The sequence below is a fragment of the Homo sapiens genome, chromosome 5 (genome assembly GCF_000001405.40).
Source record: "Homo sapiens chromosome 5, GRCh38.p14 Primary Assembly".
Taxonomy (NCBI): domain Eukaryota; kingdom Metazoa; phylum Chordata; class Mammalia; order Primates; family Hominidae; genus Homo; species Homo sapiens.
The window spans coordinates 7,171,345-8,315,176 of NC_000005.10; the positions used below are offsets into that span (position 1 = coordinate 7,171,345).

The 1,143,832-nt window shown below is 40.3% G+C and overlaps 4 protein-coding genes, 11 long non-coding RNA genes and 4 pseudogenes across 60 annotated transcripts, besides 42 other annotated features; 10 read left to right on the top strand and 9 right to left on the bottom strand.

The window, feature by feature from the left end:
* Nucleotides 22,146–22,709: an enhancer, noted in NCBI's record as "H3K27ac-H3K4me1 hESC enhancer chr5:7193603-7194166 (GRCh37/hg19 assembly coordinates)". NCBI's record gives its function as "activates a minimal SCP1, AML or CMV promoter by ChIP-STARR-seq in primed H9 embryonic stem cells {active_cell/tissue: H9 hESC(primed)}" and the evidence as "EXISTENCE:reporter gene assay evidence [ECO:0000049][PMID:30033119]".
* Nucleotides 22,710–23,271: an enhancer, noted in NCBI's record as "H3K27ac-H3K4me1 hESC enhancer chr5:7194167-7194728 (GRCh37/hg19 assembly coordinates)". NCBI's record gives its function as "activates a minimal SCP1, AML or CMV promoter by ChIP-STARR-seq in primed H9 embryonic stem cells {active_cell/tissue: H9 hESC(primed)}" and the evidence as "EXISTENCE:reporter gene assay evidence [ECO:0000049][PMID:30033119]".
* On the bottom strand, nt 54,815–59,304 carry LOC124900935 (uncharacterized). Its single transcript, XR_007058682.1, has 2 exons — nt 57,745–59,304; nt 54,815–56,203 (listed from the first exon to the last, which is right to left on the bottom strand). It is a non-coding gene; the product is annotated as an uncharacterized LOC124900935 (long non-coding RNA).
* Nucleotides 90,729–91,277: an enhancer, noted in NCBI's record as "OCT4-NANOG-H3K27ac hESC enhancer chr5:7262186-7262734 (GRCh37/hg19 assembly coordinates)". NCBI's record gives its function as "activates a minimal SCP1, AML or CMV promoter by ChIP-STARR-seq in naive and primed H9 embryonic stem cells {active_cell/tissue: H9 hESC(naive and primed)}" and the evidence as "EXISTENCE:reporter gene assay evidence [ECO:0000049][PMID:30033119]".
* Nucleotides 91,278–91,826: an enhancer, noted in NCBI's record as "OCT4-NANOG-H3K27ac hESC enhancer chr5:7262735-7263283 (GRCh37/hg19 assembly coordinates)". NCBI's record gives its function as "activates a minimal SCP1, AML or CMV promoter by ChIP-STARR-seq in primed H9 embryonic stem cells {active_cell/tissue: H9 hESC(primed)}" and the evidence as "EXISTENCE:reporter gene assay evidence [ECO:0000049][PMID:30033119]".
* Nucleotides 92,000–92,767: an enhancer, noted in NCBI's record as "OCT4-NANOG-H3K27ac-H3K4me1 hESC enhancer chr5:7263457-7264224 (GRCh37/hg19 assembly coordinates)". NCBI's record gives its function as "activates a minimal SCP1, AML or CMV promoter by ChIP-STARR-seq in naive and primed H9 embryonic stem cells {active_cell/tissue: H9 hESC(naive and primed)}" and the evidence as "EXISTENCE:reporter gene assay evidence [ECO:0000049][PMID:30033119]".
* Nucleotides 96,115–96,965: an enhancer, noted in NCBI's record as "NANOG-H3K27ac hESC enhancer chr5:7267572-7268422 (GRCh37/hg19 assembly coordinates)". NCBI's record gives its function as "activates a minimal SCP1, AML or CMV promoter by ChIP-STARR-seq in naive H9 embryonic stem cells {active_cell/tissue: H9 hESC(naive)}" and the evidence as "EXISTENCE:reporter gene assay evidence [ECO:0000049][PMID:30033119]".
* Nucleotides 96,966–97,817: an enhancer, noted in NCBI's record as "OCT4-NANOG-H3K27ac hESC enhancer chr5:7268423-7269274 (GRCh37/hg19 assembly coordinates)". NCBI's record gives its function as "activates a minimal SCP1, AML or CMV promoter by ChIP-STARR-seq in naive H9 embryonic stem cells {active_cell/tissue: H9 hESC(naive)}" and the evidence as "EXISTENCE:reporter gene assay evidence [ECO:0000049][PMID:30033119]".
* Nucleotides 101,451–106,399, top strand: LOC105374643 (uncharacterized). 4 transcript variants are annotated; one of them, XR_925749.3, is made up of 4 exons: nt 101,451–101,576; nt 104,496–104,635; nt 105,309–105,452; nt 106,227–106,399. It is a non-coding gene; the product is annotated as an uncharacterized LOC105374643 (long non-coding RNA). The 4 variants fall into 4 exon arrangements; XR_925750.3 differs by having other exon boundaries at nt 106,286–106,399; XR_925751.3 differs by lacking the exon at nt 105,309–105,452 and having other exon boundaries at nt 106,230–106,399.
* On the bottom strand, nt 116,917–117,133 carry LOC100130063 (C-X9-C motif containing 2 pseudogene; annotated as a pseudogene).
* Nucleotides 129,986–135,370, bottom strand: LOC442132 (golgin A6 family-like 1 pseudogene; annotated as a pseudogene). Its single transcript, NR_033906.2, has 8 exons — nt 135,165–135,370; nt 133,730–133,859; nt 132,888–132,917; nt 132,568–132,618; nt 132,386–132,479; nt 132,197–132,303; nt 130,409–130,938; nt 129,986–130,115 (listed from the first exon to the last, which is right to left on the bottom strand). The product of NR_033906.2 is annotated as a golgin A6 family-like 1 pseudogene (transcript).
* Nucleotides 154,992–155,286: an enhancer, noted in NCBI's record as "tiled region #5011; K562 Activating DNase matched - State 8:EnhW". NCBI's record gives its function as "activates a minimal TATA promoter and a strong SV40 promoter by Sharpr-MPRA in K562 cells {active_cell/tissue: K562}" and the evidence as "EXISTENCE:reporter gene assay evidence [ECO:0000049][PMID:27701403]".
* LOC105379638 (uncharacterized) lies at nt 158,127–160,637 on the top strand. The gene is made up of 2 exons (XR_001742595.2): nt 158,127–158,263; nt 160,532–160,637. It is a non-coding gene; the product is annotated as an uncharacterized LOC105379638 (long non-coding RNA).
* Nucleotides 160,638–175,641: 15,004 nt separating this feature from the next.
* On the bottom strand, nt 175,642–176,633 carry LINC02123 (long intergenic non-protein coding RNA 2123). The gene is made up of 2 exons (NR_134277.1): nt 176,532–176,633; nt 175,642–176,424 (listed from the first exon to the last, which is right to left on the bottom strand). It is a non-coding gene; the product is annotated as a long intergenic non-protein coding RNA 2123 (long non-coding RNA).
* Nucleotides 176,634–191,597: 14,964 nt separating this feature from the next.
* LOC105374645 (uncharacterized) lies at nt 191,598–201,750 on the bottom strand. 7 transcript variants are annotated; one of them, NR_188256.1, is made up of 7 exons: nt 201,529–201,750; nt 199,768–199,814; nt 198,089–198,161; nt 196,524–196,652; nt 193,000–193,183; nt 192,159–192,240; nt 191,598–191,771 (listed from the first exon to the last, which is right to left on the bottom strand). It is a non-coding gene; the product is annotated as an uncharacterized LOC105374645 (long non-coding RNA). The 7 variants fall into 7 exon arrangements; NR_188260.1 differs by having other exon boundaries at nt 198,089–198,175; NR_188258.1 differs by having other exon boundaries at nt 196,524–196,601; nt 198,089–198,175; nt 201,523–201,750.
* Nucleotides 201,751–201,821: 71 nt separating this feature from the next.
* LINC02142 (long intergenic non-protein coding RNA 2142) lies at nt 201,822–220,560 on the top strand. Its single transcript, NR_183263.1, has 4 exons — nt 201,822–202,171; nt 208,269–208,369; nt 215,580–215,706; nt 219,947–220,560. It is a non-coding gene; the product is annotated as a long intergenic non-protein coding RNA 2142 (long non-coding RNA).
* LOC107986403 (uncharacterized) lies at nt 219,304–224,605 on the bottom strand. Its single transcript, XR_001742597.2, has 2 exons — nt 222,732–224,605; nt 219,304–222,630 (listed from the first exon to the last, which is right to left on the bottom strand). It is a non-coding gene; the product is annotated as an uncharacterized LOC107986403 (long non-coding RNA).
* Nucleotides 223,344–224,109: an enhancer, noted in NCBI's record as "H3K27ac-H3K4me1 hESC enhancer chr5:7394801-7395566 (GRCh37/hg19 assembly coordinates)". NCBI's record gives its function as "activates a minimal SCP1, AML or CMV promoter by ChIP-STARR-seq in naive H9 embryonic stem cells {active_cell/tissue: H9 hESC(naive)}" and the evidence as "EXISTENCE:reporter gene assay evidence [ECO:0000049][PMID:30033119]".
* Nucleotides 224,110–224,875: an enhancer, noted in NCBI's record as "H3K27ac-H3K4me1 hESC enhancer chr5:7395567-7396332 (GRCh37/hg19 assembly coordinates)". NCBI's record gives its function as "activates a minimal SCP1, AML or CMV promoter by ChIP-STARR-seq in naive H9 embryonic stem cells {active_cell/tissue: H9 hESC(naive)}" and the evidence as "EXISTENCE:reporter gene assay evidence [ECO:0000049][PMID:30033119]".
* On the top strand, nt 224,794–658,737 carry ADCY2 (adenylate cyclase 2). 5 transcript variants are annotated; one of them, NM_020546.3, is made up of 25 exons: nt 224,794–225,162; nt 243,229–243,426; nt 349,394–349,555; nt 454,823–454,972; nt 519,347–519,495; nt 524,408–524,519; nt 526,903–527,030; nt 535,400–535,558; nt 536,362–536,494; nt 537,867–538,043; nt 541,512–541,555; nt 545,813–545,893; nt 553,201–553,270; nt 555,820–555,917; nt 572,324–572,408; nt 586,105–586,242; nt 595,343–595,462; nt 601,588–601,757; nt 613,021–613,105; nt 618,298–618,456; nt 630,874–631,020; nt 633,241–633,348; nt 645,522–645,636; nt 649,221–649,345; nt 655,375–658,737. In NM_020546.3, the coding sequence occupies exons 1-25, from the start codon at nt 224,953–224,955 to the stop codon at nt 655,525–655,527; spliced, it is 3,276 nt and encodes a 1,091-aa protein (NP_065433.2). In that variant the 5' UTR covers nt 224,794–224,952; the 3' UTR covers nt 655,528–658,737. The 5 variants fall into 5 exon arrangements, with proteins under 5 accessions (NP_065433.2, XP_011512244.1, XP_047272601.1 ...); XM_011513942.3 differs by lacking the exon at nt 586,105–586,242; XM_047416645.1 differs by lacking the exons at nt 645,522–645,636; nt 649,221–649,345; nt 655,375–658,737 and adding an exon at nt 643,885–644,579.
* LOC105374646 (uncharacterized) lies at nt 243,694–257,942 on the top strand. Its single transcript, XR_925763.3, has 2 exons — nt 243,694–246,606; nt 247,886–257,942. It is a non-coding gene; the product is annotated as an uncharacterized LOC105374646 (long non-coding RNA).
* Nucleotides 248,563–249,286: an enhancer, noted in NCBI's record as "OCT4-NANOG-H3K27ac-H3K4me1 hESC enhancer chr5:7420020-7420743 (GRCh37/hg19 assembly coordinates)". NCBI's record gives its function as "activates a minimal SCP1, AML or CMV promoter by ChIP-STARR-seq in primed H9 embryonic stem cells {active_cell/tissue: H9 hESC(primed)}" and the evidence as "EXISTENCE:reporter gene assay evidence [ECO:0000049][PMID:30033119]".
* Nucleotides 249,287–250,011: an enhancer, noted in NCBI's record as "OCT4-NANOG-H3K27ac-H3K4me1 hESC enhancer chr5:7420744-7421468 (GRCh37/hg19 assembly coordinates)". NCBI's record gives its function as "activates a minimal SCP1, AML or CMV promoter by ChIP-STARR-seq in naive H9 embryonic stem cells {active_cell/tissue: H9 hESC(naive)}" and the evidence as "EXISTENCE:reporter gene assay evidence [ECO:0000049][PMID:30033119]".
* Nucleotides 250,850–251,719: an enhancer, noted in NCBI's record as "OCT4-NANOG-H3K27ac hESC enhancer chr5:7422307-7423176 (GRCh37/hg19 assembly coordinates)". NCBI's record gives its function as "activates a minimal SCP1, AML or CMV promoter by ChIP-STARR-seq in naive H9 embryonic stem cells {active_cell/tissue: H9 hESC(naive)}" and the evidence as "EXISTENCE:reporter gene assay evidence [ECO:0000049][PMID:30033119]".
* Nucleotides 253,208–253,737: an enhancer, noted in NCBI's record as "H3K27ac-H3K4me1 hESC enhancer chr5:7424665-7425194 (GRCh37/hg19 assembly coordinates)". NCBI's record gives its function as "activates a minimal SCP1, AML or CMV promoter by ChIP-STARR-seq in naive and primed H9 embryonic stem cells {active_cell/tissue: H9 hESC(naive and primed)}" and the evidence as "EXISTENCE:reporter gene assay evidence [ECO:0000049][PMID:30033119]".
* Nucleotides 253,738–254,265: an enhancer, noted in NCBI's record as "NANOG-H3K27ac-H3K4me1 hESC enhancer chr5:7425195-7425722 (GRCh37/hg19 assembly coordinates)". NCBI's record gives its function as "activates a minimal SCP1, AML or CMV promoter by ChIP-STARR-seq in naive H9 embryonic stem cells {active_cell/tissue: H9 hESC(naive)}" and the evidence as "EXISTENCE:reporter gene assay evidence [ECO:0000049][PMID:30033119]".
* Nucleotides 255,727–256,418: an enhancer, noted in NCBI's record as "NANOG-H3K27ac hESC enhancer chr5:7427184-7427875 (GRCh37/hg19 assembly coordinates)". NCBI's record gives its function as "activates a minimal SCP1, AML or CMV promoter by ChIP-STARR-seq in primed H9 embryonic stem cells {active_cell/tissue: H9 hESC(primed)}" and the evidence as "EXISTENCE:reporter gene assay evidence [ECO:0000049][PMID:30033119]".
* Nucleotides 309,525–310,025: an enhancer, noted in NCBI's record as "H3K4me1 hESC enhancer chr5:7480982-7481482 (GRCh37/hg19 assembly coordinates)". NCBI's record gives its function as "activates a minimal SCP1, AML or CMV promoter by ChIP-STARR-seq in primed H9 embryonic stem cells {active_cell/tissue: H9 hESC(primed)}" and the evidence as "EXISTENCE:reporter gene assay evidence [ECO:0000049][PMID:30033119]".
* Nucleotides 310,026–310,526: an enhancer, noted in NCBI's record as "H3K4me1 hESC enhancer chr5:7481483-7481983 (GRCh37/hg19 assembly coordinates)". NCBI's record gives its function as "activates a minimal SCP1, AML or CMV promoter by ChIP-STARR-seq in primed H9 embryonic stem cells {active_cell/tissue: H9 hESC(primed)}" and the evidence as "EXISTENCE:reporter gene assay evidence [ECO:0000049][PMID:30033119]".
* Nucleotides 343,892–344,392: an enhancer, noted in NCBI's record as "H3K4me1 hESC enhancer chr5:7515349-7515849 (GRCh37/hg19 assembly coordinates)". NCBI's record gives its function as "activates a minimal SCP1, AML or CMV promoter by ChIP-STARR-seq in primed H9 embryonic stem cells {active_cell/tissue: H9 hESC(primed)}" and the evidence as "EXISTENCE:reporter gene assay evidence [ECO:0000049][PMID:30033119]".
* Nucleotides 354,748–355,247: an enhancer, noted in NCBI's record as "H3K4me1 hESC enhancer chr5:7526205-7526704 (GRCh37/hg19 assembly coordinates)". NCBI's record gives its function as "activates a minimal SCP1, AML or CMV promoter by ChIP-STARR-seq in primed H9 embryonic stem cells {active_cell/tissue: H9 hESC(primed)}" and the evidence as "EXISTENCE:reporter gene assay evidence [ECO:0000049][PMID:30033119]".
* Nucleotides 425,477–425,991: an enhancer, noted in NCBI's record as "H3K27ac-H3K4me1 hESC enhancer chr5:7596934-7597448 (GRCh37/hg19 assembly coordinates)". NCBI's record gives its function as "activates a minimal SCP1, AML or CMV promoter by ChIP-STARR-seq in primed H9 embryonic stem cells {active_cell/tissue: H9 hESC(primed)}" and the evidence as "EXISTENCE:reporter gene assay evidence [ECO:0000049][PMID:30033119]".
* Nucleotides 425,992–426,506: an enhancer, noted in NCBI's record as "H3K27ac-H3K4me1 hESC enhancer chr5:7597449-7597963 (GRCh37/hg19 assembly coordinates)". NCBI's record gives its function as "activates a minimal SCP1, AML or CMV promoter by ChIP-STARR-seq in primed H9 embryonic stem cells {active_cell/tissue: H9 hESC(primed)}" and the evidence as "EXISTENCE:reporter gene assay evidence [ECO:0000049][PMID:30033119]".
* Nucleotides 491,806–492,379: an enhancer, noted in NCBI's record as "H3K4me1 hESC enhancer chr5:7663263-7663836 (GRCh37/hg19 assembly coordinates)". NCBI's record gives its function as "activates a minimal SCP1, AML or CMV promoter by ChIP-STARR-seq in naive H9 embryonic stem cells {active_cell/tissue: H9 hESC(naive)}" and the evidence as "EXISTENCE:reporter gene assay evidence [ECO:0000049][PMID:30033119]".
* Nucleotides 492,380–492,952: an enhancer, noted in NCBI's record as "OCT4-NANOG-H3K4me1 hESC enhancer chr5:7663837-7664409 (GRCh37/hg19 assembly coordinates)". NCBI's record gives its function as "activates a minimal SCP1, AML or CMV promoter by ChIP-STARR-seq in naive H9 embryonic stem cells {active_cell/tissue: H9 hESC(naive)}" and the evidence as "EXISTENCE:reporter gene assay evidence [ECO:0000049][PMID:30033119]".
* Nucleotides 495,668–496,867: an enhancer, noted in NCBI's record as "MED14-independent group 3 enhancer chr5:7667125-7668324 (GRCh37/hg19 assembly coordinates)". NCBI's record gives its function as "activates an origin of replication core promoter dependent on BRD2, BRD4, P300/CBP and CDK7 cofactors, and independent of MED14, by STARR-seq in HCT116 cells {active_cell/tissue: HCT116}" and the evidence as "EXISTENCE:reporter gene assay evidence [ECO:0000049][PMID:35650434]".
* Nucleotides 512,156–512,342: a silencer, noted in NCBI's record as "fragment chr5:7683613-7683799 (GRCh37/hg19 assembly coordinates)". NCBI's record gives its function as "represses an EF-1alpha promoter that drives an FKBP-Casp9 reporter gene in an ReSE screen in K562 erythroleukemia cells {active_cell/tissue: K562}" and the evidence as "EXISTENCE:reporter gene assay evidence [ECO:0000049][PMID:32094911]".
* Nucleotides 607,792–607,841: an enhancer, noted in NCBI's record as "active region_22344". NCBI's record gives its function as "activates an Ori minimal core promoter by ATAC-STARR-seq in GM12878 lymphoblastoid cells {active_cell/tissue: GM12878}" and the evidence as "EXISTENCE:reporter gene assay evidence [ECO:0000049][PMID:35858748]".
* Nucleotides 622,935–623,094: an enhancer, noted in NCBI's record as "active region_22345". NCBI's record gives its function as "activates an Ori minimal core promoter by ATAC-STARR-seq in GM12878 lymphoblastoid cells {active_cell/tissue: GM12878}" and the evidence as "EXISTENCE:reporter gene assay evidence [ECO:0000049][PMID:35858748]".
* Nucleotides 623,345–623,444: an enhancer, noted in NCBI's record as "active region_22346". NCBI's record gives its function as "activates an Ori minimal core promoter by ATAC-STARR-seq in GM12878 lymphoblastoid cells {active_cell/tissue: GM12878}" and the evidence as "EXISTENCE:reporter gene assay evidence [ECO:0000049][PMID:35858748]".
* Nucleotides 643,492–643,786: a silencer, noted in NCBI's record as "tiled region #1766; K562 Repressive non-DNase unmatched - State 21:Repr". NCBI's record gives its function as "represses a minimal TATA promoter and a strong SV40 promoter by Sharpr-MPRA in K562 cells {active_cell/tissue: K562}" and the evidence as "EXISTENCE:reporter gene assay evidence [ECO:0000049][PMID:27701403]".
* Nucleotides 643,856–644,393: an enhancer, noted in NCBI's record as "H3K27ac-H3K4me1 hESC enhancer chr5:7815313-7815850 (GRCh37/hg19 assembly coordinates)". NCBI's record gives its function as "activates a minimal SCP1, AML or CMV promoter by ChIP-STARR-seq in primed H9 embryonic stem cells {active_cell/tissue: H9 hESC(primed)}" and the evidence as "EXISTENCE:reporter gene assay evidence [ECO:0000049][PMID:30033119]".
* Nucleotides 644,630–645,358: an enhancer, noted in NCBI's record as "H3K27ac-H3K4me1 hESC enhancer chr5:7816087-7816815 (GRCh37/hg19 assembly coordinates)". NCBI's record gives its function as "activates a minimal SCP1, AML or CMV promoter by ChIP-STARR-seq in primed H9 embryonic stem cells {active_cell/tissue: H9 hESC(primed)}" and the evidence as "EXISTENCE:reporter gene assay evidence [ECO:0000049][PMID:30033119]".
* Nucleotides 645,359–646,086: an enhancer, noted in NCBI's record as "H3K27ac-H3K4me1 hESC enhancer chr5:7816816-7817543 (GRCh37/hg19 assembly coordinates)". NCBI's record gives its function as "activates a minimal SCP1, AML or CMV promoter by ChIP-STARR-seq in primed H9 embryonic stem cells {active_cell/tissue: H9 hESC(primed)}" and the evidence as "EXISTENCE:reporter gene assay evidence [ECO:0000049][PMID:30033119]".
* CFAP90 (cilia and flagella associated protein 90) lies at nt 659,034–679,789 on the bottom strand. Of its 2 annotated transcripts, none has more exons than NM_001089584.3 (3): nt 679,531–679,789; nt 664,038–664,154; nt 659,034–660,685 (listed from the first exon to the last, which is right to left on the bottom strand). In NM_001089584.3, exons 1-3 carry the CDS (start codon nt 679,675–679,677, stop codon nt 660,506–660,508), a joined length of 444 nt encoding a protein of 147 aa, NP_001083053.1. In that variant the 5' UTR covers nt 679,678–679,789; the 3' UTR covers nt 659,034–660,505. The 2 variants fall into 2 exon arrangements, with proteins under 2 accessions (NP_001083053.1, XP_011512265.1); XM_011513963.3 differs by lacking the exon at nt 679,531–679,789 and adding an exon at nt 664,344–664,510.
* On the top strand, nt 679,515–729,769 carry MTRR (5-methyltetrahydrofolate-homocysteine methyltransferase reductase). 26 transcript variants are annotated; one of them, XM_047417233.1, is made up of 18 exons: nt 679,515–680,241; nt 685,443–685,548; nt 690,141–690,459; nt 690,607–690,713; nt 699,426–699,579; nt 702,029–702,182; nt 703,914–704,031; nt 706,600–706,978; nt 711,811–711,933; nt 714,357–714,510; nt 715,271–715,359; nt 717,751–717,931; nt 720,028–720,070; nt 721,383–721,569; nt 724,390–724,508; nt 725,520–725,612; nt 725,721–725,903; nt 728,570–729,769. In XM_047417233.1, exons 5-18 carry the CDS (start codon nt 699,451–699,453, stop codon nt 728,712–728,714), a joined length of 2,097 nt encoding a protein of 698 aa, XP_047273189.1. In that variant the 5' UTR covers nt 679,515–680,241; nt 685,443–685,548; nt 690,141–690,459; nt 690,607–690,713; nt 699,426–699,450; the 3' UTR covers nt 728,715–729,769. The 26 variants fall into 26 exon arrangements, 12 of the variants coding, with proteins under 12 accessions (XP_047273189.1, XP_024301832.1, XP_047273190.1 ...); XM_024446064.2 differs by lacking the exon at nt 690,141–690,459; NR_157176.2 differs by lacking the exons at nt 679,515–680,241; nt 685,443–685,548; nt 690,141–690,459; nt 690,607–690,713 and adding exons at nt 697,804–697,871; nt 712,380–712,519; nt 718,917–719,068 and having other exon boundaries at nt 715,271–715,382.
* On the bottom strand, nt 687,815–697,687 carry FASTKD3 (FAST kinase domains 3). Of its 6 annotated transcripts, none has more exons than XM_006714498.2 (7): nt 697,635–697,687; nt 695,302–696,763; nt 694,554–694,639; nt 691,479–691,653; nt 690,239–690,308; nt 689,805–689,919; nt 687,815–688,195 (listed from the first exon to the last, which is right to left on the bottom strand). In XM_006714498.2, the coding sequence occupies exons 2-7, from the start codon at nt 696,737–696,739 to the stop codon at nt 688,091–688,093; spliced, it is 1,989 nt and encodes a 662-aa protein (XP_006714561.1). In that variant the 5' UTR covers nt 696,740–696,763; nt 697,635–697,687; the 3' UTR covers nt 687,815–688,090. The 6 variants fall into 6 exon arrangements, 4 of the variants coding, with proteins under 4 accessions (XP_006714561.1, NP_076996.2, XP_047273655.1 ...); NM_024091.4 differs by having other exon boundaries at nt 695,302–696,852; NR_036553.2 differs by lacking the exon at nt 695,302–696,763.
* Nucleotides 697,697–698,136: a silencer, noted in NCBI's record as "silent region_15904". NCBI's record gives its function as "represses an Ori minimal core promoter by ATAC-STARR-seq in GM12878 lymphoblastoid cells {active_cell/tissue: GM12878}" and the evidence as "EXISTENCE:reporter gene assay evidence [ECO:0000049][PMID:35858748]".
* Nucleotides 698,147–698,196: a silencer, noted in NCBI's record as "silent region_15905". NCBI's record gives its function as "represses an Ori minimal core promoter by ATAC-STARR-seq in GM12878 lymphoblastoid cells {active_cell/tissue: GM12878}" and the evidence as "EXISTENCE:reporter gene assay evidence [ECO:0000049][PMID:35858748]".
* Nucleotides 698,257–698,306: a silencer, noted in NCBI's record as "silent region_15906". NCBI's record gives its function as "represses an Ori minimal core promoter by ATAC-STARR-seq in GM12878 lymphoblastoid cells {active_cell/tissue: GM12878}" and the evidence as "EXISTENCE:reporter gene assay evidence [ECO:0000049][PMID:35858748]".
* LOC124900936 (uncharacterized) lies at nt 732,406–739,355 on the top strand. Its single transcript, XR_007058683.1, has 2 exons — nt 732,406–733,509; nt 734,403–739,355. It is a non-coding gene; the product is annotated as an uncharacterized LOC124900936 (long non-coding RNA).
* On the top strand, nt 755,672–756,259 carry LOC100422730 (semaphorin 5A pseudogene; annotated as a pseudogene).
* Nucleotides 756,996–758,195: an enhancer, noted in NCBI's record as "BRD4-independent group 4 enhancer chr5:7928453-7929652 (GRCh37/hg19 assembly coordinates)". NCBI's record gives its function as "activates an origin of replication core promoter dependent on BRD2, P300/CBP, MED14 and CDK7 cofactors, and independent of BRD4, by STARR-seq in HCT116 cells {active_cell/tissue: HCT116}" and the evidence as "EXISTENCE:reporter gene assay evidence [ECO:0000049][PMID:35650434]".
* On the top strand, nt 808,802–808,960 carry RNU1-76P (RNA, U1 small nuclear 76, pseudogene; annotated as a pseudogene).
* Nucleotides 824,201–825,400: an enhancer, noted in NCBI's record as "CDK7 strongly-dependent group 2 enhancer chr5:7995658-7996857 (GRCh37/hg19 assembly coordinates)". NCBI's record gives its function as "activates an origin of replication core promoter dependent on BRD2, BRD4, P300/CBP, MED14 and CDK7 cofactors, with strong dependence on CDK7, by STARR-seq in HCT116 cells {active_cell/tissue: HCT116}" and the evidence as "EXISTENCE:reporter gene assay evidence [ECO:0000049][PMID:35650434]".
* On the bottom strand, nt 884,018–886,140 carry LOC124900937 (uncharacterized). The gene is made up of 2 exons (XR_007058684.1): nt 886,053–886,140; nt 884,018–885,961 (listed from the first exon to the last, which is right to left on the bottom strand). It is a non-coding gene; the product is annotated as an uncharacterized LOC124900937 (long non-coding RNA).
* Nucleotides 889,516–890,134: an enhancer, noted in NCBI's record as "H3K27ac-H3K4me1 hESC enhancer chr5:8060973-8061591 (GRCh37/hg19 assembly coordinates)". NCBI's record gives its function as "activates a minimal SCP1, AML or CMV promoter by ChIP-STARR-seq in naive H9 embryonic stem cells {active_cell/tissue: H9 hESC(naive)}" and the evidence as "EXISTENCE:reporter gene assay evidence [ECO:0000049][PMID:30033119]".
* On the top strand, nt 889,728–903,282 carry LOC102723339 (uncharacterized). The gene is made up of 3 exons (XR_001742599.2): nt 889,728–889,814; nt 898,651–898,702; nt 903,196–903,282. It is a non-coding gene; the product is annotated as an uncharacterized LOC102723339 (long non-coding RNA).
* Nucleotides 918,820–920,019: an enhancer, noted in NCBI's record as "BRD4-independent group 4 enhancer chr5:8090277-8091476 (GRCh37/hg19 assembly coordinates)". NCBI's record gives its function as "activates an origin of replication core promoter dependent on BRD2, P300/CBP, MED14 and CDK7 cofactors, and independent of BRD4, by STARR-seq in HCT116 cells {active_cell/tissue: HCT116}" and the evidence as "EXISTENCE:reporter gene assay evidence [ECO:0000049][PMID:35650434]".
* Nucleotides 994,394–994,895: an enhancer, noted in NCBI's record as "H3K4me1 hESC enhancer chr5:8165851-8166352 (GRCh37/hg19 assembly coordinates)". NCBI's record gives its function as "activates a minimal SCP1, AML or CMV promoter by ChIP-STARR-seq in primed H9 embryonic stem cells {active_cell/tissue: H9 hESC(primed)}" and the evidence as "EXISTENCE:reporter gene assay evidence [ECO:0000049][PMID:30033119]".
* Nucleotides 994,896–995,395: an enhancer, noted in NCBI's record as "H3K4me1 hESC enhancer chr5:8166353-8166852 (GRCh37/hg19 assembly coordinates)". NCBI's record gives its function as "activates a minimal SCP1, AML or CMV promoter by ChIP-STARR-seq in primed H9 embryonic stem cells {active_cell/tissue: H9 hESC(primed)}" and the evidence as "EXISTENCE:reporter gene assay evidence [ECO:0000049][PMID:30033119]".

Sequence of the window (1,143,832 nt, forward strand, 5' to 3'; positions counted from 1 at the left end):
AAACTTCCAGAGGAACGATCAGACAGCAGCATTCTCGGTTCAGGAAAATCTGCTGGTCTGCAGCCGCAGCTGCTGGTACCCAGGCAAACAGGGTCTGGAATGGACCTCTAGCAAACTCCAACAGACCTGCAGCTGAGGGTCCTGTCTGTTAGAAGGAAAACTAACAAACAGGAAGGACATCCACACCAAAAACCCATCTGTACATCACCGTCATCAAAGACCAAAAGTAGATAAAACCACAAAGATGGGGAAAAGACAGAGCAGAAAAACTGGAAACTCTAAAAAGCAGAGCGCCTCTCCTCCTCCAAAGGAACGCAGCTCCTCACCAGCAATGGAACAAAGCTGGACGGAGAATGACTTTGACGAATTGAGAGAAGAAGGCTTCAGATGATCAGACTACTCCGAGCTACAGGAGGAAATTCAAACCAAAGGCAAAGAAGTTGAAAACTTTGAAAAAAATTTAGAAGAATGTATAACTAGAATAGCCAATACAGAGAAGTGCTTAAAGGAGCTGATGGGGCTGAAAGCAAGACTCGAGAACAACATGAAGAATGCAGAAGCCTCAGGAGCTGATGAGATCAACTGGAAGAAAGGGTATCAGCAATGGAAGATGAAATGAATGAAATGAAGCGAGAAGGGAAGTTTAGAGAAAAAAGAATAAAAAGAAACAAACAAAGCCTCCAAGAAATATGGGACTATGTGAAAAGACCAAATCTACGTCTGATTGGCGTACCTGAAAGTGACGGGGAGAATGGAACCAAGTTGGAAAACACTCTGCAGGATATTATCCAGGAGAACTTCCCCAATCTAGCAAGGCAGGCCAACATTCAGATTCAGGAAATACAGAGAATGCCACAAAGATACTCCTCGAGAAGAGGAACTCCAAGACACATAATTGTCAGACTCACCAAAGTTGAAATGAAGGAAAAAATGTTAAGGGCAGCCAGAGAGAAAGGTCAGGTTAGCCACAAAGGGAAGCCCATCAGACTAACAGCAGATCTCTCGGCAGAAACTCTACAAGCCAGAAGAGAGTGGGGGCCAATATTCAACATTCTTAAAGAAAAGAATTTTCAACCCAGAATTTCATATCCAGCCAAACTAAGCTTCATAAGTGAAAGAGAAATAAAATACTTTACAGACAAGCAAATGCTGAGAGATTTTGTCACCACCAGGCCTGCCCTAAAAGAGCTCCTGAAGGAAGCACTAAACATGGAAAGGAACAACTGGTACCAGCCACTGCAAAATCATGCCAAATTGTAAAGGCCATCGAGACTAGGAAGAAACTGCATCAACTAACGAGCAAAATAACCAGCTAACATCATAATGACACGATCAAATTCACACATAACAATATTAACTTTAAATGTAAATGGACTAAATGCTCCAATTAAAAGACACAGACTGGCAAATTGGATAAAGAGTCAAGACCCATCGGTGTGCTGTATTCAGGAAACCCATCTCACGTGCAGAGACACACATAGGCTCAAAATAAAAGGATGGAGGAAGATCTACCAAGCAAATGGAAAACAAAAAAAGGCAGGGGTTGCAATCCTAGTCTCTGATAAAACAGACTTGAAACCAACAAAGATCAAAAGAGACAAAGAAGGCCATTACGTAATGGTAAAGGGATCAATTCAACAAGAAGAGCTAACTATCCTAAATATATATGCACCCAATACAGGAGCACTCAGATTCATAAAGCAAGTCCTGAGTGATCTACAAAGAGACTTAGACTCCCACACAATAATAATGGGAGACTTTAACACCCCACTGTCAACATTAGACAGATCAACAAGACAGAAAGTCAACAAGGATACCCAGGAATTGAACTCAGCTCTGCATCAAGTGGACCTAATAGACATCTACAGAACTCTCCACCCCAAATCAACAGAATATCCATTTTTTTCAGCACCACACCACACCTATTCCAAAATTGACCACATAGTTGGAAGTAAAGCTCTCCTCAGCAAATGTAAAAGATCAGAAATTATAACAAATTGTCTCTCAGACCACAGTGCAATCAAACTAGAACTCAGGATTAAGAAACTTACTCAAAACCACTCAACTACATGGAAGCTGAACAACCTGCTCCTGAATCACTACTGGGTACATAACGAAATGAAGGCAGAAATAAAGATGTTCTTTGAAACCAATGAGAACAAAGACACAACATACCAGAATCTCTGGTACACATTCAAAACAGTGTGTAGAGGGAAATTTATAGCACTAAATGCCCACAAGAGAAAGCAGGAAAGATCCAAAATTGACACCCTAACATCACAATTAAAAGAAGTAGAAAAGCAAGAGCAAACACATTCAAAAGCTGGCAGAAGGCAAGAAATAACTAAAATCAGAGCAGAACTGAAGGAAATAGAGACACAAAAAACCCTTCAAAAAATTAATGACTCCAGGAGCTGGTTTTTTGAAAAGATCAACAAAATTGATAGACTGCTAGCAAGACTGATAAAGAAGAAAAGAGAGAAGAATCAAATAGATGCAATAAAAAATGACAAAGGGGATATCACCACCGATCCCACAGAAATACAATCTATCATCAGAGAATACTACAAACACCTCTATTCAAATAAACTACAAAATCTAGAAGAAATGGATAAATTCCTCGACACATACACTCTCCCAAGACTAAACCAGGAAGAAGTTGAATCTCTGAATAGACCAATAACAGGCTCTGAAATTGTGGCAATAATCAATAGTTTACCAACCAAAAAAGAGTCCAGGACCAGATGGATTCACAGCCAAATTCTACCAGAGGTACAAGGAGGAACTGGTACCATTCCTTCTGAAACTATTCCAATCAATAGAAAAAGAGGGAATACTCCCTAACTCATTTTATGAGGCCAGCATCATCCTGATACCAAAGCCGGGCAGAGACACAACCAAAAAAGAGAATTTTAGACCAATATCCTTGGTGAATATTGATGCAAAAATCCTCAATAAAATACTGGCAAACCGAATCCAGCAGCACATCAAAAAGCTTATCCACCATGATCAAGTGGGCTTCATCCCTGGGATGCAAGGCTGGTACAATATATGCAAATCAATAAATGTAATCCAGCATATAAACAGAACCAAAGACAAAAACCACATGATTATCTCAACAGATGCAGAAAAGGCCTTTGACAAAATTCAACAGCCCTTCATGCTGAAAACTCTCAATAAATTAGGTATTGATGGGACATATCTCAAAATAATAAGAGCTATCTATGACAAACCCACAGCCAATATCATACTGAATGGGCAAAAACTGGAAGCATTCCCTTTGAAAACTGGCACAAGACAGGGATGCCCTCTCTCACCACTCCTATTCAACATATTGTTGGAAATTCTGGCCAGGGCAATTAGGCAGGAAAAGGAAATAAAGGGTATTCAATTAGGAAAAGAGGAAGTCAAATTGTCCCTGTTTGCAGATGACATGACTGTATATCTAGAAAACCCCATTGTCTCAGCCCAAAATCTCCTTAAGCTGATAAGCAACTTCAGCAAAGTCTCAGGATACAAAATCAACGTACAAAAATCACAAGCATTCTTATACACCAACAACAGACAAACAGAGAGCCAAATCATGAGTGAACTCCCATTCACAATTGCTTCAAAGAGAATAAAATACCTAGGAATCCAACTTACAAGGGATGTGAAGGACCTCTTCAAGGAGAACTACAAACCACTGCTCAATGAAATAAAAGAGGATACAAACAAATGGAAGAACATTCCATGCTCATGGGTAGGAAGAATCAATATCGTGAAAATGGCCATACTGCCCAAGGTAATTTATAGATTCAATGCCATCCCCATCAAGCTACCAATGACTTTCTTCATAGAATTGGGAAAAACTACTTTAAAGTTCATATGGAACCAAAAAAGAGCCCGCATTGCCAAGTCAATCCTAATCCAAAAGAACAAAGCTGGAGTCATCACGCTACCTGACTTCAAACTATACTACAAGGCTACAGTAACCAAAACAGCATGGTACTGGTACCAAAACAGAGATATAGATCAATGGAAGAGAACAGAGCCCTCAGAAATAATGCTGCATATCTACAACTATCTGATCTTTGACAAACCTGAGAAAAACAAGCAATGGGGAAAGGATTCCCTATTTAATAAATGGTGCTGGGAAAACTGGCTAGCCATATGTAGAAAGCTGAAACTGGATCCCTTCCTCACACCTTATACAAAAATTAATTCAAGATGGATTAAAGACTTAAACGTTAGACCTAAAACCATAAAAACCCTAGAAGAAAACCTAGGCATTACCATTCAGGACATAGGCATGAGCAAGGACTTCATGTTTAAAACACCAAAAGCAATGGCAACAAAAGCCAAAATTGACAAATGGGATCTCATTAAACTAAAGAGCTTCTGCACAGCAAAAGAAACTACCATCAGAGTGAACAGGCAATCTACACATGGAAGAAAATTTTCGCAACCTACTCATCTGACAAAGGGCTAATATCCAGAATCTACAATGAACTCAAACAAATTTACAAGAAAAAAACAACCCCATTAAAAAGTGGGCGAAGGACATGAACAGACACTTCTCAAAAGAAGACATTTATGCAGCCAAAAAACACATGAAAAAATGCTCACCATCACTGGCCGTCAGAGAAATGCAAATCAAAACCACAATGAGATACCATCTCACACCAGTTAGAATGGCAATCATTAAAAAGTCAGGAAACAACAGGTGCTGGAGAGGATGTGGAGAAATAGGAACACTTTTACACTGTTGGTGGGACTGTAAACTAGTTCAGCCATTGTGGAAGTCAGTGTGGCGATTCCTCAGGGATCTAGAACTAGAAATACCATTTGACCCAGCCATCCCATTACTGGGTATATACCCAAATGACTATAAATCATGCTGCTATAAAGACACATGCACACGTATGTTTATTGCGGCACTATTCACAATAGCAAAGACTTGGATCCAACCCAAATGTCCAACAATGATAGACTGGATTAAGAAAATATGGCACATATACACCATGGAATACTATGCAGCCATAAAAAATGATGAGTCCATGTCCTTTTTAGGGACATGGATGAAATTGGAAATCATCATTCTCAGTAAACTATCACAAGAACAAAAAACCAAACACCGCATATTCTCACTCATAGGTGGGAATTGAACAATGAGAACACATGGACACAGGAAGGGGAACATCACACTCTGGGGACTGTTGTGGGGTGGGGGGAGGGGGGAGGGATAGTTTTAGGAGATATACCTAATGCTAAATGACGAGTTAATGGGTGCAGCACACCAGCATGGCACATGTATACATATGTAACTAACCTGCACATTGTGCACATGTACCCTAAAACTTAAAGTATTATAATAATAAAATAAAATTAAAAAAAAGAAAAAAAAAGAAAAGGCTACATATTATATGATTACATATAAACGAAATGTTCAGAAAAGGCAAATCTATAGAGACATAAAGTACACTGGGGGCTGCTTGGGGTTGAAGACAGGAATGAATTCACTATATAAAGAGGCAAGAGAGATCTTATCAGAGTTATAAAAATGTTCTAAAATTAGTTAATACTACTAGTTGCACACCTTTGTAAATTTACTAAAAGTTATCAATTGTGTAAACAGGCAAATTTTACAGTATGTGTAATTTATATCTCAATGAACCTTTTTAAAACAAATCATAGCAATCAACCAAAATGATTAAGTCATATGAGTAAGTTTAATGCAAATATTCACTAAAATATTGATATTTGAAAATAGTTTTCAAATAAACCAGTAATAGCCAATTAGAATATTTAGTGGAAAAAGGGTCCCAATTGTGGGAGCAACAAATACTAAAAAATATTGCTTTACTGGAGATATAGCAGAACCTGAGAAGCCTACATTCTGTACTAGTATGCTTGGGTTTACAGCCCAGCTACCATTGTGGGAAGGTAAAATTAGCCTCTTCCTGTGTCAGTTTACTCACCTAGGAATGATAACAGTATCTGCACCATAAGGATGTTGTAAGGAATAAATAAGATAATATTTGCAAAATGCAAAGAGCAATGCCTGGCATATAGGAAATGCTATATAGTGTTATACAATGTTCATGCTCATGCATAAAATACAGAAACAAGAATATTCATTACAGCATTCTTTGTACAAGTGAAAAATTAGAAATGTCTGTTAATTTAAGAAATGACTATATAAATAATGCCAATATTTTGAAGACTATGTAGTATTTTTAAAGAATGACATAGAACCATATGTTTTAGTCTGGAAAAAATCTCAAGGATACACTGTTAATGAAAAATAGAAAGATACAGAACAATAAAAATAGAATGATTCTATTTAAGTTAAAAGCATGTTGCCTGTGCACATAAGTGTATGTGTGAGTTATTAAAAGAATAGGTTCTGAAACGATATATACCTATCTGGAGTGTGGATGGTAAGTGTGTGAGAGAAAAGACTTTAACTTTTTATTTTGCATTTCTTCCTTGTTTAAATATTTAAACATAAGAATATATTCAAGAACTCACATAAGGATTAAAGTGGAAAGTTAAACAAATAGGCCTGCTACGCATCTCACAGAGTGGGCGCTGCCATCCAATGAGCCTTTCTATGTAAAGAGTGCTGCACATCAGCGCATAAGAGCAAAACAGCTGTGCACCAATGTGTTCAGTAAGTGATGGCTTTTTAAATCCTGAAAGAGATTACCCGTACACTCTCAGAAGCTGACTGAAAGTCTTTATGGAAAAGAGGAAATCTTGCCTCACAGGTCAACTTCAAAGCCATGATGGACATATGTAAAAGATATAAGAAAAGGCCCAGGTCTTAAGCCAAAGTATATTGTAAATCCTTTTATTTTCCTAGATTCAGTGAAACCATTCCTTTTATTATACTTTAAGTTTTAGGGTACATGTGTACAACATGCAGGTTTGTTACATATGTATACATGTGCCATGTTGGTGTGCTGCACCCATTAACTATGAGATTTATTTCTTTAAAGCACACATACACACACACACACCTAAAGTGCAATGTTAAGATGTGATAAAATTGTGTTATGGGTCCATGGATTTTTATTATATTATTCTCTATACTTGTCTGCATGTTTGAAATATTTCATTATAAAATATATATTTTTAAATAAAAAAAACATTCCTTTTGAATTGTGTTGCAAAGATGGCTTTCATTCAGAAATTGGAAAGTGCAGTTAGTATTAGAAGAATATTGCCATCAACAACCTGCTTACTGTACAGTGTTGTCCAGATTAACATAGAATATTCTCACTCATATATTGGATGGTCTGGATGAGGAAAGCCCAAGAGATATTTAATGTAAACAAAGCTCAGCTTCCATTTTTTCTGGCTTAGAATCTAATTTGAAATGTCCTGAGTGGTAGAACTCCTTTCTATCCATTCTCCAGAGAGCATTTCTATTAATCAAATATTTCCTATTAACAAGAAACATTTCCTGACATCCAGTCTAAGTTTTTATCTTTCTTATGGCATTACATAATTTGGTTAATAAAATTATCCTATTAGCAGATCACAAATGACATTCATGTTGTTACCCATTTTCTTGTTGTTGCACCGTGATTATGTGGATCTAAAGCAACCAGGAAATGAAGTGAACGTCATTTTCTTTTATTTCCTTCATCTCTCCCATAGATATGAAGAGTCAGGTCACTAGAAAACAGAATATCATGTGATTGTGTTTGACTGCACAACTGGTCTCTATCAATATCTATGCCTGAAGAGGAAGAATGTTTGCCTAGTAAGGTAAAATATTTGGTTATCTACCTCTGTTTGCCTGACTTATCCCTGCTGGTATTAGTAACCACTATAGAGGAAGAACAAATAGACAATTACAAGAATGTGTGTCAAGATCTTGGACACAAAATTATTTCATATTGTTTACATGTAATACTAATCTAAAGCTTGCTAAGACTCAAGTAAAATGTTAGGGTCAGAAAAGACAACATAACTAGAAGCCCTCTTGTTATGTTGAATAGGAAAGAAAAAAAGTCCACTGGGTATGAATCACATAAGTTGCCTCTGTGGCAGGTGCCTGCAGCAATTACTTTCCAATGGGTGCTTAATAAAAACAGAAGATGGAAAACTCAATACGTAAGGTCAATACTGATAACAGTTCATTAGCACAAGTTGAGGACAAGCGAAGGATGAATGTGCCTTGTCCTCCAAGCAGCTGAAGTGCACTTCCCCAGGCTTCTGTCTTCTCTTCTGAGTCACTGAGTCTCTGTGCTCTTTGACACCCTATAACTGGAGGATTATGATTACTTAGTAGGCTTCTGTGCTTAACTTGATAAAACAATAAAAAGTCACACAGAGAAATCTTAAAAACTCGAGGTAGCTTGTAAAGCCACAACTCCACTGTTATTTCATACCACCTTCCTCTCTATCTCACTTCTCCACATTGAAATATGCCCCTTTCCTTGAGATATGAATCACTAAAGTACAAAAACTAGTTTTAAAGTATGCACAGTTGACCAGGCACAGTGGCTTACACTTATAATGCCAGCACTTTGGAAGGCTGAGGCAGGAGCATCACTTGAGGCCAGGAGTTTGAGAGCAGCCTGGGCAATAGAGCCAGACCCTCTTTCTACCAAAAATAATAATAATAAAAAACAGCTGGGCATGGCGGTGCAAGTCTGTAATCTCAGCTACTCAGGGGGCTGAGGCAGAAGGATGAGTTGGGCCCAGAAGTTTGAGGCTGCAGTGAGCAATGATTGTACCACTGTACTTCAGCCTGGGTGACAGAGCAAGAGCCTGTCTGTTAATAAATGAAAAATATAAAATAAAATAAAATATTGATAGTAGTATTTAGTGGGAAAACATTAATTTGAGTCTACTCATAATTTTGAATTTTGAGATCTGGATTCATTTAATAAAAATCATGTTGAGTACATTTTCCAAACTATTTGAATACATGTTCTCCTTATCTTATGAACTAATTTAACTTTACCATAGCTTCAGAGAAAATGGCTTGCCTCGTGGTGTGTGATAACCTTTGGGTGGGCACAACTCCATCAGCAGCTATTCCTGAGACAGGAGATGGTGGCTCTGTGATCACAGTTTCATTGGAATATTTGGTGTAAAATGTAAAAGAAAATATGGCAACACATGGGAGGATGACAACAGAGGGGCTACGGTGACATATTGCAGGGGTCATGAGAGTCATAGGAGACACTTGGCATCCTAAGGACCAAATCTTAAAAGGAAAGCCCAGGACAATTGTGTATTTCCCTTTGTAAATGGTATTAAACGCATTTAAAAAGTATTACATCTAGAGAGCTAAGTTAATGTTCAAGTCCCTCTAATCTATCTGCCCACTTCCCACCGCTGCCTTCTAGCACATTTCATAGAGAGGATAATTCCTTTTTAATTGATTTCTCTCTGGGCAGCATTTCCTTTCTTTGTAATAACGCATCCTGCACAACGAGCTCTTTAGACTTCAGAACATTATAATCTAAAGAAAAGGCAGAATCATCTCCACCAAATGTGGAAATCTGATTGTGTAGTGGGGAAGACTTAGCTCCCTCAAGTTGTGCTCTAGGGCCAAACCCTTTTCCATTTCTACTGAGGATGTCTCTGGAGTGCTGAGAGGTGGAACTCCAATTAGGGGAAGACTGAGGGGCTGTTCCTATAGACGCTCCATGGGAGGGCCACTTAATAACAGGAAGCTCATTGGTCCTGAAGCCCTCAGGGTCCTCCAGAGGGCTAGGGTGCCAACAGGGACATCCTTGGAGGGGTCCTCACCCTGGGCTTGGAGAGTCCATCTCACCATCACTCTCAGATGATTGCCTGGCAGCTGCAGGATGTCCCAGGGCCCGACTTCTCCCTTTCACAGCCTCACTCATCTCCCTGAGGTATGTCTTTCCTGAGGTTCTGGAATCAAGAATGTTTAGTAAATCATATAGGCCTGTCTGGGACCTTTTCATGGCAGATGTTTCTGAATTCTTTCTCTCTTGACAGATAACTCTCCCATCTTCCAGGAATTATTAATGAGTTTTCTAGTTCTCTGATCTCTTGGTGATACTTTAACCAGCAAGACATTTTGTTGTCTTGTCATTTTGCCTAACCCAATTTTTATTTTTTCTTGAAAAAAAATCAGTATAATATGCTAAGATCAACAGAACTTTGGGCTGGTCTTCTAAGGAAATGGTGTCACCCTTTTAAAAGAAAACATCAAAGCAAGCAACCAACAATTGCAATAGAAGGCCAACACTGTTCCTTCTAAAAACAGGTCAGAATCATCGTCTCTCTGGCTTTGAAGAACTTTGCATTGCTAGGTCTCTGTTATTTTCTCCCAGCCATTCTTTTCGGGATTTTCTGTCTGCTGCCATCCGCTAACCTTTGCATCCCCTTTCTCCAGCCTACCCCTCATGTTGGGGTAACAGCCTGTTGTATCTGTAAAAATACAACACATGTCTCAACAAGATTTCTAGCTTAGTCACGGCAGCCACCAGAACACTCTACAAATGTAAAAGATGACCCCAACCTGAAGGCTTTGGAATATCTAACTCAAAAATAAACTTTGTTCTGGAGAAATAGGAAATGTATCCAGCAAAAACAACTTCAGCTCTTTCACAGGTGAAAATAAAAGGACTGGTGGCAAATCAAAGCACTACTTGGTACAGAGATTGCTGTTTGCTTGGTCAAAGGTTGCACTGTCACCCTTTTCAAAGTTTAATTGCCTTCACAGCAATCTACCCGGTATTGGCTTTCCTGTTTGTCTTATTAGGGCAGCAAAGTACACCCTGTGTTCTCCTCACAGGGAATATCTTGTTTCATCACTAATTGTCAAGATTTGGGAAAAGGTCAACTAAGCTTATCTAAACGCCTACTAAAAATAAAAACCCTTTGAATGATTATCTTTTCTAAAAAGATAAATTATGGTGAACATTACTTGTAAAATCTTAGTCTAATAATCTTTCTCAAGACATTTGCATTTCATTAATAATGTTAACATATTCCTGACATGTTATTAATGTTTTACAGATTAGAAAGTGTGTGTATATATGTGACTTTATTCATTTTCAAAACAGCATTTTGAGGTAAGAAATATTATTTTTTCTTTTTAAAATTATAGATGATAAAATTACATTTCAAATAATGTATATAACTGGCTCACGAAAATATAGCAAACCAAAGTTTCCATTATTCCACATTGCTTCTCATCATTTCTTAGACTGAAGAATGGAAAGTTCATGGACCTGTAATTAGTGACAGACACAAGAGGGACAGATGAACTCCTGATATTATATCTAAAGCTTGACCCCTCCCTCTTCTTTCCAGAGTAGTTCAAAATTACACCCTATTCTACCCATTGTGGGCCAAGAAGCAGCACCTGATGACCCCATGTTACATGGCGAGCCCCAAAGGGACCATTCTCACCTTAAATAATTTCATGGCACGCAAGACCAAAGAACTCCATAGTGGCACACACCAACTAGTTGCATGACAGAGGACACAAGGGAGATTCTGAACCCTGCTACCTCTCTGTTTTGTGGCTAAAAGTTCAACAGATACAGGATTTGAAGGCATCCCATGCTGGGATTGGAGAGGCTCACCTTTACATTGTTTTGGGAAAGTATTATTCTTCTCCAATGAAGTTGTGTGTTAGATGCAAGTTATTCTGACTGACCTTGGGATTGTCAACCTTATCTTCTTCTTAGTTCAAGCACAAAAAGACAAGGTTTGTGCACCCCTTGTCTCAGTTGTGAATAAATGTTGGCCTAATCCTGAGGATAAAAATAGAGCAATCTCTCATTAAAATTCAAGTTATATGAGGAGAAAGTTGTTTTCTTTTCTGTTTTGTTCACTGCTGCTTCCTTATTGTCTACAAACATGCCTGGTACATCATAGAGGCTGAATATGTAGTATTTGGATGGAATATAATATACGGATGTGTGTGTATCTGTCTGTATGTCTGCCTGTCTGTCTGTCTGTCTATATCTCAACACTTTGTCAAATCTGACCCTCCCGACCTTAAGGAGCATGGTGTGGTAGACAATGATCACGCTCCTAATACACATTCTCCCCATTCCTTCCTGGTGATAAAACTCTCAATTTTTAGCTGGGTGCATGGCCATTTAGAGGAAAGACTGCATTTCCCAATCTTCCTTGCAGCTAGACCTTGCCATGTGGTTAGGATCTGAGCAGTAGGTGGAGGGGAACGTCTCCTGTCCAAGTTCAGTAGGTATCTTGCCTCTTTCCCTCTGCCTAAATGTGCGTGAGATGGCTGGAACACCAGAGGCCAGGAGGTAGAAGCCACATGTTCAAGATGATGGAGCAATTCCATGGCTGGAGCCTGAGGTCCTGACAATCATGATGCACAGCCCCATAAGCCACTGTTAAGCCACTGTTATTTTGGGTTTTCTGTCACATGCTTTTTTCCATAATACCTTTATAAAGTTTTCTAATAGTTGAATGAATACAACATTCTATTTTATTGCTATATTCTTGCTTTTGTTTTCATTGAACACGAATTTTGTGGAGTGTTGCTTCTGCTTGTAATCAATGTTGACTCATCCTAGAAATCTAATCTCAACTCTCCTGCGTGGTAGAGGCTCAGATGGAAACTCCTGCACATCTTGTTTCTTGCTGCCCATCGTCAGTGGACAAGGCCTGGCAGCTTGCAGGGAGAGGATCACTGAGGATGAACAGGATAAATCTTGACATCTCGGAACATTTCCTTTTTTTTTTTTTTTTTTTTCCAGACGGAGTTTTGCTCTTGTCGCCCAGGCTGGAGTGCAGTGGCATGATCTTGGCTCACTGCAATCTCCTCCTCCCCGGTTCAAGTGATACTCCTGCTTCAGCCTCCCGAGTAGCTGGTATTACAGGCATGCGCCATCATGCCCAGCTAATTTTTGTATTTTTAGTAGAGACGGCATTTCACCATGTTGGCCAGGCTGGTCTCGAACACCTGACCTCAGGTGATCCACCCACCTCGGCCTGCCAAAGTGCTGAGATTACAGGTGTGAGCCACCGTGCCTGGCCAGAACATTTTCAATCTGCTTTCTGCATCGTAGTTTTACTGTTCGGTTTGAAGCAAATTCTCTAAAACCAGTCCTATGCATTTTTCAAATACATGGCAAACAGGCCAGAGATACAGACTAATTATTTTCCCATGAAACTACTGTACTTCCTGTGAACAAACAGATTCCCACCTGCACTTTAAGGACCACCTCTCCACTAGTGGTCCCAGATTCCTCTTTCTCAACTGTTTCTTAAATAATGCTTTCTTGGTCTACATTCTTACAGCCAATATTTTATTGAAATTCATTTCACTTCCTCTTATTTAAGAAAGAAATCACCATAAATAAGTTTTTCACTATCAGCACCTTCCCTGATATTTTCCCAATTCAAATGGCGTTTATTGCCATCACTATCACCTTCTTGAGAGTTACTGCTTTCTTTTTGCCTGTATGTTCAATTGTATCTCAGACATCTCACAGGTTTTTCAAGCTCAGCATTTTCATATTTGAAGCTCTCATAATCATCCTCCCCTCCACACCTGTTCCATTTCCTATGTTGATAATTTCACTCTGTCTCAGTAGCCTGAGTCAGAAACCTGGGAGATATCCTATCTCAAAATGCTGTTTTGAAAATGAATAAGGCCACATATGTACACGCACTTTCTAATGCATGAAACATTAATAGAATGTCAGAAATATGTTAATATAATTGATGAAATGTGAATTTCTTGAGAAAGATTATTATCTAATATTAATTTTCCATATTATTCAATATGAATTCATTCTTTCAATATGGATGAATTGGTTCCATATTCAGTTGGTCACCAAGTCATCAATGCCAACACAGGCTTGGGTTTTCCTCTTTTGGCTATTATGTTATTTAATTTATCATCACTTATTACCTGAGATTTATCAAGAGTCTTCACACTCTGCTTCCAATCAGCCCACTTCAGTTCATCCCCCACCCCTCAGTCACAGAGTTCTGTCTACACTGGAATCGTGGGCATAAGACTCTTCTCTTAACTCCCAAACTGAGCGATTCTGAACTGAAGCCCTGGCCACTGCCTGCTCTTGGGCTTCATCTGCCAGCCATCCCTTTACATTCTGTACTTCTGCCAGCAGCAGTCTGCAGTTGGGGGAATTGGGGGAATGGGCTTTGGGGTTAAACCTGCATCCTCCTCATATGCCCAGTTTCCTTCAAGACAGCCTTTAAAACCCAGCAGAACTGCGAACTGTCAAGCACTTCCCTGACCCCCAACCTTGACCAAGGATCAAGTCTTACCATGTAGAATCTACTAGATCACCTTGTGAGCAGCTCCATAGCTGAGATCACCTTTGCCTCTATCTTTGGCATCAAGCAAGGAACTTCACATCTAGTGGGTTGTTGGAAGTTAGTTGCTTAATGAGCTAACATAGGAACAGAAAACCTAACTGCATGTTCTCAATTATCAGTGGGAGCTAAACATTGAGTACACGTGGATGCAAAGAAAGGAACAACAGACACCAACGCCTACTTGAGGGTAGAGGGTGGGAGGAAGGTAAGGATCGAAAAACCACCTATCGAGTACTGTGCTTATTACCTGGGTGACAAAATAACCTGTACACCAAACCCCCATGACACGCAATGCACCCATATAACAAGCCTGCACATGTACCTCTAAGCCTAAAATAAAAGTTAAAAGAAAAGTTAGTTGCTTAAATGAGTAAGTAAAATTCCATTTGAATCATCCACGTCCCTCAAGGGAGAGCTATAGATTATCGGAATAGGTATGTTTATCTCCATTCTCTACCTATCTTTCCTAATTCAGAAAAATTGTAAACGCAGGTAGATTAATTTATTTCTACACAGCACTGTCTTTTTTGGAACATATAGTTACTTCAAGTTCTACCTCAATATTTTCTCTCCAAAACAAGAAGCAAAAGCAACATCTCAACCAGATTATTTTAAGCCTTTTAACATTTTAGTTTTAGAGTTTCTAGCTTTGTTTTCAGACAGTACACAGATGATTAAAAATCAATAAGGATTCAACATTTGAGCATTATCTCCTATGGGACAATCAATGCATAGAACGGCCAAAACAATTTGTAATTTTTGATCAAGTCCTTATGATAGAAATAAAAACCAGAGCACAACTAATCCCATATTGGAAAAAAGGTTAAGGGAATGAGAAGATAATTCATATTAACTGAGTACCTACTGTGTGTCAGACACTATGCATGGAGGTTCACAGTGGTGAATTGAATCTTCACATATAATCTAGGAAGTAGTTATAATTAGTTATAATTACTATGGTTTGACTACTGAGTGCAGTGAGATGCAGAGAGGCACGCATCTACGGAAATTAGCTCACAGCCTTTCCAGTAGTCCAGACCACAAGTGCTGTTACTATAACCTGTGGGAATCCCTGACATTAAAGCCACAGTATAAGCTTTAGTTCAAAAATGTTCATGAACATATTTTTTTCTTTAATTTCAGTAGCTAATTCACTTGTTTGCATTTAATTTCATAGATTTTTTTTTCTTCAACTTTTATTTTAAGTTCAGGGGTACATGTCCAGGATGTTCAGGTTTGTTGCATAGGTGAACGTGTGCCATGGTGATTTGCTGCACAAATCAACCCGTCACCTAGGTGTAAATCCATCATCCATTAGCTATTCTTCCTGATGCTCTCCCTCCCTTCACCCGCCCCTGACAGGCCCCAGTGTGTGTTGTTCCCTACCATGTGTCCATGTGTTCTCATCTTTCAGCTCTCACTTGCAAGTGAGAACATGCAGTGTTTGGTCTTCTGTTCCTGTGTTAGTTTGCTGAGGATAACAAAGGACATGGATGCTTAGCAAACTAAGGATAACAGTTCTATCCATTTGCAAGGATTCATATGCATATCCATTTGCAAAGTTCATATCCTTTGCAAGGATATGGTGTCATTCTTTTCTATGTCTGCATAGTATTCCATGGTGCGTATGTTACCACCTTTTCTTTATCCAGTCTATCACTGATGGGCATTTGGGTTGATTCCATGTCTTTGCTATTGTGAATAGTGCTGCAATGAACACACGCATGCTTGTGTCTTTATAATAAAATGATTTATATTCCTTTGGGTATATACCTAGTACTGGGATTGCTGGGTCAAATGGTATTTCTGCTTCTAGATCTTTGAGGAATCGCCACACTGTCTTCCACAATGATTGAACTAATTTACATCCCCACCAACATTGTAAAAGCGTTCCTTTTTTCTCCACAACCTCGCCAGCATCTGTTGTTTCTTAACTTTGCAATAGTCATTCTGTCTGGAGTGAGATGGTATCTCATTATGGTTTTGCTTTGCATTTCTCTAATGATCAGTGATGTTGAGGTTTTTTTCATATGTTTGTTGGCTGCAAGAGTGTCTTCTTTTGAGAAGTGTCTGCTCATGTCCTTTGCCTACTTTTTAATGGGGTTGTTTGTTTTTTCTTGTAAATTTGTCTAAGTTCTTTGTAGACTCTGGATATTAGACCATTGTCAGAAAGATAGATTGCAAAAATTTTCTTCCATTCTGTAGGTTGTCTGTTCACTCTGATGATAGTTTCTTTTTCTGTGCAGAAGCTCTTTAGTTTAATTAGATCCCATTTGTCAATTTTGACTTTTGTTGCCATTGCTTTTGGTATTTCCATCATGAACATTTTATATATTTTTTAAAAATAAACATTTTATTTCTGAATAGCTTTAGGTTTATAGGAAAATAACGAAGGTGATATAGAGTTTCTATTATTATTATCATTATTATTTGAGACAGAGTCTTGCTCTGTTGCCCAGGCTGGAGTGCAGTGGCGTGATCTCGGCTCACTGCAACCTCTGCCTCCTGGGTTCAAGCAATTCTCCTGCCTCAGCCTCCTGAGTAGCTGGGACTACAGACGTGTGCCACCATGCCTGGCTAATTTTTTTTTTTTTTTTTTTTGGCAGTGGGGGATGGAGTCTCACTTTGTTGCCCAGGCTGGAGTACAGTGGTGACATCTCGGCTCACTGCAAGCTCCGCCTCCCGGGTTCAGGCCATTCTCATGCCTCAGCCTCCCGAGTAGCTGGGACTACAGGCGCTGGCCACCGAGCCCGGCTAATTTTTTGTATTTTTAGTAGAGGCGGGGTTTCATCATGTTAGCCAGGATGGTCTTGATCTCCTGACCTCATGATCCACCCACCTCGGCCTCCCAAAATACTGGGATTACAGGCATAAGCCACCGCACCTGGCCTTTTTTTTTTTTTTTTTTTCATATTTTTAGTAGAGACAGGGTTTCACTATGTTGGCCAGACTAGTCTCAAACTCCTGACCTCGTGGATCCACCCGCCTCGGCCTCCCAAAGTGCTGGGATTACAGGCATGAGCCACCGCACCTGGCCAAGTTTCTCTTATTATTAATAGCTTATTTTAGTGTGGTATCTGTTTGCCACAATTAATGGAACAATATTGATACATCATTATTAACTTGAGTCTACACTTTATGCATATTCCTTAGTTTTTTATCTGACTTTCTTTTCCTGTTCTTGGATCCCTTCAGGGTACCACATTATACTTAGTCATCATGGCTACTCAGGATTTTCTTGGTTGTGACAAGTTTTCAGACTTTCCTTGTTTTGGTGACCTTGATAATAGTGGTCAGGTATTTTGCAGAATGTGCCTCAATTTGTATTTGTCTCATGCTTTTCTCTTGACACATAGCTTTCTCATCAGTGAAACATACAGTTTGAACTGAGTGATGGATTGAGTAGCTCCGATTTTTCCCAATGCTCATACTGTGCTTTACTGAAGAAGTTACATTAAGTCTTTCAGGAATCCACAGAAAACATAAAACAGAGGCAAATTGGCTCCATAGAGACACATTTCCAATAGAGCTTCAGCAAGTGGATACAGCAGATATGGCCCTTCTCTTTTCAAATGCGTTAGGATAATAATAGATGCATAGAAATAAACATCAATTAATACTTCACAGCTATTATCAATCCAAAGATAACACCTAGGCTTTTAATGCCTTTTTCCCCTTTTATTATAAAATGCCTTTAATTCTATTGTGCTTTAGTGGGAAATTACTAAGTGAAAGACCTAGTCCCACGTTCAGTGGCCCCTGGTTGTAAGCTCTTCATAACTTTTAGGCACTGATAATGCATTTGGGGTTTCAAATCTCCAGGGATGAATGTTGGTAAGGATAACGCTGAAATGAACGTTAAGATAATGTGCTAATAAATGTTATATCCTGCCTGTTCTGAAGGTTTGCAGGACTCTGCGGATTAATTGTGAGACTCAGAGAAGAAACCAACTAGACAGGTATCACATGTGCTAAAGAAATAAAAGCTAGCCTGCTGTATGATAGAAAGCTGCCTTTCAGTAAATGGTTGCCGAATTGAGAAAAGACAACTGCAGTGATGATAAATAAAAAGATAAGGCAACGACTTGCTGAAAAAATGTGCTACGTATCAGGCTCTGCCAAGTGCTTTCTAAGCATGGTTTTACTTAATCCCCATACAAATCCTATGTGGCAGCCACTGTTTTCATTCTTTCTTTCTTTCTTTCTTTTTTGTGAGGGAGTCTCACTCTGTTGCCCAGGCTGGAGTGCAATGGCATGATCTTGGCTCACCACAACCTCCGCCTCCCAGGTTCAAGTGATTCTCCTGCCTCAGCCTCCCGAGTAGCTGGGATTATAGGCATCTGCCACCACGCCTGGCTAATTTTTGTATTTGTAGTAGAGATGGAGTTTCACCATGTTGGCCAGGCTGGTCTGGAACTCCTGACCTAAGGTGATCCACCCACCTTGGCCTCCCAAAGTGCTAGGATTACAGGTGTGAGCCTCTGCGCCCAGCCTTCCATTCTCATTTTAGGATAAGGAAATGAGGCCAGGAGAAGTGACTTGCCCAAGGTCACATGGTCAGTAAGTAGTGACACCACCTGAGAGTTTCTGTCTGACCTTCTCAGAGCCACATTCCTTGATAAGAGGACACCCAATGAAAGGGAACAAGCTGAGGGCAGGAGAGTGCTTCTTGGGAAATCTCACAGCACAGAGATAAATACTTCCTCCCAGCCCCGAGTCTAAGAAGCCAGACAGTGAGACAAAAGCAGCTCCAGAGTCTACTCAGATTCTGACATCATAGTTGAAAACCTAATTGACGTGCCTTACATAGAACACGTGTGTCCCTCACCATCCCCGGGGTGACTCTCTGTGCAGAGTTTCTGCATTTAGTTATTTTCTGTATTTGTGAAGGATAAACAAGGCTTCTTTTAGTGTTTTATCATTCATGAATTAGCTCTTCCCTGAGCCACTGTAAAGTCCGATGTAAGATGATCAGATGCCAGTAGGTCAACTCAAGGCTTTGAAAAATAAAAATTCTCCATGTGTGAACTACAAATCCAACCCACATTTGCTTGTTATGCAGAAAATTGTATTTGCCATGTCCTGCTTGCTTAGGGTAAAATGTTGGCTGTTGTTTTTTTTTTTCAGGCCATTAATATTGGCAAATCTTGCATAGACACAAGTGGTTGTAATTCTTACTACCATTAAGACAGTAGATGGATGGCTTTGAATTTGGGCCAAGTGAGCAAAGGCAGCCCCTCCCTCTCTACGTTCCAGCCGTTTTGCTCACTGTGAGGACTCAGCTGTGACACGGCAAGTATCTTTTACGCACATTTCTGTGATTTGCCCAGCACACATAGAACCATCATGAGCCTTTTAATAGCCAGTAATAGTTTGTCATAAACTTGTAAGATAAGATGCTTTTTGTTTAATACTCAAGTGCATTAGAAACCTGGCATCAACACAACAAGAAAATTTGTTCTCTTGAGATTCAGTAGAGAGATTCAAGGTCACATAATCATTCCAGAAATTTTAAAACGGCTTCCTTTTATTCGGTGCCAAGAAATGCTGAGCTCCAGAAACTTCCTATAAAGCTCATCTTGATAGTTTTTAAAATACTTTAGATATCACACTCACCCATGTTTTTTGAATGGCAGCTGGAGTTAAGAATTCTGTTTCCTTTGAGGTACTATCCCATAACTCCTGATTTTTTTTTCAACTCTCTTTATGTTTGGATTTTTGCCAAATATTGCTATTGATCAAAGGAAGAAAATGTTGTGCTTAGTTTTATAATGCTGGGTCCATCAAGATTGAACATGGTCTTCCTTTCTCAAAACATAGACTTACTGTGTTGGTATTCTTCAACCTGCTCTGCCTCACCTCCATGACAGTCCATCGTCACAGCTGCTGCCATTATAGATGTGGGATGATGTGTGGAATGTGTTCATTACTCTTTTTGTAAACACACACACAGGCACACACACACACACACATCATAACTCGTGTTCAATGATCTAAAATCCAAAACTCATTTTGGATTTAATTACATATATTGCTTTTTTTTTTCTTTTTTTTTGAGACAGAGCCTTACTCTGTCGCCAGGCTGGAGTGCAGTGGTGCGATCCCAGCTCACTGCAACCTCCGCCTCCCGGGTTCAAGCAATTCTCCTGCCTCAGCCTCCCAAGTAGCTGGGATTACAGGCACCTGCCACCACTCCTGGCTAATTTTTGTATTTTTAGTAGAGACGAGGTTTCACCATGTTTGTCAGGATGGTATATTGCTCTTTTTATGTGCTTCTAAGTATAATCATATGGCAGAAAAGAGAGGCCAAAAAAACTAGTTAAACTGGGTTTACACTCTCATTTCATTGCCTGGACATTTCACGATCCTCTCCACAGCATCTGCAAAGCTAGAAGATCTAGATTCTCAAAATTCCACCTCCTCCCATCTTTTGTCCACTCTCTCTGTTTTACCCCATATCAGTTTAGATATAACCACAGTCCCTTCACCAGTTTTCATAAGAAATCCACGTATGCCATTGATTTCTAGTTTAGTGAGCTTGGGAAATGTCTTGGACTTTGGGAGAGGGTCACAGTGCAGTGGGGCAGCTTTCCTCAGCCCAGCTGGCTTCTTTCTCATCCACCTCTCCCAGCTCTTCAGTTCTCCTTTCAGGATGGCTCTATGAAGATTACTTTCTTTCATTCTTTCACTTATTCAGAACAAGGATCTCATCCCAAATTTGTACAGGATGGCTTATCGAAGCATTCTGAAGAATAAAGAGACTTCCATTTGGCATGCGTGGAGTAGCTATTTTCTCCCTGTGTCTTCACATGGTCTTCCGTCTGTGAGTCTACCCTAATCTCTTCCTATAAGGACACCAGTCATATTGGATTAGGGTCCACCCTAATGACCTTATTTTAATTTAATTACCTCTTTAAAGATGCTACTGTGTTTCCAAATACAGCCACATGCTGAGGTATTGGAGGAGAGGGCTTCAACATATGAATTGAGGGCTGATACAATTCAGCCCATGAGACTCCCCTTAAATGAGCAGCTCATATAATTGAAGATGCATGAGAACAGAGACCTTGTCTGCCTAATTCTCTCCTGTATCCTTCATGCTTATGAGAGTGCCTAGAACATGCTAAAGAATGAATAGGGACTTTACTGTTGTTGAATAAGTTAAAGGTTGGAGGAGGTGCCCAGCACAGAGCAAGCAAGTGCTACTATATCTCTGCTGGATTTCCCAAACAGTCCTTACTTGATGTTTCCCAACTATGTTTTAGGAGAAAGTGAGGAGGGGCAGGCATATCATGAACACATATATGATGCTGGAAAATTTACTGCTGTCGTTTTATTTCCAAAAGGTAGAGGCAGGGTGTAGATATCATTCGCCTCACCTTCTCCCAGCCATGTGTCTACAGCACTAATACTGAACAACAAGGTTTCCTGGCATCCAATGTCAGAAGACCAATGTCACAAATGTGACTGAATTTATATTTAAATAAAAAGAAAATTTTAAAGTATATTTTTTCTTGAAAATTTTAGCACTTTTAGAAATACAGAACCACCATTTATATTCTTCAATAAAAGTTCTTTCTTTTTAAAAGTTCTGAGTTGCACACAGATGGGTCCTTAGCCAACATTAGTACAATATTAGTAGCCAATGCCACTTAGTAGTAGCATTGCTAGCTACTTAGGCCACACAGGTTTGAGAAGTTGACGGTATTTCTATTATCCATCTGAGAATCTCTTTTTGGTTTGTCTGTCTGTATTAGAACTTCTTGGAAAATTTTGTTGATGTTATAATATTTGACTCATAGACTAAGAAGATAGAATAACTATTTCACAATGGTGTATTTTGAAAAAAAAGCATATAACTTACAGGGAAATAAAATAACTCTTCTCTCATTACAATGTTTTATGATTCTTTCTGAATTCCAGCCATTGTCCATCACTATAACTGTGGGCATTCTTTTGAATCATCACTAATCAAAGATGTTTGTCTCCAGAGCTCTTGGCATCATATAATGTCTAGCAACCTCATGTGAACTATAAAGAACCTTGGCACCAAGGGTGCAGCATAGCTCCATAACAAAAATGAATAAATTTTAGGCATCAACAGTGCATTCAAGGGGGGGAGGAGCCAAGATGGCTGAATAGGAACAGCTCCGGTCTACAGCTCCCAGCGTGAGCGACGCAGAAGACAGGTGATTTCTGCATTTCCATCTGAGGTACCGGGTTCATCTCACTAGGGAGTGCCAGACAGTGGGCGCAGGACAGTGGGTGTGCTCACCGTGCGCAAGCCGAAGCAGGGCAAGGCATTGCCTCACCTGGGAAGCGCAAGGGGTCAGGGAGTTCCCTTTCCGAGTCAAAGAAAGGGGTGACAGACGCACCTGGAAAATCGGGTCACTCCCACCCGAATATTGCGCTTTTCAGACCGGCTTAAAAAACGGCGCACCACGAGACTATATCCCACACCTGGCTTGGAGGGTCCTACGCCCACGGAATCTCGCTGATTGCTAGCACAGCAGTCTGAGATCAAACTGCAAGGTGGCAGCGAGGCTGGGGGAGGGGCGCCCGCCATTGCCCAGGCTTGCTTAGGTAAACAAAGCAGCCAGGAAGCTCGAACTGGGTGGAGCCCACCACAGCTCAAGGAGGCCTGCCTGTCTCTCTAGGCACCACCTCTGGGGGCAGGGCACAAACAAACAAAAAGACAGCAGTAACCTCTGCAGACTTAAATGTCCCTGTCTCACAGCTTTGAAGAGAGCAGTGGTTCTCCCAGCACGCAGCTGGAGATCTGAGAACGGGCAGACTGCCTCCTCAAGTGGGTCCCTGACCCCTGACCCCCGAGCAGCCTAACTGGGAGGCACCCCCCAGCAGGGGCACACTGACACCTCACACTGCAGGGTATTCCAACAGACCTGCAGCTGAGGGTCCTGTCTGTTAGAAGGAAAACTAACAAACAGAAAGGACATCCACACCAAAAACCCATCTGTACATCACCATCATCAAAGACCAAAAGTAGATAAAACCACAAAGATGGGGAAAAAACAGAACAGAAAAACTGGAAACTCTAAAACGCAGAGTGCCTCTCCTCCTCCAAAGGACCGCAGTTCCTCACCAGCAACGGAACAAAGCTGGATGGAGAATGATTTTGACGAGCTGAGAGAAGAGGCTTCAGACGATCAAATTACTCTGAGCTACGGGAGGACATTCAAACCAAAGGCAAAGAAGTTGAAAACTTTGAAAAAAATTTAGAAGAATGTATAACTAGAATAACCAATACAGAGAAGTGCTTAAAGGAGCTGATGGAGCTGAAAACCAAGGCTCGAGAACTACGTGAAGAATGCAGAAGCCTCAGGAGCCGATGCGATCAACTGGAAGAAAGGGTATCAGCAATGGAAGATGAAATGAATGAAATGAAGCGAGAAGGGAAGTTTAGAGAAAAAAGAATAAAAAGAAATGAGCAAAGCCTCCAAGAAATATGGGACTATGTGAAAAGACCAAATCTACGTCTGATTGGTGTACCTGAAAGTGATGCGGAGAATGGAACCAAGTTGGAAAACACTCTGCAGGATATTATCCAGGAGAACTTCCCCAATCTAGCAAGGCAGGCCAACATTCAGATTCAGGAAATACAGAGAACGCCACAAAGATACTCCTCGAGAAGAGCAACTCCAAGACACATTATTGTCAGATTCACCAAAGTTGAAATGAAGGAAAAAATGTTAATGGCAGCCAGAGAGAAAGGTCGGGTTACCCTCAAAGGGAAGCCCATCAGACTAACAGCAGATCTCTCGGCAGAAACCCTACAAGCCAGAAGAGAGTGGGGGCCAATATTCAACATTCTTAAAGACAAGAATTTTCAACCCAGAATTTCATATCCAGCCAAACTAAGCTTCATAAGTGAAGGAGAAATAAAATACTTTACAGACAAGCAAATGCTGAGAGATTTTGTCACCACCAGGCCTGCCCTAAAAGAGCTCCTGAAGGAAGCGCTAAACATGGAAAGGAACAACCCGTACCAGCCGCTGCAAAATCATGCCAAAATGTAAAGACCATCGAGACTAGGAAGAAACTGCATCAACTAACGAGCAAAATCACCAGCTAACATCATAATGACAGGATCAAATTCACAATAACAATATTAACTTTAAATGTAAATGGACTAAATTCTCCAATTAAAAGACACAGACTGGCAAGTTGGATAAAGAGTCAAGACCCATCAGTGTGCTGTATTCAGGAAACCCATCTCACGTGCAGAGACACACACAGGCTCAAAATAAAAGGATGGAGGAAGATCTACCAAGCAAATGGAAAACAAAAAAAGGCAGGGGTTGCAATCCTAGTCTCTGATAAAACAGACTTGAAACCAACAAAGATCAAAAGAGACAAAGAAGGCCATTACATAATGGTAAAGGGATCAATTCAACAAGAGGAGCTAACTATCCTAAATATATATGCACCCAATACAGGAGCACCCAGATTCATAAAGCAAGTCCTGAGAGACCTACAAAGAGACTTAGACTCCCACACATTAATAATGGGAGACTTTAACACCCCACTGTCAACATTAGACAGATCAACGAGACAGAAAGTCAACAAGGATACCCAGGAATTGAACTCAGCTCTGCATCAAGTGGACCTAATAGTCATCTACAGAACTCTCCACCCCAAATCAACAGAATATCCATTTTTTTCAGCACCACACCACACCTATTCCAAAATTGACCATATAGTTGGATGTAAAACTCTCCTCAGCAAATGTAAAAGAACAGAAATTATAACAAACTATCTCTCAGACCACAGTGCAATCAAACTAGAACTCAGGTTTAATAATCTCACTCAAAACTGCTCAACTACATGGAAACTCAACAACCTGCTCCTGAATGACTACTGGGTACATAACGAAATGAAGGCAGAAATAAAGATGTTCTTTGAAACCAATGAGAACAAAGACACAACATACCAGAATCTCTGGGACGCATTCAAAGCAGTGTGTAGAGGGAAATTTATAGCACTAAATGCCCACAAGAGAAAGCAGGAAAGATCCAAAATTGACACCCTAACATCACAATTAAAAGAACTAGAAAAGCAAGAGCAAACACATTCAAAAGCTAGCAGAAGGCAAGAAATAACTAAAATCAGAGCAGAACTGAAGGAAATAGAGACACAAAAAACCCTTCAAAAAATCAATGAATCCAGGAGCTGGTTTTTTGAAAGGATCAACAAAATTGATAGACCACTAGCAAGCCTAATAAAGAAAAAAAGAGAGAAGAATCAAATAGACACGATAAAAAATGATAAAGGGGATATCACCACCGATCCCACAGAAATACAAACTACCATCAGAGAATACTACAAACACCTCTACACAAATAAACTAGAAAATCTAGAAGAAATGGATACATTCCTCGACACATACACTCTCCCAAGACTAAACCAGGAAGAAGTTGAATCTCTGAATAGACCAATAACAGGATCTGAAATTGTGGCAATAATCAATAGTTTACCAACCAAAAAGAGTCCAGGACCAGGTGGATTCACAGCCGAATTCTACCAGAGGTACAAGGAGGAACTGGTACCATTCCTTCTGAAACTATTCCAATCAATAGAAAAAGAGGGAATCCTCCCTAACTCGTTTTATGAGGCCAGCATCATTCTGATACCAAAGCCGGGCAGAGACACAACCAAAAAAGAGAATTTTAGACCAACATCCTTGATGAACATTGATGCAAAAATCCTCAATAAAATACTGGCAAACCGAATCCAGCAGCACATCAAAAAGCTTATCCACCATGAGCAAGTGGGCTTCATCCCTGGGATGCAAGGCTGGTTCAATATACGCAAATCAATAAATGTAATCCAGCATATAAACAGAGCCAAAGACAAAAACCACATGATTATCTCAATAGATGCAGAAAAAGCCTTTGACAAAATTCAACAACCCTTCATGCTAAAAACTCTCAATAAATTAGGTATTGATGGGACGTATTTCAAAATAATAAGAGCTATCTATGACAAACCCACAGCCAATATCATACTGAATGGGCAAAAACTGGAAGCATTCCCTTTGAAAACTGGCACAAGACAGGGATGCCCTCTCTCACCACTCCTATTCAGCATAGTGTTGGAAGTTCTGGCCAGGGCAATCAGGCAGGAGAAGGAAATAAAGGGTATTCAATTAGGAAAAGAGGAAGTCAAATTGTCCCTGTTTGCAGACGACATGATTGTTTATCTAGAAAACCCCATTGTCTCAGCCCAAAATCTCCTTAAGCTGATAAGCAACTTCAGCAAAGTCTCAGGATACAAAATCAACGTACAAAAATCACAAGCATTCTTATACACCAACAACAGACAAACAGAGAGCCAAATCATGAGTGAACTCCCTTTCACAATTGCTTCAAAGAGAATAAAATACCTAGGAATCCAACTTACAAGGGATGTGAAGGACCTCTTCAAGGAGAACTACAAACCACTGCTCAATGAAATAAAAGAGGATACAAACAAATGGAAGAACATTCCATGTTCATGGGTAGGAAGAATCAATATCGTGAAAATGGCCATACTGCCCCAGGTAATTTACAGATTCAATGCCATCCCCATCAAGCTACCAATGACTTTCTTCACAGAATTGGAAAAAACTACTTTAAAGTTCATATGGAACCAAAAAAGAGCCCGCATCGCCAAGTCAATCCTAAGGCAAAAGAACAAAGCTGGAGGCATCACACTACCTGACTTCAAACTATACTACAAGGCTACAGTAACCAAAGCAGCATGGTACTGGTACCAAAACAGAGATATAGATCAATGGAACAGAACAGAGCCCTCAGAAATAACACCGCATACCTACAACTATCTGATCTTTGACACACCTGAGAAAAACAAGCAATGGGGAAAGGATTCCCTATTTAATAAATGGTGCTGGGAAAACTGGCTAGCCATATGTAGAAAGCTGAAACTGGATCCCTTCCTTACACCTTATACAAAAATCAATTCAAGATGGATTAAAGATTTAAACGTTAGACCTAAAACCATAATAACCCTAGAAGAAAACCTAGGCATTACCATTCAGGACATAGGCGTGGGCAAGGACTTCATGTCCAAAACACCAAAAGCAATGGCAACAAAAGCCAAAATTGACAAATGGGATCTAATTAAACTAAGGAGCTTCTGCACAGCAAAAGAAACTACCATCAGAGTGAACAGGCAACCTACAACATGGGAGAAAATTTTCACAACCTACTCATCTGACAAAGGGCTAATATCCAGAATCTACAATGAACTCAAACAAATTTACAAGAAAAAACAAACAACCCCATCAAAAAGTGGGCGAAGGACATGAACAGACACTTCTCAAAAGAGGACATTTATGCAGCCAAAAAACACATGAAAAAATGCTCATCATCACTGGCCATCAGAGAAATGCAAATCAAAACCACTATGAGATATCATCTCACACCAGTTAGAATGGCAATCATTAAAAAGTCAGGAAACAACAGGTGCTGGAGAGGATGTGGAGAAACAGGAACACTTTTACACTGTTGGTGGGACTGTAAACTAGTTCAACCATTGTGGAAGTCAGTGTGGCGATTCCTCAAGGATCTAGAACTAGAAATACCATTTGACCCAGCCATCCCATTACTGGGTATATACCCAAATGACTATAAATCATGCTGCTATAAAGACACATGCACACGTATGTTTATTGCGGCATTATTCACAATAGCAAAGACTTGGAACCAACCCAAATGTCCAACAATGATAGACTGGATTAAGAAAATGTGGCACATATACACCATGGAATACTATGCAGCAATAAATAATGATGAGTTCATGTCCTTTGTAGGGACATGGATGAAACTGGAAACCATCATTCTCAGTAAACTATCGCAAGAACAAAAAACCAAACACCGCATATTCTCACTCATAGGTGGGAATTGAACAATGAGATCACATGGACACAGGAAGGGGAATATCACACTCTGGGGACTGTGGTGGGGTGGGGGGAGGGGGGAGGGATAGCATTGGGAGATATACCTAATGCTAGATGACGAGTTAGTGGGTGCAGTGCACCAGCATGGCACATGTATACATATGTAACTAACCTGCACAATGTGCACATGTACCCTAAAACTTAAAGTATAATAAAAAAAAAAGTAAAAAAAAAATAAAAAATAAATAAATAAATAAACAGTGCATTCAAGAAGAGGTGGGGGTGCATATTATCACTGAGCATTTTGGGGAGTGGCAAATAAGTGTAAAATGGCTCTATTATTAGTTCAGTCTAGAGAGAAGAAGTACTAACTACAACCCCAGAGGAGAAGAAATACTAACCAGCAACCCTGGAAGGAAGAACTACTAACCAGCAACTCTAGAGGAAAGGGTGGCAGGCAGAGCAGCTTAGACTCAGACACTCCTACTCAGCAGAACCCACTCTCCTCTGTCTTGTGCATTGTGCCTCTGATGTTAGTATTTGGCTGAGAACCATCCAAATGGTTCCAACCAACCCTCTCGTGCCATGATGGACTCATCTCATGCCATGATGGAGCCATCTGATTCCATGGTGGAGTCATATCATTCCATGATGGAGCCATCTTATGCTATAATGGAGTCATCTCATGTCATGATAGAGCCATCTCATGCCATGAAGGAGTCATCTCATGCCATGAAGGAGTCATCTCATGCCATGATGGAGCCATCTCATGGCATGATGGAGTCATGTCATGCCATGACGGAGTCACCTCATGCCATGAAGGAGTCATCTCATGCCATGTTGGAGTCCTGTCATGCCATGATGGAGCCGTCTCACTCCATGATGAAGCCATCTCACGCCATGTTGGAGTCACCTCACACCATGATGGAGTCATCCATCATGGATGGAAACCCACATGGAAAACACGAAGGCACTTCCCTCATTACTTCTGCCTCAGGTGACCAGAAGTAGAGAGCCATTTGCCATTTGAAAATAGGACTACTCCATCTTTAACTTCCCCAACTGTCATGCCAGAATTTCCACCTCCAGGTGCCCTGATTCAGAAAATGTTCTTTAACCTGACATTTGCTGGATGCTTGTCAATACGCTTCTTTCTTGGGAGATTAAGGGGTGGGAGCCCTCAGAGTGCTGAGAAGGAGACACCCAGCTGCGGGTGAAGCCACATCTGTAGATGAAGCACTGGGGAGACTAGCAACTCATTGTAACTTATCAGAGAAAAAGTGAAAAGCTGAAAAAAAAAAAAAAGAGAGCAACAACATTTGGGAGAACGAAAGATCTGAAATATACAGAAAACTTACTTGATTTTCTGTTCAAGTAAGTACTCTCAGGGGAGCTTAGAGTATAAGGTTCACCAAATTTCTCCTTAAAGGTCTAGATAGTAGACTGGACACGGTGGCTCAGGCCTGTAATCCCAGCACTTTGGGAGGCCGTGGCGGGCGGATCACGAGGTCAGGAGTTTGAGACCAGCCTGACCAACATTGTGAAACTCCGTCTCTACTAAAAATACAAAAAAATTAGCCAGGCGTGGTGGCACACGCCTGTAATCCCAGCTACTCAGGAGGCTGAGGCAGAAGAATCGCTTGAACCCAGCTGGTGGAGTTGCAGTTAGCCGAGATTGCACCACTGCACTCCAGCCTGGGCAACAGAGTGAGACTCTGTCTAAACAAAACCAAAAACAAAAACAAAAACACTGGTCTAGATAGTAAGTATTTTAGGCTTCATGGACCGAAAGGTACAATCAAGGATATTATATAGCTACTCACATAGACACTTAATATGAAACCATTTTAAAAATGTAAAAGCCATTCTTGGCCTGTGGGCTATGCAAAAACTGGCAGCAGGCCATAGATTGCTGATCCCCAAATGACAGGTTTGGTGTGCTATTGGACATCTATCTTCTCTTAAAAGAAAAAAGAAAAGAAGAACAACAGCAACATCAAAAAAAGAAAACTTAGCTATGGGGAAATTTAAGTTTACAATAATATAGCCTTAAAATCAATATAGTACCTTGGATCTGACTTCCATTTTTAACAGCTTAACTTAAGTACTTTTAAGGGCAGGGATATGAATTGGAGTTTGTTGACCTCAAAGGTCTCAGGACAAAATTTAGTTTTCCCTGACTTTATGGTTTCAGAGTTGATATTTTTAAAGTGGACTGAGAAGTATTGAGAATGTCAGCTTCCCAAGTTACACCTTTCCTTCATATGCTCCTCCATGTTACAGTTTATGAGACTGTGTTCTCAGAAAACACTTGGAAATGAAAATAATTGCCTTGTTCTAGAAGATAATATTTCAGAAGTGAAGACACAGTATTTTTAGTCAGTGGATAAAAGGGAAAATATAGTATTCTTTCTTCTTAGGGTGGTGTTACTGATAGCTCATTTGGGAATATCACATATAATTATTCAAGCTCACCTAAAATTAATAGATACAATACAAAAGGAATGACTTGAAGGTGGGCCTGCTGGATATTTACCAATATCATTCTGAACATTTTTAAGGATACTTTAAGGCATTTTAGCTTCTGTATGTCAAAGATGTCTTTGAAAATAGTTTTTTATGGTGGACCCATACCTTATCATAGTAGAGGCAGAAATCCCTGTTAGGGATTAGTACAGTCATTTCAAAAAGGGAGGATAAAGGATTGGATAAGGGTTGTAGTATCTTAGAAGGTTGTCTCAGAATTGAGATATATTTTGAGAGTCCAATTTTCTAGTGAACCGTATGAGGAAGGTGAGGGAAAGAGTGAAGACAAAGATGAATCCTGCATTTCTAGTCTAGGAGATTGGGTAAATTATGGTACTAATTCCTGAGAGGAGGGGATTGTATGGGGGAGAATTTAAAAATCCTGTTTTGTACATGACATGTTTGAGACTCCTGAGATCTCCAGGTAGAAATATTAGGGAAACATTTGGATGCTCAGGGGAGATGTTAGAGATGGATGCACAAACACAGGAATTATCAGCTTTTGGAGGATTTGAAGTCATGCATCTGGATGCAATCACACAGACAGAAGGAGAGACTGTGGATAGAGAAGGGATATCTCCACACTGGAACCTCCATTGTGTAGACTCTGGAAAGATGGAGAGGATCCACAAAGGAGGCAAAATCAGTGAGGTAGGAGGGGTCCTAGAAGACAAGAGGAGAAAGCCTCTCAAGAGAGTCAAATTCTACAGTCAAGAAGAATTGAGCACTGACATTAAAATGGGCCAGAGCAGTTTGTAGCAACCCAAGGGGGCAATGGAGAGAGGTAAAGCCTGGTTGGAGGGGCTCAAAAAGAGAATAGGAAGTATCTACAGACCTTTGCTCCTCAAGGCGTGGTCCTTGGTGGAGAACCATTGGCATCACCTGAGAGCTCATTAAACTTGTTAAGTATTCAGAATCTCTCTCTCTCTCTCTATTTATTTATTTATTTATTTATTTATTTATTTATTTTAGAGATGGGGTTTCACTGTGTTGCCCAGGCTGGAGTGCAGTGGCTATTCAAGGGCACAATCATAGCACACTACAACCCCAAGCTCCTGGGCTCCAGAGATCCTCCTGCCTCAGCCTCTCAAGTAGCTGAGAGTATGGGAATGCTGGAGACTTACTGAATCAGAGCCTGAATTTCAGAAAAGTGTCTAGATTATTTGTATGCACTTTCAAGAAGTGTTGGTCAGCAACTCTATTGAGGAGTTTTGCTGCATACATGAGTAGAGAGAAACAAGGCCATCCTCCATGATAGCAAAGGGAGATGTTGGGTAAAGGATTATTTTTTAAAGTAGGACCTAATACAATGCATATTCATGCTGATTGGGATGATCTCTTAAAGAAGGAAACATTTTTTATGGCTACATAGTATTCCATGGTATACCATGGTGGGTACCTAGGTTGATTCTAGATCTTAGCTATTGTGAATAGCACAGTGGTGAACAAATGAGAACATGTGTCTTTTTGGCATAAGGATCTGTTTTCCTTTGGAATAAAATAATGTCCTTTGTAGCAACATGGATAGAGCCAAAGGCCTTAATTCTAAGCAAATTAATACAGAAACATAAAACCAAACATTGCATGTTCTCACTTATAAGTGGGAGCTGAACATTAAGCAGACATGGACATAAATATGGGAACAATCGACACTGCAATCTACTACAGTGGGGACGGAGGAAGGGGGTATGGGTTGACAAACTGCCTATTGGGTACTATGCTTACTACCCAGATGCAATATACCTATGTAACACACCTGCACATGTATCCCCTGTATCTGAAATAAAAATTGAAATTAAAAAAAGATGGAAATATTTAATGACAATAGAAAAAATTAGGTAATAGCAAAAGCAGTGACCTAAAGGGGGCAAACAGACAAGGAATCCTGGATACAAGTGGAGGGATGGGCCCAAATAGAAATAGGAGGGAAGACAGAACACATGGCCTCATTGCAGGGAGAGTTGGTTCATTTGTGATGGAAGATAGAGTCACTCTCATTTTTCCCCTGTTTTCTCAGTGAAATAGAAAACAGATTCATTAAATGAGAATAAGCAAGGAAGTTGGTATTTAGAGGTTATAGAAAAATCAGGATATTTGAACCAGCTTCTCTAGGAACATAAACACAATTTGCAAAAGAAATGTAGTAGAATTATTGGACAGTGTTAAGGATCTACTTAAGATTCATGGTCATAGATTAAAAATAAAGATCACTGAGCATAATTACATATTTTTATGAATCCATATGAAGCTATCCAGGTGCAGTCACAAAGTGGGAAGAGAATTGGATTTAACCAACATTGGGGCTTTGCCACGCAAATATGGAAGTAGTGAGTAAGGAGGGACTGTGGAATCTAAGTAATGGGAGGAAGAGATTTAAAAAAAGTTGGCCCCAGAAAAAGGTCAGGACAAAGGCTTGAAGCACCTAGTGCAGCCAGAGACTGTTGGGATTAAGGTGCAGGGTAGGATTCCTAGATTTAACCAATAATACAGGAATCCCGGTTACGTTTTAATTTTAGAATAAAAATGAATGTTTTGGTATAAGCATGCCTCAAGTGTTTTATGGACATGCTTAATCTTAAAAAAATTATCTGAAATTGTTTATCTGAACTTCAAATTTAACTGGGCATCTTGTGTTTTATCTGGCCACCCATCCCAGGAGAAAGTGAGCTGTGAAGTTTAGAGGCCACTGTCTGAGAATTGAGGACTTTAGGGTGACATATAGGCAGTGTTCCAATTGCTGGTGTATTAGTTAGGGTTCTCTAGAGGGACAGAAGTAATGGGATAGATGTGTATATTAAGGGAAGTTTATTAAGGAGTATTGACTCACATGATCACAAGGTGAAGTCCCACAATAGGTCATATGCAAGCTGAGGAGCAAGAAAGACAGTCAAAATCCCAAAACCTCAAAAGTATGGAAGCCAACAGAGCAGCCTTCAGTCTGTGGCTGAAGGCCCCAAGAGCCCCTGGCAGATCACTGTTGTAAGTTCAAGAGTCCAAAAGCTGAAGAACTTGGAGTCTGATGTTAGAGGGCAAGAAGCATCCAGCACGGGAAAGCTGAAGACCGGAAGACTCAGCAAGTCTGGTCTTCCATCTTCTCCTGACTGCTTTATTCTAGCTGCACTGGCAGCTGATTAGATTGTGCCCACTCAGATGGAGGATGAGTCTGCCTCTCGCAGTCCACTGACTCAAATGTTAATCTCCTTTGGCAAAACCCTTCCACACACACTCAGAAACAATACTTTGCATCTTTCAATTCAATCAAGTTGACACTCAATATTAACCATCACTGCTGGCAATGGGAGGTCTAGGAATGACCATGAGCATGAGGGGAATGGCTTCAGAGGGCTGGAAGGAGTGACCAAGGAGGTAAAAATTCAAGGCTGTGAAGGGATCATCTTCTTCTTGACAGATACTAAATTTGTGAAGAAAGAGAACGAGAATAGTGATGAAGAGGGTGAGCCAGTGAGTCATGTGCCGAAATCCCCAGCAAATGGTGGGAAAAGACTGGATGTATTGTATACAGCTGCCACATGGAAAGGCAGCCTCCAAGGAGAGGTGGCCAATGACACTCTGATGGCACCCATGTTAATGGAACCTGGGTTTTTAAGAGAGAAGGACAAAGAAGACATAGCTACCTGGATGCAATGAGGAACAAGGAGGATACCTTCCTCCCATCCAGATGTATGTGGGATTGGGAAAGAGAAAATGAGGGCTCCGTTTGAGAGGCTGGCAGGAGAAGCAGGGTCCTGAAGTAAAGATAGGTTTCAGTTAATCGTGGCGTTGAACTTGAGAGAAGCCTTTAAAAGTACAGATGAGCTGGGCTCAGTGCCTCAGGCCTGTAATCTCAGCACTTTGGGAAGCCAAGGTAGGTGGATCACTTGAGACCAAGAGTTCGAGATCATTCTGGCCAACATGGTGAAACCCCGTCTCTACTAAAACTACAAAAATTAGCTGGGCGTGGTGGTGCAAGCCTGTAATTGCAGGTACTTGGGAGGCTGAGGCAGGAGAATTGCTTGAACCCAGGAGACGAAGACTGCAGTGAGCTGAGATCATACCATTGCACTCCAGCCTGGGTCACAGAGTGAGACTCTGTCTCAAAAAAAATAAAAATTAAAAAAAATAAATGAATAAATAAAAGTACAGATGCCTCTGTAGTTGACATGCCATGAAGGCACATGGTGAAGCTAGGGTGGGGTAGAGAATAGGGAAGGGTGGGAAATCTGGGGATGTCGAAGTCAAGTGTGGATGGCAGCAGGGGTGGTGCTGATGGGTGGCTGGCATCTCAGCTGAAGTAAATGGGGATGATGCAAGGCTGGGGGCTGCTGCCAGTGGTCCGTTAGTCACACATAGGTAATCTGTTTTTTTATGGGTTGATCTCTCAGGTGGTTTGTGGTGTGAGTTCTGGGAGGAATGACATCCTGTTGGAAGAGGGGGACAGGGGCATAAAGGCAGTGAGCAGAGAAGTTTACCAAGAACATGTGGTGCTCTGGACACCCCCACTACTGTGGGCAAAGCCCAGGGGAAGGTGCAGGTTGAATTCTGGGAATCCTAGATGCCATGCTTAAAGCCCTCATTGCATTGCCTATTAAATTCCAACCTAGACCAGGTGCAGTGGCTCACACACCTGTAATCCCAACACTTTGGGAGGCCAAGGCGGGAGGATTTGTTGAGCCTAGGAATTTGAGGCTGCAGTGAGCTATAATTGCACCACTGTACTTCAGACTGAGTGACAGAACAAGATCCTATGTCAAAAATAAATAAATAAATAAATCCAACCTAGATTTCAATGGAAAGGATGATTATGAGTTATAAATGAAAAAAGAGTTACTTATTATTTATTCTTTAGAGGTGGAAGTTACAAATAATCGAATTTTTATAATATACTTTTTGCCATAGACTTTTGTTTCTCTTTTTCCTTCCCTTCCTTCCTTCCTTCCTCCCTTCCTTTTCTTCCTTCCTTCCTTTCTTCCTTCCTTTCTTCCTTTCTTCCTTCCTTCCTTTCTTCCTTCCTTCCTTTCTTCCTTCCTTCCTTCTTCCTGTCCTTCCTTCCTTCCTTACCTTATATTGTGTCTTGTCAGTAGACAATGGTCAGGGCTTGTGTTCTAAGCAAGTCCAACTGCATTTTTCCCAATGTCATTAGACAGTGGTGCTCAGGAGCAGCTCAGGTCCAAATAATCACTTCTGGCTCCTCGGTTGTAATTAAACCAAAGCATTTAGGATTCAACAACTATAACACATACATAACTACCTAGAGACCGAAATCCTCCATGTTCTTACCCTGATGTAGCACCAAGCTCAAGTTTTGGATATTGGTACATGACAAGAACAAGATATCTGTAACCCTCGGCGAGTGGTGTGCTATATGTATCTAATTTTGGTAATGACAGTTTTTCTCCTGGTCCACTGAGTCCCTTGCACAGAGATAACTGGAAATGTCATGTGATCTAAGGGGCTGCAGGGTGGCTCGCAGCCTTCAGTGCCTTTCTCTAACAACCAACTATAGGACCAGAGGTTCTCACCATTGAAATTCATGCTATGGATAAAATGAATAATATTTTGGAATAGATGTGCCCCAAGGGTTGTATGGACACAGTCTTTAAAAAGTATCTGAAATTATTTATATAAAATTCAAATTTAACTGGGCATCTTGTGTTTAATTTGACCATCCACCCCAAGAGAATGTGAGCTGTGAAGTTTGGAAACCACTGTCTGAGAATTGAGGGGTTTAGGATGAGGTATGGGCTGTGTTCCAATCACTGGCAATGGTAGTTCTAGGACTGACCATGGGTATGAGGGGAGTGGCTTCAGAGGGCCACTGCAATGGGCCATAGGAGCCATTTCCTTTCATTCTATAGATGAGGAAATGGAAGTGACAGGTGGTTCAGGTACCGCAAGTCACACAGCTACTGAGTGGCAGGTAATTCAACCCAGGTCTCTCTGGTCCAAACCAAACATAAAAATGTGTTGAAATGCCTGCGGCTCCTCACTAGCCTCTCCAGCCAAGGTCTCCAGGCTGTGTGCAGACCCAGCCCATCCAGCTCACCTCCATGTGTGCAGACCCAGCTCACCCCTCTGTCCAGACCCAGCTCACCCCTGTGGGCCCAGACCCAGCTCACCCTTGTGGACCCAGACCCAGTTCACACTTGTGGGTTCAGAACCAGCTCACCCTCATAGGCCCAGACCTAGCTCACCCCTGTGGGTTCAGACCTAGCTCACCCCTGTGGGCCCAGACACAGCTCACCCCTGTGGGCCCAGACACAGCTCACACCTGTGGTTTCAGAACCAGCTCACCCTCGTAGGCCCAGACCCAGCTCACCCCTGTGGATTCAAACCCATTTCACCCCTGTGGGTTCAGATCCAGCTCACCCCTGTGGATTCAGACCCAGTTCACCCCCGTGGGTTCAGACCCAATTCACCCCCGTGGGTTCAGACCCAGTTCACCCCCGTGGGTTCAGACCCAGCTCACCCCCGTGGGTTCAAACCCAGCTCACCCTTGTGGGCCCAGACTCAGCTCACCGCTGTGTGTGCAGATCCAGCTCACCCCCATGGGCCCAGGAGGTACTGATTCCTTCATATTCAGTCTCAGAGTTGACTCCCATCCCATTGATTGAGAGAGAGGGACCAGCCCACCACAAGCAGTCAGACTTTGATCCTCTATAGCCCTCTGAAGTGGGGGTCTTCCTGTGGGTACCCCCAATCCAGGGCTCCTGAGCAGCCTTCCCACAGACCCACAGGCCCTTCAGTCTGAGAGGTGGAGGTCCCATAAGACACCCGCAAAAACCCTCCCACCTAGTCATTCTGACCAGAGGGCAGAGGAAGCATGCTTTTTAGAGGAAAACAGAGAGATTTATAGAAGTGAAGGCCTGAATGGCAGTAGACAGGAAAGGAGAATGGAAAACAAAACATCCAGAGCCCGGTTCCTCTCCCAGCCTGATTTCAGATTGATTGCCTTATTAAAGGGCCCATGTCCAGGTAAGCAGCCTCGGTCTAGCCCCTGCTGGCACCTGTCCCCGCTCCACTGAGCACGCCCATGTCTGCCAGTGGCTGACAAATCCCAGAGGAGCCCCCTCAGCTTCCTGTTCCAGATGAGATTTCTGGAACTCGGTGTCCTTTCCTTTCTCTGACAAACATGAAGTTATTTGATCTTCACTCACTGCATGAGACTGCTATTTCTTAGACAAAATAAATCACTTTAAATTGGCTTTGACCAGTAAGCTGGAACCAAGCAGTGTTTTCTTCTCCTTTGCCCCCACTTTTGGAGCCTAAATGTACTATAATTAAGGCCATTATCAGCCACTTGAGTTGGGGATGGGGGAATACATTTAACAGGCGGTGGAGACTGAAGTGGCTGAAATTTCAGTTACTCCGCCAGCAGACAAAGCTTTGGACATTATCACCATTTTCAAAACATTTTCACTAACAGTTTCCTCTTGAATATAGAAGGCAGGTTTTTTTTTTTTCAGGGTCATATACCTGGTTTTTGTTGATTTTAGAAGTTATGAATACAGACAGTTTCTAAAATTGGCCCTTATGTGATTGTACTCAATTTTACAGGGAGACTGTCTAGAATAGTAGGCAGTTTGTATTTTTATAATAGAATTTATGGTTAAGACTGAGTAGGTGGACTTGACCTTTGATCACCAGGTATATGCTCATCATCTTTGCCATTATCCAGCTTTGGATAATGTTTAAATAAGGCTGGGTGAGGCAGGGTTAATTAATACTGCTCAGTGCTCTCTGTGTGCCAGGAATTATGGAGATTCAGAGACCTGATCCATGGTGTTCAGGAATCACAAGACAGAAAACACAGACAGAAAGGACTGGAGCACAGAGGCAACCACAGGGCCTGCCAGATCTTGTAGGAGTCTGGGGAACAACTTCCCTTAGCAGTACTGATGTCACATGTTCAGTATAATCAAGACCAGAAAATGTTTCTTTCCTCTTCAAGAATAGATCCAAGGTTTTATATTTTGAAATGTAATCTTTTTCAATCTTAGTACTCCAGCATTCTGATTTCATCAGATAATCAAACGGGAAAATTGTTTAATCCATAGATAATACACTTCCCTGGCAGATTTTTTGAGTGGCTATTTCATAAAGTGAGCCATGCATTAAAAAGGGCAACTCAGGGGCCATCCACATTTGATTTTTGACACAGGGACATAGATTTCCAGTAAATCTAGAAAACACACCATTGTCACAGAGCTGGGCCTTGAATATTCATACCAGGAGGGTGCATCGACACGCACACCATCATTCTGCACGGCGGTGAGGGTGATAATGAATGAGTTGCCTGTGTCTATGTGTGACTTATCCTCCATTACACTACAGAACTGGATTAAAAATTGTACCCATCTTTGTGATACCTGCAGTGCCAGTTATAATGAGGGCATAATGCAATCGGAATAGGCAAGTTTGACACACAGAATCTTCCACTTCTGCTTTTATGTGACCATACAGTTCCATTTTCTATGTATGCCTCCTTCACACAGATTGATCATTCCAGCAGACAGTGCCTGGGAAAACCCTTGTGGAGAATGGGGGCTCAGGCTGCCTTCAGGTTGTCCCTCTGCAACTTCCACTGTCCAGGGAAACTAGCTTCATATTGGCCACCTGCTGCCTTGAAAACACACATGTGTCCGTGACCCCTGCCTCAAATGAGCACGTGTCCACACCTGCTGCCTCCAATGAACATGGTGGTTCACACCTGCTGCCTCCAATGAACATGGGTGTCCACACTTCCTGCCTCCAATGAACATGGGTGTCCACACTTCCTGCCTCCAATGAAGACTCATGTTCAGCATCTTTTGCCTCTAAGGACCACCCATCTTCCTGTTTTTCCTCTTGAATAACCAAAGCTGGGTTGCTTTCCTCCACTTGCCATATATTGAGATATTTGACCAAGCCCTCTGCTCCTCTTAATGACAATAGTAGGAAAAGCACAACTTTGATACTTGGATCTGGTTTTCATCCTTATCCACCAGTTACCTGCTATATTATCATGAACATATATTTATTCATTTTGTAAAACGGGGGTAATAATACTTACAACGTTATTATAAGAATTAAAGTGGATAAAGTGTGAAAAGTGCACAGTTACACCCAGGCTTCCGCATATGTAGTCTCCTTCCCCCATTTTCTATCACTTTATCCAATTAACACTTGTGTGAGTCCCTAGAGCTACTGTAACAAATTACCACAAACTTGGTGGCATAAAGCAAGAGAAATTTGTTCTCTCATATTCTAGAGGCTAAAAGTCCAAAGTGAAATGTCAGCAGGGCCATGCTCTCTCTGACAGGTATGGGGGAGAATGCTTCCCTGCCTCTTCCTAGCTCCTGGTGTTGCAGCAATCCTGTTTTCCCTGACTTGTGGCTGCAACTCTCCAGCCTCTACCTCTGTCTTCACATCACCTCTTCCTTATGTATGTCTGTGTGTGTTTTTTCCCTTCTTAGAAGGACACCATTCATGGGATTTAAGACCCAGTCTGAGCAGTGTGACCTCATCGTAACGTAACTGATTACATCTACAAAGACCCAATTTCCAAATAAGGTCACATTCTGAGATTCCAGGCTGATATGAATTTTGGTGGGACACTATTTAATCCACTCTAACACCCTAAGTTGCTATAACATTTTTGGAAGGACATGGGGTTATTCCTGCTTAAAATCCCCAGATAGTCTCAATGCATTTAAAGCCTACAAACACCTACTAAAATATTTGTTTTTTCTTCTTAAGAAATATAAAACTTAGCATTTTCATCATTATTAAAGTGTTAATGACCTACTGCTGTGACTTTAATAGTACAAAATATTCTTTCACACCTCTCTGCAGGCCACCTGGCTTGCTGGACAGGTTTCTACTTAGTGCGAATGTCATTATCAGGTTCAGATCCTTGGGGAGGTTTCGAGACAACTCAAATCCTGGGATCTGTGATACGCTACCATCACTTTCAAAAGATACCTTGTTTTCAAACTGTTTTTGGAACAAATCTTAAGAATCAAATTTTTTTTTTTTTTTTTTTTTGAGACAGTCTCGCTCTGTCACCCAGGCTGGAGTGCAGTGGTGCGATCTCTGCTCACAGTAAGCTCCGCCTTCTGGGTTCACACCATTCTCCTGCCTCAGCCTCCTGAGTAGCTGGGACTACAGGTGCCCACCACTATGCCCGGCTAATTTTTTTTTGTATTTTTAGAGAGACCGGGTTTCACCGTGTTAGCCAGGTTGGTCTCGATCTCCTGACCTCATGACCTGCCCGCCTCAGCCTCCCAAAGTGCTAGGATTACAGGCGTGAGCCACGGCGCCTGGCCAGAATCAAATGTTTCTTATTTGTTCTTTTACTATAAGTTGATTCTCTTTAAAAATAAGAGTTTGAAAAAAAATGAGCAGCTAAACCAATATTTCATTAACTAAGCAAGATTTCATGTTTATTACTATCTTTATAAAATATAAAAATTCCCAATACAATACCTTTAATATCAGAGTTATAGGATCTTGAAAATAAAATAATTTTAAAGATACTGACTTTAGTCTCCTTGGTTTACAGTTGAGAAAACTGTTGCCCTGGAGGGTTAAGTGGTGATTGTACAAGGTTACAGGGCTTGCCAATTGCAGAAACCACATTAATATTCAACCTCCTGTCCTCCGTTCCTCTCTTCATACTGATATCTGACCTGTACATTAGATTTTTACAGAATCTTTCAAATTACTGCCGTTGTCTCAAGAGGCTCAAAAAGCTTTTATTTTTTATTTTTTTGCTAAACTTCTCAATCTTTCCCTAGCACTAACTTATTCAATATGATTGGAGAAAATTATTTCTTAAATCATACCTACATTATAACTTTCTTCTTAAATAATATTATTCAATCAAATTTTGTGTTATCCACAATATTCATTCAGAGACGTTGGCATGAAATCTACCTGTAAACTAAATTCAATCCATTTAAAAATGTTTCCTGTTTACTCCCATCTTCCTGTCAGTTTGAACAACTGGTAAACAGTAGTGATATAGACTTACAGAATCATAGTTTTCTTTTAGACCTGTAAGGAACCAAACCATAAAATCATATATCTCTCTCAGAAAATGTACCATTTCCCTGGGCACATGACTGAGTGCCTTGCTTCCTAAGTGCCATTTTTTAACAGATATGCCAGGATATGAAAGATTTCCAGAAACCATTTGGAATAATTAGTGTTCATTCCTGTGTAGCCACAACACAAGTTAATACAGTACCATAGAGAGAGAGAGACTTGGTACCATATTTAAGTATTTCTTGAGTACCTACTATAGAATGAGTGTTCTGATATTTGTGGGAAAAAAAGATGAAAAAGATTTTAAATAATTTCTTCAAGAAGCATGGTCACGGGGTTATGGGCTGAATGTTTGTTTCCTGAAAAATTCATATGTTGAAGCCCTAACCCACCATGTGATAATATTTGGAGGTAGGACTTTGGGACATAATTAGGTTTAGATGAGGTCCTGAGAAAAATTTAAGCAATGAAACTAAAATGAAGGACAGGAGTTAAAGAAACTATTTTCCAATTCACTAATGTATTAGTTTCCTATTGCTGTTGAATAGATTACAACTAACTTGGCAGCTTATATAGAAATTTATTTATTTATTTATTTATTTATTTATTTATTTATTTATTTTTTGAGATGCAGTCTCTCTCTGTCATCATGCTGGAGTGCAGTGGCGCAATCTTGGCTCACTTCAACCTCCGCCTCCAGGATTCAAGCGATTCCCCTGCCTCAGCCTCCCTAGTAGCTGGGACTATAGATGTGCGACACCACGCCAAGCTAATGTTTTTTTTGTTTGTTTGTTTGTTTGTTTGTTTAGTAGAGATGGGGTTTTACCATATTGGCCAGGATGGTCTTGATTTCTTGACCTCATGATCTGCCCGCCTCGGCTTCCCAAAGTCTGGGGATTACAGGTGTGAGCCACCGCGCCCGGCCAGAAAGGTATTACTTTTTAAATTTGGTAGCGTTTGGTACGGACAACTGAAAAATTACCTGAAGTCCTGTTCTAAAGGGCAGATGACCTCCCAACTTGTGTTGACATCAATAAAATTCTATTATCTGCAGCAGTGATATTAAATATAAGAAAGACTTCTATCATGATACTGCAAGCTCATTATGTTATTTAAACGGTATAAACCTCTCATTTCTGGGTGGTTTTGAATGTAAGCATTTTTTCTGAGAGATTTACAGCTTCAACTTGAATGGGAAAAAACTATTGGAGATGCTAATTGGAATCTACTAAAGATGTTTTTTAGGCATCTCAGCCACTTCAGTGATTTCTGATGAAACATAGACATTGGCTTTTATATGAAACAGGGGTGGTAAAAAGTTAAATTTATAAACCCTGGCACCAGAGCTCAAATCCTGCCACCATAAGCCGGCTGTGAGACTTGAAGTTCCCATGCTCATAGGGGTGACCACATAATAAACATTAGCTATTACTATTATTTCTTTGATAGCTGGAGAGATGGCAAAGACAAATGTAGTTACCTTTCTGAAGGCAAAAGTTACTTTCAACTGTAGTGTTTGAGGCATTCTCAGCTTCAAAAACATATTATATCTGGGAGCCTCAGATTATCAGGCCTGTGTTCTTTAGTGCTTTGAGGGAAAGAGATTACTTTTCCCTTTGCATTTGATCATAGCTTCAAAGTCTTGAATGGCTCTGGAGGGCTGTTTACAGACATGCTCAGAGCATGTTCGTGAGTTATTATTGAAGAATACTGAGACCAGAAAAGGCAACAATTCTCCATAAAGTAGCTCTTATAAAATCCAAATGTAGAGTTTACCTTACTTTTCTCGTCTGTATTATGTTGAGAAAAATACTACTTACCTCATTGAGTGGTTGTGAAGTTCAATAAATGTGGATTATGTATTAGTTCAGAGCACCTGCTACCTAAATATTAGCTGCTTCTCTTATCAACATCATAACCATCACCATCACTATCATCATCATCACCATCAACATCATCGTCATCATCGTCACCATCATCATCTCCTTCATCATCACCATCAACATCATTATCATCCTATTCATAATAAACATCATCACCATCGTGATCATATAATCATCATCATCACCATATTTATCAACATCATCGTCACCATCATCATCTCCTTTGTCATCACCATCAACATCATTATCATATCATCATAAGCATCATCATCATCATCATGATCATATCATGACCAACACCACCATCAACACCACCATAATCACCATCACATCACCTTCATTGTCACCATCATCATCGTCGTCATTATGACCATTATTATTGTTATTATCATGTAGTTTTTTCTCTTTCTGGGCCTTAATTCAGGATATTACTACTATCATATCACCATCTAGTCTTTTTCAGGATTTTTTTTCTGACTCAAAAAGATGTTCCTCTTTTTTTCAACAATGCCACACGATGCCTACCTTTCTGCTTACCCATCCTCAACGCCTCCAAAGCACCTCTGGCATCACTTCAAGCAGTGGTCATTCAACAAATGCATTTTGACCTTATATTCTCTTCTTCCTTTCCACCCTTCCCCTCAACAATTTCCTCAATCTTAGATTTTTATGAACTAGTTAGTTAGGAGTACATATTTCTAATCTTTTCCACTTGTCAATAGGACATTCAACTTGGATAGCCTGCATGTACAAAGCGTATTTCAGATTGATTTCAATATTATCTCTCTAAAATAAAATTTTCAACCCGGTTCCATTGATTTATTTTCATTAAGAAATGTAAGACATAATATAAGTAGTCCTAGTGGAAGGGAAACAGACAGTTCCTGAAGTCCTATTAGGAGGTTTGAGAGCCATCTCTGCCATGCACAACCATCATCTCAGCCCATTTGAGGAGGTGATGCAATGGCGACCAGACAATAAAAACAATTGAGTCAGGACTTAACGCATGGGGCTAGTGGAGATGGCTAGGGCTTATGTTCCTTTCCACAAGGAAAGGCTTCTTCAAACTTGCTGAAGACAGTGTTAAGAGACTTACTTTGTAAAAATTGGAGGTATATTCAGAAAGGGGAGGCTGACATCTCATTTCTCCTTGGTCTGCAGTTTGACTTGTCAATTCACCCCTCTGCTTATTTAAGCAAGAGTGGGCATGGGGTGGAGGGGGATGTCAGGGAAAGGGCCAGTGGTAGTAAATCAGGCTGCACTCCCACCACTTCATGGCACAGGGGTGATTGGGTTTCATTTGGGTCTAGTGGCCCCAGCGGCCAATAAACTGACTTAGATTGTTTTTACACCTAAGAAGACAATTTGCAGAAAGCCAGGGGAACCAGAGCCGAGGGTCACTGGAAGAAGCAAGTCAGGTACCATCTCCCAGGTTAGGAAAATGTGCAGTGGGGCTTCCTGCATGGTCTCCAGAAGCAAAACACACTGTGCCACATGGGAGCAAGCATGCAGATGCTGGCCATAAAGATGGCATCCAATGCCAATCTGGGTCAACCAGAAAAACAGAAAATGAAACACAGAGAGTTCCTCTTTCCTTCTTAGTCTCCAGCCTACAAGAGGAGAAGAGGGAGGTATCTTGTGTTTCACCCTTCCACTCCAAGTTGCTGATGTTTGGAATATAGACTTAAGACCAAGCACTGATTTGTGAATTGTCTTTCTAGTAATCTTGATAACAGCAAGTAACACTGAGGTATGAGGAAGGGGACTTGCCCCAGTCCACAGACCCGTGTTACAGCATGAAGTTCCAAGCTCCACATTTTCCCCTTCCCCCAGAATATTCTGAATTTCCTTCTGTTTGTTTTATCAGTACAAGGATGGAACCATGCATCTTTATAGTATACTTCCATCAGGAATGAGTTCTGGAGGGGTCGGTGGCCATAGGAAATGATGGGGGGTGAAATTGATGCAGGGGATGTCGCTGGCAGTGGTCACCATGATTTGAATAAGTATTTACTATCTCCTAAGCCTCCAAGATGATGTGTCCCCATTTCTGGATGTATTCTCTCTTCTTGATTAGATAATCTCAGGTGTTGTGATACTGTTTTTTCAACTACCCAGCTCTTGAACATACCTATAAAGTCTACTGGTGTACTGTTTTAAATTTTACCATTTTTTTTCAGAAACAAGAGTTTATCAAAAACTCCTGTGGAAGAAAGGATCATCCTGCATTTAGGTACTTAAATATTATGTCTTCGAAACAAATTCCTACAAGATAATGATAGCACAATGGTAAACTTTTCAAGCTCTAATGCCTAGAAGAAAATACCAAAGCAACGTTCATACACATGAATGCCCTGAGTCTGCCGAAGGGCTTAGGTAACTGCCAGAGATGAATAGCAGAAAATCCAGGAGTGCAAGAATCAGTGAACCATGTTCACTGCTATGTCACATATATTTTGTACAATAGGTCTCAGGTGGATGCATGTGACATTGTGAAATAATAAGACTGACAAACCAAAAACATGGGAGACAGGTTACTGCAAAAGATATATCTCTCCTCCAGCAACTTAGAATCCATCACTCTCCAGCGGGTTGGCCCCTAAGTTCTTTTGACTGTGGATCCTCACCCAACTTCTTCCCTGGCCTCTAATCTAACATTCCAGTTATAAACTGCTCTGAGCACAAGGCTCTTCTTTATCACCTCTGTACCTTGGCTGCTTCCTTGGTCTGAACTCTGTTTCTCCCCCTTCCTCACCATTTTTGTTGCTTTTTCCACAGCCTCAGAGACCAAGCCAGGCTGCAGCTCCTCTGGGTGCCTCCCCCATGCCTGCCCACTGAGGCAGAGACCCTCCTTCCTCATGCTCCCACAGCCCTTCTTCTCTGAGACCTGGCTCCTGAAATCCTCTTGCTGAGTTGTCTGTGACCTCAATTGAGTGAATAACTCCTCATGGCCAGGGGCTGTGTTTCCCCATGGAGCCCCAGCACCTGCCAAAACCTCTGACACACAAGGAGCACTCGGTGAGCTGTGGACAGATGCATGAACAGAAAGACAGCCTTTGAATTCAATGATTTTGCCCGTTCCTCGTTATGATGATTGTATGGAGGAGTGGGGAGTAAAGCACAGTTCAGCTTTAGTTGGACGAGTATCACTATCATCATTCATCCTATAATACATTTATCCCTTTCAAGGGAGTCACTCTGCTCATTCCCCTCAGTAGGAGAGAAATAAGCTGAAAGTGGGTGCTCCTAGGATGCAAGTACAGCAAAGTTCCCCTTGACCAGTCATGTGGGCAATGACTGTGGCTGGGACAGTGATGCATGAGGACTGAAAGGGGTTCAGAGGTCATGAGAACAAAAACAACCCAGAAGGTGCTTTGCTTCTGTGAACACATCCCGGGTTCTTCTATTTTACAGCCACACAAACCACTAAGACCAAGTGTCATTGCTCCCACTAATGATAGAATTTTGATATAAATAACACTCAGCTGGCAGTCCAATTTGAGTTGTTATGCTGGAATTTTTAACCTGAATGTAGGAGTCTTGTACAAAGCTAAGTTTAAAATTATTTGAGTGGAAATGCAAAAATCAAAGGGATAAATTCACGTTGAAATATTGACAAGCAGTTTTCCGGTCCACATCTAATTTTCTTAGAAAAAGGACGAAGGTTGTTCCAGGCTATCATTCTGTCATCTTACTTGTAGGTGTTCCAGTGTGGGGACACTATACTGTCTCATTGTGAAAGATGACAGCTGGCCAGCTGCCTTCTAATGTCTACTCCATCGTAACTGACCATCCAAGGACGCACAGGTCTGGAGCTGCAAAAGGAGCAGCACTAGGAAAGAAAACCCAGTCTTCTTGAGGTTGACTTCCCTTATGGGGTATGAACTGGCCACATCCTTCATATAGAAAATTGAATAATTTAATAAGGAATGGTCTAACTCAGATTCTAGTTCTATCTGTTTATTTGCCTGGTAATTACAGCATAACAACTCAAATTGGACTGCCAGCTGAGTGTTTGCCTGGGGCCAGAGATTTCCTTGTGCACATACTGGTGTTCCCTTACACCAAGTAGAGACTGATAAAAAGAAAAAATAATAATTTTGAAAATCTGAATTGGTATACTCTCAAAAATTAATATAGCATGCCAAATGGAAGCCTTGAAGCCACCCCTCAAACTGGTTAAGTAGTTTTCTAAATGACCATACCCCATCCACCTTAACTTCTCTTCAATGTACTCACCAAGCTGCTGCAAATTGATCTTTGTATTTTTCTTTCTAAATTGTGAAATATTTCAAGTATAGAACATAATAATCACCGACAAACTCAGATGCTCAGATTTAATAAGTCTTAAAATTTAGAAAATTAATGTTAGATTCCTGAGTTTTCTTAAAAGAAGTAAAGAGTTAAAAAGCCAATTAAAATCTAACCCCCTTCCTTCCCATAGGTAGTTAATTGTTCTTCTGAGGTTAAGAGACACCATTTCCATGCATGTTTGCATGAGTTATATATATAGATACTCCTTGACTTACGATTAGTTTCCATGCTGAAAAACCCATTTTAAGTTGAAAATACTACAGATTGAAAATGCCCCTACAAACATGTATACATATGTAACTAACCTGCACATTGTGCACATGTACCCTAAAACTTAAAGTATAATAATAATTAAAAATATATATATATAAACATATTGTTGCTTCAATATAAGGAAAAAAAAGAAAAAAAAAGAAAATGCATTTAATATGCCTAATCTATCAAACATCATAGCTTAGCCTAGCATACCTTAAATTGTGCTCAAAACACTTACATTACCCCACAGTTAGGCAAAATTCTCTTAACACAAAGCATATTTTATAATAAGGGTTGAAAAGTTGGGCTATTGTAAGTCAGGGATTGTCTGTATTTGATTTTATCTATGACATGTACATGTGACTATATATACATATATAGTGCATAGAATACATACTTCTGATGTTCAGTTTTTACATGGCAATTTTTGAGATTTATATGTATGCATTTATTTATATGTATGTATGTGTGTACATGTAGTTTTTTTCTTGTGCAACAAGGTTTGATGGATATGATGGGTGGATGTTATGGATATTTTCACTAGGTATTGTGGTTAATTTTAAGTGTCAATTTGGAGGGTGTTTTTGGATGAGATTAACATTTAAATTGGTCAACTTTGGTAAAGGAGATTGCCCTTAATAATGTAGTTGGGCCTCGTCCAATCAGTTAAAGGCCTGAATAAAACCAAAAGACCAGCTTCCTCTAGCAAAAGGAAATTTTCCAGCAGATGAACTCCAGACTGGAACTGTGCTGTTGCCTCTCCCGGATCTCCAGCCTGCCAGCCCACACGTCAGATTTGGACGTGCCAGCCTCAATAATTGCATGAGCCAATTCCTTGTAAAATATCTGCTTCTCCATATACACATCCTTTTGACTCTCTTTCTCTGGGAAATCCTGACTAATACATCAGGTACAGACAAGCTTCTCCCCAGAGTGGTTGGCCTAATTCACACTCACCTAGGCAAGGTATAGATTTCCTGTCTCTCACATCCGTTTGGGGTGTGCAAGTCAAGTTGATTTTTGTCAATCTGATGGGTATGAAACAGAACTATCATTTTAAATAGCAGTCCCTTGATTCATAATAAGCATCTTTCCTCCTTTTTGGTCATTCAGTACCTTTTTCTGTAACTAATTTGTTCACAATTATTTTTGGTCCCCAAATACACTATTTGCCTTTTTGTATACATCTAAGCAGGAGTGATTGAACAGGCTAGATAATCTTTTTCTTTAAAGTTAAATGTGTAAATGGTGTTTTCTCTTGGTCTGTGGAATGTCCCTTCACCTGCATGTCCAGTGTTATTTGTAATATCTAGTTTTAATTATAATATGGTCAAATGTATCAATCTTTTTCATGATAGTGATTTTTGTGTCTTGTTGAAATAATTTTCCCATTAAGATATACCATATTGACATTTTGGGCTGGATGAAAAATAAAAGATACACCATGATTTTAAATACTTTTCTTTTTCTATGTGACTACACCTGATAATTTATGAAATCTGCAAATAATAGAATCAAAGTAGTAAAGAAAATGAATAAACTACAGCTACACTTATCAACAGAAATGACATGATAGACTTTGAATTTACAGACTTTGGATTTCACCAGATTTTAAAACTTATGTCCCTTTTCTGTTCCAGAATCTGATGCAGGATCCCACATTGCATCTGGTTGTCATATCTGCTTCTGCGTTTTACGGGTTCTCAGTATTTCTTTGCCTTTCATGAAGTTGACACCCTTGAAGAGCGTTGGTTAGTTTTATTTTTGGAGAATTTCCCTCAATTTGGGTTTCTTTGTTCAGAATTGCTAATCTATAGCTTGTGAGAAACCAAAGTACTAATCAGAGTAAAGTATTTAATTTTCTCTTCCTAGATTCTTAAGGTGGAAGCTTAGATTACAGATTTGAGCCCTTTCTTCTTTTCTAAAATGAGCATTTTTTTAGAAATATCCCTCCAAGCACCTCTTTAGTTGGCTGCCACAAATTTTGATGTGTGGTATCTCCATAATTTTCATTCAGTTCAAAACATTTTTAAATTGCCTGTATACTTCCTCTTTGGCCTATGGGTTATTATATTGTATACTGTTTAACTTCCAAAGATTTGTAGATTTTTCCACATCTTTCTGTTATTAATTTCTAGTTTTAATTCTAGACTCGAGCAAATATGTTTTATATTTTTTATTCTTTTAACTTTGTTAACTTTTATTTATGGCCCAGAGTATGGTTAATCTTGATACATATTCCATATGCAGTTTTTTTTTTTTTTTTTTTTTTGAGACGGAGTCTCGCTCTGTCGCCCAGGCCGGACTGCGGACTGCAGTGGCGCAATCTCGGCTCACTGCAAGCTCCGCTTCCCGGGTTCACGCCATTCTCCTGCCTCAGCCTCCCGAGTAGCTGGGACTACAGGCGCCCGCCACCGCGCCCGGCTAATTTTTTGTATTTTTAGTAGAGACGGGGTTTCACCTTGTTAGCCAGGATGGTCTCGATCTCCTGACCTCATGATCCACCCGCCTCGGCCTCCCAAAGTGCTGGGATTACAGGCGTGAGCCACCGTGCCCAGCCCCATATGCAGTTTTAAAAATGTATATACTTCTGTTTTCAAATGAAGTGCCAGTTTATCAAGTTGTTCTTCAGTGATTCTAAGTCCTAACTTATTCTATTAATTATAGGGAGACAAGTATTGAAGACTCCAATTCTAATTGTTGATTTGTTTTCCTTTCAGTGTTATCAGTTTTTGTTTCACCTACTTTGAAGTGCTTGTGTTACGGGCGTACACATATATTATCATTCTGCCTTCTTAGAAGATTAAATCCTTTATTATTGTGTAATGTCTCTTTTTATCCCTGACCATACTTTTGTTCTGAAGAGAACTTTGTATGAAATCAATATAGCTGCTCCAAGTTTCTTTTGATTGGTGTTTATCTGGTATATTTTTTCCTATATTTAAATTTTCACTTACCCATGTGTTTATACTTAGAGTGAGTTTCTTGTATAGCACATAATTGAGTCTTGTTTTTATTTTATCTGACAGTATTTTTACTTAGCTTGTTAAGACAACGTACATTTAATGTAATTACTGATATTTTCATTAAAACACACCATATTGTTAGCTGTTTTCTATTTGTTCCATCTCCTACTTCCTTTATCTTTTCCTGCCCTCTCTTGGGTTTTTTGAGCAATTTTTATGGTTCCATTTTTATTTCTATTGTTGAGTTATTATTTATAACTGTTCATGTTTTTGATAGTTAGCTTAGGGTTTAAAATGTAGATCCTTACATAATAAGAGTCTATATTCAATTAATATTACATGTCTTTATGTGTAGTATAAAAACAATAAAAGTGTATATTCCAAATCCTTCCTTCTTACCATTTGTGATGTTGTTGCCTTACAGTTCACTTTTACATATACTATGAACACATCACACAGTGCTACAATTTTTGCTTTACACAGTTATTATTCAGAGCAATTCAGAGGAAAAAGAAAATAAAAAAACATGAATTTCATAACACATTGATTACATTTTCCACATTCTTTTACTTTGTAGATTCAAGTTTTCACCCAGTATTGTATTTCTTCTGCCTTGCAGAGCTGACGTTACCACTTCTTGTAAAGTGGGTCTGCTGGCAATGAATTCTCTTGAGTTTTTGTCTAAGAAAGTATTTATCTTACATTTTTGAGGGATATTTTCACAGAGCATTAAATTCTGTATTGACAAACCTTATTTTCTTTCAGCACTTTGAAGTCATCAATGCTTTTTTTTTTTTTTACTTTCATGGTTTCTGACAAGAATTCTGCTGAAATTCTTATCTTTATTCCTTTATATGTCATTTTTCATGCCTTTCTCTTTATCTTTTGTTTACAACAATTTGAAAATGTGTCTAGACGTTTCGTGTTTGTTTTATATTTTAGCATATATTCTGCAGAAGGTTTCTGAGTTTCATGGGTCTGTGGTTTGATGTCTGAAAATCACTTAGGAAAATTGTCAGACATTGTTTCCTAAAATATTTCTTACACACTATTTTCTCTTTTCCTTCTGAGTTTCCAGTGATGCACATAACCAATGATATTTTTTATAGCTTTTGGATGCCCCTTTCTTTTTACTTTTCAGTCTTTTTCTCTGTGTTTCAGTTGAGTAATTTTATTGACATATTGTCAGGTACACTGATCCACCTCTTAGCTGTGTTATGGGCCCATTGAAAGCATTCTGCATCTCTGTTACAGTGTTTTCCATTTGTCACATTTCTATTTGAGTTTTTCTTACAGTTTCCACCTCTTTGCTAATATTATTCATCGATCTTTCATGGTATATACTTTTTCTGTTGGAAAATTCAACATATTAATAATAGTTATTTAAAATTTTTGGTCAGTTACTATCTATGTCTTATCTGAGTCTGGTTTTGTTTACTGTTTAGTATCTTGGGGAATTTATTGCTTTTTTTTTTTTTTTTGCCTGAAAGACATCTAGAATACTTCAACACTGGGTAAACAGTTCTATGTACACCTTTCCTTTTGCTCATTCATTCCTGTGGTGGGTTTTGTTAATCTAGTCAAAAGATCGGGATAATTTTTTTTTTTTTTTGTAAAGAGGCAACTAGTAAATATTTTAGGGTTGTGGGCCATTGGATCACCACAGCTCTGCCACTGTCTCATGAAAGTGGCCTCAGACAATACATAAAATGTGGGTATGGCCATGCCCCAGTGAAACTTTATTTATCAAGTAGGCAGGGTAGGCATTTGCCTTGTGAGCCATGTTTTGCTGATCCTTGATCCAGTCAGCAGTTGTGCTGGGCTTGAGGTTTCTTGTTGCTGTGTTTACCTTCAGAGTATTGCAGGCTTCAAACTCTCCTAGCAATACCTTGGGTTTGGTATGGAGTCTGAGTTTCTAGAGGTTTCTTCTCAAAGTCTGCCCCATCTTCAGCTTTACGTATCCCTTTTCCCTGATCCTCAGGGAGAGCCTGTCTCATGCATGCTTCCTAGTAATGTTTCAATATTACTTTTAACTGATGCTTATTTGCTGCCCTGGGATGGACGGAGTTCTGATGTCCTGATTATCCCTTGGTCTTACAGCTTGTATCCCTGGGTCTCATGGCCTCCACAAGAACCATGCCTCTTCTCCAGCTGGAGGTTTGGATCTGATATGTATTCTCACCCCTCCTCCAGGGCTGACAGTCTTTATTCTCTTCCCTTCCCTCAGCTGCAAGACAGTTCTGTTGCCCATCTTACCCCCCAGCAGATGACAACTTTATTGTGATGGGAAAATGGGGCAGAGGGATCCAGGTTGATTTTTGCATCACCTTTCTATGCCCCCCGGCATCTTTGTCAGGACTCCACAGTCTTCCCTGGAGCATCTGGTGGAGTTTGTGGTGAAAGATCTTCATGAAGATGCAACTCCCCACCCCCACCCCAATTATTTGCATCCCCCAGGTGCAGCACAGGCTCTCACCAGCCTGCATTTGGCCTTCACCAGGATTCATTGACTATTTCTACAGAACTCTACTAACTGGGTCCAGATGCATCTGAGCCAGGGCAGCAGGTGCTGGAGTCTCATCTCTTTCTATGGACACTGGTTCCTCCCTAGAATTTGAGTTCTTTAGTTGCTCTGTGACCTCAGCTCTCTGATGGGTGCAACTCAATCATCAGGAACTTGCAATTTGCCTAATTTTGTTCTTGCTGTAACAGTGTGAGCAGTATTTCTTCCAACTCTTCACATCCCTGAGTAGAAAACAGAACTCTCAAATTTTTAACATTTCATGTTTACAATTAGATGTTTAATTATCCAGAATTTTGTTGATATTGTGTGAATTAGATATCTGATGTTATTGTTTTTCCTTATGGCTAACTTTCTTTTCTTATCACACATTTTTTTCTTTTTTTGCTGTGTTTTTTAAAATAGCTTATATAACTTACATTTGTATTTTACATAATTTAAAGCCTATATATGCTAAAGGTTTTGAACTCAGTATTTTACAATTTTAAGTTTCTCTGGTATTAGTACTCCTAGTTGTACTTTCTGTAAGATTTTCATATAGGATTTTTCCATATGTGTTTTATAATTTTCAAGTCATGCTTGTTTTGTGTGTCTCAATCCCACAAAGCCTCAATGGATAAAATATTCCTGCATTTAATTTTGGGTTTTGGTTTAATTATTTGAGACGACTCAGTATCGTCAGTGGCCTAGGACCACTTTTTATATTAATCCTTCTAATTAGATTTTCCCATGCTACCTGTGTAGCATAAATGTGAACTTTCTACTCAGGTGAGATTGTGGTCTGGAATTTTAATTTCTCCTTGAAGATATTTTCTCAGAGGCAAGGCAGGCCCGAGTTGTTCCCTGTCCTAGGAGGAGGCAGAACGTGTCTGTCTCTCTTTCTCTGGCTTTGCAGCCCTCTAAGAGTTGCAGTATTATACACGGGCTTTGAACTGCAAGCTCATCCACTGTGCAGGCAACACACCGTTAGAGTGGCTGCTGCCTCTCAGGACGGTGCCTCTGGCTCTCAGCTCCACTTTGCTTCTGGGCCTGGCTGTCTATAAATCTTTCTTGGAAATTTAACCTCACTTAAAGACAGAAAAGCACACACTCATTATTTCAGTAAATTTTTTTAATGGAAATCTTGAAAATATTTGTCACAGATGGGGTGAAGCTAGGGGCACTCCATGAGTGACACTGTCCAGCAAGCTTTGTCCTGGCTCTGCCCTGGGCTCCTTCCTCCACCCTCGTCTGTCCTGCCTGTCTTCCACCGTGGGCACTGCTGGTGCCCGAGAACTTGCTGGACCTGTGCACCATGTGCCACAGCTTCAGAAACTCCACTCCCCTCCAGCTTCAGCCTGGGTGGGTGTAAAAGTTTATCACCTTCTTCTGAAGTGTTATGTTCAGGTGACATTAAAGTGCGTCTTTTTAACCCTAGAACTAGTCGCATCATGCTGTCTCAAAATTCCATCAGATGGTCAAAGCCCAGCAGGGACGATTCTGAAATGTTGAGTTCCTACATTCCTTCAACTGAGTAGCACTTGCCCATTTGGCCCCTAGACATCTACTTTTATGATGTTTTAAATAAAAATGTTACATTTCAATCTCTTGAATAACCATCCATCTCCTGGCCTCTTAAAGATGAAATCTTAAACAATTGCACACCTGATGGAGATGTTTCGCTGCCATTCTCTTTGAGGTTCTCTATTCAGCTTCTTAGGATCTAAAAATCTTCCCTAAGAAATATCTGACCTAGCCAGATTTTGGATGTGACGTTCCCTCATTCTCCCTGCCTCGTTCATATCCCACCCCTACTGATGCTCCATCAGCCAAGGCCCTGCTTAGGTGTCTCATTCTCCAGACACTGGATGCCTGCCCTTCTGGGTGCATGCCACCCTGACTGTCTCCTGATGCTCAGAGACCTGGCGATAACTTTGTATCCTGCCTAGGGAAGCTTCCCCAGGCATCCCAGAGATGGCCGCTCGCCCACTAGGAAATCCACTTCTGCTCAGTCTCATGCTCGCTGGCCCTGGCCTTTTGTAGCACCAGGGACCTGGATGACAGTGATCATGTTGGCCCAAGTCTGTATGTCCCTGCTGAGACCTACTCAAGGTCCTGCCTGCTCAGCCAACACTATCCAGGGATGATGTTCGGATTCTTTCTCCAGGTGCAGGAATGGCTCATAACCAGTACAATGATGTAGCTTTGTGCATGAGGTATTTTGGCTTAGGTTTGAAATATTTTTAAGTTGCCAGTACCTCTGTAGATTTCATATTCTTCCTGTGCGAAGAGCAGCACTGTCAGGAAGAGGTTGTGATGTTGTAGCCTGCAGCTTTGGCTCTGCAGCTTGGCTTGTCCAGCATGTTCCCACATGATGCAGAGATGTGATGGCTATTGTCCTGGTGACTTTTGGAGAATGTTGCCTCTCAATTTGGCCCCATATGAATGCAAAGAAATCTCTACTATGTGGTAATCAGTGCAGTGCTGTGGCTTTCATCCACCTAATCTATAAATAAGGAAGCCAGACAGAAAAATCAGACAGATACATCTGTCTGTGAAAGGATTAAAACAATTTCCTTATGTAAGCCATGGTTTAAGGAATACAGGCTGAAAATGGCAATGACTTAGAAATAAGCTGACGCTTGAAAAAAGGTAAGGAAAAGAGGTTTGAGTTTGAAAGTTGATGAATAAGAATACTTATGAGTTAATACCTCTTAGTCTCTTTTTAACTGTATTTTTAATGCGCTTCATAAGAGTATCTCATGTTCCCTTTTGACCAGAAAACAGAAGCCAAGAGAGGTTTAGGACTGCATGAGGTCTTAGTGTGAAGTTACTGAGAAAGTGGATGAGAGCCCAGATCTCCTGTCTAGTCTGAGTTTCTATATATTTTTGCAATAATGCCTACCCTCCACTCTCCAGGTCCTGCAAACCTCATATAGGGTCGGGTGTAGCTAAGCCAGGATATAGGGAGGAGAATAAAGAGGCTCCCAGAAAGCTCTGCCCTGGGCAGGGGGCTGCCTTGGAACTTCCATAAGTCTCACTTTGATGGGGGGAAGAGATTACAGAGCAGGACTTGCGTGGAGTGTGTGTGCAGGGTGTATTAAAGATCACACTTTAGATTACTGCTATAACATTTTATACTTGTCCAGGCAGCAGCAAAGTTCCTGACGTGGTGGCATAGAGCATGCAGGTCAGCCAGGTCTCCTGTGTTGGCAGTGATATTGGAATAATGCCAACTCATACGGGATGCTCTACTTCTTAAATAAAGGATTTTTTTTTGGTACATATTGTTTAAAGCATTTTTAAGAATACCTGCATCTATCTTATAAATTTTATTTTTAATAGTGATTCTGAAAACACAATAACCATGCCACTTTCACATCATTCTAAGCCTAAGTCTGGGTAAAATCACATAAGAGTTCATGGGCCAAACCCCAGAGAATTTAGGGCCACAGAGGTCTACTGGAAAGTAAGAAAAACAAAAGAAAGCAAAACCTCTTGGATAGTCTATAAGCATATTGCTTTATTTTTATGTCAAAACTCTATGTTACCAGAAGAGATATTTTTGAGAAAATCCCACGTAGCAAAATGGTAACATTGAGCTGAAATATTTTCATGAGAAATATGTACTTCAGAATGTAGTGTCAGTTTTGTTTTTAAAGTGTCTGAGTAACAAAGGAAACTTATTTTCCCTTCATAAAAATTTAAAACATAAATTTTTCAAAAAATAGCCTAAGCAATATCTGGGAAAATATGATTAACAAATTAACATGCTAAATATTTACAGATTATAATTAAAAACTCATTCAGGACCCATTTTAAGGGGCACAGGAAAGCAAAGAATATAAAAAGACAACACAAAAATTAAAATGTAGTTATAAAAAGAGGTGAAAAATTTTATCCACACTACTGAATAGAGATACGCAGTTCAAAATAATAATAAGGTAAAATTAGACAGCATTTAACATACTTCAGGACTAATGGTGCTTTATACTGGCAGAGCTATAGTGAGATGGACACACTTTGGCAGCAGAAATTGGTACTTACTTTTTGGAAAATTACTTGGAAATATGTAGCTAGAACCTCTAGAATTATTATTGTTTGAACAGTAATTTCAATTCCTGAAGACATAATATGTAAGACAGTTGAGGAAATACTTCAATGTCTTGACAAAGGTGGTCCCAACAGTGTTATATATGAAGTTAAATATTGTAAATAGCCTATTGAGGCTCAATGATGGAAGAGAGCATAGGATAAAACATGAGACTTCAAGTAACGTTCACAAATGATGAAGAATTTTAGCAGCGGTGCTGCTATAGTGCAAAAAGGTAAAAATGAACATACAAAATTTTATATGCACCCACTTTTTAAAAAGTTCTCTGAAAATATTGGTTAGAAAAACACCAAAATGTTAGTAGCAATTGCTTCTGGGTGATGAGATTATAAGTACTTTTCATTGTAGGCTTGTGTTTTGTGTATATTCAAAAGGTTTTGACGTAAGCATGCTTCGCTGTTGTATCATAAAAAAAGAAAACTAAAAATCAGATGCCTGTGTGGTTTCTACTAGTGGCTTTTATGTTAATGAAGGTTTCCCGACTCCCCTGCATTCTCAGCACTCACTGTGGCATGTGCTTTACTCAGAGGCTGGCAACCACACACAGTAACATCTTCACTCCCCGTAATCAATTTTGATTGGTGTTGGACACAGAGACCTTGGTTTGCAGCTTCCAGTGGAAGAATGACTGGAGAAATCATCACCTTGTCACATTCTTACAGGGCTATATTTTCAACATCAAAATCATTTCCCCAGGAGAAACATGAAAATGGAAGTTTCCTTTTAAAACCTGCTCGTGAGTGTAGAAAATCACACAGGAGTTGGGGTACGGAAACGGTGGCGTCTGTAAGTGTTGCTCTATGGGAAGGTGGGATAATGAGATTTCACCAAGGCCTGGATAGCAGGAGGCCTTGAAATTGTGCAATTGTGCTGATGAAGTAGCAGCTGGAGCACACGTCTAGCATTCTCTTCCTTCAGAGGCCGTTTCAGGATTTCCTTTCATGGCAACTCACACATACTTCTTTGCTGGTTTGTATTTGATTTAAATATCACGTATTGTGACATGATTTCTTCAATTTTCCTGATACTTTCATGCTAAAATGAGGGTGGGGCAAGAGCAAAGGCAGTAGCCGGGTATGAATTTGCCATTACCTGCCACGTAGGTAAGCAGGGAAGTACAATGGACACCGCGTATCTGGAAGAAGCTGACCAGGTGTACCACACGGTTTCTGGGGAAGGGATCAGAGGAGACTCCAGTGTGGTTCATTTAGAATCTTAGAATTCCAAAATAATTCAGAATTCTTTCACATCCATCTTAATATAGGTATTTGGTTATACAAGTGGTGATGGAAGAAGTGAAAAGGCAGACAGGATGGGGCGGTAACCCAGAGTGTAATAACAATGGGAAACTGTCGCCACCTCTAGTTTAGGAAAAGCAAAGTTGAAAATAGATACATGTTAATGTATTAGAAATCTCAGTACTATAAAGAAGTCAGGGGAGGGCGGCCAAGATGGCCAAATAGGAACAGCTCTGGTCTACAGCTCCCAGCATGAGCGACGCAGAAGATGGGTGATTTCTGCATTTCCATCTGAGGTACCGGGTTCATCTCACCAGGGAGTGCCAGACAGTGGGCACAGGACAATGGGTGCAGCGCACTGTGCATGAGCCGAAGCAGGGCGAGGCATTACCTCACTCAGGAAGCACAAGGGGTCAGGGAGTTCCCTTTCCTAGTCAGAGAAGGGGGTGACAGACAGCACCTGGAGAATCGGGTCACTCCCACCCTAATACTGCGCTTTTCTGACGGGCTTAAAAAACAGCACACCAGGAGATTATATCCTGCACCTGGCTTGGAGGGTCCTATGCCCACAGAGTCTCACTGATTGCTAGCACAGCAGTCTGAGATCGAACGGCAAGGCGGCAGCGAGGCTGGGGGAGGGGCGCCCACCATTGCCCAGGCTTGCTTAGGTAAACAAAGCAGCCAGGAAGCTCGAACTAGGTGGAGCCCACCACAGCTCAAGGAGGCCTGCCTGCCTCTGTAGGCTCCACCTCTGGGGGCAGGGCACAAACAAACAAAAAGACAGCAGTAACCTCTGCAGACTTAAATGTCCCTGTCTGACAGCTTTGAAGAGAACAGCTGTTCTCCCAGCATGCAGCTGGAGATCTGAGAACGGGCAGACTGCCTCCTCAAGTGGGTCCCTGACCCCTGACCCCCGAGCAGCCTAACTGGGAGGCACCCCCCAGTAGGGGCAGACTGACTCCTCACACGGCTGGGTACTCCTCTGAGACAAAACTTCCAGAGGAACGATCAGACAGCGGCATTCGCGGTTCACGAAAATCTGCTGGTCTGCAGCCACCGCTGCTGATACCCAGGGAAACAGGGTCTGGAATGGACTTCTAGCAAACTCCAACAGACCTGCAGCTGAGGGTCCTGTCTGTTAGAAGGAAAACTAACAAACAGAAAGGACATCCACACCAAAAACCCATCTGTACATCACCATCATCAAAAACCAAAAGTAGATAAAACCACAAAGATGGGAAAAAAACAGAGCAGAAAAACTGGAAACTCTAAAAAGCAGAGCGCCTCTCCTCCTCCAAAGGAACACAGTTCCTCACCAGCAATGGAACAAAGCTGGACGGAGAATGACTTTGACAAGTTGAGAGAAGAAGGCTTCAGACGATCAAACTACTCCAAGCTACAGGAGGAAATTCAAACCAAAGGCAAAGAAGTTAAAAACTTTGAAAAATTTAGACGAATGTATAACTAGAAAAACCAATACAGAGAAGTGCTTAAAGGAGCTGATGGAGCTGAAAGCCAAGGCTCAAGAACTACGTGAAGAATGTAGAAGCCTCAGGAGCCGATGTGATCAACTGGAAGAAAGGGTATCAGTGATGGAAAATGAAATGAATGAAATGAAGCGAGAAGGGAAGTTTAGAGAAAAAAGAATAAAAAGAAATGAACAAAGCCTCCAAGAAATATGGGACTATGTGAAAAGACCAAATCTACGTCTGATTGATGTACCTGAAAGTGATGAGGATAATGGAACCAAGTTGGAAAACACTCTGCAGGATACTATCCAGGAGAACTTCCCCAATCTAGCAAGGCAGGCCAACATTCAGATTCAGGAAATACAGAGAATGCAACAAAGATACTCCTCGAGAAGAGCAACTCCAAGACACATAATTATCAGGTTCACCAAAGTTGAAATGAAGGAAAAAATATTAAGGGCAGCCAGAGAGAAAGGTCGGGTTACCCTCAAAGGGAAGCCCATCAGACTAACAGTGGATCTCTCAGCAGAAACCCTACAAGCCAGAAGAGAGTGGGGGCCAACATTCAACATTCTTAAAGACAAGAATTTTCAACCCAGAATTTCATATCCAGCCAAACTAAGCTTCATAAGTGAAGGAGAAATAAAATACTTTACAGACAAGCAAATGCTGAGAGATTTTGTCACCACCAGGCCTGCCCTAAAAGAGCTCCTGAAGGAAGCACTAAACATGGAAAGGAACAAGCGGTACCAGCTGCTGCAAAATCATGCCAAAATGTAAAGACCATCAAGACTAGGAAGAAACTGCAACTAAGGAGCAAAATAACCAGCTAACATCATAATGACAGGATCAGATTCACACATAACAATATTAACTTTAAATGTAAATGGACTAAATGCTGGAATTAAAAGACACAGACTGGCAAATTGGATAAAGAGTCAAGACCCATCAGTGTGCTGTATTCAGGAAATCCATCTCACGTGCAGACACACACATAGGCTCAAAATAAAAGGATGGAGGAAGATCTACCAAGCAAATGGAAAACAAAAAAAGGCAGGGGTTGCAATCCTAGTCTCTGATAAAACAGACTTGAAACCAACAAAGATCAAAAGAGACAAAGAAGGCCATTACATAATGGTAAAGGGATCAATTCAACAAGAAGAGCTAACTATCCTAAATATATATGCACCCAATACAGGAGCACCCAGATTCATAAAGCAAGTCCTGAGTGACCTACAAAGAGACTTAGACTCCCACACATTAATAATGGGAGACTTTAACACCCCACTGTCAACATTAGACAGATCAACAAGACAGAAAGTCAACAAGGATACCAAGGAATTGAACTCAGCTCTGCACCAAGTGGACCTAATAGACATCTACAGAACTCTCCACCCCAAATCAACAGAATATACATTTTTTTCAGCACCACACCACACCTATTCCAAAATTGACCACATACTTGGAAGTAAAGCTCTCCTCAGCAAATGTAAAAGAACAGAGATTATAACAAACTGTCTCTCAGACCACAGTGCAATCAAACTAGAACTCAGGATTAAGAATCTCACTCAAAACCACTCAACTACATGGAAACTGAACAACCTGCTCCTGAATGACTACTGGGTACATAACGAAATGAAGGCAGAAATAAAGATGTTCTTTGAAACCAACGAGAACAAAGACACAACATACCAGACTCTCTGGGACACATTCAAAGCAGTGTGTACAGGGAAATTTATAGCACTAAATGCCCACAAGAGAAAGCAGGAAAGATCCAAAATTGACACCCTAACATCACAATTAAAAGAACTAGAAAAGCAAGAGCAAACAAATTCAAAAGCTAGCAGAAGGCAAGAAATAACTAAAATCAGAGCAGAACTGAAGGAAATAGAGACACAAAAAACCCTTCAAAAAATTAATGAATCCAGGAGCTGGTTTTTTGAAAGGATCAACAAAATTGACAGACCACTAGCAAGACTAATAAAGAAAAAAAGAGAGAAGAATCAAACAGACGCAATGAAAAATGATAAAGGGGATATCACCACCGATCCCACAGAAATACAAACTACCATCAGAGAATACTACAAACAACTCTACACAAATCAACTAGAAAATCTAGAAGAAATGAAGAAATTCCTCGACACATACACTCTCCCAAGACTAAACCAGGAAGAAGTTGAATCTCTGAATAGACCAATAACAGGCTCTGAAATTGTGGCAATAATCAATAGCTTACCAACCAAAAAGAGTCCAGGACCAGGTGGATTCACAGCCGAATTCTACCAGAGGTACAAGGAGGAACTGGTACCATTCCTTCTGAAACTATTCCAATCAATAGAAAAAGAGGGAATCCTCCCTAACTCATTTTATGAGGCCAGCATCATCCTGATACCAAAGCCGGGCAGAGACACAACCAAAAAAGAGAATTTTAGACCAATATCCTTGATGAACATTGATGCAAAAATCCTCAATAAAATACTGGCAAACCGAATCCAGCAGCACATCAAAAAGCTTATCCACCATGATCAAGTGGGCTTCATCCCTGGGATGCAAGGCTGGTTCAATATACGCAAATCAATAAATGTAATCCAGCATATAAACAGAACCAAAGACAAAAACCACATGATTATCTCAATAGATGAAGAAAAGGCCTTTGACAAAATTCAACAACCCTTCATGCTAAAAACTCTCAATAAATTAGGTATTGATGGGACATATCTCAAAATAATAAGAGCTATCTATGACAAACCCACAGCCAATATCATACTGAATGGGCAAAAACTGGAAGCATTCCCTTTGAAAACTGGCACAAGACAGGGATGCCCTCTCTCACCACTCCTATTCAACATAGTGTTGGAAGTTCTGGCCAGGGCAATTAGGCAGGAGAAGGAAATAAAGGGTATTCAATTAGGAAAAGAGGAAGTCAAATTGTCCCTGTTTGCAGACGACATGATTGTATATCTAGAAAACCCCATTGTCTCAGCCCAAAATCTCCTTAAGCTGATAAGCAACTTCAGCAAAGTCTCAGGATACAAAATCAATGTACAAAAATCACAAGCATTCTTATACACCAATAACAGACAAACAGCCAAATCATGAGTGAACTCCCATTCACAATTGCTTCAAAGAGAATAAAATACCTAGGAATCCAACTTACAGGGGACGTGAAGGACCTCTTCAAGGAGAACTACAAACCACTGCTCAAGGAAATAAAAGAGGATACAAACAAATGGAAGAACATTCCATGTTCATGGGTGCGAAGAATCAATATCGTGAAAATGGCCATACTGCCCAAGGTAATTTATAGATTCAGTGCCATCCCCATCAAGTTACCAATGACTTTCTTCACGGAATTGGGAAAAACTACTTTAAAGTTCATATGGAACGAAAAAAGAGCCTGCATCGCCAAGTCAATCCTAAGCCAAAAGAACAAAGCTGGAGGCATCACACTACCTGACTTCAAACTATACTACAAGGCTACAGTAACCAAAACAGCATGGTACTGGTACCAAAACAGAGATATAGATCAATGGAAGAGAACAGAGCCCTCAGAAATAACGCCGCATATCTACAACTATCTGATCTTTGACAAACCTGAGAAAAACAAGCAATGGGGAAAGGATTCCCTATTTAATAAATGGTGCTGGGAAAACTGGCTAGCCATATGTAGAAAGCTGAAACTTGATCCCTTCCTTACACCTAATACAAAAATTAACTCAAGATGGATTAAAGACTTAAACATTAGACCTAAAACCATGAAAACCCTAGAAAACCTAGGCAATACCATTCAGGACATAGGCATGGCAAGGACTTCATGTCTAAAACACCAAAAGCAATGGCAATCAAAGCCAAAATTGACAAATGGGATCTAATTAAACTACAGAGCTTCTGCACAGCAAAAGAAACTACCCATCAGAGTGAACAGGCAACCTACAAAATGGGAGAAAATTTTCACAACCTACTCATCTGACAAAGGGCTAATATCCAGAATCCACAATGAACTCAAACAAATTTACAAGAAAAAAAGAAACAACCCTATCAAAAAGTGGGCAAAGGATATGAACAGACACTTCTCAAAAGAAGATATTTATGCAGCCAAAAGACACATGAAAAAATGCTCATCATCACTGGCCATCAGAGAAATGCAAATCAAAACCACAATGAGATATCATCTCACACCAGTTAGAATGGCAATCATTAAAAAGTCAGGAAACAACAGGTGCTGGAGAGGATGTGGAGAAATAGGAACACTTTTACACTGTTGGTGGGACTGTAAACTAGTTCAACCATTGTGGAAGTCAGTGTGGCGATTCCTCAGGGATCTAGAACCAGAAATACCATTTGACCCAGCCATCCCATTACTGGGTATATACCCAAAGGACTATAAATCTTGCTGGTATAAAGACACATGCACACATATGTTTATTGCGGCACTATTCACAATAGCAAAGACTTGGATCCAACCCAAATGTCCAACAATGATAGACTGGATTAAGAAAATGTGGCACATATACACCATGGAATACTATGCAGCCATAAAAAATGATGGGTTCATGTCCTTTGTAGGCACATGGATGAAACTGGAAATCATCATTCTCAGTAAACTATTGCAAAGACAAAAAACCAAACACCACATATTCTCACTCATAGGTGGGAAGTGAACAATGAGAACACATGGACACAGGAAGGGTAACATCACGCTCTGGGGACTGTTGTGGGGTGGGGGGAGGGGGGAGGGCTAGCATTAGGAGATATACCTAATGCTAAATGACGAGTTAATGGGTGCAGCACACCATGGCACATGTAAACATATGTAACTTACCTGCACATTGTGCACATGTACCCTAAAACTTAAAGTATAATAAGAATAAGATAAAAAATAAAAAATAAATAATTAAATAAAACTTCTTATAGTTCCCTAAAAAAAAAAAAAGAAGTCAGTTCTCCCCAAATTGAGCATACATTCAAGGCGATCTTAATCATAACTGCCAGAACATTTTCTTTGGAAATTAGCAAGTTGACTCTAAAGTTATATGGAAATGTAAAGGATCTAGAATAACCAAAATAATTTTGAGAAAGAACAAAGTTGAAAGATTTAAAATTGTTGACTTCAAGAGTTACTAAAAACCTATAGTAATCAAGAGAGTATGGTGTTGGTATAAGACAAGAAAGATCAACAAAAGAAATAAAAAGTCCAGAAATAGACGTTCACTTATAAGATCAACTGATTTCTCATAAAGGTGTCATAGCAACTTAATGGGGGAATTAATGATTTTGAATAAATGATGCTGGAATACCTGGATATCTGTGGATAAAAGAGGCATTTATGTAATTCCACTTGCTCATTGAATTCAAATGCAATCAGAATTTGTAAGGAAAGCCAATGGACTTGACATGAAAAGGTGACGTTGCTGAAACCCTTTCAGTGGAGTTTACGGACAGAAGGTAGAATGTTGAGGTTTGAGGGGGTGGAAGTGGCAATGAGGATGCTGAGAAGAGACGATCGTCAGGAAGTGAGGCAGTGAAGCAATCACTAAGGAAGCAAAGTAGATTGGAACTCAGACAACAGAGCTGTGATGGGACCTTTTTATTCACGATGAGAGCTCAACAATTTCAAGATGAAGGGAGGGCTGAGAGGCAGAAGGAAGATCGCTGATGGCTCTCATGAGCCCAGCAGAGAGGAGGATATGCTGTCTGTACTAAAGCCAGAAGGCTTGGGAATGGAGAGAACTACTCCTGCCTCAGAGTAGCAGAGAACGAGGTGCAAACAGGAGCAAAGCTGTGCACAGATGTGTAGGAGGGAGACAGAGAGTGTTCACCTGCCAGCCTCAACCCCCTGGGTGCAGTGGGTAGGGTAGTTTGGAATCCCAGACAGTGGAACAGGGAAGCAGCCACTGTGCCCTGTCCCAACCAATGGTCAGAGCCCTGCTGCACCTGGAACCGTAGACTTGTCTTTGGCTTCTTGAGCCCTGGTTCTCCAGGAGCTGCACCTCAGAAGTGGAAAGGCATCTTTTCATAAGGAATCATTTACATGTAAATTGCTTATTAACTGTTCATAGTAATTCACCTCAAGATGCATATGGAAATCCACCAGGGTGCCCTATTCATTTATTGGATGGTCAGCAATTATGTATTACCACACCACGTATCAGGCACTTTTCTAGGTACTGTAAATATATTTGTAAAAAAGGTAGATGGCCTTTCTCACGGGGGCTAAATTCATTGAGAGCACAGAGATGGGAAACAAATTATACATAAGAAAAGATGAATGGGCAAAATGGGGAAACGCACAGCAGACACACAGAGCAGTGTGACAGAGAAGGGACCAGGGGGCCTGCCTTTAAATGAATAGCCAAGGAAGGACTCTCCGAGAAGCTAGCATCTGATCCAAGACTTAATAATAGGAAGGAGACAACCATGGAAACCTGCAGATGGAGCAGTCAGGCAGAGAACAGAGACTCTCAGCTGAAGCTGAGACAGCTGCTGGTCTAGCCATCCAAGATAGCATCTGAGAGATGGGTGAGCGGCTGGCCTTGATAGGGCAGGTGGATATTACTCAAAGCATAATAAAACATCACAGTGGGTTTTAAGGAGACACTGAAATAATTTACTGTATGGTGTTTGTTTGTTTATTTGTTTGTTTGTTTTTTTGACAGTGAGTCTCGCTGTGTAGCCCAGGCTGGAGTGCAGTGGCACGATCTCAGCTCACTGCAACCTCTGCCTCCCGGGTTCAAGCAATTCTCCTGCCTCAGCCTCCCGAGTAGCTGAGACTACAGGCACATGCCACCACGCCCGGCTAATTTTTGTATTTTTAGTAGAGACAGGGTTTCACCATGTTGGCCAGGATGGTCTCAATCTCCTGACCTCGTGATCCACCCGCCTTGGCTTCCCAAAGTGCTAGGATTACAGGCGTGAGCCACTGGGCCCGGCCTGCTGTATATTTTAAGGGAACACTGGGCTGATCTGTGGGGAATGGAGGATGGGAGTGCAGAAGGCCCAAGGTGTCTGTTTAGGAATTGGAAGGAGGTAAGAAATGCTGGGGGCTTTTCTTACTTAAATATCTTGCCTATCTCTTGTCTTTTGTCTTCCTGGTCTCCTTCCTTGTGCCTTTGTTGGCTAAAACTCTAAAAATTGAAGAAACAGCATTGCTTGGGCCACGTGTGGAATGCATAGCAATCATAAGATTAACAAGTTCCACCCTATTCTACATTTTTTTCCTAAATATGTAATATGCATGCGTGATGTTCTTGTTTTTCGGAAAAATGAGAATTATATAATAAGTCCTAAATATAGAATTTGTGGCAGAAACTTCAGAAATATTAATTAATTGTTCACAATTCAATGCAGGGTCTTGCTGCATAAATTCTTATTAAGCCAGAATGTGAATAGTACAAAACCAATGAATGAATATTTTATGCGTGATTCAGCAAGAGATTAGGAATGCCAAACCATTATGATAGGGAATTAAAAAGGAACTTAGAAAATCACAGCAACTAAAATGTTCACAATCAAGATGATTTGAGGTTTTTTTTTTTTCTTAAACAAGAGGCTTTTCAAGCTACCTAAACTGTATCTTTTCGTTAATTTAGTTTTATTGAGCTGGCCATGATAAAGAACTTCAGCATATTTTATATCATTTTATACTTGTTTTACTGGAGTGATTCACTTTAATTTTGCCTTCTGTGTATGATTTTTCTCTCAGAGATAGCTGACCCCAATACAATATATGAAGGAGTTAGCTTATAAAAACTGGACCTAACTACCATTTATTTTTTAGTTAAACATTTTGAGGTAATTACAGATCCACATGCAATTGTAGAAAATAACACAGAGATCCCACGTATCCTTTACCCAGCTTCTCCCAATGGGAACATCTTGAAAAAGTACACTACACTTTCATGTTCAAGATGTTGACATTGCTGGGCGTGGTGTCTCACGCCTGTAATCCCAGCACTTTGGGAGGCCGAGGCGGGTGGATCACTTGAGGTCAGGAGTTCGAGACCAGCCTGACCAACATGGTGAAACTCCGTCTCTACTAAAAATACAAAAATTAGCTGGACATGGTGGCAGGCGCCTATAATCCCAGCTATTCGGGTGGATCACTTGAGGTCAGGAGTTCGAGACCAGCCTGACCAACATGGTGAAACTCCGTCTCTACTGAAAGTATAAAAATTAGCTGGGCGTGGTGGCAGGCGCCTATAATCCCAGCTACTCGGGAAGCTGAGGCAGAATTGCTTGAACCTGGGAGGTGGAGGTTGCCATGAACCAAGTTCACGCCATTGCACTCCAGCCTGGACAAGAGTGAAACTCCATCTCAAAAATAATAATAATAAAAAAGATGTTGACATTGACATGATCCACCCGTCTTAGGTCTCCCAGTTTTCTCTGCATGTGTGCGTGCGCACACGTGCGTGTGTGTAGTTGTATATAATGTTATTAGATGTGCAGGTTCACATATCCACCACCAGTCAAGATTCAGAACCGTTTCATCTGAACACCAAAAAAAAAAAAAAGCTATTTTTTAATTGAGGTAAAACATGCACATGTCTTTTACCATCTTTACCATTTTTAAATGTACAGTTCAGTTGTAGGTAATAAATAGATTTATATTCGTTTTATCCCTTTCATCCTCCTCCCCTTCCCAGCCTCTGGTAACCACCAATCTACTCTCTATCTTCATGAGATCCATGTTTTAGCTCCCATGTATGAGTGAGAACATGCAATATTTGTTTTTCTGTGCTTGGTTTATTTCACTTAACATAATGGCCCTCAGTTCCATCCATGTTGCAAATGACAGGATATCATTCTTTGAATGGCTAAATAATATTTTACCTAGTTATCGGGTAAAATATTCACTTCAGTTTGCTTTTTCAAAATAGTTGTAGCTGTTCTAGGACCTTGCCTTCCTGTGTGACAATCAATTGATTTATCTGTTGGTCTATCTATCGCTCGTGAGCCCTATCTGTCTATTTTTAACTAAAGCATTTTAATCAGTGGCTCAGGATACATGAGGGTGTAATTCACACTACATGTCTTTGTCTTCTGTAACTATTATCTTGCTTCCTTGTTTTATGCCTCATGTGCACATTCTTCAAAAACATTCACTTAATTGGAAACTAAAGGGCATTCGCCTCTAAGCTTTGACAGCAGTGACCTTAGCTAAGTCAATGCTTAGGGTCTTTGAATTCATAGGAAGACTCCTATGAGTCAAGATTTTGAACATGATAGAAATGACATTTTTAATTCAAATATTTAGTTGTTCACAGCACCTTTATTTAGTAAGTGACACACTCAGATAAGACTATATTTTAAGCAACATAAGCTTACTTAGAAATAATATAAATGGACTTTTTCATGTTATATATTCTATTCCTGATGACCATAATCTCTTGCACCCTGGCAGAGATTTTATGAAACAGAAACCAAGTTTGACCCTAAAGATTAATAACACATGCAGCAATTGAAAGTTAGCTGCAAAGAAATAGAGAAAAGTATAATAAATATATATCTGTATTCCTTAAAACCCAGTGGAACTGAGAGGAAGAGAGAACATAATAGAGTAGCCTGAAAATACATTTTTGCTGAGTAAATTTTCCATCATCCAGGATAAAAAATATATATTCTCATTCATATTCTTCCAAGGCCATACATTTTATAATTTGCAGTGATGCAATATTCCAGAAAATGCTCCCATAACTATTGTTGTAAGCAATACAAGTAGGATATGATTTTTAAGGTTTAAAATAAGTGAACTGTTAATTTTCTGTTACTAAGTCACCTCTCCTAAACTTCTTGATTCTTTAGGAAATGGACTGAGTTTTGAAAAAATGTAATCGGCCACAATTAACTCTGTGTGTGTGTGTGTGTGTGTGTGTGTGTGTGTGTGTGTGTTTCCAGATTTAAAGTTAGAATATATTAAAAAGCTAGACAATATTAAAGCTAGATTATGTTAAGCTGAGAAACAGACAGAACATTGTTTTCCTAGAGAACTCATATATTTAGATGGCTGAAAACAGATTATTTTATAACAGATTATTAACTAGTTACTATTATTCAGATATGACAGACTCAATCTTCTATATATCTTAAGAAAAAACTTGTGACCACATATCAAGTAAGCATTTTAAATATAGGATGAATCTTTTTAGGTAAACAGTGAAAACTTAGCCTGGAGCTGTATCCACACCACAGCACATGTTTTGGAATGAAGTCAGCGGGGATAGCTGGGCAGGATGAGCTGTTTCTTTGCATTAGCATCGTGAGTCCCTCACGGCCAGCATGTTGCCATCACTTTTGCTTTTCTCGCCCCCAGAGTAGAACTACAAATAATAGAAGATATTAAATGCCTATGGTTTGCACAGAGCCATCCTGGATTGGTGGGAACAAGTAGCCATTGGGGTCAGACAAACATGCATAATGTCTGTATCAAACAAGGCAGAAGTTGCCAAGTTCCAAAGGACAAGCACGACGTGGCAGGGCACTCATGGGAAGCAGAGGCTACCAGTGATTGAGGAGGGGCAGGAAGAGTCTAATGGAAGAAGAGCCATGTTCACCCAATTCTGAATGTGTTTTGGCAGATAAAGAAGTAGGTCCTGGCCGCTTAAAGAAAAAAAAAAAAGGAAGAAGGAATCTTCAATAATAGCTCCAGCAGAGAGAAAGCCATTAGCGGGCTGAGAGCCAGGAGAACTGTGCTGTGAAAACGAACAATAAGAAAAGGCACTGGATTCAGCCACTTTGAGGAATAGCTCCAAAGAGAAGTGAGGGCCCACATTAATTCAATAAGTAGAAGTTTTCAATTTTTACTCCAACATATGTTTCTTGAGCGCCCATTGCATGTTAATCGTTGGGATAGAGTAGAGACAGCGAGCCCTTCTGCTCTGCCTTCCGGAACCTTGTAGTTTGGTGGTTGAGGCAGATGACAGGATCTGCGAGGGGTAATTAAGGAGAAGAGCCAGAGGCCACAGAAGGTGATAGTGAGGGGTCTCATTTGAGCCACATGGGCCACTGAGTGCTTTGATGCTAGGGCTGGTGTGATCCAGGTCACTCCAGTGGACTGGGGTGCGCAAGAATGGAAGGGGGGCACCCAGGATGCTCACAGCAATCCAGGCAAGATGAGAGAATGCCAGAGAGAGAGGCAACTTCGTATATTGAAGGTAGACTTTGGAGATGATTGGTAAATCTTAGCAATGCACGTGAGAGGGTGGGAGAGATTTCTGGGTACGGAGCCTGAGCAGCTAGGGGTGCCATTCTCTGCAAAAGAGATGGCTAAAAAAGGAGCAGTTTGGGGCAGGAAAGAAAATAACAGTAATACTGGAAATAATAAGCAAATCAGGTAAGACCTACCTGGAAGCATTTTTTTTTTTTTTCTGAGCAGTTGGTATCTGTTGTCTCCCTACAACCCCACAGCATCTCCATTTTGCAAAAGAGAAAACTGAAGACAAAGAGGATAGGCAAATGACCTAAGGTCACACACGAGCAGGACAGCCAGATGGCCACCCAGGACATCTGAATTTGTTTTAGGAAACAATGTCTTTGAGATGCATGTGGGAAATGCACATGGAAAGACATAAACATGAGACCCTTCCACATGAGCCAGGAGCTCAGAAGGTGATCTTCACTGCAGACAGACTATTGGCAATCTCTGGTATAAGGAGAAGGCATTTATTGAAGAGTGAGTGAAAGCTGAGTACAAGAGGCAGATATTACAGTGTCTTCTTTCAAGCAGAAAAGGAAAGAAGAGATGAGACGCATCCACAGGGAGTAAGGGAAGGTGGTTCAAGGACAGGGCAGATTAGACAAGATCCCCCTCCACTTCCACAAAGACAGTGGAAGATGCAAGGGTATCATCGAGCTGGAGCCTGAGGACTGCAGAGCATGGAGGGGTGAGGCCGTTGGCTGGGGGCACAGTGAGTGAGGCAGCAGGAGGAAGCTTTAGTCCCAGGCTAGTGTCACCCAGTGCAGGTGGAAGCCGCAGAAGAATCATGGCACAGATGCTCTGAAGAACATCTCAGACTAAGTGAGCACTCTACAAACACAAACTCAGACAAGACCTGCAGCAAACAACAATAAGGAACATCTTCCCCTACTTCATAAGTGAGAGGCATGAGAGCAGGCATCATACATTTGCACTCAAAGCTGTTTCATATTTTCTGAGGATGGTTCCAAGCAGATCTCTCTCTTTACTTCCACAGAAGAAGAAAAATAAATAAATTTCTGATAAGCTGAATTCTAGCAGAGTGTGGGAGAAAGGATGTTTTTTGAAATATTGGGAATAAAAAATATCTATTGCAACCCACGGTCATTAGTTTGTGTGTTTACTTTGGGGACTCTACATAGATATCCTTATGGCTTGAAGTAAGAATGGGATTGAGCCGTTTATTAAGTGCCTGGCTATTTGAGTTTCCAGGAGGAATAACGGCCTATCTAATGTAATGTGCTGGAAGTGGATCCCACATCAGCTGAGGTCAGGAGACCAGAGCACAGTCAATGGGCCCATGGGGAACACTGGGCACTGCACTGTGGACTCCTCCTGTGGTCTTGCGCTGCAGCAAGACCTGATCTCTGGACTCTGATCTTGTGCTACAAAACCTGATGACATCCCATTTCCAACCCCACTTCCTTCTCCTGGGCAGACAAATAAGGCAATTCTCAGTTTCCCCTGCAGCTCTGCTGGGGCTGTGTGATTGAATTCTGGACAACAGAATCTGAATAGATGTAATAGAAGCCAATTTTTAGGTGTGACCATAAGCCCCATTTCCCAGATATCCTCTTTGTCTCTCCCCATTTGCATAGCTGGAAGTCAAGAAGTCCAATATTTCAAAGGAGCACACGAAGCGGGATGGCTGAGTTACAGTTATTTTTTACAACAGGTAAAATCATGCATTTTTCATTAACTGTTCTGCCAATGCTGAAAGTTAAAGTTAAGGACAGCAAGCCCAGAAGCAAGGAGCAGGGGGAGGCTGGGGGATCCAGGGACGGAGGCTGGAGAGCATGGGCAGGTTGGAAAGTCTCAGAGGAGGGAAAATCAGCTGGGATTGCAGCTTGAAGGGTGTGGGAAAGGTTAAGTGCCTCTCAGGGATTTTTTGTATGAAACATTAATTGCTTTCTGATTGTAAAAGGAATACCAGTTCATCACACAGGATTTGGAAGACAATAAAGATATAAAGAAGAAAAATGAAAGCATTGATAAGATCATTACTGAATAGCCACTACCAAGATTTGGTAGTATTTGCTTCAAACATACATGAGCACTGGGAGCTCTCCTGGGGTGGTTTGCAATAACCTGCTTTGCAACCCTAACTGTCTGTGAGTAATGGCATGAGTGTACAGGAGCGTTAATTACCTCCACAGTTGGTGGGTAACATCCTGAGTGCTTGCAGGAATACCTGCTGTTGGTATGACCAGAGGTCAATTGTCTCTTGTAATAAATCAGGTAGATAGACATTCTAGAAAGCATTTTACTTTACTGAGACACAAAATTCAAATTCCTTGCTGTGTAACTCTGCCAGCCTGAGAATTATTGCTGGCTGTTAATTATTCTTTGTATTGTATTTGAGACACAAGAAATTGTTGAAGTGACTTACTGTTTATAATTAGAAGCTATGATTAAAACTGCTTTAACATTACCCTGGGGCCCTCTCTCCAACATGAAATGATTTCTATAAAAGTGTCAGTGGGTGGTTTGGAAGGGAAATGTTGGCCTCCTCCCTGGTAACTACTTTTCCACCTACAGAGCTGCTCCGATGTCATGGGAAGTCTCCTCAAAGCCCCAGCTCTGGTAATTAAATGAAACACAACCATCCTACACCACAATGGCTGGGCACTCTCCCACGGAATATCCAAAGAAGACAGGAATGAGAAGAATCAGCCATCAATTGCGTTTTAAAATTTAAAATTAAAAGAAGTATTTATATTTCATATTTCCCTTAATGCAAATTTTTGACATTTTCTAAATTTCTACTTATTTTGTATAAAAATGAGCTTATGATATAATAAATGATGACTCCCATATGTTACAAAAACTTGGGTTTTTATTTCAAAAATGAGCACAGACCCATGCTATAACTTTCTAAGGGCTTTAATTGTTTCCCCAAACCAATAAAATTAAAATGACATCTCACAATGGAGTGCTCTATTGCTGTATCTCTTGGATGAGAAAGAAGGAATGGTTCAAATGGAAGAATGAAAGGAAATGAAGAGAAACTATCTGCTAAGAGGGTCATGTGGCTGTTCAGACTAGCACTGTGTTTGTCCTGATTCTTTAGTCCTGTGACATTTGACATTTTTATTTGTAAAGATGACAGGTTGATGGCTGCAGCAAACCACCGTGGCACATGTATACCTGTGTAACAAACCTGCACATTCTGCACATGTATCCCAGAACATGTGCAGAACTTAAAGTAAAATTAAAATAAATAAATAAATAATAAAAATTAAAATGAAAATACAAAAATTCAATGGTTGAAAGGGGGAAAGTGTGAGGCCCTTTTTATTGTGCAAATCACTGGTTGCTCAAGAACCTTAAACAAGACTCACCCACACCTTAGGGTCACCAACTACTATGAGCTACTATGAATCAGTCATGCATGGCAAAGTGGTTGGTGATGCAGAAAAATTCTTTGGCGTTAGAGAAAGTGTGACCTACATCATTGAATTCTGTCAATGGAAGGGTCAGCTCAAGTATCTGATCCTTCAGATAATGTCTATTGATTTCTTTGGCATTGGGAAAAATGTTGAGAACACAAAGAAACAAGACATGATCCCTGACCCCCATGGAAGGGGGAGCAGGTAGGTCATGTGAACAAACAATTTGATAACATTTTACCAGTTCCTTAATGGAGATCAGAAGGGTAGGAGGAGGAAGGCCACAAGCCGTTTCATAATGGAGAGACACTCCATAAAGAAGCTGAGACCTCAGCTAGATAGAACTGAGTAGGGGGCCACCAGCCAAGGCAGAGAGAGCCACAGATGCAAAGCAATAAAATCCCTGTGTTATTTGGAGAAGTGTCAGATACTGCCTTGTTCTCCAACTAAAGAAAGGCAAAGAGAAAAACAGGAAAGAAATTAAAAAGTGTTTATTTCAAACAATTGAGAGAAGGAATTGGAATCCTTCCCTAGAGTCAACCTAACATTGACTATAGCTCAAAATGGTAGAGAAGACGTAAAATTAAAATTCTGATAATAAAATTAATTTTTAGTAGAAATGAGGTCTGCATGGGCTGGTATCCAACTCCCAGCCTCAAGCAGTCCTCCTTCCCAGGTCTCTCAGTGTGCTGGAATTACAGGCATGAGCCGCCATGCCAGGCAGGATGCTCTTTCTGTCCATCAACATCTGTTTCACTTGAGGCCACCATATAAACAGAGGCTGGGATCCAGGAAACCCCTCCTGATTTCTCAAATAAATAAGTCTTTCTCTTTATTTCTCATACCACTTCCTTCCTGGGTTATGGCACTTAGAACAGCGTGTGCTTGCATCTTGATAGTGTGCTTCTCATGTATTCATTCAACCTATTCTCCTGGAGCCCCTACTCCTTGTGAGGCACTGTCCGTGCCCTGGACGGGGAGCAAACAGATATTCCATTGCAGAAGATAGACAAGAAATGATGTAAATAAGTTAAATATGTACTATACTAGATAGTGCTAAGTGCTAAGGGTAAAATGGAAGGTATGGAGGGGGTAGAAGCATTCAGGGAGGAATTGGAATTTGAAATAAGATGATCCAGGAAGCCCTCATGATAAGGTAGCTTTTGAGTAAATATCTGAGGAATGTGGAGGGAGCAGCCACCTAGATATCTAGAAAGAAGGGAAAGCAGCTGACACCAAGAAGGGAGAATGAGGACGCTGTGGTGGGTGGAGAGGGTGAACAGGAGAAGTAGAGCTGATGACAACTTGAGGAAGACAATGAGCCTGGGGAGGGGCCACAGTGGGGGTCTCTGACTTTCATGCCCAGTGACACTGGGAGACACAGGAGAACTGTGAGCAGACCAGTGACCAACACCAACTTCCATAAAAAAAAAGGTCACTGTGGATCCTGGGCTGCTGATAGGCAGACAGGCCTAGGAGCAGGGACACCAGTTAGAAAGCAATTGTAACGGCCAATGCTGAGAGCAGTGATGAGGAGCTGTCGGTTTTGGGTACATTTTGAAGGTAGAGTGAATGGAGATTTGAGCAGACCTAATACTTGAAGGGAGAAATGACAAATGTGGTTCAAGTTGTGGGTTTCCATTAACTGTGATGGGGGAGAATGTGGGAGGAGTTTGTCAGCAAGAGTACATGAGGAGTTTGCGTTAGATGTCTATCACATGTCCAAATGGAGGGGCCAAGTAGACAATTGGGCGTAGGGGTTTTGAGTAAAGGAGGGTTCTAGGCTGGAAGCTTTATTGTGAATAATCAGCATGTGGACAGATCTGAAGTCATACAAATAGATAAGATGACCTAGACAGTAAGCATATGCAGAAAAATAGAAGAAGGCCAAGACCTGAGCCCCAGATACTCGACCATTTGGAGATTTGGTGGTTGAGGCAGGAGCATTAAGAAGAGACTGAGAAGCAGGGTTCAGAGAAGTAAGAGGAAAAAGGAATGGCATCCTAGAAAATGAGTGAAAAGTGTTTCAAGAAGAAAACATGTGGATAAATATGTCAGATGTGGCCTAAGATGGAGAACCGGCCACTGGATGTAGAAACATGGAGTTTGTTGGTCGACAGACAAGACCCAGTTTGGTGGGAAGTGCGGTGGAGCAGGGAAGCCTGACTGTAGTGAGTCTGAGAAAGGATAGAGGAGATGCATCAGAGACAACTGGAAATAACCAGCATGGATGGTTCTCTAAGGAGTTTTGGCCTAAGGAGAAGGAAATAAATAGGATACTAACTGGAGAGAAAAGACAAAAGAGAATTTTTAAAAAATCAACCTTTAGAGATGGGGGTACATGTGCAGATTTGTTACATGGGAATATTGCATGATCCAGAGGTTTGCAGTATGGATCCCATCACCCTTGTACTGAGCATAGTGCCCAAGAGGTGAGTTTTTTAACCCAGCCCCCCTCACCTTCCAGTAGTTCACAGTGTCTATTATTCCCATATTTATGTCCATGTCTGCTCAATGCCTAGTTAACATGGGAGAAAAATAGCCTATTTGTGTGCTGGTGGGAATGATTGAGGAGACAGGTAAATCAATGAGCAAAAGGCAGAGGAGAAGGCGGCTGGAGAACTGTGTTTTGGGAGTGAGTGGTGGTGGAGGCCAGTGCACAGGTTGGGAGCTGGGCTCAGCCAGGAGCAAGGACAGTTCACCACTAGCAGCAAGGTGAAGGTGGTATATGGGCAAAGATGCAAGAAGCTGGCCTGTGCGGTGAAGGGGAATGTGTAGGGGTTATTTTCTTGGTGTAACAGGAAAGCAGGTGATCATATGAGAGGGAAGACTCTCATGGATGTGGGGAGAAACTGCTAGAGTTTGGAGAAGATTGGGGTTGGGAGGAGTAAAACCATCTTCTAAGATCGTGGGAAAGATAACTAGAGAAAGTCAGGAAATATAGGAGTGTAGGAGACACAAGCTGAAAAATGTCAGAAGATAACCAGGCTGGAGGTTGATCTGCTGTCTTGAGATTAGTGATCATGAATTGAAATGAGAAGAACCTGCCTGTTGTGTGTTTTTTCCCAGCCACGTACTGCTGAGTAAGTACACGCAAATAGAGGGAGAACTGAATTTTAGCTATGTTGCATTTTAGCTTAGCACATAAAAAAAAGCAAGAAAATGGAATTGTAATTAAGAGCGAATGACTGACTGTGGGATTAAGCTGAGTTTTAAAGTGATAAGGGGAAAAAAATCCACAACAATGGTGATAGACAATGGAATGGAATGAGACTCCTGGCAGGTAGAAGCATTGCTGTTGCTGGGGTACTGAAAGTAGTGAGCTGAAAGATTAGATAGTTGTCGGAAGAGATAATTTGACATTGAGATTGTGATGGTTTTGGTCCTACAGACGTCAGCGTTCTATTTAGCTTATTAGTTATTGAAAAACCACCTCTTCCCATCACTGGGAAATGTATTCTTCAGTTTAAAGAAGAAAAAAGTACTTGTGTCTCATCAAATTTTCAAATTCATGAAAAATTATTTGCACCAAAGAAAACAAGAATAAAAGTTCAGCAAGATTAGTGTTAAAGTGATGAATACATCACCAAAAGAAAATACTTGTATGGATGTTTATATTTTCTTAGCTCCGTTTCTACAATGGTACAGACCCTGCAGGTATTTCGTCACTGCAGTTTCATCCATGGCTTAGAGACTTGCACAGAGACAGCAATGTGCTGATGGAGACCAAGGAGTAGCTCCTCTGGGCTGAGTGCTGCTGGTCATGCCACACACCCACAGTTTTTTCTATCTGCCAATTGGCTCCAGCCAACTGAGTGCAGATGCCAAGTGGACACAATGAAATTTCTGTGTACATGATTTTAAGCTGAGAAACCTACCAGAGTCCTTGATACAGTTAGTTTGAAGAATAAGGCAGAAGAGAACATGGTGATCTAAGACTCTTCTTTCTAATATACCAAAAAAAAAAAAAAATGGACCCTTTATCCTCTTTTGAGGGTTAAAGACACCAATTTAATATTGTTACCTATGGTGACCAATTTGAATAAGAGGCTTAAGAGATTAAATACAGTCATTCCACAAGAAATACATTAAATCTCTGAAATCCAAATATCCAAAATGGACTTTTACAATCTTACAAAATTATTATAGGCAGAAAAGAATTTTTGTGGTTATTAAATACAAAAAAGGATTACCTTCTTATAATATTTCCCGATGACATCTTTTAAAATAAAGTCTCCTTAAATGGTTTTGCCGCTTAGAATTTTCTCTCATTCTGGATTTGCATCAACAGATCTGCCCTTGACTGCCCAGAATTTATCTTGCAAAACAGGAAGGATTTATTTTTAAGGGACTGAGGAAGAACTTCTAGCATAGGCTAAAGCTAAACCACAGAGCATATGACCTAATAGACATAATATTTTAAACAACAACACCGATAATAATAAAAGTTAAAGACAGGACTCTGGAGCTGATGATATTCTGCCTCTACATGTCAGCTGTTTGATTTTAAAAAGTATTCATTGTTGAATCTGCCATGTTATTGAGCACAGAGTTGTTGCTGGTTAATTTCTGTTTCTCTGATTCTGTGGAGTAAACATTACTTTACTAGGAGATCTCTGTTCAGCTTCAGTTTTCATGGAATAAATAGAAAAGATTAAAGAAGCTACAAAGATGCAAGAACAAGGATAAAAGATTATAGCTTATCTTCCATGAAGGTTAATTCTCAACATGATAAAAGGCTTGGTGAAACATATTAAGATAATAAGCCTAGTTTCTCTCTGTATTTGCGGTAAAATAAGAGGAAATGGAGATGACAGCATAGTTAGTGCAAGATTATGTAATTTCAACAGATGGCAAGAAAGGAGGTAGAATTATTTAACAACAAGTTCTACTTTTCCCTCAAAGAGCATAACAGACAGAAACACAAGAGGCGAAGACGTCCTAGTGAGAGAGAAAACGGGAAGAAGGTACCTCACTTCTTTGTGAGTGCAAGTTTTGCAGATATGAAGTCAGAAACTCAACAATCTCTGAGAAATCACAGGGAATGTGAAAAATCCTAGAGTGCTAGAAATGAGTAAACAGGACCCCCACCCCTTTTTGTAATGAAAGAAAAAAATATAGAATACATATATTATATATACCTACTATATTAAATATATATACTAAATATATATACTACATATATATTTAATATAGTAGGTATATACTATATTTTTAAATACATTAGGTGTATATATATTTAAAAGTCTTTCGTTGTATACACAAAAACTGAGAAATATACGCAGGTTCAAAACGTATGTAAGATGAGCTGAAACTGCTGAGAAAAGACTGTTGATTAACACGTGCAAATTAAAAGATGTGCATTTGGGTTCTGTGCCTCCCGCCACCACTCTCCTCCCATGCTACCTCCTCCCACCCACTCGGAAAAATTAACAAAACTAGAATGGAGACTTCCCTTTGCCTCCTGTCTGAGATTCTACTGCTCTACGCAGTTGTCGCTAGCTGCATAAGGCAATTGAGCACTTGAAACACTGCTGGTCCAAACTGAGATGTGCTGCAGGTAAAAAATACACCCCATATTTCACAGACTGAGTCCAAGGGAATATAAAATGTAGTTAAAATTTTTGATTACATGTTGAAATGGTAATATTTTAAGATATTAGGTTAAATAAAAGTATCTTTTTACAATTAATTTCACCTATTTCTTTTTAATTTCTTAATGTGATTACTGGAATTTTAAAACGACCTGTATAATTCATGTTATATTTCTAAAGGACAGCGCTGATTAAAGAGCCTCAATAGACATCTAGGGAAGAGAGATCAACCTCTAGCCATACTGCAGTCACCTCTTCACCATGTTAAAAATGTCAGATTATCTACAGTTGTAAACTGTAGTTTAATCTGAACACCTGCTTTTCTCAATGAATTGTTTGTTGTTCCGATGCAATTCTAGATTAAAATAAACTTCAACAATGTTTCATTGTACTCATTAAAAGCTTCAATACAATGTTGAAGCAGCTTGATGGTAATGAATATCCTTGTCTTTTCCACAGTTTAATGAAAAATTATTGAATATTTCAGAGGTCTTTTAAACATTTTATTGAGATATATAAAGTAACTGCAATAATTTTAAGTGTGAAGCCCTTAGTATTAAAAAGATATATTTTCAGAACTCGTTAAGATCTCCTTGGGTACCTTTCAGTTCTATGCCCCCCAAAATAACTACAGATTCTGACTTCTGTGAGCATCTATTCATTCTAGCTTTGTTTGTTTTTGTGTTGAATTTGTTTGTTTTGAGTTTATAGAAATGAAATCACAGAATATGTGATTTTGTACATCAGGCTTTTTTCACTCAACTAATATATCCAAGAGCTTTTCCGATTGTTGCATTGACCAATAGTTTATTTTCATTGATGTGTACTATTCCACTGGGTATTATTTTTTATCCACTCACCTGTTGTATCTGAGTTTTTTCCACTTTTTGACAGTTATGGATAGAGTTTCTATAAACATTCCAGAAAATGTTTCTTTAGAATATATTTACATTCATTTATATATTTAAGGGTAAGATTGTGGGGTCAATTAATTTTAATATTGTTTTTAGTGGAAACAGTCAAACAGGGTCTTCCAAAGTGCTTATGTATTTCTCACTTCCAGGGCACTGGCAAGAACTTGTGTGCACCACAACCTTGCTGACACTTGTGTTTGTAATCATGACCTTCCAGAGGGTGTGTGTGGTATCCCATCATGCCTTTCATCTGCATTTTCTTAATGAGTATGGAAGCTGAGCACCTTTTCTTTTTATTTATTCACTCATTTATTTAGGTCTCCTTTAATTTCTCTAGATAATATTTTGTAGTTTTCAGAGATCTGGCACATCCTTGTTAAATTAATTTCTAAGTTTTTGATGTTATTGAAAATACTTGAAATTTAACACTTTTATTAGTTTTTCAACTGTTTACTGCAATAAACTCAAAATATATCTTATTTTTGCATATTGACTTTGAATCCTATGAGTTTGCTAAATTCACTTGTTAATTCCACTTGGTTTTAGATTGTTTTTGGATTTCTGAGAGCACAGTCATGTCATCTGAAAATAAAAGAGCATTACTTTTTAAATATTTATATGTTTTATTAATTTTTTCACGTTTAATTATACTCGTTAAAACCTTGATGATAGTGAATATCCTTGTCTTTTCCACAATTTCAAGATAAATTATTGAATATTTCCTCATTAACTATGATGTTAGTTCTAGATTTCTTGGACATGCCCTTTATCAGATTGACAAATTGTCTATTACTACATTTTGAGAGCTTTTATTATGGTTGCGTACTGAATTTTATCAACTTCTTTTTCTATATCTGTTGAGATGATGAATATATGAGTATTCTGCCTTATCTATCCATGGGGTGAATTACATTGACTGGATTTCAAATGTGAAATCAACCTCCTGTTCATGAAATAAACTCTACTGGGTGACAGAATATCATCCTTTTAATATAGCCTAGGCTTTGATTTGCTAATATTTTATTAAGAATTTTTGCATCTGTTAATAAGACATTGGTCTAGAATCTTCTTGACTTGTAATATTCTTGTCAGATTTTGGTAAGAAAATTAATCTTGCATTTAGAAAGAAAATGGGAAATGGTTTATATTTTTCTGTTTTCTGAAAATTTTTATTTAAAATTGGTATGATTTATTCCTTAAGTGTCTGTTAGAATGCGCAGGGAAGCCATCTGTGCCTATAGCTTTCTTTCTAAGCATTTTTTTAAAATTATAGAAGCAATGTAAATATAGGAATATGTAGATTTTTTATGTATTCTTAGGATAGTTTTGAACACCACTATGAACCAAGTAGACTTAATTTATATTTACAGAACAATAACAATAGAACGTACATTCTTCTCAGTTAAACATGAACATTTGCCAGGATAGACCATATTCTTGACCAGAAAACAAGACTTAATAGATTTTTAAAAATCCAAGTCATACAAAATACATTCTTTGGTGACAACAAAAATAAATTAGTAGTTAATAATAAGGACTATAAAAAATTACAAGGGGACATGAGGAGACATTTTCTCTTATAGAGACACATATGGACATTTTCCAACGCTCTTCATTCCTTTCTGAGATTCTGTGTTTCTTTCAGGTTGTAGGATTTTCTTTATTATTATTTAGAGTGTTGGCCTGCCAGTGACAATGTCTCTCAGCTTTTATTAATCTGATAATGTCTTTATTTTACTTTCATATCTAAGGACATTTTCTCAAGGTAGAGAAGTGTAGATGCCTTTCATAAGTTTTAATGATGCTTCCCAACTTCCAGTTTCTGTTGAAAATTCATCTATCACTCTGATTGTTGTTTCCTTGAGAGTGATGTTGTTTTTTTCTCCTTTTAAGGTTTTCTCTCAATTTTTTTATGTTTGTCTATAATGCACCTCAGTGAGGGTATTTTTTTGGTATTCATTTTTAATATATAAAGTCCTTTTAATAGTTTTTCATAATTTATTTCCTTCTGTCTTCAAATACTGCTTCCACTCCATTCTCTCTAGTCTCTTTTCTGGGATTCCAATTACATAAATGTCTTTAAGATATATTTATATGCTATTAATATATATGTTTTTCGTTTAATCATGATGGAAGACATAACCAGCCACACTATTCTAATCCCTGAGTAAACATGGAAATTGTTTTAATATAAAACTAAAATACACTCCTGTCTTACATTTGCATTTATTTTCCTAATACCCGAGTTGAACAGATTAATTAGATGATCCCTTCTAACTATCAACTGTCATAGTCTGTTTTGTGCTGCTATCAGAGGATAGGGTGATTTATAATGAGCAGACATGTATTGGTTCACAGTTCTAGAGGCTGGGAAGTTCAGCATCAAGTGCTGGCATCTGGTGAGGGCTTTCTTGCTGTGTCATCACATAGTGAAAAGCACAAGAGTGAGAGAGCAAGAGGAAGCCAAATTTGTTATTTAATAATGGTATTAATTCCACCTGTAAGGGCAGATCCCTTATGACTTAACTTCTTAAAGGTCTCACCTCCTTTTAAAATTTTCTTTTATTTTTAGTTGACACACAATAGTTGTGTATATTTATGGGATACAGAGTGATATTTCACTACATGTATACAAATGTGTAATGGTCAAATCAGAATAATTAGACCTCAGACATTTATCATTTCTTTACATTGAGAATATTCAAAACACTCTCTTCTACTTTTTTTAAAAAATACTATAAATTATTATTAACTATATTCATCCTACAGTGCTGTAGGACACTGGAACATATTTCTCATATTTAGCTGTAATTTTGTGTTCATTAACAAACCTTTCCTTATTCTCCCTTCCTCCCATGCACTTCTCAGCCTCTACTAACAACCATTCTACTCTTTACTTTTTCTAGCTCCTACAGTTGACTAAGAACATGTGATATTTATCTTTCTGTGCCCGAGTTATTTCTCTCAATATAATGTCCTCCAGACTAATCCATGTTGCCTCAAATAACAGGATTCTATTATTTTTGATGATAGAATAGTAAGTGTTGGATTTGTTGGATAGGTGAATTTTGAAATTTTTAATTGAAATGAAGTAGAATGCTAGGTTCCACTGTGTGTATATGCCACATTTTCTTTATTCATCTGTTGATGAAAATGTAGGTTGATTCTATATGTTGACTATTGTGAGTAGTGCTTCAATAAACATGGGAGTACAGATATCCCTTTGACATACTGATTTCCTTTCCTCTGGATAAATACCTAGTTAGTGGGATTGCTGGATTGTATGGTAGTTCTATTTTTAGTTTTTTGAGAAATTTCCATACTCTTTTCCACAATTGTTGCACTAATTTACATTCCCACCAATCCTGCCTCTCAGTACTGTTACAAAGGCAATTAAACTTTAATATGAATTTTGGAGGAAACAGACATTTAAATCATAGTACCAACCTTTAGTGTTTTTCTTTATGGTACTTTGAGAAAATGTCTAAGGACAGCAGAATTATACTAAGTCTCTATTGGATATTCTTTGGAATACATTGAAAGAGAACAAATATACTTCTTTGGACATGTTTTTAAGGTTAGCACTATTCAAATAATTCTAAAATGAACTTCAGAATTCTAAGAAGGTTTTAATTATTAACGATAAATTTTATGGTCACTAGAGTTAGCATATTAGTCATATATTGTAATAGCATAGAGCTATTAAACAATAATTCATCTTTTGATGCAACTTGGATGGTGTAAAATGATAACAGCCTGCAAATAGTTCAAATACTCTCTAGTTATATTGTTTTGGAGATATCATTGTATCTCTATTTTCTTAGTAGCAAATAGTCCATTATGTCATTGTTATTGAACTTCCTTTGTAAATGTTCAAGCAACATTATCAAAGCAGAAAAATAATATATATTGCAAAGTTCCATTTTCAGGAAATAGTACTGTTAAAACTTGTCCATTTTCTCTCTGTATTTTAATGTGATTTTCTTCGTAATTATCTGTTGCCTTTATAGTCAGGGAGGGAACCATAGCAGGGTTTTTTTTTTCCTAGTCAATTTAATAACTGTGTTTTTTTTTCTCTTAATCACATGGAAATTTGTTAGTCTCATAATACAAAAGCTAAGAATTAGTTACTTTAAATTAGTAGTTCTGAGTTATTGGGTGATTAGGTTGACGCATGTCTTTCTCAAAATGAAAATCCTTTGAGGTGTGTGCAGGTTTGTTGTGATTTGTAGGAATATAATGCTGATTTCAGTCATACTATTTCAGAAGTAAGTAGATATTAAATACAAAATACACAAAGTTCTGCACATGTGATCATTTTATGGAACAGCATTTGTGGTTTACTTTTTTTGCCACTGCCAATGTAATACGCTTCTAAAGCATAAAGATAAAGAACGCAGAGATGCTCAAAGGAAATAAAAATGACAAAAATTATATAAAATGCCATCTCAATAGTGCGCTATGTATCTTTGCAGTGTATACAAATATAGATACATATATAGTTTAATATCACACTCTACATGTTGCTTTCAAGCTTTTTTTCACTCACTTTGCAATGTATCAGGAGTATTTTTCTATGTAAATTGGTCTTTTTCTTATATATTTGTAATAGATATTTTGAAATTTTTCCTAAGTACATAGCACATTTGTTTAACCAATTTCTTATTTTGGAAAGTTTCATTTTTGCTATGATGGAAACAAATATTCCTCCATTCAAGTTCCAAAACTGAAATTGTTGATTGGAGGAAGTTAATCGTATATTTAAAATAATTAAACACAAAACTAATAGTCTCCATTATAAAAATTTTCAATAACAATCATAATAATCAAAACAAAACAGTAAAACCCTAACTCTGAAATCTAAATGAGAGGGACAGTTTTGATCTAAGGGGGGGCATTTGGCTGTGACTGAAGACAGTTTTGGTTGCCACAACTAGAAGGGTGCTGCTGAACCTAGAGGCTGGGATTCTGGATGCTGCTAACCATCGGGCAATGCACAGGAAAGCCCCCATGACCAAGAATTATCTGGCTCAAAATGTCATTAGGAATTACACTTTGTCTGTTTCTAGAGAGGGTTTTTCACTTCTCTGCAATGACATGAAACTTAACAACACGTGCTGTTCTTGAGTGCTCACAACTACTAGGAATTCTTCACCTGTTCAATCTATCCTGATTCCTACCAGTGGTAGTGGAGGGCAGTTAATAATATGATGCCAAAGGGTAGATTTCTAAAAAGGAAGATAGGCAGCCTATCAAGCTGTGGCTGAGAGAAAATTGCTTCTTGAAGGACTCTTGCCAAGCAGATGTTGGGGGACCACGCCCCCATCCAGCACAACACTCAAAATGAAAATGAAGTAGAAAACCAAAGTTAAAATTCCTTCAACTGTAACATTGATTCAGGTTTAACAATGTTTTATTTCTGTGGCCTTTGATCTTAATGTGTAAATATTGACAATCTCCAATATATACCACCGTAATTCCTTAAAACAGCCTTGTTTCCTAAAACGGAGGTATTCTGACCAAGACCTTCAAAGTTTCTAAATTTTATGTATGACTACAATATCCAAAATGGTTTTTTTCCATCTGCATGGATTTTATATCCTGTAATCACAGAATATACTACTCTCACTTTGTCTTTCAGAGCAGTTAATAACCTATGATTATTGCTTCTCTTCCAATTTAAATCTCCCCACCAAAACCAGAAGAATTATTTTCCTATGAAAATGGGATGTTATCTCTCTGCTTAAATCACACAAATATTTCACTCACGGCTGTTGTGTGGTATCAGCCAAGGATTTCAGCATGGCCTACAAGTACTGGATGATCTACTCTCTGCACACATCTGCAGCCTCAGATCTTATTACTTTCCCTCTGGGTACCTTCCACATAGGTCTTCATTCAGCTCATCAAAAAATGTGTCACTTCTTCAATGTCACCAGGCATTCACACGCATTATTGCTCCTGATGTGTTTGGCTTGGTGCTCACTTAATTCCTGTATTTTGTCCTTTGGATAAGTCATTGCTGATATGCTGTCCTACCAGGTTATGATTCTTTGTTATCTGCACTCACATAACAGAGTTCATTTCTGCAGAGCAGATATCTGCATTTGTAATGTACGCTTACCAGACTGATGAGAACTGTTCATGTAATTTATAAAGTTAATGCCTCTGATTAGGAACAAATAATCATGAAGTTTCCAGACAAAATAATTTCTTCATGCTATAAAATCTTGAGGTATCTACAAAGAATTTATCTGTATTCCAAGTATACTACAGTGGTAAATTTTGAATTGGCACTTTGCAGATTCTTAAAAGTACTTTTAACAAAAGTATAAGTAACCTATTAGGGAGTGGTTATCTAGGAGAAATGTGAGATATCAATATCTTTAGAATTTTAGGCTCTAGTCCTATATTTATTTAATCTGAAAATACTATGCCTAGAATTCATTAAATAATACCTTACTAAAAATACTTAATGAGTTATACTTTAGTATTATCCCTGTGGACTTAAGATATATTTAAGTGGTGATCACCAAAAACACTTATGAAGTTTAATTTTTAGTAATGGCACACCAGAAAGAGTTTTGGACTAATTCTCCCACTGGAAAAGAAAAAGGGAAAATTGAACAAAACAAAACAAAAATCTGTCTGAAGGCACTGAAGAGCTACCAAGTACAGAGAAATTTCAGGCCCAAGACCCATGAAAAGACACAACACAAGAGGGGTAAGACTACCAAGAAGTCCCAGAAAACACACTAGCTTTGGCTTAGGGTCTTGAGGTTCGCCGTGTGGGATCAAGGATTAAATGGGAAAAGGTCAGCTCTTGTGTGGACTGAAGCTCACATTTTTTTCATACCAGTATTTAGTTGGGGTTAAGTGTTCTGAGACTGATAATGATACTCACCTAGTTGCCTGCCAGTTGCAAAATGCTTTGGAGAAATATAAGATAATCTAAAGCTTAAAATTGTCTATACAACTAATAAAAAAAATTATGTGACACTCAATCGCAGAAAATCAGATATCCAAAAAACAAAATTAATGAAAACCAAGGGACAAAGAGAGAAAATAGAAAAAAAAAGAAATCCAGTTAATTTAGCTACATGCAGATGTTAAAATCACAGTGTTAACAAATGAATTTTTAAAAACAAAACAGAATTAATTTGGAAATACAAAAAAATGAAAATTCTAAAGTTAAAAAATAGAATGACTAAAAAGAACTCAACAGATAATGTTAAAGCAAGAGTAGATTTAGTTGAGGAGAGAATTAGTGAACTTGAAGACAAATTATAAATTATCTAGGCTGAAGATGGAGAGACAGTGGATGCAAAGCCCAGGGAGGAAAAAGCAGAAAAGGAATACATGAACCTCACAGAGGACAAATGCAATGAACACCGCACTTAGGTGCAAAGGGTTTATCAGGTAAAAAAAAACAACAAGACTAACTTTAAAATTAGACAAAGATGAGAGAATGACTTCTGGAATGGCAGTGTAAAGAGACCTGTAGAAACAACCAACCACCACTGGTTAAAATTTTGATATGTATAGTTTTATATATAATATGTGTGTGTGTGTGTGTGTGTGTGTGTGTATATATATATATGTATATATATATATGTGTATATATATATATGTATATATATATGTGTATATATACATATATATATACATATATATATATACATATATATATATACACATATATATATATCTTTGGAATGCCCTTGGGAATTGTCCTAAGGGCATGTAACAAATGAAGGAACACTTATTCAAGAAAATCTATTAATTCTCACCAAGGACAGTGAGATTCTACGGCATTTGAGCTTCAGACTGAAAGTAAGTAACCTTAGCAATTCAAATCCCTCCCCTCAACATAAAAACACAGATCATCAGCAAAGGCCATCATGTACTTATAAAAGGTGGCATGATTGCATATTTTTTCTCCTTTCTTCTCTTAACTAACATAAAAAAGCAATACTATAAACTAACATTTATGTAATTGTATTAGTGGGCTTATAACCTATAGAAATATATTTGATCAAGGATGTGTTTGGGACCAAAGCTATATTGGGGTGAAGAAATGATACCAAATGGTAACTTGAAATCGAAAGAAAACAATGGAGAAAGCCACAAAGGTAAATACGAAGTCTAACACGAAAACTCTTGCAGAGAGTTTGAGGGATTTGGGGCCTAGCAAGGAAAAATATATGAACACGAGGTGGCAGTAAAGCACAACAAGCTTTATTTCAGTGCTGCTTTGAGAGGATTGCCTGGGAGAGGAAAATTCCTCAGAGCCTGAGACCTTCTAAAGACAATGCCAGGGAGCCACAGCCCAGGAGGGGAGGGGTACACAGGGATTCCTGCAGGAGTGGGGGAACCGGGGAGAGTGCTCACTTATCTAGAGGCTATTGCTCAGCAGGATGATGAGAGGGAGGGTCTCCGGGTCAGAGAAATCCAAGGCAGCAGTGGTTTGGGGTTTTTATTGCCCAAGGCTTACTTTACCTATTACAAGTAGGTGTTGGGCATAGTTTTGTGGGTTATTCAGAAAAGGAAGGCTCTAAATGCCCACATTTTTGCTTCCTTGGGCTATAATTAAAACCTGTGTAAAAGAAATTTTCCACTAAACGTCTCAGGCTGCCATGATGAAGTAAACACAACAGGGCCAACATACAAGAGCTGTCTTTGACTCATTTATTTAACAACTCTTTAAGTACAGCTTTTCTCTTTTTTTCTTCCCTAACCTTCTTTAAAAGACATAAAATTATGCAGCAGGAGCTGTAATAGTGTTCTGTCACAATTGTAACACCTATAGATATAATAGACATAATAGTAATAACACAGAAAAAGAAAAGAAATAGGCATATAAATAGCATTTATGTATTTTCTTACAATTAATTTAGTATAAATCTGAAGTTAATTTTGACAAGTTAATATGCATATTATCATCCCTAGAACAACCAGGAAGAAATTAACTCAAAAAATATAGTGAAAAGATTGTCAAAAGAATTACATTATTGCCTTAAAATAGTCACTTAATTCAAAAGACGGTAGTAAGGGTAAACTAGAGAAAAAAAAAGACGATGTATAGAAAACAAAATGTAAAATGGCAGACATAAATCCAACAATATTAATAATAACATTAAATGTGAATGGATAAAATAAGCAAATCAAAAGGCAGGGATTATGTCAGATTGGATAAAAAAAGTAAGATCCTATTAATGCTGTCTAGGGTAGCCATATTTTAATTCAAGTATACAAATAGGATGAAAGCAAAATCATGGAAAATATATATTATGCAAATAGTAATAATAGTAATCAACTGATGAATGGATAAATAAAATGAAATATTTGACAGTAAAAAAGAATGAAGTTGTGGTACATGTTACTGTCAGGCCTCTGAGCCCAAGCTAAGCCATCATATCCCCTGTGACCTGCACGTACACATCCAGATGGCCGGTTCCTGCCTTAACTGATGACATTCCACCACAAAAGAAGTGAAAATGGCCTGTTCCTGCCTTAACTGATGACATTGTCTTGTGAAATTCCTTCTCCTGGCTCATCCTGGCTCAAAAGCTCCCCTACTGAGCACCTTGTGACCCCCACTCTGCCTGCCAGAGAACAACCCCCTTTGACTATAATTTTCCTTTATCTACTCACATCCTATAAAATGGCCCCACCCCTATCTCCCTTCGCTGACTCTTTTCGGACTCAGCCTGCCTGCACCCAGGTGATTAAAAGCTTTATTGCTCACACAAAACCTGTTTGATGGTCTCTTCACACGGACGCGCATGAAAGTTACAACTTGAAAATATGATACACACATTAGAAAAAAAGCATGCCAATTAAATGCAATTTATAGAAACACAACAAAAGAAACTCAGAAAAATGATGAAAAAAGATACGGTTCACATACAGCAAGATGGTGTAGCTCCACTCGTGAAACACAATGGACTTTAAAACAACAAGCCTTACTAGAAATAAAGGGAGATATTTCACAATAATAAAAGTTCAAAAATTAAGAATACATAAGAATTGTATAGGCTTATATCTCGAAAACATAAGCAAAATTTACCAGAACTAAAAAGATAAGCAAAATGCCTGATAGAATAAGAAGAAAAATGCTTTTAACACACCCAAATAAGCAGAAAAAATTAACATAATATTAAAATTTTGAACAAGATTAACAAATTTGATCTGAAGACAATGTATATAGACTTTTACTCAACAACTTTAGAATATAACCTTTTCATGTGCATGCAAACAATTTGCCAAAACTGTGCATACGCTGAGCCATAAAGGAAGCATTAGTAAATTTTTAAGGATTGAATTCATGTTTTCAGACTTAAGTGAAATAATCTAGAACCATGTTATTTAATGCCATTGAAGTTAAATTAAATATAACAAAAAAGATAACTAGGGTATCTTCACAGTTGGAAATTAAGCACTATACTTCTAAATATCTAATGTCCCCACCAAAATTACAATAGAAGGTTAAAGAAGCATTTTAAACTGAATGACAGTAAGCCAGTACATACCAAAATGTGGCTTGAAATTAAAGGCATGGTTAGAGGGAAATTTAAAGACTTAAATATTGCAAGATTATGAAACAAGAAAGGCTGTAAATCAATGTGTCAGGCCTCTGAGCCCAAGCCAAGCCATCGCATCCCCTGTGACTTGCATGTATACTCCCAGATGGCCGGAAGTAACTGAAGAATCACAAAAGAAGTGAACATGCCCTGCCCCACCTTAACTGATGACATTCCACCACAAAAGAAGTGTAAATGGCCAGTCCTTGCCTTAACTGATGACATTACCTTGTGAAAGTCCTTTTCCTGGCTCATCCTGGCTCAAAAATCATCCCCACTGAGCACCTTGCGACCCCCACTCCTGCCTGCCAGAGAACAAACCCCCTTTGACTGTAATTTTTCTTTACCTACCCAAATCCTATAAAATGGCCCCACCCTTATCTCCCTTCGCTGACTCTCTTTTTGGACTCAGCCCACCTGCACCCAGGTGATTAAAAGCTTTATTGCTCACACAAAGCCTGTTTGGTGGTCTCTTCACATGGATATGTGTGAAATTTGGTGCCGTGACTCAGATCGGGGGACCTCCCTTGGGAGATCAATCCCCTGTACTCCTGTTCTTTGCTCCGTGAGAAAGATCCACCTATGACCTCAGGTCCTCAGACCAACCAGCCCAAGGAACATCTCACCAATTTTAAATCAGATAAGCGGCCTCTTCTTACTCTCTTCTCCAACCTCTCTCACTGTCCCTCAACCACTTTCTCCTTTCCACTCTTCAATCTCTCCCTTCTCTTAATTTCAATTCCTTTAATTTTCTGGGAGAGACAAAGGAGACACGTTTTATCCGTGGGCCCAAAACTCCGGCGCCGGTCACGGACTGGGAAGGCAGCCTCCCCTTGGTGTTTAATCATTGCAGGGACGCCTCTCTGATTATACACCCATGTTTCAAGGGTGTCAGACCACGCAGGGATGCCTGCCTTGGTCCTTCACCCTTAGCGGCAAGTCCCGCTTTTCTGGGGAAGGGGCAAGTACCACAACCCCTTCTCTCCTTGTCTCTACCCCTTCTTTGCTTTTCTGGGAGAGGGGCAAGTACCCCTCAACCCCTTCTCCTTCACCCTTAGCGGCAAGTCCCGCTTTTCTACCAGGCAATAACCCCCAATCCCTTATTTCCACGCACCAACCTCTTATCTCTGTGCCCCAATCCCTTATTTCCACACCCCAACCTCTTATCTCTGTGCCCCAATCCCTTATTTCCATGCCCTGACCTCTTATCTCTGCACCCCAACCCCTTTTCCCACTTTTCTGGAAGGTAAGAACCCCCGAACCCCTCCCCTCTGTTTCTCTACTCTCTCTTTTCTCTAGGCTTGCTTCCTTCACTATAGGCAACCTTCCACCCTCCATTCCTCCTTCTACTCCCTTGGCCTGTGTTCACAAAAACTTAAAACCTCTTCAACTCACACGTGACCTAAAACCTACAGGCCTTATTTTCTTCTGCAATGCCACTTGACCCCAATACAAACTCAACAGTAGTTCCAAATAGCCAGAAAATGGCACTTTGAATTTTTCCATCCTGCAAGATCTAAATAATTCTTGTTGTAAAATAGGCAAATGGTCTGAGGTGCCTGACATCCAGGCATTCTTTTACACATCAGTCCCTTCCTAGTCTCTGTGCCCAGTGCAACTCTTCCCAAATCTTCCTTCTTTCCCTCCCGCCTGTCCCCTCAGTCCCAACCCCAAGCGTCGCTGAGTCTTTCTAATCTTCCTTTTCTACAGACCCATCTGACCTCTTCCCTCCTCGCCAGGCCGAGCTAGGTCCCAATTCTTCCTCAGCCTCCGCTCCTCCACCCTATAATCTTTTTATCACCTCCCCTCCTCACACCTGGTCGGGCTTACAGTTTCTTTCCATGACTAGCCCTCCCCCACCTGCCCAGCATTTACTCTTAAAAAGGTGGCTGGAGCCAAAGGCATAGTCAAATTTAATGCTCCTTTTTCTTCATCCCAAATCAGATAGTGTTTAGGCTCTTTTTCATCAAATATAAAAATCCAGCCCAGTTCATGACTTGTTTGGCAGCAACCATGAGACACTTTACAGCCCTAGACCCTAAAAAGTCAAAAGGCCGTCTTATTCTCAAAACACATTTTATTACCCAATCTGCTCCCGACATTAAATAAAACTCCAAAAATTAAATTCCGGCCCTCAAACCCCACAACAGGATCTAATTAACCTCACCTTCAAGGTGTACAATTATAGAAAAAAGTTGCAATTCCTTGCCTCCACTGTGAGACAAACCCCAGCCACATCTCCAGCACACAAGAACTTCCAAACGCCTGAACCGCAGCGGCCAGGCGTTCCTCCAGAACCTCCTCCCACAGGAGCTTGCTACATGTGCTGGAAATCTGGCCACTGGGCCAAGGAATGCCCGCAGCCCAGGATTCCTCCTAAGCCGCGTCCCATCTGTGTGGGACCCCACTGAAAATCAGACTGTTCAACTCACCTGGAAGCCACTCCCAGAGCCCCTGGAACTCTGGCCCAAGGCTCTCTGACTGACTCCTTCACAGATCTTCTCGGCTTAGCGGCTGAAGACTGACACTGCCCGATGGCCTCGGAAGCCCCGTAGACCATCACGGACGCCGAGCTTCAGGTAACTCTCACAGTGGAAGGTGAGCCCGTCCCCTCTTAATCAATACGGAGGCTACCCACTCCACATTACCTTCTTTTCAAGGGCCTGTTTCCCTTGCCTCCATAACTGTTGTGGGTATTGACGGCCAGGCTTCTAAACCTCTTAAAACTCCCCAACTCTGTGCCAACTTAGACAATACTCTTTTAAGCACTCCTTTTTAGTTATCCCCACCTGCCCAGTTCCCTTATTAGGCCGAGACACTTTAACTAAATTATCTGCTTCCCTGACTATTCCTGGACTACAGCTGCATCTCATTGCCGCCCTTCTTCCCAATCCAAAGCCTCCTTTGCGTCCTCCTCTTGTATCCCCCCACCTTAACCCACAAGTATAAGACACCTCTACTCCCTCCTTGGCAACCGATCATGCACCCCTTACCATCTCATTAAAACCTAATCACCCTTACCCCACTCAACGCCAATATCCCATCCCACAGCACGCTTTAAAAAGATTAAAGCCTGTTATCACTTGCCTGCTACAGCATGGTCTTTTAAAGCCTACAAACTCTCCTTACAATTCCCCCATTTTACCTGTCTTAAAACCAGACAAGCCTTACAAGTTAAGTTCAGGATCTGCGCCTTATCAACCAAATTGTTTTGCCTATCCACCCCGTGGTGCCAAACCCATATACTCTCCTATCCTTAATACCTGCCTCTACAACCCATTATTCTGTTCTAGATCTCAAACATGCTTTCTTTACTATTCCTTTGCACCCTTCATCCCAGCCTCTCTTTGCTTTCACTTGGACTGACCCTGACACCCATCAAGCTCAGCAAATTACCTAGGCTGTACTGCCGCCAAGCTTCACAGACAGCCCCCATTACTTCAATCAAGCCCAAATTTCTTCTTCATCTGTTACCTATCTCGGCATAATTCTCGTAAAAACACACGTGCTCTCCCTGCCAATCGTGTACGACTGATCTCTCAAACCCAAACACCTTCTACAAAACAACTTCTTTCCTTCCTAGGCATGGTTAGTGCGGTCAGAATTCTTACACAAGAGTCAGGACCGCGCCCTGTAGCCTTTCTGTCCAAACAACTTGACCTTACTGTTTTAGCCTAGCCCTCATGTCTGCATGCAGCAGCTGCCGCTGCTTTAATATTTTAGAGGCCCTCAAAATCACAAACTATGCTCAACTCACTCTCTACAGTTCTCATAACTTCCAAAATCTATTTTCTTCCTCATACCTGATGCATATACTTTCTGCTCCCCGGCTCCTTCAGCTGTACTCACTCTTTGTTGAGTCTCCCACAATTACCGTTGTTCCTGGCCCAGACTTCAATCTGGCCTCCCACATTATTCCTGATACCACACCTGACCCCCATGACTGTATCTCTCTGATCCACCTGATATTCACCCCATTTCCCCAAATTTCCTTCCTTCCTGTTCCTCACCCTGATCACGCTTGATTTATTGATGGCGGTTCCACCAGGCCTAATCGCCACACACCAGCAAAGGCAGGTTATACTATAGTACAAGCCACTAGCTCGCCTCTTAGAACCTCTCATTTCCTTTCCATCATGGAAATCTATCCTCAAGGAAATAACTTCTCTGTGTTCCATCTGCTATTCCACTACTCCTCAGGGATTATTCAGGCCCCCTGCCTTCCCTACACATCAAGCTTGTAGATTTGCCCCCACCCAGGACTGGCAAATTAGCTTTACTCAACATGCCCTGAGTCAGATAGCTAAAATACCTCTTAGTCTAGGTAGACACTTCCACTGGATAGGTACAGGCCTTTCCTACAGGGTCTGAGAAGGTCACCACAGTCATTTCTTCCCTTCTGTCAGACATAATTCCTCAGTTTAGCCTTCCCACCTCTATACAGTCTGATAACAGACCAGCCTTCATTAGTCAAATCAGCCAAGCAGTTTTTCAGGCTCTTAGTATTCAGTGAAACCTTTATATCCCTTACGGTCCTCCGCCTTCAGGAAAAGTAGAACGGACTAAAGGTCTTTTAAAAACACACCTCCCCAAGCTCAGCCACCAACTTAAAAAGGACTGGACAATACTTTTACCACTTTCCCTTCTCAGAAGTCAGGCCTGTCCTCAGAATGCTACAGGGTACAGCCCATTTAAGCTCCTGTATAGATGCTCCTTTTTATTAGGCCCCAGTCTCATTCCAGACACCAGACCAACTTAGACTGTGCCCCAAAAAACTTGTCATCCCTCCTATCTTCTGTCTAGTCATACTCCTAATCACCATTCTCAACTACTCATACATGCCCTGCTCTTGTTTACACTGCCGGTTTACACTGTTTTTCCAAGCCATCACAGCTGATATCTCCTGGTGCTATCCCCAAACTGCCACTCTTAACTCTTGAAGTAAATAAATAATCTTTGCTAAAAGGACTATGCTGAATCTCCTTAGGCACTCTCTAATCAGATATCCTGAGTTGTCCCAATTCTTAGACCTTTTATACCTGTTTTTCTCCTTCTGTTATTCCATGTAGTTTCTCAATTCATCCAAAACCGTATCTAGGCCATCACCAATCATTCTATATGACAAATGTTTCTTCTAACAGTCCCACAATATCACCCCTTACCACAAGACCTCCCTTCAGCTTAATCTCTCCCACTCTAGGTTCCCACGCCGCCCCTAATCCCGCTCGAAGCAGCCCTGAGAAACATCGCCCATTCTCTCTCCATACCACCCCCCAAAAATTTTCGCCACCCTAACACTTCAACACTATTTTGTTTTATTTTTCTTATTAATATAAGAAGGCAGGAATGTCAGGCCTCTGAGCCCAAGCCAAGCCATCACATCCCCTGTGACTTGCACGTATACTCCCAGATGGCCGGAAGTAACTGAAGAATCACAAAAGAAGTGAATATGCCCTGCCCCACCTTAACTGATGACATTCCACCACAAAAGAAGTGTAAATGGCCGGTCCTTGCCTTAACTGATGACATTACCTTGTGAAAGTCCTTTTCCTGGCTCATCCTGGCTCAAAAACACCCCCACTGAGCACCTTGCGACCCCCACTCCTGCCTGCCAGAGAACAAACCCCCTTTGACTGTAATTTTCCTTTACCTACCCAAATCCTATAAAATGGCCCCACCCTTATCTCCCTTTGCTGACTCTCTTTTCGGACTCAGCCCACCTGCACCCAGGTGATTAAAAGCTTTATTGCTCACACAAAGCCTGTTTGGTGGTCTCTTCACACGGACACGCATGAAATTTGGTGCCGTGACTCGGATCGGGGGACCTCCCTTCAACATTCCCACTGAAGAAATAAGAAAAAGCACAGCAAATTAAATCCAAAGATGATAGAAGGAAAGAAATGATGTAAACAGAATGAGTAACATACAAAGAACAGGAGTAGAAAACAGAAATATTTAAAACCAAAATCTAGTGTTTTGAAAATACTGTAAAATGGACACACACTAACAAAGGTAATCAAGAAAAAGACAAAAACTGTGAGAGGATAATTATTGTTGTTGCTGCTGTTATGGCAGCACAGTTACGGGAGTCCATTTTTGAACACAGGCTCCCACCTTCAACTTATCACTTCCTTATCTTTGCTTGGGTGCCCGATGACTTTAAAGAGACTGTTTCTTTGTAGAAGGTGGAATGAGCTTAAAGGTGAGAGTCATGTTTTGGCATTCAGACCAGGTATTAGGCTTTCTCCTACATTAACAAATGAATAATGTTAGGAATGCATGGAAGGTCACAGCTGCACCTGGAGGGGAGAGTATGAAAACCATAACTTAATAACATGATGCCAATACATCTGAAAGCATAGAAAATAGAATCGTACAATATAGATAACTACAGACTAAATGGATAATTTTCTAGAAAGCTAAAAAATAGCTAAATAGATTCCAGAAGATGCGATTACCTAGATAACCTAACCATCGTTAAAAAACATTTGGAATAGAGAGCAAAACATTTTATCTTAACCTTATCTTTCACCCCAAAATGATACCAGGGCCAGAAGGCTTCTGGCTGTGTGGGAGTAAATCATTCATTGCATGAGTCCTCCCTTATGCTAACTGTTCCACAAAGTAGAGTAAAATTTCTTTTTATGAGGCTAATACAACCTTGATAACATTTCTGAATAAGAACTGAGTAAGAAAATTACATACCATATGTACCATGAAGTAGATACAAAAAGTCTAAATTTAAATGGGGAAATTGGATTCAGCAGTATAATTATGAAAAATGTCTTCAAGACACACTAGGATTTGTCTCCTAAAAACAAAGAGTGGCATAACAGTGGGAAGTCTATCAATTATAATTCACCACAACAATGAGCGAAAGAACAACCAAATGAACATATCGATTGTAAATATTGGAATAAAATTCAAAACTCACTTTCAATTTTTAACAAATGTAGAACTTTAGTAAAGTAGAAGATGAGAAGTATTTAATCAAAACACATGCAAAAACCATTTGTAAATGGGAGAATTCCCATTAAGTAAAGAATATTATATTTTCTATCTTCACTAGTATTAAATATTTGAGTAATATGTGATATAATATATAATATGACTGAAAAAGAGTATGTAAGGAGTGAAACAGAAGGACCCAATGTGTCATAATTGTAGACTGTTGAAAATAGTCTACAACTGAGAGAGTTAACAGATAAATTAAAGAGCAAGATGAATTTATAAGATGAACATATAAACATCAATAACAGCATAAATTATTTGTTAAAATTATACTAGGAACAAATATTCACAATAGCAACGATAATATATTTAAGAATGAACCCAACAAACAAAATATGTACAAGCACTTAATGGATGATACTGCAAAATTTTGCCAAAGGATAAAAGAACCGAACATAGGACAAGTAACATTAATAAATGGGAAATCTCAATGATATGCAGTCATTAACTCCAAAAGTAAAATTATAAAATTCTTACAGAAGAATAAACATCCCAGAATAACAATGCGCATTTTGAAAAATGTAAACAATGAGATGAAATTGACAACAAGTGTTAAGACATACTATAAAATTATATTAATTCAATAAAGTATAATATGGGTAAAGTCATAGAGAAATAATTATAAAAGTGTATTTATTTCTACCTGTTTGTCTAACTATTCATACATCCCCTATCTAGCATTTGTATATATGCACAAAAACATGAAGTAGTGTTTACTTCATATTAATGATTGGTTTTCCCGGATGATGGGGTTTAGACTCATATTGTCTTTCGCCATTTTGGTACTTTTCTTCACTGCTTAAATGCTTTATAATGTACTTTTTTTCTTTCTGCCAAAACAATTTAGTGAGGGTGTTTTTTTAAACAAAGATGTTTTCCTCATATTATTAAAGAGGATTTTTCTCAGAGAAATATTAAAAAGTAAATTAGTTGATATTTAAATGACTACCTTAGTTGATGTGCTTTCCACCAAAAGCCTGAACCATAAGATGTGTGTACGGTGTAGCAGGCATAACAACTGCATCCCGTCTCCCAGCACTAGGATAGCAAGTCCCCGTCGCCCCACCAAGCAATTCAATGGGTGAGTCCAAGGCATTTTGCATATTTCCAGTTTCAGTTGTTGGGGGCTGGGTGTCAGGGCAGTAAAAATAATATGTCTGCTCTCTTTTCAGCCACATGGCTTGAAGAAACAATTCTCAGATCCGAAGGTGCTCTTCCCTGAAAAATTAGGCATGAAGAGAAGGGAAATTTAATGACATCCATTAAAATAACTCAATGCCCCACAGATAAAATGTCAATCTGGCAATAATTCCTCTTCTGGTTGCGGCTCAGCTTCCTTATGGTGCTCTCACACCCATAAAACACCAAGCCCAGATGAAGGCTGCACTGGCTGCTGTTTGACTTGGCAGATTTAGAGGCAGAGACCACAGTTGCTGGGGTAGCAGCAGACAGAATTGGCTGGTCATAGCTGAGTCAAAAGCTAAAGATCTTGTCTGTATCCTAGTGATACAATTAGACAAGAATAATGAAGGAAGGAAGAAAAGTCCCAGGAGAAAAGAGGCTGTAGTTTTGTACATTCTCCTCATAAAATCACATTTATTGATCATGCAAAGTAGCAAGGGAGATTCTTAGGCCATTTCATGGCAAACTAGGAGACAGAAGAAAGACTGCAGATCTTATCAGACTTACAGAGGCAGGTTTCTCCTGAGACAGCTTTACTTTCCATTGTGGAAATATATCGGCTAAAGGAGTCACTCATTGGTACCTTAGCAAGATGAAAGGTCTCAGGTCCATCACCTACAGTTCTGCTTGGCAAAGCAGAGTTCCCTTTGCTGCCCTCTGTTACGGATTGAATTATGTCCCCTCAAAAAGATGTGTCAAAGACCTAAGCCCCAGTGCCTGTGAATGTGACTTCTTTGCAGTTGTCATAAAGTTAAGAATAGAACCATTAAAATGGGCCTTAATGTAACATGACCAATGTCCTTCTAAGAAGAACATGTGGACACACACATATACACACGCAGGAGAATACCGTGTGAAGACACAGGTACACAGGGAAGATAGCATGTGGGGTCCAGGTGGAGATTGAAGTGAACAATCTGTGGCTACTGGAAGATGAAAAGGCAAGAAAAGATCCTCTCCTGGAGGCTTCAGAGGAAGCATGGCCCTGACAACACCTCAACTTTGGACTTCTGGCCTCCAGAACTTTGAGTTGATAATTATTGTTGTTGCTGTTGTCATGGCAGCACAGTTATGGGAGCACATTTTTGAACACAGGCTCCCACCTTCAACTTATCACTTCCTTACCTTTGCTGGGGTACCTGATGACTTTAAAGAGACTGTTTCTTTGGAGAAGGTGGAATACGCTTAAAGGTGAGAGTCAAGTTTTGGCATTCACACCAGGTAGTAGGCTTTCTCCTAGTTCCAATCATGTAGGCTTATACTTACTAGGGTTTTTGTTGTTGTTGTTGACGTGGCACTATTGTCTAACAAACCTCAGCTTATCCTTGAGGACAACCTTATTGGACTTTTTCCTTTTATTCAAAGCAAGTTGTGCCGGTGACTGCCAGTGTTCACAGAATCCTTGTCCTCATTTTCTTCTAGAGCACACATTTAGACAACATCTCCCAGCCTCCCTTGCAGTTAAGTCTGGCTTTGTGATGAGGTTCTAGATAGCACAGTTGGAACAGAAGTGATGTGTGCCACTTCCATGTCTCAGCCCTGGTCTCCAAAACTTCCCACAGGTGCTAGTCATACTCTTTACCCTTCTCGCAGATTGGAATGGATACAACCAAACCACCATAAAAGCCTTATGTGGAACATGGCAGACCTCTCTCAATCAAAATCCCGATACGACCACAGGGAATGACCGCCCTCATGGGCCAGCTTTGGACTGTCATGTGAATGACAAGTAAAGTCTTACTGTGATTAAGCATTGTACAGTTTGGAGTCTGCTGGATAGAGTATCCAGCAACACCCTAGCCAATGCAGTATTTGATGCCTTAAACTTCACATGCCTTTATATCGTTACACATTTTACTTCCTATCTTTTATAACTGATTCAGTGTGTTGTACATGTGTGGATGGATATTCAATTAATATGTGACACATTGATTATCAGCTCAAATGTGGCAGATGGAGATGGATCCTTCTTGACCTCTCATTGATTCTTTTTAGTCAATTGAAATTGCATTATCCCTGAATATTCTTCTTTTCATAAATTTGCTATGTATTTGAAATGTCAAATCTTAAATCTTCTTTGGCTCACCTTAATGCTTTCTTTTCATGTGAACAACAGCTATGTTCCAAGAGTCAAGAAATCTCAATATGAATAAAGCCAGGGCATGGACTCCCCATGTTTGTCTTGTCCCCTGTCTATTTTACTTGTTCAGGTTCCTTTTATCTAGCAGAGGTAGGGATATCCATACCACAGTGAAGCTTCTCATACTCCAAGTTTCTAGAAATGATTGAAAGTTTTTTTTAAAATCCAAAACAAGATGGAAAACAAGAAAGCATCCACTGGCTCTAAAAACTATGAGAAATCCTTGAAAGGTATTAAGGCAGACATCAATTGTGTTGAAATAGAAAACTAAAAATTTATGAAATTGTGGGAAAAGCACAAAATCACACCTTAATTAGAGGCGGTGGCAGGAGGGGCCCTGAAAACCTGGGAAGGGACACCAGAAGGGGCTTCCAGCTGCTCCTGCCCATGCTCCACAGCCTGCCAGCTGCATACCTTGTTGGGCCAGGTTGTTGTAAGGGGGCTATCTGGATGGTGTGAGAGCTTGGGTCTGAAAGCAGGGAAGTGCCTCAGATGGTTAGAGGGCCCCAGGCTGGAAGGGATTACGGCACATCGCCAAGATGGCACGGCTCACAGCAGATCGAGGCTTCTCCTGCTCTTGTGGAAACAACCAAGGACCCAGAAGCCCTCCTTCCCTTTCCCAGGAAGCCTACAAATGAAGGCAACAGGGCTTCTCATACAGATGAGAGCCAAATTCTAACGTGGTGGGCAGACTGAGAACTAACAACCCTGAGAACTGAGGGGAGGACGCCCACCCAGTGAAACACAGATAACTGAACAACCAGATGGCAGCCATGAGAAGTCCACATGCTGGACCTTCAGAGACGCTGAAGGCGGATCTCGTGTGAATAAGAAGTGTGAGAATTAAAAACTTGCTCACGCAAATTAAAAGTGCAACAGATCAGCTAAATAACATAATGGACACAATTGAAGAAAAAATTAGCCGACCAGAAGATTCGGGTGAGGAATTCTTCCAGAAGGTGACCTGAGAGGATAAAGACAAAGTAAGAAAGAAATATTAAGAAGCATCATGAACAGATTCACAGATTCTAACATTCATCTCCTGTGCCGCTCAGAAGAGGGAATAGAGGGTACAGAGAATAAGCGGGATGAAGAGAAGTAATAGGGAAGGCTCTAGAGGGGAGGAGAAGGCAGAAATTTCGAAGGGCTCTCAGAATTTATCAGAAAGTACTTTTTAAAAAATGATCAAGTAGGCATATGTAATTGAATTTCAGAAAACCAAGTATAAAATATAAATCTTTTCAACTTCTAGAAAAAAAGACAAAGCACAATAATGTAAATGCACCAAATGAACATTAGAATTCAGAAACGTAGCAACATATATAAGAAGACAATAAAAACATTTTGAAATCTCTGAGAGAAATAAGTTGGATTAGAATTCCATACTCAAAATGTAATTTCAGTATTAGGGTTGAATATTAAAGTTTTCTGATCTCCAAGGGCTCAAAGTTCCCAATCATTGATATCATACAGGCCATGTTTACAGAGCATAATAAATTTCAGAGAAATAATATTGCACCAAAGTGCAATAACACCAGAAATTAAAAGCAAACAATATGTATGTGTGTGTGTGTATGTGTGTGTGCATATATATATGAATGACAATAGCTTTTTGAAACTGTGAGATGAACCTGGAGTTTAAAGGAAAAATTTATAGTTGTGAATGCATTCATAAAGAAATTAATGAGTATGCAAAGTATGAAATAGATTTTCAAGCTAAGGAATTGAAAAAGAGCAATAAAACAATCACTAAGAATGTGAACAGTAGGAATTAATGAAAACAGAAACAGATATTAACAAAATGAATAAACGTAAAAGGGTACCTTTTTTCATCAATACAGAAAAGCTGTTTTTGAGACTAATAAAACAGACAAAACTTAGTTACACAAGGTGAAGGGGAAAGAGAGAGAAGTAGGAAGGTCCCATAGCTTTAAATTGAATATGATATTGACTGTTTTGTTTTATATTAGATTGGTCTTGCCTTTAAAACACCATTTTAAAAGAGACCATTTGTTAGTGCCTGAAATCTGTAACTGGCTTAAAAGCTCTGTCAGCTGGAAAGGAACCTGTCAGTGTGATAATGGAAAAGAAGAAGATACATCAGAGAGAGGTAAAAATGCTGGTAAAATAAAATGTTTTTTATTTATACTGTACTGGTTATGTTTCTATCAATGAACTGGTTTTTGTAGGTTACAGAACATTACTCAACAGTGAAAATATGACCAAAGTTGCCAATGGTGGAAATTTTGCTGTATCCATCAGGTCTCAACTCCTTTTTCTTTTTCTTTTTTTTTTTTTTTTTGAGATGGAGTCTCACCCTGTTACCCAGGCTGGAATGCAACAGGATGATCTCAGCTCACTGCAACCTCCACCCCCCAGGTTCAAACAATTCTCCTGCCTCAGCCTCCCGAGTAGCTAGGATTACAGGCACCTGCCAACATACTGAGCTAATTTTTGTATTTTTAGTACAGACGATGAATGTTGGCCAGGCTGGCCTCAAACTCCTGACCTCGTGATCCACCCACCTTGGCCTCCCAAAGTGCTGGGATTACAGGTGTGAGCCACTGTGCCCGGCCGGCCCTTATCCCCTTTTCAGTAGCAAACTAGACTTGTAGATGGGACAGAGTGTCCAGCATTCCTCAACTTGTCTTGCAGTGAAATGTGGCTGTGGCTCTGAGTTCATTTAAATGGAATAAGAACAAGAGGCATGTATGTCCCTCCTAGTCCAGGGCAGTGAGATTGAGTTTTGTCTTCTACATTCTCCTTTTCCACTTTCTAACCAGACAGAGGGTGAAAATACCAAGGATAGAGCAAGTCTGACAAACTCACGTTGAATAACAAGATCTTCATGGCCTGGATCCCTGAAAGACTGTGTGGAACAGAGCCCCTTGACAACCTGAAACCCCTACCTTCATTCAGATTGTTGTGTGAGGTTCCAATAATGTGATTCCTTTTTAAGACACTAAGGGGGAGTATTTGTTACAGCAGGTTAACATATATTAATTAACAGCCATATAATAAAATATGTGTGTATTTAAGAACAGCAAAAAAAAACCTTGAGATTGGGATCATTTCCACCAAATATATTAGAAGGTTTTTTAAAATGATGTATATATAGGTGATTATTTCTTTTCTATAATTCTTTTTGTCTTTTTTATAATATCTATAATTAACATGAGCTATTCTTAATGAGAATAAAAGTTATTTTTTGAATTATAAGTATGCATCATATATAACACTGAGTTTTTTTGTATTTTTTAAATTTTTTAATTTTAATTTTAATTTTTATTTAATTTTTTTTTTTTGAGATGGAGTCTTGCTCTGTTGCCCAGACTGGAGTGCAATGGCGTGATCTTGGATCACTACAACCTCCGCCTCCTGGATTCAAGCCACTCTTCTGCCTCAGGCCTCCCAAGTAGCTGGGACTAAAGGTGTGTGCCACCACGCCCAGCTAATTTTTGTATTTTTGGTAGAGACAGGCTTTTGCCATGTTGGCCAGGCTAAACACCTGACCTCAAGTGATCCATCTGCCTTGGCCTCCCGAAGAGCTGGGATTACAGGCGTAAGCCACTATGCCCGGCCAAAATCTGTATTTTTAATAAACTCCACCCTCCCCACACCCCAACTTCCAGGGCATGAGAAATCCCAGCCTTTGCCAGAATCTTTCACAGGGCCATGCTTATCACATGTGCTATCTTCAGCAGGATTTGCAAGTTAGAAAGCATCATTTTCGACTGGCCCTTCTCTGTTCTCCCACCAGCTCTTCTGAGGATTAAAGGAGGTAACTTAAGAAGAAGAGTTAATGAGAAAATGTCCAGTCTGAAGGAAAAAAGTGTAAGAAATGATTCCCAAATGTGAACACATAGAAACCATATGATAGTTCTTCTTAAATAGTAGAAAGTACTTTTCTAAAATGTTATTAATAAGACTAATAAAAAAGGAAATGATTTTGTTTATAATTTTTTAAAGGATATATTTTATACAAAGGATATGTATACCTTTTGAATATGCATGTATATATATACATATATATATATAATATCATGTGTTCTATATTATATAATACATTGGATATAATTATAATTCAGCCAGGCACGGTGGGTTACACCTGTAATCCCAGCACATTGGGAGGCAGAGGCAGGCAGATCACCCGAGGTCAGGAGTTTGAGGCCAGCCTGGCCAACACTGTGAAACCCCGTGTCTACTAAAAATACAAAAATTAGCCAGGCATGGTGATGCCTGCCTGTAGTCCCAGCTACTCGGGAGGCCAAGGCAGGAGAATTGCTTGAACCTGGGAGGTAGAGGTTGCAGTGAGCTGAGATCACACCACTGCCACTGCAATCCAGCTTGGGTGACAGAGTGAGACTCCATCTCAAAAAGTAAAAAATAAAAATAAATAAAAATAAAAAAATATAACTCATATGTCCTTGTAATATATATGATAAAACTCATTCTACTGGATATTTTTTCATCTAGTAATTGAACCATTCAATCTGGTTCTTGCCCAATAAATTCTAAATTATTAAAATTCAATTGAAGTGTCTTGAATTCTTAAGTGAAGTAAGTTATAAACTTTGGAGATAATACTAGAACTTACCATTTAAAGAAATTATAGATCATAAGCCTTAATTTTCTATATTGCTGGGAGATGCCCACTTGAAGTGCAACACTGTGGGATCTGGAGGAAAGTCCCCAGAGCTAGCAGTCTGGAAGACCTGGGCCAAAATCTGACTCTGGCATGACCTGGCTGGGTGACCTTGAGCAAGGCATTCAATCAAGCTAAACCTCAGGTGGCTCACCTGTGAAGTGGGAATAATAACACCTCCTTTCAGAACTGCAGAGAGAATTAACCATAAAGAATGAATCTAAACTATCCTATTTGCCATGGGGGAGAATAGTTACTGAAAAATAATAGATCTTAAATTATGTTAATAACAGTTTCTCCAAACAAAACCTCTCTCTTTCCGACTCTCCACCCTATGCTTTTCCAAGATCCCAGTATCTCTTTCTTCCTCATTTTGAATAAAAATAGGACAGTTTGACCCTGAGCTAATGATAAATATTGGAGAATTTTGCTACTCCTTTGTGTATATCATCTCACCAAGACTGTGAAAAAATGCAGCCCTCAAATTTTCCCACCTAAGATTGGTTAGAGGTTTTAAATGCATCCTTTATTTATGTCAACTTCCTTTATCTAAGAAAACAAGTTATTCCCTGCATGCCCGCATGTTATTCATCCAGCCGCTGGGCTTTTACCAATAGGATGCATGTGGCAGTGTACTGCTATCTCTGTTGCGCAGGGGTGCAATCAGTCACATTTTATTTTGGCTTTCACTGTCCACCGCTTGGAGACCCAGATGAAGAACAAACGAGATTTCTGTACTTCAACAGACTCTAATGAAAATTCCCACAAACTCTAGAGAAAAGTGGCTTTTGTTGACTCCTATGTTTTTCAAAACAATATACATAGTTTAGAATGTCTAAGGATAAAAATCAAAACTCCAAACTTTAATTAACAGAAAACTTACTTCAACGCTTTCTTTGATATCTACGATCTTGGAATAAATCTTAGTCTATAGACAGTTTATTTTTAATTGAACAAGAGGTTTTAATTGTCATCAATTTTGAGAATAACTTAAAAAAATTTGCTGTCTGAGGTAAAACAGAAAAGGGGAAACTATATAAAATAGAATCTTGATGAAACCAATATAAATGATTCAAAAATTCTTAGAAAAAATGAATTATTTATATGATAATCCTTATATCTCTATAATCATACCTATGCTATAACAATGATTAATTGTTACCTTATTTTAGGGACTCTTAACCCTTGTAATATGTGTTTTTCTTTTTCTTTTTTTTTTTTTTTGAGATGGCGTCTCGCTCTGTCGCCCAGGCTGGAGTGCAGTGGCACGATCTTGGCTCACTGCAAGCTCCGCCTCCCCGGTTCAGGCCATTCTCCTGCCTCAGCCTCCCGAGTAGCTGGGACTACAGGTGCCTGCCACCATGCCCAGCTAATTTTTTGTATTTTTAGTAGAGACAGGGTTTCACAGTTTTAGCTAGGATGGTCTCGATCTCCTGACCTCGTGATCCACCCGCCTCGGCCTCCCAAAGTGCTGGGATTACAGGCGTGAGCCACCGCGCCCGGCCAGTGTGTGTTTTTCTTATACCTCAAATGTTGATCTGTGTTCTAGTTTCTTGACAAGCTCTCTTGTTAACCTTCTGATTGCTCTTGAAGCTTGAAATCTACACATTATTATGTAATTTCACATCCTGTAGAACTGTTCTTTACACCAATGATGAATGGTTCAGCACTTACATTTTAAAAGTAGGAAGTTTGCTAAACAAGCCTAGTAAAATCAGGGATTTTTCTGGGGGAGACAGGAAGGTAAGTTTATCTACAAAGGATAAACTGTTACCTGGCAATAGCTTGGTGGGGGAATCAGGCTACAGTAACAAATTGCAATGACTACATGTCCTGGCTGATACGGTAAAATGGCAAAGCAGATATCAATGCCGTCAGCACTTTCCATAAAACATAAAGTAATCACAGATTAGTCATCAATGTGCCATATGCTTTGTAGGATCTGTGGTAATTAATCGGCATGGCAGATTTAGGTAGCAGTAAAGAGTATAAGTTTTGGAGGTGGAAAGCTACGTGTTCCCATACATAATCTCTTTCATTCTCTGTGCCTTAATTTTTTCATGTGTCAAGTTCAGATGGGAACACTTCCTTGCACTAGCCCAGGAAATAGACCTGTAGACGCTTCATAAAGTCGGAATTGACTCCACTAATATAAGTTTCATTTTCCGTTTTTCCTCTGACCTGGAGAAGTGATTTCTGTGTGCTTCCATATTGGGGAAAACAGAGGGGCTGAAGTTCCACTGTCACGTGCTAATATTCCCAGGGCCAAATGACAGGCAGGCATTTCAGGATGGTCACTAGCAGCTGATAGCAAAAAAAAAAAAAAAAAAAAAAAAAAAAGCTGTTTTTCACATGCAATTAATTGAGGTGTTTTTCACTGGTCAAAAGACCTCTCTTCTTGATATTGATTTTTTTTTTTTTATTTCCAAAAAGGAACCAAGAGGAAAATTGGGTTTGCAGTTCCATTTCTCAATACTTTGAGCCAAACTATTCAGGGAGGAAAGCTTGCTTTTGTTTATGGACAATTTTATTGACTTGTTCTAATAAAAGGAATGTATAACCAGAGAATTATAGGTTGAGAGAGGTGGAGAGCATGTAAAGGGCCACCCCTGCCCTTCTATTGCTCCAGGACATATCCATGTCAACATCAGATAAATGGGAATTTGTCCTATTTTTCAACACAAATGGAAAGAAGAGATTCCACTATTTTCCGGTTTAATGTAACATGTAGTCAGTCTCAAAATAAAGGTGGGGGTTTTTACCCCCATCTTTATATTTATATATAAATTATTCATATTGTGTGTGTGTATATATATATATATATATATAGTGTGTATATATGTCATAAAAATTTGTGCATATAAAATGTATATATAGCATATAAAACTGAGATGGAGATATATAAGGTACTTATTGTACATTACTCTCTCTTCAGTCCTTTTTCTTAAGGCTAAACCATTATTTCCTCCTCTGGGAATCTGTTTTGTTTTGTTTTCCAAATCCACGAATAATTTTTGGATCTTTCCATCAAAACTTTTCAAGTTCTTCTTGCCACCTATAAGCCGAGGAATCCTGATTTTCTTCCATCTCTCAAAATCTAACTATAGAGATATGATCATGTTACCTGATGCTAGCGAGGCAAGCCTAACACCGTTGCTGGGATGAGCTTCGTGTTATCAGGAGGAGAGCCTGCCATCACACCATGGCATCTCAATTTTCATTTACAAATGCTCTATTTGTAGCTAGCCTGATTCTTAGCTCTCTTACCTGCTATTCCACATCATTTTATTTTCATTTCTTTTGTAGTATCTAATGTATTCTACTAAAAAAAAAAAGTAGAGTAGTTGGAAAACTCTTGTGAAAAAAACATATGTATTACATATATACCATTCTTCATGATTCTCAACATTTTCATCATTATTAATGTTTTGTATATATATATATTGTGTGTGTGTATGCGTGTTAGATATATAATTTAAAAGAAAACAATAAGTTGGTGGCTTATGGCAAATTGTTCCTTAAGTCCTGCATTTGAAACATAGACACTGAGTGAATCAGCACATTTGATCATCTTTTAACTACAATAGATAATTATACATTAAAAATACATTAACCATCCAAATACATCTTTTTTCTTATTTATTTATTTATGTATTTATTTATTTATTTTTATTTATTTTTTTGAGATGGAGTCTTGCTCTGTCGCCCAGGCTGGAGTGCAGTGGCGCGATCTCAGCCCACTGCAAGCTCCGCCTCCCAGGTTCCCGCCATTCTCCTGCCTCAGCCTCCCGAATAGCTGGGACTACAAGCGCCCGCCACCACGCCTAGCTAATTTTTTTGTACTTTTAGTAGAGACGGGTTTTCACCATGTTAGCCAGGATGGTCTCGATCTCCTGACCTCGTGATCCGCCTGCCTTGGCCTTCCAAAGTGCTGGGATTACAGGCCTGAGCCTCGGCGCCTGGCCCAAATGCATCTTTAGGAAAATTATATTTAAGCTCTTCATGGAGACATTAAAAAACCAAGCTGCATTAATGATAAATAATTATATCATTCATTAGTAAGGAGTAAATAGCTGTTTTCTATTTGAGAAGTATTAATTGGATTGTCCATCTGTATGCAGGAACATCTGTTTTCTGACATGCTTTAATCACCATTTGTTTTGTACTTGTACCATAATTACACTTGTTTGTAATATTGAACTCGAGACAATGATTAAATCAACTTATGAATACGATTCTTTTATGCTTTTATATTTCATTAGAAAATGTGTAATTCTGGTATGACATTTATAAGTATATATAAAAGAAAGTATTTGATTCACAAAATGCCCCAACAGATTATGTCAGTAAAATGAGTGTTATATTATGCAGTCTATGTTATTATTTTAGCATTTTTAAGGAAAGTTTATTGCTTCACGGAAGCTTTTTTTTAACTGACCATCTATGAATTTTCTGTATTCTTTATTTCAGTGTGATCACATGGTCATAGAAGAGACATTTTTAGATCATCAGAAGTTGACAGTTTTCACTGTAGTGTATGTGCTTAGTATAAGATGGAATTAAGTTTGTTGTATGGGTGATTGATGAATTTTTACTGAATCATGGATAACTGCTGTTCTATTAATGACATTTCATCAATCAACTGTTTGGATATGGTTTATCACAAAATGTTGCTGACTTCATGTTTGTGGATTAACTGAGGTGAAAGTGATACCTGGTAGAAGTTTCATTAATACAAATTTTCCTCTCTTAGGAGTAGGATGGATTATATTATTTGTTGAAATGCCTTTGCATGTAAGTTCTTAACTGTCAGTTTTCTTGTCCTGTGAATCATATCTTTTCTGTATTTGCTGAAATAGAGACTTAACATTGTTAAATGATTTGTCCATGTCATGGAAAATGTATGCCTCTAAATCTGCGTTCCTTCCTACAAATTACAAGTTCAAAATGACTTTTTTTAAGAAACCAAAAAAAGATGGATTTCTGGTATTTTGTGGCAGGATAAGCTCCCTGTAGCCTATCTTACATGTTGATTACAACTAAAACTATGAAAAGTACAATAAGCAACTAACTGAGGAATCTGAAAAGTAAATAAAAGTAGAATTATGAGTGATAGGCAAAATCTGGAGAAGCACCCTGCAGTAGTGTGAGCTTCCATTGTTGTATTTCTTTCAATCAAAACCAAAACAAACAAACAAAACAAACAAAAACCAGAAAAGAACACCACCAACAAGAAAACACTCAAGGAAAATAGATATTGTGATAGAAACAGCAGAAATGTTGAGAAACAAAACCAGAAGGTTAGAATTATTAGAGAAAATAATATAAAAAGAGTAATTTTAAAGTATCTAAACAAAATTTTAAAAAGGAATTTAAAAAAATAAGCAAGGAGAAGACAATAAAAATAGGTTGATAATTCATTTGTTAGCATTTGTCTGTTTGGTATTTGTTGACCATTTTATTTAAAAAAAATTTGGCTCTATTTGATTTTGGTGTATTTCTTGTATATGTATTGTAAAATTTAGTATTTATTATTATTAAATATTTTATATTGTTAAATGATGATTTATTTTTATTGATAAGAAAGATGTAGTTTTCTGGTTGTTATTTTTGTAATTTTACCTGCATTTATATTTTTCTCCATTTATTTAGATAATACCTAATGGTTCCCCACAATGAGTGGCAATTAAATTAGACTCTATGCTATTTTCACTTTCTCAACTTCTCCTGAACTATTTGATTTTTGTGGCAGGATATTTCTTAATATTTGCCTTTTTGCCACTTAATGTTTTCATACTATTATGGGCAAATTTTGAGATTTAAAATGAACCCACTACTCTCAGCTATTATAGATGAGGCAATCAGGGAGCTAATTCCTACTTTCCCCTTTCTTTTACTCTTTCCTCCTAGTTGTTACAGTTGAATCATTTGTACATTATCAGAATCATCAGTAAAATATCTTTTTACATTTTCTACACCATGTATCCCTTAAATCTATATATGACGCATTGAATGCTTACCTCTTGCCTTACTGGTAGTATTTTACCTACTCAAAACACAGAACTTTGTTCTGTGGTAAATCTCTTAATAAGTGTTAATAAGGGAATATGTAAACAGTGTTCCCTGCAATTATGGGTGCTTATAACTGTACACTTTATAGCTGATAGATATCTTGCAAGGATAAGGATAACCATTTGCTTCTCCCTTCTCTTCTTTCTCAATATTTCCCCCCATTTTCTGGTGTTAACTTTTGCTGTGGAAAACTCTGATGCCAAAATGATTTTCTTTTTCTCTAAGTTCACTATTTTTGCTTAAGCCCCCAAATAATGCTTTCTTAATCTTTAAAGTCCTAGTCCCATACACAGATATATCTTGGCATTGAACATTCTAATAACATATATAAGCATATACTACACAGTAATGTAAATAAATGGGCTTATGATGATCTATCTTGGCTTAATATAGGCAATAACTTTTTTCTAATTCTATGTTTTACAGTTTTTGGATTTTTGGACGGGGAGAGGACTTACTACATATTCTTCTCTCACTTACACCCTTTACAACCCTTACATTATTTGGGGTTCAGTCTCCCTTGTTCTCTTTACAATTTAGTTTTTTTTTCTCTACAATGATTTTGTTTTTAAATCCTATTTCTTTCATGGATTCTGCCAGTTTCTATTGCACTTTCTGGCTATCTCTTCCCCATGCTCTTGCATTTCACTTCATGGTCTCTTTATGTTTTATTACACCCTTAAAATTTATGTTGGAATGTTAAGTGTTCATTCCTTTTTTCATCTGTTTTGTAGCAACATGTTTCTAGTGATTACAAGAGTTGATATATTCCTTTTTTATCTTTATTCTTAGAGTATTTTTATGTGAATGCTGAGAAAATTCCTTTAGTATTTCTCATATGTGAAAGTTGAATTTCCTACAGGACAAAGGAAAGGGGTTGTAGAATGTGCCCCAGCCTGCTAGCTCAAGGGCCCTCTCATCATTTGCTACAGTGACAGACTGTTGCCTCATTTTGGGGACATTATGGAGTCACTGCTCGCTCTCCATAAGAGCATAAATGATTACCAGGTAGTTGTTACTGTCTTCTCTCCTTGATACTCATACATAACTCATAGCACATATGGAAGCAACCTTCTAAATACCCATGTTTTATCTTTAAAATGTTCTTTGTGTGTAGCTGCCCATTTGTTTTGTGCTGACTGCCCCTATTACCTTCAGTTGTAACAACCCATTTAAGGTAGAAACGAGGGACACTCATCTCCATGTGTTTTCAGAACTTAAATGAAAAAATAAAAAGAGGCTGATGTCACTTCCCAGTTTAACATAGGGGTTTTATTTATTTATGTACACTCAATCAAACTATGACTATTACAAATGGTTTTACCGCTACAATAGTTAATTCATAGCTCAATAAAAATGAAGAGTGAAAGATTAAAAAAGGAAAGCAACAATTCTAAACTATAAAATCTACTTCAAAAAGCTACATACAGCAAAGCTCAATAAATAAATTGTGAAAAAAAGAAAATAATATGGGATAAGTTTTATGGTTTAGGAGATACCTTCCTATAAGCCAAAAACCTAAAAAAAAAAAATGCTAAAGGTATAGCTTGCTATAGTACATGGTAGGAGAAATTAACATGTATAAAATCAATAACACTCACATTATGTGATAGTCTACAGCCAAAGAATAATAGAAAGCAAGTGAAATGCTTAGCATAGCTATTTAGTCTACTAAATTAGGTTTGTGAAAATGAGAATGCCAAATGCCTTAAGGCTTACGGCAGGTGCAAAAGCAAAACATCAGAGGTCAACCTAAGTATATTTTTAATATAAAATTAATGTACCTGCATTGTAAGCATTATTTTTTTTGTATGGTAGAAAGGAAAAAATTCTTATATTATTCTACTATAAATGTGTATTCTTTGCTCTACTAAATTTGCATGTCATTGTCAGCCTTTCACTTTGTCTTCAGCTAACAAGAACCTCTTGGGTTCATCCTTTGGAGAACCTGATATCATGGAAAATGGACTGAACTAGGAGAAGAGCCTTTGTTTAGACCACATGCTGAGGTCTAGTGGCTTCAATTAAAAAAATATAAATGTGGCCGGGCACAGTGGCTCACGCCTGTAACTCCAGCACTTTGGGATTCTGAGGCAGGCAGATCACGAGGTCAGGAGTTCAAGACCAGCCTGACCAACAAGATGAAATCCCATCTCTACTAAAAATACAAAAATCAGCTAGGCATGGTGGCACGTGCCTGTAATCCCAGCTACTCAGGAGGCTGACGCAGGAGAATCGCTTGAATCCCGGAGGCGGAAGCTGTAGTGAGCCAAGATCATGCCATTGCACTCTAGCCTGGGACGACAGAGCGAGACTCCGTCTCAAAAAAAAAAAATTATGTATATATATATATATATATATATGCTTAATCTCTAAGCTTTGGAAGGAACAGCCTATCTACAGAAAAATTTAAAACTTGGTCATGGCAGGTACAGAGTTGGGCCCCACTGATTTTGTTGACGTTGGGGTCAGCAGATTCTGTAAATTTTCACTATACCTCTCATATGATCTGCCGCCACACCATTCATACTCTTAACTTTATTTCTCCTCATACCAGTAAATTACTAAAACTGCCAAGTTTTTTTTTTTTTTCACAAATTAATATCTTTAGCATTCTCTTCCTTCAGCCTGCAATGAAATTCTCTACTCCCCTCCCTCCTCCTTCCTCCTTGACTTCCGCTAATGCACATTTGTGTTTTGGTTTCCATACCAAATGAGCTACCTTCAATAAGCATCCCACAACTCCACAGGGAACTTTTGTTTCTCTACCTTCTGTGCTGTTGAAGCACTTGGCTCAGAATGAGAGATCTGTCTGCATTTCAGATCTACAAATTACTCATTGTGTGACCTTGGACATATCCCTAATATTTTTGAGCCTCAGTTTCTCAAAAATTAGAATAAAGATACCAAACTCCTGGGGTTTTGTGAGAGTAAAATGAGACGATGTGTGTAAGAGACTCAGTGCAGTGTCAGTATCTACCATGTGCTATGCACTCTGCGTTTTGCGTTTTCTGTTTTTCTTTTTTTTTTTTCTTTTGAGACAGAGTCTCGCTCTGTCACCCAGGCTGGAGTGCAGTGCGTGATCTCGGCTCATTGCAACCTCTGCCTCCTGGGTTCAAGAGATTCTCCTGCCTCAGCCTGCGAGTAGCTGGGACTACAGGCCCATGCCACCACGTCTGCCACCATATTGGTCAGGCTGGTCTTGAACTCCTGACCTCGGTGATCCACTCACCTTGGCATCCGAAAGTGCTGGGATTACAGGTGTGAGCCACCATGCCCGGGCCAACCCATAGCCTTTTGGTCTTCTCTCAGCCAAGGCATCCAGTGAAAATGCAATTTATTTTTCAGATTCCTCTGGAGAATTAAAAAGTCTCTTTTGCGGCTGGACACAGCAACTCACACCTGTAATTCCAGCACTTTGGGAGGCTGAGGCAGGCAGATCACAAGGTCAAGAGATCGAGACCATCCTGGCCATGGCCAACATGGTGAAACTCTGTCTCTACTAAAAATACAAAAATTACCTGGGTGTGGTGGCACAGGCCTGTTGTCCCAGCTACGTGGGAGGCTGAGGCAGGAGAATTGCTTGAACCCAGGAGACGGAGGTTGCAGTGGGCCAAGATTGAGCCACTGCACTTGCTCTGGTGAAAGAGCAAGACTCCGTCTCAAAAAAAAAAAAAAAGTCTCTTTTGCATCAAATTGCCATACTCTCTGCTCTTGGTCCTCTTTTCCATGTACTCATTCTTCAAGCATTTATTTTCTCATTGCCTGATCAAGATCATTGCAATGACCAAAAAATTTTCGAATGCTATGATTTTTGTGATATTCTTTTAGCAAGTTAATCACGATGTTGCATTCTTGAGTGTGCAAGTGTGGAGGTAAGTCAGGATGCATCTTCAAAACAAAAAGATGGGTCACGGCAGTGCCACACCACTCACGGCCACACCAGGAGAGCTGAAGGGGCAGTCACCAACGAAGATGCCTGACCCAGAAGCTGGCTGCCAGGGAGCCAAGAGCCAGGTCACTCCACAGGTGGCCAATGCCCGGGGGTGGCCCTCCACCACCCAAGCAGCTTCTTCTTTTCTTCTTCTTCTCCTTCTCCTTCTTCTTCCTTCTTCTTCTTCTTTCTTCTTCTTCTTCTTCTTCCTCTTCCTCCTCCTCCTCCTCTTATTCTTCCTCTTCTTCTTCTCCTCCTCCTCCTCTTCCTCTTCCTCTTCTTCTTCTTCTTCTTCTTCTTCTTTCTCCCTCTCCCTCTCCCTCTGCCTCTGCCTCTCCGTCTCCCTCTCCCTCTCCGTCTCCCTCTCCCTCTCCCTCTCCTCCTTATTCTTATTTTGAGACGGAGTCTGGCTCTGCCTCCCAGACTGGATAGCACGATCTCGGCACACTGCAACCTCCGCCTCTGGGGTTCAAGCGATTCTCCTGCCTCAGCCTCCCGAGTAGCTGGGACCACAGGCACGTGCCACCTCACCTGGCTAATTTTATTTTTTGAATAGACAGGGTCTTGTTATGTTGCCCAGGCTGGTCTTGAACTCCCGGGCTCAAGCGAACCTCCCACTTTAGCCTCCCAAAGTGCCAAGACTACAGGTGTGAGCCAACACACCTGGCCAAGTTCTACTTTTCTAATATTTAAAATATGAAATAGGCCGGGCACGGTGGCTCACAGCTGTAATCCCAGAACTTTAGGAGGCTGAGGCGGGCAGATCACCAGAGGTCAGGAGTTCGTGACCAGCCTGGCCAACACGATGAAACCCCGTCACTACTGAAAATACAAAAATTAGCCGGGTGTGGTGACAGATGCCTGTAATCCCAGCTACTCGGAAGGCTGAGGCACCTAAACCCGGGAGGTGGAGGTTGTAGTGAGCCGATACCATGCCACTGCACTCCAGTCTCGGCGACGCAATGAGACTCTGTCTCAAAAAAAAAAATAGATGGTGTCAGTGATTTCTATTACATGAGGTCTGAAAGCACTCTGTACCTGATTGCTCCACGTTTAGTGGTGCTAAGTTCAAATAATTCACGTGGTGAGAAACTGACTTCCGTAGGAGTGCGGCTGTGCGTGCGTGCCGCGGAAATCCCGCCTTCCGGCGCCTGCGGTTGCCCCCTGGCCTCAGCCGGTGGGCTCCAAGTAGGAAGATAAACCGCATTGCAGGAAGCGGGAGAGTCCGGAGGAGCGGCGAAGCGCTCCTCTTCCCCATTGGCTGCGCCCAGGGAGCCGCCTTGAGATTGGCCATAAGCGCCGGTGGCGGGGGTCGCGAGAGGCGTCAGGATCCCTGGCGCCGCCTGAGCCAGCGGCTGCTAGGAGGCTGTGTCCGCAAGCCAGCGGGGCGAGGCACCTGGGGCCTGCGCGTCAGGTCCCGGCCTGGGGCACCGGGGCTGCCAGCGTCGGAGGAGGTGCGGGCGCGGGGTTGGCGGGCGGCCTAACGGGGGCCTGCGCGGACCGCCCGTGGCGCAGCCTCGGGTCTCTCTCCATCTCTAAGTGGTGGTGGCTGTGGGTTTTTCTGCAGGTGATCCTTTTGAGTAATTTGTTTCACGCAGGCGCCCTGCTGTAGGGTAAAGCGGCAGATTCATGCTGCTGTCATTTGTCGTTAAAACTGTGGGCTTCTTGGCCAGGCGCGGTGGCTCAAGCCTGTAATCCCAGCACTTTGGGAGGCCGAGGTGGGCGGATCACGAGGTCAGGATATCGAGATCATCCTGGCTAACACGGCGAAACGCTGTCTCTACTAAAAATACAAAAAAATTAGCTGGGCGTGGTGGCGGGCGCCTGCAGTCCCAGCTACTCGGGAGGCTGAGGCAGGACAATGGTGTGAACTCGGGAGGTGGAGCTTGCAGTGAGCTGAGATTCCGCCACTGCACTCAAGCCTGGGTGACAGAGGGAGACTCCATCTCAAAACAAAACAAAAAACGATGGGCTTTCTGTCATGTGTGTGTGTACCTTTTGGATTTGAGGGCAGGGGGATGACATTGTGATTTGGCCTCCGGAGAAACCAGCACACCCTGCCTACCTTGGAAGGAGGCTTTCCCTTCCCCACCTCCCTCTCCCTCCATCTGTTTCCTCTTTCCCTCTCTCCACTTCACTCCCGTCCCCCCAGCTCTTCTCTCCCATCTTTTTGTTCTCTGTCTCCCTTTTTTTTCTGCATTAAACCTTTCGGGAGTGTCTTTGTAAAATATTAAAAAGCGTTAGGTCTTCAACATGTATGTTTACTTGCAGGCCTGAGACCTGGGAGGAAGCTGGAGAAAAGATGCCCTCTGAATCTTTGTGTTTGGCTGCCCAGGCTCGCCTTGACACCGAATGGTTGAAAACAGATATACAGGTGGGGTTTGACATGTCTTTTTCTTGGTGTATTTCTGCTTCCATGTTTAAATTTCTCGTGTAAGGCTTTTTTTTAGGGTGTGTAAGGGGAAGTCAGTTGTATCTTGCTATATTAGAGGAGCAGGTTTGTTTCCTGTAACTTAAAATGTAACAGTCTTTATGGCTGTTTTTGTAGATCGTGCAGGGCTGCCTTTTAATTAGTTTCTTGCAAGTGCAGGAAACAAGATTTATTAATAGGCAAAATTTTTTTCTTAATTATTATTACTGGTTGAGAAATCTGCTGCACTCCTAACCATATCATGGTGACTGTTGTTTGTTACTGATAGTTTTTGAGCTGTTGAGTTAACTGTGGAGGGGAAAATTGGAGAAGTAAGTTGCAGTAATTATGGCCGCTAGAAACTCACTCCTTTTATGAGGTCTTGTGTTTGTGTTTCTGGAGAGAAAAGAGTTCAGTTGAGCTGTTTGTTTTGTATTTGTAACCAATACAAGGACTAAGGACAATTGTGTTGAAACTGAGGTCATAATGTTGGGATCTTAAGGGCTGAAGGTTCCAAATAAATGGTATGTATAGAATTCTCTCTGACTTGAAATTTTCCCTTTCTGGACCTCCGGATGCTGAGGCTAGGAGTGTCCATATGACAGTGCCTTCCATGACAGGAGTCAGCAACTTTTTTTATTTTTTTTTTTACACGTATCAGTAATTCATTCTGTATATTTTGAAAAGTTTTAACCTCTTCTTCCTAGCCCTCCAGTATTTGTTAATAAATTAAAACGTTTCCCAAAGTGTTTTTTGTGAAACAATAATTCTAAAAGATGCTCTAAGAAAAGCTAAGTACATGGAAAAATCCAAAGTGTATATTTTATTTATTACATTTCATGAATTTTTGTTTTTGTTTTTTCCTCTTGAGAGGGACTCTTGCTCTGTCTCTCAGGCTGGAGTGCAGTGGCATGATCTTGGCTCACTGCAACCTCCGCCTCCTGGGTTCAAGCAGTTCTCTGCCTTAGCCTCCAGAGTAGCTAGGTTTACAGGTGCCCTCCACCATGGCCAGCTAATTTTTGTATTTTTAGTAGACACAGAGTTTCACCATATTGGCCAGGCTAGTCTTGAACTCCTGACCTCATGATCCACCCTCCTTGGCCTCCCAAAGTGCTGGGATTACAGGTGTGAACCACTGTGCCTGGACCACATTTGATGACTTTTTTTGTCCTTTGTTCTTTTAAAAATCATGGTTAGAAAGCAGAGCCTAATTGTTCTTTATGTAGAACCCAACTGATTGGGGTTTTTAGGAAGACGTTTTGACATTCAGTAAATGTTTTTGTTTTCCATTATTAAGACTATGAATTTTTTATTTTACTTTCTGAGACAGGGTCTTGCTCTGTTGCCCAGGCTGGAGTGCAGTGGCGTGATCTTGGCTCACTGCAACCTCTGCCTCCCGGGTTCAAGCAGTTCTCCTGCCTCAGCCTCCCAAGTAGCTGGCATTACAGGTGCCCGCCACCACTACCCTCCGCCTTTCAGGTTCAAGCGATCCTCTGCCTCAGCCTCCTGAGTAGCTGGTATTACAGGTGCACGCCAGCATGCCCGGCTAATTTTTGAATTTTTAGTAGAGACGAGGTTTCACCATGTTGGTCAGGCTGGTCTCGAATTCCTGACCTTGTGATCCACCCGCCTCAGTCTCCCAAAGTGCTGGGATTACAGGTGTCAGCCACATTTTTAGTAGAGATGGGGTATCACTATGTTGGCCAGGCTGCTCTGGAACTCCTGACCTCAAGTGATCCCCTCACCTCGGCTTCCCAAAGTGCTAGGATTACAGATGTGAGCTACCATGCCTAGCCGTATTTTGTATTTTTAGTAGAGATGGGGTTTTGCTGTGTTGGCCAGGCTGGTCTTGATCTCCTGGGTGCAAGTGATCCTCCCACATTGGCCTCTCAAAGTGCTGGGATTACAGGCGTGAGCCACCACACCTGGCCAATGGGAGGTCTCGCTTCCCTTCTCTCCAGCATTCCATAAGCAATGTGTTTGGGTAGTATGTGTTCGATCTTCTCTATGTATACTTTGAACCCTACAGTAGTGAAAGGAAGAGTAGACAACTTTGAAGTTGATGTGGTGTGGTCTTTGAGCTGGTGGTGCTAATTACTCTTGGTTGTTTTCGTGGCCTCCAGTGACTTCATCCTGCTTTTGCTATTGTAAAGTGTTGTAATTTATGCTCCTGAGAATAACTCTTGAGGTGTACTTAGGGTTCTTGTCTGCTTCCTGGTGACTGTCGAAGCTTTTCATCTTGAAGAAGGGAGATGAGCAGTGTTCCAGTGTACTGAGTTTAAAATTAAGAATGTTGCATTTTTTTAATGTGTAAAATTTATAGCCAGCTGTAGGGTAGGGGTGGCCTACTTTCTCTAAAGGGCCAGATAGTAAATATTTTAAGGTCTCAATGGACCCTATGGTCTCTGTCATAGCCATGAGACCTTGCAGATTTAGTGCCAAAGTAGCCACAGACAATACCACGTCAGCGGGCAGGGGACGTTCATTCTGTAAAGTGTATTTATGGACACCAAAAGATGAAGTCCACAGAATGTTTGCAAGTCACAAAATACTGTTTTTCTTTTTATTGTTTTTCAGTTATTAAAAAATATAAAATACAGTGGCCGGGCGTGGTGGCTCACACCTGTAATCCCAGCACTTTTAGAAGCTGAGGCAGGCGGATCACCTGAGGTCAGGAGTTCGAGACCAGCCTGGCCAACATGGTGAAACCCCATCTCTACTAAAAACAAAAAATTAGCCGGGCATGGTGATGCCCGCCTGTAATCCCAGCTCCTCGGAGGCTGAGGCAGGAGAATCACTTGAACCTGGGAGAATCGCTTGAGCCTGGGAGGCAGAGGTTGTGATGAGCCAAGACTCTGTCTCAAAACAACAACAAAAATAAAATACTTTCTCTGCGTTCAGACCATACACAAAGAGGCTGTGGGCTGGGTTTGGCTCCTGGGCTGTGGTTAGTGACCCCAAACACACACACACATACACACACATAGGGCAGAGTCTGGCCTTTAGAGCCAGCACCTGTGTTCTCACCTGAGCTGTGTTCCTGGCTGGGTTCTGCTGTGTATTCTGTGACCCAAGATGTCTATCTACCTTGGTAAACTGGAGACAACAAAGCCTGCCTCCTTCAAGGTTGTTTGTAAAGATTTAAAAGGGTAATATATTGTTGTTAGGCCAGATGCTTTGCATAGTACATGTTAGGTTATTTTCATTTTTTTTTTTTTTTTTTTTTTTTTTTGAGACAGAGTCCTACTCTGTTGTACAGGCTGGAGTCCAGTGGCGAGATTCCAGCTCACTGCAACCTCTGCCTCCCAGGTTCAAGCAATTCTCCTGCCTCAGCCTCTCGAGCTGCTGGGATTACAGGTGGCTGCCACCATGCCGGGCCAATTTTGATCTTTTTAGTAGAGATCGGGTTTCACCATGTTGGCCAGGCCGGTCTCAAACTCCTGACCTCAAGTGATCCGCCCACCTCGGCCTCCCAACGTGGTGGGATTACAGGCGTGAGCCACCGCATCTGGCCCATTTTCACTTTCCATTAGCTGCTTTTTTCCCCCATTCATTTCCTACCTTTCTGTGTATGATTTCTGAATTAAATGTATTTCATGTCTTAACCTTCTGAATTGTTTGTCCTCTCATTTTCCATGTTGTTAAGGAAAATAAGAGGCTAAGTGAGACGTATTAAATTTGCATGTAGTTTCTCAGATCAGGATAAATGCTCACCTGTTGCAGAACGGGACTCTGCTCTTGCTTCACCCAGGATGCCTTTCCTAGTTCCTTCCTAGAGTGGGGCCGCACCCTACTCCAGCCCTCCAGACCCAGCTCCCTGCTCTGACATGATTCCACCAGACTGTATTCCAGCTGTCCTCCCTGGACCTAGATATTTTCCTTCTTTTTTTTTTTTTTTTTTTTTTCCTGAGATGAAGTCTCACTCGGTGGTCCAGGCTGGAGTGCAATGGTGTGATCGTGTGATCTCGGCTCACTGCAACCTCCGCCTTCCAGGTTCAAGCCATTCTCCTGCCTCAGCCTCCCAAGTAGCTGGGATTATAGGCACGTGCCACCAAGCCTGGGTAATTTTTGTATTTTTAGTAGAGACAGGGTTTCACCATGTTGGCCAGGCTGGTGTCGAACTCCTGACCTTGTGATCCACCTGCCTCTGCCTCCCAAAGTGCTGGGATTACAGGTGTGAGCCACCGCACCCACCCAGCCAACATATTTTTATTAAAAAACTTATATGAAATTTATTTTATTGTGGTATGTAGTTCAGTAAATTTTGACCTCTATAGATTCATGTAACCCCCATCATCATCAGGATGGAGAATTTTCTTCACCCCAAAAGCTCCCTTGTGCTGCTCCTTTTTATCACGTGTTCCCTGGTCTCATACCCTGGCAACCACGGATCTGTTCTCCATCAGTATAGGGTATTCTTTTTGAGAATGTCATGTAAGTGGAACCATATTTTAAGTAACGTTTTGAAACCATCTTCATTTACTCCCAGTTATATGTTTGAGATTTATCTGCTGTTCTGTGTATTAATAGTTGTTTTTATTGCTGATTAGTATTTCATCATTTGGATGTACCACATGGTGTTTATCCATTCTGCCATTGTAGGACCCTGTGGTTGTTTCCATTTTTCTTTCCCAATTGTAATCCTGCTGTGAGCATTTCTATACAGATTTTATGTGAATATCGTTTCCATTTCCCTAGGATAAAGACCTAGTAGTGTGAAAGTTGGGTCATGTGCTGAACTGTTTTCCGAAGTGGCTGTTTTAGTTTGCATTCCCACTGGCAATCTGTCACGTTTCTGTTGCTCTGTGCCTTTGTTAGCACTTGGTGTTATCAGTGTTTTTTAGTTGAGCCATTCTAACAAGTCTAGTGGGATCTCATTGTGGTTTTAATTTGCACTTCCGTAATGGCTAAGAATGCTGAATATCATGTTCTTCTTTGCCACTCTTGTATCCTCTGTGAAGTTTCTGTTCTGATCTTTTGCACAGAAAAAGCTGTATCATGGAACCAGTAAAATAACCAAGGAGAGGTTGATTAAAGTTCTGTTTATAACCCTAGAAGATTCCTGCCCTAGGAATATGGGATGGCTGAACGTAGGACACCGACACTGGGCAGATGAAATAGCAGTTTATTAGTCACACATGCTCACAGCCCTGGGGTGGGGGACACGGCATGCCATTCAGTTAATGATGTGTGTTGTAACTTTTCGGGGAGGGACATTTGCAGAGACTAATGGTGTGACATTCTGAAAAGTGGTGACAGATTAAAAAATTTTTTAATTCTGCAGATGATAGTGTCGAACCAAGTGAAACAAAGAAAGAAGATCTGAATGACAAAGAGAAAAAAGATGAAGACGAAACTCCTGCACCTGTATATAGGGCCAAGTCAATTCTGGAGACCTGGGCGTGGGGCAAGCAACCAGGTAATCTTCTGAGTTTTGGCACTTTGGAAAGCTTGATCTGACGCTCCTTTTCTAAATAACTTGGATGGATTATTTGTATTTTTTGGTAACAATTTTAAAAAATGTAATTAAAAAAATTTAAATATTGTGGTAAAATATACATACCGTAAAACTTGCCATTTTAATCATTTTTATGTGTACAGTTCATTGGCATTAAGTATATTCACATTATTGCCCAGCCGTCACCACCATCCATCTCTACAACTTTTGCCCTTTCTCCAACTGAAACTCCGTATCCATGAAACACTAACTCCTTCTGTCCCCAAGCAACCACCATTCTACTTTTGTCTCAGAATTTGACTACTCAAGGTGTCTCCTATAAGGGGAATCATACAGTATTTGTCCTTTTGTGACTGGGTTATTGAACTTGTTAGGTGTTTGGGGTTCATCCGCATGTGTCAAAATTTTCTTTTAAAGGCTCAATGCTATTCCATTATATATGTAAGCCACATGTTATCCCTTCATCAGTGGGCAATCAGGTTGCTTTCATCTCTTGACTGTTGTGAGTAATGCTGCTATCAACATTGGTTTACCAGTGTCTTGAGTGTCTGCTTTTAATTCTTTGTGTCTATACCTAGGAGTGGAATTGGTCAATAATGTGGAATGCTTACATATTTATTTTTTTTGAGATGGCATCTCGCTCTGTCGCCCAGGCTGGAGTGCAGTGGCGCCATCTCAGCTCACAGCAAGCTCCGCCTCTCGGGTTCACGCAATTCTCCTGCCTCAGCTTCCTGAGTAGCTGGGACTACAGGCGCCCGCCACCATGCCTGGCTAATTTTTTTGTATTTTTAGTAGAGTCTGGGTTTCACTGTGTTAGCCATGATGGTCTCCATCTCCTGACCTCGTGATCCACCCACCTCAGCCTCCCAAATTGCTGGGATTACAGGTGTGAGCCACCGCACCTGGCCAATAAGGTGGTAGTTAGATTTATGTTTAACTTATTATTGTTGTTTTTGAGATTGGGTCTCACTCTGTCACTCAGGCTGGAATGCGTTGATGTAATCATAGCTCACTGCAGCCTTGAACTCCTGGGCTCAAGTGACCTTCTTGCCTCAGCCTCTCAAGTAGCTAGGACTAGAGGCGCAGGGAATTTCTCATCTTCTCTCTACTGCCTCTGATTTGGAGATGTCAGAGGGAGCCATGGCCCACTGTAAAGTAACACAATGTCCCCACCCACAGGGTTAGAACCCCTCTTCTGGTGGCAGCTCTGAGGGGAGCAGTCACATGTGGAGAGTGCAGGGCTCTGTGTCCAGCTGGGGGAAGGAGGTTACCAAGGGGGTTGACCCCCCTCTGGCCAGGTGGCTGCCTTCTGACACACCAGTCTCTCTCTCTAGCACGGTGGCCCCTACACACCCAGCCTGTCAAACCTACAGCCCTCGGGAAGGCTTTGGCCAAATCCATGAGCGGCTCCCTCTGTTAAGAAGGAAGCACAGCTGAAGCATGAGGAAGGCAGTAGAGTGTGTATGCTCCGCCGCGTCTCCCCACAGTCTGACCAGAAGGAAGGGGCCTTTCAGCCAGGCTCGCCCAGGCTGGGGTTGGAGTGTCAGTATCAAGCCAATGTCTTCTTGCTTAATGAGTGAGCCCAGGTGCTCCCGTGCAGCTGCCACCGTAGTGAGGGTGAACCAGCAGGAGGCTCCACGGCACTTTCAGGCTCAGGCTGCCTGGTGAGATCTACTCTGTGGGCTCTGTAGGCTGGTAGAGGCTTCCAGGAGGAGGAGGGGATGCAGCCACCAGTCCCCACTCCTGGGAGTCGTATTTCTGAAAGCTTGGGTATACAGTAAATATTAGGCTGTGGGCTGGTTTATCTATGGATTTGATGTGGGAGGGTTATAGGTACAAGCAGTTTAAAGATGGAAATTTTGAGAGAACAGGCAGGGATTTAGTGCTGGGTAAGGCAAGCAGGCTTGTCAAAGCAGCTCTTTTGGGGAGGCCAGAATCCTGTACCAATGTCCTCAGCACGTTCATCAGCTGCTGGGGGAGTGCCGGACAGGATGAAAGCACAGGAGAACTTTCTGGATGATAAAATGTTCCATATCTTCAAAGGAGGTGGGTTACATGGGTAATGCATTTGTTAAAAGTCATCAAAATGTAAACCAGATCTGTGCATTTCATGGGATATAAATTATACCTCAAATTAGAAACATTTTTAAAAAGACAGATGGGCTGGATGCAGTGGCACACGCCTGTAATCCCAGCACTTGGGGAGGCCGAGGCGGGTAGATCACCTGAGTCAGGAGCTCGAGACCAGCCTGGACAACATGGTGAAATCCCGTCTCTACTAAAAATATAAAAATTAGCAAGGGGTGGTGGCATACGCGTGTAATCCCAGCTACTTGGGAGGCTGAGGCAGGAGAATTGCTTGAACCCAGGAGGTGGAGGTTACAGTGAGCAGAGATTGCACCACTGCACTAGAGCCTGGGCAACAGAGTGAGACTCCATCTCAAAAAAAAAAAAAAAAAAAGGGTTTTCAACATTCATTAAAGGCAGAGTAGCTTGTTATAGATTAGCCTCCCCACAGGAACAGTTAGAAAAACTGGACAAAAATGTGTCCCCCCTTCCCCCCACCATCAAAAACAATTGTTGGAAGGTAATTGGAGACCTCAGCCAGGACTTGAGTGACCAGGCCTAGGAGGTGATCCTGACAGTCCTTAGTGCTTTTCCCACATTTGGTGATCGGTCAACAGTAGAGGGCTAAGAGGCTAAGAAACTGAGTATGAAGTGATAGTTGAGAGGCTGGAGAGCCTAGCTGAACGTTTGGCACTCTCACAGGGCTGAAATGACATAATGAGAATTTGGGTCCCAGTAAGGAGATGAGACCTTGGTGGGGATCCTGGAAGGGCCACCCCTAAGAGTCCAAAAGGATAAAAAATAGACCAGCTGTCACAAAAACTAAAACCTGCTTTGAGCCAGCTTAGTCCCAAACTAGATGAAGGTGATCTGCTTGAACGCCAATTCTGTGCCATAAAGTCAAAGTCAGTACTCTCTGGAGGCAGATAAAACTTTACTAGGCATGCCATAAGACAAGACAAGACGAAAGGAGAAAACAAACAAAAAAAACAATAGAAACATACATAGATATTAGAGTCCTCAGGTAGAAATTTTTTTTTTTTTTTTTTTGAAATGGGAGTTTCACTCTGTCACCCAGACTGGAGTGCAGTGGTGTGATCTCAGCTCACTGCAACCTCAGCCTCCCACGTACCTAGGATTGGTGATCCACCCGCCTAGGCCTCCCAAAGTGGTGTGATTACAGGTGCAGGCCGCCATGCCCGGCCAGTATTTTGCCACAATTTAAAATAAATTTTCTTTTTTTCAAGTTTGTTCTCAGACTGTATTCACAAGGTCACGTGGCGGCTTACACTTCTGTAGGCCTTGTTGACCGTTCTTTTTAGATATTGATGATCTTGATCTTTTTCTTGTCTCCTCGGTAGAAGAATAGGATGCAGGAGGTGCTGCCTAAGCCTGGGTGCTCCTGGGTGTTCTTCATTCCAGGGGGCAGCTGCGTGATCTGCTGTGCAGTGCGGTTGTCATGGGAATAGCCCTTCCCAGCCTCTCGTGCAGGCTTCAGGCTGCCAGCATGGCTCATATCACAAGGATATTTGGAGGGAGGGAGGCAGGGCTCTGAGCACCGCTCCTCCTGCATCTTCTCCTCCTGCTCTCCCATCCTCTCCTTCTTCTCCCGCATCTTCTCCACCTGCCCCCGGACCTTCTCCTCCTCCTCCTGCATCTTCTCATACTCAACCCACAGCCTCTCCTCCTTGAATCACAGCCTCTCGACCTGCTTCCGCATCTGCTCCTCCTGCTCCCCCATCTGCTCCTCCCGCTTCCGCACCTGCTCCTCCCGCTTCCGCACCTGCTCCTCCCGCTTCCGCATCTGCTCTTTCTGTTTCCGCATCTGCTCCTCCTGCTCCCCCATCTGCTTCTCCTGCTTCCGCATCTGCTCCTCCTGCTTCCGCATGTGCTCCTCCTGCTTCCGCATCTGCTCCTCCTGCTTCCGCATCTGCTCTTCCTGCTTCCGCACCTGCTCCTCCTGCTTTCGCACCTGCTCCTCCTGCTTCTGCATCTGTTCCTCCTGCTCCGCCATTTGCTCCTCCTGCTTCCGCATCTGCTCCTCCTGCTTCCGCATCTGCTCCTCCTGCTTCCGCATCTGCTCCTCCTGCTTCCGCATCTGCTCCTCCTGCTCCCCCATCTGCTCCTCCTGCTTCCCCATCTGCTTCTTCTGCTTCAGCATCTGCTTCTCCTGCTTCCGCATCTGCTCCTCCTGCTCCCCCGTCTGCTCCTCCTGCTTCCGCACCTGCTCCTCCTGCTTCCGCACCTGCTCCTCCTGCTTCCGCACCTGCTCCTCCTGCTTCCGCACCTGCTCCTCCTGCTTCCGCACCTGCTCCTCCTGCTTCCGCACCTGCTCCTCCTGCTTCCGCACCTGCTCCTCCTGCTTCCGCACCTGCTCCTCCTGCTTCCGCACCTGCTCCTCCTGCTTCCGCACCTGCTCCTCCTGCTTCCGCACCTGCTCCTCCTGCTTCCGCACCTGCTCCTCCTGCTTCCGCACCTGCTCCTCCTGCTTCCGCACCTGCTCCTCCTGCTTCCGCACCTGCTCCTCCTGCTTCCGCACCTGCTCCTCCTGCTCCCGCATCTGCTCCTCCTGCTTCCCCATCTGCTCCTCCTGCTTCCGCATCTGCTCCTCCCGCTCCCCCATCTGCTCCTCCCGCTCCCCCATCTGCTCCTCCCGCTTCCGCATCTGCTCCTCCCGCTTCCGCATCTGCTCCTCCCGCTTCCGCATCTGCTCCTCCCGCTCCCCCATCTGCTCCTCCCGCTCCCGCATCTGCTCCTCCCGCTCCCGCATCTGCTCCTCCCGCTCCCGCATCTGCTGCTCCCGCTCCCGCATCTGCTGCTCCCGCTTTCGCATCTGCTGCTCCCGCTTTCGCATCCGCTACTCCTGCTCCCGCAGCTCCTTCTCCTGGTCCCGCAGCCTCTGCTCCTGTCTCCACATCTTCTCCTCGTGCTTCCGTAGCTTCTCCTGATCCCGTAGCTCCTCCTGCTGCCTCCACATCTTCTCCTGCAAAGTGTTGGTTTGAACCTTAAAAGGAAATAGAGTCATAAGCTAGGTATATAAATGTAATCTATAAAATAACGGTTTTCGTCTATGATTCTTTAAAAAGAAATTTTAAGCCCTAACCCTGAGGTTCTGATTTCCCAGGCATGGTCCCAATTTGTAGATTTTTAGCACACTCTATAGGATTCTATGGTGGGACCAGAACAAGGACCCAAATTTTCCAGCTCCTGGCTGGAGCCTCCCCATACCCTGCATGATCCCTAGACCATGTCCCAGCCGGATGCGGCTCCCACACCCCCGGGGCTGCAGCCGCTCACCTGTGGCAGCGGGATTTTGTCCGTCTCCAGTTTCCTTTTTAGCTCCTTGATGTGGAGCTGGATCTCAGACTTTTCAGTTTCTACCAGTCGAAGTTTTTCTTGTAGTTCGGCATTTTTCTCCTTCAGCTCCTCATTGGTTATGCTATGGCCAGAGGCAGTAGAGAAAGGAATGAGCAAAGAACAGAAAGGACCGCTTTGGTGATCGACCCTCTACCCTCGCCCCACAACCACAGAACCGTGGCATTGGAAGAGACCCCAGGAATTAAAAGTCCCAGGTGGCAGGCCAGAGAGAAGACGTGAGTTGCCTGAGGCTACCCCATGAGTCAGTGGCACAGCCATCACTGGAGCTTCCCTGCGCACACATGTAAACCTGTATGACCCCCTAGCATGCTCACCTGTACCCACCACCTCCCAGCACACCACCCATGCTAAGGGCTCTCAGACCTCCCATCCCCCGCTCCCCCATCCTACATGTTCCTGTGCAGCTCCAGACTCAGGGCTTCCCTCTCCTTTGTTAACTCCTCGATGTACTGCAAATAGAGAAAGGTCAAGTCAGGATACAGCAGGCAGAGGAGCAGCTGGACGACCAGTAACGACAGCTACACTGATGCTCCACAGTAACACTTGCTCCTCTCCATCACACCCGACATGTTCTCAAGGCATTTCCAAACCCATGGTGTCATTTGTTTTTCTTTTCTTTTTTTTTTTTTTTTTTGAGATGGAGTTTTGCTCTTGTTGCCCAGGCTGGAGTGCAATGGCGCGATCTCACCCCACCGCAACCTCCGCCTCCCGGCTTCAAGCGATTCTTCTGCTTCAGCCTCCTAAGTAGCTGGGATTACAGGCATGTGCCACTGCACCTGGCTCTCACTTGTTTTTCAGAGAACTCAGTAAGGGTGGAAGGGACAGGGAAAGAGACTGAATTGATAGCTGGCTAACAGGGGCCCAGAGCGATCAGATAATTTTGCTATTGCTATTACTGTTATTATTACCACTGTTGGAACCTTTCTTGAGTGCTTCACCAGGCACTAAGCTAACAATCCCATTTAATCCTCACAACCACCATAGGAGATAGTTATCATTATCACCTCTATTGTGTAGATGAAAAACATGGGGTATTAAAGGTTAAGTGCTTGCCTAAGATAACTTAGAGCTGGGATTTCAACACCCAGGTATATCTGATTCTCTAAACCCATTCTTTTGGTTGGGGGTAGGGGCACAGATAAGGAGGAGGAAATTAATCCTTTGTTGATTTTTGAAAGAATGATACATTGGCATAGTCCAAACCTCAGAAGGTACAGAAGGGAAATATCTTCCCCCAACACTGTTCCTCTCTCCTGAGTTTTTTATGAATCCTTACAAACATGTTTTATGTATATTACCATAATACGTATGTACACACACACACACACACACACACACACACACGTACATGTGTTCCCTCTCTCTACACAAATGGTAACATACTAAAGATACTCTTCTGTACCTTCATGGTACAAGTACCCTAAACTCTGCCTAGGATTTGACCAAGGCCACAGCCAAGTATGGGTGGGGTGGGCACTTGGCCTCCGAGCTCTGTGTCCAGTGCTCGCTCCCCACAGCGCCCTGCAACTCACCCACAGCAGCTGACTCAGCCCCAACCTGCCTCTAACAACCACGCACAAAAGCAGCAAGAAATGGCCCATGCTGTCTTCTGGGCAGGACACTGCATCCTGCAGAAGGGACCTTTAGGCTCATTCCTCCATCTGCGAAGCTGGGCTCCCAGGGGACCGGGTAGGTGGTTGGACTCACCCTGTCCACCCTCTTGTGCTCTGCGGACATAGCAGAGAGAGCCCGCTGTAACTCTCCTGCAAAGTACCAGGAATGATGCAGGCGGCCTGCCAGATCCTTGGAATCTTCTGGAATGAGAGAGGTTGAGCTGCAGCCCAAAGGCCTGTGAAAGTGCCAGGTTGAAGGATGACGGGGTGCCCAGATTCCCACCTTCAAATTTCCTGGCAGCATCCTGGCTGTCATGGAGCACTGTTTCCAGTTCAGTTTTCTGACACTTAAGGATTCGTATGGTATGATCCTGGGCCTTTGGGAGACAAGAAAAGCAAGTGCTGAAAGAGAAGCAAAGAAACCTTCTCCAGAGGACAGGAGGGAACTTCACACCCTCCACTCACCTCTAGCTGCCTCCTTAGGGCTTGCTGATGTTGGTGGCTTGCCTTCTTTTCCTATAGAAAAGAAGAGGAAGACAGAGCTCTTACTAGAGGGAGGCAGAGATGGCACAGCAAGAGACATGCCCCCAGAATGGCACCACTGTCCCAGGACAGGCCCACCCATGGGACCAGGTTATCAGGGACCCTGTGGGGATGGGGTGGAATCTGGGAGGTGAGCCTTCCTCCCCAGGCTGGGAGTAGGTGAGACGAGACTGGGGCCTCTACATCTGAGTGCCCCCCAAACCCAGCGGTCATGTCGTGAGCAAAGAAAGAAATCATGTTACCTCTTTCAGCTGAGCTCGGTTCTGTTGTTTCTGTGGGGAGAGTCAAAGGAAGGTGACTGAGGGTGGCCCCTCGACTCTATTCCCCAGGCCAGGAAGCAGTAGGCAGGGGTCAGGAATGGATTTTAAGGGCAAAGTTCTTAGACCCAATGGGAACACGAACTGGTCAACTTTCCTTAATGCCCAAAGAAAAAGGATCTGGGTCTTTGTTGGTTTTTGCCCACAGCCACAGAACTGAAAGTCTGAAAGTAGATTCTCTGGAAAAGACAGTAACATAAACCTTCCGACATAAGAGTGTGAGAAAAGCCCACCCTTCTGCTAGCTTGTGATGTAGAAAGATGTGTTCATTCAACAAGCATTGAGCAAGCACATAGGGGCTGGGGACGGTTCTTCACTGCTGGGATATAGGACGGAAAAGGCAGACAGGAGCCCTTGGCCCCAAGGTTTCCATTCTAGTGAATCTTTAAATCTCAGACTCTCAGAGCAAACAGAAACCTCTGATACTCTAACTCTACCTCCTCAGGAAACGGAAGCCCAAAGAGGAGGGGAGTTTACAGCAGGCTCTGGACTAGGGATTAACACAAAAACAACAACAACAAATCTGATTTAAGCTTCACACATGTAAGTAAAACATTACCACCCCTATTTTACAGATGTGAAAAGAGAGGTCCAAAGAACTCGAGCAATTTTCCCTAAACCGTGTCCCTCGCAGATGGAGAGAGAGGTAGGATTCAGACCCAGAATTCTTAACCAGTACCCGGCAGTTCTTCCTTCCACAATCTTAAGTTACCCTCGACCTCCCCTTGTGCCCCTTGTCCTCAGGAGACTGGCCCCCCAAGACTCACATCCTCAGGTGAATGGCAACCCCCCAGAAGTGGTTGTCTGAGGGTTAGTGCCATTATTTATTTTCTTCTTTTTGGTGTCGGTTGCTCCAGTACCAACACCAGCACTGTTCCACTGATGATAGTCTGTGAACTGTGGAAAAGAGGAGCAGTGATACTCATGAGAACTACAAGCTCCTACAGTCACTTTACAGTTTATACAAAATACTCTCATAGACGATCTGATTTAATGCCACCAACGACTGTATGAGGTGTTGTCGCAATCACTTAGTGACTGAGAGGGATTGATACCATGGCTAAAAGAAAGGCAATAATGGAACTGAAACTCAGTCTTCTGACTCTGAGCTCTGGGGTGTTGCCACAAATCAGCAGCTGCCAGAGACCAAAACCAGAGGCAGAGGTAGAAAAGTAAGAAGTAGGCAGGAAGGTGTACACTGTGTGGTTTACAGTCGTACATCCTCTTAGAGTCATGTATCCTCAGGGCAGAAGGCAGCCTTTCTGTTAAATGTGGGAATTAAACAGAAAGAGGACAACCCAAGCTGCATTTCAGAGAGAAGTCTTGTATACTCTTAGAAATCTATGTGACTATCATCCCTAAGAACATTAATGTTTTGTCTCTCCCACGAGAATCAAGGAAAACTGATGCTTCAGAAAGATGCCCCATATGTATCCTGTGGCACTCAAAGTACCCCAGGTTGAGATGAGATGAGGAAGATTCAAGTTGTCAAGTCCAGTTTCCCAAGATCTCTTGCACAGAAGATGAGCAAATCTCACTTCAAAGATCACTGAGTGATGGGCACTCTGGTCCCAGAACCATGGAGAATTCAAATATGAGGTGAAGAACTTAGAAAAAACTGTTAAAGTCTCTCTGGAGAGTAGAAGCCTGGGAGAAAACCAAACCAAACCCATTATCCCATCAGTGCTGTGCCCAAGTTGCCTCTTTGAGATTGGCGTGGGGTCACAGGGTTGGGCCCCAGGTACTTGGAGACGTGAGCCCAAAGAGCCCAGGGAAGTCAGGCTTGGGGCAGCAGTAGGTGAGGGCCGAGTATGGAGTGGGGAGCCCCAGGAGTCACCTGCCCAAAGTCACCCTGGGGTGACTGGTGAGGGCAGGTGCTGGGGCATCCAGTTCCTTGGGAACGTGAGCCCGAAGGGCCCAGGGAGATCCGTTTTTGGACAATAGGAGGTGAGGGCAGAGTACAAAGCAGGGAGCCCCACGAGTCACCGGCTGAAAGTCACCCTGGGGTGACCGGTGAGGGCAGGGGCAGGACTGCTGAGGGATTGGGGCTGACAAAAGATTTTGGTTGGGGGAGCCCAGAGGCACTGGGGGGGCCCAGCCCCGTGTGCCTCTGGAGTGACATGGATTCTGGCAGCTGTTCTGCCATCAGAGGGGACCTGGGGCTGGGTTGGGGTTGGGGTGCTGCAATCCGATGCATTTTACCTTTCTCTTGGTCCCAGCCAATTTTCTTTGTTGGGTTTTTTCGGACATCATGGGGTGGGGAGGGAGGTGGGGTTGGGGTCACATTGGCGTGATCCAGGCGAGGACAGTGATATGCCTCCAGTCATGTACCACACAGCTATGTGACTGAGCCACAGGAGGCGTCACCAGGGCTGCACTAGAATGCGGAAAAGGGGCGTGGCCTTAATGCTCCAAGCCCATTGGTCAATGAGAAAGATGAAAGGGAAAGGAGGCGGGGCCAGGCAGCTGTGTGTCATGAAGGTCCTGTGATGTCACAAGGAAAGCCGCCCATGCAACTGCTGTCCCCGCCCACTCTGGGAGAGGGGCGGGGCTGGCTTTCACTTTCTAAACTTTAAAACTTTATCACCTTAATTGAGGTACAAATCCTGTTGTAATGGAAAATTTACAGTGTGCGTAATGATTAGTAAAGCAGATTATATTATCCAACATTCCAATAAGATAAAATAATCACAGTGATTTCTCTTTTTTGGAAAAAGTTTCTCTTATTCTCCTACATGATTGTTAAGTTTTTTTTTTTTTAAACTAGAGACATGTCTAATATATTTAAAAACACAAAGCTTTTGAGGTGGGTGTGGTGGCTCATGCCTGTAATCCCAGCACATTGGTAGGCTGAGATGGGCATATCACCTGAGATCAGGAGTCAAGACCAAAATTTTAGTATTTTAGTGTGTAATTTAGTATTTATTTTAGTATTTAATACATCATTTAGGGCTACATGTAGCCACAGAAAGAATAAATCTGATTCAGTGACTTAAAGAAATATAGATTTCATTTTTGTCACTTAAAATGTGCAGAGGAAGGCAGTCCAGGGTTCTTTTCAGTTTCCTGATACTTCCTTAGCCTGGTTTCTATTCTTGTGGTTACAATGTGGCTGCTGTTTTTCCAGGCCTTGGATTGCCTTCCAAGGAGGGAAAGAAGAAAGGTCAAAAGGCTGAGTTTGTCTCTTTTTAGCTGAAAAACATAGATTTCTCAAAAGTTGTAAGATTATACTGCAATTCAATTTTCATCCTTTTTTTTTTTTTTTTTTTTTTTGAAACGCAGTCTTGCTCTGTTGCCAGGCTGGAGTGCAGTGGCACAATCTCGGCTCACTGTCACAATGTCCGCCTCCATGGTTCAAGCGATTCTCCTGCCTCAGCCTCCCTAATAGCTAGGAATACAGGCGCATGACACCACGCCTGACTCATTTCTTTTTGTATTTTTAGTAGAGACGAGATTTCACCATGTTGGCCAGGCTGGTTTTGAACTCCAGACCTTGTGATCCGCCCGCCTCTGCCTCCCAAAGTGCTGGGATTAGAGGCATGAGCCACCGCGCCTGGCCTGCAATTTTCATCTTTTGGCTGCAAATAAGTTATGTCACTATTCTCAGCTGGGGGAGTGTTTAACTCACATGTTGCTTCCTCTCTGTTAGACAGGTTTTAAGATTTATGAATAGGTACTGAATTGTATCAATTGCTTTTTTCTTTCTTGATTGAGCAGTGTTTTTTCTTATCTTTTTATGTTGATAAGGTAACTTAACAGTGATTGGCTTTTGAATGTTGAACATTGCATTTCTGGAATTAAATCACCTTTGTTGTGATAAATGATTAATACCATATTATATATGGTTGAGATGGGCTTGCTCCTAGTTCATTTGGTAGTTTTGTACTTACGTTCACAAGAGAAAGTGGAGTCTAAGTTTTTCTGTTTTTTTTTTTTTTTTTCCGCGGAGTCTCGCCCTGTTGTCTAGGCTGGAATGCAGTGGCATGATCTCGGCTCATTGCAAGCTCCGCCTTCCGGGTTCACGCCATTCTCCTGCTTCAGCCTCCCGAGTAGCTGGGACTACAGGCGCCCACCACCACCCCTGGCTAATTTATTGTATTTTTTTAGTAGAGACGGGGTTTCACCATGTTAGCCAGGATGGTCTCGATCTCCTGACCTCGTGATCCACCCGCTTCGGCCTCCCAAAGTGCTGGGATTACAGGCGTGAGCCACTGCGCCCAGACTTGTGAGGTTTTAATATGAAGTATTAAAGCTATGCTGGTTAGACAATTTGAGAAATGTTTCTTCTATTTCTGACAGAATTTATGTAAGATGTGTGCTATTTCTTCCTTAAGCATTTGGAAAGAATTCACTTATTAAGCCATGTGAGACTGTAGTTTTCTTAATAAGGTGTTTAATTACAGGTTCAATTACATATATATGAATATTCATTTTGGTAACCTGTGTTTGCTGAATCAATTTGTTCATTTTATCTAAAATTTCAAAGTTGTTCTATTATTCATTTATCTTTTTAATACTTATAAGGTCTGCGGTTAGAGTTTGTGCCTTTTGTCTGTTTTGTTAATCAATCTTGCTGGGGGCCATCAATTTTATCAGTGTTTCAAAAAAGCAAACTTTGATTTTATTCATCCCTTTACCATACTGAAAATGTTTTGCTTAATTTCCAAACTTATACTTCCACTGTGATTAAATATTTGTATAACTAAAACTCTTTGGAATTTGTGTCTTCTCAATGATCAAAAATATGATTAATTTTTATAAATATTGCTTCTGCACTTGAAAAGGATGTGTATTCTGCATGTTGAGCGTAGTGTATCACGTATCTCAATTAGATGGAGCGTGTTAAATGCATCCTTTAAAGATTCCATTTCCTTACTGATGTTTGTCTGTTTATTTTTCAGTGGCTGAGACACAGATATTAAAGTTTCCCACAATGATCGTCAACTTATTTCTTTTTTTCGTTTGTTAAGCTTTGTTCTGTGTGTTTTAAGGTTAAGTTACCAGGCATAAACACATTTAGAATTCCTTTTTCTCCCTGCTGGTTGCACCCTTTTATCATTAGGAGATACCCTCTTTATCTCTCACATAGCTCTTTCATTAGAGTTTTTTTAATATGTAAAAGAAAATAAAGTCTTGGAACCGCCAAACCTGTTATGCTAAAGGAGACATAAGTTTGGGAGCTTAGTCATGCAAAACTGCCATTCTTTCTCCCCAAAGAGATAGCTGCCATTTCACAACCCTGTGTTATGGCATTAGACATAAGCCAGGTCCCCACTACCACAAAAGGCCACGTACCTCTCCATGTGGCCCCTCTTACAAACTGTTCACAGGGACATTCCCTGCTAGCCCCTAAATCTTTCAGGATCCATGTCCCCCTATAAAATAAGCATATGCCAGTTGTAACCCTGGCTCTGCAACCTCAGTTTAAGACGTAACACTGAGTTCTATTGAATCTGACACTGACAATGTTGATTACAGGTTTATCTTCCCAGGTACAGAACAAGAACATGAGATCAAGCACTCTTCAGGCTATCCTGAGATGGCTGCATAATTGACTCTTTCCTCCCTCTTTTCAAACGTTTACCTCGTCTTATGTAAAATGAAGATTTACTGAGCACTAATTAGAGCTTCCTAAGAACGTAACCACCCCTTCACTGCCTGCTCCCCCTCCCTTTCTTCTCTCCTGCCTGCCTTCTCCCCTTACATACTGAGTTCCCAAAACCCTCTTTGGAAAGCAGGGGTCACAGTCATTTCTGTGGCTTGTGTTTTTTCCGGGGGTGTCGTCAAATTGTGGCTCCACAAAGCTCTATTGATGTGGGCACTTGCCTCAGTCGGTGGCTCATTTTTTGTTTTTTTGTTTTTTGTTTGTTTAACAGCTATAAATACAGATACCCCTGTTTTTATTTACTTAGTCTTTGCTTTGTCAGTCTTTGACTGTCAATTTTTCTCTTTTAAAAATAAATTTTCTTGTGTATAGTTAAGGCTTACAACATGATGTTAAAGGTTATATATAGATTGTAAAAAGATTCCTATACTGAAAGAAATTAACACACCAATCGTTTCACATAGTTCCCCATTTCCTTGTTGCTTTTGTGGCAAGAGAGGTTGAAATCTACTCATTGAGCATGAATTTCACATACAGAACAATTTTGTTCCCTGCAGTCCTCATGTCATCCATTACATCTCTAGACTTGTTCATCCTTCATACCTGCTACTTTGTATCCTTTGGCCTCCATGGCCCCAATTCCTCCCCTCTCCTACCTCCCCTGGTAAACAATGTTTTGCTCTCTATCTCTGTAGATTTATTTATTTACATTTTTACATCCCACATATAAATGAGTTTATGCAATATATGTTTTTCTGTGTATGCTTTTTTTCACTTAGCATGACGTCCTCCAGCCTCATCCATCTTGCGGCAGATGGCAAGACCTTGTTTGTTTTAGGGCTGAATAATATTCCATTGCGTGTGTGTGCCACAGTCTCTTTATCCATTTATCCATTGATGGACACTTAGGTTGTTTCCATATCTTGGCTATTGTGATTAAGGCTGCAATGAACATGAGAATACAGGTATCTTTACAAAGTAATGATTTCATTTCCTTTGGGTGCATGCCCAGAAGAGGGATTGCTGAGTCATATGGTAGTTCTATTTTTAATTTCTCTAGAAATCTTCATACTCTTTTCCAGAATGGCTGTATCAATCTACATTCTCATCCATAGTATGCAAAAGTTCCCATTTCTCCGCACTCTTGCCAACATTTATCTTTTGACTTTTTGATAATGGTCATAAGGGGTGTGAGGTGGTATCTCAGTGGGTTTGATTTGCATTTCCCTAATGACCTACAATGCGGAACACCTTTCAGATACCCACTTGCTATTTTTATGTCTTCTTTAAAGAAAGGTCTATTCAAGTTCTTTTTTTAAAACATTTTAAAAATTGGGTTATTTGTTTTGAGTTGTATCAATTATTTATATATTTTGGATTTTTTTTTTTTTGAGACAGGGTCTTGCTCTGTTATGCAGACTGGAGTACAGTGGCACAATCACAGCTTACTTGACCTTCTGGGTTCAAACACTCTCCCATCTCAGCCTCCCAAGTAGCTGTGACTAGAGGCGCACACCACTATGCCTGGCTAATTTTTAAATGTTTTGTTGAGACAGGGTCTCACTACGTTGGCAGGCCTGGACTCAAGCTCCTGGGCTCAAGTGATCCTCCCACCTCAGCTTCTGAAAGTGCTGGGATTAAGCAGTGAGCCACTGCACCTGGCTAAATGTTGGCTATTTACTCCTAATTGGCTGGGTGCGGTGGCTCACACTTGTAATCCCAGCACTTTGGGAGGCTGAGGCGCTTGGATCACTTGTGGTCAGGCATTCGAGACCAGCCTGGCCAATATGGTGAAACCCCATAATGAAGTTTTGGCTTCTTTAACTGGGAAGTGAGGATCGTGACCATCCCTGCCAAACAGGAGAGGAGATGGGCTGATTCCTAGACATTTTTCTGCCTTCTTTGTGCAAAATTATTTCTTTCTGTACTTAAATGAGTCTGTGCCTATAAAGGACACCTGAGTGTGGCAGGCTCCTGATGAGTGGATGTGAATTCTAACTCAACACTTACGCTGTGCTTGGATATAGCAATCCTTCCCAACTTTCATATGTGGTTTCCATCCTTCTTTTGCCCTTTAATGACTTACTTCTTGATCATCAATCCCTTTTATTCCTCCCATAGCACGATAAAATGAACAAAATAGATGACTTGATTGTATTATTTATATTCTATCTTCACAATGGATCCAAGTTAAAACCCTCTTGAATGCCAATTAAATTCTTTGCACAACTCATCAACCAACTATATACATTTACTTGATTTTTTTAATTTCACTGAATTCTAGCACATTCTGATTTGTGGGAATAGATACATTGGTCCCAAACTACAAATGATTAATTTTAGATGCTAAAACATGTATTATTCATAAAAGAATATTTTTCTTCAAATTATACACACCCAAAGCAGCTAAAATTAATAATGAATAATTGACTTGATTTTCAAATAAATACTGTACATTTGTGAAATTTTATTTGACAATTTTTTAATTTTTGGAAGAAGTTTCAGAGCTATTAATGTAAGAGGCTTCACTGTGAATGTTACTCTTGGTTACTCTATCACCTTTGCTTTGTAATAATATATTCAATATTATTTATGCAATAATGAGCACTTTTTTTTTGAGAAAAGGTCTCACTCTGTCACCCAGGCTAGAGTGCAGTGGCGTGATCTCAGCTCACTACAGCCCCTACCTCCCAGGCTCAAGCGATCCTCCTACCTCATCCTCCCAAGTAGCTGGGACTGGGATGGCATAGGTCATCACCCCTAGATAATTTTTGTATTTTTTATAAATATGAGGTTTCACCATGTTGTCCAGGCTGGTCTCAAACTCCTGAGCTCAAGCTATCTGCCTGCCTCAGCCTCCTGAAGTGCTGCAGTTACAGGTGTGAGCCACCACACATGGCCATGAGCACTTTTTAACATAGCTTTCTTTATCCACCAGTTAGTCATTGAATGTATTGATTACAATATTTCTTTTTGGGAGTAAAATATCCTTTTATAAATATTCAATTTATAATATACATAGAGTACTAGATATAATTCCCTAAAGATTTTAACCAATTGTTATCAATTATTTTAAGACTCATTAACGCAATTTTTGTTGCATTCAAATACACCTGTCACTTCAAGTTATGTGTGGCTCATGTACTAACAAGTGTAGTTATATTGGTGAGAGAAGTGTCTACCAACATTAATATCAGTTGGTAACATAATAGATGATGAGAATATCATTGTGTCAAGTTGATGAGAATAAAGGTATTTAACTAGCCACAGTAAGAAAACATGGAAACTCTGCCCTTCACCTTAACTGCAGAGAGTAGCTTTGCCATGATCCTCTAAGCACAGTGTCTGTGCATGTAGCCTGGGGAGAATCTGATGGTGCAGCTTGGGGTGTCTTGTATGTGGCTTCAGAATGACCAGGGGTATTATTGTTAAAGATACTCAACCTTAGAATATTGTTTTCTATTAGGTCAAGATTGGCAGAGTTGGCTAGGTGCAGTGGCTCACACCTGTAATCCCAATGCTTTGGGAGACTGAGGTGGGAGGGTTGCTTGAAGCCAGGAGTTCAAGATCAGCCTGGGCAACATAACAAGACCCCTGTCCAAAAAAAAAAAATTCCAGGCCTGGTAGTGCACATCTGTAGTCCCAGTTACTCAAGAGGCTGGGGGTCACTTGAGCCCAGGAGGTCAAGGCTGCAGTGAGCTATGATCACACCACTGCACTCCAGTCTGAGTGACAGAGTGAGACCCATCTATAAAAACAACAACAAAAAAGTTTGGCAGAGCTAATTAGGAAGTGACAATTAGAAACAGAACTAGCTTGCACTAAATAACTGCTTATTTTAAGTGTGAAAAGAGCATCATTAGGGTGGGTAGCTAAGAGCCCACTAATTACTCTATCAGCCCCACCACAAGGGGATTGCCATCCTGCACTTGTTGGTGAGAGGCTCAGACAGAGACATGGCAGAGCCGAGGTGCTGGAATCGGGAGCACCAAGGCCCTTGGGGAAGTCCACACGGGAAGAGCACCGTGGCAAAGGCCCAGGGACCTAGAAAATATAAAATCAGGGGTTCGTCAGGGTCGTCAGCCAAACAAAGTAGCCTTGAGGGTCACTCATAGTCCAAGGTCTGGACAGGGCCCTCAGGGATGTTATCTGTGGATCACTGATGGTGACCAAATAGGAAGGGGCCAGCAGCCACAAATAGGACCAGGGCCAGCTTTGTGGACACTGAAACAGTAGCAGGAACTCTATGCTGACAACTTGGGAAGCCTCCAGGAGCAATTTTTCACCAACTGAAAGGCTGCCTAACAGCCCCACAATGTCCACAATGGTTGCCTTCTGGAAAGTACAGCGGGAAGGTCTCTGTGGCCCCCAGTGGTAACCACATATCAGTAAGAGTCCACATTTATAAGTACTCACCTTATGCCACTCACCAATCCCAGAGGTCCTACACTCATTCATACATTTCATCCTCACACATGTTTATGAATGAAAAACTAGTATCACCCATAGTTCTTCAGATGAGGAAACTGAGGCACGGGGACCACAAATAATTTGTGAATTTACACACATGGCCAGGTGACAGAGCCCTCAAGGGGACAGAGCCCATGCTCATAACCAGAAGGAGCCCTGGCATTCCCTGGACGTGAAGCACTATTTGTCCATTCAGCAAGAATTACTCAACCCCTATCTGCCAACCCAGAGGCCCAGTGATGAACAGGACCAATCCAGTTCTTGCCCCCATGAGGCCTTCATTTTGATGGAACAATCAGGTAAATACATGAAGCACACTGTTGTTATAGCTGGATATTTATATTAGTGCTTAAGGATTTAGTCATTCAATTATCATTAGTTCATGTGTGTTGTATCTTCACTTGCTCAAAGGCAATTCCTTATGGTGTTGTTATACAGGCTCAAGAACCTCTTAAGGAGTTGCTAAGAGGTTCCTGAATGAGTGGGCCCAATTAACTGCAGTCAAGTCTGCTGTGCTGAGGCCTGGCAAATCAGGTAAGTAGTAGTCCCTAACTAGATAATGTACACTGCATATAAAATCGATTCTCACTGCATGTGTATATGGTACCAAAGCGTGTTCAAGGTTCAAGCAGGCAACTCTTTACTCCTGCTGCCACCCAAATCTCTAGGCTAGCAAAGGAGGTTGCAAGTGGTGATACTGAAATCTATGCATGCCCAGGTGGTCAGATGGGAAAGGGTGTTGAATGTAAGTTGTGCAAAATTTGGACACAATAGACATGATGAAGTGAGAATGGGCTTTGTCAGCACTACACATCATGTGAGAAAGCAAGAGTGAGTGATTGATGTGCTGCTAGTGAGAGACCAGCTAAGGAAATAGAAAGATAATCAGCATCTGAAAGAAGGGGTTTCTGAGGATGTCGACATTCAGCTCCAAAAGAAGCAGGCTGTCTCCCAGAAAATAAGGCAGCCCTGCACAGACTCTGAACTTCACTGTGTTTCTTTACAGCTCAGCCTTGGACACCCTCAGTATGCCCATCAGATGTAAAAAGAAGGTGAATTGATTAATGAGTCAACTCAGTAGACAAATATTTGATGTCTACATGTGCTTGTCTCTGATGTAGCACCGTGCAAATCAGGAAAGATCCCTTTGTTTTAGAGGGTGGAGACTGACAGTAAATTAAGAACATCAAAAGCAAATTAATGTCATGTTGGAGCGATCAGTGCTCCAGGATGGGGTAGAGAGAAAGGACAACCTAGAGCAGAACTGGGAGAACACAGGATAGGCTGGCTGCCATTTTCAACAGGGTGATTATGGGGAGGGGAAGGGTTTGAGAAGGTGACATTTGAGCCAAGACTTGAAGGGGGTGAGGGTAGGAGCTAGATAGGCAACAGGAGAAGGGAATTCCAAGATGAGGGAAGAGCCTAGGTCCAGATCTTAGAGAGAACGTGTCTTAGTGATACGATGAGGCTGGTGCAGACAGCAATGAGAGGTAGAAGGAGACAAAGTCAGAGCGGTGACAGGTCCCATAAGGCAGGGCTCTGGCAGCCACTCCAAAAACTTCAGCTGTGGCTACCAATGCCGTGGGAAGCCATTGGTGGGATTTGAGGAAGGAAGTGTGTCTGACCTGTCTTTTCCAAGGATCACAGGATGGTGTGTTGAAAATAGAACAGAGGGAAGGGGTTGTAGGAAGACTAGTAAGTTCAACTCAAAATGTTCAAGCCATTGTAAGATGGACCATCATAATTAAATATTCGAATAAAATTAGGTGTTTTAAATTTATGTATTCAAATACTAAACAAAACCCAATATTGCACTAATTAGAATTACCTGGTTATGTGAGAACTGCATCAATGCTACCAGAGTCCAGGCTCTGTGTAGACAGAGCCTTCCTGACCTTCCAGGCATCGGTGGGCCCTGCTTCCTTTGACATCTTCCTAAAGCAGCATTCACTCTTCTCTGTCATGTATTCTCAAATGCTGGATCTCAGTCCCACTAAGCAGGCTCTCAGCTCCTTGAGGGCTGAGACTCGGCCTCCTCCCTTTCTGAAGAGAGGCTCTGCTGGGACTTTTTCTTCAGAGGCAGACCCGACAGCTCCTGTCACCTGGGCAGCTCCCATTGTCTCACTCCCCTCTCAGGGACTGCACAGCAGGCATTTCAACTCCTTCCAGCTTCTCCCCCTCTAAACTCCTCGGTTTGATAAAATTTTCTTTACCCAGTTTTTGATCCCCGTCTCCTGCTAATCTATTGCCTGTGATTCTACCGATAGTGCCTTTTAAGAATTTGGTGAGAAACTTTTGGTAAAAAGAATGAAGATGTCCCTCTGGCATGTAGACTGTTAGAACTTTTGAACCCAGAAGCTTGGAAAGGGATCGGTTTGGGCTGCAGTGCCATTTCCTGTGAACTACAGCAGCAAATGAGTTGGAGCTAGAGGAGATCAGTAAAACCTATTCATCTCCACCTACTCATTTTTGTAAAACATAAATTTTGAACGTGACTTTGGGACTTTGAAAATGCAGTCAGTCTCCACAAACTAAAGGCTTGAAAGTTGGTTCTTAATGACAGATTTAATAAGTTATTTAAAAACCCACTAGTCATGTTCAATCAGCATCCATCTTTCTCTTTCTTCAGAGGAATTTACACTTGTTTTTCCTTTGCTTTATTGAATGTACACTAAAATGATCATCGCCTCAAATTTCTTGCAACCTGAATAAGCTGTGATTTCATTCTTATGAATGATTATTTATACATTGTACTTACTCTTGTGAAATTATATTCATGGTATTTGTGTGCAATTCACCTTTTCGTCATCAAGAAACATTTCAAATGAGGTCAACCAAATCTTCTGGCCAGAGATTTGGAAGGTCAAAGTGATGAATAATTAAATCACTATAAAGTCTTCCCTGGAAGTGAAATATATGTTGTTTGATATGAAGCATTCTCTGTGGATGTGATACTTCTGGGAAAAAGAACAAGAAACTGAATTCAAGAGGTGGTCTGCTACCCTGAGTGGTCCTCCACTGGGGATGGTCATCCTCCCAATGGGACATTTGGGAAGGTGCCAGGGAAGCGCCAGCAAGTGGTAGGAATGGGTCTAATGCTGGCTTTGGGTGCCCTGAAACAAAAGATGCTCTACTTCCTACTCAAGAGCCTGCTCACCCAAAATACACTGAGAGGACCTGCAGTGTGCTAGATACTAGACGCCGCTATAGGATTCAGTCTCCTTTATGGCAGCATATTGGATTTTACTATGATTACTAAAAACAAAGCAAAACAAAACAAAAACCTAGTCATTTCCTATCCAATTATGGGAATTTGTTTTATGATTTCCTCATTATTACTGCTTAAGAGCAATAATTTATGAAAAACATTCCCAAAGCCCAAAGAAAATGCCTGTTATTCTATTTCAGTTTTATGTTGCTTCATACCTTTATTACCACAACATCTGTTGCCATTCTTGCATTTTCAATCCACCTGGCATATTTTCTAATGTTTTTTGAATTCCATAATGTTTATAGTACTCTCTAGCTCAGAAAACTCGATGGCTCCCCATTTGAGAGCCAAATTTCTCTGCCTGGATTGCAAATCATTCAGGAAAGTCAGTCCTGTCAGCCAGCCACATAGTCATCCTCTCCCAAAATGAGTCAGCCGCTCCTCCAGGACAAGCTCTTCACAGCTCCAGATACCCCCTTTACTCCTGATGCCTTATCTTGATAATGGTTCTTCTCTTATTAGATAAAATATCTTTTCCTTCTCTCTACTTTTCAAATTTTACCAAATCTTTCAGAAACGAATTCTGTTCTTCCTCTTCTCTAAGACAGTGCATAACATGCTGAAAGTCAGGCACTTTGAAAGCAGAGGAACCTGAGTTAAAATGTAAGTCCTACCTCTTGCTGAAGATTACATTACCTGTTTAAAGCTCAGTTTCTCATCTACAAAATAAGGGTGGTAATATCTATCACAGAGTAACATTAATATTATTAAATAAAATATTATATATATGAACTATTTAGTCTGGTATATGGTAAGTTCCCAAACAAGGAACTGAAATTGATGAGAATTAACCCAAGGTAACTAACATTTCACTGCCCTCTCTGACCTTCTCATTCATTTTTCTCTTTTAGAATTTAGTTTCTATCTAATAAATTAGCACATTAATATATATCACTGTTACTATGGTGTAATCTACCAGTAGGTTGTCCCAATTAGACAAAAAAATTTTGATGGGAAAGAAAATCTCTTCTGAATCTCCATAATATTAGGCACTAGGATGAGCTCATTGAAGACATTAAATAAATAGAATTTTATTCATTCATCATTCAGCCAGCCAAATGTATCAGCTACTTTTCTAGTACTGTGAATAAAATTGATGAGTAAATGCATTCACTACCCTCAAAGAGCTCACGGATGAGTAGAGGAGACAGACACATACATGCATAGGTATAAAAGAATGAGACAGTTTAGTGATAGACATAGTTGGTTCTTTAGTATTTCTTTAATTAATTTTAAGTGTTCTATCCATATATTACTTATATTAGAATCAAATGAACAACTCCGTATATAAGTGGTGTGCTGATAATGATTAACAACTGGCCCTCAGTGTGTAGCATTCCCCAGTTCCCATAGTATAAATATTACTACCATGTCCGGTTCCAACCAACATGGCCTCATTAGACATGGAGTTGCAAAGACATGCATTACCCTACCCACCATGCTTTAGCACTGCCACCATCACATATTCAGTAGAATAACCCTGAGAGCACAGATAGTGGGAAAGTCCAGTAAAGCAATTCAGAAGTGAAGAGTTTTGATTACTGTACTTACTATCTTTAAACATATGGAATTTATTTCACTGTAACTATAGAACTTAATTTTAATAATAACTGTTCAACAACTGAAAAATTTAATCATGGATTCTCCCGAGTTTCTATGAGCTGGTTCCAATGTACCACTCTTTGTATCCTACTTCCAACTCTTAGGAGGAAAGTTAGTGTTTATTATTGGCTATAAAGTTGAATTGTTATAAAGAAAGTCCATTTTAGACTACATTTAGATACACCAACAAGTTCAATTTTCAGTTGGCTTTCTACATACAGAATGGACTTTGGAGATAATGTGTTCTATTTAATTTTCTTCAATTGCTGGTGTCTACTTATATTTTAACTATTTGCTGTGAGAAATTCCAAACATATAGATAGACAGATCTATGAAATAAACCTCTCTGTGTCCATCACCTACCTTTAACCATTTCAACTCCTGGCCATTTCAGTCTCACCTCTGCCCCCAAATTTTACTCCCTCACCTCCACCATTTCTGCATCCATGCGCTCACTACTTTACCTCCCATCCCACATTATTTTGAAGAAAGTCTATCAGTTCATCTACAAGTGTGTCAGACTGTATCTCAAACATAATAACTTCTTTTCCTTAGCATAACTATAATATCACTATGATATCTTTAAAATTATAATTTCTTAATACCATCAATATTAAGATACTGAATATCTAGTCAGTATTCAAAGCTCTAATTGTCTCAAAAATGTCACAAATGTCATTCTTTACATTTTCTGCAGTTTGTTTAAGCCTGGACACACAAAGGATTTTTTTGTGTCCACATATTATGATTAATTGATCCATCTCTTATATCTCTTTTAATTGTTTTTTCTCTTCATATAATGTTTTCCTTATATTTGCAAAATAAATAAAGATTGATTTGTCCTCCAGAGTTTTTTGCAGACTGAATTTTGCTGTTTGCTTCTACATGCTGTTATTTACATCTTTCCTCTCCCTGTGTATTTTCCTTATACAGGGAAATGGATCTGGATGAGTTTCATCTGATTCAGGCTCAACTTTTATGCCAAAAGGACTTTAATGGTGGAATCATGAGCCCCTATGAGGAGGTGCACAGGGTCGGGCCATCTCTCATTCCATGATGTTAGCAGCTGTTGGTAGTCTATGCCTAGGTCCATTAATTCATTGGGATCACAAAATGATCCTCTTCTAACTCTGTTCTTCCTTCTTCATTTATTAGCTGGAATACTATAAACAAAAACCTTGTCATCCACTATTTGGTTAGCCATGGGTACCATCAATCTGAGAAAAACACAGTACAGTTTTGATTCTGCCCCTTACCTTACTTGTTTTCAAAATAAGTCAGTCACTAGCATCCTCCAACAGTTACCAGTTCCTATTAAAGAAAGACTTTCCACTACTTTCCATTGTGATTTGCAAGCAGCAGCAAAATCATCTGGCTCAATAAACCTGGTTTGACTTAGAGACTATCAGTTCTTCCTAAATGACACAGAAAAGTTACGGGGATATTTTAGAAAATCTTTTCTGCTTTGCTGGGTGATTTCCTCCATGACATGATTGTTTAGAAAAAGATGAATAGCATAGAATTTTATCAGATGTGGCCTTGGAAATTGCTTCATCCATATGCCTCTTTCATTGTAAACTTGGAAAAAATGAGGCCAATTGAAATCAAGCCACCTGCCCAGAATGACCCCCACAATTGGTAGCAGGCCTGGTTCCAGAATTCTGGTTTTGTATTCCAGGAATATTTCCTGCATTCTGACTAAAATAATGTTTCTGTCAGGAGTTCTAGTTAAAATCATTAGTAAGTACAGGAAGCAAATTGAACTCTCACAGGCTGTCCCCAAATTAACATAAGCTATTATTCAAAAGCTCATTCCAAGCCAGACACTTTGGAACTCAGAGCATTTTCCCCAAAGTGACTCGGAATTCACTGCTGGTTAAAGCCCAGGCTAGCCTGATAACTCAAACAGCACTTGTTTGTCATTTCACACAAAGGCTGAGCCCTGTATATGAAACATCACTAACAACTATTCCCTTATAAAAATCAATGACAACAAGAAAACATTCATTTCATATTTTCTACCATGTCCTGGGACGTTTCTATGCATTTCTTCATTTCATTCCCTCCATAATCCATAATCCTAAGAGGTAGGTGCTATTAGTCCCAAGCTACCAAAAAAAAAAAAAAAAAAGCTGTGGGCCAGAAAAGTCAGATACGGGGCTTGAAGAGACATGGTAAGAGATGGAGCTTGGATTGGAAACTGGGCTGCACCTAAGGCAGCCGGAGCCATCTCCTTGTCTACTGCCCCAGCCCCCCAGAAAAGGAGAATCTCCCCTATTGCTGGGCCCCTGATGGTGATTCCTGCAGGTCACTGGATGTTCTGATGGGAGGAGTTCTGATGGGCACTGATGGGTGTGCAATAGGGGACTGCACTCCAATGTGGCTCAGGAGACTCCCTGGCTGGGTTGAGCACAACTCATGGCTCTAGGAAGCAGTGCTGGCTCAGCTGAGCCCTGGTTGTTGAGAAGAGATCCCAGCATAGCAAAGGAGAGTTCTGACCCTCATTTCTCAAGGAAGTGAATTTTTTATATAAAGGAGCCCGTCTCAGGCAGCCTCTCTGGCAGCCCACACACTAATCATGCACTTGTGTGATCCACCCACAAGTATGTGCTGGTCACAGTGATTCACTTCTAAGAGATGGGCTACCACAGGAATGATGGGATATCAGTCCCCAGAGCAGATGATGAAAAGCATGTGGCTTCCATCTGGGATGTGCATTCTCTCTCTCTGTCTCTCTCAAATGGCTCATGCTGGAAAAAGCCGGTCACCCTGCTGCAGAGGCAGCCCTGTAGAGAAGCCAGCATGATCTGGTGAGGTTCTGAGGCCTCCCTGCAGCAGCCCAGGAGGGGCTGACATTTTCCAGGGCCCACAGGCATGTGCTTAGAGGAGACTCTATCAGCCTCAGGTGAACCTTGAGACAACTGGGTCCCTTACTAGTATCTGGACCAGAACCACGCACCAGTCATGCCACTCCTGATTTCCTGACCTACAGAGGCTGAGATCATACATATTTGTTAGATTGCTATGTTTGGAGATAATTCGGTAAACAGCAACACCAATTAACACAGTGCGATCACTAAATCAAGGATTTTTTCCTATTATTGTATTTTTTGTAGATGTGTATAGTGATTTTATTTAGGGATGCTAGCCTTTTAACTTAAAATAGCAGATTTTTTTTTCTCATTACAATTTTATATCCCTGAAAAATATTAAAGTCAAAAAAAAAAAAAGATGTGCGTGTGCGTGTCTGTGTGTGTGTGTGTGTGTGTGTGTGTGTGTGTGTGTGTGTGCTTGTCAATTGGGAGAGATTTTGTCCCCCACCCAGGTACAATGGGCAATGTCTGGGGACATTCTTGTCTCAATTGGGGCTTGGTGGGATGCTGCTGAACACCCTGCAATACACAGGCAGCCCCCACAACAGAGAATTAACCAGCCCCAAATATCAGGAGATGCTGAGGAATCCTAACACCTAACCAATGAAATGTATCTATTCAGAAAATAATTATATTTACATAATTGAAGCTTTAAGGTATTATATGGAAACCACAAAACACAAATATGTATTATCTATGCTTTTTTCATTTATCCTTTTTCTATTAACTTTTTGTGTCACACGGAAAGGAAAATCTTTTAATTAAATAAAAGCAATGTTTTTCCATTTCCACAAATCTCATTGCATAAGGCAATGGCTAACATCATGGCATATTTAAGTTCTTGATTGTTATTGTTATCAGGAACATGCAGATTGATACTTTGGAAAATTAATTGTTTCACATCAAATTTGGGACATCAGCCGGGCATGGTGGCTCGCGCCTGTAATCCCAGTACCTTGGGAGGCTAAGGTGGGTGGATCACCCGGGGTCAGAAGTTCAAGACCAGCCTGGCCTACATGGTGAAACCACATCTCTACTAAAAATACAAAGATTAGCCAAGTGTGATGGTGCATTCTTGTAGCCCCAGCTCCTCAGGAGGCTGAGGCAGGAGAATCACTTGAGCCTGGGAGGCGGAAGTTGCAGTTAGCTGAGATCACGCCACTGCACTCCAGTCCAAGTGACAGAGTGAGACTCCATCTCCAAATAAAAAAAGAAAAATAGAAAAGAAGAGAGAAAAAAAAAGGGACATTGTGGATCACAAACTCAACAGTGATGAAAGTAACAGTCAGTATCCAAATGTGTGGGTGACTTTCAAAAAGTAAACTGAGAAAAGATATTTAGAGAAAACCTACAGATGAGGCACATTTATTAGAGTAAGTGGCCCCCTCCACCCTCTCCTACTTGATGGATTGCCCTGCAGCCCTGAGGATGCAGTTGGTGGTAATGGAGACGGAGAAATGGAGATGGAGACAGCACACATTTCCTCATCACTCTTACAACTGTGAGACAGACCAGTTACGAAAGCCAAGGGGCCGAGGTTGACAGGGATGAGAACCATGTAAAATCTGTGGTGTGGGGTTCACTCCAGCAGAAAGAGGCTTTCAGAGAGCTACACAACTAGTATATGGAGAATAGAGTTTCTTAGCAAAATCAGTGCATCAAGTAGAATCATCAAATTAAACAGAATCTTTGCAATCTATGGAAGAAACTGAAAGAAAAACAATTTAAAACAATATTGATATTTGAGGTGTGCTTATCAAGCAATACTACTGAATTTCCCTTTGGCTGAAGCAATGGTGACATCATAGTGTCTGTAACATCCCAAATAAGGACTCTGGAGAGAACTGTGGGATTAACTGCAAAGAAAGTGGCAGCGTAGTGCCGTCGTTAAAGCCTTGAATTGACAAATCAAAGATCTGGGTTCAAATCCTGGCCCTGATATCTCTAGTTGGTAAAACTGAGCACAGTACTTAACTCTTGAAAGCCTAATTGGTTAAAAACAGGAATTAAATGAGATAGAGCAAACATGGTTAATTAGCACTCAAATGTTGAAAGAGATTGATATCTTCTGTGCTAAAATTATTTTTATAAATTAAAAATCTGATATATGATGGCATTGTTCTTACATACAATATCCTCCTCCACTGAAACAAACACTACTCTACACACAGCCCTCTGCAGTTGGTGGGTCCTCGGTTCCGTTGCTGTGCATGGACTGACATCAACTGTAAGGTGGGTGCAGGCTTTGGCCCACTCATGGAAGGTCACTGAAAGACACAGGGCTTGTTTGCTGAACCTAAAACTGGTAACATCATGGATAGCCCTAGAAGCCCACATAAAAATACACTTCACTTTCATAATGTAACTTTTACAAGATGACATTTTCTGAATTCATAAACTTGTACAGCCAATTCCTTAGCTACTGGATTTCTGAGGGATGAGATTTAACATTCTAGTCCAGATCATTTACTTCAGTTTTGCTGGGCCCACCCCACTTTTATTTTTTACTTCAGTAGTTTTATGCTTCCTGCTTATAGATTCAGTGGTAACATCAGTGGGCTTGGATTATTTTGCTAAACCATGGTAGCACATTTTCTTCAATACAAAGTGTCTTGAAAAGCTAAAATAAAACCTCAACCACCTTCATATCAGTGCTGTGGATTTTTCTCCAGAAATAGAGTGGATTTAGCAAAGAAAGAAGAGTTCACAGACTTAAATACTGCCCTGAGAGATTTTACCTGGGCTATTGGCTTTCTTTTCTTTAGAGGCATATTTCTTTCACTTAAAAAACTTGCAGATAAACCAATATTCTTGTACATAATTATTTTGCATATCATAAAGCAAATCCGTGTTTCAGATATGCTGATCAATGAACGAAATATTAAGGTTGTTAGGCTTACCATTATTTTCCTCCTTAAAGCCCTATCAAAATACTAGAAAAAATAATAATAGAGCCTACAGAAATAGTGTGATCTGTTCGTCATAGATTACATCATCAACAATGTTTAGTGGGAAATAACCTCTCACCACAGACAACAAATACTTCTCGATATAAAAAGAAGATTTAAAATAATTGGGCTAGGTTGAAATTTTTTACTTAAAAATGTATTAGAAAAAAATTATCATTCATTCATTAATTAGGTATAAAATATTGTGAGCATTTAGTCAACATCTAATAAGCATTTATTGAGTAAATTAGTTACTCTCCCGTGTCAATATTGGTTGTAATGAAAATCCCAGGCATTGAATTTTCAGGGACAGATTTAATTTCTTTTTTTTTCTTTTTTCTTTCATTATTATTTTATGGGGGCAATGGAGCCTCACTCTGTCTCCTAGGCTGGAGTGTAATGGCACAATCTCGGCTTACTGCAACCTCCGCCTCCTGGACTCAAGTGATTCTCCTGCCTCAACCTCCCAAGTAGCTTAGGTTACAGGTGCCAGCCACCATGCCCAGCTAAATTTTGTCTTTTTAGTAAACAGGAGGTTTCACCATGTTGGCCAGGCTGGTCTTGAACTCCTGGCCTCAAGCGATTTGCCCACTTTGGCCTCCCAAAGTGCTGGGATTACAGGCTTGAGCCACTGCACCCAGCCAGATTTAATTTCAATACTCTTTTTATCACACTTATTACAAATAATCCAACTACTAAAATATAATAAGAGTTAACACATATTGGCACAAGAATAGATTATTTATCTTCACATAAAAGAACCTGATTTTATTTGGCTCTGGGATGGGAGGAACTGAACTGCATGTGGAGTGCAAATATGAGGTGATTGGGTACCCAAGCACGAGTCATCAGATCGTCCCCACTATTGAGCAGGAGTTGGCTGAGAGATTGGCCCAGAACATGCCTCCAAAGTTTTCTAAACTTTTTAATTTTTTAGCCTCTGTGGAATCCTTGCCAACTCTATGATTCACTTTAAAATTTTTTTTGTAGAATTTCTGGATCAATTTGGAAACTAAGACTAGAAAAGATCTGTGTTTCGTCATCTGGAACCCAGGGAGAGGGTGAGGCACGTGGAGTTCCTTGACCCCTCATCTTGCTGAAGCAGCAAGCATGGGTGAGTGCAGAGAAGCCTCACGCACTCTTGGGCTACCAAGAGCTGTGCCAACACTGTTGTGTAAGTTGGCCAGAGAGGAACCCTGTATACTGGACACTAAGTTTTTTACTTCTTCAGAATAAGAAAATTAACGCAAAACCTTCCAGCACCAAATTCAAAATTTTACACATTCTATCACTTACATATAGCTCACATAAGCATTTTATTTTTTTAGCTATTTAGAGCCTGTCTGCTTTGCACATCCCATGAGAGTGCAGTCAACATCTGCTAGCCATAGATAAGACAAACTCTGTGGTTATAAAAGACCCAAACTTCTGCTGTTCTAAGAGCTCCATGACCCGGAGACGCCCCACCTCACTGCTGAGCAACATCTTCCCTGCCCAAGTGCCACTCAATAAAGCTTGTTGTACAATACTGTCATCTCCTAGTCCTGTCTTTTCTTCAATCAGCTCCAAAATTCTTGAAACTTCCGGTGACCAATAAATATGAGGGAATTGGTACAGGACCTGGATATTTAAAATTTGCAAACTTTGCAATTTATCTGCAGGCAAAAAGAATTAAATGAAATAATAATTTCCATAATACTGCTTCAGCTGGTTTGAATCACCACCATTAATGAGTCTCACATGTGAAAAAGTAGCCCGTACCATAAGTACTCTGACAGTATAAAAGTTAGAAAGTACAGTTTATCAAGACAGCATTCATGATCTTGACTTTGGGCAGCCCCTTGTAGCAGGAAGAACCAAACTGGTGATGGGTTTATTTGTGAAGAACACCCTACCAACAGCTCCGTATACAAATGCTGGCCAAAGTATCCCAGCATCTTTAAACCAGCCTCTTGTGATCCTCAAAGATTCCAAGGTCGCATCATTGACAGGAGCATTTCTTCAGAGCAGGGCCTCCTGGATCTGCAGAGGACCTTCTGAAGAAAGGTTGGAGTGCTCTTCCCCAACGGTGTGCTTCCTGTGCACATGGATCCTGGACTTTTGTGGCTGCTGGCTCTCAGGATCTGCTCACCTCCAGCAAGTGTTTTCCCCAGGCCTCGAGTACCCACACTATTCCAAGAAATCAAGCCATTCACAGAGAAGCTTGGAGACTTCTGCCCTTGTTCAATTCTGATAGTAACCACTTATAATAACCATTGAGGTTTGACTCAGAGATGTACAGAAAATGTGCCCTGGGACCGTCTCGCAAGGTCTTTTTTTCATTTTTTGCCTTCTTTGCACAAAGAAACGTGTGTACATTCAGACTCGCATAGCTTTGGTGATTTGGAATTCATTTTTGGCCAACGCTTCACTTTTACATTGATTAGGGTGTGATTGCAGATGCTTTAGTAGGTTTAAGTAAAAAGATACTTAATACAAAGAAGTATACATATACAAAATCATCAAAGGCTGGAGAAACAGGCTCTAGGGGTGCTCTCAGAAGCACCCCTAGTGCTTCTGAGACCCCTAGTGCTTCTCAGTCACCAGACTCTTCTCTTCTGGAGTAAACCAAGGAATTGTTAAGATTGCTTCTAATAGCAGAACTGCGTTTGCCAAAATCAAGGAAATTCTCCCTACTGCTTCTGAAGCGTCTGGAGGCATCCAGAAGCTACCTTGTGAAGTCAGAAGCCACAGAATTTCAGGCTACAGATCCTTGACACTTCTATCACCAGCTATACCAACAAATGGGAACCAATCTTTCGCCATACAACTCAGCTCCAATTCAAAGTCTCCTGTGAGAGCATCCTGTTGGTGGGACTGAGTCTTATTGGAAATGTAGTGACAAAAAAGTCAAGGAAATAAAAAATAAATTCATTTTTACAAACCTCTCTACCTCATTGATTCTTCAGCTACATCTTCATAGCTTAAAGCACCATAGTTTGCTACATGTGAATTTTACTTGCACATTGCTGATAAAAGCGAAAGCTATAGCTGCAACTTATTTCTCTTTTAATTTTCTAGAATGGAAAATGTATTCTGTTCCTTCTCTCCTTAAATGTTTTCTTCAATTGCCTTTCAAAAAATGTTTTTAAATAAATATTTTTATGAGGCTAATTATTGTGACTCTCGGTCTTCTACAAGTGGAGCATCTCTAATCCAAAAATTCAAAATAAAAAATGTTCCAAAATTCAAAATTTTTTGAGGGCCACCATGGTGCCACAAGTGGACAATTCCACACGTGACATCATGCAATGGGTTGCAGTCAAAACACAGGTGTACAACAGTTTATTCAGTATCCCTACGGGAAAAAAGACTTTCCCAGCCCCCTTCAGCTGTGATATATCTTTTCCACACACATCCAGATTTCCCTACTTAAAAATGCCCACAAATGATACTAAAATGGCACGTGTGCAGGCCAGAGACATCAACAGCAGGCTCCCCACCATGCACCATGTAGATTCAAGACCTATGTGCATTATTTACTATAATTTTTGTTGCTTATTCTCTGCTCTATGGTGTAAATGTATTGTTGAAAATGTCAAAAAGGCCTGAAGATACTCCTGTGGGTAACAGTGGAAAAAGAGGAAACATTTATGTTTATTTGAAGCACAGAAAATCAAGCTGTTGGTAAAACTAGACAGCAGCATTAGCGGAAAGGTCTTACAGATGAGTGTGATGTTGGAATGACCACCATATGTATCCTTCTGAGGAAACAGAAAAATCACCATATGTATCCTTCTGAGGAAACAGAAAAATAAACTGTTGAAGTTCTTTGCTGAAAGCAATGAAGAAAAGTTAATGTAAAGAAGAAAAACACTGCTAATCAAGCTACAGATGAAAAACTCCATCTTGTATTAAAAGAATGGATGCCTCAGGATTTCACCCAACACATGCCCCTAATGGAATGCTGATCATGAAAAGTAAATATTCATCATGATGAACTGGAAATTGAAGGGAACTGTGAATATTCAACAGGCTGGTTGCAGAAATTTAAGAAAAGACACAGCATAAAATAATTGAAGACTTGTGCTAATAAAACATCTGCTGATCACAAAGAGGTGGAGAAATTCGTTGAGGAGTTTGCCAAGGTCGAAATCTGATGCCAGAACAAATCTATAATGCCGAGGAAACATCATTGCTTTGGTGTTACTGTCCCCAGAAGGATACTGACTATAGTTGATGAGGGAGCTCCTGCAGGGATTAAAAATGCCAAGGACAGAATAACTACGCTAGGATGTGCCAACACAGCAGGCATGCATAAGTGTAAACTTGCTGTGATAGGCAAAAGCTTGTGGCCTCATTGTTTTCAATAAGTGACTATCTTACCAGTTCATTATGATGTAATAAAAAGGCATGGATCACCAGGGACATCTTTTCTGATTGGTTTTACAAATATTTTGTACCAGTGGCTCATGCTCACTGCAGAGAAGCTGGACTGGATAATGACTGCAAGATTTTCTTATTCCTTGACAACTGTTCTGCTAATCTTTCAGGTGAAATTTTCATCAAAAATAATATCTATGCCATGTACTTTCCCCATATTGACTTAATCAATTTAGCCATGTGACCAGGGTATCCTTAGATCAAAGAAGAGTAAATATAAAAACGCTTTCTTGAGTAGCACGCTAGCAGCAGTGAATAGAGGCACAGGTGTGGAAGATTTTTAAAAGGAGTTTAGCATGAAGGCTGCTGATATGCTGTCACCAACACCTGGAACACAGTGACTAAAGACACAGTTGTGCATGCCTGACACAACCTCTGTCCTGTAACTATGTTCAGTGATGATGATAAACAAGGTGGTGACTTTGAATGACTCATATGTCAAGTAGAAAAAAAATGACGTCTTACCTTACATATGCAAAACATACACCTTCAGAGTCTGTCAGTAAACTGAAAGAAGTGGATAGTATAGAAGTTTTTAACATTGATAATGAAGCCCTGTTGTTTATTTATTGACCAGTGGTGAAATGGCAGAAATTGTTCTGAATTAAGGTGATTGTGATAACAGTGACGATGAAGATGACGTTGTTAACACTGCAGGAAAAGTACCTAAAGATGGCATGGTGAACATGTTTGATGGGCTTATTGAAGAACTAGAGAAGAGTGCATTCTTAAAATACCAAGCAATCATGTCAGCGTACAAAATCAGAGACTTTTGAGACAAAAACAGTTGTTAATGAGGCTGAGATGACTCTGGAGGAAACATTTAAAAAGCCACCCAGCAGAATGCCTCCTCATCCCTAGAGGACTCACTTCCTGGCCCCTCAAATGCTTTGAATGTTTTTTCCCACCGAAAAAAATAAATTCAGTGTGCAGGAACCTTTTAATCAAAACACAGCAATGTAGGTGGAGACTGGAAGCTTGCATTGTTTGTCGTTGAGGTTGTTTAACAGCTGATACACGTGTTCTGGGCATGCTACTGTGCTGCTTAGTTACCATGAACACATTTTTTCACTGTGTTAAAGGTATGCCATATTTTTTACTGCTAAGTACTTATGTGTGAGTAAGTGTAAGAAAATGATTGCTTATCAGTAGTAGCATATAAATTCAGAGTCAGGAATGATGGAGGTGCCAAACAACAAGATTGTCCCCACGGGTGGCTGAGATAGTGACACCTTTGCTTTCTGATGCTTCAATGTACACAAACTTTGTTTCATGCACAAGATGACTTTAAAATATTGTATAAAATTACCTTCAAGCTATGTGAATAAGGTGCATATGAAGCAAATGAATTTTGTGTTGAGACTTGGCTTACCTCCCAAAAATCTCTCATTTTGCATATGCATGTATACCAAAATCTGAAAAAATCCAAAATCTGAAACACTATCTATGGTCCTAACCATTTTGGAGATGTAATACTCAGTATGTAATACAAGAGTTCTTGTTGTTTTAATGTAGAAAATATTTTCTCAGACATCTATGTTCCTAAAATGTTTTGTGTTTACCTTGAATTTGAGAATTGGGGATGTTTAATTTTGACCCCTAAAAGGTCAGTGTACAGTCTTGGTGTTGCCTTTTCTTTAATGGGAGAAACAAGAAATAATCGGTTCAATACTTGAAGCCATTTTTCTTCATTTTTGCAGGGAACACGCAGCATAGTGCATGCTCTCTCTCTTTGCTGGGCTGAAGTGTTTCAAGAGCCTTTGTGGTGTCCCCTAGGGGCCCTCCCTTGAACTCAGGCGGCCCTGGAATGAATTACTGCTGACGGAGCAAAGAGCGCCCTCAGACAATGGCTCTGCGGAGTCTCACTGACCTCATTATGAAGCACAGTGTAGACTTATCATCAAAGTTATTATGCTTTGTTTCATGGGGGCTCTATTGCAATGCCTCCTCCAAAGATGGCGAGAGAGTAGAGCTATGAAGCATGCACTGCCAATCTCTGTTTCAGATGTTCTCTGCCTTAGGTGGCTAACTGGTGTCATTGTGTCAGGAAAAAGAGTGACTTAATCAAAGCAGCCCAGTGGGAAAACAGGTCTGAGAAACTAGAACTTGGGATTGCATGGATCTTGCTACCACTGATTTTGTAGGACTCAGCATGAACTGCCCTGAGCAGAGGGGGAAAGCTCTGATGTATGTTCATATTAAGGCTAAATCTATAACATAGAAATCCATAATATATAAAATATAATATCCATATAAACCAACTCACATTTTATTAACTATACACAATCTCAAATGTCTCCTTTCTCTCCCTCTCTCTTTTTTCCTTCCTCCTTTTTCTTGTGACCTGTCTTACTTTGCCACGAATGTTTTACTTGTAGCCCCAGAGCACTGAGTTCCTGTCCCGGCAACACTGGAAGAAGCACTGCGGCCGGAGCATGGTCAGGTGGCCGTAGCCCAGCAGATAAAGTGCACTCAGCTCCACCAGACCTTCTGTCTGATCCATTTGTCCTCTAAGGCCCTCTCAGCAGTGCTGAGTTTCTTTCCATGCTCAGCTTGCTTCTTTTGACAAGTTGTCGGACTGGTCTTTCCTAACTACCCTGGAAATATCTTCAAGGAAGTGGCCAGGCTTTCCTTTTTAATAAGGCCTTTAGCAGTGCCCACTATGTAGTAGACACCAGGCATTTAATTTATGCTAGTAGGATGACACTCGCAGTACTGGGAAACAAAAAGTTTTAAATGGTAAACCCTGGTGTACAAAATTGGCAGCAGCAGGATGGGGAAAGCAGGTGGGTTCTGGGGCTGTCATTGTCACAGAGGAAGAGACTGGGGGGGCCTTCTCTGTCAGGTCTGTGGGGCTTCCCAGGCCGGGGTGTTAAGGGCTTTAGAGAAAAACTGCAGGATGCTGAGCTCCACCAGCCACAGTCCCAGATTCTGGTTACTAATTTAACAATCCCAGCAGAAAAGGGACTTCTTGTGCATAATATCCATAAAGCTACCTGTATAATTCTGGGTTCTCTAGACAAAGAGAACAAATAAAAGATAGATAGACAGAGAGTAGACAGACAGACAGATAGTAGACAGATAGGTAGATAGAAGATAGATACATAGATAGAAAAAACAGATAGGTTGATAGAAAAAATACATAGTAGAAGATAGAAAATAGATGATATAGATGATTGATAGATTAGATAGATAACAGATAGATAAAGATAGATAATAGAAAAAATAGGTAGGTAGATGAAAAAATAGTAGATAGAATATAGAAGATAGATAATAGGTAGCTAGCTAGATAGAAAGGTAGATAGATGATAGATCAGTAGATAGATGATAGATGAATAGATATGTGGAAGGATGGATAGATGGATAGAGAGAGAGAGAGAGAGAGAGAGAGAGAGAGATTTATTATAAGGGGTTGGCTGACATGATTATGGAGGCTGAGAATTCCTAAGACTTGCCATCAGCAAGCTGGAAACCCAGGAGGGCTGATGGTCTTGTTCCCATGAGAGGCAGGAGGCCCACGACTCAGGAGAGCTGATGATGTCAATTCCAGTCTGAGTCTGAAGGCAGGAGAAGAGCTGTGCCCCAGCTCAAAGACAGGCTAGCAGAGCAAAATCTCTCTCCTTCAGCCTTTTTTGTTCTATTCAGGCCTTCAACAAATTGAATGAGGCCCACCCACTTTAGGGAGGACAATCTCTTGATTCAGTCTGCAAATTCACATGTTAATCCCATCCAGAAATACTCCCACAGACACTCCAGGGTAATGTTTAACCAAATATGTGCACACCCTGTGTCCCAGGAAAATTCGCCATCACACCGCCTTTGGAGGAATTCTCATTGGCCCTGCTTGGCCCCTTTGCCCACTTGGACAGTTTCCTCCTGTCAAGGCAGATGGGTCACAAAGATGGGCCAGCTTGAGTTTCAGGCCTCCCTGTAGCCTCAGGGATCTGTGGCACACCATCCCTTGGACTGGGCTCCTGAAGTCCCCCCTTCAGATCACAGAGCGTCTCGAATTCCAGAATGAGCCCTGCAAAGTGAACAGTCTTTTCCAAGCAAAACGGTCTCTTGTGGGTGTTCCTTCCTTACCACCCATCCATGCTCACTTTGGCCCCTGTGCTTTGGCTCACTTTCCCCCTTGCCCAAGGGTGACACCCCAGTATACAAATAACACCTGGGATCCAAGGCCCATGCCAGCACTCATCTCTTCCTGGACTCCTTTAGAAGACTCAACTCTGTTTTCAATGATGGAAGCTATCGAATGACCTTTTATCTGACAACTTGCTTCATCACAGTGGAACATTGCTCTTCAAAACAAACAGAGGTACAATAGTCAATACTCAGGTACAGGGAAAAAGTAAACAAATCCTAGTACCACAGGTTCCTGGTGCCTAGACTGTACCCATCAACTGAATGGTTGAGTGTTTGCTTTGAGTCTATTTCTTGAGCCCAAAAACAATATTCATAATCACTTTTGTTTTTAGAAGAATTCAAATCATTTTGTTGAATTAATTTTGCTTTGTCTTTTGGAAATAAGTTTTGTGATGATTCATTCTGTTCTTCATTTACTTTTTAAAATCCTTAGAAACTATCCACTGTGCAAGATAAGAACACTGAGAGTCTGACTAAACATCAGAGAAGACAACGCTGCTGCTTTAATCCTTAAAGTTTTCCATTAAGAAAGGATTGCCTTAAATGGCTTACATATTTAAAAAATTATTTTTTCAAGGTCTACTTTGTATTGAAAGTAAAGTAAGAAGCTAGGGTCCTGGTCTATAAATTTTAGTTTTACATTTTGATAGCTTCCATCATTGAAAGCAGAGTTGAGTCTTCTATAGGAGGCTGGGAAGAGATGAGTGTTGGTGTGGGCCTTGGATCCCAGGTGTGATTTGTATACTGGGATGTCACACCAGGGTTGAAATAAGGAGTAATGTAAGAAAAAAAATGCCTGCAAGTTCACATTGGATCAGTGGTTCAACCACATGTAAACTAACCCCTTGACTACCTAAAGTGAGGGTTGTCACTGACCATGGATTCAGGGCAATGCCCAGATTGACTGCCAATCAATCTGGCAACTCTCCTATACTGAGCAACTCTCCTATACTTTCAAAGAACAAAAGCACCTCTTACCTTAGCTTCTCACACACAGGAGCCTGTCAGCTTGAGCCAGTCAATTCCACATGGTAACTTCATGCTTTAACATAAAGACAACAAGATTGGATTCAAAGTAGCAATGATTTCTGAACATCTTATGTGTGTCACATTTGCTTTTCCTGTAAGCAAAACTCAAATATGCTTCCCTGTTCTTCTGAAGCTCACAATCCAATATGGGCAGATTACAATGTGACTTAAAAGATGAAGGGCTTATGGGTTTGTGGGAGGCTGAAAGATGGCCTCCAAAGATGTTCAGTTCCTAAATCCTAGGACCTGTGAATGTGACCTTAAGTGGTAAAATGGACTTTGCAGATGTGGTTAAGCATCACAAGACAGGAAGAATATCCTGAACTATCCAGGGAGGCCCAACATGCACTCATGAGTGTCTTTGTAGAAGGAAGGCAGAGGTAGAGTTGACTATAAAAGAGAAGGCCATGTGACGCAGGGCCAAGAGCCAAGGAATGAGGACAGGCTTCAGACAATGGAGAGGCAAGAGACAGATTCTCCTTGGGAGTCTCCAGAAGGAACCAGCCCAACTGACATCTTGACTTTAGCCCTGTAAGACTCATTATGGACTCAATTTATATGCTTCCAGAACTGTAAAAGAATACTGTATGTTGTCTTAAGCCTCTAAGTTCGTGGTAATTTGTAATAGTAGCCATAGGAAACTAATACAGGGATTTCACATAAAGTACATCTGAAAAGGGAAAGGGTCAGAAAATATTACTGAGAAATGAACTTTAGTACGTGTGTGTCTTAGTTCATTTTCTATTGCTATAACTGAATACCACAGACTGGGTAATAGAGGTCTATTTAACTAAAGGCTTTGGAGGCTGGGAAGTCCAAGTGCATGGCACCAGCATCTGGTGAGGGCCTTCCTGCTGTGTTACGACGTGGCAGGAGGCATCACATGGTGAGACAGAGCAAGTGTGCTAGCTCCAGCCTCTCTTCCTCTCCTTATAAAGCCATTAATCCCATAATAGGGGTCCCAGCCTGATGACCTAATGTAATCCTAATTACCTCCCAAAGGCCCCACCTCCAATCAACATATGAATCTGAGGATTAAGTTCCCAACACCTGAAATCTGGGAGGCACATTCAAACCATAGCAACTTGGCAAGGTTTTGGTAGTTTGAGAAGTAATTTGTGTTTAAAAATCTGTAATTTATGTTTAAAAATCTGTCCCATAATGGGAGAGTTTGTAGGATCTACACCAGAATGAAGCATTCTTTAAATAATGATGTTTGTTCTTTTATTTTCCAGGGTCAATATTGGGGTGAAAAATTCTATATGTATACTTATTGAGCTGAACATTTCACCATTGTTCTGTTACTTAGGATTCCTTTCTACCAGCTTACAGAGAGACATTATAATCATCTGGTTATCGATAAAGAAACTAAAGCTGTGAGGGTGGACACAGAACTTCCCCAAGGTCACCTGGTTTAGTAGATGCTGCCAAGTGTCATCCAGATTTCTCTTTGGTATTGACTTCCCCCAGCCCCTGGGCATACTGCCATAGAGACAGCCCACCATTTTCAGTCCTCTTTGGGAATTGCCTCCTTCCAAGGACAGCCATATCCCACGACTGCTCAATGTCGAGGGGTAAATGTATGACCCTCTTCCCCCAACTTGGGACAACTTGAAGGACCATCTCATCTTTAGAGTACCCTATAGGGTTTGCCAAGAACATTTTTGGGACTGCGTCACCACTCAGCTTCTCCCTCTGCCCAGTCTGGCCTCCTCCCTCTCCCTCCTATTGGTGTCAATTCCAAGACATCCTTATAAATGTCCTACATACACATCTCCATCTCAGACTCTACTTCCAGGAGAACTGAACCTGCAACACGGACAATACATGCTTGTTGCATGAATAATGAAGTTGGGATTCTGTTTCAGCATCTATACCCTTTCTGCTTTAAATTATGCTTCCTGATGGAGTGCAATACCTACATTTAGACGATAACATTTATTTTTCCCATGGGAGGTGGTTGTTGGTGATTGAGAGCCTGTACTAGAAAAGAAATCTGCAAAACAAAGTTCCCCTAGAATATGGATAACATGCCTTCCAGGTTCACTTCTCTGCTTATGAGTTCTTTTTACCGGGAGCCTGGCTATACAGCTTAGATTAAAATTATGCAGAGTAAACAGCACATGCTGTCAGAAGAGAAGCACTCACAATTCCAATAACTTCTCTATTTGCCTGCTGGTGAAGAGATAAGAGAGGCTTTAGTTCAGTTACTGATGGCAGCAAATGACCTCAAGAATTATTCATCAGGAGAGAGTGACTTTTTGGAGCTAACAGTACACTTTTCAAGAGCTGGAAAATGGCTCTAAAGCTATTCACATGTAAAAAAGTGTCACTTTTAATTCTGGGCTTGTTCATTGGCGCGACCTCAGTGCACTGAAGGATTGGTTTCCTGGGTGTGAAACCTTCAGCTAGTACTCACCAATCATGATCAGTGATTAGCAATTCATTTTAACATTATTTTCCAAAAAGCTGCAGCCTGTCTTTCTTTTGCTCTACCGAAGATGATTATTTTTGAAAAGACCAGAACTTCATTACACAACTTCCTTCACTTGTAAGACTATCCCATTATATAGAGGACAGACACATGATCAAAACATCTCCCTTGGCTTAGCCATAGCATAGAAATATGTGACAATATTTTTAAAGCATGAGAGAGCCTTTATCTTGTTTTACTAAAATACAAAGATATGCTTTACATTTTGAAATGGAGTTTATGGAACTTTCTACTTATAATACATTCCAATCTAGCAACCCTCAATACCACCTCTCCAGACTTTTCCCCCAATACCTTTAAAGACACCAGGACACTAATAACAAGATGAAAAGAAAATCTCACACTGAAAATGAAGACAGATGGCCTAATGGGCAAGTCCTGGCAGACATCACATTGACTTCAAGGCCTCATGTCACTGCAGCCCCTGGCCACACTCTGTGAAACAAAAACTGCCTGGAAAGTCATCGAGAGCCATTAACAGCCTCTGCCACCTGCACACACCAAGAGGTCTCGCAGGTCTCACTCTCTGCAGGAGACCAGAGTGGACATTGTGACAGGAAGTAAGGGAGAAGAGCCCAGAGTGAAGGACAGTAGGTAGGAGCAAGGACAAAAACAGGACATTGTTGAGATGTCAGAAACAGTCTCAGGGAGGTGCCTCCTCTGTGCACAGAGCTATAGGAGACCAGCACATACTGGGCAGGTCATGGCCACGCTTCAGCAGCTTTGACCTGCAAATTGTAATATCTCTCATGGAGACAGAAAGCAGAACCAAGTGCATCCCATTTGGTAATAAATACTAAATGCTACCTGCAGAGTTAGGGGGAGGCCCATGAAAAAGTGCCCCATGAAAGAGCCTCCCTCTAAAAATGGCCCACTGCAACATCTGGAGGAATATCTGAAATAACAGTTAACATCCTAAGTTAGAAAGTCAACATACAGCCAGCTGGTTCTGGAGAGCACAGCAGAACAAATTAAATACAACCAATAATTTTAAAAATATACCAGAGGTGAAAGATAACTAACTCAACATTTTAAATGGGCAATGTATTAGTTCGTTCTCACACTGCTATGAAGAAATACCCAAGACTGGATAATTTGTAAAGGAAGGAGGTTTAACTGACTCACAGTTCTGCATTGCTGAGGAGGCCTCAGGAAACTTACAATCATGTCAGAAGGTAAAGGAGAAGCAGGCACCTTCTTCAGAGTGGCAGGACAGAGTGAGTACAAGCAGGGAAAATGCCAGATGCTTATGAAACCATCAGATCTCCTGAGAATTCACTCACTATCACAGGAACAGCTTAGGGGAAACCACCCCCATGATCCAATTATCTCCACCTGGTTCCACCATTGACACATGGGGATTATGAGGATTACAATTCAAGATGAAATTTCAGGTGCAGACACAGCCAAACCATACCAGGCAATGAGCTTGAGTAGACATTTCTCCAAAGAAGACATACAAATGGACAATAAGCATATGAAGAGTTTCTTAACACTTTCAGTCACTGGAGAAATTTAAATCAAAACCGCAATGTGATACCATTGCACATTCATTGGATGGCTTATTAAAAAATACAGATAATCACAAGGCCTGACTAGTTTGTGAATTTGGAGCCCTGTGCATTGCTTGTAGGAATATAAAATGGTGTGGCTGCTATGGAAAACACTCTGACAGCTCCTCAAACTATTAAATATGGAGTTACCATATGACCCAGCAACTTGCTCTTAGGTGTATACCCAAAAGAAATGAAAATTTGTACAGAAATGCTCATCACAGTATTATTTATAATAGCCCAAAAAGCAGAAATCATACAAATGTTTCCCCAACTGATGAATGGATAAATATCACATGGTATATTCAAAGAACAAAATATTACTTGGCAATATAGATGAATGAAGAACTGACGTGTGCTATAACATGGAAAAACCTTGGAAACATTAGGGCAAATAAAAGGAACAGTCACAAAAGGTCACAAATTATATTATTCCATTCATATGAAATGTCTAGAATAGGCAAATCTTTGGAAACAGAAAGTAGTGACTGTCTAAGGGAGAGGTAGGGAGAGGTTTTTGATGGGAGGAATAAGGAATGATACTAATGGGTATGGGATTTATTTATTTCTGGGGTTGTAACAATGCACTGGAATTAGATTGCTGCGATGGTTGGATAACTCTGTTAACGTGCTTAGAACCAGTAAATGTTATACTTTCAATGGATGAATTGAATTGTATGGTAGTGGATTATATCTCAACATCCTGGAGACAGAGAGAGTGAGAGAGAAAGAGAGAGAGAGAAAGGCAGAGAGTGAGATGGAGAGAGAGAAGATATTCCTGAATTGAAGACAGATCTATGTGTGCATCGTTAGAGGAGAGCACAGCATTCTAAGGGAAAAGTGAAGAAAGAAAGTATTCATGGCTAGATAGATCCTGTGTTCTTTTTCTGAATTACAAAGATGAAGAAAACATTGTACAAAAATGTTTCAAGGGGACAAACCAGAATGGCCCTTGGGTCTTTGCCTTGCCTCTAAAGACTCTAACATGTAATGAAAGTGTAATGCATATAACATGACTGGAGAAGTGGGATTATACAGCAAACATTTTGCATTCTCTTCTTTGAACTAAAATTATGCTGTTGAATATTTTTAAGTCTAAATATATTTATCTATAAAAGTATAAGGCTTTTTAAAATAAAGGCAACTCCTTTCTTATGACAGCAATTTGGGTACATCAGCAGGGAGTAGAGAGCACAGATAAGCAATAGGAGAGATGCCATCTCTCAAAGACGGAACCCTGTGGCATTCTAAGGATCCTCCCAGTGCAGGGTGCCCAATACCACCTGGAATATGCTGCACAGTGTGTGAGGCCCAGCATCCAAAATGAAAATGCAGGCCCCCTAGTTCAAAAGTAATAAAGATGGCCATAGCAGGGCATTAAATCAAGCTTGGTGCCCTTCTAAGTTCAGTGCCCTGTGGACTGCACAGTTCTCATGCCTGGGAACTCATGCCCTGCACCTAATGAACAGTTAATAAGTGTTTGCTTAAATGGATTAATAATGGATACATTCTAAGAAAACTTAATTCACTTGTCTTGTATTCCTAGTCAAGTCAAAAGTTAACAATCCCTAAAATAAAAGGATGTTCCACCTTACTACTTTCTTCCTCTTTTAAAATGAAGCAAAACACATCTTTAAGTAGAGTGAGTGGCAGTTTAAATTTATCCTCATCCAATGCCTTTCCTGAATATGCTTGTATCAGGACTTTGACACACACAGGACCTGCAGACCTAACACTTGCTGATGATCGGCCCACATTGCCACAGTGAGTGCCTGGTCACGTGCATGGCATCCTTTAGGCAGACACCAACTCCTCATTGTCCCAAATAGCAGAGTTTCCTTCCTTTTCATGGCTGCATAATATTCCCTTGCATGTGTGTGTGTATATGTGTGTGTATAATATATTTACCGTATTTTCAGTATCCATTATCTGTGGATGGACACCATTTCTTTATCTCATTTACTGTGAATACCACTTTACTGTTTACTTGAAATTTGGTAAGAGAGCAGATTTTATGTGTCCTCATCATCACACACATAGGAAGAGTGCATACAAATCATCGCATTGTACACCCTGAATATATACAATTTTCATCAATTAGATATCTTACAATAAAAAGTTTAATAATTAAATAAAAAACATTTCCTGCATTGTAATGTCTCTGGGACCAGCACAGAGCATGGCTTAGGGAGAAGCTCATGTAAAACACTTATGGATTGAAACAGAATTCATCAGGTGCAACATAAAACTGGTGAAGAGATAAACAAGTAATGCTTTCCATTTTCCGCTCTCACTTGGAAAACACTAGTGAGAGGGCCAGACAATGACATGAAATATAGGAACTGCCCTGGTGGAAAAGGGGCCTCAAATAATCATTCATTTATCATCCATTCCATTTACCATTTTATCCATTCCATTGCCATTTCATAATAGGAAATTCTGTAGAAACAGAAAGTAATTACTGGGTGCTTAGGGCTGGGGGAGAAAAATGTTGAGGGAGAATGAGGTTTCCACTCATGAGGAAACCCAGGTTTCAGACCTTTCAGCTGTGTGGTGGGTTCAACTTCCCTATTATAAATTTCATGTTTTGGATCATCTCTAATGCATCTGTGCTTTCTGGGAGACAGTATCCGTCCCTGCTGGCAGCAATGAGCTCTGTGGCCTCACCCTTCCTTTGGTCTGACAATGGAGGAGACAGATGCCTGCTCAAAACAGAATGGCCATGAAGATACAGCTCTGCTGGGAGGTTGGGCTGACCATTTCTCAGTAGGCAGAACTTGGCTCAATTCCTTCCCTCTCAGATATCACTAACAATGCTCCACAATATCTTCAACAGAGAAGTGTAGGGGAAGAAAGACTCTCATCATTGAATTTTTTTAAAGTAATTACTGTGGACTAATTATACAGTTGTTTAGTGCCTTAGTTTTTCCCTCCTCAGCATGTGTGGATTTATATTGGTGCTAATTGCATCCAGGTGTTCTAAACACCACAGTTAAGCACAGGCAAAGAGAAACTAGAAACACTTCAAAATCTGAAGGTATATTGGGGCAGAATTCATTGAACATTTTCTATTGTTGTTGGCTTAAATGGCTCTGTCTTCAGACTTGAGTGTTTTTTAATGTTAATAACTGAAAAATGTTTTCTTTTTCCAATGTAATCTTGAAATTTCTAAAAATTGGGTTATTATCTTGCAGTTCTTGATAAAGAATAGAGTCAGAAAAACATAAACTAAGTGATATGGTTTGGCTCTGTGTCCCCACCCAAATATCATCTTGAACTGTACTCTCATAATTCCTACATGTTGTAGGAGGGGCCTGATGGGAGATAATTTGAATCATGGGAGGTTTCCCCCATACTGTCCTCATGGCAGTGAATAAGTCTCATGAGATCTGATGGGTTTATCAGGGATTTCTGCTTTTGCATCTTCCTCATTTTCTTTCGTCGCCACCATGTAAGAAGTGCCTTTCACCTCCCACCATGATTCTGAGGCGTCCCCAGTCATGTGGAACTGTAAGTCCAATTAAACCTCTTTTTCTTTCCAATCGCTGGTATGTCTTTATAGGCAGTGTGAAAATGGACTAATACAGTAAGTTGGTACCAGGAGTGAGGCGTTGCTAAAAAGATACCCGAAAATGTGGAAGCAACTTTGGAACTGGTTAACAGGCAGAGGTTGGAACAGTTTGGAGGGCTCAGAAAAAGGAAAATGTGGGAAAGTTTGGAACTTCCTAGAGACTTGTTGAATGGCTTTGACAAAAGTGCTAATAATAATATGGACAACGAAGTCCAGGCTGAGGTGGTCTCAGATGGAGCTGAGGAACTTGTTGGGAACTGGAGCAAAGGTGACTCTAGTTATGTTTTAGAAAAGAGGCTGGTGACATTTTGCCCCTGCCCTAGAGATGTGTGGAACTTTCAACTTGAGAGAGATCAATCAGTGTATGTGGCAGAAGAAATTTTTAAGCAGCAAAGCATTCAAGAGGTGACTTGGGTGCTGTTAAAGGTGTTTACTTTTGAAAGGGAAACAGAGCATAAAAGTTCAAAAAATTTGCAGCCTGACAATGCGATAGAAAACAAAATCCCATTTTCTGAGGAGAAATTCAAGCCAGCTGCAGATATTTGCATGAGTAATGAGAAGCTGAAAGTTAATCCCCAAGACAAGGTGGAAAATGTCTCCAGGGCACGTCAGAGACCTTTGCAGCAGCCTCTCCTGTCACAGACCCGGAGGTCTAGAAGGAAAACATGGTTTCATGGGCAAGGCCTAGGGTCCCTGTGCTGTGTGCAGTGTAGAGGCTTGGTGCTCTGCATCTCAGCTGCTCCAGGCGTGGCTGAAAGGGATAAACATAGAACTCAGGCTGTGGCTTCAGAGGGTGGAAGCCCCAAGGTTTGGCAGCTTCCACATGGTATGGAGGCTGTGGGTGCACAGAAGTCAAGAATTGGGGTTTGGGAACCTCTGCCTAGATTTCAGAAGACGTATGGAAACGCCTGAATGCCCAGGCAGCCGTTTGCTGTGGTGGGGGGGCTCTCATGGGAAACCTCTGCTCGGGCAGTGCAGAAGGGACATGCACAGCTGGAGCCCCCACACAGAGTCCCTACTGGGGCACCGACTAGTGGAGCTGTGAGAAGAGGGCCACAGTCCTCCATATCCCAGAATGCTAGATCCACCTACAGCTTATACTGTGCACCTGGAAAAGCCACAGTCACTCAACACCAGCCCGTGAAAGCAGCCAGGAGGGAGTCTGTATCCTGCAAAGCCAGAGTGGCGGAGCTGCCCAAGACCATGGGAACCCACTTCTTGGATCAGCGTGACCTGGATGTGAGACCTGGAGTCAAAGGAGATCACTTTGGACCTTTAAAATTTGACTGCCCTACTGGATTTCAGACTTACATGGGCCCTGTAACCCTTTGTTTTGGTCCATTTCTCCCACTAGGAATGGCTGTATGTACCCAATACCTATACCCCCATTGTATCTAGGAAGTAACTAGCTGGCTTTTGATCTTACAGGGACTTGCCTTGTCTCAGATGAGACTTTGGACTGTAGACTTTTGGGTTAATGCTGAAATGAGTTAAGACTTCGGGGGACTGTTGGGAAGGCATGACTGGTTTTGAAATGTGAGGACATGAGATTTGGCGGGCCCAGGGGCGGAATTATATGGTTTGGCTCTGTATCCCCACCCAAATCTCATCTTGAATTGTACTCCCATAATTCCTATGTGTTGTGGGAGGGACCTGGTGGGAGATAATTTGAATCATGGGGACGGTTTTCCCCATACTGTTCTCATGATAGTGAATAAGTGTCACAAGATCTGAGGGTTTTGTCAGGAGTTTCTGCTTTTGCATCTTTCTCATTTTCTCTTGCCTCTGCCATGTAAGAAGTGCCTTTCACCTCCTGCCATGATTCTGAGACCTCCTGCCATGATTCTGAGGCCTCCCCAGCCATGTGGAACTGTAAGTCTAATTAACCTCTTTTTCTTCCTAGTCTCTGGTATGTATGTCTTTATCAGCAGCATGAAAACAGACTAATATACTAAGCAAAAACTGGCACACCCAGAGCTAACAGGAGAGCTTAGTTTCTAGAACCATATCCCCTGCCTCCTCAGGGACAGGTCTCTTAACCAATCTGCAGGGCACCTGTTAAGGATTGAAGTGTGTCCCTTACAAAGGTATGCCGAAGTCCTAACCCCTGGTACTTGTGAAGGTGGCCTTTTTGGAAATAGGGTCTTTGCAGATATAATCAGGTTAAAATAAGGTCATTGGAGTATCCCTAATCCAATATGACTGGTGTCCTTACCAGAGAAAGGAAAGAGACACAGACACGTGGGGAGAACACCACCTGATGGCAAAGGCAGAGATGGGAGTGATGCATCCACAAGCCAAGGAATGCCCAGGTCAGCCAACGGCATTGGAGGCTGAGAGAAAGGCCTGGAGCAGACTCTCCCCTAGAGCCTCGGTGGAGAGCATGCCTTGCTGATGCCTTGATTTCTGACTTTTCACCTCCAGACTGGGAGGGAATGAATTTCTGTTGTGATGAGCCACCCAGACTGTGACCCGTTGTCACAGCAGTCCCAGGGGATTAACACCAAGAGCCCCTTCCTGGCACCATTATCAGAAGCTGCTCAGAGGAAAAATTGGGTTTTAGGTAAACTTTAAATAACAATCTTAGCTTGATCATTTTTTTTTTTTTTTTTTGAGACGGAGACTTGCTCTGTTGCCCAGGCTGGAGTGCAGTGGGGCAGTCTTGGCTCACTGCAAGCTCTGCCTCCTGGGTTCATGCCCCTCTCTTGCCTCAGCCTCCCAAGTAGCTGGGACGAGAGGTGCTCATCACCAGGCCCGGCTAATTTTTTGTATTTTTAGTAGAGACGGGGTTTCACCGTGTTAGCCAGAATGGTCTCCATCTCCTGACCTCGTGATCCGCCCGCCTCGGCCTCCCAAAGTGCTGGGATTACAGGCATGAGCCACCGCGCCCGGACTCAGCTTGATCATTTTTTAGGGTATTCCAGATAGCAATAATAATGCCTTCCATTTATTGACCATCTTGTGGCAGAAATCCTTTGAGCACTTCCCTACTTCCCTAGAGTTCTTTCATGAAACACATCAGCAGCTCTGGGTATTGCCATTTGCAGAATTGAGGAGGGTATGGGAAGCTGAAGTTCAGGGACATTACTTTGCTGTGAATTTGCCACCAGAAATGGTGGTGTCCAGGACTGTATCAAAGCCATATGGCCATGAGGATTTTGCTTTGAGTAAAGTTGGGATAACTTTTAGAGTTCTGTAAGATGGGAGGATGAATTGGACCTTCCTCCTAGGGTGAGGCTTAGATGAGTTCCCACATCTCAGGACACGCAACAGGCTGGGCACAGCCACTGCTGGGTAAAGGCTGCCACTGATATTATTTGTATTATTTTGTTTTTATTATAGTTGTCATCTTGTTGCTTGTCTGTGCTTCTGAAATTACAGTTAAGTGAGCATCCAAAGGCTCTTCTCAATCCCAAAGCCCACCCCTCCGCTTCTGCCCTTCAAGTGGTATCAGTGGAGCACTGCGTGGTTAGGACTTTCGGCGTAAGAGACAATTAATCAAAGTTAATGGACACTTCTTTGTTACACAACACGACTAATGTCAATGGCAAACAAATCACTGAAAAACAATGACCAATAAACCCAACTGAAAGGTTTTTCCATTGAAAATAAAATCAACCATGCCTAATCTACTTGGATTTCAAATGAAGTCATAATTGCTTTTTGCTGAAACTACTCCAGTTACCCAATACCCTGCACCAGTAATGATTAAACAAATCTATGAACTTAAACTTGGGAATTAGTGAAGGGCTTTTCTTCGGGCAAAAAATTGTACAAACAATCCCTAGGATGTTAATCAATGAAACAAATTAACAGTCAGGAGCCCAGGCTCAGAACCTGGTGTACCATGGATTCAAATACTTGCTGTGCCACTTGGCTTCAGATCTTGAACAATTCACTGAATGTCCCATGTGCCTTACTTTGCTAATCCCTATAATGGGGATGATGATAGTACCTGTTTCATTGGATTGTTGGGCTGATTGTGTGAGTGAATACATATAAAATGCTTAGAACAGTGTCTGGCATGTAACGAGCAGTCAAAACAGGGTTGACATTATTATTATTATTTAGATGTTTCGCAAATTACTAGTTTTGTTTTTTCAAATATCTATTCTTCTAAACACTTTTTTTTTTTTCTGGTCAGGCACAGTGGCTCACGCCTGTAATCCCAGTACTTTGGGAGGCCAAGGCAGGCAGATCACTTGAGGTCAGGAGTTTAAGACCAGCCTGGCCAACATAATGAAACCCCGTCTCTACTAAAAATACAAAAAAATTAGCCAGGTGTTGTTGCGGGCGCCTGTAATCCTAGCTACTCTGGAGGCTGAGGCAGGAGAATTGCTTGAACCCAAGAGGTGGAGGTTGCAGTGAGCTGATGTCGTGCCACTGCTCTTCAGCCTGGGTGACAGAGCAAGACTCTGTCTCAAAAAATAAATAAATAAAAATAAAATAAATAAATAAACACATTTTTCTGCATATTCCTTAGAGATAATTGAGTTATGAACTGGGTAAGACTCCAAACGGAGCCCAGTTGCACCTTCGCGTCATCTATATTCCCGTTTTCACATGTCCCTCACACCCGTGCTAGGATGATTGAGTATGACAGAGACATGCCTCCCCCATGCCTGTGCTTTAGGGAACTAGCTCATCCACTTCTCCCACGGCCCCACTGAACTCTGGGCTGAGTAACTAGGCCTCTGGGGTTGGAGGACTAAAGCTCAGAAGTGGGCACCTAAAGAGGAGATTTTCTGGTGCATTCTCTTCCACCAATGTTCTAATGCAAAGTCTATCAGGAAATCTAGGTTTATATATCTCTGAAGAGTGTTTATTCAATTTACCAAAAAGAATATAAAATGTACAGTAAGTTCTTTCTAAAATATAAGTGTTTCCATTATCTTTGATGTATGAGTGAATAAAACATTGATTTAGACAATGTGGCATGTGCCCCAGAAATGGAAATACAGCATTGGTCTGGGGAAGGGATTAATATTTATTGATCACTACTATGTGCCAGACATTTTATATACAACTTATTTCAATTTCAATTTCACATCAACCCAGTACAGTAGGTTTGACACCAATTTTTTAAAAAAGACCATTTATTCTCAGAGTTGTTGAACAATCTGGACTGTATTGGACGGCGGAGTAGTGAGTTAGAGTGTCCATCACTCCATCCGGGGCCCTCTTGCCCTACCAAAACCCAGCCCCCAACAGCCCGTCCCACTGAGCAGCTGGAGTCCATCCTGTAAGGCAGCAGGCTTTTCACATGATTGCCCCGCATATCATTTGCTTTGCATCTCTTTAAATTGTACCAGTTAGTCTCCCCAGGGCCTCCCCAGATTCCAAGTAGATCCCTCTGGCAGCTCTGCTGTGCTTGGCATTACCAGCACTCTCTGAGCTGAGACTCAGCCTCTTCCTCTTAACTTGTGCAGCCAAAGTTCTCTGCACACCTCATCGGCAGGTTCATCTTCTCAGTGAAGCCTGTAGAGATGGGAAACAAGTAGATACAAAATTACATATGAATTTAGATTTTTTTTTTCTAAAGCAATAGGAAAATTTACTCATCTATTTTTCCCGTTTACCCCTACTTTAATTCTGTTTTCCCTTTCTAAGTTTACACAATAAGCAGCTAATCCCACTTGCTCTCTCTTTTGGGCCTGGAGTTCCTTAGGGCAGCTCTCTCACCCCACAAAGGAGCCAGGAGTTCTCTGGCTGCCTCCTTCCTAAGCTTGGAGGGTGCATTGCCCTGCTTTTCTTTCTATGTGGATGCTGAAATCTTCTCAGTTGTATCATGGTTGAAAGCTTCATTATTCCTTTTGCCTGTAAGAAGAGCCTTAGATTGAAACAGAATATCTAATTACATTGGAAGGAAAAATATCGACATTCATTTATAAAATATCTTCCTGGTATCTTCCTAGACAGACGTTCCGTTTAATGAACTAGAGAGCTACTAGCTTCCCTCCCATCACTGCAGAAATCATACAGATAAGATGCCAGGGCTAGCAGAGTTAAGAGGCAGTGGTTATGCAGCTCTAGTTTCCTAACATACTCGGGCTATGTTAGAATAAAAAAGTCTTTGAGGGCTGGTGCTGGCTGGGGCAGGGGCCAGCTCCGATGAAAGCACACTGCAAGCTTCAGTAGAGAAACAACAGGGGCCCGAGCACAACTTCAAAAAGCAGTTGCAAGGACTACAGATATTTCCTTTTTTTTTTTTTTTTCCAAGTTTGAGGATTGAAGCTGGAGCATCGGAACTTCAGGAAAAGAAGGAGCAGCGCAAGGAAGACTGAGATGATTTCTGATGATCATCAGAGCAAAGGAAGTGCTGAGCAGTGAATGAGGCTGTCTTAATTCTCCCACTTGAGCTTGAGAGCAGCAGTCAGGAGCTGTCTGCATCTCCTTTCATTCTCCTTTCATTCAACGTTATGTAACAGTCCCTCTAAAAGGAAACTCTCTACCTAGCTACTGAATTAATTGATGTCCTTAAGCCCTGGGGGAACCTCTGTGGGCAGCCATGTTGCTGCCTCAAAATGGGAAGAAAGAGAAATCACTCAGGGGAATATAATTTTGTATTGTTCTTCATGAGACAGGAGAGAAGAAGGGAGTGTTGGGAGTTCTGGACTGGAAGAAATGTGTGTAACTAAATATAGTAATTGCATTATTCACAGCAGGCTTATGCTGCAGTTGTATTTATTGCTGCATGAAATTTTTTTTCTATAAGATTCAGAGCCTATATTTATAGGATCAAAGTCAATAATTTTTAAAATTATTATTATCACAAAAGTATTGGGAATGCCCTTGAACTTGTTATAGTTTTAAAAGTGTAAAATTGCATTCTGATTCTGACTGAAATTAATGGGCTCAGGCACTCACTGGGGGCTCTGGAAAATACACAAAATACACACAAACTTCCATATAACTTTTAAAACAAACTCAGTATTGATAATGAGACTGCTTCACCAGATAATACAAGCAAAAGTATGGGTGTGGTAAAATATTCAGAGATTTAGGCCAGTCTTCGGGCAAGACAGCAGAGTAGGTTCTTCCTGGTATCTATTTTAAGAATCTAGCAGCAAAAGAAAATGGTAGAACCATTTGGGAATTCTTCATGGACGGTTGGCTGTGAGAAAATAACGCTGTCAAGGCTGTGCTTTGCTAAACAGGCAGGCTACCGTCCATGTGTGCTCCACACCCTGATGAAAATGATCAGAGCTCTGCCTTGACAAACGGCAACCATTCCGTTTCTATTCCATTGAAAGGCAGCCCCAAAATGGCATCTAGTGAAGAAATCAATGAAAGAATGGTGTTTTTTTAGTTGAACTATTTATTGAGATAATTGAACATTCACATGCATTTGTAAGTAATAATATACAGAGATCCTCTCTACCCTTTACTCATTTTCCCTCAATGGTAACACCTTGGAAAATTATAGTGCAATTATCACAACCAGGGTATAGACATTAATACAATCCTCCAACCTGACCCCGATTTCCTGGTTTGCTTGTATTCATTTGTATGGCGTGTGTGTGTGTGTTTCGTTCTGCATAATTTTATTATGCATGTAGGTCCTGCTTCCTGCATGCACCGCTACAATCTAGATATCTACATACAGAACAATTCTGTATGGCTTTTCCTTCTTTTAAAACCACACCCACCTTCCGTTGGCCCCACTCCTCACCTCCCAGGGCCTAAGTCCTGGCAACTACTAATCTATTCCTCTGCGTTTCTAACATTTTGTTATTTCAAAAACATTATGCAAGTGGAATCATACAGTATGTAAACTTTTGGGGATTCGCTTTTTTCACTCAATGTGTTTCCTTAGAGATTCATTCAAGTTGTCAGGTGTATCAATAGTTTGTTCCTTTTACTGCTTCATGGTCTGTGATCTGGATATATCATGGTTTGTTTAACATTTACCTTTGAAGAACATCTGTGCTGCTTCCAGTTTGGGGCTATTATAAATAAAGCTGTGATGAACATTTGTGTATAGTTTTTGGTGTGAACATAAGTCTTCATTTCTCTGGGACAAATGCCTATGGGTGCCATTACTGGGTTATTTTGTATTTTCATGCTGGGTTTTATAAGAAACTGTCAAATTGCTTTCCAGATTGTACCATTTCACATCCCCACCAACAATGTGTGAGTGATCTGGTTTCTCTGCATCCTTGCCAGCATTTAGTGTTGTCGCTATTTTTTATTTTAACCATCCTAGTAGGTGTGTAGTGATAACGGATGATGGTTTTAATTTGCATTTCCCTGATGGCTAATGATGATGAGCATCTTTTCATGTGGTTATTTGCCATCTGTATTTATTCTTGGCAGAAGGTCTGTAGGTATCTTGCCCATTTTCCATTTGGATTGTTCAGTTTTTTACTGTTGAGTTGGAAAGTTCTTTTTATATGCTAAATATTAGTCTTTTGTTGGACGTGTGGTTTGCAAAGATTTTCTCCCAGTCTGCCACCTGTCTTTTCATCCTCTTCACATGGTCCCTTTCAGACAAAAAGTTTTGACATTTCACGAGGCCTCATTTACCATTTTTTTCATGGATTATACTTTGGCAACAAGTCTAAGTACTCCTTGCCTAGATCGCAAAGTCTCCTATGTTTTGTTTGTTTGTTTGTTTGTTTTGGTTTTTTTCCCTAAAAGTTTTATCATTTTAAGGTCTACATATAAATTCATGACTTATCTTGACTCAATTCTTGTATGAGATATGAGGTTTCATTGCAGTTCCTGTTGTTGCCTATGGATGCCCAGTTTCTCAAGCACCGTTTTCTGAAAAGGCTCTCCCTCCTCCCTCCTTCTCTCAATTGTTTTCACACCTTTGTCAAAAGCCAGTTGAGCATGTCTGTATGTGTCTATTTCTGGGGTCTGTATTCTGTTTCTTCAGTCTATGAAAGCAGAGCTTTAAGAATTGTTCTGAGACATGAAAAGCCCATTCAGTTTTTTTGTTTGTGTCCCTTGAATAAGCATGCTCTGCACTTTTATTTTCTCATATGTATGCTAACTTCTACGTGTGTTTGGAAATGAAGATGATACAGGAGCTAAGAAGAAAGTACTTAGGCAGATAATGAGGGTACAGAGTCCTCAGTAAGGTTTTCCTTTCAATAAAAAGCAGCCCCCAAGTCATTTTCTTTTCTAACAAAGAGCAGCCTGTAAAATTGAGCTGCAGACATAGACAAGCAAGCTGGAAGCTTGCACAGAAGAATGTTGGCAGTTGTGCCAATAGGAATATACTACCTGCGGCTAGGCATGTTCAAAATGGTGGCTCCATTTTCTCTTTTTGCCAGCCACATGTACAGCAAGGAGCAGGGAAGATGGCACTGGCCAAGCAGAAAGCCCATTTGCATAATAAGATTAGGCTGGGGCGACAAGCCTTCCCTGAGCACCATGTCAATGTCACACCTGGTGGAACCAATATGGGGGCCCTACGTAAATCAGACACCGCCCCCTCAAGCCTGCCTATAAATTCTGCTGTGGTCCACCACTTTTTCCTTTTCAGACGCCCCTCCTAACAAGATAGACAGAGAGCTGCTCTCCTCTCTTCTTTCTTCTGCCTATTAAACCTTCTGCTCCTTAACTCACTCCATGTGTGTGTCTGTGTCACTAATCTCGGCACAAGACGCTGAACCCCAGGTATTTACCTCAGACAAGAATGCCACTTCAAAGACACACACACCTAACCCTTTACATATATACATACATATAAATACACACATATATATTCAGGTGTGTATGATATACACACACACATACGCACATACATCACACACACATATATATGTATATCTATATAACTAAAAATATAAAACTCTCGTGTAAGTTAATTAGAGTAAAACCTCATCACATCATGAGTTGCCAATTAAAGGTTTATGATTTTCTTATTTAGAAATAAATTTTCCAGGCCAGGTGCAGTAGCTCACTCCTGCAATCCCATAACTTTGGGAGGCTGAGGCAGGCAGATTGCTTAAGCCCAGGAGTTCAAGATCAGCCTGGACAACATAGTCAGATGCCATCTCTAAAAATAAAAATAAAAAATTAGCTGGGTGTGGTGGTGTGCTCCAGTAGTCGCAGTTACTTGAGAGGCTGAGGCAGAAGGACAGCTTGTGCCTGGGAGGTCAAGGCTGCAGTGGTCTGTGATCATGCCACTGCACTCCAGCCTGGGAAACAAAGTGAGATGCTGTCTTGGAAAAAAAAAAAATTTCCTACATTATACTTACAGTAACAAAATTTAAGTTGTAATTCACTCTACTTGTACCTAACATTAATTTTATAATTGCTCTGTCACTATTTCCTTATTTTTTACTGTCATAATAATAATAGCTAGTAGTTGGGGAATAAGAGTTTTCTTAATTCAAGTTGTACATTTTTAAACTTAAGTGAAACTTAAGCTGAGCACTTATTAATCATATTTTATGTCCAAGGAATGGAATTTCCCTTTCTTTTTTCAAAATCAAATTGAAATTTAAAACCTGATAACAAATTGATTATGAGCAGTGGTAAATCAGATTCATATTTTGTGCTGAAAATTATATGAATATGTGTGATTATAAGATATAAGGGCATAGACACACACACACACATTTACTTAAGAAAAAAGTCATTGGTTCATGATGCCAATACTTGTTAAGACTACAAAAAAAATTGTCCCTTGAGAGCTGAATTAGCGAAATCCATGTAGAGGTTAGTTCTCAGCACAGTTCTCCTAAATGAGGGAATATTTTTCAAGTCAAAGTAGAATTCTTAGTACATTTTGGACTAAATATGAAAGACAAATATAACCAACAAAATGTCATTAATAAATGCTAAAATTGAATTATTTGTGTGGGATTCCAAAAAGTGAGGATTTGAAGCTTATCATATCCCTGGTATTTCCAATGGAGCAAGCAACCTGATGAACAAAAATTATGTATATACATATACCTTATATTATGAGGAGAGAGAGAAAGAGACAGAGAGACAGAGAGAGAAAGGGAAATATTAATGCATTAATGCATTAAATTTTTAGGTTGATCACACTGGTCATTCGAATAACATTTTATTTCCTAATTTTCTCATATTATGCACATGAAATAATTTTACCATTTCTATTGATTTTCCTTTAGCACCTACGTCATGGAGAAAATGTGTCTACCCGCAACTCCCGCTAACAAACATGGTCATTTATTGGCCAGTTTAGTTCCCATTTTCAGTTAATAACTTGGCTTTATTGTCTACACGTCAGACCCTTGTGAATGTTGTGTAGTTGTTGCTGTGAATGGATGCCCTTCAACACTAACTACATGCACAGAAATCAATTTCTGCACCTACAGAGCTGAGGATAAGACCCTGGGCTCTGGCCTCCCTCCAAGGCTGGGTACCTTGGGAGACCTGCCCTGAAATCAGCTGACCATGTCGTAATTGTCATCTCATCTCATGCCTCTTGGTCACTGCCACACAGAGTATACTCTGTAGTGGAGGAGAAAATAAAAGGCTGTAGAGAATCAGAGCCTAAACTATCTGGTAACCATTACAGGATATTTAGAATTAATCCACTTGTACACCTGATTTCTACCTCTTGTTGACTCATCAGCTTCATCTTGTTTATTTATCTGTTCTCCTGCAAAACAGCTTCTCATAAGAAAGGTTGGCAGTCTGCTGTAGACTTCTTGGTCCATTTCCTTTTGCATTGGTAAACTTTGTTCAGACTGAATGGAACCTGCTGCCTAGAACATTTTGCCTTGATTAACGCCGAATAACTATGTCTCTTACAGAGTTACAACTATCCCAACTTTATCTGCAAATACATCTTTACTAAAACGTTATTTTTTTTTTACTGGATGTAATTCTTAATAGACCTTGTTTCTTAGCACATCTTTCGGTTTCCTGCAAAACTGATCAAAAGGTACAGAGATTTCCCATGTACCCACTCTGCCCCCACACCTGCACAGCCTGCCTCATCATAAAAATCCCCCACCAGGGTGTATGCTTGTTAAAACTGGTGAACCTATATCAACACATCATTAAAAGATTATAGTTTACATTACAGTTCAATTTTGGTGTTGTACATCCTCCAGATTTGGAAAAATTTATAATGACCTGTATTCACCATTGGAGTGTCATACAGTGTAATTTCACATTGCTGTGGTGTTCATGAGCATGGTTTTGTATTTTACAGAAGTATCAGTGTTTGGCCTAAAAATGCTTTGTGCTCTGTCTAGTCATCCCCCACTTCCCCCAACCCCTGGCAACCACTAACCTTTTCACGGTCTCCATAGTTGCATTTTTCAGAATGTCACATATTTGGAATTGTACAGTAACCAGCCTTTTCACATTGGATTTTTTCACTAAGTAACATGCATTTAAGTTTCCTCCATGTCTTTTATAGCTTAGCTTGATAGCTCATTTCTTTTTTTGTGTTGAATAATATTTCATTGTCTGGATGTACCACAGTTTATTTACCCAGTCACCTACTGCAGGACATTTTGGTTGCTTCCAAGTTTGTCGATTATGAATAAGGCTGTTGTAAACATCTATGTACATGTTTTTGTGTGAGCAGAAGGTTTCAGCTTGTTGGGATGATCAGACACAACACCAGGCCATGGGGGCTACGAAGTCCATTGGAGTCAAAGGAATGAGACAAGACAAGTTAAGAGTGAAAGTGGGTCCAGGGGGCCAATGCTAGTGTGGAGGCTGCAAAGCTCCCAAGCTCTGGGAGACCACACTATTTATTGGTGATCAAACAAAGAAGCAGGCAGTGAGGACATGGGGGTCAAAAGGAAGTGGTGCATCAAGCATTTGATCTATAGTTGTGTCAGTTTAGCATTTTCTTTGAAGCCTATGGAACATGTTTGGCTACTCGAGATAATGGGGAACATGTCCTTCTAACTCAAGATACAATTGATTTATGATCCTGGGAGAGCAAGAAGTAAGGAGCCAGCAAGTCTGAACACATTCCAGAGGCCACGAGGGGTTTTATGCCCTGAGCCCTGGATTCCATCCAAGCCACAAGGGGTTTAATGCTCTGGGCTTAAATTGTAGTGCGGCAGGGCAGCCTTCCACCCTTAAGCACAGAGCTTGGTGTTCCATAGGCCACGAGGGGTTTTAGACCCTGGACCCAGGACATGTTCCAGGACTTTTTATATTATGTCAAGACTAGCAAGTCCTGCCTCAGCTCTTCTACCAACACAGCTCCTTTGGGTAAATACCAAGGAGCATGATTGCTAGATCATATGGTAAGAGTATATTTAGCTGTGTAGGAAACACCCAAACTGTCTTCCGAATGGGCTGTACCATTTTGCATTTCTCCAGCAGTGTCTGAGAGTTTCTGCTGCTCACATCCTTGTCAGCATTTGGTGTTGTCAGTGTTCTGGATTTTGGCCATGCTAATAGGTATGTAGTGGTATCTCACTGTTGTATTAACTTGCATTTCCCTGATGACATGGGATGTGGAACATCTTTTAATAAGCTTATTTGCCACCTGTATATCTTCTTACATTAGGTGTCTGTTAAGATCATTGGCCCTTTTTAAAATCAAACTTTTTGTTTTTTATAGTTAAGTTTTAAGAGTTCTTTATATATTTTGGTTAATAGTCTTTTATCAGATATGTCTTTGCAAATATTTTTTCTCAGTCTCTAGCTTGTCTTGTCATTCTCTTGATAGTGTCATTCACAAAGCAGACTATTTTAATTTTAATAAAGTCCGATTTATCAATTCTGTCTTTAATGGACCATGCCTTTGGTGTTGTGTATAGAAAGTGATTACTGAAGCATTGGTTATCTGGATTTTCCATTATGTTATTTTCCAGGATTTTTATAGTTTCACATTTCACATCTAGATCTGTGATCCATTTTGAGTTAATTTTTGTGAAGACCAGAAAGTCTATGTTTAGATTTATTTTTTGCATGTGAATAACCAGTTGTTCCAGCACCATTGGTTGACAGAGAGTACCTTTTCTCCATTCTATTGCCTTTACTTCTTTGTCACAGATCAGCTGACCAAATTTATGTGGGTCTATTTCTGGGATCTCTGTTCTATTCTATTGATCTATTTGTCTGTTCTTTTGCCAATACCACAATGTCTTGGTTACTGTAGCTTCAAGTCAGGCAGTGTCAGTCTTCCAACTCTGTTCTTTTTTTTTTTTCTCTTTTTTGAGACAGAGTCTCACTCGGTCACCCAGGCCAGGGTAGAGTGGTGTGATCTTGGCTCACTGCAGCCTCTGACTCCCAGGTTCAAGCGATTCTCCTGCCTTAGCCTCCTGAGTAGCTGGGACTACAGGTATGCATCACCATACCTGGCTAAATTTTTGTATTTTTAGTACAGATGGGGTTTCACCATGTTAGTCAGGATGGTCTCGATCTCCTAACCTCATGATCTGCCTGCCTCAGCCTCCCAAAGTGCTGGGATAATAGGCATGAGCCACCGCACCTGGCCTCCCAACTCTGTTCTTATTCTTCAATATAGTGTAGGCTATTCTGGGTCTTTTGCCTCGGCCTATAAACTTTAGAATCTGCTTGTCTGGATAGAATTCCTTCAAAGTTTTTGGTTTCCTTATTTTACAAAAACTTATCTGGTTTTTCTTTCCTTCAGGTAATATTTTTGTTATAGTGAAATCCATGGCTCTGCTATTAAAAATGTGGTCTACAGATTGTTGGCTCCCATGAATCATTTGTTGCTGCTCCATTACATAAGTGCAGAAAGTGACAGCAACCACATGGAAGGTTTTATAGTAATTTAACATTGCTATGGCATCCATAAACATAGTTTTGTATTTTACAAAAGTATCAGTCTGTGATCTATAGGAAATTAAAATTTTGGCCTTTGTGCACAAATAGTGCAAAAAAAGCATGGTTCTATGATACTATTTTTAAATTAGTTACTTGAAGATTTTCTCAAGCAGCTGGGAATTTGCTTGTGCTAACATCTAAAAATATAAATTAAGTGTTATTTTGATGTTTTAAAATTTTATATCCAGTGAAATCTCTTTGACTTAAACTATCCATCAATATGTAGATGTTTGGACAAAAATAATGATTAAGATACCAGAGATTTAAAATGAAAAGTCATTTGTCTCAGTCATAAACATTTCTATTAAATGCATTAATTTCTTTTTTATCAACGCTACTGAGTAAACATATTTGGATAAGGATTTCGCATCACCTTCTGGACTTTGATTCTCTCCACTGAGTATAAGTAGCACAGGGGAGAGGAATATATCTGTATTAATACTAGATGGTTTCCTCAAAACTGCACTTCTTAGAAATCATCTTCATTATTTTGCTCATTTTTAGATTAGCACTAAAAATTCAGTAGAAAAATCTTACATTGGGGGAATCATAATAGTTTAATAAAATGTCATTCACCAGACAATATTTTTTCATTGTACAATAAACGTCAATTCAGTAAGACTGTTATGAACTCTTGGTGTACCAGAGAATCATTCAATGTGCTATAAGAGATTACAAATAAGTCAATGATACTATCCTTTTCTGAAGAGATGACATACACAAACAAAAATGCTAATTACCAATTAAGGGGCCAATATGAAAATGAAGAAAAGCAAAGGTGGTGTAGAGGAGATACTTCCATGCTGCAAGACCTCAGAGCAAGGGAAAGAGGCTTCCAAAACAGAGTTAATTTAATAGTTTACTTCTATGTCCAGAATGTTCATCTTGGACTTAAAAAGACCTGCAGGATTTGATTTGACAGGGGGAGAAGAGTTTAGAGCCATCCAAAATGGATTTTAGAAGTAGGAGATAGGACAAGACTGGAGCTTGGGGATTTGAAAGATGCCTAATAGAATAAAAGCTGTTTATTTAGAACTAAATGTGGAGGGGAGGGGATGAGGAGTAAAAGAGAACATTGGATTGTTGTCAGGTGTGTTTAATGATAACTTGGATGTTAAGATGGGGGCTTTTGGTTTTGAACCAAAAGCAAACAGGAAACTTCTTTAGTAGAAAAGCAGCAGAATAAAGGCAGTAGGTAATACACACTCTATACACTCTCTATATACACTCTGTGTGTGCACTTTCCAGCCAAACCTTCAGATAAAGATGGGGTTACAACAGATTTAAAATTCTAAAGCTCTTGAGCATGAGTCAAGAGTCACTGATAAAGACCCATTTCTCAATTTCAATTGCCCGGGAACAGTGTGAGAAGGATAGTCAGAACTCTGGGGAAGTATATTTGTTCTCCATCAAAAGAAGTCAACTATATAATTATCACTCCACAGTTTCTAATTTGTGATTAAAGGTATGTATAGTTGATCTTACTTCCTGGAAAACTAGAGAAGAAAATAAGGGAGAAATGGAGAAAGAAAAGGAAAAGAGAAGAAAGAAAGATAAAAAAAGGAAGACAGAGAGAGAGAAAGAAGAAAGAAAGAGAAAAAAATAAAGAGAAAGAAAGAAAAAAGGAAAGAGAAAGAAGGAAAGAAAGAAAGAAAGAAGAAATGAAGAAGGAAGGAAGGATGGAAGGAAGGGAGGAGAAATTATTAAGTATTAATACTTTAATACTGTATTAAGTATTACACATAATTTAAGAATTATTTAAAGTATACAGGAGGATGTGTGTAGGTTATGTGAAAATACTATGCCATTTTATATAAGGAACTTGAGCATTTACAGATTTTAATATCCGCAGGGGACCTGGGGCCAATCCCTGTGATACCAGGGGATGACTGTACACTGAAATGTTGTTAGCATAGCATACAGCCTATCCTTGTAAAGTTTACCAAATTTTCCAGCACTATGAGGAAATATCAGCTGTAAATACAAGCACATTACTTTATGTAGGAATTATACTCAAGAGTAAGAAGTTACCCACTTTCATGCCATCTATGCTGAAGCCCAGAGAGAGCTCAGGACCTAAATTCTTTGCCCTAGAGAAGGCAGCTCTTTGACAGGACATACTCGGGTATCTGAGGAAAGAATGGGAAATGGGATAGAATTGTTAGCTGCTGCTGGATGACTCGGGGGGGGCCAAGGTCACACATCAGCCGCCATCAGTACAAGCGGGAATGGACCACAGGTGGAGGTAGGATAGCCACCATATTTGAAGAATTAAAGACCCTGGGTACAACTGTTGTTCTATTACAATATTTCCTTGATTAAACAATACTTCAGACACCCAGTTTAAGTATTGCTTCTGGAACCATTCATCAGAATAAGTATATACCCACATTTTATTACATCCTGCAATGCATCTGCCTATAAAATCAGCATTTTACATCCTTAGTACAAACCTTGGTACCCTGCACCACTAATCTGGGTCTGACCACAAAGTTGTCCACATTAGGATGTTGCTCTATAAATTCAACCTTTCTGCAGCAACTCTCTTCCTGTGCAACTGAAAAGGTTTTAAAAATCTCAAAGCATCTGTTGGGTATTTTCTCTAAAAAAAAAAAAAAAAAAAGAGCAAATTTTCACACTTCCTCTTCAAATCACACAATTTGTCTGTAGAATGCTACATAATTCTTGCTGTTGCCTTCTACCTGCTTTTAACTGAGGCCATTTTTAACACACTGCTTTGTGCGTATAGATCCTACTAGCTCAGCAGTTTTAGAAGAATATATAATAAAAGAAGTAGCAAGGGTTTAATGCATTTACTTCTCTCCAAAGATTTTCCATATTGGTGACAAAAATGCTGTGTGCTTTAGTTAATGAACATAAATTGAATAAAATGAAACCACTGAAACACTCTGACAAGTATAGAGACACCAACATAGGAAGTCTTGCAATTTTCGTATTGTCCTTTCAATAAGCTTTTTACAATAGGAAGATTGGAAGCTCATCTAAAGTATCCATTGATTAAGTTACCTTTGGGACAGTTCTGCTCTTCTGCCTCATGGTAATTGCCATATCATGCAAGATGTAAGCAACGTGCTATTCTGCTTTCCTACGGAAGCAGGGAACGCTGGCTGTAGAGGATGCAGGACATCCTCTAGGCATATTGCAGGTTCTCTGCCTTTCTCTGCAACCTTGGAGTGCATAGAACTTTCAGTACTGGCATTTTCTAAGGCACTTGATGGCCTTTGTAAAACAAAGAGGAAGCACAATGTGTATCTTTTAACTCAATAAGGGTAGGTAGATTTTTAAAAATAATTTAAACATGTCATTTTATCTGTACTATTTGAAAAGACATTGTACTAAGTAATAACTCAAGGCTAAACATTAAATCTATAGAGTTTCCTAAAAGGGATTCCTAGAAAACTTCTAAGAACAAAAAGAAAATAAAAAGCATGCAAGAAGCACCACATGACACATTAATTATTGGCAAACAAAATAAACATTATAAAACTTCATTCTACCATTTTAATGTCATGGGCAAAATCTGTTTCTAAGAAATCCCAAGAATCCACAGACATGTTCTTTTGGGCAACAAAAGAATCCTATTAAAAATGAAGGCATTAACAAATCCACATTCATTGGTAGAGTGGCTCATACATCTTCCATTTCTACTCTTATTTCTTCCTGGGAATTGATAATTAAACTAAATTCTTTCTATAAACTTGAGTTAGTAGCTGGACTTGAGGGAAAAAAATGCATAACATTACTTTATAACACACAATTTTGTTGGTCAGCCTCTATTTTATCAAATTATTATACATCCAAAACTTAAAAGAATACAATCTAAACAAATTTAATAAATTCTCTATTTTCGAGTATATTTGATAGAAAATGCTGGTGATATTAAAGACCTGACTTGGTTTGGAATTGAGAAAGGGAGTAAAGCATGCATGGTCAAAAGTCTAAGAAAGATACAGAAGTTGGAAGATGTTAGGGAGGCAAGATTGTCACAGTAAGAGCGCTGGCTTTGAAGGTGGAGGAGCAGCCTCTGAGCCAAGGAATGCAGGGGGATTCCTGTTCCAGAAGCTGGAAAAGGGAATCGATTCTCCCCTAGAGCCTCCAGGAGGGCAAGCCCGTCTGACACCTTGACGTTAGCGTCAGACTTCCAACCTCCAGAGCTGTGAACTAAGCAAGGTGTGTTGTTTTAAGTTCCTGAGTTTGTGGTAATTTGTTACAGCAGCCATAGGATGCTAATACATCAACCAAAACCAGAACATGCGAGGGTCTGAAAAATGAATTGCTGCCCGACTACCTTCATCAAAGAAACACATACACTTTTCACTGAATCACTGAAGAAAGGAAAATGTTGGGAAATGTCTAGATGGGATTGTCTTTTGATCGTAAGTCCCATGTGACCCAGACCTGAGACAGTGGTGCCCTGACTTGTTTCTGGTCACTGTGTTTGCTATGGGTATGGTGAGGGGCCCAAGCCAGCCAACCATTCCAGTCAGTGAGACTTAATTGCCACACATTTGCTTGTGCCACTGGGGAAGAGGAATTCTCTCTGTAGTTGGATAGCTATTATGCTAAGCTAGATTGTAAGCCTGGAGCTGGGGAGGAGTAGCCATCCGGAGACCTCTAGGGGAGAACCTAAGTCCTTCTGAAAATGAAGCCAACACCAAAGAAAGCAGAGCTGAGAAGAGAAAAAAACGAGACTGAGATGATCCCGAAGATGTCATCTGTGCCCTTGAGTCATGTCTTGGCAGACTTAGATGCTCCAGTTCTACGGGCCAAAACATCTCCTCTTCTCATTTTACTCGCAACTAAGACTCCTCTGTGGGAAAGAAACAGTTCCTATTTTCTCTTTTCTACTTATATACACACCATTGCTGTCAGGGTGGGCATTCATGTATACAAATTGACCATTCAAAAAGATGGTGTAAAATAAAGGCACCTAAAAAACCCCCAAAAAGTCAGCAATGGCCCTCTAACCAAATGTTTATTAGAAGAAGCCTGTGGTATTTAAAAGGATGAATATAACCCAAGAGATGAGTCCAGAAGAAGTCCAGACCCATCAGCACTTCAGAAAGGCTGAGAAACAACAGCAAAAAGCCATGGAAACCACAATTTTTGCTGCACGTAACTCTAAGCTTCAAAAAATGCTTTCTGTTTATTCTCCAATTCAGTAGATGGTCCCCCCCTGGGTTATACATAGGACTATATCATTATCTTCATTTTGCAGATGAGGAAGCTGATGTTTAAAGACATTATTTGTCTAGGTTATTGATCTAAGGCTGTCCTTGTGTTAGGCTTTATACCTGGACTCATTCCTGACCCCAAACTTTCCAAGGCTGAAACTTGTTTTCTACACTGGTGACAGTTCTTTACACCACACAGTGTGCTATCTTAGTTATTTTTTTCCCTGTAACATAGGTGTACACTGAGTTCCCCTGGAAATACTTGGACAGGAAACATACCCTGTATAGGATGTTTCTTCGACAATCGACATTTAGAATAATGTGGTGTAGAATCAAATAGAATATTTATGTTTAGTGTTTCCTTAACCCAATAAGTGCTGAAATGCAAATCAATAGAAGAGGCAGCCTGTTTCAGAATGAAAAGGAAGGGTGTTCATTTGTTTTACCACCTACTTCACTGTGACACAGCTTGTGGGCCAGACTGCAAACAAGACCTGTCAAAAATCATGCATTGTTCTCTATCCTCCTTGGCTCCATGGTGGATTCCACCTGAAAGTCTCCCATCCAATTCCTGGCCAGGATTACTGTGTTAGATAGAGAACTTAAATGCAGCAACTCCTTGGTGTCTCAAATACTGAGAGTGTGGGTTGTATAGGTTTTTCAAAAAGTGAGGGAAGTTCAATTTAGAAATGCTTCAGGAACAGAGGCAAATTTTCACTGTATTTACAACAGACATAAAGCATGACCCAAATTCATTTACTGGTGAATGAGCTTGAATGTCATGAACTTCAATTACTTCTGTAGAACAGGGGCAAGAAGGCTTCTCCCATCTTCCTCCCAGATGTTTGCTTTGAATGCATAATGTTTCAAACACTGAAAAGAATTATATAAAATTAGCACCATCAATAGTGTTGATACTGTTATGAGATGCTATTTGAAAAGGGCAGAGAGAACCAAATGAGTTTGCATAACTTTCAGTACTATAGATGACCCTTTTTGAACAAGAAGGCCATTTGTCTTCTACATTGGGGACATAGTCCTACTGACGGGAGCACAAAACAAGGATTGTTCTAGACAAGAGAGCTTGTTGATTGAGTCCAAATGTAAAGAAAGCTTTTTTAATATGAAGAATAAAATGCACAGAAGTTGATTAAAGTCTGGATTCTTTCCCTGGCAGGGGTTAGAATAATTTATGCATTTTCCCTCTAAAGTTTCCTGTCTGATTACACCGAGGAGAACAAAGTCATTAAAGGCAATTACCATGTTAATAGACAAGAGATTGAGAATGCTGAAGGTTGGGTAAGTCCATCTTCCTGTCACACACAGTAGTTTTCCCTTCTGCCTGTAGGTTTCCAAATGAATATGAATTGGTAATCAGCATGTTTCATATTCATAATGCAATCAAAATGCATATTTGATTGAATGCCTCATTTAATAAACCAAGAAAATATTCATAACAGTTGTGATACTTAGGGTTTTTAAAAAATTTTTATTGAGGTATAATTACATATAGTAAAATGTGCAGATCTTAAGTGCATACTGTGATATTTTTTAAAAATGTATGTACCTGTGGAAACAACATCCAGTAAAGACATATAGCACTGCCTTCAACCTAGAAAGTCTTTCATGTTTATTGGCATATATTCTCTTTCGCATACCTAGAAAGACCACCATGCTGAACTATGTTCCCATAGATTAGCTCTGCATGTTCTGGAGCTTCATAAAAAAGGAAATGTCTAGATATCATATCTAAGTCTGCCTGCTTTCACTCAGCATAGTATTTCTGGTATTCATCCATGTTGTGTGCACCACTAGTTCATTTCTTTCTACTGCTATTATTCCATAGTATGAATATATCACAATTTGTTTATTTATTCTCCTGTTGATGGATTTTTGGATTGTTTAACATTCTTGCTATTATAAATAAAGCTGCAATAAACACTAGTGTACAAGTAGTTTGTGTAGGCATATGGTTTCATTTCTGCTAGAGAAATACCTTAGAGTTAAATTGCTGGATCATAAATAAGGTAGGTGCACATTTAATTTTATAAGAAACTACCAATTAGTTTTCTACAGAAGTTACACCATTTTGCATTCCTACCTGTGAGCATGAGACATCCAGTTGCTCTATGTCCTGTCTGGCATTTGGTGTTGGAAGTCATTCAAATTTAAACCACTCTAGTGTCTGTATGGTGGTTTTCATTTGCATTTCCACGATGACTAATGGGGTTAAACATCTTTTCATGTCTTTTATGGTCATGTTTATATCTCCTTTTTTGGAATATCTGTGAAAGGAAAATAAATTTTGGGACTCCCAAATCACTAAGGGAAAGGGAAAAATCAAGCAGGGAATTGCTTAGGGCAAACCTGCCTCCCATTCTATTCCTAAAAAAAGGTAGCTACTAAGATAAAAAAGTGACATACCTCCCTCACAAGGAATTTCCTCCTGGACAAAGGACAGACAGAACTCAAAGTCATCCCTCTGTTCACTGAGATAAATGCATATGTGATTGCCTCCTTTGGAAAGGCTAATCAGAAACTCAAAAGAATGCAGCCATTTGTCTCTTATCTATCTATGACCTGGAAGTCCCCTCTTCGCTTCCAGTTGTCCCACCTTTCCAGACGGAACCAATGTACATATATGATTGATGCCTCATATCTCCCTAAAGTCTACAAAACCAAGCTGTGCCTCGACCACCTTGGGCACATGTCTTCAGGTGTGTCATCGGCGTGTGTCCTTAACTTTGGCAAAATAACCTTCCTAAATTGACTGAGACCTGTCTCAGATATTTGGGGCTCACATATCTATCCAACTCCTCTGAAAATTTTTACTGGATTGTCTGTCTTACTGTTTTTGACATGTAGCAGTTCTTTATGTAATTCAAATTCAAGTCCTTTGTCATATACAGGTAATGAACATTCCTCCTAGTCTATGATGCACTTTTTTTTTATTTTTTAACACTTTTGAAGAATAGAAATTTTTAATTTTCATGAATCCAGTTTACTTTTCTTTTTTTCTAATAAAGTGTTTTGCAATCTCTCTGAGAAATGTTTGACTACATATATCACAAAAAGGATTTCCCTCAGGTTTTTTATAGAAAGTTTCAAAATTTTAGCTTTTATGTTTCATCTGTAATCCATCCATTTCTGTTCATTTTCATGTTAGGGATAGATAAAATTTCAATTGTTTTTATACGAATAACCAGTTGTTCTAGCATGATTTGCTAAAAAAGACTTTCCTTTCCCTCATTGAATGACATTGGCACAATTGTCAAAATTAATCTTTCTGCATATATGCAGATCTGCTTTTGGACTCTATTCAGTTTCATTCATCTATCCTGAAACCAGATCGCACTATCCTGATGACACGGTAACTGTACAGTAACTCTTAAAATGAGGACTGTGGGCGGTGGCTCACGCCTGTGATCCCAGCACTTTGGGAGGCTGAGGCGGGCGGATCACAAGGTCAGGAGATTGAGACCATCCTGGCTAACACCGTGAAACCCCGTCTCTACTAAAAATACAAAAACAAAATTAGCCAGGCGTAGTGGCCGGCGCCTGTAGTCCCAGCTACTCAGGAGGCCGAGGTGGGAGAATGGCGTGAACCCGGGAGGCGGAGCTTGCAGTGAGGCGAGGTCGTGCCACAGCATTCCAGTCTGGGCAACAGAGGGAGACTCCACTTCAAAAAAAAAAAAAAAAAAAAAAAAAAAAGAGGACTGTGGACTGTGCATCCTCCAAGGTTATTCATTTTCAAGGTTGCCTTGCTTGTTCTGAGTCCTTTACCTTTCAATGTAAATTTTAGTATTGATTTTGGTGTTTGTAATTATCTCCAAAAGAAGTCTTCTGGGATTGTTAAGACATATTTTAAAAATTTATCTCCTTTATACTGACCTTCCAAACTACTACAGCAAATTGGGGTGGGGGTTGGGGGGTTAAAACAACAGTTCTCACTGTGTTATACGAGAAAAACTGGAGACTCCAAATTTTTCTTAATAATCCAAAATCAGTGTTTGGTTTCTCAATCTCATGAGTATACAGAATATAGAAAGATCATTGTTATGGTTTCAGATTTTACATTGCAAATAACCTTTAAAGAATTACTACATTTTGAGATTTGATGTGGTAACCAAAAAGACTATTTACAATTATCTGAGGAGGCCATTAAAATATTTCTCCCTTTTCCATCTGTATATCCATAGTAAGCCAGATTTTCTTCATATATTTCAACCAAAATGACATAACACAACAGATTGAATGTAGAAGCAGATATGAGAATCCGGGCATCTTTTATTAAACCAAACATCAAATAGACTTGCAAAAATGTGAATCAATACCACCCATATCACTATTTTTTTTGGTTTGGGAAAATATACTTTTCATTAAAAAAAGTTGTGTATACAGTGATTGGCTTATTAAGTTTAAATAAATGAATACATGTTTTTAAATCCCTCAGTTTGAATTCCTCATGTAATAAAAACTGATAAATAAAACCTACATCAACCACAGCTCATGTGATTTTAAGCATATTTTGACAATTCTTGAGCAAATTCTAAAATACAATTTTCTCAGAAACTTATTTCTATGCATTTCATTTTGAGAAGTGGTATTATATCAGGTTAGAAAGTAATAACAATGCCTTTCGTTTTAGATACATTCATTCCTTCATTCCTTTAGTTAGCACAAATTTTATGTACACATAATCCATCTTCTAGAATATGTGCTTAATTCAGTAGAAGATGTACATAATTGGACTAATTTAATCCAAAGTAACATTTTTTATAACTCTGAGTAAATAAAACCAGACAGGTCTGAGTATTTCTTTGTGTTAAAATGTTTGTACCCAAAGAATTCTATTTTTCTTCCTTCAATTTCTTCTCTGATAATTCTTTTCAAGAAAAAAACTAGATATTTAATTTAATTCATGAATTCTAAAATAGTTTGGATATTTTAGAAAACATTTGTGTATTCATACCAATGACAATTTCATCTTTCCCATCTCTCCCATCCTCCAAAACTGTAAAAACGTTAGCCATAAGTACTCTTGTTATGGATTCATTTATTCAATGAACACTTATGGAGTGATGTGATGGAATTTGTCTGAAGGCTATCTGCATTCAATAAAGTAACTGTGAAATTCTTTCTAAAATAAACATTTCTTTTTTTAATGCAAAGAAAACTTGGAAAAACGAAACCATCTAGTACGTACGTGGGTTTCTACGAAGTAAATTCCACTCCTATTTAAAATGACAACTCTACCTTTTCATTTTGAATCAACATCCTACACAAAATTATATCCTTTATCCAGATTCATATGTTCAAAGTCATATTCTTCATACAACAGAAAAGCTGTAAAAACACTCTTAACATTTTGTGCAAATCCAACTTCAACTTTAAAAAGAAAAATCTAAGATATAATAATTACTCCTACACAAAAATGACGACAACAGGCTCTGATATATAAATGGTTATAAGCTTGGGTGTCCATGTGCCTTGAGAGGCTGATCTTTGTCAAAGAACACAGCCATTTCCCTCACCAAGGCGAGGGTGCACAGGCACCTTCTCACATTCAGAGTAAAGAAAGCCTAGTGCTTTGGACCTAAGACATAGATATAGGGAATGGCATACCTGATACATCTCATTAAAGACACAGCAAGAGAAGAGGGTGGAACCACCCCGTGGAGGCCAGCCTTAGAACCTACAACCCTGCAAGAGGATGGCAAGTATGGGGATGACGTCAGCAGAATTACTGCAGCACTGAGAATGGTGAGAAAGAGAGAGACCTTAGAATCCCCTTATATAGTTTGGACGTTTGTCCCCTCCAAATCTCATGTTGAAATGTGGTTCCTAATGTAGGAGGTGGGCCTTGTGGGAGGTGTTTGGGTCATGAGGACAGATCCCTCATGGATGGCTTGGTATTGTCCTTGCAGTAATGAGTGAGTTCTTGCTCTGTTAGTTCGCACAAAAGAGCCCGATACCTCCTCCTCTCTCTCTCTTGCCATGTGATGTGCCAGCTCCTTCTTCACCTTCCACCATGATTGAAAGCTTCCTGAGGCCTCACCAGAAGCCCAGCAGATACCAGTGCCATGCTTGTACAACCTTCAGAACCATGAGCCAAATCAACCTCTTTTCTTTATAAAGCTACCCAGTTTCCTGTATTCCTTTATAGCAACACAAAAATGGACTAACACATCCCCGGTGTAAACCCCTGAAACAGACGGAAATGGTCATCTGGTCCTCGGGTGGGCTCGTTCAGTGATAGACATTCACACTGCCGCAGCTCTTTTCTTAGGGTTTGGTTTTCACTGGCCAACTCAATTATCCTTTAGTTAACTTTAAACCTGCCTTCATGTAACGCCCACCAATTCTTCCTTCATGAGATAGGAAAGCAGTCACTGGCATGTTCCAGGGTCTGCTTCCCTAGAAGGTGGCCAGGGAGCAAAGTTGGATGTGATTTACGAGTGACCATTCCAGGATCAGCCACAGTCACAACGGGAAATAAACCATTAACCTATTTCCAGTGAAAAGGGACTCAGAATTTTACTTTTGTCTTTGGAAGAATAGAAATATAATTGGTCCTTCTGAATTAGATCATCTGGTCCTCAACAATGTTAATAGTTCATACCGCCTCCCTTGGGTCTCTCTTAGGTTTGGTGGAGGAAGATTTAAGAATAAAATGAACAATTCAGTTGTGCCTAGATCAGGCACAGTAAACTCCTCGTGCAGCTGCCTATGGTTTGGCCCCAAAGGAGCAACTTCTGAAAAACGATGGAAGGAATGCTTGGGTTTTGCTTGACTTCATTCATAAATGAAGACATTCCCACCCATTGTCTTGGGTTCCCGTTACTTATTTATGTAATGTTTAAAGGTGGCCAGACATATCGATAAATACATACTGGCTCAGGCTGACTTTCCGTAAGAGGAAGTGTGGTGGGGAGGAGGAAGAGGGGCAGACTCACTAGCACGAAATCACCCTGAAACCTCCTCAGCCACTTCCTAAGAAGATGCACTGAATCCACATGTGCTGTGTTCTCACCCATAGGTACATACAACACGGCTCATGCCACATGCTCCTTGCTGTTTGTTCAGTCAGTAACTGTTGAGAGCTAGGGTGTGCCAGGCACTAAGATAGGCAGGGAGGACAGGGTTACAAACAAAACGCATAAATAAATGTAATGCTGTGTAATACTCACACAGTGCTTCCAGGCGCCAGGCATTCTCCCAAGCACCTTACGGATTTCAACTCACTTGATCCTTGCAACGACTCTATAAAAAGGGGACTGTGGCACAGAAAGAGTCAAGTAATATGTCCAAAGCCACATATCTCATCAAAGATGGAGCCTACAATTTAGTAGAGTGGCTTTTAAATGTATTTGATCTCTTACCCAGAGTTAGAATAGCTTTTACATCATGATTCGGTATACAGGCACACACACACACACACACACACACACACACACAAACACATGCACAATTAAATACATATATCTGGAATTAAAGTGTCACCAACAATATGTATTTTACTACGTGCAGTGTACTGTCATATTTTCTATGCTCTTAACAATGTATTCTAATGTTATTAAAAGTATCTGTCCCCATTCACTAAACTGATGTCATGAGTCCCTCCTCAGTAAGTCACAAACAGAGAGTTTAAAAATCACTAATTTTGTGGTAGGATCCTGGAGGGACATTAAAGGGATGGTCACAAAACAACTGTAATTTTTTAAGTGTGATATAGAAGCTCCAAGGACGGGGGTGGGAGTGGGAAAAAGAGAGGTCCCTCTGAGCCTAGGAATAAAAGGCAGGAGTGACTGGTCTGGATAAAGCCTGGAAGAGCTTTCTAGGGTTCTGTGACCAGTAGGAAGGGCCTGTGCACAGGCTTTGGGAGAGGAAGGAACTTGGTCCAGTGAAGAAACAAGAGAAGGCCAGCATGGCTGGAGAGAGTGGGCAGCCGTAGTGGGGCATGGAATGAGGCAGGAGAAGGAGGCAGCCCCAGGTTACAGGAGATTTTGAGGCCATGGTAGAGTCTGGCCCGGAGTGATGAGCTCCAGAAGCAAATCATTAGGGAAGGGTGTATAGACAAATGAGGAGGCGGCATTGAGATGATCCAATGGACCTTGCATTTGCTTTGTGCAGTACCAGTCATGCTTGGGCCTCTGTGCTGTGCTGTGTGTGGTAAGCACTGTGGGGGTCTCTCTGCTAGCAGCTGCACCCAGCCCCAAGCTGCTGAGTTTGGCAGCTGATGGGTCACAGCTGCCCTATTCTCTATTTATGGCCTTCTGCAGGACAGGGACTGTCTTGTCTTGGAGACCACATACCCCTCCTCCCTTAGCAGATAGGGCATCCAGCAGCCAATGGTCAACCACCATGGTGTCTCAAAGACTGGCCACCTAGCCTGATGAAGGGTAACTGTGGTGCAATTTGTGGACCTGCTTCTAGGGAATCTAACTCAAAGCATGCATAATGGGCCAAGGTCAGTGGCTCACACCTGTAATTCCAGCACTTTGGGAGGCTGAGATGGGAGGATCATTTGAGCCCAGGAAGTTTGAGACCAGCCTGGGCAATATAGTGAGACCCCTTCTCTAAAAAAAAGAAAAAATTAGCCAGGTGTGGTGGCACACCTGTGGGAGCAACTACTTAAGAGGCTGAGGTAGAAGGATTGCTTGAGCCCGGGAGATGGAGGCTGTGGTGAGCCATGATCATGCCACTGCACTCCAGCCTGGGTGACAGAGTGAGACTTTGCCTAAAAAAAACAAAACAACAGCAGCAACAACAACAAAAATGCATAAAGACTGATAAGGCTAGACGAGAATTTGGCCTAATGTTATGAACAGATATGATTTGGAATTTGATTAAAATGTGCTTTCTTTACCTGAATTTTACATTTCAACCAGTTCTGACTTTTGCATTGTTACAGACCTAGGAAATTATTATTACTATTTCAGAGATACCAGAAATACCCTCTCTGTTTCCTGATGTTTTCTTAATAAACCCTCCCATCACCACCCTGAATCCAAAATTCTCTCTACCATAGGGCCCTTCGCTACTTCCACCACCACTGTCTCCATCATCACCACCATCACCAACTTCATCACTACCGCTATCACCACCATCATTATCACCACCACCTCCACCATCACCTTCATTACCACCACTGCCTCCACCATCACCACTACCTCCACCAACACCACCACCATCATCACCACCATCACCTCCACCGTCACCACCACCACCTTCACTACCACCACTACCTCCACCGTCACCACTACCTCCACCAACACCACCACCAGCATCATCACCACCACCACCTCCACCGTCACCACCACCACCACCTTTGTTACCACCACTACCTCCACCAATACCACAACCAACGACCTCCACCATCACCACCATCACTACCACCATCACCATTATCACCACCACCTCCATCATCACCACCAGCACCTTCATTACCACCACTACCACCACCATCACCACCACAACCTCCACCGTCACCACCACCATCACCAATACCACCACCACAAGCACCAACTTCATTACCACCACCACCTCCACCACCACCACCACCACCACCTTCATTACCACCACTACCTCCACCGTCACCACTACCTCCACCAACACCACCACCAGCATCATCACCACCACAACCTCCACCGTCACCACCACCATCACCAATACCACCACCACAAGCACCAACTTCATTACCACCACCACCTCCACCACCACCACCACCACCACCTTGATTACCACCACTACCTCCACCGTCACCACTACCTCCACCACCTTAATTACCACCACTACCTCCACCATCACCACTACCTCCACCAACACCATCTTCATCACCACCACCACCATCATCACCACCCTACCACCACCTTCATCACCACCACCTCCACCATCACCATCAGCACCACCATCACCACCACTACCTCCATCATCACCACTACCACCTCCACCATAACCAACACCACCACCACTGTCACCACCACCACCTCCATCATCACCACCACCACTACCACCATCACCACCACCACCACCTTCATTACCAACACTACCTCTACCATCACCACCACTGCCTCCACCATCACCACTACCTCCACCAACACTGCCAACATGATCTTCATCACCACCACCATCATCACCACCACTACCACCACCTTCATCACCACCACCACCTCCACCATCACCATCACTACCTCCACCATCACAATCACCACCACTGCCACCATCACCACCACTACCTCCACCACCACCACCACCACCACCTCCACCATCACCACCACCACCTCCACCATCACCACCACCACCATCACCACCACCACCACCACCACCACCATCACCACCATGACCTCCATCGTCACCACCACTACCTCCACCACCCCTACCACCTCCACCATCACCACCACTACTTCCACCACCACCACCTCCACCATCACCACCACTACTTCCACCACCACCACCACCACCTCCACCACCACCACCTCCACCATCACCACCACCACCATCAGCACCACCACTACCTCCACCATCACCAACACCACTTCATCACCACCACCACCACCATCACCACTACCTCCACTATCACTACCATCATTACCACCACCACCACCACCATCACCACCACCACCTGTACCACAATCACCACCATCTTGCTGATTGGTCTTCATCCAACAGAAGGCATGTTGATTTTTCTCTCAAGGCCTCACATTAAGAGACTCAGAGAATGACCTGTGATATGATATAATTTCAGGGCTGGGTGACTAAGTCTGAGCCAGATGCAGGTGCATCAGTAAAGATCATATGCTCTACAGAAAGGGAGATGACCTCACAGATGCAGAGAGAAGCTAAGACTCACAGCGGCTACGACCTCAGAAAGGAAAAGAATGTTGTGGTTCTTGGTTCCTGATAGGCCCCTCAAGGCTGAACCTCCTCACATGTTGGAGCTTTAAAGATACAGCTGTATCAGGCCAGGCGTGGTGACTCATGCCTGTAATCCCAGCACTTTGGGAGACCGAGGAGGGCGATCGAGACCATCCTGACTAACATGGTGAAACCCCATCTCTTCTAAAAATACAAAAAATTAGCCAGACTTGGTGGTGTACGCCTGTAGTCCCAGCTACTCAGGGGGCTGAGGCAGGAGAATCGCTTGAACCCAGGAGGTGGAGGTTGCAGTGAGCTGAGATCGCGCCACTGCACTCCAGCTTGGGCGACAGAGCGAGACTCCATCTAAAAAATACAGCTGTATCAAATCTGCTTGTGCTTTGGCCATCTGAGAGGTGAGAATCTTCTGTTTTTGTTATTTGCAACCAATTCTTAAATAAGTAACAATGTCAAATCAAAATAATCATAGCATATTATTAAAACATTATGAAAATATGTAGAGATATTAAATTTATTTGAGATATAAGCTTATGTAGCAATATTTACATGGACATCACCCTTGCTTCCTATATCCAAACCAGAAAATTCATAGAGTTGACTTAATCAAAAATACAGAATTTAAATCTTCATCTATTATCTTCGAAGTAAGGGATTAAGGAAGAATAATCCTATGATTCCCTCTCTTTACTAATTTATAGTATATTGCATGATGAACACATTTGACTCTCAAGTCAACAAGGAATGAAAGAGATTAAGCAATTTCATTAGTTATCTAACTCTAAAATGAATGATGTATTTATAATGATTCAGGATGCTGATACAGTGCAAACATGTTCTTACTGCAGCCAAAGCTGAATTGGCTGGGGAGAAATTGGGGATGATCATGAGTAAAATATTTCTTCCTTCATACTTAAAGACGACAGAGAAAGAGACAACACTGTAAAGGCAGCAAGATCATCATCTGGCACTTAACAAAGCTGAAAAGGTTCAGCTGCTGCTTCCAGCAGAACTCAAAATGAAGAAGTTATTTGTATCTTATTTTTCTTTAGCTCTTTTTACCCTATACCATACAGAGGTGTTGGCCACAGGGGAATGTCCAATGAATCATCTTGTTATGTTGCAGAACACAGAGGGCTTCTCTAGATTTTTTTTTAATGGTTTTTGAGAAATAAAAGAGCGATATTCCTGACTCTTTCATTACTTCCTCACTGAGAGAGTTAACACATTTAATTTCTGCTTGACAGCTGGGCATGGATTAAGCGTGTTAAGCAGGTAATCCCTTATCTTTCAAACCTAGAGATTTCCCCAATGGCATCTCAAAGATGTGCTTACAAGGCAATGTATATTTCGTTAGTTACTTACTGAACTGGAACTTGGTTTCCCGAAGGCTGTTACCAGGTGTTTTACCAGGTGACCCATGTCAAAAATGACTTATTTCTCATTAATTCAAAATAAGCACTTGAAGCAATGCCCTGATATGTTTAAATGATGTGTTTATATTGGCATAAATAATGAATATATTCTTGTTATTGTTTCTAGTCCTTGACTTAACATCAGAATGCTTTCTTTATTTTTTTTGAAGATTTTAAAAATATATTATAAATGGAACACAGTCATTTCAGAAAATGTGGAAAGTAAAAAAAAAAAATTGTATGCATAAGTCACCAATTCTTCCACCATCCACAGTTTATCACTTTTTTTTTTTTTTTTTTTTTTGAGACGGAGTCTCGCTGTCACCCAGGCTGGAGTGCAGTGGCGCAATCTGGACTCACTGCAAGCTCCGCCTCCCGGGTTCACACCATTCTCCGGCCTCAGCCTCCCCAGTAGCTGGGACTACAGGTGCCCACCACCACGCCCAGCTAATTTTTTTTGTATTTTTAGTAGAGGTGGGGTTTCACCGTGTTAGCCAGGATGGTCTCGATCTCCTGACCTCGTGATCCGCCCGCCTCGGCCTCCCAAAGTGCTGGGATTACAGGCGTGAGCCACCGCACCCGGCCCACAGTTTATCACTGATAAGGTTTCCTTGTGTGCTTACCTTAAACATTTGAAATAATGAGTGATCAATATTTTAACTATTCATTTAATACTATAGAATAATTTTCCCAACTTTTTTGAAAACATGAACATTAAGGATAGCTTAGCTTAAGTGCTCAATCTCATACTGTCCTTTTAGATACTGAGTAACCCCTAAATGTGTGTACTTTGATCGCACTTGTACAAATTTCAGCAATCGCGCTGATTTCAGTAGATATATTATATGAATCATGTGAATAAAATTCAGTGATATCTTCACCAAGCAGAAAACGATGTCCTCTGGCCTCCTACAGTTCCTAGGATACCTGCCTCAAGCCAGCTCACCCATCCGCAGCACCACTAAATATCTAACGTCCTGAAATACCGATTCCTATGGAAACCTCACCAAATGGACAGTGAAATGGGAGGATGATTAATGAAAGATTTTACTTCTCTGATGCCTGAGATTTTCTAAACACATTTCCTCTGTTGTTTGTTCTAGAGTGAATTCTTTTAGTGTCTGAGACTACATTGATTTATGTGGCTGATGTAAACAGGCACACACATCCAATTCTGAGTCTCTTTCAGGAAATATTACAAAATGTATACTACATTCCTCGTCTCATAGATGTAGCTTGATATTTTTTATTTCTAGTTTTATTATAGTAGCATTTCTCCATTAGCCTTCAGCAGGAAATGACAGTGTACTTTTAAAATAACTTTATGTGTTAAAAGGATTTGGGTCGAGATAATTTAGAATTAAGAAGGAATAAACGTATTTTGTAAATGCAATGTTCCAAAAGCCGTCTTTGGATCCCAGCCTAAAAGACTCTGATTCTTATCACAAGCACTCTTTTTTCTTTCTTTCCTTTCTTTCTTTCTTTTTTTTTTCAATCCTGAGATAATAGCTTTCCATCTTGCTGGTCTTGGGATGCAGGTTCTACCAACTTTCAAGACAGGGTTCCATAATAGAGTTCGTTTGAAATATTCAGGGCAATGACCCTGCAAGGCCAGTAAGAACTGGCCTGTGTCCTCCTTGCCCTGCAGACGATGTGGCTGGATACATCAGAAAGATAGCTTCAAGTGCATGAGCCTGCCTGGCTCATTCTCTATATTTCTCTGATAAGGATGGGGCAGAAGAGGAAGTCAGATCAACAAAACCTACTTTTGTCAGGTCATGAGCTACTGCTAGATGCTTCATGTACCCATGAACTTACTTTATCAAACACTCCCACTTATAATTGAGGTTCAGAGAAGTTAAGATATGGCCCCAGGCCATTACAAAGAGTGGAGCAGCATCAGGGCTGAGTCCATGTGCTTAACTCTAAGCCCAGGACCTTCCATTCTTCCATCCCTCCTCTCCAAGGTCACAGTACCCAACCCCTGCAACCTGCCATGGCCTCCTCCCTTGCCTGTTAATTCTTCTTTCCTTGAGCTCTTCACTTGCAGCTCTCCCACTTGGACCACCCTTCTCCGTGTGAATGCACGTTCTCTCCAACACCTTTACATTTAGTTTTGTGTCAGCTTCTCTTTCAGTCTTGCCCAGCTCTCTCAGAGTGTTTCCACTTTCTATTGCCTTCTCTTTTTATTTCCCTTTCTCCCTTCAGAATACTATTCTTCTGAAAGAGCAAAATTAGTTCCATCAGCAACAAAGTGTAAGAACAGTATTATCAATAATATAATGACGTTAAAAATATCCTCAATCAGGCTGACACTTGAATCCTCCTTTAGGAGTCCCTGGAGGGCTCTTGACCCGGGCACAAAGGCAATGCTTCAGACCTCTGAGGAACTTTTCCACAAGATGGGGTTTGAGATGGGGCAGGTGACAAGAACTTCTTGGGGGAGAGAAATAAGGAAGAGAGAAAAGAGAGGAAATAAATGCACAGCTTTAAGTTTAACTTCCTCTTCGCTTTCTCTCTGCCTCACATTGGCACTCATCCAGGGCTTGTTCTCTTCCTAGAATTGGGGGGGTGACCTTCTCCCATCTCCTAATCACTGTCATCTCCCTGCCTTCTTGCAAAATTTTCTTTTCTCCCCAGTTGTCAGTAGTTCTATGCAAATTCTTCTCAGGAAACAATGGTTACGTATATACACTGCAGACACAAAAATATTGGCCAGACACATGCAGAGTGTAGCCCTATTAAGAAAGGGCACTATTCAAATATCTTGCAGAAAATCTAGCTAGTAAATGTTCACTGATGATCATGTTTCATGAAATAGAATGACTGGTGAGCTGAGTGCTGCATCTGCCTGGATAGCCTCTTGTCTCACTCAGCCATGGGGCATCTTTCTCGCTCCCCATTGGTGGCTTTCAAGAATCATGTTCTTTTCCATCATTTCAGGGCTGATATTAGTCCACAAATAACTCAGTCAGAACTGAGCACTAACACTGCAGGCCCAAGTTTATGAAGACACAAGAGTAAGTTCTGACCCACAATTGGGATGATATCTTATGGGAGGCTCCGTGGTTCAGATCAAAGTGCAAATAAGACAAGTTTCATCTCATTTCATCCCATTTTCATAACATTGTAAATTCATATCTTAATAACTTCAGACAATTTTCTCAAATATGTATTATCTTAGTCATAAAGGGAACAATGAAAACATGTTACTGGATTTGACACAGAAAAACAAATCTAAGTAACTGCACCATTAGTGATAGGTTACATACAAAGAGAGACACTGTTCATTTTCTAATAAAGTGTAGCAATTCGTATTTCCTTAATTGGACACTTTCCAGGTTCTCTGTTTTTCCTAAGTTAGGTTATGCAACTAAACCCACCACTCCACAGAGATGAATTATAATCATTTTAATAGGGGAGTATACGCTGACCTTGGAGTTCTCTAAATTGCTCAAAGTGAACAGGAAGTAATTATAATGGGCTGCAAGTACACTCAGGGAACTTACAAAATGCTGTTGAAAACTCACACTATAGCTATTATATGATAAGATATACTGCTTGGTCCTTCAAACTTCAAACTTCTATCAAATTAACAAATAACATTCTTTAAAGAAGAACATCAGGAAGATAGTTCATGTATGATTTAGGTAAACATTATCAAATGCCTGTACACAAACGCACACAAAAATTGTGGCACAACATATGGGATGAGTAAATAAAACCACAGAGGAAATGCGTGCCTACGTTCACACCTGCCATTCTGTGGGAGGTCTTCAACGAAAATGATCACCAAAGAACTACCTGGAAGAGCCCTGAGAACATTGTTCCTCCTCTCAGGAATGAGTGGGGAAGCTCAGTATTGTGTGTAAGCTCCTCTTCCAAGGAAGAGTCATGAATGGACAGCCGCGGACACTCATTCTGGTTCACCATGTGTCTATGTTCCACTGGAGGATCCGTGGCCTCAGGGGCATCTGGGCAGCATTCAGGATGGGAGGGGGCGGCTCTGTGTCCCAGGAAAGGAAGAGGTAGAGGCCTTTAGAGTTTGCTGTACCTGGGGCTTATGTGAAGCGCGTTCTCCCACTCACAGCCTCTAGCTGACCTAGGTTTCTGAGGCTCCCAAAACAAAACCCCTGGAAAGAATGGGGCCCTATCTTCAGGATTCTGAGATTCTGGAAGGTAACCATACTGAGGTGGAGAAGAGGCATCGGTAGGAAAGAGAATAAATCAGAAAGTGAGAGAAATACTCTATAGGATTGGAGTTTAATGAATTGTGGTATGCACTTGCTAGAGTATTTTGCCTATTTAATTTTGACTAGAGACCTATAACTTTATTATGTGAATAACTTATACTTTAGGCCATTACCTAGCACAGCTAAATTAAATATTTATTTCAAGATGAGATTTGTTGGATGAATATTTAATGATAGGAGCTTTATTACTGAAAATTGTTATTATGTCATTTTTGATCAACACTGATCTTTTAGCTTTGTATCTATTACTTTTTCATTTATTTTGGTATCTATAAGAAAGATGTATTTTATTTTTATTTTCACACATTGCGTATTAAACTGAACATTTTATTTGTTCCTACTGTCTATTTTTTATTTTCGTAGAGATGGAGTCTCCCCATCTTGCCCAGGCTGGTCTCAAACTCCCAGCCTCAATAAATTCTCCCACTTTAGCCTCCCAAAGAGTTGGGATTAGAGATGTGAGTCGCTGTGCAAGGCCCTCAGATCTTCCTATTCTTAACAGTGGTTTTACTATTACTTTCCTACCCGTACTATAACTTGATTTCAGACCAGAGTTTCCAATCAGAAGTTAAATTGTCATATTGAACTATTTTCAATACAAATGTTTGTGAAATATAGGAAAAAAACATGATCTAAGAAATTCTGAAATGAATACATGTCCTAAAATATAATTTTAAAATGTTTGATATTAAATATACCACAGTCAAATTTGGCAATCCTTTAAATGATATATTAATGATTTTGTTGTTTTAGAATAATTTTGTCTGAATTTATTTCTATATAAATATTCCATCCTACAAACTACTTCTTATTTTTTTCACATACAGATCTTAAGTGTGCAATGCAATGAGGATGGAGCAACGTATACACCAATCAAGAGAAAGAACATGTCCATTACCCCAAAAAGTTCTCTTACACCCGCTTCCAGGTGATGCCCCTGGCAACCATGAGTTTGGCTTGTAGCATCAAGACTTTACCTGTTCTTGAATTTCAATATATGGAACCAGGCAGGAGCATAATTCAGCTTCTTTGATTCACAGTTCTTGAGATTCATTCATGCTGTTGTTTGTATCAGTAGTCCGTATATTTTTTAAATTAGTGAATCATATTCCATTATGTAAACGTACCACAACTTCTCACATTATTCTGTTGATGGACACACGACCTTTTCCAGTTTGGGTTGTTATGGGAAAAGCAACTGTAAACATTCTTAAGACTTTTTGTGGGCACTATTGTTTGTTTTTGGTAAATACCTACTAACAGCGGAATTGCTGGATCTTAGGGTTGGTGTAAGTTTACATTTCTCAGAAACTGCTGAACTGCTTTCCAAAGTAACATTTTGCACGTATGAGAGTCTTAATTCCTCCACAACCACTCCAACATTGGGTGGTATTGATCCATTTGATGTTAGCCATTGGAGTAGTATGAAATGCTTTTTGTGAATGTAATTTTGGTTTAGCTCATGAACAATGGTATTGACCATACTTTCATGTGTTTAGTGGCCACTGGTATATTTTCTTTTTGAAACATATGTCTAAGTATTTTGCCTATTTAATTTTGAATTTTTTTCTTTTTACTGAGCTGTAAGAATTACATAAATTCTGGATCTATGATAATCCTCAAGTATACATATTCCAAATATTTTCTTTTACAATGTGGTTTACATTATCATTTGTTTAATCATATATTATGAACAGAATTTTTAAAAAATCACATCCAATTAATCAAATTTTTCCTTTTATGTTGAGTCCATTTTGTGGACTAAATATCATTGCTATACCAAAGTCCTGAGGTTATGCTCTAATATTTTCCTCTAGCAGCTCTCTAATGTTAACTTTTATATTTAAGGCAGTGATCCATCTTAAATTGATGTTTTGGTGATTTGTTATGTATTCTTGACAAAATGAGCCTTTTAATATGTTTTTTAAGTCTTTCATAATCTCTGGTAATATTTCCAATCTTGAATTCAATTTCATCTGATATTAATCTAATTCTACCAGCTTCCTCATTCTTACTTTTGTATGCTATATCTTTCCTCCATCTTTACACAGTTCTTTATCTGAGACTTTATATTATGTAGCTGAACCTGATTTTTTTATCTCATCTTCCAGTCTCTGCTTTTTAACTGGAGTATTCGGTCTATTTATATTTAAGACAATTACTGATATGATTGGTCGTAGTTCTTCCGCCTTGCAATGCATTTTCATTTTGTCTCGTGTGTCTTTTATTCCTTTGTTTCTCACTTCCTATATTATTTTGGGTCAGATTATTGCTATTAGAATTCCAATTCAATACTTTGATTGAATTTTGTTTCAATATTTAGTTAAACTGAAATCTGTACTTGTACTGAATTAAAAGTAGGACAGTAGAAATAGTCCAAACCAAACGAGAAAAATATTTTAAATTGTACTTTTTTAGTTATACATTATATTTCTTCTTAGTGGTTATTTTAGGAATTAAAATATGCATTCTTAATTTATCACTGTCTGTTTAAAACCATAAATATTACTTCACATACATTATAGAAGCTGTCAGTGCATAAATTAACCTATCTACCTGTGTTTTGCTAGTGTCATAATTTTTATAAAGTATTTGCTATAAACTTCACATTACAATTAAATCATTTTTGCATTAAATATCTAGTTTTAGATAAAATAATAGAGGAAAAAATACCATCTTTTACATCTGCCCACATGTTTCTTATTTTATTTTTATATTTTTGAGGAAGTCTTTCTCTGTGGTCCACGCTGGAGTGCAGTGGTGCAATCTCAGCTCATTGCAACCTTCGCCTCCCAGGTTCAAGAGATTCTCGTGCCCCAGCCCCTCGAGTAGCTGGGATTACAAGTGTGTGCCACCACACACGGCTAAATTTTGTATTTTTAGTAGAGATGGGGTTTTGTGATGTTGGCCAGCCTGGTCTCAAACTCCTGGCCTCAAGTGATCCTCCCCCAGTGACCTCCCAAAGTTCTGGGATTACAGGCTTGAGCCACCCTGCCAGTTGCATCTACCTACGTATTTCTGTTCTTTCCTGTAGATGTACATTTCCATCTGATATCATTTTCCTTCATGCTGAAAATGTTTTATGGCACAGGTCTACTGGTAATTAATCTTTTTCAGATTTTATTTATCTTAAAAGTCTTCATTTCAAATTCATGTTCTGCTTGATATAGACTTCTCAGTTAATGAGTCTGAGTCTGTGTGCATGTGTGTATATGAGTGTGGAATGCTGATTTCCAGAGTTGTGCATTATTTTCTGATCAGGGTTGTTCTGATATATCCATTCTGCTTTCATAGAAATCATAACTCTTAGAGCACTATTTAAAAATATTAATAATTCAAGATAGCATAAATCAACCTTTATTATTATTTTTCAAATTCATATACTAGGCAGGAAGTAAAAAGAGAATTAAATGTACATTTGAAACAAAAGTATATTTGTAAAAAATCTTACATTTACTAAATTATAATGCCAATATAGATGGCCATTAAATTAATCCTTACACTGGAATTGGTATCCAGTTAACAATAATTCTCATTATTATTTATATTGGCCTAAATTCATTTTATCTTTGCAAAATAAAATTATGGAATTCTAAAACCAATCATTAGTTGACAGGGAAGGTTGTCAACAGAAAACTACAATTCATAAATACAAACATATTTTATTATTAAGTATCATAATATATCATTTATTTGGTTTTAGTTGAATAAAACAAGTTACCCCAGGTTTCTTTGCATGTATGAAAGAAAATAAAAAATGTTATGACAATACAAAATATGGATGGTCACTACTATTTATTCATTTTCTCTAGTGCCATTGTTGTCTTGATTCTATAATCCAAACTCTCAAATTAAAATGGATGCTTCACATTTTCTAAAAGTATTCTTTTGGGGAGTTGAAGAGTGTTTACTCAGGAAACAGCCTCACAATGTTACACATATTATATCTGTATGATGGATAGATCCCATGAAAATATGTCAAGCTTCGCTGGCAGGCGAAAACATATGGTAAGGGTTAGACATTTACCATGTGTGAATTTTCTAAGAATAAGTGGTAATAAAACTAGCTCTGCTGTCAGTCAGCTATTCAGTATTCCAAAGGATAAGTGCACATTAAATTCATGGTATTATATTCAGAATTTTAACATAAATAGCACTCCCATAGAGTAGCATGATAATGTTTATTGTTTGCCTATTTGTGGTGGTCAAACTTATTAGATTTGGTCCAAGTGTCTTAAAACATTGAAATCGGAAAATCAGAAGTCATCTTGTCCAGTCTATATCTATCACAGATCTCATTCTTCACATTTACCAACTCCCTAGAGAATCTGTTTCATCTTAAACAACTAGCAGAAGGAGAAAAGTTCTTCTATTGTACCAAGATATATTTCTCCTAGTTTTCAAATTATCGTTTTAAATTTTATATCATTGAATCTTCTCAGATAAGCTTCTTTCAGACGTTAGCTCAGAGCTCAATACCAGTTCCTACTGTATATCCACTATTTAGATAAATGATGAGATCACCAGCCTGAAAATATTTCAAAATAGCTCTTTAATTTTACTAAAATTAAATCAGAAGTTTTTTTTTAAATTTTTCCTTGAAACCATGTGCCACTGTAACCCCAGAAGAGGTAAGGATATACATTGCTAAAAACAAAGAGAACACTGATTACTTTTTAATCTTAAAATTGACTTTCTTGACTTCTTTAGCAAAGCAATGATTATCAAAGGCTTCTTCAGGAGAGAAATGACTATTATACATTTTTTTATCTCCTCTGGGATGGACACAGCAGCTTGCCAGTTTAACCAGAACTTTTCTCTTTTTCCTTGCTAACTCAACCAATATTGATTTTGTTTAGGCATCTGCTCAGCACAGGCTCTGGAGAGGTAGGCTCCAGGGAGTGAATCCTCATGGATGTTGGCATTATGGTGATGTCACTTATCTTCCTGTGAATGGTTGGAAGATATGTACACAGCCTTGCTCTGGCCAATGGCTACAGGGAGAATTCTTCTGTCTAAAATGTCCTGGGGGCAAAAACCCTTTTGTTCCCATGCCCTTTCTATTCAGAATTCTGTTATGGGAGTACAGGACACTTCTTGCTGCAGTGGTTACCTTGTACCCAACAGGTGACTAGGGAAGAGTAGTCATTGTGCCAAGGATGGTACAGCAAAGTGATAAATGGCCCTGGGAATATAGGACCTCATGGAGCCACCTCCAGACATCTTGTTGGATGCGATTATTAATTACCTAGATAATTGAATCTTGGGTTGTCAGGAATCCTCTTCCTTGATGCTGAAAGCCATCCTAACCACTACTGCACTTTTAGCACATCAAAAGGCAGGTCTGCAGACACAGATCTAAGAATTTCATTGAATTCCAAGGACAGAGAAAAGGAACATATGAAGAATAGGAAGTGGAAAGTCCCAGACTGGGTAGTAAGAAGAAAGAAAGGAGGGAGAGCTAGGGAGGATTTGGAAGCGGGGAATGTGTTCTCATAGAACCTCCATAGGAGGAGGCAGATGTTAGAAAAATTTAGGACATGTGTGATAGTCAAAACATTCAACAACCAGTATGGCACGGGCACAGCCCTCAGGGTGGACTCCTGTCTTGCACTCACAAAGGGTGCTGTACCAGAGCAGCACCAATAGCGCCTGGCAGGCTAGCAGGGGGAGAATCGGTTTGCTGCTGAGAACCTGTCCCTGACCCCCACAAAACACACCCAATTTTGTGGCATGGACATGCCTCAAAAATCCCTGCATGCCTCTGAATGTCAGGAGGCCCTGAAGACAGCTGGGGTGAGAGCTAGCCATCTTGCCTCGGTCTATCAGGGTGCCAGGCAAAGTTACCTCAGTCAAGGGTGATGGAAAAGAGTCCGTGAGAGCTGATGGAAGTCTGGCAAGACTGGAGTGCCACCAGACCCTGACTGGGGTAGCCACAAGTTACACCATCCATCAGCCAGTGCTAATGGAATGACCAGGGCAGACACACCTCAGAAGCCACTGGCACAGTGAGCCTTTCTGACAAGTGAGGATCACAGAAGCCCCTGGATCTGAAGCTAAGATTCCTCTTGCATAACGAATCTCCCCTTCCCCTCACTCCTAGGGGACACTTTGGTTAAGTTTGGAAAGGGTGAGCAGATCTTGAAAGTGGAGCCGCTGCTGTCAAATCAGAGATTGGGTTACATAAAGGGGTTATATAAATATAACCCCATTATATAAATATAAATATAAATATAAATATAACCTTTTTATATAACCTAATCTCATAAAAATACAATCTGTATAATTCAAGGTAGTGTAAATAAACCTTTATTCATATTTTTCAATAATAATATAACCCAATCAATCAATAATAATAATATATAATATAATAATCGGTAATAATAATATAACCCAATCTTATATAAAATCTGTATTCATACAGATATATAAATATATAAGTATATATTATATATAATATATAAAAATATAACCCTTTTATATAACTCAATCTTATATGATACAATCTATAACACCATATATATGGGGTTATATAATTTATCTGTATATAAATTTGTATAGATATATTTATATATAAATACAAATTTATATACATCTGTATATAAAGGGTTACATAAATATAAATATATAATATTTATATTATATATAAAGGGCATTATACATAGATATATATATATAATAAGAGGTTATTTATATATAATTATAACCCCATTATATAATACAATCTTATATGATACACTCTGTAACCCCAGTGACAGATTATATTAGTCTGTTCTCACGCAGCTATGAAAAAATACCCGAGACTGGGTAATTGATGAAGGAAAGAGGTTTGCTTGACTCACAGTTCCACATGGGGAGACCTCAGGAAACTTACAATCATGGTGGAAGGCAACAGGGAAGCAAGGAACCTCCTTCACAAGGTGGCAGGAGAGACACTGCGTGCCGAGTAAAGGCAAAAGCCCCTTATAAAACCATCAAATCTCATGAAAACTCACTTACTATCATGAGAACAGCATGGGGGAAACCGCCACTGTGATTCAAGTACCTCCCCCTGGTCCCACCCTTGACACATGGGGATTATTAAAATTCAAGATGACATTTGGGTGGGGACACAGAGCCAAACCCTGTCACAGATCCCGATGGATGGTACTGCACTCCAACAACTTCCTCTCCTCCCTACCCCAGAGACGGGGCTCTGTGAAAAGCTGAAATCACTTATAGAAAAATAAAGCTCAGGTGAGCTCTACTTGAGACATGTGTTGCTGGGAAGCATTTTTTTTTTTTTCCGAGTTACACTCTCGAAAGAAAGCTCCATTAGGCATACTGTGCAACACAGAGATTCTGAGCCCAGGTTCTGCTTGGTTACTCTTATTGCCATGGTCTTATTTTCTCACCATCATTTCTTAGAGTTCATTTCTGAAATTAAATACACATTCTAAAATAATCAAGTCTAGATTTTGTATGTGCTCATTAATCATTTTAAAATTTGCTATGTTTTAATTATCTTTAGTTGCTTACTCCCACTATTATTTAATTGAAATTTATATTCCACCTATTTTTAAACCAGTTGGAATTATCTTTTTAATTAAGCACTATTTGAAATAGAACAATCAGAGGACTGCCATTAATCCACTAATCCTTCTTGGGAATTGGGTGGGGTATCAATCAATCATCAGTCAATTAAAAAACAGAAAAGCTTCCAGATGGCTAAAAGAAGCTACAAAACTCAAAGGATTATAGGATTACATATGTATTACAGTAAAAATAAGTAAATTAATTAAACGAGATCATGAATGTGGAGTATCCAGTTGTCCGAGCAGCTTAAACAGTGTGGTCCTTTCCCTAAAGGTCTTATACTATAAGACCTTGTGTAAGTATATCATAAATTATTCTGGGGCAATGATCAAAAAGAAGGTAAATAAGCACAAGTAATCATCTTTTAAATGCTTTAAAACATTTTAGACATTTCAATGGTTTATTCATCTAACAATCACTGGATTGAAAGCGTTGAGTGGAACCAGTATCCCTTCTGCTTCTTGTTATGGAAACCTATTTAATAAGAAACGTACCTGGACAATAGCAGTTCAGCATTTCTTAATACAAATCTCCATGGTTATTTGTCTTGCTTTGTCGCCTAGGCTAGAGTGCAGTGGTAGGATCTCGGCTCACTGCAGCATTGACCTCCTGGGCTCAAGCTATCCTCCCACCTCAGCCTTCTGAGTAGCTGGGACCGCAGAGGTGCATCACCATACTCGGCTAAGTTTTGTAGGTATTTTTATAGAGATGGGGTTTTACCATGTTTCCCAGGCTGGTTTTGATCTCCTGGGCTCAAGCTGTCTGCCCACCTCACCCACCAAAAGTGTTGGGATTACAGGTGTGAGTCACCTTGCCCGGCCTAAGAGCCCTTTCTTAAACTTTGGGCTCTAAAAGAAGTCTAAGTACCAGGCTAAGTACAAAAATCATTTTATAAACTCCATTTTGCCCTTTTGTTTAGATGTAATTCACTGAAACACGACTGATAGACCCCGAAGAAGAAAAGGGCCGAATATTATTTGGGTCAAGAATACTTTACTCTCAGGAAGCAAAAACATTCTGAAAGGTTCCAAATGAAAGAAGACATCTGATGGGCAATGTGTAAATCACTGGACTAATCTGATTTTGTTATGCACTTACACCTGTGATTCCGGATGTCAAATTTCGCAAGTCCTTTATCCCTTGAATTTTCCTATAAAATACCATTGAAAGAGGGAAAGAAGATGGCTAGTGGACACTTTTCTACACCATCAATGTAGAAGGTTGGCAACAAGGACTTACAACTTATTTGTAAAATTTTGTCCAAAACAGACATAATTATATTATTTGCAAATTTAAAGACTAAATATAATTACATACTTTTCACTTCACATAAAAAAGTAAATGCATCCCTGTAACAACACATAATTACAAACTGTACATCTTAAGAGTAGATACTTTGCACTTTAATGAAACAATATAAAGTAATTTGAATCAACACTGAGCAACCTCCAAGCCTGATATATATTTTCTATATTTTAATCTAGATATTTTAACATTAATATCTTTAAAATTTCTAAGTGTATATTTTTTAAATGTTTAAGATAAGTCTTCCATTTGTTGGCTCCTTGGAAGAATATATTTAGAAGAACAGCTCCCTGCAGCAGGGAGACAGATTTTTTTTCCTGTGTATTAGTTATTAGACTGTAATGCAATAATGAGGGTCTAGGTTGAAGATTGCTTTTTTATTCCTTTAGCCTGCTGAGCATGAAAATGTCTTCAACGTTTCTCAGTAACAATGTAAATACAGCTTGTCTTGATAGAGTTGGCACATTAACCATATCTGGTCATTTGGAGGCAACTGGCCACATGAGCCCAGCAACCTTCCCTAAACATTGTCCCAGGCATCACGTTGTACTGAAATAGGAGCTGAGAGAAGTACATTTCAGGTGGCTTATGTGCAGGAAAAAGCAGATTCTGTCTGTTTCAGGAAGGTTCAATTGATTATTCATTTGAAATATCAATTATTACTCTGACAGTATTTTCTTAACTAGTTTTTATATAAAAATTTAGTCACTGTTATCTGTGTATTCATTTTATTAAAAAAACCCCAGTGCTTACAATTCCTTGTTCATAGTGATATAAATGATCATGCTTTTTAAATAATAAAGGACAAAATGAGCCTGCATGCTAGTCATCATCATAATGCATTACTAAAAAGATGTACTCTCAAAATGTCTTTTACTTAACCCTCCCAATACCCAAAATATTGCTTAACAATAGTGGCTTGCTATTTTAAGAGAGTAATCAGGATTGAAATAGTGTTATAATCAGCTAATGGTGCTGAGAGTGGGTGAAGGAGGGAGGCCAAGCAGAGCCCCAGATGTAGATGATGAGAATCAGCTCTCTGCACAAGGGAAGTGGAGGGTTGTGGGTAGGTGAGAGTTGGTGTGGGTGGGTGTGGGTGGCGGGTACTGTTGCAGACAAAGGAAGAAACAGGGATATAGGTCCAGAAATGGGGGTGGGAGTAGGGTGGTCGCAGAAACTTGAGGGGCTCCCTGCAATTATTTCTGGAGCCTAAAGCAAGAGGTATAATGGCATTAGACGGTTAAGCAGGGCAGCTGCAAGCAGGAAGGAGATGATGAGGGAAGAAACTGGGGGAGACTTGAGAAAATACTGGGTAACATTGGCAGCAACAATAGTTGTTTGGATGTGGGCCAGTGACAGAGTAAGAGCAGTACAGTCCAAGCCTCCTGGAGCCAGGAGAAGGTTTGTTAGGTTCGGACATTGAGTTCAGTTTCAGACTTGTCACTTATGAGAGCTGAGGGTGTGGCTGGGGTACTATTTGGAAGAGAAGTGCACAGTTACTTAGGCATGAAGATATTCATATGTATCGCGTGCTGCAGCACTCAAATGTGCTACTTAAAATATTTATTATGGTTTCTTTTTGAAGTCTTCCATTTAATAGCAAAAAATCCTGGATTTATTATAGGCAATCTGTAACTCAGTCCATGAACATGAGGCCTTACAGCATTTGAAATTAAATTTAGAAATATATCACATTTTACAAAAATGCTAGGTGTAATGAACAAACAAAATCCAGCAAACAGCAAGCCTATTCTGATCGTTCTTCTTACTACCCCCTACGCTGGTCTTCACACTTGGCAATCAGTGTGGCCATGCAGGGAGCTCACACATTATACTGCATCCTACCTCTGCCTTCTTGATGTCAATATCTCAATACAGTTAAGCTGCAAAGAGGATGAAATTCTTTTTTTTTTTTTAAATGGAGTCTCACTCTGTCACCTGGGCTGGAGTGCAATGGCGTGATCTCGGCTCACTGCAACCTCCGCCTCCTGGGTTCAAGCGATTCTCCTTCCTCAGCCTCCTGAGTAGCTGGGATTACAGGCCCCTGCCACCACGCCTGGCTAACTTTTTGTATTTTTTTTAGTAGAAACAGGTTTCACCATGTTGGCCAGGCTGATCTCGAACTCCTGACCTCGTAATCCACCCACCTCGGCCTCCCAAAGTGCTGAGATTACAGGTGTGAGCCACTGTGCCTGGCCAAGGACGAAGGTTTAAATTAACGCTTTATAAATCCTGGGAGACTTCATTGATATTGCCCAAGATGTGTTACTGGGAACACACGTTTTGCCCAAGATTTGTTGCTGGGAACTCACAGTACTAGATGCCATTTTCTCTTGATAAAAAATCAACCTCAATGATATTTTCTCCAGATAATCTCTTTTCCTGGACACATTTATTTTGTCATTATTTCTTTAGTATCTCACCTTATATGTACTGTTACCCTTTGCTCTATTGGTCAAGTGGAATTGGTAGCAATAGATGTTCAATCTTTCATGAAAACCTTGCCACTTTAAAATTTGAAAACATCATGAGGTTTTTAAAGATATAGTGGAGGGTACTGTTTAATATAGTATAATAGCAAACATATAAAGACAACCTCTTCAGGACCTGGAAATATTTTTGTCAAATGAAGTTTTGCTTAATCCATTGCCATTACTCATCAATTGAACTCAGTTTTTAAAAGAATGAAGTTGTCTGTGTCTTTCTTGATTTATTCATTCATTCATCTAGCACATACTTATTAAGCACTTATTATGTGTTTTGCAAATTTCAGGTAATAGGACTATAAGGAACAAAAGAAACAAAATCTTTTGCCTTGACAGAACTTACCTCTTAGTGAGGGAACACAGGCCACGTTAATACAAAAGTAGGATTTGTGGGTGTTTACTAATTGTTATGATACACCACTAATACACTTTTTTCTTGCTTTATACCAAAGGAAATAGTACTTATTATTAAATAATTAGACAAAATTCAACAACCTTCTTGGTGCAGTTCAATTTTATTATATTTATATATTTTTAATTGGATGCAAACAATTTTTTTCCTTTCAGTCTAAAAATATTGATTAAAATCCATTCCTTTACCCAGCGGTGGTACAAACATGTTTGAAAGAGTCTTAGAAAAATTGGTCCATTCTTTATTTTCTTACTTTAAAAATAAATCAGCTGAAGCTTGGAGATCTTATGTGACTTCTCCAACGATGTATAGTTGATATCAGAGATGGAACAAAATCCAGTACATTAAGGAAGCAATTCTGAGAATATTCACAATTACTACACTATAGTGTGGAATAAGACTAGAAGTGAATTTGATTTATTTTCAAATTAAAAAAATTATGAATCAAAACATGTGAAGTGGCTTAAAATCATATGTTGGTTGAATTGAATGAGAAAGGTGAAATTGGACAAAAACATGCATGAACTATATCTCGGCATGGTTCCATAGAGGCCATGTCTTGTCCCTCAATAAACATTTTTTTTTTAAATTTTAGAGCATAATTAAGTTACTCCTTAATGACTATTTTAAGAGACACTAACAAGGGTATAAAAATAAAAGCCAAGGTATGTGAACTTTCCATTTACGTAAGCTTGCTAAATAAGCCCCTCTTCCTGCACCTCTCTAGGCAACTGATCCTGAGCACACGTCTCCATGGCGGCAGGAGTCATTGCTTTTTAGATCACGTTCTCCGAGCAAGAGCCGAGAAATCGATATCTCTCACAAGGCTGTAGACGTGCTGGAACTGATTAGTCATTAACCTATTGTCACTCCTCCCAGCGCTCATGGAAGGAGTTGCAGCATGTCAATGGATTTTAAAAGAGTACCAGGATTAAACTTCTCCATGGCAGTGGGCATTTGTGAAAGGTCTGTTCTGAAATACCAGTACCATCTTCTCACATGTTAAGGGCCAAAAATCTCAGTAAGTCACTCCAAATCAGGTTTTACAGATGATTTTTTGAAATATTGATTCTGGTATTGTCCCTGAAAATTTAATTTATCAAATAAGCCAATTAAGAAGCGTCTTTTAAAGGCACGTAGGGACCATTCAGCACTGGATGGACAAGAAAATGAACATATTAATCTTACAGTCAGCAACGTTTTGTTGATGCTTTGGAAACTGAACTGCAAAGGAGTACTTAAATGAACTGAAAGAGTTAATTTGACTTCTAAGAGCCATAAACTGGCTTGGGTTGGGTGGATTCTGTATTCCCAGACTCTGGTTCAATAAAAATGTAAATGTTATCTGGGTACACAAAGCATATTTCATGGCGATAATGAATCTGTTGACATACTGTTCATACTTTATTATATAAATTTTAGTAATGTATTTGCCAGAGAGAAAAATGAATACACAGGGAAAGACTCTGTGCTCAGCTCTACAATCTGCCCCAGGTTGGCTGGCACACGTTCGCTTCTGACCTTGGCGCAGTTTGCTGGGCTGCCTTGATTTAATCAATCAGAGCCCTGTGGATGTTGAGAGGAACACGACGGCGTCATTGACTGAGCTAATCTAACTGGATTTGAAATAGGAGCTAGAAGATGGGTTATTTTTAAACCAAAACCCACTGATGCATAAACCTATCCTGCAGCGTGATTGCTTAGATTTATAATCGATTAGGTGTGTCTTAGTGTGTATGTAATCCCTGAGAGGTGACCACATTAGGAGGGGATGGGCTTGAGTTCGCAGGCAGAGGAGGCCTTCTCCTTTGGCTGGCCTGCCGTAGGCTCTGCCTGCAGGCCCAGAATGGAGTGCTGTTTAGTGTGACCTGTTACCAGCATGGGCTTTCTAATTTGCAAGGCCGCGGGCAAAACGGACATGCAGAACCTTTTGATCAAAAATTTTGAAGAATTTCAGGGTGGTGACAGCAGAACCTTAAACCAGCTGCACAAGTCACAGATCCAAAAAGTCAGCCTTGCTTGCTGGGTTATGAGGATAGAGGGCTGCCCTCTAGCGTTACAGGAAAGAGGAATTCTGCTTCCTGATGTTTGCTTTTTATTTTTTCTCCCACAGGCCCAGTTAGAGATTCCCCAGCAGGTTTCTTTTTGCAACAAATAAATTGCTACAGAGTAAATATATGGGAGAACCTCTTGCTCTCCAGGCCTTACCCTTGGAGTGGCAGCCCTGCTACCCAGAGACACAGAAATGAACCAGAGGTCTCCTTTGGGGTCCCTTTAGTTTCAAGAGTCCATATTTCACGCTCCTGGCTTTGTACTAAAGGACGTTTTTCATTTTACTTCATATGGCTTGTAAGTTATTATTTTGTTTCTTTTTTTCTTTTTTTCCTTTTTGAAATACAAACTTGTGGAGAACTTTTTAAAAGGCATACTTAGTGCAATCGATTCTAAAACATGAATACAGAAACTGTAATGATTGTACTGTTTCACTTTTTTTGGTATTAAACATAAAGCAATGACAGAAGCCCGCATAAAAATAAGCATCAAAACAAAACAAAGATCAAACAAAGCCTCAGAGAAGCACTGACATATTCTTCATTTTTATATTATTTTCCTTCTAAGTCCTGTGTCTATGATGATGAAATTTAAATTGTAGTGTTCAGGAGGAAAGGAGGAGTAGGAATGTTGATTTTTGTTCCTGTTTCACTTCTTGTAGCCTTACTTTTCAAAGTAAATTGGAAACTATTACAAGGGTCCCAGGATCCCTGTCTTTCCCACGCCTTCACCCTGCCCCCTTCATCCAGCACATGGTAGGCACATAATGTTAGTTTAATAAACTAATGGAAGGATGAGTGAATTAAAAAAAATTCAAAAAGATCAAGGGCAAAATAATCTCCATGTCATTACATTGTAACAAAATTTCTTAAAAGTCTTAAGACTGCCTTTACCATACAGAGAACATATATATGGTATACATACTGGATATTTAAAAGATTCCACTTCCCCACTAGGAAGAAGGAGACAGTAATTAAGCATTTCCTTTTCCTCATAAGTTTTTCAGCTCTTTTCGCATAAACCTAAATGACGGATTATTTATTTTTTCTCCCTTCTTGAGTGGGTGAAGACAAACATGTATCAATACAAGGGGTAAAGAAGCAGCAAAGATTGAAGAGAAGATGAATAATTAGTCTGTTGCTAGCACAGGAAAGGACTGGAAATGTGCAACTCTGCCCGCCCCAGAAAGACCAAGCACACAGCCGGAGGAAGACAGAACCAACACAATAGAAACCGTGTCCAGCTTCCCACTCAACCGTGTTTCCTTGGAAGGGATTGGGTTCTGGATATTTATACCGCGGATTCATCAGTGTTGTCTGTCATGGAAGCTTGCTCTCAGAACCTTCAAAAACCTAAAATCTGGGAGTATAGTAATCACATCCTGAGGTTCATAGCAAAGCACCGAGCCCAAAGCATCCAGCCCAGTGAGGTTTGGTGGGAGGGTCTGAGGTTGAAATTACCTGGGTTACAGTCACAGGAGGGTGTTGGAGTGGAGGGCAGGCAGGACAGGGTGGGGGCAGCAGTCCATAAACACTGCAGGGAAGAGAATTTCTTTCTGCTGCTAGGGCAGGATGACCCACGGTGGGAGGTGAGCCTTGGGACCTACAGGAGGCTTCAGGGGGACACCCCCCCACCCATTGCCTCCTCCTCCACTCCTTGTTTCCAGGTCCTCAGAAGGAGGGAAGTCCAGGGACCAGGGAGCCTGGTGGGGCCGGACCTGAGGTACTGCACGCAGCCCTGGGCCCAGTCTCCTCGGCCACCTCCCTGCCTCTGGTGTCTATGAGATCTGCGGGTGAGCTGTGCAGCTCCTGAGCCCTCATCCTTAGGCCCTGTGGGCACTGACGGATGCTAAAATGAAAACCTCTGGAAGGATCCGTGCCCGGCCTGGCCCTGTGCTCAGGGTAACGCAGCTACCTAGCTTACATGCCCTCTGCCAGCGAGGAGGACAGGACAGCCAGGGAGGCGGGGCATGGGGCCATTCGAGAAGGTTCTGAGGTCTTAGGTGGTGACAAGGCTGAGTCCTGAGAGCTGGTCATCTCCTGGAAGAGATGAAAAGTGCATGGAACAGCCCTCTGGGGCTGCCCTCTGGGATGCTCGCTGGTGGCAGGAGAAGGGAGGGCTCTTGTGCCTTGGATTCCTTGGGGTAAGGCTTTGGGGGAGGAGGTGGGATTTGGGGGCTCTTTGGGCCGGACCACACTCGAATAGGAGGAAACTTCCAGAAGGGTGGGTTCCTTTGGTGATAAGCAATGAAGCCCCTTCGGCCCCCAGGGCGAAGGCCAGCGGCCTCCGCTCCCACGCGTGTCGGGAGGGGACACTGTCCCTGGTGACATCCGCCCCCACAACGCTCCTGCCGGGTCTCTAGCGCCTCCTGCGTCCAGGCCCCCAAGGTGACAGGGAGGGAGCTACTCCCAGGGCCGACCCGCCCGCTCCCGCGCCCAGCCGCTCTCCCCGGCGCCCCTTTGCCGCCATCCCCGCTCAGCAGAGGGGCTCGGCGAGGACCACGACCAGCCACGGGGCAGCTCTGTAAACCTGTGATATGACAGGCTTATACGGCACCTCCAAAGTGTGACTGAAGCTGAGCGTGCAGGGCGCAACGGACGCTGCCCCCGCGAGGCCGTGGCGGGGGCTCCCAGTGCAGTCACTGCCGCTTCACTTCCACATGGTGCCGGTCTCCAGTTAGGTCCCCTGGCGTTTCCGCGCCCTGCCGCCCTCGCAGGGAGCCCCGGCCCTCTCAAGAGGGTGGAGAGGATGGGGGAGCCCTCAACCCTGCTACGCTGAGGGGAAGAAGGGCTGGACGGCAAACCGGTGCCCACCGCGGGGAGGCGGGAAGGGTGGGAAATCCTCTCCAGCTCCCCAAAAGAGTGAAAAGGAGGGAGACCCCGCTGTCCTCTGACCCGCGTACTAAAGGAGGGACCCCCCGGGTCCTCTGACCCCGGCTGCGCTCTGTGACTGTGGGGGAGGGTGGGAGCAGGCCCCGCAGCCCACTAAGGGGTGGAGGAAACAGGAGGGTGGCAGCGTCCCTGCCCGCTGACCTTGAGGTAGTGGAGAGGAGCTGAGGAGCCCCGCAGTGCTCCGAGCCAGGTGGGGCGGGGGGAGTGGTGGGGGTAGGACTCCCTCCCTCCACCCCTTAGGCTGTGTTCTCACTTCGTAGCGGGGAGGGCCGTCCCTCCCACCCCACCCACGCTGCACTCGGGATAGGGCAGAGGAGGTGGACGACCTGGTGGCTGAGTGTGGGAGGCCGGCGGGCGAGGACGACCCCGGGCCGGGGCGCAGCGGGAGCCCCTCAGTTCGCCACTCCCCCCACCGTACAGCCCCCGCCGTCCCCAGCCTGCAGCCGGGCCGTCGGGTGGGGGCCGACACCGCCCCTGCACGGAGGCCGGCTGCGCGCGGGGCGGGGAGCGGCGGGCGGAGGGCCCCGTGGAACCCGCCCCCTCCCGCGCGGTGGCGGTGGCGGCGGCGGCGCCGGGAGCTGCCCCCGAGGCCGCCGCCCGGCCCCCGCCCGCGCGTCAGCGCGCCCAGCCCGGGGCGCCGAGCTCCGCCCGCGCCGGAGGCCCCTGCGCGCAGCTCCGGGTGCCGGCAGCCGGGCCGGCCGAGGCGGCGCGGGGGTGGGACGCGGGCGGCCGCGGCGAGCGGCGCTGCCCGGGCCGGGCGCGCACGGCGGGCGCCCTGTGAGCGGCCCCGATGTGGCAGGAGGCGATGCGGCGCCGCCGCTACCTGCGGGACCGCTCCGAGGAGGCGGCGGGCGGCGGAGACGGGCTGCCGCGGTCCCGGGACTGGCTCTACGAGTCCTACTACTGCATGAGCCAGCAGCACCCGCTCATCGTCTTCCTGCTGCTCATCGTCATGGGCTCCTGCCTCGCCCTGCTCGCCGTCTTCTTCGCGCTCGGGCTGGTGAGTGGCCTCCCCGCGGGTCCAGCGCCGCGCCTTCCCCGGCCCTGAGAGGAGCCCGGCCAGCCGAGCCGCGTCCCGCTCCGGGCTGCCCCTCGGCCCGCGGCAGCCCCTCGGCCCGCGGCAGCCCCTCGGCCCGCGGCTCCCTGCTTCTCCTGCTGGCCCGCGGCCCGGTGGACTCTGGCAAGGGCTGCGGGCGGGAGAAAAGTTTCCTGGGAAGGCTCTTCCCAAAATAAAGTTCCCGAGGTGTTCACCAGGTGGACGGGCAGGGCGTGTGCTTTTTGCATCTTTGCGCACCCGCTGGCAAACTCTGCGCTTTCCGCCGGGCACCGCTGCCCGCAGCGCTGGAATAGGTCTTCCCCGACTCAGCCCTGGGCTTCCTGGGCGAGTCGCTGTCTCCTGCCCGGTTCCACTGGCATGGCCCCACAGTTGGCATTTTAGTTGGGATTGGGCGTTATTCAACTCTGCAGAAAGCCTGCCTTGGGAAAGTGGTTAATGACAAGGAAAATGAAGAAGAAAAATTAAGTATACATCTTTGCCTTTAAATCTGTATGCATTTAGCTCTTTAGCCCGATAGACGGAAAGTGATGTGGTGTTGACTTGTGAATCAATCTTTCATCTCAGAGACTACAGTTAAGAAGCGTTTGGGACGGACGATTGCTTTCCCGTTTCTAAAGAAGTAACGTGTTTAGGGTTTTGGACAGGTTATTAAAGTGGATTTCATCACGAGGAGTATAATGCAGCTCAACAGCTGATGTCAGTTTTGCCAGTTTATATTTTTCAAGCAGAAATCCTTGGCTCGCTCCCTTGAAAAGTGAGGGGAAGTCTGTAGATGGCGATAACTTCCTGTTACTGATCTCTGAGTGTGTGGTTCAAACTTTTGCACTGCCTGTGACATGCATGTGCAGATTTTGTGCGAGGCATTGATTATCCACCAGTGAGTTTTTTTTTTTTTTTTTTTTTTTTTTTTAGTCAGTGGTTGATCTGTGAATGTGTCCACTGGGTGATGTATTTTGAGCTTAGAATATAAATATGTGCCTATATTTATATGTGTCCACCACCAAAGAAGTGGATTTTGCTTATATTTCACCATGCATAAAATAGCTGTCCTTGGTATTTGGCAATTTGTTTAGGATGTCCGGAGCCAGATGGTGTTCAAATGTTATGCATGGGAAGAATTGTTACCATCATGTTTTTAAAAAATAAAAAAATTCCCCCACACCACTCAATGGTAGCTGTCTACTGATTGAGTTCAATGAGGTAAGAATAGAAATAGAATGTAGGAGGCCATGAAGTCACAGATCACACACTGGCTCTTGTACTATCAAACCTAGAGCAGAGAGTAACTTTTGATCCCTGTAGTCTAGATAGGAGTCCGGAGAAACCCTCACTCTCTCCACATGTAACCAGCCTTCTATGCTCTCTGGAATGGCATTTTTATCTCTCTTTACTACTTTTAGGAACAAAAAGGACTTGGGGAGAGACTTCTGCTCAGTCTCATGGGCAAGCAGGATCTCTAAAGTCATCTACTTATTATTTTTTACTTGCCAGGAAGAAAAGAAACATCAGAGTTTTCCTTTGGAAATCTGTTCTGCTGGGGCATTTCAGCTTGTGATTCTCTTGAACCTGTAATTCAAACCTGCTCTGGCTTGTTCTCTTCTAAATGGAAAGGAGCAGGTGATGACCTATTTATAGCAGCATTAATATATTTAAAGACAAGTGTGAAATTCATGCTTCCTCTGCACACACCACTTTGTTTTCTGTGATGGAGAATTCTAATTTCTTAAACCTCATTGATAGAGATTCTTGAATGGGTCACTCAGAGATTTAGCATTATTGGGCTTAAAGCACCCTTCTTTGAATTGTCTTTGTTCTTTGTATTTGTGTGTCTATATTCAATTCCTTTATGTTCCATTTTGCTTGGTGCATATGTGTTAGTGGTACCCTTTTCAAAGCGTTTTCCACGCATCTTTACTTTTCCTTGATAAATCAATCATTTTAATGCTCCTCTTGCCTTCAGCTAAATCATTTTAAGCACAAAGTGGGCATTTCCCACAGCATGGCTGTCACCTATGGTGAGGTCCAGAGACAGTGAAATGAATCCTGTCCTTGGCCATACCTAATTCATGGTCTCATGTCTACTATGTGCACCCTTCAAAGAGATAAGCTGTGCAGAAATGTTCCAGAATCAGGGAGGGTTACTCAGTCTGATAGAAAAGCCACCTTCAGGCAGAGACCAGCTGCAGGACCAAGTCGGAAGGAGCTATGCCTAGGAGAAATGTGCCCTGTGTTCTGAAACCGGACCTGAGTCGGGACTGGGATGATGTTGGGCTCCCAACAGCCTGTTTCTATTTTGATTTTAGAAACACCATAACCAGCATCTCTGCTTTCCAAAACACGTTCTCCATCCAGATAGTCAGCGATGGCTGGGGTAGGAACATTTGAAGGTAGAATAGGGCTAAGGTAAAGCTGTGTTCATGTAATTAGAGATGAGTTCATTTCTTGGGCTGGCAGGGCTTCGCTTCAGAGAGGTCTACCTTGGGAGGTGGGAATGGCTGCTTTGGGACCCTGCCAAGGTTTCCATGCTGGAGCACTTTACTTGAATAGCTGGGCTGTCATGCAATTCAGGAGCTAAGCAGATCTATTTTTGCTGCCTAAAATCTTGGACAGATTCCTTTTTTTCCCCCTGAATCTGCCTGATTTTGATTTCCATTAGACTTTCATCAGTTCTTATAGAAGTTTGGCAATCTGCTTAAAGCACATCCCTAGCCTCCTAGAGCATTTGGACTACAAAATGCTCTTAGCATAATGCAAGTACATAGAGATTTTTTTGCTGTATGTAATTGCCTTTGTAGAAGTGATTTGGAATACATACTAAAAAGAAAAAAGCAAGCTTCATTTTGATTTAATATTTCCCTAATTGATATTGTTCACAAAGTGATTTCATTTAATTTCAACCTTTGATCAATCCTTGATTCTGCATTGTTGGCCCTAAAGTTAAAGTAATCCTCAAAGTTTTATATGCTGTAAAAGTAAATTCTGAATTGAAACTTCACAGTCTTGGTTAATTTATTATTTTCTACATGAAAACTATTAAGTAGTTTTAATCCCATATTTGTGAAGAATTATTTGAAGACAGGAAACTCAGTAAATATAAAATTTGATGGCATGTCTTGAATTTAAATATTCTGTTTAATAATATGAGTAATAGTTTCTGCTGTTTATCATGGAGAGTATTCATGAAAAATCTGATTTATAATTTTTTCACCATCAGCTTGTTGAGTGCCTACCAAGTGCCAGGAATGGCAATAATGCTGGGCATGGGGAACAAAATAAAATTGACCCCTGGCATCAGAAAACTTAGAGCTAATGAAATGAAATTTTAAGTCATAAATCTTATCATGTCACTTGGTTTTTAATTTTTTTCTTTTTCTTTTTCTCATTTTTTTCTCTTTCTACTTTGTTTTTTGGAACTGGTTTTTATTACTGAATGCATGAAAACCCTTTTTCAGAATTTAATACTCTCATTTATTATATCCAAAATCAGCCAGCTGTTTTCAAAATTTGCCTGTCAGTGTTAAGAAAGGTTGACATAATTTTTTTTTATTTTGTCAGGATACCAGCTGGCTCCAGCCAGATTTGTTTTGGCTAAAACTTATGATTAGGAATAGTCAATATTTCAATATAAATGAAAAAATTTTATTCCATAATTTTAAGTAGTCAGAGAAATAAAGTAGATTTTTTTTAGTATGATACTGAAATAAGAGTATGCACTTTTATTAACTATAAATAGGTAATATATGTGACTGAGAATATGGCCCACCTTGTTTCTTTTATGGTGATGTAATGAGCTAGATATTTAAAACAATAACCAGAGGTATTTTTATGATGAATCAATGTTCCAGCATCAGATATTTTTTCGAAGGGCAGATTTATCAGAGAGGTTCTTTTGTGTGTACATAGAGAAAGAATCTTATTCTTCCAAAACAAATTAACATAGCTAATTATTTGTAGAGGCCAACCAACTTTATTATTCCAGACAATCTTTCAGCACCCCCAATAGGTGGAAGAATCACCTCCTTCCTTGGGGGTTGAAGGATGGGAGGGCAGACAAATGTGCCCAACATCCCCTCTAAGAAGCAGGAAATTCTGTGCATGCTTTCTCTAGTTTCCCTTGTGGAAGGGAATAGAGCATGTTCTCAGGTATTGCAGTAAAGGTAACTAAAGATTCATCTTTTTATGCATTTCTATACACGCAGGAAATCTTACTCTGCAGGTGCTTGTAATTTGCAACCAGTAATTCTCTAAGTCGTTTTAGTTATAATTTACTTGTGGTATAACAAAGGCCAAGGGAAAACTGTAATTTTCTGCAGGAAAGATGGTTGCAATTTAGAGGCCTAGCTAGAAAGGATTTGGAAGCATCCTTTGGATATTGAAATGTATGATTAAATATATACATGGCACCTTCCTTTCCCATTTTGAAAGGACAGTGGAGTGAAATGGTTGAGAGCATCTGCCTGTGTGGGAGTTGTGGCTTTGTCCATTTCCACTTCTGTGACCTTGGGAAAATTGTTTAACCTATGTCTCAGTTTCCTTGTTTGTAAAATGGCATGGTACCTGCCTTGTAAGCTGATGTCCTCAATTAGTACATGCAAAGCCCTTAGAACAATGCCTGGCATAAAGTAAGCCTCCAGGACTGTTAGCTGTTCCTAGGTCTTTGTAGCTGCATTTTCACTGTTACTGTGAGGGAATACTGTAGTCACATTGCATTAGAGCCAGAAAGGTGCTCATTCTACAGATGATGAAACTGAGACCCGGAGAAGTGAACTCATCTCTTCAAGGTCATGCAACTGCTACGCTGTCACAGGGTCACAGGGCATTTGACTTTCCCTGGGTGACTTTGCTAGAGAAGATTGAAGGTCTAGAATTCCCAGCGCTGGTCTTGGAAAATAGCAAGTTTTCTTGTTGAAATTTCTTACTGATATGAACAGCCTCAATCTTCATTCTGTGTAATGGAGTTACCTTTTAATGTTTTTCTCTTCCAGAGTTAAAGGAATTCAGTAGAGATGCTTCCTCATAATTAATTCACTGACGTGCTGGCATTATTTATTTTCATTATGCTAAATGTCCCCAGTGTCTTCCCCATCAAGTGGAGCCTCAAATGTGGCTGTGCTTTTGTTGTCTGAGAAGTCCTGGCATATGCACCATGGGTGTGAGAATCATTCCTATTAAGCCGTGATTCTTACTGATAATTTAAAACCGAATATTCTACTAAAAATGGAACAACACTGTTAGAGCTGCGATATTCCTGTGTTGAAGGTGTTTTGTGTGTGATATATTTCATGAGAAATTGTCAGTGACAGGAGAGTCTGAGCTGGATGTTGGGCATACTCCACTGGTATATGGGTTCTTCCTGCCACTTGATATTGACATCGAGACAATTCATTGAACCTGACTCATTTCTTCCTTCATTGAGTATTTAGAGCACCTGGGTTGGGGGTGCAAGCACTGTGATTGACATCACCCTGGATGGCAGTCCACCCTGAACTGGCTCACCCCTTGCATGTTGACATGATCCCTTAAATACTGGTGACTGCTCTAGGGCAAGCTATCATCATTATCATATCTAAGGACCACAAGAGCTGAGGGCATTCAACTCTGACCCTCTCCACTTTCTGGATCTTCCTGAGTGGCTCCCCTAATCTTAAAGTCTCTTCCACATCTCCGTGCCTTATATCCAAACGTTTGGGAGGACAGAAAAGGATTAAGTTAGCTCATGGGTTTGGTCCATTTGACAAAATTAAGCCAGTGCTAATTCTTCAGTCCTTTTTTGGTATAAGGATGCAATAAAAAATCACAAGGGAGAGGATGAAGAGAGGGTTAGGAGAAGACTTTGTTTGTTCAACTGTTTTTGGCAATGTTAGACATAGTTCCTTTGGTTCCCGCTTTTTGCTTCTGCTTATACTTCTGTCTCCAGGAGCCAGATGCAAGTGAGAGTCGGGTAGACACAGTAAGAAAAACCTCAACCGAAAAAACCATTGTGGGCTGCTTTACCAGCTAGTTTTCTGACTCTGCCTAGAGTTCTAGAACAATTGTGCCAAGACAAAGAGAATGAAAACACAGACCTGACCATGGCTCATAGAGATGTGTAAGGCAGATTGTATCTCAGAGTTGAACCAAGTCACTTCTGAAAAGCTTGGTGCTGGAAATGGGAAAGTTCAATTATAGGGCAATTAAAATATGTTGAGTAAATAATTTATTGCATTTGAAACATATAGACAGAAAGTATAATACAATCGTTTCATTTTAAAAGATTGTAATTCTGAAGATTTCTCAAGGTGGTCATTATTTTCTGGGAGAGTCCCGTGAATAAATCAGGTCTCTAGGGTCATCACCCCATAGAAAGTTCCTGGTAGAAAAGATGGCAGATCAGCACTATTGTAATGGGAGCCCTGCCTGCAAGATCTTGGAATTATGATTTCTACCCATTTATATCAATGTCCTTTGCTGTCTCTCAGACATGATGCTGGGGTATTGCAGCTAGGACAAGCCAGAGCTCAAAGGTGCTGGTTTTTATTCCTGTGTGCTTACTCCCAACACTGAATTATTTTTTGTGTGTGTATATGTGCGTGTGTGTGTTTTTAGTGTCCTGTATTTTTTTTTTAGGTATATAGAGAAAAAAAGAGCAAATAATTAAGATATCAAGTTACTAATGATCTGTGGTCATTATGAAAGAAATAAAATTGTAGACTAGTCCATTACTAGAACTAATTAAAATTATTAATGTTAAAAATTAAATACGGAGATCAGGTTAATGTGAATAAAACAGATAATGAGGAAATGTTAGCATAGTTCAGACATATGGTCAACCTAATGTCTGACTCTTTCCCATCATTGACTTGCAGTGCATTCAAATACACAACCTCCATGCTCTTTGGAATTGAATTTTAGGTGCATAAAATAGAATTACTCATTTGATTAATTCAATTAATATTTGATTCTCAGGCATAATCCTTATTAATCTCTATGTGGCTCATTTATAGTAAAATAAATTTTCATGAATTCATTTTGAACTAGAATATCTCTAGTTAGGAAATTTCTTTCTATATGCTCAACTAATTCCATTCTACTCTCTATCCTCAAATGTAAACTTCATATTGAAATTGGATTTTATCATTCTTTTACTTGTCTTTTTGTTCATTTTATCATATATAGACACATACACATAAATTATATATATGTGTGGTGTGTTATAGAAATTGAGATTCATTTACCTATTTTTTCCTTGTGGAGAATCAATTGCCACTGATCCATTTCAATTACTTTCTTCATATCTGTCATATATCAAAATTCTACATATGGTTGGCTGGTTATGGGCTGTTCTGCCCCATTGACTAAGTTTTTGTTTTGTTTTGTTTTTATCCTTTCAATGCTACACACACACACACACACACACACACACACACACACACAAAATTACTAAAGCGCTGTAATAAGTATTGTTGGTTGTGGGGACAGTGAAACTTCTGCTTCAGTGTCTTTGATAGTAGTAAGATTGTCTAGTATTTCTAATTTTATTTCTTGGGTCAGTTTCAATAAGTTGTTTTTCTAGGAATTTTTGCATTTCATCCAAATTCTCAAATTTAACTGCATGCTCATTTTGATAATATTGTTCTCCTTTTGATGTTTTCCATATGCTTTATTTTTGATTTTTATTTATAATATTGTTTTTATATGCCTTCATGTATAATCTCACCAGATGTCTTTTTAGCTTTTTCAAGAACCATCCCTCTTTGTTTATCTTATCCATTACTTCTTTTGTGTGTGTTTTTATCTTTATTATCTCCTGTTACGTCAGTCAGAACATATTAGATTATGTCATGGAAACAACTCCAAAGTCTTCCTGGATTAACACAACACAACAAATGTTTATATTTTGCTCAAGATACACGGTAAAGATGATTCAGTAGAGGGACTCTGCTGACAGTCCTGTCACTCAGGGTTTCAGGATGAAGGAGGGCACATCCCACAACACACTTCTTTCCTAATTGTTGCACCAAGGAGGAAAAGCTTGCTTCCATGTCTAACTACTGGCGATGAACACTTTCCACATGGAAGTGACACATCACTTTCATTCATTTTTTTATTGGCCAGAGTAAATGTTCTTAGTTGTCTTTGGTTGCCTTAAAAACCACCATAAAACTTAATGACTGGAAACACCACCATCATTTATTTTCCTCCTGAACCTGCAGTTTGGGCACATTTGCCAGTGGTGGCTCGTCCTTGCCCCATGCATCGGCTGGGGTGGTTTGAAGGCTGGGGCTTGCCTCCGTTGAAGGTTTGCTCACTTCCCTGTCTGGTGGTCATGCTGGCTTGCAACTGAGATTCAGCTGGCACTGCTGGCCAGAACACCTTCATGTGGCCTCTCTTCATGATTACTTGACTTTCTCTTGATATGGGATCTGGTTTCAAGAATGATCATCCTAAAAGAAAAAGATGGAATTGCATGACATTTTTATGACCCTGTCTCTCAAGTCAGGGAATTCTGCCATACTGTATTGATTGAGGCACCGTGAAGACCCTCTCAGGTGGGTGGTCAGTCTAAGGGGATAGAACCTAACTTGATGAAAGGAATGTCAAGCATACATGGGATGAAATGTAGATTGTCCCCACGTGTGGAAAATACCATCTGCTATGTTACCTTACATAGCCATGCCAAACTTTCATATGCCTGGAAGAAGGATGTATCAATTAACTTGTGCTGTGTAACAACCAAAAACTTAACAGATTTGAACTACTCTTTTTTTTTTTTTTTTTAGCTCATAATTATGTGGGTCAGGTCTTGGTTCTTCTGACCTAGGTTTCCCAGTTGATCTCTGCTGGTCTGTCTCATGTTTGTGTGCTCTACTGGCAGGTTAGTTAATCGCTGGATTACTCAAAATAGCTACATTTATGTGTGTGGACAGCTGGCAGGCTATCCACCATGGCTGTTGAGTGGGGTGCCAGGTCACTTGGCTGTCTCCTCTCATTTAGCAGGCTAGCCTGAGCTTCTTTGCATGGAGTTCAGGAGCTTGCAAAGAGCAAGAGGAAAGGGACAAGCCCTACTGCCCAAGTCTTTGTTCAAGTTATTGCTTGTGCCATGCACCTGCCATTAGATTGGCCAAATGGAGCCATGTGGCTAGAGCCAGACTCAGTGTAGGAGAGAATTACACATGGGCATGATACAGGGAAGGGGATTATTGGAGCCAATTTGGATTTTTAAAAAAGCTGTAACAGAAAAGCAAACTAGAATGCTGAGCAACCCTAATTACTACAGCAGTCCACCTACCTGGTCACCCAATATATAGTTTATTCCCATTTATTTATTTATTTAGAGACAGGGTCTTGCTCTGTCATCCAGGCTGGAGTGCTGTGGCACGATCTCAGTTCACTGCAACTTTGACCTCCCTGGGCTCAAGTTATCCTCCCATCTCAGCCTCCTGAGTAGCTGGGACGCAGGTGTGTGCCACCGTGCCCTACTAATTTTTTTTTTTTCTTGTAGAGATGGAGTTTTGCCATATTGCCCAGGCTGGTCTCAAACTCCTGGGCCCAAATGATCTACCCACCTCAGTCTCCCAAAGTGCTGGGATTACAGGCATCAGCCTCTGTGCCAGGCCAATTTATTCCCTTTTGAAGAAAATATACATACTCCCTTTTCAGGAGAGATGACCCTAAAGTCTTGTCTGTGAAGGGCAGTAAGCTCAGAATCTAGGATCTCTAAGGGAAGGGCACTCTTTTGTTCAAAGGGACCAATGAATGGTCTTTTCTCCATCAAGCCTGGGTGTGGCTTCTGTGATCTGGAGACCAGTGGTCTAAAAAGACTTGTTATCAGCCATCTACCCAGCCACCTCATATACCTAGGATAACCACAGTAAACCCTTCTGCTCTCCCAAAAGAAGGATGAAACTCATTGGCCCTTGGCTCACAGCAATTCCAAGTCCACCTGGGCAGGCAGGGTGAGGGTCCCTGGCCCAGAGACTAGAGATTGCTTCTTCATTACAACCAGACTCTTGTTTTAGGAGATAGTCCCCTTTTCTTCTGTTTTATGTGGCCTTTGAATCTTCCCCGGGAGGTCCTTCTTCTTTATTTACCATCCTCTTAGCTACATTTGAACTGAATATTTGGATATTCCCTTCTTGGGGGCTGAGTGACTTTCTCACCTCTTGTCTGCCATAAATAAGAAGGCACAGTTTCTCTTAAGTCTAGAACATCCATAGTTCAGGTTAGTTTTTTTTGAGGAACACAAATCTCTCAAAACTTATTCAACCTCGTAATGTCAATAGTCACAGCCAGAGTTCTTTTCAAGACATGCTTCTTGAAAGGTTTGCTATTTTTCTCTGCCTTCTCATGCTATGTCTGTCTCTCTCTCTTTCAGCTTCTATGTACTTTAAGCCTGTATGGGAAACACACTCTGAGTTTACTTTTCCCTGTGCCATTTTGTTCAGTTGAAATAATTTCCTGGCACCACACTCTTATTTAGAAGTTAACTTCAAGGCACCTTTATCCATTTGGTTTTCAACAATGGGTTATCTGAGGGTCGGATGAACTCCAACAGTGGTGGACGTCGCAGATTGCATGGTGACTGTGTGGCCCATTGTCAACGTTCAGACCATTCTAAGGTCTGGTAACAAGACAGCAATTTTTCCTTTCTCAAAAAGAAGAATAATTATCTCCACAGTTACTCAGAAGTCTTTGTAAGGCACTGGTTTGGGTGGAAAAGTCAGAACATTCAGGGAAATCTGAAGACAAACATGTTGTATTAGTCGTTTTCACACTGCTATAAAGAACGACCTGAGACTGGGTAATTTATCAAGGAAAGAGATTTAACTGACTCACAGTTCTGCATTGCTGGGGAAGCCTCAGGAAACTTACAATTGTGGCTGAAGGGGAAGGGGAAGGGGAAGCAAGGCATGTCTTCTTATGATGGCAGGAGAGAGAGAGAGAGAGCGAGCAATGGGGAACTGCCAAACACTTTTAAACCATCAGATTTGGGTGGGGACACACAGCCAAACCGTATCACATGTCTAGTCAGCCAAAGGGTGGCGAAAGGTGGTGCAGCTTGGTGAAAAGGTCGATGGGCATCTGTTGCTTCTGTGTAGCTGCTGACACTGTGCTTCAGCAGCCAGTGTCTGCTGGGCCCCCATTCATCAATGGCCACAAGTTGGGAAGAAGAGCAGGACATAGAGCCAGGGAGAGTGAGGATGTGCAGAAGCCGGCCTGGGACCCCGTGAGTGTCCATCGTCATGTCTGACCATGAAGACTTGCCTCACTGTTGCCTCAAAATTCTGGCACAGATTCTGGCACAAATTCCTTTCTCTTCAGTTCTTTTTTTTTTTTTTTTTTTGAGACAGAGTCTCGCTCTGTCGATCCAGCTGGAGTACAGTGGCACAATTTCGGCTCACTGAAACCTCCGCCTCCTGGGTTCAAGTGATTCTTGTGCCTCAGCCTCCCGAGTAGCTGGGTTTACAGGCATGTGCCACCATACTCAACTAATTTTTTGTATTTTTTTAGTAGAGACGGGGTTTCACCATGTTGGCCAGGATGGTCTTGATCTCCTGACCTCGTGATCTGCTCGCCTCAACCTCCTAAATGGGTGGGATTATAGGCATGAGCCACCGTGCCTGGCCCCTTCTGTTCAGTTCTAACCAAGAACTCTAGAGGGAAGGGGATTCTGGGAAAGGTAACAAGCAGCAAAACTGACACCTAAGCAACTCAGTTCAGTATTTGAACTTGTAATTTTCCCACCAGACACCACTGTTACCACGCACCACAAATGTTGATGTGCACTGTTTTCATTATTCTTTGAAAATTTACATTAGGTGGCTATTATTATTATTGTTATTTTGAGACAGTCTTGCTGTGTCACCCAGGCTGGCATACAGTGGCACAATCTCGGCTCACTGCAACCTCCGCCTCCCGAGTTCAAGCGATTCTGTTGCCTCAGCCTCCTGAGTAGCTGGGATTACAGGCATGTGCCACCATGCCTGGCTAATTTTTGCATTTTTAGTAGAGACGGGGTTTCATCATGTTGGCCAGCCTGGGCTCGAACTCCTGATCTTGGGTGATCTACCCACCGCAGCCTCTCAAAGTGCTGGGATTACAGGCGTGAGCCACCGTGCCTAGCCAGGTGGCTATTATTAAAAAGTAAAAAAGCAAAAAAACAAAAAACCAAAAACAAAAACAAAAAACAGATGCTGGTGAGGTTGTGGAGAGAAAGGAACACTTTTACACTCTTGGTGGAGTGTAAATTAGTTCAGGCATTGTGGGAGACAGCGTTACGATTCCTCAAAGACCTAAACACAGAAATACCATTGGACCCAGCAATCCCATTACTGGGTATATACCCAAAGGAATATAAATCATTCTATTATAAAGACACATTTATGTGAATATTCATTGCAGCAGCATTCACAACAGCAAAGACATGGAATCAACCTAAATGCCCATCAATGGTAGACTGGATAAAGAAAATGTGGTACATATACACCATGGAATACTATGCAGCCATGAAAAACAACAAGATCATGTCCATTGCAGGGACATAGATGGAGCTGGAGCCCATTATACTTAGCAAACTAATGTAGGAACAGGAAACCAAATACCGCATACTCTCACTTGTAAGTGGGAGCTAAATTATGAGAACACGTGGACACATAGAGGGGAACAACACACACTGAGGCCTATCTGAGGAGGGTGGAGGGTGGGAGGAGTGAGAGGATCAGGACAAATAACTAATGGGTACTAGGCTTAATACCTGGGTGATGAAATAATCTGTACAACAAACCCCCAGGATTCAAGTTTCTTCTGTATCAAATCTGCACAATTACCCCTGAACTTAAATGTTAAAAATAAAATAAAATAAAATTCACATTATGTTTTACTTTTCATTCTAAAGGTTATTCAGAATTGTGCTTTTTATCTTATATGTGGTAACTTTTAATTTACATTTTTGTGATGAACTTTTAAGATAAATTATGCTGTAATCAAAGAACATGGCTCTGTGTGATAACTCTTCTTTGAAATCTTTGGAGGTTGCCTGACACATGATTTTTATAAATATTCCACATGCACTTCAGAAGAATATTGTTCCACCTAATGGTTGCATGTGGAATTCTGTATTTTTCAATTAGGCCAAGATTACTAATTATGATGTTCAAATCCTTTAACATCTTTTCTTGTTTGCATTTTTATTTTATTTGCTTGGCCTATCAATAGCAAGATGGGGAGCTGAAATTGTCTGCTCTTAGTAGATTAGTTTACTTTTTTTCTCTGATTTTCTAAATTTTTGCTTTATACAGTTTGAGGCTATTTTATTAGTTTTATAGATGTTTAAAATTATTATAATTGCCTATTTATTCCTTTCACACCTCATGGTAAAATGGAGTATGACTATGTATGTAGATAAGAATAAAAATTGTCTATCTATTTATCTATATACATATGAAAAACTGTATCTCCACACATCCATTTGTAGTCAAATGTTTATCAAAGCTAAAGGCTGATTTCATTTTTCCTAGTAATTACTGTCATTTGTGGTACACCTGTGACATACCAAACACCCAGAAGCCACACCAAATCTGGATGACTGCATGTGAAGAAGCCGGCTGAGGGACATTCGACTTCTCCCACTGAAAAATCACAGCAGGAAGTGATGGAAATTGGTTTCTACCTTTGGTCTTGCTGACTTCAAAGTATTTCACTAAAATATAATTTTTTTAATTAAATAGAAAGGCAGTATTTTACATTAGACTGTCTTTTACCACCCTCATACAAAATAGTACTGTTCAAAAAAAAAAGAAAAAAGAAAAAGTACATTGAAAAGAAAGAAAATACAGACAAGCTGTTACTGCGTGGAAAAACATCTAAGAAACAAAGGAATTGTCACATAAGGAATAAAAGTGATGGGTATTTAATAGGCCTGGCAATTAGAAGCCATCTGAAATTACCGGAAAATGCATGGAAAATGAAGGGATAAAATGCTTAGAGTGGAAGGAACCCATAATCATCTCAGTGGATGATACCATAGTCAAAATCTCCTGCTTTAAAGGCATTTTCGTACATTTCATTTAGTATGCATTATATGGTAAATTTTATTTTACCTTGTTAAAGCCATTTTTAAAAAGACATTTTAGTATATTTTAGGTAATATTAAAAGGATTTTAGTACATTTTATTTAATTTGCATTATATGATATTTTTTTCCACAAAGGGAGGAGGGGTGAGGATACATAGGAATATTTAATTGAGATTGATGATGGTTTTAATGTTTTAGTTTGCTTATTTTAAGCTAGTCTGTCTGTTTTATATTCTAATGTTTGAAAACAACTCAATCAGAAGAACATGGCCTCGGGGTGTACCTTGCTGGCTTCCTTCCTTTCTCCATCTGCTGGGAGCTGGACAGGAGAGAGGAGAAGCTGTCATCCTAGGTCTGAGAGTGTCTCTTTATTCCATTGACTTAGCCTTAAGAAAAATGCATGATGCAGGCAGCGAGGCCAGGGAAGACTGTGGCCTGTAAGCTCGTACATCCTCTAGTGAATACTCTTCTGTTCTTCCCATGACACCCTCATGCAAGGTTCTCAAAACTCCTTCAGAGTTAGCATTCAAAGGCAGATACAGAACAAATTGGTGGCTGTTCTCTTCCTTGAAGAGTCTCTGTTTTTCAGTGGGCCCAGCTTTTGCAAAGGTTAGGGTCACAGGCCTCACAAGCAGCAGCTGACTGTCTCAAGCCGTTGGCCGTCAGAGCCTCTGGCTCACCCTCTGAGGTGGGGGTGTGTGGTCTGAGGATGACTCTCCTCCTCTGCTATGCAGAACCCACCTGCTAACGTCACCCATCTGGGGAGGGCAGGCACACCACCAGCCACTGAGGATCATGACCTAGATTAGGACTTCAGAGGTCAAAGTCCTCTTTATAGTTTGCAACTGCATTGTCATAAAGATGTATGTAATCTTTGACCCTAAGAGTTTGTGCTTTTTTGGCTGTTCTCATTTTGAAAGAAATTTAAACATTTTTGCAGGACTCTAAGAGGGCTGTAGGACCCAGACACTGTGCTCACTGTGATTAATGATGGAGAAGTCACCTGCAGCCCTGACAAATCACATCTCGGGGATCTGATTTTTAAAAAAGAGAGAGAAAAAATAGAGAGTTTACAATTTAGAACCAAAATCAAAATCAAGTCTTACATACTTTACCCAGAAAAATAAGACACTGGGTCTCTGTCTTGTTGACAGAGAGATCCTTTAAAAGAGAAGCACGGCCGGGCGCGGTGGCTCACGCCTGTAATCCCAGCACTTTGGGAGGCCGAGGCGGGCGGATCACGAGGTCAGGAGATCGAGACCATCCCGGCTAAAACGGTGAAACCCCGTCTCTACTAAAAATACAAAAAATTGGCCGGGCGTAGTGGCGGGCGCCTGTAGTCCCAGCTACTTGGGAGGCTGAGGCAGGAGAATGGCGTGAACCCAGGAGGCGGAGCTTGCAGTGAGCCGAGATCCCGCCACAGCACTCCAGCCTGGGCGACAGAGCGAGACTCCGTCTCAAAAAAAAAAAAGAGAAGCACGGGAAAGCTCTTACAGGTCATTCCGTTTCTTCTCTGCTTCCTGGAAGGACTATATCAGCATCTTCTTGTTCCCTGGTTCCCTGCTCTACTAATTGTCACTTTACAGTCATGCATATTTTTGCATGGTTTTTCAGTCTTTCTGGAGATCTAAGAGCCAGTAAAGTCAATGATTGTTTCACCCCTGCTGGGATAATGAAATGACTGGAAAAAAAAGTCATACTAGGAAATAGGTTTCCTGATTATTTACTGGTTAGTTTTCTGTCCACAGCTCAGTGAGGCTCATTTGGGGAGGTTTAAGTTAAATCAGTTTTCATGGCACCATGTGTGCAGTGGTCATAATCTCAGATTTGATGTCCTCAGATAACACGCTGTCATGTCCCACGTGTCCGTTTGTTCGTGGTGTCTGAGTGCCGGGGAGTGCTCGCAGCCTGGCAGACACCTAATACCCTTTTGCAGCAATTGTAAACTGTGTCTGAGGGTAAGAGTAATAACTTAGGCACTTAATCGTGGCTAAAAATAGCAGTGGAGGGAGAGAAAAAGAACATCTCATTTGATCTACTTGTTTTCTGCCAGTTCTGGAAACACACATTCTTTCGGCCACGGCAACAACTAGCCCCATTCGGTTGAGTTCACTGTCTGCTGCAGGACCACAGACCCACAGGCTATGCCTGGCTGGAGGCCTGTCTCACCCACCAGCTGGACAATCCATGGCAGCCCTTCTCTGTGCCTCAGTTTCGTCAGCTGTAGAATGGAACTAACACTAGTGCCCCCCATCCTGCCTGCCCCTACCAGGATGGTGGTTGTAAAGATTAAAGAGGTTAATATATGTAAGCCTGCTTAGCACAAGTAGCACTTACTAGCATTTACCATTCTTGTTGTTCCTCTTGCCTCTTTCCCAGGCATCATTTAACACACATAATTGTGGGAGAGAAAGGGAAACGATGTCAGTTAAGAGGGCTTGGATTCTGGCTTTTTCCCTCCTTGGGAACCAAGACTCCGTGTGGATTTTTGGCTGGTCTGCTCTGTTTCCCCATCTCCCTGTGCTTCGTTGCTTGGTATTTGCATGGAGCCATTTCCAGTGTGAAGTTAGAGCTGCCAGTGGGTGGAATGAACCTTGTGCCCACCTGTAAAGAATAGAGATCACCAGACAGACAGTCCCTTTGTAAGTCCCATATATGGTCCCAGCCTTGGGGTTTTTTTTTTCTTTTTTCTTTTTTGAGACGGAGTCTCGCTCTGGCGCCCAGGCTGGAGTGCAGTGGCGCGCTCACGGCTCACTGCAAGCTCCGCCTCCCAGGTTCACGCCATTCTCTGTCTCAGCCTCCGGAGTAGCTGGGACCACAGGCGCCTGCCACCACGCGCGGCTAATTTTTTTTTTTGTATTTTTAGTAGAGACTGGGTTTCACCGTGTTAGCCAGGATGGTCTCGATCTCCTGACCTTGTGATCTGCCCGCCTCGGCCTCCCAAAGTACTGGGATTACAGGCGTGAGCCACCGCACCCGGCCGGTTTTTTTTTTTAATAGAAGTGTCTGTGGATATTTCTGTTAACTACACATGTTTGGGTGAGGATTAAAGACCTTACACTGTATTCTGTTCCATAGTAAACGCTGTCCATAGCAAGCTTCCAGCATAATGTTTTGCAGAAGCTAAAGCCTAAGCCCAGGCTTGTGTAATCAAATGAAACATAATGTCTGTATGTGGAGTTGAACTTGTGTAGAATGGAAATAGTGGGTCTTTGTCATGTGGTAAGGAAGAGATAAATAAAAAAAAATTGTGTGTCAAAATAAATGTAAAGAAATACATTAGTAAGAAGTGAATAATAAATGCCCATTTTCTTTTTGCTTGTTTCTTTTTGCCATGTTTGTTATTTTATTTTCTCCATCTCTCTTGAGAGAGAAATAACAAACATGGCGCCCTCCTGTATGCATTTCCCGCTCCCTCACGTTCCATATTCAGCACTTTCTGACCCTTTTCTATTAACCTATGATCCCATCAAAACATTAATTGCCATGCATTAAAATAAAAGCTCATCACCATAAAAACAGATAATTTTGAAAGAAGTTTTTTAAATAAAACATTTAAAATCCATTTGCAAGATAGTTTTCTAAGGCCGGGGTTTTTCTGCTCCTCTGATTTAGGGAGAGAAGTTGGTTGTCTTATTTTCTCCTGGCATTAATGTGTTCTTACATTCACTTCTGAATAAAATCCATTTCTGCATTTATCAGGGAAGATGTAACTTTGATGAGATATTGTTTGTCCTATTTTAAATATCCAACATTGGATTATCTATTTAGAAAAACATGCTTATTTATTATGAAACTTGAATTTTAAATGTTCAAACTGTTCTACTTTCAAAACAATTTCTTAAACCCAATATATTCTGACATTGACAAGCGTTGATGACATTTTAACAACATAAATCATTGGTATCACAGTGTCTCTAAATGGTAACTTTTCCATGTATTTTTTTATCTCCTCAGGAAGTTGAAGACCATGTGGCGTTTCTAATAACAGTTCCAACTGCCCTGGCGATTTTCTTTGCGATATTTATCCTGGTCTGCATCGAGTCTGTGTTTAAGAAGCTGCTGCGCCTCTTCTCGTTGGTGATATGGATATGCCTTGTTGCCATGGGATACCTGTTCATGTGTTTTGGAGGCACCGTCTCTCCCTGGGACCAGGTAAGGTGTGAAAATATTTTTTGTACTTCTTTTATGTCTTGATTTGTGACATACTTAGTTCTGTAAACAACTTGGCCTTAAACTTTGAAGAGGAGTCCTATAACTGAGAGCAGAGTCTATTTTTTTCGATTTATATTGCTAAAATTTATTTTTAATCAACAAATTATAATTGTATGTATTATGGGGTACAAGGTATATGTATTTATATCTGTATGTATGTGTATTTATATCTGTATGTATGTGTATTTGTATAGATGTGTATGTGTATGTATATGTGTGTGTGTATAATTGGATACATATGTGTTTAATATAAAATTAAATCTAATTATATGCAACATGTCACTTCCATAGTTTTTTGGTGAGAAGCTTTAAAATCTACTCTTTAAGCAATTTTGAAATATACAATACATTATTATTAACTATGGTCAGCATGTTATGCAATAGATCACTGAATCTTATTCCTCCTGTCTAACTGGAAGTGAAATAAGCCAGGCACAGAGAACAAAGGCTTTTGAAATAGCTGTCTTTGACTCATGGTCAAAGTCACTCTGTCCTCATTTTAGCAAACCCATCGTACCACAGCCAAGGAGCTGGCCGGGGCCTCATACTGTCACTTGTTTCGGATAGCTGAGCTTCAATTCTGTCCGTAGCCTTGTTTTACATCTCGAACCACAGTTTCGACAACTCAGTCCTTCTGTTTCCGGAGTGCCTTGTCTAGGCTTCCTATTTCTCCAGGTGCTTGCAACCCTCCAGGACTGGTTGTTGTCCTTAAATTCCTTCTCAATTACTAGAATTTTCCTACTTAAAGACCCTTCCTACTTCTGTGACACTGATTTTCCCTCCACATGGTCACAAGCTATTGAAGGGGTGGCTTCGGATACCTGCTGAAAAACCCACATTCATTCATTTTGCACCTTTTGAGGCTCTGGGCCTCAGGTCATATCCTGAGGAGAGTGTTGTCTAACTATTGGCTTTTTTCTGTAGTGCTGCTGCTATGTGGGTGGCTGCTCCCAGCATATTCATCTGACAGCGTGATAAATGGTGTGTTGTCTAGGGGACAGGCCTAGGCTGAGATGTGAGCTACTAGTTTAGAGCTTGTCAACCGAGACATGGAGTTTTGAAGCCATCCAGGGAGAGGGTGACTGAGTAGCTGAGAGGGCTGTCGCAGGGTTGATGGGGACATTGAGAGCCAGGGGTGTGCCAGGAACAGGATCTGGAAAGGAATAGAGGAGCCATGATGGGGAGAAGAGAGCCAGTGAGGGTACACTGCTGTAGGGAGGGTTTCCAGGGTTTCCAGAGGGTGTGGACAGAATGGCTCAAAAGCCATGTCAAGGGACAGAATACTGTTGGTGTGCCTCAGTTGGAAAGAGCCCAGAGATGAGCTGGCCAGTGGGTTCTGTTGGTAAGTAGTCATGTGACCTCTGCCAAGCCATTATTCTCTTTGTGCCTCCATTTCTTGGGCAAAGGGAGGAGGCTGGACTAAGTGAACTCAAGTTAGTCTTTATGGCTCTAAGAGGACACTGTCATAGTGGACACAAGACCCGGCGGGCGCCATCACCTCTCCTTTATCACTCTCCCACTAGAGCCCCTTGGAGGGCTGGGCGCGGCCCCCATGCTCTGTCTGGCTTCTTCCTCTCCCTCACACTCCCCGCTCTCTCCTTCACTCTCTGTGCTCCTGATGCCACTTACACTCTGTCCTTCCCCACTCAATTAGAAATCCTGGCTAATACAATTAGACAAAATACTACATAACAATAAGGTAAACATGAGAGGGAGAAAGAAAATTCTAATTATCTGCAGATGACCATACTATCTATACAAATAAACTGGGAGTCTCAGATCAACTAACAGAACTCATAAGAGAGCCCACCACGACTGCAGGATCAATATAAAAACAATAGTATTCTTATGCATCAACATTGACCAATTAGAAAAGGTAATTTTAAAAATTACTGTTTAAAAATTTTCTCCCCCAGCAGCCTAGACATCCTGTTGCGTGCATACTGGTGCCCAGGTAATGTAAACAGGAGAACAGTTAAGATCCTGCTGGTCGGTTGCCTGGATCTGGTGGTCTCTTCTTGCACCAAAGCCATCTTGTTTTAAAGTTACAGGTTTCTAGGAAGACTTAGTGTCTGGGAGGCCAAGTACCTCTTCTTGTTCAGAATGTTTTTAGCTCACTTTTTATTACGGATCAGTTTGTCATGTTCAATGAAAAGTCCATTTGGGTTCTGGATTTAAATTATATTGAATTTCTAAATTTTTGTTATGAAAGATATTTAAAGCCTAAGAATTAATGAAAGGGTCGTGTATAAAACATCCAGAAATATGCTCTTTTTGTGTTTCGTCTTTTCATCAAATGGCATGGCATGTCTATCAAAGAATTCTGATTACTTTTTGTTCCTTCGGAGACTCTTTTTTTTCTTCATAAAATCAATAATAATTTTCGTTAGACTCAATCTTAGGTACCTAAAGTCTTTTTGTTGTTTTATAAACAGAATTTTAAAAATTACCTTTGCTAATTGGTCGGTGTTTATATATAAGAATACTATTGTTTTTATGTTGACCTTACAGTGTCCGTGGGCTCTTCTGGGTTCTGTTAGTTGATCTGAGACTCTCAATTTATTTGTATAGAATTTTCTTTCTCCCTTTCATATCCTTAATTTACCTTATTCTGATGTAGTATTTTGTCTAATTATTTTAGCCAGGATTTCTAATTGAGTGGGGCAGGACAGAGTGTAAGTGGCATCAGATGTTTAACTTGATGGGAACATGGAAGATTCCAGTAATACAATGTTTGCTTTATCATTGTTACTATTTATAATAGAACCAATTAATCAGGATAAGGTCCTTTTGTCTGTCTGGAATGTTCTTGTCCCCAGGTTGCATGTCCTTAGAACGATCTTTCCTGACCCCTATCTGTCACTTCATAAGGCAACATCACTCACCTTGCTTGAGTGTTTCCATGGCACTTAGGGCAACTTATAGAACCTTAAATTACAGGACACACCCCTCTCTTTGTTTATTGATTGTCTGCTGCTGGAACATAAACTTCTGGGCAGGGACATGACTGTCTCTCCAGTATCCTATCCTTACCCTTAGCAGAATGCTGTCCAGCCATTGGCAGCCAGTAGCTTCTCATTTCATATGTTCATTGACAGATGACTGTATTTTCATCTTCAGGTTTGTTGTTGTTATTGTTTGTATTTTAACCTTTTTTGCTGTTGTTGTTTTATAACATGTATTTTGTTTTTTTGACACCATCTGCCTGCTTTTAAAAATCTCCCTAAGGATCATAAACATGCTTGTATCATAGTCATTTTCTCAAGACTGACTACCCTCAGGTGTTGAATTTGTTGGCCAAATTTCTTGGTTTTAGCTCTCCCTGTGTACCTTGACATTTTTGCTTTTACGTACATCTTGAATTCGAATATATTCACCTCTGCCCCTAATATAACCCCAACCATTCTGTGGTTGTCTTTCCCACGCCACTGGGGCCCTGGATCGTGAGTGTATATGAGGCTCAGCCCAGGTATTCCATGTTAATTTTGCAGGTTGGGAGGCCAGCTCAACCTGCCGCCTGGGGATGTTTCTGGGAGGAGCACAGCTATGTCTGCTAGGCCCTCTCACCCAAGGCATGATGCTTAGAAAAGGCCATAGCCAGGCTCAGTGGCTGTAGCTATTTTTGCCCACTATTCCTAAGCCAGGAGCATTGGCAGGGTGTGTGCCTCATGCAGTGGACCGGCTCATACCCCTTGGAGAGACATCGAGTCCTGCCCCTCCTAGAGTCTGAAGTCCTGCCCAACACTTCTAGCTGCCCCTGTCCATTCTATGGGAATGGGGGTTTAAAATGAAATTAAAAACAAAAGTCTACCTTCTGTTTTTTTTTTTTTTTTTTTTTTTTTTGAGACTGAATCTCACTCTGTCACCCAGGCTGGAGTGCAGTCGTGCGATCTCGGCTCACTACAACCTCCGCCTCCTGGGTTCAAGCAGTTCTCCTGCCTCAGCCTCCTGAGTAGCTGGGATTATAGGCACGTGCCACCACACCTGGCTAATTTTTGTATTTTTAATAGAGACGGGTTTCACCATATTGGTCAGGCTGGCCTTGAACTTCTGACCTCATGATCTGCCTGCCTTGGCCTCCCAAACTGCTGGGATTACAGGCGTGAGCCACTGCACCCAGCCCTGGTGTCTTTTACTACAGACTTCATATATGTATACCCCTTAATTAGCCATTAGGAAGTGTTGCGGCACGTTCACTTTGCTCAAGAAAGCACTGTGCTTAGGAAAGCAGGCTGCTTTCAGTATCCTTTAGAATAGAATGGTTCCCACTGGAAGATGGTTAAATTAACAACATAGTTGTAAAGTGATGCAGGAATGAGCCTGCTATGCAGTCAGAGGGAACAGTCTATGCAGGACCACTCTCATTGCTGATACTAATTGCAAGCTGGGGGGTTTCCAGGACTACCCAGAGATTGGACAATTTTCTAGAAGAACCCACGGAACTTGTGACAGCCGTTATCGCTGTGATTAGGGATTGCTACATGGGGAGAATACAGATGCACTTTGGCAAAGAGAAGAGCCCAGGAAAACCGCCAGACATGGAGCCCCTGTTGTCCTCTCTCTGTGGAGTCATGGCTGGTGCTGCTCTCCTACAACCACATGTCACAATGGCCAAAGAGAATTATCTATTGCCGAAGCTCAACTGAGCCTTTGATGTTCAGAGTTCTCCACTGGGGCTCAATCACGTCCTGCCTGCACAGCTGACCTTTAGTCTCCAGCCTTCCGAAGGTGAGGCTGACACTTTTATTCTCCAGTCCCTCTGGAGGTAGCACTGACATCACAGGGCTCTAAGTTCCCATCATAAACCACATTCAGACTGTCCTGGGGTCTAAGCCCCCAGATAAATAAACACACTCTTCTCGGGCAGGACATTCCAAGGGCCTAGGTCACCTTCCAGCAGTTGAGGGCAAGGCCAGACCTCATATAAGGTTAACTCTAAACTGTACAGTGGCTTGAGTGTAGCTCATAGTCAGCAACATGCACCAAGCACAGACAGCTAGCACGTGCATGGTCTGGACCCAGTGCCAGACCCTGTTCTGAGTGCTTCCCTTACATGACTTCACTCATTCGTTTATGAGCGGGGCACCATCCTACCCCAGCTTTCCAAGTGCAGAGACGAAGGCACAGGAGGGAGGCTGAAGTACAAAGGAATTTGAGCCCAAGGGGTCTGCCTCCTGAGGCTGGCTCTCAGCCAGGAGACCTGTGCTTCTCAAACGGGAGCGATTGCACCCCCCGGGGACATGTGATTGTGTCAGGAAACATCTTCCATTTGTCACAGCTTGGTCGGGTATGGGGGAATGCTACTGTCATCTCGCGGGCAGAAGCTGGGGATGCTGCTAATCACCATACAACGCACAGGGCAAAGAATTATGCAGCCCAGTTCCGAGCCTGAGAAGCCGCATATCACCCAACATGGCCTCTCTGTAATGCCTTTTAAATAACCAGCTCTTAAGCCCTCAGTGAGCAGAACTGTATGAAGTTGCCACGGCACGACTGAAGAGTGATGTTGGCAGTTTTGATCAGGAAAGAGGAGTAATTTTTCAGTGTGTGCCCCTGAGAAAGTATAGGCAACAACAAGGGTGGGGACCCTGGGTGTGGGTCAACAACCTGGTTTGGGAGGAGTCACTGGGAAAATAAGGAAAATGGAGCGAAAAAGACCCCAAACCTTCAAGAGATTTGCCCTCACAGGTTTTGACTGTAAGGGGTGGGGTTTTCCAAACGTCATTATTTTAGTTCGGCACAAACCACCCCCATCCCGAAGGTTCCCTCTGCTCTGTGCTACTGGCACTCAACCCAGCTGATGCCATTCCACGTAGCTGCCTCCCAGATGAAAACTCTTTTAAAACAATATAACCTCTGAGTGAAGTCTGCGCAGTAACCTGCAGAGTTTCTGGCTCCCGGAGTTCGGGGCAGCATTTGCATTTGACAGGGAAGTCTTTTTGGTCTGCCTCTTGCCTGACTGCCTTGTGAAATGCCTTTCATTTGTGCTTCCAATTCCCCATTGATAGAGCTGTTAGGATGGCTGTGAGGGTGATGCTGCGATTGTGTTTCATTTTTCTGAATGGTTTAAAAATACATGAGCATGTTGAACTCAAAATTAGCAGAGGAGTATGTTTTCTCTGTCCTGGTGCATCTAGTAAGTGGGATCATTTTTATTTTTAAGAAATCAGTGGCAGAGTGTATCTCTCCCTCTCTGTCCAGCTCAATTACACAACACAGCAAGGATTTCTACCCATAATTGCTGTGGCGCCCACCAGTCCCACCGGAAGGAACAGGGAAGCTTGGAATTCCAGAATGTGTTTATTGGAGTCCTGTCACTGATTTCAAAAAGAGCAGTCATTTGTCCCATGGGTAGACATTGGATCTGTTTCTAGTGCTGCTGTAACTAAGCCTCTTTCAAGTTGTGTTCCATGGCTTAGAACAAATAGAAGATATTTATTGTCTCAGCTCTGGAGGTCAGAAGTCTGCAGAAGTCTGAAATCACAGTGTCAGCAGGGCTGTATTCTTTTGGAAGACTCTAGAGGAGAATCCTCCCCTGCCTCTTCCATCTTCTGGTGTCACTGGTATTCCTTGGCTTGCAGACACATCACTCCATCTCTGCCTCCGTCTTCACGTGGTAGCTCCTCTGTGGCTCTTCTCCTCTTCTTATAGTGACACCAATCATATTGGATTACAACCACCCTAATGACCTCATCTTAATTGGATGACATCTGCAAAGACCCTGTTTCCAAATAAGGTTACAGTCACAAGTACTGGGGTTTAGGACTTGAAGCTATCTTTTCAGGGGACACAGTTCAACTCCTAACTGACAACGGTTCCCTAAGTGGGTGCTCTCTGGTAGTAGGACAGGCATTTCCATCTTGTGGAGTGCTGCTCTGAGGTTCACTCCTCCTTCTTAGATTTGGAAATTGCTCTTGATGTTGACTTTCCCTTAACCTTCAAATCCACCTTGAAATTAAATGTGGGCTATGAAAGTTTTGAGGCTTTTATCAGGTTGGTGCAAAAGTAATTGGGGTTTTTGCCATTATACAAACCTGTTTCTCTAAGGAATTAGAGACGTTCTTGTGTGTGAATATCATGTTGAAACAAATAAACACTCATGAATGTAAAGAGAAAATAACTGGTCCAATCACATTGCTGTGTAAATAAACAGAGTGCTGTCAAGGCATGTTAGCATGCTAGATGTTGTTGATTTATCTCTGCCCTTCCTGTCATGGAAGTGTTTCTTGTTGGTTCTTACATTCATGGCATTGATTAAATCCTTCTTGCCTGTTACATTAAAACAAACAAACAAACAAACAAAAAAACAAAACTTTGACTCACTTTGTAAACCCTAAGCTTTTAAGTGATGTTTTATTTGATGATTTTGTTTTTCTTTCTTTTTTTTTTAATTGAGATGGGGGTCTTGCTATATTGCCCAGGTTGGTTTTGAACTCTTGGCCGCAAGCAATCTTCCTGCCTCAGCCTCCCAAAGTGTTGGGATTGCAAATGTGAGCCACCGTGCCCAGCCTGTTTAATGATTTTCTGACAAGCACGGATCCACTTCATCTCAGCTGATAATTACTGACTTAGGACCCTCCTCTGAGATGGTTTTTTTTCAGGCAGGTTGGATTGCCTGGAATGTCTTCTGCTCATTCATGGGCTTAAAGAGCCATCAGTGTGGTCAGGAAGGATAGGAAAGCTGACCCACATTTGCATCTGACTCCAGCTTTCTGCATTTCTCTTGTACTAAAGCTCATTGAATAGAGTTCAACAGAAACTTTTATTCCTGACAACCCCATTTCAGCCTTGGCAGGGAGACCATACTGAAGTTATTTTACAGATTTGTTAAATTACCACCAACTCGAAAGGCTAACATTTTTCTCTAGGAAGGAGAGCCTTTCTTTGTCCTGTTACCTAAAAGGATGTCAGACATTCAGCATGTGCATATGTGTCCTTTCTTACAAAAATAGGACATCAGTGTGCAAACATCTTTTTTTATTGAAAATGAGCGAAAATGAAAGAAAATAAAGGCCTCTCTTAGCCTTTGAACTGGTGCAGAATCCTTTTGCTTTTCCTCTAGTGCAGTCACTTGGAATGCGACCAAAGAATGTATTTACCACTGGAAGAACCGAGTAGCATATGAATGAAAGTAGAAAAATGCAACCTAGAAAGCCTGTCTCTGTGCACCCAAGAAACTCTTCTCTGTGTGCTGCTGTGTGCCAGGATGATTTTTCAGTGTGGGCATTTGGACTTACTATGAAGAAGCACACACCTAAGAAAAATTAAACAGTAATTAAAATTATTTCCATTAACAATAAAGAGGAGGATATGTTTTTGTTGTTTAATAACCACACCTATCCTGATGACACCTGTGCATTTGAGGGAAGTGCAGCTGAGCTGGGCTCAGCCTGCAGTGTGTTTATTGGGAGACCTCCATGTTTCTGGCTCTTTGGAGCAGAGGAGGCATTTCTGAGTTATCCCTACTGTGAGTTCCCAGCCAGAGCGTTGAGAAACCAAACTGGCTGATGTGGTTTGGCTCTTTCCCTACCCAAATCTCATTTTGAATTGTAGCTCCCATAGTCCCCATGTGTCTTGGGAGGGACCTGGTGGGAGGTAATTGAATCATGGTGGATCTTTGCCATGTTGTTCTGGTGATAGTGAGTAAGTCTTATGAGATCTGATGGTTTTATAAAGGAAGGGGAGATCCCCTGCACACACTCTCTTGCCTGCCACCATGTAAGACGTGACTTTGCTCCTCATTTGCCTTCTGCCATGATTGTGAGGCCTTTCCAGCCATGTGGAACTGTGAGTCCATTAAACCTCTTTTCTTTATAAATTACCCAGTCTCGGGTATGTCTTTATTAGCAGCGTGAGAACAGACTAATACACTGGCTTGGCTGTCCCTCGAGCTGAGGATTTACCCTAACCCTCACTTAGGCCTTCCCAGATCTGATCTTGCTTGAATGGACAATTCTGTTGGTCTTTCTGGAACATTCTCTCTGCTCCTCCTTTTCTCTGTACTGCTTTTCTTAAGAGGAGCATGGGCTCCGGTACTGAAAATTGGCATCATGACTAAACTGTCCTCTGGCCTGCACACAGACTTTGTGATTCTCCTCCCACCCCCATCTCTACAGCCAATGTGTGTTAAGGAGTCCGATGTAAATTATTTGGATAATGGATACCCTAAAACCCTGATTCACCATTATGCAATTTATGTGTGCAACAAGATTACACTTGTACCCCATAACTTTGTACAAATAAAAATAAATACTCTGTGGTCTTTGAGACATTTTTGCTTGCTGCTCTGTTCCCAGTGCACAACACAGCACCACACACGTAGTGATCACATCGCAAAAATTGTGGGAACAAATGAGTGTACAAATACTGCATCTGTGCACTTGCCCCTTCTACCGTAGAATGATCAGAGTCACTTCCAAGGTCCTCCAGTAGCAGGCACCATGTGGTTACTTTGCATACACAACTTATTTGATCTGTATAACCCTGTGAGGTAAATACTATTATCACTTGCATCTTGCTGATGAAAAAATTGAAGCCCAGAAAAGTTAACCAACTTCCTCAAAGTCACACAGTGAGGAAGAGGACCAGAATTTGGACTTGGCATTCTGCCACCATCACATGGAATGTCCAGATGCCCACTGTCATTGGTGACTAGGGTGTCCCCCTCCTGTTGTGCCCTGGCACATGACAGATTATTGTGTGATGTGAAAGGGACATATTTGTGAATCTGGATTGTTCTATTTGAACCACTTTTGGGTTGATGTTATTTGGAAAAACTTCGTGGGGAGGGAGCAGTTTCTGCAGAGATGCCAAAAATATGGTACTGTCACTGTTTCGAATTGCCAGATGATATTTCCATTTGGAGGTATTTTTCACTCCTCACATGAATCAATAAGAGAAATAGGACTAACTTAGCCCAAGGAATAATAATAGCCCATGTATGTATTAGGCAGCATTACTGTTGGGGAATCAACTAAAACTGAAATTCTACTTTCTCCTAAAGAGATTTATTATACATAGAGTCCTTATAATTGTACCTCTTTGTGCTGGTTTTCTCATCTGGGTCTGCCCTAGCTCCTATATGCCTGTCCTTGGCCTCATTCCTCCCTGTAGGAAAACCTCATCAGGTGCAAAGGGCACTGGAAGGGCATTCACTAGGATGCCACACAGGGTTCAATCCAGCCACTCGCCAGCTTCTCCCTGTGCGGTGCCAGCCATGGGTCCTGTGACCTCCCTTGAAGCCTGCCCAGTGCTGCTCACTGTCTCGAGAGCCCCAGACCTATGTGTGCAGCTCTCAGGGCATCTGGAAGAGCCTCCTAGGGAAGGCAACACAAGGGCGCAACAAGGAGGTGTGAGTGGGGTCTGGGATTTGCAGTGTTTTCCTGAAAGAGCTGGACTTTTACAAGGGAGGAAAAATGTTCTCTGAGTTTCCCAAACATCTGTTTTTGACTTAGTTTCAATGGAGGTGTTTTTGATGGCGGCTATCTTAGGGCTTCTGCATCATCTCCCTTGTGTTTGTCATGGAATTCCAACTACTCGAGCATTAAGTCTTGGATGCTGTTGTTCTATCCCAAGAAACATTCTTAAGAGAATTTGTGACGAATACAACTTCGTCTCCATCAGAACAGAGCTGTGTATATGTACCCATGCAGGCATGCAGAGAACCTGCTGGAATGTAAGAGAGTGAATTATAGACTTCAGGCTAGAGCAGCAAATTCTCAGGAAAAAATAAATTCAGAGTTTAAATTATTTCCTGTGAAAAGTTGCTAAGCAACACTTCACTAAACTCTGGTATTCTGTATTTCAAATATATTTTTTCTTAGCAGCAACTAATATTATTTTCACTCAAGTCGTAAAGGGAGGAGTGAAGTACACACCTGCAAATCCAATAAAGGCATTTGCCTGCCGGAGGCTTCACAGTAAACTTTTAGATTCATGCTGAATAAGTATGGGGGAAAGCAGTTGAATATTTTATACTATCATGGTATTTTTTTCTTGCTCTCTACATTTGCAGTGCTTTGTTAATGTGTGTTTCCCATTGGAACTGTAATTTTCCTATTTGTAGAATGAGTTTGGGTATTAACAGGTACTGTAGATTTTAATTAACTCATTGCTGTACCATCAGCTTCCCATCAGGCCCAGCCTTTGTGTCATCTTGCTCACAACTGGTATTCCCAACCCCCAGGCGAGAAACAAGCATGTGACTCAGAGGCGAGGTAGTAAAGTCCCTGGAAGAGTTGCCAGAGATGAGGTGGAGAGGCCCCATCCTGCATAAGGAAAGTCCATTTCATTATTTTAAACACTGCTCTGGCCAGACAGCTTACCTTCTATTTTTGTCCAAAGATTAGTGCCCTCTAATAGGAGTTTTAGCCAGAATAAAACATTTCTCTGAGTTAAAAGTGAATATTGAGTTCTCATCGTTTACTTTTTAGAACTATTTGGCCTTTGTCTTAGTCCATTTTGCTGCTATAACAAAATACCACAGACTGGGTAATTTATAAATAATAGAGATTTATTTCTCTCAATTCTGGAGGTTAGGAAGTCCAAGATCAAGGCACCGGCAGATTTGGTGTCTGGCGAGAATGGCTCTCTGCTCCCAAGACAGTCTTGTTGCTGTGTCCTCACATGTCAGAAGAGATGGAAAGACCAGGCAGCTATCTAAGCACTCCAAGGGTATTAATTTCATTTATGAGGGCGGAGTTGTCAGGTCCTAATCACCTCCTAAAGGCCCCACCTCTTAACACTGTTGCACTGGGGATTAAGTTTCAACTTGAATTTTGGAGAGGGCATAAACATGTAAACCATGGCAGCCTTGGATTGGAGTTTGTGAGTTTGTAATCATTTCCGGATCTTAGCTTCAGCACCATAAGCATGCAGATGTTGGTATTTCTCTCTGCTTGTGGACCATCCCTGGGTCTCCCCCAGGAGATCTAGAGCTGCCAGCACTGGCTTCCACCCTCTGTAACGGCTTTGAGGTCATGGCTCCTTTTGCCATCTCTAAAGAGTGTGACCCAAATGAGGAATGGCCATGGGAGGCTCACCAGGCGCAGAATTTAGGAGAGAAAAGCTTTGCCAAGAGTGGTGAACAGAGCTAGGATGCTGTGTTAACATGCCACTTTGCAATATTTGTGGTTGTCTGCTGCATTCATGTCCCAGGGCTGCCAGAACAAAGTACCACAAAGTGGCTGGCTTAGAACAACAGAAATGTCTCAGTTCTTGAGGCCAGAAATCTGAAATTAAGGTGCAGTTCCATGCTCCCTCCGAAATCCTGGGAGAATGCTTCTTGCATCTTCTCAATATTCTGTGATTTGCTGACAGTCACTGGAGTCCCTTGGCTTGCAGCTGTGATACTCCAATGTCACGTGTTTTCCTCTATGTCTCTGTCCTCACATGCCAGTTTCTTACAAGGACACCGGTTATATTGAATTAGGAGCCCACCTGTATTAGTTCATTCTCATGCTGCTGTAAAGGACTGCTCAGGACTGGGTAATTTATAAAGGAAACAGGTTTAATTGACTTACAGTTCTGCATGGCTGAGAAGGCCTTAGGAAACTTACAATCATGGCAGAAGGTGAAGAAGAAGCAAGGCACCTTCTTCACAAGACAGCAGCAGGGAGAAGTGCAAGAGGCTTATGAAACCATCAGATCTCGTGAGAACTCACTCACTATCAGAGAACAGCATGGGGGAAACTGCTCCCATGATCCACTCACTTCCCATCAGGTCCCTCCCACAACACGTAGGGATTATGGGAACTACAATTGAAGATGAGACTTGGGTGGGGACACAGCCAAACCATATCACCACCCCACAACAGTATGATGTCATCTTAGCTAATTACATCTACAATGATCTTATTTCCAAATAAGGTCACATTCTGAGGTTCTAGGGGGTTAAGCCTTTGGCATATCTTTGTTTTGGTGGGGAAGGGGACCAAAATTCAACCAGTAACAAGTACCAAGGAAGGAACTCAGATATGGGAATCATGAGAATCTTATTTCTACTTTTCCATTTGCTTTGGAGTGTTTGAAGCCCAGCGGACCTAAAATTCACATCTAGACCTAGTCTGTATGCAGAATCCACTCCATATGGCATGGCTCCTTGTGCTAAATGCAATTGTGGAGCCCCTTGTTAAAAAATTATTAAGCATTTCAGAACAACAACTACAGAGCATTTAACCAAAGGCAGGCCCCCTCTAAGACTGAGCCCTGTGAGGCTGCACAGGCCACACCCCAGGGAGCTGGGCCTGTCTGCTATCATGCAGAGGGCAGGGGTCGGGGAGCTGAAAGGTGATTTCAGCTTTTCAGGTTTTAGGTTTGAACTGCTGGTAGCAGGTTGATGGAGATCTGAGGACCACTTACATTTTCTATATCATGACTTTGCTTCAGGCAAAAAATTCATACTAGCAGGAGGGAATCTCCAGCCATCTGAAACACAGGGAATGCTGCCTACCTCAGAGAGAATCAATGAGAAAAGTAGAGGAAACAAGGCATAATTTTTAAGTGGCTGCTTATCTTTGTTAGGGGGAAAAACACCAAAAACTATCTTAAGCCAAAGATAGAGTTTTTTCTGCTAAATAAATGGCTTTTCACTCCATGATATATGATTTATAACCATTTTCATTTGCTTAAGTTCAGCTTCCATTTTAAAGAAAAGCTTTAGTTCCCAAGTTTCCATTAATACATACCACACTGTGTACTGGTATAAATTATGTGAAATTGAATTATTTTTCAATAAGCTGGGTTTCATAATTTTATTGTCCAATAAATTCAAAGCTGAGATTAATAAGTATTCTGTTAAAACCAGTGAGGGGATAATTTCATTCCCAAGTAGATAGTGTTTTGTATGTCCATGTTCAAACATGATGCAGAAATTGAGTCCTGATTTACCTCCCCACCTTGAACAGCTAAAAAACAGGACAAAATACTTGAAACAATGGCTTTAAGACATGGGTCAAAGGATACTATGGGAAATTGACCCTGATAAGAAGGGGAACAAAAAAAGTGAACTCTAGGATTGCTCCAGTTTCCTTTCTGGAGAGAGTCCGTGGGCTGTGACACAGGGAGGGGACCCAAACAGAGCCCAGCTAATTGCACTGAGTTGAGGAAACAGAATTCTGAGTTTGGGAAGACAAAGGTGCTGAAATTCTCAGGATGGAATACCAAGAGGTATGAGAAGAGTTGCACAGAGAGAGAGAGAGAGAGAGAGAGCTCTAGTGATTTGTAGAGGGTCCCACCAATTCATCAGCAGAGTACTGACAGGCACATGCCTAAGAGCAATCTACTGAGGCCAAAGAAAAAAGCTCCAGGAAAGAGCAGGTGAAATAATTTCTGGTACTCGCACAGGCCCTGAAAGAGCAGGTACAGTGAGAAGGGGACATTGCCTACTGATAAAGGAATTAGTACCTCAGGAGGAGCTAACAGTTTCAAATACCTGTGCCCCTAGTAAGAGAAATTCAGAATACATGATGTAAAAATCCATGTTTACTCAGAGATTTTAGTACCCATTTCTCAATAACTGCTGAGACAAGAAGAAAGAAAATGAATAAGGATATAGGAGATTTGAAAAGTCCCATTAAACAAGTTGACCTAATTCATCTTTATAGAACACGTCCCAACAATGAAGAGTGTGTTTTCTTTGAAATGCATGTGGAACATTTATTTACTAAGATAGACCATATTCTGGGCAACAAAGTGTTGCTGAGTTTAAAAGGGTTGTTATGATACAAAGTATGTGCTTTGGGCATAATGGACTTAAATTACAAATCAATAACATTAAAAAGTCTGAAAAATTAATAAATAATTGGAAGTTAACCAACACAGTTCTAAATAACCCATGAGTCCAAGAAGAAATTAAGGGGAAATTAGAAAGTATCTTGAATTCAATGAAATGAAAACATGCTGTATCACGATCTGTGGAATGCACCTAAGGCAGTGCTTAGCAGGAAAGTGATAACATTAAATGTTTATGCTGAAAAGAAGAAAGGACTGAAATCAGTAACTTGAACTTTCACTTTAAGAAAATGGAAGACAAATTAAAAGGAACAGAAAACAACAAAATTGGAAGCAGGAAAACAATAATCAGTGAAATCCCAACTGGTTCTTTGGGAAGGTTAGTAAAATTGGTGAAACTCTAGCAAGACTGATTGGGAATAAAGATAGAAGATAAAATGATTGATATTAGGAATATGAAAGGGGTTATTGTTATAGGTTCTACAGACCTTAAAAGTTTAATAAGGAAATATTATGAGCAACTCTTTCCATTAAATTTCACAATATAGATAAAATGGGCAAATTTATTGAAAAGCGAACCAGTAAAACTCATTCAAGAAGAAATAGATAAATGAAATAGCTCTATATGTAGAAATAATTTGAATAGGTAGCTAAATATCTTCCTATAAAGAATGCTCCAGGTCCAAATGGCTTCCCTGGTGAATTATACCAAAGTTTAAAGAATAAGTAATCTCAATTCTACAGAAATTCATCCACAAAATAGAACAGGAAGCATTTCCCAACTCATGTCATGGGGCCACCATTACTCTGATAAAAGCAAAGACATTCCAAAGAAAGAAAACTACAGACCAGTATCTTTCAGGAACATGGACACAAACATTCTAACCAAAATTCAAATCAAAATTTATCAAGTGATTACCACATTTAATCTAGTAACACATATATATGTTCATGTGTGTATGTATATATATATACTATATATATATAGTATATTGATATACTATATATATAGTGTATATATATAAAGGATAACATGAACAAATGTAGTTTATCTCAAGAATGCAGAGTTGGTTTAATATTTTAAAATCAATTTTCGTGATTCACCACCTTAAGGATAATTTCAACAGGTGCACTGTGTGTCACCATTTCAGCAGATGCCAAAAAGGCTTTTGTAGTCTTACATATTGGAATCATCTGTTAGAAATGGAAAAAAACCATTTAATATAAACTCAAAAATAGGAAATACTTAGAAGTAAATTTGAATAGATATGTGCAATTTCACTACACAGAAAACTGTAAAGCGTGGTTGAGAGAAGTTAAAGAGCTAGATAACTGGAGAGAGATTCTGTTCATGGATCCAATGACAATGTTAAATGTTAATTCTCCCCAAATTTAACCAACACAGTTTCTCCCCAAATTTGATCAACACATCTTGAGATTCAGTACAATCCTAATTGAAGTCCCAGCAAGCTTTTTCATAGAGAGTAGGAAGCTGGTTCTAAAATGTATATGGAAATGCAAAATACCCCTTAAAATTTGAAAAAGCAGGACATGGAGATCTTACCCTACCAGATTTCATGATTTATTATAAAACTACAGTAATCAAGATAGCGTGATATTGGTGTAAAAATAGACATTTAGGCCAATGGGATACACTAGACTATCCGGAAATAAGTCCCATGCCTATGTGGTCAGTTTATTTTTGACAATGTTCTAAGCCAATTCAGTGGGAAAAGTATAAGCTTATCAGTAATAGTTGCTGAAAGAAAAGACAGATGGTTTTGTGCAAAAACTAAACTTCTACTCTTACCTCACACAATGTATAAAAGTTAACATGAGATGGACCATAGATGTAAATTTTAGATTGAAAATTATTAAACATCTGGAAGAAAACATGAAGAAAGCTGTTAGTACCCTTGTGTTAGAAAATGATTTCTTGAATATAACACACAAAAAGGTGGGAACTATTAAAAAAAAAAACCCTGATAGATAAAATTTTATGAAAGTTGCTTTGATTTGACCAAAATTAAACACTGTTACCATTCAAGGGCATTGTTATGAAAATGAAAATGAAAATGCAAACCACAGGCAGGAAAAAATAGTTGCAAATCATTATAAAATCTGACCAAGGACTTTTACTTAGGATATATAGAGCAGACTGACAACTTAATCATAAGACAAATAACAACAAAAAACTAGCAAAACCTTCAAAAAATACTTTATCATGGAAGACAGATGGTTGGCAAATACATGAAAACATATTCAGTATTACTGATAGGGACAGGAGGCAGGGAAATTCTGGGCAGAAGAGGGTGGATCCCTGGTGAGGGCCCCACCCTCAAGCATGAAACTGTGGCCCAAAGTGAGAACATACATCCCTGTTTTCTCGCTGGAGTGTTGCCTTTTCCAAAACCACCCATGACCACCCCACCCCTATCCTGTGCCCCTAAAAACCTCAAGCTCTACTGGCAGAGAGAAGAGAAGCAGCTGGATGTCAGAGACTACCATTGAACGTTGGAAAGAAGTGTCTTGACTTCAGAGGGATAGCTGTCTGACAGTGTAGCTTTGGAGAGGAGTCCGGCTGGGGATGGCTGGACTCTGGGGGAAGATTACTCTTCCGCTCTGTCCCCTTTCAGCTCCCCTTCCCACCGAGAGCCACTTTCATTGGCAATAAAATCTCCTTCATTGACCATCTCCGATTTGTTTGTGGGACTTCTTTCCTCCTGGGCACTGGACAAGAATGTGTGTGTGGGTGCAAAAGGCTGTAATACTGACCTTCCACTGAGCTGTTAATACTTAAGCTGTCCGCAGATGACAAAGCTAAAAGAGCACTGGATGTAACACTCCTTCTGGGGCTTCAGGGGTCATGGGTTACCCACTAGATGCTGCTGCAGGGCTGGTACAGAGTTTTTTCCTGCCAGCGCCCAAAAGCATTCACCCTGGCTCCTGGACCCGCTCACCTTCGTGCTCCATCCCACGAGGGGTTGAGTGCACAGGTTCGAGTGACTGGAGTTCACCCCAGCTGGCACGGAAGTAGCTGGCAGTTCCAACGCCCACACTTCAGTTCCTGCCCATGAAGGGGTGAGGGAAAAATCCTGCTTCATTTTTAACTATTAGGCAAATGCAAATTCAGAGCCCAGTGAAGTACTGCTATGTACAATTTAGATTTGCTAAAAGTCAAAAGCTGATTGTACACAATGTTGGCCAAGACATAGAGGGATGGGTACAATGGGCACAAGGACACTTTTGGGGTGATGGCTGTGTTCTTTATCTCAATTGTGGTGATAGTTTCACAGGTGTTTATGTATGTCAAAACTCATCAAATTGTACAATTTCAACATGTACTGCTTATTGTACTGCATGATGTACTGCTTATTGTACATCAGTTATACCTCAGTAAGGGTGTAAGATGGTGTATAGGATTTTGTAGCATACAAAGAATGTTCACATTTTTCATTTCAAACTATTAACACTTGTCTTCAGCAGGTGTTGTTCACATGGTAAACATGAAACAAAACAAGGCTGAGATACAAAAGAGATTTGGTGACTCGCCAAAAAACGTGTCCAGGCTGGAAACCACTGCTTCTTCCTTCTTTCCATTCAGATATGCTCACTCCATCACTCTTGGCCTTCCCTCTTTTTTGCCTTTATTGTGAAGTAGAATAAAGTTACTGAGATGGTCTAAGAAAATGACAGTATTTCTATTTTTATCAAGTTTACTTAAGGAGGAGACGATTCCTTGGGCAAACACATATTTTATTAATTTTTTTAAAAGATTGTAAAATCAGTTGCTGAGTTTTAAAAAAATTCAGTCTCTCTTCAATGTCTTTAACTTAAAAAAACCATACATGGTTTGTGTGTGTGTGTGTGCACACACACATACAATGCCTAGGTCACCAAGCTGTATTTCTTTAATATTCCTGAAATGCGAAAATTACTTTTATCACAGTTTTTACTTCCTGAGGAGGGACGTAGCCAAAGAATGAAATATTCTAAGAAGCATAAAAACCATAAAACACATTACTCCAAAAATTGTGGAACAGTTAGATAACTTTTGTTTTTGTAAGCAGATAAGCCAAATTCCTTGAAGAAAGAAAAAAAAATGGAAGATTTATTTTAATAAATCAAATAATAGAATTGAATTGTATTGTATTGGCCTAGATACAAATAAAGAGACCTTGGGAACAGAATGGAGAGCTCAGAAAGAGACTTGTTTATGTGGCAGGGGTGAAATTAAAACAGCGAGAACAGGAGGGAGTACTTGATACATTTAAAAAATGATTGAAATAAATTAACAAAAGAAAAAAATTGGCTATCTTTTGGAGAAAATCAGATTCCTACTTCTGTCATGTCATGTCTTCATGTCATACAAATTAAAAATTCATTAAAATACAAATTAGTTAATAATACAAATTCTAGGTGGATTAAAATCTAAGAAAAGCAAACTAGTAAAGTTTTCAAAAAAGTGCAGAGGGAAATCTCCTCATGACGTCAATACAGGGAAGAATTTCCTAAATATGCATGAAAAGCAAACATTTTAAGTAAAGAAAGAATGATGACAAATAAATGCAAAAGAAAAGACCCATCCTAATTCATTCTGCATATTTGCAGCTACCCACTAGTCTTACACGCATGCATGGGACTCCTGGAGACGTTTGTTCGTGTCAGCATTGTCTATTATAGGAAAGGAAAAAAAGGAATAACCTAAATGGTAATCAGTTGGGAACTAGATAAATCAATTTGGCATTTTCATCCAATGAAATACTAAGTTAGAGTGAAAGGAATAAAGTACATCTGCATATATCAGAAGTTGTCCCATATTCTTTTAACATATGGGGCATAGTTTAACTGCAGATGTAGTAGGCTGTGTGTGCTGCATTCACTGACTTGCATTCCAAGCCACCTTCACCTTAGAGACAGCTTTGAAGAAGATGGGATTCAGAAGCTGGATATGACATGGATACTTCTTTCCTTATTGAAAATTGGAAGCCACCCAGGTCAAGTGTAGGACATATAAACTCCACATGCTCTTAGGATGTGCACACAAACTCTAAGTGCCATCATAGGCTATTTAATAAATGCAGAAGCATGCTTTTATAATTGGGAGCATATCTACCTGCTAGTTTCTGGTGTAGCCTCTGCAGGCTTTCCTCTGACTATTTGTGAGTTTCACAGAGAGGAAAAGGGACCTAGCCCATGCAAGATGGAAGTGGGATTCTACAAAGCGTGTCTCCCACATTGTGGTTATAAAGAGCCAATGGTCTCAGCCAAGACTCTTTCAGCGTCTGTGCTGTGGGAGGCCTGCATGGGTCCAAAATCTCTTTCCTAGCTTTATAGGGAAGATTTGAGAGTGGTGAATTAATTTACTTTCATCCAAATGCCAATTTATTATTCAATTGCTATTAAGAGAATGCTCCTATCGCTAACCAAAATATCTTCTTTCTGGTGTTAGGTTACCTGGGAAACCCATTCAGTTGGGTGTGTTTTGAGGATCAGATCAGAACAGAGGGGATTATGTGTTCTCCTTGCGTGTTTTCTTCAGGCTACAACAGAATCCGAGGAGTATCACTGTCACACTATGTGGTCGCTATGTTGTGCCACGGTCTTGGGCTATGTTACGTGAAGATTCTGTGAGATCAGTGTCAGTGCTTCTCCAACATTCTCAAGTGAACTGATGTAAGCTCACTTACATTAAATGTGGCCCAGGGAAGAGAATGAATATTTTTGGAATACTAGCATTGTGCTTAGCCATTTGTGGAAAACCTGGGCTTAGTTTTGGCTACGGCTTTTCTTCTCGCTGCCTGATGCCTCTTCACTCATGACTTAACACATCTGCCAGTGGGAGAACCTATCCTTTTCATCATACGACATAATCAGAATTTCCAGCAGAAATGCCCAGCAAGTTCTAGATTCTGTGACCAGCAGGGACAGTTCAGGGCATACAACAGCTCATTTCTAAGTGCAGGAAACACTCTCATTGCATTTAAGCTGTTAATTACATGAACATACTTTTCCTTAAGAATTCAAAACGATTTCTTATAGTTCCAATTGGAAAATCATGGCCCTGAGAGTAGTTGGAGAATGTGTTGACTATTAAAATACCAGCTTAGGTTTCTTTCTCATTTTGAGCCAAACTCTATTTTGAGTATAGGACATTGTCCACGTGTGTCAATAGTAGGACCAAACAGGGCTCAGCTTTACTCACGATGCTGGGATGTTTACATTCAACAGAATTTAACATCAGACTTGGGCATTTATAGCTGTTAGACATGAACAAAGTTCTCAGATAACTGAGCAGTTTTTTCCCACCCAACAGTGACTTTATAATGGTGGACTTCTGTAGAATGAAGGCACTGTAAAATTTTAGAAGCCTTCAGAAACCTCAACATTTTAGCCTTGGTTTTTGAGTAGAGTCAGAATGGAGTGAAAATATAGTCAGTTTCCATTATTTGCAGGTTCCATATTTGTGAATTTACCTACTCTCTGGAATTTCTTTGTAACTCCAAAATTAATTATTGGTGTCATTCACAGAGTTCAATGATAATTAATTAACACTGTATTAAATACAGTATCTTTAAACAGACGCACACATAAAACAAGGTTCTGCATTGATTTGTTGACGAAAATATTGTGACCAGGGGTGCATAGGAACATAACCCTGTATTTAATGATCAGTTTTCTCTAATTCAGTGTCCATGGCAACTTTATAGACATAACTACCTCGAGTAAAAAGAATTGACCATACCTTAGCTTGGGAGAAGTGAACAATGGCAATATCAATAAAATAACCTATGGAAATGACATTGCAGTTGCTGACTTCACATTCTATCTCTATCGTTGCCTTCTCCACCTTCATATCTGATGTAGTGAAACAATATATGCCTTGGCTTCGATGTCTCTGTGAGTTGTGTTTTTGTCCCACTCAACAATTTAAGCCTATTGTTGACATATAGTAAAACCGTGATTGTATTAGAAAACCTGTAGAACAGGTCCATGCCAAGGATTAAGGAATTTCAGGATTAAAATTCTGAGACAAAGATCCCTAAGTCCGCATGTCTTTGATAAATCATCCCTGGATGTTGACAGTGACATTTGCTCATCAGCCACCAGTGCCTTTGGCAAGGAATTGCCTGCAGGTGGCGGATCAGGTGACGCATCATCGCGGCACTCTTGTGGGCTCCTGAGACAGCCATGTAAAGAGAGCCTAAGGATAACATGCCAGGCGTGTGCAGCCTGTTTGGGACACTTTTGTGATGGGAGTGGGTCTGATCCAGATAAAACCACTGCCTCTTCCTCAGGGCGTGTGCTAGGGAATCTTTTGATGTCAGGCCAGCTGAACTTGTTGGAGCCGAGCCACCTTCCCCATGCTGAGTGGTGTGAAATCAGCTCCACCTTCACAAGGGGCTGTTTCTGTCCCTCCAGTGGTATTTAAGGAGAGAAGGGACCCTCTAAAGGGGCCACCAGGATCAGGCCCAGCTCTGCTTTGTAGGCACCAGCTGTGGGGCCCGTGCTTCCCTCCATCATGCAGAAGGTTGCAGGAACTCAGGCCAGGAGGTGTCATTAGGACACATTACAATGTGCTGGACAGGACTTTTACAAAGTGCTGGTGTTCAACAGCAGCCCATGCATGTAAGGGATTGGCTTATGGGTGCTCAGCCTCCCCTGTGATCTTTTTCAGCCCCCTCAAGCTACTACAGAGCTATGTAAAATGATGGTATTGGCTTTGCAAACCCAACTTTAAGACATGTTCCAGCCTCCCCTCCCGAGACAGGCTACCCAAGGCCCCTGCAGGAGGAAAAATTGGGGAGCCACAGACCACACGTGTTAACCCACACTGCTGTGAGGAGTTCGGAGTGGAAGTTAAGAGCACAGGTCTGCAATCCACTGAACTAGGCCACTTTCAGTGTCACCGTGCACACGTTACGAAGACCCTGGTCAGGGAAACCACTTGTCCTCAGTTTCCTCATCTATAAAATCATAATCATAACAGCAGCAGCTCAGAGGGATGTGGGAGATTTGCAAAGATAGTTCTTAGCACAGTGCCGGGCACGGCGTGATAGGTACTCGGGAAATTTTAGTGATTGCAATGAGTCTTCCAGTGTCCCAGAGTATCTTTTCCTGAACTCTGAATGTGGTGCAGCTCCTTCGTTCAACAGGTGAGTAATAAAGATACTGATACCAATGGGATCTAGGCTGCATTTGAGTTACTTTTTAATTAGCACTTTGAACAGTATTTCTTGTGCAAAATTTATGTGCTGAAATCAGAAAGCACAAGAAGAGTATAAACTTTTGCAGTAATGACAGCAGTGTGCAAATTTTGAATGAAGCACAAGTCTCAGAATATCCCTTTCCTTTGTTCTTCTGACCCTGTTGGCAAGATTTTTGTGCTCCTGTGGTCTGGCCACCATTTCTTAGACTAAACCCTGTGCAATGATCATCTTGATAAGAAAAGAAAAGAAATGTGTGGCATTTTCATATAACTCAACTCACTGATTACAATCTATTTATTTCCCTTTTGTGTGGTAGCCTGGCTGGCTAGAGGCATTTCTTACATTGTTGTAAATGTCAACTCCATTTCAGCCAAGAAGGTCCACCGGAAGATTCCAGATGGAAAGGTGGTGGACAAGATATTTTTGAAAGCCTCAAAACTGACTCCCCTTCTCCTTGTTAGGGCATTGTGCTTACCCACCGTTATTTATTTCAGTTCAACAAGTAATTATGGAGAGGCTAGGCCCTGGAATTAGAGCAGGAAACAGAAGGAATGAAACCTCTTGCCCTCATGGAGCTTACACTCTACCAGGAGAAGGAGCAAACATAACATGCAACGCATCAGTAAGTTTTATACTTGTTAGAAGATGGAGAGTATTGTGGGGGAAATAAGTGAATAATATGAGGGAGACTGCAGTGCTGGGCTAGCAGAGAGAGGGTAGCAATGATGACTTGGATGATGTAGGAGACCAACATCTACTATAAAGAGAGGGACTCAGGGGTGTGGCTGTGGTTTAGGGGGACAGCAGGGAGGTGTGAGTGCTGGAGCAGCAATAGCCAGAAACACTGAACTCTGAGTTTGGTTTTACTGCTTGCCCGCTGTATGTGACTTAATTTCTTTGAGCCTCAGTTTCTTCATGTGTAAAATGGGTATAATGAAACATCACAGGTCAGTTTCCAGATTTGATGGTTAATAAATCCTTTAGTATTTACTGCATGTGTCACAGAGAAAATGCTGAGTGAACAGTCGGAGGTTCTGTTAGGAGCAGCAGGGTGGCATTTGAAGGGCCTGATTCTGCCCTGGGCTGTGAGGCTGGCCAGCTGATGTGAGAACCCTCAGGGTCCCTTGGTTTGAGAGAGGACAGCAGGACACAGCACGTTGAGCAGTGCTCTCAGGCCAGCTCACCTGGGAGCAACACAAGGGTCATGTCCTCATTTCCTGTCTTTTCTCTCCCACCAATGCTGCAAAATGTACCAGTACCTGGACACTGTGAGTGCATTTCTCTGTTGTTGGTGTGACCACAGAGGGAAAGCAGAATTAGGAAGACATCATTGCCATGAGGTAGACTTTCTTACGTATGATCTTTTATTTTTAGAAAATCATTTTATAAAGAAGTAGAGTGTATTAGTCTGTTCTCACACTGCTAATAAAGACATACCCACTACTGGGTAATTTATGAAGGAAAGAGGTTTAATTGACTCACAGTTTTACCTGGCTGGGCAGGCCTCACAATCATGGCTCAAGGTGAATGAGGAGCAAAGACACGTCTTACATGGCGGCAGGCAAGAGAGCTTGTACAGGGGAACTTCCATTTATAAAACCGTCAGCTCTCATGAGACTTATTCACTACCATGAGAACAGTATGTGGGGAGACCACCCCCTGATTAAATTATCTCTACCTGGCCCCACCCTTGACACATGGGGATTATTACAACTCAAGGTGAGATTTGGGTGGAGACATAGCCAAATTGGGTTAAGATACACACACACACACACACACACACACACACACAAAAGTATGTGTGTACATATACATTATGCATATAGTAACCTCATTAATATTAACTATTCTCTATTAGAACACTTGTAATTTATTAAGTTCATATCAAACAAAATGGAATAATGGTAACTACTATCAATGAGAAAGTGTCACGGAGAAAGTTCCAGAGTCCATATTTTATACACAATCCATCTGATTGTAGAAGACATTGTGGAAGAGTCCAGGGCACTTCATGTCATGGATGAGGATGGAGAAGAGCAGGAGGAGCTAAGCTGGCTGCAAGTTTTGAATGTGGCAGAGAGGAGAAATGGGAGACACAGGTGGGAGGGAGTGAAGGAGTTTACCACTCTACAGGTGAAGAATTCCGGGGGTGAGAGGAGAGTTCAGAGCTCAAGAGAAAGGTTGTTTTAAAAGTAAACCTGCGATTGTTCCAAAGCTGTGGAATAAGATGGGTGAGAAGTACAGAGAAGAGGGGTGGACAGCATCCACATCACAGGAGAAGTTCCAGCTATGTGTAGTGACTGTGATGTCAAAGATGAGAGAATTTAAAAATGATAAGAATAATGAAAGATGTCAAGAAGTCCTAGGTCTGAGGAGAGGGTGCTCAGGTTTGGCTTAAATTCAAGTTGTTATAATAGAGTGGACATCTATCCAGTCAAGATGAGGATTTCGTCATGCATTACTTTTATATTTATTAAAAATGAGCCCTCACTTAGAGATCGCATTAAATTATATAGCAAAGGATGTTCTTGATTTTCTTTCACAGGGAGCTAGATGATTCACTGAAGAAATACACTGCGCGCACTCAGCTTTTATGATTATGCTCTAAAATGTTTAATTGCAGAAGCCTTTCAAGTATTTTTTCCCTAAGCTACTTTAAAAAAAATCTTTTCATTTTGCGTTTCAGAGTTGAAACATGCATTTTTGCAGATGAATGATTAACAGGACCTATTTTATCCTGAACATTTTGAGTCTAGGCCTTTTGCACGCACAAGCTACATGGAAACAGCATTCTCTGTCCCTTATTCAGCCTAATTCAGCCCTTCCAGAGTCCCCCAAACACCACCATGTTGCTTTATAGGAGGAAACACAGTGACAGATCCGCTAATGAGGATTAAAGATGCCAGTGATCCTTCATGGTGAGAAATTTCTTAGAGATAGGAAAAACCCTAGGAAGCAGCAGATGATTTTCAAAATGTCAAAAACAGAATTTATGATACAAAAGAAATCAATAAATGCTGACATATAACCATGTCGGATAAGCCAGAAAAAGAGCAGTGTGGCCCAAGAGTTGAGCAGAAGAGGCAGTCACATGGAGGGTTATGAGGGGCTGAGCCAAAGAACCCACTGGAGCTAGAACAGCCCTTTGAGGTAGAAGATGCTGCTGTCTCCACGTTACAGGTGAGAAAACCAAGTCATAGGAAGTTAGCGCAGGCAGGGAACGGAGCTGCAGAAATTGAACGTGGTTTTGTACCTTTGGAGGATGGGAGCTCAGCCAGAGGCTACAGTCAGGGTGTAGAGGGCAGGACGGTTTTGGAGATACGTTCTTAGGAAGAAAGGAATTTTGAATGCCTGAAAAAAAAATCAAGTGACTGAGGGACACAAACTTCTTGACTTCTGGGGATTTCCAAGGTTTGGAGTTGAGGCGTCCAGCAATGTCTGGTCAGCTGTCCACTGAGAGTAGTTTGGCAAGACTGATACATGGGAGACGGAATGGAATTGCAGCAGCAGCCATTGTCACAACCTACTTCCTGATGGCTGAAATCCCTAAACTGGGGTATAACAAGTATCAATTAATGCCTTCGAGTGAAGATGCTTCGCTGAGTGATACTGCATGTCATATTGATGAAATTTAATTATTTTTAGTGTTTTTTTTTTAAATAATCAGTCAATATAAAAGTTAATGGACATGTACACACATTTTCTTGACTTGATGACTAGGATGATAGCGTGCTGGTAAACCACCTGACAGAGGAAAAAAAATAAAGAAAAAAAGCCCTGATTTATAGTGGTTGCTGTTTTCCAAGGCATAACTATGCCCCCATGGTTCATTTCAAGCTGCCACTGGCTCCCAAAATGCTTATATAACCACCATGATATTTGTGATGGTTAGTTTTATGTATTAACTTGGCTAACCATAGTACCTCATAATTCAATTAAACACACGTCTAGGTGTTGCTCTGAAGGAATTTTGTAGATATGGTGGCACATCTCTAATCAATTGACTTCAAAGAGGTGGTTCTTGAAATTCTGGGTGGACCTCACCCCATCAGCTGGAAGGCCTTAAGAGCAAAATTGGAGGCTTCCCAGAGCAGAAGACATTCTGCCTCAGGTCTGCAGCCTCAGCTCCTGCCTCAGTGTGTCCGGTCCACCAGCCCGCCCTCGTCATGTTAGACTTGGCAACCGCCACAATTACATAAGTGAATCCCTTAAACTCTCTCTGTTTTTCTGGTATAGGTCCTATTGATTCTATTTCTGTGATAGGACCCTGACTGATACACCATTATCACACTTAACAAAACTAACCATGTCTGCTTGCTGTGACACAATCCAGTCTATACTCTGATTGCCCCAGTTGTCTCAAAAACGTCTGTTGTTTGCATTTGGTTTGATGTAGTCAAAATCCCCATTAGGGACATTAATTGCATTTGCATGTTGTGCCTCCTGTGTGTCTTCTCATCCAGACTAGTCTCTCCTCTTTTGTTCCTATCCAACTTGAATCCTCTAAATTGCTCATCTTACAAGCTCTGTCTTGGGCTGTGCAATGCCTCACATTCTAGATTTGTCCATTTGCTATCTCCTTGGGCTTTTAGCTTGTGTCTGGGTCTTTGTACTGAATATGTTCTGTAAACTGAGCGGTACCTCTAATGGCTTCATTAGATTTGGTTTAACTTTTAATTTTTGGAGGCGAGGACAAAAATGCTACCCTGGTGGTGTGTGTTCCCCTGGTTGTGATCAGGAGAGATAGCGTGTCTTTCTGTCCCAGTCTTCCTGGGACTGAGATAGATCAGTGGACTCAGAGGGTGACAAACTGATGCCTCCACTGCTCTTTCTCTCACTGCCCTTTCATTTCTTGGTTTCATCTCTCACTCACCCTGGTTTGGACTCATTATTTCATTTGTTTCTCTACTTTTCTTGAAATTATCCTGTAAGGAACTTTCACTTATGAGTAGGGCTAATTAGTTTATCTGAAATGAAACTTGAATAGGAAAATAGGAATAAATTGTTAACTTTCTCAACAACTGCTAATTTTCAGAGTAAGGAATCTGTGCCCTATTACTCGGTGATTAATTTTTCTGGGGGGAGTTGCTTTCTTTTTGGAGGGCATCACATAAACTCTTGGATTGATACTCCTGAATATTATCCTAAATGTTCTTATGTAGTTGATGTGTTTCTATCAGTTACAGCCATTATTTTTGATGCTCAAATTATCCCTTCTTTGGCTAGTCAGAGCCCCATGACGTTCACTTCTGCATCCTTGGACACAGCCTGTTAGTCTTTCTTAGCTTTTGGATTTCTGCACAACAAAATACCCCTGACACACCCTCCATCTTTCCTTTTCCACAGCAGGGATGGGAATGGTGTTTAAGGAGGGCTCATTGCTCCATGTCATTGTTTTCATGTATTTTTAGGAGACAGAACTAGAAACGAAGTGTTTTTGAAGAGAAAGAGACCATGAGTTTATGCTAACATTTCTTATTTAAATTTAAAATTATGAGATCGGAACTTCAGTTTTATGCCTGAATATACTCTTACATTTAAAATCTACGTACTCAACACCTTTAAATAATTATTTATTCTTGTTTTATTGTGGAATACAAGGCCGGGCGTGATGGCTCACACCTGTAATCCCAGCACTTTGGGAGGCCGAGGCGGGTGGATCACGAGGTCAGGAGATCAAGACCATGGTGAAACCCCGTCTCTACTAAAAATACAAAAAATTAGCTGGGCGTGGTGGCGGGTGCCTGTAGTCCCAGCTACTCGGGAGGCTGAGGCAGGAGAATGGCGTGAACCCAGGAGGCAGAGCTTGCAGTGAGCCGAGATCACGCCACTGCACTCCAGCCTGGGCGACAGAGTAAGACTCTGTCTCAAAAAAAAAAAAAAAAAAAAAAAAAAAAAAGGATACGTATGTGAGCACGTACACATATTTATATATAATATACATTTTTGAAACACCAGTATTAACACTAATACTATGACCACTGATTGAGTGCTAAGATTTTTTTGTTGCTGTCTCCATTCTAAGGATGCATTTCACGAAATACATAGGGTCGGAATATTGTGTTTTAACATCCCTTGGAATATTTTCTTGCTGTTTTTGTGATTCTCCCTGATATATAGTTGTGTTGACTTTGTTTTAAATTTTCAGCAGTTTTCATCTGTAAAACTTAGATTGACTTTTTGGATATATAAAATGCATAATTCCAAACTTGTAACTATATGGCTATCTATATATAATCTCAGAGAGATTTCAGGTAAATCTTCCTCATACCTGCTATTTTTGTCCTGTTCTCTTCAAGCCCCTTTTGGTGAACAGTTCTGCTGGTTTTGGTTTTTATCTCTTTTTTTTTTTTTTTTTTTTGAGACGGAGTCTCGCTCTGTCTCCCCGGCTGGAGTGCAGTGGCGGGATCTCGGCTCACTGCAAGCTCCGCCTCCCGGGTTCACGCCATTCTCCAGCCTCAGCCTCCCGAGTAGCTGGGACTACAGGCGCCCGCCACCACGCCTGGTTAATTTTTTTTGTATTTTTAGTAGAGATGGGGTTTCACCGTGTTAGCCAGGATGGTCTCAATCTCCTGACCTGGTGATCCTCCCGCCTCGGCCTCCCAAAGTGCTGTGATTACAGGTGTGAGCCACCGCGCCGGGGCTGTTTTTATCTTTTTAGTTACTCCTTTTTTTTCCTCCTAAAGGATATTCTATAGCTAACACTCTGTATCAATATACAGAGCTCATTTTTTGGCTGCATGTTTCATTTCACTGTTTATCTTAATTCATTAATCATTCCAATATTGATTGACATTGGAGTTATTTTCAATCTTTTACTCTTAGCAATGCTACAATGAATAATTTTTTCCATTTTTGCCGGTGTATCTTTGGGATAGTCTCTAAGGAACAGGATTTTTAGGGCAAAGGATGAGCATGATATTGCTGGCTATTGTTCATTTTACTCCCCCGGGCTTGGACTGCTTTTCTTCCCCAGTAGTGCCTAACAGTGCCTGGGTTGCAGCTTGCCAATCAGGTGAGTGCATTATCACACAGTTAGAGAAACGACATCCCAAGGCAGATTTGATTTGCATTTTGTTTGTTATAAGTGAGCTTGAGCAGCTTTTCATGTGTCCAAAGGACATTTGAATTTTTTCTCCTCTCCACTGTTTGTTTGTGGTCTTGCCCGTTATTGGATTAGGTTGTTCTCCAGTTTTAAGAGTTCTTTATTCATAGGGATATTTGTCATTTACCTTTGATTTAAGTTGCAAAGATTTTCCCCAGTTTTTACCTTGTCTTTTGCATTTTGGTGTGATGTTTTGCATACAGAAGTTCTATTTTAAGTTTTTATGTAGTTAAGTAGATCAATCTTATAGTGTGTTTGGAGACATATTTAGGAAGTCTGTTTCCCCTCACTCCCACTGCTGGGTTATAAAGCAGTGCACTTTCATGAGCTCAGTTTTACACTTAGATTACTGATTCATGGGGCATTTGTCCCCGTGGGAAGTGTGACATGCATATCCAGTGTCATCTTTATCTATGTGGCTACCCAGCTGGCCCAGTGCAGTTTACTGGAAGGTCACCCTGCTTTCCTGTGCTTCATCTCCACTTGCACTCAGGTCATTTCATCGATTTCATTTTCTTCTGTTAGCCTCTGTGGGTGCCAGGACCACTCTGTTTTATTTTTGGAAATTATATGTTTAATATCTGCTAGATCTTTTATAATATTACACATTTTATAATGGACTTCCTACCCTCAGAAAAAAATTAAAACATGTAGATGTTTTTATGGGGATTGCATTAAAATTATAACTAAACCTAAAGAGAAGTGGTGACTTTGTGATCTCATCCAAAAACATTACATTTTCCATTTATGCATGTCTACATGAATCATTCTTTCAGGAGTGTTCTAAGTTCCTCATACAGGTTTAACACGTATCTCATTTATGTGCCTCAGCATTGCATTTTTTATCATTCATTCATTCAATTATTTTATTATGTAAAAGATATTTTCTAGCACTGTGTCTTCTTTTTTTCATATTTTTGTTTTAAATTGGGTTTATTGATTTTTCTCTCTTAAATTCATGTTCTGCTATTTGAAAGAATCCTCATATTGTTTTCAACAGTCTTTTAATGCACTTTTGAATCTTCACACAGTTTTATCTGCATATAAAGATTGTTTTATGTCTTTTCTCCTTCAATTCTGGTGCTTCTAATTGCTTTCTCTTGTCTCATTGCATCGTCTAATACATCCATTACCATGTTTAATAATAGTGGCGACAGTTGGCATCTGTGCAGTTTTTCTCACTCTAGTAGGAATCTCTCCAGTGTTTCCATATTAAGTAAGAGCTGGCATTTGGACTAAAATTTTTATATTTACATAATTACATTCAATGTTAAGTAAGCATCCATCAACTCCTCTTTTACTGGATGTTTTTATAAAGAATTGTTGTTGTATTTTGTTAAATGCCTTTTGATGTTTTTGGAAATGAATTTCATAGATCATTTAATATCTTCAACTATATTTAAGAAACTTGATTGTTCGTTGTAGTCTCTGGCATTATAAAGCACCTGTATTTGTTTTATTTTAAATAATTTTTATTCTAAATTTCATGATGTGTGATATCAAATTCTAACTTCAGATTATATTTTATTGCTTTTGCCTGGTAATTTCTTTTACATTTCTTTGTTTTTAAGCTTTCTGGGATATTTCAATTGTCTTTGTTGCTTGAGGCCAAGAATTCAAGACCAGCCTGGGCCACAGAGCAAGACCTTGTCTCTGAAATAAATACATACATACATACATACATACATACATACATACATACATACATAAATGTGAGTCTTTGGTATACAGAATAGAGTTATTGTTTTGTAACCCGAAAGTCTTGTTTTTATAGGTGAGAGAGGGCCATTTGCATTTATCGATGCAGTCAGCATTCTTGGTCTCAGTTCTGCTGTGAGTGAACACACAGTTGGATCCATACCCACGTGTGTGCACAGTATAGATACATAGTCTTGCCATGCGGTCTATTTGTTTTATTTGCTTATTTTAAAAGGGGAGATGGTTTCTTTTGGCACTTAGAAAGAACTATATTTTTCTTTTGCATTTGCCTTCTGTGAATACTCTTCTACAATGTTCTTCTACAATACCTCTTTGATAGGACTATTGGCTTCCTGCTCTTATAAGCACTACCAAAATTAATGAGTATCCACAGACCCTGCCCTCTCATGTTAAGTTCATCCTTGAATTCTGAAGGATGCTGCTTGTTTTGTTAGCTGCAGGTGACGCATGTGTTTCTTCACTTTCGGAGTGCGTCACAGTTACGCTGTCTGTCATCACTCTTTCCCTTAGTCGGTCATCTGGTACAAGGGCTGAAGTTAAATAGGCTCAGTGCCCACCACCCGACCTTACTCAGAAGCTTGTTCTGGGGATCCCTCCAGAACAAAATCCCCCAAGCTCTTCTGCAACTCTCGGGTCTCTCCTGTGGTCTCACCTCTAATTTAGGTTCTTGATGTCTCTGGCCTGGACGGCCCTGCACACTGAGGTCTAACTGCCTGTGACCCTGCCTGGCCACGGCTATTCCTGCCCCTCAGAGGAAAGGGCTTGCAGCATCATCCTGGCAGTGGGCATCATCCTGGCAGTGGGAAAGCAAGTCTCTTATAGGGATCCCTTCACTTCAGAATCTGGTTCAGGGAATTGAGATCCTGGACCTCAGGGCCTGTCCAGCTCTGTGCTGGTACAGGGTGGCTTCCAGGTCTGGTCAGGTAATCTCCACACCTCCCCCTACCTCATGTGATTTCTGTTTTTCAGCTTTGTTTGTCTGCCTTTCTTCTAGCAGAAATGTTCACTCCCACAGCCTGCAGCTGGGCAGTGAGTGGGAAGCCAGGGGGTCCTGCACAGTGAAGAGGTCGAGAGGCAGGAGGAGGCTATTCTGAGAGCAGGAAGAGATCAGCACAGTGGGGAGCTGGATCTTGCAGATGAGGGGCTTCCAGGGCCAAAGGTGGAAGATGCTGTTGTACCAGATCTCAGCAGAATTTCTTGCACTCACAGTTGGTTTAACGGGGAGGCTGGAGGGAAAATCCAGAAGAAAAGTGTCCAAAAGGCCGGAGCAGAGCCTGGGGAGGGGCTTACAAGGAGCAGGACCTAATGGGGCTGCAGAAGCTTTTCCTGAGGACCTGGGGCTTCCTACCGAAGGGAGGGGGCAGCTGCAGAGCTTGGCCAAGACTTCCACAGACACGGTGACCAGAGGGTGTCCCTTGAAGAGGCCTCCCAAATATCTTGGCACAAGCACCCCTCTGAAGTTGCTCTGCTTACAACAGGCCCTCTTGTGTGCAAACCCTGTGTGCTGTCTGGGGACACCTGGAACTCTGGCTTCTTCTAATCCCACAAGACCCTGAGGTAGGGATGGGGTCTTTCTGGTTATTGCTTCCCTCAGCTGCAGCTCTGGAGCTCCTTCAATATGAAGAGCTAAGTACCCTGTCCTACTTGTCTCAAAGGAGTTATCAGGAGAATACATTAAAGATGCAGAAGGGTCTCTGAAGAATGTCGTGTGCCAGACCCAGGTCAGGTGCTGTCTGTCCTTTTCCCTCGTGCTCAGAGTTTCTGGTGCAAAAAGATTCTCCCCTGAGTCTCTCTCTGTGTAGCAGATGGCTCTGACTTATTTTATGTAAGGCCTGTAACAGCTGTAGGTGTGTTGGTGTTGATCAGATTCATTCATTATTTTTTTTTTTCATCAACTTTTAAGTTCTGGGGTACATGTGCAGGATGTGCAGGTTTGTTACACAGGTGAGCGTGTGCCATGGCAGTTTGCTGCACAGATCTTCCCATCACCTAGGTTTTAAGCCCAGCATCCATTAGCTGTTCTTCCTGTTGCTCTCCCTCCCCTACCCTCCAACAGGTCCTCGTGTGTGTTGTTCCCCCACATGTGTCCATGTGTTCTCATCATTCAGCTCCCACTTATAAGTGAGAACATGTGGTATTTGGTTTTCTGTTCCCGAGTTTGCTGAGAATAAAGGCTTCTAGCTCCGTCTATGTCCCTGCAAAAGACATGATCTTGTTCCTTTCTGTGGCTGCATAGTATTCCATGGTGTATATGTACCACATTTTCTTTATCCAGTCTATCATTGATGGGCATTTTGATTGATTTCATGTCTTTGTTATTGTGAATACTGCTGTAATGGACATATGTGTGTATGTATCTTTATAATAGAATGATTTATATTCCTTTGGGGTATATACCCAGCAATGGAATTACTGGGTCAAATGGTATTTCTGCTTCTAGACCTCTGAGGAATCACCACACTGTCTTCCACAATGGTTGAACTAATTGACATTTCCACAACAGTGTAAAAGCGTTTTTTTCCCTCTGCAACCTTGCCAGCATCTGTTGTTTTTTGACTTTCTGATAATCGCCATTCTGACTGGTGTGAGATGGTATCTCACTGTGGTTTTGATTTGCATTTCTCTAATGACTGCTATCTTCTCAAGTTCAGAATCTCATGAAGCAAATCCATCAATTCATTCAATCCAGAAAAACCAATTTTTCTTTTAAGAAATGTTGTCCCCCAAAATAGACTGAGAAACAAAAACATGATTCTTCTTAAAATGAGTACTTCAAATGTGTTTTCAGTGTATTCTGTACTATTTTTGATACTGGGGTGAACAAAAGAGCACCTCTGCCTTACCTTTTCCTATGCAGAACTCTATCAGCCTGGTACTTTTTAGTTTAAAACAGAACAAGAACAACCAAGAGGTGCCAGCTTCACTTTCAGGCTGTGCTACTAAATATGAATAGCCAAAAAATACATAAAAATAAAATGGAATATCTGTATTCCCCTATTGTAATACATAATGACTCACTATAGGAGCTGGAAAGAAAAGGAGTTGATTTTCCACACTGGCAACAACCAACTCCATATACAGTATAGGCACACCTCATGTGATTGTGCTTTGTTCTATTGCACTTCTCAGATACTGAATTTTTTACAAATTGAATGTTTTTGGCAACCCTGTGTCAACAAAGTCTGTTGGTGCCATTTTTCCAACAACCTGTGCTCACTTATGTCACTGTGTCCCATTTTAGTCATTGTCACAGTATTTGAAAAGTTTCATTATTATGGTATCTGCTATAGTGACCTGTGACCCATGATCTTTGATATTATTTTAAGTGTTTTGGGGCACCACGAACCGCAGCCACATTTGACGGTGAACTTAATACATGCTGTGTGTCTTTTGACTGCTCCACTGACCAGCTGTTCTCCATCTCCCTCCCTCTTCTCAGGCCTCCTTATTCCCAGAGACATGACAATATTTAAATTAGGCCAATTAATAACCCTACAGTAGCCTCTAAGTGTTCAATGCAAGGAAGAGTTGCATGTCTCTCACTTTAAATCAAAAGCTAGAAATGATTAAGCTTAGTGAGGAAGGTATGTCTTAAGTCATGATAGGCCAAAAGCTAGACCTCCTGCAGTAAACAGTTAGCCCAGTTGTGAATCCAAAGGAAACGTTCTTGAAGGTAATTAAAAATGCTACTCTAGTGAACACGCAAATGGCAAGAAAGCAAGTCTTATTGCTGATATAGAGAAAGTTTGAGTGGTCTGGCTGGAAGATCAAATCAGTCACAACATTCCCTTAAGCCAAAGCCTAATCCAGAGAAAGGCCCTAACTCTCTTCAATTCTATGAAGGCTGAGAAAGGTGAGGAAGCTACCAAAGAAAAGTGGGAATCTAGCAGAGGTGGCTTCATGAGATTTGAGGAAAGACATCATTTCCTTAACATAAACGTGGAAGGTGAAGCAGCAAATGCTGATGCATGTTATCTGAATGATCTAGCTAAGATCATTGATGAAGGTGGCCACACTAAATGACAGATTTTCAAAGTAGACAAAATAACCTTCTGTTATAAGAAGATGTCCTCTAGGACTTTCATAGCTAGAGAGAAGTCAATGCTTGGCTTCAAAGGTTCAAAGGCTAAATCTCTTATTAGGGACTAATGCAGCTGGTAACTTTAAGTTGAAGCCAATTCTCATTTACTATTCTGAAAAATCCAAGAGCCCTTAAAAATTGTTAATTTTATTGTGCCTGTACTCTATAAATGGAACAACAAAGCCTAGAGGACAGTGTATCTGTTTACGGCATGCTATTGGAATATTCATGAGCTGCATGAACTTAAAATATTTCTGAATATTTTAAGCCTACTGTTGAGGCCTACTGCTTAGAAAAATAAAAAGATGCCTTTCAAAATATTACTTCTCACTGACAATAAGCCTGATCACCCAAGAGCTCTGATGCAGATGTACAAGGAAATTAATACCATTTTCATGCCAGCAAACACAACATCTGTTCTGCAGCCTATGAATCAAGGTGTAATTTCAACTTTCAAGTCTTATTACTTCAGAAATACATTTTATAAGGCTATAGATGCCATAGACAAGGATTCTTCTGTTGGATATGGGCAAAATAAATTGAAAATCTTCTGGAAACAAGTCACCATTCCAGATGCCATTAAGAATATTCATGTTCATGGGAGGAAGTCAGAATGTCAACATTAACAGGATTTTGGAAGAAGTTGAGTTCAACCCTCATGGGTGACTTCGTCTTTGTTCAATGCATGGAGGAAGTAACTGTGGATATGGTGACAGCAGCAAGAGAAATGGAATCAGAAGTGGAGCCTGAAGATGTGAACAAATTATTGCAATCTTATGATAAAACTTGAATGGATGAGTTGTTTCTTATGGATGAGCAAAGTAGTTTCTTAGGATAGACTCCACTCTTGATGAAGATGCCATAAACATTGTTGAAATGACAACAAAGGATTTATAATATTACAGAAATTTAGTTGATAAGGCAGTGACAGGATTTGAGAGGATTAACTGCAAGTTTGAAGGAAGTTCTAGTGTGGGTAAAATGCTACAAATTAGTATCATATGCTACAAAGAAATGTTTTTTTGAAAGAAAGAGTACATGGATGTGGCAAACTTAATTTTGTTCTTATTTTATTATGTCTTTATCCTTTTAAATTTTTTTTTATTTCAATAGCTTTAGGGGTACCAGTGGTTTTTGGTTAGATAGATGAGTTGTATAGTGGTGAAGTCAGAGATTTTAATGCACCCATCACAGAAGTAATGTACATTATACCCAATATGTAGGCTTTTTTGTTTTCTTTTTGTTTGTTTTATTGAGATAGAGTCTTGCTCTATTGCCCAGTCTGGAGTGCAATGGCACATCTCGGCTCACTGCAACGTCCGCCTCCCAGGTTCAAGCGATTCTCCAGCCTCAGCCTCTCGAGTAGCTGGGACTACAGGTGAGCACCACCACATTTGGCTAATTTTTTTGTATTTTTAGTAGAGACAGAGTTTCACCATGTTGGCCAGGCTGGTCTCGAACTCCTGACCTCAGGTGATCTGCCTGCCTCAGCCTCTCAAAGTGCTGGGATTACAGGCATGAGCAACCGTGCCCGGCCCCCAATGTGTAGTTTTTTAATCCCTCATCCTCCTCCTGCCCTCCCCATTTCTGAGTTTCCAATGTGCATTATATCTCTCTGCATGCCTTTGCACACTCATAGCTTAGCTTCCACTGTATGTTATAAGTGAGAACATACAGCATTTGGTTTTCCATTCTTAAGTTACTTCCCTTGGAATAATGGCCTCCAGTTTTATACAAGTTGCTTCAAAGGCATTATTGCATTCTTTTTTATGGCTGAATTGTATTCCTTGGTGTATGTATATCACATTTTCTTTAACCACTCATCAGTTGATGAACACTTAGGTTGGTTTCATATCTTTATAATTGTGAAATGTGCTGTGATACACATATGCATGCAGGTGTCTTTTTGATATAACTTCTTTCCTTTTCCATAGATACCCAGTAGTGAGATTGCTGGATCAAATGGTAGATCCACTTTGAATTCTTTGAGAAATCTCCATATTGCTTTCTATTGAGGTTGTACTGATTTATATTCCCATCAGCAGTGAATAAGTGTTCCCTTTTCACCACATCCATGCTAACATCAATTGTTTTTTGACTTTTTAATAATGACTATTCTGGTTAGGGTAATGTGGTATCTCATTGTGGCTTTAATTTGCAGTTCCCTGATGATTAATGATGTTGAACATTTTTTTCATATGTTTGTTAGCCATCTGTGTATCTTCTTTTGAGAAATGTCTATTCATGCCATTTGCCTACTTTTTAATGGGATTATTTGTTTTTGTCCTTGTTGATTTGAGTTCCTTGTAGATTCTGGATACTAGTCCTTTGTTGGATGCAGAGTTTGCAAATATATTCTCCCATTCTGTGGGTTGCCTGTTTACTCTGATGATTATTTCTTTTGCTGTGCAGAGGCTTTTTAGTTTAGTTAGCTCCCATTTATTTATTTTTGTTTTTGTTGCATTTGCTTTTGGGGTCTTTGTCATGAATTCTTTGCCTGAGCCAATGTCCAGATGAGTTTTTTCTGGGTTATCTTCCAGAATTTTTATGGTTTCATATTTTAGATTTAAGTCTTTGATCCTTCTTAAGTTTCTTTTTGTATAAGGTGAGAGGTGCAGGTTTAGTTTTATTCTTCCACATGTGGCTATCCAGTTTACCCAGCATCATTTACTAAACGTTGTGTTCTCCCCCTGATTTATGTTGTTGTATGCTTTGTCAAAGATCAGTGTTATTGTAAGAAATTGCCACAGCCACCCCCACCTTCAGCAACAACAGTTCTTGTTACTGGCGGTGAATCCCTGTGTGTCTGCAGCAGCCTCAATTCTTGCCTCCTCAGAAGAAAGAATTCGACTTAGGAGGCAGAAGGCAGAAGGAGAGACCAAGGTAAATTTTAGAGCAGGAGTGAAATTGATTAAAAAGCTTTAGAGTAGGAAGGAAAGACGGGAAGTATACTTGGAAGAGGGCCAAGTGGGCGACTTGAAAGACGAGTGCACGGTTTGACTTTTCGACTTGGGGAAGTATACGTTGGCATACTTCCGGGGTCTTGTGTCCCTTCTCCCCTGATTCTTCCCTTGGTGGGCAGTTTGCATGCACAGTGGCCTGCCAGCTCTTGGGAGGGGAGCATGCAGAGTGTGTTTACCGGAGTTGTACTCATGCTCACTTGGGGCCATCTTCCCTTATCAGCTGAATGTTCCTAGGAGGTCATATACCAGTTAAACTCCGCCATTTTGCCTCTTAAATGCACCTGTGTGAGCCCACTCACCCGACTCCTGAGATCTTATTAAGAAGATGCTGATCACCAGTTTCAGGTTTTTTCTATCTACAGGGAGACTGCTTTTCCCTGGTGCTGGCTGCAACCAATTATTATTTTAGCGAGACAGTTAACAACTGCCTGAACATCACCTGAGGGTCACCTGACATTTCTAGTTGGGTGGGGGGTGCCCTCTCCTGCCCTGTTCATGTCTGACCAGCTGTCTTCTGTAGCACCTTGAGTCAGCGGCTGTCAACACTGAGGCAAGACCTTTCATCAGCAAAAAGTTTATGACTTGCTCAAGGCTCAGTTAACAGCATTTTTAGCAATAATGTGCTTTTAAATTAAGGTATGTGCATTCTTTAAGTAGTGCTATTTAGGCTATAGTATAGTTTCAACATAATTTTTATATGCACTGGGAAACTAAAAAATTGGTGCGACTCACTTTATTTCGGCATTCTCTTTATTGCAATGGTGTGGAGCCCAACCTACAATATTAGTGATGTATGCGTCTATTTACTTTTCAATTCCCAATGGAGAAAACTGTTTTCAGATGTTTTAGAATTTAAAGATAAATTTATCCTTGATTCCTATCTTGCTGCCTCTTCCAAATATTGGTGAACACTTCTTTTTTCATATAATCTGGCAAAAGATTTTTATAGAAGTATTTATTCATGCAATGTTATAAAATAATGTTTTGTGGCAAAAATTATAATGTAAGTACCTTAACATGCAATGAAGGAAACAAAACTCACAGAGAATTCCAACTCTCAGAGTTGACACTATGCTTGTTTTGGAAGTTCCTATGGGGTGTTTTCTTTTCATTTATGATGTATTTGAGCTCATATTGTATCTTCAATTTAGTAGCTTGCCTTTTTCACATGTGTTTAAAATTCTTAGTAAATGTTAATTTTTTGTACAATATACCTAACTCTCCTTTGGTTTTTAGATATTTAGGTTATTCCAGATATTCTCATTATTATAATCATGTTGTGATAAATCCCCCTCATGCATAGAGCATTTTTTATGTGCTTTTTGATAGTTATTTTTCAGTATTGAATGTAAAAGTGAAGTTGCTAGTCCGAAAGAGTGTTTATACGGCTATAGAGTAGACATCTAACAGCTTTGCCAGAACTTTCCACATTCTATACCCCACCTGTGAAATTGGGTTTTCTTCTTTTCTCGCTGCACAAACTTAGCATACTGCCATCTTTCCTAGGTTCTCTTTGTGTGTTGTATATTGTAATGAATGTCAGCTTGAAGGATACAACAGAAGAATAAAATTAGCTAAGGCACCACAGTTAGACTTACATTGCTGTCACTGTTGATATTTTGTTAGTAAAGAGAGGCTAGACTTATGCTGCTGTGTGAAAACACAAGTTAGATTTAGGTTTAAAAGTCTGTCTGAGATGCTGGTCAGTGATCACACACTCTTCCACTAAAATTTGCAACACAGCTGATGAAAGTCTCCTTAAACTATGGACATTTGAGGGAAAAGTTCTCACTAAATGTGATATCACACATTATTATAGGGGATCAAGGTTATGTGATTACCTATTCAATCAAAAACATAATCACAAACTTACATAATTTGTTTTAAAATATCACTTATTATATATTATAAAACATGTAGGAATATAATGAATATAATAACATAAAAATGTACATATTATAATTATGTATTTGTTATATTACATATGGTATATGTATATATACTGTATATATTATATAACAAATATATAATTATAATACATACATTTTGTTATATCAATTATTAACATAATTATATTATGTTATTATAATATATGATATACAGTATGTGTTATATAAAAATATATACATATATACTATATATTATATAACACATATATTCTTATTATTATAATATATTTAATTATAATGGCATACTACATATTTATAATAATGTATTATGTACATTGTTATAAAATTGCATAACATATTATAACAATGCATTTATATAATATATAAGCTATATAAGTTATTAGGAAAGCATAGTAGGAATAACATTTTAAATAAAAATTTAAATTTTAAATTTTAAAATTGTAAATAAAAATTTTATCTGCCACTTTCATCTTTAAGAAATGAGGCCTTGAGATAAACTATTTTATAGTGTCTGTAGGAAGGAAAGTAGTCCTATTATATAAAAATAGTGGTTGCTTTAAAATTATTCATTAGCTATATTTATAGTTTATAAAATAATGAAATTTAAAATTGCCTTAAATTGGACTAATAATCATGAGTTTGAAATAAAAACAGAATAAATAATGTTCATTTTAAAAGTAAAAGTCAGTTTTCTAGATTATGAATTTGGTATTGATTTAAATGAAATGAATTTACATTGAAGAATTGTATGTCTTTAGGGATTCAGTGTTCAGTGATGATCTGTTGGATGCACAGATTGAAGGAGACTGGATAGAAATAGCTTCCTGTGCCTCAAAAAAAGTCAGGAATTACTGCCAGGAAAACTCAGAGCTTCAGAGACTGCAAATATATTTAAGTTACTGAAGTAAGACGCTTGAAATGAAAATGTGTACACTCCATAAACCATGGATGGCATCAATAACATGAATACTATCTGAAATATTATTGCGATCAGGCTCAAGAAATACATGCTCCACTTGCTGTGATTTTTAAAATTTAAATATTGATAGTATATGGAAATACTGCTTATTCTTGCTATAATATTTAATGTGATTCCTATTCTTTACACTGTTTTAAAAAAGCTTTAGGATCATAAACTGTTGTATTGGGGGTAATTCATGAAGTCTTGATGACTGTAGGAGGAATAATCTATTGTTTTCCAGTTTAATGTTCATGTTGCCCAGCATGTCTGCTTAATGAATATAATTCCTTTTTTATATTAAAATCTGATAGGACTTCGTACTCTAATAGGGGTTTTAAAAGAGATGTGTTTATTCTTCTAGTTTTATAAGAATAGGATTTTGTAAGGGAGGGAATATTTTATTCTCATTCCGCTTGTTTGTAGAAAACAGTGATTGTCAATGTGTGGGGCCAACACCAATAACTTGATTAGCAAAAGCTGGGAACTTGTTGGAAATGCAAATTCTCAGGCTCCACCCCAGAACAACTGACTCAGAAACTTAAGAGGAGGTCCCAGCAATCTTCATTTAACAAACTCTACAGATGGTCCTAATGCACAGGACAGTTTGAGAACCAAGAATGTTGAAATTTTTTACAGAATGTCCCTACTTGAAATTTACTATACTCATCTGCATTGAGGCTTCAGGTTTTAGGAGATAGATTGAGGTTTTGGATGAAAACCTGCCATATCAGTTAGCTTTAGTACTATAACAAACCACCCCAGAAATTAGTGGTTAAACAAGCATGCGGGCTTCCCAGGTGATTCCTCTGGCCTGGCTGGGCTTCCTGTGCATGTGGTCAGCTGCTATTTAGTTGGGTGCTGGAGAGCTCAGGGTGCCCTCAGCTGCAGAGCCTGGTCTGTCCCATCTGTGGCCTTTCTTCCTGCAGCAGGTGGCTCCAGGCTCTTCCAGGATTCCTAGAGAATGGAAGGCGCATTCAAGGCCTCAGAAGCCACCTGTGCTCCTTCTGTCCTTTTCTGTTGACTACCCCAAGATTCAAAGCCAGCCCAGCATCAAGCGGTGGTGGGAAGGACTCCACCTCTTCAGGGGAGGAGATACAAAGTCACACCCTAAATGGGACAAGGTGCAGGGAGGGGATAACGTTTTTGCACACAGTTGCCCACACCTGCAGATCAGGATCAAGGCTAATGCTCTATTGGCTAAGGAATTCTGGCCCTCTGTTCTGTAGTCCATTCAGATCAAGAGTGGGGACCAAAACGCTTCCTCATTTTTCTCTGAAGCTGAGAAGTAAGAGGCAATCGGTAAAACAGAACACAGTGTGTTCGTAGTTACCACGTCGTCCTGTTATCAGTGAGGATGGCAGTCACCATGTTTGCAAAAGTAAAATAAATCTCAAAATTTGACTAATAATAGCAGACACAAAAAAAGTAGAATCCAGTACAAATATGCCTTTTATTTCAAGCATAGTTTCCTCACTTTTGGCCCTGGATTTCCTGTATGATTTCTCAAATGTATTATTCTAAATGATGACCTGCACACTTTGTGTAGAGGTTTCTTGGTTTTACATGTCCTCAGGGATACTGGGGGAATGGTGGTATATAATAGTCATGAATAGACTTGAGTAATGTATAGTACTCTGATAGGATTCTGCTGCTGCTTACATTATGACAGCATGGTAAGTAAAAGAACAGAAAAAGAGTGGGAAAAATATATTCTTAATTAATGAACTTTGGACCAAAAAATAATAGAGTCCTTTATCTTATTTACAAATACAACAGTTTTGAATAGTTCATGTTATACTTTAAATTATTAATGAGAGTAATGAACAGTTTTGTAGAGTAATGTATAATGAGGAAGCAATATTAACTTGCATTAACTTGCAGTTATTTAGTTATTTATATAAAGCAGTTATTTGCAAATCATGATCAGATATATTTAACTAAGATATAATTTATATTTTTAGAGATGCTCTTTTATTTTTCCCTCCAATATGCGTTTAGGAAAAATAAAACATGTATTCTGTGATATTGTCAGTCTGCTCTGAACTTCAGCTTTCTCGTTCCCAAGTTCTAATCATTTCCAGCTGGCGTATGTTAATGGCGTTTCTGTCTAACATTGTGGCTCTCTCAAAGAAGTACAAGAAAAAGTCTCTTCCCACAGGGAGTTTGATACCATACAACACAGATATCACCATTATCACACAATTGTAAAGCAATTACAGAAGTCAAGATAATATGGCAAAGACTGTTTACCTAAGACTCGATAGTACACAAAACAAAGAACACATGGGCTACTAGGCAAACAGTTATGTGGGGTTGACTTTAGCCTGAAAAAAAGTGTTCTGATTGAAGTAATGGCACGTCACACAAGAAGGGCTGATAGAGGGCCGCTCATTAGGATGGCTGCTCACGGGACTGGCCAGAATGACTTTGGGTGGCGTATCAAGTGTCCATTGCCACAATTATGCTGTACAACCACTTGCCCCAAGACCAATGGCTTAAATCATGAAGATGCGTTTTTCACTCAGGTCTGTGCGTTGGCTGGGATTTGGTGATTGTCAGCTGCCCCTCACTCTAGGCTGTAGGTGGGTGCGGATCTTCTGACATACTTCTGTTTTCCCCATGGACCGGGAGTTCCTTGGGGGATGACCACAGGAAAAGGACCAAGCCAATTCTGCAAGCAAATTTAAGCCACTGTTTCATCAAGTCCACTAGCAATGCATTGGCCACAGCAAGTCACATGGCCCAGGCAGACCTCAGGGTGCTGGAGTGTTCTCTGCCCATTGAGGGAGCTGGAGCAGAGTGAACACTTGCCTAACCCCAGTCCAAAGGATTGTAAGTAGGATGAGAACAGTCAGGGGTGTCTTGCGGTTGCTGTTTCTTTTCACGGATGTGCACAGGTGAATGTAAGGTTTATTGTCTTCTCACATTCTGATGGTTAACATCAAACCCACAGCTCACGTTTCGAAGACAGTTTTGAGATTTGCTTTTCCTAGTAATTCGCCTCCAAGCAGTGGGTCTTGTTTAGTAGGGACAATCTTGAAATGGCTAAATTTCTTCTAAGAACAGTATTGGCAACTTGAAGAGTCGTTGGGATCAGTGTTATGTTCTTGCCTTAACTCCAAAATTAAACGGGTTATAGTTATTGTTGTGTATATTTGGTAATGTACATTAAAAATAAAAACCTCTAGACATGACACATAACATTAGCAACATATAACCTTAATAAGTCAAATAAATGAACTATCTAGCAGTTTAAGAGGTAATTTTTTTTTTTTTTTTTTTTTTTTTTTTTTTTTGACGGGAGTCTGGCTCTCTCGCCCAGGCTGGAGTGCAGTGGCGCGATCGCGGCTCACTGCAAGCTCTGCCTCCCGGGTTCACGCTATTCTTCTGCCTCAGCCTCCGGAGTAGCTGGGACTACAGGCAACTGCCACCACACCCGGCTAATTTTTTGTATTTTTAGTAGGGATGAGGTTTCACGGTGTTAGCCAGGATGGTCTGAATCTCCTGACCTCGCGATCCACCTGTCTCAGCCTCCCAAAGTGCTGGGATTACAGGTGTGAGCCACGGTGCCCAGCTGTTTAAGAGGTAATTTTTGAAATTTTTGTTTGCAAAGTGAATATTTAATCCTATTATATCTGCTGGACTGTGTGCCTTCTAAAATTCTACTTAGTAGAATTGATAAGCAGGGATCATTTAAAAATTAAACAACATTTTTCATTTAATTAATTTATTTATTTGAGACAGGATCTTGCCCTGTTGCCCAGGCTGAAGAGCAGTGAGGCAATCACAACTCACTGTAACCTTGACTTCCTGGGCTCAAGTGATCCTTCCACCTCAGCCTCCCAAGTAGCTGGGACTATAGGTCCATGCCACCATGGATAAACAGGTATCTTTTATACAGTGATAAAATGCTGCCAACATACACTAGGCTCTTTTACTATAGTTGTTTTTAAAATTTTTTTCACCTGAAATATAAATGTAAATGTTCAGTATTATCAAAATTAAAACTCTTGAGTTATGATCTTTGGAAGTTTATACTTAATGTCCTAGGAGCATGGTATTAATTCAGTAGCCGTGGTTGGTGTGTTTCTTACAAGCAATCTTCAAAATGAAGGTGTCAAGGAGAACCTGAATGTTGGTTCACTTGGGGTTGGTGTTTTCTTTTTGTACACTAAGTGTCTTAATTTTTTTTTTGTGGACATGGAATTGTGTCCACGAGTATGTATTTCTTATGGGATTATGTAGAAACTATTGTAACATTCTGAGCCTTTCTTCCTTTAGACGAAGGGCAGGGAGGAGACACAACCTTGCAAGTAGTTGGACGTGGTGATGGGAGTGGCCTGGAATAGGGATGGACATTATAAGTTCTTTCTTTAAGCTTTGCTTCTATCATTCGAGAGTAGGTTCCTCTGCATTTACAAGAAAAGCAATCTCAGCCACAGTTGTTTATATAGGAGGGAAGTTTGTCCCTATCTCACATCACTCAAGTCCAGAGTTTGGAATCCTGAGTTGGTAGAGATCCTTCATGGCCCAGCAGAGGCCTGGCTCCTTGCTGTCCACTGCCCCCATTCCCATCATGTTCTCAGGGGCAGCTGGTCCAAGGCCACCACAAGGCATGATGCCTGGGATGAGGGTTCTCTCTGTTCTTTTCAAAGAGACTTCCAGGAAGAAACCTTACAACCTTAGAGACCTGTCTGTCTCTCGTTGGCTGAATTTAGTCATATGATTACATCTATCAGGAAGGGACTAGGGAGTGTTGTTCTTTGGCTGAGTTAGCAAAGAAATGAGCTTCTTTTTCTTTACTAGAAGGGAAGGATTAATACTGGAGGCAACTGGCAAGCTCCGCCTCAATGCACATGGCTCAGTTTGTCTTTAGAGAACATTCTGAATGTGTAGTTATAGATGCCCATTGTGATATGCATCAAATCCCAATATTTTAGGTACATTCAGAGTGTATAATAATTGAGTATAATATTCTGCCTTCTCATAGCTTTTATTTATTTTATAAGCTGCCTTGAAGCTATAATTCTGTTTCCACATATGTGCCTTTGGCACATCTTAGAATCTGACGTAGTTTCCCAGCCAATCCAACCATGTTTTTAAAAAGAGCTGAGAATTTCATTGAGCCACTCTTTTGTATGGGGCTCTTTATGGAAAAATTACATTTGGATTTAAAGAAGGAAATTCCTTACAGTTTTGGAATAGAAATTTATTAGATAAATCTTCAAGTTAATCTTCCTTGTGAATTTGGGTGATGAATGCTGGTTACACTGTCCAAGCAACTTTAAAAATGTTTTGGTTTTATTTCTGAACTCACATTTGAAATATTACTTGATTGCTAGTGACAAAAATGATTTCTGTTTAGATCTCATATTTAAGCATCTATGATAATGAAAACACATTAAAGGGAAAGTCCTATCATTCCTGAGAGTTTGCAACATTGTCAGAATCTCCCTGAGAAGGAATGCCATGGAGGGCAAGGCTGCTTTCTTGTCTATGATTTGATCTGTTGGTGAGAAGTGAGGATGAACGCTTTTCCTGTCTGTCGGTTTATGGTGTCTGCACATTTTGATAGCAGATCATTGCTGTTCACTCCTTCTCCTTTAAATAGAGCAAGTGGAATTGTCTACAGAATGCGGCCTAAGTATTCTATTAGGCCTAATGTGTTTTAATTAGCAACAGCAGACGAACCCAAACACTGTCTCTTAGTGCGTCTAACCTTATTATTTTCAAGTAGCAGTTGAATAACACTTGGAAGAGAGTCATCAATCTCTCAGACTAATTAATGAAAATGTTTAAAAAATACTGGCAGATGAAAGTAATAAACATGTCAGTCCCCAAATTGTGTTTTTCCGCCACTGATTGATAATAACTAGGTCAGTCGCCAAGTTTTAATTTCTTGATTAAATGGCATTCCCAATACTGCTATCTTCTTGACATTGACTAAACTTAATAAGCAATGTAGTTGACACTTCATATCTCTTACAGGAAATACTTCCTCTCATTATTAAAAAATACAGAGTGTTAAACATAGCTAGCAAAAATTAAATCATTTGACATTTTATTAGAGAAAACTTTTAAGACAATAATAGTAACTGATGGCAGTTATTACCAAAAATACCTAAAGATTTGGAACTACCTTTTGAATTGTTAGGGTGGTGACATTATATTCAGTGTATTTTTAGTATATGCTTTGCTTTATTTTAGTTCTTTTTCAGTGTCAGGTGCTCATTCGTGGTGTAAATAACAATTCTGTGTTAGGCAGGTTTTCCTATTTGATCACGTGTGTGGGTTGGATTAGAAAATAGACATTAAATAAATTGATTGCTGTCTGTGGCCCTTGTCCTTGGCAGGGTGGATTCCTTCTGAAAGGATATTGCAGTGTCCAGGGAATGAAGGGGTTGAGCAGATGAGACCTCCCTAGCTGATGCAGCAAGCCTGAAAGGAGAGGGAATGAATTCCAGAGATGTGTCAGAAAGGGGAGTGGCATGGAGGGCTTTGTGATACCTGAACAGGTTTGGGCTGTCCATGAACTTGAGATTTAAACCCAACTTTTCCCTTTGAATTGGCTGATGTTTTCCTTGGAGTCAGTAGCAATAGTGTTTTCTTAAAAAAATTGTTTGAATAAACATACCTATAAAATTGGCTTTTGAAACCAAATACAGTACCTATGCCTATTACATGCCATTTTTTTTGGTTTCCCCACATCAAAGGACTGCTAACGTCTTTTAAAATCTTCATGCTATCATTGTGTCTCTGCTAACACTGCCCCTCAATTCTGTGAAGATTTATTCAGTGTCCATTACACAGTCATGAAGAGGACAAAAAGAACAATCGTTCCATGGTGCATATGGTGTAGTGGTGCTCACCATAGGCCTGGGATGTGTTTCTTTTTTGCGCTTGTGAAATAATTATTATAAGTCCCTTCCTTTGCACTTGAGGGAACTGTTACCCAAAGAGGTGGTGTAATCAAATTCTTTGCTGTTGGGGCTCAGATGTAGAACCAGATCAGTTCAATTCCAAAGCTCAGATTTTTCTACTTGAAGCTGTACTGTTGTTTCTCATTCATCACATGGATGGGCTTATGCTGAGAGCACAAGGTGATAGATAAAAAAAAAAAAAAAAAAAAGAATGAGATCGTCCTGAAAAGGAATGTGCTAAGCATGTAAATGTCTCTATAATAACATAGTAGAGAAAGTATAAAATTATTTACTCTTCCCCTCCAGAAAAATTCATGGTGGTTGAAACGAGAAAGAGAATGAATTTGATTGAAAGATTAAAAATGTTTCTTGGAGACAGTGGTTTCAAAGGTGGGATAGGATCACAGGAAGAAAGGACAAATGCTGGAGGAAGTAACAGCAACAGCCAAGCTACAAAGAAAGCAATGGGGGATGACTTAGGGGACAGGTCCTATGTTCTCCATTTTGGCTGCTGTGTTTTGGTGCATCTTATGTAACACCCAAGTAAGTTTGTATTTTATTTGGTGTCCAGGGAAGCCACTGGAGATTTTGAATAGAGAAATGGCATAAATCAATAGTTTTTTAGGAAGTTCATGCTACAAACCGTACTCTCATTTTATTTTTCTGTTGGTACTAGTTACTTCCCAAATATATCCTGTATATTTTGTGTGTGTGTTGTCTACCCTTTCCTCTTCATTGTAAGCTGTTTGAGGGCTGAAGCTGGGTCAGATCAGGCACACACCTTTCCTGTTGTCCTCCAGCACTCTCTCTCTCGGAGCTCTGCGCTGCTGTGTAAGTTGTCTGACTACACTGAGAGTGCCACACTGAAGGGCCCTGTGCAGAAGCTGTGACTCAGAGTCCCAGCTGAGTACCTCTTTCCACCCATTCTATAAGGTGCCAAACATGTAAGTGAAGCTGTCCTGGACCATCCAGACCAGCCAAACCATAGGTCAGAGTGCCATCTACTGACCTACGGCAATGTCACATGGAACATGGGTTCTCCCAGCTTGGTCCTGCCCAATTCCTAACCCACAAAATTGTGAGATAACCATTGCAGTTTGAAGCCACCTAGATTGGGGGTAGCTTGTTATGCAGCAGTAGATAAGGGGAACCAATAAGGTCAGTTCACCTCAGCTTAGGGCATGGACCAGAGCTGGGGTGGGGTGCAGGGCTCTCTGTTATACTCGATATGCAGTCAAAAAAGTAGCTGATTGAACATTGGATGTGAAGGAGTCAAAATGACCAAATCTAAATGATAAGAGTAGGTGGTGGTAAGAGGAGATTTTAGGTGTGAGAAGTTGATGGGATATTGTGTTGACAATATTAAATTGATTAAAATCTTGATATCCCTTGGAATGTCTAACTAATATCACAAAATTAAATTTATGATCTTTACTAGTCCATTTTCACATTGCTGATAAAGACATACCCGAGACTGGGTAATTTTTAATGGACCCACAGTTCTATGTGGCTATGGAGGCCTCACCATCATGGTGGAAGGCAAAAGGCATGTCTTACATGGCAGCAGGCAAGAGAGAATGAGCGCCAAGTGAAAGGGGTTTCCCCTTATAAAACCATTAGATCTCATGAGACTTACTCACTACTATGAGAACAGTATGGGGGAACCACCCCCATGATTCAGTTATCTCCCACTGGGTCCTTCCCACAACACGTGGGAATTATGGGAGCTACAATTCAAGATGAGATTTGGGTGGCGACACAGCCAAACCATATCATTATCTTTCCTTCTAAAGGGAATTTCTTTCATATGGTCTCCTTCATCTCACATAATGTCAGCTGGAGGTCTGTAGTTACCTGGGTCAGACACCTGGGAGTGCTCCCTCCTGAGTCTTTTTTCTCATGTCCCATATGGATGCGTCCTAAGTCCAGTAAGCTTCACATTAAAGCAGAGTCAGTATCCACCTTCCTTGTTGTTCAAAGTAAGCCACTTTCTCCAGGCTGTTAGTTTCATTTTCTCCTGTCCCTAAAGCCCTCCACAAGCCTCCGTCTAATTCTGTGCTTCTTTGATTCACGGCGTGTGCACAGGTGTTGCAAGCTATTGGTAGAGGCTCTGCAGAGCAGGTACAAGGTGTATTTGGGATGAAGTCCCTGAGAATGCAGACACCTATGGTTTTTCAGAAAGAAGCTACACAGATCCTTTTTAATTACCATGTTTTTATTTTTACTGAGGTGTTACTTATATGCTGCAAAGTATGTGAATGTTAGGATGACAGTTTTACAGCTCAATGAAATTTTACATATGTGTGTGTATAGATAGATCTATAAATATATAGCAGTTCCAAATTATTTCAGAAGAAATCCTCCTTTCTCTTAGCTTAGAATATATGTAATGGGGCTGGCTATCTTGGGAGTTTCATTGAAGAGGGGGTGTTACATTTGCATGTTTTTTAACCTATGCTTACTGAAAGGTCAATGAAATTTGGGGAAAGAAGATCCTAGACATCTAGACATTCTTCATTGATATGTCATTGGAGAAAATCTTGGAAAATAAAAAGTCTATTTTCTACCTTCCAGATGACCCCAACTATATGAGTCCTACCTCTTTAAAATAGCTTTTCCTCCTTTTAGCACTAAGAATCTTTATTATGTGCCAGTAATGATTAAAACATTTTAAGATGAAATTCTTTATTACTGCTGCTATGATAAATTATTAGCAATATAAGACAAATGTTTATCTATGACTGCTTTGAATATTAACTTCAGCCATATCTTATATATTTTTTTCTTAGTAAAATCCTCAAGATATGCCTCCAAGTTTTCTTTTTGTTATAACCTCATGTGGTGGCCTGTGGAATATTATTTTTATTTTTATTCATATAGTCCCAGACTTGTTTGTACATAGCAACTAATATCTATAGAGCATTTTCTATGTGCCCAACCCACCCTAGATCCCTTACACATTAACTTATTTATTCATTTCAGCAGCTCTAGTGAGAAAGGTGATATCAGCACCCCTTTTTACAGGTGAAACCGAGGCACAAGGTGTTAAGTGCTTTGCCAAGGCTACACTGCCAGTGCATGGCAGAGCCTGCTTTTAAGCCCTGCCAGGCCAGCTCCAGAGCCTCTGTCTCTAATCACTGTGCTATCCTACCTCGCAATGAGCATTTGGAAGAGAAGTGAAAACACCACAGTCCCCCTAGGAAGCCACAGACTGGCTGCTAGAGCCCATCATTTAAGGAGGCTGGTGAATTTAATGAGTTTCTCTTGACTGTATTTTCAAGGTAAAAATGTAAATAATAGAGTCCACATCATTTCAAATTGAATCAGGGCCAACTGTAATTTCAGGAATGAAAAAAAATAATAGCAAGTAACAAGCACACCATGCTTTTGTGTGCCCGACAGCATTCTCATGGAGGACTTTCACTTGCTCAATCCTCACACCCACCCCATGAGGCACAGACAGTTCCTGAATTAGGATTTTTCAGCTTCATGATGGTGTTAAAGTGGTATGCATTTAGTAGAAACCATCCTTCCTTCATGATGCTGGGCAGTGCCAGCATCCTCGTCAGCCTGGTCAGCCACGCATTTTTGAATTAGGATATTTTCAATTTACCCTGGGCTTATCGGGATGTAACCCCATTGTAAGTGGACAAGCACCTGCCCTTGTTTGGAGATAAGAGAGAGCTTAAGTGAATTGCCAAAATGCCAGCCAGTTCATGGCAAATCCAGGCTGCTAACCCAGATAGTGGCTTCGAACCTGTGCTCTTAACCGCTCAGCTATCTTGCCTCTTAAAACAACAATGACAACAAACAGGTTCATAACTTACAGAGAAGCAGAACTCTTGGATGCTGATAGCCCTTGAGGCATCAGCCAACTATGTTTTTATCCAAGCTCCCTCTTCTCCTACACTTCCAGGCAATTGCCCTTTCTCTGCAGGGTGCATGAGGCCTGACAAGTGCTTAGTGTCCAGGAAGCTTTGGTGATTACTGTCAGCATTGACCGCCGTGGAGAAGGGTCCCCACGTGACCATGGACCGGCGGGCCATTTTGTGCATACATGCAACTTGTGCTAACTGGCCTTCAGAGTTCTTATGACTTTTTTATCCAGCTTTGAATCCTCAGATTTCTGCCTCTGGAAAAAATTCTGTGCTTTGCCAGTGTTTCCTGATAAATGGCTTTTGTGGAGAAGGAAATAATTTATAGGATCTTTCTAACAAAAATAAGTGGAATTTTCAAAGAAACACTTATTTTTATATTCATTTGTATTTAAAACTCCTTGAGAAGACTGTCATATTCCTCTCTCTCTACAGTCTCTTAGAGGATAGGGCATATGATAAAATAAATCATTGCTGCATGGATATTTCCTTAATGATGTTTTCTAATGCATATTGGGAAATAGTTTTTCTAGAACTTCATCTTGACATTTCAGTTGGTTAAATGATAGTGCAAATTGCTTGAGAGAAGTCCAGGTAAGAATGAATGTAGATTAACAAAAATATCGCCACTTTATGCAAATACAATGAAAAGAAAAACTGCTGGTTTATAAACCATAATTCCATAAGAAGAACAGTCAAATGAACTTCCCGTTTTCTTTAAATATTATAAAAATATCCATGCGTGATCTGTGTGTGGTATTGATTATAGAGACTGTTATAGTTGTCCTTCAGGGGAAGAATTTTAAAAAATCAATCCCTTCCTTATAAGTTTGTATGATCTCAGTTTAATCAGAAATAGGGCTAAATGCCAACAAATAAATCAATAGCCTTTTGAAGAACATACTTGGGGAGGATCAAATTTGATGAGATGGGATGATATTGGAATTAAAATCGGAGACAGGGCATGAGAGACTTACAGAAAATGAGGTGTAAATATATGAATGAAGGACTCTTTGTGAAGTGTTCTTTGAGGAAAGAACAGTGATGGACTTGGCTAGGCCAGGACATTCCTAAAGAAAAGCTGCCCAGTAGGAGAGAAGAAAAAGCATTCTTAAATAATTTGGGCACATTTCTTATCAGTTTGAGAGCTAAATGATAGATCAAATATATTCATTTGTATTGCCATTGAAGGTATGATTCTGTGATTGTTTTTTCAGTTTTATGGAGTATAATTATTAATTTTTTTGCGATTATAAAACTTGGTTAATACTATGTCACCAATCACAAAAGTTTGTTAGCTGAAAAAGGAAGAGGCTAATGGTGGGTGGGTGGGAAATTATTGCTCTGAATTTGTATCTTGCTGCTTAGCTAAAACCCTCCTATTTATCTGCCAGGTCTAGAAGTTAGCATAAAAGGCAAGGGCATAGAGGCCGTGAATTCACTCTATTGCAAAAATTCTATTACTTTGTGACTTCAGGCCAGACATTTAAACTCCTCATGTTTTCAAGTCATTGGAAACCAAATGCTAAAATGACTGTTTAAATAAATAACACCTTCAAAAAATGTTTGAGTAGTTCATGTCCGGGAAAAGTTATGATGTAATTTTTCAACAGCCTTGTAAATTCATGCCAAAGCTATATCACTCCACAGTATTTGATTAACCCATATTGTCCTTACAAGGTCAAGGCAGAAGAGTGGTCAAATCTGCCTTCTTCTTTATTTTATTATAGTAATGTAGCCGTAAGTGAGTGGTTACTTTTATGACAATTTCCATTTTCTGGGAATTTTAATAAGTAGCATTCATTTATTTCTTGATTATAAATGTAACCTAGGCTTTTTTGCAGAAAATTTATAACCCAGGCAAAAGACCAACATTAAAAAAATAAAATGACCAATTATCTAACCAGCCATTCTTAAGTACTATTAATTTTTTAGTGTTAAGATGCAGTAGTTTCTGCTTTATACAATATGTGTGACTATATGAGTACATTCATTTTTATACATTTAAAACTGTGATCACAAAATTTATTTATACTATATGGTTAATATTCTACTCATTATAGATGATAATCTTAATAATATTCTTCTGACATGAATGGCTCTATCCTATTTGTCATAACGTAACAGTCCTTTATTGTGCATCACCTGACTAACTTCCAGTCTTTCTCTAAACCTGCCTATATATATAGAGGGAGAGAGAGTATATATATGTTTCATATATATATCTCCCAGATCATTTCATAGAATAAAATTCTGTAAGTGCTATTTCTAGGAGAAAGAGCTTGCACATTTTTTTTAAGCTTTGGCTTTAGTTTTATTTCATTTATCCTATTCTGATGTTTGACATTTCAAATCCTTTCTTATTATTCTATGGTTTTTTTGCCTGTTCATTCTAGTTTATTTTTCATGGGTCACATGAGAAACATTTTTCTCTAAATTCATTTATAAGTTTTATTGTCATTGCAAAGCAGCTAAAAGTTAATTTGGGAATAATAACAAATTCACAATAATAACTCTTCCTATATAAGAACACAGTGAAACTTTTTATTTATTTTTTTATTTATTCATTCTTTTTTTCTGATTTGGTAAGGCTTTGTTGTTTTCTATATGTACTTTCTATAGGTTTTCATTCTGTTTCTCTCCAGACCCATCTTATTCTCAAAATTTACATGAGGAAATTTTACCCAAATTTTCTGTCATCAATTATATTATTAATTTTGTGCATATTTTAAATAATTGGCCAAGTTAACTTTATTTATTTGAAAACTTGTTCACTTATTTTGATTAGTATTCTGAAAAGATAAGTCTTCATTGACTTTCCAATAGTTTTATCTCATGATTTTTTTTATCATCTTATTGGTTTGCCTAGATCTTAGAGAACAATAAATAGCACAACTGCTAGTGGTGTTACTGTGTTGTGGTAATTTTTATGGACATGCCTCTAGAATTTCATCAAATGTGACCAGGATAGTGGTTGTTGATTGTAATTCAATATACAGATTCTTTAGTGTTTTTGTCTCTCAGGGCTCACTTGTTATTTCTGCATACATCTCAGCTTCTTTCTTTTTACATTTTGTTTAGCTCTTTTAGAATTATTTTTATTCCTTTTTTCATAGATGGCTTTTTCATGGATTGTAGTGAAAGCACAAAGTATGTATTATCTAATATATGTATTAGACTATAATATTAGACTATAGTTTTAATTATAATTATATGAAACTATATACATATATTACAATTAATATATGTATATATTATATATTATATACATTTGACTATATAATTGTATATTAGGCTATTTATATATAGTTTTAAAAACTACTGTATATATGTGTGTGTGTGTGTGTGTGTGTTTACAAATATATACATTTTAATGGCCCAGAACATGTTTTATTTTGATGAATATTCCTTCTATTGGTAATTAAAGAAAGAAAGTATAGTCTACCATTGTTGGATGAATTGTTCTGTAAAGGAATTAGGGTAAGTTGGTTGATGGTGTTTTTTCAGGTTTCTCCTCATTACTGATTTTCTGTCTACTTAATATATTAATTATTCAGACAGAGGTGTTGATTTTTCCAACTACGATTTGAGTTTATTTGAAGATGATCGATAGCTTTTGCTTTATGAATTTTGAAGCTGTGTTGCTAAGTGCATGCATGTTTGTTTCTTATGCCTTCTTCATGAATTTGCTCTTTTATCAGTAAGTAATGTCCTTTTTTATTATTAATAATATTCCTCATTCCAAAATATACTTTGTCTGACAAAATATAGCCACTCTAGTTTTCTTTCAATTAGGGTTTATCTTTTTTAAAATTTTTTAACTTTTACCCTATCAATGCCTTTATATTTAAACTGAGTTTCTTATAGACAGCATACATCATGTTGGGTATTACTTTCTTATCCAATCTGTCTGGCTTTTAATTGGTGTGTCTAACTATTTTAGAGTGACATAATTATTGGAAAGGTTAAAGACTACAATTTTGGTAGCTGTTTTCTATTTGTTCTTTATGTTCGTTTGGCATTTAAAAGTCCTGTCTGCCTGTTTCTTGATTATTTTTAATGATTTAAAAAAATCTCCCATTTTGGCTTATTATTTATACCTCTTAAAATTTTTGGTGGATACCCTTAATTATAGTCCACCCTTAAATAATTTTATGTCCCTTCATATGCATTTAAGGCACTTATAACAATAGACTCCCAATTTGTCCCTCCCATTTTTGTGCTATTTTTATATATCTTATTTTTACCTATGCTACAAATCTATAATATGTGGCTATCTTTCTATGATAAAATAAATTATATTTTAGAGTTATTTTAAAAGGTAAAAATATGTTTATGATTATATATTTTACATTTACTTTATTTCTGGAGATCTTCATTTGTTTGTGTAGATCCAAGTTTCTGTACTGTAGCTCTGCTGGTGATAAGTTCTATATGTTTTGCTTGTCTGAAAAAAAGTGTCATTTTTTCCATCAATTTGAGAGACATTTTCTTCTGTGTATATTCTGATTTGACAGCTTTTTCTCTTCAATATTTTAAAGATGCTACTCCATTGTTTATGTTCTTGCATAGTGTCTAACAAGGAGTCAGGTGTAATTCTTCTCTTTGTTCCTCCCTCTGTAATGTATTTTCACCTTCCCTGGAGGCCTCTTTTTGTTTTTGTTGTCTTTTTTGGTTTTGAATTTCAGTGGCTTGAAATTGATGTGTTTGGATTTTATTTCATTTTATTTTCACTTATCCAACTTGGTTTTCTCTGAGCTTCTTGGTTGTATTTACGGCTTGACATATTTCATTATCTGTAGAAGAATTCTCAGCTATTATGTCTTTTCCTTATGGGATTCTGATCACATAGGTTAGGCTGCTTGGTATTGTTGCACAACTCTGGAATGCAATGTTCTATTTGTTTTTCTCTGGCTTTCTTTTCCTTGTGCTCACATAAGATTAATTTGATTAGCCTATTTTGATTTCACTGATTCGTATCTAAACTTTCTTGAATTCACTTGTGAATCTATCAAAGGCGTCTTAAACTCTATTTTCATATTTTTATCTCTAGCATTGTAATTTTTCTGTTTCTTATGGCTCCTGAAATTATCCATATGTTTATAGATTTTGCCTACCTTTTCCAGTAGTCTTTAATATATTAATCATAGACATTTTAAATTCCCTTTCTGATATACATATATAATATATGATGCAAGGGAAATATGCATATATATATGCAAGTAGATATATATATGGTTTATCTTTTATCAATTCATTTTCCCTTGCATTTTCATGTGTCTCATAATTTTTGTTTGAATGTTAGGCTTTATGAATAGGACAGCAGAGACCGAGACAGATCAAATTTATGCCTAGAAATTAGCATACCTCTCCTTTAGCTAGGCTGGTAGTTTTGGAGGACTGATCAATCTTGCTAAGAATTCTGCTTGGTTTGGGTTTTGTCTTGCAATTTCAGTACACCACATTCTCTAACTTTACCTTGTCCTTAGGGTGTGTTCTGATTTGTTGGTTGGTGAGTTTTTTAAGTGTTATACTGGTTCCTGCTCCACTCTCAGCTTTAGGCTTCTCCTGTGTACCCTTTCCCCCAGAGAGGGTCTCTGTGTTTACTCCTGCCCTTCCTGAGTTGGTTTATACACTGCTCCTACTTGTTACTCAGACTTGCAAGCCCAATAGTGGGTCTCAGAGGAGGGGGATTCTTTGTTGTACTGGCCCTGCCTCAGTAATAGGCAGTCTCTGTGTTCCTGGAACCCTGGGATGGGTTTCTCAGTGGTCCTGCACCTCCCCCAGCATAAGGCACATTCTTATAATCTGGATAGAGGATGCTTTCCTGTCCCTTCCCCAGGCATAAAGGGTGTCTAAGTCCATTTATGTTGTTCTAAAGGAATACCTGAGGCTGAGTATTTTGTAAAAAACATAAGTTTATTTGGCTTACGATTCTGCTGGATGCACAAGAAGCATGGCACCCACATCTTCTGGTGGGGGCCTCCAGCTGCTTCCAACATGGCGGAAGGAATAGGAAAGCCAGCATGTGCAGACATCACATGGTGAGAGAGAAGCAAGAGAGAGTGGGGGGAGGTGCCAGGCTCTTTTGAACAAGTAGCTGTGGTGGGAACTAATAGGACAAGAATTCACTCATTATCTCAAGGACTGCACCAGGTTATTTTTGAGGAACCCACCCCCATGACCCAAACACCTCCCACTAGGCCCTGCCTCCAACATTGGGAATAAAATGTCAACATGAAATTTGGAGGGGACAAATATCCAAATCATATCAGAGGGCTCTTTTAAAATACCTTTACCTTTCTCCCAGGTGTAGTAGATCTTCACCTGTACCCTGGGAATGACAGGGTATCATGCCTTTTCTTAGCAATTTAAGGCCTTAACATGATAAAGGTCAGTCCTCTGTTTCCTTTCTGCAGTGGTAGGCATTCTCTTCTCCCTGACTTGAACTATCAAGAGAGACTTCAACCTCTTTCTCTTCTAGCTCCCAACCTTTCTTATGAATGCTTGGTGGAGGCCTGTGGAGAAAAGCCTGTAAACAGGAATGTGCTCTTCTTACATCTCAATTCCCAGGGTTCTCTCCTTTCAGGCTAGCCCTGGGTCTTAGCAGTTCATTAAAGTTGCAGCTGACATCTTACCTGCCTGCATGGTGGCCCTGTCTTCCGTTTGTTCAGCCACAAATGAGTCAGTATTCATGCCATTCTCCCCTGGGAAGCAGCTGTCTTTCTTAAGATTTTAGGCCAGTTCATTGCTCTGTGACCTCAGCTCTCTGAAGAGTTCAAGGAATGGTATGAATTTGTAAGTTATCATGCTTTTTCTTTGTGATAGGCTTGGAGCAATGCTCTTTACAGGTAATTGCATTCTAACCAGAAGCCAGAGCTCTTACTTACTTAACTTTACATTCTCAATCTATTCATTAACTCATTTGTTGAACAAAGCAAGATTGAACATGTAGGAAGCTAGGTACAGAGCTTTCTCATGAAGATACTGCATACAAGGACAGACTTGGCCCTGCTTTATGGTGCTCACAAACATATAAGAAAATAAAGCAATAATGCAATGAAGGGAAAAAATGGGAGTGCTCTGAAGGAGATTAACAAGATGCTGTAATAGGGAGTCAAAAGGATCTGATGTGGGAGAGGGAGTGTACTGGACAATGCTCTTAAGGAGATGAAATGGTGCAGAAATCTGAAGGCTGAAAAGAAGCAAGCCTTAAGAGTTGTGGTTGTGGCAGTTTTTGGAAGGGATTTTGGAGACAATTTTCCAGACAGAAGATATCAAAGAAACCCAGCGAGGAGACTGCTAAAGGAATGAATAAAAGGCCACTGAGCCGGGCAGAGAGAGCCTCTGAGGAGAAGTGCAAGACAGGGGCGGCAGAGCCAGGTTTTGTAGCTTGTGGAGGTGGTGGAAAGAAAGAAGCTTGGGTTTTACTGTAAGCACACTGGGAAGTGGCTGGTGGATTGTACAAGAATTCACATATCAACTGGGATCCTAATGGAAATAGATAACACCTCTCTGGTGGGGTGGTTGGAAAGTGTTAATGAAGCCAGTGTTAACAAGGCCTAGGCCAGTTTAAGAGAAAATAACTCGGATGATGCAGCCCCCAGGCCAGCCACAATGGGCAGCTGTTACCAGCCTAGCCTGAGTGGGGAAGGGTATCCCTGGACCTGGGCCACAAGCGTCCAGAGCGCTCCCGGGAGGCGTGGCTTTGGCAGGAGGGTCGCTGGCCTGGGTGACCCAGCAGGGGGAGTCCTCCCACCTCCTGCCTGGGCCTCTGGTGGGAAACTCCATGGGAAGCCAACATGGAAAGGAACCCATTGGCCAGTTCTGACAGCTGCTTCTCCAGCACATAGGTGAAGTGCGGAGAGTGGATATGAAGAGAAAACCGGAAGTGCAAAGACCGGAAGTGCGAAGAAGATCAGAGGTAAAGAGAAAATCCCAAGTGGGCAGCCCTGAAGTGAACAAGGCCTGAATCTCCTCTGAGGGGTCACTGTATCCGTGGTCTGGAGAATGGAGAGGGCGGATGTGAAGTCAGGAGCAGGGAGAGGTCCTGTGCTGGAGGACAGGGAGAAACTTGAGATTTTTTTTTTTTTTTAGATAGAGTTTCACTCTTGTTGCCCAGGCTGGAGTGCAATGGCACCATCTCGGCTCACTGCAACCTCCGTCCCCCGGGTTTGAGAGATTCTCCTGACTCAGCCTCCCAAGTATCTGGGATTACAGGCACGCGCCAACACGTCTGGCCAATTTTTGTATTTTTAGTAGAGACGGAGTTTCGCCACGTTGGCCAGGCTGTTCTCGAACCCCTGACTTCTGGCGATCCACCCGCCTCGGCCTCCCAAAGTGTTAGGATTACAGGCATGAGCCACTGCACCCGGCAAGATGTATTTTTAAAGGAGAACAAGCGTGACTTGTTGAGTGAGATTTGAAGGGTGAGGCAAAGTCAAGAGCAGCTCCCAGGCTTTGGAGGAGGGCAGAAGCCTGCACTCCTTTCCGAAATGAGGAGACTGTGGCGGGACTGAGTTCGAGGGAGAAAGCTTCAGTGATGTTTTGGAGATCTAAAGTCTGAGTGGACTTTGGAACAGCCAAGTGGAGATGTCATACTTCTAATATATACATTCTTCTAATTAAAAAAATCTTCTCATATGTGAGTAATGTACTTAATCAGAACTCATTTTTGAAGTTCACCATAGTTTTTCAACCCGTTGGTATTAATAATATCAGAGAGGAGTAGACAGACGGTGACAGCATGAAAAGAAATACCGCGTCTTCCTGTGCTCTGACACTTCTGGTATCACTGTAAGCCCAGGAACTTTAAAAGTACTTCTTGAAAACCCATTTTAGCACTGAAAATACATTTTCCACATTCAGTGAATCTGCTAAAGCTTGTTCCATATTTAGTAGGAGACGTCTGGATGGGGGTAAAAAAAAAAAAGTATGAATGTTGGAGCTTGGGGCTGGGTGACTGGGTGAGATCCCCCAGGAAGCTAACATGGGTGGAGAAGACCCAGCCCACAGGCCAGGCCTGGTGGATCCCCCACGCCTGGACATTGTTGTGGGAGGACATGGAGCAGCCAGTGAGACAGGAGGAAAACAGCGTCCTGTGAGGGAAGTGTGGGGAGTTGGCGATGCCAGAGTGGTCAACAGAGCCCGAAACTCCTCAGGGACTCAGGAAGAAAGTCAAAATGTAGCCCTGGAACATGTGTGTGCCCTAAACACTGGGAACTGGCTTCTTCTAGGCCCCTTCCCTTTGGGTGTCATCAGGAACTGTCTCAGTGTAAGGCCACCAGTCTTCTCCCAAGTTTAGTTCCCAGTGACCTGCCGATGGAGACCCCTGAAGAGATCCAGATTTCCCAAAAGCCGCTTCTCAGAGCTGATTCTTATGGTTCTGTCTTGTCTACACAAGGATGGACAAGATCAACAGCAAATGGATGATCTCCAGAAATCTCTTCATTTCCACATTTCAAAAAGTTCCACTGCTCACATTATTCTCTTATTTATAAGTCAATGTCTTGTTTTCTAATATATAAGCAAAAATATTGTGCATCTAATTGAGAACATTTATGAAGTTCACCATCTTTGCTTTTTGCAACTCAGTAATAATATCAGACAGGAGTAGCCAAACTTTGGAGGAGCAGAAAAAGAAATATTGTGTCTTGCTTTTCTTTGACACCTAGAATATTACTTTGTGTCCAAGAAACTTAAGAGTACTTCTTGAAAACCATAAAATTTTAGCTCTGCGAATACGTTCTCCAGCATCTAGTAAAGCTTGTTCCACACGTAACATTACCTCGCTCTTGTTCTTATAGTTATATTTATCTCCAGTTTCTTCTCTGTTTCCTCTAATGATAATGGATTATAAAGGCAGAAGGATCCTTTTGCAGAAAGGACTTGATGTTTTTTTTAAAAGAGACCCCCATTAAAAGAGCCAGGCTAAATCAAGAGACAGAAAATATTGAATTTTTAAATGAAAATAGAAAAGCTATTTAATATCCTTAATTCTAGCCTAGTTTCTCATATGCCCTCACTATGTGCTTTAGAGTATTGTCTGCATATTCTGGAACTGTCAATTTTAAAGGAATACATAGATGAAGTGGTGCATTCATTTATATTCTACTTGCAGAATTGTCAACCTTGAGTTGGAAGGTAAACTAGAAATAGAGGAGCTCTTCTCTAGTTCACCATCTAGTACCTGCTGTCAGTCACATAGCAGGTGCCAGAAAAGACAGCACCTGAGAGGAAATCTCTAAGCTTGCATACTTCTGTTTAGCACCTTAAGTGTGCACCAGAGACAGCTCAGGCCATTCCTAAAGGCCCTGGTGTTTTTCTTTAGATAACTTTTGAAGATTTGCTCTTATCCAGTCTTCAGTTTACATGCATTTCTGTGTTTTTAGATAAAATACCTTTGTGTAAAATATTGTTTGAGGCCTAATCAGAACTAAGTCTAGAGAATTGAAACCATCTCTGGGGGAAATTAACTGATGTGAACGGGAATTGAACCTGTCATCGTCGCCGTATCACTGCTCTACTCTTAACATCTAGTGATTTAAATAAAGCAAGAAAAATATTTAATTACATCAGATATATGCATTTACCCTGGTGGCAGTAATTACTTTTTGTGAATGGACACAGCTGTGAACCTAGGGGCATTTACTTCACTGTATTTAGTCTTTTAACCCACATGGTGTCTGGAAGATTTAAAATAACCGGAAAGATTTTCTTGACTGACTGACTAAATGAATATAAAATATTGGTTGATAAAAGTGACAGTGGTGTGGTATTTCTGTAACTTTGTACATTTACTTTATCAATATCGCAGACTCAGGGCTTATTTATTAATATCTCCTTCTGGGGTTCTGTGGGCAGTTATAACCTACTGCTTCCAGGTGAGCAGGGTTGTCTTTGTGGGTTCTCTCTCTGAACTGTTGGGTACACTCTAGGCCTAGTTGACCGATAACAAAAGGGTTAACAAGGATCTGGGTTCTGCTAAAACAAACATGTAAACTAATGTGGCCATTAACTAGCATATGCAATTGAAGCAGCATATGAGGAAATGTTATTCCATATAAAAATAGTGTCACCTTTTACATTAATTTCTCGTATGTGTACTTACACATTTTTGTGTATACATAAGTGTGTATATATAAACTCTTTATAATTACAGAATATACTTAACATACCAGAAACTCAAATATCTGTTGAATGAATGTTGTATCTTTGCTGTTTAATAAATGTTTATTGAACCATTTGAATGAAAGGGGAAACATATTTGATAAGGTAATATTGTTTTGTCAGCTAATGTTTTATGGTAAGGCTAATCTTTGAAAGCACACAAAGGCACCTCTATTTGTACAGGATTACTAAACTCAACACACACTGATGTTTTTTTAAAGGGAAAGTTCCTGGCCTGAAAAACAACTGATACCGAAAGTGTGTTTATTTTGCACTGATGATGCATTAGAATCATCCAAAGGGATGATAGATTTTACATTATGTATTGGAGTCATAGTAAAACACTAATCCTTCTATATGACCACAGCTGCATACAGGACATTTAGTAACAGTCTGTGATCCAGCATGAATGTGCATGCTTTTAAGTTTAATTTGATAGTTCAGCGTGTCATTTATACAGGTAAAATGCCTGAATTTAGAATTAATAAGCTCTTATAGAATTAAATATTTATCTTTTATTTTATAAAGGCATAACTTTTTTCGCTCATATTATTGTCAGTGTTTGGATGATTAAAACTTGGCAAGAACCATAGATTTGCGATGTATTATTGGTGATATCCTTGGAATCTAAAGTAGATTATTATATACTTGATTCATGAATTATAGTTCATGCATTGGTGCGTTTAGGGGTTAAAATCCAGCATGAGGAGGTCTGGAATAAAAGTATAACTTCTTAAAAAGGGGCACGTTTGAATAAGAGTGATAAGATTATAAATAAACCATGGTGTCGCAGAAACACTGTACTGGCTCATTCTTTATGATTCAGGTGCTGGGATCATAACGTTATTTACTCAAATGTAAGAAGAAAATCCAACAACTGTCTCAAGAGTTATCTGATTTTAGCTACAGTCTCACAGCTTAGTAAATCTGTTCCATCAATAATAAAATGGAGGAATCATTATATTTTATTTTAATTTTTAATTTTTGTGGGTACATAGGTATATATATTTATGGGTTATGTGGTATATTTTGATATAGGCATGCAATGCATAATAACCACATCAGGGTAAATGGGGTATCTATCACCCCAAGGATTTATCTTTTGTGTTACAAACAATCAAATTGTACTCTTATAGTTATTTTAAAATGTACAATTAAAATTTTTTTTTTTTACTATAGTCACCCTGTTGTGCTAGCAAATACTAGGTCTTATTTATTCTTTAAGTAATTTTTGTACCCATTATCCATACCCAGTGTCCCGTAAATCCCCCCAGTTACCCTTCCCAGCCTCTGGTGGTCATCCTTTTACTCTCTAGCTTCATGAGTTCAATTGTTTTAATTTTTAGTTGCCACAAATGGGTGAGAATGTGCAAAGTTAGTGTTTCTGTTCCTGGCTTATTTCATGTAACATAATAATGACCAGTTCCTTAAACAAATTTACTAGAAAAAACAAACCACCCCATTAAAAATTGGGAAAAGGACATGAACAGATACTTTTCAAAAGAAGATATGCTTGCAGCTAATAATCATATGAAAAAAAGCTCAACATCACTGATCATTAGAGAAATACAAATCAAAACCACAATGAGATACCATCTCACATAAGTCAGGATGGCTACTATTAAACAGTCAAAAAATAACAGATGCTGGCAAGTTTACAGAGAAAAAAGAGTGCTTATACACTGTTAGTGGGTGTGTAAATGAGTTCAACCACTGTGGAAGACAGTGTGGTGATTCCTCAGAGACCTAAAGACAGAAATACCAATCTCATTACTGGGTATATACCCAAAGGAATATAAATCGTTCCATTATAAGGACACATGTATTGGAGTATTCATTGCATCACTGTCTGCAATAGCAAAGACACTGAATCAACCTAAATGCCCAATAATGATAGACTGGATAAAGAAAATATGGTACATATGTACCATGGAATACTGTGTAGCAATAAAAAAGAATGAGATCATGTCCTTTGCAGGGATATGGATGGACCTGGAGACCATTATCCTTAGAAGACTAATACATGAACAGAAAACCAAATACCATAGGTTCTCACTTATAAATGGGAGCTGAATTATGAGAACACATGGACACATAGAGGGGAACAACACACACGGGGGCCTATTGGAGGGTGAAGAGTGGGAGAAGGGGGAGGATCCGGAAAAATGACTGATGGGTAATAGGCTTAATACCTGGGTCATGAAATAATCTGTACAACAAACCCCCATGACACAAGTTTACCTATATAACAAACCTGCACATGTACCCCTGAACTTAAAATAAAAGTTGAATTAAAAATAGTAATGAGTTCCTTCCACATTGTTGCAAATGACAGAGATATAATTCTTTTTTGTGGCTGAATAGTACTCCATTATGTATATGTACCACATTTTCTTTATCCATTCATCTGCTGATGGGCACTTGGGTTGCGTCCAAATCTTGGCTATAGTGGATAGTGCTGCAATAAACATGGGAATGCAGATATCTCTTTGGCATGCCAATTTTCTCTTTTTGGGGTATATACTGAGGAGTAGGATTGCTGGATCATATGGTAACTCTATTTTTAGTTTTTGAGGACCCTTTATGCTGTTCTCCATAGTGGTTGGACTAATTTATGTTTTCACCAACATTTTACAAGGGTTTCCCTTTCTCCACATCCTTGCCAGCATCTGTTATTTCCTCTCTTAAGGATAGTAGCCATTTTAACTGGGGTGAGATGATATCTCACTGCAGTTTTGATTTGCATTTCTCCGATAATGAATGATGTTGAGTACCTTTTCTGTTTTTTGTTGTTGCTGTTGTTGTTCTTTTGGGACAGAGTCTCCCTCTGTCACCCAGGCTGGAGTGCAGTGGCACGATCTCGGCTCACTGCAAGCTCCGCCTCCCGGGTTCACGCCATTCTCTCGCCTCAGCTTCCTGAGCAGCTGGGACTACAGGCGCCTGCCACCACGCCTGGCTAATTTTTTGTATTTTTTAGTAGAGACGGGGTTTCACTGTGTTAGTCAGGATGGTCTCGATCTCTTGACCTCATGATCCGCTTGCCTCGGCCTCCCAAAGTGCTGGGATTACAGGCGTGAGCCACCACGCCTGGCCTATGTTGAGTACCTTTTCATATGCCTATTAGCCATTTGTACATCTTCTTTTGAGAAATTATTCAAATCATTTGCCCATTTTTCAATTGGATTATTAGATTCTCTCCAATAGAGTTGTTTGTTATTCTGGTTATTAATTCCTTGTCAGAACAGCAGTCTGTATATATCTTCTGCCATCCAATGAGTTGTCTCTTCACCATGCTGATTTGTGTGTGTGTGTGTGTGTGTGTGCAGAAGCTTTTTAACTTGATGTAATCCTATTTGTCCATTTTTTTGCTTTGATTGCCTGTGCTTGTGAGGTATTACTCAAGAAACCTTTGCACAATGTCCTGGAGTGTTTCCCCCATGTTTTTCTTTAGTAGTTTTATAGTTTGAGGCACTATATTTTATTTCTAAATTTATTTCTAAGATGGTCCAATTACTATAGGAAGTTAGTTTGAGATGAAGTTCTGAAAGTCATGATTTACGGTGAATTATTATAGCTCTAAGTCTGTCACTATGTGTATTTTCCCTCCTGACTCAGAAATGGTATAAGATTTAAATTTTCAAAAAGTATTGATCTGGGGTTAGATGGCATCTCATTGTGGTTTTGATTTGCATTTACCCAACAGTGACACTGAGCATTTTTTCCATAAACCTGTTGTTCACTTGTATGTATCCTTTTGAGAAATGTCTACTCAGATCCTTTACCCAATTCTTATGGGATTATTATTATTTTACTTCATTTTTTGCTGTTGGGTTGTTTGAGTTCTTTTTGTATTCTGGATATTAGTCCCTTGTCAGATGAATAGTTTGCAAATAATTTCTCTCATTCTTCAGGTTGTTTCTCATTCTTGATCATTTCCTTTGCTATACAGAATCTTGTTAGTTTAAAATAGTCCTATTAGTCTATTTCATTATTGTTGCCTGTGCTTGAAGATGTGGAGCAAACTCTTATGTACTGTTGGTGGGAACTTTTATGTACTGTTGATGTAAATTAGCACACTCATTATGCACAACAGTATGGAGGTTTCTCAAAAAACTAAAACTAGAACTACCATACAATCTAACAATCCCACTACTGGGTATTTATCCAAGGAAAAGAAATCCTTATATCAAAGAGATACCTGCACCTTGATGTTTATTGTAGCACTATTCCTAATAGCCATGATATGGAACCCACCTAAGTGTCTATCAGCTGATGAATGGATAAAGAAAATGTGATATATATATATATATATATATATACACACACACATACATATATACATATATGTATAATGAAATGCTATTCAGTCATAAAGATAATTAAATCCTCTCATTTGCAGCAACGTGGATGGAACTGGAGGTTCAATGACATAAGCCGGGCACAGAAAGACGAATACCACATGTTCTCACTCTTATGTGGGAGCTAAAAACATTGATCTCATGGAGTAGAGTGTGGAATGATAGTAAGCAGAGGCTGGGAAGGGTGTGAGGGAAGAGGGATGAAGAGACATTGGTTAATGGGTACAAACATACAGTTAGATACAAGGAATAAGCTCTAGTGCCCAGTAACACAGTAGCGTTACTGTAGTTAACAGTAATTTATTGTATATTTCTAAATAGTTAGAAGAGAAGAATTAGAATATTTCCAACAAAAAATGACAAATGTTTGAGGTAATAGATATCCTAACTATCCTGATTTGATTATTATATATTATATGCATGTATCAGAATGTCACATGTACCCCATTAGTATGTACAATTATTATGTATCGAAAAATTTTGAGAGTAGTCATCTGCTGGGACTGTGATTCAAGAATTTGCAGGTTAGGTAATCCTTCAGAGAACATGCTAGCCTTTCAGTGATGATTGAAAACTGCAGTACATAAAAAAAAAAAAGCATTTCATCTTAGAGAGACCAGTGGCATTTGTTTCATTATTAACCAGAGTACTGAAAACATTTCATTTCATGAATGTCATGTAAAAATGTAAGAGGGTCACCAACAAATTAAAGTAATATATTTTGAAAGCTTCTTCACATTAAGACTTTTTTGTACTGTTCTGACATGACCTCGGGTGTTTGGAGCCCAGGGAGATGACATGGCATGGGAGTGCCGGGTGGAAGGTGCTAGAATGTGCCATTGAGTGACATTTTAGAGGGGCTGCCTTGCTGGCCCTGTCCACAGTCTCAGGCACTCCCACTGGAATACACCATCTGTGCCTCCTCTCCTTCCTCCTATGAATGGCCTCCTATTTCATCTTTTCCTCTCCAAATCTGGTTCAATACACAAAATGCGATTCAGTTGTCTTTTACTCTATCAAGCCTTGCTAATCTGCAGTTCTCGCTCTTAAGTAATATTAATAATTTCCAGTATTATTTGCTTGCATATTACTGGGAAATTTACAAACATTTTTATGAAAATCTTATGTTATTGAGCTCCGATTGATACTATCTCATCATCAGTTAATATTGATAGACTAGATTTTATCTTTCAAGGTGAGGAAACCCAGGTTCCAAGAAGTTAAATGATGCTCTTGTAAGACATCAATATTTACTTTAATCCATCTGTCAATTGATGAAATAGTCTTCCTCTTGACAAAATACAATGTTAAATCAATTATAATGTCCCAAGCTTTTATTCTACTTATATACTACGGAGTTGAAAATATGATTATGGGTGCTTTGAGAGGTCTTCTAAGTGACCAGCTAAATAAACAACAAATATACAGCATTCAGAATTTATTCATAATATAGTAATACCCAATTAGAAAATGGATTAGGGAAAAATAATCCAATTTGCAGGACCTACAAGGTTTTTAAAAAATGCATTTTATAACAAATGTGCATCATCTTCCCAGGGAAAATAATGAAATTGTGTGAGTGTGCCTGTTGATCTAAAGGAAGCCTTGAATGAATGGAGCACTGCTGCAGAGAGACCCAAGCTCCATTAGCCTTCCTGGAACTGCCCAGAAAGTAACTGCCTTCAAAGGACAATTCCACGTCTTCTCTCCTCTCTTTGTCTATTCTCATTCCCAGATGATGACTTTGTTTTTTATCCTATGTCACTGGAAAGTTTTAAGCAATCTGAAGAGCTTCCACCACCACATCCAAATAACTACACTTCTATCCTCTTTCTTTCTATCATAAACTATGACATGCCTGTGGCTCTCCGATCTTGGGCCAGCTTCTCTTGGGTACCAGTTTTCAGGTATTCTCAGCTACCCAGCTGTTTTTGTTTTCCTTTCTCTTCTGCATCCTAAAAATCTCTCTGCTAGATGTTTTCCTTCAGTACACTTACATTTTACTTCTTACATGTTAAAATTCAGCACTTCAGACCCGATTTCCCATAAACTGCCATCCCATTCCTCTCTTCTCATTGATAACAAACTCTTTGAAAGAATTGTCTGTGCTCCTTGGTCCCAGTCTTCCGTAGACCCCATGCCAATCTGGAGTGGATGACATCAGAAAGGAGGTAAGAGGAGCCAGAGGAGAGTACAGGTCACAGAATGAGCCCATTCAGCGAAACTACACTTAAGGTCATCTTGACAAGGTCACCAGTAACTTACATGTCACTAACTAAATTCAGTGGACCAATTATCAGCCCTCTTTATACCTGCTGTACACAGGGAGTTCCTTTCTCCCTCCGAAACTTGAATAGATATGGCTATGCAGACATTTAAAACTTTTATAAGTCTAAGTAGAAAACATAGACATATAAAGAATTTTAATAAACTATCAATTGGAAAAAGTATATGAAAGTTATCTGAGAGGCAAAAGGTTAACATTCTTGACATATAGAGAGCTTTTTATGTTTAATAATAAAATCAAAATAAAATAGACAAAGACATGAATGTAAAATTCGTGGAACAAAAAAAGCATGAAAAAATTAAGTTTAATTTCAGCAATAATAAATAAATTCAAACTAACATGTCAGGGATATGACATGCTTTCAAAACAGAAAGAATTATAATGCAAAGCAGAAGAGATACACACATATTTTGCTGATGGAGTGAAGGTTGCTACAAATTCATGAAAAGGATTTTGGTGATTTTTTTTCTTACATCTTAAAATGTGCATTTCCTTTGACATATTAGTTTCTCATCTGGTGAACTATCCTAAGAACATAATTATATAAATATGCAAAATATATAACTGAGTCTTCATTGGAAGCATTCTGCAGTAGAGAAGCACTACATTTTAAAAAACTATGACACATTAGCATAAACTATGATATAAAGTTTTATTAACATTCTAGTTGTGATACATCATTACAGAACTATATATGTGGTACAATCTTGTTTTTGTTCTTTATATTAGAAAAACAGATAGGAGGAGAAATATCCAGATAATAAAAGGAGTGATCTATGGCTGTGGATGTTAAAGATATTTACAGTGATAGTCCCCCTCATTTGAATCTTTTACATTTATTTTAATAAATATCTATTTTTATGAGGATAAAGTAATAAAATAGAATAAAACACGACATTCTTATAAGGGAAAGTTCTGAGTTTAAATCCAAGGTGACAATATATGTGATATTATTCATTACGAACAAATAAGATGAGAGAAACTGAATGAGTTCCTGGGGAAACTTTGTCTCTAGGTGCAGGTGGGCATTCAAAGTGTGCACTGCCCGACTGTCGCTATCTCTTCATTATAGTGCTGTTGCAAATTTTAAAGAGTTTCATGAAGTATCGTAATAGTCAAAGTTTATACACAGACGTGATACACAGTTGTGAATGGGCACACAAATGTACATATATTTCCATGCTTATACACACAGGAGTTAACATGCACACACATAAATATGTACATACACGTATTTCTAGTTGAGTCTTCTGGCACATCCCTGATACTTGGTTTATAAACTTTCTGTGCGAATTTCTCCAAGTTATTTTTAACATGAATTTTAAGGGCAGTTAAAACAAAGCTTTTGTGTTAGAAACTGAGAGTTTCAGACAGTGTTTAGGGAAGGGCAACACCCGCTCTTTGCAGTAGCTGATAGCTGCATGAGCAACTGTGAATGTCTCTGGCCTATCTAGGCTGATCATCACTGTGGAAACAGACCTTGCTTTATAGGAAATGGGGTAGGGTGCCTGAAGTATCATGCTTAGCTTCACCTTGCTCACATAGCAACTTCCATTTCTTGCCTCCATAAATTCTGACATTTTACAAAGAGAAATTTACAAAAAAAGAAAAAAATACTGACTTTGGAGCACATACTGCCATTGGAGCAAGCTGACTTGCAGGTAAAATGAGATCGATCAGAAGTTTGTTAGATGTGAGCTAAAATTGAGACACAGTGCCTGGCAGTGACTGCACAGGTCCAAGGTAGGCAAGTCAGAATAAAGTGGCATGTGCGTTGGAGGTCAGGGTTCCTTGATAAGGCCAGTTCCTGGAAGGGAATGGCCTCAGTCTCCCATGCGGTGGAAGACAACATGCCTCTGGGGACCAGACACCATGCTAAGGTGGCAGTGTCATGGACACAGGCTTCCTCCCAGTGGTTTCAAAGCATTAGTTCGAGTTCATGCCTGTGAATGAAAGATCTGTCTTTCAAGATGTCTTAAAAAGGCTATGTGTGTGATTGCTTGGCCTGGGCCTTCAGGAAAGTATTATGGTCCTTGATATGAGACAGCTGTCCACCCATGCTGGATCTCTGGAATTCAGATTCACCCCTTCTCCAGACCATCACAGCCAAGGGCCTGCCCATCCTGTCAGTCCCAGTGCCTGCTTGTCATGCTATGGGTCATACCCTCCACATTCTCAGAGGAGCCTTCTCTGAAATGACCCCCACCATCACCACTGCCACACCCAAACATGAAGGTCCACATTCCTCTCCCAATGCCGTTTGTTATCATAGCACACCATTTTCCTTTTATGGGCCTCATCATAAACAGATAACCTATGTCTTTGGTTATCATTTGTTAAAAGAAAGTCTCCTCTTCCTGTCTAGAAGCTTTGTGAAGGCAGAAGCGATCTCTCCTTTGCCACCCAGAGCCTGACAGAGTCTAACACAGAGAAAGCTTTCCACTGTGGGTGAGGCGACTGCTGATGAGCCATGTTGGATCTTCTTCATGTACTCAGCTCCTAGATAACACATTTGGTTTGTTCAGTGGCAAAGCACTTGGTTCCCCATGAAGTCATTATTTTCTTCCCATTTTCCCAATGAGACATTTAAAATATGTTGTCTGAGGTCATGGTGCTGGGAGAAGATGAAGATTATTCCACTTTTGATGAGAATAACCCATCTGACATGAAACCATTTAAAATATGGTACTTTTGAGTCATCATCTAAATTGATTTCTTTGTTTTCTTTCAGGACCAAAATATACATTCTTATGTGACAAGTTCAGACTGTTTATTTAGAGATTCTTTTATTGGAAAGCTCTGAGTGGTGTAGGTGAAAACTTGTGTATTCAAAACACACATCATTAAAAGGGCTTTTTAATGTTTGGATTCCTACTGAAAGGAAAGAAAAAAACATTATGATATTAATCATAAAAGTTAAAAGTAACCAAGTGGTCTTGTGGTATGGTTTGGCTGTGTCCCCACCCAAATCTCACCTTGAATTGTAATAATCCCCATGTGTAAAGGGAGGGGCCAGGTGGAGATGACTGACTCATGGGGGCAGTTTCCCTCATACTGTAATATGGGAGTGAATGAATCTCATGGGATCTGATGGTTTTATAAATAGAGTTCCCCTGCACAAGCTCTCTTGCCGGCCACCATGTAAGACACCCGTTTGCTCTTCCTTCGTCTTCCACCATGATTGTGAGGCCTCCCCAGCCATGTCGAGCTGTGAGTCCATTAAACCTCTTTCCTTGATAAATTACCCAGTCTTGGGTATGTCTAATACATCTTGACTAATACATCTTGCCAGGATTTCCAGGTGGTATGTGGGCTTGGGGGTCACTGACTCCCTCCATCCCTCTGTCTTGTGGGGAATTCCTTGTGCCCCTGTCCCTCAAGCATGTTTCTAAGGGACTTGCACTTCTCCTACTTAGCTCTCCCTCAGAACTTCTGCTTCCATTAAATTTTTAACCCTCCTGTATCAAGGCTGCATTGCATAGTGGCTTTTCTTTTGTCTGCTCATTTTTTAGGGGCAATGGAGAGAGTGTGACAGATGACACTGGGGAGCACGTTGAAGTGGAAGTTAGGTGATCAAAAGGGCCTGACCACCAATGGGAATTTCTCCCAAGGCCCTTCCCACGAGGCCAGTGTCCTGAGCATTCTCGCCCCTAGATCCCTTTGCCCATTTCTTCTAGAATCCCAAAGCCCCTCGTCAGTGCCCAGCCCACAACACCAAGATTCCTGGGAGAGGTTAAGCTGCAGATCTCCTCCTCAGGCTCATTTGCGGTCCAGACCTGCCTGTGCAACCCCGAGGGACCCATGAATGAGCCTCCCCTGAAGAATGAGTCATCTGTCCCTCATCAGTAACTGACACGTAGACATTGCTCTGATGTGAGCTGATTCAAATAGCTGGGTCCTGCCTTCTCCCCAGTTTACCATTTCTGCAAGAAAAATATGCAAAACACAGACTTTCCTGCCCTGCCCAGAGCACTCCTGAGGCCCGGCTCTCCCACTCCCATTTCTACTGTGAAACATGCGTCTTGGGTGTCTTGGATACCCCCCTTTGCTGCAGACTTTCCAAAATTACGCATCTGAGTCTCTGAGACCTGTTAGCAGAGTTCTCACAAGAAACATACAAGGACAAGTAGGACAGCAGGGCCCCTAGCACTCCTAGGTGGCACTCGCCAATCCAGGGACTATTGCACCCTCCACTGTCTTCTTTCTTTTTGACACACTTACATATTGAGTGTTGCAGTTTCCCTGGTTCACCTTGCCACTCAGCCCTTCCTTGGGTTGCTTCTTCAACTGGGACTGTTTTCTTGTTCCTCATCTCTTGGCTCATCCTGGGGCCACTGCTGGGTCATCTTGGCATGATTCTATCACATCCCTGTGCCTGGCTAGGCATATGGTAGTGAGTGAGTCTCACAAGATCTGATAGTTTTATAGAGTTCCCCTGCACGAGCTCTCTTGCCTGCCGCCATGTAAGACATTCCTTTGCTCTACCTTCATCTTCCACCATGATTGTGAGGCCTCCCCAGCCATGTCGAACTGTGAGTAAATTAAACCTCTTTCCTTGATAAATTAGCCAGCCTTGGGTATGCATCTCCAACCCCAACTGGAGGAGGGACATTTGGACTGAGAGTACCCAGGATGTAAAACATAGAATATCCTCAATGCAGTGCCCTCTGCACTTGCCTTTGCTATTTCTGCTTCAGTGTGTGTGTGTGTGTGGCAGGAGGTTCACTCTTGGAGACCCAGGTTAGCAGACCTGAGCTGTCCCGTGATGACTTAAGATGGGGTGACTGATGTGGAGACTTGAGCTGCGTATAGCTTCAGCATTAGAATTCTATCCTGTTATTCCTGATTTTTGTGCTTTTTGGTTGAATTTTGAATACAGACTTAACATTTCATTTAATGCAGAAGTAAAGACTCTAAGGAATGTAGTGGTAAAAATTATCATTCTTGGTGGGCTGGGGTACTATTTCTGAGAAGAGGCAATGTGCTATGTGATTGGAGGTTCATTATTACTATGACAGTAAGAAAGTTTTCATAGATTAAAATATACATAATTGACATTAGTTCTTTTTCTTATTACAACTAGTAGGTGTTGTTTAATAAGAATAGCTTCTATAAGCGTTGTTCTTTTATTCCATTAATACCATGGTTTATATCTTTAAGAAGTTACTTTCCATGATATTAAATTGAACTATTTTCAAAGGAGAGTATTTAACTGTTTGTAATTCATTGCAAGCTGATTACTGTGTGCCTCACCCACTCATGACCCCTGTAGGGTGAATAGGAAACAATGCATGAACAGAGATATGCCTGCCACTGAGAGGTAGAATGGCCTTGATGAGGTGAATTTAGCACTAGACATTAGGAGCAATGAGGCCACAGAGGCTTTAGTACATACACAGACATGGAAATTCTCCTAGTCTGATTTTATTGTCCCAATCTGAAAAATAAATGTAAAGAATAGAAATGTACCTTATAGGTAATCAGCACATGTATTTCAAAGGCTCTAGCCAGTAAACACACACGCACACACACACATGCATGCATGCACACACACACATGCATGCACACACACACAGGCACACCATCATTTTGGGGATGGTATTGCCTGACAGATGGTTAAGTGTCTTAAATCTACTTGGTTTAAGGTATGCCAAGCAACCTTTCCAAAGACCACCTGAACAGACATGTCACTTAACTGGAAATTTAGAGAAGACCCATTAAAAATGTTATAAATCACAGTCACCGTAAGTCAGGTGTCTGTTAAATAATGGTGTCATTTAATATGATACAAGTAAGAAATAGAAACTCTGAAAATGAAATATACGTAATTGAGGACATAAACTTGAGGGAAAGGATGATGCTATTGCATTAAAAAATAACATGCTCCTTACAATTAAAATACTAGTAAGAAAATCACAAAATGCACACAATTAGATTAATTATGTTACATGGCCATCCAAGAGGTACAAAATTAAATAAGGGGAATGCCTTACTATAATTGATAAATGGTAGCTGAGTGTTTTACTTGGTTTATCAACAAATTATAATTTTATCTATTTAATAACTTGAATTCTATGATACTCAGGATGTATTCTCACATATCTGTGCTTGGTTCAAAAATGATCTAATTAAAAATGATTTTTTTTTTTTTGAGACACAGTCTTGCTCTGTTGCCCAGGCTGGAGTGCAATGGCACCATCTCAATTCACTGCAACCTCCGCCTCCTGACTTCAAGCCATTCTCCCTGCCTCAGCCTCCTGAGCAGCTGGGATTACAGGCTCAAAATGATATATATTTTTTATCACATTACCTACTTTCTTCCATTTATCTTTGTGTTTGTAAGAGGACTTAGAAACTAATAAAAATGCTAATTATATAAAATTGATCCCTGGTGAATCTCATAAGGGAACAAGTTAACCCATTATTATTTTTACTTTGAAGAATCATTTTTTGTTCTTTTCTTTTTGTGCATTATATATAGAAAAACAGTTTATATAATTTTGGTAGATAATTTAGAACATAAGCCATTGATATTTTTAGGTCTAAAATAGATGTTAAAATCACTACTTTATGTAACATATAAGTTATAGCCCCTAACTGGGTTGTTGACATCATATTATAATATGAAACTAATTTTTTATATTATTAATGTTTATCTTTCTTTAATGATTACTATTTCCATTTGGGAAAATTTAGAATGTGTTTTTTATAAGCACAAAACAACCAAACAAGTTGTTCTGTTTTATTCATCTATCTATTACTATATTCTGTTTCCATGTTCCACATTGTGGTCATTTATTAAATTTTAAAAAGAACTAACTGAACTTCCTGTGTGTGCCAGGCTGTCTGTTGCACAGCACTGAGTAACACAGGGGCTCTGCCCTGAAAGAGCACAGGTGTCACGGGGTGGAGGGCACATGGGCCAGGGTGCCAGGTGCTGTAGATGTCTGCTTCTCAGCAGCAGGGATCACCCTCCTGCACTGGACTTGGGTTTTCAGTAGGAAATTCTTGACCAGGTTGAAAGGGCACAGGGGAACCTAGAAAGGGACCATCACAAGGATGGAGGTGAGAAGGACACAAATCACTGTGTCATGCTGTGACCACAGGACAGGGCGTATGTTGGTCAGTGACATGTTTGGAAGTGGGACCACAATGATAGGTGGAGGTGCGATTGTAAAGACCTGTAGTGTCACACCACAGGATGGAATGTTTTGCATTAGCATTGATTAATCATCCAATCTTTTGGGGGCATTGGAGGAATGTGATCATATCCATGTTTCAGCAGTTTTGCCATGGGGAAGTTAGATTGCAGGACGTTAAGACCAGCCCCTGGGAGCTCAGTTAGAAAATGACTGTAATAAGCCATCAGAAGATGAACAGATATTAAAGGAAGGACTGTAGGAGTCAAGAAAGGGAGCCAGAGGCAATGGATATTTGGAGAATTGAATCATCGAGCTGCCAGATCTTATAGATCAGTTAGATGTGGGAGCAACTCTGAGATTCCTAAGTTAAACACTGGGGAGGAAGGTGGTGCCTTTAACAGAGATTTGCATCTGAGAGGAGAAAAAGGCCAGAGGAGGGAGGTTAATGGAGTGACTTGCAGAGTCGTTTGGGGAGGTTAACGGAGTGGCTTGCAGAGTCCAGTTTGGGGAGGTGAAGGTGTTATAATAGTAATGAAGGGTAAATAGAAGACACTATAGTTCTGGAAGTCAGAGGAGGGTGAGCTGCAGTTATAGATTGGGGCTCTTCCACCTGCATTCAGTGGTGCAGTAGTGATGCTGTGGCTGTGATGAGACCCCTGCTAAGGAAAAAGGACATAGTGAGGAGCTGTGAGGGCCCGGGCTGCATCCTGAGTTCATGGCCATTGCTCTTGTGCTCAGCCGGGGTTCTGAGCTATGTCCTGGGAAGAGTGTGGCTGTGGGGAGACAGCTTGACTTCCTCAGTGTCTCAGGGCAGTGGCTAATGGCAAAGAGATTGCAAACCATTGATGTAAGAGAAGGTCAAGGAGTTAAAAAATGAAGAAAAAGAAAGCAGAAGTAAAGTAAGAGGTATGGGAGGAAAGCCAGGAGTCAGCACTGATCTGTAAGTTTGGAAGGAAAGACAGTGAAGAGAAAGCCTGGGTCCATCTCTCCATGAGCTGTCAATGAGGGCATGGGCAGCCTTCCAAAAGGTTCTCAGCAGGGCTTTGAGGGTAGCAGCTCTTCTATGAATGGAGTGGCAGGAAGATGAATAAGAGGAAGTGAGTGCCTGTTACTCCTCTAAGAAGAGGACAGGGGAGTGAAGGAGAGAGGAGAGGGGGTATCGGGTGCCTTTATATAGAAAGAAAGAAACATAAGCCTGTTTTTAAACTGTAAGGATCTGAAAATGGACACCAACATGGATGGACAAGGAATAAATAATTGCTGGAACTCTGTTGTTTAAGGCTGGAAACGACGATGTCTACAATGTGGGGTTAGAGGGGGATCCCTTCCTAGAAGATGTGAAGACAGTAGGCATGCAGCTTTGGGATGGCAGGAGTGTGAATTTGAGGAGATTGGCTCTTGCTGTCCTCTGTTTTCTTAGTGGAGAGAGATAGGACCACACATAGAAAGTGATGGAGGGATAGTGGAGCTGGGAGCTTCAGGAGTTCAATCACGGGATACAACAACTGCTCTGAGATACACAAATTGTTGCTGATTCATCCTAAGTAAAAGAGGAAGTCTTCCATCTCTAGCAACCCTGGCCTAGGGGAAGGCAGGTTGAGGCAGAAAGGAAACTGAGTCAAATAAGTGCAAGTCTGTACCCCTGGCTCAGGTCCATAAACCCAGCAGCCAGCCCTATAACGCTCTCTCCCCGGTCCCGGTGGAAACCAGAGGAGGATCCTCTGGAAAAGCCGAGCTGCAGAGAGGAAAGGTCCCCAGGTCCCTCCTGCTCTGTGCAATGTAGGCTTGGTTCTGCCTCAGCAGTCAAATATGTGCAGACAGGGGCCCCCAGTGATGAGAGGCACAAGCTGGTGCTGAGCTCTGGTGCTGACATGCACCCTGCTTTGCTGGCAGCCCTCAGGTGCTTTTTTCCATTCGGTCCACCCATCCAGGGGAATCACCTGCTTCCTGCTGTTGCCCTATCTCCAGCTCAAGCCTCTGCAACCCAGTCTCACCAGGGCGGATAATCTTACTAAAACTCCAGTGTGGTCAAATCCCACTCCCTGCTTGGAACCCTTCTGTAGCTCCTCATACCCCTGATCAATTCTAAACTTCTTGCTGAAGCTCATGAATCTGCAGGTGCTTTGGCTTCCCCTTCTCTCTCTGCTCTCAACTCTACGCTTTCCCTCCCTCTGCACATGCTGCACTCTACTTTGAAGTCTTTGCATGGGACATTGTGCTTCTTGTAGTATTTTCCCTGTTATTCAAAACTGAGCTGGGTACTTCTTACATGTGCTCAAATTTCACCATCCTTAACCCATCCTAGTGAGCAAGGTCTGGATCCTGTTTCCAAGGGCTCCTCCAGGCCTGGCAGATGGTGGGGGCTCAAGGCTAGTGGGAGTGAACTCTTTAATTAGTGTTAGTGGTTACGGAGGCAGAGACTCTCAGCTCCATTTTAATGCCACAGTAAGGACTTGGTAATGCTGTTGTAGGTTTCCAGCAAAGTGTGAATTGCCTGGAGACCTACCAAGGTGTCAAGTAACAGAATTCAACAAGGTGTTAAGAACAAGAAAAAGAAACAGACTTCATTTTGATTAGTTGAACTTGTAGGTTTGACTAAACTTTAGACAGTGGAAAGGGTGTTGTAACTGTTGGCTCCATCCTTCCAAACCAAGCTTCTCTGAGAGAACACCGGACCAGCTGCCATGTTGTGGATGTGCCAGTGGCTGCACCCAAGGCTTGGCCACACCCTGTCTGGGGAATTGTCCAGCTTTTCCTCATCTCTGCTGTCACTTTGCTTTTACCATTTCTTGCTCAAATTTTCCATGTCTCAAAGATAAAACAAAACTCAGGCAAACCCATATTTAATATCCTGGTGACTATCTTTAGTGCAGTCTAGTCTATAAGCCATGTTTAGGTGCCTGCACATGTATGTTAGCCCTAATCACCCCCGTGCCTCACCTCCATGTTCTGCATCTGACTTCACTCCTGAATATGCTCTAAATAAAAGGAGTTAAATTGGCTTCGTGGGAACTTGTGCCCTTGTTCCTTGTGTGCCAGGAAACGCCTGTATCTCTGTGTCAGGAATTTCGAGCTTCATTGCATCATCAAGCTCTTTTGTTTGGAAGACTCTAGTCTGCTACCATGAACTCTTAAGATAGGATAAATTAATTAGCTTTGGAAATTAATGCTATAAGCATAAAACGGGATATTATTGCAGAAGAATAGCAGACCTTAATATCAGAAATTTTGTTTTGTTCCCAGAAAATGAATCTAAATCTATTTGCAAAGGAGGATAGTTATTTTTGCACAAAATGACCTAAAATGAGTGTATTTATGAATTGCTTTTAATCTTGAGGAGACTAAGTTATTTCATCTGTTGGTAATAAAAGTTGCTTCTTAAATAGTGTTTTATTTCCAATGCAGTTGGTCTCATTACAAGTAAACCTGGAACAATCATACTGTACCTTTTTTTCCCTCTGGAACGTTATGCGAGTATGCTAAATCTGAACATTTTGACATCCTTATCTAAAAATAGTCTGTGAAATACTTTTCATTTCTTAAATTTAGAAATAGATTTGGAGGCACTTTCAATGAATTATTTAGCCAGTCAGTGGAAAGTTTTCATTTTAGAAAAAGGAGTAATCACGTAGAAGATGACTGAATTTATAAAAATAATTTTCTTTCACGCCTACCAATACATGTGTGTTCTTTCTCTGCAAAGTAACCCATTGTAAGTGCAGTTCTCCTAGGCAAGCACTGAAGGGTGGTTGTTGCTGCTGCATAGTCCAAGATTAAAGTGTGAATGGCCTGTTTAAAATGTAAGAACCAAAGATTGGAACTATCAGGGGTTGTCTAAGACTTATGATTTTTCATTAAATATTTGATTTTGAAGGCAAACAACACACCATGCAAAAGGGCATGCTGAATAATAGTTCTGATAAATCCACTCTAATTTATAGGGGAGAAACTCTTAGCAAGATAAAAAATCAAAAGGAAATTTCCTATACACTTTATAAAATGTTTATAAAAGCAACAACATTTTAATAAAAATCGCTAACTCCAAATTCTTAGGAATGTAACATTGGAGGAATTATCATTAAGACGAAGACTAAAGAGGGTGTGTGCTCTTAATTCTGTTGGGTAACACTGTACTTAACCAAGCTGGTTGAACAAGGAGAAAAATGAAAGTATACAGAAAGGATAAGAAAAAATGATCACTAATTGTGGCTATTACACATTGACCTTGATATATAATAGCTGAATGAATTCGGCCATGTTATTTAACCTCTCTAAGCTTTAATATTTAATTTTTCAATTGAGAATATTAATACCATATACTTCACAATTTTGTTGTTAAAATAAATTGGATAATGCATATAAGATTATTATTTTACAATAGTTGACAGAGAGTATGCCCTCTGTAAATTTTAGTCATTTTTAGTATTAGCTCCTGATAAACGAGAGACTCAATTGAAAACCACTAGCATTAATGGAGGGATTAATTACGTTAGGAGTGAAGCTTAACTACTTTCCAATATATAAGGAACAAAAAGTTAGCAAATATAATGGGGCAATAACTTTATTTACATGAATAATATATCTAGGAATATTTTATATGAATATATCAGCAATAATATATCTAGGAATAAACATAAGCAATGGTCAGAATTTCCTTGGCATTAATCGTTTTAGGTCAGTTTTCTCAGGTACTTAATTGACCCTTAAATATATAGACTCAGGTCCTTATTAATTTCCCAACTACACTTGAATTGTTCAGAATTTCTTGAAGAAAACTATCAAACTTTAAGGAATGCCATAAGAGAAGCTATCAATGCATCCAAAGATAAAGCACATTCCCACTTATGAAGATGCAATGTTCTTTAAAAAGTATCAAATTTCCCATCTTTAATCTCTCAAATGAAGGCAGTCTCAACCAAAATACACATGCAAGTATGGGAAGATTAATCACATGTCACTAACAGTATGGAAGATACACAAACAAGAATAACCAGGGCAGTTATATAAAGCAGATCTGTAGAGAATTACTTGAATTTTTGTGATATTAAAATGTATATGGTTTATAATTAAAAGAATAAAAATGGATAGCTGGAACAGAAATAGTTTCAAGTATAAATGTGTCATTTCGAATCAGTGGGAAATTAATTTGAGCCTTCAAAAAAAGTGTTAGCTAACCATTTGGGAATAAAAACAGGAAATTACAGTTTCCAGTTTCAGTATTCTAGTGTCAGTAATATCTAGTTGAGGCGGCCTCATAATCTAAATTTTTTCACACATCCCTCCAAAAAAATTGCATCAATAAGGAGAGCAAATGAAAGCATCCAAAAGTCATTCATAATTCATCCATAATGAGGAGAGAGAAATTAGCAAGCACCTATGTAATTTTTATGTTGAGAAATAAACTTTCACGTACAAGCTACCAGCAGAGCCGGATATGGAAACCATGCCCAGGTGGAATTAGGAAGAAATTGCACCGAAAAAAAAAAGTTGCCTGAACTAAACAATGTTCTTAGTGAAATAATGTATTTAATTTGGCACAAGTTTCTTATATTTATTTAACCAGTTACCAGTCGGTAGACAACACTTTCAGTAGCACCAGACTGAAGGACCAGAATTATCTAAGAAGAAATGACTGAAAAACATAGACAAAAGGACTTAGGGTGTCCATTGAATAAGTGAATATACTGAGTTCTGCAGTGTATTCATTGAAACTGGAAGCATGGGTGAACATTTACAGTGTTTTCTAGGACACCTTCATTTTGTAAAACAAAAACAACAATAATAGTAAAAACAATATTATCTCTTTTCAAACTTTATGGATACTCTGTAGATCCGAGAGTAAAATGAAAGTAGAGACAAGTGTGGGAGAACAGTATATGTAAATGTTATAATTTCTGAAAATATAGAGATAATCAAACTTATAAATGGGAGTAGTATTGACAAGGATATAGAGTAAGTAAAACTCTTTTTCTTTTTTCGTTTTTTTTTTTTTTTTTTTTTTTTTTTAAGACAGAGTCTCGCTCTATCGCCCAGGCTGGGGTGCAGTGGCACAATCTTGGCTCACTGCAAACTCCACCTCCCAGGTTCACGCCATTCTCCTGCCTCAGCCTCCCAAGTAGCTGGGACTACAGGCGCCCCCCACCGCACCTGGCTAATTTTTTGTATTTTTAGTAGAGACGGGGTTTCACCGTGTTAACCAGGATGGTCTCGATCTCCTGACCTCGTGATCCGCCTGCTTCAGCCTCCCAAAGTGCTGGGATTACAGGCGTGAGCCACCGTGCCCGGCCAAGTAAAACTCTTATACAATGCTTTTGATAATGTAAATTGGTTCAACTACTTGAAAAACTGTAAATTAGTATCTACTATAGTTCAACATGTGCACAGCCTACTGCACAGCAATTTCATTCCTCAGTTTATATTCAACATAAATGTTAAAATATATTCATCAAAGATATGTACAAGAATGTTCACAGCAGCACTGTGGTAGTAGTTTAAATTAGAAAACTACCTACATGTCCACTAGCAGAAGAACAATGAAATAAAGTGTGCTATATTTACACAATGGGATGCTAGACAGTGATGACAATGAAGCAACCATAATGATTACATTCAGAGACATGGCCAAATGTCACAAGTATAATGTTGGCCAGAAAAAGCCAAGCATAAAAGGATATATGTTGTATGAGTCCATTCATATAAATCTTAAAAATAGCCAAAATTATCCATGGGGTTTGAAATCAGAGAGTGTTTTGTTGTTGTTGTTGTTGAGATGGAGTCCCGCTTTGTCTCCAGGCTGGAGTGCAGTGGTGCCATCTCAGCTCACTGTAACCTCTGCCTCCCGGGTTCAAGCAATTCTCCTGCCTGAGCTTCCCCAGTAGATGGGACTACAGGCATGCGCCACCACAGCCAGCTAATTTTTGCATTTTCAGTAGAGATGGGGTTTCACCATGTTCGCCAGGATGGTCTCGATCTCTTGACCTCATGATCCACCCATCTCGGCCTCCCAAAGTGCTGGGATTACAGGCATGAGCCACTGTGCCTGGCCGAGTGGTTTTTTTGTAGGGTAGTTGCTGGAGGGAGAGGGGCACAAAGACAGGTTTCTGGAATGCTTGAGATATTTTGTTTCTAGGTCTTGACTATACAACTGTGTTCACTTTGTAAAATCCATCATCCTGTGCAGTTAGAAATTTTGTACTTTTGTATTTTGATGCCACACTTTAATAAAAGGTTCACAATTGAGAGGAAAAGAGAGAAGAAAAATAAAGTGAGTTCTTTCATCATTGCTTAAGTAATAAATGAGGTCAAAGGATATAATTTAAAGCTAACAAAGCAAATAATACATACCTATTTAGGAACAGAGCACTAAAGAAGTACATATATGTGGGTGGATATATATATATATATATATATATATATATATATGTATATATATGTGTATATATATGTATATATATGTATATATATAAAATGTTACCACTAAAAAATACAAAATATATATTCTAGCTACAAATAAGTATAATGAAAAAGCAAAGAAAACTGCCCATATAGAGAAAAAACACAGTAAATGCAGTATTATATACACAGTAAAATTAAGATAAACTACTTGGCCAAGTTGGAAACTTTCAATCATATCATTAAATGTAAATGGGCTTAACTCACTTATAAAAGAAAATTTAAAAAACTACAAAATAAAACTTAACTCTATGCTTTTTACAAGAGACTCAAAGTGATTCCGGAAGGCTAACAAAGAAGAACTCTCAGTTGTCTCCTATGTTTTGTTCCTTTCACATGCCTCATTATTGTGGGATTATTTGTGTTTGTTTTTATGCACTTACTTGCACTATAAGAGGCTCACAGCTGATCTTGGATGTTTCTTGCCCCAGTCCTAGAATCAGCCATTTCTCCAAGGAGAGTCAAAGCTAGAAGTATTTGAACACCATTGGGTTATAATCATGAGTCCACACTGAAATAAACAAGTGATTAAATAGATAAATGAGGAGAATAGTCAACTCTTTCCTGCAGAAGAATTCCAAATAATTCATGTAGATACTCTGTTTTTAAGGAAAGAGAGCAGAACCGCTCACTCCTTAAGTATGGGCTTCACAGGGTAACTTACTACCAAAGAGTACAGTGGAAAGTGAGGGGAAAAAGGATAATTTACAGTGGAGAACTCTGACAAGCATTACATCAGCCCATTAACCAAGGTCAACACCAACAGCAAAAACTCATGTTGACAGTGTGTCCCCGTGCTATGATGTGATGAGAATGGCACTTTACCCAGGTAGTCTTTCTCCGTCAAGCACAAAATCCCAGTAAAATCAGGAGAAAAAACACCAGGCAACTTTCAGTAGAGGAATATTCTACAAAATACCTTATTAGTGTTCTTCCCAACTGTAAAGGTCATCAAAAATGAGGAAAGCCTGGGAAATTGTCAGGACCAGGAGGATGATCCGGAAACATGAGGACTAAATGGAATGCAGTTATTTCTAATAAATATTTACATATGTGTTTCTTAGCTGTGGCCCTAGAAAGTGAATGGAAAAACATGGCACCCTGGGGAAAGGTCACTCCACACACCTAGCTCCTGCTTAAATATTTTTCCCCTTAAAGAAACTGGGATCCTTGCAGAAGTTCTTGATTTAGGTCTGAGATGAAAAAGCATTCTTTGAAAATGATCAACACAAGCTTCATCAACAGGGAGAGCTGTGTCTCTGAAGTGGGTAAGTATTCTAAGTTCGTCAAGTGATTTCACAGTTGGAATGATGGTGCAGGGTTTCTGAAAACGTCTTTATGTGTGTTTTAAAAGATGATTTTCAGCATCTTTTTTTTGTTCGCAAGTAACAGCTACAATTTAAATAAAAGCTTTTTTTTAAAAAAAAAAAAAAAGGTCTACATTTTCTTCCTTCATTGGACTTCCTGCTGAGGCTGTTGACAAGATGTTTTGTTTAGTGCTTGTTCTATTCTATTTTTCCATATGAAGCAAGAGGAATACAGAAGCCAAAGTCAAACCTGGCTGCTTTCCCTAGAGGTCCTAAGCACACATGCACAGCATGAACTCGATGGAAACACTTAAGCATGCAGAAGGATTTCTAAAGATTAACAACCTTGAGGCATAAGATGGTGTCATTCAACAAAAGAAATTATTAAGATATTGATGCTTTTCAATCAGAATCATGGATCTTTTTCAATGTCAACTTTTTTGACATTTTTTAGTTACATTTTTAAATGGTGTAATCTGGCTTGGGAAGAAGTTTAGTTTTGATATAGAATAAAAAATCAGAAATAATTTTTAGGAAACTCAGTGGATGAGAGACCATGAGGAATGATAATGACATAGGATTAGATGTTTCCTCATATCCCATCAAAAAAGAATGAGATTCCCCCCTCCCCCCCCCCCCGCCAGTAACTTCAAGTTATGTTACAAAGGAAAAAGAATGTTGCAGGGGGAAGTGAGTGGGGACTTTTGAAGAGAGAGGGCTCACTTGGCCTTGAGTCCACCTTCAGCCTTGGTTGGCCTGGAAGTCCAAGGGGCGTCCACCAGGCAGGGAGCCTGCAGGATCAGTGGATTATTTGCTTCCTCCTCCTGCCCTCAGGCTAGGTCCACTAACAGGAGGACCCACACTCTCGTCATTTCAACACCCGGGCATCACACTAAATGGTTCCTTCATCCAGACGCAGAGAGTCTCTTTCCTAAGCTGGGGAAATACTATTCACGATCAATGGGAGACTTTCAACATGGCTGATCTACCTGGGAAGGAAACCAGACACAACCACGCTGTACCCTGGAGAAGGAACTAGGCTGGTGGATGAATTAAAAGCCACTCTCTGGTCCTGATGTGTGCCTTGTGATTACAGAGCAGTGTTTACAACCACACTTCTTCAAAGACAGCAACAATGGTGAGAAAAAAGGATGTGATCCCTGATGAAAACCACACACACCAAATGCAAGTGGGACTCTGCCCTCCCTCTGCCTAAGCACACTATGCTATTTACTTGGTGGCAGTCCCCAGATTAAGGCAGGGCAGCATTAGAGGCTGTTCCCCACCGAGCCCCACATATGAGGCCAGGGAGCAGCCCCTGCTATGGACACTTTCGTCAGCCAGTGATGACCAAACCCCTCCAGTCCAGAGAGTGGAGAAGGCATCCATCATCTCACACTGCCTTCCTCACCTTGAAGCCACCTCTTACTCCCACCGTGGACCAGGACAGAGAGGCAGGCTTCAGGCTGCCACTTTCCTCAGCATCACAAGGCCCTCTTCTGTGCTTCCGGGCTGATCTCTTGGCCCTGATGGCCGATGATACCAAGAGAAAGAGATGGGCTTAAGGAAAAAGGAAATTAAGTTTTGGGGTCATTCAAATATGTGTTCATTAGAGACTAGTTAGTGGAATGCTCGTGTTCTGTGAATTCATGGTTTTACATTTCTCTTCCAGGATAATTTGCCCACACATTTTTCTAGCAGCTCCTTTGAAGCTTTTCAGGAGAAGTGTGAATGACCCTGATACTCATCTAGCTTTTCCCAATACTGTGCTTGACACTAGTAAAATCACCCAGTGTCCTTGGATGTCAGTAGAGCAAAATCGTTTCATGTGAAGAATCTCTAGCACGATGCTTTGCAGGCATCGTGCCTCTCCCTAGAAAGTTCTTCCTGAGGCAGTTGTATTGATATGGTATTGATATGATAAAACTGTTGTCCTTCTGAGTTCCTGTGGCACTCCCTGCGGATAATCTGCAACTCCTGTGCCTTTGTCGGAGCTGTTTGTCTGGTGCCTACTGCAGCCCCAGCTCCATGAGATTGAGATTCGCTTTCCTTTGCTCCCCTTGTATCCAGTGTGGAATGCAGAGCTGGGCACACAGAAGGTGCTTGATAAATGTGGTTTAATGAATGAAGAAATGAAATGACGTCTGATCTCACTGGACTTCATCTTTACCCAGAGTATTTGTTCCTTGATTTCCATGAATTCATGTCAGTCTCATATAAGTGCTTTTAATTGTTCTTAACACTCTCCTCTCAAGATTTTAGAAGTGCCTGAGAAGTATGCAGTGAATTAGGTATTAAAATACTTGGCCATTCAAGTGCATCACCACAGATGCAGAGGTGAATGTTTATAAGTAGAGGTGACAATGAGAAACCAATCGCTCGCACCCCTACCTCTGCATACTCTTTCAGATGATTATTAATATATTTGAACTTTTTAAGTAAGACAGGCTTCATCTTAAAGTCATGTCAGTTTAATAACTGCATGTGAGTTTTAGGCTGAGCATAGGGACAAGAAAGCTGCCAGACTCCCAGGTTTTGACCCACATGCTGCCGCCTGCCGTTGGGGGGATCTGGACAAGGTGCTTCACCTCTGGATTCTGTTTCCTTATCCATTAAATAGCTCATAGGACTGTTGCACAGTTATGTCAGCTGTGTCGATGACTATTAACATAGAGAGGAAGAAAGCATGGCCCACGCAGCTGTGGTGAAATGGAAAAGTGTTTCGATAGTAGAGATCAGCGCCAATGTGCATGTGGGCACTCACGCAACAAGAGCACATTGCATGGACACCTGGTTCAACCCACAGTCAAAGACAAGTCTTTAACATCATTTAACCACTTTTTAAAAAGAAGGCAGGGGTGGCATTTCAAGGAGAGAGAACAGAATGCAGGAAAGCACAGGCTTTTTCGAGAGCAGCAGACACACCCGCTCACTGTCCTGGGTTTGTCCTTTGCGGGAGTTTACCACCGCAGAAAGCAATCAGTGAAAGGCATGTTTCACTGAGGTTTTGGCTGTGCTCCTGATGTAGGTGCATTCTTATGTGAAGAGGTATTTCAGCTGCCCTGGCTTCTGGGATTGAGAAAAACATCTGGTGGGCTTCCATAAATAATATCAGCCGAAGGCATTCTGACTCCCAGAGCTTCATGTTGTTCCGGGTATGGGTTAAATGTGTGCTCACGGCTACCTCTTAAATGAAGAACCTGTTTGTGAAACGACAGAGCCAAAATCCCTTATGAACCAGAAAAAGATAAATAAATAAAAATAAAATGGATCCAAACACAAACCCAAATATCAAATGTTACAGAATCTAGAACACAATATTCCTTTTGATAAAACCAACTGAGTCTATTTCAACATCTGCCTTTTAAAAGGGATAGAATTGTGAAAATACGCAGTGTGAAATTTTCCCATTTCTCTAGTTAATGTTGGACTCTGGAACACAACGCCTATGAAGGCAGGAATTTATATACACCTATTAATATTTAGGTAATAGTAAAGTCATTATCACCTTAAAATTAACACTGTTCAGCAAGAAGTACCATTTTTTCTTATCTTTGAAGTGATTTCTTTCTTTCTCTCTCTCTTTCTTTTTTCTTTCTTTTTTTTTTTTTTTGACAGGGTCTTGCTCTGTTGCCTGGGCTGGAGTGCAGTGGTGCGATCTTGGGTGGTTGCAGAGACAGGGTTTAACTGTGTTTCCTAGGCTGGGCTTGAACTCCTGGGCTCAAAAGATCCACCTGTCTGTACCTCTCAAAGTGCTGGGACTACATGTGTGAGCCACCATGCCTGACCAAAAATTGCAGCCTTATTATTATTATTATTTTTTAAAGTATACTACTGCATTCAGAGGAAGAGAGGGTTTATTTATTTTTTTAAGACAGGCTCTCATTTAGTCACCCAGGCTGGAATGGAGTACAGTGGCACCATCACAGCTTACTGCAGCCTCAGCCTCCCAGGCACAAGTGATCCTCCCACCCCAGCCTCCCGAGTAACTGGGACCACAGGCGCACACCACCATGCCTTTCTGTGGCTAATTTTTGTGGTTTTTGTAGAGATGAGGTTCCATCATATTACCCAGGCTGGTCTCGAACTCCTGGGCTCAAGCAATTCTTCTACCTTGGCCTCCCAAAGTGCTAGGATTACAGGTGTGAGCCACCGTGCCTGGCCTGAAGTGATTTTAAAGTAATGCAAAGCCTGTTAAGTGTGTAGTTTTTATTGGTTTTCATGATAGCAGTGATTGAATCTCATTGTTTTAAATAGCATGGTACATGTCATGTCGTAAGGGTGTTATAAACCTGAAACTTAATCCTGGGTGTAAATAAGGCTTAGAAAGACCACGTCCCGTGCAAATCATGGAGTCCCATATAAATGCGAGGGAGCTGCTGGTGCAGTAGGCAGTGGTGCTTTAATTATTGTCAGGCAGTGGACTTGCTCATTAGAGGCCCAGTTTGCACGAACATACAGGGGAGAGCACAAGGTTTCAGGCGACCATCCCCCTGATGGGTTGGAGCCGAGGACTGTGCAGGAAGATGTTATGTAATTCAAGAAAGCCCCACTGAGCCAACGCAGATGCTAAAATAATTCATGTTCGTAGCTCACGGATATGCATCTTTCCTATTGAGATTGTCCTCTTTCAGTAAGGAGAAAAGCAAACAAAGGCATTTAGAACTTGGAGGGTCTTATTGTGGTAAGAGCCCATTCTACAATACACTGCTCCACTAGATGCTGATTTATGTCTTTGTTGAATACACAAGTATAAAACGGAGTCCCAAAACAATATTTGTTTTTAAATGAATAATTCACTCATTTTCCCTGCATGAGCTTTTCTCATCTGAAGCGCTGGCCTTTCAGATTAAATAAATTTAATGTTTCAAAAGAATATGGACATGAATATTCATAAGGACCAAAACAGTGAATATAAATAAAAGCCCTTTTATATAACATTTTATTTTTTTTTTTATGAAGACCTTACCTTTTTTTTTTCCCCACTTCTGAGATGGTACAATTCAAAGCAATTTTCCAGGACATCATTTCTTCTACAAAGCCAACCTGTTATTGAGGGCGTGATCACTTATTTTCCAAATTGTTTCATGCATCACTATTTTCCTTTACATACATAGAAATAAGGTAGTATTTGCCAATGGCATAGTCTATTAGCCATAGATTCAGCCTAGTATGGTGCCAAACACTCAACAAAGTGTGTAAACAGTTGGAAGAATGCCAAATATGAAGTTAAAAAATCATGTACCTTCAAAAATGTATAACTAGTTTTTACATATAAAATATGCAGACTATTTTTAGATGTTTTTATATATAGGCCAGTGATTTAAAAGTTAAAAGCCGTCATACATACAACACTTATGTTATTATATACTGGATAAACAAGCAGCAAAGATTCCCTTATCTCCCCAGTCCTTAACAGTAGGATGAAACAGCTGGCATTTGAACAGAAAAAGAAAGATAAATAAAAATGAAGGCCATGGTTACCATTGCCCGAGAAAAAAATGGTTTAAGAAAAGCCAGGGCACTGTGATATTTGATTATTTGTTTTGATGGAATCGTCAGTGTATTCCTATTTAAGTAATTCCTAAGTCCGAGTGTATTGTTTTATAATACTAGCTACCTAAGTGCTGTAACTTTCTCTTTGAACACGTGGGCTTAGAATAAATCCTTGATTTAATGGCAGTGTATTGTATAATTTGAATCTGAATACTAATGAAAGTGAAGTTGGAATATTTGCGATAGAAAGGGGTAAATGTGTGATGCGTTGCTCTTTTTTTTTTTTTTTTTTTTTTTTTTTTTGCTCTGTCACCCAGGCTGGAGTGCAGTGGCACAATCTCGGCTCACTGCAAGCCCCGCCTCCCGGGTTCACGCCATTCTCCTGCCTCAGCCTCCTGAGTAGCTGGGACTACGGGCACCCGCCACCATGCCCGGCTAATTTTTTGTATTTTTAGTACAGACGGGGTTTCACCGTGTTAGCCAGGATGGTCTCGATCTCCTGACCTCGTGATCCACCCGCCTTGTTCTTGACTGATGTCTACACGCCAAGTTACAGAGGTGGGGATTTCTTCACACGCGGGAGGGCTTGTGTTCTTCCAGTGCACATCGAAAGGGAGCCAGGGAGAGGTAAAAATGGTAACAAAGGCCGGGCGCGGTGGCTCACGCCTGTAATCCCAGCACTTTGGGAGGCCGAGGCGGGCGGATCACGAGGTCAGGAGATCGAGACCATCCCGGCTAAAACGGTGAAACCCCGTCTCTACTAAAAATACAAAAAATTAGCCGGGCGTAGTGGCGGGCGCCTGTAGTCCCAGCTACTTGGGAGGCTGAGGCAGGAGAATGGCGTGAACCCGGGAGGCGGAGCTTGCAGTGAGCCGAGATCATACCACTGCACTCCAGCCTGGGCGACAGAGCGAGACTCCGTCTCAAAAAAAAAAAAAAAAAAAAAGGTAACAAAGCCACTTTTGTAAAAACCTAGGGTAGAAAGTTATTTACTACCTTCTGAAATAAATGATTAAAAAATCATTACAAGGTACATTATTTTCTCCTAATTATGTAACTAGAAAAATAAGAAGGAGGCACTTTCTGATAAACATTGCTTTACCTCGTTGCTTCCAAATAAACTTTCTTTCTTTGCATTTGATGAGAAAGGTAATTTTTAAGGAAAAGGACCTCCTGGTGTTGGAACGAGGTGTTTTTGTTAGGACAGATGGATTCTCAAGGTTCTGTGTATTTTGAACAACATGAATACCCCGTGTACTGAGTGAGCTTACCTCATGGTGTTCCATTAACCTTCAGGGATTATGTATGAATAATGTTCGACTTCAGCAGATCATGGCCTCTTTTTATGTTGCCTTATGACTTTAGGCGACTACTTAACCCCTCAGTACCTTGTTTTTCCCAATTGTAAAATTAAAAAAAAACTTGCCAATAAAGCCTGCTTATAAAATATTTTCAGGTAGACAAAAGATAATTTTAAGCTGACAATTTTTTTTTTCTATATACTGAGAGATATTTGTGTAATATTTCACTTTTTTCAGTTCTTCTTCTGATGTTTCTAAAGACTTTATCATACAATTCAAAGAGCTTGGGAAGCCTGGACATTATGGGTAAATGGCTACCTTAGAAGCTGTGTTTACCAATTATTTTTCCAATGGGTAAACATTTTGCCTAAGTCCTTCTTTGCCAGTCACGAGCATAATTACCAATTTTTAGGTTTGTGTTACCGTAACATCTTACTTCTGACCAAAGTTTTATTAGTTAGGTTTCTGCTCTGATAAATAATACTGAATAACAAGCCCCAAATCTCAGTGGCTATTGCAATATAATTTATTTCATATTTCACACCCCCTCGTCTTCAGGTCGGCTGAGTTTGTCTGATCTGTGTTAGCCTTCTCCACAAGCTCAGCAGGAAGGATGAACTCCAGAATTTGGTTTGGGTCCAGATCTGCTCCATGTGTATTTAACCCAGGACTCAGTTGAAGAGATGTGACTTTCTGGACCACAACTGTCTCATTGTGGAAATCCAGAGCTCCAAGAGGGCTGGCAAAAATATGGACTGAGGCTTCTAAAAGCCCCAGTTCTGAACTGGCAAGGTGTTGTTGCCACCCATATTCTATTACTCAATGTGAGTCACACAGCCAGGTCCATGCCCAGGTGGGTGGGGAGCACACTTCACCTGCCGGCTTCCATGGCCGGGTGAGGAAGGAGAAGGAACTGTGGTCTGATCAGGCATTCCACCACATCTTCTACATTAGGAAACCGAGGAAAATGCAAGGAAGGGGCATTGTGTTTTCGTCCTCATGTTGGCCAAGAAAACCCCCTCCAAAAGAAGTCTTTCACAATCTGAATAGGTACTGGGGGACACAGGAGTACTATGTGGGAATGGTGCACTATGATTCCAGGCCCAAGGAACAGAGTTTGCTTTAACTACGAAGATGGAGATGATAGCCCACATTCAGTCATAAGACAGTCATTTGTTAATTATTGGTAGAAAGTTTGCAGACTTTAACTAAACAAATTAGGCTTTCAGAGAGATCCTGAAGTTAATAATGTTTGTGTTAGGGAAAAAAAGAAGGTTTGGGAAATCAGTGGACAAGTTTGGAAATAGGGCTTCACTCTGGAAGACTTCAGAGCTCTTAAGAGCAGGGAGCTTGTGCTATCTCTAATAGCTAAGAAAATGCATGTATATTGTAGAGTTAAAACCAGTACTGGTGAATAAATGAATGCATGCATGGTGAATGGAGAGGGAAGATGACACATATGGTATATGGATATTCACAGCAAAAGAAGGAATCAGGATTAGGAGAAGAGGAGGAGAAATGGGGTCAGAATCCACAGCCACCGTCCTTTCGCACAGCGTAGAGGCTGAGGGTTCAGAACAGATGAAGAGCTGGAGAAGACAGTCAGCCGTCTGTATTCCCTCAGGACACCCATTTTTTTTAATGTTATATCCTACTATTCTTTTTCTCAAGCTTTTTAAAATGCATGACATACCTCCTACCTATTTTAAATTTTAAAAAGCACAGTGAAAGTTATTGTTTTACCTCTGATTCCATCATCAATCTCTCTAACTCTGAATAACATTTTCAGAAGAAGAATGAAAGCTACCCAGTGATTCATGATTTGATCGTTACTCTTTTGAAGCCCTGGCTTTCCATCAAAGAACATAATATGTATTCTTTTGCTTAATAATATAACATTTAAAGAAATATTTTCACATTCTATAGAGTTGATATTCTAAGCCTAAGGTAACTGTATGGGAAAGATAAAATCTTTTATACAATCTAGTCATCAACATGTTCCTGAGCTTTTATTTTTAATTATGATCATAAAAGGTTTTATTAAGTAGTGTAAAGTGAATTTCCAAGAATTTCCAATTATGCTTTTCACTGTAAGAAAGATGGCATTCTACTTAAGATGGTCAGGTATTGAATAAGAGGTATTATTTGGTGATGCAAACGGACAGTTTGGTTACCTTTTCTGAAACAAGAGCTCTCCGTCAGTAAAACAGAAGTAGCAGAATGGGGTAATGATGACACAGAGAAGGTCTGAAAAAGGCCAGAGTCTCATGTCCTCTGTAATTGTTGATGTGGTCCTTTTTCTTATTAAGTAGAAATGAAATTTAAAGGAAATATGTATTTTTTCAATGGTTTTTATTTTAAAATCAACTTGGTTTGGAGGTGTCAAGAAATAGAAACTAGTAACCAAGTCAAAAGATGCATAATTATTCTTCCTAGTTCACTGATTCATTGATTTAGTCAACGTTTATTTAGCGCCAGACTTTGAGTAGAACTGCATGGCAGAGCTGAATGAATGATCCTTATCTGGTTGGAATATTGGAAACTCCCCTGCAGTGGCTGTCACTATAGCAAGAGTAACTCTGATCACAGGACTCACTGACAACCCTTCGGAGCAGTGTGGGTCACAGGCACAGCACCTGGGAAGCAGGGTTACCATAGAGGCTGATTCAGTCAATTTAGGGTGGGGTCCAAGAGAGTATATTCCTAACAAGTTCCCAGGTGTGGCTAGGCTCAGGCCCAAGCACCATACTTGGTGGTAACAAAGATCTTGAGCTCCACAAAATCAAATAGGATGCAGTGTCATTGTTGTTCCAGGAAATCATGGGAAGTACTGAGGATGCTGGTACCTCCCACTCTGTCAGTGAACTGGGGAGAAAAGGGCAGATGGTGCAGCTCTCCAGGTAAAAGTCATGAGACCCAGGTTACCAAATGTACAGAACATACAGTGGATGCAAAGGAGTTGATTTAATTTTCATTACTTGTTCTAAGGTGGTTTTACTTACTTACAGTGTGTGTGTGTCTTTTAGTGAAGAACACGATATGAAGAGTTGTGATACTCTGCTTTGTTACTGCAAAGAGGTTAAGATGAGCAGGGATAAAATGACTGCCATCGAGGTGCTGCCTGAGGCACTAGGGAATTAACACGTGTGTGCAGCACCTGACACATGCCCTGGACTTCCACGTTGCTGAGAACCTGCCTCTGCTCAGTCAGCCTCCTTGGGGCTTCCCTACTCATAACCTTCAAGTGTTACTATGCCTGAAGTGTTTCCTTCCTTCTTTCAGCAAATCTTCATTGAGGTTTTTTAGGTGCTGGGTAGAATTCACAAATGCAGGGACCCATCCCAACAGTGTCCTTGTCCCCATAGAGCCTGCATATATATGGGGGAAGACAGAAGATAAAAATTTTCAAAAATATAAAAAAAATTAAAAATGTAAAAATAAACATTCTAATTGCAATAATGATATAAAGAATGTAGGGGCCAGGGGCGGTGCCTCACGCCTGTAATCCCAGTACTTTGGGAGGCCGAGATGGGCAGATCACGAGGTCAGGAGATCGAGACCATCCTGGCCAACATGGTGAAACCCCGTCTCTACTAAAAATACAAAAAATTAGCCGGGTGTGGTGGTGCACACCTGTAGTCCCAGCTACTCAGGAGGCTGAGGCAGGAGAATTGTTTGAACCTGGGAGGCAGAGGCTGCAGTGAGCTGAGATCGCACCACTGCACTCCAGCCTGGGTGACAGAGTAAGACTCTGTCTCAAAAAAGAAAAAAAAATGTAGTGTGATTAGCAAGAAAGAAAACGAGGGGTTTTTTAGATAGGGAGATCAGGGGGATTCTCTCTGGGGAGGTGACAATTGAGTGGTAAGCTTGAATGACAAGAAACAGCCAGCCAAGGAAAGATTTGGGGAAGGACTTTGGGGCAGAAAAACAACCACTGCAAAGGTCTTGCAGTTGCTCAGGGACCAGCAGGAGGGCCGGTGTAGAGGGAGTATGAACATGGCAGTGATGGGAGTTGGTAGGATGGGAGACTGGAGATAGCACCAGGACTAGATCATGAGAGACCCTTATTGGCATGATAAGGACTTTGAATTTATTCTAAGTGTTACAGAAAATCATTGGAGGGGCCAGACGCTGTGGCTCACACCTGTAATCCCAGCACTTTGGGAGGCTGAGGTGGGCAGATTACTTGAGGCCAGGAGTTCAAGACCAGCCTGGACAACATGGTGAAACCCCATCTCTACTAAATATACAAACATTAGCCAGGCGTGGTGGTGCACACCTGTAATTCTAGCTATTTGGGAAGCTGAGGCAGGAGAATCATTTGAACCTGGGAGATGAAGGTTGCAGTGAACGAAGATCACACCATCACACTCCAGCCTGGGCAGTAGAGCATGACTCCATCAAAAAAAAAAAAAAAAAAAAAAGAAAACCATCAGAGGGCTATAAACAGAGGAGGATTACTGTTATCAGATTTAACTTTTTAACATATTGTTTTGACTTCTGTGTGGAAAATTCATTCTAGGGGACACTGGTGTAAGAAAGGCTGTTTGGATGCTGTTGTAGGAATCCAGGGATGATCATGTGATTTGGATGATGTTGTAGCCACAGGCAGGAGGGAGTACATGGGCTCTGGATGTTTTTGTAGGGATGGAAAGAATGAGGAAGAGAAAACTATTAAGAATAGTTCCTAGGTTTGGGGATTAGGGGTTTTATTAAATGAGATGGGAGAGAGTACAAGAAGGACAGAGATTCATTGGAGTTGGGGCATAAAATATTCCTTGTGAAAATTGCATCCACATATTCCAGGCCTGTTTTGATAATCTAGAGTCTCTGTGTCATGTCTTCCTGTAAATAATATTAACAATTTGGTCATAAGGTCTGTGTAATCCACTATGGTATATGAACATGGGAATTAGGAGTTCGACCTTAGAGCTGAGCCAGTGGAGCTCAGCCTGCAGCCCCATGTGAAGTTCTGTGAAGCCTGGGGAAGCCAGAGTCATTGAAAAGAGAATGGAATCTAAGAGACCTGTGGAAGCATCTGGAAGCATTGAGACCTGAACTGCTGCTGAAACCTGGTCCAGAGATCCAGACCTCTGTAGAGGAGATGAGGAGATGTCAGACTGGAGACACAGTAGACCCTCTCTTGGTTGTATACTTGTGGGTCCGCCTGGGTCTTTGACATGGGAAGAGGTGATTTCTCAACTGAACCAGAGCTGGGATGTGATGGAATTTCAGTGAGGGAGAATATGTGGAAAATACATGACACACACACACACACACACACACACACAGAGAGAGAGAGAGAGAGAGAGAGCAAGAGAGAGAGAGAGAAAGATCTGGGGAGAGAGGAGAAGAGAAAAGAAGTTAAACTTGAGAAATAGGGTAATCATAAAGAGATACTCAAAGAATCTGTAACACTGACAGTTTAGCATTAGACATTGGGATGGATGAGGTTCCCCCAATTAAACAGAAGATGGCTTTACACAGTTGTGATATTTGTATGAAAAGAACTTGTGACTCAGAGTAATCCTTATGTGAAGTATTATCAAGGAACAAGATAAGAAAATAATCATCTAGGTGAAAACATGTTTATTGTTTTGCAGATTTTGTTATCGAAAATGTTAAAGTACATTTCCACTATACAGCTTTCTAGTTATGTTTCCAGAAAGTTTAAACAATGTACCTAATTAATAAATGGTATCAAAGTCATCAGTATTCTCAAAGTCATCAATTCTTTGAGATATAGATGACATCCAATGAGAAAACATTACTTTGAACTTAGAACTTACCATTAAGAATGCTCAATTAGATTAATATGTTTAAGAATTCTAAATTTCCTTGGACTATTTTTACTAAATTTTGGCATTTCTAGTTGTATTCTGCAACAACAATGAGATACAATGTATAAGAACTATATTGCGGTACTATTGTTGGAAGGTATAATTCCTGTGGTTTTTGGTAAAATCTGTGTCTTTGAAAATTAAGTTACTACTGTAAATACAATGGTATTTCTAATTTCTTAGATTTTTTGGAGAGAAAAATGATTTTAATTGCTCTGCCTTTGGTTATAAAATACATTATGTTCACTGAGATGTTATTTCCTTTAATGTTACTAGCCTAACAAAAATAGGAAGTATTTCTCTGATGGTGTGTTCTCCACAGAACCACTGTGCTTTCTGTAGCTAATCTTGATTAGCTTGCTGATTCTGCTTGCTTATACATTCCAGGGAAGAATGCAACAAATGGAAACTCTCCATTCATACATTAGAGTTGAGTGTCATTTGAAAGATAAAACCAGAAGCTTCATCTTTTAATCTATGATTGGCATATTTGGGAATATTTTGGCCTGTCATTGCACTCTGAAAGAAATACTGAGCCACACTGTGAAAGTCCATGGACCTTGAAGCAGAGGCCTGAGACAGAGTGGAACCCTGATAGACCTGATGTGTGTAGAATCAAGTCAGGACCTATCCATGACCGTGATCTACATTTGCTTAAGCTGTACCTCAACTCTTCTCCATTTTCATAGTAATTTTATGTCCAAAAAGTAAAAATAGAATATTTCTATCAAATTAGTTTGGATTTATAAATTGTAAGTAACCTTGATATTATAGACACTTGCCTTTCATGTCTGACTCAGGAATGGAACATGGGATGTGAAGTGGGCAGAAAATACTTGAGATCTAAACCCTGGTTTGCTTACAGCATAAACCTGATGTTATGGGTTGAATTGTGTTCTCCAAGAAACATATATTGAAGTCCTAATCCGCAGTACTTGTGAATGTGACCCTTATTTGAAAATAGGGTCTTTGCAGATGTCATCAGGTTAAGATGAAGTCATACTGGATTTAGGATCAGTCCCAAATCCAATGACTGGGGTCTTTATAGCAAGAGGGAAATTTGGACAGAGATACACGGAGAAGAGAACGCTGTGCAGAGGCACAGACACATGGGAGCAAGGCCATGTAAGATGGCAGTGGAGTGATCAGAGGTTGCTCAGGATTGCTGGGAGCCACCAGAATCTGCAATAGATTCTTCCTCAAAGCCTCCAGGAGGAACAAACCCTGCTGACACCTTGATTTTAAATTTTTAGCCTCCCAACTGTGAGAGAAAAATTTTTTATTGTTTAAAGCCACCCACTTTGTGATAATTTGTTACATCAGCCTCAAGAAGCTAATGCACTTGACACATGATCTGAAGAAGCCATGAAATCATTGGAGCAGCTCGTCTTCCAAGTCCTATGCTTTCTGCAGCCTGCCTTTGAAGAGATGGATTAAATGGTCCCTTCCACTCTACCTTTGTTCGGCTGCACAATTATGCCACTGCCTTTTAAAAAATTCAGCTCAGAATCTCATTAGCACAAGGAGCTCTTACTGCACACTCACCCAGGGGGTTATGCCCACCCTCCAGAAAGAAGATGAGCTTGAGCTTGGCTCCACAAAAGAGCTTTCTTCATGAAAAAGTGGTGACAGTGTTCATGTTCTCCTTGCCTAGTGAGTTTTTGTTGTATCAAACTCTTCAAAAATGGCCTTCTTTGGAAGATCTTATGTTTTGGGGTAGGCAGGAGCAGATGTGCTGAGTCAAGAGAGTTGAGTGGGGGATTTGCAAGGGGCCAGCTTCTCTGGGCTGAGAACACGGGCTGCCCAAACTGAGCCTGCTCCTGATTCAACCCAGTATCTGCTGTTGCCTGCCATAGGCATCTGACAAATGTCTGTCCAGTTGAGTGTTTCAGTGTAATTGATCTACTAAATAAAGAAATGGTAATTTGAAGATTAGCATGTCTATAGCTAATGGCGAGTCCAGTTGGAACAAGGAGGATGTTGGAATGTTTTTAGAGATGCATTTGGTGAGTAGATGCTAATGAGGTGGTCATGGCTTGGTTCATATTAGGATGTATAATAGTCTTTCCTGCAGACAGCAAATATTCATGAGGCATCTACCATATGTGAGGTACTGTCCTGGGCACTGGGGTCTCGGCTATGAGTGAATCAAGTTCCTGGTTTTGTCACTATGCTTACCCATGTCAAGGGAGAAAATTAACAAATAAATGGGGACTTTAAATGCTGTGAATAAGTAAAGCCAATGAAGAGGACTAGAGGGTGTGGGTGGAGGCAGGGGAGGGTTTTCCATTTTGTGCAGGTGGTCTGAGGCAAGCTACAGGAGGTTTTCATCCAAGGGAGAAACACGTGAGACCTGTGCATTCAGAATCATGCATCTGGCAGTAGAATGCTATCTGGATTAGAGAAAGGATGGTGTTGGAGCAAGGAAGAACTGAAGGAGCATTACTGCAGCAGCATTAGACAAGGGCTCCCATCCTGCCAGGAGGGAGAGCATCAGTGGGGAAATACTAGAGTCAAAGATGGTGCACCCATTGCCATGGAATATTTTGCAGCTAGTAAAAAGTAAATAATATATTTGTGATTATAGACCTGGAAAGAGGCCCATGATGTATAGTTGATTGAAAAAATGCAAATTGCAGAGTATTATATATAAAAGCACCCAATTTTTATAAATATGACATCAGTAAGACATCCCATGAGTGTGGGTGTGTGTTTCTGTAAACTTGATATCAGTCAGGACTAGTTGAACTGTGCTTAGGAATTCCGGGCTTAACATCACAAAGGACTGTCACCACTCACATGAACACAGGTTTGTGTGGGTCAGCTGAGAGACTGTGCTGCTCAGTCTGGGTCTGGGGACCCAGAATGGTAGAAGCCTCAACTCCATGTTTCCATGGTTGCCAGGGAGGCAAGAGGACATGGCTAACAGTGCATAAGATTTTAAAGTTTCCACTCGCCCCTCACCTAACTGAAATGACAATAGTGAAATGCAATTATATTACATGCCCAGAAGGAAGAAAGCAATAGTTATTTGTAAAGAGTCCTGATGGTTACCCGAGGCTTGGAGAAAGGCATGGAATGGACACGAAGGAGGAAGGGTACACACTCTGTTTCCCTTGTTTGCAGCAGGGCAAAGAGGGAAAGAGTATAGAACTCTATTTCCTAACAAACAGAAACGCCAGTAACCAGCTCAGTGAGGTCAGGATGGAGAGAAGCAGACAGACAGAGACAACCCACTGGTCTGGAATCCTAAAATGAGAAGACCCTGTTTTTGAGTGTGGCTGTGAGGAGAGAATTTTCAAAGGTGACTTTCAAGGATTTGCATCTGGGTTTTTGGAGACAGAGGCATTATGGGCAGACTTGAGTTATCCTGCAAGACAAACAGGTTTAAGAACATAAAGAAGCTCTTGGTTGATTTGAAACTTGTGGAGCTTGAGATGCAAGTAGAAGATACGTAGGAAGATAGGCATGTCTTGCAAAAGGCAAGTGCGGAGCTGGAGTTAAGAGACACACTTGAAACTTTTATTGGAATGAGTGCTGTTGCCTCAGCTATTGTGCAAACTTGGGGTTTCTGCAGAGGATCACAGGAATGAGATCCCTGGCTCTGCACTCTTTAGCCTCTGGACAGAGGTACATCTAAGGGGAATGTCATCCATGGGGAATGTCCCCATGGTAACATGGAAACCCAAGAGATAGCATTCGACTATCTGGAGCTTTTTACCCACACATTCTTTACATGTGCCAAATCCATTTTAGTTTTACATATGGCCCTATTTGAAGTTGCATTGGAAAGCAGGCTTAAAAAAAATGAGAACTCTTTGAGATTAATAAGGAGTGAAGAACATTCTCCCTATGGGACTCGAAGCTGCAGTTGAGTTTCTTCCTCCCTGTCCTGCCTGCCGAACACTCCCCAAGCACCACTAGCCAAACTCCTGAAATGCTACCACGGAAACCTCTGATTTGATTTAATGCAATTTGCGCAATTGACCCTTGAAAATTAATTTTGCCATCTCATAATGAATACTTAACAGGGACTTCTGTATTCAGAAAACTGAAGATCTATTTTCCATTTGGTTATTGTGGATAAGCCTTCCACAGACTTCCATTTCAAGGCTCAAAATATTTGCCGAAGTATATTTTAATGGAGACGGTATTAGAATTTTAAAGTTATCCAAAATTAAGCTACTCAAAAGTTATGATAATTTTAAAGAAATGCTAAAGGTTTTTGCATAGAAGCAAATATGTAATCATAAAAGAGAGGTTCTCTTTTGTAATTGTCAACTCTGGTACCTGAAATTATTCATTTAATACCTGTTGTGGGATATAAGATTTTACATAAATGTTATGTGTAGAAAAAACAGTATCTTAATCGAACATACTTTCTGTAAATTGGGAGGGCAACACAGAGATTCCAAAATAAATTTCATTTGCTCAATAAGCTATAAATACACAACAATTGATTTTCCCATTCCTAAAGAAACCTTTCTGATAGCTCAGTGGTTCTCAGTCAGATTCGTTGGAGACCTGGGAAAGGATCTGCACAGCACACCACCAGTGTGTGCTGGTGGTAGCTCTTAGTGGCTTTGGAAGATGATTTTGGGGCTAGAACTCATGCATGTTCCTTCCTTGGGAAGATGAAGTGAGGGAGGTGCCCCAGCCTGCCTGTGTAGATAGAGCATCGCTTACTACAGGTCCCTCCAAAGGCATGCCTGATATGTCTTCCCAGCCAAACTTTGCATTTTTATACATAAACGGTCTAAGACAATACTTTTTGCCTTGGTTTCACATCCCAAATATGGAATGGAACAAGTGGAATGCATATGATGCTAAATAATAATGCTTTACTGAAAAAACCTTCAGAGTCTTTATTTTTAAAGAGGTGAAAGAAAAAATATTTACCAGAAAAAAATATTGCTATGGCAATGTGTTCCCCCACAGTTTTTGGCCTGAGGGCCCTTTTAAATATAGATTGAATGGGAGGAGACGGGGGCATGAAGCAGATGGTCCATGCCCAATCTAGGCTTCCTGATGAGGATTCCGGGTCATTTTTCCCACTCACAGTGGGTTTCTCCTGGCTGTTGTCCCGAGACGGCTGGACTCAGAAGAATTAGAGAAGGTGCTCAGAGTCCACCCTGTTGTCTCCTCCCGGTGAGGGCAGGTGCCCTTCTCTCAGGACGCAGACTGTGAGATGACAGCTGCATGTATGACCATCTCTTCTGCTGGGCCCTGAGGCCCCTGAGAGCTGGGGCTCTGTCCTGCACCCTCCACCTCCAGAACCTGGCTGCATTTACAGGAGCTTCACACAGGCTTGCAGAATGAATGCTTCTTCAGGTCGGAGTGCCTTAATAAGCATTCATTCAGCAAGCCTATTCCAAAAAGCCTGGAGTGCCAAATCGAAGAGTGCCTCTTCAGGACCCACGTTTATTTTTAGGCTATGTCTCCTGAATCTTTCCTGTGCTCTTTTGTGTATGACAATTACATAAATACAGCTGATCAGACACCACCCTGGAATAGTGAAGTGGTGACAGATGGTTCTTTTCAGGTTGTAATACGTGGTGCAGATTCCCAGGAGAGAAGAAGCCTGGTTTTCTCCCAGGCTTCCCTCTTTAAATCCGTCAGGAGCCTAGCTTATTGCCCACATTCTTCTCAGGAGCTCACATCCATACTTGGTACCAGAAGCGCTGGCGTGATTGCACCACGTCCTTCCAGCTGTGCAGCGCTTGAGCGTCCCCTTCAGGTGACACAGGTCACACTGAAAGTGGGGCATGCTTTCCTTAGCTTCCCTTCTGCTTGGAGTCAAGAGCCGCATGGGAAGCTGGCCACATGTCCCATTCCCTATTTCCCTGACCTCAGTCCCTTCCAACTGGATTGTTCACCTTTCATCCTTTTTGATGTTCTTCTATCTCTGCTCCTTTTGTAATGAAAATGATCGTTTTTTATTACCTACTAAACCATTTTCTTTTTCATGCCAAACATTTCTTTGAGAGGTTTCGTGTTGATTGTTTTGATTGAGCTGAAATTCACACAACATAAATTACCCAATTTAAGTTGGCATTTCCAATGTTGTGCAACCAACACCTCATCTGGTTTCAGAGAAGTTTTCATCATCCCCGAAGGAAACCGTGCACCTAGTCAGCAGCTACTCTCCGTTCCCCAGCCAGTCCCCTTCCCCCAGCTCCTGGCAACCCCCAATCTGCTTTCCATCCCTATGGGTTTACTTATTCTGGATATTTGATGTAAAAGGAATCATACACTATGAGGTCTTTTGCCCAGATTTTATTCACTTAGCATGTTTTTGAGGTTCCCCTGTATGGTAGCATGCATTCGCATCTTACTCCATGTTAAGGCTGAACAATATTCTATTGTGTGGATATACCACATATTGTTTATTCATCCTGTGATAAACATTTGTGTTTCCACCTTGGGGTTGTTTGCTAGGAAAATGATGTTATGAAATGGGTGTACATTTATCTGTTTCAGTACGTGTTTTCAATTCTATTGGAAATATACACAGGAGTAGAACTGCTGTGTATGTTTAACTTCGAGGAATTGCCACTCTGAGTTCCCTGGCAGCTGAGCCATCCACAGGCTGTTTTATTTTGTTTGTTACATACCCGTGCTCTCGGCATCTGCTTTCACTAACTCCCCTTGATGACACCTGCCCCTCCTCCATGGGTCTCCACCCTGTCCACCCCCGTCCCCGATGATGCCTGTCCCTCCTCTGTGGGTCTCCCTTTGCAGTTTGGTAGATCACTTCAAGAATCCTCAGTGCATGTTCTAAAGCAAAGATACAGAACCCTGATAGTTTAGGACCAGCTTTGCATCCATACTCATGGAGTGGTTTGGATACCAAAGTGAAGTCCCAAAATTTTGAAAACAAACTTTTCTCCATCACAACGATTAGTCTGTTATTGTAATCCAGTGGACTTATTTGCATCGACTGCCCTATTTTGTCTATAGATTATTTCTAAAATGAGCATGTCTCATGCTGTTCTATGCAGCCTTTAGTGGCATGGAAACAGGAGGCTCTTAGAAACCAGAATATTTGGTGACTCTTATTGTTCTTCTTCTCTGCCCGTAGGTATCGTTCTTCCTCTTCATCATCTTCGTGGTGTACACCATGCTGCCCTTCAACATGCGAGACGCCATCATTGCCAGCGTCCTCACCTCCTCCTCCCACACCATCGTGCTTAGCGTCTGCCTGTCTGCAACACCGGGAGGCAAGGAGCACCTGGTCTGGCAGGTGGGTGCACCTCCACATCCATGGAGAATGACTTTCCACATCCCACCAGGGGGTGAGGCAGGTGCTGCTGGCCCATTCAGGGTGTGTGTAGTGTGGTACCTGCAGCTGTTCCCTTTCTGCCCCTTGAGACTGACCCCCTATAACACTGAGGAGCCAGCCCCACTCCACTGCCATTGGTGGGATCAACAGTCACTTAGCAATTAGCAACTGTAAAAGTAATGGTAGCAGGAAAGTTGGATGTGACAATTCTATTTTGTGATTGCTGAATGGTGGTATGATTTTGATGGTCAAAAGGTGTTCTTATATGTTATAATTCAATACTCATTTTTATAGTGAAGTAACTTATACGATTAATTTCATAGTTTGTTCCCACCTTTGCTCTACCTTGATATTCAAAACCCTCTTTACAAAGATAAAAATTTTCTTTATTTTAAAATTTTCTATCAGGTCTATGAGCATTAAAAAAAAAGTAATTCTTTAAAATGGTACAACAACAAATTTTTCCTTACTAATAAATAGCATTTCAAAGAAGCCATTCTATTTAATTAGTTACAAGCATTTTAAACGCTGTTTGATTTCTAATTATGTACACCTATAAACATGAGGATGATTTGGAGTTATTCCTAACATTCTCTGTTTTACCTATTAAAAGTGCATTTAATTTGCTCTGTGGAGATCAACTGCAGCAAATGCAGCCATGACATAAAATGCAGTGGGGCTGAGAAAATTGCAGTTGTGACAACACTGTGCCATTCTAAAGGAACTTTAGGCATAGGTCACCTAAGCCCTGCTGGGTCTGAGAAACCAGTTTTTCTTTCACGTGATGTGCTATTTCATTTGGAAACTTGAGGTGGAAGTGAAGGCTCACTCTTGAGTCTATAGTAGTCTCTCTCAGTTGGAAAGCTTTCTGCGGATCACTTTTTTCAATGCTCATCTCCTACTGCTTATCACATCACATTCATTAAGAGTAGCCAGGAAAACCTGCATTCATTAAGCATCCTGTATCCACACTGACTGTAGAGGCAGTGGCCTCTAATTTTACACAGTGGGCTAGAGTTTCACCCTGGCTTGTTTGGATATTACTAAGAAGCATCCACTCCCAGGAAGAGGAGGAAGGCCATATGGCTCCTCTCTGCATTGCCTTTGACACATGCTAGGAACCTGCACCACCTGAGACAGACAGAGGCCAGCCAGTAACTAATCCAATGAGAGAATGAAGGTGGGTGTTTTATGTTTATTTTATAATATTTAAATGACAAATTAAGGTGGTATGTATTCAAGGTGTGCAACATTACGGTTTGCTATATGTATGCATTGTGTAATGGTTGTCACATTTAGATTAATGAACACATCCATCACCACCCATGCTGTACATTACATCCCCAGCACTTATTCATCTTATCACAGAAAGTGTGTATCCTTTGACCAACTTTTCCCCATTTTCCCCAACCCCTAGCCCCTGGAAACCACCCTTCTACTCAAAAGAACAATCTAGCCTTGCCTGGGATGAAGTGCAAGAAACACTCCTGTGGATACAATCTCTACCCCAGCCTTCACTTCCTGTTTCTGCACTTCAGAGCCTCTCCTGTGGGGCATTTCTCCTTTCTCCTATAAGTTCCACTCTTCCATCTTCTCGTTTATTTGAGCTGTTAAGCTCAACATTAGGTGTTCACATATGGGTCAGGGTGGTGAGCATGTTTTTGCAGTAGAAATGAGAAAACAGCTGGGCACGGTGGCTCACGCCTGTAATCCCAGCATTTTGGGAGGCCGAGGCAGGCGGATCACAAGGTCAGGAGATCAAGACCATCCTGGCTAACACGGTGAAACCCCATCTCTACTTAAAAAAAAAAAAAAAAAAAAAAAAAAAAAAAAAAAAATTAGCCGGGCGTGGTGGTGGGCGCCTGTAGTCCCAGCTACTCGGGAGTCTGAGGCAGCAGAATGGCGTGAACCCAGGAGGCGGAGCTTGCAGTGAGCCGAGATCGCGCCACTGCACTCCAGCCTGGGCGACTGAGCAAAACTCCGTCTCAAAAAAAAAACAAAAAAAAACAAAGAAATGAGAAAACAATTTGCTCAGCCACTGTGGGAAATCCCTTCTCACATGAGCAATCAGACACTCAAACATGCCATGGCTCACAGCACCTTCACTATTTGGGGTACCCTGGAACACATCCCTTGTACTTATCCTTTCTGCTCCTTCAGGAATAAATGAAGTATCTGCTGGTGCAGATGTAATAGGACAAAAAATATTTCAGAAGAAGAGGTTTTAATACCTGTCTGTAAGAATCAAACAGGGTTAAAACAAAAAAGGGAAAAGGAAGTACTGCATGAAGAACTTTATGTATTGCAGGTCACTGAATACTGTATTCTTTATTGAGCTGGGTTTTTTGTTTAAGCATTTTTATTTTCCTGCATTGGTAAAAAAAAAAAAAAAAAGTGGGAAAGATGGAATCTTAAATTTTTATTTACTCAGTTTCAAAAACCGACAAAGAAAAATACATCTTATCAGCAAACAGCCAGAGATGCGATAATTCTAAAATAGCACCAAGAATAAAAATGCTTCACTCCATAGTATTTTATAAAGGAACAACACCCAAAAGAACAGAATAACATGAAGTCCATTTCCCATTTTCTCAGAAACAATTTCACAGTAATTCCAAGAGCTGGGAAAGGTGGAACATGCGAACAGATTTGAAATGGGAGGTTTGTAGGTAAACATCACAGTAATGAAGAAAGGAGCTTTCAGTACCCTTGGCCACTGTTGGAAATATAACCTAAAAATACCACTGGTTTGAGGTTCCAGAAAAACACTTTATTGAATTCTTTTTATGCATGGTGTATATAAATTAGAATGTTACAAATTTGGTGGTTGTATTGCTGCAGTGTAATTGTTGAATGTAACACTATGTAAAATAAGGATACTGGCCTGATATGAAGAAAGAGGTTGCCCGCAAACTATAGTCAATATCACCCTGCCTTCTAAGCCACCAAAGGAAGGAAGAGTGCATTTTGTTTCGCACAGATCCATGTTAAGAAGTTTTTGTTTCATTTTATTTCTTTGAACATTGGCAATCCACTTATAGCACGTAGAACTTATCTGTTAATCAAAATATTCACTTAAGATAAATCCATATTCTCCTTCCCTGCTGCATAAGAGAGTTCATTGTTCTCGGGAAATTCATTTTACCAGCATTTGCCTTGAAGTAGAAGGCATTCTCAGGCCATGATGTATCACCTAATTAAGGAAATTTAATTAATAACTGAAAATTATGGATGGTATTCCTTAACACATTTTCAACCTGAAGTGTAATCACTAATATATTTTGTAACTTTTGTTTTGAAACAATAACAGACTTACCAATAAGTTGCAAATAGAGTACAGAGAATTATTTTTTTTGCTAAGCCATTTAGAGGTAAGTTGCCAATCTGATGCCCCACCACCCCAAAAGCTTTAGTGTGTATTACTACAGTACCATTCTCCTACATTAACTACAAGACACCTGCAAACACTGGGAAGTCCACATTGCTCTATGACTGCTATCTGATGCCCGGACCCTGTTCAAGTTCCTCCAGCTTTCCCTACAATGTCTTTCATCACAAAAGGACCTAGCTCAGAAGCATGGCATGACACATGGCAATGTGTTCTCCAGTCTCTTTGATCTTCTACAGGATGGAACAATTCTTTAGTGGTTCTTTGGCCCTATGATCCTAACACTTTTGAAGATTGCAGGACCGTTATTTTGTAATATGTCTTTCAACTTGAGTTTGTCTGATGCTTCCTCATGAATAGATTCCGGTTCTGCATCTTTGGCAAGAATCACAGAGCGGTGGTGGGTGCATCCTCCCGGAGCGCAATCAGGGCTGTGTTGCTTCTCTTTGTCTCCTTACCTATGGTGTTCACTTGTATGATGGCTCTGTCCATCCAACTCTTTCACATAGAAATTACTCTTTTCCTCTTTATAATTAAGACATATTTTGTGGAAAGGCACTTTGAAACTAGGCATCTAACTTGTTTCAATTTATTTATTTATTCATATCTATACAGTCTTGTATTTTCCTATTTTATTAAATCAATTATACACCATTAGCATCACTATTTTATTTATTTATTTATTTATTTTTTAGAGATGGAGTCTCGCTCTGTCACCCAGGCTGGAGTGCAGTGGTGTAATCTCGGCCTGCTGCAACCTCCACCTCCCGAGTTCAAGCAATTCTCCTGTCTCAGCCTCCCAAGTCGCTGGGACTACAGGCACACGCTGCCATGCCTGGCTAATTTCTTTTTTGTATTTTAGTGGAGACAGGGTTTCACCATGTTGCCCAGGCTGGTCTCGAACTCCTGAGCTCAGGCAATCCGCCAGCCTTGGCCTTCCAAAGTGCTAGGATTACAGGCATGAGCCACTGCGCTTGGCCACCATCGCTATTTATTTTGATGTCCACATTGTCTCTGGTTTGTGCAGTGGGCGCCTCTTCAAGCTGGCCTCTGTGTCCTCTTGACACATTCCCACCATCTTTGGAGCCCTTTCCTGCTTTCTAGTGGAACAAGATCTTTCTGGCTGATCTTATTCCTGTCTGCTCCAGGCCTAAAATCAACCCTCTCTGATTTTAGGGTCCTGATTCTGATGAAAGAATCGGGAGCCCTGACTTTTTTTCTTTTTCTTTTTTTTTAGTGAACAGCATTTAGAGGCATGATCTAGGCATTAGGTGTTGGGTGTCACTGCACCAAGGTGAGGCCCACACACATTTACATCTACATTATAGATGTGTGTGTGTGTGTGTGTGTGTGTTTGTATATACTAATAGTCATGACTTCTCAAGGACATTTCCACTTCCAAGCAACCATAGGTTTCACTCCAGTTTTTGCCCTTTCAATTGCAGCTCCCTTGATCAACCGTAAAAAATACCTAGCTTCCATGATTTATGATAGATTTCCTTTATTGGACCAATTCGTGTCTGTAACCAGCCTCCTGTTTCTACTGCCATCCCCTCCTCATGCACAGATGCCTCCTCCCTTGGCTCCTGCTCTGATCCCTGTACCCAGCTTGTCCCCTGCAAGCATGTTCCCCTCCCTTGCCCAGGCTCTGACACCCCACACATGTGTGGATCCCCTCCCCTGTCCCAGCTCTGATACCCCTTGCGTGTGTGGCTGCCCCTCACCTGGGTGTCCTCTTCCCTGTCCCAGCTCTGACACCCACGCATGTGGGGCTGCCCCGTGCCTAGGTGTCCCCTCCTCTGCTCAGGCTCTGTCCTCCTGCGGTTGGCTTTCCCATTCTGGATGCACCTCACACACAGCTTTGTCATCTTTGGATGAATTTGGCCTCCCCCATCCACTGCTGGTGCAGATGCTTCCTTACGGGGCCTTGTCTGATGGCTTTAGGGCTGAATCATGCAGGAAGGAAGGAGAAGGACAAGAAGAAAAGGGAAGGCTGGGAAGGGAAGCGGGTGGTAAAATTGGTTCACAAGTACAAAAATGCAGGTAGAGAGAAGGATAATTTCCAGTGTTCGGTAGTATGGTAGGGAAATTATAGTTTACAACAATTCATTATATATTTCAAAATAGTTAGTAGAGAAGAATTGTAATGTTCCCAACACAAAGGAAGGATTAAGGTTGGAGGTGAGGGCTACCTTAAGTACCCTGATTTAATCATTACACCTTGTAAACAAGTATCGAAATATCATATATACCCCCAAAATATGTGCAACTATTATATATCAATAAAGAAAAAAAGGGAGAAAAGGTAGAACAAGAAAGAGAACTAACACATTTTGAACACAGCAATTATTAGTGAAAGAGGAAGAGATATTTTTCAGCCACTCTCTGATTTATTTCATACTGTTCTCTGCAAGTTTTTTAAATAATTGTTTTTTCTTTGTTATACTAACTGAATTTCGAAGAAACATTTTTCTGGAATCTGGGATTATGAAGACATGCTGGAATCCCTTAATGATGAAGGGAAGACAATATTTAATTATCAGAAAACTTAAAGAGAAGCAGTTTTATATTATCCACGTTAAGAATATATCATTTCTATATGATACATCTAGCGTAAAAACCAAAAGCCCTTAGTAAATTCATGATTAAGTAGAAAATAAAAATTTTACTTATATCATAGGATAACATGCATTTGACTGTAAGTTCCATGATAGAAGCAAGGAGTCTTTTTTGCTTACCATCATATCAAGGCAAAGGGAAATTGGGACTAGGAAAAGAAGATGTGAAACCCTTCTCTCCACCCACCTCATGTTGTGGTGGCTGCCTCCTGCCTGGTCCCCAGGGGTGGTGGCAGTGGTGTGGCCCTCAGAGGATATCAGAGGCTGGGATCATGCCTTCCAGCCAGGCTCAGTGGGTCCAAAGGTCAGGAGCCTTGGTCCAGCCCAAAGCTTGTGCGTGTTTAGTGCTTATTTCATCGTACATATACATCGTGCCTGTTCTTCATTTGCTGTACTTTTGTAGGTTAGTATCACTGTTGGCATAATAATGAGCCAACCTCAAGGAATTTCCATATATTCCTATGTATACATCATGATTGCACTTTGTATTTGAAACTCACTTTTCTTACACTTTTATTTCCTTGGTATTCATAGCACGTTCTGAATTTTCGTTTCATATATCTTTTATTTTCCCTTGAGAGGGAGGATAATTTGAATATAGATTTACTTAAGCAAGCCAGTTATGCAAGAATCCATATTTATTAAAGAAGCAAAGCTAAGGAGTGCTTATTGATTTTATAACAGGATTACTTATATGTTAGATAAATTTTATAGGATGTGTTTACACTGTGGATGCTTTAATATATTTAAGTTGTGATACAATTTGAAAAATTTTAGATTGCACCTAATACAGCAAATCATCTATGCCAAGTGTGTAATCAATAGCAATGTGGATTTGTTATGTAACTGAGTCTTTTTAAGTATAATTCAGAAAGTGTATATTGGAGTCTGGAATTAAATTGCATTTAGGATCTAATCTGAGAAGCTCAAAGGAAAAACAGCAGGTTACCAGCTGCCCGGTTTCTGGCTGTGGGAGAGACTAATTGTTAGGAATTTGGATCTCTGTTCTGACTGTTTGTCTTCAGGGAACATAGGGTATTAATTTTTTTCCACAGGAAAAGAAAAAGGAGACTGTACCATTGTCCATTCTGTATAGCATGAAGCTATTGATTGAGTAGAATCCATCTCTTAGGTTTCGCAAGCCATTGCTTACCTCTTTCAAAGGCATTAAAATTGGAAGGAATGGGAGTAAGGATTGGGAGGAGCTAAAAATAGGAAAGTGCCTAAGGTGACTAAATCCTAAAGCAAATCTAAATGCATTTCTCACCCTGCTTTCCTTTCTCCTCCCTGGTCCCTTCCCAGGCCTGACACCTATACCTTGGTAGAGTTTTGGTAGGGCCAGTGAACAAAACACCAGCATTAACATTTAATGCAGGACATCAGACTTTAAAAATGCAATGGCAATTTCTAGAACAAAAATACAAGAAAGTTAGAGACATGGAACTTTCATGTTGGTAACTAACAATTTGACTGTAATGGTAGAATGAGACCTAGGTTCATTTTCAGCATTTTGGAGCTGTTTTGTGGAGGGCATTGGGAGAACAGAGGTACAGGGAAGCCCTATCATAACATGAATTTCTCTTGGAGATTTGATCAAAGGAGCATAAAAAAGAAGAATTTATTTAAAAATAAAAAGTGACAGCCATCCATTAACTGTCTCTATCCTCTTCTTGATTCCATCATCTGTACCCTGTATTCTGTTTATTCTAAGCAATGGGTTTATGTCGAATATGATACTTTAAGTTGATTAAATGTTGGCTAGAGGCACCACTCACTAATGTTTCACTTGGCATCTTGGCAGTGATTTTTCTCTTAATTTCCCCAATCCGTGCATGTTTGATCCATTACTTACAAAGATAACGAGGCTCTGCTCATTCCAAATGTTTGTTTTTTAGGGAGGGGGTAGTTTGTGAAAGATACTAATTCTAGGCATCTATTAAACCACCAGTAATCAATCTTTGAAACCGTGTAAGACAATGAGAAAATCAGCATCCCCAATGAGAGTCACACAGGACAGACTCCTCCTATGTTCTTGCAGCACAGAATGAGGAATCTGCTAAGTTATATGAACTGAAGAGAATCATATATCTGTAGCTTGACTTCAACAAGAGCACTGCTCCGGTTCTAAGAGATTCTCTTTAAAGAGTAAGGAGAAACCCAGTGAGTTGGTGCCATGGAAGGAGGATGTACACATCATCACTTGGAGACAGTCCAGGGAGAGACAGAGCTGGGCTGATCCTAGTTATCTGTAAAACAGAAATGATTATCATGGCCTCTTCCTAGGGCAGCAGGAATGAGGACTTAATGAAAAGGACTTAAGTGGGCCAGGTGCATAGTTAGTGCTCAGAAGCATCAGGTATTAAAAATAATAACTACTGGATGGTAGGCCACAACATTATTATGTTTTCAGGGTGCAACAAGCTGGGCAGGCTGGGAGCAGAGGGAGGGGATGTGCTTTCTGTTTTTGCAGCAATAATCACAGCATGCTTTCTTTGAGAATAATGTGCATCAATTTTTACCTTTCCTAGGAGATGAGAGATCCCAATGGCCAGACTCTGGGCTAGTTATTTTTGAAACCCCTCTCAGCATCTCGTGAATGTCTGGACATGGAAGCGAATGTGAGAGGGTGGGAAGAGCAAGCATTTTGGCCTCAGGCAGAATCTGGGTTGGCCTCTGCTTCTCCTACTTCACAGCTGTCTGCAGTGAAGTAGATGTCCCAGGTACCCCTCAAGTAAACATTGGCTTCCTGGCCATTGAGAGTGTTGTCTGCAGCTGGCTTTCAGCCATCAGCTTCTTTGGGGAATGCTTGAAAACACCTGCCAGCCTGAGGTTGTGCCCTTGTGAGGGTGGCCCACATCCATGACTGATAGAGTTGAGGGTATAAACTCCTTCCATTTTGATCAATTGCAGGCAATTCTGACAGCCGTTTCAGTTCCAGGGTGTCTGTGAGTTTGCTAGTTGTTGGACTTGCATAGCAGGTTAGCTTCTCCCTGTGCCCAGCACCACTTCTGTCTTTCCCTACAGGAACTGATCCTGAGGGCACTCCCTAATAAACACAACCTCATTTCAGAATCTGCTTCCTGGAGAACCCAAGCTGCAACACTGCATGAGCTTAGCCTAATTATTTAGCTTGCTCAGTTTTCCAATCTGTAAAATGGCAGCAGCAATGGCCAACCTCCTTGTTTGGTTGCTGGCCTTGGTGCTGATTAGATGTGATGACCTCTAAAAAGAACCTGGAATCAAGCTAATCTGGTGCTTAGCCATCAATGAGTAGTAGGCAGCAGCAGCAGCAGTAATGTATTTTGCTAAATTTGCATAATTTTAGATAAGCTTTTAGAAATGGTGTAAAAATGCTTTGGGAAATATGTTCCTAATCAAAACCCAAATGACCTATGAATTGAGTAAGGCAAGAGTTGGATCATACATGTGTAAGACTGTCAGAGCCCAAGTCTGGTTCTGATTGACTGCCCTGACACTCAGGCTGGAAGACAATGGCATGATCATAGCTCACTGCAGTCTTGAACTCCTGGCCTCAAGCGATCCTCCCAGCTTGGCCTCCCAAAGGAGGAATCTTGGCTGGGATTGTAGGTATGACCCACTGCCGCGAAGCTGTTTTAAATGACACATCTCAGAGCCAAGTCTCCCAGCCCCAGTACCTCATCCAGATATAACCATCTATCCAAAAAACAACTCTGATCACTTCACTCTCTGCCTGAAATTCCTGGTGGCTTCATCCTCTGAGGATGATTTCATTCATCCTCAGAATGAAATCCTGGTTCCTCTGTGGACCCTTCAGTAGCCTCGATGTACCTTCCTAGCCTTGTCTTCTATTCTCCCTGCCATGGGAGCCCCAACAGTGCCATGCTCGTTCTCATCTCCACGTATTTACACATGCTGTACCCTCTGCCCAGAGTGCCTTTCCTACCCCTTCCCTGCCTGGCAAACTCCTATTCAACCCTCAGGACCTGGTTCACAGGAATGGCTTCTCAGGTCGCAAGGAGCTCCCATAGGACCCCATACATGTACAAATATCCCTCAGTCATGGCTGAACTTCATCCTAGCAAGATACTGGAAGCCTACGCTACACTGATGAGTGCAGTTAGAAAGTTCTGCTAATGCCTGAGGGTCTGAGCTCCTGAAGGTTAATGGAATAGCAGCCTTTGAAAACCCTTGAGACACAGTTCCTCAAATCACTCCTTGGCATAAGTAAGAGGGAAAAATACAAGAGTAGGCATATAGAGAGCTGGTTATCTTAGATTATCATGCCACTCTTTGTCTAGAGTGTTTTGTTTCTTAGAGAAGCCCACTTCTGCTACCCAGGCGACCTGGAGGGCCGCCGTTTTCCTCTAACTCTGACCAGCTTCATGGTACCTTGATAATATGGATCCGACCATGCTACATCTAAGTTTTGTGGTCTTGAAGAAATGCACTTCTACAGCTCCATGTCTTTGAATCTCTTCGACCACCCCCCAGATGAGAAACGGTATTGGTTTCCAAGGGCTGCTCTAACAAATTACTACAAACTTGGATGCTTGAAACAACAGAGATTTATAAATTCTGACATTTATTATCTCACAGAAATCAAAACCAAGGTGTTAGCAGGGGTGGTTCCCTCTGGAGGTTATGAGGGAGACTGCTTTTATGCCTCTCTCCTAGCTTCTGGTGGCAGCCAGCAGTCCTCGGCATGCCTTTGCCTCAGTCTTCATAGGTCCTATCTATGCCCCTGTCTTCACGTGTCCTTCTTCTCTTTGTCCCTGCACTTTCCTCTCTTCTGTCTCTCATAAGGACATGATTCATTGTATTTAGGGGCCACTCTAAATCCAAGATGATCTCATTGCAGCATACTTAATTATTTCTGCAAAGACCTTATTCCAAAAGAGTCATATTTTGAGGTTTCCAGTGGACATAACTTTTGAGCGAGTCTACTTTTCAACCCAACACGGATACTAACACCCACAGTTGGACTGCACTTGTACTTCTTTCCCTCCATGGGTTATTGCAGACTGTTCCATGTATTCTTTAAGGCCAGAGAGTCTGTGGGGTTTCCCTTCTCTTGCCTGCTTAGGCATTACTAAGCTCTGTAGTGTACAACATATGAAGATAGCTTCTTGGTAAGTATTTATGGTAACATAGGAAAATAAAGCAAAACTACAAAAATTCAGAGTGAAGAAACATATGGGAATTTCACCCTTGTTGAAACAAAACTATCATCCATAGAGCAAACAGAGAAAGTGTTCTTGCCGGACGATTGCAGATAGGTAAGGCAACTGAACTTCTATTCTTGATACTCCTTGCCTAGTTTACAAACAGGTGATATGTTCACATTAAAGAGAAAGAAAGAGAGAGAGAGTTTCATAGGATTTTCAGTGCATACACTTTTCCTCTAGCCACTTGTGAGTTCTCTCATTGTTTGTAGAAGTTTTTCATTTGATCCCCTTAGGTTTTCCGGGTAAGTAGTCATGTCATTTTCAAGTAGATTTCCACTTTACATATTTTAAAACTTTCTTCTCTTTCCAACTGCTTTGCCTTGTTCCTCCAGGAAGAAAAGAATTATCAAGGCAGTCATAGTAGACACATTTGTCTAATTTTTTATTTAGTAGGACTAATGTTTTCCCTTTAAGCTTTCTCCTAGCTTTTGGGTTAGGTTAATTAAGTGTTATACTGCGAAGGAAGTAGCCATTGGTTCTTATTTAGGGACTCCTTTGTTTTTGTTTTTGTTTTTTTAAGTGTAAATCTAGAACTGTATCAAAAGACTTTTTAAAACAAATCATTCGTGGACAAGACTGTATGATTTCTCTCCTTTTGTAATGTGGGACAATTCTTGGATTTTCAGAATTCTCCTCAATAGGTCATGTTGTGTTTTTCTTTAATTCGTGGCTTGATCCTTTTGAGCAATAACTCAATAAGGATTTTGCACATATCTCAATAATAATAATAACAAACACTTATGCAGCTCTGGCCATGGGTCAGAGATGATTCTGAGTGCTTTATTCATGAGCTTCTTTAATCTCAAATGTTTTTATATACACATTTATATGTAAATATGTGTATATAAACATTTGATATGTATACATATATATGTATATATGTATATAAACATTTGATATATATACATTTGATATATACATATATAAACATATATGTATATATACATGTATATATACACATATATACATATATGCATATACACACTATATTAAATATTGTTTTCTATTTTTCCTGTGAAAATATTTCTGTTTAGACTTACTTTCTCTTCAGGACGTTGTTTTTGTCAAAGATATTTTCATATAAATGCAGTCTCTTTCATTCAAGGTTTAAATTGTATTTCATAAAGTTGAGTAATCTCTTCTCAATGTTAATTCCCTCTGTATTTGCGCTTGATTTTGCCTGGTTAGTTTCTTATTTTTGGGATTTGCTCTTTCTCCATTGATTCATGATTCATCTGGCTGATGATTTGTTTGTTTTACTTTATTTCTTCAAGAAATGAATTTGGGATATATTTATTATTTTTATTGTTTTACCATTTTTATCTTGATTTTTTAATTAATGTTTTCATTTTGGTTCTCTTTTGTTCTGTATTTCTAACATCTTAGGTTAGATGCTTAACACACATTTTTTTCTCTCCCATTTATTTACATAAATATTGTGGCTATACATTTTTCTTCAAAAATAGCTCTCCCTCTATGTGTCTGATGAGCTCATTATCATTATTTTCTATATATTTTGCTAATTTGGTTGGGATTTACTTTTGACATAAAGAAACCTGTATTTTATTTTCAGGCAATAGGAGATTTATTTTCTGTTTTTATTATTAATTTTAGTTTTACTGCATCAAGATTAGAAATTGTCTATGTCCTTTCTTTTTGTCAATGTGTTCTTATCATATGAACTACATGTTGGTATGACCGTTGCTGCTTATTTTCACCATTAGCACCAGAACTTAGTGAGCATTTATTGTGTGTAAATCCCCATATCACATGGTGCTCATCAGTCCTAGTGGTTCCCATAGCCAATGGAGATGCTGACTGTGGGATCTTCATGCTGCTGAGATAGACTGTCTCCTGCAGATATTCCTTGATAATGTCATTTTCTCTGGAGTCCAGCCTCCTGAGTCTCCTGAATCCAGCAGGGGCTCCTGCCAGCGTTCATACCATTGTCAACTCATTGACTTGGCTTTCCTACCTCTGGGCAGGCCCCTCACTTTGGACAAGCACATCTCTGCTCCCTACTGACACCTGCCTTCTAATCTGTGTTCTCTTCTAGTGTCTTTTCTTGGCTTCTACTCCTGGGCACTGCTAGCTTTTGGTAGCCATCACACCCATGCTGGTGGCTGAGGGTTCTGTCAATTATGTAATGTTGTTGGAAACATAAATTGCATGCATGTTTCTCATTCTCTTTCGTGTTCTGAATAATTCCCACATGGAGAAGAGGAAATGTTGTCTTTGTGTGTTTAACTGGAAATGGTTTTTAACCTTTTCTTTAGTTTCTTAAAAATTTATTTTTTATGCCATGTCTGAACCTCAAACTCTAGACCGAGATATTAAACATAAGATGAGGGAGGGATGAAGAAAAGCAAAGATAAAGAGAGTGAGCAGAGTTTTATCATAATTTAAGATACTTTTCTAAGATCTCTAGCCATTGGCTGGTTTATCTGGTTTAGTAGAAGTTTAGCAGGTTTGAGTCTCAGCGTTGTTTTAAGGACTCATGCAGCTCAGCCTGATGTTCTAATCCCTGGGCATTCCTGCTTTCTTTTCCTCTTTTGAATTGCATCTGCCAGAAGACAGACCTGTTTCTGGGCAGACGAGAAGCAGAGCTAAGGCAGTGTGGCGGTGTCAGTGTCCCTGGACTTAAGTGGCCAGTGGTAAATCACTGATCAGAAGATAAAGGTTGATGTGGTGGGGGCCTCCCCCTGTTATATTCCTGCTGTAACCTGCTCTTGGTTATTATTAGTTTCTACAGGACCCCTCGTATCATAGTCATATCATATTTCACTCTGCTTATTTCTATGTGTTTCCCACCTCTCCTTCTGTTGCACATTCCCTGGGCCTTGAGATGAGCTTCTGAGATCTTTGGCAGAAACCAAAGCTTTGCTTTTGTTTGTTTGTTTGTTTTGGAGATGGAGTTTTGCTTTTGTCACCCAGGCTAGAGTGCAATGGCGCAATCACGGCTCACCGCAACCTCCGCCTCTCAGGTACAAGTGATTCTCCTGCCTCAGCCTCCTGAGTAGCTGGGATTATAGGCACCTGCCACCACGCCCAGCTAATTTTTTTGTATTATTAATAGAGACGGGGTTTCACCATGTTGGCCAGGCTGGTCTTGAACTCCTGACCTCAGGTGATACACCCGCCTTGGCCTCCCGAAGTGACCAAAGCTTTATAACAGTTTTATTTGCAGTGAGTACACATAGTATTAAATGGATGCATGATTGACTAAATCTAGAGTGTTTGAATAAATGCATCACTCTAATGCATGATCAAATGTAGACAAATAAAAAGCCTCTAGGTGTCTTCAGAATCTCCAAACCAGGGCAATAATAGGCAGTTCTTTCTTGTTGCATTCACCATCTCCAAGCATGACAGCTAAATGTAAAGTAGCTGAGTTAGTGGCATCCTTTAAAGGTAATCATGAAAAATGACCACGCTTCCGGCATCCTCAAACTTTGATGTTATTCTCTTGTTTTCTTCAAGATGAGTCAGATCCATACATGGATTTACATCTCTTTCTGAGCTCTTCACATTTATAGTATTATAGAAGGATTGGAGGGAGGATACGAAGGTGATTGAAACAATAAGAAATCGGATATGCAAAGAGAAGTTCAAAGATCTGGGATTTCTTGTCACTGGCAGAAAAATGAGCTAAGTTTGAACTGTTGCTAATGATATTAACATGACCCATAGAAAGTATCGTGGCTGGTGTGTGATTCCAAGCAGCCCCCGCGATGTTTGTCTCTGGAACAATAGAGATCACCTAACTTTAGCTATTTAACCAGTCAGAGAAGGTCGCCATTTTGATTTCCTATTAATATGGAATAAAAGGCATTTTCAAAAATACTATAGGAGATGCTGAGGGCATTAATTGGAAGTAAACTGTCCTACATCTAGCTCAAGAAGTTTTGTCAGTGCAGTATTTTACTGCTGCAAGCTGTGGCTTATAAAACTCTGATGTAAGGCTTATTAACAGGTTGAAGACTGTGTTTCCTGATTTAGTACAAAGGAGTTTCTCTGAGGCAAAGCTGGGCTTTCTTCTGGCCAATCCTCCAGACTTTCCCTGCTGAAGATTATCCAGACCTTTATGGGGTGGAAGTCCTATATTGCAGACATGGGGGTGCCCCCAGTGGAACACATTTCCACCCTCAGACCAATCGTGTAGGGCAGATTTGGCCATTACAGTACTGGAGATGATAGTCGTTTAGACAGGGGTGGATGGATCCCAGCCAAGAACAAGAGGCGACTTGAAACTCTCACCTGTGCAGGTGGAGTGCACCACTCGTCACTGTCATCCCCCCCACATGCCCCAGAGTCGGTTCAGGAACAGTGGGGTCAGTTGATTCTCACCTTGATTGATTGCCTCCCTTGAAGAATTTTCTCAGATGACTTTAGGAACTGGGATCTTACCCATGCAATACCTCAATATATCATTGCAAATTAGTTTCCCAACATTTTTAGTTCTTTTTGTTGCTTGATCTTCTGTATATCAAAACCCATTCTAGATTTTTGACTCAGCTGGAGTTTACCTTTACCTACTTACCTAGCAGTGTTTTTCATTCTCAGCGAACTATCACAGAAAACCAAACACCACATGTTCTCACTCATAAGTGGGAGTCGAACAAGGAGAACACAGGGACACAGGGAGGGGAACATCACACACCGGGGCTTGTCAGGGGGTGGGGGGCTAGGGGAGGGATAGCATTAGGAGAAATACCTAATGTAGGTGATGGGTTGATGGGTGCAGGAATAGTTTTTTTCTTATAAATAAGGTTTCACGTTGATCTAACATATTTAGAGTAAGAACAGTCATTTCTAATCAAAATTTGACTTAAAGTAATCAATAAATCACAGTTATTTACTGTCTTTAATTCTGTATATCCTATAGAAATAAAAGAATTTTGTGGATTTTGATTAAAAGTCTCACTGACTGTGTAGAAATTTTATTCTGGTTTTAGATTCTTATAGGAAATCTTACAAACTATTTTGAACTTACATTTTGGACCAATTTAAAATTCTCATTTCTTATTTACTATGTTTTAAAATCTAATATTCATAACATCTGCAAAGTAAAAACATTTCCATTTAATTACAGGACTTTTGATTTATACATAATTTAAAATTCATTTTTATTCCTGGCTCCAGGTTTCAATACATGTTTGTCTTAAGTGTTAGAAAACTCATTGTCTCCACTTCAGTGTCCCATAAGCTTTCAAATTAAGCATTTCCCAAAGTCAACTCAGTATTTTCCTGCTCAAGTGTCCTCTGTCTCTGTAGATGGCACCACCATCCTCTGTACTTCCCAGCCTTTCAATGGAGACCCACTTGTCGCCTCCTCCATCACACTCACCCCTCCATCTTGTTAGGCACCAGATTCTGTTTATTGCACATTCTTTGCTGTCCTCCCAAGTCACTTTCCTGCTATTCATCCTCTGCCTCTGCCCTGGGTCAGAATGCATCACTTACTGCCTGGGGAGCTGCGGGAACCCCCAGCCTCATCCTTTGCTTTCCAGGTGCTCATTCTAAAACTCAAGTCTGCCTTTAGAATCCTTCAATAGCTTTCTAGTACCTGCAGAACAAAGTAGTCCACATCTCTTGGTGCGGCATGCAAGGCCCTGTAGGACATGGCCCTGCAGCCTCCACAGCCTGGCCCCTCCCTTCCCTTGCATGGATTCTGAGCTCTGCAGATGCTGGGCTCCTCACAGGGCCCTGATTGTGCTTGGCCATTCCTCTCCTCACTGTTGTTAAGTCTGTTCTATCTCCATCTGGGGCATGCCAGCACTGTCACCTGGCCAGTGCCTAGGTGTCACCCACAGAAAGTCTTTGATAGCCCACGAGCCTATCCCAGGAGCTCACATTCGAGCTCTCAGAGCAGTCATAATTCTCCTCTCACCTGAATAACACTGGACTCTCTTTCCTGACTCCATCTACCCTGGGAGCTCCGTGAGGGAAGGAACTTTGTCTTTGATCTCGGGTACATAGCAGATACTGCTTACTGGTCAGACATAATATAAAATATTTTTTGTTGACTCTCCCAGAATAAAAATACATGTTTCCCTTTTTCAAAGATAGCATGATCCATAATAGAAACAGCTTTAATTTTGGAGCCAGGAAGACTTGAGCTCCAATCCCAGTTCTGCATGAATTGGTTGTATGAATTTTAGTAAGTGATTTAGCTTCTCTGGCCATCTGTTTACTTATCGGTAAAAGAGGACCAATAATGGAATACGACTGAGGATTAGGGATTGGGAGTATGTAATTCCCAGCTAAATGCTTGGCTCATGTTAAGTGTCCAATAAACGGTGGCTGTTTATTAGGTTATGGCTTTCTTTCTCTCTGGCTTATTTTTTGTTTATTTTTCAGTAACACACACATTATCAGCCTTTAAGGTTAGGAAAGAACTTCTGCTTGAAATATTTAAATGGGAGAAAACATTTGAGTTTTCTCATTTAAACTTTAACATTTTAAATGTTAATACATTTAAACATCAAGCAAGATATCCCATAATGGTTTTCTAGAACAGCTAATTGATTAATCATATAAACCTTAATGGGAAGAAATGCAACATTATGTCAATTAGATCAACAGTTAAATGTCCAAAACTGCAGAAACCATTATGTAGCATGAAAGGCAAGCAGAAAGAGTAGTTCACTGGTTTTCAACACAAATTTTTTGAATATAAATTTCTTTTTTCTTTTTTTCTTTTCTTTTCTTTTCTTTTTTTTTTTTTTTTGAGACAGAGTCTCACTCTGTCACCCAGACTGGAGTGCAGTGGCACGATCTCAGCTCACTGCAACCTCTGCCTCCCGGGTTCAAGTGATTCTCTTGCCTCAGCCTCCTGAGTAGCTAGGACTACAGGCACATGTCACCACACCCAGCTAATTTTTTATCTTTAGTAGAGACAGGGTTTCACCATGTTGGCCAGGCTGGTCTCAAACTCCTGACCTCAGGTGACCCACCTGCCTCGGTCTCCCAAAGTGCTGGGATGACAGGTGTGAGTCACTGTGCTCAGCCTCTTGAGTATAAATTTTAGCCACATTGTATTTTTACAAATCAGAGTACAGTTTTGATAAATCTGTCTCTTGTTAATTAAGATAATTCATTACATTGATGTCAATTGCAAGTTCATTGAGCTATCCAGCAGACATATTTTAAGCAACTGCTATATTCCAGTACTTTTCAAAGGACTACCAAAATGCATGGGATTAAAAAAAAAAAAATAAAACCTCATGTACCTTAGCATCTACTAGGAAACCTGTGTTCTTAACCTCCAGAAATGTGGATTCACTACAGTTTGCAGACAGTAACTGCTTCCTTTATAATAGAATTGTTCACTAAATAATTAGCCATAGTCAAGTCATGCATACTGTACCAGATTCTGCATTTAGAACCCAGAGGATGCCTTAAAGTAATATTGGGTCTTTCCAATCACTCAACTGTGAAGTTGTCAATAGGTATTTCGAGTGAGATTATGAGCAGCAATGGAAGATTTGTGCATGTTCCAGAACAGGGATTGACAGTCATTTTCTGGGAAGAGTCAGAAAGGAGACATTTTCAGACTGTGGGCCATCTAGTGTAGGTGGCTACTACTCAGCTTGGCTCTAGGAACAGCTAAGGACAGCACGTCAGCAAATGGTGTGACTGTTGGCCAACAAAACTTTATGTACAAACATAGGCAGTGTTCGGGCTTGGCCCATGGGCCTGCTCTAGGATAATAAACCGTAATCGTATTTCCACTTTCAGGAGAATAATTTATCACCCCACAAAGTCCTTGACTCTCTGCTGTTAAAATTATGTTACTAAACACAGTTAATTATTGTTTCAAAAACTTATAATATGCAACTTCCAAAACAACTCTTTCTCTTGAAAATATACTCCTCGCAACATGGATGGAGCTGGAGGCCATTATCCTTAGCAAACTAATGCAGGAACAGAAAACTGAATACCACGTGTTCTCACTTATCAGTGGGAGCAAAATGATGAGAACACATGGACACATAGAGGGAAACAACACACACTGGGGCCTCTCAGAGGGTGGAGGTTGAGAGGAAGGAGAGGATCAGGAAAAATAACTAATGGGTACTAGGCCAGGTGATGAAATAATCTGCACAACAAACCCGCATGGCCCATGTTTACCTATGTAACAAACCAAAAAAAAAAAGAAAGAAAACATACCCTCATCTGTTTGTTCTTTGAGTCTCAGAATAAGCTCACTTGTGTTAAATCCCTGGTGGATGTGAGGTTAGTTTTTATCTAATTGGTCTCAACACCTCCACTCTGGCTGTAAGATTTTTATCCTTTTTCCATCTCTAATTTCCGCAATACCCCAAATGTGTCTGAACATCCTCTGCTGGATTTTAAGCAGATGCTTCGGATTTCATGAAGCACATTTACATTTTTCGACACTGTTGAAGTGTCTGGGCAATTTAGGCACACATGCCATAATTTTTCAGCTTGCAGGGGACTGTTAAATATTTCCCCAAAGAGTCTCCAAAGAGCAGAATGAATATTCTGAATATTCCAGGACACACTGGTGAGCATTTCTCCCAGTTCTTGTCCCGGCTGGGGTCTGCATTGGAAGAAGACAGGCTCCTGTCAGTGAAATAAGACTGCTCTTTATTTCACTAAAGCATTGCTGACTCACAGTGCTTCTCCTGCTTTCCCACCTTCTATTCTCTCATTTGAATTTGGTCCGGATTCAGGGGGTGGGAGCAAGGGAAGATCAGAGACTTCTTAAGATGAAAAGGCACTCGAGGACTTCCGTCCTGTACTTTGGAGTTGTCACAGCAGTCTGCTTGTTCAGCCTCAGGTTTCACTCTCTCAGCTGAGAACGTTCTCCTAATGCTGTGCTTCCCATACAATGGCCCGCCTATAGTCAACCCTCCTGACCAGTGTGCATGATCTCGGCACAGCGTATCAGCTACTGGAGCCGTTTACATTTGCATCAACTCCAGTTTCTCTCTTCATGAAATAAGCAAGTGATTCTAAGTGACTTAAGCTCCTGAGTCACAATCCAGTTTCATGGGGTCTTAAAAGACCGTTGAGATATTTTGTACAGAATATCTGAAAATGTAGCCTGCAGGGTTTTCATGGTCTGCCCAAAGCTGGGTCTAAAAATAAAATCTAAGCTGACTGGCAGCATGAGAAGTGCCCAAATCAGCAGATGGTGTGAAATGCAAGACTTGTGAAATGAAAATATATTCACCAGAATACACATCCTTTCCCATTTATTAAAGGTCTGATGGGAACACATGCTCCTGGTAGACACACAGTGGGCTGTTTAATCAGGGGAATGTCAGAGGTAGAGGGTGTCTGTCTTTGAGCAACATTCTTGATGAGATCACACACGAGCTTCCCAAGGACAAGACATTAGTGTAGCTGGGAAGGCTGTGTCACCAGGGGACCTGGCCCCAATGGACCAGGTGGCCCACAATGGTCAGGTGACCCATATCCATGTGAAGGGGAATTTTCAGGTACACCTTTCAGGCGTCACCCTTGGTTCTAACTGCCCTGCATTTGAGATCAAAGGCTTGTTGGGTGACGGAGGAGAGGCTGAGAGCAGCCCTAGAGCAGCTAGTGATGTCACAAGTCTGGAAGAGATACTAAATCTGATGGAAATGGAATACAGAGTCCAAAGAGATTTCATCCAGTTAGAACATGTGACAAATTGTTGAAGATTAGAACAAAAATAATAAAAATACATGTAAAAGAAATAATATAAACTGAAGAGCCTCTATCATAATGTTGTTACTATGAAATGCAACTATTTCCACGAAATGGATGGATAATAATGAGTGGGTTAACATTCACTCATTAGTTAGCATTGAGCTGACTTATGTTAACTAGCATTTACTTTTCCAAGCACTTTACACATCCTGACTCATGTGATCATCCACACTCTACACAGAAGGACATGTCGCCCCTTCTACTTCAGAGGGAGTGGCCAAAGATGACTCAGTGGCTCAGCTTATAAGTGGAAGATGTAGAATCTGAACTTAGACAGGCTGGCTGCAGAGTCCCCCCCATCAACCTACTCTCCTGATGTTCCAAATGGTCCAAATAGGAGACTCAGCTTTCTCAGAACTCATGTGTTGAAAGTAAAATGTTACATGATTTATGTGACTTTAATGGCAGACTGGGGATGAGTTTTATTTTTGTCACAGGGTCCATAACTGGGTTATACTTTACAAGAAAGACAGGTAAAATATTACAGAAAAAAAAAAATGGATCTCTTCGAGGCCATTGAGCCATTGCCAGTGTCCCTGATTCAATTATGTTTGTGAAGCCCTGAGCAAATACCCTCATATTTAAAATGAGGAGTTTGGAGAAAATGATCCTGAGCTCTGTTCCAATTCTGTCCTTTCATGATTTGCTAAACAAAGTGTAGTGCATTTATGTAAAAACTGTGTAAAAAAGGAAGATGGAAGAAACTCATGGTCCACTGAGAAGTGAAAGGCCTGTGGTAGCAGTATGGCTATGAAATGATAGCACCCTGGCATTCGCCACGCAGCAGCGCTGAGAAACTGCAATGTTGCCCTCAAGGCCTTCAGCTGATTTGGTGAGGCCTACCTTCATTATCAAGGGTAGCCATTTTTACTTAAAGTCAAACTGATTGTAAGTGTCAATCACTTCTGCACAATACCTCCACAGCAACACCTAGATAATTGTTTGAGAATAATTAGGTAGCATAGCCTTGCCAAGTGGACACATAAAACTATCACATTCCACCCCTTGTCAACTGGACACTCAGGCACATCCACTTTAAACCATTTCTCTAGACAAAGACAGTAACAAAGCCATGTTTCTTCATAGCATGAAACAACTGGCCTGCATACTACTGAAAATACACTGACATCACCAGAGGGGTGTGCAGACTCTGTGGAGTGCTGTTCACTTTTTTATATCCTGTAACTTGAATATTGTGCTATCATTAATACATCCTATGTTATATGATAAGATGATAAAAGTGGAAATAAAAATATGCATATATATGTTTGTGTATAGATATATACAAACACATACAACACGTATGTGGAGTACAATCTTCTTATAAGGTATCAAGCAAATTTTTATTACATTGCTTGGTGTACATCATATTCAAAGGCATCATTAAAATAAATATGTTCACCATAATGCTATTATAGTACAGTATCTGAATCTAATTAATATTTTAATCTAATTAATATCTCAATTGATTAATATTTTAATTAATTGGATTAGTATTGTATTTCAATATTTTGATTTACTTTGTTTCTTTGAAAAAATAAATCTTCTTATTTGAGTTGACCCTTTTAGATCAATTAGTAATATGTAAATCCTAAATTTTATTTTCACTCTAAAATGCTTTAAACCTGAAGTGAGTTCAGCTGCCAGTCCTAGGTTCCCCAACAGTTAGTGAGTCCCTTCACACATGTGAAACCGATGAAGGTTTTATTAGGTTGGTGCAAGAGTAATTGCAAAAACCACAATTACCTTTGCACCAACTTAATAGAGGTGCATATCATCTTAGATCTCTCTTCCAAAACCAAGGGAGAGATGCACTCATCAATAGCAGGGATAGAGATAAAAATGTCCCCATTGGCCAGGCACAGTGGCTCACTGTGGCCTGTAATCCCAGCACTTTGGGAGGCCGAGGTGGGCGGATCACAAGGTCAGGAGATTGAGACCATCCTGGCTAACATGGTGAAACCCCGTCTCTACTAAAAATACAAAAAAATTAGCTGGGCGTGATGGAGGGTACCTGTAGTTCCACCTACTCGGGAGGCTGAGGCAGGAGAATGGCATGAACCCGGGAGTCGGAGGTTGCAGTGAGCCAGGATAGCACCACTGCACTCCAGCCTGGGTGACAGAGCGAGACTCCGTCTCAAAAAAAAAAAAAAAAAAAAAAAAAGATTGTCCCCATTAGGCCTGAGAGCAAGTCAGCTCCCTAGCACTTAACCCCCATCCTTTCCCTGCCCCACTCTGGGTTGAGCCCCTTCCCCATGACAAAGAGCCCACCCATCAGAACATTAGCTCCCCATGGAAAAGAAACAGGCAGATCCTGCAGAGCTATTGAGGACCAGCTGAGGCCAGCAGGCAGCATTGGTTTCCAAAGCTGCTATAACAAATTACCACAAGCTTGGTGGCCTGAAACAATACACATTTTACAGTGTTGGACGCCAGAAATACAAAGCCAGTTTCATTGGGGTAAAGTCAAGGTGTTGGCAGGGCTGGTTCCTTCTGGAGACTTTATGAGAGAATCTCTATCCTTGCCTTTTCCAGCCTCCAAAGGCTGCTGCGTTCCTCAATCATTCCACCCCTTTCTTCTACCCTCACGTCTCCAATTTCCTCTTTCATACTCCTGCCTCCATCTTACGAGAACCCCTGTGATTAACTGGACCCACCTGTGTCATCCAGGATGCTCTCTCCATCTCAAGCTCCTGAGGTTCATCACGTGTGCAAAGTCCCTTTTGCCATGGAAGGCAGCATCCACAGGTTCCAGGGATTAGGATGTGAACAACATTGGAGGGGCCATGGCTCAGCTCACCCCTGGGGATTAGAACGTGGACATCTTGTGGGGAGATTGTTCTGCTCATGCTCAGGCCCACACCCTCCTGGGAGGAGAGGTGAGTAAAATAAAGGAAAAGAGTGGGAGAGAGTTTCCAGGGAAGTCCCTCCTCCTGGAGACATGAGAAAAGGGAATCATGCAGAAATAAAAAAGGAATGAAACCCAGGAGTAACCTGGCTGTCCCCACCCGACTGACTCCCATGGAGAAAGCACAAGGAACCCTGAGTGTTTGATGGGTATGCACTGGGGCCAGGCCTGGGCCTACCTGCCCTGAGTCCATCCATGAAGCAGCTGGCTTCCTCTGGGCTAGCAAGGAAGAGGTCTGCAGAGACCAGCGAGAGAGCGAGCATAGGAGCAAGATGGGAGCCGTAGTCTGTGGAGCCTAATCTGGCCAGTGACATCTGACCCGTCACTTTTGCCTATTCTGGTCATAAGAAGGAGGTTACTGGGTCTCACCCTTAAGTGGATGGGATAACATCAGAACACAGATATCAGTAGGAGGTGGATCTTGGGCACCATCCAGGAAACTGGCTGCACAGATGCATGCCCCTCCACTTGGTGTCCTCACGCATCCCTCTCTACAGTGCTTCTGGGAACCATATTGGATTTACCAGGGTCAGTATCCACTAATGTGGTGCCTTTGGTTTCTCTCCTTTCTACAAGGAAAAGAAAAATAATTTATTAGAGAACCTGTTTCCTACTGGTGAGTGTTTGAGTGTCCTGGATACTTAAAAACCAGGGTAAGTTTCACCTTCCTGTTAATGAAAGAGCTGGTTATGGGAGGATCTCTGTGCCTGTGTGGCCAAGGAACAAGCACCCATTCTGCTCTCGACGTGTAGAAGTTTCCAGTGAATGAACACTTTGTCCAGACCTATCTGCCCCCGCCCCAAAGTCACAGCTTAGAAAAGGGGTTTATTTCTACAGTGTTTATTTTTAAAGTGTCGACGATTTTGTGCTTGGAGAAGCTGGCCTGTCCTTCAGAGGGGCAGTTAGTTCTTTCTGAAGGTCATTCTGACAGTGACATGGCAGTCCTTCAGCATGCGGTCGGTGGGTTACACGCCAACCGATAAACAGCCCTTTTGCTTCTTCCTTCTTTCCCACAATTGCACTTCCCAGGTAATCCCTTCCGTATGGGCAGTTCAGCTATGGTAACTGGAGGCTGGGAGATTGAATGTACTGTCAGAGCCACCACAGCTTCTCCAGGCAAGTTGTCTGCGCTGGGTGTGTGCAGACGGGGATTACTGCAGACCAGACATTTGAAGAAATTTCTACTTCCTAATGATCATTTTCCAGAACTATTGACAGAAATTCACTTCTTCTGTCTTAGGAAGCCATCCCTTAAAGATAAGCTTCTTCCCTCCCATCAGTAACTCCTTTCACCTATTCCAATACTGATGCCATACAGCCCTCCGTTAGGGGACACAAAATGTTTTCGGAAAAGTACCCTAATAAGGTTATGTTTTCTTGTGCGGATTCCTATGGTCCTTTCTTTACAAGACAGAACAGAAATCCAGTTCATCTAATGCTTTCTTTTAGGTCTTTATTTTCCCAGCTATGTCCAGAGTTGGCTTTGAATGAATGGTAACGCATGACTAAATACATCGATGATAATAGAGATGGTGGCTGACAACAGCATTTATTCAGGGCTTCCTATCTGGAGCAAGCAGTTTCCAAGGTGTTTGACACGTTCTGTTCTGTTAAATCCTGGTAATAAGATCCCTACCTCCTTTTTTCTGGTGTGAAGACCGAGCCTGGGAGAGATGAAGCGACTGGCCCAGGGCACACAGTGTGGAAGTGGCAGAGCTGGATTCGGGGGCAGGCATGTAGATGCCACCTCCTGCACCCACAGCCAATGATTCCCCTTTCCCCAGAGCATTCAATCAGGCTCCAAGTCTGGGTCATTCCAGAATATACCATGAGGCTCCATACTTGCTTTCTTCCCTCACGCCTTCACTTAGATCTTGCAAAAGCAGGCTGGATCATGTGTTATGCTTAAGATGCACAACCTGCTAGACTAAAATCAAAATGCCTTTGCAAGGCCGTCCGTGGGCTGTGCCTTCTCCAGCTCGCCTCTCTTTCAGCTGTCTTCTCCTTCTTTCGTTTACAGAAGGCACCACACCTCCTCCAATGCAGCATTTCCTGGCTCCTTCTTCTTCCTTGGGGCTCAGCTTTAAATTGTCACCTCCTTAGAGAAACCTTACTTTATGGCCCAGGCAAGTCCCCATGTTCCTTCTCCTGAGCCCGTTTGGCATTCACCATAAACAACTTTACATCATTATTTGTTCAGTGTCTTTCTTCCCATCATTTTTTAAAGTTCCATGGGTATATGAGAGTGGGATCTACTCTCAGAATATGCTACTCCTGCACACTCTCAAATGGTGAATAGCAGAGCTGCTGCTACTGATGAGGAACTACACATAAATAGGATGTTCCTCAAGGGAAGGCTGGGGGTGTCACACCACAAGTGGGTAAAAGCAGGACCCACAGCAGAGACTGCTGGCTTTCTTACTTGATTTATTCTCTCATCCAATGCTATGGTGCCTGGGCTTCAATACAGACTCAGGAAATACTCTGTGTCTCTATGAATTCATAACCTAATGGACAAGACAGACATACTTGGATAATTACAGTAGTCCCCTTTCTTTCCCTGCTGATGAAATTGAGCACCAGGCCTGGGTGGCATGGGTGGAGAGGCCCTAATGCAGTCCAGGAGATCCTGAAAAGCTTAATGGAGCAGTCATAGGTATGGGTCTCGCATCCTGTCTTTCTTACCTGAGGACACACGCTGGCAGATGGGCGTGTCCGGGGAGACCAGGACCTGCCAGGTGCCCCTGGTTCAGATGCAGAAAGGTGGGCTTTCCAGGAATTTCTTACAAGCCTTCAGAATTAAAGAGCTTCTGAGCTTGCCTGTCTCCTTGTTCCCTGTGTTATCAATGGCGTGCCTGGCATACCCAGTTCCAAGCAGGTGATCTTTACCTGTGCCTCTCTCAGGGTTGACACGCAACGTTTTGTAGTGAGTAGATGTGTCAGCAGGGGCTGACCTGCTGTCTACTTTCAGTCACTTCTCTCATGGTTTTGTTTTTGACAATGGAGCTGCTCCTTCCCACACCCTCACCATGTCAGACTTCTTGCGGAGGGACTATGCAAGTCGTCCGTCCTGGAGGGACTTTCCCACAGCTCACTGCTTTCCACTGGTGAAGCCCATGGACAGCATTACACTATTTCCTGTGCTCTGAGATTCAGGAGTCTTAGTTATGGTAGTGGCCCCAGCATGCTGCTCCTCCTTTATAAATTCCTCCTAGTTTCTGGGAACCCCATATTCTCCCTCTGGGATCCATGCAAGTTAAGCTGAAACTGCTGCTGCTTCCATTGACACCTGCCCATTTCAGGGCTGAATCTGAGCGGCATTTGTGAAACTGTTTTCTTTTCTGTATAGGGCCGAATTAAACAAACATATCATGTCAGTTTTGTCTGGGAAGTGCAAATATTAGCTAGAGAAGTTTGTATAGGTGAACTATTTCTTTTTAAATTAATTTTTGTCTTCAGTATAAAAAGAAAAAATAGCATTATCTACTTAAAGTAGTCATGAAGGGTCTACTTTGTAAATATATTTTTATATATTACTATAGTATAGATAATATATAAATTTATGTTGTAAATTGTGTGTATATATAGGAGTGTGTGTATGTACAGGTATATATATCATAATGTAAAAGCCAATAATTTAAAACTGGGTGAGAAAATAAAATGCCACATAGAAATCATTGTAAGAGTAAAGATTTGTAGCAAATTTTTTTAGAACAGCTGGCAGAGTGAGCATGAACCTGCCTGTCATTGTGTTGTATGTCTGTGTCTGCATGAACAACTTCTATTTCAGTTTTGCACCAGCAACTCCTAATTATTCTGTCCCTTCAAGAATAAGCTATTACAATCTCAGTGTTTGCCAGTAACTTTAATGGTTTTTTTCTTAATAGCAGTGGATCTGAAATGTTTTTTCAGGCTGAAGTGCTCTAATTCCTGAAATATGTTGAAAGTGGAGTCGAGTTGACACAGTATGTCCATACTTTAGGCCCTGAAGAATCTTCTTGGCAGCTTGCCTAGAACCCCAAAGCCATCTGTGATTTGCATACAAATGAACATTGTGAAATTAAAAATAAACATGCAACCATAATATTTACTTGTCTGCCTTTGTTTCTCACTCTGGGAGGAGAGATAGTAGGCTGAGTGCATTCATTTGTCCTGAAACCCCAGGGCTGAGTCGTTCATCTGCTGTTAGCAGCAGATAATTACAGGTGGTGTTTTTGGAGGCGAGGATAATGATACTGAAAAACAAGTTAGAAAGACATTCATGAAGCTGGTAGTGTTACATAACTGCTATAGCCTCTGTCCTGTTCACATTTTCTTCTAGTTCTTACAAGGGACCATCAGTGCCATGAAGTTGGCATATGAAGCAGGAGTGGTGAGGTGATGCTGCTGTAACAAATGACCCTGAGATCCCTGTGACTGACAGCAGAGCTGCTTCCTGTTGCTACATTAGGTTTCTGTTGTGGATAGTGGGCTGCAGTTCTCACACCATCCTCTTTCCTCCAGATCCCTGGCGAAGGCAGCACTCCCATCTGGAGCATTGCTGGGCTCATGGCAAATGGAAGGGAGATGGCAGAATCCTGTGATGTCCCTAAAGCTTCTGCTCAGAAGGGGCTCTGGTCACTTTCACTGATCATACTTTAGCCAAACTTTATGTCAGCTGGGCAGGAAAATGTAATTCCCCGAATAGGAAGGGGATCACAAGTCACAGGACCATGCCTGAAGAAAATGGGATGGGAAGGTATCACCCTCTCAAATTTTCTTTGCATTTTAAGACACTTTCACAAGCAAGTGCTCATTTGCTGCTGATCTTGGCTTCACCACCACTTGAATCTGAAGAGTTCTCTCCCTGTGATTATGACTCCTTTGGCTAAATTTTGATAGTCTTGTTTTAAGTGCCAACATTCGTTTCTCATTTTTAGGGCCCTACGAAGTAGCCCGGATATTTTCCCTTCAAAAATTCTCATTGTGCAGGAACATGAGATGCAGTCCCCCGACAAGAGGCCAGGCAGCGTGTGAGTGGTGGGATGTAGCCCTAGGTCGTACCCGGAAGTGGCTTTCTCCAGCCACTATCCACAGGATCCTGGATAGACTAAACTTTCTGTCAGCTCCTCCTTCAGATAAGTCTATTTCCAGTACTTGCATGATTTATTTTTCTCACAGCTTCCCTCTTTGGAATTCAGAATGTTCTCATCTAGTGGCCCAACAACTGGCTGCTGTGTCTCTCCACTTGGTTTTCCTGGGACCCCAGGGATATTTTGCAGATAGAACCCTGAGGTCCTGTTTTGGCATTCCAGCCTTCCAAAAGTAAGAATACAGATTAATCCTCACCCACTATGGCCCTCTCTAAAATTCTCTCTATTGAATTGAGTGGCTCACCTTTCACTCAAATGACAACCAGGAACTTTTTCACTATTAAAATTGGAACCCAAGCCTTCTTTGTTTTGTGAATTGATGAAGAACTTTTTTTAAAGAACGAAACACATCTTGATTTTTCTATAAATTCCCTTTTACTTATTACTGAGAAAGTTAACCATTAACAGTCTACTGGGTCTAAAAATCCCTGTCCCCAGAAGTATCATTAAAGAAGAAGTATGAGTCTGGAATGAGCATCACTGTGGAAAATGAGACTTTGACTCTCCCATTGTTCTATGGGAATATCTCAATGGCAGTGACCCTGAAGTGAAAATTGCATCATATGAAGAAGTACTTTGGATAAACATTTCTTCTCTAGACATCTCTGTCAACTTTGGGATGACCAAGCCTGTTGTCAGGACCCCATGAAATGTCTATGTCCCTCTTGGCCATGAACTGTATTTTCTCCTGCCTTCTATTATTCTGGAAGAGTGTTCTTGCCCCACAGCCAGCATCCCTGTGTCTTGTCTCCCTGCCTCTGGGCCCAGTCCACTCCCTGCATTACACCTTGGTGGGCCCTCATCACTTACCTGAGGCAGCGCCCATCCCAGCATGGTATCCCATGCCCTTCATCCTCACCTGTGCGGTTCCACTCACACTCAGCATCTCAGCCACACTGATCTGCTTAGAAATGCCTGAGCCACCTGCTCCCTGGGGCCCCTGGAATCTGATAGTGGACACTCCATGGCATTCTCTCTTGTCTTTGTACCCTTCTTTTCTCACAATTTCTATTCATCATTTTAAAATCAGCTTGAGAGTCACTTGATTTAAGAAGCATTTCTTGACAACTCACAAGGAGAGCTAGGCCTCCCTTCTTCCCTCCCTCCCTCCCTCCCTCCCTTCCTCCCTTCCTTCCTTCCTTCCTTCTCTTTTTCCTTGACCCACACATACCAAAAATTGAAAATCTTCTGCAAAAGTTTTAACCTTCTGATCCTTGTGTTCAAGGGTCATAATTGCTTTTAATGAATAGAGCTTCCTTGTCTTCAAAAATCAGTCTTCCCTGCATCAAATTTCACTCTCTTGGTGGCTCTAAAAATCTTATTTGGGGTTGGGAGATGCAAAGGAAAGAAAACTATTCTGAGTTCATGACAGTTAGGATTCAGAGCCTGCACTATTTATGTTCACAGTTCTTTTAATCCTCCTGACAATCGATAAAGTTACTATTATTGTCCCATTGTAAATATTGACAAACTGAACTTCAGAGGGTTGAAATGACTCAACCAAGTCTCCATTGCAGGGAAGCGTCAAGATCAGTGTTCTTATTTTGCATTGTCCTGTAACTCAGTAGACACAGGCTTCCATATAAAGACTCAAAAGTACTTAGAAATAATATCTATGATTTTCCTTTAAGAATACATTAATAATTTTATCTATGTGTTCTTTTACTTATTCCAAATATTTAGGAAAGTCTACAGTGTATCAGGTACTAGTGATTCCCAAGGGTTGAATTATCAACCTCCAAAGGGTTGAACAGCCAACACTGATATCCAAACAAAACCAGTATCAGTGTTAATCAGCAATGGCAGATTGTATTTTTGTAGGAAGCTTATTTCAAGAGATGCCATAGATCTTTTTTATCACATACTACTAGATATGTTTCTTTGAATGCCCAGTATGTAATTATTAACTGGTTGAAAAAGATTTGGAGAGACCTACAGAGGTCACAGATGCCTTTGAAAGCCACTCCATAACTAAACCTTGTCTAAACTTATGCCCAATATCTTTTTTCTGTATGTATATGCCTGTGGGAAATGTATTATTTGTTCATTGTGTATATTTAATTTTATTACCTGAACAATATGTCAGCTAAAAATAATGAAATCAGTACAGAGTTGTGCCATTTAATTAAAATTACTATCAATGGCTTAATGAGAATCCTATAATATTTGGAGGTAGATTTTTAATAGACCTATCGATTGGAAAGAGTAATAAATTGGCCATAATTGCTTTCAGTGAACAGAGCTTCCTATCAGGTATAGAAAGGGTTCTTTCATGAAACCAGCTGAAGTACTGGGATAAACCTCTTCAAATAAACTGACTTGTTAAGACAGTGGAAAACAAACTTTTCTCCTTAATCTACATTTTAATTACATTGTTTTTTAAAAAATCCATCTGAAAATGAGGGCCTGGGATTCTGAGTCTTTCATCAGTGAGAAGCAGTATTTTGATGGTTGACAGACTCTTTCAGCCTCTCTGCACATGTCAGGACTAAGGAGAAGCTGTATTTCTTTATTGCAAATCTTTTTTCTTTCTTTTGCTGAGGAAATAAAATCATCCACATACTGTATTTAAGAATATTAGAAGAAATTTTATCTGTTGTGCCTAACTTGCTTGGGAGACTTTGAATACAGTAACGTTAGTCTTGTTAGAAATATTTATTGAACACGATACTTGTTAAAACTGTTCTGTGGCAACTTCTTCTGATCCCCAAAAATCACTTTTAGGTCATTCAAGTAAAATGGTAGAAAGAGCTCTGAAGAAAGAAGGGTTAAGTAGATTCTCATAATATTTTGTTATTTTGAATTATGAATGTACCAAATAACTTGGCCTTATTAACTTTTAGGAGATCTCAGCGTTTGTAAAAAAGGCTATATTTTTTCTTAGGTTGCCCTTGTACTAAAGCTTTAGAACCTGTATGGTATTTTTAAATATTTTTCTGATAATACATTATTTATTATTACTCTTTTTAAGTGGGAGGACCTTCTATGGCCACCCTCCATCCTACTAGTAAAGAAAAAGGCTGCTGTTGTGCTGGCCAAGCCTGGGGCTTTAAACTGGCCACTCAGGGGACAGGTTAGCTATTGTTTTGTAGTCTGACCACTTTTTGTTTCTTTCAGTGCCCTTTTCCTTTCTGGAAAGCCTGATAAGACTCAGACTCACACAAGTTCAGTATTCTCAACAGATGCTTAAGCCCAAAAACATGCTGGTAAGAGAAGATGGCCACAGAACCATTTAAGTTAGCATTTCAGTGTGAACCCACGATCTCTGTACTCATTAGGGAAATGTTCCATATCTTGACTGTTCTGGTGCCTAAATAGGATCCCAGATTCATCAAAACTCATCAAAAAGCACATGTAAAGTGTTGCAGCTCATTACATGTGAGGTTAACCACAGTGGCGTTCACTGCAGTCTTCGGAGGAGCGCAGTTCTGAAGGCTGCTGGCCTTTGACCTGGCCCTGTGGAAGGCCCTTCCGGGCTCTCTACTTAGGTCAAAGAAAAGGCTTGAGCATCAGTTGTGCAGACTCAACTTGTGTTAGGAAAGTCTGGGCCTTCTTTTCAGGCTTCCCAGAAAGGAAAAAGAAAGAAAAATAAGGAAAAAGTGGGCAGACTACAAAACAATAGCTCACCTGCCCCGTTGCTTCCAGATGGTCTTAAATTAAACTAAAGTCAGTTGGGCCTGGGTAATGATTTTGAGAGAAGCATCACCAAGACCCTGCAGACAAGCATGACATTGCTGCAGATAAGCTGAGGGGACAGAAGCAGGGAGGGTATGGTGGCTATTAACTGTGGGGTGCCCCAGGGCTTGGCGAGATGGCCTTGCTCCCACTGTGCATGAACCCTGGGGTCAGGGACTGAAGGTTTCTCTCTCCCCAGCCAGTGCTTGGGAGCACCCAATCCTCTGATTCAATCCAGAGCACCTTACCCAGGGTGTTCCCAGTGGGACACAGAGCTAGAAGCACGAGAGCAACCTCTATTTCCTTCTCAATATGGAAAGGAAAATGTGAGGGAATAGCAAACATGTTAAGGTTAGAAAAATGAGTTCTTGCTGGAGTTACTTTGAAAATCCCACTATGGCATGAATTATTTAAGAAACATGGAAGGCTTAGAAGTTATACAAGTGAAAATCAGCCATTCAAGCATCTTGTGTCTTTAAAAAAAGGGCATTGGAGAAAAAGGGCAGGTTTAAATAAACAGACAAGCAAATAAATAGGAATTTGTTTATTAGTGATTTCACTTCTGAAAGTAGTTATGCCAAGGCCGACCAAAGAAAAGAAAATGATTAGTCAGATGTTTTCAAATGTGCTTAAATTTAGATTTTCTTTCAAACGAAAAGTAAGTAAATAAAGGGATTTGTCTTGATTTTTCAATAGAGGCATTAGTTATTCTGAGCACTTTTGTCCCACATGAGAGAACTTGAGGGTTCCAATGACATTCTAAACAGTAAACATACTTTTGCATTTTAACCATAATGGGGACAATATGCTATTCTTAATAAAGAAGTGGTTATTTGGGAGCTGGAAGTACATATTTGATTTTAATTATAATCAACAAATGTTTACTTGCCATAAATAAGAGTCTAGGTGGGGTTTGGTTGTGCATTTCCATATTGTGGTTCTTTTAAAAAAATATATGTACTAAGCTCTTTGTAAGCTCATGAGACTGCAGATTTGATCATTTAAGGCCAAAAAGCATGTCTGTTCAGTGGCCAGATCAACTTCCTTTAATCATCAAGTTTTTTGTGTTGTTTTGTTTTAAGTTCCAGTAAAGAGGGTCTTGGGTCAAATCTGCCTTGTTTTGCAGGTCAAGTGTCAGGCTCTGGCTAGAAATTCAAGCCTGGAGCACATGGTTCATGATAGATTTCATAGGATCTAGGAACCTTCTGAAATTCTGTGAAATATTTTATATATATGCAAATGTCTCAACAGTTTTTGTTAGCTATTCATAGAGGTAAGTGACTATCCCCAGAATGTGAAGGAACGGGAACTATGCTGTTTCTTTGCAACCTGGTCCTCTCTCAGCTTCCCAGGTGTCATCCAGAATGTATCCTTTCCACCTCCCCACAAGATGCTTGAAGGAAGGAAGTGGCAGTTTCATAAGCAGTTCATCCTCAGATCAAAAGTCATGCCTTCTTTATGCCATGAATACGTGAGTGGGTGTGCACTGAATTCATCAATGTCCCTTTCTATATTTGAACTGTTTTAAGATACATCTTGACAATCATGTATCCAACTTACTGTTATATGATGGCCCTGTTGAATCTGCCTGTGGCCTACAAGGATCTCTTCCTTGGAAAGTTTCATCCTACAGGGAGTTAGATGCATCTTGCACTCAGTTACCGCCATTCATTCGTTCAGCAAACATCCATTGAACGCCTGCTACATATTTGAATGTTTGCTTTCAAGAACCTATTCTAGTAAAAATTATGAAAACTTAAGTGGCACTTGATATTTATGTTTTGCAATATTTGTGCTTGTTTGTGTTTTCGGGTAGGAATGGATTTTTGGCAAATTGTTCAGATCTTTAGCTTTTACACTGGTGAAAGTTAATTCATGGTATAATTTCCGTTGCTTCACTCTAGATAGAACACAAGTTTTATTTGGTAACTGTTTGTATGTTACAGATATTTATTTAAATATAATTGTATATGTCCATAGTCAAAAAGCACTTTAAATACACAGGGAGCTAATTTGAAAGATGAACTTAAAATGAGAGGGTTAGGTACTTTCGAAGCATGTATAATTTATTTTAGGAATATGACATTCCCATAACTTTAGGCTCCATTTGTATCTTATAAATTTATGTGGTTGCACCATTTGCATGTATCTTTTCATGTATCTTTTTGAATTATACATATGTTTTCATAATGAGACTTAATTTTAAATTCTAATTCAACTCAGGAAAATCAGTGATCTCCCTTCTTTTACAGACACATGTGAGCGCACACACACACACACACACACACACACACAGACATGATTCTTGGGTGATAAACAATAAAATTCAAATGAATATAACAAAAACTTTGCATTGTATCTCATGTGATAGACCTGTACTGCACAATATGGTAGCCACTAGACAAATGTGGCTATTTAAAATTAAATTTAAGATAAAAATGATAAAAAACTTAGTTTCACAACCACATATACCACTTATTTGTGGTGAGCAGCTACCATATTGGGTGCTTGAAGAATATAATTTATGTAACCCACCGCCAATAGCTATGGATTTAGGTAATTCCCACTATTTCAATATTCTAAATAATTCTGTAATGAACAACCTTATATATAAATTTTTACACATATTGATTGCATCTCCTTTGTGTGCAGTAATTCATTCATCAGTCAGTGAATAGTGTAGAGAAGTCATTATGTCCCTAGAACTGCTCTACAGGAATAAATAAAAAATAGTTGCAGATCTCTGGTACCATGAGACTTATGTTCTAGAAAATAAACAACAGAGTAAAAATGAATGAATGAATGAACAGTAAATTTGTGAATAAATTTGCATCACAAGAGTTCTTACTAGGTATGTATTAGTTGAGCCATTATTGTGATTGTAAACATCTGTTCTCAGTATGTCAAGCTTTAATTCTGCCAGTGGTAACTTTTTTCATACGGGAAGTTTCAACATTATATGTTTTGAGTTTAAAATATTTTCCATTATGGCTTATGCTTTTGAGGGAACTTTAGACCAGGGGTCCCTGTCCCCAGGGCTGCAGACTGGTACTGGTCCATGGCCTGTTAGAAACTGGGGCGCACGGCATCAGGTGGGCAGCAGGCGAGCTCGCTTTACTGTCTAAGCTCCGCCTCTGTTACAACAGCAGCAGCATGAAATTCTCATAAGAGCGGGAACCCTATTATGAACTGCACGTGCAAGGGATCTAGGTTGTGTGCTCCTTGTGATAATCCAATACCTGATATTCTGAGGTGGAACAGTTTCATCCCGAAACCAACCCCCCTGCCCCACCTCATCCGTGGAAAAATTGTCTTCCACAAAACCGGCCTCTGGTGTCAAAAAGAGTGGGTTCTGCTGCATTAGACCCAAAGAGCACCAACTACAAAGAAACGATAGATGATTTTAGTTCACTAAAATTAAAAATTTTATTTGTGCAAAGATGCCATTTTAAAAGTAAAGAAACAATCAGGACCAGGAGAGGATGTTTTCAATGAATACAGCTAATAAAAGTTATCTCACCTATAAATCATGAAGCAAAAACAGTTTATATATATATATAAACTTTATAGATATATATAATAATCACACATATTATATATGTGATATATATAACTCAAGTGAGTGTATCTAAATGACAAGTAAACAGGGGAAGAGATGCTCAACCTCCCTAGTAATCAGAAGAATGCAAATTGAATAACGAGGAGGTATAATTGCACAACCATGGGACTGGTAACATGTTAAAGTCTGACATACCTGAAATAGCCTCACAACATGTTTGTTTGTTTTTTAGCTTTTATTTTAAGTTCAGGGGTACATGTGTAGGTTTGTTATATAGGTAAACTTGTGTCCTGGGGTTTTGTTGTACAGATTATTTCATCACCCAGGTATTAAGCCTAGTACCCATTAGTTATTTATCCTAATCCTCTCCCTCCTCCCACCCTCCATCCTCCAATAGGCCCCAGAGTGTGTTCCCCTCTTTGTGTCCATGTGTTCTCATTTAGCTCTCAGTTATAAGTGAGAGCATGAGGTATTTGTTTTTCTGTTCTTGTGTTAGTTTGCTAAGGATAATGGCCTCCAGCTTCATCCCTGTCCCTGCATAAGGACACGATCTTGTTCTTTTTATGGCTGCATAGTATTCCACAATGTACCACATTTTCTTTATCCAGTCTACCACTGGTGGGCGTTTAGGTTGATTCCATGTTGTTGCTATTGTGAATAGTGCTGCAATGAACATACATGTGCATCTGTCCTCATAGTAGAATGATTTCTATTCCTTTGAGTATATACCCAGATACCCAGTAATGGGATTGCTAGGTCGAATGGTATGTCTGTATTTAGGTCTTTGCAGAATTGCCACATTGTCTTGGTTGAACTCATTTACACTCTCACCAACTGTGTATAAGCATTCCTTTTTCTCCACAACCTCACCAGCATCTGTTGTTTTGTTTTGTTTTGTTTTTGGTTTTATTTTTTTTTTTTTGAGATGGAGTCTCACTCTGTTGCCCAGGCTGTAGTGCAGTGGCACAATCTCGGCTCACTGCAACCCCTGCCACCCGGGTTTAAGTGATTCTTGTGCCTCAACCTCCACAGTAGCTGGGGTTACAGGTGCACGCCACCACGCCTGGCTAATTTTTGTGCTTTTAGTAGAGATGGGGTTTTGCCATGTTGCCGAGGCTGGTCTGGAGCTCCAGGGATCAAGGAGTCCACCTGCCTCATTCTCCCAAAGTGCTGGGATTACAGGCACTTTGTGCCTGGCCTGTTTGTTTTTACTTTTTAATAATAGCCATTCTAACTAGTGTGAGATGGTATCTTATTGTGGTTTTGATTTGCATTTCTCTAATATCAGTGATGTTGAGCTTTTTATTATATGATTGTTGGCTGCATGTATATCTTCTTTCGAAAAGGGTATGTTCATGTCCTTTGCCCACTTTTTAATGGGGTGGTTTGTTTTTTTCTTGTACATTTGTTTAAGTTCCTTATAGATGCTGGATATTAGACCTCTGTTGGATGCGTAGTTTGCAGAAATTTTCTCCCATTCTATAGTTTGTTTTCTCCATTGATAGTTTCTTCTGCTATGGAAAAGCTTTTAAGTTTAATTAGATTCCATTTTTCAATTTTTGCTTCTGTTGTGATTGCTTTTGGCATCATCATCATGAAATATTTGCCAGTTTCTATGGCCAGAATGGTATTGCCTAGGTAGTCTTCCAGGGTTTTCATAGTTTTGGGTTTTACATTTAAGTCTTTAATGCATCTTGAGTTAATTTTTTTGTGTGGTGTAATGAAGGGGTCTGGTTTCAATCTTCTGCATATGGCTAGCCAGTTATCCTAGCACCATTTATGGAATCCTTTCCCCATTGCTTGTTTTTGTCAGGTTTGTCAAAGATCAGACAGTTGCAGGTGTGTGGTCTTATTTCAGGTTTTCTATTCTGTTCCATTGGTCTGTGTGTCTGTTTTTGTACCAGTACCATGCTGTTTTGATTACTGTAGCCCTGTAGTATAGCTTGAAGTCAGGTAACATGATGCCTCCAGCTTTGTTATTTTTGGTTAGGATTGCTTTGGCTATTTGGGCTCTTTTGGGGTTTAATATGAATTTTAAAACAGTTATTTCTAGTTTTGTGAAGAATCTCAGTGGTAGTTTAACTGGAATAGCAATGAATCTATAAATGGCTTTAGGCAATATGGCCATTTTAATGATATTGATTCTTCCTATCCAGAAGCATGGAATGTTTTTCCATTTGTTTGTGTCACCTCTGATTTCTTTGAGCAGTATTTTGTAGTTCTCCTTGTAGAGATCTTTCACCTTCATAGTTAGCTGTATTCCTAGGTATTTTATACTTTTTGTGGCAATTGTGAATGGGAGTTTGTTTGTGATTTGGCTCTCAGCTTGACCGTTGTTGGTGTATAGGAATGCTAGTGACTATTGCACATTGATTTTATATCCTGAGACTTTGCTGAAGTTATTTATCAGCTTAAGAAGCTTTTGGACTGAGTCTGTGGGGTTTCCTAGATATACGATCATGTTGTCTGCAAACAGGGATAGTTTGAATTCCCCTCTTCCTATTTGGATGCCTTTATTTCTTTCTGTTGCCTGTTAGCCCTGGCCAGAGCTTCTAATGCTATGTTGAATAGAAGTGGTGAGAGAGGACATCCTTTTCTTGTGCTGATTTTCAAGGGGAATGCTTCTGGCTTTCTCACATATGAAGAAGCAAGAAAGACCATACTGCTGTTGGGGGTGAAAATGAAAAAGCCTACTTCAGAAAGATAAAACTTTTATGAAAATTTGGAGCAGAAATGGCACTTGCCTGTTATACCTGGAAAGAGTAGTGAGTTCTCCCAAGGAGATAGATTTTAGAATATTTATTTTAGCATCATTTATGATAGTAAACTACTGATAACAACTAATAAGTGTCCATTGATAGGAAAGTGAATAATCAGTTGTGGTTTATTCAAAGACAAGAGCATTAATCAGAGATTGATGCCATGAACTAGACATATGTGCACTAACAGAGACAGTTATTCAAAACAGCAAATTGAGTAAAAATAGCCCATTGCTGGAAACTGGGTAAATGTCAAGATGCCATTTTGTAAAATTAAGACATAGATAACAGCCCTGCATTTTGTTTATGATGAGATCCACATAAGGTGAATGTGTGGAAAGAGACTGGATGCCAGTTGCCTCTCTGGAGAGAGGGACGCTAGGTGTTGCTCACTAACTGGTGTGGTACTGTGTGGTGTGTCATTTTTAAAGATGGTATGATAGCAAGTTTAAGGTGTTTGCTATATTATTTTTTCTGTACTCTTCTGCCTTTTGAATGTTTTCAATTTTAAAAAGCAATTAAAAAATAGTAACAAATTTTCTAGTGCAAGGGAGAAAATGCCACTTAAAATTGTCTTTATCTCATATCTACCTGGAAATAACTGCCTGCATTTTTTTAATAGTGTTGACCCTTTATGCACATGTCTGATATTCATGTATCATTTTGAGCTTTATTTTTTTGAAATTTGTGGTCTTGAGACTTCTGCACCAGCCTGAATTGAAGGTGTTCACATATGTTTCTTATGCAGAACAGTAATGTGAAAAAAGTCTGTCCAAATTCACTAACAGGTTTTTTTTTTGAGACAGATTCTTGCTCTGTCACCCAGGCTGGAGTGCAGTGGTGCCATGTCAGCTCACTGCAACCTCCACCTCCGAGATTCAAGCGATTCTCCTGTCTCAGCCTCCTGAGTAGCCAAGATTACAGGCATGCACCACCATGCCTGGCTAAATTCTGTATTTTTAGTAGAGACAGGTTTTGCCATGTTGGCCAGGCTGGTCTCGAACTCCTGACCTCAAGTGATCCACCTGCCTCAGCCTCCCAAAGTACTGGAATTACAGGTGTGAGCCACTGGGCCCAGCCTGCTTATTCTTTCTTCTTAAAAATATGTTCGTAGTTTGTTTTCATTGTTGATATTTTGTTCCCACTCACTTTTAACCGTTCATAAGGAAAGGTTACGATTATGATTAAGCATGACCTGAAGACACATGCTTGCATGCTTGGGCTCCTTCTGAAACTTGATACTATTTAGTGATTTTCATTTTTTATGTTTCTATTTTTTCAATGCTTTTAACAGATATATTCAAATATTGTCATGAATTGTTTGATGGCAGGGATGTGTTCTGAGAAATGCATCGTTAGGCAATTTCATCATTGTGCGAACATCATAGCATGTACTTACGCAAACCTAAATGGTGTAGCCTGCTACACACCTAGGCTGTGTGGCACAGCTTCTTGCTCCTAGGCTATAAACATATGCAGCATGTTGCTGTTCTGAATGCTGTAGGCAGTTGTAACACAATGGTAAGCGTTTGGGTATCTAATCATAGAAAAGGTACAATAAAATACAATATTATACTTTTATGAAACTATCATTGTATATGTGATTTGTCATTGATTGAAACTTTCTTATGCAGTGCATGGCCGTATAAAATGTGAACTTTTAGAATGTGAAGACAAATAATAAATATGTATCTTTGCAGTAATGTTAAAATGTATAAATAATTTCCGAATGCACATATTTGCAAGGTGTTGAAACATGGTTATTGTAACATAATGGAGAATGCCTGCTTTAGCTATTACACAAGTTATATGTTTGGCATCTAAGAAGATACACGTCACTGTGTTGGGGACTCATTCTGTTTTAGGAATAAACTGTTCATATTGTTGCCATGATGCCATTGCAGCTGCCTTTATGCCTTGCTGTCTTCCCTCTAACCAGACGGAATTATTCAGATTCTCCAAGTTGCCAATTTGGTTAGGTCTAAGCTAATTTTGATTCTCTATAATACTAAGTCTTCACACTCAGGAATATCGTATTGCACATTTAGCATTGTATTTGCATGATGTTTTCTGTATACATCCATAGACTCCGTAGTATGTATGTAGGCCTTATAGATTTCTTGTTAATTTCTGAGTGTTTTATATAGTTTTGTTGATTCCATGAATGGGTTTATAATTTTCTAAAATTATGTTTTTAACTAATTATTGTTGATATATATATAAGAAAAACTCTCAATTTTAATATTTGGCGCTTCTAACAAGTCAACTAGTTGAACTTTTAGTAATCCTATTGTTTTTGTTCTGTTTTTTCCACATAGATGAACATGTCTGTGAATTATGACATGGTATAATTATATTATCATTTATAATAATTTTTAATATTTATATCCCTGATTTTATTTTTTTATTTACATCTATGTATCTGACGAAGTTAAACTCTGGGAAAGATATTAAATAAAAGTGGTGAGAGTGAGCATCCTTATAGCATCTGATAATAATGGAAGGGACTCTCTTGCTTATCTTCAGTATGATCTTTGTAGAATTTTATTTACCATGACAACTCATTGTTTAGGGCCATTGTTGTACAAAATGACTAGTGTCATTTTCTGTGCTGAACAGGAAATGTAGTAGTCCTTTATATTTCACTTAAAGAGTTTACACAAGTAATTTCTTTGAATCATTTCCATCCTGGAGCATGCGTGCACAGACACACACGTGTACACAGACAGACAGACATAGACAGACACACACACACACGGCCTTAGTAGTGGGAAACAGACGACATTGATGAACACAGGTTTCAAAATAGCAAAGGCTGTTAGTTTAGCTAGAAACTACAAGACTTTAAGTTTTTACCAAATGCTGTCCTTTTCTTTATTCTCAGTGGGTTTATGAACTGCTTTCTAGACTGAGCCTGGGACTCCATTAATAAGTCATCAGATTTTATTTTCTCTATTTGCTAGAACCACCTTTGTAGGGCAATATTAGGTTCTCATTTCAGTTAAGGAAAATGGCAAGACATTCTTATTAACTACATTTCCTTTATTTAATTTTTTTAAATTCTGTATCTCAGGTTTAATCAGCTTATTTTGCTATCCTGCTCATTGTTTTAAATGCATTATATTGGTCTTGTTCTCATTCCTGACATCTTGGAGACAAATTTAGTGTTTGATCCCACCATATTTGGGATCTACTTATGAAAGAGGTGATCTCTGATATTTATTTTTAAGAAAGTAGAGTTAAAAGGAATTAGCAGGTTACATGGTTTTAATGGAACCAACATGAACTTGCTATGTATGAATACCACTCCATCTGTATCCTCTGTCTTTGTAACTGAGGGAAATCCTTAATTTTCCACAGTCCTCTAGGGTGCAGCAATATAGAACTTCACAGCAGGTGAGTAAAAAATAAAATATGCAGAGGAAACTAGCGATGAGCATACCCTGCAAAAGAAAGCTGCTGATCATACCCTGAGGCGCCCCTGAGTCCACAGAAGCTTCTGTGAGCCTGGCAGGCTCTGGAGACTTGGGCTATGAAGGTCTGCTCCAAAGGCACTCGTTTTTTTGGAATCACTTGCTTCATTCTTAAGATCAAAATGTGCAGGCTGCATGTATTGCAGTCTTCCTGATAACACATTCATAGCAGTCCTAATCATGAATATGGAGTAGAGTGGAACTTCATATATAGAGCTTTGTATTACCTAGACAAAAAGTAGCATATCCCTGTGAGGGTGCACCTTGGGTCCTCCTGAAAAGCACAAGGCAGAGGTATCGTATATGAGAACACAGGAACTTTATAGCTTTTTAAGGCATCCAGTGCTTACTTTGCAAGTTCCTGGCCTCAATTTTACTTTCTATCTTAAAACGTATTGCTGTTGGTTCTCTTCATGTCCTAAGGTTTAGAGGAGTAAGGACACTTAGTAACCTTGCAGCACCTTACCCGTTGTTTATGTTCCATAAATATTGATTGTGTGAGTGCATGATCAAATAGGCTGGGTACTACAGTTGATTTAAACAAAGACTCCTCTTGCTTTTATCATAAGTACCATCCCAATCACTTCCCATATGGAAATTGCACATTTAGACTAATTCTGGTCACATGCAATGCTTATGTCCTTATTCTTATTTGATTTGCAAGTGAATTTAATTAAACAGATCATTTGTTTGAAGATTAATTCTGTAAAACATAGTCTTTGTAAATATATTCAAGACCTTCTTTTCTCCCCTTGAACATGGTAGCTTTAGTTACTTAGATAACACCTTTCCCCCAAAAGCAGTTAACTAGGGTTGGTTATCTGTTGGTCTAGTGCTATTTCTTCCTATTCTGTGAGCCACCATAGCCATGAAGCATGAGGACACATTTATATGCTAGGTTAAGGAGATGGCAAATTTAATATTCTCTTCTTATTGTAATGAGGGATGTATTATGATATGAGTAATGTACTTACTGAGAAGTTCAAGGGATTCATTGTGATCTAAGTGCAAACAATAACCATGGCCTACTACAGGGTTTCCAGCATGCTGGGCACTTTTCTTAGCCCTCTGCATATATTAACCCATTCACTCCTCACAGGAGGCCTGGGAGGCATGGAGAGGGTGACTGATTCCTTCAAGGCCACCCAGCTGGCGGGTATTAAAACTGGAAGCCCATCCTGTGTGCCATGTCCCTGCCTGTGATCTTCATAGTTGCATCAGCCTACTTCTGCAAACTCAAATCGCTCTCTGCTCATAGTTATTGTTTCTCTAGATTATGAACTAGTTTTTCCTGCACCTGAAATGCTCATCCTGCCACCCTGCCTGCTAAGGGCCTTGGGCTTTGAGGAAAGGTACATTATAAATCACTTGGGTCCCGGGCACCGCCACTACCTAACAGAGCTCAAATAAAGCATAGCGAATGTCACCCCAAAGCAAGCGGAAGGTTTTGTTCTGTTCTTGAGGATTCACAAAAATAACAGCCTAATGGTATACAAGACTATTACCAAGAGATAATGAAAAAGCATCATCGGAGACAACAGATCGTGGTGAATTCAAGAACACACATCATTACATAAAGGTTTCTCTAAGGTTTATGCAAATTGCCTAGCAGTCATGCACATGTAACAGTCATCACTTTATTTATCACTTAACAAATAGAAATGCTGAAGCAGGTGGATGTGAACTTGCTCATCTCCAGGCCACTCAGAGCCTGGAATAAACGCACATGGGCTGTAAAGCCCTCATGCCGGTGGCCCAGCTCACATGCTGGACTAGAAGGAAAAGTTTCTCCTTTCTCCTTGCTGGGCTCCTTCAGGGTCAGTCTTTTTACTTTCAGAAGTTAATTGCAAATTCAGTTGATATTATTCAAGAGCCTTTCAAAGCACACATAAATGAAACGCTGGGCAACTCATTAAGACATTTATCAGAAGTGCTTTCAGTTTCTTTTCAAAGCTAGAGAAATGAATGCAGAATTGAGTAGTTCTCATTAGACTTATCTTTCTTATATGCTGAAATAACCGCAGAACTTACAGACACCCTTGGTTATAATAATTTTTATGGCCTCCATTTTAATATCAATAGGGAAGAAATGAAGCCTCGGTAAACACTATTTTGAGCCGCTTATTTTCTCCAACATCAGTTTGCTTCACAAGATTTGGAAACAGACTGTGGCAATCCCAAAGTTCAAAAAACAAAGTCATGCTCACACAATTGTAGTTTGAGCTACAAATAAAATTGATTGTAGGCCAGTGGCTGCCTTAGCACAGAGTCCAGGGGGCATGTGTCTATATAACAATGTAGACCAGTATCTGCCAAATGTGTTCACAGACCCAAGTCTTTGAGGACACCTCTACAGGCAAAGAGCCTGTGTCCAGATGGTTCTGGGGGATGGCCATATGCTGTCTGCTCCCCTAAGAAACCGCATTGCCAAATGACGATTAACAGCCCTTAGAATCCCAGAGCACTGAGTCCTGAGCAATCCAGCTTTTCCCAAATAAATGTATTTGACCATGGGAACTTTTTCCATTTAACATCTAATAGTATCCCTAGTTCTCAGAAACCTGCTTTGAGAAAGCTCACTTAGCTTTTTTCCAAATGAAAGAAAAAGTATATCTAGCCTTATGTTCATAATAATGAGCAAAATGTACTTTGCAAGAAGGATTTTTCTCTTGGAGCAAGGGAAACGGCTACACAGATGTTTATCAGGGAGGAAGAACTTGGGTTCAGCAAGGAATTGCACCAAGATGGGTCAGCACATTCTGAAGGCAGCTGTCAAATACTCATGTGCGAAGATGCCTTCCCATCAACGTTGAGAAAGGGACACTGCGCTGGGCGCAGTGGCTTAAGCCTGTAATCCCAACACTAGGAGGCCAAGGCAGAAGGATCACTTGAGCTCAGGAGTTCAAGACCAGCTCGGCAACATGATGAGATCTTGTCTCTACAAAAATTAAAAAAAATTAAAAAAATTAGCCAGGCATGGTGATGCACATCTGCAGTCCCAGCTACTTGGGTGGCCAAGGTGGGAGGATCGCTTGAGCCCAGGAGTTTGAAGCTCCAGTGAGATACGATCGAGCCACTGGACTCCAACCAGGGTGACAGAGCTAAGAACCTGTCTCTAAAAAGAGAAAGAGAGAGAGAGAGAAAGGGACGCTATTCTTATGAGTAACAGACTCATAGGACACTCCCAAACTCTGTTTCTTCTTACTAAGTGTGTTTGTAGAAATAAGCCCCACTTTGTAGATGTCAACTTCGCAACAGCCAGGAGTCTTGGTGTCATGAGATGGCATGGGATAGAGGGGCCAGTTCCTTCTAGGTGAGATACTAAATGTGTCAGGTTATGGGACCTCAGATTCCTCAGTGGCAAAACAAACAAACAAAGAAAAAACAGAATTAGTAACTGTATGGTTGTCCACATGTTCTGGGATTTTCCCAGTCAAATTGCAAAGTAGCATTTGGAACTTTCCAAATATCATAGTGTTTTGGCCTGGGGGGGAGGTATTAAAATGGCTAAGAAAATAGCAAGTGTTCATTATAGTTTATTTCAAGTCTGTCTTGACCAGTTTCAAGTGACTTATTTGTAAAATGCATTTTAAAATAATTCTAAGTAGATTATATTGCCAATTCATCACTTAATAGATACCTACATTTGTGAGATTCTTTTCAATCTGTGTCTATCATTGGCATAGTGTTTTCTTAGAGACAATCATGATGTAAATATAATTTGTTCTCCACTTTTTGGATAACAGTTTAGATAAATTTTTGTATGTGTCTAAATCACTTATTGCTTACCATTTTATTGCTGCAGGCTTTGATTTTTTAAAGGTTTACTACTGTATTATCTTTGAATTGAGGGGCAGTAGTTCTTGATGCTTATGTATTTTGAATTAGCTCCCAAGAACAAGTAGAATTAGTTTAAAAGACTTCTCTCTGGTTTCTGTTGATCCAAGCACAATAAACTTATCTGCAATGGATTTTAGCATTTGCTTATTTTTTTTCCCTAAAATGATAAGTTAAAACTGATACTTCAGGAATTTGTGTCCTTTTTCCTTTAATTACCAATGAAGCTGACATTTTCTTCAAGGGCTGTGTTCTTCTTTGTAGTTCTTTTTGTGTAAACTTTGATCTTCTGGCCTTCTTTCTAGCTGTATAGCTTCCTTTGTTTGTGTGAAGTATAAATTTTTTCTCAATTTTTCAGCCATGAAGTAATGGACTGGGTGTGAGTCTAAGTTAATATGGTTGTGTTGAGTTTAGCTTTATTTAAGCAGTTTGGAAATTCAAACTCTACCAGTCATATTTATTTCTGATGTTTCCCAATTCCTGTTTGGTCTTGGTTTTCTTGGGCTTCACTGTATAGAAGTACATAACATTTATATAATTGCCTCATTTCCGTATTTATTCAACACACATTTTCTTATTTGGTCAGCATCTATGAAAGAATTCAGTATGTTAGATCACAGAAACACAAGAAAAATCTAACCTACACTGAATTATCAAAAAGCAATGGATGTACAAAGCTGAGATGCAACAAAGTGCTCTGTCGTCCTCTCTTTCTCTCTCTCTCTCTCTCTCTCTCTCTCTCTCTGTCAGATGTCTTCTGTCTTTAACTGCCTTCTTGTTGTGTGCTCACCTTTTTCATTAGAGCTGGTTCTATCCATTTAAGAGAAAACAACATTCTGGGTTTTGTTTTTAATAGTTTGTGATCTGATTTTTAGAAATATTTCACTTTTTGTTCATTTGGCACTCAATGTAGTATGGAATGAGAGCTCAAAATCAAACTACAGCTTTCCTTTTATTCACACACATTTCTCCAGCAGCATTTATTTCATAGCCAGTTCATGTCCACGTGGTCCTGGCAGTCCTAATTGATATTATATTAACTGATTTAAATATCTTGGGCTCTAATCTTTGGCACTCCAGCCTTTCAGTCTTGATACGGTTTAATCAGATGCATACCTCTTAATTAATCCTTAGTAAGATATATTTAAAAGAAAGTTGAAGAAGCATATGGTATTATCCTTAATGATGGTAAAATAATTAGCTGTTTGACAGCCCTTTTTTTTTTAAAGTTATTTCTCTTGGGTCATGGAAATTTTGTTGTATGAGTGCTTTGTCTCACTTCCAGAGGTGTTCCATAGTTTAATGGTGGAATTTCTCACTGGGAGTGAAAACAGAGTCCAAGATGGGAGGTGTTGATGCATGACCATAGTGTTGGCTTCTAATAAAGGCAATGGTTTCACACCAGATAGGCTGTTTGCTGCTGCTGCTACCAGAACTGGAATTTTCCCCTTCTTGGAGATAAAATACGGCACTTTAGAATTTTCTAGTTAAATCAAAAATTCACCACCTCTCCTCACAGCACAGTGCATAACCAAGGTGAAATTTTATTTCATTCTATTCAACTGACAACTGTTCTAGAAAATGTCTTATTCTTTGTAGCCGCGTAGCTTTCCTTGCATGTGAAGTACATTTTTTTTCCTCAGTTTGTCAGCCATGATGACATGGAGCTGCATGAGTCTAAGTGAACATCTGTAGACTTCCCATCTTTTCCAATTAAACTGGGCAGTAAAACCTGCAGTGTCTGTACATGGGCTGTTTGTCAAATAGACTAACAACTATGGTAGACTGCAATGTGCTACTGAAACAGAAGCTATTTTGCATTAAGAGGTTTATTCTACTTAGTAGCTATAGATGAAGAGCTCATCATGCAGGATCCATATGGCCTCATGGAGGGATAGAGATGGAAATGAGCAACCCAGTTCAGTGTAGGGCATGATGTGAGCAAGGCACTACGGACACCAAAGAAAGAACTTTTCAACACCTAAGCAACACCTAAGGCAGGTGGGGATGGTTCCAAAGCAGAGGATACCGCAGGACAGAATCTGGATAACAGAGAGATCTAAGAATGCAGGTGTGTTCAGGAATCTCACACCTGCTAAGGGTGGGTTGACCTGGCTGTTGGATGTGGATGAGTGCTTGAGGCTTGAAAAAGACTTGGGCCAAATCATGAAAAACACACATAGTTCATCCAAAATAATTTGGCCTTCATTATGGGCACTAAAGAGATAATTAATTGCTTTAAACAATGTAAGGATATGATCCAGGATTGCTGAGGAACATGCCTATTCACCTGTCATCGACACACTCCACAGCTGCTGCCCTAGAGGTTTATTTAGGGTTCTTCAGTTACCAGGGTACTCCAGATAGTTAGCTCCCTAATTTCCCTCCAACCCTAGGTCACCAAGCCAGTTGGAATATACAAGACTTTTTCATATTCCATTTGCCTAACTTCTTGCCTAATCATTCCTCTGAACTGTGGCCTCAGTATGACTCTGACTTCCTGAGCTCCAAGCCCATAGTTGAAATGGTGAACTGCTCAGGCTTAAGAGAGACAGAAAGATTGGTTTTCTGCCTTTGGAGAAGGAAAGAAGACTGATGTAATTGACCCAACTGGGGTTACTGAGCATTGAATCTCAACTTAATTTAGCTGTGCTGTTTCAGTCTTCTACTCACACGTGTATGGGAAAGTTCATTGTGGTTTGAAAATGAATTTTCAATGGATAAACATTAATTAATTATTAAACCATTAATAATCTTGAAAGTGCAAGGGACCTTACATATCTTTTAAACCAGTATCATTGATTTTCTAAAAGGAAACTGATTGACTGAATGACTAGATTAAGGTCACACAATCACTATAAGTGTAACCCTATGACTTCTGCTTGAAAATTTCACTTAAGCTTTTCCCTGAATGATTAAATTTCCAATCAGATCATAATTGGGATTTGTTGAGGGGCTGTGACTACAAATTCTGACAGTCACATATTTCTAGGGGCAAAATGAAAACATAGAAAATCTTAGATCAAGCCACTGGTTGGTGCCTTGACTTTTGGACCAGAACAGCTGAACTGTGTGTTAAATATCATCATGAGAAACTTAAATGGACCAACTAAAATATTTTAACATCCTATAATTTTGTTGTAATAAATGCAGTTTAAAAACCTTTTTTTCTTCAACATTTCATGTAACCACTGAAATTTAAACTTCTGTAAGTCTAGGCAACATTGAGCAGGTATTCCCTCTTAATTCAGTATGACGTGAGAAAGTGAAGCAGTGTTTTGTCGCCTCTGGACATGGGTAGGAGTGACTAAAAGTGGACCAGAAATGAGGATGAGATGAAGAAAAAATGCAGAAAAAAAGAAGATAATACATAGCTATGTAAGCTAAGGAGGAGTCAAGGGACAAAAAAAAAAAAAAAAATGCTTGTGTTTGGGAGTAAAAAACAGCCACAAAGAGATGTCTAAATATATTTGAACTCCACACTACAGAATTTCACACTCCCTTCAAGAATGTGGCTTCTAGAAACTTTCTTTCAAGTCACAATAAATTTATCACAATTCAAATATTGTATTGGTTTAACTTAATTTCATGGGAGTAAAACTCTGATGCTATTTATTTGTGTTTAAAATTGTAACATAGAAGGGCACTGACATCTGTCCTTGGCTGTTGTCAATATTCTTTCATTATGAAACCCTAGGCCTTCAGGTTTGCAAGGTTTAGAAACACTCTCCTTGTTAATGCATTGATTGTTGATTCTATCAGAAATAGGCTTTGCTGATATGTTATTAGAGACTTACTATAAAAATTGGAAGCAATAACTTACACTTTGGTAAATATATGCTATGGGAATTTTTTTTGGTATGGAATCTATTAGTCAGGGTTCTCTAGAGAAGCAGAGCCAATAGGTTCTCCAGATAAACAGAAGCAGTATATATTCTGGATATGTGTCAGAAGAGATTTATTATAAGAATTGGCGCAGGCAGTTATGGAGGCTGAGAAATTCCATGATCTATCATCTGCAAGCTGGAGATGCAAGAAAGCCAGTGGTCCAATTTGGTCCAAAGGCCTGGAAACTAGGAAGCCAAGGGTGTTAAGTCCTGTTTGTGTCCAAAAGCCTGAGAAGGAAGAGTTCTGATGTCAAACGACTGGAGAAGATGGACATTTCAGCTCAAGCGAAGGGAGAACGAATTTGCCCTTCCTCCACCTTTCTGTTCTGTTTGGACCCTCAGTGGATTTGATGATACCCACTCACATTGGTGAGGATCATCTTCATTACTCAGCCTGCTAATTTCAGTGTGAATCTCTTCCAAAAACACATGCATGCACACACCCAGAATTAAAATTTTGTATAGTTTGTTCTTCTGTATTAAGGATTGTATTAATTATTGCTATGGCCAGAATTGTGTCACCCCTCTCAAATTTTGTTTGTCCTTTACTTTTAAGTTCATGGGTATATGTACAAATTTGTTACATAGGTAAACGTGTGTCATGGGAGTTTGTTGTGCAAATTATTTTATCACCCAAGTGTTAAGCTTAGTACCTATTATTTTTCCTGATCCTCTCCCTCCTCCCAACTCCCACCCTCCAATAGGCGCCAGTGTCTATTGTTCCCCTCTGTATATCCATGTGTTCTCATCATGTAGCTCCTACTTATAAGTGAGAACATGCAGTATTCAGTTTTCTGTTTTTGCATTAGTTTGCTAAGGATAATGGCCTCCAGCTTCATCCATGTCCCTGCAAAAGGACATGATCTTATTCTTGTTTATGGCTGCATAGTATTCCATGGTGTATATATACCACATTTTCTTTATCCAGTCTATCATTGACGGGCATTTAGTTTGATTCCATGTCTTTGCTCTTGTCAATAGTGCTGCAGTGAACATACACTTGCATGTGTCTTTATGATGGAACAATTTATATTCCTGTGGGTATATACCTAGTAATGGGATTGCTGGGTTAAATGGTATTTCTATCTTCAGGTATTTGTGGAATTGCCACACTGGTTGAACATCATCTTCCACAATGGTTGAACTAATTTACACTCCCGTCAACAGTGTATAAATGTTTCTTTTTCTCCACAAACTTGCCAGCATCTGTTACTCTTTTGACTTTTTAATAGTAGCCATTCTGAATTGTGTTAGATGATTTTTCATTGTGGTTTTCATTTGCATTTTTTTAATGATCAGTGATGTTGAGCTTTTTTTCATATGATCGTTGGCCACATGTATGTCTCTTTTGGGGGAGTGTCTGTTCATGTCCTTTGCCCACTTTTTAATGTGTTTTCTTCTTGTAAATTTGTTTAAGTTCCTTATAGATGCTGGTTATTAGACCTTTGTCAGATGCATAGTTTGCAAAAATTTTCTCCCATTCTGTAGGTTGTCTGTTTACTCTGTTGGTGTGCAGAAGCTCTTTAGTTTACTTAGATCCCACTTGTCAATTTTTGCTTTCGTTGCAATTACTTTTGGCATCTTCATCATGAAATCTTTGCCAGTGCCTATGTTCTGGATGGTATTGCCTAGGTTGTCTTCTAGGGTTTTTATAGTTTAGCGTTATACATTTAAGTCTTTATTCCATCTTGAGTTAATTTTGTATATGGTGTAAGGAAGGGGTCCAGTTTCAATCTTATGCATATGAGTAGCCAGTTATTCCCCACAAAGTTTATATGTAGAAGTCCTAACCCCTAGTCCCCATAATAGGACTATATTTGGAGATTGAGTCTTTACAGAAGTAATTAAGGTTAAACAAGGTCTTTAGGGTGGGCTGTAATCTGATATAACTGGCATCTTCATTTGAAGAGACAATTAGGACACAGACACACACAGAAGGAAGACCATGTGAAGACACCAGAAGAAGACGGCCATCTACAATCCAAGGAGAGAGGCCCTAGAAGAAACCAACTCTGCCTACACCATGATTGTGGACTTCTAGCCTTGAAAACTGTGAGAAAATAAATTTTTGTGATTTATTCTACCTAGTCTGTGGTACTTCGTTATGACACCACTAGCAAATCAATGCAATAAGGTTTAATATAAGTTTTGCCCTTATTTGAAGTGAAGCTTGTTTTCTTTAAAATTCACCTTTTGAAATTAGTGATATAACAAAGCACATGGTAAACATGCAAATTGATGTTCACATGAAGTGTGAGCGAAGGATTGAAGGTGTTTTCCGTGGAGGGTGACTGGAGTGGGTGTCAGGGGTGTGTGCTCACATATTTCAGAGGCATGGATGCATGGTTCTAGAAAGATAGACACGGGGAAAAGATGTGTATGTGACTACATGATTATTTATATACATTAAAATTATTCTAATCAACAATATAAGTTACATAAAAAACTGGGAAAACATTTGCAGCCTCTGGGATACAGGGTTGATTTTCTTTTTTTTTTTTTTTTTTTTTTTTTGAGAAAAAAAGCTGCAGGCTTTATTGAGCAGAGTGACAGTACAAAGCTTCCACAGCGTGGAAGGGGTCCCGAGCGGGTAGCAAGAGTTAGATTGTGCAGTTGCCTTTTAAACTCTTTTTTTTGTTTGTTTTTGTTTTTGTTTTTGTTTTTATTTATTATACTTTAAGTTTTAGGGTACATGTGCACATTGTGCAGGTTAGATACATATGTATACATGTGCCATGCTGGTGCACTGCACCCACTAACTCGTCATCTAGCATTAGGTATATCTCCCAATGCTATCCCTCCCCCCTCCCCCCACCCCACAACAGTCCCCAGAGTGTGATATTCCCCTTCCTGTGTCCATGTGATCTCATTGTTCAATTCCCACCTATGAGTGAGAATATGCGGTGTTTGGTTTTTTGTTCTTGCGATAGTTTACTGAGAATGATGATTTCCAATTTCATCCATGTCCCTACAAAGGACATGAACTCATCATTTTTTATGGCTGCATAGTATTCCATGGTGTATATGTGCCACATTTTCTTAGTCCAGTCTATCATTGTTGGACATTTGGGTTGGTTCCAAGTCTTTGCTATTGTGAATAATGCCGCAGTAAACATACGTGTGCATGTGTCTTTATAGCAGCATGATTTATAGTCATTTGGGTATATACCCAGTAATGGGATGGCTGGGTCAAATGGTATTTCCAGTTCTAGATCCTTGAGGAATCGCCACACTGACTTCCACAATGGTTGAACTAGTTTACAGTCCCACCAACAGTGTAAAAGTGTTCCTATTTCTCCAGGGTTGATTTTCTTAATGGCTAAAGAAATGTTTCCAGAAGATTCCTACAACAAGGTAATGGGGCAAGAGAAAAAAAACAAACCCATGGCAATGGGCATGGAGTACCTGGCTCTGTCACACGTACATATAAATACCGTAGCTAACAGATGCAAATATCTTCTTTACAATGTTTAAATTAAAGCATCCTTAGGCAAAGTGGCAAAGCGTTCAAATCTATGTAATATCTAAAGTTGATGAGACCCATACAAGTGGATTCTCTCATATACTACCCCTGACCTTTAAATTAGATCCCAGATGTAGAGGAGAATCTAGTGAAACATAGCAATGCTTTTCACATGGAGGACATCCTTTGAGTCACCAGGGAAGCCTGTAATCATGTATCCAAGAAGTTCCAATGAATGCATGCAAAAATTTAGTTTCTAAGAATGGTTATTGAATTAGAATGGCAAAGATTAGAAAGAATTAGGTGTCTGACACCAGGGAGTGGATTAGACACATTTTTTTTTACACCCAAATAAAATAATATAAAGACAGTGAAGACCAACAATATGAGAAAATTCTTATAGTATTGTATGAAGAAAACAGGTTTTAAAATGATAGCAGTAGTACAATTCCATTTGTGTAAACAAAAGTGTCTGTGGCAGGGTGTGGAGACTCATGCCTGTAATCCCAGAACTTTGGGAGGCTGAGGCCGAAGGATCACTTGAGGCCAGGAATTTCAGACCAGCCTGAAAAACATAGCAAGATTGTGTCTCTCTATAAAAAAAAATTTTTAAATTAAAAAATAAAAAGGAGAAAAATGTCTGCATTTTAATATAATCTTTGGAAGGATGCACATTGAAATAAGATCAATTATTTTGGAGTGGTGACATTATTGGTGATTTTTTTTTCTTTTGGATTGTCTGTTTCCCGTGCATTAAAATAATGAAAAAAACACAAAACTGTTTTTTAAAAACCTCAATTTTAATTTATTTAAATGTAAGAAAGATGTTCAAGAAACAGTAATGTATGATTGCTTAGGTTTCATAAAGATGATTTAGAATTTTGGAAGTGCAGTGCTTTTGCATTCATTTGCCAGCAGTTTATTCATTCTTTCATTGGTTCATTTTTTATTGGTTCCTTTTTTGTTCTTGTTTTGTTGATTTAAGTGAAAATTATCTCTTATTTTAAATATTCTGAAGATTTAGGACTTCCTCGGTCCTAAATATTCCACAGTCCTAGATCCTCTCTTGCTGTGCATACCTTTGATAAAGCCATTCATTTTATATTTACGCTTTTGGAAAACTGCAAACCTTACATATCCAATTATGGATCAGTTTTTTAAAGTAATTTAAACTGTATTTTTATATTCAAATATGTACCATCAACCAACCTTAACAAAATGTTCTAACACCAATGCTAAAAAAAACCCCTATAATTTAGTGTAAATAATCAAGCTTATGAGAAAACAAAATCTGCATCTTTAAAATGAATTACCTCTAACATAATATTGCTGTTTTTCAGTAATTAAGAAATATTAAGTCTGTCTGTGAATGCGTGTGTGTGTATGTCTGTGTATTTTTGGCAACTGGAGATACTTCTTTTCTATTTTCTAAAGCAACAAGGAAGGATTATTTAGACTGAAATATTTTGAAATTGGTGCTCTGGCTGGGTATGATGTTCTGGGTTGCAGACTTCTCTACCAGAAATCTGTGTGTTTGGGCATCCTCTGCCTTCCCTCCTCCCAGCCCCCATTGGAGCGGAGCCGAAAATGTTTTCTTTCTGGCTCACTGTGCTGCACACAGGCCCTCCCAGGAGGCGGGTGGCAGTAACAGAGCTGTCACAGGGCTGCCACAGATGGTTCTGTGCTAAATCTTCAGCCTCGGTTTATGACTCCTTGGGGGAGGGACAGGGTTGGCTGGAAAGTGTATTCATGTACACTCCAGAGATGCTCCAGTAGGTGAACGGGCAGAGGCCCGTTAATTACAGATGGAAAATGCTTCCCATTCCTCTCTGTTGCATCTGTGTTTTTCCGGTTGGCATTTGGAATGGACAGGACAGTGACATGCTAGATGTTTTAGGTGAAACAGGCTTATACAAACTAAGGCAACTTTTCATGATACCTTATGTAAAAGCTGGTATTATAATCCAAGAATTGCAAGGGCTCTTGGGTAAGTAATAACAACAGGCCCTTTGAAAGTGCTTGCTGTGTGCCAGACACTAGACAAGGCAATATTATTCAACATATTATTTTGTTTTAAATGAACCAAACTGTGCTGTTTTTTCTTTGCAGAATATGAAACTGAGGCTCAGATAATTTAAATAACTTGCTTAAAGGTCACACAGCTTGTAAATGAAGATGGAAAATGAACCATTTTACCCACACCCCCTTCCCCACCAACACCACTGTTAAGAGCTTTCCTAACTAGAAATGTATTCTGAGCACATCCCCAAACATTAAACAGAACTTGCTTAATAAGTAGAGCTAGCAACCTATTTAAAATTGGCAGACTATTTTAAAGAAAATACATGTGCAAGTCTGGTTTTCCTGAATAGACTTATCTTTACTGAAAAGGTAACTTTCTTACATCATAGCATTGCTTAATGTATATCTTAATTAAGCAGTCCCAACATCTCAAGATACTCAATTCCTTCCTCCCTGATTTGCCCTGAGTATGATTCTGTTTTCCTTTAGTTTGTGATACGAAGATTGTTAGTTTCTCTATTATTTTTTCATAGACTATTGGATATTCGAAACATTAGTCAGTCTCTGCTACCCAGAGAAATGTGGTTGTTAAAGTATTCCAGGGTGGACAGGGAAAGCCTTTTAAAGAGGTGACATCTTACTCACACTGCAGGATCAGAAAGAGTCTTTCAATTTGAATTTCATATCAGATATATTACCAAAAAAAGTAAGATAGTCTTAAAGCATGTGCATGAAGCTGTTCTGTGGTCTGCAGAGGACTTTAAACTGGATTGATCAATTTATAATGCACTAAAAACAATTTTACTATCCATCAAATTTGCAATTTACATATGTATATGGGATTTTGATACTCATATAGCTAGGATAGAGATGTATTTTAAAAGGCAATGGTGTGTATGATTTGTACCTAAGGAATAAAGTAAGTTGATAGTGAATTTGGCACTGGGGGTGGAGCCAACAGCTGGGAGAAGTGGTGAGCCTGGCTCCAGTCATGAGTCCAAGAACAGCTGATGAAACTTAGGAGAAGACTGTCTCATGACATTTTAAGTACCCTCTGCGTATGCCGTGTCCCCTAGACTAATTTTTTAGAATTACCAGTGTTAATGATAATAATAATAATAAATCAATGACAACAAAACTTACAAAATTCAAGGGCCATAGTTTACCTCTAAAACAGTAGAAAAGGTGAAATTTTGAGTTTGTTACTTGACTCCCATTGACCAGCGAAAAGAAAAATGTTTGGTTAAAAGCACTTACAGTTTGATTGCTGACAAGAGTAAAAGGAAAGTCAAATTATGGGGCCCACCAACGCAGCGAAATGGGCAGCAGAGAAGGACAAGAGATTTTCCCACCTCTTGGCTTCGTCTTAACCCTATAACTGTTATAGCTAAGGCAGGAGGGCTGGTGGGAACACACTTACCTGTGTCTGTCATAGGCATCCTTAGTTCTCAGAAAAGACATCACATTTTCAACAGAGCTCCCTCCAGCTATCTCAAATAAAAGCCAACAGACTGAAGGCTCCTTGCTGTGTATCTTGTGCAAACTTGCAAAATTTATATGAACATAATATTCATTGTTGAAAGATACATGAAAGGAGAATGCTTTTAATGTGAATGACTTGGTGTTTTGCTTCTTGGCATGTAATGTCTGAGAGCACTTTGAGAAATTCCAGCCAGAGGAGGCCTTCTGAAATGGCAGCTTTGCATTGATGTGGTGCCAGTGGTCAAATTGAAACAGAAGTCTTGAGTGTGTTTCCAGTGCTTTTTTATTGAGAAAGTTATATAAATACAGCACGGAGGTTCCCCCAGTGTAAACACTTAGCTCTTTATTCTCACTGTTTCCACACCCTGAAATATCTTTCACACCTTCCTATTTGCTGCCTAGGTATTTTTAAAAGAGAAATTATTCTTTTTAGCAAGTTTTTGTTTGTTGATGTATTTTGCATTTTGTTGTTATGGTGGTGGTTTAGGTTTTTTTGCAATAAATTTTCTGTTTGTTTATCTGATATCTGTGAAGAAATAAAATATTTTGGAATCGTGGGCATCTTATTTTAGGAGCTTACTTTTACCTAACTCCAAAGTAGGAACTGTCTTAAAGCTAGGAGGCTCCTCTGTATTTCTAGTTTTCATATTTGAACAGTCAATGTGTCAACCCACGGTGCCTGACATCCCCTACTCCCATTCCTGATGCTCCTCGATGCTCCCAACAGAGTAAGTTCCTTGCAAACCTGTGGTGGGAGGTCTTTCATGGTGGGCACACAGCCACTCTGAGTCCAAATACGGTCCATCCTGGTTGGCTAGTTTGAGTAATGGGAACCCAGACAGCGTGCTGGGTTAGGACTAGGGCAAACAGAGATGGACTCCACGTAAGCCACTCAGACATATCTCCTATTGAATTGAGAAAGTCATTGTCTTTAAATATAAAAATCTCATCTTGGAATGATAAGTCTTAGGAAAGTCATTTATTCTCTGTGTCTCAGTCTCTTCATTTTTCCAGTGGGGTAATATAGTTTCACTTCCGTCAAGCCAATCATTCTATACCTAACAATACATATCCTGGACAAAATATAAAACAAAACCACCTGAAGGCACTGGAAAGTGGCCCAAAAGAAACAGAGCTACGTTGGAGTCAATACTTAAAGGAGACAAACAGCACCTGGATGACCTTTCTCTTTTTATAGATTTTGGCCTTAGGGGAAACCCCACTCAGTGCCAGTTGGGATGGATAAAATTTTAAAAAGGAAATCTATGTTTTCCCTGGATTATACTACTGGAAGAAAGAGTTCAACATCACTACAGTAGCTAAATATGAGGGAAAACCCTAAAAAAAAGAGATCCACAGAGACAGAGAGAGAGAGAGAGAACAGCCAATACTGCATATAAACTCTACACCTGAGACTGGCTGTTGAAATAAGCATGATCCAGCCAGCATCCCAGGAGGACGGATGAGAGGATAAAATAACAGAATGGAGATTTCAGCTGCTGCCCGCTGTGGGAGAGACCAGATATGGAGTTTGACTCCTACTAAAATGAAACAAAACAATCAATATTCTCCAGAGGAATGTGACAGAATGTAAGGTCTCTATAACATGTCATTCATAATGCTTAGTCTACAATTCAAAATTAAAATAAATAATAGGAAACAAGGAAAAAATGACCATGTTAAAAAAGAGACAATCAGTGGAAACCAATAGGACCATTACACAGAATCTATAATGAGCATGCAAGAATTTTAAAGTGGCTATAACCACAGTATCAAAGACATGGAATCACCTAAGTGGCCACCAGCATTGGATTGGACAAAGAAAAGGTGGTATATTTACAGCATTGAATTCCACAGAGCCATAAACAAGAACAAAATCATGTGTTTTGCAGCAACGTGGATGCAGGTGGAGGCCATGATCCTAAGTGAATCGACATAGAAGCAGATAAGCAAATAACAAACATTCTCAGTAATAAGTGGGAGCTAAACATTGGGTATTCATTGAATAAAGACCCTAGGAGCTACTAGAAGGGGAAAGGAGGAGGACACCTGTTTAAAAACTAACTATGGGTACTATGCTCAGTACCTGGGTGATGATGGGATCAACTGTACCCAAACCTCAGCATCTTGGAATACACCCATGTAAAAAAACAAAAACCTTTACATGTATGCCCTGAATCTAAAATAAAGTTAACATTACTTTTTAAAAAAGAAATTATAATCACTCTAAAAATATAAAGTGGTTATAATTAAGTTTTTAAAAAGGAAGCAAAAGAAAGTACAGTGAACCATAAGACATAAATTTAACAGAGAAATAGAAACTATAAGAAGGAACCATATTAAAATTCTGGAACTGGAAATCTAAATTTGCAATGTTAATATATTAATGAGTGAGATTAACAACATATTGGAGATGACAGAAGAATAGTATTGAACATGAGCAGGACCATTAGAAATTATCTAATCTGAAGAACAGGGAGAAAAATGATTTTTTTAAGACAGCAAAGGCTCAGTAATCTATATGATAAAAAGCCTAACATATTTGTAATGGAGTCACAGAAAAGGAGTGAGAGAGGATGGAGAAGAACATATATTTGGGGAAATAATGGCTAAATTTGTCCAAAATGTGGGGGAAAATAAAAATACAGATTCAAGAAGTTTAGTAAATGCCTGGCTAACTAAATACAAAGAACACCTCTACCAGACATGTCATGGTCAAATTGGTGCAAACCAAGAGAAAATCTCAAAGATAGCCAGAGAAAACTGACAGATCGAAGGGAAACAATATGAATGACTGTTGACACTTCATCAGAATCAATGGAGCCACAACAGAGTGGGATAACAATGTTAAAATGCTAAAAGAAAACAAACATCTTAGACCACAGCTCTAACTCTAAGTGAAAATATCCTTCAAGAATTAAGACAAAATGAAGGCATTTTAAATGAACAGTAACTAAGAGCATTATTCACCAGCAGACGTGAACTGTATGAGAAAGTAAAGGAACTCCTTCAGACTGAGTTGAAATGATGGAAAGTTGGATTGCCAGGAAAGAAGAACAACCTTTGGAAATTGTAAAATGTTTGTAAATATTAACAAAAAACCTGTTTTATCTTAATTTTAAAAACACATATGGAAGTTTAAGATGGATATGATAACATCATATTGAAAAATTTGTAATATTTGCATTGTAATACATGACAGGGATAGTATATAGTGTATGTGTACACACATACAAACACACATATATTTCATATATAGAGTATACTGTATAGTAGAATTGGAATGAACACATAGAGTTCCAGGATTCTCATATTAGGTGTACAATATTAATTCTAAATCAACTTTAATCACTAGAGCAATCACTTGGGTAGTAATGCAAAGAGGTATAGCTGCAAATCCAATCAATTAATTGAAATGGGGTTAAAAAGAATAAGTTACAGAAGGAAAAAGTAGAGAAAGAGAAACGGCCAGGTGCGGTGGCTCACACCTGTAATCCTAGCACTTTGGGGGGCCGAAGTGGGCAGATCACGAGGTCAAGAGATCAAGACCATCCTGGCCAACCTGGTGAATCCCCATCTCTACTAAAAATACAAAAAAAAATCGCTGGGTTTGGTGGCACATGCCTGTAGTCCCAGCTACTTGGGAGGCTGAGGCAGGAGAATCACTTGAACCTGGGAGGTGGAGCTTGCAGTGAGCTGAGATTGTGCCACTGCACTCCAGGCTGGCGACAGAGCAAGACTCAGTCTCAAAAAAAAAAAAAAAAGAAAAAGAAAAAGAAAAGAAAAGAAAAAGAGGAATGTAAAACATGTAGGATGAACATAAAATAACTAGTAAAATATTAGCCCTAAATCTAACCATGTGAATAATTATGTTGAATGTGAGTGGACTAGAAACACTGACTAAAAGATGATATTTTCAAAATAGGTAAAAAGCAAGACCAAGTTATATGTTGTTTGCATGAGATGCACTTTTAGTATAAAGACACGGGTTAAAGATAAAAGGCAGCAAAAGATAAGTAGGCAAACAGGCACTGTAAGGTTGGAGTGGCTAGGTTAACATTATTTAGAGTAGGTTTCAGGACAGATTATTATCAGACATTTTACAATAATATCATTCTGCATTCATTAGGAGGACATAACAGTCGTGAACATGTATGGGCTTAAAATAATCCTTAAAAGCATAAGGATCCACAAATAGATAATTACCTGAAAACAACTGTTAAAATGAAAAAGAGTAAGAGACAAATCCTCTTAAGATGAACCAGTGATACTTAGAGAACAAAATAACACCAATCTTACACAAGCCATTTCAAAAATTAAAAAGGAAAGAACTCTTGTCGACTCATTTTATGAGGCCAGAATAACCGAGATACTAAAACCTAACAAAGATCGTAGAAAAGAAAATGACTGACCCATATTCCAGATGAATTTATACACAAAATTCTTACTAAAATCTTAGCAAATAAAATCCACCAATATATACAAAGAATAATATATTTTGACCATATTAAGTTTATCCTAAGAATAGTTTAACACATTCACAGAACAAAGGAGAAACTCTATGTGAATATTACAATAAATGGGAGAATTACATGGCAAAATTTAACCCTCCTATGTGATTAAAACACTCAGTAGTTTAGAAGAGAAAGTAGAAATTTTAAACTGAAAAAGGGCATATATGAGAAAAATAAAACTAACATTTTACTCAATGGTCAAATATTAAACACTTTTCCTCTAAAGTCTGGAACAAGGAACTTCTATTTAATATTTACTGCAGGGCATGCAAATGAAGAGAGGCCAGAAAGAAAATGGCATAAAACATAGAAAGGAACAAGTAAAACTGTCTTTTTCATAGATCAGTTATATACATAGAAAATTCTAAGAATTTGATTAAGCAACTAGTAGAATTAATATGCAAGTGTAGCAAGGTTGAAGAATACAATGTCAATGTACAAAAATCAGTTGTGTTTTATATACTGGTAGGAAAAAATGTAAAATAAAAGTAAAAATCTAATTTCCTTTACAGTTTTTTTCAAAAATTATAATATCTAATAATGAATTTAAGAAAAGACAAATTAGATCTCTACATTTAAAATTACACATTTAAGATGTATTTAAAAAGACCAAAGTTGACAGAACAGTATACTTTACTCATGAATTGGAAACCTCAAACATATTAGGATGAAAATTTTCTCAAGATTATTGTACATAGTGAATCAATCTTAATGGTAAGCTCAACAGTCTATTTGTGGAAATTTATAAACTGATTATAATATTTATATTGAAATACAAAGGACTTAGGGTAATCACAGTGATCTTGTAAAAGTAGAACAAAGTTAAAGTATTTAACTTTGGTTAGCTTTGCTATTCAGGATACAGTGGTCCTAGCATAAGGATCCACCAATAGATCAATGTCCCATAAACCCATAAAAAGGGACTCAAATTCAGCACTCATCAGGGAAATGCAAATTGAAACCAGAATGAGATAACACTACCCATATATCAAAATGACTCAATTTAAAAGAATGACAACACCAGTTATTGTCAAAGTTATCGGATAACTGGACCTTTTGTACATTGATGGTAGATGTGCAAAATGGTATAGCCATTTGGGGAAAAGATCTGGCAATTTCTTTCAAAATGAATCACACCTGCTCTGTGACCTAGCAATTCAACTTCTAGGTATGTACCCAAGAGAAATAAAAATGTGACCACATATGCTTGATTTCAAATAGCAAAAACTGGGAACAGCTGAAGTGTCCAGGAACAGAATAATGGCTATACAAACTATGAAGTATTCATACACTGGAATACAGCTGAGAAGTAAAAAGGAACAAGCAACTGTTACATGCAACATAGATAAGTCACGAAAACATATGCTAAATGAAAGGAAGCCCAATGCAAAGTGTACTGAGTGATTTTTTTATATGAGGGTAAGACTGGATGAAAAATAGCAGAAAAGTGGTTGCCTCTAGGAAAGAAGGAAAGGGAATGACTGAGAATGGGGTGATTTCTTCCATAGTGGTAATGTTCCACATCTTTATAGGGTTTTTCTTTACTCTGATGGATGCATTTGTCAAAAATTATTAAATGGTACTAAAGACCTAATGTAAAGCATAATTAATAATATTGGATTGGGATAGTCCTAAAAGACACAATCCCAAAAACAATGATAGCGAATGTTGAAATCCTGAAGGATCAAAACTCCAAAAATATCATTTCGGAAAAAAATAAGTTTTAAAGATATTTCTTTATATTTCTAAAAGGGAATTTTCTTGAGAACATGTAAAAACATGACAGAACACTTCATAGGTCACTTTGCACAATAAAATAGGCAATAATAATGCATATTTTTGCATAAATACTCAGGTATAATAAGGACACTAGTATGGCTGTAATAGTTTTGAGCAGATGAACTGTGTTCATAAAGAAATAGATCAAAAAGAAGAAAGTATAGACACGTATCACTATGTTTGGAGATTGTGTGCACCCAGCTTTGTAACTGTGGTTATCTGAAATGCCATGACGAACAACCGAAGTCTTTATGTAAAAATGTCTTTTGCTGAAATTGATAAAAAAATTATGGTGGGTCACCACCACAGTTGCCCAAAGAGCTGAGATCTTGTAAAATTTTTATTTATCAGAAATGCAGGTGTACAAAAAGATCATATCTTCATTTATGGAGAAAGCTTCAACATTTTTACAAATATATACAATACTTACACAAAAAGTTAACTTTGTGATGATGCACTTTTGTGGACGCAAATTTGCCAAAATGCGTGAAATGAATTAGAACTCTCTAAAAGTCTCTACACAATTTATACCTTCACTATTGAAAGTGATGCAGAGATGAAATACACAGCATCACAAACTAAAAATAATGCTGACAATGTAAAATAGTGGAAAAAATGTTTTCTAAAAAGAAACAACTGAAAATCTAAAAATAATATTTGATTTATGAAAAAGTATATTACAGGGGGCTATGGGCACAGACATAGTATATAAGAGGTGGCCAGATTTCACCATCATTAACTATATTTAGAAGTCTTGCATCACAATGAATAGCTGCTTTTTTTCTTTTGGGACCTGGGTCTCCTCTGAGAATATGTTCACATTCATTTTCTACGTGGCAATTTCAATTTTTTTGAAATTCTTCTATGATTTGGTCAATATACATCAAGATGAGCATTCCCTGTCAAATTCTCCCATCTTCTGTGCCATGCCTCTATGTTGTTTTGTGTATGTGGAAATCCATTCCACACGTATTCATCCACAGACCACGAATTTAGTGGAAACAATAATGGTGATAGAATAGCAACATCTTGCGTGTCCCTTTATCCTAGCAGACACATACTATTTTCAATCCAGTCAGGAACTTCACTGGCTTCTTCAGGCAAATGTGGTTTTAATTTATTAAATGCTCCTGGAATATCATCAACTGGAATGAATGCTAATGCAGGCAAATGACACGTTTAAACTGAAGTTTTCCATAGTTACTGTGTTTCATAGCCAATTTACAATCTGAATTTTCTCTCAAATGCAAATAAAGACAATAAACAGTTAATAGTTCCACCTACCATGATGCAACTAACATCATTATCCTACCTACAACCCAAAACACACTAATCCCTTCCCCAGAATTCAGCTTTCAGGATTTCAGCATTTAGGATTATGGCATTCAAGTTTGTGTCTTTCGGGATTAGTATCCAAACCCATTGAATTGCACACCAGAACTGCTAAGAGTAGCATTTAGGTGTTCTTACCACCACCAAAAAGGTAACTATGTGAAGCAATGGCTATGTTAACTTACTCGACAGCAGTCATCATTTCGCGATTTGTATGTACATGGTGAAACACCATGCTGTACTCCTTAAATATATACAGTTTCTTGAAAAGAGGTAAAACATGTAATTATATGCATATTTTATGCTGACTATCACAATGTTTTAAAACTTGAGTTCTCATTTAGTGAAAATACATCATTCATTTCATTGTTTTCTTAACACACAACTTGTATTCTAGTAACTGGTAAAGTTAAATTCAGCCAACTTGGCTTATATTTTTCCCTGTATCATGACTGGTAGGTAAGATTATCACTATATTTAGAAAGGGAAAGTAATGTACTTGTTTTATTTATCTCGTTTTCCTTTTGTTCTGGCAAACCGATATGATAAATTTGGATTAATCCATGGCAAGCTGATCATTGCATTTAAAGTTTGAGAAAAAAATTATACTAAATTATTGATGTGCAAACTCAAGCCAGAATGGTAATTTTTTAAAACAGCCACTTTCAAGGTCCCAACCACATTAACAGGCCTGTCCTTTCTGTCAGCTTCTCCCACCCTCATCCATTCTCATCCTCCTGTCTTCCTTTCCAGATCTCAGTGCAGGCCTATGTCGACACCAAACTATTCTGTGTCAATTCCTGAGTTCTGACAAATGTGAGGGAAAGGAACTATGCAGTTAATTCAACCCGTAACATTTGCTGCAGGTCTTCATTTTCGAATAGGAGACAAGGTCATCTAATGAGCCGCTGACAGGAGCCCGCCGTGCATCTCGGGGGATGTCTTCAGGCAGCTCACCGGCTGTCTTTAGCTTGCCCAGACAGGCCCATGATAAACTCATCAAGAGTGGCTGAGAAAGGCCTGCAGCTGGGTGGCGGTGTAAGTGTGTGGACTGTGATAGGTGAGCGTTGGGGAGTCCTCTTTAATTTACGACAAAGGCAAGTGAAGTTCATTTGAATGGAGCTCCTACATGGATCCTATTCTATGTCTGTGTCCATGTTTACATCCATCGCCACATCTTCGTCTATCTATCCCTTCAGATCTCTATTTGTAGATGCAGTATCATCTAATTTATCTATCTGTAGAGATAGTATTTATGTCTGTACATTTTCACACAGGTATATAGATAGATAGATAGACAAAGACATAGATATAGGTGATATAGATCGTTTAATCCCCTAGTTTACAGGTGAACAGTTTGAGGCTCAGATTTGAAGAGAGTGTCTAGAGTTATAGACCCAGTGACAGGTGGAGTCAGGTCCAAACCCTTTCCTGCCCAGGCCCGAAGTGCTGACTTTCAGCTGCACCATACCATCACTCGCAGGACTAACTTCAACTCATCCCTTGGGACTTAACTCAGGGATCACCTGCTGCAGGGTGTCCCCACTCACCCTGCTTCCTTCCCGAGGTGGCGTCCCTCCTCCCAGGTGATCACTTGGGGATCCTTGTCTAATTGTTGTCCAGTGGCACTAAGCAGTGTCATGAGTTTGATCTATTTATGTGGCATCTTCCCTACTCTGTTGCGAGATGCTTGATGACGCATAGCGTTTTCTTTCATTTCAATTTTATTTTTACTTTAAGTCAAAGCATTGACATCTATTATAAATATCATACATGATGTAGTAAAAAAAAATTAAAACAGTCTTCGTTCTCAACGACCAGCCTCCCCCAGAGTTCCACAGTTGATGGGCTCCTGTACCTTCTAGGGAACAGGTGGGATTTATCTTTCCATTCCTTGAATCTTAGGTAGGGCCAGGTGCCTGAAATGTGGTAGCGGATTAAAACCTGCCTGGATTACTTCACGGATGAAGCCCTTCATCTTTAATTAAGAACAAAGTTATATTCAGAATGACAGCAATCAATTTAGAAAATGATTCCTATTTATATTATGGACAAGTAAGGGAAAGATTTGGAGAAGGAGCAAATAAAGGAGAACATAAACACAGGGTCGTAGAAGAGGATAGGGAAACGTTGAGAGAATCGGTTGATTAGGGGTTCAGCTGCCAGAAGTCTGGGACTGCTGATGTCTCTTCTTCTACTTTGCCATTAAAATGACCAGGACAGGCCAACAGTCTTATTAAAATTATTGTGTCAATACTAGCTAATACAATTAGTCAAGAGAAAGAAAAAAGCTGTAAGTATTAGAGAGACAGTATAAATTTATTATTACTACTATTACAATCCCTGTTATTGTTACTGCAAATAATATGTTGATACCAGAAAAACCCAAGAAAATTAAGAAAAGTAATTAGAAGCAATGTAAGAGGCTGATAAGCGTTCCTTATTTCAGTAATATGGTTATAAAAATATCATAAAAGAAAGGATTCTATCAGAAATATTTTTAAAATGGAATGTTTTGGAAAAAATTAATGAGAAAAATAGAAAACATGTACAAGGAAACTAAAATTCTTTCCTGAAACACATAAAAAAATCCACATAAATAGGAAATGTGGACATACCATGTTGGGTGGAAATATTACATATTACAACAAGGCCAATCTTTGCTAGATTTATTTATAATGGTAAAAATATGAATCAACAGCCCACTGGGCCTTTTTTGGTAACTGGATAAAATAATGCTGTATTTTATTTTTAAAAGTAAACCAGACATGGTATCTAAAAAATGCACCGTCAATTATGGGTTAAGAACCAGTGGATAGATCAATGGACTGTTGCCACCGATGGCAAGCTTTTTCTGTAAAGGCCGAGACAATACTTATATTTTCAGCTTCATGGGCCAAACTACTCATCTCTGTTGTTTTAGCACAAATGCAGCCATAGACAACATGTAAATGAGCATGGCTCTGTTCCAATGAAACTTTATTTATGTACACTGAAATTTGAAATTTATGTAATTTTCATGTGTCACGAAACATTATGTTGCTTGGGAATTTTATTTTAATCATTTAAAAATGTAAAAATCATTCTTAGCTCTTGGGCTGTACAAAAACAAGCTGCAGGACTGATTTGGCCTGCAGTTTGTAGTTTGCCAATCCCTGGAATAGATCAAAGAGCAAAGAAACAAATAATACGACACGTAAGTAAGGAAAATATTGTAAAGGAGGAAAATAAAAGTTATCTGATAAACAGGTATTAGGAGTTGGCTCCTTCACTGAGGGAAAAAATTATGTTAAACCTTCACTATCCAACAGCTAAAATAAATTCCAAATGAAGAGTTAAGAGTAAAAAACTAAAGTGATTAAATTTAAGAGTGAAATGCAGCAGGTAAAACTAACTGATTTGCAAGGCACTGTAATGGTCCTTAATAGCCACTTGATAATTGCACAATAACCTTGACCATTACAAAAATTAATAGCATTAAATTGCCTTATTCACCCTAATTTATTTTCTAAAGGGTTTGCTACTGTCTGATTTTTTAAAGACTTTAGTAAAAGGCTAGGGAAAACAGATGAAAAACATACACTGTAACCAACAACAACAAAAAATGATTCCAATTTTGTTTTTACAAAATATGCATAGACAAAGTAAAAAAGACTGGAAAGAAATAAACAATGTCCACTGGCAAAAAAAAAGAAAGAAAGAAGAGAGAAAGAGGAAGGAAGGGAGGGAGGGAGGGATAGAAAGAAAGAAAGAAGGAAAGAAAAAGAAAGAAAGAAAGAAAGAAAGAAAGAAAGAAAGAAAGAAAGAAAGAAAGAAAAGAAAAGAAAGAGAAAGAAAGAAAGGAGGGAGGGAAGGAGGAAGGAAGGAAGGAGAGAAAAGAAAGAAAATACATATTGGTGAATATCTAATTTTGTAGTAAGGAAGACATTTCTAAGTCTAAAAGGGACTCTCTCTGGGCCCTAAATTCTGCTCCTGTTTTCCTGAGTGTTCCTCCTGTTTGTCCACCAAATTTCAAGCATCTGTGAAGGGTTTCCCTCTTGCTCCTCCAGGGCACAGAGATGGGCTGTTGGGGGTAACCAATGATACAGCACTCGGGAGCTCACAGCACTTTTCATTATTTGTGCATCCAGAGGAAACACTACTAAATCCCCTTTTTCCTCTCCCAGATATATTAAAGCCATCCAATGAAGTAAAGCCTGGGTTATGCAATGTTAAATGGGTCCTTTCACAGCTGATTCCAAAAGGCCTCTTGGTCATGAACTGCTTCATCCTTACCTGTCTATTTAGGTGTTAGCCACAGGTGGCTCACAACCGTGTGGCCAACACTGGTACGTCTGGCTGCTGGAGAAACCCAAATCCCATGGCCAAGCAAGGATTTAGGCTCCGTCTGCTAAAACCAAAATCAAAGCCGACAGGAGCTATTGGAAATGAGATAAAATGAAATGAGTCACTTGGGGAGTCACCGCACTTCAACTAAGTGCAAAGGATGAAAAGGAGTAATAAGGTAAAGAGAGGTATAAGAAAGCTAAATTTGGGACTCTTGCAAAAAAGCATAGAATATGGGGATTATTAATTGATATTGTAAATCTTTTAGTTTTGCCATCTAATTTCATTTACTCAGATAATGATAGAAGCTTTTCTTGACAGATGTAACAGAGAACAGAATAAATTGGAGACATACTGCTGCGAAATTAGATTACATTTAAATGTTGGCTATTCTTTTTAAAATTCTGTTTTTAAAAATAGTTTTATAATCATGTAAGTCATTCTAGGATCCTTATGTTCTCTTTATCCAAAACCATATTTAAATATCAAGACTTTTGTGCTTGTTTGGATTTAGGGGAAAAAATAAGTGGTTCACTTGTGACCATGTTAAAAAAAAAAAAGCAAGACTTTTCTCTCTGTAGATACCTTAATAGTTTAAGTGTGTTGCCTGGTTTTCTGTCATCAGAAAAGGTGAAATATTACACAAAATTATTTGACAAGACCATACCATAGTTTCATAATAATACCAAAAGTAATGAACATTATGGTGTGGACAAAGTCAGCCCACAGGAATCCATAATGTAAATGTGGTTATGTGTAATATATAGAGAAAAGGGTCCAGTATGTTTTTGCTTCTAGGCATTTAAAAAGTTTGGTATTAATTTATCTTAACCATTAATATAGTCAAGACTCTTATTATTTATTTCTGTAATTGGTTTTTGAAATATTTTAACATTAGAAAAATAAATAATATTCAAATGGAAAAAGTGGTTGCTTTTCAAATCCATGGATTCTTATATTTTAAAGGTAATTCAGTTTTATCATGATTTCATACACATCTTCAAAATTATAGTAGGCAAATTTTGGAATGATTTTGTTTTTAGCTTTTGAAATTGCTCACGTGATTACTGGTGACGTTATTTAATTAGAATAGTTTATGGAATTATACATAATTCAGTTGATCACTATCTAAAGCGTGCAGTTTACATTTTTTAAGGGGAAGTAAAATATTTGTGAGTTGGTATACCTATGTCAGAAAACTCAGAGACAGAACTTTGTTTTTTTGGCTTTTTATGCAATGAAACTTGTTTGTAACTTACTACTCCTAAGATGATACTCTTGCAATTTTTGTATAACACCACCCTTTCAGCATAGGTTCTATCAGAAAGTTTAAGAAAGTAATGATCACATTTATGATTCTGCACATGAACAGGACAGGTGATGTGAACATACAGTCGGGAAACTTAAGTTGGCACCTCCCATCCATGGGCTACTTACCATGAATGAGTCTTCTGAGGCCTTTTATTTTAATTTGATCATTTTCAAACTAGGTCTAATATTTAATGTCTCTTATCTGTCTACCTCAAAGTACTAAAAATACTCATTTTGATCATGTCGATGGTTATACAGCAACTGTATAAGTCTCCATCCTTCCTATAATACTCTCTCTAGGGCTAGAGAGTTAGAGGGAAGAAGTGGGGCACCACATCTCAGCCATGAGCCCTCAAACCAGGAGAGCCAGATGTTCCAGCTCTGGGCAAAAACCCAGGAAGGCAATCCACGCATAGAATCAAACACACCTAGGTTAGAAGTCATTGGATATTATGCCTCTGAGTTTTTGCCAAGGACTAGTAAAAATGGTGTTTCATTTTAATTTATTTGCATTTTCCTGGCTGCTGGTGAGACTGGGTTTCTGTTTACACATTTACTGGCCATTTGGATTTCCTTGTCTTTGAAGTAAATTTTTCAATCTTCTTATCCATAGCATTGTTTTCCTTTTCAATTTGTAGAAGTTACATATTTAATAGGAATGTTTAACTTTTACTTTTAATATGTGTCACAAGTATATTTATCCAAGCTTGCCATTTTTCTTTTGCCTTTGTTTACAGTGGCATTCACTACTCAATTTAAACATGCGGTATGCACATATGGCTCTTTCTTCTTATTGCCTTTAGGTTTCAGTCTTGTTTAGAAAAGTATCTCCCATTGCCAATATTACAAAGAGGGTCGCCTAAATAGTTATTAGTGTATTTTTGCTTTTTAATTCAAATATAATTCATCTGGAATTCATTTTTAAATATTATGAAAACAGACTCTAGAAATGTTTTCTTTCAGATGGAAGCTGATATCGTTGGATGAATAAAAAAAGATTCTATAGTAAAAAAACTTTGTTATTAATAATGATGGGTGAACTAAATGAGGAATAGATTAAAATAGAATGTTTCAGCACCTATAGGCAAATAAAATATAATTCGATTGAAAGAAAATAAAATCTGGAGACATGGCAATGGAGACTCCCAGTGGGAAGACGTAATGCCCAGCAGTGCCCATTCTTTCCTACCTATTGTACTAGGGGAACTGGAAAAAAAAATGGTAAAATTTACAAAAAATAAAAAGTCTTGAGAATATATAAGAAAACTATAAGATAAGTAAAATAGTAAGGAAGACCTTCCTTCCGTGTAATGATAACATACTGTGAAATCAAGGTTGGTATTGATGCCAAAACAATCATCAGTTAACTGTTACCCTGTCAATAAACATAAACAGAGGAAAATTCTGAAGGAGAGAAGTTTTGGAATAAATTAAATTTGAACAAAAACTGGGCTTCATCTTGTACCAGGCAATGAAGAAAACCCTCCTTTAACTGTGTAGAACATGAAGCACCCCCCAGCCCACTACAGCACCTCTATTAAATAGTAATGAAGGATGACTTATTTCCTTCAGAAGACAAAACTTAAGGAAAAAGAGAATTCCTCCTGGGATTGTGCGATTTACCATGTTGTATGTGATAGAATGCATAGCTTGAGGTTTTATGTTACTCACGTTTTATAGGTAGATATTTTTGGCACCAAACCTTGTATATCTGAGAGATAAAATGCACATAGGTTTGGGGACCAATAGCAGGAGGGAGAGCTGTGGAAGCAGCTGCCCAGCGCCCTCTGGGGGATGAGCGCAAATCGAGGAAAACCTTGAAGGAGTGAAGTTTTAGAATGAAGTAAATTTGAACAAAAATTCTGGGCTTCATCTGGGACTAGGCAATGGAGAAAATCCTACTTTAATTATATAGAGCACCAAAGACACCCACACACAACCCACGCACAAAAGTACCTCTATATTATTTCAGTGTAAAGTGTGAAACTAGCTCATGAACAGGACATGTGACAAGAAAGTGAACTTGTCTTGCAGGAGTTTTAATTAAAGAGGTTGTTGGCTTGATCCTGGCCAAGGCCGTTCGCATGCAAACAGAAAAGGCGTGGAGTCTGGGATCTTCCTCTGCCAACCCCATGAGCGTATTCATTTCTCTCCTCCTGTAATGTCACACAGGACTTTGTTACCAACAGGGATGGAGCGTAGGAGAAAGAAGGAAAGGATAGGATGAGAAAAAAAAAATAGCCAAAATCTGCTAAAACTCACTCAAAAAGAAGAGACTGGGACTGTCCTTGTTATGGAATACTGACCCAAACAGATACATATCCATTCAAAAATATCCATTCAACATAGATTAGCTAAATGCCCCCAGGTCCTTTTTCAAGATGTTGGGGAAAGCTATACATACAAATGATAAAAACTCTGTTCTCATGACACATTCTAATTGGGGGAAGATGAGACAATAGACAAACGTGAAAAAAAAAATAACATGACAGAGTGTCACACTTCTGTAAGAAGAAAAGTAAAGCAGGAAACGCTATACAGAGCTGGAGAGAGGAGATGTAAAAGTGTCATTTGAGCTGAGAACTGAAGGATGCAGATACTTGGGTTAAGAGAACTCTAGGTACAAAGTGCAAGAAAACCAGTGTACAGTACAAGAAAAAGCAAGCCAGCCCTGAGATTGGAGAGGTGGACGTGGGTGGACCACAAATAGCTTGGGAAGTGTGTTAAAGGCGCTGACTTTTGCTCTGGGTTGATTTGAGAAGAATTATGAGTAAAAGAATGACATGGTCTGACTTTCATCCAATCTGGCACTGGTTACAGTGCCGAGATGAGACAGGTGGAGACAAGGACAGGGCCTCAAGGGCAGTTTAGAGGCCACTGCAAATCCAGACGAGAGGTGATGGTGGCTTGGACCTGGGCATTAGTGATGGAAGTGGTAGGAGGTATTCAGTATGTGAGCCACACACATTGAAATATCTAAATACACCAACTAATCTGATGTGGAGAATGAGAGAGAGCCAGAGGCAGCTCATAGGACCCCAAGGTTTGGGGGATGTTGGGCAGATGTGTACCAGGTCAACCTTTGAAAGTAAAGGAAGTTGAGAAGCTCAAATACCATTCGAGAGAAAGCTCCAGATGTTTTCTAGCTTTTGAAACAATAAACAGTATTTTGCTGAAATGTCCCAGTTTGTAAGTAGCCAGGAACTCTTGTGTGACCCTCTCCACAGCACCTTCCTTGCACATTGCAGTCTTTAATTAGTTATTGACTTAATTAATGAGTTTATGCATTTGTTGTTATTGTCCCCAACCAAAACATAAATCTTGATGAGAGCAGGGGACTTGTCTGTCTTGTCCTCAATAAAATGTTTGATGAACAAATGACCAAATAAATAAAACGTCACCAGGTGGGTAGGATTTTCTATATTTGGGAAACATTCATCCAAAAGAAAGGATATAAAATTATGGAAGAAAAATATCCAAAGCTCTTATGTAAAGAGCTGGCCCCGTTAGCCTCTTAGACTAACATCATGAACCTTATTTCATAGCAGGAAGAAAGATTATGTCTAAGGAAGAACGGAGCCTCAAGGGCAGCTTCAAAGGACAGAGTCCAGAGCCTGCTTTTAAATGCTATCTGTTCATGCTTCTCTAAGCCAATTATTTGACATATTGGTATATCATTCTAAATTGGTTTGCCTTCCCTTCCCCTTTTAATCTGTTTTCTTTGTCCTTCAAGGCAAAGTGGTTTACAAAGGGATAGTGGTTTTGTTCATTAGCTAATTATAATTATTCCCTTATAATGACCACGTTGCAACAGGTACCCAAACACCTGATCACACCCCAGTGCAAGTTCTTTGAAATAAAGTAGGAATAAATTTAAAAACAATAGAGTTACTATTAAAGAATGAGTCAATACTAGCTTCGCTTTTCTTAAAATTAAATAGCACATTCCTTATTGGCCATTGCTAATTTTGGAGCATTTATTTTAATACTTATATACTGTATTAATATTTTAATGAGTCATTACCTGTAAACCTTTGTTGTGTTAATGTTTAAGCCTTCAAACTATTTTGGAGCATTTAAATCTATTTTTTCCAAATATACATGAAATGATATTAGTTCCTGGCTTTATTTTTAAAAACATAGCATGAACCTTCAAGGAACAACCATCCTGTTATTTTCTTTTATCTCACATATCTTCTTGTCGGAGAGAGAAATTCCCCTCTAATGTTCAAAACTTAGGAGTGTTTGACATCTCCTAAGCTCTGATGTCTCTACATTACAAGTGACTTAATTTGTAAATATAATCATCTCTTAGTAGCCAAAGGAGATTTGTTACCAGACCCCCCACCTCACAGATACCCAAATCTGTGTTGCTGAAGTCTCTGATATAAAATGGTGTAATTTTTGCATACAGCCTGTGCACATCCTCTTGGATACATTAAATCACCTCTAGGCTGCTTATAATATCGAATACAATGTAAATGCCATGTAAATAGTTGGCATACTCTATTGTTTAGGGAATTATGACAAGAAAAAGTCTGTACATATTAAGTACACACTCAACATACATCTTTTAAGAAATATTTTTGATCTGCAGTTGGTTGAATCCACAGATGTGGAACCCATGGATATGGAGGGCTGACTATAGTAGCAAATTATATAGACATATGAGAAATTTTATATGGTGATGCTAGTTTAATATAATCCTTTCTTAGGATTATATTAAATTATAGGATTATATTAAATATATACTGAGGAATTTATTTATTTTCTGTCTCTTCCAGTCTTCCATAGTGGGTAAGCTGTCTATCATAGTTCCTCTTGCAGGTACAAAATAATTTTTTAATGTTCATTTCTCAAATGGATAACTAGACACACAAAATGATAACAGCCTTGCCAATGGATACTTTTTGATGATACCCAAATGCCCGATCCAAAAACTCCCCCCCCCCACCAGTTAGCTCTGGGGTATCAGAACCCAAGGCAATACGAAACTCCAGGTCCACACGAATAAGTATCTCCACCGTTTCCTCACTAACAATACAGTTGTTATTTACAATGGAGTGATCCAATTACTTGAGTGATTAGTTTGTCAAAGGAGTTGTCTTCTAGTGAGTTGAGAAAATGTGAACAATAACGAAATACCTAAAATGACAACAAAATTTCTAAAAATTAAGAGTGTAATTCCCTCATCTGAGGCAAGTGAGTGGGTGGCTGAGCTGGGAGCTCTGGAGTCAGGCTGTGCAGTTCCCTGGAGATCCCCGGGGAGGTCACCTCACACCTTTTTCCTCACATCTTCATCTTTAAGGTGGGAGTTAAACCCGTTAAGTGAATGAATAAATATACAGCGCTGGAAACAGTGCCTGGCACTCAGTAAAAGCTGCATCTACCCCACCTGTGTTGTTGCTGTTGCTACTATTGTTATTGTAATTATTTTAGTATTGTTATTAACTAGTACTCATGGAATTAGATGCCACAGACAATGTAATCTCAAGGTTGGGGCCTATACTGAATCAGTAAATTAGAGTAGTCGTTGTTTTAAAAAATTTAGTCCTCATTTCACTTCAAACAGGAATTAAGAAGGGCTACATATAAATGATACAGCCAAGTTAAACATATTTCTACAAGTAAGAAAGGGAGTCCAGGAAAACTAGTGAATGAGGAAGTACAGCTCCATGAGCCACTTTTTGAGCTCCTGTAAGAACCCAAAAGATTTGTCTCAGGTTGCAGGTATCCAGGGAGCAAAATCCAGAAATTTCTATTTATCTTGGTCTTTTTTTTAGCTGTCTGAAGGGCAAGGAAACAATATTAGGCTTTTACTTGCTCCTTCTTTGCTCTGCCAGCTGCTATTTCTGGCTTATGCCTGAAGGCAGGAGAAGGAATGGCAGCAGGGCCAGGGTGAGGCCAGGGCTGCGGTTTGGGCTGGATTCAAAGCAAACGTTCTAGCCAGTGCAGGCAGAAGCTGCACAGAGACCTCTTTGAGAAGTTGGGCACCTCAGGCTGCGCCCAGCTGGGTCCAGAGGCCCCCTCTCCAGGGAGCAGAAGGTTGAGCTGCAGTGAGATGCTTCTAGGCTCCTGCTGCTTACAGGGTTTAACCCTGCCATCCACGATGCTTCCCTTCAGGAGCAGTAGAATAGGCAGGGTAAAGAATGCAGTAGTGGCCAGGCGCAGTGGCTCACGCCTGTAATCCCAGAACTTTGGGAGGCCAAGGTGGGTGGATCACTTAAGCCCAGGAGTGCAAGATGAGCCTGAGCAACATGACAAAAACCCATCTGTATAAAAAAACTTTAAAATTTAGCAGGGCATGGTAGCCTGTACCTATAGTCCCAGCTACTCGGGAGGCTGAGGTGGGAGGATTACTTGAGCCTGGGATGTTGAGGCTGCAGTGAGCCATGATTGCATGATTGCACCACTGTACTCCAGCCTGGGTGACAGACTGAGACCCTGCCTCAAAAACAAACAAAAAGCAGTAGTAGCGTAGAGCTGGAATAGACATTCATTCATTCGTTCTCACCCACTCACCCCTTGATAATTCATAGAACACCTGTGTACCTTGCCCTGTGCTTGGGGGTGGAAAAATCCTTGCAATGTCTTACTGGCAAATTCTACTGAAGGAGCTTTCCTCTCCAGTGGGCAATCCAGCCCCCAGCCAGGCCCTGGAACATGCCCAGCACAACGTATACATAGATCAAACACTACATAGAACACATAAATGTACATAATTATTAGTGGTCAACTGAAATACAAGATACGCATGGTGTGGTGGAGTGCATGAGAGAGGCCACCTTTTGCAGCTTGGGCTGGACTGGGAGCTAAAAAGCTTTCGTCTTTTAGTGCCTCCTGTGCTGAGTCCTACAGTCACTTCCGTAGTGGCCAAACGTTAGAGAAAGGGAAAGGTGGGAGTGGGAGCAAGGAGGAGGGCAAAGCCTCGAGGCCAGACTCGTGGGTAACCTCACCTCAGAAGCAAGGTGGCTGCAGGGTAGGGGTGAGCCTAAATATGGACTTCTAGAGAAAGCCTGAGTCCCACCATCAAGGACATCCTATACTATTTTAAGAAGTTCACTACTGTACTTGACCTTGTAGTTCTTAAAGTATGGCTCATGGGCTACCAGTAACATAATCCCCTTGGAGGTTAATTGCAATGCACATTTTTGTACTATATCTCAAACAGATCAGAATTTTCTGTGGGGGGTTCTGGAATTTTGTATTCTAAACACACATCCTTGGTCTTCATTATACATAGGGTAGTTGGAGGCCCTGACCTGAAGGCAGTGGAGAATTGCTGGAGAATTCGAGGCAGAGGGCTGCTAGGTGTGGGTGCTGGGGGTGTGAGTTGTTTCCAGTGGACACACGATAGGATTGTGCTTCCCAGCCCCGTTGCGCTCAGGTGACTTGATTTCCAGTGAAACGTGAGCAGCAGTGATGTGTGACACCTCCCGAAAGAGCCACTGCATCGTCTCCCCTCTGACAGTGATTGTGGACACCTGCATTGAGATGAAGCCCATGTCAGCCTGGGTCTCCCAGGTGCCTTCATTAAGCAGAGCTCTCCCCACCCTCTGTTGGAATCCATGGTGGACTTCAGAGTTGAAGGAGACGTGGACATTTTTTGTGTGAAGATGCTGAGATCTGGGAGCTGCTCATTGCCACAGCATTGCCCCACATGTCCTGACTGAGGCAGGTGGTCTTGCGCTCATTTGCTGCATTTTGGTGACTTCTGACAGATGGATTTGTGTAGGGACAGCCAAGGGGCAGGTAGATTTGTGCAGGGACAGCCCCCGGGGACAGATGGATTTGTACAGGGACAGCCCAGGAGCAGCTGGATTTGTGCAGGGATAGCCCGGGGCAGATGGATTTGTACAGGGACAGCCCAAGGACAGATAGATTTGAGTAGGGACAGCCCAGGGGCAGTACGAGTTTTTTTGTGAGAATCCAGAGTTGATTGAGAAATAGAGTAGGAGAAGCAGGAATGAAAAGGGGAGGACACAGATTTAAGGGATATTTTGTGAACAAAACTGAGAGCTTACTGACTGTTGATGAGTGGTGTGGGAAAAGGATAGGTCAAGGAGGAATGTCCTGTTGCTAGTTTCAGTGATTGGGTAGTGGGAGGAGACACCAAATGCATAGAGAGAATGGAGGCAGGATAATTTTAGGGAAGGAAGATGGGGAATTCCTTTTGTCCATATTCTAGAATGTGCGTGAGGCCACCAGGTAGATAGCAGGCAGCTGGCTGTGATTGATCATCTGAATTATGGAAGGAAGGGGGTCTGGGCTGGAGACACAGATTTGGAGGACATTACACTGTGGGGGATTGTATCAACCATGGGAGCCAACACAGTCACTTAGATGAGATCTTGTGAGAGTAAAGGCACGATCCTAGAGGGTTTCAAGGTGTGTGGAGCTAGAGGAGCAGAAGAGTCGCAAGGAATCATCAGTGAAAGAAGATCTCAAAGTGCAGTATGGAAAGAGGTCGCCAAATAGGAGGAAGGAATTAGAAATGTCAAAAGTCTCCAAGAAACACAGGAACAATGTATATAAAGGCTTAAAAATGCTCCTGGGATTTGGCAATTGGAAAGGTTGTCATTGACTTCATCGTGCATATAAAGGAATCCCGGTGGGCAGTGAGTTAAAGGGTGGAAAGGGAGGAAGGAGCATAGACCACATTATCAGCAGGTGGGCAACACAAGGAGCACCCAGGCAGTTTGTTGAAAGCAGGTTCCTGTGCTGGGTCCTGGGATGCTGACTCACTGGGTTCTATGTGGGATGGACTTCAGGGTTCTGCAAAGCTTCCCTGAGGAAATATGGTGCACACCTGAAACTGGAACTGACTTCTCTTTCAAGAAACTTGATAGAGATAAAGAGGGAAGGCATGGAGTGGAATCTGGAGAAATGCAAGCATCCCCCTCAGTGGCCAAATCAATGGGAGAGAGGGAAGGGATGGAGCTGTAGTGAGGCTCCAGAGGAAGTTTCTGGGAAGGGTGTTGGGTCAAGGTGGAGAGGTTGTCCTTGAACAGGAGGGCACAGTGGACTGGAGAAACTGGTATGGACATGGCTACAAATGTAATTGGAGCCATTGGCAAAACCTTGAGGAACTAAAGGATGGCCTCAGTCTTCTAGAAGTAGAAAGCACAACTGTCTCAAGGCACAAAGGCAAGGGCTGAGACAGGGGAGACTGGAGAGGGTCTGAGATGGTCTCAGAGGGAGACGAAAGTGAGAGGAAGGCTGTACTTAGTGACTTGCTGGTGGTGCTGAAAGCATGCTGAGATTGGAGACCATGAGGCTGGAGTGGCTCAGTCTCAACATCCATGGGGAATCCTCTGGAATTGTGCTTTGAGCAGAAGAATGGATAAGATAATGGCATCCATCAGTGATTCATGACTGGCTGGGCACAGTGCAGGTGGTCACCAGGGGTCTGGTGGGTAAATTCAGACCATCTGTGGTGAGTTCCCATTAAATAGGCTGATAGATTAGCAGAAAATGGCAGGGTCTGGGGAGCTAGGTCACTGTGAAGTTTAGAGTGAAGCCAGGCCATAGGAGGCTGGAAAGGCAGAATGGATGATAAGGAATTGGAGATTTCTGAGAATAGGTTCATGTAATCAGAAAGTTCAGAATTATGGCCTTGGCAATTGGGATGAAGGTCACTGGTGTTACAAATTTTCAAGAATTTTTGGGTGGATTATGTTCATGAATTTTGAAATCCTTTAAAATCTCTTGGAAGCTGGTACCATAGAGGCCTCTAGACCAGTCTCAAAGCCTTCAGTGGATGATGTTGGAATTGGAATTCAGGATGACTGACTCAGTCCCGTCTTTCCCAGGGTGAAGGACGGAGCCACGTGGTCAAAGCCTTTGCCCAAGACTCAAGGCCAGAGTTCCCTCATTGTCCCTCACCACCTGATCCAGGTTTTTCTTTTGACAGTAGTTTTTGAGGCCAATTTAATATTAAGTTATTAATAGCTCAATTTTAAACAAATATCGTGATGAATTAAAAAGAAAAAAAAACTGTGGAGGAAATTCAGGAACAGCCAACTCCATCACACTTGCATATACCTCAGGCCTCTGTACAGGGCAAAAGTCAGTTAAAGGGACATTTGAAATATCTGGCACTAAGATTTAGGTAGGACGGTAACTTTTGTACAGACTCTAGAAGTTCACCTATTCCAAACTCTCACCTTCAAGCCATGTTCATATTGAAACTGCATGGAACTAAGCCCCAAGAGGCAAGCTCAGTTTGCCTTAAAGAGAATAAGAAACTTCTTAAACAATATGGCCTTCTGCTAAAGGAAAATCACTCATTTAATGAATGAGACAACCCACACCATTATCCAACACAGAAACCTCAGGTCTGTCATCATGTTCCTTCCAGACCCTTCATTCTTCTCTTCACTCTGTTCCAAGCACCCCATTCTCTCCTTCCCATCCTTCCTTAGGTGTCATGCCTTCCTGCATTTCCCTCCTGCTCCCTCAGCAGTGATGCATGCTGTGTGCATCAGAGTATTCATTCCCTAGGGCTGCTGTAATACATTACTACAAACTTGGTGACTTACAACGTGACATTTGCTCTGTCATAGTTCCAAAACCCAGAAGTCCAAAATCAGGGTGTCAGCAGGGCCATGTTCCCTCTGGAGGCTCTACGGGAGGATCTTCCCTTCTCTCTTCCAGCTTCTGGTGATGCTGGGTGGTCTGTGACTTGTGGCTGCATCACTGCAACCTCTGTCTGTATCTTCACATGGCCTTCTGCACTGTGTTTTCTCTTCTTAGAAGGACATTTGTCATTGGATTTTGGGTCCACTCTAACCTATGATGATCTTATCTCAAAATCATAAACTTAGTTACATTTGCAAAGGTACAATTTTTTCCAAGTAAGGTCACATTCACAGGTTCCAAGTGGACATAATTTTTGGTGGAAGAAGGGAGTCACCATTCAAACCACTACAATCAAAGAATGGCAATTGAGTAAAATCTGCTTCGATTTCCTCCTTTGGTGATACATAACTCTCTTAACCATATAATAGCTCCCTGAGGGAAAGAATGTGTCTTCTATTTCTATGGCTCTTTCTTGAATGTTCCACCAGGTACACTCCAGGATGTCTTTCCCATTTCAGCTGGATTTGCCTCTTCTCAGCTTGCAGACCTTCATGCACAGGGCAGCCTCACTCTTACCTTTCAACATTTTGCCCAAGTTCTACCTACAAGAAGTCTCCTCTAGTTGGTTCCACACAATGCTCCATTCACCCTTAAATTCTCTTGCCAAGAGAAATTCCCTCTTAAATTTCTCTTGGCATTATTGCCTTCATAAAACAGCTAACTTTTCTCAGGTTGGTCTGAATTCCTTCTCTGACTAGTTTGCCAGTTTATTTAAGGTATGCCACATACATAGCTTTTGTAGGTGGTCTCAATTTATTCATTTGCTTCACACCAAACTCACTGAGCAAACTCCATGTTAACAGAAGCGTATCCTACAGCATAGGCAAGGCTGTGTTTACTGACTCAATTGGGCTGTTCCAAATATATGAGTCAGCCTTATATTTGGCTCCAATAAACAGAAAACCAGACTACAGAGGATTAAACAAATGGGAATTTATTTGCTTCACATAAAAGGAAGTCCAGACATGGGGGCTGCTGGCTTTGGTCTGGCCAATTAATAAAATCAGGACTCATGTCTGGAGGAGCCCATTGGCTTTGCTGTCACCCTCTTAAGGAGGCTGCTGCAGATCCAGCCATTTCATCTACATTCAAGGCAAGCAGAATAAGTAGCAAAGTAGAAGTGTCCCACGAACAGTATCTGCTCCTTTTTATTAGGACATTAAAAGCTACTTACCACAGAGGCCGTTCCTTCCTGAGGCTGACTTCATTCACATCTTGTTCCATCACCCTTTCCAGTCACAGGAGAGCCTGGGAAAGCCAATGTGTGGATGTTCAGCGTCTGTAGTGGGAGGTAGCCAGGTAGAAGGGGTGGGAAAGGTCTTGAAGAGCTGATCAGCAGTGTTTCCCGACTGTGTTGCCAGAGCCCCTACAGGGCTTCTGCCACCCAGGTTGTGCTGGTGTTCACATGTCCTCACTGCCCCACCTCTTACTGGCATCTCCTCGAATGCCAGAATTGTTAAGAACAGCTGTTGATGTAGTAAGCAATAATTAACTCCCAGGTTGATAAATCACGTGGCTGCAGAATTTTTTTCCCTTGAAATATATAGGTGAATGCTGCTTAGAATGTGGTGGTGTAACCACCTCCTTGGACGGAGAGTGCCCATGCAGCCATTTTGAAGCTACTGTTGAGCCTGAGGAAGGGTGTTCTTTAGACGGGAAACTCACCATATGTAGGAGCATACCCACAGATGTTCTAATAACTGGTGTTACTGGAGTGTGTAGAAGAAGACACCGTCGTTAGGGCCAGTGAAGGTTCCAGTATGGCATCTGCTTTCAAGCAGGAGAAAATTCTGGGGTAATGCTCTCTTTCTTTTTTTTTTTTTTTTTTTTTTTTTCTTTTGTTTTTTTTTTTTTATTATACTCTAAGTTTTAGGGTACATGTGCACATTGTGCAGGTTAGTTACATATGTATACATGTGCCATGCTGGTGCGCTGCACCCACTAATGTGTCATCTAGCATTAGGTATATCTCCCAATGCTATCCCTCCCCCCTCCCCCGACCCCACCACAGTCCCCAGAGTGTGATATTTCCCTTCCTGTGTCCATGTGATCTCATTGTTCAATTCCCACCTATGAGTGAGAATATGCGGTGTTTGGTTTTTTGTTCTTGCGATAGTTTACTGAGAATGATGGTTTCCAATTTCATCCATGTCCCTACAAAGGATATGAACTCATCATTTTTTATGGCTGCATAGTATTCCATGGTGTATATGTGCCACATTTTCTTAATCCAGTCTATCATTGTTGGACATTTGGGTTGGTTCCAAGTCTTTGCTATTGTGAATAGTGCCGCAATAAACATAGGTGTGCATGTGTCTTTATAGCAGCATGATTTATACTCATTTGGGTATATACCCAGTAATGGGATGGCTGGGTCAAATGGTATTTCTAGTTCTAGATCCCTGAGGAATCGCCACACTGACTTCCACAATGGTTGAACTAGTTTACAGTCCCACCAACAGTGTAAAAGTGTTCCTATTTCTCCGCATCCTCTCCAGCACCTGTTGTTTCCTGACTTTTTAATGATTGCCATTCTAACTGGTGTGAGATAATATCTCATAGTGGTTTTGATTTGCATTTCTCTGATGGCCAGTGATGATGAGCATTTCTTCATGTGTTTTTTGGCTGCATAAATGTCTTCTTTTGAGAAGTGTCTGTTCATGTCCTTCGCCCACTTTTTGATGGGGTTGTTTGTTTTTTTCTTGTAAATTTGTTTGAGTTCATTGTAGATTCTGGATATTAGCCCTTTGTCAGATGAGTAGGTTGCGAAAATTTTCTCCCATGTTGTAGGTTGCCTGTTCACTCTGATGGTAGTTTCTTTTGCTGTGCAGAAGCTCTTTAGTTTAATTAGATCCCATTTGTCAATTTTGGCTTTTGTTGCCATTGCTTTTGGTGTTTTGGACATGAAGTCCTTGCCCACGCCTATGTCCTGAATGGTAATGCCTAGGTTTTCTTCTAGGGTTTTTATGGTTTTAGGTTTAACGTTTAAATCTTTAATCCATCTTGAATTGATTTTTGTATAAGGTGTAAGGAAGGGATCCAGTTTCAGCTTTCTACATATGGCTAGCCAGTTTTCCCAGCACCATTTATTAAATAGGGAATCCTTTCCCCATTGCTTGTTTTTCTCAGGTTTGTCAAAGATCAGATAGTTGTAGATATGCGGCATTATTTCTGAGGGCTCTGTTCTGTTCCATTGATCTATATCTCTGTTTTGGTACCAGTACCATGCTGTTTTGGTTACTGTAGCCTTGTAGTATAGTTTGAAGTCAGGTAGTGTGATGCCTCCAGCTTTGTTCTTTTGGCTTAGGATTGACTTGGTGATGCGGGCTCTTTTTTGGTTCCATATGAACTTTAAAGTAGTTTTTTCCAATTCTGTGAAGAAAGTCATTGGTAGCTTGATGGGGATGGCATTGAATCTGTAAATTACCTTGGGCAGTATGGCCATTTTCACGATATTGATTCTTCCTACCCATGAGCATGGAATGTTCTTCCATTTGTTTGTATCCTCTTTTATTTCCTTGAGCAGTGGTTTGTAGTTCTCCTTGAAGAGGTCCTTCACATCCCTTGTAAGTTGGATTCCTAGGTATTTTATTCTCTTTGAAGCAATTGTGAATGGGAGTTCACCCATGATTTGGCTCTCTGTTTGTCTGTTGTTGGTGTATAAGAATGCTTGTGATTTTTGTACATTGATTTTGTATCCTGAGACTTTGCTGAAGTTGCTTATCAGCTTAAGGAGATTTTGGGCTGAGACGATGGGGTTTTCTAGATAAACAATCATGTCGTCTGCAAACATTTGACTTCCTCTTTTCCTAATTGAATACCCTTTATTTCCTTCTCCTGCCTGATTGCCCTGGCCAGAACTTCCAACACTATGTTGAATAGGAGCGGTGAGAGAGGGCATCCCTGTCTTGTGCCGGTTTTCAAAGGGAATGCTTCCAGTTTTTGCCCATTCAGTATGATATTGGCTGTGGGTTTGTCATAGATAGCTCTTATTATTTTGAAATACGTCCCATCAATACCTAATTTATTGAGAGTTTTTAGCATGAAGGGTTGTTGAATTTTGTCAAAGGCTTTTTCTGCATCTATTGAGATAATCATGTGGTTTTTGTCTTTGGCTCTGTTTATATGCTGGATTACATTTATTGATTTGCGTATATGGTAATGCTCTCTTTCTTGATCTGGGTGTTGTTTACGTGGATTTATTCACTTAAAGATTTATCAAGCCAGACACTTAAGATATATGTACTTTTCTGTTCATATGTTTTACTTCGATAAAAATGTACTTCAAAAATTGGATTGGAAATTAGAAAAATAAATGTGGCCCAGGTTTGGATATGGAAAAATTTTTTTTAAAGGGAGAGAAAATTCTGACTGAGTGACAGTGTTCCTGTTTGGGCTTATGTCCAATGGTGATGTGGAGGTAAAAATGAAGGGGAAGCCTGGAAAAACACAACTAATTATGTGGATATTTTATCTGCATTAACTATTAATGCAAAATTTAATTTATGCAAACATTATGGAAGAGATTATTTTACATTTAAATCTAAATTTGGTCCATGATCATTTAAATGCAACATTTATTATTACTGAAGGCTCTACCCGGGCACATTCTTGCAGGCTCTGAAGTGTGATCCCCTCATTAATCCAAACTTTATCAGATTTGCTAAACCAAATGCTATCATACTCAGCAAACAAAGGAACAAGAGAATGATATGTCACATCAGAACACTCATTTAACTAGTTCTCACTTGATGCTTGTTATTTTTCGTTTATCACCGAAGCTATGGAATATTTGCTATTTGCTTTCGGAATGAAAGGTATACATACATTATATGTATAAATGCTATAATTCCAAAAGAGTGTTTTTTTTAAATATTCCTTTAGAAGTTACAGGAAAATCTATCCTCCCAAGAGTATAATCTTTGATGTCATGTTATGTCCATACTGTCTTCCATCCCATTCCCACCCCTGTTCTTAGTTCACCTGTTGCTGCGGGTCTTCTGAAATTCCACCTGCCCTGCACATGCAGGGCACCTGAGCTTGGGCCTCAGCTGTCTTTCTGTGAGCCCTTTGATCCTGTTCTGCCTTCGCTTCCCTCCCTTTTTGTCCCACACCACCTCAGCTTCATCTGAGTTTACTTTCTGGTTCTCTTAACTGAGTTGCTCATCTCTCTTTCCTATTCAGTACAGCAGCCCTCCTGATGTAGTGGAAGGATGACTTTCTTTTGGTTTAAAAAATTACACCAGGTCTCACATTTTTAGCATTCCTGTGGAGGAAGCTCATGCTCATTAGCATCAGCCATTATTCATTCATTATCACATTCTCAGTTCTTCCCTCCACCTGAACTGTTTCTTTGTTCTGGATCTGGAAGAATTCACGTTTAGTCATCTGCTTCTTATCTGACATCAGTTTCTCTGTTGGTAGTGCACAACATATTCACTTGGGGAGATTTATGTTTTAAAAAGTAATAACCCACTGACACTCCGGAGTGGGCTCCAGGCCCGTGTGCATCTTTTGCAAGTGCCAAGTGATTCCACTGCACAGCCTGCTGCACCCCTGAGGACCCATGAGCTCTCACGAGTAAAGCACCTTGGTGGAGCTTTATTTCGCCTTTCCAATTGCTAACAACAAATCAGAATACGTATTTGCATGACACTTACAATCAATGACATGATTTAAAATATTACAAGTCTTTGTTTCCCTAACCAGAGCATAGTTTATAAATGAAATTTGCATTTATATATGATGGTGATGTTTTTATTTGATTCATTATAGTTGTAAGCATTGGTGAACTTTGTGTGCAGAATTGGCTGTAACTTGTATATTACCAAATGAGAAAGATACATAAACTAAGAAGGCCATATTTGAATCTGTGGCTAGTGGAGTCATAAATAAATTGGTATTAAATTTGGTGAATGATGTAATCACACCAAAGATGTGTCTCCTGGGGAGACCTGTCAACACAGGTAGCATCCATCCTCTTGGGAGAGGTCACTCTTCTGAAGGAGTGGCCTTCAGCCTTGAGAGCTCTGAAGTATGATCCTAGGAGTAATCCATCCTTTATCAGACTTGGGATGCTGATTAGTTTTAACTACTTAGCAGGCAAAAAAGAATTAATTAATTACAGGCACAAAAGAATGCTAATTAATTAAACTCAGAATGCTAATTTGTTAATTTATCATGAGGAATATGACTATCCGATAGACCAGACAGTTTATGAAACTACCTCTTAAATTGTCTCTATAGTAAGAAACCACCTTATCCAAAGATCACCTGTGAGCAGGGAAATAACACAGTTGGAGGGCTGATTTAAATGCTTAAAACAGGCTGGGTGTGGTGGCTCACACCTGTAATCCCAGCACTTTGGGAGGCCAAGGCGGGCAGATTGCTTGAGCTCAAGAGATCAGCCTGGGAAACACAGGGAAACTTTGTCTCTACTAAAAATACAAAAGTTAGCCGGGCGTGGTGGTGCATGTCTGTAATCCTAGCTACTTGGGAGATTGAGGCATGAGAATTGCTTGAACCCAGGAGGAGGAGGTTGCAGTGAGCTGAGATCACACCACTCCCCTCCAGCCTGGGCAACACAGCGAGACTCTGTCTCAAAAAAATAAAAATTAAAGATAAATGCTTAAAGCAGTATTTCTAGATCTTTTTCTATTAGACTCCCTCCTAAGGAAACTCTTTAGATATTTTTATTCCTACCTGGCCCCTCATGAAAATCTAATGCCACAGGTATATTGCGTATCTGTTTATGTGATGTGTGCATTTTTGCCCTCCCCAAGAACTATTGTTTCCCTCTTGGGGTGCTATGACCTCTGTTGAGAATGCATAGTTTAAGACATCAAACTCTGAAAGCCTAAAGTATGCATTTCTGCTAGAGGGGTGAGCCAGCCATATGGGCCAGGTACTGAAGTCTGCTGACAGGATACCTTCTCCTCTAGACAGTGCCATTTTTCCCCCCAAGAGACAGGCCTTTCTCCATGTTTCCATAATTGAAATCTTCACCACCCACTTCCCCTTTTTTATGCACATATTCTTTCTTTAGATGTTTTAGTTTACCCAACAGATCAGACTCAAATCTGGCCAGTCTGGGAAGGTTTCATTCCCTTTCAGGTGACAAAACATAGCTTCATGGTTCCAGTTTAACTCTGATAAGATAAGTTCAGGTCCAAATTCTTCATGTCTCTTCTGAGTATAATTTGCATGGATTTACTGAAGGGATGGCAGGTATATATCAAGGCATAACCCTGATATTCAGGGATAATATCTTATGAAGCAACTACAAAGTTTTCTCACTAAATAGGAGAGGCGGAAAAGTAGATTGAATTGATTTAGGGCAAAAACTCACATTTTAATATAAGCCCATAAGGGCAGGGCTTTGACCTTTTTAAAAAGTTTTCTTAAAATTACAGTCTCTACACTTTGAGCAGTTTGGGGCACATAAGAGGCTGTCAATAATATTTGTTGAATGAAAGAATGTATTTTTGTTCAATACATGAATTAGGATATTTCCAATTCTTATGTACTGAATCATAGGTGTATGTGGGATTTTATTTATCCATTTAATAAATACTTATCAGTACATGTCCCAATAAGTTCTATATGGATTACCCAATCTATATATAGGGGAATATAAAACAGGTGGGATCTTGACCCTCAAGGAACATAGAGCAGAACATGAAAGACAGACAATAAGCAGATGGAGAAATGCAAAACATTTACTTTTGGCAAATGATGTTGGGGAAGTATCAGGGAGTATTACTCTACTGATGTTGGAGAAGTATCAGGGAGTATTACTCCAGTGATATTGGAGACATATGAGGAAGCCGTCCTGGAGAATAGCAGGAAGGCATTAAGAGAGTGTGCCCAGGGAGCCCCTGACATACAAGCCAGGAATGAGCAGAAGGAGTTCCACACAGGGAGAGAGCCAGGCATGAGATTGCCAGGCAGAGAAAAGTATGTGTGCAAGGGCTTGAGCCTGGCCAAGTTGGAGCAACCCAGAGGAGGGCTTCATGCCTAGAGTGGAGCTGAGACAGGGCATGAATGGAATGTGGAGATGCAGACAGGGGTGGGTTGTATAAAGAATTTAGGGTAGGATACTTTCATAAGAAACATATTAAATTGGAGAGGCCTACTTTTCTGTGTCTAGTCCTCAGAAGAAAGATGTAGGCTAGAGGTATATCTTTGGGCATTGGTGTTATTTCGATGGTGTTGAAGAAGTTAGGTATATGGATGATGCTGCAAGGGAGAACTTGGGGGAATTTAAAGAGAAGTAGACCTGGGCAGTGCCCTGGAGATTGCCAACATTTGAATTAAGGCAATGGATTCAGTGAGATGGGCTGACTCCAGGGTGCATGATGCCAGGGCAGCTGAGGCAGGCTGGGATTCTCCATAGGAGAAAGGGCCCAGCTGCTGCTGAGAGAGCCACTCAGGAGTGAGGTCAGGAGAGAGTAGGAAGGAGACATTGGGTTTGGCAAACTTGAAGGTAACTGATATTCTTGCCTAGAGTAGTTTCGGTGGTGCCTTGGGTTGCTACATGAAATGGATTCAGGAGAGACAGGGATCAAGAAATAGAAAGAGCTTAAGTAGACAAGTCTTAGAGGCTCAGCTGTAAAGGGAAATGAGAAATGGAGAAGATGGAAGGATGTGTGTGTTAAGGAAGGGTGTTGTTAGCTAAGGAGTAGGCTCACTGGCTGTTGGGAATGATTCAAAGAGGGAGAGATGGATGCCATAGCATTAAGCAGTCAGGAGTGAGTTAGCACGGTGGCTTAGACTCCCTGTTGCCTGGAGACAATTGATAGAGTGATGGTCCAGGCCTGTGTGGTTTTCTTATGCATTGAAGTGGAGTTAAAAAGTGCTTTTCTTGCAAATTATGGAATTTGGTTGTCAAATTTGATCTAAATAAAGGAATTTTAAAATGCATAATCTAAAATCAAACTGCTTTTCTTCATTTCGGTTCTACTCCCAAGTGATTCTGATGCCAGGCATGGTTTTTTTTCTCATCAGCATCTTTCACTGCAGTGATTGCTATAGAAATCCTTGAGGTGTGAAAACTATTCCTTGTAGCAAGCACAGAATTTAAATGTTTCTGTTAGGAAAACAACTTTTAGGGCCACCTGACCATGGGAAGCTCTGCATTCTGTATCTCTCCTCTTTCCAGTATAAAGATGAGTTATGAGGACACTCTCTCTCCTTTAAACTGTAGGTAAACTCTTTTGCTGCTTTTGTTTAATTTTATATGTGACATAGCCTTATTAAATCATAAGAAATATATTAAATGTTTCTCAAGTAGTTAAATAATGAGAAAAGTAGTTAAATAATGAGAAGATAAATATCATTCTGATTTGTTAAAGTTCATTTTATATATGATACCAAAAAAACTTCATTAGTTTTTACCTAGTGTGCCCACTCTTTATTAAGGTCCTTAAAAAATTGGTACCTCTGGACTAATAGTTTTAGTCTTGATTGTTAAACATCTAATTGTTTTATGCTTGATTTTTTAGTGGCAGGTTTATTATATAATATATCCACTGGAAAAAATGGAAATGAATATTTTTAACATTTTATACTCATTCTTCAAAATTCTAGTAGGCTTGGATGGATTTCTATTTTATTTCTGGCTTGTAATACCTCTTCACACCATCAGGAAGCATGTTAATTCATCCCAGAAATGCATTTAGACTTGGGAACAGTGGAGAGTTTATTTTGACCATGACAGTTCCAAATGAGGGTTGGGGGTTTATCTCTTACTTTCTTTATAAGCTGAAAAAGTGTGTGTGAAGCCCACCATATGGAAAACACTGTCATGCTTCCTAAGAGAAGTGTGCCCAGTAAGCATAAGTGTGTAATTTTTTATAAATCACAACGGTTTTGTTAGGCAAGTAATCCAAAGCTCATCTAGGCACAACAATGAGATGATTCTAGAAGTTGGACCTAGACTCAAATTAATGTGGCAGAAATTTTTTCTTGTACTATCCAGTGCCTGATGACATGGTAAAAGTCTCAGAGTAATAAGGGGTGCATGAGACATCTTATTCCAGAAAAGAAAATTCAACTGAAAAGAGTTGTTGGCAATACACAGAGCTCTTAATCGAACGTTTTCTTTTTCCCTAAAACATAATAGTTTCCATTTTTTTTATTCTTAGAACTGATTCTGAATTTCTCACAGTTGGATACCAGCAAGAAAAAAAAGGACCTAGATCCTATAAAAAGGAATCATTTCCCATTTAGAAGTCACCTAATTAGGTATTTAGAACATCATGCACTATAAATAGGAAACCTCATGTTATTTCCTCAAGAAAGACAAGTCTTTTTGCACTTCAATGAAATGACAAAATAGTCAAATATGTGGCTTTTTGGCTTTTATGCAATGCAGATACAGGGTGTCTTTGTTTGGGCTTCCCAGAAGCAGGCCCTGAGATAGGGATAAATTGAGGCGGGGCCTAGCACAAACCCTGAACCATGGTGAGGTGGGCAGGATAGGGAAGGAGGAAGCTGAGCAAATGAGAGTGATGGTTTGGGGTGAGGCCTTGCCACAGTCTGATCTCATGGGGAGCACTGGAGTTTATTCTACCCTGAAGCAGGAATGCTGCTGTATTTGTCAGTCATTGACTATATGAGGGAATGGCTGATGACAGGAGTCGTTGGCTGCTCCGGGAGGGGGTAGGGAAGATGGGAGTGAAGGGTGAGAAGGAGAGTGGTTAAAACTAAGAGATAGCTCCAGTCACCCAAGGGCAACTGCTGGATAAGACTGCACACGAGGCCGGGCTTGGTGGCTCACGCCTGTAATCCCAGCACTTTGGGAGGCCGAGGCTGGCGGATCACAAGGTCAGGAGATCGAGACCATCATGGCTAACACGGTGAAACCCCGTCTCTACTGAAAATACAAAGAATTAGCCAGGTGTGGTGGCGGGCGCCTGTAGCCCCAGCTACTTGGGAGGCTGAGGTAGGAGAATGGCGTGAACCCGGGAGGCGGAGCTTGCAGTGAGCTGAGATTGCACCACTGCACTCCAGTCCTCCAGCCCTCCAGCCTGGGCGACAGAGTGAGACTCTGACTCAAAAAAATATATATATACCTAATGTAAATGATGAGTTAATGGGTGCAGCACACCAACATGGCACATGTATACATATGTAACAAACCTGCACATTGTACACATGTACCCTAAAACTTAAAGTATAATAATAAAAAAAAAAAGATTGCACACAAGAGCTGTTAACTCATAAGCTGAGCTCTGAGACAGGCACACTGGAGAAGCCCTAGGAATCCCAGGAAACCAGAGATGGAGAAGGCACAAATAGCTCAACTACAGAAATGCAGGCTGATATGGTGTGTCCTATCACCGGAGCTTCTAGTATAGGGGCAGTTATCACCTAATGAATGACACCTCATGAAAGGAAGATATTCTGACACCAGCTGGTGGCACTAACCATCCCGCATTAGGGGAGACCCCAAAAGTTAAGGGCTCAGAATTCCACCAGGCTGTCCCTCAGATGCCAGCCATGATTGGCGGTGGGGGGTGGGGTCCCCAGGTCACCTGCATTTCTAACCAACTGACTACAAATTCCAATTTCCATGACCTCCCCTGGCACATCAGTGTGTTCATCAACCACTGAGCTTTGGTGTGCAAAGTTTTTCTTGGCGTTTCATCTCATAGGCGTGACTGACTGAATCATCATCTATGTGATTGAACTCACTTTCCAGCTCCCTTCCCCAGAGGTTAGGTTTATGCTATGTGGCTCAAAGCCTTGCTTCTCTAATCACACAATTGTTCGTGCAGATGACCAGCCATCCTGAGCCTCATCTTATCTTGTAGGATAAACTCAGGTATAATCCAAGAGGCTCACCAATAACAAAACCATTCCTATTACTCAGGATAGCCCAAGGATTTAATCTTCTTCCAAGAAATAAAAGACAAAAACCAGTCATATTATTTACTGTACAAAAGAATATGCCTCTTTGAAGAGCAGGCTTTACGTTAAAGTTATGTGTAGACAGAAGAGAACTCAAGGAGGTAACCCAGAGAGCACTGGGAGGACAGGCTTTGAAGAATTAATATAACTCTAAATTTGACCAGTTTGAGCAATCAATAATGCATCTTTAATTTACTTAATGTTATCCATAGTCATCAAACCTAATTCTAAGTTGACACAAGATGAGCTTCATGCATCTCATGAGTGTCAACAGAGACCCCAGATCACAATGAACAGAAAACAAAATTGTTTGAGTAAATTTGTGAAAGGGGGTTATGTTGAAATATCTCACATCCCATTTTTTTAAAGTTTGGTCAGCCCTCCTACGACTAAGAACCTCCATCTCTCTATCCCCTCTGAGTGGCCCATCTCTGCCTCTGTGTACATCTGCCCTGTCCTTCCTTTCCCCAAAACCAGCTTCTTGGTTCACCTTTCTGTCTGTATAAAATTTCATTACAGAATTCCCAAAATGGTAGCTTCAACTGCCAGTTTACATGGTCTTCATCTTGGTGCCCTCAACCTCTAAGACTCAAACCTAATTCCTGGAGACAGAATCTTATCAGCCCAAAAGTCCACCTTTGGTTTTGTTAGCTGTGATTTTGCACAAGGTTGAGGTATTGAACTTGGGGTGGGTGGTCCCTGTTTGCTGCTCCAGACCCATAGTCACTCTTCTCACCCTGCTGTCCTGTGGAAGTGAATGTGAAGCACTGTGTCACCAGCTCCTTTGCCCTCTGGCTTCAGGTTGGGTCAGGCAAGTGGGAGGCATGGCCAGGGGACTGCAGGGCAAGAGGAGAATGAGGTCAGGGATTGAGGCTGTAACAGCCCCTGTGCCAGGACACAGGTTTGCAGTGACTGCTTCCACCATCTCCTGTTGGGTAGCTGATTCCCCAGCAGTAACACCTTTCTCCAGGTTCTAGCAACATGTCCCTCCTTGTATTAGTCTGTTCTCTTGCATTGCTGTAAGGAACTACCTGAGACTGGGTAACTTATGAAGAAAACAGGTTTAATTGACTCGCCATTCTGCAGGCTCTACAGGAAGCATGGCCGAGGAGGCCTCAGGAAACTTGCAATCATGGCAGAAGGCAAAGGGGGAGCAGGCACATCTTCACATAGTGGAGCAGGAGAGAGAGAGAGAATGGGGAGGTGCTACACACTTGTAAACAGCCAGATCTCATGAGAACTCACTATCACAAGAACAGCAAGGGGGAAATCTGCCCCCATGGTCCAATCATCTCCCACCAGCCCCCTCCTTCAACACTGGGGACTACAATTCAACATGAGATTTGTGTGGGGACACAAATCCAGACCATATCACTCCCCTTGCCTCCTCAGATCCATATGTGGTAAGGAAACTTCTGTTGCTATCTCTGGGGCACTTCTGAATTCCTTGCTGGTTTTCCGGCCAATAATTTTTAACTGTCACTTCATGTGACTTATAGCTCTTTCTTGCAAGCCATCTTTTTCAAGTGAGAACTTGACCAAATCTGGACTCATGGGGTATGTTAGATGGCTGCTTCTTGTCTCAGAAGAAGAAAAATGAGCACAGAAAGGAAGTATCTGCTACTGTCTCAAAATTTTTGGAAGAGAATATAGATAGCAAGTTCATCATAGTTTTAATAACTATTTTATTTAATTAATTTGTATATTTATTTACTTCATCAAAACTTTAGTTCTTTGGTGACGTGGTTTCCAGACTGTGTTCCAAGGCACCCAGGGGCACTCCAGGATATTATAAAATTTCAAGGGAAATACAAAGATGCTCAGCAAACTACTCTTGAGATAGTTCATAGTTTCAACATTAGATCATGCAGCATTCCTTTGTTGACATCATGTCTTTGCAAAGCTGGGTTTTTGTTGTTGCTGTGAGCAAAAACCAGTACGATGCAGATATTAAGATGCAATGGGATATGTAGGTGGCAGTATTGAATCAGAATCCATGATCTGTAAAGTTATGCAACACTCAACAGACACATTGGCCACTGATCATCATTAGTATTTCACCATGATTATTTAAGAATGAAATAAAAATATTATATTTTATTTTCATATATGGTGGTGCTAGTGGTTTTTGCATCAAGTACTAAGTTGTTTGGGCATAATACTTAAGTTGCTATGACCTCACTAAGTAATAAACAAAACTCCTGGGAATTTCGTTTAGTCTAGTAACATGATAAAAAGATTAATGAGTATTATGAACCAGGAAAACTCAGGAACCTCTGCATTAGTGGTTTTATTTTTGCAATTAGTTTTATAATAATGTCAGAAGAAGTATAATAATGTCAGAAGGAGTATAATAATGTCAGAAGAAGTTTATCACCAGTCTTCCTTCAATCACAAGCATTTGTATGTTCTCATATAGAAAACTAATGATGATCCCAATGGCAGAAACTTCATAGCCATCACTCTGAGAACCTAGTGGCTGCAATTAAAATCTCACTTCTCCAGCTCATGAGAAGCCTGCCTTGTATCATTTAAATTGTTTGTTTGCTTTGTTGAGTTCTATTGTTGGCTTGTTTTATTGCATTTATTCTAATGACATTAATTACTTTAGGGGGAGAGTACAAAATTTAATTGATTAAAAATAAATGCTCAGCAAATGTTTTGTGGAATGACTAAAGGGTATTTAATGAATATCCCATCTTGGTGCACATTAAACCATCATGGGTAGTACATGGAATTTCTGCAAGAGTTACCAGCCCCAAATGTCTAAGGCTTGCCCATTTTGACATTCCAGTAGATTCTCTGGTGATGTGTAAATAAAATGTCTTTAAAACTTAATGTCATATTGTGATGGACTGAATTGTGTTCCCTCAAAATTCCTATGTTGAAGGCTAACCACCTCAGAATGTGACTGTATTTAAACAAAGGGCCTTTGAAGAGGTGGCTAAGGTAAAATGAGATCTTTAGGGTGGGCCCTAATGCAATCTGACTGGTGTCTCTATAAGAAGAGGAGATTAGGACACACAGAGACACCAGGGTTGTGTGCTCACAGAGAAGAGACCCTGTGAGGTCACTGAATTTTTGTCCCCTCTGAAACTCATGTTGAAGTTTAATTGCCATTGTAACACTATTAGGAAGTAGAACTTTTACAAAGTGATTAGGTCATGAGGGCTGTGACCTCATGGGTGTGATTAACACCGTTATAAAAGGGAGTTAATCCCTTTTTTTCCCATTGATCTTTTGTGTTCTGCCATGGGAGACAAAGCATTCCTCCCCTGCAGAGGCTGCCGTGTTCAAGGCTCCTTCCTGGAATGAGAACTGCCAACCCTGCCATCACCTTGATATTGGACTTTACAGCTTCCAGAACTGTGAGCTGATAAATTTCTGTTTTGTGTAAGTTACCCAGTCTGTGGTCTACTGCAGCATAAAATAGGCCAAGTCACAGCAAGAAGGCAGCCGTCTGCAAGCCAAGGAGAGAGGCCTCAATCAAACCTAACTACAACTTGGCCTTGGACTGTAGCCTTCAGAAATGTGAGGAAATAAATGTCTGCTATTTAAGCCACCCAGTCTGTGGTATTTTATTATTATTAGTAGTAGTAGTAGTAGTCATAATCATAGCATACTAATGCACATATTTAGCAAAGCCCACTCCTTTTGATTGTGGTCTTTGAATGCTATTGACTGGGAAAAGCAGCTGCAGTCTTGTCCACTTGGGAAAACATGAGATGTCACTTGGTGTTTGGGGCAAAAATAATACATGTTCTCTGACAAAAATTTACAAGAAGTCAGAGTATGGTGCCAATGAGTTTAAAAATTTGTCTTTTCATTCTTACAGAACATGGTTTTGAGGAAAACATACACCAGGAGAGGAAGGAAGGTGGTTGGGGTAAACCCAAGAGTACACTGTGGGGAGAGTGCTTTTGAGTACCTTTCAGCATTTGATTCTATCAAGGGAAGCAGTGGCCAGGCATGCTCTTTCCTAATGAATATGATTAATGAAACAACCAAAGTTTCGTTTGTAATAGAAAAGTTTTTGTTCTCCCCTTCCCAAATGGTTTCAGTGATGCATCCTTTTATAATTACATTATGACTTTATGCGGAATATTTTGGTCACACCAAAAAGGACATTCCAATTCAAAGTAGGCCTTGTGAATCACAGCACTCAGTATTTTTCTCCTTTATTTGGAGTCCATGACTGTTTCACAGGATTTTGCAAGCTGTCATTTCCTTACGGATGTGCTTACTAATATCATGTTTAAATCCCCAGGTGAGATTGGCCGTGGCATCCCTGAGTTGTTATTTCTATACCTCTGTGCAATCTTGTCTCTCCATTGTCTTCTTACGTTTGATGTCAATGTTTAGGCCCATATCCTTTCATCAGGTGTTTTCTGATTCAGTCATAATCAGCGGGGCACTCTGCACTTTTTATGTGTAATTCCAAATTGACCTTCTATTGTGTAGATTATAAATGGGGCTATAGGTAGGTCACAATGCCAGTTGAAAATGTGATAGCAATGCAACCTTCTCCTTGTACCCACAAAACACATTTTCTCCCTTCTTGTGTGCTATGGTAATAGAAGGGGAATACTCCACATGTTCACCCTAAAATGGAGTATTATTTTCTCCTAAACTAAGCTGCGTAAGTCAGACTCTCTAATAGCCTTGGTCATGCTTTTAAATAAAACTAAATACCTGTCAGCTTTTAAATTTTTAAATGAGTGGTTGTGGACCACATGTGTCACCTATTAAGTGGTGGTGAATGAAGAGAATTAGAAATGGTGTTTAAATGAAGCAAAACTTCATTGATTCAGATTAATTAGAGAGATGATCTGTCTAAATTAATGAAAAGTCTGAATTAGAGTGTGTTAAAATTTATTTTTTAAGCATTTAAGTCCACTGAAATCACCAGAACCAGGCAAAGTGTATATTGGTTGGTGCAGATCATTAGGAGAGCTGATTTAAGACTAGTAAAATTGTTGTTTTAATTGGTGTATAATTTTATGTTTCTAAGTTTTTGAAAAGCATTGAGATGCAGCACTTAAAAATGTGTCCTCCTGTTGTGTCATTACTTTGGGAGACAGGGTTTGGGAAGACACAGAGACCAGCATTTTTAGTAAGCCTCTTGGAAGATCCAGGACTATTCAGTAATTTGGGTTTCTGAAATACGCAGGTCAAACATCTTTGGAATAATGAACACTCATTCGACTATCTAAACTCAAAAAGACCAAAGAGATAATGACTTCTATAGGTATCAGTGGCGATGTAAAGTTTAGGTAATCATTGACTTGTTGCCTGACCAAATATCAGATGCAATTATCCAAACATCAGACTGGGTCACGAGACAGTGTTTCGGCTGTCTGGACAGAGACTAATGCTCACAAACATGCTTTGTAGTCTATAGGTGCTCTCGGAATTGGGCTTGAAGCTGTGTTGAGACAGAAGGTAGTAGGGAGAAGATCTGGTAGTGTTGCTTTGCAGAAATGGTCTGCAGAATAGGTCAAGGATGAAAAGGAAACATCTGCCCTATTTTGGATGCAAGCGAAGTGGAATATGAGTTTTGGTGGTAGTGATTCTCTCTGCTTTAACTTATCATAAAGGACTAAAAAATCTCCTGTGGAGAAATATAAAGCTCTGTGTAACTCTTTAAAGATATTCCATCATAGAAATTGATGACAGTGTTCTTTTTCCTTTTCCATTTTTATCTTTGTAACTTCCTCATACAGCTCACTTGTTTCATCTTCTCTTTTCCCATAGTGGAGAGAAGCTAAACCCTGAAGCTAAGATTGTTCTGTGTGCTTGAAGTCAAAGAGAGAATGAACAGAAGAGTAAACAGGGTGACAGTACCCTCCTCTGCAGAAAATAGGGAAGCCAAAATCTTCATGGCTTGTGTTGTTTTCTTCTATGGAGCCCTGAGTATTGGAAACTCCATGTTATTCCCTTTTCTCTGGTTCTAAACTATAATCAAGTGAATCTTCTCCCCATCGATTTCAAGTTTGCAGTCACTGAGCTGAGAAGTACAAGTTTGGATTTCTGCATGGTTAATTCAGCTTTCTCTTCTTGGAGGGAAACTGTGTTCTCAATGAATTAATTTGTAGGAGGAACTTTCTATAACGATCTGAGGATCTTCTAGGCTTATCTCTTCCTGTTGGCTTTTAAAGAGTTGCTGGAGCAGTTCTGAGAAGAGCAAAGAGCACTCCAAGCTGCCACACTCTAGTTATTAGCCAGACATGAGCCCTATCTAATTATAAGACCCTTTAGCCCTTCAGTCCAAATATATCTGGAAAAATAACATGATGCCTGCTATTCAAAAAGACTTAATAGCAACAGATGTGGTATAAAAAGAATAAAGAAAATAATAATCATGACCAACAGTACTATCTATTTTGTAATGGAAACTTCCATGGGAAATCAAATTGCATTTGACTCCCAATGTTTGGTTCCAGTCTTTTAGCCCAAAGCCCTAATAACATCCATTGTTGAGATTGTTGGTGTTTCAGTCTTCTTTATACCTTCCTGTCTCACTCCACTCCTCCTCATTTGGAGGGACTTCAAATTAGAAGATCCTAGCACATGACCTAAAGATCACTGGATGTCATTAACCAAAGCACAGTGTTCCTGATTGTCACTAAATGACTGATAAAGAGCAGAAACCCTGAGGCCACCGCACATAGCAAATTTAATTCTTAGAGGGCTGTGAAAAATGCTAAGGAGATGGGATTGGGATTCTCTGCAGCCATGTCTGAGAGATCAGTTAAGGAAAACTGTACCTGATTATTTTCTCCCCCAGGCAAGAGCATTGCTTTCTGTAAGCCAAATTGGATGCTTATGAGATGTGAGCTTACTGAATATTCATTCCCAGCTCTCTTCATCATGTCCTTGTCTTCCCTTTTATTTTCCTTTGACTTATAATTGGTGTTTTTGCATATTTATGATCTGCTTTGTTTTAAGCTGATGACCTGTATCAAATGCTATAACTTTTCTCCTTTGACACTGTGCAGTTAGTTCATAGAAAAAAAAAAAAACTGTCATTAAGTGATGGCATTTCCCTCATTACCAGGAGCCTGGCTTTGCCCTCAGCCTGCAGGGTGCTGCCTGGTGTCTGCTTGGGCCATTTTAGTTTGCCACCCCAACATGAGGTTAAGAATTAGAATAGTAAACTCTTTAAAATGCATAACATATCAAAGCCATAACAAGGGATCTGAGTGGTCACCTAACTCGTGATAATTTCTCAAATGTTTAAAGACAATGACCTGATACCCTTAAATGTTTTCTTCTCAGGTGAAATAATCCTCAGAGGGGTCACACTTGTGCCTCATGACCTGGATGAGAGCAGCCTGACCCTCCCCTCACTCTCCTCTAAACACGCACAGATGCATGAGCTGAACCAGTAAAGACTCCACAGGCGTATGGTCTCCAAGAACTTAACATAACTTTAAATGATGAAAGCACTTTACAGCATAAACACAAATGCTTTATAAAGAAAAAAATTAGTTTCTTAAAAAATAACATGTGTCTCTTTAGAAATTCCTCAAAAACACCTTCCCCATCCCCTAGAGGGGGTTGTGTGTGTGGTGGAGAAATCTGACTGTATGCGTATGAATAAGGGCTGTGTAGAATATACAGGGACAATCTGGAGAGCCTCTCCTGGCCTGGGGACAGCCCTCAGGTCACTTAATTGTTTGTACCTTTTGTTGCCTCGTCTATAAGATGAAATAATAAAACAAGTCCATTCTCCTGATTGCGCTGCTCTCTGTACTCTTAAATGTGAAAAGATGGAAGGTATATTTAGAAGGGCTATGGTGGTCATTATGAAAGGAGCAAAATAATAATAATTTGCTAGTAGATACCACCCTTCCCAGAAGTACAGGATTCATTAATTTGCATCCTCTGAGAAGCATGTGAAGTGTTGACAAATCACCCCACGTTTACATCAAGAGATGATGGGGTGCAGCATGGACAGCAAGCCTCTGTGAGGATATGTGGGCGTGTGGGCACGGTTCCACTTACACAGATTCCAGACCCCGCGCATACTCAATTTCAAGACCTGGTTTTAATCTTCAGGGTAAACCTTGACTGCTATTATTACCTTAAATAATTTATTTTCCTCCTAAGACATCTCTGGAGGCCAAGTTCCTCTCCTGTTTTCTGACAGATGTGAAAGTAGCTAAATGAAGCAAGAAGATAAAAGGAGACATCAAGATGGTATGATGTTATAAAACAAACTCAACATTGTGGAAATAGGATTGTTTGTCAGAGGTTCTGCTTAACAGTCTTCTGGAAAATAAAATGCTTTGATATTATTTTTGAAAAGAAAATTGTAACCTAATCACTTCCTTGCAGCCCTAGGTCTTGTATAAAGTCATTCCATGCATGCATCATTTTAAAATAAAAATTATTTAGGACATCAATTGTATTTGTAAATGTGTGTCATTATCAAAATGCCAAGGTCAATTCAATTAACCTTAGAATACAAGGATGAAACCGGGTATCAGGAACAGGCTTATAATTTGATAAGTTTTCCATCAGAAAAGACATATCATATTCTATTTGACATTAAAGCCCTACGTTGTATATTGCTTAAAAGTTTTCCTTTGAATATATAAATTAAAAATCAGTAAAGGCATTCTTTCCCATTATCTACAGACAGGAGGGGTTCAAATTACATTTGTTGGAAGCAATGCAGCATCCAGAATGAATGACTCCAAGAAGGTTTTTCCTTACCTGCTGTGGCAGTGCAAGTGTGCCAGTAGAATGTGGCAGTTGGAGAGCATTGGCTGGAAGACAGGCAGCAAGAAGTGCAAAGCCTCATTGCTCTCCAGGGGGCCTCCTCTTGCTTGGGATGAGCTTCTGTTGTCAAATGTTTGGAAACCTCTCAATGGACAAGAAACGTTGGCCTGGTCAGCTACACTGGCTCTGTGCACAGGGCCAGGCAGCACAGCGGGGAGCACCCTGAATTCAGTCTACTGTTAGGGTTCTGCCACAGAGGGGGCACTACCCTATACAGGCTGCCCCAGCGTGGGGGAAGAAAGGCCTATGGCAATAAAGGAAAGAGCCGTGACACTCAGGGCCAACTGTTCTGTTACAACAAGGCCCTCTGAGCCAAGAGAATTCAGAGGAAATAAGTGGGGAGTGGGATTCTAGGAAAACAGGACAAGGCAGCACTCACATTCCAGAGGATAGAGACTCATATTGGAGTGTCAGTGTCGGTATCAAAGTACCCCATTTCTATGCCCTGCAGAGGAAGCCCAGGGACAGATGATGGCTTCATTCAGTTCTGTTGCTTACACTTGGTTTTTATTTTGGAGAAATGTACTCCCTAAAATGTTGACGGGTTTGCTTCGAAGGCATTTTCTGAGGAGGAAGAGAAAAAGCTCTCATGAATAATCACTGAGTTGCTTTTATTATTATTTCAGCCACACCTAATAAGGAAGGAGTTAGTATTTTCTAACTCTGAGCAGCATGGTTTGCGTTGGCTTCTCTCATTTCCTGCATTCTTTGGTGCACTGTTCTTCAAAGCATATCCAGCAATGACAAGGTCTGAAGAATTTTTAGTAAAGCAGATGGCCATTTTGCGGAAGCAAAGTATGGCAGGACTTAATTGACAATGCACCATTGGACACGGTGCTGAAATCAACTCCTGTTCAGCTAGTGGAGGGTCCCCTCTAATCGGAAGCCAGGAAGGTCATCAGGGCTTTCCACATGCTCCAGGACTGACATTCCCAGAAAAGGTGATGCATCAAAGTATGGCAATAAGAAGGAAGAGAGCCCTGTGATGCTAGAAAATGTGTAGAAGTAATACTGAAGACTGCCACATTGCTCTGAAGTGCTGGGCTGCTGCACCTCCTTACACACAGACTGTGAGCACATAGGCCTTCCACACAGAGCACGTGTGTTACCTGCATATCACCTGCACACACATCACTCAAGCATGCATTTCACACACAGATTACACACAAGTTATATGCATGTATGCACACCACATGCATATACCACACACAGACCACACACACAGAGCAATTCCCAGCAAAGATTTTAATTATCCATACTAATGTGGAGGAGATAAAATATAGATGCATAACTGGACATTATGGGGGTTAGCTCTAAGAATGTGGGTGCGTTTTAGGAACTCTCTGGCCCCAAATCTCTGTGAAATGAGTGAGTTACATGGAACAGCCTTGAAGGCCCCTTCTAATCTGCATCATTCTGGACCCCACTTCTATTGTGCATTTGCATTTATTCAGAGAGAACCTCGTCACATCATTCTTTTAATTTCTAACTCTGTCCTCTTTTTTCTCTGTATCCCAAACATTTATTTTGTAGGACTTGAGGAGGCTAATAATTAATATCACTGTTTTCCTCCTGTGTTCAGAACCCTTTGAGAGATAGACCAAGGCATTGGGTAGATGGAGAACAAAATGTCACCTTATTACACTTACACCTATTTGGAGAGTACAGTTAGGAATAAATGATCTTGCTGATTATCCCCTGAGTTTACCCATCTTTCCCTACAGCCATCTGTCCCCAAATCAAGGTCTTTCCCAGCACAGGGGCAAGTGGCCCACTAGGTCCACTGCTTGGCTGAGAATGCAGGACATGGAGATGACCACCCACTTCAGGGAGGAAGACCCTGCTTATGGGGGAGGATGGGGTAAGATGCAGAGGGTTCATATCCTTTTCCCAAACCCTCAAGTTAGACCAATTTCTCCTGCTCTCCTTGGGAGGACTGTCCTCCCCCACCGCATAGAGAAGGAGGACAGCTATGATTCTCTGTTCAGTCCTGTCACAAGGAACCTTGAAGATTTAGAAATAAAATTCCCATAATGGGTTCCAGCCACTCCTGCTCACCACGTTGGATGATTAATGTGATAAAGTGGTCTGTGTTTTGGGGAGATTCTTAGGGAGGAGCATAGGATATTCGGAACTGATGCCACTGACTTGTTATTAAAGCCACTAGTGACCTGTCTTGGTGGGAATACAAGTCATGTGGAAATGGAGGGTAGGGTGGGTTTTAACCAGATGTGTCTATCCACTCACAGGTAGACCTGTAGGTCTTGCCATGAACACACAAGAGCTTGCTCTATGTAAATAGTGGGTTACACTAAAAAGACCATTGTCATACACTGTTGATGATAATGTAAATTGAACATTTCCTGAGAGCAATTTTGCAATACATATCAATAACTTAAAAATACTTCTGGCTTTTCAGTAATTTTGTCTGAGGAAATGATCAAATATGAAGCCAAAGCTTTATACATGTGGTTGACCACTATAGCATAATGCAATGCACAGAATATTAATAAGTATTGAACAATATGGACATATCTAAAGGATGATACAGTCACAGAACTGAATATTATCTAAGAATTTAAAATGTTGTTTCTACAGAACTTACATGAGCTAAAAAATATTTTATTAAATGTTAAAGCAAAGCACAAAACTACATTCAGAATGAACTGAAGCTTCTTGGAACAAGATAGAGGTCTTGACAAAGTAAAGTATGCCACCAATTTTGAGAATACAGAGGAAAATGGAGTAGGCAGACAAGGCCGTATGGAAAGCAGAGTGTTCTGCTTGGGCAGGACAATTATAGATTATTTTTAGTTTGTCTTTATATCTTTGTTTTTCTCCCAAATTATATGAACATGAATTGTTTTTATCATGAAAAGAATAATGAGTTATATGTTTTGAAAGACTACCATATTTCTACATAAACAAAAGATAATAGGTGAATGTCACTTATCCAGGCTCAGCAAATACAGTTTTGGTGTGAGGGCAGTTTGTATCACAATAATGCTGCATAACAACCATGAAATCTCAGAGGTACACAATAATAGACTGCAGGTTGACTAGGGCAGCTCTGCTCCATGTGTCTCTCATCCTGGGACTGGTGGGCTACCCGGAAGTGTTCTTTTCCTAATGAGGTGCAAGAGAGTGACCTGAAAAACAAAAGGTCTCCTAATCCTGGGCTGGATCTAGCTCGTGATTATTTCTGTCCACATTGCATTAGCCAAAGCAAAGCAGATCTCATGGCTAAGCCCAAAGTCAAGGGAGGGACTGCAAAGTCATCTACCAAAGGGCATGGATCCAAGAAAAGGGCAGAACTCTTCTGGAGATTGATGTTTTCTGTTAAGCAAATAAAAATGTTACTTTGGAAACAGAAGTAAAATTAACTTCCTGCAGTTATCTCTCTGAAGACTGTTGCTAATGTGCACTTTGTTTTGATTGTATTCACAAGTGAGAAACAGTTACCCTATTGAGCAGCTCTTTCTGTCTCTTTAGATCCTGGCCAATGTGATCATTTTCATCTGTGGGAACCTGGCGGGAGCCTACCATAAGCACCTCATGGAACTCGCTCTTCAGCAAACATATCAGGACACCTGTAATTGCATCAAGTCGCGGATCAAGTTGGAATTTGAAAAACGTCAACAGGTAATGGATGTTTCATCTTACATCCACATTATTTTAGTCATTATTAAAATGATGCTGTTACTATTAATGTTGAGTGTCGTTCATTCATTCATGAGCTTCAGAAAAATCAGAGAAGAAACCCTGGGCTCTGCACCTGGGGAGTGTCTTAGTCTGCTTAGTGCTGCTATAAAGGAATACCTGAGGTTGGGTAATTTACCAAGAAAAGAGGTTTATTAGTCTCATGGTTCTACAGGCTGCACAAGAAGCCTGTGCCATGTCTACTTCTCGTGAATGCCTTTAACTGCCTCCACTCATGGATAATGGGTAATGTGCAGGGATCACTTAGCGAGAGAGGAAGCAAGAGAGAGGCAGGGAAGGAGGGGCAGTGCCAGGCTCTTTTGAACAACCAACTCTCATGGGAACAATAGAGTGAGAAACTCCCTCAAACTCCCTTCCCAGGGAGGGCATTTATGTGTCCATGAGGGATCCACCCCCAAGACACAAACACCTCCCACCAGGCCTCACCTCCAACACTGGGGATCAAATTTCAACATGAGATTTGGAGAGGACAAGCATCTAAACTGTAATAGAGAGTTATGATCAAAAGAGCAAAGATTGCATCTTCCCCATGCAGCCTTCAGACCAAGGGACCCAGGATCACCCACAGCCAGATACGCCAACCATCATCAACAAGTGGCTGGGGAAGTCAAATAAGAACAGTTCGTGAAAATGCTCACTTCTGGTTAGTGTTTATGACAAGCATTTGCACCAGCAGAAGTACGAGCCTCCCCCTCATCGCCCCCTCACCGTGCTGTGCCATCACAGCACTTCCTACAGCGCCTGTTGTCCACATAGGATGAAATGTTGGAGTCTTCCTCAGGGAGGTGATTGAAGAGTCTGGGGAGGAGCCAGGTGTCGTTGTCAGGGGCATCCTAGGTTGATTGTTGTGGGTGACACAAATGCACATCAGGGAAATGTATAGACTGCAAGGAAGCATTACAGAAAACAAACAATGGAGACAATAGGAGATGTGTGGGGACCAAGATATCACCAAGGATGGTGGAAAGCAGGCACAACAGATGTACATGGAGAAGAAGCCATAGAGGGGCCCTGGATTTGCTGTGCTTCACTCCGGGTGATGGCAGATATCCATGTGAACAGCTGTGTGTTCCTGGGTTTGTGTATTTCTCACTGAGAATCCAGTCTGTAAAGCTAATAATTAGCATGGCTGGCTATAAACACTGTGCTCCCCCTCCCTGTGGGCCTTCATCACATTACCTAAGCTCTTAGCAGTGTTTGGCATATCATGGATCCTTAATTATTGTTTGTGAAGTTGTATTGAGTTAGTTCACTCTATAAAATTTCATCAAAGTGTATTGTGGTAGGAGCAAAAAGTATATCCTTTAAATTTTGGCACTAGTCCTTTGTCTATGTGTGGACTGCTGAATGGTAATCATTCTTTTTTGAAAACAGGGATCCAGGATATTAGTTCATTCATTCAACAAATATTTAGTGAACACCAAGGCTGTGGCAGGCATGGCTCTAGGCACTGGGATATAACTGTAAACACTGCCTTTGCATTGGTATGATTAGAAAATATGGTTTGTTTTTAAAAAATACATTTTGTCTTACCACCTATATAGCAAAGGTATTCAGGAACCGATGTTTTTGTTTGTTTGTTTGTTCTAGATGTGTGTCAAATTCTGAATTCAAAATTAAGAGACATAGATAGTTGTTAACTTGGGACTATTATCCAGTTTATTCTTATGTACCTATTTTCAGTAACGTTTTACATCTGTGTTCTAGAAAATTCCACAGTTTGGACAAGGAGCCCTTAGCACTCATGGGTGGTCCTGCTGTAGTGCATGCTACAGGGTTCAAATGTTTTGGGAGAGATGGTTTCCTTTCTCAAGCAGTACAGACTGGAGCAAGTTGGGCCCGACAGACATGTTTAACTTTTTTTTCATCAGCTCTGTAATCTCCTTCAAAATAGCACTAAAGCTACAGAGAACAGAAATTCCAAGTAGATGGATTACATAACCTAATATTTTTAGGAACAGCTTTGATAAAAGCAGTTTCAGGTCACTGACCTCACCTGCACATCATATTTCTCTGAAGAGAACTGAGCAGCTGAAAGCACATGGCATCCCTTGCCACAGTGAGCTGAGGGTAAGAGGAGCCACATTGACCTTGTGGAGCTCAAGAACTGAACCATCATGGGAGACATTAGAAAGACATGCATCTACTAGTTTCAGAAAAGAAGTCAGTGATTCTTTTAAAAATAAAGAAAGTGAGAAGGGACACTTTAAAGAAATAAGAACTGATATTAAATATGTTTAATATAATACAACTTCACATCACAAGAGCATTTTGTCACAAGCGTTGGAAGTCCATTTCCAGAGTCTACTCCTAGAATGCAGTACCTTTCTTGTTAGGGCTTCGGAGAATATGTGTCTACGATGAGATGTGTTTGTACTTTTCTCAGACCAGCATGTAATTAAATGGGAAGAAGAGATTATCTTGGTTTAAAAAAAAAAAAAAACCATCAGTAAGATATAATCTGATAGATTTAAGGAAACTAGTAAAAACTGGCCAGTGGCAATCTGTGTGACCTTCATAGAAGGGAGAGGCCCCTGAAACACTGAGGCCCAGTAGGGCCACTGATCAAATTCAGGTTTGGGTTCCTTGTGTCACTTCCTGCTCACCCTGCACCACAAACCACCTTTCGCTTCATCCACAGTCACTGTGGCAAACAGTAATGTCCTTCAAAGTTCTTCATTCCGGAAGGATATGTGTTGACCAGCCAGAAAACAGTTTCAGTCATTGTTTAGATAAATAAATAGCATCCAATTTAATGTACACGTTAGCAGCTGCGTCAGAGAGAGCTGGTGCTCCCAGAGGTTGAGAGGCGGCCACCTTGGGAGTTCCTTGGCCTCGCTTCACAGCCCCACTCTCTGCTGTCCTTCCTCCTTGGAGAGGATACAGTGGCGGGTTAGCCCAGGAAGCCGTCCCTCTTCACCCAGGATTGGAGGGGGGGCACTGAAACTATTGGGACCTGTCTAACGATTCTGAAATCTTTTCAAAATTGCAAAACTCCATGCTGTCTTTTCTTCAGATTTTGTGATATTTTTCAGATGCAAGTGAGATGAATTTCTAAAGATTAAAGCCCATGCTTGAATAAAGTGGCCATTTGTACTATAAGATTTTGAGGGAAGAAGGAATGAAAAATGTTGCTAGAGATTTTCTCAGAGTTGTGTTCTTGCCCTAAAAATGTTCTCATTATGAACAATAAAAATCATGACTTTTTACAAGGTAGGGAAAAGAATGCATTGCATTGGAATTGAGGCCGCCTTTAGAAACAGAAGGTATTCACCTGTCTCGAGTTTTGACTTTTGTCTTAAGTTTCATATCCCACAGTAAAATCCGCAGCTGTTTCCTGAGCACCGTGTAGTGTGGCAGATGGCTCTTATCAGACCTGAGAAAACATATTTCAGTGAGTGTTGCTCTCTGGGGTATGTAATAGGCTCTCAGGAATTAATGAGAGCTGGATTCACAGCAAAATAAGAACACTGTTTGCTAACTGCCTAGGCAGTTGAAATAAATGCTGTTTCCGTAGGAGTAAAAGCCAGGTTTGCTATTTCATAGAGGGAGAATAAACCCTCTTTAATTTATATATTGTCTTTGTTTTAGAATAATTTAACAAATTTTTATGTGATTTACTTAATCTGAACCATCCTGTGGATCAAATATGACAGAACATTCCTTTTAGTAAAAAATACTAGTCGGGCGAGGCTCAGAGACCCCATGCTATACCTGGATTCTGCAACTCTCTGTGGGGATTCTGGCTTTCTGGCTGTAGTCTTTCTGGCTGTAGTCTTTCTGGCTGTCCTTGGATGCAAAATTGTTTTCCTCTCTGCAGAATTTAGTGGAACAAGAAAGTGATCCTTGGGTGGTCATGGCTGGGTAGATAATGACAAATTTACCTGTTTTTAATCCTAATGTGATAGCAGGTATTATAACGGCTTTATTGAATGCATTTTATGGCTCATTTGTTTTGCAAGGTGAAGAGTTTTTGAAGTTTTTCTAGATTTGGGCTGCTAAAATTTGGAAAAGCAAACAGAAGCAAGTACTATTTCTTTAAGTTTTTATAATGTCCTGGGTACTTTATGTAGTACTTTATGTGTACTGTTGTATCAGACTCCTATTGCTGCTGTAACAAATTTCCACAAATTTGATGGCTTAAAACAGAACAGATTTTTTATCTTACAGTTTCAGAGGTTACAAGTCCAAAATCAGTCTCACTGAGCTAAAGTCAAGATATTAGCAGGGCTGTTTTTTTCTGGAGATTTTGAAGGGAGAATTCATTTCCTGGCCTTTTCAAGCTTCCGAAGGCTGCTTGCATTCTTTGGCTCCTAGATCCTAGACCCTTTCCACCATATGTAAAGTCATGAGGGTAGAATCTTTCAATTGCTTTCTCTCTCTCTCTCCTTGTCTTTTTTTTTTTTTTTTGAGATGCAGTCTGGCTCTGTCACCCAGGCTGGAGTGCAGTGTCATGATCTCGGCTCACTGCAACCTCTGCCCCCTGGGGCTCAACAGATCCTCCCACCTCAGTCTCCCAAGTAGGAGGGACTACAGGTGTCCACCACCACACCTGGCTAACTTTTGTTATTTATTGTATTTTGTATTTGTTTTGCCATGTTGCCCAGGCTGGTCTTGCACTCCTGATCTCAAGCAATCCACCCACCTTGGCTTCCCAAAGTGCTGGGATTACAGGCATGAGCCACTGAGCCCGGCCTGTCTCTGACTTTTGATTCTGCTGTTGCATCTTCTTCCTTTTCTCTGACTCCAACCCTCCTGCTTTACTCTTATGGCTTCTGTAATTACACTGGACTAACCGGGCTAATCCAAGATAAACTCACCATCTCAAGATCTTTAATTTAATCACATCCACAAAATCCCTGGTTTGCCATGTAACCTAACATAGTCCCAGATTCCAAGGATTAAGATGGAGATACTTTTGTGGGACCGTTAGTCAGCCTACCACTCTCCGTCTTCTTTATTCCTACAGCAACTCTAGGACCTAAGTCGTTTTTCCCATTTAAACCGAATAAAGAAACTGCTCACATTACTTGGCCCCAGATCACTCAGTGAGTAAGTGTAACTTCCAGGGCCCTTCTGTCTTTCAAGTTGGTTTTGCATGGGTTTTCTGGTCTGATCTCTGGGAATGTTAACTGGAGATTTTCCAGGACGTGAAGGACTCTCTGATGGAAGTCCTAAAAAGAGTAGGAACAACTTTGAGCAACTTTAAGCATCCAAAATGGTATCCTGCTAAGAAGGCAGTCAGTAGCTGTTCTTCCATTGAATTCTCATGCACTAACATGAAGCAACAGAAATCAGCTGCCATCTTACTCCCTCCATGACCATGCTGAGGCATGGGGAGGGTTTGATGCCAGCCATGCCATCCCCAAAGATCCCTCCAGGGTCAGCTTTCTTCTTCCTGGAGGCAAGAAGATTGAACAGAGGAGTCTGCAGCTTTGTCTGCTTGGACATGTGGTGGTGAGTTATTCAAAACAGTCTTTTACCAACCCCATCTCTGCATGTTCAGTTTACCTTTTGCCAATGAAACGGACCTTACGAGGACTCATCAATGACAAGACTAATTGTTTTACCCAATTGTCTTCACCTGAGTTGTTACATGGACTTGAGGTGAGGCATCTCAACAGTTATGTACCTTTTCATAAAGCCAAGCTGGACATTAATAGTGTGAGAGGAATTCAAGCCAGTGAGACTTTCTCACTGCAGTTGCTGAAGAATTAAAGCAGCACATTTTAATATAAATGTCACGCCTGAGCTTTGAGGTGCAGGGCTGGGGGATGCGCCCAACAGAGAGAGCCTAACAGGAGAAACACACATCGTGCGGCAGGTACAGTTTGGCTCAGATATAAAGGCCTTGCCTGGGTTCTGACATCTCAGACCATTAATTAAACTCTTCCACGCCCCCTGCTTATGTTTTTGAGATCTCCACTTTTCATCTTTTATTAAATCATTAGTTGTGTCATTTTTTTCTTTGGTATCTCCTCCTTGGTAAAGAGGCCATAACTTCCATCCATCTTGGTCATCACATTTTTTTCATTCTGTAAATGATTAGTATATACTTTTCTCTTTGGCATCTCTTCCCCAGTGCAGAGGGCATAGCTTAAGCCAGTGTTGGTTATTGCTTTTATCTCAACTCTCATTGGTGTAACATTAAATGATGTGGAAGACTACACATACACTTTACTTGAAAACTGAAAAAAAAATGAAGAGCTGAGATGTTATAAAAGGTTCTCATCACAGTGTTTGCTATTCCAATCCATCGGAATGATCTTTAAGAAATATTTTCACAGTTTGCACCACACTGTATTATACTGGTTACTTAAATTCTCATGAAGCTCAGATGTCATGCCTCATTGAGAAGTTCCAGGACAAGATGTTTCAGGATGCTACAATTTTGCCATGATGTTTATGGATGCTTTTAAATGAGAAACGAAAATTAACTCCAGAAAATTGTCAATAATCCTTAAATCAAGTCTGCAGTATTTTCTGAGAAGTCCTTTAGTTAGAATGGTTGAGATCACCACAAATTTGCGAAGATTGCAATGAAGATTGTGCTATGACTGTGCAATCAACCTCCTTTAAGGAGGAGTCAACAGTTACAGATCCAAGATCCAGGGGGAGGATGAAGGAACTCTCAGGAATCACTGTCCAGTATTGATGCCTAACAAAGAATATAAATGCAGGCCATTATAGGGGTTTACAAAAGCCACATTAGCAACTATTTGTTCATTCTTAAAAAAAAAAAAATGGACATTTTGGCAGGGCGCGGTGGCTCATGCCTGTAATCCCAGCACTTTGGGAGGCCGAGGCGGGCGGATCACCTGAGGTCAGGAGTTTGAGACCAGCCTGGCCAACATGGTAAAACCCTGTCTCTACTAAAAATACAAAAATTAGCTGGGTGTGGTGGTGGGCACCTGGAATCCCAGCTACTCTACTCGGGAGGCTAAGGCAGGAGAATTGCTTGAACCCGGGAGGCAGAGGTTGCAGTGAGCCAAGATCACAGCACTGCACTCCAGCCTGGGCAACAGAGCAAGACTCCATCTCAAAAAAAAGAAAAAGAAAAAATATAGACATTTTGCTTTAAAGGAAAAAATAAAAATAAAAAAGAATTATAGCAATTAATTAAGCAGAGATTCTTTTAATGGTTAAATATATGCAGGTGTCTATTTACATCATGGCAGTAGAAAAGCCAAATGATAAAATTAAACCTTCTAGAAGTTTTCTCTGTGTAAGAAACTTGAGCAAGACCTCCTGCTCATGTCCACAGTGAAGAAGCAACTCACCTGTCTTGTTGAAGAAACACCTGGAAACAGTTATATTACTCCAGATTATCACAAGCAGATTTTTGTTGATAATAAGAAGCCCCCAAAACCAGAAGTCATGTACTAAGGAGAGGACCTGATTTTGATGTTTCTGAGAGCCCTAGAATTTTCAATATTTCCTGGGGACTGCCTATTTTTAATACTCTGTGATATGGTACTTTGATGCTGGTAAGAATGTTTAATAGGCAAAGAATAATCTAGTTAAAAGATTCAAGACAATTTGACATCATTTGATACCAGTAAAATAAACCCAATAAAAAGCAATTCTAAAATGAGCCCTTTTGTTTCATTAAACATTCTTGTGATATTTGTCACATATAGAAACAAAACTCAAGTCTTCTGTGATTGCCATCATATTTTTCTTCCTGCAAATGTAATCACAGATAGGCCACTATGCCTTTTAATGGGGGGGAAAGGCATTTTGAACTTACTTTCATGGGGCTGACTTCAAAATGTTAAAGTTACTGATCATGCATATTTAATAGTATATTACCATGAGCACAGTTGCAGATACATATACCTCCTATGGCACTAGTGATGTGTTTACTGAACCGAGGTATCCATTTATATCTGTAACAAATTGAAGGTTAGGACTCATGAACTTTAGGGTTTTGTAAATTGCATATGTGTTTTCAAATGGTATTATTTTTGGAGATTATACTTTTAGGGTTATCTGAGTGCTGTCAAGATTTTATTTTATCCTAGAACTTCTGTAGAAAAGTCCTTTAATGTACTTACGGATGATGGGCCATTTAATATATGTGTGTTACTGGATGTGACAATTCCCCCCAAAGACTAACGTTGTCATAAATGTGGACTATATGATGCACTCAGAATGCAATGCAAGAGGCATGTGAGATAATGATACTCACATAAACACATTCATACCCTTTTCAAATTGCATAGTATTTTTACATATATTCTTCTGTTAAATACAGGATTATACAAGATGCAGAAAAGCCCTCTTGTCCTATTTATCAAATTTACAGGTTTTTTTTTTTTTGGCTTGTTAGGTGCTGGCAATTTTCCCAGGTTGGGGAATGCAGAGGTAGCCAAGACTAGAGGTCCCTGTTCTCTTTGCGCTTAAATTCTAATAGCAGGTGATAGACTGTAACTTATCAAATCCATAATTTCATGAGAAGATATAACAAGATAATGTGACAAAGCATGGTGGCTGGAGAAGACCAAGAGGCCTATTGGAGGGGCCAGGCAGGGAGGCTTCTCTGGGGATGTGATATCTAGGTTGAAATATGAATTGCTGAAGGTCTCAGACCTAGGAGGGCCTGAGAAAAATGTTCCCAGCAAAAGAAGTGGGAACTACCAAGGTCCTGAGTCAGGAGCCAGGTGGCCTGTTTGAGAAACATAGGGGTCAGTGGGACAGTTGCGGGGAGAGAGGCAGGAGCCAGACTACACGCTGGGCCTTGCAAGGTGGGTCAAGGACTTGGGATGTTATACTGAGTGGGAAGTCACTGAAGGGTTTTGAGTAAGATAGCAACGTAAACTGATTAACAGTCTTAGAGGATCCTTCTAGCTCCTAGTAGAGGATGGGTTGGAGAAGGGATGAGTGTTAGTAGGTGACTCCTTGGAAGCCATGGCATACTATGGCAGCAGTACAGGCTGGATACAGGAATAGCTTGGGTGAGAGTGGACAGATTTAGGACATATTTTAAAATTGATTTAGTATGGGTTACTTTTGGATTAGCTGCTGAGTGAAATAAAAATAAAATAATGAAGAGAACTTTCTGGGGTTTGAGCTTGAGCAACTGGATGATGGTTGGTGTGGCATCTAACATTTCAACATCTTGGTCACTTTATTTATTGGGAGGTAAGGTACAGTAGAAATCCAGATTTGAGTTTTTAACAGCTAATTTCAAGATGCCAAGCAGCAGCTGTAAATAAGATCTGGAGTTAAAGATGTGAACTTGAAAGTCATCAGCATATAGTTCCTATTTCAAGCTACAGGACCAGATGAGATGCCCCAAGGAGAGAGTGGGATTAGAAAAGATAAAAAGGGTCCAGGACCAAACCTCAAAGCACACTAACATTTGAGCAGGAATAGAGGAAGATGAAGAAGCCCAAGTCACTGAGAAAAATCAACCAGTTATATAGATGATTTGTTTTTTCCTAATTTAGTCTTGAGTTCCCTCTCATGATAGTGGCTGTAAACTCTAGCCCTGCCCTGACGGGGATCCTGGGGATGTGGTTGTGGGTTTTTCCCATGTGCCTTTCATGGGATCCTTCTTTGACCTCACAGACAGCCTGATACCTAAGTGTTTAGCCTGTGGCCAGGTGTCCCTCTCACGGGAAGCTTGTTTATCCTGGCACATGCCCTTGTGGCTCTCATCTGACCTGTGTCTAGTTTATTCCTACCAAGGCAGCCACTCTCCCAGAGAGCCCTGACCAGGACAGAAGTTAGGATGGGGTAGAAGAGGCAACTCATCAGAACCCATGAAATAACAGAAGCAGTTTATTGTTTACAGATCTGGAGAAGAGAGGGCGCAGCACCATTTGCAGGGCCAGCAAAAAGCAGGGAGCCATCCAGGACACACAGGCTCAACCAGCAGGTGCAGAATGAGAGAGAGAGGGAGCTGTGGGCCAAAGCCTTCGCTGGGGTTCAGGACATTGTGCAATCAGGTTTCTAATCGGTGGGTTTAGAACAAGCAGGCACATGCCCTATGGCATCATGCTGTGACTGAGAGAAGGTCAGTGTGGGTGGGATACCTGTGCAGTCTATGCAGGGTGTGGGGATTAGTAGGGTGTATCCAGCTGTCCTACAGGGAGGTGGTTACCAGAAGGCAGTATACAAGGCAGATGTCTTGATTGACCACCTTGAGAAACTGCAAGGAGGTAGGGGGGATGGAAACTGTGTCAAACATGATTAGGCTTTGCATGAGTAAGACCAATCTAAATTTAAAATTGATGCCAAAGCAACAAAAAATTATAAGAATTCACCACAATAGGGGAAAAGCCAGAGAGAATGGTTCAATAGAAGCCAAGAGAAGAAGGTATAAGTGGGATAGTGGCCAACATAGTCACATGCTGTAGAGTCATAGTGAGAAGAGGGTAAAGGAGTGACCACTGGTCTTGAACAAATGGTGGTCACCAGTGGCCTGGACAATAAGTTTAAGTGGAGCAATCATGCTAAAGTGACTGAGGTTAGGTGAAGAGGAGACAGGAGGTGCGGAAGCCATGCAGTGAGTTCCCACAGCTCTTCTGATGTATGTAGCAGAGAAGAGGAGCCAAGAAATGCCGCGGGGTTTGTTTGTTCAAGATTTTCTATGCTCATGGCATAAATCAAAGTTGTATTACACATCTTAATAATGCATCTTTGGTAATACATTTTAAATTGCCTGTTAATTATTTCTAATTTATTATATTACATAGTTTTCCTAATATGTTGTATTCTGAATCATTGATTCTAAGGAAGGGATGGGTACAAGGGTTGGTTGATTTTTATAGAAAGGCAACAGTTGGGGCCGGGTGTGCTGGCTCAGACCTATAATCCCAGCACTTTGGGAGGCCAAGGCAGGCGGATCACCTGAGGTCAGGAGTTCAAGACCAGCCTGGCCAAAATGGCGAAACCCTGTCTCTACTAGAAATACAAAAATTAGCCAGATGTGGTGGTGAGTGCCTGTAATCTCAGGAGGCGGAGGTTGCAGTGAGCCGAGATATCACAACACTGCACTACAGCCTGGGTAACAGAGTGAGACTCCGTCTCAAAAAAAAAAAAAAAAAAAAGAGAAGAAGAAGAAGAAGAAAGGCAACTGAGTTTGCTCCATTACATTCATTACAGTTACTAAATAATCACAGCTGTAGTCCATTGTAGCTAATGTTCTAGTAATAGCTACTAAAAAGGTTTTAATCCAAATAGAAACAAAGGAAAAGTTATTTTAAAATAGGCAAATAACCTGGAAAGCATGAAAAGGAATAAAATGTCAACAAGATTTTAGGTAAAATGAAAAGAATACATTAAGACAAAAATTCAAGCCTCTACTAAGTTTAACTATGTTTTAGAAGGTATATTAAAGTAAAAATATAAAATTAAATGTTAAAAATAAACCAACTGATCCTCTAGGCAAAAGAATCAGCACATATCAGTGCATGTCATGTTATAACCATATTCCAGGGAAGAACTGCTATCCAGAGCATGAGAGTTTCAAGGTTGGGCAGTTTAACTACAAGCACAATCCTCATTATAAATATGGAAAAAGCAAAAAGGCTAGGAGCTTCTCCTCCAGGTAAACATCAATCAGCAGCCAGTAGAATTATTAGAGCTGAAATGCAAAAATAAAAAAGCCACAGGTGGCAGCTCCAGCCATCATGGGTTAAACGTGAGAAAGCAGCAACAGATATCCTGAGCCTTTCTCACTACTGTGCTGTGGACTCGGGCACCTGGTGACTGAGCAGCTTCAAGGTGACAGGAGGTTAGCAAATCGTGTTTGGCCTCCAGATGGAATTTTCTTTGTTATCATATATTTTTTTGTGTGTGGTCCTATTTTCTATACCTTTCTGGCTCCTCGTGAGGCAGATTCTCCAGGAAATTAAGACTTTATTTTCTAAACCAGTAGCATAGAATAAAAACAGGAATATTTTATCATTGACTGTAGAATGAGTTCAGAGCCATCTGATAGAATTTGAGGCTCAGCAGCCCGCACCTATGACCTCTGCCCTGAAGAAAATGACCATCCCTTGGACAAGGTTTACTTAGTAGTGTGGACTCTGCCCTTCTAGTGTGTTTCTGTTCCTTCAGGGCAGGAACCAATGATTGGAGGAACAAAAGTGCATTTGAGAGAAAGAAAACACACTCCTGGCATGAGGCATGATGCCAATGATGAAAGAAACAAAACACACTCCCAGCATGAGGCCAATGTGTGTAAGTGCCTTGCAGAAGTCTTAGCACAGACTCTTCCTGTGACTCTGCCAGTCCAGGATCACTGGAATGCAGCAGCCATTTCAGCAGCCACCAGAGAGTTGGATCCCGGATGAAGTGACTCAGAGATTCATTTCCTAGGGTCGTCATCTTCCTAGCTGGCCTGTTTAGGGCCCATTTCTGCCATCCTGAAACTAGACTCTGAAATCTTTGGCGGTGATACGGTTTGGCTCTGTGGCCCCACCCAAATCTCATCTTGTAGCTCCCATAATTCCCATGTGTCATGGGAGTGTCTAGCTGGGAGATCACTGAATCATGGGGGTGGGTCTTTCCCATGCTGTTCTCATGATAGTGAATAAGTCTTATGAGATCTGATGGTTTTAAAAACAGGAGTTTCCCTCCACTTGCTGCCATCTGTGTAAGATGTGATTTGCTTCTCCTTGCTTTCTACCATGATTGTGAGGCTTCCCCAGCCACGTGGAACTGTAAGTCCATTAAACCTCTTTCTTTTGTGAATTGCCCAGTCTCGGGTATGTGTTTATCAGCAGTGTGAAAATGGACTAATACAGGTGACAATGGCTATTATTTCATTATTTTTCTTTAGAGTATTAGAACCTACTACAGTGCCTGCATGGAGTAAGTGAGAACATATACTCTCCAAACACCAACTGACAAAACACAGAAATATGTTCTGCACTAGCTTGCTCTTTCTCTCTTGCTCTCTCGCTGAGCAACCTTCATAATATGTATTAATCCATACAGAGATTTATGTTTCAAAATGACCAAGAGTCCACTGCACAGCAGTGAGAAAGGCTTAGGACACCTGTTGCTGCTTTCTCACATTTAACCCAAGGAGATGGCTGGAGCTGCCACCTGTGGCTTTTTTATTTTGTAATAATTAGTTATTATCAGTAGTCCTAAAACCATGTCTTCCAATACTTTGTACTCCTGATCGTTTTTAGCAATCTTTGGACTCCTGAGTTATTCTTACACCCTTTAGCATCTCCATTCGTAAATCTCTCCGTCTATCTTTTCTAAATTGTATGCAGGTTAAATGCAATTTTTGCATACTCCATACCTCATGACTGCTCTGGATGAGCTCAGGTATTATTGCATACACCTTCTTATTCATTATGAGGCTCACTTATATCATCGTTCACAAAAGTAGTACTTGGTCATCTTGAAACTTCAAACACCAAGCCAGGATAAACAGCAGAGATTTACAATGCTTCATTCTCCCTCCCAGGCCTGTATTCCTCTAGTTTCTAGTGTGATTTTGGCTGACATATTTCTGCGAACTTGAATTATTTTAGCCTTATTGTTATAGAAGTGATTAGTCTCCTTCCAGTAGGGAGTGTAGACATGGAATTTTTTTGTGTTATGAAAGATGCAATTTTTATGTCAAAGATAAAACACAAGCTCGACATCATCCCAGCCTGTTAAATTAATCCAGATCTGAGGAAGAACAAGCATTTAAGCTAGTCTTTATTAAAACACTTGGCTGAGGGATACAGTTGTGACGACAGTTTGCAGGATAATGAATCTTTAAAACAGTGTTAGATTTTGACATTGATAAGTACAGTACTTAACATAATTATTATTCCAGATTTCCGCTGGTGAATTTTATTAACGAGTCAAGGAAAAAAATGTTTAGAGGAATATTTACGAGTGGCTATTGCAAGGAGTGGGTCAGTAAAAAAAGGCAAATGTCAAACCAGATTCTACCCTTTAAAGAGGCATTTAGATCATGATCAAAATCTGGGCTCAGAAGACATAACACTTTTATATGAGTGGGCCTCTTGAAAAGATATGAGTGGAATTGTGAATGCTTTATTGAAAAACAGAGGAAAATTTTTCCACTATAGAGCAATGTACTTCATCAGCTGACAGAAATGAACATAAAATGTGACAAATTCTATATTAGAAAGAATTGACAGATCTCTCAAAGTTGCTGATGAATAATGGGAAAAATTTAAAATGTCTTTAAATAAAGTTTGCTTTTGATATGTTTTCATGAAAAATGGTAACTGTTTCTCATGTAAATTAGCATTTATGACTACTGTCTTCTGCCTTTGGTAACATTATTTTTTTTTTCATTTAATTGGGAAATGAACAATATAAGAGGGAAGCCTAGAGCAGGTCAAATCAAGAATATCATTATGCAGAAAAATAGAAATATACCAATTTCATGGTATTTCATAGGTGTTGTCTCTATGCAATGACTAGTTTATTTCATATCTTGCTATCTTTCTTTACCCTTGAAACAGAGGATAATGGGCTAGATTGTCTTCTAAGACTAAAGAAATAACAGCTAATATGATTATCCAGCTGTGAATGGATTTGGAAAATTTGCTTTTCTGATGCCTCAAAGAAAGTTTTGTGCTTGCTCACTGTTCAGCCTTTCATCATTGAGCACTCTTTGAGTAGAGAGATGAGAAATTTGAAAAGCTGATCTTACCCTATCTGTCTTGCCTGCCACTCTATGCCTTTCAAGGCAGGAGATTATAAGAACTATGAGACCCAGTTCTGATGCTCTGCAGTCACAACCCCTCTTTCAAGGATGTGGGTAGGGACCCAGACACTCTATGATACCTGCAGCCCTTTACAGCTGCTGAGGTGGGGCATTCAGTACCTGACAAAGATGTGGATAGTTTTGTAGATTACATGGCAGCCAGACTGTCCATTACATCTGCCCCAAGATTCACAGATTCTACAAATCTCTATCTATATTTATTGTGCTAAAACTAGAGTTGTAAAAATGCAGATCAAAAACACAGAGATTCCCAAGCACCTCAAACTTAAATAACAAAGATGATCGTGGTATAAGATGTGAAGCTGTTTTTTCTCTTATTTATGAGTTATCGTTCTGTGTTTTATTATATTATGATGTCTCCTTTGTCAAGATATATATATATCTCTTGCAAGATTACCACAAATATATCTTGCAAGATTATCACCAATGATATATGTATATCATTTTGACTTTTATTTTAGATTCAGAGAGTGATAGGTTTGGGGTATGACTGATCCCATTACCCAGGTACTGAGCATAGCACACAACAGTTTTTCAACTCTTGCCCCTCTGCCTCTCTCCTCCCTCCTCCCTCTAGTAGTCCCAGTGTCTATCGTCCCATCTTTATGTCCATGAGTACCCAATGTTTAGCTCCTACTTATAAGTGAGAACATGCAGTATTTGGTTTTCTGTGTTTTGTGTTAATTTGCTTAGGATTATGGCCTCTAGCTGCATCCATGGTGCTGGAAAGGACTGATTTTATTCTTTTTTATGGCTGCATAGTATCCCATAGTGTATCCATACCACATTTTCTTTAATCAATCCACCATTGATGGGCTTTTAGATAGATTCCATGTCTTTGTGACTGTGAATAGTGCTGCAATGAACATATGAGTACATGTGTCTTTTTGGTAGAATGATTTATTTTCTTCTAGATATATACCCAGTAATGGGATTGCCAGGTGGAATGGTAGTTCTGTTTTAAGTTCTTCAGGAAATTTCCACATGGCCTTCCACAGTGGCTGAACTAATTTACATTTCCACCAACAGTATATACATTCCCTTTCCTCCACAGCCTTACCAGCATGTGTGTTTTTTTGACTGTTTTAATACTAGTTATTCTGACTGGTGTGAAATGGTATGTCATTGTGGTTTCAGTTTGCATTTCTAATGATTAGTCATATTGAGCATTTTTAAAATATGTTTGTTGGTGGCTTGTAAGTCTTCTTTTGAGAAGTATCTGTTTATGTCTTTTTCCCATTTTTAATGGGATTATTTGTTTTTTGTTTGTTAAATTGTTTAAATTTCTTATAGATTCTGGATACTAGACCTTTGTCAGATGCATAGTTTGCAAATAATTTCTCCCATTCTGTAGGCTGTGTGTTTACAATGTTATTATTTTCTATTGCTGTACAGAAGCTCTTTAGTTTAATTAGGTCCCACTTGTCAGTTTTTGTTTTTGTTGCAATTGGTTTTGAGGACATAGTCATAAATTATTTCCCAAGCTGATGTCCAGAATGCTGTTTCCAGATACTATACAAAATGAACATCACCAATGCATATAGTCACCAGACTGTCCAAGGTCAACATTAAATAAAAAATTTTAATGGCAACTAGAGAAAAAGATCAGATCATGTACAAATGAATTCCCATGAGGCTAATAGCAGACTTGACTTTTTAGCAGGAGAAATTGGGGGCCTCTTTTCAACATTCTTAAAGAAAGAAATTCCAACAAAGAATTTCATATCTCACCAAACTAAGTTTCATAATCAAAGGAGAAATAAAATATTTTCCAGACAAGCAGGCACTAAGGGAATTCGTTACCATTAGACCAGCCTTTCAAGAGCTCATTAAGGGAGTTCTAAATGTGGAAATGAAAGAACCATACCTACTAACAAAAAACACTCTTCAGTATATTTTTCTAATTAGAATTTTTTTTATTTTTTTAAATCCTTTTTCTTTGTCTACAGAGACTGTGGTAGGATTTTTTTTTCAGATTTTCAAATGTATTTCTTTAGCCTTCCCATTCAGAAATGTTGGATTTTTCTATTTATGAAAATATGCCATTAAATCCATCAGCATGCTTTTAGTGTTTTCTCTGCAGTTTCTAAATAATTTAAATGTCTATTCTAAAAATTTTATAGGTTAGCATGCTGTAGCAAACAGATTAATTTTTTCAGCATGAATTTTACCTGATTATAAATAATATCCAGTAATACTGTTGGGACGTACATTTATCTTGTATCCAGACACTCAGTAAATTCTCTATTCACTCTAGTGCTTTCTACCTGAGCTCATATGCATTACTCTTCCACAAACTACACTTTTTTGTTTTCATCCCCTGAAATTTTTATATTTTCTGATATCCAGAGATACCAAAGCTGTGTTGAATGACATTATTCTATGGAGCAGATTTGTTAGGTCTGTGCTTACAGGAAAGGCTCATCATTTTGGTTTCATTTCTTTTTTTTTTCCACAATAAAATTTATAACACCTTAACAATATTTTGGTGATTTTTTTTTCTAGCTTCTTTAAACATTTATCTTTTAATCCATGACATTTTGATTTACTTCCAAATCTAAACATAGTTTGCTTTTTGGAGAAATAAATATAGTCCATTTTTATTTGTGGTAAGAATTGTTATGCCATATCTAGTGTCTCTCATTCTGTTTCCTGATACTTAGTGTTGTTTCCTAGTCTTTCTAAATTTTATTTTAGTTTTTTTTTAATCTCAACTAGTGAGGGACTAATTTTTTAAAATAATAATCACATTCCATTGTGTGTTTTCTTTTAAAGTATTATTTTTAAGACCTCTTTTCTTTTTCTGACATGTCTTCTGAGCATCTTAGAATACCTTACCACATTTTAACAATATAATTATTTTTTATTAAATGGCTCCAATAATGCATGTCTGTGTTATCCCTTGCTGATACACATTCCAGTTTCTCTTATTTTAAAATAAATAAACTAAAAAAGTTATATTTTCTTAAATATCTCACAAATAGTGTCTTCATTCTTGATTCCTTTCACTCACCACTAAATTTCTTGAAAAAGTAGTTACTTTTCTTTTTTGTCTTTCCTCAATACTTACCCACTTCTTAACTTTGCTGTTGAACTGCCATCTAAATTCACCGTTCAACTGAAAACACTTCCTAAATTTAAAGGCATTTTCCATCCTCCTCCTTGATTTCCTCAGTGTTTCCTTCTGCTACCCACATTTTTGTCTACTTGGGGAAAAACTATTCTTGAGGCATCACCTGGTACCAGTTCAGTTCTCTGACTTCTTTTTTCCTCTCCTTGTCCTTTGGAGACACCGTTTCTATTCCTACCCACCAAACACACACATTCTCTAGGACTCTGCACAGGGGCACATTTTCTCCATATTTATGTTGGCCAGCTTTTAGCCCATCATACATTTTTAGTCACCCTGTCTGGATTATTGGCTTTCAATTCAGTAATTCCTGTACCTTGTCTTGAGTTTCAGATCTATATTTCATTAACACCATAAACTCAGAATGTTCAAACACCGTTTTTGCCCAAATGCCATTCTTCGGTCACCCTCTCTATTTCTGTGAATGACTACACCTTTTTCTCTCCCACCCAAACTCTAAACCTCCCTTTTTGGCTTTCACTTTCTTTTCTTGTCCCCCATACAATTAATTGCTCTGTTATATAATTCTTTGTATATATCGTAGTTTCTATTTGCCATTCCCAAAGCTACACCCTTAGCTTAAGTTTTCATACACTCCGCCCCACCAAATTCTTGCCATACAGTAGTATCATATTAATCCTCCCAAGGCACAGTTAGTCTCAGAACAAGGGCGAGTCTGTTAACACCCTAGTTAATAATGCAGTGCCCTTAACTGATGTTCTTCTTTGAATCATTTGTTGAGAGGGACAATTCTGTCCTTGTTATGAGCATGGCTGTAGTTTCATGCTCTTTGGTTGTGAATCCTTAGAAACCCTTGATAACTGTGTGTCCTTAGGAAAGTTACTTCATCATTCAAGTCCTTGGTTTCCTTATCTGTAGAGCAGAGATAATAACATTACCTGCCTTAGTCAAGTTGTGGGCATCTTACACATTTTTATAGTCACTCAAGGTGCATGTGCTTATTAAAGATATATATTTTTTGAATTGCAAATGGCCTAAAGAAAGTCCATGGGAAGTAGCCAGTGCTTTATATCAGGATAGATGGATGGCTGAGGCCTAAGTGGTGTGTTCCTGGATTCACTGGAAAGTTTCAAAAAGTGATAATAAAAGCGGAGCCGGCATTTGCACCTTCAAAGTCCTTGGAAAAGAAAGCTGGCCCAATCCATAAAGGCCAGGATATACTTTTTCAGCCAACAGACAATGAAGAAAGAGACACTGAAGAGCAGTAAGATTAAAGGACATTCAACCTTCATTACCAATGAGACAATGTCCAGTGTGGTATAAGAACTTTGGGAAGGAGGATGACTGGTTGGATCACCAGGTTACCAGTGAGTGAACAAATTCCTAATCAAATACATTAATTTCTGCCCAGTAACAACTTTATCCCCATCCTTCTTTACATCACTATTTACAGACATTTGTTTATGTTGAAAAAAAATGAGGAAATGATAAGATGCTCCCCTTATGAGCCTGAGTCTTCACTTATTCAACAGGCTTTCCAAATAACCATGCTAGACTCATTGCTGTGCTGCTACTATTTCAGTGTTAGGGATAAAGAAAGGAATCCTAACAGCTTCTAGAGAGAAAATAACTAGGTTATCTGCCATGGGACAAGAGTCAGATTTGCATTTTGCATAAACAACACCAGTTGTCAAAAAACAATAAAGCAAACATCTTAAAAATACTTAAGTATGTTGCACTTCAATTTATATGCGAAGTCAAACTACTGTTTGTAAATAAGGTTAAAACAAAGACTTTCAGGCAAATGTGGATTCAGAAAATGCAACTTCCGCACATCTATTATGGCATGGCATTTGTGGATTCCTCCAGTGAAACAAAAATGAATTCAAACAAAAGAGAAAAAATGTTGGGATTTTTAAAAAAAACGTTGGAAGCAAAGAAACGAGTAAAACTTGATTAAGACTAAATAATTGTAGTTACCTAATGTAAAAATAACACTGTTAATTAAAACAGCAAGAATAACAAAGCCAGAAATTGTTTTTAATCAAATGATTTTACCTTGAGAGGTATTGAGGTAATGGACATATTTTCTAGGAGAACTTATTATTTATATATATAAAGAAATATATATATATATAGTACAAATACACATATTTATAGAAATAGTTTATCTCACTGCTTTAAATCACAGTAAATGCTTTACTTTTAATTTCATACAGCTTTAAAGGAGAAAATTAGATTTTTATATTCATCAAAGAGGATTATGGGTTAATAAGCTTAAAAGACCCTCTTATAATGGTAATTCAACATTCAGTGTGAAGGAGAAAGGCATAGTTTATACAAGGACAAGACCTCTCCTTGAATTATGCAGTTTAGTACTCTGAGCCTTCACTATTTTCTTCCGTCTATGTGCAATGAAATTTCAGTTTTAGGACCAGGTAAATAGTGCTTATTACATTTAAGCTGTGAAAGCCAGAATTCCCTGAAGCACATCGTACAGCTCAGCATTGTTGGTATTTGTGTTTTCATAGCATGTTTCATCTGAGGGAACCAAGTTCTGCATAAATATAACGAATTTCACATTCCATAAAATGATCCCATATTGTTATATTATCACCAGCAAGGCATAGGGTGGAGAATTACCGGGTTTTCGAGAAAAGCTTGAGCAAATGGGCAATTTCGGCCACCATCTTGAAGGCCAGACTCAAGGACAGGTTTTATTTGGGAACACTTGGTCTTGGGATTGCCTGCGTTCGCTGCCCCATGTTCCAGCATCATCCTCTGATGTGTTCAATCTGAACCAGTTCCCCATAAAAAGTTATTGTAGGAAAGTTTTGTGCCCTGAAGAAAGGTGAGACCTTCATCCTATTCAGGATTCCCTCACTGAGCAGACTCTTTCCTTGTCCTTCTTCAGAGATGTGCAAATGTGCCTTTCAGCTTCTAACACACGCCTTTCAGCTCTGCCTGATATGTGACCAACCCTGGATTTTTGGTTCTGTTCATTTGGGGTTTTGTTCTGTTTGGTTGATTTTTAACACTCTGTGCCTCAGTTTTCTGACCTGTAACATGTAAGTAATGATAATATCTGCCCCAGAGAAATCTTCCCGAGACAAATTGTAGGCATGAGAGTCACAGAGCAGGCCACGTAAGCAATGATAATATCTGCCACACAAGATTCTTCCTGAGACAAATTGCAGGTATCAGAGACTTAGAGCAGGCTTAGCAGCCAGCACACAGTGCATGTGGGCCCTGTGTGCTTGCAGAGGTTCGACCCCCATCTCCACCTGCTTTCCATGACCTGTGAATGGATGGTTTTGCACCAAAATTCATGTACCATACACACCTCAGAAATAGCCCTAAATATTTGGGAAAAGGTAGCCCCAAAGGAAGCTTTTGGAAATGTTCAATGCTCGTTGACACATCTTAAAAATTAAGAAAATGGCAACTAGAGGAAGATCAAGAAGTACTGAGAATGAAGGTTATAAACCAGCTAGTGTGTTGCCAGGCATTTGGCCTTTTACTCTAGACTTCTCTTCCTTTTTCACCATCATTTGGCAAAATTTAGAAATTTAAACATCTACAAAGACTCATCAATCCTATCTGCTGTAGGTACAACTGTCCTTGACTTTCATGTTTTCTAATATTCTCTTTTCCCCTCTGTATTGAAATATTTCAGACTTAAAGTATAAAGCAAAAGAACAAATAAGCGGACCTTCTCCTTTTCTTCCTCCGTCCGATTAAAGGAGCCTGGGGAAAAGGCGCAATGCCAAGAGGGATTTAAATGCGCTCTGGACTTCAGTTTCCTCCTGCATAAAATGAGGATTCTAGACCTTATCATAATAGGTTTTCTTCCAGCCTTAATAGTCCATGAGATTTCACATTTTTCTGGTATTATTTTCAATCTGTTAGAAGCCTTCAAAGAAAATTATATGACTGGTTGCCTTTTTTTTCTTTTCAGTTTTACTGTATCTCCAATTTTGACTGTAATTTTCAGGTATTTTCTATGAATCCTTTCACTCCTTCCTATCTTTTCTATCTTGTGGGCAGAATGTTCAATTCTTTTGGCACATTACTCACATCCTAGCTAATTATTTTCAGTAACTAAATACTCATGTGTGCTCATTATAAAAAACTCTTCAGAGCAAAGCATAAGAATATAAGTTTCTTAAGTGAAACTTCTTTGCATTTACGGGGAAGAATACTATGACATGATGGGAAAATAAGATTTTGCCTAGAAATATGTTCTACCATTAATATTATCAGTTGCGGTCCAAGAACCTCACTATTCTTCATACTAGTGTTTCAAGTAATAAGCACTCACTGCAACAAATGCCATGGCAATAGAAAAAGCCAGGGTCTCCTAATGATTTAAGAAAAACTTTGCCAAGTAAAATCCCTGCGGGGTTAGAAACACTGACTTACTGTGAGAATTGAAATATATAAATATGTATACAATATACCAGTCTCAGGTCATAACATCCAGAAAATATTAACTATCGATAAAATGAATTAAAATCATTTTGTATCATTTAATATGATTTTGATAAGCAAAAAAGGCATTATTTTAAATTTGTGAAGTGAGTCATTTCTTTCATTGTAGGCAAAATAGATTTTCTGTCACATTCTGAAAAATAATAGAATTGGAAGAAGGTCTTTTGCCCATGGTTATGGCTTAGGCAAACAGTGATAGCTCAGAAGATAAGCTATAGAACTTAGTGGACATAAAACCTGTCTCATAAATTTGAGAGCTCTGTGATACATCAGTTCTTCGGCTAAGAAAATGCTATCATTTTTACATCTTCAGGGTTACATAGTGGGATCCACTTTTAGAGATATAGCCTCACTAAAAGAATTTCTTTGTTCTTTTTTCTAACAATATGAAAACTTTTAAAATATGAAAAGCATAAGTAATGCCATTTTCCTGCTCTGCTTCTCATTTGGGTAACAACTGAGTAAAATGCTTCCCTTTATCTCCTAGAACCACAAATATTGTGTTGATGTGAATTGGAACATTGATATTAAAAACAATTTTGGTTGCTTGCATTCTGATTTGCCATAAGATTAAGCCTGGACATTTGAGCTCTCTGGACATTGCATTTATTTATGGATGCATCATCAGTTTATAGCAAGCACAGCTGAGCTCTCAATGTTCTTCATTAAACATGGTAAACTTAACAAATTCTAAGAGTCTGGAGGATCTAAACAGCTCTTACTAAGCTACCTACTAGCATGTACATTTCTAGAGAGAGGAAGAGAAGAATGAAAGTACATATTTTTTCTTCTGTTTATTGTATTTATGTGGGAGAATAAAAGCTGCAGACCACAGCATGCAGTGCTTCAGAGGGAGAGGACTTGGCAGGATGCCTTGCTTGCCTGACCCCTCTGAAGGCCAGAGTGTACCAGGGCTTAGGTCTCCAGTCTGTTCTCTGCCATTTACCCTTAGGGATCTCACCCATTCTTACTGCTTTACAACCGTCTACACACTAATAACTCCATAGCTCCTATCTCTCCCCTGAAATCCAGACTCAAAGTCCAACTGCTTAGTATAGTCTTCATTTGAATTAATGAATATCTCAAACAAAACATGACCAAAATAGAGCTCTTGATGGCCTCCTAAACCAACTTTCCCCCTCTTTACCCCTCTAGGTAAATGATACTCCATTTACCCACTTTCCCAGGCCAGAACTCTAGGAGGAGCCATACTGGACTTTTTCCTCTCACTCCTCGTATCCAAGCCATCTGCAGATGGCCCCAGTTCTACCTTCAAAGTAAACCCAAAGACACTATTCCTTCCCCCTTACCATCCTCATCCAAGCCAGCATTCTTCTCCCTGGACCTCAGCACTCACTGAATTGTCCTTGTTCACACTCCTGCCTACCTAATGTATCCACTATACAGCAGCCACATTGAGCCTTTAAAATAGTTCATTAACTGGCATTACTCTCATCTTAACCCCAGGGAGTGAAACCCAAAGCCATCACTTTGGTCACAAGTCCACGTGCAGGCACAGACACACACACACACACACACACACACACACAAACGCACATTCTCCTCCTTGTCACACTTCCTTTATTTCACTGTCCCTGAGTGTGCAGGCTCAGAAATGAAAACTGTCTAGAATGATAGCCACCACTATGAGGCCATTGGTGTATGACAGCTGCCATTACCATAAATATTAATTTATATCCTTTGGTCTTTTGGACCTCATGAGAAGAATTAGATTCGATTAAGTAAAATTCAGGGATAGTAATGTCTTAAAAAATACTTTACAGTACGAACTATATAAGTGGAATGTAGATTTGAGTAGCAGAAGTGCACCTCCAGACACAGGATGGAGGAACCCCACAGAGGCCTTCCTCCTTCCTGAGCCCACTGCGTGGGAGCCTCTGTGACTTTCCTTTCTATGTTCTTGCCCCCCGGACAGTGGCTTGCGATTTCTGTATGTTCCAGTATTGCTGCTGCTGTTTTTCTAAATGAAATAATGAGGACAGAGTGTGAACTGTGATTTTCTCTTAAAAATTTCAATTCTTTTGAGCCTTATGGAGTAAGGGTCAATTTAAAAAGAAAATAGAGTTGAACAAAGACATGTTTTCCCCATATCCTAACAAAATGGAATTGAGCAAGGCGGGATGGCTTCTGGAACAGAAATCATTCTCTGTTTGTAGGGCGGTTGCCCAGGGAGTAATGTTTGCATAAATGGGTGCTGATTTACTGACAAGACGTTGCTCGGTGGTTAGGTTACCACTCCTTGGTGACTTGGCAGAGGGGAGGCCTGTGGAGAGGAATGCAGCCTGGGATTCATCCAGCAGCTCTGCAACTCTGCTTCTTCTAGATTATGTAGCTGCCTGCATGATCAGTGGCAGGTACGCATCCCAACCCAGGGGTCCTAATTTGAAACCCAGCATCAAAGCATTCTTCTTTAAAACTGTTTGTCCAGCAAGCGTATCCGAGGCACCAAAGATAGAGGAAACAATACAAAAAAGTGCAATTTGTTTGATGGCCAATTCTTCTAGTAAATTTTGATTTCATGTCTGTATTAGTCAGGGTTCTCTAGAAGGACAGAACTAATAGGATAGATGTATATATAAAGGGGAGTTTATTAAGGAGTATTGACTCACACGATCACAAGGTGAGGTCCCACAATAGGCCATCTGAAAACTGAGGATCCAGGAAGCCTCATCCCAAAGGGATGTCTGCATCCCAAAACCTCAAAAGTAGGGAGGCCAACTGTGCAGCCTTCAGTCTGTGGTTGAAAGTCCAAGAGAACTTGAAGTCCGATGTCCGAGGGCAGGAAGCACGAGAAAAAGATGAGGCTGGAAGACTAAGCCAGTCTAGTCTTTCCATGCTCTCCTGCCTGCTTTTATTCTGGCCGCGCTGGCAGCTGATTAGATGGTGCCCACCCAGATGGAGGGTGGGTCTGCCTTTCCCAGCCCACTGACTCAAATGTTAATATCCTTTGGCAACACCCTCACAGACACACCCGGGAGCAACACTTTGCATCCTTCAATCCAATCAAGTTGACACTCAGTGTTAACCATTACCATGTCCATTAATGAACATCTCTTCCAACCTTCACGTCTTTTTATTTATTTATTTATTTATTTGTTTGTTTAGATGGAGTCTCGCTCTGTCACAAGGCTGGAGTGCAGTGGCATGATTCCGGCTCACTGTAACCTGCGCCTCCTGGGTTCAAGCGATTCTCCTGCCTCAACCTCCCAAGTAGCTAGGACTACAGGTGCACACTACCATGACCAGTTAATTTTTGTAGTTTTAGTAAGGACGGGGGTTTCACCATGTTGACCAGGATGGCCTCTATTTCTTCACCTTGTGATCCACCCACCTCGGCCTCCCAAAGTGCTGGGATTACAGGCGTGAGCCCCCGCACCTGGCCTCACCTCTTTTAAAAATCACTTTAACCCTACTGAGAGTTCCAGCCCTGAGCAGGAGATATGTCAACATTTATCACAGACCTAAAAACTGATCAACAGAACTATGAACAGTACAAGTTTTAAATCATTCCCTGCTTATAGCCGTGGGCACTTCCTTTACCTTTCCCATTAAGTAGTGACATGTATAAAAATGAATCCTTTATATTACAGGAGAGAGAAAGAGAACAGAAAGAGAGAGATCAGTGGGAAAGATTGATACAAATTGGAGCTATTTTTCTTGCTGAACAAAAACTCAGTTTTCAAGTGTCAACCGTAAAATACTTTTCCCATTGATCTTTTTTAAAGCGTGGCCGTATAGTTAACATTATAACAACAATGCAGAGAACTATCCCTTTCATCTACTCTTTAGGGTATGACGCATTTTGGATATGCTATTTAAAAACTGACATTGTATTCTCTGTATAATTGTTATCAGTTGAATAACGATTACTTAATTTTGTATACAAGGTCTATAGAATTCCTTTTGTCAGGTTAACCTCATTTTACACCAGGAGCACAAAGCTCAAAGATGTTGAGTGTATGGCTCTCAGTGAAGTGAATGCAACTGATCTGACACTGATTCTACTTGATTAAACACATGCTAAGACAACCTGGTGATGCTGGGCATAGGTTCTTCATGAGTGCCTGGGGAATGATGCTCCCTTGCCTTCTACAAAGAGACCCTCTCTTGCTCTGTGGCGTGCCCTGACCAAGACACACTGACCTGTCACTATTACATACATTTTTCAGTGAGCTCTGTGAAGAGAGCAATAAAATATCATCCAGAAGGAGAAGAAACGTGTAGAAAAGGAAAAAAAGAAAAAAGAGGAAGAAGCAAGTTTTAGAATGGACAAAATGAGTAAATTCCATGATGCTGAGTTGTTTCCATGTTACTGTGTGCTGGAAATGATATTGTTTTGATTTCCATGAATCTGTTAGCCCTGTGGGTGTAGACAGGGAGGGCTGACATTTCAGTGCAGAATGCTGGTAGTTCTGTCAACAGGAGTTACATTTTATGCTAAGTACAATTTCTAAGACATATAGTTTCAAAATACTTCCTTTTCTGTCCCTTTCCTTTTGCCATGACAACTCTCATACCCTGAGCAGGCAGTGTGGACTCGAGCCGGCCAGCCTGGGCGTGGGTTTCACTCTTGTGAGATGTCAGGCAAGTTGCTCTTTGTTGAGACTTTGAAGATGTAAAAAGTCATGATGATAATCATCCCCATGCATGCTGCAGTGTTAGGGAGGACTAAATGAGTAAAAAACGTGAAGACGGCTAACACGGTGAAACCCCATCTCTACTAAAAATACAAAAAATAATTAGCCAGGCGTGGTGGCGGGCGCCTGTGGTCCCAGCTACTCAGGAGGCTGGGGGAGGAGAATGGCATGAACCCGGGAGGTGGAGCTTGTAGTGAGTGAGATCGTGCCACTGCACTCCAGCCTGGGTGACAGAGCGAGACTCTGTCTTAAAAAAAAAAAAACGTGAAGAATTTGTTCTTTTCCTGGCACACAGAGCTTAGAAAATATTAGGTAGTTTATTACAAATATTTTATCTTGATGTTGGCATCTAAAACAGTGAGGATACTGATCTAAATGAGAAATATTTGCTGACTGATTTAAACAAAAATTGCCTTAGATAACCTTCTGCAATTGACACTTTTTTTCCCATGTTTTATGAGTATAAAATATTATTATGTGGGTATTTCCCTATCACAAAATATCATGAGCTTTCAAAAATTATAAATTCTTACCACTCCTGGGGGAGGAGTCAGTTTGGGGGCAGATTAAGAGTTCAGTTCTAGACTTCATTGTGAGGAGTTTGGTAGAAATCCCAGAAGAGCTGTTGAGAAGACCAGTGGAGCCACACGTCTAGAGGTCATGGACCTGCGCTGGGCCAGAGATCTGCATTTGAGAGAAGCCAGCAGATCAGTAGCATTTACCACCCTGAGGCTGGGCGCAGTCACCACGGGACTCCTGACATTCAGAGAGCCAGGAGATAAAGAGAAGTCAGGAAAGGGCCTTGGGAAGAGATGGCGCATCCAGCGAGAGGAAAGCCAGGTGAGCATGGTGTCTAGACAGAGACAGCCCAGTAGACAGGGTTTCAGGAAGGAAGAAGGCAATGGCCTGTGTCCTAACAAGAGGAGCTCTGGTGGGGTGGCGGGGAGAAGCCTCACTGCAGCACAGGGAGGCCAAGAGGGAAAACGGGATCGAGAGAAGGTTATTTTACAGATGAGGGAATGAGCAGCATGCCTGTACGCTATGGAATGATCCAGCAGAGAAGGAAACATGGATGTTGTGGAGAGGTAGATAGGCTGTTGGAGCGACATCCTTGAGTAGGAAGGAAGGGATGGGTTCCTTCCATGAAGCTCTGACAGGAGCAGGAGCAGACATTTCCCCCTTACAGGAGGGATGTAGTGACATAGGCGGGGATGCTGGCAGGTGGTTGTTTCTCCTGTCTTTTATTAGAGTTATATGTGTTTCTGCCTTCTCATTTTACAAGTTTGTCATTTCCTCATGCTCTTTGACTTACTCCTTTTGTGTCTCCAAACACCCCACCTTCCTTGCCCTCCACCCATGCAAACACAGAGGGGTGGAAAACGGGAGCAGTTAATAAACATTGCTGCCACTGAAAATGCGAATGCCCAGAGGAGTGTACATGCCCAGGACTGCTGTCAATAGTAAGGGGAAGCAGCCTAGGACATCTTGAAATACTGAAAAGGAGGCCGAGATCTTGGGACCTGGAAATCCCTGTTTAGGGGAAAAAATGCAAATAAGCATTGCCTACTTGGAGAGTGGCACCTTCTGAAATGCATACCTAGAGGATGTGACTGGCTGAAACATTCGTGTTTCAAATTTTAGATGCCCTTTGAGATCCCTGTTAGGTTTTAGACACTGAGAGATCTAGAAATGTTGTTTCTGAGTTTGGGGTGGATGGCTCCCAAGGCTTTTGTCGTGGAAGTCGTCCTGAGCAGGCGTTTCCCATGACTGAGGGCTGGGACTAAGGAACCAACAGTAACTGTAAAGTGGTTGTGTAGGAAAGGGGCGCTACGTTCATGGCACTTTACCTGATTGTGTTATTTTGTTGCTTGTGTTGTTATTTCTGAGTGTCTGAATGTTTTTAGGACTGTATTAGTCAGGGGTCTTTAGAGAACAGAAGCCATAGGATATATACAGGAAGAGATCTATTGGGAAGTGTTCACTAACACAATTATGGAGATTGGGAAGTGCCAAGACCTGCCTTCTGCAAGCTGGAGGCCCAGGAAAGCCAGTGGTGTGACCCAGGCCAAATCTGAAGGCCTGAACGTCCAGGATGTAAAATCCCAGCTCACGAGAAAAAGACTGACGTTCCAGCTGAAGCCAGGAGGCTGGAAGCCAAAACAGGGACTAATTCCTCCTTCCTCCACCTTTTGTTCTCTTCTGGCCCTCAGTAGAGATTGGACGGTGGTCGCTCACACTGGGAGCGCAGTCTGCTTTACCAAGTCCATTGATTCAATTGCCAGTCTCATCTGCAGACACCCTCACAGACACATCCAGAAATCATGGCTCATCTGGGCATGCCGTGGCCCAGTCAAGTGGACATGTAGAATTAACCATCACGTGGCCCAATTAACAGAACTATAAGAAAGTACATGTTTTATTTGTCAGAAGTAAATGTACAGTTAGATGGTGTAGGAATTGTGGGGAAGCAAAACAAAGCCCTCACCCATCTGCATCTGATCACCTTTTGAAACACCAGAGTCTCCACAGTCTGGGTTCTGGAGCTCAGCTGTCTGGACCCAGATGCTTCTTCACCACCTGTGAGCTGTGTCCTGTAAAATAAGGGTATTTGTGATGTTAACATGGAAAGCAGTTGATACAGCACCTGTCTCATAGACACCTCTCCTCAAACATGAGCTGTTAGGTTTTTTTCATTTTCTTTTTTTTTTTTTTTTTGAGAAGGAGTTTCACTCTTGTTGCCCAGGCTGGAGTGCAATGGCATGACCTTGGCTCACTGCAACCTCCACCTCCCGGGTTCAAGCGATTATCCTGCCTCAGCCTCCCAAGTAACTGGGATTACAGGCATGTGCCACCATGCCCAGCTGATTTTGTATTTTTAGTGGAGACGGGGTTTCACCATGTTTGTCAGGCTGGTCTCGAACTCCTGACCTCAGGTGATCTGTCTGCCTCAGCCTTCCGAAGTGCTGGGGTTACAGGCGTGAGCCACGGCACCCGGCCAACTGCTAGTGCTAAAACACTTCCTTAGATGACTTGCATTGATCCTATGCTGATTCTACTCTTTAAAATTTTTCAGGATTGTTTACAACAAAATTAATCAATTGATTCCAAGTAATAAGCACTCTGGGAAAATTAATTGGGAAAATTCACTAAATGACATTATTGAACAGAAAGTCTATATAGAGCTATAAATACTTTTTAGTCTCTCATGTCAAAGGGGCCCTGAGGGCCTTCCTCATTGTCTGGGTAGCTGAGCAGCCAGTTGTCCCATCCCCACTCATAGCACTCGAACCAGAGTACAGAATTCTATATGGCAGCATTTCATCATCTCATTACATAAGCAAAGTGGGAAGGATGTGAGGGAGTGCACTGTGACTCAGGCAGATGTGCGATTGTAATCCCTCTGAAGGGGGATGAGAGATCCTGGGTTCAGGTATAGTCCCTAGGAATGAAAGCATCTGATTTTAGAGTCTGCAGTCTTCTATGACTGAGCTGTCAAATTCTGAACACATAGTAACGGTTGAGTATCCAGAATCTGAAAATCCAGAATCTGAAATGCTTCCGAATCGGAAACTTTCTAAGTGCCAACATGATACCACAAGTGGAAAATTCCACACACCAGTGCTTAACACAAATTTCATCACGTGCAATTATTAAAATTGTATGAATTATTCATATTGTATAAAATTGTTTTTGGGCTATGTGTATAAGATGTATATGCAAAAGTGGATTTCATGTTTACACTTGGGTCCTATCCCCAAGATATCTCATTTGTATATGCAAATATTCCAAGAACCAAAAAATTCTGAAATCCGAAACACTTCTGGTCCCAAGCATTTTGAATAAAGGATGCTCAACCTGTAATAACATGCTCCCCAAAATGAAGGAGTTTGGAAAGTGTTAGTCCACTGGAGGGCTGAGGAGGCAGGGTGCTGGATAGTTGAAAATCAGTGAAGCTCATTGAGTCATTGAGTGTCTGCTTCCTTCATCACGCATACTTTTCTGCGTATGCAGAATGTGTAGATTAGGGCAATGTGTAGATTAGGGCAAAGTCTTCTACAAACATGGGAATAAATATGTGCTATGATGCTGTCTTCCCTGAACATTAAAGTGACATGAAGTGATGATCAGGGTTAAATATGTCACAGTGGCTCTCCATTCCCAAGCCAATGCTATTCTCTGCCTGTGCTCCAGCCCCACACCATCTCCCTGCCATGCACACATGTGTACACATGCCAGGACACATTTTTAATTTTTAATGCATAAACAAAGTACTTAATAGGGGTATGCTCTTTCATTCTTTCCTGCACTAAGGGCGAAACACACGTGAGGGTTAATCACCTAAGTTCGCAAATCAAGGACCAAAAACATGTGCCTCCCCTGCAATAGAAATGTCTCCTCACCATGAGGTTTCCGGGGGTCACAAGTGTCTGTTCAGATATGCACAATCCAGACCTTTACTTTTCCCTCTCAGCTGAAACTTAGATGCCAAAATTCCCAGCAATTAGTTCTCCCGAAAAGCCATAAGAACCAGGCAGAGCAGACAGCTGTGACTGAGGAGGGAGGCAGCTCCCAGCTCCCACTGAGGCTGATGGACGGGAGGGACCATTCATTGGAAATGAGTGTCGCAGACCCAGACCCCCAGGTGCAGTGACATCTCTGCCTTCCTCAGGTCTCCAGTGGTGAATGCAGGAGTCCCTCACCCTTCGACACGAACCCTCTTCTAGGTTCAAAGAGGCAGATATCAAAGCTGATCAGCCAAAGACTTTTACTGAACATGGAGATCTTCAGTTGTACCCAACCAATGCACTGCACTGATGGACTGTTTTGAACCCCTGCACGCTGGGTGGAGAATATCCCTACCTTTCCTCAACTGAAGTTTCTGTTTCCATATAGTTGCTGTCCTCTCCAGTTTTTCTCATGAACCGGTTCCTTGAATCCCTTCTCCTGAAGATTTGTCCACTCTTGGGTTGTGCAGATCTTTGTCATGTTCACTTGCTTTTTTTCTATAAGTTTTTGTTTCTCCTTTTCACCAGTGAAGAGAATTGTGTGTGTGTGTGTGTGTGTGTGTGTGTGTGTATATATATATATATTTGAGATGGAGTCTCACTCTGCTGCCCAAGCTGGAGTGCAGTGGTGTGATGCAATGTCTGCCTTCTGGGTTCAAGCGATTCTCCTGCCTCAGCCTCCCGAGTAGCTGGGACTACAAGCATGAGGCACCACACCCACCAAGAAGTGTATTTACTGCATTGCTTCTGTAAAAAGCACAAATCTAAGGAAGCAGAAGGATTAAATTGTATAAATCTGAAGTGTATTAGTCAGAGTTCTCCAGAGACACAACCAATAAAATGTGTGTGTCTATGGAAAGACATTTAAGTTTGGTTCACACAATTATAGGGGCTGGCAATTCCAAAACCTGCAGGGTGAACTTACATGCTGGACCGAGGGAAGAGCAGATGCTGCAGTTCAAGTTCAAAGCCCGTTCACTGCAGTATTCCTTCTTGCTTGGGGGAAATAACTCTTTTTTTTCGAAGGCCTTGAACACATTAGGAAGAACAATTTGATTTATCACCAATTTAAATGCTCATTTCATCCAAAAACAACTCTCACAGAAACATCTAGAAAAATGCTTGACCACAACATATTTGGCACCATGGCCCAGTCAACTTAACACGTAAAATTTACCATCACACTGAATTTTCTTGGTGATTTGGTTTAAAACACTAAGATGCAGTTTATGTAGTCTTTTGAAAACTAAATATTTCAATGTGCTAATACTCAGATTCTGAGATGAAAGAAACGAGAAATGCTGCTGGCTAAAACTTTACAGAGGTTTGCTTTTCAGCATAGGTATGGTTTTCCTTATTCTGCAGCTGTTCACTCTATTCAATCCAGTTCCAGTTAAATAATGTGTAACTTAACTAATTACATACATCTCTCCAATGCAGTGCAATTTAAGATGAGATTTGGCATAAACCAACATGACTTCTTTGTGTGTATGTGTGAGTATGTACATTTGTGTTCTATTTATCTTTATAATACCCAGATTGCTGTACTGTGTTGGTTATTTCATTGTGTTTCACCAGCTTTTGAATGGAAATGGAAACAGTCTGGTTAAATTGACACCAAACTTATTGTCTCTTTCTCTGTAAATGTGCTGAAAACCTCTAGCAATTGGTGTTGAAACCCACAGCTCTGTGGTTTCTGAGAGTTATACTTGCAGTTAGTCCTCTTATGTCCATAGCTTGTAACAGGACACTTGTGGGACCAGGAAATTGAGTTACTAAAGGATAAGTAATACCTCTGCTGTGAGCCGACACCACCAGAATGACCCAACTTACAAGAAACAGTTTCATTATTCTTGTGCAATTTACATGAAAGTAGAGATTCCTAGGAGTAGTTGGAAAACTCGACTTTGCATTTAGAACTGTGGCCCAGCTACACACAACTGTCCAGGTGCTCGGCGAGAGCCTCCAGTTACATACTACCTGCTTTCCAAACTGGTGTGCCTAATAAATTGGCTATAACCAGATGACCTGTGTAAACACAGTAATAAAAGATGGAGCTACTTATGTAAGTGTGAACACCAAGTACAATATATTCTTACTTATAAGTGGGAGCTTAACATTAAATGCACATGGACACAAAGATGGAAACAATAGATACCAGGGATTGCTTGAGAGGAGAAGGTGGGAGGGGCCATGGGTTGGAAGGCTACTTATCAGGTACTATGCTTACTACTTCCATGAGTGGATCATTCCTACACCAAGATTCACCCACATGCAATTTACCCATTTAACAAATCTGTACACATACCTCCAGAACTCAAAATAAAAGTGGAAAAGAAAGAAAGAAAAGGATGGAGGGAGGGAGGGAGGGAGGGAGAGAAGGAAGGAAGGAAGGAAGGAAGGAAGGAAGGAAGGAAGGAAGGAAGGAAGGAAGGAAGGACTGTGAGAAAGGAAAAGGGAAGGAGAAGCTATATTGAGCTGCTCAGATCCTTCTCTGAAGAATGAGAGAGGCATGGGCAGGACAGGGTTGTTGACTCTGATTTTGCTCCCTTTACATATGGATTAGTGGGGCAGTCAGGGTTCTCCAGAGAAACACAAACAATGGCATAGGTGTATATATAGAGAAGGAAATTTACTTTAAGGAACTGGCTTATGCAATCACAGGTGCTGGCAAGTCTGAGATCTGTAAGGCAGGCCAGCAGGTTGGAGAGTAAGTTAAGAGTTGATACTGCAGTCTGGAGTCAGAAGGCTGGAGACATAGGTAGAATTTCCATTTTACAGTTTGGAGGTAGAATTCTTTCTTCTTCAGGGGATCTCAGTCTTCACTCTTAAGTTCTTCAGTTGATTGGATGAGTCCCAACCATGTTGTGAAGGGTAATCTGCTTTACTTAATCTGTCAACTAATTGTAAATGTTAATCACATGTTAAAAAAAAAATACTTTCACAGTGACATCTATACTACCATTTGCCCGAACAACTGGGCACAATGGCCTACTGAAGCTGACATAAAATTAACCATCTCAGCTCAGAAGCAGGGAAGGGTAGCTATGGGAGGTGAGGAAAGATCCTTGTACATGCTGCTGGAGGCAGAATCCAGTGTCCCAACACCAAGCAATGTAGAAACTCAAAAAATCTTCACTGCATGACTGGCTTCCCTAAGTCCCAAGGCAGTGTATTTCCTTATTTGTAAAGTTTTTTTTTAATTTTCTTTGGCTACTTGAAAACAAACAAGGGTGATTTGGACAGGGGTATATATCTCTAAAGCTTGGGGCATCAAAACTGTTTTGATTGTGCACACCTATGGGTAAATATTTTTGACCAGTCATTATATATATTTGCTTATTCATAAATTATATGTGCTAATATTTATGTAGATTATAAATCACAAGTTAAAATTAAGGGTAGACAAAGATTTAAAACATATTTTAAAAGATCTACTTTTTAATAGCTCAAAAATACTTTAAACCTTTAATATTTTTGGTAAGAGTCTTATGATGGAAAATGCATACTTGGCAAAAGCGAAAAAGAGGGACAAAAGAACCACAAGACAAACAGAAAACAGTGAACAAAATGGCAAAGGCAACCCCTCCCAATAAATAATTATATTAAATGCAAGTGGATTAAACTCCCAATCAAAAGGTATGTTTAGGAAAATTTTAGTTAACACTTTGCAATCAAATACTTGTTACAAAGATTGGTTTATCCCGACACTTGGTTTTAATGGTCGAATAAATGATTCAATGATGTAATACTCAGTGACCTGGCTTCCAAATCACGATATTCACTTCTCAATCCTGTTCACACTGACATGGAAGTTTTGATAAAATTCAGCTGATCTGTCTCCATCTGTCCTGATGTCAATCAGTTCTTGAAATTCAACCAAAAAAATTGTATTTTTATTTTTAAGCAAATGGATTTAAGACTCATTGAATCTTTATTTGGAAGATTTTTAACTGAATTTAAACATTCTTTTCCTAAGGTATATCACTGTGCAGATATGAGAGTGTTTAGAGTGTTTTTGTCAAGAAAATCACACAAAAAGACATTTCTAATTGCATGCTTTTCACAGATGATATCTCCATAGCATGTTCTTTTAAATAGATCATTTCTCACCTCATCTTTATTTTATTTTGAAAGCAAAGTCTCTTTTGCTGTGCAAGGTAACATATACACAGGTTCTTGGCATTCAGATGTGAATGTTTGAGGAAAGCCATTATTCTCCTTACCACGCATAGCCTCCTCACTTTTGTTAATCACTGTCACTCAAGGGATAACATAAAAGTTATTGGTACAACACACACAAACACCAAAAAGAAAAAATAATTTCTAGATTTTAGGGAGACAATACTGGGGTCTAAAGGATAACAGAACTCCTTAGGTTAGGATATCAGCATTTCCCAAACAAGCAAATGTGCAAAATTTAGCATCCATCAGTGTTCTGGAAGCAAGGGACCATTGGCGAATATACCTCTCCTCAATTTCAAGGTTACAGGCAGAAATGCAACTGAGACTCCTTCATCCAACTGTTGCTAGTGCAGATAACAGCTGCTGCCCCCTCCACGGCATAGTGGCCACCAGCACGGAAGTAGCCTGGTCAGTCTTTTCCTAGCCTTCCCAGCAGACAGATGTCCTCCTGCCTCTCTCTGCATGGCCAGCCTCCTGCCAGCCCAGCACGGCAGCACTGCCTTCAGTTCTATTTTTAATTTATAGTGCTGGGACCATGGATGTTTTAGTAGCATTTCACACAGCTTAGAACACATTTTGCATTAGGTCTAGAAAAGCATTGCCAAGAATACTTATTCTCTTACCCCCAAAGCCACCGCGGTTTCCTCCATCATCCTTAGCCTCACTTACCTGGATGCTGTTGCACACGGACCACCCTATCCTGGTTGTCAGCCTGCGTAAAGAATCTCCTGAAAGAGATTTTCATGAAAGGGCTTTACAGAAGGCAACAAGAGCACAGAGAAGTTCTGGGTACACTGCCTTTGGCATGCTCAGAAGCAGGTCCAATCCTAGCATGAGCAAGGAAATTGATAGAACCACAACAGTTTACCCAAACCATCGTCTGTTTAAAGAGTGGTATGAGGTCTTCACCCCATGCCTGCTTCTTTATGTCTGCAGTGAAATTCATACATTCATTTTGAATTAGCAATTGATTGTCAAACATCTGTTTAGTGTTGGATTAAGTAGATATTAGAGACCTAACGGAGAAATCCAGCAGTCCAGATCAACGAATATATTGATCTGTTTATCTCCTGGTTTTTATATCACTAGCAGAATTCTTAATACTACTAATAAGCATCTATTAAATTACTACAGTAGACAGAGTTAGGTACACACCTTCTAGATTGACACAGATTTAGCCACACCAAAAAAAAGGAAGAAAGAAACCTATAGCAGCACCAACTCATCACCCAGGCACTCCACATAAAGCATAAATGGCCCAGTGAAAAGCACAATTCCAGGAAGCCCCAGGCACTGACCCTATTCACGCCTAGCGTGAGAGTCACCCCATGTCTCTGGGTGCACTTTTGTGTTTGGCATCCTGCCCATTGCAGCACCTCCCACGGGGGGGCCTGGAGCCTAGTACCCAAGCCTCAGTGCCCACCAACAGACCTCAGGACTGTGCACTGTAACTGAGAAACTCTGAAGACATTCATGGCTTCTGCATTAGTGAGCTTGGGAATCTCATGTTGGAGGAAATGAATTAAGGGTGTTTATTCCAGGTCCTTTGGAAGAGCCTGGAATGGGGCTTACTTAGGGCCTGCCACTTTCATGATCTTGATCATTGAACCTTGTTTCTTCTGGAAGACCAGCCAGAGCCCTCCATAGATGGACCGCTGCATGAGGCTGTTGGACGAAGCATATTTGGTCAGGCCGATAGGCTTGGGGTCGGGATTCTAGCAAGTGGGGCCCTGAGATTAATGACAAACACCTGAGGCCAGGCACACCCTCTGCAGAGTTTTGCATAGCTCAGAACTCTCTCTTGGAAGGAGGTTTATGCTCTGTGCTATACGGGAAATTTTCTCTAAACTGGGAATTGCAGAGGTCAGGAAGGTATCTGAAGCAACTGAAGAAGTTCAAGCTGGAAGAGGATTTCCGAAGTGTGACTCTTTGGAGAGGCCATTGTGTGGATCCAATGCCTAAAGTACCCTTTCCATTCCTTTGAGCTCAAGCTGGAAGCTTCCAGGTTTAGCATGACAAAACCCTACAAACTGGAAGTGGGTTTTCAAGGTAACACTAGCAGTTTCTGTTTATAGAAACCATCGAAATGGAGGTTAAATGAACATTTCAAAAGAATTTGTTTGTAAAGCCTTCTAATAAAAACATTTAATGGCAAAAGATGGGACCAAATAGCCTAAAGGACATAGCCACAAACTGTTCAATGTGAAAAACATGTGATTTTTTTTTCTCTCAGCTGAATTGAAAACTCATTTTAAAAATTTTACTTCAACTGTAAAGAACTATTCGTTTTTACAATAAGACTCTCACTTTCCTCCAGTAAGACTTTCACTTTCAGAGAGCGATGGTAAGGGAGGACTTTCCCTTCAGGAATGGAAAGGAGACACTCCCTGCTGGGGAGCACTGGCTTGACAGGCTTGCCATTGAGAACTAAGCTCTGACTTTTTATCTTGCCCAATTTCCTATCTAAGGGGTCTGGGGAGTCATGCCCTACAAACCATACATTCTCATCACATGGGTTTTCTGTGACCCTGTATATCATGACTTACTTTCCAATCTGAGCATAACGAGGAAGAAAATCAAAATGTTTTACCCCAAAATATATTTCCTTGCTATACCTTGAAATTGCCCTGCAAAGTCTCTTGTGGGAAAAATCACCTTCTATAGAGAATCCCCATTTTTTCCTTCTTCCTTTCCAGACCCAGGAAATCATCAACTAAGAGACAGGCACCCTTTTAGGTCTAATAAGAAACATTTTACAACCTGCGCTCTCTCTGAAGTCTGCTATCTGAGAGATTCCTCTGCACAGTACAACTTGGTCTCCACAGTCCTTTACCTTAACCTCAACATTCCTTTTCATTGATCCCAGGTCTTCAGATAAACTCAAACCAATTGTCAACCACAAAATGTTTAAATTTACCTATAGCCTGGGAGCCCCGCCCCCTCCTCCTCACTTTGAGTTGTCCCACCTTTCTGAAGCAAATCAATGTGTTTCTTAAATGTATTTGATTGATGTCTCATGCCTCCCTAAAATATATAAACCCAAGCTGTGCCCCAACCACCATGGACACATGTTCTTGGCAACTCCTGAGGGCTATGTCACAGGCCATGGTCACTCATATTTGGCTCAGAATAAGTCTCTTCAAATATTTTACAGAGTTTGACTCTTTTCATCAACACCATTGTCCTTTCCTTCCCTTCTTTGGCTGCATTTAAAGGCAGCAGTGATCACAGCTGCCGCCTGGATGTCCCAGTTGTCCATCTGGATGTCCACCAAGATAGCTTCCCAGATAACAGCCAGACCTTTCAATCCAGCCAGGGCTGGCCTTTCCCATTGGGAACTCAGCAGTGTAATTTGTCAGCACCCCAAACACGCACCCCACTCTTGCACCAGGCTCACAGACACTGAGGCATCGAAAGCAGAAAGTAGATTATCTATGAATTGATGCTGAGCAGTCCCACCTCATCCATGTGTGACTCCCCCCTTTGCAGGTCAGTTACCTTCATCATCGTGCCCCACAAGTAGAAATAAGATCAAGTGGAGCTTTGGGACTCCTTGTCGTGACGAGGTCACACCTGGACATGGATGATGGTCTTGAACCCAACTGGTCTCTCCTGGGGCCTTTCCTTAGGTCATCGCTGGAGAGACACTGGCTCGTTTCCTTCTCCTGCTCTTTTTCCTTGTATTTCAGCTGCTGCCCGGCCACATCTCTATCTCTCTGATATTACTCTTTAAGATATCTGTTCTGGGTCTATTTATGTTTTGTTTTTTTTTAATTTAATTCTTTTTTTTTTTTTTTTTTTTTTTTTTTTGAGACAGAATCTCGCTCTGTAGCCCAGGCTGGAGTGCAGTGGTGCCATCTCGGCTCACTGCAAGCTCTGCCTCCCGGGTTCACGCCATTCTCCTGCCTCAGCTTCCTGAGTAGCTGGGACTACAGGCACCCGCCACTATGCCCGGCTAATTTTTTGTATTTTTAGTAGAGACAGGGTTTCACCATGTTAGCCAGGATGGTCTCGATCTCCTGACCTCGTGATCCGCCCGCCTTGGCCTCCCAAAGTGCTGGGATTACAGGCGTGAGCCACTGCGCCCAGCCCTTATTTAATTCTTAGGAAAAAAAGTCTTTAATCACTTTGTCTAAATTCTATGAGAGATAGGAACCACCTCCGTATACCACCGACATGTTAAAGAGGCCATTTCCTAGGCTGCCAGGAGGAAAGGAACTAGCATTTATTTGTGCTCCTGTTACACCAGGACCATTTTGTCACCCAGGCTGGAGTGCAGTGGCGCGATCTCGGCTCACTGCAAGCTCAGCCTCCCAGGTTCACACCATTCTCCTGCCTCAGCCTCCTGAGTAGCTGGGACTACAGGCGCCCGCCACCACGCCCGGCTAATTTTTTATATTTTTAGTAGAGATGGGGTTTCACCGTGTTAGTCAGGATGGTCTCGATCTCCGGACCTCATGATCCGACCGCCTCGGCCTCCCAAAGTGCTGGGTTTACAGGCGTGAGCCACTGTGCTTGGCCGGGTGGAGTTTTCTTTATGGGTCTGATGATGATACTGAGATTCCCATACGTAAAGTCCAAGATTGCACAGCTGTGTATAATGTCTGCATTGGGACTTCAGCCCCCATTATCTGGTTCTAAATGCTCAGCTCTTTCCCACATGGGGCCTCAGTGCCAGTGCTGGCGGTGCCTACGGCTCTGTGCTCAGTTGATATTGCCCCCCTGGCTTCCTGCCTTCCTGCTCCATCCTCTCCCACTGTGGGTCAGGGTCATGGATTCTATTCCCTAGCAGTTGGTCTTCCCTCCGTGTGCTTGCGTTTTTCCCTGGAACATAACTCTTACAAAACAGCTACCAAGGTAGCTGGTTAATTACTAGTCTCAGCTTCATGCCCCAGTTCCTCTGCATAGACTAAGGACTCCTCAGGGATGGGTTGTGTTCTAGGCACCTGTTTGTCCTCAGTAGCTAGCGCTGTCCTGGAACTTGATGGGATAGCCCAATGTATATCAAGAGATGGATGGATGAAGAACGGCAAGACTCATGCTCGGGTAAATAAAAGAGCATTCAGAGCATATGAGCAAATAAACTGTCTCACAAGCTGTCAGAAGGGGAGAGGATTACTGCAGCTACTTCCAGGCTTTTCCACTTTCCTGATGAGGGAAAGTGCAAGAGTAAACAAATAATAGGTGTCTCGGCGGGGATGACTGACATGTCTTGGGAAGGAAAGCTTCATGTTCTTTCTTCAGTTCTGCCTTCAGGCTTCAATATGTAGATGTTTTGCAAAGGTCGCGTGTTCCACTCTCAAACCATCAGAAAGTTTCAGGCTAAAGAGACCTCAGAACAGGAGAGCCAGCATTCTTGGTATCTGTTCATCTGGTTCCAAACTCCAAAAGATATCTACATTTTTTTGAGTAACTGTTTCTCAGTATTTAAGATGTGTGATTCATTGACTTTTCTTCATACTTTTAACATGATAATATCCCCTTCCAAGCTCATAAAATAACATGTCAAGACTTGTTCAGGAGTGAAAAGGCCATTCTGTCTGTCGGAATGAATACATTCTACACTGATGTGGGTAGCACAATGAGGTAACCATTGTATATGATAACAATTTTGTGTATCATCTTCCACTAACTAAACTTAACTAAATTTTCATTGCCTTTAAGTAATTAAATCAATTAAAATGAAAGTATTCCATAGTTGGAAAGGATATTGAAAGTGAAAGCAATGCTTATTTAACCTCCCTCCCTCTATTAAGAAGACGTTCTAAGCGTTGATGGTGTAGACATGGGGTCTGCTCACTACGACAGTATCAGGGATGCAGAGGTGATGCCATGGTGATCTGGTGTGACTTCTGTAGAACAAGGACTTCTTCTTTGCTGACAGCTACCTGTCTGTGCCATTTCAGGTAAATGGGCTACTCTCCTGGAGAATAAGACAGGAAAAATGAATTGTATGATCCCTCTAGATTTCAACACAAACAACTCCAGTGAAAAATTAGTGAGGATGAGAGGAAATATTTTTTCTACAAAGTATGTGCTTCATTATTTAAGTTGTCTGAAACTATGGTGGGATGGTTAATGTGTCAATTTGGGTAGGCCATGGTACCCAGATATTTGGTCAAAGACTAGATGTTTTTGTGAAGGTTATTTTTAAGATGAGATTACCATTTAAATCAGTAAACTCTGAGTAAATCAGATTACCCTCTATAATGCGGGTGAGCCTCATCCATTCAGCTGAAGGCCTGAAGAGAAAGACTGAAATCTCCAAAGGAAGAAGGAATTCTGCCTCCAGGCTACCTTCAGACTGCTCATCTGCCCTGTGGAATCTTAACTTGCCAGCTCCTGCAGTCACATGAGCCACTTTCTAAAAGTAAATGTTCTCTCTCTCTCTCAATAGACAGATAGACAGCAATGGACACATCCTATTTTTTCTGTTTCTCTGGAGAACTAACTAATACACATGGGTACTTCAGAGATCACTAGAAATCAGAAGAATAACATGGAGAATTTAAAAACAATAAGCACACATTTGAAAATACTGATCTAGAAAACAAGAGTTTTTGTTTTTTAATATAAATATGTTTATGTGGGGAAAAATAATTGATATGAACAGAAAGGGTGTGTTTTTAATGGTGGAGAGAAAAGAGTATGGCATTACTTGTCTTATAGCTAAGACATTTGTCAGACAAAGGTTTTCTTGTCTTTCATCTTCCAGTCATCTGAGATCAGCTTGGCATCAGAAGATGCCAGCTGCTCTGAAATTCCAACCCAAAGATGTGAAGTGTGATGAGGATGTGATGTTGCTCAACAACTTGTTCAGTCTATACTAATTTTGGAATAGCCTGAAATCCACCATAGCTCCAGTCTTTACTAATTTAAGAGTAGCCTGGAATCCATGTCTACTCCACTATTTTCCTGAAACATAATTCTATATTGAAATGTGCCTGGTTCTAACTGCACCCAGTATGAGGAGGCACAGCAGGCAGCCATCCTGGGCCTGATGGTGGGAAGCAGTGCACCTTGTGAATATTGTGGGAATCACCTGAACTGCTGACACTTCTAAAAAGGAGGAAATGAACAAGAATTAGAGGGAATACACTGGTAGGAACAAAAGGAATCAAGAGTGTAGATGAGCCAAGTCCAAATTCCAATACAGTAAATAGCCAAGTAAAGCAGAAGGAATATCTCTTCCCCTCTAAACTAATAAATACTTACCTGGGTCGAAGGGTGGTGAGAAGCCAGACAATCTAGGACTGTCCAGGTGTGTGAGTCTAAGCAGGAGTTCCCAGATGGACACGGTAGGTCAGAGGGCTGAGTTTGTACACAAAGCTCGGGAGACCATTCATTGGGAGAACTGCAAATCAAATGATATAGGGGAGGATCTGGGTGCATTGGGATCACATTGAGAGATGAGAATCCAGATCCCAGAAAACTTGGTATCCCTGGCCAAGGAATTTACGTTTTACCATTCAGATGGGTGGTTTTCAGTTTACGTGGCACTGGTTAGTGGGTCATGAAATCAATTCCATGGGTTGCAATTTGCATTTTTACAGAATAGAATAGAAAATGTCAGCGCATTTCATGTAAAAAAGGTAAGTTTTTGTGGGGGGAACCAGTTGCTCCAGTTACATCTCTCTCTATTTATTATCAGTGTGTACGTGCACAGGGTTTTCTTCCAGTCCATCAATCCTAATCACACAGGTCAAAAGCCACTGCTGCCGGCAATGGGGAACCACTGAAGAGTTTAAAGTTGCAAGCAGCAGGGTTAGCTTTTGCATTTAGAAAGATACTGTTGTTTCAGAGACAGGATAGATGACACGGGCAGGGTTATGTAGAGGATGGCTTTGGGATACTGTAGCTCTGCCACCCCCAGGCAATGTGAGCTTAGGTCATGTTCCTCAATGGTTTATGGGCATAGTCACCATTCCCAACATATGGGCTTTCTGTGTTTCTTATGGCCCAGCACATGGTGCCTGGCTCAGGGTAACCACTCCAGACAGTTAAGTTGTCACCAATGTTATTTTTTCATTTACTTAATATTTTGGGTTTTAATGTATTTATTTTCATTCATTGCCCAGTATATGAAAAACACTGCATAATCAGCCTAAAAATAGGCCATATGGACTATGAGACCTGCAAACACTACAGGGAGGCGTGGCACTGAGGGCCTTTCAGTGGTGAAAGATGGTGGTGCCCCTCCCACTTTTCACTCTGCCTCTTTCTAACCAGTTTGATTATTCCGTGTCTACCTAGTTTAAGAGACTGTGATAGCCCGAGCCGATGGGACTGAGCTTATGTCTCATAATAATATCCATTTTCTCAATATTGATTGAGTAGGTATTGTGTGTAAAATATTTGATCATTTAAAAAATGGTTATATTTATTTTTGTGACAAAATGTACATGGACTGAATGGCTTTATTCAGCACATATACTACTATGCTATTATTTAACCTTATAACAGAAAACAAAAACTTGGTTTATATACTAGAAATATATGCTCAATGGTACATGGAATATGTGCACACATGCATGTTATAAAATAGCCATCTCCAACCTTTTTGACACCAGGGACGGGTTTTGTAGAAGACAATTTTTCCACAGATCAGGGGAGAGGATGGTTTTGGGATGAAACTGTTCACCCTCAGATCATCAGTCATTAGATTCTCATAAGGAGCACGCAACCTAGATCCCTCCCGTGCACAGTTTACTATAGCGTCCATGCTTCTGTGAGAATCTAATGCTGCCGCTGATCTGACAGCAGAGGCGGAGCTCAAGCGGTAATGCTCACTAACCCACCACTCACCTCCTGCTCTGCGGCCCAGTTCCTAACAGGCCAGCCAGTCTTTGGCTTGGGGGTTGGGGACCCCTACTCTAAAATGAACTCCATTGATCCCATATCTGCTATTCCATATCCCATGTGATAACTTTTCTAAGATTCCGTCTCTGGGTAGTGCTTTATTTCTTCTTGAGGAAATCAATCTTTAATGTGATTTTAATTATTTTAGAGACAGATGTTAGGCAAGAGAGGAATTTTGCAACTAGAAATGATCATGACCACTTCAGTTCTTCAGCTATGAACAGCATGCCTATGTGTATTTTAAATCCAGTCTTGCATCTTCTTTATTTGTATAACAAGCATTAGAAAACATTTTGATTGATCTGGTTTTCAATGGAATCATATTGTTAAAATTTTGCTTAAGATATGTGTCATAATGGGAAAAAAAGTTAAGGTATTTCCCAACTTTTTCAGCTGGTTATTTGGGGCATTTCACTACTAATTTTGGCAATTTCCCAAAGGCAAAATGCTACAAAACAAAATTCAGTAAAAAAACAAACATATTCAGTGGTTTTTCTACTTAATGATCACTCATAGACAATGATGCTCGAGTGAGCATGGGATAGTCAACAGGGAAACGGAGGAGGATTTATGTTTAGTATTAATTACACAACTGAGAAATAGTTCTCTCCATCAAAGAGCTGCCTTGGAAACTTCTTATTGTTCACTATGAGTGTGGTGGAGACATCCGTGACAGCATATGAATCAAACTAATTGTAACTCTTACTTGGTGATGAAAAAAAAATGACATGTGCGTTCTTCTAAATTAAGTCTTTCTCACACAAATTACTGGTTGCCACCGTAAATCAAGCAACATGTGTTTTGAATTCTGACTGCTAGAGAATTAGCTACTGAGTGGGGAAATGAGATACTTTTGTTTGCAGCTACACTCAAGTAGACTTTTTTTTTTTGGCTTTATCTAAAAATACATGTTGTAGAAGTATTGACTCACCAGCTTCTACAGCAAGAAAGATATTCAGAGTGTTAGTCCGGCCCCTTCATTTTCAGGTGAGGAAAATGATGCCCCGGAAGGTTAGGGAGTGACTTGGAGTCTCATTCAAATGAGTGGGTGAGCTTGGACTTGAATTTCCATTTTCTGGTTTTGGTGCAGTGACTTTTGTGCTCTCTGATGGCTGCTATCTCAGTAGCAAGCAGTCACCTAAATTCAGACGTGGCCAGGTCCCTGCATAAGCCCATATACTATCAGGACACAAGGAGGTGGTGGGGTGGGATTTGATCCAGACTCTTGACTCCAAAGCTACCACACTCTCCTTCTCAGCTGAGAACTCAGTGATAACTTAAAATTTATTATTTTCTAAAAGATCTATTGTATGGCTTTTATTGTAAAGTACAACATGTTAAGTAAGCTGTGAGTGTCAAATTATGGAGATAATAGTAAAAATGCCCTTCGGATGAAGGATATAAACTTTATTGTCCTTAATTCAATTGTCAGTGACATTTTTAATGTGTCTGCAATGCCTTTAACTTTGAAACTTTTCAAGGGAACTTTCTCTATACTGGGAGTCATCAAACTACCGCCTGTGGGTCAAATCTGGCCTGCCACCTGTTTTTATGTGGCCTGAGTACTAAGAATGGTTTTTATATTGTTAGATGATTTTTTTTTTTAAGAGAGAGGGTGTTGCTCTATCACCCAGGCTAGGCTAGAGGGCAGTGGTGCCATCATGGCTTACTACAGCCTCGACCTCCTGGGCTTAAAGGATCCTCCTGCCTCAGCCTCCCGAGTAGCTGGGATTACAGGTGTGAGCTACCACTTCTGGCTGATGTTTTAAAAACTAAATATATGTATCTTATTACAAGTGAAAATTATATGAAATTGTTTATTTTTCACAAATCAAGTTTTATTGGAACACAGAGCCACACTCATTCATTTGCACATTGGCTATGGCTGCTTACAGTCTACAGTGGCAGAGTTGGGTAGTCATGGCAGAGAGGCCATGGTGCTCAAGGCCTGAACTATTCACTTGCAGCCCTTTACAGGGGTGGTATGCCAGCCCCTGCTCTGCTCCGCCTGAATGGAGGCTCCATGTCCTGGGATGTCATCCCACAGTGCTGTGACTCTGCCTCTTTCCTCTGAGGCTGGAGACACTATAGTATCCCACACCACACAGAGGACATGCCTCCTTGGAAGGGTCAGGAGTACTATATCATGTAATTTTATTAACCAAGTTACTTCATCACATGCTTAAGCAAAACCGAATTTTATAAACTTAACAATGGTTGGGTGCAGTGGCTCGTGCCTATAATCCCAGCACTTTGGGAGGCCAAGGCAGGTGGATCACTTGAGCTCAGGACTACAAGACCAGCCTGGGCAACATGGTGAAACCTTGTCTCTCCAAAAAAAAAAAAAAAAAAAAAAAAAAAAAAATATATATATATATATAAAATTAGCCAGGTGTTGTGGAACATGCCTGTGGTCCCAGCATCTCAGGAAGCTGAGGCATGAGAATCACCTGAGCTCGGAGGTGGAGGTTGCAGAAAGCTGAGATTAAGCCACTGCACTCCAGCCTGGGTAACAGAGTGAGACTCCGTCTCAAAACAAAACAAAACAAATCAAACAAACCTACAATGTGCACGAAACCTGATGTGATAGCCTGTGTTAAGCCAGCTTCTGCACCTCAGCACTGTGGGCATTGGAGTTGGGTACTTCATCGAGGTAGGGTCCACCCTGTGCCCTGCAGGATGCATAGCAGCATCCCTGCCCTCTGCCCACTGGGTCCAAGTAGCCTTTCTCCAGGCTCTGCCCAACCTCCACTCGTGTGGGGAATGAAGTTGTCCCTGGTTGCAACCACTGGTTTAGAATGCAGCCCCGCAGGAAAGCCAATAGGCAAGAGGTGGGGGACAGGGGAAGCTGAGACCCTGACAATACGTAGTAGCCAGAGGCCTCAGAGCAGGGCTGGGAGGCAAGATCATGAAGGGCAGCCTCCAGGGCTGTTGTATCCTGGAAGCTGTTTCCATTCTATTTGAGGCATGTCTGTGAGGCCACTGGAATGTGTTCTGGGATTCCTACCCCCCGATAAACTTACGTTGTCAGGGCACCTAAGCACTCTTAGTTCCTTACACCCATGTGTCCAGTGGGAGAAAATGATCCACTGGAAGATGAAGGAGGAGGAAAGGCTGTTCCCTGGGTTTAGCCGCCCGCTGGCAGGGGCCTCAGAGGGTAGGGTCCAGTCTCAGCGTGTGTCGTCAGCTGTCCCTAGCTTCGGTGTTGGATTGACCCCCACTGCTCCCTCCTGGCCCCCACGGCATCACTCCTTGCACTTGTGGTGGTGGTCGTGGTGAGGTTGTTTTCTGCTTCATTTGGGAGCCAGTAGGAGCATCGTATTTCCAGGCTCCTGGCCTTCACATCTTACCCCTTTTCCCGCTGTATGGGAGGCTGGCGATTCAGTGGTTTCGGTGTGGGGTGGGTGCAGTTTACGTACTTAGTGCTCTATCTGCTTTGAGGCGGGCAGAGGGAAGTATTGGTGCGGGGAGGGCGCCCACAGGACAGCAGGGCTGGCTTTCTCCCTGTGTTTGGTTACGCGCCATTTCGAGTGTGCTCACCCCCTGGAGGGGAGCAGATCTCTTGCCAAGGAGGACAAACTTGGGGTTCCATCCATTCCTCAGCCTGGAAGGCTTCATTTCTAACCAAGAGAAACTGTTCCATTTTATTCATTTTTTAAAACACTTTCTGTGTTTCCAACCAAGCAATGATTTTCATCATCCTTAGGTCTGAAATTGAATATAGCTGTTAGCCCCACTTTGTGGGTATTCAGAAGAATTCTCTGACTTTGTCAGTTCTGAGCCACTGCTTGGAGGGGTGGGGAGGGTTAAAAGTCAAGCACACCTCCATCTTATGCTTAGCTCTGGAATCTTCTTTCTCCTCTTGGCCACTGATTTTTGAAGTTTATAATACTGAACCATGACCTTTTTTGTGTCGTGGCTGTAGTGGTGAATTTCCTTTGTTGCATTTTAGAAATTTGGTCTATTTTGGCTGGGCGCGGTGGCTCACGCCTGTAATCCCAGCACTTTGGGAGGCCGAGGCGGGCGGATCACGAGGTCAGGAGATCGAGACCATCCTGGCTAACATGGTGAAACTCCGTCTCTACTAAAAATACAAAAAATTAGCTGGGCGTGGTGGCGGGCACCTGTAGTCTCAGCTACTCGAGAGGCTGAGGCAGGAGAATGGCGTGAACCCGGGAGGCAGCAGAGCTCGCAGTGAGCCGAGATAGCGCCACTGCAGTCCGGCCTGGGTGAAAGAGTGATACTCTGTCTCAAAAAAAAAAAAAAGAAAGAAAAAAAGAAAAAGAAATGTTGGTCTATTTTGTTAGGTATTGTATAGGGAAGTTCTACCCAATCGTTTTAATATGACACTAATATTTGGCCACCCGTATTCATATCTTTATGGTTATCAAAAAATGGAACCATAATTATTGATCATTATTAAATAAGTGAAATAAACATCTGGAAGTGCAAAGAATGTGTAAATAAAATGCATTATTTCTGCCTGCCCTTCCCCCACCAAATGATTTGGAGGGCAACTGGGATGACCAATGTAAGTGAAAGAGTTACAGAATAATTAAGTGACAAGGGGCACTACTGACTATGTGCCATCCTAATTCAGAGAAAAGAAGGATGCATGTAGGCTTGAACTTGTCAAAAGAGACTTTGCGCCCGTCGAGGCTAACATATGAAGGTTTTCTGCAAACCAGGCACTGTTCCATTGTGGATATTAATTCCTTTAACCCTGCGATCCCCTACCACTGTGGGGCAAGAGCAGATTTTAAAGGAGAAGTAGTAACAAAACCAAACAAAATATATCAGGAGAGACTGTGCAGGGAAGAATCAGCAGCCACAACTCTCTAGAATGTTAATGAAATGGTGGGCAGGTGTGTAGGTAGGACTGGATCCAATTATGAACTTCGTGGGCATGTTTAGGCTTGAAGTTCTTTTAGCAGTAGTAGAGGACTCCAATGAGTTTACTAGGTAATTGATATCGTTGGTATTATGTTGATGATATTAGCAAGTTAAGACTAGCGAGTGTATAGTTTTCCCGATAAAGAACATTTAGCTACAGGAGAACATTTGTGAATTCAAGTATTTATTATATGATGTTTTTGAAATAATCACTTTGAAAGTTAATAAATACTTCTGTTTTACTTTTCAGATGTGTTACTTTAAAACAAGATACTCTATTCTGTAGCTTTGCAGTATTGGGTAAATGATGAGTGAGGATCAGACATTTGATGTGAGTTTCAGTTTTGAATCCAAGTTGCATAAAAAGCCTGAGATTCATCTACTGAATTGAGAGTTTTGAACATTTAAGGATCTTCTGCTCTGTCATAATTGCTTATATCATATGCAAAGAACATCTTGCTACGGGTAGTGGTATGGTGTGCTTTTATCAGCTAGCAAAAAAGTATTTAAGTAAAATCACTAAATAGATAGTCACTAAATAGAGAACAGAACAGTCCCAGATATTTCAATGGATCACTAAAGGATGAATCATGAAACATACCTAAATGTCATTTCATTAATTTCCTTCTTTCTTTGTTCAAAATTGTTTATTAAATCTTCTCAAACCTGTCTAATTTTTGTTTACTTTAATTTTCTTGACAAAACATCAACATGAATTAAAAAAAAAATACTTTCTGAGATAATTCATATGGATTTACGTCTACAACAGTCTTAAAATAAACTGAAAGTGAGTCACTGCATTTGTAGACAGCTGCTTCATTTCCATTGTCTGTCTTGTTTGTTTTAAGGCATTTCTAAGAATTATTTGCCAAATGTTAATTTGAGGTAGAAGCCACAGTGTGAGCTGAGTGATAATAATTTGCGTATTCACCCTATGTCCTCCTAGAAGGACCAATCCTTCTGTGTCTTATCCTGTGGAGTTTCAGTCCAGCCTTGGCCATACGTTTGGACAAGAATGAACAGAAGAGAAATATATTGAATATAGAACTGGACACAAGGTGAATTCACAGAAATTCAAACTGGAATTTAGGTAGCTGAAACTGGACTTGAAGTTGGAGTTTCTGTATTGCCTGCTCTCAGGGCCCCTTATGGAGAGGACCTGAGCCCCCAGATTCACTGTAGAAATTCTTTAACCCAGCCGGGTGCGGTGGCTCACACCTGTAATCCCTGCGCTTTGGGAGGCCGAGGCAGGCGGATCACCTGAGGTCAGGAGTTCGAGACCAGACTGGCCAACATGGTGAAACCTCATCTCTACTAAAAATACAAAAAGTTAGCAGGACTTGGTGGCACGGGCCTGTAATCTCAGCTACTCGGGAGGCTGAGGCAGGAGAATCGCTTGAACGCAGGAGGTGGAGGTTGCAGTGAGCCGAGATCACGCCACTGCACTCCAGCCTGAGCAACAAAAGAGAAACTCCATCTAGAAAAAACAAAAACAAACAAACAAAAAAAAAGAAATTACTTAACCCTTGGTTCCACCAAGCCTTTGGAACCATTAATGTGGGAGGAGCCTGTCATCCAAGCTGTGGCAGATGGAAAACATGAACGGTTCCTCTCCACGATTGAATCTGGGAGGGCTTGGGACTTACGTTGACTAACAGGAAATAGGGTAGTGACTGTGAATTCTGGAGTCCTGGCCTTATAAGTTCTTGAAGATCCTCTCTCATTTCCTGGGACTGCTGCCCTGAGAACACCATTAGGGAAGCCAGTCCAACCTGGCAGAGAATGAGTCTCCACATGGAGAAGACCCAAAGTCCCAGCCCATGGCCAGCAGCAATGGCCAGAAAGACATGTCACTGGGGCCAGCTTGTAGGGTCAGCCCACCTTCCAGCCGAGCACAATCATGGGATTGTTGACAGCAAAACCAGGAGGACCCAGTACCTAGCCACCCAGCCCACTGAATCAGGAGAAGAAAATCCATCATTGTTGTTCCAAACCACTAGTTTTGGGGTGATTTGTTTTGCAGCAATAGATGATTGAAATATTAATGCTTCCTAAACCAAGCCAGGCTTGAGCTCAAGTCAGCGTGGGTGCATAGCTGGTGAGAATAACACATTATTTTCCTTAGAAATCTCTGCATAAGATTTAATATTTTACCAGACTCAGCTTTATACATGTCAATTTAGTACTCTTAAGCATCTGTTTACTGTTTGATAAATATTTTTGTTGGCATGACAAAGTTGAGAATTCCTGAGTTTGTTTATGCTAATGTACTTATTCAAATTAATCAATAAATATTTTTTAATGTAATATAGCATTTTCTCATTAGCCATGACTTCCATTTCCATGCTGATCTTGATTTCTGCTTCCTGGCAGAAAACTTGCCTTCTTTTCACTTTGGCAGGGCTGCAGTTTATAAGTTATTCATTCCCTTTTTGGCTCTTCCACACTCAATTCTGGGCCACATGTCTTCTGTCATGGCGTGTAGCTGGAGTCAGCCACAGGAGTAGCGTTCAACGATGTGATTAACATGAGCGCTTGGACTTGTACCTACAGAATAACAGAAAGGAGAATGTTGCTTCATCAGCCCTAGAAAGATCAGATATCAGAAGACCTTTGAGAAACACATTGGAAAGAATTAAAGTACTCTTCCTTCTCTGCAGTTCCCCTGGAAATCTATGCATGCATATCAATAATGCATATTGTGATAAAATTGAAAGAGAGAGATGTACACACACACATAATATACATAACATATACATATATATTTATATACATCTTCCAATCAGTTCTTCTAATGGAGAAGACACATAGGTGTTCAACAGTAACCAAAAATAGAATTCAAAGTGTATTTACTTTTCTGCTGTCACCCTCAAGGATGTCTTACCATTTCCTCCTGACACCTTGTTGAATGGGAGACACCTAGAACTGAAAGAGACAGCAGTAATATACCTCATCATTTCTCAGGCGAAAGGTCAAGAGGTTATGTAATTTACCCATTGTCCACTTAAAGAGTGACAGAGCTGAGGCCAGAATGTTCTCCTGGCTTCTGTCATTGAAAAATCAGATTATTTAATGAGTTCCTCAGTGAAATCTTATTCAAAGTGTAATGAGGCATTCGGTCACACAATCATGCATTCACTCCTGTATCCATCCAACAAATGTTTATTGTTTGTCTTCCTATGCCAGGCAATGGCCTCTGTGTTCTGTACTGGGAACAAAATATTGAAGAAGGCACAGTCTGGGCTCACTAACACCTACGCTTGAAGCAAACAGGTGACTTTGGCAGAGTTCAGGAGCCATTAGCAAAGTGAATGTTGACAGCTAACACAGCACACAGCACCTAGCCTAGCTGTGGGTGGGGAGGGCATCCTTAGGGAGGAGGTGGTTGAAAGTTTGTCTGGAGAATTGGTGGGGATAGCCTTAGCAAAGGACTGGGTGGAAATGACGTGATGGAACCAGCCATCCAGGTCCCGGGGGAGCGTGCTCCAGTGCGGGTCTGAGGCTGCAGGGTCAAAGAAAGGAGGAGGAAGAAATAAAGAAGGTGGGATGCCTGGGGTATATCATATCTTGTAATATACTGAAGGGCTTTGGCCTTGTCCAACGTGTTAGAAGACTTCAGAGCTGGAGCTGAGCTTATTTGACTGCTTCCCATTTTAGAAAGACCCCCACTGCAGAAGAGAAGGTGAGGGAAAAGGAGGACAGGAGGAGAGAAGCCAGTTAGGAGGTGATTCTCTAGGTGACAGAGGTTGCTGAGAACTGGGCAGAGCAGTAGGTTGAGGAAGGGGCAGGTTCTGAAGTGTGAATGGCAGGAGCCTGCTTCACTGGATGTGGACTGGTAAGAAGGAAAGAACAGTCAGGTATGAAAGCAGGTTTCTGCATGGGCAGCTGGGCACATGGGCAGATATTGACTACGCTAAGATTATAAACGGAGGGACAGCTTTTGGAGGGAAGGTGACAGTTTCCATTTGCAAACAGCTGCATTTGAGTTCTCTGCATGTGACAGAGACCAATGGATTGTCTCCCAGTACTTGTTCTCTTCTTCTTCCTCTGTTGTAAGATGATCTCTGTGGCTGGGTACGTCTCACCCAGAATAGAGATATGTCACTGCATCCCTTAGTGCTCGGTATAGCCAATGGCATGTGAGAAGTGATGGTGTACATCCTAGTGATGTCCTGGAGAGGTGCCATTCTGGAATGACAGGGGCAAGACAACAGTGAAAGTGATGGGCCACAGAGTCCAAGGTGGAGAGGAACAGAGGTAAATGAAGGGGAAGAGTATAGGGGAAATTAGTTAGGTTAAAAGTCCAGAGGAGAAGTCTTATATTTAGAGGAATGTTTCTCAACCAGAGGGAGACTGTTACCCCCCAGGAAACAGTTGTCAATGTTTGTGAGCAGTCTGGATTGTCATAAAAGGGGTTGGGGGTCTTGCTGACCTCTGGTGGGTAAAGGGTACTAAAGTCTAGTCTATGTCTCAGTCTACTGGACAGATGCTGCTAAATATCCTGCAGTTTGCACGTCAGCCCCCCACAGCAAAGAGCCATGTCGCTCAAAATGCTGATAGCGCTGAGGGTGAGAAACCATGGTTTAGAGTATAGGCAGATGTGGTAAATGTGTGCAGTGAACTTGCAAGTCATTAAGGAATGGCAAGGGCTGTGGTAAGCTGTACAGTGCATGACCTATCTGAAGGGGTTCAAATTCTTTAAACATGTACACATAACTATGCACTCTGCAAGCTAATCAGAGTACATCTGACTGACCAGGCTCAGTCCACAGGCTGCCAGTTGCCTTCCTCTGGACTTAAAGTTTTGGCTAGTCTTAAGAACTTACTCAGATTCAATAAGCGAGTGAGAAAACACACCCAATCAAGATTTCTCAATGCATTACATATATAAAGTAAACTTGAGTTTTCATCCTATGTAACTTGCAAGGAAATGCATTACATGATTGATTTCTTAAATTCTGTAAGCTCTAAGCCATGGTTTATTTTTGTCAGGTAGTGGGACACATGACAGCCTGTTTTTAGCTAATATTTGATGTGATTTCCTCCAAAGACAAAGCTATTGGTGAAGCTTAGAAGGAGGAGTCCCTGAAAGAAAATCTGCATTCTAATTACTAAAATGCATTTTCTAAAGACAAAGAGAAAGCTTAAAAAATACCATGTGCCAGCAACATAGGTACAGAAATAGGATATGTATGTGTAGAAAATTGATAGCCAAGCAAGCTACAGCAGAAGAACACCTTTATTTTTGAGTTTGAGCTGCAGTCATTGAGTTACATTTAATAAAATTCCAGGATCGTGACAGGCTTTCCGCTTTCTGATGTGATGACTTCCCTGCAGTTGCCTTTTGCATCTTTAATCCTTATCTGAAGAAGCTCAGGACATTGTTTCATGAGCAGAGTGAGAATTAGAACAGTTCTGCAGCCTTTCTTTCTTCACTTATTATTCTTTCCTGAAAAGTTGTTATGCAGAAATGATGGGTACATCTCTTGGTATCAACTACATCAGTGCCCACAGGGACAATTAGTGTTTGAAGACAGGCACAATATTTAAAGGCTGTTATCTCCTGGGTTGTATCTTTGGAGGCTTTTCTGTGGGAGCTGGCATGGAGCACTTAATTTATCAGAACAAATATGCAGAGGTGTGGACATCTGCCTCAGTGCGAGAGTGTCCTAGGCTCACCTTCCCAAGCATTCACAGCAGAAAATGTATGTGACCGCTTCAGGATTCAGTCATGTGTTCAAGAGAGAAATGCAGTGCAGTTTTTTCCGGAAATCTCCCCAGTTGACAATATTTTCAAAGGAAGCCTTCTGATATTGGCTACAATTTTGCTCTGGGCACCAACTCTCACCCAGGGGTGCTTCCAGCCTGGATTGGGCTTGGCTTGGTGGGGAGAGATTGGGAGTTTGCCGACAGTGTGGGATACTTGTGGTACTCGCCCCAAGAGCAGTTTTGCTTTGGGGTTCAAATCTCTGACTTCAAAACCATTTAAAAAAAGGGGGGCCATTGTCCCCACTGAAATAAAAGAAAATCAGTCATGCCCTAAGACACTTCACTATGGAACGATTGCTCTCCTGTCCCCAGCTGGAGCTACATTATTTATTCTTGCACCTATTTATGTATTGTCCCTTTTTCCTGGGTAAAGTTTAGCAAACTGCTTAAGAGCAATTAACCACTAACTACTTTCCTCCCACTGGTTCTAATCCCAACTCCTCCACCTCCTTACTTTGGATTGTTTAGCAAGCCATGCAACCTATTTGGTCTCCAATTTCTTCTTCATAGAAATGGGAGAAATAATAATATCTACAACATTAAGTGCTGAGAGAATTAAGCAAGACAATACTTAGAAATTGTTTAGACCTGGAACTGATATATGGGAAGTGGTTGATAAATATTTGTTGAGTGGAAGAAAGAATATTGAATTAAGAGCACACTGTCTGCATGCAAGTAGAGCAGTTCTAAAATCGCCTGGGAATAATAGGAGAGGGTGCATTTCCGTGCAAAAGAAGAGACCCGTTTTTTCAGTCAACAACCTTGAATGCTGCAAACATGAGTTTATAGACCCCCTTTAAGGTGAAAGTTAGCAGAGCTATTTCAGGGTCTGGTCTCCCCTCCCATGGCTTTGCCCCCTTCTGTTGCTCATTCTCACCCCTTCAAGCTTCTCTTATACTCATGATGGTTTTATAAATTCGAGCGTCTAAGCTTGGCAGCACAGCCTACTCCAAAAGAGAACCATGAATGTGGGAGGAGCCTGTCATCCAAGCTCTGTTTCTCTTCAAGACTGAATCTGGGAGGGGCTGATTCTCAAGGATGAAGGGAAGTGAGCCCACAGTTTCAGCATCATCAGGGAGGGAGCTGGAGTCTGTGCCCCTCTGGACAGATCATAGTGTTCCTTTTCTTATGCTTTTCAGAGGAGCCTCATTGCCTCCCTGAGTTTAGGATGGTAATGCTATGCTGCCAGCATTCTTAAGGATGGGAACCGGACTGGCTGATTAATCCCCATTACTTTTGCATCCAATGAGAATTAAAACTTTGGAGAATATAGACAACAATAATTTGCATGTAGGATAACATCTGCCACGAAGTAGAATGAGTGAATTATCATGACTCCAGCTTCTAGTTAGAGAAAATCTTTTAGAGACATGACCTCTGGTTTTTATTTTGGAGGAAGAAATGCACATTAGTACAAAGTTGTCCCTGTACTCGGTGGGATCATTCCTGCTCTGTGTAATTCTGACACCACTGAAACGACCACATTCTCAGCCTTTTTTTCCATGGACTGCAAGGCAGACAAGTGGGGGTTACCAGTGTGGGCTTCAAAGTCATGAGGTCCCTGCCCTGAAGACTCCTCACAGGTGGAATGGCCTTGCCAAGGCTCAACCTCCTCTTACTCTACGTGAGGGAGAAGAATCAGCACTTCACAGAGGGGCTTTCCAGAGCTTTTACCCTGAAGCTGCAGCTTGTGGGCACACCACGTGAGTGAATGAGTGACCTCTCCCCACGTCAGAGCAGCTGAGAAAATCCTAAGCATTCAGGGACGGAGGACATAGGTTGGTGTGCACATACTTGCATGAATTTGCATCTGTCGCAATAGCTAGGGTAAGCGGTGATAAAAATGGCTCCCAAATCAAAGTGGCTGAACAATAGTGGTTTCTCACTTGTATTTGTCCACTGTAGGGGGACTGCCACTTTGCACCATGAATGGGACCCAGGCTCAAAGTCACTATCTGTGACACTGCTGGTCCCAAAGAGGAGGGAAAGGAAAGCATGATGAGGCCCACAGTGGCTCTTAAGGCTTTTGTTAGAAGGAGCACATATCACTGCTGCTTACATGTCACTGGTCCTACCAAGGTACATTGCCTCCCAGGGGGGCATGGGAGGGAGAGTCAACACATTTCAGAACGATAGTCCAGTCCATTGCAAGTGTAGCATGTACATAACTGCATCATGTATCTGTCATCTGTAGCATAGAGTTGCTCTGAGGGGTTGCATTTGAACATAAAAAAATATTCTGTTTTGCTCCTTGGGACCTTTCATCAAATCGATACCAATGTGCTACCACTTTTTCCTTCTTCTTCTTATCTCCTTCTGTCAATGATATTATCAGCATCTCCACTTTGTCCTCCTCCTCAGAAGAAATCCAAAGGCTGGCGCCACCACCTGGCTGGCCTTCTGTACCTTATGTTGAGGGTTTTTGGCCAGTGCCCAGGAGCATGGTCTGTCTTCACCCATTCTCTCCCCAGCGTGCCTCTACTGGCATTGCCCCTGTCAGACTGGATGGCATTGCTTACCTATGCATGGATACTCTTTGAGAGGCAAGTCAAATCAGACTTGGCTCCCCTGTGGAGCATTTTGCTTTTTCACTTTATGGTGTGTGAGTGTGGCGGTCATGTTTGCAGGATGAGATTCCCCTTTGGGTGATTTTCTCACACTGGTGCTGATCTATGCTTGCTCAGGCTTTGCAGGTGCACCAGCCTGCAGGGCTGACTTGGGTGCTGGTGTGCCACAAGGTGCCCTGTGCCTATTCCAGGGAGCACAGCTGCAGCTCTCATCTGATGACCTCCATAGACTCTTATCCAAGGATTGAATATTTTTCCACCTTTTGAGTGATTCTCATTTCCCTAGAGGCTCTATTTTAGAGAATTGAATTGACTGTTGATGATAAACAGTTCCGGTTTAGAAATACCAATTTACTGTCATCAGTGACTGAAGGCATACTTTATAATTTGACTTGATTAGCACTTTCTTCTCTAACTGCTAACTGAAGAGTCATCGCATGTGAGTGATAATTTCATTCTTTCCAGCATCTTTTAACAATGTACTCTCTAAAAATGTTCTGGTCATCTCCTTGAACCTGCAAATCCAGCTGGATGGAAAGAGCTGGCTGTGAAGCTGGAAGACGAGTTCCATCCAGTCTCAACTCGCAGGTGACGACCACCTGGCTTCACTCCCTTGGAGCCACATCTATGTCTGTTGTGCCTTTTTTTTTTTTTTGTCAAAACATGTTTAAATCTAAATGATATTATATGTGACCAGGGTTTGTTAAGTGAGAAAATAAGATATGCATGCAAGGAAAGCACTTGCTGTCTTATAAAAGGGTCACCTGATTTGCTGAAGTGCCTAGTGACTTTAATATGCACAAAACATTCCAGTTTCCTAGGCTGTGAAAGAAGCAGGCTGACTTTCCCTCTGCACACAGATATGAAAACACTGGCCTTTAAAGTCGCTCCTCAGTAATCTCAGCCCTTCTTCATCCTCCTCCCACAAGTCAGAGACACTGCAAGGAACATACGACCCAGACTCAGCCTCCTCCCTGGGTGCTAGTTCTGGATCCCACTTGGAGTCTCCTTGCCCTCAGGCCATCTGGACTTGCAGTCTTCGCCACCGTGTGGGAATTTGATCCCTTGGGTTCTTTCCTCTGCGTGGTGCTAGTGGTTGGGCACTTGGGTGCAGCAGGATGTAGTCATCTCTAGGACGGTGGAAAGTAAGTTCTAGAAAGGGCCTCCCATGGTTCTTTGAAGAGCTGTGCTCTTACATGGACATGGAGGCCTTCAACTCCTTAGCCCAACAGACCTATTGTCCAGATGACCAAGCTGGGCACCAAAGGCTGACCGATTTGGTTGAGGTGGCAGAGAAAGGGTGGAATCCCATCTTCTCCTACTTCAGAGCCATTTCTACTGCGATGCCTTCTATTCTCCATCCCATGTGAATATGATGACCAATTTTTTTTGTAAAAGTCAGAGAAAGATAAAGCAAGATCTTTCAAATAGTAAGAGTAAGAGTTTTAACTGATTGATATGAAGCAAAAATTCTACTGAGGGACCTAAGAAAAAGCTGAATTTTGTAATGGGAAACAGCAACAGTAGCAGTTGTTGGGAGAACAGGGTGATGAAGGCTGAGGCTGGAGGAGGACTGTTATTGTCTGAGACTTGGAGACGTGGAGCCTGCTGCAAAGGAAGATGCGTGATAGGAGCTGGGGGAGGTGCAGCATAGGCAACATTTTGTGTTGATGGACAACTAGCTTTTTAATACTGGAGGACGTTATGAAATGATTTCTGTTTCCTAAGTACATGGGTGAAGGAGCCACAGGTGGCCCAATGGCTGCTTAGGGATCTGGTGTTTGTCCACTCTGTTAGCTACTTTCTTTTAGAAGGAGAAAAACTTACAACATCCTTTCTGTTTATCCCATTGATTTAGCATCCTGATGTAATTGAAATTGCCTTTAAAATAAGAATTACAAAAGAAAAACTTAAAGATTCATATGAAAGGAGTGTTTCATTGTTATCCTCCCGTTTGGAAAGTAAAGGAGCTTTAAGTATCTATTACATGCATGGTTTATTGAAGGAACAGGGTATAGTATGTATTTCTATATCTTAGCTTAAAATTTAAGTACAAGTCTTCTTTGCTTCAATTGGATTTTCCTACCAATTGAAATAGTCTAAAAAAAGACATAAAATGTAGCTACAATGTCTGCCTTGCTTCATTAGTTTAGAAACACTTCAGAGCTCAGATTGTTCTGAACTTTGATCACTAGTACATTGAAATTTACTAAATTAACTCTGTATCTCTTATATCAGACATAATTTAAAAGAACAAGTTCTAAGAAAAATGTATTGCTAATGAATAATAATTGGAGGTTTAACAAAGGGATGTGTTAAATGGAACCCCCAAATCAAGGGCAAGTTATTAATCAGATAACCTTTGAATATGCCAAAATTAGACAGATTCTCAGTAGTTGCATGAGCTTTACTAGAAAGAGAAAGAAGTAATAACCAGTGTGCATCCATCAGTTTAATGACAACTTAATTTTTCAAAAGTATCCTTAAGGAATTTCTCCAACAAACTTGGGAAAATAATGTAGCTAAGTTATACCCAGTATATTAAGCACTTAAGTGTGTGTGTTGCTTTCAGATAATTTGGCAGGGCACACAGCTACATTTGCAAAATGCTAAAATATTAATGGAATTATTAACATTGTCAGATTTTACAAATTGGGCTGAAATTTATCATGGATGCCATAATAGTGGGCTTTTCCTTCAGATCAGAACATTTTAAATTTAAAAGAAGGAGTCTTGCTTCACCACTTTTGAGCTCAGGCTTTTTTTGGAAACTCATTCAATTGCCCAGCACTGTGATCACCTAGAGGGCATATGCACACTCAAAGCATGGACCCTGAGCTGTCACCAGGTGCAGTGCTATCTACCATCCACCAGTGGTGCCAGTGTTGAATGATGGGGGAAGGCTTGAGTTCTTTTATTAGGCTGGGTGGCAGTTACCAACGTCTTCATTTCAGCTTAAATTCACATGGATTCTTTAGCAGTTCCAACAAAAGAAAAAATTCTTGTTTTGTACAACATATGAAGTTTACTTTCTATATTTTTTAAACCACCTATTAAAAGTCAGTCATCCTTCTACATTTGGGTCTAAAATAAAGATTTTAACTTACATTTGGTTGTTAAATGAGGCTCTGAGTGTGGAAAAGGATTACTATATTTGATTCTCTTTTTTTGATCCTAGAATCTGTATCTTTCAGGAAGGACCGGCTCTGTGTGATTTGGGGTTTAGCATAATCTTATTACAGAATATAGGAGGAGGAGAGACAATGCTTGGAAAAGTCTGTTAGGTTTACCACAAGCAGATCCTAAGACAAGGGTCTGGTTACAGTAATTTAGTTGGGAAGTGGTTCTCTTTAGCAGGGTGAGGGCGTGGGACCATGAGGTCCGCTCCCTCCAAAGAGGGAAGTTAGCTCATGAAAGGGGCTGATGGTGGAAGCAGGGCTCAATCTTGCCTGGGACTCTCTGAGCAATGTGCCGACCGATTTCTCACTGAGGGATGTTGTTGCAAAAGCTGGAGTATTTATTCATCAGCTACCTCTTCATTAGCGGACACACAGGAAAGCATACATTCAGGAAGGAACAATCTACAGTGACCCCCAAGCAAGGAAGAAGGGAATATGAGTAGGATATTGACAGCCTCAGCTATAAGAAGCATAGCTAGAAACTCATGTAAACACTGGGAAAGTTGACTGATTGTTTTAAATTCAATGGAAGATGGTATTGAATCCACCTACACACAGGTTATCATCATAAGCTCTGCTAATGGAGAGTTATGTACACTGAGCACCTGTGGCTTGGTGCATTTCATCTTGTCTCAGCCTTTGACTCATCACCCATCAGAAAGAGTACAAAATGGGTTTTAATCTAATCAAGCCAATCTTAAGACATCTCTGTAGATGAACAGATGCTACTGGGATTTCCAAATAGATAGCCTAGATCCAGACCCGTAATTATTTATAGTCTACCTGTTAATATTCCTTATCACTGCTTTAGAAGTTAACATTTGTTTTCAACATGTACTTGCTTTGATTATGACAGATTCAATGGGAAACCTCAAAGCCACATGCCTCCCTTCTCCCATCAGGGACTCCTCTGTTCATGTCTGAGGATATGACCAGAGAGATCTCCTGATTTTTTTTGTTGTTTTTTTTTTTGAGACAGAGTCTCACTCTGTTGCCCAGGCTGGAATGCAGTAGCACAGTCTCGGCTCACTGCAACCTCTGCCTCCCAGATTCAAGTGATTCTCCTGCCTCAGCCTCCCAAGTAGCTGGGACTACAGGTGCCTGCCACCATGCCCAGCTAATTTTTTTTATTTTTAGTAGAGATGGGGTTTCACCATGTTGGCCAGGCTGGTCTCAAACTCCCGACCTCAGGTGATCTGCCCGCATCAGCCTCCCAAAGTGCTGGGACTACAGGTATCAGCTACCGTGCCTGACCAGGTCTTTGATGTTTGTGGATGGAAATTTCACACTTTCCTCACCAGCTTTCCTCTATTGGTATGAATAGACTTTGGATATTACATACTTTGTATGTAATATTTTGGCCTCACACCCAATTATTCCATCTATTAATCAATAAACAGAAAGAATAGGAAGTGACCACCCACAGGGTGCCTCACTGTAGTGTACGCTCAGGACCTGCAGAAATGGAATTCAGTGGAGGCAGTACTAGCAGAACTCAATCCCTAAACTTACAGGGCAACTTCTATCTGCTAAACACTTCCATGGGCACATCACGAGTTTGATTACCTTTAGAGTTTCCCAAAGGTCTAACCATTTCATGAGTCACAGAGGCCAAAGCATAGAGAAATTGAAGACAAGTGGCAAGTTTATGCGTTTTGGGGATTAGTAGCCAAATGTGGGTAGATGATGGAGTAGTTCTTTATATAAAGATGATGAAAGCTAGCAATAGAAGCACATTAACTTAGAACAAACCCCCTGGTTTTTTCAAGTGGGTTCTGAGACGAGAGCGGGATCAGGCCATGCCCTTTCAAAAGCGCTAATGGTAAATCAAAGAAGAATGCGACAGGGTCTCTGGTATCATATCATTCATAACCAAGACTTCAACACACAGTGCACTTGCTGTCAGACGAGACTAGATGGACAGGCTGGTGTTTGGAGGAAGCTTAATGCCTGACTCTTGGGAAACAAAAGGGCAACTGAAGCAGAGCAGTCTCTGCAGCCTTCTTTAATTTACCATTAGTGCTTTTCAAAGGGCATGGCATTTATTGCTCAAAGATTGATACTTTCTGAATAAATGAATAAGCGAATGAATGAATGAACAAATGATCAATGCTCAGTTATGCCAGTACATGGAGAAACTAGCTTCTATACACTGAGCTTCCCCTATGAGCACATACTGTGTTTTCTGTTGCCTTTGCCCTTGTCTTTCCATGGAGGGATGAGCGGGGAGAAAGGATCATCAGAATGTACTCCTAACCCACCCTCAGCTCTCTCAGCAGAAGTTTCCAACAGCCACCAAAGCGATGTGCACTAGGAGTAGACAAAGAGATAGACACCTGACCCTGTGAACCTGGAAGCAAATCCGAGCTTCCCCTCCTCCCCTAATCCCTCATCAGCTTGCCAAAAAAAGAAAAAGAGAAAGACAGACAATGTGATAGATAAAGATGTGATAGATAAAGTGTTTCATTGAACAAATATTTGTTTATCAACATTGAATATCAGTTGCTAAACTCTACAATAGCTAAAGAATATGATGCTTTCTAAAATGGATTAACATTAAAATTCTCCAGGATGGATATATGTCCTGAAGATTACCCTTCTGTTAGACTTTTCCTCCAAAAACTATTGTGTATTTTCATTGAGGAGAATGAGAAAATGCCACTCTAACTAGAATAAGTTTATGTTAAAATGAGTACAATATTGTTTACTAATATTTATTGTTTCCTGGACTTACTGAATATAAAGACCAAAAGTACTCAAAAAGCTCATATGTTATCATTTCCTTGTGTTCCACCTGTAGTTTCTTATGGATGACATTTTACAGAAGCTAACATTTCTGACTCCATTTTTATAATAGCTTAGAATTTCTAAAGAGGATTAGGTGCTTATAGAGGAAACGAAATCTTTGGAAGTATATATCTTATTTAAGAAATGTGGAATAGGTGGAATATCAGCTGTCTTTCTTAAGTGCAATAAAGCTAGTATTTTAGCTCAGAAATGAACATGCAGGCAAAAATGAGTGTTCTCTATCTTAGACTGACCAGTGATTTCTGAAATTTTAATATTGTTTCTGCTTTGCTACTTTAAAATCAAAATAGATTTAAAAATCTTTGGGGAAATAACTTTGCATCCCTTTATTCTTCATACTGAAGAACACACACTTAGAATGCAATAAATAATAAATAATATAATGATACAGTCCGACCTTAGAAAATCTCTTTTTATTCCCAATATATATTTCTAGAATCTGTATTTTAGCTTCCAGGAAAGAATTCCCAAACTGGCCTTCCTACAAATCAGTGAGGATCTCCAATGTTATTTGGTCATCCCCCGAGGTGTCTGAGAGACATTTGTTCCTCCTTCCCCACCTTGTCCAGGAGCGGCTTCTGCTCTCCCTGCTGCCGGCCCACATCGCCATGGAGATGAAAGCGGAGATCATCCAGAGGCTGCAGGGCCCCAAGGCGGGCCAGATGGAGAACACAAATAACTTCCACAACCTGTATGTGAAGCGGCATACAAACGTGAGGTACGACGCTATGCTTGCTCCTTGGCTGGTCTGGGAGTCTGCCTGACTGGAGACATTTTGCCTGGGATCTCACACCTCATATCACCATCTCTCCTTTGTGACAGTGGATCCTTTGCAGGGGAAATAATCACACAGATTCTGCCATCCCACTCACCTGTTCCTGCCTCTCAGGGCCTTCACATTAAGATGAGAAAATAGGATGCTGTTTGCTGTGTTGGATTGAGTTGTCCTTCATAGCCCTGGCTTCTGTAGCCAAGCATCCATCACAGAAAGGAGTGAAGGGGACAGCGGGGTCTTCATTCTGGAAACCCCGTGGTCAGATTGCAGTAAGATTGGAGGGAGAGTCTGTGGGATCTCCAGGCACAAGACTGAGTCCTCCAAATAGACTTTGCAGGAGCAGGGCCTCTGTGAAGACAACACATCCCAGGGAAGCTGGGTGTTCCTCTCTCCATCAGCACGATGAGTTTCTCAGGTCTGGAAGACCAGTGACCAAAGTCACAGAACACTGATGTGCACCTTAGCTAATTTACCGTGAAAGTTACTGCTTTTCTGAGACTGGTATACTCATATCTACTTCCCAGGAGTCGTTCTGGGAATTACAGTGCCTAGAAAACTAACATGTTATCATCATGGGATTATAGTAGGGAAAGAGATTGGTGTGGGGCTTCTGTCTCCCATGAGCTCTAGAGAGAAATTATGAGGAGGCCTCACTTCAGGCTGGAGAGGATTGTCCCTCCCATTTCTCTCCTGCCCCTGTCTCCGAGCCACAGCAGAGCGAGGCCCACCCAGACCGTCTCGATTTCTGTGCCCCTCCCATTCCCAGTACCACGTCTTTTGGGGGTTTGTTCTTTCATCCACTCAGTATGTTAATACACTGCTTTGCATTCTAGCTGGGTGTAGTTGTCCATTCTTGCACTGCTATAAAAAACTAACTGAGACTGGGTAATTTATAAAGAAAAGAGGTTTAATTGACTCACAGTTCTGCAGGCCTTACAGGAAGCATGACTGGGGAGGCCTCAGGAAACTTATAATCACGGCAGAAGGTGAAGGGGAAGCAGGCACGTTTTACATGTCCAGAGAAGGAGAAAGAGAGGGAAGGGGAAGGTGTCACACACTTTTAAACAGACCTTGTGAGAGCTCACTCACTATCACAAGAACAGCAAGGGAGAAATCTACCCCTCTGGCCCAATCGCCTCCCAGGCCCCTCCTCCAACACTGGGGATTACAATTCGACATGAGATTTGGGTGGGGACACAAATCCAAACCATATCACTGAGTTATCGCCATAAGTAACCTGTGCATGAATCTGACCTCATCTGTTATGTTTTGATGGTCTTCGTTTAGTCATTAGAGTTTTTAGAAGAGCCAGGCTGCTTCAGGTCTAGGTTTTTTGAAGCTTATTAAAGAGAAACAAATTTAACCGTTACTTAAAGACATTGCTGGGACAAATCTCATTTGACACCAGATTTTAGATTAGCTATATAATACCCAAGCATACACAGATGTCAGTGTGATATAGGAAACTCATATCAGGAAGGAGGTAACAGAAACACATTTGTGTATGAATGGCAACTAAGGAAGCACGACTGGATGGATACATGATAGTAAAAACTAAATACATTTAAAGAAAGTTCACACATGTTAAGGAGTAAAATTATTTAAAATACTGGCTTGCCTTCAGGTTTGTGAGAGTTTTGCCTATACAATTATAGAAGAAACATTTACTTATCTAAGTGTATTATGCTATTAATGGCTCTTTCTAGCCTTAAATGTCTGAAATTCAGCAATGCCCCTCCCATCTTGGGAAATATTTTTAAGTCACTTTTTGACCACTCACGTGTACCTGACCCCTTGGCCTTGTCCTCCCACTTAAAGAATTTTCCCATCCCTTTGTCTCATGACATTGCATTCCCTCAGTTTTCTTCTGACAATCTGTTTTGTTCTTTTCTTTTCCATAAATCAAGTCTCTCCCGTAAATGAGAGTATGTTGGGGGCTCTCTCTTACCTCCTCTCGGTTTCTCTCCAGTCGTCTTCTGGGACTTTAATTCCCACCTAAATGATGCTCATACACAGGCCTCAACCATAGCTTTCCATACTCATCTACTTAACATGCATCTAAGACACCACCATCAAGCACAGCACAACCAAAGTTGGACTACTCCTCTTCCTCTACACACTTGTTTTGATTTGCACAAACCTTGATTTCTGAACTCTGTTGCTCAGCCAGAAACAGGATCTTCATTTTCAATGCTTCCCTCTCCCACACAATGCCCCCCACAACATCAAATTAGTGACAAATCTAGTTCATTCTTCTTCCTATCTCCCATGTCTGTCCACTTCTATTTCAGCACATTGTAAACCTTCAGTTGGGCTCTCCAGGGTTCCAAGGATATAGTTCTAACTGACCTGCCTGCGTCCAGGTTGCCACAGCAGGAGTGATCTTTCTAAAGTGGCAATATGGTCAGGCTCTAGGTGGGGTTTTCTCCCTCTATGGTCCCATAAGTGCACTGTACTTTCTCTACCGTAATGCTTTGCAGCTTTGTACCTTGCATCACAATTGCCTGCTGTTTTTTGTTTTTTTTTTTTTTTTTTTTTTTGAGACGGAGTCTCACTCTGTCACCCAGGCTGGAGTGCAATGGTGCAATCTCGGCTCACTGCAACCTCCGCCTGCCGGGTTCAAGCAATTCTCCTGCCTCAGCCTTACAAGTAGCTGGGATTACAGGCACCTGCCACTGTGCCCAGTTAAGTTTTTTTGTAATTTTTAGTAGAGATGGGGGTTCGCCATGTTGGCCAGGCTGGTTTCGAACTCCTGGCCTCAGGTGATCCACCCGCCTTGGCCTCCCAAAGTGCTGGGATTACAGGCGTGAGCCACCACGCCCGGCCATCTGCTTACTTTTTAAATCCCTTTGCTGTAACATAACCTCTGGACCAGCTTAAGCTATCTACAGGCAGCCTATCTCAGAGCTGCTTTGTTCACTGTAAGCTTTGAGCACAAGAAGCACTGTGGATGACGTGAGCAAGAAGGAAGTGGAGTCAACTGCCCATCCACACATGCTACCTCCCAATACTGCTTTGAATCAGGGACTCTTTCTCTGAGCGAGCATCGTTCATCCTTCCTCTTGCACAATGGCTCAGCACCTGTGATCCCTGCCACTATAAGTCAGCGTGGAAGAAAAGAAGTAGGGATGATTTCTAGGGGATCATCTGAACAGAGTGGAGGGTAAAGCTGTCCCAGGAACCCTGATTTTCCTGTAACCATCAGAGGATTCCCACAGATCGTGTCCCTCAGCAGAGGAGCAAGTATTTCCTCAAAGGTGCAGCCACACATCCTGGGCTTAGCAGAAGGAGCAGAGTATGGCCAACAGCAGAGTCCTGCCCTGCTCTGGCTGAGACCCTGCTGACTGGTGCCCCTTTTTGTACTTTTTTTTACTGTTGTAAAATATGCATAACATAACATTTACAATTGCAATCAATTTTAAGTGCACAGTTCAGTTGGATCACGGACACTTACATTGTTCTACAACCATCAATATTATCCATCTCCAGAACTTTTTCTTCATCCCAAACTAAAGCTCCGAACCCATTAAACAACAACTCCACAACTCCCCCTCCCCCAAGTCCCAGGAAACCGCCATTCTAGTTTCTGTCCCTATGGTTTGACTATACTGTGTGCCTCATATATGTAGAATCATACAGTATTTGCTCTTTGTACCTGGCTTATTTTACTTAGCATAAGGTTTTCGGGAGTTTCAGCACATGTCAGAATTTCATTTCTTTTAAAGGCTGCCTGATATTCCATTGTATGGATAGACCACATTTTGTTTATTCATCCATCTGTCAATGGACATTCGGTTTGCTTCCATCTTTTGGCTGTTGTGAATACTACAGCTATGAACATTCATGTACAAATATCTATTCAAGTTCCTGATTTCAGATCTTTGGATATATACCCAGAAGTTGCACTGCTGAATCATATGGTATTTTGTTTAATTTTTTTGAGGACCGAACATATTGTTTTTCAGAGTGGCTGCATCATTTTACCTTCCCACCAGCAACACATGTGTACCCCTCCAGGTTCTCATCCACAACCATTATTTGTATGCTTTATAAGAGCCATCCTAATGACTGTGAAATAGTAGTTGTTTTGTTCCATGGGACATCTTAAGGCATACATATTCACTTTGTGAATCTCAAACCATCTGCAGAAATTTAGGCTTCTTCATAAGACCTTGATACAAATCAGAAACATGTTATTGTGTAGGAAAAGTTGCAGTGCGCACACAGGTGCTGTGTTTTCCTATTTTAAACACATAAAAAGCTCTGAGGAATCTCACACTCGCCTTCCCTAGTGTGTACATCCCATGAAGGGAGCTGCTCTGTCATTTCCGAAGAGTGACCTTCCTGGCCTCCTCACTGTCCAATCTGCCCCTACTCTTCTCTGTCATAACACTGTCTCGTTTTCCTCTGTAGCCCTTTTTATGATTTGTAACTGGACATTTGTTGATGTTCACATTTGTTCAATACATCCTCCCAGCTAAATTCTGAACGTCAGGAAGATATTCCATGTCTGCTTCATCCTGGCAGATAGGAAGGACTCCAGAATCATTTAAGTAATCTTTTATAAAAAGAGGATTATTTTTCCAGTTTCTTCTTTGACTCAGTACAAACAGAATTTTTTTAAATTATTTTGCTGCTTCACTCCCCATCTTAACTACAAAAGTTTAACCTCAAAAAATGTTTAACAAGTTCAAAAAAATGTTTATATATTCTTAATCTGAGAAAATGACCTCTTACTCATGAAAATATAAAGTATAAGCAAAATTACATGATTTTAATGGAAAAATTATTATTACTTTCTTAAAAAATGTATAAACTGGAAAACTCTGTCTCCTCACCTCCTTTCTTCCCACAGCATCTTATACGCTGACATCGTTGGCTTTACCCGGCTGGCAAGTGACTGCTCCCCGGGAGAACTAGTCCACATGCTGAATGAGCTCTTTGGAAAGTTTGATCAAATTGCAAAGGTGAGTATTATGGATTCTTTTCTTCTCTGAAGATTTCTAAACTCTTGGTTTCGTTTTTCTTCATCCACCTATCAATAGTTTACTTTTTCATAAAAGCATCCTTTAGGAACATTGTTTGTAGAAGTTGTTGGATTTCTTTGCTATTGATCTTTCATAAGCCTCAAACCTGTCTCAGGGATGAAAAAACGCCATGGCATATCATTATCACGTTTTTATCTATTTTAAAACTTCCCCCTATGTATAATTCAGCACACATATAATAAATACATTCCAGGCAGTGAGATTCCATTTGCAAATCTCTCTGCATGGTATTATTTTAAGGTGCTCTTTTAGGCATTTCCATGTCAAGGATCTGGTAGGATCATTTCCACTCCTCTAGTTGCCAACATCCTCTATTCCTATTGTTAAGCAGGACCCTGGAAGAGTTCCTGAAATAGAATGCATATCTTCCATGCAAAGCCTTCACTTACTCTTGTCTCATTTTAATCCTTTGATTCTTGTGCCACTTAAACAGAAATGGAAGTTTAGTGTCTTCCATTCATATGCTCTTTCATGGGAAATTTCACAGATAGGAAATGACCTGAAACCGTCTGAAACCACACTAGACCCTATTATTTATTAGAACTGCCACAGTTGCTGGTGGGTGGCAATATCGATGACAAAAAGTTTCTTCCTGCAAGCCCTGTACTTCTCATTAAATGTTTCTGGTCAATTCTCTCTTTGAATTGTTCCCAGCAACAACAAAAATGCTTCATTATGCCTACTAATATCAGTTATTTAGCTATGGAAGAATAGGTCCTAAATTTAGTTCACTGTGTGATTTAGATCACTTTTAAACAAGACAGAACATTCCAGCTGAGTCTCTTAGGAATAAATCTGGCTTGCAGATGTTAGCATGATCATTCTTGGGCCAAACTCCCCAAGGTTTTTGCCTTCTGTAGTTCCACCGACCATGACAACTCTCACTGGAGATTGTAAAAAATCAGTAAAAGCACAGCTCTGCTTCCTTCCTTTACCAAGCCAAAGGAAGGGGGTGAGTTTTGTGGGTGTTCATTTATAAGAAAAGAAAGGTTTGAAACTTAAATGATGCCTTAAAAGTTTGAATTAATAAAAGGTCATTTTTGTTGGACTACCTGTTCATGTTAGGAAGAAACGTTTCAGTCTTGGCTGGGAACAGCATAACTCCAATGTTCAGATGACATTCTCTCCTCTACGTGCCTGTCTCGGTGAACAAATTTCCCCTTCTTAGAGGTTAAGGGCCCACCCAATTCCAGTTCTACCTCCTCTTAACTAATTAAATCTGCAGGAGCGCTATTGCCAAATAGGTTCACATTCACAGGTATCAGGACTGACTTTAATATGTGAATTTGGAAGGACACAATTCATTACCCATAACAGAAGTACTCAACGTGACTTCCTCTAATCAGTGGAACAAAGGAGTATACACCCTCGGCTGACTATCCAGCCATTGGTTTATCCATCATTGGTCAGAGGGGCAGTGTGCCTTCGATATGAGTTCATGGCTCACAGTTCAATAACGGGGGGTTATTGTCAGCAAACAGATACCCCAGTGCACTGAGTACTATGTAAAGCACATAACCTTACACTAAGGAACTCAAAACCATTGCCATTCACTGTAACTGTCATGTTTTCTAGTCTCAGAATAGCTGTTTGGGAAGTATGGGAGGGAAGCTTGATTTATAGAAACAAATATAGGATCAACAAGTATGAATGCAGTTAATCTAAATATTAAAATATAAATACAAAATTTAGCCCAGAAAAATAATGAGGTAGTCAAATTTTACATTAAAACAGTTGAGCCTAAGATGAGAATTAAGTTTTAAATTACTTGGCAGTATTGAATGGCAGCTTATTAGGTGTGGTAATGTCTATCAGAAGTGACATATCTGCAGGTAAGAATCAGCTTTGGATTTAAAATAAATAAAAGAAACCATAAGCACAGTAGGGAAGGACTTGAGATTCTAATTTATACTGAGTGCTGGTCATCATTTTCTACTCTGAAAGACTCAGCTGGGCATAGAATGTTTTATTTCACCCTTAATGTTTGGAGCTGCTCAGACTAAAGAGATTGGCCCCATCACCATCCTTCTCTGCTTCTATGAAGTGTAAATCATTCCAGAACATTCTCCCTTCTTTCTCATTTTTTCCCCTTTTCTTTCTTTATTCCTCTTTGGAAATCGGCATGTAGGGGAGGGCAGCTCATTCTGGTTGAGTAATGAAGGGAAGCCCAACTGGTTCTCATTGCTCTCTCCAGATGCCCCTGGAATGGTGTGAGCAGAGCTGGCGCTTGATGATATTACATGAATCTAGATCATTCTGCAAGTGCTTAATGCAACTGAAATTCTGTAATTTATTCTTCCAGGAGAATGAATGCATGAGAATTAAAATTTTAGGAGACTGCTACTACTGTGTATCTGGACTCCCTATATCTCTCCCTAACCATGCCAAGAACTGTGTGAAAATGGGGCTGGACATGTGTGAAGCCATAAAGTAAGTGGACTGCTTAGTAAGCATTTTGTTATATGCTTTAAGTTCTGGGGTACATGTGCACAACGTGCAGGTTTGTTACATAGGTATACATGTACTGTGTTGGTTTCCTGCACCCATCAACTCATCATTTACATTAGGTATTTCTACTAATGCTATCCCTCCCCTCACCCCCTCCCCAACAGGCCCTGGTATGTGATGTTCCCCTCCCTGTGTCCATGTGTTCTCATTGTTCAACTCCCACTTATGAGTGAGAACATGCGGTATTTGGTTTTCTGTTCCTCTGTTAGTTTGCTGAGAATGATGGTTTCCAGTTTCATCCGTGTCCCTGCCAAGGGCATGAACTCATCGTTTTTTATGGCTGCATAGTATTCCATGGTGTATATGTGCCACATTTTCTTAATCCAGTCTATCGTTGGTGGACTTTTGGGTTGGTTCCAAGACTTTGCTATTGTGAACAGTCCTGCAATAAACATACGTGTGCATGTGTCTTTATAGTAGAATGATTTATAATCCTTTGGGTATATACCCAGTAATGGGACTGCTGGGTCAAATGGTATTTCTAGTTCTAGATCCTTGAGGAATCACCACACTGTCTGTCACAACGGTTGAACTAATTTACACTCCCACCAACAGCGTAAAAGCGCTCCTATTTCTCCACATCCTCTCCAGCATCTGTTGTTTCCTGAGTCAGGAAACAACAGTAAGCATTTTTTTTTTTTTTTTTTTTTTTTTTTTTTTTTTGAGACGGAGTCTCGCTCTGTCGCCCAGGCTGGAGTGCAGTGGCGGGATCTCGGCTCACTGCAAGCTCCGCCTCCCGGGTTCACGCCATTCTCCTGCCTCAGCCTCCCAAGTAGCTGGGACTACAGGCGCCCGCCACTACGCCCGGCTAATTTTTTGTATTTTTAGTAGAGACGGGGTTTCACCGTTTTAGCCGGGATGGTCTCGATCTCCTGATCTCGTGATCCGCCCGCCTCGGCCTCCCAAAGTGCTGGGATTACAGGCGTGAGCCACCGCGCCCGGCCAGTAAGCATTTTTTTTAACTGTCTAACAATTTGGGGTTGTAAATCTCACCTGTGACTATTTCTATTGTTCTGCCTACTGGCATTAAATACATTATTGTGCATTTCAATATAATTGTGCAGAAACCCATTTATTGGGATGTGAGTAATGCAATGGAAAGTAAGACTTCATTAAGTGTTTAGTATTATTTTTGTTTGTTTGTTTGCTTTTGAGATAAGGTCATGGTCTGTCACCCAGGCTGGAGTGCAGTGACAAGATCACAGCTCACTATGGCCTCTACCTCCTGAGCCCAGAGTAATCTGCCCACCTCAGCTTCCCAAGTAGCTGGGACCACAGGCAAGCACCACCACATCCAGCTAATTTTTGTATTTTTTGTAGAGACGGGGTGTCTCTGTGTTGCCTAGGCTGGTCTTGAGCTCCTAGGCTCAAGCGATCTGCTTGCCTTGGCCTCCCAAACTGTTGACATGGTAGGTATGCACTGCCTGACCCAGCCTAGTATTGTTACTATGAGCCTTAGACTACAGTGAAACTGAGTTGGAAATCTATAGGAAGGCACGGTTTTGTTTGTTTCAAAGGTGATTTTTAAAAGAAATTTTGAACATCTTCTTTGATCTTAAGGTAAAAGTGTGCACGTTATCATCTTTCCAATTTCTGACAAATTCTGTGGCTTCACACACATTGTAAGGGAAGAGGTAGTTATTACAACCAGACTGCAGTTAATATAAAAACCAATACAAAAATATTTTCATCGAGTCAAAAATGCTCAGCTCTGTGAATTTAATTTTAATTTGTATTTGTAACATATATTTTCTGCATTGTATCTGTAATTTTTTTCACTGTGATTCCAGAGAAGATTTGCTTATATAGGATAGTGATATCATTACCATTGACTAGCTACAAAGTAAAAATATAAGGTAAAAGGGTAATTTTTATTACCAGCATCACAATTTTATTAGCAGTACCTTCTTTAATAATGCCCTTTGTAGAAGCCAGAATATTCTTATAAATAATAAAGCCTTTTGTTTGCTGACTGCATGATTGGAATATTGTACTTCATTGGGTTTTTGATTGTCCATTTTGGTAAATGATTTGACCTTATCCTCAACTTTTTTTTTTTTTTAATCTGAACAGCGTTGGAATTGTGAGCTTAATGTTCTCATTCCTTGTCTCAGGATTAAAGTAGAAAGGGCTTTATGTGAGAATACATCAAGTCCTGTTGTCACTGTGTTGGTCATATGCTGAAGCGACTAAAATATTAACAGGTGACTTCCCCAGCATGGTCCTGGGAAGATTAATGCCCCCACCCCCCACCCCCTCGCACCCACCACACACACACACACACACACACACACACACACACACAGCCTCAGCCAATGAAATGGAGAGACCCGCATGTTCCATATTCACTAGCTCCATAGAAAACTCCTGCATGCTTTTGTCAGACAGATCAGAAATGGGAGGGAAATGAAGTCAATGAGAGAGTTGAGATGGAAAGAGTGGTTAGTGTGAACTCAGTTTCCTACACAAAATGCATAGTGTGAGAAATAGCCATAATTGCTTCTTCCCATAAGTAAATCATATGTACTCTCTGATACATGAAAAATAGTTTTTAGCTTTTTTTCAAAAGTAAGTAACTACTTTTAATTCTATGGATCTAGGTATAAGTGAATCCAATCAGTGGAACTATTGGATTGAAAAAAATATATTTTTTTTTTCAAATTTGTAACCTGCTGCTGGTGAAAACCTCAATGTTGGTTTCAAACATAAGGTGAAATGAGTACTATTGGAGGGAGGTATTTGTTTTATTTCCTTTTCAATTAGTTGTGGAAAAGAGTCTTAGGAAGGGCAAAATTATGTGCATCAATAACACATTGGATTAAAGAATCCACCCATTTACTAAAGCCTTGTTTCTGCTTTTGAATGAACTGTTTCCAGTTCCATAATGTTTAAGTTAATCCAATGTCTTGAAGATGTTTTCGGAGAAAGAATCCTTACATTACATGCACTGGCATGTCACCAGTTCATTAGAAATACTATTACATTTTTTACTGTGATAAAATATGTATACCCTAAATGTTACCCTTTGAATCATTTTTATGTGTATATAAAAATGTACAGTGATACATAAAAATGTACAGTTATGTGCAGTGATGTTGAGTAAATTCAAAATGTTGTGTAACCATCGCCACTGTCAACTTCCAGAACCTTTTCATCACCCCAGACAGAAATTCTGTACCCATTAAGCAGTAACTCCCAATTACCCCTTCCCCAGCTCCTGGCCATCTCTATTCTACTTTCTGTCTCTGTGATTTTTACTATTCTGGATATTTCACGTAAATGGAATCATATAATATCTTTCCTTTTGTGTTTGGCTTCTGTCACTCAGCCTAGTGTTGTCAAGGTTCATTTTTGTGGTGGCATGTGTTAGCACCTTTTGATGCTTTTAGTGTAATATTCCCCCGTAGGTATATACCACATTTTATTTATTTTTTGATCATTGATGCATCAGTAATATCTTATGTGTGCAGAATCTCAGTAATGTCAACAGGTTTGAGGGACCTCTCCCAATTCTTGCTGATCCCTCAACTTAATCCTCAAGTCAGGCAATGGCTTTGCGTCCCTGTTACCTGCCACTTGCGGAACAAGGGATTCCACATTCCTCCTCTGTTTGTTTCATGTATAGTAGACAAGGTGATCAATAAAATGGTTATTTTGGGCTGGGCATGGTGGCTCATGCCTGTAATCCCAGAGCTTTGGGAGGCCGAGGTGGACTGATCACCTGAGGTCAGGAGCTTGAGACCAGCCTGGCCAGCATAGTGAAACCCTGTTTCTTTTTTTTTTTTTTTTTTTAAACTTTCAGTTCTAGGGTACATGTGCACAAAGTACAGATTTGTTATATATGTATACATGTGCCATGTTGGTGTGCTGCACCTATTAACTCGTCATTTACATTAGGTATATCTCCTAATGGTATCCCTCCCCGCTCCTCCCACCCCACGACAGGCCCCGGTATGTGATGTTCCCCTTCCTGTGTCCATGTGTTCTCATTGTTCAGTTCCCACCTATGAGTGAGAACATGTGGTGTTAGGTTTTTTGTCCTTGCGATAGTTTGCTGAGAATGATGGTTTCCAGCTTCATCCATGTCCCTACAAAGGACATGAACTCATCCTTTTTATGGCTGCATAGTATTCCATGGTGTATATGTGCCACATTTTCTTAATCCAATCTATCACTGATGGACATTTGGGTTGGTTCCAAGTCTTTGCTATTGTGAATAGTGCCACAGTAAACATACGTGTGCATGCGTCTTTATAGCAGCATGATTTATAATCCTTTGGGTACATACCCAGTAATGGGATGGCTGGGTGAAATGGTATTTCTAGTTCTAGATCCTTGAGGAATCACCACACTGTCTTCCACAATGGTTGAACTAGTTTACAGTCCCACCAACAGTGTAAAAGTGTTCCTATTTCTCCACGTCCTCTCCAGCACCTGTTGTTTTCTGACTTTTTAATGATCGCCATTCTGACTGGTGTGAGTTGGTATCTCATTGTGGTTTTGATTTACATTTCTCTGATGGCCAGTGATGATGAGCATTTTTTCATGTGTCTGTTGGCTGCATAAATGTCTTCTTTCGAGAAGTGTCTGTTCATATCCTTTGCCCACTTTTTGATGGGGTTGTTTGATTTTTTTCTTGTAAATTTGTTTGAGTTCTTTGTAGATTCTGGATATTAGCCCTTTGTCAGATGAGTAGATTGCAAAAATTTTCTCCCATTCTGTAGGTTGCCTGTTCACTCTGATGGCAGTTTCTTTTGCTGTGCAGAAGCTCTTTAATTAGATCCCATTTGTCAATTTTGGCTTTTGTTGCCATTGCTTTTGGTGTTTTAGACATGAAGTTCTTGCCCATGCCTATGTCCTGAATGGTATTGCCTAGGTTTTCTTCTAGGGTTTTTATGGTTTCAGGTCTAACATTTAAGTCTTTAATCCATCTTGCATTAATTTTTGTATAAGGTGTAAGGAAGGGATCCAGTTTCGGCTTTCTACATATAGCTAGCCAGTTTTCCCAGCACCATTTATTAAATAGGGAATCCTTTCCCCATTTCTTGTTTTTGTCAGGTTTGTCAAAGATCAGATGGTTGTAGATGTGTGGTATTATTTCTGAGGGCTCTGTTCTGTTCCGTTGGTCTATATCTCTGTTTTCGTACCAGTACCATGCTGTTTTGGTTACTGTAGCCTTGTAGTATAGTTTGAAGTCAGGTAGCATGATGCCTCCACCTTTGTTCTTTTGGCTTAGGATTGACTTGACAGTGCAGGCTCTTTTTTGGTTCCATATGAACTTTAAAGTAGTTTTTTCCAATTCTGTGAAGAAAGTCATTGGTCGCTTGATGGGGATGGCACTGAATCTAAAAATTACCTTGGACAGTATGTTCATTTTCCCTGTTTCTACAAAAATACAAAAATTAGCCAGGCCTGGTGGTGCACGCCTGTAACTTTAGCTACTGGAGGCTGAGGCAGGAGAATCACTTGAACCCAGGAGATGGAAGTTGCAGTGAGACAAGATCACACCACTGCACTTCAGCCTGGGCAACAGAGCAAGATTCTGTCCAAAAAAAAAAAAAGTTTATTTTGTTACACCCCTACCCCCATGAAAGGGCAGCAACAGAGAGGACATCTCAGCACGTTCCAGGAATTGTTTGTCCACTTTCATCCTCTCTCCCATGCAAGGATGTGCATTTCCATTCCCATTCATTGAGCCGTGCGTGGGATGGGTACCAGACAGGAATTTTCATTTTTTAAGCTGGTGAGGGGAACGTGCACACCTGGCACTTGGGTTTTTGCCAGATGGTCTCAGTGTCAGGAACCAGCAGCATGAGTCCCAGACAGCTGCCTGCTCTTCTCTCTGTGTTCACACCTCCACACTTAGCAGCACCTCATTCCCTGCTAGCCCAGGCACCACGGCAGAGGCACTTCAGCTGCAGTTTTGGAACATTTCCAATGCTTAGAAACATTTCTTTTTTCTGCCATGAACATGTAAATTATTTTTAATCAAGTAATATTCAGGACCTTGATTTTATAAGGGATTAAGCCTTCTCTTAAACTGTACTGTTTACCTACTACTCTTGCAAGCTTTAAGCAATGACTTCAACGTTTTTCTATAGATCATGTAAATTGAATATACATGCAACAAAACATGTGGCTAGTTGGCCGGGCGCGGTGGGTCACACCTGTAATCCCAGCACTTTGGGAGGCCGAGGCGGGTGGATCACGAGGTCAGGACATCGAGACCATCCTAGCTGACACGCTGAAACCCCGTCTCTACCAAAAAACAAAAAATTAGCTGGGCGGTTTGGCGTGCGCCTGTAATCCCAGCTACTGGGGAGGCTGAGGCAGGAGAATGGCGTGAACCCGGGCGGCGGAGCTTGCAGTGAGCCGAGATCACGCCACTGCACTCCAACCTGGGTGACAGAGTGAGACTCCATCTCCAAAAAAAAAAAAAAAAAATTGTGGCTAATTGATTCATTTGAACCCATGGTCAACTCATTTTTTAAAAAAGACAACATGGAGACGGTTTTAATGTTTTAACCAGTCAGCTCGTTAAGGAGTTCAGCTCTGTCAAGTGGACAGTCTGAGACTCCTTTTTCCTCCCTTTTTATCCTTCCTTGGCTCTCTGCTGGCCTATTTTGGTAAACAGAAACGCCACGTGGTTGGAAATGTCCTCTCAACAACATAAAATGTTAAGAACAATTATGGGTTCTCTAATGAATTTTTCAGAATCATCATTGCTCAAAGACAGAAGCACAGTACATTTTTCAAAAATGACCTTGATCCATTAGTAAACTTGTGTGAAGTTGTGCTGTTGCACTGGGCCTTGAACCCTTTGAGAGGTAAACAATCCACTTGGAGATTGTGTCCACCCAGGCTGAATTTCTGCTGAGGGCCGAGATGGAGACAGACAGGGAGTGCTAGTTGCCCTCAGGGCAGTTACAGGACAGAGGCAGCAAGGCTGCCTAGACCAGCCTAGAGGGGAGAGAACAGAAAGCCTTTCTGAGTGGGGCTGTGCCTGAGTCCGGAAGAACAATGCCAGCTGGCCACATGACACCAAAGGGAGGCTTGGGGGCATGGGGAGCAGGAAGAGGAGTCAGTATAAGCAGAGTCCGGAGGTGGGGACACCCCGGTGCTGGGTGCTTGCACAGCCACAGCCTGCAGATGCAGGGCAGAGGGGTGGGGGTGGGTCTCCTTGTCCTGCTGATGCTCTGGCTCGTTTTGTGGGGCAGGAAGGAAAGTTTTGGATGACTTGCATAGAGCCAAATGGGTAGCTGGGTTTTTTGCAAAAGCAAGAAAGGAAGACAGTGAGGGCAAAAGAGGAAAGGAAATGGGGAAGGAAAATATCTTTCTATATTCTTTTTTCAGAGTGCGATTTATTTTTATATCGTGGGTCCGTTTTGTTTGATCATTTTTAGCATGCTAAAATGGTATCATTATATCATTTAAGCATGACATACATGCCTATGCCATTTTGAGATGTTAATGATTCATTTCACTACAATTCACAAGTGGTGGTGTCTTTATTTGATTGTGCTGCAGTCGGCATCGTTGCTTCCCTCCACATTGCCTCTTGGGGTAATTCTTTCGATGTAACTAGGAACATCTTCCTGTATACTTGTTTTGCAATACTACTTTAATGTATTCAGCCAGCAAGAACAAATAAGCATTGCCAAGCATTTCCATTTTTTCTTCATTGAAGTTCATCATTTTTCTCTGTTAATGAGTTGGTGATAAGGTCCTAAGAAGTATTTTTTCTCTTTTTGTTGAAGAATGTGCACAACTGGAAAGGCTTAATGTCATGATTATTTTGCTAAAAATTCTTATGTAGGCTAAAATCATTATTAAGCTCACAAATGAGCTATATTGTTCTCTTGTTAGCAGAAGATATTCGTTGGAGAGGTACATTGTGCTAAGAACTAAAATTGCAAACCCTGTTTAAGACTGTTTCTGACATTACAAGGCAATGTCACGTGATTCTAGTATGAAAATGCAGACATGTGCCAGCACATGGTAGCTGCTTGATACATATTCATTGCAGAAGTAAAAGTTATAGCCAAAACGTTTTGTCATCACTATAGTCTGGCCTGATCTAGCTTTAATAGCAAGAACATTGGTCTAATCTGGAGTGACTGGAAGGAAAATCCCTTCTTAGCTCAGAGGAGTGATCTCCTGCCATAGGAAGGTTTATGGTCATTTCCGACAGTTTGAAAAATTCTGAATAATAAAATACTGGGAAAATTGGCCAAGAGTTAAAGGAAACAGTGGATGTTACTTGATCATGATCTTACTTCCCTTCTCTTTAGGAAAGTGAGGGATGCTACTGGAGTTGATATCAACATGCGCGTGGGCGTGCATTCTGGGAATGTCCTGTGTGGCGTGATTGGTCTGCAGAAGTGGCAATATGATGTGTGGTCACATGATGTGACCTTGGCCAACCACATGGAAGCTGGAGGGGTCCCTGGGTAAGGCCAAGCATTGGATTTCTTTCTTCAAGCAGGCAGAACTATTAGGAATGACAGATTATCAGCCTAATGACGGAGTGCTCAGTTTTTGATCACTTCTGTTGCCTCTGTTGGTATCATGTTACTCACGCCCAACGGCCTCTTATGTTAAGCAGATAAAGACGAGCTCTCAAGTCCCTGCGTCACGACCCCGTTGTCCATAGTTCAAAGACTGTGAATATCAGACAGTAAATTACAAACTTTTACTTATTTGCAAATGTATGAATAGAGATCTGATTTAAAGATGTTTTACAAAACAGTCCAGATATGGCATCTGTCTAGAACTGTTGACCTCTAAAACCATTATATTAAAATAAGTGACTACAGCATCCTTCTCTGGGGAGAATAACGTATTTCAGTCAAGAGAATCTTTATCAAGGGCTGTAGTTTAGAGAAGCACGAGAGCAAGCACTGAGAAAGAAAGTCTACATTATTATACAGATTAGCATACTTCCTAAAATGCCCATGACATACATTTCAAAGATATTCTCATAAAAATTCAAGATAATCAAGTTGTATTTGCTATAATTCACCACACCCACCATGCAGGTTTCGGTGAGTGCAGAGAAGCTCCAAAACTAGTAGTGCACGACCTCTAAGAGCATCTTTCCAAAGCAGTGGTCAATAGAATATAAACTTTAATTGCGGTCAGTGCTCCTAAGAACTTTAGTGGATAAATTATTTCAGAAATCATGAGCAAATAGAAACCTTTCTTCACACTTATCCTTTTATGTCTTGACTGTGATTTTAAAATGCAATTTCAGACGTGTTCACATTTCTTCTGTCACCCTGGAGCACTTGAATGGCGCTTATAAAGTGGAGGAGGGAGATGGTGACATTAGGGACCCATATTTAAAACAGCACCTGGTGAAAACCTACTTTGTGATCAACCCCAAGGTCAGTATCATTGTAAAGAGTCTATGATGAAAAGGGAGGAGGAGCAAATTATTGATATTCATAAGTGTTTTTAGTCAATATCCAATATAATTCTTTGCTACTCTTTGTCCCCAAAATATTTTAAATGCATATGGTGGTTTAATTACAGAAGATGTTTTGTAATTATGAATTCAAATACTTATTAAATGAGCAGTTGAAATGCACTGCTTTTCTGCAGGGGTGTTGATGCAGGTTGCTAGTTCAGGCTGTCATGTGTGTTAGTCGGTGTATTCCTTGGTGGATGCTGCATCTGAAAGCCTCCCAGTGGGCACAGCTGTTGATACCTGTCAGTTGGGAAATTAAATAAAGAGAAAATGATTGACTTAGGGCTTTAGAAGATAAAAATCCAATTAAGTAAAATAGGATGAACATATACAAAAAAAGAAGAGAAGAAATATTTGAAAGATTAACACATAAATATTACATAGACATGCTTGCGAGATTGTCTGTATGCACAAGCATATTTACCTTCCGTAACATAAGAACATCTACTGCCTGAGATGATCCACCCCATACAAACAGTGAGAAACTATCTCTTATTTCATTCACACCACATTTAGGCCAGATCAAGGGGCTTAGAGTTCTCATTTCTTTTAACCCTTCTCAAATTCCTGCCAAATGGGTATTATCACTATTTACAGATTAAGAATCTGAAGCTTTCAGGGGTTATGTAATTCTTCCCAAATTACACAGCTGGTAAATGGTGCAAATATCAGCAAGAAAGACCTCTGAACCATGAAAACCAATATCATAAAATCAACAAGATCAACTTTATGGACATTTACTTATGGTAGCATCTGGGAAGCCCCAGTTTCACCTTTGAAGACAAACTTTCAACTAGCTTGATGATCGATCTGGAGATAGATGTGTGGCAAGCAGCAGGGACTGGGAGATGATGGACGGGGGAAGGCTCAAAAAATACATGTACAAAGAACATTACGTTCAGGTAAAGAACACCAAAACACGATGTTTGGGGCTATGTAGCATTAGAAACAGCACTACAGTTATCACTTTAGAAAAACACAACCATCAAGAAAAAGCTAAACAGATCAGCACATTCTGTTTTAAGAATTTACTTAATAAAAAATGTCCATTAACATATCATTATTTTTTTCTAAGTCTCAATTACATGTATGTTTTGCTAGCTGAAAAAAGATTCCCTCAACTCAAATAGTGTGTTCCCCAGTAACACTGAAGGAATAAGGACAGAAAACACAGAGGGCGAATAGAGGGCTGTCAGGAGGAATGACCCTAGTCCAATGAGGTCGATGCCAAAAGGATCATGTGTGGCCCTGTGCTGTGCCAGGTGTGATGCTTTGTTTCTCACCCCAAGGGAGAACGACGGAGCCCCCAGCATCTCTTCAGACCTCGCCACACCCTTGATGGAGCCAAAATGAGGGCCTCGGTCCGCATGACCCGGTACTTGGAGTCCTGGGGGGCAGCCAAGCCCTTTGCACACCTACATCACAGGGACAGCATGACCACAGAGAACGGCAAGATCAGCACCACGGTATGCCCTCCCCTGCCTCCAATGCCTGAGCACTGGGGGAAAGCTAACTTCCCAAAACCAAAGGCTGGGCATCTCCTGCCAAAATAACTCCTTTCTGTAAGAAACAAACTTATCACCTTCTTCTTCTCAGAGAGGCCCTTATGAACAACCATCAGGGTATGAGTGAGCTCCATGCTGACATTGCTAAGGGTTCCACCCTAGCGTGATTTTGCATTATAGCTTCATAACCCAAGACAGTGCTATTTACAACTGATAGTAGCAATTAAATACAACTATTTATTAATTGAGGGGTTTTTTAAGAAAAACTTCTATCATGAAGTAGAAAGCCTTGAGGTTCTTAATAAAAAGACAAAGGCATGATGCCCTTGGAGTTTAAGTAGTATCATCAAGCCCATTTCTTCATTGCCCAAATGTCCAGGCTGTGTGGGCAGCAGTGGATACTATCTTGTTATGGTTCCATGTTTCCCTGTGACCTCCAGCATATGAGAAAGCTCCTTACACCAGGGACATCTGCGATAAGATGGCTGCAATGGAGAAGGAAAATAGAAAGGCCCATAGGAGGAGAGAAAAGTAAATACAACCAAGCACTTAGGATAATCCCCATAGTATTTTTAGATTTTAAAACTATCTGGGGGTAAAATTTCATGTATAATGCTATTAAATGTGCTAAGGATGCAGTTACAGCTTTTTAAAAATACAGTATTACATAATTCTTATTGTCTGATGAGAAGGAACATGCCAGTTGTCAGGTGAAAGTGGAGTTTTTCAGTCGCCCTGGGCCCCCACCTGTCCCAAGGTCTCAAAGTGACACTCCCACTCCCAACAGGCAGGGGCTCAGCATTTATGTTTTGGCTTATTTATATTTCTTCTCCCAACTTCTCTTCATCTTTTTTCAACTAAAAAGTAAATGTGACTATCAGACGGAAGACCATGACCCATCAGACAATCCGTAAGATTGCACAAGTCCTAGCACTTGCATTTTAATAGCAAAGGAGGGACCATAGATAGAAAAATAAATAAATGAACAAGATCATGTGAGGTGCTGATGAGGGCCATGAGGAAGATAAAATTTAGTGATGGCATCTGGAGTGAATGGGATGGCCACTGTAGTAGGTCAGCTGAGGGAGTCTCAGAGGGAGAAATGAGTGAATAGGAAGAGGAGGTGGCAGAAGAACAAAGTCAGTGGCGCAAAGATGAAAGTGAGTGTGGTGTCCCCTGGAGACAGAGAGGAAGCTGCTGTGGCTGGAGCATCATGAACAATGAGCAAAGGGAGGTCATGGGGTGAGATGCACCACGGTAAATTTTATATTGCATTCTGTGTGCAATTGGAAGTCATGGAGAATCTTAGCAAGGGAGGGTCATGATATAATTTAGGCTTTGGAATAATGGAGCAAGACTGCAGGGGTCCCCGGTGAGAATGATACCCCCTTATTCTAAGAGTTTAGCAGTGGAAGCAACGAGAAGCAAATTCAGGGGCTAACGTGAAAGTAGAGCCAATAAGACTTGGTGATGGATTGGATATGCATGAACATTAGGAACAGAGATGAATCCAAACTTTTTGGCCCCACAGCTGGAACAATGATGATGCCATTAATTGAGATGACAAATACAAGGGGGAAACCAGATTATTTAAGATGGAAAATTAAGACTTTTCTGCTGGACCGCTTCTAACCTATAGTTAAGTGCAGTGAGGATGTAGACGGTTGGATCTGCAAGTCTAGAACTCACGGGACAGGTCCAAGATGGAGGCATGAATGTGAACGTGATCAGGTTGTAGATGACATTTGAAGCCATGAGACTAGATAAAATCATCAAGAAGAGAACAATCCAAGGTGGGAGGCCTGGGGCAGCTGGGGCCTTCCAGCATTTAGATCTGTTAGAGAAACAGCATCCTAGGACTCCAGTATCCAACCAGTGAAAGCCTATGTTTCTGTCACTCATGAAAAACAGTAATTTGGATAAGTTAGCCTCAGTCTTGCTAGTTAGTGCTGTGTCTGATAACTCCATTTCCCATTGGGATTTATTGTACATCAGCAATTGGTTGGTTGGTTGGTTTTTAAGGAATAAGAATCATATATAAATAGTCGAATGTGATTTCCTGTGCTGTTTTTCATGTGTTCCTGTGGGGAAAAGGCTTACTTTTCCAGGTATATTGTTGTTGTTGTTTATTTCTTATCAGCCTTTATTGTCTTAAGACTTAAGAGTGACTGTCTCTTTTATTATCTGAGCGTAGGATCCAGGAATGGTTTCAGTCTGACTTTAATCTGATGCTATGTGTTGATGAAGATGCCTTCTTCAAGATATGGCCAGAACTGTTGAGTGCCTCAACTTCAGAAATTTGTTTATAAAAATCAAAGGACCTCTTGAACGAACTCTATTTTCTTAACCGTCTGGTCCCACCTGTTGCAGATTCAAAGCCAGGCTTGGATTGCCTTAGTAGCAGTATAGCATACTTTAAGAAAGCCCCAAGTTTTTGGTGATGCATTAAGCCCAAACCACTTTGACTTAACTGTGTGTCTCACTCACTTTCAGAAAGACCTCACTGGAGTTTTCACTCATAAATCCCAGGGTCAAACAACTGACATTGCTGAAAGTGATTCCTTTATCTAATCCCCTATACAGAACTCCATTCACTCTTGATTCAACATTGATAGAGCTCTTGAATAATACAGTACTTTACTGTATGGAATGAAACTTGGAGCTCAATCACTTTTTCAAAAAAATCTTTCCTTTCCGTAGGCTAAATCCATATCTTAATATAACCTTGGAAATGAAAGCAGCAAACCAAAGTTTCTTTGGAGCAGTTTTGTTCCAACTTTTATTTTCATTCCCACTATAAATGTGTAAAGGCAATCTTTCCTTGAAAGCCTATTATTGAATATTTGACAGTGGCTTTTCCACTTATAAATTCTGTCTCTCTTCCATTTCTCTTGGGAACTACCAGCGCTCCTTTGCCGATTTCTTCATTTTGTCCAATGGTTTGTGATTTCACATACTTAACCAATGGTACTGTTTCTTAACGCCCCAGTTCAGTGATGGGGATGACTACAGATTTTGTGGTTATATTTTTGTTCTTTCTACAGCATTTTCTAATATTTGTCTGATACCAAAGTCCATTTTCACATGGTCATAGGTTACTGATGGTAACTCTGATATCAGTCGCCGGCAGGCCACTGTTTGAAATCAGATCTGATAATACAGGCTATAAATCTTAAAACTCCAGACAACAATCCTCATGCTTCTAGCATCCAGAGTTTAGAGATTACAGCAACATTCCAAAGATAAACTGAGTTTACAACTTGATTCACACTTAGGATTAAGCTCTTTTTCTCCACATGAGTAATTAATTATTTGTTAGTTAAATGTTACTGTCCATGATAAAAGAGGAAATATGTTTCACCTAATTATCATTGCAACATTCTTCTTGAAACATGTTTTGACAATTAATAACCTTTTTTCTCAATATAGGATGTACCCATGGGTCAGCATAATTTTCAAAATCGCACCTTAAGGTATGGTATCTCTCTATCTGATTTTTTAAAGCTTATTGCTCTTTATTCATTTCTGAGAGTAATTATCATCAATTATGGTAATTTCAAGGGCTACTTCTGAAAGAGCAGCTCCCCCTGAAAAGCCCTATTAAATTGCTTTCAGCTTCTAAAAATAGAATCATTGGGGTCTTATTGTTAGAATTGAGAGAGGGAGAAAGAAAACACCACCTGGTACTCATTTTAGAATGTTAAACTGTTTTCCTAAAGAGACTCTTCTTAATATTAATGTGTGGTAAAAAAAAAAGTGAATTGTCTTAAAATGGGTATGTTGCTTACAATTACATTTTTCTGCCTGTAATCCCAGCACTTTGGGAGGCTGAGGCGGGTGGATCACTTGAGATCAGGAGTTTGAGACCAGCCTGGCCAACATAACAAAACCACGTCTCTACTAAAAATACAAAAAAAATTAGCTGGGTGTTGTGGCATATGCCTGTAATCCCAGCTACTCGGGAGGCTGAGGCATGAGAATCACTTCAACGCGGGAGGCAGAGGTTACAGTGAGCCGAGATCGTGCCACTACACTCTAGCCTGGTCGACAGAGTGAAACTGTGTCTCAGAAAAAAAAAAAATAAAAAGAAAAAAGTTACACTTTTCTGTTGAATTCTAAAGGTAAAAGCAGGATAAATCCAGTCTGTCTATAGTGAAATAAAGGGTTATCCACTCTGCTCAAAAAAAGAGAAAAGTTTCCCACAAATGTCTCCACACGCCCTGTCGCAGCCACCGTAAAATCCCAGGCACCAACTCCTTTTTTCCCCTGTTCCTCTATCTTTCGGGCACAGAGTTTTACTTTAATATTGGTTTGGGAGTTAATCAAATCAATATTAGGACATTCAGATAACCAGTGTAAGATGTAGTTCCAAACCCTAAGCCAGGCTTTCTTTCTCCCCAGAGAGGTCAATTTATTGGAGCTATTGATAGTTTTATAGAAACTAAGGAAAAATATGAGATCTGACCTATTTTCTATAGAAAAGGAATTGTACCCAAGTAAAAATGAAACATAGGTTGTAACCTGCTGAAACAAGGCAACAGGGCACATTAGCCCAGGATCCTTCTAAGTGACCGTTGGGATGAGCTCTAATTTGGACTTCATGCAAAATTTGACATTTTAACATTGAGATATAACATTCATAGTCTTTATGTTATGAGGATAATTTGGTTCTTGAGCTTTTGAAGCATTATAATTAAGTGGCATATACTGTAATAAAGAGAACTTAAGCTAATTTGAGGCATATTAGAGAGCCCATAAGACACCTGGAGACAGCACGGTGCCTCTGGCCAATAAGATGCTGACACATCTATGAGCAACTGACCACAGAAATGTCACAGACTTCCTTTCACTTTATATTCATAGTCTCTTCTGTTATCTGTCTCTTCCTTCCAGCAATCCTGCTTTAAGAGTCTATTTATAGAAGTTACGATGGGTAATGTGTCATGGAACCCCAGTATTACGTGGGGCAGCGTAAGCCGGGATGAGTGCAGTCTGGAAGACAATGATAAGAAGCTGTTGTTTTTATTTGCACTAGGCTATAGAAACTCTAATTTGGTCTCTGCAGCGTTACTGCAAGGCAGAATCTGTTGCCATTATCATTTTGGAAGGGAAGAAGCTGAGGCACAAAGGGATAGGAGAATGCCAGCGTCACATGGCTGGTGGAGATGAAGCCAGCATTTGTGCCCAGGCTCTGTGACCGCAGAGCACAAGTTCCTAACTGCTCTTCAGGCTTGCCTGCTTTAGTAAAGGCCTCTTCCATATTTATTCCATTTGTCTCTGTAGTCATTGATCTTTGGTGGCCTCAAGGCCTCCTGGAGAGAACCCCAGTTCTGAGTCAGACTTACCCAGGATGCCCAGGCACTTCCAGGCTTTGTAAAGTGGACTGCCTCATAATACCTGTCTGAGCCTCCAGCCTGGCCCACACACTCCTGTCACATGTCCCTCCCCATGCCTGCTTAGACCTATCAGCTCAAGCAAGGTGTTGGCATGGGCCTGGGGAAGGAGCCAGGGAGACAGAATGGAGATGTGTTGGACACAGGGGTTGGGGTCCTAGAGCAGTGGGAAGGCCAATGGTGGAGCCCAGGGGAAGGCACCAGGATGGGAAGATGAGAGATGCTGGAAGTCAGAGGGAGAGAGTCCTGGAGGCAAATGAAGACTCCTGGTGGGGAGATCATCAGCCCCAGGGGACCTTATCCTCTCCATGGCAGAGGTCACAAGACTGCAGAGACAAGAAAAGTGTCTGTATGTCAAGAATTATTGTCCGGATAATTAGTGAATTCAAATCATGCAGAAAGCATGCATTTATTGGCTACTTTGCATGTCACATTTACAGCATTGAGCTCTCTACAGGCATCATCTAATCAAATCCTAAAACAGGTTAACAAAGGCAATATCATTGTTAGCACTGGACAAAATATCGAAGAATTACATTTTCCTGTAAGCCTCAACATTCTTACACTGCTCCTTCTTAGACTTTGCAGAAGAGAAAGCCATCAAATTGAAGTCAAGAAGCTCAAGTCTAGATGTGGGACTGATAAACGTTAAATGAAGGGTCTAAGGTCCTACAGGTCTCAGCTATAAATGAGAATGTGCAAGCCACACTAGTTGCTTGGTAAAGGATTCCTTGCTTTTTTTTTTTTTTAAGGAAAATAAAAATTAATTTGCCTGCTTCAAACAACTTGGAATTTGGTATGCTAAAACCTCTTAATTCATTTGGCTCAATATCTGTGGGAGGATCACTTAATATGATTCATTTTATTTTTTTAACCAAAACTGCTCTCAGCCTGTTTGAAGAAGACAGGGCCCGAAGGCACAAATCCACAAACAGGATGATGGAATTGGAAAACTCATCCATCTCATTAATGATAATTCTGTGAGATTTAATTACAGATAAATGAGACTTTGCATATTTAATGCTATTCTTATCTATATGTAGAGGCAATTCTGAACTCAGGAAAGTGTGATTTTTATTCCAGATTAGATGGTCTATTCATTTGTAATCTAATCAACCATAACACACAGAATTCATGCCTAAACCATGATATAGGCATAGCCTTGTTCAGGCTAGCAGGCCGTGCTTTTAATCTTTGCAGTGGATATTTAACTTCTAAGAATAGGTACTATTTTGGTTTTCTCCTGACATCATTCTCATGCAAATTGTCAAATTAACCTTGGAGAGCTCTTACTATTTGGCACAATTTATTCAGCAAGTATCTTATATTATGGCTAAAGGTTATTTGCTTCTGAAACTAAGTGAGATGGTTTGCAAATAAAAGTGGAGTTTTCTGTGAATAGTGCTTTGAAAACTGAGGAGCATTTAAATACATACAATTAAGCTTTGGTATACCTGAAATAAGACTGTAGCTCTGCAAATTTTTGAGAGTTGACCAAGGAAAACACGAAAAAGGAATGACTATTTTGTCAACCAAGCCACATTTTTACAGGGGAATTTCCAGAACCAATGTATTCTTTCATAAAATAAAGTTTATGAAGGCAACAAGTCAAAAGCTAATACATCTCCTAGGAGAGAAAGTTACTTTATCTCAAACACCGAGTATATATCTTTCAGTGTTGCCTTGTAAATGCCTAGTAAATTTCACAGTGAGTGAATAAGGACACATCTTTACTATCCCAAAAACTTTAGTTATTCACTCAATCCAAAGAGTGGCTGGATGTTAATAGAGAAGAGCCTGCTCATAGGCTGTTGTTTCTTTTTCTACTTGATTAGCAGAATTAAACAGAGCTTTTGACATCATAGAAAAATAGGCTTACTGACACAGAAAGACAAATTTGGCATGTTCTCACTCATATGTGGGAGCCAAAGAAGTTTATCTCATGGAGGTAGAGAGTAGAATGATAGATACCAGAGACTATCTGGATGGGAGATGGGTGGGTAAAGAGAGGTTGGTCAGTGGGCCCAAACTTTAGTTGGATAAACAGAATAACTTCTAATGTTTGATAGCAGAATAGGGTGACTGTAGTTAGCAACAATGTACTGTGTAATTCAAAGTAGTCAGAAGAGAGAATTTGAAATGTTTCCAACACATAGAAATGATAAATACTTAAGATAATGGATTCCCTAAATACCCCGATTGATCATTGCACATGCATGCAACAAAATGTCATCTGTATCTCATAAGGATGTAAAATATTATGTATCTCTAAAAAATTGGCTTAATATTTATTTTACTAATAATATCCTTACCCATAATATTCCATTTTTCATATAGAACCAAGTCACAAAAGAAGAGATTTGAAGAAGAATTGAATGAAAGGATGATTCAAGCAATTGATGGGATTAATGCACAGAAGTGAGTACTTCTTTCTCTTAAATTATCTTTCATCTTTTATTATGTTCCAGTTGTATTTTATCATGGGCTCTGCAATAGTTACCATGACAAAGCCAAGTTTCTGAGACCATTCATTCATTTCACTTCAGTTGTCCCTCAGAATAGTTTTTGTTAAAAGTATTTATTTCATCTTTTTAAAAAATATTTAATCCCTGCCTAGAAAATATTCCCAAGTTGATTGCTGATAAACAACCTGAGGTGTAATTGGAAAGAGGAAAATTACAGCACGATGTGTTCAGCAAGTAATATTTTTAAAAGATAGATTCTATATGGGAAAACCTTCAAATTTTAGCATATGATACTATCCATCCAAAATGCATCTGTTCTTATTACAAAATTAATGTTGAGATACCTGTGTTCTAAATCCTAGAAGAGAATTAGCATTGGTGAGTAATGAGAGGAAGACTGATTTTGGGGGCACAAAATGTCATTTAGCCTCTGAGGCCAAGAATTGCTGTTACGGTTTTAAATGGTCCAGAGTTGTGGGAGGAAAACAATTTGAAGAAGGTGATGGCCTTCTCAGCCTGGACAGAATGACTGCGCTCATCACCCTTCATGTTCTCCTTGGGTACGTGTGTCATAACTGAACCCATGCAGAGCAGAAGGCACATGGCTCAGTATGGTGCCTGGTGCACGTCAGACATTCCATTCCTGTTTGTTGAGTTGAACTGTAGTGAAAACATCAGGAGGTCCAAATGAAAAGCCTTCACAGAAAAGCTTCCATCCTTATGGAGACCTATTTAATTTTTATCATGAAAGCTGACTCTTGAAAAGTGTAAATGATTTTCACCTAGAGCTCTTTGTCTCTAAAATTAAGTTACAGGGCCTCAAATAGTGCATGGCTTTGCAAAATGCATGCCTGTTTTAGATTTTTTTTTTTTTTTTTTTTTGAGACAGAGTCTCGCTCTGTTGCCCAGGCTGGAGTGCAGTGGCACGATCTTGGCTCACTGCAAGCTCCACCTCCCGGGTTCACGCCGTTCTCCTGCCTCAGCCTCCCAAGTAGCTGGGATTACAGGCGATCGCCACCACACCTAGCTAATTTTTTGTATTTTCAGTAGAGACAGGGTTTCACCGTGTTAGCCAGGATGGTCTCGATCTCTTGACCTCATGATCCACCCGCCTCAGCCTCCCAAAGTGCTGGGATTACAGGTGTGAGCCACCACGCCCGGCCTTAGATTGTTCCTTGTAGGTATTTATTATCGAATATTTACAGGGCTTATGAAAGAATCGCATGAGTGTGATATGTGTGTCTATGGTGGGTGTGTGCCTTTGTGTGTCAGTGTGAGTGCATATTTTCTAAGCAATAAAGCATCTTGGTCAGGGAAGAGTTGCCATTCGGATGTGCTAGAACACTGAATTGTCACCTGTCTAGATGCCCTTCCTGTGCTACAAGTAGGTGAAGCCTTCTTCCCGTCACAGAGTGTCCAAGGCCCACTGGCAGCACCAGGGCCAATGCTCTGTTTTGCCTGGCACTAGGGTCAGTGTGAAAAACAACCTCACCTCTGCCTCAAACTGTCACATACTGAGAAATAAATAACTTCCTGCAATCTAACAGCAGCTAAAACCTAGGGAGGCACCTGATTTCATAAAATATAGGTGGAAGGATGCTTTCACTGAAGCAGAGGAAATAGCATCTGATACTGTGTGACTCGCCAGAATAAGACACAAGATCAGAAGAAAGAGGGAATCTTGTTATTTGACAAAAGTTAGCAAATAATAATAATAATAACATTAATATTTTAAAAACTAATTCCTAAAGTTAACCTCAGCATGTGTTAACGCAGGACACCTATCTTTTTAAATTATTTTTGTATGCACCTTTTGGAACATTCCTACCAAACAAATCATCAGAGAGTGCCACCATTGTCATTGCTTTATTGTTGTTAAAGTTGCTTTTAAATTATGTGTTTGCTTTGTGTCATTTAGTATGCAAATATATGTTTAGTTAATACCTTATGTTTTAATGTAGTTGTATTTCAAAGTAATGCTTAGTGCTGGTGTAACTGCTTATGTTGTAATTTTCCCAACATGTTTCAGAAATTAAATAGAGAAAAGTGTGCTGTACTCAAAAAATAAAAGGGAAATTTTTCAAATGGAAGCTCTTATGCATATATTTTTGATTAACCTCAGTTACACTTTGTTATGCCTTACTCATTAACTCCTCTTGTTCTTTGACATGAAGTTCTTCTGATCTTTGTATTTTCACTTGAGGACTCAACTGGGGCTCCAGGCTTGATGTACCATTCACTTGTTTCCTGCTATTGCCATAAAACAGTGATTTCTGTGCAGATTTTTGCTTATTCATTCACTGATGTGTTGAACACGCATTTGTTAAAAGACGACTGATGTCACCATCTGCTCAGTCTTTCCCCAGTGCATGCCATGGTGGTAGGGAGCTCTCTGGTGTCTTGTCTTAGAAGGACTCCAAGGACACTCATACTATCAGATCAGGACCTTACTCTTATGACCTCATTTAACCTTCATTTCATTCTTAGAGGCTCCATCTCCAAATACAGCCACACTGGGAGTTAGGGCTTCAAAGATGAACTTTGGTGGGGGACACAAACTTGCAGTTCATAACAATAAGAAAGTGGTCTTCTCATTTAGTACCTCCTTTGTGGCAAGGACTTGCATTCCCATATTCCTGAATAAATCTGGGTGCAGGTGTGGGTGTACCCATGCCCCTCTAGTAAGCATAGTATTCAGAATTTCCTTTAGTTTCCGTAACCTCTTGACAAAAGAAAAAAAAAGACCTTAGTGTAAATAAGTAGGGAATCACTTATTGTGATAACGAAGGATGGGGTTGACTTTCTTCATGCCATAGACCACTGGGGTCAGGAAAAATGTCAGGAGGCCCTAAATCAAGCACACACACATTCCCTCTCCCTTCTCTCCTCTTCTCTCCCCTCCACTGATCTTGTCTTTCTCTGTAGTTCCAATCCCCCCAAGTAATAGTTGACCTAATCAGCACACACGAATCTATTCCCTTCCAAATATCCAAATCACATTTATCAATCTCCTTGTTTTCTATAAGTCAAAATATTCCCAAGTCAATTGCTGATAAATAACCTAAGGTGTAATTGGAGAGAGAAAAATTACAGCATGATGTGTTCAGCAAGTCACATTTTTTTATTATTAAACTTGAAGTTCTAGGGTACATGTGCACAACGTGCAGGTTTGTTACATGTGTATACATGTGCCATGTTGGTGTGCTGCACCCATTAACTTGTCATTTACATTAGGTATATCTCCTAATGCTATCCTCCCCTCTCCCCCCACCCCATGACAGGCTCTGTTGTTTGATGTTCCCCGCCCTGTGTCCAAGTGTTCTCATTGTTCAGTTCCCACCTATGAGTGAGAACATGCGGTGTTTGGTTTTCTGTCCTTGTGATAGTTTGCTCAAACTGATGATTTCCAGCTTCATCCATGTCCCTACAAAGGACATGAACTCATCCTTTTTTATGGCTGCATAGTATTCCATGGTGTATATGTGCCACATTTTCTTAATCCAGTCTATCACTGATGGACATTTGGGTTGGTTCCAAGTCTTTGCTATTGTGAATAGTGCCGCAATAAACATACATGTGCATGTGTCTTTATAGCAGCATGTTTTATAATCCTTTGGGTATATACCCAGTAATGGGATGGCTGGGGCAAATGGAATTTCTAGTTCTAGATCCTTGAGGAATCGCCACACTGTCTTCCACAATGGTTGAACTAGTTTACAGTCCCACCAACAGTGTAAGAGTGTTCCTATTTCTCCACATCCCCTTCAACACCTGTTGTTTCCTGACTTTTTAATGATCGTCATTCTAACTGGTGTGAGATGATATCTCATTTTGGTTTTGATTTGCATTTCTCTGATGGCCAGTGATGATGAGCATTTTTTCATGTGTCTGTTGGCTGCATAAATGTCTTCTTTTGAGAAGTGTCTGTTCATATCCTTTGCCCACTTTTTGATGGGGTTGTTTGATTTTTTCTTGTAAATTTGTTTGAGTTCTTTGTAGATTCTGGATATTAGCCCTTTGTCAGATGGGTAGATTATAAAAATTTTCTCCCATTCTGTAGGTTGCCTGTTCACTCTGATGGTAGTTTCTTTTGCTGTGCAGAAGCTCTTTAGTTTAATTAGCATCCATTTGTCAATTTTGGCTTTTGTTGCCATCACTTTTGGTGTTTTAGTCATGAAGTCCTTGCCCAGGCCTATAGCCTGAATGGTATTGCCTAGGTTTTCTTCTAGGGTTTTTATGGTTTTAGGTCAACATTTAAGTCTTTAATCCATCTTGCATTAATTTTTGTATAAGGTGTAAGGAAGGGATCCTGTTTCAGCTTTCTACGTATAGCTAGCCAGTTTTCCCAGCACCATTTATTAAATAGGGAATCCTTTCCCCATTTCTTGTTTTTGTCAGGTTTGTCAAAGATCAGATGGTTGTAGATGTGTGTATTATTTCTGAGGGCTCTGTTCTGTTCCATTGGTCTATATCTCTGTTTTGGACCAGTACCATGCTGTTTTGGTTACTGTAGTCTTGTAGTATAGTTTGAAGTCAGGTAGTGTGATACCTCCAATCACATTTTTAAAAGATATATTCTATACGGGAAAATCTTCAAATTTTAGATACTATCCATCAAAAATGCATCTGTTCTTATTACAAAATTAATGTTGAGATATCTGTGTTCTAAACCAGTAGTGGGAGTGGAGGCCACCTCAGAAGATTCACAGAGGTGATTAAGTGTGTAGGAAGAATATACACTTCTTAATTCTGAAGACAAGGTGAGAATTAGGCCCATCCATCATTGCTGCAAGGGAGAAGCCACAAGCCAGACCCGGTGTGCTTTGGCAAAGGGAGGCAAGTGTGTCCACTGGTGGGGACTCAGTCGTGTCCCCAAGCACAGATCTAATGCTGGGGTTCACGAAGCACCACATGGGTTCTGGGGACTTAAGGCAAGGAAGCCTGATCCTGAGCCCTTGCCGTCCACCTGTAGGTCACAGGCCATGGAAACCTAGACTGGGTGCATGCTGGCCCAACTAGTAAAGGAGGTGCTGGTTTTATTTTCACTTCCTTGATTTCACTCTCACTCGCAAGCTGACATTTTCCAGGAGCATTTATAAACTATATTTTTTTCTCAGTAAAGGAAATACTGTTTTTAGTAAGTTACCTGCATATATTATTCATAGTTTGATAAAGACACCGTTCTGAAAGTGAGTATGGTTAAAATTTGTCTTAAGTTGTATTTTCTGCTCATTTTAATGTTAACCAATCTTTGATTCCTCCATCTAGTCCTATGAAATAGAATAATAGTTCTGCAGCTGGTACAGTAATAAGAAATACCAAAAAAGTTTGTTTCCCTACAGCTTATACCCTTGAATCAAAGAACTATGCAGCCATAAAAAAGAATGAGATCTGCCAGGTGTGGTGGCTCATGCCTGTAATCCCTGAACTTTGCAAGGCCGAGGTGGGCAGACCACCTGAGGTCAGGAGTTCAAGACCAGCCTGACCAACATGGAGAAACCCCATCTCTACTAAGAAATACAAAAATTAACCGGGCATGCTGGTGTGCACCTGTAATCCCAGCTATTTGGCAGGCTGAGACAGGAGAATCGCTTGAACCCGGGAGGCAGAGGTTGCAGTGAGATGAGATCACACCACTGCACTCCAGCCTGGGCAACAAGAGCGAAACTCCATCTCAAAAAAAAAAAAAAAAAAAAAAAAAAGCATGTCCTTTGCAAGGACATGGATGGAGCTGGAGGCCATTATCCTCAGCAAACACAGGAATAGAAAACCAAGTACCACATATTCTCCCTTATAAGTGGGATGAGAGATGAGAACACACGGACACATAGAGGACAATGACACACGCTGGGGCCTGTTGGAGGGTGGAGGGTGGGAGGAGGGAGAGGATCAGCAAAAATAACTAATCGGTACTAGGCTTAATACCTGGGTGATGAAATAATCTGTACAACAAACCCCCATGACACAAATTTTACCTATGTGACAATCCTGCACTAAATAAAAATTTTTAAAAAGAAGTATTTTTATTTTTCTCACTTTTAATGGCAGTCAGTCTAGAATACATTACTGACTTCTCTGCCCCAGTTGAAAGTGCCCTGTGGGATGGTCTAGTTCCTGGGATGTTCAAGCTAATCATGGTGTGTGCCTGGCAGTGAGAGTCTTCCAAATTACTTGCTGAAAACAGATGTTTAAAAGTCAGACAATGTGGTACAATGCATACTTCCATATAATTTTTATTTATTTGTCAACAACTGAGAGATACATAGTACTTATGCATGCGTTTTTATGTTTGCATCAACCTATTCTGAACGGATTGCTAATTATATTAGTATTTTTATCAATTTTTTAAAAACTCGGGACAGGCGCGGTGGCTCACGCCTGTTATCCCAGCACTTTGGGAGACTGAGGCGCGTGGACCACGAGGTTGGGAGTTCACGACCAGCCTGGCCAACGTGGTGAAACCCCACCTCTACTAAAAATACAAAAATTAGCCAGACGTGGTGGCATGCACCTGTAGTCCCAGCTACTTGGGAGGCTGAGGCAGGAGAATTGCTTGAACCTGGGAGGCAGAGGTTGCAGTGAGCCGAGATCATGCCACTGCACTCCAGCCTGGGTGACAGAGTGAGACTCAGTCTCAAAAAAAAAAAAAAAAAAAAAAAAGAGAAAAGAAAAAACTTTATTCAAGCATGACTTTTACCTTCTAGAAATGAAAAAAATGACAATGAAAGTATTTTCACTAAGTCTGAAAGAAGCAAAACCTTCTCACCCAAATCTTAAAAGCACTCTGATGGTTTGGATGCTCTGTGATCTGTTGCCCTCTAGAAGCTAACAAAAAAAAAAAAAAAAAAAAAAAAGGTGCTTCTCTAGGAACTAGATCCTTAAGGAGGTGAAACCACTGTGTGATTTCGGAAAAACATTAAGGAATCAAATTATTGATGTCTTTACTCCTTTAGACGACTTATCTCCCTTGTTATTTAATTCAGATCCCTTGAGTTTCAATTGATATGACAGTTAGTTTATAATATAGAATTTTCCAAGGAGGGCAGTGTGTGATTAGGAATATTCTATTTTCAGATCCTGTTAGCAGTATCCAGATTCCATATCCAGTTAGTTGGCATCACGTGTTTTTTTTTTTTTTTTTAAATGCTGTTCGGAATGATACACAATAAAGAAAGAAGATCGCAAGTCATTTTAAAAAATAGTTCCAGATGTTTGATTGGAGATTCAGTTTTATGATGTGTTGGCCCTTTCTATTTCCAGGCAATGGCTCAAGTCTGAAGACATTCAGAGAATCTCACTGCTTTTCTATAACAAAGTACTAGAAAAAGAGGTAAGTTTTTTTCTTCTTCAAAATCATCAATCGAGTTTTCTGAAATTTGAATTTCTTCATGAAATTGTGCTCATGTTTTTTATATGTGACATTTAAACTGCCTCTGACTATATTCGAACTCTTTCTGGCTTTTCTGGTGGTTCTTTCATGCATATATTGCTTTACGGTATTTCTTGTTACCAAGATTCCATCTTTGATCAGTTACCATTCTCAACCCTCTCGATAGTAAATGGTATCTGCAATGTGTGCGAAATATCCCAATTAAATGAAAGATGTGGGAGATATCTACTCTTCTCAATGTGAAATTCTTTCAGAAAAGTCTTAAAAAAAACAGAATTCTTCTTGATAAATCTGCAATGTCTTTACACAAATTATTTTAATATGTTGACTAAAATATGAGTTTTACATTCAATGCTTTTTCCAGATAATTAGAACTTTTAAGCTTTATTGCATCCTTAATACTTTCATATTATGGCTTTTAAAGTAAGAGCTATTTCAGGCACAAATAAGTAAGCAGACATTTAGTTTTTACATGTCAAGCTATATATGGGTTTGCCAAAATGAATTCAGTTAATTGTTGCAGAAAGGACAACCATTCTTCTAGCTCAACTTTATTTTATTCGCCTTTTGTTTTTTGTTGATCTGGAGAAGGAACCAGACTTAGAAGTAATTTGCATCATCCAACTATATAATTACAGGCCTACTTTGAACAAAAGTTACATTAATGGTAGCATTCGCAGCTCTGGTATTAAAATTATGTTGATAAAATTTAGTGCATTATTTTATGAATATCAAATAGAAATATTAAATATGATAATTCCTTCCAAAATCTATGGACACACCAAAAGGTTTTTTTTTTATGTTGGTGGTCAAGAGGATCTGTTGTCTACTGCTAAGTAGAGGACTCTGACCATTGACTGCAGACAGTTTACCAAATTGATGCTTGTTATAATGCACAACTATTGACCACCTTATACTTAATAACTTTAGCAAATATTAATGGCTACTTATTGCTTAGCTGCTACATTATTTCTTTCCTGATAGAAGTCCATTTCTTTGTTAATACCACAAAGAAATTCCTACTCATATCTCTGCACAAAGGCCTGAAGAAGTTAAAAGATAAGGATTTAATTGAGTGCATAGAATGTAATCACATTTCAGCAATGATGCTAATGTAGCTTCTTCATGAGCATGGAAATTATGCTGGCTACTAAGTCACAAAATATACCCCCCAAAATTCTAGTAAACAGAAAGTGATCATTTAAAAATGCAGCTTTACATTCCCCATGTACACATATTTGCAGATGCCGACTTTAAAGCAAATTTTAGAGAGCAGCAAGACTTAAGCTCAGTTTTTGTCCATCTGTCCTCAGCCTGCCCGTCAGAGCATGAGGTAGGGCAAGAGGTCACAAGAGCTATCAGAAGATAAATCTCTGGAGACCCCTCAGAGATCCCTCATGCAGCACTAAACTAGAGAGGCTAAAATCCCAGAAATACATATGTGTCCCTATAACTTGGGAAAGTTTATGCAAATGTAGCCAATGCAACCTGACAGTATTTTCAGGAGGTTTCAATGGCATTGGCACAAAATTTTATTTCCTTTAATTTTACCATACAACCTTTCGTAAGGCAGTTGAGCCTCATGGTTGAGAGTCTGAGTTCAGAGCCTGGTGAAGGTCCTGGTTTCCCATGCACTGTATCTCACTGATTGTAGTCAATTGTTCCAGTCCACAGTTTCTTCATCCAAAAATAGGGGCTGTTGTGTGGATTGAATGATTAGTACAGGGAAAGCAGGGAATGCAGGGCACTGTGCTGAATGTGGCAGGGGTCATCATCAGCATCATAAGTATAGCCCTATCTGGAATTTTTATCCTGCCTAAGTAAAGCAGGGTCAGACCTAGGTAGGCAGCTAATGCTGGTCAGCTTATTCATGGCATGGGGAACCACGTGGACCCCTGATGAATGCACTGGACGAGAGAAAGGAAGGGGATCCCATTGGCTAGGCTCAGAACAAGCCAGCTAAGAACCAAGTTGGCAAACCTTTTCAGTCTTATAACTTTACCCATCACCTCTCAATAGCATTAAGACAAATAATAAAATAAAATACTAAAATAAATGAATATGTCTTGCATTTCCTCAGTAGTATTCAAAAGTAAGATAGTATATGAGAAGTCATGCCCTTTCCCTCAGTAGTCATAGACAACAGACCCTCATGGGACCCAGGTCACAGGCGCGATTCACAGTTCACTCACTCAACCTTCTGGTCAGGTGCCTCTCTCCTTACTAGAGAGATTCAGTTACTTATAGATGGGTTTGAGAACAGTTCCACTCATAAACTGTGGTCCTTGGAAGTCACTCCTTCACAGTTCATGTGGGGGAAGGAAAAACTCATTGCTGAGATGAACAGGCTTTCTCCTTAGCTCACGTTGGCTGCAATCTGCACAATTTCTGAGTGTGGTGCATGCTCTGGGTACAACTAGGCTGCTGGACACTGTGTGCAGCTCTTCTCTTGGAGAACTGTCACTCACAGGTTCCTTTCTCCCCCTCAGTACCGGGCCACGGCACTGCCAGCGTTCAAGTATTATGTGACTTGTGCCTGTCTCATATTCTTCTGCATCTTCATTGTGCAGATTCTCGTGCTGCCAAAGTAAGTACTTCTGGTTTCCACTGGGATTCTCACCTGGGGTGCCTTTCCACTGGAGCCCAGTTATATTTAAAGGTGTGAAAGGATGCTAATGTTTAGACAGAGGGGTGATTTAATGTCATGGTAAAGGGAGAGTAACCCAGGACCTCGGAGGTTAAGTGGCCCCCATGTGTCTTCCTTAGCATAATGTTGGATTTTCAAAGTGGACATGTTGATTCAAACTTCTAGGGATTGAAAAAAACAATTTAACCTTCTTGTTTTGATGTTGGTATTACTCTGATGCGCAGTCTAGGAAATGTAGCCCAATAAACTTTACCCACAAAGAGTGCAATCCCCAGATGTGGTTTCTAATAAACAAATACCATTATCTTATATTGAAAGGGCATGACCTTTCACTATAAGACACACTTTGCCCACCCATCCATTTTGTCCAAGTTCTGTGTGTTACACGGCCCTCTCTTCTCTGAAATCCACTCTGCAGCCGTCTTTGATTGTTATAGGTCAAGGTTCAGCCGACCTCTCCCCGGAGAGACGTGGGTACAAATGGGAGAATCTGAGCAAACCACATTTCATGCTTCGAGGTGAATTCCTTCTGGTTCCACTTAATGGTGAAAAACGAATCGCTTTATGATCCCTAGGTCATCTTTCTCTTGCACCTTCTTAATTAGTTCAAGACCAATCAGGTGACTTTCTTCAAGAAAGCTAATTCTCATTTTATGATCTAAAGAAAATTCTTGTCCTTCTTTTAATAACTGGGGATATGGAAAGAAATTTTAAGATAGATTTTTTTTTCCTTCTGATCATATATTTTTTTCTTTCTTAACCTATTTTGTTAAGGTCAAAGCAACCATTTTCAATCTAGTAGAATTCAATTGTTTGCTTGCGTTTAACTCTCATGGTGCAGCCAGCCTTTGTGGGCAACTCAAACTGCTTAGATTGAGTAGCGTTTTGTCTCATGAACGTGCTGAGCAAACTACAAAGAAGTTGTCTGTTTCTCCGCCTCTGTACTTCAAAGGATTTTCTTCTGGGCACTGAGCCAAATAGCCAAAAACCACTTTTGGGATACAAGTGGTTTTTGATTACATGGATGAATTGTAGAGTGGTGAAAGTTTTGTTCATGTATGTACAGTTCCTTAGCAATGTGCTCCCTTGTGGAAGGGGTTTCCAGTAGACTTCTCCTCTCCCCATGATTGGAGGTGTAATACATAGACCAAAGGAGCCCTTCTTCAGGACTTACAGAATCTTCAGTGAAATTTCCCAATGTTAACATTATCAGTTTTCCATTCAAACAAATGTTAACAAATTAAGCTCCTTAGTGTCAGGCCTGTACCATGGTACTGGAGAGAAACAGCCATCCCAGTACACAGTGGCTTATAGACTGGTAGAGCAGAAAAGCATTTTGAAAGCTACATACGTGAAATAACTATTACCCAGGGAATGGGTCCTTATTGTTACTCTTACATAGATAGATTCATTAATTTTTCTACATCTTCCTTTTGGATGAGCATTTCTATATTCTCTACATTATAAGTAATACAGGATCTGTCACCTACTGGGAGGTGCTGGGGATGGGGAGAGTGACTGGGGGCATTTTAAAAGATGCCTCCAAAGAAGACAAAAAGACTTCCAGGAACCAGGAAAAACGTTTCATGGGATTTCACTTTTAAGAAACACATCCTCGTCATGTCTTTGCTGGCTTGGCTTTGATTTTCTTGTCTCTCTTCTGTGGTGTTGCATCTTTATGAGGACCCATGGATGTTCATTCTCTCAAGCTTCATCACCCATTATTTTTGTGGGTGCACACAGGTTGCATTTGCTCTAAGGAAAATCCACAGCCTCATCTAATGGAGTCCCCAGACCTGCACTTGCTGTAACAGCCTCAGGCTTCTTGTTCTGTGACTTCTTCATTTTTCTTTCATGTTAATATCTTCATTTTTTTCTTTTTCTTTAAAAAAAATCTTGCTAGGAAATATTTCAAAGATACAGAAAAGTACAGAGTATGATATAATAAACACACACGTGTCCACAATCCAGACTTTTGCAAATGTTTACCCTGTGTGCTCTTTACTGTAGATACAATTTTCCACCCTCTAGATTGTTATTATTTGGGTATGCTTCCTTTAAACAATACCTGTTTTTATTTTGGTTTTATTTATTCAATTTGATATCTTTCTTTATATTAATTTCTTCTATATTTATTTTGTCATCTGTATTTTGATTTTATAATTGATGTGCGTGGACCCACTTCTACCATTTTATTTTGTGTTTTATTTACCTTGCTTTTCTTTGGTCCTTTTTTTTCTTTTTTCTGATTTCTAATGGATTGATCAAGTTCTTTCATTTTTTTTTATGGTAAATTAAAAGCAACTTTATTAGAAAGTAAAGAAATAAAATAATGGCTACTCCTTAGGCAGAGCAGCCTGTTTATTCTTTTATTTCTTTTACTCATTAGGAAGTATATATATTTTTTTCATTAAAGATTACTATTAAAGTTCATAGAATATACATCATGTATATCTTTCTTTTAGTGATTATCATTAAAATTTCAATATATATTATTTATATTAAAGAATAAAATATATAATTATTTATAATATGTATTATATATTTACATGTTTTTAATGTTATATATTTTTGGTCAATATCTTTTGGGATAGAAGTGGTTTTTGTTACATGGATGAATGTAGAGTGGTGAAGCCTGAGATTTCAGTGCATTCAGCACCCAAGTAGTACACATTGTACCCAATATGTAGTTGTTTATCCTGCACTCCTCTCCTACCCTTCCCCCTTTGGAGTCTCCATAGTCCATTGTATCACTCTGTGTGCCTTTACATACCCACAGCTTAGCTACCATTTATAAGTGAGAACATACAGTATTTGGTTTTCCATTCCTGAGTTATTTCACTTAGAATAATGGCTTCCAGCTCCAACCAAGTTGCTGCAAAAGATATTATTTCTTTTATTTTTTTGGCAGAGTAATTTTCCATCGTGTATGTATGCTACATTTCATTTATCCATTCATTGGTTGATGAATGCTTGCATTGGTTCCATATCTTGGCAATTGTGAATTGAATTTTAACATTTATGCTTAATTCAATACATTCTGAAGTTATTCATAATCTCTCTTCAATGTCATTATTTCCTAGGATTTTAGCTCTGACAGTAATTATAGTCAATGTTTATTTAAATCTGCCACATTCTTTACCAATTAATTTGCTCATCAATGCTTTTTAAAAATTATTCGTTTCTTCAAATTTATTTATATTTTTGGTGATGTATATGATTTGTTAGGGTTTTTGGAGGGGGAGTCTATGAGTAACAATAGCTGCCTTTTTTGTTTATATTAAAATTTCTTTATCTACTTTATTTCACAGTTCTTGAATAATAGTTTAACTGGGCATAAAAGTCTAGGTTAACTTTTATTTTCGCTCAGAATTATGATGACATTACTCTGTGGCATTACATCTTCTATTTTTGTTAATGAAGTATTTCTGTCAGTCTCATTACATTCCTTTCTAGGGAGTCTGTCTTTCCTCTCTGAGTGCTTTTAGGTATCTTTTTTGCTTGGGGGTCGGGGGGCGGTATTTTCACTATATTGTTTCCATAAGTGTATTTGTTTTCATCAACCTAAGTGACTAGGTGTGATTTTTCAATCTGAGGACACATATCTCTGCTCAGTTCTGGAAAATTCTCTGCCTCTATCTCTTACATGTTGCTGTCGATTGTCTCGATTGTCTATTCTTTCCTCTGGAGTTCTTGTAGCTGCATATTGTGTTCTCATCCTGGGCTCCAGGTGTTTTCATGTTTCCTGCCAGTTTCCACTTTTTATTTCTTTGGTCTGCATTCTGATAAATTCTTCACCCAACATTGAGATTATAATCTTTATGATTATTGTTTTCATATCTAAGAAGTCTATGTTGTTCTTAAAACCTAACCTTTTTGTATATATAATTTTATATTTTGCCTATGGAATTTTGTTTTGTTTTCCTTGCAGATTTTTTTTTTTTTTTTTGATGGAGTCTTGCTCTGTCACCCAGGCTAGAGTGCAGTGCAGTGGCACAATCTCAGCTCACTGCAACCTCCGCCTCCTGGGTTCAAGCAGTTCTCCTGTCTCAGCCTCCTGAGTAGCTCGGATTGCAGGCGCCCAACATCACGCCCAGCTGATTTTTGTATTTTTAGTAGAGACAGGGTTTCACCATATTTGTCAGGCTGGTCTTGAACTCCTGACCTCAAAGATCTGCCTGCCTTGGCCTCCCAAAGTGCTGGGATTATAGGCATGAGCCACCGCACCTGGCCTACTTGGAGATTTTAAACATATTATATGGAAATATCACTTCTTTTATTTTTTTTTTGTTATTATTTTGAGACAGACTTCTGCTCTGTCACCCAGGCTGCAGTGCAGTGGCACCATCTTGGCTCACTGCAACCTCTGCCTCCCAGGTTCAAGCAGTTCTCCTGCCTCAGCCTCCTGAGTAGCTGAGATTACAAGCACCTGCCACTGCACCAGCTAATTTTTGTATTTTTAGTAGAGATGGAGTTTCACCATGTTGGCCAGGCCGGTCTCAAACTTCTAGCCTCAAGCAATCCGCCTGCCTCGGCCTCCCAAAGTGTTGGGATTACAGGTGTGAGCCACTATGCCTGGTGGAAATATCACTTATTTTATTATGTTCCTTAGGGTTGATAAATATGTGATTCTGCCATTTAGTCTATCTGTTAAGTCTGTCCTTGTATTATCTGTAATTTTGTCTGTACGTTCATCAACAGCAAGGATTTGGGTCCATGGTAGTCTTGTATGTTCTGAGTTGTAATGGCATCACTATGGGATAGATTTCAGTGTATCTTTGCCAGGTATCTCTGGGATTCACCAATTCAAGTCAAAATATTTTATTAAATCCTTAGACTAAGGTTCCTGCACTAAGGAGGTCAAGTGAATTTGGGTCAACACCTATTGGCATGGAGCAAGATTGGTGATCCCAATTTTCAAAACTGACCTTTTCTTTATGGCCCCAGTCAGATGGTTATCTTCCCTAAAAATTACCAGACTGGTGGAGAGGTTTTCTGTTTCTTGTTTCTTGGCGGGACAGCCCTTCAGGGCCCCTGACTTTATTCAAGAGTTCAGTTCTAATTTCGTGTTAGTCAAATGCCTGGGAGCATCACCTTCCTTGGGTAGACATCAATCCTACACCAAGAGGTATTAGTCCCTGGTTTCTCCTGGGCCGTTTAGCATCAGCACCTCTCAGCAGTCTGATTTGAATACCTTCTATGTACCAGGAATCTCTCTTTCTTGCCTATTATCTCATCTCTTTAAAGAAACCATTTTGCCGTATTTTATGAGGCATTTTTGTTAGAATAATGGTGGCTCTCACTTCTGTTGACTTTGTTTTCTTAACTCATTAATTATACTTTTGCTTTGTTTCATTTGTTTAGCTTTCTTTCTGGTAAATTGCCTCATGTGTTTTTGAAAAAGGGAAAGAATTAAATGAGTGAGTGAGTAAATGAATGAATGAAAAACTAATAATGGAGAAATTTGTTACCTGGAAAGGACCACTAAAGGGAGGTGTTTTCCTGAAAGGGAGCCCAACATGATCCTTATTCAGCCTATAATCATTGAATCTGGCTCTAGTCTCAGAATTTGAATAGATAGAATTAAATTATTGGTTGACTCCTCTTTTTGGAGCTGCTCTCTCACTCTGTCTGCCCTGTAGTATAACTTTATTAGAAACATGAGCTACCTTCAAAGACCAAAAATGATCAAGCATGAATTGCTTTTTTTGCTTTTAAGTAGTTTCATTCATATTATCTGCCAAACTAAATGGATTATGTTTAACCAGTCATGAGGGCAATTGTTAAAACAAGGATGAATTTTTTTCTAGCACAATTTAGGTAAATAACATGTGTTTCATTAGCCCAAGAAAAACTAAGAATAATGATGTTTTACTTAAGAAAAAATAATAAACCAAATTATAATGTTAAATGTCTTAGAATTATTATTTCTACTCAGATCTCTAGTATCAGTTTCATTACTTATTTCAACACTCAATACTAGAGGTGGTAAAACGTGTTCAAATCCTGGGATAGGTTGTACAGAGTGATGTAGACAAGTCTCGCTGCGGGATTAGATATAAGGAGTTGAGAAAGTAAGTTTTGCAGGGTTTTTAATTTTGTTTTATTTTGTCCTGAACAACTGGAAAAAATGCTGCCATTTACACAGAGAGAATCCTGGGGCAGGCACAGGTTGGGGAGGGACAGCAAACTCAAGGGCTCAGTTCTGGACATTAGATACATGTGCGTGTTACACATCAGGTGCTGGAGTTTCACACAAAAGGGAGTTTGTGACCTGTAGAATTTATAGAACTTCTGTTGAACCCCCTAGAGCTCCTATGGATTCTACAGAGCTGGGTGGAGATACAGTCTGAAAAACCCACACCTATGTAGTATTTAAATCCAAGAGATGGGATAAGCTCCCCCAAGTAGAGGGTATAGGAAGAGAAGACTCTGTACTTTCTGGGGAATACAGTGTGTCTGAAAATTCAGATCTTCAGCCCTTATCATTGCTGTAAAGGTAGAACTCTTCTTACTTGGCCAAAGATCATCTCTTTTTTCTTTCCCACATCTCAGAACCTTCAAGTGTCCATAACATCTCAAAGCTAAGTCCTCTCATCAGAGAAAGGCTACTGTAATGGTGATGAATATTTAAATTCCATTTCCTCCTTTCAACTTTTGATTCTTTCTTTCTTCTTTTCTTTTTCACTGAATTCCCTTTCATTTTGAAGTTCTATCATTTAAAAAAGAGGAATTTTTATTTCATGCTAACTTATAATTGAAAGAAAAGTTTGCTTCCTTTGGTTCTTATCATTCTGACTGAATCCCACGCAACAGATGTGAGTGGAGAGCTGATGAGAGGCTTGCTTTAGGGAGGAAGTAAGGGAAATGAAGTCAACCAGGAAAGAGTCCGTGAAAGTCATGACATTCAATAGAATGCCAAAGACATCATTATTTACCCAGAGAGATAGCTTGTAATTAATACATTTCGTAGGCTTTTTGAGGGGAATGTGTGTCTCCACTGGACTTATCTCATCAATAAATGTGTTTCTCACCCCTGTCAGGGCCACCTTTAAGCAATTCATTGACTGGGAAAAAAAGCAGAAAGGAAGGAGGACCTTGTCCAGAATCATCCTCTTCCATATTCCATAACAATGCACTTGAATAAAGCACCAAAGTCAAAAATGAACACTAAAAGTAATTTTTCTTGCCTCATGACAGGGAAGACTCGAGGTTGTTTTTCAGTAAGTACATAATAAGTTATGCTTCAGGGTTAAAAAGAAGCAGTTTTGCAACTGGGCTGTTAATTAAAATTGATTAAGTTACACCAACATCTTGGTATACTTAATGGACCTGAACATGCTTTTGACAGAACAGGCAGGATAAATGGTTAAAATTAAGAGCGTTTGACCAACCATTACTTTGTCTCACAGTATTTGTTGTTCCCTGGTGTCTTAGTCCATTTGGACTTCTCTAACAAAGGACCATAGACTGTGTAGCTTAGGAGCAATAGAAATTTAGAAGCCATGGTTCCAGAAGCCAAAGTCTGACATCAGGGTGCCAGCATGGGTGGGATTGGGTGAGGGCTCCCTTTCAGGTTGCAGACTACTGTCTTCTCCTTGTATCCTCACATGGCAGAAAGAAATAGTTCTGCAGCCAATTCTCATAAGGGCACTAATGCCATTCATGAGGTCTCCACCTTCATGACCCAGTCACCTCCGAAAGGCCCCATTTCCCTAATACCATCACATTGGAGGTTAGGAATTCAACAGATAGATTTTGGGAGACAGAAGCATTAAGCCCATAAGAACTCAGATGGAAGAGAGGTCCATCTGAACATAAATGCCAGTATGCCACAGACTAGAATACTGAAGAGCCTGAAGTTGAGCATATTGGTGAGAGTTTGAGCCACCCCAAGTCTGAATCTCAGGTTGTCACATACTTTTCTATATGCAAGACCATATCACCTACAAATTAAGATAGTTTTACTTCTTCTTTTACAATCTGATGCCTTTTATATTATTTTCCTGCCCAATTTCCCTGGTTAAAGCCTCCAGTACAAAGTTAAATAGAAGTAGCCACAGCACACATCCTTTCTTATTCAATCTGAAGAGAAAAGCATTCAGCCTTTTACCATTAAGTATGATGTTAGCTGTGAGTTTCTCATGGTGACCTTTTATCAAGATAAGGAAATTCCATTTTATTAATAGTTTGTTGAGTTTTTTCATTGTGAAATAGTTTGGATTTTCTCAAATCCATTTTCTGCAGCTATTGAGATGATAATGTGTTTTTTCTTCTATTCTATTAATGTGACCTATTAATAGGTTGACTGATATTCAGATATTAAAGCAACCTTACATTTCTTGGGTAAACCCCACTTGGTATTGATATACAAACCTTTTTACTTGTGGCTGGATTCAATTGACTAATATTTTGTTAAGGATTTTTGTATCCACATTCATAAGAGATACTGATTTCTACTTTTTTTTGTGATGTCTTTGGTATTGGTGTCAGGGTGATACTGGCTTCAGAACGAGTTAAGAACTGTTCCCTTCCCTTCCATTTTATGGAATAGTTTGTAAAAAATGGATATTAATTCTTCTTTCAAAGTTTTGGGCCAGGCATGCTAGCTCACACCTGTAATCCCAGCACTTTGAGAGGCAGAGGCAGGTGGATTGCTTGAGCTCAAGAGTTTGAGATCAGCCTGGACAACATGGCAAAACCCCTGGGCAAAGGGGCAAAACCCCCTCTCTACCAAAAATACAAAAATTGGCCATACATGGCAGCACAGGCCTATTGGTCCCAGCTACTTGGTAGGCTGAGGCAGGAGGATGGCTGTAGCCCGGGAAGTAGAGGCTGCAGTTAGCTGTGATTGCACCACTGCACTCTTGCTTGGGTGACAGAGCAAGACTCTGTCTCAAAAAAAAATTAAAAATGAAATGAAAGTTTGGGAAAATTTATCAGTGAAGCCATCTGCACATGAATTTTTCTTTGTAAGTAGATTTTTTTAATTACTAAGTTAATCTCTTTACTTTTTATAGGTAAGCCTATTTATATTTTTCATTTCTTCTTTAGTCAGTTTTGTGTGTCACAACATACTCTTAAGAATGATCATCCCTGCTTAAATGGGCATGTCATATGTTACAGCAAATCAAAAACAGATAGTCAGCTCTATTAGTAACACTCTATTCCTTTATCAGCTCTTAATAGATTTTGACATTTGAGGAAGGAGTAAGCAGTGGTCATCAGATACATTCACAAAAAAATGTTAACAACTCTTCTGGGATGCTCTTCACTGTGTCCAGCATATTATTATAAAATAGGAAGAGTCACATTTTAATACCCTTATTGTTTTTTAGGTCTATTTGACCTGACTTCAGAATGTCTCTGTCAACTCTCTTCATGGTGGAATAATTATTCAAAAAAAAAGAAACATTGAAATGCATTTTAGGAAACAAAGGCCTATATAATTCATTGTAGTACAAGAATCCATTATTTAAACTCTGATTCACAAAATAAACCTTATGATTTGTTAGTAGATTAACACATAATTGTCTCTAAATCAGTTGATATGTGTTTAATTGAAGGCCAATATAATTCCATAATCCCTTGTTCCATTTATAAAAAAAATTAGAGTATGGCATAACCCAAGGAATATATACATATTTGCTCAATACTTCTAATGATAAATACTTCAAGTAAAAACTTTTTTTTTGCTATTTTCAAAAGAAAAAGGAAGGAATTTAGGGAAGTCACTGTTACAGTTCTTCCCTAGGTTTCTACCTAACTATTAATGATATTATAGTGCCCAGAGAAAGCTTTATCTAGTTAATGGATTAGGCTCCAATAAAGAAAACAAATTGTCTTAGGTATTTCCGAAAGGGAATTTAATATAAAGAAGTATTTACAGAATGAGAGAAAAGCTGATAAACCAAATAGGGGATAGTATACTAGCCATGATATTAGCAACAGAAGAAACCTCCTACCACCTCTAGACTTGTAAGGAAACAGGATAGAGGTGTTGTTAGCAGAAACCCAGGCTCCTGGGCTTTCTTGCAGATGCTAGAACCATGCAAAGCTAGAGCTAGACGAAGGTAAGGTGTTGTCTGACAAGGATCTGGAATTTTAGAAAAGGCAGGAGTTGCAGGCCATTCAGAAAATGGCTGCTAAGTAGAGAGTAAAAGAAATACCCAATCTCTTTCTTTCCATTGCCTTCCAGTCTCCCACCAGTTCTCATCGGCCAAACTAGCTAGAGACATTTGACAAAGAGTCTGTGAAATGAAGTCTCTAAGAGATGGATAGAAATATACTTGAAAGCAAACAAGAAATTACCAACACACTTAGTGACAAATTTTCCTAAATTTGTTAAAATCCATCACTCTCCAAAGGCAAGAATCTCTATGAACATCAAGCAGGATAAATATGAAGGAAACCACATGTGGCATATTATAGTCACACTTCTGGAAACCAGAAAAAAGAAAAACATTAAATGCACCCACAAAAAAAGACATTACATACAAGGGATCAATGACAGAATAAATGGCTGCCTTCTTATCAGAAATGATGGAAAGCAAAAGACACTTGAACATCTTTAAACCACTGATAGGAACATGATGAACCCTGAATTAAACATTCAACTCAAATATTCCTTTTCAAAGTCGAGATGAAATACATTCTGCAAGTAAAAAAAGAGGGAATTCATCACCAGCAAACCTACAAGATATGCTAATGGAAGTTCCTCAAGCTAAAGTGAAATTATGTCAGAAGGAAAAAGGAATCTAAGGAAGGAATGGAAAGTATTGGACATGCTTACTTTATGAGAGAGTATAAAAGACAATGTATTTATTTTTCATGTCTCTAAAAGACAACAGGTGATCTGATGCAAAAACAATGACATGTGACATATACTGAGAATTCTTATGAGAATGGGATTAAATTGTTGTGTCATGTATTTTTTGAAGTGGCACAATATTAATGCCAAATAACTAATGATAAGTTAGGACAGCGTGTATTAAGCCTTGAGCAATCACTAAAAATAAAATAAGGATAGCTAAAAAGCCAAGAGGAAATGAAAAATACTTTTAAATATTTAATTAATAAAATAATAATGGAAGAACAGAAAAACAAAAATAAATGAGACAAATATAAAACAGATAGTAAAATGGTACGTTTGAAGTAGTAGCAACAAATGTGACAGACCACACTATACAAATAAAAGCAATGGGGCAAATAAACAATAGATAGCCAGAGGGTAAGATTAAATTCAAACATTATAAATGGGAAAGGACTAAATACTCCAAAGGAAAGTATGACCAAGCCATATACTCTCTACAAGAGATGCACTTTAAATACAAGTTAGGTAGCTTGAAAGTGAAAGGATGGAAAACGTATCTGATGTAAACAATAAGCACAAGGAGGCTACTATACATATATTAATATCAGACAAAGTAGTTATGAAGGCAAGAAATATTAACAGAGATAAATATAGATAGTGAGTAATGATAAAAAGGTCATTTCACCAGGAGGCGTAAAATCATAAAATGTGCTTATACCTAATAACGGATCTATAAAAGACAGATATGAAAGCACTTAACCTACAGTAGACCATAAAAGCATCTTATGCATATCTGACAAAATCAAAGAAAAAAAGAGACAAATCTACGTCAGAATTAGATATTTAGTATCTCTTTTCTAGTTATTATTATTATACCAATAGGAATATATAGGAGGTCTGAGCAACAATATCAACTTCCTAAAACTAATTAATGTTTCATAAAACACTAAACTGAATTGAAAAATACTTGTTTACTTAAAGTGCACATGGAACATTAACCTACAAAGATATTACTTATACTAGGCCATAAAAGCATCTCCATAAATTTGAAAATACAGAAACAAATATGAGGACAAAAAAATCATATAGTCTGACGTCTAACCACACTAAAATCAAATTAGAAATCATTAACAATAGAATATTTTAAAATATCCCCAAATATTTTAGTGTTAAACTATATGCTTCTAACCCAGGAGTCAAATATGAAATACAAGCGAAATGTAAAAATGTTTAAATATCAAAACGTAATGTATCAAAATGTGTGGGATTGCAATTAAAGCAGCAATTTAGGGGGGAATTTGTAGCTTTAAAATGCTTTAAAATTAGAAAAGAGGAAAGAGTTAAAAATCAATTGTCCAAATTTCGATCTTAGGAAGCAGAAAAAGATGAGCAATTTAGAATCAAGCAATTAGAAAGGCATAAATACTAAAAAGAAGAAATCAATAAAATAGAAAACCATCAGTAGTGAAAATTAATAAAGCCAAAATATGGCTCTTTGAAAAAGACTGAAAATTCCTAAACCACTAGCAAGACTGATGAAGAAAGAAAAACAGGGAGAAAAATCACAAAGCACCCAAACTAACAATTTAAGGGAAAAAAGAGGACTCACTACAGACTCTGTAGATATTAACAGGATATATATGAAATGCCATAAATTACTTGAGGCCAAACAGATTTACAATTTAGATAAAATGAGTTTCTTGAAAAGACTATTTACCAAAAGCTGAAACAAATAGAAAATTTAACTGTGCATGTATCTATTTATTGAATTTGTTTTAAAAATTTTTCCCACAAAGGAAACTTCATACCCAGATTATTTGTGTGTGAATTCTACCCAACATTTTAAGAAAATAAGATAGAAAGAATTGGTCAAATATTAACAAATTTTATATTTGTGAATGGATAAAAATGTCTTATTCATGGAAAGAGGCTAAAAGATTGGGGCTACAAACCAAAGGCCAAATCTACACCACGTGTAGGAGATCTAGCCGAAATAAAATGAGAAAGGTTGGAAATAAAGGATATAGAACAGCTATTCCAGGAAACAGCTTATAGAATAAAGGAAATATCAATAATATAAATTCCTGACAATAAAGAATTCAAATGAAAAGTATTCAGCATTTAAAAAAAAGATTTTTATTATGATTCAGGCAACAAAATTTTAAGTCATAAATATTTATGCACTTCAGAGTCTCTTTGAAATAAATAAAGCAGAAAGTGTTAAAATGTTCAAATACATGGACAAACCTACACTCCTAGTTGGAAATGTTAATATATTCTAACATTGACAGATCAAGCAAGCCAGCCCATTAGGGATTTGACTAACTCATAAGGTTCCTTCAATAGTTATATTTAGAGAAACACTTTGTTACCAGCATAAAAAACACATAGAATTTTCAAAAATTCATAAGACATAGAAGTTGAGCATATTTATCACATCCCAGAAGAAAAATAAATTGTCAAAGTGAAATAATAGAGGCCACAATCTCTGATAAAATCAAATGAAATTAGAAATAACAAGAACCAACCAAAAATAATATTCTTGTGGAATTTAAAATTCAGACTTCTGAGTTACTTTTAGTATTAAAAGAAAATGGAAATTGAAAGTATAGGCTTTTTAGAAAAGAGTTATAATGAGTAGCTATGAATTAAAGGCTGTGGGATTTGGCAAAAGCAGTAACTAGTAGAATATTTATGTCCTTAAATGCACTTATTAGAAAATACAAAATATTTTCTAACAAATGACAATCCAAGATAAAGTATATAAGTTTAATTAAGGAAGAAGAAATAAATTTTTTAAAGTTGAATCGGAAACTAATTAATATAGAAAGAAAGAACAGACCTTAATAATAAACCAAACACTTATTCCTTGAGAAGGTCAACAAAACATGCAAAACCTCACAAATCTGATCTAAAGAAAATAGCATTAAGCATAAGAAATTACAAATATGGAGAGTTTTTAAATTATAAGAAAATATTATATAGAATATTTTACATTTGAAAATCTAAATGAAATAGATAATTTTCTAGGAAAATCATCAAAATTGACTCAAGAAACAGAACCAATAAACATGGCAGAAATGTGACATGTCTATTTCTAAAACAGAACCTGGATCAGGAATACAACTGGGTAGACATAAATCCAGACAACATCACTTAATAGAGGTATAACTTTAGGGAAGTTATAGAAGTATAACTTGGGCAAGTTCCTCAACTTCCCTGTGTATCAGTTTCTCTGGCAAAATGAGGTAATAATACTAACTACTATATAGGATTATTGTGAGGATAAAGTGAACTATATATGTACATATATACATAGCACTTGACACATAGTGAATACTCTATAGATTTTAGGATGTAGCATCACCACCACCACCATCACCACACCACTACCATCACCACCACCATTATCCCCATCACCATCCCTATCACCATCACCATCACCATCCCTATCACCATCACCATCACCATCATCACCATCACCATCATTATCACCATCATCATCACCATCACCATCCTCATTATCATCATCATCATCATCACCATCACCGTCACCATCATCACCATAACCATCTCTATCACCATCACTATCATCATCACCATCACCATCACCATCACCATCCCTATCACTGTCACCATACCATCATCATCCCTATCACCATCACCCATAATCATCATTACCATCACCATCATCACCATCCTCATCATCGTCATCACCATCACCATCCCTATCAATATCACCATCACTATCCCTGTCACCATCACTGTATCACCTGTTATCATCACCATCATTACCATCACCGTCATTATTATCATCATCATCATCAGATAATTTTATACTTGAGTTTTATCAAACCTCCAAGAAGATATCGTTCATTCAGTATTTAAACAGTTTGGGGCCTAAAAAAAAAAGACGAAATGTTGTTTCTAAACTCAGCCTTATGAATCTGGCATTACCTTAACACCGAGAAAAAGCTAGGAGAGCATAGTGCCCAAAAAAAAAAAAAAAACCTGTCAGAGCTCCTTCGTAAAACAGAAGAGAAGATAGCAAATCAAAGCTCAGCAGATGAATCACTGTGGTCCCCTTTAGTCATGAGGATAATGGCAAGCGCCCTCCATAGCTCTGAGATGTGGGCTGGCACTCCTCCCGCTGCTGCAGGATCACATCTTACTCATCTTTGTGTCAGAACAGCCTAGCATGAGCCCGGCCCATGAGACTAGTCAACAATCTAGGTGTACTTGGTATATACACACCCTCCCGCAGAGTCTTATCATCACTTGTAAAATCTGAACAAGTATTATTATCAGGCCAGGTGTTTGAAAGCATTGTGAGTCATGTCTAGGACATGACTCAGTGCCCGAAAGTCATTGATTGGGTCAGGTCCAATTGTTGGTTTGAACTCAAGTTTTTGTAGATGTTGTTTGATGTGTGTCCCTGTAGTCATCCCTCTTAATGGAGTAGGTATCTGAGATAAAGAGTTGAGGGTGGCTTCTCATCATGACAGCATCAGGAGCTTTACTCAGGGCACTAACTGCTCAATTTGTTTCTCTTTCTGTGGGACTCACAGGAGTGCACCTGCAGGAGGATGTCAGCTTGTGGCTGGCTTATATCTGGTTCTTCCATCCCATACGTTGTTTCTGGATGTTACTCCTCTTCTTAGCCAAATCCTCTGTTTCTTCACTGTCTCTAGCCAACCTCATTGGCATGAGGTTCCATTTTGGTCTCAGACACCATCCAACCTCTCCTTGGATGTTCCATTTGCATTTCATCTTTGATGATTCACTGTGCTTCAGTCCTTTTTATACCTCTGAAACTTCTATCCTTGGATTAAACTAAGTTTTAAAAGGCTTTGAATTATTTAATTATTTAAGGGACCTTTCGGATATGTATACAATTCTTATAAGTAAGCCTGTAATCTGTCAGTAGCAGGATTTGCAACTCAGTAGGCATGTTTTTCACATGATCATGGGATGCTTTTGAGTTCATTGGCTCACTCAAGCATGTAAAAAGCCTCGCTACACATTTTGCTGCATCTATGTTGAACAAAATAGGTTGAATCTGGTTTCATGAGATTGGGGAGGGTGAGGACTCAATGTCTCCTGGGTCAACAGGAACAAGGGTGGAACTTGAGGACTTCCAGGCTATCAAGGTGAGGCTGTCCTTAAGGCGGCAGCTGCCAGGATCTCACTGGCAGTGAAGAGGCCACCGAGATGGGGGATGTGGCCAAGTGCCACATGAAACTGCCAGGAACATGGGCGAGTCATTTAAAAAGATTCTTTATCCTTCATAAAGAACTGATGCTTCTGAGGCAGTTTTATTGAGTCAGAATAAGTTAATTGGCCATCGCTGTGTGGACCCTTTTCTATGGACATGTATGTGGCATTTTAGCTCCATTTTTATTTCTCAAAAATTTAGTGAGGATTGCAGTCTGCATTTAATAAAGTCCTCGTTAACCCAAAAGTATTACTGGTAGCTTTCCAGAATGAGAGAAACGATCTCCACCCTGACTTGCTGCTTTTTGTTTCCCGGTAGAACGTCCGTCCTGGGCATCTCCTTTGGGGCTGCGTTTCTCTTGCTGGCCTTCATCCTCTTCGTCTGCTTTGCTGGACAGCTTCTGGTAGGTATTCAAATGTGGCGCTTCTTTGAAAAGTATGCTCATTTCATGAAAGCTGATTTCTTGCCTAAAACTTTCCAAAACAAGGAGCTTATTGCTTTACCACTTCAAGAACTCCAGATCCCAGTTAAGGAAACACACACCCTTCAGGTCTATAACCAGGAATATAGACTGGGACCCCTCATGCACAACCAAGACACGAATATGAAGATGATTCAAAACGTTCGATGTCACATCAGAAGTTGCATTCTTGCTTATTTGGTGTCAATATATTTTTATCATTTCCTTTAAGTTTTCAGAGTATTTATAGCAGCAAATGCAAGTATAATATGAGGCTTTCAGTGTACAGGAGGATTAAAACTAACACAGGAGCAGAAAACCAAACACTGCCTGTCCTCACTCATAAGTGGGAGTTGAACAATGAGGACACATGGACACAGGGAGGGGAACATCACACACTGGGGCCTGTTGGAGGGTGGGGGAAAAGGGGAGGGATAGCATTAGGACAAATACCTAATGCATGCGGGGCATAAAACCTAGATGATGGGTTCATAGGTGCAGCAAACCACCATGGCACATGTATGCCTATGTAACAAACCTGCACATTCAGCACCTGTATCCCAGAACTTAAAGTAAAATTTAAAAAAAAAAGTAAACCTAATACATTGCTACATCCACTTTCAAGCTATAAAATGTTGGAGTAGTTGAAGAAAGCATACGTTAAAATATCTTTTATTAGTGTTTAATTTAAGCCAATCAGGTTTAAATGCTAGTTCTGGATATACAGATTAAACCTAAAATTGAAAGTCTAAAGCAAGTGTTGCTAGCTGGCCATGAGTCTATGAGAGCATCGTAAGGATGCAAACAATGGGATAGAAGGCCCTGAAGATAAGCCACTGTTTCGTTTTGTTCAATGGAGATGACCTGGGACAGAGAGGCCACTCTGAGCTTCTCAGCAGCTCTCTTCCTTGCCCCCATGGGCATTCTCAAGAGAAGCTTCAGAGATTTTTTTAATAAAAATTTTTACATGATAATTAATAACCTATTATAAAAAATAAATAGAAATGTTCTTTAAAATATTTTTCAATGGATGCATTTTATATGAGTTCTGCAGTTACAGACTACAGTCTAGATATTTTCACATTGTCAAAATTATGATTTCTTCTGCTGGTTAGACTGTAACAACGCATTTAGATGACACCGCCAAGGAAGCCTCCTGAGGTTTGTGGCCTGTCTGTTACCTCTCAGGAGTATTGTGGCTTCTATGAAAGAATTTTTTCTCATTCTGCATGCGTTTATAGTTTGCATCTGTGGCTTTATTGCAATGTTGTTTTGCTTTTCATAAAACACACTACTACTGCTAGCAACAACATCAGGACAGCGCGATAGTGGCCTCTTAGAATCCTCGTCCTCCCTTCAAAAGCTCTGAAAAGTGGCAGTCCTGACCCCCACGCTGTCCATTGCATTCCAGTCTGATGTGCTGAAAGGCTTTGGCCAAGGGTGGTTAAGATTCCAAAGCTTGTCTCTGCCTTTCCGCAGTCGACTGTAAGCACTTTGTCCTCTGTGCCTTATACCTTTGCAAACTTGTGTGGATTTTGTTTACTGTTTGATAGTTTAGATGTTTCAAATTGTATTGAAAGCTCTTCCAAAAATGGGACTGTGGCTTCTGCTTTACCCAAATGCACACATAGCATCTCGATTCTCTGAAACCCCCTGAAGACATTGTGGGTTGTATAGAGGAGGGAAGACCCTTGGTTAATATGAATCCACTCCGAAAGGCCCTGATGGAACTCTTTGGCAAAGTTTGAAAACGCTTATTGTAGAAAGAAGCCTGGTTTTCTATGTTCCCGGAATCATCCCTCAGGTGGAAAGGCACACAGGCTCCCCTGCTCTCTTCCTTGCCCCCACAAATCTCCTGAAGCCCATGTCTCAGGTTTCCAAAACAGGAACCATCATTGGTGGTTCCATTGGAAATCCCAACCTAGTTCTAATTAAGTCAGTTCAGATCATTGTGACTAACTAGCCATATTTATCATTTTCTATCCCAGGGAATCTGGTCTTGGATATGGGGGCATGTGGTATATTTAGGGTATCAGGCTGACTTTTTTTCATTCTACTCTCTAAGTTGTTATATTAAAGAAACATAGAGCTGGGGGCAGAAAAAAATATCTCAGGAACAACTCTGCTGCGTCTGTGGGAAAGCATTGTTCCTCTCTGGTGCCTCCCTTTCAGCCTCGCTGGAATCCCACGCCCTGCTGCCCCTCTCATAGCTCCTCCTGTGGCCAGCCTGAGGCCCCGGTAAGCTGTCAAGGTGACACCCACAGCTCCTCCTGCCCTCCCGTCCCTGGAGCTTCCCAGGACCCTGGCCTCCACAGGCCACATGCTAGAAAGTTCTTTTTGACTCCGTGGTATCACAAAGGGAAGATTTCAATGCTACAAATGCATTGGTGCTTACCTCCTCCTCACAAGAAGCCTGGATGGTGTCAAAGTGCCCAGGAAGCCTAGACGTGGCGACACTTGGTCCTCCTAAACTTGATTCCATAAGATCCGTGAATGAGGCTCCCTCTAGTGGCCAGCTGCAATTCCTCCTCCTTGGATGTAATCCATGAAAAAAATCAAGAAGGAATTCTTTTCACTTTAATAATAGGTCCTTTTTTACTGTTTAAATCATTCTTTAAGGATTTTTTAATTTGCAACATCAAATATATTGGTGTACAGCCAATTTAAGAAGGCTTAAGTGCACTCTGCACTCTGCCATCCAAATTCAGTCAAAAACTGCTCATCACAAATATTCCGCAGTGGTCGTGGAGAAACATTGTCACTTCCTAAGTGCTCATTCCCTGGCTTCTTAATAGCTTCCCAGTTGTGTAAGGTTTTATAATGATTTGCATTTATTATGAATTAAATACTGAGTTTATTAAAGAGTACTCAATACCCGAAACTTGCCTTCTATTAACGTATGGTAACTTTCTGAAAACTTCGATGCCAAAGACAGTATTTGTGCTCTAATACCAGCTTTCAGTTCTCCGTATGAAGAAATAACATAAAATGTAATACTTCATAAAGGAAGCTGAAGAGAGGTCAGCCTGGCTAATGTTTTCTTCCAAGAGCTTTGCCTCTGTCATTCTCTGTTGCACAGAAAGCGTAATGCCAATAAATCAAATTGATTGCTTGTTTTACAACTGGCCTTGATAAAAAGGTAGAAAAATATCAAAATAGGCAAAAAAAATGGTGATGATGAATTGCAGATTTTTTCCTGTTGATAGAAAAATCGTACAGGTATTTGTTCAGTGACATGTTCTCAAACACATGGCAGGCATTTCTTTTCTGTGATCATTATTTCTGTGAGAAGCCCAGCCCTCGCCTCCATCGGCCCCTTCACTCCCACCCGAGGCATGCCCCATGCTGGCTCCCTGCTACCCCCACATTGCCCAGGTCTCAGTTCTTGTGCACGTGGGTGGGCCCAGCCACCGGGCACCTTCCAAGATACCTTGAAACTGCACCAAGCCCTTCTTTTTACACCGTGGGACTGACAATCTGTGTCACGTAGCTTAGCCTCCATCATATAAGATCTCACTGAGACCTCTAAATTGTTTCTGTTTCCCCTTGAATATATAGAGTTCCTTGTACTGTAGCATTTTTATGGGGTCCTTTCTTACTTTCTCCTCTCATCCGGCTCTGGTTAGCACTCCCTCATCTCATGGAGGCCAACCTTTCTCAAGCCGAGTTAGGTGTCCCCTGCAGAACCTTCTCCAAATGTCCCAGCATGGGGACAGACTCTATGTGTCAATGATCACGTGGATGAGAGAAGGAATGTGAGTCAGTGGCCTTCATCACGCTGCGTCAAAATGCCTTGTTCACATATGCCATGATTCCTTGACTCTGACGTGCCTCCAGCTGTCTCCTCTGTTGGAAATTATCATCTAACTTTCATAATCCAACTCTGAAGAGCCCGCCTTTGCACCACCAACTCCTCTCATGCTGGCTGGCCGGGATTCCCATTTTGCGTTATTACTTTTATTCTTGTGGATGGAAAGATCTTCAGTGAGTTCACTGTAGCCCTATTTTGTTCATTGTACTACTTCAGGCACTTGAAAAACACAAGATAAATATTTAATATCAATCTGCTTGAAGGAATGTTGGGTTGCACCCAAGTGCGGTTTCCTGGTACCACTGCTCAGAAAACATTCCACCCCCATTCTCACCCCAACTGGACTCCTTCCGAACTTGAAGCTCTGAATCCAGCTCACAGTCATGGCATCCTGCTCCGCATTCTGGCGGGTTCCCAGCCTCTGCATCTGGGCCTGGCATCCTGATGTTCTCACTTGTTGGATCTCCTTAGACACCTCTGCCTCAGGTGCCTTCCTAGGCCCATATAGCAGCCCCTTCATCTCACCATTGCCAGCTATTCTCAGGCAGAGAAATATGTGCCCTAGGGGACCTTCTCCAGATGGCTTAGCAGGAGGGCGGGTTCTATGTGTAAAGGAATGTGTGGGTGAGAGAAGGGATGGTAAGTCGGTGGCCTTCGTCACACTGCATTGAAATTTCTTGCTCACATTCACCATGATTCCTTGACTCTGAAATGCTTTCTACATCGGATGCTATTTAGCATTTCAGAATTTAAAACTCAAGAGGTGAGAGGGAACCTAGAGATAACCTCATCCAGCCTCTAATTCTGTGGATGAGGGACCAAGGACTCCAAAGGTGCCATCCACTTAAGTGAGTTTTTATTTCCAATTATTTAAAATAAACATTTCCCCCCACCCTCCAACACACACACACACACACACACACACACACACACACACACACACAAAATGCTGAAGAAGCTGTAATCAGGCTTCTTGAGGATGCAAATGGAGGCTTTGGAGTAGAATCAGGAATGCAATGACTATGAGGTCTGCAAAGGCTTCCTATCCTTGGGTAAGAACCTTTGGAATAAATCCAAACTATTTATGATGGGCAAGATCCCAATGAGTGGTTCTGATTCCAGCCTCATCATAGTTTATAAGTAGTAAATGTTATATTAAAAATACCTACTTACTCTGCTAGGCACTTAGCTTCTACTGGCTCATTTATGGTCACAAGGGCCCTTGGAGGTAATATCCATTTGACAGTTTAATAGAACCGGGGCTCACAGATGCTACATAACTTGCCTTCCCAGTGGTATATAGCAAGTAGGTGTTGGAACCAGAATTGGAATCAAGCCTTGGAACCTTATAGTAGAAGCAGGTTGCAGAGGGTGCCAGGCTGTGTGTGGGGTGAGTCACAGGCAGACGGTGCCCAGCACTAGGCAGGGATGCCCATGTTCATGGACATGGACCAGCATGGCACCAAAGTTGCCTTGTGACTACTCAGCACCCATTGATCAAAATCACATTGGTAAGTCATGGTAACTTCACATAGTACCTATTCTTATTCTTCTCTACTCTAGTTTCCTAAAGTATGTTTTTCAGCTGTTGGTCCCATTTATTTAAAACTAGGTTCTGGGCAAAGTGTAAATTCATCTTAAAAGACATTTGATAATTTTTTTAAGTTAATTTATAATTGTGTTTAGATTAAAGTAATCTAGTAAGAAAGTACTCAGTATTATAATAATACTTTACAAAATGTTTTATACATATAATAGTCCTTCAAAGTATTTTCAGACATTATTTTATTTGATAATGAAAATAATCCATTTTATCTAGGCAGAAGCTAAGACTAGAATAAGAGATTCAAGTTCACATTTTCATTACAATTAGCAATTAAAAATAGTACTAGTTGTCATTGTAGCAGTAATAGTAATAAGTGCACATTCACAGTCAGATTTAACTTTCTAAACTACCTGAGGCAGACTTACCTTTCTATGATAAATACAAGAGAGTGACTCTAACCAAAAATTCCACCAAACAAACCAACCCCCAAAACACCTTTAGAACGCATATGCTGGATACGGCAAATGAAAATGCCAGAAAATATCAGAAGAAATTTTTCTCTCAGTGTTGTTACCTTGTGCTTTCAATAGCAGAGATAATACGATGCCAGCCCACCAACGTTCTTCCAGGCAGAGATAAAAGCGCAAATAGAGAGGTCGCCTCGGGAAAGGGAAAGTAGGTCACACAGCTAATAGAAAAGCTTTCTACCCCACAGCAGTGTTTTTCCCTTGAAGTCTGTTTTCTTTCCTGTCAATATCCCTCCACCATATTTTATTTTTGGTTAGTATTTGCCTGGTGTTCCTTGTTCCATCTTTCTACTTTCAGCTTTTCCTTGTCAATGAAAAGGATATAGGTTTTAGGTGTGTCTCTGGTGAACAGCATGTAGCTCTATGTCCTTTTCTCTGATCCAAACATCTCTCTCTCTTATTTGACAAGTGTGATCCATTTACCTGTATTATAATTATTACTAAAATCTTTTAAAACCCAATTTGTATCTTTTTGCTTCTACTTGTTTTTCCTTCTTTTCTGCCTTCTTTTGGACTCCTGGAGTTTATTCTCTTTTATTCTCTCTAGTGACTTGGAACTTATATACTCTAGTTTGTTTTTTCAGTTATTACCTTAAAACCGTAACATGTACACATGATTAACAAAGTATATTATTAATAATATCTCCACTTTCTTGTTGAACAATACAGGGACCATGCTCTGAGTCTGGTAATTTTTCTCATCTTCCATACTAGCATGGTTTAAATTTTTCTAAACTTAAACTGCTCAAATTATTCAATGTTTATTCCTGTTTTTGTTAAACAATGTATTTGTTTACTATTTTTTCCAAATACCATTCCACCTTTCTGGACTCAGTTTCCATATTACTAAAATGCTTCCTTTTATAATCCTTCCCATGAGGGTTTGTATATAATATACCCACTCAGATTTTGTATTTTAAAAAGTCTTTATCTTTTCCCCATTGTGATTATTTATAATTTTTTCTAACATTCTAAAAACAGGATTCCATAATTTCCTGGCCTCTGTGGGAATGAGATTAACTCTCCTGTCCATCTAACTGTTGTAGACACTTGGTCCCTTGTCTCGGTGGGAGTTTTTGTAGGATTTGCTCTTTGTATCATGGGCAGTAGATTCCAGGTGTCAAAGTGCAGCCTGACTTTTATTTTTGAGACTCAGCTGTGTATTCTCTACCACAGACCTCATAATCCGCTCTAGGTCTGCAACGTCATTGTCCAATATCTCCTTGTGTTTTGTCTCTTCCCTGGTCTTTCTGTTCTGCTTTTTTCAAACTTTTATCAGAGGTATGTTGAATCTCTTCATCATATCCTCTGTGTCTCAGTCTCTTTTTCCTATTTTCCACTTCTTTATCTTTCTGTGCTATTTTGTGGTTTATTTCCTGAGATGTTTCATAGCCTCTCCCATTCACGGGCAGTTCATCCAGTTCCTCAATAACCATTTAGTTTTTAATTTCAATATCTACATTTTCATCTCTAGAAAGTTTATGTGGCTCATTTTAAAAAATACTTGTTATTTTTCCTTAACAACTCACTCATTCATATGGATTATAATCCCTCTTTTGTTACTTTAATCTTAATTTAGAAGCTATTTCAGGTTGTTGTCGTATCTGCAGATCTCGTGGTGCTAATTCGACTACCTCTAATGTCTTTTGATTCTTCCTCATATGGTCCATTGCCTTAGGTACTTTATAATTTGGTTTTTATTGTGAGGTTATGTTCAGGAGGAACTGCCCCAGCCCCCAGATGGGACATCCCTGCACACTGTAGTCTAAAGTATCATTTACCAGCAGTGTCATTCTTGCTTCTGCCATAGCCCCAAGGATTTTCTCTGGTTTTGACCTAATTAACAACCCTTCAATTTGGAATTCTTATTATGAATCAGGTAATGTGATTTCAAACCCAACACTTTAGGGTTTGGATTGATCCTTGGAAGCTTATTGACACTTCCCTGAGCTAGTGAATGGGGCTCTTCTAGACTTCTTTGTACAGAAAGTATAGCAGTTTGAGGCTCTGGATTTTATTCAAGAGTCTTAGTTGCAGCTGTCCACGTTTGGCTGGCCCAAGGAAATATCTTCTTTTCCCTATGGGTGTTAAAAGCTCACCCCCTAAGTGCCATAGCCTGAGTCCTGATCCAGGACACTCCTGGACCCACCCCACAGCCTCAGTTCCTTTATCACTGAGCTCTCTCTTTGTTTCTGTGCCCTGGTAATTTCCCTTTGAGTCCATCATTAAAAATAGTAAACAGAATCAACACGTATTTGACGAGTTCCTACCATTTAACAAACACTATACTGGCCTCTGGGAAAACAGAGACAAGTGCGATATGGTCACTGTCCTCAACCACCTCTGCATTTGGCCAGAGACAAGCATGTCAGCAAAAATGATGCAATGTGGTACCCAGTGGAGCAACAGTGCAGGGATGTGGCTCACCCAGGGCGAAAAGAAGAAACAGGTTGATTTTGTAAAATATGATTGATTGGCATAAAGAAGTCTTCCTATGGGAAATTAAAGGACAATTAAATAATCAAAGTACACATCACAGTCTTTGTGACATTAAATGTTACAAGTAATTATTGCTCCGGCTTATTCCTGCCATTCAGAATGACGGTCCTCAGCTAATTAAAATGCCAAAGTAGATGTTCCTTTAGGCAAATACACAAAAGTACATGTTTATATGAAACATGAAACCACTATATTTTCCAAGCAAGATTTTTAAGATGGATTTCGTTTTTCTAATAATAAAAGTTTGCTTCTCAGCCACTCTGATATCTTTATAACTTTTCTGGATTTTTTTTTTCATTTTATTAAGTTCACTTAATATGAGCTTCTACTTCTCTTCAAGTGTCTCATCTTATTGTTAAAATGGAAACTAATGAAACTGTAAATGAAGTCTACTTTTATAATGATTAAGTTAAATTATGAAGAATTAATTTTAGAGTGAAAAATTTAGATTTAACTTAATTTGAGAGACTACCAGTTGTTTCCATTGCAAGTGGATCAAAACAAGGGAAGAAAAAAAAAAGGAAAGAGAGAGGGAAGGAAGAGAAGCTGGCTGATATTTTTGGTGGAGCATGTATGAACATTTTGTTTTTCTGAGGAAGATCTGCATGTACTGGATTAAGAACATTGGGATTCATCCCACGTTTTTCCTACCACACCCCACTGCTCGTTGTCCCCATCATCAATTCTATGATAGGATTTTCCTTTTTTTTTTTTTTTTTTTTCTGAGACACAGTCTTGCTCTGTCACTCAGGCTGGAGTACAGTAGTGCAATCTCAGCTCACTGCAACCTCTGCCTCCCGGGTTCAAGCAGTTTTCCTGCTTCAGCCTCCTTAGTAGCTGGGATTACAGGCACCCGCCACCACACCCAGCTTATTTTTGTCTTTTTAGTAGAGACAGGGTTTCACCATGTTGGCCAGGATAGTCTCAAACTCCTGACCTCATGATCTGCCCATCTCAGCCTCCCAAAGTGCTGGGATTACAGGCGTGAGCCACAGTGCCTGGCTAGGATTTTCCTATATATTTCTTCTTTTATTACATCTCCCACTGCATTTAGTATCAATCCCTTGTTTGTTAATGGATGAATGTGATATTCACATCCAAGTGCATTTCTAGAAGGTACACGGTGAGCTCACTGTAAGTAAGAGCCGATCATGGGGTTCAGTGAGATGATCAAGGAAGGGAGGAAACAGATGTGGTTGAAATTATGCCAGGAGTTAAACCAAAGATCAAAGAAAATGACTCCACTGACTGGGCTCACAGCAGGCATTTTCTCATTTTCAGTTGAATAGTATCTTCCAAATAAAGGCCAAAATATTTTTTGAGATGTTGTCATTTATAACATTTAATTAGGATGGTCGGAATTTTGATAAACATTTTTCCACCAGAGCCTTTAATACTTAATCAAAAACAGGATAAACTGAAGCCAATGATCATATCAAGAGCCAAGTTGTAATTTTTCTACAGAGCTACACACTGAATCAAGGGTCTCCATTTTTCTTAATCAGGTTCCTTCCATTTTAGAATCTTAGTCCTGTTTCTCCTCTTATCCCCATCATTGGTTTCTTCTGCTCCCCCCACCAGCTTGATCCTCCACTTCCTCTTTCATCCCTGTCATTGCAACTGTCACCTCTCTGTTCTCTTCTACTTTCTTGTCCTTGCCAGCAGCAATGCCTACCAATTTTTACACTTCAGAACAGGTTTACTTACCTTGTCACTGCTTGGTGACAAGGAAAGATACCGCCTGTCTCCCTGACCTCTGGAACAACACATTTGGCATAAGTTTTAAAACAATTGTGAGGGAGAACTTTGAGGTATGCATGGAAAATGCATGGGTGAATAATTGAACCAAGCGCATCCTGAACCTGTTGTGCCAAACCCATGTCTGCCAAACCCCCATGCGTCTAGTAAGTAGCTGCAAGTGCTGCCGATTCGTCATTTTGCCTGGCATGTCACACGAACAGAAAAAAATTCCTGCATATCTGCCCGGGTCTGTTTTAGTAAGTTACTAGCCTATGAGCAGAATATAACATATTCCTATTAGATTAGCATATTTGACAAGATTATCACCACGTATTTTTCTAAATCTTCAAACACAGTAACTTGTTTTAATTTTGTAATTTCAAAAATTTGTCTGTGTAATAACTAGCTAATATTTTACCTAATTGACAGTGATATGCAATCTTAGCTAGATGTACATTTTCCCCTGAAGTAATAAACTTTTTAAATGTTCTACTGTTAACATTTTCATTATCATATCTATTGATAATTTCTGTGTACAGAAATTATCATAATTTCACAAATATAAGAGCATTGATTTTAATAATTTTCTCTTAAAGGTACTAACTGTAGTCAATCTGGATGTGAATATATAAATACTGTCTTAATTTGTGAGAATCAAACCAAATGCCATTATCTAATGGAATCTGAGCTAGATGAGCATAATATTTCATTTGAAGCTCGGCTCTTCATATTGTATTATAGGTTGGTGCAAAAGTAGTTGCGGTTTAAAGGTAATGGCAAAAAACAAAACAAACAAACAAAAAAAACTCAGCTACTCAGGAGGCTGAGACAGGAGAATCGCTTGAACCTAGGAGGCGGAGGTTGCAGTGAGCAGAGATCGTGCCATTGAACTCCAGCCTGAGTGGTGAGAGAGCAAGACTCCGTCTCAGGAAAAAAAAAAAGAAAAAACAAAACAAAACAAAACAAAAAACCTTCTTCTACGGAACACAGATCTGACTGTGTTTTGTGATATTAGTATTATTAGAAGTAGCATGCATTAAACAATAATGATAACCATTCGTGGGTGGATGTTCTCTGGCTACCTGACCCTCTAAGATGCTGCATGTTCAGAGCATTAAGGGACATCTTGCTGCATGACAGATTTCCTGCCATCACCAACCCCTATCCAAACCTGCTCTTAAGTAGAAGCGTCAAGTACAGATCTGGTTCTTCTGTTGCCGGTGATCAGATGTCCTGCAGAGCTGGGCCGAGGGCGCCCCCTGCCGCCAGTCAGCAGTCCAGCTCTGGGCAGCCTGTGCGGCTGAGGGCAGCAGTGGCTCAAGCTCCCTGGTAGGTACTCAGAGAAATGAGACGAGGGCGCAGGAAAATCAGCCCAAGAAGTGAACCCGGAACCTGGTCCTGCGTCTCCCTCAGGGGGGCATGTGCGCTGTACACAAACATTGTTCATCTTTTCCTATCAGGAGCTGGAAGGAAGAAAAAAAAAAACATGGTGGAAAGGAGTAGAGAGGAGGAGATTTTGTTGTTGTTTACATAGATATAAAGGAAATAGGATTTTGGTCACTAAAATGTTTCTAAGAAACATTGTGTTTTCTTCATTGAAATAACAGGAAGAGCTAACACTTGTAAGTCCTGTTGCACGCACCTTCTCTAACTCGTTTAAACCTCTGCAAAGACAGAGGAGGCAGGTACTGTTATTATCCCCGTTTCAGAGAGGAAGAAACTGGGACCCCATTTCAGAGAGGATCATTAATTTGCGCAAGTTTCCCAGCAGTAGAGGTTTGAAGCTAGGCCATGGCTGATTCTTTAACCTTCTCAACTCCTCTCTCCTGTGTTTAGACGATCATTCAACTGTTGTATCAACATTGAACATACAGCAATGCTTAGGGCAACAATAATTTTAGGAACAATACAAAAATAAGATGTGAAAGAAGTAGAGAACTGAAAGCGCAGCCTATTTGTGCTGTTCAGGAATATTCTTTATTTGAATTTGAATTTCACTGATGTCACACCAGCTTTGTTTGCCAATAGGTTAACTTGGTAGTATCGATCAAAGGGCATAATTTATGTTATTCCTTCTTCTGAATTTCTTGAAATCATCACCTTGTTTTGTTTCCAAGACACATAGCCTTGGGACCACAGGCCCGTTAGTGTGAAGATAACAATGTCAATCCCTGGAGGACTTTTACTTCCTGCTTCTCATATCAGATAACGTATGCAAATTATGCCCACGCAGCATCTGCATAGGCAGAGTTGATGTCACCCACAGTTCAGTGGAACTCTGTGTACTGCTCCACACTCATACCTGGGAGAATATGGTGAGAATCCTTGGAAAGGTGGCCCTCAAGATGGGTGAGCTTATGCACTGAGACCCCATGGTGAATGGGGAGCAAATGCTGGCTGTCGTTCCCCAAAGATCTCAATTCCTTCTTGTATCAAAAAAGTTTCCCCAACCCCGATATGTATAGCCGCATATTCACAACAGCCAAGAGGTGAAGCAACTCAGTGTCCATTTTATGAATGGATAAAAAAAAGTATAGATCCATACAATGGAGTTTTATTCAAGCTTTAAAAAAGAAGGAAATCTTGGCATAATGCTACAACATCGTGATCTCTGGTGACATTATGCTGAAAGAAATAAGCCAGTCACAAAAGGAGAACTACTAGATGGTTCCACTTATAGGAGGTCTTAGAATAGTCACAGTCATGGAAACAGGAAGGGGAATGGTGGTTGCCGGGGGCTGGGAGGAGGGAGGAACGGGGAGTTGTTTTTCCATGGGTATAGAGTTTCAATTTGGTAAGACTGAAAATCCTAGAGATGTTACACAACAATGTGAATGTGGTTGTCACTACTGAACTGTACACTTGAAAATGGTTTAAAGGGCACATTTTATATTATGTGTTTCTAACACCGTTAAAAATTGTTTGGAGGGAAAAAAGGAGCTTCTCCGTGTGGGAGAAAACCCCCACAAGACCAGACGAGACCACACAAAGCCATCAAGCCTCGTGCCTGAGATTTTCAGACACCGTATTTGTAAGTTCAGGCGCCAAACTAAGTCTGTGGCCTGGGCTGTATTCTTGTAATCTGCTAATGCAGTGTTAAAAGGGTTAGGAGATGTGTTGATCGCTTGCCACATAAATCAGCTGAATAAATGATAACTTTCATCATAGCTGTGATCAGAGACCCAACACATCCCCCAGGGTGATTTAATTAACTGACATTTTTCCTTTGAGAAAGGAATCACTTAAAAACATAATTTCAGGTCTGTTTTAAAAGACATACAAGCACATTGTACCTTTGTCATAGGCATTTAATTTGTTCTCAATTGGTAGCAATGATGCCAACATAATTTTAATAAGGTTTGTGACTTCGTATGGGTCCCCAGGGGAGGATAGAATCTACATGTTTAGTCTATGAACAATGTTGGTGCTTCTTGTGGTTGTAAACATTGTCATCAAGAAACTGGAGAGAAGTCATCAGCTAGCAATGCTTCTCTTTTTCTTTCTCTCTTCTCCTAGCAATGCAGCAAAAAAGCCTCTCCCCTGCTCATGTGGCTTTTGAAGTCCTCGGGCATCATTGCCAACCGCCCCTGGCCACGGATCTCTCTCACGATCATCACCACAGCCATCATATTAATGATGGCCGTGTTCAACATGGTAAGTCCCAGAGCACGGCCGTGTTCAACATGGTAAGCCCCAGAGCATGGCCGTGTTCAACATGGTAAGCCCCAGACCACAGCCGTGTTCAACATGGTAAGCCCCACACCATAGCTGTGTTCAACATGCTCAGCCCCGGGGTGAGTCAGGGCTCACAGCAGGCAGGGCGTTCTTCCCTTCTGGGACCTGTTCTGTGGAATTTTGGAAACTTGCATTTGGCTCCTTTGCAACACCAGTTGCTGCCTATTAAATTTAGCATCTCTTGGCTACAGCAGTCATTTCTCTAAGGAAAGGGGTGCTTTCACAGAGCCACCTTGAGAGACTGGGTGACTCCTTGGATCAGTTCCCCACTTCCTTGCTCATGGTGGCCCCTCAACAGGCTACAGAAATAACTGCAATGTCTTAAGGATAGTCATGAGGGACAAAGGAACCCTCAAACTAAGGAGAGTGCGGTGTCCTGCCCTGGAGTTTAAATGATGCGATTGCAACCCCTTGCTCCCCGTCTCACCAGCTGCACGACTAGAAAGACGTTTTCATTGAACTCCACAGGCTCCATTTTCACTTCTTTGAAAGTGGGAACCAAGACTTCTCTACCAAGGTGGTTCTAAGGATTCAATGAGCCAGTGTTCCCACCACACTTAGGACAGTCCTGGCCATTTTGTAACTATTGAACCAATGGCCACTCTGACTATATCAGTCTCATCAGTGCCGGTTATCTCCCCCACAATAGACACTTGGCTCATCAGGGTGCTTTGAGACACGTCCTTATTGTTCTCACATCAGCAGCAGCAGCTGTAGGAGATCTGATGCTTCCTGTAGTGGAGGCTTCACTCACTGTGGGAAATGCAGTGTTAGGAGATGTAGTCCTTGCCTTCCAGGGACCCAAAGCCAGGTTGTGGTGACAGACCATATATTATTTCATAATAATAACGTCGTTTTTATAAAGTAGAAAGCATTCATGCAGCAAAATGTAATATTTATTGTATATAAAGATGTGTCTGGTATGTGCTGCATGCTCAGACCCCAAAGACAGTTCTCTGCCTTCCAGGAGTAGGAGTAGGAGACAGACAGCTGGGTAACCTCATCATCAAGTCATTCTGAAATGAGGAGGTGAAGGCAGCAACAGAGGCATGAGGGGAAGGGAGAGCAGGGCCTGCTCGATGGAATCCTGGAGGGCGGAAAGGAGGAGTCTGCCACATGGGCCTGGAGGAAGTGAGGGGCAAGGGCAGGTGGGCGGAAGGGGAGAAGGTGGGATGTTTGCATCTGGGACAAGAGTAGAAATTCATATTACGAAGTAGAGAAAAACAAGGCTGAAGAAGTGGGTTAGGACCTTGAATGTTTACATGGGGTCAGTCCTCCAGGTCACGCGAGAGATCGTAAATTCCTCTCAAACACCTGCAGATTCAGGTGAGGGTGATGCCACCTGGACCCCAGATGGGCCAAGCACTAGCAGCAGGGGTGGGATGGCCTCTCCATCGCTTTGTGTAGCCTGGAAATTGATCTTAGTGACACCTGCAAAGGGGCCTTCAGAGAGAAGCTGTAGCTTGTCCTCCCTGCTGTCTAGAGGTGAATGTGTGCAATTCCCATAGGTTTTCCTGTGTCATGAGTTTGGGGACAAGTATGCTGGCAGCCCTACCTCACCTGCCTGTGTGTCCCAGCTCCATTTCAGGAGCTCCCCAAGAAAGAACATGAGGCCAGCCCTGATGTGGGCTCCCCAGGCATGCGGGCCACTGAAAGGTGCCACCACAGCTACCTCCTCCAGCCACCTGCTCAGCCTCCAGAGCAGCTAGTTCAAAGGCTCATCTGTTGCTGGGGAAGGAGGGGCTCACCAGGCAAGTCCATGCAGGCCACAGCCTCCCAGGGCTAAGGCAGGCCCTTGGCTGGCAGTCCCCTGTGGAGAGGTCCTGACAGGCCAGGTCCACCGCTGGAAGCCCTCCTCCTGCCCTTCTGTAAGATGAGCGAGTGGCACGAAGTGGGTCTCCCCTTCTTCTTAGGTGTTTGCATCACCCGAGGCTCATTTTCTGCTGCAGGGATCATAAGGCCTCCCTCTGGGGGAGGAGGCCTCCTCTTCTAGGTCTCAGGCGTGCCTGGATGGTGACGTCATTTATTTCCAATTAGGGCTTAATCCAGAGGGAATGGGAAACAGCTGAAGAGGGAAAATGTGCCATGTCTAGACAACAAGCAATTCCCTGGGGTACCACTGGGCTCCAGAAAGATAGAAACGCCAGGGCTCAGGTGGAGACCTGCTCCATTCATCTACCTGAGGCACCTGCTCATAGGAGCCAGACTGGCCAGCCAGGGTATTCTGCCTGAAGAATAGGGTTGGGGGGTGGGGGTGGTGGGGAGTGGTTCTTGCTATGGTCCCAGAGCTTTCTTCAGGGGGACAGCCTCAGGGTGGGGAACTCAAGATGAGAGATTTAAGACAGGGACAGGAGAGGCTTTCTTGAAAGAGCCTTTCTGCAGACACACCACGAGCCACAAGAATGCCTCAGCTCTCTGCATAGGCAATTTCCTGGATACTGCAAGGATGTGAAGAAATCACAGGGAAGGAACCTGGACAGAGAGAGAGGCAGGCAAGGGGCATTGGCCTGAGATGCCAGAAGCATGAGTGTGTTTTCTAAAATGGGTTTTTCGGGCTCGACTTTGTAACCTGCATTTATGCATTAGTCCTGCTCTTCCAAGATCCAGCTCCCCAGGAAAGTGCACTGCCAAGCACCAAGTGGACTTTGGTAGATGAAAGCTGTGAGAGAGACTGGGTCGGAAGTTGACTCCGTAGCCAAGGGGCTGAGGATGAAAGCACACTTGAAGGGCAGCAGGGTGCACAAGCTAAGGTTCCAATTTACTCAGAACCCTTGGGTGACTGACACATGCCCGTAAAATTAAGCCGCCTCCTGGCCCGTCAGGAGTGTGTTCACCATGCATGCAAGCAAATTGAGCACACTTCCTGAGAGTTGACCTTCACTGGCCAGTAGCAGCACATATGAGTTAGGGGACAATACATTTAATATCATATACACACACGTAAGAGTGAGATCATTTTTTCTTTCTCTCATTGTATAAATTTCAGTTGTGGAACATGATGTTTTGATATACATATAAATTGTGAAATGATTACTGCAGGCAAGCAATTTAACACATCCATCACCTTCCACATAGCTTCTTGTGTGTGTGATTAGAGCACCTAAAATCTACTCCCTCAGCAAATCTTAAATACAACAGAATATTATTAACTAAGTCCTCCAGCTGTGCATTAGAAATCCAGATGCATTCATCCCACATGACTGCAGCTTTGTACCCTTTGACCTACATCTCCCCATTTCCTGGCCTCCCCAACACCTGGTAACCACCATTCTACTCTCTGTTTCTGTGTATTCAACTTTGTTTTATTCCACGTATGAGATCATGCAGTATTCATTTTTCTGTACGTGGCTTATTTCACTTAGCATAATGTTCTGCATATCCATCTATGTTGTTGCAAATGACAAGATTTTTCTCTTTTTTAAGGCTGGATAATATTCCATTGTGTATGTGTGTGTATCAAAATTTCTTTTCTTTTCTTTTCTTTTTTTTTTTTTTTTTTTGAGATGGAGTCTCGCCCTGTCACCCAGGCTGGAGTGCAATGGGGTGATCTTGGCTCACTGCAACCTCTGCTTCCCAGGTTCAAATGATTCTCCTGCCTCAGCCCCCTGAGTAGCTGGGATTTCAGGCACCCACCACTACGCCCACCTAATTTTTGTATTTTTAGTAGAGATGCGGTTTCACCATGCTGGCCAGGCTGGTCTTGAACTCCTTACCGCGTGATCCACTGCCTCGGCCTCCCAAAGTGCTGGGATTACAGGTGTGGGCCACCATGCCCAGCCCAAAATTTCTTTATCTAATCATCCATCAATAGATAGATTGTTTCCGTATCTTGGGTGTTATGAATAATGCTAGAATGAACTTTGAGGAGATCTTTGTTTTTTTTCACATGCCCTAGGAAAGTGCCTTCCATTCATTAGTTATTAAATGAAAGAATGAGTGAATGAATAGGTAAGCATACAGCCCTTTAAATAAGAAACGATTTCTTTTCGTAACATCTAGTTTGACCTTATAAAACCAGGATTTATCACCTAATTCTTAAAGACGATATAAATGAGAAACAAATCTGGTTTGGAAGCTAACTCTATTTTGTATAGCATAATTAGTCATGATTGACAGACAGTTCAGTCACTGTCTATAAATGTTTGACAAGCTGATCATTTAGGAGGAGACATTCTTTCAACAGTAGCTACGATCCTTTAGAGAGAGAACACCTGCCTTCAGCAACAGAAATATGTCTTCCAGTGTTGTTTTCCTTCCTCCACAGAAGACACATTAAAAGTATGATGGATGACCCTTGAGGTGTATTTCTTTCTCAAAAATCATTCATCACACTTTTTAATACTTTTAATGTGCCTTCTGCAGATTTTCCACATACCAAGCTGCCTTCTGTAGCAGTAGGAGCAGGAAATAAGCTAAATTACCTTCCCCCACTTTTCCTGTCTATCGATTAAGGGGGAGAAGAAATCAGAGCTGCTCAAGCACTGAATTCCTCCAAGAGTGCAGAAAAATACCATTTGTGTTGATACCTGGTGCCATGAACCACACGGGTGCTCCTCTTGTACTTATGTCAAAGAAAAATCATAAAACTGTAGGAAAGTTGGTGTTAGGTACAGAAAGGAAGTAACATGACCTGGCTGTAGAGCCTTGTTTATAATGTCTTATTAATCACAGAAGAGGCAGGACTTGTCCATGGGGCTCTGCCTCTGGCCACACCTGAGGATCTGCAGATGCCCTGGGCCCCTGAGCTCTGACTGTGTGAGGCAGAGGCAGTGCCCGGGGCCACACACAGGTGGTGCTGATGCAGCACTCAGACTGCCCAGGCAGACAGGCAGGTTAGGAGGGAGCACCTGTGCAGGGTGGTGCAAGGGAAGCATACTCCTGTCACTCATGTCAGGAAGGCGACACCTTCTGCTGAGGATGTGAGTGAAACCTAGTCTTTACCTACATGCAGTTCAATGGTCCCAGGGTTGTTTCCCTTTTTACCTAGTCCCACTTTAACCTGCCCATCCTGGAGCAGTTTCTGGTTAAAGGAGTACAGCTTTTCATGTTTTTCTCCGTATTTTTTTTTTTCTGAACACATTTTCCAGACTGATGGAGCCCCATCCCCAAGTAGTATTTCTATTTCTCAGTTGTTAACCCAGTGAGACTAATCCAGGCATCGGACTCACATTTCAGCAAGAATAACAGTTATTTGTGTTGGTGGAGTGGGGGGCTGTGGGCGCGCATATGCTTTAAGTCACGGGGAAGAACATTTAATTTGCTCTCAGAAAACTTCATCGTTTTAAAGACATAGCCTCAATCATGTCCTCATGTATAGCACCTATGATTTTTTTTAAGTTTTCCCTTTGAGACAGAGGAAGAGTGCTTTCATTTTCTTTGTTTTTTTTGTTTGTTTGTTTGTTTGTTTGTTTGTTTTTCTGTTTCTAATGTATTTTTTTTTTTCCGAGACGGAGTCTCGTTCTGTCGCCCAGGCTGGAGTGCAGTGGCGGGATCTCGGCTCACTGCAAGCTCCGCCTCCCGGGTTCACGCCATTCTGCCTCTGCGTCCCGCGTAGCTGGGACTACAGGCGCCCGCCACCACGCCCGGCCAATTTTTTGTATTTTTTAGTAGAGACGGGGTTTCACCATGTTAGCCAAGATGGTCTCGATCTCCTGACCTCGTGATCCACCCACCTCGGCCTCCCAAAGTGCTGGGATGACAGGCGTGAGCCACCGCGCCCGGCCTCTAATGTATTTTTTAATTATGTAAAATATATATAAATAAGGTATATTATTGAACAATTTTTAAACATACAATTTAGTAACATTAAGTACATTTGCAATGTTGCGCGACCATCACTACCATCTATCTCCAGAGCGCTTTTCATTTTCCCTACAGCAACTGTGTCTCCATGAAACACTCACTCCCCATCCTCCCTCTCCCCAGCCCCAGGTCACCATTGTGCTGCTTCCTATTTCTATGAATTTGCCTATTCTAGGGACCTCACATGAGTGGAGTCACACAATATCTGTCCCTCTGTGTCTGGCTCCTTGCCCCTGGCATCGTGCCCTCGGGTGTTCCTTTTCTTCTGGAAGCCCCAGTCCCTCTGCAGCCGGTGAGCCTTGGTTTGCCCTGCGTTTTTCCAGCCAGTGGCAAGCAGCCCTTATTAATTGCCTCTCTGTCATCGCTTGCCATGACTCTGTACCTCAAAGGGGAGAGATGCATTAGGAGTAACATGTGACGGCTTGAGGCTGCCCTGACCTGTCCCTGCTGTTGACTGGGTGGATGGGCTGGTTCATCCCGAGGCTCCACGTCAATTTCCAGTCACTGATATTTATTCCCAGCCTGCATTTTAATGACCCTTACAAAAGCCAGGGTCAACGGGAACAGTGTGTTCAGAGAACTGGCTTTTTAAATCTCATTACTCATTGGTATTGAATGCCAAAATGTCCAAGTCAGTTTTATTTCCAATGAATTGTGCGATTTTAACAGGATATCTTAAACACTTGATGTTTATCCATGTGATACCAACACCTCAATCAAAAGTGGAGAAAAACAATTGGTTGTCCATGCTTGTTTCATACGTAGTGTTTTTTCCATCTTAGTCTCCAGCTAGCTGTTGAGAATCACATATGAGTGGCCGAATGTGCTGCCATTTTATTCCTGACATTTTGAGAATGTTGTCACTTGATTCCTCACAGCATTTTGCAATTTCTTCTGAGAAATTTCCAAGAAATTTATTATAAGTAAAGCATATATAAATCTGTGAGCCACCCAGACAAGGAGTTAGCCATAGTTAACTATAGTCTAGTCAGGTAGACTTCTAATTCCAACCAAATGACAAACACAATGATGTCATCAGGCATAAAACAATACTAAAGCACCTGTTCACAATTTAATGTGATTCGAAAAATGTAATTCTGATATGTTTTAAATTGCCTGAGAAATGTAAAATTTGCAAGTAAACTAAAAATATGCAGTGTTCATTAGCATTTTATTTAGGATGTTTTGAACAGATTGATGACATCATTGTCCCAATTGTGACAAAGGATGTGGAAAATTAAATTGGGTCCAGAGAAGAGCTGCCTAAATCATTATGATGCTAAAAATATTTTCAGTGGAGAAAGTTGGGGCAGTTTTACCTGGAGGGAAGGTGGGCAAGGGATTAGTAACTCTCTTGAGTATTTGACTGGCTACAATTAGGGAATGACATGAGTTTGTTACTTTAAAATGCAAAGAAGACGGAGGAAGGGAAGCTGATTCAAAATTGTAGTATGATTTTAGACAGAATGAAGAGTTTCTTGAATTTACGGGTAGTTGATATTAATAAATACTAGAAAGACATAGCAGAAGTGGGTTAGGAAACGTTGTGTGTAGTGATTGGAGTTTTCTCTTGTACTTTAAGTTCAACCATCATATTTATTGCAAAACCTCCTTGCAAGACACATTTTTCACAAAGTAAACTACTCATTCATTGTATGTCAAGAATGCAACACTTCATTTTACCTAGTTTTTTGCCTATAGGTGATATATAATCAAGAAGTTTTTGTTAATTATTTTAAGATCCTTGGCACTTAAGACTAGTAACCCACCAAGCTAAACAATCTCCTTTTGTTTGCCATTTATTGATTTTTTAATATTTAAATCAATTGAATTTTTGGTCTATCAAATCTAAATCTAAATCTGTACCCTTTTGGAGCCTGATGTTTGCCAAGCAATTATTCCATTCGTATAAGTTTTTCCAAAATGTTAGCACATTTGTAGTTCAGCCAGGGATGTGATGATTTTTACAAGTTCTTTCATCATACATAAAGAAATCTACTACGTTTCTTTGATGCTTAAATCAGCATTTTGCCAAATTTAGTCAAATGATATAACGGCAGAAATACCGTATCTCGTATCTCTATTGACTGTGAGAGGAATGTTCCCAAGAATAGACTAAGTAAATGTCTTCTTATCTGTCCAAATAAATTAGTTTAGGTATTTGACAAGAACTATGCAATCCAGAGAAATAACTCCACAGAAACAAACAAAAGCAACCATAGAAACTATAGGGAAATTTTACTTTTTAAACCTTGAATATGTATGGTTAACCCTATGCAGAAAACACAAGCTGTTTAATAGGTTTATGGATGAGATTAATTTCTTTCAGTAAAAGGAATGGGCTGAAGTCATGAGTCTCTGGTTTGTTTCCAGAACATTCCTCTGACCCTTAGCCACATGACAGAAAAGTGGCTGATCCGTGGGTATTTAGTCTGTGTGCAGCTTCTGTAGGACAGACAGCGAGCGAGCGAGAGAGAGAGAGAGGATGAGAGAGAGAAAAAGAGAGATACACATTTCTACTGCCTTGCTAACAGGTTGATACTGTCCTTCTGATGCTTATATTGGTGACCATTACATAAGAGCTAATTATTTTCTCAGCATTACCTTTTTTGTTTTTTTAGTTTAAATCCCCTTTCCAGCAGTCCAGAGAACATCCATCCTTTTAAATTTTTCACCCCTTATGATTCTGAGTTGCCAGGCACTCACAAATAATAGATACAAATGTCGAGGCTGGTGATTGCATTTTGCCCATAAAATTAATTTTCATTCTAAACATCAAAAATTCATAGGACTGTATTGACTCATTTAATGTTTGAGCCAAGATGGCAAAGATACTGGGGGGAAAAAAGCATTCCGAAGGCTCCGATTTGATGGTAGAGAGTTGAATGTATATATGGTGATATTGGCTTCAAAGGTGATATCGGTTTCAAATGTAATTCTAACCACGCCCTCTGCCCAGAGCTTTGTGTACTTTTAATTTACTGTTTGATAAAGGCGCCTCCAATTCCTTTAATGTGAATTTTGAAGTTCTGGAATTCTCTATTGAATGTATAGAACAATAAATTGTTAATTACTTATTCAATAGAAATTCCCGAGTCCACATAAACAATCCTGTTTACTGTGCATAAGGAACACAGAATTCATAAAGTTAGCACCCACCTGCTAGTTATTTAATCTAATTTACATTAATTCATTGAAAAAAACCTTCTCTTTGCAGTTTTTCCTGAGTGACTCAGAGGAAACAATCCCTCCAACTGCCAACACAACAAACACAAGCTTTTCAGCCTCAAATAATCAGGTGGCGATTCTGCGTGCGCAGAATTTATTTTTCCTCCCGGTAAGAACATTGCAATTATGACTGCTTTGGTGGCTCTCCTGTATGCTCGTAGTCTGTATAACATATATCCTTTAGTCTCAGATCTGTTCTAGACTTTGCATTTCCTCTCTGGTATCAATCCCTGAGTGGTTCTGAATTTACAAATGTCAGCCTCTGCTAGAAGTCTGGGCCCTTGGGAACTGGCTACACTTATATCTGAAAACTTACAATGTTATTGTCATGCTTTCACCAGTAATGTTTCCTTCTTCTCTTAACCACTACAGCATTTCTAGCATATTTCCTACCATATGGCATTCAATTATAAGGCACTATGTTTCTGGGTTTCTTACTTAGAGACATTGCTAATTGTTCCAGTGAATTAATATTATCCCCCTTAAAGCTGTGATAAAACTGCCCACATCTCATTATCTTCCCTCTTCTTTGGCAACATACGTTGCTGAGTGATTCTGTTCCCTAGTAATTCTTGCTAACTGACTCATCTTAACCAGTGTCACAAAGGACCTAGGTTAAAACTTCAAAACTTATTAACACATTAGTCTTCTAAGTGGAGAGTTAGGTCAGTTATTTACTGCTTAACAACTTTGTCCTTCCATAAATCGTTTGTGGAAAAAAAAAAAGTTTTGCTACTCTCCTTTGCACTTTCCAAATAATTATCTGAAAGTAGTGCAGATTATGCTCGTTTAGTTTCCGTGTCAAATAATGGGTTTTGACAATGCTAAGGGAACTATTTTGGGGACTGAAATTGGTAATTTAATATGTACGCTTTCAAAATTCCTTACCAAAAATTTTAACTCCGTTAGCTTTGGCAATAGAGTGGATTTATTTCCTATTCCTCCTTCTCTGATTTGCTTCCTTGATATTTTGCTCTGGTCCTTTTTCCCTTCCCATCATTTAATTTCTTGGGAAGCTCACAGCTCCATGCACAGATAGAAGTGGCTTCTGGGCCAGGCGGGGTGGCTCACACCTGTAATCTCAGCACTTTGGGAGTCCGAGGCAGGCAGATCACGAGGTCAGGAGATCAAGACCATCCTGCCTAACACGGTGAAACCCCGTCTCTACTAAAAATAAAAAAAAATTAGCCGGATGTGGTGGCAGGTGCCTATAGTCCCAGCTACTTGGGAGACTGAGGCAGGATAATGGCATGAACCTGGGAGGCAGAGCTTGCAGTAAGCCAAGATCGTGCCACTGCACTCCAGCCTGGGCGACAGAGTGAGATTCTGTCTCAAAAAGAAAAAAAAAAAGAAGTGGCTTCTGGTGTTCTTTCCTGGAGGCTTCTGAGGCCTTGACTAGGTCATGGGCAAAATGACCAAGGTCCAAAAGCAATGTCCCCTTGGGCTTGGGAAGAGGGGGGTGCTATAGGTTCATCCCCTACCCAGAAGATCCTGCGCTTCAAATTAGGTGTTATCATAAACTCCAGTAAGGGCTAGGCGTTGCCTTCTCTATTTAGTTATGTGAAAAGTGAAAAGCTAGAGTCATTGTGAGAGTTTATTGACTGTAATCTCACTGTGGGCCATTTGTGGGCCATTTGGAGCTCTCTTTTTTAGAGAAATATTTAAATTAACGGTGTGGCCTGCCTATTCCTCCTTGATCCAATGGCGTTAGCATCCATATGATCCATAGGCTGGTTGCTGGGAAGAGAGTGCACCGACCAAACAGTCCCCCTTTCGCATTCACGTGGCACTTTGAGTTTAAAATTTTAACATGAAGATGCATTTTGACAGGAAAAAAATGTATAGCTGCAATATTTTTTTAAATCTCTCCTTCCACTATGTTTGAGCCGAACAACTCACCACACTTGGCATCACTAAAAGAATAAGGAAATCATTATGAATTTCATTTAGGTAAATCTGTATAATATCTTATTTGCAATCAAAGAAAATTATTAAAAACTTAAAGTGGGGAAAGGCAACATTTACTCAACCTTTAAAGATTCTGAAAAAGCACACAATAGGGTCTCTCAAATCTAGGTGGGATTTAGTAAACAGGCTACTATCTTTCCAATCATGAGGCCTTGAAGATCCTGGCCAGCGTTGCCAAGGAAGCCCCAGGTCTACGTGGACTGGCTGCCCAGAAACCACATTGTGAACTCACGGGTTTAGCAGTCCTCAAGGAGCCTGGAGACATCCTGGCTTCCTCCCTAAAGGATCCCAGGGAACAGTAGAAAAGCCATTTTGTGAGTGTGTGCCAAACAGGCGTCATTTCTCTCAAACCCTATGTTATGTGATGCCTGAAGTTGACCAGCAAGCTGAGAAGCATGCCCAGTTCACTGCTGGTGGTGGTATAAAGTGATATAACTCTTCTAAGTGGTAATTTCAATAGTTATCAAAAAGCACAAGACAGACACACTTTTTACCCTGTAACACTAATTTTGAAAATTAATTTTAAAAGTGAAAAGGTTTACCAAAAACATGTTTGTGCATGTGTTTATGTAACATCAACAAAAAGAAAGAAAACAACCTAAAAATATGAAAATGCAAATTTTAAAATACATTTTATTGTAACACACGATAAGGTTATGCTTAACCACCATATAAGACATTGTAAAAAAATTAATGACATATAAATGCATATGCATAATAAATTATTCATTGAAAAGTATTGTTTTAAAAAATACAAAACAGTATTATTTTAATTTTTAAAAATAATACTACCAATAATAAGTAGCAAGAAAAAGGCTGGAAACACCTATACAAATAATGAATAGTGGCTAAAGTGGATGTTGGGGATTATCAGAGACCCTTATTTTTATATATATCCTTTCATATATTTCCCAATTTTTAACATCTGGTGTATTATTTCTCTAGTGGGAAAACATAGTCCTTTTAAAATACCCAAATTAGCTATAAAGATCTTTGCCAAGTTGTTTGTACCACAGCAGGCACTTGGTATGCATTACATCATTTCATCCAAAAATGACCCTGGTGAAGTAGATATTATTGGGATTCTCGTTTTGCAAGTGAAGAAGCTAAGACCCAGAGACTTTAGTGTTGATAAATTACTCCCGATAATGGTGGCTGTTACCTTACTGTAAAATGCAAGTTGGTTTCAATGATTAGGTCAAAACTGGTAAACATTACTAGCAATCAGGTTACCAGTAAGTACACTCCAATAGAAGTCGGTTCAGTATCCTATTGCCAGAATCGCTGACTATCTGGAGCCTTACCCGGTCAGCTAAACCGTGGAGCCAGGACAGGCTCCCAGCCTGGTATCCTGCAGTGTCCTCTCCCACACATCCCTGGATGGCTATTTGCAGGTTCCCAACCTACCTTTTTATGCCAGATCATCTCTTGCACAGTCTCCAAGCATTCTAGAAAGCCATTTAACAGAAATGGACTAAAAGTATGCTTCCCATTACCATACATATTTTAGTAGTTGTTCTGAAATGTGAAAATAAAAATTTTAAAGCCTAAGAATGAATTTTGAAATGTGAAACCTTAGCATATTTTATAGGTGTTGACACCTAGTTCAAAGGTTCAAACTGTGAAAAACTTTAAAAATTTACCCCAGGTCCCCACACACCAAACAATCCACATATACCCATTGATACATACACACCCTCTTATAAGTGGTTCCTTATTCTGCTCTCTCATTCGATTAGGCTGAACTGGTTGATAACTTTAATTATAACAGTGGTTTTCAAGCATAATTTTAGAAACAGAGCTGTTCCAAAAACCAAAACTTACAAAGGACTTTAGTTTATCATAATAATAGCAGAATTTACAAGCTTCTCATGGACTAGGCTGTTCTGAACTCTTTTGTTACTTAATCTTCGTGAGAATTCTCCAAGATGGGTGTTATCATCATCTTTACTTTGAGTGACTCATGGAAGACACAGGATTGCCTTGTTAAGATCAGCTGCTTTGGGGAATCCGAGGGGACAGGATCACTGAATAAGAGCCTTGCCCCCACCAGTTCCTGGGGCAATTTCCTGGGTTTGAAGGAGCAGTTTTAAAATACTCAAGACTATTGATTAAATGGCTACTAGGTTATAAATAAGGGCTTCTCAAACTCTTTGTGAAGGCCCTTTTTTCATTTCGCTTTGTTTTGTGTTTTTAATTTCTAATCTATGACAGACTAATGCTTTTGAAAAATGTAATGGTGAATTACCAGCAAAATGAACTAAAAAGGAAGCCATATGAAATGCAAGCTCATATTTCGTTATATTCAACAGAAACAAGCTCACTCTGCCAAGTTTCTATCCACATTCTGTACCTGTCTTGCAGAACTCACTGCTGTACTTTGAGTGGTCTTCTTCTAAGCAACATGGAGCATTAATGTACCTTGTATCAGAGGCCTCAGACCTGCCCTGAAGTAGATACTTAGTAACTTCTCTAAGGTGACAAGGGCTGAACTCTCATAGAAATAAGGTCTCCTTTCAAAGAGCATGCTAGACCCCTCCTCCCTCTGAGATACTGCCTGTCCACCTGTTCACAGCTCTGTTGATTCTATTGTTTTACTACATTAACCCACATCATCTCTTCTTTTCCTTTTCCTGTTCTCTGTCGTGGGAAGGCATGAGAGGCAGAAGAGTGGAGACTTGACATCGGGCAATTGCAGCTAAGAAACTGTGCTTACAACACTCTGTATTCCTTAAAATGCTGCCACCTGAAGTGAAGGGTGGCCTTCACATTCCCATGCAAAGGAAGACTTTAACTCCCTGAAGAGTGACCCAGTTGATGTGTAATCCAGTGCGAGGTGTTGGTCTTCCTTTTGAAGCCACAGTGTCAGGTCGAAGTCCTTACTGATGGATTTCTACTCATTCCTGCTTGAGTGCCTCCACTCAAGCATGCCCCTTACAAAGAGAAAGCCTGCCATATGATCACTGCAAGCTCCTATTCCCAACTTTTCTTTCTTCCTTCCACAAGAACAGGACTGTTGAGCTAATATCAGTGGCCTTCCACATAGGTTAATGTAGATGGCTTTAGCTGGGGAAATCAAAGGAAGAGCTCAAATGACAAAAATAAGCAGTTCTTACCAGGCTTACTCAACATGATGAAATTAAAATGGAGTAGTTTAAAAGCTGGGCTATTTTTAAAGACAAGGTTTAAAAAACATCAATAAGATCTATGTTTTATTAAAAGTCTTAATTTTTTTGAGTGTTGTCTCTGTTCTAGGAATGCTGAGATAGAAACACAAACCCTTGTTCACAGAAACCCCGTAATGTAGCAAATAAAGCCTTTCTGAGGATGGCACCTGTTTCCCTGCAGCAAGTCCCTCCTGGCGTGCAGGACTCTGGGCTCTGTGCATTACTTTTTTATCTCTGTTGTTTTCAATGACCTACAAGGAGAATATGATTACCCTCATTTTACAGTGTCATGCGGACACTGTGATATAAGCAAGTTAGGTCACTGGCTGAAAGTAAGTGAGCTAATGAGTTAGTGAAGAGTTGAATTCAGAGCTATCCAAAGCCTATCTGAACGGTGCCTGCAGTGGTAAATGGGGAGGAAATGGCTCACCTGGGGCAGGCCTGCCTTCAGCTTGTTCTGCCCTAAGATGGAAGATACCAGCTCGCTGGCCGCCACTTGGTTCGTCCGCTTTCTTCTGGTGCCTGTCAAACTCCCGGGGGGATTCATGACTCACCCTGGTCAAGGCTTTTAATTTAAGTCCTTCTGTTTTAAATAGGCCCTCTGACACACAATTTCTCTTTTAATAAAATGTCTGGGCTTCCTTATGCTTTTAACAGAGCTATCTGTAATGATTTATATTCTCTTAATGAATTAAAGAATTGAAAGGCCAAAAAAGATCCTATAGACTTAACTTACATTTAAGGAATGTATAGGAGGCCACAGTGTTTTCATTTTCAAGAAATAGATAACATTGGCTTATAGTGATGTGTCTTCCATATAAGTTTTTTTTACAATTTATTTCTAAAAAGTGGCAATATACATGCTTCTTTTTATTTATCATGCAAGGTTGAGTCGGAAAGCTTTGGATGATTTTTTTTTTTCTGAATTTAACATATCCAGGCATTTACCACTGGATCAAAGATGAGAAACAAGCCTCTGTTTTCACAGCCACCTTATATGTTGACCAGATGAGATGGGCGGTGGTCCCCTGATTGTAATTGTTTCAGCATTTCTCAGAAGAGATCCTAAGTATCTGTCTGGTGTCCTTCCCTGTTTCAGTACTTTATCTACAGCTGCATTCTGGGACTGATATCCTGTTCCGTGTTCCTGCGGGTAAACTATGAGCTGAAGATGTTGATCATGATGGTGGCCTTGGTGGGCTACAACACCATCCTACTCCACACCCACGCCCACGTCCTGGGCGACTACAGCCAGGTCTTATTTGAGAGGTGAGCCACGGCCTCTTCCTTCTCTTACTATAGTTCTTTCCCAGCCTGTGGATAGCATGAGTGTGTGTTGAGTAAATGCAAGTTAGCGATGTCATTGTCATTGATAAATCATTCTGAGAGAATTTCTTTGAAGTGATGCCTCAGAAAGACAATATGTGTTTTTGTTATAGATTACATCTGATTATGTATTCCCAAACACACATAGAAGATGTGAAGTGGTTTGGAGAGAAGAACTGTGTTATAACTGTACTATGTTGACAAAAGTAATCTAAGATTGTCGACCTCAGCACTATTGACATTTTGGACTAAATAATTCTCTGTTGCGGGCGCCGTCCTGTGCGTGGTAGGTAGGGTGTTTAGTGACATCCCTGGCCTTTACCCACTGAATGCCAGTCAGAGTCTCTTCTGCCCCAAGTCATGACAACTGAAAATGTCCCTAGAAATTGCCAAATGTCCTCAGGAAGGCAAAATGGCCCTCAGTTCAAAGCAAAATATTGAAAAAATAAGTAGCTGTATTCACAAGTTACAGTGTTACATTTTTCACTAGAGATTTTCTAAAATACTGTTATGGGGAAGGGGAACTATCAGTCCTGAAAATTCTTTGTTCTGTGGAGAAATTGACTTCCAAGAAAATATATGGTTGCTTTAGGTCTTTCAACCATAAGCCTAGATGCAGCAAGAATGATTCTACCAGGTGTACTCACTGAGGTTTATAACCGGTTTCCTGTTACCAAATTACTTCCATAAGCTTATAATGAATATTTGTTTGAAAAAAATTGTTTTAATCATTATGATACTTTCCACATCACATCTCAAAAGCAAAACAACATTTTATAACAAGTGTTAGGTTTATTTCTGAACCCACCAGATGTCAAAGTATTTTCTAGGAGTGCTTGGCACTGTCCTCCATCTTATTTCTACATTTATTTTAAAATAATATAAATGCCTTAAATATTTGCATTGATTTATTACTCCAGAAAGTTGTTTTGTGTTGACAGTACATGGCCACCTATTTCTTCACTGGAGACCCGGTGTTAGGAACGGCAGTTATCCCACTGTGTAGACATTTCTTACCAATAAGAACCTTTGCAGAAGGTGCAACCCATTCTTTTCACCTAATTTAATTTTCATCATCTTCCACACGATGAAACTCTACTAATCTGTAATCAAGCTTAAGGCAGTGGGGTTGCAAAAATGCATAATTATATTTATGATTCCTTAGCCAAAATGAGAATGGAAGTTAATTTTCCAATAAATTCTCAAAATTGCCAACTAAACATGCTTTACTATTGCTCTACTATATCCAGAAAGCCTGTGTTGTATTCCTAAATAAATGTAGCATTATTGATTTTCACGCGCAGCTGATAACGCTACTAAGTTTCCTTTTATTAAATTTAAAGCACCTGAATATGTTACACATCTGCAGCAAAAGAAGAAATCAGATTAGCAAGTTTCTGGTGTGGAGAGAATTGCTTCTGGGGACCTCAGTGGGGCGCTTGAAGAGATAATCTCTGAATGGAACCCTAGCAGCAGGAGACTAGTTATCAGGTTGAAGAAAAGGAGTTTTGCCTTTAGATCACATTCTCTGTATTAAAGGTGTTTTGTATTTGCGCTCGGTTTGTCTTTGCAATGACCTTGAAGCTAGGGAGACTGACTTGAGAAGCCTCGGCGACTTGCCTTCACTTCCATCAGTAAAGCCAGCATCCTCCTCGGGGGCACGCACCTGTCTCTCACTTCCTAATTTTTTAAAAAAATTTTGTGGATACATAATAGGTATACATATTTATGGGGTACATGAGATGTTTTCATACATCTTGCAATGTGAAATAATTGCATCATGGAGAATGGGGTATCCATCCCCTCAAGCATTTATCCTTTGTGTTACATATAATCCAGTTACACTTTTTACTTATTTATTTATTTGAGGCAGAATTTTGCTCTGTCACTCAGGCTGGAGTGCAGTGGCACAGTCTGGGTTCACTGCAACCTCTGCCTCCTGGGTTCAAGCGATTTTCCTGCTTCAGCCTCTCTAGTAGCTGGGATTACAGGTGCCTGCCACCATGCCCAGCTACTTTGTGTGTGTGTGTGTGTGTGTGTGTGTGTGTGTGTATGCACACACATACATATACATATACATATACATACACGTATATATTTTTAGTAGAGACAGAGTTTCATCATGTTGGCCAGGCTGCTCTCAAACTTCTGGCCTCAAGTGATCCACCCACCTCAGCCTCCCAAAGTGTTGAGATTACAGGCATGAGCCACAGCGCCTGGCCTCTTTTAGTTTTGATTGTTTGTTTGTTTGAGATGGAGTCTCACTCTGTTGCCCAGGCTGGAGTACAGTGGTTTGATCTCTGCTCAGTGCAACCCCCACCTCCCAGGTTCAAGCAATTCTCCTGCTTCAGCCTCCTGAGTAGCTAGGATTGCAGGCAGCCGCCACCATGCCTGGCTGATTTTTGTATTTTTAGTAGAGATGGGGTTTCACCATGTTGGCCAGGCTACTCTTGATCTCCTGACCTCAGGTGATCCACCTGCCTCAGCCTCCCAAAGTGCTGGGATTACAGGCATAAGCCACCGCACCCAGACTTAGTTATTTTTAAATGTACAATTAAGTTATTATTGATTATAGTTGCCTTGTGCTATGAAATAGTAGGTCTTACTCATTATTTTTTCCTACTTCCTAATTTTCATCAGAAGTTCTGGCACTTCTTGAACTGATCCCTGAACGGGCTGCACGATATTATCAGAAGCATCTTCAATGGAAAGATGAGTCTTAACTGATGCGATAGCAGAAAAGCATAATACCTCAAAATCAATGAATATTCTATGATGTCCACTTAAAACTAACCCCACATGGGAGACCCTTAAGAGTGGGAATTTAGAAGCCCCCCGATTTCTCCAGCCTCATTGCCTGTTTTACGTAACCCTGTGACTCATGCCAGAGGTAAAACCAATCAATGTCAATGTTTTCTTTCTCTTTTCTGAGATCCAAGAGCTTTTCCCCATCAAATAATTGAAATCAGTTTTCTCATCCTTTGCCTTGCTTATTGATGCTGACACACACTTCCCAATATGAAAGTGAGATCCTTAAAAAAAAAAAAAAAAAAAAAAAGCTGTGTAACATGATGCCTTGAGAGTGAACATCACTTAATCCAAAGCCAGAGGTGCCTCTGAGGGTGGGAGCTGGCTCACAGGACGGCCGGGCAGCACTGCCTTTTCTGATTGAGCCCCTCTGTGCCATTGAAGTCACGGCATTTTGTCCCATCCGTTTGGTGACCTGTCTCTGGGCGCCACATTCTTGCCTCATTCTTACTCCTTGCCTTCTCTCTTCTGTTCTGGTCTTCTTTCTGGGACCCTTGCTTGGCTGTGGCAGGTCAGTGTCCTTCCTGTCCACCCAGGCCCCTAGACCTGCTCCTCATTGACCTTGAGTGCTCTGACGACACTGTGATGGTTAATGTTAGATGTCAACATGATTGGATTGAAGGATGTCTAGGTAGCTGGTAAAGTATTGTTTCTGGGTGTGTCTGCGTGGGTGTTGCCAGAGAAGACTGACATTTGAGTCGGTGGACTGGGAGAGGAAGACCCACCCTCAGTGTGATGGGCACCACCCAATCAGCTGCCAGCACAACCAGAACAAAGCAGGTGAAAGAAGAATAAGCTGGCTTGCTGGCTCTTATGGTTTTCATCTTTATCCTGTGCTGGATGCTTCGTGCCCTTGAACATCAAACTCCAACATCAAAGGTTCTTTGGCCTTTGGACTCCAGGACTTGTACAGCAGTATCTCCAGGGTTCTTAGTACAGAAGGCTGCACTGTTGGTTTCCCTGGTTTTGAGGCTTTGGGACTTGGACTGAGCCACTCCCAGCATCTCTCTTTCCCTGCTTTGCAGACGGCCTGTCATGGGGCTTCACCTTGTGATCTGGTGAGCCAATTCTCGGTAATAAACTCCCTTCTATATATATATATATACATCCTATTAGTTCTAGCCCTCTGGAAAACCCCAACTAATACATAGACCTCCCTCAAGCTTCTGGCTTTCACCCCTCGGTGTGCCTGAGGACCAAGCAGCTCCTCTGTCCTGTTTCACCCCGGAAAGGTGGAAGGTACCCATCCTGGATGAAGGGGACATGGCTTCTGTTGCCTGTTAACCCCTTTTCTGTGATATACACATATGGGCTGAGGACTTTAACACACTCTTCTGAATCATGCAGAAGAGAAGATCTGAACTAAATACCATGGCTTATGAACAGTGCCTGCAACTGTGCCTGGCATCTAGTACTCAAAAAACATCTGTTGAATGAATGAACAAAAGCATGTCATGCTCTCGAACAATGGGAAGAGCCTGACACCAGCTTCCTGAAATCTCTTCGCCTCACCTGCTTCCCTGAAGACAGAGCCTATCTCCAGATCACTGAGGATGTGTCTTTTAGTATCCACATCAGGTTCTGTTTATATCTTTATATTTCAAAGGAAAGTTCAGGGAAGGCATCTCTGTTTAAAGGCAGTGCCAGCCATCTTCCTCTGTACTTTGTCCTGCATGTGACTTCGTCATGGCTCCTATGGCAAGGCCTTTTCAGAACCAACTTGGCATTGCTCATGGGCAAGCCAACAAGATGTTACAAACCAATGGAGTTGGCAGCGGAAAAAGGAGAAGTATGCACTAGAAAAACTTCGTATCGATGAATAGTTAAGAAAATGGTATTTAAGACATTCTTACACATTCAAGAGTATGAAAAGTAGACTTTTCAGGAGGAAAAAAAGACCACTCAGAGAGAGTGTGCCATTGAAAATCCATTAGGAAGGAGGTCAGGAGTGTCCCAGTATTTAACGTGACCTGCTGGGACGTGATTCGGATAAGTCGCCTCCTGCTGAAGGCAGCTTGGCAGTTTCTCAGATGTTTCCTATTCTTTGGTGTTCACAGCAGTCCTCCATATTGTCTGTGAATTGATCAATAATGGTTGTGGTTCCTATCTATGACACTGTCTCCCAAATCCCTTAGCCAGAGCTGTTGAGACACCAACTGCTCTTCAAGGTGATGGTGATGTTAATAACAACTGATGTTGCTGGAAGCTGTTTTTGTCTCAAAGACACTTATCCTTCCCATGACAAAAACTTGCTACTGTGTCTGCAAGAAGTTGTCAAATTTTTCCTGAGTTTTTTTTCTTACAGAACTGAAAAGTCTCAAGGGATGGGTGTTATTTCACTTGGACCAAGCCATTATGTTAACTCACCTGGAGGCTAGAAATCTACCTTTAATTCTAGAGACACATGGGACATGGAGAGCTTGAGCAGAGCAGCTAACTAACAAGGATCCCTAAAGACCAATTAGTTCTGTGCTGGAACTTTAGCCCAGTAAAATAAGTACTTTCTGGAAAGCACATAAATACGGTGTTTAAGCAGCAGTGATAAACAGTGCTTAGCCTCATCCAGAAGCTCTAGATTGCAACTGGCTGAAATGTCTGCAAAAGTTTACCTTCCCAGCCTTAGCAACAGCCTCCTATCAGGAAGAGCATTGGAGATGCTTGGACTTGCACCTGTCACTGAGATGCATGAACTAAGCACCTTCCTTGTGGTATTTTTCTGCTTTCCCTGATTTTCCCATGTCTCATGGAAATCCCAATGGCTGGAATTTAGGATATTGCGATGTATTTTCACAATGTCCTAACGAGGGATTGATTGATGATGAACTGAAGGAAAGTCTTGAGGAAAAACAAGAAAACCTATCCCACACAGGAAAGGTCAGGAAGAGCTGCAGACCTTACCCTGGGGCAGATGGTCTGTGGATATTCCCAAGAACCTGAAATTGTTTTCATGTCTTTTCTTTAAATGAAGAATATATTTCAAATTTGCATTCCAAGCCATAATATAGTCAAGTTAATATTGAAAATATTTTCGATTCCTTTCAGATTTACCATCTCAGCTTTCCCCACTCTGCCTGTTTCCTGCACCCTATGCCATTTCAGAAAGTGAGGAGCACAGCATGCTTTTCTGTGCCTGATACCTACTATCAGGGCAGCAGGGAGGGAAGCAATCCCAGCTGCCTAACTTTAACAACAAAGCAAGTCATCCTAGGGCTATGCAGGGTCTAACAAGCTTCTTTTCCTTCTATAAAGAGCAACCGTTAGTGAACTACTTCTCTATCTGACCTAAAACAGAAAATGTCCTGTGGTTTGGACTCATCTGCAGGAAGAAACTCGATATTTAGGCTCTTTTGTTTTGTTCTGTTTGATTTTAGAATAGGGGAAGGGTTTCACAGGGTCTGTGGCATAGACTCCATAGAATGTGCAGTGTTTCTAATCATCAGTTCTTCCATGTGATGCTAAAGCCATGCCCCGCCCAACCACATCAGATCGCTCTGAGGTAGCAGTGGCTTCCGACTTAAAATCACTCTTCTTCACAAAAGGAAACCACAACTGCATTAATCAGGTCACATGATTGTCTCCACAGCAAAGGGCCAGCACTCCCAGTCCAACCCCCCCCCCAACACACACTTTTGTCATCTTTTCTGACCTGCCACTGCCTCCGGAGCTCTTTTCTAAGCAGGAGCCTATTCCTTAATTTGTGGTTCTGCTGCAGCACTGGCATGTCTGGCTTGGCATTTATGAACACAACTCTGAAAAAGCGGGAGCCTTTGAGCCATCTGTCCCTGGAAGATGTTGGGCCATCTTTGCTGCAAGTTCACATGGCATTCTGATGCATCTGTGTCCAAGCCAGAGAGGAGAGAATGCCCAGAAACCCCTTAGGGAAGATGAGCCATTTCCAAGCCAACACAGTCATTTGTCCACTCATTTATTCATTTTCACAACACACTTCTATTGAATGCCCTTGATACGGAGCGTGGGAACCCTGGCTAAGCTGTTGATCCCATACTTTACCAGCCAGCCACGGGCCAGGAGGAAGTTACTGCCTCAGTGGCTCAAGTTTGGGAGAAGAGTCCAAAGAGGAAATCCACAGGATCTGCAACAAACACAGCAGGAGAGGACACCATGAAAGTAGACCGAGTGTGTCTTAGCAATTCCCTGCTGCTTCTCAAGTCAGAGTTAGATGAAGATTTTCTGACAAGGCATGGGACTGACTTATTTTGCCTTATGCATCTTAACCTCAGATTAGTTTTCTGGGGTGTTTTATCTTGTTTTACGCAGGACAATGTTGTCTTCTGGCTCTGTGATTGAGGTCCCAATCCCTTGCTGAGTGAGGCTCAGTGAGCAGACTCGTCCTTGTGGCATTATCAATTCGGACAAGACATTTGCTTTCTGCATCGTTTGATACTGACGATTCCTGAGGATTTGGGGGTCACTTGTGGACAAAGCCAGGCATTTTCTAATGTAATGGTGTAACCAGAGGCAGGAAAGAAAGATAAAAGAGAGATTAGCTGAAGACCATGAGGATATTGTGTGGGTAAAGGGGAAGGAAGTCATTGTCTCCTTGTTAGCCTGGTCTTTATAAGCTGTGGCCCTCAGTGATCAGTGAACCGATTTTTTTATTTATCCCAATTAGTGACCTGAGAAGATATGATTTTACCTCAGCTAACCACTGTTAACAGCACAAGAGAAATTAGACTCCTTTGGGTACTTTTCTTTTTAAAAATATTCACCCACAGAAATGTAAAGTTTTTGAAGGTGGGATAATGTTTGTGTCTATGTGCCTGGACTGCTTTCCCTCCTGAGAATCATGAAAATGTCCTTTTTTACTCCATCTGAAGTGTTTGCCTTCAGGTTAGAGGCTGGTTCACTAAGCAATTCCTCCATCTCCCTCACCAGTACGTTGGGGTGTGGTGTTCTTTTGGACTCCTGAAACTTGATGAGCAAAATGATTACTCCATTAACAACCTCAGGCGGAGGGCCAACGGCAGACGCCTGTGCGGCACGGGAGCATCTGAGTCCCCAGTGTCTGATTTTTAGATAAGAAAGGAAGTGTGTTCCATCACATTTTGGCTACCATTGTCGTTGTGTTGGAAATCATGTAGTTAGAAACTTTCTGTTATATTAGCTGTGTCTTCTCTACTTCATAACTCAATGACGGTGCCACCCTAACACATGAGATCTGAAGTAGATTTCATCCTTAAAACATAAAGGAGAGAGAGAGAAAGAGAGAGGGAAAGAGAGAGGGAGGAGAGAGAGCTCATACCCAACTAGCTGTGCAGCTCATATTTCTCTAAACAGCTGACCTGATTGGTGGGCTGAATTGTGTCCCCCAAAATAAGATATAAAGCTTTGGTCCCCAGTGTCTCAGAATGTGACCTTATTTGGAAATAGAATCTTTGCAAGTGGAAGTAGTTAAGATGAGGTCATGCTGAAGGAGGGTGGCCCCTAATCCAGTATAAGTGATGCCCTCCTAAGGAGATGGCCAGGTGAAGAGACAGACACACAGGAATGCCACGTGATGATGAAGGCAGGGATTGGAGTCATGTGGTGGCAAGCTAAGAAAAGCCAATGATGGCCAGCAAACTACCTGAAGTGAGACCAAGGCAAGGAAGCATTCCCTAATGGTTTCAGAAGGACATGGCCCTGAGAACATCCTACTGTCAGACTTCTAGCCCCCACAACACTGAGATGATACATTTGTGTTATTTTAAGTCACCTAGTTTATGCTACCTCGTTATAGCAACTCTAGGAAACTAATTCAGAGATCAACACAACTGACTACTCTGCCAGAAAGATGTCCTGGGATTTTAATGTACCTCTCCCTGACTCCCACCATGCTCCATGCCCCTCCTTCTCACCACCTTTCTCATGGACACACAAAGAGTGAGGTGATCTAGGAACTGATCTACGGTGGAGAAATGTCACTGAAACCATAGGGGCCCTAACAGCATCTATCCACAAGTGGCCCACACAAGAGAGAAGTCCTTCAGTAGGAGTTGGCAGTTCTCTTTTGCTAACAGAATGAAAGAAGTCTTCAGAAATCCAAGTGAAATCCAGAAAAGCCAGATGGAGTCCCTAGTAGTTGTCAGAGAACTTCAGAAGAGAAAAAGGCAGCCGTGTTTTGGTATGCCAGTTGGCTCTGTGGGCTGCTCGTGCCTCGTGATTCCTGAGATCCATTTAGGTCTGCACTTTCAAATCCACTCCCCAGTCCTGCAGGGAGAGCCTCTGCTGGTCTAGCTTCCTCCAAGCTCCCCCTCCACCCACCACTATTCCTCAGGAAGACTCAAGATCTGGGAGATGGGTGAGCAGGGTATTTCTACCCCCATAAACCAAGATTCAAATGCATTAATGTGAGGACTCCCCAGACAGGATTTCTCCCAATAGGTTGCTTGTGTGAATTTTCTGTCTGATTAACTGAAAACCCAGCGAGGTCTTGAATTGTCTAAGAGGATCCTACCTATGTCTCTGTCAGTGAGAGGGACCTAAGCTGGCTCTGTATGTTTGGGGCATCTGGTCCTTTAGTTAGAAATGCAAAGGGGACTTGCGTTCTGATTTGTTGCACTAATGAAGCTCCTATAAATCCTGGCCTGAGATTTACTCTTAGTTTAGGAATTATGAGGGTGGTGGGTAGAAGAAGGGGATGTCATAGATGCTTTTTCTGGCCCCTTGGAATTGTAAAGTAATGTGATATTCACAAAGCAGCATGCAAATTAAAAACTCAGCCTACATTAGCTTCGTAGGATGTTAGCTGTGTGGTACCACTTTCACTATTCAATATAGCATGAGCATGGTCAATATAGGGTAAAAAGAGTTTAAAATTCATGAAAGTCAGAGTCAGAATTGGTTTTAGACATCTGCACCCATCGGTCACTTCAGCTGTGCTGTTGGACACCGCAGTCATAGGCTCAGAGAGGAGCAACTTCATCTTATAAAATCAAAGCCAGTGAAACAGGAAGGCAGCACTGCTCCCCAGCTTCATTCTCAGAGAGAAATGGTGACCTCCTTAAGTTTCACGAGCTCAGATTCCTCCAGCTGCGGCAGGTTTGGTGGGGAGGAAAGAACTCCTAATGCAAGCACAACCTTACTGGAGAGTTCTCTGTGGCTCTAAGCCCATAAGCCACTGGGACCAGGCAATTCTGTTTCCTCATTCCTGCAGGAATCCACCTTTTCTTTGCACTTGAGTCTTTCTTTCTGTTAATAATATTCTCCAGTCTGTGTTTCCTTATCTTTTTCTCTAGTTTCTTAGCCTCACCCCACTCCCCTTCCTTATCATTCTGTAATTAATGTTAAAAATCACAAGTATCATTTGGAAAGAGTTTCCTATGTGTCAGGCTCTGTGCCAGGGATATAAGTATTTAATGTAGTGGCTAAAACAGCCTGCAGGGTAGGGGTTGGTACCCACCTTTGACTGATGGGGAAAGTGACGTTTGAAGCGGTTTATGCAAGGTCCTATAGCTCAGGATTCAAACCCAGGCTCTCTTGCTTTAAAGCCCACCTGGGCTTTTAATACTACACCAAAGCCTCTTGTTATCTCGTTTGTCCTTGAACCCCCCACAGAGAAGCTGGAAAAATAAAAAAAACAAGGACGACACACAAGCAGAAAGTGATGACCTGCTGTTTGTAGTTGATCAAATGCCATCGATGCTGCTTATGTGACGTGGTGTCCATGCACCATCCATTTTTATTTTTCAGGTCTTAGTTACAGTCCTATGTAATGTTCGCATGTCAGCATTTGAAGGATGTGTGGGTGCTCACTGCCTGGAATGTGATAGTGAGGATTGGGGGAGCCCACCCAGTGCAGTGACATCTTGGCAGGGATGAATGACTGATGTCATTTATTATAAACTTGAACCTGAGGTCACTCAGGCAGTGTACCCAAAATTTTCATCTCTGTTATGCCTTTGTGATACAAAATCATATGAAAGAGTGAATAAGATTGGATGACTGCTTGAAAGTTATATGAAACTGTGTAATTCAGCTTGCAGAAATTAAGTTCCCTGCTTCATGTTTATACCTCACGTGATTACTCATTTCAAGCATACTGTCTCTTTCCGAGAGTAATGATGAAAACATTGAAGAAACCATCGATCCAATTACCCATACTGATCCCAGAAGTATAAAGAAAATGTTAATATTCTTGTATGTCTTCTTTTCATATTTGGTATAGCTTGATATAAAGTAGGAAGTCTGTATGATTTTACTGTGCTCTCAGAATAGGGATTTTTGTTTTGTTTTAATGCAAGCTGGGTTTGGAAGGAGATTTGAAACTTGTGTTTGGCTGGTATATGATGTAGACAGGCACTAGAGAATCTGATATTTGTTGATATTCAAATTCTAAGTCCTGTATGCGTGTTGTTTTGTTGCATTGTTGTCTGTTTGTCTGTCTGTTTTTTAATAGACCAGGCATTTGGAAAGACCTGAAGACCATGGGCTCTGTGTCTCTCTCTATATTCTTCATCACACTGCTTGTTCTGGGTAGACAGGTAAGAAGTCTGTTTATATATATGTATGTATACCTTCTCTAAAGTGCTGTATTAATAGTGCTTTGCTGTGCATTGTAGTTAATCTTCTTGGAAACAAACGTCTAAGAATTAGAATCATCTTATCACTGAAGATAAAACTAGTTAGTACAGGGTGTGGATGCTTCGATATAGACAAAAGGAAAAATATCTTTCGTATTTTCCACAAAAGGCAAATGTTATGAATGGCCAAAATTTTAATCAGTTAATTTCCTGTTAAATCTCAAAACAAATTTTGTAGTTTTTGTAAGCCTACAAAAGTGTTCCTTCAATAACTGACACTATTTGAAAAAAAAAAAAAAATCTCCCCTTGACTAGGGCTTTCATTTGCATTTCAGAATATGTAGCACACTTGTTTGAACTGGGCCTGAATACCTTTGCTGTCATTTGCAATCATTCCTAGAAATATGATCCCCTGTTAAAAAGTTTTATTTTGCAATGCAAATGAAACTGTTCTTCCTTCTTTGGTCCCTCCAACCCTTCTGGTCTCCCACAGAGGCTGTGGGTGCAAGATTTTTAAAGACAATTATTCTTCCTCTGCCTTCAACAAAGACAGTTGCCCAAAGACTACAAGACTCATCTGAAGCCAAGCACCTCTGCCTCGTCCACAGTCTGTTTTAAGTTCTATGAAGCGTGGTGTGAAACAAACAAAAAGCAGTGATTTATGTATTTGGAACGAACCCATGAAGAAGCAATGCCAATTCCATTAAATCTGCCCAATATCTAAGAGGTACACTATACTTATGAGTTTGGGTCTGGCTTCCAGTTGGCTTCCAGTTCTCCCCACCCAAAAGCTGTTGGTAATTGCATAGACAGTTGGACCAAGTCTGGATCTGGCTGTCAGGCCAGCAGTCCGGGACAACTGTCCTCTAGCTTCCCAAGCAGTGTGAGCTGCATCCTCCGTAGGAGCTCATGGTGCAGCCCTCATCCATCTCCCTAGCACCGAGCTGTCCTGTCCTGCTGCAAAGCTGTTTGAGGTCCCTTCTTCCCACCCCACCACCCCTCTTGCATTTTCTCTGTTCTGCATTCTTTGGCTTGCAGTTTTGACAACCTGCACCATATCCGGTTCTTTTTCCCTGGTTTCTCCTGCAACCCATTTTTCTTTTCTCACGACTGGCCGTCTTTCTGCTCTCACTCATATGGCAGGCATGCTCTCCCTTGAGTACTTTATAATTTAGATGTGAGAGAATTGCGCTTCCTTGAATAATATCACCTAGATGATCATTTCTCAGAAAACAATGCAGCCATCCCCTCTGTGGGATCACCTGTTTCTCCATTTCATACTGGGGATGCTTTTTCCTGCTAGAATCATCTCTCAGATTCCTTCACAGCAGCAAATTTTAAGAAACTCGTATCAAATTAAATTCTCCCAACTTTGTTATTGGTCGTTGAGATGATACACATTCAGTACCACTACATAATTATGGTTAAGTCCAATGGCTGACAGTTGATCCATCACCCTCTAATTAAGATAAATAATCAAAAGTGTTCAATATTATGATTGAGCACCAATTTTACACAATTGGGTTGATACCAGTCTCATAGGGAGTCATTCCATTTTTGTCTTTAGTGTAGCAAAAAGTAATATTTACATCTAGAGGCCTAGAAAAATTATTACTCCCTCTAAAGGATTTACCATTCTTCATAACCATTCTTTAACACCAGCTATAAATCACCGAATCTATATAAGACACCGTGGGAAATACCAAGGTGAGCCAGGAGGCTGACCTGCCATCCAAAATCATTGAGTGAATGACTTACTAAGGCCCCAAGTCTTCTGGGTAAGAACTTTGAAGTCTGTGATCCAGTGCTTTAGTACTCCCTTCCCCGAAAGGAGGGGAGGTATATCACAAAACACTCCATATTGGAAATAAGATTTTTCAAGTGCCATAAGTAAAGCATTCATGGCCTCAGTTACTGTATTTCCTGATTGGTTTATTAAATGATAGTATATGCATTTTGCAACTTATTTTCATTGTTATTTTTCCTGCTCCATGACCATCTTTTTTGAAATGATGGAGATATGTTTGCTTTCTGAGCAAATCAGTATACTAAATATTGCTTTAGGTATCTAAGTAGCCTTGATGAAAACATAACACATCTCTTGTGCAACAGGTACAGTACTACTTGCTGTACTAAAGTCTAGTTTATGACAGATGTGTTAACCAACTCAGGAGTCTCTTTTGAAAAAGAAAGAAGCTTAGTGTCTCACCAGAGCTTAAACAGCAGCACATTGAGGTGGGATACATTTATACTATAAAACCAGGGGACAGTCTACATGACCTCAAAATGAAGCTGTTGTTTTGTAGGAGAGCTTAGAACCCAAGAATCTACAGGGTCACCAACTGCCCTGTACTCCAGCCCAGTAACTGGTTCTTCTGTCTACGTAGAAAGATGTGAAGCCCTCCAGTTCCTCAGGTTGTTTTCAGAATCAGAAAATCCCAGAACCGCACTTGAGGCTGTGCTAGATGAGAGCCCCAGCAGGGAGGGTCATGGGGTCCCAGGCATGTCCTGGAGGATTCTCCTGGGCTCTTCCTTCTGTCTCACTCACTGTTGATAGAGCCAGTGAAAAGCAAATTCGGTGTCTCTTCATGGGATCTGGGCCCCTGAAAACCTGTAGAGTAGCCCCAGGCAGAATCCGAGAGGTGGGTGACAATCCGAGGGATGGGAGGCTCTCGAAGCTGAGGAAGCCTGCGTGTCTCTCCCTGTTCCTCCCCTGCACACAGAATCCTCTGTCTCCTCTGCAGCACTGCCCTCCCTGAGTCACCCAGGCAGGGGCTTCATCTTGGCCTCTGCTAGACGCCTGCGCATGGCCTCCCGCCATGTCTCTGAGTCAAATCCCCCCTCCTTTCTCTTGTAAGCACACCCGTCTTGAGGTTTAGGGCCAACCCTAGATCCAGGATGATATTATCCTGAGATCTTTAACTGAATCACATTCATAAAGACATTATTTCCAAATCAGGTCACATTTGCAAATAACAAGGGTTAGGACTTGGAACTATCTTTTGGAGGATTATTATTCAATGCATTCCATTTGATTGGGGATTTTTTAAGTCTTTTTTGAGGGGGCCTTTCATACAAGCTGCTAATGTGCCAGCTACTTACATATAAGACAGAGGATTCTAAACAGATTGCATTGCTTGGGAAGGTGATAGATGATTGATAGATGGATATAGATAAATAGAAAGGTAGGTAGGTAGATAGATAGGTAGATAGATAAATAGATTTGGCAAAATGTCATTTCGGTTCAGTACAGCTGAACCGAAATACTCTGAGTATTCCAAAATACTCTGATTTTTTTTAGTAGGAGACTTACAAACTGCTTACCTGTTATGCAATAACAATGGCTCTGAAAACCTGAGCAACATCCTAGCATGGCGCATGGAAACCTTTCATGCTCACTTGGGTTGGACTTGCTGCCTTAACTGCTCCCTTGGAGGTGGTTTCATCTCATGCTTCACTTTTGTCTAATTTGAAGTGTGCACCTTTGTCTTCTCAATGCCCCCACCACTTGTTGCATCTATCGTTTTAGTTTGAAGCCAGTCACACCACTGATTTATTTTTTTTTTTAAATCCATTCTTCAAGTGAGAAGGCTTTTCTAGTCAATGTAGAGCATAATTTCTATCAGTCCATGGTGTGGAAAATCTGGCATGAACGTGAAACTTTAAATATAAACAAACTTTTATTTTTGGGGTTTTGTTTTTGGTTTTTGAGACAGAGTCTCGTTCTGTTTCCCAGACTGGAGTGCAGTGGCTCAATCTCTGCTCCCTGCAACCTCCACCTCCTGGGTTCAAGTGATTCTCCTGCTTCAGCCTCTTGAGTAACTGGGATTACAGGCGCGCACAACCAGGCCCGGCTAATTTTTGTATTTTTAGTAGAGACGGGATTTTGCCAGGTGGGCCAGGCTGGTCTCAAACTGCTGACCTCAAGTGACCCACCCACCTTGGCCTCCCAAAGTGCTGGGATTACAGGCATGAGCCACCATGTCTGGCTAAATATAAACAAACTTTTAAAATATCTTTTTTGCAGTTTTTTGAAAATGCCTTGCTATATGAGATAAACATAAATGCCACACCAGAGGAGGAGTTTTCCTAATGTATGACAGATAATTTGAATCAAACATAACTAATGAATGATCATCGTTCTTTCAAATTTCAAAATGTGGATTTTAAATTTTTTTAATTCCCATTTGTGCATGAGAGGCCATCTGTGTGCATGTGTGTGTGTTTTGTGTTACTTTGTACTGTCATTGGTAGAATTAATCAACTCAACAAAGCAAACCAAAAACTTGCAGTTAGCTCTTCTTTGCATTTATTTGTCAATAAGTGACTATCTGTGTGAAATACACACTCTCCACTAAGCCCTTCTATTACAGGAAGATCCATTCAAGACTATTTCATGATTAAATTAAAGTATTTACATCATAGGAGGCACAAAATGATGCCAAGACCCAAAAGACTCTTTGTCAGTAATTGGGCCTCTCCATTCCTACAATGTTAGTAATAACTACTTTTAAAATACATTATATTTTAATACATTATAAAGCATGAACACAGGTTTTTACTAACAGGCACTATCTTAATTAATATCAAAATGAACTTTTCTCTAAATGTAACGAATGGCATTCTGTCAGAACAGCACAATCCCAAGTGGAAGAAAAATCCATATTTTGCAATGATTACATAATTATACAATTTGTGTTAGGGAAAAACTAATTTACAAATGCTAAAGGCAAACTGCCATAAACGAACAATACAGTTTTTATTCAAATCATCAAAAAATGCACTCTCTCTACAGAGGTATTTTTCATGTATTCATCATTTATATTCTACAATTGCCTCTTTTCAAAAAATAATTTGAGCCCTCTTTTAGTAGCATAACTTTGCAGGAAGCTTTAATGGCGCTTTGAATTTAAGCCTCCATATAGCTGATTTCCCTGTTTCTGAGGCTGGTTCTTGTTTTTTGCAAATCCATGTCAGAGGTTGACTGAAGGACATTTCAGGGACACAGAGGGCTTTATGGGGAGGGTGGAAGTTCTGTTTGGGGGTTCTTTTTTCGGTTTCATTTTGTTCTTTTTGTTTTCTCTTTAAAACCTCCACTCTCTGGCAGGACAAGATGCCTATTGTTTCTTTACCTCTGTGTCCTCTTGTAACAGAATGAATATTACTGTAGGTTAGACTTCTTATGGAAGAACAAATTCAAAAAAGAGCGGGAGGAGATAGAGACCATGGAGAACCTGAACCGCGTGCTGCTGGAGAACGTGCTTCCCGCGCACGTGGCTGAGCACTTCCTGGCCAGGAGCCTGAAGAATGAGGTCAGACCAGGGGGGCTGGGGGCTGGGGGAGGGGGCTGGATGCCATGATGACCTGGGTGAGGGCTGAAAGCTTCTTCAGTGACATAAAGGCTGCAGTACTTCACACATCTGAGTGTTCAAATTGGCCAAGATTGGCTTGAATTGTTCAGTTTTCAAGGAGATATTGATTGGTTGTAGAGATATCCGTTGAGAATAGTGGGTTAGAATGACCTCTAAAAGTCTGAGTCTGGAGGTGGATTCATTATTAGAGATTTTTTCCCCAATCATGTAAAGTTCTGAATGTCTTTTATGAGGCACTAGGATCCCAAATATGCCTCCAAAGAAGCCACTGCTCTCTCCCCATTGTGGGAGGAGGCCTGCCTTACCAGCACGCAATGGAGGCTCAAACCAAGAGGCAACGTTAAACCATGCCTCCCACACGCCCCCTGTTTCCCCACACTCAGCTTCCCTGACAGCCTTCCAAGGCTCTTAGAATTTCAAAGATATCAGATACACAGTGAGTGTGACAGGATTTAGGAGTTATCTACACAAGAGCAGACCAAAGACTTGAGTCCATCCATTAGAGTGGATAGAAATGGGAATTTCATGGAGTGTTTATCCAAATGGATTAGCTAGAGTTGCAAAGACTACAATGTCAGTTAAATATTGAAATGGGTTTTGAAGAGATGTTGTGAGATGTCTTTAATATTGCTGAAGTGCAAGAGAAAGCAGATATGTCTACATTTGGACTTAACGTGAGAAACATGTATCTGAGCATCCACAGTACGCAAAGCCCTGCGCTCATTTCTGTGGTGTTTCCCAGATGTCTGAGATGTGTAAACGAAGAAGTGTCTGAGACAGGTCTCAATCAAGTTAGAAGTTTATTTTCCAAGGTTGAGGATGGTGCCCAGGAAAAAGAAACACAAGTTACACTAGGATTCCTGGCCTGTGCTTTTCCCAAAGAGAGTTTTGAAGACTCCAATACTGAAAGGGGAAAGAGTGGACAGTAGGGGAAGGAGGAAAAGGAATAAAAAGAGAAACGGGGTAGACAAGAGATGGTTACATTCTTGTGAGGCTTGATTAGTGCTCATTGAAACCACATTTTCCATATGAAAAGAGAGGAGTCAGGAAAAGCCCATTATGCCTTCCTCTGCTTGAGCCGAGGGATGATTTCTGGTCTTGTCTTTGTCCAGTACCTGTGAAGATCAGCTATTAATTTGCATTGCCAGGATAAGAGTCAACAGAACTCTGTTTTCTGGTCAGTTTTTTTTTGGGGGGGTGTCTATTCTGAAAGATTTCAGGGCCCACAAGGAATTTTTTCCTGAGCAGTTGTGAGGGAGGCCACCTGGGGTGCTCCGTGGCCCTTCTATGTTGCAGCCATCCGTGTGGGAACAAAAAGCAGGTAGTTTCTTGCATGACTCAGTTCCCAAGCTTAACTTTTAGTGAGTTTGGGGTCCTGAGATTTTTTTTTTCAGAGGTGTAACCCCTGTTCTTAGGACATTTTCACTGAGGCATGGGAGTGCATGCGCAAAAGAGGTGGGGGTCACCTGTAGATGGATGAACTCCTTAATGGATAAGCTCAACCTGGATGATACCAGAACACAAAGCAACCTGCAGTGAGAAGCCTTGGAACAGTATTTTTCTGTAGCGGATTTGAAGTTGGCATTAAGAAGAAGGTGCCAGGTGGCAGATGAGGTGCTAGACATCACCACTCCCATCTTCCTGGAAATATTCAGGGCACAGTGGGCCTTCCAGGGCTACACAACAAGTCTCATGGCCCACTGGCTTTCCTATCTCTTCTCCTGGTGTTTACTACATTTGGTGGGTTCTTCAGCACCTGATTTTCCTATTGATCACAGGTAATAAAATTACAATGTCTATTAAAGGGCCCTCTGTTCTCGTTAACAGGAGTCTCCAGCCCATTTTTAAATTCAGCAAGGTCCCCATGTTTCCCCTGCCCTGTAGCCAGGCTGGTGGTGGCCCAGGATACAGAGATGAATGGGATTAGAGGTGGCCTCATCCTCCGTGGGCGCCTCCTGGGGATAGGATCCTGTTATCTCCAAGGACACTGGGATGTAAATATGGTACTCCAGAAAGGCTGCCACTGTGAGGAAGTGGCTTCTGAATCTGGAAATAAAGTGCTAGAAACTAGCTGGGAGACGGGGGCCAGGGGGAGAGAGGAACGGGGAGAGAACATTTCAGGCTCCAAGGGGCTACTTTTCCACAGGCACCAGGAAAGTGCCTAATTCAAGACCTGAGAAGAGCCCACTGGAGCAGGCAGGAAGAGAGCAAAGGGAGATAAGGGAGCTGAGGCCGGGCGCGGTGGCTCACGCCTGTAATCTCATACTTTGGGAGGCCAAGGCGTTTGGATCACCTGAGGTCAGGAGTTCAAGACCAGCCTGGCCAACATGGAGAAACCCCGTCTCTACTAAAAATACAAAAAAAAAAAAAAAAAAAAAAAAAAAATTAGCTGGGCATGGTGGCGGGTGCCTGTAATCCCAGCTACTTGGGAGGTTGAGGCAGGAGAATTGCTTGAACCTGGAGGTGGAGGTTGCAGTGAGCCGAGCTCGTGCCATTGCACTCCAGCCTCAGCAACAAGAGCGAAACTCCATCTCTAAATAAATAAATAAACATTTTTAAAAGAATTTGGGAGCTGATAGGAGGGTCCCTTCCTAGACATGGGCTCAGAGGAAAGCTCTGGAGCTCGAGAAGCTCTGTGAAGGTCTGTGGGGAGCACAGAAGGTACCCTGGCCCCAGGGTTCAGCCTCACAGCCCTGCAGAGCCCTGTCTCATGTCCTGACAGCCTCCCTGGGCCAGACCTCCAGGAGTAGCAGGTTCTCTCTGCTCTTTCCTGTTTGCTTGGCTTATTCTAAGCAAGCATCAGAATACAGTTACCCTCCTTGGAAATAATAAGGAAAGGCAAGATGGGGAAGGAGAATAAAACCTAGAGCTACACAGTGCGGCCTCAAATCTTACTCCCAACATTGTCTGTTCCTGTGAACGTGAGCTGGTTACTTCCCTGTCCGAGCCTCGCCGTCCTCATCCATAAAAGAAGAAGCATGGTGCCTTGCCTTCCAGTTGCTGGAGGCAGGCTGAGGGACATCTGCATGGTGCCTTCGCACTGCAGTCCTCCAGGTGAGGCGGGCATTTCACAGAGGCGTGCACGGGACCCACATCCACACAGGTGGGATACGCATGAGAGGGAAGACAGCAGCAAAGTGCGGGTCTTGGCAGCTCACAGTGACTCCTCCACTTCCCCTGTGGCCCTGCTGTGTACCAGGGACCTTCATGCCACTGCACAACCCTCTGGTGCTCCTGAGGGTGACGTGACATTTTCCTCCAAGTTTCCTAAGGAGTGCTGCTGTTGGGTTAAAGACACACAGTGTCAGCTGGGTGCGGTGGCTCAGGCCTGTAATCTCAGCACTTTGGGAGGCCAAGGCAAGCGGATCATGAGGTCAGGAGTTCAAGACCAGTCTGGCCAACATAGTGAAACCCTGTATCTACTAAAAATACAAAAACAAGTTAGCCGGGCATGGTGGTATGTGCCTGTAATCCCAGCTAGTAAGGAGACTGAGGCAGGAGAATCGCACCAACCCAGGAGGCAGAAATTGCAGCGAGCCGAGATCGTGCCTTTGCACTCCAGCATGGGCAACAGTACGAGACACCATCTCAACAACAACAACAAAAAAGACACACAGTGTCTCCTGTAGCATTCACCACCCTGCGAGCTCCATGGTGTAAAGCCGAGTAGTGGGGCAGGCAGCATGGCCTAACAGGAGCCCGGAGTGGGGACTCGGGACCTGGGGTGAGCCCTGGTTTTGGCACTGCCTCACTGCAAGGGCAGCTCGGAAACTTTCCAGGAGCAAAGCAGGAATGGGAACATTTAGATGAAGCCAGCTCTGGGCTTTGTTTCTGTATTTGTCAAATAAAGAAGGTGAACCCCTTGGGGGTGTCATCACAGCCACTGTAGCCCTGTGTGTACATAGGGACCTGTCTTTAAGCATTGATATAAATCCCCCTGCAGATGATCAGTGCCTGTTCACCAAGCTTCCAGTTGCAACACCTGAAGATGGTTCCTTCCTTCATTCGGGAAACACGGGGTCCTCAAATCTACACCTGACTGGGGGCAGCCTACAGCCCTATAGGAGAATGAAAGAGCTTGGTTTCAGAGCTCTTCAGACTTGGACCAGCATGGATGGCTCCACGTTCCATAACAGGCATGCCAAGGGTGTTTGGATGACGCTCAAGGCCAGTGATTCCTGCCTGGTAGGCTTGCAGTCTCGCTGCTGACCTGACATGTTCTCTGGAAGGGAGAAGAGTGGACACTGAACCTTAAATCAGAGCATCATCATTCCCACTGTGATGCTGGGAAATGAAATGATCGTGTCATTCTGCTCAGCTGGCGGGCTGCAGGGTTCTCTGTACTTAATCACACAATGCAGATCTTCCCTTGGCTGTAACATTTCAAATGTTACTACCAATTTCTGTCTAATAGGGTGAGCAATGGGGGTGATGGCTACTCTAGCAGCCATTGTAAGACTTGGGGACTAAACTATTAAAAGGAGCCCCCAATCCCCACCACAATCAGAGCAGACCTATGCCGTCTCCTCAAGGACCCTGTACTCCCCCAGGGGAGGTTTGCTAGCCAGTTGCGGGAACAGTGAGTGTGGGGAGATTCTGGAGGCTTCAGTCCCCATGGGAACAGCACTGCATGCAAAACAGAGCCCACACAAAGGGCCTGAGCAAGAAAGAGAGGCACCAACCCCCTGCCAAAAGTTCTCAGAGTTCCCACAGTGAGTCTCAGAAAGGGAGAGTTTTGTTTGTTTCTGAAAACACATAATGAGGGTGTTATAAGAAGAGCCACCTGCGTGCATAAAGCATAGCAAAGTCGTGCCCCTCCCTTCTGTGGAATGTCTCCTGTGGCCATCGGACCCTGCTGCCCTAAAGTAGCCTCCTCACTGGACAGAAGAATCTATTTCCTTGACCTAATGATGTAATATTAACCTTGCAATCCCAGGCCAGGTGGGGCTAATATTGTGTGGCCTTGCACAGCTGAATGATAACGGTGCCCATGCTGTTTAAGAGTGTAGCTATCATCAAGGTTTCTGTCCCCTCTACAGTGTCAGGACCAAATACTGACATCCTGCCTGAGCTCTTTTCCTCCCTAAGGTTTCCCCAAGCAGAAGCCCTACCCCTTACTGAAACTGCATGGCAGAGTGTGGCTGATGCTGGGACCAAAGAAGTCCCTGCAGACAAGAGCAGTGCTTCTGAAAGTGAAGCACCTGCTAAACAAGCTATTACTGGTCCCCACACAAGCCTTCCTTGACCTCCTGGGCCCTGAGAGGTGACTGAGAGCAAAGCATCTGTCCCAGCCCTGGCACCTCTTGGCTATGGGGCCTCAGAGTCCTCTCAGAGACCATTACCAATTTTTGAAGCAATAATTTAGATGAAGCTCTTAGAACTGTGCATGGCATGTAGTAAATACTGTTAGCTATCTTTTAAGCAAATATCCCAGATTCATGCAAAACTTGAGAATCACTGCCCCTGGGAATTGATCAAAAGCTTTCAGAAAGGGCTCCTGCCCAACATTTTTAGAGCCTGAATAAAGTGGAAAACAAAACCCAATGTAATCACTTCGCTCCTGTTCCTGGCATTGGATAAAAAGCACTGTGGGCAGTGCCTGCCTTCCCAGCCCCCTCTCAGCAGGGTGGGCCAAGCCCTGGTGCTGAGTGCTCAGTGCCTCTGAATGCAGAGGCCCCGGGGGAGGCTTCTGGGGCATGGGGTGGATGGGAGCAGGCCCTCAGCCCCTTTGTGTGGGTTGCCCCGGCATCCACCACACTAATCCATTTCCACTAAACTCTTGGTGATACTGCTCTGTGAGTCTTCTGGAAATAATACAGGAAAACAAGACTTTGGCAAAAGCAAGTATAGCTATACTTTACCAATATTGCCGGTTTGGTTCCAGACCTCTGCAATAAAGTGAATATCACTATCAAGCGAGTCACAAATTTTTGCTTTCCCAGCACATGTGAAGATTGTTTACACTATACTGTATGTTTTAAGTATTCAATAGCATGATGTGTAAAAAAAAATGTACATACCTTAACTTTAAAATACTGTATTGCAAAAAATGCTGACATGGATACACAAAATGAGCACATGCTGTTGGGAAAATGGTGCCATTAGACTTGGTCAAGGGAGGGTGGCAGCAAACATTCACTTTGTGAAAGATGCAATATCTGTGCACTGCAATAAAGCAAGACGCAATACAACAAGGTCTACCTATAAGCCAAAAAAAAAAGGACTTGAAGTCATGTTTTATTTCCCTGCCTGGGATCAGCTTATACCTGCATCCTTTCTGACTTAACTAGTGAAATACTTCATGCATAAACAGGATGGGGGCTGCTTCCCTGCAGAATCACTGCCCTGAGGATGAACGACTTCCTGGGACCAAAACTGACAGGTCAGGACTCTGGGAGAGACCAGGGAGGCAGTTCCATTCCTCTCTGTGGCACAACCTGTGGTTGCTGATGACTTTTTGAGTCCAGGGCAGGGCGTCTTTGGATAGCCTCCACTCCATGGCTTCTGGAACAATGCTTGGAAAATGGCACAGCTTATGCCAAGACCTGCATTAACACAGATCATGTCATTTTTGCTCTCCTACCCACTGCATCAATGCACAAAAGGAAATTAATTTCCCTTCAGAAATAGGGAGTCAAGAATGATGTAATCGCTGTAACAATCAATTCTGAAAAGGTTTTATTTCAATGAAGAAGTGCTCATAGGCCTATGCTCGGGCTCATGGGCATAGGGCTGGCTGTTTGTGTCTACACTGGCTTTGCAGTGCCTCTTCCTTCTCCTGGGCACTTGTGTTACTTAAAACTTCCTGAAGCTTCTCCATCAGCTGTTAACTGTCATGGCCAGATTCAGCCCACACAACCCTCAGGCTCATCAGGAGAGTTCTGTGCACCCAGATGGGAGCCTTCTCTGTTTCGGAAGCCTGTTCTCCCCACCTCTGTGTGTGGCAGGAACATTTCTGAAAAGCCCCTTCAATGGGCATCAAAGCCAGCTCTCATCACTTGGGGAGAAGACTGCATTTTGTCACCAAATCGACCCCGTGCCAAGTCCCCGGGTGGTAGAGGATTGTGAGCCAGACATCCTCATTCGGAGAGAGCCAATGCCTGATCAAAACAAGCCACATGAGCCACGGATGCCACCACAGAAATTTGGGAAATGCCCCTCGTGTGCAAACAGCACCTCCCTTTCTGCTGGTGAGAACCCTCCCAGTGACGACCAGGCAGATCACTCAACAGTGCTAAGCTTTAAGCTCTATGCCCATGCGTCCTCTGCAGGAGGGTCAGGCTAGCATGCCCTTGGGGTTTCAATAGACGCTTCTGTGCTTTCTAGTCATTTGACTCCCCTGAGTAAATTAGGCATTAACTGACAGTTGGGGACACCAGGTGCTTAATGGTTCCCACATAGATCAACTCGGGAAACGTGGACGATCCAAAGCCTCTATGCAGCCCAAGTCAGTGAGACAAAGCACCAGTCTGGTCTGGGAGGTGGGAGACCTGAGCGCCGGTGGCAGCTTTGAATGTTTTCTAGAACACTCCAACCCCCATGCCCACCTGGATGGAGAGCCCCAGACGCCTCCACACCTGGGCCCACGGCACCAACTGCACTTTATTATGTTTTCTGGATTTTCTCTGTCTCTCCAACTAGACTTCATGCTCCCTAAGGGCAGGGCTTGTGTTCTTTTCCTCTGTGTCCCTAACATCTGGTATGAAGTCTGGCACACAGCAGGCCCTTTGATAGGGCACGTGTGTGTGTAACAGGGCGTCAGAGGGAATTTCAGCCTGCGACACTAAGAGACGCTTGCTCTCTTATTCCAAAGGAGGCATTAAACAGTGTGCAGAGCTTACAAACGCCTTCCTTGACCTGCAGGGAGCTTATGAATTGGCCAGAAGACTAGAGGTTGAAAGAGGGTTTGGGTAGAATGTAGTGGGGATGAGCCCCCTCCTAGAGGGGAAGGTGGGGATCCCCCCTCACTTCCAGCCTGTGAACAGGCCAGAACTGCTCAGCCTGGGAGCACCCCATGACTTGAGTCTCTGAGTGGTCCTGGGAAGCATCTCCAACTGGGGGACACCAATAGCAGGCAGGTTCTGATACTTGGAAACACTGAATGCAGGTGCTGATGGGGCATCTGGGCACACAGGGTGGGGAGCTGTGGTTTGGGACATGGCTGGACTGTCAGTTGTTTGGACAGCAAAGGGTGCTCAGTGTTGCCCAAGGATCAAGCAAGAAAAAGAGAATTGGTGTAGGGTTATTTTAGATCCAATGTTACAAAGCTGCCTGGGTGACGGGGGGAAGGCAGTGGGAGGTGAAGGCACCTCCACAGAGAAAGCCCGGACCTGAGAGGGTAGTGAGGAGCAGGAGGGATGTGCATGGCCTCCATCATAGAAGACTCAGGTTTGAGGGGATGTCCAGGGATGGGCGAAATGGCAGGGAGTCTTCCAAAAACCCATGAAAACATCCACAGGAGGAAAGCCAGGTTTGAGTATTCAGGGAGCAGGATGCAGCTAATAGGAAGCTGTCCTGCCTCGCAGCCTCTTCCTCCTTCCCCTCTTCTCCATTCTGGATGGTTTGGAAAACCCAGCTAGCAAGTTAGGAAGAGTGGAGGAGTGGTGGAGAGAGAGTAGAAACCAACTGATCCCCCTTCTCCACTTGCAAAAGGCCCACACTGGGGAAGGGCACAAGCCACAGGTACAACGAGGGCAAGAGTTTTGACTATTTCTTTTTTTTTTCTTTTTTTTTTTTTGAGACGGAGTCTTGCTCTGTCACCCAGGCTGGAGTGCAGTGGCACGATCTCGGCTCACTGCAAGCTCTACCTCCCGGGTTCACGCCATTCTCCTGCCTCAGCCTCCCGAGAAGCTGGGACTACAGGCCCCCACCACCGTGCCTGGCTAATTTTTTGTATTTTTAGTAGAGACGGGGTTTCACCATGGTCTCAATCTCCTGACCTCCTGATCTGCCTACCTCGGCCTCCCAAAGTGCTGGGATTACAGGCGTGAGCCAACGCGCCCTGCCAAGTTTTGACTATTTCTTGGACTGGGGCCTCTAATTATGGATGAGAGGACCTTGCATTACACACAGTGACATGCAGGGCCACAGGGTAGTCCCGAGTGTTCGTCCAAGATGGGGAAGATCTAGCCACACTCCAAAAACTGAAAGGGGTAGTGGCCACAGAAACGCAGTTGCTTTGTGATTATTTTTTCATGCCTTGAGCTTGTTCAACAGAATGGTTACATGTGAATGAATGTTGAGGAGACGTCTAAACTCACTTTCAATTCTAAAGCTCAGTAATACTTTTGGGTAGCCATATGCTGACATGGGTCACCCATTCTAGACCTTGAATTCCAAATTATCTTCAAAGGCTGCCCACCTGCCCTACTCCAGCCCCCAGGTCCTCTGGAAGTCTAAGACAATCTCAGGTCATCTACCAGTCAGCATGCAATCCTCTCTGGCCCCACACCCAATGCAACCACATGAGGGAACCTCTCTTGAGTTCAGTGCATGGTTCTCAGCCCTCCAAGTTTCACAGGCTCCAGAGAATTTCAGAAGCCTAGAAGTTTCCCTGGTTTCCCAGTAGTTATAGTCTTATGGAAGCCCTGAATCTGAGGACCAGGTGAGCAGTGACCTGAGCTCACCCTGGGCATTCCCTCAGAGCCTCAGAGCTTCCAAGAGACCACTCTGCCAAAGAAAGTGGGTGATCAGTTTGTAGTCCAAGCTCCCCAGAAGCATTCACGGCCTGCAGAGAATGCAGGGATTGGTCCTGGCCCTTCCCCTTAGCCAGCTGAGAGCCTTGGTGGCAACCGCAGCTCCCCTGAGCTCCATTTCCTCACGTAGTCTGTCATTCTTAATCAAGGCTGAACAGCAGAATAACCCAGGGAACTTTCCAAAACAATGCCTGCGCTTGGAGCCCAGCCTAGGGGATGAGGGTCGTTTGGTCAGTGGGGAGGCCCAGGCACCTGCCCTCTGGGAAGTCCCATTGGAGATTCTCCCGTGCAGCCCCATTTTGGTCCTGTGTAATGAAATGACATGTCAGATCCAAACTGCCCATCAGTTCAGTCTTGCATTTCATCATCTCCAACTCCCAGACACCCTTAAAGACTCCAGAGGAAAATACAAAGGTAAAGTGACAGGACCCGCAAGTGTCAGAGGACCTGTGCTACCCCCAAACTGAGCAGTGAAGCCCATGATCATCCCGGAGACTTGATCAAGTATAAAGTATAGTATTTACACGGGTGGATTCTACTGTCAGACTTGATAACTCCAGCCTCGGGCAAGTAATGTAACCCCTCTGTGCCTCAGTTTCTTTATTTGTAGATGGAAAACTCTAGTACCAGCCTCACAGGGTTGTAGTTGTGGTGAGTTCATGCACTTAAAGTGTTCAGAGAGGTGCCCATCCTACCATGTGGTGAGCGCTCAGTAAGTGCTGGCTATTATTGTGCTTATTCTTGTCATCATTATCATTCCCCAAAGAGCACTCTGGACAGTGTCAGCAGAGAGTGGGGAAATGCAGGATATAGAAAATATGTCCTTGGCTGGGTGCGGTGGCTCACACCTGTAATCCCAGCACTTTGGGAGGCCAAGGCGGGTGGATCACGAGGTCAGGAGTTCGAGACCAGCCTGGCCAACATGGTGAAACCCTGTCTCTACTAAAATAAAAAAAATTAGCTGGGCATGGTGGTGCACACCTGTAATACCAGCTACTCAGTAGGCTGAGGGAGGAGAATCGCTTGGATCCGCGAGGTGGAGGTTGCAGTGAGCCAAGATCACGCCATTGCACTCCAGCCTGGGCAATAGAGTGAGACTTTGTCTCAAAAAGAAAAAAAAGTATGTCCTCCCCTGGCTAGATGCACCCTTTTCCTCAAGCACAGGGACATCAGTGGAGTTTATACCATTTTTATAAAACTGACATTTTTAACTCACACAAGATCCTAGGGGGTTCTCATCCCTGTTCTCTGACCCCTGGCTGCAGTCAGCATTGCCAGCGCTGTGCCTTGGCTGTCATAGGCTGTCTACCGAGGATATGAGTGTTCACAAAGGCAACTTTGCAGAGAGAGAGAAAACACAATTCTGCACAAGAAACCAGCACAATCATATTGAGCACAAAATAGAAAAGAAAACCTTGATTTCGTTGTTCATGTACTTTGTACAGATCTTGAGGCAGTAGTAGGGATTACAGAGTGGCTGGTCCTGAGAACCAGAAAAGGACACGAGTCCATCTTTTTCTCAAAACTGTTGTGGCCTTCACCTGGGTTGCCCTGGCTCTGATGGGTTTGTGACGGGACCTCCCTGGGGAAAGAACAGTTCCTCTGAGGTGCCACCAAACCTTGGAGTTATAATACTATTTAAGTGCTTGCTCTCTGCAAAGGAGTTCATCTGGGTGCCCCAAAGAGCAGGGCTTACTGATAATGTTCATGTAGAATGGATTCCCTCGCCCTGCCAGACACACAGGAAGCACCAACCATTTTTCCCTCCCCTCAGAGGTCAGCCATCTTGTTTAACAGAACTCTCCTCACCTTTCCTGGAGAAGAAAGCATTTCCCATGCTGCACTGCGTCCACAGTGGCCCCGGCTAGTCTGCCTGTGTTAGGGCCATCTCAGGGGTCTGAGGACCCCTTGCCAGTGGAAGGGCAGATCCTCCACACCTAGGACTAGCCCCCAAGACCACCTAACAACTCTTCCTTTCTGGAACCTTCATTGAATTCGAAGGTGTCACTGTGTTGGGAAAATTATGGAAACACCTTGAAATTGTGTTTACAAGACACTGCAATTTAACTCATGTCTGTGGATAAAGAACTATGAGCTTCTTCCTATTTAAAAACAAAAGAATATCATGAATAAATATAGTCAGTGTCTAATATAATATAAATAAGTAGACTGAGGAGCTCTATTGGTTCTTTCTGGTGTAATAAGAAGTAACTTGATGAATTCCATACGCTGTTTTCAGGAGACACTGAAGAGGAAAATTCATCAAGACTCCCATCCAAATACTATAGCCATAATGAGTTATTTCAGGACAATCTGAGAGTTTGGGAAATTATTTTGTTTCCCTTCAGTTGTTGAAAGGACACTTTTTACTAAGCCAGAACTCCGTGGTCTGTTGTCATTGTCTCAAGTCAATATGACAGAGAGGTTTAACTGGCAAGGCACCTCTTCTTAACTGGTAGTGGCCTGAATCCAGCTCATTAGAAGCTTTCCCCTGAGAGCAGCGGCAGCATCTGGATTGGGCCGCGGCTGGGGTGGGGCAAGTGGAGTAGGCATTTGGGCGATGTCTGTGTGAATCCTGGCATAAACAAGCCACTTGCCTGTGGAGTGTTTCTGTTTAAAGGTCAGTCTCCTAGTGATCAGCTCTTGCTTTTCTCCCAAGCAGGAGCTATACCACCAGTCCTATGACTGCGTCTGCGTCATGTTTGCCTCCATTCCGGATTTCAAAGAATTTTATACAGAATCCGACGTGAACAAGGAGGGCTTGGAATGCCTTCGGCTCCTGAACGAGATCATCGCTGACTTTGATGATGTAGGTACTGAGAGTTGCCCTCGAAGGGCAGCAGTACACTCAGTCTCACACCTGTGCACTTGAAGTTACTTCAGGATAGTGGCCTATCCCAAAAAAACTTGTCCTTTGGCATAATTTCTGGCAGATGGCATTAAAGCCTTTTGCTTTATTTAGGTCTCTGACTAATTTAAGGTAGACAAATACATTGTATTTTTGAAGCTGGTATGACTGCTAGGAACAGCTACCAAAATCTGTTAAATCAAATGTGTATCCAGTGTGCTAGTGGATTCTTTACAAAGGCTTGAATTCGCGGTAAAATACTTGCCCATCCCTTTCTAGATAAAAAGATAATGAATTATAATAGACTATTGGTGTGTCTGTGCCTACTTCAATGCCTTTGTCAGATATCAACTTGCACTATGCATGGATGACATTTTCTTAAAATTATAATCTGTATGGGGGGATAATACAACATACTTTAGGAGGGACAGAGTGTCTGTTTTAGAATTTGAAATAGATGTTATTTTTCAACTTTCTACATAGAGAATAGTGTGTTCTATTTCCCAGTAAGAACAAACGCCCCTCTGGTTTAAGGATATTGCAGCCACACTATTCTTATCACTATCTTGCAAAATAGAAGAAAATTGACATCTGTCCAGGAGCATATGTTAATGATGATTCATGGAATTTTGAAATACAGTGATGAGATTACATAACACGGTGGTTTCAGGCAAACCTCCTAAATGTCTTGTGGGCCCTGTGCACTTTCTGTCACCACCATCATCACTGTGAGGTTGATGCTAGATATTCATGGTGACGTAATGACCGTCAGCGATTACCACTGTGATCCTGGGTGCATCATGACAAATAGCGGCTGGGGGTCTCAGCTGCTCCTCAGTGAAATAAACATTCCCCAGTACTAACGAATGAGTGACAGTGGATATGTGGATAGGTGATACAGGGATTTGCTCATCTGTCTTAAATTATTAGATATGTAATCCTGGAGGAATCTCCTCTGAAATCAAGAGATCCAAGGGAGGGGCAAGAAAACGCTCTTGGTCTCCGGTCAGCGCCATTTGAGCCCTGCCCTCCTGAGCGGGTATAGACCTTCCAGGGCATCCTTCATGTTCAAGCCCATTCCTCTTCCTTCCTACAGCTTCCGTTCTTATCCCTACCTTTCCTCCATCCCAGCTGAAAGCCTAACTCAGCAGATTAAGGAGGAGTCAAGTGGGACGCTGATAACTAATTCCAAGACAAGAAATAGTAGGGCTCGGGCCAGCTGTGGTGGCTTGTGCCTGTCATCCTAGCACTTTAGGTGGCCAAGGTGGGAGGATCGCTTGAGCCCAGGAGTTTGAGACCAGCCTGGGCTACATAGGGAGACCCTGTCTCTGCAAAATAATTTTTAAATTAGCTGCACATGGTAGTGTATGCCTGTGATCTCAGCCTCTTGGGAGTCTGAAGCAGGAGGTTCACTTGAGCCTGGAAGATGGAGGCTGCACTGAGCTATGATCACACCACTGCACTCCAGCTAGGGTGACAGAGCAAGACTCTGTCTCGAATATATATATATATATTTTTATATATATGTGTGTGTGTATATATATACACACACACACACATGTATATCGTATGGCTCCTCTTCTGTCCTGCAAACAGCAGACTTCTCACTTCTCTTAGGCCTCCCATGGAGGGGGGAAAGAGAGAGAGAGAGAGAGAGAGAGAGAGAGAGAGCTGGTTTCTCTTCCTAATACATATATTAGGCTAGGGCTGATGACAACCATTCTAGATCTTTATTCCATCCACCTCAAGCACTCAGAGGGCAAAAGCCAGTCCTCAGCACTAATAATTGATCATAAATCATTCTGACCATGCAAGAAAGAGCTCACTCATTGAATCATAATTTTATATTTATGCCTTTCAAATACATAGTCAGGAAATTTATTCAAGCCCATCGTCATTTGCATCATAATTCATCTTGGTTCCTTCACTAGCAAAGTTTGAACGCTAATTCGTGTTCCTTGGAAGTAAATCATTATGCTGTACTTTCCTCCAAGGACATGCGCTGTATGAAATACAAGAAGTTTTCATTCCTGGAAAAGCCCAGGGCCCAAGGGTGCATACGCAGTGGTTGAAACAAGTCACGGCATTACTGTGAACCAGCATTTGAGAATGTCTCTATAAAATGCTCAGCTTCAGGTCAGCATCCAGCTGAGTAACTGGACGGTTGTCATTGCTTCACAGCTTCTTTCCAAGCCAAAATTCAGTGGAGTTGAAAAGATTAAGACCATTGGCAGCACATACATGGCAGCAACAGGTCTGAGCGCTGTGCCCAGCCAGGAGCACTCCCAGGTAAGACGCGTTGGCCACTTAACGGCACAGGTGAGCCTCAACCCCATCCACAAACCACCCTGGGACCAAAACAGCCATGAAATGCCCCAAGAACTGTATATTTTGTACAACCTAAAGCTCAGGGTCAAGGTCCTATGAGAGAAGATGAAAATTCCAGACTTCTTAGAGCCAGAGGATCTGTTCACAGAACTCCTTCTGCTGGCCAACAGGAGAAGAAAAACCAATCAGTAGCTGCTTGTTACCAGATAAATACACAATGAAGTAGAAGATGAAAGCTAGTTATTTGAAGGAGACTCAGTAAGAATGGATCCAGGTCTTTTGATTTAAAAGAATATAGTCAAGGCCGTGTGCGGTGGCTCACGTCTGTAATCCCAGCACTTTGGGAGGCCGAGGTGGGTGGATCTCTTGAGCTCAGGAGTTTGAGACCAACCTGGGCAACATAGTGAAACCCCGTCTTTACCAAAAATACAAAAAAAAAAAATAGCCAGGTGTGGTAGCATGCACTTGTGGTCCCTGTTACTCAAGAGGCTGAGATGGGAGGATGGTTGAGCCTGGGAGGTGGAGGTTGCAGTGAACTGAGATCGCACCACTGCACTCCAGCCCGTGTGACAGAGTGACACCGCATCTAAAAAATGAATTAAAATAAAATAATGTGGTCAAAAAACAAGTTGGCCACATGGAAATTTCATTGAAAAGGTCATTTGGGCAAAATTGAATATCTTCAATCAACTAAGGTTTTCGAGATTTTCTCGTGTGTGTGTGTGTGAGAGAGAGAGAGAGAGAGACAGCATGTATGTAGACATGCTTGTGTAACTTGTTGGAATATTAGTAAAAAAGACCTCCTTTCCCCTCAGGACAGTGGCCTTTGCTGTGGAGCCTGCCCTCTGCTGGGCAGACCACAGAGAAACTGCACTTACCAGAACACACTTTCTGTGGACAGGCAGGTTCTCAAAGAGAAGAAGGGTTGAGTACCATGTATGAGCCCCTCTCCCATAACCACCTCCCATGGGAAGAGTGAGAGTGGGGAGAGAGGCAGCAGGCACCATAACAGAGCTCCCTCTTCCAGGAATATCATGAGAGGGTCCTAGTTTCCCGCTTAACATTCATGCATTCATGGGCAAAGAGTAGAACATGGATAGACGTCTGACTCAAGATGGAACCCTAGCATTCTTCCAGTTAATTGGAGTGATATGTATTCCATTGGTTCTCCTCTTCAGGTGGTTGCCTTCAGATTATTATTTTTTAATGAGTATGCATTACTTCAGTAATAAAGAAAATAAAAGAAACAAGCCATAAAAGAAACCCCAGAAGAACCTTGCCTTTGAATTCTGAGCAACACCCTCTCAAGCCATCATGGAGTCTGTGGCCAAAGGAAAACTGCTGTATCCTCTGCATGGTGTTGTAGATTTTTAATGGTTAGGGTTTTTTCCAGAACATTAAAGTGTTAAAAAAATTGAAAAAATGTAAAATCGAGATATTAAAATGTACAACATTCTTTTAATTTTAAATATTCTATTTATAACCCAAACCAGAACTAATTACAATTTTAGTTTCCTGGCTTTCATGGAAACAAATATATGCTCCTCCAATGCCTTTAATGTTCTGGAAAACATTGACCATTAAAAAAAAAATAACATTAAGACATGTATAGAGACAGGCATTTTTCTTACTGCCTCAGGCTCTAAGATGCTCAGCACAACACTGTCAGGACCTATGTGTCTTAGTCTGCTTGGCCTGCCAGGCAGAATACCACAGGCTGGGTGGCTTAAATGACAGAAATTTATTTCTCACAGTTCTGAAGGCTGGGAAATTCAGGACTGAGGTGCTGGCTGATTAGGTGTCTGCTGAGGGCTCCTCTTCTGTCTTGCACACAGCAGCCTTCTCACTTCTCTTAGGCCTCCCATGGAGGGGAGAGAGAGAGAGAGACAGAGACAGAGAGAGAGCTGGTTTCTCTTCCACTTTAAAGAGGGCACCAGTTCCGTTGGATCGGAGCTCCACCCTTATCATCTTAGTTGACCATAATTACCTCCTAACAAAGCTCTGTCTTCAGTACAGTCACCTGGGAGGTTAGCACTTCAACATATAAATTTTAGGGAGGACACAATCCTGTCCACAGCAGTATCTTTATTTAAAATTTCATTATTTTAGTTCATCTTGAATTTTTCTGCATTGATTTTGATTTTTAAAAATATTGCACTAGCATATTATTTCTCATGATTGCTGAGCTTCTTTCTCCTTCTGAAGTTTCTCTCCTGAGGTGAGTGCCTCACTTACCTCACCCTCATCCAGTTATGACTTGGAGGCTTCTCCAGCTCATCTAATGAGGGCCATCAGGAGCACTTCACCTGATCACATCCACTCCAGCCCTTTGCTCTTGGACAGCCAACTAACAATACTTTGGCAGGGCCTCGGAGTGGGAGATCTTCCGAGGCACCACCACATGAAGACCTGTTCCACAATCAGTGTCACTCTACAGCCCAGGGTGCGTGTCTGCCTGTTCTTCCTGACCCTAACTCTGCCTCCATCAGACCCAGTCTTCTGGATGTTCAAGAAAAGTCTCCAGGTCTTTTCTCTTCCTTTCCGCAGCCACGCTTTATAGACTGAGAGTCCATAGCCACTGCCTTTATCTTTCACCTTCTACTTTCTCTCTACACCTCCACAATCCTGCCTCACCAATGCCATCAGGAACTCTACTCTTAATGACCAAAAAAACACTTCCAGATTCCAAAATTCCAGTCCAATCACATTCTCTGAGCATTCGTCCTAGGTGACGCCCTGTCTGTGGATGGCCGTTGCCTTTGCCTGGTAATCCTCCCTTGGCTTTTGAGCCCTTCCATTGTCTGGCCCCAGCCTGTGCTCCCTCTGTGTGGGACATTGTAATATTCTTTCCCCAACCCCTCTTCTCTATCAGGGACCTCTCCTAAGACTTTATCTATCCCCTCTGCACATTCGATCTCCACCAAAACCTCTATCCGCTATCTTGACCATTGGGCCAGACTTGGATCACTTCCAGCTTCCTATAGACACCCTGCTTTCTAACACTACTGCCATTTTCTTCTTGTCCTCCCCACTTTGGAAACAGGGCCCCAACCCTCTGCCTCAGCCTACTGCCCTGACCCATCCCCTACCTCTCCCTACAGTCTCTACACCAGCCCTCAAACATGCATGTGCTTTTGTGCAGACCAACCTGGGTCCTATCCACATCCTCTCCAGGTATGGTGCACCCATGACCTGTAGCAGCACCACCTGTGGTGGTTGTTACAGTGGTTTCCAGGGACAGCCTCAAGCCTGCTGTGTCTCTGGGGTGGGCTGGGGACCCCCATTTCCACTAGTTTACCGAGGTGATTCTGATGCTCACAGAAGATGCCCTGCCTGGTCAAGGAGCCTTTCAGAATCTCACTCATCAGAATGCCAAGGCTCCAACTTTCACAGAAGGCTTTCCCGTGCCCCAACCTGGGGAGCTTTGCCTTACCTAGCTGTCTGAGTCCAGATCTTATTTCCTTTCTTCACTGTTTGCTACCTGTCATTTTCAACTTTCCTGGAAGTGTGTGTATGTTTCTTAGCCACCATCCAGACTATAACAGGTGCTATGTGTTATGCAGTGGCCTTCAAAGTCCCCAGCAGGGCCTTTAAATGATCACCCGTGTTTGTTCAGGGAGTGATTGCATCTGTGCCCAGTCCACCTCCCAGACAGTGTTTAGCTTCCTTCACTCTGTTTTACAAACCTGCCACTTCCAATGCAAACCCTCTAAATTCTTTCCCTGACCTTGTTGAACCTTTACTGAATGGCTCCTGAGCCCTTACAACAAGCCTAGGAGGTAAGTAGTAAAACTCTTTGCCCATTTTAAAGATGGAGAAACTGAGGCACGGAGCAGTCAAGTAACTTTCTCCATGTTCTAGGGAAAACAAGTAGCCATAGAGTAGGGCTCAGACCTGGGTGTATCTGTCTGTCCAGAGCTCCACATGGCAGCCTCTCTGGTGCTGCTTCCTGTTGTCCTTGGCTCACCTGCCCCTCCACCAGCCCCCACCCTTTCCTGAGCATCCCTGCACCCCTACATTTGTATCTATCCTATTCATTCATCGCTGCTCCCAGCCCTTTAGCAAATCCCTTGCCAGGAGCCCCATTCCTCCACCCTCAGCTGCCCCAGCAATGAAACTTGTCTTCTTAGTTATCATTGAATGGCTTACTGACTTCAAACCCAGCCACTGTTGTTAACACATGACTGTTTTCAGGGTAGAGTTGAAAGAGCATGACTATCAAATGAAACTGCTTATTACTTACTATTATAGCTAAGTGTTCTGCACTTCTGTTACCTTACGCATGAAATGGTGATCACGCCCTTTGCATGAGGCTGTTGAGAAGACTATATTTAATATGCAAAATACTTAATCGACTCCATGGCCATAGTAAGTAATAAAAATGCTAACAGTAATAATAATATAGTTGTGGTTTGTACCGTGTTTTGCATATTGGTACCATTGCTGACTCAAATAGAACAGAGATAAGAGTTTTAGGACATTGAAATATGATATGTAGTCATATCCATGGAGGGAAATTCTCTCAGTACTGTATGTGCTATTTGTGATTAGAGCATTTAATTAGATTCTTTATAAGGGCATCCTAGAAATATTTTGAAGTGCAATGAATGTATTCTGAAAGGAAAGTTCATTACAATTGATTTGGGGAAAATAACATACCTGATAAATATTCATGCTAATATTAGTTACTTTTATAAGAAATGAATGTCACTTTTACCTTTTGTAACCTGCCCAAAATGGGCTTAAGCCTTTGCTTCTCTAGTTATGAACAAAATACTTTCTATTTATTGTTTAGCCAAATCTTTAGTCTGGCAACAAAAGATATTCAGTTACAAAATATATAGGGTAACCCAAGGAATAATGTCTTTTTCTTAAATCCAAAAAGAGGCAAATTATCTGGGTAATGGCCTTTTGCAGTTTAGCCTTTATTTGTAATTACCTTGGCATTTTCTGTTTGCAGTAACAACATACTTACCCATGGAGAAACAAGTGCACAGAAGTATATCAGCACCTAGTGAGGCAGGGCTTTTGTGCCTGGCTCTGTTTTGCCTCATTTGTACTTTTTAAATGAAATGATCCATTCTAATTTTAAGCTTAAGTCAACAATGTGGCTAAATGGTTGCATTACATGTAAGAACTGATTGTTGTTTGTAAAAGAAACAGGCATTTGTCAAGAAAGGAAATATTAAACTGGAAATGGGCTTTCATTCATTCCCTGAGCACACTCCCTGAGGTGTAGACACCCTGGCTTGGATTTAGTGGTCGGTAGAAAATGAGAGTTTGCCCATCTCAATGGCCCTTCGTTTTGCCCTCAAGACCTCACTCTCTTCTAAGCCTCATACCTGCAGCCCCTGCTTGTTTCTTTCCATGGACTTTAGAGAAAACTGGTGGCTGTGGTGTGTTCTCCTTGACTTGTAGAGTTTTGCTTTTTTTTAAAAAGGATATTTTGCTGGAAAATGATCCAGGTACTCCTGAAAATTGATGGGTTATCTACCTGATTGGTGGGTTATCTTCCTGATTGATGGGTTATCTACCTGATTGGTGGGTTATCTGCTTGAATGGTGGGTTATCTACCTGATTGGTGGGTTATCTGCTTGAATGGTGGGTTATCCACCTGATGGGTGGGTTATCTGCTTGATTGGTGAGTTTTCTACCTGATGGGTGGGTTATCTGCCTGATGGGTGGATTATCTGCCTGATGGGTGGGTTATCTACCTAGTTGGTGGGTTTTCTGCTTGATTAGTGGGTTATCTACCTGTTTGGTGGGTTATTTTCCTGATTGATGGGTTATCTACCTGGTTGGTGGATTATCTGCTTGATTGCTGGGTTATCTACCTGATTGGTGAGTTACCTACCTGGTTGTGGGCTACCTGATTGATTGGTGGGTTATCTACCTGATGAGTGGGTTATCTACCTGAGTTATCTACCTGGTAGGTGGGTTATCTGTTTGATTGGTGGGTTATCTACCTGATCTTCATCCTGATGACAACAGCCAGCTGGAGCATAGAAGCAACTGTTCATTAGACTGGGAGTGTTCTCTCCACTACTATAGTCCACACCACTCCCTATTGCCTCATTCCTTCTGCTGCACTCCAGAGCCTCACCTGTTCCACATCTGAGGGGCTTTTCAGATGTGGAAATCTGCCCTAATCAAAGATTAGAGATAACTCTGGTCTTAACAAGTATGTAAATAGTTTTGATCTTTTTCAAACAAATTTTTCTAGGAACTGAAGTCAAAAGCAAAGTTTAGGGAAGGAAACTTTCATTCAGACCCATGCTTTGATTGTAGTATTGCTGTAATATGCAGTACCTCTAGCCATTACTCACAGTTTCTAACAGGTTGACACCCATTTCCCCCAACAACCTGGAAGGAAAGAACTTGTACTCCCGGAACAGACAGGGAGGGGAGGGCAGGGGAGCAAGAGGAAAGGGGGGCTGTTCTCCAGCAAGGTGTCAGCACTGGTGTTGCTTCTATTCTTAAAAACATCTGGGCCGGGCGCAGTGGCTCACGCCTGTAATCCCAGCATTTTGAGGGGCCAAGGCGGGTGGATCATGAGGTCAGGAGATCGAGACCATCCTAGGTAACAAGGTGAAACCCCATCTCTACTAAAAATACAAAAATGAGCCGGGCGTGGTGGCAGGCGCCTGTAGTCCCAGCTACTCGGGAGGCTGAGGCAGGAGAATAGTGTGAACCCGGGAGGCGGAGCTTGCAGTAAGTCGAGATTCCGCCACTGCACTCCAGCCTGGGCAACAGAGCGAGACTCTGTCTCAAAAAAAAAAAGAAAAAAAATCTGTGTTTTTGCTTTCTTTTCAATTATGTTATTTTTTAAAACAATTATTTTATCCAAATATTATCTAAAATAAATATATAATTTTAGTTACTTATTATATCTAAACAAATCCAATGGCAGGCCTGGGTTTGTGGGCTGAAGGTCATCACTAGTTCATAAGCGTGACCTCCTGCTCCACTGGCTCTTGCTGAATTTGCTCCATTATTCTGCTCCCTCCTTCCCCCAAATCAGACCCTAGTCTCCATCTGAGCCACCTCTGAGATTCCTACCCTCACCCTCCTAGTCTATTGGCAAAACTGAGCTGACAAAACAATGAACAGGAAACACTTGCTGTCCACATCCACTGACTCCCGAGGACCACTCCGAGTTAGGACCTTTATGTGGCTGCTGTGTCATCCAACAGACATTTTCTCTACTGACTGAGCCAAGTTCCAGGTACATGCTGGTGACTGCTCACAGAGTTTTACAGTCTGGGAGTGAACCGGGAGTACAAACAGCAATTCCTGTGTGAGGTGGGCACAGAGAATCTGCGAAGATTAGAGGGATCCTGCCAAATGGGCCAGAGAGGAAGCTAGGAGTCATACAGAGACCGTCCCTGCCAGTGTCATAGTAGTTAAGGGGTCCATTAAAACTAATAGCCCCAGTTCCCTTCACTGGTAAGAATCGAGAATAGCTTAGGTCTCTGTGGAAATGAAAAGCAAAAAATCCTAAGTCTGTGTATTTTTGTGCAAACACCAAAGCTGTCATGATGTGTCAGAAGAAGAGAGAAATTTCCTTCTGCTCTCATGCTGTTAACAGGAAACTCAAAACGGAAAGAAAATGAACTGTCCCTGTTCACTATACATACAGAGAATCTCAAAGACACTTAAAAGGTCAGACACCTTGGTCGTTGTTAAAGCTGTAAGTAAGAGGGAAAAGTACCACACTTAGCCATAAAACAATACTAGTATCTTCCTCCTAGGTGGCTGTCATGTCAAGCAGAGTGACATGCATCTCTACACTATCATGAAGGAGACTAAGACCCAAGACCCAGGGATGCAGGCTGAATGCATTGCTTGTATCCATTTATTCAATCTTAACTGAAACCCAATGAGGTAGGGAGTTGGCTGGGTGCAGTGGCTCGTGCCTGTAATCCCAGCACTTTGAGAGGCCAAGGCGGGCGGATCACCTGAGCTCAGGAGTGCGAGACCAACCTGGCCAACACGGTGAAACCCTCTCTGTACTAAAAATACAAAAAATTAACCAGGCTTGGTGGGCACACAACTGTAGTCCCAGTTACTCGGGAGGCTGAGGCAGGAGAGTGGCTTTAGCCTGGGAGGCGGAGGTTGCAGTGAGCCAAGATGGTGCCAGTGCACTCCAGCCTGGGCTACAGAGCAAGACTCCATCTCAAAAAAAAATAAAAGAAAGGTAGGGCGTTATTGTCCCATTTAACAGGTGAGGAAAACTGAGGCCCAGAGAAGTTAAATGACTCTACCAAGGCCACACAGCTAATGATTGAAGAAACTGGAGCTGAACCTATTTTTGCCTGATGCAGGCAATATTCCATTGGCAACCCTCTCCCAGGTAAGCTGATTATCACAGTATGCAGTTTTTATGCTCAGCTGGGAGAAGTCTGATGAGATCTCCTAGAAGCCCGTCAGGAGAACAGAATGCTCCTTAGATAACAATCCCCATTTATCTTCCAAATCAGATACAGGGGAACTTGAACACCAGAAGTTTTTCAGCATAGAACACAGGGCCAGACACATGACAAATGCTCAGTGAATATTTATGGAAGGAAGAGGGAGAAGAGAGTACAGAAGAGGAAGGTTATGTTTATTTTAGCCTAAAAAATTACCTCGGTTATTACCAAACAGACACTTGGGTTATAAAATCATCTTGGTAAACATGCATCTACTTTAAGCAATGTTCCTTGCTGGTGAAACTTCCAAAACAACCAGTTTATAAAATATGTTTCAGAGAACTGAGCGAGTAGTCTCTGTGTAGCTGGAAGCCCGTTAAATAGCTGGGGATATGTAACATGAATTATTCAGATAATAGGAGAAATAACTGCTTCATACTGCCATCAGGTATTTATCGAGACCAAACTTATGAAGACTTGTTGAAATGAATTGAGTTCTTCTAGAGACTGAACATAATTTTTTCTAGGATTTGCTAAGCCCAAATGACTTACTGATGTTGAATTAAACTTCATTCCCAGAACTCAATCTCTTCTTTTATTACTGACGTCACTTAAAACCTCCAGTTTAAACCAACTGTGTGAAAACAGATTGGGCAATAATTTCTCAAGGAGCGGAGCTTGTTTGCTGCACCTTGGTTTGGTAAAAAGCAAAATCATTTCTCCATGGCAAATATGTCCTCCTTACTTGGGCAGTTGTAATTTTTACTACACAAGATTTTGCTTGTTGATTTAACAGCTTGTGCCTCCTATTAAGGAGCAAGATGTTTTCCAACTGACTGCACAAGCCTCCAAATCAGGTTTTCCCCATAAGTCGTGAGACAAAAAAAAAAAATACTAGTGAGCTATGATAGAAAAGACTAACTGTTGTTAAGAAATGACATTCTGAAATTCCACCAAAGTTAGCTGACGGTCAACTTTGTAGCTCCAATTTTGTAGTTACATGGTTTTTCTCTCATAACTGTAAGTTGAGAATTTACTGCAATAGTTCTGTTTCCTTTGACTTTTTCTGGAATGATATAATTCACCTGAGGATAGGAAGATGTCTTTCCCTCTTGAACAGAGATTTAATTCTTCTTCTCCATTCATATTTATACTGTTTAGTGCAGTGATTCTCAACTGGGAGCAATTTTACTCCTCCCCCCGCCCCCCGGAGCATTGTTATTGTCAATGGAGACATTTCTGGTTGTCACAATGAGAGGTGAAGGATGCCCCTGCCGTCCAGTAGGCAGAGGCCAGGGATGGTGTTAAACACGCTGTGATGTGCAGGACAGCCCGCAAAGCAGAGAATAACCCAGTTCAACCCAGTTCAAGTGTCCATGGTGCCAAGGCTGAGAAACCCTGCGTTACTGCAATCCCCATGCACACTCCTTATTAAACACTGTGTGGAGCAGATGAATAACCCCTTCTTCATTTTCCTCTCCCCTTTAGCTACCACCTTAGTAGCAGCTTTTCTCTACCTTGCTGTCACCTTGAATAGGTGCTTATGTCTACAGTCTCCATCTATCTTCTCACCCGTCCCTTCTGAGTCACTGAGAGTTGGGCTTTCTCTTCACTTTCCGTAAAGGAAAGTGACCCAAGGTCAGCAGGTGGCTCCTCTTTGTCCCCGGACCTTTCTTCATCTCTGATTTAGCTCCCTTTGGGCTCCAACGCTCATCTCAGAAGTCACTGCCTAAGGCCCGCAGCAGCCCCAGGTTCCATTTCTCCTGGTCTCTCAGCTGTTTTCCAGCGTGCCTTGCTGGTTCCCCTCCCCCCGACCCATGTCCTAGCCCAGGGCATATTGCCAGCTCAACCCTCTGGTATCCCACTCTCCTTTCTTCCCTTGGAGCCCTCACCTGCTGTAGTGGGCACATTCACGATCCTTCCTGGGTGCGTGCTTCTCGAATGCACAGCGGTCAGCTTTGACCTTCCGCCAAAGCCTAACCAGTCCGTGTCTGCATTCCTCCCAGCCATTTCCTCTTGGTGATCCCACTGCCAACCTAAGTATAGTTATTCAATAGGCATTTATTGAGTTCTTCTTCTTTGTCAGGGACTTTATTCTGCTGTGGAGACACAGATTAATAGAGCAAAGTCTCTACCCTGGTGGAGCTCACAAACCAGTGAGGGATGCCGACTTGAAAAGACACAAGGCACTGGCTTCCGTGCTAACACGGACATCCATTCGGCCAAGCAGCCATGCCCGGCAGGCCTGGGACCGCATGTCATTGAAACCCCGAAGGCCCAGCAGCCCAGCAGGCAGGCTGGAACAGAAACCGTGCTCCACCCCACTTTGGTGCACAGAATCGTTAAGTATTGGGGGAGCAGAAACCTTCAGGACATTTAAAGGAATTAAATGAATTCTACGCATATACTAATAATGTAACAAAAAATAGAAACTTTTAAAAAGGTGAAATTCCAAATATAAATATAGTAAGTGCTACAAATTCATGTTAAATATAAACAGGTAACAGGAATGATAAACAGAAATTAATAGGAAATCTGCATAGAAATGTTCACTTCTTCCCACTGGGAAATCTTCAGGACTTCTCTCCTTCAGCTCTGTAATTCCCTCCTCCTCGTGGGATGACACAGCCCTCAAGGACGAGTAAATGAGGAAATTGTTACCCTCCATATTAGTTTGCTAAGGCTGCCATAACAAAGTACTGCAAACGGGGGACTTAAACCACAGAAGTTAATTGCCTCGCTGTTCTGGAGACTGGAAACCAAAGATCAAGTCGTCAGCAAGGTTGGTCTCTCCTGAGGCCTCTCTTCTCCCCCTGTCGGGCCTCTTTCCTTCCTCTCCTTGTGTCTTCACACGGCCTTCCCTTTGTGGGTGACTGGGTCCTAACTGCCTCTTCTTAAAAGGACACCAGTCATATTGGATTAGGGCCCACCCTTATAAGCTCATTTTATCTTAATCACCCCTTTAAAGACCCTATCTCCAAATATGGTCATATCCTGAGAGACTGGGGTTAGGACTTTAACATATGAACTTGGAGGGACACAATTTAGCCTAAAATCCTCCATTTCAAGGCCTAAGAGGGCAAAAGGAGGGGGATGTTCCCAGAACTAGAGAGAGCTGCAGTGCAGAGACAGTAGCTGCCACCCGGGGCAGTAGCCCTTGTCCTCCGTGAAGAAGACTGACCCCTGTGGAAAGCCTGCGGTGAGCAGGGAAGAGGAGGAACGAGGCCCCAAGCCTCCTCCCTGCTCTCTTTTTCCACTGCACCTCCCACTGGGCAATCGCCACTGGCAGCCCAAGGACAAGGAGCGGGCACCCCCTAGCGGTCAGGCCACCAGAGCCAGAGCCCCGCAGAGAAAGGCAAAGGCCGGCTGTGGAGGGGAAAGGAGGGAAGAAGGCGCCAGCCCCTCCTCAAAGCCAGCTTCCCTTGGTGATTTCTGGACTAATACGATACAGGTTCCCCGTGGTCAGCCTTAGCCCGCATGATGCGTTTGGCCTGAGGGGGCCTGAGACACGGAAGTCAGTGTCTTCTAGCACCTAACGTCTCCCCTTGGCCACACAGTGCTTCCTTGAGATGGGATTTGATTCTTATAGAATGTTTGCAGTGCCTTGTAGCATTAGAATTTGCCTGCATTCCTTTCTGCCTAAAGCTCAGGTTTGGGACAAAGGGGAACAGTTTCCAGCTGTGATGCTCTAACTTCCATCTGCCTGTGTGTGTTTGTTCTCAGGAGCCCGAGCGGCAGTACATGCACATTGGCACCATGGTGGAGTTTGCTTTTGCCCTGGTAGGGAAGCTGGATGCCATCAACAAGCACTCCTTCAACGACTTCAAATTGCGAGTGGGTACGTTCTGCAAAAGAGGTCTCGGTTTCAGTTGTGGCAAAGATGTGGAATAAGGAGTAAGTCAGGAGATATTGATGATCCTTTCAGTGTTGGAGTAGAACAATTACAAATGCATCCCGTTGCAAGACTGGATGACAGAAGGAAGGACACTTTTGAACAAATTAGAAAAAAAAAAACCCTTTGATTGGACCTAGGCTACCTGCACTCAGTCAAGGTCGCGTCTACAAACACGGCACGCACAGCCTTGAGCCATCCTGCGTTGCTGATTCACTGTGAGACATCCACTAAGAGCTGCTACATTATTTTATGGGCTGTTGCCAATTAAACTGGGACCTGCCACTAACTATAAGATACACCCATATTTCAGAGATGTAAAAATATTTTCTTTAAAAAAGTGGATCTTAGAATTGTTGCAATACAGTTCCATCTTCCTGGGGCCACAAGCTGTAAGAACACCAAATGTGTCATAGGTTCTGAAACAGCGACAGCTTTTCCGATTGTGTTCAAATCCTAGAGAAAAAAAAATCCAGCTTTCTTTATAATATTGTTAAAAAATAACCTTTAGGCCTGGTGCAGTGGCTCATGCCTGTAACCCCAGCACTTTCGGAGGCTGAGGTGGGAAGATCACTTGATTCCAGGAGTTTGAGACCAGCCTGGGCAACATGATGAGACCCCATCTCTACAAAAAATAAATTAGCTGAGCTTGGCGGCGCACGCCTGTAGTCCTAGCTACTTTGGAGGCTGAGGCGGAAGGATTGATTGAACCCAAGAGGTTGAGGCTGCAGCAAGCCATAATAGTGCCACTGCAATCCAGCCTGGGTGACAGAAAGAGACGCTGTCACCAAAAAAAAAAAAAAAAAAAAAAAAAAAAAAGTAACGTTTACTTGGTTGAAAACAAAGGCTTCCTGATTTCTAAATTTTTAACAGACTTTAAGTTGATTTTTTTTAGCATGTTTCATGACTTGCCTTTTACAAATTGTTGTTTTTTTAAATGTGTGTTTTAAGCCATCAAGTCAACACACAGCTTGGTTGCGATGTGTGCAGTTACTTGCAACCATTCAGAGTTCTAAGAGCTTCTTTGACCATTTTATGGTTTTCTTGGCAACACATTTTGCTTCTTCTGAGAGTCAGTTTATATAAGAGCAGTTCAGGCAGCAAATTCTATCTGAATGGTTTTTAACGCTCTCTTACATACAAATTTCAACTTTAAAAAGAAATCTGAATATTTAAAGCCATTTTCTTCCTTTGCTATGGGTATGTCCTGAATGTCATTTAAATCCAAAATATGTTACATCTCTTTCACAAATGAGATGTGTTTCTCCACTTGTACTATTAGTTGTCAGTGTTTAATCATATTTTTCTTTTTCTTTTTCTTTTTTTTTTTTTTCTTTTGTGAGACAGAGTCTTGCTCTGTCACCCAGGCTGGAGTGCAGTGGCACGATCTCAGTTCACTGCAACCTCCACCTCCTGGGTTCACGTGATTCTCCTGCCTCGGCCTCCCAACTAGCTGGGATTATAGGCATGTGCCACCACACCTGGCTAATGTTTGTATTTTTAGTAGAGACAGGATTTCTCTACTATTTATATTTAGTAGATTTAGTATATTTAGTAGAGACATGTTGGCCAGGCTGGTCTCTCACTCCTGACCTCAAGTGATCTGCTCACCTCAGTCTCCCAAAATGCCATATTTTTCTTTCTACTTTCTCAGTTCTGTGCATAGTAAACCCCTATCGGGGGCTCTACCTTACACAAAGATGAGATGACCACACCAAACATGGGCGTGTCCCTTTGACCCCAGAGACTCTACACTGTTTTGACAGCTTGGAAAATGGGCTCCTCAAATTTTGCTACTATACCTCTTTAAAATAAAAAAAAATGTATTACATGGGTGTATTAGGGTTATCTGGAGGGACAGAAATAATAGGATAGATGTATATATAAAGGAAAGTTTATTAAGAAGTATTAACTCACACAATCACAAGGCGAGGTCCCACATTAGGCCGTCTGCAAGCCGAGGAGCAAGGAAGCCAGTCCGAGTCCCAAAGCTAAAGAACTTGGAGTCTGATGCTGGAGGGCAGGAAGCATCCAGCACAGGAGGAAGATGTAGGCTGGGAGGTGAAGCCAGTCTAATCTCTCCACGTTCTTCTGCCTGCTTTTATTCTGGCCACGCTGGCAGCTGATCAGATGGTGCCCACTCACATTGAGGGTGGGTCTGCCTTTCCCAATCCACTCACTCAAATGTTAATCTCCTTTGGCAACACCCTCACAGACACACCTAGGAACAGTACCTTGCATCTGTCAATCCAATTAATTTGACATTTAGTATTAACTATCGCAATGGGAGAATGACCTCTTCTATTATCAAACTTATATAGACCAAAATCATATTGCCCTGCACTGCAGCATGGGACCAGAACGGCTATTTGCCAGTCATATGTGCTACCTCCAACGTGCCATTTTCCTGGTCTAGACTTCAGTGATATTGTTCAGATTCACGCGAACTGTTGAATGGACCTCCTTCCAGTGGTGTTTATTGACATTAAATGTCTACTTTACCCTGATTGTCCAATAACTGATAAAGTCTATACCCTCAACCCCATATATCAGCCTTGTTAGATTTCTAAGGAAGCCTGAACTCAACGTTTCACTTGGCCTTTGATTCTCCCTTTCCCCCGACCCTCTGTCTCTCCCAGGAGGGGACTTCCCTGCTTGACCTCCATGCACTGTGACATCCAGAGGTAGTTCAGGGATAGCAAAGTGGAAGAATAATATTGCCAACAAAAGCGATGGGACAAATAATGAGGTGAATTCACTCCTAGCATCCTTTTCAGCATATCTAGCTGTAGAATCAGTTGGAACCACAAATCAAGCACACTCCTACACTAACTAGAGATGGCCATGTTGCCAGCAATAATCAGTCCAGGCTCTTCCCCACCCCCAGAGCTGCTGACCAAGCAGGGATGAGCAGTGGCCAGAAGAAAAGCTGAGCTGACAGATGCAAGGCTGGAACCGCAGGCCAGTGTCCAGCGGCTGACCCCTGGGTGCTCTGACCTGTGCCAGAGCTGGAATAAATTATTTGAGATGCCTAAACCAGAAGTGTGTTTTCCTGAGTATGCCACAAAATCAAAGGAGAATTTATTTCTTACCTCTTCTGTACCTGCAAAGGTACTGCTTGGAACAGTATTGGGGCTGTTTCCTGACCTAACTTTCCATTGCAAAGGGGAAGCTTTGGCCTGGCGCGGTGGCTCACTCCTGTAATCCCAGCACTTTGGGAGGCCAAGACAGGTGAATCTCCTGAGCTCAGGAGTTTGAGACCAGTCTGGGCAACATGGCAAAACTCTGTCTCTACCAAAAATACAAAAAATTAGCCAGGTGTGGTGGTGTGTTCCTGTAGCCCCAGCTACTTGGGAGGCTGAGGTGGCAGGATCGCTTGAGCCTGGGAGGTGAAGGTTGCAGTCAGCCAAGATTGCGCCACTGCACTCCAGCCTGGGTGACAGAATAAGACCCCATCTCAAAAAATAAAAAAAATAAAAAGACAATGGTTATAAGATGAATCTTGCTAACTCAACTCTGATGTGGCACAGGTATTAACCATGGACCTGTGATAGCTGGTGTGATTGGAGCTCAGAAGCCACAATATGATATCTGGGGCAACACTGTCAATGTGGCCAGTAGGATGGACAGCACCGGAGTCCTGGACAAAATACAGGTAATGCAGAGTGTGGTCTGCGCTGCCTGCATCAACCATGTCTGTTCTCTTGGGAACCATAAATAAGTATAATAAGGATACTAATATATTAAAACAAAGGAAAAAAGTAAACCTTGAAATTTACTTATCTTTTGGAGAACAATTTTTGGGGAAATGTCAGTTTCTGTATTGACTGTTAACAACAACAACAAAATTCTAACAATATAAAGGCTATTATATTTGTGAAAACAAATGATCCAGCAGCAACCAGCATGATGGCACAACAGCCCTGAGCATTCAGTACAGGAGAACCTTTATTACTTCTCCTGGTGCTAATACCTTAAAAAGGACTTTGCAAACGAGAGGGATCACATGCAACCAAAACCAGACACAACCCCTCACCTTCTTCTCTCAAGCTGAATTGGGAGGAGGGGAAGTGGTAGGCTTCGGAGAGGTGGGAGATGAAACAGAAGGTTGATATGAATGGCAGCTCTGGAATCCACCCAAGAGGGAGAAAGGAAGGTGTAACAAATGAAAAGCAGTGGTTGGAGAAAACTAAAATTATTTTATGTGACTATTCCCATTGCTCATTAAATCAATTATAATCGTGGTTAAAGTAACTATATTACAATAGCACTAATAATATTGTATTTTTAAAAGTATTTTAAAATCACTGAAAAGATAATAGAAAAAAAATCTGTTATTAGAACTATGCTGAAACTATCCCCCCAGTTACAAAAGAGCAGTGGTTCTGCCCAGGTTGACAGTGACAGAATCAAGGAAGAGCGGGAAGAGAAACAAGGGAGGCTACGAAGATGGCAGCTTGGTCAAGCCTGTTCTTCAATAATTCCGCACCCACGTCCTGTGCTCCTCCCACGTGCTGACTAGATGCTGTGGCTACAGCATGAGCAAGTCAAACTCAACTTTGCCCTTGTACAGCGAATGTTCTCTTGGAGATGACCGTTAGCCACCAGAAGTCACAGTGGTGCCACTGCAAGTGTGACTGTGCTGGAGGACTTCAGCTGGCCTGTGTGGCTGGGGAAGGCTCTGGAGAACTCGATTTTCAGACGACAGGCTGTGTGAGTAAGAAAGGTGTGGAACTGGAGACAGTGTGTGAAGACCACCTTTTCAGATGTGAAGTGAGCTGATGGAGCAGAAGGGGAAGGGAGTTCAAGGCTGCGTTCAAGAATTATCCTGAACAGGGGCAATGCTCACAGGAAGAACGGAGTGAGGGGACCAGTGAAAATAAAGGTGGTTTGAGGTTCCCCCGGTGAAGGAAGGAGATTGGAACAGTGTGTGGTTGGAGAGTGGGCTCACAGCTCAGTAGCAACATCTGCAGCATTAACGGAGAAAAGTGAAGAAGGAAGGGTGCAAGAGTGGAAACAGGAAGCTACAGTTCATTCCAGTATTCGGAAGAAAGAAGGGGATCTCAGCTAAGAAAAGAATAAGAAGAAGATAAAGAGGTGCATGTCATTACATTTTAAATCTACCATTATACTCTTGGATAATATATGTAGAATGGTAAACATGTTCACAAGGTTTAGATGTAACTTTAAATATATTTATAGCAAAAGCCATTTTGTATCATGGTTTGGAAATTTTGCTTAAACTGTGGTTAGAGATTATCTTTTTAATTTTCATCATTGAACCCACACCCAAATCCACTTAATATATTTTGGTTAATACTAGAATTTCATTCAATTTTACCATTATTACACCAAGAAGCTATCCTGAAGCTTGCTATCATAATGACAAAATGACACGCCAGTGTAATATCTGTCCCCCTCAGAGGCACAAACATCTAGCAACACAGAATGTGTTTCAGTGAAGAGCTTGGAGATACCAAGGTTTTATGGTCCTTCCTTGCCTTCTTCAAAATTCTGCTTCTATTAATAGCTAGAAATTAGTGAAATTCAATCTGCCTTCCAGTGAGCTCATCAGTGAGCTGATCATCAGCAGCTGGAACACATACACCTGATTGTACACAGTTCCAGACACCCAGAGAGAAGGGCTGGGATCTGCAAGTGAGAAGCGTGTGTGCATGTGTGTGTACATGCATGTGTGTGTGTGTGTGTGTCTGTGCTGAACACTCTATTTGTCTCACTCTCAGAAAGCAGTGGATTCACGTTTCACCCCCGTTATGTTACATTCTGGAAAATGAATTTCTGCTAAATGGAAAATTTATATGAAAGTCACCGGACTTGCACTATAGATTTATCATGGTGGTCCTCTGGGCTTTTGATAAATCCCTATAGTGTGTGTCTCAGCTTAGCCAAGACATGCGAATAGCCTTGCCTCCTAAAATTGACTGCACAGACTGGCACAGTCCTTTCCTCTTTAAAAGACTGTCCCCTCCATTGTTGTCAGAATGGGCTTTTTATTAAACCTCGACTTACCTGCCTTTCATATTTACCCCATCTCGTTCATTCCTTTGGTCTTTCTAAAGGATATCTTTAATTTTTGTATGGAATGGAGGAAACATTACTTCTAAGTATCTGCCTTCTTTTATTCAGATTGAGTCAACACTTGCTACAAAGTAAGTAAAAGTCCAACCAAGAGAAGGAAGAGATAAAAGAAAACTAATGGGAGGTGGGGAGGAAATATTCCAACCAAATTGGCCATTGCCAAGGATCTGCTCACGAGATCAGACTTGGAGTGAGTTTCCAACACTGGCTCCAGCTGCCTCCCCTCTCATGCTAGGGTGCAAGACGAGGCTCTTCTCCCTGGGGCTGGAGCTGTGGTCATCATCTGTGGAGACTGCTCAGTTGCCCAGCCAGAACAAGAATCGTGGGGCGTTTTGGCAGCCTAGTCTAATCATTTTCTGATGGTACCAAGGCTTCCGGGACTTTCTGCATAAACATCGCTAGCCACTTCTAATGCCCAGGGATACTCCTGCAATCCTGGACAACCCCAGGTCTTATCTTGGCAGGGAAGAGAGGCCTGCCCCTACCAAGGACTCACTTTCCCACCTGCAGGCCAGCCCATGTCCCCAGCACAACACCCGGAATATTCCGACGATTTATGGCAGTTTTTAATATGCTTTCTAGATCCCCTAGCAGCTTTTAAGCACTTGGGAGAAGTATCAAAAGCAATTTGAGTGAGGCAGGTCATGGAGAGTGCTCCCTCCTGGAGATCGTAAATCTCCTAGAGGTCGATGTTTGAAATGAGTTTGAGCTCATATGTGTCTCAAAGAGGATATTGGGCTTCATAAAGCTCCATGCGACTCAGGGCAGGTCGGCCACCTACACCGGCTCCATGACCTCTGATCCCTGGAGGGAAACAAGACAGGTTTCTGCCTGTCAGTAGGGAGCCATGTTTGTAGACCTGTGTTTGCTTCCTTAGCACGGAAGCTGAAGGGCTGCATTTGGGTAAGTTTTTAATCCCGAAGGTGTGGCTTGCTTCCTCACTCCAATAAGCTCTCTTTTCCATTTATGTGCAAAAAATAGTAGTGAGATGCCAGGAAAATAAAAAACGATGCCCAGACCATTAATAAGCTTCTCCTAGGCCTGAGGAACGGGTTCTTTTTATTAAAGAGCATTTAACTCCCAGCATGCTTTCTAGCCTGGAAACCCCAAGAACAGCATAGCAAGCCCACTCAGCAACCCTGCGGCTTCTCCTAGGCCTGGAGGCATAGTAACCGGTGTGCATCGAGATGGACAGCTTCTTCCTCCCGGTTTCCCATTAATCATGCGGTGCTGATTGGCGGGTGGTTCGGCATTATGAACACCAGTGGATAGTTTTAAAATGCCAGTGACATTAGCACCAGTAAATACCTCAACAGTTAACCCCCAAAGCACCAAAAGGCCACTTTTGGTGGAAGGCCGCTCGTCCAATGACTGCAGAATTTGCAAACCTGAGTTTCATTGGTTTTCTTCATCTTCTTTCAGCTCTTATCCAGTACACAAAGCACTCCCGGGGCTCCTGCCCTCCTCCCAGGACTTGGGCCAGACCAGAGCAGCAGGACATGGACATCTGGCACCTGTGCCTCCTTTTCCTTTCTGCTCTGCTCATCAGGGTCCCGAGGACCCACACGTGGACCTTGTGCTAGGGGCTGTCCTTCCATGACATTGCAGAAAGGTGGATGATTCTTCCATAGCCCGCCCTTGAGATCTGCGCATGGAGGATTCACCCTGGTTCTGGGCGTCCCTGGATGCTGTCCTGGGCTCTCATGAGCACAGCCCCTCATGGTTTCCTTGCACTTCTACCTCTGCCCCAACAGTGATGTCTGCCCTCAAGGCCTTTCTTAGTCTCCAAGTCCAAGGAGGCTGGAGCTTTGCTGTTGACACGGCCCCCACCTTTGCACCTTCCCCGGGACACACCACAACCAAAATTGTGCCATAACACCCCTGTGTGCCATAACACTGCTGTGTGCCATAACACTGCTATGTGCCAGAACAATGCTGCTGTGTGCCATAACAGCGCTGCAGTGTGCCACAACACTGCTATGTGCCAGAACAACACTGCTGTGTCCCATAATAACGCTGCTGTGTGCCACGACAACGCTGCTGTGCGCCACGACAACGCTGCTGTGCGCCACGACAACGCTGCTGTGCGCCACGACAACGCTGCTGTGTGACATGACAACGCTGCTGTGTGCCATGACAATGCTGCTGTGTGACATGACAACGCTGCTGTGCGCCATAAAACTGCTGTGTGCCATAACACTGCTGTGTGCTGTAACAACACTTGTTGTGTGCCGTAACAACGCTGCTGGGTGCCATAGCAACACTGCTGTGTGCCATAACACTGCTATGTGGCTTGTAAGCTGCCCAGCCCTGTCACACCCACCTGGCACAGGTTTGTCACTCCAGTGCTGGAGGTGGCCAGGGTCTCACAGGTGCCCTTGTTGCAGCCATGCCAGCTGCCTTCTCAGATGAAGTGGGAGGAGATTGCTCCTTTGTGCCTTTTTCTCATGGTTCCAAAGCAGCATTACCAGGGCTTTCTGTCTGCCCAAACTCAGATACCTGCTAGGGGACACTGGGTGGAGGAGCAGGTAGCCAACAGAGGGGTCTTCCCTGGCCTCAGAAGCTGAGGCCTCACCCTCAGACCACGCCTGTGTGTCTCACTGGTTCTCTGCTTTTGCAGCTCCTCCACACTCAGGCAGCCCAAGCCCAGGCAGGCGCGGGCCCACAGTCCCAGACAGGGTGTCCTAAGGAAGGCGCAGCACACGCAGAAGCTCAGGGAGCCAGTACTGGACAGTGCATCTCCGCTGAGGAGGAAGCTGTCAGAGCCAGCAAGTTCACGGCCATCCGACCTGCAGGGCCTGGACATGGTTCAGCTGCCGGGTCCCTCGCCTGTCGGTGCAATGGCAGGAAATAAGTGGTCCTGTCAAGCCAGCAGCCTGCAAGAGGGGCTGCCCTCCTTAGCCCCCGTTTCAATGCAGTGAAGCGAGGAGACCTTTGAGACTTGACTGGGAGCATCATGCTCATGCGGACACCAGTGCAAATTCCTACAGCTCTTTCAGTTTTAGGTTACTTCACTCAAAGGCATCAAACCTGACAGACGCGACCATTGGCAGGAGTCTACAGTGCTCAGTGCTCCTTCTCGGGGTGTTCCTCCCATCGACACTGACATCTATGATTAATGTTTATTTCATGAAAGGACATTCATGACAATGTATAAACATCATCCAGAATCCCACCACTCCAATCTATTTTGGTTTACTCTCTTTCATCCAGGTCTCTTCAGTGTGAATACATAACATCATGTGGTTGAAATCATAGCCTGGATCCAGGCTCAATTCCTTTTCTGGGTGAAATGGTTTGACATTGTGTCATCCATGATAGCATCATGGTAGCACCGTAGTTTACTGGAGTTACTTGAATTTTAGGTTGTTTCCAGTTTTTCACTATCCCAGCGCTGAATTAAACAACATTGTCCTTTACAACCTTTTTTTCTTGTGGATTACTCTCACTTTTCTACTAACTTCTCAGGAGTGGAATTCCTGGGTCAAAGAGCATGGTGCTTTTTTTAGCTCTGCATCCTTGAGTCAGATGGGTTGTATCAATGTATGTACTAAGCCCGTTTTCCCGTGTTCCTGTGCCTTCTAGGTTACCGAGGAGACGAGCCTCGTCCTGCAGACCCTCGGATACACGTGCACCTGTCGAGGAATAATCAACGTGAAAGGAAAGGGGGACCTGAAGACGTACTTTGTAAACACAGAAATGTCAAGGTCCCTTTCCCAGAGCAACGTGGCATCCTGAAGAGTCACCTTCATTTTGGCAAGAAGACTGTATTTTCAGGAAGGTATCACACACTTTCTGACTGCAACTTCTGTCCCTTGTTTTTGATGTGCGTGCTGTCTGTCCTATGGAGCCTCTGCAGACTCGTTCTCGTGACCCAGTGGCATACCGTTTGGTGTCTGATGTGTGCCCAGATCGTTCTGCCACTTGCACTGTGCTTGCTCCTAAGCAAAAGGGAAAAGGAGCGCGCGTGATAGAAGAAAAGCACTGGGAGAACTAACAGAGGAGAAAGGTGAAACACACACACATTCTTAAGGCAATAAAACTAGGGGGTGTATATTATCTTCTGGTGCATGTTCTTTTCTGGAAAATATGGTAGCTCGCCAACCGCATCTGCTCATCTGATATTCAAACACACAGTATTCGTGAATAAGTTGATTCTGTCCCCCACGTGGACTCTGTGCTCACCCATTGTCTCATTGCCAGTGGTGTCCAAGGGCCCCCGTTGGGACCCACGGCTCTCGTCCCTCTGCTCCGTGTGTCTCATGCCAGCAGCACGTCGCCATCCGTCACCAGAATTAGTCCTCACAGCCTAGGACCAGTTTTGTATCAAACTCGTCTGATGTTTTGATGCCATTTGTCTTTTGTAAAGTTAATTCATTAAAAGTTTTATGTACTTTGATTTACAGTGCCTGTATCTTTTATTTTCCTGTCTTCTTTCTCCTGTGGTTTGCTCCAGAATTAAGGTTTGTTTTCCATCCATTCTCCCTTTTGACACAGTTGTTTCAGAAAGAGCTCTCCAGAAGCCAATATTGAGATGTAATTCAGATTAGGACACAGTGTGTGACGCAGATAACTGGTTACTCAGCTCCCTGGAAAGCAGGCAAGCATGTTGAATGTATCTAGTGGTCTGATTTTAATTTGGGCATCTCTAGAGAACGCTTTCAGGGAAAAATACTTTAATAGTAAAAAGATTCTCTGCGAGCAACAGTGCCCCCTCCGTCCACTACGCTCCTGTCTCCAAGAATGTTTTGCTAGAGCTAACAGACATAGACTGCAAAAGAATAATTTGGAATCAGCTATGCAAATCAGTCTCACAATAGCGTGAGCTAACTGAGAGAAGTACTAAGACCCACAAACTGCCTGTTAAGTCTGAGAAGGCTAAAGAAGACACACAGCCAACGTTCATGCATTTTTAAAGACAGAAGGCCTTGAAGAATTTGTTCTTGTAAATCCAACACAAGTTGTTTGGTACTTTTAACATAAAGAAATCATACTTTGCCAAATAGTGAAAAGTAGAGCAATCGTGTATAAGCTAATGTTTAAAAGCAAAACTGCAAATTGTAGCCCAGTTGGTCAAACTTGTTTTCTTTTTATAACTCATGGCAGGCATCTGTAAGAAGTAGAGAACCCAGATGATCTCTTAGGAAGCCTTTTATTCGTGGGAACTCGAACTTGAAGCACAAGTTCCTGGTTTGAATCCTGGCTCTGATTTTTTACTGGCTGTGTGACTTTGAACACATCTCTTAGTCCCTCTTAGGAGTACTTTCCTTATTGGCAACTTATGGACTCGCTAGTGATTAAACGAGGCAATGACTGTGAGCGAGCCTGGCAGGTGCCCCGTGGTACATTCACAGCACGGGCACAGCTGCTGTGCCAGGACTGTGACTCATTCCCAGTAAAAGGCACTTATCGAAGCTGATAACCGTCCTTCATCACCGAAGTGTGAGTAGAGCATGACTTATTTAGTATTCTGCCTCAATGGGGAATTTTTTGATCCTGTAATCACAACTCAGCATTGGCCTTAATATACCTAAATCTCCAAAAACAGTGATTAAAGCAAGAGAATTATTACAAGGGCTTTTCTCTTTCCTCTAACTCATTCTTCACGGATGCCGTAGCGTTTCCGTGAGCTCAAACTGGCCTTGGTGTAAAATGTGTAAGGATGAGCAGCAGGCGTGCCTCGTGGGTTCTTCCTCTGTTACATCCTGCTACACTCATCCGCAGGTCACCTTAGTTCACCTACCCTGAGTGAACACCCCCAGCTGGGTGGTCCACCAAGTTCTCATAAACAGAGTCCCTCCCATTCCCCCACGGGGTGCACCGAACTTGGGTTTGCGCTAAAAAGAACTCAAAAGGAGAACTGTGCTCTCCCAAAGCCATATCACCAGTCTTACCAAACAATAGGCTTTTAAAAGCATTGAGTCATTGTCAGAATCCACTATGGGAAGCTCTGTGTGTACCTGGTCCCTTCTAGGTGTGGTCCCATAGGAGCAGCCTTAGCATCCCCTGTGAACTTATCAAAAATGCAAATTCTCAGGCCCCAACCTGAAGGAGGACCCTGAATTTGAGATCCCCGGGGCTGGGGCCCAGCACAACTGCTGTTTAGTGAACAGGTTCTCCAGGTGATTCTGATCCCTGATCAAGCTTCAGACCTCCCTCCCTCCCCAGTGTTTTTGCAGGTGAGGAAACAGGGGCAGAGTAATTCAGGCACATGTGTTCAGAGTTCCACAGTTGATTAGCAGTTGAGGCCAGGCTAGAATGGAAAACTGCCTGTTCCTTGAATCTGAAAGAGCATTATTCCTGGTCAAAGCTCCTTAAAGTTCTGGGCAGCTAAAAGCATCCCTGTGAGCAAAAATGCCAGGCAGAAAACTGGCAGTGCACCTCTCATCAGCCCAGGTCCCAGTGCCATTGGCTTCAAGAAAAAAAAAAAATCTCTCCCCAATGCTCTCCTTAACCTTTAAGTCTTACAGGAAGCCTCTCATAGAAATTGCCTCCAGTCCAGTTTCCCAAAAACCCCAGTGTTTTACATATCTGTTTAGGAGTGTCTAAGTTTTGTCATCAATCCAGGATGTTATTCTTCCTTCCCAACTCACTGTGCTCCTAAAGGCAGCAACCATTCATCTTTCCTTTGCTCTGGATACACCGAATGACCAGGTAACATCATCAGGCCGGGTGCAGTGGCTCCTATAATCCCAATATTTTGGGAGGCCGAGGAGAGAGGATCACTTAAGCCCAGGAGTCTGAGACCAGCCTGGGCAACATAGCAAGACCCCCATCTCTGCAAAAAAATAAGAAAATTAGCTTGGCATGGTGGCACGTGCCTGTAGTCCCAGCTACATGGGAGGCTGAGGTGGGAGGATCACTTGAGCCCAGGAAGTCCAGAACGTAGTGAGCCTTGATTATACCACTGCACTCCAGCCTGGGTGACAGAGCGAGACTCTGTCTCAGAAAAAAAAAGAAAAAAAAGAAAAAGCAACATAATTGCCCAGTGATGAAAATTTGATAAACCAAAACAATCCATTAATATAAGAAGATATGATGTGTGATGGCTTTAACAAGCATTCATGCATTGGCTTTAAATGATAAACATTGGGATACCGAGAGAAATATACTTCATTTTCTCTTATGGCCTAACAAATGTGAGATCTTTTGAAATCTTGGCCAATTACAGCCCTGCCTTTTGAAAGTCAGTATGTAGTAGAAGGTGAAGGGAGTAAGGTCTGACTGAAAGTAAATGAAAATAATTTAGTTTGACTTTGATTTATTACAGTCACTTACAGATGCCTTGTCTTTGTTGAAATCAAGTCTGAATAATGAATAATTTATAAATATTTCTATAACCCAAACTTTATATATTTTCTATTATGTTACTATAAATATGGTATAATGCACCCAAAGGCATTCGAAATAAACTACTGCCATTTGTTTGAAATAAATAAAAGACACCTACACTGAAAAACTGTTTTCAAAAAAATAAAGAAATACTTAGGAGTCACTCAGCCTTGAAATTGCCGGAATTCAGTGTCATTTATTTTTAGAGAATCCTTTTTCCATATTCAAAACAATAAAACCAGTGATGGAGCGATCAGTATTGAAATTAATTAGGCCACCTGCCCATTCACTGCTAAACTGTGGGAAATTTAATCATGGTAGATGAGAGATGATTTCTTCCAAGGGATCCATTCATTAAAAATGTAGCTGATGATACTTTAATACTTGGGTAAGTTTCAAATTATCTCCAAAGTAAGTATTTCCAACTTAGGTTACAAGCGACTGCTTCCAAAAAGAAGACTGTTTAAAGTCAAGTCATTGCTGTGATGACGGGGCACTGGGTGGGGCACACACTGGGTACCTGTGTTATGCCTGTGCTCCAGCAGCTCATTGCCTCCCGCATGAACTCCTCTAGGTTTGGAAATTCCACTTTAAATATGAGGAAATGTCTGCTCATGTAGATGATATGACTTGCCCTAGAACACAAATCTAGAAAATGCAGCAACCAGAATTTTACCCAAGTTTGTTGAACACCGAAATCTAGCCTCTTCCCATGACTGGCCCCCTCTCTCTGAGCAGTAATAGTGAGCATTGCTGGCCACCAGGGCCACCCATCCTTACTAGGGCTCCTGGTCCCTACTGCACAAAATTCTGTTATTTGGGATTCAGACCTCTGGAAAAACAAAAATGGAGTTTCTAGAGTTCAATTGTGCCAAAAGACAATTGTCATCACATCTCCTCTTGGAGAAGGGAACATGTCAGGGTTGTTTGTGTTCAGGCAGCAGGAGTTCCCCTAACTCGTGGGAAAAGCAACTGCACCTCACTCCTGTGACTGCCTCCCCAAAGAATCCTGGCAAATGTAGAGAGCCAGTGAACAGAAACCAACCCAACAGTTACCAAGGGGAAACAAAGTTTTCATTTTATTCAGGTGCTCACAATGAATCGGTCTCCAGATTCATTTGATCAAAAATAATTCCAGCTGAAAATCATCACATCAGAGACTCTTCACATGTACTAAAGGTGTTGTTGGTCAGGCTCCTAACCCAGCAACCTGAGGGGGGCTGCTAACGTGTTCATGTGTCCCACTGTAGAGATGCAACACAGGCATAGCCAAGCTCCTAGGCGTCATGAGAAGGGGAAAGGAGGCTCCAGATGCCACCTTCTCGCTGTGCAAACTTGCCAGGCCACAGGGTATCGGACATGCCCTGTGGGCCACGGGGATGCTTCAGGATGGAGCAATGTGCCCAAAGCCGGGTTCCTTGAGGCTGGGGATGTCGTTCTTCCTGTAGAAGTCAGCCTGCACATGGTTGGCACGGCCAAAGTCCCGGTTTAGGGGCTCAATGGGCTGATTGATGCGCTTCCCATAGACAGAAGACGTCAGCACTCCAACCGGCCTCTCCTGTTCCTGGTGAAAGTTATCAAAGCACATAGTCAGCACCACTGCATTCGCCAGCACAGCTCACCCGTGCATCCATCAGCCTGGGTCCTGGGAGCTTTTTCTGCCTGGGTCCCACCATGGTAGACCAAGAGGGAACCTCCACGCTGAAGCCAGGGGCTTCACAGGGAAGTAGCCTATGGCAGGGAACCGTTGAATTTGCTAGAAGGCTGGCTGGTGTATTCATTGGACATGTTGGGAAACTGTGCCGGACCATTTGCTCTACCCGTTTGTCCCTGTGCTCTTCCTGGTCATTTCCCAGCTCCTGCTGCTGCTGGTCCCTTCCCACCACCCAGATCCTGGCTCAGATGTCCAGGTCCTCCCTGACCCCTCCCCTCCCCAGCTCCCTGCTCATCCCTCTCACTTTCCCCATCTTACATCCTCACATGGCTTCCTCTTCCCTCATACCACTCATCACTACCTAGAATTTGCTCATCATTTCTTTTTTTTCTTTTCTTTTGAGAAGGAGTCTTGCTCTTGTCGCCCAGGCTGGAGTGCAATGGTTGCAACCTCTGCCTCCCAGGTTCAAGCAATTCTCCTGCCTCAGCCTCCCGAGTAGCTGGGATTACAAGCGTGCACCACCACGCTCGGCTAGTTTTTGTATTTTTAGTAGAGACAGGGTTTCACCATGTTGACCAGGCTGGTCTCGAACTCCTGACCTCAAGTGATCCACCCACCTCGGCCTCCCAAAGTGCTGGGATTACAGGCATGAGCCACCACACCCAGCCCATGATTTCTTTGCCTTTTTCTCTCTTCCTTCAGGAATGGCAGCTCTGAGAGGGCTTTTTTCTGAAAAACTACCTGCCACAGTTTTCTCCTGAGGAAGACAATAACTTTGCATCAACTTAGAATGCACCACATGTGCTGGTTATGGTGGCTTGGTAACTAAACTTGGAAGAAATGTTCTCGTGTGTGCAATTTCTGCTCCGCAAGACCAACTTTTCTAGAAAAATTATGAAAGCCAGGACTCAGAGGTTAAGCAGAGACTTGTTTTATCCGTTGAAGGGAATGTCTTAGCTTTGCTGTCCTTAAATTGTTAAATTCTAAAGAACCAAACAACAATATCAAGAAAAATACACAATGACATGACTGAATAGAGGGAACTATATATAATAGTACCTTAGCCTTAGCTTCTTGGCACAAAAAGATAGAGGAGAGCTGCATAAAGAAAATTACATAGAGCAGCTGAGCACAATATTAAATATGTATGTGTATATGCACACACACATGCATGTACACACATATGTACACACATGTACATGCATACAATATACACACATGTGCATGATATATACATGTATTCACACATATATACACACATAATATATACACATCCACCTACATATGCATATATGCATGCATCTATACACATATTTACACACATTCACAAGCAGGCACACACACATGCACACACATATACACACATATATAATAGATACATACACACATGCATATACACAAACACATGCACACATATATACACACAGGTACACATATTACACATATGCCCACACACAAACATATGTACAACATATACAAATATACATATCTGTACATACATGTACACACATATATACATACACACATGTACACACATGTATGCCTATATACATGCATACACATATACACATACAGTCATGTGCCACATGACATTTTACTCAATGATGGATCTCATATACGACGGTAGTCCCGTAAGGTTATAATATTAAGTTGGTGCAAAAGTAATTGCTGTTTTTGCCATGAAAATGTCAAAACCTAATAGAACTGAAAAATTCCTATCACCTAAGGATGTCATAACTGTTGTCATGTCATAGTGCAACACATTCCTAATGTGTTTGGGTGATGTTGGTGAAAATAAACCTACTGTGCGGCCAGTCATATAAAACATAGTACATACAATTATGTACAGCTCATAGTACTTGACAATAATAATAAATGACTATGTTACTGGTTTATGTATTTATTATATTTTTTATCACTATTTTAAGAGTGTACCCCTTCAACTTATTTTTAAAAGTTAACTGTAAAACAACCTCAAGCAGGTTCTTTAGGAGGTATTCCAGAGAAGACATTGTTAGCCTAGGAGATGACAGCTCCATGCGTGTTGCGTGACGTCGCCTTTGAAGACCTTCCAGTGGGACAAGATGTGGAAGTGGAAGGCAGTGATACTGATGATCCTGACCCTGTGTAGGCCGAGGCTAAGGTGTGTGTTTGTGTCTTAGTTTTTAACCAAAAACTTTAAAAGCTTAAAAAAATTAAAAATAGACATAAAGATCTAAAGAAAGAAAATATTTTTGTACAGCTGTACAATGTGTGTTTTAAGCTAAGCGTTACTACAAAAGAGTCATAAAAGTTTTTAAAATTAAAAAGTTTATAAGGTTAAGAAGTTACAGTAAGCTAAGGTTCATTTATTATTGAAGAAAAAAATTTAAAATAAATGTAGTGTAGCCAAAGTGTACAGTGCTTATGAAGTCTACGGTAGTGTACAGTAATGTCCTAGGCCTTCACATTCACTCACCACTCACTCCCTGACTCACCCAGAGCAACTTCCAGTCCTGCAAGCTTCATTCATGGTAAGTAAATGATACACAAGTGTATCATTTTTATCTTTTATACTATATTTTTACTGTACCTTTTTATGTTTAGATACAAAAATACTTAGCATTGTGTTTTAATCCTTTACAATATTTTATACATAACACACTGTACAGATTGGTAGCCTAGGAGTAATAAGCTGTACCATATGGCCTAGGTGTGGAGTAAGCTATGTCATCTAGGTTTGTGTTAAGTACACTCTGATGTACACTCAGTGACAAGATCACCTAGCAATGAATTTCTCAGAATGAATCCCTGTTGTTAAGCAAGGCATGACTGTACATACACCCCGCACCAAACACACACACACACACGTACAAGCATACCTCAGAGATATTGCAGGTTTGGTTCTAAACCACGGCAATAAATATCACTATTAAGTGAATCATACAAACGTTTTGGTGTTCCAGTGCATATACAAGTTACGTTTACACTATACTATAGTATATTGAGTGTGCAATAGCATTATGTCTGAAAAATGTACAGATCCTAATTTGTAAATACTTTATTGTTAAAAAATGCTGACACAGAGATAGGAAGTGAGCACACGCTGTTGGAAAAATGGCACCAATAGACTTACTTGACATAAGGTTGCCACAAACTTTCAATTTGTAAAAAATACAGTATCTATGAAGCCTAATAAAGTGAAGTGTAATAAAACTAGATATGCCTCTATAAAGTTTTGTTAATCTGTTGACAACTTGTTAATATTCTGTCTTAATATTACCTCTTCGTTAACATGAAGTCCCAGGCTTTTTGCATGTTCTCTGTCATCTCGGTGCAACTTCTGATCATAATCTAGGCGCCTCTTAAAAATACAATCATAGAGGGAAATAATTCCTGTCTAGGAAAAAAAAGAGAAAGAAAGCCATGGGTTAATTTGAAGGCTGGGTCATTGAGGCCCGATGGAGCACAGAGGCCAGTTCTTTCCCAAGGGAGGCTGGAGGTGCATGTGGTGAGTATGTGGTAGGAAAGTTCACCTCACCAAGCAGAACCAGCTGTGACGTGGAGCAGGGAGAAGCCCAGGCCTCACCAGCAAGAGAAGTTTGCTGAGAGGCCCAGTATGAAGCAGGGACATTTTCATGGCACTTCTCAACTTTCTCCTCCCTTGTTGACAGAGGTGGCTCCCCAAGCTGTCTTGCTGTCTGACTCCATTGCTAGAGCTCAAACTTTAAAATAAAAATGTGTCCTAGTCCATTCAGGCTGCTGTAACAAAATACCATATAGACTGGGTGACTTATAGGCAACAGCAGTGTATTTCTCACAGTCCTGGAGGCTGCGAAGTCCAAGTTCAAGGCCCTGTGAGATTGGGTGTCAGGTGAGGGCTCAATTTATGATTCACAGGTGGTGTCTTCTCCCTGTATCCTCACATGCTGGAAGGGCAAACAAGCCCCCTCACGCTTCTTTTATAAGGGCACTAATTCCATTTATGAGAACTCTACCCTCAGGCCTAATCCCCTCCCAAAGGCCCCGCCTCCCAATACCACCACATGGGGGTGAGGCTTCAACGTACGAATTTGGGGAGACACAAACATTCAGACCATAACAAAATGACATTTCTAAGGTTATATATGTGTGTACTTTTCCTTCATTTCTACTTGTCTTGTGTTCTCAAATTCTCTATAATAAGCCTGAGCTTCTTTGAAAAACAAACAATACCTACATACTAGGATAATGAAACTTAACAGGAGTCATCCTTTAAGTCGCTAGTGCAGGAGCCAAGGGCAGACGTCTTCTCTGCCTTCTGAAGGTTGCCTGAAAATCAACTGACAGAAGGGAGATTAAAAGAAGAAAGGGCATACACATTTTTATTAATGTGCATGGGGGACATCTCAGGGTGATTACCCCACCATACCATGGGCTACAGATGCTTGTATAGCCTTCTTCATACGAGAAAGGAAGATGGGGAAATGCGGATGATTTTAGGGAGGTAGTAAGTTATTTTTAGGGGGATACAATGGGCTTGGAGAAGATACAATGGTCTGGGAGAAAGTCTGTTTGGCCCACAGAGCAGATGATGGTCTATGACAAAAGTCTGTCCAGGTGTCTTAACAGACTTCAACCTGTCTTCCCATGACATGAATGCAGTTAATGAAAACTCAGGGAAGGTACCAGGGGTCATTGTTTTCTTCCTTGGTGAGTCTAGACTTCAGGCAGATAAGCGAACTTTAGAGACCGACTTCATCAAGTGCTTTGGGAGAGACAAGATTGAGAGACAAGAACCAGGGGTGGGGGTAGGGGGTGGTCAGAGAAAACTTGAGCCTTCTTCTTGAGGCCAGAGTGTCAGAGTGCCATATTTTGGTGTATTGGTTCCTGAACTCTAACACTAGCCAAGAGTCAGGCTATGTGCAAACCCCTCTCTTGAGAGATAAAAGTATTTTTTCTTTAATCATAGGTGATAAGTGTAACACTTGGTAATCCATATATATATGAATACATATATTTAATATACATGTATATATCATATGTATGTAATTTACATACATGCACAACTCTGATGTATTAGAAAATGACCCATTAACAGAGCCATTATCTGTATTATCTCCATTTTATCATCCCAACTTTTTCTGAGTACAAAAGAAAATCTTCCTTGTTCGGTATCTAGTAAAAGAAAAAAGAATGCATGTGTTAGCTGGTCTTTAATCTTCACCTTGTAGGTCAGGCTTGTCATTTATGTTATTCCAGCTGCCTTAAATCTTCCAGCAGCACACTCAGACATGTCTCCATGGGATTTGGGAGCATTAGGTCTCTAGCTTATGCTTGGTTGGTTTTGTTTTGTTTTGTTCCCAGATAGTGATGCTAGAATGATTCCCTCCAACAGGAGGATACAGAGGTAGAAGTAGGCAGTGAAAAGGATGCAAGACTTTATACAGTATGTTGGAAAATACATAATGCCCACTCACACTGACTGCAGGAACTTGGCACTCTGGCCAGTAGTGGGAATAACTAGAGCATAACGTAGCTTTGGCCAATCCTTAGCAAATCATTCACAGATCATCTGTCATGTGAAACATGCTGTGCTCCTGCTGAGGGAATTTAGAAGATAACTCAGACGTGGCTACTGTCCTCACTCAATGAGCCGTCTAGTAAGGAAACAACATGGTCTTTAAGAATTATTACTTTAAGATTCATAAGAATTCCAACAGTAACATGTGTAAGGCCCCTGGCCAGCCACTGCGGGATCCTGGTATGTCTTAGTTCAGAGTCACTCTAATCCGCTTGAAGGAGGAAAGCAACCTCCAACCAGGAGCTGTGGCTTCTGCCTCTGTGCCTCTGCTGGCCATTTTATGAGTTCACCAGACACAAGCATCTCTTATTATTGTCTTCACTCTCACTCAACTTCTGGATGTGTTCATGTCAAACCACCCTGGCCTTCATGTCTCCTGATGGCAACCTACCCTATAGCTATGTACCCATAGGATTTTTTAAAAGCCTGAATCAATGGAGAATTGATAAGCCTTTCAACATTTAGTATTGTGACAATTGGCTAGTTTTTTGGACCTTCACATCACATTATAGCCAAAAGTAAATTCTGGATGATGAGAAAAATAGGAGAAAAAGAAAACCCATTAGAAAACTCGTACACATGAAAACAATAGGAAAAATGTCAGAAAATATCAATCACTTTGACTACATACAAATTAGACATCTGCTTATCAAATAAAATGAAAACTTTAAAAAAAACATTTTAAGACATGATAGAGAAATCTCGATATCTTTAATATCCATAACATAGGCAGCTGTTGGTACAGAAGCTAATTTGCTGCTGGCCTGCAGAGGCTAAGCAAACATTTTTGGGATGGGCCGCCCAGTAACACACAGGAAGCCCAAGTATACCACACACATTCTGCAAGGATGAGGGAGGATAAATTCTCCAGAGTAAAGACATTGCCACCCAGACCTTTCCTTTGAGATTCAGAGACACTGGCCAGCCAATAGCTTGATCTCCATCACCCCCATGCCACCCCACATACGCCCAATATTTTAAGGGATTCAATAGTAGCCAGGCTCTTGCTCATCATCTAGGTGTCCTATTGCCTTTGGAATCCCTCCTGACCTGGCTGACCCTGTTCCATGCGTTTTGGGGAGAACAGCTGCAGTGTACAACGTGAAGACCTAGTCTCTAGAACTGAACCCCTGGGAGAAAGCTACACCCATGGCCAAGAAGCACTCTCTCCTCCTGCACCCTGAGAACCTTGTGGCAAAGTGGTGTTGTCTGGTGGCCCCTCAAACCCTATAATGCTCCCTGCAGGTGGGCAGCCACCCTCACCCAGTGTATTAGTCTGTTTTCATGCTGCTGATAAAGACATACCCAAGACTGGGCAATTTATAAAAGAAAGAGGTTTAATGGACTTATAGTTCTGTGTGGATGATGTGTGGGGAGGCCTCACAATCATGGCAGAAGGTGAAAGGCACTTCTTACATGGTGGCAGCCAGAGAGAGAGCTTGTGCAGGGAACTCCCCTTTTTAAAACCATCAGATCTCATGAGACTCATTCACTAACGCAGTAACAGCACAGGAAAGACCCACCCCAATAATTCAATCACCTTGTACTGGGTTCCTCCCACGACACATGGGAATTGTGGGAGTTACAATTCAATATGAGATTTGGGTGGCGACACAGCCAAACCATATCACCCAGGTCTGAGGGACAGCCCCCTCAGAGTGGATGGCACGAACAGCAGGGAAAATAGATCCTCCAGTGGCTGCCTGGTCTTGTATTTTCTTCTGCACAGTGCTTTTAATCAGGTCCAACCCTCCTGAACTGAGTGAGCCCCCACTGGGGTGCTTGGATTATCCTGGGAGAAAAACTCTGAAGAAGGAAGAATGGACTTAAGAATAGAATGAGAATGCAATTACTGTTATCAGAATGAGAAAGGATATGTTCATTCATTTTGTTCCCTATATTGAAGAAGCCCAGTGTAATATGCAACTTTACAGAGAAAATGCCTATTTCTTCTCATTCTAATCAGGTCTCCTGAAACACTATAAAAGTAACCACTATGAGCAGCCATGCCTGCCTCACAATCCCTGGATTAGTTGCCAACAGTCTTCTACATCTTAGTGTTTACTAGGAATCTCACTGCTTGTGGGTGTGGAGTGATCAGAGTCTTAGGAAGCTTATTTTTGTGCAGATTTTGCATATTCAGAACTTTCCAGAGTAAAAGTGAATTTTTCTATCATTGAAAAATAAGGACCAAAAAAAATAAATTCATCAGCAGGCAGGCAGCCTCGCTTTGAAATGTGACTATCCATTTTCAATAACTAATCAAACTGGAAATCTGTCTTTTCCCAGGATTTTAATTATTAATCTTTCTTTTTTTTTCTTTTATTCTCGTATGGCTTGAAGCAAGATGATACTAATAAAAACCAGTTGGGATTTAGATGCTATCACAAGACAGAGCTTCTGAAATTACTGAAATTTTGCCATTAAAATCCCTCAAGGAATTGTCTCTATTTCACAGATGATGTTCCTTTAAAAAAAAAGCAAAACAAAATATCCATTTTTCACCTTGTGATCTCTCCCTTTGTGTTTTGAATATTGTTAAAATGTAGCATGGCCTTAGCCTGGTCATGGTGCTTGATCACCTACCCTCAGTTTCCCTCACAGTGACCTCCACCCCTGATCCTGAGAAATTGCTCTGGTCCACAGGCGGCCTGGGCAGATGCTGTGGGTAGAGTGGAGGCCTCCAGTTTTCAACCTCCACAGCACATTAGGCCTACTATTGTGCAAGACACTATGCCAGGCTCCAGGACAGAAATGGGGAGTCCCTACCTTAAAAGAGACCACAGACTGAGAAGAGAAATTAACCCATTAGTTATGAACCACAGAAAAATATAAATGGAATAAGAGAGGTGTGCACAAAGTACAGTAGCAGAAAAGAATGAATGATGGGCAATTGCTTGGGCTGAGGGTAGGAAGTGCAGGTGACTGAAGGTGAGATGGGAGACTGCACCACACTGCTGTACTTAGAACCACTGCCGAACAACCTCACTGGATGTGGTCAGCTGACTTGTGTCCTCCAAGCATTCACATGTTGAAGTCCTAATCCCCAGGAACTCTGAATGTGACCTTATTTGGAATAAGGTAATTGAAGATATAATCAATTATGGTGAGGTCATACTGGAGTAGGGTAGACCCCCGAGCTAATATGACTGATGTCCTTATTGAAAGGAGAAATTTGGACATGAACATTCAGAGGGAAGGTGATGTGAAGAGACACTGGGAGAAGATGGCCGTCAACAAGCCAAGGAGAGAGGCCTGGAACAGAGCCTTCCCTCACAGCCCCTAGAAGGAACCAATCCGGCTGAATTGCAACAAAGCAAAAATTGACATATAGTATCTAATTAAACTTCAGAGCTCTGCACAGCAAAAGAAACTACGAACTGCATAAACAGACAACCTACAGAATGGGAGAAAATTTTTGCAACCAATGTATCTGACAAAGGTCTAATATCCAGCATCTACAAGAAACAAATTTACAAGAAAAAAAAACCCCGTTAAAAATTGGGCAAAGGACATGAACAGACACTTCTCAATAGACACACATGTGGCCAACAAACATGAAAAAAAGCTCAACATCACTGATCATTAGAGAAACGCAAATCAAAACCACGATGAGATACCATCTCATTCCAGTCAGAATGGATATTGAAAAGTCAAAAAACAACAGATGCTGGTGAGGTTGTGGAGAAAAAGGAATGCTTCTACACTGTTGGTGGGAGTGTAAATGAATTCAACCATTGTGGAAGACAGTGTGGCGACTCCTCAAAGACCTAGAGGCAGAAATACCATTCAACCCAGCAATCCCATTACTGAGTATATACCCAAAGGAATAGAAATCATTCCATTATAAAGACACATGCACACGTATGTTCAACGTAGTACTACTCACAATAGCAAAGATATGGAGTCAACCTAAATGCCCATCAATGATAGACTGGATAAAGAAAATGTGGTACATATACACCACAGAATACTATGCAGCCATAAAAAGGAATGAGATCACATCCTTTTCAGGGACATGGATGGAGCTGGAGGCCATTATCCTTAAAAAATTAACACAGAAACAGAAAACCAAATCCCGCATGTTCTTACTTACAAGTGAGGGCTAAATGATAAAAACATAGGGACACATGGGGGGTGGGCAACACACACTGGGGCCTGTCAGAGGACGGGACGTGGGAAGAGAGAGAAGATCAGGAAGAATAGTTAATGGATGCTGGGCTTACTACCTGGGTGATGGGATGATCTGTACAACCCACCATGGCATACGTTTACGTATGTAACAAACCTACATATCCTTCACAAATTAAAAGTTGGAAATTAGAAAAAAAAAATCCTGGTGACACCCAGATTTCAGGCTTCTAGCCTCCAAAACTAAGAGAGAAGAAATTTCTGTTGTTTTAAGCCACCAAGTCCGTGGTACATTTTATGGTAGCCCAGGCAAACACACTTGGCAAGAAGTAGCCATCGTGCCCCATGACTCCTCCCAACCTGAGAAGCACTCTTACTCCCAGAAGTTGCACACAAATAACTGGGGTAAGTTTTAGAGCAAACTGGGACCCTAGTCCTTTATTTTCTCCTCCCTTTCAGAGTATTTAAAGCATTAATTCACTCTCCACCATAAGGTTGGACCAGTAAGTTCTACAAGAAAGAAAAAAAAAAAAACAACAGAAAAAAATTAATACCTTTTGTCATGTAATTGTGGCAGGGGTAATGCTATGTGCTCATCAAACATACTACCTCTTCCAGAACAAGCAGAAGATGCATTTCCCAGTTTGCCCCACAAGTAGGCTGGGGCCAGGAATGTGGGTGACTCCAGTAAATACTACTTCTAGTCCTGGTCCATAAAAAACTCTCAGGCAGTCCTCCAAACCCTCTCTCCCCACTCACTGGCTAATAAATTCAGAGCATCCAATAAATGACTCTAAAGTCCTAAAAACTCCTAGGCCCTAGTAATAGTGAAACCATGAAAAAGAAGGCACTTGGATTTCCAAGCAATTGCACCAAGAGCCTCCCTGGAGAAACATAAATGCTGGGCTATGAATGAGAAAAAAATAAGCCTCTATGATGTCATGGTTATTATGTTAAGCCCGTTGGTGCACCTATGTTTAACAACCCACTTTCTGGAGAGAAAAAAATCTGATTTGTAGTATTTGATGATTTCTGTGGTGTAAATACTTCGGTCATGGTCAATTTTAGGCTACCAGTTAAATGCAGAGCTTAGAAGAAATGCTAACAGTTGGCTTTTGTGAGTCATACAAGCCAGCTCCAGCACACCGGCGGTTAAGACTTTTTGGGTTTAGGGTGTGTTTCCATAGCACATCCTAGCCCACCTTGTCTAATATGCTAATCAACCTATGAGTGGGCTACCTCATTTCCTGTCCTCAGAAGCCACAGCACTATGACCTCCTCATCTTGAGGCTTTCCGTGAGTTTGCTTGTCCAGGGATAAACAACCTAATTTTAAAACTGAAAACCCCCAAGGTGATCCAAAACAGTTTCCTTTGATTCATCAGGGCCTCAATTTACTTCTAATAAATCCAGAGCATCTCCTTGGAGGTTTGGTATTGTGTGAAGCTTAATGAGGACATTTTTATTCATTTTAACAGCATTCAAAATTCTGTATCTCAGAGGACTGTTGCTTGCGAAGGACACAATGTTAGGTTTTTTTGAAAAGACAATACTCAACTATTCTCTTTGGGTTTTTGATTTTTCCTGTGGAAAAGATTCTATGTCCTCTCCTGGTACATTAATATCACAAGTTTTAGAAATTCTTATAAATTTTCAAATAATCTGGATATTTTACCATCAGACTGAAGTCAAGATAATTCCTCCCTCTGATCTTGTGTCTGTGTCAAATTCTAAGAGTGTTCTGATTCAGAGAGTTCTACATTCATCTATGTGCTCAACTTGTCACCAGTTGGAAACTTGGTGATTGTGGAGTCAATTGTTTTTCCTCTTCCACTGATACCAGCTCCCTACTCACCCCTCACCCCCAGCCCAGCAATTCACAACTCAGGAAGAAACAGCGATCCACAGGGGCTGAAACTCGAATTCAATCTTATATGTTCCTCTTGGTCAAAGTTATTGGGAAAAATGTTGTCTCTTTTCTTGTGTCATTTGCTTGTACCCCTTAAAACGGGGTGATTTTGAAAAACTAAGATATGTTATTAAATGAAAAGGGCAAGCTGCAATATATGTGTCCATATTTGTGTGATCTGTGTGTGAATATGTTCTTGTATAAAAAACATTAGATACGTATCTCGACAAACATGCACTCAATGAAAAGACACAGAGCACATGCTCACACAGGAGTTTTGATTCATTGGAACATGGATTCCTCACTCTCGGTGTTTCGTACCATGTGAAAGGTCTCCACTAGAACATGCCTGCCTCCCCTTTCACTCATTCCTCTCTCATAAATGGGTTTGCAAGGGAAACTGGGCCTTGGGCTCAGCCCCCCGACCAACCCCTTTTTAAGGAGCTACCTGCCCTGGAGGAAGATATTCAGCCCCATTCCCCCAAGCCCTGAGTTTTCCAGGGGCAGGTCACTGGAGAGTGAAAATGCAACTAGAGAAGTAGAGAAGAAACTATAGCCCACTGCCATTGACGATACCAGAGGAGGAGAACGAGGACAGGGATAAGCAAAGCAGCAGATAATCCAAACCGAAACCCCCAAGTTACTCTTAAGAAGCAAATTTTGTAAGTCGGTGACTTATCCCTTTGTTTTAAAAATTGGCTTTCCGATTATTCATTCCTCATTTGTTCATGCAACAGGTATTTATGGAGTTCCAACTATGAGACAGGCACTCTTTTGATTGCTGAAGACATAGCTGTGATAAAGGTAAATCATTGTCCTCACAAAGCTCACATTTAGTGGGAGAAAACAACAAGATAACTAAGGAAAATACTTAGCAGGTTAGATACTAATAGGCAAAAGGAGAAAAATAGGCAGGGAGAAGGAAAGAGGTATCCATGCAGAGAGGTCATAATTTCACTGGGCCAGTACAAATTCTTTTGGAAAGGCATGTAAGCTTATGAGTCTGCTGGATAATGGGGAGTTGCCTAGATAATGACAGGCAGATCAGCAACAGAACTGAGTTCACCTTCCCCACACAGCCCCCTTGGAGTGGCTGAGTGTGTGTGGTAAAGGTGCTTGGTTCCTAAGCAGACAGGACCCATAGAGGGAGGACCTGGGGAGGCTCATATTGAGCACTGTCTGCATACTGTCAGGTCCTTCAGAGATTCCCCTTTGTGCCTCTGGACAGTTAGCATGTGTATTAGTCCATTTTTGCACTGCTATAAAGAACTGCCTAGGACTGGGTAATTTATAAAGAAAAAAAGGTTTGATTGACTCACAGTTCCACATGGCTGGGGAGGCCTCAGGAAACTTACAATCATGGCAGAAAGCAAAGGGGAAGCAAAGACCTTCTTCACCTGCTGGCAGGAGAGACAGAGAGAGAGCAAAGAGGGAAGTGCCACTTTTAAACCATCAGATCTCCTGAGGACTCACTTACTATCATGAGAACAGCAAGGGGGAAACTGCCCCCATGATCCAATCACCTCCCACCAGGTCCCTGCATCAACATGTGGGGGTTACAATTGGAGATGAGATTTGGGTGGGGACTTATTGCTAAACCATATCAACATGCATCTGTATAGGTGCTTGGCTGCACTTGGCAAAGGGAAATTCAGTGCTCAGGGAGGTAGAGTCCTTGATGCATAAAGAAACAGTCAGCTTCTGTCCCCAACATACACAGAGAAGAAAAGCCAGCTAATCCCACCAAACCTAAGGTGGGGCCTTTACAGCAAAGCCTCACTCAAGACAGAGCTATCCACAAGCCCCCTCAGCATGAGGGAAAGCGGATTCTAAAACCAGTTATAATTGCTTTAAATGCAGCTCTTAGACTTTGAGGAATTTAATCAAAACCTTCATAAAATGGCATTGTCCTTTGACTGCTTTTTCATTTCAGCAGCAGAAATGCTGCACAAGGCAGAAGAAGAAAAAAGTAATTGAAGAACACCGTTGAACGGAATCTGCTTTGCTGCCGCAGGAACCATATTTTATGGGCAAAGCCCACGCTACTAGAACTCTCTAGGGAGCCGTACAGGAGCCGATCACATTTTTGCTGGCAGCTTTAGATGACAAATTTGTCTTACAATTCAGAGGCATTACTGGGGCTTTAAATAAGTGTGCAGCCTTCAGTGCGTCCACTCTGTGGGCTCCCTGAAGGGAGCTGCTTCAGAGGATTAGAAGCCACAGATTGACACTCACATTTTGCCTTCACCTGTGTTAATTTCTGACAGCAAACGAGGGTCAGGGATATGAGGTTTGCGACTGGGATCCAGCACTTAGTGAAAAGAAGCTCTAATAATCACTAACAAAGGCAAATCATAATAATAGCTATACTTGCATTGGGCTTACTATGTGCTACTTTGCATTGATTAATTAAAGTCATTCATATAATAGCTCTATGAAATTGGCACCATTTGCCTCAAAGGTGGGTAGAGTGAAACAGTGTGTGTTAATGTGGCAGGTCCACATGGCTGGTCAACATGGAGCCAATATTTTTACCCAGGATGACTCAGCCTGTGCTACCAACTAATCAGTACACACACTACTGTGTGTCACATAGAAATAAACTAAACAGAATGGTCCTATCAGGCTGCTATAACAAAATACCCATACGCTGGGTGATTTATAAACAACAGATGCTTATTTCTCAAGGTTCTCAAGGTTGGGCAGTCCAAGATCAAGGCGCTGGCAGATTTGGTGTCTGGTGAGGGAGCATTTTCTGGTTGCTACATGACACGTTCTCATTGTGTCCTCACATGCTGGGAGGGGCGAGGGAGCTCTCTGGAGTCTCTTTAACAAGGGTGATAATACCATTCATGAGGGCTCCACCTTCATGTCCTCATCACTTCCCAAAGGCCCGCCTCCTAATACTGTCATGTTGGGGGTTGTGATTTCAACATATGTATTTGGGGAGAACACAAATATTCAGACCATAGCATTGGCTTAAGAACTAATTCTGTACTGTTTTTACTACTCAGCTTGATTAGGGCCTGAAATTATTCTTCTTCTTACTTTTATTATTATATTTTGGAGACAGTCTCACTCTGTCACCCAGAGCAGAGTGCAGTGGTGCAATCTCAGCTCACTGCAACTTCAATCTCCTGGGCTGAAGTGATTCTCCTGCCTCAGCCTCCCGAGTAGCTGAGACTAGAGGTATGGCCACCACACCTGGCAATTTTTGTATTTTAAGTATAGATGGGGTTTCACCACGTTGGCTGGGCTGGTCTTGATTGAACTCCTGATCTCAAGTGATCTGCCCTCCTCAGTCTCCTAAAATAGAGCCTGAAATTGTTTACAGTAAATTTAGGTGTAACTGAGTTCTCTAGAAAACCTGTGATGCAGAATTTACCCTCTTTATTCCAAATAGTCTCTAGGTCAGAGAATCAGTTTCTTTGGTCCTGCAGCTGATTAAATCCCAGTTCATATCATCCTGAGGAGTGGATTATTACCATTGGTAGCTATTTGTCAAATGGGCTTCAAAATGCTTTTGTTATTCTTGTTGTTTCGAGGCTGTTTTAATTTAGATGTTAACATTTCTGTAGCATCGTTTTCTTTTGCGTGGTACTAAAGGCCTCAGAACTTGAATTTGTTTGTGACCTCAGTTACCCAAACTGCATGGAAAAAAATTGTTTTTTCAAAAATCCACTTTGCATTAATTTGTTCTAAGTTCCATACCTACCTTCCAGAAGGTAGTGATACATTAGAGCAGGGGTGGGAAACTTTTTCTGTAAAGGGCCAGGTAGTAACTGTTTTGGGCTTTGCAGGTCACATGGTCTCTGCCAAATCTACACAGCTCTCTGCGGTAACCACAGACATGCAAACACATAGGTGTGAGACTATGTTCTAGGAAAACCTTATTTATTAAAATAGGCAACTGGCCAGATTTGGCCAAGGAGCCTTGGTTTACTGACCCCAGCATTAAAGGGGCAGATTTCCAGCCCACTCCCAGCGGACCTCCTTCCAAGTGATGGAGTCCCAGTCACTTCACACTTCAGGCATCTCTCTGCCCTTTGGTTAGTTTGGTCCCAGGAAGGTGGAGACGTTAATTAGACTGGTAAATGCAAGAATGAACTGTGCCTGCCAGGATCAATTTCACCGCCTTTCCCTAGGCAGTAGCTGGCCCACAGGAGATGCAGATTCTGCTCTTTTTCCTGGTGCCCCCATCTTATTTACAGGATCCCTCAAATGGCATTATTACCAATGTTTTTATTCTGTCCAACAGCCAGATGAATTTTATTTCCTTTCAACATAACAGCATAGAACAAGTTAACACAAAAACACTCCTTATTTTTTCCACTGTTTATCTCATGCGGTGCATTACTGCTATGCATTAATCATAAGCTGATTGGCAGTCACATGAGTATTGCATACTTAAAATGTAAAATTCATTTAATAAATGAGATTATGTATAGGTAACAGTTCTTTCAAAACATATTGCTCCCAGGAGGAAAAAAATGAAGTCCCTGGTGGCAATGAGATTGGGAACTTACCATTCCCTCGTGTTTCCCTCCTGTCTTAATATTCAGAGGATAATCGAGCCTGGGAGAACAGGCAAACAGGGCTGCAGAGACAGATCTGATTGCAAATGTCCCTTTTCCCCCTGTCCTTGCATATTGCTCAAAGCCAAGCAGAGAGGAGCTATCAGATACCAGAGATCCTCCTGGGAGCAGGCTGAGGTTTATGGCTGCCGTATTTGTCAGCTGGGGCTGCACAAACTAAGTACCATGGATGACGTGGCTTAACCAACAGAATTCACTGTCTCACAGTACTGGCACCAGAAGTATGGAATCAAGCAGTTGGCTGTGAAGGAATGCCCTGTTCCAGGCCTTTCCCTGAGGCTTGTAGGCAGCTGTCTTCTCCCTGTGTCCCTTTACATCATCCTCCCTGATATGGTTTGGCTGTGTCCCTACCCAAATCTCATCTTGAATTGTAGTTCCCATAATTCCCACATGTCCTGGGAGGGACCGTCTGGAGATAATTGAATCATGGGGGCAGTTCCTCCCATCCTGTTCTCGTGATAGTGAGTTAGTTCTCACAGGACCTGATGGTTTTATAAGGGTCTTGCCTCTTCACTGTGCACTCATTCCTCTTCATGCTGCCACGTGAAGGACATATTTACATCTCCTTCTGCCATGATTATAAGTTTCCTGAGTCCTTCCCAGCCATGCTGAACTGTGAGTCAGTTAAACCTCTTTCCTTTATAAATTACCGAGTCTTGGGTATGTCTTTATTAGCAGTGTGAGAAAGGACTAATACATGCATGTCTGTCTCTATATATCCAAATTTCCCCTTTTCTCAAAGACACCAGTCATACTGGAATAGGGCTCATCCTAGTGGCCTCATTTTATTTTGATTATCTCTGTAAAATTCTATTTCCAAATAAGTTCACATTCTAAGGTACTGGGGATTAAGACTCCAAAACATAAATTTCAAGGGGACACAATTCAACCGACAGCAGTTGTCTAAACTAGAAACACGATTGCTTCTGTTGGTGAGGCTGTCCAAGAGTGCTTACACTTTATGTGTGGCATGCAGGCCAGTGTGTGCTAACCCAGTCAGAAGGGGAATTTATTTAGGGTCTAGGATGGTGGGGGCAGGAGGTGGGGAAAGGAAGGATGCATTTTCTGGGAACACCTTATACACCATAAGGGAACGATCTCCTTCCCCCTAGACACCTGGCTAATCTATATCCCTCTCTACCCACTCAAGCCACCAGGACAGCTAGAATTAGAAAGACCTGTCCCAGTTACGCCTGCAGGCTGAGGGTCCTCAATGAATGCTCCTTTTCAGTAATGACTCCCCTGCCCCTGCATCTTGAGCAAGACAAACCGGGGACATTTAGGAACAATGGTGAGAAGAAAGGAGTAGATGACCCTCAACTGGCTTTGAATTTACTACTTTTCCTGCCTTTGGCCGCTGGTGGGAGATGCAGGGTGCCCAGTGGCCTTCGCAGACTCGCAGATCCCATCCCAGGAAATGCACGGGCCGGTGTGGCCAGGACAGAACAGAGGGACCACTCTCAGTCCAGCCCTCCCTGCAGGCGGCTCGCCAGCTATTCCTTCTGGTCTTCGGTTTGCAGGAGGGCAGAGGGTTTCCCGCGCCCTGGACCATCCGGGCGTAGTCCCGGCAGCAAGGCCTTCTTTCCTTGCTAGCCTGGGCCTGCCGCAGACAGACCCCAGAGGGAGCCGCGCCCAGCCCGCTGGGCGGCCCCGGCTTCCCGCGACCCCCTCCAGACCCTGGGCAGAAAGAGCGCCCTGCTGTCCCGACAGAGCCACTGTGCTTTTGAGGGATCCTGACACCTAGTGGCTCCCGCTCCCTTCTCCGAAGAGCACCGGGTCCTATCTGAGCATTCCCGCGACTCCCAGCCCCTGATCGCAGCTAAGACACCCATTCGCGCACCCGGCTTCTCCCACATCCTCGTCCCAGGGGTTCAGCTGACACTGGTAGTCGCCTGAGCTGTACTCTTTGGGGCCCAGGCGCCTTGGCGGGAGCTCACCCTCCCTGTCTCCCCAGCTGACCCTGCCGCGCCCCCTTCATCTCCGCACGCTCCCACCCGGCCCCCTCCACAGGCTGTCCAGCCCCGCCCCTCGGAACCCACCCCTGGTAGTGAAGCCCTGCCCCCAGGGTCCCTGCCCGAAGGTGCGCTCCTCCTCTAGGGCCCCTCTACTCTGTGAGCTCTGTCCCCGATCCCTAGCGGTGCAGCCCCTCCCAGGGCCCCTCCTCGTTGTGAGCTCCTCTCTCCAGTCCCCGGCGGCGCATCCCTGCCCCCAGGCCCCCTCCCCTAAGGTGAACCCTGCCCCAAGGCCCCAGTCCCTAAGGTGAACCCCGCCCCCAGGCTGCCTCCCCTAAGGTAACCCCGCCCCCAGGCCCCCTCCCCTAAGGTGAGCCCCGCCCCTAGGCCCCCGCCCCTAAGGTGAGCCCCGCCCCCAGGCCCCTTTCCCTAAGGTGAACCCCGCCCCTACGCCCTCCCTCCGAGGGAGAGCCCCGCCCCAAGACCCTTCCGCTGGGGTGATCCCTTCTCCCCCGCCCCTCCGCGGCCGCCCGCCCCTGCCCAGCCGCCCAGCCGCCCAGCCGCCCAGCCGCCCAGCCGCCCAGCCGCCCAGCCTTCCGGTCTCCGCGCCCAGTCCGCGGTCCTCACCCGCGCCGGGCGGTAGTAGTAGCTGTGCTCTTTGGGGTCCAGGCGCCGCGGCGGGATGTAGCTGAAGGCGGACTGCGCCGAGACGGGCGGCGGCCTGGGCTTGCCCCGCAGCGTGGACGCGGTGGTCTCCTCCTCGTCGTCCTCCATGCCGCCACCGTCCAGCGCCCCCGCCTTGGCCGCGGTCCGTCCCGCCCGCCCAGGGGCCCAGTCGGAGTCTGCAGGCCTCAGGTTGCTCAGCGCCAGCGTCTAGCCCGCGTCTGTGTTCGGTCGTTGCCTGGAAACCGCCGCCTGGCGACCCGGAGCTGCCCTGCAGCATTCCCGCTCCAGGGTGGAGCGACCCTCCCCTCCTCCCTCCCGGCCCCTCGACTACACCTGGGGTCTCTCCTTCCTTCCTCCTCGGGAGGAGCCCGACTGGGAGACGCCGCGGGGACTACCCATTTCCAGCCCGCTCACCTTTCCCATGCAGCAGCCCCTGCTTCACTCACTGATCACTCCTTCGCGAGACCATTAGTGACTGAGCACCTAGCGCATGGTGTGTCAGGAGCTGGAGATTGAGCCTTGAACGGAGCAGGCCTTGTCCACAGGAAGCTTACAGTCTGGAGAAGACACATGAAAGACGCGAAGAAGCCAAATGACTTGCCGAGGCTCCAGGGCAGCGCTGTCCAATAGAAACATGATGAGAGCCACGTGTGTCGTTTCTTATTTGACTCAGTAAGTCCAAAACGTTATCATTTCAACAAATGGCACTAGCTGCCTTTCAAGCTCTCGGTGGCCACGTGTGGCTAGCAGTTACAGTATTGGCCAGTGCAGGTGTAAGGCTGCATGAATTTACAGAATCTGGCAGAACTCAGCTGCTGTGGACAGGGCTCTTGCAATCCTTTGCCAGTGTGTTTACGTTGGCCCTTGATCTGAATGCTGGGTCAATACCTGCGTTCCGTTTGTTGAAAATGTGTTAAGCTGTATACTCGTGATTGGTGGGTGTACAGCCAAGAAAAGTTAAAAACAAACAAACAAAAAAAGCCATGATGACCAAGGCTTGGGAAATGCTTTAGCCAGCGTGCCTGGGAAGGCCAGCCTTGCTGAGAAGGTGGTGTTTGAGATGAAGCATAGCGATAATGAGAAGCCAGTTCTGTGAGTCTGGCAATCCCTTCCAAGCCAACTTGGTCCTCTGAGGCAGAGACAATCTTGTGTTTGAATGGCAGCAGGAAGTGGGGTGGTGTGGCCTCATGAAGCCAGAAACTGGTAGGAAGTGAAGGTGAACAGATAGGTGGGGGCCTGATGGAGAGATCTTACAGATGATGGAAGGAGCAGTGCCCTGCCTTCTTCCCCATCCCTGCAACTAGGTAGGAATCTCTTGTCTGCCATTCTGTGATGCAGGCTGGTGGCTTAAGATGCCTCTCTCATTCTGAGGCACCTGGTGATCCACTCTGTAGAGGTCTCCAGAGTTCTAGAGATCCTTCTGGGCAGGATTTAAGACATCCCGGTGCCACCACGCTTTTTCTCTCTCTTTTTATTTATATCTGTCTCTCTCGTGGGTCCCCATGAGCTTCCTGAGAAACCCATGTGCCTTCTTTGTCCCACTAACACATCTTTTTGCTCCATGGCCAGGCAGAACACAAGTCAGCCATGAGTCAAGGGTCAGACACCTGCCCACCATGTCTCTAAGCCCCAGGGGACCTAGCAACCTCATTGGAGCCACTTGGAGAGGGTGACATATCCCTGGTGCTTGGAGATGGAGCACCATCTCTCCTACATGTGAAGCAAAGGAAAAGGGGCTCTTATTTTTCTCCCATGGGCTGAAGTCATGAAAGGCATGACTCATACTTTTTTGCTTTTTTGGCCTCATTAAAGCAGCAGCCAAATATGTTTTTTTTTTTTAAGCCCTTATAATCTACTGCCTCTCTCAACTTCTCTCAATGTCTCCAAATACACAAGAGAGGTCAACTAATGGTCACAAGATTTTGTAAGCTTTGCATTGGTGACCCAGTATCATACTTTGGAAAGTGAAAGTACTTGAAACCAATTATCTTGGGAATTCAGCTAAAACTGAGACCGAGATAATTTCTTAGTAAAAGAAATTAGTAAAGTTTACACAGTTATACAGATGTGAATCTGCTAACTTCAGTTCAGTCGGTGACATTTTGTCATGTCCTAGACCAAGAGCTCTTGAGGGCAAGGCTACCTACATCTTTTTCTTCTTGGATGGAGATATGGTTAGGCTTTGTGTCCCCACCTTAATCTCATCTTGAATTGTAATCCCCATAATCCCCACATGTCAAAGGAGTGACCAAGTGGAGATAATTGAATCCTGGGGGCCATTTCCCCCATGCTGTTCTTGTGATAGTGAATTCTCACAGGATCTGATGGTTTTATAAGGGGCTCCTCCCCTTTTGTTCAGTGCTTCTCCTTCCTGCCACCTTGTGAAGAAGGTGCCTTGCTTCCCCTTTGCTTTCTGCCGTGATTGTAAGTTTCCTGAGGCCACCCCAGCCATACTGAACTGTGAGACAATTAAAACTCTTTCCTTTATGAATTACCCAGTCTCAGGTATTTCTTTATAGCAGCATGAGAACAAACTTATACAGATGGCTCAAGTCAGGCATACAGGCATACAGTAGGAAGTCAAATATTTGAGTCTGAGACAAGGGCCTGAGTTTATTTGGGAGGTAATTCCAGGGAACAGGAGAGAGGGACCAAGAGGAGCAAGAAGCAGGAGAGACACCAAGGATGCACTACCCAGGTCACTGCTGAAGGCAACTGGTGAATGGTCATGAACCTTTCTGAGGGGCCTGGAGAGGCCTTGAAGAATTGCCCCAGAGGATCAACATGGAGGCATGTTTCATCACTTGCTCCTGTCTGCTCGGTGGAGGCTCGCTCCTTCAGTTGTTGACTCCTGAACTTGTACGACCACTGCCCCAGGGCCTCACAGTCTCCCCTGGAGTGTCTTGCCTCCTTGGTGTCCGAGGAGCCCTAGGGCTGACAGCAAAAGACAGGGGCATGTACTGGAGGTGAGATGCTTCTTTCATGAGGTGAGTCATAGCCCCACGGAATGGTCCACCAGAGATGAGGGTGGAATGAGATGTGAGGCCCTGAGGATGCAGGGCAGGTTACCAGAGACAGATGAAACCATGGGCAAGGCAGACTTTGGCAATTTTGATTATTAAGAGGCTTTAGTTCCTTTTTTAAAAATACTCTTTTTAAAAAAGTATTTTCCTATATGATCTTATTATATATTCCCAGGTACATGAGTGGAATACAAGGTCACAGAGTCATACATTTAGGCTCCTCATGTCTGTACTCGTACTCAAAAGTTCTGTGCCGGAGAAGGGGAGGATGAAAGAAGCATAAAAACCCTCCTCTCAAAGGAGGCAAATTAATAGAGTAAGGACACACACTGGGGCTGGGTTAAACATAGTGTATTAGTGAGGGTTCCCTCAAGGGACAGAACTAATAGGATGTATATATATATCTATGTAAAGATATATATTATATATATTTTTTTATATGGGAGTTTATTAAGGAGTATTAACTCACGTGATCACAAGTTCCCTGTATTAGTTCGTTTTCACTCTGCTGATAAAGACATACCCAAGACTGGGATGAAAAGAGGTTTAATTGGACTTAGAGTTCCACATGGCTAGGGAGGCCTCAGAATCATGGCAGGAGATGAAAGGCACTCCTTACATGGTGGCGGCAAGAGAAAATGAGGAAGATGCAAAAGCGGAAACCCCTGATAAAACTATCAGATCTCATGAGACTTATTCCCTACCACGAGAATATGGGGGAACCACCCCCATGATTCAAGCTATCTCCCTCCGGGTCTCTCCCACAACACATGAGAATTATGGAGATTTGGGTCGGGACGTAGAGCCAAACCATATCAGTCCTACAATCGGCCACCTGCAAGCTGAGGAGCAAGGAGGCCAGTCTGAGTCCCAGAGCTGAAGAACTTGGAGTTTGATGTTCAAGGGCAGGAAGCATCTAGCACGGGAGAAAGAGGTAGGCTGGGAGGCTAAGCCAGTCTAGTCTTTCACCTTCTTCTGCCTGCTTTTATATTCTGGCATCATTCCCAAGGCATTCAAGCCAAATTGAAGCAAGTCTCTGGATCTGCCCTTTGGTTTAATAGGAAATGCAGCAGATAGATATAGAAACAAGTTAGACAACACCAAATCAACAGTGTGGGACATTCTACAGGGCAATTGATCTAATTTCTCCAATAACTTAATGACATGAAAACTACGTGAGAAAGAGTAGCAGTTAGAGACATAAGAGACTTCAGTGGTAGAATCTCTAAAAGTCATACGTGGACTTTGGATCCTGATTCAAAAACATCAACAGTTAAAAAATATTTTTGAGATAGTACAGGAAATTTAGAATATAGACTACACATTAAATGATGACAGGGAATAATAACTAATTTTGTTATTTGTAACAATGGCTGAATGATTAGATAAAAAAAGAAAAAAAGCTTATCAATTATAGATGAATACTGAAGTATTTAGGATAAAATAATATGATAGCTTGGATTTCTCTAGAAACATTCCAGTGGAAAAAAAAAAAAGAAAAAGTTAAAGAATAGATGAAACATGATTGGAAAATTATGGTAATTTTCATGCTGAATAGAGGAACTTGCAAACTTATACTTTTTTTTTTAGAGATGGGGTTTTGCTCTGCCACTCAGGCTGGAGAGCAGTGGCGTGATCATAGCTCCTGGCCTCAAGTAATCCTCCTGCCGTGGCCTCCCAAAGCACTGGGAATACAACATGAGCCACTGAGCCAGCTTTTCTTTCAATTCTTATACTTTTCTTTCAATTCTTATGTGTGTTCAAAATTTCCTGTAATACAAGCAAAAACAGTAGGGTTATTAAGATTGTTTCTTGTAAACATTAGAACCCAAAATATCAACTCCACCCACACACTGTGAGCACTCTGTATCGGAGACTGTGGGAGTGGGAGGGAGATGTTTGCTTTTTCTGGGATGGGATTACAAGTACTGGATGAAGGCAAAATTTCTTTTGATGGAGCCCAACAGGGGGAGAACATCAACATGAAGGCAGGTTTCCTGACTCGTGCAGCAGGGGAGACTGCACACCACAGGAGCCTAGAGACATCGAGTCAAACATAGGACTAGACAGGGCTGTTGTAGGATTTGGGGAGGGGTGAATTTAGGTAAAATTTAATGAAGCTGAGCTGGAGAGACTCAAGCACAGCAAGTTAGTGTGCCAAAGAGTTAACAGTAACCCTGACCTAAGAAGCCGATTCAGGTCCCTCAAAGGGAAAAGAAATGTGGAACGTTGTATGCAAAATTCCCACGTCTAGAGCTCTGCAATTGAGGGGGATATTGAAGCTACTTCTCCATTGGTCAGATTGGCCCATGTGGCTCAGCTCATATAGACAACAGTTAGATGTTCCATTTTATTGCTCTGATTTCAAACAACAAAGGCTTTAGAGAACAAAGTTTCTTAGCACTATGTCCTTGATGATAATTAACAAAGGCAGTTGTCAAAGGCTCACAGTGGCACCCCTAGAAGTCCTGACCAGCAAGTTAGCCATGTTCCTTCTTACAGACCATTCCTTACATGACCCTTCACCGCGAGCTGTACGATAAAGTTTAACTGAGAATGAAGGAACACACGTGTACCAATAACAATAATTGCACCCAATGTTCACTGAGTATTTACTATTTTCCAGGAATTGGGCTAAACAGCTTACAAGACGTGTCTCATTTCACTATCTACACTAAGTATTTAGACTCCAAATGGGGGTGGGCACATTCCCAATTTGGGAGATCGCAGCCCTAAGGGGATAATTTGCCTGGTTCCTCACTGAGCCAAGACCCCTCTCTGGATTTGCGCACATCATCTTCTGGTAGGTATACTTTTTTTTTTTTTTAATTTTATTTATTTTTTTTTTAGGAGGAACTGACTGCTTCCGTTTTCCCAGAATTCTATCAAATATCTTTCAAGTGTCCACATGTACCCAAGCGACGCACATTCCTCACATAGAGGAAGGCAAGGAAAGGTAAAGAAGACTGCCTGTGTTGTTCAGGCAGAACTGTCACCACACTCTTCCACAGCTCCTGCCTGCCTGCCATCTACACACACACTCACAACACACACTCAGAGAGGATCCACTCTCTCCTCCAGAGATCCTCTAGTTTCAACTGCTGCAGCCCAAAGTCCTGAACTTTGCTGCCCCCTATTGATAGGCCCAAAGACTATCACTGTTGCTGCAGGGGTTGTGCTAGCAAGTAAAACAATTTTTTTTCATTCATTTTTCTTGCTTTGCTTTACTTTTGAAAACAAATATAGAAAGGTTATGCAATTATTAAAAATATTATCAAATATATAGTTGCAAGAGCCATCATATTGAATATGTAATTGCAACTGACACATTCAGATCACTTTTGTTTGTACAGGTATAGACATACCAATGAATTCATCAGCATGAGAATTCAGTTTAAAAGGACTTAGCTTTATGATTTGACAAAGCTTGTCAAATTTGCTCGTTAGTGACACCAGCAACCTTATATCTCTCTATTAGCCTAAATTATTTTCATGTACTTCGGGATTAAAATTTGAACAGGGCCAGAGGCAGGTCTAGCCTCCCTCCCTGGGCCAACCCTGTATGCTTTACACTGGGTGTTCCAGCCATTGACAATTGCGCCCCTAGACCCTGCTCTCTTCCTTCTAAAACTCAGCTTACAAATCACTCTGAGGCTCTCTCTCACTGCCCAGGTGGGCATGAGGTCTCTGTGTTCCCAGAGCCTTGACTGTGTGTCAGGGTGCCGGAGGCCTCACCACTCCCATCGCCTGCTCACTAATCTCACCTGTTTCAAGCCCCTCAAGGGCAGGGGCTCTTTCCTATTTGGCCCTAGAGCTGGAGCATTGAGTGTGCCCAGCGTGATCAGAACTGTCTGCTGAATGCGTACGTGAAGAGGGTAGGGGAGAGCCAAATGAGACAGGATCAGCAGAGGCTGTAAGTGAAAACTGCAGAAGGAGGAGCATCTGATTCTGATGAGCAAACAGGGAAAAGCTTGCAATGGATGAGATGGACTTACATCAACAGCACAGGTGAAGAACGCTCGTGCTGTATTTTTCTTCATAGCATTTATAACAGACCGTCATTACCTCTTCGTGTGGCTGTTTAATTGGTTAAGTCCCTTTCTGCTCCTTAAACTGAATGCTTTTAACCTCACACCACATTGCTGGGTTGAGTTTCGCACCAAAAATTAGCTGAGTCATAGGAAGAGGTGTACAGCACAGTGAGGGTGGACCAGAGGCCAGGGAGGGAACCTGAGTTCACTAAAAAGGCAGAAAAAGACACAGGACTGGATATTAGCTGCAAGGAGGTGTGAAAGGGGTTTCTGAGGCCTGATATGATCTGGAACAGATCTTAGGCTCAGTGTCAGGAATGCCTGTTTTAAGTCATCTAAGAGCTGTGAAAAAGTGTAAATCATCTAATTACCCAGATTTCAGAGAGCTGTGAGAATCCTTCCAAGCCAGGTCCCAAATGAGCGGCAAGGTCAGCTGGGTACCCGGATACATCAGAATCTACCGTGCTTATCTCCTGCTCAATCTCAATTTGCTTCCATTGCCTCTCTCTTTCTTTGTAATTGGAGACAAAAAATGATCTTAGCTCATCTAGTTTCCATTTCCTGTTCTAAAGATAAGTAAATAGACCCAAAAAGCTAAAGTGAAGTAAAAACCATGATGGGGTAGACGTTCAGACTAACACCAGCTAACTTGCACTGTGTGCTTACTCTGTGCAAGGCACTTTTCTAAGTGCTTTATGTAATTATCATCTCAACCTGTTACAGGTTCAATTGTATCCCTCCTCCCTCCTTCAAAAAATACACTCTGCTACTCCAGTCGGCTCTCTTGTCCTCTTCTCCTTGAAACTGTAACCTGACTGTGATGAGGCAATGAAGGCTCTGCAATGAACTAATGACAATTTAATTCATTCTTGATTTATAATTTAGAAGATCCTCCCTCCAATCAAACAGCTCCCCAAAAAACCTACCTAAATTGCTTTTCCATTTCTCTAAATATTTATTAAAAAAAAGTTTCCATACTAATATATCTCATTAACCAGAAGATTGTTTCTGCATAATTCTATAATATTTATATCCAAAGCACTGTACTCTATTTCTCATTGCTCCTTTTCCTTACGGTAAATCTCACTTCCACTCACAGCACACAAAGAGAAAAAATTTCCTCCATCTGTTAGAAAACAAAAGGTCTCTAAAGAGCAAAATATTTTCATTTAGCAGATAACTATGACAAAATACTTAAAAATAACATTTATTCATTGAATTCCTTTACAGCACATGATCAATTGTTTGATGTACAAAAAGTATCTATGACACTAGTATTAAATTAAAATTAATTTTAAATTTTACCACAATAAATGTATACATAGTATAAGGAAAACTACAGATGCTTTCAGATCACCAGTCTAGAACATATTCTGCAAAGTGGCTAATTCACATTATATTTTTCTTTTAATACTGAGTTCCATAAAAATGCAAGTTCTTCCATTGTTTGAGTTCTGAAGTCAGTATTCATTCTTGCAACCAATGAACAGTGTTTTGAGAAAACAGTTTTCTTTGTAAATATTCCACCAATTCACGTCTTGATTTTAGCATCCCAATCTCATGATAGGGGATCTGTAAAGGTAGAAAAGTAAAACTGGTCAAGATCCTTCAAAATCTGAGGTTCCTCTGGCTATTGGTTACTTTGTTTGTTTCTTACACGCTTCCCCACAGCGGAATGTAAGCTCCTGGAAGGCAAATATCCCAACCAGCTTCTTCATCCTGTATCCCCAATGTCTAGAACAGTGCCTGGCACTGAGAAGGGGCTTGGTAAATATTTGATGAATTAATATGTAGAATATGCAAATAAGAATTAAACATGATCTCTTGTTCTCCAGGAGTTCACAACTTGGGTGGCAAGTTAAATTACACAATAAATATAAAAAACAAGCTGTAGGTTGGTGATCTAGTGCTAAGAGGGAGTGAGCATTTCATTAGATGAGGGTGGGGATGCCGACAAACTGCTGGAAGGTAGGTATTCAGAGAGCTGGAGGACGCAGCAGGGACAAAGAGGGAATGAAGAGGGAGAGAGCAGGAGGCGCAGCAAAGGAGAGAGTCTGCTCAGCTGGGAGCAGAGGGGCCAGGTAGTAATCATGTGCCTGCAGCCTGGCTGCAGGCCAACCATTGGAGGGTCTTGAATGTTAAGATGTAGAGAAGTTTTTACTTTATTCTGTAAGCAGTAAAGAAACATTGAAGCTTCTGAGTAGACACTGGCATGATTAGTTTTAGGAATATTCAGCTGGGGATGTGCAAGATGGAGAAAAAAGTCAGCAGATATGAAACCACAGTGCTGCCTAGTACTGACAGCTTAGAGAATTAGGGCAGCGCTCATTCTCACGCACTGCTGAGCCCTCACATAAGACCTTCTTACATTATCTACAGTGAAATATTTAAAAGGTCTTAAATATTAAGTGTTGGTGAAGCTCCTTATTTTAATGGATTATCTTGTTCATTTTTATTTATTAAATCAAGGAGAAATTAAAACAGAACATATATTCCAACAATTGAGTAATTCTAAAAGCAGGGTTAAGCATAGCTTATAATGAATATAGGTAGGCCCCACTTTTGAAAAATCAAAGCTCTGAAAATTCTGTATTTCAAAATATAAGTCAAGAGATTTAAGCCGAATTAACAACGTTGGGATTTAAACTAGACGTAAGATCGGTGGTCCACTGGGCTGGCAAACCAGTTAGTACTGTAAAAGCAAATTAAAATGGAGCCTGTGCCTGAAAAATCCCTGAGCAGACCAAGCCAGTTGGGCCTTGAAAATAACCTTAACTTTGCTTAAAGTGCAAATGTTAAGCAAAATTTAACTTGGGCTATTTCTTGTAGAAGCTTCTACTACAGAAAAACAGAACTTAAGCTCAACCAATCAGAAGCATCTCACAAACTAATAATTATATAACTAGGAACTTTCCACAGAATAGTTCAAACAAGGCAGCAAGAATATGTAACTGTAACCAGTCAAGTAGATTCTTTGTGTACTTGTGTTCTTCCTATAAAAGCCTCCCTCTTGGGTTCCCAAGCCATTTCGAGTTTTGTGCTGTCCAGTTCAATAATTGCTGCCTGATCAAATTCTTTAAAATTTTACTGTGCCTCAGATTACTTTTTAAAAGTAACCTGGAAAAATAATTTTGAAATAGGATTTGCTTTTGGGAAACAAAAAAAATAGGTGAAACCGTACCTGAACAACTTGATAACCGAGTAACTGTAGGTGTCTTTGTTTAATAGCTTCTTTCCCCAGTAAGTGTTTGCTATTGGAGCAAAACCTTTTTGGACCATCAATACACAGTGCTATCCTGAAAAATAAAAAAGGAGAAAAATACTTAATTTTTTAAATAATCCAAAATATTTATTATATATTTTAGTTGCCAAAGTTTATTTGGGATTTGGCTATTACTATGTGCCAATATTATTTTCAAATGAATCATGAATTTGATCTTATTAATATTAATGTTTATAAAATATTACAAGGAATTTCCCAACATGGTATTCTGAAATGTAGTATTTTAATTTCCAGAATCATATCTATTTTTTTCACCTTCTTGAGAAAAAGATACCGCTGCTTATTAGCCTCAACGAGTCTTGTAATGTGAAAAACACAACATTTTCCTGTACCTTTTATGGATATCTTCATTAGCTGTGGATGGCAATACAAATCCTTCTTCATCTAATTTAATTTCAACATCTGGTGAGAGAAGAAAGGAAAAATTCCTCGTGTGATACCCTCACAAACACTATCTTCCTGTATTCATTCCTTTGCTTTGCTTTGATTCCTTCCACCTTGCATTGATCAATTGGACTGAAGGCTGCAAAGTAATGACCACAACCAAACAATGGTGAGAATTTTAATTCAATTGGCTTTATGATCAATCAAGTCAGCCTTAAATTAAGAAAGCTCAATAACGCTAAACCACAGAATGGGTTCTGAAGTTATCTGGGGTATGACAAGAACCATGCATGCTTTCTCTTTCCCCTTATGATAGGTGGCAGAGATCCTTCAATCCAGACTGTGAAGAAAACCCTTGAGTTAAGACATTAGACATCTGTGCAACTCATAACTTCCATCATTCCAACTTGCAGTGCCTCCATGGTAAGTAAAGAAAGCATGCCACACCCAGACACCTGGTCTGCGAGCACGGAAGGCTTCCGAACTGTCCTTCCCCTCTGGTAAACTGCAGTTCCCTTCGTAAAGAGAAGAGAAGTGACCATCTGAAGCCTATGAACTGCTGTCCTTTACGAGAAGGCTTTCTTCTGCTCATCAAGTTAGAAGAACTGTAAGGACGGAGGACTTGGAGTCTCTTGTCAGTGCTGTCCAGGAGAAATTTCTGTGATGTGGAAATCTTTATAATGGTGCTGTCCAATTTGGCAGCCATGAGCCACATGTGGCTACTGAGCACTTACAATGTGACTGAGGAATTGAATTTTCTTAAACTTTTAATAATTTAAATTTAAATAGCCACATGGTCTAGTGGCTACTATATTTGGACAGTACAAGCCTAGGTTATAGTAGTAGCTAACAATTAGTGAGCATTTCCTACGTTCCAGGTACTATTTTATTTAGACCTTAAGTAAGTCTTTGAGGTCAATATTACTATCATTTTACAGAGGAAGAAGCAAGCAGAAAAAGGTTAAATATTCTGCCCAGGATATTCTGCTACTACGTGGCTAATATTTGAGACTTAAACCCAGACAGTCTTGACTCAACGGCTCTGCTGCTAACCCCAACTTGCCTTCAGGGAAGGGACCATTCCATTTTGCATTTCCAGAGAACTTCTATTGCTTCTAAGTCCCATATATCTCCAAAATCGAACAGGATGCTTAGGTTTAAAACAACAAAACTCCTTATACTACTTACCTATTGTATAACAATAGGGTGTCAACACTTTTGGAGCAAAATATAATCTTGCTCCTAAAAGGTTAGTCAGCCCAATCTTCACATATCTATAAAGCTGAGAATCCACAGGGGTCTCCAGGGAACAGCATGGGGTAAGAAATGACTTCACTTGATATTTAGGAAGGAGTTTTGGACCCTAAAAAATCATAAGTGCAAATGTGAGAAAGAAAAATAAGATATAACAACAGAGAATAAATTGAAGGTTACCTAGGTAGAAAAGTTTGATATAACATTACTTTATAGGCATGATACTTTTCCAGGAATTGGGACAGGCATCTCTCTCAAAATGATAATGCAAACTTCTCTTCTTACAGTGCAAGTCTAATAGTTCAAAATGTCTTTTATATGTGTTTTTACAGTAGTCACTGGTTACCATAAACAGAAAGAAAAGTAAAGAAGGAAGGTAAAAAGGAGTGAGGAGAGAGTGAGAAGAAACATAATAATGCTAACAGTTCAAGAAACATTTTTAGAACTGAGAATTGTCCCAAGGGTCTTAAGTACACACAACTAAAGTTTTCAACACAGGTTTAATTTCTCTAATCTGAAAATCCAAAATCCAAAATGCTCCAAAATCCGAAACCTTTTAAGCACAGACAGGCTGCTTAAAGAAAATGCTCATGAAGCATTCTGGATTTCAAATTTTTGAATTAGGGATGCTGAACTGGTAAATATAATGAGAATATTTTAAAATATGAAAAAATCTGAAAGCTGAAACACTTCTGGTCCTGAGCATTTTGGATAAGGGATACTCAATCTGTAATGGAAAATGTGATATAAATGACATTCCAGTTTAGGAAGAAAAGGATAGCAATATAATAAACGATGCTGGAGAAAATGGTTATTTATTTGGAAAATAACTAAATTAAACTTCTGTCATCCATGACAGATGCTAATAAATTCCAGGTGTACAACATGCTGACTATAGTTAATAAGAATGATTGCGTGCTTGAAAATGGCTGAGAGTACTTTTTTACCTTTTTTTTTGTTTGTTTTTGTTTTTGTTTCTGAGACAGAGTTTCACTCTTGTTGCCCAGGCTGGAGTACAATGACGCGACCTCGGCTCACTGCAACCTCCGCCTCCTGGGTTGAGCGATTCTCCTAACTCAGAGTCCAGAGTAGCTGGGACTACAGGCGTGTGCCATCATGCCCGGCTAATTTTTTGTATTTTTAGTAGAGACAGGGTTTCACCATGTTAGCAAGGCTGGTCTCGAACTCCTGACCTCAGGTGATCCACCCGCCTTGGCCTCCAAAAGTGCTGCGATTACAGGCATGAGCCACTGCGCACGGCAAGAGTACATTTTAAATATTCTTACCACAAAATAAAATGATAGATATGGAGGTAATACACATGTTAATTGGTTTGATTTAGCCATTCTACAATGTATACATATTTCAAAACAACATGAACATAATAAGTATATACAATTTTTGTTAATTAGAATACATAAATAAAAATTCAATTTTACTTTTAGATCAAAGATCTAAATAAAATTTAAAAGATATTATTTTTAAAAATGTAAAATATTCATGCTCTTGAGATAGGAACCTCGGAAGTCATAAAAGACAGATTCGACTACAGAACATTTAAAAATACATCATAAGTAATATTAAAAAGTAATAAAAGAGTACAAATCGGGAAAATATGTACAACATTCATAATAGTTAATATCTGTTTTACAATGAGTCCTTAAAGACAAACCATCCAACAGAAATAAATTAAGGTGTAGAAAGGCAATTCAAAAGAAATGTAAATGGCCAACACATATTTGAAAATATGCTAAACTTCATTAATGCTCATTAAAATGCAACTTAAATATATGATATGATATCCTCTTTCATGTAGTTGAGTAACACAAATTAAAGAGACTACTAACACACTGCAATAGAAGTGGAGGAGACATGGCCACCTTCATTCATTGCTGGGGAAATGTGACATCTGTAACTATTAGGGAAAAAAAATCTGCCAGTATCCATCAAAAATTAATCCACTAATCACATTTTTGGGAATCTAGTTTATATATGAAAAAAACCAAAAAGGCTCTAGTATGACAGGATTTGCAAGAATGTTTATTATAGCATTCCCGATAGAGACAAAAGTTGCAAAAACCTCCAAGTGCATCAATAGTAGAATAAACACCATGAAATATCATGCCTTTCTAAAAAGAATGCATGTGATCTGTATGCACTGGCCTCGAGGGATGGCCATGATATACTGCGCATAAAAGCAAATTGTACTTTGATTAGTGAGTCTCATTCCTTGAAAAGAGAAAAAAAATAGACAGTGTTTATGTATCTGTATACATTTGGGCGTAGAAACTGCTTTTAATACTGTTCCTTTAGAAATGGTAAGAGATCGGGGTTAACTATTATTTATCTTTATATAACTTAGTACTGTCTAAGCTGTTTTAAAAAAGGGGTATTTTTCCATTCTTATTACCTTATTTCAAAAATCAGATACTCTAAACTATGATTCAGAGTCAAGTAGAGAGAAGCAGAGAGAGAATGTCATAGTCTGGTGTGCTATTTCTGATTCTACATAAGGAATGTGATAGGTAATAGGATAAATCTTTATAGGTCTTTATGGGAAGAGCGAACTCTAGATAAACTAAACTCTATTAGATAAAAGTGAAATTTCTGGCTTGGCTTAAAAATATACTGTACTTGCAAATAATTTAGGTATTTGTTCAGTCCAGACATTCACACTTTGATAACAAACAGCTATGGGAAACCTAGTAGTAAACCTAGTACTAAAACCCTGTAAAACCTTCAGAGAGAATGGAGAAATACTGTAACTCACATGCCTGCAGCACTTGATAAAACCTCCTAAGAAATCTTAAACAGCAGGAAATTGTTCCTTCAAGAACAAGAACACAAAAATGGGGTCCATTTATCAAAGAAAAGCCTATCTGGTGGCAACTGACTCCAAGTAAATGAAATTCTGCTTTTTCAGGTTATTGAGACAGATCAGAAGTAAAGGAACTTAAAAGGAAACTGCACCCATGGGGAAATAAAGCCACATATAGTTCATGCTTTTACCTTATAGAAAGGGCATTCCAGGACTGAGGCTAAGAAAAGTTGGGTCAGTTGTGCCCGACTCAATGTGTCCAAATGAGATTCTTTACCTGAAACAGAAAGCATCCCAGTCATAGTTACGTCTGAATTGAGGTATGTATGAGAGAACATCATGAACATTCAACATCAATTTACACACTCCAGACAGAAGTATTCTATTTTTAAATGACACTATGAAATGAACTTGTTAGAATTAATTATGCCCTCCTCTTGCCACCAATGAAATTGACTTCCAAGAACCCAAGCTCCTAGCTACAGAATACAATTAAAAGAGATAAAATATGTTCACAGAATTAGTGGAAATTTCCTTTAACTATGGAGTTCCGGAAATTTGACATATTTGGGTGGCCTTGAATTAAGATGAATAATACCATCCTCTCAAAAAAAAAAAAAAAGATACAGTTGCTCACTCATCAAAAGTTCTAACATGTTAATGTGGCTATTTCCACTGCCATTACCATATCTCCTAAGAATGCTGCAATTTCTCAGATAAGGCAAAAGTCAGTTTATCTGAGACAGCTTTCTTCCCTCTACATGATTTCCTAGCATGCTTTAACTGTGTTTATGCCAGCATCTGTTAACTTCAGGTCTCATCTTCGGATCACTATGGAAGAAAAACTAAAGGCAACATATTGCCTTTATATGTGACTTGAAACCACTGCCAGTTCAAAGGTTACTTTTTTCCAACTGTCAGAATTTATAACCAACTCACCTTGCAGCCGTTGAAGGAAAAGAGGCTTGAATATTTTTGCCAGAAAGTTGACTGGATGGCATTCATTAAGTGAACATGAATGAAGAAGTTTCAATAATGATTTGGGTGGAAAATAATTGAAATGAGTGAATAGCACGTTTTCCAGCTTTCTAAATAAAGCAGAGGCATTTGGTGGCAAATAATTGAGTTTCCCAAATGGTTCCATTAAGGCAGAAATCTGACGAGGTGAAAATTTTTCTGTTTGGCAAACAAAAGTTTCTGCCACTGCATTGAGGATGGGTTTTGAAAGAATCAGTTCTCTACTGCAGTACTCCATGACCCTGCAGACAACTTCAGGATCCAACGTGAGGCACACCGCAGCTACACGATGCTCTAGGGCTTTTGTAAAAAATGTGTCATGGTGCCCAAAATATATGAACGCCTCCAAGACTCTCCTAAGCTCCTCGTTAGTGAAATGTGGGACATGCCTCACGACATATTTGCCCAATTTTATAATCAGAGGAAATGCTTGACTTTGATCAAGAACCACCAGGGCAGTGAGCATTTGGCTAATCAATTTAGGACTCAGGTTGGAAACTATTGATAGGGAAAAGTTGTTTATCTTATTTAAAAATGTTTGGTGTTCATCCACTTTTTCAGTACATGCCTGCAAGATTCTATAAAGGGCCACAATATCCTCCGGGGTAAATGTTTCCAATTTTTCACCTTGAAGTTGATTTATAATGAGTTCTAGTGTCACACAACCTGAACTGTGCAGTGTAATCAGACTTTCCCCAAGAATACAAAGATTGCGAACTTCCATGCCACCTTTTCTGAGACGATTTTGGCATTCTGCCACCAGGTTCAGCAACAGGCTACTTTGAGGATCCACATGCAACAGAATCAGAGCTTGCAAAGCAGTCACTAAACTAGTGTTTGACAGCTGTGAGGGCTCCTTTTCAAACTGAAAGCATAAAGCTTGAAAGATGCTATTCTCCAGTATTTCTTTTGGCAGCCCTTGATCACCATCCTTTTTTTCCACTTCACAAATTCGTTGTAAAGCTCCTGCTGCCATAGTGTCAGGCAGGGTTTCCATCGTGCTTATAAAACTTAGCACTTCTTCTGATGAAGTCAAGTTGCTCAGTCTCCTGTAAAACATCTGACTCTCCTCATTTTTAACATTTTGTTCAAGCCTGTCGCAGTCAGATACTTGAGAGAACACTGGTCCACCGAGTGGATGAAGGTCATTTCCATTTTTCGAATGAAACTTTTTACAATGGGCATGATGGAATTTGACCCCGAAAGGCTCAGGTTGTCGTGAACACAACCAAGGGCACAGACGCTCCTTGACTACCTTGTGAACATGATTTAGAGGTTTATTTTTTAAAGCAGCCAGAGCTCTATGCATCTGAAAATCAGATAAACGATAAAGGTTCTTCCTCAAGGTGATTAATGCCATACCATCAGATTCTCAATTTGATAACTAAATTAAAAAATTTAAAAACACATGGTTAAATACATTGAGAACATGATTGACCCAACATCAATGTTTATGAAACTACAAACGAGTATCTGGAAAAAAAAAAAAAAAAAAAAAAAGGATGGTTAACATATAAACACCAGAGGGGCAAAGTCTCTGCATCCTAGAGTTAGAAGAGTGGCTGACATTGAACAATAACAATCGCTATTACTTGCTAAACACTGTTGTAGGTATTCTATTAACTTACACAGATTCAGTACTTTTACTATCATTTTACACGAGGAAGAAGTTGAAGCACAAAGTTACTTTGCCCAGTTTATGCAGGTGGTTAAGTGGCAGAGCTAGGGTTCAAACTCAGGCAATGTAGCTCTTAAGGGTGGCCCTTAAATGTTGGTTGAAGGAAGAAATTGCATTTGGATAGAAATCAAAGAACAGGTAAAGTGGGCAAAATTAGGCGAGGTTAGAGCAAGGCAAGGGTAAAAACGCGCTGGAAAGGCCCTAAGCTGTTGGTTTCCCCTCGGTGTCGGGAGAAGGTTAGTGTTGAAGGAAAGGGTCTACTTTGTCAATGGAAACAAGGTAGGAAAAGAAAAAGCAAAACATAGATCAATGAAGGGAGAAGGTGGGGCGGCCAGTCCAGATCTAAAGACGGTGCGGGGGGATTTGGCAACACGTGTGTGCAAGACAGACAGACGGGAGGCCCCGCGGCGCGTTTTCCTAGGAATGAAAGGGACCCGCGGGGCGAGCACCCCCAAACTCGGCGCCCCGGGGACCTGCGCTGAGACACGGGCCGGGCGGCGCAGCCTGAGGAGAAAGCCGGCCAGGTCTTTGACACCCAGCCGGACCAACTGCGCGGAGACCCCGCGTTGACACCTACCGCGCTCTGCCGGGCAATCACTCCGGGTGGTCGCGGAAGCGCCTGGGCGTCGTGGGCCTCCGTAGCAAACGCGGGGCGGGAGCACGACTCAGGGCGGCGCAATGTGATTGGCCCAGGTCCCCTTCGGAGCTTTCTATTGGTCCTGGGTACCGAGCATGGGCGCTGCGTCAGTGCGCGCTGGCGCAAGGTTGGTGGAAGTCGCGTTGTGCAGGTTCGTGCCCGGCTGGCGCGGCGTGGGTAAGCTGCCTGTCGGCTACGGTTCCCGGATTCCGGCCGCTCGCCCTGCACTAATCTCCTGGGAGAGGCGGCCCGGGGCGGGGGTGGGCAGCCGGCTTGCGCCCGTGGTTCCCACGCCCTTCGGCCTCCGGGGGTCGCCGCGGGCGCGGGCTGGGGCTCGGACTTGGCCTTTGGCCTTTGGCTTTGGTGTCCCCGGGAGCGTGTCCTTGGGCTCGGCGTCGGCCTCTGCCGCGGGAGGCCCCTGGGCGGCGTGGGGTCTCTCCTCATGTTCTGCCTTTGGTTCTAGGCGCTTTCCAGGCCTAGGGAAACCGCACTCGGGGACGCGGGGAACTGGGGAACATGCCGGGTTGGGGCGGCGCGCTCCGGGGAACCCGGGACGTTCCGAGCGCCCACCCGGCGGGACGCGGCCGTGAGTTCTGCCCGCGGCCGTGAGCTCTGCCCACCGCCTCCGCGCCGCTTCCGGGGCTGCTGGGGCCCGGGCCTCCGCTGAGAGTCGTGGGAAGGTGGTGCCGGATTGTGGGGCAGTAGCAGGGATGAGGGGTTGATTGATCCTGGGAAGCCCTCAGGATGTGTGTTTCATGGGAAGTGATAGAAATTTTAGCTGTAGTAAGGTTTTCATTATCGTTTCCACCGTTTTCTGTGAGCTGTCAATGTGTAGTGTTTTCATATTGTTTATTCACTCATTCAGATAACTTATCGAGTACCAGTTTCATGCCAGGTGCCGTTCTGGGCGGTTCATTCACCGAAAGCCAAGCTTTTGGTTTGGGTTTCAGTTTAAATCTGTCTCTGCAAATTGACAGCCCACCAATTTTAGCCGTTAGATGAGTATGGAAAAAAATCTGTGAGTGTCGTTTGTTTTACTACTGCTTATCTCTTGCGGAAAAACGTGTTAGTAAAATGTTTAAGTGGATTGGAAATATTTTTTCGTTATATGCACCCGTTTGTATATATGCCCATACACTCACATATTTTTGATTTGCATTAAATAATGAAGGAGAGTATGTGCTTCAGTTACCTTTAGTACTATGATTAGTTTGTTTAGCGTTAGGATCAAATAAGAACCAAGAATCCTATCATTTTAATATAGTTTTTACTTTTATCTTTTTTTAAAAAGAGGAAACCAAAAGCTATTTAAGACTGTTGTGAATGATACTGTGGCTCAAGTTTTGTTCAGGTTCTTGGCTTGTGCCACATCGTTTTTCAGGTAGGTGGTAATACTCTCATTTTTAGGATAAAGGAGCTGTGGTACGGATCATTTGGGGAGCTTGTCTACAGGGTTGCACTTAGGAAACACAGATTCAAGCCCAAGTAGTTTCGAGCCGATCATCTGATTTCTGAGCCATGGAATTAGAGTTTCATTCGTACACTCTCCTTAATTTGATGAATTCTTATTTAGGCTCATTTGAGATTAGTGCTGAAAACAAATTTAGAAAAGGCCATTTCATATTATGTGTGGGTATTGTTGCATTGTTTCTTAAAGATTGAGGGAGAATTAATATCTTTAGGTTGTTACTGCTTCATTAAAAAGAGGATCTTTTTTCCCCCATTTTTCAGTTTCACTGTTACATGCCTTGAAGTGATGAGGAGGTTTCTGTTACTATATGCTACACAGCAGGGACAGGCAAAGGCCATCGCAGAAGAAATATGTGAGCAAGCTGTGGTACATGGATTTTCTGCAGATCTTCACTGTATTAGTGAATCCGATAAGGTTAGAGCCGTTACAGTGGATTTTACCGTTTTGTGCTTTGAAGAATTTTGGTTGGGAAGTGATATTTATGAAACAAAAGGACACTAATACCACCACATAGTCTTTGTTTTTTAACAGAAATGTGTTTGTTCAATGGTATAGTAAGATATCACCAGCATTTTTTTAATATAGAAGTGTGTAGTTGAATTAGACTAAATGGTCTCAAAAATTGAAACAAGTAACAACTCCTTAACTGTAAATGACAGAAGTAGCATATGCTGTGTCTGTTTCACAGGGTGGCTGTGAGAACAAGTGAGATGTGTGTTTGCCTGCTCAGGTGTGCTTTCCACCTCTTGAATCTCAGTGTCCCACTTTTTTCCCCAAAAGAAAGGCCTTGCCGTGCGTGTTAGAGTTCCTCCTGATGAAGGACCGCCTAGATTCTTTTGTGAAATAGAATTTAAAGTAGTAGTGTAAGGATCTGGAAAAAACTCGGCTGCTTCTTCAGGGACTAGTTGTTTATGTTCAGTCTCTGCAGAAGTTCCTACCTTAGGGTATATGCAACTTTACCATCTTGTGTTCTTTTATTTAGTTTGCTGCCTCCAGATTATACTATTTCAGACAATTCAGGCGATAACAGTTGGCAGGGGCTTTATACCACAAGATGATTTGCCAGCCGCTAAGCAGTTAAAATTCACTTCAACATTTCAGAGACTGTCCTGCCAGTGCTCTCTCACCCAAGTGCACAACCCTCTCTGGCCTTTCCTAAAACTCCAGTTCAGAACACTAGACTGTGTGCAGCTCAAGTGAATTATAAACCCAGCTCACGGAAGGAGACTCACCTAGTTCCTTTATGCAGCCCTGCCACGGTAACTCTGGACACCAGAGAAAAGGGAGCTTCCTGGAGGAGACTGCCAGTCAGCAGACTCTGTCATTCTACAGTAACTTAAGTTCAGATTGCAGTGCCACATGATGAAGTATCTGAATCTGTTACTTTGGACAAAACCAAAGCCATCAGTATCATAAAACTAGTCCTGATTTGGCCCCTTGTGGTTGACCTCAGTAAGTTGATCAGCAGGTGTTTTGGCAGTCAGATGAATGGTGAATTTTTTTTTTTAACACCAAGATAGTCATGCTATTTATCCTCCCTGGCTGATGGTTTCGTCTAGCTGTTCATAATCTAATATCCTTCCTATTTCACATAGTCCTTTTCAAGGTACTGACATTACTTATACAAACTCTGTATGTAGAGTTTAACACACAACTTACATAGAGTCTTGGAAGCATTAAATACTTCGGTAAAAAGTTAAGTTGTTACCTCTTTTATCAGTGTGAAAAATAAGGTGAATTATTTGGAGCCAAATTCGATGGTGTTCATGGGCAGTAAAGCTTGTGGAGTCTTACAAGTAAGACAAGGAAGTGTTCTATTTGAAATACTTAAATTTACACGAGAGTAAGAATAAAGAAACTTGATTTGTAAGAGTTTATAGCTCAGCTTATAGCTAATGATATTCTCAGAGTTAAGACAGTGAAATGCTCTATATGAAATATTTAAACTTACATGAGAATAAGAATAAACTTGATTTGTAAGAGTTTGTAGCTCGCTTATAGCTAATGATATTCTCAGCTCTCTGGAAACCTGAGGGAATGAGCGGTTCTTGATAGCCAGGTCCCTGATTTAGAAGGGGTAACACTTTTAATTTCCCAGTTTTAAAATGCCCTGTTATCCCTCTGCCTTAGTGTCACATGCAGTACACATGGCTGGTTTTATATTTTGCTGAAGATTTCAGAGCTGTTGTGTTTTTATTGCTGTTTTTCTTTACCACAGTATTCTACTTGTTGCTTCCTTGTCTTGGCATTCTAATCCTGAGTGCTTATGTATCAGTTCTCTTTATTTCTGAGTCTCCCCATCCCCATTTTAACACCTCTTTCCTTGCTTTTTTTTACTTTCTTATGAAAAGACGTTTCCACCCAGTTAGCTGCTGTTCCTCCTTGGCAGCTCATCACAGTGCCTAGGTGCCTCATCTTGGCTCTTAGCAGTGCTGATTTGCCTTGCAGATTTGAGCTCATGTTAATGTTTGGCCCATGACTCAGTGGCAAAGAGTTGACTATATCCTATTTCCTCTGATTTTTCTAAAAATGAAAGACTGGGACTAGATGGAAACCTGGGATGGGTACTGTCTGTGCCTGTCCCTGCCTTTCGTACACAACATGAAGAGAAAGACGTGTTAATCCCCCCCAACCTCTTGATGAGCATCAACAAAACAGACGCATGGTTTCCTTGAATGACATCCTGCATTAGGCAAATTGATTAAGCTGAGAGCGCCTAGTCACTGGACTGGTCGTCTCAAAAAAACTGGCAAGGAAGAAGATTGAAATACAAGACAGGAAACTAAGCTGATTGCTTTGCTGCTGAGTTAAATCAAAAATGCATGTAGTGTTAGGTCCCTGACTTGATATCCTTGTTTTGTAGTATGACCTAAAAACCGAAACAGCTCCTCTTGTTGTTGTGGTTTCTACCACGGGCACCGGAGACCCACCCGACACAGCCCGCAAGTTTGTTAAGGAAATACAGAACCAAACACTGCCGGTTGATTTCTTTGCTCACCTGCGGTATGGGTTACTGGGTAATGGACTCTCTCTTCTGATCTTACTATAGTATACTATTGATATCTCTGGTATCTGAATTATCTTTCAGAACTATGAAGTGTGATCATATAGGTTTTGTCTTTCTTATGTAAATATTATGTATATGTATATATAAATGTATGTAATGTGCTACCTTTTCTGAATCTTCCCCAGACTTTACCCCAGAGCCACACCTCTGCAGAACCTCTTGAGTAGCATTTTAATTAAGGATGCACCTCAGATGCAGCCATGAAACATTTTCAGAATAGCAGTGGCTGGGCCTCATCCTAAACCTACTGAAACAGTCCTTGAAGAAGCAACCCCTCATGCCATTCCTCCATTTAGAAAAGCAGAACAAAACAAAACACTCCCAATGATTTTGATAACTTCTCTAAGAACGATTCTCCCAGAATGAATGATTTTCATTTCCCAGCTACACATCAGGATTAGCTAGGGGAGTTTTTACTAAATTATATGACTTAGGCCCACCTCCAGTGATTCTGATGTAATTATTCCAAGGTAGGGCCCTGGCATCGTTATTTTTAAAAGCTCCCAGGTGATTCTAACATATGTATCCCAGGTTAAGAAAAACTGACTTAGGACTCTGTGAACCATAGTTTAAAAATGTTAAAGGATCAAAAGAACCAGATCAGCACAATATGATACCAGAGGGGAATTGAGGGTCTGCATTCCTGACTTGTGACCTATGTTGTTTTATCTTTGAGGATTATTTTTTGGAGAGGGTATCTAGCAAGGATGGGTTGAGTATAATAAATAACTGATTAGAAATTTGAGATTGTAACCCTGGCAATGATCTGTCATATATAACATGTTCAAGAGAGTATTTCACAGTATTTATAATTTTTTTTTTACCTTAAGTTTTTATACTTTCTGTATTTTCAAAGAGAGAACACATACTTGTTTGAAAATCCAGAAAAGACAGAAACAGAAGCCTGTCCCACTGTTCGAGTCAATGTTAGGCCTAAGCGTGGAACCACTCATTTCTCACCCTTTTGTAGAGAAAGAACATGGAGATGCCTGCACAACTGAGGGATTTAAGCTTTTTTTTTTTTTTTTTTTTTTACACCATGAGACATAGAAGCAATTCTTGATTTCCCCAACACAGAAACATACCACATTGTTAATTGTGGTTATTTATATGGCTGGTGTACCTTTCTTTCTATATCAGGAGTCAGTAAACTCTATGAAGGTCCAGATAGTAAATATTTTAGGCTTTGCAGGCCTACTCAACGCTGCTGTTATGAATAATATGTACACAAGTGGACTTGACTGTCTTTTAATAAAACTTTATTTACAAAGAAAGGCAGTGCATGGTATTTGTCCCAGAAGCTATGGTTGGCTGACCCCTGCTCAGTATCAGAAAAAATGTACAGATGACAGATATTGTGGTTTTGCAACCTGTCTGATCCTTGTTTTAAGATTTCTATATTTTTACACATAGTCATGGAGATGAAAATGTGAAGTCTTTTCTTTCAACAGCGGCCAATAAGTATTTTGTTTCATTATATCTGCTACTTTTATATTGTAAAATAGAAGAAAACTGCCTACATGCATAGAATTACTCAAGGAAAATAAAATGTGAAGCTCTGCATTATTACTCCATCCATAAGAGCATGAAATAGTATTATTTTAGATATTTTATTTACCTAGTCTTTGTGTCCTTAAATTTAAACTTTATTGTGCATTAATTATGTATTTGGGTTCTCTAGGTCTCGGTGATTCAGAATACACCTACTTTTGCAATGGGGGGAAGATAATTGATAAACGACTTCAAGAGCTTGGAGCCCGGCATTTCTATGACACTGGACATGCAGATGACTGTGTAGGGTAAGGGCAGTGTTCTCTGTTTACTCCAATAAGCCCTCTATACATGATGGAAGTTGATTTGTAAAACATGTCAGCTTTTCACTTAACACTGAAATTTTCCTCATGTTTTACTTTTGTTCGCTTTTTTAGCTTTAGGATCCAAGAGGGTCAGCCAGAGATTGATTTACCTATTTTGCTGATTTTCTTTTGTGTCCATCTCATCCTTGTCAGTATATGCTAACGGCAAGAGTTAGAAAAGGTGCTCCAGTACAGTTATCTTTATTTTAAACAGTGTAGGTATTTGCAGAAATCAGCTTGTTCTTTAGGAACTTTAATCGTGCATGTGCTTCTCTCTGCCATGCACGTGGAGCCTTTGGATTGGGCTCTTTACATGGAGGGAGCCTGGTGAGCCACACTTCGCTGTTAGAGAACACAGGTCTGTGGGCCTTCGCTGCAGGCTGCATTGCTTGGCGTGCTCTTACCGTCTGAACGGCCATTTGCCACCATGCCAATCAGACGTTTACAGACGCATACTTTATCTTTTCATTACTTTTATTTTTGTTTTTACAAGTCAGTATTTCACCCATTGTGCCACCTTTCAAATCATCCTGATGTGTTTATTCAGTGGTCCTACAGATATTGTCCTATAACTTACTTAGCCTTCAACTATTTTAGCCAGATAACAGCACACACCCTTAATTTTTTTCTAGTAGGTCCATGTGTTAATTTAATTTTCACTCACTATGTTACTGAATAATCTGTTTATGAGAAAATTACAAATTCAGCAAATGTCTTGCTTTTCGGCATACTGTATTTCTGCTGAACTCACCCTGTGCCCACTTCTTCCGTCTTTCCCTTCAGCTCTGATGCCATGGGTTTTTTCCATATCGCCAGCACACATATTCTTCCTGATTGTGACAAAGCTTTGTGACATTTCCTTGGGAATTCACTTTAGCTCTGTACCTTTATATTGAGCTTTTTTCTTTTGCCAGAAGCTCATTGACATTAAATGCTCAGTCTTGTATGAGCTGTGTTTAACTGTTAATGTAATGCTTGTGTCATCCATTAGGCCCATCACTCATCCATATTTCACTTCTCTTCAAAGGCTTTCATTTTCTCTGTTGATTTATTGGTGTAAGTATTGAAATGCTTGACTGTATATTTCAGTAGACTATAGTGCTTAGATTTTCAACCTAACTACCTTACTTGAATTTTTCCTTTTTCTGAAATGAAGATATTTTCAAGACATTCTTGCTTGATGTGCCACCACACTAAATGGGGTTACGAATGCACACTTGAGTCCAATACCTGGGTTCAAATCCTTGATCCCCCACTTACTGACTGAGATCTTGGTTGAATTAGTTAAGCTTTTTGTTCCTTGGTTTTTGCCTCTGTGCAATAGATAACAGTAATCTATTTACTGTGTAAGCTTCGTAGGAGGGTCAAACGGATTAATACATGTCGTCCTCTTAGAAGAGTGCCTGTCGTCATGTAGTAAACACTCAGTGAACGTTAGTTCTCCTCCTGGTTGTGCACACTATCACCTTAATATTTCTGAGTTGTGAGAGTGATATTTTACATGTAGCTGTTATTGTTGAACTGTAGTTTTATAAACTTGTTTTCACAAAGGCTCCTCAGGGCAGCTCTAATGTGTAACCACATTTTGAGTAGTGTACCACATGAGCACCTCCCGAGCACAGTGAAATGACAACCTGAGTCATAATGACACACGGGCCTGAAATCTGCCTCCTCTTGGTATTCATTTCGCTTTAGGAATTAGAATTTAATTGATCCTCCTTTGAGCTGTGATTAAAAGTGGTGTTATTTCCACAGCCCTGCCACAGTCTTATCCACTGACTCTACTTAAACTTCTCTGTTCAGGGAATGGCTGTTGTTATGATAATTTGTTAGTAGTAGGTGGACTGCCACATTTAAAAAATCTATTTATGATGAATTCAACTTTCCCAAAGGAGGGTTGCTTTTTTTTTCTCCTGTTGTCAGCCTCCCTGGGAATTTTACTAAAATAAAAAAATAAATAAAGGCTTTAACTATTTATTTAGTCCAAGGACTTGGCATTAATCCATAGTGATTTCTTGGTGATATTTTAATCTGTAGGAAACAGATCAGTAGATCAGTAAATTGGCTAGGCAAAAAAAAAAAAAAAAAAAGGTGCATTTGATGGATGGAATGAGCATTTGCAGCATTATGGTAGCCTTGGATTTTGGTTAAGTTCTGTTAGCATTAGTATGCCTATTTAAAATTATATCTTCTTAAAATAAAGTTTACCAATTCTGGAATATTAGGAGGAATTCTATTCCTGTCATCCTATTACTAGAATATCTTCCTATCCCTCTTCATTTCTTCTACCTTTATACATACTCATGTTTTCAGCTACGGTGCTAATGAACACATAATATATCCTGCTTGTTAAAACTTAATCATGAAGTATTTTTTGTATTCCGAATGGTCTTCATAGTGTTTCTAACAAGTGCATACTTTGCCAAATGGACAGACTGTCATTATCCTGTTCTGTGTTCAGATGGAGAACTTAGGCATTTGTTTTGTTTTTCGTTTGTTTTTACTGTCCAGTTTAGAACTTGTGGTTGAGCCGTGGATTGCTGGACTCTGGCCAGCCCTCAGAAAGCATTTTAGGTCAAGCAGAGGACAAGAGGAGATAAGTGGCGCACTCCCGGTGGCATCACCTGCATCCTCGAGGACAGACCTTGTGAAGTCAGAGCTGCTACACATTGAATCTCAAGTCGAGCTTCTGAGATTCGATGATTCAGGAAGAAAGGATTCTGAGGTTTTGAAGCAAAATGCAGTGAACAGCAACCAATCCAATGTTGTAATTGAAGACTTTGAGTCCTCACTTACCCGTTCGGTACCCCCACTCTCACAAGCCTCTCTGAATATTCCTGGTTTACCCCCAGAATATTTACAGGTACATCTGCAGGAGTCTCTTGGCCAGGTAAGGAAGTTTTTCTTTATGCTATAGATGCTATTTAATCATGGATGTTTGCTTTGGGCTTTTAAATTATTATTACATTAGAAGAGAGGTCAACAAACTATGGCTTACTGGCCCAATGTGGCCCAGAGCCTTTCTTTTGTAAATAGATTTTACTGGAACACAGCCATGCCTATTCATTTAGGTAGTGTCTATGACAGCTTTTGAGCTGCAATAGCAGAGTTAGTGGTTACCACAGGGGCCTGCAATGCCTAAGGCATTTGGCCCCTTCCAGTAAAAGTTTTCCCACCCAGGTATTACAAAAGGTCTTGTATTATTACTTCTGTATTTGAAGAAGTAGATAAGAACTCAGTTTCATCATTATTTTGGAGAACTAACAACTTGGTTTCTCATTTTAGATGAGTCAAACAGAGATGAGTTGTGTGGGCAGTGAGTTGAGTATCACATTGCATAATAGCTAATTTCTCCCCACAGGCAGTGTATGGTACCCTGAAGTTTTTCTAACCTGCTTAAAATAAGTTTCCAGAGCAGGCAGTCTTTGAATGCAGGGCTAAGCCCTCTTTCTGTTGAGTGGCTGTTTGGAGTTCCACATGGACTTTTCTTACAAAAACCACACCCTTACTGCAGCTATTACCAGTTTTAATTTCTTGTTTTTTTTAATGAAGACAGATTTAGACATTTAAGAAATAATTTGGATGCAGCATCTTTCTTGTATATTAGCACTGTTTGTAAACACCTGGTATGATAGCAATTTTTTTTAGCATCTTTTATAATGTCTTTCTAAAGCTTTCATGTAAGTATGATTTTGTGTATAAACAACTATGGGCTATTGTTTTTGCACTTGTACTTCATTATTTTGTGAATTGTTTAAGTGAGATAATTGCAGTAAGTGTATCTCAGTCTGGTTTGGGAACAGACACAACTTATGCCTGGACTGGTGGGAGCAGAGTGCAGTGTTGCACCACAGACAGGATCAGTTCATGGCAGCGGGGATAGAGATTAATCATTAATCTGACTAGGAGTTTTAAATTAGCCGGAAGATCTGTTAAGAGTTTATGGGTTTTTTCCGGGAGGCGGAGGTTGCAGTGAGCCAAGATTGCGCCACTGCACTCCAGCCTGAGCGACAGAGTAAGACTCCGTCTCAAAAAAAAAAAAAAAAAAAAAAAGTTTCTGGGTTTTTTCTTAATAGAAAGTGTCATTAAATAGGCTTGAGTTGTTAATAATGTAGTTAAAAGATTTAACAAATCTGAAGTACTTAAGAGAGACAATATAAATATGAAATAATATACTGAGAGAGTAAAGAATTGGGAAAAAAAGAATGTTTTGTAGGGCATCCTCTTGGGACCATTGCCTTGAGGCACAGAGGGGTTGGAAGCAGGATTGGGCACAGTGAGAAGCTGAGCTGCGATGCAGTCTCAACAAAGGCCTCAGTCAGCTCCTCTCCATATGGTACCTTTCTGCCATGTGGAAGTATTACCTCTAATAACCAGAGGGTCTTCTGGGTTGTGTGGTAGAGCGGCAGGACCTGTTAACGAGCACTGTCACTTGGATCTGCTGTAGAGCCCTCTCCTGCTCTGGGCCCCACGCAAAGCTGGTGGCCTTTTCTGTCACCTGGTATTTGGGTCTCAGCAGTCCTCCCAGGTATGGAATGTGCTACCCACAGATCCTGAAGAGACTTAGCAGTGGTTCTGCTTCTCTCTAGAAGTGAGGTACAAGGTGCACTAGTGTGGCCTTCACTTGGGAGGGGATGTCCTGACGTGCACCAAACTGTTAGAACCCTAAAAATTGTGCTGGCACTGCAGGCCCTTTAATTGCATAGGGCATGGGTCTTACCAAAGACCGCACTGTCCTGGCTACTCCTCGTTGCTCATTCAGTCTGATAGCACGATGCCCCTGATAGAGTAGGCTAGTGTGGTGCTTTGCAGGTGTTCCACATTTATTCAGACTCTTATAACAGCAGGCAGGACTTATGATAGCCCTGGGGCATAATTGTAAATTTATACATTGTTCCAGCGCAAAGTGAACTGTTTCTGATCCTCTTTAGTGATAGGGTTGGGAAGGAGCACTTTGACTAAATCATTGTCCGTGTACCTGAGGCCATGCTAGTCTACTTTGTTAAGGAAAACCAGCTTGCACGGAGGTTACAGTGGACCTGTTTCTTGTTTGAGTTTCCAGTAGTTCAGTGTCATCCCCCAGGATTTATGTGGTTTTTGCAGTGGTCAAACTGGTGAATTAAATGGAGATACGATAGAGACCATCCCCTGTGTCCTCCAGCTTTTTAAGGATGTCATTTCTCTCAGGATGCTATTTTGTTTCTCTTGTTCTATCTTGGTGTTTAGGGAGGAGGATGGCGTCAAATTCAGAGACTTCTTCTTGGCCCTCCCCATGATGATAGATCTTAACGTCATAGGCCAATAATTCGGTGTTGCCCTGTGCCAGCTGCTGAGTGGCCACTGGAGGTCCTGGGCCAGGACGCCATTTACCGCCTGGCCCCCATGTGCCTTGCTGTCATAGATGAGCTATGCTGATGCTTTGGGTCCCTGGGTAACAACATTCATTTGAACCCCCTCTTAACAGACCCTGGAATGTTTGCACATTCCCCTTAGCCCAGTGTACATTTCCCCTTTGGGAGAAGGACTGCAGAAGCCATTGTCAAGTACAGTTTCTATAGTGTCTCACAGTCCCTCCTCCTAGGGACCTCTTCTCTCCTACAGTCAGTGGGTTGCAGGTCTGGAAACAGGGCAAAGGATCGTTTTTATTGGAGCAGCGGCCTACAGCTCCTTTTACATGCCTCCTTGATTTCTTTTCATTGTAAGGATTGATCCAGTGCCTTTGTGGGCTGCCCATTTTTTACATCTGTGTTCTGCCCTCCTCAATTTAGGACCTCAGCTGTGTTGTGTGCATTCTCTCCTAGCTCCTGTGGGGGCATAGTGCTCTGTCGTATACTTTCTTAGGGGTTAGTCCCTTACCTTCCTTAGCTAGCCCAGTGCTTTAGTGGCCGAGTGTGTCGCAACAACCCCAGTTATTGGTCTAGCAACCAGAAGAGGGGATGGGGTGTGGTAGTGGGGGTACAGGCATGTGCTGTGGGCAGAGGTCCTTACACCATCCAGATGCGAGAAGGGAGTTCTTACTCTTCATGGGAGGGACTGGCCACATCTGCAGGCTCAAAGAGTTCAAGGGAATCTGGGTAGGAAGATTTTTAAGGGAATCTGGGTAGTCAAGATTTTTAAGGCGTTCTGGGTAGTCAAGATTTTTAAGGGAATCTGAGTATTCAAGATTTTTTTTCCCAGTTAGTCCTTGGCTTTCTCTGCCTTCACTGTCATGGGCTGCATGAGATGACTGTGTCTTTCTAAGCTCCTGAGGATGTCCCCTGGCTTAGTTCTATTTTAGTTTTACTTAGTTCTTAATTGGTGATTTGTCCTTTAAGCTTTTTGCATTTTTTTTCAAGTGCGAGTGAATTTTAGCAGTAGCCCCCCAAGTCCCACCAGTCTTCTCTTCTGCTGTTTCTCTCTAGTTCTCAAGCACCTGATGGATCTTGCAAGGTGATGCATTTGCTTCCACTGGCACTCCCTGCTACTTACGGTTGCATTGTTGCTGTGTGCCAGTGCCGTCTGTCTGCTCTCTCACTGGTGTGGTGTTCTCATTGTCAAACAGGCAGATGATCCAGCTCTAGACTCCATTTTAGCATCTTTCCCAGGCTACCCTGGCACTGACTGTCACAGGCTGGTTCCCAGGAGTCAAACAATGAGATGTTTTTAGGGCATCCTCTTGACAGCATCATCTTTGGGCATGGAGGGATGGAAGCAGGATTGGGCACAGTGAGAAGCTGAGCTGCTGTGCAGTCTCAGCAAAGGCCTCAGCCAATCCCACAGGGTTCTCTGGAGCTGGTGGGTCTTCAGAGTTGTCCTGAGTTGGAACGAAGAGGCTGGACCTTTGTAGTCTTTGATGAGACATTGGATGTGGGTTGCCTCTGAAAGGAGGTGTGGGCAGGGGTAAGGTGTGACCTAAGAATGCTGAAGTGTTTCTTTCAGGTGGCAGAGGTAGTCATTGTCAGCACTGCCATAGCCTTTGCAGAAGGCAGTCTTCTTAGGGGTACATCTCAGTACCCCCACATTATGGCTCCCAGACACCCAGAACTGACCTTCATCCCAGCTTTCCCATATAGCCACTTATCCACAGTTAATTGACTAGTACTGTTAAAATATTTTGTTTTTAAACTTAGGAATATAGAAAAGGAGTAGGGAGTATTATAAAGAACTGGGATTTTTTGCAGTTTTCCAAGACCTACTGTGTCCAGTACAGGAGCTGCTGGCCACATATAGCTACTCAAATTTAAATTAATGAACATTTGTTAAGATTAATAATTAGTTTCTTAGTGACACTACCTGTATTTCACCAGCCATATTTCAGCAGCCATATGAACAGCATTGCCCCACACTAGGGGGTTCCTGTGACCATCTACACACATGTTGCATTCTTAAACATCTGTCACATTCTTCAAGATCTCTCCTTCCTGAAACATTTGCAGACATTCTGTTTCCCTTGACGTAGTTTATTAGGAAAACTACTAGATCTTTACATGAACATGCCAGTATTTTTATTTTCTATTTGTATTTCAGAAATTCTAATGTCTAATAGATAAAGCGTTTGAGATAGAATTGAGCTTCTCTTCTGAAAAGCTAGCTCCATATATCTGCCCTCATTCATTTACCTTGGAAATGAATACTGAGTAGCCAGGAAGTTTTGTAAGCCCCTGTGGATCTTGCGTAGTCACTAATTGAAAGAAGGGTATAATTGAAAATTGCACTTACGTTTTGTCACATTTGTTTTTCAAGGAGGAAAGCCAAGTATCTGTGACTTCAGCAGATCCAGTTTTTCAAGTGCCAATTTCAAAGGCAGTTCAACTTACTACGAATGATGCCATAAAAACCACTCTGCTGGTAGAATTGGACATTTCAGTAAGTTGCAAAATTTATTTCTCAGCACAGTAATATTGTCAGGATGTGCAGAAAGAGTTGTGTGGTGCTTGGTTATATATGCTGAGTGGTGTGCTGCTTGGTTACATATGCTGAGTTGTGTGCGGCTTGGTTACATGTGCTGAGTTGTGTGGTGCTTGGTTACATATGCTGAGTTGTGTGGTGCTTGGTTACATATGCTGAGTTGTGTGGTGCTTGGTTACATATGCTGAGTTGTGTGGTGCTTGGTTACATATGCTGAGTTGTGTGGTGCTTGGTTACATATGCTGAGTTGTGTGGTGCTTGGTTATGTATGCTGAGTTGTGTGGTGCTTGGTTATACATGCTCAGAAGAATGAGAGGTCTCTGACAGGACATCTTGCCATTTTATTCCTGACCCATCATTTTTTTCTCTCTTCTATTTTCACACCTATTTTCTTTCCACTTCAGGGAAGGACTAGGGAAGAATGGCTGGAGGAGATTCAGCCTGAGAGGAAGATGCTGGCTTACTCAATAAGCCATGAAAGAATAATGGGATCAGAACAGCATTTTATATATAAGAGGCCCAGGAAAGGAAGCTGTCCACTAAGGTCAGCCAGGAAGTTAGAAATAGAGCCTAAGGTCAAACGAGGTGGCTCTCGCCTATAATCCCAGCACTTTGGGAGGCTGAAGGCGGTCACTTGAACCCAGGAGTTCCTGGGTAACATGGCAAGACCTTGTCTCTACAAAAAAATACAATAAGTAGCTGGGCATGGTGGTGTGTACCGATGGTCCCAGCTACTTGGGAGGCTGAGGTGGGAGGACTGCTTGAGCCTGGGAGGTTGAGACTACAGTGGGCTGTAATTGTGCCACTGCACTCCAGCCTGGGTGACAGAGTGAGACCCTGCCTCAATTTTTTTAAAAAAAGAAAAGAAATAGAACCCAGACAGGCAGGTTAGGGTTAATTCCTCAGAGCAGTGGTTTTGATTTCTTGAGAATCTGGAAAAAATTATGGACTCTCCCAAAAAATGATTACACTTGTCCCTTAGTATCTTCGAAGGATTTGTCCCAGGACCCCTTTCAGATACCCAAATCCTCAAAGCTCAAGTCCCTTATGTAAAATGTTACAGTATTTGTATATAATCTATGCACATCCTCCCCTACACTTTAAGTCATCTGTAGATTACTTACAGTATCTAACACCACGTAAGTAGTTGCTATACTGTATTTTTAAGTTTACATTATTTTTATTGTTATTTTTTATTGTTTTTTTCCGTCCCAAATATTTTCCATTCAGGTTTGGTTGATTCTGAGGGTGGAGAACCTGAGGATATGGAGGGCCAACTGTATATAGAAACATTTACGTACAGTTTTAGTCTGAGATGTGCCTCGATGCACCCCCTCCATGGGCCCCCTTCCTACCCTCCACACCCTGCTGGAATCCATTGACCTTAGGTTAAGAAACTGACTGATAATCCTAAAATAAGTGTTTGAGTACCTCTTCAAAGTCATTTAGCTCAACCGTTTATTTTATGAAAGTCTTGAGAGGTTAAGTGGGTTATTCTTTCAGAAAAGCAAGGGCACATTAAGGCTGTTGGTGTAGATTTAATCAAACTTCCTAACAGAAAAAAATACAATGTGTCAAAACTAGATGGTTTTGCATCCATAAATATTAATACTATGTACACCAAAATATTTTTTATTCTGGTATTTTACATTTTTGTCATAAAGAGGCAAGGGTTGGTCTGTGCTTAGTCCAGTCTCTCTCCCTTGCTGGCAAGAAATGTGAGCTTGTGTCATTGTGAGAGGCTCCTCCCCAGAGCCCTGGCCTGCATCTGTATCACTCTGGGGCTTAGAGGCAATGGGCCTAGTAATAGACTTGACTTGGGAAGTGGTGACTTTTTCAGCCCATGTTTGCTCACAACCAGTATCGAGCCAGATAGTGTAATGTTTTATACTTAAGGAAATAAAGTACCCTTTCCTGTCCCCTAAAGGAAAAGAGTAAAGTAAGGAGAAGAAAATTGAAAACCAATGCATTTGACCATAATTAGTTTCTTTTGGTCATAATGTATGTTTTCGTGTGTGTGTGCATGTATGTTTTTGTAAGAGGGATTTTTATATTTACATGGGTTATTGAAAACACCATAGGACCTTACTTTGTAGAGAACAAGGAAGGTCTGACTTCCATTCTTTAAGTATGATAAAAGGCAAAACACTGGGTAACTACCAGATTTCGTTTTAATAGTAACTGCTAATAATGAAAGTATGTTTATTTGGTTAGTTGGGCTTATTTTTTAAAACAATTGTGTGTTTTTTTTTTTGAAATTCTATTTTCTGAGTTCACATATTAAAATCATAATATTGAAAACTATATTTTTGTTACCCTACAGCTTAAACTATGTAACACGTATAATGTATTTTTTTTTTTTCATTTTGGCTCTTCTCTAGAATACAGACTTTTCCTATCAGCCTGGAGATGCCTTCAGCGTGATCTGCCCTAACAGTGATTCTGAGGTACAAAGCCTACTCCAAAGACTGCAGCTTGAAGATAAAAGAGAGCACTGCGTCCTTTTGAAAATAAAGGCAGACACAAAGAAGAAAGGTAACAGCCCTGATGCTGTGACGTTGGGGTGTTGTGGGCCAGTGGACTGGAGCTGATGGTGAGAGTGTGGCTCTAAGGTTCAGGGTCCTGTGTGTTGGCCGCACAGATGCCTGGGGCTCAGCTGCGCATCAAGGTCTGGGAACACAGGCATACGCTGGTATTGGTAGTTTCTTAACTTTCATGTTAATTGCACTGAATAAGAAGATAATGGATGTTCTAATTATTGGACATTTGTGGACATGAAAACTGAGTGTAAATGTAGTTTTTGAGAAGCATTGGCCTAGGTTATTTTTAAAAATTCTTTTCCTATTATGTTTACTTCTCATAGTATGTTTGTTTTTGCTCATTTATTATATAAAATAATTGCTTTTTCCATAATTAAGAGAAGTTATTTATTTTTCAAAATATAAATATATTATTTACTTAGAATCTTGAAGTAGTCCTAAATTGATTTTTTGAGAAGAATAATGCTAATGGAGTACTGCTGTCTTTTTAGCTTTCATTTCCTTAATTTTAAATAATTTTCCTTTCTTTTATTTGGCCTATCTTGAATTTATAGTCTTCTTATGTTTTTGTAAGGTGGAGTTTTTTACTGTATTCATTTTGGGGAATTTTTTTGGCTGAATAAACATTGCCACAAGTCATGTTGCACTTTGATGCGCTGTAAAGTACTACAGTAATTGTGTTTTGGGGAGTGTGTAAAACATTTTATTCTTCATCTTCTATGTCATGAACCCCTTTCCCGTCTTTACCTGAAAAGGAGCTACCTTACCCCAGCATATACCTGCGGGATGTTCTCTCCAGTTCATTTTTACCTGGTGTCTTGAAATCCGAGCAATTCCTAAAAAGGTATTTTTTTCTGTCTTCTTCAGGTAACTATTTTAAAATATGCTTAGCTTTATTTAGGATTGATTAAACAAATTTAGAATATGCCCTTTGCAGTCTTAAAAAATGTGATCTTGATAGCATGTTTTTAATATTAGTTCCCAAGGGTGTGTGCTATCATCGTAACTATCATCTATGAATCTTTTTATGTTGTATTTGCATTTAAATTTTTGTTTTCTATTGAAATGAGGGCTTAAATAGGGCTTTTTCTTAGTCTAAATAGGGCTTTTTCTTTGTCTTACTTTTACTAGTTATTAACTACGTAGCACATTCCACAGTGATGGAGGTGACTGCAGTTGACCTTGTGTTACCCAGCTACACATTGCTGCTCCTTCTTTAATTGGTGACAGAAAGCTAATGAGAGCGTAGGATTCCCCCCAACCACCACTTGCCACTTCCTACAGTTGTTAAGATCTACTTTGTGTAATACTACATAACTATTTATTGCTGTAACAGAAAGCTTCAGGAAAAATGGAAGGGTTTTGGTAGGTAATAATCAATTATTATGTGAACTTGGAGGTAGAATAATCCACTAGATGTCAGTATTGTACCAGGAACTGTTTTTTTAAAACTACTTGTAACTGATTTCTTCTAACCAGCTCCCGGAAGTGGCCATTAATGGATACAATTTTTCAAATGTGCCTTGCCACACTTGTATTGTCAGTGAGCATAAAGAGTGTTGTAATTAGGCCGCCATCTCCCCAGTGTGGTTTTCGTGTCGTTTTATTAATGTGTTTATTGCATTTCTAGTCTTGGGTGAGTAAAGTACTTTAGAGAGAGGCTCAGCTCTCTAAATAAATATATGTATATTTATATATATATAGATTTATATATATATATATTCCATCTTCCTTTCCTGGTAATCAGCTCGAGATGTAATTTGAGTATTTAGAATTAATTTACTGTAATGAAAGCTTACCGATTAAGTCACAATTTTGGTTCAGCTCTACCCTTTTAAAATTTGTGTAAAGTGTGTGTGTATGTCTGTATATGTGTATATATATGTGTGTGTATATATGTGTGTGTATGTATATATTTGTGTGTGTGTGTGTGCATATATATATATATATATATATATATATATATATATATGGGTTTTTTCAAAAATAGTATGCTCATTGGAAAAATTCTGGATACAGAAATAACCCAGGAAACCAAAGTATTTTATAATCAAACCCTCTGAGTTAACACTTGAATTTTGTTTTCCTGAGGAAAATATGGGTATCCATATTATATGTGCTGTTCCATAACTTGCCTTTTTAACTTAAATCAAGAATCTGTATATTTCAGGATGGAAAGAGTTTTAATGGATACTATGGATACACCATTATTTGTTGATGTAATTATGGGCAATTGAGTCATTTTTGCTTTTTCACTATTAAAAAAGGCAAACTTTCTTGTACTGTATTAATTTTTGAACACTTACTTGAAGTATATTTGTAAAACAAATTCCTTGGAGTAGAATTGCTGTTTTAAAAATATTTACATTTTAAATTGTAGTAATGTTTGTCAGGTTTGTCATCTTGTTCTCCAAAAACAGTGCAGTATTTCCTGTTGTAGTACCATAAAGTTTTTGTAGTTCTAAAGTGAAAAAAGTATGTTAAAGGAAAAATTGTCACTGTTTTAGCTTTTAATTTAGGAGATTGTATTGGCTTTAGAATTTACAAACTGTTATTGGTAGATGTTTTTATTATCTTGCCAAAGTCTTTGCAGAGATTTGGGGCGTCCATTCAGCAGTGTTTCCTGAGTCGTTGTTTTTGGTCAATGCTGAGTTTGGCACTTGGAGGAACACGTGTAATTTGTTAGTGTCCAGGTATTTTAGACAGAGATTCTTCAGCCAAACCTTTGGAAACCTGTGACTCCTTTGGGAACAGTGATTTTGTCCTCCCTGTTAAGGAAGTCCAGGACACAATCATCTTGAGCCATGGAATTTAAAGTAGCAGTACCCATTAGCATTTCACATAACATTTGATGCAGATAATTACTGAAGTGCTTTGTTCCTAAAGAGCCCTTGAGAAATAAGCTATGTCTGCCTGTAATTAATAACTTGTAATTGCATTGAAATAAAAAATTCTTACTAGCAAGTTTGATGTTTTGTTCAGGAATTTAGACTTTGAGAATTGAGATTCAGAATTTTATTAGTTTTATTTATTTATTTATATTGTGGAATTTTTCTAACAGGTCAACATTAAAGCAAATGGTAAATTAAATTCCCTCCTCCTGACAATAGCTCCTAGTGGCTTTCTCATTTTTTCTTGGGTAATTGGGTGCATCCCTAGGCAGACATTTAACTGAATATTCTAATAGCTCTACCCACAAATTGTGTCACAATTTAAGGCGGGCTCCTTTTTGTAGGCATTTTTGCGAGCCCTTGTGGACTATACCAGTGACAGTGCTGAAAAGCGCAGGCTACAGGAGCTGTGCAGTAAACAAGGGGCAGCCGATTATAGCCGCTTTGTACGAGATGCCTGTGCCTGCTTGTTGGATCTCCTCCTCGCTTTCCCTTCTTGCCAGCCACCACTCAGTCTCCTGCTCGGTGAGTAGTCGCTTTCACAAGCACCTTGGTGGCTGTTCGTGCACTGGTAGGCGGGCCACCTTTCTGTAGTAAAGAAAATTTGCTGCTCTTGTCTTACCCTTTGTATCCTATGCCTAAAGAATATATCTAAATGAATGGTGGTGATTGGTAAGTAAACATCTTATATCTTGTCTTCAGGGTGCTGTGACATCTGTGTGCCCTTCCAGAAGTCACAGAATTCCCCTTCCAGACTTTTGGTTTTCTTTTTTTTCCTTCCAGCAGTGTCACTATCATTTTCTCTCTTAATAGAGTCAGTTGTTACTCTCTTTTTGGCTCAGAATTGAGCATCTTTTCTAATTTAACTTTTTTCAGAAAGGTTGTTTAGCTAAATGTCTAAAAATGAGCTTCCTATAAAATTTTCTTTTTCAAAGCTAACGAACATCATATTTAATTGAAAGAGGCTGATGCAGTCTGTGCTGTGTGCAGAATGCAGAAATGCCCCCATCTGAGCAAGTCCAGATCGAGGGTCCTTCAAGAGCAAAAGGGGACTGTGTCGTACCAGTGCAAATCAACATACTCATGGTACTGCCAGGCAGAGAACCATCATCCCATTTCAGATGAAGAGTAACCCATTTTTTTGCCCAGAGTGACTCTTCTAGTCCTCATACTCCAACAGAAGAGACCTCAGCATTGTCCCTGAGCAGTCGATGTCCTAGGACCTCTCTGTGGCTCTCAGGAAGGGATTGAAAATGCTTGCTAGGGGTGAAGACTAAGCGCTTTATAGGACTTCAAAGCCTTTATTACTTTCTTGTGCTTGTAACTTTGTCATCTCCTTTCCCATAGTGGTAAGTAGTTATGCCTTTAACATTTGCATTTTTCTTTGGTGACACCAAAATGTATATTGTCCTTTTTACTCTTGGGCCAGCAAGATCCTTTTCGATGCCCAGTACAATTAAAGGCACCCTTCTTTGCAAGTCAGGGCCTGATTTCTCCTCCTTTTTCTTAGTGTTTTTTCCACTTAGGACCTCCCCAAAATGCTAAGACCGTGTTGCTGAATGAGGCTGCTCTTCTCACCATCCTGTCCTCAGGCTGGCCCTCTCACCCTCTTCAGTGAAGTCTTCGAGAACCATCAGCAGGAATAGGATGACAGAACACAGGGTGGGGAGTTCTAAGTAGTATTAGAAAGTTCTCTTATCGCATACTAATTTATTTCAATTCTTTTCGTAGATTTTTTGTTACCTTTTAGAATGTTAGAATGTTTGTAACAATACCACATTACGTAGTTATATAAAAAAATTAAAGTCATTGGGACTTATAAAAAATTATATTATTTTCTAATTAAGAACAATTAAAATATCTAAAGCTTGATATTAAGTTGAACACCCTACTAAACCTTATTTTGATGTTTAAAACTCTACGCCATTATACATAGACCTTTTCATATTTTCAATTAAGTAACTGCTAAAAATAAAACATACCAAAACATAAAACATTTCAAAGTTTATTAGTGGATAGTTCAATATTTAAATACAGATTATTTAACCTGCTTTTGAAAGAATACCTACGTATTTTGAAATCACTGATTTTTTTTGATAAATTTTTAAAAACCAAACACTTTAATTATTTTAAATGTAAGATGGAAAATATTTCAAGCCTAAGCATTTTCAGTAATTCTTGAAAGAGTAGCCTTTAATCTTTTTGGGATCATGACTTTATTTTAAATCTGAAAACTGGGCACCTCCCTGCAGAAAACTGCGCACCTCCCTGCAGAAAACTGCACATATACCTAGTAAGGGTTTGCTGAGCTCCTCACCTCTGAAGCCAACTTATGGACCCATTCCTAGAAGCCTTTGCTTTTAAAATTCGCCTTTGGGTAGAAATACTGATTTAAGAGTAAGAAAATGCATCTTATCTGGTTTTTAACTTTAGGAGTTGAAAGAAAAAATAGTAATATTTTACTTGAACACAAAGTTCAAGTGCTTAACTATGATTTAAAACTAGAACATGATTTGAGTATTCTAAATAAGACATGGAATTTTTTTTTTTTTTTTTTTTTTTAGGTAAGGTTATTTTCAGTAGTAGTGAATTAATAATTGCTTGTTTTTATTTTTTTCTAGAACATCTTCCTAAACTTCAACCCAGACCATATTCGTGTGCAAGGTACTACTATTTATTCACGTAATATATAGCATTGTTTCTCCAAAATCTTAGACTCAGGCTTCCAGATCATTAGAGTTTACTAATTTATTCAGTGAAAACTTACCTGCTTTATGGAAGACAGTACCAGGCATAATAAAGCAGAAGAAGAATCATAGAGCTCCTGTCCTCTGGGACTTCATAGAATTTAACATCTTGGGTGGCTTCCCATGGCCCAGTACTATGTTTCCCCACTTAGGAGTCTCAGGCTCCTCCACATGCTTCCTGTGTCCGTGTGCCCAGCCACCTTCACTGAGTGGCAGCCGGAGGCAGGGGAGACAGAAAAGTTCCACTATAAAACATTTGATGAGTCCGGGCGTGGTGACTCACTCCTGTAATCCCAGCACTTTGGGAGGCCGAGGCGGGCGGATCATGAGGTCAGGAGATCAAGACCATCCTGGCTAACACGGTGAAACCCCGTCTCTACTAAAAATACAAAAAATTAGCCGGGCGTGGTGGCAGGCGCCTGTAGTCCCAGCTACTTGGGAGGCTGAGGTGGGAGAATGGCGTGAACCCGGGAGGCGGAGCTTGCAGTGAGCCAAGATCGAGCCACTGCACTCCAGCCTGGGCGACAGTGATACCCTGTCTCAAAAAAATAAAAAAAAAGAATATTTGATGAGCACTGGCTTATAGGATTCTCCCTGTGGCCTTCATTCCATTGCACAGCCTCTACCGTTTTCCCGTCTGGCTCTCTGTTTTGCCTTTCAGTAATAATACAAGAAGGTGCACCATTCTTTTGGTTGAAAGGGGAATTAAGAATGAACTCAAGTTCTTTCGCATTATTTACCGTGTAATGTGAAAAGAAATCTACTTTTGTAGGGATGTCTTTTAAAGATGTTTTTACTTTGAATTTTTAGTTTTCTCCTTTCTGGGTGTATACTTCAGTCACTTTCAAGTTTTATGATCTTACCAGTAGATAATGTATGGATATTTGTTAGAATTTATCCCCATTTCTTCACATCTTTATAATAAATATTGAGTGAATGAATCCTTTACATGAAGATCCTTAGGGCATATTAGATTTTATAAATATCATCTAGTCCTAGTGCAAGCAAATAAAATTGGAAACTTTCTTGAATAACAAAATGTAGGGTGTGAGAGTGTGAAGGTTGGGGGCAGTTTTTAATTACGTAATAATGGCTTTCCTCTGTGAGGATTTGGAAGGTAGATTAGAGCCTATAAGGAAATATTTCTAAACTGAATAAAAGGATTGGTTTGACCCATATGTGTAGTAGTACTGATATCGAGTTCAAAACTTGTCTGTGTATCTTTGCAGCTCAAGTTTATTTCACCCAGGAAAGCTCCATTTTGTCTTCAACATTGTGGAATTTCTGTCTACTGCCACAACAGAGGTTCTGCGGAAGGGAGTATGTACAGGCTGGCTGGCCTTGTTGGTTGCTTCAGTTCTTCAGCCAAACATACATGCATCCCATGAAGACAGCGGGAAAGCCCTGGCTCCTAAGGTAAGAAATTAGTACCTTAACCTCAGCATTGTTAACTCATACTCTTTGTTTCATTAGAAAAAACAGTGTTGTCTCACCCACATCATTCATTACTGTCATAAGAAAATTTATGCTGTTCTTGAATTTTAAAATCTCTATTGCAAGAGCAGAAAACTGTTTACTTCCATGTACTCTTTAACTAGTGTGTGTATTTTCTGAATGTATAAAGCATGAATTTTATATAGTACGGTCTTTGCTTGTCCTATTCATGGAAAAGAAGACCTTTTATGTTGATATTCTTGGTACATTGGCCTGGGGAGGGGTGGAGAACTGTCTAGGAAGTATTTAAGGGGGGTGATGAGAGACAGTCTCATTTTATGTTTAAGATGTATACTGCCTCTCAAATAAGTAGTTTTACATTGGGAGTCTGAGGGCAACTAAAGATTAATTTTATATTGTCCAATTTTGGCTAGTAGGGTCCCCGCATCCCTGTTTTTCTGCTTTTGTTATCTGTGGTGTCTGACATCTGAACTTGTGCCATTATTGAGAAGACATATGGCTGTAAATACTTTTACAACACCTAGGAGTAAAAGGTTATGTGATTTTCTCAACAGATTGTGGACACTTTACACTTGGACTCAGTGACATCTTTTTATGTTTTGATACGGCACTCAGCAGAATTTCGAGACCACGTGTGTAGGCAACAGTTTAAAGTTGTCCACAAGAATGGTTGAAATAAAGCAACATTTCAGGCTTTATCATGAAGTCCTCTTTCTTCATAGTAATGAAGAAATCAGTGATTCACTTGGAGTGTTGTCTTAGGAGAAGTTTGGTTTCTTTATTAGAGTTGAAAGGTTCATAGACCTCAATAGTGGGGATTAGGACTTCTTGGGATATACTTGAGAGGATAAGGGATGATTGCTGCTTGAAATTGCCGTTTAACTTGATGTTTTTCCAGTCTGCTGCCTGGAACAGAGAGATGCTTTATTGTGTTCTCTATACATCATGTATTCATTATACATCAAAATATTAGGAACCTTACAGAAACTTTCTTTTTTGAGAAGAAATATTATAGTACTGATATACAAGTATATGTCACTTGGTGATTGTATAAAGATAGCAGATGATCTCCAGAACATTAAAAACAATGTGTGTCCATCATGTATCGTAAACACTAAACATGGGTGCCTTTCACCTACTCCTCCTTTCCTCCCTCCCTCTCTTCGTCCTTCCTTCCCCATTTTAACAGATTTTTATTAACTATCCAATCTATATGCAGTAGAAGTGCAGATATGAAGGATATAATTTAAAACTATCTGAAATTACCTGTGCTTGTGTTGTGTTTTATTACAAATTATACAGAATGTTGACTTTTGCAAGACCTATCACCCACCCTGCCCTACTATGGCGGATAGTACAGTTATTCACAGATTAACCCTGCCACTGATGTTCAGCCTGGCTGTGTGAACAGAAGGACATCTGCCACATCTAAGCAGGAGCACTAAGCCTGTGGGCGTGGTGTAGCTTGGCTCTCTTCTTCCTATCTGCCATGATATTCTCTCCACATAGACCCTCAAGTGAAGCAGTCCCACAGCCTTCGAGGAAGAGAGCCCCAGAACGTAGAAAGTGTGCTGTTGTCACAGGATCTTTGTACATGTGTTTTTCTTTTCTGCCAGGAATATGCTCTGGCATGGCTAACTCCCTTGATTCAGATCGTGGTCAAAGGTCTCATTGTAGACATGGGCCTTCTTTGACATTGGTGTTTGAATTAGCAGCTCACTGCCACACCCATCATTTCCTTATCCTGTGTAATTTTGCTTCCTAAGACATTGGGAAGTCATTACCCATCATTCTGTGGATATATGTGATAATGTGTATGTTTATTTTCTTTTCCTTCCACTAGAATGTAAGTTCCGTAAAGACAGGGGCGTTGTTTTGTTCATTTCTGTATCCTTAATGCCTGTCATGGTGAATACTTTCAGTAAATCTGTTAAATGAATGAAGCAAAGAAGGCTAATGTAATGTTAACTAGTTTCATTCCCAAGTAAGAGCAGTAATGAGACACAGCTTTGCCATTCCTTCATTTAAAAGGTATGGTGTTCAGGCTCGTCATTACTTCCTACAGTCGTCCTTGAGTTAAAAGTTAAAATGTATACAGTTACACCACCATGCAAGGTGGAGGGGAATCCTGTCATTCTTAAATCTTGGTATCAGTATGACTTTTGCATATGACAGTGAAACTGGAAGTGAAACATACTCAGATTGATTCAGAAATATCTTTTGAAATTTTAACAAAAAGATTTTGATAATTATATGATTTGTTTAGTTATAACAAAAATAATTCTGGGTAATATTGGACCCAGAATAGCAAATACAGCACCATTATCTGGAATATTTGGAGCAGCCCCTCAATTTCTTTTTAAGGTGCCTGACTTTTATTTAAAATTTTTCAACCTCATCGTGATGCTAATCTTTATTGTCTTCATATTTAGGGTACATTTCTCCATAATATATGCTATTGTCTGCCCACCAGAAAGCAGATCTTATCCATAGACCAAGAAACATGATTTGATTATCTATTTAGAGTTCTACCTCAAAGACACCATGCCTATCATTTTTTACAACATTTTTTATTTGAATAGAAAAGAAAAATTTGCAAGACAAACTTCTTTCTGTAGTGACAAATGTGCTCATGGTTTCAATAAAATCTGATGCCACTATTTAGTGATGTTTCTTTGATGGGAATTTTCCCTTTCTGATTTGTTTAGCAAAGATCATCTTGATTATATACTCTTGCCTAGGTTTTCTTTCATACTTACCACATTTGATGTAATATTTCAGATATCCATCTCTCCTCGAACAACAAATTCTTTCCACTTACCAGATGACCCCTCAATCCCCATCATAATGGTGGGTCCAGGAACCGGCATAGCCCCGTTTATTGGGTTCCTACAACATAGGTATGTTCTTTTTTTGGCTAATGGGAAAATGTATTCCTGAGTAACCGTTTTTGTTTCTTTAGTCATTTTGAGGATAATTGGACTTTGTAAAATTTTTATTTAAAAAATTATTATTCAATGTGCGATAACATAATTTGTCACCATGGGAAAAGTAAACACAATGTTGTAGAGATTGTGCTTTGTACTAGAACTTCCTTTTTTACTGTGGCACTTTTAGTTTTTTCTTTTCTCAGCTACACTGGTTTGTAGCATATGTGGTTGGGGACAAATATTGGGCATACCTTCGTACTGTGATGATATACAGCTGTTGTATCTATCCCTTAATTGGATACAATTGGTAGTGACAGAGATCCAATTTTAGTAAAAGTTTCAACATTAAACTCAAACATCAGTAATTTTCAACAGAATGTTAATAAGTTTAACTTCATATCAGAACAGAAGTATTTGATATGAAATAAGTAAAATAAAATTGTACTTCTGTTTATATTTGTGAAGTAATGAGCAAGTCTTAGATACTATTTGTCAGATAGTAGAGTCCTGTCCTTCGGACAGTTATTTTATTTCGTTTTAATTTTTTCCTTAAGCAAAAGCATAATCACAGATGTCTCTGTCTCATCAGTGTGTTCACCATTTCGTAGACACTTTACACATTCTGCCTTTAACAGCCCTGAGCCACTTTTCCATAGTACAAGTTCATTTATTCATAAAATTGCTATTAATGTTATTGAATGTAGAGCTCTCTCTAGATCTCACAGTGTGATACTTTGAATTGTCCTCATTTTGTGTATGTCGGATGTAGCTGCCTCTCCACACACTTGCCTAGTGTGGCATCTGCTCGAGTGGCCATGACAGCCTGTGGAGAGTAAAATGCTAATTAAATGACTGAATGTTCAAATGCAGAGATGGATTTTACAAATCCGTCTGAGTTTGTTGGTGGTAGTTCCTAATGAAAGAGATTGGTTTTACATATTCTTTATATCACACACCTAAACTTTTTTTTTTTCCACTTAGAGAGAAACTCCAAGAACAACACCCAGATGGAAATTTTGGAGCAATGTGGTTGTTTTTTGGCTGCAGGCATAAGGATAGGGATTATCTATTCAGGTATTGTACAATTCCAGTATTGTACTCAACCACTGAGTGTACAATTCTAATTCTCAGACTTTTTCAGCTTGACAACCTTTTAGTGATCCATTATATATTATATTTCAGAAAAGAGCTCAGACATTTCCTTAAGCATGGGATCTTAACTCATCTAAAGGTTTCCTTCTCAAGAGATGCTCCTGTTGGGGAGGAGGAAGCCCCAGCAAAGTATGTGCAAGACAACATCCAGCTTCATGGCCAGCAGGTGGCGAGAATCCTCCTCCAGGAGAACGGCCATATTTATGTGTGTGGGTGAGTCATTATCGTGCCTAAGTCGGGTAGGAGAGGGCCATCAGTGATGTCTGTAGAAGAAAAAAAGGACCGAGAAGCCAATAATCTAGATATGTAGGGATAAGACATTTGATTCTTAAGTACAGGAATAGAAATAACAGTTCTGAAATGATTTTGACATATTTAATAGCCCAGAGGTTGTTATTATCAGGGAAATAGTGGTGAAAGTTAATGCTTGCATTGTACATTCTTGGTACCATTTACTTACCTGTTTTTAGCCTCTGAAAATTACACTCATGTTACTACATTAATCATGTGACTTGAAATCTCCAGATTGATTTTGTTATATATAAGAATAGGTGATTTGTGCTGTTGTGAACTATTGATAAGTAAGAAAGAAAAAGTATGATTTTTGATGCTGAGAATGTGGATACTAGGATTCTTTTTCTGCTAGGCATAATTCTTGGTGATAAAGTTGAAACGTTCTGTGTTACTGAATTTGATCTACTTTCTGAGGCAAGATCTGTTACAGGAACCCATAATTGCCATAGAAAAATTGTTTAACGCTTATTTGCTTATTTTGATAAGACTCAAAAAATTTCTGCTAGTTAAAAAGGAGTTTTGAAGTAAGAAATTCACTTTTTCATCCAAACACATTCCTAGGATTTAACACATTCTCTAAGTCAGGTTCTTTTTTTTTTCAACTGTAATGTAGAAGACAAAATACTGGCATCGTGACCCAGAACATATGGATAAAGATAATTGAAACAAGTTTCATGAAACAAAGCAACGTTTTCTGTTTAGTTTTTATAACACATTCTGATCATTTCTCTTCCATTTTATTTAGTTTGCTTTAAAAGCTAGCTTTGGCTACTAAGTTAATTTCATGTCCTTTCAATAGATTTTGACTCCTAATTGAAAAACATTGCTTTAGGTCAATAAAGGGCAGAAATTCTAGACATTGTTTTGGTTTACATTTTCCTTCGCTTTTAATGAAGTATTTAATCTGCATTTTGTTTGGCGAGGACAGTGTCATCGGTGGTCAAATACAGGCTGGAGTTTTAGAGATGCACCTCTAAATAGTAGAGGCAGAGTTCATTGTACAGATCACAGATATCTGGTCATTGAGAACTTGGAGAATATCTTAAATGTCCAGACTCCTAAAACATTATTCCAGAAATAGCTCCTCCCAATCACTGGTGCTTTACTTTGTCACATTTGTGAAATGCACTTGGAAGCATTAATAGCAGTGGTCAGAGGGCTCAGAAGGAAACCCTGGGGCACTTGAACATTGATCGTCCGTCAGGGAAGCAGGAACAAAGTAGACAGAAGGAACAGCCACTGAAGAAGCAAAATTGTCCCAAAGCCAAGAGGGTGCTGTTTCAGAGAGGGAGCCTGTACTGCTGATGAGTCAAATGAGAAGACAGCGGAGCAGGATCTTGGGGTATAAGTTCCCTGAGAATAGTGGAGAGGAGAGCCTCTTGAGACAGGTGAGACAGACACCTCTCAAGAAATTTCACTGTGAGGGGCCAGGACATGTTCAGTTCCTAACATAGTAGAGTCTTGTCTGACACTTCGCTTCATTCAGCAAACACCTGAGTGCTGGCTAAGTGCTTGGGGCATATTCAGATGTCGATAGATACGAGGATATATTAGTTTTTCTGTTGAGGAATACCTGAGACTAAAGAAAAGAGATTTAATGGGCTCACGGTTTAGGCTGTAGAGGAAACATGGTGCCGGCACCTGCTTCTGGTGAAGACCCCAGGAAGCTTCCACTCTGACAGAAGGCAAAGGGGGAGCAGGCACCTCACACGGCAAGAGAGGGAGCAAGAGGCAGGGGGAGGTGCCACACACTCAAATAGCCAGATCTCTCAGGAACTCAGAGGGAGAACTCACTCATTACAGCGAGCATAACATCAAGCCATTCATGAGGCATCTGCCCCCATGACCCAGACGCCTCCCACCAAGCCCCACTTCTAACACTGGGAACCACATTTTAACATAAAGATTTGGAGAGGGCACACATCCAAACTGGATCAGAGGATAAGTGAGTTACACTTCCTACCCTCAAACAACTTACTCCCTGGTGAGAAAGCTACATATAAACAGACGTTTCTAACGTCGGAAGTGTTCCAGAGAGGACTGCAAGAGCACCCAGGAGGGGTACCGCCCCCTTCTTGTAAATTGAAGAGTTAAGATGTAGAAGCACTTCAAAAGGACCTGGCACATAGTAAGTCCTCAATAAAGGTGTCTGTTACTAACTGTATGTGTATAAAGACCTAGAAGTGTGCGAGAGATCTGGTTCCCTTCAGGAGCACGAGTCTACTGTGTGCTTTGAGAGTGGAGGGCAGGGAATGAGGGGTGAGCCAGCAGGTGGGTCGGAGCCAGGCAGGACCTCAGATGCTTCTCTGACACCTAGGAAATCCTTGGCCTACTGTCGGGACCTGGAGCCTGTGGAGGATTGGGAGCTGTAGAACCGTGTGGTCAGCTCTGTCTCCTAGAACAGTCACTGTAGGCAAAGGCCTGGCCTGGGCATGAGTGAGGCTGGGAGATCTGTGTGAGATGTTCTGAGAAGACGGAGGGAAGAACTATGGTGGTACAGTCAAAAGGAATTAGACTTGTGAATTAAGGAGGATTTACTAAAAATGCCTGTTTGTAAGCAGTCATCTTATTATTTTCTTTTCTAGAGATGCAAAGAATATGGCCAAGGATGTACATGATGCCCTTGTGCAAATAATAAGCAAAGAGGTTGGAGTTGAAAAACTAGAAGCAATGAAAACCCTGGCCACTTTAAAAGAAGAAAAACGCTACCTTCAGGATATTTGGTCATAAAACCAGAAATTAAAGAAAGAGGATTAAGCTTTTTTGACTGAAAGTACTAAAAGTCAGCTTTACTAGTGCCAAACCTTTAAATTTTCAAAAGAAAATTTTCTTTCAACATTTCTTGAAGGACATGGAGTGGAGATTGGATCATTTAACAATATAACAAAACTTCCTGATTTGATTTTACGTATCTTCTATCTACGCCCTTCCTGTGCCTGTGACTCTCCCCAAATTGCCCTGTTGCCTTGAGCTCTTCTGAGCTAAGGCAGCCTTCAGTCCCTATCAGCGCCTCCTTTACTTCCCAGAGAACTTCACAGAGACTCTGTCCTTCCATGCAAAGGCTTCCTGAAATAGGGAGACTGACTGAGTAGCTCATTCTTGTGACTTACAGTGCCAACATTTAAAAAAGTATGAAAATGATTTATTTTTATATGATGTATACCCATAAAGAATGCTCATATTAATGTACTTAAATTACACATGTAGAGCATATCTGTTATATGTTTATGTAACTATCAAATGGTTATTTGTTACTAAAGCTATATTTCTGATAAAAAATATTTTAGGATAATTGCCTACAGAGGGATTTATTTTTATGATGCTGGAAATATGAAATGTATTTTAAAATTTCACTCTGGCATATGATTTATCTATCACCATTACTTTTTTTTAAGTCACAATTTCAGAATTTTGGGACATTTGCATTCAATTTACAGGTACCAGTACGTACATATTTTAATAGAAAGATACAACCTTTTTATTTTCACTCCTTTTATTTCTGCTGCTTGGCACATTTTTGAGTTTTCCCACATTATTTGTCTCCATGATACCACTCAAGCAGTGTGCTGGACCTAAAATACTGACTTTAGTTAGTATCCTTGGATTTTTAGATTCCCAGTGTCTAATTCCCTGTTATAATTTGCACAAACAAAACAAAATGTTATGATAATCTTTCTCCACTGTTCTAATATATATTGTATTTTTATTTGATAGCTTGGGATTTAAAACATCTCTGTTGAAGGCTTTTGATCCTTTTGAGAAATAAAGATCTGAAAGAAATGGCATAATCTTAAAACTTGGTAAGTTTTTGTGGCTGTGTAATCTCTTCATTATTATATATTTTATAATAGAAACCAATCTAAAAATATGGGATAGGAAAATATACTAAGCAAGTACTATGTAACATACATAATTACATGTGTAAGTTGTATGTATCAGCCAAGATACACTTAAGGTGAAAACATTAAAAGAGACAAAAATATTCCTTATTAATAAGATACAACAATCAAGAACTTGTGTCCACCTACCAATACTGTCTATAATTACATGACCCAAAACTTTTATCTATAAAAAGAAACTGACAAATAGTCAATCATAACTTGGTGTTGGAAACTGACCTAAGCCAATTTGCTTATACACAGCATCCAAGTTATGTCTAGAAACTGCTGGATTATCTAAGTTTTAGGTGGGTATCGTTCAGCTGCTCCCCGCAGACTTACGAGCTAGTGATAGTGAAAATACATTTCATGATAAATGCTGCTGTACATACAGATATGTATTTATTATCTATTTACTAGTTATTTTTATTATTTATTATTATCTATGATTTATTAGTAATCAGGCACAAAACAGCTCTACTATCCTAGTTTCTAAGCCTAATGAAGTTCCAGCTGTCTCTTTAGGCACTCCACCACATCTCGCAGGAAGAGTTTACTCAAGGTGCGTCACAACGTGGATGTGACTGCTCCAGGGGCAAAATTTTGTCCTTACTGTGAACCATCCTCTAACCTAGTGACTGGACATGCTATTTCAGAGTTAAGCCTCAGGCATCACCCTAGGGCCTTGCTAGATAAAGTCTTTCACCTTGCTTATGTAGGAGTAGGGAGTAGTTAGCAGTGAGGGACCTTTTCTAACCTGCTATTCTAACAAGCCACTGTAGCGCTCATTATTTTTAATAGCCAGTCTTCATACTGATCAGTGATAAAATTAACAAAAGAGCTTGTAGTAGGCAGTTCTGCAATGTGACATTTCTGATTAGAATGCTCACTGCATCTAGAGGGTTCCTTTCTGTGCTTCAGACTTATACAGTGTTTGTGGATTATTCTAAAGTGAGTTACACTGTTGTACTGAAACAATCATTCTATTGAGTCATAAACTACCGGAAAAAAAAAGAATTTGGATTTCACTGCAAACTATATGACATATATGCTACACCCAACAAACTGGGCACCCATGTTGATTTCAAATACACTTGAACCATTTTAAAACATTGACCATGAACTAAGCCATAAAGGAAAACTCAGCAAATTACATGAAATAAAGCGTTGTTCACTGACTCTAATAAAAAACCAACTGCAAAAAAACCCACAAAGGCCACAGTGAAACATTTTAAACACATGCAGATGATTCATAGCTTAAATTATTAAATGTGCACATGGAATTCAGGCGAAACAATACCCAGGGGGAGGATTCATCTATTTCACAAAGTACTGTGCACCCAGTGACCAAAATAGTTAAAACACCATTGTTTTCAGGGAGCTTTACATTGAGGAGAGACATAAAATAAAAAATCCGTGAATTGCATGGGGTCTGAGAAGGTGATAAAGGCTATGGAGGATGACAAGTCAGAGTAAATGGGATGTGTGGCCTGCAGTCTTGTAGGGTTGGTGTGACTTCATACTCAGGGAGTCTCTGAAGGTAAACACTTGAAAAAGACAAAAGAGCCAGCCATCATGAGTATCTTGTGGAGGGAAGAGTCAGAACGAAGGCCCTGAGATAGAATGGTTACAGGAAATGTGTCTTAATCCAGACCCCAGGAGAGAGTTTTTGGATCTCACACAAGAAAGAGTTTGGGACGAATCCATAAAGTGAAAACAAGTTTATTAGAGAAGTAAAGAAACAAAAGAATGGCAACTACAGAGGGCAGCTCCAAGGGCTGCTGGTTGGCTATTTTTGCGGCTATTTCTTGATAATATGCTAGGGTGGATTATTCATGAGTTTTCCCAAGAAGACGGGGGGATTTCCCCAGAACTGAGGGTTCCTCCCACTTGTAGACCTTATAGGGTAACTTCTGGATGTTGCCATGGCATTTGTAAACTGTCATGGTGCTGCTAATCCATTATAATTAGCGTATGATGAGCAGTAAGGACTACCAGAGGTCACTTGTTGCCATCTTGACTTTGGCAGGTTTTGGCTGGCTTATTTACAGCGTCCTGTTTTATCAGCAGAGTCTTTACAACCTGTATCTTGTGATACCAGTCCTGCTGCCCTCCTATCATCCTGTGATTAAGAATGCCTAACCTCCTGGGAATGCAGCCCAGTAGGCCTCAGCCTCATTTTGCCTTGCCCCATTCAAGATGGAGTCACTCTAGTTCAAACGCCTGTGAGAGAACTGCCAGACAAGTTGGAACAGCAAGAAGGGCATTGGATATTGAGCAGTGACAAAGGGGGAAACTAGTAAGTGATGACGACAGGAGAGAAATGGGGAGGTCTGATAATGGTTTCAGATCGTCATAGGATTTTGGCTTTTACTGTGAATACAAATCCATTTGGTCAGTGTTAACAGTGGAAGGTATTTGAGTTACCAGCAGTGAATCTGTATGGGTCTGCAGCAACCTCAATTCTTGCCTCTAAAGAAAGAATTCAACTGAGGGGCATAAGGCAGAAAAAGACCAAGGCAAGTTTCAGAGCAGGAGTGGAAGTTTATTTAAAAGGCTGTAGAGCAGGGAAGAAAGGAAAGGAGAGAATGCTTGGAAGAGACCCAAGCTGGCACCAAGATCAAGTGCCCTGTTTAACAGTGATGCTAGGACTTTATAGGATGGCACTTTTCCCACGATTCTTTCCTTAGGGTGGGCTGCCCGCACACTCAGTGCCTCCCTTACCCTTGGGAAGTGAGCACCCGCTGTGTGCTTAGGAAGCTGTGCACATGCCCATTTTTAAAACTTAAACCACAGGCTTTATTCCGACTTGACTTTTCCCACCAACATTTTTCCATTCCAGAATTTCATCCAGGACATCACATTGCATTTCGTTTTTTGCCTCCTGAGTCTTCTCCAGTCTGTGACAGTTTCTCATCTTTTGTTGTTTTTCATGACCTTGAAGGCCCCTGGTCAGGTATTTTGTAGGAGGTTCCTCAATTTGGGTTTGTCTGAGGTTTAAACGCACAATTACACTGGGTTTCTGGGTTTTGAGGAGAGCACACTAGCAGTTTTTTTTTTTTCTCATCGTTTCATATCATGGAGTATATGGTATAATATGATTAATCACTAGGGATCTCAACCCTGATCTCTTTGGTAAGATGGTATGTGCCAGTTTCTCTACTATAAGGTTACTCTTTTTCCCTTTTCATATGACATTGTTTGGAAATGAGTCACTAAGTTCAGCCTACATTCAAAGGAAGAGAAATTAAGCTCCACCTCCTGGAGGGGTTACTATCTACATGTATAATTTGTAATTCTTTTGCAAGGAAAAGCTGTTCCTTCTCCCAATTTAGTTACTTATTTTATCATGTATTTCTGGAAGTATGGACTCATGGATATTTATTTAATACTTTGGGTTATAATATAATACTGTATTACTTATTTTATTGCTCAAATGATCATATGTGACGTCTCTCAGGGTGACTGTTGTGTTCCTTTGCCATGCTCTCCTTTTTTGTTGGGGAGGAGGGCCAAGCCATTTTACTAAGGAGAATGGAAAGGGAGACAAAGAAGCGCTGATGACAGTGAGATCTGACATCCTTGGCTGGGCCAGAATCTTAAAGGCTTTGCAGTTGCAGAACTATTCCTGTTTTTTAAAGTTTCACGTATGTATGAGTGCTGTTTATACATGATGTCTTGGAATATGTATCATTTGTTTCACTGTTTCAGCACTTCGTTTTTTTTGGTAGTCTAAAATGCTCCAGGTTGCCCTTGATTTTTACCTATCCCAGTGTTAAGAATGAACCATTTCTCCAGTAAGTCACAATTCCTTTTATCAGAGAACCCCTGACAACCACTTAGCTATTTTCCATGCTTATAGTTTTGCCTTTTCCAGACTGTGTGATACAACTGGAATTACACAACATTGAGCTTTTTGGGTCAGACTTATTTCACTTAGTGAAATATATTTAAGGTTAACCCATGTTGTTGTGTGAATTGATATCTGGTTCCTTTTTATTGCTCAGTACTATTCTGTTGTATGGATGTACAGTGGTTTATTTATCCATTCGTTTATTGAGGGAAATCTTGGTTGCCTCCAGTTTATGACAATTATGATTAAGCTGCTGTAAACATTTGCATACATATTTCTGCATGAATATAAGTTTTTAATTTACTTGGATAAATACATCAGAGTGGGATTTTTGGGTCGTATGCTAAGTTTTTCTTTTAATTTCTAAGAAACTGTCAAACTGTTTTCTAAAGTAGCTGTCTCATTTTACATTCCCATGAACAAGGAATGAGAGTTCATGGATTTGTTTTTGAGAGACCTTTTTGAAGAGTTCAGCATTGTTAGAGTTTGCTTTGGTGCAGTCCATGTCTCCAGTCCCTGTGCATTTAAACAGTAGATTCAAAATTAAAATGATAGCATAGAAATTATAAACAACACGAAGAAATACAAATGGAGTTACTTTAGTTCTGTTATTGTGTGTGTGACCACTTGAATTTTTCCTCATGATGACTTTTGTTTAAACATTTGGAAAACATTTATTTCTTTCAGTCTCACCTCATAGATGAAAAATGCTTCAGAATATAGTTATAACTGTGAAAAGACTGTTCCTGATGTTATGATTTGCTCACTGTGAAGCTTTTCATGCACTACAGACAAATGTTGGAAAGTCTGTCTCAACTTCAAGGGCAGTGAATTCTGAAAGTTAATGTGGACACAAGAGTTTCTTCTCAGATTTCCTCCTCTGCTGCATTTTTTTTTTGAGTTATCTTCTTTTCTGGTATGAAATTGTAAATCAAGTAAGTCAGATATAAAAATATTTGCAAACAGTCAAAATCAACTCTAAAAGTGATGTAGTGAAACTCAAGCTTTAAAATTGTTCCTTGAAGAGCAGCACACAAAAATTGTGTAGAAAATTATTAACTATGTAACAACAACAAAAAGGTCAATGACATTTAGACAGAAAAAAAAAAGAAATTTCTGGGAAGAATATTAGGGAAAAGAACAACAACTGCTGGCCTTGCAGCAGCAGAAGGAATTGCAGGGTGTGTTGAATATTTTGATTATTTCCACCAGGAACTAGATACTTGTAAAGCGGTGGATTAAGCATTCTCAAGTTCCTTAATGTTTAGCCCATTTTCTCATATTCTTTTAGCAGAGAAGAAAAACTTTAGAAGCTTTCACCCAGTGTAATAGAAACTTATGATGAATTTTCTGGTGAAAATATCTTAGGGGAATTTCTTCTATTGCAGAGATGTTTGAAAACTATTATAATCCATCCTGAAGAAAGAAAAACATGAACAGTATTTCAATTTCTGGAGCTTATTGTAAAATGTGATTTTTATGAATCTCTGAAAAACTCATCCTCGTACTTAAGACTTTTTCCAAGTCTTCATACATCTATGACTCCACATGAAAAAAACTTTTCAAAATTAAAATTTAAGAAGTTTTTCAATTCGAGTGAAGAAAGCTGATAAATTCTCTTAAATATCCATAGAATGTGAATATACAAAAATTAATTTTTGTAAATATGCAGAAGTTACAGATCAAAAGCAGATACTATAATATAATTCGCAGTGGTTTAAGACCAATATGTAGGTGTAAGTTTCCCTTGTTTTCCCAAAAAACACATTAGTGCAATTAAAAAGAATTTATCGCTTTTTGTCTTTAAAATTTTTTAAATTTATCCCAATAAATATAAATTTTGAGGGTATATCTGCTAATTTAATACCTTTATATAATTTGTAAAGATAAAATCACTGTAACTAGAATACCCATCACCTTAAATATTGGTCTTTTCTTTATGCTAGAAACATTCAAATTATTCCCTTCTGACTATTTTGAAATATTTAATAGATGATTGTAAACTATGCTAACCCTACTGATCTATCAATCACTAGGTTTTATTTATTCTAACAAATTGTATATTTGTCCCCATTAGTCAAACCTTTCTTCATCCTCCCCTTCCCTCTACCCTTCCCAGCCTCCAGTAATCACCAATCTACTCTATATCTTCATGAGATCCACTTTTTTTTAGCTCCCACATATGAGTGAGGCTATGCAATATTTTTTTAATTTCCTTCTTAATTTCTTCATAGACCCATTGGTCATTCAGAACCGTGTTGTTTAATTTCCATGCGTTTGTGTGCTTTCCAAAGTTTCTTTTGCTATTAATTTTTAGTTTTATCCTATTGTGGTCTGAAAAGATACTTGGTATGATTTATACATTTTTGAATTTGTTGATACTTTTTTTGTGGCTATTCTGGACTTTTGGGGTCTATTCTGGACCTCTACATGCCAGTGTTTTTATTTTTATGAATCTATTATAGATTTTGCATTGTAGTTACTATGTGGCTTACAAAAACCAACTTATACATGTAAAAATTTATTTCAAAGAGGTGAAAACTTATCTTAGATCACACAGAAAAGAATAGAAAAAATGAAAAAAGCCTATATACTTCATCCCCCAGTTTTGACTTTATATTGTCTCAATTTTCATATTTTTATACTGCCTATTTCTTAACAGGTTGCTGTATCTATTATTGTTTTGATAGACTTGTCTTTCTTTCTTCATACTAGAATTATGAATGGATTGCTCACCATAATTGCAGTGTTAGCATATTCTTGGTTTTCCGTGTACTTAATTCTATCAGTGTGTGTTATACTTCCAAATGTTTTCTTTTTTCACTGAAGTGTTTTTATTTATTTTAGATTGAAGAACACCTTTTAGCATTTCTTGTAAGATGGGTCTCTTGGTGAATTCTCTCAGCTTTTGTTTGAGATATCTCATTCATATTTGAAGGATTGCTTTGCTGGATACAGTATTCTTGAATGGAAGCGTTTTTTCTTTCAGAACTTTGAAAATGTCACCCCACTGTTTCCTGGTCTGTATAGCTTTCATTAAGAAGTCTGTTGCCCAATGAATTGGAGTTTCTTTGTACATTGTTGATTTTGTCTTGCTGCTTTTAGGATCCTCTCTTTTTCTTTGGCTTATGATAATTTGATTGTTATATGCCTTGGAGTAGTTGTATTTGGATTGAATCTGTTTTGCGTTTGCTGACCTTTCTAAAGCTGGATATTTATCCCTTTCTTAAGTTTTGGAAAGTTTTCTGTTATTATTTTTTTGAATAAGCTTTCTATCCCTTGCTCTTGCTCAACTCCCTCTTGAATACCACTAATTATTAGTTTTGATCTTTTCAGGTAATTTTCTATATCTTGTAGCCAATCTTCATTTGTTTTCATTATTTTTTCTCTTCTGACTATTTATTTTCAAATGGTCTGTCATAGAGCTCATTGATTATTTCTTCTCCTTGACCTGATCTGCTGAGAGCCTCTAATGAATTTTCCATTTCGGCAAATGAATTTCTCAGTTCCAAGATTTCTGTTTGACTTTTTATTATGATTATTTCAATCATTTAGTTAAATTTCTCTGATAAGTTTCTGAATTGCTTTTCTGTGTTATCCTGAATATCACTGAGTTTCCTTAAAACTGCCATTTTGAATTCTTGGTCAGAGAGTTCACATATCACCATTTCATTAGGGTCAGTTGCCAGTTCCTTGCTTTGTCCATTTAGGAGAGATCATGGTTCTCTGCTATTGTTTCTGTTGGATGTACATCTGTGTCTTTTCATTGAAGAATTAGTTATTTATTCTAGTCTTCTCTGACATTTTTGTTTTTTATTGGATATGTTTTCTTAGAGATCCTTTATAATTTACCTTTTGATATTTTTTCTTTTTTTCCCCTACTAGGTTGCTGCTCCCTTTTCAGCAGTAGATGACACCTTAAGACCAAGTTTGCCTTGGTTCTAGTAAGCAATCAGAGTACCACCTATCTCAAATCAGAAGGTTTCAAAGGGGATATCCCAGTAGTATGAGAAGGCTGGGGGTTCATGCCCAGAGGACCTGTGAAACAAACCTCTTACAGCATCATGCTACTGAAGAGCCACTCTGATTTAGTGTTTTAGTTGGCCAAATTACAGAGCAAAATTTTCAGGCCTAGGGATGGTAGTTCCACCTTCCCTCTTTGTCTCTGGCTGTTCTCAGGGATATTTCTCCCTTCAGACACTACTGATAGTTTCTGTGGGCAAAAGGGAAAGGTCTCCTACTAGGGTGCCCTGAATGGTGGGGAAGCTGATTGTCCACCTTGATGTCACTTTTTTCAGTGTAGAGACTGTATGTTGAGGGAAAATTTTCCACATGCTTTGTGATGGGCAGATTGGGTGGAGGGGCATTATGAATATGGAAGTCTGATTCCCTTACTGTCTGCTTAAAATTTGTTCAATTCTCTGTGATTCCAGGAACTGTCTCATTCTCATCTGAGTCCTGGAATACTACTGGTGATAATCTTGGCACTGTGTATTTGTTTCTGGGTTTCTGTGGGGAGGAGGTAATGAGGCCAACTTGTTTCTACACCACCATTTTGGAATGGGAAGCTTTCATTTAAGTTGTAATACTTATTTTACTTTTTATTTTTAACTGGAATGATATATACATAGATGAGGTTCAGTAAAACTTTTTTTTAACTGACTGTAAACATTTTTACTGACCGTGTTTTACTGACTGTGCTTTTTAATGACTGTGAACATTTTTACTGTGTTTATTTTCCACCATCATTAATATATGTTTCATTACATAATTACTACTGAAAAGAATTTTGTCACATAAGGGATGTGATAAACCATTATCTGCTTGGGTTTCAAATGTGTTATGGATAACACTGCTGAACCAAAGCATAACTTTTGAAAGAGGAAGTACATGGGATCATCATAATAAATAATACAGTGTCCTGAGTGATGAGCTTTCTATTATGCTACAGGAAGAATTTCATTAAAAATAATAATAGAAAAACATTTAAAAATTTTACCATTTTATTAACATTCTATATTTTTCTACTCCGTTAAAATGCAGAAGTCAGAAAATGGAACATTTCCCTTTCACTATTTCTGCCATTAAAAAAATAGTACATTTTCTTGATTGTTTGTCATCTTAAACTACCTTTATCCTTTTGCAAGGTAGACTCTTCAGTATCTTTTTTAATCACAACAGATTAGAATATATACGATGGTACTTCGGAATATATGAATTACATTTTAATTTCTGAATGTTTATCTTATTTAATGTCAAATATATATATGTGTGTGTGTGTGGGTGTGTATGTATAGTACTTGTATGGCTTAAGGCTTCAAATGCTACTCAAAATAGTATCCACACTAAATCATTTTCTCTGAAAACACTCCTTCCTGTGTTTTGAGCTGGGCTCTGGGTAAACAAAAAAAGGAGTAAAGCTTAATAATGTTTCCTGTATCTCCAGTCTGCTGGCCTTCTCGTTCAACCAAGAACTTTGATTTGCAGATTTGGTGTTAACAGCCTTTGTAACATTGTCCTCGTTTTGAGGAAATTATTAAATCTTTATCAACCTTTGTAATTGGGTAGGCATGTTAACCTAAATGGATAGGAATTTTGATAGTGGCTCATTAGTTTATTTAATAAAAGTGTTTAAAGCTATATCTGACACAAAATAAGTATTTAAAATGTATGAGTATTTATGCTACTGTTACTGCTATTACTATTACTACTATCACTTCTACAAATGTTCCTGGAGAAACACCAGGTTGATGGGTGTGCTCTGAATTTTGGAGAAGGATTTAATGTACAACAAGGTCATTTTGATGTGTTTTTAGTTCTCCTGGCAAGTGCCCAGCTCATCACATGGTTCCAGAGCAGACATCTGTCTCCATGGTCCTTTATTCAGTAGCAGTTAACTCAGCACCTTTCACAGCTTTAATTCATTTTCTAAAGGTTAACAGGCAAAGAACAGGTTCAGAAAAGGTCTAAATCATGTTTTTATTTTTCCAGGTGGATGACTTTAACAAAAGATCATGACTCCATTGTGTATAAGAGCAGTTAAATTCTGCCTTTGTTTCAGAACATATCTGTAGGTTATTAAGTTTTTCTTTTGCTTCAGTATTTTCAAGGGGAAGTGAGAAAGTTGTAATTTCTTTGTAAGAAGTTTCTCTGTAAAATATGTGAGCTACTGTCACAAGACCCAGTACAGCTGAGGGACTTAGCCGCTGTATCAGTCTGTTTTCACGCTGCTGATAAAGGCATACCCCAGACTGGGCAATTTACAATTTACAAAAGAAAGAGGTTTATTGGACTCACATTTCCACATGGCTGGGGAGGCCTCATGATCATGGTGGAAGGTGAAAGGCACTTCTCACATGATGGCAGACAAGAGAAGAGAGCTTATGCAGGGAAACTCCCCTTTTTAAAACAATCAGATCTTGTGAGACTTACTCACTATCATGAGAATAGCATGGGAAAGACCCGTCCCCATGATTCAATTACCTCCCACAGGATCCTTCCCACAACACATGGGAATTCTGGGAGCTACATTTCAAGATGCGATTTGGGTTGGGACACAGCCAAACCATATCATTCCGACCCTGACCCCTCCCAAATCTCATGTCCTCACATTTCAAAACCAATCATGCCTTCCCAAGAGTCCCTCAAAGTCTTAACTCATTTCACTGTTAAAAGTCTACCATCCAAAGCCTCATCTGAGACAAGGTAAGTCCCTTCTGACTATGAGCCAGTAAAACCAAAAGCAAGTTAGTTACTTCCTAGATAAAATGAGGGTACAGGTGTGGATAAATGCAGCCATTCCAAATGGGAGAAATTGGCCAAAACAAAGGGGCTACAGGCCCCATGCAAGTCCGAAATCCAACAGGGTAGTCAAATCTTAAAGCTCCAAAATGATCTCCTTTGACTCCATGTCTCACATCCGGGTCACTCTGATGCAAGAAGTGGGTTCCCATAGTCTTGAGCAGCTCTGCCCCTGTGGCTTTACAGGGTACAGCCTCCCTCCTGGCTGCTTTCATGGGAGGGTTGAGTCTGTGACTTTTCCAGGCACATGGTGCAAGCTGTCGGTGGATATACCATTCTGGGGTCTGGAGGATGGTAGCCCTCTTCTCACAGCTCCACTAGGCAGCACCCCAGTGGGGACTCTCTGTGGGGGCTCTCACTCCACATTTCCCTTCTGCACTGCCCTAGCAGAGGTTTTCCATGAACGTCCTGCCACTGCAGCAAACTTGTTCCCGGACATTCAGGCATTTTCATACATCCTCTGAAAACTAGGTAGAGGTTCCCAAACCTTAATTCTTGACTTCTGTGCACCCACAGGCTCAACACCATGTGGAAGCTGCCAAGATTTGGGGCTTACACCCTCTGAAGCCACAGCCCAAGCTGTACCTTGGCCTCTTTTAGTCATGACTGGCGTGGCTGGGATGCAGGGCGCCAAGTTCTTAGGCTGCAGACAGCAGAGAGACCCTGGGCCTGGGCCCACAAAACCATTTTTACCTTCTAGGCCTCTGGGACTGTGATGGGAGGGGCTGTTGTAAAGGTCTCTGAGATGCCCTGGAAACATCTTCCCCATTGATTAACATTGGGCTTCTCATTACATATGCAAATTTCTGCAGCCTGCTTGAATTTCTTCTCAGAAAATGGGATTTTCTTTTCTATCACATTGGTCAGGCTGCAAATTTTCTGAACTTTTATGCTCTGTTGCTCTTTTAAAACTGAATGCCTTTAACAGCACCCAGGTCACCTCTTGAATGCTTTGCTGCTTAGACATTTCTTCTGCCAGATACCTGAATCATCTCTCTCAAATTCAAAGTTCCACAAACCTCTTAGGGCAGGAGCAAAGTGCTGCTAGTCTCTTTGCTAAAACATAACAAGAGTCACCTTTGCTTCAGTTCCCAACAAGTTCCTAATCTCTGTCTGAGACCACCTCAGCCTGGATTTCATTGTCCATATCATTATCAGCATTTTGGTCAATGCCATTCAACAAGTCTCTAGGGAGTTCCAAACTTTCCCACATTTTCCTGTCTTCTGAGCCCTCGAAACTGTTCCAACCTCTACCCAGTTCCAAAGTTGCTTCCACATTTTTGGGTTTCTTTGCAGCAGCACCATGCTCTACCAGTACCAATTTACTGTATTAGTCCATTTTCATGCTTGTGATAAAGACATACTTGAGACTTGGCGATTTACAAAAGAAAGAATTTTATTGAACTCACAGTTTCACGTACCTGGGGAGGCCTCACAGTCATGGCAGAAGGTGAAAGGCATGTCTTACATGGCAGCAGACAAGAGAAGAGAGCTTGTGCAGGGAAATGCCCCTTTTTAAAACCATCAGATCTTGTGAGACTTATTCACTATCACAAGAATAGCATGGGAAAGATGCATCTGCATAATTTAATTGCCTCCCACTGGGTCCCTCCTGCAACACGTGGGAATTATGGGCGATACAATTCAAGATGGGATTTGGGTGGGGACACAGCCAAACCATATCAGCCACATACACAAATTGTTTTCCCATTTGCACTCGTACTTAATAGCAACTACACATAGTTAATCTGTAGTTGTAGCAAATTATCACTCACCTGCATTTCTGCCTTATTAACTCAAGATGGTTTCATTTGGAGTTAGACTGGAAAATTCCAGAGGATGAATGTGGTTTGATCCAGTAAGATTTGGGAATAAACTGTGATTAGGCAGCCAAGTATGGTCCTTAGTGATGCACTGATGTGCTTTAATAATTTTAGATCCAACAACTAACACATGTTGAAATTCTATGGGACAAAGTTACTGAATGTGAAATACAAAAAATAAGGGAAAAGCAAATGGGAAATACTTCTTGCCCATTTTCTCCCTTGAATATTAGATCTACAGTTCCACTTGCTGTCTAATCAAAGTATTGTAGCTGAGAAACTCAAAATACTCCCCTACTGAGCAGTAAATGACCTGGTTCTCTTAAAAGAACTTAAATAGTACCTAAATAGGGCGGAATTTCTCCCTCAATGCTTCAGAGCTGACCTGAGCCAAAGTCCCAAGTCAATTAAATCTGCATTATAACCCTGTCTCTCAGTTTTCCCTGTGTAACACAGAACAGGTTCAATATGGGAGATGCATCCTTCAGTGGAGGAAAATCAACCAGAGCACAGAGCATGGTTAATGTAAACCATTAATCAGGATACCGAGGTTTCAGACTACTCCCTCTGAATATTCTGCCTTGGAGAAGGAGAGGTGAAATTTTATAGAGCCTTAGCGAGTGGGTCGGCCTAAGTTTAGCTAGTTTCTGGAATAGTTAGTCCAAGATTATTCTTAGAAGAAGGATGTTCTGGCGTTTATCAGTCTTTATTTGAGCAGCTTCTGTTTAGCAAGAGAAGTTGGGAAGGAACAGCTATGGGGCCAAGATATTGAGGCTGCATCGAAAATGTTCTGGTTTGACTGCCAAATCAACCAAAATAAAGGCAACCAACGGATCAGGTTAATGGAGTGTCTCTGAGATGGACAGGGACCCTTCGCACTCCTGCACCAGGACAGCGCCCAAGCATCTGGAGGAATCTGCACATTCTATTGATGGCAATGAGGAATCAAATCTGTAATGCCAGGGGGCAAAGTTGGGTGGAGGCACCCTCACATTCCCATGGCACCTGCCCTTATTCCAGTTTACAATCGTGGACCTGAATCCAGTGAAGCCACTCATGGGCTGCCTTTCAGCCCCACTTGAAAGAATCCTTCTACTGGGGCTGGGAAAGAGCAGCTTGGTGACCTTTTCCAGCCTCTTGGCATCAGCTTGGGTGGGAAAGCTGGGTGGGCAGGGGAAGAGTCTCCTGAGGGTGGAGAAAATCAGGCAGAGGCACCTTAGGAGGAGCCATGTAGCTGTACAAACAGAAACATTATTGGGAGCTTCAGCTAAAAAGCTTGGACCTGTGTGTTTTTAGTGTTATATACATATGTATCCATCCATCCATCCGTCCATCCCTCCATCCAACAAATGCTCAGTGAGCCCCTGTTACAAACCTGTTCCTTGCTAGGTGCTCCACAAAGAATGCACAGTCTAGGGTGGGAGACAATTACATTAATTGATAAATTATTAGATAATAGTTAAGATAAGTCACACTGTAAACATATTGAGAATTTCTGTCCTTGTCTGTCTCTTCAGGCACTCTTATCACCACTCCTAGTCTCAATTTATTGAGACTTCAGCAACGTAAAGCTGCTTGTTTCTCCTGAAAAATATGCCACACTTTCAGGCTTCTATTCCTTTTAAATACTGTAACCAATGTTTGGAATGACTCCTATTCCCCATTTCTGCTTGTCTACTTGGCCAATTTTCCCATCCCTCAAAACTCAGCCCAGGAGAGGTTGCTTGGTGTAGCTGCCATGATTCTGGCTCATTTGGTTCCTGGCTGATTTAACCACTGCCTGTTGTTGTCACCAGACCACTAGCCAGTGACCATACTGGGTTGACACTGTTCACAGGAGGCCACCTCACTGAGCTCTAAGTTCTTTTTTGGCCTGGACTATAGCACTGCATCTTCATAATCCCTGTGAGTGGTGCACTGTGGGTTACCCAAAAATGCTTGCTGGAGAAATGGAATGAACTAATGGTGTGCTCTGGCAGCAAGGAAGATCAATTAGCCAACTCTTGTTTCCTCATCATTCCACAATCATCCATAGGTATTTCTAGTGTGTGCCAGGCCTATGCTGGGAGCTGAGGTCACTGTGGTGAGTGTAGTACCTCTCCTCACAGAGCTTTCCCTCTGACAGACGTCAAATGCAGTTATCAATAGTCACAGAACAGTACGCATATGATCGTGAGGCTTTGGGTTAAAGACCCTATGACTGTGGGAAGCCCAGGTAGAAGGGATGAAGGTGACAAGGCCCCATCCCAAGCTGTGGCAGGGTCAAGGCAGAGGCAGGGGTTAGAATAGGAGAGGGAAGGAGCCTTCAGGGAGGTGTCAGCAAACAAAGCCCTGTCCATGAAGATGAGGTTCTTTTTGCTGGTTGTAATTATCCTGCAAGTGTCTGGGATCTCAGTGGAATAAAAGGCCAGCCTCCAGACAAATGGAAATGAGTCTAGGAGATGAAGGAAGAAATAAGTGAAAAGGTTCCCAAAGCAGGCAGTTCTGCAAAGGGAGCAAACATAAAATTGAAGAGGTATATGAAGGTCTTCTTCAATTTACCTTAATAATAAAAGTATCTATTTCCTTGGCTTTCAGAATTTAGCCCTCAGGGCAGTTAAATTGGAAATGATAGCGGTATTGTGTAATGTTTACTTTGAACCACACATGTAAGAATGATTTAGGAACTGGATTCTATTACAAATGCCCACATAAACCTCTAGGGCTCCCTCATCCTGCTCACATTTCAAACAGCTTGTCTCTCCACATCACCGCAAAGCTGCTTTTCTTGGGAGAATTCATTATAAAACTCGAAGGGCAGTTTGGACGAGGGCAACCATTAGGCTAGATCACTTACAAACTGGTGTAGGTATTGGAAAATGAATGGGAATAAATACTGTTTGAAATACTACAGGGAAGCTTACAAGCCTCAGCTTCCTGGTGTGACATCATTATTGTGCATGATCCTAGAATGAGTGGGAACGTGCCCACTTAGGCTTATTTCCATAGAAATGTCATTGGATTTTTTTTTTTTTAAACCAAGGAAACTCGAATCACAAAGTTGGTTCCAAGGCTGGTTCTTACACCATCTTGACAAGCCATTCATTCACACACCATCTCAACAAGTGACATCATCTTGACAAGACCTTGATCTTCCTCTGTACATCCAGGCAGCCAAGCTGTATGAACTGGAGCTTTCCATCTATAGTCTTCTGTTTCTTAGTATGCGGGTTATACAAGTGTTAACTCAGTGTAGATTGAGAAAAAAGAAAAACTACCAGCAAATGTTCTATTGAGACAAAAAAGATATGGGAGAGTGTTTTCAAAAATTATAAAGTTCTAGGCAAATGGCTGCCTTCTTATTACTAGTATTATAACTTTTGTTAAATATTTGATCGATTCCTCACTTTCCCTTAACAGAAATATGTTTAATGGACATTGGAAAGAGAAAATGTTGTTGAATTCTGAAAGTTTAGGTAAGTTATTGTATTAGTTTGTGAGGACTGTCATAACAAACTACCACATTCTGGGTGGTTTAAACAAAGGAAATTTATTTTCTCACTGTTCTGGAAGCACAGAAGATCAATGTCAGCAGGGTTAGGTTTTTCTGAGGCCTCTTTCCTTGGCTTGTATATGGCTGTCTTTTCCTTGTATTGTCACATGGTATTTTCCCTGTATATGTCTGTATTCAAATTTCTTCTTCTTGTAAGGACACCAGTCATACTGGACACCCTAATGACTCTATTTTAACTTAATTACCTCGTTAAACACCCCATCATCAAATATAGCCACATTCTGAAGTACCGGGGGTTAGGACTTCAACGTATAAGCCTGGGAAGGTGGATATAACTCAATCCATAACAGTTATTGCATCACAGTTTTTACAGCTTTATTGAATGATAACTGTCATACAATCAACTACACGTTTAAAGTTCACAATATGGTGACTTTTGACATCTGCATATCACTGAGTTGAAATAATGAACACCAAGAACTTTTCTGTGACCCTTTGAAACACATACTTTCCATCACTTCAATACCCCTGTTGTTGCAAACAACCGAGGGTCTGCTTTATGTCACTATAGAGTACTTTACATTTTCTAGAACTTTCTATGAATTGAATCATATGCTATGTACTTTCCTTTTCTCTGACTTCTTTCAGGCAGCATAAATGTTTTAAAATTTGTTTATGTTGTTGCATGCATCAGTAGTTTATCCCTTGTTATTGCTGAGTAATATTCCATTGTATGAATATATCATGATTTGCTGATTCATTCACATTTTGATGAAAATTTGGGTTTTTCCAGTGTTTGGCTATTTCAGATAAAGCTGCTGTGACTTTGGTGCACAGGAATTTGTGTGACTATATGCTTTTATTACTTCAGCAGATCCCTAGATATGGAATAACTGGGCCATGTGAAGGTAATGTTTTTAGAAACTTCCAAAGTGTTTCCCAAAGAGGTTGTGCTACTTTATAAGAAACGGTTTTATTTTTATTTTTTATTTTTTTGCTTCACATCCTCACCAGGTATACTTGTTCTGGTCAGTCTCTTTTGATTTTAGCTATTCTCATGTTTGTGTTGTGTTATCTCATTGTGCTTTTAACCTGCATTCTCCTAATGACTACTGATGTTGAGCTTATTTTCAGCTGTTTATTTGCCATTCATTTATCATCTTTGGTAGAGTGTCCGTTCAAAACTGTTTTCCATATTTTATATTTTATCATTAGGCTGTAAGAGTTTTATTTTATATATTCAGAAAAAAGTTTTCATCAAATATATATTTTTTCCCATTTGGTGACTTACAGTTTCATTTTTAATACATATTTGGAGAGGAGAAATTTTTAATTAAAATGAAGTCCAAAGTTCTTTTCCTTTTTTAAAATTGTTAGTGCCTTTTGGGTTCTACTTAAAAACATCTGCCAAGCTCAAGGTCTCTAAGATTTTCTCCTATGTTTTGTTTGGGAAATGTTATGATTTTATCTCTTAAATTTAGGTTTATGACCCATTTTCAGGTAGTATTTATGTATTATGTAAGGTAAGGGTTGTGGTTCATTTTTCATGCATATGGATAATGGATATCCACTTGCTCCAGCACTATTTATTTAAACAATTGGACTTTCCTTATTGTGTCACCTTGGTACCTTTGTCAAATTTGAATTGCTCGTCAATAGTTGACCCTTGAACAACACAGAAGTTAGAAATGCTGATTCCCTGTGTAGTCAAAAATCCACATATAATTTTTGACTTCCCCTAACTTAACTACTAATAATTTGCTGTTGACTGGAAACTTTACCAGTTTCATTATGGCACTCATTATGAAGTTTTTTATCCTCATTGTCTTCATGTTGAATGCAAATAAGAGGAGGAGGCAAAAGAGGAGAGGTTGGTCTGGCTGTCTCTTGAGTGGCAGAAGTGCAAGAAACTCCACATATGGTGGAACTGCACAGTTCAAAGTTGTGTTGTTCAAAGATCAACTGTACAGTGTGGCTGTGTTTCTGGATTCTCTAACCTGTTCCATTGATTTCTATGTTTATCTTTATGCCCATACAAAACTAGCTATTATAGGTTTACAAAGTTTTGAAATCAAGTAGTGTAATTCTCCAACTTTGTTCTTCTGTTATAAAATATGTTATTTCTAGGTTCATTGCATTTCCATACAAATTTTGGAATGAGCATTTCAATTTCTGCAAAAAAAATTATTCTCAAACTTTAGTTTTAATTGCATTGGGGAAAACTGACATCTTTACAATACTGAGTCTTTCCTTCATAAAACATAGGATACTCTTCTATTTATTTAGACATTTAATTTCTTTCAGCAATGCTTTATAAATTTTAGTGTACACATTTTAGAAAGTTTTTGTCAAATTTATCTAAATATTTCATTTTTTTCATGTGCTTTTAAATGGTATTTTTAAAAGTTTCAATTCCCAGTTGTTCATTGCTGGTGCGTAGAAATGTAATTGATTTTTGTATATTGACCTTTTATCGTGTAACCATGATAACTCAATTATTAGTTATAATAGCTGTTTTTTAAATGGCTTAAGATTTTCTACATAGATAAGCACATAATCTGCAAGTAAAGAAAATTATACTTTATTATTTCAGTCTTCGCATACTTTATTTCTTTTTCTTGTGTTATTGCACTGGCTATAACATTCAGTATAATGTTGAATAAAAGTGGGGAGAAGAGATTTTTTTACTTGTTTCTGATCTTTGGGGGAAAACTTTTTTTTTTTTTTTTTTTTGTTTTTTTGAGATGGAGTCTCGCTCTGTCGCCCAGGCTGGAGTGCAGTGGCACAATCTTGGCTCATTGCAAGCTCTGCCTCCTGGGTTCACACCATTCTCCTGCCTCAGCCTCCTGAGTAGCTGGGACTACAGGCCCCCGCCACCACACCTGGCTAATTTTTTGTATATTTAGTAGAGATGGGGTTTCACCATGTTAGCCAGGATGGTCTCGATCTCCTGACCTCGTGATCCGCCTGCCTTGGCCTTCCAAAGTGCTGGGATTACAGGCGTGAGCCACTGCACCTGGCCCATTTTTTTTTATCATTGCATATGATGTTACCTCTAGGGTTTTCATAGATGCCCTTTATCCAGTTTCAGAAGCTTCATTCTATTTTTAAGTTGCTGAGAATCTTTGCCATTAATGGATGTTGGATTTTGTTAAATATTGATGGCATGTATTGAGATGTACATAGGGGTTTTCTTTATTGGTCTGTTGACATGGTAAATTAAATGGCTTAATTTTTGAATAATACAGTAACTTTGTCTTAAGATAAACCTATGTAGCCATCATATTATCCTTTTTACATATTGTCAGATTTGATTTAAAATGTTTTTTAAAATAACTTTTGTATCTATTACCATGACATATATTGGCCTGTAGTTTTCTATTTTGCAATGTCTTTTTTTTTCTTAATCAGGATAATACCTCACAGAATGAGTTCTGGGGAATGTTCCTTCCTTTCTTTTTCTGAAAATATTTGTGTAGAATGGGTATTATTTCCTCCATAAATGTGTGGTATAATTCACCAGTGAATCTACCTAGAGTTTTATTTGTGGGAATGGTTTTATTTATAAATTCAATTAGTTTAATAGGTATTGGAATATTCAGGTCATCTACTTCTTTGTGAGGAAAATTTGGTAGTGTGAGACAATTTCTTTTTGAATTAGTTTTTTAAGGAATTTGTCTTTTTCATTCAAGTTGTAAAATTTATTGACTAAAGTTGCTTATAATATTTCTTCATTATCATTCTACTGTCTATAGAATCTGTTGTGATGGATTCTCTCTTTTTTCAAATGACTAGTCAGGCTAGAAGTTTATCAGTTTTGTTTATCTTTTCAAATAACCAGGATTTAGTTTCATTGGTTTTATCTGTTGTGTTTCTGTCATCTGTCATTGATTTCTGCTCTTAACTTTATATTTTCCCATCTTCCATTTACTTTGGGTTTAATATGATATTTTAACAAAATCTTGTTTCTTAAGGCAGAAGCTTAGGTAACTGATCTGAAACCTTTCTAATGTAAGTGTTAACACCATAAATTTCCTTTTAATTACTACTTAAGTTGCATCTTATGATTTTTGATGTCATGACTTTATTTGAAAATACTCTAATCTTCTGTTATTATTTCCTCTTTGCTTGATGTATTATTTGGTAGTATGTTGTTTACTTTACAAATATTTATAGATTTTCCAGATATCTTTCTGTTATGAATTTTTAATTTAATTTCTATGGTTGGAGAACATACTTTGTATAATAAAAGACTTTTGAAATGTTTGACACTTCTTTTATGACCTGTAATATGGTCTATCTTGGTTATGTTTCATGTTCACTTTTGAACAACGTGCATGTATAGAAACTTATATAAATGTTAATTAGCTCAAGTTGATTTTATGGTGTTGTTCAAACCTTCTATGTCCTTGCTGACTTTCTGTCTACATGTTTTATCAATATCTGAGAAAGGGGTGTTGAAATCTCCAGCTATAATTGTGAATTTAATCTCTTAATTATTTCATTTTTACCAGGTTTATTATCTTGATATATTTTGAAAACACATATTTTTATGTACAAAAAATTTAGAATTGTTATTTCTTCTTGATGAACTGGCATGTTTTCATTATGAAACTGCCTTCTCTCTGTCTCTGGTAATGTCTCTTTTCTTAAAACTAGTGTTTTCTTAAAACTGGTGTTCTGCAAACACCATGGAAAGCTAGTTGTATACTTTTTATTCTAGGTGAGGGCAGACACATCAATTAGAGATAATAAGATTTGTAAGTGATTTGTGGTTTAGATTTGCATTTCTCCAATGATTAGTGATGGTGAGCAATTTTTCATATACCTGTTGACCATTTGTATGTCTTCTTTTAAGGGATGTGTATTCAAATCTATGCCCATTTTTAAACCAGATTCTTTGTTTTTTTACTAAGTTTTTTGAGTTTCTTATATATTCTGGCTATTAGTTCCTTGTCAGATGGATTTTGTAGATTATCTCTTCACTTTGTTGATCGTTTACTGTGCACAAGCTTTTTGCTTGATGTGATCCCATTTGTCCATTTTTGCTTTGGTTGCCTGCACTTTTGGTTTTATCAAGAAATCTTTACCCAGACCAGTCTTCTGGAGAGTTTCCCCAGTGTTTTTTTTCTAGTAGTTTTATAGTTTCAGGTCTATTATTTAAGTCTCTATTTTGATTCCACTTTGTATATGGTGAGAGCTAAGGGTCTAGTTGCATTATTCTGCATATTAATATTCAGTTTTCCCAGCACCGTTTATTGGAGAGACTGTTCGTTCCCCAGTGCATGTTCTTGGCCCCTTTGTCAAAAATGAGTTGACTGTAAATACATAGACTTATTTCTGGGTTCTCTATTCTGTTTCATTGGTCTTTGTGTCTATTTTTTCTGCCACTACCATGCTGTTTTGGTTATTACAACTTTGTAGAAAACTAAAATAAAATATCATCTCACCCACGTTAAAATAACTTTTATTTTAAAAAAGGCAATAACAGATGCTGGAAAGAATGTGGAGAAAGGGGAGCCCTCCTTGTACATTGTTGGTGGGAATGTAAATTAATTAGTACAGCCACTATGGAGAACAATATGGAAGTCGCCCTCAAAATAAAAGTAGAACTATCATCTAATCCAAAATAAAAGTATCTATTAATTCAAAATAAAAGTAGAACTATCATCTAAACTGCTGGGCATATATCCAAAAGAAAAGAAATGAGTATATCAAAGAGATATCTGCACTGCCTTGTTAATTGCAACACTATTCACAACAGCTTCAAGACATAGAATCAATCTAAGTGTCCATCAATTAATGAGTGGACAAAGAAAATGTAATATATATACACAATGGAATATTATTCAGCCCCCCAGAAAATAAAATCCTGTCATTTGTAACCACATGTATGGAACTGGAGGCCATTATGTGGAGTAAAACAAGCCAACCACAGAAAGATAAATATTGCATGTTCTCACTAATATATGAGAGCTGAAAAAGTTGACCTCATGGAGATAGAGAGTAGAATGAAGATTGCCAGAGGCTGGGAAACGTAGCGCAGAGGTGGGGGATAGAGGGGTGCTAGTTAATGGGCACGAAAATACAGTTAGATAGTAGGAATAAGATCTAGTGTTCGGTAGCACAATAGAGAGATCATAGTTAACGACAATGTATTGTATATTTCAAAATAACTAGAATAGTGAAATTTGAATGTTCTTAACATAAAGAAATAATAAATGCTTGAGGCAATGAGAATATCCCAATTACCCTGATTTGATAACTGCACATGGTATGCTTGTATCAAAGCATCACATGTATCCCATAAATATGTACAACTGTTACGTATTCACAAAAATTAAAGATAAAAAGATTTATGGGTGAAAAAATTGTCTATTTTTTCAGGCCGCACTTGTCAAAAGGAAGCTGAATAGTTGGCTTTTAATATGTAATATTAAATAGGGTTTATCAACTGTTGTGTTCCCATGGTCTTTAGAATATGAATATGTAGAAAACAAAAGTTGAAAACTTAAATTTAGTTCATTATTTAATTTTTTTCTAGAATGGTGATTTTCCTAGTTTGTTAACTATGTTTTAGCCAATTTTGATTTTAACTATTAAAATCTTTCCTTTAATGGTTTTAATATGGTGTTGATTTTTGGTTATACAATTTTACACAACCAGAGAGTCACTTTCTTTAAGAGATCCTAATGTACATGGAAAAATAGAAAGCCTTCATCAGTTTTATTTTGGAGAGCAGGTGGGCCCCTATGCTACAGGCTTTCCAAAAGAACTCAAACAGATACTGCACCCCCACCTGAGGAGTAATGCTGTATACATGTAAATCATTTCCTATATGCCACAATGGACATCTGGGTCTTGATGTGAACCAAAGCAAAGGTCAATCTGTGGAAAACATTAAGTTTTTGCTCTTTTTCTCCTGTTTGCTTTTATTCTTTTATTTATAGTGAAGATAATACTGTTCTAGAGAGAATTATTAGCTTTCACCTTATCAACACCTAGATTAAATATTGGAATAAAATCGTAAGGGTGTGATCTTTCTTTTCTATTTAGAGACAGGCCCTCACTATGTTGAACTCAAGCGATCTTCCCACCTCAGCCTCTCGAGTACCTGGGACTACTGGTGTGTGCCACCGAGCCCAGCTCATGACCCATTTTCAATTCTCATCTTCCAAAAGAAAAAGATTTCTGGACTCACGGTATGGTGTGTTATGCTTGAGGGCTAAAACACATAGGAGATGTCCCATTGCTGGCAGCTTCCTGTGGGTTTTGTATTTGGGATGGCAAAGAGCATGCATAGGCTCTTGAAGAGGGACTTTATTTGTTCAGGTGACTTCCTTTGAGCTCTCCTGGATTAGTCCATCTCTGCAGGAAATGGGACAACACCGGCTTTGATAAAACCAAAGAGCTGAGGCAGAAACACTGCCCACCACTGCAGGCACAGTCCGGGCTCCACAGCCGGAAGTGTGCATTTTTCTAGGCAACCAGCACAAGCATGGGGACTTGGCTGAGGCCAGTGCTGTGATTTTGGCCTGAGGGGCAGTGCTGGGCAACTTCCCTACATCCTCCCTCAAGGTATCCCTGACCAAAAGCAGATGTACAAATAAACACGCATAAAACCTGAAGTAGAAATATTCAATACCTGGCTTAATATTATAACTTTTAGTCATAAGCTTCTAGAACTGTAAGTCATGTACAAATAAAAACTACTTAGGTATTTTTAAAGACAAGCATTAATGTGACCATCCCTCCATATTCTTTGTTCTCCCAGAAGAATCTGTAGCAAGATCCAGGACTCAGGAGAGAGGACATGTGGAGGTCAGTTATTTACCTACTTACTTTCTGATATTTTCTAATGATTTCTTTTTTTAATCTTTTATAAATTGTTTCTTTGTCTTGTGGCCAAAATTGAGACTGGAGACACTCCGTGGACCCCAAATGCCATGTATGTTAATTATAAATGTGTTATTCAATAATTGATGGCTAGATAATACCTAGTTGAAATATCACTGGAGTGAAACAGAATTGAAGCATTTATGTACATTGGCATTGCAGCTCCATGACGGTCAGTGCCAAGTCTCTAGTCCTCTGGAATGAACTCAATTTTAATGGAGCATGAAGATTTACCTACATATTAGAGGCATTCTACAACCTTGGATGAAAAAAAGAAAAACACATTCTCTGCTTCAATTCCATAATAAATTTGGATTTTTCAGTCGATGCCATCTGTGTGCCATGAAAGTGCTCACCTATGTGTCAACTGTACTTGGAGAAGAGGGGCTTACTGTTAGCAACACAGATGCTCTGGTTGACCCTGTCTGGGCTAAAAGGTGGGAGTTTTTCAAGGGCCTTGAGCACCAGGTAAATGACACATACCCCATTTCCATCCTAAAATGCTGCTGCTGTGTGTCAGAGCCAGCAAGGCCAACTGATTACCCAACTCACGTTGATATTGATCAAACTTACAGAAAATTTAATTACTCTATAATCTTCAGAAATGATGTTTTAACTCTTTAGGCTGCTGCTATTGACACATCAACATAATAGGCAGATGAGAGAATGGATGGATTTTATTTTAGAACTGACAGGTTAAAAACAAGCGATTATCTGACAAAGCTGCTCTAGGATGCTTAGGGAGACAATGTAGACTTTCTTCTGTTTATTGAAAAATCAGACTTTGCTTAACCAACAGGATGGTTTCCATCCCTGCTTACTGGCCGATAATGGCAAAAAAAAAAAAAAAAAGCCACGTTGAAAAGAAAGCGCCACACCAAGCAGATTCAAAAACGATTTAATGGGCACTATTTTTCTCTATGCAGAAAATGTGCTTCAATTCAAATTTTTCATCTTAGAGAGCTATTTTTAGTTGCATGAGACACAAAGACTATATAATCATCATAAAGATGTCAGCTGGTCCCAGCCTTTCCCAGGCACCTGCTGGAATGATTCATTTGACTAATGGCACAGTATCTGCATATGGAGACCGTCATGCATCTGCCCTATGTTATAATGAAACATGAGTTATCAGTGCAGCAGGAAGTATTTCCTTCGGTACAAGGCATTGACCCTGAGAGTGCTAACAGCTAAAGTACAGAGAAGTAAGAACTTGTGTGAAATCAGCTCTTGCTTATCTAAGTACAGCTTCAGTGTTACAGTTAAAGTCCCAGTGGCTGCTGGTGGAATGCCCCCTGGATGCTTCATCCGGTTGTCCCAGGTTGGGAGTTCTCCAGCCCTAGAGGCTTCATGACTGAGTCAGAAAAGGCCAAAGATTCTGAAACCACTGACCAACTAAGCTGCAAGTGAAAAGTTGAGGTGGTTGTCAGGGAGTGGGTGATGCTTGTGGAATGTTCTAGTGCTGTCGTCTGGGATGATCCAACCCTTAGTGCTGAGTACATTGGGCGCCTGTGCTGGGAACTGCATTGCCCACTGGGACTTCAGTGGTCAGGAGTGTGTTGTGAGTTCTGCCTGACAGCGAGTCAGAGAGAAGGCAGCCTCCCTTCACAGTGTCTGTGCACCCAAGGGGGCAGATCCAGCTCCAAAGTCCTGGGTTCCTGGAACATGGTGTCTAGAACAGCCAAGGAGCATGACTTAGAGGGAAAAGCTCAGGGTTTAGGGACAAAAAGGGATAGTCAACCTCTGCCAGTAGCACAGATGAGGTCTTGATGGCATCTCCCGACCTGTGGCTCAGCTTCCCATGGGGCCTCTTGGCCACTGCAGGGTTACATGAGGTTCAGGACGGACTCAGGCAGAGCCCTGGAGACCCAAGCCTGGTGGGAACTCAGTGAAGAGTGGCCGAGTGACCCTTTGACATCAAACCCCATGGCTGGCGCTGGCAGGACAAAGTCTCTTCCAGGTGGCGGGGGTCACGAGCACAGGGAAGGTGGGTTGGAAAACCCCTGGGGAGGAGGCTGGAGTGGTTAATGTGCAGACACCCCTGGCCTCGGGTGCAGGGGAAATCCTACAGGCCCTTCCCCTTGTCCTGAGATCCCTGAAGGCTTTGCTTTGCAGCCAGGTGGACTTGCCTGCCATTGCAGTGATGCCCAGCAAGCATTTCACGTCTCTCCCTGGGCTGCTCCTGTCTGTGGATAGGCTTCTCACCCTGCTACTCAAGCTGAGGCCCCTGAGCTAGGGCAGCCCTTCTCACATGCCTGCCTTGTTCTGCACCCAAAGGCTGAATTGTTCAGGAAGGGAAGTAAGGGATGGGGAAGGGAGCCAGTACCACTTTGCTCCTGTCCCCCCAGGGTTCAGTGTGTTCCACATGATCACGTGGGGCTCAGCCTGCTGGTCTATACCTACAGTAGCAGCACCAACAGCAATCCCACAATGCGACTGTCGTCCACTCCGTCTCGCCTACCCCCCTCAACACCAGCATAACCAACCACACCAACAAACTGGACAAGTACGACTCGGTGGAGGCCATCAAGATAAGGAGTTGGCAGCATCAGCAGCAGCCAGGTGTGCACAGAAGGCAGGTGGACGCGGGGACTTTCAGCAAAGCTCCGTGGGGGTGGCGCTGGTGGCGGAGTTGGGGACAGGTAAGGGTTCCCCTTATGAAAAACTGCCTTTCTAGCTTTGGGGCGCCTGTGAAACCATGGCGTGTCACCTTGGGCACATAGATTATAAAGGAACAAAGGAAAAGCAAGAAATAAAGATCTGCCCGATGTTGGGTAATTGTCCAATGTCCAGCTCTGCCTCAGCCCAAACCGTGGCTTCCGTGTCCCAAGGGTCAGAGAAAAGGCGGCAGGATGGAGGGGAGGATGTCGCTTCAGCACCTGCCTCTAGATGGCAGCCTGAGACAACTATTGTATCGCTATCAATTACACCTTCAGATCTCTTTCCAGGGCAATAAAAGTGCCTCACATACTGTAAGGCAGCTTCCCATTTCTGGTGTGAGGTGGCGTGTTCTGTATTTTTTCCCCCATTGGACAATTAAATCCCTAGTTTTTAAAGCAGAAATTTTGTGTGGAGGGCCAGCCTCCTAGTCCGCAGGAAGAAGGGCTGCGAAGGACATCAGCTTTGGACTCAGCTGACCTCAATCGGGTCAGACGCTCACACCCTCTAGGCCTCCATTTCTTTATAAGCTGGGGATAACGACCTTCACTTAGAGCAGTGTTGTGAGGATTTCATGAGGTAATTTCTATAAAACGCCTTCAACAGTGCATGACACTTAAGTGCTCATGAAATTGGGGTCTTGTTTGAGGGATTTCATGTGGTGGTTATAGCTGGAGGCTTGAAACAGGACGCCCTACAGCCATTTCTTACCAAAGTGGCGCCAGGTGAGGTACTTGGCCTCCTGTGTCTCAGTGTCTTCATCTTTCACACGGATGAAAGGCTGTGTATTTCCATCTTGCTGTAGGGTTTAAATGGGTGAACGTGCTCAGCAAAGGGTAGCTGGTAGTCTTACTTGTGCCTCCACACAAGGCTGCAAGGGAACCTGAAGAGACATGAAAGGCTGCGTTCAACCTCCCCTCTCACAGCTGTGGATGAAGGGAATTCTTCTGAACTAGGTAAACCAAACATGATTTTTTCATTCATTTGTTGATTGCCCTTAAAATCCTTAGGGAGTGTTGTGATTTCCCCTCTGTTGTACCCACGTCATCTCCCTTTGTAATTAAAGTTTCTTCCTACTAGTTTGCCTGTACTCCCGGGGCCTCTGGTTGAACTGGGGTCAAGAATCCATCAGCTCCTCACATGAGTCAGGTGAAAGTCCTGAAGTGAAGCATCGTGAATTACTCACACAGCCCTCACGGCCCCTCAGAACTGGGCTCCCATAGGTGAGGAGGAGAAAGAGCAACTCGTTTTACAAGGAGCTCCCACATTCTCCTGTATAAAGAGGTCTTGAGAACTTTCCAAGTGAACTTCCAGGACAAAAGAAATGGGTTTGGCTACATGTGATTCCAACATCAGTGCTGGGTGGTCACTCCAGGAATCTGGATGGTCATTTAGCTGGTGCTAAGTTCTCTCTTGGGATGTGGAGCCTTTTGAATTAATCAGAAGTCTTGCTGCCACGTGAGCAGACTCTAGTGGCACTGACCTGTCCCCTGATCATTCGTAAATCTCTCAGACCCCTCCATCACATGGCTGGCCTATGCCAACCGTCTTCATCATTCTCCAGTCATCCCAATACTTACCCTCCACCTGTGAGAGTGTAACGATTTGAAATTTCAGCTTACTTTAACATCATGAATGAGGAAGATTATATCCAGAAATAGGTACAATAGTCACTTTTCAAACAAACTGCACATGGAACAAATGAATAGTAATTCAGACATTTGGAATATGAGGAATTTAGCTGAAGAAGGTCTTTCAGGAACTCTTATGAATGTACCTTTCTGTGATAATCAGAAATCTACTTATATGTCTACAGAACTCCACGGGGTAATACTTGGTAACATTCTAAGTGTCTCTTCATTGGAAATGAAGCATTTGCTGAGTTTCTTGAGTTTGCTGTTACAATAAATAATGCTTAGCTTCTCTTGAAAATATTGTGGCAAAAGCAGAAAAATAGACTGGAAGACATAGAAAAATATTTGCCAATTCAGTTACTAGATGATAAGTTCTTATTGAAGTGAATAATCTGTGGTAAAACACCATGAAAAAGCACATTTTAGCATCACAGGACTTTTGGAGAGAAGTTGAGTCGTAATGTAATAGTCTCTCAAAGTCTACTTATTGAGTATTTTTTTAAACATTTTTTTCCTGGAGTTTAATAATAAAACGATTCTAGGGGAAAGAAGCAAATACTTCAAGCCACATCACAGAAACACCTCTTCTAATGTCTGCTTTCTGGGTCTCGATCATTCTGATGAATTCCAGTGAATTCCAAGAGCTTTTATATTTTTCATCTCTCATAATTTCCCATTGCCCTAAGTATATGCTCAGTGCCTCCCCACGTTTCCGAGGCTTCAGAGGTGAAGAGTGATATATTGCAAGCACACTTCAAGCCATGAGTGCCCATCCTTGCCAAAAATCACATCCTTTAAATGCAACAAGAATTACATATGGCCGAGTGACAATTCAGTCTATAATACAGGAGCACAGCTGGGGGAGCCATGGGAAGCACTGCAGGTCACAGCGTGAAGTTGATGATTGTGTTTCGCCAGTTTCCTCTAAGAAGTGGATTGTTTTCTTGAGCTTTTTTTTTTTTCTTAAGTAATAGTCTTATACTTTTGGAATAGTCTTATTTTTATTTGAAAAAGTCTTTAGGAACAAGACATCTTCTCACTTTTGATTGAGAATATTCAAGATGTTTAATTCGAGGTAACAGGCATTTAGTCTGAGAATCCATTCCCCTCATCCCCGCCCCAGGAGTGCCTGGGTTCGTGGCATTTGATAAAATGAAGAAAATAAATGTGACCACACAGATATTCACCATGGATCTCCCATGTTCCTCTGTCTGAATAACACTATGGAATTCTTGGAAGCAGCTTGTGTGTTTTAATCTTGGAAGCTCAGGAATTCCACCTGGTCTGCACCTGCAGAAGCTACAGTAGGCACCCCACCTTGCTGCTGATGCAGTTTCTGTGCCATTGCTGGTGGAGGCAGCGGAGCAGAGGCGCAGGCACAATGAAGCGGGGACGTGTTCTGCAGATTGCTGCTAAACTCGCCTTATTCTGACTTTTGGATTTCATGACATTCCAGGGAGCTACCTGCCATGCTGTTGGCCTGGAAGCCCACCTGACTGGTCCATAGTGACGTCCTGAAGAGCCAGTCTGTAAAATAACCAACAACTTGTTTAGCTTTTGGATAGACTCCACACCTCCTCTTTCTCTGCAAAGAAAAATCTTGAATATTTATGGATGACAATTAGGGAAAGTATTGAAAATAGTGAAATATAATTAAAAACAACATGTATTTTTCATGTTATGAAAAATATTGAAAGAACTGATATTAATGAAAATTAATATTTTATTTTCCATCTCCCCAGTGTAACTAATTTGTGGCAATCACCCCCTACCAAGAGCAGTAATGCTGTGTAAAGCTGGCTTTCTGGAGTCCGCTGGATCCATACGAAGTGTGATCCCTGGTTTCCTCTGTTACTTGCTGCATCCAAGCCAGGGGAGCAGGAGATGCTCAGCTCTGGTGCCTTTGATTTTATGTCAGTGCTGCCTTCCTGCCTGCTCAGTTCACCCACCCCCGTTTCCCTCCGTATGGAGGCAACAGCATTTCAGGATGTACCTTGGGGTGTCAGGGTAGCTGCAAGTAAGGGTTTTTATGATCCTCATGGTCTCATTGATACAGACAGGAGACAGGGAAATACTGGATAGAAGAGGGTGGGTTGCTGGCAAAGGCTCCACCCTCAAGCCTGAATACCTGTGGCCCTAAGTGAGAACAGGCATTCCTGTTTTTGTGCCCAAAAAGCTGCCTTTTGGCCCACCATGCCTTCTATCCTATACCCTTATAAACGCCAAACCCCAGGCTCCAGAAGCAGGTGAGAAGATGAGGAGACAAGCCGATAAACAGCAAAATGATGCAACAGAGAAAGAGAGAAGAGGAGGAGTCTCTGAATGCCAAGAGGAGCTTGGCTGTGGATGGTCAGAGAGGAGTTTAGCTGCTGGGTGGCCAAACTCTAGGAGAAGATCCCACTCTATCCCCCTTCCAGCTCCCCATCCATCCTACTGAGAGCCACCTCCACCACTCAATAAAGCGCCCGCATTCTCCACTCTTCAAGTCCCTGTGTGACCCAATTCTTCCAGGATGCTGGACAAGAGCTCAGGATACAGAAAGTTGTCACACTGTCCCTCTGCCCTTGCAGAAAGGCAGAGGGGGCACAGAGCTGGTTAACACTTAAGCCGTCTGCAAGGCAGAGCTAAAAGAGCATTGTAACACTGGGGTTGCAGGCACCCACCCCAGATGCTACTGTGGGGCCAGAGCCCAAAGCTCTCACCCCAGCTCCTGCACCTTCCCGTCTGTGTGGTCCCCCTCCCGTAAGGGGGGTTTGAGCTCACGGCGGTGGAACAGAGGGCAGCACCCCTGTGAGGGGATTGCATGCCCTGTGAGGGGAACCAGGGAACTCTCCTGTCTTGTTATCACTGATCATTGATAAGCATTTCAGAGTGGGATAACATCATTCATAGAGGTTCCCAAAAAGAAAAAAAAAGAGATACATTTCTCACAAACGGATCCATAACCAGGACATTTTGATTTCTTCTAGTTTTTGATGATTATGAAAAAAAGCTGCTATAAACATTTGCATGCCAGTTTTTGTGTGGTCATACATTTTTAATTCTGTTGGGGAAAACCAACAGGAGCACTATTGCTGGATCATATGATAAGGTTATGTTTAGCTTTGCAGGAAAGTACAAAATTGTCTTCTAAAGAGGCTGTATGACTTTGCATTCCCACCAACAATGAATGAGAGTTCCTGTTGCTCCACATCCTCACCAGCAATTGATATTGTCGATGTTTTGGAACTTAGTCATCCTAGTGGGTGTACAGTGGTGTGTCATTGTTGTTACCTTTTAAAATTATCATTTAGCAGAAGAGCGATTGGTTTAGAACAATTTTAGCTATATTCTAAGCTATATTCTCGCCAGCCGTGGAAGAACTTTTGTTTTCCTGTGACTCTATAGCTTTTGCTCGTGTTTTCATGCCTCTCACTCCTCCTCTTGCTGTTACATGAACCGTCATGTGGTGGGTATATGCAGTGCTATCTGCCACCTCTACTGGAACCTCTTTCATAATGCATTTCTTCTTTAGGCTGGAAAGTTTGGGGTTCCTGCCAAAACTTTCTGGGGACACTTGTCACAGTTCTAATTTCTGTATAACTTTTTTTTTTTACTTTTTCTTTTTTTAATTTATTTTTTATTATTATTATACTTTAAGTTCTAGGGTACATGTGCACAATGTGCAGGTTTGTTACATATGTATACATGTGCCATGTTGGTGTGCTGCACCCATTAACTTGTCATTTACATTAGGTATTTCTCCTAATGCTATCCCTCCCCCTTCTTCCCTTCTGTATAACTTTTTAATTTTCTTTTTATCTTTCTTTTTACTGTAAGAAATGCAATTAAAGACCAATACTTTTAAACTTCACCAAGTAATTTAATCCCTCTAAGAGGAACCTGATGTCAAATGACATTAATCACAAATCACAGTTTAATTTCTATGGTTGTTTCTGAATACAGTTGAAGATTGGCTGGTTTTCATGAGGAAGCTGGCTTTAGTCTTACATTTAAATTCTTTGAAAGTGACTTCCAGTGCTATTCAGGGTCCTTTCTTGAGGCTAGACTCATCACCAATCTAATATTGATTTTACAGTGCACTGACAGTTTACAGGAAGGAGAAGGATGGAATTCCTGCACACTGGACAGCACGTGGCCTTCCCCATAGCTCCAGTGGCATGTGGCTTTGGTGAAACTTGGGGCTTTGTCACCTCTGAATGATGTGGACTCAGTGAATTCTAAGGAACTCAGGGACACTGGTTCAGGCTCTGCCACACAGAAGAGCCACAGTCTCCAGGCTCATGGCGTTCCCTCCAGAACTCCCCATTCCACTCTGAGCATATTTCTATGCTGCTTCTTCTTGTGACTTACATGAGGCATCTCAGCTTCTTCCTGTTTGTAGGGATGTTTCCCTAAGCCTGTTCAAGTAGATTCTCACTAGAATTAGCATGCATATTGGAGTAAAAAAGAACATTTAATAAATATGTGTGTTTCTGTGGGGCCGAGGCTCTAAAGGAATTGAAAGGAGATTATAAACAGTGAATGAGTGTGAGGGCATCCCTGCTGGGGAGAAACCTCTGTCCCTAGAGAGGGTCCTTTCATGTTCATGTGGTCGGGGATGAGCCAGGGGTCTGGCCTCATCGGCTCACAAGTGACACCAAGAGAAAAGAAGCAAATGGAGGAAATGGTCAGATAAGTAGGTGATGTGAAAGGCAGGACCTGGTCACCCCAGCGAGCACTATGGCCAGTTCCCGGGTCCCGTGACCCACTGCACAGGTCCATGAGTCTGACTCTTGGACTCTGCCAGGATCAGCTGCCCAGAGTGCCAGAGTTTTCGCCAAGGGTGTCCTTAATTCCTTATTTATCAGCAAAAGAATGAAAATCATGGGAGTCAAAGCTTATTTTTCTGAGTGTTCCCACTGGAGTGTCTGGTGGAATTAGTGGGTCATGCCATCAAAGTCATGAACAAAGCCTCAACAGGGGTCTCCATGTCCCCAACTGGCCATCTAAGGGGATACATTGGCATGCAATTGAATATCAAAGGAAATTTTACCTCAAAATATATCGTCTATACTCGGCTAATCATTTTGTGTGAATACTTTCTTAATGAACACTGAAGGTGCAAGCTTGATAATGTTTGGATTTGCAAATATCGTTAGGATACTTGAAAATGTTTTTCTAACTTTCAGAATAAATCAGGAACATTAACACTGTCACACCACTTCCTGCACCAATTTTGCTCCGTGGCCATCAACTTTCTTTAGCCCCAGGGTGTCTTTTACAGTTCCATGTTTTTTTGTGTGTGTGTGCACGAATTTTTAGAGTATCTTTATTGCTTTTACCTGAGTTCAGCATTTCTGCCTCAAAAGATGGTTATGGGGTGCAAAACAGCAGGTAACAGGTACCACTAGCAGATACAATGAACTGCGTCTGACTCAAAGCAGTTGTTCTCCATTTGGGGGGGCTCATACTTTAATCCCATAGCTCTAGTAGTACATTTCTGCATAAGTAGAGTATTCCAATGGCAACCTTAAATCAACTCATGTGCAAAAACTTTGTCATTCTTTTTAAAATGATTGCATTGGTTCTGTCCAGTACATCTATTTGTTGATGGTGTACTTGGTGATTTCTCTGGACACAACATAGTCAATATTTGATTACCAATCAGCAGATTATCTATGTCAGACACCAGAAAAACATTCTGAGTCCCCTGCTTCTCTGATCAGTGGGTGTGAAATGGGAGAAATAGGGTAATATTCACTTTGACCTGAGAAATGCACAGACCGTAATGTTAAATATTGGACAATGCATTGTCATGTTGGATACAATATTTGCAGACAGGGCACTATTTTAGAATTTATTTCTGCTGTGCTTCTCCATCCAGGCCATGAATAGTAATAGATTTATAGTTGATTTAAGAAATTTTTGTAACTCAATAAATACTGAACTAAAGCATTCAAATTATCTGCTTTGAAACTGTAAATTTTTGTTCTAATCCTAACTCTCTTCTTTTTGGATACTGAAAAACAATGAAGGTGATGCATTCTCCCAGCCTGATTGCCTCTCTGCAATGTCGAAGTATTGGCAGTGATTTCTAAAATAGCAATATTTTATACACTTTTTAAAATGAGCTTAATATTAAAATGAATTATACATTTCTCTGAGCAGATGGAACAATGTTTTATTCAATTTTACTATAGTTTATTTTCAGAAATTTGATATAAAAACATCAGGAATAAAAACCTGCTCTCTCCTGAAAATATGGTTCATGTAGAAAAGTGGCTTAGAGATTAATAGAAACTTAATTTAGAGACTGATATCAACTGCACAGTTACTAGTAAATGTCATTTCATATAGTCTGTTCTAAAGATCATATTAGCTCATCCACTAAAAAATCAAGCTTATTACTCATGATAAGAGTTGATATCAGATCTAGCTCAGATAAACTTATTGTACTATGTTGACAAGATAAAGCTAGCTAGTCAAGAACACTTTCACGAAAAAAGAGAAAAGTAGTACAAATTCTTTTCGCAATGCTAGTGGCAAAAAACCACTCTATGATATTTATTAAACTAAAATGTAGGTCAGACAAGAAATTGTATTCCACCTCTTATTTAATTAGTAATCAGAGGTCAGCAGTTCAAATGTGCTCCCTTTCCTTCTCAACTGTTTGGCAATTTAATGCTATGTAACGTGAAACACGTAAAATGTCTCAGTGTTAGATAAAGAGTCACAAGATAGAAGGGAGATCTGGATTCTGGAAAATCCAGACTTTCCTTCTAACCTGTTGCTAAGAAGATCACATTGCTGGCTTTCATCTCTGTAAGTGTAGACAGCTCAACTTCCTACAAGAATTTGCTAGTGCCTGTTTAAGGTGATGGTTTATCATTTCACCTGGATGTTACTGGTTTCAATTAGAAGCAGAGGATTGACTGGATGTACTTTAAAGAAAATTGATTTTATAATTCTCTTTGAATTCAGAATAGAAAATGAACAATGAACGCATCAGCACTCTCCACCGTAGTGCCAGAAGAGCTGCAGGGGGTACTTAGAATTTAGTTACAGCAGGTTAATCCAGTATTCAGCATCCCAGAATATGATGTCACTCTAATTTTACACCTTCCCAAAACAAACAAATGAATAAACAAACAACTTCCAAAACCACTGCAGTGTTTTACACTAGGAATGTCAGCATGACGCCTATGGAAATTGGAATGTGTTACTGTTTCTCTTCAGACAAGTCCATAGGTACAGAAGAAAGCAGGCACAGGTGGTGACAGCTGGCACAGATATGGTGCAGGGCTAAATGAGAGTCACCTAGAACATTGCCTGATTTTTACTTTTTAAAGTCAATTTCAAACTGCTTCACAAGTTTACAGAAGAGCTCACCCTTAGTTTTGCTTTCTCCCAGTACGGTGACTGTTGACCGACATAAAACTTGAACTTAGGCACTGTTAAAGGTAGTACACTAAGCTTCAATCTGAGCATCTAGATTCAACACTGAAACTCTATATCACCTGCAAAAATATGTGTATATTCAGTCTAATGTAGAATTCTTTGAGATGTGTGACAACACCCTTGTGTTATACCACTTCGTGTGACTTCTGAAGATATCATGACATTCTAAATGCCTCTTCCTGTGTTAAATCTCTGTTCCCTATTTTGTGATGTAACTCTTTACAATTGTTTCATTTTGTCATCGGATGTTCTCTAAAGCCAAATTCAACCCTTGATAAATGTGTGATGTCCATGGCAATAGGAAATGCGTGACAGGGTAAGCTGGCCAGGTTTTCTATTTATAAGGAGTTGGTGTCAAATTGATATGGTTTGGCTCTGTGTCCCCACCAAATCTCGTGTCAAATTGTAATCCCCAAGGTTGGACCTGGGGCCTGGTGGGAGATGACTGGATCATTGTTGCGGGGGAGGGTCCTTCATGAATCCCTTGGTGCTGTTCTCATGATGGGGCTCTCAGGAGCTCTGGTTATTTAAAAGTGTGTGGCTCCCTGCTCTCTCTCTTACTCCTGCTCTGACCATGTAAGGTATGCCTACTTCCATCCCATCACTTTGGGAAGCCAAGGTGGGCAGACCACAAGGTCAGGAGATCGAGACCATCCTGGCTAACATGGTGAAACCCTGTCTCTACTAAAAATACAAAAACATTTTCCGGGCGTGGTGGTGGGCGCCTGTAGTCCCAGCTACTCGGGAGGCTGAGGCGGGAGAATGCCGTGAACCCGGGAGATGGAGCTTGCAGTGAGCCGAGATCGTGCCACTGCACTCTAGCCTGGGAGACAGAGCGAGACTCCGTCTCAAAAAAAAAAAAAAAAAAAAAAAAGATATGCCTATTTCCCCTTCTCCTTCCACCATGATTATAAGTTTCCTGAGGCCTCCCTGGAAGCAGAGGCCGCTATGTTTCCTGTACAGCCTGCAGAGATGTGAGCCAATTAAACCTCTTTTCTTTATAAATTACACAGCCTCAGGTATTTCCTTATAGCAATGCAAGAATGGACAAATACACAGATCCTCTTGAGGAATGATGTATTGAGTTGGGTTATAGTCACCCTCTCTCCAGCACACTGAATTCTTCTTTTTCGCATAAACTTGTTTTGTTTTGAATGAATTCCTGCTATCAATCAGCACACACAACACAAACATGTCTGACTAAGGAAAATCACTCCATTGAGTGAGAGCCTTATTTCAATATTCATAATCCCTTAAAAAATATATGTACACTCATACATCCATGTGTGTTTACTAAGGCCCTCTTGAAATGAAGGCAAAAAGAAAAGAAAATGCCCAAACGCACAGCTATATGAGCTAATGAAGCAAGCATATTACAGTGATTAAACTGTATCTTAAACTCTAAATAATAAAATATTGACATTTTGAAGAATTTGAATAACAGCTTACACTTTTTTTCTGTGAGTTTAGAGGTGAATTGGGATGAAGAAGTGTGTCCTGACACAATTTGCTTTTGGGCAACTTTTTTTTTTTTGAAACTTCCTTTGCAACTCTAGTGATCTATATTCTGAAATGATGGTTTCATATGATGCTTTTATAGGTAAATTTTTATAGAATCTGCTTCATTTTTTCCTAAATAAAATTTGAAATATAATCTAAAATGTCTGTCTGTACCTACTTGAAATACGTAATGTAAGTTTCCATTTAAATTTTCACCTGTAGCCCAGCTTATTCAGGATAGCAAAAATGGTTGCATGCACTCACTGCATCACTGTAAAAAGTCAAATATAAGAGGAAATCATTCTTAAGGTAATATCTGGACCAGTTTTATTTTTCTGGAATATAGTTGATTTATTATTTTCTATAGGACACATACAAATAGAATCTGAAATTACTTTTCTCTGATTAATTGGTTTTGCATAAACTTCCTCGTGGAAACATGAAGCTCTCACTGTACCCCGGAAATCATAGTTAGAACCAGGAAATGATAACATAATTCCGGGCATTGCAGAGCTCTTAAGGTTTCTGTAAAGGAGAGCTGTGGACTCACGGGACAGCATGTCTCTGAGAAGGGGGAGAACTGGACAGGGGAGAGAGTTGGAAAGGTTGTCAGAATGCTGAAGGAAGAGGTTCTTCTTGTTTCTAGCCCAGGGGAGAGAGATGGGTAATAAACAGAAAGGATTCAAATAAGCTCAAGAGTAACTTTTTTTAGCTTGTTCAATGCATGCAAGATTTCAGTTATTCTGTTTTTCTTTCTCAAATATGCAGCACCTACTCCTGGACTTTTTTCAACAAACCAGTAGTTTTGTCTTTCTCAATTTTGGTGATGGCTCAAAGGCTTTCCAGATAGAAACATGGGCATGTCCTCTGGAGCTCTGGAGCCCGTATCTGAGTTCCCAAAGAAAGATTTGGGTTTTCTGTACAAGTTTTCTCCTAAAAAGTTTAAAATAGTAAATTTATCTACTAAAATGATAAAAAAATAGATTGAGAGATTTTAGGCCTGTTTTACACAAGAAAACAAGGAGAGTTGGGAACACTTTTATATTTAGCTCTTATAGGTTAACATTATGTGATATTTCTATAGGTCTCATAACTTTTGCTTTTAGATGAAGTGGTTGTGTTTGACTTGATCATAAATGTTTTAAATTATAAGAGATGCTATAAATCCTGAAAATTTCTATAATTTAAAAATCTCAATGCATTAATTATATGACATTTTGTACTTCACACCATTAAGTCAGAAAACCCAAGCCCATCCATCAGAATTTAAATATCTTAACATTTTCCATTTTTGTGTGTTGAGTCAAGCTACAGAAAACACAGCTTTATTGTTCTTATCCAACATTTCAAATATCATCAATTCCTAGTAGAAAACTGCTAAGCAAATTAGTCTGCCAGTTCTAAAAATATGTCAAAACAGACATTGGCATTTTCCCATGATATAAGCAGTAATTTTAAAGAGTTTGTAGACTTTATCCATCCTTCCTTCCTTCCTTCCTTCCTTTTTCCCTTTCTTTCATTTGCAGTTTATTGTTGATAGAATATAGGAGTGTTTTATATATATATATATGTTGATATAGCCCCTTCAGGGTTTTGGCCAGTGGGAGGGGAGGGTGATAAGGTGGAGGAAGCTGCATCTGGAAGGTGGTGAAGGAAATGGGCAGGGGTTCTGAGCTGGGTGGTGGCCACTGATGGGGACAAAATACACATCCAGTGAGTTCCCAGAGCTCAGGGCTCCCAGATGTCATGTAGCTCATTCTACTGCTCACCATCCACATGGCTGTTCAGAGGTTATCACCTCCCTAACCCCCGCAGTCCTTCAAAGCCCTCACTCTTGCCCTACAATCCTTGCTGTCCCCCTCCTCTCTTGCCTGGCCCTCTCACCTTTGTATTGCCAGTATTGAAGTGAATGAATGGCTTTGTAGTAGGTCACTGCAGTCTAAGCTGTCTATGGTCATCGGATTGGGAATGAAAACTGAGAATGCATCACCTTTTTCATAAGGCTCTCCTGACCTATTGGGGTCAAAAGATACAGTCTAAATTAAACCTTGTACTCTCAGGGGTGCCTCCTCCCAGAAACATTCCAGGCAAAACATTTTCCTTCTGTTTTTTTCATGATTTGCTCTTTTACTCAACTCCCAGAAGAGCAGAAGAGTAGCAGTAATGGCCCTGTGGATGCTGATGCATTTCTTGGCAAGGCTGGAACGAGGAATCTGATTTGGGAGGATGGGAGGAGCAGAGGAGATTCACCTAAGCCATTCAGGACTTGTGATACCTGTGCCCAAGCACCATCAAGTCAGGACATGTGGACAGCCGTGGGGCCATCATGGTCCACTTTGATTAGCCCACAAACTTGAACCTGAGCCTCCTCCTCTGGAGGCTTCAATCATGGACAGCAGCTCCTTCTAGAGCGGTCCAGCATGCATGTGTCTTTTCCTACATCTTCTCCAGCTGCGATAGCACAATGTGGAATCAACCATGCATGCTGACTCTGCCAGAGACAGAGACTGTAGTGAGGAAGGCTACAGACCTCCTCCCACATCTGTGCTAAGGGCAGCTCCAGTGCAAAAGTTACTGCCTGCTGGACAAGTCTGCCTGACACATAGGCTGCAGGGAGGGTAATCTGAGCTGTGATGGATATTTCCTAATTAAGTAGCTCCTAGTGCCTAATCTTCCTTAGTGAAATTTGAACTCCATGACCTTAGATAAAAAATTGAGTAGAACTCTTAAACTTTTACCCCAAGATGGGTCCTCACTATTGTAGATATGATCAGGCATGAGAGCTGGTCTGTGAAACATTGGAGCTATGTCCTGGGGTGACCAGATGTCCATCTAAAATACAGGTATTACTTTTTGAATAAACTCCAGGGACCAACATATAGACTTCCTGGTAATTGCACTATAGATCCTGATGAAAGGCGTCCAAAGATGTCACTCAGGTTTTGTATGAGAATTGTAAATCCAGTGAGGAATGGAATGCTGAAAAAGAAAGGAGAGTCTAGGATGAGTATGATTCCAGTGGACCTGATTAATTTTGGCCTCTAATATAGTGGGGACAAAGGAAAGGAACAAAGAAACCCCAAGTAAATCCTTAGCCAACAGAGATTCAATAAAAATAAAAAATTGAGAATGCTGATTTTTATAAAACTAATATATTCCTAAACTTTTGAAGTTGATATAAAAGTGGCTAAAGGAAGCTCAGGAGACATGATTTATATAGGCATGCAATATTTTCTAGATTTGAAAGGCTTTTGTTAACTCCCTCACAAGAGACAAAATATGTGATCCATACATAAGGTGATAGGCAAGAGCATTTACAAAGGTCTGTGAGAGGAAAGCGGTCTCTAATTCTACAACCAGCTCCTAGAGTATAAAGGTTAGCAGTTGGAGCGACTGAGTATATCAATTCCTTTCTAATGGCTGGGAGAAGGAACAGGTTTCAGGGTAGCCAAATGTGAGAGCACAGTGCTGTTTATGCCAGAGGGAACCAAGGGAAAGAATAGAAAGCTCCCTGAAACCCAGCTGTAATCCAGGGAACAGGATTACATTGCAAAATAATCATGCACGCATCAGTGCACTTGAGAGGCATCCTCTAAGCTGGGGCCAGGCCGGGCATTATCCATCCATTCAGCCTCCCAGGAGAAGCTCTGGACCTCACTGGGGACAGCACAGGGCAGCACCTGGGAAATGTACATCTGTGGTTAGAGACAGGCAGAGAAATTGAAGTTGTTTTAAGGAAAGAATAATATAGAACAAAAAGGCCAAATGCTTGGAGCAAGACCAGCCCTCATCAATTATAAGGTCCTTGCCTGGCTCTGCATTTGAGTGGTTTTTTGACCTGAATAAATTTGGGGAAATTTGAAAACGAACTCGTGCCAGCCAAATGCCTGGAGCAGTGCAAATGGAGTCACATATGCAAGTCTCAACGTGAACTGAAAATATGATCTTACATCTGGTTCTGCCACCTTAACCATGCTGAGAGATGCTGAAACACTCACTGCTTCTAGCTTGGAGTATGCCAAGAAATGGCAGAGTCCATTTAAACCCACAAACTTTTAGTAATTCAGGAGATGCAGTGTTGATACAAGGAAGTAAAAGATTCCAATGATCTGCCTTCAAGAAGTTCACAATACAGTTAGAAAAACAGAGACCCTACATTTACTGTTACACCATGGCCAGAATTACACCACCAGTGTGGACCTCCTGTGCCCTGGGAAGCCTGGAAGGGGAGTGAATGGGTAACTAGGAGCAGTGTAATTTCTTAAGCGATTTGATCTTTGAGGGGAACTCAGGTCTTTGAGATCGTTTACATTTTAAAATTTAAAATTTTACAATGTAAAATTTACTGTTACATTTACTGGGGTGCAGCCTAGTGAGCCTGCTGGTGCCCTCAGCTGCATGAGCACTTCTGCTCCAACCCACCCACTTCCTGCCACTCTCCCAGAGGGAGCCGGGTGAGAGAACATTGGCGTGTACACTGGATATGAAGTGTGGATGTGCATGAGTGAATTCTGGATTCGTGGGAGAACAGCATCACATAACCATGTGCAGTTTGCAGACAAATGTGGGATGATGTGTCCTTGAACACAATAATAGAATCACTGCATGTGTAGAGAGTGGTTCTGAAAACCTTTTCATAAAAGCGGAGATCACATGGGAAATGACTGGATTAATGAGGACCAGCGTGATGGACTTTTTAAAGGATTTTAGTAAGGCTAAGAAATGCCTACGCTGAGATGTGACTGGCATTCATTAAGGAATGCCCAAGTTTAGTCCTTTTCTTTTTTCTTCTCATCGTCCGTTTCTTCCTGTCTTCACAAAATGGAAGGCATTTATCAAATCAGGTCAACTGACTGCATCCAAACATCTCACTGCTGGGGAGGGACTGGCACCTACCTGGATAAACATAATTTCTCAAAAGTCAAATCTTTCACATCAGCTGAATCTCAGTATGGATCTATTCTTGGTAACGGCAATCTCATAGAAAGATATTACTTTTCTGAAAATTCAGTCATTCGTCATATGCATATGAAAAGTAAGACTTTGCAAAGCTTAAACAAATTTGTTAATTGTTAGCTACCCTACTCTTCACTCAGTAGGCTTAAACGAATTTTCTAAGGACTAACTGTCCTACTCTTGGCTGAGTATTCTCATTTGTGAAGCACTAGATGAGGAGTGATGTCGTGCAGAAGATCTAAGTCTACTGTGTACAGCTCTGAAGTAACAATCGAGGAGCGTCCTCAAGGCCTTGTTGTGAAGTTGCCGTGGGGATCACGAGGGAGCCCCATGAGATAGAAATAATTGGCTACTTTCCTGAAAAGGTAGGAGTTGAGCAAATCCTGAAGGGCAGATGTTGACAATCAATAGTTGTGCTTTTTATGCAAAGGAAAGAGTATTAGTGGATGAAAGGCAGTGAGATTGCATGTGTCATGTTGCAGTGGTTGGTGGTAAAGAGATGAGTTTGACAGGGACAGAGCATTTCTGTGGAGAGAAGCATGAAGGAAAGAGAGGAGTTAGACCTGGAAGAACCTCACAATGAGGATTTTGTCTACCTTTGTCGCAAAACAAAAAGAAAGAAACAAAAACAACTCTCACTTCTGCAGACAAGTGGCTTTCACTTAACTTTTGTTTTATGTTGTAGAGCTTCCTTCTTTCTGAAATAGAAACGTTTATGTGGAACACAAATATGTAGGACAGTTAAAGGCCGAGCCAGTGTGGCCATGGGGTGGGAAGGATGTGCTTTTCCTGCCCCATTACCCATGGGCCAGGGGCTGCCAGCACCAATAGAAACCTCCAATCAAATTGCTATTTCTGAAAGAATCTGCACCCTGGAAGCCCTCCCTGGGAAGTGATAATCCATTCGTAGAGCCAGAGGCAATGACTACAGCACAACCAGGTGGAAAAGGTTTTGTAATTGCAGAGTGAGAGAAAGATGACAGGTGCATTGAGAGAATGAAAACTCCCTCGGGTGGGAGACTGTGCTTTTTTGTTATAAATGGACCCTCTGTTGTCTGCGTCAGCAAATGTCAAATTGCAAAGCCTGCAGATCAGGATACTGGGGCCAGTGCTCAGTGCTTAGAAAATAACCAACTGTCCTGTTTATCTTAAAACTCATCACTATTAACTTTACAGTTTAGTCAGGTTATTTCATTTCAGGAACTACAGTTTGCCAGTGTAGTAAAATTAAATTGGGACCCAGGTAACAACAAATCCTACTGTTGGGCTGTGTAAGAATTTGGGGAGCTTTTGAAGGTCATCCTTTGTGACAAACTATCAAAGTCATTTGGAAACAACAATGAGATATTACCCAACTCAGGTGGAGATAGAATTTTGCTCACTTTGGCAAGGATAATTCTGCCAACAGAAATAAAAGATTAGATGCTTGGAAACAACGGAGAGGAAGGGGTTGAGGGAAAAATCCAGGGCATGTCTGAATCGTCTGAATCCTGCGTTCACCTTGTCAGACCTGGACACCAATGTCTACAAAAATTTGACAGCCTAAAGTGGAAAACCAAGTGAATATGTCTAACTTTCAAATGGATGCATTAGAAAGAAGGTTGCCAACTTTTGTCTCTTTGGGAGAAGATTATTGTATCCACTAAATCACCTTTGGTTTACCTTTTTGGTTTACCTTTGGGTTTACCTTTTTATGATAAGATGGGTTTTGAAACACTTTCCCATAAGAAAGCTGGTCTATATTGCTTTTTTTTTTTTTTTTGGATAGAGTTTCCCTCTTGTTGCCCAGGCTGGAGTACAATGGCATGACCTAGATTCACTGCAGCCTCCGCCTCCCGGGTTCAAGAGATTCTCCTGCCTCAGGCTCCAGAGTAGCTGGGATTACAGGCACCCGCCACCATGCCTGGCTAATTTTTTGTGTTTTTAGTAGAGACAGGGTTTCATCATGTTGGCCAGGCTGTTCTTGAACTCCTGACCTCAGGCAATCCACCTGCCTCAGCCTCCCAAAGTGCTGGGATTACAGGTGTGAGCCACCACACCCAGCCTACATTGCTTTTATAATATCATCTCCAAAGTACTGCCGTCAGCATGCCCCACATCCAAGCTTTCCAATTCCCTGCAGCCCACTCTAGTAACACTCAAAGAATAGCTCTAAGGAAATAAAAACTACAGAAAAAGTCGTGATAGCCAACACTTTAACATAAAAAATGCCTAAAACCTTTTAAACTAAATTGTTTCTTAAAACAGAAGATTTTGCTAATTAGAATTAAGGCAGACTGTACTGAGATTATGTCAAGGAAAGCATTTTTGTCTGTGTTTAATTTACTACAGTTGTATTTAATTACACAGTTAAGAAGAGTAAGGAAAGTCTCAGGAGGGTGATCTTCGAGTACTCAACACCTAGGCATAAGAAACTTTGGAGTTTCCTGTATATTCTGTTTTTCAGACACACAAGGTCTCAACCTTTGCTATAAAGAGATACTACATTTATTTTGAATACTGAGAAAAATGACATTCTTCAGTAAATGCACATGGCAACTCATGTATAGAAACAAGCTCCTTGTTCAATGGACCTTCCAGTAACCATGGCAGCCACGAGTCTCTGGGATCATTTCCCTTAGATGCTGCCATGAGAATTCCAGTCTGTGGAAGATGGCACTAACATGGAATGCCTTCCTCCTCAACCTCTCAGCAATGTACACATGCCAACTACAGAAAAATGCTGAATAAGTTATAGTAAATGTAAAATAAAAGTGCATAGCTGAGATTGCAATAAAGAAAAATAAAACCACAGGTACCTAAAATGAGTGGGGATTTCCATCCAAAGCTTGAGTGGGTATTGAGCATGTTGAACATGAGAGTGGAACACCTCTGTGGAGACATCAGAAGCAAAGATTGTCTTGAGTACTAGATATTCAGTGTTCCTACAAGGACAGTTATTTTCTTGAGTTTGGTGGGAAGAGACTAGAATTAAACCTGTTTATGTAAGGCCAGAATATAAGGACTAAAAAACATCTGTTCACTGTCTTTTTTTTTTTTTTTTTTTTTTTTGAGATGGAGTCCCACTTTGTTGCCCAGGCTGGAGTGCAGTGGCACCATCTCGGCTCACTGCAACTGCCGCCTCCTGGGTTCAAGCAATTCTCGTTCCTCAGCCTCCTGAGTAGCTGGGACTATAGGCATGGCCACCAGGTCCAGCTCATTTTTATATTTTTAGTAGAGATGGGGTTTTGCCATGTTGGCCAGGCTGGTCTCAAACTCCTGACCTCAAGTGATCCGCCCGCCTTGGTCTCCCAAAGTGCTGGGATTACAGGTGTGAGCTGCCATGCCCAGCCTCTGCTCACTCTTTCGGGTTCTATTTCCCATGTGGCAGAACCTCCTGCCTTAGTATGCATGGGCTTGGGGTTCTTAATTTATCCTACATGAAATGAAGAACTCGATCTAGAGAAGAGACTAGAAAAAGAATGAACAGAACAGAACTAGAAAAAGAATGAACATAGATGGCTTGCATGAAGTGATTATATTTAATTGCAGTCTCAGAGGGGAGATAAAATGAGGGGAATAGTTGAAGAAATAAATGGCCAAAAATTCCCCAAATTTAGTGTAAATGATAAACCTACAGATCCCAGAAAGTCAACAAAATCCAAGCAGAAGAAAATGAGAGAAATCACACTAAGGGGCATCGTAATCACATTTCTAAAAAGTGATGATAAAGAGAATATCTTACAGCAGCTAGAGAAACAAACATACAAACACATTTTACACAGAGAAACAAAGATAAAATTACAGCAGACTCCTTTTCAGAAACTATGTAAAGCAGAAGAATATGGAAAAAATATTTTTGAAGCAGCTAAAAGAAAAAATAATCTGTCAGAGTAGAAGTCTAATTTTAGTAAAAATGTCTTTAAGTAGGGTAAAATAAAGCCTTTAAAAAATTTTGAGGTCAAACAAAAACTGAGAGAATTCATTGCTAGTAGAACTGTACCAAAGGAAATGTTAAAGCAAATTCTTCGAGAAGAAGGAAAAAATACGAGATGGAAATATGGGCCTCCACAAAGAAAGGGGGAGTGCTGGAAATTGTATGTGGGCAAAATGTAAGATATTATTGTCATTTTTTAAACGCTTCAAAAGAAAATTGAGTGTTTAAATAAAATAACATTTTGGAGTTTTAACATAGGTAAAACAAAGATGTCTGGCAATATCACAGGGGAAGTGAGAGCAGAAACTACAAGTTCCTGTTATAGGTTCCGAAGTAGATCCACGTGTATATACTCATACATGGTACAAAGCAGCCATGGTAATTCCTTGCAGGAAACGGTCTCTTTTTTTTCAATAAACAGTAACAAAACAGTTGTGTATTCACATGCAAAAAGTTGAGCTTTGAGGTTTACTTCATGTTATATAAGAAAATGAACTCCAAATGGATCACAAACTTGAATTCAAGAGATGTAACTCAGAATAAAGCATAAGAGATCATCTTTGTGATCTTGGTTTAAGTAATTATTTCTTAAAGAAAACACAAAGAGCATAAATCATGAAAGAATAAAATAATGAATTGAACTTAATTAAAATGAAAACTTTTTTTAAAAAAATCAAAGGACACTTAAAACAAGAAAAGACAAGCAAAAGATGGAAAATATTTGTGGAACATATTTTAAAGAGATTGTATCTGGAATATATATAAAACACAACTCTATAATATGCAGAAAAATCTAATTCAAAAATAGGCAAATGATTTGAATGGACATTTCACCAAAGAAGAGATACAGATCTAAAATAAGTAACAAAAAGATATTATCATTAGTTTTTAAGTAAATGTAAATTAAAACCACAATGAGCTACCATTACACAACTACTACATCAACTGAAATGAAAAATACTGGCAATGACATGAATTGGCAAGGATTCAACTCAGAGTAAGTGTAACTCATAAATTGCTAGCAATAATGCAAAAATAATATTGCCGCTTTGCAAAATATATGGCAGTTTCCTATAAAGCTAAACAGAAAGTTTAGCAACCCAGTGATTTCCACTTGCTCCTTAGTAAATGAGAAATGAAGACAAATATCCATCAAATATTTTATATGAACATTGATAGCAGCTTTCTTCATCATTACCCCTGACTGGAAACAATCCAAGTGTCTATCAACAGGTAAATGAATTTGCAAATTATTATGCATTCATGCAATTGAATGCTATTCAGTAATAACAACTGCATATATACACAACTACATAGGTAAATCTCAAAAGCTCTGTACTAAATGAAAGAAACCAGACACACAAAAGTTACATGAAGTATAATTCAATTTATACAAAGTTCTAGAAAAGGCAAAACTATGGTGACAGAAAGCAGGGCAGTGTTTTGTGGAAAAGATATTGATTGCGAAGAAGCTCAAAGGAATTATTTTTGGTTGATGGAAATGTTCTGTATATTACTGTGATGGTGGTTACACAAATGTAAACAATGCAAGCTGATTGAATTATACACTTAAAATCGTACATTTTATTTTATGTAATTCATAGCTCAATAAAGTGGACTAAAAAAAACCTAGTCTAGGCCAGGCGTGGTGGCTCACACCTGTAATCCCAGCACTTTGGGAGGCTGAGGTGGGCAAATCACGAGATCAGGAGTTTGAGACCAGCCTGACCAATATGGGGAAACCCTGTCTCTACTGAAAATACAAAAAAAAAATTAGCCGGGCGTGGTGGTGTGTGACATTAATCCCAGCTACTCAGGAGGCTGAGGCAGGAGAATTGCTTGAAGCTGGGAGGTGGAGGTTGCAGTGAGCCGAGATCGTGCCATTGCACTCCGGCCTGGGTGGCAGAGCAAGACTCCGTCTCAAACAAACAAACAAACAAACAAAAATTAGTCTAGAATTGATATCAGGAGTCTAGGCAGAGGCACGTATATTACTGGCCCACAATGAGGCATCCACCATTGGGGGCAAAAGTATCTTTAACAGAAGGTGGGCAGACTTAGGTATTGCATCAAAGGTAGTATTTGGGACTAGCCATGCTAACAGATATGAGGTGTTATCTTACTGTAGTTTGGATTTGCATTTTTCTGATAATGAACGATGTTGATGATATTTTCATATACTTCTTGTTTTCTTTGGATAACTGTCTGTTCAAGTCCTTTGCCCACTTTTTAATTGGGTTGTTTTTTTTTGCTATTGATTTGTAAAAATGTCTTACATATTTTTGAAATTAACCCCTTACTATAGACCCACCCTTATAACCCTTTTGACACCAAAATCACAGGCAATAAAAACAATAATAGACAAGTGGGACTATATCAAACTGAAAAGCTCCTGCACAGCAAAGGAAACCATCAACAGAAAGGCAACCTACAAAAAGGGAGAAAGCATTTGCAAACCATGTGTTTGAACTATTTGTTAAAACAGTTAGTTTCCATTAGCTCTTACTGAAACATTTAATTTTTATATAGTTCTACAGAAACATGCATCACATACTAGGAATTTAGACACCGATTTCTTTAAAATATAACTGGTATTTTTCAATACTATTGTTTATTTAGTAAGTGCCCTTTTTGTATCAATAGGGGCAAATAATGTTAAAAATTGCTGAGTTTTATAAAAAGACTTTGAACTTACAGAGGCTATTTTGCCAAATGTTTGCCAATAAGAATAAAAGTACTTTGTAAGAAAATGCACATTATTTTCTGAAGAAAGACATTCTGTTTTGTGATTTTGAGCACTCAAGGTCACAGAATCTATGAAGGATTGTAGTTTCTTAAATATCAAGCCTTATGAAAATCGCTCTTGGCTTCGTAGAAATTATGAAATGATGGGTTTATAGAAATTTTGCATTGATGAGAAATAAAAAGTGTAAGTTCTCAGAATTCTCTGATAATGGCATTTTAAAAATACAACCAAGGAGAAAGATCTTTTGAAGATTGAAGCCATGATTTGGGGTTTAGAAGTATATGACTAACCCCTACATAGACTAGTAAATCCACACTTCCTCTCTAAGGGGCTCTGAACACTTTCCAGCATCTGGCTTAGATAAAAGAGAACTGAAGATAAGTCTAAATTTCAGAGGGGCAGAGGGATTGATGACCACATGGGGAAAGATAACAAGTGTAAGAGTCATTTTTCTGACATTCATTTAGTTGACTTACATTAACATATCAAATTAAAATAACGTTGAAAATAATGAAAAGCTAATTTTGGAGAGGGCAATTTTGAATAAAGACTTTTGGACTAGAAATGAACAGATCTAGCTTTATGCCAGGACCAGCCTTTGTGAAACCTTGAACTAATACCTTAGTTTCTCTTTTTAGTTTTTGCAAGCTCCTTGCAATTTTCTTTTTTCATCTAAAGTTTAACTTTTATTTTAAGTTCAGAGGTACATGTGTAGATTTGTTGCATAGGCAAACTTGTATCTTGGGGGTTTGTTGTACAGATTATTTCGCCACCCAGGTATTAAGCCTAGTATCCATTAGTTATTTTTCCTGATCTTCTTCCTCTTCCCACTCTCCACCCTCTGATAGGTCCCAGTATGCATTGTTCTCCCCTAGTTATTCATGTGTTCTCATCTTTAGCTCTCACTTATAAGTGAGAACAGGTGGTATTTGGTTTTCTGTTCCTACATTAGTTTGTTAAGCATAATGGCCTCCGGCTCCATTTATGTCCCTGCAAAGGACATGATCTCATTCTTTTTTATGGCTGCATAGTATTCCAGGGTATGTAAATATTACATTTTCTTTATCCAGTCTATCATTGATTGGCATTTAGATTGATTCCATATCTTTGCTATTGTGAATAGTCTTGCAATGAACATGCACATACATATGTCTTTATAATAGAATAATTTATATTCCTTTGGATATATACTCAGTAATGGGGTTGCTGGGTTGAATGGTATTTCTGTCTTTAGGTCTTTGAGGAATCACCACACTGTCTTCCACAATGGTTGAGCTCATTTACAACAGTGTATAAGTGTTCCTTTTTCTCCATGACTTTGCTAGCATCTGTTATTTTTTGACTTATAGTAATAGCCATTTTGACTGGTGTGAGATGGCATCTCATTATGGTTTTGATTTACATTTCTCTAATGATCAATGATGTTGAGCTTTTTTTTTTTAAAGATATGATTGTTGGCCACATGTATGTCTTCTTTTGAGAATGATATTCTGTATCCCCATATTGGTTGGGATGGAATGCTGACTTCATTTGCAACACAGCTTTGAAACTCAGACCTTTTTGAAGACATGACCTGAATTTCATCTCATACACTGCAAAATCTGTTCAGAGTTGTGGTGATGGAAATATATATTGCTGCCTGTAGTGGTCTTAATAGTGTTCCCCACCAAATTTATGTCCATCTAGAACCTTGGAATTGATCTTATGTGGAAATAAGATCTTTGAAGAGGTAATGAGCTGAGGTTCTTGAGATGAAATCTTCCTGGGATTAGGGTGCACCTGAAACTCAGTGACAGGTTTCTGTATAAGAAAAGGAGAGGTCACAGAGAGACATACAGGCAAGAAAACCATATGAAGATGAAGGCGGAGATGAAAGTTATGCTGCCAAAAGCCAAAGAACACCTGAAGCCACCAGAAGCTCAAAGAGGCAAGGAAGGATCCTCCCCTGGAGCCTTCAGAGAGAGCATGGCCCTGTCAGCACCTTACTTCCAGACTTCCAGCCTCCAGAACCATGTGAGAATAAAGTTCTCCTGTTTTAAACATCCAGGTTTGTGGTAATTTTCTACAACATTCCTAGGAAACTAGGGTCCTACCTCAGATATCTTTTTGTTTCCATCTCATTTCTAATTATTTGGTAAAATGCTTAGTTTCGATGTCAGAACCATAAACATGGCGAGTCACAGATTACAGGGCCAGGACCCGAGATATGAGGCAATGTGCAAAGGTGAGGGTCTTTGTTCTTGGAGTAGTCTCTGGAAGCCCCTGGTCAAGGCAGAGTCAGAACTCCAGGATCAAGGGTTTCTGCCCCAGCCACACGCATGTCTGCTGAAGCTCTGCTCATCACTCTTGCTCCCGCAGCCTCACACTGTGCTCTCTGTATTGTTCCTGTCCTCAGGGGAGCTGCCTTACCTTGGGGACCCTAGAATTAGGCAGTGTCCTTGAATTAGCCATGCCCTCCTCTGCGCCCACAGCAGAAAGGCACACCTATTTCACTCTCAACGTCCTAGAGTTGAACCCACTTTTTCCCCCTGAACAGTCCATGGAAATCTTGACACTGTTATCAGAAAAATGGGGAGACAAGTTTAGCTGGATAGGCAATGGCATTAGTCTACGTCAAAAGGCAAAGGGAGGTTTGACTTTTATACGTATTTTCTTATTGATGAAGATGAAACACAGGACCTTTAATTAAAAATTCTCCCCATATTTTCTTATCCCCACATATGCCTATGCATCAGTATTTGTATGTTGGACACAAAGCACATACATTTGATGAAAAAGAGTGACTGGGATTAGAGTAGTCATATTTCACATAAGCTCAGGGCTTTATATTTCATTAAGGTTTCTTCTACACCATCCTTCAGAATAACCTCTGGATTGGACATTAGAGTACAGATAATATTTTCATCTTCTCTATTTTGCAAACAAACCAACAAACCAAACTAACTTGTTCCTACTCCCGACCCTCAGTTAGGAAATGACTAGAATTGAAATCTGCTGGCACTTCCCACAGAGATGTTTCCATCAGCTGAACTCAAACTGAAGACAGACAAATTTGGTTTGGCACATTCCATTTCAGGCTGTGGTTCTCAGCCCTGTGGGCAAAGTGAGTTCTATCAAGAACTCGAGAAGGTAGAAGGTCACAGCCAAAGCCAACCTTGGTGTTAGTACACCAAGTACACCAAGAAGTAACAAGTACACCAAGAAGTCAGGTGGTGAAGAATCTGGAGTGGCCTCAGAAATCAGATCATCAAGAATTGAAAGACCAGGGCCAACTGCAAGAAAACTGATACAAGGCAATAAAACAGAAAGCCCCTTGCAATCTGAGTGGCCATACCATGCTTTTAACCTACGTAGGAACAAGTATGAGAGTAAGACACTGTGCAGGCTAAAGAAAGTAGTAGGCTTTGGCAAATGGATGTTATCAGCTAGTTCAAGAATCTAAAACAGGCCAGTCAGGGTGGCTCATGCCTGTGACCCCAGCACTTTTGGAGGCCGAGGCAGGAGGGATGCTTGAGCACAGGAGTTTGAGACTAGCTTGGGCAACACAGTGAGAACTTCTCTTTACTAAAATAAAAATTAAAAGTATTAACCGGTGTGGTGGTGAGTAGTCCCAGTGACTTGGGATGCTATGTTGGGAAGGATCACCTGAACCTGGGAAGTTGAGGCTGCAGTGAATCATGTTCACACCACGGCACTCCAGCCTGGGCAGCAGAGTGAAACCTTGTCTCAAAATTAAAAGAAAAAGAATCTAAAACAAGGAAGGTCATTTTACACATATTGTATTGCCATCCATTTTGTAATTACATGTATGTCAGCATATATGTGCATAAAATACTTTAGAAAGATAGGTGAAATATTTAATAACTCTTTAAGTGTGTGCTTTTCTTTCATGAGCATTTGCTAATTTGATACTTGAAACAATAAAGCTACTTCCCTTTTGAAACAAAAGCAACAAGTGAGAAAACACAACCTAATTCTAGAAAATAAACGCATGAGCTGCAGGAAAACAATGAACAAATATTTTAAAATTAAAAGGGTATGTCAGAAGTTTCGATGAATTGTATAGAATACAAAAGCAGAATAACTTTCTGTGGGAAAGTTTAATAGAATGCTTCGGGGATTTATCATGCTCTGATTTTTTGCCTTACTGAGAGAATTGCAGCCATTCGAATAAAATTCCTTAAGACATTAGAAATGTCTTAGAGTCTGACTGCTGAAGCTTTGAATTATGCGGAACAGCAGTTTAGCTGTTTGTGCACCATTTGTTTGAAACTCTCATTGGTACCTGATAAATACACACATACATCCCTTCAGTCCCTTAAAGGAGCATGTCCAAAGCAACCGCTAGCAACATCACCTGCCAATATCACAGCATCGTTCTTCATGGCCTGAGACCAGTAGTCGAATAAAGTAGTAGACAGCTGCAAAGTGAAAAGGTAGGGAGTGTGGGCAAATCACCTACTGAGTATACAGACTCCATGTGTAAGGCTTGGAAAAATCCCATGGAATTTTTAAAATTTGTGTCTTTCTTCTCCACTAGGTAGGAAGGGGTTTGGCACCTTTTTCTCCATATGTTGTATCTGTGGCTGGGAGGTAAAAGTTGCCAGTTCAGAGAATACAAATGGAGCCCCATTGCTGCCCTAGGAGTTCTGGGGAGGACCTCTCCGGGCACATTCTGCATTGGCAAGTTGACACACAACTCGGCATTAGAAGCTGGGAGGGCAAGCGAGGCTATTTCATTCCAAATTTCCCCTTTAGGGACATTTAGGTGATCCTAATTGTTTATGACTCTGAACATCATTTTGCCAATCACATTTTCAAATGGCCTTGAATATAGCTCTCTATTTGCCATTTGGGAGATTTTTCTTATACATATTTGTATAAATTTAGGATGTAGCCTATTAAAGTTTAGTGGCAGAAGCATATTAACCTACCATATTACTATAATAGACCATTTTAAAAAGAGTATGTTTATTTTAAAAAATGCTAGTGTCTCAAGATGCCTGTTAGATAGGATCTTTCTCTTTCTTTTTTTTGCAAGTTCAAAAATGTCTATCTGAGACTGGCAAGAGCAGAAGAGATTTGTCAGCTCTAAGACTGAAGTTCCAGGGGTTTCTGTTCCAGCCACACATAGGCCTGCTGAAGCTCTGCCCATCACTCTTACTCTCCAAGACTCCTGCTGTGCTCTCTGTGTTGATTCCGTTCTCTGCGGGGCTGCCCAACCTTGGGACCCTGGAACTAGGCAGTGTTCCTGATATCCACACCCTCCTCTGCACCCGCTGCAGAAAGGCACACATATTTCACCCTTAAAGTCCAGGAGTGGAACCTGTTCTCTGCTCCTGAACATTCTAAGGAAATCTTGACACTGTTATTAGAAAAATGGGAAGGCAGGATCAGCTAGGTAGACAAAGGCAAGCATCATGTCAAAAGGCCAAGGGAAGTTTGACTTTTATACGTGTTTTCTTATGGATGAAGATGTAACACAGGACCTTTAATTTAAAATTCTCCCTGTGTATTTTTTATCCCCACACATGGCTATGCATCAGAATTTGTATGTTGGACACAAAGTACATAATTTGAAAAAAAAGAGCAAGTGGGATTACAGCGGCCATATTTCACATGAGCTTAGTGCTTTATATTTTGTTAAGGTTTCTTCTACACCGTTTCCTGTTAGCTTCAAAATAACCGGTGGATGAGACATTAGAGAATATAATAGTTTCATCTCTATTTTACAAACAAACTAACAAACCAAACTGACATGTTTCTATTCCAGACCATCAGTTAGGAAATGACTAGAACTCGAAGCTTCTGGCACTTCCTGCAGAGATGTTTCCATCAGCTGAACTCAAATTGCAAATAGACAAATTTGGATTTTTAGAGTATTTGAAATAAGCCTTTAGAATACTGGCAATTTCATTGAACTAAATGACTTCAAACTCAAAACACTTAGCTGTAGTGAAAAGTTTATATATATCATTTACATTTAAACATACTGTAAAGTCTCACTGTTGTTTTCAGATGGCATATGTAGATATCTACTTGTTTTCCACTAATTCACAAGTATTTGAAAAATATGCATGGAGCAGGTATGTGAATGTCAGGAGTGAAGGAAGGAAAGGGTTAATTAAATCTAGTTCTAAATGTTGAGAATTGTATGAGGTCAGATAAAATAAATGTGAGTAATTAATCAGCCTAGTGGTATAATACTAAATATTCAGAAATAGCAATAGAGCAAAAATAATTGGTTTGTGTCACAAAATTATAGACGATTTGTCAAAATAACATTTATATGGGAAATTATTTAGGATATACATGTTTAAAATTTCTTGAATAATCATTTGCTTATGTGTCTTTGGGAGACTTGGAAAAAATTTTCTTAGCATGTTTACAAATTTTTTTTTTTTTTTGAGACGGAGTCTTGCTCTGTCGCCCAGGCTGGAGTGCAGTGGCGCGATCTCAGCTCACTGCAAGCTCCGCCTCCCGGGTTCACGCCATTCTCCAGCCTCAGCCTACCGAGTAGCTGGGACTACAGGCGCCCGCCACCACGCCTGGTTAATTTTTTTGTATTTTTAGCAGAGACGGGGTTTCACCGTGTTAGCCAGGATGGTCTCGATTTCCTGACCTCGTGATCCGCCCGCCTCGGCCTCCCAAAATGCTGGGATTACAGGCGTGAGCCACCGCGCCTGGCCTGTAAAAATTTTTAGACATCTTTGGGGGTATGTTTTAAGGACCACACGCCCTATTACTTTTCTTCTTTAGCTGCCCACCCCAAAATCTTCTCAGGGACTAGACCCTTTCTTGCCTTTGACTCTTTTGTCTTAAGGGAGCTGAAGCCCCAGAGACCCTACCTTGTACTTTACAAAGCTCCACTTTCTCAGCTCAACAGTCTAACCCACAAGCCGCGTGGAGGGCCTCGTGGGATGGGAATACAGTGACCAGCAGTTACACAAGATCCACTGCCTGCCTTAGGAAGAAATACGGTAAACATATGAGCACCAGTATCTTTTTAATATAATGATTTATTTTGCATTGGGTAGATACCCAGTGGTGGAATTTCTGGATAGAATCACATTTACATTTTTGTTCTTTGAGAAATGACAATACTGTTTTCCAGTGATGATTGGACTGTAAGTCCAGACTTCTCCGCTACACAATATATCCATATAACAAAACTGCGCTTGTTTCCTTTAAATTTATACAAATAAAAAAATTTTAAATGTGGCTGGAGAGAAATTGTACATTTTTTTTTTAAATGCCTGGACATGGCTTTGCTCAGACTGAAGACCTGGGCTTTCCTCCTATGTCCAGGACAGAGAGACTCTGTAGATGATTGGTAAAGGCGCGGGAGGAGGCGGGTGAGGGAAAGTAAAAGATAAGGTGGAGGGGAGCTGGGGAGAAATCAATGTGAAGGCGAAAATGCTTTTAGTTCTTAAATAAAGACTCTTACAGTTTTGGGTTTAGGGAGCGCTGCATGTTGGAGATGGAACTGATATCAAAGAAATGAGCTGCTTTAAGCCTAAAGGGAGTCCGGTGAGGCTTTTTACCTAATTGCACAGCCTGCAGCTCCCTAGACAGAATAAATGCTAAATAAATCAGTGCTTGGAAGTATGTGTGTGTGTGTGTGTGTGTGTGTGTGTGTGTGAAAGAGAGAGAGAGAGAGACGGAGAAAGAGAGAGAGAAAAAGGATGCTAAGGGCACAAGTGCATTTTTTTGGGAACTAAAACAAAATATTTTCTGGCTTCCTAGAGGTAATTTTATAGTGTTGCTAAAGTGGTGCTTTTACATTTTGTTTAGCTCAAAGGTTTTTGCTAAAATATGTCTATTTTCCTAGGACAAACAGTAAAGCTTGTCCTCATTGTTTTCCAACTAGTTGACAGCTAATACACCTGGAAATAGCAAATATCACCATTTGTAAACTAACAGAAATGCCTACTTTTATTTCCAACTACCATGCGCTGTTCTGGGCAGTACTTACTTAATATAAGGTCCTAAAATGTCAGTGAAATTTGATAAGGATATTTAGGCAAATAATGTATTTTAACATTGTTATAAAAATATTTTTAGTAGACGGTTTTGAAGGCCTTTCCGTTGTATATCTGAAATCTTACTGTGACAAATACTTTTTTAAAAAAATGTGGATGTGGCAAACATGGTTATAATACCAATGTGGGATAAGGGGGTGTGTGTGTGTGTGTGTGTGTGTGTGTGTGTATGTATTCAGGGCAATAGGGAATTACACATTTAAAGATGATGTTGGTCGGGCACGGTGGCTCACGCCTGTAATCTCAGCACTTTGGGAGGCCGAGGTGGGCGGATCACAAGGTCAGGAGTTTGAGACCAGCCTGGCCAACATGGTGAAACCCCGTCTCTACTAAAAATACAAAAATTGGCTGGGCGTGGTGGCATGTGCCTGTAATCCCAGCTACTTGGGAGGCTGAGACAGGAGAATTGCTTGAACCCAGGAGGCAGAGGTTGCAGTGAGCTGAGATCGTGCCACTGCACTCCAGCCTGGGCAACAGAGTGAGACTCCATCTCAAAAAAAAAAATGATGTGATATCAGAAATCAGAAGGGTAAAGTTCTTTACCTGAAAAGGTGACTCAGCCTATAGAATGTGAATAGAACCAGAAGATGAAAACGATAAAAAAAAAAAGAAATATTGGTAGGTAGATTGGTTTAATGTCAATCATATGAAACAATATATATGAAAATGCTTTGCAAACATGCAAATATACAACCATTTGCTATTAGGAGAATTCCATGTTACAGTTTGAAAAATAAATTGGACTCATTTAAGAATGGTGAAAAATTTAATAAGCTGAGAAGACAAACTGATATGAAGTTTAATGGGAGAAAATGTATAGCCTGGATTGTCTATTTCATCCGGAAGGGGAAGGAAATAGACACCTACGACGGCCTGGTGAAGGGGGAATATCCAGAACCTGCCTCCCAAAGTGCTGGGATTACAGGCATGAGCCACCACGCTGTTACATATTCTATTTTGTCATTTTCAGCTGCTGTAATTTCCATTATATGAAGGCCAATTCTCGGTTTTGGAAATGTAGGTGGCTTCTAGCAGTCACTGTTAAAAACAAGACTGTTATGAATGTCTTTGTAGACATGGACACCATGCTGAGTTACGGATACATTCTTGTAAACAAAGTTACCAGGTCAAAGGCAAGCACCCATTTCAGGCTTCTGATGTCACTGCTAAGTTGATCTTTGGAAAAGTTCACTTGACCAACAGTATGTCAAATTGCCTATTTCCAAGCACAACAGTAGCTTTAGAGATTCAGTGTTTAATCTCTGCCAGGCTTATTGGTGAACGCCATCTAGCATGTTGAATGACTCTGAGATGATGAGCCCATTTAGTTAGAATAAGGGGAGGCCTATCTGTAGAAATGGCATAAACCATCTCTACTCAGAGATCACCCTACCGGCCTGTGGGGCAGTGCCATGCTTGTGTGAAATAAGAATGTAGTTGGTGCGTCCCTTTAGGTAAGTCTCCGAGTTGGTCATGGAGCATCAGTCCTTTCCCCCAAGGATACTCTCTCCAAGTGATTTCTGGAAGCCCTAAGAGGGTGCCCCTGCATCCCCACAAACAAGCCTGACCCTTTGCCATTCTCCATGGGTAAATTACCCCTCGCCAAAAGGCAGAGCGTGCAAATTCCCGGAGAACGCTCCTGCTTTCAGACTCACAGGAACACTGAGAACTCCTGGCCGGTCTCAGAGCTGCTGTTCCTCCAGACTGTAGGCTGGTGCTGGGCAGAGGCCAAGAGGGAGAAGGGGCCTCCCCCAACACTCAGAGGTGAACTCGAACAACAGTGGTGAAGGGAAATTCTCAGCATGAGCCTGGGAAGCTGAAGGTTGGGGGCCGGAACAGCCTGAAGTCTTATTTACTCACATGAGGGGCTGTCACATGGGACCCTGGCTGGGCCTCTTGCCTGAAACATCTCCCTGTGGCTTCTCCCTGTGGGCAGGGCTTCTTCACAGTGTGTCACTGGGTTGCACAGGTGAGCATCTGAAAAGTGAGAGAGGCAGGCACAGAAGTCAGGTGCATCACTTTGACCACATCCTGTTCATTCACCTGCCAGGTTCAAGGGAAGGAGAAAAATCGTCCACCTGTAAATGGGGGAGCACACGTGGGACCAGAAATATTGCTGCATCCTCAATGGGAAAATGCTTCTGCAACACGGTTGAGAGTTGCCAATATTATCTTCATTTTGCCATCAACCTGCCACGTTTCAGGGAATTTTCTACTTGTTTGGATTGGCAATTTTCCACCTTCTCTTTTTCTCAAATATAGGTTGCAGAATTCGAGTCACAAATAGCGTGAGGGCAAACAACGCGGGCACAGTGGACTTCAGAGAAGCATTAATGAAACTTTAAATCGCACGTGGCCTCAGGATATCCCACACAGTGTCTGTGGCAATATGCAAATTTGTGGTATATGAAATTAGGAGTGTCTTATTTCAAACTCCAAATTGGCCTTCAGGAAATTGCTTCTGAAGTTACTGTATTAGTTTGCTAGGGCTGCTATAGCAAAATAAAACAACTAGGTGACCTGAACAGCAGAAATTTATTTTCTTACAATTCTGGGGGCTGGAAGTCCAAGATCAAGGTGTTAGCAGGGTCAGGTGTTAGCAGGGTTAGATCAAGGTGTTAGAAGGCCCTCTCCTGGGCTTCTGGATGGCCTCTTCCTCTGGTGTCCACACATCGTCTTCCATCTTTGCATGTTTCTGTCTTAATCTCCTCTTCTTATAAGGATACCAGTCGTACTGGATTAGAGGCCACTCTAATGACCTCCTTTACCTTAATTAACTCTTTAAAGACCCTGTTTCCAAATATGGTTACATTATGAGTTATTGGGGTGGGGGGCTTTAGAACTTGAATATACAAATTTGGGAAGACAAAATTAGCTGCAATAATCACTGCTATAGAAAGTCTTATGACAGTGACCTTGTAGGCTACTCCGGAGTCACATTTTCATCTGTCTTCTAGACATTTTGTGTCTGATAATCTTCCTTTCCTCAATGCTTCCTAATCCTGATTTTTCTGTGTCTGTTTAGAATATCTCATCCTCTCAAGGCATCAGGACAAAAATGAATAAATAAAAAATAGTAACTAAACAAAAATCTCCAGTGTTAACTATAATTTTCTGTCTTTTTTTTTTTTTTTGTATCCTAAGTCCTCATGATTATTCCTTTGAAGTAACTTCCATTTTTGTCCCTTCTTACTTCTCCATCTCACTTCTGGCTTTTCTCATGGTTTTTGTCTTTTATCAGATTGATACAGTGTGTTACATTAATTTGTTTAAAACATTAAACCAACCCTGCATCCTTAGGATAAATCCTACTTTTTAATGTGCTTAAAAAAAAAAAAAGAAAAAGAATGGCCACTCCATAGGCAGAGCAGGGGCATGAGCCACTGGTTGCCCATTTTTATGGTTATTTCTTGATTATATGCTAAACAAGGGGTGGATTATTCATGAGTTTTCTGGGAAAGGGGTGGGCAATTCCCAGAACTGAGGGTTCCTCCCATTTTTGGACCATATAGGGTAACTTTCTGAAGTTGCCATGGCATTTGTAAACTGTCGTGGTGCTGGTGGGAGTATAGCCTTAAGGACGACCGGAGGTCACTCTTGTTGCCATCTTGGTTTTGGTGGGTTTTAGCTGGTTTCTTTACTGCATCCTCTTTTATCAGCAAGGTCGTTATGACCTGTATCTTGTGCTGACCTTCTATTTCATCCTGTGAGTTAGAATGCCTAATTGTCTGGGAATGTAGCCCAGTAGGTCTCAGCCTTATTTTGCTCACCCTATTCAAGATGGAGTTGCTCTGGTTCAAAGGCCTCTGACAATATCACCCCTACTTTTCTGTTCTTCAGACTTGTTGAGGAAATCAGCAAGCGTTAATGCTTTAAAATAAACTATGCAGACTGAGAAAAATTTTCAGTAGTACTTATCTCTCACTGTGCTGTTTTGTGGATATTTGTGTGTCCATCATGTCTCACGACCGTATCTCCTCAAGGAAAGACTGATTAGACATACATTTTTAAACTGCTTGGCAGGGCAGTGTCTTGGCACAAAGGGGTCTCAATGCAATCTACTGTATCAATGAGCGGACCATAGAAGAATGTGATGAACAGGTAGCTCACTCATACACTATAGCTTACTCCTATGTTATAGTTTACTTATGCACTATAGATTTTAGAAATTTCTATCATTAAAGAAAACAATTTCAAAGAGAAGTTTATAAAACTTAATAATCTTTAGGAAAGTGATATCTTTGGGGAAATCAGCATGAAACATTTTGTTGTTTTAAAGTGACCACAGAAAAACATGTTTTGATATTGCCTCTTTGATTTCTGTCACCTTATGATAATTTTTTTTCCTGGATTCAAGCAGACACACAATTTCTCTGGAAAAAAACTGTTTCTCTTCATAAAATAAAAAACAAACAAACATTGCATTCACAACTCTGCTCCCATAACTGCTTGAAGCCTCAGATTTTGTGAGGGGCACGTCCCTCCCATTTGTCTCTTTCAAAAATAAAATCTATGGGCCTTGGCTTCTGTAAACTCTTTGGAGAAAAATGCAAATCTTGAGACACTGTGTACTTTGTACTTCTGCAGTCATACAGTCATTTATGATCATCGGTGAGCTCCTCAATCACAGGAAACATCTGGCTGCAGCAGCAAATGTCTTATTTTACCTTTCTTCCTAGACAGAGGAACATCCTTTACTGCATTACAAAATCCTTGAATATCTTCACAATGCTATAAATCTCAACATGACCTGTATTTGTCCTTAATATGTTGAATGAACAAAATACCACAGCTTGACTTGCACTCAGAGCTGATCTAGTGACAGCTCTTTCCTCCCACCTTTGAGGAACCTCAAGCAGGAGGGCAAAGTGCATTTCTAGGTGGCAGATCTCACCGGGGCAGGGACAGGGGCAGGGGCAGCGCTGGCCCTGCAACTTCTGAGGTACAGCCAAATGCTACTTTTGCCTCCTGTGCAGAGTCCTGGGGTGGAGTCTCCTGAGTGGGCTTTTGTCCCCACACACGTTGGAGCATTCTGTGTGTGTGAGGGTCCATGTGGACTGCCTCCCGCCAGTGTCACTTAGGTCCCTGAACCCCCTCTCAGCTATGCAAAGGGAATGAAGTTCTCTGAGCTGTGCGAAGCTGCAGAAACCCATTCACCATGACCCATGCTTGGTACTGTCTTCAATTTTATACCTGCTGCCTGCAGACAAGACCCATCTTCTGGTTGAATTAAGGACAGGTATCAGTTTACTCATCTCCTTGGGTTACGTCCAGGTTCATGGAGTGCTGCTGCACTTGATGTTGGTTTGAGTTATATATGTTACCTCATATGTATATATTTGAGGATATATATATCTGTGTGTATATATACACACACAGATATGTTGGTTTGAGGTTATATGTATATATATATATATATACACACACACAGATATAGATACACACACATTTATATCTCTGTCTGTATATGTGGAGAGAGACAGAGAGAGAGTGCACCAGGAGTACTGAAATAAAGAGATGCCATCAATAAAACCTAGTGGGCTGTACCAAGTGTATTTTATCAACAAAGCAGAAAGCAGGTCCACAGTGCACAATTGTGTGTTATGACAACTAAAACTAAGATCGTTTCCCCCATGTTCTGGAAGAATTTTATCTCTTCAGTACAAAGGAACTGTTCATGAGCTGCTATTGCCCTGCTGAGGAAAGGGATGGTGATTAAAAGCATCAGTGAAAATCCTGGAACTGACCCTTTCATATTCAGAAGCCACTGTGGAGGCTCTACCATGGGCAAAGCATTATCGTGGGAGCTATTTGGGATTCAACGATAATCACAGATTTTGTTCTCCAGGAGTTCATAATTTATTGTGTGTTTATGTAAGAACACAAGGGAGACATTTGGTAAGTTCCAAAAGAGTGGTGAAAGGTAACAATCTAATTCAGAATAGGCAGCCAGCTTCCCATGGCAGGTGTAGAAGGAAGATCTTATGTCACATCTTTTGATTTCTGCAAAGCGGTGTAAGTTGCGTATTAGAAGGAGCTAATGTCATACCATGTGCTCTCCTGCAACTCAGGTATGGGAGGGAAGTTCCACCTGTGGATAATGATTTCAAACATGGATGCCCATCACAATTCTATTGGTTGGTGTGAAAGTAATTGCAGTTTTGGATCGTGAATTTTATATCATTATAACTAGGCTCAAACGCATCTTTATTAATCAAAATTGGAACCATTACAGTCAACACATTTTTGCCAGTAAGAAATGTTTGTTTATTCCTGTAGCATAAAAATCTGTGCTTTGGGATTCCACAAACTCTTGGAAAGCATTTTCTGCATCCTGCTGGTTGTGGAAGCATTTTCCACAACCTGCAAAAAATCGTCAAGATGCTTGAAGAAGTGGTGGTTGGCAAGAGGTGAAGTGAATATTGTGGATGAGGCAACACTTCATAGCCCAATTTGTTCAACTTTTGAAGCATTGGTGGTGTCATGTGCAGTTGGGCATTGTTGTGGAGAAGAATTGGGCCCTTTCTGTTGACCGATGCTGGCTGTAGGGCTTGCAGTTTTTGGAGCATCTTATTGGTTTGCTGAGCATACTGCCCAGATGTAATGGTTTTCCCGGGATTCAGAAAGCTGTAGTGGATCAGACCGGCAGCAGACCACCAAACAGTTATCATGACCTTTTTCTGGTGCAAGTTTGACTTTGGGAAGTGCTTCTGTCCAGCCACTGAGCTGGTCATGCCTGGTTGTCATATAAAATTCACTTTTCATTGCCCATCACAATCTCATTGAGAAATGGCTCCTTGTTGTTGAGTGAAATAAGAGGACGACATTTCAAAACGATTTTATTTTTAATTTTCACTCAGCTCATGAGTCACCCACTTATTGAGCTTTTTCACCTTTCCAATTTGCTTCAAATGCCAAACAACCATAGAGTGGTTGATGTTGAGTTCTTCGGCAACTTCTTGTGTAGTTGTAAGAGGATCAGCTTCGATGATTGCTCTCAATTGGTCATTGTCAACTTTGGCCCCTACGCTCCTCATCTTCAAGGTTCTCATCTCCTTTGCAAAACTTCTTGAACCACCACTGCACTGTACGTTCATTAGCAGTTCCTGGGCCAAATGTGGTGTTGTTGTTGCGAGTTGTCTCTGCTGCTTTATGACCCATTATGAACTTGAATAAGAAAATCGCTCAAATTTGCTTTTTGTCTAACATTGTTCCCATAGTCTAAAATAAACATAAAATAAACAACAAGTGTAATAAGCCATTATTAAAAAAATAAAGTGAGAAATGCACATTAAAATAATGTGTAACATAACCACATTTATTTAAGAATGTATTCCAGTATCAAACGGCGAATTCCAACAATGCAAAAACTGCAACTACTTTTGCACTCACCAGATAGTCATTGCTTCACTTAATATGTAGACATTCCTCATATAATGAGTACAGTGTCAGCCTATGCATTAGAAGCTATTGAAGTAAATCAAACATTAAGGAATTAATCATACTTTGATTTAAGAGATTGAAAAACTTTATGAAAGTTTACAAAAGTGATGTTATTTAACGTTGGATTTTAAAACAATACCTTTGACCTTGGTCACCTTCAAACGTAAATTAATCTTTCTTGGCCTCCCTACCACAATGATCTTTACCCCATTTCCACTGGGAATACCCGTCATGTTTGATTGAAGGACCACATTTTGTGGTCCTGCAGAATTTATGAAATGAAAGAGCTAACTGAAAAGAGGCAGCTTTAGCCTGTGGATGTCTTTTTCCCAAAATTTAAGGTCTAATATTTCCTCTTTTAGACTTTTCTTTATTTACAGAGAGACTTTGTTTTATTTATTCTTATGTCCATCCCATGTAAAAAGGTCTGTGCTTTTATTTCTGATGTTAAAAATAAATAATAAATAAATAAGTGAATGAATAAATACCAAGAGAATGTTAATCTTTTCCACTTTTAATAATCAATCATGCCATATATTGAAATAGTGTTATAAAAATTCCTAACCCCACATAACTTACATGTGCATAAAATGTGCATTGGCGTTTTGTGACAACTGTAACTCAGCATATTGCTGACACAGAGGATCAAATTCAGCCAGTGATGGCACCATGGTGAACAGTGTTGTGACTTCTGTAGATAAGGTGGTATTTCATTATGGAATTTTAAATCTCTGGATTTTTGTTAAATTAAAGGAAAAGAAAATGGGTAATAGAAAGCAGATATGAAAATTCAGAGGGCTGGAAAACCTGTTAACTCATCTGCCAAGGAAGGTAGAACTCCACAACAATGAAGTAGGCAGCACTTACGGTATTGCTTAGGAAAAAAGTCATGCTTTTCCTATAGTGAAGAGAACAACGTAACTATGCACAAAAGGAAGGACACTATTAGATGTTAAAGAAAGCTTTTCATCACACATTTTGGGGAATTACTGTTCAGATTTCCTCAACACCAAGGGCATCCATCCTTATCGGCCTGATTAGACACTCAGGGTGTTCAGCCAGATCTTGTTCTATTACATATCACTGTTTCCAGTAAATCATGGTACAGTGAAGTTAAATTGGACTTAGAAGAACCCATAAGAACCATCATTTTAACACAGCACTAAACTTTACCCCTGAAGTCTTCTCTGTGTCTCATGTTATTGTCTATGAAATGCGTGCTTGTCTGCTGACATGGGAAAATGTAATCTACATGAAACATGAAGTCGGTGAGTGTGTGAGAAATCTGAGTCTAATGGAAACACTGAAAGGTGTGTCATGAGAAGCAGCTTACAAATAACAACAGTTATAGCAATTTGTCGTTACTATTGAAAAGAAACATTTATTTGGTAAACTTGGTTGCATGCAAAAGAACATAATGATGAAATTGAACAGTGACTCGGATCACATTAATTTGCACACAGAAATAAGAAGAGCCAAAGGCAGCAACTAAGATTGTGGTGGACAGAATAATGGCCCCCAAAGATGTCCACGTCTTAATCCTCAGATCCTGAGGTTATGCTGTACTCTGTGGCAAAGGGGAATTAAGGTTGCAGAGGGAATGAAGTTCGGTCATCAGCTGCTCTTAAAATAAGGAGATAGTCCTGTGTTGCTTGGAGGTGGGGTCCAGTGAAATTACAGGGGACATTAAATGTGGAAGAGGGAGGTGGAAGAAGAAGGCAGAATTAGAGATTTGAAGATGTTGCAATGTTGTCTTCAAAGATGGAAGAGACCAGAAGCCAAGGAATGCAGGTGGCCTTTAGAAGCTGGAAAAGGCAAGGGCTAGCTCCTCTCCTGAGCCTCCAGAAGGAGGGAAGCCCTGTTGAGATTTTGACTTTAGTCCAGTGGGACCCATGTTAGACGTCTGACTCTTGAAACTGTAAGATAATAAATTGGTGCTACTTTTAGCCACTAAGTTTGTGGATGTTTGTTATGACAGCAAGAGGAAGACCATGTAAATATGTTTTTATATGATTGTAGAATGTATACACAATACTGCCTTCAAATAAACTGAATAAGAAGCAGCAGGTCAGAGTTAATTTTTAATGGAACTGCTAATTTTGGGTCAACACTGAAATAACTTAGGGTTGTGTCAGGAATGTGCAGAGTTACTCGCTTCTAAAGGGAGGACATTGTGTGGGTGGTAGTGGAGCCTCACTGAAGTGAGAATAAAATAGCTGTGCTCCTGCAGCTGACACAGAAAAGTAGAGGCTTGTTAACGCATAGGATTGGGGGGACATGCGAATATGCATATGAGAAATTACTTTCCCTATATCAGCAACTCTAATAAATAAAGCAAATATTGATAAAAAATATGTTGAAAATTCCAAGTATAGGGAAATAGCTACAATTTATTGACATAGAATTACATAGTGAAAACACATTCATGAACATCGCTTAAGGAAAAGATTAAGTAAAAGTAGGAATCGAATGAATATACTTGTGTTATTCTCTAGCAAAAATGAAAGTTTGGGTGAAGGGTAAGCCAGATTCCTGTTCTGCTCCCTGGAGAGTGGGTCTCTCAGGTCTAACATCAGAGCCAGCTCTTGAGGGTGCCAAGTTCCTGCCATGCAGGGGCCTCTGCTTGCCTCTGAGATAGACAAAGCACACCATTTCTAGCTGAAACTCTGAGCACAGAGTAGAGCATGTTCTGTTCTTGGCATAATATATACATATCTCTGTCTTTTCTATGTGTACAGAGTGCGTTCACTAAGAGGGCACTTCACAGGGGCTTCTGGGTGCCCTTCTGATCTGAAGTCTAATCTTATCAGATCTGATGACTGGGTGGTGAGTTGTCAGACAGGGAAGGGAATGGCTTTTTGGAGAGAACTTGAAGAGTATTTTCTATGGTTGATTAAACTGGGAAAGAGAGTTCTTGCTCTTTTTATTTTATGAATACATGCAGAATGAAAAGACTGGAAGAATCAGCAAAATGATGTTAGTAAAACTCTTCTCCAGCTAAAGTGCACAGTGAAAGAAGTAAAGCCTTAAATGGTGGCAATCCAGTTTTATAGTTTGGAAGGAATAAAACAATGCTATCTCACATATGGATATTGAAGCACAATAATGCAAATCTGTGTATGGCTTTGTTGTAGCATACTGCTACCATCATTTATATAAATACAGTAATAAGGATATTTGGTTCATTTTGGGAATTACTGTTTTATTCTTCAAAACATGTTCAAACAGTATTCAAGCTTGAGAAACATGGCATAATTTAAGAATATAATTTTTAACCGGGGTCTAAGAAATTGTCTCATTTCTCTCTCTATGTAGCTATGTGATCTGAAACAATACAACTAATATTTTGTTATTTAAATTTTATCATGCTAATGAAATATGCCACAGGGATATTGTCAATCTGTATGCATAAGTTTGTCAAAAATTATGCAACATCATGATGATGTGCAGTTGGACTCATTAAACCTCAATTTCTTCTTTCTTAGACTCAGTCGTTCCAAATATTGCCTGCTCCATCTGTCCTAATTGTGTCCTACATATAAAAACCAATTTACATTTTTACTTGTCAAAATGTTCTTTCCAACATGAAAACAAAAATTAATGTCTCTGTTTTATACTATTTCTCCCCTTTACTTGGTGAAAATTCCTTGAGCCTGTGGGCCAAGTGTTCAATTTTGTACCCTCAGAGAACTTAGAGTAATACTGAGTATGCGGCAGATGATGAATAAATGGTCTAATTTAGTTAACAGCATTTTAGCAGCAGTAGTAACAGTGGCAACTGCATAGATATTTTGAGGAATCTCACCACTTTTGTTACTTAATTCATCCCTAAAAGTTTTGTTTTAGCTGGGGAAGCAGTAAAGAACTTTATAAAATATTCAACATTTGTGCAGTGTTTTGCCCATAAACAAGTGATCATTTTTATACAGCAGAATTGCAAAGAATTTTCCTCTTTATACCTACTGAGTTACAGAGGTAAATTCACCTATTTTAAATGCCTTCATTTCATTCAATTCAAGCTGACACATTTATAAGTCATATTCGCATTGACTTTAAGTAATAATGTTTAAGAGAAGAAATAGAAATTTTAGGATAACTAAGCTTTTTCAGTTTCAAAAAATATAAATTAACTTGATTAAATCAAGGATAAAGGAAGATTTTAGAAGGCTATGATTTAGATAATGAGATGAACAAGGAAACTAAATTGGCAGGTTCAGCATTTTGAAGGATTTCTCTGTGATGTGCTGGTCTTGCATGCCCCTCTGCTTAAGGGTTTCATTACAGAGTAAGTGAGATGATTGATATGGTTTGGTTCACATAGATACAATGAAGGAAGAGGTCCTTTAAGCCATTGCTAAAATAAGGGGTGATGGATGGTGGACTGCAGAAATGACAGATGTCCTTTACATAAATAACCAAGTTTCAACAAAGAGAAGAAAAATAATCATGAAAGCATTTAGAATCTTATGTTTTTAAATTTAAAAGGTAAATTTTCATAAATCACCATAAATATTAGCATTAAAGGAATTTCAAAAAGAAGTTATGTTTTGTTCAAGAATTTAATTTCTTATGCTGCCCACAAAGCAACAGGAAGAAGTTACACTAGAGATGTTGTATGTTTTACTCTGAAATAAAGACCACTTCAAACAGTATACTTTGTGATATTTATTAAAATTACTTCATGAGAGAGAAAATACATAGGCCAACAACTGCTCGAAGCATCATACAGGAAAGGGAATGATGCCAGGCAGCAGGTTATAGGAAAGGGTTAAGCGGCAGCTATTTTTCCTATGGAAACGTCTAGCTTTATTTAAGATCTTATGGATTAATCAGGGGGAGAAAATATCATGTTAGAAAAATTAACAAATAGCCTTTATAAAAATAATTTTAGAATTATGCTTAAAAATCTTCAAGAGATAAGGGTCTAACAGTCACTTTTTAGTACTCTAATTCAAGAAGAGCACCTTTGGAGACAGAATGTAAAGAGCAGATTGAGGGCAGAGATTTAATTTTTCTTGTTTATGTTAATACTCAGATCCCAAATTAGTTGTTGGCACGTTGTAGACATGCACTGAAACATGTATCCAAAATAAATAAAAGAATAGATAGAAGATTGCTGAAGAGCAAAAATTACTGTTCTAGTGGTCCAGTCCCATAACCAAAACTAGCAATATGACTGTATGCAACCTTGAACTTCGCTGGGACTAATTTTTAGATGATGAGATTAAGTTTAATTGCCTTCAAAGTCTTTTTCAGTGAGGCTTAGTAAATGAGCTGCAGAATCACGATCACTCATGAGTTCTTCTCCAGCAGCTCTGCAAATGCCACATATCATCAGGCCCAGCCAGGTTCAAAGCAAGCTTACTTAACCAGGGAAGCAGAACCCCTTCTCTCTCCTTTTCCATCCAGGCATGGTTCTGCTCTCCTCCACTGCTGATAGTAAAGGGTAATGCATTAACAGATGAGGCCTTGAGATGGGACTCTTCAATAGTGGATCTTTGAAAACTAGAAGTAAGTGATGTGAACACTCTGAGGCAGAGGGCTTCATCCAGCAGTTCTAGGCAAGAGAATCTCATGGTTTTAGCTAAGTATTTTTGCATCTTTTCACTTCCTCTTCTTTTTTTTAAAATTTCTTTATTTTTATTTTTTTGAGATGGAAACTTACACTGTTGCCCGGGCTGGAGTGCAGTGGTGCGATCTCAGCTCAGAATTGAAGTAGTCAGGTTTCTGGATTTGTGCTAAGCAACAAGTGTCTACATTTTTTTTTTTTTCTCTCTCGGAGGTATTTTTAAATTTCTGCTTCATGTTAGGATGGCATTTCCCCACCTCCATCCATTACACTTCAGTGGAGAGACACTAGGAAACACAGATGAATGCAAGCTGGTCAGGCATTAAGAATAGAATGAACCCCTAGTTGTTAAATATATAGCTTATTGCCTAAACCAGGACACTTTTGGCACTAGTGATAATTATGCCAGGACAATTCACATAAACTGAGAAAATCAAGGGGAAATATGACACGTGATCATCCTATTGTTGATGTACACTTTTATTTCTTTTCTCTCACCCTCCACTGAAGCAGGCAGGGGTTCTCAAATCCAGCATATTTATCTCCTTCCTGGAAGAGTTATGGTTGGTGGACCCTAACTCCGTGTAGGTGCTAACATTTTCATTTCATTCATGTCTTACCTTTGCCATGTTATGGCCTTCTGGGGTGCTGGAATCTGTATTGACCTCTTGTCCACCTTCCTGTGATTTTTTTTCTCTGCAAAGCTAACAAGAATTTCTCCCAGCAACACAGCTCTCATTTATTTCCTGGACTAATGAGGATGAAAGCTTGAGTCTTACACAATCCTACTTAAAAAAAGGTCTCTCCTAGCATTTACTGGGGACAATTGATATACATTAATGTCTTTACCATAACATTAAAAAATGATCTAAAGCATAGGTAACAGAATTCAAATTGAATCTAGTATCCCTAGTGATTCCCAGGGGTAGCTGCCATGGGAGCAACCTGGAGACCATTGGACTTCCCAGCTGTGGATCTGCATTTACATTGCAGCTTCATATTCCCCAACACTGTTAAATATAACACTCAGACATATTTGATGGAGCCCAGAATATTTTACAATTTAAGTAAAGGAAAATTATTTTTAAATTTTGTTATGTAAACACATAGAAAAATGGAATCCAATGTTTAAATAGTTTGCATAAGTTAAAAATTCCATTTTGGCATCTCTAATTTTTCGTTTGGTAGTGACAACTGATATGGTTTGGATATTTGTCTCCTCCCAATCTTATATTCAAATATATTCCCCAGCGTTGGAGGTTGGGTCTGGTAGGAGGTGATTGGGTCATGGGAATGGATTTCTCCTGAGTGGCTTAGCACCATCCTCTTGGTGCTGAATGAGTTCATGCAAGATCTGGTTGTTTTAAAGTGTGCAGCACCTCCCCCAACTCTCTCTTGCTCCAGCTCTCACCGTGTGAAATACCTGCTCCCCCTTTGCGTTCGGCCATGATTGTAAGCTTCCTGAAGCCCTCACCGGAAGCAGAGGTCTGCACCCAGCTTCTTGTACTGTCTGCTGAACTGTGGGCCAATTAAACCTCTTCCCTTTCTAAGCCACCTCATCTCAGGTATTTCTTCATGGCAACGCAATAACGGCCTAATACAACTACAGACCCACCGCAGTAGCATACAATGGAGCACTTTCACCTTTGAAAAGGTAGAATCCTATGGTAGTAACAAACTTCAGAAGTGCATTTAATTAGAATTTTGATACTCTTCAATTTTTATTGTACTACTGTTTTCAATGATTTTTCAATTATGATATTTCATTCAAAATTTTTTTTTATTATACGTTAAGTTCTAGGGTACATGTGCACAACGTGCAGGTTTGTTACATGTGTATACATGTGCCATGTTGGTGTGCTGCACCCATTAACTCGTCATTTACATTAGGCATATCTCCTAATGCTGTCCTTCCTCCCTTCCCCCACCCCATGACAGGCCCCACTGTATGATGTTCCCCACCCTGTGTCCAAGTGTTCTCATTGTTCAATTCCCACCTATGAGTGAGAACACGTGGTGTTTGGTTTTCTGTCCTTGCAATAGTTTGCTCAGAACGATGGTTTCCAACTTCATCCATGTCCCTAAAAAGGACATGAACCCATCCTTTTTTATGGCTGCATAGTATTCCATAGTGTATATGTGCCACATTTTCTTAATCCAGTCCATCATTGATAGACATTTGGGTTGGTTCCAAGTCTTTGCTATTGTGAATAGTTCCACAATAAACATACATGTGCATGTGTCTTTACAGCAGTGTGATTTATAATCCTTTGGGTACATTCCCAGTAATGGGATGGCTGGGTCAAATGGTATTTCTAGTTCTAGATCCTTGAGGAATTGCCACATTGTCTTCCACAATGGTTGAACTAGTTTACACTCCCACCAACAGTGTAAAAGTGTTCCTATTTCTCTACATCCTCTCCAGGACCTGTTGTTTCCTGACTTTTTAATGATTGCCATTCTAACTGGTGTGAGATGGTATCTCATTGTGGTTTTGATTTGCATTTCTCTGATGGCCAGTGATGATGAGTATTTTTTCATGTGTCTGTTGGCTGCATAAATGTCTTCTTTTGAAAAGTGTCTGTTCAAATCCTTTGCCCACTTTTTGATGGGGTTGTTTGATTTTTTTTTGTAAATTTGTTTAAGTTCCTTGTAGATTCTGTATGTTAGCCCTTTGTCAGATGGGTAGATTGTGAAAATTTTCTCCCATTCTGTAGGTTGCCTGTTCACTCTGATGGTAGTTTCTTTTGCTGTGCAGAAGCTCTTTAGCTTAATTAGATCCCATTTGTCTATTTGGCTTTTGTTACCATTGCTTTTGGTGTTTTAGTCATGAAGTCCTTGCCCATGCCTATGTCCTGAATGGTATTGCCCAGGTTTTCTTCCAGGGTTTTTATGGTTTTAGGTCTAACATGTAAGTCTTTAATCCATCTTGAATTAATTTTTGTATAAGGTGTAAAGAAGGGATCTAGTTTCAGCTTTCTACATATGGCTAGCCAGTTTTCCCAGCACCATTTATTAAATAGGGAATCCTTTTCCTATTTCTTGTTTTTGTCAGGTTTGTCAAAGATCAGATGGTTGTAGATGTGTGGTATTATTTCTGAGGGCTCTGTTCTGTTCCATTGGTCTATATCTCCGTTTTGGTATCAGTACCATGCTGTTTTGGCTACTGTAGCCTCGTAGTATAGTTTGAAGTCAGGTAGCATGATGCCTCCAGCTTTGTTCCTTTGGCTTAGTATTGACTTGGCAATGTGGGCTCTTTTTTGGTTCCATATGAACTTTAAAGTAGTTTTTTTCCAATTCTGTGAAGAAAGTCATTGGTAGCTTGATGGGGATGGCATTGAATCTATAAATTACCTTGGGCAGTATGGCCATTTTCACGATATTGATTCTTCCTATCCACGAGCATGGAATTTTCTTCCGTTTGGTTGTGTCCTCTTTTATTTTGTTGAGCAGTGATTTGTAGTTCTCCTTGAAGAGGTCCTTCACATCCCTTGTAAGTTGGATTCCTAGGTATTTGATTCTCTTTGAAGCAATTGTGAATGGGAGTTCACTCATGATTTGGCTCTCTGTTTGTCTGTTGTTGGTGTATAGGAATACTTGTGATTTTTGCACATCGATTTTGTATCCTGAGACTTTGCTGAAGTTGCTTATCAGCTTAAGGAGATTTTGGTCTGAGATGATGGGGTTTTCTAAATATAAAATCATGTCATCTGCAAACAGGGACAATTTGACTTCCTCTTTTCCTAAATGAATGCCCTTTATTTCTTTCTCCTGCCTGATTGCCCTGGCCAGAACTTCCAACACTATGTTGAATAGGAGTGGTGAGAGAGGGCATCCCTGTCTTGTGCCAGTTTTCAAAGGGAATGCTTCCAGTTTTTGCCCATTGAGTATGATATTGGCTGTGGGTTTGTCATACATAGCTGTTATTATTTTGAGATACGGGTGAAATTATTTTATTTGTAAAGGATATGAATTTAAAATTTATGTATCCAGAAGGTACATTAAGAATTCTTCAAATTCTTCTTAACCAATTGCACTTTTGATCCAACTTTTAATTTAGCATATTTCTTGCTTGATTTTATTGCAGAAATTTGAACTGGAGTCACAAGCTCCTGCCCAGAAGTTTTTTTTTTTTCAGTGCAGTGTTGGTAAAATTAATTAGAAAGCCAGGAGTGGGGATGGGAACATTCTTCCTTTAGGCAGATACAAACTCCTCCCACGTATGGATGGCCTTCTACTCAAGGAGACTCACATATCCAGGTTACTTTCCTGGCCTGATGGACTTTTAGCTTTATCCTCTACTATAGAAGTTAATTTAAACTCCTGGTGAGAAAGCCACACTTAGAGTGAGAATTTTCTGAAACAATGTGCTTAAAATCTCCAATGGAATTGGAAACATAAACCATGGAGACAAACAGGTGTCAAGTTGCCTCTTCACTTCCAAATACCACAGTTATCAGCAGCCTCACCAGGGAGAATTTGGGACACAGGAACACGTGCCTGTCCAGAACTTAGGCTTTGGGGATCAGATCATTGGACTCTGATGACCAGCCCTAGCACTCGTTTGGTGTGCATTGGACATGCACATGAACTGATCAAGCTTGATTTCTTCCTCTGTAAAACAGGAATTCTCAAAGCTTCATTTTGGGATTAAATGAGATTAAATGAAATAATGGATGGTACATGTCAGTGTTGGTCATAGGGAAGTAAAAGATTGAATACACCAAGGGACAATGGTCAGATCATCTATAAAAATAGAACTGTGACCCAGGATCTGCATCAACCAGCCCAGTAAACTCACCTGTTATCTAGCCATGCCAGACTTGTAGGATGTCAGACCAAGATCTCTGGGCAAACAATCCAGCAAAACAAACAATATTCCCTGCAACAACTGACCCCAAATGACCAGAACTTGACTAATAACTGACAGCTTTTGAAATTTGTGTCCCCACTTCCAATTTAGGATCAATCAGAGAGAGCCAAATATGCACCCCTAACCAACTGAGTGCCTGGATTCCTGCAGCTTCCCCAGGCCAACAGCCTCTAATCAGGACATTCTCGAGGCCTTCCCTTTTCCCACTGTGAAGCTCTCCCACTCCTCTGCTTGACTTTGAGTTTGCCAAACGCAAGTAACAGTGGCTGACTTTCTTGCTCTAGCAAGTAAAGAATAACAGCCTTGGCTTGTTCTCATTTGGTTGGCTTTTGTTTATTTCCAAAGCATCATTCAATAAAGATTGTGAATCACATAAACAACGCAATAATTTGATTAAATATAAAATCAATGAATCATCAAGTAATATGTCTGCAGAGACTCAGGCTAAATTTATACAGCTTAATTTATGTTTCTCTTTTTCTTAGTTTTAACGGAATCATTGATAGCCTCAAATTCATCCTATTTCGCCGAATGATTTTCTTAGTAAATCATTGATGGGAGTTATGCCTGGCTTACATTCCATTTTACTGATCTGTAGTGTTAGTTAACTTTACAAACCAATGTATTGGTTTTTTGTCTTCTAAGATCCCGAAGGGCAAACTTTCTAACTTGTCCGAGAGAGCCACAGGAAGGGACAGTGCCTTTCACAACAGGCTGGGTCCTCTGTCTTCCTTCCCCGATCCTTCCAACGTGTCACAATACACTGGGTGAAATTGGTTTGGGCTCTTGAATAGACTCTTCACAAAGCCTGGTGGATTTCTTGGCTTAGTCCCCTGTGGTTGTGGAAGTGTATATAAATGGAATCTTTGATGATTCATTCTAGTATTTTTAATGGGTATTGAATTTGTGCTATTCATGTCTAGATTTCTGAGGATTTTCCTTTTAGTCTTTTCTCTCTCATATGAAGACATTTTTCTATGCCTTATCAATCTCTTGGATCCTATTTGCTTTTACAATAACTGCCGAACCCCCAATAATTACATCTTCATGGTCACAATTCTTAGAAGAATTTGTGGTTTCCCCACCCATAAATGCTCACTTGGGGCTCACAGAGACTTCTCAGTGGCCATATCTAGATAAAGCACAAATTCACAAATCCAGACAATGCCCCATAGTCTGACACTTTTCCCTCTGAATATATGTTTCCCCTTTGTCCTCTCAACTTAAAAGCAACCAAAATCTGTTAAGAACAGATCTCTGACCTCTGACTAGCCATAATGCATAAAACCCCTTATGGGAAAAAAACACAATTTGGTCATGATATAATAATTTGTTACACAAAACTCTTCTACCCCAAGTTGAGAGGAAAGCAACAGAAAACAAAAACAAAAAATCACTGAATGTGGTTTCAATAGTGTCAATGGAATGGTGATAATTTATTACAGTAACTTAATTAAATTGCTGCTCTTAACAATGCGTAGTATGGCACAGAACTCATTACAAGTAGCCTGAAAATCTGCTGTTAATTTTAACCTTGACATGCGAAGTCCTAACAGAGGAGATTCTGGTTAGAAGGAAAATAAGTGATATATTTTAGTCATCATGAAAGACAGTGATATACTTTCAATACTTAAAGAAAACCAAAGCTGTGTGTTTCTTTTCATATGATCATAAACATAGATGCGGAAAGGAGAGGAGACGGGACACATTTCATTGGATTTAAGGTTCTGTGACAGGAGAATAATATTGGAAAAGTAGCCATGGGATAAAAGAACTCAGCATCAATTTATATACATATAAATCCACTTAGCCTCAACTTATGCTGCTAAATTACCTTCCTGAGACCTAAGACCTGCTATTATATGTGTATGGAATATGGAATATGTGCTATACCTACAAGGCAAGTGATTTTCTTGCTAACATAAAATTGTGCCAGGTTAGGGAATTCCAGGAGTTATTGGAGTTTCTAAAGGGACGTTTTAGAGAGAAAATATGTTGATTGCATCAAGCAACTGCATGAAAGAACATGCTGAGAAAGCTGAGTTCATGCTCACAGTGGATAGCAAAGAGGGAGAGGACATCACAGTGAGGTGAAGGCAGGATTCTCAGCTCTGCCCAAGGAAAAAGTGCTTGCTCTGAGATTTTCGTCTCTACAGTTGTTCCTGGGATAGAATATAGGTGCAGTCTCACCTGATTATATCAGGAATGCCATGTGGAAGAAAGATTATGTGTATCCTCAGAGACTGAAAATGTTTATTTCCCCAAAACAAAACAATGTAATATAACTTGGAACGTTCTTGTAAAATCTAGATTTGTTTTGATTTGATAGGAAGATAAAGCTGATGGAATACCATGCAGGGATGGTGAGTAGATTTATTTTATATCTAAAATGAGTAGTCATTTGTTTTTTCAAGTCATGACTTCAAAAATTAGCATGCAGACTTGGCTGGGAGAGTTCTCTGATGGCTGGAAGATGTGTGTGGGTGTGTTTATGCACATTTTGTTTTTTATACTAGCTGCATTTGACCTATTTTTCCCCACAGTGGGGATGGCTTGTTGGGCCCATGAACACTTTGAGGAGCAGGTCTCTGGGAAGGCATTTTATGAATCAGAATGGCTGGTTGCCCATGTAGTAATCATGAAGAAGGAGATGCATGTTGAATGTAAAGAAGGATCCTTTGACAGACAAACCAAGCTCACACTAGCTTATGGGAAAAGAGAATGCACTGGATCATAGAACAGAAAATTCTAGCTCCAGATATGGCTGGATCCAGGGGCTCAAATGCTGTGGGTATCTCTGTCTCTCCTGTACTTCTGATGGGCATTATTCTTAGGACAACTCACTTCTTGCTGCAACCAAGTGGCCCTTGGTCAGTTGGAGACCTGCTTTGTCCATGGTGTAAATATGTAAAATAGGGTCAATAATCCCTGTGTCACAGGGTTTACAAGGGTCAAGTTAGACAATGTAGATAACGAACCCAACACAGCACCTACTGCAGGATCAGTACTCTAGTTCAGTATCCAGCACATGGTGGAGGTATTTTTTGTGTTTTTAATAATCATCATATGGTCTTTCTGGGATTATCAATGTCCTATAGAGAAATTAGACATTGTTCTGATTACAGGATTTCAGGAAGATGTGCTTCTTTGTGATAAACACCACATCAAGGAGAACAGTGATGCTCTATCTCCAGCTCAGTGCAAAGGAAGGACTTTCTTTTTTCTTTTTTTTTTTTTTTTGGACAGAGTCTCACTCTGTCACCAGGCTGGAGTGCAGCAGCATGATCTCAGCTCACTGCAACCAAAGGAGAGACTTTCAATGTGGTTTCTGTGCTTCATTTCCCCTCAGTTGCAACACTTGTGCCCTTTCTCTCCCAGTTCACATCTGCCCTCCTCCCATTCACTCTCATACCATGATACCCAGTGAGCACAGCAATAGCCCAGGGGGAAGATGGGACCTCCTCCCGGGGGCTCATATGAGGACCTTGTGGCTCTTCCACACAGGGGTCAGCCAGGGTTTGAGGATTCCCCTGAGGATCGTGGCTCCCTCCTCTTGGCACCATAACTATCATGAATTGCAATATTATGGGTATCTTTAACCCATACCCAGTGTATTAGTCCATTTTCATACTGCTATGAAGAAATACCCAAGACTGGATAATTTATAAAGAAAAAGAGATTTAATGGACTCACAGTTCCACATGTCTGGGGAGGCCTCACAATCGTGGTGGAAGGTGAAGGAGGAGCAAAGGCACATCTTACATGGTGGCAGGTAAGAGTGTGTGTGCAGGGGAACTGCCCTTTATAAAAATATCTGATCTTGTGAGGCTTATTCACTATCACAAGAACAGCATGGAAAACCCACCCCCATGATTCAATTACCTTCCACTGGGTCCTCCCTTCTACACATGAGGATTATGGGAGCAACAATTCAAGATGAAATTTGGGTGGGGACACAGCCAAACCATATCACCTATTGCCAATTATTAAGTAACAAATGAATATATAACAACCATAGAAAAATGTAGAAGTTTTCCATGTAGAAAACATATTCTAATCACAGAAAAACTGTAGAAGACACTGTGATTGGTCAATTCAATATTTATCACTACTTTCCGTTCATTTCTAAGGACACTCCTGTGTTGGTTGGTTAGCTACATGTCCAGCTAAAAGTCTCAATTTTGTAGGCTTCCTTTCATCCAGTGGTGACCTTTTGACATAGTTCTGGCCAATGAGAATCTTAATTTTCTTGGGTGATGCTCCTAGGAAAACTGCTGTTTTCAGATCAAAAGAAACACACTCACTTAGCAGGGGAGACATCATGATCACAAAGGTGATTTTCCCAGGGCAAAGCTTATCCATTGCACTCCACATGTGCTGACCCGTCATTTTCCCAAATGTGATAAACTCAACTGCATAATTGTGGCAGTAGGGAACTGCATTTACACTTTCCCCTAGTTAAATAAATAAGAAAATAAACAGATCGAGCTGGACCACTATTTTGGCCCCTTTTCCTTCTCATGTGTCTGGAATACAAATGCCTAGAGGTAAAACTGCCATTCTGTGAGCATGAGGATGGCGCCACACCTGACAGTCATAGAGCAAGAAAGCAAGAGGGGCTGGTTCCCTGGGGACAGTTTGGAATTCCATTTTCTATCCATAGCTGTATACCTCTAGTGTTCACTTATCTGAAGGAAAAGGGGTTTGGATAATTCACTTTTGCAAGTTTGTGTTACTTGCAGCTTAAGAAAACCCTAATGGGTACCAAGTCTAAAATATTGCAAGGGAAAATAAAATGCAAAGAATCTTAGCAAACATCATAAAAGACACCAACAAAAATTTGGCCATGGGCACTTTTAAAGGGCATAACAGTAAAGTAACTGATACACACACACACACACACACATGCACAGGCACACACATGTATATGCAAACATACACACAAATATACATGCACATTCTTCTTTTCCATTGATATTCTACTATCACTGGACATTAGGAGTGCACATAGAAAAATGTCAGAATAAATTAGTAATTTTTTCTCCTTTATTCATTTTTTTAATTGAAGAGGAGAGATAGCATTAAAGTTTCCCCAGAAAATTTGTATAAATGCCCTTATTAGAAAGAACTAGCACCCTAGGAGTTTTCTTTACTGTCCTATGGCTGGAGCAAATGACTTTCTATTTTGCCCTGTTATTGCAAAATTGCAAGGATCAGTGAACATTGATAATTGAAGCATGAAATGGAGGCCACTTTTACCTGAATTATAAATTTGTGCAATTGCTCTTGGAGAAAATAACTTGCCCAACTGCCAACCTAACTCTGCAATCCGAACTAGGCTATCAGATTTCATGAGAAATAAATGAGTTGGTCTATATTAACATAATATTTTATGCACATTTAATTTTGTTATTTTAAATCATCAAGATAAATTTATAAAGACTATTACAATCTTAAGAATCATGCAATAATTTCACTGTCAGATGAGACTAATTTTACTCTTATTGCAAACAATGTAGGTCAGACATGAATGATATTTTTCCTTTTCCTTCTGTTCATGCTCACCTCCTATTTCTAAGAATGGTGTGTGGAAGTCATGGAAGTAGAACACACCGTATCTCAGTGAGGAATTTTGTGCCTCTTCCTGGTTCTTGGCATGAGAGGCCCAATTACTGTTCATGGGAAAAAAAAAAAAAAAAAAAGACATGCAAAATTAAAAGCTGAAGGGGTGAAAGTAGGCAACTTAAAAAAAAAACACACAGAAAAGTCCCCACCAAGAAAAGCCATTCAAATACTAATGGCTTTTGATTTGACATTGAATAATAGAGTTATTTAAAATAGTAGTTCAAGATATGAAACAAACCCACAAGAGTTGAAGACTTTTGGTAGCGCTATGAGAAGCTGGTATGTGAACAATTGCATCTGGATGTTGCCAACCTAAGGAGGACCACCAAGGCCATCTCTCCTCATTCCTGTAATCCCAGCTACTCCAGAGGCTGAGGCAGGAGAATCGCTTGTACCCTGGAGGTGGAGGTTGCAGTGAGCCGAGGTCGTGCCAGCCTGGACAACAGAGTGAAAAACCATCTAAAAAAAGAAAAAAAGATGATGAAAGAATTATAGCAGATATACAATAATTACTTTGGAATTGTTTCTTGTAAAAGGTTTCTAAAAAATGGATCATAGTTTTCTAAATTATGTCCATTGTTTAAAATGACTTTTACCAAACTATCTGAAAAATAAAAATGGAAAACAATGCACAACAATACTGCTATTGTGTCTCAGGTTGATTTTCCTGAGTGCAGACCCTGAGATGATGTTTGAGGGGCAAGATGTTCATTTGCGCTACCACCTGTGAAGGGAAAGGGAGGAGGCAGGGTTGGACAGAGGTAAGGTCCAGGTGTGATGTCACCAAGCCTCCCTGCATGATGGGCAGCCGGGGTGGGGAATTGATGGCAGAGTCGTCCTGCAGCAAGCTCAGGGCTTTGCTTCCCACCTGTTCAGCTTCTGGATATGGGCAACCAAAAAAAGGGGTGGCCATGGGCTGGGTGGCTCACTGCAGCTGAGGCTGACCCTGGAAGGGCTGCGAACTGGACCTGGTGTCTGCTGACCCCACTCCCTGCCTCTGGCCAGTGAGTTCTTCCTGAAGAAGGATCTAGAAGTGCATTTGTGTGTCTAATGAAGTGAAACATGCAATGTTAAAATTTTCAACAGTGGGAGTTCTCCATGCTTTCTTTACATTATCCAACAATTTAAAAGCAAATGGGCCGCGCGGTGTCTCAGTCCTGTAATCCTAGCACTTTGGGTGGCCAAGGTGGTAGGATCACTTCAGACCAGCCTGGGCAATACAGTCAGACTTCTTCTCTCCTCCTCCTCCTCCTCCTACCACTACTACTACTACTAAAAATGAGCCAGGTGCGGTCGTGTGTGCCTGCAGTCCCCGCTACTTGGGAGGCTGAGGTGGACTAATCATTTGATCCAAGGAGATCTAGGCTGCAGTGAGCTGTGATGGTGCCCCTGCACTCCAGGTGAGACTCTGTCTCAAAAAAAAAAAAAAAGAAAGAAAAAGCAAATGACCTTACTTGTAATTTATTAATAAGGGTCAATTATTATTATAAACTTATTTTAAATATATCAATATATTTGCCTAATTAATAGATTAAATAATATATAATTAATTAATATAGTAATATGTATACCATCCATACGTTCATTGTAAGTGTTAAGTTATTAATTGATTCGTGAAATGTGGACTGAAGACTCTGGAGACGTCCCTCCTTACAGTTAAACCCGGTGCTCTCTCTCTAGCAGGGACTGTGCCTCTGTGACCCTGCGGCTGGAATAACCCTGCAAGAGTGGAAAGAAGTCAGAAGGAGCTCGGCTCGCTGAGCACCCGGGCTGTGCCCCTGAACTTCTTACTTGAAGAAAGCCCCTAATATGTCCACTCCAGTGTTAGGAGAATTTGGAGCATATGATGGTGGCTCCCCTGCTTCTGCACACCCCTAACCCGGAATTGGAGGGGATAATTTGCGTCACTACAAAAAGCTATCATGGGCGGATGGTTCTCTTGACCACTCAAAATAGGTTTTCAATTCCATTTTCCGGCAGAGCAGCTGGAGTCTCTGGAATTTCTACGTCCCGTGCCTCTGCCTTCCACCTAGCACAGGACAGGACCCCCGAGGGCGGTGGCCCTGCAGACAGCCCTTCTCTAGGACTGGGCACCTGCCTAGGGAGCCTGAGATGAGGTCGGCCTTGGCTCATCACCTGGAGAGAGTGGATCTGGGAGGCCCGGGCAGCGCTACGCAGGGCCCAGCCTGGGTGGAGCCCCCGAGGCGGGGACGGTGGAGCCTCGCGGACCCTGGCTGGGGACGGGGCAAATCCAGGCATGGGGCGCTCCAGGTGAGACGAGGAGTCCTCACCCCAGTGAACTGTGAGGCCAAGGGACCCTGGGACAGGGCGGGCTCTGGCCACTAAACAGCAAAGAAGGCAGAGACATCCTGTGCCGTTCCATGTGGGAGCCTCAGACTCTCAGGAGTCCTGGCGAGCCCCAGGGTCTTTGGCCACGTTTGGATGGGTCGGGTGGGGCCAGGATCCAGCATTTCCCCAGGGCTCTGAGGAGAGAAGGGAACGGGAAGGTTCTGGTCATGTCGGAGGAGTGTGGAAAGTTCCTTTTCCAGTAGAAATATCAAGTCTCACATTTACGTTTAGGCAGCTGACAAACTTTGAAAAGCTTTGAACTTTTGTTTGGCATTGAATCCACATCATCTGTCGCCCATGTAAACACAGCAGAATTCCATAAGGACTGGGTGGTGAACCCCCACTCTCTACGGAGCTCCAGCCCCATGCTGTCTCTTGCTTGGTTTCTGACATTAACAACGGAGTAGAACATGTTGTCATTTATTTGTTGACATCGCGGATGAAGGAGTAGAATCCATTTTGCGGGGAAAGATGTAGAGATATTGATTGGATGTAGCCACAGGGGATCACTGGGTGCCTTAAAGAGAGCGGTTGCAACTTCGTGCTGGGGTAGAAGAGACTTGAGTGAGGTGAGGACTGAGTTGCAGGTGGGGGTGAGGAAATGGAGAGAGCAAAGTAGCAGTTTTAAGGAAGTTTCTGGTAGGGAGAAAGAGTTACATGAGTAATGACAGGGATATAGAGCGCTGGTTTTTTTGTTTGTTTGTTTGTTTGTTTGTTTTTGAGATGGAGTCTTGCTCTGTCGCCCATGCTGGAGGGCAGTGGTGCGATCTCGGCTTACTGTAAACTCCGCCTCCTGGGTTCAAGCAATTCTCCTGTCTCAGAGTAGCTGGGATTACAGGCGCCCACCACCACGCCTGGCTAATTTATGTATTTTTTAGTAGAGACGGGGTTTCACCATGTTAGCCAGGCTGGTCTTGACCTCCTGACCTCAGGTGATCCGTCCGCCTCGGCCTCCCAAAATGCTGGGATTGTAGGCGTGAGAACCACCGCGCCTGGCCAGATGGAAGATTTTAAAGCAATTTTTAATGCTGATGAGTATACACAGAAGATAGATTAAATATACAGTAGAAAGGAGATAATTTATAGACCGGGGTGCCTAATGATTGAGAGGTAGCATGGATGAGTTCCATGGTACCTGGGGAGAAGCTGAGCTGAAACAAAACTGAGGCACCTGCTCCTGGTTAACAGGAGAGGAGAAAATGGTGAATGAAATGCAGGTGAGTTTGTAGAATGGCAGTGCAAATCGGAGCTAGATCAATGGCTAATCTCTCAAAGAAGTTAGAAACAGGGGCTTCTGTTGAAAAATACACAGCTTTCAGAAGTGAAAATATTTGAAATAATCATTGCAGAGAATAGGAAAATGAATTAATTATAGCTTGCAGACTTTAGTAGATTGGAAGAGAATGAAGTCTCTTTCTTTTCTGCTTTGTTTTAATCTAGAGATATTTTTCTCCTGAACATTTCTATATTTATTGTAAAAATATACTATCTTTTTAATTTACAGAATTTTAGAAATGATTGTGAATGAAAATATAAAAAATCTTTCCTCTGAATATGAGGTAGCCTATCTGTCTACTACGTATTGTTTTTCCCATTTGCCATTTCTATAACAAGCTGGTAGAATTTGATATATACAGTGATTTCGAAAAGAAATACATATGTCTTTGTTTGCTGTTGCTTATTATGGAATACCTGAACCTGGGTAGTTTATAAAGAAAAGGGGCCAAGTGCATGGTGAGGGGCGCACGCGGCCTCTCTTCTTAAAAAGCCCCCAATCCCATTCCCGCGAAAACCCAATGAATTAATTAATTTATGAGCCCTTATGATCTATCATCACTTAAAGCCCCCACCTCTCTATACTGCCAGATGGGAAATTACATTTCAACAGGGGTTTTGGAGGAGACAAATATTCAAACCACAGCAATATAATGAACAAAAATTAAACAAAAGAATAAACTATTATGGTTTAGCAACCCTCCTTTTGCCTTAGAATGAAAATGACTGGAAAAGTTTTTTTGATTCATGTAATTCAATGTAAAAAATAATGAATAAAAAGACAGTGAAAGATAATAAAAACGAGCTGCATTTCTGAACAACTTTATAAAAGCATGACTTTATATTTCAGAAGTATTGTATTGTAACTTTCATGTGTCTTCCACTTTTTATTTTACTAGAAACAGTCACAATGATTGGTTTATTATTTGGTTCAGGTGCCAAGGAAATTTAAATTCATATTAATCCATTAATCTATCTTTCACTTATTATTTGTAAGATGTAAAAGAATTCTGCATATGCTTTTTTTGTTGGGTATACATATTAAAACACATTTTCACTCTGATCTGCATTTCTACTTTCTGATATTGAATTGTTCATTATTTTAATGTAATTTATCACTATCTTCTTTTATAGTTTTTTTGTGTTCTGTTTGGAAAGTTTTGCCTGTTCTTAAGCTAAAAGATATTCTTGTATATTACCTTTTAGAAGCTTTATTGTTCTTTTATGAATTAGATATAAAATTCACTCCAAAGGGATTTTTGTCCATTGTATAAAGTGGGGGTCAACATATTATTTTTACTGTGAATATCCACTTTAGCTATTATAATTTATTCAAAATCATAAATAAATCATGATATTCTTTACAACACTGCAGTACCAGCTTCGGAATAAATTACATGTCCATTTATGTGTGGGTCTGTTTCTAGATCCTATAATAGTCCATGCTCTATTTATCTCTGTCAGTTGACATCTTTCTAAAAATTCTTTCAACTTTGCTATTCTTCTTCAAGCTTATCTTGGCTATTTGCATTTCCAAATGGATTTTTGCTTCATAATTTAAATCTCTATAGAGACCTGCTGGAATTTTAATTGAGATTACATATATCAATTTGAATAAAATAGAGATCTTTAAACTATCAAGCATTTCAATTCATTTACATGGTATATCTATACATTTATTTGTCATCTTAAATTTCTCTTAATTATGTTAAATAATTTTCTACACAGAGGCCTTACAAAACTCTTGTTATAATTATTCCTTGCAATTTCAGGGTTTTGTATTATTATAAGCAATATTTTTAAAATTTTATTTTCTAATTGTTTGTTGTATGCAGAGATATAATAGATTTTTGTATATTGGTCTTTGTTATGGACTGAATTGTGTTTCTTAAAATTCATATATTGGAGTCTTGATCCTCAATACCTCAGAATGTAACTGTATTTGAATTTAGGGACTTTAAAGGAGTAAGTAAGGTAAATGAGGTCATATGGATGAGACTCTAATTTGATAGAACTAATGTCTTTATGCGAAGAGGAAATTTGGACACAAAAGAGACCCCAGAATTAAGTGTTCATGGAGGGACAGCCATGTGAAGTAGCAGCAGGCAGATGGCCATCTGCAAGCCAAGGAGAGAGATTTCTAGGGAAACCAGTTCAGCTGACACCTCCATCTTGGACTTTTGCCTCCAGAACTGTGAGACAGCACATTTCAATAGTTTAAGCCTCCCAGTCTGTGATATTTTGTTATGGCAGCCCTAGCAGACTAATAGAACCGTGTATCCATAAACTTTGCTAGTATATGCATAATATATATTAACGTATATGTATAATATATACATAATGTATATAAATATATGCATAAGTATATAATGTGATCTCTGCAAATAGTGACAGATTTATTTATTCCTTTCCAATCTTTAAGCCTGTTTTATTTAAATTTCTTGTATTATTGCCTTGGCTAGGACCTCCAGAACAACACTGAGGAAAAACTTGTTTCATACATCATTCCTGATCTAAGGGCAAAGTTTCATCAGTTACCTATTATGTATGTTTTCCTTTTTAAGTTATTTGAAGTAAATCTTTAACACATAAAATTTCGTTGTATTTCTATTTTCAAAGGGTTTTGTCAAAGTATTGGTAGAAATTTTTCAAACGACTTTTTCTGAATATTTTTCAGATTCAGAATAAGGTTGCAAGATATTTTACATTTTTTTATTTTTGTAAATCCAGTCTGCCAAGCTTTTCATTTAGAGTATGTAATTGGTTTATACTTAATGTAATCACATATACTCGTGCTTAAAAATGTATCATTTTCTTATTAGTTTTTTTATTTTTAACATCAGTTCTATATTTCTCCTTTTCTTTGACTATTTTTTGTTAAATATTTTTATTGCTCTTTTTTTCTAAAATAATAGTTTTAACGTATACAGTTTCTTACTATTTTGAGTAGTTACCCTAGAGTTTACAACATGAATCCATTATTTATGAAGTCTGGTGTAAATTCTTATTTACCTTTAATGATCTTCAGACCTTTTAACTGCATTTACTTACCTCCCTCTCATATCTTGTACCTTTGTTGCCCTGTATTTCATTCTCTAGATATTTCAAAGCAAATGCATTATTATTTTATATATATGCTTTAGGTTTACCTACATATTTATCATTTTTTTTTTGCTTTTTATTATTCCCATTGTCTTTATCCTTCCTTCTGGGATCATATTGTTTTTTCTAGGAAGTGTCCTTTGGTTACAAATTCTACCAGGTTTTGCTTGTTAGAAAATGTTTTTATTTTGTTTTTGTTTATAAATGATGCTTTTCATGTGTACAGAAATCTAAAGTGACATTTATTTTCTTTCAATAGTCTGAATATTGCATTTTCAGGTTTTCTGACCTCTCTTGTTTCTGTTGAGAAGACTTTTCCTTGAAAATACAGATAGGAGCCTAAGAGAGATATGAGGCATGGTGATAAGATACATGTGGAACTGGCACTCTAAAATAGAAGAGGAGAAAAAAAGGAGGAGGAGAATCAATATTTGAAGAATCAAGGCCTAAAACTTTAAACAATTGACAGATATCAAACCACAGGTTAAAAGTCAATAAATCCTAAATCAACTATGTATAAAGAAAAACACACCAAGGTCAGCATAATAAAACTGATGAAACTACATACAGAAAGAAAATCACAAAAGCAGCCTTTTTTTGAAGGCACACATAAACAAGTTATTTATTTTTATTTTTCAAGGCCTTTCTAATTGTTCTTGGTGGAAGAGTTGGTCTGCAGCAAGCTAATCCACAGTGACCCAAAATAAGAAAATACACTGTTGATAGTTTTTTAATTTTTATTATTTATGTAATTATTTTTAAATGCAGCCAGGTCAATATGAAATCAAACAATAGGAAAAAATGCCCACAGGAATATCGTGTAATACATGCATGATTTTCATGCATCCATTATCCCTTAGTCCACAGAATGTGCACTAGCTCCTGGCATGGAAGGATAGTGGCCCATGGGCTCATAGGCAGTATGGAGTGGTCAGGACGTTCACGTTAAAGAGACCAAGACTGGGAGTCCACCGGGTGGCTGGAATCTGATTCTGCTAAGTGTGAGCTCTGGAACCCCAGAGGAATCACCATTTTTTCTCCTTATTTTCCTCATCTGTGGAATAGGTCTACTAACAACTCTTCCTTCCCCATGGTATAGATGTCTTATATAAACCTTGCAGCATTATAGAAAGGGGATTTAAAGCAACGTTTTTTTTCCTCCTTATAATTGTGTTATTCTGTACAGAGGACAGAGATTTCTATATGAGAAGACAAAACCAAATGTATTCTCTGGGTAATTTTGTATTATCTATAGAACCAGTGCTACTTAAAATGCCCACGTTTTTTCAGTCCTTAAAGTTTCATGAACTTTAGGGGCTCATAGAGAAGATAAGCTATGTTGACACCATTGACCGTTTGCAGGTAGCTCAAGGTACAGTTGGTTCTGACCAGCCTGGAAACATGAGTCACAAGGTCAAATTATCTATTCCTCAGATCTGTCTCCCAGGAGAGAGCACCTACGGGAGGCTTGGTGTCCCAACAAGGTCACTGCCAGAGATTTTTGGAAGTTGGAAGCATCTGTCTCAACCTTAGGAAGATTCACTCGAGTACTAGAGAGGTGAACATCACTCATCTCCCTGAAACAAGTTGATTCTTAATTACTCACTGCTCTAGTCACACCTCAGGTTCTAGAGAAAAGAATTAATGCAGATATATAATCTTACTAGTGTTGTTGTTGTCAGCATTTTTTCTCTTCCCTTTCCTTCCTTCCTTCTTCCTTCCTTCCTTCCTTTTTTTTTTTTTGTGATGGAGTCTTGCTCTGTTGCCCAGGCTGGCATGCAGTGGTGCAGTCTCGGCTCACTGCAACCTCCTCCTCCCAGGTTCAAGTGATTCTCCTGCCTCAGCCTCCCGAGTAGCTATGACTACAGGTGTGCACCACCAGGCCCAGCTAATTTGTGTATTTTTAGTAGAGGCAGGCTTTCACCATGTTGTTCAGGCTGGTCTCAAACTCCTGACCTCATGTGATACACCCAACTTGGTCTCCCAAAGTGCTGGGATTAAAGGCATAAGCCACTGTGCCTGGCCTCAGTATTTTTTTCATACGGATTTGGTGGAAATAGCATCTCTAATACTCTTAATAGCATTCAAAAATGGCACTACTATATTGATGTAATGGTGTAAACTACAATTTATCTTTATGTATACATGAGCGAATGAAAGATGCATGACAAAATGAATCCATCACTTCACAACTTGAAAAGAAAGGGATTTACAGAGCCAATTGCTGTGCGAAATTCCCCTATGGGATGAATGATTACAGATGGCTCGCGTGCTCCTAGTGAGAGCAGCCGTCCTTCCTCCCTGCCAGCCCTGAGAATAGAGAATTATGAAAGCAGATAAGGCTGAAGGAAAGGAATTTAGGGGGTATTATTAATAATAAAGAGGAGACGACAAGTTGAAATGTGGTGATGATCAAAACCTAAAAGCTTCGTAACTCCAAATTGTGATGCACTTTATTGAGAAACCCTGTACGGTTTTATTGGTATAACTACAGTGTAAAGTTTCCTTTTATAATTGCCGTCCTTGAAAAATGGCTAAAATTTTTATTGTGTTGTGGTTATAGAAACCTGCCATTTTTTTTTTTCGTAAACTAATAGTGTACTTCCCATAAAGGTAAATAAAAGAAAAAGAAACCAAAATATGGCTACAAAATAAAAGTAGGGTATAATTAAAATAATTATTGTAACTTAAATTGAAGGAATAAAATATAAATTGTTTTAGGAATGGCCCATGTAGGGAAACTTCAGAAAAATACCAGAAGCAAAAAACAACTTAGGATTTTGAGGCTGAAGTATAATCACACAATCTTATCAGACTCAATTAATATGAGAGAAATTTGATAGGACAATGAAATAACTAATATTGAGTAAAACCCTAATCAGGTTTCTCTCTTAGCACCAACCAATGCCTTGCCTTCATTTCTTTTTGTGAAATTGGTGGATTACATTACTCTTTCTGAGAGAAAGGAAGAATTATCAAGACATTTCTAATAAGATTTGCCCATGCATGGGGGTTCAAATAAAGAATCTCTTACGTGCTGTGCTCTTCCTGGCCCTGTCTCTCCCTCAACCAGCCCTCTTCCTGTGTCTTCCTAATGTCTCCGCCCCTTTGCTCTCTAAGGTGTGGCCATGATCGCTGCTTGTCTGAGGACAGTGGCATGAGCTCCTCCCCCTGCCTAGGCTGCCTTTTCCACTCTCCCTGCCTCACTTCCATCTTTCCTGCCCATCTCAGCATAAACCTCACCCTGCCACGTGTCCTGGACTCCTGGTCTAAATCAGTCCTCCTGCCCCAGGTATTCTTTTTCATGGCTGCCCAATCTCTTCACTAATAGGACCCTTCACATCTTGGATTAATGAATATATTAGTTTTCTTGCGTGTTTATTATCTGTCTGCCCTGCTTGATAGAAATCTCCTTCAAGGCAGGAACCAAATTCCTTTTGGTTACTAGACATGGACTTCAGCCTAGCACGTGGCCCAATGTTGTTCCTTTAAATATTGACTGCTTGGAACATGGTGCAATGTCCTCAGTCACTATAGAATGAGATTCCATTAAAACCTGATGATTCCTTTGTGTTAGGCTCTAATTTCTTTTTAGAAAAACTTCAGAACGCTTTTATTGATTGCCTTTGAATCCCACGAACAGCTGTGAAGTTGAAGGGATAGTTGTCCCCATTTTATATAGGAGGAACTTGAAGCCAGAAATAAAACAACTTGTCCTAAGTTACCTGAAAAGTGGCAGACTCTGGTCTCGAGTCCAGTGTTCATGTCTAGTAATATGCTTTATATTAATAGTAATAATCTGTCATTGAGTAAGTACTGCCCGGAGTTTAATTCATCTTTTGATCCTACTATCAAAACAATATTCTGATTACCTTTATAGAGAAGTGAGAATACCCACAGCAATATCTATTTCTAGAAGAGCTTCTACAAATTCTGGCATCCTGGAAGCCTGCAAAATACTTAAAAAAACCTGAAAAATAATAATGATTCCTCTGCTAGTTTCTTCCTATACAATATCATATTCTTTCCAGCAGTGGAGAGAGGTAGAATTGTCTCCTTCTTGTAGAAATGAGAAAAACCAAGGCTCAAGAAATTATGGAAATTGTCTTTGGTCACACAGCAGATAAATATAAAGATTAGATTTGAAGTCAGGTATCTATGATCTACTCCAAAGCAGCACTTGATCCGCTGATCCACAGAATATTAGACCTCAGAGAGTAACCCTTTGTGCCTCCAAATTAATTTCTCCAATAAAGCAAAAGACATTGACATCCTAACAAAGAGTCTTCATATCACATAAATATCTATGTTTACAACGACCCTCGTAAGTATTCCTTAGCAATACTTACTGATTATTTTGCAATTAATTTACAATTATTTTTGCATATTAATTCATTTCTTTTCTGAAAGACAATCATCAGTTTTGATGAGATGTGAAACAAGCTTGAATTAAGGTGATCAAACAGGCTGTGTTATTCTGTTTGGACTACCATAACATACCACAGACTGGGTGGTTTAAACAGCAGGAATTTGTTTTCTTACAGCTCTGGAGGCTGAAAGTTCAAGATCAAGGTGTAGGCAGGATTGGTTTCTGGTAAGGCTTCTTTCCTTGGCTTGCAGTTGGTGGTTTCTCTCTGTGTCCTCACATGGCCTTTCTTTTGTGCGTGTGGAGAGAGGGGAGGGTAAGTGAGGGAGGAAGGAAGCACATAAAGGAAAAGGAGAAAAGGAGGGAGGCAGGAGAGAAAGACAGACGTGGTAGCTCATGTCTATAATTCTAGCACTTTGGGAGGCCAAGGCAGGTGAATTGCTTGAGTTCAGGAATTTGAGACTAGCCTGGGCAACATGGTGAAACCCCGTCTCAACAAGAAATACAAAAATTAGTATGGTGGTATATGCTTGTAGTCCCAGCTACTAGGGGGGCTGAGGCTGAGGTGGAAAGACCACTTGATCCCGGGAGGTTGAGACAGTGAGCTGTGATGGTGCCACTGTACTCCAGTCTGGGTAACAGAGCAAGACCCTGTCTCAGACAAAAAAAAAAAAGAAAGACAGAAAGAAAAGAAAAAGGGGAGGAGGAGGGGAGAAAGAGAGAGAGTGAGGCAGAGACACCCACATACACAGAGAGAGATCCATAGATTTTTTTTGATATTTCTTTCTCTTCTTATAAGGACATCAGTCCTATGGGATTAGAGTCCCACCAATAGGATCTCATTTAACCTGAACTACCTCCTTAAAGACCCTTTCTCCAAATATAGTCATATTAGGGGTTAGTGCTTCAGCCTATGGCTTTGGGTAGATGCAGTTCAGTCCCTAAGCCAGCCCCTTCCCTTTGCTTGTAGTTGTCTTGTTTCTATGGATGCAACAACTGTCCTCTGAAGGAATGCCTACATTAGCAGGGCTCAGCTGTTTCTAAGATAACAGAGGTTAAAAGGGTGCTTTCTAAAAGTTTACCTAGATATAACTGAACTTTGGGGGGTTTAAAGTAGATCATACTTATTTCACTCATTTTTAAACCCTGAAAATTCTTTCTATGCGATATTCTTGGGGAGAGGTTGGTATTGTGTTTTAGTCAGCATTGGGACTATTCGATATTTGTTTCATCATGTTTTAATTTGTGAATTTGATAAAATGGCATCTTCAAGTTGATTTCATTTCGGATACACCATGGGATTTTTCAAGAAAGTATTTCTAGCTTCAACTATAGTAACCCCTATTTAAAATTACATATATTTGAATGTTTAGATTCTTGAAATATTGGCCATTATCTTTTTAACAGTAATTTAATATTTCAAACTAATTTGAAATATTATCGATGACCTGTGGCATCTTTGAACTTACACTCTAAGAGTGGGATGATTACTCAAATGAGTTCCCCCATAGTAATTTACAAAGGTACATGATTTGTGGAGATACCTAAATCACTTTTGGCATGGTGCTTCTAAGTACGGGGGACTTTAATGCTAGGAAGATCATTCTTGTGTCTCCAATATCAGAAAATATACCATTTTATTGAGGAAGTTGTCTCAATTCAAGAAATAGTTGTAGCATATGGGCTAGTGCATCGAGTGCTGTCCTGGTTCTGCTAGAGGTATTGCCCATAAAGTCTCTCATTAAGTCTAAAGGAAAAAGCATGGCCATATATAAACACGAAGCCCATTCTAATGGTGAATATCACAATAAAAAGAAGCACAGAAGGCGATCACAGATTAGCTGAAGGGAAAGCTGCCTCTGTCTGTGAACGAGGTTTCATGATGGAGTAATATGGCTGCTCCTCTTTGAATGGAGGGAGCTGGAAAGTGGGAGGACATGAGCCCAGAAATGGGAACGCCCAGGTAGTGTGGTCTCAGGATGCCCATATTGTACTTCTAGAGAAACTAGTGAGGAGATTGTGAAGGGCTTGGGGTGTTGGGCTGAGGGGTGTGTAGGCCACAAGGAACCATGCTGGTTGGATGAGATGGGCCCCACCCTTGAGGGGCTTCTGCCTGATGTGGGAGATGGACCTGATGGACCGATAGAGTCAATGAAGTGGTGGATGCAATTCCAGAGACATGCACGAGCTGTTGAGAGAGCCAAGAGGGGCCTTTCCAAGGTCAGACCAGTAGATGCTTTCCTGGTAAACAGAGTGGATAATTAGGGTTACTTGCAAAAACAGAGTAATTTTACCATCATTAGTAGTGACTATATTTCCTTTTCAAAATTATGTTACAAAAGGGAATAACAAAGCTATGGGTTTCAATTAGTTTACATTCTTATTTTGTTCTAAAATGATATTTGGTAATCTGTTATTCCAACAACTGACTTTTCCTAATTGGAGGAGAGAATATTACTTTTAATGCTTTAACTCAAAATGTTCTAAGCTCTACAAAATGAATATATACATATTTTTAAGGTAGAATTTACAAATGCCAGATCTACAATTTACTTCTTCTGGGATTAAAAAGACTTTGGAAGCTTTGCCTTTTAATGAAAATAATTTCAGTCATATTAATAACTCATTGTTTTAAACATTGAATAAAATGAGTTATTCAAGAACAGAAAATATTTAAATTTGCTTTAAAAAAAACTTGTGAACAATTTATGCTATGTGGTTTGCTAATCTAACTGTCGAGTAATTGTTTTATCATTTTAAAAATCCAAAAGTGAAACTGGAATGCTCAGGCTTTGTGTTCCATCTTTGTAATTGACATGCCGTGTTAGATTCCAAACTGGTTCCATATCTTTCAGGTTTTGATACATGAGAAGAATTTTAACCTGGACTTTCTCTCTAGTAGCAATCAATGTATGCAGTAAGCAATTCATGGTGCCACAAGGAGAAGGAAACCCACGCTTTTGTCATAAGTACAAATCAATTACTTTTGCTTATTTTACACCTTTGAATCATGTATTTATTCATCGTTAAGATTTTAGTGTATATAAGGACAAAGTGTTAGCTACTGAAAATAATGCAAAATGCTAAGAAATGAAGAGCTTTTTTCATAAGGGCACAGTCTATTTAGGGATACTAAATATGTAAACAGATGTGTATGATAAAAGGGAAACAGGACAAGTTCCACTGGAGAGTCCACAACTTTAAGGAAGACAGAGGAATGAGTGACTGCTTCTGTCTGGAGGGTCAGTTACCTTGGAAATAGGAGAAACTGGGTTTGTCCTTGAAAGCTGATGTTAGAGCGGAACTGTTCTTTCCTGCCCAGACGTTTCCTTCTGTGTGGGAAGAGCCTAATAAGTGTAACACGCTGACCTCTGTCCCCCTTTCCTCTCTCTGTACTAAGATTTATGAAATTACTGCATTGATAATTAATGAAGAATGTCGCTGTTGACTGTGCGCTTCCCTCTTTTGCTCTGGGGTGTGAACTTGCCTGCAGGGAGTGCGGTTCTGCTCTGCTGGTTTAGGCTTCGTCTTACCTGGGCAGGTGGCTGTTGTCCAGAGGCCTGTCCCAGTTGGTCATGACTCACGACTGGGTGGATAGGTCTGTGAAACTCTGAAATTAGTTGGCAGTTCCAGTTGACCTGTAATCATTTTTTCTATCTTATTCTGTGTTAGAACCTACCAGGCAGCCATTGAAATTCCTCGTCACCTTGCATGGAAATGGGAGTGTCCCGGCACCAGGCTAAGCTGCATTTTCCAGCCTCTCTTGCTGTTGGACGTGTGCTACCTGGTGGGGGAGTCACAGCCATGAGACGTGAGAAGTGACACCAAGGCTTCTGAGCATTGTGTGTGACCTTCCTCTTCACTCTTTCCCCTACAGTGGCTGGATGCAGATGAAGACGAAGCCCTGCGGATGGGTGTGCTGCGAGTTGAAACGATCCTAGGCTCTGAATCGTTGTGCAGAGCAGTTCTACATGCCAACAAAACCACGTGCCTTGGACTGCAATTTTTATTAAGTACTCGATATTTTTTCATATACATAGTAAAAACATATAGAGGGTTGTAACCATCCAACGGGTTCACCTTGCCCACTGCCTAGACAGAGCCAATTGATCAAGACAGGGGAATAGCAATGGAGAAAGAGTGATTCAGGCTTAGCCAGCTGTGTGGGAGACTGGAGTTTTATTGTTACTCAAGTCAGTCTCCCTGAGCCTTCCGGGATCCGCGTTTTTAAAGACAATTTGGTGGGTAGGGGCTCAGTAAGTGGGGAGTGCTGATTGGTCGTGCTGGAAATGGAATCGTAGGTGGCCGTATTTAGGTTTTCTTGGTGTCTTCTGTTCCTGGGTGGGATTGCAGAAAAGATTGAGCCAAATTACAGGCCTGGGTGGTGTCAACTGATCCATCGAGTGCAGGGTCTGCAAAATATCTGAAGCACTGATCTTAGGCTTTACAATAGTGATGTTATCCCAGGAGCAATCTCGGGAGGTTCAGATTCTGACAGCCAGAGGCTGCATGACCCCTAAACCTTAATTTCTAATCTTGTAGCTAATTTGTTAGCCCTACAAAGGCAGACTGGTCCCCAGGCAAGAAGGGAGTCTTTTTGGGAAAGGACTATTATCAATTTTCTTTTAGAGTCAAACTATAAACTAAATTCCTTCCCAAGGTTAGTTTGGCTGATGCCCAAGAATGAACAAGGACAGCTTAAAGGTTAGAAGCAAGATGGAGTCAGTTAGGTCTGACCTCTTTCACTGTCATAATTTCCTCAGTTATAATTTTTGCAAAGGTGGTTTCAAGGTCAGAAGCAATTATATTTCTAGGCTAATTTAGTCCTGTATTTGCAGATCCTGTTGACTTGAGATACTGGGTAAGTTAGTAAACACAAACAGCATCATTTGGTTCAATATAGGGCACCTCATTTAAACTATTTTATTAATTAATGACAAAAATGTAGCAATTAGTTTATTTCTACCGTCTCAAAAATGGTTAAATTGCTCTAAATCATTCTGTTTCTGATTTGTTGTGAACATTTTGGTGAATTGGCACACAGTTAACTCTCACAGTGACAGGGAATGCCCTGAGCGGGTGCAGTGGATTTCTTTGACCTATGCAGCAACACCTGCCATGGCCCTGAGATACAGGGTAATGTGCTGTTGCTGTTGCATGGTTAGAGTCAGAAAACAAGAGTTTGGGAAAAGCGGGTAAGGAAAAAAACTCTACCTCTTACTAACTGTACAAACTCAGCAAGCTATTTAACCTCCGTGATCCTCATTATCTTCATTGGTAAATCAAGAACAAACAGGGTTCTCACCTTATGAGGATGTTAAGGGATGTAACTTATGTGAATCATGTGGACAAAAGTCGGCTCCCAGCAGGTTACGGTTCAGTCATAGATATCATCAAAGTTATTCTAAATGTTGAGAGACTCCCATCACATCTGCAGGTGGCCCCAGGGAGAGTCTGGGTCAATGCACAAGTTTGATGTAAACACAGAGGAGGCAAGCAGGCATGAAAATTCAGAGATAGAGGGGTGGAAAGTATGTTCAGGAATGGCCAGGCTAAGAAGGTGATTTTTGAACAAAGACCTGAAGGACATAGGGGAATTAAGGCCCTGTATACACCTGCTCAGGCTGTCACAGTAAATCAGAGAGCGGGTGCTTAAATAACAGAAATTTGTTTTCTCATAATTCTGGAGGCTGGAAGTTCAAGATGGGGGTGTCAACAGGGCATTTGCTCTGAGGGCTCTCTCCTTGGCCTGTAGATGCCATCTTCTCCCTGTGTCTTCTCCCTTTGTTTTCCTAGAGTCTTCCCTCTATGCATGTCTGTGTCCAAATTCACTCTTCTAATAAGGACACCAGTCATATTGAATGGAGGCTTCATTTTAACTCTACCTCTTTAGAGGTCCTGTCTTCAAATACAGTCATGTTCTAAGATAGTGAGGATTTCAACATATGAATTTTGGGGCATACACATTTGAGCTCATCACTAGAGCTAAGAATAGAAACTGCCTGGTGAATTCTAGAACTGAGACCAGTCCCCTCCCTAGGACAGAGGGAAAGGATAAAGGATAGAGAGCATGAAGGAGATATGGGCCAAGGCAGACAGGCCAGGTCGGCTGGCACAGGGGTGGGTTGGGGTGGGGAGATTCTGGTTTTACTCTGAGTGATGGGAGATGATGGAGGAGAGGCAGGGCCTGATTTAGATCTTAAAGGGACCCCTTCATTCTGTGGATAATAGGTGGCAGGGGGTCTGTGCAAGGCCAGCAAGAGCAGTAGAGCTGCCAGGAAGCTACTGCTATTTGATGCTATGCTCAACAAAACAGTGCTTGGATCATGGACCTGTGGTGGATGTCGTAAGAAATGATCATATTCTGGGTCTATTTTGGTGTCATACAGAAAGGATTGGCTGAGGAACTGGATGTGAGGGATGTGAGAAAGAAGGATTTGTTTTGAAATATGTATACATTATGGAGTGGCAAAATTGGCCTAATTAACATTTGCATTACCTCACAGACTTACCGTTTTTTAATACTTAATTCTCTCAGTGATTTTCAAGAACACATTGTTATTAACTTTATTCTTTATGTTATAGACTAGATTTCTTGAACTTATTCTTCTTATCTAACTGAAATTTTGTGTCCTTCAACCAACATCTCTCCCATCCCATGCTTCTCACCCCAGCTCTTAGCAAACACCATTCTACTCTCTGCTTCTACGAGTTCAGTGTTTTTTGAATGCACATGTGAGTGATAACATGTATTTGACTTTTTGTTCCTGGCTTATTTCATCTAACATAATGTCCTCCAGATTCATCCATGTTGTCAGAGAGGACAGGATTTCCTTCTTTGTAAAGTCTGAATGGTATTTCCTTGCATATATATGCTACATTTTCTTATCCATTCATCCTTTGGTGAATACTCTGGTTGATTTCATATCTTAGCTATTGCAAATAATGCTGCAGTGAACATGGGAGTGCAGATATCTCTTCAACATGCTGATTTCATTTCCTTTAGAAGTATACCAGCAGTGGAATTGTTGGATCATTTGGGAGTTCTAATTTTAATTGTTTGAGGCGCCTCCATACTGTTTTCAATATGGGTGAACTAACTTACATTCCCACAAATAGTGTGCAAGGGTTCCTTTTTCTCCACATCCTTATCAATGCTTATCTTTTGTCTTTTTGACAATATCCATCCTAACAGGTGTGAGGTGATAGCTCATTGTGGTTTTAATTTGCATTTGCCTGATGATTAGTAATGTTGAGCATTTTTTCAAACATCTGTTGGCCATTTGTATGGTTTCTTTTGATAAATGTCTATTCAGGGCCTTTGCCCATTTTTAAATAGATTTTTTACTAACTATTGAGTTTCTTATATATTTTGGATATTAACCGCTTTTCAGATGTATGGTTTGCAGATATTTTCTCCCATTTTGTAGGTTGTTTGTTCACTCTGTTGATTGTTGACTCCTGTGCAGAGGCTTTTCAATTAGTTATAATTTCATTTGTTCATTTTTGCTTCTGCTACTGGTTCCTTTATAGAGTCCTATTTAAAAATTAATTGCTTAGACCAGTGTCTTAGAGCTTTTCTCCTATGATTTCTCCTAGTAACTTTACAGTTTCACATCTTATGTTTAAGTCTACAGTCCATTTTGAGTTGATTTTTGTATATGATGTCCAAATTCCTTCTTCTGCCTGTGGATATCCAGTTTTTCCAACATCATTTATTGAAGAGACTGTCCTTTACCCACTGTGTGTTCTTGGCATCTTTGTTGAATATCAATTGACCTTAAATGCATGGATTTATTTCTGGATTCTTCAGTCTATCAATTGGTCTATCTGTCTGCTTTTATGCCAGTACCACGCTGTTTGATTACTATAGCTTTGTAGTATAGTTTGAAGTTAGGTAGTATGCTGTCTCCAGCTTTGTTCCTTTTTGTTCGAGATGTTTTTGGCTATCTGGGGTCTTTTGTGTTTCCATATAAATTTTAGGATTCTCTTCCTATTTATATAAAAATATTATTGGGATTTTGATAGAGATTACATTGAATCTGCAGATTGCTTTGGGTAGTATGAACATTTTAAACATATTAATTTTTCCAATATATGAACATGGGATATTTTTCCATTTATTTGTGTCTTCTACAATTTATGTTATCAATATTTTATAGTTTTTGGCATACAAGCCTTCCACCTCCTTGGTTAAATTTATTCCTAAGTATTTTATTTTTTTGGTAATATTGTAAATAGGAATGTTTGATTTTTTGTCAGTTCTTTGTTAGTGTGTAGAAGTGGTACTCATTTTTGTATGCTGATTTTTAATCCTGCTAATTTACTAAGTTTGTTTATCAGTTCTAACAGTTCTTGGTGAAGTCTTTAGGTTTTTCTATGTATATGATCATGTCATCTGTAAACAGGGAAAATTTGACTTGTTTATTTTCAATTTGGATGCTTTTATTTGTTTCTCCTGCTTAATTTCACTGGCTAGGTCTTCCAGAAATGTGTTGAATAAGAATGGCAAGAGTGGGCGTCCTTGTCATGTTTCTGATATTAGAGGAAGCTTTTAACTTTTTCCCACTGAGTATGATGTTGTTGGTTGTGAGTTTGTCACATTTCTTTTATTGTTTTGAAGTACATTCCTTCTATTACTAAGTTGTTGAGAGTTTTTAAGCCATAAATGAATATTGAATTTTGTCAAATGCTTTGAGTAGGGGTTCCCATGAACCCTCTTTAGACACAATTTGCTAAAGTGAGTCACTAATCTTGGGGAAACACTTACTTAATTTACTGGCTTATTGTAAAGGATATTTTAAAAAAATAAAAGTAAACAACCAGATGAAGAAAAACACAGGGCAATGTCTGGAAGGACATTGGAGCACAGGAGCTTCTGTTTCCAAGGAACTGGGGTGCACCACACTCCTGCCCTGTGGAAGAGTTCTTGTTCACCTTTCAGCAAGTCTCCAAAAGCTCAGCTGCCCAGAAGCTCTTTGTACCCTGTCCTCTTGGCTGTTAATGGAGACTTCATGGAACAGGCATGATTGAAGATTTACAACTGTGTAGAGATGTGATTCGCCAAAGAGGGTATGATCTACTACTAATAGAGCAAGTAGGAAAACACAGCAAGGCCTGTCTGGATTCTTCTTGGCCTCTCTGTGCGGCATTCCTTCCCCTAGGGTGTGGAGCAGGACCCCTTCTGGAATGGGAGTCTTATGACCTACAGTTAGACAAGGAAGGTCAGAGAATTTCTTTATGGCCAGCTCCAAGAAAGAAAGGCAAGGGAAGATTAGAGCATATTTTTAGTTCCTATGCCCTGTCCTGGGGAGAAAAAGAAGCAAGAAAAAGGAGGGCAGGAGAAGGTCAAAGAAAGATTTTGTTTTCTGAGGCCTGCTTCTGAGGCCTAAATGCCCCAAAATTATAACTAAAGCCTATCTTTCACGTTTCTTGCTCTGAAGCTATTCTATAGATGCTTGAAAAACAAGGACAAAAGGCCAAATACTTTTACAAAAGATATGCTTATTGTTTTGTTACTTAGGAAACAACAGGGATTACAAGAGGAATTATGAATGAAAGCCAATATATAAATATCACAAAATCACAGTTCTTTATTCTGTTAATGTAGTATATCACATTTATCAATTTGTATTTGTTGCACCATCCTTGCATCCCTGGGATAAATTTAATATGAACATGGTGAAAGACTTTTTTTAATATGCTGTTGAATTTTGCTTGCTTGTGTTTTATTGAAGATTTTTGCATTTATGTTCATCAGAGATATTGGCCTATAATTTTCTTTTCCTTTTACCTTACTTAACTTATTTATTTATTTATTTACTTATTTTTGAGACAAGGTCTCACCCTGTTGCCCAGGATGGAGTGCAGTAGCATGAACATGGCTCACTATAGCCTCAACCTCTCAGGCTCAAGTGATCTTCTTGCCTCAGCCTTTTGAGTAGCTGGTTCCACATGTGTGTGCCACTATGTCTGGCTAATGTTTAAGATTTTCTGTAGAGATGGGGTCTTGTTATGCTGCCCAGGCTGGTCTTGAACTCCTGGCCTCAAATGATCCTCCAATCTTGGCCTCCCAAACTGTTGGGATTATAGACATGAGCCATCATGTATGGCCATTTCCTTTTCTTGTGGTATATTTGTCTGACTTTGCTGTCAGGCTAATGCTGGCCTGGTAAAATGAGTTTGGACATATTCCTTCTTCTTAATTTTTTGGATGGGTTTGAGAAAGATTGATATTAGTCATTTAAATGTTTGATAGAATTCAACAGTGAAGCCAATAGGTCCTGGGCTTTTTGTTGATAGGAACTTTTTTACTACTGATTCAATCTCCCTACTCATTAGTCTGTTCAGATTTTCTGTTTCTTCATGATTCAGTTATGGTAGGTTGTATGCCTCTAGGAATTCATCCATTTCCTCTGGGTTATCCATTTTGTTACTGTATAATTGTTCCTAGTAACCTCTTATGAGTTTTGTATTTCGTTGGTATCAACTGTAATGTCTCTTCTTTATTTGCAGTTTTATTCACTATTCCCTCTTTTTTTTTTTAAGTCTAGTTAAAGGTTTGCTGACTTTGTTTTTACAAAAAGCTAACTCAAAGTTTTGCTGAACTTTTGTGTTTTTCTAGTCTCTGTACCATTTATTTCTGATATGGTGTTCATTTTTTCTTTCTGTCCATGGGCTTAGTTTGTTTTTTGTTTTAGGTTCTTGAGGTGTAATGTTAGATTTTTAATTTTATTTGATGTAAGTATAGCTACCTCCAGTCCCTTTTGATTTTTATTTGTGTAAAATGTTTTTTTTTCACTTTTAGTCTATGTATTTCCTTAACTGTGATGAAAATCTCTTGTAGATGATATATAGCAGGGTCTTGTTTCTTTTATCCATTCAGCCTTTATATGTCTTTAGATTTGACAATTTAATCCATTTACATTTAAGATATTCACTGATAAGTACTATTGCCATTTTGTTAATTGTTTTGTAAATCCTTTCTTCCTCCTTTGCTATCTTCATGATTAGATGATTTTCTTTAGTAGTGTGCCTTGATTCTTTATTGTTTTATCTTTTGTTATTTACAACAGGTTTGCGCATTGCGGTTCCCATGAGGGCTTATGTAAAACAACTTATAACAAGCCATCATAAGTTGATAGCAACTTAACTTTGATCACATGAAAAAACTCAACATTTTTCATTTTTATTCTACTCTTCCCCCACATTTTATGTTGATGTTACAATTTGTATCTTTTTATATATCTTTAACAAATTATAGCTATAATTATTTTTAATTGTTTTGTTTTTTAACTTTTGTACTAAAAACACACTTTTACCAATGAGTTTTATATTTTGATATGTTTTCATGCTATTAATTAACTTCCTTTCCTTTCAGCTTGATGAACCTCCTTTAGCATTTCGTGTAAGATAAGCCTGTTGGTGATAAACATCCTCAGCTTTTGTTCCTCTGGGAAAGTCTTGGCTATAGCTTGAATGTCCCCACCCTAAAAAAAATTTCACAATGAAACTTAATCCTCAATGTGGCAATACTGAGAGGTGGGGTCTTTAAGGGGTGATTAGATCATGAGGGTTCTGTCCTCATGAATGAATTAGTCCACTCATGAATTAATATGTTAATTCATGATTAATAGTCACGGATTATCATGGAATAAGAACTGGTGGCTTTTCAAGGTAGTGAAGAGAAACCTGAGCTAGCACATTAGCACAGTCGGCCCCCTCACAATGTGACACCCTGCATTGACTCAGGACACCACACAGAGTCCTTACAAGCAAGCCTCCATAACTCTAAGAAATCAATTCAATTTCTTTATAAATTACCTAGTTTCAAGTATTCTGTTATAAGCAACACAGAACAGACTAAGACAGAAAATTGGTACCAAGAGTGGGGATGTTGCTAATAATAAATACCTGAATATGGAGAAGCAGCTTTAAAACTGGGTAATGGGCAGAGACTGAAAGAATTAGGAGGATCGGGCTAGAAAAAGCCTAGATTCTGGTGAGGACTCAGAAGACAAGAAGACCAGGGAAAGTTCGGAACTCTTTAGAAACTGAATAAGTGGATGGGATGAGAATAATATGGGCAGTAAAAGCTATTCTGACAATGTTTCAGATGGAACTGAGGAAGAAGGTATTAGAAACTGAAGTAAAGGACATCTTCATTATAAATTAGGAAAGAACTTGGCTAAGCTGTGTCCATGCCCAAGGCCTTTGTGGAAGGCTGAACTTGAGAGTGATGAACTGGGGTATCTGGGAGAATAAATTTCTTTCTTTCCTTCCTTCCTTCCTTCCTTCCTTCCTTCCTTCCTTCCTTCCTTCCTTCCTTCCTCTTTCTTTCTTTCTTCTTTCTTTCTTTCTTTCTTTTTTCTTTCTTTCTTTCTTTCTTTCTTTCTTTCTTTCTTTCTTTCTTTCTTTCTTTCTCTCTCTCTCTCTCTCTCTCTTTCTTTCTTTCTTTCTTTCTTTCTCTCTTTCTTTCTTTTTAGACAGAGTATCACACTATCACCCAGGCTGGAGTGCAGTGGCATGATCTCAGCTCACTGCAACCTCTGCCTCCTGGGTTCAAGTGATTCTCCTGTCTGGCAGAATAAATTTCTAAACAAAATATAGAAGGAGATACATGATTAATTTTGGCTACTTTTGCTGAGATTCTGGAGCAAAGGAATAATTTAAAAACAGAATTTGTAACTAAAAGGGAACCAGAGAGGAAAGATTTGGAAAACTCTGTGCCTGACCATATAAAAAAGTGAAAAACATGTTTGGCAGAGGAAATCAAGGGTATAGCCCAGTGGTCATTTACTAAAGAGATAAGCATGGATAGAAGGGATCCAGGTGCTATTCTTCAAGACAATGGAAGAAAGACCCTGGAGATCTTTTAGAGATCTTTGAGGTTGCCACTCCCGTCACAGTTCCGTAGGCCCAGGAAAGCAGAATGATTTCAGAGGACAGCCCTGGTGTACTCTCCACAGGCTAAGGCTCATTACCCAGGGCTGCCTCAAAGCTCTACTACCCACATGTTGACACAGTGCTCTGCTGTCACCCCAGCAGTCCCAGGTTTGGCTTGTGCTGGAGCTCTGAAATGTACAAGTCATAAACTTTTGTGGCATCCACCTGGTGCTAATTCTTCAGGCTTTCGGAAAGCAAACACCGTAGAGACTTGGCAGCCTCCACCCAGATTTCAGAGGATGTTATCAAAAGCCTTGAGATCCAGGGCAGAGACTTGTCATTAGGGAGAATAAACTGAAGAGAGGCCCTACTAAAGCAATGCTGAGTGGATATGTGAGATTGGGGATGCCACTGAGTGTTCCAACTAGGTCAATGACTAGTGGAATCATAGAAGCAGGGCTGCCACCAAGACCCCTGAACTGCAGAGCTACCAGCATGCAATGCCAGTCTGAGAGAGCTGGGTGGCACTCAAGCCATAGTGGCCTGAGACTTTGGGGTCCCAACTCCTGCACCAGTGTGCAGAGGATGCCAGACATGAAGTCAAAGGAGACTATTCAGGAGCCTTAAGACCCAATATCTGCCTTCTTGGGCTTTGGACTTGCTTGGGGCCTGTTACCCCCTACTTCTTGCCTATTTCTCCCTTTTGGGATGGGCATGTTTACTCTATGCTTGTTATACCATTGTATCTTAAATGTAGATAACTTGTTTTGATTTCACAGACTCAACAGAGGATATTTCCAACTTTGAAATTTTGAGTTGGTGCTGTGACAAGTTAAGACTTTGGGGCTATGGGTAAAGAATAAATCTATTTGTATGTGACATAAACATGAGCTTTGGGGACAAGCGGTGGAATGATATGGCTTAAATGCCTACTCTCCAAACTTATGTTGAAACTTAATCCCCATCATGGCAGTATTGAGAGGTGGTGCCTTTAAGATGTGATTGGGTCATAAAGGCTCATTTTTATAAATGGATTAATCCATTCATAGATGATCAAATTAGTGGGTTAATGTGTTATTGGGTTATCACAGAAGGAGAACTGGTGGCTTTATAAGAAAGGAGAGAACTGAGGTAGCACATTAGCACACTAAGCTGTCTCACCATGTGATACCCTGTGCCTTGGGACTCTTGAGTCCCCAAAAGCAAGAAGGCTATCACCCAATGTATCCCCCCAACTTTGGACTTAGACTTCACAACTATAGATAATAAATTCATTTTATAAAAACACAAATTACCCAGTTTTAGGTATTTTGTAATAAAGACACTTTGTCTCTCCTTTATTTATGAAAGACAGCATAGTCAGGTACAGAATTCTTAGTTTGCAGGGTTTCCACCCACCCCCTTTAGAACTTTGATTATATTAGTCCACTTTTTCCTGGCCTATAAGTTTTCTACTGAGACTCGTAGCTTTACTAGAACTACTTTACATGTGATATGCTTCTTTTATCTTGCTGCTTTCAGAATCTTCTTTTTCTATTTGATTTTTGACAGTTTGATTATAATATGTCTCAGTGTAGTCTTGTTTGAAGTGATTCTTATTGGAGACTTTCGACCTTCCTGTACCCAGATATTAATAGATTTTTTTCAGATTTTGAGAGTATTTCTGCTGTTATATTAAAAATAACATTTCTGTCTCTTTGTCTCTCTCTTGTCTTTTTGAACCCCTATAATTCAAATATTTTCTGTTTATGCTGTCACATAAATTCTGCAAGCTTTCTCCATTCTCTTTTCTTCTCTAACTGTATATTTTCAAATAACTGGTCTTTGAGTTCACTGATTGTTTCTTCTGCTTGACTAATTTTGCTGTTGATAATCTCTATTGCATTTTTTATTTAACAATATGATTTTTTCAGTCCCATAATTTGTTTGATTTTCAAAAAATAATTTAATGTCTCTGTTAAATTTCTTGTTTTAGTTGTTTATTGTTTCCCTGATTTTGTTCCGTAGTTTATATTTTCTTGAAGTTCACTGAGCTTTCTTAAAATAATTATCTTGAATTCTTTGTCAAGGAGTTTACAAATTTTCCTGTCTTTAGGCTCATTTACTGGCTCTTTTTGTTGTTGTTGTTCCTTTGGTAGTGTCATGTTTCCCTGATTATTCCCCGCCATTGTAGTTGTGCATGATTGTCTGCACATTTGAAGAAGTAGGGACTGTTTTTTGTCTTTGCAGACTTGTTCCTTCAGGGAAAGCCCCCCTTCACCAGTCAGCTTGTCCAGAGATACTGAGCAGGCTGTCTACTAAGGTCTGTGGGTAGGCTTGCTGCTGAATCTTCAGACATGGCCTGGTACTTGATACCTGGGTCAAGAAGTAGGTGGTCTTGGTGCCTGGGTTTGTGGGGTTGTGCCTGGAGCCTGAATGCACTGGCAGGGGTGGAGGGCAAGGAGAAGGGAGGGATTTTGATTGTGTATGTGGGAACTTGCCTGAAGCCTGGGGTAGAGTGACCTAATACTGAGATGGACCTTGAGCTTGAGTCTTCAGGAGCCAGCCAGGCACTTGGATAGGCCTGGCAGCTGTATCCGCTGAGACACAACTGGAACCTGAGCCTACAGAGGCTGGCCTACACACTGGGGTATGGAGACCAGCCTGGAGCCTGAGTTCACGGGGTCTATTCTAAAGGCTGGGTGTGTAGGTGCTGGCCTGGAGGCTAGTTTCATGAGGGCTTGCTTGGGTACTGGCTGGCCTGGAACCTGGGTCCACAAGGTTGGTCCTGGAGCCTGAGTTCATGGGCATCAGCCCAGAACTGAGGTCTAGTGGGATGGGCCTGGACCCTCAGTCTGCTGGAGTATGGGTCTACTAGGACCCACTTGACATTAAGCAGGCCTAGTGCCTGTTTCAGCGGTACTGACCTGGCACTGGGGTGCAACCAAAGCCTGGAGCTCTATAAACTGACCTGGCTCTGGAATCTGGGGTAGGCCTGGATCCTGAGGCCAAAGGGGCTCACCTGGTTTTGGGTAGGCCTGAAGTCTGTATCCACAGCATCCTTTCTGGAGGATGGGTCCATGGATGCCAGCCTGGCAGAGGGGTGGGTCCAGAGACTGAGCCTACTGGCAAGGCCAGGAGCCTGGGCTGTAGGATCTGGCCTGGTACTGGGGCTGGCCTCAAGGCTAAGTCTGAGGCCAGGCATCTTGGGCCATGGGGACCTGGCCAATGCTGGGTTTTACTGGGGCAGGCCTGGTGTTAAGGTTGAGGCAAAGCCTAATGCTCACTTCCCACTCCTCTGAAGATGGTATTAATAAATCTTTTTCCCCCGTGCTGCCTGGGGCTTGGGGAAGGGTGATGCAGGTGATATCAAACTGTCCTTACTACCCTCATCAGTGAGTCTTTTGTTATTCACAGCTCCACCTAGGTGCTATAATCTCTCACCTGGTTTCATTAGCTCTTTGAAAGTATTTTTGTGCATGGACAGTTGTTCAAATTGATTTTTCTGTGGGGGAATGAGCATTTGGAAAGTCTGATTTTCCCATCTTGCTGATGTCCAACCTGCCTTCTTCTTATAAGGAAGGACCTGTATAATTACACTGGGCTTACCTGATAATTCAGGATAATCCACATTAAGATCCTTATCTTTATCACATCTGCAGTCTCTTTTGTCATGTATGATTACATATTGACAGGTTTCAGGGAACAGGATGTAGGTATTTTCGGGGGCTATTATTCTATCTACCACATTTACAAAATCCTTAGAACAATATCTGATATGTTCTATGTACTCAAGTGTCATATGGTATTACTGCCTCCTTTTTATTAAAATACAAAGGGTACTGTTCTGTGCTCTTGAACAGAGTCAGCAAGATTTCTGCAAGACCTCTGGGGAAGGAATTTCATGTTTACTGTTTCACAGCTATGTAGCTATTAACATATCTTTATCTGCTCTTCCTGAAACTAGTATCATACACTTTAAATTAACATTTACATATGCAATTTTCAAAGTTACACATCTGACTGTATTGCATTCAGAATTTATTTTAAGCTATAAATGTCACCTCTATAAAACCACAGTATTAAAAAAATCTGTTAAAACATTTATGTCATAGTTTCTAATTGTGCTTTTAAATTTTTCGTTATGAGATGTGTTCCTCAATACAGGCAACTGAAAGCCATCAATAATTCAATTATAAATATTTGATAATAATATGTGGATAAAACAATTGCTTGTCAATTTTGATATATAAACTATTTTGAGGCACAGTATCTCATGACAATCCAGGCTGTGATTACATTTTACTAAACCAGGACTTCTCAATTTGGTTCTTACAAGTCATTATATTATTTTTTTTCAGACTTGTCTGCTAGTAAATTCATGCTATATGAATAATAATTGTAACTATACAATAAATTTTCCAATAATTATATTCTTTTGCAAAATTTGGAATAAATTTAGTTACCCTGTGACAAATGTTGCAGTAAATATCTTTAAATTGGGCCATTTTGCTTTTCATTTCCTACAGTTTTAAATTCATCAAATGACCATTTCTTTTGTCTCCAACAATTAAAAAAAGAATCCCTGCAATAAAGTCTTGTCCTTGTTTTGGCCATGAAATGATTTGGCCATGGGTAGGTTTTGGCATATGGTGGGGGAGGCAGCATTTTCCTGGTGGACAGTGTTGGGAGGTAGCTCACGATGGGCCTCTGTCACTCCTACATATCTTGCTGAGTGGTCCAAAATCTCAATGCCCTGACTATTCTTTCACCTGTACCACCTCTCAGGATTGTTTATGCAGCTTGCAGTACTGAAGAGTGAAAATATGCAGCCAAGAATGTACTACATGGTTCTTGCTGAAAGTGTTCTTTCTCTGACAAAGGATGGGGTTGGTTACAGCTTACACAGAAGTAGCAGATTTCATAAGCTCAAAGTTTTTCTCCTATTGTGCACCCCATTTTCCATGCAGCTCCACTTGGACTTCTGCAACACCCAGTGGGATTTGTAGCTCTAGGTGCCAGTGGGACTGTGGTAATAATCCTGCTGTTGCCGATACTATGAGTCAAAAAGTCCTTTGTTTCTGACCTAGGGGTTGTGTATCTTTTGTCAGCACCCAAAGAATGCAGCAAGTTAACTTGATAATTTATCATCATTCTGATGGGAGTGCTCTTCCACAGTGACGTAGTGTCAATGTGGGGTAATATCCTTATGGATGATTATTGTTGAGAGGCTATTTTATCAAAACCTTCCTCTCCAATGAACCACTACTTGTCAAGTTGGCCTGAACTGCCGATGCTGGACATCACTCAGCTGGTTCAGATTAATCAAGTGCCTAGAAGTGGCTTTAGACAATAAAACCATGAGGGCCTTAACAGGCCTAAAGAGAAACCCCCTTTTCCAGTCTCCCTCACCTAAGCAAGAGTCTTGGCCCCAAGCATGGAGTCTGGAATTGGAAGGGTGAGCACCCTCATACCACTGTCATCTTGCATCCCAGACTGTGCTAACTGGTTCCTACCCAGATGGCTGGTGGGATGAGATCCTACCTTGCCAGGATCCCATGTCTGGCAAGTTGCAGAGCTGAGATTCACCGTGTTCTAGCAACAACTCTTGCAACCTTTCTAATCACAAGGTGATGAATAGTCCGTAAAAATGCCCAAATCTCAGAAATCACCACTTAGGAACTTAGAACACTACCTGTTCCTCAAAAATCTATTGAAATTTAAAAAAGCCAGAAGATGCCCAAAATATTCATTTTCTTTGGTTCATTTGTACAATAACTTATGTTCTGAAAATAATAAAAAGAATGAGGATTAATAATATTCATCTGAGAATCTCATTTTTTCATTCATAAATTACATATATGATTGATACAATTTGCCTTTTTCAATTATGTCTTTTTTTTTTTTTTTTGAAATGGAGTCTCACTCTGTCTCCCAGGCTGGAGTGCAGTGGCGAGGTCTTTGCTCACCGCAAGCTCCGCCTCCCGGGTTCACGCCGTTCTCCTGCCTCAGCCTCCGGAGCAGCTGGGATTACAGGCGCCCACCACCATGCCTGGCTAATTTTTTGTGTTTTTAGTAGAGACGGGGTTTCACTGTGTTATCCAGGATGGTCTCGATCTCCTGACGTCGTGATCCACCTGCCTTGGCCTCCCAAAGTGCTGGGATTACAGGCGTGAGCCACCGCACCAGCCTTATGTCATCTTTAATATTGATCATTCTATCCAATTATCAAAGAGAAGATGAATTAATTTATCCAGTCTCCCACTGAAGCACAGATGAGGAGTGAAAACATGAGCGGGTAGAGAGGGGCCCCTAAGCTGCTGTGGCCACTGTGTGAGAGGGTGCGAAATGGTGCCTCCCTCCCTCCTGCAAGAAGCCTAGTGTCCAGCCAGTGAGAAAACAGACAACTGAAAGTGAGTTGCTGTCCCTCACTGTGGGACAGCAGGTGAGGGCAAGACGGTCTTTGAGGAGAAGCAGTACAGACGGAGTGTGCTCGGCAGTGAAGGCAGACCTCATGGAGGCTGCGGCAGGGAGAGGACTTTGTGAAGATGCAGGCTGCAAATTGGGTTGCCGAGGTCCGTGGGTGCTGAGGGTAGGGCAAAGCCTTCCAGGGAGGGAGAGAAGCAAGGACAGAGGCAAGGATGGCAGGCATAATGCACAGAGATTGGAAGATGCACAGAAATGGCTCCAGAGAGACAGGCGAACTCATTACGAGGGAATTTCAAAGTGAAGTGGATGGCTAAACTGGAGCCAAGCGGTTATGGCTGAACATTTGTGTCTCCTCCAAATTCATATGTTAAATTCTAACCCTCATGGTGACAATTTTAGGAGATGGAACCTTTGCGAGGTGATGAAGCCATGAAAGTTGTATTAGTCAATTCTTGCATCATAATAAAGAAATACCTGAGGCTGGGTCATTTATAAAGAAAAGAGATTTAGTTGGCTCACGGTTCTGCAGACTGTACAGGAAGCATGGTGCTGGCGTCTGCTTCAGGTGGGGGCCTCAGAGAGTTTACAGTCCTGGTAGAAGGCAAAAGGGGAGCTGGTGTATCACATGGCCAGGGGGAGGCCAGGGGGAGCAAGAGAGAGTGAAGGGGACTTTTAAACAACCAGATCTCACGTGAACTGAGTGAGAACTCACTTGTCACCAGGGGGATAGTGCTAAAGCATTCATGAGGCATCCACCCCCATGATCTATTCACCTCCTACCAGGCCCCATGTCCAACATTGGGAACCACATTTCAACATGAGATTTGGAGGGGACAGATGTCCAAACCATGTAAAAGGTGGAGCCCTCATGAATGGTATTTGTGTCCTTATAAAAGAGACCTCAGAGAACTAGCTCACTCTTTCCACCAGTGAGACAGCAATAAAAAATCAGCAGTCCGCAGCCAAGAAGAGAGCTCTTATCAGAATTTAACCCTGCTGGCATGCTTATCTTGGGCTTCCAGCCTCCAGAATTGTGAGAAATAAATTTCTGTTGTTTATAAGCCACACAGTCTTGGGTACTTTGTGATACAGCATGAACTGACTAAGATGCAAGTCGAGCAGGAATTTGATGACTAACTGAGTGGATTTTATTTTATTTTTTAAGAATTAGAAGGAGAAAAAAGAAAAGAAAAAGAGGAGAAGGAGAAAATGAATGGAAATTGCACATTACTATGAGTCAATCATGGTACTGGGTATTAAGGATATCGTCTAATTTAACTGTCTCAAATCTTGAGAAGGGTGTTTATACACCTTTTACAGAAAAGTGGTTGAAGCTGAAATATGTTCAGCGTATGCTAATTGGTAATAAACAACTTTTTGAACTCCACTGATGCTTGAATTTTCACTCTGCTGGAAGTTGTCAGGTCCAAATTTTAAAGCAGACCTGTCAGCTTCAAACCATGAGCTTCTGCCGTTGTACTGTTCTGCAGAAAAGTAATATGACTTCAGTTCCTCTGGCATTAGTGTGTAGCAAGATCAGAGTGTGAGAGATCAGAAGAAGGAGCACTCTGGTGATGATGATAATATGTACCATTTATGGTGCACACAGATGTCCCAGTTGCTACCTCTAGCATCTCTCATTTTTTCAATAATGTGCAAGCTCAGTAACATACATTTTTAAGAAGTGAGAATTAGAGATGTCAAGAATGTAAAACTATCAAGGGCGAAGGTTGAAATTCAAAATAGGACTGAGGCTTCAAAGCCCATAGGGTTCAAATCTCACTACAACATCCTAGGGCACTGTTCAAGTGAGATGTCACAAGACCAGGTGCATAGTGGAAATGGCGGGGATCAAAACAATTGTCTTACCCAGATGGATGTTCCAGGATCACCTTTACTTGCCATAATGCTCCTTGGACACACCAGTAAAACTTCTCTTCCTCCCTCTTTGCTCCCTTTACAGTACAGAAAAAAGTACTAGATGCCAGCAAGATGATAATTATTTTCTGAGAATGTGAGGAAAGGGAGAAGGCTGAATGTCAGTGGAAATCACGTTCTGGTTACTAACAGAGGAATTTGATTCTGGCCGTCTTAATACAAAATGGGATTCACTAGAATCCTCTCATGTGCTTGGAGGAAAAACTGAAAGTCCGTGCTTGAGAACTGAACAGGCATCAAGGGGGGCTGGACAGTGGTGAGCAGACCAAAGTGCATGCCATGGGAAGATTTTGGTCAGCACAACATCATCATTACCCCCAGGAATAATACAGTCACCATCTGGCTCCATCATCTGAAGTCACTTGCTCAGGATATAAAGTCCCAAGAGAGAGAATTTGGTTTGCTATGCTTGAGTTAATTTCTTCAAACAGGCTCATAGAAACAACTTTATAACCCAGCATCGCTTCCATAGATGTAGAGTTTTCACCAGTGACTCTGGGAAGGAAGATTGTAGCATAAGTTCCTTGGAACTCTGACCAGACGGGAATCAACATATTGTGATGTCATAATGTAAACATATTCATCTAGGAACTTAGCTGGTATGCAATGCAAAAGAGGGCTATGCACGTATCAAGTTATTTCATTTTCTTTGACTTCTGTAGGGGCATTCCTCTGGCTCGACTTCCTAATGGAGTGCTATTTAAATCACTGCGACTGGATGACTGTTAATAGTGCTGCACGGGAAGGAACTGGATACTAATATTTTATTCTAGGGTTAATTTAAAACCATCTGAAAACTGACTTCCTCATAATGAATCAGACTTAGCTGGGAGCATGATAAATTTAATTATAATGGACTTCCTGTGGGTATTGCCAGTCATTTACATATTCATTGAGTCCCATGAAGTAGTTTTTCTTACCATTTTGAGTGTTAAAACCAAGGAAAGGCTAAAGCACAGAAAGGAGAAATAACAAATTTGTCTATAATTAAATGTGAACAGGTCTCTTGAGCAGGTCTTCTATTTACATAAACTTCCTGGACTTAGTTCAGTGGGTGCTTCTCTTTATGAACGTACATTGTTACTAAATTATAAACAACCTGATTCTCTCTTCTGTGAAACGTTTGTGGTATTTTCAGTTGCATGAAGCCAAGCCTAACTGTGTTGAGTAGTAAGAAAGCCCAGAGTTCAGGCTCTGGAGGCCCAAGGTGTTGCTGGCCTTGCTGAAGGGTCCCATTGCTTAGTGGAGTAGTGAAGGACCCAGGTTTCCTGCCTCCCCTCTAGGCTTTCTGGTCTACAATCGAGGTCTTCCCAGGGCTGCTTCCCTGAGGATGGGGGCTGCTAAGATGCAGGGGATTCCTCATTCATACCTGGGCATGAAGATGACTGTTCCTGGGCACTCTCTTGGGAGAATGAGGAGAAATTTCATCTGCAGCCAGTGGTGAATCTCTTTATATCCCATTGGCCTAAACTGTCATCTCCACTCTGCAACCAGTTATAAACAACAGGGATGAGCTAAATCTGATTTGTTCAGATGACTAGGGGCCATACCTGAAATTAGGAATTTTATTGAGTTAATACTTAAATAAAATTTTGAAGCATATTGGTGTCTGGAGCATACCAACTGAGCAAATGGAACTAGGAAGGAAGGAAAGAAAGTGGAATCAGCTGCTGATAAATTACTTAGGATGCTTGGGGAGCATTATGTCCAATAAAATCAGGATCTGTTAAGGAAGAAAAATAGAGAAAAAGATGCTGGTAGATAAAAATTAAATATATATATGTATATATGTTACATATGTATATATGTGTGTATGTATATGTGTGTGTGTATATATATGTATATATGTGTGTATGTATATATATACACATACACACATATATATACACACACATATTATATTCCTATGTGTGGGTGAAAGTGTGTTAATAAGAAACAAACACCAGTTACTCCTTATTTACTTATTTTTTGGTGATTTGGGAGCTTATCCAGGAAAGAATAGAGCATCACTACCCTCAACTCCTATCTGATAATGAAAGGTCTTCATTTTATTTTAAAAAGTCTGAACTTCTTGTATGGACTTTCTTAACGATGAGGATGGGGTAGTAGCTTTTTGCAATAGTTCCATTGAGGATGATGATTCTTTATTTTTTTCAGAACTGAGATTAGTGATTTGAGCTGCGGCAGCAGGGTTAACTGGAGAAAGTGGGAGAAGGGTGGTGGATCTGACAGGGCAGAAACCTGTATCCTTTAGGAAATAAGAGACTGTTGAGATTTTCTATTTTTGCTTGTGTCACCTTAATACAGAAATGTATTGAGACATTTCTCCATTTCATCTAAATTGTCAAATGTATTGACATAAAATTGTTCACAATATTCCCTTATTATTAATATTTGTAGAATGTGTAAAGATGTCCTGTCTCTCATCCTTGATGTTAGTAATTTGCATCTTCTCCTATTTTCTTAATCATTCTAACTAAAGGCTTATGAATTTCATTGATTGTTTCAAAGAATTAGCTTTGGTTTCCTTGATTTTTCTCTTGTCTATTTTGTATTTGATTAATCATGTTTATTTCTGTTTTATCGTACTTCCTACATTATTTTCAGTTAATTTACTTTTTCCTTCTAGGTTTTTGTAGTAGATAATTAGTTTCAGATCTTTTCCATTTCTTTTTTTTTTTGAGATGGAGTCTCAGTGTTGCCCAGGCTGGAGTGCAGTGGCATGATCTTGGCTCACTGCAGCTTCTGCCTCCCGGGTTCAAGCGATTCTACCCTCAGCCTCCTGAGTAGCTGGGACTACAGGCGCACACCACCACGCCTGGCTAGTTTTTGTATTTTTAGTAGAGATGGGGTTTCGCCATGTTAGTCAGGCTAGTCTTGAACTCCTGACCTCAGGTGATCTGCCCACCTCGGCCTCCCAAAGTGCTGGGATTATGGGCATGAGCCACCACTTCCGGCCTCCATTTCTTATGTAAGCTTCCAGTACTATAAAGATTCTTGCAAGCATTGATTTAACTGTATCCAACAAATGTTGGCATGTTTTCACTTTCATTTCATCCAAAATATTCCAATGCCCTTTGTGCTTTCTTTCTTAATCCATAGATAATTTTAAACTGTATTGTTTAATTTCAAAATATTTCCAAATATTTGGGATATTTTTTAGATATCAGTCTTATTTCTCATTTAATTTTGTTGTTATTAGATAATATAGTCTGTAGGACTTCAACACTTTTAAAAGTTTTGAAGCTGGCTAATAGCATTCTGTGACTTGCAGAGGAAAGACAGGGCAAGAAAGGGCAAAAACAAAATAATATGTATAAAATAAGGCCACGTCATAAAAGGCCATCTGTCTTATATATAACATTTGGGATGTATCCTATGTCAGGAGGAGATTTTAAACAGAGAATAACATGATAAATATATAATAATTTTAAAATTAAACAAAAAAATTAAAATTCACATAAAAAGAACATTTGTAGTAGACGTTTGCAAAAATTTGGGAACAAGGTTGTTTGAAAATTTGTAACACCAATTATAGTAAATTACTGATAAAAATTATTTATGATAGTTTGAAGATATAAATAAAATGTTTTTATCAAGAAATGATGTTGAACTTTGTCAAATGTTTTTCTGCATCAATTGAGATGATCGTGTAGTTTTTATTATTCGTTTTGTTAATGTGATGTATCGTATTTATTGATTTCCATATGTTAAATCCGCCTTGCATCCCAGAGACAAATCCTACTTGGTCATGATGTATAATCTTTTGATGTGTTGTTGAGTTTGGTTTGCTAATATTTTATTGAGAAATTTTGCATCAATGTTCATCAGATATATTGGACTATAATTTTCTTTGCTTGGGATGTTTTTGGCTTAGGTATCTAAGTGATGTTGGCAGTATAAAGTGCTTTTGAAAGTATTTCCTGTAGCTCTATTTTTTGGAAGTAGGAGTATTGTTATTAATTATTCTTTGAATATTTGGTAGAATTTAGCATGAAGCCATCTGCTCTAGGGATTTTCTTTGTTGGAAAGTCTTTGATTATTTCTTTAGTCTCTTTATTTATTATTTATCATTTCAGGCTTCCTATTTCTTCCTGATTTTTTTGGTAAGTGATATTTTCCTAGGGATTTATTCATTTTCTCTAGGTTATTTAACTTGTTGGCATAGACTTGTTCATAACAATCCCTTATAATCCTTTTTATTTTTGAGGCATCTGTTGCAATGTTTCCATTTCTATCTTATTATCTGAGTATTTTTTCTCTTTGTCTTAGTCTGGCTAAGTGTTTATCAGTTTTATTTATATTTTCAAAACATTAATTTTCCTATTGTTTTTTCTATTCACTAATGTATTTCTGTTCTGACCTTCATTATTTCCTTCTTTCTGCCAACTTTGGGTTTAGTTGTTCTTCTTTTTCTAGCTCTTTGAGGCATACCATACTGTTAGTTGTATTTATTTGGGATCTGTCTTTCAGGTATGCAGATATCATCAGAGAGAGATAAAACAATATGAAATATCAAGAAAACTGACTAGGGCATGGTGGGGCATGCCTGTAATCTCAACACTTTGGGAGGCCAAGGTGAGAAGATCACTTGATGCCAGGAGTTTGAGATCAGGCTGGGCAACATAGCAAGGCCCCATTTCTACAAAAATAAGTAAATAAATAAATAAGGATATATTTTTAAAAATACATTTTTAAAAAAAGAAAATATGATATCACCAATGAAACAGAATTCTCTAGTAACCAACCCCCTAAAACAGAAACTTATAAATTGTCTGAAAAGGAATTCAAAATAATATGCTTAAGGAAAGTCAGTGAGACACAAGAGAATACAGATATACAATTCAATGACATCAGAAAATCAATTCATGATGTTAATAAGAAATTTAACAAAGAGATAGGTACCATAAAACAGAAATCCTGAAGCTAAAGAAATAATTATAAAAAAATTAATTAAATAAAAAATTAAATAAAAATACAACAGAAAGCTTCTACAGTAGCCTAGCTCAAGCAGAAGAATCTGTAAACTTAAAAACAGGTCCTTTGAAATTACTCAGTCATAGGGTACAAGAAAAGAAAACAAAAAGAATGAAAAACAGTGAAGAAAGCCTAATGGACTTATGGGACACCATTAAGCATACACTTATTTGCAGTATGGGAGTTCTAAAAGGAGAAGAGACAGATAAAGGAACAGAAGACTTATCTAAAACAATTGTTAAAAACTTTGCAAGTCTTGAGAGAGATATAAAGTTCACATTCATAAAGCTCAAAGTTTCCCTAACAGATTTAATCACATTATAATCAAGTTGTAAAAAGTCAAAGGCAAAGAGAACATTTTAATAAATGCAAGAAAAAACAAAAACATGTCACATATAAGTGAATTCCTATTAGATTATCAGTGGATTTCTCAGCAAACCTTGCAGGCCAGAGGAGAATTTAAGGATATATTCAAAGTGCATGAAAGGAAACACAAAAAACCTGACAGCCAAGAATGCTATACTCAGCCACGTTTTTCTTCAGAAATGAGGGAGCAACATTGTCTTTCCCTAAAAAGCAAAAGCTGAGGGAATTCATCACCACGAGACCTGCTTTACATAAAAAGTTTAAGAGAGCTGTTCAAGTGAAAACAAAAAGATATCATAAGCACATAAAAAAAATGAAACTCACTGGTAGAGTTAAATATATAGTTAAGTTTAGAATACTGTAGTACTGTAATGGTGGTATGTAAATCATTCATGCCTGTAGTATGGAGGCTAAAAATCAAAACATTAAAAAATAAAGCTATGATATGTTGTTAAGGAATACATGATACAAAAAGATAAAAATTTTGACTCCTTTGTTTTTGAAGGATTGCTCAGGGTACAAAATTGTAGCTTGATGAGTTTTTTTCAACATTTTAAATATTTTACTACACTATCTTATTGTTTGCATGGTTTCTGAGAAATTAAATGTAATTTTTACTTTTGCTTCTCTATATGTAAGGTGATTTTTTTCTTCTAGGGTCTTTCAATTTTTTTTTCTCTATCTAATTGATATGATTTGGCTGTGTCCCCACCCAAATCTCATGTTGAATTGTGGTTCCCATAATTCCCATGTGTCATGGGAGGGACCAGTGGAAGGTAATTGAATCATGGGGACAGTTACCCTCATGCTGTTCTCGTGATAATGAGTTCTCACAAGATCTGATTTTTTTTTAAGGGGCCTTCCTCCTTTTGCTCAGCACTTCTCCTTTCTGCTGCCATGTGAAAACGGATGAGTTTGCTTCCCCTTTTGCTGTGATTATAAGTTTCCTGAGGCCTCCCAAGTCATGTTGAACTGTGAGTCAGTTAAACCTCTTTCCTTTATAAATTATCCAGTCTCAGGTACGTCTTTATTAACAATGTGAGAACGACGGACTAAGACACTAATTTTTTTCAGTTTGAATATGATGTACTTAGGTGTAGAGTTTTTTAATTTATTTATCCTGCTTGGTGTTTTTTGAGCTTCATGGATCATGGCTTGGTCTCAGACATTAATTTGGAGGAAATTCTTAGGCATTACTGTTTCACTTATTTCTTCTATTCCTTTCGTTCTTCTCTTTCTGGAATTTTATTTTGGCCCATTTTATTCAGCTTTTTTTTTCTCTTTGATTGTCAGTTTTGTAGGCTTTATTAACATATCACAAAGCGAAGAGATTATTTTCTTAGCTGTATCCAGTCTACCAGTGGGCACATGAAAGGTATTCTTTATTTCTGTTACAGTGTTTCTCATCTCTAGCATTTCTTTTTGGTTCTTTCTTAGTATTTTCATCTCTTTGCTTACATTACCCTTCTGTTTTTGCTGTCTGCTTTACCCATTAGAAGACCTCAGAATATTAATCATAGTTGTTTTAAATTCATCATCTGACAATTCCACTGTTCATTTTATATCTGGTTCTGGTTCTGATGCTTGTTCTGCCTCTTCAAACAGTGTTTTTCCCCCTCTCTTTCAGTATGCCTTGTAGTTTTTCATGTAAAAGCAGACATAATAAACTGTGTAAAAGGAACTGTGGCAAATAGGTTTTGAATAATGTAATGGTAAAGTATGAGGGAATCTTTTTATAGTTTCATCATTAGTTCCCGGTCTTTTAGTGAGCCTATGCCCCTCGGCTATGAACTTCAAAAGTGCTGTTCAGAGTTTTTTTTTTTTTTTTTTTTTTTCTCCCTTAGAGGGTACAGGTTGGCTACAAGGAGGTAGAGTTGGGTATTTACCTTACCCTAGGCCAGTCAGTCTCTGATAAAACCACAATAGATGAGGCTGTGCCTACAATAGTTTCTTTTGAAGGCTGGCCTTGTTAAATAGAAAAGAATGCCCTGCACCATGGCACAACGGTTCCTTGGCTTTCTCCCCTGCCTGTAACAGGAGGGGGTTTTTCTCTGATTTTCGTGGTGAGAACCATGGCAGAGGTCTTGGAAATAAAACTCATAAAAATGTGGGAGGCCCCTCTGACTGTTTCCTCGTCTCAGCCTTGCTCATTCTGAATCTCCAGCAATTTGTCAATTATAGTTTGGGTATTTCTAAGCCAGTACTAGCTCCTGTAGAGGTTTCTGTTCATGAACTTCTGATATGGAAAGTTTTGATTCTCTGTATTCATCTTTCTGTCTCTACAATATTAGGGGCAGCACTTGCCCTGTTACCTCACTTCTAAGATGGATCTAAGAAGAGTTGATTTTTCCATTTGTTTAGGTTTTTACCTGTTGGAATGGGGTAAAAACCTAAACTCGCAGGGTTTTTACCTGCGAGCTGCCTACTTGCCAATCCAGGACTTATTTATTGTTCTTTACTGCTTATTTTCTATTTTGTTCTGCTCTCATATTTACAATTTTCTTCTTTCTACTTACTTCACATTGTACTGTTCTTCTTTTAGATTCTTAAAATATAAACTTAGGTCAGTGATTTAAATCTTTTATTGTTATTCATATAAGGAGATAAAAATATTATTTTCTTCTAAGTTCTGCTCCAGCTGCATTCCATACAGTTAATATGTATTAATTTATTTTTCATTTATTAAAACATTTCTAATGTTCCTTGTGATTTATTGTTTGACCCATGTGTAATTTGGAATTCTGTTCTTCAATTAGCAAATATTTGGGAAACTTTTCAGATAGTTTTGGTGAATCCTAATTTAGGTGGTGTTTGGTCACAGAGCATATACTATGTAATTTCAATCTTTCAAATTTATTAAAAACACTGTTATAGTTACTCTTGCACTTAAATACATATTCTGTTCTTTTGGGGTAAAAGTGTTTCATAAGGGTCAATTAGGTCACTTTAGTTGATAGTGTTACTGGGTTATTCAAATGTTTTCAATCCTTATTGCTTTTATTGTTCTAACGTATAATGACACTTGAGATAAACTGTTAAAATCTACCACTACCATTGTAGACTTGTATCTTTTTACTTTTATTTGACATAGTTTTTTCTTCATGTATGTGAAAGCTCTACAATAGATATACATCTATAAATATACAGCATTTAATCTTCTTGATTTATTAACTTTTATCATTACTTAAATATCTTTTATAGTTGTCTTGAAAATGTTATTCAATCTCAGTATATCTTTTGGATTTTGTTATAATTAGTATTTACAATGGTATATACATCTTTTTTTGGTATACTTTCGCTGTGTTTTTGTATAACACTTATCTCTTATACTCAAAATATTGTTTTAATACCTTGCTTTTTACAAAAATTCTGACGTACTATGTTTATTTTAAACTGGACTTTTAACATAATTTTTATTTAATGTAATTTCTACTATTTTGGGGTTTAACCTCTTTCTTGCCATTTATTTTCTATGTACCCTATCTCTTTATTGTTTCTTTTTTTCACTTTTTTTTTTTTTTTTACCTTTTTGGGGATCAAGTAATTAGCTTTTGGGTATTCCATTTTTATCTTCCCTCTTGGTTTATTAGCTATAACTCTCTTCATTTTTTACTCTTTTTGGTATGACTGTCTTAGAGTTTTAATATACACTTTTGACTTATGGTGGTTAACTTTTAAATTGTATTATAATGCTTTGGCAGAGTGTAATGACCTTGCAAAATTGTACTTCAATTTCCTCCTTCCCATTCTATATGCCTTTTGTCCTTCTACGTATGCTTTAAACTCCAAAGTATATTATCATTATTGTTGTTGCTTCTTTATTTTTATCTAAAATAATTTTTTTATATTGTGATACTTGAAATCCCTAAAACCCCTAAAACTCTTTTCCGCTGTTTATGAGATTGAAACTATTTTCAGAATACCTTATTTACATTTTTACTTTCATGCTATCATAGCATATATTTGCATTTTCAGAGGCTACATAACATATGGTATTGTAACAGATTGAATGCAAAAATAGGAGAATCTAACTGTCCCCTCTTAAGTCAGACATTAAAGAAATTTGCAAAGATATACGGTGTCACTTTTTTGCTAGTAATTTTTTTTTGTTTTAAAAACACAGTTATATTTATTTAAAAAGATTTTTAAAACATGTATGGAATTCTTGTTATCTTTAATATATATATTTCTCCGTTTTCATTTCTAATATGTTAAATGTATTAGCAGCTATAACTTATATATTAAAAAAAGCTCTTTGTGAACCTCTGTGGATTCCAAAAGGTTTCTACGAGTTAAAGGTATCTTAAGATTAAAAAGTTTAAGAATAGATTATTGAGCTTTAAAATAAATGTTTCAAATTCTGATACATTTACTTATGTAACTACTATTTCCATGGTTCTACCTTCCTTCGTATAGATGCGAATTTCCATAAAGTGTTATTATCCTTCAACCTGAAGAAATTTCTTTAACTTTTTTGATACAGGTTGCTGGCAATGCATTGCTTTTGCTTTTGCTGTCTAAAATGTCCTTTTTTAAATCTTCATGTGAAAAAAAGCTGTATGAATAATTCTAGGTTGAAAATTGATTACAGAAATTTGTGGTGAACATTATAATGCTTACCCCTTGCCCTACCAGTGCCCATTTAGAAAAACTAGTTACCCCAACTTCTGAAAATGGATATTTGGGAAGGTCAAAGTCAGCTGTGTATTTAAAAAATTAAAGCAGTTGAAATGAGTGTGACAAAGAACATTACACACGTTTTTAATTTAATGTGATAAGCCTGCCCCCACTTTTTCTAACCAACTCATGCCCTATCTACAGAAATTAAAATATTTCAAATTGTGTTCTCCTATAAAATTTGTATTATTGACCTGACCTCAGTCTTTAAGATTTTCATTTTCAGACACCTACAGCTGTCAACACCTGACTTCTAGAATTTTTCTTGAAATTTACAATTCTAACTTATGTTAACAGTATGTGCATTTTTGAGAAAAAGCTACAATGAAGTAATTGGATAACTTTTAACATTTTTTTCCCTTTATTTATACTGCTAACAGTGACATCAATAAGACTTACTTTACAATTTTGTAGTATGCAATGTCACAGAGAAATGATGTATTTTATGTAGTGTCTGAACACAGGTGTTTTCTTAGAAATTCTAAAGGAAACTAATCTTTCTCCCTTGATGCTAATGACTTTAGACATACTTTATCAACAAATTCAAACCCTAGACTTTACAAAGCCAATTGTTATAAGAGAAGTAGGATCTATCTAATATCATTGAATACTAAACAAAACTATGAGAATGTCTAGTAAAGTGTGTCCATTGAAGTAAATATATGTTTAACAGAGTGATTGCAATATTCAGGAGCTCAAGGCTGCCCCCCTTTAAAGGAAGCAATACTTTAAAGGAGAGGTGGAAAACCATTATGAAGTGAAAAAATATTCCAACAGATTTCAGATGTATTTCAGCTGTTCTGGATTCCCTATTGATAACTGTCCTATTGACATGAGTATTCCCAGGAGGGCTGTGGTAAAAACCAATGTAGGTTTTATTTCCCATGCCCTTGGATCTCTGCAAAGAGCCAGTCTACTAAAAACACGTACATCCCAGCTCCACCAGGTTTCTCACTACCTGTATTAGTCCGTTCGTGTGGCTATAATAAAATGCCCTAGACTGGGTAATTTACAAAAAATAGAAATTTATTTTTAACTGTTCCAGAGGGGTTGGGAAGTCCAAGATAAAGGCACTGGCAGATTTGATGTCTGGTGAAGACCCATTCCTCATAGATGGTGCTGTCTAGGTCTTCTCACATGGCAAAAAAGATAGAAGGGATAAATAGCTCCTTTGTACCTCTTTTATAAGGTCACTAATCCCACTCCCTTGGGCTCCACCCTCATGACTTAATCACCTCCTAAAGGTCTCATCTGTTAATATTATTACATTGGAGATTAAGTTTTAACATGGGTTATATTAGGGGGACACATTCAGACCACAGTACCAACAAGGCACACGGCACCCTTCTCAAACCCCTGTCGTCAACCCCAATGTCTTCTCTCTGCCTCTATCCAGTTCTGCTTGTCCTTCAGGGCTCAGCCTAATGACCATAACTTCCATGAAATCATCTCATAGATTGCAGATGAAATCAGTGTTTTGTTTTCATTGTGCAATAAAAGGAGAATATTGCTTTTTCTTTACCTTAACACCCCCTGGGTTGGTTGTTTACTTCTCTGTGTCCCTCCTGAGTTTGCATAGGGATTACTGTCAGACACCACTAGCACATAGTGATGCTAGAACATGGGATTTACTGGGGAAGACCGTAGGAGCTGAAAACTAATACAGCACATCTATGGGCTCTCACCATCCCACCTCTTAGTCCTCATACCCTGTGGTGGCCAGCCTGCCAGTACACAACACCTCCATCCCTTTGTTACTCTTCAAATATATAGGGTCGAAAACAGGGAACACTTGTTTGACTATTACTAGTAGACAATGCCTAGTTTGAGAAGTGGCTTTTTCAGGAAGGGTGAACAGTGTCTGATAGCCTGTTCTTTTGTTGAGAAATTTCTTACATGCTGAACTCTGCTAAGCTATCAAAAGAGAGAAGGAATTTGCTTTTAATGGCAAACTATAAGTAATTTGTTTTTAATGGTAAACTGTTTTGTTTCTTAGTAGTAAGCTATAAGTAAGAGCCATGCCTTGCTGATTTTTCTATCCTAAGTCCTAGCACGTAGAAGGTCTGGATAAGCATCAAGACCCAACGTATTTTCAACATGTGGCTTGTATGGACAGAAGAACGACATACCAAAATGAAGACATGCCTGGGCATCTGTAACAAATGTGTGAAATAGCCTTGACCAGACTTTTCTGCAGACGTTCCACTTGGGTTTTCGCCAAGATATTAATGATTGAACAACAATCCGATAGTGGTTATGTCAGACTTCCACTAAAGGATTGAGACTCTACATCCAGCTGTCCTTGTGCAAGAAACTGTATTTGAACTTCAGCCTTCAAGATCCTACCAATATCTCCTAATTGTGTTCATGTTTCCTATCTTGTTCACTATTGCTTTAAACTTTACATCCTCAGTGACTATTACTTTTGCTCCTAAATCTTTCTCAAGAATATCAAAGAGTGTTTTTCCATCTATTTTATCATGTAATGCTTCAATACAAGTACACACTGTTAAGAATAATAAAAAAAGAAAGATGCAGTTCCAGCTATCAGGTAAGTTAGGGCTCTGATTTGGCTCTGGCAGATAAGAATATTTCAGTATCTTCAGCACAAGAAAGAGAACAAAGGAGGGTATGTTTGCTGCTGTCACTGCTGTGATTCTAAAGTTCAGCCAAAGACTTATTAGCGTTTCAATATCCTGCTTTATAACGCATGAACCAGGGGCAAAAATATAAGAAATCATACCAGAAATGACAAGAACACTAGGTAGAGCTTTGATCGAAAGACTTATCTAGACACAGGACACTTGTGATTTTGATTCAAGTCAGGCCAGGATGACAGTAGCCAGGAGACATGCTTAGGGAGGCTTTGATTCTCCATTTACAAAAAGTTAAAGTTTCTTCCCAGTTAGATTCCTACAATTTCAGAAACTGTTCAGAAACTATTTAGAAACAGTGTCTCACTTTTTTCTCTTAGATTATTTCTGTCTCTTTGGTGGATATGTTATATCTCTTGGCTTAAATTTAGAGTCTTAGATAGATCTCTCTGTTATGTGATAATTTTTTTTGTTTGTTTTTTGTTTTGTTTTTTTTTTTTTTTTTTTTTTTTTTTGAGACGGAGTCTCGCTCTGTCGCCCAGGCTGGAGTGCAGTGGCGCGATCTCGGCTCACTGCAAGCTCCGCCTCCCGGGTTCACGCCATTCTCCTGCCTCAGCCTCCCGAGTAGCTGGGACTACAGGCGCCCGCTACCACGCCCGGCTAATTTTTTGTATTTTTAGTAGAGACGGGGTTTCACCGTGTTAGCCAGGATGATCTCGATCTCCTGACCTCGTGATCCGCCCGCCTCGGCCTCCCAAAGTGCTGGGATTACAGGCGTGAGCCACCGCGCCCGGCCTGTTTTTTTTTTAAGATAGAGTCTCTCTCTGTTGCCCAGGCTGGAGTGCAGTGGCGCTATCTTGGCTCACTGCAAGCTCTGCCTCCCGGGTTCAGGCCATTCTCCCGCCTCAGCCTCCCGAGTAGCTGGGACTACAGGCGCCCGCGACCATGCCCAGCTAATGCTTTTGTATTTTTTAGTAGAGACGGGGTTTCACCCTGTTAGCCAGGATGGTCTCGATCTCCTGACCTCGTGATCCACCCGCCTCGGCCTCCCAAAGTGCTGGGATTACAGGCGTGAGCCACTGCGCCCGGCCGATAATTATTTTTATTAGTCATGTATTTCCATTAGCAAAATGCTGTGCTAAATAATCTTGATATTTTAATTCTTCACGTAATTTTTTGCATATTTTCTCATTGAATGTTATCTAACTCATTCATTGCCATAAGCATTGGCTAATAACAAATCTCAAGAATAGAACGCTAAACCTAATAAAATAATCCCAAAGGTGAAAATTGACTTTATTATATTTCTGTGAACCTTCTCCTCCTTGCAGTCTCTCCTTGAAGTCTGATTCACTGACCACTGAGTTGCAAAATTAGCTCTCACTACAGCTTTGTCTGCTGTCATTTTAGAGACATATTTCCAAAATAAGGTAATATTGTCAGTTCTCAGACTCAGAGTCAGAAAATTTAGGAACACACTGAAATCTGTAAATCTCAGGGACCAAGTGAAGTCATAAATACATTTTTATAGTTGCCACACATTAAAAACCTATTTAATTTTTAATAAATAAAATATTTACCCTCTCATAATCATAATTCTCATCATATATTATCCCAAATCCCTCTCAGTCAGCACTAAATATTTTCAGTTTCAGAAGTTGGGTTATAAGATATCAGTCAGAATTCACTGTTTTACTAAAGTAATGAATAATCCTAAAAATCTCAGTGGCTAAAGATAACTAAGTTAATTTCTAACTCATACTACTTTTCCAAGGTGGGATGGCAGGGATCCTCGGCCATTCATAGTTTTTCAAGGTTCACACTGATGAAAGCTTCAACACAGTGCATGTTTTCACAGTTCCCACAGTGTGTAAGAGGAAATGGGGCAAGTCATGCATTGGTTCTGAAAGCTTGTAACCTATAGGAAAATATTCCTTGTCCATTCACATATCAATGGCCACAGCAAGTTACGTGCCACATCCACTTTTAAAAGGGGAGAAAAAGTTCAGCCCTGTCATCTGCTGGGAAGAGGGTGGAGAAGATGCATGTTTATGAAGTCTCTAATGACAGTCACACAGATAACCCAAACTGCATATTGGCAGGGAACCTAACAATAACCCAGTTTAACCCTTTCAGTTTACAAGTTGAAAATTTGTGAGTGATTAGATGCTTGGACCATCTGGTTTGTCCTAAAATTTCAGGGCTTCTGGTGAAATCATTAACTCCTCCCGGCTCTGACGCATCTCTAGGCATTCTGCTTCATGATCGATTTTTGAGTAATAAACCTCTCTTGAACACCTGGAGTAAATCCCACTTATTTATGGTATGTAATTCCCTTTATATGTTGCTACATTCGTTCAGCTATTGTTTGCATCTATATCCACAAGGGGGACTGATGTTGATGTGTACTATTCCTTTATGGTACTCTCTTTGGTTTTAGTATAAAGGTATTTCTGGCTTCACAGAGATGAGTTGGGTAGTGTTCCCTCTTCTATTTTCTGGAAGAGATTGTGTAGGATGTGGGTTCATTCTTAAACATTTGGTAAAATTCTCTAGTGAAACTATTAGAATCTGGACCTTTCTTTTTGGGAGGAGAAATTTAAAATTATGAATTTAGATTTCATACTAGTTATAGGGCAATTCAAATTATTTTCTATTCCTTGAGTTATAGTAGCTTTTTTAAAGAATTAGAACATTTCATCTAAGTTGTCAAATTTATGTAGGTAGAGTTGTTCATAGCATTCTTTTGTTACCCTCCAAGGGTCTTCAGAGTCTGCAATGATTTCTGCTGTTTCATTCTTGATATTGTTAATTTGTGTCTTCTCTATATTTTTCATTGTCAACCTTGCTAGAGGGTTAATTGTATTAATCTGTTAGAAATTAGTTTTTTGTTTCACTGAATTCCTTTATTGCTTCTCTGAGATTGCATTGATTTCTTTTATCTTTATTGCTTCTTCCTTATGCTTGCTTTGGGTTTATTCTATTCTTTTTCCTGTTTCTCGAAGTGGAAAATTAGATAACTGAAGACTTTTTTTATTTTCTGATGTAAGATTTAGTAGTATAAATTTTTCTCTCAGCACTGCCTTAGCTGTTTCTCACTAGTTTTAATATGTTATATTTTTACTTTCATTCAGTTCAATGTGTTTTCTGATTTCTTTTGCATCTTTCTTTACCATCTGTGAATTATATAGCAATATGTTCTGGCTGGGCTTTGGTAACTCATGCCTGTAATCTCAACATTTTTGGAGGCTGAGGTGGAAGGAATGCTTGAACCCAAGAGTTCAAGACTAGCCTGGGCAACATAGCAAGACGCTATCTCTATAAAAAAAGTAAAAAGAGGCCAGTTGGAGGGGCTCACGCCTGTAATACCAGCACTCTGGGAGGCTGAGGTGGGCAGATCACCTGAGGTCGGGAGTTCGAGACCAGCCTGACCAACACGGAGAAACCTCGTCTCTACTAAAAATACAAAATTAGCTGGGCATGGTGGCGCATGCCTGTAATCCCAGCTACTTGGGAGGCTGAGGAAGGAGAATCTCTTGAACCCAGGAGGTGGAGGTTGTGGTGAGCCAAGATTGCGCCATGGCACTCTGGACAACAAGAATGAAACTCCATCTCAAAACATAAAAATAAAAATAAAAACAAAAAAATAACAAGAAAATTAGCTGGGCATAGTGGCATGCACCTGTAGTCTCAGCTACTCAGGAGGCTGAGGTGGGAGGATCTTTTGAGCTAGGGAGTTTGAGGCTGCAGTGAGCTATGATCCTGCCACTGTGTTCCAACCTGGGACACAGAGCTAGTCTTTGTTTCAAAAACAAAAACAAAAGTGTTCTTTAGTTTCCTAGTGTTTGGAGATTTTTCTTTCTTTCTATTGTTAATTTCTAGTTTGATTCTATTGTGGTTACAGAATACCCTCTGTATGATTTAACTCTTCTGAATTTGTTAAGGGTTGTATTATGACCTATATTATGGTCTCTTAGCATATGTTTCATAGGCATTTGAAAAGAATGTGTATTCTACTGTTTTGGGGTAGAATGTCCTCTAAATGTTGATTAGATCCTTTTGATAAATGATGTTAAATTCTTCTGTATAATTGCTGATTTTTGGTCTAGTTGCTCTATCAATTGTTGAGAAAAGAGTGTTGAAATCTCCAACTATGATTGTGCATTTGTATTTTTCTACTTCTAATTCTATTGGTGTTTGCTTTATACATTTTGTAACTCTAATGTTGGTGCATAAACATTTAGAATTGCTATGTCTTCTTGATGAATTGATCCTTTAATCATTATATAATGTTCCTCTCTGTCCTTATAATTTTCTTTGCTCTGAAGTCTACTTTATATTAACTTATCCACTTACAGTTTCTTTTCATTTTTGTTTACATGGCATATCTTTTTCCATTTTTTTTTACTTTCAACCTACATGTATTCTTATATTAGAGGTAGTATCTTATAGATAGCATATAGTTATGTCATATTTTTAATCCATGCTTCTAAACTTTGTCTCTGAATTAATGTAGTTAGACCATTTATGTGTAATACAATTTAATAAAAGTATTAATATTTTATATAATGATTATGTTACGGTTTAAGTCTAACATTTTATTTTTCTGTTTATTCTGTTTATTATTTTTCTATTTTGTCCTGCCTTCTTGTGTAATACCTGAACATTTTACATTTCTCATCTTTTATTTTTACTGTTTTCTTTCTTTTCTCCCAATTTTCTATGACTTATTCTTTTACAATTTCCTTTCTTCTTAGATAAATTCTTTTAGTCATTATTTTAGAAAAACTATGCTGGTAACAAATTCCTTCATCTAAAAATATCTTGAATTCATCTTAATTCCTGAGGTACAGTATGTTTTGTTGGATATTAAATCCTGAATTGACAGTCATTTGATTTCAACACTTGAACAAAGTACTGCTTTCTTCTGGCATCCATGTTTTTTGATTAAAAGGCTGCTGTCATTTAGTGAAAAATGAATCATTGTATGATTTTGCTTTTAAGATTTTCTTTAGTTTTCAGAAGTTTGATTGTAATGTGTCCTGGTATGCATTTTTACAATTATTTATTATTTTTGGGATTCACTTAGCTTCTTAAGTCTATGGATGTTTTCCTTTTGCCAAAATTGGGAAAATATAGCCTTTAAAAAATACTTTTCACCTCCACTCCCTCTTCTCCTCTGCTTCTGAAGCTCCAGTGACATGAGTGTTAGAGATTTAGTTATAGTCTCACATGTTCCTGAGGCTCTGCTAGTTTTTTTCCAGTCTATTTTTTCTCTTCCACTCAAACTGGGTACTTTCTATTGCTCTATGCTCAAGTGCATAACTATTTCCTCTGTTCTCTCCATTCTGCCATCAATCCCATCCATTAAAAAAAAAAGTTTGTCATATTGAATTTTATGTCTAAAATTTTTCTATGTTTTTCTTTATATCTTCAATTTTTTTTCCTTTGGCTTTTAATATTATCATTGGTTTCAAGCATATTTGTCATTGCTTTTTGAAACATTTTCCTTTGGGTATATACCCAGTAAAGTATAATAAATATATATATATTTATATATACACACACACACACACATATATATATATATAGAAACATTTTCTTATTGGCTGGTTTACAATCCTTGTCAGATAGTGCTAACATCTATGTTATCCCAATGTTTGTGTCTGATTTTTTTTTTTATATTCACGTTTAGTTCTTCCTGGTCCTTTTCATGAGATAACTTTCAATGAACTATGAATATTTTGGGTATTATGTTGTAAGACTCTAGTTCTTATTTAAAGTGTGTTTTAGTAGATCTTCTCTGATACCACTTCAACAGGGATAGCAGTACCTTCTCAATGCTGCCTGCTGTGGCTGGAAATACAGGTTTTCCACTTGGCTTCTGTTGCCATGATGAATGGTGAGGAAAGAGAGGCCTGTAGGGGATAAGAGTAGGAGTCCAGTCTTCCTGCCAAGTCTCTGCTGGCTGGGAAGTAGAAGAGGTGCCTCATTATCACTTCACATACAGCTTCCACTGACTGTAGGGGTGCACGGCCCCATCACCATCGATGGACTTCCCAGGCAGCCTTCTTTAACACCATGTCAGTGAGGAGAAGAAGCCACCTTGGTACCATCAGGTAATAGTGGAAGTTCTGGTTCCCCCATGGCCTCTTGTTCCACCATAGGGGAATCCCTTACTGTTTGGCAGAGATGAAAACCTCCACTCAGCCTTCTCTGATATTCCCTGCCCTGGTCTGGGGCTCGTCGTTATAGCCCAGCAAGGGTGGAAGTCTAGGCCTTTGCTGGAGAAGGTGGGTGTAGGGCTGCAGTATTTTCCTGTGGTGTTCATAGTAGAGTAATTACCATCTAAGAGTTTTCAGTCCTACGAAGCTACCCCTTTCATGGTCCTTCGGTTGGAGAGAGCAGGCTTTATTTGGGGCTTTTTGTTTCTATGCCTATTTTTGTTTCTTGAATGCTGGCTTCTCTATGTCCCAGTCTTGAATTTATGAGACAAAAACAAAACAAAACAAAAAAACAAAAACAAAAAAACAATAAAAAAACAACCCAGGGAACTCATCACTGTGTCTTCCCTTGGTGCCAATGCTCACTAGCTGTGCTGTCCTCAAAGTCTTTCCATGTTTGTTGATGCACATTGTCTGGAGTTTTCAGTTGTACTCAGCTAGAGAAATAGAAAAAAAGTATGTCTACTCCATCTTCCCCAAATCAGAATTTCCCTGCCTTATTTTCAAAATTAGTTTGGGGACTGATTTAAAAGAAAAGCCTTTGGAACAATTGCTTGACATTAAGTACCTATCTCCCATTAAGTCAGAAAGTTATAACCCTGGATGGACTTTATTGTCACCTGGGAAGCTTTAGAAAATATTTCAGTTTTTCAGGGCCCAGAAACTAAGTAAACCAAAATCTCTGAGGGTAATGCCCAGCAAGGGAATGCTTTATCCTCATATGGATTTTCTGTGTAAATTCAAGAGCACTGGCTCTCTGTGACGGTGTCTACCCAAGGACCAAAGTACAAAAGCAACAGTTCATTTTCATTGTCACAAATGTGCCGCAGGTGAGAGGCGGGTAGTATCTCCATGGTAACCAAGCCTCAAGCTCTGTGATTTCCAGGGTAGCATTAAGTTATTGCTTCTTGCTCATATGCAGTTCTACCCACAAGAAAATGCTAGTTATGTCCCTTAGTTGACAAATAAGAAATCATGACTTTTGAAAAACTTATTTTCTTAGAATGTTATTTAGATTCTTGCAAACAAAAGGCCAAAATGGATCAAACAGATGAGGCTTCTCTCACAGAAGGTCCCTGTGTGATACGTGTCCTTGGCTCCCAAAGGCCACATTCAAAACAGATGTTTAAAAACAAAACAAGAGAATTTCAAGATTTTTCACACTGCTCAAATGCTATGATTGTGTCCCCTAGATATGAAGATTTTTTAAATAAAAAAAAAATAGAGAAGAAAAACATTGGGCAGAGCGGTTGTCCAGGCATGACAGAAGAAGTAAGGCTTACTAACCTCACTTATTATCTGGCCGTGTCATTATCTCTAACAGGTGAGTGGAGTATTCAGGTCCAGATAAGCCAGAAATGGTGCCTGTGTTCTTACACTGGTGAAGAGATGCATTAGGCTCATGAAACAGCCACCTTTAGCAATGCTAGGAAGGTATGAGCACAAGACACCAAGTATCGCTGGGATGAAGAACTTTTGCAGGTACAGCAGACGGGAGTGGGGCCCAAGGCCTTTGCCTGGGCTGGGCCAGTGGTCCTCAGGTGGCAGGGAGGCTGCAGCGGGGTTGGGTCAGCAGCCAGTGTCTGTGCAAGATAAATCTTCATGCATAGGTGAGTGGTTCCTGCCCCCAACAGTGAGCTGGGTGGTCTTCGTGACACGACTCTCAATACCAACACCTGTAGCTCCAGTGAGCCTACCGAATTCCAGATGGACCCCCTGGTGCTCATTCTATTTCTGCTCCATGGTTACGGTCTCCTAAATTGCTTCATTCCAAAACACCTTCCTGATAGCCGGTGACGCACACTGCAACTGGAAAATTCTTCTGTTTGATACCAATTGGATCATGCCCCTTCTCTGGTTAGAAACCTGCAGTGGCTCCACCTGTTTCATGGATTGTCTGTGCAACCGTGGGCTCTGCCGCTGGAATTGGAGAGCATTAAGACCCGAACATTCGTGGTACCAGGGACGCCAAAGATATTGACATGGACTTTTCTGAGAGGAGATGGTTCATGAGCAAAGCCACCCCCATGAGTTTTAAGTGCCATTCCCAGAGAGGTGGGTAAAGATTGGCCCATTAGAGGTTTGAGCGGGTGTCCTTTCTCAGATAGCTATGGACATGTGAACAAGAGAAACTAGTAGAACTTGAGCTGACCCTCAAGGAAAATGCCTTGAAAGGGCTTGGCTTCTTGAAATCATCTCCTCGGAACCTGGGAATTGTTCTGGGTCAATTGGACCCCAGACTTCCATGAATGCTAGCCCACATGTAAAGCCTTGGGCGGGTGGTGCTACAGGCAGTAAAGGAAGAATGGTGGGGACAGGTGAGGCCTCTCTACCTTTATCTATGCTGAGGAGCAGCTTCCTGAGCAGCAGCAGCACCAGGGAGGAGGGCAGTGACCCAGAGAGGGCGGGGCCAGAGAGGGCGGGAGGGGCTGTAGACCTGAGGAGCAGGAGACCCAGAGTGGGCGGGAGGGGCTGTGGACGTGAGGAGCAGGAGCAGAGGCGATATCTCTGGAGCATCATACAATACACTCTTCCTTCTTCCCATTTATGACCTGGAAAGGACTGACCTCTGAATAGAGGGGAGGGAGGCCCTTAGGTCATGTGGTTATTGAGCTAGGTTTTCTTAATTGGGCTGTTAAGGCCATTTACAGACTCCTTTTAATTTATCTATTTAGTCCCCACTATTCCAGTTGAGATAAAAACTGGTGATTGTTAAAATGTGTCATAAGCTTTCTTTCCTCTATAACTTTTTTCCTCTTGTCTATCTAACTTCTATGACATCCACAGAAATTATATGTGGTTATAACATCCATATGTATTAAATATTATATTACATTAGGTACATTATATATATCTAATGTATACATTAGATATATCTGATATGTATTAAATATATTATCTAATTTGTATCTGATATATTATCTTTCTATCATCTATTCATCAACCTCTTTGAAATAATCTCTTTCATGCACTCATTACTCCCTTTCCCTGAATTCTTTCTTTATTTTCTTGAGCAGAAGATTCCTTGTTCTCTCAGCCCCTGTGACTGGTTGCATGTCTCATTTTTGGCACCAATTTCAGGTGACCTTGCACTGTTGTCTTTTATGCATATCTTTCTTCTGGGAGATCACGTCTCATTTTAGGGAGGAAATATGTCCTCTTCTTTAATGCCAGTTGCAGTTCAGACTGTCATGTGCAGATTTAAAGAATTAGTGATGTGGAAGCTGTGAATTCATCGTCCTCTCATGTTAAAGTCAGGTTTTGCACCACTAGTCTTGCTTCCTGCAGCAAGAATCATCTTCTATATGCAATCCTTCAGTAGTTGTCCTTGGGCTATAAAATGAGCTGAAATAGTTAATTATGCATTTAAGATTCCCTATAAGCTGGTCTCATAGTTCTCTTTATCTTTCCCCTCATGCTTTCACACCCCACACTCAGCAATCTAGAAACTCAACAACTCAGAAAGCAGAGCTCCTCCCATCTCCCTTGCACCATGCCTTTCATGGCCGGTGACTCTGTGAATATAGTTTTCTTGGGAGAGAAGCTGCTGTAAGTTCCTTTCTTTTGCTCATTTCTTCCAGAGGTCCTCTCCTCCCTAATTATCCTGGGGTTTGCAATTTTTGTATGTGTGAAAAATTAGACCTTGGCCCATGACCTTGAACAGTAGGATAAAAACAACTCCCACAAGCTTAGCATCCCAATAATGGGACTTTAGGCATAAATGGGTTAAAGAGCAATCTCAAGCTCCTTAGATTTTGTGACTCCTCTGATCCTCCTTTTACCCGATCCAAGTGTTTTCATCTCTGTTTAACACCTCGTTAATCTGCCCCATATTTCAGTGGGTGATTTTCAGAGCCTTCTCTGATAAAGTGTGGTTCTCCTTTAAGGAGGGATGCTGTGCCTCAGAAGTGCAAGTGAAAATATTAAGACTGACAAAGACTTGAAAGAATGAGGATAACTGATGCAGGTGCAAGGTGAGGAAACCAGTGTTAGAGATTGATTAAATATTTAAATGTTACATGTTAAAGCATAAAAGTTCTAGAAGAAAATTGAGCTTCCTATATTGTAAGATGGTAATGGAAGATTTTCTAAGCAGGCAATAGCACCGAAACATGAGTAGAAATAGGTGACTTAATTCATTTTTAAATATTCAACAATCTTTTATCATTAAAGATTTAAAACAATAGACAAATCAAGACAAATAGCTGCCACATAACAGAAACACTCCTTCCAAGTTAAAAGACAAAATCATAGTTTAAAAAAGTAGCAAGCCATATGAATGGGAAATACTTCAAACAGGAAATTTAAATGGTAATAGTTTAAAATTTATCTAATTAGAGAAATTTACTAAAAATGGTAGAAGTGGCCGGGTGCGGTGGCTCATGCCTGTAATCTCAGCACTTTGAGAGGCCAAGGCAGGTAAATCACTTGAGGTCAGGAGTTCGACCTCATTTATGCCTAAAGTCACTAGGGCAACTACTTTTCACCCAGTGTCCTCCAGAAAAGAAAGATCTGGAGGGTCTTTATCTTCAAAATAATAATGAGGGGGTGCAGAAGGGTAGGGATGAGCCTCTCCCTCCTTTGCCACTTTAGTTTTAGCTGGCAAATAAACCTGCTCTGTAACCTCTTCTGTTACTTCGTTATACTCTCCCTCCTCCTCCTCATCAGTGTGAAAAAGTTCCAAGGTGGAATGAACCAGAGCCCACGATTGTCCCATTGCTACCCTGATGCTTCCAAGATCCCCTTCTTACTCACCACGGGGATTGCTTTAAGAGTACTTGGGTGTCCAGCTAGTTGCACATTCTCCAACCGTCACTCTAGCCACCCTTCGACCTGGATTTGAGCCCCCATAATGGACGCCACTTGCCGAGACCAGCTCAGTTGGGGAGACCCTAACTCAGCGACACTAGAGGAATTAAACACACACACACAGAAATATAGAGGTGTGAAGTGGGAAATCAGGGGTATCACAGCCTTCAGAGCTGAGAGCCCCGAACAGAGATTTACCCATGTATTTATTAACAGCAAGCCAGACACTAGCATTGTTTCTGTAGATATTTGATTAGCTAAAAGTGTCTCTTATGGGAAATGGGTTTAACTAAAAGTATCCCTTATGGGAAATGAAGGGATGGGCCAAAATAAAGGGGTGGGTCTGTCTAGTTATCTGCAGCAGGAACATACCGTCAGGCACAGATCGCTCATGCTATTGTTTGTCATTTAAGAACAACTTTAAGTGGTTTTCTGCCCTGGGTGGGCCAGCTATTCCTTGCCTTCATTCCAGTAAACCCACAGCCTTCCAGCGTGGGCGTTATGGCCATCATGAACATGTTGCAGTGCTGCAGAGATTTTGTTTATGGCGAGTTTTGGGCCTGTTCCCAACACATGGAGTCAAAGGAGATCATTTTGGAGCTTTAGGATTTGAATCCAGGCCTGCTGGATTTTGTACTTGCATGGGGCCTGCAGCCCCTTTGTTTTGGCTAATTTCTCCCATTTTGAATGGCTGCATTTACCCAATGCCTGTACCCCCATTGTGTCTAGGAAGTAACTAACTTGCTTTTGATTTTACAGGCTCATAGGTGGAAGTGACTTGCCTTGTCTCAGATGAGACTTTGGAATGTGGACTTTTGAGCTAATGTCAAAATGAGTTGAGATGTTGAGGGACTGTTGGGAAGGCATGATTGGTTTTGAAATTTGAAGATATAAGATTTGGGAGGGCCCAGGGACAGAATGATATGGTTTGGCTCTGTGTCTCCAGCCAAATCTCATCTTGTAGCTCCCATAAGTCCCTTGTGTTGTGGGAGGGACCCAGTGAGAGATAATTGCATTATGGGGGCAGGTCTTAACTGTGCTGTTCTCATGATGATATGAGAGCATCCTGAGATATGATGATTTTAAAAATTGAGATCCCTGCACAAGCTCTTTTTGACTGCTGCCATCCATGCAAGATGTGACTTGCTCCTCCTTGCCACCTACCATGATTGTGAGGCCTCCACAGCCATGTGGAATTGTAAGTCCAATAAGCCCTTTTCTTTTATAAATTGCCCAGTTTTGGGTATGTCTTTATCAGTAGCAGCATGAAAACAAACTAATACAATTGCATAGCATCTGAAAAAAATCAGAAACAATTCTTACCTTTGCTGTTCTCTATATATGGTGTTTATTCCCTCTGACTTTCAAATATTTTTTTTAAATTTTTGACTTTTTGTAGTTTAAAAATAATATGCTAAGGTGTAGTTTCTCAGACATTCATCTTGGATTCTCTGAGCTTCCTGAATTGTAGTTTGGTATCTGACAATTTGGGAAAAAAATCTCAGTCATTATTGCTTCAGATTTATCATGTTTCTTTCTGTCTTTCTTCTCCTTTTGGTATTCCCATTAGCTACATTTCACAGTTTTCAGTTGTCCTAATGTTTCTAGATGGTATGTTTTTTAAAATTAATTAATTAATTAATTTTTAAACTTTATTTTGGGTTCAGAAGTACCTGTGCTTGTTTGTTATATAGGTAAATTGTGTGTCATGGGGACTCTGTGTACAGATAATTTATCCACCCAGATAAGAAGCATAATACCAAATGGGTAGTTTTTCAAGCCTTACCCTTCTTCCTCCCTATACCCTCAAGTGGCCCCTGATGTCTGTTTTTTCCTTCTTTGTGTCCATATTTACTCAACGTTTAGCCTCCATGTATAATTGAGACCATGCAGTGTTTGGTTTTCTGTTTCTGTATTAGTTCACTTAGGATAATGGCCTTCAACTCCATTCACGTTGCTGAAAAGATGATCTCATTCTTTTTTTTTTATAACTGCATAGTATTCTAAGGTGTATATGTACTACATTTTCTTGAGTCAGTCTACTACTGATGGGAATTTAGGTTAATTCCATTTCTTTGGTATTGTGAATAGTGCTGCAATTAACCTACATATGGATACATCTTTATGGTAGAAAATTTATTCCTTTGGGTGTATACTCAGTATTGGGCTTGCTGGGTCAAATTACCTTCCCACTAGAAATGTCCAGGAATTTATCCATTTCTTCTAGGTTTTTTGGCTTCTGTGCACAGTAGTGTTTGGAGTAGTCTCTGAGGGTTTTTTTTGTATTTCTCTGGGGTCAGTGATAATGTCCCCTTTGTCATCTCTAATTGTTTATATACCTCATCTCTTTTTTTCTTTGTTAGTCGAGCTGGTGGTCTATCTTATTAATTCTTTCAAATAACAAATTTCTGGATTCTTTTATCTTTTGTATAATTTTACATGTCTCAATTTCCTTCATTTCAGCTCTAATTTGGGTTGTTTCTTGTCTTTTGCTAGATTTGAGGTTGGTTTGCTCTTGTTTATCTAGTTCCTCTAGTTGTGATGTTAGGGTGTTAATTTGAAATCTTTCTAGCTTTTTGATGTGGTCATTTAGTACTATAAACTTCCCTCTTAAAACAGCTTTACCTGTCTCCCAGAGATTCCAGTATGTTGTATCTTTGTTCTTATTAGTTTCAGAGAACCTCTCAATTTCTGCCTTAATTTTATTAATTACCCAGAAGCCATTCAGGATTTTTTAATTTCCATGTAATGGTATGGTTTTGAGGGATTTTCTTAGTACTGATTTCTATTTTTATTGCATTGTGGTCAAGAGTGTGATTGGTATGATTCAGGTGGTTTTGAATTTGCTGAGGATTGTTTTATGTTAATTTATGTGGTTGATTTTGGAAGTATATTCTGTTGTTTTGGAGTAGAGAGTTCCGTAAGATGTCTATTAGGTCTATTTGGTCAAGTGTTGAGTTCAGATCCTAAATATCTTTGTTAGTTTCCTGCTTCCATAATGTGTTTAATATTCTCAGTAGGGTGTTGAGGTCTCCTACTATTATGTGTGGTTATCTAAGTCTCCTCATATATCTCTAAGAATTTACTTTATGAATCTGGGTGCTCCTGTATTGGGTGCTTGTATGTTTAAAGTAGTTAGGTCTTGTTGAATTGAGCTCTTTACCATTATGCAATGCCCTTGCTTGTCTTTTTTTATCTTTGTTGGCTTAAAGTGTGTCTTGTTTGAAATTAGAATAGCAACCCCACTTTTTTCCCATGTTTTGTTTGCTTGGTAGATTTTTCTCCATCCCTTTATTTTGAGCCTATGGGTGTCACTGCATGTTAGATGGGTCTCTTGAAGACAGAATACTGTTGAGTGTTGCTTCTTTATCTAACTTACCACTCTGTGCCTTTGAATTGGAGCATTTAGCCATTTACATTCAAAGTTAGTATCGATCTGTGTAGATTTGATCCTATCACCATGTTGTTGGCTGGTTACAGTGCAGACTTGGTTTGTGTGGCTTCTTTATACTGTTACTGGTCTATGTACTTAAGTGTGTTTTTGTAGTAGCTGGCAACAGTCTTTTTTTTTTTTTTTTTTTTCAATATTTAGCACTGTCTTCAGGACTTACTGTAAGGCAGGCCCAGTGGTAACTAATTCCCTTAGCATTTGCTTGTCTGAAAAAGATCTTATTTTTACTTTACTTATAAAACTTAGTTTGCTTAAAGTCTCCTAAGGGAGCAAGGTGAGCCTTGTGGGATGGGCATCCCAGGCCATGCTGCACTGCAGGTGCTCCTGCACCAAACACTCTGGGCTCCACACTGGCTGGAGTTCTGTCTGTACACCTCTCTAAGCAGTTCTGCCTGCCAGCTCAAGTTTCTGTGGGTGTTGCAGGGTCTCTTGCTCTTAGGATTCTAGAGGTCTCTAGTGAAAGCAAACCACTCTTCATCTGTTCAACTCACCTCTTTCATAGGAGTCACTGGCATTCAGGAATGAGTCCTGGTGCTTGGTAGCTCCCTGTGGGGTTCCTAGCTTCATTCCTACTTCAGTCTAGCATCTGCATCCACCCTTCATCTACTTGCAATGCCTTTCCTCTGAAGATCTTCTCAGAGTGTGCCAGTTATCCTGATGTCCTGGTCTCTCAGTGGCAGATGTTCCTCCTGGCTTTGTCTAGTAGGCCATCTTGCCTCCCTCTTCCATAAAAAAATTGTTTATTTTTTTCAGACTTTTTTGTTTTTGCTTTCTTCTAGTGTTGGAAGTTTCTACTGAAACATTCTTAGGCTCAGAGTGTTTTTTTCCTTAGTCATGTGTACTGTATTAATAAGCCAATAAAAGTATTCTTTATTTTTGTTATGTTGTTTTTGCTCTCTGGCATTCCTTTTTTATTTGTTCTTTCTTATTATTTCCATCTCTCTGCTTAGATTGTGAATTTGTTATTGCATGCTATCTATTTTATCCATTAGAGTCCATAGAATATTAACTATTATAAATTCAAATTCCTGGTCTGATAATTTCAATATCCCTGCCATAGCTGAGTCTGGTTTTGATGCTCGTTCTATCTCTTTAAACTGTACCTTTTTGTCTTTTAATGTGTATTGTAATTTTCTCATGATAGTTGGACATGATATTCTGGGTATAATTAACTGCTGTAAATCTGCCTTTAGTAATGCTATGGTAAGTTGTGGTGGGAGGAGATGCATTCTCTAGTCCTGTAATTAGGTTTCAACCTTTCAGTGCACCTATACCTCTGAACAGAGATCTTCATATGTGATTATTATGTTCCACCCTTTTTCCTCTTAGGTGGAACAGAATGCCTAGAAGGGAGCCAAAGTTGGGCATTTCTTTTCCCTGAGGTCAGCTAGGCTCTGATAAACTCCAGCAGGTTAGATCTGGTTAGTTAGTTTCTTCTGAGGGAAGTCCTCGTTAAGAAAAACAGAATACTCTGCTATATTTCAAAATGGTCCATTTTCCTCTCTCCCTGCCAGAAGTATAAGGCGATTCTTCTCCAATATTTATTGTAAGATCCTTTTTTATGTAAAGCTCAAAAAAGTGTAGGGACTCCCATATAACAGAGTCCCCCCTAGATTTTTTAGCTCTCAAACTTGTTCACATTTTAGTTTTGTAATTTCTAAAAGATAGACACACTTGTCAGAAAATACATGAAGATAAAATGTCAGCAATTTTTCTTGCAGTTTATGTAATGAAAGTTTCTGCATTACTTAAAAATCATTTTTATAAACAATATGGTAAGTAGTAACATACGGGTGAAACATGACTTTTATCGGTGAAACATGAAGATTTAAATATGAATTTTACCTTTCCGAAGCTGCACTGACACTTGCATATATCAGTGGTCCATTTCTTTCCCTTTTCCCCAAGGGATAGTTTAAGGGGGAAGATTTTGAGAAACATTGCTATTGGACAGAAAATTGCTTTCTTGCTAAGACTCACTAAAAGCAGGGGAAGTGCCTACTTTAACCCAGATGTGAGGGAGGCTGATGTTCTAGGTGATGCTGACATCTCTCCACATCCTCCATAGTTGACTGTGTTCTCAGGGAGGACCTGGAAACATGCAGCAATTACCCCTGTTTTGGAATGACTGTGCTAAGAAAGTACAAAGGTGAGAGAGGTTTTGTTGCATAGAAACCCTGAAAGGCAGGCAGAGCTGATTTCCAGAGCACTATGTTTAGAGGTTAAGATGCCTCCTTGTGGCTGATAAACAATGATGATAATGTTGCTGCAGGTAAACAGGCAATTAAGAGAGAATCTTTGATGAATGATGATACTGTCTTAGTCCATTCAGGCTGCTATAACAAAATAACTTAGACTGGGTAACTTATCAACATCATAAATTTATTTCTCACAGCTCTGGAGGCTGTGAAGATCAAAATCAAGGCAGGGGCAGGTTCAGTGAGGCCACTTATTAGTTCATAAAGAATACTTTTTCCAGCTTCATCCATGTCCCTACAAAGGACATGAACTCATCATTTTTTATGGCTGCATAGTATTCCATGGTGTATATGTGCCACATTTTCTTAATCCAGTCTATCATTGTTGGACATTTGGGTTGGTTCCAAGTCTTTGCTATTGTGAATAGTGCCACAATAAAAATACGTGTGCATGTGTCTTTATAGCAGCATGATTTATAATCCTTTGGGTATATACCTAGTAATGGGATGGCTGGGTCAAATGGTATTTCTAGTTCTAGATCCCTGAGGAATCACCACACTGACTTCCACAATGGTTGAACTAGTTTACAGTTCCACCAACAGTGTAAAAGTGTTCCTATTTCTCCACATCTTCTCCGGCAGCTCTTGTTTCCTGACTTTTTAATGATTTCCATTATCTTGGGTGGTGACAAAGTAAAGTGTAACATCTGGAGATTTCACCAGATTAAAAGCTGCACATTCTGAACAGGATGCTCTATTGGTCAATTAGTTATCCATCAATAACAAAGCCTCATTAAAGTATAATGTGAAAGGTAAAGAAAAAACTAACAAAAAACAAATAATGAAGACTAGTTAAATGATCATTGATTCTCCAAACTATAGTTTCATGAGATATCTGTAATCAGAGATATTTGGATATAGAAAAGTTAACTTAGAAAAATGTATCTCTGAATACAATCATCCTACTTTTCTATTTGGGGGATATTTATATATTCTAGATCCTAGTGAACTTCTTAAAAAGTTAAAGCCATGGGTCTAGCCATATATAGAAAACAGAAACTGGACCCTTTCCTTATACCTTGTACAAAAATTAACTCAAGATGAATTAAAGACTTAAATGTAAAACCCCAAACCATAAAAACCCTAGAAGAAAATCTAGTCAATACCATTCAGGACATAGGCTGGGCAAAGACTTCATGACTAAAATGCCAACAGCAATGGCAACAAAAGCCACAATTGACAAATGGGATCTAATCAAACTAAAGAGCTTCTGCACAGCAAAAGAAACTATCATCAGAGTGAACAGGCAACCTACAGAATGGGAGAAAATTTTTGCAATCTACCCATCAGACAAAAGTCTAATATCCAGAATGTACAAGGAACTTAAACAAATTTACAAGAGAAAACAACCCCATCAAAAAGCGGGCAAAGGATATGAGAAGACATTTCTCAGAAGAAGACATTTATGTGGCCAAAAAACATATGAAAAAAAGCTCATCATCACTGATCATTAGAGAAATGCAAATCAAAGCCACAATGAGATACCATATCACATCTGTTAGAATGGAGATTATTAAAAAGTCAGGAAACAGATGTTGGTGAGGCTGTGGAGAAATAGGAATGCTTTTACACTGTTAGTGGGAGTGTAAATTAGTTCAACCATTTTGGAAGACAGTGTGGCGATTCCTCAAGGATCTAGAACCAGAAATACCATTTGACCCAGGAATCTCATTACTGGGTATATACCTAAAGGATTATAAGTCATTCTCCTGTAAAGACACATGCACACATAATGTTTATTGTAGCACTATTTACATTAGCAAAGACTTGGAATGAACCCAAATGCCCATCAATGGTAGACTGGATAAAGATAACGTGGCACATATACACCATGGAATACTATGCAGCCATATAAAAGAATGAGTTCATATACTTTGCAGGGACATGGATGAAACTGGAAGCCATCGTTCTCAGCAAACTAACACAGGAACAGAAAACCAAACACTGCATGTTCTCACTCATAAGTGGGAGTTGAACAATGAGTACACATGGACACATGGAGGGAAACATCACACACTGGGGCCTGTCAGAGGGTGGAGGGCAAGGGGAGGGAGAGCATTAGGACAAATACCTAATGCATGCAGGGCTTAAAACCTAGGTGATGGGTTGATAGGTGCAGCAAACCACCATGGCATATGTATACCTATGTAGCAAACTTGCAAGTTCTGCACATGTATCCCAGAACTTAAAAAAAAAGAAAAAAAAATCACTGGGTGTGGCTGGAAAAAAAAGTTAAAGCAATGGGCAAAGTAGTTATGTGAAACTTTGGGGACCAACAAAAAGGACAGTTTTATATTGAAAAAATAATATTTTACCTTTGGGGAGAACAATGCCAACATCCCACCTGTTGGATAAGCTGGGCATCTATGAGGCTCTGATCTTCCAAGTTCTGGGTAAGTTGTTCACCATCTGTATCAATTTACTGATGCTGCTGTAACAAAGACCACAAACCAGGTTCTTAAATACCAGTTCTGGAAGCTAGAAGTTCAAGATCAAGGTATCAGCAGTGTTGGTTCCCTCTGAGGCTATGGGGGAAGGCTCTGTTCCAGGCCTCTCTCCTTGACTTATAAATTGCTATCTCCTTCCTGTGTCTTCATATTGGTCTCTGTGTCCAAATTTCCTTTTTTCTGTAACCACACCAGTCATATTGGATTTCATTTGATTTACTCTGTGATATGGTTTGGCTGTGTCCCCACCCAAATCTCATCTTGAATTCCTACCTGTTGTTGGGGAGAGCCAGTGGGAGGTAATTGAATCATGGGGACAGGTCTTTCCTGAGCTGTTCTCATGGTAGTGAATAAGTACCATGAGATCTGATGGTTTTAAAAAGAAGAGTTCTCCTGCTCAAGCTCTCTCTCTTTGCTTGCTGCCATCCATGTAATATGTGACTTGCTTGTCCTTGCCTTCCTTCCACCTTGATTGTGAGGCCTCCCCAGCAATGTGGAACTGTAAGTCCAATAAGCTTCTTTCTTTTATAAATTGCCCAGGCTCAGGGATGTCTTTATCAGCAGTGTGAAAACAAACTAATACAGTAAATTGGTACCAGTAGAATGGGATGCTGCTGAAATGGTACCAAAAATGTGGAAGCAACTTTGGAACTGGGTAACAGGCAGAGGTTGGAACAATTTGGAGAGCTGAAAAGAAGACAGGAAAATGTGGGAAAGTTTGGAACTCCCTAGAGACTTGTTGAATGACTTTGACCAAAACGTTGATAATATGGACAATAAAATCCAGGCTGAGGTGGTCTCAGATGGAGATGAGGAGCTCATTGGGAACTGGAGCAAAGGTGACTCTTGTTACATTTTAGCAAACAGACTGGTGGCATTTTGCCCCTGTCCAAGAGATTTGTGGAACTTTGAACTTGAGAGAGATAATTTAGGGTATCTAGCAGTAGAAATTTCTAAGCAGCACAGCATTCAAGAGGTTACTTGGGTGCTGTTTAAGGGATTCAATTTTAAAAGGAAAACAGAGCATAAAAGTTTGGAAAATTTGCAGCCTGACAATGCAATAGAAAATAAAATCCCTTTTTCTGAGGAGAAATTTAAGCTGGCTACAGAATTTTGCATGAGTAAGGAGAAGTTAAAATGTTAATCCCCAAGACAATGGGGAAAATGTCTCTAGGCCATGTCAGAGATCTTTGCCTAAATTACAAAAAAAAAAAAAAAAACAGAAAGAAAAACAGAGAGGAAATCCAAAGGAAATCCAAAATGACAAAATGTATTAAGTTTTTATTTAAAAGTAGAGAAAAAGATCAAAACCATTCAGTTAGTTTAATTTCAGAGCACTAGCTTGGTCTTCACGCAGCACCCTGAGTGAAAGAGAAACATCCACAGGCACCCAATTGCATTGCGAGGCAGCTCTAATTTTTGTCAAGGTCTTCCTTATATTGAGGAAAAATTTACCTACCCAAAGTTTCGAGTAACTGTCCTGCATATAAATGAGAATCTTTTCACGTTAGGATTTGCTAGAGACTTGGATTCAGGTAAAATATCTGGGGCTAACGTGCTGGCTGCCTTCAACTTCTTGTCTTCATTCAACTTTTCTTCAGGTGACAAAGCTGGCTTAGCTGTCTCAGCTGTAGTTGGTCTCGTTGGAACATTCTCCAGTGTGGCCTTGTCTCTGAACCCAAGAACAGAATGTGGGATTCTGACTATGGTTCTGTGTGGTGCTGAGCGCAGTGGAGTGGAAGGTGATTATCACCTACCTGATGTGAACCTTGAGCATCCACTGAGGCCACAACTACACATGGCCCACATGGGAGGTGGGCCAGAGTGTACCATAAACAACTTCAGGCTTTGGATTCTGCTGATAGTTACATATAGTTCAGAACACAATTTAATATTATAAAACAACATTGGCAAACTATGGTCTGCAGGCCGAATCTGTTTTTGTAAATAGTTTTATTGCAACACAGCCACACCTATGTTACGTATAGTCTGTAGTTGCTTTTCTGCTGCAGCAGCAGAGTTGAACAATTGCAGCAGAGATGGCGTGACCTGCAAATACTAAATTTTATCAGGCCCTTTACCAAAACAACTGCCAACTCCTCGTTATGGCATGGCATGTCTATGATTTTTGCCCCCAAAATATTTGGCTATTGTATTATCTCCCTCCAAAATTGTAGTTGGACAGAATCATAAAATCGGAGAGACCTGAGAGAACTATGGTAATCCCAGCACTTTGGGAGTCTGAGGTGGGCAGATCATTTGAGGTCGGGAGTTCAAGACCAGCCTGACTAACACGGTGAAACCCTGTCTCTACTAAAAATAAAAAGAAAAAAAATTAGCTGGGCGTGATGGCGCATGCCTGTAGTCCCACCTACTGGGGAGACCGAGGAAAGAGAATTACTTGAACCCAGGAAGTTGCAGTGAGCTGAGATCGCGCCACTGCACTCCAGCCTGGGTGACAGAGCAGGACTCCGTCTCAAAAAAAAAAAAAAAAAAAAAGGCTTTGAAATATTTTTAACTGTGTATTTATTTAAATGAATTCTTGCTCTGTCAAAGTTAAACTTATTTTGTAGTTTGGAGGTTTGGAGCAGGCCGAAATAAGTCACCTCCTTCTTCCAAGGGAGGCCTTCAAATCTGTGATATGCTATGAGGTTTTCCTTTAGTTTCCTCCGTGGGTGGACCATCTCCTGGTATAAAGCAATCCTTTGAAAGGAGCCTTCTAGGCCCCTCCTGGTACCCTGGCTTCCTCAGTCTCTCATCAAGGGTTCTCAGTTGCATGGTAGAGGTGTTCCCCGGGTACCTTCTTATTTCATCTCTCTAGCTTTGGCTCATTGGCACAGACCTCAGTAGGTTTCTCATTTTGTGCTTCACTTTGGGTTTATTAGAAACACCAAGTTTAAAGTTAAGGCAAACTGTATCAGAAGTAGCTTATTGAACTCTAATAAGTAATCTGTTTTTCTAAACCTGAATGCATCTTTTTCCATAATATTTTTATTGCTATAATGAAGTTGTGACCTATGAATGCCATACACTTCAGCTGTCTCTCAAATAGAGAAAGTAGAGAGAATAAAATTGATTTAAAAATGTTTTTATCTCTATCTTTCTGTCTCTCTTTCACTAATTGATTTCTACCTTCAGAGCTGCAGATCATGGGAATTTGTCCGGCTCCCCAGAGGCACCCAGATGCTGGGGTGATCCACACAATATCACTCACAACCTGTGATTCTTTAAGGTTTGCTTCACACTATAGCATTTCATAAAAGATGTGCATTACAGCTTAAATTGCAGTCCATTTTAGATTAAATGAAGTAGGGTGTTTTGGTGGTGAACAGATAATTCTAAGAAATAATCACATTTAAATTTATTTCTGCTCTGGGAAATATTCAGTGAATTGGAAAAAACCATGATGCAATAAATTTTAAAATAGGTCTTTCTATGAGGGTATTCTGATAGTTCTGGCAGCATACACATTTCTCCCCTGTAGGATAATTGCAAATTAATATTAACACTTGGACTCAGTCCCTTGACAGCTGTGAGAACGCAAGCCTTGCAGGATTGGCTGCTTAAACATCAAGCTGTTTTTCAAAAAGAAAGCCAAAGAGAAGATTCATAAAAATGAATTGCAGTAAGGATAAACCCACAAGGAGATAATAAATATTTTTAAAAATCACTATGCCTTAGTGAAGAGAACTTGTGAGAGCATTAAGCTGGTCTCATTGACTGCCTCCCTTCCCTGGCTGTGGTTACTCAGGGGTCAGGAGCCTTCATAGAGTTGCAGTCATTATTTGTTTACCCTTTGGCTGTGCAGATGACTGTTTGCCCCTCAGAGGCAGAAACCAGGTAATCTGGTACTATAATTTTTCATCTACCCTATCTCCCCAACACTCTTCTGCAGAAATGATCTAGTAATGTAGTAATAACAACCTGACAGCTAGATTAGTAAATGTTTCCTGAATGGAAAAGAAAAAAAAAAACAAAGGAAGATAGTTAGGTAACTGATGACCTTAGGTAACTGTTGACCTTAGCAGGGATGATTTCAGAAGAAAGATGGGAATTACAGAATTTGCAGTTTGAGGCTGGGTGCAGTGGCTCATACCTATAATCCCAGCTACTTGGGATGCTGAGATGACAGGATCACTTTGAGTCCAGGAGTTCAAGGCTGCAGTGCACCATGATTGTGCCACTGCACTCCAGCGTGGGAAACAGAGAGAGATTCTAGAAAGAAAGAAAGAAAGAAAGAAAGAAAGAGAGAGAGAGAGAAAGAAAGAAAGAAAAGAAAGGAAAGAAAGAAAGAAAGAGACAGAGAGACAGAGAAAGAAAGAAAGAAGAAATGAAGGAAGGAAGGAAAAGGGAAGGGAAGGAAGGAGAAGGGAAGGAAGGAAGGAGAAGGGAAGGGAAGGAAGGAAGGAGAAGGGAAGGGAAGGAAGGAAGAAGGAAGGAAGGAAAGAAAGAGGAAGGAAGCAAGGGGAAGGAAAGGAAGGAAGGAGAAGGGAAGGGAAGTAAGGAAGGAAGGAATGAAGGAAGGAAGGAGAAGGGAAGGGAAGGGAAGTAAGGAAGGAAGGAATGAAGGAAGGAAGGAAGGAGAAGGGAAGGGAAGTTAAGTAAGTAAGGAAGGAAGGAATGAAGGAAGGAAGGAAGGAGACAGGAAGGGAAGTAAGGAAGGAAGGAAGGAAAAGGGAAAGTAAGTAAGGAAGGAAGGAGAAGGGAAGGAAGGAGGGGAGGGAGGGAGGGAAGGAAGGAAGGAAAGGAAGGAAAGGAAAGGAAATGAAGGAAGGAAGGAAGGAAAGGAAAGGAAGGAAGGAAGGAAAGAAGGAAGGAAGGAAAGGAAAGCAAGGAAGTATGGAAGGAAAGGAAAAGAAAGGAAGGAAGGAAAGGAAGGAAAGAAGAAAAGAAAGAAGGAAGGAAAGGAAGGAAGGAAGAAAAGGAAGGAAAGAAGGAAAGAAAGAAGAAAGGAAGGAAGGAAAGGAAAGAAAGAAAAAGAAAGAGGTGATTTGCAGTTTGGTCAATGAATGGAAGGGAAGACATACTAGATATGGTGACTATAGAAAACTGGAAATTTGACAGGAATGAAGGGGAGAAATAGGTCAACTGTATAAGAAGGAGAAGGAAGGATACAGCTGGGGAAATAATTATTTTTAAGGTGGTGAGAAATTGAGTACGTTTGGATGCTCATGGAAGGGGCCCTGGAAAGGGAGAAACAGCTGACACATTTTTAAAAACTTGAGGGTACAAGGTAAGATAAATGGGTCAAAGGTGCTAGGTGAGGGAAGATCACTTATCATGAGAAGAGATGTTATTATTCTCTATGATGGGAAGACGTTGATGAATGGCTGAGGTCCAGGATCTCTGCAAGCTCTGCTAGCTGCCTGTGGACATCTGTGTGCAGAGGCCTCAGGGAGACAGAGCTGGCAAGTTCAGCAAATGCATGTTTAGCTTACTATTTTCAATGTAGGCCCAAATTGTTCCAGTGTTGGAACATGACCTGATGAACCTGGTCTGGTCCAAGTGTAAGAGGCAAAATTTTGGTACCAAATGGGACAGGAAGGCCAAAGCACCCTGGATGAAAGCCTCTGTCTCCTGCTTCCTTTCACCTAGGTGCTCCTCTCCTTGAGGCATTCCATTGCTTCCCTTTACCCCCACAGTTTATGGAGAGATGAGATGAGCAAACACCAAAGGAAAAGCGCCTTGGGAGACACTGCATCCTTCTCCTTGCACGACTTGTCTAAGTCATGCATTTCTTTCCTCCCGCCTTCTGCATTCTGCCCTGGTGCTGACGGTCCTTCCAAAAGGAAGAAATCTTCCCAGGTATTGGCTGTGTCCTAAATAGCTGAGAACTGAAACTATCTAAGTGAAAGGCTTAGTAGACATTAATCAAACCAAAAAGAGACAGATAATTATGATATACAAAGAGAAGGATTTAAAAATAGTGTATGAAAGAAGAGAAATCTACAAGGAAGAAATTCTAAAAGAAACAATTCTGAAAGGAATTCACCAGGTGGATTCTGCAAGTTCTTTTTTTTTTAACAGAGTCTTGCTCTATGTGTAAGTTTTAATCTTCACACTGAGATGTCTACTAATTGCACCATCATGTACCAACAGTGACCCTGACTTTGAGTCTTATTCTGGCCATTCAATATAGAGGAGTGAGTGAACCTCTGAATAAACCAGGGGTAGGGGAATGAAAAAAATTATAAATAGATAACCTGCGGATGGGAAAAACAGTGATTGGAACAATGGAAATATTGATTGGGAACAGCAGAGAGTCACTAAAGTACAGTCACATACTTATATCTCATTCATTCATTCATTCATTCATTCATTCAATGCTGAGTGGATTTGGATAAATGTTTACTGAAGACACACCCTGTGCCTGTCTTCCCTGTGCCTGGCAGTGAAAATGCTCATGAAATGATTCCTTCTGTGCTCTTGAGGAGTGTCCAGTCTAGTGAGAGGGACAGCTGAAAACTAAGTGATAGCATAGTGTCACATGCGAAGTGATGGCTTGAATAAAAGTACTTATTTCAGCACCAGGAGGTGAAGAAATGCTTTCCTGAAAAAGTCACTCTAATCTGAGAATTGACAGTACCCAGTTAGGTAAAACAAAAACAAACTGGTGAAAGTGTACCAGGCCAGAGGAGGAGGACAGTGTGTAGACCAGAGGACACCAAGGCCCAGAGGAAGGGCAGAAACTGACCCATCCGGAAGACAAGCACGGTTGGAGCCCAGGATTCCAGGCGGCGACTGCATTTGATGAAGTTAAAGAGTGGTGCAAGGCTTAGATTTTGACTTGCGGCAGACAGAAATCTTTGAATTGATTGGCGTTTTTAGAAGAATCACTTGGGATTAGCTGGGGTAGAGATTGGAAGAAGCGGACCAGTGACCAGAGACTATCCAAGGGTATAGGTAAGAGGGTCTGCCCCATGGTTGCATCCCGTAAGGTGGATAAAGGCAGCATGTTTGTTCACATTAAGAAGATAGACTTGACAAGAGGGTTTTTTTCAGGGGGCAGGGGTTGTGAAATCTGGCTGTAGACTAGTTTTACTTGCATGCATTTGATTGAAAGTGCTCCACTATCCTTGCCCAGGAATTTTAATTTCTGTTAGCATCCACACAGACAGGCAGAGTGGAGGGGCAGTGTGGGGGCAACCACAGGCTGAACAGATGTTTATGGGTGAGTAGCTATCAGTGAAACAAGATGACTGCATTTGGTGCAAGATTAAAACTTGCACAGGCATAGCGTGACAATTTCTATATTGGCTTCCATTTCTTAAGCATCTGCTAGGTATTTTACATATTTAACTGTGCTCCCCCTCTGTGTATGAGAAAAGGGAATCTTGTGGGAATCAGGCAAGGTTCTCAGCCAACTGGATGTAAGTCATAGGTGAGAGTCAAGGTCGGGGCATCTAACCCTAATGGCCGTGTGTGAGGGGGAAAGCCTTGGGCCTACCTCGATTCTCCCACTGGGAAGGGAGCTCCTAGTGTGAGTGCTGCTTACTTCAGCCTCCTCACCCGAGCCTGAGCTGGATCTCTGGAAGAATGAGCTGGGCGGGCTCACTCAGCCTTGTCCCTGTCCTCTTTGGGTGCATCTGCTGCCCAGCATGTCTGCCCCACAGGTCCTCATCAAGAATGAGGGTGATGCTCCAAGGAGGCATCTACCCATTTACTTCTCTACTGATGCAGAGTCCCAGGTGGGGCAATGGGTGGATTGTAGGGGGGCCCTTCCGAGACCCAACCCCTGTGTGGGACATTCTATGTCACACACATACTGGTTTGTGTGTTTTCGTTCCTGTAAGTGACTCTGGTACCGAAGGTCCGCCCTCCTCCTGCCCTGGATGACGTCACTCACCATGACCGCAGCCCGCTGATGTCAGGCCCTTGGGTGAACACCCACGAGCATCCGCTGAGCCGCGGGAACCCTGGGACCCAGGCCTGGATGCCAATTCCGGCGCCAACACCAAGGGCATCAGCCTCCACCTGTGGAGATTTCTCTCCATTGTGCCTGAATTCTTTGACTTCCTTTCAAAATATTATAGGCACCTTGTACAACAGTTTTACTGTTGCTATTGGAAATGCTATGAAATCAACATATCAACGTACTATGTTTGTTCAGAGCAGGTTTTCTTGTATTTAATATTTCCTGCTGTCATTTTCTTTTTGTGATTCTTTTTCGTATAACCTTTAGTGCTGAACTTTTGTCAGAAGTTTCTGCCTTCACTAATCTGTGCATAGGAAGAAATTAAATTCATTTTACCCTGAATTTGTCTTACATTAGAAATATTTTGTAGCAAATGAGTAAAAGCAGAATTTTATTTTGAACAAAAATTACAAGCAGTTATGAAAATAATGTACTAAGGCAAAAAGAAAAAGATAAAAGCAGCTTAACCAGTGCTGGTAATATTGACCTTAATTCCAGTGCTTTGTCTCCAACTAGGACTGTGATGAGGAGAACTTTCCTATTTCTGGTGTCAGCTTTGGCAATTAATTAAACAAACTAAAACCCCTTAGGCTTTTAAGGATTTTGTTTTTTTAAAAAATATTTTCTCCGTGTGCTGGGAAAAGCCAAAGCCATCCTATGGAGTTGGATGTGTGTGTCGGGGTTGTGTGTCGGGAGCTTTTTCGCTCTTCAGTCATTGATTTGAATGAAGATTTTTGAATTATTGAGCTTCACATCTGGCCCTGATATTGAACCATCTATCTTGTGTGGATCAGAATATGCTTCTTACACATCAATCCAGTTTGCAAGAATCATCTACAGCGAATGATTTGGTTCTAGGCAAATATGGTTTATGCTCTTAAAAAATACAGTGGCTCACTATAAAGTAATAAAATTGAAACAATAATAATTTTAGTTTTCCCCTATTAGTTTAAAATGTAGGTGGTGTCTAGGGGTGAGAAAGGTATTTCATTTCTTAAAAGCCCTAAGAAAGTTTATTATATTATAGAGAAGGATATACAGGAGAAAGAGCCAGATCTGTTTCTCACATATTAAGCAGTTACATTTTTTACCCTAATAAAAATGTCTAACATTTTTTGCTTGTGACATAGATAAATACATGATGATTTTACAAAGACGTTTACATCACAGAGAATCACAAAAAAGAAACAAATCACTTGAAATATCAGTGTTCAGTACGCAGAAAAATTTAATGATCTTTCAGATATTTACATATACATGTATGGACATGTATATATCTAAATATACCATTTATAAATGCACATCAAATATTTAATAATGTATAGAATACATACACATATAAAAAATAAATGTGTATGGGTTAAGAAACAGAGCACATATAAATAAGTGGACACAAAATGGGACATGTGTCTTTCTCAATGTATTTAAAAAACAATTCAACATTAATTTTCAACAATTTAAACTCAAAATTCTACTTTATCTTTACAAACAGAAGACATTTTTACTGGAATAAGAGTTTAAATATTTTGTATTATTTGGAATTACTACCTACAATTACTCTATTTTTAAATTTCTTTTAGAGCAGTTGGAACATCTAAGCCTTGTCCCGTTCCCCTTCCACTAAGGAATCTTTGCTTCTTAGCTAAGAAATGCAACAGCAAATTTAAGAGCAGCAATTTTTCCTCAGGAGCAATGTTTTTTTCTGAGTGCAGGCAGGATGTGATATCCTCCTACAGTCCTCAAATGTACCTTTTTGTTTCAGTGTATAGAGAGCCGATATTATGTTTTCCAAAATAATATAAAGCCAGTGAATATATAAAGAAACTAAAATGGCTGTGCAACATTATGGGCAATATAAGAAGTACTTTTATTTTTATTTCTACTTAAATAAATGTTGTTCTGTTTAGTGGAGGTCTAATTTATTATTCACTGATGGTAATTAGCTTGCTTATTTTCCAGCTTCATGTCTCCTGGCTTCATGTTGTTGATAAATCCGAATTGAATTTTCCTTTGTTTTCTTTTCTAGCACTTGTGCTTTAAATCTCCAGCCATTCCAGAAACAACATCTTTTCGACCTTTCAGGTGCTTTGCTAAAACACTTTAGTTCATCTATATTCTATGAGTCCCAAATGGACCGTTTCATAAGTCCAACTTACTTTTTATTGATTGGTTTTAACATTTATTAAAAACCAACAACTTGCTTTGTTTTCAATGAATAACAAATCAAAACCAGCTTAAACTGTGATACTTATTCTCAGCTCCATTGAAGAAGATGCATTTCTTCCTGGATTCAAGGCGTGATCATTACAAAGCAATACAAAAATTTGATACTCTGAATATACTTGACCTAATAATGAAAAACACACAGAATATCAATGTGGAATCTGTTTTATCTTCTTTCCCTCTTAATGCTTTGTAGCATATGCCTAACACTACAGAATCTTTGGGTGCTTTTCTGAGGCTGAAGGAAAACTAGGACATGCTCGTGGGTGTTTGCATAGAAACATTAAGAGATGCCTTCTACAGATGACAAAGATGATTTTCCAGAGGTGTCACGAATATCTGGAATGTCACTCCCCTTGTCCCCTGACACGCACATTCTTCAGTTGAGAGGTTTTAGACACCTTGGGTCTCTATTTGAGTCGCTAGGAAAAGCTCAAGGCAAGAGTCTCTTTGCAGATGCAGTTCTTTTTAGAAATGAAAATATCTTGGCCACTGTATATGTTAGAAATGACTGTAAAATGCTTTTCACAGTACTACCAGACATATTCTCTTTGGTTCTGTCTTTAATCTTAAAACTGGGAGATCACAAAAGTGAAAATCCATAAAGAAACAAATCATAGACAGTACTTCCAATTTTTTCAGTCATTTCAACGTCTTTTTTGAGAAGTGAAGAACAGGTACTATTTTCATTTCTTAGAAAGGAAAATGTCACAGTGAGGTCACAGTTTAGGAGTGACAAGTTTCCCTGTCTCAGCTTCGTCTCTTCTCCCTGTAGGTTGTCTCCCCACAGAACAGCAGCCGCTGCCACTGCAGAGTGCCACAGAATGGACCAAAGACAAAGGCCAAGGTGGAGGATAAAATCGTCTCCACCCCTGCTTGCCTGGGGCCTCAGCTGAGCATCATTGTTGGAATAACTCAACCAATGTTGATGTGATACCACTGGCAGCTCTTCCTTGGGTCTGAAAAATCTGTGGCAAACAAGCTTCCTAACACGAACTTATCTCCTCAGTGCTCACGGTTAAAACAAGTTTTCCCAAAAAATTAATGAGTATTTCCATAAGGGATGAAAATATTTTAAAAACTTGAATCACACTTCAAGACAAAAGCCTGAAGATGGAGCTTTGAGTCCTGACTCCCTGCCTGAGGTTCTCATCTGTGGAATGTTCCAGCAGTTGCATCCATCTTCCTGTTTTCTGTATGGTTGCTTGTCCCCTAAGTGAACACATTTACCTCTTCTACAGAAAGTCCTGGATTGAAAGAAGCTGTTTTGGGGGACCTGAGCTGTCACCACTTGTTTCCTCAGAGAGATTTGGCAGAAGGGGTGGCTGTGTAGCCCTGTCCTCCCCCTGCTCCTCAGCAAAACCTTCTGGGAGAGGCTTTCCCCAGGGAAGGAGGAGGAATGCTCTTCCCGCGAGGGTGGCAAACGGCAGCCGAGCCTCCTGGTTAGAGCTTCCAACAAACTCTCAGTGCCCAACTGTGGGGGATTTCTTCAAGGCAAAACAGAAACAGTTAATTCAGAAATCTCTGTGCTTTTATGCTGATTTTGTTACTTAAGTTGCTTTAATACCTGTATGAAAGCAGAATATAAAATTAGCAAATGGACTTTTCTAAATCATTTCATTTTCTTTCAAAAATAACTTAAAAAATTTTTTTTTTACCTGAAGTGATCAACATTGTACGTTCTGAAAGTGTAAAGGGACTGAAAAGACAGGCTGAAAAATAAAGTAAGAAGAAGATTGTACAACATTTCTAGCTGCCTTTTTTTCCTTTGATAAGGGAACCCATGCAGTCAGCTAAGAGCTGCCACCAAGATCAAGGCCCTGCAGGGCACCGATGAGCAGGATCACCGGGAGCGCTGTGTTTACAGGGATTTCATTTTTCATTTTGAAGGGTTGCCACGTCACTTTCCCAAGTTTTGCGGGGCAGAGTGAGGCTTCATCAAGACATGCATCCATGGACTGGGCGAAATTCCAGTGTCCATTATTTCCTGGGGAAAGCGTGTAAGAGGCTCTCTCTATCGCTCTTCTTACTTCTGCATCCCCCAGAACACACATACACAGTCACAGTCACACATGTTTGCACCAAACACGGCCTCACTCTCACAAGACACTCACGAAGGTACGTTGACAGTCTCACAGGGTCACAAACATGCACTAGAAATCTGACACACACACACACACATCCAATCTCTCTCTGACACACACACACTATCTCACACACACATGCTCCTCTGCTCTGCTGAGTCATCAGTCTTGGATCTCAGCCTCAGCACGTGTGGGGCCTGCCCTGTGGGAGGCTGTTGAACACAGAGGGAAGCTGAGGTTGCACTGTCCACCTCCTCATTACCATAATGATTGCGTTCAGCATCCTTCATCAGCACAGGAGCACTAAGGGTTGGAGAGGACGTGCATCACCTTTACTCGCACAGCTGCTCACATCGGGCACTTGAGACGTGTATTTGCTGGGACACTTGGGAGTGAAATGGCTTGTGGAATTTAGTCTCGTGTCAGTCTTCAGCTTTAAGTTTCAAGCGATCCTGCTCTGGGAATAAATATTGAGTACGACGTAGAAAACAGCTTTTCTTCAAGGACCTCTGAAAGCCATGTAAGCACCATTCTTTGATAAACATTCTCATCCCAACTGATGGAGGGAAAAGCCAGGAACAGGGTCCCAGGGAGGCCAAAGGGGTTCCCGACTGGGAATGAGAAGCCATCCCTTCAGGACTCTGCTGTGCCCCGACAGCAGGCACAGGAGGCGTGGTCCCTGCCTTTCCCCCACCTCACCTGCCCTTTCCCGCTGGAGTAAATGGGAAGAGAGCTCTGCTCAAGCCTCAGCCTCCAGGACTCTCCATCATACCAGCTGCCTCAGGCAAATTAAGCACAGCAAATGCTGCTCTGTTCAGGGCTCCTCCCTGTTTATTGCAAGACGGTGGTTCTCAAACCTGACCTTCTGGGACACTTAACGATTACCCTTGACTTTTGAATCTCTCCATGATATCTGATAACAGTCGAGTGTGGATTTCTTGGTGAAGTGAGGTCTCTCCCTCCACCTTTGCCCATGGAATTGAGTGACGGTCACCCCTCATTGACTCTGCGGAGAGCTGGTGCCTCCTACAGCAGAACAAGCAGGAAATAGCGCAGCAGAGAGCATCTTACAAGCCAGAGGGGCAGCAGAGGCAGCACGGGGCAGAGCTGGGCGGTGAGGAAACTGAGCATCAGCTGCTGGAGCAGCTGCCGTGAGGGAACTGGCTGGGTTTATCTCAAGAGGCTGTGCTGCTGGGGCCGACCATTGGTGGGAGGTCCCATGCTCACCGGGACATAAGGCCGCCTGTGCACGAACCGTGTGGCAGCTGGCGTCCTTTGTTTCAACAAACAGAACTGCATTTCCAACTAAAAAACCCAAGTGTGAAATTTGTAGACACCGTGTATCAGAGGGAAGAACTTGAGAAGATTAACTAAACTTCTGGAACCTCAACCGCTCTCCCTTGTGCACCTCACGCCTCGATGAGATGATGAAATGTGATACCGCGCATATCGATGGTGGGAAAAATGTTACGTGTCATTCAGAGCATTTGTCAGACGTTTATTAAAGTCTCGTTTCAGGTTTGGAGGGTACTATTTAGAAGTCTTAATTTCCGAATTGGATCCTATAATTATCTCAGGGTTTAATAACACGTCAAAAGCATAGCAGAGAAGGGAAAAAGAGTATAATTTTGCCTGCTCATATGAGGAACTATTTATTGATTTCCCTTGGGGTCCTGAGCAGAAGGAGCTGTGTTAAGAAATACTTTGGCTCGAAGTACCCAGCTGTGTAAGTGGTTTTGGGTGTGGACTCTTACGGCCATGGTCCTAAATGATTCAAATTGTAAGGTGGCAGGCAGAAGTCACACTTTTCTGATAAATGTTAAACTTAGTTACCTTCATTATATCAACATCATCAAAATCAATTGTGTGTCTGTTTGTTTATTGTGGTGGAGGCTGCTCTAGAGCTGCAGCCACATCATGGGATCTCTGCTACCCCAGCTCTCCCGCACATTCCAGGCTTAGAGACACATGGAATAAGTGAATGATGAACAAGTGAAATCAGCAACATTCAGCCCAATCATGATCAACTGGTCTCTCATCTGAAAGCCGCAAAGGTCAGAGATCTGCTGGTCTAAACCCTGTTTTGTTGTGAGGATGACATCCCAGTGGATGGATTTACCAGCCAAGGCCATCACTTTACTGAGTGTCTAGAAACCGCATCTGGAGGCCCCTAGGGCAGTGCTGTGTCCCCCTTTCACCCACTACACCCTTCTGTGAATCCTGGCAACCTTCAAAAATGTACCTGAGGTGAAATAATGAGACAAAGGGCCTTAGTTCTAAAGCAATCAGAAGCAGTGAGTTTGTGTGTTCTGATCACCTCTCCCTGGCGCTGTGAACAGTCCCCGTTCTTACAGCACGAGTGCCCTGCTAGCCTTAGATTTCCTCCTGAGGCTGCTGGGCCTGAGCTGGATGTGGGGTTTTGTCCGAATGTGCCATCCCAGTCAGGTGCTTGATGCTTGATGCTCTGGCTAAGGAATGAAGGTGTTAGGACCCTGAAGGGAAGTTGGGACCCCAGTACATCCTTCCCTGGAGGTGACATAAAGTGTCCTCTTCACTGAGCACAGACAGGACTTCTGTAAAAAGAGAAGTGAGCCCCATGAGCTCTGTAAAAAGAGAAGTGAGCTGCCCGCCCTGCCTTCTCGGCTTTCCTTTGTCTTTCAGATGGAGATGCGCTGACCTGCCCCAATACCTATTGTTGTTTGTTAAATTACTCCAAGATAGTTATAGTCAATGGCAAACACCCACTTAGAAGCACAAATCATGTCAGATGTTCAGGACCAGCACAAACAATCAATCAAGTAAACAGCACCTTCCTTGAATATGTGGCAGGTGTGTGAGGATTTTATGAACCTGTTCTGCATTTCCAAATCCACCCTGAGGCTTCTCCCAGGACACAGTCCTGTGGATCAGCCTGTACTCGGGCGGTTTTACCTTCTGTGTCTCTCTGTCACAGTAGTCTTGTCCTAGTGCTCATCACTGCACGTTCCCAGCTCCAGCAAGTGGCCAGGCTTTTCCCTCCACAGCCAAAGGCCCGATGGCCCAGCCCCCAGGTGGCTGGTGGCCCTTCCATGGCTGAGGTCACACACCCAGCATCGCATCCTGCCCTTCTCGGGGCCTTGGGCCCCTTCGGCTCTTCTCCAGGGATTGCACTTGCTCCTGCTGCCCACGGCGGTTTCCTTCCTGTGATTCCACTCGGAGGGGGCAGTTTTCTTTCCTGGCTTCAACCATCACAGAGCTGCTTTGTGTTCACCGGCAGCTGCCACGCTTCCCTGAAAAGGCAGCTTCCGTTCTGCTGGAGATGAACTGATTTGCCTGGCAGCCAACTTAAACAAGGAGGTACTTTGAGACCATTTTTGGAATCTGTCTTTTTCTCTTGATATTCAGCTTCGTAGTTGTGGGACTCTAAATACTTGTGGGGTTTAACACAAGGCCTAGGGGCTTTTGAGGATTTCAAAGTGATTCCTGTATCCTGTTATGACCACAAAACAAGGTCACAGGGGAGAACAGGCCATGCATTGTGACATTTTGCACTGGGCAGCATCTGTTACCATGTCCCCAGTGGATGCCTTCCTTATCTGTAATGAAGGCAAAGTCACACTTCTGGTTTCCAAATAAGTAAGCTGACCGCTTCTTTGATTGCTGGGAATCTTCAAGGCTCTCATTGACTCTGAGCATAAGCTTGGCCCCTCTTTTCCTTGTGATAACACAATCCTTCCTCTTATTTCCACCTACTGTTAATTTTAATCTATAGTACCAGAGAGATACTTGCATCATTTAGTCCTTTACTGGGGTAGAGTTGATAATTGTGCTTTCTTTAAAAGAAATAGCAATGCTCAGTGCCCGTGTTTCCCCCTTCCTCTTCAATCCGATATTAACACGTATTACAGAAACTAAATGAGTTCCCTGTTTAAATTACATTGATATTCAGTTACTATGTGGCATCCCCTCAATAGAGGTCAGCCAGCTTCTCCCTCATCACTGCTCCCGTCTGCTGTGTCACAAACTTCCCTCTAGTTAAAAGAAGTAGGACTCAAATCCCCACACCCCTTACACACCCTCACTGTGGTAGCTTTCTTCTTGTCCACCACCCTTTACTCTGTGAATGCTATCCTCCTGGTAGCCAGTTATCCAGACGGCCTGGTGAACTGAGCCTCCTGCCCTTGGGCAGTCCCTTCCCACACTGAGTGGCATTGCCTGAGTGGTCAAGAGAATGCAGTGGGAATGACGCAGTGCAACTTCTTGGATGTAGCTTGTACCTGCAACCCCACAAGGTTCCTTGTGAAGCTTGAGGTGTAAGGTCTACCCTGAGGAGAAGGAGGGCACAGATTCTGAAAGAGGGCCTTTTAAAATGAAGGACTTATTTTCCCTGATGCATGCTGTATTACATTTTCTGACATGATGAAGGGACTGGGCTTGAGACCATTTAGTTATAGAAACATAATGTTGCACATTTCTTTTTGTATGCCTGAGGTCGTGCCCACTACAATAAATACTATTTACAAAATTTTGAATTTTTCAGCTTACGTGACAATTTTCGATTCTGCAGAACTCCACTGACATAGTTAGAGCTCAATATCAGGTTTCCTGAATCAAAGTTAAATGCATTAAAAAAATTCTGTTTATAGGAGCACTTCCCAAGAGGGCAAATGGGAGGTATACCTTGGCCCTTTGTGCTCTCAGATTATTTTTTCAAAACCTGCCTTGAGAATGCTGAGGAAGGCCTTGACATTTAGCTGTTCCAAATTATCCCATTGTTGTTCTGGACACTTATTTGCTAGTAATATTGGAGAGATCAGTGCTGTGGTTTCTGCTGCAAACACTTAGAATATGGTATCATCCTCAAAGTTAAAAAAAATAAATATTTGTGCTTTGTTTTACTTTTCATTGGCTTTCACTCAAGGTCATCAAGCAGCTGCAGTTCTTTCTCCTAGATGGGTTTATCCAGGAAGAGACAGTCCTGGAGGGAAGCAGGATGGACAGAGGAGCTGGCGGGTGCTGGACGGAGTGCATGTCTTACCCAGGGCGTTGGACCGGGCTGACACCAGCCTTCGGCTTCAAGCCCACCTCTGCCTCCCACAGTGGGATCCAGTGATGAATACCCGCCCTGGAAAGAAATTATTCACAATATTCACATTGAAGAGGGAGAGGAATGAGAAACACTGAAACGTAAAATCCACTCCAGCCCAGATTGTTTTTTTAAATGTACATTGTAAATTCAGGACAAATAAGTGGACAAAAACGTATGTATATATTATGCCTTTTCAAGATAGTGAGGCAACTCATTGGGCATTAAGCAGCCCTAAATATGGGTTAAATCCTTTAGTCCATTTGAAAGTTTCTTTTTAAACCTGGGCAGCCTAAAAACCAGTAGCTTTATGATTTCTAGGTAACGGGTCTACTGTCTACTGAAAAATGGAGGGAAATATGCTATTATGTAATTATGCAGTGAAAATAGTGAACCATTCACTATTCTAGAAGAATAGGGCCCATTACCTCTCTCACAGCGTACTCTTTGGTTTATTGTTTCTTTGTGTACGTCTCTGACTTGTCCTCTTGTTTCTGTCCTTATTGCTTTGGTATCTGACCTCCATCCTTTCTCACTTAAAGAAGGAGGGTCAGAGGTATTAGGGTAGAATTTCATCTCATTCCCTCTGTATTAGTCCATTTTCATGCTGCTATGAAGAAATGCCCGAGACTGGGTAATTTATAAAGAAAAAGAAGTTGAATGGACTCACAGTACCACATGGCTAGGGAGGCCTCACAATCATGGCAAAAGGTGAAGGAGAAGCAAAAACCACATCTTACATGGCAGCAGGCAAGAGAGTGTCTGCAGGGGAACTGCCCTTTATAAAACTATCAGATTTCATGAGACTTATTCACTATCATGAGAACAGCATGGGAAAGACCTGCTCCCATGATTCAGTGATCTCCCACTGGGTTCTTCCCATGACATATGGGAATTATGGGAGCTACAATTCAAGATGAAATTTGGATGGAGACACAGCCAAACCATATCACCCCCCTTAATCTCACTTTCCTTGATTATATCTTCCATTCAAGGTCAGACTGATATTTTCTAAACTCATATCTGACCTTGAAATATCCACTTAAAATATTCAGGTGATTCCTCAGAAATACAGAAAATGTGCACATTTTGTGATGTGGCTTCAGGCCGCGTTGCTGCAGGACTCACCCCAACATTTGGTCGACTCCTTCCATTCTCTTCTCCACCTTTAATTCCTCATGCTCCATCCACAGGAGGGTCTTTTCCTCAAAATGCTGAGCATGTTCCAACCTTTGAGCTTGCTCTCTGCTGTTCCTCCTTTCTAAAAACTCTTTATCCCCTTTTCTGTAAGTCAAATGTCCTAAGTGCAAACACTATCTTCTTGCAAAGCCTTAAAGCCCCAGCTTTTTTGGGTAAAGTCAGTCTCCTATTCCCAGGCTGTGTGAACAAAAACCTAGGCTAGTCTGTATGCAGAAGACCATCATATTAGTCCCTCAAGGCCCAAGGTGAACATACCTACCCAGGGAGCCCTTCTAACTTCCAGACATATATGTCTACTCCATAATATTCTCTAAAAACCTCTGTTTAAGCACATTTAATGACCTCCTGTGACTAGATCTGTCTCCCAGACACTGCCAATGGACTCTTGAAGGCAAGTAACTTGTCCTATTCTATAATATCACCTGCCACAAACAGGTGCTTAATAGACGTCTGTTGAGCTGTTTTTTTTATTTTAATAACTCTCCATCATCAGATGATTATTCTGTACATATTTGCTATAGGGCAATTCTATTGTATTATTGTAGTATAACATTTTACCAGGTCATAGTCATGGGAGGCTTGGCCAAGCTGGAGAATTTGCTTTCTTGGAAGTCCACTCACATGGCTAACAGGCAGCCTTAGTTCCTCTCCACTGAGGACCTGCCACAGAGCTATTTGAGTAGCCTCATATCATGGATGTTAATTTCTTCTAGACTAAGCAATTAAAAAGCCCAAGGCAGAAGCTATAGTGACTTTTATGATGTAGCCTCAAAAATTATGTACTTTCCTGTTCACAGAATTCTCCACACGGGGTAGCCCTGATTCTATGTGTGAGGGAAATATACAGGACATAAATCCTAGAAGGTAGCAAGTATTGGAGGCCATCTGGGAGCTGGTTTTCACATCACACCCTCTGCCCACCCCTCCCCACCCCCCAGGAATGTTGCTCCTCTATCTGCAACATACGCTCATCACCCTCGAAGTTCCCCAAAGTCTCAACCCTTTATAGCATCAGCTTGAAATCCTAAATCTCATCATCTGCCTCCCGTTCAGGTGTGGATGAGGCTCTCCAGGTGTCCCCTGAGTAAATTCCTTGAGTATAACACCTCTCCATCTGCAGACCTGTGAGCTCAAGAGGAGAGTTTATCTTCTCTTCCCTCCCCCACCACTCTTCCGACATACTATGGTAGAAAAAGTACAGAATAACTTCTATGGACCCTCATTCAAAAATGGATAAAATGGTTGGCACACATAACTCACTGTTAAATAATAATTCTGAAATCTAACAAGCTCATTGAGGGACACAGTCAGAATTTAAATACTGAAAACTAGCTCCTGAAACTAGACTTTTAATTACTACCCCATGCCATCTCTTAAGACTTTACACGGCTTTGTAAATTTTTATTGGAGTCCCAAACCTTGAAAATTCTTTGCAATTATTTGTTACTATTGCCTTTTCTTTTAATACCACTGTCACTGCCATATTTTATGGAAGCTCCATTTTCAGACACAGGCTTCAGATTTACCTCTGTTGCATTTTAATTGGCCAGGAAGACTGTTTCAGACAATATTCAGCAGAAACCTCCAGTGAGCCAAGAGAATTGGCTATAAGCTAACTTAAAAAGTATTTTGAGAACATTAATGTCACCTCCTGATCAACCCCAGACAATGGCTATTGAGCAAGAAGAGGGTTCTCAGTATAACCATAGGAGCTATGTCATATCATATGCATTATGTTGCTTAAAAATTTGCTTGTTTTTGCAAGCCTTCTTTTCAGAATTCCTTGCACAACCTTAATGAAGATAGTTGTTATGAAAAATCTGGAGGAAGAGACATTAGACTTGTTCAGATTGACTGTATTAGACAGACATATGAATGCTGATCAAAAGTCAACATGCTGGATTTCATGCAGCAAGTTCCCAGCAGAGTTCTCTAGGGATGGAATAAATAATCTAAACAGGTAGTTATTATCTGTTCACTAGGTTTAAGCATAAGCTGGATAAGAATTTGGTTTGGATTGACTGATTAATTAAACAAATATTTACTAAGTGCTTTAAGCATGCCAGAACCTGTATTGATTGCCGGGGATTTAGCAGTAAACCAAACTGACTGAAATCTATCATGGGTACTAAATTTTAGTGGAGAAAAAAACAAATTCTAATTAGAAGATACTAAACATAAAAAATACTATCTATGGTATGTATCATATGTTATATATGTAACCTATATATTTGACATATATACCATATATGATATATTATATGGATATATTACACATATATAATGCATATATAATATAATATATAGTAAATGTAAAATACATATATCATATATATTACATATTTCCTGGTACATGTAATGGAAAGAACGTGGTATAAGGGTGACAGAGAGTACGACAAAAGCAGGAGTCACCCTTTCATATCATGCAGAGAAGACCTCACTCAAAGAGTGGCCATTGGGCACCTTCATGCATCAAATCATAAAGAGATAGTTGTGTCCTGGCAGTGGACAGGGCAAGTATGAAACCTGTGAGGGAGGAGCGTGCTTGCTGTTTCCAAAAAGAGCAAGGAGGTCAGTGCGCCTGGGGAAAGGGAAGCCCAGGGCAGGAGGATGGTACCTAACAGCTGAAAGGAACAGAAAGCCATGAAGGCCATTATAGTGACATTGTTTTTGACTTTGAGCAAGATGTGAAGACTTGGAAGGTACTGGGAAGAAGTGTGTGGTGATCTGACTTACTAGTGAAGAGGATGACGCCAGCTGCTGTGTCAAGAGCAGCACTCAAGGAACAAATGTAGCAGAAGACCAGTTCCTATACTACTGCCATGATCCACAAGAAAGCAAGAGTAGGGGCTTGGAGAAGGTGCTGGTGGTGGGGTTCTTGGATGTATTCACCATCTAGGACCAAAAGTATTTGCTGAAGTGTTGCAAGTAAGTGTGAGAGAGAGCAGACAAGGATTATTCCAGGGTTTTTAGCTCAACTGACTGAAAAGAGGCTTGTCTTTTACTGAGATAGGAGAGAATTCTGGAGTAATTATTTTGTGTGTGTGTGTGTGTGTGTGTGTGTGTGTATTGGGGGGATCAGGGTTTCTGCTTCGAACATGTTATGCTTTTCAGATGCCCGTTATACCTATCAGTACAGATACTCAGAAGATAGTGAGATTTACAATTGGGTGTTCCATGGAGAGAACCAGGCTTGAGATACATTTATTGGTCATCAGATTATAGATAGTAGTTAAAGCCTTGGGTGGGAATGAGGTCTCCGATGGGTGAGTGTAGAAAGAAAAGTAAGAGGCTCCAGGGAAGCCCTCAAGGATTTGAAGACTTAGAGGCTGAGATGAGAAGGAACCGGAAATGAGGAGTTTTTCCATTAAGATATAACAAAAGAAATGCAGGTTGATGTGTATCCTGCAAGACAAGGGAAAATGCATTTTGGGGAAAGAATGAATGATAGTTAAATAAAGTATAATTAAGTAAGAGCAAATTTCATATTAGACTACTGAATTTAGCAACTGGGAGCCCATTGGTGATCTTGGAAAGAGCAGATTTGATAAAGAACAGGTGGCATCAAAAACTTGACTTTGGTGGGTTCAGAAGAGTGGGAAAGGAAGGCTGGAGGCAGAGGAATGATCTGGTACCTAGGGAGGAATGTGGAGCCAGGAGACAGTTATATATTTTTAAATATGCATGAAATCAGAGATTGTTGATATTCTAATGGAGGTGATCCATATATGGAGGAACATTGATGAAGTAGGAGAGAAAGGAGGGAAGTGCTGGAACAATGTCCATGGTTAGGAAAGAGGAAATGGGCTGCAGCTTACTTGCAGGAGGATTTGCCTTGGGACAGTTCATCTGTGGTTCCAGGAGAGAAGGCAGAGAAGCCAGCACATAGGGCACAGTTGCACATGGGTGGGAAGATATGGCGGTGGAACTTTGTGGAAGCTCTCTTCAAATTGCTTTTCTTTTCTCAGTGGAAGGAAAGCAGGTCTTCCACTGAGAGCCAGGATATGGGGAGGAAGAGCCATTCAAGAAAAGAGAGAAGGGTGTAAGTAGGCAAATGGAAGAAAGAAATTTACAAGGATTACCAGGCAGCATGACAAGCCACTCGATATTAGAAGTTATGACTTCAAAATGAGAACAGTCAGCTTGTTTTGTTTGTTTTTGCCCAGGCACATTTAGCCACACTGGTGCAGAGTTGTTTTTCAGTTCCTGTTGTGGTTGCTGTTTATCTTTTGAGGAAGCATGTACAGAGACACCTGGAAGATGGATGAAAATCTTGATTAAAGTGAAAAATCCCAGATTTTAAGATGAATAACAGAGGATCAGAGGGCATGAGACAACTGTTGTTAGACAGTGAAGAGATAGGGGGAGAACTGGACTTGAGGTCCTTGTAAGGAAAAGGATTTTTGGAGTGGGGCTAGAGAGGGAGTATGGTAGAAATCTGGGAGGGGTAGATGTTAGAGATCAGCCTTCCCAAAATTGTGATTAGGAAGCTATTGCAGCAGTTGGTAACAAGATCAAGAGTTTGCCCATCCAAGTGAGTGTTGAGTTAGTTTGGAGCAGAATGTGGTTGGAGAAGAGAACAAAGAATTGACTGAAATATCAGTTTATATGGAAAAATTCATCTTCCTAGATATTGAACAGTGATGGCAGGGGTGGTGTTGGGGAGAGATATTATGAGTTGTTTTCAGCCAAGAGTTAATTGTCAAATAGTAAAGAGCTAACACACGGGGGTTGGTAGAAGACAATAACAGAATGGGTATCATGCAGTGTATTCTGATATCTGAGATGCAAAGTTAAGGAGGCCCAGAAGGGAGGGAGGGTCTTGATTTGGAAACAGTAAAGAGCAACAAAGAACAGGAAGACACTCCTTTAAATCCAGGCTCAGCCATATGATGTGTTGATACGGAGAGGTCTAGAGAGATCTTATCTAGGGCTGTCTTTAGAATACGTAGCCTATAAAGTAAGCTATTCATTCAAAGGTGTGGATATAGGTATATGCACACACATATATGCACACACACGAGAATGAATAGTATAAATTCATTTTTTTCTAGTTAAGATGTTTTTTATCTGTACACAGAATTTGTATTTAATCCCATTGTTTAGGCTTCTATATTTATTCTGAAATCTCTACAGTAAATGCTCAATTAATCTGTTGATTGGTTGATGTAAGCAGAACCTAAAATCGAGTGGAAAACTTAATGCTATATAGTATCATGAAACAATTGAAGTTAAATATGATTTTGAGAGAATTAACAGGATTTTACACCTGGAATGGAGTAATAAATATGCAAAACTTTCTAATTAAAAAAAAACTTTCTAATTTTTAGAGCTTTTGTAAAAACAGAATGAACTATCTTATGCGACTGAGAGTGTTTTGTTTTTTGTTTTTTTTTCCAACGGACATGAAATGAACACTCCCTTAAGGACACTAGAAAGAGAATCCAGGCAAGACAAGAATGTGAACAATTAGTTGTTCTCCAAGAATTGAAGCAAGGTCAGTTTTTCCAAAGGTCCTTGGCCTTTGATCCATCACAGGCATATTTTCAGAAGTCCAAATGTCTCCCGCCCTCTATCTCTAGGTGCCCATGTTATTTCCTTGGAAGCAGAGAAGCCTCCGATGTAAAGAGCTCAGGTCTTTCTGGATCACTGAGGGTTTGTGGTACTTCTCTCATCTCACATGCCTTTTAGACCATTTGTACATGTTATTTAGACTATTTTTGGTGTGTAACTAGGCTAAGAACAAGGCCATTCAACCAAAAATATTTTCCTGAAGTGACATTGTCTTTGTGTGTGTTCCGGTGTTTGAGGGAGATTTTAAAATTTCTTTATTTTCTGAAGAGTTCAGGGACTGTTGAACCTAACAGACAATAACAGGAACCTCATTTTTGTGCTATTCATTTACAGACTTGTCAGAAGTTGATGTGCAGCAGAGAGTAGCAACTCTGACAATAAAAGGGTAAGAGAGTCTCTTTTTATTAAAGCTGAGATTCAGAAGACATTTATAGAAAATTCAGTGTCTTTTGAAAATGTGGCATAGTGGATAATGACTATTACTTTTTGCTTTACAATGTATGTAGAAAACTAGAAATTAAAAAAAAAAGAGTTATAGGAGAGAAAAGCTACTAAAAATATCCAGTAAGAAAATACACAATAAGCCTGGTCTATTCTGCTGACCTTTTCTGGTCAGTTTTCACATAATTTCTCCACTTGGATTCTGGAGAAAGTTATTCGTACAGTGACGTCATAGGTCATGGTTGTAGGAGGAAGTGCAGCGACTGGGCACTGGATATTATCAATTTCAGCTGGACCCTGCTAAGTTCAGACACAAAACATTGTTGCTTTCCTTGTTTCCTATTATGTGAAATGAGGATGTTAGTTTAGATATATGTGAATCAAATAAAATATAATGTGAACCACACTTTAAGAATTTGGTTGCCACATTAAAAGAATTAAAAGGAAATAGGTTCAATTAATTTTAATAATATATTTTATTCAGCTCAATATATCCAAGACATTATCATTTCAACATGTAACCGATATAAGAATAAGTATTTCCTGGCTAACATGGTGAAACCCCATCTCTACTAAAAACACAAAAACTTAGCCAGGCATGGTGGTGGGCCCCTGTAGTCCCAGCTACTTGGGAGGCTGAGGCAGGAGAATGGCGTGAACCCGGGAGGCGGAGCTTGCAGTGAGCCGAGATTGTGCCACTGCACTCCAGCCTGGGCGACAGAGCGAGACTCCGTCTCAAAATAATAATAATAATAATAATAATAATAAGTAGTAGTAAGTGGATAGTTTCTATTCCTTTGTCTGTACGGAGTCCTGAAAATCTGGTTGATGTCTACGCTTACAGCACATCTCAATTGAGACCAACCGCATTTTAAGTACTCAGTGACCACAGGATGCTAGTGGCCACCATGTTGGATGTCTATAGACAGTGTCCTGGCTCCTTTCTGGTTTGATATTGTGGGCATCTAAGTAAAATAATTATAATAGTTTAGTAGCCCTAATTATATGTCAAATATTATTCTTAACATTAAATACATTAACCCATTTAATCCTAGTGATAACATGAGAAGATGGATACTATTTGTTGTGCCCATCTTAGAGATGACAAAGCTGAGGCACAGTGAGGTTAAGCAAGTTGTCCAAGGTCACATCCAGAGGTGATGAGCAGAGATTTCAACCCTTGGGCAGCTCTAGAGGTTGAGAGAGTCCTGCATGGGGACTCTCTGCAGTTCTGGATTCTGTCACATGGGGTGAGGTGTAAGAAACCATGGCTAACACGGTGAAATCCCATCTCTACTAAAAAAAAAAAAAAATGCAAAAAATTAGCTGGGCATGGTGGCGGGCGCCTGTAGTCCCAGCTACTCGGGAGGCTAAGGCAGTAGAATGGTGTGAACCCGGGAGGTGGAGCTTGCAGTGAGCCGAGATCGCGCCACTGCACTCCAGCCTGGGCGACAGAGCGAGACTCTGAATCAAAAAAAAAAAAAAAAAAAAAAAAAAGAAAAGAAAGAAAGTGTGGCCAGACTTACATCTCAGGGTATGAGGGTCATTACTTTTGTCACTTCTTCCTGAGGCTCTGGACTGGTTCTCAGCCATTAGTAAAATGACTTGCCGCACACCTGCCGGAGTCCCAAGGGGCCACATAGATCACAAGTGAGTGCTTTTTCCTTGTTCAACTCCTGAGTCTTTTCATGAAGAGGTAAGTTATGAGAACATAACTCCTTGAAAATCACCCTCTCCTTCTAATTTCAATGTTTTTCTCTCCATTGAAATTGAAGTTGTAGTTCCTGATGCCTCCCCCACTCATTGTCCTTTTGCAAAAATTGGACAGCACTGACCAGTGAAGAGAAAAGATTTATTAATTTTAACCTTCTAATTTGAGGGTTAATAGCTGCAGTCTTGCTGGACCTGCATTCCTCCATGAAGCCTGATTTTCAATTAACCAGAAAGTCTTTTCATTAGAACAGTGATATTCCCTGAATGGCCACAGGCTACCATGATAGTTGATTATGTTGGCACTGGAAGTGACACAGTCTTCTTCTGGGCTGCCTTTTCTTTCAACTGAGTATGTAGTACTCCTACGTCATGAAGTTATTCTGGAGTCACGTAGGGGTTGACTTCGGGGTAAGATTGGGTCCAAGGTTTTGGTTCTCTTAGGTTCCACAGGAAGTTAGGCCAGCGCTTGGATGGGCTCCCTGGGAGGTCTGGCTATGATTCAGCTCTCTATAAAAGGACACAGAAAGTAGAAGGTTGGCTGGCCACAACTCATGAATTTATCCAAAACTGGAGATGACAGAATGTGAATGGAGGTGAGAGGAGGTGAGTTCAAAAGGAAAAAGAAAAAAAAAGAAAGGAAGAACCAAGGAGAAAAACAATATTTATTAAAGCTGTAATAAATATGGCACAAATATTTATTAACATTTATGAATATTCAAGGATTAATATGTATAAAATGTTGAGAAAATGAGCTTACAAAGACTCAAGAAATCACTAAGTCTAAAATCTCTTTTAATTCCAAATCTTCTATTGTAAACCTTGAACCTCTTGCTTTCTTTTCTGCTGAAGGCCCCACCCAGAGTAGACCCTAGAAAGAGGTTTTGTGCTCCTCCAAACATCTTTTCCCTCATTCTTCAACCCAGCCCAGCATGCAGCCTTTATAGCTCATGGAGCCATATTTATTTGCTTAATTTGGATGATCTCCTGTAATTTGCCAAGAGTTTCATGAACATCTATGAACCCTGCAGGTCTTGCTATGTCTTGTTGACCCAGGATCTGGCACAGGCTCATCTTAGGGACCCAAAAAAGAAACCTGCTGATTATGGACCAGGTGAACAATGACAAGAAGGGCTATTACCTGCGGAAGTTTCAGAAGTCTAAGAAAGGTTTCCAGGCTTCAGCCATCCTATCAGTTCTGTGTAAGAAACTGAATTGACAACACATGTTTTTATCTTTCAAAAAATTTTATTTTGTTTTCTGTTTGTATTAGTCCATTTTTTACTCTGCTATAAAGAACTTCCCAAGACTGGGTAGTTTATAAAGGAAAGACATTTAATTGACTCACCATTGCACATGGCTGGGAAGGCCCCAGGAAACGTACAATCATGGGGGAAGGTGAGAGAGAAGCAAAGGCATTTCTTATATGGCGGCAGGTGAGAGAGCGCATACAAGCAAAGAGGGAAGAGCCCCTCATAAAGCCATCAGATCTTGTGAAAACTCACTCACTATCATGAGAACAGCTGGGGGAAACTGCTCCCATGATCCAATAACCTCCCACCAGGTCCTACCCTCAACACATGGGGATTACAAAAATTAGTAGCATTTCTATACACCAATAACATTCAAGTTGAGAGCCAAAACAAGAACACAATCCCATTTACAACAGCCACAATTCAGGATTACAATTCAATATGAGATTCGGATAGGGATACAGAGTCAAACCATATCAGTATTTTAAAGAAAGCATAATACTACACAATTAAAAAGAATGAAAAATTTCAAAAATAATATAAACTTTTTAATAAAAGTGCATTCTAACTGTAGTTACATTGGGTTTAATTTTAAATGTTGCTAAATAGAAAGGAAATTGTTTAAAGCCATAAATTATCTTTCCAGTAAGCCCCATGTGATTTATTTTTGGGGTGTGCATGTATCTTACTTGGTGCAGAATGTTGTAGATTACTTGCTCTGTTTCAAACGATAATTTCTGAAGACATTCGTATCATGAGCCTAAACAGATCATTTTGTGTAATAATATACGGTTTCCTGTAGAAAGTTAGTTTTTGTTACTGTTGTTGTTTTGGTTTTTTTTTTTTGAGACGAGTCTTGCTCTGTCGCCAGGATGGAGTGCAGTAGCGCGATCTCGGCTCACTGCAACCTCCACCTCCTGGGTTCAAGTGCTTCTCCTGCCTCAGCCTCCCCAGTAGCTGGGAACAACAGGCATGCACCACCATGCCCAGCTAACTTTTGTGTTTTTTAGTAGAGACGGGGTTTCGCCACGTTGGCCAGGATGGTCTCGATTTTCTGACTTTGTGATCTACCCACCTTGGCCTCCCAACGTGCTGGGATTACAGGCGTGAGCCACCATACCCAGTGAGAACGTTTTTAAAATACTTATGCTGTTATTATAAGTATTTCTTTTTTATGATATACTTCTTTTACATAATTGTTATGAAGAAGAACATTGCATTCAACAAAATAAAAATATGGCTGAATGTAGAAAAAGTGTTATGATAAAAAATACTTATAAATTTATGTAAGCCAATATGTTTGTTCAGTTTAGAATTGTGAATTAATTTTTGTGGGGTATTTCCCAAAGAATACTATGTATAGTAGAATGATAATCCCACTTTATATCTTATTTCATAATATAATATTTGTGATATTAATTTAAGAATTGCAGGGATTTTCACATTGATCTTTCTATATTCACTTTCTTCATAGGGTGAATAAATTATTATCCTTTAACCTCAATCTCAGTATCAGGTAAAGTACCATATTAATTTAATTTCCTGTTTCTTATTATTTTAATGTGGCAATAAGTTATTTTGATTGTTGGTTAATGAAAGCAAACAAATTTTGAAAGTTTGCATTTTGTTTCCTACATAAAGAAGCAACTCAAAGACTCAGTCAAAACTATTATATTTGTTATCTTCTACAGCCATTTATACTCTAACAAAAATTTAAGATAATGTATAAGAAATTAATTTTTAATTTTATAAAAATACCTCAATGATCCCCTGATAAGCTTTCCTGAAATGTCTATGTTCATGTAAAATATGCTTAAGGATGAACTGCAATGAATTATTTTAGTTATCTTCTACAGTAATTGTAGCTACAATTTATATGCACATTTCAAACTTTCACTTATTTACAAAAATTTTTCTGTATTTCTAAATCTGAGACTATTACAAGTGAGCTAGTTTAATTCAATATAATGTACACTATTTCCCTTCACTGAAAATATGATTCTATACCTGGAAAACCCTAAAGACTCTGCCAAAAGGCTCCTCCTGGAACTGGTAAACAACTTCAGTAAAGTTTCAGAATATAAAATCGGTGTACAAAAATCAGTAGCATTTCTATACACCAATAATATTCAAGTTGAGAGCCAAAACAAGAACATAATCCCATTTACAACAGCCACAAAGAAAATAAAATACCTAGGACTATAGCTAACCAAGGAGGTGAAAGATCTCTACAAGGAGAACTACAAACCACTGCTCAAAGAAATCAGAGATGACACAAATGGAAAAACATTGATACTCATGAATAGGAAGAACAATATTGTTAAAATGGCCATACTGCCCAAAGCAATCTACAGATTCAACACTATTCCTACCAAACCACCACCATCATTTTTTACAGATTTAGATAAAAAAAATTATAAAATTCATATGGAACTGAAAAAGAGCCTGAACAGAGAAAGCAATTGAAAGCATCAATAACAAAGCTGGAGGCCTCATGTTACTTTACTTCAAACTATAAGTAACCAAAACAGTATGATACTGGTACAAAAATAAACACATAGACCAATGGAACAGGATAGAAAACCCAGAAATGAGCCATCTGATCTTTGACAAAGTTGACAGAAATAAGCAATGAAGAAAGGGCTCCCTATTCAATGAATGGTGCTAGGATAACTCCCTAGCCATATGCAAGAGCATGAAACCGACTGACTGTTATATCTTGACCCATGCATTTCCTTACATCACTTTGCAAAATGTGAGTACCATGAGGAGAGGTATCTTTGCTGTTTTTTTCTACAGGATACTGGCTTGTCCTAGGTTCCTAGAAGAGTGCTTGGAACATGCTTGGGCCTCAATAGCCATTTGTTGAATGAATGAGTGACAGTATGGGAGAAGCATCTAGGCTGTATGGCATCTGTGCACTTGCTTCCTTCTCTCCATTTCCCATCCTGAATCCTAGCCACAATCCTTACAATTTTAAATTGACTTCTCTCACCTTTGCACAACACAGCAAACTAATATCAAGCTCTTGTTTTCATTTATAATGACATATCACTTAGAATCCCCCAAAGAGAAAGATTATTCCCCAAATCAAAATTTCATTCTTTTCATCAGTGAACCTACAAAATAATTTGCTCAATTATTCTTGTATTATTTTATATTGTATCAATAAATGCTTGTGAAATTTTTTCTCTTGTTAGTACTTATAGAATTTTTAAAATTTTGACTCTTGGCCTAAAAAACCTATAATATTTAATGTCTGGTTCTTGACAGAAAAATTTGCCACCCCCAGTATAGACAAACATACAAATTTGTGAAATGCAGTTAAACAAATCTTAGAGGAGTGCTATCACTTTAAATGCTTATATTAGAAAGGAAAGCTTTCAGAATAATAAATCAAGTTTAACCTTAAAAAGCTAGAAAAAGGAAAGGTTTCAGAATAATAAATCAAGTTTTAACCTTAAAAAGCTAGAAAAAGAAGAGCAAACTAAGGCCAATAATAGTATAGAGATGAAAATAACAGAATTTAGGTTTGAACACAGTATTCAAAATGGGTGGTGAATTTAAAAAAGTATTTATACCTACACAATTTACAAAATTGTGGATAATGTAGCCACAGTGTAAACTCCAGTTGATAAGAAACAATTCCCAAGAATGCAGAAGTGTACTGTGAAAATAATTTATAATTAAAATTCTAGGTGATTTTAAATTTGACACATAATTTTACATATTTTTGGTGTCCATGTGATATTTCAATATATTATATGCATACAATGCACAGTGATCAAATCAGGGTAATTGAGATATTCATTACCTCATACATTTATCATTTCTTTGTGTTGGAAACATTCAAAATCCTCTCTTCTAGATATTTTGAAATATGTGATAAATTATTGTTAACCAGTCACCCTACTACTGTGCAATAGAATACCAGAGCTTATTTCTCCTATGTAACTGTAACTTTATACACATTGACCAATCTCTCCCTACCTACCCCCTGCCCCGGCCCCCAGCCTCTAGAAACTATTTTTCTACTCTCTACTTCTATGAGATTATATTTTTTAGTTTCCATAAATAGAGAGATCATGCAGTATTTGTCTTTCTGTGCCTGGCTTATTTCACTTAACATACTCTCCTCCAGGTTCATCCATGTTGCTGTAAATGACAGGATCTCATTCTTATTTTAGGGCTAAATAATATTTTGCTGTGTATATATACCACATTTTCTTTATCCATTCATCCATTCATAGACATTTATTACTAGAAGAAATCATAGGCAAATGCTCTAAGTGATTGTTTAAAACATATGAGAAATAAGAAATTAACAAACATGAACATGTGATGGATTTGTCTTGTTCAAGTTAGAGAGGCTGCACACAAAGTTTAATTATTGATGTTAATTAAAAAGTGTGTTTAAATGGTTTTTCCCTAAATGTGAGTCAAATGGAAGACTAGAAAAGGCTAAATGTTATTTTTTACAATGAATTTGAATGGGATAGATTTGTTGCCAGTTTTGGACAAAATAAAAACGCAGCTAAAAGCCACTTACAAGGACATATACCAAAAATACAATGACACAATATATGCTGAGTATGTTAGAAGCAGTCGACTAATCTTTTTATATAGATCACCTCATTTAATCCTCAAAATGACATTATGAACTAAGCACAATTACTGACCCATGAGTTTGACTCCAGAGACTATACTTTCAATAACTCTCCTTTGTAAAAAGTAAACGCATGGTAAAAAAAATCTATCAGGAATAGGTTAATACAAAGATAGCCTGGCAGTTGTAAAATCAAAACTCCAGCTGAAAAATATTAAATGGGACAAATGGAGGTGAAAATTACAGTCCACGAAGAACACAGATAATTCATTCTATCACTACCAATAGAGTTCCTAAATACTTCAAACAAAAAGTATGTGGCATGGCATACTAGGAGAAATTGATAATCCAATTTGAATGTATAACACTCAACTTTTAGAATTCAAAGATATAATGTGAGAAAACCCACAAAGATATAACTACAAGAATGGGTTTGGTATAATGGATACAGGGAAAGATGAAGGTCCATAATGAATGATTAACCCCTTATATTCAACAAAGTAGATACATGACCACATAGAAAAGTGTGCAAAGTAAAAATAAGCACATCAACAAAATGTTAATATATTTATAAAACAATGCCTTATCTCACAGTAATCAGGGATGCAAATTATAAAATCAATAATATATGTAGTATTTATATATTATATATGCATATATATATAGATATCAATCACCTTGGCAAAAAATAAACTGATAATATGAAGACAAAGCAGTGAAGAAATGGGAACTTACATTTGTGAATAGCATTTCATGGACCATTTAAAGAACAATGCAGTAATGCCTATCAAATATCGAGTGTGCATATCATGTGAACAGCACTTTTACTTTTGTTATCCATCACGCCATGTGCCCTAAAGGCATATGTACAAAACGTCCTTTGCAACCTTCTTTGTATTAATGATAAATTGAAAACAACCTGCATATTGGTCAATAAGAGGATGGTTAAGAATTTAAGTATATCCACATTATGTTGTACCACACAGACATTAAAGGGAATGAGATATAGCTGAATGCAGTCTTATGCATTACTATGACTGTAAAGTGATTTTATTGTTATAAAATAAGATATATGACATTTATTTTTTTGTATATATATATATAGACTATCTATTCGTATGAATATATGCCTGCTGTTAAGAGTGGTTGCTCTGGGGGAAGAGAAGGCAAAACACTAGCTGTGTGAGGTGGAGAGAGTGAAGGAGCAATTTCTGTTTTTACTTCAGTTCTGGATGGTTCTATTGTTTTACAAAGAGCAAGACTTCAAAAAATCCTTTGAAAGTAAAATAAAGCATGGGTGTATTCCAAAGCCCAGAAAATATCGTTTGAGCAAGCAAATATTGTTTAATGTTAACCTTTGATTTTGTATTTTTTGAGAACTTATATCTTCGATATTTGTAAAGGCTTTAACAATATTAGGAATTTAAAAATCTATTCACCACTAAATTAACTTTTTAAGTTACATTTTTAATGCTTTTGGATACTGGATTATTATTTACTTTGTACTTTTGAGGATTTATTTTCAATTTTACTAAGTAAAGTCCCTGTCCTATTTTTTTAGTCATGTGTTTGGCAACAAAATTATGAAGTAAGTTGTCATGGTAATAAGATAAATACTCCGAAGAGGATGAGCCAAGTTAGACTTGTTCCTGTATTGCTGTGGATATTCTGTATTGTTGTTTTGCTGTGCATATTCTGCATTGCTGTGGATATTCTGCGTTGTCGTGTTGCTGTGGGTATTCTGTATTGCTGTGGGTATTCTGTATTGCTGTGGATATTCTGTATTGTTGTTTTGCTGTGGATATTCTGTATTGCTGTGGGTATTCTGTATTGCTGTGGATATTCTGTATTGTTGTGGATATTCTGTATTGTTGTTTTGCTGTGCATATTCTGCATTGCTGTGGATATTCTGCATTGTCGTATTGCTGTGGGTATTCTGTATTGCTGTGGATATTCTGTATTGCTGTGGGTATTCTGTATTGCTGTGGATATTCTGTATTGCTGTGGATATTCTGTATTGCTGTGGATATTCTGTATTGTTGTTTTGCTGTGGATATTCTGTATTGCTGTGGATATTCTGTATTGCTGTGGATATTCTGTATTGTTGTGGATATTCTGTATTGCTGTGGGTATTCTGTATTGTTGTTTTGCTGTGGATATTCTGTATTGCTGTGGGTATTCTATATTGCTGTGGATATTCTGTATTGTTGTGGATATTCTGTATTGTTGTTTTGCTGTGGATATTCTGTATTGCTGTGGGTATTCTGTATTGTTGTTTTGCTGTGGATATTCTGTATTGCTGTGGATATTCTGTATTGCTGTGGATATTCTGTATTGTTGTTTTGCTGTGGATATTCTGTTTTGCTGTGGATATTCTGTATTGCTGTGGATATTCTGTATTGTTGTATTTCTGTGCTTATTCTATATTACTGTGGATATTCTGTATTGTGGTATTGTTGTGGATATTCTGTGTTGCTGTATTGCTGTGGATATTGAGTGCAGAGTTTACCTTAGCACATACAGCAGCCCTTCCACAAGTGACTCGCCCTGGGGCACATTCACCCAAGCAGGCTGTAGAGAATGGTTGGTTACATCCTCCCCTGGATTGAAAGACACCCTCCGAGTGGTGCTTACCACACCTCATGGTGTAGATATTCGTCCCTTAGTTAAACTCTTCCAGACTTTCTTTCAGTTTGCCTGAGGTCACCAAGCTGGCACCTGGGCAGAGAGGTTTAACATTATCAGCTTCAAACACCGGCCCTGCCAGCATCCTCGTCCAGGCACCTCTGTCTAGCATTGCAGGCACCACCTCACCCGAGGGTGTGATGAGCATCATTCATCATTCTTCCTTTTGCTCATGTATTTGCTCATTCACCACACCTCTAGCGATACCCACCATGTACTTGACATGGCCCTGAGTTCGGGGAATTGGCATGCAGTCCCAGGCCCCACTGGAAGCTCCGGTCCTCAGGAGTCAGACACAAGAGTGGGTTTACACCTGCATCTTGTGCATCTCAACACTCTGGGGACCTTATAGTTTTGGATCAAGAGCCTTGGAAGGAGAAAGCATCTGCAGCCCCACATCCCACCCTGAGTGCAGAGACCAGAGACACATACAGACCCCAGGGTTCTGGGGATTCAGCCTGCATTGTCCCCACTGTCATGGAACCGAAAACCTAAGTCTCCAACTTTGCTTTTTGTCTCCAAATTGTGTGCTCTGCTGGGTCAATCGGTTCCTCCTTGTGCCCTGGGTCTGTCAGGCTTCCAGGCACCATGGGCTCTGCACCCTGCGGGCTCCTGCAGAAAACTTTCTCCTTCAGCTCCACAGGGGGGTAGTAGGGGACCTAATTTGCTTCACTGGGGGTGCCTGTCTTGTTTTTCTACCGTTATTCCAGCACTGACAGAGAGTCACTGTGTTTTCCATAATTAGTCCCACAGAGGCATCTCTTCCCATTCTGTTCTCTCAATTTGTTTATTTCATGGCTTATTATTATACAGAGATATTATGCAGGAGCACAGGAAAGAGCATGCATCCCAGGCTGGGTCCGTGGCCCCACTTTGCTGGAGAGGGTTGCCCCGAGATAGAAAGTGGAGAAGTGGGAGGAAGGAATTCCAGGCCAAGGGAGCAGAGTGCACAGAGTGTGCAGGGGAGGGCATGGGGCTGGCAGGTGGGGCCAGAGGAGTTAGGCAGGCTCAGATGACCAGGGTACTGGTGTTCTTCTAAACAGCCGTCACACTGCAGGTGTATGCAAAGCAGCTCTCTAATTTCCAACACACACACAAAAAAACAGTGGATGGTCAGACACGACACTGAGATAATAGCTTCAGCTAAGATTGATTATTCTGTGCCACTTAAAGAGGGGATAATGACTTGGGGCAAGGAAGGCAGAGGGATTACAGGTAGCGAGGGCAGGGGAGTGGAGCACAGGGGGCCCCCTGGGGCAGCTGGGAGTTCAATCCATGGCAGGCAGCCTGGCTTCAGGCAGCACGGTGGGGCCTCCACACAGAGAGACCGGTGGAGGGGCTGGGACCCAGGGCAGCAGATTAAGTGGCACCTGAGCTTGTGGTTCCACCAAAAGCGCAGTGCCTGTTTCTAGTGGCCTCCTGGAGGGATGTAGTGCCCTAATCTTTCTGCTTTCTTCCGTGATTGAGCTGGCAGAGAGGTAGATGATTCAGAGGACTGTGACTTACAAGGTGTGTTTGCAGGGACAGTTGCTCCTTTGATGGAAGATGTAAGGAGGTGGGCCTGTGTTGAAGCCCTCCTGAGTATGGCTACTGTTCCTATCGGCCTATGACTAGAGAAGCCCAGGAACTAACACTTCTTTTGGATGTATGCTTGGCTTCAGCTTTATTTTTTAAGTTTTGCCTTTCATAAATTGTGACGTTTTGTTTTTTTTCTGCACTTGCTCAAATGTTTAAAGACAATGATTTGAAAAGTCATTTATCCACATATTGTTTTTAATGAATCAAAATAAAAATGGCATCACTTTCTTCATTTTTCAGAAATTAAATCCTTTTTGTTAAGAATTTTTCTCTTCTTCAACCCCAAGCACGAACCTACCCTTATTTTCCGCTCATCTAGAAACAATGATGATAATGACTAAAACTTCTCAGGAAAGCCTGGCTAGCTGGAATCCTTTATTGTCATGATTCAAAAACACTCTGGCTGTACTCTTTGAATATAAAATAACTCGTCTCTACAATATTGAGAGAGAAGTAGCTTTCGCAGGCCTCCACTGGTGCTCACAGTTTTCCACTCTGAAATCTGGCTGTTTTCCTGGTCCATGTCATGTCTCACCTTCAGCTCAGGGCACCCTCACCCCAAGTTTCAGCCCAGGCCTCTCCCCTGGGCTTTGCCTATTACATCTGTTAATTTAAAAAACCACAAGACAATTGGCCGGGTACAATGCCTCACGCCTGTAATCCCAGCACTTTGGGAGGCCGTGGCGGGCGGATCACGAGGTCAGGAGATCGAGATCATCCTGACTAACATGGTGAAACCCCACTTCTACTAAAAATATGAAAAACTAGCCAGGCGTGGTGGTGAGCGCCTGTAGTCCCAGCTACTCGGGAGGCTGAGGCAGGAGGATGGCATGAACCCGAGAGGCGGAGCTTGCAGTGAGCCGAGATCTCGCCACTGCACTCCACTCCAGCCTGGGCCACAGAGCGAGACTCCATCTCAAAAAAAAAAAAAAAGAAAGAAAGAAAAGGAAAAAAAAAAAAAGAAACAAGACAATCTATAAATTTGTTTTAGAGTTGCAGCCTGCAAGGTGGCCGTCCTGCAGGCTGGGAAGCACAGCCTCTAGTTGAAGCACAGAGATAGGTAGTTTAAAGGAGGAGGAATTAGGGTAGGAGATTTGTTTTGCTCAATGAGTTGGCTAAACCTACATCTAGGGCAGGTTACAGGAGGAGCTATGAATATTTGTGAAGGTCGTCATGAAGGATGTGTATTAAACCAACGTGCATGGAACATATAACCCATGTTCACTTTGGGATGGAGGCTTAACATTTAAATGTATTGCAATTAGGCCTATTTGTCAAAAGGTCTTCTCAGAACACAAAGGCACAAAAGTGCACAATCTGTAAAGCAGGCAGAACCAGTCCATGCTCTGTGGTCTTCTATTCAGGAGAAAGTTACTGAAATCATTCTCTTGTTCAATCAAAGCTGTAGTTACCTCTGCTGGAGCAGCGGGTGAGTTAGTCAGCATCTGGTGGGTCCTCAGAGTTTTTTCATATTGCCCATCTCGAGGCCAGTGCTTGTTTAACTTCTAGAGAAAAAGAGAAACCTCTTGGCGATTAGAACATATTTCATTCTTTAAAGGAAGGGTGCATGACTTCACCCTTTCCTGGTATGGCCTCAGGTTCTGTTTATAATTTGGTGTCTTATTGTCACAAAGAATCTGTTCTGTCAGTTTTAGGATCTTTCTTGTAACATAAATGCTGTTCAGTTGTGTCTCAACTCCAAAAGGGAGGGGGCATAATGAGGCCTGTCTGACCTCCCATCCCGTCATGGCCGGGAACTCAGCTTCAAGGTTTTTCTGGGGTCCTCTTGGCCACAAAGGTTCTATTCAGTCAGTGGAGGGCTTAGAATTTAATTATTAATTTACACATCCAACACTCTTGGTCCTTCAAGATATGTGGTGGGTGCCAGAAACTCTCCCTTTCTAGAAACTCCACGAGTCTGTTTCTCTTGACTGAGTCACCATCTCTCCATCCAGATGCATAGTCTGCCAAGATCAGACACTGGCAACCTCCCGCCTAATCCCCTCCTCCTCTATCCCCACATCCAGTTAGTCCCAAACTATGATTAGGCTGCCTCCTAAGTCATTTTTCAGGTCCTTTGTCCTTCCCTGTCACCATGGACACTGCATTTGCTCTTCTTGGCACACTTGATTACCTGGTCTCCATCCCACCCCATATTGCTGCTAGAGACCCATAGGATGGGCGCCATCTGTCTTCCCATCATGTGTCTCCCATGCATTAATCCCATCTGCGCCTGTTCCTTGGCTACGTCCAGACTTCTTTTCTTTTTTTTTTAAATTTATTTATTTATTATTATTATACTTTAAGTTTTAGGGTACATGTGCACAATGTGCAGGTTAGTTACATATGTATACATGTGCCATGCTGGTGCGCTGCACCCACTAACTCGTCATCTAGCATTAGGTATATCTCCTAAAGCTATCCCTCCACCCTCCCCCCACCCCACAACAGTCCCCAGAGTGTGATATTCCCCTTCCTGTGTCCATGTGTTCTCATTGTTCAATTCCCACCTATGAGTGAGAATATGCAGTGTCTGGTTTTTTGTTCTTGCGATAGTTTACTGAGAATGATGATTTCCAATTTCATCCATGTCCCTACAAAGGACATGAACTCATCATTTTTTATGGCTGCATAGTATTCCATGGTGTATATGTGCCACATTTTCTTAATCCAGTCTATCATTGTTGGACATTGGGTTGGTTCCAAGTCTTTGCTATCGTGAATAATGCCGCAATAAACATACGTGTGCATGTGTCTTTATAGCAGCATGATTTATAGTCCTTTGGGTATATACCCAGTAATGGGATGGTTGGGTCAAATGGTATTTCTAGTTCTAGATCCCTGAGGAATCGCCACACTGACTTCCACAATGGTTGAACTAGTTTACAGTCCCACCAACAGTGTAAAAGTGTTCCTATTTCTCCGCATCCTCTCCAGCACCTGTTGTTTCCTGACTTTTTAATGATTGCCATTCTAACTGGTGTGAGATGGTATCTCATTGTGGTTTTGATTTGCATTTCTCTGATGGCCAGTGATGGTGAGCATTTTTTCATGTGTTTTTTGGCTGCATAAATGTCTTCTTTTGAGAAGTGTCTGTTCATGTCCTTTGCCCACTTTTTGATGGGGTTGTTTGCTTTTTTCTTGTAAATTTGTTTGAGTTCTTTGTAGATTCTAGATATTAGCCCTTTGTCAGACAAGTAGGTTGCAAAAATTTTCTCCCATTTTGTAGGTTGCCTGTTCACTCTGATGGTAGTTTCTTTTGCTGTGCAGAAGTTCTTTAGTTTAATTAGATCCCATTTGTCAATTTTGGCTTTTGTTGCCATTGCTTTTGGTGTTTTAGACATGAAGTCCTTGCCCATGCGTATGTCCTGAATGGTAATGCCTAGGTTTTCTTCTAGGGTTTTTATGGTTTTAGGTCTAACATGTAAGTCTTTAATCCATCTTGAATTGATTTTTGTATAAGGTGTAAGGAAGGGATCCAGTTTCAGCTTTCTACATATGGCTAGCCAGTTTTCCCAGCACCATTTATTAAATAGGTAATCCTTTCCCCATTGCTTGTTTTTCTCAGGTTTGTCAAAGATCAGATAGTTGTAGATATGCGGCGTTATTTCTGAGGGCTCTGTTCTGTTCCATTGATCTATATCTCTGTTTTGGTACCAGTACCATGCTGTTTTTGTTACTGTAGCCTTGTAGTATAGTTTGAAGTCAGGTAGTGTGATGCCTCCAGCTTTGTTCTTTTGGCTTAGGATTGACTTGGCGATGTGGGCTCTTTTTTGGTTCCATATGAACTTTAAAGTAGTTTTTTCCAATTCTGTGAAGAAAGTCATTGGTAGCTTGATAGGGATGGCATTGAATCTGTAAATTACCTTGGGCAGTATGGCCATTTTCACGATATCGATTCTTCCTACCCATGAGCATGGAATGTTCTTCCATTTGTTTGTATCCTCTTTTATTTCATTGAGCAGTGGTTTGTAGTTCTCCTTGAAGAGGTCCTTCACATCCCTTGTAAGTTGGATTCCTAGGTATTTTATTCTCTTTGAAGCAATTGTGAATGGGGGTTCACTCATGATTTGGCTCTCTGTTTGTCTGTTGTTGTATAAGAATGCTTGTGATTTTTGTACATTGATTTTGTATCCTGAGACTTTGCTGAAGTTGCTTATCAGCTTAAGGAGATTTTGGGCTGAGACAATGGGGTTTTCTAGATATACAATCATGTCGTCTGCAAACAGGGACAATTTGACTTCCTCTTTTCCTAATTGAATACCCTTTATTTCCTTCTCCTGCCTAATTGCCCTGGCCAGAACTTCCAACACTATGTTGAATAGGAGTGGTGAGAGAGGGCATCCCTGTCTTGTGCCAGTTTTCAAAGGGAATGCTTCCAGTTTTTGCCCCTTCAGTATGATATTGGCTGTGGGTTTGTCATAGATAGCTCTTATTATTTTGAAATACGTCCCATCAATACCTAATTTATTCAGAGTTTTTAGCATGAAGGGTTGTTGAATTTTGTCAAAGGCCTTTTCTGCATCTATTGAGATAATCATGTGGTTTTTGTCTTTGTCTCTGTTTATATGCTGGATTACATTTATTGATTTGCGTATATTGAACCAGCCTTGCATCCCCGGGATGAAGCCCACTTGATCATGGTGGATAAGCTTTTTGATGTGCTGCTGGATTTGGTTTGCCAGTATTTTATTGAGGATTTTTGCATCAATGTTCATCAAGGATATTGGTCTAAAATTCTCTTTTTTGGTTGTGTCTCTGCCCCGCTTTGGTATCAGGATGATGCTGGCCTCATAAAATGAGTTAGGGAGGATTCCCTCTTTTTCTGTTGATTGGAATAGTTTTAGAAGGAATGGCACCAGTTCCTCCTTGTACCTCTGGTAGAATTCGGCTGTGAATCCATCTGGTCCTGGACTCTTTTTGGTTGGTAAGCTATTGATTACTGCCACAATTTCAGATCCTGTTATTGGTCTATTCAGAGATTCAACTTCTTCCTGGTTTAGTCTTGGGAGAGTGTGTATGTCCAGAAATTTATCCATTTCTTCTAGATTTTCTAGTTGATTTGCATAGAGTTGTTTGTAGTATTCTCTGATGGTAGTTTGTATTTCTGTGGGATCGGTGGTGATATCCCCTTTATCATTTTTTATTGCGTCTATTTGATTCTTCTCTCTTTTTTTCTTTATTAGTCTTGCTACTGGTCTATCAATTTTGTTGATCCTTTCAAAAAACCAGCTCCTGGATTCATTAATTTTCTGAAGGGTTTTTTGTGTCTCTTATTTCCTTCAGTTCTGCTCTGATTTTAGTTATTTCTTGCCTTCTGCTAGCTTTTGAATGTGTTTGCTCTTGCTTTTCTAGTTCCTTTAATTGTGATGTTAGGGTGTCAATTTTGGATCTTTCCTGCTTTCTCTTGTGGGCATTTAGTGCTATAAATTTCCCTCTACACACTGCTTTGAATGCGTCCCAGAGATTCTGGTATGTTGTATCTTTGTTCTCATTGGTTTCAAAGAACATCTTTATTTCTGCCTTCATTTCATTATGTACCCAGTAGTCATTCAGGAGCAGGTTGTTCAGTTTCCATGTAGTTGAGCGGTATTGCGTGAGTTTCTTAATCCTGAGTTCTAGTTTGATTGCACTGTGGTCTGAGAGATAGTTTGTTATAATTTCTGTTCTTTTACATTTGCTGAGGAGAGCTTTACTTCCAAGTATGTGGTCAATTTTGGAATAGGTGTGGTGTGGTGCTGAAAAAAATGTATATTCTGTTGATTTGGGGTGGAGAGTTCTATAGATGTCTATTAGGTCCGCTTGGTGCAGAGCTGAGTTCAATTCCAGGGTATCCTTGTTGACTTTCTGTCTCGTTGATCTGTCTAATGTTGACAGTGGGGTGTTAAAGTCTCCCATTATTAATGTGTGGGAGTCTAAGTCTCTTTGTAGGTCACTCAGGACTTGCATTATGAATCTGAGTGCTCCTGTATTGGGTGCATATATATTTAGGATAGTTAGCTCTTCTTGTTGAATTGATCCCTTTACCATTATGTAATGGCCTTTGTCTCTTTTGATGTTTGTTGGTTTAAAGTCTGTTTTATCAGAGACTAGGATTGCAACCCCTGCCTTTTTTTGTTTTCCATTTGCTTGGTAGATCTTCCTCCATCCTTTTATTTTGAGCCTGTGTGTGTCTCTGCACGTGAGATGGGTTTCCTGAATACAGCACACTGATGGGTCTTGACTCTTTATCCAATTTGCCAGTCTATGTCTTTTAATTGGAGCATTTAGTCCATATACATTTAAAGTTAATATTGTTATGTGTGAATTTGATCCTGTCATTATGATGTTAGCTGGTTATTTTGTTCATTATTTGATGCAGTTTCTTCCTAGTCTCGATGGTCTTTACATTTTGGCATGATTTTGCAGCGGCTGGTACCAGTTGTTCCTTTCCATGTTTAGTGCTTCCTTCAGGAGCTCTTTTAGGGCAGGCCTGGTGGTGACAAAATCTCTCAGCATTTGCTTGTCTGTAAAGTATTTTATTTCTCCTTCACTTATGAAGCTTAGTTTGGCTGGATATGAAATTCTGGGTTGAAAATTCTTTTCTTTAAGAATGTTGAATATTGGCCCCCACTCTCTTCTGCCTTGTAGGGTTTCTGCCGAGAGATCCGCTGTTAGTCTGATGGGCTTCCCTTTGAGGGTAACCCGACCTTTCTCTCTGGCTGCCCTTAACATTTTTTCCTTCATTTCAACTTTGGTGAATCTCACAATTATGTGTCTTGGAGTTGCTCTTCTCGAGGAGTATCTTTGTGGTGTTCTCTGTATTTCCTGAATCTGAACGTTGGCCTGCCTTGCTAGATTGGGGAAATTCTTCTGGATAATATCCTGCGGAGTGTTTTCCAACTTGGTTCCATTCTTCCCATCACTTTCAGGTACACTAATCAGACGTAAATTTGGTCTTTTCATATAGTCCCATATTTCTTGGAGGCTTTGCTCGTTTCTTTTTATTCTTTTTCTCTAAACTTTCCTTCTCGCTTCATTTCATTCATTTCGTCTTCCATCGCTGATACCCTTTCTTCCAGTTGATCGCATCGGCTCCTGAGGCTTCTGCATTCTTCACGTAGTTCTCGAGCCTTGGTTTTCAGCTCCATCAGCTCCTTTAAGCACTTCTCTGTATTGGTTATTCTAGTTATACATTCTTCTAAATTTTTTTCAAAGTTTTCAACTTCTTTGCCTTTGGTTTGAATGTCCTCCCGTAGCTCAGAGTAATTTGATCGTCTGAAGCCTTCTTCTCTCAGCTCGTCAAAGTCATTCTCCATCCAGCTTTGTTCCATTGCTGGTGAGGAGCTGCGTTCCTTTGGAGGAGGAGAGGCACTCTGATTTTTAGAGTTTCCAGTTTTTCTGTTCTGTTTTTTCCCCATCTTTGTGGTTTTATCTACTTGTGGTCTTTGATGATGGTGATGTACAGATGGGTTTTTGGTGTGGATGTCCTTTCTGTTTGTTAGTTTTCCTTCTAACAGAGAGGACCCTCAGCTGCAGGTCTGTTGGAGTACCCTGCAGTGTGAGGTGTCTGTGTGCCCCTGCTGGAGGGTGCCTCCCAGTTAGGCTGCTCGGGGTTCAGGGGTCAGGGACCCACTTGAGGAGGCAGTCTGCCCGTTCTCAGATCTCCAGCTGCGTACTGGGAGAACCACTGCTCTCTTCAAAGCTGTCAGACAGGGACATTTAAGTCTGCAGAGGTTACTGCTGTCTTTTTGTCTTGTAGGCTCCCCAGAGGTAGAGCCTACAGAGGCAGGCAGGCCTCCTTGAGCTGTTGTGGGCTCCACCCAGTTCCAGCTTCCCGGCTGCTTTGTTAACCTAAGCAAGCCTGGGCAATGGCGGGTGAGCCTCCCCCAGCCTCGCTGCCGCCTTGCAGTTTGATCTCAGACTGCTGTGCTAGCAATCAGCGAGATTCCGTGGGCGTAGGACCCTCCGAGCCAGGTGCGGGATATAATCTCGTGGTGCGCCGTTTTTTAAGCCCCTGGGAAACGCACAGTATTCGGGTGGGAGTGACCCGATTTTCCAGGTGCCGTCCCGATTTTCCAGGTGCCGTCCGTCACCCCTTTGTTTGATTAGGAAAGGGAACTGCCTGACCCCTTGCGCTTCCCGAGTGAGGCAATGCCTCACCCTGCTTCGGCTCGCACACAGTGCACGCACCCACTGACCTGCACCCACTGTCTGGCACTCCCTAGTGAGATGAACCCAGTACCTCAGATGGAAATGCAGAAATCACCCGTCTTCTGCGTCGCTCAGGCTGGGAGCTGTTGACCGGAGCTGTTCCTATTCGGCCATCTTCAAGAGTTTCTAATAATGCATTTGCATTCAAGATTTGTTCATTACATTTTAAGGTAGGGATATATTTACCTCTTGGAACTTGTAGTCAGCAAGTATACAATTTTATATTTGGTCATTTATAGATTCTGGGCATAATTTATAAAGGAAAGTGAGAAAAATAAATGATACGAAATTATAAACTACTCCCCTGGGATGGAAAAGCATAATAGAACCAAACCAAACAAAACAATAAAACCATAGGACAATATACCATATGTTTCTCCACAATGTTAGGTCTTTGGACTATTAAATATTCTATAGTAAAAATATGCTAAAACTCACCAAGTTAGTAAATGACAAGTCTTTTTTCTTGTTAATCTCTTTCCTCCTTCCCCTACATAGAAATGAAATCTCAAGGACATCAATGAAAAGCAATTCTAAGTAAAAAAAAAAAAAGGAACCACTTTATCTTCCTCAGAAAAGCTATCACATAATTCTCTGCTTGAGCAAAAACTTTATTTTTAGTGTAGAATTGAGTTCAGAAGTTGTTAAATATAACTTTTGTAAAATTTGAGGCTTTTCATTTTTTATTTACTCTTTAGAAACTCATTCTTTTTAGAATCAAGATGAGAAGAAGCAATTTAAATATTTAACTTGGGTCTCAGAAATCATAGTATTCCACAAGATAAAGAGTTTTAAATTTTTGTGCTTTTTTCAGGCACACATGTTTGAGAGTCTAGGAACTGATAGAACATATTTAATCTACAGCAGCAATTTTCTAGGTACCTACCATGTGCCAAGTATTATGTTGGATTGGGGGAACATTCTAGTAAACAAGAGTTCCCTATTTCCGGGGAGACAATGAAACCAGGAGTCACCTTAAAGCCCAATTGTGTTACAATGGGGGAAGCCCAGAGCACAAAGGAATGCAATCAGGGCAGGCCTGCATGGTCAAGGGGTCAGAGAAGGAGTCCCTAATAAATGGATATTTAAGTTGAGACCTGACCATGGGTGAAGGACACGGGCAGGGGAAGGTTGTACTGGGTAGAGGACGTGGCAAAGGCCTGCAGGTGAGAGACAGCATTGGTGCCCTTGAGTCAAATGAAGGCCATCAGCAAGTGCAGGCCCTGGAGGAAGAGTGTTGAAAATGAGGAAGGAGGGGCCAGATCTCGAGGTCTTGAGAACCAGGAGGTTTGTTCATCTACAAGGTGATGGTGGGGTATTCAAGAGTTAAAAAAACATAATCCTGTTTCTAAATGCCACTCTGACTACAAACACTGGAGGGGTAACACAGGAGGCAGGAGACAAGCCAGAGAGCTGGATCCACAGTCCAAGAAAAAGATAATCAAGGCTCTACTAGAAGTTGAATAGAAGAAAAATTGAATATATACAAGAGATATTCTAGAAGCAAAGCTAAATATATTTGGTGACTGTTCAAATGTTGGTGATGAAGGAGGAGACCAGTGCACCCCACATAGCTGTGCTGGTTGCACACCGAGCACCCCAGGAGTGCCACCGTCATCATATCTACATGGAAGTCTCGTGAAGAAGTTGTACAGTGTGGCAGAACCCAAGAGCCCAGTGATGAAAGGCTGTGTCTAGGCCTCTATGTTGGGCAAATGGAAAGATGTTGGTGAAAGTTCAGAAGAGAATTAAGATTCTTAGTGGGGGTGGGGATGGAGGTAGCAGTGACAAAGGGAAATGATGAAGTGAGTGCTAAACACTTTGAGTTTAAAGACGCATAAGAGAGGAGGAACAGTATGTTTGGCGCTAAGGATTTTGGTCTACATGGGAATTGGATATTAGAGAAATCTTTGCACTCATGAGCTCACCAATTGATCTTGAAGAGTTGCCTAAGATTAGACAAGGAGAACATGTAGGTTCAGAAGGAGAAAGACCACTACCAAAACATCAAAAAACACCATGTTCATTGAGGAAGAGATTCAAAGGGGACTGATGACAAGATGGAGAAGGCAGATGGGAAACCAGAAAAGTGTGGTGCCACGGGATCCAGGAAGGAGGTGAGGTTGCCAAAGGGAAAAGGTCCACTGGGTTTAATGACACATGGTCACAGGTGGCCTCGATTAGAAGGATTCTGGGAGAAGGTGCAGAAGCCAGACTGTAATGAATTGAAAATGGAGGAGAAACTGCAGAAATGGAAGCAGATGGTGCAGACAGTTCTTTTGTGCAGTTTGGTTGTGATTATCAGGATAAACCATTAGAAAATGAATCAGGATAATGGGAGGTATTAAGGATACAAAAGGAATAGTGTATGTTTTTCAGAGTATGAACAATAGCCTCTAGAATATAGTGGAGGTAGTTGCTTTCCTATAGGATGAGGCACACATTTTTCATTACAATAGGAGGGTGGGGCATCCCACATATTTTCAATATATTTTTCACTTGAGTTAGCTCAGAACTCAAAAAGATGTAAACTTATATATCCTGATACTCAGAGAACAAATTTCTCAAGAACCATCTTGAAAATTCATATGTTCTCCAATACAATTACTATTTCATCACTTTTTGGAGAAATTCTCTTTCTCTTTTCAATTTACCTGTTCAGTGGCTTATACAATTTTAATGCTAATGGTATAGAAATTCAAATAGTTTCATGGATGTGGAAGAAAATGAACATCAATCTTTGCCCAAATAAGCTATGAGAATCTGTGAAGCACAAGTTGGAAGTAATAGCTGGATTCTTAAAAGAGGAGCCCTCTGTTAAATATCTGCATTCTGGCTCCCTACAGTCCAGTTGAAAATGTTCACAGGTACATAGGAAATCCTGGTTTGCTTCCAACTTTACATCTGGCACCTTGTATTAGTCCATTCTTGCATTGCTATAAAGAAATACCTGAGACTGTGTAGTTTATAAGAAAAAAGGTTTAATTGACTCACAATTCCTCAGGCTGTACAGGAACTATGGCAGCATCTGCTACTGGGGAGGCCTCAGGGAGAATTTACTCATTATGGAAGGCAAAGTGGGAGCAGGCATCTTACATGGCTGAAGCAGATGGGAGAGACAGAGGGAATAGGGGTGCTACACACTTTTAAACAACCAAATCTTGTGAGAACTCTTATCTCTATACAGTCCCAAAGGAGATTGCTAAACCATTCATGAGAACTCCACCTCCATAATCCCATCACCTCCCACTAGGCCCCAGCTCCAACACTGGAGATTACAATTCAATTCAACATAAGATTTGGGTGAGGACATAGATCCAAACCATATTATTCCAGCGCTGGCCCCTTCAAATCTCATGTTCTTCTCATAACGTAAAATACAGTCATCCTTTCCCAACAGTGCTCAAAGTCTTAACTCATTCCAGTACTAACTCAAAATCCAAAGTCTCTTTTGATACAAGGCTAGTCTCTTTCACCTTTGAGCTTACAAAATAAGAAACAAGTTAGTTACTTCCAAGAAACAATGAAGGTATAGGCATTGGGTAAATACTCCTGTTCCCAAAGGGATAAATTGGCCAAAAGAAAGGGGCTAGAGACCCCATGCAAGTCTTCAACCCAACAGGGCAGTCAATAGATCTTAAAGCTCCAAAATAATCTCCTTTGACTCCATGTCTCACATCCAGCGCACACTGGTGAGAAGGTTGGGCCCCCAAGGTCTTGGGCATCTCCACTTTTGTGGCTTTGCATGGTTCAGTGGCTGCTCTTGTGAACTGGCATTGAGTGCCTGAGACATTTCCAGCTGCAGGGTGCAAGCTGCTGGGGACTCCCTCTATGGCCTGTCATTAGCATTTGGCGTGCAGAGAATTACAAGAAAAACAGTTATTCCCTTCACAGAGCTTCAAGCCCAAGAGGGAAAAGTTGATGTTAAATAATTGAACAAATCTACCATTCTGGGGTCTGGAGGATGGTGGCCCTCTTCTCACAGCTCCACTAGGCATTGCCCCAATGGGGACTTTCTGTGGGGGCCCTAACCCCATGTTTTCCCTCTGTACTGCTCTAGTGGAGGTTCTCTATGAGGCACCTCTACCATGCAGCCTGTTGTGTAGTATGCCATCTTCCTTCTCAGGGAGCTCACCAGTATCTTGGGTCATTACCCAATCTCAGGATAGAATCTGAGCAAAGTTTCGGGTTCTACTCTTGAAGGTCCATGCACTGGGATCATACTGGGCTCTGTTGAGAAGAAACTCTCCAGACACCATGAAAATATGTCTAGTGTATCCCCTGGGCTCAGCAGTGGGCACTTACTCCTAAGGCTGGGAGGAAACAAGGTCTGCCTTTGCTGAGCATGATGTCTTCTCTGAGTTGTCATTTCCTGACTAAATGACTGGTCCTAGGTCCCCAGGGACCATTCTCTTATCATATCTTCTATTTCACTCCTCCCTGTCCCCAGCCAGCCTGAGTTCCAGTTTAACATGCTGTTTTCTCCCGTATTTTGAATCTGTCCCGGGATCCTTTCCATGTCCCTCAGAGGATAAGATATTAAATACCAGAATTCCAGAAAAGATTCTTTTTTCACTTCATTTTTTGTGGCCCACTTCTCATGTATACGATGAGCTTGGAACAAGGGCAAAAAGAAAGGGAAAATTGAGAGGGAATAATGAAGAATAAAACAAAATGTCCCACCCCAATAGCAAGATCTCTGATTCCTTAGACCAGCAGGGAGAGTATGAGCTTGGCAACCACCCCACCCTTTGTCCGGGAGCCTGCCCAGTCATGAAGCCCCTGTAAAGCACAGAGTTGCCCAGAGAGGAAGGAGGAGGATCTGCTCCCAGCACTGGTTGTGTTGAAAGTGCACAATCTGGGGCTGGGGAATGGCCAATGGGACAAGGTCTCTGCAACCCTGGCCTCTGCTCTTCCTGAGGGTGGTTGATACCTGTGGCTTTCCAGAGAGCAAAAGAAGGGGTGATCTTCATGAGGCCACAGATTCTGCTTCAGACTCTTGTTTTTTTTTTTTTTTTTTTTGAGATGGAGTCTCGCTCTGTCGCCCAGGCCGGACTGCGGACTGCAGTGGCGCAATCTCGGCTCACTGCAAGCTCCGCTTCCCGGGTTCACGCCATTCTCCTGCCTCAGCCTCCCGAGTAGCTGGGACTACAGGCGCCCGCCACCACGCCCGGCTAATTTTTTGTATTTTTAGTAGAGAAGGGGTTTCACCTTGTTAGCCAGGATGGTCTCCATCTCCTGACCTCATGATCCACCCGCCTCGGCCTCCCAAAGTTCAGCTTTTGATTCTTGAATGAATATCTTGGCTTAAAAAAAAAGCAAAATAACTGCTAATGTCTTCCTTTGGCATCACAAATATGCCCCGTTAGGTGGCGGCCTTCATTTCTCCACTAAACTGTAGATACCACTTTTTTTTTTTTTTTTTTTTTTGAGACGGAGTTTTGCTCTTGTTGCCCAGGCTGGAGTACAATGGCGCGATCTCGGCTCACTGCAACCTCCGCCTCCAGGGTTCAAGCGATTCTCCTGCCTCAGCCTCCCGAGTAGTTGGGATTACAGGCATGCATCACCATGCCTGGCTAATTTTGTATTTTTAGTAGAGACGGGGTGTCTCTGTGTTGCCCAAGCTGGTCTAGAACTCCCGACCTCAGGTGATCCCCCCGCCTTAGCCTCCCAAAGTGCTGGGACCACAGGCGTGAACCACCACATCCGGCCCTAAATTTTTGATTCCATAAAAACTTTTGGATTTTGTATTTAGCTCTAAAAGCACATCCCAGCTGACAACAATTAATTGAAGTTCATCTCACCTTCTCTATTTACTTGCGCCATAATCTTTAAATACCATGAGCTTTGAATGAAAAATCCTCATCACATTACTCCAACCTAAGACTATTCATTAAACTATTTTAAAGGTTCTTTATAGCTCAATGAACCCTTCAAACAAGTGTAATTTTTAGTGTAAATATGATTTTGTGGGAAATAAACTGAAAAGCATTATGCTACTATTAATAACCACTGCTGACTCTTCCTAAGGTAATTTACTATATCTCATGTTAAATCTGTGTACAATCCTTATAATATTAATGTACTGAGACTGATACAATTTATTCTTGTATACACTAAACATACTATTTTGGATCTTCACCCAGAAAAAAATACTGTTCTCTTTTTTTATTTGAATGGGTTTTCAACTTAAGTAGGATGCCATCTTAATTTGATTAAGCAAGTGTGTAAATATACCTTTGCAGACTCCTCTCACATCTATACATTTAATTTTCCTAAGTCTGAATTTAAAATTGAGTTAAAGGGGAACTGGAGACAAAGCAGTGCATCCTGGAGAACTTCTTCCTTGCTTACTTACGTTTAAAATGATCAGTTAGAATCTGTTTCTTTATGGAAATAAGAAAATACCTATCAATGAGGTCAAGAGTATATTACATGTGGTTTTCCTGAACAGTACAAGGTAAACTCTGGTGTATAAGGGTGCTTGTTGTTCTTTGAACTGACAGAATTTTGTTGAAAATGAAAAGTATTTGTAACACTTAAAAGAAAAGCTTCACAGCATGGCAGTTCCATCAAAACTTTACAACTGGGATCTACTGATGTCAATGTTATAATTTTTTTTCTATAGGATATTAGAAAGAAGGGTAAACATGAGTGATACTTAAAAGTCAAACAATTTTTCTGTTGGAAATAAAAAGTTTAATGTGTAAGAGTGTTGTAAAAATAATACTGGGAGTTTTGTGTGTTTATCTCCTTGATAAATAATTCAGGGAAAGAGAGTTTGCAGGGAAAGGTGGTTTAAGAAAGCTCTACTAGATGTTTTATGGAGACAGTGTTTGCAAAACTTTTGAAAATAGTTATTTGAAATAGCCAGTTATTGCTTAGTTGAAGTAACAATAAACTTTTATATTAGAACACAGGACTCACTATCCAACTTGTTTTATCTGCCACAGTTTCTAAGGCAGGATTCCATATAGTTAAATCCTGCTATGATATAGACTTTCTTTTTCAAGCCATTTCTTTCCTTTTGAGGGTTTTGCAAGAGTTCTCTTTCTCTCTCTCTCATACTGATACCTTCTTTATTTACAACTAAGTCGCTATACGAAAGCAACCCAGGGAATATGGGGTCCTCTGTGTGGTTCATTTTCAATGTCTCTGTGTTGGGGCATTGCCTGATGGCCATGAGCTGTGCCCATCTACACTTGGCATCTTAGTCACCTACATCTCCATCTGTCACACTGACCTGCTGGCATCCTTCTGCTCTGCAATCAAGTTGCAAAGGCCTATGCTTCTCTAGTATAGGTTCAAACATTTCTCTTGAGATGCAAAATTTATTGGGCCAGTGTTATACCTTCATCAGCGTTTTAAGAAGTGCTGAGAATCTGGCCTGGGAGAGTCAGGAAGTAAGGTCATGAAAGATAGTGAGAGAGTATAAAGGTCACTTTGGGGGAGATGTCATTATGGTCAGAGAATTCCGAACGTGAGAGAAGAAAAATAAATGGCCTCAGATGAAAGTAGGTGGCATCAGAGAGTGGGGTGGCTTGATGTCAGTGTTTCAAGGACAGCTTCATTAATGATCCTGACATTGTGAGTGGAGGCCTGCTGGGAGGGCTGGCGGGGAGCAATATTGTACCTACGAGGTTAAAACACCAGCAGTTCGGGGTCCACCCACTTTTCACATAGAAGCTGTGGCCACCAAGAGTGGCAACCATGTCATGTGGAGTGGACGTGACCAGGCAAATGACAGAAGCACCCAGATGTGGGTGCCAAAGGCTGGAGAAGGTTAAGGAGGCCCCAGAGGACTCAGGCATCCCCACAGCTGGGGAAACAATGTCAGCCATGGTAGGGTGGGAGGGGAGGAGAGCTTTGTTTTGTTTTTTGGCTGACCTATTGTTAGAAAGTGAAATGACAAAAATAACTACTCTAAATAGTGAAAAGAATGTACAGGAAAAAAATGAGGGAAACAAAACGCAGGACAATAAATTGCAGTCTTGGAAATAAACTAGTTACAGTAGCTAGTTACTCTGGGGAAGACTTATCCCCACTTCAGAGTGAGAGACCATTTTCTTATCAAAGACATTTACATCATTTCCGCTTCTAGAAGAGGTCCCACATTTCTTCCTTATGTCTTCAATTCTTGGCTTTTCTTTATCTTTTTTCATCACTTCTAGATGATCTCATGGTCAGGGATGCTGATAAGACAGACTATTAATTCTCCCAGGATGAAATTTAAAGTGACTTCATGAGAAAACCCAGAGAACTTCTCTCCAACTCTCATCTGTGATTAATGACTCTGAATTTGGTGATTAGGATGAAGATCCTGATATGAGCCATTTTGCTTGTTCAGGGCTATTGACATGAAATATGAAAAACTAAGCTTTAATCTCATTTCCACAAGCCTCATGGGCTTGTTATTCCTTCAATTTTTATCTGTTTCTACATTTTAAGCAGGAAACTGTGGGGGAGTTGTGTAATCTCAGCTTTGGGAGGGAAAAGCTATCTTTGTTGAAAATTGCCATATTATTTATCCTAAGATATTGTTCTTCTTACTACAATATTAAATATTATTTATATATCTAAAAGTAGAATTAAAAATGGCCTAGCATCAACATGGCACATGTATACATATGTAACAAACCTGCACGTTGTGCACATGTACCATAAAACTTAAAGTATAATAATAATAAAATTAAAAAGAAAATGGCCTAGCATTCCCAAAAATACCTCTAGTGGCAGCTAATTGAGTTGTTAGCACTTTCTATTATAGGATTACAATATAACTGCAGTACTGACGTAGTATTACACAGAATATTATGTAGTATTACACACTATTACACAGAATTTAAAACTATGTTTTTTTTTTTTTTGAGGGAGAGTCTTGTTCTTTGTTGCTCAGGCTGGAGTGCAGTGGCATGATCTCAGCTCACCGCAACCTCTGCCTCCTGGGTTCAAGTGATTCTCCTGCCTCAGCTTCCTGGGTAGCTGGGATTACAGGTGCCCGCCACCATGCCCAGCTAATTTTTTGTGCTTGTAATAGAGATGGAGTTTCACCATTTTGGCCAGGCTGGTCTTGAGCTCCTGACCTTGTGATTCGCCCACCTAGGCCTCCCAAAGTGCTGGGATTACAGGCGTGAGCCACTGCACCAGGCCTAAAAATATGCATTTTATAAATCTTGATACTGGACAGTAAAATAGATTAAAATATGCATAAAGAAACAGGCAGCAGAATCCTAAACACTTAGAGTAGTAATGCACATGTGAATTGCATTCTTTCTCTGGATCACCCTTATCCAGTTATAATTGGGTGCATCCAGCTCTTTTATCCAGAAAAGATGCAGAGAGGACAATAGGATTAAATGGGTCAAAACCAACCACATCTCTACCCCTCTACAAGAGGAAAGTGGAAACTGTTTATTGGCTGGTTTGTTTTTAAATATTTACTGATGACAAATATCTTTGATGAGAGACACGACTTGGAATAAATTACACCATTTATAACAAACTGCTTCTATCCTAACCAAAATCACTTTTAAAATGTGATTTTTGTTCTTAACCAAATGCATATTGAAAATACAAATATTCTCAGGAAGGGAACTCTTGTATCCAGAGTGCCAGCTTTTCCTATATGTAGGAAAATCACTTTTAAAATGTAAAATAAAGTCTTTGTTTCTCTAAGATTTGACAACATATGGAGACCAAATTAATTTAAAGAGGCTCATGTGCTTTGTTATCTATTCACTGGCATGTATGAAAAAATGATGTATTGCTTATTGCTGACAGCTATAGTTAGCAGTGGATGCATTTAAGTTACATAAATAACTTTTAAAGTGCTTGCTTATTGAAGAGAAAATATATTGAGTATTTTGTGGGTCTGTTTTAATTAGGAATACTTTCAAAATTAAGTAGAGTGCTCAAAGAATAAACCTATATTGTGTAATTCAATTAACTGAGTTCTTTAACAATATTAGTATTCCGAGAGTTGTTGAAAATATTTTAGAATAATGTATATATTGCCTATATGTAGACAATGGTTTTATTTTGCCAACATTGCAATTGTGATTTATATAATTAAATTTATCTAAAATTGTTGGCTTTCTTTAGAGCCTTAAAGCATGTCTCATTAACCTAAGTTTTAGTAACACTTGTACAGGGTAAACATATTGAGTAATTGATAGACAAATAAAATTAAGAACTTTATCTCTTCTATAGGAAATTCTAGTTACAATAGAAGCTATTACACTTATTATTCTAAATGGGAAACAGATGAAAAATATGAGTACTACTGGCTATTTAAATTATTGAATTTTAGCTATATTTTCCTCACATATAGATTCTAGCTTTCCCTGATGGCTTTTCGTTACATCTGTGTGCAATTCCCTGTGACTTAATATAAACCATAGCACTGGTAATGAATTTCAGTATCTCAATATTCTCTCAGATAAAATTAACATTTCCCCAGATGCAGGCATTTGTCAAAATTCAGCAAATATACACTTAAGATTTGCACATTTCATTGAATGTAAACTTTACACAAAGCTGTAAATAAATACCAGTCATCCCTCGGTATCTGCGGAAATTGGTTTTAGGATCCTTGCTTACACCAAAATTCACACATACTTAAAGGGACCCTGTGGGACCTGCATATAGGAAAAGCTGGCACTCTGTATACAAGAGTTCCCTTCCTGAGAATATTTGTATTTTCAATACGCATTTGGTTAAAAACAAAAAAAAAAACTCACCCGTAAGTGGACCCACTCAGTTCAAACCCATGTAGTTCAAGGGTTAAGTGCATTGAAAACTAGCTAATGACATGCATGCAGAAATATTTAGGAAGATGCATATTGATGTCTGTAATTTACTTTGAAATGCATAAAACACTGTTTGATAGATGGATCAAGGGATAGACACATGTATAGAAGTGCAGTTCAAAGTTAATGGCAGAAACTTAGGCTGAAAGGGGATTCAATGAAAAATGATCTCAGCTTTGCTGAATATTTGAAAATTTTTAAAATAAAATGTAAAGCACAAGGGAAAGTAATGTCTCTAATGCCTGTGCCATGTCAGTACCCTGGTTGTACCTGACATCCCCACATACATAAAATAACACTGGTTGTTGTATTAATCACTATTCTAAAGAGTATAACATATCCAGGGCTCATTAAAGCTTCATATAAATTATCATCATTACTGCTCCTGGGACAATGCAAGCCTCTTAGAAGGTTTTACCTTCACTTACGCCCACTTGCCTTTCTGCTATTGCTGTCATGTCTTTCAGTTCGTGTTTACTTTCAACCCCTCAAGATGTTCTGATTCGTGTTTAATGCAATCACATTCATTCAATTCTGTTAATGTTCTCCATTCTTTACTTTTCATTAAAATTTTTGTGTTGTTCTTAAGCAACCCAATTAATATTTGTTTTTTTAAATTATACTTTAAGTTTTAGGGTACATGTGCACAACGTGCAGGTTAGTTACATATGTATATATGTACCATGTTGGTGTGCTGCACCCAGTAACTCATCATTAATGTAGAATAACTGATGTTGAATTCTTATAGTTTTTGTTTGTCTGAAAATATCGCTTTTTCACCTTCATATTTGAAAGATATTTTCACCAGATGCAGAATTTCACTCCGGAGTCATCTTTTTTCTTTAACTTTCATTTTAGGTTCAGGGGTACATATGCAGGTTTGCTATATAGGTAAATTGTGTGCCATGGGGGTTTGGTGTTCAGATTATTTTATCACTCAGGTAATAAGTGTAGTACCTAATAGGTAGGCTTTTCAATACTCACCAGCCGCCGTCAAGTAGGCGCTGGCGTCTGTTTCTCCCTTTTTTGTGTCCATATGTATTCAATGTTCAGTTTCCCATTATAACTGAGAACATGCAGTATTTGGTTTTCTATTTCTGCATTAGTTTCCTTAGGATAATGGCCTCCAGCTCCATCCATGTTGCAGCAAAGACATGACCTCATTCTTTTTTATGGCTGGGTGGTATTCCATAGTGTATATGTACCATGTTTTCTTTATCCAGTGTACTGTTGATGGGCATTTAGGTTGATTCCATGTGTTTTGTATTGTGAATAGTGCTGTGATGAACATACACACGTACGTGTCTTTATGGTGGAATGATTTATATTCCTTTGGGTATATATCCAATAATGGGATTGCTGGGTCGAATGGTAGTTCTGCTTTGAGTTCTTTGAGAAATCGCCAAGCAGAAGTCATTATCTTTTAATAGTTTAGAGATACTTTTATTGTTTCTAGCTTCCAATGTTTCTGATGTGGTATTAACTGTCTTTCTTTTTGTTCTTGCGAATGTGTCACTGTTTCCTTTAGCTTCTTTTAAGACTTTTTTTTTTCTATTTATGCTGATTATCTACAGTTTTACTATACTAGACCTAGAGGTGTTTTTCTTGTATTTATTCTGCCTGGATTTTGTAGAATTTCTTGAATATATATGTCTTGAAGTTTTTTCTCAGTTTGGGAAAATCTTTGTCCTTTAATATTTTAAATTTGCTCCTGTCTTCTATTTTGGAACTTCAAGTATGCATTTGCAGAATGTTTTCACCATGTCTTATATGTGTCTTATACTTTATTTTATTTTTCAGCTTTTGCTTTCTGATTTCAGTCTGTATTTTTTAAATTGAACTATCTTCTTATTACCTTTTTTTTCCAGTAGCTAGGTCTAATGTGCTGTTAAACCTTTATGTTTAAGTGAATTCTTTGAGCTACAGTATTCTTCAGCTGTAGAATTTTTACTTGATTCTTTTTTTTAAAGGTTTCAGTTCCCTTGTGAAAACTGTATTCTGTCTCCATTTCTTGAGCATTTTAATCACAGCTCTTTTAATTCAATGCCACTTTCTCATCTCTTATTTAGTTTGATTTTCACTCATTTGTTCATGTCTTGTGTATCTCGTAATGATTAAATGACTAAAATTACATACAAAAATTATAGAGATCATCTGGTTTCTTAGTGGTGTCATTTTACTTACAGAGAAGATGCTCTTTTGCCTTTAATAGGCATTAAGGTCATTTACATGCAACTTTCATATTATACTTTCAGTCCTTTTTAACATCAGTAAATTTTATTTTGCCTGTCTCCTAGGCTATTACCATTCAAGGAATCCAACTCAAGGTCTGGATTCCTGAACTATAGTTTTTATGTTGAAGTGATTACTGCTTACTTCTCAGTCTCATCAGTCAGTGCTTAGAGTAGGAAGTAACTTCTATGATACAATCAGGGATTGGGCTGACTTAAAGAAAAGGTTTGGTATTTCTGAGGGTGAACTGATCTCTAATTTGCTCTCGTGCCTTGGATGTACCTTCTTATGAAACCCAGGTAAAAGCTTGGAGGTATTGACGAGGACCCCTCCACTTTGGCAGATCTTGATTGTTAGTTTTTCTCTCCCTTGTCCTGTGAGACCCTGAAAGATCTTACCAGCTTCCCAGTTCTCAATCTCCACTTGCAAATCAGCAAATGTTCTAAAAAAGAAAAGTGGCATTGACACTGTGTTCAGCCTCTGTACTGTCACCGCTCCAGGATTTTCTAGCTGTTTTGGTGAGAGGTTTGTTTAGTCTTCTATAGGTTGGTGATCTACCATCATTGGGAGTGAATAAAAACTCCTTTATTTTCTTTTGTTTCTTTTATGTTTGTGTAACACATTTACAATGTACTTGTCTAGTGGATGAGAAGAGTGATTTTCAATTGATAGCTAATAATCTGAATCTTATTTATTGAAGTGTATATATAATTTAGTTACTGATTTATGTATAGTGATACACAAAATACTATATACATATCCAAAAATTTCTATTTTGTTTTTTTTTTTTTTTTTGGAGACAGAGTCTTCCTCTATCACCCAGGCTGGATTACAGTGGTGCGATATTGGCTCGCTGCAACCTCCGCCTCCCGGGTTCAAGCAATTCTCCTGCTTCAGCCTCCTGAGTAGCTAGGATTACAGGCATATGCCACCACACCTGGCTAATTTTTGTATTTTTAGTAGAGATGGGGTTTCACCATGTTGGCCAGGCTGGTCTCGAACTCCTGACTTCGTGATCCATCCGCCTCAGCTTCCAAAGTGCTGGGATTACAGGCATGAACCACCGTGCCTGACCTCTATTGTTTACGAAACATGAGTTCACTTCTTTAAGCTGCATTTTCTGATATTACCATTTTTGTCTACTTCTGTTACAAAGCTAAATATTTTCTATTTTTTATTTTCATTTATTTATATTTTTAGAGCCAGCATCTCATTCTGTCACTCAGGGCTAGAGTGCAGTGGCACATTCATAGCTCACTAAAACCTTGAACTCCTAAGCACAAGTGATCCTCCCACCTCCCCCTCCCAAGTAGTTAGGACTACAGTCATGCACCACCATGCCCAGCTAATTTTTTTATTTTATTTTGTGTAGAGACAGGTCTCACTATGTTGCCCCAGCTGACCTCAAACTCCTGGTCTCAAGAGAGTCTCCTGCCTTGGTCTCCCAAATGCTGGTATTACAATTGTGAGCCATGGCACTGGGCTCTTTTCAAATGTTTAAACTTTGGTAGGCTCATCTTGCCATTTTATTCCAGTTCTCCTTGTGTATTGCTTCTTCCATACAGTATACAGTATTTTAGAATCAGCCTTCTAATAACCTTTTTAAAATTTTGATCGCAATAGTATTGATAGATCTCTTTGGGGAGAATTATCTTTATTATATCTTTTTTTATTATACTTTAAGTTTTAGGGTACATGTGCACAACGTGCAGGTTTGTTACATATGTATACATGTGCCATGTTGGTGTGCTGCACCCCATCCTATAATCAAATTCATGTGCATATCTCTCTTCTTTTATTCAAATTTTATTTTTCAGCTTCAGGAAAATTTTATACTTTTTAAAATTATTTTTTTCATTACGATCTTAACAATTTCTTGTTAGATTTATTATCAGAAATTGTATTGTCTTAATTGCTTAATATAAATGGGATTTTCCTACAATACTTGCTAATTTATTGTTACTGCTATATGCAAACGTTAATTTATATTTTATGTTATTCTTAATTCTAGCCATCACTGTGAACTTTCTAATTGCCTTCAATAGATCTTCTGTGTAACTAATTATATCTTTGAAAATACAATGCTATCTTCTGGCATTCATAATCCTTTTCACTTACATATTTATTATTTATTGTAGCTTCCAAAGAACCAGTTTTTGTTTTGAAAATTTTTATATAATTTATTTCTGCTCATGTCCTTATTATTTCTTCCCTTTTATATTATTTTGTTTCATCGAATGTTATGTTCCTGCTTTTTATCCTGTTGTCTTAGTTTTTCTCATTCTTTTTTGTTTTATAATAAACATATTTATAATTGCAAACATTCCATTACATTCTGCTTTTATAACCTGCATGTTTTAAAAATGCTGTTCTAATTTTTATTTATATGCAATTTTAAATTTCTCCTTTGAATATCTCTTTCAACAAAAACATGTTTAAAATGTGCATTTATTAGTTATAGAACATTATTTTTCTTACTTTTCTATTGTAGTCAAACTTTATTGCCTATGACTCCATGATAGCAGCCTGTGAAATTTCTACCTTTTGGAATTAAAAAATATGTGATCATTGTTTAAAAAAGATCCATGTGTGTGTGTGAAGAGATCTTGTTCTTAAATTTATTGAATATAAGATGTTATGTGTGAGATATTTACAAAAAGACCTTGTTTTAAAATTTATTAAAAACAAAATGATATATATGTGATATTTGCTTACCCATGTAGACGTGATTTTTGAATTCTCAATATTCTAACATATTTGCTTAATTTATTTCCTGAGTTTCTAAGTTAGATATGATTGTGCTTTTGTTAAATTCTCTTTGTATTTCTCTCAAATTTTGTCTTAAATATTTTAATTATGTTATTAACTGAAGAAAAGTAATTACCAATAGACTTTCTTAGAATATTGTTATTTTGATTAATATATAGTATTATGGTTTTTTTGGTCTTAAATTGGAGTCTGTCTATATTAATATTGTTTTATTTGTTTACTTTTGCTTATTTGTTTTTATTGATGTTTTATTTGTATTATTTTTCATATAAAAGATACAGAATTTTGTCATCCCACAATCTTTATTATTAATTAAAAAGTAAATATAAGTTAATAATTGCCAACAAAAACTGAAAATTATAAAAAATAAAGCTGTAGAATAAAATAGAAGCTGTATTAGTCTATTCTTACATTGCTATGAAGAACTACCTGAGACTGGGTTATATGGTTTGGCTCTGTATCCCCACCGAAATCTCATCTTGTAGCTCCCATAATTCCCAAATGTTGTGGGAGGGACCCAGTGGGAGATGATTGAATCATGTGGGCAGGTCTTTCCCATGCTGTTCTGATGATAGTGAATGGGTCTCATGAGACGTGATGGTTTTCAAAACAGGAGCTTCTCTGCAAAGTTTCTCTCTTTGCCTGCAGAACATCCATGTAAGATGTGACTTGCTCCTCCTTGCCTTCCATCATTCCACCATGAGTGTGAGGCTTCCCCAGCCATGTGGAACTGTGAGTTCTCCATTAAACCTCTTTCCTTTGTAAATTGCCAAGTCTTAGGTATGTCTTTATCAGCAGTGTGAAAACAGACTAATACACTGGGTAATTTATAAATAAAAGAGGTTTAATTGGCTCACAGTTTCACAAACTGTACAGGAAGCATGGCTGAGGAGGCCTCAGGAAACTTACAATTGTGGCAGAAGGTGGAGAGGAAGGAGACACATCTTACATGGCTGGAGCAGGCAAGGAAGAGGGCTACACACTTTCAAACAACCAGATTTCCTGAGAATTCACTCACTATCCTGAGAACAACAAGGGGGAGAACACCCCCATGATCTAATCACCTCTCACCAGGCCCCTCCTCCAACACTGGAGATGATTACAATTTGACATGAGATTTTGATGGGGATAAATCCAAGCCATATTGGAAGCAATACTGTCAAGATTTTGTTTTCAGTCATTTATATCCTAGCCAATTCTGTGAAGCTATTTACAATAGTCAGATATATAAATAACAAAGGAAAATAATTCATGGTTTTCTAGATAAAACTGTTCATAATTATATTTTCAACTTATCTTTCATTGTTTACAGCAAGCTGCCAAAATATGTAATAATATAGCTCCATTGTTGAGTTCAAATGATCTTACAATATATTTATATTAATAGTAATAAAAAATCAGGGTGTGACTCTTTTGGGCATTTTCAGTTGTGTGGAATTGATCTCATGCAAGCTTCAAAAGGTAAAATAATATTTTTGGTTGAGAAAGACAGAAATAACCATTTTCGAAAAAAAATACTGCAGAAATGCTAAAGAGGCTATTTTTACCAATTTAGAAGTGAGAAATGAGGGTAATTAATGAATGAATTACAAATATTCTGAATTTGGTTAAACAAACATCAGGTTGAAAGTTTTATGTTGTCTTAGAAGTATAGCAACTTTCTGGGACAACAATAAATGGGTGATTGAGTGGTGAAAGTTAAATTTAATGCATTTTCAGATGGTATATGAATAATCTCCTTTTGCGTTGAATGTAAGTAAATGCAGGAAAGTGCTGAGATATTGTGAAATCATTGAGTTTATAAAGTAGGAAAATAGGAAAATCTGACAACTGTCTGAGGTTCTAGAAATCATATGGTAACCGTGAATATACAAAAAGAGTACTATTCCAAAGGCCTACCTAGCTTCTTTATTATTGTATGGGCACAACTGCACACAAAGTCTTTCTTTCATAATTTTTGGGATTTTTTTTTCTTTAAATTTACACAAGTCCTGGCAAAACAACCTGCGTTCCAGGTGTCTCTGCAATAGCAGTGGACCATGGCTAGCCAACACGTTTATCCTGGTACATTGTAAATCTGATCATTTGGCACTTATTCTATGTTTAGTAAGATTGTAGTGTTCAATTCCATGGGGAATTGTGTTGTTATCAATTAGAAGTTAGGACCTGGGAGGGAATGGAAGGTGCTAAGAGCCCTGTATTTGCCATCTTTGGTCTAGCTTATACATGCTCCAAGTCCTCATTCTGCCTTGTATCTCCAGTGTCTAGCACAGCATATGAAACTATGGCTTTGAACAGCAAATGCTGGTGAAATGATAACAAAATCAAAATTAATTTATGGTAAGAGATACTTTTCTAACAATATGAAAGACTATATGTGTATTATTCTGCTCGGGCTGCCATAACAAAATATCATACAAACTGGGTGGCTTAAATAACAGAAGTTAATTTTCTCACAGTTCTAGAGACTAGAAGTCTAAGATTAAGGCACCAACAGGATTGGCTCTGGTGAGGCCTCTCTTTGTAGCTTTCAGGCAGCCACCTTCTCACTGTCTTGACATGGCCTTTGTTCTGTGCACGCCTAGAGAAACAGAGAGTGAGATAGATGTCCAGTATCTCTTCTACTTTTCATAAAGACACATGTCTTATGGAATTAGGGCCCTTATGACCTCATTTAACCTTAATTAACTTTTTAAATAACCATTGAAGAAGCTGGAGATCCCTGGACAGTGAATCACAACCAGATCATAATTCCCCCCATAAAGTTTTTACCAGGTCTACTTGAAAAATTTTATCCCAATTTCTGAAACTTTCATATATCTCAGTAAGCATGAAAAAATAGGTATCACCACATCACAGAACAAGAAAGTTGGTTGTAAACGAGGTTTAACTTTATTATTCAACTGAGAAATATTTTAACTTACTAGGGTAACGTAGTATTGAAAGGAAATTAAAGTAAAATCATTATATAAGGATAAAAGTTATTTTGTAATATGCAGAATCACTCCATTTTATAAAAAGTGAGATACGTATCTACAGATTTAAAAGGTCAATTCTGTATTTCAAGGAAATCTCAGTGACTCAGACTAGGTCTTTTTCTGGTATGTAAAACTTCAATATTTGACATTTTCCAAATAATTCAATGCTGAAGATCCACACATGAACATCTAGTCATCCTTATTCAAAAAGATATATTGAGCATCTAATATGGGTTTTAGCAGGCTATACCAAGACCTGGTGGGACAGAGGTATATGAGATGTGGGTCATATTACCAAAAGAGATCTGGTGGCAAAATAGACATGACATGTTTTCATTTCGTTTAGATCTAATTCATGTTCTTCAAGAGATTTTAGAATTTGAAGTTTACTGTTGCCTACCATCTTACATTTTTATGTATTACATTAATTTTGTATATCAGTCTATTATATTTTCTACTTGCTATATATGTATTCTTAGTGATTATTATAAACTGATTATTGATTATGTGACCTACTATTTTACTAAATTCTCATATTACAGTAATTTTCCATTGATTCTTGTGAATTTTTAAATATAACATTATAATACCTGCAATAAATACAGTTTTGATTCTTTTATTCTCATTCCTGTTTTTAATTACTTTCTTTTATCTAATTCTACATATGTGTGTACATATGCCCACATGCATATGTATATGTACATATATATGTCAACATTTATACCAATTCCTATTTATTCTATAAATAAAATTTTTCAGAGTTGAAAAATGTCAAATACATTTTCTGCAGCTATGAAGATTATCACAGGATTTTTCCCTTTAGCCTTGTTTATATAATGGATTCTACTAATGGATTTCTTCCTATTGACCCACTCTCACATTCCTGGGATTTATCACAGTTAATTGTGACATATTTTTTTCTCCAGTGTACTATTTAATATAACTTGGCTCATGCAATATATTGAAGGAGAAAGGTATTCCCCCTTTCTAATGACTATATAGAGGTGGCCTGCTACTATTCAACTTGCCATGCATAGCAATATTGGAACAAATGCATCAGGTTTTCTTGTCTACACTTTATTATTTATTACCTAAAATGAAAAGAAGAAACTGTTAACTAGATAGTGTTTCTTTACCAGTGGTGAGAATGTTGTGTCTCAAAGCAAAAAAGTTTTCTCTCTTGCTGCCTGTTTTAGAGATTGAAAAAGGCTGTGCACATATTTCCCATATTTCCCTTCCTGGGTACCTTTCAACACAACAGGGCACAGCCACATGAGAACTCTGTAAGGAGAAAATACCAGGGAGAAATTTGCTATTACATTAAGTTTCTCTTTCTCTATTTTATACTCTGCTTTTTCCACTAAGTCTCAAAAGTAGACTGGCCCCAGCTTTGATCTCAGTTTTCTCAAAGAAGGTCAAAGACATCAGGTAGAATACTGCTTTAATATTGTTGTTACAGGTAATTCTCAGACTTAATTAAGGATGAATGTGTTTTGATATTTTATTTTTTTCTTTGCAATGACACTTCATATGAACCTTTTGTAATTGAGTTTTAAAAGCTTAGAGAGAAGGGTCATTCTGCAGTAAGATAATACTGCAAACTCTTCTTTGACATAGACATGATAAAAACAGAGAAGATAAAAACAGAGAAGATAGACTACATATCAAACGTGATTTTCAAAACTTAATTGGAAAATCCTCAAAATAGCTCTGGAGGAGCTTTCTTATGGTATATATTATGGATGGACTTTTAGTATTAGAAATAGAGAATCGATGTGTCTCTGTGCAAAGAGATCACATTAGCAGGCTACCAATGCGCTCTTTTATGTACTAAAACCATGCAACTGTGGGGCTCAACTTAATATTCATTAGCATTGATGAAGAAAACTCATAATTTTATGAGCTGGAGAGTGAGTAGTCACAGAAAAGAAGATGTTTAGGGCCATGCATTAATTTTGTTGCAACATTTCATATTTTGGTTGGAATCAGCCTCAAACTGTGGAAGGATTAGTAGGTTAAGGCAGATTACTTAAGCCTTGTTCTGATAGTGAAAAACCATTGCAATAGGCTTTGCATATACATAGGCTCTTTCTTCAGTTGTCAAAGACATTCTGTGTTGGTCCTAGAATTATTTGCTTCATTTTCTGATACCTTTAGCACTCTCCTAGTTCTTTCAACTGGCAATTTAAATATTCCAGCAATGTTAGCTTTTCTTTTATAAGCCAACTTTTGTAATATATGTATGTCATACCTTAGAAGAGAAAATCTGGATTCAATTGATCTCTATAGTGAATATAACTTTTAAGATCCACTGTTAGTTAAAATAGAATCCTAAATTTATTCATAATTTGCAGCTCAATAGTGAAGGATCTCTTATAGTCTGCCTCTGAAGAATTTTATGCAAATTACAAGACTTTAAATTGATTTATATTTTAATGTAATAAGGAAATTCACTACATGAAAAAGCTAAAGTCCAAAACTTTTCTTAAGGTGAAGAAGTAGCCATCTTTTGACTACCTTTGACATTTGTTGTCCTATAAGGACCAAGATCAAACTAATCAAACTTTCCTAGAGTTTAATACAACTGTGACTTAATTTTAGAATGTACAAAAAAGCACTTAAATTCAGCTTCAGTCATTAGGAGAATATAATTAATACATCCTTGATTGTCTTGTGCAAATGAAGTTGTGCCCATGTTTAAACTCATTCATGTGCCTCTTGGTAATAATTTATAAAAGAAGGAAAGAGAATTATCTGATTTCTTGATCAAGAAGTCCTGAAAACCTGTCCATTAAGAAGCTATTAATTCTGGACTTCATTGCACTCATGTCATTTCACACCTTAAACATCAAAATTCTCATTAAGCAATTGGCCCCCTCCCTCTACCTGGAGGATGCTTTCTGCATCTATCCTTTCCTCTCCATTGTCCCTACCTACAACCTAATCTCAGTCTTCAAATCACACCCCCCATCAGTAAATGGTTATAAGAAACCCCTCACAATACATCTACATGAATTCACCCATATATGATACACAAGTGTTACCATATTAGGTATATTATGAAACAGGTGCAAAGGATACGTTTTGAAAGGATGATTTGAAGATAAATGTACATACAGGTTGCAAAACGTCCCCAACCTTGACTGGCCCATACAGCTCAATTTGGAGACTACAGCCTGGACTGACCATGGCAATACCTCCCCATGCTTTCCTCTGGTCCACTTTGTCTCCTGCTTCAACACACACCACCCACCCTGCCTAGTCTTTCTGGGGTGCAGCTTTGATGATATCACTTTCCTTCTTCCACAGGTCAGCAGGTTAATCTCAAATTCCTAAGCCTGGAATTCAACTTCTAGAAACAGGTCTGACTCAATCCCAACTCATTTCACACTCTCTCCTGGGTTGCAGATGGCACAGACTGCCTGGCATGAAACAATTCAAAAAAAAAAGAAAAGAAAATAGATAAACAAAAAGCAAGTGAAGGGTAGACATATGCTTTTCTTTGTTAATTCATGCCCAAACTTGTAATTGTTTCCATATTTCTGACTAAAAAAGTTTTATAAGCTAAAGAAGTTGTTTTAAGTGTGAAATTGAGTTTCAATAATATGTTGTACACATATTAGGATCACACAGAATCTCCTTCTCTATTGCATTTATGAAAAGACAAAGAAGACATCTAAAAGAACAAGTAAATGCCCAAAAACATACACAATATATCTTATCTAAGGTAAGTTATTTAAAATATACATATTATATTGCTAGACATTTTATATGAATTTCATAGGCTCAAGAGGCCTATGTTTAGAAAAATAATATTTTATTGAGACAGCCATATATGAGAGTTCTTTATTATTTCTTTCCACATATTTCTTTAAACTTCTCTAGCGTAATATAACAAGTAATAAAGCAACAGTTGGACAGTCTTCTATGACAGATTTTCCAAATGCATGACATTTGGTTGCTGCATTAAAAGGCTTGAGTGAACTTGGGAGTCAAAACAAGGAACTGAAGAGAACACCTGTTGATTTTGTATTGGCATAAAAGTTTCTAGGTTAAATGGTGAATTCAGCATTGGATAATACAATCATAGCAAATAACACTTAGCATTAAATGAATTTTTCAAAAAGTCTACTTTTCCTGGTTTTCCGCAAGTAGTGATTAAATATCTTCAGTTTCAAGTGTATTCAGATTAGGATGCTATTTCGACTTGCATGCCTCCCCACGAACATCCATTATAAATTTACCCATTCCTTAGTGTATTTGACAATTTTTGTCTGAGAAAGAATGAAGAGCAGCCCCCGTGTGTGAGGTCTGAACGAGACTGGTCTGTACATAAATGTCCAAGTGGGATTGCTAAATGTGCTCTCCAGAGGGTGGTGCAGAATCTCTTTTCCAGGTTTTCTGCAAACCCATACCTGCTCCACCTGGTTACCAATGCTCTATATTTGAGAGGATTCTTGTTGGCCCATTTGGTGCTGAGGCTCATGTCTGACACACCATGAGGCAACACAGAGACAGCAAAAATGCAAGAACAGAGCCCTAAACCATAAGGTCGAGATAATGGAGGTTCCTGGGAGTCAGAAAACTATAGAGGCTCTGGACCTCTCTAAGCCATCAAAGTTATTTGTCTATCTCCTAGAAGTATGTCAAAATATCAGTATCCAAAGTCATCTACTGCTTCAGTACATCCTTACACAGGATAGGCAACATTAACCTTACCTTTCTCAGAAATATCACAGTACAAAGAAATCCTAAATTAAAAACCATGACAAAACTATTGTCTCCTACTACAGAGATTATCAGTGATGACCTAGACATTTGATAACTTTTGTATATTTTCTAACTGTGGTCAGGTATTTTTGTTATCGTTCTAAGAGCTATAATATAAAACTTGTGTTCACTGAAATTAGAAATCCATTCTTGTTTTTATAGTAAGGAAAGGCATTGCTTGAATAAAAACTGAGCTGAGTAAACTTTGGGGTATCTAAAATGGCAAGGTTTGTGTGCTTTTACATCTCTTCATATGCCCAGTGATATGGTTTGCCTCTGTGTCCCCACTTAAATCTCATGTGGAATTGTAATCCTCAGTGTTGCAGGAGGGACCTGGTGGGAGGTGGCTGGAACATGGGGGCAGATTTCTCCCTTGCTGTTCTCATGACAGTGAGCGAGTTCTCAGGAGATCTGGCTGTTTAAAAGTGTGTAGCACTTCCCCTTCCACTGTCTCTCCTTCCAATATATGAAAATGTGCCATTTTCCCCATCACCCTTCCGCCATGATTGTAAGTTTCTGCGGCCTCCCTAGCCATGCCTCCTGTACAGCCTGTGGCACTGTGAGTCAATTAAACCTCTTTTCTTTACAAATTACCCAGTCTCGTGTAGTTCTTTATGGCAGTATGAGGATGAACTAACACACCCAAATTTTGATAATCTGTCACACACACAGAATGTCTATTTGCAATAACCCAAATTTTCTGAAACAAAGAACAAAAACAGCTACCCCAAAATGTTGAGAGACAGCTAATCAAAGTGAAAATGAACAACAGAGGGGATATTAGGTATGAATTAAAATATGCTGGCTGCTCCGAATTTGATTTCTGAAGAACTGATGAGCCACCTGACTAGGAAATTTCAGTGGATTGGCCTTGAGCCACTGGGTCATCTGTAACATTCAGCAGAATATGGGGCTTTGAAGCTGTGAGAAAATGAGAATGAGAATTTTGTGAAGAATGGAATGCCTCCATAAGGAAAGAAATATGTTCTCGATATATATATTTTTTTAAAGAGCCAGAGGTGTGTTTGAATGCATGCTTTCTTACCAGGTTACATGTGCCCCAGGCATAATTTAATAGGCCCCAGTCATATATGTTTAATCATAAAGTTAACTTTATTGTTGTAACTGTACCTCTGACAAGGCCCCATTTCCACCTCACAATGGGAGCATAAAATTTTATTGTGCAGTTAACTGAGACCAATCCACTAATTTTTCCAGGCACTCTGATTTAAACACTCTCATGTGGTGATAAATATTCACTCAAACCTAAAATTTGCTTCACTCAGATCTGGATAGACATTTGCACTCTGAGGTCCCCAGTCCCCAGCCAGCCGGCCCCACATCTGCATGGGGAGGCTGTCCTTGACCTGGCATGATTCGTCCTTAGCCATTTCTGTGTCAGGGAGGAGCCAGCCCAGAAGACCTCCCAGGGGCTCCATCTTGTGGGCTACAGGTGTTCCCTGAGTTACAGCCTGGCCTGGGCACTAGATACTAATGTATTTGCTGCATTACACCTAGGCAATTATAAAACAACCATGTATTATAGTTAAGTAGCATAAATCCATGGAAACTGTATTTTTTTATTAATTTTATGGCCTTAACCAATATGCCCCATTTTAGTAGTTGAAATAAGTCTAAATTTAAATTCTTAAGGAACTTGACATTATAAACTTTCATTCATAGGGAAACTAGAAAAGGATAGCAAATATATACATAAATATACAAATGTAGGTACTCGTAATATGAATATGAAGACCACATATTGCCATTTCCAAATATCAGCATTTTTACTTTATAATTTCATTTCAAAAGAATGCCAAAGATACAAAAAGAAATATCTTGATTTTTTAGTGACACTCTGTTAATTCTCAAAAAATGTTTAATTGAAATTTTAAATAATTAAATGTCATAGAAAACAGAAAAGGTAATGTAAAATAATTAAAGTAGATTAAAAAGACAACAAATAGGAAACGAAGAAAAGAACAAGACACTAATACAATGAATTATGTACTTAAACACAGAACTTAGGGTTGAATGTCCTGGAAAATATTTAGAACATTTAATTCTCATAGCCTGCTAAAGTCCAGTGCATGTAGTGGGACACAACCCTAGACCAATGAAAAGGACAGACAAGCCCCAGATTCTACTTATCCCAAACAAGTCACATTCCTGGGTGAATGTGGGTTGTTTTCCAACTGTATGGAAAGTGACATGGAACCAATAATGGTACCAGGATGACAAGACTGGATTTTGACCAGTGGCTTATCAGCTAAAAGTTATTTGTGCAATACCATAATTGATATAGTGATTCCTTTCGTAGTTTTTGTAAGGATTAAATGAGATACAGTAATCAAATATCAATGTAAAGGGGCAGCATAAGTAAAATCTAAAGCTCTAGGTTGACGTGGAAAGGTGGTGTTTTCTGAAATAGAAATCATAGAGAAGAATCACTAAGTGGGATCTTATAACCAATTAACTTTAACTGTCTGGTACTCTCCAAAAAGATCATAACTTTCCCCAGCACATAACAGATCCAGAGTGATTTGTGTTTGCACATCCCAGCATTTCTCACACATGGGCTTACACACCACATATGCGGCCATGTCTTGGCTTACGGATTGAAGGAGCACTTGTTAGAATGAGGAGTTCTATTTATAGAGGAGCTGCTGTGAGCAAGACATCCTACTAGGCACTCAAGTGGATGTTACTTTATGCAATTTAATCATCATTGCAAAATCGTGAATAAAGTGTTGTCCCATTTTAGAGGAGAAAAAGGGCAAGAGATCAAATTAGTTGCTAAAAGTCAACTGCTCATGAGCTGATCATCAGTAAAAAAAAAAATACACTCATGTTAGTATCATCCAAACTATTATGTGTGTATACATATATTTATATATTCTGTGTGTGTATATCTTTGTATATCTGTGTGTATATGTGTGTGCCTATCTGTGTGTATTTGTATATCATCTCTTGACAACCTTCTCTAGCCACTATCCCATTTATCTGTCTTTTTTTATTAAAAAATGCTTCAAAAGGGTTGTCTATATTAGGGGTCTCCACTTTTTCTTCTGTCATTACCACTTGAAAACCATTCCAAATTTGGTCATTATTTTTGATTCTCTTTCTATATTTTTTCCAGAATGTTTACAGTTAAATTTACTGCATTTAGGTCTATGATCCGTTTCCATTTACTTTTTGCATGTAGTGTTAGTTGAATGGAGAGGTTCATTTTCTTTTTTGCATATATCCAGTTGTTCCGGCAATATCGTTGAAAAAACTATTCTTTCCCTATTGAACTACTTATGCATCATTGTTGAAAATCAATCAACAGTATAACCAAGTCTGTTTGTGAAGTTTGTTTATTGATTTAATTTTTTAAAACAATTTTTATTGTGTATACTTAAGGCATACCATATGATGCTATAAGATATATAGTATATATAAATATATATAGTGCATATATAAATAGAGTATATATAAACATATATAGAGTATATATAAACTATATAAATATGTGTGTATAGATTTAAATATATTTAAATATAAATATATAGAGTATATATAGCTATACGTAAATATATGTATATATTTAGAAATATATATACTATATATAAATAGAATATATAAATATATACATAAATATATAATATGAATTTATATATAAATATATAGTATGTTTATAAATATATAGTATACATATAATTATATAATACATATAATACATAGTATATATAATACATATAAATATATAGTATATATAAATATATAGTATATATAGCTATACACAAATGTATGTATATATTTAGAAATATAGACTATATAAATAGAATATATAAATATATATAGTAAAATTACCATAATGAAACAAATTAACATATTCATATCTTAAATGATTACCTATCTCCCTTATTCCCTTCTGTGGCAAAATAAGCTATAATTTATTTAGCAAAAATTCTGAATAAAATACACTATGATAAACCACAGCTCTCATATTCGATGTTAGATCTTTGGCCTTGTTCATCCTACGTATTTGATACTTTGTATCCTTTGAAGACAGCTAACATGTTGATTGGAATTGCATTGAATCTGTGTAGAAATTTGCCATTTTAACAATATTGATTATTCTAATCTATAACATATATATTTCTCCACTTATTTCTTTTTGCTTTCTTTTAGCAGTATTTTTTACAGTTTTCAGGGCATAAGTTTGGTATAACTTTCATTAAATTTATTCTTACCTATTCTATTTGAAATGAAACTTCCTTCATCAGGAGCTAAGTTGGGAAGTTGGCTTGAGCCCAAGAGTTCAGGGTTACAGTGAGCTATGATACCACCACTGCGCTCCAACCTGGGCAAAAAAGAGAGGCCCCATCTCTAAAAAGAAAAAAAGGGGAAATAAAAAAGAAACTTCTTTCAGATAGTAGTTTGATATAAATAATAACCATATATTATTTTTCTCTCTGCTGTTGTTTCCCCAAAACAAGTTCACTGATATGTAATCTGTAGTTATTAAAGAGCTAATGAAGAGTAACCACAGTTTCATCATTTTCCCTGTAGGAATTGACAGCAAATACCAAGTGTTTATTAAGCCTATGCTATCTTTAATTCTCACAAGAATCCTAAGAGTGAGGTAGGTATTATTCTCATTTACCGACACACAGAAAAATCAGTCTCCAATAAATCACATAATTTGACTCATAGGCATCCTGGTGATACTTAACGTGTGTGTGTGTTTGTGCATTTGGCTTATGCCTGTTTCTTCCACTATCTGATAAACACTAAAATGAGTAGGCTTAGAGAATGATGAAAAAAATTAGTACTGCAGATCACTTCTTCTTATGCCTTTTTCTTGTAATTAACAATCCTGAAAGGGTAAAGATCCGTCTATAATATTCTTTTTTTAAGACATTAGAATAGCTCCTGCCAAAATAAATGCTTAGAAATGCTTTTTAATGATAGTAATACACAGGATAGTCAAGATAAAACATTAACTTTATAAAAAATTTTTCATGTCTCGGATATTATATTTAAAAATATGAAAAAGCTAAAACGTTCTAAATTATCAGAGCTACAGACAATATGACTCAAACTTTTCATTTTCATAAGCCTGTCTTCTTTTACCGTTTGTCTTCATTCTCTCTTGAAAAGTTATCATCTTATTAAAATCTGAAAATTATTGGTTTTCTTTGACAAAGCGTAGTTCAAATATGTGTATAAACATAGTAGAGACCTCTATGGTAGCACCTATTCTGGGTCAGTTTAATCCTCCACCTTAAGAAAAAACAAATTTGGAAGACTCAGTAACTCACTCACTACTACCCTCATGTTCTGTAGCAAGAGGACACAGTTGTCTGTTGCTGCCCCCTGCTCTGCCTCCAATTAATCCACTACTTCTTGGAGTTCATAACTGCACTCTTGTGGGTGCTATTCAAGAAACTGATACCATCCACCAGATAATGGAAAGCGATGCAGTTACCTATAGGGGTTGGGAATGTCACCTTCTTTCTTGTTCAACTCTTTCTGCTCTTCTTTGACTATATTGGCTCAAATTCTCAAGCTATTTCTCCTCTTTCATGGAGTGACTTACAATCAGTCCCAAGCAGTCTTGTCTGTCTTGTCTGGTTTAGAAGTGTCTGCCTCATCAAATGATGAAGGGCTCATCAAAGTCTCAGCTTCCCTGAAATTATTCTTTACAAAGTCTCCATTTTCATCTTGGAGTACAAATCAGCAATTGCCAGCACAGACACACCTCTCCAAAGGCTTAAGCTTGCTTTCTGATGTGCATGGAGGAAAAAAAGATATTGGCACCCTAAAGCAAAATATAAAAAAGAGAATTTAAAATAACTTTAAATAATAAAATTTTGAATCACATTAAGAGGAGGGAATAATTCCAATCTCATTTTATGAGGCTAGCTAGCATCACCCTGATATCCAAGTTAGACAAAGATACCACAAAAAAGCAAACTCTAGGTCAATATCCCTAATGAATATAGATGCAAAACTCTCCAGCAAGATACTAGCACACTGAATTCAACATCACAATTAAAAGAACGTTCACCATGATCAACTAGGATTCATCTCATGTATTCAAGGATGCTTCAACATACTTAAGTTAATAAATATAATACATCACATTAACAGAATAAAGAACAAAACCATAATCATTTTAATAAATGCGGAAAACACATTTCAAAAAAATGCAACATCCTTTCATGATTAAAAAAAACACTCAACAAATTAGGTATAGTTGAAATGTATTCAACACAGCAACTCTGCTGGGGCCAGTATTGGTTGCCAATATTCTTGTTTTTCCCCTCTTCAACATTCTGAATATTTTACTCCACTCTCTCCTGGCTTATAGGATTTCTACTGTCTGCTGTGACTCATATTGAAACTGCTTTATGTATTATTGGCTCCTTTTCTCTTGCCGCTTCCAGGATTCTTTATTTGTCTTTGATTTTTGACACTTGATTATAATATATCCTGGGGTAATCTTATTTGTACTGAAGACCTTTAGGCTTCCTATACCTGGATATTTACATTTTTCTCCAGGTTTGGAAAGGTTTTCAGCCATTATTTCTTTAAATACACTTCATATCTGTTTATCTTTCTCTTCTCCTTTAACTCCTATGACTTAAAAGTTTTCTTTTTTGATACTGCCTCATAAATCCTGTAAGCTATCTTCATCTATTTTCTTTCATTTTTCTTTTTCTCTGACATTACATTTTTTAATAGTCTGCATTCAAGTTTACAAATTTTTTCTCTGCTTGATCAGTTCTGTTGTTGATTTTCTCCATTGCATGTTTCATTTAGTTTACTGAATTTTTCAGCCCTATGATTTCTATTATTATTATTAATATTATTATTATTGTTTCCATCTCTATATTACATTTTTATCTTGGTTATTTATTGCTTTCCTCATTTCATTGAATTACTTGTATTCTGTTGAAGTTTGCTGAGCTTTTTAATAATAATTATTTAAAATTCCTTGCAAAGAGTTAATACATCTCGATTTCCTTGGGTCAATCACTGGCACCTTACTTTTTTTATTTAATGATGTCATTTTTCCCTGATTATTCTTTGTCTTTTTGGTTATGCATCAGTGTCTGTGCATTTGAAGAAATAGGTTCTTATTCTAGTCTTTGCAGACTGGCTTTGCCTGGAAAAACTCTGCAGCAGATGCGGCAGTAGGGCATATCAGAATCCTGAGGCAGCTGCAGGTGGTATAGCACTGCCAGACGTCTAGGGTTCACTACAGCAAGTGCTGTGCTGTGACAGGCCAGAAGCTTTGGGCTGGTGTAGACAGTGCTGTTATGGGGCATCCCTAAAACTCAGGCAGCAGTGGCTTCTATGGTCCTGCCAGAAGCCTGGGGCAGATATGGCCACCCCAGGACTGGGGCACATCCGGATCCAGAGACCACTAAGGCCTGCCTGCTGCTGAGGGCTATCTGGAGGCTGGGGGCACTGATGTCAGCCTGGTTGTGATTTGGGCTAAAGATAGGGTTTGCCATGTAAGTCTCAACTGTGTGGTCCTGCCCTATGCCAGGACAGGTCTAGAGACTTAGTCCACATGTAGCAGCTTGGAAGACGGAGCCATGAGGGTCTTCCTAGTGCTGAGTTTTACTATGGCGGGCCCAGTGTTGGATTCCAGGGCAAAGTCCTGTGCCTACTTCCCTCACTTTTCCCCAGTTGGACAGTTTCTCTACACTGTGCTGCCTGAGGTTCAAGGAAAAGTTACACGAGTAATGTAAAACTTTCCTTCCAACCATCTTCAAGGAATCTTTGCTATTATTGTGCTGAAACCATGTACTATCATCCCTCAGCTAGTCTGATTATCTCTTGTAAAGGTATTTTTGTGCATGAATAGTTTTTCAGATTGATGTTCCTGTTGGGGGGTGTTCACTGGCGAGTCCTGGTTCAACATCTTCCTCTGCCTCTTTCCTCTAAACGCCTTAATCTCAATGATCCCTCACTAATGCCACACAAGGGAAAGTTCAAATTTCCTGGTACACATTTTTTTCTGTAATTTCTATTTCATCCTGAATTTGCCTTTACATCCTTTTTAAAAACTAAGTTCTGTTCTATGTATAAATAGTTTTCTCCATCAAGAATAATGAGTAAAATAGTTGTGGATCAATTCAGGGACAGGATCAAATCTGTGGGCTCACTGATGTTTAGATTAATCATTTTGATTGTACTCTCCAAGCATCAGTGTGGAAATCAACTTCACCCATAAAGTGTTAAGGACTCAACGAAATGTTTATAAATCACAAGGCATAGTGCTTGGAGTAGAATAGGCACCCAATAAATGCCAAATCATTATTATATCATCAACAAGATAATCAAAATACTATTCTCAATCCACTCCTGTGAATTCTGTGTGTAATCTTTTGTTTTAAGCATTATTTTGAAAATTTGAATGGATGTAGTAAGTTAAAAGATTTGGCAATGATTTATTTAGCTGAGTTTAATTATTGAGCAACATATACCCATTAGTATTTGCATACTTTCAGTCTTATAAACTTTCAGAAACATCCAAAGAACTAGACTCCACTGAGAACAATGATCAGACCGGTGTCAAAAGGGCTAGAATGAATCTTCAAATGTTATGATCCTGTCTTCACCTAAGCCTCAGAATTATCCACTGAACCAATGGCACTCATTTCAATTAATGTGCATATTGGGTTTCTGAAGGATTTCTTCAAGTAAGCTATTAGAGGAAAATGATATTATTTTAAATATTTCTTTATGTAGAATGAATTATTTTTACTATTCCTGATACATATGTGAGAATGTAAACACTTAGAAAATATCACACTCTTTTTGGGGACAGTGTTCTTTAATAAAAACTGGTGAGAACAAGGTTTTTGGGAGGTGAAGAAAAGAATTCACATAGTTTTCTCTTCTATTTGGACCAGGATTTCTATTAAATTAGAATTTTAGGCCAGGGGTGGTGGCTCACGCCTGTAATCCCAGCACTTTGGGAAGCAGAGGAGAGTGGATCACCTGAGGTCGGGAGTTTGAGACCAGCCTGGCCAACATGGGGAAACTCCGTCTCTACTAAAAATACAAAAATAAGCTGGGCATGGTAGTGGGTACCTGTAATCCCAGCTACTCAGGAGGCTGAAGCAGGAGAATCACTGGAACCCAAGAGACGGAGTTTGCAGTGAGCCGAAATCATGCCACTGCACTCGAGCATAGGTGACAGAGCGAAACTGTCTCAAAAAAAAAATTATATATATATATAGAATTTCATAGGAATCCCTCACAGGTATTAGAATATGAATTGAATATTATTACATCATTATACTTAGGAATATATCATTTTCTGATACTTTCTTTGGCTTAACCCAGTATATTCTTTTTGTTTTTACTGAAAAATCATGATGCATGCAATTAAAATTATTTACTGAGGACGATATTTCACTAACAATTTTCTATATGGAATTAGAACTGAGTGAAAGAGTACCATATAGAATATTGAAATAATTCCCAGTTCAAAGAAGACTTTAATGGACTTGGCTGCTTCTTATTTCTTGCGTGGGATTCCCAAAATTTAATATTCAATGAGATAAAGAATTTTCAAATTATTATAATAACTAAACCTGTAAAAAATGTGTTTGTTACATGAGGACTTGTAATTAGCAAAATATTCAATCCCTGATGGGAAACTCATAAATGTAGTGACCTATACTGAGAGGCCGATGCGGTTCTCTGATGTTACTGAAGTGTGAGGTTGACCAATGTTTATTATCTCCCTTGACATTGCTATTGGAAAATTTCATTCAACTTTCCAATTAATTTTTTCCATCGTGTTCAACTTTATGTAATATTTTTCTTTATGTCCTTGGTTATCTTTTGTAGTATGTTTCACAAGATTTTAATGCACTGCTGTTGAAAGCAACTTAATATAGTTATTGGTTATTACCCACTCAGCTAAAATGAAGAATGCTAAATAATTGACAGATAGAGATAAGAGTACTAACCCCAGTGGTAGAGGACATTATATGCCCAGTTGGTGTTGTAGAGAGAGCAATGGCATAGTGCAGCAGGCTGTTTCAAGGGTTAATTGCTGCACTTAAAGTCATTTATTGCAGAACAGATGTCAGCAACATGTTCACAATTTAAAGAAAAATATCACATTCACCAGCTCTCATGCAAATGAAACGTCCATGAAAAGTAAAAAAAAAAAAGCCGTTTGTGTAACTGCTAGGGCCTCAGGAAAACACAGGGTTTCCGAAATAAGGTGATAGGAAGGTGGTAGGAAGTGGGGCAGATGATGGTAGGAAAGAAAGAAGAAAAGGAAAGGAGGGAGGAAATATTGAATTTGGTGTATGATTAAGATGGCCTTGATGGAGCAAAAAAATGTAAAACGGTTTTTATAGTGTTGTATTTTAGGTATAATTCTCTAATTATATATTGTTAACCTATTAATTTTTGAAAGGAAAAGATAAACAGAAGAATCTCATAACAAATTTTAAAAGTCAACAGTAATAAAATAATAACTGGCATTTTTTGATACACACTTGAGGATTTAGAGTGTGTTGGAACTCCATATCCTCCAATTTATCTGACTCATACAATGAGTTTTAGGGAAGAGGTGAAACTCAAAGAACTTCAGTAACTTGAAGTCACAGAATAAGCAAATGCCATTTGAACAAAATACCAAGTCCGGGCTGTGTTCTGATATACCCTAGCATTACTTCCTAAGTTCATTTTTGGTTCGACATACACTGAAAATGTTGAAGTCCTTATTAATTCTAATAATATAAGATGTATTTTTTAGTAGCATGGCAGTGAAGTAACAGATGATGTCTCCTTGCTTAGTCTTCACCACAGTTTACAAAGCCACACTGCTCAGACAATGAGACAGGTTTTATGAATAATGACCATAGCCATTATTTCCCTGAAATGCTACGATAGTAATACTGAAAAAGTAACAATGTACTCTATGATCCAGCAATCCCACTGCTGAGTCTATACCTAAAAGAACGGAAATCAGTAGATCAAAGAGGTCTCTGCGCACCCATGTTTGTTGCAGCACTGTTCACAATAGCCAAGATTTGGAAACAACCTTAGTGTCTACCAACAGATGAATGGAAAAAGAAAATGTGGTACATATACACAATGGAAAACTAGCCATTAAAAAGAATGAGATTCTGGCCAGGAACCATGGCTCATGCCTGTAATCCCAGCAATTTGGGAGGCCGAGGTAGGGGGGATCACCTGAGGTCAGGAGTTTGAGACCAGCTTGGGCCAATATGGTGAAACCCTGACTCTACTAAGCAAATACAAAATAGCCAGGAGTGGTGGCGCATGCCTGTAATCTCAGCTACTCAGGAGGCTGAGGCACAAGAATCATTTGAACCCAGGAGGCTGAGGTTGCAGTGAGCCGAGATTGTGCCACTACACTTCAGCCTGGGCGACAAGAGCAAAATTCTGTCTCAAAAAAAAAAAAAAAAAAAAAAAGAGAGAGAGATTCTGTCATTTGCAACCACATGGATGGAACTAGAGATCATTATGTTAAATTAAATAAGGCAGGCACAGAAAGATGAACATCACATGTTCTCACTTACTTGTGGGATCTAAAAATCAAAATAATTAAATTCATGGACATAAAGTGTAGAAGGATGGTTACTAGAGGCTGAGAAGGTAATGAGGTGGTGAGGGGAAGGTGGGGATGGTCAATGGGTACAAAAAATAGCTAGAAAGAATCAATAAGACCTAGTATTTGATAGGACAGGAGGATGACTTTAGTTCAGTAATAACGTAATTGCACATATTAAAATAATGAAGAGTATAATTGGATTGTTTGTAACACAAAGGGTAAATGTTTGAGGGGATGGATACCCCATTCTCCATTATGTGATTACAGTATATTGCATGCTTGTGTCAAGACATCTCATGTACCTCATAAATATATTTATCTACTATATATCCACCAGAATTAAAAATAAAACAATTTAAAATGTAATAATGAGCTTATAATGCATACAAAAAATAGAAAAATGAATAAGACTTACTATTTGGTAGCACAATAGGGTTACTATAGTCAGTAATAATTGTAGACTTTAAAATAAAGAGTGCAATTGGATTGTTTGTAACTCAAAGGATAAAGGTTTGAGGGGATGGATACCCCCATAATATGCTTATTTCATAGTGTTTGCCTGTATCAAAACATCGCATGTACTCTATAAATATGTACACCTACCATGTACCCCCCAAAATAAAAATAAATGAAAATAAAAAGTAATGAGCTTATAGCACTTCATTTTAAATATTTTTACATACCCACCTTGAAAATCAGCCATGCTAAGTCCCAGAATTTTTTAAAAGTGTTGTATTACCGAATTTTCACTGCCATATATGTTCTTAAAAGCAGATGTAAGTTGAAAATGTGAAATTAATTTGTATCTCAACTTTATGTCCCATTTCCCAGGTGTAGAACACTTCACCACGGCTTGTTTTATATATATAAATATATATAAAAAATATATATATAAATACATATAAAATATATATATATAAATATATATATATATATATAAATAAAAAACACACATGTGCACTTGTCTTTTTCATATAGTGACGTCTTTTCCTCTGGATAGATACCCAGTAGTGAGATTGCTGGATCAAATGGTAGATCTACTTTTAGTTATTTAAAGAATCTCTATACTGTTTTCCATAGTGCTTGTAGTAGTTTACATTCCCACAAGCAGTGTAAAAGTGTTCTCTTTTTACCATCCATGCCAACATGTATTATTGATTTTTTAATTATAGTCATTCTTGCAGGAGTAAGGTGGTATCACATTGTGGTTTTGATTTGCATTTCCCTGATCATTAGTGATGTTGAGCATTTTTTCATATGTTTTTTTGGCCATTTGTATATCTTCTTTTGAGAATTGTCTATTCATGTCCTTAGCCCACTTTTTGATGGGATTATTTGTTTTTTTCTTGCTGATTTGTTTGAATTCCTTATAGGTTCTTTATATTAGTCCTTTGTTGGATGCATAGTTGGTGAATATTTTTTTCCCATTTTGTAGGTTGCTTACTCTGCTGATTATTTCATTTATCTTTGTTTTCACTGCATTTGCTTCTGGGTTCTTGGTCTTTGCCTAAGCCAATGTCTAGAAGAGTTTTTCCAATGTTATCATCTAGAATTGTTACAGTTTTGGGTACTAGATTTAAGTCTTTTATTCCATCTTGAGTTGATTTTTGTATAAGGTGAGAAATGAGGATCCAGTTTCATTCTTCTATGTGTGACTTGCCAATTATCCCAGCACCATTTGTTGAATGGGGTGTGCTTTCTGTACCTTATGTTTTTGTTTATTGTCAAAGATCGGTTGGCTGTAAGTATTTGGCTTTTTTTTTTCTGGGTTCTTTATTCTGTTCCATTGGTCTATATGCCTATGTTTATACCAGTACCAGGCTGTTATGGTGACTATATCCTTGTAGCAAAGTTTGAAGTCGATTACTGTGATGCCTCCAGATTTGATCTTTTTGCTTAGTCTTGCTTTGGCTGGGTGGGCTCTTCTTGGGTTCTGTATGAATTTTAGGATTCTTTTCCTAGTTCTGTGAAGAATGATGATGGTATTTTGATGAGAATTGCGTTGAATTTATACAGTACTTTTTTGCAGTATGGGCTTTTTCACAATATTGATTCTACCCATCCTTGAGCAATGGTGTATGTTTCCATTCGTTTGTGTCATCATCATCTATGATTTCTTTCAGCAGTGTTTTGTAGTTTTCCTTTTAGAGGTCATTCACCTCCTTGGTTAGGTTTATTCCTACGGATTTTATTTTATTTTATTCTTAAGGCCATTGTAAAAGGGGTTGAGTTGATTTGATTCTCAGTTTGGTCACTGTTGGTTTATAGCAGTGCTACTGATTTGTTTACATTAATTTTGTATCCTGAAACCTTACCGAATTCATTTATCAAATATAGGGGTTTTTTGAATGAGTCTTCAGGGTTTTCTAGGTATCTGATCATATCATCAGTAAGCAGCAATGCTTTGACTTCCTCTTTACTAATTTAGATACCCTTTATTTCATACTCTTGTTTAATTGCTCTGACTAGAATGTCCAGTACTATGTTGAACAGAAGTGGTGAAGTTGGGCATCCTTGCCTTGGTCCAGTTCTCAGGGGGAGTGTTTTCAACTTTTCACTGTTCAGTATAATGTTGGCTGTGGGTTTGTTGCAGATGGCTTTTATTAGCTTAAATTATATCCCTTCTATGCCAATTTTGCTAAGGACTATAATTATATAAGGATGCTGAATTTTGTCAAATGCTTTTTCTGCATCTATTGAGATTTTCATGTGATTTTTGCTTTTAATTATTGTTATGTGGTGTATCACATTTATTGACTTGTGTACGTTAAACCATCCCTGGTATGAAACCCACTTGATCATGATGTAATATCGTTCCAATACACTGTTGGATTAAGTTAACTAGGATTTTGTTGAGGATTTTTGCATCTATGTTCATCAGGGATATTGGTCTGTTGTTCTTTTTGTTCTTTTGTTGTTGTCATTTCCTGGTTTTGGAATTAGGGTAATACTAACTTTACAGAATGATTTAGGAGGATTCCCTCTTTATCTTTTGGAATAGTTTCAGTAGGACTGGTACCAATTATTTGAATGTATAATAGCTGTGAATCTGTCTGGTCCTGAATTTTTTTTTTTGGTTAACAATTTTTTTTCCTTTTGTTTTTCACCATTTTGGTCTCGCTGTTGTTATTGGCCTGTTCAGAGTTTCTATTTCTTCCTGGTTTAATCCAGGAGAGTTGTATATTTTTAGGAATTTATCCATCTCCTCTAGGTTTTCTAGCTTGTGCGTGTAAAAGTTCTCAGAGTAGCCTTGAATGTTCTTTTGTATTTCTGTGGTATTGGTCGTAATATCACCCATTACATTTCTAGTTAAACTTATTTGAATTTTCTCTCTTCTTTTCTTGGTTAATCTCACTAACAGTCTATCAATTTTGTTTATCTTTTCAAATAACCAGCTTTTTGTTTCATTTATCTTTTGTATTTTTTTGTTTTAATTTCATTTAGTTCTGCTCTGATCGTTGTTATTTCTTTTCTTCTGCTAGGTTTGGGTTTGGTTTGTTCTTGTTTCTCTAGTTCCTTGTGATGTGACCTTAGATTGCCAGTTTGTGCTCTTTTAGAATTTTTGATGTAGGCATTTAATATTTATGAATTAATAGATGTAAATTTTAAAGTATTCAAGTGATACAAAGAATATGATAAAGCAGAAGTGGAGAGTCCTTCATCACATGCTCTTTTCTCTGAGAAAACAAATCATGACAGTTTAGATTTTATTCTTATACATCAGGGTTTTTTCATATATACAGTAGTTATATATGATAAATTACATTTGTAACTATTTTATACACTGATATCAATGGTATTTTTACAAAAAGTAGATGACATAGTCTGCATCTTACATTATTATCTCAATGTACTATCTGCAATCTGATTTGATTCCAAAGCTTTTATTGAGACACTATGTCTAATGGGGATGTCACTGGGCATTAAAAGTGAATATTCAGGACTCACACACATTTTTGTATCTAGGGGACTAGGTGGAATCAGAGACACCTGTGAACTCTGACAAAACTCCAACTCCCCTTCCCAATTCTTTCTGGCCATCCAGAGAGTGGTATATTTCCAAAGGTTAGATGTGAGGAGAAATGAAAAAAAATGCCCTGGTTCATTATTGAGCTTAAGCCATGAATCCTGCCCTGTATTCACCACAGTTCTGCATTGGATTATTTACTATGCAGATATTAAGTAAATGATACTGCTTTTTTCTATTGTCCTTTGTATGCATGTTCCATGGCAGTGCAGGTGGACAGCAGGATAAGGCAGGATCGGGCACAATAAGAGCATTGAGTGCTGGCGATCTTTGCCCTCTCGTGATTTTATCATGAAGAGCAGCCAAGATGGGTAATGGCCAATTGACCTTTAAGTGGTCATTCATTCTTTTACAAAATCCATTTCTAAAGAAAAATGTTATATTTAGATACCTCAATTCCTTCAGTTAGCAACAGTAAAGCCTGGCTTACTATTATTTTTCAGTAAGATAATTTTTTTTAATAAATTCTTGTTTTCATCCATTTTACAAATCTTTCTTTTTACCCTTTCATAATTTAACTTGTAGATAATTTTTTTTATCTTGCTAATTTGGGAAAAACACTCACTGTAGTTCTCATACATACACAGAATACTCATAGAGTTTTGTTAAGCTTTTCTGACAGTATTTTTAGTTGTGAACAAAAATAAACTAGATTTTTAAAATAAAATTATATAATGAAAAATAAAGCAATAAAGAAGAATGTGTGCAGACATCCATCTGCATGTTGAACCAAATAGATTGAATTCTTTTTAATTTTAATGAGAAAAAATATTTTTAAAACTATTACCATGGCTCATTGCTAATTAGAATTCTTGCTCATTTCAAAACAAAGTACAAGACATATGGTTTTTATATTCGATACTCTCAGGTACAGCAAAAGCTGATACAGAGAAATAGAAAAGACATGGGAGAAAGAAACACTGAGCGGCGGTTGAAACATGTGGTGTTATCTTTTGATAGCCTACTTACATTTCATGTTTTTATTTGTAAACATATGGACAGTAGGTTCATGGCAAGAGCAGATGATTCATTCGGAATCAACCCAGAGATTTAAGATGATGTCCACATGAGATGTTTCACAATTGGCACATTTGTCTAAAACCTGAATTTCTTCTTTGGCTTTTCACATATAAATGAATAGTGTTTTCTCTGATATGTATATGACCATCAGAGGGGAACCAATTGCTGGGCCATTTATCAAAATTATGCCTCAGCCAGAATGGCTCGAGCTAAAATTGTAGGAATAAGTACATGATCACCAAATGGAATTTTACTCAAGTCAATTGGAAATTTAGATTTGTGTTAGATATTTCAGACTTCTGAACTCAGAAAATGTTCACTCCATTTGGTGACCAGGATATAGTTCTCTAGGGCCAGGAAATAACGAAACAGATAAAAGTGGCATAGCGTCTTCCAAGTGATGACTGTTCACCTGTAGCTTTTCTAAGTCTCTGTCTCCAGTCTTCCTAATGAAGTCTCAGGCCATGAGGATCGAGAGAGAATGCAGTTCTGATGGCCAGGGTTACACAGATAAATGTGTTGCCTCATGCAGAGAAGCCTTCCCACTGACCCAAGACAGATCCCAGAAGGAAGTGAGGCAATGTGCATTTTCCCTGCCCCTGGCACACCTAATGTGTCTCTGCATCACCTTGATCAGAATCTGGCTCGACCACATGCTTTCTTAATTCTCTCTCCCACTAGAGTGTTAAATACCAAAGGGGAGCATTTATGAAAGCAGGATTTGTGTCTAATTCTGCTCTCCTCCCTCTGGGTCAGTACCATGGGTAACTAAATATAAGGGTCTTATTTAATGTAAGTAATAAATAAATGAATCAGTTAATGATAAATGAAGGAGTCAATGAGTTAGTGGTTAAATTGCAACCTTGATTCACAAATACTCTTTCTGAATGGCAAGCCTTGAAAACTCAAATTAGTGAATGTCTCCTGGTGGAAGAGAGGGAGTTCAGCCTATGTAGTGCCCTACTTCCCTGACCTATCACAAGCAAATTACTAACAGGTCTAATTATCCTTAAGTTTTCTTATTTCTAGGGACACTGCCACTTTTCATCCTTCAGGTCAGATACATAAGCCTGGTTGCTGCTGCCACTGTTATGCATCCACATTAATGCTTGCAATCATCATTATTATGATGTGAGTGCTAAATGCTAAAGCATGTTTACCTCTTAAAGTAACAACACTTGTTTTGATTCAGCCATTTTTTTAGAGTTTCACAATCTACCTGGATTCGTGCTTTATATATTTATGAATGTTAAGATTTTAAAGATAATTTTGAAATAAATACTCTTTCCACCCCTTCCTAAAGAACACACACACACAGACACAGACATGCTTTGTGGACTTCCCACATCTATCTGTAGCCACAGGAAACCATGTGTGATTAGGGTGATGGTTGGTTTCATGGGCAAACATGGCTGGCCAATTATTCTTATGTAACCAAACATGAGTCTAGGTGTTGCTGTCAACAACACAACAACAGACGTAGAAAGTTAACAACTACCATCCGTTGACCGTAAATAAAGGAGATCATCCTCAATAATGTGGATGAGTTTTATCCAATCAGTTGATGGCAACAGAAGCAAAAGTGAAGTTTCTCTGAAGAAGAAAAAATTATGCCTCAAGACTGAAAGCACTAGCTCTTGCCCTAGAGTTTTCAACCTGCTAGCAAGCTAACTCATCAGATTTTAGACTTGGCAGCCCCTGCAGTTGCACAAGCCAATTTTTTCAGGGAGAGAGATGGAGATAGAGATAAACATATAGAGCGATAGAGATAGAGAGAGATAGAGATAGATGATAGATAGATAGATGATAGATAGATAGATAGATAGATAGATAGATAGATAGATACAAGCCAATTTATTCATAGAGATAGACACAGAACAATAAATTAGATAGGTAGATGGATGGATTGATAGATGATAGATATTTAGTTATTAATAGATAGATACCCTAGTGATCCTGATACAAAACAACACATATTTATTCTCTCACACTGTAGATTAGGAATCACCACCTAGTTGAGTCCTCTGCTTCAGGGTTTCACAGGCTATAGTCAGGATGCCTGCTAGTATTGTGATCTCTGAAAGCTCATCTGTGGAGAAGGATTTAATTCTTTGCTTATATGGTTGCTGGTGGCATTCAGTCCCCTGGGAGGCCACCTCAGTTTCTTTTCCTGTGGCACTCCCCATAGGCGGCTCACAATATGGTAGCTTGCTTCTTCAAAGCCTGCAAGGAAGATCCTCTCAGTAAAACAGGTGTCATAGCTTTATGTAACATAATCACATACACATAATCATGTATATATTAGCATCTTTTCCATATTCTACTCATTTCAAACTAGTCCTACTCAACTCCAGGAGAAAAGACTGCATAGGGAGTAACACCATGCAGTAAGAAAGAAAAGGGGCCACCTTCACAGTATGTCAGCCACAATAAGTATGGTATCTCTTTTGTTCTGAAATTGATACATAGGCCCTTGTTTAATTCATATAAGAACTCGTTTTTCTAAAATTATTATTCAAAAAGTCGTTGACCTTGGAATCTTTTAAAACAATAAAGGATCTATGTAATCTGTATTTACTCAGTATTTTTGTCACAACTCACTCTTTCTCTTGTAATAGTGTTAATTACATCATATTACTACAGATTGTCTTGCAATCAACCAGATCTAGTCTACAAAACCAGCAAGATACAACTCATCACAATGTGTTTAAACATCAGTTAGTTAGGAAATATTTGTGCATACATATGTTTACATGTTTACTCTTTAAAGTTTTGATGGTGAATCAATACTTACTGAACTTTAAATACAGGCATACCTTACATTTTATAACTTGTCTCACAACAGTTAAGTGTTGTAAAGTAAGTTCTACTAAAATTCTTTCTCTTGCAATTATGTGATGATATAAAATCATTTGTAGATTTATTAGTACTTTTTAAATTAAAATTATATTTAGAAGCATTAGATTATCATTGATTTACATTTGGTTAGTTAGATATTATATTTTACATATTAAATATATTTATGAATATACAATATTATATATGATTTACTTAAAATTACAAACATACTATATTATAATAAATATAATATAAACTTTATTAATATATGTTATATATTTTATAATTCATTATTTATTTTAAGTAAAATTAAAATTAGTAATATATGCATTGCAAACAAAGATTTTTCTTCTTTAGGGACAATTTACCCAAAGAGGCATTTCCAGTGTGGATGCTGCTGCTATGAATACTGCCATGTCAATTCAGTGAATACCAGTGTCATTCTACTGATTTAACTAAAAAGGGTCAAAGCAAATCAGCCTTACAAAAATAATAATGTGGACCTAATTTCACTCCATTTCTCTTGCTGGGATTTTTCTACTGAGCTTGATATATCAAGAGCAGGAAATTATTTTCACATTTACATTATTCACATAATTAATTAAATCTGAATTCAATGCATGTTAGAAAGTACCCTAGAGATATGAAAAATGTCAAGATCTAACACCATTTCTCATGGCTTGCTATAGTAGAGCTGTTGTAATAAATAGATAGAAAAGAAATACAAGCAAAGCAATTTCTGATCTAGTGAATTACAGATGATGAATAGGATGCTGGTCACTCCAGGTAAGGTTTGAAACAAGTCTATTTCATTGTAACCTATCTTAAGAATACTTAGCATTTTGGGTGTCAGCTATTTAATTCAACCCTCCCATTTCTAAATTTATTCTGTAATATATTTAGTGAACTGCTGAAAAGATCAGAAAAATTTGATTATCACGGAGACATAAAAAAGGCTGAGAGAGCAATGTATTTTTGATATCATGTCAGATTTTACTTTTACTTCTATTCTATGAAAAAGAATAAATCCAAAAGCTATTTAAACAAAATTAATGGAACATGGTTTCAGCCTAAAGTCTCTGGAAGATCCTAAAAAACGTTACTGGCTTTCTATCTGTTCATTGTCCCCTTTTGAATTTTACCAAGATGAAGTAGAGGCTTGAAATTGCACAGAAAAAAAATAGAAGTAAAGTAAATGCACAAAACTGATCTCTTAGGTACCTTGAAAATTAATGAGCAGGAAGATTTAATTTGTTCAAAGTGGATTATGGACACTATGAAGGCACAACTACTAAGAATATCTTTAGGGATTTGTTTTAACCTTGTGGTTATACTGCAGGATTTTTAGCCTCCCTTACCCTAAAAGAGTTCCTTGAGGGAGGGGCACCTGAGTTCATCTTTGCTCTTGTTCACCTCCTGTAGTGAGTGGATGTCCTGTGTATAGGAAGCAAAAGTGCAGGATGCTGATGGTGGTCAGGGAGATCTTCTATTCCTGAATCTGTTTGTCTTCTTTTCATGGCAGTTTGGAGAAAATCCAGGGACTTGCAGACCTACAGTGGACAGGTCTGGCAAGGGGACAAATACTGTTCTGTTAAGCCAATGCACCAAGTCCCAGTGCCAGCCCCTGAAAAACTGGAACAGATGATGCAGATAACATATGTGCTTGGGACGGAGGCAGGCCCGGGGAAGGCTGAGCTCTTCCCGTCACACTTGTCCCTTGTAGGCTGGCCCGTGAGTCTGAGATCACTCTGAAATAGAGAGTTAGTTCCTGTAGCCATATATGCAACAATTTGATAAACAGAATCGCATTGGCTTATAACCCAAACTAAAAAAAATCCATATGTCTTTACTGATAAAAATAATTCAATAAATAGATAAATGGGGGAGAAGGGACAAATCTCTTTTTAGTCTTTTTTTGTGCAAAAGAATTTCAAATCTTTTGTGTAGATACTCTGCTCTCAAAGAAGCGGTACGTCAATCCCATCCCTTAAGTGTGGGCTGCACCTAGTTACTTCCTTCATAGGAGTTCAGTATGGAAAGTGGAAATAGAGTAAACTTTACAGTAGGGAAACTAGATTAACACTATAGTAGCCAGATGATCAAGGTCAATATCAATCAATGGTAGTAAGTCAAGTTGACAGGATGTACCTTCGATATGATGTGGTGAGAATGCACTTTAATTCTGTCTAATCATGAGCAAAACATGAGAATAATCCCGATGGAGGAACATTTTACAAAATACCTAATCAGTACTCCTCAAACCTTTCAATGGTATCAAAAACAAAAGCCTGATTAATTGTCACTTCCAAGGGGACTCTAAGAGACATGGCTACTAAATGTAATGTGTGCCCTGGGTAGAATTCAGGAGAAAAAAATAATATTATGAAAAAAAACAAGGAAGACAGAATAAAGAATGAACTTGATTTAGTAACAACGTATTGATATTATTCCATTAAGTGTAACAAATATACCCTACTAGTGTAAAGTGTTAATAAGGGAAACTTAGAGTAGGGTATATGGAAACTCCCTGTGCTAGCCTCACAATTTTTCTATAAATAAAAATGGCACTAAAAAAATAAAGGTTGATTACTTTCTTAAAAAGTCAATCCTGGGAAAGTAGCCCAGTCATCCGGAAAAGAACAGCCAAAAAAAGACTTTATGAGCGGCAGCATTGTATTTTATCTTTCTGTGACTCAGCAAAGTCATTTTCCATTGGGCATAATCTTGAAAAGCAAATAAATAAATGTAGAGCGCACTAAAAAACAAGAGGGATAATGGAGCTCTAAATGCTGCCTTTTTTCCTTGTAAGGCCAAATTCCAGTCAATATCACAGCAGACAGGTGCACCTTATTGAGGGAAATCAAATTAGGCGACTTACCTTTAGTACAATAATCTTGACCTAGGGACTATCTATTTATAATCAACTGACAGCATCAAGCCCTAATCAAATTCAAGATAAGGCCAAATGTGTAAAATCTTCTTTGCACTTTTGACTTTGCTACAAGAATGATGCTTAAAGTGCCCTATTAATTTGTAGTTCTATCCCAAGATGGAGTCATCTGGGGTAAATACTATGCAATTTGAATAAAAGTCAGAATTGTTTCTCATTGGGGGCTCTCACTGCTGGGAATGGAATTTTATAATACTAAATTGAGTTCATGTAGAATATTTATCTCGTATACTCAGCTCATCTTGATAATATTAATTCTCTTGAATGTGCTGAGAGGGAGGGAGTGGACAAGGATGAATTAACCCCATTTAACGCATCGCTGGCACACAATTGTTGTCCCAGCTCCTGCATCCTGCTCCTTCCTTCTGTCACTGTGTCTTCTGAACACTCTCCAGAACCACTGTTGTGTGTGCCACTGACTCTCACCTTGTGTGTGAAAGGAATAGGTAATATATAGGATGGTATGAAAAATGGGCAGCTCCTTAAATTATGATGGGATTTTCATAGTTATCAGACAGATTTTGGTCATTCCTCTTTCAATCTTCTATCGTCTGGCCTCATCGAGTTGATGTGAAGCCTCTATTTCAGCCACGCCAGGCTTCTCCGGCCATGCCCTCCCATCATCCTCATTATCACCACTCCCATAACTTTTTGCAACCTTAAAAGCTGTGAAGGGTATTGGTATGATCATGGGCTCCTTTTTCTTAAAGATGCAGGGTCTGGACCAGTCACCAGCTGTGTTGCTTGGGATAAGACAATTAACCAAACTCAGTTGCCAACAATGCTGCTTGACAGTTGCTAAATTGAGCCAACATTAGCTTAGTTTTTAATTTTGTTTGTATTCTCCAGCAGTATGTCCAAATGTAAGCAGTTTCTAAAAGTCAAATAATTGTGACTGTCCAAAGATTCATCAATATTTTCTCTGCCACTCCACAGAAGGCTTCACATGTCTTGATAAACATTCACAACACCCTAAGAATTAGCAATGCTTGGCCGGGCGCGGTGGCTCACTCCTGTAATCCAAGCACTTTGGGAGGCCGAGGCAGGCAGATCACGAGGTCAGGACATCAAGACCATCCTGGCTAACACGTGAAACCCCGTCTCTACTAAAAATACAAAAAATTAGCCGGGCGTGGTGGTGGGCACCTGTAGTCCCAGCTACTTGGGAGGCTGAGGCAGGAGAATGGCGTGAACCCAGGAGGCGGACTTGCAGTGAGCCGAGATCGCACCACAGCACTCCAGCCTGGGCGACAGAGCGAGACTCCATCTCAAAAACAAAAACAAAAAACAAACAAAAAAGAATTAGCAGTGCTTGCACCATCCCCACAGGAGGAGGAACAAGGGGTGGCAGGGCAGTGCCCATGCTGAGGTGAATGTCTGGTGCCATTGACGATCCGTGGTATTTCTCAGTGGAGTGGTCCACTTCTGTGGACTCTTGACAGATCGTTGGAGAACTTTTAGGAAGCTGCTAAATCATTTTCAGATCTCTGAAAGCTTATCATTTAGGTCATTGCTTGTTGTTCTATATACATTAAAATCAGCCTTTTCTATTTTCCAAAAGTAAAAATAATACAGTTCTGTAAATAACATATCATATTTTGGAAAATAGAAAATTCCAATTTTCATATGTATATTTCATTAAGATACCATAAAAGTAATGATTAAAGGGGATAAAAAATGTATACCTCAAATTTTAACCTCTGTATACAGTGTATTTCATTTTTGCACGTGTCCCTACATGTGTATACATGTGCATATAATTCATGTAATTTTAATAAAGTGAAGGATAAATGTTGCCTTCATTTTTTCAATAATTAAGATACAGACTTTTTCTTCTTCTTACAAAATCTTCTCAATTATTATGTTTACACTATGTAACAGTTGCTGGGACTTAACCATTTCCTGATGTTTAGAGAAAAATTGCAGTTCAAGATTTAGAAATTTTCCCTGGAATGCTTCCAGTCAGAACTGGCACCACATTTTCCTATTTCCATATATGCTTTAGGGCCATCTTTATTGCCACTTTAATCAACATATCAAAATATGTTAGTTTATCTCTAAAATGCAGCTGGCACTATTTCTTGTATTGCTTGGAGCTGGTGGGTTTTGCTAACTGTTTCCATCATTTCCCCTGCAGCGTCTCTGAATTTTTGTCATGAAGAAAGTAGAAGTGCAGGAAAGGTTAGAACCATGTGATGTTAAAGCAATTGCTATTCAGGCAACATCCCTGCCTCATTAGGAAGCTACGGCTTCCCTATAGCTCTGTGCAGATGGAGTGCTCTGTCCTGTAATGCTTCTCTCATGTTAATATGCAGGATATTATTAATTCAGCATATCAGCATTAAAGTATAGTAAGAGTAGTTATTATAGTCTAATGAAGGATGGTATACTGCTACTGTAATAGCTATGTTTCACATTATAGAGGTAAAATCCTGGTGGGGTAATACTTTAATAACCAGTAACCATTATTATGAAATTATGCTATTATCCCTTGGAATTCAGCGTCTGAAATTGCTGGGCTTCTTGCAACATCCAAACTCTTAGTCTCTGCCATTGCGTTGGTAGCTTGTGTGGATTGGTTAGACTAGAAATGCCTCCAGCTGAAAATGAAGATGTGGCTTTATTTGTGGACATGAGATCAGCTTGAGGTGTTTTGCTTTGCTTTTTTCTCAGATAGCAAACTGTTGGTTTTTCATGCTCAGTCATGTTTTGGAAATACATAGTTTAATTGCATTTATGAAAGAAACTTAATCTGACTTTACCATACTTAGCAGAACAATTTAATAGTTGTGTTAGTCCATTTTCACAGCAGTATACACTACCTGAGACTGGGTAACTTATAAAAAAGTTAAAAAGAGGCTTAATTGACTCACAGTTCCGTATGGCGGGGGAGGCCTCAGGAAACTTACAAGCATGAGGAAGGGGAAGCAGGCACCTTTTTTCACAAGGCAGTAGGGGAGAGAGCAAGGGAGCAAAGGGGAAGTGCCACACTTTAAAACCATCAGATCTGGTGAGAATTCACTGTCATGAGAACAGCACGGAGAACAGCACGGAGGAAACTGCCCCCATGATCCAATCACCTCCCACCAGGTCCCTCCCCCAACATATGGGGATTACAATTTGGATTACAATTCGAGATGAGATTTGGGTGGGGTCACAGCCAGACCATATCAATAGTTTAAAGTGCTTCTGTAGATATTATCAAGGGCAGACAAAGATCCTTAGAAGTGATTGGAAGAGTGAAAGAAACCTCCAGCTTTACTTGTTAGATACAAGGTTACAGATAGTAAGACCTCAGAGGGAAATCAGACACTAAAATGAAACAGTAGCAACCTGGGAACTGGGAGGCATCCTCTTGAAGCAATGTAGCTGGAGGTCTTAGTGAGCCATGTTGACAAAGGTTTGGGGATGGCAGAGGGGACACTTGCACCAGGCCACGTTCTCAGAAGTGCTCTGTAGCCTGGAATTAATTCCATGCAAGGACTCATGCCCAGGACATGCTGGCCAGTGGGAAGAGTCTCCAGTTGTCCTTCCACTGTTTGTATAGATTTACTCTAAATTAAACAGACTCCAACTCTCCTAGGCCCTACCTTCTGGGGAGAGTTCTTCACTTGTAAAAATTCTTCACTTGTAAACATTGATTATTACTGGGAATCCTCAGCTCTCTTCTGCCACAGTCACACTTGCCTTGGGTACCTGCCATTTCCTTTTAATCTTAATTGTATCAAGCAAGTCTTAAACTCACATTTGTGGTCCTGTTCGATGCTGACTCTCCAAAGCTGAGATCTTAACACACACATTCTCTGCCCTGGATTCCTCGTTCCTATAAGGGTAGAATGAATAATTGGCATTATTCTCTCTTTGTCTGTCATTCAGGCATATTTCTCCAATTCCTTGTTTTTTACATTTTTTTGTTTTTGACATTTTTTTCTGTTATTACATTTTTATTTGTTGTTTAGATGTTTTTTATTTAGATAAACCCACATGTCTTCTCTCATAAAGCTTTTTATTAATAATTAGAAAAGCCTTTCCTATTTCAAGGTTATTTTTAACTACATCATGTTTTTCTAATATGTTTATGGTTTTAATTTTTAAGTGACTTTTGTATATCTGGAATTTATTTTAGTATAAGTGGTGAGGTGTGGATTCAATTTTTGTTTTCGAATAGCTAGGGAGTTGTCTTGATCACATTTATTTACTAACCCACATTTGCCTGCTGATTTAAAAGTAAAACTCTATTAAACTCTATTTTGTTTATGAAATTCCTATATTTTTTAGCTTATTTCTAGATCCTGAATTATGTTCTATTGATTGTTTAGTCTCTTCATGACTTGGTATCACTCTTTGTTTTCTTTTCCTTCCTTTCTTTCTTTCTTTCTTTCTTTCTTTCTTTCTTTCTTTCTTTCTTTCTTTCTATCTTTCTTTCTTTCTTCTTTTTTTTTGACAGGGTCTGGCTCTGTTGCCCAGGCTAGAATGCAGTGGCACAATCTCAGCTCACTGCAACCTCTGCCTCCTAGACTTAAGCAATCCTCCTGCCTCAGCCTCCCAAGTAGCTGGGACCAGGTGAACTTCACTATGCTTGGCTAATTTTTCTGTTTTTTTAAGAGATGGTGTTTCGCCATGTTAAACAGGCAGGTCTTGAACTCCTGAGCTCAAGAGATCTGCTCACCTCAGCTTCCTAATGTGCTGGGATTACAGGTGTGAGCCACTGTGCCCAGCCCACTCTATTTTAATTAGTGTTGCTTTCTATTAGGTTTTCAATACCAAGTAGAATTAGTTCAACTTTATTACTCTTCATTTTTGGCACTGCCCTACATATTCTTTCACACTTATTTACCCAAAGAACTTCAGGATCAACTTATGTATGTGAGAAAACAATGTTGCTTTTACGTTCATTGGATGAGCACTGAAAGTTCATTGAATATAGGTGTAGGCTAATTTATATAAACTGGCTTCTTGGCGCCTTGTTCATCAGGGTTTTAATTTTCAATCCAGGTTTAGGATATTCATTTTCACTTAACTTCTGCTGTGTCCTTCAGTACAATTTTAAAGTTTTATTTCTCTGCATTGTATACATGCTTTGTAAAGTTTATGTTATTTTATCTATGCCTATTTTTCTTATAAATACAATATTTTGTGTCATTAAATTTTCTAGCTGTTGCCTGTGTTTAGTTAAGCTACTGATTTTATGGAAATTTTGTAATTAGCAAATTACAGAATTCTGTAATTGATTTTAAAAGTGTTTTTACTTGATTCTTTTATATTGACTCTCCATACAGTCCTGCCTCTCATAGCTACTTAAACTTGAAACCTATTACTTATCTGTGGGTTTTCCAATATATACGCAACATAGGTTTCTTTGTTTTCTAGCAACCATTATTTTTTTTATAGATGCATTAGTTTGTGAGACTACTGCTTATTTTCTGCTACATAAATTAGAAAATTGAAATTTGAGGGAAACTCATTAACAAATGATTATCCTCCTCCCTAGTTCTTGCCTACCACAAAGGAGTGTTGTGAGAATTAAACAGATGATTTCTTCAAAGTAGTTTTGACTGATATAGAGAATGATTCCACACAAGTACTAAGAATTAGGGTAAAGACTTATCTCATTAGTATTCAAAAACAGAGAGAGATTATAAACTAAGAATGATAAGTGGACCTGTGTGTTTAAAGAACTGACGTTGTATCTACGAAATGGAGATTTAGGCTCTCTGTAAATGATATAGATTAGTACAGCAAGTGCAAGGAGATGGCTTAGAGGAAAAGGCTGTGTTTTTCAAAAAAAAGAGGACACAGCCAAAAAACTCATGTTGAGTTTTGTGAGGATGATCATTTAGCAGTAGGACATATAGAAATTTATTCATAGTTTGCAGGCTTCAGTAACACTAGCAGATGCCACTCTAAGCATTTCAGGTGTAAAGGGTTTCATAAAGGATTTAGGTCTTATGTAATAGCTGAATATTACGAAATCTACCACAAAAGTCAGGGAACCTGCCCCTAGACCTCTCAGCCTAAGTCTTTGAAGCGAGTGGTTCTCAAAATCCCATGGAGATGCTTCCTTGGTGCTCAGGATTCCCCGGGGACCTACTGCCTCCCTCAGATTAGCAAAGCAGGTGGCTCCAAATCTCCCCTCTGCCCCTGCTACCTTCCCCACTGGCCCCAGGAAACTGTAGTGACCCTGGTGTCTGCCCAGCAGTCCAGTTGTATCTGAAATTCTTTGTCAAATTCTAACCTGGAGCCATTCAAGAAAAGAGATTCTATTTCCTGGCCTTGCTGGCAACATAGGGAAGTTCTTAGAAAAGGCAGTGGTGCATTTGAGCTGACCAAAGAGAGGGCCATAAATGCACCTAATAACATGATGTGAGAGGCTCTGGTTGGTGTGTGGCTTTACTGCACATGGTGACTCGGGGACCATGGTTAGTTCATCTTATGCCTTTGTTAGGTGTGGCGAATACCCAAGTTACCAGAGGTGAATCTGTATGGGCCTGCAGCAACTTCAGTTCTTGCCTCCTCAGAATAAAGAATTCGACTGAGAGGCATAAGGCAGAAAAAGAGACCAAGGCAAGTTTCCTAGCAGGAATGGAAGTTTATTAAAAAGCTTTAGAGGCCGGGCATGCTGGCTTATGCTTGTAATCCCAGCTCTTTGGGAGGCCAAGATGGGCGGATCACCAGGTGAAGAGATTGAGACCATCCTGGCCAACATGGTGAAACCCCGTCTCTACTAAAAATACAAAAATGAGCTGGGCGTGGTGGCGTGCACCTGTAGTCCCAGCTACTTGGGAGACTGAGGCAGGAGAATTGCTTGAACCTGGGAGGTGGAGATTACAGTGAGCCGAGATCACACCACTGCACTCCAGCCTGGTGATAGAGTGAGACTCCATCTCAAAAAAACAAACAAACAAAAAGCTTTAGAGCAGGAAAGAAAGGAAAGTACACTTGGAAGATACCCAAGCAGGGAACTTGGAGGTCAAGTGTGGCATTTGACATTTTGACTTGCAGTTTTATATGCTGGCCTACTTCTGGGGTGTTGCATCTCTTTTTCCTTCATTCTTTCCTTAGGGTGAGCCACCCTCATGCGCGGTGCCCTCCTTGCACCTGGGAGGTGAGCATGCACAGTGTGTTTAGGAAGTTGTGTGCATGCCCACCTGAGGCTTTCTTCCCTTTTCTGGTGGAATGTCCCTGGAAGGTCATAGTCATAATCTGCCATTTTGTCTCTTAATGAGCATGCTCAAGCTCACTTGCCCAATTCCTGAGATTTTATTGGAAGCTACTAATTACCAATTTCAAGTGTTTTTATCTATTGGGAAATTGCCTCTCTCTGGCACTGGCTGCAACCAATTATCATTTTAGAGAACCAGTGTGACAACTGCTGGACCATCAGGAAACTGCCTCTCCCTGGTGTCAGCTGTGACCAATTATCATTTTAGAGAGCCAGAGATAACTGCCGAACCATCACCTGATGGTGGCCTGACATTCCTCATTGGCTGGGTTTTGGGGAGCCCTTTACTGCACCACTCATGCCTAACTACCTGCTGTATCACCTTCCCCAACCCCTTGGGCCTGAGTCCTCCACATCATTCAGCAGATGGTGGGTGGTTGGAGAGTTGAGTGATGTACCTGCTTTTCAGCTGCCTTGGGCTAGAAGTGACCGTATCACTTCCACTCACATCCAACAGGCAGAAACAGGTTCTCATCCCCATCTGGCTACAAAGGGGGCTTGAAGTCCCTGATGTGAAGCTACTACCCAGTGACCATTCCATATGATAGAAAAAGGGGACAGTGATACTGATGCATAGAGCCGAAGAAATAAAGAATCAAAACACAAACATTAAAGTCCACTTTGATATTACGCTTTTAAAAATTAATCTTGGGAGTAGTATGCAACATGAACTAATACTTCCTCAACATAGTTATATGCTTGATATCTTAGATTGTTCCTAACCTTTAAAATATCATATTCTATACTTGTGAATATGCTTGAGTTTTGCACAGGACGAAAATATTGGCTAAAAGAAACCCACTTTCATGCCTGTATTAAACTAAGGTATTATCCATCTTTTGCTTTCTGTTGTTGTAATTCACATTGACCACGAGCCCACAAGGAATGACCTTAGTGTTCTGAGTCTTTTGGAGAATCATACCTCATAAAAAGTGATGAAAAGTATTGAAGTCCCAATGAAATATACTTATCATTCATTATATCACACATAGTAATATTTACTCAAATTCCTACAGGTATGTGTACCTCATGTCCCTGTCTTTGGCTATTAAAGTAAAATACTTTTGGCTCGCCCTGTTTGGAACAGTCTGTAGTCACCCAATACATTATGCTAGGAGTCTTTTGTCATTAAGGAGAAAATAAACAAGTGCTCTTCTGAACCGACTTCTATTTAAGTCACTTAGCCAAGAGATTTTCAGGAGTTGACTTAAGCCAGGAAAGTGAGATAAATTTTATCTGTAAAAACAGTTTGACTGAATATTAAATGAATTAATGTTTATTTGTCTGCCTTTGGCCTAGGATTTCTGAAGCCAGATGTTTTCATCTCTTGCACTTAATGATGGCTGGTGTATTTATTTCAGTGAATGAGTGGAAGGCAGAAAGACACAGTGAGAATGTTGACCCACACACCTGATCAAAGGGATCTTAAATAGACATTCATCACCATAATGCAGCTGCCTTCTTTGTCCTTTACAATCCATGAAATTCAAACCGGATTCACACCACTGTCATCATCGAGTCACCTACAAAATGAGTTTTGAGTTAAGTTTGAAAATCGCGTGGATTTTTACAGCAGAAAAAAAAATTGTTACAGAGATTCATGTGTTTCCCCAAAGTGCCATTACTGCTTAAAGGTTAATTAGTTTTATTACATACCTCTGTTTCCATTGACCTGTTGACTTTTTAGACTCAACTCTGGGTACCTGCTTGAACCATCTCTGCCCTAGTGACTGTCTTCTATGTGTTTGAGGTTTGAGTATCTTTTACCAGAATTTCAGCACCATTTGAGGCAGTAGTTATACCTGTGACAAGAATATTTTATAGATCATATATTTTCATACAGTTTTTTTATTCTAAAATAAGCTTGGCACAAAAGGGCTCACAACATAGGCAGCATTACCATAAAATTTTAAACAGAGTGTACTTAAAACTTCATAAAACCAGATGATGATAAGAATAGCACATTTTCACATAATTAGAGATTTACTGCGGTATTATAATTTCATTTCCACAAAGCAACCTTTCATGCAAGGGGTTTTCAAGCATGTAATTATGAAATGCAGTTCAAAATGCCAAATGGAAGTGGCATGTATAGAATTTCTGAATAGTCATGTCAGAGACAGTTCGAGCTTATGGGAAACTGGGAAGTGTTACAGAACTTGGCACTTTTTGGGTCTAAAAAGGAAACCTGGAATGACAAAAGAAGTAATAGAATGTAAGTGAATTCCTCCAAGTGGTAACCTAAAGTGAACCTGAGTTTCCTCTGTGAATGCACAGACCTGTAATAAGAGTGTGTTGCTGGGGCATCGGCCCCTCTGCAAGAGTGTGCTGCCATGTAAAGTCAATTCCTCAGTTACTGCCAATTGTGCTTGACAGTCACAAAGTCTGTTTCTCAACATGTACTGTATCATTAACAGCTGTTATGGGTTGCATTGTGTTGAATCCCCTCAACATTTATATTGAAGTCATAATACCTGTTACCTCTTTTTTTATTTTATTTATCTTTATTTTTATTTTATTTATTTAATTTTTTGAGATGGAATTTCGCTTTTGTCGCCCTGGCTGGAGTGCAATGGTGCAATCTCAGCTCACACAACCTGTGCCTCCCGGGTTCAAGGGATTCTCCTGCCTCAGCCTCCCGAGTAGCTGGGATTACAGGCATGTGCCACCATGCCTGGTTAATTTTGTAATTTTTTAGTAGAGACAGGGTTTCTCCATCCTTGTCAGGTTGGTCTCGAACTCCTGACCTCAGGTGATCCGCCTGCCTCGGCCTCCCAAAGTGCTGGGAATACAGGCGTAAGCCACCGCACCCGGCCACCTGGTACCACTTAATGCGACCTTATTTGCAAATAGAGTCATTGCAGATGTAATTAGTTAAGATGAGGTCATACTGGAGTACGGTGGCCCCTAACCTGATATAACTGGTGTCTGTACAAAAAGAAGTTTGGACACAGATAACACACAGGGAGACATCACATGAACATGGAGAAGAGATTGGGGTGATGTTTCTAAAAGCCAGTGAGCACAAAAGATCACCAGCAAACTACCACAAATTCAGAGAGTGCATGAAGCATAGTCTCTCTCTCAGCTCTCAGAAGCAACCAACTCTGCTGACAGCTCCATCTCACACTTGTATCCTCCAGCGCTGTGAGATAATAATTTTCTGTTGTTTAAGTCACTCAGCTTGTGGTATTTTGTTATAGCAGGCTAGAAAACTAATACAATAGCATGACTGCAGCTGGAGCTATTCACGTTTAAATAAAACACTTTTAAATGAGCATGACTTAATAATTCAACAAAAAGGTACTTGAGTAGCATTAGGTTTTGTGTGTTGCAATCTAAAATCTATCGGACAAGCCATTCGGTCATTGCTCAGCATATTTTAATTGGTCCATTAAGCCTTCGTGGATATTGAGTGGGTGAAATTCCATGAATATTTAATGTACCTCTGCATTTTCTTGCTGAACTATGGACAAATATATATAATTACTGAAGATGAGCAATAATATCTAAGTTTTGCCCTCTTAGTTCCAAGATAGTAAAGCTCTTAGAAGACTAAGCTGTGTGATATGAAAACCAAGACAAATATGATTTTAAAGAAAATTATATAAGATTATTATACCTGTGAATTAACAATAAATACTCATATTTTATTCACTAAAGAATGTCTCTTACCTGTTGATTATCCTATTAGAAATGAAATAAATATAAATAAATTATGAAAGAACAATGTACATAATATGTGTGGTTTCCTTGAACCTGTCTGAAAAATTGTTTTATTTTTGTTGATTTATGACCAGAATTTGGAAGCCTTTGCCTGCATAACTAAAGACACTAAGCTGTTGTTGTAATTACAGTCTCTTTAATACTGCTATTGATAGACATTTTAACTGAAAAATATTTTAAAAATGCAGAATCACATATAATAATCATTTGGAAGACACGAATATTGTCCTAAAGTTATAACTAAAAGTTATAATTTTATATTTTACAGAGTAATTTTACAATCTGGTAATGTTGCTTCTCTCAAACCAATTAATTTAAATAGACCAAAGTCCACAAACAGATATACAGACAGTGCAACTCAACATATCAGAATCCAGTATAATGCCTGTTCTGCGTTGAGATAATTTGTATAGTGACAGAAAGTGGTTTAGTGGTTGCCTAGGGCTGAGGATGAGAATAGGGTGGGTGGTAACTTTCATCGGGTACAAGGCCCATTTGTAGGGTGATGAGGTGGGCTGATAAATGACCCCTTCCTTAAAGTATACCCACTTCTAAATCTCCAGAGTCTGTTAATTTTACCTTATATGGCAAAAGATGTAATGGAATTAAGAATCTTGAAATGAGGAGATTGCCCCGGGATTTTCTGGTGGATTCTAGATGCAGTCATGTGCATCCTTATAAGAGGTAGAATGAGGGAGAATTGACACACACACAATGGAGATGGTGATGTGAAGATGGAACAGAAAGACGTTTGTAGATTCTAGCCTTGAAGATTCGAAGACGGAAGCGATGCCACCACAAGCCAAGGAATGCCCATAGCCACCAAAAGCCAGACAGGCAAGCAGCAGATGATCCCCCAGAACCTCCAGACAGAGCATGCATGGCCTTGCCACACCTTGACTTGGGCCCCATGAGCCTGATTTGGACTTCCAGCCTCCAGAACTGTGAGGAAGCAAACTTCTGTTGTTTTAAGCCGTCAAGTTTATGGTGATTTGTTACAGCAGGCCCAGGAAACAAATAGAACTAATGAAAATGTTCTAAATTTTACGTTGGGATGATGGTTGTACAACTCTGTAAATATACCAAAATTTATTTAGTTGTTCACTCAAGATGGGTAAGTTTTATGCTGTGTAAATTACATCTCAGTGAACCTGATTTTTAAGAGGATTTAACAAGCATATCAAAATTTTAAAATTTTAAAATGTTAGGTAAACTTCTTAGCTATTGGATGTTACTGCAACATAGTTGCAAATTTTTCTCATAATTTAGTTTTTCTTCCACTCCAGTTATATTTATTTAGGAACACTTTCATTCCAGAATTAAATCCAAGGTGAGAGTGCTTAATTTTATTTTAAAGCAATGTTGAACAGCGTAAATGTCATTCAGCATAGAAGCTCAACAATCAGAAAATGGAAGTCATATTAAACTTTTAATGCATCTGTATAAAGAACAGGTCAAAAACTCTCAAAAGTTAATATTAAGACAACAACAAATATTTTTAATGAACAAGATTGGGAGACTGAGATGGGCGGATCCTGAGGTCAGGAGTTTGAGACCAGCCTGACCAACATGGTGAAACCCTGTCTCTACTAAAAAATACAAAAATTAGCCAGGCGTGGTGGCAGGCGCCTGTAATCCCAACTACTCTGGAGGCTGAGGTGGGAGAATCGCTTGAACCCAGGAGGCGGAGGTGGCAGTGAGCGGAGATCGCGCCACTGCACTCCAGCCTGGGAAACAACGAGACTGTGTCTCAAAAAAAAAAAAAAAAAAACAACAAAAAAAAAAAACAAGAAGAAAAAAACATGTGGGTGATAATTAAGCACAGGAAAAATGCCCAACACCATTAGTTATATAGAAATGTTCTGTTTCTATTTTGGTGGTATTTCCATGACCACATATTTGACCAAACTCATAAAGCCATATGCCTTAAAAGCATGACTTTTACTGTGTATAAGTTATGCTTTCAGAAACCCGATGTTCAGGAGAAACTACGAAGCATAAACAATCTTTAGAGGATGACAGAAACTGGTTTATTATCTTAAACACTAAGTAAAATAAAGAGAAATAAGCATTTATCTTGCCTTTCATATGTGAATGACACCACTAAGCAACTAAATGGGAGATAAGGAGAGGTATTTAAAGAGTATTCCAACTAACAAATACAATATAAATAATAGAATTGGCGTGTCATCCTTTTGTAAGCCCAGTGGATTAATGATGGAGACGTTAAGCAGCAATGGTGCTGGCATCAGTAAAAGAGAGACAATCAGATATAAACTTCTTCCTAATGAAAGAACATAACTCCAACAACAGTCTCACCAAAGGAATGGTACTAGAGATGGCCCAGATGCTAATTTTTTTAGAAATAAGGAAGACAGAGGAGCAGGTTGATGGACAGCCACAGTGTACAGGCAGCAGTCCTGAGCTGAGGGGAAACTGAAGTAAATGACCAGGATGTTCAACAGGGAGGTTGTAAAGAAGAGGGAAGGATGAAATGGACAAGAGTAAGCTGCAGTGACTTCAATGATAAACAATAAAGCACGGTACCTAAAAAAATGACTGCTACAAAAGTCACCATGAGAGTTACCTCTGGGGGATGTGTATCGAAAAGTGGTTTGAGTGAGAAAGACAGTTGAATTAATTCTTGGATTTTGAAATAAATAAATGTATACAAAACGTAATATTTCAAATAATATCCAGACAATAATAATAAAAGATATTATTTTCATATAATCTGTTAGCCCTTTGTAACATATACATGGTAGAATAAGATTTTTTTATTTTATTTTATTTTATTTTGTGAAACAGAGTCTCACTCTTTTGCCAGGCTGGAGTACAGTGGCACGATCTCGGCTCACTGCAGCCACCGTCTCCCGGGTTTAAGCAATTCTCCTGGCTCAGCCTCCCGAGTAGCTGTGATTACAGGCACGTGCCAACATACCGATCGAATTTTTGTATTTTTAGTAGAGATTGGGTTTCACCAGGATGGTCTCTATCTCTTGAACTCGTGATCCACCTGCTTTGGCCTCCCAAAATGCTGGGATTACAGATGTGAGCCACCGCTCCCAGCCAAATAAGATTCTTATTTTCACTTTGAACAGCCTGTTGTTGACCATTTCAAAGCCCTTCAGTTTTTTCTTTGACCTGGTGATATCTTCTAAAATTGCTGGTTTATGTGGATTCACCGTAAATCAGATTCACCGTAGGCAATTTTCAAAGTTTGTGAGAAAACTAAGATTTCCAAATGAAGTTTTTTGAAGTTTTTGTTTCATTTTGTTTTTAGTTTTAGGCGATGTTAATTGAATATCCACTGAATGCTTGGCATGTGACATCACATTCGATCTTCACCTGTGGGGATTCAACAGGCTGATGATGCAGCTGGTGGGATTTTTTATTCCATGCACAGGAAAATAAACTCAATAGGAATCATTTTTGCATTGATAACTGCATTTGAAATCACACCCTTTAGAGAGAAAATGGCCTAATTGGAGCATATTTTTGGAGCATATTTTTGGCGGAACTATTTACATTTAGTAAATGTAAATATTTATTTATTTATTGCAGCACTATTCACAACAGCCAAGACATGACAACACAAGTGTCCCTCAAGGAATAAATGGGTAAAGGAAACGGGGCCTATACACACAAAGGAATACTATTCAGCCACAAAAAGAATGAAATTCTGTCACTTGCATCAACAAGGATGAACTGGAGGACATTTTGTTAAGTGACATAAGCCAGGCACAGAAAGACAAACACTGCACAGTCTCTCTTATTTGTGGCATCTGGAGAAGTGATCTCTCATTGAAGTAGAGACTGGAATAGTGATTACAAGGCTGAGGAGGATAGGGGGTAGGGCAATTAGGGAGAGATTAGCCAACTGGGACAAAGCTACCATTAGATAGGAGGAATAAGTTCTAGTATTTTATTGCACAATAATGTGCCTATGGTTAACAATATTGTATATCAAAATTGCTAGAAGAGAGGATTTTGGATGTTCTCACCACAAAGAAATGATAAATGTATGAAGTGATGCCCATGTGAATCACCCTGATTTGTCTAGTCCACAATGTGCACTCGTATTGAAACATCTCATTGTATCCCATAAATATGTTCAATTATCATGTGTCAATTACAAACAAAATTAAAAGAAGAAAAGAGGTGCTTGATGAAAAGGTGCCTCATTCTGTTCTAAAATCTGCTGCAGTGAAACTCCACCACTGGCTCTATCATAACACGTGAGACTGTCCTCATTCTCCCTCTGGCCTCCCCTGCTGTCACAGCTTTGTCACTCTGGCATGTGACAGCACAGCTTGCAAATAACTGAAGGCCATTCACCCCATTTTCCCTTTGGCTAAGTGCCCCCAAGTTCATTCAGCGCTTCTTATGAGAAGCAGTCTATTGAAAGGAATGACCTCTAAAATTTCCTCTAATTTTAATGTTTTGTATTTAAAGGAAGATCTTTACATCCTGTGAATTATCTCTAACTCTGTTACAGAAAAGACCATGGCTGGTTGGGAGCTTTTAATTTTTCTATGAATCCTCTATGTGGTAGTTCTGTATGATAATGGGAAATAAAAGTATTGAATGGGATTTAGTCTGTGTTCCTATTAAATCACTTTCATGCTCTTCCTTTAGGGAAGTTCCGGAAGTCCTTTTTCTGAGTTTTTGATAGATACTGTATTTTCCTATAAAATTATTGTCTGTGTTGCTAGTGCTTAAGACACATTAAATATGAGTAAAAGCTTCCCTACTTCCCATCGCCAACTTCTCGCTGTGTTGTAATCATCTGCTTTGGGAAGCAACAGAAAGGAGATGTGCTCACTTGAGAACAGAGAACAGTAAAATTGCCCCGATCCTCGCAGCAGGTTAGTGTCAGGCTGTGGGTGGAAGGGAAGGAAAGCCTGTGCCAGCGGTTCTGTGCTTTCCTTCTTCTGCAGAGCTATGTTCTCAGGTCTGTAGACCTTGTTCAAAGCTGCCTGGAGAACAGATGCCGCTCCAGAGAGAGTGCTGCATTTGCTTGCCTGTGGGAATTTCTCCTTTCGTTTAATTTGGAAATGGGGCATGCTGCAGTGGTTCCGTATGGAACATTAAAATCCGCGAGCTGTGAAGCATGAGATCCTCTGCCTAATTCATCACTGGTCTTCACCACCATCATTCTGACAAAAAACATCTGTTCAGGAGTTGGGGGGGGGGGGTCCCACATCGCCACCTCCCAGGCCAGTGGGAGAGCCACAGGCCTGGCTCTGAACAGGTCCAAATGAGACCCTGAGCAGTTTCCTTTCTGTAGCAAGTGTTTCTGAGCTGCCATTAGTGTGATGACTTAGAAATAGAAAAAAAGGCAAAGAGAAAAAGTGACAAACCATAACTGCTTGCTGAGTCTCCTAACACTCAAAACTCAGTCATTATTGTGACTGATACTAAAATCTATGATTTCTGTGGGACTGATGTGTTATTTAAGCTAAGATTGCAGAGGGTTTCATGTCAAAGGTGTCACACCCTCTTGAAAAATAATTCACACATGATGATAAATATTAAAGCTTCCAAATAATCACTCTGCAAACTGCAACTCCTCATCACTGGAAGTTGTCAAAAGACCACAACCAAAAAAAAGGAGGTGGGGGTGGTGGGAAAAAATACCTGAAGAGCTCCAGCTAAAATTCTAATTTATTCTTATTTTAAAATTGTACTATATTCTTATTTAAATGGGGCCAGGGGATGGAGGCAACTATCACATCCTAATTGGAATTCAGATTCTTAGAACTCAGACTGGATACAGAAAACATGAAGGACAAGCTGCAACTAATGGAATGAGGCTGCTGGAGCCATGAGGCCCGTCCTGTTCACTGAGGAAGCGAGGATGCACCTGCTGTACTCCCCTCTGCTGGGACTTGTTCCAGAGGAACAGACCAGGCACGGGCCGAATCCTCTCACAGAGGCCATGATAGGAAGGCAATACCCACATCTCTTCCAAAGGCAGAGAATCACACAGGCTGCAGAGGCCCTAGTAACCCAGCATAGTGTTCCTTGCTCAGAAGATAACAGAAGCATCCATGCACTCTTTGTAGATGAATGTGCACAATGACTTTTTAAAAACCAAACACCGCATGTTCTCACTCATAGGTGGGAATTGAACAATGAGAACACATGGACACAGGAAGGGGAACATCACACACCCGGGACTGTTGTGGGGTCGGGGGAGGGGGGAGGGAAAGCATTAGGAGATATGCCTAATGTTAAATGACGAGTTAATGGGTACAGCACACCAACATGGCACATGTATACATACGTAACTAACCTACACGTTGTGCGCATGTACCCTAAAACTTAAAATATAATAAAAAATAAAATAAAAAAATAAATAAATAAATAAAAAATAAATAAAAAGTCAATGGCATAACAGCCAGGTGTAGCCCTCGAGGTTCACATGACAACATATAAGCCTCCACCACAGTATCTTCCAAGGATCACGGAAGGGCCAGGATGCAACATCGGATCTGACAGTGCCATGATATTTGCACCCACCTCAAAGATCCTGATGAAAGTCAGGGGCCTACCTTCTACAGAGAGGAACCCCGGCCTTTTGTGCTGCAGTTATTTTTTGTACCGGAGAGGTGAGGAGATGTGGCAAGCCTCGGGCAGTTCATGACGTGGAGTAACCAGGAGATGGGTTTTCCCCACAAAAAGACCGTTAAATTAATTCCACCATGTTCAGAAGCAAAAGACACTCTGAGTGTGATTCCTCATTTGACCCTCACTGCAATCTTAAAAGTGAACTTATTATCTGCCCATGACCACAGAGAGAACTGAGATTTTGAGAGACTAAAAAGCTTGCCCCATATCACTCAGCTAAGAGCCAGCAGAGGGAAGGATCCAATTCAAGAGGTGTCTGGCCCCAGAGTTTAACTTCTGCCAGCAACTTGTATCTCCCTCTGGAAAAACTTGGTGAAGGTCGTGTCTCCCTGGGGTCTTTTCCCCAGTGGTCCAGAAGGCAACTTTCTTCACCCATAGAACAGCAATCACTCAACTCATGTTGAACACACAAGATAGTCAAGTTGTCAGAAAACAGGAAAGAAAGAACAGCAAAGTGTACAGAGGGACAAAAGCTACCACATTAAAGCACTCGGTTAATCAGTCCCAGGTTGAGGAAAAACAGGAAGCCATATTTTGCAAGTTAGGTGCAAGGCCTTTACTTCAGCTGCTGTGAGCTACTGGCATTCTCAAGTATCTTTTCTTGGACGTGACAGTTAAATTTTATGTCAACCGGGCAAGGCTACAGTGCCCAGTTGTTTAGTCCAATATCAGCCTAGATATTGCTGTGGAGGTATTTTTCAGGTGTGATTAACAGTTTATATCAGTAGACTTTGAGTAAAGTAGATTGCCTTCCATAATATTGGTTGGCTTCATCCAATTAGTAGAGAAGGCCTTGTGAGCAGAGACTGAGATTTCCCGGGAAAGGAGACATCTCCTCAAGACTGTAACATAGAAATCCCTCCTGAGCTTCCAACCTGTCCTTCTGGGCAGTCATACAGCATGTCCCCTTGAACCTCCCTCAGATTCCAGTGATATGATTTGGCTGTGTCCCCACCCAAATATCATCTTGAATTGTAGTTTCTATAATCCCCATGTGTCATGGGAGGGACCCGGTGGGAGGTTATTGAATCATGGAGGCCATTACCTCCATGCTGTTCTCGTGATAGTGAGTTCTCACAAGATCTGAGGGTTTTATAAGGAGATTTTGCTTATGAGGATGTCTCTACAATGCACTTCTTTCCACACTTTTTTCTTGGAACTGGAACTGGACAACACAAAAAGTGAACTCTAATGTAAATTCTGAACTTAGTAATAATATATCAATATTCATTTATCAATTGTGACCAAAGTACCATGGTGATGTAAAATGTTGATAACGGAAGACAATCAGAGGAAGGGGGTTGAGAAGGAAATAGATGGGAACTCTCTGTACTCTCTGTATGCCCAACACTGCTCTAAAAACAAAGAGAATAGTTCTCTACCACATAGTCACAAAGTTTAATAAGTATAAAATATGAAAACTAGGTGGTGAAATAAATCCTACCAGAACAGTATTTGTAGGGAAAAATTTATTCAAAATTTATTGTGGGTGAAACAACTCCTGCACTGGATTTTTTTAAGGATCCAGAAATATTTTTCTATCAAGAGAAACACCTGCCTTGGGCTCTGAATTTACAGCTAAGGGTGGCAAACTGTGGCCTATGGGCCCAATATGGCCTACTACCTGTTTTTATACAATCTTCAAGCTAAGATTTTTTTTAATTTTAATGGATTTTAAAAATCTAAAGAATAAAAATATTTTGTGACACATAAAATTTTATGAATTTCAAAGTTCAGTGTCCATAAATTACTTTTATTGAAACACAATAAAGTACCTTCATAAAATGTTTAATTTTGCCTCTCAGTCCACAAAATCTAAAATACTTCCAATTTGCCCTTTGCAGGAAAAGTTTGCTGGCCCTAATTTAGAGGGTCCACTGTATTGTAAAAAAAGAATTTATGAAAGAACACATGTACATCTCTCTCACTCAAGGTCTCACATTTATGGCAGATCCAGCAAGAGCAAAACTGTAAGCATCTGCTTATATTACTAACATCAGTGAGGCCCAGAGAAACATTTCTGTGCAACTGTTATTTATATCGTCGAAACAAAAGCACTTATGTGTGAATTCCACGGAGTTTTGAAGTTTGTGCTCCCAGAAGGGCTTAAAACAGACAGCACTTTGGAGTATGGTGTGGATTTGAAGAGTAACAATGCCTAGGAAAAAGAAAAGACAACTGAATAATCTCGCTAAATTTTTCCTCTTACATACATAGCATAAACACAAGAGACATGTACACACAAGGTATCATCCCAAGTAATGTGGATAATATACTTTCTTTTAGTTGGATTCAAGTGTGTAGTTGATTTTGGAAGTACCCTTAAATTGGCAAAGAGTTGCCATTTGCATGTGGTGCCTGAATAATATTTTGCAATAATAAAAAATTCAAATACTCTTAAAATTACATAGCCTAAAATATTCTTAAATTTGTATAGTCTACAATATTGTTAAATGTATTTAGTCTAAGTAACGTGTTTGAAGTATGACATTGATTTTTTTTACCTTGGCAACCATAACTGGAAAAATTTTTAGCAGGACAGCAGGTAGGAATACATATTGAATCAGTATTAAAAATGTTTAATACTGATTCAATATTAAAATCCATGTTTCTTAATAGAAATTGCACAAAGACCCACAGGCAATTATTTAATTGCTATACATCACAGCAAAACTTGGAAACATCTCGAATGGCCTTACATAAGAGACTGACTTAAAAAAGTTTTGCACATCTATATAATGAAACCTAGTTCTAGTAGCTGGTAGATCTATATGTGATAAGGTTAAGTGCAAAGGCACATCATTCTAGAGCATGGAGATGGGGCAGGAAGTGAATATTGCTGGAATGATGCTTGCTAGAGATGTACCTTAACCTGAGTTATTTAGAATGTTTTTTAATCAGGGATATATTTTCTAAGTATATTTTAATTCTGGAAAAATACACTTTTGTGAGCTTAGGTTGATCAGTCAATAAATCTGAAATACTGGGTTAGAATTAGAAAGCCATCTTGTACTAAAAATGGCCCATTTCTCCCCTGGCTGTTCTCTAGTCTAATCTTCTGCCCGTGTTTTACTTCTGAATTGCATGAGAGATTTGTGGAATACCATTAGCAATGGCTGAGGAATTACTTTCACGCTAAACTCTTGTTCTTAGCCACTTCTAACTTCTTGAAAATATTAGCCAAAAATTTCTCTAGCTGTTTTTGAGCCAAAGATAACTTTTACTGGAAAAGCTTAGGAAGAAAAATAATTCCCCTTTGCTCCTGTTAGCTATTTATGCCTAAATCAAAGATTTTTTATGCATTGAAAGAAAAAGAATAGCGTTCACATATATTTTTATTTATGGATAACCTGAAAGGGTTTTTGCTAAATACCCCCTTAACTTGGCATGGTTTCAGGTAAGCAGAATAGAACAGGAGTAACTGAAACTTTCCTGTGCTTATGGCTTCTCTGTATATGTGGAACCACACTGCGAGTCTTTTCATATGCAAGTATCATTCTCTAGTGTGTGTTTGTTTATTTTTAATGAAAGCAGCAAGCCATGTGATTTTTCTCACATTTTTGTATTATTTCTCTCTTTCTCTCATTTTGGATTTTATTTAGTTTTAAATAGGTAATACACATAAGGTATAAGACTTCAACGAACAGAAGGGCAATAGTGAAAATTAACTTTTTCCACCACCCATTCCTCAGGCCCACCTCCTGAGTCAGATGACGGGCTGGACAAGCTGTGGTACATCCTTCCAGGTGTCTTCTCTACATGTGCAAGCACGTATGCACATACAGCAGACTTCTGCTGACTCAAGTGGATTTGTGTCTATTCTGCATTGCAATCCCTGGGGCTCAGAGGGCTTTTGCCAAGATGTCAGTTCAAAGAGAGGAACCGTGCATGTGTGACCATCTGTGTGCTCCAGATCAGTTTCTTTATTATCTCATCAATCAGCTTCAACCAGACACCATCACCACGAGGCTTCTCAATAATAGGAATGGCTCCGTTGGCTTTCACTGTGCCTGCCTGTTCACTCTGGAGGGAAAAGCAGCAGTGGATACCAAGACCTGCGTGAACCTTTCCCTCATATTTCCATACTTGGTAAAATCTGGAGGTGCTGTCTTCTGCCCTTTGTGCCCAGCAGTCATTCTGAGTCCTCCAATTACCCTATCCCAGGCATCTACCTTTTGGACTCCAAAATAACTTACCCATGCATCCTACAAGAGAGCCAGAATGGCTCATGCCTGTAATCCCAGCACTTTGGGAGGCCGAGGCAGGTGGATCATGAGGTCAGAAGATAGAGACCACCCTGGCTAACATGGTGAAACCCCGTCTCTACTAAAAATACAAAAAAACATCAGCCGGGCGTGGTGGCGGGCGCCTGTAATCCCATCTACTCTGGAGGCTGAGGCAGGAGAATGGCGTGAACACGGGAGGCGGAGCTTGCAGTGAGCCAAGATCGCGCCACTGCACTCCAGCCTGGGCGCCAGAGCGAGACTCGGTCTCAAAAAAAAAAAAAAAAAAAAAAAAGAGACAGAGCCAGAATGTGCATCCCAAGACACAGACAGAGGAATTGAATGGCCAGTAGAGGTTATCATCAGTGGCAGCAGAGACTGGCAGGATTGCACCATGTCAGCAAAATAAGGATGTACTTGACATTTCCCATCCATTACTTCCCGGAAACCTCAACCGGAGAAGTGAGGCTCTGCAAATGGAAGGGAAGGGAGGTCCCAGAACAACTCCATAGTCCCTTTCTCCACTCACCAGTGCTGGAGCGGGAAGGAGAGGAGTGAAAGAACAGACAGACCCCTCCCAAGTGCAGGTTCCTGGAGCCACCAGCGTGGCTATGCAAGGGGGAGAGAGAAACTTTGAGCTGAAGTAAGATTGGGATTTAAAACTGAATGGATTTCTAAAAGCTAGTGGATATGGTCAAGATGGAATTAAACAAAATGCTACAAAATGGTGAAGGAAGGTTTGACATAGAACGTTATTGGCAGTGGCTACAGAAAAAAAGCCACACCACAGTCACCCCCTATTAGATTCAGACTGTTCACTATGTGTTTCCATAATCCACGACTTATGAGGTAGGGACAGGTAGATAGGTAGACAATTGATCTATTGTTCTTGTCAATTGATTTAGCCCATTTCTCAATTTATGTATTAAAATGCTTTGATTAGAGAGTGTAGACACAGGTGCATGTTCAGATATGTTATTATAGTCTTTGAAAACTTATTGCCTAGAAATACAGGCCTTCTTCATTTTCCCTTTCTGTGTGCTACACTCGCATGCACACACATGCGTAAGAAATACAGCTGCACACATCAGTATGAACCACCCTGTTAAGAAGCAGGTTAAGAAGTCTGGCGGGGAGGAGCCAAGATGGCTGAATAGGAACAGCTCTGGTCTACAGCTCCCAGCGTGAGCGAAACAGAAGACGGGTGATTTCTGCATTTCCATCTGAGCTTTGAAGAGAGCAGTGGTTCTCCCAGCACGCAGCTGGAGATCTGAGAACGGGCAGACTGCCTCCTCAAGTGGGTCCCTGACCCCTGACCCCCGAGCAGCCTAACTGGGAGGCACCCCCCAGCAGGGGCAGACTGACACCTCACACGGCAGGGTACTCCAACAGACCTGCAGCTGAGGGTCCTGTCTGTTAGAAGGAAAACTAACAAACAGAAAGGACATCCACACCAAAAACCCATCTGTACATCACCATCATCAAAACCAAAAGTATATAAAACCACAAAGATGGGGAAAAAACAGAGCAGAAAACTGGAAACTCTAAAAAGCAGAGCGACTCTCCTCCTCCAAAGGACCGCAGTTCCTCACCAGCAACGGAACAAAGCTGGATGGAGAATGACTTTGACGAGCTGAGAGAAGAAGGCTTCAGACAATCAAATTACTCCGAGCTCCGGGAGGACATTCAAACCAAAGGCAAAGAAGTTGAAAACTTTGAAAAAAATTTAGATGAATGTATAACTAGAATAACCAATACAGAGAAGTGCTTAAAGGAGCTGATTGAGCTGAAAACCAAGGCTCGAGAACTACGTGAAGAATGCAGAAGCCTCAGGAGCCGATGCGATCAACTGGCAGAAAGGGTATCAGCGATGGAAGATGAAATGAATGAAATGAAGCGAGAAGGGAAGTTTAGAGAAAAAAGAATAAAAAGAAATGAGCAAAGCCTCCAAGAAATATGGGACTATGTGAAAAGACCAAATCTACGTCTGATTGGTGTACCTGAAAGTGACGGGGAGAATGGAACCAAGTTGGAAAATACTCTGCAGGATATTATCCAGGAGAACCTCCCCAGTCTAGCAAGGCAGGCCAACATTCAGATTCAGGAAATACAGAGAACACCACAAAGATACTCCTCGAGAAGAGCAACTCCAAGACACATAATTGTCAGATTCACCAAAGTTGAAATGAAGGAAAAAATGTTAAGGGCAGCCAGAGAGAAAAGTTGGGTTACCCTCAAAGGGAAGCCCATCAGACTAACAGCAGATCTATCAGCAGAAACTCTACAAGCCAGAAGAGAGTGGGGGCCAATATTCAACATTCTTAAAGAAAAGAATTTTCAACCCAGAATTTCATATCCAGCCAAACTAAGCTTCATAAGTGAAGGAGAAATAAAATACTTTTCAGACAAGCAAATCCTGAGAGATTTTGTCACCACCAGGCCTGCCCTAAAAGAGCTCCTGAAGGAAGCGCTAAACATGGAAAGGAACAACCGGTACCAGCCACTGCAAAATCATGCCAAAATGTAAAGACCATCGAGACTAGGAAGAAACTGCATCAACTAACGAGCAAAATAACCAGCTAACATCATAATGACAGGATCAAATTCACACATAACAATATTAACTTTAAATGTAAAGGGACTAAATGCTCCAATTAAAAGACACAGACTGGCAAATTGGATAAAGAGTCAAGACCCATCAGTGTGCTGTATTCAGGAAACCCATCTCATGTGCAGAGACACACACAGGCTCAAAATAAAAGGATGGAGGAAGATCTACCAAGCAAATGGAAAACAAAAAAAGGCAGGGGTTGCAATCCTAGTCTCTGATAAAACAGACTTTAAGCCAACAAAGATCAAAAGAGACAAAGAAGGCCATTACATAATGGTAAAGGGATCAATTCAACAAGAAGAGCTAACTATCCTAAATATATATGCACCCAATACAGGAGCACCCAGATTCATAAAGCAAGTCCTGAGTGACCTACAAAGAGACTTAGAGTCCCACACATTAATAATGGGAGACTTTAACACCCTACTGTCAACATTGGACAGATCAACGAGACAGAAAGTCAACAAGGATATCCAGGAATTGAAATCAGCTCTGCAACAAGCGGACCTAATAGACATCTACAGAGCTCTCCACCCCAAATCAACAGAATATACATTTTTTTCAGCACCACACCACACCTATTCCAAAAGTGACCACATACTTGGAAGTAAAGCTCTCCTCAGCAAATGTAAAAGAACAGAAATTATAACAAACTATCTCTCAGACCACAGTGCAATCAAACTAGAACTCAGGATTAAGAAACTCACGCAATACCGCTCAACTACATGGAAACTGAACAACCTGCTCCTGAATGACTACTGGGTACATAACGAAATGAAGGCAGAAATAAAGATCTTCTTTGAAACCAAGGAGGACAAAGACACAACATACCAGAATCTCTGGGACACATTCAAAGCAGTGTGTAGAGGGAAATCTATAGCACTAAATGCCCACAAGAGAAAGCAGGAAAGATCCAAAATTGACACCCTAACATCACAATTAAAGGAACTAGAAAAGCAAGAGCAAACACATTCAAAAGCTAGCAGAAGTCAAGAAATAACTAAAATCAGAGCAGAACTGAAGGAAATAGAGACACAAAAAACCCTTCAAAAAATTAATGAATCCAGGAGCTGGTTTTTTGAAAGGATCAACGAAATTGATAGACCGCTAGCAAGACTAATAAAGAAAAAAAGAGAGAAGAATCAAATAGACGCAATAAAAAATGACAAAGGGGATATCACCACCGATCCCACAGAAATACAAACTACCATCAGAGAATACTACAAACACCTCTACGCAAATAAACTAGAAAATCTAGAAGATATGGATAAATTCCTTGACACATACACTCTCCCAAGACTAAACCAGGAAGAAGTTGAATCTCTGAATAGACCAATAACAGGATTTGAAATTGTGGCAATAATCAATAGCTTACCAACCAAAAAGAGTCCAGGACCAGATGGATTCACAGCCGAATTCTACCAGAGGTACAGGGAGGAACTGGTACCATTCCTTCTGAAACTATTCCAGTCAATAGAAAAAGAGGGAATCCTCCCTAACTCATTTTATGAGGCCAACATCATTCTGATACCAAAGCCAGGCAGAGACACAACCAAAAAAGAGAATTTTAGACCAATATCCTTGATGAACATTGATGCAAAAATCCTCAATAAAATACTGGCAAACCGAATCCAGAAGCACATCAAAAAGCTTATCCACCATGATCAAGTGGGCTTCATCCCAGGGATGCAAGGCTGGTTCAATATACGCAAATCAATAAATGTAATCCAGCATATAAACAGAGACAAAGACAAAAACCACATGATTATCTCAATAGATGCAGAAAAGGCCTTTGACAAAATTCAACAACCCTTCATGCTAAAAACTCTCAATAAATTAGGTATTGATGGGACATATTTCAAAATGATAAGAGCTATCTATGACAAACCCACAGCCAATATCATACTGAATGGGCAAAAACTGGAAGCATTCCCTTTGAAAACTGGCACAAGATAGGGATGACCTCTCTCACCACTCCTATTCAACATAGTGTTGGAAGTTCTGGCCAGGGCAATTAGGCAGGAGAAGGAAATAAAGGGTATTCAAATAGGAAAAGAGGAAGTCAAATTGTCCCTGTTTGCAGATCACATGATTGTATATCTAGAAAACCCCATTGTCTCAGCCCAAAATCTCCTTAAGCTGATAAGCAACTTCAGCAAAGTCGCAGGATACAAAATCAATGTGCAAAAATCACAAGCATTCCTATACACCAACAACAGACAAACAGAGAGCCAAATCATGAGTGAACTCCCATTCACAATTGCTTCAAAGAGAATAAAATACCTAGGAATCCAACTTACAAGGGATGTGAATGACCTCTTCAAGGAGAACTACAAACCACTGCTCAAGGAAATAAAAGAGGATACAAACAAATGGAAGAACATTCCATGCTCATGGGTAGGAAGAATCAATATCGTGAAAATGGCCATACTGCCCAAGGTAATTTACAGATTCAATGCCATCCCCATCAAGCTACCAATGCCTTTCTACACAGAATTGGAAAAAACTACTTTAAAGTTCATATGGAACCAAAAAAGAGCCCACATCACCAAGTCAATCCTAAGCCAAAAGAACAAAGCTGGAGGCATCATGCTACCTGACTTCAAACTATACTACAAGGCTACAGTAACTAAAACAGCATGGTACTGGTACCAAAACAGAGATATAGATCAATGGAACAGAACAGAGCCCTCAGAAACAATGCCGCATATCTCCAACTATCTGATCTTTGACAAACCTGAGAAAAACAAGCAATGGGGAAAGGATTCCCTATTTAATAAATGGTGCTGGGAAAACTGGCTAGCCATATGTAGAAAGCTGAAACTGGATCCCTTCCTTACACCTTATACAAAAATCAATTAAAGATGGATTAAAGGCTTACATGTTAGACCTAAAACCATAAAAACCCTAGAAGAAAACCTAGGCATTACCATTCAGGACATAGGCATGGGCAAGGACTTCATGTCTAAAACACCAAAAGCAACGGCAACAAAAGCCAAAATTGACAAATGGGATCTAATTAAACTAAAGAGCTTCTGCACAGCAAAAGAAACTACCATCAGAGTGAACAGGCAACCTACAAAGTGGGAGAAAATTTTCGCAACCTACTCATCTGACAAAGGGCTAATATCCAGAATCTACAATGAACTCAAACAAATTTACAGGAAAAAAACAAACAACCCCATCAAAAAGTGGGCAAAGGACATGAACAGACATTTCTCAAAAGAAGACATTTATGCAGCCAAAAAACACATGAAAAAATGCTCACCACCACTGGCCATCAGAGAAATGCAAATCAAAACCACAATGAGATACCATCTCACACCAGTTAGAATGGCAATCATTAAAAAGTCAGGAAACAACAGGTGCTGGAGAGGATGTGGAGAAATAGGAACACTTTTACACTGTTGGTGGGACTGTAAACTAGTTCAACCATTGTGGAAGTCAGTGTGGCGATTCCTCAGGGATCTAGAACTAGAAATACCATTTGACCCAGCCATCCCATTACTGGGTATATACCCAAAGGACTATAAATCATGCTGCTATAAAGACACATGCACACGTATATTTATTGCGGCACTATTCACAATAGCAAAGACTTGGAACCAACCCAAATGTCCAACAATGATAGACTGGATTAAGAAAATGTGGCACATATACACCATGGAATACTATGCAGCCATAAAAAAATGATGAGTTCATGTCCTTTGTAGGGACATGGATGAAATTGGAAACCATCATTCTCAGTAAACTATTGCAAGAACAAAAAACCAAACACCACATATTCTCACTCATAGGTGGGAATTGAACAATGAGATCACATGGACACAGGAAGGGGAACATCACACTCTGGGGACTGTTGTGGGGTGGTGGGAGGGGGGAGGGATAACATTGGGAGATATACCTAATGCTAGATGATGAATTAGTGGGTGCAGCACACCAGCATGGCACATGTATACGTATGTAACTAACCTGCACAATGGGCACATGTACCCTGAAACTTAAAGTATAATAATAAATAAATAAATAAATAAATAAAAAATTAAAAAGAAACTCTTGGATATTTATTTGACATGTAAATGTTTGAATTGGAAACTACAAATTAATACTGATATGTGTGTTTGATTATGTCATCATGTCATTAGCTGGTTACTATGCAGAGTTGATTGTGCAGTTGTTTTATAATATCAATGCTTTATGTACTTCAGTGTTTTTGTGGTAACTGGTAATGGTCTTTCCTTTCTATATTTAGCACTCCCTTAAGGACTTCTTGTAAGACAGGTCTAGTGATAATTAACTCTCTTAGCATTTGCTTTTCTGAAAAGGATCTTATTTCTCCTTCACCTGTGAAGATTACTTTGACTGGATATGAAATTCTTGGTTGGAATTTCTTTTCTTCAAGAATGCTGGATATAGGCCGTTAATCTCTTCTGGTTAGTAGAGTTTCTGCTGAAAGATCCATCATTAACCTGATGAGGTTCCCTTTGTAGGTGACCTTTTCTCTGTAGCTGCCTTTAACATTTTTTCTTTCATTTCAACCTTGGAAGATCTGAAGACTATGTGTTTTGGAGATGGTCATCATGTATAGTATTATGCAAGAATTTTCTGCATTTCCTGAATTTGAATGTTGGCCTCTCACAGGCTTGGGACAATTTTCATGGATGAAATCCTGAAATATGTTTTTTGCTTACTTTCTCCCCATCTCTTTCAAAGAGTTGTAGATTTGGTCTCTTTACATGATCCCATGTTTCTTGGAGGTTTTATTCATTATTTTTTATTTGTTTTCCTTTTTTCTCCATCTGATTGAGTTATTTCAAAGACCATGTCTTCAAACTCTGAGATTCTTTCCTCAGTTTGGTCAATTCTGCTGTCATTACCTGTGATTATACTATAAAATTCTTGAAGTGAATTTTTCAGCTCAGTCAGATCACTTTGATTCTTTCTTAAAATGGCCATTTCATCTTTTACCTCCTGTGTCATTTTACTGTATTCTTTAGATTGGGTTTCAACCTTCTCTTGAACGTTGATGATCTTTGTTTCTATCCATATTCTGAATTCTACTTCTGACATTTCAGCCATTTCAACCTGTTTAAGAACCATGGCTGGGGAGCTAGTGTGGTGATTTGGAGGCAAGAAGACACAGTGACTTTCTGAGTTGCCAGAGTTTCTGCACTAGTTCTTTCTCATCTGTGTGGGTGACTGTTCCTTTCATCTTTGGAGTTACTGTCCTTTGGAGGGATTTTTTTGCTTTTAGTTTATTTGATGCCCTTGAGGATTTTATTGTGGTATAAAGCGGGTTCAGTCAACTGCTTTGTTTCTCAAAGATTTTAGGGGCCAAGGTTCAACTCAGCACTCCTGGACTGTATGTTGTAACACTAGGGAGCTGGTACTGGGCCCCTGGCTTTGTTCTCCAGCCCAGTTGAGAGTAGCAACCTGCTGCCCTGGAGGGTCTGAGGTGTTCCTGGTCCACTGGCCATAAGACTCTGATAGGTGGTGTTGGACAAAGCATTTATTTGGGGCAGTGACAGTGGAACCATTGCTTGTTCATGTGTGCTGGCAGCTGTGGCAGTGCAGTGGGTTGGATGCATGTCAGCTGGGGTTCTGTACTGGTGGGAGTCGGGCTCTGGTGTCCATGAATGCGCTCATGTCCGTGCTGGTGGCAGCAGCATGGTGTGTTCCAGGTGCTGGCAAAGGCCAAGCCAAGCTGCTGGCCTCTGTGCCTGTGTTCACCTCAGCAGTAGAGATGTCATGGGGTTGGGGGCAGGGCTGCAGGAGTCTGTGTATGCGCTTGTGCTGGGAATGGCAGCATGGCCAGGTGCTCATGCATCACCAGGGTGTTGGGGCAAAAGAGTGTGCCCATGCTGGCAGCAGTAATTTAGTAGTGTGCATGTACACACACATGCTGTCAGGTGAGATGAAGTGAGGTTTGCCCACACGTGGGCCAGCAAAGTTGTGGGGGTTAGTTATGGGCAAGTGTGCCAACAAAGTGGCATGGGGAGCCTGAGGTAAAGGTAAAGTGCAGATAGGCTGATTTGCAATGGTGGGGGCCACTCTGCTGGAGGTCTCTGACATTCTGTAGTCTGCTGGAGAAGAATCTGTGATAAGGGACATGGGTTCCCGATGTCCCTGTCTCTCAGTGGCAGATATTCCTCCTGGCTTTGTCTAGTCAGTCATCTTGGTTCCAATCTGAATATCTTTTTATATGCTAATTTGCCATCTGTATATATTTACTGAAGTGTCTGTTCAGATCTTTGCCCATCTTTAAATTATGTTGTGATACTATTGTTCTAAGTGTTCTTTCTATGTTTTGGATATCACTCATTTATCAGAAATATGTTTTGCAATATTTTATCCCAGTCTGTGGCTTCTCTTTTCACTCTCTTACCAGTGTCCTTTGCAGGACAAAAGTTTTTAATTTTAATAAAATCCAACATATTTTTTGTTTTATGAACTTTGCTTTAGTGTTGTTGTATTTAGCTACTCAAGAAATTTAAGGTCATATTAATTTTCTCTTATGTTTCCTTTTAGAAAGTATAGTTATGCATCTTACTTTAGAACTATGTTCTATTTTGAGAAAATATTTTTGTGAAAGTCGCAAGGTCTTTGTCCAGATTTATTTTTTCTTAAATATAAACATCTGGCTTTTTGCATTTGAGCACCATTTTTCCTCAATTTCTTTGTGTTTGTACTTCAAAAAATTCAGGTGACCATATGTGTGTGGATCTATTTCTCATCTCTCTTGTGTTCTATTGATGTGTCTAGTATTTCTTTTTTCTTTTTCTTTTTTTGTTTTTTTGAGATGGAGTCTCTCTCAGTCACCCAGGCTGGGGTGCAATGACATGATTTCAGCTCACTGCAACCTCCATCTCCTGGGTTCAAGTGATTCTCCAGCCTCAACCTTCTGAGTCGCTGGGATTACAGGCCTGCGACACCATGTTTGGCTAATTTTTGTATTTTTTAAGTAGATATGGGGTTTCACCATGTTGGACAGCCTGGTCTCGAACTTCTGATCTCAAGTGATCCACCTGCCTTGGCCTCCCAAAGTCCTGTGATTACAAATGTGAGCCACCACGTCCAGCCATAGTATTTCCTATATAGTAGCCTTTCTTAATTATAGTAGCTTTAGAGTAATTCTTGAATGCAATTTATCCCATGTTGTTCTAGCAATGATGTTTTAAAATAGGAAGTTTAAGACAAGTTTGTTTTAAATGAGGAAGAAGTACAAGACAACTCTCAGATTCCTTAAGTCCATAGTTTCATAATTATTTACCAGAATGAATTAGAGAAAAAAAAAGCAAAGCAAATCAATCAGTTTTAGAGCTGAAAGCAAATTAATGAGGTATAATTTGTTTGTTTGCATTTTTGCAGAAGTTTGAAATATAAATAGCTCCAACAAAATTTAAACTAATTTGTAGAATGTACATATACTAACATTTATTGAGGAAAGCAACAGTATTTGGTTTCGGATTGATGCCAGGAAGACACTCAGGATTTGTATCCACTTGTTATTTCCAATATAATTTTCTACCAAGATTCCTTTTTTTCTTTTGGAAGCAAGGTTTTGTTCTGGCACCCAGGCTGGAGTGAAGTGGCATAATCATAGCTCATTGCAACCCGTGAAATCCTGGGCCCAAGTGATCCCCCTGTCTCAGATTCTTGAGCAACTGGGACTACAGGTGTGAGCCACTATGCCTGGCTAACTTAAAAAATTATTTATATTATTTTTTGTAAAGATGGGATCTCACTATGTTGTCCAGTCTAGTCTTGAACTCCTGACTTCAAGTGATCCTTCTGCCTTGGTCTTCCAAAATGTTGAGAGATTATAGATGTGAGCCATTTCACCCAGACTCTATGAATATCTTTTTTAGATACGAGATTTTGTTTTTGCAATTACAGCAATAATCTACAAGAGACAGTCTTCTACAACTCTCCACATACTTCTGTGAGACTTATTTTGGATAGAGTAACTGTACATCTCATTTGAACTGGGCAATTTTGATTTACATATATTGTAGATTCATTAAAGTCATTTTTTATAGCATCTTTTTACATGCAACAATAGATTTTAGAGCATAACCCTGGAGTAGAAATATTGGATTTCAGTGATACATGTATTCTATTTCAATAAATACTTTAAAATATTTTTCAAAATTCAACACCACTTTATGCAAAATACTCTCAATAAACTAGGTATTGATGGAATGTATCTCAAAATAATAAGAGCTATTTATGACAATGCACAGTCAATAACATACTGAATGAGCAAAAGCTGGAAGCACTCCCTTTGAAAACTGGCACAAGACAAAGATGTCCTCTCTTTCAACATAGTATTGAAAGTTCTGGCCAGGGCAATTGGCAAGAGAAAGAAATAAAGTGTATTCAAATATGAAGAGAGGAAGTCAAATTGTCTCTGTTTGTAGATGACACGATTGTATATTTAGAAAACCCCATCATCTCAGCACAAAATGTCCTTTAGCTGATAAGCAACTTCAGCAAAGTCTCAGGATACAAAATCTATGTGCAAAAATCACAAGCATTCCTATACACCAATAATATACAAAATGAGAGCCAAATCATGTGTGAACCCCCATTCATAATTGCTACTAAGAGAGTAAAATACCTAGGAATACAACTTACAGGGGATGTGAAGGACCTTTTCAAAAACAAACAAACAAACAAACAAAAAACTACCAAACACTGCTCAAGGAAATAAGAGAGGACACAAACAAATGCAAAAACATTCCATGCTCATGGATAGGAAGAATCAATATTGTGAAAAAGGCCATGCAGCCCAAATTAATTTATAGATTCAATGCTATCCCTGTCAAGCCACCATTGACTTTCTTCACAGAATTAGAAAAATCTATTTTAAATTTCATATGGAACCAAAAAAGAGCCCATATAGCCAAGACAATCCTAAGCAAAAAGAACAAAGCTGGAGGCATCAAGCTACCTGACTTCAAACTATACTACAAGGCTACAGTAACCAAAACAGCATGGTACTGATAACAAAACAGATATATAGACCAATGGAATAGAACAGAGGCCTCAGAAATAATGCTACACATCTACAACCGTCTGATCTTTGACAAACCTGACAAAAACATGCAATGGGGAAAGGATTCCATATTTAATAAATGGTGTTGGGAAAACTGGCTAGCCATATGCAGAAAACTGAAACTGGACCCCTTCCTTACACCTTATACAAAAATTAACTCAAGATGGATTAATGAATTAAAGACTTAAACATAAGAACTAAAACCATTAAAACCCTAGAAGAAAATCTAGGCAATGCCATTCAGATCATAGGCATGGGCAAAGACTTCATGACTAAAACACCAAAAGCAATGGCAAGAGAAGCCAAAATTGACAAATGAAATCTAATTAAACTAAAGAGCTTCTGCACAGCAAAAGAAACTGTCATTAGAGTGAACAAGCAACATACAGAATGGGAGGAAATTTTTACAAGCTATCCATCTGACAAAGGGCTGATATGCAGAATCTATAAAGAACTTAAACAAATTTACAAGAAAAAAAAACAAAGAACGCCATCAAAAAGTGGGTGAAGGATATGAATAGACACTTTTCATAAGAAGACATTTATGAGGCCCACAAACATATGAAAAAAATCTCATCAGCTGGGCACGGTGGCTCACGCCTGTAATCCCAGCATTTTGGGAGGCTGAGGTGAGCGGATCATAAGGTCAGGAGATTGAGACCAATCTGGCCAACATGGTGAAACGCTGTCTCTACTAAAAAATAAACTAATTAATTAATTTAAAAAAAGTTCATCATTACTGGTCATTAGAGAAACGCAAATCAAAACCATAATGAGATACCATCTCACATTGGTTAGAATGTCGGTCATTACACACCAGTGCACTCCAGCCTGGCAAAAGAGTGAGACTCCTTCTCACTCATCTCAAAACAAACAAACAAACAAACAAACAAACAAACACAAAAACAGAATGGCAATCATTAAAAATCAGGAAACAACAGATGCTGGAGAGGATGTGGAGAAATAGGAACATTTTACACTGTTGGTGGGAGTGTAAATTAGTTCAACCACTGTGGAAGACAGTGTGGTGACTCCTCAAGGATCTAGAACCAGAAATATCATTTGACCCAGCAATCCCATTTCTGGGTACATACTGAAAGGTTTATAAATCATTCTATTATAAAGACACATGGACACGTATGTTTATTGCAGCACTGTTCACAATAGCAAAGACTTGGAACCAACCCAAATGCTCATCAATGACGACTAGATAAAGAAAATATGGCATATATACACTGTGGAATACTATGCGGCCATAAGAAAGGATGAGTTCATGTCCTTTGCGGGGACATGGATGAAGCTGGAAACCATCATTCTCAGCAAACTAAGACAAGAACAGAAAACCAAACACGACATGTTCTCACTCACAAGTGAAAGTTGAACAATGAGAACACATGGACACAGGAAGGGGAACGTCTCACACTGGGGCCTGTTGTGGGGTGGGGGACTAGGGGACGGATAGCATTAGGAGAAATACCTAATGTAGATGATGGGTTGATGGGTGCACACAAACCACCATGGCACATATATATCTATGTGACAAACCTGCACATTCTGCACATGTATCCCAGAACTTAAAGTATAATAAAAAAAATTTTTTTAATAAAAAATAAAAAAATAAAAAGGCAAAAAAATTATTCAAAAGTACACTGTCAGTTTTCACTCCCACTAAAATTTTGTTTACATAACTGCCATGCCACTGTCTGGTGTCTGACTTTATAAACTTTTAGCATTGAGATGGTATGAAGTAATATCTCTATATCAAATAAAGTCTTTTCTTAGAATTAATAAAGTTGTGCAATTCACCTGTGGTATCAAGAATTCAGGATTCCTTACCCCCAAAATTCCCTTGGATACATCATCCAAGATGATGTATCTACTTGGTTATGACTGCTTTTTATGTTGATTTTTGGTGGTCATTAACATGTTCTAGATCAGGATTCAACAGTCTACAACTTGTGAGCCAAACCTGTTTTTGTAAACAAAGTTTGATTGGAACGATATCAGTTCAGTTCCATCTTGTCTACAGCTGCTTTCAAGCTACAATGGTAAAGCTGATTAGTTACAACATGGACAGTATGATCACAAGCCTAGATTATTTACCGTGTTGCCCTTTCAAAAGTTTGCGGACCCCTGTTCCTAAACAAACCACCATTTTGGTTTATGTAGGATAAAAATATACTTTCCTGTTTGGTCGCCTGTCTCTTCTTTCTTGTATCTTCTTTAACTTAATGTAGCTAACTCTATTAGGTTTTACATGTTAGAGAAATTTTCTTTATGACATTGCAACAAGAAACATTAATAAGCAGTATAAGAATTAGGAAGAAGAGATAGTTTTCATCGTGTGCTGGTACTATATTAATATATAAAATACTTTTAATAACAAAAACTCAAAATAATCATTGACAAGCTTATGGTCTAAAAGTGAGTATAAAATGGCTACGTAAAAGTCAAAACATAAATCCATAACTTTCCACAAAAAGTAATAGGAAATACCAGAGGAAACTAAGATACTATTTGCTTTAGCATTAGTCTATAACCCACGTGGGATTAATTTAGAGATAGAATTATTTATGAATAAATTGTAAAAGTCACAAAAGAATGACTAACTGGAGGAACATAACATTATAAATATGTCTATATTCCCCAAATTAATAAGATATTTAATATGTCCATTAATAACCCAGTGATATTTGATGAGTATTGGACAAAATATTTTAAAAATATATGTAAATATAAGAAAGTCTCCAACTCGCTAAGATAATTCTGTAAAGGAAGACAAGAGATATCCCTCCAATCTTCTAGAAAGTAACTTTCAAGCCACAGTAATAAAGGCTGAAAAGTACCCTGAAAGCAGTGGTTCTCAGCCAGAAGCAATTTTATCCTTCATGGGACATTTGGAAGTTTGGAGACATTTTTCACGTCACAAGACTGGGGAGGGTGTGCGTGTGGTTGATGGAGGCTGGGGTGCTCTTTAATACTGTAAAACACAGGATATCTGTAACAACCAAGAATTATCTAGTCCAATTGTCAGTTATACTGAGGTTGAAAAACCTTGCTGTAAAGGAATAGAGAAATGGACTCATACTGTGGACAGACTGTGATAATGGAAAATGTGAGTTACCCTATAGGGAAAAGAAAACTAGATCATTAATCAGACTAAATCTGAAAAACAATGCTTCCAGATGGATTAAAGATACAAACATAAATGGCTGAAGTATGGCACTATTGTAGAACAACACGGTGAATATCTTTCAAGTAGTCTTCCCTAATCTGAAGTCAAAGTAAGTCCCGCAGTAATTATTTGACTGCAGAAATATTAGTATTTACCTGATTGCTTCTTTGATTAAAACCTATCATAGGAATCTCAATGCCTACCAGATGAAGTTTAAAATTTTAGCCTCTTTCCACTTGATGAAATAATGGTAACACTTTCTAACATCTTAGTTTTCTCTGCCTTTCTTGGCTTCTGATGGAGTCGGATGCTCTGATCCAGGTGTTTTTTTTATATATATCTATATAATATATACACTGAGCTATCACTGCACTTACAATCCTTTGTTAACTTTTTTTAAAAGTCTTTCTTTGCTATTAGATGAAGAAGTTCCCCTGGGGTGATGCTGGTGACCCTCACATTTCCCGCCTTGCACTGAGCACAATGTCGAAGGTGAAGCAGCCAGACCCATGTTTTCAATTTAATGAATTGATTAACCTTTATTATTGCCATGTAACCTCTTTTCTCACCCTCTCACAGGCTGACAAAGATGAACGACTACAATCAATTCTATAACTGCAAACTCAGACCTATTAAATAAAAGTTCATTTCTGCTTCTCAATCTTGGAGGCTATTGTGGGCCTCACTAAAAATCGACAAGTGAAAAATTCTGAAATAAATGAGACTTAATAACACAACTTAGAAACCAGTGCTCTTATAATCAAATGGATAACTTAATTTATTATATACCATTAAAATATTTCAAAATAGAATCAAATCATGACACAAACCCAAAGTGAAAAAAGCATTTTATTTTCATACAAATTTTATCACACAGTTTTATTTGTCTTGGACATTGCACATCAAGTCCTCTTATTCATTTTTATTTTAATCAGACAAGATTTTTCAGAACCTTGCCTACTTTTGAAACAACGTCATTCAAAGTAGATGTTAGTGGTCCAGTTTACACTTTAGATCATGTACAGACAAAATAAGAATGAACGTTGAACACAGGATGTGGAAGGGGCGCAAGTTAGTGTCTACATTTAGAACCTCCAGTAGTTCTTACAAACATAAGCTTAATTTTACAGTACAGGAGGGCTCAAAGATCTGTACCATTGCCACATGGTGGGGCCTGTATGCCCCTGTGATGGCTGAAAGTTGATCTTGTGCCTCAATTACACAATGATTGGTTCCACCATGTAATGAGAAAATCTCAACGGGCTACTAGTTAACTACCAAGCCTTGTTATTTTCGGAGTATCTTGCATCTTTCCAGCAGTAGCTTATTTAGGGGAGGCAGGTAGGAAATGTCCTCCCACTTAGGAAGCTTCAGAACATGTTACAGTAGGTAATTAGGCAAACATGAGCAGGGCAGAAGAGGGCCCCACACCAGTATTGTCAGGAGACCATCCAGTGATGGTCAGGTGGTTGTTAAACTGTCTCTTTAAAATAATAATTGGTTGTAGTTGGCACCAGGGAGAGGCAGTCTCCTAACAGATAGAAAAGCCTGAAACTGGTGATCAGCAGCTTCCTAATAATATCTCAGGAGTTGGATGAGTGGGCTCAAGCATACACACTGAGAGGCAAAAATGGTGGCATCTGACTGCTATACGATCTTCCTCTAGGAACATTCAGCTGGCAAGGGAAAATGCCTCAAGTGAGTATGTTCACAACTCCAGTAATCACACTGCGCATGCGGCCCCTCCCAAGTGCTGGCAGGTCACTGCACATACTGACAGCCTACTGCAATGAAAGAATCAGGGGAGAATGGACACAAGACCCCGGAAGGATGCCAATGTATGAAACCCCAAGTCAAAGCAACCTATGTACTTGGATCTCTCAAGTTGCCCACTTGGCCCTCTTCCAAGTGTACCTTACTTCCTTTTGTTCCTGCTCTAAAACCTTTTAATAAACTTTCACTCCTGCTTTAAAACTTGCTTCAGTCTCTCCCTCTACCTCATGTTCCTTGGTCAAATTCTTTCTTCTGAGGAGGCGAGAATTGAGGTTGCTGTAGACGCGTGTAGATTCACCAGTGCTAACAAACACAGTTTACTGAACTGTTGCAGGTTCCACCCTCACTTCCGTGAAAGCAACGTGAGCCAATTGTGACCCATCATGTCAGTAGTTTCAGTGGTGGGATTGCATGAAAAACACAATGGTGAAACTCATTCCTTTTAAATGACAGTTCTGTACAAGTGTTCCTTCCTACTGAGATTCCCATGACGTTCGTCTCCAGGGTTGCGTTAGCATTTCTCCAAGGAAGCTTGTCCCAGCCCTTTGAGTAGGAGCTGCACTGCAGGGCTGGAATGATGGGTTGGAAGGTCGCTCTCACTAATATGAGCTATGGTGACTTCGTGCAAGTGAATTGTGAACAGTAATTCAGCTGAACTAAATGGGAGCACTCAGGAAAACTTAAGGCAAAGGGGAAAAAGGAGTTAGAGTAGACATGAGACTCACAAAGCTTACGTGGGATTTCTTGAGAAAGAGCCTCCTCAGGTACTCAGTTGATGGCCCATGGCAAGACTGAAATTATTGCCAAGTTCGCTAGTGAGTGGGATTTAAGATAATAAAAACTCCACATTGCTAAAAGCCAAAAAGCCAAACTTTGTGCCATGTTTTATGTCAGAAAATGTGCTTATAGAATGCCACATAGGCCAAAGTTCACACTTATTTTTTTTTCTCAATTTGAAAAGGAAGTGGGGGTTACAACAATGTCTCACATATCCCACTGTGTATTTACAGTGGAGTTAGTTTTTCCAAGCCAGAAAAACAAGACCCCTCAGCTGTCAGATATCAAACTGGATCAACATTACCGATGCATTAGTAGATAATTCTCCGTATTAGTTCTCATGTTTCTATTACGTATAACTTACTTTTTAACCACAGCTTTGCTTTAAACTATAATTAAAAAGTCAACTGAATCTCTGTGAAAACAAATGGCTCCTGAGATTTTGAAACTACCAGAAACTACCAGAAATTTAAACAGCCTCAGGAGACAGCACCTACAGGAATAATGACAAGCCTGTAGATTGCATACCGAAAATTACTTAGTTGTTAACTAATTTATGACTTGGAATTTTGATAATAACTTTCAGCCAGTAGGGTCATTGTGAAGACTTTAAAACTGCTGTGCAAGTCAGAATGTGACTCAGCCACAGAGAACTGAGACTTTTTCAATCTGAGGGCATGGTGGGAGGTGGGTCCTTCCTAACTACCTTGTGGGGGTACAGGAAGAAAGAGAAAGATCCCCACAGAGGCTGACTGTGTTGGCCTAAGTGTGGGGATTTCCACCAAGCACCCTAGTGATGCCCATGCTGCTGGCCTAAGGACCTTGCTGTGGGCACCACAGGACTTGGGACTTCACCCCTCAGAGTGGGAAGCTTCTCTTCCTCATCTGGCCTGTGCTGGAACCCACGGTGAACGGCTTCTTGGAGCAGAATGTGCAACTCTGACAGAGAGTAAATTCTTCCTCATGTTAAACTGAGGATTGCGCAACCCCTGATATGGCAGTCTTGCTGATACAACTTGCTGCAAAGAGACACCCACACTTTTCCCAGGGCTGAGAAGACAAGCAGTTGATGATCTATATTGTGGCTGTACTTGTGAACCTGGGAGCTGACAGGCAGGATCACTGAACCCCTCCCTCAAATCTGAGGAAGTCTAAGGGCTATGATCCCTGTGGTCAGCTGGCCGAGGCATTCTCCCTAGAAACAGGCCTCTGCATGGATTCAAGTTCACTGATTTGCTGAAGAGTTGTTAGGATTCTGTCCAGGAGGGACAGACATTCCACCCTCACTCTCATCAACCCCCAAAACGTGTAGGTTTGGATAAATCCCAGGGATCATCCTCAATTGGCTCATTTAAAGATAGAGAAGTCTGGGCACAGTGGTTCACGCCTGTAATCCTAGCACTTTGGGAGGCCGAGGCAGGTGGATCACAAGGTCAGGAGTTCGAGACCAGCCTGACTAACATGGTGAAACCCCGTGTCTACTAAAAATACAAAAATTAGCTGGGCATGGTGGCACGCACCTGTAACCCCATCTACTCAGGAGGCTGAGGCAGGAGAATCACTTGAACCTAGGAGATGGAGGTTGCAGCAAGACGAGATTGCGCCACTGCACTCCAGCCTGGGTGACACAGCGAGACTCTGTCTCAGAAAAAAAAAAAAAAAAAGATGGGGAAGCAGAGGCTTTTGGAGAGGAAGAAACTCCCTTGGGATTCACATGTTGCGATTGAGGTTGCACCAAGACCAGTGTCAAGCGTGTGGCACCTTTTCCTTCACAATACACGACCTGAGACACTAAAGTTGACAGTATATTCTGGATTCAGTTAGATGCCTTTAGCTCATCACAGAAACCTTAAAACAGTGCTTTTAAAAATAAATTACCATGCAAGGAAAAACTGGATTCTTGTAAAACAGTAAGTACTATCTATGTATACAGGCTTAAGAATAAAAACAGATGTGTCAAGAAACGAAGTAAATCACCCACAGTCTGATCATAGTAAGACAATCCTGTCTTGTTGCAGACTAAAAGTTTGTGTCCCCCAAAACTCATATGTTGAAATCGAGTCCCCCATGTGATCATACTTGGAGGTGGGGCCTTTGGGAGGTAATTAGGTCATGAGAGTGGAGCCTCATAAGTGGATGAGTGCCCTTACGAAAAGAGGACCTGGAGCCAGCTCACTTTCTCACTGCCATGTGGGGCACAAGAGGGGCTTCACCAGAAGCTGACCACGCTGGCACTCTGATCTCAGACTTCCAGTCTCCGGAACTGCGAGAAATAAATGTTTGCTGTTTACCAGTCGGTGATAATTTTCCCAGCAGCTAGGGTTGACTGAGACATGGCTGGAAAAGAGGCCAAGCATCATCATGGCCAAACTTCTTCTCTTCTTAGAGCCAACACTTCCTCAGGGGGCACTTAACACCCCTGTCCCATCACACTCCACTTACTGAAGCAAATTCTCCCACCTGATCACATACAGACGGGCCAGCTCTGAGGAGACATGCAATCTCCTTGTGAAACTCATCACTCTTGAAGCGTGATATGAAGCAATGTCCTTATAGTGCTCACCTAAATGGATAAATGGCACCAGTCTTCTGATGGGAAAATCCACAGGAAAAGTTCAAGTCTTGACCCTAATTACAGAAGAAATGAGCTCACTGCAGTCATGAAACTCTGAGTCTAGAAGTGTCATTTCCACACCGAGCCAGGCAGTTTCTTTATTCCCTGAACCATATGTTTATTTCTTAGCTGAACTATTCTGTGAGTGGTTGTCAAGAACTAAGATTTGTTAAATTTGTTTATTTTTGCTTTTCTCTCAGCTCAAAATTAGAAACATATGTTCATCACCTCCACATATGAGTAGTTCAGCATGAACTGTTTTTCTCATTTTATTCCGAGCAGATTAGTCAAAATAGTTCTCATTTCAATGTTGACCTGAAAAAAGTAAGACATGCTTGACTTATTTTATTAATTGTGTTTCCTTTATAAACTAGCAAATGAACTTAATTAACTGAAATATGGCCGTGCATCTCAGTGACATAATGAGCGATACTTTCAGGTGAGAGATGCTAAAGGCATCATTAAGCCTGTGGAAGCAACATGAAGAGACACATCAGAGGCATCAAGTCCCATAGTTCATGTCTGAAGTAGAGACTGCTAATGGAATCTGGGACTTTTCATCTCCAGTGTTCTGTCTTTAATGGGGCCATGGCTTCAGCTGAGAATAATTACCATCTGAAGACAGCTCCCAGGATGATCCATGGTGGGCTGGAGGAGCTGACACAAAATTTGCTTCTGGGTCAGCCCAGTGGGCATTGGACATTGAGTGTGCTGCCAGACGCTTCCCTGCAGGGGTGAAAGATCAGGAGCAATGAAGGCTATTGAGGAGCTCAGCTGTCATTTAGGGGCATTTAGGAAGGCAGATGGCCACGTCTTGGTCCAAAATTGATGCCATAGGTTGAGAGTTTTCTATAAAGGAATCTTGGACTTACATGACAAAAAAAATAAAAAAGGATAAACAGTAGTTATCACTGCATTGTATTTCAGAAACAGAGTATTTCAGGAGTTGAGAAGAAAAGGAAGGCAAAATGATCTATTTGGTACCAAGCTCACCTGTGTGCCCTCCAATCTCTCTGGCTCTCTCTTCTCTGTCTCTTTGTCCTTGTCTCTGTCTGTCTGTTTCTCTCTCTGTATATATATTCGTACTCACACCGACATACACATGCATATATATGCAAGATTTATTATTTAGTTATCACAGAAACCCTATGAGTTAAGCATTTAAGTAACTTAATTTTATCTAGAAATGGAGGCTTAAATTGTTATTATAACTCATGCAAGTTTCTATAGATATTAAGTGGCACAGTAAGAATTAAAGCTATCTATCTACTTATGTCTATTTATCTATCCATCATCTATTGATTATATATCAGTCATTGTCTCTCTCTCTATATATATACGTATATATTTTATATATATATATATGTATATATCAATTTTTATCATTGGTCTTATTTTTACAATCTAGCCCACTGCCTGGCACAGATCAACAGATCAAGCACTCCATGAGTTGTATTCACCAAGTCCTGCTCTGACCCCCACCACCATGCCCATGCTCTTCCCCCATGTTCTTTTCACCACATCCCTGTGTCTCAACATTTCTGAAGATCCTGGAGGTCTTCTCTCACCATTTCTTCTCCAGGAGCTTCATTCTCTTGTATGATTTTCCATCTAAGGCTAAGAGATGATGGAGAGGTCAAGGACCTGCATAAGTAAATTACTGTCTATGACTAGCACTATTCTTAGCCTTGGAGAGGCAGAGATCAGTTAGGAAAAGGAGGTACAGAAGAAATAATTATTATAGTGCCTGCTTCCAAAAAATGTACTGTCACTCATTCATTCACTCCACACCCTTTCACTGAGCACGTACCTCATGGTTAACATCATTCTGGGTGGTGGCAACAAGCATAAAAAGCATCTTTGCCACCTTTGAGAAGCTTCTATTCCGGTGGCCCCTGTGTCTGGCCCCTTCAGCACAGCCAGCTCTCCTCTGCACCATACCTGTGAGCCCATCAAAGTCAAATGTTGCTGGAATTTTGCAGGACCTGCCCCAGCTGCTTCACTCTCGTGTTAGTATCAGTAGTTAAATCTGTAGTGGCTGTCCATGCTGGGGCACACGTAATCTCACAGAAACTCTATTAAATGTGTACTGTCACTGTCTCCATTTCACAGGTGAAGAAACAGAGGCTCAGCCATTTCTAAAGCACAGTGATAAAGCATGTGAACTGTGGGATTTGCCTACCTGGGTTCAGGTGCAGCCCTGACACTGACAGCTATGGGGGTTTGGAAAGATTACTTATTCCTTCCTCACCTCAGATTCCTGGTTTGTAAAGTGGTCATAATACTGACACATACTTTAATGTGGAATTGGTATAGGAATTAAGTGCATTCATACATGTTTAGAACACTGTCTCGAATTGTATAATGGTTTTGAGTTGAATGATGGTACCCCCAAAAAAGATATGTCCAAGTTCTAACCCTGAGAAGACGACTTTGGAAAAAAGGTTCTTTGCAGATGCAGTTTTAAGGATCTCAAGATATGATTGTCCAGGATTAGGACAGGCCTAAATCTGGAGAAGAAGGCCATGGGAAGACGGAGGCAGAATTTGGAGTGATGCTTCTGTAAGCCAAAGAGTGCCACGGGTTGCAAGGAGGCACGGAGTAGATTCTCCTTCATAGTCCCTAGAAGAAACAGACCTGCCCATACCTTAACTGCAGACTTCTGGTCTCCATACCTGTGAGAGTATATATATTTACGTTGAATTCAGTAACCACATTTGTGGTGATTAATATAGCAGTCACAGGACACTAATGAGGTAATTAACACCCACACCCACATAGACTTTTTAAAGCCAAATATCAGGTGTGACACCCCAAGGGCTCAACCTGCATCACATTTCGTCACCCAGGTCTTGATCTCATGACCTCCAGGTGCTGGTTCTGCACATAAGCCTCCATCCCTGCCCTTGACCCTTCTGTTGGCGATCAGGCTTCTTTCTGTACCTTACTGAGCTCGGCTTCCCACCTGGTGCTCCATTCTCTGTTTACTCCTGCTTTGAACTTTCCCCGGGAACTTCAGGTGAAAGATACACCTTTGCCAGATGCCTGCTTCTTGCTGAAACTCCCACTGGGTTAGCTCCTTATCTTCCCTTCCTCCTCCTCACCAGGTGGGTGCTGGGGCACGACGGGGGAACACAGCCATTGATAGCCTATTGAGTTGCAAAGTGTACACTTTATGCACAATTAGTGAGTAGTTCAAGTAGCAAATAAATAGAAGCTAAGCTGAATAGAATGCAAAACAGAGGCAGCATAGGCACTATTTGCTGCAGTGGTTGGAGAGAGCACAAGGAGGAAGAGAAATATTAAGATGTGCAGTGAGGAGCAAGGGGCCCAGCCAGTCCAGGAAGCACCTCGGAGCTCAAGGCAGGGGAAGAGACAGAGAAAGAACAAGTTGGCCAAGACAGAGGGACAGATGAAACTTGGGAGGTCTTTCTAGGTGGAGGGTTTTCACAAAATATGGATTCAAATGGAAATAAAGAGTCCAATTTCCTGTACTGTTAAAATTTATAAAATATCTACATCTAGCATCCTTCCTTTGATCTATTTCAAGCCACTACATAAAATATAAGAAATAATTTAAAGAAAAAGTTTCAGGTATTTTTTATTTAGAAATCAGTGTTCATAAAGTTTAAATATTTTAGAAAAGCATTTTCCTGTGATTTGTCAATGTGTAAAACACACCAAGTGTTAAAGCGAATTAGTCCCAAATTCCCACTCATTATAAAGAAGAGAGATACAAGTAGTCCTGACATGACAACTGGACTCTGACTCTCTGGCTTGGTTATTCAATTTACAGAGCAGTTGAGGAAGTGAGCAGGTATGAATAGCCCTTAATAGTTTCTCCAAGTGTGACAGACAGAGCCACTCTGGTCTCCGACTCAGTTGGGTTCAAGAAATGTTAATAAAACTTCTTCTGGCAAAAATAAAATGATATCAGGAGGATGTATCAACCAAATCAATTGAAAGCACTAGAAATGGTAACCACATGTACAAATATGTAAAATTATTTTAAAATGTTATTTATATCTCTCCTTCGAATAATGGATTGTTTAGAAATAAAGCAATAAATTATAGCACAGAGTTTATAAGGTAGGTAAAATTAAAGTGTATAACAAGAATGGAATAAAGGCCAGGAGAAAATAAATAACACTGTTGTGAGGTTTTTGTACTATATGAAGGGGCAATATATAACTTGAAGTGTGTCTGTGATGTATACTACTATATATCCTAAAGCAGATACTAAAATAAGCAAACACAGAAGGTAGTAAAGGAGGAAAAAGACAAACAGTAGATGGGAAAAATGGAAAATAAATATGACAGACAAAGATAACTATATCAATAATTATATTAAATGTAAGCAGTTGAAACACTGAAATTAAAGGAAAAAATAGTCGAATTAAAAAGTAAGACTCAATGATATGCTACTTGCAAAAAAATTAAATCAAATTTTCCATGAAAATCCACAGGGAAAAGTATACCATGATAATGCAAACGAAAATATAGCTGGAGTGGCTGTATTTATTTCAGCCAAAGTAATTTCAGAGATGATAATAGTACTTCTATTCTCTGAATAAAGATAATACAATTCTATCCAGGAATAAAGAAGACTAATTCTTAGTGATTGTGGAATCAATTCATCACATGGACATAATGATTTTCATCATTTGTGGTCATTTTAAGCCTCAAACGTTGATCCCCTGTTGTCAACCTTTGGTCAGAGTTTAGAGTCGCCACCCCCACCCGCCACCCAGCAGGTGCACTTGTGTGGGTGTAAAATTTGGAAAGTAGAGAAAGGGGACTAGTGACCTCAGCATTCAATTAACATATTTTAAAATAATTCCCCTGTTTCTAGAAAGTTGTTCTTCCCTCAAATATCTCTGAGCTTCCAAAGACCCTCTGTTTTGCCTTTTCAAGAGCATGAACCTCCATCATTCTGCTGTGATTGAGAAGGACAGCTTCTCAATGTGCAGATGTGAAGAAGGGGACCCAGGGATCTATTTGCTTTTTAAATATAACTTAATTTGTGTCTCTTATTTGAGTCCTGGTATCAGTTAGTGTTTAACTAGGGGAGCAGTACCACTATGAGTAATGGGATGAGGGATTCATTATAGAAATCAGATTGGCACAATTAGGGGAGAAGCTGGAGAAATGAAGGTCTAAAGGGAAACAAGAACATAGGAGGAGATTCCCATCAGTCAACCTGAGCAGCCAAGCACATCTGCTGCTGAGGCTAGGCTGCTCGGGGGCTGGTGGAGAAGTTCACACCAGAACTCTGCGATTCCCCAGAAAAGCAGAGCAGCGCCTGACACCCAGGCATGCCCTGGCATTATCAGGCAGATCTTGGTGTTTTTATGAGCTGGTGTGGCACTCATGGCTGTGCCTCGGTGCTTTCCTGTTGAACATAAATGATTTCACAGAACATTAATATGAGACAAGATCACTCTGTGACTATGATAGATCAAGACACAACAACAACGAAGATAGCAAACAGACCATTCCAGAATCATGCCTAAATAGAGACAAAACATGCATATCATCCGAGCTGCAAAATACAAAAATCTCTCTTCCTCAGGTAATATGAGTGGCTGCTTTTTTTATTATTATTAATTACTGCTTTAGCATCTAGAATGCCCTCCCATAGGTAAGATTTATTGAGGTACCAATCATAGAATGACCTTCCCTTCTTGACTGCAGCCAACAGAGACCAATTCCCTATTTCACTAAATCCTTTCAAAACCACCAAGCAAAGCTCACATCCTATAATAGGTTCTTTCTGACACCCTTTACTGGGACACCTGGCAATTCTCCATGGTGTGTGTGTACTCCCTCACGGTGACAAATGAGAAACCCAACTTACTTAAGTGCAGGTGAGCTCTTGGAGGCCTTTGGCTGCAGGGCACCGACATCTCACAGCCCAGCATGTGGTGACAGACTTGGGGCCACTGGGTTCAATAGAGTCAACAGTCAGGAAGAAGATTTGGATGAAAACAGAAGACAGTGAGGACTAAAGGCCAGGAGAAAAGAAATGGAAGTATACTGTTGTGAGGATTTTGTACTATATGAAGGGGCAATATATCACTTGAAGGGTGCCTGTGATATATACTACTATATATCCTGAAGCAACTACTAAAATAAGCAAACAAAGAAGGTAGTAAGAAAGGAAAAAGACAAATAGTCAATGGGAGAAATCACCTGGCAGCTCTGCACCTTACCTGCTTCCTCCTCTGAAATCTTTGGTTGCCACCTAGCTTTTGCCTCCTTAGGTCTCAGGAAAGGATCTCTGTTGGTTCCTCTTATGCAGAGCCATTGGGGAAAGTCGAATGGGCATTCCTGCCTTGTTTGAAGAATCCTCTGTATTCTCACTGCAAGGTCAAAAATTCCTGGCTTGTTTGAAGAATCCTCTGTATTCTCACTGCAAGGTCAAGATTTGGTCTTCTCAGGTTTTAAAGCCAGCTATCACATAATCAATTTCTTCTTCTGCTCCCATGTTTTTGTTTGTTGGTTTTTGTCTCTCATTTTCCCTATTCTTGTGTGTCTTATTTTATTAAAATATCTGCACTGGAGGTTTCAGTGGGGTGCTGGGATAGAGTGAAATCTGATGCATTGTTAATTGAAAATCGCTGCTCAGAAGTCAGGCCTTTTGTTTACCATTACACAGGTGCAGAGAAGGCTGGGTGCTTCCCAGGGGCTTGTGCCGTCTGTCCAGAGTGAAGAGCACCCCTAGTGGTCCAGCCAGGGACTGCATCCACCAGCCCTCTCATCCAAGTGTGGCCATTGGATCTTGCCCATATTATGTGGAAAGAAGTGAGTTGTGTTGCTTTTGGGAAGGCATATTTTAAAAAACGACTTTTTTGTTTGTTTGTTCCTTTAATCGACAAATGTTAAGATTGTTGTCTTTGCTTTGGAATCAGCACAAACGTATAAAGTTAATTAGCACACATTCTGAACAGGGAACTGTGTCATATCAAGTAATAAACAGTAAACCTAATCATCAAAGTCAGGAGGAAAGAAACTTTTTTTGTGAAAGATAGAAGTAAATATTTTCAGCCTTTCAGGCCATGTGGATCTCTGTTGCATAGTATTTGTTTTTATAAAGAATGATTTAAAATGTAAAAAATCATTCTTAGCTCACAAACTGTACACTTACAGAACCTTTACAGGATATAACTTGTGGGCCCAGGTTTAGTAGTCTGGGCTCTGAGAGACTGGGAGGATGTAAGAAATGAATCTTATACTAATAAGTAAGACCCTTCAGGAACCATGAATGGACACATCCCACTTTAAGGCTGTGAGATCCTTGAAGGCAAGAATCATATTTTATGCTTTCCTCCTTACAATTATTTTATCTCATATGGGGCTTTTAATTTCATTAAATTTTCACTCTCACATTGGTCTGTACAAGCCTCTACATTAGATGCTCTAGACTTAAGAATAAAATAGATGATCCCCAATACAATTGAGTTAAATGAAATAAAATATATCTAATTCAAATTATACTGCAAACGTTGAAATGATAATTATGGAATAGAATACTAAGCATTTTGTAATATATAAAATTACATAATATATACAATTGAGCCTCTATTGAGGTTCAATAGGGGTTCTATTATGTTGGAACCTCATTGTGATTCAGTGGTAGCCATTGCTACCATTGAAAATCTGTGTCACTCTTAGTTTTTAATATTTAAATGTGGAAGCCTAAATGAAAGGAAAGAATGATGCTTATTTTTCCTTTATCCTGAAACATGTGGAAACATAATAAGAATATTATTAAAATTTTATATAATTAATTTATTTAAATCAAGACAAAAATAATATAAATTTTGTCTGATGAGATATGGTGATCTCCCCTAGGGATTTGATAAAATCAGGTATTTTTATCTTCTCAAGATCATTTTAAGAAATGTCCCTACATCAAATTATTCTGCACTTAAAAATTCCTTCACATGTATCAGAGATTGGGCAAGTCTGGATTCCAAGAGAAAGTTGAGAGCTAAGCAAGATTCAGTAAGAGCCATATTTTTTTTCCCTTGAGCTATGATTAAGTTCTTTGCATCTGTTGTGTGAATATCCTTGTCAGACTGAACAGATTGGAATTCCATCCTATAAGCAAAACCAAAAGCATCTGGCTTTTGCTGAAAAGTGCAACACAGAAAGCCATCTTGAAAATACAACCAGTCGTCATGCCAGCATCCTGCAGTTAGTTTAGCAGCTGGGGACCCAAAGAACTCATGTGGATTTGTGACACCATAATAGATTTTGAGTCTATGGAATTAATGAATGAATTCCTAGTAGATGTGTTGCCAAACTAAGAGATTGACATTATTTTTCTATTTTAATCTATGCACCACATGCCTGGTTTCCTGAGTTTAGGCTCTGGCAGTAGCTATCTTTGAATTGCTACTGCTTCACATAAGGAACTTACCTTTCTATGGCAATACTTCTACTACATTGAATCCAAATTTTCACTGGAATAAATACAATTAGATAGGTCCACAGTGAAGAAAAAATATGATTATAGCAAAGAAACCCAGTATAATGAAGTCCACAGCAGCTTTGTGACTTACCCGTTGCTCGGGGTTCTTAACGGTAACAGAGTAAGTTCAGAGCACACATTGCCCAGCTCTGAGAAGGAAGATCTGCACGTGGATCCAGGCTTTTATGTCTCTACTATGTCCATCATGTTTATCTTTTGCTCTGGACATTTTCTTTGTAACTTCTTTAGTTGACTCTCATAGGACATGATTTTCATGAATGTGCAGTGGTGGAAGAGAATTTTCTTTACTCTGCGGGGGCATCTGAGATTATTATCATATGTGGAAGGAAACAGCCTGCATTCAGAACAGACTTGAACAATCCTGACAGCTTCTATTAGAAACATATTGACTATAGACAAACAAATGATTATTTTTACAAAGAAATTTTGCTTACTTAGGTCTCTGATATCATGGTGAAATCACAAGTCTAATTAGCACTAATCATTAGGATGATTCCACAAATGCAGTTCCACCATCTTGGAGGTCCTCTCTACTAAGAAAACGCATGTTAAAACATTACATTTCAAGTGACAATAGATATCTATTTTTGAAGGATAAAGAAAAGTATTATAAAAATATTGATCATCACTCTTTTAAGCCTGACTGATTAAAATATAATTTAAATATTTTTATTTTAAGTGGAAAATGTGGCTTACAAGTACACAGATATGTTTAAATATATTAAGTGCTGAAGTTCAAATAAATAAATCAAAAGAGAATAGCTAAAATTCATCATCTTCTCTATTAAACCGGACATTCTTTCTGACTTCCTTAGTGTATAAATAATGCACACGTTTCTCAGGGATTCAGCTCCAGATTCTAGCCTCAGTCATCTTTTCGCCCATCTCCATCCTATTGTATGCACTTTTGATAATTCTTGCTTTCCTTCTATTTCTCTTGCTAGATTATTATCGTCTCTCTCTATTACCAAGGTCCCTAGAGCAATCTTTACTCTCCACGTCTATGCAATCTAAGTTCACACAACATGCTGCCATAGAGGAACTTCTCCATGCACCATGCTGATAAGGTCCATATCTTGCTCAGACACCTTCCATTTAACCTTTAAGCATTTTTGGTAATTTGTTTAATTAAAAGGCACCATCCTTCTCAGGCGGAATAGATGGGTCACACAAGTTGCTTTCTATTTTCATTGCCCCCTCCTGGGAAGCCTGGGAGTGCCTAACTTGTCCTTAAACTTTTAAGAAAGTCTTTTCATAGAGATCCCCACACTTACCATTGACTCATCTCTTCCTACAGCCACCACTCAGTCAAAGTCGCTATATCTTGGAAAGAGGCTAAAGATATCAACTGGATACCTCTGCAGGGTGATACTGTCCCAAGGGAATTGAAATTTAAAAAAAATTACTTTTTTACATAAAAAGCACAGATATATATATATATGTATATCTGTTTATATGTATATATGCATATATAGATACATATGTGTGTATATAAGTATATTATATATAATATACACACTCATATAGATACATATACCCCTATATATACATATACACACACAAATGCAGAGTATATATCTGAATTTGTATGTAGATAGGAGTGATCTGAGAAGAAGTGTCTAAAATATCTCATTAGTGGGGTGATAATGACGGAAAGGTTGAGGAGCATTGCCATTGCGCTATCTAAATCCAATGAGGTTAACAAGCTCGGGTTTCCCTAACAAGCTGCAGTGAGCATGTGGCCTCATGGCCAGCAAGACCTTCTTGGAGCAGAGAGGTTTGTTTCCAGCTTTTAGGAGTTGGCCTCTGACAGTAGAAAAATGCTTATACTGTATCACTACACTATATGTCAAAATGACTGAAAGATTGCTTTTTTAATTGGCAAACAGGTAGTAAGATTGAAATTCAATAATCCCATCAAAATAAGCAGTAATGGCCCAGTGTTCTGTCCAAGTTCTTCCTTCCCTTAGAAAGAAATATTATTTAATGAATAATTAATGAAATAATAAAGAAATAGTTAACTAATATTAATGATAGTTACTGTTTGAACATCAATTATGGATCTGTCATGAGGCTGAAATTCCTAATTCTATTTTTTCTTTTTCTTTTAAGCTCTGAAACAGCATTATAAATGTGTATTTTTATCACCATTTTACAGGGGAAGAAACTAAAACTTGAAAAGCTCAAATGATTTATTGACGGTCAAAGAGTTCATTCTGAAAGTTAAGATTCAAACCTGGGTCTCTTTAATCCAAAATCCTATAATCTTACTCACTAATATACCAGAAAGATAACCTATTAAAACTATCTTGGGAGGCGGAGGTGGGCGGACCACCTGAGGTCAGGAGTTTGAGACCAGCCTGGCCAACGTGCGAAATCCCTCTACTAAAAATATAAAAATTTAGCCAGGCACGGTGGCGTGCACCTGTAATCCCAGCTACACAGGAGGCTGAGGTAGGAGAATCACTGGAACCTGGGAGGCAGAGGCTGCAGTGAGTCGAGATCATGCCACTGCACTCCAGCCTGGGCAACAGAGTAAGACTCCGTTTCAAACAAAAACAAAAACAAAACTCCTACCAGTAGAATCCAGGAAGTGATGTTCCATGTTAAGGGCAATTTCATCTCCAGGGAACTGGAATTGGGAACCAGAAGATAAGAGGCACAGAGCAGAAACTTCAAAGCAGGGGTGCGAGGCTGGGGGAGGTGTTCCCTACTGAGTCTCTAGAATTATGGGTAAGAAGCTTCATTTCCACTTGGCCTATAGCTGAATTCTAGTTCTAAGGACAAGCCAGGATTTGTTTTCAGGGACTAGAATGTCTGCAAACTATCCAGCTGTATCTGTTTTTACTGTCAAGCATTTATGTTGACTCAACAATGTTTAACAGATAGACTCACCAAGTAAATGCTGCTTTTCAGCTTCCTGTTAGCTCAGCTGGCACTAAAAACCACAGCACTTCTGAGCCAGTACTGCGCAAGCTCTGCAGTGCTCAGGGTGAGTTCCTCACCCAAACGCATCCGAAGGTGGCCCAGAAGGGCTTGGCTGAGTGGCTGCAGGTGGCTGGGAGCTTAGGGAAACCTATAAACATGGGAGATTACATCAAGAATTACATCCCTCAGAGAAGTGCTGCTGAGAGGGGAACCCTGGCTGTTGATGTGAGTTCTCTGGAACATAGCAGGCAAAGTCCCTACATAGCCTGGAAAGCAGAATCCACAAATAGCAAAAGGGGCAGCATCACAAACGCCAAATATCTGAGGGAGGGACCCAGGCAGCTATGTGCAGCAAGATAACCACACTACAAAACTAGTCAAGTCACAAATGCCAGGCTTTCCAGGATTGAACAAGTTTGGTCAATGCCAATTGTAGAACAACATTCTACAGTGACCAAGGTTCATAGACTAGTGACCCCCCCACACAGTGACCCTGACACTTAGCCCCTCAGGGTCAAGGCACTGCTAGGGTTCCCCAGGCGTGACAGTGGTCCTGGTAAGGAGTCGATGTAAATAGCATCGGAAGTGAGAAACCTGCAGGGGAGAGGTTCTTCTCTCCATGGTTGTCTTAAAGCAGAAGCTCAAATTCCCATCTCTTCAGAAAGGCCAAGAGGACTATTTTGAAGTCTGCAATGTGGGGAACAGTGGTCTCCTATATTTTTGGATCCCCACACAGCAAAACGTTGGGGTAACATCTTGATGACATGTTGAAAAATGCCATATGATATTTAAAAGTGTGCATCATATCTGTTCTAGCATTTGCAGTGGCGGGCAGAGAAAGAGAGAGAGAGAATATTATACGGTCTTCAAAGTTAGGTAACATTTCCAGCTATGAAATATTTAAATATTCTGATTGCAAGTATATTTAATCCATCTTTCTCTTCTGTCGCTGTCTCTGTCTTTCCTTTTTTATACTAAGTAAACTTTCTCAGCCTAGAATTTGAGCCCAGCCAGATCCTCTCTTGGGTTGGAGATGATGAGTGCTTGTCTACTCTTAGCGTCCTGCAGACCAAGACAGGCAGTGAAGCACCTGGCCGGCCTGACACTGATGGTGCATTTGCTGTGGATCCCAGCAGGCCATGACTTTGCATCCATCAGTCCATCATGGACTGGGAGACAGTAAGAGGTGGCTGTGGGAGTGAGCCTCCAAAAAGCTATGAAAACATTTTATTGAAAAGTCAACACATGAGATGATGTTCAGATTTTGTTTCTCAAATGTTTATATATTTTATAATCATGCAGCTAATTGTTGAAATTCTGTAGAGACTTGTGTCAGCAGAGAAAAGATTTTCTAGTCAGCTTTCCTTTTTAAGCAAAATCTTGCACGGATTTCACTATGTAAATTGCACCCACGGAAGGCTGCCTTGGTGGAAGAAAGCAGGACTCCTGGTTTCCTGGGTTCAGGCTCAGTCTCACACTGCCCCCCCAGTGACCGCAGCACCCCAACCCCCAGGGATCAGCATGATCAGGAGCTGGGAACAGGTGGACACATCCTGGGGCCTAGTTACAAGTGCTTGTAGTCACAGTTTGTGACGGCCCCAAAGGATTTTACATTAAAAATTCTATACAGATTAGTAGTCTTCCCAACATAGATTGGGGAATTATTTTAGAAAGGTTGAGGGGCATGCCCAAAGTCACACAGCTGAAAGAGGAGTCAATATGATCACCCAGGTCTGTCACCATTTGGTTCAAGTTGTGTTTACACCACCATTGCTTGCCATTAAACAACTGTACCATGGGCAGAGGGCCAAATTATTGCACGTTGCTCCATTGCTCAATGTGACTGTTGTGCCAGCATAGCCCTAATAAAGACGTCTGCATACAAGAAGGGGCTGTGGGAAAGTGCTCAGGGTCAGGAATCCAGATGAAAAGAGGCCCTAAGAGTCTTTTGGATTTCCTAGGGCTTCTTACACTAGGATGTCATGATAAATGACTTTATCTTTTTATTCTGATACTGTTTTTGGTTGTGACATTTTCAGAACTTTGTTGCTCACAAAAGTTCACAAATACAACTACAAATCTCTACATAATGCTCATATAATAATTAAATTAGCTTTTCTTCTCTTTAGAATCAATGGGACACCATTTATATTTCTCTTAGTTGCTCAGAGCTATATAAAATACACATAGCTTTAAATCTAACTGTTATGCCATGGCTCTAACTGGAAATATAATTACTTTAAGGAGTCACAAAAATGGTTAATTAAAAAATAAACTTGACTGAAAGTTAAATTTGGATTTTCTTGGCAAATCAACAAAAACGAAGCTGCCATTGTTATTGTACAACAATGCTTATTTGCAAGTCTTTCTCTTCTATTTTATTGTAATTTTCTATGAGTAACATAAGCATTTCTTAGTAAATGAATGAAGGAATTTATTAACCATGAGTAAATGATTGTATACCTTTAAATAAATTGGCTTTGAGTTTATACAGCATCCACATTAAAATAAGCTAGGGTAGTGTCCTAAAGGGTTAAGACAAAACTTCTGATAAAATAAGCTTAGTAAAATATACACACAGGAATCTGAACATGTTCTTATTCTTGAGTTCATTTTCCACTCTTTTCAGGTTAGCTTGGGGTGAATTAATTAAGTCTGCATCCTACTGGGCAAAGTCCTTTCCTCATTACTTTGTTTCTGCTCCCCTCTCTTCCTGTTGACGCTGATGGACCACCAGGCCTAAAATAGATACTAATTATTTTCCACCTTTTACCCCTCACTGTTCAAAGTAGTGCATGATGTTTTCACTGTAAGACTCCATTAACACAGAGCTCATTAAAGCCACAGGTAATAAATGAATGTACAAGAGCAAATATTTTGTTGAGTTAAAGATACAAATAATACAAATCACAAACAGAAAGACAAATATCATACAGAAAATTTTACCCACTGTCTTTTTATTATGGAAGAGGAAAAACCTGATGTGTGTCATGCAGAAAGCAGTGCCTGCCCTAGTGGTTATAGGAGTTTCTGTCCATTGCTGACTTTGTATGTGAAACAGCACCATTAGTAATCTTGGGACTGTAGGTCTCATGGCCACTGTTCTACTAAAAATGAAACTAAATTTATTGAAGAAGTTTATGTGAAAAATATGTGCCAGATTCAGCAGGCAACTGTACTGATACAACTTTGTGAAAATTGGATACTTTGGAATTGTCTGCTACCCAAATTGTATCCCAAGAAAATCTCCTGCCTCTACACATTGAGAAGTTTAGAACTATTATGCTGTAGTTCCCAACCACATAAATGCTCCACATCCTACAAAAGGGAGAAAACAAGAAAAATCAAAGCAAGCTAACTACCAGCAATGTGGAAAAGTGGAGATAGTTTGTTAAACACCAGGTGTTCAGTCTAAGCCCTGGTGCTTGCTGCACAGAAAGCCAATGAGTATTGTCAAAGACGAAGGCTTTATTCAGGTGCTGTAGCCGAGGAGATGAGAGATGAGTCTCAAATCCATCTCCCTGATCAACTAAAATTAGGAGTTTATATAGCAGAAATATAACTACGTACAGGAAAACAGGATGGGGGCATGATAAAGAAGAGAAGTTGGTCAACAGGAAGCAGGTGGTTGGTTAGGCAACCATGATGGGTGAGGAGCCTGGTTCCTCATTGTCCAGATGCTGAGTTTCAATTCCTTGGTATTATCTGGGAGGTCTGATGATTGGATTCCTGAGAAGGGAAGTCAGATAAAACAACTATAACTTTCTCAAGTTTTAAGACTGTGAGTGTCAATTTCTACGTTCATTCAAAAGAAACCACAAACATGAGTTCTGTGGGTCCAGTTTCAAGTTGACTGGCTTGTAACAAAGTATACTTCATGATCTGAGAATACAACAAAACTAACTTCTCTACACGGTATTAACATGCAGATTGTAAATTTATTAGTAAATGTCCTATGTAATCAGTAATAATCTATCATTACCATTGTCATAGAATTTACTAAGCAATTTTGGATTTACACTCAATCTCTATATAACATTCCTACAGGGTAAAAAGGAAAACAACTATTTTATTCCTTTTATAGATGAAGAAACCAAGGCTCAGAGACCTTCAATGATTCCATAAAGTCACTGTTCATAAATGATAAAACTCATACCAGAACTCAGGTCTCCTGACTTTTACTCAATGTTTCTCCTCATATGTGGCACTAAAAATGTGTCAATGCATAATGCAGTAAATGAAGTGATTAATTTTATGGGTCAACTTGAATGGGCCACATAGTACCCAGATATTTTGCCAAACATTATTATAGGTGTTGTTGTGAAGGTGTTTTATGGATAAAAATAATGTTTAAATTGGTAGAATAGTGAAGCAGATTGCCCTACATAATGTGGATGAGCCTCATTCAACCAATAGAAGGACTGAATACAAAATTCCACCTCCTGACAACCTTCAAACCGGGACTTGAACTGGGACACTGCAGATTTGGAAATTTCCAGCCACCAAAATTGTGTGAACTAATTCCTTATACTAAATCTCTTTTTATATATTTACCTATGTGTGTGTGTGTATATATATATATATGAATGTGTATATATGTGTATAGGTATATATGTTTACCTATAGGTCACCCCCACAGGAGAGCAGCTCCTCTAGACCAGTGTCGGTAATGTGCACGCTCCCTGAATCAGGAAGCCTGAGACATGTTCCATGAAAGAAGGGTACTGGGGCCCATATCTGTATTATACTGTAAATATGCAGTTCAAAGTTTCTGTTATATCAGTCAGGAAATAAAAAACAGACTTTTAAAATATTGATACCAAGCCAAAAAATATGGTGCTGGAAATAAAACCATAGGCCAACCTTTTGTATGTATAGGAATATAAAAATTCTAAACATAATATTAGTAAACTAATGCCAGCAAGTTAAAAAATTGTAACATATTAGTAAACTAATGCCAGCAAGTTAAAAAAATAAAAAAATATATAACACCAGCATCTAAGTTGATTAAGATGTAGTATCCTATAAAATTCCATATCAATCTTGGTGAAATCTTCACACCCTGTAAACTAAAAGAAAAGTTTCACAGAAAAGTGTATGTATTAGACCATTTTCACACTGCTATGAAGAACTACCTTAGACTGGGTGATTTATGAAGAAAAGAGGTTTAATTGACTCATAGTTCCACAGGCATAACTGGAAGCATGACTGGAAGGCATCAGGAAACATACAGTTATGGCAGAAGGCAAAGGGGAAGCGGGCACATCTTTACTATGGAAGAGCAGGAGAGAGAGAGAGCAAAGGGTGAAGTACCACACACGTTTAAACCATCAGATCTCATGAGAACTCACTCACTATCATGAGAACAGCAAGAGAGAAATCTGCCCCCATGATCCAAACACCTCCCACCAGGCGCCTCCTCCAATTCAACATGAGATTTGGGTGGGGACACAAATCCAAACCATATCAGTATAAAATTCAGGGTGCATATAATCCTTAAAATATATAACCATTACAAAGAAAATTAGGGAAAGTTACTGAACTCATTTTATGAGTTATTTTTATAACGCTGATAGCAAAAATAAAAGAAAAAATGTGGGCTACTTTTATGTATAAACATAAAAAAATTTAAAATCATAAATAAAATAATCATAAATCAAACCCAGGAATGCATGTAAAATAAAATATGATTAATTAGGGCTTTTCCCAAGACCATTAGAATGTTTTAAGTTTAATATTACTATTTACATTAATTAAATGAGAAAAAAGATCATCTAAAATATACAGGAAAATAATATTCAGCAACCATCAGAATTGATAAATTTCTTAACAAACTAGAAATAGTAAAGGACTTTTTAAATTGTAGCAACGTGACTACCAAAAACTAAAATGAATAATATGCATAGCATTAAACCGTTAAGGTCATTCCCATTAAATCTAAAGTCAGAATCACCACTACCATTCAACAATGTGTATAAAGTTCTTATCTTGTGCAATAAGATCAAAAAAATAAATAAATATAAATATATTGGCTAATTACAGAAAATATGATTGGCTACATAGAAAATAAGAGTATATAAGCTATTAAGACAAATAAGAGATTTAAGCAGTGTTTTCTAACTGTGTGATTAAAGAAATATCAACAGCAATTATCAGATCAAAAATAATTTTAAAAATAAACTCATTCAGAATAGTTACCAAATTCTTTATTGGGAAAGGGAGTACAAAGATGTATAAGACCTTATGCATAAGATCTCTTCCTCTTAAACAATCTAACCAATCAAAATTAATTTATTCAAATGAAAAAAAAATGTGAACAAGTTAAAATGGATCTGACCATTATCCTTTGACCTTGCTAATGGAACTGGGGCTGCAGCAGCCTTTCCTTCTTGCTGTCTGATTTCGAGAATGCTTACCTCATTGATATACGGAGTGACTTATAAACATTGTTTTCAGGTAAATAAAGCTCAGCCTCAAATTCTGGGTGCCTGGATTTGAGTTAATCTCATTGCTATAAATATGTTTAGCACTTTTAGTGAGGAGTATTGAAAGGGCCAAGAACAGAAAGCGGGCTTCACTGACAGCTCTAGTATTTCATTTAAAAACAAACTCTCCACTTTAGGCAGTGGTGATTCTTTTGTTTAAAGAACATATTGGTGAGCTTTAAACCAGTAACCCCCAACCTCCCCTATCTTTTAACTGCCTGGAATTCTTTGTCCTAATATGGTCTCAGAAATTACTTTATGATCAATAGCCAGTTAGGAGGTCCCATCAGAATGAAGTTGTCCTCCTTACCATTTCCACTTGATATAATTCCAGCCAAGAGCAGAGGGACTTCCATCTACTTAATGTGTGTGCTTTTGTTGGCTAACACGCAGTTTATGTTAGACTGGAAAAATCTCAGGATGCCCTTTTGCCCTCTGTGAGACTTTTATGGGTGTGGTAATTCTCAAGTAGGAAAAAATGGTGTTAAAACAAATTTTCCATGTGGTAATGTGCTGTTTCTTGCTTGTTTTCAAGAAAGTACAAATGAGTTCTAAGCTAAATGTCATTAATGCAAGATCAACAGTCGTGATTCTTATGATTTATTTCCTTTACACATTTGGGGTTATTTTAAATAAATGTTGACTATGGTTGCAGCGACGACTTTCAGTTTTTCAAATGTATTGTCTTAATACTTTGAAAAAAAAGAAATCTCTTGTTATCTGTGAGAGGATCAGTAGGTAAAAACAAACTTGGGAGAAATTTGGCAATTATTCACTAAAAATGTTGTCATGTGTGTCAAGCATTATCCAAAGATTTCATTTCTCAAAATACATCCCTGAAGTGAAAGGAGGAGTATAGATGAAGAAAATATTACCATTACTATTGGACCAGTTATTAAATGCATGGAGATTAATAATACATTTTCTACGTTGTTGTGTGTGATTAAATTTTTCATAATAAAAGCAATTTTAAAAAATGAGCTAGGCCAGGCATGGTGGCTCACGCCTCTAATCCCAACACTCTGGGGGGCCAAGGCGGGTGGATCGCCTGAGGTCAGGAGTTCAAGACCAGCCTGGCCAACATAGTGAAATCCCATCTCTACTAAAAATACAAAAAAAAAAAAATAGCTGGGCATGGTGGCGGGCACCTGTAATCCCGGCTACTTGGGAGGCTGAGGCAGGAGAATCGCTTGAACCCGGGAGGTGGAGGTTGCAGTGAGCTGAGATTGCACCATTGTAATCCAGCCTGAGCAACAATAGCGAAACTCTGTCTAAAAAAAAAAAGAAAAAAAAAAAGGCTAGAGGCTATGATCCTTACCAAACGAACGCAGGAACAGAAAACCAAATACCGCATGTTCTCACTTATAAGTGAAAGCTAAATGATGAGAACTTATGAACACAAAGAAGAAAACAACAGACAATGGGCCCAGTTGAGGATGGAGAGTGGGAGGAGGGAGAGGAGCAGCAAAAATAACTATTGGGTAGTGGGCTCAATTCCTGGGTAATGAAATAATCTGTACAACAAACTCCATGACATGAGTTTACCTATGTAACAAACCTTCACGTGTACCCCTGAACCTAAAATAAAAGGTAAAAAAACAAAAAAGAAAAAGAAAAATGAAAAGCCTTGCCATTTTATAGTATCCAGGATTTTTTTTTCTTTTTTGGTAAATCTAGATGGAAAAGAACATCGTTTTATAAAACATAACTTAGTAACAATGAGAAACTAAGCTTTTTATTTTTCTTAATCAACCTTTAAGTACTTCCAGAAGATGTTTGAAAGTTGTGTGCTACACACGTCACGAAAACATTTCTTTGGAACAAATTTTTTAAGCAATGATTTTACACTGGAATTTGAAGGCTGCAAAGTATGAGATGGGCCATTCTTTTCCCTAAATAATATAACCGTCCTTACTGAAAATATATTTTCTGAGTTAAGGGCTTGAGCCAAAGTTCAATTTCCAAGCTATTCCCTGTAGTGTCCGTGAGCTGGAGGAAAGGTCTTGGTTCGTTTTGTTTGTTGTTGTATCTCCTGTGTGAAGGTGAGTGCCCTGTGCATTACAGGTGCCAAAGAAAGACTTGTAGCATAAAAAGCTACAAAATGCATTACTCCTCTGGCACTGGGACTGATCCATTTTTCTGTGTATTGCATGTCTTTCCATTAAGAGCTTGCATTACAAGTGAAATACAAAAAAAAAAATCTTTTACTTTCTAACACCATTTAGAATCCTCTTTCCTCTAGCTGCTTAAACTTTCCTTTAAAACTTACTACTACTGGAATCTCCTGAGAAGTGGAGAGGCCTCCCATAATTACCTGCTAGAAAAATGGCAGGCTGGAGCGATTTTCCCCTGGCTGCTGTGGCAGCTGGTGGCAGTTTGTCCCAGGAGTTTTCAGAAGTTCAGGAGGTCTGCTGAACATCTGAGCTGTATTTGCATGTGGGCCAAGCAGGCACCGCACCATCAGGGAAGGACCTGGATCAGAAATGGAGAGGTGTGGGGTGCACTCGCAGTGGAGCCTGTAAGTACAAGGTGAGCCCAAACTTGCATCAAACTGCCTACTTTGGCAATGGTTGAAATCAAAGGTGGGTTACAGGACAGTGATACTGGGTACCAAGGGGACCTGCTGCAAGTCACCTCTTGTACCACCCAGATCTGTTTACCACCAACATTAAGTCTTTAAAGCCGTAACTGGCTGTAAAGTCTACAAAAGGGGAGTTTATGAATATGTGGTATATGCTGCCTCTAATGGAATCCCTCAAGATATAGTTCAAATGGATGCAAGTTGCAATAACTAGCACTTAAAAATTAGAGAAGTCTTCTTAAGCCATTTGACACACATGGCCCTCTAAAACCATAACCCTGTGGCCAACCCCTGTATCTTCTTGACATGTGACTTACTAGGGCATACAAGGCATCCAGGTCCCCTGCCTGACTAACATGGTGTCATCAGTCCAGTGGCTCAACATGACTTTCTGTACAAGATCAAGGCCATCAAGGTCATGCTCTGTATTTCTACAGAGAAGATGGATGAAAGATGGGGTCATTAAACTTGTCTAAGGTAAGTGAGTGATTATGTATGGCTGGAACTGCTCATCTTAAATGAGAATGAATTTTCATCCCCTTTACTCATGGGGATTGAAAAAAATGCAACTGTGTGACGCTTTTTCCTGCACAGGAAGCCAATCCAAAATGTAGTGGCTTAAAAGAACTACTTATTTAGCCTTTGGTTTTGTGGATTCCTAATTTTGGCTAAGTTTATTTGAGGGATTCTTTTTATTTGTTCGGGGCACGCTCATGCTTGGGTGATCAGTTGCTGGGTCAGCTGGGATCTGGACTGTCTAAAGTGGCCTGAGCTGGGTGCCCTTCTTGGTTTTACAATGTGTCTCATCCCATTGTAGGCTGGCTTTTCTAGTGGCGGGAGAAACTCAGGGCAGGAGACAAGAGATACTCTGTAGAAAGGAGATAAGTTGCTGCCAGACCACTAGGTACAGCAATGACCAGAAGGAAAGAGCAGGCCAAGGGATTTGAGGTGGAGCATGAAACGTGACGTGCTCAATGGCTGGAGACGGTAGTTGCTCCTAGAGCTTGAAACAGTGCTTCATCTTCAGCTACCTCAGTAGTCACAATTTCCATTTTAAATTTTGGGAATTTTTTTGGTTCCTATTTGATTTACAGTTTTGAGAACCTCCTCATTTGAAAATAAAATTGATGAATATTAGATGACAAATATAGAAAATATATAATGCTTTTACTTTGAAAAGTCAATAGGAAATACTAAAAATTTGTAAATATCATAAATCCTCCTATAATATGATATTGCAACACAGCATGTTTGTCTTATGAGCAGAGCCTCAATGCTGTGATGAGCAACTCCAAGTTCTCAGGAGTTTAACACAAAAGCAGTCACTTCTCATGTGCAAGTGTTCAGTTGTGATTGCCCTCAATGTGATTTAGGGTCCCACACTGCTCCCTACAGCCTCTAAGTCCTCTGTTGGGTCCTCTGCAACCTGGGAGCAGAGGAGGGAAGTGAGTGAGTAGAAAGGTACAAGGGAATTATTGTGAGTCAAGCTGGAACTGGTTTCTATCATTTCTGTACACAAAACACCAGCCAGATCTCAGACACAAGACGGGCACAAACCACTTACATAAAGTTTTAAGAGGCAAAATTAGTCTATAATCTCTGAAAACAGAACAGGAGTTACCTAAAGGAGAGAGAGAGAAGAAACTACTCAGTGAAGATCATGAGGGGAACAACTGTTGTGCCAGAATTATTCTATTCTTAACCTGGGTGATGGGACATGGGTGTGAACACTTTGCAATAATTCACTAAGCTGCACAATTATGCATTGTGTAATTTTTTTATATGTGTGTTACACCTCACATTTAAAATTTTAAAATAATTTAAGTTGTGTAAGAAATAAAAAGATAAGCCATGGACCAGGAGCAAATATTTGAAGTCACATATCTGACAAAGGACTTGTATCCAGAATATACAAAGAACTCTCAAAACTCAACAATAAGAAAACAACCCAATTAGACAGTGAGCAAAACATGTGAACAGACACTTCACTCAAGATGATATATGGACAGGTGCAGTGGCTCCTGCCTATAATCCCAGCACTTCGGGAGGCTGAGGTGCAGGGATTCTTGAGCCCAGGAGTTCAAGACCAATCTGGATAATATGCGGAGACTCTATTTCTACCAAAAATATTATCTGAGCACGCAGCATACACCTCTGGACCCAGCTACTCTGGAGGCTGAGGTGGGAGGATTGCTTGAGCACAGGAGGAGGCCGAGGCTGCTGTGTCACTGCACTCCAGCCTGGGCGACAGAGCAAGACCTTGTCTCAAAAAAAAAATGATTAAAAGATGACCAATAAACAGGTGAAAAGATGTTCAACATCATTAGTCATGAAGGAAACACAAATTAAACCCATAATGAGATACCACTGCACACCTATAAGAAGAGCTAAACACACACAAGCTGGCCTGACCTATTCTAACTTTTCAACTTTGAATGTGATGCTCAGACTTCCCTCTTTGATATGAAGAAAGAGGCTGTAACAGATATGCAGTGCACCTAATTACTTTTTCCATGCACTGAAATGTATCTTTATTTAAACCCAGCATTGCAGAGCTGTATATTTATTTAACATTACTTTTCATGCTCACAGATTGGCTTCCAGAGAGCTGTATTTTGGCACTCACTGAAGACTGTGTTAAGAAAAACTCATTCCAGTGAAACTCACCATTTTATTTGCCATAGGGATGCTATTGGGAATTTTGTTCACTTCGCTTCTAAGGGAAAACTTCTCACAGACCTAAGTAGCCAGATTGTCAGTGCTTGTCTTGGGCAGCACCAGGAACCTGAAAGTGTCATCTGGGGCAACTGCGGCTGCGTTAGCTTGAGGACAGAGCCAGAGTGGTGGGGCAGGGGGTGGGATTGGGGATGGGAGTCCCTTGAAGAACTGTGGCACGCTGTGTGTCCTAAGCAGCCTTCCTAATGTCCAGAATCCACAATCCACAATCTCTTGAGAAGACAGGTTGTTGATGCCTGGATGTTCACCTCCTTTAACGTGCTGCTAACTTGCTTTATCCCCATCCCGTTTTAGATGTGGAACAACTGATGGATGTCAGACCATTGCCTCTGTTGTCTTAACTTTTCGTATTTTTCCTATGATTCCTTCACAAATAAAATAAAGATGAAATGAAACGAAATAATAAATGCAAAAGGCATTTCCCTCTTCCCCTTACGCACTAAGAGTAGAATACCCCCTCTGACAGATAGAAACCAAACAGAAGAATGAATTTAAGAGAAGGGTAAGACAAGACTGTTTTCTCTCTCCTCCTTCAATGTCTATTTATTTTACATGCACACAAATAAACACATATCCATATTTAAATATTTCATATAAAAATTAAAAAGCCTAAATGAAAAATATATATAAGAGCCAGTTGCTGATTGTACTATAGCAGACTCTGGAAAACATTTGGGTCAACTAATGACTTGTTTATGATGAACATTTAGATACCTCATAAATGTAGCTTATAATTTCAATAAAGGTGGTATAATTATGTTTTCAATCTTCCTGAAAAGCTGGGCACCCACATAATGAGGCCTGTGGAGAGATAGGGATATCAGATATCTCAGTAACTAAACCTCTGCCTTACTTCCCTCTAAAAACTGAAGATATTAAATACCAGGGAGTTCACTAGGTTCTTAAGGCTCGGCAGTCAGCCTCCTTCTTTGCTCTTCATGGGGAGGGACCCAGGCATCTTGGGGCTCTGGTCTTGCCCTGCCCTTCCCACATACATCCTCCTGCTTCAGGGGGAGCTCCGGGAAGGGGGCATCCCTGGACCCAGGTCTCTCCTGGCCTAGCCCAACCCGGGTGTTCTGGGTCCAGCTGCTTGGGGATGATGATACTCAGCCCAAGGGAGCTGCCATGGTGCAGGTTCATGTGAGACACAGGACCCGAGCCCAGCCAGGCCTCCCAGGGCCTCCCTGAGATGTACACCTGGACAGCAGTCCCTGGGCTGTGCTAGGGGTCCAGTCTCCATCCAGCAAAGGAAAATGCTTCCTTTCTTTCAAATCCCATTAGGGGCTTTGGACATATAATGTCCAAAATTTTGAATGTGATGTAAGGCTAAAATGCTTGTGCCCCAGCTGGGGCCTCATACAGGTGGGAAACAGAAGGCCAAGCCCTAAGTTTCCACTGTCCTTCCTCAGCCTCCCAATTTCTTCATCTAGACCTCCAGGGTCAACTTCTTCCTTAAATGGGTTCAACTCACAATTTCTTACCTTGGCTTTAGTTCTCAATCTAAATGGTATTTCTAGCTGACTTTTATTTTTGATCTTTCTGTGGGTTTTGTGGGACCCACACCAGCAACCCAGTCCCACCCACCCTTCTATTACCAGGTGCCTTTCAGCTGGGCCCTCTTGCTGTGGGTGGAGCGCTCTCCTCCATCCTCTGTCTGCATCCTGGGGATATGGGAATGTGGTGATGTTCTCGGTGACTCCCTGATGAGCCTGTTCTCTGCTATAGGTAGCCAAGACAATCCCAAGCCTTTTTCTCCCTACAGACTCTTGGCTGCTTCTTGGGAATCTCTTGAGCATCCTTTGCTCTGACCCTCCCTGGTGATGTGGCTGGCCCAACTCTGCCCTTGGAGTTTTGCCCCAGTTCACTGGCCCCTTTCCTGCAGAGGTACGTCTCAGCCTCTCCACAGGGATTCTTCACAACAGACCTCTCCTGATGGAGGTGAGAGTGGGAGCGTGCCCACTCTTTCCACTTGGAGACAGCTTATCCTTTTAAACTCCCCCTTGGTTACCCACCTCCCACACCAGTCCTTAAAAAATTACTCATGGTTTGGGCTTAAGCATCCTCTGAGCAGTTTTCAGTCAGTTACATTTGAAGTAATTGTCTGGGTTTGGTAACCATCTGTATTAGTTCCTTCTCACACTGCTATAAAGAAATACCCAAGACTGAGCAATATATAAAGGAAAGAGGTTTAATTGACTCACAGTTCCACATGGCTGGGGAGGCCTCAGGAAACTTACAATTATGGTGGAAAGGGAAGCAGGCACTTCTTACGTGGCAGTAGGAGAGAGAGTGTGAGCATGTGAAGGAGGAACTGTCAAACGCTTATAAAACCATCAGATCTTGTGAAAATTCACTATGAGGAGAACAGCATGAGAGAAACTACCCCCATGAGCCAATCACTTCCCACCAAGACGCTCCCTCAACTCTGGGGATTACAACTCAAGATGAGATTTGGGTAGGGACACAAAGCCTAACTATAACACTATCTGGTAGTAGAGTTTGGAACTCCATTCAAAACATTCACTTATACACACTAGGATTCTTCAATCTTATTAAATAGCAAATGATAAAATTTATTTTGTTTTCCTAATTTCCTCACTCTTGTGTCCTTATACTGAGATAAATCATACCATTTTACAGACAAGCCCTTTTATTGGAGCAAGTCTACTTTTAATTCTATACATATCATGGATCAATAATGAAAATAAATTCATGAGAAAGCCAGGGGCATTGGCAAGATGGAGGCCCCTGAATGCTCCAGGGAAGTCCTAATAAAGAGGTTGGTGTCATGTTCTCCTGTATTTAAAGCTCATTTCTCACTGGCTGGAGTGGTAATAGTTACAAAAGAAAGATGATCTTCGGTGGTCTTAAACTCAATAAATAGAAACGGCAATTTTTCCAGGTAGGAAGATGCTATGAACTGAATTGTGTACTGATGTGGTTTGAATATATGTTCCCCTGAGTCTCATGTCAAATTGCAATCTCTAATGCTGGAGATGGGGCCTGGTGGGAGGTAACTGGATCGTGGGGGCAGAGCTTTCTTGCTTTCTTGAATGGTTTAGCGTCATCCCTCTTGGTACTGTCCTCATGAGAGTGAGTGGGTTCCCATGAGATCTGGTTGTTTAAAAGTGTGTGGCACCTCCCCTCCTCTTGCTCTTGTCACTCCTGCCTTGTAAGATGCCTCCTTCCTCCTTCACCTTCTGCTATAATTGGAAGATTCCTGAGGCTTCTCCAGAAGCCAAGCAGATGCCAGCACATGCTTCCTATACAGCCTGTGGAACCATGAGCCAGTTAAACTTTTATTTATAAATTACCCAGTCTCAGGTGTTTCTTTATAGCAATGCAAGAACTGACTAATACTTGTCCTCTCAAGAATTCATATGTTGAAGCCCTAATGTTTAGTGTGATGATATTTGGATATGGGGTCTATCCTAGTCACTTTGGTCTGCTCTAACAAATGTCATAGACTGGATGGTTTAAACAACAACAACATTTATTTCTCACAGTTCTGGAGGCTGACAAGTTCAAGATCGAGTGGCTGGTGTCTGGTGTGGGCCAACTTCCTGGTTTGCAGATGGCTGTCTTCCAAGAAAAGAAAGAAAGGGGCAAGCTCTCCGATGCCTCTTATTCTAAGGGCATTGATCCCATTCATGAGGACTCTACCCTTTTGTCCTAACTACCTTCTAAAGGTCCCATTTCCAAATGCCATTACATTGGGGGTTAGGATTTCAACATACAAAGTTGAGGGCAGGAATTCAGTTCATAGCAGGGTTTTGGGGACGTAATTAGGTTTAGATGAGGTCATGAGGGTGGGGCCCTCATTAGGGGATTAGTGCCCTTATAAGATGAGACACCAGAGAGCCTGCTTCCTGGCTCTGCCATGTGAGGACACAGTGAGAAGGCAGCTATCTGCAAGCCATCAGAACCCTGCCATATGGGAACCCTGACCTCAGACTTCCAGCCTTTAGAGCTGTTGAAAATAAATGTTGGTTGTTTAATCCACTCACTCTGTGGCATTTAGTTATGGCAGCCTGAATTGACTAATACAAAAGATAAAGGACATTCCTTTGTTACCAGGGGCAGCCATGAAAAAGGAGTCTAGGAACTTAATGACAGACAACAGAAGAATTTTCTGCCTTCAATTTCTGCTCCCATCATGGCTGTGAAGTAAAGACTTTTTTATCTGCTAAAGGCAAAGGCAACAATATCCAGTAGGGGAATTTGAAGGGAAATTAAGTGTTTCCAAAAATAATCATTTAACAGTTTGTCATCCACATGGGTAAGTTGAAAATATCCACTTGCATCTGTACTGAATGGCAACAGAAAATGAGAGGCCATCAGGCAAAAAAGCCCACCAGAGCCAATGTTCTATGCACTCCCTGTACAAAATCATCCCAGGCACTGGACAACTCTTGGCCAATTGGAATCTGTGACTAGTCCTTTAGATTTCTCTCAAAATTTGGAGATTTAGTGGTTGGAAGGAAGCGATGATGCTGGGGACACATGCTTGCAGAAGAGGAGAAGCTTGATGGTGCTGGCCCAGGGCCTGGGAGGCTGCATTCTCTCTGTTCTGATTCCTGCTGTTGATTTTCAACTGTGCAGCAGGTCCTCTGCCCCAAGCATAAAAATTGGCCACTGTGGAACAAAATAGATAGCAGAGAACAAAAATTCTGATGAGTCCTTTCCAAAACCACATGCAACTTGGGAATGTCCACTTTCAAATTTTACTAGCAGTTTCTGGTAAAATTTGGAGTCCTCTTCCCTGAAGACACCACACAAGTTGTAGAATTCTCAGGAGATAGGATAGAGTTGTATGTACCTTAAAGAGACTTGTAAATCTAGTTTGTGACTTTTGACTTTTTCTGATTGATTGACAGATGGATTATAAAGGATTTTAACAAGTGTTGATGGCAGGGAACAGCATCATGCTTCCCATGCCCTCTCCAGCCCCTTCCAGCACACGTGCTGTACATCCTACTGCAGAAGCCTGGGGACAGCACAAATCCACCTCACACCCTTTCTCTGAATGCCAGCATCGAATGATTCCATATTGCTTCTATTCTGGGTTCCCAGGAGGAAAAAGAGGCCCTGGCCTTGAATGAACTATAGAATAATTTTCTTTTTCCCCAGAGCTGAAAGAGATAGATCTTATTTGCAATGCTATGCCACTATCCCTCAAGCAGCTGGTTTCAGAATATATAATGTGTTCAATTGTGTTTTTGTTTTCTTAGAAGGAAAATGTGAAATGGGTTTTTAAATAGAGGCATATGCTTTTTAAAAACAGTTTTATTGAGGTATAAGTGATATACAAAAAATTGCACATATTTAATGAATAAAATTTAATGAGTTTGGACATCCACCTGCACCTGTGAAACCATTACCACAATCAAGGTAATAGACATGTCTGTTACTTCCAAAGAATTTCTTGTGTCCTTTTTTCTTTTTATGGTAAGAACATTCAACATGAGAGCTATGTTTTTCATGCATTTTTCAGTGCACAGTACAGTATTGTTAACTACTGATATGGTTCAGAACTGTGTTTGCATCAAATTTCATGTCAAATTGTAATCCCCAGTGTTGAAGGTGGGGCCTAGTGGGAGGCGACTGGGTCATGGGAGTGGAGTTCTCATGAATGGTTGAGCACCATCCTCCTTGGCCACAATAGTGAGTGAGTTTTCACAAGATGTGGTTGTTTTAAGCCTCCAGACATGCTTCCTGTACAGCCTGTGGAACAGTGAGCCTATTAAACCTCTCTTCTTTATAAATTACCCAGTCTCAGCTATTTCTTTATAGCAGTGCGAGAACAGACTAACACAACTGTAGGGACCCGTAAGTAGCAGCTCTCTAGAATTTATTTGTCTTGAATGACTGAACTTTACACCAATTGAACAACAATGTCCCCCTCCCTCAAGCCTCTGGTACTCAGTGATGGATTTGTTTCTATGAGTTTGACTATTGAAGATACCTCGTATAAGCAGAGTCACATAGCATTGATCCTTCTGTGACTAGTTTATTTTACTTAATGTAATGTTTTTCAGATGCATCCATATTGTCATGAATGGCAGTATTTCCTTCTCTTTTAAGGTTGAAAAATATTGAACTATTATTTGTGTATACCACGTTTTGTTTGCTCATTCTTCTGTTGATGGACATTTGGGTTGATTCCACATCTTGGCTATAGTGAATAATGCAATGAGCATGGGAGTACAGGTATCTTTCTGCAACACTGATTTCACTTCCTTTGAATATACACCCAGCATGGAATTGCTGGGTTATATGTAGCTCTCTTCTCAATTTTTTGAGAAACCTCCATACCGTTTTCCATAGCAGCTGTGTTTGATTGTCTTAAAGCCATCTTCCTTATGGTTATCTGGCCCAAGGTGATACTCACACCAGGTGAAGTGTAAAGAAAGACAACTTCTCTTTCCTGTAAGATTCTTTCTAATATTCTTGGCCTTCTGAACAATGGCTAGTGACACATCTGTGGCCTGTGTTTACAGAGTTGCTATCATCTCTGAAAATAATTGAACTTGTGAACCTGCAGCTCAATGGGCTTCTTCAGCTCTCCCTGTCAGGATAGCATCTCCATGATCACTTCTCCAAAGCCTGCATTCTTTTGTCCCTACTTAGTGAAGACTCTGTGAAAATTTCTGAATTCCAGAGGAATGGAGAGTGCCTTGTAATATTTTTATAACACAGAAAGCAGAAGCAGCATTCATATGCACTAAGACATATTTACAATCTCATAGGGGAAAATATGCCATTGTAAAAGACATTTATCCTTTAAGGTCAGCAGAGGAAAAGATACTGAGTCGATGTCATTATTTTCTGTATAATGTATGCCTTGCGTAGAAAAGATAAGATACGTTCGTGATCAAAATTACAGTTTTTACATTTTTCTTCCTTGTAATTTGTAAGAATTCTTGGTAAGTAAAACTCATCCTAAGTAAGTCACTATAGGAATGTGAAATAGTGTAATTCTAAAAAGTCAACTTAGGAGAAATTAAGCTATTTTCAAATTTGGATCTCAGGTTTAAATGGTCTTTAATCACTATTTACTCTTTGCATTCTTCAAAAAACAATCTGTGTGTATATGTGTACGTGGTGTGTGAATGTGTGTGGCATGTGTTCGGTATATGTGTTACGTGTATGTGTTTGTGTGTGTGTGGTGTAAGGGTGTGGTGGCGGTGTGTGAATGTGTAGTGTGTGGTGTGTTTGTAGGGTGTGTATGTGCATGCGGTGTGTGTATGTGTGACTCAGTGTCTCGTAGTGTGTGAAGTATGTTTGTGATGTGTGTGTGTGTGAAGTGTGTGTGTGCTGTGTATGTGGTATCTGTGATGTCTGTATGTGTGTGGTATGTGTGTACGTGGCATGTGTCTGTGTGTGTGCATGTGGTGTCGTGTGTGATGTGTGTGTGTGAAGTGTGTGTGTGCATGTGGTGTGGTGTGTGACGTGTGTGTGTGAAGTGTGTGTGTGCTGTGTATGTGGTATCTGTGATGTCTGTATGTTGTGCTCTGTGTCTATGTGGCATGGTTTTTGTGGTGTGTGATATGTCTGTTTATGATGTGTTCGTGTATGAGCAGGTGTTGTATATGTGTGTCTGTGTCTATGTGGGGTTTATATGGTGTGTGTGTGTATAGGGTGTGTGTCTGTGTGTGGGGTCTGTGTGTGCAGTGTGTGTGCATGTGGTGTGTGATGTGTCTGTGATATGTTAGTGTACGGGCAGGTGTTGTATATGTGTATCTGTGTAGTGTGTATGTGCCTATGTGGTGTGTATATGGTGTGTGTGTCTGTGTGTATGGGGTGTGTGGTGTGTGTCTGTGTGTATGGAGTGTGTGTGGTGTGTATGTGTCTATGTGGGGCGTGTGTGGTGTGTTTCTGTGTGTATAGGATGTGTGTGGCGTGTATTTGTGTGTGTAGGATGTGTGTCTGTGTGTGATGTGTCTGTGTGTTTAGTGTGTGTGCATGTGGTATGTATGTGTATGTGTGTCTATTTGGCGCATGTGTGTGCATGTGCACATTTGCCTTCTACTGTGAATAAGCATGCAGAAGGAGAGTTTTCTACTTGAATTAAAGGAGAGGCTGCAAAGCCCCCTAAGCCAAAGGGTGGCTCACGCACCTTCCTGGGAACTTACAGCATTTTATCTTTTCCTGGGAAGTTCAGAAGACCAGCCTAAGGCATTGAAACATGAAAGTGTGAAATATGTTGCCAGCCCAACTGCATTTTCTCACCGATGTGAGTGTCTCTGGGGCTCTGAAGGACCACTGTGAGCCTCCATGGGGCAACCTTCCCACCTCAAGGAAGGCAGGTAACTTTCCAGTCATTTAACTGCAGTGTAAGTGAGGTGTTTGCTGTGTTTGTTTGATTTTGGTTTATTCCAAGTCTCTTTTTAAACTTCTTTTGAAAACGATGAACTGGTGAAGAAAAGATGCCTGTAAGACAGTGAACACTGGCAGGGGTGAGGAGAGGAGGTGCTTCTGCACTGGGAGACTGTTTCTGAAAGTGAATTTGGTTCCATACAAACCACCTTCTGCGACTGTGCAGCCTCACACGCGTGACTCATGCTGCCTTTTAAAATTGACTGTCCTATTTTTACCGAGTCTTCATTATCAAGTTGGTTAAGAGGCAGGACAGATGATTTTCCACACTGCACAGCCAGTCCATGAGGCAGCAGACCCTGTAACAGGAGCAGAGTTTTGGAGGTAAATAGGTCACCTCTTCCTGATGCATTACCTTATTTTGTTAGCAAATAGCAGGGTTGTGCTTTTTCCAGCAGTGATGCTGATAACGTTCTCATGCCAAAAATGTACCAAGTCAGATCATATCCACTGTCATTTGAAACACTGCTTGTCATACAAGATACCCCAAACGGGGCTATATTTTGAAACTGAATGAGTGACAAAATGTCAGTTGGTTTCTTTGATATTCCCACAGAAAGAAATTGACTCTAATCCACACAGAACTTTCGGCTATTTTTGACATAGTCTTCTTTCGCTGTGTTAGCATGATTTCTGAAAGATGATTACCCAGCTCTAAACATGCAAACGACATGCCTCTCTTTGAATAAGCCCACACATCTGAGAGAAGTTGGTAGTTGGTAGAGCAAGAGATACTAGTTGAGAACAAAAGCTTCCACTGCCAGGAAGGAGGGAAAATCTGAGCAGGCTGCCCAACATAAGGTCTGATGGAGAGAAAGAAAATTGTGTTCACTGTCCTTACAAAAGTCTTTGTCCAAATTAAGGAATCTTTATTTTAGCTCTGTGAAACCCATGCCAGGCTTCCAACCTCCAGAACTGTAATGCAGTAAATTTATTTTATTTATTATTTATTATTATTATTATTTGATACAGACTCTTGCTCTGTCCCCCAGACTGGAGTGCAGTGGTTCAGTCTCAGTTCACTGCAACTTCCATCTCCCAGGTTCAAGCGATTCTCCTGCCTCAGCCTCCTGAGTGGCTGGGATTACAGGCTTCTGCCACCACGCCCGGCTCATTTTTGTATTTTCAGTAGAGACAGGGTTTCACTATGCTAGTCAGGCTGGTCTTGAACTCCTGACTGCAAGTGATTCACCTGCCTCTGCCTCCCAAAGTGCTGGGATTACAGGCATAAGCCACTGTGCCTGGCCAGTAAATTTATATTTTTTAAGCCACTAAGTTGGTGGGAATTTGTGAGAACAGCCATAGAAAACGAATCCACTGTCCTTACTCACCTGAGAGCATGTGCGTCCTTCTTTTCTTTTGTTTCTGTTTTTCGAAAAGAAAGACGTAGCAACCTCCCCTGGGGCACTTTGTCCCCCTGGCCGTCTGTGCCTTGGTCTGCTCTCCTTCCCCAAGCCCCATTCCTGCAGTTTTTATAAATCTTGAGCTAACCACATTCTCATCTGCCCCTCTTGAAATCAGGGTTTGTGGCCGGGTGCGGTGGCTCATGCCTGTAATCCCAGCACTTTGGGAGGCCGAGGCGGGCAGATCACAAGGTCAGGAGATCGAGACCATCCTGGCTAACACGGTGAAACCCCGTCTCTACTAAAAACACAAAAAATTAGCCAGGCGTGGTGGCGGGCGCCTGTAGTCCCAGCTACTCAGGAGGCTGAGGCACCAGAATGGCGTGAACCTGGGAGGCGGAGATTGCAGTGAGTCGAGATCACGCCACTGCACTCCAGCCTGGGTGACGGAGCGAGACCCCGTCTCAAAAAAATAATAATAATAAAAATTAAGAAATCAGGTTTGCAAAATGGAGTGTTGACTCTTTATGCCTAGGATAACAGTTACTTTTTGCAATAGTGGCACATTCTGATCCCGAAAATCACCTCCGCCCTGAGCACCGGTGGGATGGAATGGGTCAGTGTGTCCTGCCCACGCCCTCTCACCTGCTGGACACCTGGCAGAGCAGGAGGGTTTCACCTGCTTTCCCCCATGATGGAAGGGGCACTGCTGATGGCCCACAACGTGTTTTACAAAATATTCCTTTGGTATGTTCACTCATTTGTACATTTAAAAGTAACTGTTGCATCTCTACTAGGTTTCAGGCAGGTGGAGATAAATAATTGAGGAAGATACAGCTTTGGTCTCAAAAGATAATGTCTCCACAGGGTTTACGAGGCAACTTGAGTTCCGTGGGTTAGGACTTTCCAGGAATAAATTAATAGGTGTCTGTGTTTTCAATTATTGAGGGCAGCAATTCCTTTATGACGACCCTGAACTTTGTAAATAGTGAATGATTTTCATTTTTTTTTTTATTATACTCTAAGTTTTAGGGTACATGTGCACATTGTGCAGGTTAGTTACATATGTATACATGTGCCATGCTGGTGATCAAATAAGAGGGTTTCGCTCCGTGGTTCTCAACAGAGATCCTGGTGTTTTGGTCTGGGGCATGGTGTGAGAATGAGTTATTTCTTGCTCTCTCTCTCATTCTGTTCTTCAGGTGACTGAAATGAGTGGCCTGAACTGGGAACAAATTGGGCTGATTTAGTATCTTTAGCCTTAGGTCAAGGAAGAAGTAAATTACACAAAGAGACAATAGGGAAAGGAATGAATCAGTTAAGGAAGGGCTGGACGGATGGCGGAATCTCTGGAAGGGAAGGGAGAAGGTGAAGCTTAAGGACCTATTTGGGTCAGCCAAGCTCTTGCACCTGGAGACAGGGCCTGGCTGGTGTTGGAACAGCTGTGCTCTGAGTTGGGCGATTTCAGCCACCCAGGGTCCATGCTCACTGACTCTGCCTCAGGCCTTACAGCGTGTCGTGATCATCCTTTATGACCTAACTGCCTGGCCTGGGGTTTTGCCTCATCACAGGCCACTGCCTGTCTTCCGCCTTCCCTAATACTTTACAATATATCTATCCCTCTATTCAGTAGCCAACATTTTTTTTCCTGTAATCCCTAGTATCTTTGAGGTCCAAAAATCCATAGCAAGTCATTATCCCTGTAATTCTTGGAGGTGAAGGATCTAAGAACATTTAATGTTATTAACATTAAAAAATGTGTTTATCACGATGCACAGATATAAGTCTTGTTTCACAGGTTGAAAAACTACAAAAGCAATATAATGTTTATTCTGCAATTTGTGTAGTATTTTTTATTAGCACTAGCTGATGTACAAAATTCTTAGTAATTTCAAACATAATTTATAAGTGTGTATATATAGGAAATCTGTAATAGTTAAAAGGAGTACTATGAGATGATATTTTATATTTATATAACAATAAAGTCTCTTTGGATTTATTTTTAAAATGAGACAAAAATAAGACCCTTCTCTGATCTTTTTCCTGACTGTACCAGAATTCTACACTCCACCCGACGTGTCCACTCTGCAGCTGTCCCATGCGCACAAACCGCGGCCACCACCCTGCTACCATGTTGCCTCCACCGCCGCCTCTTCTCTCCCATTCCACTCTTCTGTGAGGAAGCTGCACTGGACTCATGGTGTTCGCTTTCCAGTGATCAGAGAAGGGGCCCATAGACTTACTTTCCTGTGGTCTATCTTTCCCCAACTTTCTATCTGGGCTACTGTCTGAAAACTTTGAACATTAGGGACATTCTCCCTGCCTTCACTTTTGCACTGAGACCCATCTCTGCATTGCCCAGTGCATGTCTCTGTTGCCCCTGAGTCATCTACCACCTGTTCCCAGGAGCTCCCAGGCTGCCCATCTTGTCCCTGGACCAGCCCATGACTTAGTGCTAAGTCACACACATTTGTGACCTGGTCTTCTCTGCCCATGACCCCACTGGAGTGACAAACATCTACAACTTCAACCTGAATAAACTTGACTAAGACCAATGGGCAGCTCTGTGCACGGGTCCTGAGGGGGAAGGTACAGCTGAGAAAGAGATGGGAGACACAAATACTAAGGACAGAAAATCCTCCCACATGTGCTGCTTTCCGTTCTTTGCAAGAACAGCAATTCACCTCTCCAAAAGAAAGTTAGGAAGATAAATACAAAGAACATTGCTGGGACTCATGACAGATGCTTGTAAAAGCCTGGGATGGAATAGAAGAAAGAAATTTTTAAAAAGAAAAAAGACACAATGACAACTGAGGTCGTCCAGAGCCGGCTATGTGAATCCTGTGATCCCAGAGCAGCAGCATAGCCAGAGCTGGTCCTTCTCCATCTCCCAGAAAATATCCCATTGTTCTCTGAGATCACCCAGCCTTTGTTCAAACCAATTCAAGCTAAGGGTATTTAGCTTTGAAAAGGAGCCAGAATCTCTGGTTCTGTATAGTTAGAGGGGGCTAATAAGAGGTACATCTGTTTTTCCAGTAAGCCTAAGAGTTCCACAGGGATGTGATGTATTCGTTTCTTGGTGCTGCCTTAACAAGCCACCCACGACTGGGTGGTGTAAACAACAGATATTCATTGTCTCCCAGTTCAGTTCCGGAGGCCAGAGTCCAAGCTAAAGACGATGCCAGGTTTGGTTCCTCCTGAGGCTGTGAGGGAGACACTGGTCCCTGCCTCTCTCCCAGCTTCTGCTGGTTTCCTGGAGATCTTTGCTGTTCTCTGACTCATAGAAGGATCACCGCATCTCTGCCTTCATGTTCTCATGGTGTTCTCCCTGTGGATTTGTCTGTCTTTATGTACAAATTTCCCCCTTTCTTTCTTTTTAGAAATGGAGTCTCACTCGTCATCCAGGCTGGAGTGCAAGGGCATGATCCTAGTTCATTAGCTCACTGCAGCCTTGAACTCTTGGGCTCAATTGGTCCTCTCACCTCAGCCCCTGAGTAGCTGGGACTACAGGTGCGCACCACCATGCTCAGCTAATTATTATTATTTTTTGAGAGGCAAGGTCATACTGTATTTCTCAGGCTGGTCTTGAACTCCTGGTCTCAAGAAATCCTCCTGTCTCAGTCTCCCAAGTCACTGGGATTATAGGCATGAGCCACTGCGCCCAGCCAAAAATATCTCCTTTTAATAAGGGAACTAGTCATACTGGATTAGAATCCACCTTAATGACCTCATCTTAACTAATGTCATCTTCAATGACTGTATTTCCAAATAAGGTCACACTCTAAGGTCCTGGGGACGGGACTTCAACATATGAATTTTGGAGAGACACAATTCAACCCATAACATCGGCCATCCCACCACACTGATTCCTTGGACATGAGCATTCTTCTAAGGGAAGTAACTGAGGTGCTCCTGTCCCCTCCCAGTGACCAGATATCCACAGTTGTGATGATAATCTTCAGGATATTCCTGTGTCTCTGCTGCACATGTCCCTCAAGTATAGAACATGAAGGGTAACCCTTGGGTATTGCAGATCCCCAGCAGAAGCCCAAGCTCAGCTTTAACAAACATTTCAAACAGGATAACTTTCCACTTAATGAAACAAAACCTCTGCTGTTTTTTATCTGAATATAGACGTCTCCATTAGTGAAGATCTTTAATATTCAGTATTCAACATATGTTTTTAAATGTTTCCCCCTTTTAAATATTAAGGCTTTCTCAGGCTCAGAAAGCACAATTGCTACAATGTTCTCAAAGGAGCCCTTGAAATAAATTTACCAAACCCAGCCAAAGGGATACCCACATACATGTTTTCCTTTAAAAGTTAAGGAACTTATAAGTAATCTAAGTTACTGTATGCCAAGTTCTACATAGCCGATTCTCAACTATAGAAAGATTACTTTTATTACCAAAACTTTTATGAGACAGGACAGAAGCCAGGGTAACTATGTATATGTATAGCAATGTCTCCTGTAGAATAAATACCTGCAAAATTGTTTAGCACCTTTGGATTCTGAATCTGCTTAACAAAGGCTTATGCAGGTGGCAGGCCTCTGAGAAAACTATCCTAGATGGAACAAAAACTTGGCTGAGTAAATGGAAATATTCACAATAGAGACCAATTTAAAAAAGAACATATTCCAAAGTTATCCAAAGCTACTATTTCCCTTGAAGCCAATTATATGGTACTCTATTATGGAGGTTTATATTTATGGAGTTGTTCAAACAGATAATGGCCTCTAAATATTGTGCCTAGGTCCAATTTGTGGCTAAAAAAAAGAATATATATTCTATAAAGTGGCTGAGATTGGAAACTCTCTTTAAACCTGTAATTCAGTACAGGTCAGCTGCATGTGGTTTTGCAAAAAAGAATGTTCAAACTCTTGTAATTGATATCTTAAATGAAATCTAATTGGTATCTTAAAGTGAAAGAGTTTTTCCAACCAGAAGTTCTTTAATATGTGGTTAAATTTTCATTGCAGCCTGCATGCAGGGAGCTGATGTAGCTCGCAAGCATGTTCCATGACCTGGTGTCTTTCTTGGAAGGCTCCTTTCCATAGCTCTGTCTCTGGTCTCCATGCTTCTTACTGAGCCCCACAGCCCTGACCCTTCAAAATTTCTCTTTCCACCTCTGTCACATGGAGGTAATGAAATTCCATACCTAGTGGGTTAGTCATGAGGCGAAGGTGGGATAGCTTGGGAATAGACACTTTGTAAACCCAACAACTTCTCCCTTACCCTTGGACTTTTGGGCAGTGTGATTGTCCTCAGATTCAGTACCCACTCTCTGGACCAATTTCATTGAAATTCATTTCTGCAATAGAAACATTGGCATTTTAAAAAGAACTATGGCCAATTTCTGATCCACATGTCTCCTTCCTCTACTGTAAGGTAAAAATCTGGAAAAAAAATCAGATTTTTTTAGAGAGATAAAATTATAAGATAGTTGATAATCATTGAAAAATGATTTTTCTTCCCAATAGCTTTGAGTTTCAATTTTTCCAAAACTGTGCATAAGAAGAAAAGTACTGTTGAAGATAAGGGAAGAAGTTGACACCCATTCTGATAATAATTTTTTTCATTAATATTTTTTAAGAATCGATGTTGACATCTGCTCTAGGATATATGATCAAAAATTAAAAAGTCAAATAGCTTTACCAGCACCTGTCAACCTCAGAGGTTGCATCATCAACTGATTAAAATTAGTTGGAATGTATTCTTTTTTTCTTCTATTTTAATTCTTATATTTTAGCTGTATTTCTTGAAAGGCTATCCTACTGAATATAATAAAATATGTTTGACTTTAACAGGAATAATTAGTCTAATTATGCTTAATGTGTTAATGTATATTTTTGGGATGCATTTACCAATTTATCATGGGCTTCTCATGATACTTGTATGCTCTTAGTTTTTTTTAATTAACTTCTGTATTATTTCTACCTTTTACCCTTTATACTTTTGATATGGAAGTGCTGGAAAGGGAAGAGTGTGGTCCCTTTAAATGATATGGAAGTGGGGAAGGGAAGTGCTGGGTAGAGGAGGGCATAGTCCCTGGCTAAGTCTCCACCCCCACGGACCTAGGTGAGGACAGGCACTTCTGCCTTCGCGCCCAAATGTTGCATTTTCCAAGACCACCCTGGCCCTCCAAGCCCCCACCCTGGGCCTATAAAAACTCGAGAGCCCAGCAAAGCAGACACACAGGCGGCGAGACGTCAAGAGGAGCAGGCACATCAACGGAAGGAGACACAAGCGACTGGACGGCGAGAGGACATCAAGGGGGCACGTCGAGGGAAGGGCACACCGACAGACGGCCATGGATCCGCAGGACAAGGCAGAGATTGGCCGGGGCGGTCAGAGGAGAGCCGGGCTGCCACTGAGCAGCCCAATCCCAGGGGAAAACCATCTCCCTTCTGGCTCCCCCATCCGCAGATAGCTACTTCCATTCAATAAAGCTTTGCACGAATTCTCCAAGCCCAAGTGTGATCCAATTTTTCCAGCACTCCAAGGCAAGAACCCGGGATACAGAAAGCCCTCTGTCCTCCTGACAAGGTAGAGCGTCTAATTGAGCTGTTTAACACAAGCCGCCTATAGACTGCAAACTCAGAGAGCATCCTGTAACACACGCCCACTGGGGCTTCAGGAGCTGTAAACATTCACCCCTAGAGACTGCTGTGGGGTTGGAGCCCCACAGTCGGCCCATCTATATGCTCCCCTAGAAGTTTGAGCAGTGGGACGCTGAAGAAGAGAGCCACACCCCCATCACACACCCTGTGAGGGGGATAAGGGAACCTTTCCATTTTCACTTTGAAGGATGTATACTAAGTATTTCTTAGTTTTTAACTTGGAAACTATAGGATGTTTTAAAAATCTACCGGAAAAAGAGTTGAAAGCTTCCATATGAACATGAGTGAAATGTGTGCAGGTTACCTATCACCTACTATCAAATGAAAAACAGAACAAAAACAGTGAGACAGTGAGGCTCTGGGGTCTACAGTGTGCATTGTATGTTCATAGTCCATCTGAGCTGCTGACCAGCTGTGGGATCCTGGGCAAGTCACCCAACCTCTCTGCACCATTCATTTCCTCATTGATGAAACAAGGGCAGTGCAGGTGTCTCTGTCATGGGGCCCTTTGCAGGCTGAGTGAGTTAATACACATGAAGCTGTGGGTCAGGGCTGCCCCCAGAAAGCACAGAATACATGGTATCCAGATGAGCCCTGGCGAGTTCATCCCCAACCATCCAATGCTCCTATTTATGTCTCTCTAGTATCCCTGAGCACAAGGGCGTTCATGATGTGTTCACCTTTCTGTCTCTGCTTCTAGTGTCTGAATTTTATGCAAGCAGGAACTATGACTTTCTTCCCTTCCTCCCTGTTGCTCATAACTCAAGAGCTACTCAGCCAACATTGGTCAAAGGATTCAAACTTTCAGCTAGACAGGAGCAGTAAGTTCAAGAGAAACGTAACCCAGCATAGTGGCTGTGGTTAGTAACAAGGCATTGTATTCTTGAAAACTGCTGAGAGACTAGATTTTAAGTATTCTTACCCCCAAAATATGATTAGCATGTGAAGCAATGCATATGTTATTTAGCCTGATTTAGCCATTCCACAATGTAAACATATTTCAAAACAACATGTTTTACATAAAAAGATATATAATTTTATTTGTCAAATAAATAAGTACCTATATGTCAAAAAAAGATAAATGTTCAGCACACGGCTATTTGTGTTTTTTTTTTTTTTTTTTTTTTTTTTTTTTGAGACAGAGTCTTGCTCTGTCACCCAGGCTGGAGGGCAGTGGCATGATCTCAGCTCACTGCAACCTCCATCTTTCGGGTTCAAGTGATTCTCCTGCCTCAGCCTCCCGAGTAGCTGGGACTACAGGCGTGTGCCACCACGCTTGGCTAATTTTTGTATTTTTAGTAGAGATGGGTTTTCACCATGTTGGCCAGGCTGGTCTTGAACTCCTGACCTCAGGTGATCCGCCTGCCTCAGCCTCCTAAAGTGCTGGGATTACAGGTGTGAGCCACTGCACCCGGCCACAAATGGCTATTGACTGAATGAATGAGTGAACAAGTCCTGCCAATAAAAACTTTCGGTGTTTCCATAATTGAGAATAAACTCACATACCTAATGCAGAAAATACTCTACAATCTGTCTGCAGCCCACATTAAAGGCCAGGTTCCTCTAGGGATACCTATTGGTATTTAGTCTTAAAAATCAACTGAACTGTTTGTAGCTCCCAAAACATGCCTCATGTTTTTCTGTTTTTCATTATTCTTTCTTTCCCATTATCATGTACTTTCATCCACATCAGTGAGTTAGGTTCAGTAAAACACATGGAGCTAGCCTAACTCAGAACTGATTAAATATACTTTGGAGAATTTATTTAAAATAATTCTATACATGATTTTAGAAACTGTAAATTAATGCAGGTTCATAATCACAATGAACAAAATATGGTTAAATTGTATACAATTTATAAATAAGTGCTGTAAATATTATTTGCAACTTGTTCAAAATTAGCTGAAAAATGTTAAGCAATAAATTCACAGTTTGGAACACCAAAAAAAAAAAGATTCAAGCATTCAAGTTTCTCATTAATGGTACTTACTGGAAAAATAACTTGTAAACATGATATCCCTGGAATTTTTTCCTTTAAAGGCAAGTGAGAAATGGTAAACATTTATTTTTAAAATTATAGATTGTGATATCATCTCACTCCAGTTAAAATGGCTTTTATCAAAAAGACAAAAAATAGTGGATGTAGAGATAAGGGAACACTTTTACAGGGTAGTGTGAAAGTAAATAAGTACAGCCACCACCAAAAACAGTATGGAGGTTCCTCAGACGACTAAAAATGGAACTACCTTCTGATCCAGCAATTTTACTGCAGGGTAGATACCCAAAGGAAAGGAAATCAGTACCTCAAAGAGATAGTTCCACCCGCATGTTTCCTGCAGCACTGTACCCAGTAGCCAACGTATGGAATCCACAGGTGTTCATCAGTGGAGGAATGGATAAAGAAAATGTGGTCTACACACATGATGAAATATTATTCAACCATAAAAAAGAATAAAATTTTGTCATTTGCAGCAACATGGACAGAACTGGAGGACATTACATTAAGTGACATAAGATTCCCTCAGGTACCTACACCACCAGGGCCCTAGGTTTCAAGCACAGAACTGGGTGGCTATTTGGGCAGACACCGAGCTAGCTTCAGGAGTTTATTTTTCACACCCTAGTGGCACATTGAATGCCAGCAAGGCAGAGCCATTCACTCCCTTGGAAAGGGGGCTGAAGCCAGGGAGCCAAGTGGTCTTCCTCAGTGGATCCCACCCCCATGGAACCAAACAAGCTAAAATCCACTGGCTTGAAATTCGTGCTGCCAGCACAGCAGTCTGAAGTCAACCTGGGACACTCGAGCTTGGTGGGGGAGGGGCATCACCATTACTGAGGCTTGCATAGGTGGTTTTCCCCTCACAATGTAAACAAAGCCACCAGAAAGTTCCGACTGGGCAGAGCCCACCGCAGGACCACAAAGCTGCTGTAGCCAGACTGCCTCTCTAGATTCCTCCTCTCTGGGAAGGGCATCTCTTAAAGAAAGGTAGCAGCCCAAGTCAGGGCTTAAAGATAAAACTCCAATCTCCATGGGACAGAGCATCGGGGGGAAGGGGTGGCTGTGGGTGCAGCTTCAGCAGACTTAAATGTTCCTGCCTGCCAGCTCTGAAGAGAGCAGTAGATCTCCCAGCATAGTGCTCCAGCTCTGCTAAGAGACAGACTGCCTCCTCAAGTGGGTCCCTGACCCCTGTGCCTCCTGATGGGGAGACATCTCCCAGCAGGGGTCAACAGACACCTCAGACAGGAGAGCTCTGGCTGGCATCTGGTGGGTGCCTTTCTGAGATGAAGCTTCCAGAGGAAGGAGCAGGCAGCAATCTTTACTGTTCTGCAACCTCTGCTGGTAATACTCAGGCAAACAGGGTCTGGAGTGGACCCCAGGCAAACTCCAGCAGACCTGCAGAAGTGGGGCCTGACTGTTAGAAGGAAAACTAACAGACAGAAAGCAATAACATCGACATCAACAAAAAGGATGACCGTGCAAAAACTCCATCTGAAGGTCACCAGCAGCAAAGACCAAAGGTAGATAAATCCACGAAGATGAGGAAAAACCAACACAAAAAAGCTGAAAATTCCAAAAACCAGAATGGTTCTTCTCCTCCAAAGGATCACAACTCCTTGCAAGCAAGGGAACAAAACTGAACAGAGAATGAGTTTGATAAATTGACAGAGGTAGGCTTCAGAAGGTGGGTAAGAACAAACTCCTCCAAACTAAAGGAGCATGTTCTAACCCAATGCAAGGAAGCTAAAAACCTTGACAAAAGGTTAGAGGAATTGCAAACTAGAATAACCAGTTTAGAGAAGAACATAAATGACCCAATGGAGCTGAAAAACACAGCATGAGAACTTCGTGAAGCATATATGAGTATCATCAGCCAAGTAGATCAAGCAGAAGAAAGGATATCAGAGATTGAAGATCAACTTAATGAAATAAAGTCTGAAAACAAGATTAGAGAAAAAAGAATGAAAAGGAATGAACAAAGACTCCAAGAAATATGGGACTATGTGAAAAGACCAAACCTACGTTTGATTGGTGTACCTGAAAGTGACAGGGAGAATAGAACCAAGTTGGAAAACACTCTTCAGGATATTATCAAGGAGAACTTCACCAACCTAGCGAGACTGACCAACATTCAAATTCTGGAAATACAGAGAACACCACAAAGATACTCCTCAAGAAGAGCAACCCCAAGACATATAGTTGTAAGATTCACCAAGGTTGAAATGAAGGAAAAAGTGTCAAGGGCAGTCAGAGAGAAAGGTCTTGTTACCCACAAAGGGAATCCCATCAGATTAACATGGCTCTCTCTGCAAAAACCCTACAAGCCAGAAGAGAGTGGAGGCCAATATTCAACATTCTTAAAGTAAAGAATTTTCAACCCAGAATTTCATATCCAGCCAAACTAAGCTTCATAAATGAAAGAGAAAAAAAAAAACAAAACCCTTTACAGACAAGCAAATGCTGAGGGATTTTGTCACCACCAGGCCTGCCTTACAAGAACTCCTGAAGGAAGCACAAAATATGGAAAGGAAAAACCGGTACCAGCCACTGCAAAAACAAACCAAACTGCAAATACCCTCGACACTATGAAAAAAATGCACCAACTAATGGGCAAAATAACCATCTAGCATCATAATGACAGGATCAAAGTCACACATAACAATATTAACCTTAAACATAAACTGGATAAATGCCCCAATTAAAAGGCACAGAGTGGCAAATTGGATAAAGGGTCAAGACCCATTGGTGTGCTGTATTCAGGAGACCCATCTCATGTGCAATGACACATGTAGGCTCAAAATAAAGGGATGGAGGAAGATTTACCATGCAAATGGAAAGCCAAAAAAAAGCAGAGGTTGCAATGCTAGTCTCTGATAAAACAGACTTTAAACCGATAAAGGTCAAAAAAGACAAAGGTGGGCATTGCATAATGGTAAAGGAATCAATGCAACAAGAAGAGCTAACTATTCTAAATATATATGCATCCAATACAGGAGCACCCAGATTCATAGAGCAAGTTCTTAGAGACGTCCAAAGAGACTTAAACTCCCACACAATAAGAGTGACAGACTTTAACACCGCACTGCCAGTATTAGTGCGAGACAGAAAATTAACAAGAATATTCAGGACTTGAACTCAGCTCTGGACCAAGCAGACTTAATAGACATCTATAGAACTCTCCACCCCAAATCAACAGAATATACATTCTTCTCAGCCCCACATAGCACTTATTCTAAAATTGGCAACAGAATTGGAAGTAAAACACTCCTCAGCAAATGCAAAAGAATGGAAATCATAACAAACACTATCTCAGACCACAGTGTAATCAAATTAGAACTCAGGATTAAGAAACTCACTCAAAACCACACTACATGGAAACTGAACAACCTGCCCCTGAATGACTACTGGGTACATGATGAAATGAAGGCAGACATAAAGAAGTTCTTACAAACCAATGAGAACAAAGATACAACGTATATCAGAATCTCTGGGACACAGCTAAAGCAGTGTTTAGAGGGAAATGTATACCCCCAAATGCCCACAGGAGAAAGCAGGAAAGATCTAAAATTGACACCTAACATCACAATGAAAAGAACTAGAAAAGCAAGAGCAAACAAATTCTAAGACTAGCAGAAGACAAGAAATAACTAAGATCAGAGCAGAACTGAAGGAGATAGAGACACGGAAAACCCTTCAAAAAACCAGTGAATCCAGGAGCTGGTTTTTTGAAAAGATTAACAAAGTAGATAGCCAGCTAGCCAAACCAATAAAGAAGAAAAGAGAGATGAATCAAATAGACACAATAAAAAATGATAAACAGGAGATTACCACTGATTGCAACAGAAATACAAATTACCATTATAGAATACACTATAAACACCTCTATGAAAATAAACTAGAAAATCTAGAGGAAATGGATAAATTCCTGGACACATACACACTCCCAAGACTAAACCAGGAAGAAGTCAAATCTCTGAATAGACCAATAAGAAGTTCTGAAATTGAGGCAGTAATTAATAGCCTATCAACCAAAAAAAGCCCAAGACTAGACAAATTCATGGCTGAATTTTACCAGAGGTACAAAGAGGAGCTGGTACCAGTCCTTCTGAAACTATTCCAAACAATAGAAAAATAAGGACTCCTCCTTAACTCATTTTATGAGGCCAGCATAATCCTGAAAGCAAAACCCGGCAGAGACACAACAAAAAAAATAAAATTTCAGGCCAACATCCCTGATGAACATTGATGCGAACATTTTCAATAAAATACTGGCAAACTAAATCCAGCAGTCCATTAAAAAGCATATCCACCATAATCAAGTTGGCTTCATCCCTGGGATGCAAGGCTGGATCAAAATAGGCAAATCAATAAATGTAATCCATCACATTAACAGAACTAATGACGAAAGCCATATGATTATCTCAATAGATGAAGAAAAGATCTTTAATAAAATTCAACATGCCTTCATGCTAAAAACACTCAATAAACTAGGTATTGTTGGAACATATCTCAAAATAATAAGAGCTATTTATGACAGTCCCACAGCTAATATTGTACTGAATGGGCAAAAGCTGGAAGCATTCCCTTTGAAAACCGGCACAAGACAAGGAGGCCCTCCTCCACCACTCCTATTCAACATAGTATTGAAAGTTTTGGCCAGGGCAATCAGGCAAGAGAAAGAAAAAAAGTGTATTCAAATAGGAAGAGAGGAAGTCAAATTGTCGCTGTTTGCAGACAACATGACTGTATATTTCAAAAACCCCATCATCTCAGCCCAAAATCTCCTTAAGCTGATAAGCAACTTCAGCAAAGTTTTGGGGTACAAAATCAATGTGCAAAAATCACAAGCATTCCTATACACAAATATCAGACAACTAGAGAACCAAATCATGAGTGAACTCCCTTTCACAATTGCTACAAAATGAATAACGTACCTAGGAATACAACTTACAAGGGATGTGAAGGACCTCTTCAAGGAGAACTACAAACCACTGTTCAAGGAAATAAGAGAGGACACCAACAAATGGAGAAAGCTTCATGTTCACGTATAGGAAGAATCAATATTGTGAAAATGGCCATACTGCTCAAAGTAATTTATAGATTCAATGTTATTCCCACTAAGCTATCATTGACTTTCTTCAGAGAATTAGAAAAAAAAAAAAACTTTAAATTTCATATGGAACCAAAAAAGAGCCCATATAGCCAAGACAATCCTAAGCAAAAAGAACAAAGCTGGAGGCATCACGGTACCTGACTTCAAACTATACTACAAGGCTACAGTAACCAAAACAGCATGGTACTGGTACCAAAACAGAGATATAGACCAATGAAACAGAACAAAGGCCTCAGAAATAATGCCACACATCTACAACCATCTGATCTTTGACAAACCTGACAAAAACAAGCAATGGGGAAAGGATTCCCTATTTAACAAATAGTGAAGAGAAAACTGGCTAGCCATACACAGAAAACTGAAACTGGAGCCCTTCCTTATACCTTAAACAAGAATTAACTCAAGATGGATTAAAGATTTAAATGTAAGACCTAAAACCATAAAAACCCTAGAAGAAAACCTAGGCAATACCATTCAGGACATAGGCATGGGCAAAGACTTCATGACTAAAACACCAAAGGCAATTGCAACAGAAGCCAAAACTGACAAACGGGATCTCATTAAACTAAAGAGCTTCCACACAGCAAAAGAAACTATCATCAGAAAGAACTGGCAACCTACAGAATGGGAGAAAATTTTCACAATCTGTCCATCTGACAAAGGGCTGATATTCAGAATTTACAAGGAACATAAAGAAATTTACAAGAAAAAAACAAACAACCCCATCAAAAATTGAGCAAGAATATGAACAGACACTTTTCAAAGGAAGACATTTATGTGGCTGACAAACATATGAAAAAAGCTTATCATCACTGGCCATCAGAGAAATAAAAATCAAAACCACAATGCAATACCATCTCATGCCAATTAGAATGGTGATTATTAAAAAGTCAGGAAGCAACAGATGCTGGAGAGGATGTGGAGAAATAGGAACACTTTTACACTGTTGGTGGGAGTGTAAATTAGTTCAACCATGTGGAAGACGGTGTGGTGATTCCTCCAGGATCTAGAACTAGAAATACCATTTGACCAAGCAATCCCATTACTGGGTATATACCCAAAAGATTATAAATCATTCTGCTATAAAGACACATGCACACATACGTTTACTGCAGCACTATTCATAATACCAAAGACTTGGAACCAACACAAATGCCCATCAATGTTAGAGTGGATAAAAAAAATGTGGCATGTACACACCATAGAATACAATGCAGCCATCAAAAATGATGAGTTTTTGTCCTTTGCAGGGACATGGATGAAGCTGGAAACCATCATTCTCAGCAAATTAACACAGGAACAGAAAACCAAACACTGCATGTTCTCACTCATAAGTAGGAGTTGAACAATGACAACACATGGACACAGGGAGGAGAACATCACACATTGGGGCCTGTAGGGGTGTGGGGGGCAAATGGAGGAAAAGCATTAGGAGAAATACCTAACGTAGACAAAAGGTTATTGGGTACAGCAAACCACCATGGCACATGTGTACCTATGTAACAAACCTGCACGTTCTGCACATGTATCCCAGAACTTAAAGTATAACAAAAAAAGAAGAAAAAGAAAAAGTAAAGAAAAACAAAGGTATTAATTCACTGTGACTAAATACAGCATTTTACTTAAAACTAAGTCTCTTAGAGTCACCGTCCCTTCTCCTCAGCTGAGGTCTGATACTGAAACTCCCTGCTCACAGACAATGTCATCATGTTGCAGCCTTGAAGGCCTCACCTGGTTCTCCTGAGGAAGATAGCAAATGCCTCACTAGGGTCCCTTTTTGTTACAACCATGAGAGAACGTGCTGTTTCCAAGGCTGCTTAGAGGTGTTAGACATGGACTCAGAGGTCCTGAGTTTGCTCAGACAAGCTCGCAACTTCTCTGATCTGTTTCCTTATCTGAAAGTAGAGATGATAATAATTTATATTGAGAGTAAGACCTACTCTACCTATTTTATTGGAGTTGAATGAGACAACGTAAGTGGGAAAAATGGTGAGATGTTACAGTCTAAATTGTGCTTCCTCCAAAATCATATGTTGAAGCCCTATCACCCGGTACCTTGGAATGTGGCTTATTTGTAGAGACTTTTTAAAGAGTGAGGAAGCTAAAATGAATCCATTAACATGGGCCCTAACCCAATTTGACAGGTGTCCTCATAAAAAGAGGACATTCAGACACAAAAAGAGACAGCAGGGATGCACACACACAGAGGACAGATAATGTGAAGAGACAGAAAGATGACAGCCATCATTATCCAGGGAGGGAGGTCGCAGAAGAAACCAACCCTGTCAGCACCTTGATCTTGGACTTCGGGTATTCGGAACTGTGAGAAAACAAGTTTCTGTTGATTAAGCTGTTACCGGTGGAGGGTGTCCACGTTCTTGGTGTTTTGAACAAAGAGTTGGACAAAACGCAGAAACAAAGCAAGGAAAGAATGAAGCAAGCAGACGTTTATTAAAAATGAAAGTACACTGCACAGGGTGGGAGCAGGCCGAGCGCAGGAGCTCAGGGGCCCGGCTACAGAGCTTTCTGGGGTTTAAATACCCTCTAAGGTTTCCATTGGTTACTTGGTATACTCCTATGTAAATGAAGAGGGTAAAGCGAAGTTACAAAGTTATTTACTTGGCGTACACCTTATGTAAATGAAGAGGATGAAGTAACGTTACAAAGTCATTTACTAGGTGTCCGCCCTATGTAAATGGAGAGGATGAAGTAAAGTTACAAAATCATTTACTAGGTGTCCGCCCTATGTAAATTAAGATGATATTTCCTGTCACAGCTGAAGTGTTTCTGTTTGATTCAATTGTAGGAAATCCTTAGGTTTCAGGCCTCCAGGCCCTATTGTCCTGCCTCAAAGCCACCTAGTCTGTGATATTTTGTTATGGCAGCCCTAGCAAATAAGTATAAAATGCAAGACATTAAACAAATATTATTATTGATTTGAAAAATATATACATCTTGCATCTTCTGCTGCATAGTACAATGTTGTAGGAACACCAGTGTAGCCTTCCACCTTACCATCAGCGTCCTTTTCTGGCGAAACACATCAGGCTTTTCTTAAGGCACCCCGACTTCAGATGACTGACATTTGCTTTGAAGAGAAACACCATTTCCCAGCTTCCATTTCCCAGCCTCCCCTCACTTATGCACTAGCAGCATGACCTGGTCCCTAATTTCCGTAGTCCAATTTTATATCATCTAGCCCTGTGATGGCAAAAGAGAAGAAGATTAAGGGGAAATAAATATTTATAAATGAACAGGGCACAGGTTAACTATGCAATATAGTATAATTAAATATCTTTTTCTTTAAAGTAAAATATTTTCCTTTAACATTTTGCAGGTACTTCATACTCCGTGAAAATGATAATGTGTCTTTTTATGCTATGTGATGCTAAAAAAGAACACAAAAATCTTTTCCATTAAACAATAGTAATTTGAAATCAATATCAAAATAAATTTATAATTATATGTACCTAGAAATGTTTTTGCCCTCAGACTCTCTAAAGCACCAAAATGTGATCTGTTTTTCATTTTTCTTGCTGCTTAAAAACCTTTTAAAATTTAATCTCTGCTGTTTTATCAGAAGGTAGATTACTTGGGCAGTGGATTTGGATCAGGAAAATAAGCCCCTTACTTTTTTCATCTATATTTCATTTCCACCTGGATTGTCATTGACACCTGCCCCTTACAATAACCACTGAAAATTAATTACTGAGTCCCCCAAATCAGAGTTGTGTTTAAATTCTGAGCCTAGACCAAAAACTCTCCGAAGACTCCCTTCTACCTAACTCCCACTGTGCCCAAAGGCAAGTGATTTATTTTTACCCTCTTTCCACATCAACCCCCAAGAGATGGCCTCAGAAATTAATCTAAACTCCAGGTCAGAGCCCATTGCCAAAATTCCAAATATCTCCGGTGTCCAAAGCTCCCTAGTTAATAGTTTGGGAATTAAAATAAATCAATACAAAACAAAAATCTAGATTGCTGCAAAGAGCTAATAGTTACTATATTTCTCTAGTTGGGATTTTTTTTTTTTTTGCTTATTTCAGGTCCTCATAGCACAATATTTGTATCTCTGCCTGCCTTGAGTCAGAGTCACTTATGAAGATTATCTCCCTGCCTGAAGATGCTGAGATTCCGGACATTAGGAACCGTCATCACGCTTATCCATTGAGCTTACCTCGGCTACCCCACCACTACCCCAGAGGAATCTGAAATGGCATTTCCCATAGAGAGGAGATCATCGGGTATCTATTGGACTCAAGAGTTAGAAGCAAGTGCAGTGTCTCAGAAAGACAGGTAATCATGGCGTTATCGGAACGTTTCCTTATGGCTTTCATTCTCCATCCTCTATTGAACACATCGACGCTAACACAAAGACACTATTACAGATAAGGTAACTGTCCATCGGCCATCTTCCAAGAGACATTTTGTTCCAAGCAACCTAATCATTGGCAGGAAAGCTGGTGTTTGTTTGTTTTTGTGGAAACATTTGGCAATGTTATAGAAATGGACATTTTTAAACAAATAACGGAAAGATTGCATCGGCTCCAAATGTAATGCCATATTTAAAAAACACAGTTTCATGTCTTACTGTGATTTTTAAAAATGAAACTTAGGCAGAGCCCCAGAAGAAGGCTCTGTGGCAGTAACTTTATAAGTAAATCAGGGCTAATAACACAGGCTGGTGAGCCCCCCAACTCCATCCCACCTGCACCTTAGTCTGCAGTTCTGCTTCTGAGAAAGAATGTCACCCCTCATCTCAGTCCCCAGAGAAGAATTCATTTGACTCAGCCCAACAGCATCACTGCAAAGGGAGCTGTTCCTGAAGGATCAAGGGTATGGGACTTTTGCTCTAGGTTCCACATAAAATCCCCAGGAGACACATTTATTTTCTCACAGATAGGGTTCTCTGGAAACTGATGCTGAGGTGGACTTTGGGTAGTGAGATGCTTTCTGGGGATCAACATTCAGAAAAGGAAGTGATAGGAAGCAAGATGGGAGCGAGGCAAGTCGAAGTATGATGCCAAACGGACAAAGCCTTACCCAACCCCACTGGGAGCCTTGGAGCTACTAGTGTTCTTCAGAGTGTCCTGAGCCAGGCTGGTGTGACTGGGACTCCCTTTGTCTCCAACTGCAGGCTCTGGGCAAGGATGTGCAGTCAGGTGAGGTGACTATCTGCAGCTGGGACAGACCCTGAAGGAGCCCATCTCAGGAGCCTTCTGGTAGCCACATGCCCCAAAGCCATGTGGAATCTTTCGTGGAGGAGACCTGAAAAGCACATGTCTGGGCTATGACATTCTCCTCAAAGCCTCATTAACAGCCCACACCAGACCTTCCATCTACCTTGCCTCTACAGTGTGCACAGCTCCTCTGCTCCTCTGTGGTTCCCATACCCTTGACCCTTCAGGAACAGCTCCCTTTGCAGTGACTCACTGTTGGGCTGAGTCAAATTAATCCTTCTCTGGGGACCGAGATGAGGGGTGGCATTCTTTCTCTGAAGCAGAACCACAGCGTGTCTGTCTCTTCCATTGCACAGGAAAATGCTGCTCTTTCTCAAGTGCTGCAGTCAGCACCTGATGGAGCTGACCTCCTAAGAAGGCAGTGCATGGACTCTACCGAAACTCTGGGTTCTCCCCTCCGCCCAACTGCCTTTTTAAAACATTGCTTCACCTGAATACACAACTTTCAGAAGACGCTATTCTAAGAGTTCTGATAAATACAATGCTCCTCATCTTCTTACAATTATATATAATAAAAATTATATGTAATAAAAATGTCAGTAAGCAAAACAAATAAAGAACTTCGCTTGATGAGTATAAGCCTGAGACAAGCATCTCAGTCACAAACTGTTGCATTATAAAAATTAAGACCTAATACGATGTGTAACTATTTGAAAATAAGAAAAATGATTGTATATAGTGTTATATATTTTTTTCAGAAATATATATATATGTAAATATATATGCTTATGAGGAAAGCACAAAATCATTATAATTTCAACTACAAATTGGTTTGCTAACAGGCTCTAAATTGTTTTATGTGAAAATAAATTAGGAGACAATTAATAAAATCAATAGAATTGAAATAGATGGAAAAACTCCTGATGGATTAGGAGAGAATGAACCTTATAGAACCCAGTGAGGGCTGTGAAACTGAGTGCAGAAAGAGAAGAAAGGAGGTGCTTCTTGGTGACAGCTGAGTCCACAGTTGGAAGAACATCATTTCTCTTCAGAAGCGCCCGGCAGAGTGGGGTTCAAAAACTCACTGGCAAAATAAGCAGGCTAACGCCTCTGAGCTAAGGTGCTAGTCACTACTCAGACCAATGAAACGCCACAAAAACTAAGAGAAAAAAAAAGAGCAGGAATGAAGTTTAAGAAAACTTTTTGTATACTGAGAGATGCTGAGTATAATAGTTTCCTAAGTATTCTCCTGGGATTCCAAAGCTCTCATTTCCAAGGCAGTTTAGGGAAGGGACTCATGGAATGTTTATCAGACACAGTACAGAATGTTAACAAAATAAATCTTATGCAAGCCTTCTAGAAGGTTCTAGTAGATCTCTTCTGTGCCTTCTAAGAGGCAGAAAGCAAGAAGACAGACATTGTCTAGAATTCTTTTATGTGCCAACACAGAGCCAGCCACTTCCTGAGAACTGTCCCTTTAATGTCCAGCAACCATTCATTTTACAATTCTGGAAACAGAGACCCAGAGAAAAAACAACACTGTTTTGAGGGCTTATTGAAACTAACACTCATAGCCCAGAGCCAAGTCCAGGCTTGTTGGCTTCATAGATTTGTGCTTCATTCTGGGTAGAGGCATCGCTTTGCTCTGGGAGCCCCTGGAGAGCTGGGCTCAGTCTGGAGGGTCCTGTGGTCTCCCACAAAGATCACATTCTGTTCTCTCCATAACATCTCCTCCTGCACTCTGCAGCTACAAGTAATACTAAATTTATATATTTAGAACCCATAGGAGTGGCCCCTTTGTTGGCTGTTCAAAGCTAGCTCTGACAATTCTCTTGTGACCAATGCCCCTGCAGGCATGTATATTTCACTACTTGCCCCCAGTTTTGGAGAACCCATTCCTTGTATCCCAGCCCAGCTTCCCAGCAAATGACAGGCAAGGACGATGATCACAGTTCAGAAGCCCGCTCTCTGGGGTCAAGCTGGCGTGGAGGACTCTCACTTTCAAAGATGGCATTTTACACATGAGTTGATGCAGCAATAGAAATGTGTGTGTTTTGGAGAATTTAAGTATGTCTATTGAATCAAACTATCATCATCTACGCTCAAATTACACTCAAACACATCTCAACCAAGATTAAATAAAAACTTCTATTGTATGCAAACAGGTTCAATTTATCTAGATTTCCAATGTGCTTTAGAGTTTCCCAAGGTATGTTCTTTTTTTTCACCTGGATTGATTGTTCCCATTCTGTTGCATTCCCTCTGATTGGCATTTAGAGTGTGTCACAATTAACTCTGTGCTGGGTCTTTGCAAACTTTCACTGATCAATGTGTGAGGGGAAGAGCTTGCCCAAGCCTCAGAACTAGGCAATGGGAGACTGGGCTGTCTGCCTGTGAAGCTCCACACTACATAGCCTCATTTACTTACCTACCTGTTTCATCTAACCATTCTTCAGTACTTGAAGGTCAGGTTTGACTAATAATTTCTATTTAGTTCCAACTATTAGCATGTTTAATTTCCACCACACAAACAATAATGAACAAGGTATCCATCTTAATCACCCATTTGTGAATATATAAAAAAAAACTTAAAATGAAGTGGGATGCAATTACAGGGAAGGAAAAATCAGAGGAAAGAATAGATGAATAGATGCTTATGAAAGAGCAGTAAGAAAGAAACTGCACATTCAAAGCAACATATCTCCTTTTCCGATGTGCCCTCCCAGCAGAGTGGATTTCCTTCTTATTTTCCCTGACTTATTGACCCAATCTCACCTCTTCTCTTTCTCAGGTTGCTTGTGAACCCCACATTTATCTCTCTGTCATCACCTAGAATTGCTGAACAGTTAACCTCTCCTCATCTTTTCCTCACAATCTTTGTGATCTGAACACACCAAGATCCCAAGCAGAACAATGGGGAATTCCTTTTATTGGGACATTACATTTTTTCCTTGGCAATTGAATAATTTTTGCTATTGTTATACAACTTAAAGTATGGGTGTCTTTAACGTCTGAGCTTGCACCAGATACATTTTTACAGAGAGCCCTTAGCCACGCTTCACGTATTCCGTTACAATCAGAATGTCTGATAAGGATTTTCTGCGGTCCTTCCAATGCAGTGCTGGCCTCTGGGGCTACCTTCTGACATGGCAGGGTGGAGCCTCCAACCTACTCCAGAAGGAAGAGGAGAGGGCAGGATTCCCAGCGCAAATCCCTGCCGGAGAGTTGCTGTACTACTAATAGAAACTTAGCCTCAAAGGGGTCGGCAGATATTCGGAGGAGAAAGAGGCTTTCATGTGCAGTCTTCAGAATCAGTGCTTAGTCAAATAGTTTCACTGATGTTCAACCAAATGGTTGCAATGTACTGGATCCCAAATATATACAAGTGTTTTGGTTACAGTTCCTTGATAAGGAATATCAGCTTCCTCGTAGCATTGTGCAATTATTGGCAGCTTTGCATTTCAAGTTGAAAAAACCAAACTATTCTGCTAGGAAAGCAATTCATCCAGTAAGAATTTTAGTTTTATATAAAATCATATTTCTAGCAAACTCGGCATATTGACTTTTACCTTGTACTTATGGAAAATGCGGGAAGAAGGACTTTGCGCCCCATGAAAACTATTACCCCCTGATGGCAACTGGTCACTCAGAGCATAGGAATTGTGGTTACAATTCCATGTTGCTTCACTGAATTCTTTAAAGAGTTTTCATTTGTTTGAGTTGGACACCCCAAGAAGAAATCTATTTTGGGGGTGCTCATTCCCATCTGTCTTAGGCAATGTTTTTCTTTCATCTCTCTAGATCCAGTAACTCACACATAGGCTGATCTATGACAGGCACCCAATACAGGCATACCTTAGAGATACTGCAGGTTTATATCCAGACCACCATAATAAAGCAAATATTGAAATAAAGTGAGTCACATAAATGTCTTGATTTCCTACTGCACATAAAAATTATGTTTACACTATACTATAGTTTACTAAGTACAATAACATTGTCTAAAAATTATACATAATTTGATTTATAAAATACTTTATTGCTCAAAAATGGTAAGAGTCATCTGAGCCTCCATTGAGTTCTAATTCTTTTGCTGGTAGAAGTTCATGCCTCAGTGTTGATGGCTGTGGATTGGTCAGCATGGAGGTTGCTGAAGGTTTGGCTGGCTATGGCAATTTCTTAAAATAAGACAATGGTGAAGTTTGCCACAATAGACTCTTCCTTTCAGGAAAGACTTTTCTACAGCATGCCATGCTGTTTGACAGCATTTTGCCCACAGCAAAACTTTCAAAATTGGAGTCAATCTTCTCCAAACCTGCCACTGCTTTATCAGCTAAGTTTATGGAATATTCTAAATGCTTTGCCATTGATTTGTGCCAGGACAGAACAGGCTGCTCATTCTAGTGGTCCAATAATGATGTGCAGACAGACTGGGAAAGAAGAGTTTATTTCTGCAACCAGTTGCAGGGAAAAGGTCAAAGTAACTCAACAGACCAATTCAAAGCTAAAAGCTTTTTTTTTTTTTCAGTGCTTAGATATATCCTAAGTTCTATGCCTACATGTGAGTGTGTACCTACAAGAAGGAGTTTCATTTAATCGATAGCTAATCTTTAACTAGGGCCTAAGGTCGAAAAACTTCCTTTAGAGTCTTGGAAAATTTCTTAATTTTAATTGGGCCCTGGTGCAAGGTGTATGTGTTAGAATGCTTTTATTATTCAATCAGACTTTACGGTCTGAGAAAACCCAGATGGGGTCTTAATGGATTTTTTTTTCTTTTTACATTCCAGCCCTTGAACTGAGACACCAGTTATTCCAGTTCTTTAATGCTTAACTTACATATTCATTAAAATTATAGTAAAGGGTTAGTGGAAACTGACTGCTCTGGTTGCTAATGGAAACTGGCCTGCCACAATTTCAACAATGTTCACAGCATCTTCACCAGGAGTAGATTCTTTCTGAAGAAACCACCTTCTTTGCTCATCCATGAGAAGCAATTTCTCATTTGTTCAAGTTTGATCATGATATTACAGCAATTTAGCTCCATCTTCAGGCTCCACTTCTGATCCTAGTTCTCTTGCCATTTTGACTACACTTGCATTTACTTCTTCCACTGAAGGCTCAAAGTCTTGAAGCCCTCAAAATCATTTATGTTGAAGAAGTTTGCATCAACTTCTTCCAAGTACTTGTTAATATGGATATTTTGACCTCCTCCCACAAATCATGAATATTCTTAATGACATCTACAACTGAGAATCCTTCCCAGAAGTTATTTAATGTACTTTGCCCAGATCCATCAAAGGAATCACTATCTACAGCAGCTCTAGCCTTATGAAATGTATTTCTCAAAAATAAGACTTGAAAGTCTACATCACTTCTTGATTCATGGGCTGCAGAATGGATGTATGTTATCAAGCATGAAAACAACATTAATCTCCTTGTACATCTTCATTAGAGTCTTTGGGTGACCAGGTACATTGTCAATGAGCAGTAATATTTTGAAAGGAATCATTTTTATGAGCAGTAGGTCTTAATAGCGGGCTTAACATATTCAGCAAACCATACTATAAGTTGATATGCTGTCATCCAGACGTTGTTCTTCCATTTATAGAGCACAGGCAGAGAGACTTAGCATAATTTTTAGCAGCGCCAGGATTTTCAAAGTGGCAATGAGCTTTGACTTCAACTTAAGTCACCAACTGCATTAGCCCCTAACAAGACAGTCAGCCTGTCCTTCAAAGCTCTGAAGCCAAGCATTTATTTCTCCTGTCTATCTGTGAAACTTCTAGATGGCATCCTCTTCCAAGAGAAAATTATTTCATCTACATTAAAAATATCTGCAAAGCACAAACAAAGAGGTATGCTTTTAAGTGTCTTCCAAGGAAGTCTGTGATTCTACCTCTTGGAATAAGACCCCATGTAGTGAATTAATATATACTGCATGCCTAATAACTGCAGGTAATTTTCAATGAGATAGAATTTATTTCTCTACGTCATGGTCTTATAACTCTATAAACTAAAAATCAAAATGAAACAGAACTGAAACTTCCTTGATAACTTGGCTGTGTCTGCCTAGTGATTTTTTCCTTTTTTTCTTTTTTGTTTTTTGAGACGGAGTCTTGCTCTGTCACCCAGGCTGGAATGCAGTGGAGCGATCTCAGCTCACTGACAGCTCCGCCTCCGGGGTTCATACCATTCTCCTGCCTCAGCCTCCCGAGTAGCTGGGACTACAGGTGCCTGTCACTACGCCCAGCTAATTTTTTGTATTTTTAGTAGAGACGGGATTTCACCATGTTAGCCAGGATGGTCTCGATCTTCTGACCTCGTGATCCTCCCGCCTCGGCCTCCCAAAGTGCTGGGATTACAGGCATGAGCCACTGCGCCCAGCCTGTTTTTTTTTAAATCTAGTTTAATTTTAAGTTCAGAGATACATGGGCAAGATGTGCAGGTTTGTTACATAGGTAAACACGTGCCATGGTGGTTTGCTGCACCTATCAACCCATCACCTAGGCATTAATCCCAGCATGCATTAGCTATTCTTCCTGATGCTCTCCCTCCTCCTTCCCCCAAAACAGGCTCCAGTGTGTGTTGTTCTCCTCCCTGTGTCCATCTGTTCTCATTGTTCACCTCCCACTTATATGTGAGAACATACAGTGTTTGGTTTTCTGTTCCTGTGTTAGTTAGCTGAGGTTATATAATGGCTTCCAGCTCCATCCATGTCTTAGCAAAGGACATGGTCTCTTTCCTTTTTATGGCTGCATAGTATTCCATGGTGTGTATGTACCACATTTTCTTTATCTACTCTATCATTGATGGGCATTTGGGCTGAGTTCATGTTTTTGCTATTGTGAATAGAGCTGCAATGAACATACACGTGCATGTATCTTTATAATAGAATAATTTCCATTCCTTTGAGTACACACCTAGTAATGGCATTGCTGAGTCAATGGTATTTCTGGTTCTAGGTCTCTCAAGATGGATTAAAAGTTTAAATGTAAAACCCAAAACTATAAAAACCTTAGAAGAAAATATATAATATATGCAATATCATTCAGGACATAGGCATGGGCAAAGATTTTGTGATTAAAAACACAAAAAGCAATTGCAACAAAAGCAAAAACTGACAAATGGGATCTAATTAAACTAAAGAGCTTCTGCACAGCAAAGGAAACTATCATCAGCGTGAACAGACAGCCTACAGAATGGGATAAAATTTTTACAATGTATGCATATGATGAAGGTGTGACATCCAGAATCTACAAGGAACTTAAAAATATTTACAAGAAAAAAAAAACCCTGGGAAATTCTCAAAAGAAGACATTTATGTGGCCAAGAAACATATGAAATAAATCTCAGTATCACTTACCATTAAAGAAACTCATATCAAAACCACAATGAGATACCATCTCACGCCAGTCAGAACAGTGTTATTAAAATGTCAAGAAACAACAGATGATGGCAAGCCTGCGGAGAAATAGAAACACTTTTACACTGTTGGGAATGTAAATTAGTGCCTAGTGATTTTTAAAGCAATCAACTTATATGTATTCAGTACAAGTTATGTGTAAGATTCTATGCTTGAAATATACATCTCCTGACTAACATGGAAGTTTGGATAAAAGCAATACCAATCCCTCTAAGCTTGGTTGTTTTGTAATCATAAAATATTCTGTAGAATTATCGGTTCTGGGGATGGCAGGGCACAGTACAACACTTGAGTAGATGAGCTCTTTGTTACTGGAAGCCACATGTGAGAGAAGGCTGCTACACAGGGCCATGCAGAGCCACACTTGCGGCAGGGTAACAGCAGGCTTAATTATGGCAAGCAGACTGGGATTAGCTGGGTTCCAGAGCTCCCCATGGCTTGGCTAACTTGATGACTTATCGGGCTCAGCATAGGGCTGTCCCTATTTATGGGCTTTTAGGATGGGTACCTTGTGGCCTGGAACATGAAGGACACATAAGGAAAGGGGTTAGTGTATGAACTTAACAGCCGATCAAGGAGGGAAAATGCACAGCCTCTACTCAGGGCATCGAAACTGGGTAAAGACAGTGTTAAGAAAAGAAAAGAAAAGAAAAAAAAAAAAAACTAAATAAAATCTTGTATTACAGTGATGCAATATGCATCTTGACCTGAAAGTCAAATCATGGCAATTCCTCTCCCACCAGAACTTGAACAAATCTCTTTAATGCTGCAATGTGTTTGTGTCTTTTTTGAGTCATGTGGAAATGCATGAGTTACAGTACTTTTGTAATTGAGTTGAGAAAGAAAATAATCACAAGTGGGCTTTGAAGACATTTTAAACATTGTTACTGGCATAAAAACTGAAGTTATGTTCAGAGTTGAGATAGGATGATTAAAATACGGTGAGTTCTGCCTATTATCTGAAGGCATCTGTGGACAAATTGCTATTGCACCTGTTTCATAGTTTGAAGAAGTGAACAACTAATGGCTCCTCCAGGGTCATTGCATGAAAGAGCATAGTCAGCAAATGCTTCAGGGTACAAGCCACAATTGAACAAAACCAGCTTGCGTGCTAGGGGCAGATGGTGTTTTGTAATGGAATTATGGGGCTGTATCATCACCCTATTTGCCGAGCGCAACTTGAGGTCTTCCCTAAACCCCATGACCAGTGTGAGAAGGCTGTCTATAAACTCACTAGAACTTCGAATAAAAGCTGACTTGGTTTTTAAGAGAGTAGTAGCAACAGAGATTTGATTCACTTTTTAAAAGTGGGTATTTAATTAGAGATATTAAAAATATTCATTTCTTTTCTCATAGAAATCTTAAAATAAATTTTCTCCTATTTGTACTTAGGAAACAAACATCATTATGCTTTATAATATGAGTTACACCAAATAAAGACAGTCTTATTTAACACCATACACACACATATCTAGATATATATTTATATATCTATATGTAGATATATCTATATATAGATGTAGACATATTTATGTCTATGTATACACATATGGTATGCAAACACATACACTAATTTTGTTATTGGAGGAAAGTCACTTTAACTCCTCTGAATGGACCTGATGATTTTCTTTTCCAATGGAAGGAGTTGAACAAGAGCATCTTTAAGGTCTTATTTATGTTTTACAGCCTTGGTTATGTTAAGAGTAAAAAAGAAAAATAGAAAGAGGGTTTTATATCTTATAGTTACAGAACATCTCTACTTCTTACATTTTAATTTGTTCAGCAAAAGAGACAGTAGCTGATCTCATGTCTTTGCTTTTTTTTCAGAGCTCATAATTTAATATATTTGCATAAAATGAGGTGGGGAAAGCTAGCTAATCTCCTTTACTTGTAAAATACCTTAAGGAAATTTTTTATTAGTCTACAAGACCCAAGGGCAAGTGTTAATAATAAATAATGAGAGCATATGGTAGAATGACTGATTCATTTGTGGTCTACCAGTTGTAACCCCTTGTGGGGAAAAAAAAGAATCCAGGCAATAATGTAAAAACAGTCCCTTACAGTGCCAGAATCTCTTAAGCCTTACACTATTTGATTCATCTTTAAAATCCCTTTCCAATTAAACATGCGGATACTTGGAATTAAATAAAAGCCTTGGAGGGGAGGCGAGACTTTTGCTTTTAACATAATTTAAATTACAGGCATCCTAGATTTACGAGCTGGAACTGAAGATTTCCTAAGATCAATTACATCATGCATTTTCAAGAAAGATGTAATTCCGCAAAGCCGCTGTGCAAAGCTCAGTAACAATTACCATCAAGAAATACAGATTGGAGACCACACAGCAGTAAAGTACATCAAGATTTCTCTTCGGAGTACAGGAGATTTCAAAGTAGCCTATGCTGAAGCAATGATTTAGGATTTCCACCCTTAATCTTCTAGCCTACCAAAATAGTTCCTTAATGAATAGAGGAGCTGAAAATTTTTGTTTGCATATCAGTTTCTTAGTAGCTTTTATTATTATGAATCCACATCTCTATGAAATATTCTTCAGCCCTGAGAAGAGATTTACAATTCAAACTTTATTTTGAAGCATCCCATTCTTGCAAGAAAGTAAGATCATGCCCTCGAGGGGCTCCATCTGCTAGCAATTCGAGCTTTGCCAAAACATTCAAATAGCTTAGCGTGTACACACTTCTCCGGAAAATAAACTGCATTCTATTTTTCTTTGCATCCCCAGGTATAACCTGGTGACTGGCAGAAGCTGGTCATCAGCAAATCTCTGTGCAGTGGCGGTTCTTGAAGATGAGGCATCAGATTGCACACTTTTGTTATATTTCCTTTGCATCCTGTAATGGGTTGAACACCTACTTGTCCCAGAGGCAATGTGATGGGTGATTGCTGGATTTGCATACTCTTCTTAAATTATGATTCTTTGTTCATTGAAGTTCAAAGAAAACAGTGCATGACTTCCACGTTCCAGCTGCTTATCAAAACTCTTTCTTTGCATTCAGGCAGAGAGAAGTCTGGAGCTCCAGCCTCAGTTTTTTACTCAGGGACATATGTGAAGTGTCATCTCATTTCCTCCCCCCATGATAAAAAAAATGGGGCAGTTATGCAACAAATCAACTTTGTGCTATTTCCAGGTACATGAGACTGTCCATGAGATGTGTTTTGAATGCCAAACACCGAATATATAGTTATTTTTTAAAGCTTTGTTGAGATATAACTGACAAACAATAAACTGCACAAAATAAAGTATACAAATTGATGTTTTGACATACGTATACATCTGTGAAATCATCATTATCCTTAAGATAGCAAACATATTTTTCACCGTTCCAAAATATTTTTTGCACTGTATTTATTTGAAATTTCCAGCTTTATTGTGATATACTTATGAAAATTATAAGGGTTCAGTGTATACAATGTAATGATTGGATACACATGTATACTGTGAAATGATTCACCACAATCAAATGAGTTAACATATTTATTACCCAAGGTCATTGCTTCCCTTTTTGTTTTATTCTGTTTTTGGTGAGAACATTCAAGCAAATTTTAAGTATACAATACAGTATCGTTAACTAAAGTCCCCTGAATTTACTTATCTTGCGACTGAAAGTTTGTACCCTTTGGCCAACATCTTTCCTCTTCCTCTGCTCCCCTGTCCTTGGTAACCACCAATTTATTCTCTGTTGCCATAAGTCCAACTTTTTTAGATTCTACATATAAGTGAAGTCAGGCAGTATTTGTCTTTCTAATTTTGCTGATGATGAAAATGGAAGAATAATGTAAATTGGCACATTCCCTGAAAATGTGGGACATACCTGGCTTTAGGATTCAGAATATAATAATTATCATAAAATTTAAAAATCCATTTTGCTATAATTGTGAATCATCAGGATTAGACTAAGCCAAAAGAAAAACAATCCAAACTTAAAGCAAAAAAGAATAAATTATTTTAAGTCTAAAATAGAAAGTTCCAGCATTCTTATTCCCAAACCACCTCCTCAAAGTAGAAAAAGCATAAGCCAACTTTCAAGGGAGACTTTATTTATTTTCTCTCATGATGTCGTGAGTATGATATTTATTGGACAGAAATAAGACTTGGCTTTGGGAAATCTGAGTTTCCAGACACCCACATTGTGACTACTTTGCTGTACACAATCAAATGTAATCTTTCTAATGAAATAGGATGCAGGAGTAAGAAAAGATTCTGAGAAAAGTCAAGTTGATATACTAGTCAGCCCCGGTCACCTATAACTTACTCTTCTAGCACAGAAATTACATTCCATGCAACATATGCATGGAACACTATATTCACAAATCATACCAATGGTCTACCACCAGGAGAGCCAGAACAGTACATAAAATTAACAGAAGTAGAAGTGGACTTTCAATGATCTGTGGAAACTCCCTCCTTCAGACTCCTGGAGACTCGCTGGAGAGTGAATTGCAGGAGGTGGGAAGGACAGGCTATGGCTGCTAAAGAGAGCAAAGTTAACTGATTCTGGAGGAAACTGATCACGTGACCTGGGCCAGTGGGCTACATTCCCCTCAAGGCACAGGGCTGGTTTTGTTATGTTACCAAACTCCAGAGGCTTTTCTGTTCCTGGTATTGAGTAAATGCTCAACTAGAATTTGTGTAACCTGAATTTATTAACCGCCTATTATAGTGAATATGGGACATGTATATACTGTCCACCAAAAGCCATGCTTTGGAAGGAAATTGGTTTTGGAATCAGAGAAAATAGGATGGGAGGATCCAAGGAAAGATTAGAGTGAAAAGAATCACAATGTCTCTGTCATGACAATGAAAATGTATTCCTCTACAAGGCAGAGGTGAGGACAGCACGATGATATTCCTGGGTAGTTATTAATCCCTCTTACAATATAGAAGTCTGGGGCTTCCTAGAAAACCATGGCAAACCAAGTCTACACATACACAACTTCTTCTTTCCCATGGCTTCCCATCACCAGTAGACTATAGGAAATTACATAAATCATGAGTGCTGGCTGTGCCATGGGGATTTATATTGTTTTTCTCCCTGTCCAACTTCCATTCTGCCCTTTTCTGATAATAACAATAACCTCAGGTGATTTTTTGGCTTTGGGTTTTTGTCTTTTTTTTTGAGGAAGAAGCCCTCCTTAGGGGGAGTGACTGTCTCCCTAGGAAGGCTCATGGGATAGAGGGGTTTCCCAGAATACAGGACTTTTAGTGCTAAAGCTAGGTAATTGCCAGGAATTGGGAAGAACCAGTAATTCAGTTTCCTTCAGAAATTGCCCGGTGAGAATATGCATCACCCTGCTCTCCTCCTTATGCCCCACACTGCAGGCCAATCAGAATCTCCCTCTTCTGGAAACTGACAAGAAATATAGCTTGGTTGCCATTCCAAAATAAAACCAAGACAAAACCAAAGATACAAATATTTGAAACTATGCACCCTGAAGGGCTTGTCCATTGGGTCTCACTTCCTAGGGCCTCTATGGTCTCTGGCTCTAAGGACTGATTGTTTAGCCACCCTGACTCAGTTTAACCAACTCTTCCTCTCACCAACCAGAGTGAGCATATGTTACTTGTACCTCCAAACCTCTAACTGGTCCAGAAAATGACACCTGGAATTGAGTGGCACAAGTGAGAAATGCTAACAATGGGACTGGCTGAGGCAAGGTAAGTGGAGGTTGTAAAGGATTTTTTATTCCATGCTTGTCCCATGCATTCCATAATAGAGAAATCTGTTATGTGGTAGCATTTTGTTAAGTAGTTTTCTGTTGTGTCTTGGGACTAATGCCAAGTACCAGTGGTGTCTGAACTTTATAGGATTTGATAGAAAGATGTCAAGGTGTTGCAGTCTCTAAAATCAATGAGGGAGGAAAACACAGATTTGCAGAGAAAGGAGCTTTCTTCCTAGGGCCAGGAATCTAGGATGACCACTGTGAGCATAGTATTCAACTTTGGAAAACCCAAACTTCCCAATTCTAAATTAAAATTGGTGGTAGTTGAAGACTGAGGACAAGAAATATACCTGAAGAAGAGAGAGGACCTGGGCTACGCTTGATTCTTCCAGGCCCCCATTTCCTGTCTGACAAATACAGTATTGCATATGGCCTTCCCTAGGATTACACCCCTAGGCCAAGTGCAGACTCCATAGTTTTGAATTACCTTCAGGTAGAGATCAAGTTCATACTCAACTGAACTTTGTGGATCTGGGCACATATGTAAGGCTTTTTCTAAGAGGCAGGGTATCCCACACTTGGCCTGGATACAAGAAAAATAAATACTTCTGGATTTAGTCTCTCATTAACTGAGTTGACCAAAGGCAAATCAACGGAAAGTCAACTCCAGCTCCACAGGATGTGTTGTCGAAGATACCTGGACTGTGCTGCAGACTAAGGCCTGGGATTGTTTAAACTGCAAGATAATCCTGAGGCCCCCAAACCCAGAGGAAGAAGGTTTCTATGTGGACTTCCCCAGAAGGGCTAGAACCCTGCTACATCTCTCCAAAGGGTCCTTGGGAAACAACAGACAAGGGTGGGGGCTTCCAGTGGGCAGATTCACCACCCAGAGCCCACTCCTCTGCCAGAGCAGTGAGTCCTGCTCTTCTGACCCAGAGGGATGTGGACATTGCTTTTGGCCAGTCACCATCGTCATGGTCTCTTAGCTACATCTCTCTTCCCTTCCCCAGTGGCATCTGCAACTGCACACAAGGCCCGTGATGGCTGCTGCCTCTGAGGAGGAGACCGGGAAAGGCTTCCAAGGACCTTCAATGAAATGTCGACATCTGTTGATTTGTGGTGGATTCACAGTGTTGGTTACATTGTTCTTTGTTTTCCTGTATTTTTAAAATCTTTCTGAAAGTTAGCTCAAAACACTTTTGTTACTCTTAGTGACTAGCTATACATGATACTTTGCTATTATTGGTGATTCATTCTCTCTGCCTGGAGTAATCACTCCTATTAGTAAAAAGGCTTTACCTTTCTTTTTCATAAAACAGTAATTACCATTTATAATTCATAACAAAGATACGCATACAATTATGTGCATATGTATATATGTATTTGTGTGTGTGTGTGTGTCACCATTTACTCTGAAATCTGAAGATTCCCTGGACAAGAATTAGAATAAGGAACACCTATGTCATTCTTTTAGGACTTGCTTCAGCTGCTGTCCCTTCCTCTTTCCAGGGTGACCCAGGAAGGTGATCAGGTTGATAATGTTTTTGCTTCATATCTTTTCTGGATTGAAAATAGTAATTTTTTTCTCACTTTCTTTAAGCTTCAGGAGAGATTTTCGGTGTGGCTTTAGTGACAAAGCTCAGGAAGAAATCAATTAGAGAACAACGCAAATCAGTTATAGACAACACAAGAGAACCCACTGCTAAATTATGCAGAAGACCCCAGCAGCGGGAGAAGTATGCAGGAGACTGATTGCAAGGCCACACAGTTGAGGCAGCCAGGAATCACTGAATCAGTGAGAAGGACCTCAGGAGTTAGAAAATGAACTCGATGCATGGATTGCTCAGACACCTGGATTCAGTGACAGTGGGGAGCATTTACTCATTACATCATAGGAAATCAAGCTTGGGTTCTCTGTTAGTAACTGTGGTTACCCTTGTGGTACAAACATTGCTCTGCCTGTGTGGAGAAAGCTGCACCCAGCATCTGGATAGTTTTGTCATCGCGGGTGGTCAACTGATGAAGATTTACACTTTAAACCTCAGACCTTGTTTTTAAAGAGTATGGAAGAGCACAAAGACCACCCAAATGAGAACAAGCCACACTATTTATTCAGCCCTTGATACAGCATTATTATCCTGCTACTATTGCTTGTGTTTAGTGGAGACTTCAAGACAGACAGGAAAAGCAAATGCTTCATAATGAAAAGCAGGGAAGCTCTGAGTCTACCCTGATCAGAGGCTGCTGGCCTGGGGAAGCTGGAGGTGGCTCCCTAGACAAGGCATCCTATGGGATTCCTTACTGGTGCATACCTTGGCTTCCTCTAGTGGGTCCTGAGTTGGATTTGGAGGAAAAATTAGGGAAGCTCTTAGTCACTGGCAAAGTCTTGACCATTCTGAGCCGATTGCTACAGAGGTTGTGGGTCAGAGTTCTGTTGGCACACTTGGTCTGGCCATTGTCTGAGTATATTCAGCCTCTCAAAAGGAATAACCCACATTTGTTACCATCGTTTTATGAAACATTAATAATGCCTTTAAGGCACGCTAATACATGATGCACATGAAATTTCCTAGAGGGAATTGAGGGCTGACGCCTAGTTAGCATAAAATAGGTTTATTATTTTAAAACAAAAGGCCAAAAGACCTGTAATGAGGTTTGAGAAGCATCATCACGTGGGTGGTAATGGGGACAGCCAGCTACCAGGAGGGGGCTGAGCTCAGGCCCTGTTTCTCAGGGTGAGAAGGACCAGCACCACACCACCCACCCCCACACCCCGCCCATGGTCACTAAATGCTGCAGAGCAGAATCTGACCCTGGGGTGATGTCCCAGCAAGACTCACAGATGGAAAGGTCATGCAACCAAGAGGCTCGGATGCACTTTTGCCCCCTACAACATTCTTAGGAGGGCAACTTTGGATCACAGAAAAGATGTCGTCTTTGGCATACTCATATTTGTCCTGTAGCATACAAATAAGGACTTGATTTCACGCCGCTTCAGAAAACAGAAAGGAAATTCTGTCCCCTAAAGAGCCAGACCTCCCCTAATGTAGCCTAGCACTAAACCCAGAGAGACCCCAGGTAGAACACACAGCCTTTCCCTAGCGTCCCATTAGAACTCAGAACGAGAAATAAGGAGGAAGCTGACTCAAGCTGCTCCATCTCACAGAATTGTTCCATGCGAAGGGCCAAGCACAATTTCCACAGAAGAAAAATACAATATTCCTGGCACATCAATTTCAGGGTTTATTCCTTGAATTTGTATTAAGGAAATGATGATGGACTAGCTTTCCCTAATCTAACCTAGCTGGTCTTAAGAGTCCTCTCTGGAAAGAACTCCCTGGATTTGTGGTGCCTTCTGGGGCATGCATCAGAATTTTCATCACTGAGAAGTAAATTGATCTGTGTGGGATTCAAATTTCAGAGCCTCCTTAGCCCTAGACTCCAACCCACCACGTGCAGATATGCATCAAAATGGACCTAAATTTGCTGAGAAAAGTGCTTGCAGTTTTCTTTCTAGTCCCATTTTGTTATATTATAGTCAGTCCCTGCACAATTTGAGATTGACAAACAAGCTTGTTTAGGAATATTTCGGTATGAGCATAAATAACAGTCAATATGGCCAGGAGCAGTGGCTCATGACTGTAATCCCAGCACTTTGGGAGGCTGAGGTGGGCGGATCACCTGAGGTCAGGAGTTTGAGACCAGCCTGGCCAACATGGGGAAACCCCGTCTCTACTAAAAATACAGCAATTAGCCGGGTGTGGTGGCAGGTGCCTGTAATCCCAGCTACTTGGGAGGCTGAGGCAGGAGTGTTGCTTGAACCCGGGAGGCAGAGGTTGTAGTGAGCCAAGACTGCGCCATTGAACTCCAGCCTGGGCAACAAGAACAAAACTCCGTCTCAAATAAAATAAAATAACAGTGAATACTACAACCCGATTTTCAAGGTGAGCACTGAATCTGGCACTGGAGGGGAGGGAACAATGTGTGAGGGATTATCATTAAATTGGACATACACTAATGGTCCATTTCAAGCAGCAGAAATTAATAAAAATCCTCTGAAATTTTTCTTAGTTAAAATTATACATTATTTTTAAAGAAAACAAAATCTATCCACGGGTTTTTCTCCAAGAGTAGTGCATATTGGAAACCTGAAATTCTGCTTAGCAGTGTTTTGTCTTTAGAGATGTTTTCCATAGGGAGAAGCCTAAATCTAACTTCTGGGATGTCAGATACATCCTTATTTATACAAAGCGTGTGGTTCATGAAGACAGAAGACATCTGTTTCACTTTATCCTAAGGCATTGGTTAGGGAATGCATTGTCTGGAGAATCGAGGGAGAGGCAGAGTCTTTATTTCATGGACACACTCTCATGATCTCATGACGTGAAAAGGTCACAGGCACTCAGCTCTCAGGGCCCTGTGCCACACCCAGAACCCAGATATCCCCTTGGAACTGGAAGATCACGTGGGGTCAGTCTTTCTGCTCCGGTGGAGATGGTGCCTCTGAGTTCCAGGGTACTTTCAATTAGAATAATATTTAAGGCATTTTCAGAGACCCACAGAGTCCTGCGTAGTGCCTGATAGAGAAGAGATTCACATCCTTGGTGGGATTCCAGAGGGTCAGCTTAGGAGAGAAGCTAGGAAATTTTACTCTGGATTTATCTGAAATTATTCAAATGTCAGTACTGCTGAAGATTAGAAAATAAATTGATGACATTACGGGCTGTGTATCAAGATTGATATTCTGGCATTATAATCTCCAATACCAACAGGTGGAGTAGTTGCTACACATTGGTTGATTTTTAAAGCTGATAGAGTAAAAATATTATGCTGCTATCGCTAATGTGGTGAAGAAAATGTGGGCATTGGTGACAATTTCTTGAAATCATCTTGTTTTTACATTCTGTGGCAAGTTCAGTCAATCACTTATCTATATCACTATAGCACCCCAGACCAAAGCAGTTGTCCAGGATGGTGACTGCCTTCCAGGAAGTACCACGACCTGAAGCCAAGTGGAGCTTCACAGGTCTTTGTTTTTAGCTGGATCACAGGTGGCTTTAATAATACTATAGCAAAAATAATCTCAAAACAGCTTTGAGCAATTCAGTGACAAAAATCCCCTTTATTACCAAATTCCATAACAATTCTCTCAAAATATGATTCAGTCCTTTCTCATTCCTATCATATAAGGAAATAAATAAAACAACATAAAAACATGAAGTCTTATTTTGAATCAGCCCTGTAACGCCCTTCCACTTCTTATATAAGATGCTATCTGAGGCCATGAAAATCATTTTTTATTGAGACAAAATGTAATAAGAAGTGTTGCCATGTTTGTCTGAACTCTCCATGTTTCCCTACATAACGACATGTGTTTTAATTCCCCCTCTGTGAAGCTATAAAGTCTCTTAGAATAATTCACTCAATATATCAGTAATTCTACCAATCCTCAAAGCCCACATACACGAGGGGCTAATTTTAGGTTAATTGTACTTCGTGTTGTGTGTAATGGCTTGTAGAAGAGAGTAGGGGCCTCTGTTGAGCACGCCAACTGTGCTGTGACCACATCTCCAGCTTTGCAGCCCTTCCCAGTGAAGAGAGCAGCAGGGACTGTGTCCTGCTCTTACATGAAGAAAATCATGAAATGTGCTCCCATGAGGCAGCTCTCTATAGGGATGAGGTGATGCTGGAGAATGCATCTCAGAAGTGACAGCAAAATGAGATTCTAACATCAGACTCCTGGCTCAGGTAGAAGTTCCACCCTGCCATGGCTGGAGCTTAGGCATCCCCACGGTGGAAAGGAGGTGGAGCGGGGGCAGTGGAGGACAGCAAGTGGTCCCTGCAGACAGCAGATCCTGAGAGATCAGTCTTACATATCAGAATAGTTTCTCCTACTTTCCCATACAGAGGAATGTATGAGCGGGAGGAGAGACACCATAGGATAGCTCCAAAGAGCCATCTTCACATGAAAGGAAACACCAAGGCAGGATAATAAATATTCACTCTCCCTTTCAGTATATTACCTACCCCCACCAATGTTCTCCAGCCTCCCATTCTCTCAACTCACTGGGGTTAAAGTAAAAGCTTGTGGTGACCTGGGATGTGGGCCTCTACCTGCTGTGAAGGGAAGAACAGTCCATCATGACAATCCTACTCTCAACTTCCTAACCTCAATCCCCTGGTGACTACCCTGTTTCCTGGAATATTTCACTTAGGTTTTCCCTGGAAACAGTAGTGGGCAGCATGGATTTGTCCCACACAAGCTCCTGAAATGGGTCTGAAAAATACAATAATTAAAATAACTTCGGACTTATACTGATCCAAAGTTAAAAAAAAATATTATTCTACTTCCCATTCCAAATACCATATTGTCAAAATAGTCCACCAGTGATTCTGTAAAGAGTTCCAATTACAACATTAAGAAACTCAACAATAAAATATATAAAAACATTTCAATGATAAAATTCTGACTTCAAATTTAAATCTTAAACCCCTCCCATTCTTAAAATTTTACAAAGACGTTAAAGTTCAAAGATTAAATCACCTTGAAAGTTAATTTATTTAAGTTAAGATTCATGTGCCTTGCTCCTTCAAGTTAACAGTCTAAAGAAATTAAATTCTAATTTCTTATTCTACTCAGTCTGATATCCAGGGATTTTGCTGCCTTTGTGAAAGTTTAGAAACGTCTTGTGGTAGATGTCTGAATTGTTAGGTCTAATTGGAGGTATTCCTTTTCCATTAAGGATCTTTGTTTCCATTTGCAACTGCCAGTAGCACTCCAGGACTGGCACTGATACTTTAAGCCTGGAACTCCCTAATGTTCTGTGCTCTGTGTTAAACCCACAATTCAGCCACTTTGCATTTTCAAAGGCACAAATACTGTTCTGTCCATCAATTCCTTAAAACCCAGTACACAGAAAAATTATTTCTTTACCCTCATTGCTTTCTTTCCTTGGTCGCACCTGCTCACTAAAGTCTGTATGGCTCACCAGTCTGTTGCTGTCCTGTGTGCAAGAGTATACGGATGAATGATATTGCCCTCATCATTTAAGTCAAGCAATAGCAACTTGCCTCTGGAGCCCTCACCATGTGGCACAGTCACGTCTCTTTTAAAGCCCACACTTACCCAAAGGCCCTAGTGGTGTTTTCTTGAGCTCTCAGCAGCCCTATCTTGGTTTAGTCCAAATAGTCCTCACATCTCTTGTGCTGGTTCAAGTTCTCCAAGAAGTAGACTGCAACACGGGGTGAGATGTGCAAGAGATTTATTGGGAAAATTTTCTACAAGAGTAAAATGGAGCCAGAGTCATATTGATTATTTAGACCCTCAGAAACAGAGTCCGTCATCTAGGAATAGAATTTCAAGGGAGAAGAGGAAGGAATCCAGGATTTAGCTCTTCAACTTCTCCATTTAGAGGTGGAGAAAATGAAGAGGGGCCAGGAGGGTAAGGGGAAAGCCAAAAAAGCAAGAGGGGGTGAAGCCACAGATGCTCAGAGAACATGAGGTTTAGCAGAATCAACTGTGGTGACACAAAAAACAAAAAAAAATGAGTGCTGTATAGCAACATGGAGCATGGTGGTGATTTTGGAAGAGTAGCATTGGATTTTAATGGTGTTGGTCTCATAGAAGCAGTGGTTTTTGAAAACCGGAGATAGAAGATGGGTCTGGAGTCAGCCCAGGGAAGCTAGGAGGACCTCGACCCCTCTTTCTGGCCTAGAGGTGTGTTGGGTATGAGGCAAAAAGAATCCTCTTCTGAGAAATGGGTACTCAATGGGCAATTAGGTTTCAGAGTTACGAATAAAGAAATTTAAAAATGACTTCAAGGAGAGTTTTACCAATCACAGAGGATAAAATGACCAGGGCACAAGGAAGGATCTGCTAAGAAGGAGAGCAGAGGATGGCTCACATCTCAGGATATGTAGAAAGGTATGGAAAGAATAAGGTATGTAGAAAGGTACGGAAAAACTAAAGGCAAACAGAGTGCCCAGGAGCCTGCTTGTACTCAAGGTGGACAGAGATATGAGGCATGAGTGGGTGGTCCTGCCAGATGCTGTCCTAAGGGACATAGGCACTTCTTGTCCTGGTTGCAAGAGCCTCAGTATTCACCCAAGTCAGTCAGTTCCCTCAAAGAATCCGGGTGATGAAGCACAAGAGATGAGCCCCCACTAGTTAGAAGATTTCATTAATTAACACTGTATTATTCCAATTTTCATTTATTATCAATGAGTGCGTTATTTTCTGCCAGTGATTTTTTAGTAAAGATAAGCCTAATTTTTTGTATGTTAATCATTAACTGTTTTCAACAGACATCTTTAAGAAACACACTTTGTTCTTTAATGAGTATAGCTAATTACACATAGAATATTCTCTTCTGATGACTTGAAGCCAACATGTAGAACATAAACACCTCTATGATAGGATAGAAATGGTCCTGGGACTTCATCTGTTGTGTCAATAAGAAAGTGAGAGCTCAAGGACCCCTGAGAACACTCTTCGCCTCCTGGTTTTCAAGTCTACCAGTAACAATATGCTGTGCAGAAACCTTAAATCCAACTCTTTGTAAGGTTCTTGGCAGCTCTAAAACCCTACCTGACTTGTAGTTATTATTGTTTTGTTGTGGTTGACTGAAATGCATGATCCTGCCGTGAATGGTTGACTTTGCTCAAAGTTCAACCTAATTTAAGTAAGACATTATTGAAAATGACTGGTTAACACAGTGCAGAAATTCACTTTCAAATGGAATTCAAATGAAATATTTCAGTATACATATACATTTATGTTGAATATCTCAACATTTCTTTCCAAGTTCCTGTTGTAGACCTACCCAGATGATTTAGTGAGCAGGATGTAGAGTGATTTGTTGCTTTCATAAAACATTTGCTCTGACATTTTTATAGTAAAATTACATCACTACCTGAATCAAATAGCAAACTTCTACATGATAGATCTTACTCTCTAGAATAGCAATGCAAGCTGTACTTTGCCTATCACTAGAAGATTCTTTTAAGTAGGGTAATACACATTGCAATTTACAAAATAGATTAGAATGAGTCTTTTAGTTCCATAGTATATTTTCTTATGCATGCATATTTATGCCATGTATCCAAACTTACTGAAATTCTGTGAGAGTTACATTTATTTTCACTGGAAAAATCTGTAGTTATTTCATTTAAAAATGATAGACCCCACCACAATTCTAAACTCCCAATGCTTTTGTGAAAGTTTTGTGAAGAAATATACGCAACTATGAAATGTACAGAAATATGACTTTCAGTAAACATAAAACTGGATACTCTCTTTACCTAGGTATTCTACCTAATCTATTTGGCTGGCTGTCCTCTGTGTCAATTAAGAGGTCTGACTTGGAGCAGCCTTACTGGTTTTCTTAATAGCCGAGGACTCACTTTCTCTCCCTCTGTCTCTATTATGGACTCATACACACTTATGAACCTCCCACTGTGTACTGACTATCTACACACAGCTCCTGCAGCATGTCCCAAAGCCAATTGATTTAGACAAACCAGTCCTCCTATTCTCCTTCCCAACCATCTAAGGGTTACCATTGAGATTCCCCAAATCCAGTCTTTAAAATTTTTTTATTTATTTAATTTTATCTTTTAATTAATTAATTTAAGTTTTCAAATTTATACATAATAACTGTATGCATTTATGGGCTGCATGGGGATGTTTTGATAATATAATGTACAGTGACCAAATCAGGGTGATTAGCATATCCATCAACTCAAATATTTATCATTTCTTTGTGTTGGAAATATTCATTACCCTCCTAGCTACTTGAAACTATGTAGTATACTATTGTTAACTATAGTCACCTTACAGTGCAATAGAACACTGGAACTTATTCCTCCTATCATATGCAATTTTGTATTCTTTAATGAATTTGAGAAAATGTGGTAGGAGGCTGACAGATGTGACAATACAATTGATGAAGGAGGGGTTTTAAATCTCTTAACCTGTGACTGAGTGAAATCCAGGATCAGAAACTTTCAAAGTAGAGTAACAATGCATTGGGTGACCATAGTACACAGACAAGCGAGATGAAACACAGCCATGCCATAAGCTTTAGGAAGGAGGAATATTGAGCACTCAGCTGTAAGGTACCGGTACTACATGTGAAGTGGTTTAGGGTTATTTGAAAGTGAAATTAAATTACTTAAAAACGTACACTGCCAATTCTGGAGAAACCACGAAAAATTTTAAGTAAACCTACATGTAAAGGAATACCATAAACTATAAAAAGAAATTACTCACTTTTTGTGTACATCTGTGTGTCTTTGAGGGTATGTATGAATATCATATGAACAGATCACAAAAAACTAATATAAACGAATAAATGAGCCAGTGCCCTACAAGAGTAAGAAAAGACAAATACGGAATTATGTGGAAAGAAAAACATTAATATTGTCAAATTTTAAAAATAAAATATATTCATTTCATTTCAAGACAAATGAGGTAGTATGAAAATTCTCCTTTAAACAATATTCCCAGTTAAATCAATCAAACTAAGTATAGTAAATACAATTGCATTTACCATGGTGCCATTCCAATAGTTATTTTCCAGCTTCTTTTCTTACTGTTATGAAGGATGACTCTAGTCCTTTGTTCTCTCCTTTTATGTTAGTTAAAAAATGTAACATCCTTGTCAACTGTTTGTTAGGGTATCCTTAAGCCAACTCTGAGTAAAACAGCAGTATGGTGAGTCAGTAGCTTTAAATTCTTTGTAGGAATTAATAAAATGGTTCAGAAAACAGCACAGAGTTTCAGAGTTTCAGTTCTAGAAATATTAAAATCTCTGGAATAAGTAATTGCATAGAAAACAGAGGGCTTAAATAGAACTTTAGTGATACTGTTGGAGTTTTCAATAACCCTGAGAGAACATCGTAAGAAATAAATATCTCTAATTTCTATAAGGAGGGAGTGAAAAAGGAGAACACATGTAAACTATCAAAATTTAGCCTTATGTATCTTTAGAAGATATGAAAACAAAAACTGAAGCTGCCACTAGCCAATTCCAATAATGTGTTCGTGAGACATAGAGGATTATCTGAGTGATATATCACCCAAGTCTTCATATATGTTTTCTCAGAAGGAATAGCTGTTAAGGTGAGTTGTTCTAAGAAATAAGAACCAATGTTACAAAAATAAACTAGAATGGAGTAAGTTGATAAATTATGCTTGGGAATAAGAAAGGTAATTTGTTGATTAGACGTCATATCACAAGAAACATACCTTAGTGAAGGTAGGCAGAGGGAAGGTGACATGGTTAGAATAGGAAACAAATTATGAAACATCAATCTGGCTTTGATTCTAGCCTTACTGTGCTACATACAGATGAAAGGGAAACAGACCACACGCTGCCCCCATACTCCCTGCACTGCAGAATGCCCCACAGGCTTTATTTTCGGTGCAGTGAATCAAAACATCAAAATTGCAGAGTCTATATCTTGATTAAGCTCATTCTGCAGCCACTATTATCCAGAACAAATTATGTGTGAATCTCATGCTTATGGCATCGTAAAATTTCAGGTATAAAATGACTATTTCTGTGGGTATTAAGGAAGGGAACAAGGATGCTATGTGTACCATGCACAGATGAACCAGCATGAACATACATTCATACACACATAATACAACTCTTGGAATCCAAGGAGTCACTAAGTTTTGATCATTACCAGATGGTAAATGGTCACTTAAGGACTCTGTGGACACTCTCTCCTTTAATTTGTATTGCACATGCAATACAAGTTTTCATTGTTTTCTTGCACAAATTGCTAAAAGTAGAAATATGTGCAAAAGTGAAACAGCATATTTGGAGATTGTTTGAGTAATGAATCAGAATCTGTATGGTTTATACCTTCATTCTATTTGTATAGTAATGGAACATTCCTATTAACCAACAATATATGATTCAAATCATATTTGCTAATTCATTCATTCGTTGATCAAACATCTACTGAGTACTGAATCTGTTCTGGGCATTAAGCCACATTCTGTGGATATAATATTGGTGGCAGTATTTCTTCATTTAAAGACTTCACCACCTAGTTACGGGCATGAACAAATAGTTAAGCAAAATAAGTCAGGCACAGAAAGATAAATATCACATGTTTTCACTCATATGTGAGAGCTGAAAACAATGTTGAGCTCATGAAAGTGGAGAGTATCATACTAAAGGGTGAGGGGGTGAAGAGGAAGGAAGGATAGGGAGAGGTGGGTTAACAAATATGAATTTATGGCTTGATAAGAGGAATATGTTCTAGTCTTCTCTAGCACTGCAGGAGGAATGTGGTTAACCATAATTTATTGTATATTTCCCAAGAGCTAGAAGAGAAGATTCTGAATGTTCACACCACAGAGGAATGATAAATGTTTGAGGTAGTGGATATGCTAATTACTCTGATTTGATTATTACACATTGTATACACATATAGAAATATCACTCTGTATCCCACAGACTTGCATAATTATTGCATCCCAACTAAAGGTTAAAAGGAGCAAAATAACCTAGCAATCACCGTGCACACATAGGCTCTTACTGGCAAGGTTAAGGACAGACATCTTTAAGTTTCCTTAGGGAAGCACGCCTGAGATGTGTTAGAAAAGGAGAATATAGTGATTCAGGTGAAGAGTGGGCAAGGAAAAAACCTTCCAAGCAGAAACATAGGGTGTACAAAGGCTGCAGAAAAGAGAGAGCCTGGACTCTTGGGGAAGCTTCCAGCTTTGATGTAACTAGGAATAAGGGTTTCACGAAAAAGAATGGGGAGACATGAGGGTTGTGTTATGTTAATTTTGTAATTTTTATAAAAGTAGAATCTTATTTTTATTTTCAAAGGTTAATAGAGAAGAATTAGCCAGGTCACAAAAGGAGGTAGTGATATCAGCACAGCACAATAATTCCTATTATAAATGTAAGATATTAACTTAAGTGTCCAGCAATGGATGACTGGATAAAGAAAATGTGGTATGTGTGTGTGTGTGTATATATATGCACTGTATATGTGTGTGTATATATATATATACACACAATACACACACACACCACTATATATTTATATATATATATATAGGAAAGATGGATATTGAACATATATATATTATATATATATATAGTGGTATATATAATATATATAGTGGTATATATAATATATACATATATAGCGGTATATATAATATATATAATCAAATACTACTCAGCCACATAAAAGAATGAAGTCATGTCTTCTGCAGCAACATGGATGAAATTGGAGACCATTATCTTCAGTGAAATCGTTCAGAAACAGAAAGTTAAATATCAGACGAAGGGCAGAAACAGTGCTATGATGGGAGATCTACATTTAGTTCCTCAAGGAGTCTACATACTGTTTTCCCTAGAGGTTGTACTAATTTACATTCCCACCAGCAGTATAAAATGTTGTCTTTTCACCACATCCCTACCAACATCTATTGTTTTCTGACTTTTTAACAATGGTCATTCATGGAGGAGTTAGATGGTATCTCATTGTGGTTTTAATTTGTACTTCTCTGACAATTAGTGATGTTGAGCACTTTTTTTTCGTGTTTGTTGTCCATTTGTATATCTTCTTTTGAGAATAATCTATTCATTTCATTTGCCCACTTTTTGATGGGATTATTTGTTTTTATATTATTTGTTTTATTCTTATTGATTTATTTGAGTTCCTTGTAGATTCTGGTTATTAGTTCTTTGTTGGATGCATAGTTTGTGAAGGCTTTCTCCCATTCTGTTGGTAATTTGTTTACTCTGCTGATTATTTCTTTTGCTGTGCAGACCTTTTTTAGTTTAACTGGGTTCCATTTATTTATTTTGTTGTTGTTGTTGCATTTGTTTTGGGGGTCTTAGTAATGAATTATTTTCCAAGACCAATGTGCAAAAGAGTTTTTCCAATGTTATTTTCTAGAATTTTTGTGGTTTCAGGTCTTAGATTTAAGTCTGTGGCCCAGCTTGGCTTGATTTTTATATGAGTCGAGAGATGGGGATCCAGTTACATTCTTCTACATGTGGCTTGCCAGCGTTCCAGCATCATTCATTGAATAGGGTGTTCTTCCACCATTTATGTTTTTGTTTGTGTTGCCAAAGATCAATTGGCTGTAAGTATTTGGCTTTATTTCTGGGTTCTCTATTTTGTTCCATTTGTCTAAATTTCTTATTTTTATACCAGTACTATGCTGTTTTGGTAACTACAGCCTTGTAGTATAATTTGAAGTCCAGTAATGTGATGCCTCCAGATTTATTCTTTTTGCTAAGTATTACTTTGCTCAGTATTCTTTTTGCTCAGGATTCAGGCTCTTTTCTGGTTCTATATTTTAGGATTTTTTTTCTAGTTCTGTTAAAAATGATGATGGCATTTTGATGAGAATTGTATTGAATCTGTAGGTTGATTTGGGCAGCATGGTCATTTTCTAAATATTGATTCTTCTCATCCATGAGGATGGAATGTGTTTCATTTGTTTGTGTAATCTGATTTCTTTCAGCAGTGTTTGTAGCATATTTCTAGGTTTTTTTTTGCAGCTGTTGTAAAATGGATCAAGTTTTTGATTTGATTCTCAGCTTGGTTGTTGTTGGTGTATAGTTGTGCTACTGATTTGTGTACATTGATTTTGTATCCTGAGATTTCACTAAATTTATCAGATCCAGGAGCCTTTTGGACAAGTCTTTAGGGTTTTCTAGGTATACAATCATATTATCAGTGAATAGTGATAGTTTGACTTCCTCTTTTCCAATTTAGATGCCCTTTATTTGTTTCTTTTGCCTATTTGCTCTGGCTAGGACTTCCAGTATTACGTTAAATAGAAGTAGGGAAAATGGGCATCTTTGTCTTGTTCCAGTTCTCAGGGGGAATGCTTTCGACTTTCCTCCATTTAGTATGATGTTGGCTATGGGTCAATTGTAATATACCACATAAACAGAATTAAAATAAAAAATCATATAATCATTTCAATAGATTCAGAAAAAGCATTTGAAAATATCCAGAATCACTTTATGGTAAAAATCCTCAACAAACTTGTTATAGAAGGGAATTACATCAAAATAAGAAAGAGCAGCTAATTTTAAACTATCACTTCTGCACCCGTCATCCATATAGAATCTCAATTCAGCATCCCCAAATCAGAAACCCATCAGGAGAAGTATGTTTGTCCAATAATAATGAGAGTTGATGAAAACTTTTCTTAGTGATCACTGCCTCCAATGGTTTACCTTTCTTTATTTGTTTGAATCTAGTGGCCAGCCACCTTAAAAATTCCCAGGAAGAGAGTGCAGTGCCATACTAGATGGATGTGGTTTATACAGACAAAGACACACACAGTTTTATTCTGTATGTGATGGAGCATGGAAGAATTTGTCAACACAATTATATTTCTTAATATATAAATGTATTTGTGTCTTCAAAAACCACTGGGTTCGCTTGATTTCTTATGTCATAGCAATGGCTTTTTGACACGGTAGCTTCTGCTAACAATGTTGGACACAAACAGAATCAAGTCACCTGGTTTATTCAGTTTGAACTTTTAGTTCAGTTTGTTAAATAATACTGTCTTTCAGGCAGAAGAGATATGTGCCTGTAGCAACCCAATAAAAGAGAAGATTTATGCTCATCTCAGGTTTTTTTCTTGTAATTTAAAGAAGTCACCTTAATAGACAAAACATTGGTCTCCTTATGTCCTGCACTGGGGGCTGGAACTCTAAGTCAACAGGAGACGTCTAGTGAAGCAATAGAGACACGTTCACTTCCTAATAGGTAGCATATTTATCATTCTCTGCTTGATTTTAGCTGTGAAGCAACCTACTCACACAGCAACACTGGGGAGGACATTCAAACTGTCCAGTAGTGAACAGTCTTAATGATGAATGCAACTGTACCATGAGGACGATGACAATAATATTTAATTGAATTAGAATCTCAGGCAGACAATTTTTGTCAATAATTAATATGTTGTTGGGTCAATAAGATAGCTGGATTGCAATCGATATCACATCCTAATGCAGTAATTGCTGCGCACTTAGATATAATTTTGAAGATCCAAAATGGATTGTAATATGTTCTTTCCCAAAGCAGCTAGGTCAGCATTTTGCTGAAAGATGAAATTGTGTATGCTAATGTTTAGTTATTTTTTAGTGATTTGCTTAGGACACTGAGACAAATCAAGGACAAAACTGAGAATATAGCTTTTGTCTCTTAGAATATAGTTGTTGTGCTTGTTCCACAAGCATTCATTGCCAGCAACTCTATCAGCTTAGGTCAGGCTGTGGAGAAGCAGATAAAATGACCTTGTGGCAAAGATTTCCAAACTGGGATGCCTAGAGTAGCAGCATCAACATCACTAAGAGCTGGTTAAAATGCAAACTCAGAGTTTACTCCCTGGATCTGTTGAATAGAAAACTCTGGAGGTGGAATCCCCAAATCTGCATCTTAACAAGCCTTCCAGGTGTTGGTGATACATCCTAACATTTGAGAACTAATGACATAAAGGAAATATAAGAACACCAGAGAACAAGGAGGTTACATGTAGTCATGTCTGGCTGATTCCCCTATAAGCACTCAAAAAGACTGGGATTTCTACATAGAGATTATAAACCCAGACAAGCATTCACAGTTTAGAAGTGGAGGTTGACAGCCAGTGATGGTGAGCATTTTTTCATGTGTTTTTTGGCTGCATAAATGTCAAAACCACAATGAGATACCATCTCACACCAGTTAGAATGGCAATCATTAAAAAGTCAGGGAACAACAGGTGCTGGAGAGGATTTGGAGAAATAGGAACACTTTTACACTATTGGTGGGACTGTAAACTAGTTCAACCATTGTGGAAGTCAGTGTGGCGATTCCTCAGGGATCTAGAACTAGCAGTACCATTTGACCCAGCCATCCCATTACTAGGCATATACCCAAAGGACTATAAATCATGCTGCTATAAAGACACATGCACACGGATGTTTATTGTGGCATTATTCACAATAGCAAAGACTTGGAACCCACCCAAATGTCCAACAATGATAGACTGGATTAAGAAAATGTGGCACATATACACCATGGAATACTATGCAGCCATAAAAAATGATGAGTTCATGTCCTTTGTAGGGACATGGATGAAATTGGAAATCATCATTCTCAGTAAACTATCACAAGAACAAAAAACCAAACACCGCATATTCTCACTCATAGGTGGGAATTGAACAATGAGAACACATGGAACAGGAAGGGGAACATCACACTCTGGGGACTGTTGTGGGGTGGGGGGCGGGGGGAAGGATAGCTTTAGGAGATATACCTAATGCTAAATGACGAGTTAATGGGTGTAGCACAGCAGCATGGCACATGTATACATATGTAACTAACCTGCACATTGTGCACATGTACCCTAAAACTTAAAGTATAATAATAATAAAATAAAAAAAAAAGAAGTGGAGGTTGACAAACACATAATCACACAGATATCACAAAGGGAAAACAGCAGGTGCTACAGGATTCCATAAGATCGTGGGTGGGTTGAATTGTAGGCAAATAAAAAAAAATTGTATTTAGTTAAGATATGAGGGATGAGTGGGACTCATCTAGGTGGAGCCTGGCAGAGGAATGTCTAGGTAGAGGATGGCTGTGAGGGAAGTAGGTGAGGGGAGGAAATGCTGGGGGTTTTGTAAAATAGAATAAGAAGGGCAAATGGGACTTTATGAGCAATGAGAGATGTAGTTGGAGTGAACAGAGACCAGGATATCCAGGCCCATTAGGCCCTAATCTTTCTCTCACTAAAATTTTGAATATGAGCCAGGCACGGTGGCTCACGCCTGTAATCCCAGCACTTTGGGAGGCTGAGGCAGGTGGATCACGAGGTCAGGAGATCGAGACCATCCTGGCTAACATGGTGAAACCCCATCTCTACTAAAAATACAAAAAATTAGCTGGGCATGGTGGTGGGTGCCTGTAGTCCCAGCTATTTAGGAGGCTGAGGCAGGAGAATGGCGTGAACCCGGGAGACGGAGCTTGCAGTGAGCTGAGATCGTGCCACTGCACTGCAGCCTGGGCAACAGAGCAAGACTCTGTCTCAAAAAAAAAAAGTGAATATTAATAAAGAGAGAGCAATGTAGATTTTTGGTTTGCTTGTTTTTGTTTTTTGCTTCTTTATATTATTTTGGTTACTGCATAGGATATATGCAAAGGAACAAGAATAAATGTGGGGAGAACAGTTAGTGGACAATTACATTAGTCCTGGTGACAGCTGATAGTGGTTTGAACCAACTAATGGTGATTCGAAAGAAGTTAATACATCCAAAATATCCAGAGAGTAAAATCAGAATGTGATTTTTTTATTGGATTTGTGAGATGAAGAAGAAGGAAGTGGAAAGGCTGACTCTGAATTATCTGGCATTAGACACCAGGTGGATTGTAATGCCATTTATATTCATAAAAATATGACTATAGAGGTTTGTTCAGTGATGTACAAACACAGAACAGGCTTCCTTTAAATAATCACTGTCAACTTTTTCTTTTTGAAATCAGATGTTCATCTCCGCTACTGTTTTAGACACCAGAGAGGAATTGCTCATTAATGATGTCCTAGTACCCCCTTATAAATGTCAGCTTTATCCTGGATCTGTCCAGTTATTAAATCTCATCTTTATTTTGGTAAAATATTTTATTCTACTTTAGGAGCATTGCCCTCTCTTACTGTCATCTGTGCTGTGAGACTTGAGATAGAATCTACTTATGTGGCTACCTGTAACCATGTAGGAACAGCAGGTGAGTGGGGGTCATTCGTGTACTGATAATTGTTGCATCTGATTCTGGAGCTGGTGAAATGAGTAAAGCTACTGATGTCCTCATGGTCACCTTGTTTCACATGGGACTGTAAAATATGAATGCCTGGCTTTGCCTCCACCTTGGTTTAAGTGATCCCCTCTCAGTCTCTCCTCTCACCTTCCTAATTTCAAATTTGTGTGTTAAAACCTACTCACCAATGCAATGGTATTAAGAAGGTCTTTGGGGCTGGGCATGGTGGCTCACGCCTCTCATCCCAACACTTAAAGAAGCTGAGACGGGTTGGTCACTTGATGTCAAGAATTTGTCACCAGCTGGCCAACATGATGAAACCTCGTGTCTACTAAAATACAAAAATTAGCTGGGCTTGGTAATGCGCCTCTGATCCCAGCTGCTTGGGAGGCTGAGACAAGAGAATCACTTGAACCCAGGAGGCGGATGTTGCAGTGAGCCCAGATTGCACCACTGCACGCCTACATGCCAGCCTGGGCGACAGAGCAAGACTCTGGCTCAAAAAATAAAAAATAAAATAAGAAGGCCTTGAGAGGTGATTAGATCATGAGGGTGGAGCACTGTTGGATGTGATAAATGCTCTTATAAAAGAGGCTGCAGAGACCTACCTTTCCTTTTTTTTTTTTTTTATCATGTGAAGATGCAATGAGAAAGTGGCATCTATGAACCAGAAAGCAGGTCTTCACCAGACACTAAATCTGTTGGCACCTTGATCATGGAATTCCCAGCCTCTAGAACTGTGAGAAATAAATTTCTATTGTTAATAAGCCACCCAGTTTATGGTATTTTGTTACAGAAGCCCAAATGGACTAAAATAGGAGGATTGATTCAGAGAATCAGGAATTACTTCGTGCCCAATTAGATAACTACATTGAGAAAATTTTACTTTGAACCCATGTATTCGATGAAAAATGCTTCTCATAATTCGAAGTATCTGACTTTGTATTTGAAACCTCTGATGATGCTGGTGTTAAACTGGCTTCTTGGGAATATTTTTCTGCTTACAGAGGCAACAACACATTAATATCAATAGTTTCACTCTTCGTTAATGTAAGCAGAAACTTGGAATAAAAACTGAACAAACTAATTTAGAGAACCAATCATGTAACCTAAACAAAAAAGCATAGTCTAAAGAACAATGTGCAAATCCAACTGTTACAGTGGCACATGGCCTATTCATGTTTTTGGACACACTCTACTTAAAACACCTATGGATGTTGGAGTAGACGATTATTCATCTTAAGCAGATTTGTGTTTTCTGGGTTTCAGGTGATCAGAAGTATCACTATAAACTTCCATGGTAGACGGGAAAACATTTTGTGCAAATGTCATGTTCACTACCAATTGTGTTGAGATATTGAAATTCGATATGAATTTCTAATTGAGCATGCACTTTCCATTTTTAAACTCATTCATAATAGAGGAGTTTCTTTTAAAATTACCAAAGAATAAAAATAAATAACCATTTAATCCATTGAATCAAGAGTGTTCAAATTACTGCCCACCTGTTCTTGAGTATATTAGCGAGGCTGAATTAGTGAAGTTTCTTAGGGTGTAATCTCCTTGGGCAGAGGAAAGAGAGCCCAAGTTATCACAAAACAGAGGGCCATCTTGGATGGCTTTCCTCTACGTAGTTCATCTAAACCACTGGGTGCATCCTCCATTGTTAGAGCCAGGATGGGGATGGAGAAGAGAAATCATGCATTAACATCTCCAGCTGACATTAATGCATATGGTTATAGGCTCTGAGGGACAGAGACTAAGACATATAACTATGATTTGTTTATGTATCTAGTCAGTGTTCTTCATTACTGATGACAGATAGCAAAAAGACATTCCCATCGATGTTCCCCATTCAGAATGGGACAGCACTGTCCTTCCCAATAGCAAGAAGGGGCTCTGTGGCTGGAGCAACAGGAATAGTTGCTGAGAGGGCAGCACTTTCCTCCCTCACTGAAATAGGCATAGTATATTCCCATGACCTTAAAATAACTTTCAATATCACAACACAGTCACATAGCCCAAGAAAATTACTCTGGAGTATATAGAAATTGTAGACAAAAATCTGTCATTGAAAAGTCATTTGTAAAAGGTTTTAAGACAGTGTAATTGTGTAAATTTGTACTGTTCTACCATCAGGTTAGATTTATTCCCAAATACCACTGAAAGTCCAGTTACTCTCTGAATGTAATTCTATTCAAGTGGGACCTTGCAGCCCACTAAATGGATGAGAGAAAGAGCTTCGATTGAAGACCGTCTAAGTGTCAATACTGACATTTTCTCTCCCTGAGCTATAACCAAGATCTAAAGTTTTGATTGGGGTCTTTGTCACTTTCATCCTCAGGGTAGATGTAGAAAGAGATGCTAGAATTCAAAGACATCATTCAATTTGTTCCCGAAAGGGGTTGATAACTGTTTCCAAACTGAAAAGAATCATCTGTGAGGACGAGCATAAAGCAAAGTTTCAGTTTTCATTGGGGACTTAAACCTCATGAAAAAGTCTATTTTTTTTTTCATGTTTTAGCTATGTGTGTGTGTGGTGTATTTATTTGCCAAGAACTTCTAAGGGTGAATAACATTCCATTAGTTAATCTAAAAAAATTTCAAAATCAGCAACAGTTTGTAACTCAAAAGCTTACCAAACGGTTTGAACTCTCTAAAAGTAGATCAGGATAAAAGAAAAGTGACTACGTATTATGACTGGCCTTGGTGAAGTTAATGGAGTTTAGATGAAGACAGTTCTCTAAAAGAGAATTGATATAGTTTGGATATTTGTCCCCACCCAAATCTCTTGTTGAATTGTAATCCCCAGTCCTGGAGATGGGACCTGGTTAGAGGTGTTTGGGTCATGGAGCAAATCCCTCTTGGCTTGGTGCTGTCTCTGTGGCAGCGAGTGCTCACTATCCCCCACCCCCATGCTCTGTCTCTGTCCTGCTTTCGCCAAGTGTTGTGTTTGCTCCTGCTTCTCCTTCTGCCATGATTAAAAGTTCCCTGAGGTGAGTGATGTCAGTGTCATTGTACAGCCTGCAGAGCCATGAGCCAGTTAAATTTTTCTTCATAAATGACCCAGTTTTAGGTATTTCTTTAGAGCAATGCAAGAATGGCCTAATACAAGAATGAATTCAGAATCTTTCCTGTATTCCAAAGGCTGCAGTTACAGGCAACAAACAAAGAACTAACTTTCCCATGCTCAGTGAATATCTACCAATTATGGCATTTTATGTGTTCCAAAATGGTACTGAATTCTTTACATACATTACCTCATTTATTTGAAAAACAATAACATAACTTAGATATTATCTCCTTCTTTCCACAGGTAGAGAAATTGAGCTTTAAGAAAAAAAATCTTGTCTGAGTATATAATACGGGTAGATAACTTAGTACAGAATGCTGTTTTTGGGCCTTAGTTATTATTTTAAAAATCAATATAACTCCAAAATGTGGAAGTATCATAACAACAAAGGAAGAAACAGAATTTCAGAGCCAAAAGTTCTCATCCAGTTTAAAGGGAAAAAAAAGAGCCATCAAACTTTTAGGGATCCAATGTCACTACCAAGGCCATTTTTCATGTAGCTAGATAGATAAATAAATAAATAAATAAATAAATAAATAAATAAATAAATTTGTTCTAGTTTACAGATCCCATTGGTGAAACCGTCCCATCTTTACCTGAGAAACTGAACTGTTCAAGACAATTAAGCTTCCGCATTCTAATTTCAACTCAACAAACACCCTTCTCATTCTCACACAGGCACGTGTACATGAGAGATTTTTTTTTTTTAGATAAATTCTTAACTGTGTAGCCCAGGCTGGAGTGCAACGGCACGATCTCAGCTCACCGCAACACCCGCCTCCTGGGTTCAAGCAATTCTCATGCCTCAGCCTCCTGAGTAGCTAGGATTACAGGTGCTTGCCACCAGCCCAGCTAATTTTTGTATTTTTAGTAAAGACAGGGTTTCACCATGTTGGCCAGGCTGGTCTCAAACTCCCGACATCAGATGGTTCACCCGCCTCAGCCTCCCAAAGTGCTGGGATTACAGGTGTGAACCACAGTGCCCAGCCAAGATTTCTAAAAACTCCAATGAACTTTCAATACTTTGACCTTGGCCAGGCACGGTGGCTCACACCTGTAATCCCAGCACTTTAGGAGCCTGAGGCAGGCAGATCTCCTGAGGTCAAGAGTTTGAGACCAGCCTGACCAATATGGAGAAACCCAGTCTTTACTAAAAATACAAAATTAGCTGGGTGTGGTGGCATGCACCTGTAATCCCAGCTACTTGGGAGGCTGAGGCAGGAGAATCGCTTGAATCTGGGAGGCAGAGGTTGTGGTGAGCTGGGATCGTGCCATTGTACTCTACCCTGGGCAACAAGAGTGAAACTCCATCTCAAAAAAAAAAATATTTTGACCTCATATTCTATCAATAGATGGCTTTTGATTATGACTTTGTTTCCCATGCAGCCTAACCAGAGAGGAAACATCCTGATGGATCTTGACAACACCACAACTTCCAACCTTCACAGGCACTACATGATATTGTAAGACAGGAGCAGGCATTCACTGTCGAGTCAAGGTACATTTAGTGTGCATGAGTCGTCTCTCGCAGTCTCACATCCTCAGGCACCAGCAAAAGAGAGTTCACAAAGCAGACTGCCACTCTAATTGACTTTCCCCTAAATGGCATATTTGAATTCTAGATGAACCTTGGATTACTATCTACAGGATGGACAACAGTGCTACCATTTACAGTATGTAAAACACATACACAGTTATTGAATCTTTCCAATTTGGGAAGTAGATAGAACCTGTACCTCTCCCACCTACAGACAGGGAAGCTAAGTCTCATGGAGATGAAAGTATTAATTTAAGGTCTTATATTTAGGGACAGAATCTGCAAGGGAGACCTGTGCACTTAGGTAGAGCTTTCTGTTGTTGTTGTTGTTGTTGTTACATTGATCTTTTTAGTGTTTCATCTTTCTTGAACATTTTTTTTTATTATACTTTAAGTTCTGGGATACATGTGCAGAACATGCAGGTTCATTACATAGATATACACATGCCATGATGGTTTGCTGCACCCATCAACCCATCATCTACTTTAGGTATTTCTCCTAATGCTATCCCTCCCCTAGCCTCCACCCACTGACAGGCCCCAGTATGTGATGTTCCTCTCCGTGTGTCCATGTGTTCTCATTGTTCTACTCCCACTTATGAGTGAGAACATGTGGTGTTTGGTTTTCTATTCCTGTGTTAGTTTGCTGAGGATGATGGTTTCCAGCTTCATCCATGTCCCTGCAAAGGACGTGAACTCATCCTTTTTTATGGCTGCATATTATTCCATGGTGTATATATGCCACATTTTCTTTATCCAGTCTATCATTCATGGGCATTTGCATTGGTTCCAAGTCTTTGCTATTGTGAATAGTGCCGCAATAAACATTTAGCTGTGTCCCAGAGACTCTGGTACGTTGTGTCTTTGTTCTCATTGGTTTCAAAGAATTTACTTATTTCTAGGTAGAGCTCTTCTAACCATTCTATGTGACCTTTCACATAGTTTTCCTTTAAGGGTCACCTCTGTTTCTCTGTATTCTCATGTTTCCCTCATATGCAGAATAACCACCTGGGTGAAGATTGTTGGTATCATTATTAAGTCAAGGATGGGGCCTGAAAATATGTATACTTTATAACCTTAACTGATGATGAGTTTGGTACCCTGGAGGACAAATACTGAGTCTTATGCCTCTTTTTCTAGGCTCTTAATTGCATGAAGTCTGCTTTGTATATAACAAGCACTTACTCCTTACCTGATGATAATTAACATCATCATGGTTAATATCACAGTGATACTGTTATATTCATTCCCTATTTATTTAAAGGCTTTGAGTAAGTTTAACTACTTTAAGTTTTGATTTTCTCATATTTAAAATGGGGCTCATACTAGCCATCTTGTAGTCTTTCCATGAAAACTACAGATAATTTTTGTGAAACACCTAGAACACTTCATAACCCATGGGAGGTAAAATTAATAAGCAGACATGGCCATAGTCACCTCACCTCTGTGATTATTTTATAATCATCATTATCTCTCATTAATGTTTCTTTTGCTGTCTATGGAAACTCACGCACAGAAATATAATAGATATTTAATAATTGGAGCTTGATAAATGCATGTAGTTGATTAATTGATTGTCAAGGAATGGAGGCTGAAGAAGAAAAATCACTAGAAGAGCTCTGGGAGAAGCCAAAGTTTCTATTCCACTTAATTCATTCTGTTCGTCCCAGGTAGACACTCCTACCTTCTTTGCTCATGCCCAAGGGCTGTCCAAAAGCCAACATAGGATCTTTCACTCCAGAGATTGCTTTAACTATCAAGCTTCAATGACATGAACCAAAACCTTAATGTGATCCCTGCTTAGAAATACATGGCATTTCAATCCTCATGCAAAGCAATGTGAGACTACATTAAAAGTATACTCAGACACAACCTGTTTGGGGGTCTACTGACTCAGTCTTAGAGTTTCATAAGAATGGAACATGGAATGGGAATGGGAATAGGAAGACAGTTGAGGCATATTGTGGAAGCAGGATGGTATTTTCCAGAAAATCTCCTACACATGGGCAACAATTTTGGAGGCAGGTTGAATATTCTAAGGTAGCTAGTCATTGAAACTGGCTCTTTCATTTCTATTTCATGGAATTCCACTTAAATGCAATGTAATGCAGGTTGAGAACTTTCTGAGTTCTTGTTAGGAGGTGATGTAAGGCATTTTACTATGCTAATAAAACAAGAAATCATCTTTTCTGGCTGCCACTCTTGAAAATGTTATCTTCCTACTTTCCCAGTTGAGCTCCAAACAATTGTTTTTACTGAAGTCTATTTTGCATTATTAGAATTAGATATTTGGTCTTACTAAGGTTTTCATTTTACTCAGAGGTATTACAGAAATTATTTTCTTATCCTGTGGCTTTGATAGTTTTCTTCATCTTGCCCTAAGGAAAACAAATTAATCTTCATTTCGTTGTAAGTAGACATAAATGTAAGCATCCACATCTACTAAGAGGAGGGTTATGTGTCAAGGATATTAACTGGAAGAATATTTGATCTTTTAAATTGATATCAAGGCAGCACACACAAAGTCTGAAGCTCAGTGAAGACCTTCATAATATTCCAAAAAGCTTACATATAAAAACTTCCTCAGAAAAAATACTATCAACTGCAAGACTGTTCCTTCTATCTGGAGAATTTTAGTCATGTGTCTGTTCATGGGAAAAGGGGAAGATGGAATTAGTCAGCATGAATATTAAAGAGAAAACTGGGATGGAAAGGGGTGACAGAAAGTCAACCAGTGGCCTAAAGAAAGAACCACAGAGAACAAAAAGTACCATATCCCTCCCCCGGCCAGCTTTCGAGAGCTTGTCCTGCCTTAAGGATGTACCCGAGAGATGAAAAGAATGGAAAAGAATACGAAGTTTCACAGCCTGCAAAGTGGCCATATTGGAGGAGGCTAAGCAAAAGGCAGTTGGAAAACGGCCATCAAAATGATTTGCTCCTGTGATTGCAAAGAGGTTGGAGGTGAGGGGTGGGCCAGAAACCAAAACTTCTGATCAGAAAGGCTGGAGTCAAGGCCTGGGAGGACCACGGTGGCTGAGGCTCTGTGTCTTAGAAGCTGATATGTTGGGGAATCCCAGATAGGGACCCACCCACCATGTGGCACAGCCAACAAGCCTTGAGAGAAAAACTGGGCCACTTCACCAAAGCTGCTATGTCAGGTGGCTCCTGTGGAGGTGAGGGGTGGGGGCTAGTTCTCTCTTGTTCTTAAGGAGGTTGTACCTGCAGGACAGGAAAAGCACTCTGCTTGGTCCTAACTATATTTACGTGTGTGCGTGTGTTTGTGTGTGTGTGTGTGTGTGCTGGTTCTTTTTTCTTCTTCTTTAGGTGGTTACCCCCAGGCAATCTGCTCAGTTGGGACATATCTCCATCACCAAAACCCTGTTGACGTTTGGTGATGTCTGGAGGGAGAACCTCAACCTAGAACATTTTCATAGTATGAAGGGAAACCAGACTGAGAATGTAGTCATTTATGATGGGGTTAAAAGTGGTAGTATTTCTAGTACCATGGATTTTCTGAGAACACTCCCTTCCATTGTATAAGCTCACTCATGAGATCATAATGTCATATGAAAAGTTACTTAGTGAGCAGAACTTGTTAGAATGGAAAAATTGGAAGATTCATGAGATATTTCCACCAGTCCACACATTACAGATGGTTATCTGCCTCTATAACGAGTAGCAATACTCTAGAATCAAAACATTTGATTCCTTCAAATTTCTTCCTAGCAGAGACTGGGTAACTCAAAGTCTTCAGCAATTTCCTTTTCACTCCCTAGAGTCGAAAACTTTCCCCATCCTAACTTTTTGACAACAAAGTAATTATTGCAACATATTATGCCATTAAGAAGGTTATTGGTTGTTTATCTTATGTCACCCTGTGTTTCTCGTGAAAGACACCCTAGCCCCGTCGGCAGGACAACACAAACACCTCTCAGGGAAAGCTCCCTTTGCCATCAGCTGGTGTCCTTCATTGAGTATAGATTTCTACTTGTTTCAGTTTCAGAAGTGAACATTGCCTCACCTAAAGCCCCTGAACTCCAGGAGCACCTTTCCCATCCTGTGAGATTTCTTAGTGAAACTATATTGTTGGGCTTAAAGCAGTGTAATAGGGCATCAGCAAGTGAGTCACCATGATGTCATGATGGCTGGCACTGATCTTAATCGCATCAGAAGGCCGTGCTGTGACCTCTTTCTTAGAGGATCCTTAATGTCATTCTTTTCACTTTCTACCCACTTGTGAAGCTACCCCCTTTTCTTTTGCATTTAGATGAGGCTGGGAATTACTCAAAATACTGGAATAAACAGAATGCAAGGTTTGTAATCAAACAGAGGTGGAGCAGTCCCTTGATGATGGCATATGGGGTCCCCTACACCTGGAACCAGGGATCACCCATCCATTAAGTACATTCTTAGGGTATGTGTGCGAGGAACTCTGAAAGAAGAAATGACCCGGAGGCATCATGACAGAATTGCATATATGTTTCAGAATTGGGTCTTCAGAAAAAACTGCTGTCCTTTGCTTCACTCTAAACATGAATTAGCCTTAAAAGTAGCCCACAGCTTTTTTGGGAATGTTTGTAAATCATATTTCTCAATAATGCTCAGTGGTAGATGTACAAGAAGATTCAATCAATTACCTTAACTAAACCATGTATGTTGGGCTATGCAATACATGCCCAATATATAACACTTTACAAACCCTCAGCCAATTGAAAAAGAAAACAAACCACATAACCTTTATTGCAGACAAAGGTAAATTGGAGATGTCACTTAGGCTGAGAGCCATAGAGACTATTCCCTGAGTTCCAGAATTAAACTGATTTCTCCCTCTAGTACCAACTAGTGTTGGAGTGGGGAGGCTCCAGCGAGGGACCCGCACAGTAAGACTTGCAGAGTAAAGGAGCTCAGGTGACCTCATGCTTTCCCTGGGTAAATCCACTCTCAAGTGAGAAAAGGACAGAGCCCAGCTGAGCATGCCATTACTCTCCCCAGAGTGAGCAGAGGAGTCACTCACCTCTGCCAAGACAAGGCACAGTTAGTTACACCCACTGGGTTCTAGTCACAGGAAGGAAACACCAGGAGATGGAAGCAAGCTGTTGCCACAGCTATGCAGACATGGTTCAATCAATATTCTCTTAAACAGCTGAGGTTCAACCTGTTACTAAACAGGGAGATTCCATACCAGATTAGGATAGGGTGGTGATATTGTGATGTCTCATGTCGTATGTCAAAGCTAAGGCTGAGATCACGAAGAACGTAGAGGTGACATAAGATGTTTTGATAAATTATGCCTTGAGAATAGGCAAAAGAAATCACTTCCTAGTTAAAAGCTAAAATCAGCCATCGAGCACACAGAGCAGAATGTCAGTTCTGTCTTTAGGGAATGAAGGAAAGTGTGAACAGGCTGCCCAGGCATAGTTGAGGGACAGCACCCATTTCAGGGTCACACAGGGGAGGAGCTGGGCAAACATCCCATCAGAGAAACATGCTCCTGGAAACAGGTGAATCCCGAGCCTGCACTGAGGGAGCAGCCTGCCTCTGTAGGCCAGGCAGTCCCTAGCAGGAGGGAGAGCTCCTGGCCCTCAGTCCCAGCTTGCTTTGCTGGAGCAGCCAACTTTTTCTGTACCTGCCAATCTCCTCTCCAAACTAACACAGGGGATCTAGACTTCTTCAGGGACTAACACCACCCTCTACATCTTTCCATCACGATTGATCTCAGGGGAGGTTCTAGAGTTCCTATGTGGGGGAAGCTTGGAGGCAGCTCTCTGGACACAAGGCGGAGGACTAGGGTTATTATTCTTATCTTGAAAGTGCTTCTGATCAAACCCCCTTATATTGTAGATTTAGCTTGGCATGTCTTGAGGCAGGGAGAAGTATCTTCATTTCCTGCAGCTAAAAACCATAAGAAATATGCTTCTCATCAAAGTTAAATGTACTGCTTTATTGCAGCAAGGGAGACAGCATGGCATGGAGAACCATGGCATCTCAGTGACAGGGGCTTTGAAAGGATGTGGGTTTGCATATGAGATTTTGGAAATGACTCAAGGAACCACCGTTGTGCTCTGGACAACGCCATCAGAAAGCAGCGATGATTCTGTGGTTGGCGCTCCCAGGGAATCCTATCCAGGTGTGAGGAAGCAGGAATCACTCATAGTGGCTGTGAGAGAGTGATGTTTGGTCATATGCGGTTTTGTGATTTGGGCAACATTATTACTTTTGTCTGTGTTCAGAGGTGATTGCTGAGGTGTGTGTGTGTGTGGTTGGTTGGTTTTTGTTTTTTTCTCCATAATCATCAGAGTGGCTTTATCTGCTGCTGATGTTTTATGAAACTGTTTCTGTGCAACCGGAGGACCCCCTGGCTGAGCTGATAAAAACACACACAGCGCCAATTGTTTTATAATTGCTTATGGTCTCTGGTGATTATGGAAGGACTTAATTCCCCTCAAGCCACCCATGGTCTTTCAGCCAGCTTGTAAACCACATAACTTAGCATTATTCTTCATCTCTTAAAAGAATAATAGTGCTGATAATGATAATAACAATCAGAATTGGTATTAACACACACACTGCAGGGTTACCTGTGGAGCCCTCTCCACATACACTCAGGGCTCTCCCAGAGCATTCTTCTTGCTGGTCAGGCTATGGCAAAGTCCCTTTAGGTGAAGAGCCAATGGCATCATATTCTAAGGATCACAACCACCTGGAATCTGGTTAGAAACTCCTGCAGGCAGGAGAGGATTAGGGACAAAGTGGTGTTTAAGAAAGCTCTCCCAGCACCATTTATTAAATAGGGAATCCTTTCCCCATTGCTTGTTTTTCTCAGGTTTGTCAAAGATCAGATAGTTGTAGATATGCGGTGTTATTTCTGAGGGCTCTGTTCTGTTCCATTGATCTATATCTCTGTTTTGGTACCAGTACCATGCTGTTTTGGTTACTGTAGCCTTGTAGTATAGTTTGAAGTCAGGTAGTGTGATGCCTCCAGCTTTGTTCTCTTGGCTTAGGGTTGCCTTGGCGATGCGGGCTCTTTTTTGGTTCCATATGAACTTTAAAGTAGTTTTTTCCAATTCTGTGAAGAAAGTCATTGGTAGCTTTATGGGGATGGCATTGAATCTGTAAATTACCTTGGGCAGTATGGCCATTTTCATGATATTGATTCTTCCTACCCATGAGCATGGAATGTTCTTCCATTTGTTTGTATCCTCTTTTATTTCCTTGAGCAGTGGTTTGTAGTTCTCCTTGAAGAGGTCCTTCCCATATGTAGAAAGCTGAAACTGGATCCCTTCCTTACACCTTATACAAAAATCAATTCAAGATAGAGTAAAGACTTAAATGTTAGACCTAAAACCATAAAAACCCTAGAAGAAAACCTAGGCATCACCATTCAGGACATAGGCATGGGCAAGGACTTCATGTCCAAAACACTAAAAGCAATGGCAACAAAAGCCAAAATTGACAAATGGGATCTAATTAAACTAAAGAGCTTCTGCACAGCAAAAGAAACTACCATCAGAGTGAACAGGCAACCTACAAAATGGGAGAAAATTTTCGCAACCTACTCATCTGACAAAGGGCTAATATCCAGAATCTACAATGAACTCAAACACATTTACAAGAAAAAAACAAACAACCCCATCAAAAAGTGGGTGAAGGACATGAACAGACACTTCTCAAAAGAAGACATTTATGCAGCCAAAAAACACATGAAAAAATGCTCACCATCACTGGCCATCAGAGAAATGCAAATAAAAACCACAATGAGATACCATCTCACACCAGTTAGAATGGCAATCATTAAAAAGTCAGGAAACAACAGGTGCTGGAGAGGATGTGGAGAAATAGGAACACTTTTACACTGTTGGTGGGAGTGTAAACTAGTTCAACCATTGTGGAAGTCAGTGTGGCGATTCCTCAGGGATCTAGAACTAGAAATACCATTTGACCCAGCCATCCCATTACTGGGTATATACCCAAAGGACTATAAATCATGCTGCTATAAAGTCACATGCACACGTATGTTTATTGCGGCATTATTCACAATAGCAAAGACTTGGAACCAACCCAAATGTCCAACAATGATAGACTGGATTAAGAAAATGTGGCACATATACACCATGAAATACTATGCAGCCATAAAAAATGATGAGTTCATGTCCTTTGTAGGGACATGGATGAAATTGGAAATCATCATTCTCAGTAAACTATCGCAAGAACAAAAAACCAAACACCGCATATTCTCACTCATAGGTGGGAATTGAACAATGAGATCACATGGACACAGGAAGGGGAATATCACACTCTGGGGACTGTGGTGGGGTGGGGGGAGGGGGGAGGGATAGCATTGGGAGATATACCTAATGCTAGATGACGAGTTAGTGGGTGCAGCACACCAGCAAGGCACATGTATACATATGTAACTAACCTGCACAATGTGCACATGTACCCTAAAACTTAAAGTATAATAAAAAAAATTAAAAAAAAAAAAAGAAAGCTCTCTGTGGCTGGGCGTGGTGGCTCACATGTGTAATCCCAACACTTTGGGAGGCCAAGGCAGGCGGATCACAGGGTCAGAAGTTTGAGACCAGCCTGACCAACATGCTGAAACCCCGTCTTTACTAAAAATACAAAAAAACTTACCCAGGCATGGTGGTACGTGCCTGTAATCCCAGCTACTCAGGAGGCTGAGGCAGGAGGATCGCTTGAACCCAGGAGGCGGAGGTTGCAGTGAGCAGAGATCGAGGCACTGCACTCCAGCCTGGGCAAGAGAGGGAGACTCCTTCTCAAAAAAAAGAGAAAGCTCTCCTCAACATCTTGCCACACAGACTGAGGGGGGATATGGCACTTATCAATTTCACGTGTCCGGGACACAGCTCTAGAGATGGTACCTGGAGAACCATCATCACCTTTCTACAATGCTCACATTTAAATAAAAAATTAGTCTCCATTCAGCCCAGATTCATGAATTGATAGCTTTATTACCTGGGAGGAAAAATATTTGCTGACATAAATGAATACAAAAGACAGCAGCAGTTTCAAGGAGAAACAGTGAAAACACACAGCAGGCTAGAATTTTACAAATCATTAGATTTGTTTACTCTATAAATATGCAATTCATTCAGAGTAATTAATCTGAAAGGGAACATTAGTTAAAATTTATTTGTGTTGTTCAGGTGCCTGAGCAATTTAAAATCATTTTCCAAGGAGAATGATACCTGAGATGATCAAATAAGTATATTCTGTGGATTATGGGCACCTATAACGTTGTGACTCAAAAGCTCAAGCAGACTTCCTGCTTCTTACTCTGTTTTTCTATTTCCCTGTCTCCCCTGCCCTAACTCTCTCCAGACGCTATAGATGAAGAAGAAATTTCTCTGCATGTCTCTGTGCCAGCATCAGGTGCACCTAAGGTGCAAACTGGGGTGTAGCAGTAAGCTGAGGAGTGGAGCAGTAAGCTAAGGAGTCTGACTCCAAGTGTCTGTCATTACTACTGCCACTGTGCTAATCAGAACCTGGAGTGAGGTCATGCCAACTCCATCCTCAGCCCATTATCTCCCAATCTCAACCCAAGCTCAACTCTTGATGACTGGTGTAAACCTTGTTGCTCACACAATTTCTCTATACCAAAGTGGTCAGGGGTGTTGCTTATTCAAGATTGGCAGATATGTGAACCACGATCTCATTTTCCACCTCTCCGCTCCATGTACCCCATGCTCCCAGCACACAATTTTTCATTAGTCCTTAAACAAGCAATGCTCTTGGCAGCTCTTTGCTTTGTACATGCTGTGCAGCTGCCCAGAGCATCCTTACCACATCTCCTTACAACACTCTAACAACTCCTAAAGACCCAGATGGAGTTCCAACCCTTCTGTGAAATTTTTTCCCAAATCCCTCCGTTTCATCATCTTCTATCCCTCATAGCCTCTGTAAAAGTCTCTATGAGACCATGGACCACTTTTACCGTGGTTTGCTTGCACTTCTATCTCTGCCAGATCACCTACCAACTCTACATGGGCTTGGAAAAGAGACGTAAGTGTTCCATATATTACCCAAATATGGTCTCCCCAGGATCACCCACAGCATATAATTTTTAGAATTTTTTTCTTCCACCACATCATATCATAATATATTAAGTGTCTCCCTATTTGACATTATTGTGGCTCCATAATTTTGTCACAGCTCTAGTTTACTTTTTGCCATGTTGTTTTAATGATATTTTTTCATGCCTCCTTAAGATTACAAAGAAGCCTTCATACGTTTTCTCTATGAAAAGTAAAATATTGAGAAAAGAATTGGAGAACAGGAGATTTATAATTTCAAAGTTGAGCCCCCAAAGCAAGTATGAAAAGGTATTCAAAATTTGAAAGAGGAAAGAAGGACTAGATTTATTTTTGTGTGTTAGCTCACGGTATTGATTTTTTTAACCAACGGTGGTTTTGGGTAAGACAGAAGCCACAGCTGAACTGATGAACTAAAGTCCTATTCAACTTTAGATATTTCTCTTCAATAATCTCATCCTTTTTCTCCTTTCTTTTTACTTTCACAAAGCAGGGGGCTATACTGGTTCAATATGAGAGTTCTCCAGAGAAACAGAATTGGTAGGAGGTACATATGTAGATAGATAGAGTTATCATGAGGAATTGGCTCATACGAATATAAAGACTACAAAACCCAGACCCAGGAGAGCCAACAGTATGTTCCGTCTCAATTTGAAGGCCTGAGAATCAGGGGAGCTAATAGTGTAAGTTCCAGTCAGAATTTGAGTCTGAAGGCTGGAAAATATCAATGACCCAGCTTGAAGACAGTCAGACAGAAAATGACTTCTTTTTTTTTCTTACTCAGTCTTTTGTTCTACTGAAGCCTTCAACAGATTAGATGAAGCTCACCTACATTGTGGAAGGAAACCTGTTTTACTCCTTCTATCAATTGAAATGTTAATCTTATCCAGAAACACCGTCACAGACATACTCAGAATATTGTTTGACCAAATATCTGGGCACCAATGACCCAGTCAAGCTGACACACAAAAAAATGACCTTTCCCAGTTTTTGTGAGAGATCAGAGATTGATCCTAAAGGAGGGAAAATAAGAAAATAGAAAAACAGACAAACAAAACGACAAAACTTCTTTCCTTAACTGATATGCTCACCATTTCTGACCCTTTAAAACAGGTTTCTGGACTTTGCCCCTATTGATATTGGGGCTTAACAATTCTCTGTTGCGTGGAAGTCTTCTCTATTGCAGGATGTTTACCAGCATCCACTACATGCCAGTAACACTGCTCCCCAAGTTGTGGCAACCAAATATCCCCTGGGGGGCAAAATCACCCCCGGTTGAGAACTACTGCTCTGCAGCCACAGTTCCCAAACTGTACGCTGAGGTTCCCTGGGGCACTGAAGGAACTCGCAAGGGTACCAAGGCATGTCTTACAATTTCTAGGGAAACACAGTGATATTTGTCTAACCCCCACAGGAACTACTAATCTATAATTTGTAGTTTATAATGTTAACATTAAATGACTATATTACTTTTGGTAATATTCTGTATTTGTGAATCTGAGTTTCAGGAATAGCAAAGTACTGCATCAAAAATCAGTGTGGAGCAGGAAATTAATATGGCAGTATCCAATCTGATTCCAAGGTTGGGAAATTCATTCTGTGCAATAGTGGTAACTTATCATAATTCAAATGTTTACAAAATTGTTTGTACTTAGCTGTATAATTAACTGAATTGTAGGTATTTATTTTGCCCTAGGAGTCCCGTGAAGAAACAATTGAGGTGATACAGCTACCATGAACCAAGAGAGTTTGAAACCTCTGCCCAAGATGTGCCCATTCCTAATATGTAGGGTGAGGAATCACCTTTTGCATATGTACTTTTTTTTCAAAATTTAGTATGTGTACAACACTGAACATAATTTTTGTGGGGGACATATGTGAGGGAGTTTGGATATAAGCAGATACCATAATTCTTTTTACCACTCATTTGAAGATGAGTTGATAAAGCTGCCCATAACATTGGTATTGTTAATAAGCCCAAGGACATTTTGAGGGTGTTTACAAGACTATTGTAATTGACTTTCTCTTTTAGTCTTACTAAATAATGTGCATGATATTACGGAGACCTTGACTATCACCTCCACTGCACACAAAACACACTTAATAATTTTCTTGGGTTCAACAAGATCTTTGTATAGTGTAAGGAAGCAACCCTCCTTTAGAAGGGGAATCATTGAGGCAAGGACCAGGAAAGGAGAAGCATTCTTGACCTCAGGAAAAGCTGATAGAAAGAAGGTATCAAGAAAGATGAGGAAAGAGAGAAGATCCTACAGCTAAGAGAGGAAAAGTAATATTGTAGATGCATGTAAAGAAGACATTTTGGTACCGGGTGCGGTGGCTCATGCCTGTAATTCAAACACTTTGGGAGGCTGAGGCAGGTGGATTGCCTGAGCTCAGAAGTTCGAGACCAGCTTGGGCAATATGGTGAAGCCCCATGTCTACTAAAATACAAAAGAAATTAGCTGGGTGTGGCAGCGTGTGCCTGTAGTCTCAGCTACTTGGGAGGCTGAGGCAGGACAATTGCTTGAACCTGGGAGGCGGAGGTTTCTGTGAGCCGAGATCGTGCCACTGCACTCCAGCCTCACTCCAGCCTGGCAACAGAGCAAGACTCCATCTCTATAAATAAATAAATAAATAAATAAATAAATAAATAAATAAATACATTTTGATGCCTAGTTAAGTGAGAAAAGACAATGGTGGCTAAACAAAACAAGTGGGGGCCTGGAAGAGAAAAGAATCTAGAAGATGTATTTTAGAAAAATATCCACATAGAGGATAATATTGTGAGGAGAAGGAAAGAATATTTGCATTAGAGGAGGAAGAATTAGAACAAAGTTGGATACCCTTGGAGAATAAATTTCTGTATCTAGACCAAGCTGAATTTGATGGAGTGTTGCCCTATCGATAAGAAAAACTGGACAAATAAATGCATTAAATTTAATCAGCTTTGGTAGATCATGTTTACAAAGATGGTAGCAAACATATTACCAACCCTACATGCTCTTTCACAATGTAACTTTGTCATCCCTGATCTAGAGATGGAATCAAATTCCTTTCCTCTTGAATCTGGGCTGGCCCTGTGGTTAATCTGAAGGTAAATCATGTTCTGGGACTTCTGAGCTCAGGCATTAAAGAGACCTGGAAGCTTCTGCTTTTGTGCTCTAAGGGAAATTGGCTATTATCTAAGAATTTGAACTAATCTCAAATGACCATACTGCAAGAAGACAAACATAGCCTTGTAAAGACATCATGTGGGGCAAACCAAGGATCCAACCCTCAGTCCCTGCTGAGCTCCCAGCCAGCCGTCTGGAGTGAGGCATAGGAGTGAGGCCATCTTGGAAACGGAACTTCTAATCCTAGTAGAGTCATCCCAATTGAGGCCATACAGAGCAGAGTTCAGTTGTGTTCAATGAGCCCTTGCCAAATTGTATCATTTTGAGCACATCAATGTTATTTTAAGCCACTGAGTTTTGCAATGTACAATTTGAGGTTCTCTAGCCTCAACAGATTATGTAAATACAGATGTATATAAATAGTGGTTGCCCCAACTTACTGGGCTCTTGACTACACTTGACTTACTTAAGTTAACTCCCATAGGCTTTCTCTGAATGAGTTAGGGCCCAGATAAGAAAACAGGCACCACTCTAGAGAGTTCAAACAGGAGAAATTCAGTACAGGGATCTGTAGCACATGAGAAAGAAGAAAGAGAAAGCAAATGCTAAGCAACCCAGGGTGTTGATAAACACTTGAAAGCTGCTAACATCCCTGGGACTGAGCAATAGGAAGGGGAAAAATAACCAGAATCCAGAATCTAGAATTGTCTTATGGAGACCGCCTGGTGGAAGTGGGGACCACAGAGAGTGAGGTTGACCAGAAGGAAGTGGATCCACAAAGAAGATTCAGTCTTTTTTTTTCTTTTTTCTTTTAGATGGAGTTTCGCTTTTTTCTTGTTGCCCAGGCTGGAGTGCAATGGCACAATCTTGGCTCACTGTAACCTCCGCCTCCCGAGTTTAAGCCTCCACCTCCCTAGTAGCTGGGATTACAGGCGCCCACCACCACGCCCAGCTAATTTTCTTTCTTTCTTTCTTCCTTTTTTTTTTTTTTTTTTTCCTATTTTCAGTAGAGACGGGTATTCACTATATTGGCCAGCCTGGTCTCAAGCTTCTGACCTCAGGCGATCCACCCGCCTCTACCTCCCAAAGTGCTGGGAATTACAGGCATGAGCCACCGTGCCCAGCTGAAGATTCAGTCTTCTTTAGGATTCCTACTTCTGTCTCCAATTCCCCTCATTTTCATTTGATCCAGTGTATGACTGCAGCGACTGATATGTTAAAAAAACAATTTAAGTGGAAAACACTATGTTATATGCAAAATTATCCAACATCTGGGATAAGAAAAGTCTGATACAGTTTTCTAATCATATAGGAAACCTCCTCTTCCCTGAAGCTTCAGTCTGCATTCAAATTCACTTCTGATGAATTAATTGCCAAGTACACTGCCCAGACACATTAGGAATGCAGAAATGTGCTGACCTCACCAAGCCAGAGTGACACTGTTGTCAGGGATAGGGTCACGGGTAGGTGACCTCACAAGTGGGAGCCCTACACTGCGTAATTTCCTTTCTTGTTGAGGAAATTTGAGGAAGTGTGATTCCTAGAGCCAATCATTTGATTCATTATTTTCCCACCTCTTTCTTGTTTACTCATTTCTCTGACATCTTCCCATAAACTTCATATGTCCTCCTGGGCTGTGCCCTGTAAAATGTTCTTTCTCAGGCCACTAAACCCCCGGGTTATGTGTTTTGTTACCTTGGATTCTTAGGGTGTGCAGCCTAAGTCCAGGCCAGGGGAGGAGATGGTGAAGCAACGTTGCAAAGGAACAACACCCTGGGAGGAATTAGCCTCTTCAACACTGGGTGGGAGGGGCAAGGGGATAACCAGAAAGGAATGATTAAAATCTTAGCCAAGAACCCAGAATGAAATGGGAACCTGCTGGGATCAACCTCAGACATCTCTAACTCCCTGATCGCAGTCATTAAAATGTGCCTCCTGGTGGTGTAATATCGATCCTTATATGTCTCATCCTTTATAAGCAGTAATCACTTTACACAAAAATATAGGTCAGTCAATAAGAAGAGCCTTTCCAAACAATTAAATGTGCTGGTCTGATGTCTATTGGGATATCAGAATCTTTAGGAACTCATGAGCAATTTCATTATTGAATCACAGTGGGGAAAGGAAATTAAAAAGTTAAGGATTTAAAAAAATACAAATGTAAGAATATTAAACCAATTGCCTATTAAGACATCCTTAGTTGATTTAAAGCAACTTCTTCATCATCCTAGTTTTATATTTTGGTGAGAAAACAAATTTCTGTATAAAGTGTTGTGCTATTTTAAGAGCAAAGCTTCTTTGTCTACTATATTGTTACAGAAAATTTTTGTAGAAATTTTTTTTTTACATTTTAAAAATGAATCCACCACAATTCACAATTGCAGAAATATGGACCCAACCTAAATGCAACCAACAAGTGGATAAAGAAAATGTGGTATATATACACTATGGAATGTTACTCAGCCATAAAATGGAATGAAATAATGGCCTTTGCAGCAACTTGAATGGAGTTGGAGGCTATTATTCTAAGTGAAGCAACTCAGAAAAGGAAAACCAGGTATCATTTGTTCTCACTTATAAATGAGAGCTAAGCTATGAGGACACAAAAGTAAAAGAATGATAAGATGGACTTTGGACACTCATGGGGAAGGCTGGGAGTGGGTGAGGGATAAAAGACTACATGTTGGGTACAATGTATATATTGCTTGAGTGACAGGTGCACCCACATCTCAGAAATCATCACTCAAGAACTTATCCATGTAACCAAACACCAGCTGTCCCCCAAAAACTATTGAAATAAAATTAAAAAGTAAAATAAAGCCACCACTAACACATTTATTTTAAAATTGAAATTTTCCTTCAATGGGCCTCTGGAAGCACCCATCACTGGCCATCCTACAGAGACAAGGACAACACAGTGACGAGGAGGAAAAGGAGAGGCATGGACCCTCAATCGTGTAGCGGGAAGCTATGAGCACCCTGTTTAAAGCATTTTCTACTACAATAACCATAGTTTCTTCTATTTACCCTCCTTCCTGAGTGTACTAGCATTACATCTCAGTGACCTAGGATGGAATAACCAAAGGAAGGTTTAAACTGTATGCCTCTCTTTGCCTTGTGAAAACCATGAGGACTGTCTCACTGAAGGAATCCTGCAGAGCTCTCCTGGAGCAGAAAATCTAAAAGCACCCCTCGTAACATCACCCTTCCTTCAAGACACACTGCAATATTTTATCCCTATAGCAGCCACCACTGCCCTCACCCCCCATCCCCCAATATCTTTGTACTTTCAGGCACAAGTGACATAATTGCAAGTCAGGAAAGAGTCTGGATAACAAGAAGCTGGGCAGTGGTGGACATGATGCAGGCAGTGCCTGGGCAGTTTTCTCAGCTCCTGTAAAATAATTATTTTATTTCTCCACCACTAATGACAATCATGGTGATGACCCCACAGTTCTGATGGGATTAGCCACACTCCAGTGACTGGCCTTGGCAGTTTTCTTGGTTCAATAGTCAGAAGACTTCTATTTTCAACATGTGTGTTATTTTCCCCTTTTAAAAGTTGAAATCATGTAAATTTCTAAGGATCAAGTAAAAACATGCAGAGGAGAAAAACATGTATTTTTCTAATAGATGGACATTTTCCAGAAACAAAATATTTGCAAAATATTTTAAGCTGGTCATGGAAACAATGGTCTCCACAGTTGCTCCCAGTATTATTGATGACCCAGTCTCCATTTGTCTAGCTGGCAGTTCTCGATGGCTCAGCAACATTGAGTTGGGGGCACCGATCTTAGAAATAAGAGCTGCCATATACTGGAACTTAACCTAGTAAATGATACTGTTAATCCTAGTTAAGCTGAAGTCCAAATAATTGGAAAGCAAAGAATAGTTCATGGATGTTTCTTTATGCTCCTAAACACTGTGAATTATTTCTCAGTGATGTTACCTGAGAATATTTATAAATACCTGAAAAACCAAGGACCAATCATTTTCAGAATTAAATCACATTAGAACTCAGGACTAAGAAACTCACTCAAAAACACACAACTACATGGAAACTGAACAACCTGCTCCTGAATGACTACTGGGTACATAACAAAATGAAGGCAGAAATAAAGATGTTCTTTGAAACCAATGAGAAAAAAGACACAACATACCAGAATCTCTGGGACACATTTAAAGCAGTGTGTAGAGGGAAATTTATAGCACTAAATGCCCACAAGAGAAAGCAGGAAAGATCTAAAATTGACACCCTAACATCACAATTAAAAGAACTAGAGAAGCAAAAGCAAACAAATTCAAAAGCTAGCAGAAAGAAAGAAATAACTAAGATCAAAGCAGAACTGAAGAAGATAAAGACACAAAAAACCCTTCAAAAAATCAATGAATCCAGGAGTTGGTTTTTTGAAAAGATCAACAAAACTGATAGACTGCTAGCAAGACTAATAAAAAAGAAAAGAGAGAAGAATCAAATAGATGCAATAAAAAATGATGAAGGGGATATCACCACCGATCCCACAGAAATACAAACTATCATCAGAGAGTACTATAAACACCTCTATGCAAATAAACTAGAAAATCTAGAAGAAATGGATAAATCCCTGGACACATACACCCTCCCAAGACTAAACCAGGAAGAAGTCGAATCTCTGAATAGACCAATAACAGGCTCTGGAAATGAGGAAATAATTAATAGCCTACCATCCAAAAAAAAGTCCAGAACCAGATGGATTCACAGCCGAATTCTACCAGAGGTACAAAGAGGAGCTGGTACCATTCCTTCTGAAACTATTCCAATCAATAGAAAAAGAGGGAATCCTCCCTAACTCATTTTATGAGGCCAGTATCATCCTGATACCAAAGCCGGGCAGAGACACAACAAAAAAAGAGAATTTTGGACGAATATCCCTGATGAACATCGATGTGAAAATCCTCAGTAAAATACTGGCAAATCGAATCCAGCAGCACATCAAAAAGCTTATCAACCATGGTCAAGTCAGTTTCATCCTTGGGATGCAAGGCTGGTTCAACATACGCAAATCAATAAACATAATCCATGACATAAACAGAACCAACGACAAAAATCACATGATTATCTCAATAGACGCAGAAAAGGCCTTTGACAAAATTCAACAGCTCTTCATGCTAAAAACTCTCAATAAACTAAGTATTGATGGAACATATCTCAAAATAATAAGAGCTATTTATGACAGACTCACAGCCAATATCATACTCAATGGGCAAAAATGGAAGCATTGCCTTTGAAAACTGGCACAAGGCACGGATGCCCTCTCTTACCACTCCTATTCAACATAGTGTTGGATGTTCTGGCCAGGGCAATCAGGCAAGAGAAAGAAATAAAGGTATTCAATTAGGAAAAGAGGAAGTCAAATTGTCTCTGTTTGCAGATGACATGATTTTATATTTAGAAAATCCCATCGTCTCAGCCCCAAATCTCCTTAAGCTGATAAGCAAATTCAGCAAAGTCTCAGGATACAAAATCAATGTGCAAAAATCACAAGCATTCCTATACCCCAATAACAGACAAACAGAGAGCCAAATCATGAGTGAACTCCCATTCACAATTGGTACAAAGAGAATAAAATACCTAGGAATCCAGCTTACAAGGGATGTGAAGGACGTCTTCAAGGAGAACTACAAACCACTACTCAATGAAATAAAAGAGGATACAAACAAATGGAAGAACATTCCATGCTTGTGGATAGGAAGAATCAATATTGTGAAAATAGCCATACTGCCCAAGGTAATTTATAGATTCAATGCCATTCCCATCAAGCTATCAATGACTTTCTTCACAGAATTGGGGGGAAAAAAAACTACTTAAATTTCATATGGAACCAAAAAAGAGCCCGCATTACCAAGACAATCCTAAGCAAAAAGAACAAAGCTGGAGGCATCACACTACCTGACTTCAAACTATACTACAAGGCTATGGTAACCGAAATAGTATGATACTGGTAATAAAACAGAGATATAGACCAATGGAACAGAACAGAGGCCTCAGAAATAACACCACACATCTACAGCCATCTGACCTTTGACAAACCTGACAAAAACAAGAAATGGGGAAAGGATTCCCTATTTAATAAATGGTGCTGGGAAAACTGGTTAGCCATATGTAGAAAGCTGAAACTGGACCCCTTCCTTACACTTTATACAAAAATTAATTCAAGATGGATTAAAGATTTAAATGTTAGACCTAAAACCATAAAAACCCTAGAAGAAAACTTAGGCAATACCATTCAGAACATAGTCATGGGCAAGGACTTCATGACTAAAACACCAAAAGCAATGGTAACAAAAGCCAAAATAGACAAATGGGATCTAATTAAACTAAAGAGCTTCTGTACAGTAAAAGAAACTACCATCAGCGTGAACAGGCAACCTACAGAATGGGAGAAAATTTTGCAATCTACCCATCTGACAAAGGGCTAATATCCAGAATCTACAAAGAACTCAAACAAATTTACAAGAAAAAAAACAAACAACCCCATCAACAAGTGGGCAAAGGATATGAACAGACACTTCTCAAAAGAAGACATTTATGCAGCCAACAGACACATGAAAAAATGCTCATCATCACTGGCCATCAGAGAAATGCAAATCAAATCCACAATGAGATACCATCTCATGCCAGTTAGAATGGCAATCATTAAAAAGTCAGGAAACAACAGGTGCTGGAGAGGATGTGGAGAAATAGGAATGCTTTTACACTGTTGGTGGGAGTGTAAACTAGTTCAACCATTGTGGAAGACAGTATGGAGATTCCTTAATGGTCTAAAACTAGAAATACCATTTGACCCAGCAATCCCATTACTGGGTATATACCCAAAGGATTATAAATCATGCTACTATTAAGACACATGCACATGTATGTTTATTGTGGCACTATTCACAATAGCAAAGACTTGGGACCAACCCAAATGTCCATCAATGATAGACTGGATTAAGAAAATGTGGCACATATATACCATGGAATACTATGCAGCCATAAAAATGGATGAGTTCGTGTCTTTTGCAGGGACATGGATACAGCTGGAAACCATCATTCTGAGCAAACTATTACAAGGACAGAAAACCAAACACCGCATGTTCTCACTCATAGGTGGGAACTGAACAATGAGAACACTTGGACACAGGGCAGGGAACATCACACCCTGGGGCCTGTCGTAAGGTGCGGGGAGGGGGGGAAGGATAGCATTAGGAGAAATACCTAATGTAAATGACAAGTTAACGGGTGCAGCAAACCAACGTGGCACATGTATACCTATGTAACAAACCGGCACGTTGTGCACATGTACCCTAGAACTTAAAGTATAATTTTTAAAAAAAGTATTCTAATAACAGTTCATAATATCTTCCCTTGGGAAACAAACCGCTGGCTCTTTTTTCTTCCTTCCCTTCCTCCCTCTCCTCCCTCTCCTCTCCCTCCCTTCCTTCCTTCCTTCCTTCCTTCCTTCCTTCCTTCCTTCCTTCCTTCCTCCCTCCTTCCCTCCCTCTCTCTCTCCCTCCCTCTCTCCCTCTTATTTTTGTTGCTTTTTGTTATTGTTTGTTTCATTTTCCTTATGGGCTGGGAAAGAATGGGAATGTTAAGAAGAAGATGTTTCCAACACCACTTCGACCGATCTTCTGCAGGTATCCTTGGAGTCCTGGCCTCAGGGACCACCCAAGACAGCGGAAAGTGCAGAGGAGCTAAGAAACCAGCTCTAGCTGACTCCAAATCTAAGCTCAGACAATGTAGAAAATTTGCTTGCACCATTTGTTCTTCAGGGCTCAGATTTTCACTTTTGAAATGCAGATGATGACTCCCGAGCAAGTTTTTTATGGAATGAGTTGAAACTCTCTGCAAAGACCTTAGCTCGGTGTCTGCTCTATTTCTTCAAAAGGAAGAAATATCTGTATTTTACTAAACTATGATTGGCTTTATAAAAAGGTATACATATGCAAGTACGAAAACAAATGTAGGGCCTATTTTTTCAAATAGTGAAGAGTAAAATTCCTGAAAATATCTTGAAATACACCCTTTCTATGTATATGCCCTTGGCTGCCATTTGTCTCTACTGGAACTGTCTGTGTGGATGGGAACTCAGACGATTACCATCACAGTCATGATGTTTCAATGTTACCACCATGGAGTTTACCCTATGTCTTAGACATAACACTAAATATCTTCAGATTTAATCAAATTACTTTTAGAAAAGTCAGGGTTTAACAGCTCTACAAGTTTACATCTAAAACTTACCATTACTTTATCTACAGCTGACTTTTGTTTGTGATAATTTGGGAGCACAGGTTTGTTTTGTTCTGGAAGTCAATAAATATATTAAAAAGAGACAACTTTTATGACTCTTGTGCCACATTGTAACTGGAAGAGGAATAAGAATTCAGGAAACAAAACATCATCCACCTACTGAAAGATTCATAACTTCACCTTCCTGATGATTTGAGAGTTGGAATGTAATCACATCCCCTAATGAGTAATAAACTTCATGCATGGAGTGTGTCTGCCATAAATTTTGATCAGCTCACCTACATGTTATTGCTAGAGGCTTGAAAAAAGATTCTCCACCAGCTCAGTACAATGCAATATTTGTTTCCATTTATAAAACCTTGGTTTATTCTATTTACCTTGTTTTCCATGAATAGAATACATTTAAATAGACTATGATTGGGGCAGTTTTAAGAGCATAATATTCTGAAAATTTTCAAGACTGTTAGAAAAGTGTGCTAGCTTTTTAATATTTCTTTTATTTTATATAGTATTTCTTCCTTATTTTACTAAGAAACATGTTTAAAAAATATGCTCAATCAACAGACATATACATGTATAGTAGTTATGGAAATTGATTTATATTCTTCCAAGAATCTCTTATGGGTTACACATGTCTTTATCTAAATTTTCAGGAACCATATCTTCATTTTTCCTTAGTGTTTACAGTAAGGTCATTGAGGACTTACATAATGTGTAGATTGTAAGGTCTGTCAACTGTGGAAGTCTAGACATTCAGCAAACTCATGGCATGTCAAATCTGGGAAAATTTCCCATAGTGACTTCATCACCAGAAAAGTACCATCTGTAAAAGTGCAATAAAAATCAGCTCACACAAATACTACAAACCCTAGTTTATATAGCTATAAACACATTACTTATCTCACTGAAAATTATGAAAAATGACCCAGATTTCTTTGATAGTAATTTAAGCAGTATTTCTTAAATTATTTTTAAACATGTATATGAAATAAGTTAACAGAAATATATCAACTAATGAGATAAGAAAGTTAAAATAACATGAAAATCAGCACACATCAATCCTATTATCTTGGACCTCTGTGCAGTATATGTCATATAATGTATATGGCTATAGCTCTGAAACAAGTAAGATTTATTTTCCAAAGTCTGACATAGTGATTTCGATATGAATTGAATGGATTTAGATGTAGAAATAATGCTAAACAGCAATGGACCAATTCAGAAATCAGACCTTTCCCTTCTGTTAACACGGCGGTAATTTATTACATAAGAGATGTTAATCCTGGGGAGAAATTCTAAATACTCAGGGAATAAGTAATGGCTGGGCCGTAAATGATGAAAATGTGAATGTGTTACATAGATTCTGAATTATTCCTGGCATTCCCTGGGGAGAGAGAATAGAAGTAAGTTGCAATCAGTTGTGATACCTCTGAAAGGAGAGAGAGAAGGAAGGAGGCTGGGCAGCAGCCACCCCACTGCAGGGCTGCTCTGAGAAAGTTTGAGCTTTGTCAATGGGAGTACATGACGGAGATGACCCAGGAGAGAAACCCTGCGTCAAGCAGCAGCAGCCTGCCCTAGTAGCTTTGCTGTGCTTATGTCTGGGAGCAGCCCATGGGAGCATGGCCTCAGTGTGAGCTCAGTGGTGAGGCTGTTGGCCAATGGTGCTCCCTGTAGCCTGTTTCTTAAAGTAAGATCTGAATGGTGCACCCCATGACCACCATAGAGAATTAGTGTGTGATTGTAACAACACATAATGTGTTATAAATTATATAAATATGCATACATGTCAAATTTTAATATGAACCCCAAGTTAACCCAACAACTAACAGATAAATTGACTACTAAGTACTAATCATCCAAGCTAAAATGAGTTTACTACTAAAAAAAAAAAAACCACACCCCCCACACACATTAACACTACTCAGTTTTCTTTATTTTTTAACACTTAAAAACACTTGTCTTAAAGCAGAATTTGCAGAATTTACAGAACTAGTATAAAGGTTTTGCTTTTTTGTTTCTTTCCTTATGAATCTCTTTTTAAGCATATGATATTCTGGTTTTAAAATGGACATCTTTATTTTTTTTTCTCAAAAATTACTCTTGAACACCTTTGGGAATCAATCATTAAGTCAGTGGCCCCTCATCCAAATGTTTGATATTTCAAACAAAATCTACACATTTTGCTTTAAGCATTTGCAATTCAAATGTTCATTCTTTGTGGTATTTCTTTATGATGACATATTCTCTTGGCAAATGAAATGACCATATGTGGCTGGAGAAAAAGAAGTTTTCAATAAAAAGGATAATCCTTCCTTTCTGTGTAATATCTTCAAGCTAAGATTGAATAATAGCAAGGGACGGCAAAAGATTTTTACAGATGCTTCCTCAAACCCTCTTAAACCTGAAATTTTATGGAAGTGGCTTTAATGGCACTAAATATTCTGCTTGTTTTTCAAATAATGTTCTTTTGAGGAATCATTCCTGACTTCCCCTTGAATTATACCACAGGAATAAAAAAGATATCAGTTTAAATAAAACTGGAAAATTCCTTTATTTAAAAGCTTTGATGAATTACACAAAGGATAAGAAATGATTACCAAAGAGCCAGAGAGCTTGAAATCTGGGAGTCTCATACTTTTCACTTAGCACTGGTCTACACAATTTAAACGTATTCACTTTCATACAGCTCTGCCCTTCTCAGTTGGAGCCAGAAGCCTGGCAAAAGTGAGGTAGATTAGTTGCTCTAAAACAATGTTTTAATAATCCTAATATATTTCATACTGAGTAGCTAAGTTTAAAGTATACGGACTAAAGTATAGAACAATAAAACAATACTTGTGAAAACACTATTTGGATAAATGCAAGATACATGTATATATAGCCATATGCTGCATGACAGCATTTCAGTCAATGATGGACTGCCTAGACAAGGGTGGTCCCCTAAGATTATAATTGAGCTGAACAATTCTCATCACCTAGTACCATTGAAGCCATCATAGATGTGTGTACTCTATAGACTGCTGCTGCTCTGATTTAAAAAGAACTTCTGAAGGGTAATGTTTCCATCAAAGGGTTACTCCAAAATGAGCCAAATATGAGAAAATATCCACATAGTGCTGCAAATACCCAAGAAGCACCCCTAAATACTTTCATCGTGAGCAATGTATTTAAGGCCTCCCAAAACAAAATAATATTAGCATGACGTATATTTGGTTAAGTGTCATAAGTATCTTAAAGCACCATCCCTTTCAAATCTCCTTTACAGAACATCACTAAGCTGACCTCTGTATTACAAGGCTAAGAATAATAAGTTTTAAAGAGTGACAATTTTAGAATTTTTCACAATGGTATTTATGCAGGCACTGGTATTTCTAAATGCTGGACTCCCATATTGGAATTATTACTTTATATTCAAACCTCCTAGACCACTTATCAGTATGTATTTCAGCGACTCTAAGTCATTTGCCTTTTCTGTATTTTAGTCATAGAAAATGATGGTAAAGAAAATCTGCTTTTCATTAAAAAATGGCAATTTTAGACTAATGCATTTTAATATCTGTCTACAACTGACCTTCTGTTAGAAACATTTACCCTAAATCTCCTTCATAGTATGAGATCAACATTAAGGAGAAAATATTCTCAGAAGAAAGCATTTCCTTGGAAGAAGAGAACACAGAAAGATACTCATAAACGCTTGGGTTGGTAGAGCTGTATGAACAAAAACAAAGGTTCATTTCCCAGACTCCCTACTCAACTGATTTCCATCAGGGCAGGTAGCTGCACATGTAAATTGTGCTCCCCACCTCCGAAGAGTGGTTCAGGGGTGTGGTCTGAGAAGTAGGGTTAAGGGTTCTCTCCACTTGACCAGGTAAGGAAGGTGCTAAGACAGCATGTCCATCACTTAGAAGCCATACCTGGGAAAAAAGATTCTCAGAGTTCCCTCGTCCACTTGAATATGACCTCTACATATATAGGGGCTTACAGGCACTTTGGGGACATTTCAGATGATGGATCTCTACTAAACTAAGAACATCTGGATTTCCTCATTTACTGACCACTAAAGAGTGATCAGACAGATGTTCTGAGAAATTGCCAACCTGGACCGAATCAAATTGATGATTTGTAGAGGTAGAATTAATATCTCTTTCTAACCTCCTGGGCCAATGAGAATTCCTTAGCACTATTTCTTTTCTTTTTCTTAAAGCACAAATTCAGCTTAAAATAGACACCTGGCTACTTCACTGAAATCAAAGCAAGGGAAATCCACTTAGACTATACTAGTTTCCCAGACATTTTATAAGCTTCTTGAATTTCCTGTTGAACTTAAGGAAAAGTAGAATGACATTTATGACAAGCAACTTACCACAATTTATCCAGTTTTTAAATATACAGGCAAGTACACACTCACATGATTAAATTCAATAAACCTCAAAGATTTGCAACTTTACACCCAAATGCACCTATATATGTATGTGAATATGCACACGCACACATCACACACATATGCACACCCATAAAGAAATAGATAATTTTTTAAAGTAGTACTAGTTTGAAAAATTGCAAAGTTGTTTCAGGGAATATGTAAACAAATCAAAATGTAAGAATAAACTTGGAAATGTGACACTTCTTAGGTGTGTTCCTCTGTCTAGAATTGTTCCTCCCTCTTCTAAGGCCATTGAGGCTTATATCATCCTTAAGGGCTGAACATCTAGATGCTGGGGCCAACTTCTCTATCTCTCTTCCTGCAGTACTTTGGCCACATTAACGCTCTGTGTTGGGAATCTCCACTAGTCTCATCGACAATATTATTTAGTTAGCCATTAATCACATGCTGTTGTCATCTATTGACACAGTCCTATTCCCTATAAACAAATTTTGCTTAATAATAATTTTGACTTCTGCTCAGTTTTCTAATGACTGATTTACCTACAATTTGCCACCCTTTGGTTATTTTTGAATTTTGTATACCTTCTTATTTGATTAATGCATTCTCTTGCCATCTTAAGAAAATTTTAATAATTAGAGTGCATTCTTCATTTTATTATTTCAGAGTTACAACATTTCAAAAAACAACTATGTATTGTTTTCTTTGCTGTATAACAAATTACTGCAACCTCCAGGGTTTAAAACACAATATACATAATATTTTACAGTTTCTATGGGTCTGGATATAGGCGCAGGTGAGCTGGATCCACTACTCAGAGTCTTGCCAGGGTTCGGTCCAGGCATGGGCTGCATTCTCATCTGGAGGCTTAACTGGGGAAAAACCCATTTTTATCCAAGTTCATTTGGGTTGTTGGTATAAATACTTTCCATGTGGGTTTTTGCTGGCTGTCAGCTAGAGGCAGCTCTCAGGTCCTGAGATCACAGACAGTTCCTAGAGGCATTCTGCAGGTGCTTGTCGTGGGTTCCTTTTCAACACGTCACTTGTCTCATCAAGCTGGCAAAGGAAGTCTTTTGTTTTAAGGGAAGGCCCAGTACCTTTTAAAAGTCCTTTTACCTGATTAAGTCAGGCCCACTGAAATAAGGTCTCCCTGATTTTGATGAACTCAAAATCAACTGATTTGGGACTTTAATTACATCTGCAAAGTCCTGTGATCTTTAACATATTCTCTTGGCTAGAAGCAAATTACAAGGTCCCACTCACACTCAAGGAGTGGACTTTATACAGCCAGACTATAGGAATCATGAAGGCTATCTTATCCTTTGCTTGGAAACAATCTGCCCTCTGGCCCCAATGATTCATGTGCCTTCCAAGGGGAAAACACTTGCACTGACTAGAGACCAGCATCTCATCTTCTGTCTACATTAAGTCAAGGCATGGATGAGGCTACTGGGTGAATTATTCTCCTAGAGAAAAATTCCTCCCCATCTGTGAGCTTGAGAACCTAGAGAGATAGTGGGTGGTGGGGCCCGTGTATGATAATAATCCTAAACTACTATAAACATGACCATTGCAAAAGGGGAGAATGGAAGGTAGAAAGGAATCACTAGGCTAAAGCAGCTCTGAAACCCAGTCAGGAAAATATTGGGAACTTCTTGATTGGATTTCAAGACTGGGAATAAATTCCCTGCGATTCTTGGCTCTGCTTTTTTTTTGTTTTATTGTTTTTTTGTTTTTTGAGATGGAGTCTCGCTCTGTTGCCCAGGCTGGAGTGCAGTGGCACAATCTCCGCTCACCGCAAACTCCGCCTCCCGGGTTCGCACCATTCTCCTGCCTCAGCCTCCCGAGTAGCTGGGACCACAGGCACCCGCCACCACGCCCGGCTAATTTTTGTGTTTTTAGTAGAGACGGGGTTTCACCGTGTCAGCCAGGATGGTCTCCGTCTCCTGACCTCATGATCCGGGCTCTGCTTTTTGTGCTTTTGTTTCTACTTACTGAATCATCGATCCTTTTTATGAAAGGTAGTGTGTGTGTTTCCAGCTGGTAGTTTTATCAGCATGTTCATGGTATAGCCTATATGAATGAAATTCAAAGAGACTCTTTAGAGTCAATTTTCTATCCGACCTTCTCACAATTCCATCTTAAGAAGACGTCTGGTATTAGATATACAGATGGTAAAAGTAGCTAATTCTTTAGCTACAAAAAATGCAATAAAAAGTTTATAAAGATAACATGAAAATAGGAAAAACCCTAACAGTCTCACTTATTAATAGAGATATAAAAATGCTAAATAAAACGCTAGAAAATTAATTTAGATAGTAAACAATAATATACAGTGCTGTGAAAGTTGCCAATATCAGGATGAAATTAATTTTGTCAGACCCAGATAAAATAGGGCCAGGAAGGCAAGGAGGAGAGAAGACTCATGTGTACATGTCTAAGAACAGTTCCCAAGGACTTTCCAAAAACACTACAAGAAACCCCTTCACATCCTTCGTGCATCTCCTGCTTTGATAAGGTTTATCACTAGACATTCTTCAGGACTGCAGTAATTCTGGTAAGATGCTCTCAAAAGAATACTTGCCCAGTAGTAGCATCTCCACTAATAAATTCACAACAGCTCTGGCTTTGAGCCTCTAGAATCCATGAAATCTGTTTCTAAGCAGTTCATGAGAACCTCTCCCTTTTTGTTAATAAAAGCTTCTCTTTATCCTTCCCTCACTGGATGCACTGGTGGTTTGCTTTCTGTACATTCCAGATTATAATCCTTTTTTCTCATTTCTGAGTAAACTGAACATATTTGGGGATAATTTTCTCTAGTATTTTTTTTAGCTTAACAATGTCTTAGTAGTGCTTACCTTTAGACATATGAGAAAAGTGTAACATATTATCAAGTAAAAGGAGCAAATCTAAGATGTCCTCTACAAAGTCCATTAGAAGAAAATTCATCTACATTCCTATTTTTTAAGTAAAATAGGAGTAGAATGATATCTCCTTACTATGGTATTAAATTTCTGTCTCAAACAAACATCACAAGTATGTTATTATGGAAATACTAGCCAACATGATTAGATAAAAATGAATTATGAAGTATTAATTGGGATGGAAAGCAGTGAAATTATCAGTGTGTGCAGATGGTATTTTGATTAACTAAAATAAACAGAAGACTTTAATGGAAAACTATTGCAGAGACATGAATTGATGAGATAGGCAGCTTAAAAACACACATGGCAAAATCAAAAGCTTTGCTCTTTTTCGAGCTAGTAGATGGAGAACATGCATCTTCTGCCTGCTAAACAAAATCCCACTGCAATGACAGGTGTGTGTGTGTGTGTGTAATTCATAAACAGGCTGGGGAAAGTGAATGAAGTCATGATGAGGTCATGAGGGGTGGGGAAGTTTTTGAGTAAATTTTTTTAGTAATGTTGGAAAGCAAATGGGATCAGAAAAATGGGGGAATCAGGTCCAAAACCAGTACAGGTCAAGCCTTCTGCTGCCTATAAAGTAGCTCCTCTTTCTCTCCAAGCTCCAGGGAAGTACCTGCTGCCCATCATCCAAATCACAGGACATGTGTGGGCCAAGTGCAGTAAGGATAGTTAATAAAATGGTGGTAGAGGCTGGGCGTGGTGGCTCACGCCTGTAATCCCATCACTTTAGGAGGCCGAGGGGGCAGATCACCAGGTCAGGAGATCAAGACCATCCTGGCTAACACGGTGAAACCCCGTCTCTACTAAAAATACAAAAAATTAGCTGGGCGTGGTGGCGGGCGCCTGTAGTCCCAACTACTCGGGTGGCTGAGGAGGAGAATGGTGTGAACCCGGGAGGCAGAGCTTGCAGTGAGCCGAGATCACGCCACTGCACTCCAGCCTGGGCAACAGAGCGAGACTCCGTCTCAAAAAATAAATTAATTAATTAAAATAAAATAAATAAAATAAAATAAAATAAAATAAAATGGCGGTACAGTACCCGAACTACTGAATTTGTCACATGGAGGCTGGGATCATTACACATTGACTCTGTTTTTCCAACTCAAGCACAGTGTATAAAACCTAGTAGCCAAGTAATTAATGTGTTTGATTACCTAGTAATTAATGTGTTTAATTGAATCCATTAATGAAACAATCAATAATGTTAGAATGAGTGAGAGACGAATGCCATTCCCTTCTCCTCACCCAGAACATTCCCTGCACCAAGATCTTCACAGGAAAACACAAATACTGCTTTCCCAGTAGGATCCAGCTTCCATGAGATGCTGCCCCTTGCCCCACGAAGTATTCTCTACTCCCTTTTTCCTCCTATGAGCTCCCTTTCTGTCTGTTCCAAAGGCTTATTAAATATTCATTCATCAAATAAACAGTGAGTCGCTGCCACATACACAGCCCTGTGCTTAGGGAATACAGCCATACATTGTAGTTATTTTCCACAAAGATTCACTTACATGAAATTTTATTTTACCGAAAATACTTCTAATTTTTTGAAGAACCTCCCTACTAACTTCCATTCCCACCCAGCTGTGTAAGGATTCCCTTTTCTCCACAACCTCACCTTCTGTTACACTATACTATTTGTTTTCATAATCACCATTCTAACTTGGAAAAGGTGATATCTCATTGTGGTTTTGATTTGCATTCTTCTGATGTTTACTGATGTTGAGCATTTTAAAAATATATCTCTTGGCTGTTTGTATGTCTTCTTTTGAGAAATGTCTATTCAGTTCATTTGTTCATTTAAAAATCAAGTTGTTTCTTTATTACTGAATTGAGTTCCTGGTATATTTTGGGTATTAGCCGCTTGTCAGATGTACAGTTTGCACTTATTTTCTGTAGGTTGTTTCTTCAACCTGTTGATTGTTTCCTTTGCTATGTAGAAACTTGTTAGTTTGATGTAATTTTGTTTGTACAATGTTGCTTTTGTTACCTGTGCTTTTGAGGCCTTATCTAGAAAATCTTTGCCCATAACCAATGTCATGAAGAAATTCCTCTAGGTTTTCTTCTAGAAATGTCATAGTTTTGGGTCTTACATTTAAGTCTTTAATCGATTTTGAATTGATTTTTGTATATGGTAAAATATATTATTACTTTCTTATAATAATACTCTTTCTGATCACTTTCTTCTGCATATGGATATCCAGTTTTGTCAACATCATTTATGGAAAAGACTGTCCTTTCCCTAATGTGTGTTCTTGCCACCTTTTTCAAAAACCAGTTGGTGGTAAATGTGTTGATTTATTTCTGGGCTCTCTATTCTGTTCCGTTGGTCAATGTATGTTTTTAATGCCAGTGCCATGCTGTTAGTGTTACTATACCTTTCTAGTCAGGTAGTCAGGTCTTGAAGTTTTTGAGGTGAGTTAGTGTGATGGCTCCAGCTCTATCCTTTTTATTCAATAATGATTTGGTTACTTGAAGTCTTTTGAGGTTTCCTAGGAATTTTAAGATTGTTTGTATTATCCAGCAATCGCTATACTGGGTATATATCCAAAGGAAATGAAATCAGTATGTTGAAGAGATAGCTACACTCCCATATGCACTATTCACAATAGCCAAGATATAGAATTAACCTAAGTGTCCACCAAGGAATAAAATAATAAAAATGTAGTGAATATACACAATGAAATACTACTCACCCATAAAAAAAGAATAAAATCCTGTCATTTCCCACAACATAGATGAACGTGGAGAACATTATATTAAGGAAAATAAGCTAGTGATACATGAATACTGCAAGGTTTGCTAATATGTGGAATCTAAAACAGTTGATCTTATAGAAGTAGAGAATACAATGGTGCTTAGCAGAAGCGGGGTTGCTTGGAGGTGAGGCAGATGGAGAGATGGTCAAAGCATACGTAATAACAGTTAGATTGGAGGGATAAATTTAAAAAGATCTCTCTTACAATAAAGTGACTATAGTTAATGATGACTTATTATATTCTTGAAAAATATGAAGAGAGTAGTTGTTTTGTGCTGTCACTGCAAAAATAACTGTTAGGTAATGCATTTGTTAATTAGCTGGACTTAAGCATTGCATAATGTATACATATTTTACATAATAAAATCATGTGATGTTATCTGGCAATTTAAAATTTTAAAAACATTAACAATAAAAGTAGTTTTAAAAAATCTCCCTTAGACTTCTTATTGATGAAATTGAAATTATAAATGTGCCACTCCAATTATTGGTTCACTTTCAGATAAAGCAGTAACTCACTGCCCTTGACTGACTCCGTTTGTGACTTTGCCAGAATTATAGAATGTAGCATTGTATAAAAAGAGCAATTAAGAAAATCAAAGACAGATGCCTCTAGAGTAAAATCTATGAAAACCTACACTGAGTTTTTAATTTTAGCAGAGTCCCACAGGGTGACTCAAAGGAGACACTTCAGGCAAACATAGGGCACACTGGCCACACTACACTTAAAATATTGTACAGCTTTCATGAGGATGGTTTTGTAAGTAAACCAAAGAACAAAAGTTTATTTTAAAAATATTTGCCATTAAAAAAATAACTATGACAGAGAATAGTCAATGAGATCACCACATAATCCTTAAAATTTAGTTCAAAGGAGAGGGATGTAAAAGGGCTAAAAGAGAAGTCAGGATTCAAATGGAAAATGTGAGGCAGTAGACACAAAAAAGATCCCTTTAAATTGAGAATATATTCAATGATATATTAATATTATAACAAGCTAAAATTTCTACTCCAATATATTTGTAATAATCATAAAATATTAATATTATCCTTTGTTCATCATTCAAGAAAATTATCAGCTGAAATTGATTGAGCTGGCACTTATTATTGGCTTTAAACATACCTTCAGTAATTTTATTCCAACTGGAATTCCTCTGAGTCACCAAAGTTAGGCTAACAAAAATATATACATAAATAAGTAGACATATTAGTAGATAGTTGCCAATACATAAAGTGTCTACATACCACCTGAAAATATTATATTGTTTTTCAACTGATAACACTAAAAAAAATACCAGCTTTAATGTACAAACTTGGATTTTCCAATCACCGATCTCGTGCTTTAAATGCTGTGATATGGCTTTCCTTAGGCCTAGTGACTTTATAACGTTGACCTTGACATCCCTCCTTCAGCTTACTTCAGCTCACCCAGAATAAGGCATTGATTTTGGCCTACAGATTAAAAATCAGCCAGTTATAGTGAACCCATGGAATAAGATTGACTAGTTACCATAATATGTCCAACAATTTTAATTCTGACTGAAAAGGAAGAATATGTTTTGTATTCAGTTTGCCATCAACTATTTCTACTCCAGCTACTGGGAAAATTGTAATACTTACTTAACTATTTTAGGGTCTACACAAAAATAAAGCAGCCTTATGTTCATTCTATATTAGCACTGTGTTTAGTGATGCTCCTTTTCTTGGAAATAATAATGTGGCTGACAATTATTAAGTACTTATGTAATTTGCACTGTTTTAGAGCTATATGCAAAATTTTAAGTTTAGTTTACATAACAACCAAGCAAATGGAGTGAGTACTATTGGCATCACTATACAAATGAAAAAATGAGGCTTTAGGTGGTGAAGGAAGCTGCAGAGAGCCACATCTGTTCAGTAGCAGAGTCAGGACATCAACTCAAGTATATGTGACCACAAAGTACTAGCTCCTATGTTTCCCAGCTACCTCCCTAAACACCTGTGTCATACTTCTCCCCAAAATGTTTCCATTGTCTCCCATTGTTCTTGGGACAAAGATCCCTAAAGAGGCCCCAGACATTGCCTAATTCCTTCAGCTACCTCATCTTGAGCTTAGGGGAAGTATTTAACGCAAAAATGAACAATAATAGCATTGCATCAGAGAACTTCTGGTCCAAGACTGAACACATCTGTTTGTCTCTTCTTCTTGCTGATATTTCATTAAAGTTATAGTAACAGAGTTTCTGAAAGGCATAAACCCAAAATAATGAAGTCTAGAAGGGAGACTTCAGCAGATAATATAATTGGACAAATGTTAAGAAGATGGAAAGATGCAGAAAGACAGAAGAAGTGGTGCAGGGTATGTCTATCTCAAAAAAGTGACTCATAAACCTGTCAGAACTAATAATTTCTTTTTATAACAAATTCTTGGTAATACTTCTTTTATTACATTAAAAAATGTATAAAATGGTAAGTAACGCATGGACAATTTTAAAAAATCAGTATAATGTCTTAACTGTAACTCAAAAGAGAAAAAAGGAAGTAAGTAATTTATTATTATATTTAGCTCAATTTACAAAGTCTTGGGTACAATTCTACTGGAAGACAGTGAAGTTGTTAGAGGTTTCGTATCTACATATAATAGTGGAATTCATCAACTGCAAATATAACATTCAGACAGGTATTTTTGCCACTTATACAATGCAAAAAGGTTTGCCTTTGATATTGGTATTTTCTAAAATGGTGAAAGTCTAAATAGAACAAAGTCATCTTTCCTGTCTTTCAAAATAGATCTATTTCTTGAAAATGCAATGTATATTACTACTTTGTTAAAAATACGCTGTTGCCATAGTTCCTAAAACAAACCTTGATTACTGAAAGACAACATTAAATCAATTTGTGTTACCCCTCAAAGTTCTGAGGGGCAAGGTTTTTAAGCTTAGAATTTTAAGGGTAGGCAAACCATCACACAAGGTAAGAATGAAAACATTTAAAGATATGTACTAATTCAGAGTAGTGCTTTCTTTCTTACAAAGCCACTTAAAGAAATACTTCAAAAAATGAAGCAATCTCTGCAAGAAAAAGAAAAGGAAATCAAGAAATGATTGATTACATGTATAAGAAAAACACAGAAATTTGCAATATGAAAGGGGAACAGCTGATCTACAAAGCAACAAGCAGATGAGAGTCCATGGCTCACCTCTCAGGAGGCTGTACAGAAGGGAAGGGGGAAGTAGGTACTTGATAGAATGGACAGTGCTGCTGAAAGCTAGGGAGACCTTGAGTTCCAATATGAATTAATTGGTCCCATTTAAATTATGAACCTTGAAAAAAAGTTTAAATGATTACAAATGATAGATTAAAAGCATGACAAATAAAAAGATATAGAAAATTTTCTGAAAATGGCTTTTTCTTTTTTTTTCTCTTTTTCCTGGTAAAGAAATGATGGCTGTCACTTCAGGAAAAACCAAAGCATGTCAAACTCAAAACCCAAAATTATATGAAATGTAGCATCTCTTTTTTTTTTTTTTTTTTTTTTTGAGATGAAGTGTCACTCTTGTTGCCCAGGCTGGAGTGCAATGGCACGATTTTGGCTAACTGCAACCTCCACCTCCCAGATTCAAGCGATTCTCCTGCCTCAGCCTCCCAAGTAGCTGGGATTACTGGTGCTCGCCATCACGCCTGGCTAATTTTTTATATTTTTAGTAGAGACGAGGTTTCACCATGTTGGCCAGGCTAGTCTTGAACTCTTGACCTTCAGGTTATCCACTCACCTCAGCCTCCCAAAGTGCTGGGATTACAGGTGTGAGCCACCACACCCAGCCTGTAGTATCATTTTTAAGCAACTGCTGAAGTACAAGAAAATACTGAGTTAATTGCTTACTCATTCTTCAGATAGAAAAGAGCAAGGATTGCCTCTCTCCATGCAGAAATACTGATGCAAACTTCTCTCGCTCTGTGTGGACGTGCTGGACAGTGTCTTCCAGTGTGGCCTCCAGAAAGACAGGGAAAGTTCCAGAAGTCTGCCTGTGCATGATAGTTAATTTTAATGTGTAAACTTGCCTGGGCTGTGGCACCCAGTTGTTCGGTCCGTTACTAGTCTCTATGTTGTTTTGAAGGTATTTTGTAGACATGACCAATATTTAAAATCAATGTATTTAAATAAAGGAGATTACCTTTACTTGGTGTGTTGGTTTTCATTCACACAATTGGTGGCCTAAAGAGTAAAACACTGAGATTTTCTCTAAAAGATGGATTCTGCCTCAAGACTGTAACATGTAACATAGAATTCCTGCCTGATTTTCCAGTCAGTCAGTCTGATCCACAGATTTTGGACTTTCCATCCCTAAAATTGTGTGAGCCAATTCTTTAAAATCTATCTATCTATCTATCTATCTATCTATCTATCTATCTATCTATCTATCTATCTATCATCTGTCCATCTATCTATCATCTATCTGTCTATCATCTATCTGTCCATCTATCACCTATCGATCTAATGTATCTATCTAACTATGTATATAACTATGTATCTATGTAACTACCTACCATCTATCCATCCATCTTCTCTTGGCTCTAATTCTCTGGGTAAACTGGCTGATAAACTGTGTTTTCAGGAATTCTCCCAGTGATTCACCTCATCTGGGTTCAGAGAAGTGGCTTTTCCTTATGTCCCAAGTTACTTGTGTAGAAGTCAAAGCTGTCAGTGATTAAGTCAGATAAGTCTCTACACAATCTGGATCCAAAGAGGTGGAAGCCTATATTCATAGAAATGCTTCCCAAAAGAACATGCCTGTGCCAGGAGTAGAAAGACAAAAGGAACAACTGGTCTCCCTTCCTTATCCTGCAGACCCAATTCTGTGCTTCAGGTAATTTTCCTTCCCAAGGCAGCCTTGCTTCTCCATGGCCTTCTTGCCTGACAGCTAGTGGTCCTTATTTTAATATTTGCTCTGGCAGCTCCCCTAGCCCACTCTTCACCTGTCCCCTTCTAACTGTCAGTAACAATGAGTACTGACATATACTTCAAGGGTTTGCTTTTTAAAATTTCTTCTGGAAATGTGGTCAACCTGCTTCATAGTCCATTCATTTCCCCTGAAAAAATGTGAATAACTAATATCTGAAAGAAGAGGAAAAATGTTGGGGTTTTCTAAATAGTTTCTCTCTTAGTTCCATCAAGTGTAGGGTATTAGTAATTTTTTTTCTAAATTTTTGAGCATCTATACAAAACAAGAAAAAATATTTGGCTTGATTATTGCATGAGTGGACTGGAATTTGCCCTTTCATATGTCATTGGGAATCAAAAGGCAAATTATAACTCAAGTCTTGTTTTTACTTGGTGCTGCTGAGGTTTTTCTTTTTAGGTTGACTCGCTCCTCCCTGTGGTTCTCTACTCAAAGTCCTGTCAAGATGCCCCTGAAAGCTTGTTCTCCTCACCGAAGCCCCTTCCCAACGACGCTAAGGAAAAGCAACATGTTTTCCAGGAATGAGGGAGAGGAGATCTACCAAAGACACCAAACACCTGACAGACATGGAGTTAAGAGAAACATCATGGCACATTCTGAATAAGAAATAAATGACTGAAACTATATGACATCACCAAGACAAACGTGAGTGCTCATGCTATTCCTCTTGTTATATGCATCCCGAGCCTGCTATCAAGAAGGCTGCAATCCTCTTTGAATTCAAGTCAGTTTAGACTGTGTTTGATTAAAATTATCTTCCTCATATACTACTTCAGGGTAAAAAGGGTAATTCTCACAGAAAAGCCCTGGAAAATCCTCTTGAGTCTCAATAACGGGATTATTTCCAATAGTATGACTCTTCCAGCATTCTACACCTATTCTCTTCATGCTCTGAAAATTCTCTCAGGGCATCATTGCAGAAGAGCAATATTCCATGGTAAGGAAGGTGTCATCTTGACTTTCCACTTTATAGCTCCAGAGAGATTAGAAAAGCAGAAAACTGTTGGCCTGGTGAATTCTAAATCCATGAACTCTAACTGCATGGTATTTTTTTTAACACAGCCCTTAGATAAGCTTAAATGAATATACAGGCATGATTCTCAAATTTAGTGGGCACAGGTCTCCTGGAGGGCTGGTTAAATGTTAGATTGCTGGGATTGTCCCCTGTGTTCCCATTCAGTAAGCCTCAGATGGAGCCTGAGTATTCCAGCAAATGCCCAGGAGATGTTAATGCTGCTGGTCTAGAAACCACACACTGGAACGACTTTAGATAATGACAGCATTAAATTACATGTTATTCCTTTCATGAGACACTAAGGAAGATAATATTCTATTCATGATATAAGAAACACTATTATGCTTCTCTCTTCAAAACTTTTTTTGTAGTTCCAAGAATATTTAAAAGTTTATATACATTACAAAACCAGACCAAAATAGAGCTTGTCATTCCCTTGCTAACCTTGTTTCTCCTTATTCTGGATCTCAGCTGGGAAGGCAATCGTGTTTCAGGCTATCCATTTATTTTTCAGAGTCTTGATTTTAGCTTGCTATAAAATTGTTAAGTTACCATCTGGACATTGTCTTATTCTTATTTCATATATTACAAAAAGAGAAGAAAAATCAGTTATTTACTTACTAATACATTATCTTTATTGTGTTTTATTTATTTGTAATTTATTTTGAAAATAATTTGTGTTCAGAATTCCTCTATCCCGCTTACCAAATCTTTTCCACAAATGGAAAGTATTCTTTATCTGGTTCCCAGAGCACAGCTCACATGTTTAAAGTCAGCCTCCAAAATAAATCCTTGCCAATTTATTTAAGAAGCCTGCTCCTGGTGCTTAAGGAAATAATGGCACCTTGTGAATACAGACGGCATCCACTTCTGCATAAGCTACACATTACTGCCTGCAAATGCTGTCCATCTACATCAAACTAATAATGGTTGGATTTTAAAAGGAAACTCTGGAGAAACTTACAATAGGTTATGAGAGGTTCTGGAAACTCGAAGACAAATGCAGGTGATAATAAGACTGAGGTCTGTACCCTGTCTGAAGTGGCTTATACCAAAAATCTGAGCGAATACCAACACTCCATTTGCACGAATTCTGTCTTCTCTGTTTCTAACTGGTCTTTTCACTCACACTTGCCCACAGTTGCCTCTTCTTCTTTCTCTTGCTTTGGCTCTTTCTTTCCACATTCCCATTCTTTTTTTCTCTGCACTGCTATGAGATCATGATCTCTTGAATTCCTTAGAATATTTTTTGTATGTAAATCGTACAATTTCACACGTTACATACAGCTCCATATAATGTCATGAATAACAAACTTGCTTCTTACATTTGCTGAAATTTTAACTTGAATATATTCTTTAAAATAGGCTACAGTTATTACAATTACTTTAGAGCAGCTTTAAACTACACTGAACACCAGAATCCCCAGAGAAACTGTTTAAAGGATTCAGATAACAGAGTCCTATCCCCAGATAATTTTATTTAAAAGTTCTTAAGTGAGTTTTAGGAAGTTGCTCATATAGTAAGAACCCTGGGTGTCTTTCTGCTCTTTTTTTTTAATAATGACTTTACTGATATATAATTTACATATCAAGAGGTACGGCAAGATAGCTGAATAGAAGGCTCCACCAATCATCTGCCTCCCTCACAAAGACACTAACTTAGGTGTCTCCATAGAAAAAAAAAAAAACACCTTCATAAGAACTAAAAAACAGATAAGTACTCATAGTACTTTTTTACCTCCATATCACTGAAAGAGCCACAGGAGACATAGAGAAAACAGTCCTTAATTTCTGATGCCACTCTTCCCTCACTCCTAGCAGCAGCAACAAGATGCTGAGGGCATGTCTGGGCACCAGGGCAGGCAGAACACAGCAATTTGTGAGGCATTGGACTCTACTGTCCTGTTAGAGCAGAAAGGAAAGCTGGACTAAACTCAGCATTTAAACCAGCCCTAGCCAGACGGGAATCAGTGGTCCCAGGGTCCAAACTTGAATTCCCACAAACCTCATCAGTGGGGGCCAAAGTGCTTTCTGTCTCCAAGTAAATTTGAAAGGCAGTCTAGGCCATCAGGACTGCAACTCTTAGGTAAGCCTTAGGGCTGAACGAGGCCCAGAGGCAGTAGGCTAGGGGAGCATGAGACACACTGAGACACCAGCTGGCATAGTCAAGGAAGTGATGACCTCACACTTCCCCTAACCCCACACTGTACCGCTTAGGGCTCCAAAAGAGACCCCCTCCTTCACCCTGAAGAGAGGAGAGCCGGGCCAATATGGCTGACTAGAAGCAGCAGCCTTCAGAGGCTCCCACTGGAAAAAAACATAATAAGCTTGTGAATCCTTCATCGGCAACCAAAGTATCCAAGTTACCTCATCAAAACTGACTAGAAGGCTCGTGTGACCCATGGAGAGAAGGAAAACAGTGTGGTGTGGCAGCCCACCTGAGAGAGAGAGAGGGGGGGGCAGGGGAATCCCCTACCCCCAGCCAAGGGAGGTGGTGAGTGAGGTGCTACCCAGCCAGAGAAATTGCTTTTCCCACAGAACTGTGCAACCCATGGATCAAAAGATCCCACGCATGAACCCGTGCCGCTGGGGCCTAGCATCCCAACCCTGAAACTTGGAGATTCTTAGAGCCTTTCAGCTGGAATCTGCTTAAGCCTACCAAACGCCCAGTGGGAGGGGCAACCAGCACTGGCTGTGGCTGCCTGCTCTCTAAGCCATTTGAGCTCCTTGTGGGAGAGGCAGCAGCCAGCAATGGGACTCTCCACTGCCTAACACACTAAGCTTCCAGGGCAGGGGCAGGGCAGCACCCATTTCCATAGCTCCAGACTGCACTTTTCCGCTGCTGGAGCCAGGGAGGCTGGACAGCTTGGTCCCAAGACTTGACCTCAAGACTTGTCCCCACAGCCCAACACACAGGCTGTGGCAGCCAGAGTGCCTCTTCAGGCCTAACCTTGACTCATCCTTCCTCATTGGGCAGGGCTTCCCTGCAGGAACTCTAATAACTCCAGCCAGAGGCTCAGGGACAGAATTTGTATCTCCCTGGGCCTAAGCCCCTACAGGGAGGGGTGGCTGCAGTCTCTGTGGACCAGATGACTTAGCATTTCCTCCTGGTAGTTCTGAGGAATCCAGGTAGCTCAGAGTTTCCTCCAGGCAAAGCACACCTCCTCCACTAAGGGACAAAGTGCTTTGTTAAATGAGTCCTGCTCCCCATGCCACCTAACTGGGTGAGACCCTCCAACAGGGGTTGTCAGACACCTTATACAGGAGTGACCCTACTGGCATCAGGTTGGTGCCCCTCAAGGTCAGAGGTCCCAAAAGAAGCATCAGGCACCCTTCTTTGCTGTTCTCCAGCCTCCTTGAGTGACATCTCCAGGCACGGGAGAGAATCAGATGAATAGGGCCTGAAGTGAACCCTCAGCAAACTGCAGCAGCCCTACAGAAGACGGATCTGACTATTGAAGGAAAAGCAAATGAGCAGAAAGCAACAACAACAGGATCATCAACAACAAAAAAGACCCCTACAAAAACCCCATCCAAGGGTCAGCAGCCTATCTCGTTTTTTCATTTGTTTCAGAAGAAATAAAGAAAAGAAGAAAAAAAAAGGGAAGAAAGAAAAGTGGAGAAAGAAGAGTGGGGAGGACTTTGTCTTGTGTCTTGGATACCAGCTCAGCCATAGCAGAATAGTGTTACCAGGCAGGTCTTTGTTCTTAGTGCTCCCAAGATGGTGGCAGGCTGCTCCCAAGATGAGGTGGGCCACTCTCAAGATGGCGGCAAGCCTTTGTTCTCTGACCTGGGGTTCTTGGCCTCACAGATTCCAAGGAATGGAACCTTGGGCCATGCGGTGAGTGTTATAGCTCTATTAGAAGCTGTGGGTCACAGAAGAGAACCGTGGAACCCAGCGACTAGTGTTCAGCTCGATTAGGACAAACCCAGGCACTTAGCCATGCAGGAATGATGGTAAGCCTTTAGCCCTGTGGGGAGTGGCAATGGGCGCCTCCCTGGATCAGGAGTGCAGCAGACACCCTGCCGGATCCTGAGGTGTGGAAGTCAACGGTAGGTCTGGGACAGTGGTGAACAGCAGTGGTGGATGGCGAGCAAAAGCTCAGCTCGAGCTATAACAAACACGGACCAGAAGAATGTGCAGTTGCAAGATTTAATAGAGTGAAAACAGCTCCCATACAACGGGAGGGGACCCAAAGGGGGTTGCCGCTCCCTGCTTAAATGCCTGGGTTTATATCCCGATCATTGTCCCTCCCCCTGTGCTCTCAGGCGATATATGATTTGACTATTTCTTTGCCTCATGCTTTAGCCTAATTTGTATTTTAGTGAGCCCTCTTTACTACATGATTGGTCCGGTGTGAGCTGAGTTACAAACCCTGTGTTTAAAGGTGGGTGTGGTCACCTTTCCCAGCTAGGCTTAGGAATTCTTAATCAGCCTAGAAAATCCAGCTAGTCCTGTCTCTCAATAGGGCACTGAACAGAGTCATGAGGTCCCTGTTCCAGGCTCTAACTAACAGATAACATTTCTAGACACACCCTGGGACTGGCGGTAACCCACTACCTTGAAGGAGAGGACCCAGTCTTGGAAGCATTTATCACCTGCTAAGTGAAGAACCCTTGGGTTCTAAATTGCCACCAGCAATACCCAGGTAAATGTTCAGGAGACTGGGTGAGCCTCTGAGAATTACTGCCTTCAGGTGAGATGCAACACATTACCAGCTGTGGAGGCAACAGGGCAAAACTTCTGCTTGAGAAAAGCAGAGGGAAAAGTAAAGGAGACTTTGTCTTGCACCTTAGGTACCAGCAGGGCTCCAGGGGGTTAGAGTACCAAGTGGGCTCTTGGGGACCCCGATTCCAGGACTTGATTCTTGCACAACGTTTCTGCATCTTCCCTAGGCCGGAGGGGAGCCCACTGCCCTGAAACATGAGTCCCAGGCTAGGCAGCATTTACCACAAGCTGACTGAAGGGCCCTTCTGCCTTAGGGGAACATCAAAGTTAATCTGGCAGTATTTCTCATGGACTGGGGTGGTGGTGGCTATGAGGTGAGGCTCCTCTGACTTTGGAAATGGGAAGGAAGAGTGGAAAGGGCTGAGTCTTGTGGTTTGAGTGCCAGCTCAGCCACAATAGAGCAGAACACCAGGTAGATGTCTAACACTTATTAATTTAGTCCCTGACTCCTGGATAGTACCTCTGGACCTAAACCAAAACCTAGAGAATGTAGTCACCCTGAAGAAAGGGACGTAGGCCTGGCTGGCTTTGCTATAGGCTGATTGTAGAACCCTAGGGCCTAGAGTGAAGAGAGGCAGTAGCCAGGGAGTGATTACAGCAGGCTTTGGGTAAGACCAGTGCTGTGCTGGCTTCATGTGTGGCTCAGCACAGTCATAGTGGTGATGGCCGCAGGGTGCTTGTCTCACTTCATTCCAAGCTTTAGGTGGCTCAGAACAGAGAGAGAGAGAGACTCTGTTTGCTTGGGAGAAAGTTAGGGAAGAGAACAAAAGTCTCTTCCTGGTAATCCAGATAATTCTTCTGGATATTGTCCAAAACCATCAAGGTGGTACTTCTACAAGTCTGCAAGTACCATGGTGTTACTGGGTTTGAGGTGCCCCCTATAGCAGACAGAGCTTAGATCACATTCCCAAGTTCTTTCAAATACCTGGAAAGGCTTCCCAAGAAGAAGGACTATAAATAAGCCCAGGCAGTGATGGCTACAATAATACTTAACTCTTTAATGCCCAGACACTGAAGATCATCTAATAGCATCAACACCATCCAGGAAAACATGACCTTACCAAATGAACTAAAGAAGACACCAGGGACAAATCCTGGAGAAACAGACATGTCACCTTTCAGACAGAGAAGTCACAATAACTGCCTTGAGGAAACTCAAATAAATTCAAGATAACACAGAGAAAAAATTCAGAATTCCATCAGACACATTTAACAAAGAGATTGAAATAAAAAGAATCAAGCAGAAATTCTGAAGTTGAAAAATGCGACTGGCATACTGAAAAATGCATCAGAGTTTTTTAAATAGCGGAATTCATCAAGCAGAAGAAAGAATCAGTGAACTTGAAGACAGGTTATTTAAAAATACAGAGTGCGAGGAGACAAAAGCAAAAATAATAAAAAACAATAAAGCATGCCAACAAAATCTAGAAAACAGCCTCACAAGGCTGAGTTATTGGGTCTTGTTTTTATTTTATTCATTCAGCCACTCTATGTTTTTTGATTGAATATTTTAGTCCATATACATTCATTGTTATATTGATAAATAAAAGCATACACTTACCATTTTGTCATTTGTTTTCTGGTTGTTTTGGGTTGTTCTGGTTGTTCCTTCTTCCTTTCTGTCTTCCTTTCAGTGAAGATGATTTTCTCTGTTGATATGATTTAGTTATTAATATTAAAGAGATGTTAATATTAATACTAAAGAGTTAGTTAAATATTAAGAGTTATTGGCCTTAAAGAGGAGATAGGAAAAGGGCTTGGGTAGAAAGTTTTTTTCAAAGGTATTTGGAAAACAGAGAGTTTTCCAAATCTATAGAGATATTTCAATATTCAGGAAGACGAAGCTTATAGAACACCAAGCAGATTTAACCTAAAGAGGACTACCTGAAGACTTTTAGTTTTAGGATCCTAAAAGCAACAAGAGAAAAGAAACAAATACCATACAATGGAACTCTAATGTGTCTGGCAGCAGACTTTTCATTGGAAACCTTACAGGCCAAGAGAGAGCGGAGTGACATATTTAAAGTGCTGAAGGAAAAAAAAAAAACTTTTATCCTAGAATAGTATATACAGTGAAAATATCCTTCAAACATAAAAGAGAAATTAACACTTTCCCAGACAAACAAAACCTGAGAAATGTCTTGAACACGAGACCAGTTCTACAAGAAATGTTAAAGGGAGTACTTCAATCAGAAAGTAAAGGATGTTATTGAGCAATAAGAAATTATCTGAAGGTACAAAACTGATTGGTAATAGTATACAGAAAAACACAGAATATTATAACACTGTAACTGTGGTGTGTAAACTACTGTGATCCTGAGTGGAAGGAATAAATAATGAACCAATCAAAAATAACCACTACAGCAACTTTTCAAGACATAGATAGTACAATAAGATATAAATAGAAACAGCAAAAGTTAAAAAGCAGGGGTACAAAATTAAGGTATAGAGTTTTTATTAGTTCTGTTTTTGCTTGTTTGTGCAAACAGTGTTAAGTTAATATCAGCTTAAAATAATGGGTTATAAAAGAGTATTTGCAAACCTCATGGTAACCTCAAACAAAAAAAAATACAATGGGTACACAAAAAAATAAAAAGCAAGAAACTAAATCATATCAACAAAGAAAATTATCTTCACTAAAAGGAAGACAGGAAGAAAGAAGAAAAAGAAGACCCCCAAACATCTAGAAAACAAACAAAATGCTAAGAGTATGCTCTTACTTATCAATAATAACAATGAATGTAAATGGACTAAATTATTCAATGAAAAGCCAAAGAGTGGATGAATGGATGTAATAAAAAACAAGTTCTAGTAATCTGTTGCCTACAAGAAACAAACTTCACCTATAAAAACACACATAGACTGAAAATAAAGAAATTTAAAAAGATATCCCTTGCCAATGGAAACCAAAAAATAGCAGGACTAGCTATACTTATGTCAGATTAAATGGATTTCAGGACAAAAACTGTAGGAACATACAAAGAAGGTCGCTACATAATGATTAAGGGGTAAATATAGCTAGAGAATATAACTATCATAAATATGTATGCACTCCAATCTGGAGCACCCAGATATCTAAAACAAATTTTATTCGAGCTGAAGGGAGACATAGACACCCATACCATAACAGCTGGAGACTTTCATACTTTACTTTCAACATTGGACTGGCCTACTAGACAGAAAATCAATAAAGAAACATCAGACATAACCTGTACTATAAATCAAGTGGATCTAACAGATATTTACAGAACATTGCATCTAATGGCTGCAGAATACACATTTTTTTTTCCCTCAGCATAGGGATCATTCTCAAGAATGGACCATATGTTAGGTCACAAAACAAGTCTTAAAACACTTTTAAAAATTGAAATAATATCAAGCATTTTCTCTGACCACAATGAAATAAAACTAGAAGTTAATAACAAGAGAAACTTTGGAAACTATACAAAGACATGGAAAGTAGACTGTATGCTCCTGAATAACGAATGTATCTATGAAAATATTAAAAAGGAAATTGAAAAATTTCTTAAAGCAAATGATAATGAAAACACAACATACCAAAACTGATGGGATACAGCAAAAGCAATAATCAGAGGAAATTTTATAGGTATGAGTTCCTGCATCAAAAAATAGAAAAAAATATTTAAATAAACAACCCAATGATGCATCTTAAAGAAGTAGAAAATCAAGATAAGACCAAACCCAAAATTACTAGAAAAAAAGAAATAATAATAATCAGAGCAGAAATAAATAAAATTGAAATTAAAGAAAATATACAAAAATCGATGAAGCAAAAGTTGCTTTTTTGAAAAGTTACAACTGATACTGCAGAAATTCAAAGAATCATTAGTGGCTACTATGAGCAACTATATGTCAATAAATTGGAAAATCTAAAAAACATGAACAAATTCCTAGCCATATACAACCTACCAAAATTGAATCAGGAATAAATTCAAAACTGATACAGACCAATAATATGTGACAAAATTAAAACTATAATAAAAAGTCTCTCTCTAAAGAAAAACCCAGGACCTGATGGCTTTACTGCTGAATTCTACCAAACATTTAAGAAAAAACTAATACCAATTCTACGCAAACCATTCCAAAAAATACAGGAGGTGGTGAGAAAACCAGACAAAGACATGTCAAAAAAAGAAAACTACAGGCCAATATCTCTGATAAATATTGATACAAAATCCTCAGTGAAATACTAGCAAAATGAAGTCAACAATACATTAGAAACTTCATTTATCATGACCAAGGGGGATTTATTCCAGGAATGAAAGGATGGTTCAATATATGCAAATCCATCAATATGATACATAATATCAACAGAATGAAGTACAAATACCATATGATCATTTTAGTTGATGCAGAAAACCTTTAATAAAATTTAACATCCATCCATAATAAAAAAAGTCAACAAACTAGGTGTAGAAGAAACAATCCTCAACAAAAGTTGTATATGAAAGACCTACAGCTAGTATCGAACAGAATGGGGAAAAACTGAAAGTCTTTTCTCTAATATCTGGAACACAGTAAGGATGTCCACTGTCACCACTGTTATTCAACAAGCATATAATTTTGATTTTTAATGCATGTAGTTAAACATATGTTGGTTGCATAAATATAGATAACACTTAAACAAAGATATACTTTTTTAAAAGTACTCTCCAGCAATAAGTAATCTAGTTGGATCACTTACTAAGCTTTGAGTTTATGTCTTAGAAACTTACAAAATTATTGCACTTCATATTGAGTTAATGATTTTCTTTTCTCTGAACACATGTGGTAACTGAACAATACAAATGTAAAATTTTGCATATTACGAAGAACATACCATTACTTTCTAAGTATTACTTCATTTTGGTTAACAGAGATGAACAAAGTAAAACAGTTGGGAAAATAAACCAAATCTTTTCATGGCAGAAAATAAAACTAATAAAAAAACTGTCCTTGCTGGCAAAAAGTTTGAAAGCCTATAAAGTTGCCCAACTCCATCACCTAATAATTATATGAACTTGGATTTATACATACAGATCAAGTGATTTATAGAATATGCTACAGAAGACAGCTAAGGCCAGAACCCCAGATCGACTGATGTGACAGACTTACATTCTTAACTCTGTATTTCCCAGAAGAAATAAAACCAAATTCCTCTTTAGATGTGTTCAGGGACTAAGGATCTACCCCAGACTGCAGGAGAAGACTAAGACAACATGATGACAAAATGCAATTTGAACCATGGACAGGATCTTGAACCAAAACAATTACCATAATTTTAATAAGATTTGGAGATGAGTTAACAGTATTGTATTAGTTGTCCTTTTTTTAAAATGAACAATTTATTTAAAATGGGTTAAAATATTGCATTCTTTCACATCTAACATTTTCATATAGCCATAGCCAATAACTCAAAACATAGCAATGAGTTTGGCTTAAATTTCTTAATATGAAGATGACTAATTTTTTAAATAAAATTAATGTGACTTTTGGTGTAGTGATATACCCTTCATGAAAAAACTCTTCTCCCTTCCACTAATGTTTTTCTGTGAATTCCATTAAACTAAAAACCATGGTAGCAAAGTCAGTGTTCTGAGATAAAGCACAAAAGTTCCCAATAGACCTGACCTGCCTGGTCTTTATCATGTATAAATTTGCTGAGAAACAATTTATTCTAGCCCAGACTCTCTGTTCATTTTATCCAGGACTGTTTTGAGGACTCATCATCAGTCCTCAGCTTTAATTCCACACTGATGCTAATCCTCCCCAGTTCAGTGATTTGTAAGGCCACAGTGGCTGGAAGGAGACGCCTGAAGGTGACAGACTATTGAAGAAAACACAGTTACCCAGAGCTAGCAGCAAAGGCAGGGATGCAAAACTTTAAAAAGCAAAAGCAAGACCTCAAAATACATAACATTTGGGGCCACATATTTAAACAAGACTTGAAGGTTTTGTTTATGAAGAGTTACGGTGCTAACCTAGAAATATTTCCTATAGAGACTGATTTTGAAAGCAATAAAATGTATAACGTGTTTGGAATAATTTTTATTTTAATGATTTATGCTAAAAAATGATGACACGGGATTAAAGGTGAATTCCAAATTTAACTGGCACTTACGAGGTAGAACAATAATTCATTCTCCACAGATAAAATGAAAGTTTTATTTTATCCTTACTTGGAGCTTTCAGATATATAAGAAGAAATCTTTATACCTTGTGTACCTTTTTTCAATTTATTTTTCTTTTTCAACTCAAAACTCTCAACGAGAAATAAAGACGCTGGTGTGAGCGGCCGGATGGCCATTTAGTGGTTTGTTCTTATGATGCATTGTCTCAGGTCTAGAATATAAACAAGCAATGGAATAAGATCTGTGGGCTTCAGAACATCACACAGGGGACTGTGATTCCAGCAATCAGAGACCAAGGATGCCCTGTTCTTTGTCCTGCACTTTACACAGATGAATGCCAGCCCCATACTCACCTTGCTGGGGATGTGAACTGAGAATACATTAAATTGTTTGTGATAAATCAGTTTGTGGCTGTGGAAAAGTGCCATAATGACAGAAGAGAGAACAGCTATGAAGAACGTGCAAAGAAATTACCATATATTTTTGAATAGAGTGAGGCTAGTTGTGAGTCTAGTTGTGAGTCAGCACTGCAGCCA

Excerpts from the sequence above, each read along its gene's own strand:
- ADCY2 (NM_020546.3), top strand. The coding sequence starts at position 224,953 with ATGTGGCAGGAGGCGATGCGGCGCCGCCGCTACCTGCGGGACCGCTCC. Across the intron at positions 225,163-243,228 it reads TCTTCTTCGCGCTCGGGCTG|GAAGTTGAAGACCATGTGGC; the intron begins GTGAGTGGCCTC and ends TTATCTCCTCAG. Across the intron at positions 645,637-649,220 it reads CGACTTCAAATTGCGAGTGG|GTATTAACCATGGACCTGTG; the intron begins GTACGTTCTGCA and ends GATGTGGCACAG.
- CFAP90 (NM_001089584.3), bottom strand. The coding sequence starts at position 679,677 with ATGGAGGACGACGAGGAGGAGACCACCGCGTCCACGCTGCGGGGCAAG. Across the intron at positions 664,155-679,530 it reads ACTACTACCGCCCGGCGCGG|ACAGGAATTATTTCCCTCTA; the intron begins GTGAGGACCGCG and ends TTTTTTTCCTAG. Across the intron at positions 660,686-664,037 it reads GACTTCATGTTAACGAAGAG|GAACAGGAGAGGCCGGTTGG; the intron begins GTAATATTAAGA and ends AACTTTCACCAG.
- FASTKD3 (XM_006714498.2), bottom strand. The coding sequence starts at position 696,739 with ATGGCATTAATCACCTTGAGGAAGAACCTTTATCGTTTATCTGATTTT. Across the intron at positions 694,640-695,301 it reads TTTCCTTCAACGGCTGCAAG|GTAAAGAATCTCATTTGGAC; the intron begins GTGAGTTGGTTA and ends TTTCTGTTTCAG. Across the intron at positions 691,654-694,553 it reads TGGAATGCCCTTTCTATAAG|GGTCCAAAACTCCTTCCTAA; the intron begins GTAAAAGCATGA and ends ATGATTTTTTAG.
- MTRR (XM_047417233.1), top strand. The coding sequence starts at position 699,451 with ATGAGGAGGTTTCTGTTACTATATGCTACACAGCAGGGACAGGCAAAG. Across the intron at positions 704,032-706,599 it reads CATGCAGATGACTGTGTAGG|TTTAGAACTTGTGGTTGAGC; the intron begins GTAAGGGCAGTG and ends TTTACTGTCCAG. Across the intron at positions 720,071-721,382 it reads AGACCATATTCGTGTGCAAG|CTCAAGTTTATTTCACCCAG; the intron begins GTACTACTATTT and ends GTATCTTTGCAG.